This window comes from Paroedura picta, chromosome 15, assembly GCF_049243985.1.
Source record: "Paroedura picta isolate Pp20150507F chromosome 15, Ppicta_v3.0, whole genome shotgun sequence".
Classification (NCBI taxonomy): Eukaryota; Metazoa; Chordata; class Lepidosauria; order Squamata; family Gekkonidae; genus Paroedura; species Paroedura picta.
In genome coordinates this window covers 15,468,454-16,593,142 of record NC_135383.1, presented here as the reverse complement: position 1 = coordinate 16,593,142, position 1,124,689 = coordinate 15,468,454, and the positions used below count along the sequence as shown (strand labels likewise).

Genomic DNA, 1,124,689 nt, shown 5'->3' with positions numbered 1-1,124,689 from the left:
TTGGATGCTTTAGGATGCTTTGGGCTGATCCTGCGTTGAGCAGGGGGTTGGACTAGATGGCCTGTATGGCCCCTTCCAACTCTGTGATTCTATGAAAATCGGGTCCAGTTCCTTGCAAAGGAGAAAACATGTATAAAACAGGATGATGCATGTATAAAACAGGATGCCATGGGCCCGAGCCAGCCTGGAGAAGAGGTAGAGAGGGGACATGATTGCTTTCTTAAAGTATTTGAAAGGTCACTTAGAGGAGGCTCGGGACAGTTTTCTGTTGGCCGCAGAGGAGAGGACCCGTAGTAATGGGTATAAACTACATGTAGAACAATATTGGCTAGATATCAGCTGTGCTTCCCAACCATATCCTGCACACCTTAGTCCAACAAAAAAGAATCCTCCATTAATTTAGGCTGGCTTTGCACAAGTGAGGGCACCCATAATCCTGCCCGAGGTATCCGAAGCAGCCCTCCTCACTACACCTGAAAAGTGGCACCTCTCAGCAGGCCATGCGTGTTTCGTGCCTCTGATGCCATGATGCATTTCGTGCCTCTTGCGCGCCCACCCCCTCTCCTCAGGTTGCTCTTTGGGATCCTGCCGGTGCCGCTTCCGGAGGGGACCGTGCTGGAAAGCTTTGAGAACGAGGGCCTCTCCGCCTGGGAGCTGGATCGCCTCCTGTGGACCCGCACCGTTGAGAACGTGGCCACCGTGGCCACCACCCTGACTTCGTTGGCCCAGCTGCTGGAGAAGATCAGCAACATTGTCATCCAGGACGACGTGGCATCACAGGTGAGTGCACCTCCGTCAGGGCGCTGGGATCCTGCCCTGCTGCTTCCACCTACTTATTTGAATGCTTCACCTGCGGGAGGGAGGGCATGACGAAGTCTGTGTTCTAGATTCTTAATTGTATCGAAAACCTGGGGCAAGAACTTTGTTTTCCCACTTTCCACCCCATTTTTGTTTCAAAGGAAAGCTGGTTTCCCATTGGGCAGATCCTAAACACACACGCATGAAAGGATCCCAACCAGGGAAGTGCTTAAAGGGATTTTTGTTCTTGGGAGCTGGGATTTCTTTCTTCTTTCGATCGCCACTTTTCTTCGTATGTTTTCATCTCTGCCTAGGTTTGCGGGACAGCAAAATCTGAGTCCAATGGCACCTTTAAGACCAACAAAGATTTATTCAAGGGGTGAGCTTTTGTGTGCAGGCCCACTTCCTCAGAGCATTCGCACGAGAGCTCACACCTTGAATAAATTTTGTTGGGTTTAAAGGTGCCATTGGACTCAAATTATGGGCTGCTACTTCAGACCAACACAGCTACCCACTTGAACCTAGGTTTATGGGGGCAGAGTTGGTTTGCCTGTCTGGATTTAAAATACTCCGGCCTGGTGGTCTTGCAGCCTGAAACCCACCTGCCTACCTGCTGTAGTTGTTTGAGTATTGCTGACTCAAGAGGAGGGGTGGGGGGGGGCTAGCAGAACTGGGAAGGGGGGACTTAGGAGCCCCACTCCCAAGAATATATCTTCCGCAGCAACCCCTTTAGTGACAGAGGGAAGAGAAATCCTTTTGCCAAGAGTCTGGTGGAGATAATAGAGATTATAATTCACAAGGAATATGCCAAAATCCTGACCATAAGAAGCCATCTGAGGGACATGTAGGAGACCCGGATTCAAATGCTCCCGCAGCTGTAGGGCTTATCGTGTCCTTCATTAAGCTGTCCCCTCTTGAGTCCAGGTGACATCTCAGAGCACTGCAAGGAGAAAACAAGGGCAAGATCTCTGCCTCAAGATCTCTGATTGGTTGTCTTTCTGCCCCTCTCACCCGGCCGCACCTCTTTCCTCCTGCCCAGGTGTTCCACGCTGTGGAGTCGGCCCAGAAGGCGCTGCAGGACTTGGGCCTCGGCCGCCTGGAGTCGGCCTTCCAGGCCAGCAAGGAGGCCATCATGTCCTCCGAACGGGCCTTCTTCGACCCGTCGCTCCTGCACCTCCTGTATTTCCCCGACGACCAGAAGTTCGCCATCTACATCCCCCTCTTCCTCCCGATGGCCGTCCCCATCCTGCTGTCCCTGGCGAGGATCCTGCGGGAGGCCAGGCAGAAGAAGAAAGCGGAGAAAGAGGCCACCAAAATGGACTGAGCCCCCTCCTCAGTTCTTGCACATGCTGCAGCAGGAGAATGGTGGGGGTGTTGGGGGCAGAGGCTGGGAGAGAGGCAGCACTCTGTCCCGCAAAAGGGGGAGGCGTGGGGCGCCCGGCTGACTGGCATGGCTCAACCACAGAAGTTTTGGACAGTCTGTAAGAGAAACGTTCTGGAGCTCGGCCTGTGCTGGAGGAGGCGGGCCTTCTGGGGATTTGCTGGCGCTCCTGCTGCTGGAAGGGAGAATTATGGGGTGGGATGGCGGCTGGCTCCTTCCTTAATCCACCACGAGTCACAAGTGAAAGCTGCTTGTTGCATAGGTGTTTATAATAAGAAGAGCTCCCCTGGAGGGAGGGGTGTGTGTGTGTGAAGCATTTTATGCTGCCCCCCTCAACTTTTAAAGGAACTGTCTGGCACTAGGGAAAGACTCACGTTGGCCTAATCTCACCTGCTTGGGTGGAGGGTGGGACCTGGGAGGGAGGGAGGAAGTGGGCTGCCTCTCCTTTGTGAACTCACCTTGGGTCCACAATAAAAGTCTCATTCTCCGGAAGCTTGGTCAGTCCTGACTCCTTTCCAGCCTCGGTGTTGAGGTTGACCCCAGGGAGGGAACATGCGTATAGACGTCTTCTGAGTGGATGAGATTTTGGGGTACTTGTGGACTGTAAGCTAAATATGAGCAGACAGGGTGATGCGGCAGCAAAGAAAGCGAATGCAGTCCTGGGCTGTATCAACAGAGGCATCACGTTAAAATCATAGTTTAGCAGTGAAATGGGCTGCCTAAGGAGGTGGTGAGCTCCCCCTCCCTGGCAGTCTTCAAGCAATGGCTGGGTAGAAACTTAACACAAATGCTTTAGACTGATCCTGCATTGAGCAGGGGGTTAGACTAGATGGCCCCTTCCAACTGTGTGATTCTGTGATTCTATCCTATCCAAGGGTGTGTGGGATACCACCGCTGCAGGGATGCCAGTCCCCTGATGGGACCTCTGTGTGTGTGTGTGTGTGTGTGGAGTGGAATCCCTTAGAATAACAGCTCATCTCCAGACTCAAGGGATCAGTCCCCTCGGAGAAACAACATATTTTGGAAGGTGGACTCCATGGCATTTGATTCCACCGAGATCCCTCCCAGCCCCAAATCCCGCCCTCTCCTGGCCCCACCCCCAAAGTCCCCAGCTGTTTCCCCACCAGGAGTTGGCAACCGAACACCAACGTCGACCAAACTTTTTGCTCCAGGGTGGGTGAGCGGGCAGGTTCAGCCTCGCTGGCGTTTGCCGGAGCCGGGGCGAAGGTCCTAAACCCCGGGGAGGGGTGGGAGGGGGAAACCTCACGTCGAGCAGAGCGGCGGGGGTCGAGAGAAACGCTCCTCCCTTCCCAGCCGCGACGGCTCTCCTCCGGGCGGCGGCGGGGCGGTCCTGACGCGCGGTCCCGGCCGGCGAGGGTGGCGCGCAGCGGCGCTTGGCCTCGGCTGCCCGGTCGCCGCTCTCCGGGCCGCCCGCGCAGGAGGCGGGGATTGGCGCTCCCCCGGAGGCGGCTCGGCTCGCCTTGCCTTCCCTTCTCTCCGCCCGGCCGTCCCTTGGGCGGAGCCGCGCCGGGCCCGGCCGGGGATTCGCGGCTGGAAAGGCGCTTAGGGCGCGCGGCTGGGCTGGGCTGGGCTGGGCCGGGCCTGGCCGGGCGGGCATGAGCCAGGCCGCCGCAGCCTGTCGCTCCTCGGGCAGCCGCAACGAGGCCATGAAGGTGAAGAAGGGCGGAGGCGGCGGCGGCGGCGGTGGAAGCGGAGGGGCGGCCGGAGCCGGGGCCGCCGCGCCCGCCTGCACCGAGGAGGAGCTGCGCGGCCGCCGCGCCGGCATCAGCCCCGAGGACGTGCTGGGGCTGCAGAAGATCACGGCCGGTGAGCTGCCCCGAGCAGACGGGAGGGACAGCGCGGCCTCCACGGGCCGAGCGCGGCGGTGCTTCGGCCTTTCCCCGTTTTGCCTTGGCCGGGGTCCCTCGACGGCAGCGGGCGGTGGGATCTCCGGTTAGGGGCTCCGAGCTGCTGCTGGTGCTGCTGCTTCCCGGGAGGGCTCGTGCGGGGTCTGGCCTCCAGTCCCGGGAAGGGGCGCTTTGGGGTGGGCGAGGAGGACGGGGTGGAGGCGGCTTGCTTTTGGGGGACTCACGCTGCCCACGGGGACAGATTTCTCCCGGGCTGGCTGTGGCATCCAAAGCGAAGCCCGAATCCGGGGGCACCTGCGCATTGCCCGCCCCTGGAGATTGTGGGTCGATACATTCGGCCCTTAGGGATGCCAGCCTCCCGGTAGGACCAGAGCTGCGTTTCATCTCTGGGCTGCAGAGATCAGTTCCCCGGAAGAAAATGGATGCCTTGGAGGGTGGACTCTGGGTCGTGGTATCCTTCCCCGGGCCGCATCCCCCAGCTGTCCAGGAGTCTCCCGACCCCTTGGCTCCCCCTCCCATCTGTAGTCTTTTAGCTGCCACCGGACTCTGTTTCTCCAGATGTGTGGGACGATTGTCACACTGGGCTCTTTGCTTCTAGTGCCTCAAAGGCAGGGGTAGTCAAACTGTGGCCCTCCAGATGTCCATGGACTACAATTCCCATGAGCCCCTGCCAGCGAACGCTGGCAGGGGCTCATGGGAATTGTAGTCCATGGACATCTGGAGGGCCGCAGTTTGACTACCCTTGCTCAAAGGTGTGATGCCGATTGACATCTCCCTGGTTCCTGGTGTGCCACTTTTTGAGACTGGCTCAATTTCCTCTCCCTCGCTCTGTATGTCTCTCTGTGAGAATGCTACCAGGGTGACCTTTTGCGACAGGGTTGCATTTGTAGGCCCTTGTGTACTTGGCCTTGGAGATTCTCTTGCTTCTTGTCAGGCCGAGAGATGCGGGTTTCCTTTTTGAGATGCCCGCACTATGGGGTGGGAATGGTGACCCACAGGAAGAAAGGCTGCCTGTCCGGCTGCGGGAGGCCGGTGGCTGCAGGCCGAGAACAAAATGGCCGCCAGTGGCTCAAGTGAGTGAGCCAAGCCCAATGGCCACCTATGCAGCATGGAACTGGGAAGAACATTACGGGTGCAGGGCGTGCTGTAGCCTTCTCCACAAAGCTTTAAGTCTTGCCTGGAGGGCACAGGCAGTGTGGGACTTCATAGAGCTCGCTCAAGGGCTCAACAGGCCCTGTGGCTCATACCCTTTGCGCTGGCAGGTCCGTCAGAGGCCCTTGGGTGTCTTTTGACTCCTGGGGATAAAGACGCACGCACAATATTCCCGCCCATGCCCTAGGAGTGGAATTCGGGTGGTGCAGAACTTCTTGCGGGTACAGGCGAGAAATGCGGCCCGGGGTTATGAATGGGCGATCCCATTTTAGCCTTGCCAGTGTGGGTGGAATGACCGAGAAATTGGACCATTCGCCCGTCGGCGGGATAGGATGAAGAAGGCCAAGAGCTATTTTTTGTTTCCTACTTTTTACTCCCCGAAGGAGTCTCAAAGTAACTTACAATCACCTGCCCTTTCCTCCTCCCTATAACAAATACCCTGTGAGGTAGGTGGAGCTGAGAGAGCTCTGAGAGAACTGTGAGAGAGTTCGGAGAGCTGTGACTGACCCAAGGCCACCCAGCTGGCTGCATGCGGAGAAGTGGGGAATCAAACCTGGTTCTCCAGATTAGAAGCTGCTTAAACTTTACACCAAGCTGGCTCTCAAGAAGCTGGGGTTTTTTTTGTACCCTGCTTTTTACTACCCGAAGGAGTCTCAAAGCAGCTTATAATTACCTTCCCTTCCTCTCCCCGCAACAGACACCCTGTGAAGTGGGTGAGGCAGAGAGAGCTCTGAGAGAACTGTGATTAGCCCAAGGTCATACAATAGGCTGCATGTGAAGGAGTGTGGAATCAAACCTCGTTCTTCGGAGTCTACTGCTCTTAACCACGACACCAAGCTGGCTTTCAAGAAACTCTTTTTATGCCCTGCTTTTTACTCCCTCCCCCCACTGGATGCATGTGGATGAGCGGGGAATGAAGCTCAGTTCTCCAGATAAGAGGCTGCCACTCTTAACCACTACGCCACGCTTGCAGAGCTGGTGTCCAGCTGGAAAAGGGAACTGCTTCTTCTGCCCTCCGCAGCTGGTTCTCTGGAGAACTTTCTGAGCTGTTCCACCGATCCAGTCGCGGTTTCCTCTCTCGGCACCCCTCGCACTCAGGATCCAGCCAAAGGGGAACTCAGCCTTGAGAGGCCGTGCCCCCAGAACCTGAGAGGGTGGGATGGCTCAGAAGGAGAAGTAGCTCCTTCTGCTGATTGTGGTTATGTTGTGCCATCTGGATCGCGCTGCCTGTGCACATGGACGGCACTGTGGCATGAATAATTAAGTAATTTAATTAATTAATGCTTTATAGAGTAGCCAAGTAAAGAGAGGGAGGGGCAGTCCTAGCCGTCTCCGATTCGGATGGTTTACGTGAAGCTTCCACAGTGTTTATCATTAGCAAATGCCTCCCCTGTAAAAATTAACAGCGTCCCCCCCCCAACCCCCATTTGCCCACCTCTTCTTGACCAGCATTACATGAGTTGATCTGGTTTCTTAGAGGGGTTTGCTTATACCTGCCTTGAAAGATGGAGAGACCTGGAGTGTTTGGTTTTTTTTTTTTGGGGGGGGGGGAGGGTCCTGACTTCTGGGAGATGCTTCCAGGATTGAATTCCCCCCCCCCCAACCCCTCCTGGTTCCCTCCCCCCTTTTTGCCGATCCGTTTGCTGTTTATAGCTCTCCTACCGCTGCCGGCAAACACTAGCTAATGAACTTAGCCAAATCCCCGGGAGAATAGGGTATGAGCTGGTTAGACGGATGCGGAAGGTTGGTGACATTCTCCGGTTGTCCCCACACCGTCTCAATTTGGGGCAAGTTTCCGAGGAGACCTGCTGTTTTGATTGTGGAGGGTGAAAAGATTTGTACCGATAAGTGGTTGCTGGACAGAGGCAGCCAAGAGAAGGAGCTGTTTTGTTTTGTTTTTTTTGTACCCCACTGGCAGAGAGGAACTCCTGTATAGCTCTGACACAGATATTCGGAATAGGATTTCCTGTGTTGCATTTAAGTAAGCTGCGGTCTGCCTTGGCATAAGCACTGGGTTCCTTTGGGGTTTTCCTCCACCCAGGGTTCCCAGGTCCAGCCTCGCCATTGGCGGGGGTGGGAAGGGTACGGTTGCCACCTCCAGGTAGGGAAACTCCTGGAGGTTTGGGGAAGGAGCCTGGGGAGGGCTGGGACCTCAGCTGAGTGCAATAGAATCCCCATGTGGGCTCGGGCCAGTTCCCACGCTAAAACGCCTTCACTAAAAATAGCTGCCATAATAAAATGCAATTTAAAAAACCCATTTCCCCACCTCCTTTGCGTCCTCCACCAGCTACCCCAGGCTGGGGGTGACACCAAAACATAGCAAGTAGCGGGAGTCAAGAAGGAGGCTCATAAGAACTTAGGATGCCCTGGCCTCAACCATAGGCTTGCTGGAATAGCGCCGTTTTGCAGGCCCTGTGGAACTTTGAGAGCTTCGTCAGAGCCTGGATCGCCACTGAGAATTCACCCCATCAGGTTGGAGCCCAGGCAGAAAAGGCCCTGCACATGTCCTTGGGGCCGGGGATCACCAGCAGATTGGTGTTTGCAGAGCATAATGCCCTCCGCGGGATATATTGAGTGAGGCAGTCCTTCATATGCGCAGTGCCCAAATCGCATAGGATCTTAAAGGTCAGCACCAGAATCTTGACTCCATCAGCAGCTGTGGAGCTGGTGGAGGGCAGGTCCTATGTGAGCCCTTCACGGGGTGCCCGTAAGGACCCGTGCGGCTGCATTTTATACCAGCTACAATCTCGGCAACAGGGCCAAGGGTTGCCCCTTGTAGAGCGAGTTACAGTAATCTAGTCCAGCGGTGACTGTCGCAGTGGCTTATGTTTCTCAAGATCCAGTGTTTTAGCCAGGTATTCTAGATCAGTCTTAGCAAGCGTCCTACGGCCACGCTGATCCCCCACTGAAAATACTTGAACCTGTGATCAACTGGATTCTCTGTAGTAGCGGTCCCCAACCCCCGGTCCAATGACCAGTACCGGTATGTGGATCAGTCGGTATCCGGCCATGGCTCCTCCTGATCCTCCTCCAGTTGCTGCCTTGGAGGCTGCCCTGCCACTCTGTCGTTGGCTCACCTTTGGTGCTCTCCCTAGGCGTGGCACCAGGCAGCTGCTGCTGGCAGCGCCCCCCAGTGGAGTCAGGGGCGCCAGCAGAAAAGCATTGACTGGTCTCCGGTGATAAAAAGGTTGGGGACCACTGCTCTGTAGCATTGAACACTCCCTGAGACTGATCTAGAACAGGGGTAGTCAACCTGTGGTCCTCCAGATGTCTATGGACTACAATTTCCATGAGCCCCTGCCAGCGTTTGCTGGCAGGGGCTCATGGGAACTGCAGTCCATGGACATTTGGAGGACCACAGGTTGACTACCCCTGATCTAGAATACCCTGCTGAAACACTGGAACTTGAGAAATGTAACCAGAGGTATTAGGTGTGCTCCCCCCTCCCCAAGGAGGCACACGGGCAGAGCTCTCCTGTGGCTAACTTGGTCCAACCTGGACTGAAGAGCAAAGGAGCCTATTCCTTGAAGGCTTTGGGAGAAGGTGGTGGGAAGAGGAGGAGGAGGAAGAAGAAGAGTTGATACTTATATGCCACTTTTCTCTACCATAAGGCGTCTCAAGGTGGCTTACAATCGCCTTCTCTTCCTCTCCCCACAACAGACACCCTGTGAGGTGGGTGAGGCTGAGACAGCCCTGATATGCCTCCTCAGTCAGAACAGCTTTATCAGGGCTGTGGCGAGCCCAAGGTCTCCTAGCTGGCTGCGTGTGGGGGAGTGAGGAATCAAACCTGCTCACCAGATTATAAGCCACCACTCTTAACTACTACACCCAGAACTGTTTTTTACACCCTGCTTTTCACTACTCCTAAGCGGCTTACAATCGCCTTGCTTTTCTCTCCCCACCACAGACACCTTGTGAGGCAGGTAGGGCTGAGAGAGCTCTGACGGAGCTGTGCAAGAACAGCTCTCGGAGAACCGTGACTGGCCCAAGGTCACCCAGCTGGCTGCAAGTGGAGGAGTGGGGAATCAAACCCGGCTCCCCAGATTAGAGGCCGCCATTCCTAACCACTGACTACACCATGCTGGCTCTGCTCTCAGCCACCTGACCCTGTTTCTCAGTGGCTCTGCTTACAGAGAGGAATGGGAAGGCGATTGTAAGGTGCTTTGAGCCTCCTTCCGGTAGGGAAAAACGGCATATAAGAACCAGTTCTTCTTCTTCTTCTTCTTCTTCTTCTTCTTCTTCTTCTTCTTCTTCTTCTTCTTCTTCTTCTTCTTCTTCTTCTTCTTCTTCTTCTTCTTCTTCTTCTTTCTTCTTTCTTCTTTCTTCTTTCTTCTTTCTTCTTCTTCTTCTTCTTCTTCTTCTTCTTCTTCTTCTTCTTCTTCTTCTTCTTCTTCTTCTTCTTCTTCTTCTTCTTCAAGCCATCGGCCTAGGAGCAAAGCAGAATTCCCTGCAGTTGGACTTATGGACTTTGTGTTGCCAAGGTGTTCAGCACCACGACTAGCATGCACCATGGCTGCAGATTACCTCCGAAGGGGAGGATCTTTCTGGCTTTGGTGGTTTTGCTTGCTAGCGCTTGTCCCCCTCCTGTTTTAAGCTCAACTTTCGCAAGCAGCCATAGTTAGAAAAGGCTTATTGTTTTCAGCCGAGGCCGGATATTGCCCCCGCACTTCCCTGCTGCGGACGCCATACGCGGGCCTTCCTGAGCTTTGCAGACGCTCTGGACAGAAGTCTCTTCTAGGTGGGGCTTCCTTTTCCTTTGCCAAGGCAGGCTTTGCTGCTCTGAGTTGACTCAAACCAAGCTTCCGGTGGGCAGCCTGAGGCTGCCGTGTCTCTGGCCTGCTTTTAGCCCTCGCCTTCTGTTGGTCTCTGTCCTGAGTGCTAATCCACTAATTGCTTCATCTGATACCTGGCTTATGTGGGTGGAAGGAAGGTTTTTAAATAGCCCCAGGTCTTATCGGTCCCTTATCCAAAGCTGGTTAAGAAATAGACCTGGAGCAGGGAGCGACTTGGTGCAGAAAGGCTTCCCTCTCCTCCAACTTCTCTTTCTAGGTATTGACATGGTGTCTGAAAGTCGGCAAGCGGTGGCAAACCCTAACCCAGGATTCCCCCCCTCCCTCCAAGCTCAGGTTTGCAGACATGCCCTGCTTTCAAGACAATTCTTGGCTTACACCAATCTTCGTTCCTCCCGATTTTGGTGTCATGGGAGACTGGTTTAGCGAGCCAGGAGAAGGAACAAGGGCGCGCATCCCTGACGTGTCCAAACTGTGGATTGAAGGCTTGCTGATGGACGAGATGGCAGAACTGAGCCCGCCCATCTGTCCCAGGCCCATCTTATTATACCTGTGTAGATTATGATGGAGGAAGCAAATGCTTCCTTGGCATCTGAAATGCGTTCTTCGCATTTTAAAAGGCTGCCATATAGTGGATGGAGCAGAGTTGTTCTCTCTTGCCCCGGAGGGATGGACCAGAACCAATGGGATGAAATTAATTCAAAAGAAATTCCGTCTCAACATCCGGAAGAAGTTCTTCATAGAGCGGTTTCTGACTTGAACAGGCTTCCTCGGGAGGTGGTGGGTTCTCCACCTTTGGAAATGTTTAAACAGAGGCTGGGTAGCCATCTGATGGAGAGGCTGATTCTGTGAAGGCTCAGGGGGGTGGCAGATTACAGTGGATGAGCGATAGGGTTGTGGGTGTCCTGCATAGTGCAGGGAGTTGGACTAGATGACCCATGAGGTCCCTTCCAACTCTATCGTTCTATGATTCTATGATTTTATCTATCAACAGAGGTGAAACATCCAGTTTCCAAGATGTGATAGTCCCTCGGGACACCCCATTGGTCAGGCTGCACCTGGAGTCCTTTGTGCAGCTCTGGAGGCCTGACTTCAAAAAGAATATAGCCAAAATGGAGCAAGTGCAGAGGAGAGCACCAAAGGGAATCGAGGGCCTGGAGACCAAGCCCTACGAGGAAAGGCTGCGAGACTCAGGAATGTTCTGCCAGGAGAAAGAGGAAGCCGAGGGGAAACATGAAGGCTCTTGTGAAGTATTTGAGAAGCTGCCACTTAGAAGAGGGTAGGGAGACATTCCTCTGGGCAGCTGAGGACAGGACTGGCAATCACACGGGTTCAAATTACAGGCGGAAAGATACTATCTGGAATTTAGGAAAAAATTTTTACACAGTAGGTGTAGTTCAGTGGAACCGGCTGCTTAGGGTGGAGGTGAGCTGGCAGCTTTCAGGCAGTGGCTGTGTTGAACCTGCGTTGAGCAGGGCTTGCCTGGATCAGGGGTGGCCAAACCGTGGCTCTCCAGATGTTCAGGTCCACAGTTTGGCCACCTGTGCGCCAGGTGGCCTGTATGGCCCATTCCAGCTGTACGAGTCTATGATTCTAAGCTGCTCTGTTATCAGGTCACTTCACTGGTCCCGCCATCCTTCTGTGGGCTATTGGAGTTGTACCGCCTCCCTCCTAATTTGTGGGCAAAAGCCCCTCCTGAATGTTGCTGGGGGGCAGGGTCCCTCCTGGCCACTGGCAGGAGGTGGAGGGGGGGGAGCTAGGGTTGCCAAATCCAGTTTGGGAAACTTCTGGAGATTTGGGGATGGAGCCTGGGGAGGACAGGCATGGGGTACAGTGCCACCCTCTGGAACATTTTCTTCAGGGGAACCAATCTCTAGTCCAGAGAGGACCTGGAATCCCCGGGGATCCCCATGCCCCACCTGGAGGCTGGCATCCCTTGGGCTGAGTCTGGGTACGTTTAAGGATGCCAGTCACCTGGTGGGACCTGGGGATCCCCTGGAATTACAGGACAACTCCAGACTCAAGAGATCAGTTCCCCTGGAGAAAATGGATGTTCCAGAGGGGTGGACTCCATAGCCTTCTGCTCCATTGTGGTCCCTCCCTGCCCCAAATCCCACCCCCTCCCAGCTCTACCCCCAAAGTCTCCAGGGATTTCCCAACCCAAAGCTGGCGGCCCATGCGCTGGCCGGAGGGGAACACTGAATTGTTAGCAAGGCTGTTCTGTTCCCATTCCCCAAGGCCAGGCATATTGCTGTTAGAACATGGAGAGCCCATCTTTTGTTGGGTCCGGGGCCTGTCAGCTGTGCCATGCAATTCCGTACAGGAAGCCCCACCTTGCCGGCAGGAAACTACCGGGAGCCTTGAGCTTCTGCCACTGTTCCAGATGAAAGCCTTCGGAAGGCCCGGCTCTGGTTCCGTTCCGCGGAAGTTCCGTGGAAAAGGGAAAGAAGAGCTGAAGTGCCCCTTGCTGGAGACTCTGTGCCACCCGCTTTTCGCACACTCACCCTTTTGGATGCACCACTGCCATGGTTTCTATAGCAACCCTCCCTGCCCAGGAAAGGGAGAAGATAATTGCCATTGCGGCAGGTGGGAAGGGAGGGGTGAGCCCAGGAGAGCACTCTGGGTGGCCTCGAGAAGCACCAACCGTGTCAGTACCTGGAGCAGGTGAATGTCTGCTGCAGCGGTGCTTCTGGAGTGGAGAACAACTTTCTCTGCACCAAGAGAGAGCCAGCTTGGTGTCGTGGTTAGGAGTGCCAGCTTCTAATCTGGCGAGCTAGGTTTGATTCCTCGTCCCCCCACGTGCAGCCAGCTGGGTGACCTTGGGCTTGCCATAGAACTGATAAAACTGTTCTCACCGAGCAGTAATATCAGGGCTCTCTCAGCCTCACCCACCTCACAGGGTGTCTGTTGTGGGGAGAGGAAAGGGAAGGTGATTGTAAGCCGCTTTGAGACTCGTTCAGGTAGAGGAAAGCGGCATATAAGAGCCAACTCTTCTTCTTCAGTAATATCAGGGCTCTCTCAGCCTCCCCTCCCTCACAGGGGGTCTGTAGTGGGGAGAGGGAAGGGAAGGCAAATGTAAGCTGCTTTGAGACTCATTCTGGGAGAGAAAGGCGGCATATAAGAGCCAACTCTTCTTCAGTAATATCAGGGCTCTCAGCCTCACCTTCCTCTCAGGGTCTCTGTTGTGGGGAGAGGAAAGGGAAGGTGAATATAAACCGCTTTGAGACTCCTTTTGGGAGAGAAAAGCAGCATATAAGAACCAGCTCTTCACTGGGTTTCTGTTGTGGGGAGAGGAAAGGGAAGGCGATTGTAAGCTGCTTTGAGAAGCCTTCAGGTAGAGAAGAGTCACAAACTACTTATGGCAACCCTATAGGGTTTCTAAATAAATCAGCCTTTATTTTTATAATCCTCCCTTCCCGGTTGGCTCAGGGCTGGTCACGACATATTAAAACATACAATTCAAGTTGATGTAAAATCCCCTCTTAACATGTTAGGTTGGGGTCGGAGATTGGCTTTTCCTGTAAAAGGAGGATTCTTTGGCAGGGAGGCTGGCAATCGTCGCTGTTAAATTCCTGGCTTCAGCGCTAGGCCTGGTGGAACACATCTGTCTTGCAAGCCCTCCGGAACAGTTGAAGGTCTAAAGGGGGTTTGCCACTTCCTGTGATAGCGTCATAACCCTGCAACACAACCCTGGACTTCCTGGGAAATTAAAGTCCTTTTCTCTTTTGTTAAGGGACAAGAAAAGAAACGGCTGCTGCTGGATGCAAGGAGAGCCTAATGGGTGGGAAGTGTAATGGGTGGGAAGGCTGAGCTGTGTAATGCAAAATACAGTCTGGTCACTGCAGGACGGTCATGCCCTGGAGAAAGGTTGGAGGGATGGACCAGAACCAGTAGGATGGGATTAATGCAAAAGAAATTCTGTCTCAACATCCGGAAGAAGTTCCTGACAGTCAGAGCGGTTTCTCAGTGGAACAGGCTTCCTCGGGAGGTGGTGGGTTCTCCATCTTTGGAGATTTTTAAACAGAGGCTGGAGAGCCATCTGATGGAGAAGCTGATTCTGCGAAGGTTCAAGGGGGTGGCAGGTGACAGTGGATGAGCAATAGGGATGTGAGTGTCCTGCATAGTGCAGGGGGTTGAACTAGATGACCCAGGAGGGCCCTTCCCAGGAGCTGGAGGCATTCTTTGTCTGTTCTTCGGAGGCATTCTTTGGCCAGGCATGGAAGCTGGAGGCATTCTTTGGCTGTTCCTTGGAGGCATTCTATGGCCAGGCACGGAAGCTGGAGGCATTCTTTGTTCTTTGGAGGCATTCTTTGGCTGTTCCTTGGAGGCATTCTTTGGCCAGGCACATAAGCTGGAAGCATTCTTTGACTGTTCCTTGGAGGCATTCTCTGGCCAGGCCAGGAAGCTGGAGGCATTCTTTGTTCTTTGGAGGCATTCTTTGGCTGTTCCTTGGAGGCATTCTTTGGCCAGGCACATAAGCTGGAAGCATTCTTTGGCTGTTCTTTGGAGGCATTCTTTGGCCAGGCATAGCTCACATTTTCAGGTGACCTGGAGGAAGGCAGAGCCTCTGGAGAAGGGACATACTCTCCATGGTGGTCCTCATATGAAGCTGATGGCACACCCTGGATGTTGATGTTCATCCAACCTATGAAAGAGCCAAAGTGCAGGGCAGTTGTTAGACTGGAATGTAGGACCCAGGAGTCACCCGGCCTGGTGGCAATGAAGCGACAGCTGCCTAGGCTGAGCTCCTCAGGGGAAAGGGCTAGGTACCAAAGGCCCTTGAGCTGTGCCGCCCAGGCCCTGTGCTAGGACTCCAGTCCTGATCTCCGTGTGCCAGGGATCTGAGCTGCCGCCGTGGCAGATCAGTGTGGAGGCTTCTGGTTCTCAACCAGCCCACTCCGGGTAGCTGCCGACCCTTGTGGAGGGGTGGCCATGTGGAGAGCCAGATGGTGCTTCAGCAAACTCTCCCGGCCCCTTGCCAAGATCCACTTAATGAGCAGATGCTTCAGGTGGTCTTTCTCATCAGGCTTAAGACAAGCTAGCGATTCCCCCCTCCCTCCCAGGAGCAGAGCAAGAAGAGAGGTGTGTGTGTGTGTGTGGGGGGGGACTTCTACTATTTGTAGGATTTGCAAAGGAGCTTTACTGTTTGCATTCTACCCCTCTTGTACAGGGGTAGTCAAACTGTGGCCCTCCAGATGTCCATGGACTACAATTCCCATGAGCCCCTGCCAGCGTTTGCTGGCAGGGGCTCATGGGAATTGTAGTCCATGGACATCTGGAGGGCTGCAGTTTGACTACCCTTGCTCTTGCAGATGCCCAAGGCATTTGGGGTGGCGATTGGAAGAGGGATGCTGGCAGATCCCTCTGTGTATTTTTTTGGGGTGGGGTGGGGGGGAGAATCTAGAAAGGTGAGACTTCAGCTTGGCCATGGGTTTTGTGAGAACGTGAGGCCAAGCGCCGTGTCCCTTTACTCCCCCCCGCCCTTCCCAAGCATTATGGCCACTCTGGGTATTTTTAAACAGATCGTCCACATAGAAGTTGAATCCTGCAACCAGCATAGATGATGTAGTGGTTAAGAGAGCCAGTTTGGTGTTGTAGTTAAGAGAGGCAGCCTCTAATCTGGAGAACGTGGTTTGATTTCCTCCTCCTTCTCCACATACAACCAGCTGGGTGACCTTGGGCCAGTCACAGTTCTCTCAGAGCTCTCTCAGCCCCACCTACATCCTTGAATGTCTGTTGGTAAGAGAAGAAGAGAAGCCGCTTTGAGACTCCTTCAGGTAGTAAACAAAGGGGCTCAAACAAACAGAAGTATGTTTGCGTCATACCACTGCCAACAGGAGAAGAGAAAAAGGAGACGCCTGAAATTTGGGAAATCCATATTTCGAATCCTGTTTTTGTGACCACATAGTCTAGCAAGTTACATCTTAAGGAATGACTTTCATTTCTTCGTTCTCTCCCGGACCTCTTTGCTGGGTGCCTCTCTGCCACCGATCCACAAGGACTTGGCTAAATTTTACAGGTTTTTGAAGGACCTGGCTAGAGTGTAAACCAGGGGTAGTCAAATTGCGGCCCTCCAGATGTCCATGGACTACAATTCCCATGAGCCCCTGCCAGCAAGTGCCGGCAGGGGCTCATGGGAATTGTAGTCCATGGACATCTGGAGGGCCGCAGTTTGCCTACCCCTGGTGTAAACGTTATGGCTTTTTGATGCTCAAGGACGTCTCCAGTTGAGGCCTGCCTAACTCTGTGACTTTTTCCCCTGCAGATTATTTGTGTACTCTTGAGGAGAACGTGTACAAGATTGATTTCACACGCTTCAAAATCCGGGACATGGAGTCAGGCACGGTGCTGTTTGAAATCACGAAGCCCCCGGTTTCAGGTGAGTGACAGGAGCAGGTACATTTGCCCATGGCTCTTCCCTCACCCCCTTTCTCAGCAGCTCTCTTTCTGGGAAGGCTCTGACGGCCCTTTCCTGTGGGTCATGCAAAGAAGAAAGCCAGGTGAGGCCAACACCATATGGGTCAACCTTGGCTTGCCTTTGTGCAGGGTAGCTGCCACATTGGGTGGTGCATGAGCTTGGAACAGCTGCCCTGTTCCTTCCCCCAAATCCTGCCCTTTGGCCTGGTTCACACATGCAGGCGAATGAGGTGGGGGCGCAGGCTATTTCCTGGAGGAGTGGATTCCGACTTTGATGGTTCCTTTGCATTAAAAAAGGTAAAGGTATCCCCTGTGCAAGCACCGGGTCATGTCTGACCCTTGGGGTGACGCCCTCTAGCGTTTTCATGGCAGACTTGATACGGGGTGGTTTGCCAGTGCCTTCCCTAATCATTACCATTTACCCCCCAGCAAGCTGGGTACTCGTTTTACTGACCTTGGAAGGATGGAAGGCTGAGTCAACCTTGAGCCGGCTGCTGAGATCGAACTCCCAGCCTCATGGGCAGAGCTTTCAGACTGCATGTCTGATGCCTTACCACTCTGCGCCACAAGAGGCTCTTAGATTATTAGTTATTCCTCCTCAAAGGAACGTCAAGAATGAAAACTTTTTAGTCACTCATTCATATGCCCCATGTTTTTAGATACACAGTGTATATGTGGGAAAGTACTGATTCTGCGTTTTATTCCCATTATAATCTCAACCAGGGCTCATTCCGCACACATGCACTTTCAATGCCGTTTAGAAGTAGATTTTCCTGTTCCGCACAGAAAAATCCAGCTGCGAAAGCACATTGAAAGGACATGATCTGATATGTGCAGAATGGGCCCAGGGCTTCGTGAAACCCTGGGGTTTCTGGACAGCCCTGGAAGGTTTCCTAAATGGGTGGCAGTTAATTAATTTTTAATATATTTTTTTAAATCTTTTAAACGTTTATCAGGTGATATGCCCATATATGACCATGTTGACCTGTGCCTCCCCCTCCCAAAATGGCCAATGATGGGCCTGGAGGGGGTAGGAAGGGAAGGGGCACTGGTGGGCGTGTAAACAGCTCTGCCTCCCAACCGTATTCCGCACAATTACGCCACTTCTAGGGCTTCTGGAAGCCTAAAGAATGTTTCAGAATTTGCTCAGCGGTAAAAACGTTGAGAAAGGCTGCCATAACCCAAGCCCATTCCTTTTTCTCCCCTTTCTTCACCTCCTGAGATGCACATGCTCCCTCACAAGGTTGAACATGGCCACCCAGGAGCGCACCTTTTCTGCCTTAGTTGCGCACTCTTCATCTTTCCAGAGTCTGGAGTGCAAAGCAGGGAGGAACCCGAGACAAAAGAACGCAATGCATCACATTTGCATCACTCATTCAGAGACCTGATGGAATGTGGTTCGAGTAGCAGGCCAGGCGCCCAGGCAGCCAGGCCTGCAGTATTCAGCTGTACGGCTGCATGAATGATCCACCCTGCAGTAGCCGGGACTTGGCAGTTCTGATGCAGCCTCCACAACAGACTCGTTGCTGCATGGAACGGAGGACACATCCGCACGAAGAGGAATCTCCGTTTTGCTCGGTGCAGGCGCAGAGGTGTCCGCATGGGAGCTTTCTGTGCACTTTGTTCTGTCTGCTGCTATTTTCCATGCATTTGTTCAGGTCAGATAGTCCTGTCCCACTGGCAACCAGCAAATTATGTCCTTCGGCAGTTCAGTACTGCAAAAGACAGGCCTCTCCACTGTGAGTAATAGCAGCTTGGTGTTGTGGTTAAAAGCCAGGTTTGATTCCCCACTCTTCCTCCACACGCAGCCATCTGGGTGAACTTTGGCTAGTCACAGTCCTGTTACAGTCATTCTTATAGAGCAGTTTTCCTCAGAGCTCTCTCAGCCCCATCTACCTCAAAGGGTGTCTGTTGTGGGGAGAGGAAGGGAAGCTGCTTTGAGACACCTTCAAGCAGTGAAAAGCTGAGTCTATAAACCAGCTCTTCTTCTTCTAGCAGGACAGCCAACGGCCAGGGGCTTATTTTCGATAGCTGCAACTGAACCAAATCTTCAAAAAGAAGCTCATTATTCCAGCTGTGAAACCCTTTTTGAAGAAGATTTTGTTTAGCCGCAACTATAGAAAATAAGCCTCAGGCCGCTGGCTGCTCGGCTGTTACTCACAGCGGAGAGACTAGTCTTGCGACTTTGCCGTGCCGCTGGTTTCGCCCTGAAGGAAGACTTTGATTACATGCAGCAGACGCTGACATGAATATTTTGCTGCTTGCCGGCCGTACAGGACTATTCGCCTTGTTATACGGAATGAGATTGCTGGCCCATCAAGGTCATTACTGTCTGCTCAGACTGGTAGCGACCTTCTGCCCGCCGAGCAGCTATTCTCCTGCTGAGCCACGGCCTGTCCCGAAATTGCTAGGGTGACTTCCCACATTAAAAAAAAAAGCCAGCCAGAGGTGTGAGAAGGGTCCATTCCACACACATAGGATAATCCACTTTCAACGTGCTTTGACAGCTGGATTTTCCTGTGCGGAACAGGAAAATCTACTTCTAAACTGCATTTAAAGCACATTATCTATTGCATGCAGAGTAGGCCAAGGAAAATGGTGGTCGCAGAGGACTGCCGTAGGGAAAACGGTGCTGATGTGATCCTTAAAAATCGGCAGTTTCTAACCCGGAAGGCATGAGCATAGGTTTGGACCGTACTCTTCCACTCCACCCCTCAATGGCAAAATACTGGTTTGGAAACAGTGTGTTGAGGATGGGGAAAAGTCAACTTTAACATAATAGGAGTGTGATAAAGTCTGAGTCCAGTAACACCTTTAAGACCAACCAAGTTTTATTCTTGGCATAAGCCAGTGGTTCTCAGCCTTGGGGTTGGGTCCCCTTTGTGGGGACGAATGACCCTTTCAAAGGGGTCGTGGCAGGGCAAGCAGCTTGGCCGGTGGGGGGGGGGGGTCGCCATCCACACAACAGAGTTTTTGGTGTGGATCTTTCCTCCATTTCCAGCAGTGAGGCCGCTGCAAGGGACTTCTGGGATACCAGCAGATGCTGCATTCATGCTTGTGCCTGTTTTGTGTCCTTCCAGAACGGGAGCACGACGATAAGAAGGACATTGACCCGAACGCGGGGCGCTTTGTGCGCTACCAGTTCACGCCAGCTTTCCTCCGGCTGCGCCAAGTTGGAGCCACGTAAGTTTGTGACGGCTTTGGTGGGGAACGGAGAACCTCCGGTCCGTGGCCAGTTTGTGCAAAGCATCCAGGTGAAATGACCCTAAGAAGCTTGGCCTCTCCGGATGCAGGTCTTTGCAGCCAGCTTTAGGACTGTGCTCTTCTCTGCTGGGGTTTTGGGAATCCCAGAGGTCACCGGACTTACAGTGGAGGAAGCATGCCCACTTTATGGTTTTTGTTAACACTTGGGGAAGGAGGGATCGACTCACCTCCTGGTCCCAATTCACTCCCCCACCCCCCAGCTGCTGTTTCCTGCCCCACCACAAAGCATTTCAACATTTTTGGTCATCTCACAGGGCTCATTACTTTGTATAGTCTGCCTTTCTCACTGAGACTTGAGGTGGATTTCACAGTTCCTCCAACAGACTGGGACATCCAATTACGGAAATCCGAGAACAAACAAGAGCTCAAACAGAGCTGAAGCCAAGACTGAGCTTTTTAAGCATAACGTTGTGGTGTTGAAACGACCTAGAATAATAAAATCCGAGGGCTGGAAGGGGCCAGACATGCCATCTAGTCCAGCCCCCTGCTCGATGCAGGATCAGCCTAAAGCAGTGGTTTTCAGCCTGGGGGTCAGGACCCCTTTGGGGGTTGAACGACCCTTTCACAGGGGTCGTGGCAGGGTGAGCAGCTTGGCTGGGGGTGGGGGGGCGGCACCACTGTTGCTGCTCCTCCTGCAGGCATCCGCCAATTAATATACAATTTATACAATTTATATACAATCATGAACCATGGATCTTTACGCCATTGGTCAGTTCGGGTTTAATCTCTGTGAAAAAACCTTTGCATAATGTTATGGTTGGGGGTCCCCACCACATGAGGAGCTGTATTAAAGGGTCGCGGCATTAGGAAGGTTGAGAACCACTGGCCTAAAGCATCCAGGATAAGTCTCTGTCCAGCCACTGCTTGAAGACTGTCAATGAGGGGCAGCTCCCCACCTCCTTAGACAGCCCATCCCACTGCAGAACTACACTGATATCCAACCGGTACCGTTCTACAGACCTAGTCTGGAACATACTTATAGCACTAGGCATATTTGTATTTCTTTAACCTTTTTTGTTCTTGAATCAGTTTTGGCGGGGCGGGGTTAGGTTTTTTCCTCCTTCTCCTTGGGAATCGCAGCAATACCTAACTGGCTGTTTTGTGTGAGGCTTTTGGGCCCTGGGAGCATGTGGGTCTCCCGGGGAGCCAACCATTGCCCTCCTCTCTCCATCGCAGGGTGGAGTTCACAGTCGGCGACAAACCCATCAATAACTTCCGCATGATCGAGAGGCACTACTTTCGGGACCAGCTGCTGAAGAGCTTTGATTTCGAATTCGGCTTCTGCATCCCCAGCAGCAAAAACACATGCGAGCACATCTATGAATTCCCACAGCTCTCCGAGGACCTCAGTAAGTGGGTGGCAGCGAGTCAGCTATTTGGGGTATCCTTTGGAAGAAGACCCTTCCTTTCCTAAGGGAGGGACCAGTGTTCTGGGAGGAGTGTGTGTGTTTGTGTGTGTTTGGACTTCCGCTCCGGTCTGCTGTCAGCTTCCCGCCCCAAAAGTTGTAGGACCGTGGATGCTTTCATAAAACCTACTAGTTGTGCTATTCGAGAGAAGTGCCCATCTCCTGTCTTGAGCAGACTACAGGGGAATGCCCCCAGCCTTGAAGAAGTTTTGAATGACCTCCTATTAGGATCACCTTGGGTCCCGTATCTCACAGTAGCAATTGGACCAGCCTTTATCAACCTTTTGGCTGTGGAGGAGCCCCTGAAATATTCTTCAGGCTTCGAGGAGCCCCAGAACCGCGTCAGAAAAAGGCAGGTCTCCAGTCTCCGCCCCTTTCCCAGGCACGGTAACCACACAAGAATGCCGGAAACAGCTTGTGGCTGAGTCCCTTAAGGCAGGATAGAGGGGAAAGATGGGGGAGCTTCTTTGGGGGAGCACTTACAGAGCCCCAGAGCTCTGGGGAGGCCAGATAGAGTATCCCTGAACTAGACTATCCCTTGTTCTCCAGTCTGTCTCCAGGCCCAGTTCAGACGCTGTTGATCAGATACACGCACTAGTTAAGGCCCAGCTAAAACAGGTTCCCAGGCCTAAATAAAATAGCTTCTATTGTGAAAATATTGGGGAAATGGTCATATATTGATGGGCTTCCCCATCTTTTTTGAGCCTGCAGCGACCTTTGGAATTCTGACACACAGGGGAGAGCAGAGCCGTAAAATGCTTGCCACGACCCAGGCCTGAAACGATTGCCACGGCATAATGACTCAGGGAAGAGCCTCTTGTGCCCTGAGGCCAGCCACTGCCTCAGGGCGCAGCCAATCAAATCTCCAATACCCAATCAGAAACCTTGCCGGGCTGATCCCACCCACGGGTGGAGAACCTCTTGAGCTCAGGGCATGGTGCTGTAATGACCGCCTACAAAGTGAAGAGGAAAAAACATAAGCAAAGCTCATAGGCCACGCGTTGGGGGACCCCTGCCCAAGATCCAAGCCAAGAGGGTGAGATCTTGATTACACGTCCCTCCCTCTTCCTTTTCTTTCTTTCTTTCTTTCTTTGCAGTCCAGGAGATGATCCTGCACCCCTACGAAACGCAGTCGGACAGTTTCTACTTTGTAGACAGCAAACTGGTGATGCACAACAAGGCGGACTATTCGTACAGCGGCGGGCCCTGAGAAAGACGACCAGACTTTCCGAACCCCGGCGAGATGGCCTGCGGTTCCGCCCGTTCGCGGACGCAGGCAGCCAGGCGCAAGGACTCGGCCCCCGCCGGAGTTTCATGACTCAATTAGTGACGTCTTGACCCCGCCCCAAGCTTCCTGACCTTGCGGGGCGGGCCTCTTTGCCCTGCCGGGTACCCGTTAGTTGCTTAAGGCTCTCAGAATAGCTTTGGGTAGTCCCTTCTGCCTAGCAAGGCCAGCGTTTTGCACCGGACTGTGTCCTGGGCCGTGGTTTTGATTGCTCGGCGTCTTTTGTGTGCTCTCGCTCGCGGGGGCTCTTGGGATGCGCACCCCGGATCGGACGGCGCACGAGCAGAGGCTCTTGGTCGCATTCCTTGTCCACCACAGCTCCTGACTCGCCGTTCAGGAAATTGATGTGTTGTCATTTTGCAGCTTCTGCACTGGAGAGGGTGGGTTTGGTTTGTGAGTGTCGCCTGGCCTGGGGTGCGGGCCGGGCTGAGTTCCTTGCGGAACGGCTCTTTGCTCAGAGAGACCAAGGGGTGGCGTCAAGAGGGTTTCTCCTGGTGTCAGAAGTATTTTGTCGAGCGGGGTGGGGGGTGGGGAGGGCACTGGAGGTGGGGTGGGGGCCTTTTTCCTCTCCCTCGGTCAGATGCCAAGCTAAGAAGGTTCTTTGCCGCCGAGCTCTTTCGCTCTTTGCAGATCTCGCCCACCGTCAATTCTCAACCAACTCGGCCGGATGCTGGAGGGTCGCTGCCAAGGTGGGGACCCAGCTAGAGTTCCAGTTTGCGGGAGGCAGTCAAGGGGAGCAGGCGTATCTTGGGGTCCTGGGGAGCTCGGGAGAAATGACTTTGCCTCGGCTCTGTCCAGCGTCTGCTTCCGAACCGTTCTCCGTGTGGTTGGTTTCTCCCCTTTCAGTTGCCTTTTCGTGAATCCCCCAGAAGAAACCTTACTAAAACACATGAATTTAAGCACCCAGGGAGAGGAACTGCCGTCGGTGTCTCGCCTGGAGCCATCCTGGGAGGAGTCTGAGTTCCTCATAGACCCAGGGTAGCAACTTGGGCAGGGATGTCAGTGGGGCCGTGGCTTAGCGGAAGACCCTCTGCTTGGCATGCAGAAGTCCCCAGGTTCAATCCCCAGCATCTCCTCTTAAAAAGGACCCAGCGGCAGTTGATGTGAAAGACCTCTGGAGAGCGGCTGCCGGCCTGAGTAGACAATACCGCCCTTGATGGGTCCATAGCCTGGTTCAGCAGAAGGCAGCTTCACACGACAGCGAACCTGGCGGGAAGAGCCGATCTTTCCTTGGAGCGGAACCGTGTCCCGTCCTGTCCCCCGAGATGAGTATCTCCTCCTGTGTTCCCCTTCTCCAAATGGCTTGGCAGCCGCTGCCACTTGTAGGTAGTGCTCGAAATCCTTGGTGTCCCCATTGTCACATTCCGTGAGTCCCGTGGAACTATTGTGCGTCATTTCCCAACGAGCGGAAGTGTAGAGGTTTAGTCGCAAAAAACGGCATGTGTAGTGGCGCTGGGTGGTGCTCCAGTTTGCAGCCTGGGTCCCAGACGCCGGCCACCCCAGGATCTTGTGGCATGCTTTGGGCACAGTCTTCCAGAGGCCGGAGCCTTCCCAGGTGCCACGATGGGTCTCGATGCGGGCCTTAGGCATCGGGTTTCTTTGAAAACCAGCCGTTCTGCGTGGAAGGCAGGCACAAAGAGAGCCACTTTAACAAAGCCACCTCCTGCCGTGCAAGGGCAGAACTAGGTTGGTTGGTTGGTTGGGGGATCCGTTTCATGCCTGCAGCTGACCCCACACCGTTGTCCCTTTTCAATTGGTAAGACAGAGTTGTCACGGTTACTTTTCATAACGTTAAAGCCCCGCTCCCAAAAGCATAGCTAAATTCATTGCTGGGTGCTAATAGGTTAAGAGGTTAAGAGCCTCTTGTGGCGCAGAGTGGTAAGGCAGCCGTCTGAAAGCTCTGCCCATGAGGCTGGGAGTTCGATCCCAGCAGCCGGCTCAAGGTTGACTCAGCCTTCCATCCTTCCGAGGTCGGTAAAATGAGTACCCAGCTTGCTTGCTGGGGGGTAAAACGGTGATGACTGGGGAAGGCACTGGCAAACCACCCCGTATTGAGTCTGCCATGAAAACACTAGAGGGCGTCACCCCAAGGGTCAGGTATGACCCAGTGCTTGCACAGGGGATACCTTTACCTTTACCTTTACCTAATAGGTTATACGTCACCCATCGCCCGTTCCGCTCCAGCTTCTACAACTTGATTCCTGCAAGCATGTCCATGTTGGGCCTCAGGGACGGCCCCCTGTTTGGCCTCAGGGCTTTGTCGCTGCCTGACCTGCCGTGGGGCACAGAACTGAGAGGAAGCAGCAGAGGGCGGGTTAGGGAAGAAGCCGGAAGAAGGGGAAATAAGTTCCGCCGGAGCGATAGGCAACACGGCGGAAGCGGAAAGCCAACGGCAGTGAGGTAGGGCATCGTGAAGGAGAATTCCCCATTAGGTAGTGAGATGTGGTTGACCTTTGCAGAGGTCATTTTTGAGGAGACAGGCATGGTGAACTCAGCTTGGCTGATCTCCTCAGAGTCAGGGACAGGCTGCCGGCATTTTGCCACTGTGAGTCCGTGTGGGTGCCTCAGAGTTGCAGAGCATCCCAATTCTGTTCCCCAAGGAAGAGGGAAGGAGGTTCAGCAACCAGGGCATCACTGGTTCTCCACCTGCAGGGCAGCGTTGGGTTGCCGGTCCTCTGTTGCCGGGCAGCATTTCTGGATGCTGACTTTGGCGATGGGAGGAAGGGGCAGCTGCAGAGACGAAAGGGGGCACAGTGTGCCAACCCAGCACGCTGGCACCCGTCGGCCCTCCTGGCAGGATCCCCCAGTGGGCGACAGTTGGCCTGTTAACTTAGGTCCACGACAAGTGATTTGAATGGATTCGAATTCAGCGCTAGAAGAGTCCCTGTTGTCCTGCTTCATGTGGCGGGAGTAAGGATGCCAGGCTCCAGGTGGGACCTGGAGGTCCCCTGGAATGTCAGCTTATCTCCAGACTGTGGGAAACGGCTGCTTTGAAGGTTGGAGCTATAGAACTTCCAGGAGTTTGGCAACCTGGATCTGGCGACGACCTTCCCATCCCCTGCCCGTGTCCAGGGGGAACCTGGCCACCCTAGATGGGAGATATAAAGGGTCTCTGTGCTTTCTTGGGGATGATCCTCTTCTTCCACTGGCATAGAGATCTGAGCCTCCTAGAGCTTGCTGGTTCGGAACCTGGGTTTGGATCCTGCTGGAGGGTCCCTGGGGCTGAAGGGACCAGCTCTTGGGCTGGAGCAAACCAGGACCCGCACAGCCATAATGGTCCGGTTCCTTCCCCCGTCCCCCCGCCCCACTGTGTGGTTCTTGTCTGCAGTCTGAAGCGGCAGCGTGCCTCAGCTGGAGTTGAAAAGGGGCTTCGCTCGGAGGGGACGGTGGTGAAAATCAGCCGGGGGTCTGCAGAAGAAGAGCAGCCAAGGTTCGCCGTGACATTTTGCGCAAAGGAAAGACTCCCATGTTGGCCAGAAAGGGGGCGATAGGATGACTCGTCCCGGGTACTGGTCAACTTGTCTTTGGCAGGGAGGGTTTTCATCCGGGGGCCACTGGGCTCGAGGCACCCACCTTTGCAGCAGGTGACCCGGAAGGTATTCCGAGGAGAACCCAGAGGGCGACGCGGACTTTGCTGTTTGCATTTCCAGCCTGAAGAGCAGAATTCATTTCCATCCTCCATCGCTTGATGTTTCCGTTGAGTCCGACTTTGTGATTAAAGGCATTTGTCCAACACATTCTGTCTCACCCGAGTCTCCTTGTGCAGGGGAGTCCCTCTGGGCAGGGCTTGGGCACTGAGGCAGTGGGGACCCCTTTCCTGGCGGTACAGGCAGTACAGAAATATTATTATTATTAACATTAATTATTAATATTAACATTATTAACATAATAATAATAATAATAATAATAATAATAATAATAATTTTGTACTGCCTTTCCAAAATCTGCCCAGGACAGTGTAATTATTACATTAATAGACATTAAACAATATAAAAATTAGTGAATTGGCAGCATTTAGAAACAGCAGGAGCATCAATTGATAGTCCTGCTACCTGGAGATTGGTCACTACCTGTGGATCTTTTCCAAGCTGGATGTCTCTGGGGGTGCTTTGTCAGAGGGGGCGTAGATGCTTTAGGGTCATTTGCCCCAACTAAGGGCTGGGTGGAAGAGCTCCGTCTTGTAGGCCCTGTGGAGCTGTGCTAGCTCCGGCAGGGCCTGGATCTGCTCTGGGAGCTCATTCCGCCAAGTAGGGGCCAGGTCTGAGAAGGTCCTGGGCCTGGTTGAAGCCAGACGTGCTTCCTTGGGACTGACAGCTGCCCATGAACACAAAGGAGGTTTGGCATGATCCAAACAGTTTGTGGATGTATCCCGTGTCTTGCTTCCTTTGTTTCTGTCCACCTGCACAAAGACAAGAGGGGTCAAGCCCAGCAGCCCCTGCCCTCTGCTCTGCGAATGGGAGGCCCTTGGTGGTGTGTGTCACTCGGGGAGCACGGCAGGTCCTGGAGAGTGGCCCTAGTCCATGGAGCCACGCGTGGCCTGGCTGGATGAGTGGCAGAAGACTGACTCATGTGGCTGTGTGAAGCAGCTTTCTGCAGGGCTCTCTCAGCCTCATGGACCTCAGAGGATGTCTGTCATGGGGAGAGGAAGAGCAGGCAACTCTAAGCTTCCTTGAGACACAAGATGCCTACTGGGTGGCCTTGGGCCAATCACGGTTCTCGTTGAGCTCTCTCAGCCACACCTCCCTCACAGGGTGTCTGTTGTGGGGAGAGGAAGGGTGGGCGATTGTAAGCTCATGGGGCCTGCTGAGTGACGTTGGGCCTGTCCCAGTTCTCTCAGGGCTCTCTCGGCCTCACCTCCCTTACAGTCTGTTGTGGGGAGAGGAAGGGTGGGTGATTGTAAGCCGCTTTGGGACTCGTGAGGCCTGCTGAGTGACCTTGGGCCAGTTCCAGTTCTCTCAGGGCTCTCTCAGCCTCACCTCCCTCACAGGGTGTCTTGTTTTGGGGAGAGGAAGGGAAGGCGATTGTGAGCCACTTTAGACTCCTTCAGGTAGTGAAAAGGGGGTACAAACAGATCTTTTCCGTGATGGGAGGTGCTGCTGAGGATGAACCAGAGGCCTTCTGGAGGCCAACCACTGGCGGTGAACCAGACGGACCCCAGCTGTGTGTGGCGTGCATAATTCAAACCTGGGATCACGAGACCCTGGAGTGAGGCGGGGCCCATGATATTCAAAAACGTGTTTCAGCCGTGGGACACAAGTTTAAATTTGTCTGATGAGCTGGCTCCTCCTTCAGTCCCGTCAGCATACCTTTGAGACTGTATGTGTAACCTTCTTTGGAGAAATCATCCAAAGTCTAAATATGAGGCTCTCCATGAATGGGCAGCCTGGGCTGATGTGACTGAGGCCGCATATGGCGTAATGCACCCTTTCCCCTGAACCTCAGACAACACTGACAATATGCAGGGCCCTTCTGAGGGAAGCGCCAGGTCAGCTTTGGGCGTGGAGGAGACGTCTCTTGTGGGGCGAGAGGCGGGAGAGCCACCTTTGAAACAAAACCTGGGCCGTAGAGGGGAGCAGGGACAGGATGGATGACTGGAGAGGGGTCCCTTCTGAAAAAGAGTCCCAAGTGTTGACATCTTTGAAGCATTCCCACGCAGGTACCAGAGTGTGTCTCCTTGGGCCAAAGGCTTGTCAGGTGGAAAGTGAGCTGTTCCATGCTTCCATTCGCTGGCTTCATCCTTCCCCACACAGCACGAACAGCAGCATCACAGCTGTGGGCACCCTCTTGTTTTCTTTTTCAAGTGAACTGCGTTTCTTGATAGCTTGCATACTGAAACACATAGAATCATAGAGCTGAAAGAGACCTCCAGGGTCATCTAGTCCAACCCCCTCCGGAATGCAGGAAACTCACAACTACCTGCCCCATTCCCATGCCAAGTTGATGGCCCCCCAAAAGCAGAATCCCTGGCCAGCCGGGGGCAGAAATGCAGCAGCCTCTTCCACGCCCTGAGATAACACATAACCATTGGCAAGAAGTGTCTGTATGCCGTGCGAGATTCTAGACCGCCCCGGATATTGTCTCCAGGAGGAGAGCTCTGCATTAAAACGCAGGAGGGGAAAAACACACAAAGATGTGGTGGGTGGATGTATTTTGGGGGAGAGGATGACTGTTTCCTCTCCTCAGCAGACGACTTGTGCTTTCCTCGATTGGCTTGTTCTGAAAAGAAGAGCTCAAGGACAGAACTGGGGAGAGCGAGAGAAACAGAAATAGTTCAGTGTGAAGAGGAACGAACAAAAGAGACCAAGCTATTGTTTGCGGGAAGCGAGGCATGACTGAATCGAGGCAGAACACCAGCAACCAGGCTGTCCTTGCTTGGAGAGGGTTTCCGACTGCCGCTTCCCATACAAATCAGGGAAGGTGCTCGAAACGCCTCTTGCCTTGCAGGAGGGGAGGGAAATATCGAGATCGCTTTTCACGGACGACTATTTCTTTTCCACGAACAGGCTGAGCACAATGAGCCATCCCTGGGAAACCTCGACCGGAAATGAGTGGGTGATTTTTCTCTCCCTGGCATTCCACCTGAGTGGCCCTCTGAGAGTCAGCTTGGTGTCGTGGTTAAGAGTGGTAGCCTCTAACCCGGAGATCTGAGTCCGATTTCCCGCTCCTCCTCCACATGCAGAGGTGGGTGACCTTGGGCTAGAAGAAGAAGAAGAGACGGTTCTTATATGCTGCTTTTCTCTACCCAAAGGAGTCTCAAAGCGGCTTACAGTCACCTTCCCTTTCCTCTCCCCACAACAGACGCCCTGTGAGGTGGGTGAGGTTGAGAGAGCCCTGATATTACTGAAGGAGAAGAAGAGTTGGTTCTTATATGCTGCTTTTCTCTACCCAAAGGAGTCTCAGAGCGGCTTACAGTCACCTTCCCATTCCTCTCCTCACAACAGACGCCCTGTGAGGTGGGTGAGGCTGAGAAAGCCCTGATATTCCTGCTTGGTCAGAACAGCTTTATCAGTGCTGTGGCTAGCCCAAGGTCACCCAGCTGGTTGCATGTGGGGGAGTGGGGAATCAAACCCAGCTCACTGAATTAGAAGTCCGCACTCCTAACCACTACACCAAGCTGGCTAGTCACAGTCCTGTCCAAGCTGTTCTCACAGAGCAGTCCTGCCAGAGCTGTCCCAGCCCCACCTGCCTCACAGAGTGTCTGTTGCGGGAAGAGGAAGGGAAGGTGATTGTAAGTCGCTTTAAGGCTCCTTTACGGAGTGAAAAGCAAGGTATAAAGACCAACTCTCCTCCATCTCCTCCAGTGGTGCATAATATCCCCATTGGCCTGCCTGGGAGTCCAGATGCTGACCTTTGCTCTCTAGGGCAAACTCTTCCTGGGCAGCCTTGGTTTCCCAGAATAGCTTTATCTGTGTTTAGAAAGGCAAGTTCCATATGGAGGAGGTACTTATCTCTCTTGAGTAATAACTAAAAATAGCTGATGAAAGAACCTTGGATGACGGCACAGACGCTGCTCAATCTGAGCCTCTCCTTCCTGGGCCTCGAGCTGAGCACTTCAGGAAAGCCGTGACAGTTTCCCTCCGGTGAAACCCTGTGGGAGCCAGAAGAGAATGCGTGAAGCTACGGCATTGTTGGCCAGGGCATTCTCATTGGAAACAGGCTTTTCAGAAGAATATGGTGTTAGGACCAGCAAGGCATCATGGTACTTCTGCTGGGGCTGTTTCCTTTTGGTGCTGGGCCCTGTTTTCGTGAGTGATTTGCGCTGGAGGGTCTTGGGACCGCTGTGTCCTCTGACCTCAGTCTGCCACTGGATGCCCAAAGGGTCCTTATGTTCTTCCCCATCCTTCCGCCTGCTTCAGGCCTGCGGTGATGGTCCCTCAACAAGCCTTGTTTAAAGGCCTGGAGTGCCTGGCAGAAGCTGTGCATTCCTAGGCCAAGATGGGCAGCCGTGTTTGTATCTCTTGTCTGTAGCAATAGATAACAGCAGGAGTCCAGGAGCACCTTGAAGACGAACGACGTTTGTGGCCGGGTGGGAGATTTTGTGTCTCGCTAACAAAATGTTTCAGGTTTTGCTCTTCTGTGACTCACCCACAACATTTGCGGCAGGTTATGACCACGGGATCGAGCTGGCTCCCTTCCCTGGTGAGAGGAAAGCCATGAGTCTCTCCTGCGGCTTCTCCCTTCCAAACATCACAGTGAGAGGAACGTTAAAATAACACAAGCGAGGATCAATCCAAAGTCTTGGTAGAAAGGACTGTGTACCAACCCCTTTCTCTGCCGTCCATGACCATGTGTGAAATGAATGAATATAGCTGGACACTGGGGCTATGTACCTAAAAGGGGGACGAGCGGTTGGTCCACAGGGGAGGAAAATAGGGGCAATAGGGGAGGAAGTATAAAGCCCACAAGGATGATTGATTGGCAGCTGACACCTGTGCTTCCAAGTTTCACTGTGACTTGAGGATGCTCTTGGCGAAGAAAGGAATAGAATGTCCCAGGTTGAATCCCCGACATCTCCAGTTAAAAAGGACCAGCGGTAGGGGATGTGAAAGATCCCTGCCCGAGATCCTGGAGAGCCACTGCCAGTCTGAGTAGATGGTAGCTACCTTGATGGACCAGGCATCAGGAAATTTCAGGTGTGTACACCAGCCACCACCTGCCTAGGCAGCAAACTGGTCTCTTGTGGGAGCTGTTTGAGGCTTGCATTTTCTCAGCATGACCACTAGATGTCACTGTAGCTCCAAACAATGACAATAGTTTGCCCCTTTCTGGGTGAGTGGAGGGAGATCACAGCAGCTTCTTGGATTTTTCTCCTAGATCAGTGGTCCCCAACCTTTTCATCACCGGGGACCACTCAATGCTGGGGACCACTCACCAGGGACCACTCAACGCCTTTTACTGACGCCCGGGGGGGGGGGTAGTTTACTCCTCTACTCTCAACCACTGCCCTAATGCTCTCTGATCACTATGGTAATGTTTAAATATCCCTTCCAAATAAGATACAGACATGCCACAACACTGAAGTGTGTTGTAAAGGGCTGGGGGGGATGAAGTGAAGGGCCGGGGGGGGGGGGGAGAAGGCGTCCTTCGGGGCCCACCTCCAATTAGTCGAAGGACCACATGTGGTCCGCGGCCCACAGGTTAGGGATCGCTATCCTAGATGACACTTAAATGTCCTGTGACACAATAAATGTCCGTGAGGTCCCTTTCCCAGTGGTGGGCAGGACTGGTCGGGGGCTTGGTTTGAAATCGGGAATGTCTGAACTTGTCACATCTCTTGGGGATCCAGGCAGGGGTGGCCAGAACGTGGCTCTCCAGATGTCCAGGAACTACAATTCCCAGGGGCTCATGGGAATTGTAGTCCATGAACATCTGGAGAGCCACAGTTTGGTGACTCTTGGGGTGGTGGTGAAGGGCAGTGACCTCTAATCTGGAAAGCCTGGTGTGATTCCCCACTCCTCCTCCACACACAGCCAGCTTGGTAACCTTGGGTCAATCACAGTTCTCTCAGAGCTCTCTCTGGCCCACCTACCTCACAGGGTGTCTGTTGTGGGGAGAAGAAGGCTAGGCAACTCTAAGCCCCTTGGAGGCACATGAAGCCTGCTAGGTGATCTTGAGCCAGTCAGTTTTCTCTGAGCTCCCTCAGCCTCACCTACTTCACAGGTCTTGGGGAGAGGAAGGAAAGGCAATTGTCAGCCACTCTGAGACTACATTGCGTAGTGAAAAGCAGAGAATAAGAACCAGCTCTTTTCCTTCTCCTCCAACTCTTTTACTTCTCCTCCTTATTGTCAGCCTGTTTTGCTGTCACCCCCTTTTCACGGCTGCTGTTCCATCGGCTCACTTGGTTCTCTTAGGGCCTTGGTGACATTACACCCTGATGCAAAGATAATATTAACAATTGCAAAGGTTGAACCACATAAGGAAACCGAGAGACATCAAGTGGGGCTTGCATGGGGGAGAAGCCGGGCCCCTCAAAGGGGGCTTGCTGAGTCTCAGGGCTGGCCTATGAAATAGCATCACCCCCTCCCGCCCCTGCTTGAGATCACAGCTCCCTCTCCTTGTTCCTGAGTAGGGATCTGGGTCAGGCCTGAAGCCCTGCTTTGGCAGGGAAACTTCCTTGTGGGAGGGACCTTGGCTAATAACATTCTGCCTCACCCTACATACCGGCTGTTAAGGGGATACAATGGAGATGCAGAGAACGGCATTGTAAACTGCTTTTGTTTCCACTGGAGAGAATTGCAGGGTTTTTAACAGGGGTGGCTAAACAGTGGGTCTCCAGATGCCCATGGACTACAATTACCATGAGCCCCTGCCAGTTTGGCCACCCCTGCTATACAGCTATCTAAATAAGTAACTGTTTGTTCTGGCACACTGGAATGAGCACATGGGACTTCTTCCAGATGGTGTTAGGAAGGTTTTAATGCAGAGATCAAAAGAGCCTGCTGGATCAGACCAGTGGTCCATCGAGCCTCCATTTTCTCACAGTTTCTCTGACAGACCAACAACAGGGCAGAGAGGCCGAGGCCTTCATAAGAACGTAAGAAGAGCCCTTCTGGATCAGAGCAGTGATCCACCTAGTCCAGCATCCTGTCTCTCACAGGGGCCAACCAGTTTCTCTGGAGGGCCAAGAACAGAGCACAGAGGCCTTCTCCTGTCTCTGAGTTTCACTTGTGGGTATGGGTGATTTTATCCGTGAAATTCCCAGCTAGCTGCTAAACATTCCAGGTCAGAATAATCAGGGCCCAGTTTCACATGCATTCTCCATAGGTGGATGTGGAACATCTGGGCACGGGGTCACTGTGGGTAGGCAGGTTGTTCTGAATTTCCTGCATTCTGCAGGGGGTTGGACTAGATGACCCTGGTGGTCCCAATTCTATGATTCTATGTCAGCAGGAGCGCGCTGTGCAAATGTGGGAGGAGGAGCAGAGACCCTTCACCACTCTGACACCCTCAGCTGAGACATATAGAAAAGAGTAAGAGTCCAGAAAGCACCTTAAAGACGGACCAAATCTGTGGTAGGGGAAAAGCCTTAGTGAGTCACTGCTCACTTCTTCAGAGGGATGGGGACAGATGCGAATCAGCGTGGGCTTTGTTACTCAGCTCAATTTCTCTGCAGGCTGTTCCTGAGATTCATCTAACCTGGAAATCTTGGGGACAGAGGGTGGAAAAATAAAGCCACAGTAGATTCCCAGGAATTGGATCTGCACTGGGAGGAAGCAGAAAGGAGGCGTGCGTGTTGAGTGTAAAGACATGCACTTTCATGTGCATTTGTGCATTGCCTTTGGAGGGAAATAGCCCGGGTGAAGCCATTTCTGCAACTTGCGTAATGAACTCATTGTAGGGGAAAGCCGCTGGAAGCAAAGAGGTGCGAAGTCTTGCTTAGAACCCTTTAATGTGTGAAAGAAAACAGAATGGTTGCATTCCTACTACAGAAGCGTATCCTTGCTGTGTACGAAAAGGAAACTTTTCACCATTCACTGGGAGAATACACTCGCTGCTGGGTTTGAATGAACAGGCCTTAGGAGGAGTCCATGGGCTGTTACCACCCTGTGACATCCCATCCCTCGAGGGAGGAGAATTGTGGGCTCGGATCCTTCCCCGAAGTATAATGATTCACGTTTTACATTTCTGGGCTTCAAAGAGCATTTTAAAATATTTTAGCACTTTCTGCTCCCATCGATGTTTCAAGTAGGAGGGATTGATCTGCCCGTAAGGTGCTTTTTGGTATGTTCGGTCTGCCTCTTCTTCTGGCACCTTGATGGCTGTCTTCTACGTTTTCCTGAATTATTGGTGGAAATTAAAAGAGGAATTCTGCAGGTGGTGACATTTGGCGTTATTGAACAACTCTGGGTACGTGGAAAAACCGGGGGAACGATGCAAACAACTGGAATCTGCGTGACTAAATTTTTTCAGCTAGAATCCAGTACCACCTTAGGGAGTTACAAGATTTTTGGGATATAAGCTTTCAAGAGTCAAAGCTCTCTTCATCTGAGAAGTCATATCTGGTTGTGGCAAAATTTCACTCTGTGCTGTTTTTCCTCTGTGCCCTGGAGAGAAGGGAGGGGGCAGCTAATCACTTGCTCACCTCCTTTCAGATGCTAATTGGTCTAGCCAGGAAATAAGCACTTGGAAGGGGGTGGGGAGAGATTTCTTCTTCCCAAAATCCCCTAGGAGAAAGGAACCTCTTGTGAGAGGGGATGTCTGCTGCCAACCACAGGAAAGTGGTCTCTTTCAGCTGCTGACCATCAAAGTAGGAGCTTGCTCCTAGGAGAAGAGGTGAGCAGCCATCTTGGACCATGTGGCTGTCAGGTGAGTTGACACTGCACTGAGAACAGGGGAAATCCTTAAGCAGAGCTGCATTCAACAGTTAGCATTTTAACGGAGGAACAAAAGTATTGTGCTTCATCCAATTTCTTCTGACTCTTCTTGCTTAACTCTGTGCTGTGCTAAATATCTGCCTATGAACCTTATATAAACTTTTATAAATTTGAAGCTGGCCATAGCTCTCTCTCCACATCGAGCTCCATCTTGGAAACGCTACCACAGCGCAGGGGGATAGACCCAGGGTCAGGGGAGGGAGCTTGGCAAGCAGCTATTCCTCTGGAGGGGCATACCTTGCAGAAAATTGTTCCCAGGGCATTCCTTTACTAGGGCTGTAGGAGCCACAGAGGTGAGGCCTCAGGAGTGAAAGGGGCAGCTAGGAGTCCTCCCAGCTTGCAGTCCTGTACTACAGCCAGGTGGTGGCAGTGTGTTATCCAGAGAGGCCCTTTTGCTGACCTCCCAGAGTTGGCAACCAGCCAGAAAAGGGGGTGGGCAAAGCAGAACCAGGTTTACAAAGCAAAAGTGGGCCTGTTCAATCACACTGGCAAAGGAAGATTTGACTCTCAGATCCTTAGACCCCTTTCGGTCTCTAAGATGCAACTGGACTCCAGTCTAGCTGTTCTACCGCAAGCCAACACGGCTATCCCCTGAAATTAATTTTTCCAGGGAGTTGTGACTATATTTTTTTGAAATATCTTGCCCTCTTTGTGCTATTCACGGTTTTGCAGAGTGGTCCTGCACCATCCTGCATGTGAAACTAACTTTGGACAGTGCCTTGCGAAAATAAGGTGATTCCTAGTGACTTTCAGGAAAATGCCAGGAGCGACTTTGAAAGGGTGCCTTTGCTGTCACTCCCTGCAATTCCTCTGCCGAAGACCAGCACGATCGTGTGGTTTAATGGCTACATGACCAACATCGCCTCTCCTCTTAAGGGGCAGTGGCCAACCTTTGCGTGTGTGTGTGTGTTTTCCCAATGCTTCAAACGGTATTTGTATCTGGACGACGTTTGTTTTGTTCGGACGGTTCTTCAAGGATTTCGGGGGCAGCTGCTGACTCTGTGCTAGAACTGAATCCCTCCTGGCACAGAAGCCGCGATCTTGCGTCTCAGACCAGAGCCATGGCTTTGGAGCCAGGGTTATTCAGGTAGGGAGAGGGAGATCCCGTGTCCAATTCCATGAAAGCCGAATATAGAGTGGTCAGCTGCATATCAGGCATGCTGTGGTGGTGGAAGCTGCTGCTGCTGCTGTCCGTCGGGCCCTGAGAAGCAAAGCACGGAGTTGATGCCAGGGGCGAGGCAACGAGGACGAGGGGGTCTGCTGCCAGGCTGTCATCTTTCAGCTCCTCCCACAGGTTTCCTGCAGCCGTAATAACAAATAAGCCACGTGTTCAACAATGCGCTCAGCTTGTCTCTCTCTCCTCCACCCCTCCTGCCTCTTGATCCTGAACCAGCATGAGTTTCATTTGGGATCATGTCCTGCAGCTGTCCTAGAGGAGATCAGCCCTGACTGCTCTTTAGAAGGCCAGATCCTGAAGATGAAACTCAAATACTTTGGCCACCTCACGAGAAGGAAGGACTCCCTGGAGAAGAGCCTAATGCTGGGAGCGATCGAGGGCAAAAGAAGAAGGGGACGACAGAGAATGAGGTGTGAAAACCTGCAGTTTAAATCTGCTGTGCAACATCAAATTGACCACTAGGGGGAGCCAAATACATGCAGAACAGAAGAAGAAGCTGATTTATGGCAATCCCTTTGGGCAGAGGTGGCCAAGCTGTGACTCTCCAGAGGTCCATGGACTAATATCACCATGGGCCCCTGACAATGCTTGGCACAGGCTCATGGTAATTGTAGTCCCTGGACACCTGGAGAGGCACAGTTTGGCCACCTCTTCTGTTGGGTTTTCAAGGCAAGTAGGAAACAGAGGTGAGTGGCCATCACCTTTCTCTGCAGAGCCTTTTTGAGTGGTCTCTCATCCAAGTGCAAACTCAGCTTAGCTTCCTAGATCTGGTGACAGCAGCTTCTCACCAGGCTGCCGTCCCTCCGAGGACTCCAAAGAGTTGAAGTGACTTATGACCTCTAGGATAGGTGTGGCCACGCTGTGGGTCTCCAGATGCCCATGGACTACAATTACCAGTGCTGGCAGGGGCTCATGGGAATTGTAGTCCAAGGACTTCCGGAGAGCCCAAGTTTGGCCACCCCTGCTGGAGGGTTTTCAAGTGGGAAGCAGAGGTGGTTGGTCATTGCCTTCCTCCAAACAGCCTGGAGACGGGATTTGATAACCATCTTCAAGTATTTAAAAGGGTGCTCTGTAGAGGATGGATCAGAGTTGTTCTCTCTTTCCCCAGAGGGACAGACCAGAACTAGTGGGATTAAATTAATTCAAAAGAAATTCCATCTAAACATCCGGAAGAAGTTCCTGGCAGTTAGGGCGGTTTCTCAGTGGAACAGGCTTCCTCGGGAGGTGGTGGGTTCTCCATCTTTGGAAATGTTTAAACAGAGGCTGGAGAGCCATCTGACGGAGAGGCTGATTCTGTGAAGGTTCAAGGGGGTGGCAGGTGACAGTGGATGAGCGATAGGGATATGAGTGTCCTGCACAGTGCAAGGGGTTGGACTAGATGACCCAGGAGGTCCCTTCCAACCCTATGATTCTATGAAATCTTCCCAATAGACACAGAGCACCCGATAAACTGCCCAGGAATTTACCTTGGAAGTCGAAGTCGGTGAGAGAAGGGTTGAGGGCGTCCACGTCATTGCTGAGGTCGCCTCCTGGCATGAAGAGGTCGTGCACAGTCCGAGCGGCTGCGTGCTCTTTCACGGCACGTCCCAGAGCGGGGTGAGCAGGCAAGGGGGGCTCACGGGCTGGGCCGGAAAGCCCCCTGTTCTCCCCCTGGGCGTCAGCGGGTGGGAGGAGCGCTTGAGGGCTGTCCGGCAACTGCTGGACGAAGGTGGGAGAGAGTGAATCGAAGCCTGGCGCCGTCCGGTAGCAGGAAGTCTGTTGACCCTGGAGAACGTTAGTCAGAGGGCTCTTGACCGGAGCCGGTCCTTGTCTGGGAAGAGCGTGTCCGGGATGTGCTGCAGAAATTGGTGGCTCACACAGAGAGGGGTGCTGGAGCGGCATGTGCCCAGGCACTGGGGGAGTCGGGCTGCAACCCGTCAGGGAAGCTCTCAGCTTTTCCTTCTTGCCTCCAATCAATGTGTCGAGCTCGTCTGCAAGACCAAAGGGGAAGAAAAGGGAAAGTGGAACCTCTTCTGTTTGTGTCTTCTAGCTCTGAGGGCAGCGCCATGAAGAAACATGCAAAATAAAACTGGCTTTGCTCAAAAGTCCTGGCCAACAAGTTTGCCCAGACAAAATATCTTCAGGACACCCCCAACTTATGGCAAGCCCATTGGGCTTCCCAGGCAAGAGACGCTCATAGGTGGTTCACTTCTGCATGGCAAACCAGGACTTCTTTAGTGGTCTCCCATCCAAGTACTAACCAGGGCTGGCCCTGCTTAGCTTCCAAGATCTAATGAGGCTGGGCCAGCTGGGACCACCCAGGTCAGCACACTGAAACATATGATGTTCCATCAAGTTACATTAACTCAGAGGTTCACCTGGCTTGTATGGCCCCCCTCCAACTCTATGATTCTATGGATTCCTGAGGCTGATCCTGCACAGAGCAGGGGGTTGGACTAGATGGCCTGTATGGCTCCCTCTGACTCTATGATTCTGTGGATGATTTAGCCTGATCCTGCATTCAGCGGGGCGTTGGACTAGATGGCCTGTCTGGCCCCTCCCAACTCTATGATTGTATGGATGCTTGAGGCTGATCTTGCATTAAGCAGGGGGTTGGACTAGATGGCCCGTCTGGCCCCTTCCATCTCTATGATTCTATGTGCGGGGGTGCTCTTCCCTACCTGGCTTAGCCATGCTTTTCCTCACAGCCAAGGGGTCCTTCCTCTTCCATTTCTGAAGCTCCTCCTGCATCTTATCGACCTTGGCGGGATTCAGGGCCCACAGGCAGCCTTTCCGTGAGGAGCTGCCGGACTTGTTTTCGACTTTTTCAAAGCACTTGTTCAGGGACAAGTTGTGGCGGACCGAGTTCTTCCAGCCGTCAGGGGCAGTCTAGGAAAGCAAGCAGAAGACGGGGGTGAGCGGCAGGAGATCCTTCCCTTTATTCACAGGCAGCGCTCAAGAGGCTCTCTGCACCTGTGGAGCTACTGTTCTCCAGCATCTGAGACCGCCACAGAAGAAGAGCTGAGTTTTTTGTCCCCTGCTTCCACCATTCAAGGGAGTCTCAAAGCTGGTTATAAACACTTTACCCTTCCTCTCCCCAAAACACACACCCTGTGAAATCTGAGAGAACTCTAAGAGAGCTGCTCTGCCAGAACAGCTCTAAGAGGACTGTGACTGGCCCAGCTGGATGCATGCAGAAACTTGGGGAATCAAACCCGGTTAGAGGCCGCCACTCTTAAGCATGATGCTGTGCTGGCTTAACTTCCCAGACGTGCTGAGAGCAGCCTGTACCCATGCCACCTTCCCTCCCCAGGTGGCTTCCTCCCATGTCTGACCCATCTCGTTTACGTCTTCTTCTGACAGCGACCCACACACTTCTATCCACCGTATCCAAGGCCGGGGGAAATATTTTGCTCTGCCGGTTTCAGCTAGGGCTGATCCAAACCCAGCATCCTTCCAAGGTTGGATGGAGGCATTCAGTATCCCAGCTCGTAAACGGATGCCCCTCATCTCATGGTGTAAAAACCGGGCAGATAATCCCTGAACACACAGCAGAGGCTTTTCTGTGTTTCTTTTGGGGGCGGTGCATAGCCGTAGCGAGGTTTTGAACCCCGTTTTTATTGCCAGTGCTTCTAATTCCTTTGTTTCTGTCGGGATGCTTTTAGGCCACTAGTCTAAAAACAGGCCCCAATTTTACCACTAATATGTTTCTCAAATGTCATTGGGCTGATCCCAGAATAAAAGCTGAACTCATGGCAGAAAACAGAACTTTCATGGGGCTGCAAAATCTGTAATATCCTTAGAGGAAGTCAGGTTGCCAGATCCAGGTTGGGAAATACCTGAAGATTTTTTTTGGGGGGGGGATGGAGCCTGGGGAGGGTGAGGACTGGGAGCAGGAGGAACCTCAGCAGGTATAAAGCCATACAGTCCTCCTCCCAAAGCAACCAGTTTCTCCAGGGGAAATGCTCTCTGTCGCTTGCAAATCAGCAGCAATCCCAGGAGATCTCCAGCCGCCTCCTGGAAGCTGGCAACCCTAGGGCGCAGGCTGAATGCTTGAACAGAGAGGAAAGAAACCCACACTGCTGTATGTTGCCTCAATGGCCACAGGATGCGGCCCACAAAGGTCCCGACCCCCAGGTTTCGCCACGCTAATGAGCTGCCCCCTGTCTCCGTTGCCCTGATTTGGTTGGCCAGTCCGGAAGAGAACTCGCAGGATGAGTCAGCTTGGGTTCATAAATAGGGATACATCAGCCGTAGTTGGGGAACCTGGAATTCCAAGTCAGGAATTCGCCTGGACGAAAGGCTGGAATATAATTAGAACCAGGAATAAAATTATTATTCACCGGGCTGGGGAAGTGAGTCTCTGACAGGGTGTTGGGTAAACACATTCCTGGAGCACTTATGCACGAGTTCTACACCACCAAAATCATGTGCCAATGAGAGGGCAGACCGTCCCTAAGACTGGAAGTGGTTTAGAAGCAAAGAAGAGGAGCTGGTTTCTTGTACCCCACTTTTCACTACCCGAAGGAGTCTCAAGGCAACTTACAATCGCTTTCCTTTCCTCTCTCTACAACAGACACCCAGTGAGGGAGGTGAGGCTGAGAGAACCCTGATATTACAGAAGAAGAAGAGTTGGTACTTATATGCTGCTTTTCTTTACCCGAAGGAACCTCAAAGCGGCTCCCAATTGCCTTCCCTTTCCTCTCCCCATGATAGATACCCTGTGAGGTAGGTGATGCTGAGAGAGCGCTGAGAGAACTGAGACTGGCCCAAGGTCACCCAGCCGGCTGCATGTGAAGGAGGAGTGGGAAATCAAACCCAGCTCTCTAGCTTAGAGGCCGCCACTGTTAAAAGCCGCACTGACTCTTTATGATGTAGCAGTCTTGCACCTCAAGATGAATTTCTTAAAAAGATAGTCACGTGTGGTCTCTACCACTGTGTGGAGTTTATTTGACTAGGAGCCTATTCTGTGTCACATGACTCCTCATGCACTGCTTTGGTTCTTTCTAGGTGGTTCCAGACTAGGTGGTTTCAAGCCAGCCAGCTTGGTGTCGTGGCTAGGAGTGTGGACTTCTAATCTGGTGAGCTGGGTTTGATTCCCTGCTCCTCCTCCAAATGCAGCCAGCTGGGTGAACCTGGCCTCGCCACAGCACTGATAAAGCTGTTCTGACCAAGCAGTAATGTCAGGGCTCTCTCAGCCTCACCGACCTCACAGGTTGTCTCTTGTGGGGAGAAGAAAGGGAAGGTGACTGGAAACCGCTGGACAGTTACTTATCCTGGATGCTCTGGGCTGATCCTGCATTAAGCAGGGGGTTGGACTAGATGGCCTGTCTGGCCCCTTCCAACTCTATGGTTCTATGATTCTAAGCAGCAGCTGGACAGAGATTTCTCCTGGATGCTTGAGGCTGATCCAGCATTGAGCAGGGGGTTGGACTAGATGGCCTGTATGGCCCCTTCTAACTCTATGATTCTATGTTTCTAACCTCAAACCATTTCCCATCGATTCAACCACCTGGAAGTTGGGGAAGGCGGAGTCTCACTTTGTACACTCCAGAAAACTTCCCTGAGCAGAGGAGAGCAGCCGGACAACGCAAGAGCCCAAGGCTATTCCAGTTAAAAGCTCAGACTCCAAAGCAGAAGGTTAATTTGCCTGAACAATAAAAAGATAAAATGCTGGAGAGGAGAAAATTCTAAGCCAGTCAGGTCCTACTGGAGGGAAAGGCAAGGGATAAATGAAGTGCCTAAACAAATAATACATTCCATTACCTCTATAAAGCTGCACACATTAACCCCTCCCCATCCTTTTAATTCATATTTTCTGTGGTTAATTAGGTAAATCACAGGCACTCCTTCCCCCTCCGGGAAAGTTCACAAAGCAGTTAATGATGCAAGATTAGGATGGAAAATGGAAGGGGGAAAAAATATTCCATGCAGAGACACAGAATTTTCGAAATCCAAGCCTAGAGTTGCATAGCTGGTTGTGTGATTTTGGTGCCATCTGAGAAAGGGGTGCAGAGAGAGTTGTGTGTGCATGCCACAATCTCTGAATAATGTGAGGACCCCATAGAATTGTCAGGCTCAGCTGGAGCCAGTTTCTCCTTAACTCTTCCCCTACAATGAAGATTTTGGTTGTGGCTGAAGGGATTGCATTGCGGCTGGAAAAGCCCTTCTAGTAGGGAGGTATAGAGACGACATTCTCTTGTGGGGGTGGGTTGTATTTGGCTCATTTGTTCCTTGATTTGTTTGTGTCTTTTATGCCATTTCGATGTCATCTTTCTGCCATTTGTATCTGGGAATAATATGGAAAGTGGCATACATTGAATTGGAAAAATTAGAAAATAGTGCAAAAAGAAAGCCTCCAGGGTTTGAGGAAAGAGATTGTAAGGACGTAGGAAGAGCCCTGCGGGATCAAATCAGTGGTCCATTTAATCCAGCATCCTTTCTCACACAGTGACCACCTTGGAAAGCCAACCACAGGGCATAGAGGCTGAGCCCTTCATAAGAACATCAGAAGAACCCTGTGGGATCAGAACAAAGGTCCATCTAGTCCAGCATCCTGTTCCACACAGTGGCCATCAAGACCTTCTGGAGGGCCAACAGCAGGGCATGGAGGCTGAAGCCTTCATAAGAAGAGCCCTGCTAGATCAGACCAGTGGTCCATCTAGTCTAGCATCCTGTCTCACACAGTGGCCAACAAGACCTTCTGGAGGGCCAACAGCAGGGCATGGAAGCTGAAGCCTTCATAACATAAGAAGAGCACTGCTGGATCAGAACAAAGGTCCATCTAGTCTAGCATCCTGTCCCACACAGTGGCCAACCAGCTCCTCTGGAGGATCACCAACTGTTGCCTTCTAGTTCTGGGATTCAGAGGCTGACTGCCTCTGAACGTGGAGGTTCCCCTCAGTCACCATGGCTATTGGCCACTGATAGACCTACCAACAGTCACACAAGCAACAGAGGAAGCCGTTCCCCATGTGGAAACCACCTGATAAGCAGAAAGGGGATGAGCTAAAGCCCATAACTAACTTTTACTTCCCCATGAACCTTCCCTTTGAGCCCGGCAACCTTCTTGATCTTTAGAAAGTTATGGAATCTTGCACAACCCCATCCTTTTAAAGCTGAAGGGAGAGGTACTTCAAAGAGCCGTTCCAGTGGAGCTGTATAAATTTCTTTCCTTCTTTTTTTTCTTTCCACGGACGTGGGAGTCGGATTGTTGTGTTTCAACTAGAAAGGAATTGCATCACCCCAGGTTGCGAGGGCCAGGCACCCAGGGGTGAATTGGACAGTAGTTGTGTCATCGCCGTTTTCACAGCCGGTGTGGTGGTTGGACTGTATCATCCCAAATTAATTGCCACCCCACCCCTTGGCTCTCTGTTCTGGGAGCGACTGGGTATCTTTCCTGGATTCCTTCAGAAATTCGCAAGGCCTGGTTTCGCAAGGTGCTGTGTGAAGAGCATGCAAGGGAACGGCCTAAGGGCACTGCCCACCTTGAAGGGTCAACCAAAATGTATTGTTTGATGTCATTTGTTTTTTTTTTTAAATTGCTCTATTCTCGAAATGATGTGCCAGTTGGGGCTGCCAGCAATGGGTGGAGAAATATCTGGAGATTTGGGGGGAGTTTAGGGGTAGGAAGAACCTTGGCAGGATGGAATGCCGTGGAATCTGCCCTCCATTGTCTCTAGAGCAGTGGTTCTCAACCTTCCTAATGCCGCGACCCTTTAATACAGTTCCTCATGTTGGGGTGACCCCCAGCCAGAAAATTATGCAAGTGTTCTTTCTTTCACAGAAATTAAACCAAAACTGACCAATGGTATGAAGATCCATTGTTCAGGATTGTATATAAATTGTTTTTCCCCCGGGATTTCTCAGTTCAATTCTGCCTCTTGTCCCACCATGCCGATCTCGCTCTTTTCCGCTGCTCCAGACAGACGAAGGCTCTATCTCGATCTACCCCGCAAGGCTGTTGTATGGATGGCGCCCCCCTCTGGCCAAGCTGCTCACCCTGCTGCGACCCCTGTGAAAGGGTCGTTCGACCCCCAAAGGGGTCCCGACTCCCAGGTTGAGAACCACTGGCCTGGAGGAACCTTGAATAATTCCCAAACCTGTCAGTTTCCTTCCTTCAATGGAAATATTTAACAGATGGCAGAACTGGCTTGACAAAAAGAACTGAGGACGTTCCGGTGTGCACCTTCTTCAGTTCGGTTGAATAGCAAAGGAAGTCGTCGTGTCTTTTTGGTCGGCAACTAAGGGCTGCAATACCGATATAATTGGCATAACATGGTTATAAGGCTGTAAGGACGTGTGCCAGGTTTCATTTTCTAAAAAGTCTCCCATATCTTTCCTTTAGGGATGTGTGATGGTGTGGCCTGACCTTGCCAAGCTGGGTCAGCACTTGGAGGGGAGACCACCGAAGAAGACTTTGCAAAGGCCATGGCCAACCTCCTCAGCTTAATTCAGCCTTTCTCAACATTTTTATGGTTGAGAAACCCCTGAAACCTTGAGGCTTTGAGAAACCCCAGGAGGGACACAATCATGCACAATTTGGTTGGGAAGCAGAGCTGTGGACACGCCCACCCGGGGCCCCTCCCCTTCCCACCTCCTCCAGGCCCATCATTGGCCATTTGGGGAGGCTGCATGGGCCAATATGACCATTTATGGTCATATCGGCTGATTAGTGTTTAACAAATTAAAAAAATATATTAAAAATTAACTCCCACCCATTCAGGAAACCCTTCCAGGGCCATCAAGATACCCTGATTGAGAAAGTCTGGCTTAATCACTTGTCTTGGAAACCTTACAGCAGCAGTGGCGTGGTCATGCAGGATATGGTTGGGCAGCAGAGCTGTGGACACGCCCACCCGTGGCCCCTCCCCTTCCCACCCCCTCCAGGCCCATCATTGGCCATTTGGGGAAGTGAGCCATCATTGGCCCCAGAGCATCGCCCCGACATCCTTGACGTGCCTAGGTCACTTTCAGGTCATATTGAATATTGAATGTTCCTCCCTTGTTTGAGGGGGGCAATCCCCTTTCCTCCTGCCAGCCTTCTGATTGGTGGCAGAGAGGTGGGACCTGGCAGTGGGGACCCCTCTTCCCCACCAGGTGGTCTGGCATCCCTATATCATTCCTAAAACTTCAGCGTTAAGCAGGGTTTGGATAGGTCAGGGGGAAGCCCTGGCGGAGAGTGAATGCACAACGATGCTGTGGGAGAGTAAGAAAACTTCCTGCTTCCCGGTAGCTCCGCATCCAGGCGAGATAACTTGGGTGGAAGTGGTCAGAATTATCAGTCTGCCCTGAGGTTATGCAACAGAAAGGTGGGAGGATGCTTGAAGAAAGTAAACAAGCTGGCTGGGACAGACACATCAGAGCAGGGCTGACCTACCTGTAGGACAGCCCCATCCTGGGGACCGTGGGACCCACCCTGTGCAGGTCCTTGGCCTGCTTCCAATTGGGTGCAGGGCATTTGGGGTCAAGTGGTTTCCTAGAGGGACTCCCAATCACCTCCTCCAGACCATTCTCCAAGAACCCAAATGCCTGTGTGAACAGGCATAGCTTGGCCTGCTTCCCGAAACCCGACGTGCCCCGTCAACCGGGGACTGTGATTGAGGCCCGCTCAGCTCACCAGAATGTAACAAGACACCGGAGGAGGAAGCCGAAGCCGCTCACCTTGAAGTAAGGGAAATGCTCGGTCATGAAATTGTAGATCTCGCTGACAGGGAGGCTTCCGGTCTTGCTGTTCTTGAGTGCCATGAAGATGAGGATGCTGGGAAAGAGGAAATGGGGCCGTTAGCATGGGCCAGAGAGGAGGGAGGGGGATCCCAAACAGGGTTGACAACCTCCAGGTCAGGGGTAGTCAAACTACGGCCCTCCAGATGTCCATGAACTACAATTCCCAGAAGCCCCTGCCAGCATTCGCTGGCAGGGGCTTCTGGGAATTGTAGTCCATGGACATCTGGAGGGCCGCAGTTTGACTACCCCTGCTCCAGGTGGTCGTTTGAGATCTTCTGGGATTGAAACCAATCTCTGGGAGAAGAGATCAGTTCCCCTGGGGAAAACAGCTTCTTGGGATCCTCCTCCCCTCCCGAATCCTGACCTCCTTCCAATCTCCCAGGTATTTCCCAATCCTTAGTTGGGGGCACATCCCCCTAAGGAGACAGACAGCCATGTTAGTGTGGTGTAGCAAAACTAAACCCAAGTTCAGGGGCATCTTTTAAAGTGGCAGAAACCAGTCCATTAAATCAATCATTTTGGCATCAAATTCACCCGCTGGTTTTATGGACTATGGAAGTAGATTGACCGTTCTGTCCAGAATAATTTCTGTTGACGTATTGGCCAGCTTTGCGATTGGGACGAGAAAAGTCTGAAAAGTCAACTTATGGCCATTGCTCAATTAATGGTGGCAACATTATGGAAAAATCCAATTCCCCCCCCCCCCACCTTAGAACTGTGGCTGGAAAAGCTTTGGGTTCATTTTGTCATTATTAAGTTGACTGATAAGATGTTAAAGCTTGCTAAGCTAAATGATTGGAGTAAATTGACTTCTATTTGGCATCCAGTCTTTCAATACCTTTCTGAAGAAGAAATATTACCTAATAAAGCTATTTATAGAGATTGTTTATATTGTCAGTTTTCTGGATTTGTAGTTATTTTTTATGGCTGTATCGATGATGCATTTTCTTTGTCATTTTTTAATCAAAGAAGGGGGGGATTGCAGAAACAGGAGAAGGAGGAAAAGAGGGACAGTGGATTGGTGTGAATGCCATCAAGAACATTTTAAGCGTAATTGAACAGAATTGAAATGGAATTACTTGAGAGGTATTCCAACCAAGTCCCTCTTGGGATGCAACTAAACGAATGAGGCCGGATGAATACAACTGCTCAGGGGAAAGGACGCTGAACTTTAAGGCAATGTATTGATGGCAATACAAGGTTAAGGGTTGCCAACCTCCAGGTAGGGTCTGGAAATCTGGAGTGATGACTGTTCCGCAGATGGCCAAGATCAGTTCCCCTGGAGAAAGTGGCTGTTCATTCATTCATTCATTCATTCATTCATTCATTCATTCATTCATTCATTCATTCATTCATTCATTCATTCATTCATTCATTCATTCATTCATTCATTCATTCAATTGATATACCACCCTCCCCTTTTGGATAAGGGCGCCTTACACAGAACATACTAATAAATACAATAACTTTTTGAGGGTGAATTCTATGACATCACACCTCTGCTAAGCATTCTCCCCAAACCCCTAACCCAAAATCCCCAAGAATTTCCCCATCCAGAGCTGGCAATCCTAATTAAAATAAATACGAATTGCAAGCTAAATGTTCCACTGCTAGGACTGGGAAATACCTGGAGCTTGGGGGTGGGGTGGGGGGTTCGTGGAGGAGAAGAAATTCAATGCCTCAGAGTCCTCCTTCCCACGTGGCCCTCTCTGTCGCCTGGAGGTCAGTGTTAATAGCGAGAGATTTCCACCCAGCCCCTTGAGGTCACCAACCCTCTCCACTGCACTAGCTCTGCTGCGGCTTAGCTGCAAATCAAACTGTAGCGTCCAACCAGCAAGTCTCAGCACAGAAGCCGCTGTTCTTGGGACCTTCCTCCTGGGGAGAATCCCAGGGCCAAACAGAGAGCCCATTCCCCAGGTGGGACCAGAGGGATCCTCTGAAATTACAGCTCATCTCCAGACTAAACAGATCAGCTCCCCTGGAGAAAACAGACGCTTTGGAGGGGGCACTCCATAGGATTCTACACTATTGAGGTCCCTCCCTGCCCCAAATCCCGCTCCCTCCCGGCTCCACCCCAAAATCTCCAGGTGTTTCCCAACCCAGAGCTGGTAGCTCTAGGGTCAAACTACACGTGCCCCTGGAGGCTATATCAAACTCCCCTCGGGGGGGGGGGGAGTTTCCCTGCTCCCCCCACACGTCCCTTGCTTCTCGTTCCGCACCTGCGGCTGGCTGTTTGCTGTCACTTAAAAATGTGAGCAAAGATATCGTGAGAGTGATATATCTGCTACTGGGATGTGAATGTGATACATCTACGACTGATACATTTTTTTAAAATCTGATTAAAAATCCACCGGCGGGGAAGCAGGGCAACAATGCCAGGCCTGTCTATCCCTCCTCCGGGGGCTCAAAGACGCCCCTCCAGGAAGCTTTTGCAATCGGGGAAATCCCATCTTCTTGCCCTGCGTCCCCGATCCGTTTCTGGAGTGGCCGTGACAGACGGTCGTTGTAGGTACCGGTTCTTGTTAATGGAAGCTGGCAAATGTCGGGTTGCAGATTTGGAGTCTGGAGGTTCAGAGGGCCCAGAGGCAACCTCTCGGATTGGTGAGATAGATGGATAATTTGGTTTCTTTCTTTCATTTATTTTTGTTTTGCTTCCAGTGTGGAGCTCCAGGTGGAATGCATGGCAGGGTTGGGAGGTGGGCGTCTCCCATTCGGGTTCCTAGGTAGAGTTGCTAACTCTGGACTGGAAATTTTCTGGGAATTTTGGGGTGCAGCCTGGGGAGTTGGGGAACGAAAGGGACTAGAAGGGGTCAGGGCTTTCTACCTTAAATTATATGCTGTTGGTCTTAAAGGTGCCCCTGGACCCAAACATTGTTCTGCTGCTACAGACCAACCCGGCTACCCACCTGAATTGAATAATTCTAAGTGCAACTAATGGAGGAAACGCCATGTACCCTCTTCTTCCTAAATTGCTTTGGTTTTGCCCCATTAAAACAAAGAAGATCAGTAAAATCGGATCCGAATTTGGCAGAAACCTCTCTGCAAGCTCTGACCCAGGGGTAGTCAAACTGCGGCCCTCCAGATGTCCATGGACTACAATTCCCAGGAGCCCCCTGCCAGCATTCGCTGGCAGGGGGCTCCTGGGAATTGTAGTCCATGGACATCTGGAGGGCCGCAGTTTGACTACCCCTGCTCTGACCTAACAAGATCTGCCTGGGGCCTCCTGACACTCCCCCCCCCCTCTGCCGGGGTTGCAGGCTTCAGCCTGTGCAGAGCCCTCCATGCATACAAGGACGCTGGCTAAAAACACTTGTGTTTTCAGAGAGGCCAAAAGCTTCTCCAAGCCCAGACATTTTGGCCTGCTTCTTGACAGCCAAGAGCAGTGAGCATTCCCTGGCTTTTCTTTTCAGTGCAACTCAAGTTACTCCTGAGGAAGAGTGCTTGCACTCGAAAGCTCTCGCCTTGAATAAATCTTTGTTGATCTTAAACGCGCTACTAGACTGTGATTTTGTTGTGCTACTTCAGACCAACAGGGCGACCCAGCTGAATTTATCTCAAGTTACTCCTGTAGCAGTTGGGGTGGCTTCTGTAGGGATGCCAGGCTCCAGGTGAAACCTGGTGGTCCCCTGGAATTACAGCTCACCTGCAAACTACAGAGACCAATTCCTCTGCAGAAAATGGCTGTTTTGGAGGGTGGACTCTACAGGTCCCCAGGTTTCACCTCCAATAGGGATGCTGTCCCCAGGTAGAACCTGGGGATCCCCCAGTTTCACAGCTCACCTTCAGGTGACAGGGAGAAAATGGCTGTTTTGCAAGGTGGAGTCCATAGAATTCTACTCCACTGAGGTCTCTCCCTGCCCCAAATTCTGCCCACTCCCGGCTCTACCCCCAAAGGCTCCAGGTATTTTCCAACTCAGGTGTGGCAACCCTAACCCCTAAATTCCCTGGAGTTTTCCCACCTTGGATCTTGCAACCCCCTCCCCTGCAACTTTGCAAGCATGAATGCTGTATTATAGAGTTTGGTCGCACAGATACATTTGGGGGCCGACTCCAGTTTTTTGACTGTGAAGAGCTGTGGACTTTGCATCTGGAAATTTACTATTGCTGATGAAGAGAAACGGCGGCAACCGGTGGCTTGCCCAGAGACTTCCCAGAGTTACGACTGTGCTCCAGAGGACCAAGATCAGCACTCCTGAGCAAAATGGCAGCTACCAAGACCATGCTCTGTGTGTCATTGTTACTATTAATTAATTAATTATTCAATTTGTTACCCGCCGCGCTTGGAACCCCGGCTCGCAGCAGGTTACATGACCGTCCCAATGCAATAAAACAAGACCCCCCGTTAAAAACCCCATTAAACCCCCATAAAACTTTCCAGAAAAAAATACAAAACCATATGGCAGAAACGAAATATAAGCCTTCCCTAACGGAACAGCTACCAGCTGGGGTGGCTGGGAAGTGTGACAACCAGCCACGCCAATGATGGTGTCAGCATGGTGTCATATCTTCCCCGGGCTCGTGCAACTGACCCTGTCACTCACCCTATCAGAGACTGCCTTAATGAACTGATTGATTGATTGATTCCATTTATATACCGCCCTCCCCTTGGACTCAGGGCTGTTCACATGAAACACAGAAGAACATAACTGTAAGGCTTATGGACCAATGTGGACTGACTATTAAGGACCAGTCTTGGTTTGACTGTATATAAGTTTGTGGTTTTCGTAGGCTCAGTGTTCGGTGTTCCAGTTGGCGTTTGGAGTTAAAAAAGAGATGATTGTTTCCGAAAAGCTGCGTCTGCATCTACTGGACCTGCAGATTAAATAGCCACATCCCTTCCTCCTCCAAGCTCATCCCTCCCCAGATTTCACCCCCAAACTTCTTTTCCCAGCCCAGCTTGGTAACCCTATTTGATAGACAGGGCTGGGCCATTCCTTGGTCAATGTTTCAGGTTAGTTGATTCTCCCTGGTCTTGGGGTGGGGTCTTTGTTGCTCAAAATGACAGACCCTGCGGATTGGGCAGCCGAAATATTATCCAGTACCAAAAGCCCCAGCAAAGTCAGTAGAGGAGAAGGATGCGATCGCTTACCTGTAGGAGTAGATGGGCTTTGGAAACAGCGGCTGATGGTGCTCCTGGCTGCTTTGAGGGGCTATTCTTTGGTAGGGATAGTGAGAGGCAGAGATGTAGGTCACAGGATAAGAGCCTCCAGGGGGATACTGCTGAGAAGGGAAAGCAGCGCAAAGTAGTTTAGAAAGCCAGCATGGTGTCACGGTCAACGGAAGCCTCAGATCTGGAGAACCGGGTTTGATTCCCCACTCCTCTTCCACTTGCAGCCAGCTGGGTGACCTTGGGCCAGTCACAGTTCTCTCAGAGCTCTCTAAGCACCCCATACCTCACAGAGTGTCTGTTGCAGGGAAAGGAAGGGAAGGCGATTGTAAGTTGCTTTATGACTCCACCAGGTAGAGAAAAGTGGCATATAAGAACCAACACTTCTTTAGTAATATCAGGGCTCTCCCAGCCTGAACTATAACAGTATTGTTGAACTTTCCAAGTCTTCATTTCTGTAAAGCAAAACTGGAGGGGGAAGGTGAACTCCAGGATTAAAACAGTCCTGGGAAAGTCCTGTCCTCCTTGACTGTTGGAAGAGGACTCAGCAGTGACAGACTCAATATTCACACAACTCAGCTGGGTCATTAGCAGTCCCCAAGCAACTTGGCCAGATTTTTCCCAAGAAGAGGTTGCCAGTGGGTAGCTAGGAACAAAACCTGATAAAAGTAGGTGGGCGGGCAGGAGCAAAGGAAGCAGGGAAATCGGTGAGGATATGGGAGCGACCAGGGGAGAGAAAGAAGAAATAGTAAAGGAGGGGACATTAGGAGAAATAAGATGCCTCCCTAAATCCCTCCACGTGTCATCCAACAACCCTCTATTAACTTCCACCCTCTGCTCTTTTCTCTCAATTAAAAAAAAAAAACCTCTGCCTTTCTTTGTAGGGAAGATGCTTCAGCCCCTTAATAACCTTGCGTGCCCTTTCTGTTTCCCCCCACACACACAACAATGCAAACAATGCAAGAGTCCACTGGAAACATTTAGGCTCCTAAATTCTGACTGTAGGGCCACGTTTGGAGAGCAAACTCTCCTCCCTGGGGTGGAGAGACAGAGGACGCGAGTGTTGACTTCCCTGGACCTATTGCACATGTCTTTTCATAGGTAGGCGAGTGATGTCCTGATTGCTATGCCCGTGCAAGGAAGTGACCTCAGAGCCCCTGACGCTTGTGCCACTGGTGGACCAACTGGTGAGAGGTGCAGGGATTCCACCCCGAGAGACCTGGCTTTGATGACTTAACTGCATGCCCAGAGGCTGCCCTGAAGGACTTCTCCTGCCCTGCCCACCTGCGGTTGCCAGGTCAGGCAAAAAGGGATTGGTGCGGCAGAGCAATTTGGGCTTTATTGGTTTCAGTGTCTCCTTGGAAGTCGGGGCAGGAGCAGGTTGACGTGTCGTCACAAGTGTCATTTTAAAGCTATTCCTATTTTTTATTGGTTTCAGGGGAATGAAGGCTGGGGAGGGTCCGGTTGGGGAGCTGGGCGTTGCCAGCTTTACTATGGCAGGGCGGGCATAAAGAAGGCCATTGTGCTGTAGCAGGTGGGCAGGTGACTGGCTGTTTGGCTTGGCTGGGCAGGTCAGCAAGGAGATGGTTTCCTTTTGAGTCATTCTCCCCTCCTCCCAGCAATGTCCAAGGTGCATCTGTTTTTTTTATCAAGGGCAAAGGGGCGCCGACCTCCCCTTGTGAAGGCAGAGGGAATGGCATCAGATGACTTTGTGGATGCTTATCCTGCATTGATCCTGCATTGATCCTGCATTGATCCTGCATTGAGCAGGGGGTTGGACTAGATGGCCTGTCTGGCTCTTCCAACTCTATGGTTCTATGGATGCTTGAGGCTGATCCTGCATTGAGCAGGGGGTTGGACTAGATGGCCTGTTTGGCTCTTCCAACTCTATGGTTCTATGGATGCTTTGGGCTGATCCTGCGTTGAGCAGGAGGTTGGACTAGATGGCCTGTACGGCCCCTTCCCACTCTATGATTCTATGGATGCTTGAGACTGATCATGTTTTTATCAGCAGATTATAGACAAGATGGCCTGTATGGTCCCTTCCATCTCTATGATTCTATGATTCTAAGCAGCAGCTGGACAGAGACTTCTCCTGGATGCTTGAGGCTGATCCAGCAATTGCCTTCCCTTCCTCTCCCCACTAGAGACATCCTGTGAGGTAGGTAAGGCCAAGAGAGCTCGGAGAGAACTGTGACTGGCCCAAGGGCACACAGCTGGCTGCATGTGGACGAGGAGTGGGGAATCATACCCAGTTCTCCAGATTAAAAGTTACTGTCACTCTTAACCACTATACCAAGTTGGCTCTCAACATTCAAGGAAATCCTATTTCACATTGTCCACGGACTTTCATAGAACTTGTTCCCAAGTTGATCCTGGGGAAAACACAATCCCTAGACAGTTTTGCAGATTAATTTCCACCAGGGAAGATTGGCTGTGATAAGGAGACCCACCCTCACCACATTCAAAAACCTTCTCTCTGAGTGCGGGAATCTCTTGTAACCTTCCCCGTGGCCATGGATTAACCTATGTGTGAAAGCAGCTGGCCTAGACAGAGCTTGTTGCTTGACAAGAAAGGCCAAATGCAGGATGAATCAAGACGGGGGGCCAGGAATGACATTCCAGTTGGTGCCGGTGGTGCTTACCTGGGGGAAAGGGTGCGAGGGGCAATACATCTGTGGCACTTGAGGCTGGTAACAATACAGGCTTGGCTGTCCCTCCAGCGGAGAGGTCTTCAATTTGACTTCTGGATCCTGCCAGATAACAGAGGCAAAATGGTACAAGGTGAAGCTGACCAAGGGTGGCCAAATGGTGGTTCAACCAGGGTTACAGGAAACCCTGGGGTTTCTTGATGGCCCTGGAAGAGTTTCCCGAATGGATGGGAATAAATTAATTTTGAATACATATCGGGTGAAATGGCCATATATGGTCATGTCGACCCACCCACCCCTTCCAAAATGGCCAATGATGGGCCTGGAGGGGGCAGGAAGGGGAAGGGCCCCAGGTGGACGTGTCCACAGCGATGCTTCCCAACCATATTCTGCACGATTGTCCAACTTCTGGGTTTCCTCAAAGCCTGAAGACTGTTTCAGGGGTTTCTCAATGGTAAAAAAAGTCACAAGAGGCTAGGTACTCACCATTCCATGTGAATGGTACTCCTGCTCTGGATTATTATACTGTTGAGTGTTACACCAAGGAGGCTCTGTGGACAGGTTGGGGAGGGGCGTGATGTACACCTCGGCCTCTCCGGCCACCGTGGGCCCAGCCATCTCTTCAAAACCGTCCATGATGGCCAGTTTGAAGGGATGCTTGTCCGCAGGTGGGGCCGGTTGGGTCTCCTGGAAGCCTTCTTCCGCGAACTGCCTTTTGTACGGGTGGAACGGATTCCGGACGCTGTTCTTGAAGAACCTGCCGCAGGACCCCAGGGTGTTTTCCTCATAGCTGTAACGCCTGAATTTCTCAGTGGCCGAAGGGACCTTGAAGACATCCTTCTCGATGTGAGCGCCTCTCCTGTAGGCGTGGTCGGAAGGTGAGGAAGACGGGCTGGGGCTCTGGGAAGATTCCGAATTTGTCCTCTCTGTCCTGTTTTCTGCATCGTACGGCTGGCAGCAGAAGCCGGGGTTCTCCTGCAAACGAACGGCACGTGTTAAAAGGCAGGGAGTGTCCAGAAACTGGAACGTCCTTCTCTCCCTCTTGCTTCTCCGTGTTGCCACTCTTGGGCGGTTCCTGCGGCTTCTCCACTCCCACCAACCTACTGACCATTTTCTGTTTCTTCCCAGGAAACCTCTGCAAACTTTTCCTTTCACCCCTTTTTCTCCTCCCCCCCTCCAGGTTCAACTCTTCCCTTTCTTAGTCCATCTCTTCCCCCCTCCTCTACGGTGACACTACTGAGGCTTGGATCCCTTGGTAACATGGGTTTGGGGGCGTCTGGCAACCCCCAGAACGATCTCTGAGATCTCACCTTGTTGTCACGAGATCTTGGGGGCATTCTTTTCTTAAAGAACACATTACTTCCGTGCTCTTAGAGTTTGTAAATCCTTCAGTGTATTCCCCCTCCACCCTTTCGTGTTTCAGATTTTTCAACAAATCTATACCTTCCCCCAGGCATGGGGTTAGGGGTGGGGAATGCTCAATCTGCACGTGGCCCCATTGTGCAGATTTGTTTGATCCATGCTCTGGGGCCATTGTTCATAATTAGACAGAACAAGTGGGGACCCATGAGCAATCCATGGGGAAATTCCCTTGACGGTCCCTGCTTTGGCCTTCAGCTTCTGACATCCCCACTCCTGCTACCTTTCTCTATCCCCCCCCTCTTCGTACCTCCTTATCCCATTTCTTCCCTTCTAAACTTTCCTTTGTATCCCCACCCAGTCACCCCCCCCCAAAGCTGGTCCTCAACTCCCCCAGCCCTTCCACTGCCTCCCCTTTTTTGCTCCTGCTACCACTCCTTTTAAGAGCCTCTTGTGGCGCAGAGTGGTAAGGCAGCAGAAATGCTGTCTGAAGCTGTCTGCCCATGAGGCTGGGAGTTCGATCCCAGCAGCCGGCTCAAGGTTGACTCAGCCTTCCATTCTTCCGAGGTCGGTAAAATGAGTACCCAGCTTGCTGCTGGGGGGGTAAACAGTAATGACTGGGGAAGGCACTGGCAAACCACCCCGTACTGAGTCTACTATGAAAACGCTGGAGGGCGTCACCCCAAGGGTCAGACATGACCCGGTGCTTGCACAGGGGATACCTTTACCTTTACCTTACCACTTCTTTCTCATCACCAGGAGAGAATGAAGCCCACTGGCCAGAGGAGGCACGGTTGGTCATGGCCTCCCTCCCAGCCTAACCAACATTAGCACTCAGCTCAGACCTCCTTGGCCCTAGATTGGGAAAGGGACTCATGAATGGCAGTTTGGCTGCTGCTTCCCTCCCAGTTCAAACAGTGCCCACCTCCTCCAGCCACTGCCTATCCTCCTACCTGGTTGCCCAGTCCCCTCCCAATGTCTCTTGGGGACTGCTGATCCACCCCAAAGACAATGGGTGACCTTGTGATATGCTATCACGTAATCTCATTCCTTATTTATGGGATTCCCCGTCAGATTATTACACTCTTCAAATTTTTCGGCAAACCTGGGGGGAGGGGCTTTCTCGGGTTTGGGTTTGGAAAAAAAATGCCACTCCCCTGTACCTGGCCCTGTTGTGTTTATTTTTCTATCCACAGTTTTGGGCTGTGTTCAAAATGATGACTGACGAGATGTAGGAAACATTCTCTCTCTCACACCTTTCTGCTTTGGAACTCCACACACGGGGAGACCCAGGAAGCAGATATGGTAAAGATAAAGGGAGGTGCTGAGCAATGAAATTATTACCACTTCGTGGCGTGGCTGCCCTGGAGAGGGTTTGTAGCAAGCTCGTTGACAATTCTGTAACATCAAACAAGCTGCCGCAGCCAAGAAGAGAAAGTATCAGGGCGGGTCAGACAACACACCTCCTAAATGTTAATATCAACAGATTACGCCTCCAAGATAACCATCAAGTGCCAAAGGACAGTTACAAGCAGCTGCCCCTGCGTTTACACCGGACGCTTGGCTGGACACCAGTGCAAAGGGAAAGATGAACTAGAGGGCCTCTGGGTTCCCCCAGCAAGTCACCTGATTTTCTATAGCAGGGGTGGCCAAACCGTGGCCCTACAGATGTCCATGCACTACAATCAGCATGCTGGCAGGGGCTCATGGTCATTGTAGTCCACGGACATCTGGAGAGCCAGACTGGCTTGCCCTCGGTCACTTGCATGCCGGAGGGACGCACGGCTTCCACGGTTTTGCCTTGGACCTGCAGCCAATCCTTTCTGTCTAGATTGGAGTGACTGAGAAAGGAAGAGAAATGCAACTTACTTCCTTGGCTGGGGAGCTGGAATCCTCATCTGTCTGCATGAGATTGCCGGGTTGGTCGTTCCCCAGGGGGCCCGAAGATGGAAATTTGATATTGGCTTGATCTTGGAGCAGTGAAACCATCACCAGAGCCCGCCGGGAACCCTGTCGCGACAGAAGGCAAATATTTCAAGTCAAAATAACACACGTGTCGTTTGAAAAGGGGTCTCCAACAAAGCTGGAGAGAACCAGCCCGGATAGCCCAGACTAGCTCCATCCCCTCCGAACCTAGAAGCAACGCAGGGCTAGATGGCCCTTTGTGGTCTCTTCTAGTGCTGCATGATGCTGACTCTGAAACCTACATGCAAATAGCAAAAACCCTTCCAAGCAGGAAAAGCGCCCGGTTCGGGGAGGCCAGTCCAAACTTGGTTCTCTGAAACTGGACTGGCCCTCTGGCTTAACAATGAGCGTTTTCAGAGCAGATACCCAAATCCTGCCCTTAAAATCAGGCAGTGGCAGGTTATCTGCAATCACTGGGCTGACCTTTGCCAGGAATCAGACATCGGGATCTTTGCTTGGAAGTTACACAACTTACAAAATCGGGAGCTACTTCTGCACCAAGGCCTCATGGACACGCCTTTCCTTCTGGTTGCATCGACCAAGTGGGGCTTGGGCCAAAGGAACTCCGACTTGCTTTGTCAAGCTGCTTCCAACGTATATTTTTATTTATTTTATCTATAATCTAATTCATAGGCTGCCCTTCTTCAGGGGCTCAAAAGCGGCTTCCACGTATGCCAGACCCTAAAAATAAATGACCTCCAACGCCTCCTATCTCTCTCTGCCTTGATCCGGTCTTGCAAATCCGGGCTTGGCTGCCTTCTGCTGGATTCAGATTTTGTTTGCCTGCTGCGGCCAGGCGTGGGGTCGTGGTCAAAGATCTGGCAAGCCGGGATTGATTCCCTGCTCCTCCCTATGCAGCCAGCTGGGTGACCTTGGGCTCGTCGCAGCCCTGATCGAGCTGTTCTGATCGAGCAGCTCTGCCAGAGCTCTCTCAACCCCTCCTACCTCCCAGGGTGTCTGTTGTGGGGAGAGGAAGGGAAGGCGATCGGCAGCCACTTTGAGACTCCTTCGGGCAGTGAAAAGCTGGGTATAACTCCAACTCTTCTTCTTCGACTGCATTTTAAAAAGGGACCCCGATGAACTTCTGTGCCTACGCTGACATGAGCCTCTGAGCCGTGGCGCAACCTTGCAGCGACTTGTGGGGCTCCTGCGGGCAGCATTTCCCAGCAAGCTCTTCTCCCCGGAGCTGCCAAGGACGGAACCTCTTTCCCCCCAAGGAGCCGGGGATCGGGCCTCTTCTGTGTCCACCCTCGATCCGAGCGGAAGGCCGGGCAGACTTCCAGAAATTTGCACGGCTCAGATTGCTCAACCTGACAGATGCGGATTTGGCACCGCGGCTCCTTTCCAGCCATCTCCACACCTCATTGAGTCTGCCAGAGGGATGAGCTCACTTATCAGGCCGAACAATGATCCTTTGACAGGGGAAAGGGATATCGAAGGTGTGGCCAAAGCCCTTCCTCCCGAGCCCTGTTGGCTCTCTGGAAATGAGGCGGAACATTCCCAAATCCCCATCGCCTCGGCACAGCGTTGGGGGTAACGGTGCGTGTGGAGACGGACGCTCTTGGCACGCGCCCCGGACTGGAGTGGCCTGGGATTTTCTCTGCTGACACCCTCCGTCCTGCTCCGGCGCTGGGCTGCCCAAACTCCCCGCGCCCGGCCAGGTGCGGCTACCGTACACGCTTCCTGCACCCCCGAAGGCGGAGATCAGCTTTCACCGGAGGAAGGTGCAGTTGGATGCTCCCCAATCCGTAATTCATTCTCCACGCTACATGCCCCAAGGAGCTGCCTGATCCCCTGTTTGACACGGGCTTTTGTGATCTGCTCCTTTCTTCTCCACCCCTTGCCCCAGAGCGCTAAATCAGCTCTTCTTTCCCTGCTTTGATTCACTCTAATGGCTCTCGGGGGGGGGGGAAAGGGAGGTGGGAGGGAGAGGAAGAGTTTGAGAAGGAGAGAGTTGGAGCCGCGTGAGAGCCAGCCAGCCCCGCTCAGTGGTGTTGCCCCTGCGCCGCTTGGCAAAGGCTCCTTGCTCCTCGGTTCTCACCTGAGGTTAGAGCAGCGTCTTTGAAGACTGCTAGGGTGAGGCTCCTGACCTCAGCCGGCAGTTGGGTAGGGGTGGGATGGGGAGCAGCTGAGCTCTGTGGCTTTTGCTTGGGAGCCGGCTAGGTGTCTGGGTTAAGAGCAGCAGTCTGTAATCGAGATCAGGGGTAGTCAACCTGTGGTCCTCCAGTTGTCCATGGACTACGATTCCCATGAGCCCCTGCCAGCGTTTGCTGGCAGGGGCTCGGGGGAATTGTAGTCCATGAGCATCTGGAGGACCACAGGTTGACTACCCCTGATCTAGAGAATCAGCTTTGATTCCACAGGCAACCAACGGGGTGACCTTGGGCAAGTCCCAGTTCTCTCAGAGCTCTCTCCGCCTACCTGTCACCTGCCACCCCTTAAGCCTTCACAGAATTAGCCTCTCTGTCATATGGATATCCAGCCTCTGTTTGAAAATTTCCAAAGAGGGAGAACCCACCACCTCCTGAGGAAGCCTGTTCCACTGAGAAACCACTCTAACTGTCAGGAACTTCTTCCGGATGTTGAGACAGAATTTCTTTTGAATAAATTTCATTCCAATGGTTCTGGCCTGTCCCTCTGGTGCAAAGAGAACAGCTCTGTTCCATCTTCTATATGACTGCCTTTTAAAAACTTGCAACCTAAGGAGCTTGGTCTGTTTAGCCTGGAGAGGAGATGACCGAGAGGGGATCTGATAACCATCTTCAAGTAAAGCTTCTGGTCTCAACTAAGTTGGATTATCTTGCTTCTCCAGCAGTAATGCTAGGTCTTGTCTAGCTAAGATGACCAGATTTTAACATTGGTAAAGCGGGACACCATTGACCGGGGGGGGGGGGGGAGGGGGCTTGATTAAAAATTTGGTCTATATGGAGCAACAAAAATGTTCACAGAACGCATAGAATGCAAAAATAGTATCGTAATATATATATTTTAATTTCAACATAAGTGTCATTTGCCAGGTACCCCCAGATGTCCCTCCAAAAGTGGGACAATCTGGTCACCTTATGTATAGCCCCTCAGCCTGGGGTGGCCCAACTGTGGCTCTCCATGGACTACAATTCCCATGAGCCCCTGCCAGCATTACTCATGATAACTGTAGTCCATGGACATCTGGAGAGCCACAGTTGGGCTACCCCTGCCTAAGACTCTTAACCAAATCAGTGTGGGTCAGCTGAACCCCATCAAAGGTAGACAGCAGTGTCCTTCAAGATCCTAATCCTCTCAACCAGTATTACCTTCCTCTTGTCTCAGCCTGTTTGTTCTCAGCCAGGTAACCACATCAGTCAGTCTGTGGCTCACGGCTTCGACTGCATCACCCGGGGATTTGGATAGAGAGATACCGAGCTGGGCGTGACCAGCACCTTGATGGCATCCAACCCCAAAATGAAAAAAAATGAAAGGTTTCTCCTAAGGGCTTTCCAATTAGACCGAAGAGCATGGGAGATAGGCCTACGCCCTGTGGAACCCTACAGGACAAATCCCACAGTGCTGATAACCAATGTTCCAGTGGCAACCTTGAGGTGCCAGAGTGGTGTCGTGGTTAAAAGCAGCGGTCTCTAATCTTGGAAAACTGGGTTTTGAGTCCCCACTCCTTCACATGCAGCCCGCTGGGTGACCTGGGGCCAGTCACAGATCTCTTAGAGCTCTTCTCACGGAGCAGTTCTCTTGGGGCTCTCTCGGCCCCACCGGCCTCCCAAGGTGTCTGTCGTGGGGAGAGGAAGAGAAAGGTGCTTGTAAGCCATGTTGGGACCGCAGTGAAAAGTGGGACTCCTGATACCTGTCTCCAAGCTTCGTGACAAGGTGGCATGGTACGCTGTACCAAGGCCTGCGTAGAAATCCAGCCGGAGCACCACACGTCTAGATAGAGGTCCCCAACCAAAAATCACCCATCTCTGTCTCAAAGCCTGGACTGAAAAGATCAGAATTGTCCAAGATGACCTGGAGTCGGTCAACTGCTGCGTTCTCAGCCACATTGCCCAGAAACGGCAAATTAGAGACTGAGAGGTAAGCGGCCACAACGCGCTTTTACAGGAATGGATTTTTGAAGCAACAGGTGGATGCAGAGAATCTATGTAAGAGCAGCATCACATTTACACAGGCAGGGCATGATGGCAGAGTATCTGCTTGGCATGCAGAAGGTCCCCGGTTCAATCCCTGGCATCTCCAGTTAAAAAGAGCCAGCTTCTAGGTGATGGGAAAGACCCTCTGCCTGAGACCCTGGAGAGCTGCTGCCAGTCTAGTAGGCAGTACCAACTTTGATGGACCAAGGGTCTGATTCGGTGAAAAGCAGCTTCATGCATTCGTGTCCCCTGCCCACTTCAGCCAGGGGTTCATTCTTTGAAATGCTGCTCTGACAAATTGTACCCTTAAAGCCCATCATGGAAAGATACCTTAGGGACAGCCTCCATCGACACCCTCCTTTACAGGGGTTGTAATGGATAAAGTACAGAGCAGGGTCTTCAGCAAGTCGATGCCTGCCCTCGAGCAAACTCCCCCCTCCATGAGCTTTCTCCCTTCCTCATAAGAACCTAGGAAGAGTCCTGCCGGATCAGATCAGTCGTCAGAAGGACATCAGAGAAGCCACGTTGGATCCAGCCGGTGGCCCATCCAGCCTGAGTCGCACAGTAGCCAAGGCCCAGGTGCCATCAGGAGGTCCACCAGCAAGGCCAGGACTCCAGAAGCCCTCCCACTGTTGCCCCCTAAGCACCAAGGAGACAGAGCATCACTGCCTCAGACATAAGAGCATAAGAGAGGCCATGCTGGATCAGGCCCATCTTACCCAACACTGTGACCCAAACCCAGATGACATCAGGAGGTCCACCAGCAGGGTCACAACTCCAGAAGCCCTCCAGAAGCACCAAGAAGATGGAGCACCCCTGCTGCAGACAGAACGTTCCATCTAGACCTTGGGGCTGAGAGCCACAGAAGGACCTCTGCTCCCTGTGGTGATCCAGACCTTTCTGTGTTTGTAGCCACCACCGCTTCCATCTAGTCCAGCATCCAGGGCAGGAGGAACTAGGAGTGGGGGCTTTTGGGAGACCCATGTGGCATAGTGTCTGTACTGTCAAGATCACAATCCCAGGAGACCCGGATTGAAATCCAGGTCTTCATCCCAGAAGTTCCCTGGATGACTTTGGGCCCATCGCAGTCTCAGCCTGGCCTACCTCACAGGGCAGTTGTTGCACCAGAATAGAGGAGAGAAGGACAGCGTTCTAAGCCACCTTGAGTTCCAAAAGGGGGAGAAAAGCAGAGTATCAATAAATATTTGCCTAGGCAATGCCTCTTGGCTGCTTGGCTTACTGCTTGGGGAGGGTGTGTGAAGGTAGGGGATTCCTCCCCACCCCTTTGCGGGCAGGAGGGGCCGTGGGCCTGGGGTGTCCCGCTCCCCATGCCCTTCTGTGAGCTCATCCCGTGGCCGTGCCCTGCTGCTCCCTTTTACAAGAAAGGTGTGTCGGGTGACCCACCCTGATGCTTTCTGTTCCTGGCTGTGGCAGCTTGTTTTATGTCGGGTGCGGCTTGCTCCTCTCTGCTCCTCTCTGCCTCGGCTGCATCCACCTTGCCGCCCCACCTGTGGCCACTCCCACCCTCCCACTGGGTATCGCCCACAATAAGCTTTGTAATTACCTTCATTTGATCTGAGGGATGGATTTGGGGATTTTATGTGCATGGCACCCAGCTAAGTCTGGAGGAAACCCAGACGGGCTGATTCAGGACAACTCCCGCAGAACCGGCCTTGGGGGGAGGGCGAGGAGGGCCGAGCCTGCAGGTGCCGGGGCTCAGTCGCTGGTGGCCTCGTGTCGCTGGCTTTGCAGCCAAAGGAAAGGGGTGCAACCGAGCTTGTGCAGAGTGCCCTCCGACTCACCTCTGTGGAAGGGGAGACCAGCCTCAGTCTTTTCAAGAATCGGCGCTGCTCCCAAGTTGCTCAGTATGGAGGAGAATTGCAGATTCCTCCTGAGCCCATTCTGCACACGTTGGATAATGCACTTTCAATGCACTTTAGAAGCAGATTATCCTGTTCTGCACAGGAAAATCCAGCTGCAAAAGCACTTTGAAAGTGCATTATCCTATGTGTGCAGAATGGGCCCAGGTCTCCCTCTCCAAAGAGCAAGAGTGTACCAACCTCTGACTGGGGGATGGCCATTTCCCTCTAGTGGAATCGATCTCCAGATGAGAGTGATCAGTTCCCCTGGAGAAAATGGCTGCTTTGGGTGTGTGTGTGTGTGGAGGGGGGGTTGGGGCTCTATGGCTGAGGTCCCTCTCTGCTGCAGACATCACTTTCCCCATGTTCTCCCCCCACCCCCAAAAAAATCTCCAGGCATTTCTCTACCCAGAGCTGGCAATCCGGGATGGTGTAGAGGTTGAGAGCGTTGAATCCTAATCTGAAGAACCAGGCATGATTTCCCCACATGCAGCCAGCAGGGTGCCCTTGAGCCAGTCACAGTTCTCTTAGGGCTCTCGCAGGCTCACCTACCCCATAGGGTGCCTGAGGAAGGGAAAGGTGTTTGCAAGTCAACTTTGAGGCTCCTTCGGGCAGTGAAAAGTGGGGAAGGAAAAGCCAGCTCTTCTTCTTTTATCTCCATGCAGTTGGGAATTTTCAAAAGGGATCCTAAGAGTGAAGGCGGGAAAGTTATTGCAATGGTTCTATAACCTGAGAGACCCTGGTTCAAACCCCCTCACCTGCTACAAAGCCCCCCCCCCCAGATGACCTGAGGCCAGGCACTGTCCCTCAGCTACCCTGCAGGGTGGCTGTGAGGATAAAAGGAGGGTGGGGGAAGAACCAGATAGTAAGATAAGAAACCCTTTCCTAGCAAGTTCAGACTGAGTATTTGTTTTATAAATCAAATACCTTCAGGCAAGGAGGATAGCTAAGAAATAGAAGAGAAAGACACTTTCTTCCCCTTTCCTTATTCTTGAGAAAGTAGCTCACAAGGAGGAGACTATGACAATCCTCCTTGCCCAGGTCTTGTCCATTTCTGGGCAGTTAAGAACATCAGAAGAGCCCTGCTGGATCAGACCAGTGGCCCATCTAACCCGACATCCTGTCCCACACAGTGGCCCCAACCAGTTCCTCTGAAAGGCCAACAAGAGGGCATGGAGGATGAGGTTCTCATAAGAACACAAGAAGAGCCCTCCTGGATCAGACCAATAGTCCATCTAGTCCAGCATCCTGTCTCACACAGCATTCAACTAGTTCTTCTGGAGAGCCAACCAGACATAGAGGCTGAGGACTTCACAAGAACACAAGAAGAGCCCTGCTGGATCAGACCGATAGTCCTTTTGGTCCAACATCCTGTCTCCCACAGCATTCAACCGGTTCTTCTGCAGAGCCAACAAGAAGACCTAGAAGCTGAGGCCTTCATAAGAACACAAGAAGAGCCCTGCTGGATCCGACCAGTGGTCCATCTAGTCCAACATCCTGCCCCACACGGTGGCCAACCGGTTCCTCTGGAGGGCCAGCACAGAGGCTGAGGCCTTAACCTGAAGTTGCCTCCAGGCTCTGGGATTCAAAGGTTCAGTGCCTCTGAATGTGGAAATTTACTTTAGTCACCAGGGCTAGTAGTCACAGATAGTCATCTCCTCCATGAATCTAACAGTTGCTCTGTTCTGGCTGCTGCTGGTATTTGATACTACAGAGAAGTTTAAGGCCACCATTTTCCAAATCTGGGAGATGTTTGATATTGGACTACAGATGCCTGCCCCCAGGAGGGACCAGGGGATCCCCCAGAATTCCAGCTCATCTCGAGGCAACAGAGATCAGTTCCCCTGGAGAAAATGGCCGCTTAGAACTACGGCATTCTACCCCACTGAAACCCCTCCCCTCCCCAAAGCCCACCCTCTGCAGAATCCACCCTGGAGACAAGAGTCTCCAGGTTTTCCCAGCCTGGAGCTGGCAACCAGATATTAGACCACTCTCTGAAATTGGGAGAAGATGCCCGTCCAAAAATTAATGCTGAGAATGGTTTCTTTCTCCAGGGGGGATGCCTGGCCCAATAAGGTTGTGACCAGAGCACAGGCAGGCAGGAGGGGTCTACCTCAAGTTTTAGAATTGTTAGTGATGAGCTTTAAAGCAGGGGCCCTCTCTCTTTTTTCCGTTTGCGAGCCGAAAGGACGCAAAGCCGGCGTGGGCATTTCCTGCTTTACTTCAACATCATTTCACGCTCTTCCAACCTTGAAGGTATTTCTAAAGGCACAAGTTCAGCCCTTCTAACTGCTAATGCTGTTAATTGCATAGAGAATTCACATTTGGGACATTTATAACAAGATTCACACTCCTCCCCCTCCATGCCACTGACAGAGATACCTGTCATATCCAACAGGTGGGGAAAGAAATGACAGCATTAACATGTTTTTTTTGGGGGGGGGGAAGTTAGTTAATTAGTTAGTTTCTGGGAGAGAGCTGGTCATTTCAGTAGTTTTAATTTTCAATTTTTAATATGTAATGAATAATGTATTACGTATCTCGGTATGTTGAATGTGCTGAGAACCACCTCAAGCCCAACAGGAGAGAGGTGTTCTAGAAATCAAATAATAATCATTTTTACCCCAATGCCTTTCTTTTTCACACAGAGAATTGACACTTGAAACAGATTCCACACGAACCCTGAGTGTGGATTGGAGGGGCAGGACAGGTGAATGATGGGGCCTGGCCGTTTTTACAACTTTGGCTAGGGGCCTGATGCCAACCCTCCACGGCATTGGCGAGACCCTGGTACTGCTAGAGAATGCTCACAAGCAATGCTATTATTATTATTATTATTATTATTATTATTATTATTATTATTATTATTATTATATTTCTATAATCGTCCCTCTCAGCACAGACATTTCAGGGCAGTTTACAACAAAATATAATATACAGCAAAACCATTTAACATTAAAACCATCTTTAATCCACTCCTGTGGAGCGGATTAAATAAAAGGCTAAGGGCTGTTGGGGAGGAGTTAGGGCGGGCCCTGTCCGTGATAAAAACTCTGAGGAGCGAATCAGGAGCCGCAAAGCGGCTCCTGATTCGCTCCTCAGAGTGGCAATCCACGGCCAAGTGGCCAATTGGGAGGCGCGCGGCCAAGTTCTCCCCCAGCTAGCGCCTGCTGTATTTACACGACAGCGGGCTTGATTCCTAGTTATAATCTGTACACCGCCCGTGGCGCCGCGGGCGCCACGGACTAAATAAAACAGTAAGGGGTTCTGGGGCGGGATGTGTCCGGGATGAGGAAGGGTCCGGATTGGACCCTTCCTCATGACAGACAACCGGAGGGACCAAACGGCAGGCGCTTTGCGCCTGCCGATTGGTCCCTCCGATTCCCAGCCCCAGCAACTGCGAGCCGCGCTCAGCGCGGCTCGCAGTTGCTCCCGGCCTGACGTGGTGAGAGGCGCGAAGCGTCTCTCACCGCGTCAGGCCGGCCCCAAGGAAGCCCCCGCCGCAAACACAACACAAGACTCCAGCCGCCGAGAAGCTGCAGAAAAAAAAAAAAACACCCCCGGAGGAGCCTTTCGCCGCTAGCGCGACGAGAGGCAGCAGAAAAAAAAACCCCTGTAGGAGCTCCAAGCCGCCGCGCCGACGAGAGGCAGCAGAAAAAAATTAACCCTGTAGGAGCCTTTCACAGCTCCAAGCAGCAGGAAAAAAAACCCCTGTAGGAGCTCCAAGCCGGCACGCCCACGAGAGCTAGCAGAAAAAAAAAACCCTGCAGGAGCCTTTCACAGCTCCAAGCAGCAGAAAAAAAAACCCTGTAGGAGCCTTTCGCAGATCCAAGCAGCAGAAAACAAAACCCTGAAGGAGCCTTTCCCAGCTCCAAGCAGCAGGAAAAAAAAACCCTGTAGGAGCTCCAAGCCGGCACGCCCACGAGAGCTAGCAGAAAAAAAAAACCCTGCAGGAGCCTTTCACAGCTCCAAGCAGCAGAAAAAAAAACCCTGTAGGAGCCTTTCGCAGATCCAAGCAGCAGAAAACAAAACCCTGAAGGAGCCTTTCCCAGCTCCAAGCAGCAGGAAAAAAAACCCCTGTAGGAGCTCCAAGCCGGCACGCCCACGAGAGCTAGCAGAAAAAAAAAACCCTGCAGGAGCCTTTCACAGCTCCAAGCAGCAGAAAAAAAAACCCTGTAGGAGCCTTTCGCAGATCCAAGCAGCAGAAAACAAAACCCTGAAGGAGCCTTTCCCAGCTCCAAGCAGCAGGAAAAAAAACCCCTGTAGGAGCTCCAAGCCCACGAGAGCTAGCAGAAAAAAAAAACCCTGCAGGAGCCTTTCACAGCTCCAAGCAGCAGAAAAAAAAACCCTGTAGGAGCCTTTCACAGCTCCAAGCAGCAGAAAAAAAAACCCTGTAGGAGCCTTTCGCAGATCCAAGCAGCAGAAAAAAAAACCCTGTAGGAGCCTTTCGCAGATCCAAGCAGCAGAAAACAAAACCCTGAAGGAGCCTTTCCCAGCTCCAAGCAGCAGGAAAAAAAACCCCTGTAGGAGCTCCAAGCCGGCACGCCCACGAGAGCTAGCAGAAAAAAAAAAACCCTGCAGGAGCCTTTCACAGCTCCAAGCAGCAGAAAAAAAAACCCTGTAGGAGCCTTTCGCAGATCCAAGCAGCAGAAAACAAAACCCTGTAGGAGCCTTTCCCAGCTCCAAGCAGCAGAAAAAAAAAAACCTGTAGGAGCCTTTCACAGCTCCACGCAGCAGAAAAAAAAAGCACCTCCTGGTGTCCCCTGGGTCCTAGCGCCCATTGCATTCCTGGTTGCAATGGGCTTTCTTGCTAGTATATCAGATAAAATATATCAGCTGCCCGGTTGTCGATTAAACAACTCCTTTTTAGTCTGGGGTGGGAGAGAATTACGGAGGAGGGTCTGGTGGCTTTCATGGTGTTCTATTAGCTCACCAGCCTCAAATGAAGGCCTGGTGGAAGATCTTTTTTTTGTAGGCCCTTTGGAACTGAGGCAGTTCCTCTAAGGCCCAAGCTCTTCCGGGAGTTCATCCAACCAGATCGGGGCCAGAACTGAGAAGGCCCTGGCCCTGGTTGAGGCCAAGCACACGTCTCCCGGGCCAGGGATCACCAGCCTGTTCGTGTTGGCAGAGAGAATTGCTCTCTGGGGGATATGCTCAAGTTATTATTAGATTTCTATAACTGCTCCTCTCAGCAAAACCATCTCAGGGCAGTTTCCGACAAAATATAATATACAGTAGTATATAAAACCATTTAACAATAAAACCATTAAAATATATCAGATTATTGTAGCTGCCAGGTAGGGCCTTGCCTCTCATTGCCACACACCACACACACCTACACACACACACCTACACACACACACCTACACAACACACACATACGGGGTGACCATTGTTTTATTCTGGATACTTTGCCATTGATTGAAGGACCACATTCATGTACAGGGGTCCCTAACATTTCTTGAACCTGTGGGCCCCTTTGAAATTTTGGCACACAAAATGGCTACCACAGGAGGTGGAGCCAGTCACAATATGGCTACCGTCAGCCATGCCATGAAGAGATTGCTGTTGTGGTGGTGGCTGCCGCCACCAAGGTAATATTTTTAAAAATCAACTCTCCAGGGGCCGATAGCCTCAACTACTTCCTATAAACCCTCCACTGGCACCAGGAAAGGTATTGGTGGCCGCCATGACAGCTACGAGAACTACGCTACATTGTTCTCAGGCAGGGACGGCCATGAAGACATGGTGGCTGGAATCTCCCTAGACTAGAGGACCATGAAAGCTGTCATCCTGACCCCAGGTAGGGGGCAAATCCTGGTGGATTGGTAGGATCCTTTTGGAACTGTACACATGATGTGCTTTTACGTTTACCCTCAAACAGAGTATCCTTCATATCCCAGGCCCCCTCTAAATAGGACACAAACCCAAGCAGAATTAAGCTTCTGCTCCGCTAAGCCGGTCCTTATTGTTCAGATGAGGCGGCAGATTCCACCCATGGCCACCGGCAGAGACATCTGACAAGAAGTATTGCCAAACTGGGGGGACCTCTCCCGTGACAACTTGCTGATCAGCACCCTCAGCATTTCCACACAAGGGCAGAACGGGACCCAAAGGCCACTCGGTTCAACGCACACATCCCAGATCTCCGTTTGCAACAAGCAGAGATTGGGTGCCCTGCAGGGAGGACCCATCTCTTTGAAAAGCAGAACTCAGCTCCTACCTGTCATACCTGGAGAAGAAATGAAACTTCAGTTCCCAGTGCTCCCCATAAGAGAGAAGAACTGGGTTTTTTTTTACACCCCACTTTTCTCTACTCAAAGGAGTCCCAAAGTCCCTTCCTCCCCCCACAACAGACACCCTGTGAGGTAGGTGGGGCTGAGAGAGCTCCAAGAAAACTGTGACTAGCACAAGGTCACCCAGCTGGCTGCATGTGGAGGAGCAATGGGGAAATCAAACTCAGTTCTCCGGAGTAAAGGCCGCTGCTCTTAACCACTGCACCGTGCTGGCTTTCAAAACCAAGATATGATGTTTTCACAACGCTGTTCCTTCAGTCTGGGCCAGTGTTCTAGAATGCCATCGTCTTATTTCATGCCCAGCCCAGGCTAGCAGGTCACATCTGATATTGGAAGTAAAGCCATGCTAGTTTTGACTAGTATTTGGATGGGAGACCTCCAACACTACAAGAGATTTGGGGTGGGTGGGTGGAGCCTGAGACGGGCAGGGTTTGGGGACGGGACTTCACTGGGGTAAAATGTCAGCAATCCCGCTTTCCAGAGCGCCCGTTTTCTCCAGGTGGACCAATCTCCGTCACCTTGTGATCAGCTATAATAGCAAGGGAGCCCCAGCTATCCCCTGGAGGTTGGTAACCATGCTGGTCTCAATGTGGGCCGGCAGAAGGTTGAAACTCTGAGGCCCAGTGCTGAAGGAAAGCCAGTGGTTTGTCTAAAGCAGGGGAAGTCAACCTGTGGTCCTCCAGATGTCCATGGACTACAATTCCCATGAGCCCCTGCCAGCATTTGCTGGCAGGGGCTCATGGGAATTGTAGTCCATGGACATCTGGAGGACCACAGGTTGACTACCCCTGATCTAGATTACAGACACTAAGCAGGCTCACAAGGAAAAGCCACAGAGCTCAGCTGCTCCCCATCCCACCCCTACCCAACCGCCGGCTGAGGTCAGGAGCCTCACACTAGCAGTCTTCAGAGACGCTGCTTTAACCTCAAGCGAGAACCGGGGAGCAAGGTGCCTTTTCCAAGTGGCGCAGGGGCAACACCAAGCATTTGCTGGCAGGGGCTCATGGGAATTGTAGTCCATGGACATCTGGAGGACCACAGGTTGACTACCCCTGGTCTAAAGGATGCTGAAATTAGCATAATCGGCGGCAGGGGATCCTGTTTCCTTCAGGAGCACCTCCAGTTTGGAAGGTGTGAAGCAATCATGGCGACTTTAACCACGGGGCTGGAACGTGCTGTGAAGTCACAGCCCAATTGTGACAGCCCCACAGGGTATTCGAGGCAAGGGACCTTCAGAGGTGGTTTGCCATTGCCTGTGTCACAGCCCCGTCATTCCTTCGAGGCCTCCCATCCAAACACTAAGCAGGGCCAGCCCTGATTAGTTTCCAAAATCTGACCAGATCAGACTAGCCTGGGCCATCAAGGGCTCTTTAAACATCCGTAGAGCGTATTTCCTTGGCCAATGAATGATACCAATGGAACTTCCCCACCTCGTCCCAGGACATAGGGATGCCAGCCTCCAGGGGGGACCTGGGGATCCCCTGGAATTCCCGTTCCTCTCCAGATTACAGAGATCTCCTGGAGAAAATGGCTGCTTAGAAGGTAGAATGTTTGACATTATACTCCACTGAACTACCTGCCTACTGCAGCGACCCCAATTCCACCATAAGGGCAAGGATTTGGGGTCACTGCGGGTGGGCAGGTAACTATGTTCTGCAGGCGGTTGGACTAAAAGACCCTGGAGGTCCCTTCCAACTCTGTGATTCTTTAATCTATGAAATCCCAACCCTCCCTAAACCTTGGCCTCTGCAGGCTCCAACCCCAAAGTCTCCAGGTTTCTCCCAACCGGGAGCTGGCAACCCTACCAGGACCTCTGGAACCTTTCCCGGCAAATCCCTCCATTTCTGACGCTCTGATGTCTGCAGAGAGAAGAAGATCGCATAGCAGCGAGCAAGAAACGATGCACAGCTCTGTGAGGTTACCCTGGTTGCGTGGGACATCCGTGGAGAGGAGGGTCCTTCTGACGGCTGAAGACAGATGGGGAGTGGGGGGCAAAGGGTGGTCCAGAGCCAGCTCAGGACAGGGCTGTTGGAAATCGGCTGTGGGAACCGCAGCCTCCCGGCTTCGCTCTGGATTCTGCCTCTTCTGAGAACGAACAAGCCGCTGGGAAGGAGTCTCTGAGAGAGGCTCACCGGGGTGACTAAGCGCGAGCAACTTCCCTCCAGAGACTTGCTCCAGGCAGGGGTAGGGAACCTGGCGCGTTTCAAGTGGGAGCCTCTTCTTCTGGCTTTTTGATGAATAAAGAACTCCCCCACCCCAGCCCCAGCCCCCGCCCCCACCCCCACCCCCGTGCACCGCTCAATCCTTAATAATTAGCTCAGAGCAATCATCAAAACTGTAGTGTCGGCTCTTTTGGGGAGGAGGAGGGCCTGGCTGTGCTTCCCTCCGCTGGCCGGCAGCTCATGTCGGCTGCTTGTCTCTGCCAGGCTCACCCGTGTGGGCCCAACGGGGCAGCAGGGCGAGCGACAGGCGCATCAGCAAACCCCAACCTTTGCCCTTGCTTTGGAAAGAAGCCAGGCTCAGACCCCATGCTGAAAGAAAAGCTCTCTGCACATGCTCAACGGAATGTGTGCCTCATCTAGGAATCAGCTCTGGCTTGCATCATAGGTTAGGGACGCAGAACTGTGGCACAGAAGTCTTAGAATATGGGGGGGGGGGAGAAGTGTCTTCACCCCCCTCCCCACTCTGCACTCAGAATACATCATATAAATAAACTCATATTTCAATATATTTGCTCTACGCGATTTGCTCCACAAAATGCCAAGCAAAAGTGATTTGGGGTTTTCAAAAATCAACAACACATGACCCTAATATATCTTTTTAAATCTACTCTTACAAGTGGTAATATTTCAGGACCAGACTGCAAAATTTCAGGATGTTTGCTTCTGGTTTGAATTTATTATTAGTTTGTTTGGATTTTTATACTGCCCTTCCATACGGCTCCGGGCGGTTTACATAGAACGTTGTAAAAACAGTTACACACAACACTATAACAATCTGTCAGATAACAATTCACAACATAACACAGCATGTCAACCCAAACAGTATTTCAACAGAACAACAACACTGACATATCCCTGGGGAGGTCAGATTTGTTCAGTCATGGAAGGGGCATCTGGGGGGGGGGGACCAGCAGATGTTTTGAGTCAGTCGGCCTCAAGCAAATGCCTGGCTGCTACTTCACACCTCCAGGCCCATCCCTTGATGCCTGCCACACTGCAAACTAGCCCTTTGCTATTGAGTCCCCTTTCACTCCAGGCACCAAGAGGAAACAGCCACAAGAATCATAGAATCATGGGATAATGAGTTGGAAGGGACCTCCTGGGTCATCTAGTCCAACCCTCTGCACCATGCAGGGCGCTCACAAAGAGAAGCAAAGATGCATGTGGGGCAAGATGTACTGTTCCTACTTAAGGACTTTGGAAGGGTAATACAGGAATACCCTCCTGTAGGGCCATTGGCCCTGATTCATTCTGCCCTTTGGGATCCAGCCCTGTTATCACTAACCATTTATAGTCCCACCTTTCTCCCGGAGAAAACATGTGACCAAGCGAAATCTTAGAAATCCCTAAGGTGCTGCCAGACCCCAACCTGGATTCCTCCCTGAAACTCAAGGCAGATTACACAATGTTAAGAACCAACTGAGACAAACAGCAAGGGCCTCTAGGACTAGAGCTACAGACCTGGAAAGCCCTGCAAACCGAAAACTGTCAACTGCTCTGAACTGTGAAATTCCTGGAGATGTCAAAGCAGCCATGTTGTCAATTGGAACTGTTCTTTTAACTGGAAACCAGTTTGAATTCTGCATGGATTCTGGCAACCGTACGTGAAGCCCGACATCCCACAATGTCGAAAGTAACTCACAAATGCAGAATCAACGCAGTAAAAGCAAGGCGACCCTATAGTAAACATTGCAATTTGGTGAGTCCTGTTCCCTTGTAAAAACCCCCCGGGCTCATTCTGCACATGTTGGATAATACACTTAAAAGCAGATTTTCCAGTTTTGCACAGGAAAAATCAAGCTGCAAAAGTTCACCAAAAGGGCATTATACAACGGATGTGGAACGAGCCCCATTGGAAAGGGGGTTCGATTATAAGAATGTGCACCTGGACATTTCTGATTGGCGCCCTCAGCAGAGTGATCGAGGCACAATGGTGGAAGCCACACCAGAGAACGTATGTGAATGAGTAATTCCCAGTTTTACCCATCTGCCTGGTGGCATCTCCAAAGGCATTTTGCTCAGGTGAGCAAAGCTGTTGGGACAAAACTCAGCAAGAGAGGCAGTCCTGCAGGTAGGTGGGTTTGATGCTGGATGACCAGAACCGTGAATTGGGACCCAGTAACTGACCCAGTAGAATAGCTGTGGAATTTTCCTCCCAGCACCAGATCCTGAACATAGAATCAGAATCTCACAGAGCTGGAAGATATCCTGAAGGGTCATCAAGCCCCCCCAAAACCCTTCTCGTGGACTTAAAAATCCCACACTCCCATCTCTTCCTAAAAACTTCCAACAAAGGGGACTCCACCAACCTCTGAGGAACATATTCTATCTAGGAACAGCCCTCCCCCCTCATTAAATGCTTTCTAATATTCAAATATTCAAATGGAGCCTCCTTTCCCGTAATTTGACCCCCATTGCACACATGAAGCTTCCTGATACTGAAGCAGAACATCGGCCCATCAATGTAAGAATTGCCTACTCAAGCTAGTAGCTGCCCTCCAGCGTCTCGGGCTTGAAGGTCTTTCCCATCCCCGACTGCCTGGTCCTTTCAAACTGGAGATACCGGGGACTGAACCTGGGACCTTCTGTGTGGCAGGCAGAGGCTCTTCCACTGATCCACGACCCCTCTCCATGGCTCTCCAGGGTCCCAGGCAGAGGTCTTTCCCATCACTGCCTACCTGGCCCTTTGAAACTGGAGATGCCGGGGACTGAACCTGGGACCTTCTGCGTGCCAAGCAGAGGCTCTTCCACTGAGCCACAACCCCATCCTATACCACAGCACCCCAATCGTACTTTGCATACGGTGTTTCCCAGCTTCATTTCTGATGCCGGTGGGGAAGCGGCTGGGGAGTTTTCCGCCCCGTTTTTCTGAAAAGGCTGAGAGACTCACCAGTTGCCTCTACTGTAGCCCACGGGCTCTCGAGTTGTCTGGAAGGCAGGTAGTCCCCCGGGATGTCTCGCCAGCCCACCGAGGAAGACTAGGAAGCCGGCTCCTTCAGCCAGTGACTGGGAGAACAGGTTCCAGACTCCCTTTCTGGCTCGCTACCATTTGCCCCAGTTGCAGAGACCTGCCTTGGCAGGCCTGATGAACTGGCAGCCACCAAAGGGCAGCATATCCCTCTTGCTGCAGGAGCAAAGCAACGGAGGGGAAAGGCACCTCCAAGCGGGGCTCTGAGGCCCACTGGCCGAGGGGTGCAAGGCCAGCTGGCAACCCGTGGAGGCAGGGAAAAGAGGCAGGGCCACTAACAGCAGAGACGGAGGCCACAGACATGCCAGGAAGAACCTTCGGGGGTCAGCAAAAGAGATCAAGGAATCTCTGTTCCTGTGGGTTTTCCTGGCTGTGAGGCCGTGGTCTTGGTAGTGTGAGTCCCTGGCATTTCCCAATAACCGTGGCCGGCCTTCAGAGGTAGGACACACTCCATGTCAAAGTGCAGCACCTACCCATGTCCTACCTCTGAAGAGTCCAGCCACAGTTCCAGGCGAAAATCGAGGACTAAAACTTGCACACGACAGCCACACGGCCCAGGAAACCTGCAGTGGCCAGTTGGCTCTGGCCGTGAAAGCCTTCGGTGATCAGATCTCTGTCCCGCTCACTTGTTTCCAGGGAATGGGCAAGAATGAAGTGGAAATGGCTTCTGTTGCTCCAGGAGGTCAGGTCAGAACGGATGGGCTGAAATGCAATCAAGTGTTTTTGACGACACATTAGGAAAAACGTCCAGATGGAGCAGTGCCACGGTGGAACGGGCTTCCTCGGGGGGGGGTGGGTGGGTGGAGGTTTGGAGGTTTTTCAGCAGAGGCTGGATGGCCACCGGACAGCGATGCTGATTCTGGGAACCTTTGTAGACCATGAGCGGGAGGGCAGGGAGGGGCGAGCCAGTGCTCGGCTCTCGTGGCCCTTTCTGACATGCCCAGGGTAATGCCAACCACCACTTTGGTTCTCTCCTCCCCCACTAAATCTTCGTTTCTAGGAATTTTCCTCTGGGCCGCTTACAATTGCCTTCCCTTTCCTCTCCCCACAACAGACACCCTGTGAGGGAGGTGAGGCTGAGAGAGCCCTGATATTACTGAAGAAGGAGAAGAGTTGGTTCTTCTTTGCCGCTTTTCTCTATCCAAAGGAGTCTCAAAGCGGCCGAAAATCACCTTCCCTCTCTCCCCCCACAACAGGCACCGTGTGAGGAAGGTGGGGCTGAGAGAGCCCTGATATTACTGAAGAGGAAGAAGAGTTGGTTCTTATATGCCGCTTTTCTCTACCCAAAGGAGTCTCAAAGCGGCTTACAATTGCCTTCCCTTTCCTCTCCCCACAACAGACACCCTGTGAGGGAGGTGAGGCTGAGAGAGCCCGGATATTACTGAAGAGGAAGAAGAGTTGGTTCTTATATGCCGCTTTTCTCTACCCAAAGGAGTCTCAAAGCGGCTTACAATCACCTTCCCTTCCTCTCCCCACAACAGACATCCTGTGAGGGAGGTGAGGCTGAGAGAGCCTTGATATTACTGCTCAGTCAAAACAGCTTTATCACAGTGCCGTGGTGAGCCCAAGGTCACCCAGCTGGCTGCATGTGGGGGAGGAACGGGGAATCAAACCCGGCTTGCGAGATTAGAAGCCAGCACTCCTAACCACTACACTAAGCTGGCTCAAGGCCACAGAGGTGTCTGGATGCGGAAGTCCGCCTGCTAAGAACGGTGTGACCAAGTAAGCTCGCTACCAAGTGGCAAAAGCTCTGGGAAAGAGCAGATGTGTGCACGGAGGTTGGGGTAATGTGGGGAACCAGGTGTAAGGTAAAGAACCGCTGGCCGGCTAGGTAGCTCGGCTGCCACAAGCGATGCTGCTTTTGAAAAGTCCTCCTCCTCGAATAGCTGGGTCCGCCTGTCTGGAGCAGCAGATCAGAGCAAGAGTCCAGGAGCATCGGAAAGACTAGCAACATTTGTGGCAGGGAGGTGCTTTCGGGAGCCTTTTGCCGACGCGCTCAAAAGCCGGACTCATTTGGATCCTGTCTTTCTGATGGCGTCACATTCGTCCGACGCATCCATCAGAAATGCCATTGAGAGACTCGGTGCCATATTGAGCAGACAGAGGTCCGAGATGGAGAGGGGCATGGGACCTGGTGGTGGACCATTTTGGCTCCAAATCCACACCAGCTCCGCAAGCACCATTACAATGAAGGGAACCCACCCTCTTGGTGTAGTGGCTAGGAGTACGGGCTTCTAATCTGGCGAGCCGGGTTTGATTCCCCGCTCCCCCACATGCAGCCAGGTGGGTTATCTTTGGCTCACCATGGCACTGATAAAACTGTTCTGACCGAGCAGTAATATCAGGGCTCTCTCAGCCTCACCTCCCTCACAGGGTGTCTGTTGTGGGGAGAGGAAGGGAAGGCAATTGTAAGCCACTTTGAGACTCCTTTGGGTAGAGAAAAGCGCCATATAAGAACTAATTCTTCTTCTTGCCAGTTCCTTGACAGCTGAAAGTCCTGGGGGGAGGTTGCTGACCCTCCCCCTGGCTGAGCCCCCCCCCTTCTCCATTCTCACACACACACACCGTGGAAAGGGGATTTTTTAATTTTATTTTTTTCGCACCGATCTGAACTCAGGCCTGGGAAAGACTTGGCCCTTGCTGTACCCAGGGGAAGGTGTATCAAAGCAGAGGGCCGCCTCCTTTTCTGCCACTAATTTCACTTAACGCAATCTTTGAAATTAATCTCCCTGTTCTCCTAGTTAATTCTCTCTCTCTCTCTCTCTTTTTGGCAAGGCGGGAGAAGACTCAGCTCGCCTGTGAACCAGAATGACTTTGCCTGCATCTAAGCTCTGCTATTTGCGCTGGTTCTTCAGGTGAAAAGGGAATGGGAGAGGGGGTCTTTGACACGCTGATGAGCATCCTGACCCATCTCAGAGCAAACTGGCACAAGAACACCATCCTGGGTGGCTGCCCTGTCAGGGGTAGTCAAACTGCGGCCCTCCAGATGTCCATGGACTACAATTCCCATGAGCCCCTGCCAGGGGCTCATGGGAATTGTAGTCCATGGACATCTGGAGGGCCGCAGTTTGACTACCCCTGCTTGTGCTTGGCTCCAGCTGGGAAGGATGATCTCCCGCTCCAGGCCCCTTCTGGTGCGATCCAGGAAGGGGGGAAATCTGACTTCTGGAAGGAATCTTTAAACCACAATCTGCGGGGGGGAGGAGGGGAGGAATTTATTTATCATATTTATCATACTTATATGAATTGGAAGACCAATCCTACTTTTTAGTGAAATGAAGGGGTAGGTTTAGGACTGTGCGTCATTATATATTCAAGTGGGTAGCTGTGTTTGATTATGCAATGCACAGAACTGCGGAACTCACTGCTACAAGATGTGGCGCTGGCTCTCGGCATGAAAGGGGGAGTGGAGCAGTTCACAGAGGATATGATGTCCCTTGAGAGAGTAATGGATTCTCCTTGCTCAGAAGCCGCAGGGCTGTTGCTTTGGTGCCTTTCTCCCAGGGGCCTCTGCCTGGACACAAGACAAATTGCGTTCCCTGGGACATAAAAGCGGATGCAAAGACACCGTGTGTCCTGACAAGTCCGGAAGGGATACTGTGCAAACTTTGCAGCTTTACAGCTCTCTTGGCCCACCAGCATAGAACTATCAGTGATCCAGAGAGGAAATTGAGCCTGAATTCTCCCCAGAAGCTAAAATGACTAAATTGAGCCTATTGCAGAGGATGGAGCAGAGTTGTTCTCTCTTGCCCCGGAGGGACGGACCAGAACCAAAGGGATGAAATTAATTCAAAAGAAATTCCATCTAAACATCCGGAAGAAGTTCCTGACAGTTAGAGTGGTTTCTCAGTAGAACAGGCTTGCTCGGGAGGTGGTGGGTTCTCGATCTTTGGAGATTTTTAAACAGAGGCTGGATAGCCATCTGACAGAGAGGCTGATTCTGTGAAGATTCAAGGGGGTGGCAGGTGACAGTGGATGAGCGATAGGGTTGTGAGTGTCCTGCACAGTGCAGGGGGTTGGACTAGATGACCCAGGAGGTCCCTTCCAACTCTATGATTCTATGGTTCCAACACAGGAAGACAGGACTCACCGGGAAAGGCAATGCCAGGGAAAGTTGGAAAAAAGGGAGACCCAACATGAGAGGCCCTGACTCAATCATGGAAACCCAAGCATAGCAGTCAGCCATAGTGTGCTCATGAATTCATAACGCCACTGGAAATCGGAAGAAGAGCCATTTTTCTATACCCCGCTTTTCACGATCCAAAGGAGTCCTGAAGCAGCTTACAAACACCTTTCCCTTCCTCTCCCCACAACGGATACCCTAAGAGGTCAGTGGTGTCGAGGAAGCTCTAAAAGAACTGCTCTACAAGAACAGCTCTGAAAGTACTGTCACCGGCCCAAGGTCCCCCAGCTGGCTGCACATGGGGGAGCGGGAAATCCAACCCGTTCTCCACGTAAGAGTCCGCCGCTGTTAACCGCTACACCCCGCTGGGAGCAACCTGACGGCACATCATCGGCACCTGAAAACTGACAGCGCTGCTTAAGGATGCCGCTTCCTTGACAGCTTGTTTTGAGCAGCGCCAGATGGATTCCTCCCCATCCTCCCCTTTGATTAATGCCGGCAAGATCAAGAGATTGCATAAAACTAGCTTTATGCGGTCGTCGTTCGGCAAATGCGACGGCCTCGCTAAACGTTTGGCACGGCAAGGGGATTTGCGCCTCTTCCAAGGAGGACTGGAGTCCTGCTTTAGTTGACAAGGGAGGGGAGCGCGGGGGAAAGGGTGCCACAGCCCTCTTCTTGAACAGCCACACATCTCCTAAGCGCAGCCCTGCTCCTGGGTTCCCAGGAGCAGCCGATGCCGTATCTTCATGCCGATGCTCTGCAGAGAGCATTGCCTGCACCTGTCCGGGCCTGCCTCCTCCTTTCCAAATGGAGATGGGGTGTGGCCGGGCTCCCCCGGTTCTTGGAGCACCTGTCAGCTCGGCAAAGCCGGGGGTGGAAAGCACGGTTTATCGGACCAGCCCGGCCGTTTCCACCCCACAGCCCCCTGTGGCCCTAAAGTGGGAGAAAGGGGGCTGCCCCCTCCCTCTCCCTCTCCCTCTCCCTGCCCTATCAACAAGCAAGCGGGGCTTCAATTCTTGCCCTGCTGTGGACTAACAGGAGCTCCGGGGCTCTGGGGGTTGGGACCAAGCCCGCTGGGGGGCTAGCCGGCATGAGCCCTCTGGCAGGAGACAAGGGGGAAGGTGGCCACAGAGGGGATCCTAATTACCTCCAGCTCTCTCTGGCTTGGTCATTTGTCTGCAACACAGGAATCAAGAAAGCTGACCCACACCGAAAGGCTGTTGTGGGGATTACTGGTAGATCATTTCCAGTGGGGGGCTGTGTTGGTCTGAAGCAGCAGGCGAAGGTTTGGGTCCAGGGCCCTCCCGAGGACCACCCGAATTTTATTCTGGGTTTACAAGCTTTCGTGTGCAGGCACACTTCGCTGTATCCGATGAGGTGTGCACGCACACGAAAGCAGATGTGTGGAATTGAACCTTGTTGGCTGTCAGGGTGCCTCTGGGGAGTCAAACTTTGCCCTGCTGTGCCTGCATCAATTCCGAAGAAGCAACACGAGAAACTTATGCCCAGAAAGTAAACTTTGCTGCTCTTAAAGATGTCACTGGGTTCCAACTTTGCTCTGAGAAGTCACGTATACATGAAGCATGCTGAACGCCTGGGCGGCCATCCTGTTGCTATGTGCACAAGAGAGGCTGTATCTGCAGGCTGTCCCTCCATCAGCACCCTCAGAGGCGTGACCCCCACTGGTTAACCCTGGCCCTCCGGGGGAAGCTTCCTGGAGGGATCCCAGGGGGGGCAGTGGGCAGGGACCCCAAGTGGAGCCCAGGGAGAGGCAAATGACAGCCCAGGCAGAGGGCTGGAGAGGGGGAACCAGGTGCAATTCACTGCTTTGATAAGGTGATCCGATTGTCCCACTTTTGGAGGGCCATCTGGGGGCACCTGGCAAATTGTACTTATGTTGAAATTAAATACATATATATTACAATACTATTTTTGCGTTCTATGCGTTCTATGAAACTTTTTGTTACCCCATATAGACCGAATTTTTAATCAAGAACACCCCCGGTCAATGGAATCCCGCTTTACCGATGTTAAAATCTGGTCACCTTATGCTTTGGGCATCCCCATCGCTAGCCTGGTCCCACTTCTGCCCAGAGGCCGGGAAGCGGTAGGGGAGAGAAAACACCGAGCAGTAACAACTTTCCAAAGGGGAGGGGGGCACACTTTCGGGCACAGGAGGTCATTTACTGTTCTAGGATTAGCTGGCATTCCATAGGTCCCCTTCAGTCCAAGGTGGCCTGGCACGGCAAGATCTGGTCGGGTCAGGAAGCCGGGCAGGGTTGGTCCTTGGAAGGCGGACCCCCAGGAAGGCTCTGCAGAGGAAGGCCGTGGCCCACCTTTTCTGCTTCTCCCCGGACGGGAAAGGCCCACCTCAGCCCCCTTCCCAGCAGGGGCCACAAGACCCACGGGAAGCCGGGCTCCCGGCCGGACCCAAACTTTCCCGCGGCCTCTTTGGCCGCCTGCTGAAGCGCACGCGCGCCGCGCCGACTTGCCATTGCAAAAAGCCCCCCCTCTCCCCCGCCCGAGGCCGGGAGCTCCCCCGGGAGGGAGGGAGGGAGGGGCCGGCCCCCTCCCCGCCGCCCCCAGCTTACCGGCTTGTCCTTGCGCAGCTGGCTGGCGGGCAGACGGTCCGGGACGAGAGCGCGCCTCCGCAGCCCGGCGCAGCCTGCAGGGGAGCCGGCGGGGCCGGTTAAGAAGGGGAGCCCTGGCCAGCCCCCTTCCCCGCCCTCCCCGGCTGGGCTCGGCCAAGGGGGAAGCCGGAGCGCCGCCGCGGGGCCACCAGGCTGCCTCTCGCCGCCGCCGCCGCCGCCCCGCGCCCAGAGTGCCGGAGCCGAGCCCCGGAGGAGGGAGGGAGGCGAGGCGCTGCGCGGCGCATCAGGTGAGCGCGGGAGGCGCGCCCGGCATTAGGATCCCGGCTCCTCTGCGCCTCGGGCCAAGCGGCGCGCTCGGAGCGGGCGGAGCGGAGGGGATCGCGGCGGCGCCCCCCCTCCCCCGCGTTTGGGGAGGAGCGGCCGGGCGATGGGCGAAGCGTGTCGGGTTAGGATGCGGGGGCGCGGGGGCGCAGCGCTCGCGCGAGCGGTGATCCCCCGGCAGAGTTTTTTAGTTTCTTGACTTTTCTACATTCCAACATTTTAAAAGCCATATTAAAAACCCTGGCATGCTGATTGTATTGGGTACAGCAACCTGAGCCGGTTCCGGGAGGGCGGTTTAGAAATTCTATTATTGTTGTCATTATAATATTTTGTAACATTCGAAAAACGGATTTTCCCCAGCTCTGCATCCCTAACAAGGAAGAAGAAGAAGAAGAGTCTTTATGCTCCATTTTTCTCTACCCAAAAGAGTCTAAAGCGGCTCACCTTCCCTTCCTCTCCCCATAACGGGCACCCTGGGAAGTAGGTGGGGCTGAGAGAGCTCTGAGAGAACTGCTCTGCCAGAACAGCTCTAACAGAACTATGACAAACTCAGGGTCACCCAACTGGCTGCAGGTGGAGGCGTGGAGGAGCAAATTAGAGGCTACTGCTCTTAACCACTCCACTGAGCTGGCTCTCTTTTGCATGCTGTTCCTGATATGTTAGATAAACTTGGATAGGGAGGTTGACAAACTTAAAGAGTACAAAGAACTCCGCCACATTTCCCTGGAAAGCACAATGCTCACATTCCTGGGATAGTTGGGAAATAGCTTGGCAGGCTGTACTGTTCAGGCCTGATATTTGGCCCCATTTAAAAATTGGATCTGCACACCTGACTCTGCCTGATCCTGATCCAGACTACTGGTCCACCAAAGGGTGTGTGGTTTACTCAGACAGGCATCAACTCTGCAGCCTTGGAATGCCACCATTGAGGATAGGCTATCATGCCCCCAAGAGCAACATACCATGGTACTCTTCAAGTGCCACTGCTATGTAATTGGCACATTTCATAGCATCCTAGAGTTGGAAGGGACCTCCTGGGTCATCTAGTCCAACCCCCTGCACTATGCAGGACTCTCACAAGCCTATCGCTCACCCACTGAATCTGTCACCCCCTTGAGCCTTCACAGAATCAGCCTCTCCGTCAGATGGCTCTCCAGCCTCTGCTTAAAAATTTCCAAAGATGGAGAACCCACCACCTCCTGAGGAAGCCTGTTCCACTGAGAAACCGCTCTGACTGTCAGGAACTTCTTCCGGATGTTTAGATGGAATTTCTTTTGAATTAATTTCATCCCATTGGTTCTGGTCTGTCCCTCTGGGGCAAGAGAGAACAACTCTGCTCCATCCTCTATGGCGCCCTTTTAAATACTTGAAGATGGCTATCAGATCCCCTCTCAGCCGTCTCATTTGCAGCTGGCAAGGGACTTGTGCTCCACCTGAGATGCATTTGCGCAGGCTGCTTCTATATCCTAAGAGCTCCCTGCTCTCATAGTTGCTAAGAATTCAGAGGCATATGTCTGGAGCACAAAGCACAAAATGGAAAGGGGAGACAGAGACAGAGCCCAGTTTCACGGCAGTTTGAACAGGCATTCCCATTTGGAAGGCAAGGCAGAGAAAAACCTTTGTGTAGATGCAGCCAATTGAGCCTCATGTGGCGCCGAGTGGTAAGGCAGCAGACATGCAGTCTGAAAGCTCTGCCCATGAGGCTGGGAGTTCGATCCCAGCAGCCGGCTCAAGGTTGACTCAGCCTTCCATCCTTCCGAGGTTGGTAAAATGATACCCAGCTTGCTGGGGGGTAAATGGTAATGAGTGGGGAAGGCACCGGCAAACCATCCCGTATTGAGTCTGCCAAGAAAACACTAGAGGGCGTCACCCCAAGGGTCAGGCATGACTCGGTGCTTGCACAGGGGATACCTTTACCTTTACCTTTTAGATGAAGCCAAGCCCTGTGAAAAAGCTGCTCCTCTCCCCATCACACATGGCTCATCCGGCTGACTTTGGACCTGTCCGGCAATGCTTTTGAAATGGGAATATATTCTCTTGTCTTTCCGTTCTTTTTTGCAAAAGTCAAAACTTGTTGTGCGTCAGCCACCGGATTTCAGAGCATGATGCGCCTTGTACTTTCTGCCCAGGGCAGCCTTGCTGCTCCCCATGAGACCTCACTACACCTGCTGCTTCAGACCAACATGGCTACCCACTTGAATCTATCTTCATGGAAGGCACCCCGTTTAGCTGTGTGGAGTGGAACTCCATCAACCTTACAGGAATTCTTGGAGGAAGGGTGCCTGCACACGAGAGTTCACACCGTGAATAAAACTCGGTTGGTCTTATAGGTGCCCCTGGACTCTAAATTTGTTCTACGCTGACTGCGGTAATACAGGGAGGGGCATTAATGCAATAGAAGACGAACATCCCTACTACGATACAATAACATTTATTGTACATAGCCAAAGGCCATCACAGAGCACAATTAAAACAGTAGGGTACAAATGCAAATAAATCAATATCTCTCCAGTATTACATACATGACATCCCTAATAACATCTGGGACGATTTGGCTTCACGCCCATTAAAGTCAATGGCGCCATTGACTTTAATGGGGATTCTGGCTTTTCTCCCTTTCCCGGGGCCTGGGTGGGATGGGAATTTCAGTTACAGCCTCCAAACTTTCCGAGTAGCTCCAGGAGGCTCTCCCCTGACACCCCTCTGAATTTCACAACAATTGGACCATGGGGTCTACTTCCACAGATTCCAAAAGAGGGTGCCCCCATCTCTCCAATCTATCCATTATGCTCTCATTTTTCAGTCCGTGTCCCCCTTCAAATGTTCCAGATTTTAACCCACCGTGTACATCGCCCTGAGCCATACTTGGAGGGCGGTATAGACATTTAATAAATAACAATAATATTTTAAACTGTAATCATAGTGGGTGTTTTAACAGATAATCTATGGACCGCCCAGAACTTGTTTATCAGGAAAAGCAGTATATAAATCTAATAAATAGACAATACTTTGCAGTCATTTTCCTGCCGATCTTTAAGGGATGATAAATTGCCGAAGGCAATCTTGGGGTAGTGGTTAGAAGTGCAGACTTCTAATCTGAGAATCCGGGTATGTTTCCCCACTCCTCTGCATGCAGCCAGCTGGGTGATCTTATGTATTATATTATATTTATATACCCGAAGGCTCAGGGCGGTTTACAGGAAACAGGAAAAGGTACAGGTAACATATGGAACAACAGGTGATAACAGCAATAACATTATAACCACAATAACCTTAACATGATAACAACAATAACATTAGAGAAAGTTGGAACAGCTAAAGAGCCTCAGCTCAACTCTTACTGGGACCCAGTGGGTTATTAGTAGCAGTTGTAGTAGGATGGGGAGGGGGTCTTGGGGGCCAATTGGGCTCACCATAGCACTGATAAACCTGTTCTTTTTCCACGGCTGTTGTGGGTTTTACGGGCAGTATGGCCATGGTCTGCTCATTAGACACCCCACCCCCAAGAATTAAATAAAATGCCCAGCAACTGTTTGCCCTCACCATACTTTGGCCCAGAGAGATTCCCATCCTGCCATGTCCTCCCTCACAAGAGACCTGGAGAAACGTCAGGGGCTAAAACTTACCTGATCACGGCCACACAGCCTGGAAAACAACAGCCACATTAAAGGGTAACTTTACCCACTTGTTTTTTTTTAAAGCCAACTTTGCACTTTCCTCATATTTAGCAGCTCTGAAGTGTTCAAAGGGAAAGGTGTCTGCCACCTTCAAATAGGAAACGCGGCCTAGGATCATTCTCCTGGGATCCCCCGCGGGGAGACACACCTGGGCGTAACTTAACCGTCTACTGCTCAGCCTTGAAATAGCAGTCGGGGCTTGCTCTTTATCTCCCGTGTGATATCCTTAGGGAGAACACACCTTCAATTTCTACATACGCAACAGCCACTCGGTCCCTTAGGAAAGTGTCGGCTTGCTAGCAGAGCCGGCCTGGTGTCGGGCTGGGGAGGACGGACCCGGACAAGGTGCCAGGCCTCGGCCATGCATCCCTGTGGCCTCGTTCCAGGGCGGGAACATCTTGACCCTCGGAGGGTTCCTGTTAAGGGGCGTCCTTTAAACTGAGGCACCCGTGGAGAGAAAGTGAACGTGGAAGACTCTGGAGGAGGTTCCAAAACCAGCGGAAAGAAATAGAGATGCCAATCCCCAGGGAGGGACTGGGGATCTCCTGAAATTACAGCTCCTCTCCTTGGCCACGGAGATCAGTTCCCCTGGAGAAAACGGCTGCTTGGAGGGTGGAACTGACTCCATAGAATTATGCTCCACCGAGGTTCTTCCCTGCTCCAAATCTCTCCAACTCCCGAAGTCTTCAGGTGTTTCCCAACTCGGAGCTGGCAACCCTCGAAAGAATTGATGCGTGGGAAGAGGATCTGAAAAGCAGAGCTCATAATCTTTCTGGGCCAGGGGTGGACAAACTGTGGCTCTCCGGATAACCGTGGACTGCAATTACAGGGGTTCAGGGTAATTGTAGTCCATGGACATGTGGAGAGCCAACAGTTTAGCCACCCCTGGACTTGTGGCACATGCAACACAGGTGTGCGGCATTCCTGGGGGAAGAGGTGGGGAGCCACCCGGCCTGTCTACAGCGTAGAGTTAGGTCTGGGCCGCAGATGGATTCCCAAAGCAGCAGTATAGGGGCCTGGGGATCCCCTGGAATTGTAGCTCATTTCCAGACAATGGCAATCAATTCCCTTGGAGAAAATAGCTTCTTTGGAGGGTGGGCCCTGTTGCATTATACTGCACTGAGGTCCTTTCCCGGTCCAAATCCCGCTCACTCCTGGCTCCTCCCCCAAAGCTTCCAGGTATTTCTCAACCTGGAGCTCGCAAGCTAGATAAGTGTTGTCAAGTCCCACCTGATGTATGGCAACCCCCACTCCCCAGCAAGGGGCTTTCAAGGCAAGTGTGAAGCAAAGGTAACTGGCCATGGCCTTCCTCTGCAGAGCCTGCCTTGGTGGCGTCCCATCCAGGTACTGCCCTGTTTAGTTTCAGAGATTGGATACAATCCAACTAGGTCAATCCATCTTCCCTCTCCCAGATAGGACATAAGAGACCAATCCACAAGAAGTCTCCTTCCATGTGGAGGTTTGGCTCCAAATTTGGGGGGAGGGGGATGTTGAGCATCCATGTGACCCCCCCCCCCACATTCCAGAGACAGTGTTTCTGGGAATATCCCATGGATACGAAGGTAGGCATATTTGCAGTCCCATTTTACTTCCCCTTCCCCCACAACCACAGTTTCTCCCTGTAACTAGAAGACTTAAAAAAAAAATTAGCAGTTGCCATATTGATCTAAGATTATAAGGATCTGTCTGATCGATTCTGTTGAATTCCCAGCTTGTACTTCAAAGAAGCCTCTAGCCCTTTTCGTTGTGGAGGTATGCCTTTCCCCTTCTCTCTCTGCAACGAAAGGGACTAGAAACCTGCCTTTTAAAGATGAAAACTGGGGAATCAAAGGACCTGGCAGACAGAACACTATGCCAATATAGCACGACAGCAATTCCTCAACAGCTTATTTAAAACAGACCAGTGTGTTGTAGTGCAGTGGTCCCCAACCTTTTTATCACCAGGGACTGGTCAACGCTTGACAATTTTACTGAGGCCCAGAGGGGGGTAGTCTTTTGCCAAGGGACGTTGCCTCTGCCTGAGCCCCTGCTCCACTTGCTTTCCCACCGGTGCCCTTGACTTCCAACCACACTCTTGGGGACGCTGCCAGCAGCAGCTGTGCAGTGCCACGCAGAGGGGGAGCCCCAGCCATGGCGGCCGCTGGAGAGCACCAAAGGTGAGCTGGCAGCAGAATGGCAGGGTAGCCCGCGAGGCAACAGCCAGGGAGGAGGAGCTGCGGCCTGGTACCAACTGATCCATGGACCGGTACCAGTCCCCGGACCGGAGGTTGGGGACCACTGTTGTAGTGGGTACAAGTGGTGGCTTCTAATCTGGCCAGCTGGGTTCGATTCCCCGCTTGACCACATGCAGCTATCTGGAGGACCTTAGACTCCTCTCTTCTTGTGTTATTGGGATCGTCCACTTTCTTCTGGCAGCTTCAGACCAACACGGCTCCCCACTTGGATCTGACTTCTGGCTTAGACAGACACACCTGCCCGCTCCTATCCGACTCACCGGCCTAATCACCTGGTGCGGGACAAGGACGGTGTGTGATGTCATCACCTCCCCCCTCGTTTCCTGACAACTTTCACTAGTCGATAGGCATCATCAAAATGAATTCCCCAGATGTCTTGCCTGGGGAAGAGCAAGGGAAAGGGGGGTGGGGCAGGCTGGGGAGGGGGAAGTCCCGGAGCCAGAGCTAAGTCACCTCGGAGAGAGATCCACAGCATTGTTCTTCAGGTGATCCTTCTGCTTAAGAAACTAAAGTTGAATCAGCACAATTGCTAACTCCGGGCTGGGAAATAGCTGGGAATTTGGGGGCTGGAGCTGGGAGTGGGTGGGATTTGGGGCAAGAAGGGACCTCAGTGGAGTCTAATGCTATGGGTTAGTCTCTGCGATGGAATAGTTTGATCCGTGGGTCACGGAACACGGAGGCACCAGGATCTTACAGCTCTTTATTTGTAATCAGCTCATGGTATGAGCAATACTGAGGGCCAATCCGCACAGATTCTTTGTAGCAGGAGTGTGGCAAATTGTTATCGCTACTAAAATGCAGTTATGCACAACGTCGTAGACAATCTGCCACACTCCTGAAACTGAGCCGCAAAAAGCGCTTCGCTGTAGCGCTTCCAGGGAAATCCCAAAAAGTGGATTCACCCTCTGGAAAGCGCTACACTCTTGCAACCAATCTGCAACACTAGCGGAAAAGTTCTGTGCGTTACCATTGTTGCGGTTTCAGCAAAGTCCCTCCCCCTGGCTCTCTCCTCTGATCTTCCGGCGAAGAAACGCAACTGGATTCCACTACAAAGGCAGGTATGTATAACGACAAATTCCACTATTTAAAATGGCGTATTTTTGTTCCGAAACAATTTGCAACATTGATCCTGGTGCGGAATGGCCCTGAAATTGCACTAGAAAAACCCTCACCCACTGTATACAAACGTGGAACTATAGATCTACCCATGGTTGTGGGTGATTGAACTCACCGGATCCTTGGTGGATCCTGCCGCAAGCGGTCCGATTCGGCTGCAGCAGCCCAGTCAGTATCGTTGGGAGCGGTTCTCCCAGGCTGCAGGCAGACGTCTTTTGCAACACCAGCTGCTAGGTCCTTTCAGTGAGAGTTGTTGGGTGTCTGTCTGTAGACCTGCCAAGGACCGAACTTGAGGTCCGAGGCAGGATCATGGTAAATTATAATGTAATTTACCGATGTGCAGCTAGATCCTATCCACCGGATTCAGTCAGGGCCTTTACGTACGAGTTCAAAGTAGCAGGAGTGTGGCAAATTGTAATCGCTACTAATTTGCAGTTATGCACGACGTCGCACACAATCTGCCACACTCCTGCAAACGATCAGCTAAAAGCGTTTCTTTGTAGCACTTAAAGGGAAATCCCAAAAGGTGGATTCACCCTCCGAAAAGCGCTACACTCTTGCAAGCAATCTGCAACAGTTCCAAAAAAGACCTGTTCATTCCCATTGTTGCGGTTTCAGCAAAGTCCCTCCCCCTGGCTCTCTCCTCTGAACTTCCGGCGAAGCGATCGCCATTTTTTTTTTCTCGGAGCGAGCGGAGAGCAACGAACTGGCGAGCCTTCATTCACCCAGCGAGGCTTCTCCGGCTGCAGTCCCTACACAGAGCTGCTTTAAAGCTCGCCTCAAGTCACCAAGCACAACACAAGCCCCGTTTGCTAGTTCCCTTTATTTTCAGCAGAAAATCGTGCCCGTGCACAGGGAGGGGGGGATTTTTTTTTTCACTCGGGGTAGCGTGGCAACGATGAATCGCCAGCTCATACACCACCTGCCAGCTAGATGGGTCTCTCCGTTGCAACGAATCAAGGCAGATTCGTTGCAACGTGTTTTTTTTTTTAACCTGTTTTAAAGGCAAAGGGGCTTTTTTGGAGCATGGTAACAACCGCCCATTGGCTGCTCGTTTGATTGACGGCCAGGGGCGGGACAAAGCACGGCAAATATCGCTTCCTTCCTAGCGATTTTTGCCAAGACCGGAAACCTGTGGGAAACGATTGAAATGCAACTGGATATCACTACAAAGCCAGGTATGCATAACGACGAATTCCACTATTTAAAATTGCATTTATTCTTTCCGAAACCAATTTGCCACATTGATCCTGGTGCGGAATGGGCCTCAGTTTAGACCGAAAGTGACCAATCGCACAGACTGGTAGGAAGTTCCATTGTTTGCTTGTGTATATAAAGTTGGGGTTTTGTTGGTCCAGTTTCTGGCTCTGTTGAGGACTGCTTGTACCATGCTGGGATCTTAATGAAGAAGGAGGAGGAGGAGGATCCTATATGCCACTTGGAGTCTCAAAGTAGCTCCCATTCGCCTTCCCTTTCCTCTCCCCACAACAGACACCCTGTGAGGGAGGTGAGGCTGAGAGGGCCCTCATATTACTGCAGAAGAAGAGCTGGTTCTTATATGCCGCTTTTCTCTACCCAAAGGAGTCTCAAAGTGGCTTCCAGTCGCCTTCCCTTTCCTCTCCCCACAACAGACACCCTGTGAGGGAAGTGAGGCTGAGAGGGCCCTCATATTACTGCAGAAGAAGAGTTGGTTCTTATATGCCGCTTTTCTCTACCCAAAGGAGCCTCAAAGCGGCTTACAGTCGCCTTCCCTTTCCTCTCCCCCCAACAGACACCCTGTGAGGGAGGTGAGGCTGAGAGGGCCCTCATATTACTGCAGAAGAAGAGCTGGTTCTTATATGCCGCTTTTCTCTACCCAAAGGAATCAGAGCCCTGATATCACTGCTCGGTCAGAACAGCTTTATCAGTGCTGTGGCAAGCCCAAGGTCACCCAGCTGGTTGCATGTGGGGGAGGAGCGGGGAATCAAACCCAGTTTACCAGGTTAGAAGTCCACACTCCTAACCACTACACCAAGCTGTCTGTGTCCACCTCAGAACCCATGGATTTAGCCCTGGGGATTGAGCCTGGGACTTTCTGCATGCTAAGCAGAGACTCTTCTCAGCCGCAGACTTCCCCTTGGTCAAAAAGCCAAGGTGTTTGGAGTCGACCAAAGTTTGTGACTTTTCGCCTCCAGAGCCAACCACTTGTGACTTTTCCAGGCTGGGTGGTCGTGGTCTGGTGGTTTTAATCCCTGATGTTTCACCAGAAACTGTGGCTGGCATCTTCAAGGTAGGACATGGCAAGATCTTTGGCCCAGAGAGATTTGGAGGGTGGCATTTGGGGAGGGGACGGACTTCAGGGAGGGATAATGATACAGAGTCCACCTTCCAAAGTGGCTATTTCGTCTTGGTGGACTGATCTCTATCACCTAGAACAGGGGTAGTCAGCCTCGTGGACTACAATTCCCATGCGCCCCTGCCAGCAAGCACTGGCAGGGGCTCATGGGAATTGTAGTCTACGGACATCTGGAGGACCATAGGTTGACTACCCCTGACCTAGAGATCAGTTGTAATCTTAGAAGATCTCCAGCCACCAGCTGGAGGATGGCAACGATAAGCCCCTTCTAGGGATGCCAATCCCCAGGTGGGACCTGGGGATCCCCTGGTATTACAGCTCATCAGTTCCCTCCCCCCCCCAGAGAAAATGGTTGCTTTGGAGGGTGGATTTGATAGCATTATACTCTACTGCAGAACCTCCACGGAGAAACTCCAGATGTGCCCACAGCTGCAGTGTGAATTGGGCTTTATGTGTGCAAGAACGGAGAAGAACCTGCAACTCACCTTGGACTGCTAGGACAGGAATAGTCAACCTGTGGTCCTCCAGATGTCCATGGACTACAATTGTAGTCCATGGACATCTGGAGGACCACAGGTTGACTACCCCTGTGCTAGGATACCGGATAGGGGCACCAGACCCAGCCTGTGTACTCCATCCAGGGTGGCCAGCTCTGGGTTGTGAGATACCTGGAAACTTTGGGGGTGGAGCCAGGAGCAGGTGGCATCTAGGGCAAGGACGGACCTCAGTGGAGTATAACGCAATGGGATCCACCGTTCTCTCCTGGGGGATTCTCTGTCACCTGGAGAGGAGCTGTTGTTCGGAGGATCCCCAGATCCTGCCCTAATTCCGTCCTTTGCAAAGAGACCCGAGTGCGGAACACGAGGGGAGAACGTTCCCATCTCTGGGTCAGGCAGCCGGGCACATCTCCTTGGGAAGCGAAGGGCCGGGGTGGTGTCTTCTGCCCCCGGCCAACATCACTTTCAAAGGATCCTGGCAATTTGTTACTTTCTCAGTAAGCACTTTACAGCCTGTTTAATTATTGTGATTAGTGCCCTGTGGGTGGTGCCGGGCCTGCTCTTTTCTGCCTTTTGTCTTTCTTTTGGTGTGGCAAGTGGCATTCTCTCCACAACAAAGGATGCCTTCCCCCACCCCCCTGAGATGCCAGCGCATGGCTGCATGTCAGCTGATCCCACCGCTGGAACAAACAACAATGCTGCTTTGACGAGACTGTCTTGGGTGCTTACGGTCTGGGCAGAGTGCGGCCCTGTCTGCCGTCTTCTGCCACCAGGGACTTCGCCCAAAGAGAGGCCTGGGGCTTGGCTCTGACTTGGCCAGACGGGCAGTAGGAAGGAGGTGAGGTTGAGAGCTCTCTGAGAGAACTGATCTGGGAGAACAGCTCTAACAGGACTGTGACTGGCCCCAAGGTCACCCAGTTGGCTGTATGCAGAGAATGGGGATTCACACCCGGCTCTCCAGATTAGAAGCCGCCGTTCTTAACAGCTACGCCAAGTTGGCTTTCCTGGTGAACTATTTATTCATTCATTTATTTATTTTTGGACTTGTATACCGCCGCTCTCAAATAGACTCGCGGCGGTTTACAATAAAACAATAAAACAATGCAACCCCTAAAATTCCCTTAACGCATTAAAACATTAAAAGATGGCAGTACATTAAGGGTCCACTCCCACCCCCCTTGTCCAGCTTACAGTGAAGGAGCTCTTTCATTAGGAGCGAGCGTCCTGATCTCACTGACACTAGGGGATCCCCAGATGGTACTACTGGGAACTCAACCCGGCCTCCACCGTACGCCTGGCGGAAAAACTCCTTCTTACAGTCCCTGCGGAAAGCTGGCAATTCCGGCGGGGCCCTCAGGTCTTTCTATGAGTGACAGCTGAGTGGAACTCCATGTAGAGAGACAATTGACTGAGGACAAGCCCTGCTCTAGATAGCCCAAGCTAGCCTGAGTTTGTCAGATCTCAGAAACCCAGCCGGATTGGCCCTGCTCATTATTTGGGTGGGAGACCACCACGGAATACGAGGGAGAGGCAGGCAGCCGCAAGCCACCTCTGAACCTCTGAAAGCCCTACTTGCTTGCCATCAGTCAGCTGTGATTTGATGACAAATAAATAAATGGGGAGAAAAACAGGTGTGACGGGCTGCCTGTGGGTTACCCTTGAACATTCATCCGATCCAGCAAGACGGCTCTCATGGCCTTACGTTGCAGTCGTCGATTCCACGGCGAAAGGCGGGAACTCTGCACCTACTCGGGAACATTTTAGAAGAAGAGATTTTTATACCCCGCTTTGGACTACCGGAAGAAGTCTCAAAGTGGCTTACAAGTGCTTTCCTTGCCTAGTCTGAGGAAGAGTGCTCGCACTCGAAAGCTCACGCCTTGAATAAATCTTTCTTGGTCTTAAAGGTGCTACTGGACTCTGATTTTATTGTTCTCCCCACAACAGACATCCTGTGAGCTAGTTGGGGTTGAGAGAACCCCGAGAGAACTGTGACTAGCCCAAGGTCCCCTAGCCAGCTTCCTGTGGAGGAGGTGTGGGGACTCAGACCTGATTCTCCAGATGAGAAGCTGCCGCTCTTAACCGCTACGCCACGCTAGCATGCTTGGCGTTTTGTGGGGCTTCTCAGATGTATCTGGAGGCTGAGCTAGAGGGATTTGATCACAGGAAGCACAAAGTTCTTGGGCCTTTCCGAGGACTCCCGTCACTGCAGATGCTGAGGAGAAGCCATGGGTCAGGGGCAGATCATCTGCTTGGCGTGCAGAAGGCCCCAAGTTCCATCCCCAGCATCTCCAGTTAAAAGAACCAGGTGGGAGAACTGCTACCTGTGTAAATAGATAATACGGATCTTGCTGAACCAAGAGGCTGCTTTAACATTAGGCAGCATTTATATGCTTTACTGTTGTAAAGTACCACAAGCTGGCTGGATCGAGAGCGGCAGTCAATAAATATAGTAAATATAATAAATAAATAAATTGCAATTGACGTAGAACTTTTGCAGAACTGACAGATACCTCCCCCCTTTGATTTATTGGTAAAAAGATAAAAGTAGCCATTATTGCAGGGTGGGGTGGAGTGGGGGGGGCGGAAAGCACCCTCAAGTTGTCACTGACTTAGCTTCCCCCCTTGGGGGGGGAGGGTTGAGGCAAGAGATGGATGGAGAGTTGGCCCTGACTCTCTAATACAGGGGTAGATAACCTGTGGTTCTCCAGATGTCCATGGACTACAATTCCCATGAGCCCCTGCCAGCAGGGGCTCATGGGAATTGTAGTCCATGGACATCTGGAGGACCACAGGTTGACTACCCCTGCTCTAATACATTCAAAATCTTAACAGAGCTTTGGCAATTGCTCTCAGTACAAGCTCTTTGAAACGGGAAGATAGGTCGGAGCAAGGCGGCATTCCCAGAAGAGAAATACCTCTCTGTCGTGCTCGGCTTCCTGGGAGTGAGGCAGAGCTTTGGGAAGTGCCTCCCAAAATGTCCTGGGTGGGGTCTGAGTCACCCACCAATGCCCTCCTCCACGTTGGGCTCCCAGAAAAGGAAAGAAAGGGAGAGCCCAGGTGTGAGAACAGGAATTGGGGAGGGGGGGTTGATCTTCTCCCACCCAGACAAATGATTTATGAGTGCATATTTCCCGTGGCAGGAGTTATGCTGCCAAAGCGACAATGGTGGGATTTGCTCTGGGGGACGCACTGCCGTGCAAATCTCTGTTTGCATTTTCTGGCAAGTCTCATCAGGACGACCCTGGAGCAGAGGCAGGGGGAGCTGGGTGGAGAATTTGGATGCTATTTTTTCTCCCTGTGATGCTGGCCCCATCTGGGACCGCGTAACTGTTTCTGCCACCGCTTGCCGGATGGGGGCAAACCAGAGTCTCTCTCAGCGGGTTGATTCTTCTGACCTATGCTTGGCCAGAAATGTTCATGTGGGTAGCTGTGTTGGTCTGATTGTGCAGAAGAAGAAGAAGAGTTGGTTCTTACATGCCACTTTTACACAAAGGAGTCTCAAAGCGGCCTTCTCTTTCCTCTCCCCCCAACAGACACTCTGTGAGGAAGGTGAGGCTGAGAGATTCCTGATATTCCTGCTCTATCAGGGCTGTGACTGCCCAAGATCCCCCAGCTGGCTGCATGTGGAGGAGTGGGGAATCAAACCCAGCTCGCCAGGTTATAAATCGATGCTCCTAACTCCCACACTGAGCTGGCTACACCATTTGGACATGGTCAAATGTTGGTGGTATTCAACACACCAAAAGTGTGTGTATGTGGGGGGGGGGGAGTGATTTCTTATTGAGGGTCTCTTGACCCACAAGAAACTTATCCCATCATATTTGAGAGTGTGTTTTGCGGTTCCATGGAATCATAGATGATTGTGAATTAAAAAAAGATCCATTTGGGGTTGAAATATCTTCCTTTGTAAACTCTGCAACGCTTTTCCAATTCCTTTGAGAATTCTCCAAGCAATATGTTTCCTTTCTGAAACAAATGCACAACAGTTTTTGTATGTAAATCATTCTTTTTATTGTAAGCATATGTACTAATTTTGCCCACGGCACAGTATATTTCGGTTTGTGTTGAATGGAAGGAATCAGTTTATATTTATAGGAAAAGTGCGAGAGTAAATTAACAGACAGCATAATGAAAACAGTTAACAGATTCCAGAGATAAATAGGAATAAATTGCTCGTTTTCATTATTCATATCTGGAATCTGATAACCCTTTTTATTATGCTGTATGGTAATTTGCTCTTACAAGTGGGACGATCACTTCCATTCCGTGACATTGTCTCCGAGGAAGGGTGCCTGTACACAAAAGCTCATATATTTTGAATAAAACTTTGTTGGTCTTAAAGGTGCCCCTGGTTTCAAGATTCTTTGGCCAGAAAGGAAATTGGTATCTCCCCTTTTCAGAACACACAACTGAGCTTCACACAGCTCTGGACCTGTTGACCTGTTCGGATCTAGGCAAAATGCCAATCCAGCTGTCGTGTTCCCCCCAAGAACCCTGGGAAATTATAGTCTGGGGAGGATTCTGTTTGTGATTTCGAACCCCTCTCCTGAACTACAGTTCCCAGGATGCCCTCACCAATATTCAAAAGTTTTACCATCCAGGAATGGGGAAAGCGGTATGCCCATAGTCTGTGGACCCTGGATTTCTAGGAAGGTAGAAACATGGGAATAAGCCGAGGGATCTTGCTAGGCACCGCTGCAAGAACTGTCCACAGAAGAATTGGCACCCTTTCTTGCTCTGAAAAGTCCTGCAGGAAGGCAAGCCCTAGGCAGGAAACTCTCCTGCCAGATAGAAGAAGAAGAAGAAGAAGAAGAAGAAGAAGAAGAAGAAGAAGAAGAAGAAGAAGAAGAAGAAGAAGAAGAAGAAGAAGAAGAAGAAGAAGAAGAAGAAGAAGAAGAGGAGGTTGAGAGGGGACATGATAGCCCTCTTTAAGTATTTGAAAGGTTGTCATTTGGAGGAGGGCAGGATGCTGTTCCCATTGGCTGCAGAGGAGAGGACACGCAGTAATGGGTTTAAACTACAAGTACAACGATAGGCTAGATATCAGGAAAAAAAATTCACAGTCAGAGTAGTTCAGCAGTGGAATAGGCTGCCTAAGGAGGTGGTGAGCTCCCCCTCACTGGCAGTCTTCAAGCAAAGGTTGGATACACACTTTTCTTGGATGCTCTAGGATGCTTTGGGCTGATCCTGCGTTGAGCAGGGGGTTGGACTAGATGGCCCCTTCCAACTCTATGAGAGAGCCAGTTTGGTGTAGTGGTTAGGAGTGTGGACTTCTAATCTGGCATGCCGGGTTCGATTCTGCGCTCCCCCACATGCAACCAGCTGGGTGACCTTGGGCTCGCCACGGCACTGATAAAACTGTTCTGACTGAGCAGTGATATCAGCACTCTCTCAGCCTCGCCCACCCCACAGGGTGTCTGTTGTGGGGAGAGGAAAGGGAAGGCGACTGTAAGCCGCTTTGAGCCTCCTTCAGGTAGGGAAAAGCTGCATATAAGAACCAACTCTTCTTCTTCTTCTTCTTCTTCTTCTTCTATGATTCAATTTCTATGATTCGAAGAAGAATTAGAATTAGAATTAGAATTAGAGTTGGTTCTTATATGCTACTTTTCTCTCCCCGAAGGAGTCTCAAAGCAGCTTACAATTGCCTTCCCTTTCCTCTCTCCACAACAGACACCCTGGGAGGGAGGGGAGGCTTAGAGAGCCCTGATTTTACTGCAGAAGAAGAAGAGTTGGTTCTTATATGCCGCTTTTCTCTGCCAGAAGGAGTCTTACAGTCGCCTTCCCTTTCCTCTCCCCACAACAGACACCCTGTGAGGGAGGGGAGGCTGAGAGAGCCCTGATATCACTGCCCGGTCATAACAGCTTTATCGGTGTTCTGACGAGCCCAAGGTCACCCAGCTGGCTTCATGTGGGGGAGTGTGGAATCAAACCCAGCTTGCCAGATTAGAAGTCCACACTCTTAAGCACTACACCAAGCTGGCTCTCTTGGCAGCAACCGAGCTCAGCCAGGGCAAAATGCTTCTCTCCCTCTGCCCACGGTTTGTACCTGGTGCTTAGGAAAGACCAACCCTAACAGCGGCAATTAGAGCTGGTTCCATGGGGAGGGGCTGTCTCAGCTGGCCACCGGGCACCTGTCCTGTCATGCCAGCTCCTTCTTGCCTGTCTTGGCGCCTTCGCCCTGGCAAACTCCCCTTATAAACTGCATGAATCAGGCCATAAAACCCCTGTCCGGTTGGCACAGTAGGGATGAACTGATGCTTCCTGGGGCAGGTTTTGGTCCAGGGAAGGAGCGTGGAAAGGCTGCTGTTTCTCTGCCCTGGAAGGCCCTCAGTCCAGCGGTGTGTTTCTTCTGTGACCAAGAGCTGCCTTAACTGGATCATGCCCCCCTTCCTTCTTGCCTAGGAAGACCCTCCCTCTAGAGGCGTTTGTAGGAAGGAATTAGGCTCAGGGGCAGAGTTTCTGCTTGGCATGCAAAAGGCCCCAAGGTTCAATCCGCAGTATCTCCCACTCGGTGTAGTGGTTAAGGGTGGATGTGAAAGACATCTGCCTGAGACCTTGGTGACCTTGAGGAATCAAGTAGCGCTGGAGTATGCAACATCAGGAGTGTGCATGATTAAGTAAAATATAAAGAGTGTCCTGCAGGTGGCATCTGTGGAGAGGTGTATTTAGCGTAGTTAGAAGAGGAACTTCCTGATGATTTTCACATTATCTCCTCCTCTAGCGTCTTGATTGGCTCAACATGAGACTTCCTGGTCTTTGGGCATATTTCCTTTAAACTTGCCTCCAGAACAGAACAGTATTTGAACAGAAGAATGACAATATCACTCAGAATCAGGTCTGAGTCCCCAGAGAGCCAGTTTGGTGTAGTGGTTAGGAGTGCGGACTTCTAATCTGGCATGCAGGGTTCGATTCTGCGCTCCTCCACATGCAACCAGCTGGGTGAACTTGGGCTCACCACGGCACTGATAAAACTGTTCTGACCGGGCAGTGATATCAGGGTTCTCTCAGCCTCACCCACCCCACAGGGTGTCTGTTGTGGGGAGAAGAAAGGGAAGGCAACTGCAAGCCGCTTTGAGCCTCCTTCGAGTAGGGAAAAGTGGCATATAAGAACCAACTCTTCTTCTTCTTCTTCTTCTTCTTCTTCTTCTTCTTCTTCTTCTTCTTCTTCTTCTTCTATATTTATAACAGTAACTATAGTTATAACAGCAGCCACAGTTATAACAGTAATGCTCTCCATTCTGCACAAAATTGTTTCCCTTCACAAGAAAACTTTAAGCAGCCTGGTGCCCCACCCCTTTGCGTATTTAATCTCTGCCGACAAGTAGAAGGCAGCCTCGTAGGCATACACTGGCAGGGCTTCAAGACCCTGCAGCACATTTGCCAAGTTGTCAGTGGGAGCCCCGCTAGACTCCAGGCTGTTTCCCTTGTCCTACATTCTTCGCCCCCCAGGGATTGCTCCTGTAATTCAACATCCGTCTGTCTTCTAACGGGCTAGAGGTCTCCCAGACATGCCCGGGGTTCGACAGACACCTGCTTCCCCTCCTTTGGCACACACTTCTGTTGCCAAATCGGTACTTGTTCTACCAGCTGAGCTGTGCGATCGCGATCGCCCCTGCAGGGGAAGGAGAAGGGAACGGTGCCCAAAGGATTCGGAGGTGCTTGGCACAGCGACTCCCCTCTGAGGGGAATGTTATGCAAATCCGCCGGGGAGTGGGCGAGGAGCTCACAGCCTTGGAGCCTGAACTCTGCCCTGACATGCTCTGTTCTGGCAATCCTGACTTCCTTTTCTGGGCTCTGTGAATCTGGCCAGGGTCGAGACCAGCACGTCCGGGACAGCAGTGTGCTCACGCCACTTCTGGACCAGGGCAAACACTGCCCTTCACGAGGAACATGGCAAAGGGTTTCTTAGCCGCACATCTGGTAGTGCTGTGCCCTTGTTAAGATCTACGGCAGCGGTAATCAAACTGCGGCCCTCCAGATGTCCGTGGACTACAATTCCCATGAGCCCCTGCCAGCGAATGCTGGCAGGGGCTCATGGGAATCGTAGTCCACGGACATCTGGAGGGCCGCAGTTTGACTACCCCTGATCTATGGCATGGCCACAGGTGAATAACTGCGTGGAGTGCCGGAAGCCTCATCTTGGAGCAAGTTTGCGCTGGGTTTTTTTTGCCGTGCGCCCACTTTCCCCAGTTTAAATTTTATTATTTTTATTTATTTATTGTATTTATATACTGCGCTCCCTGAAGGCTCAGGGTGGGTTACATGAAGCAAGAAAATGATACAGGTAACTCCATTTATACTAACAACAAGGTGATAACATTATCAATACATTAACATAACAAACAATAACATTAAAGGACAGTGGAAACTGCAAAGAGCCTCAGCTCAACTCTTACTGATTTCTAGTGGGTTGGACAGATTGGAAGGAGATGCCGTAGGAGGGAGGCTTGGGGGACAATGGGAAGCGGTGGTTCGGATCGACCTCGCCCAAATGCCTGGCGGAGGAGCTCCTTTTTGCAGGCCCTGTGGAACTGCTTTAGTTCTGCCAGGGCCTTGATCTCCTCTGGGAGCTCATTCCACCAGGTGGGGACCAGAATGGAGAAAGCTCTGGCCCTGGTTGAGGTCAAGTGGGCTTCCTTGGGGCCAGGGACCACCAGGAGGTTGGAGGTGGTAGAGCGCAAGGCTCTTTGAGGGGTGTAGGCAGACAGGCGATCCCTCAGGTATACTGGCCCAGACCACGTATGGCCTTAAAGGTGATGAATAAAATAAAACAAAAAAAAAATCCAGAAGATCCGCACTAGCCACGGAGAGACAAAAATAGACGCCAAAAGCCAGTGATGCAAATGTGGAAGAATATTTTATTGTACAAGTAAAAAAAGAAAGAAAGAAATCCCCTACTTGTCCTGCAATAAACCGTCTTCAAAAGAGGTTTTCAACGTTTCGGATGGGTCTCGACGACAGCAAAAATGTGGCAGACCAAACGGAGGGATGCGCAAAGCCAAAGAGATGCACAAGGGGGGAGGGGGGTGCAAAGGGGACTCTGGCTCCAGCTTGCCAAATCCTACCTGGCCACCTGTGGGGGATAGGGGGGTGGGGTTGCCATCTCCAGGTCGAAAAAACCCTGGAGACTTGGGGTGGAGCCTAGGAAGGGCAGGGACCTCGGTGGGGTGGGATACCATAGAGTTGACCCTCCAAAGCATGGATTGTCTCCAGGAGAACAGGAACTTCCAAGTAGCCAAGTAGGCTAGAGATGAGCTGTAATTCCAGGTGATCCCCAGGTAGGGATGCCAGGGAGATCCCCTGGAATTATAACTCATCTCCAGACTACAGAGATCAGTTCTCCTAGAGAAAGCCGATGTTTTAGGGGTGGCCCAACTGTGGCTCTCCAGATGTCTATGGACTACAATTCCCATGAGCCCCTGCTGGCAGGGGCTCATGGGAATTGTTGTCCATGGACATCTGGAGAGCCACAATTGGGCCACCCTTGTGGCATTGTGCCTCACTTAGGTTCCTCTGTCCTCACCAAGTTCCTTCCCCAAATCTCCAAAAGTTTCCAAAACTGGAGATGACAACAACTGGAGATGACAAGTTTCCAAAACTGGCGATGACAACCCAGCAACTCTGTCCTTCCTGGAGGCCTGCCCTCTCAGATCGTCCAGCAATTCTCAGGAAGAGGCCTTTGCTGGGGTCTCCTGCCCATCTTAGGGTGAGATATCCTCTGGCCCCTTCTGAGGGGTAAGGACTTCACTGACTCTTGGCCCTCCCAAAAAGACCCACGTCCACCTTAGATTTTTCGTGCATCTCCTCCACGGTTTCCCTCGGCTCTGCCTTGCCCCATCAACATCCTAACTCAGAAAACAGGATTGGTCCATGACAAGGTTTCCTTCACAAAAATAAATGCTTGCTTCCTCTAGTGAAAAAAAGAAAGAAAGCATCCACAGGTACCACCATGGCAGGGGTCCAAGCCATTCTGGCTTGGATGGTTGCAGAATCCCCTGCTCCAATACCCAGTTCCTCTACAGCAGCATGTGCTCCAAAGACATGCCAGAGCCAGGCTCACAAAGGGGCCAGGAGTGTCACCCGGGCCAGGAGAGGACCTGGGCGAGAACACCAGCTGTTTGTGTGCTCCGCAGCCAGGCAAGGTTTGTCAGGCACCGGACAGTTCCCAGCTGGTCCTCGAGAGAGTGGAAGGCTGGGTACGCTAGCAGCCATGTCCCTCCCTGCTTGAGGGCACCCATTGGTGTATTCGTTGCCCTAGAAGTGAGTCTCAGAGGCGCCAGGGTCCCTCAAGGGTCCGGAGGTGCAGCTCTGGGTCAGGAATCCAGGCCTCAGCAGTGAGCGCTGTCGGTGCTGTTGGCCCAAGCTGGGAAGTTGCTGAGATCAAACAGGGGGTAGCCCCAGGTGTTGATGGCCAACGTGATGGCCAGCACGCCCAACAAGTTCAGCATGGAACCAGCCTTGACCTGAGGGCAGGGAGGAAGAACCGTCAGGAAGCCCCCCAAAAGCCTGTGCCTATCAATGACTCATCCACTCTGCTAACTTTAACAAACAACAACAACAACAGAAGAAGGTTGTCAGTGGGGTGGGATGGGGTGGAGGAATGTGAAACGGGAAGCCAGATGTGAATGTGTTTGTATCTGGGAAATCTGCCCCTCCCTGTCTACATGATGACCAATCCCTGCTCTGAGGACGTTCTTTCCTGGAGGATTGTGCCCAAGCAGGTTTGGGAAAACGTGGAGTAGAGGTGGGGCATACCTACAGGACGGATCAGTGCGGAAGGCCCCTCCCCATAAGCTGAGAGTTGAAGAAGGGCTGGTTTTTATGCACCGCTTTTCACTGGCCGAAGGAGTCTCAAATCGGCTGACAATCCCCTTCCCTTCCTCTCCCCACAACAGGCACCCTGTCAGGCAGGTGAAGCTGAGAGACCTCTGGCAGGACTGCTCGGTGAGAACAGCACTATCAGGCCTGTGACAAGCCCAAGGTCACCCAGCTGGCTGCATGTGTAGGCGCGGGGAATCAAACCCAGCTTGCCAGCTTAGAAGCTGCCGCTCCTAATGGCTACACCACGTTTTGGAGGAAGGCAGAGGCAAACCTCCCCATGGAAGCAACTCAGACATTCCTGCTGCTTGGATCCGGCAAAGTCGAGGGGGCACTCACCATGTCCATGACGCGGAGCTGTCCGTAGGAGAAGGCGACAGCATTGGGAGGGGTCGCCACTGGGAGCATGAATGCCAAGGAGGAGGCGAGCGTGCATGGCAGCATGACATACAAGGGGTTCAGGCAGATTGCCTGTGCCTGGGGAAAGAAGACAGAGACCTTTGGCAGGTGTCCACCAGACGCTCTCTCTCTCTCTCTCTGTGTCTCTCTGTCTCTTTGTCTCTGTGTCTCTTTGTGTCTCTGTGTCTCTTTCTCTGTCCCTCTCTCTCTCTGTCTCTCTCTGTCTCTCTCTGTCTTTTTGTCTCTCTGTCTCTCTCTCTCTCTCTGTCTCTTTGTGTCTCTCTCACTCTGTCTCTGTCTCTCTCTGTCTCTCTCTCTGTCTTTTTGTCTCTCTCTGTCTCTCTCTGTCACTTTCTGTCTCTCTGTCTCTGCCTCTCTCTTTCTCTGTGTGTGTCTCTCTCCGTCTCTCTGACTTCGCTGTCTTTGCCTTAGTGGGCTAGGACACGAATTTAACTCACAAGCAGGCAACGAGGAAAAATTATGTTTCCCAAAAGCAAATTGTTAAATTAATTTTTTAGCAAGACAGCTGGGGGGGGGGGTCTGGCTTCTCCCTACAAAAGGCTGGAAACAGCTAGAATCGGAGGCAGGAAGGCTGGGATGAGGAAACGTGAGGGCAAGCCGGGCCGTGGCCTGGGGATGACCTCACGAGACAGAAATACTTGGGGCAGGCCGGCAGCTCCATGCCCACGTGCCGACCAGCAAGGGGAAGCCGCTGGCTGGCATCTCCAAACTGGGAGGTGCTCAGAGGGTGGTGGCAACTCCCCATGGGGTGGGATGGGGAGGATCAGCAAAGGAGCTGCACTCTGGGCTCAAGGCTGGCCTCCCACCTACCATGGAAGCCAGGATGGGCAGGAAGAGGGTGGTGGTGGCCACGTTGCTGGTGCACTCGGTGAAGACGGCGATCAGGAGGCACAAGAGGAAACAGATGGCCGCTTGGGGGATGCTCTTCAGCGGGGTCAGCTTGCTCCCCAACCATCTGGAGAGACCAGAAGCCTGGGCGGAAAGGAGAGAGAAGACTCTGCTTGCAGCAGCAAAGGGAGGGGGACTCGCCATGGCTCAGGTCTGCAGCCTGGGCACACGAACACAGGAATCTGCCTGAGACCTCATCAGCCCCTCGGTCCAGCCAAGTCCCTTTTGTGTACTCAGGCTGGCAGTGGCTCTCCAGGGTCTTAGGCAGAGGTCTTTCCCATCACCAACTGACTTCCTGGTCCTTTCAACCTGGAGATGCCGGGGACTGAACCTGGGACCTTCTGTGTGCCAAGCAGAGGCTCTTCCACTGAGCCATGGCTCCATTGCTCTCCAGGGTCTCAGGCAGAGGTCTTTCCCATCACCAACTGCCTGGTGCTTTTAACTGGAGATGCGAGGGACTGAACCTGGGACCTTCTGCATGCCAAGCAGAGGCTCTTCCACTGAGCCATGGCTCCTCTCCATTGCTCTCCAGGGTCTCGGGCAGAGGTCTTTCCCATCACCAACTGCCTGGTGCTTTTAACTGGAGATGCGAGGGACTGAACTTGGGACCTAATGCATGCCAAGCAGAGGCTCTGCCCCTGGGCCACAGCCCCACTGCTGCAGTCTGGTGGGAAGCTCTTCTCCACAATGCACCCAAAATCAGCCAGAGGGTGGGGAAGGGCCCTGACTCACATCCAAGCACTGGCCTCCATGGCCTTCCCTTCCTTCCCTCCCCTTCTCCCCAGTTCTATGGGCTGAACAAGAGCCAACCTGCTCAGGTGTCTCCAGGCCCTGCAGGTGTTGCAGGGCTTGGCTGCCCCCTGCTGCTTGTCTGGGGTCACTGCTGAGGCATCTGGGCCAGGGATGGAACAGCCAGGCCCTCCCAACCACACATGCATCTTCCCTTTGTCCTTGAGGTTGGCTGGCATGGGAGAGGAAGGGGACAGCCCCGGTTCTCCTTGAGAGAAAGGGTTTTTCATGGCGCGAGGGGCCGAAGGGATTACCTCACTGCCTTTGGCCAAAGCAAAGCCGCCTCCCAAGAGGATGACGATGTTCCAGGGCATCTTCCGGTTGACCGTCTGCCAGTCCAGGAGGGCAGGGGGGACTCGGATCTCCTTTTGCCCATCTGGAATGAAAAAAGCTGCTTCTGAGCACCAGGAGAGGAGCTCTGCCACTCTGCAGGATCCCTGCCTCGGGTTGCGGGTCTCCGGGGGGTGGGCAGAGATCACCTGGGATTACAACTGATCTCCAGGTTGTTGGGATGTGCAGGTCTGCAGTGTGCATAACTGAGCAGAACATAAAGGGTGTCCTGCAGGGGGCATCAGGGGAGAGGTTTATTTAGCGTAAATAGGATAAGAATGACCGGATGATTTTCAAAATATCTCCCCCTGTGTTTTGATTCGCTCAGCAACTTCCTGTTGTCTGAGCACACTTCCTCCCTGCTTGCCTCCAGAACAGCACTTGAACCACAGAATAACTGCAGACAACAGTTATAGTTCGCTAGGGGTCTTCTCTCCTCTTTCCATACATAGTTGTTTCTCTCCTGAATAAAAAACTATTTTATTCTCTAAGCAGCCTGCTGGTGCTCAGCTCTCTCTGCATATTGAAACTCTGCCGACACAGGCCAACAGAGATCAGTGCCCCTAAGGAAAATGGCTGCTTTGTAAGGGAGACTCTATGGCATGATGCCAGAATGAAGACTCTGCCCTCCTCAGGTTCTACCCTCCAAATCTCCAGGTATTTCCCAGCCTGGAACTGATAACCCGAAATCCCAGTCTGGACTGGGAGGGTGATCCCCAGCAGGGTTGCCATGCTCCAGGTAGGACCTGGAGGTCTCCTAGTATCTCCAAACCACAGAGATCTGTTCCCCTAGAGAAAATTGCTGCATCGAAGGAGATAATTTATGGCAGGGGTGGTTCTCCAGTTGCCCATGGACTATACTTACCATGGTGGTTGTAGTCCATGGACATCTGGAGAACCCACATTTGGCCACCCCTGCTCTGTGGCATCATACCCCGCTGAGCTTGCTCACCCCAAGCTCCACCCCCAAATCCCCAGCAATTCCCAAATCCAGAGTGATGCACCCTAGGCACCAGCCTCCCCCTCCCACCTCCAGTCCTTGTTATGCAGCCTACTAACCTTCTCGTCGGGTTCTGTCTCGGGAGCAACAGCTGGGCACCTCGGAGGGAATTACAAACAGCAGGAGAGAGATGAAGATGACCACGGTAGCATCTGTGACGTAGCTACAGGGAGAAGAGGTAGAGAGGAGATGAGGCCAGTGTTGGGAGGGAAGGGCTTTGCACTGCTTCTTAGCCTCAGAAGGACTTCAGAGGCTCTCTGCTGCTATCCCTTTGATATGTAGACTTGGGGAACCTTCCTTCCTTTTCCTTCCTTCCTTCCATCCATCCATCCATCCATCCATCCATCCATCCATCCATCCATCCATCCATCCATCCATCCATCCATCCATCCATCCATCCATCCATCCATCCATTATTCTGGACATTGCATCTTCCTTCCTTCCTTCCTTCCTTCCTTCCTTCCTTCCTTCCTTCCTTCCTTCCTCCCTCCCTCCCTCCCTCCCTCCCTCCCTCCCTCCCTTTGACACCTTCTTGACACACTTTGCCAAAATTCTCCCTCTTGGCACTGTGAGAGCAGGACAGGGGTCCCTGCCTCTCCCTCCATCCTAGTTAAATTAGACCAGATTCGAATCCTATCTCTTTACTATTCTGACCAGAATGGAGTTCCTGCAATAAAAGAGCTCTTATTAGTTTGAAAAGACAAGAGGCTCTGTTGATTATTTTGATTATTACCAGGGCCTGCAAACACACCGCACGGCCTCTGCTGCATTCTAAGCCTTGAGCACTCGGCTAACGCAATGGAATGTGCCTAATATTCCAACATCTGGTTTGTCCAGCAGGCAGTGGGGTGGGCGGTTGAGCGTTGCCAGCTCCAGGAGGGGGAACTCTTAGAAATTCAGGGGGTGGAGCCTGGGGGGGACAGAGCCCTCAGTAGGACATAATGCCAGATTCCACCCTGCAAAGCGGTTATTTTCTCCAAGGGATTTCTGTTGTCTGGGGATCACTGCTTTCTAACAAGACTGCACCTGGATAGTTCACCTAGTTCTGAACAGAAAACCCTTCCTCCTACAATAATGGACAGGAAATAGCAGACCTCCCCCCCCCCAAAAAAAAAGCAAGGTGCCATTTAGCGATGCCAGCTTCCAGGTGGGACCTGGGTACCTCTGCAATTACAGCTCATCTCCAGAAAACAGAGATCAGTTCCCCTGGAGAAAGCAGATGCTTTGGGGGGTGGACCCCGTAGCAATATGCTCTACTGAAGTCCCTCCCTGTCCCTCAACCCTAGAGCCATTTACGGACTGAAGCTCACCCTTGAGCATGTGCCCCCCTCCCCTGGTGCCCCCCCCCAAGAACTAGGCGGAAATCTCCACTCCATTTCTGATGGGATGGTCCTTTGCAAGGGGGCCTGGGGAGTAGCTGGAGGCCAGTGGGGGCAGGCTGGTGGTCCTGGGAGCCGCAGCTTAACCTCTCACCTTTTCCCACCCACATCAAAAGCCAGATTCGCCCAGCCCGGCATGAAACCAGGTTCCCGGGTAAACCATAGCACCACCAGGAGGACGAAAAGGATGAGGACGATGATCTCGGAGAACTTCATTGGCCCCAGCGCCCGGTGCTCATTCCTGATCACGTCGTAAGCCACTCCCGACCTCCCTTGGTCCGACTCGCTAGAGCTGCAGCCAAAGTTCTTCCTGAAGCTGGGAAGGGAAGAGCAAAGGTACCATCAGAGGTGCCGCAGACGACGTGAGCGGTGCCAGGATCTGGTTCTGGAAACCCAGAATGCTTTGCAAAGGGCCTCCCAAAGCTGGCATAGGATGCTGGGCACAGAAGAAGAAGAAGAAGAAGAAGAAGAAGAAGAAGAAGAAGAAGAAGAAGAAGAAGAAGAAGAAGAAGAAGAAGAATTGGTTCTTATATGCTACTTTTCTCTACCCAAAGGAGTCTCAAAGCAGCTTATAATTGCCTTCCCTTCCTCTCCCTACAACAGACACCCTGTGAGGTGGGTGAGGCTGAGAGAGCCCTGATATTACTGCTTGATCAGAACAGTTTTATCAGTGTCGTGGCGAGCCCAAGGTCACCCAGCTGGCTGCATGTGGGGGAGAGCAGAATCGAACCCGGCTCGCCAGATTAGAATTCCGCACTCCTAATCACTACACCAAACAGACACAAAGGTCATCAGGCTAGGAAAGGACCAGAGAATCTCTTTCTTCCAAGGGGCTTCTTTCCCCAAATAAAGGCAAACACACAAACTGGGAGGTGATGCCCCCGAAAGAACCTCCCTCCCAGAGGAGGGTTGCCAATCTCCAGGCAGGATCTGGAGTTCTCACACTTTTACAGTTCATCTCCAGGCTACAGAGATCCCCGGAAGAAAAGCCTGCTTTGTAGGGAGGACTCCAAGGCATTGTACCAGGAGTGGGAAAATTGTGGCTCTCCAGAGGATCGTGGACTACAATTCTCATGAACCTTTGCCAGCATGGCCTATTGGCAGGGGCTCGTGAGAACTGTGGTTCATAAACATTTGTTCATAAACATATGGCGAGGCCTCTCCCCCTCCCCCACAAGCCCCACCCGCTCCGGCCTCCGCCCTCCGCATCTCCAGGTATTTCCCAACCCAGAGTTGGCCCAGACCAACGATGCAGGGACTCACTCAAAGCCCAGGAACATCAGGTACAGCCACAGCCAGGAGAGCACCAGGAGCAGCACCATGGTTGGGAAAGCAAAGCTAAACCAGGAGGCAAAGTTCACCACGTTGCCGTTCTCCTTAAACAGTCTAGAAAGAGAAAGAGATTCTCAACACCAGGATGGTCCTGGGAACAGTCTAGTTTTCACTCACCGCTTTGTGCTCCTGGCCTGGGCAAGCCCAGTCCTGTCTGATCTCGGAAGCTAAGCAGGGTCGACCCTGGCCAGAGTTTGGATGGGAGACCTCAGAGGATCTGGGGTTGGTGGTTCCTCCAAGGAACACGAGGGGCCATGGGGCAGAGGCAGGAAGGATCCAGACCTTCCTGTAGCCCCTTCAATACTCACTCATCCATCTGTCCCTTGAGCACCAGGTTGGGGGTGGTGCCTGTTAGGGTCGCGATCCCACCGATGCTGGCCGAGTAACACACCGCAAGGCTCATTCCTTTGGAAAAAGTCTGATGCTTCTGTTCCAGCTGTTGTCGGTTGACTACCTCCTTCTCTTTCTCCATGGTCACCACATCTTCATAAGCTGTGTGAGAGTGGGAAACCCAGGGAGAAGATTGGTTGGGCCATCATGGGATGAGGGCAGAGGGCAGGCAAGTTTGGGAGGTAGGACAGGAGGGCTCTAGGGTGGCCTTGGGGGCAAGCCCTTCTCCCTCAATCCAGTTCATCCTTACAGGGCGACTGAAGATAAAATGGGAATATTTCCAGGATGGTGAGCTTTAAGGAACTTACAGAAGGAGGGACTGCTTAAAGAGCTATATATGAAGTTATCTAAAACATCTGGGGGGTACAGAGAGAGCCAGCTTGGTGTTATGGTTAAAAGTGGAGAACTGGGTTTGATTTCCACAGTTCTTTCAGAGCTCTCTCAGCCTCACCGACATCCTAGGGTATCTGCTGTGGGGAGAGGAAGGGGAAAATGTTTGTAAGCCTCTTTGAGACTCTTTTGGGTAGTAAAAAGTGTGGTTCTCTATGGTAAAAAGTAGTTGAGAGAAATTGATCCAGCTGTTCGTTGAGTCGGGGACTCTTACAAAGTCAGAATAAGCCTCCCTGTCCCCTCAGCCCTCCAGCCCTTAGATCTTTCATCCTTACTGCCTTCCCTAAGGCAACCTATGAAAAAACCAGGAGCATGTGAGCCAAACATTAGCCTCATTTTGCTGGGATGCTGAGCACCAGACTTGGGATTCCCAGAATTCCCCAGGGTGCCCTGTCGGCCAATCAGCTGGCTTGAGCACACTCAGGAGGAGAGATGCCTTTTGGAGCAGGAGCCAAGGAGAGGGGTTTTGACAGCCACCTACCTGGTGGGCTGGTGGTTTCCTGCAACTCGAAGCCCCCATTGACAGCCCCGTTCTTGACGGCCACCTGCTCGACGGCGATCCTCTCCAGCTCCGTCTTGTGCAGCTGCTCCAGGATGGCGTGCACGATGGGCAGCATCATGGCCGTGGTGGCTGTGTTGCTGATCCACATGGAGAGGAAGGCGGTGACCCCCATGAAGCCCATCAGGAGCCTGATGTGAGGGGAGACCACAGCGGAGACCCGAGTGAGCAGGAAGAAGACTGGGGTCAAATCTGTGGGCTGTGCTTGTCAAGCACCACCTGCCACATCGTACCAGTAACCTAAGGAGTGCATTGCGCTAGCTGGGAGCATCACCCATGGAGGTCGAAGTCTCTATAGGCCAATGTCCCCCACAAAGTTGGGCCATGAGCCATGAGAAACATTATCCCTGACAATACCATGGCAAACCTTGCTACCAAACTGCGGCAGTACCGGTGGCGTTTTCTACCTCCTGATCAAAACCCAGTGGTGGCGCACGACACCACAGCATGCTGACTTAACAGTGGCGCTTCCTGAGCTCTTGCCTGTTAGTCTCTCCTCTGGTGAAAACCAGGTAGGAACAGGTAATTGCCGGCTGTCGCCTACAGCTTCCAGTAGAAACCGCTGCAATTACATTGTCAACTGCAGGGGTAGTTAACCTGTGGTCCTCCAGATGTTCATGGACTACAATTCCCATGAGCCTCATGGGAATTGTAGACCATGAACATCTGGAGGACCACAGGTTGACTACCCCTGAAATACAGGATATCAACATGACCAACTAGGCTATGTTGTCAATTCCGCTATCAGCTCTCTTTCTCTTTCAGCCCCCGTGAGTGGCAGGCCTTTCCTCCTTTTTTGATGGTCCCCCAACCTAAAAGACCTTCTCCCCGACCACAAGGGACCCACAGTCAGGAAGTAAACTCTGCAATAACCCTAGATGCCAACTTGCTCCCCATTTTTGTTCAGGTCGTGCTGTTGCTGGATCTAATAACATCAGCTAGAATAGACCATCTTCTGCTCTGGTATATGTCATCCTTGGATTTCTTGCCTCACTATAGGTGCTCAGTACGACCCACCCTTTGCAAACATTTGTTCTGCTTTTTATCTCACAGTGTACTTCTCATTCATTCATTCATTCATTCATTCATTCATTCATTCATTCATTCATTCATTCATTCATTCATTCATTCATTCATTCATTCATTCGATTTATATACCACCCTTTACTATGACGTCTCTGAATGGCTGCATTTCTCTTTGATTCATTTGGCTTCTCTGTGTAGCAACTCTACACAGTCCCACCTTTCTGTTCCTTGTAACACCTGGTATAAAAATTACCTGCAGAAGGGCACTTCGGGTCCCCATAGGGGAGAAAGGCAGGGTATAGGAGGGGAGACAAAAATATAATAAAACCTGCATTTTACTCCCCGAAGGAGTCTCTTCCCTCCCTCTCTCCTTGCCCCCGGTGGTGTACTCACAAGGCCGGCCTGACTCCCACCATCAGAAGGACCCGCAAGGCAATGCGCTTGTGCAGATTCCAGTGCTCAACAGCAATGGCCACTAACAGCCCCCCAATGAAGAGCATATTGGTGTCCTTCAGATACTCCATGCACACCTGCCAGGAAGGAAGGAGGGACAGGTCACACCCTTGGAAAGAGGCACCTCTGCCAAAGATGTGGGGGAGGGAACTCTGTGCCACTGAGGCCAACTTCCCCAAGCCCAGAACCAGGGTTGCCAACCTCCAGGTGGCACCTGGAGCTCTCCTGTTCCCTGGACAAGAGTGATCAATTCCTCTTGAGAGAACAGCCGGTTTGGTGGGTGGACTTTGAGACATTATTCCTTATGGAGATACTTCAGGTATCCAGGCTCCACTTCACAAATCTCCGGAATTTCCCCACCTGGGGCTGGCCTCTCTAGGACCTGGGGGAGAGGACGGTGGCTGGCTCTGCACCCCTTGGGCTCCCTCTGCTCCCGCTGGTCTCGCTTGCTGCCTCTTACCGTGGAGGACTCCATGATGCCCATGAGGGGGAAGAGGACGACCGGCAGGAGAGCGGTGACTGCCAGTGGCAGGGCTTCCGTGCACCAGAGGAGCGCCATCAGGATGATGGCGTAACTGCATAGCGCTTCCTGGAAAGGAGGCAGAAGGGTCAGGGCGAACGCACGGTTGAGGGCATCATCAACCGGGATTGTGTGTCATGGTCCGGGAAATTCTGAATGGGTTCGGGGAGGGCGAAGTTTGCTTCCAGGGACCTATTCTGCACACATAGGATAATGCACTTTCAATGCACTTTCGAAGTAGATTTTCCTGTTCCGCACAGGAAAATCCAGCTGCCAAAGCACATTGGAAGTGCATTATCCTCTGTGTGCAGAATGGGCCCAAGTTTGATTCAAGACTGCAACAAAACGGGAGTCATCAGAATGCAGATCTAAGGACTTAGCAAATTAGCAGGAAATTAGTAAGCATCATGAAGGGCATCCCACAGATACACCACATAATGTCTTGCTAGGATATCTTGCCACACATTTGTGGGATATCTTCATGATGCCGTTTACTGATTTACTGCTAATTTGCTCCGTCCTTAGATTGGCACTCTGATGACTCCTGCTTCATTGTCGGGGGAAGCACGCCTGCATAGGAAAACTCACACCTTGAATCAAACTTGGTTGGTCTTTAAGGTACCCCTGGATGCAAACTTTGCTCCACTGCTTCAGACCAACTGAGTCCAGGGAGAGATTGCGTTTCCCCCCACAGCTCTTTGGCCAAGCATTGGTCAGACTGCATATAATGACATCTCCTCAGTCCAGGGTTTTCCTCCCTCCTCCCCAATCATCAGTGTGAAATTCTCAATATCTACAGGTTCTAATAAAGATAGATTCAGGTGGGGAGCTGTGTTGGTCTGTAGCAGCAGAACAAAGTTGTGTCTCAGCATTGTTCAGTTAACTCTAATGCTTTTATTAGAACCTGAACAAAGTTCGCGTCCAGGGGCACCTTGATGACCAAGTTTTATTCAAGACTTATACCTTGGTTTTAAAGGTGTCCCTGTTCAGGTTCTAATAAAGGCATGAGAATTCCCTGAACAACACTTTTCAACACTGAAATCCATGGATTGAAACCCATGCTGCTTGTAGATGGAGAGAGCGGCTGTTCTTTCTAATCACGAAATGCACACCATGTGGAAGAATCAAGAAAATGTTTGTGGGATGCCATTAGAAATCACACAAGACATCTAAACTTTTGCTGGACTACTGAAGAGCCAAATTGCAACCCCTCATTTTCATCTTGGGATCTTTATCGAGCCATTCAACCGCAATTTATAGATTCCTTCTGCTTTATCCAACCAATTCTTCTTGTTTGAAAGTTCTTTCCGTTTCCATAATTTTGCATAGCCTGGTCTTGTAGCTTTTATGATGTTCGAAAGCAGCTAGCTTGCTGGAGGGAGGGGGGAATGGAGGGTTGGTGGCTGAAACAGCATCATTTAACAAAGCCAGAATTTGCAGGAGATCTGGGCCCATTCTGCACCCAACGGTTAATGCATCTTCAATGCACCTTAGAAGTGGATTTTCCTGTTCTGCACAGGAAAATCCAGCTGCAAAAGCACACTGAAAGTGCATTATCTTCCATGTGCAGAATTAGCCCTCGTTTCCTAGGTCAAGCCTTCTGAATAATACCGACAAAACCATCTTCTAGCAACACTGAGCATCCGGGCAAAAGCACCACGTCCTTGCAACATTGACCTTATCGGAATCATTGACAGATTGAATAACAAAAAGCAGCATTTCTCATCGAGCTATTTTGTTAAACCACTTAACTAATCCCCACTGAGGGAGACGCCCGTTGAGGTGGCAGCATCCAAGCGAAATGGACAATTGTCAGAAATGATTAACTTGGAGGGGTTAGGAGGTCCAAATGTCTGAGTTAATGACATACCCCATCAAAAACCACAGGATGGAAAAACCTGTAGTGGAACACTTCAACTTTCCAGGACATTCAATAAGGGACCTCAAAGTAGCTGTTTTATAGCAAAGGAGCTTCAAGAACAGACTAGAAAAGGAGTTGCCCAAATGCAAGTTATTACAATGTTTAAAACAATGACATTCCTTGGGCTCAACAAGGACATAGGTTTTTTTATCTCACTATGCCTGCTAACCTTATTCAACTCGTATATCCACATTCCCCACGATGTTCTCTTCTTTTTAATTTATTCTATTTGGGACAATGTGACTGTAATGTGATGTTAGTAATATGCCATGTAATTTTGAATTTAACTCTCTGGTCTCAGGACAAGATAATTGCCACAATGGCTGTTCACTTGTAGGAATGTTTTCACACTTGGTTGGAGACGGATGGGGCCAGCAAAAAATGGTCAAGTGACAGCCATTAATCACCAACGCAGACAGTTTTATTTCCCCAATGTTTTTGTGAACTACGACTGAATTCAAGGGGACTGGTTGGCCGCTTTAGCTAAGAATTATCATATGGCATCATATAGCTGAATCTGGATATTGTGACACAGTTTACTAATTTAATAGAATTAGTTTTTGCTTTATATTTCCACTATTATGATGGTTGTTCATTAGTATGAGGAAGAGTGCTTGCACTCGGAAGCTCACGCCTTGAATAAATCTTTGTTGGTCTTAAAGGTGCTATTGGACTCTGATTTTGTTGTGTTGCTTCAGACCAAGACAGCTACCCACTTGAATCTATCCCAGTTCTTTTTGCTGTTGTAAAGACATGTTTTTAAAATTTAAGTCATTTGCATCCCATCTTGGAAAGGGAACGAGATCTATCATTTGGTAATTTTTCTAAGGATTTTATCACCCCATAGTTGGACCGCTAAGAAATCCTCATCTGTATTGATTCATTTATTTATTAGATTTTTATACCACCTTCCCGGCATTGGGGATATGCATTGGGAATAATATATGTAAGCATTACTGCTAACCAACTTCCTCATATGGGGGCCACTGCATGAAGAAGTCACAAAAATATCCAAATCCAGATTCTTCTTCTATTTCAACGCCTAAAATTCTACCATCCTACAATGGAAATCATCCCTCTCGTGGCCGGAATCAAAGGAGAGCCATACATTTCATTTCCTGCTCCCCCCATCCCATAATATTATCGGATGATGCTGTCACAACGTCTTGTCATCATGAGGACGGGCTTTTCTTTTTGGCTTCTTCACCCACAACCACACTTTTGAGAGCAAAAGGGCATAACCTTTCGGTTGGCCAGGGGATAACAACGTATGGTCTGCATCCCACTGTACTCCTTTAGATGCCCATCTCAGCACAGCTTCAGATGTGGTTTACCGCCTCTGGTGTGATGTGGTCAGGTTCCCATTCAGTTCAGGTTTCCACCCCCCTCCCCCCAAAGCAAACACCAGTAGCAACTTCTACCAATCGATCGGTAACCTCAGATATCAAAAACAGGAGGTGACGGAAGAGGACGATTCGTTTCAGGAATGGGTTTGTTTAACTCGGAAAGAATGCCTGGGCGGGGGCAGGGGGGGTGGGACAGATCCTGTTGGCAGCAAACCAGACTCTCTGGATTCCTGATAAGAGAACTTTCCCCCTCTTTTCTTTCTGCAGGTGGAGCCTTCAGGTAGGAGTCAAAGGACTCTTGGCCAGGGGTCTTACAACAGCGTTGTAGACCCGTCAGAGGCCAAAGAGATTGGTTTGTCTGTTTCTGTCCTCTCCCTCCTTTTTGTAACCCAGCTTGGGTCATTTCAGAGAGAACGTGGCTTGCTCTGCCCCCGTGCCCAGAGCACTCACACAGCATCTCCAGGTTGATGGCTGAAACAGGTGTGATGCAGCTTTCCTTAGCCTCCTTGCCCAGCCTGGCCCAAGCCGGAGAGCTTGCAGGCTGCCGCCGGCTGCCAGGAGAGTCCCGCAGTGCCCCTTGTAGGCGTCCATCGAGGGAAAGGGCTACGGAGGTTGCCATGTTCTCTTTTCACTCCTGGCCATGCGCGTGCTTCTGGGATCCTGACCGGCACAGCCGCACAGTAAAGGATGCTCAGGTCTCCAGGAAGATCGATCCAGGTGTATTGCCACGTTGGCCCTGAATCAAGAGGACCCAGTTGGAGACCAGGGACACCTTTCAGACCAACAAAGTTTCGTTCTGGTATAAATTCTCATGGGCACGCACGCTTTTCCAGATACATGTTGGTCCAAAGCAACAGAACGAATTTTGAGTCTCGCAGCCTCTCTAAGATCAACAAAGCGTTGTTCAAGGTATGAGCTTTCGGGTGCACCTGAAGAAGCATGCCCAGAACGAAGTCCAGAATTAAACTTTGTTGGTCTTAAAGGGACCCCTGAACTCAACTATCCAGGAAGCCATTTCAAACGTTCCGAATTAGAGGGGTGCTCCTGCACCACTTGGAGAGCTCATCCCACAGCCGGGGTAAAAAGCCGTGCTTCCTCTCCCCGTCCTGAGTACTGGAGCTCACCTGCTGCGGCCAACCTGAGCGGACGCAGCAGCCCTGCAGATGTCGTCAGTCAAGTGCCGAATCCCAAAGCAAACAATGAACAGGCCCCCTGCTGTGCGGTTTCCACCCATGCCCAATTTGTGCTGGGCGCTAGAAGCCTCGAAACATTTTGTCCTGGCATCCTGCTTCTTCTTCGTAGACTGCTGCATTGCATTCCAAGGCTTCGGGACTGAAAGATGCTGCAGGCTACCTTTAGAAGCACAAGAATTGGAAGGGGGCAAGTGTGCCATCTAGTCCACCCCCTGCTCCATGCAGGGTCAGCCTAAAGGATCTTTGACAAAGCCCTGATCTGTGGCCACGTTGGTGACAAAACTGGGGGACGACAACTGTGTTATACAGGTGGGATTTCTGTGCAGTCTCCGTTACACCCGAACAACTTTCTATTTCAAACTGAAAACCTCTTCAACAGGGATCTAACCCCCCCCCCCCCCGGCACTTCAGTGTGCATGTGTGTTGTATGTTTCCAATTTAAAGTGCACCCAGACTTTTGTACTGCACACCCCTCAAGTTCCGCTGCTCCCCTTTTCTTCTTGAAGACTAAACCTCTGAGAACCTCTGGCTCCAAGACCCGAAAAGGTGTGGTTAAGAGTGGCAGCCTCTAATCTGGAGAAACGGGTTTGATTCCCAACTCCTCCGGATGCAGCTAGCTGGGTGACCTTGGGCCAGTCTCAGTTCTCTCAGAGCTCTCTCTCCCCCCCCCCATCTCATAGGGTGTCTGTTGTGGGGAGAGGAAGGGAAAGGCATTTGTGGGACTCCTTTGGATGGTGAAAATGGGGTATTAAAAAACCAGCTCTTCTTCTAAACCCAAGCAGGTCCAAACTGGCCACTGGGACTGGGATCCCAATCTTAGACAGCCTCTCTTGTTGGAAGGAGCATGATTTGGGGACCGGGGAGGGGCATTCAGCATCCTCTCCCTGCAGACAGCATTTGAAAAGGCGCCTTACCTTGCCAGGAAGAGCCAGAGGCAGGGGGAGAAACAGGAGGGGGATGAGCAAAGTGATCAGGTACTTCCGATAGGCCCAGATTGCTCTCCACATGGCGGAGAAGGCGCTGAAGCGCGAAGCTTGCAGGAGCCGGAGTTGGGCTCCGGAGGCTTTATAAAGGCTCCCGGGTGCCGAGCAAGGACCTTGGCACCTTGGCGGCAGCTGCCAGAACTGCGATCTATGCCAGAGAGTGAGGCGTGCAGGACAGGGAGGGGTCGGAGCCAGCAGGCCAGAGCTGGAGCTCCCCGGGGCTCTTTCCGCCCAGGGCAAAGATCTCCCAGCAACTGGAGGGTTAACTCTTTTGGGATCTTTCCAGCTCGTTGGGTCCTGCCCTCCGAATGCAGTGTCTTGTTCCCCAGGTTATGCTGGCCGGCCCACTTCTAGTGCCAAGCTTCCTGCGGGCGAGACACTGTCTGTAGAGGTTCCCTTCGAAAGATGTCCCATGTAGGGTTTGTCCTTTGTCCAGGGGTAGTCAAACTGCGGCCCTCCAGATGTCCATGGACTACAATTCCCAGGAGCCCCCTGCCAGCGAATGCTGGCAGGGGGCTCCTGGGAATTGTAGTCCATGGACATCTGGAGGGCCGCAGTTTGACTACCCCTGGTTCATAGGGACCCGCAAGGGCTTTGTGGCTCGGCCAGATGCAAAGCGAGAGCAAGAAGTTTCCTATTTAGTTATTTATCAGACGGCAGGTGTGCTAACGTGGCCAGGAGATCTGAGGATGGTCTGCCAGCCAGGCCATTCAGATGTGGTTTTGCCATGGCCAGCTTGGGGTAGTGCTTAGGAGTGCGGACTTCTAATCTAGTAAGTCATGTTCGATTCCCCGCTCCTCCACATGCAGCCAGCTGGGTTTTCTTGGGCTTGCCACAGCACTGATAGAGCTGTTCTGACCGAGCAGTAATATCAGGGCTCTCTCAGCCTCACCCACCTCACCCGGTGTCTGTGTGTTAGACATAAGAACTTCTTCAGTAATATCAGGGCTCTCTCAGCCTTCCCTCCCTCACAGGGTGTCTGTTGTGGGGAAAGGGAAGGGAAGGCGAATGTAAGCCTTTTTGAGGCTCCTTCGGGTAGAGAAAAGTGGCATATAAGAACCAACTATTCTTCTTCTGCAGTAGCGCAGTTGATCTCTGGATGATCCAGATCAGTGCCCCTGGAGAAAATGGCTGTTTGGGTGAGTGGACATGAAGACATTGTACCCTGCCAAAGTCCCTCCCCTCTTCAAACCCCGCCTTTCTGAGGCTCCGCCCTCCAAATCTCCAGGTGTCTCCTAACCCAGAGCTGGCAACTCTTCTGTGTGATGGGAAGAGGTTGCATGCACGGAGCTTGCCTCTGCAGCTGGAGCTGACTGGGCTCATGGCAAAGGTCTTCTGGGATGGGTCTACATTTGCTCTTTGGGGTGCAGGAACGGAGCTTTTCACCTTGTGCCAAGGAGGGCTTTGCTGGCTTAATTCTGGGTGTGAAAGGTGCAGGACGGGCTCCGGGTTCTAATCCGGTACCAGGCAGCGGCTGGAGATGGTCCAGCACCCCAGGCCGTAACACGAGAGAACTCAGGAACGTGTTCTCATTCGGAACACTTATTTGCTGATGATCGGGAGATTATGGGAAACGCACACTTTACACTAATCCATCAAGTCATAAAAATCTGTAATAATTAATCCGGAATGCAGGGGGATTGGATTGCATCGCTCTGCTTTCTTTGGCCGCGCTCAGCACGCAGGAGAGCCTGACGGGGAAGTCTTCAAAGAAATGTTATTTGCAGGGGGAAGGACCTCCACCGATCTGGAAAACAAAAGATGAGCAGGAAGTTGACTTGGGTTCAAGGCTGCGGTTCAACGCAGGGAGGTTGTTCCCTCCCCAGAGGACACACCTTGGGGCATGCAGAAACTTTTCCAGCAAATTTCCAGAGCAATAAACTGACTCTCGATAAGAGCCGCAGTTCCTTCTCAGGGCGTCCGGCCTCGGAAACGGCTTTTTGGAAATCTGGACCTCACTTATCCACTTGTTAAAATCTTTGTTTCCCGCTCTCCCCCCATCACACCCAGAAAAAGGCTCACACAAATCTTTCTTCTCAAGAACTGGCTTCTGCCAGCATCCATTGTCCTTCATTGCCTGCCTGTGGACGTCCCTCAAGTCAACTGTGGTTTTCTCACACAAAACCAAAACCTTTCTCCAAGAGCCACCAAACTGTGGCTCTCCGGATGTCCATGGATTACAATTAGCATGAGCCCCTGACCATTGATGCGCCCCCCTGGCTTCTTCGGACAGAGCCAAGGAAATGAATCTAGTTTTGACATATGCTTGGCTACTGTGGCGCCCCTTCGTAAATCCCAATTCCATCTCTGGCTTTCATGGCCTCACACTCCAAAGCCTCATAAAAGGAGATGAGCCCCGGGGAATTCTCCAGTCTTTTTTCCCCCAATAAGATTTTTTAAAAGAGAAAAGATCCCAAGAACTGAAGACCTAGCAAAAGGGGAGGGGAAGTATAAAAATATAAGAAATTTTAAAAGAACGATATCAGATTTAGTATTTTTTTTACCATCTGAGTGTCCAGATCTACCTGGTCACTGCTTGCTTATTTTTAAGTTCTTAAACATACTACCAACGATTACAAATTTATAATACATTTCTTTAACACTCCAGTCTTCTGTGTTTTCTGTGGCCCCAGAGGGTTGGACCAGAAACCAGCAGGATGAAATCAATTCAAAAGAATTTTCAGAAGTTCCTGACAGAGCGGTTCCTCAGTGGAACAGGCTTCCTCGGGAGGTGGCTTGTTCTCCTTCTTTGGAAGTTTTTAAGCGGAGGCTGGAGAGCCATCTGACAAAAATACTGATTCTGGGAATTTAGGCAGATGTTGAGTGGGTGGGCAGAGGGACTGTGTCTGAGCTTGGCTCATGTGGCCCTTCTTTGCACACCCAGGGAATTGATGATCACCACTTTGGGATTGAGAAGTGAATTTCTTCCAGGCCAGACTAGCCAGGGATTCTGGGTTTTTCTTGGGGGGGGGGGCTGCATCATCTGGGCATAGAATTGGGGTGACTGTGGGTGGGCAGGTAGTTGTAAATGTCCTGCATTCTGCAGGGGTTTGACTAGATGACCTTGGAGGGCCCTTCCAACTCTATGATTCTATGTCAGTCCTGAGCCTGGCAAAATACAAGAGAGAGGGTGCTGGCCCTCCAGGCCTTATTTCTGCCTTCAGTCTCCTGGCACCAGGGTAGCCGGATGTCCACCATTTCGGCCTTCATTCTCCCTGGCTCAGCAGCTTGAGGGCCCCACTGAGGAAGAATCTGTTCTTGGCTGTTAATCTCACCCGAGTGTGTCATTAAAGGATGACTCCTTGCCAAGGTCAGCAGTTCGATGCTCCTTTTTGAGGCGTTTATGGCGGTGTTGTCAGCCAACTGTCACAAGTGGAAGGAAAATACCGGCCATTTCTTCCATCCGGCAAAGTGAGAGGTACAGCAGTCCCTGACACTCTGGAATTAGGGGCTCTGCGAGGATTCGTGGTAGGGGGCATTGGGGGGCTCAGTGCCCTTTCCCACATTGTTTGGGGTAGGAAGGAGTGGGGAGGGGTGGCGTTCTCCCCTGAGACCTGGGAATGACATATGCACCCATCTTTCTCTGGGGCTGACAGAGACACTTGGGTCATGCCTTTGGAACCCCCCTTTCCCCCACTGGGAATCGATCCTGTTAAATCTGTGGGTTCAGAGGTGGATGCAGTAACCTGAAGGGGTCTGAGCTCTGTCTTGTGCCCCCAGCATGAATCAAGAAAGAGTGAACTGAACCAACCAATTCCCCCACCCCCATCCAAATTTATATGCACAATCAAACAGGGGATCTTCCCGCCAGTGTGCGCTATTGGACAGTTTGGGTTTAAACAGGCAGAGGGGATCTAGCTATGCACTGGGCAAGAAGAAGAAGAAGAAGAAGAAGAAGAAGAAGAAGAAGAAGAAGAAGAAGAAGAAGAAGAAGAAGAAGAAGAAGAAGAAGAAGAGTTGGTTCTTCTATGCTGCTTTTCTCTACCCGAAGGAGGCTCAAAGCGGCTTACAGTCGCCTTTCCTTTCCTCTCCCCACGACAAGTACCCTGTGGGGTGGGTGAGGCTGAGAGAGCCCTGATATCACTGCCCGGTCAGAACAGTTTTATCAGTGCCGTGTCGAGCCCAAGGTCACCCAGCTGGTTGCATGTGGGGGAGTGCAGAATCAAACCCGGCATGCCAGATTAGAAGTCCGCACTCCTAACCACTACACCAAACTGGTGTACTGCAATCTCCAATCCTGCAAGCTCCAATTACACTGCAAGCTCCAATCCTGCTCCACAGGTCTACAGATACAGCAGCTTCCTGTCACGTCCCAGGAGGGAATCCCTGGAGAGTCTCACACTGCACAAGGGGCTCTTCTTACAAACGCAGAAGGGCTCCTATCTTACAGGCTGAGTGCCGCAACCTCAAAGCAGGAGGGAGAGATTTCCTGGAATTACAAGGATGAAGAAGAGCTTGGGGTTTTTGCTCCCGGCTTTTTACTGCCCTCAGGAGTTGCAAAGCTGTGTACCATTGCCTTTCCTTCATCTCCCCGCAGCAGACACCCTGTGATGTAGGTGAGACCGAGAGAGCTCTGAGAGAACTGATGTACGTGGAGAGCCTCAAGAGAACTGTGACTGGACCAACGTCACTCAGCTGGCTGCATGTGGAGGAAGAATGTGGAATCAAACCCGGTTCTCCATAACAACAACAGAACCCCAATTCCACATAGGCTTTCCCTATCCTCCCCAAGTTCCCCCCCCCCCACGAAATCTCCAGGGATTTCCCAGTCTGGAGCTGGTAGTCCTATACCCATCCCCTGATGGTTGCCAGGGGGGTACCTGGCAGCTGTAAGACTCTCAGAGGTGTAACTCCTCAGAGGAAGGGGACAAAGGATAAACAATAATCCCCCATGGACCCCGCCCCAATCCCCGCCCCAAGCAAGAAAGGAACAGTAATCCCCGCCCCAAGCAAGAAAGGAACACCAGCAATGAGTGACACTGAATACAGGCTAGGCCTGGTAAACCTGCTGGGGGCATGCCTGTATGCAAAACCTCTCCCTGCTGAGCCATGACTCAATTTGGCCCTTTATTGTCTTTGGCAAATGGAGGCCAAAAAAAACACAAAACTTTTCCGCATGCCTGCCTACCCCTTGTGCACCCATGGCTGGTAGCTGGCCCAGCTTTCCAGCCTCTGGCTCATGGCCACTCTCATTGTGACGGACAGCACAGGACGGTCTATTGGCCCTGCAGGGTGAGGCTGTCTCCCAGGGCTTGTGGCATTTTTATCCCCTAATGAAAAGCAAGCAGGATGTCTCCCAGTGGGATTGAACATGAGAACTGGTGTGTGTGTGTGTGTGTGTGTGATGCTCAGTTCTCTCCCTGCCATTTTCTCTCACCGATAAGACCTTAAGACATCACCGGCCGAGCAGTGACCATGCCCCCTGTTGTGTTTGTGTACCTGCCAAGGACCAAGCTTGAAGTCTGAGGCAGGATTGTAACTCCGCACGCCATCAGCCAGTGCGTGGCTAGATCCTGACGGGCTGGATCCAGCCAGTTCGAACGGAAACTGACCAATAGCGCACACTAGCAGAAGAACCATTGTGTCGCATGGTATATACATTGTGGGGGTTGGTGAGGTTTCCAGTTCAGGGTTTGCCTCTTTGTATCTTGTCACAATAAAGAGCAGAAATGAGCTCCCGGCTTTCTGCTCTCTGGACCCATGGACTTAGCATCCCCAAGGGCCACACCTCCGCGACTTCGTGTGTGCCTTCCCGGCAAGTTCATAACATCCTGAAGAGCATAGACCGTTTGGTTAGTGTGGATCGACGGCTTTCCAGCAAGGAGAGGTCTTTTATGGAAGATGCTGGGGATTGAACTTAGGACCTTCCGGTGTGGCAGGCAGGGTTCAGAAGGAATTTGAGTCCCCTGGAAGCTTTGAGACCAACAGCATTTAATTCTGGGTACAATAACATTTCATTCTGGGTGTACGTTTTCACGTGTAGGCCTCAGTTCTGGAGGCCTCACTTCAAGAAGGACGTAGATAAAATTGAAAGGGTACAGAGGAGGGCGAGGAAAATGATCTGGGGCCAAGGGACCAGCCCAATGAGGATAGGTTGAGAGACTTGGGAATGTTCAGCCTGGAGAAAAGGAGGTTGAGAGGGAACATGATAGCCCTCTTTAAGTATTTGAAAGGTTGCCACTTGGAGGAGGGCAGGATGCTGTTTCTGTTGGCTGCAGAGGAGAGGACACGTAGTAATGGGCTTAAACTACAACGATATAGGCTAGATATCAGGAAAAAAAATTTCACAGTCAGAGTAGTTCAGCAGTGGAATAGGCTGCCTAAGGAGGTGGTGAGCTCCCCCTCACTGGCAGTCTTCAAGCAAAGGTTGGATACACACTTTTCTTGGATGCTTTAGGATGCTTTGGGCTGATCTTGCGTAGAGCAGGGGGTTGAACTAGATGGCCTGTGTGGCCCCTTCCAACTCTATGATTCTATGATTCTATATGTCTTCAGGAAGTCCTGGGGAAGAACCGCCCCACCTTCTGGAACTCTGCATCTGAGAAGTGCTAAAGCCACTACTAGCCCCTCTTCAACCAGATGCCCCCCAGACACTGCACAACAGTAAGCAAGCCCCCTCCGTCTCCATCCTTCCTGCAGGCAGCCAGTTTGTGCTTATGCAGACCTCTGGGCCAGGGGAAGCACTGCCCCCATCTCTCCAGGGCCTCCAAAGCAGCCGTGTTTATTATGCTGATATGAAGCAACATGCAGCCGAGGAGTCAGGTCGTTGCCCGGGGAGGAGCGACCCATCCCTTGTAGACGTGTCCCTGGGGACAGGCGCATCATGTTCCTTAGGGATCTTGGCACCAGGTCAGCGAAATCAAGGCCGGGAGCCGGCCTGTGAGGAGCGTCCTTTGAGCAAAACATGCACCCCCTCATTTGCCCAATGAACTCATCCTGGTGCTTTATGAGCCATAACTGTAAACTGCGAGCCAAGAGCATCGCCAATCCGTGTCATTGCTGTTATCGGAGTTTACGAAAAGAGAAAAACAGGATTTGTTGTAGGTTTTTTAAGCTGATCAGCTGATAAAAGAACCAGGGCTTGTAAGGACCCGTTCCCCAAGGAAAACTGAATCTTTGCTGGATTCCGGTGGGCAGCTGTATTAGTCTGAAGCAACTGAACACTCTTTGAGCCCAGTGGCAGCTTTAAGCCCAGGAAAGTTTGATTCTAGGTGTAAGCTTTTGGGTGCATGCAGAGTTCTGAAGGAATGTGCATGCATGTGAAAACTTGTACCCGGAATTAACTATTGTTGGTCATAAAGGTGCCCGGGACTCAAACTTTGTTCTGAATCGTTAACATTTCTCCTTTGTTCCCAGTCCACCTCAGGGGGAGTTCTGTGTAAACCAGCATCGATGTCCTCTAATCCTCTAAGGCAGTGGTTCTCAGCCTGGGGGTCGGGACCCCTTTGAGGGTCGAACAACCCTTTCACAGGGATCGTGGCAGGGCAAGCAGCTTGGCCGTGGTGGTGGTGGGGTGTCATCTACACAACAGCCTTGCAGGGTAGATCGAGAGCATTCGTCTGTCTGGAGCAGTGGAAAAGAGCGAGATCGGCATGGTGGGACAAGAGGCAGAACTGAACTGAGAAACCCCGGGAAAAAAACAATTTATATGCAATCATGAACAATGGATCTTCATGCCATTGGTCAGTTTCAGGTTAATTTCTGTGAAAGAACCCTTGCATCATTTTATGGTTGGGGGTCACCACAACATGACTTGTATTAGTGGATCGCAGCGTTAGGAAAGGTTGAAAACCACTACAATTCCCAGGAGCCTCTGCCAGCAGGGGCTCCTGGGAATTGTAGTCCATGGACAACTGAAGAGCCACAGTTTGCCTACCCCTTCTCAGGGCATTGGCTCCAGGAGTTTTCCTACCTGCATCTGGCAAACCTACCTGAGATCCTAGCAATCCTACTTGGGACAGAGGGTGGTGTTTGCTACCTGAGGAGCGCCCGGAGGGAGAGAGAAACGGCGGTGAGGTTTTCATATGGCAGGTTCCCACCGCAGCCCATGGGATTTTCGGGCTTGGTTCTTTTAAGTCGGCCTTTGGATCTTGCTGTATCAATAGAATGCTTTAATGATGCACGTTAACAGATTGTCCAAATTTCCAGCTTTTATTTAAACATGAAATACAGAAGGGGAAAGACAGAGGCTCCCTGAAAAACTCTTGAAACAGGTCGTTGTAGCCGTATCAGGATCTAGCAATTACTGATTTGAGTTGAAAGCCCCCTGATGGTGCAGGGAGAAATTGCAAGGCACACCTTCTATTTCACGCCAGAGTCACCTGGTTGTTGTGGGTTATCCAGGCTGCTGTAGCCTGGTAGGTTTAGTCCCTGGAGTATTGCCAGGCACGAGGCTTAAAGAAACACTAGAATAAAAAAAGACATGAGACACTAAAACCACCTTGCAACGGTTCATCAGATAAGACAAGCGAGACCTTGACTAATAGACTCTCTGATTTTCTCTACCCAGTCACAGGAAAAGTACTTCCTAATAGACTTACCATCTTACTAATTAACTCTATCCAGACACAGGAAAGGAGCTTCCTAATGGACTTGCCAATGGACTCTAGCCAGACACAGGAAAAGCACTTCCCAATGAACTTGCTAATGAACTCTGTCCAGACACAGGAAATGTGCTCCCTGATGGACTTGCTAATGAACTCTACCCAAACAGAGCGAAAGTGCTTGCTAGTTCTGGTCTACCCACTGGGAGACTCCCAGATAAGACAGGATTATGATGCGATACCCCCTCCCCCAGAAGTAAATAAAATGCCCAGCAACTGTTTACACACTCCATATTTTGGCAAGAAAGGTTCCCATCTTGCCATGTCCTACCTCTGAGGATGGCGGCCACATTTCCTGCAAAACATCAGGGACTAAGACTACCAGACCATGGCCACACAGCCCAGGAAACCCACAACAGTCAGTCTGATCCTTCCAAAGAGCTGTTTCACTGCTTGAAATGGCTCTGGGGGGTTGGGACAGACATAGAGCATGCCCTGTGGGGATGGTTGGGTTGGCAACCACTGGGATTAGAGCTGATCACCAGATAGATCAGTTCCTCTGGAGAAAACGGCTGCTTGGAAAGGTGGTCTGTAGCAGGGGTGGCCAAACTGTGGATCTCCAGTTGTCCACGGACTACAATTCCCATGAGCCCCTGCCAGTATTTTCTGGCAGGGGCTCATGGAAATTGTAGTCCATGGACATCTGGAGCACCAGAGTCTGGCCACCCCTGGACCAATGTTTCTCAACCAGGGGTTCGTATCACCCTTTCGTCTCCCTTCCCTGGTTTCAGTCTGAGTTAGGCGAAACTCCACACAGGCGTCCCTTCCCCAAAGCTACCCATTTCCCCCGGGGGCGGGGGAGCACACTTCTGTGGTCCGGAGCTCAGCCACAGCTCCAGGAGAGCGCCAGGCGGCACCGGGAGGTTGACAACCCTCCCGAGTGCCACTGCCTGCAGCAGGCTCCCGGGAGAGCCCCGCGTCAAGGGTCCTGCGGGGGAAGGAGGAGGCGAGCAACCAGGCAGGCAGGAAGGAGGGCGGACGGCTGCTCTCGCCTGGCCCGCCCCGCCAGCTGCAAGGACCGCCCTTCGCCGTGGCCTCGCGTCGTGTTTGGCCGCCGCCGCCGTCGCTCGGGGGCTCGCTGGCCATGGCCGCGCTGCCTTCGGGGGTCGCTCGGGCGGCTCCCGAGGAGGGGGTGCCGGCGCCGCCCTCCGCGCCCTCCTGCTGGCGCCCGCGGGCCGTGGAGCCCGTGCTGCTGCTGGCCACCCTGGCGCTGGGCGTGCAGAGCCCGCTTCTCACCCAGTACCTCTGGGCCCGCCTCGCCAACGGCACCGGCCCCGGCAGCGCGGGCGGAGGGAGCAATGGCTGCGCCAACGGGAGCGGCGCCGGGCACCCCGGTGGGCAGCAGGTGAGCCGGAGGCGTGCAGCGAGCCCCTCCGTGGAGGAGGGTTGCCAGCTTCCCGGTGGGGCCTGGGGATCCCCTGGCGCTCTTGCTGAGCTCCAGGCGACAGAGATCTGACCTCCTGGAGGGAGGGGTCTGCTCTGCAGGGGGGATTGGAGGGGATTTTCTTTACCTGAGCTGACTGCTTTGGGCTGATTCTGCGTTGAGCAGGGGGTTGGACTAGATGGCCTGTATGGGCCCGTTCCAACAATATGATTCTACCTCCAACCTCTCTAGATTCCACTCCCAAATTGCCAGGGATCTCGTGACCCCAGGTTGGCAACCCTGGCTTTGTGGCAGATGCGGGCACGATATGCTCCTTCTCTGGGAGCTGTTTTATGGAAGAGGAGTGGAGAATCAAACCCAGTTCTCCAGATTGGAGTCTGCCACTCTTAGCCATCACAATGCGCGGTTTTCCCCTGGATCAGACCCACTGGCGCGTGAAGCAGCTACCGGACTGACCATCTGGTTTCCCACCCCGCTCTGGAATAGATGGTCTGACCGCCGCCAGGAATCCCTCTTAACTGACCCAAGGGATGGATTCTGGGGTCCATTTTGGCCAACCTCTGTGGATGGCAGCCACATTTCCTGCAAAATATCAGGGACTAAGATGCTTTAGTTCAGGGGAAGTCAACCTGTGGTCCTCCAGATGCCCATGGACTACAATTCCCATGAGCCCCTGCCAGCGAATTCATGGGAATTGTAGTCCATGGGCATCTGGAGGACCACAGGTTGACTACCTCTGCTTTAGTTAACCAAAGAAACCCTGTTGTTTGAATAGAGATGCTCTCCCAGAGTTGCAATAGGAAGGACTATCAGGCTGTTAGGGTATTAAACTAGTCTTTATAACAGTAGTGACAATTCTATTATATACACTATTACAATTATTTATAGTGAAGCAAAACAAATCAGCCTCTTGTGGCGCAGAGTGGTAAGGCAGCAGACATGCAGTCTGAAGCTCTGCCCATGAGGCTGGGAGTTCAATCCCAGCAGCCGTCTCAAGGTTGACTCAGCCTTCCATCCTTCCAAGGTCGGTAAAATGAGTACCCAGCTTGCTGGGGGGTAAACGGTAATGACTGGGGAAGGCACTGGCAAACCACCCCATATTGAGTCTGCCATGTCAGACATGACCCAGTGCTTGCACAGGGGATACCTTTACCTTTACCTTAAGCAAAACAATGCTTGAAAATGTACAGGTTTTGTTGTGAGGTTTTTTTTTTAAGTGCTCCCCGATATTCCCCAATATTTCCATTTGGAAAATGGGAAAAGCCCTTAGACACTTGGCCCGTGAAAAGTCTTGCATTTGGCTCATTCTAAAAGAGAAAATATTTCATAGGAATCTTTCTTAGCACTCCCCCAGATTTCCCCATTTTATTACTGAAAACTGCAAACCAGCCCTGGGGAGGGGAAAATTTCCACCCAAAATCTTCTCCCCCCCCCCCCCCCAGGCTTTCGTATCGCTAGGCCTGACCTCCGTTTCTCTTTCTCCCCAGGGTGTGGAGTCCTCGGTCGCCCACTGGAATCTCTACATCAACCTGGCCGGCTTCTTTGTGGGCCTCTTCTCGGTGACCCTGTTTGGCCCCTGGAGCGACAGCGTGGGCCGCCGGCCCGTCCTCATCCTGCCGGCGCTAGGCATGGCGCTGCAGGCGGCCGCCTACCTCCTGGTCATGTACCTCGAGCTGCCGGTGGGCTACCTCCTGGTCGGCCGCATCCTGAGCGGTTTGTCCGGCGATTACAACCTGATTTTGGCAGGGTGTTTTGCCTACGTCGCCGATGTCAGTGACAAGCATTCCCGCACCTTCCGGGTGGCTGTTTTGGAGGCGTGTCTCGGCCTGGCAGGGATGGCAGCCAGCATCATCGGGGGCCAGTGGTACAAGGCTGAAGGGTACCTTGCGCCCTTTTGGCTGGTCTTTGTGGCGAGCTCCTGCACGGCTCTCTACGCGGCCTTCTGCCTCCGGGAGTCGGTGTTGCAGAGACGGTCGGGAAGGCTGTTCACCCTCCGCCATTACGCGGCCGTGTGCCGCCTGTACGTGGACCCTGGCCGGGGCAGGGCCTGGAAGAAGCTCGCCCTCTATTCTCTGGCGTTCTTCCTGGTGGTCACCGTGCATTTCGGAACTGGAGACATCTTGGTCCTGTACGAGCTGAGCTCCCCGCTCTGCTGGGGCTCCGACCTGATTGGGTATGGTTCAGCCACCCGCTACCTGTCTTACCTCACCAGCTTGGCCGGGCTGTGGCTGCTCCAGAAATTCGTGGCGGACACCTGGGTGGCAGAACTGGGACTGCTTTCCAACGTTTTGGGGCTGGGGGTGATTGCGCTGGCTGCTACCACCCCGCTGATGTTCACAGGTGAGTCCTGCTTTCAGACCTTCTGGAGAAGTTTGCTTCCACAGATGCAGGGGACTCCAGGAACGCACATTCCTCCTTTGTTGGTAATGTCCAATAATGACTTGCATGCCTAGTGTAAATAGCCCAGGCAAACCTGACCTTGTCAGATCTTAGAAGCTAAGCAGGACCGACCCTGGTTAATACTTGGAGGGGAGACCTCCAAGGATTTGGGTGGTGGCTCCTCCCAGGAACACCGGGGGTCACGATGGGGAGGCAGGAAGCAGCAAAGCACCTCTGAACAGCCCTTGCCTGGCTGCCAGATTATCCTTCAGATCTCTGAAGCTAAGCAGGGCTGATTTTGGCTGGTATTTGGAAGGGAGACCTCCAAGGACTGGGGTGGTGGAACACCAGGAGTCACAACACGGAGGCAGAAAGAGGAAAAGCACCTCCAAACATCCCTTGGCAATCCTCGGATCTCCTTGCTATGCTGCACACAAGCCACAGCTGATAAATAAATGCATAGTGCAACCCTTCAGAGGGCCGGTACTAATTCAGAACCTCAGAAAAACACCGTCCACTATTCCTTTTCCTACTTTGGCCCTTCCTGTTTCCCTGGAAGGCCTAGAGGTGAAATGGCTCCCCTGTTTTCGTCCTCCCCAGCTGCTGCTGTTCAGAGGTATGCTTCCTTAGCTCCTTATAGCCATCCTTGGTTTTTGGCAAAGGCCTTTCCCCCGTTGGTGAACGTGTCTGGCTGAATTCATTCTTGCTACCAGGATGCTAAAAAGACATCTGCGTGTGATATCTTTCCCAAGCGCAGCCAGGAGTCCCTCGTGGGGGAACAGCGGCTAGCAAAGTTCCACAGGCCCAATTTGTGGTTCCTCTTCTTCTAACCACGCCTGCTTCTGTTTGTGCCCAGGCTACGGCCTCCTCTTCCTGTCGAGGGCAGCGACGCCCGTGATCCGCTCCAAGCTGTCGAAACTGGTCGACGAGACAGAACAGGGTAAGGCGAGCGGCGGGTCTGCAGCCATAGCCCGGTGGCGAATGAGCTGGGCAGGCCGAGGTCCGTGGCCTGGAGTCTCTTTGCTTCGATTGTCTTTTCCCAAGCTAACTTCTCGCCCCTCTTGATGTGCTAGAAAGAGGGAGCTGCAAAGGGGACAGATGGGAAGGTCCGGAGGCCTGGCAGAGTTCCTCAGACCATGCAAAATAGCACCCGCTGCAGGATAAGTTTTGTAACAGCTCGTTTTGGCTTTTAGGGGACAGATTTTTCGGTGTTTAGAAGACAAGCTTTGTGGGACGGCTCAGGGCAAAGCCAGGGAGGGGGGAGTTGTTTTTGTCTCTTCCCCAGCCCCCATCTAGATAGGATTCTTGGGCCAGACACTCCCAGGAGAAGAGAGCCGGTTCAAAGTACATGATTCGCCTGCAACGGAATGAGGTCTGAGGAGGGTTGCTGCTTTCAGTTTTCCCCATGGTTGCCTGACCTCTGTGCAAACTCTCTCTCCTCCAGGGGCCCTCTTCGCCGCAGTGGCCTGCACTGAAGGGCTGTGCTCACTGGTGGCCACGGGCGTCTTCAACTCTCTCTTCCCAGCCAGCCTGCCTTTCATGAAGGGCTTCCCCTTCCTCTTTGGAGTCTGCCTCCTCCTGGTTCCAGCTGCCATTCTCGGGTAAACCTCGTCTTGCTCCTTCCCTGGGGCAGGTTCCTTTCTCGGGCTGAGTTTCCCAGGGTTGGAGGACTTGAGTGTGCTTTAGTGGTTACGGTGTTGGACTAGGACCCGAGAGTCCCCTGGAGGGTCTGATGTCCCCTCCCCAATCCAAGAGGACTACCAGAAAGTCCTGATTGGGACCCTCCCGGGTTGTCACCTGCAGAGGCCAGCAAGACGTATACGAAGGGGGGCCACAGAGTAAAAAATATGAGAAGGGGAGCCCAGTGGGTTTACACACTGGTAACCAAACTGCTGAAATATCCTTTATGTCACGTATGACATCATGATTGCTAGAAAGCTTGACCTTCGTCAAGGGCAAGGAAAAGAAATCATGTCAGCCGTTCCTTAGCTCCTGCTTGAATTAATGCGTTCTAAGGGGCAAAAACGAACGCACGTGCTTCTCTTGGTCACATGTTCTAGAAATCCGTCTCGCGTATCTAGAAGGTATGTCGAATATAGTTAATTCACTCTTAGCTTAGGCCTTTTTTAGCCTGGCTCATTGCACAAGCAGCCAACTTACTGCAGGGGGTGCTGCAACAGGGATGATCCTGCGTTGAGCAGGGGGTTGGACTAGATGGTCTGTATGGCCCCTTCCAACCCTATGATTCTATGATTCTAACTTCAGAGGAGTTCCTCAAAGGACCGCGGCCCCCAAAAGGTTGAGTTTGATTGCTCTTAACTCCTGCCCAACACAGCTCCCGTGCCCTGCAGAGTTTAACAATGTCTGTTTTCTTCCTCCCTCCCTGACCCAGGTGGATCGAAATGCAGGATTCAAAACCCGAGTACAGCCATTTTGAGGACATGCCTAGCCCAGTCCAGGAAGCGGCAGACTGATTGCCATTGTTCCTGAATCGGTGGCCCTGCTGACTCTGAAAGCACCAGTGTGATTTGGCCGCAGTTCTAATGTTGATTGAGCCACACCCGGTGGGCAGGAAGGCATTTTGTGGCCCCGTCTTGTGTGCAAAGTCTGCGACAGGCTCAAGAGGACCGCGGAGACGTCATGCTTTCAGGCTCTCTGCAGGGTGGGAGCGGTTTCTTCCATGGCTGGCTGGAACAAGGGGGGGCAGCTTCTCTCCAGTGGTGGTCTCTAGTCAAAGTCACAAGCTGAAGTGCGGGGGGGGGAGCCATGCGGAGGTGAAAGGAAGGAGTTTGGGCTGCCGTGCTTTGCTTGGCTTGGGCAACCTGTGCCACCCAGTCCAGCTGTTTCAAAAAGGCGTGGAGGAACCTGCCTCCCTCCCCTGACTGAATGAGAAGCTACAGCTGGCAACTAGCCCAGGAAAGGGCACCTCTGTTGTTGGATTCATTGTTGGACAGCCTGGAATTTCAAAGGGAAAACTTTGGGGTGAGAAAACCAATCAGAGACAATAAGGGGGCTTTCCCCCTGAAGAGTGAGTGGCACAGGCGATCGGGTGGGTAGGGCTGCAGACGGCAAAGCACCCCATCTGGATGCCACTTAAGTGTCCTGTGCCAGGGCAGGGGCCTGCTAGTTGCCTCTGCTTTGTGATTCTCCTTGCCACTCCAAAACAACTCTTCTGCTGCAGCCTGGACCTCTGGCACTAAGGGGGGAACAAACTATGGCTCTCCAGAAGTCCATGGACTACAATGTCCATGAGCCCCTGTCAGCAATTCATGGGTATTGTAGTCCATGGATATCTGGAGAGCCAGCCCTGCACTAAAGTGTGGTAAGGTGTTTTGCTAGGTTTGGGGCCTCTTATTTGGGTCTCTGCTGAACACTTCATCTTGAGTTATGCATGGTAGTTCACCTCGGAGGCCCAGCTTCCACCATGGGAGATTCGCACAGAGCTGTCTCCGTACCTGGACGCTTTCCATTATCTCAGGGAATCAGCTCTGTGTGGGGACTCACCACTCCCTTTTGTTGGCTCCTGATGGCAGATATCAGAGGTGCAAACACCAAACTATCTCAGAGCTTATGGCCAGCACTGGCTTCTTTCCAGTTTCTTGCTTTTTGCAGTTCTGCATTAGTTGGGTCTGTTTTTTCACCCCACATTCTCATTTTCCTCGCTTGTGTGTTCCCATCACTTCAAGGGTCCCCCCCTCCCCCCGTTCCTCATGTGTCTTTCCTTCTACTGGTGGCTGATTCAATATTAAATGCCTGGCAACCCTCCCTGCAGATTTAAACTGCAGGTTTTTCTGTTGGACATAATACAATGTAATATCAAATCCACCACTAGAGGGAGGCAAGCATATGTGGAGCATTAAAAAAAAAACAGGATCGTCCTGAAGCACCAGGAGCACACAGAGGAAACATGAGAATGTGGAAATGCCCCATGTGTTCTCTGCGCTCTTAAAAACAGGCTTCTGCATGATGATAAAGCAACTTTCGCAAGTCTGATAAATCATGCAAATTAAGTCAGCTTGCTACGTTGGCAGGAAGGCAAGGCCAAGCGCTGAAGCTCACTTTCCTAGCCCTGGCTAGAATTCTGACCTACCCTCTCCAGGTGTTCATGAACTACAATTACCATGAGCCCCTGCTAGCATCTGGAGAGCCACAGGTTGGCCACCCCCGTCCTAGATGCTCTTAAACCCATTTGTGCCATAATGAGAGCTAGGGGCTCACTTGAAGAAAACCTGAACAGCTGCAGCTCTCATGGTTTTGCCCTCGGGATCTATTTTTCGTCATTGCCAGCACAAGCCACCCCGACATTTCCCCTGGACAGTGCCGCCCATGTACTCATCCAGGCCAGCATCTGCAAAAAACATTTCTGGTGCGGCAGCTAAGAAATAAAGTCAGTGAATAAAACCAAAACGGGTTTATTGCCCAGGTCTGCCTGACCCTCTGTCGGAAACCCTCCGCTGGAAACGCTTGCATTATGACAACCGTAGGAAGGAAGGGTGACGATGCTAGAGCAGGCCGAAGGTCCACGCAGCGTCCGGCATTCAAAGGGACACAGAACACCCAGTGAACTGGTGGAATTCATGGACACGGGATGGAGCGAGACCTGCTAGTTTACAAGGCATTAGGAAAGGATACTTGAGTAAAATTTGGGCCAGCATGGTGTGGTGGTTAAAGAGCGGTGGGCTCCCCTAATCTGGAGAACTGGGTTCAATTCCCCGCTCCTCCACATGCAGCCAGCTGGATGACCTTGGGCTAGTCACAGCCCTCTTAGGACTGTTCTCGCAGAGCAGTTCTCTTGCAGATCTCTCAGCCCCACCTGCCCCACTGGGTGTCTGTCTAGATGACCCTGGAGGTCCCTTCCAACTCTGTGATTGTGTGATGGCTACCACGTGGGTGGGAATGATCAGAATTTCTCATCCGTATGACAGTCAGTTTCCATGATGAGGAAATGGCCAACCTGGATACTGATCATCAAGTGGACGGGAAATTCTGAACTTTCCCACACATGTGGTGGCCACCCAGGCTTTGGGAAGGCTTTGGAGGGGGTGGGTGGTTCAGATCAGCAGTGGAATAGCGCCCACCGCATCCTAAGCAGGCAGTAGGGCTCCTTTTGCACACTTGGATGATGCACTTTCAATGTACTTTAGAAGCGGATTTTCTTGTTTTGCATATCTGTTTAGATATGGAATGAGGCCAGTTCTGGCAGGGATGGCGCAGAGAGGGAGGGGGGTGAATGGAGTAGTCCAGCTGTCCTCTATTCAGAGAAGAGATCTGGATGAGGGGAGGGGCCATGGCTCTGCAGGAGAGCAACTGCATGGCATACAGAGGGTCCCAAGTTCAATTCCTGGCATCTGCAGTAGGGGATATGAAAAAGCCAGCTTTGGGCACGGAAGAAGAAAAGTTGGTTTTTATACCCAGCTTTTCACTACCTCAAAGTGGCTTACAATCGCCTTCCTCTACCCACAACAGGTACCCTGTGAGGTAGGTGAGGCTGAGAGAGCTCTGACAGAACTGTCACCACCCAGCATGTGGAGGAGGAGTAGGGAAATCAAACCCGGTGCTAGGCTATCACTCTTAACCACAGCGCCATGCTGGCAAGGAGTCCTGCAAAGGATACTCTAAGGAAGAGCCTTGGGGTCTGTCCTGAATCAATTGCATGCCGTTTTCATTAGAGAACCCCACGGCTTAGAAAGAGAAAAGTCCCCCTGCACTGTAATTTCGGAAACACCTATGGTGCTCCCCCCTGAAGTCTTTTTTTCGCTGAGCCAAAAAGTCTGAAATGCAAGAGCCTTTTTGTGACGGGAAGCTGCGGTAACTGAGAAGCAGGTAACTGTAGAAGACCCCATGACTGAGATTCCCAAGTAGGAAGAGGGGGCCACCGGACCACAGAAGTCCCACAGGATTAAGAGCCTTAGCTGAAAGGACACACACAACGGCAAGGGGACGAGGGTCAGCCAAGGACATTCCAGGCTGAAGGGACCCCCCCCCCACCCCGAATATTCACGCAGCTTCTGAACCAGCATGTGCCAAAGACAGAGCCTCCCGGGGTGAGCAGTCTGTGGCATGGGGGCTTGGCAAAGGCAGGGAAGGTGATGGTTAAGGCCACTCTTTGCAACCCGGGCAGGAGCGCCTGCCCTGGCCCCTTTCTTCGCCCAGCAGGAAACAGGTGGGGGCAGCTCCTGCGAGTTCTAGGTCTGCCCCATGGGGGGTCCGCATTCCAGGCTGTTCTCGGAACCGGCGGAAGAGTCTCGGGAGGAACGGCCCTGCAGGAAGCGGATGATTTTATCGATCGTGGCCTCTTGGTACTCGTGGGACCACCTGCGGGGCAAAGGAAGACATCCGGCTGAGGCAAGCAGGGGGGCATCTGGCCCGTGGGCCAAAAACCACAGGCCTCCTGAGCTGTAGGCTGTGCTGGCTGAATGGGGGGACCAGTGTCCACCTCCCTTTGTGTGGCATGGCTGTTTTTTGGGGGGGAGGGCGGTGGTGGAATGTGCCATGAAGTTGCAACCAGACTTAGGTTGGTCCTGGCAGGGGGAGCCAAACAGCGGCTCTCCAGATGTCCATGGACTACAATTCCCATGAGCCCCTGCCAGCATATGTTGGACATCTGAAGAGCCACTGTCTGGCCAGTCCTGCTGTGCAGTGTCCAAGGCAAGAGATGAGCAGAGGCGGTTTGCTGTTGCTGGCCTCTAAGGAGTGGTCTCCCATCCCATCCATGGGCAACCCTGCTTAGCTTCTGAGATTTCACGAGAGCAGTCTGGCCTGGGCCATCCAGGGGAGATAAGGCACGACTAAGGCAGTTCCAAAGTCTGGTTTAGCACTAGATCTGGAGAAGCCTCCTTCCTCCGCCTGGGCGAAATTGCAAACATTCTGCATGGGAATGCTAGCAGGATCCCCTGGCAAGGAAGAAGCAGGCAAAGCAGAGCCCTTCAGTGCTCCCCCTAAAACCCTTTCCAGATTAAAGGCTCCTTGAATTAGCATGCCCAGAACTGCCTACCAGGGCTGGTGCCAGCTCTTCCAGATCTTCCCAAGAGGCCTTAGCCAGAGACCTTTGGCATGTCAAGCGTGAGCCTGCCCCAGAACTAGATCTCAGGTGGTCAGTGGTTGAGCAGGCCTTGCAGAGCAAATGGGCACCACTACAGATGGTGCCCAGAGCTCTGTTTTGCTGCTCTCCCAGCCCTTTCCCTGGGGGAAACCACAGACCAATTCCCAGCCAGTCGGCATGCATCACCCTGAGCAAGGAACAGTCCCCCGGATCTACACTCTTTACCTTCATGGGTGCCACAGAGAAAATGGACCCATCTTGCAGTGGCAGGCATTGCTCTGTCGCACTTTGTGCCCTCTGACCCTAGACTATGGGGGGGGGATTTCCTCCATCCACTCACTTGATGCCGTTGAATTTCAGGACAGCCCGCATGTCCACAGGGAGCGTCCCGGGATCCGGCCAGTCAAAATGGTCCGTCACTGGGATGATGTTTTTCCCGCAGCTCAAGGCCGTGGCAATTTCCTGTTTTAAAAATCAGAAATGTTTTATTCCTTTTCTTTCTGGGAAGGTGCCCAGTTAGGGTCATCCACGTTAGATGCAGCTCAGGATTTCTCCTTTAGAAGAAATGGTCCCCAGGCAAGACTGGCCTGTGGTCACAAAGGGAGGGAAGTGAAGGGCCAGGACTGTAAGGAGCAAGGAAGGACTCGGTTCATCTAACCTGCAAGACTGAGCTTTCCTAAATCCCCATGATTTGTGCCAACCAGTCACGTGAAGCTAGTCAACGGAAGAATACCCCTTTTCACTACCCAAATAGTCCCAAAACAGCTTATAAACTCCTTTCGCCTCCTGTGCCCATGACAGACACCCTGTGAGGTAGGTGGGGCTGAAAGAACCCAGACAGAACTGTTATGTGAGAACCGTCCTAAGAGAACTGAGACTGGCACAAGGTTCTCAAGGTGGCTACATGGGGAGGAGGAGTGGGAAATGAGAAGAAAAAGGAGAATTGGCTTTTATACCCCGTTTTTCCCTGCCCAAAGGAGTCTCCATGCGGCTTACAATCGCCTTCCCTTCCTCTGCCCATGAATAACACCCTGGGAAGGAGGTGAGGCTGAGAGAGTCCTGAGAGAACTGCTCTGTGAGAACAGCACTATCACGACTGTGGCTGGCCCAAGGTCGCCCAGCTGGCTGCATGTGAAGGAGCTGGGAATCAAACCTGGCCAGCCAGATGAGAAGCCGCCGCTCCTAACAGCTACACCACGCTGGCTCTCCTGGTACATCTAGACTTTTCTGTCTCCTTTGTCCCCTCCCCCAAGTCTGAGGAGACAGTCACTGGGGTGGCCTGCTGGTTGAGACCCATCCCCCCCCCCTTTAAGTCCCAAGGAAAGCTGGATTCTGGGATCTGCTTTATCCTGGAGTCTGTTTTAGCCTGACTAAATGAATGCCTAATCTCAGGAAGACCCGACGGCGAGGCGGCCCCACTCCTTGACCCCTGAAACACCAACACAGCTCCCCTCCTGGGAATCACCCACAAGGCTTTTCAGGAAAATAAAAGAAGAAAGAATCCAAAGCGGAGATCACCACTTAGTCCTGCAACCGAGGCCAGTCTCTGAACATGCACCGAGTTATTTTAGGATGCCCACCGTTATGTTCTTGCATTGCTTGCGGGAAAGGGGCAGAGGCCTTTCGATCCATTGGCAGTGCCAACGCCTTTCCACAATTCAGTTGCTCGCTGGGGGAAGGGAGGGAGCCGCGCAATGCCGCAACACAATGCCATGGCGCGATGCTGCGGCGCATCCAGTCCCTTGCCCTTCTCCCCCCCCCCCCCGGGACAGGCACCCTTACCTTGTGCACCCAGTCTTTGCACTCGGCGTCTTCCATGCACTTATCCAGGGAATGGGAGGACAGGACCAGTACAAAGTTGCGGGCGCTCATGACGCTCTGGATCAGCTTGTCCTCAAATTTCCCCGCCTCCAGTTTCTCCACGTCCAGGAAGACGCTGAAGCCGTGCAGCTGCAGGTGGACCTTCAGGAGGCTGAGTAGAGAGTGTGGGGGAATCGGAAGGGAAGCATCACCTGGCCAACTCAGACCCAAAGCGCCATGTAGCCCTGAACAGCAAGCCAGCCTAAGTCCAGGTTTGGAAACTGCTGGGGATTTTGGGGTGGAAATTCAGGAGGGTGGGGTTTGGGGAGGAGTGGGATCTTGGGGAGGTATAATGCCATGGACTTGCAGGGGTGGCCAATTGGTGGTTGTCCCGATGACCATGGACTACAATTCCCATGAGCCCCTGCCAGCAGGGGCTCATGGGAATTGTAGTCCATGGTCATCGGGACAACCACGGTGTGGCCACCCCGTGGCTACAGTAAACTTAATTCCACCTTCCAGCTTAACCCAATGATTGTTGTGCACCCAGTCTCTCTGTCTCTGTCTCTGTCTCTCTCTCTCGGCATGTCACTTTCTAAAAGGGAGCCTTTCTGTTTTGCTGGAATGCCCCCGAACAACACGCACTGACACACCTCACACACTGCTCCCAGCGACCCTCTCACCTGGCTAGCTGGGACCCTGAGATTCTTCGGTAGCTGATGAACACATCCGTTCCCTCCAAGGTGGATTTTCCGTTGCTGTACGGCAAGGGGGAGTGGAGCATCTCTGGGGAGGAAAAGAGCAATCAAGGGGGGGGGGCGGCTTGATTTTGAGCCACAGGCCTTTCCAAATAGTGGAAAGAAACAGCAGGGTAGAGGTGGTGTTTTACACCCCGCTTACAAACACCATTCCTTTCCTCTCCCCACAACAGGCGCCCTGTGAGATAGGTGAGGCTGAGAGAGCTCTAAGCGAACTGCTTTGTGAGAACAACTCTAAAGAGAATTGCTTTGTGAGAAGAGCTCGAAGAGAACTGTGGATAGCCCAAGGTTACCTATCTGGCTGCATGTAGAGAAGGGGCGAGGAATCCAATCAGGTTCTTTAACTCTTTAACCACCACTCCACTCTGGCTCTCAAGGCAGAGCATGGTGGGGGTGGGGACAAGGCACTATCTAGCCTCTTGCCTTTGAGATCTTAATTTGCTTCCAGGATTGCTTCTCCTCCTTCCAGGAAGCCATCAAGAGTGGGAGGACCTTCTGCTTTAGGGCTGCATCAAGAGGAATGCCAGACCCCTTCTCCCTCTGTGGTTCTTTCGTTACTTGCGTCTGGCACAGGCCAGTTTGAAGATGCAGTGAGCAAACTCGCTGTCTTTTCCTTAATTTAATTTTCCTTGCAGGGATGCACAAACCCATCCTTTCTGTAAACAGCTTTCATCAGTTGTGATCACAGTACAGAAGAAACAATGAGTTTGTGTGTCCCTGCAAGTGAAACAAAATTAAGGGAAATTCAGCAAGCAAGGTTATTCATTGCCTCTTAAAACTGTCCTGTTTAAGACCCACAAAAATGTATTCAAGGCGTGAGCTTTCGTGTGCATGCACATTTCCTCAGACAGTGGAACAGGGGTCATAAGACTACAGATATAAGGAGAAAGTAAACGAGTAGCAAATCAGCAAACAGCATCACAACATCCTAAATATGCAGCTCTTTTAATTACTTTTTCACAACCGGGAAAGGGTCTGCCATTAATCACTAACCTTAACAGTTTTATTCCCCCACTGTTTTTGTGAATGACAACTGAACCCAAAGGACAGATTTGCTTTTCTAGCAAGGAATATGCTGCATATTTAGGATGTTGTGATGCTGTGCACTTATTGGCTAATCATTTACTTTCGTCTTATATCTGTATTATGATCCCTGTTCCATTGTCTGAGGAAGTGTGCCTGCTCATGCCGTGAATAAATCTTCGTTGGTCTTAAAGGTGCCCTTGGATTCAAATTTTGTTGTGCTCCTTCAGACCAACACAGCTATCCACTGGAATTTGTTTCAGACAGTTTTTCTCTACTGTGTTGGTAATTTTCCACTGTGCCTCCCATACTGTTGTTGTAGCCTTTGGTCGTCTCTGATTTTCCCGGTGGGAATGTTATGTTTTCGATCCTGGTTGAGCTTTGCGCTCAAACGGGAACTGAAGGGGGCTGGTGAGGTGAAGGGATAGGAGCACCCCGGCACCATCTTTCCTTAGTCTTGGCAAAGTTTTCTAGGATCTACTCACAACTTCCAATAAAGTGATCTTTGCACCAAGTCAAGGTCTCTCATTGTGGCAATTGGTAGAAACCTCACACTTGGGCAGGTCCTGGTGCCCAGGGCAGAGCCCCTGCCACCCCCCTTCCGGCCACTCACCACGTGCCGCATTCAGGATGCGCACCCGATGGAAACCGACGTCCATCTGGCAGTCTTCTTGCAGCTGCTGCTCAGTAACCCGGTGGAGGAAGTTTCGGTCGATGCCGCAGGTGACCAGATTGTAGGTGTACTGGCGGAATTTGGGGTCCACGCTGCCCAGCCAGTCGGACAGATTGCTCCGGTCGCAGGTGGAATAATTGGCATAAGTCTTCAGTTCCGTCAGTTCACGGAAAAACCTGGGGAGGCAGAAGGTGAGCTTCAGGTAGGGCGGCAATTTGACCAGGTAGTTCAGGGTTGGTGTTCAGATGCAACGTGGCTGGAGGAGAGGGAAGCAGCCTCCCTATCCCACAGGGTTAGCTCAGGGATTGGGTCTCCAATTCTGGGCTGGTAAATCCCTGTCAATTCCTGGGAGGGGGGGGACTTGGGGAGGGCAGAAAGAGAGAGCTCAGTGGGGTGTAACGCCATAGCATCCGCCCTCCGAAGAAGCCGACCTCTCTAGAGGGCTGATCTCTGTAGTCAGATGACTAGCTGGAATAACACAAGGTCTCCAGTCCGCCCCCGTAGGTTGGCAACACTCCCCAGAGGCAAGTCTATGCAGGACCAGGGACAGCGAGCAACGCAGCTCTCCTCTCACTGTAGCAATCCAAAGGCCAGATGGTCTTCAGTGCCAGGATTGGGACCTCCAGGCCTGCCGCTGTTTTTCTCCTCTCGTGGGACTGTTTCCCCAGGAAGGGTTAAAGAAGTGGAAGGTTCCATTTGGAATTTTGCAGTTTTTAAATAAGGGTGGGATAGCCACAACAAAACTGAAGAAGCGTGGGATAGCCACAGCAAGGTGGGATAGCCACAGCAAAACCTGATGAGAAACATTCCAGTTTTTGTTTTGTTCTGCTGAGTGACACATGTTGGTCCTTTACGGTGTTCTTTCCTCCTAGGGCCCTTCATTCCAACTGCGCACCCCCAGCCCCACCCCCACGGCATTTGGGTAATATCCAATGGAATGGGCAGGGCAGGGGGACTGGCCCGGCCTTACCGCTTGCGAGTGATGCTGGAGGTCATGCCAAGGTCTCCTTGCAAGTCCTCTTCGGTAAGCCTCAGCAGCAGGTCCCCGTCCACCTGGTGCTCCTGCAGATGGAAAAACACCCATTTAATTTCCGTCCTGCAGCCGAAATGCTTGAGGATTCGAGGGAATGAGAAGGGATTGGGAGGGGGCAGGCCAGAGAGCCTCATGAGGGAGAGTGCTTGGAGTGCTGGGCATGTTGTGGGACCCAGAATGCTGGAATCATTGGGCAGGATCCCTGGAGGATCCCTTGCCGCCCTCGCCCCCGCGAGCCTCACCAAGAAAAGCGGGCAGTACTTGACGAAGCCAATCTGCTGGAGCCACTTTTGCACCTCCAGGGGTTTCCAGTTGGGCACCGTGGGCAGGAGGCGCTGAGGGACCTCCTCACCCATGGCACAGAGCGCCTTCTTGGCCAAGGAGGAGGTGGTGCCATTGGGAGAGTAGCAGACGATCCTCTTCAGGCTCTGGATGGCCCCGATCTCTGTAAAAATCTGGGCAACAGAAGAGAAGAGCTGGTTTTTGTACCCCGCTTTTCATCGCCTGGTCAAGACAAAACATTCTATCTATATCTTGGGGCTATTAGCCATTAATGGCTTCATATATTTAGACAATCCCATAAGAACATAATTAAATTTGCTCATCCATCCAATCTGCCCATCCATCCATCTTTCTCTCTGTCTATCAATCTATCTACCCACAACACACCCATCCAGCCAGCCATCCAGCCATCAATCATCTATCTGTCTGTCTATCATCTGTCTGTCTGTCTGTCTGTCCATCCGTCCATCCATCCAATTTTTCTATCAGTGTATCAATCCATCCATTCATCATCGTCTGTCTGTCTGTCAATCCATCTATCCATCATCTATCTCTGTCCATCCATCTGTCCATCCATCCATCATATATTTCTCTCTGTCTATCAGTCTATCAACTCATCCATCCATCCATCCATCCATCCATCCATCATCGTCTGTCTGTCTGTCTGTCTGTCTGTCTCTCTCTCTCTCTCCATCCATCCATCCATCCATCCATCCATCCATCCATCCATCCATCCATCCATCGATCTACATGCACACACATATGTATACTATCCTTTACCATTAAACCCACCCAGTCCCTCCTATTTCAAGCCTTACCTTTGTCTTCTTCTGCCTGGCTTTGATGGCCGCCTCAACGCACAGGTAGAAGGCAGCGATGCATTGGGCTTCCAGGCGGGAGCTGTCCAGCAGGGGCACCAGGCGCTGCAGGTCGTCTGCCGTCCATCCTTGGCTGTTGTCGCTGCTGCCCAGCAGGATGCAGGCAAACTGCCCCGGGTCCAGGGTGGTGATGAAGGGCTCCACCAGCGCAAGAGTCCCCGAGCGCTCCACCTCCTTCTCGATCTCCTTGTTGGTGGCCAGAACAGTGATGGCCAGGCAGGCGTAGAAGCGGAGGAGCTGGTCCTCCTGGGTGAAGGCCAGGGGGAAGAGCCACTCCGCCGCCCTCTTCTCCACCATCAGCCGCTGGTTGGCCTGCCCGCCGTACATGGCGCAGTTGGCCAGGGCTGTGGCGCAATGGCGCAGCACCACCGGGTCGCTCCAGCGGCACCAGTAGAGGATGGCATCGAGGCCGCCGTCAGAGATCAGTTGGTGGCAGGTCTCCTCCGAGTGCTTGAACATGTGCTCCAGGATGCCGGAGGTGCTCCGGGCCAGCTGAGGGCTGTCCCGTTCTTTGGACAGGTTGAGGATCACCCCAAGGCCGATCCGGGCAATCCGGTCCCTGGCGACAAGGGGAGGGGTCAGGATTTGGCCTGCCCTGCCCAAGGGAGGACCTCCTGTCCCAAGCCACAGAGCTATTGAGCTCATGGAAGCCATGGCCCTGGGTAGGGTGGCCAGATCAGATCTGGGAAGTTCCTGGAGATCAGAGGCTGAAAAAGCTTTGGGGTGAGCAGAGACCTCTGCAGGTATAATGTGAAAGACCCACTTTCTAATGCAGGCTTCCTCAACTAGGGTTTTGTGAAACCCTGGAGGTTCTTGATGGCCCTGGAAGAGTTTCCCAAATGGGTGGGAGTCAATTCATTTTTTTTTCAAATACTTTTAAAATGTATTAACCATTTATTGAGCAATATGACCATATGTGGTCATGTCAACCCACCCACCCCTCCCAAAATCTCCAGGTATTTCCCAACCTGGAGTTGGCAACCCTACCAAGAGTTAATGGCAGCTTCAGAGGGCTGACCATACGGTAAGCCATAGATTTTAGGTGAAATTCCTCCCCGGATTTCCCCCCTCCAGAGCCTCCCCTTGCAAACTCCAGGAATTTCCCTGCCTGGAGTTGGCAACCTAAGAGGGAGAACTGTGTTCCACCAGAGGAAGACTTTCAGACAGGCTGCATTTTCTGGGAAGTTGATGAGACAGACTTTCCCGGAAATGTGGTGTTCCTCCCCGCCCCCCCCGCGTACCGCTGGTGTTGACCTTGCTGTAAATTTGGCAGCTGAGCCAGAGCAGGTATTGGGCAGATGCCCAGTTCCACTCATCCCGGAGTCTAAATCCCGAACAGGGCCCTGCTTGGTCTATTGCTGCAATCCCAAGAAAGGCGACAACAGTCCCTCGGGCCCTCCCTGTCCTGAGTCACCATTCCCAGACAGGATTATTATTGCAGATATTTCGTTAGAGACAATTGCGTCACCCCCGCCCTCTTGGCACCGATTCTGCAGATCTGACGGCTTCTTTGCTGCCAGAAGGCCTTCATAGAATCATAGGATCATAGAATCATAGAGTTGGAAGGGACCTCATGTAGTCCATGAGGTCCATGAGAAGGGACCTCATCTAGAATAATAGAATCATAGAATCATAGAGTTGGAAGGGACCTCATGTAGTCCATGAGGTCCATGAGAAGGGAACTCATCTAGTCCAACCCCCTGCGCTATGCAGGACACTCCCCACCCTATCACTCCTCCACTGTAACCTGCCGCCCCCTTGAGCCTTCGCAGAATCAGCCTCTCCATCAGATGGCTCTCCAGCCTCTGTTTGAAAATCTCCAAAGATGGAGAAAGGCTGCTCTCTTGCAACATGGTACTGCTGCATTTTAATCACAGATCACTCACTCAAGAGGGGTCCTTTGTATTAGGTTACATTACCCGTAGGTTTTGGGTCTGTGCAATAGTGTGTCATTAATAATTTTAATAAGAGCCTCTTGTGGTGCAGAGTGGTAAGGCAGCAGACATGCAGTCTGAAGGCTCTGCCCATGAGGCTGGGAGTTTGATCCCAGCAGCCGGCTCAAGGTTGACTCAGCCTTCCATCCTTCCGAGGTCGGTAAAATGAGTACCCAGCTTGCTGGGGGGTAAGCGGTAATGACTGGGGAAGGCACTGGCAAACCACCCCGTATTGAGTCTGCCAAGAAAACGCTAGAGGGCTTCACCCCAAGGGTCAGACATGACCCGGTGCTTGCACAGGGGATACCTTTACCTTTACCTTTTTAATAATTTTTTAAAAATCTTAAATGAACACACGAATGGCACTAAATATATTCTATTCTATGGAGTCTGATCCATTTCACGGGAGTTTCTTTTTTTGTGCAGCTTGACCCATGTAGGCATGTTCTTCCCCTCCCCAAAACCTGACCTCCACAGGCTGCACTCCCCCCCCCAAAAAAAAATCTTCAGGTACTCGCATTTACGCCACGCCCTCCATTCTTCCTGCCGCTCTGGTAGTGGGGGGTGGGAACAAGATTGTTTTTCCACCATGTTAGGATTTTTAAAGTCTTTTAATGGGTATTTTAATTGGGGTTAAGACTTGTTACCCGCCACGAGCCTTGCAGGGAATGGCAGGACATAAATATAATAATAATAATAATAATAATAATAATAATAATAATAATAATAATAATGATGATGATGATGATGATGATGATGATGATGATGATGATGATGATGATGATGATGATGATGATGATGATGATGGTGGTGATGGTGATGGTGATGATGATGATCTCCCAACCCAGACTTAGCAAGCCTAGTTTGATGTTCCCTCTAAACCTGGGGAGGGGGTGAGCTGCTCCTTAACCCAGGAAGCCCAGTTCATCAGCAATCTGGAGCCACAAGAGGACCTATGCTGCCAATTGCCCATTGAAAGATGACAGTGGTTCTGTTCTGCCCAGGATGTGAACAGCTCTGCCCAACAGGGAGGAAGAATTAAGGGGAACAGTGCCTTAGTGGCGTTCCTCCCCCCCCCCCCCGGCATGCTAGAGCACAGGGGAAGGAGTCCCCAAAGGGCTCACCCACACGATTCAGCCTGGTGCACCTGGGAACAGCCCTCCTTCCTGGCCGTGTCCCACCACAACAATCCCCACAGACTGCATGATTCCTGCACCTTCTGCCTTTGGAGCTGAAAATCGCACAAACCGGCCATTTCCAAGGGCAAGAGGAGGAACCAGCAGGCAACCGCAGGAGTTACGGTACAGGCCGCTCCCGGAACATTTCCCCCTCCGTCTGCGTCTGCAGCCCACCTTGTGTGGAAGGAGTGGTGTGTGGTTTTCTTCTTCTTCCTTTGCTAGGAGGCACACGTTCTCGTTCCAGGAAACGTGGCTCCAAAAACTCTCCAGGGTGAGGTATTCGCTCCGTTAACATGAGTGCAATGCACTTTCCCAACTAGCCTCTCCAGAAGGCTCTTCAAAGTATACCTGGCACAAGGCAGGGGGCAAACCAGCATCCCCAGGTGGCCTCAAGTAGGCCTTCCTCAGTGGCACACCCCACTGTGGCCACAGGCTGCCCTGTGGCTGCTCTCAGGGGCCAACCCCAGCTCTTTGGAGGCGTCAGATGCAAATCGCTTTGTGGTCCAAGGGAAAGAATGAACCGGCAAGGTCTGCTCACCCCCTCATGACTCTGAGTCCAGGGTGAGGACCCAGCCTTCATCTTCAGAGTACGCTGCATGGACAAGGAAAAGGCACGCAAATCCAAAAGGTGCAATTTAGCATTCAGAAAATGGAAGAGCCTAGAGAGGCAGCAGAGATGTACTTTAAAAAAAAGGGGGGGTGGCTGTTTCTTACAGCAGAAAAAACATATGATAATTTCATTGCAAGAGTTGGTTTTTATACCCCACTTTTCACTGCCCGAAGGAGTCTCAAAGCGGCTTTCAATTGCCTTCCCTTTCCTCTCCCCACAATAGACACCCTGTGGAGTAGGTGAGACTGAGAGAGCTCTGACAGAACTGCTCTATGAGAACAGCTCTAACAGGACTGTGACTAGCCCAAGGTCAACCAGCTGGTGCATGTGGATGAGCAGAGAATCAAATCCACCTTGTCAGATTAGAAGCTGCCACTCTTAACCACTACCCCACACTGGAAATTAAGTTTTGGGCCCATCTCTCTTTGCCTTGTGTAAACATTTTTGCAGTATGGGAGAAATCTGTCCTAATACCAAGTCTGTTTGGAAAGACATGCTGTCACTGTAAAACTAGGATGTAGAATGGTCTAGCACAGAAGAAGAAAAAGAGCTGCTTTTTATACCCCACTTCCCAAAGAGTCTCAAAGCAGCTTACAATCATCCTCCCTTTCTCTTCCCACAACAGACACCCTGTGAGGTAGGTGGGGCTGAGAGAACTCTGCGAGAACTGCTCTGCGAGAACAGCTCTAAGAGAACCAGGACTAGCCCAGGGTCACCCAGCTGGCTGTATGTGGAGGAGTAGGGGATCAAACCTGGCTCTCCAGATTAGAGGTTGCCACTCTTAACCACCACACCATGTTGGTTCTCATAGCCTGATCTCATCAGATCAATGAATCAGAGCAAGGCCAGTCCTTGGAGGGAAGACCACCAAGGAAGACTCTGCAGAGGAAGGCCATGGCCAGCCACCTCTGCTGAACTCCTTGCCTTGAAAACCCTGCAGGGTCACCACAACTCAGCTGTGCCCCAACAGCAAAATACACTTGCCAACGTACCACCATCCGGATGAAGCTCTACCATTGGCGATACATTAAAGATATGAGCGAGTTGCATAACTCAAGACTGTAAGAAACAGAAGACTGGAGAATCTCCCCCACCCCCTACCCCTGTTAGCTGGACGTAGGAAGACCACATGAAATACAGGTGGTTCTGAATGAATATGCCAACAGAAAAAAGAACCTGTTCCTGGCTACCAAAATATTGAATAAAATATCCAAATGTGACTTATCTCTTGGCAAAGCTCTCCCACACCTGCAAGCTGAAGGCCGGTGTTATATGAGTAGAATGGATGTTACAACTTTGAGTTGGATATATAGTAAAAAGACTTGATTGTCAGCAATAGAGAATAGGAAATATATTGGAATACTGGAAAGTTACAAGGAAAACGTTGACAATTATCGGAGGAAACAACCACGGATGAAAGTTCAACACTGAAAACGGCACAAATCTAGAGAGTCTGTTTTGGTTGCTTCATTAATTATTAAAATAGAAGACACATTTTGATATTTGATTCAATATTTTATTGATGTGTATTGTATGAATATGATACTGTATACGGATTTTGATAGCCTGGGCTAGGTTCTTTTTTTTCTGCTGGGACATAGGAAGATGGCAACTCCGAGGGTTCATAAATATCCGGAAATTTGAGGGTAGAGTCAGGGTGTGTGTGTCTGTAGGGCTTAGGGAGTGGTGGGCTAGAAGCCCACTTGCTTTTTCAAAGGGGCTCGGTGCTCTCAGGCTGCAAAATCTCCATGCCTAGCTGAGCACAGACAGCACATAGCATCAGAGGATGCAGCCAAGCCATTAGCTAATGCACCTTGTCCTCTCACAGGAACACACCAAACCACAACTGTGATTTCCATGCAGCCCGCTGAAAGCAGGTGGGGCAGGTAGGAGAGGGGGTGGGGTCATCCATCAAGAACAGCCGCCTTTCAGGTGGACGGAGTCCTTGCCAGGTCCCCCGGAGTCCTTCTTCCTGCGTAATTCTCAAGCCAGGAGTCCAAACAGTCCCACGTGACCCCATTCCCTTGACATAAAATTGTCAGCTCTGGATTCAAGCATACCTAGAGATTTGAGAATGGGGTCTGGGAGGGGAGGGGCATAATGCCTTACAGTCCCTCTCCCAAAGCAATTATTTTCTCCAGGAGAAGTGGACGAAACATTTTAAATAAATAAATTCTAAATGAGCTACTGGTGTAGTCCGGTTATAATTCCAGAATAAATTATAGAGGAGAGCGACACGGATGATCTGGGGCCAAGGGACCAAGCCCTATGAGGATAGGTTGAGGGACTTGGGAATGTTCAGCCTGGAGAAAAGCAGGTTGAGAGGGGACATGATAGCCCTCTTTAAGTATTTGAAAGGTTGTCACTTGGAGGAGGGCAGGATGCTGTTTCCGTTGGCTGCAGAGGAAAGGACACGCAGTAATGGGTTTAAACTACTACAACGATATAGGCTAGATATCAGGGAAAAAAATTTCACAGTCAGAATAGTTCAGGGCTGATCCTGCGTTGAGCAGGGGGTTGGACTAGATGGCCTGTGTGGCCCCTTCCAACTCTATGATTCTATGATTCTATTCTAAATATTATTGGAATTTCAAGCATTGTTTTTTGCCTCGCTATCCGTTTCTTCGCTCTCCAGCCAACCAGCAATACTAACAGGTTGATCTCCAGTTCCTTACCTGGAGGCTGGCAGCCCCATCTGGAAACCTTTATGAGAGATCATTTCGTGACCTTTTCAGGAGTACGCTGTTGCAAGAGACACTGACTGGGCCCCAACAAGGAAACAAAAGGCTCTTCACAGAAACGTAGCCGTTGGGGAAAAGAGAGGTCTTGCAGCTCTAGGATGCTCTGGGCTAGACTGCTCTCAGAAGGGAAGCAGGGTCACCCCTGGTTAGTATTTGGATGGGAGACCACCAGACAAAAGTTTAGCCTCTTGCCTGGATACCCCTACAGCCAGCATGGGTTTGATTTCCTATTACTCCTCCACATGCAGCCAGCTGGGTGACGTTGGGCTCATCACAGCCCTGATAGTGCTGTTCTCACAGAGCAGTTCTGTTAGAAACTTTCACAGCCTCACCTCCCTCCCAGGGTGTCTGTTGTGGAGGGAGGAAAGGAAGAGGATTGTAAGTTGCTTTGAGACTCCTTCGGTAAGGTGACCAGATTTTAACATTGGTAAAACGGGACATCATTGATGGGGGGGGGGGTCTTGATTAAAAATTCGGTCTATATGGAACAACAAAAATTTTCATAGAATGCATAGAATGCAAAAATAGTATTGTAATATATATATATATTTAATTTCAACATAAGTACAATTTGCCAGGTGCCCCCAGATGTCCCTCCAAAAGTGGGACAATTTGGTCACCTTATCCTTCGGGCAGTGAAAAGTGGGGTATAAAAACCTTCTTCTTCTTCTACTGGGTGACTGTAGGTTGGCTGCAGCTTAAAAACTCTGTACACTTAAGAGGATGGGGGGGAGGGTTGGGAAATACCCAGAGATTTGGGGATAGAGCCTGGGGAGGACAGGGCCCTCAGCTGGGCCCCATGCTACACCATCCACCTTCTAAAACAGCCATTTTTCCCAGGAGAACTGATTTCTCATGAGCTGTAATTCTGGGGGATCCCCAGGTCCCACCTGGAGGCTGGCATCCTTTTTACACACACACACACACACACACACCAGGGATGCACAACAGCTGACAGCAGCCCACACCCCCCACACCTTGGCCACAACGAAAGCCACTGCACCTGTGCCCTCTTCCTTTGTCTCTTCCCACCCCTCTCTGCCTTGGGTGTGTATGTGGAGGGGGGGAGTGGTTGCTGTCTCCCAAGCACAGGATGTCAACTCTCATTCTTGGTTCAGAAAGCATCCTGCACCCCCCACCCTCCATACAAAATTGTCACTCCCCAGACATGCAGTACAGACTAGCCAGAAAGTTTGGATGCCAGATTACCATGGTTGCCAGCTTTGAGTGGGGAAATTTCTGGAGATTTGTGGGGGGAGGGGGGAGTCCAGGGAGGGCAAGGTTTGGTAGGGGGGACTTCAGTGGGCTAATGGCCTTGAATCCACCCTCCAAGCAGCCATTTCCCCAGGGGAACTGATCTCTGTTGCCCAGGGATCAACTATATTTGGCAACCTTATGGAGTTGTTCGGAGCCAGGGTTCAGATCTTGGCTGCACTAGAGATTCATTTCAGGATTTGGGAGCAAGGATAGAATCAATTAGGTCAGAGCAAAGGAGAAGAGGGAACCCTGGTTGGTTTTGCACTGCAGCTTGGGTTAGAAACGGAATTCAGTCAGAGCAGAAAGATTGTGTATTCCCCGGGCTTTGTTTCAGGCTTCTTTCAGATTTCTGCTGTTTCTCATAATTCTGCAGTTCAAAACCCAATTGCGCTATTTACTGGACGTCCCCTCCTGTGGAATATATTTGACTCAGTGAGAAAGGAATGGGGTTAACTAAATAAAAATAAACCTCTGTTAAAGCAGGGTTTCTCAGCCAAGGTTTTGTGAAATCCAGGGGGTTCTTGATGGCCATGGAAGGTGTTCCGGAATGGGTGGCAGTTAGTTGATTTTTTACATTTGTTAAACATTTATCCAGTGATCTGGGAGGTGGGGGGGAGTCATGCTGATATCCCCTCCCCAAACGGCCAGTGATCAGACCGGAAGGGCTGGGAAGGGGAGGGCCCCGGGTGAGAATGTACACACAGCTCTGCTTCCCAACCACATTCTGCACAATTAGGCTGCTTCTGGAGTCTGTCAAAGCCTGAAGTGTGTTTCAGGGTTTTCTCAATGGTGAAAAAGTTGAGAAAGGCTGTACGAAAGAAACAGCGATCATAATTTGAGTGTCACATAACGGAGCAACTGAGGATAGTCAAGTTGCCTCTGTGGGCCAGGATCTGTGGCCCTGACCACATCCATGTGTCGGGCGTGCCACACCCACCCACCCCCAGCCTCCCCTGCAGCCTCTCCCTCAGCCCCTGTCCCCCGTCCCCCGTCCCCTTCGGAGCTCACCGGTTCTCAGCCACCAGGACCTGCTCCAGCAGTTTCCCGGCTTGGCACTTGGTCTCCAGATCCGCCGACTGCAGGAAGGTCAGCAGCAGATCCAGGCCTCCCTCCAGCCGAAGCCCATCGCACAGACTCTTGGCAACCTCCCTGCCCACCGTGGGCATCACCCACGCTTCTTCCACCAGCGCCAGGATCTCAGCCATGCCAGCCTGGAGGTCTTTGGGTCCGGCAGCCTGCTTGACGGCCGAAATGGCTTGATGCAATTCGGGCAGGATCCTGTGCAGAGCGGCTTGGATGTCAGTGCTCACCCCGGGGGAGACCTCCTGGTACGGCCCGGGACTTGGCGGCCACAGGCCCTCGTAGACGGGCACCGACGCCAGAGTCTCGGGGTTGGCCATCGCTAAGCGGCACAGTTTGTATGCGGAGACGAGGAGGGGGAGCACCATGGGGAGGTCAGGGAGGGGGGGGGCTGTTCTAGAACCACCTCCTCCTGGATCCGGTGCCCCGAAGGCTTACCTGGAGGCCCTGGGACTTCACAAAGAGGGCGGAGGGAGAGAGAGGAAGGGATGGAGAGGAGGACGAGTGTGGAAAAGGCACAGGGAGGAGAGCCGAGTTGGTGGGTGGATGGAAAGAGGGGCAGGGTGGAGGAGTGGTCTCGGGTACTGCCAGCTGCGACAGTCAGCCGGTGCCAGGTTGGTGCCTTTGCCTCCGGCTGCCAGCTTGGGATGCGGAGATCTCCCCACCAAGAGGATCAGCTTCCCCTTCATCCTTGCTCCTCCCCCCTCTCTCTCCGGCGATGATGTCAGCCATCCCAGGAACCGCCCCTGAAAGGAGGGTCTGTCGCCGTGGCAACAGCAGCATCCTTTCCTATCGCATCCCTGAAAAAGCTCCAAGCGTTACAGATAGCTTTGCTGGCCAAAGAGGGGGGAAAACACAATGCAACGCCTTTCAAACAGGGTGAAACCAGAAGATCACAAACAGGCAAGCGTTCAAGGACCCAGAATTCTTCACCGGACGGGAAGTTCCCTCCAAATGAAAAAAGGTGGGAGGGGAGAAAACTATTTCAGGAAGGTGGAGGGAATCTCAACCTGCACTTTCGCTTCTCCTCTTGAGCAGGGAGGGCTCATTTGCTCGTGTTATGACCCACTCTGTTCTGGAGGCTTAATATAAACCCACCAAAGGACCACAACCTATTTCAGAGCTTTGGCTCATGGGAAGCAAACAGGGAGTGCTGTATATGCTAAGGGACCTGACTTCCAGGAAGGGTTGGTTGCTCCAGGCTGGGAAATACACGGCAATTTTGTAGGTGGATCTGGGGAGGGAGCAGTTTCAGAAGGGACCTCAACAGGGTACAGGTTCATGGGGCCCACCCTCCAAAGCAAACTGATCTTGGTTGCCTGGAGATCAGCTGGAGGTCTCCCGGTGCCACCGGGAGGTTGGCAACCCAACTTACAGGGCAGCCAGATGAGGGATTGAGGCCCAGAATCTTCTGTTTTTCCAGAGAATGAAAGTTAACTTTGTACACGGAGACAGAGGTGCTTTTACCAGCTTTATCCCTGAAGTTGAGGGCTGGGGCTTTTCCTGCCCTCCGCAATGGCTATACAGCCCCCCAGAATCGTGTTCCGCCAGCCAAAGCCCTCCACAATGAGCTCAAAACCTATAATCCCTTCCCCCCCCCTCTCCCACACCCACACTGCAAATATTATTTCAGGAAAGTGGCCGGTGGGGCAGAGTCCAAGGACGTGTAGTTGCCAACCTCTCTCAGTATAATAATTGATCTCCAGTTGGTAGAGATCAGCTCCCCTGGAGAAAATGGCTCCTTTGGAGGGGAGATGCTACAGCATTGTACCCTGATGAGGTCTTTCCTTGCCCCCAAACCCTGCCCTGCCCAGGATCTATCCACAACATCTCCAGGAATGCCCCAAAATAGAGCTGGCAACCCCAGCTTGGAGCTGCTGTGACCCATCAGGGGCATCCAATGGTACTTCGATGTCCATTCTCAAGGGCCAGGCTGCATAAAATCCTCCAGTGGAAGAGCCATACTCGCAGGGGAAGTTCTTGACTTCTCGTGGGGAGCTGTGGCTCAGTAGAGCGTCGGCTTGGCATGCAGAAGGTCCCAGGTTCAATCCCCGGCGTCTCCAGTTAAAAGATCCCCAGAATAAAGATACTCAGAATTAAATTTTGTAAACCTCAAAGGTGTCACTGGACTCAAGGTGGAGAGCCACAGTCTGGCCACCTTTGCCGTAGAGGCTACCCTCCCTTGCAGGTATTTCCTCCAAATCTGAAGTCTGAAAATCTATTGTGATTCTGGGAGATCTCTAGCTACACCTGTGGGCTGGCAAACCTCAGAGGCGCATTCACCCTGCCCTTGGTTGTCCCCTCTCCCCACTCATGGGACTGCTGGGGATTTGGTTGTTGCCAGCTGTCCAAAACGTTCCTTCCGTCCTCCTCCAATGGCACGGGTAACTCTGGCCTTCCATGTTCAGGAGGCCAGGGAGGAAACGGACCTGCGAGGCAATCCAGGGCAGCAAGGAAGAAGGTCTGTATTAGGGATGCCCGTCCCCAGGTGGGACCTCAGGACCCCCTGGTTTTACAGCTCATCTTCAAGCAACAGAGATCAGTTCCCCTGGAGAAAATGGCTGCTTCAGAGGGTGGACTCTTTTGTGTCTGCAGCCCTACTGAGAACTGAATGTTAGGTCCGAGGCACGAATCTGACCGATGCATCGCAAGATCCCATCTGCTGGATCCAGTCAGTTTAAAGTCAAACTGACCAATAGCACGCATTGGCAGGAAGATCTATTGTGGGGCTTGGTTCAGCTTCCAGTGCAACTGGTACCATGCTGGGGTCTTAACCAAGAGCTCACATCCCTCCCGGCGTCCGTATCCACCTCTGAACCCATGGATTTAACAGGCTCCAGAGCATTATCCTGCTAAACCAAAAAAGGAACAAAACCCAACCTTAACAGGTAGGAACTCACAAGTTGAGCTGAACAATAAAAATAATGTAAAACTTGTTAAATATTTATTATGGTGCACAATTAAAAACAGAATTAAAACTTCTTAAAAACTATACCGAACTAACAGCACACGGAACCAAGGACCAAACGTGTTTCGACCTTTCCGGGTCTTCCTCAGTGGTCAAGATTATAATAATACACTCCCTATATAAATATACCTATATAGAACTCTCTATAATGTATAGCTGAATGGTTCAGTGGGATCTGTAATGTATACATTTTATCCTTTTTGGAGACCAATTCCTATGTTATGTCCCTAAAGTCACCACTCTTCGCTATCATTAAGTTCTGTACTCAGAGTGTAATCTCAGGTGCGTCATAGAGCTTTTTCTCAACTTGTGAGTTCCTCCATAGCATTATACAACATCCCTCCCCGCCCCGAATCCTGCCAACTCCTGCCTCCACCTCCAAAGTCTCCAGTTTTCTCCCAACCCAAAGCTGGCAACCCTATCCACACGAATCCAACCAGTTAAAGCTTCCATGGTGTGTTCTGTATTTAGTTTGCTCTCGTGCTTTCCGGAATGCTGAGCTCTAGGAAGAAACTTCTCTGTCTCAAAAACTGGAAACAATAAAGCTCAGAGAAGCCGCTGCTCGTTTTGGGACAGGCGCTGCCTGAATGGCTGTTTGATTACTTGGCTCATTTTGTCCCTTTGGGCCTACCAACGGCCCTGGGGCCTGCCAAGCAGGCCATCCCAGCTCCGTTTGTTCTCTGTCCCGAGAGCAAGGGGAGAGGAGGAGGAGGAGGCAGTAACCGAAAGGGGGATCAGGAGTTCATATTAATTAGTAACTGGGACGAATTGATCTGGAAGCACATCCAGGGAGCAAACTCCACCACGTGACGCTGGGAGGGTGGGAAGGTCGCGTGCCCCCCACCCCTTCTGTTGAGGGGCATAGGGATAGGGTCACAGGGTTACCAACCAGGCAGAGCACGGAGGTTTCCTGAATTTATAACCCGTCTTCATGTTACACAGATCAGTTCTCCCAGTGGAAGTAGCAGCCCAGGAAGGCTGACTCTACAACAGGAGTGGCCAAACTGCAGCTCTCCAGATGTCCATGGACTACAATTCCATGCTGGCAGGGACTCATGGGAATTGTAGTCCATGGACATCTGGAGAGCCGCAGTTTGGCCACCCCTGCTCTACAATATCATACCTGCCTTGCTCCTAGGCCATTTCCCCAGCTCTGTTAAGGGTTGCCATCTCCAGGTTGGGAAATTCCTGGAGTTTAAGGGGGAAAGGAGTCTGGGAAGAAAAGGGGACTTCAGTGGGGTATAATGCCATAATATCCACCTTCCAAAGGGGTCATTTTTTCCAAAAGAAATTTGCCTGGGAATCACTAATCCCAGAAGATTTCCAGCCGCCACCAGCAGGAGGTGCCATAAAAAAAATCTTTGGACCATATTCTGTTTTCAATTGTACAAGAGATTAAGTACAGAGAGCTCCAACATTCCGTATGTTTCAATTTGGTTTCATGTTATTTGCCTACAGATAGTATCCTTCTGAAGAACGGATTGTTAAACATCCTGAAAAGAGCACTCAGCTGACGAGCTATTCAAGTTATTTGGGTTGCTACTTCAAGAATCTTCGGTCTGAATGGAAGCATTTCCGTGTGATGTTACCAAATGATCCTGCCTCGCACGGGATCGTTCCTGAATCGCCACCAGGAGGTTGGGGGCCCTAGCGCTGCTGCAGGCTGCTAGTCAACATCTGGAAGTTCATTTTGGCTTCAGCTTCTGGCACTGAGAGCCTCGGCTCAGACAATAAGGCAGTGCCCCACGTTTGGCTGGTTAAGTCCCTTCTGCTCACGCCCTTAAAGGCAAAACACCAGAACTCATCTCACCTAAGGCCAAGTCAGAGACTGGGGTCCTTTGGGTTCATTTGGCTTTGAGTCGGACCTTTCCAAAGGTCTTGCTGCACGGAGGAGGCAGTCTGGCACACCGGATCTTTGCCTGGTCCCCACCAGCGGGGCAATAGGGGGCAGGGTTGGAAGGCAGCCAGGGGTCCTTGGGGCCAAACTCACCATGGAGTATCACAGGAGAGAGCCTGACTCAGCCCCAGCCCTCCCTGGGCCACCTAGGACAATCGCTTTTTCTCCAGTCCACCTACCTTGCAGGGCTGCTGGAAGGGGGGGGGAGAAAAGGGAGGAGGGGAGAACCCCGCATGCCAACCTGAAAGAGCGGACAGTGGCTGACCCAGAAAGCACACAAAAAGACTGGAGCCAGCCCCAGAGGGGGAGGAGCTGGGCATGCCCAGGCCAATACCCTCCTGACCTTGTTTGTTCCCGATCTGGCCGAGCTGCCAGCCTCCCAAAGAGAGCCAGTCAGACTGGGACGGAGCCTTGGCGAGCCATGCGGCTCCTGCTCGCGGCCCTGCTGCTGGGCTGGCTGTGCGGGGCCTTCGCCGCAGAGGGTGAGTGCCGTGCCCCCAAGGTGGTCCCCGCTGCTGGATCATTGACGAGGGAGCCCCGTGGGGAACCGGGAACAGCTCAATCTAGAGAGAGGAGGCAGGGGAGGCAGGCAGGCAGGGAGGTTGCCCTCTCTCTCTAGGTCACTTGATGCTAGACCTCCGCCAGCCCAATTAAATCGATTGGCTGGAGATGTGGGTCTGCAAAAAGGAATCGCTTCCGCATGCATAGTTCATGGAAGGCGTGCACCGCCGACACTGCGATGGGGGCTATTTGCTTCGCTGTTATTCTAAAGCAGGGGTAGTCAAACTGCGGCCCTCCAGATGTCCATGGACTACAATTCCCAGGAGCCCCTGCCAGCATTCGCTGGCAGGGACTCCTGGGAATTGTAGTCCATGGACATCTGGAGGGCCGCAGTTTGACTACCCCTGTTCTAAAGGGCTGCGGTGAGTTTGCAGGGGACAGGCCAGCCACCCAGATAGCAAAACAGAGCCTCCATGTTCAAAGGCAGTCAGTCAATGCAAGGAACGGTCTGCTTGCCTTCTGCATGGCCCGCAGGCCCGAGGCATCGGACTGGCCCCTCCTGGACATGGGACGTGGCATATGGGACACTCCAGCCAAGCCTGGAGGGATGGGAACCCCAGAGGAGCCCTGGGGGCGAAACGGCCGGCCTGCTGCTCAGCCCCACTCCCTCCTTCCCTGGGGCTGGTCGAGGTCTTTCTCTTGCAGAGTCCTGCGTGGGGCGCTGTGACCAGGGCTTTGACGATCAGAAGAAATGCCAGTGTGACGACCTCTGTTCCTACTACCAGAGCTGCTGTGACGATTACTTCACCACCTGCAAACCCAAAGGTATCTCCTCCTTTTCCTCCGGGCATGAAGGGGGACCCGGGCTCTTGGGCCACATTGCCCACAGGTGAGCTAGGCTGGCCTTGCCCAGGCTTTCCCAGTGCCTTCCGTTCATGCTGGCCAGTCCATGGGTCCGCCCCACAACAGGAGAGTGGAGAGAGTGGCCTTGCAGAGGGACTGGGGAGCCTCCCATGACAACAGGTGTGCTTGCAGGAGTGCCTGGGACAGGTGGGCTGCAGGAAGTGGCATCACAGCAGTGACAGTGAGGGAGCTTTCGCTGGTTGCAAATTTGGAGTGTCGGGGTGCTAAACAATGGGTGGGCTTGTGCCTGCAATTAGATTTCCTGACCACCAGGTGGGGACTGGAGTTCTCCTGAAATTCCAGCTGCTCTCTATTTCCCCTGGAGGAAACGGCTGCTTTTGTAAGGTTGCCATCTCTGTCTCAGGAATTCCCTGGAGATTTGTTGGGGGTGGAGCCTGGAGGAGGCGGGGTTTGGAGAGGGGAAGGACCTCATCAGGGGGCTGTGCCATAGAGTCCACCCTCCAAAGCAGCCCTTTTCTCCGGGGGAGTTAGGGTTGCTAGCTCTGGGTCGGGAAACACCTGGAGACTTTGGGGATGGAGCTGGGAGTGGGCAGGATTTGGGGTGGGGAGGAACCTCAGTGGAATATAATACCACAGAATTCACCCTCCAAAGCAGCCCTTTTCTCCAGGGGAACTGAGCTCTTAAGTCTGGCAATGAGCTATATGTAAGGTGACCAGATTGTTCCACTTTTGGAGGGACATCTGGGGGTACCTGGCAAATTGTACTTATGTTGAAATTTAAAAAATATGTATCACAAAACTATTTTTGCGTTCTATGCATTCTATGAAACTTTTTGTTGCTCCATATAGACCCAAATTTTAATCAAGAACCTCCCCCCCCCCCCCGTCAATGGTGTCCTGCTTTAAAGGTAAAGGTATCCCCTGTGCAAGCACCGAGTCATGTCTGACCCTTGGGGTGACGCCCTCCAGCGTTTTCATGGCAGATTCAATACGGGGTGGTTTGCCATTCCCTTCCCCAGTCATTACCGTTTACCCCCCAGCAAGCAAGCTGGGTACTCATTTTACTGCTTTAGCAGTGTTCAAATCTGGTCACCTTAAACTATAATAATCCATGCAGCAAATCGATAATCCATACTGCATGTACTGGGGTGTAGTCCAAACTGTTTCCTTTATAAAAGCACCTTCCTGAACCCTTAGGCCAGCCTTTCTCAACTTTTTTACGATTGAGAAATCCCTGAAACATTCTTCAGGCCTCGAGAAACCCCAAAAGTGGTGCAATCATGCAGAATGTGTTTGGGAAGCATTGCTGTATACATGCTCACCTGGGGCCCTCCCCTTCCCACCCCTCCAGGCCCATCACTGGCCATTTGGGGAGGGGATATCAGCATGACCCCCCATCATATCACCAGATCAATGTTTAATGCATTTTAATACATTAAAAATTAATTAACTCCCACCCATTCGGGAAATCCTTCCACGGGCATCAAGAAACCCCAGGGTTTCACATGAGCAACCCTGCTTTAACAGAAGTTTATTTTTGTTTACTTAACCCCATTGGCCATATGTGGCTATATCATCAATTGACATGCCGGGCAAAATTGTGTCCTTGATAGAGAGCCAGTTTGGTGTAGTGGTTAGGAGTGCAGACTTCTAATCTGGCATGTCAGGTTTGATTCTGCACTCCCCCACATGCAGCCAGCTGGGTGACCTTGGGCTCGCCACGGCACTGATAAAGCTATTCTGACCGAGCAGTGATATCAGGGCTCTCTCCGCCTTACCCACCTCAAAGGATGTGTGTTGTGGGGAGAGGAAAGGGAAAGCAAATGTAAGCCTTTTTGAGGCTCCTTCAGGTAGAGAAAAGTGGCATATAAGAACCAACTCTTCTTCTTCTTCAAGTTATGGGGTGCCATTAAGAAAAAGTGGAAACCTCAGTCTTGGAGGTGAATAAATGATTCTTCTCCCGTGCTCAGAGACATCCTGATGATTCACATCCAGTGTGCCGTACCTAAAGTTCAGTATCGGGAATAGTTTGGGAGCCCCCCCTCAGTGACCCCCCAGCTCACACTGAATGTGCAAGGTTGAGGCTGTCCCCAAATTGCTAACCTCTTCTCTCTGTGTGTCCCCCCCCCCATTGCAGTGACCCGTGGGGATGTCTTTTTCCATCCGGAAGATGAGTATCGGGATTACTTTGATGTTGATCTCACCAATACCACGGCTACTGTCCCCACCGACCCCTACTCGGAGCCAGTGAGCAGTGACCCACAAGAGTTCTGGCCGACTGACGATACCGTGACCACCGCTGGTCCGACCCTCTCACCTGAGCCAGACGTAGTCACCCAGGAGGCGGGAGAGGAGTTCTTGTGCAGCGGGAAACCTTTCAACGCTTTCATGACCGTGAAAAACGGCTCCATCTATGCTTTCCGTGGTACGGCGCAAGAGAGAGGGGAGTGGGAAAGAGCTCTTTTCCTCTAGAGCAGGGGTAGTCAACCTGTGGTCCTCCGGATGTTCATGGACTACAATTCCCATGAGCCCCTGCCAGCGTTTGCTGGCAGGGGCTCAAGGGAATTGTTGTCCATGAACATCTGGAGGACCACAGGTTGACTACCCCTGCTCTAGAGCAGCCTTTCTCAACTTTTCTTTACTGTTGAGAACCCCCTGAAACACCCTTCTGGCTTCGAGAAACCCCAGAAGGGGCACAATCGTGCAGAACGTGGTGGGGAAGTAGAGCTGAGGACACACCCACCCGGGGCTCCTCCCCTTCCCACCCCCTCCAGGCCCATCATTGGCCATTTGGAGAGGAGGCGGGCAGGTCAACATGACCATATATGGCCATATCAGGCTTTGAGAAACCTCAGAAGAGGCACAATCATGCAGAACGTGGTGGGGAAGTAGAGCTGAGGACACGCCCACCCGGGGCCCCTCCCCTTCCCACCCCCTCCAGGCCCATCATTGGCCATTTGGAGAGGAGGCAAGCAGGTTGACATGACCATGTATGGTCCTATCGCCCAATAGGTGTTTAACAATTTTTAAAAAATATATAGTTAATTAGCTCCCACCCATTCAGGAAACCCTTCCAGGGCCATCAAGAAACTGCAGGGTTTCACGAAACCTTGGTTGAAAAAGCCTGCTCTAAGCTCTCTCTTGGGGTAAAATTGCTTTTTGGTTTGCAACCCCCTGAGATTTTGGAGTACGGAACCCTCTGCCAGCTTGCAAAAGGGGTCTTGTGCCACTTGCAAGCCAAAGAAGCGCAGACCCTGGACAGAGATATGCCAGACTGTGCCACCCAGAGCATTCAGCCAGCCATGCATGTGGGCACGAGATGTGGCTGGCTGCCCCTTTCAAGTGGAGTCCTCAAGGGCTGCCCACTTCTGGGGAAGAAGCAAACACTCCAAGCCCCAGGGGGAACAGGGACACGCCTCCCAGCTGGTCCTGGGCCTCGGAAAGGACACAAGCATCACAATCTCCCTTCTCCCTTTCCAACCCAGGGAAATATTTCTATGAACTTGATGAGACGAGCGCAAAGACTGGGTACCCTAAACGTATCCAGGAAGTGTGGGACATCGAGGGACCGATAGATGCAGCCTTCACCCGAATCAACTGCCAGGGCAAGTCCTACATCTTCAAGGTGGGTTGTGATATCGAAACACAAACACACAAGCACACACATGTGGAGCTGTCTTGTACTGAATCAGATCCTTGGTCCATCAAGGTCAGTATTGCCTAGCCATACCGGCAGCAGGTCTCCAGGGTCAGGGAAGATGAAGATCTGGTTTTTACACCGTGCTTTTCACTCCCCAAAGGAGTCTCAAAACGGCTTACAGTCGCCTTCCCTTCCTCTCTCCACAACAGACACCCTGTAAGGTAGGTGGGGCTGAGAAAGCTCTAAAGGAATTGTAAGAACAGCTCCAACAGGACTGGGACTAGCCCAAGGTCCCCCCGCTGGTTGCATGCGGAAGAGCAGGGGATCAAACCCAGCTCTCCAGATGAGAAGCTGCCACTCCTAATGCCTACACCAACCACTATGCCAAGCTGGTGGATCTTTCACATACCTACTGCCAGGTTCTTTTAACGGGAGACGCCTGGGATTGAACCTGGGACCTTCTGCATGGATAGCCGAAGCTCTTCCACTGAGCCTCACAGCAGGACACAGAAACATTCCGAAGCCTTATATCCTGGCGGCTCACCTTGCCCTCCGTTGCTCATTACAGAGCAGGCAAGTTAAGAGGATCACAACGGCAGGCAAGGCAGGGCCTGTGGAGGGTGGGGGGGCAGAGCATGTATCCTGAAAGCTCGGCTGAACCAAGGCAACTGTGGTTTCGGGATACATTATCCATTGATGGTGACTAGGGTGGCTTGAGACCGTCCCCCTCTTTGGAACATTTCTCTCTCTTCCACAGGGGAGCCAGTACTGGCGTTTTGAGGATGGAGTCCTCGACCCCGATTTCCCCCGGAACATCTCCGACGGCTTCAAGGGGATCCCTGACCACGTTGACGCTGCTTTTGCACTGCCTGCTCAGAACTACCTGGCCAGCGAGAGGGTCTACTTCTTCAAAGGTGACCTGGCCCAATCTTCTGTTCCTCTTGAGAAAAAGGAGGCAGTGGACCCTATGACATTATACCCTTCTGTGAGCCCTCTCCTCTCCAAACCTTACCCTTCCCTCCCCAGGCTTCACCCCCCCCCCAATCTCTAGGTGTTTTCCAACTCAAAGTGGGGACCCTAGTTTTTCCTCTTGCCATGGGCAAAAGCCACAGGGGACAGGTTCTACAGCCAGTAGGGGAATTGGGTGAGATGGAGTGAAAAGCTAGATGGCCCCAGGGCCGGGAGATTTGAGTCCAAGCAAACAACAAAAGAGGGGAAATACACTCAGCCCCGAATATTCCAATTTTGCCTCTGACTGGTTGATGTGAGCCACATTCAGAGCCACTGGAAATTCCAAACCGGAGCAAAGTTGCACGAGTAGATACAGATCACCTTTAACGGCATAAAAAACTCTAATACATAGAGAGGAACAACAACTCAAAGAAAAGATACACAGTAACACCACTGTACAATTGACGATTATAACAAGAAGAGATTATTAAATCTTAATGTTGAATGGAGCACACTGGCCACTTTAGGGTGTGAGTACAGACATCGTGGGCCTTATACATTAAAAAATTATTTGTCTAACCATACACCCCAGGAGAGAATAACACCTGGTTGGGACATATACATAATGCTCTCTGAATGTGCATACTGTATATCAATTATATTTTTTACCACCCAGGAAGGCTGAAAAGGCCGAAACGCATCCGATTTCATCCGATTCACAGGACATACTCACCCCCTACGAATGCTTTTAAATTATAGTCAGACTCCATGTGCATGCCATATAATAAATGATAAATATTTATTAGATATTATTCATTGCAGTTTGGCCCTCTTGACAAAACTGGATTCGAATTCCCCTTATTATGTCCATGATGGTTCTCTCTCTCTTTGACTGACCTACCTGTCAGGGTTGTTGTGAGCATAACATGTCTTCAGCGCCACAGTCCTTGGGATGGAGTCACCTCCTGTCGCTGCTCTGGACCAAAGAAAGGTGAGCCCTCAGCTTGCCTTGCCTCACAGCAGACTCCCTCCCTCTCCCTCCCCCACCAGGGAAGCAGTACTGGAGCTATGACTTCGACAAACAGCCAAGCCGCAAGGACTGCGAGGAGACATCGCCGTCGGTGGTCTTCGACCACTTTGCCGTCTTGCAGGAGGACAGCTGGGAGGAGATCTTTATGGAGCTCTTCGGGGGCTCGCGGCGGAGTAAGTGGGGCCGTTTGAAGGGTGGAGGAGAGGCCTAAAGCAAACCCAGCCCTTTGGCCACTTCCTCGCCCAGTCGGGTTATGGAATCGCGCTCTATCAGCAATGTCCCCCTCCTTCTTGATGTGTCGACAAGCCAATCAGAGGAAACCCCATGTTCAGAGGCAGTGCACCCCTGAATTGCTGTTCCTGGTAAGCAGCAATAGTTTGGGCTCCTGCTTCTCCACTGTAGGCCTAGATGGCCACTGAGGATGTGGGACTCGCAGGGTCATCCAGGTGGGCCCCTGAGATGCCCTTCTGCTCAGTGGAGGCCACAATGGGTCTGTGGCCAAGCAAAGAGGCCAGATCTGCCTCCCAGGGCCTCTGGCCATCTCAGCCCCCTGGTTTCCTCTTTGTCTCCCTGGCCAGGCGGGGCCAGCAGGCAGCGCTATATTAGCCGTGACTGGCGAGGGGTGCCAAGCCAGCTGGATGCCGCCATGGTGGGCCGGATCTACGTGGCGCAGAGCCCCTCTAAGCGTCGCTCGAGGAAGAAGTCATCACGACGGCATCGCAAGAGGTACCGCGGCCGCAGCCGCTGGGGCCGCAAGATGTCAAGATCCTGGGGGTGGTCGGGGGACACGAGCTCCGAATCCCTCGACCTGGACTGGCTGCTGGGCCCCCCTGCCTCCTGCCAGCCCTTCCAGAGCGTCTATTTCTTCGTGGGAGGTGAGTCTGGGGGAGGGTCCTTAGCCTGTTAACCCTTGAGATCTGCCCTCACCACCAGTGGCCCTGGCTGGCTGGGACAGGAAGGGCTCTCAACAGAATAGGCACAGGAGTTCTCAGGGGGAGGGAGCTCAGTTTGTAGGACTTAACTTTGTGGATGAGGCACAGCTCCAGACTCACAGCGCTTTGAGGTTTAAAAGAGAGCAATCTTTACTGGGAAAGATTATTTGTGAACATATATCATATTCATCTGCTTCAGTCTCCTTACTGAAGTAGAGTGCATAAATTTAAAGAGTAATAAAAATATATTGCAAGCCTCTTGTGGCTAGGCTGCAGGCAGACTACATGCCACATATCAGCAGCTGGAGAGAGCGAAGCCTAATGGAGTCCATTCCTTGCTTCTGCAGAGCACACACTGAGCTGCTCTTCCTGAAGAAGCAGGAAGTAGCTGGAAGCCCAAAGGAATCCCCAGCCATGTGCTTGGGATTTTTCCACTGCAACTTCAGACTAACTATTAGGTGTCCATAATGAGCACATAGGTACAGTTTAGCAGCTTAAACAGCTTAACGACAGCCCTTCAAGGCTGACTTCACCAAATTTCTTACTGATTGCAATTCCAACAATAAGTATTATAGCTATTCCCATACTGTTCCTTGCCTGTGAGCAGTTGTATTCTGTAACGCAATATTTGTGTCCCTGAAGCTGGCCAGGAGCGGAGTCAGGGAAGAAGAGGCGAAAACGGGGCAGAGCAAAAAATGGGCAGGGAGGGATGGGTGCATTCTAGACCTCTGTTCTTGCCCTGTCTTCCCCCCCCCCCCCAAAGCACTTTCACAACGGTGTATGTATATGGGAGGGGGGCACATTTTAAGACAGCTCCAACATAACAGCAGAGTAACAAAGGGGGGGGATGGGACTGATTAGCTTTAGGGGTGCTCAGCATAGGGACGAAGGGCAGCTCCGGTGACATTTGCATACCTGCCTCTATCCCTCAGACAAGTACTACCGCTTCAACCTGCGCACACGGCGTGTGGACTTCGTGTACCCCAAATACCCGCGCAGCATCGCCACGTACTGGCTGGGTTGCCCCTCCAAGGAAAAGCAGGATTAGCTGCAGCTGCAGCTTTACTCAAGCTGACCCCAGCAGCCAAATAAAGCTTTGCCTTTGCAGTTTCTTTCTGTCATTGACTCCGGTGGGGTGGGGTGGGTGGGTGATTTGTCCTCTGGGCATGCTGTGGAAGCACCTACGGATAGTCCTGCCCCCTGAAATATTTAATGGCAGCCTTGAGCAGAAGCTGCCACCATGGACCCATAATGTTACGAGAACCCCTGGGAGTTTAGCTGCAGCAGGCTGGGATTAGGGGGTTGTGAAGAGGGTTGCCAGTCTCCAGGTGGGGCCTGGAGATCTGGAATCATATCTGGACTACAGAGAGAGAGAGAGAGAGAAAGAGACAGAGAGAGAGAGAGAGATCATTCCCCCTGGAGAAAATGGCTGCATAGAGAGTTATTATTACTTGTTATTACTATTTTACTGCATTTCTATCCTGCCCTCCCAAAACTGGCCCAGGGAGGGGTCCATCGCACAATTAACAAGTGATTAAAATAAAGTATTTATTTATTTTATTTATTTTTTATTAGACTTATACCCCGCCCCTCTCGACAGTCAGCTCGGAGTGGCTTACAAATAAAAGGCAAACAGCCTTTACAATAATAGATACAATTTTTTAAAAACCGCTAAAATCATCATCCACTCACCCACCAATTAAAAAAGTAGCATCATAAAACATCAAAACAGTTTCAAACACTTAGTGGCAACTGCAACCAGGAGCAATATTAGTTACTGTCGTACAATCCAGAGAGTGGGCACTGTTGATGGAGCTTCCCAGCCTAAGAATTGTCTGTGGGGGTCTTTTGTCGAGGAGGGACCGTAGATCTTATGAGGTCCATGGTCCCAGCCATGCACACAAAAGCTCACGCCTTGAATAAATCTTTGTGGGTCATCAAGATGCCATTGGACTCAAATTTTGGTGTGCTCCTTCAGACCAACACAGCTACCCACTTGAATCGACCCCTCTTAGTTTACAAGATCCAATGAGATTGGACTATATCATGCCTCCTTCCCTCCCTCCAGACAGTTTACTAACATGAAAGGTAATGTGACCCTCTGCTTTTTCTACTTTCTTCTCTTCTCCCCACCTCAACCTCTCCTTTGAGGTACAGGGGACACCATGAGGTCTACATTCAGGAATGTCTGGCGCCCCCTGCAGGCCCTCTTGGTATGTGGTACTATGGGCGGGCATGAAAACATGCTGACTGTTGAAAAACCTATTTCAGGCCCTGTTTTTCATTTCCCCTTAGAGTTGCCACCTGGAGATCTCCCAGAATTACAACAGATCTCCGGATGATAGAGACCAGTTCCCCTGGAGAAAATGGCTGTTTTAGAGGCACTGAGGTCCCTCCCATCACAAATTATGGCCCCCAGGCTCTCCCCCTAAATCTCCAGGGATTTCCAAACTTGGATTTGGCAGCCCTATTTCCAAAGCTGCTTCCAAGCTTCAGTCTTTATTTTAAAGAGACTTCAAATGTTTATGTCTGTGTGATTCCCCCTTATGCCAGGCGTTAAACACTATTTATTTATTATATTTCTATATCGCCCTTCCATATGGCTCGGGGCGGTTTACATACAACATCGGGGGGATACATGGAACAAACTTATAACCTAGTCAAATACATCAACAATAATCCAACAGTGGTTCTGAATAACACACTTTTAATGATCTTAAACAACAATATAACAAGAACAGTAAGGCCTCCAGAGAGGTCAGACTGATTCAGGCCGTGGAGGGGAAGTTATTTGTGTTTGATCAGTCTCAGGCAAATGCCTGGTGGAAGAGCTTCCTTTTGCAGGCCCTGCAGAATTGGGGGAGTTCAGGCAGGGCCCTGATCTCTTCAGGGAGCTCATTCCACCAGGTGGGGGCCAGGAAGAGAAAAAGCTCTGGCCCTGGTTGAGGACCGACATGCTGCAGTTCCTCCAGAATATAAACCAAAAACTCAGAAGACAGATTTCTCTTTGACACTTGGCTTCCTTTAAGTGGGACCCAAATGAGCTTCCCTTGCCCAGATATATGTCTAGCATACATGGCTCTCTCGGGAGTACTTATGGGAAGAACAGGCAGCACCCTTGAGTCCCTGCTGCACTGCCAACCACATCCCAGAATCCCCCAAAGGGACCTTGCGCCAGGTCTCTTCTTAGTGCGCAACCAAATGCTCGGTCCATGTTTAGCAACCTCCCCCCACCCCTGCATGTTTAGCTTCCAAAATGGGCCTCTCTCCAGTCATTTCTGGGTTATTACCTTCATGGTATTAGAATTTACTCAGTTATTAGGAATTGTATTGTTCTTTGCTGGTCATGTTATTCACTGCCCCGAGACAACAATAGTTGAGATGAGAGGTGTGGCATTGAAGGAAGGAAGGAAGGAAGGAAGGAAGGAAGGAAGGAAGGAAGGAAGGAAGGAAGGAAGGAAGCAAACAAGCAAGCAAGCAAGCAAGCAAGCAAGCAAGGCTCATACTGTTTGTGATTTAACAATGTACATCTGGCACATGTTGCGAACCGCCCTGAGCCTGTGTGCAGCGAGGGAGATATGTTAAAGCCAATGAAATAAAATAATCATAAAATAAAAATTCCAAGGACCACAGCCAGGTTAGTCCACCCTGCTTAGCAGACGCTTGCCATGGGGAGGCACTCTGCAACCTCTCCCACTTGGCAGAAGCACACCTGGCTGCTAATATGCTGAAAAGATTTGTGCAGGATGTGGCCAGATGGCTTCTACCTGCAAGAACAGGTAGCTTGGATTGGGACCCTACACTTCTTTGACCGGGTGTCCAGAGCCTCGCCGTGAAGAAGGCAGCCAAGCCGGTGCTGAGGTGTCCAATCAGCACCAAGGACAGCTCCCATAGGGGCTGAGATCATGCTGCACCATTGAGCCTTCTCGGGGCTAGGGCAAACATGAGTGTTGTGGCCCGCACCAGATTGGTTGGGAAAGGCCTTTCTCGCCCTCCCTCCACCCCCATACACTAAAGCAGGGGTAGTCAACCTGTGGTCCTCCAGATGTCCATGGACTACAATTCCCATGAGCCCCTGCCAGCGTAGCTGGCAGGGGGTCATGGGAATTGTAGTCCATGGACATCTGGAGAACCGCAGGTTGACTACCCCTGCACTAAAGGAACTCTCCGCCCGCAGATACATGAGGTGGGAGACCAAATGGGAGACCAGAGAAAGAGAAGCGGGCTTTGATAGGTGACGTTCGGTTGCCAAAACCAGGAGAGAGCGACCCGGCAGGGGCGAAAACCGTCGGTGCCAAGCCCAGTCCTGCCCGAGAGCGGAGGTAGGACCAGAGCGATGGGGGGAAGGAGGGAGGGTCGGAGGCGGTCCCAGAGGGGAAGGGATAAAAGCGGGACGGGCAGCGGGGAGGGGGCAGCCAGGATGGGCACAGCCGAGGCGCTGCGCTTCGACGGGGCGGCTGGCGAACTGGAGCATGGAGGGGGTGAGTGCGGAGGGCCTCCTCGGGAGGCGGGGGTCCGGGTGGGCCCAGCCAGGACCAAGCAGCTGCCCCTTCCCGCAGGGAGCCTCCCGGGCCCCACGACGGAGCGAGGCAGCTGGGCCGGCGGGCCCAGGAAGAGGAAGCGGACGACCTTCAGCCGGGGCCAGTTAAGCCAACTAGAGCGCGTCTTCGCCGCCCTGCCCTACCCGGACATCGGCACCCGGGAGCGCCTGGCCGAGCTCACGCAGCTGCCCGAAGCCAAGATCCAGGTGAGCGCCCGGGAGGGGGGATCGCCCCGACGCCGCCCCCGCCCCGCCCTCTCACCGGCCCCCTCTCTTCTCCCTCCCCGGCCCAGGTCTGGTTCCAGAACCGGCGCGCCCGGAGGATCAAGAACAGCCCCGCCGCGGAGCCGCTCGCCTGCCGTCGAGGCAGCCCGGCCAGCAGCAAGCAGCCCCGTCCGACTGTCTCCCCGCCACAGCACGGCAAGCAGCAGGCGCCGGCTTCCCCGCTCGCAGGAGGCACCGCCGGCTTCCTCGGCGGGGAAGACGCGCCCGGTCCGCCCCCTCGGTGGCCCGTCGAGGAGGAGGAAGGCGCGGCCGTCTGGACTGCGCTGTCCAGTTGCTGGGACGCCTTCCCCGCGCCGCCGACCTCCCTGGGCTCCATCTCCGACCTCATCTACAGCGCCGCCCTAGTGGCCAACCTGGGGGAGCTCTAGGGTGGTCGTTTGCCCCCTCGAGGAAGGCGCTATGCTGGGGAAGGCCAGGGAGTCCTCGGTGGCTGCTGGTCTTGCAGGAAAGCGGGGAGGCACAAACTCATGCAGGCCTGCCATCCAGGATTACAGGAGAACAGCACCCCCCCCCCACCACCACAATACACCTTGCCAAATTAATCTCCCGCCCCCTCTCTGGCAAATTCAATAAAAGAGCTATGATGCCCTGCCGGTTTAGCCTGGTCACTTTCATTTCAGATGTGTGTGTATGGGGGGGGGCAGCAGCGGCAATTCCCCCCCCCCCGCCTCTCCAATATCCTGAAATGCGGGAGGGCGCTCGCATTAGTAATGCCCCCTAATCTGCCCGAAAAAATACCTTAATCTCTTGGGGGATCCGCGGATGATTGAAAGACATCATATAATCCACTGCAGGCGGCAGGTCCAGGATCCGCCGCTGGATTTGCACGTAGCTACTATATTAATATTTCTGGGGGCGGGGGAATGGGGGCTTAGTCGACATCAGAACCTTAATCAACGCTTCGGATGTCCCGGGAACCTTGCTCCGGAGGAGACTTAACCCCTCCAGAAATGGGGCCAAAAGTAGGCAGCTGCAGACCTCCCCCTTGCCCCCCCTTCCCCATCTGTACACTTCTGCCCACCCCCAAAAGGACACCTGGGGAAAAAGTCCCAATGGGTAACCCAAGTGATGGGGTGGTGATACAATGGATTAATTTCTTTATAAGGAAAGGCTAAATGGGGAGGGGGAGGGGGATGGGGAAGCAAGCTGAGACAGGAACAAATCTTTTCTTCCTCTGTCCAGCTATTGTGTCAAGGGCCACAGAGGTTAGGGATAAAAGCAGATGTAGAAAAATCGAAACCATCTCTTATTAGAGCTCAAAAATGTTCAAAAACCAGGAAAAAATTACTTACTTGGCACACATGAAACAAGTAGACCAGCAATACCAATAAATTCAGACCTAACGCATTTCGATCATATGGATCTTCATCAGTGTTCAAATACACACAAGCGCTCTCTACTTTCTTGACGGCCTTGTGGAGAGAGGTGAGCCTGAGAGAGCTCTGACAGAACTGCTGACTAACTCAAGGTCGCCCAGTTGGCTACACATGAAGCAGGAGTGGAGAATCAAACCTGGCTCACCAAATTAGAAGCCGCTGCTCTTAACCACGGCACCACGCTGTCATGCCACGGCTGACTTATGGCAGCCCCCTTGAAGCAGGGGTGGCCAAACGGTGGTTGTCCAGACGTTGTGGACTACAATTACCAGCTGGCAGGGGCTCATGGTAATTGTAGTCCATGGAAATCTGGAGAGCCACCATTTGTCCACCTCTGCTTTAGGGTGTTCAAGTCAAGGTATTCTGGAACCCAAACCATTTAGGGCTTCAAAGGTCGAAAGGAACACTCTGGATTTCAAATGTCACCTTCCGGCACGTCTGTAAAGGGCTATCAAGTTGCAACCCATCAGATTTTCCAGACAAGAGATGTTCAGAGGTGCTGTGCCACTGTCGGCCTCTGCAGAGCAGCCCTGGACTTCCTGGGTGGGGTGGGGGGGCTTCCCCCCAAGTACTAACCAGAGCTGATCCCGTTTAGCTTCAGGGATCCGACTACCCCTGGCCATTCAGAGTCGCAGCAAAGTACTTGTGAGAAATACAAGCAGGAAAGAGCAAGGAAAAGGACTCTTCCCAACACCACGATGTAAGGATCTTTCAGTGACTTTGATGACAAGCAGACCCAGGAGGGAAGAAGCACATCTTCATGCTCACCCCGCTTGGGGAATTCAGCACTAACAGGATGATGTCACAGCACGAGGGCTGTGTGCAGCTTTTTAGAAGGATCAGATGTATCCCAGAGGAAAGGGCTAATCGACAGGCTAGCACGATGGTGCCTCCATGCTCTTTGGAAGAACACCGCTCACTCCCAACTGCTCATCTTGATAATGTTCCCTGGGGCACGGGACTAGTAAGGCAGCATCTGGCTGGAAAGGAGAGGGGGACGAGGCCATGGAGGAAAGAGCCCCCCCCCCTTCATTTTAGAGCCGCCACAGGCCTCTTACAAATCACAGTGACCCCATCGGGTTTTCCAAGACCTCAAATCATAGAGCAGCCTTTCCCAACTTCTTTACTGTTGAGAAACCCCTGAAACATTCTTCAGGTTTCGAGAAACCCCAGAAGTGTTTTGATCATGCAGAATAGAGTTGGGCAGCAGAGCTGTGGACATGCCAACCCAAGGCCCCTCCCCTTCCCACCCCCTCCAGGCCCATCCTTGGCTACTTGGGCGAGGGCATGTTGACATGGTCATATCACTCGATAAATGTTTAACAAATGTAAAATATGTATATTTAAAAAAATATATTATATATATTAACCCTGGGTTCCTGAAACCCTGGTTGAGAAAGGTGGGCATAGAGGCTGGAGGCCAACTGCTTATCTGGAGTTAAGTGGAAAACAAGGAAGAATCCCCAGAGGACATCCAGCCCCACCTTATCTAGGAACAGAGCAGTGAGGAACCAGAGGAAGAAGAGCTGTTGTCCTCCACTGTTTACTGCCCAAAGGAGTCTGAAAGCAGCTTGCAATTGCTTTCCCTTCCTCTCTTCTCAACAGATGCCCTGTGAGGTAGGTGGAGAGAGCTCTAAGGGAACTGTGATTGGCCCAAGGTCACCCAGCTGGCTGCATGAGGGGAGGAAGACTTGGGAATCCAACCTGCTTGTCACTGCTCTTAACCATAATACCATGCTGGTTCTAAGTGGGAGGAAAGGGAGGGAGCCCAATGCATGAGAAACACAGACGTCGCTCCAGCTCTTGAGGCAGACTTGAAACTCGGGAACTGCTTCCATTAGAGTTTATTGTCCATAGCAGAAATCCACTTATAAACGAGGTTCAGGTATCATTTCACAAAACCCAAACAACTAGAATTGAGGCAATGCATTTCACAGGTTCATCGCAACAGCAAAAGGACTAGTCCCTCTGGCCCCGACCGTCGAGGTGTCATGGAAACTAACAAAAGCAGTACAGAGATATGAGACAACCACAAATCTTCCAGTGCTGGTAGGTAACTGATTTCCTTGTCAGCAGGCGTAGAGAGGCTCCGCTCACACCCAACAGCTGCGAATGCCAGCGCTTGCATGCAGAAAAGGCAGGAGAGCAGCTGCAAGCTTGTGAGAGGGAGGCAGTAAAGAGGGGCCATGAGGGACCAAGAGCAAAAGTCTTGACTCTGTCCACAGCCAGCAGCTCCTGGTGGCCCCTTCTGTTTTGGGAGGAGTGGGAGAGTCTGATTTGCTGAAGAATCAGGGTTGGAAAGACTTCAGGAGTTTGCTCATGTTACAGCTCCCCCAGTTCCCCTTCCAGGGTCCTCACCATTATGTACAATTCGGCCAAACCCACCACGGAGGCCACAATCACAGCTGACAACACCCGCTAGAGGGAAAGAGGGAAGAGAAGTCAGTTGTGCTTTGGGCATTTCCACTGGGCGACTGGCAGCTGTGAAAGAAGCCCACGCCCCATTGTTCAGCCATCTAGGTTAGTTGCTCGTTTGTTAATAAAAACAGGACTCCATGGGTCCCTGACAGAATCTTGGAGCTCTAGGGGTATCCCCAGCCTCCCCTCCATCAGCACACTCACCGCTGCCATTTCTGTAAAGATGTACTGGCTGCCTAGATAAGTACAGGCAAACGTTGCTCCCACTGTCACAAGGAAGTTGAATACGGTGATGACCACAGTTTTGGAAGACCTAACTGGGGAAGGGAAACGCAAGATGGGAGCCAGCCAGCCCAGCTTCTCCCTTGTAAAACCTCAAAGAGTAACACCTTTCTCTTTCCAAAGTTGGAGACAATGATCAAGATATTTTGCCTTTTGCTGGCCCTGCAGCTATACTGGAACAGGTGAAATATCCCCCCCCACACCCTGTAGGGGAAACAGTCCATTTAAAACACATAAAAATGAAGGGTCTCTTTGCCTGTTCCAAAGCAATGCATTAGACACAAAACCACTGGGCTGTATTGAGATGGCCACACTTATAATTAGAGCTCTCTGTCTGAAGAGATCAGAAGTTTATTTCCAGGTGACAAGTGAAAGTCTTGTATTCCAGCCAAAGATCGCTCAGGTTTTTCTTGAAGATTTTTATTTAAGACCAATCAAATTATCCTTGAAATGAGTAAATACGAATCACCATAACACAACATGAACTTGAGTATGGAAGTGAAATCAAAGCAGAAATACATACATGTCATTTCTGATCCCTTACCCTATTTCAAAATTAAAAGATAGAGTTTCTGAGGGTTGCACCCAAAATGCCTTCAGAAAGATTAGCTAGTTTCACATAACCCACATCTCAGGAATCCTTTGAGTATGGCTGCCTTAAAAGGTAAAGGTATCCCCTGTGCAAGCACCGGGTCAGATCCAATTACATGGAATCCACAAGACCGTATTAAAAGCTTCCAATTTGATTCTTCTGATGGAATGTGAGCACTTCTTTGAGCCTATAAGTTTCCCATGGAAATACATGTATTGAAACTGAACCATCAGATCATTCAATGATTTTTTTTTCTGGGCATCTGTCCATCTATTCAAAGTTATCTCTTTTCCGAGGATGGAGTTGAGAAAGTAGAACTCGTATGCGTTTTGCCAATCTGCAAACTAAAACAAACAAACACATGTGCTCCATGCTATGTTGCAATGCTGCACAATCCTTGGGATTCTTTGGGTAAGGGGAGACGTCAGGAAGGTCTCTATGCCTATTAGAGCACCAACCATCCACTCAGCCTACGTAACCAACAGCTGCAGGGACCAAGGCACATCTAGCTGCTTTGGCATGATTGGTTACAGGTCAGCAGGGCAGGTAAGGACTCCAGTGCGCTTCATTTCCACGGGAAGTAGAGCCTATCTCAAAGATCAGGCAGCTGCTCTACTTCATCCAGACTTTTATGATTAACCTTTCTTATTTATGATGTTACCTTATAGCGAGACAGACTATTGATCGGCCCAGCTCTGCACTGTCTCGTCTGACTGGCAGCAGCTCTCCGAGAAGAGCTTTTTTGGACATCAGCTATCTGGGATCATTTAATTGGAAAGGTCCCACACATACCGAAGCTGGTCCTTGCACACACTGAGCTAGGCTCCCTCTCCTACATGCTATGCTTGGACCACCTGAGAACTCAGTGCCCATGACAGTAATGTACCTTGTCTTCCGAGGTCAGCCAGAGTGCCATATCGGTTCAATTCCTAGAAGGGAAAAAGAGGTAATGTGGTAGCTTTGTATAGTTCTGTCCTCTTATATTTCAGTTCTGGGATTAACAGATCTCCTGCCTTCTTTACTTACTGCAGCCACAGTACCGTTTGGTACTGTAAAGGCTCCTCAATGGTACTGCTGATGCACACACACACATGCGTGTGTGTGTGTTTGTGTGTGTTGAAAATGGCAGCTGGGGAGAGCCCTTCCACCCTGCACACTCCATTTCTGAGCAAAGAGGGGGTACTGGTTATTTAAACCTTTGCTGGCTGAGACTCCTCTCACTTAGTGAGTATAGCAGGTAGGTGGGGCCAGCTGACATCACTTCCTGGTACCTCAAAGCCTGAAATAACATCAGCGGTATCTTCACAGTCAAACGGTTGAAAAAGCTGACTTATTGTAATATATAAAACAGGGGGCAACTTTTACTCCTAACCCAGCTTACTAGCAGCAAAAGAACTGGGCTGCTGCTACATAGGTTTTAGCACACATGTTTTGCCCTACACAGAAGAAACAGGTTTCCCTCTCCAATTCACTACAAACTTGTTCCATTCTCAAGTGTTGTAATTCTGTTCCAGAACTCTGTTGTGATTGGCAACTGACAGCACGTTCTTTATAGACTCTGATACAATTGCTATGTTCTTGGTACCTTGTTTCTGGTAATTACTTTCCATCAGCCAAATAGGCACAGCATATCAACTAATGGCTCTAACAAAGTGCTGGAGTGTTAAGAAAGGCTACCTGTTCTTCTCTGCATATGAGCCATCCTCTGTGTCTCCCTCAATGGAAGAATCACACCATGTTAATATTTATTGCTGGCTTAAAGTACATCTGAGAAAATAATGAAGCCAGCTCAGTTCTACATCTTCCCTGCATTTTCTCCTAACCTGGCTGTTGACATTTTTTGTCATCCGCTTGTACTCTTCATTGGCTAGTTGAGCCTTGATTGTCTCCAGCCGGGCCACTAATTCTGGGTTCTGAAAAAGGCAGAAAGACAAAGTGAAAATGCTACACCATTTAAAAAAAACTTTCTTCAAAACCCTTTTAAGGGATATGTTTCGGTAAAAGTTAACAGATTCAAGAAGGGAAAACAACTCCCTTGAGCAACACCCCAAAGAACATTCAGTTTCAAGCCACTTTGCACACATAAAATAGCTGTTAATACAAACCCTGGGAGGTTTTTTCACTTCAGGAAGAAAGATCTCACTGCCTTCGAGAAGTTCATGAAGATACACCTGAGAACCTGGGAATAAATAAACAGGATTAAAATAAAAGCCTCTCAAGAATCAGAGTCTGTTGATTGCTGGAGATGGAATTTGTTAGCAGTCAAAGACGCAGTGAACATGGGGAGGAAGCAAAATGGAGACTGAACAGTGGGAACAGGAAAATGTGGATGGGGAGAACACGGACCTCAGTGGGGTACAATTCCATAGACTCTAGCCTCAAAAGCATCAACTTCCTCCAGGGAAACTGATCTCTCTGTTCTGGAGACAAGTTGTAATTCTGGACGAATCCCCAGGTCCCACCTGGAGGCTGGCATCCCTATTTGCCTATTCTGATTGACTGGGAGTCCCTTTGTTCAGAGATTCCTGCCCTCCCAGAATGCCCTTTAGAGGAAGATGAGCTGTAATTCCGTGGGATCCCCAGGTCCTACCTGGAGGCTGGCATCCCCACGTTCAATAGTCCTTTCCCCAGATCCGGGGTCTTGCTGCCAGTTGCCCCAAGGTCAATGGCCACCGGGGATGGCGGAACTCACCGGCATCTCGCAGAGCTTGATGAAGCCTCCGGACCAGAGCGAAGGGCAGACCGGGTTCGGCCGAGGCCGCCTCGAGTTCGGCCAGCAGCTCAGGGTCCAGCCGCCTCAGCTCAGGATCCGTCGAAGCCCGCCGCAGGCGCTCCCCGGCCCGCAAGGAGGCCGCCATCTTGGACCCCCAGTCACATGACCGTGTCTGGGCGAAGATAAAAGAGCATCCCCATAGAGATCGCTACGGGCTAGAGAGCCCCATTTCCGGGAGGCGGGTGAACGAGCAAGTCTTCCGTGCGAAGGCCAGAGGGGCCTAGCGGGAGGCCCTGGCCTGGGTTGGTGGAAGCCTGGGAGCAAGGTCACCGTTCGGAGGAGCCGAAAAGGACAGCGTCGCTTGGCCGCAGGAAGCGGCCTTTTCTCTGCCTGGAGCAGGACACTCCGACCCCTTTTCTATGAGGCTTAATTCTCCCCCAGGGCCCTTCACGACACTACACTTAGCTTCATTCATTCATTCATTGCCCCCTCCTTGCATCCAGGCAGCAGCAGCAACAACAGAGCCTCCATGCACTCGGCTGGCCCCACTTTCCTGGACTATGCTTCATGTTAAGCCTACTTTGCATGATTGGCATCTCATTCATTCGTTCAATTCTCTCAGAGAACTGTGACAGGCCCAAGGTCACCCAGCTGGAGAGGGGAATCAAACCCATTTCTCCAGATCAGAGGCCACTGCTCTTTTAACTATTACATCAAGCAAGCTGTCTGCGGCCGAGGGCTCACAGCAGTGCGTATTATACATTTCTGCAAGACTTCCTGTTTGGTTAAACTGGTTTACAGTAAAACTAGCAGGTTAAAACCAATTATGCCATGGGGACTCGCTGGGATAACTCTCAACCTCATCTACCTCACAGATATAAGCCGCTTTAGATCCGCACTAGGGAGATAGACAAGGTACAAATTAATAAAACAATTATTATTGAAGAGGGCTTCTCAGTGTAGGCAGTAGAGTTGCTGTACTAAACCAGGGATTCTGGTCTTAGTGGGCATCATCTTGCCATGAAATTGGGGTCACTGTGGGCAGATAGTTGAGTGTTCTGCATTGTGCAGGAATTAACCTGATGACCCTGGAGGTCCTTTCCAACTCCTTGATTCTAAATGATTCACAAATTACTTGGATCCTTGTTCCAGCAAGCTAAATCCAGCAGTTGACTATGGTATCTAACGGTTAGTCAACTGTTGGGTTTAAGCCTGCTGAAACCAGGATCCTACTACGTAAATTCTGCACCCCACTGTATTTTTGTGTAAGCCCCACTCCCTTTTTGTGTAAGCCGCCTCGAGTCCAGCTGAGAAAGACGGACTACAAACATGGGGAACAAATAAAACTGAACACAACCGAAAGCAAGCAAGGAAACAGCCCGCCGGAACAAGATAATCTGACACCAGCGCCTCCACTAGGGTCCTGCAAAACGCTCCAACCCCATTCTTGGGCGTGCTGACAAAAACCCGGCTTCGAAAGCACCCGTTAAACCACCCGGCTCCTGACTTCTCCCCCTTGCAGACAGCTTGGCCCGCGTCCCGGCCGCCGCCAAACCCTCGCCAAGGATGCAAACGACAGAACTGCGCATGTGCACGGCAATCGCCGCGCTGCCTCTATGCCCTCTCCCGCGCGCCTAGAGCGCCCGCGCAAAGGACGGCGGGAGCTGGGGTCGCCGCGCGAAGGATTGTGGGGGCCCCGGCCGCTGGGGCCTTGCCGTCTCCCGACTCGCTTCATCCCCTCGCAGCCGCGGCCGAGTCGATGTCGGCCTGCGCGGTGGCGGCTGCCGCGCGGGGCCGCTACTTGGCAGCGGCGGCGCTGAGCCGGGCCAGGGCCGCCTCGGCCTCCTCGCTGCCCTGGGGGGGACTCCGCACGGCGGTGGGGGCGGCAGGGCTGCGGGCGGGCTCTGCCCCAAGGCGCCTCCTGTCTTCCCGGTGAGCTGCTGTGCCCCGTTAGTATAGCCTGGGGACCGGCGGGCACTGCTGCTCCGAGCCCTCCCTCCCTCCCTTGGTGCGGTTGTGAGGTCTGCTGTCAGGCCCCGCATTTGGTCCCTGTGAAAGAGAGCCGCCCCTGCTCGTCAACTGCAGGCCAAGGACTGTGACTACAATGGGCTGGGGGGAGAGAGAGAGTTACGCCTGGGGGAAGAGAGAGGATTAGATAAACGTATCCTCCATGAATCCATCAATGGCTACTCGCTGTGGTGGCTCTGGGGAACCTCCACCTTCAGAAGCACTCAAGCTCTGGATCTCAGAGCCAGGAAGCAGCGTCATGGGGAGCGCTTGGCCTTTTTGTTATTGGCCCTCCAGAGGAAGCAGTTGGCCACTGTAAGGGACAGGATGCTGGACTAGATGGACTACTAGTCTGATCTAGCAAGGACCTCCTGCTGGCTTAAGTAGGGATCACTTTGAAGCCTGCCTGGGAGGCCTGTGTACAGGGAAGGAAGGACGTATCACTCCATATGGTTGGTCACCAGCACTTGGCATTTAGGGTGCCTTTGAGTTTGAAGGAGCTTTTTGGCCCTTGTGGCAAATAACTGTCAATAGACCTAGCCTTTCTGGTGAATTTGCCTGCTCCTTCTAAAAAAGCATCTACGCTAGTGGTCCCTGTGATGGCAAATAGCTTTGCATAGATCAGTGAATGAAGATTCGTTCTATATGGTCTCCTCTTTGGGGTGGGAATGGTACCTATTAGAGGGATAAGGCTGTCTGCCAGGCTCATGATTGGACAGTAGCCTGAAAGTTACGTTTAGATCTTGAACAGATGTGCAGACCCTTCTCTGCTGGACCACCTAGTGAGTCTCACATGCTTTTCTATGTGTCCTCCACCCAGGAACCGTCCTGAAGGCAAAGTACTGGAGACAGTGGGTGTATTCGAAGTGCCAAAACAAAATGGCAAATATGAAACTGGGCAGGTAAGAGCCCAGGCTCTAACATGAGATTAGGTGGGGGAATGTTGCTGGATGTGTGTCCTGCAAATGGTTGTGGTCTCTGGCTATGACTCCTAGCAGTACTCTGGGGATCCCCTTCTTTGATGCGAACTGTCCCTTCCCTACTTGGCATTGGGATGGAAAGTCCTCCCCAGCTGTGTGTTGCCAGGACCTAGGCTCTTATAAATCATAGTGGCAATTCAAAGTTTGCTTCTAAACAGTCAGGTGGAGAAGTTCTCACCTGTCTAAACTATGTTGTGCCACCAACATGCTGATGGTAATTCACCAAATTAGGTGAGGACTGGCATCCAAGTACACTTTTTGAGGTCTGCTTGCATGGAGTGCTTTGTAAACTTCACTGAAGCCGTCTTTTTCCTCCTTGCTAATGTTGGGTTTTCTTTTCATGCAGCAGAAATGTATGTATACCTGGCCCTGACCTTCCCTTTCTCACTCTTTCAGTTATTCCTCCACAGCGTATTTGGATACCGGGGAATAGTTCTGTTTCCCTGGCAAGCTAGGTTGTATGACCGAGACATTACTTCTTCTGTGCCTGAAAAGTAAGTGCTGGGGGAAGGATTGGATGCATCAATATACTTTATTGCTGAAAAGGGGAGGAGGAAGGCAGTTTATGCTCCCACAGCTGCTTAATTGGCAAGTGGTCAAAAATGTTTCTTCAGTGTACCATTTTGAACGAAATCTTGATAAATAACAAGTAGGATATATTAAATGCCTATTTAATGTTGGGGGAAAGCATGTTTACATTCTTTGTAGTTGACAAGTTTTTTAAATGTTCATGGTATACTTTGTTTTAGGGTGCATGAAAGTTATTGGGTTTTAAAAATATTTTGGGGGTGGCTTTGAAGCCGTGGTTGTTTTCCGCCTCCTGTTTTATATGTGAAGGCAAGATGCTATTTGGTTTCACAAAGCAAGTGCTCGCCTTGCACTTTGGACATGCTCAATGACAAAGCCTGTGGTCTGAGTGTCCATCAAGGTGATACAATGGTATGCTGTCAGCAGGACTTCTGACCTACATATTTATCGGGATGTAGAATTAATGTGGCTGGAGATCTCATCAGGATAGAAACTGAAGTGTCTTATAAAGTGTGTGCTTTCCCTAGCAAAGTGGGGCCATTGCTCTATGCCGCTCAGAGAATGAATGGCCACACTTGCCATACAGTTTGAAAAGGAAGTTGGCTGCTGTAAGGACATTCACAGGGAAGCCTGTAAGCTGTGGTCTCTTTGTGTTCAGGGGTGAAAATTCAGCTGGCCACGGATCCAAAGAAGTGAAGGGGAAGACACATACCTACTACCAAGTGCTCATAGATGCTCGTGACTGCCCCCATATAGTGAGTGCTTTTCTTCTACTGAGCTGACATTTTGTGATGGTTTGAATAGATGGTTGAGAGATTGCTTTACTGGTCGGAGTTTCTTCCTTCTCTGTCTCTGAGTTAATTTATATGCTTTCTGACTTCTTTTAGAGGGTCTGCCAGGTTTGGGCGGGTTTAATTTTTTTCATTTATTTGTGAACTGTCCTGTATACTCTTACAGGGTAGAAATACGCTGTTGCCCAATCTGCAAGACGTAATTGTGAGAGGTCTTTGGATATAATGACCTTTCAGAATTCTACCTCATCCTATGCCCTTGGACCACATTTCTCTTTGGTTAGGCTTTTCGTTGCCCCTGTTATGAGTGACGTATCCATTTTTAATGTCTAATTTGATGTAAAAGTAGTAGTTGCTAGTAGGTGCTGTGGGATAGAGATTGCAGTGGCACTGGTGTGATCATGGACAAAAAGTCTGCCAAGAGACCAAAATCCAAGCTTAGTTTGTCTCTTGGAAATACTGTTCTCATTTTTGTTCCTCAGTCCCAGAGATCTCAGACAGAAGCTGTGACTTTCTTAGCAAACCATGATGATAGCAGAGCCCTCTATGCAATACCAGGTGAGTAATTGGCTGTTCTGGGTAGGGAGGCCTCACCCTCAAGCTGTCTCCAGGAGCTCAGTCAAGGATCCAGTCCTGTACAGTTAAATAAAATCCTAACATTGAAGGCCTCTAAGACACAAGAGATAAATAATCCAGATAATATTTGAAGAGCAACATTGATAGCATGAGTATCATATCAGCCCCATGTTTGAAAGTCCTAGAACTGCTGTTTTATGTGATGCCCGTCTGTAGTACAGGCTTACAGGAAAGTTGGACTGAATCTGAAGAGAGAATGGAGGAGGATGCAAACCTCTGGAGAAGATTCTTGTTCAAGCATGCAAATGCATAATAGTTGCAAGATGAAAATTGGCATTTTTATGAGATTATGCTGTGGATCACGTCATCAAACAGAGGCTTATTTATTTAAAAGAAATGAATCCCTTTTTCTTCCAGGACTTGACTATGTAAGCCATGAAGACATCCTTCCATACACGTCTACGGATCAAGTGCCCATCCAGCATGAGCTGTTTGAACGGTTCCTCATGTATGATCAGACAAAAGGTGACTCCTCATTCTGGGGAAATCTGCTGAGGTCTCTGGCAAGAATGTTTAGAACCGGAGACTGAACTCGCTGTGTGTCCCAGGGGGGGTAGCTCCCCCCAGTGGCTTTTGGAAGCAGGGCGAACTAATCAGACTTCCTGTTTCTGCTTGCAGGGGCTTTAAAATGTCCTTGAGATCTTCTGAAAACTCTCCAGCTAACTTTGTGCCAAAAGTTGCCCTAAAGCAAGAGGACAAGAATGTCAGGGCTTCTTTTGGCATAAAGCTTACTTTAGCCATGGAGGGCAGAAGAAAGAAAATGCTGCCTAGCCAGACCCACCATGGATGAGACAGGATGCCTTCCTTCCTTCCTTCCTGAAGAGATGGAACACTCACTGCAGATCCCTTTAATGCAAGGAAGAAAATATCCTGGAAAAGGATATTAGGACGGCCCCCTCTCTCTTCCTTGACGGACCATTTGCTGTTAAGATGCTGCGCTCATGTGCAGCATACAGCTAGGCAGTGATAGAATCTGAGCCTCAAGACCAGCCCTCCAGATGCCCGCTCCTGGAGTCATTGTAGTGGCTCCTTGAGGCAGGTGTGGGCAGCGCTGTCTGTCATGTGCTCATTTTGCAAGTGACGTGAACAGAGCTGCTCTCTTGTGGGGCTCTCTGCTTATAACAATCCAGTGAGGGAGCTGGTTGGTTTTTTTGGGTGACCTTTTTCATCTCTCTTCCTAACCTTCCTCTTGGATATGGTGGGGGAAACAGGGGAGGTATCATTCTACTTGATGACACTGCTAGGAGAAGCTATTGAAAAAAAGCTGGTGAAGGAAAGATGAGAACCGAGGGAGGACCTCTTAGTCCCCTGCCCTACCTGGGGGAGGTGCCCTCTTCCACTGGAGGAGGACAGAATACTAAACTCTTGTATCGATAAAGAAAGTTGCTGTACAGCAGCTGAAGGGCTCTTGCACTGCTCAGAAGATGGCTGTCATGCCCATGGGGGGAGGTCTCCAGGTTGCCATTACATCTTCTTTACTGAAGTAGATTTCCTTGGGACACCCTTTGCAGTTCCACCCTTTGTGGCAAGGGATACACTGTGCGCTTGGCAGGAGAAAAACCACCCCTGGCTGGAACTCTCCGACGTGCACCGGGAAACCACTGAAAACATCCGTGTCACGGTCATCCCTTTCTACATGGGCATGCGAGTAAGTGCAAGACTTGTCACCAGTTGGTCCTCCTTCCGGGCTTCATGATAAACATTTTGCACATTTGAGAACAAGGACTCCCCATCTTATCAGCCACAAATTCCACACTCCAGCACAGCCAGGTGGTAAAGTTAGGTTGCAAAGGCACAGGGCAGGGGGCTCTCTCCAGACTTTGCAGCTGCTTAAAAGTGAAAGGTACTGGCCGGTTTCCAGTTTGGGCAGGCTGGCAAGGCTGGTGAAACAAAGGGCTCAAAGGGAGGTTTGTGACTCCTTGCACTACCAGAGAGCTTGCACTGGGTCTTCCCTTACGTGGCCAAAGGCAGCCAGAACTGTTTTGCTTGAAACAGCCTGAGATTCTCACATGACAGCATGTTGGAAGCTTGTTGTTGGCATCCAGGTGCTGGTGGCTCCTTTGAGCAGTTCTGGCCAGAAACTACTTTCCTACATGGCTCCCCACAGACATGGAATTTGTGAGACTCTCAGGAGTAGCATAGTCTGCCAGGGGTGGTCCTTGCCTCAGCAGTTGAGGAATTCTGGGCTGGGAATTAACCTATGACAAAAAATCCCTTTCTGTCTCTTTGCAGGAAGCCCAGAGTTCTCACGTCTACTGGGTGAGTCTCTTTTTCTAACAATCCTGCTCTGCTGACCTCAGACTAAGGGGAGCAGGGAAGGACGCTTCCCTTGGAGGACTCCCCAGCACCTCCCAGCCACTGCACTGGGAAGCCTTGGCTCTGGTTCCCAAGGTGACTCCCCTCCTTTCCCCTCTGTCTTTCAGTGGCGCTACTGTATCCGCCTGGAGAATCTGGACAACGAAGTGGTGCAGCTCCGTGAAAGGCACTGGCGGATATTCAGCTTGTCCGGCACACTGGAGACAGTTCGTGGTCGGGGTGTAGTGGGCCGAGTAAGTGTGTGAGAGAGAGCCTCCTCCCTTTGTAAGGGCTCAGCTGGTATATTACTGCGTCTCGTCATTGGCCAAGCCCTGACAGCCCTCATGGGCTTCCTTAGTTCTTTCAGGGGGGTTGGAATAGATTGGTTCATAGATGCTGTGGGGAGGCTGTTGAGAGGGAAGGGGGAGGATTGCAAGCGTTGCCTCTTGGCAGGGAGATCCCACGTGGTGTTCATCCATTCTAGCCAGCTGTGATTGTGCTTTTCCTCCGCAGGAGCCAGTCCTGTCCAAAGAGCAGCCGGCGTTCCAGTATAGCAGCCATGTCTCCTTGCAGGCATCCAGTGGCCACATGTGGTAAGGAGCTTGTGGATGAGAATATGCACACACCCTGAGAGCCCTAGGAACAGGGGGAAGCAGGTTTCCTGGGAGATCAGCCTCCGGGGGGGGGGTGATCAGGGCTGTCCTCTTTGGTGTCCTGGGTCCACAGATGGAGCAGATTTTCCTTCTTTCTCCTCTATATCATCAAGTTGCTAAGAATCACCGGCACCACCCATTAAGAGTCACTGTGGCCACATTTTCCACATTCCTTGTCAGAACATGGAAAGAGGATGAAATTCTTGGGTGGGGGGTGTCATCTCTGTTGCTACTGCTCCCCCTGGTTTCTTGAAAGCTTACGAATATCAGCTGCTGGTCTTTCACTCTGGTTTCTTTTTGGCTCCCCAGGGGCACTTTCCGCTTTGAACGGCCTGACGGGTCTCATTTCGATGTCCGAATCCCACCCTTCTCTCTGGAAAGCAACAAGGATGAGAAGACGCCTCCTTCTGGCCTCCACTGGTAGAGCAGTCCTCAGGAAACCAGGCACCCTAGGCATTCCCTCCCCCCTTTCAAAGGCTGGAATGGATTGTTTTTAAAAGCATTTTGATTCTCCCCTCCCCTTGTTTTTTTTTCCTCTGTGAGCTGCTGAGAGATTAATGGTGTGTGTGGGGTGGGGACAGCTGGGAGTTTTAAAATCTGACCCACTGGTGGGGGTACTTGGCACCATTCACCCTTTCTACAGTTTTTAGTGCCTGTAAGTGGGAGCTGGGGTACCTTAGACAAACAAGCTGCTGCCAGTGGAGCTTCTAAAGGTCTGCTGGCTATGAACCAATGGGAATGTGAAGTGCTTCCCTCCCCAAATAAAGATATCCCCTCCAGCTGTAGGCCAGTCTTCCTTCTTAGCCCCAAGACATTTCTGTCTTCTTCAGTAGCACCATGTCTAGCTTCCTCCCACTCTGACAGAGGTTGTCTTGCATCACAAGGTTGGAGGGGTGTGTGATAGAAGTGGGGAAATACCACCCCCATCCCACCCCACTCCCCCTGCTCCATCCCATCTGTCACCTAGATCTGTACTGGGCACTATTTTTTGCATTGCTTTTTCTTAGTGGGAACCAGAAGCCTCCCTTGGGTGGGTTGTCTCTCCTGGAACATCAACGGTTGGTTCATTTCCACAGTCACTGGAGCTGCCTTTCCTGACCTTCAGTGCTAGGCAACTTGCTTCAATTGCTTGGGTCAGCGTGTGGCATCTCCTGCCTCAGCGTTGTATCAGTTCATTCACTGAATTTTGTCTACTTAAGTGTAGCATGACTTGAAGTTTAATATATAAGGCAGGAGTAAAGAGCAAGGCAAACTGGATTAGTGGGGGGGGGGGGGGTGGCAGTCTGCTGTTGCACAGTGTCTTGCCGTTAAGGCAGACGCCTCTCCCCAGGTGCCGACTTTCCTACTGTTCCCCTCACCTGTGTGTAAGTTAGCTGGAGTGGGCAGAATGGTACCATCTAGGGCAGGGGTAGTCAAACTGCGGCCCTCCAGATGTCCATGGACTACAATTCCCAGGAGCCCCTGCCAGCGAATGCTGGCAGGGGCTTCTGGGAATTGTAGTCCATGGGCATCTGGAGGGCCGCAGTTTGACTACCCCTGATCTAGGGGAAGGGCAGTTGCTTTAAGATATGGAGGCAGAGGACGCTCCCAGCAGAAGCAGTTTGGCCGCCAAGTCAGCAGAGAGCCAGATGAGCTGGATTGGCAAGAAATGAGCCTCCTCAGCCACTCCTTTCCTTACCAGAGTACTTTTTATTTCAAACATATACCTCCAACAATGTAGCTAGGGGTTTGCTTTGGGGGATTCTGTTGCAGCACCTGCAAATGCCAAAGCGGCAAGGGTGTTGCCCAGTGTTGCAAGGTGGCTGTAGCAACACTGTTCTCCCTGCACGAGGTTTCCACTCTGCCACTGTGTCTACCAATGACCCTTACACAAACAAACACAAAGGAGGACCCACCTTTCAGCATTGGAAGGTTCAGAATTGGGGTTCAGAATTGGAAGACTAGCACAGTACACATCTGGGAAAGCTGCTCTTTAGGCTTGTTTGTGGTCGTTGAACAAGGCAGCCGTGGGAGAGGGGGTGGATTCATAGATGCTGAGGGGAAGGGCTCTTTGGGGGCAAGTCTGGGAGTATGTTGCTTTCTCAGGCGCTTCTTGCTGGCCATTTCCCCTGGAAGTGGTAAGCCCTCATACAGTGCATTGGAGCTCTTTGGCTTTTGCAGAGTCTGGCTACGTCATGTAAATAATTGTAAAAAAAGATCAATAAATGTGGTTGAAGTAACCTGAGTGCCTTGATATTACGGATGCCCCCCAACCACCAGTTTCCCCTGACATGGCCCTTGGCGTGGCTGCAGCTTTAGGGAAAAGGTCTGACCGAAGAAGAGGGATGGTTTGGCCATCGTGATGAGAAAATGGGTTGTGAGCATGTGTTGAAGGCTTCGTTCCATTTCTTTCTTTGTGGTGTGCCAATGCACAAGTGCTTTTCAGAGACCTTTCTGATACACTGAATCTAAAGCATGACAGAAGGAGCTGCTGGCCAGTGAGGGTGAAGAAGCTGTAGCTGTAGCTTTGGATGCCTGTACAGTGTGGCTCAGTGGTAGTGCATCTGTTTTGCATGCAGAAGTTCCCGGGTTCAATCCCAGGGTCCCCAGTTGAAAAGGACCAAGCAGTATGTAACGTGAAAGACCTTTACCTGAGCCCCTGGGGAGCCACTGCCAGTAAGCATGATGACTGTACTGAACCAAGGGTCTAATTCAGTAGGAGACAGCTTCATTTGTGCTCATCGTACATGAGGTGGGAGAACTTGAACTGGGTTACATGGGTTCGTCAGGTTTCATTTCATGAAGGGACTTCGTGGATAAGGTGGTGTTGGGAGAGGAATTCTACACAAATGGTATCACAGATCTGAGTGGGAATTCTCAGCTGAAGCAGCAACAGCAAGATTGAAAGCATGGAGTCACTTGAAGAGCGCAAAAGGAGTGAGGAAAGGGGTGCAGGGTTGCCAACTCTACGTTAGGGAGTTCCTGGAGGTATGAAGGTGCAGCCTAGGGAGGGGCACAGAAGGAGCGTCGGGAAAGGGGGTGTAGGGTTTCTAATCTGATTAGGGAGTTCCTAGAAATGGGGTCACAAAAGGAGCGTGGGGAAAGGGGGTGCAGGGTTGCCACCTCTGGGTTAGGGAGTTCCTGGAACTATGGGGTGCAAAAGGAGTGGGGAAAGGGGTGCAGGGTTACCAAATCTGGTTTTAGAGACTTCCTAGAGATATGGGGGTGCAGCCTGGTGAGAGGTGCAAAAGGAGAGTGAGGAAAGGGGTGCTATGTTGCAATAGGTTAGGGAGTTCTTGGAGCTATGGGGGTGCAGCCTGGAAGAGTATTATGGTACGAGAGTATTATGCACCCCTTCCCAAGCTGCACCCATCACGACAGTATTATGGTGCCATGAACAATCAAATTCAAGTGGCCCCTTTAAGAGCCACGAAGACTCGTTCAAAGCGTGAGGAAGGCTGACTGCGCACGCGTGGAGCAGGGGGAGCCCCGCCCGCCGCAACTTCCGGGTCGTGACCCGGAAGCGTAAGCAAGGCCAGCGAGCTGAGCATGGCTGTCCCCAAGGAGGGCGGCGGCGCCCACCGGGCCGGGGCCCTGAAGCAGCAGAATAAGCCCCACAAAGCGGGCCGGCACCGCCGCAACAGCGCCCGGAGGCAGGCCGGTGAGCGCGCCGCGGGAGGGGTCTCGCTTTGCCTCACTCGGGCGGAGGGGGGGGAATGGAGCCCCGCAGTGCAGAGGGTGTCGGTTGCCAGATCTGGGTTGGGAAACACCGGGAGACTTTGGGGGGGGGGGCTGGGCCGGGGAAGGACCTCAGTGGAGTCTGCCCCCACAGTAGTCAATTCCCCCAGGGGAGCTGAGCTCTTGAGTCTGGAGAGGAGCTGTAATTCTGGAGGACCACCCCCTGCCCGAGGACTGAAGCCGAGAAGAGAATCGCTACCAGCTGTCCAGTGAAGTCTGTTTCACTCCAAAAACAAACGGCTGCGTGCTTTCCTTTTTATAATGGTACAACGCAACTCTTAAACCGGACATGGAAATCACCAAAACGAGGTCCTAGCCTTGCCCCGTATTCATGGGAAACCCCTTTCTTAGAGGCAGTCCCCTGTACTGTAATAATCTCATCGGTGTTCAGTATTAACCCCATACAAACCCCGTTTTTATGGGAAGATACACAGACATTTGGTTTTGGCTTCAATCTTGTGGAATCGACGTTCCTACTTGGGGACTGGGAGACCTAGAGAGGGTGGCAGGAACTGACTACAGTTGGCACCTTCTGTGCCCCGTTTCGAGAAGTTCCCTCGAGGGGGGATGAAGGGGGCTTCAGTTTGATACAGCAATGAAGCTGCTCCCCCATGCACTTTCTCTTAAAGGAGTTTTCCCTTATAATATATGGTGATGTTTTGCAAAGGGCTTATATGCTGAAGAGGAGGGCCCCAATTGTGCAAGTATTTTCTGTGAAGTCTCTCAAGAGCCCTTTCGGATAGTAGGCAGCAAAGTTGTAGAGCTTTGAAATGGCGTTTCCAATCTGCAGATGCATTTTATGTATATTACATACATACAGCTCTACGTAGTCTGTATTGATGGCTGCTTTTTTCCCTTTCCTAGTTGGGGTGTCTGTCAAAACTCTCAGCTGTCAAAAGCGCCGCGACCTGGCCAAGCTGGATCGCAAGCACCGGGCATTGCAGCTCCGTCAGCAGTCCAAGGAGGCGGTAAGCTTAGCATTGGGCTCAGAAGACAAGAGGAGCTAAATATATTTGCTGCTTTGAGGAAGGACAAAGAGGACTCATTTTTTGTTTGTTCATTTTCCTCCTTGTGATTGCAGGTGCTGGCAGAAAAGCGAAACTTAGGTCACAAGGATGGGCCCCCACACCTGGTGGCTGTGGTCCCACTGCATGCTGATGTTGACAGCCAAAGTGTCTTGCGCCTGTTTCACAGCAGGGAGGATTCCATTGTGCATCAGGTTGAGAGAGGTCTCCCGGGCTTTGTCTTTCTGTGCCCCCGATCTAAGTTGCGATGGCAGTTTGTGGTAGCTGACAGAGGTGAGGACATCTTTGCAGACTGATTCAGCTGTTCAGAGACATATTTGGGGTGTGCTCAGTCATTAATGCAGTTTTAATTTTTCTAGGGAACCTTCTTGCTGTTCTGGACCTTGCTAAAGTCGCTGACACCCTACTTTTTTTGCTGGACCCACTTGAAGGCTGGGATACTATTGGCAATTACTGCCTTTCCTGCATATTTGCACAGGGGCTCCCCAGCTATGGTGAGTGAGGCCAAAAGACCTTATTGCCTGGTGAGCTTTGGCTACCATGGATTCCTTGTAGCATGTAATAGGCCAGGTCAGCCTTGGTGACCAGGAAACACACTTGCAGTGTAGACCTGTTGATGGGCAGTTAAGACAAATTGTGAAAGCTTCTCCAAAGACTTGTTAGTGGCCTTCATAGACCTTTCACTCTCTGTATGCCAATAGTGTTAAAGGAAGCTAATGTGTTCAGGTGTACCTTTGAACACCAGATAGTGAGGCTAGAGAGGATCATGTTCTGCACTTCCAATTTGCCTGCACTGGAATGAAAGCAAGAGACCTTGCTGTACTTGGTTTAATCTAGCAAGCCTGTTCTGTTTTTATTCCAGCTGTTTTATGGGGAATGATGGGAAGGGAAGGCATTGGAAGGGAAGGCAGGAACATTGTGGAGGTGTTAAGCTTTGGAGTGGCATTTCCTGCCATACTGTTTGTTTGGTCTGCTCTGCTGCACAGCCTTCACCTAGCCTGCTGCAAGCCATTCCTTGGCTTCAGCGCTGCTTTATCAAGGCCCAAACTTGTCTCCTCTTTGCTGTCTGTAGGCCTTGCTGTTCACGGTCTTGCCAACCAACCGCTGAAGAAGCAAATTGACTTGCAGAAAAAACTGAGGAAGATTACTGAGAAGAGATTCCCTGAGGCCAAGCTCTTCCCCCTCAACACAGAGCAAGAGTCTGTACTCCTGCTGTATCACCTCGCCACCCAGAAACAGCGGCACCTGACATTCCGGGACCGGCGAGCCCACCTACTGGCTGAGGCTGCGGAATTTGTTCCTGGGCCAGGCAGTGCTTTGGTGGGGACTCTGAAAGTGTCTGGCTATGTGAGAGGGCGGAGCTTGAATGTAAACAGTTTGGTGCACATTGTGGGCCACGGAGACTTTCAGATGAGCCAGGTGGATGCCACTCCAGAGCCATTTGGACAGAACCTGAGACCTGCAAAAGGGCAAGCTAGAAGAGGCCAACGTGTGCAGGTATGGGTGGGTTCTGTTGCCTTGCTGAGAAGCTATGACTGGGGGAGATGACTGAATGTTCAGAGGAGGACTGCCACCTCCAGTAATTTGAACCCCCCCCCCCCTCTGGCTCACAAGTGGCCGCACCGGTGTGTCTGTCTCTTGCTCCCTAGGACAACCCTTTTGGTGAAATGGCTAAGATGGAGGAAGATGTGCAGGTCTTAATGAGGGCTGACCCTAGCAAGCAGGAATCATTGCAGTCAGAGATTGTCCCTGATCCCATGGATGGAGAGCAGACTTGGCCCACTGCAGAAGAGCTGATTGAAGCAGCAGGTGACATCCTGGTGGCTGGGGAGGATGGCACTTCTCTGTTCTCTTCCTTTCTTTGGTTTGGCCAGCTCTGTCCTGTTTGGGGACATGATGCATATATGTGTGTGTGCATCTCACCCAACTCTCCCAAAATTCTCCCAATTCCCAACGTCAAGTGGGACACACAAGGCATTAGCCTTCTTCTGGATCTCGCATTTGTTTGCAGATGCCTTTTGAGGTTGCATCCTTTTGGGAATGCAGCATGTGATGCTGTAGGCTCAGGGCTAAGCGCCACTGTCAGGCTTGGCCCTGACAGTGAGCATTCGGTGTTTGGTATTGACTGGCCTTCTCCCATGCCCCGGCAGAATCTCTCAAGCAGACCAAGAAGATCTCCAAGAGGGTCCCCAAAGGGACTTCCGCCTACCAAGCCACCTGGATCGTAGATGAGAGCGAGGGGGAGAGTGGCAGCGACGACGAAGAGCATGACGAGGCAGATGGGATGGAGGAAGAGACATTTGCGGAAGAGGCCATCTCCCAGGTAACAGGACGAGGGGATGAAAACAACCACTGGTTTCAGGGCTGCCTGGCTGGAATGTGTACAGGATGTCAGACGGCTGTGGCTCCTTTCTTGGGGGGCTTCAGAGGTGAGGAGGACACAAAGCAAGGGAGAAGTGTGACCTCTGATGGACCAGTTGTGGAGGCATGGGTTGCTGTTATCAAGTATGCTGATCTAGCTCGGTTGCCAGCTCTCTTCTGCTAGCCTTAGAGGAGGCATTGCTCTGGGTGTTGCAGATGATGATTGATGGCACAAAACTGGGTGTGGGCACAGAGAGAAAGTAACAGGGTGGTGGGGACACCACAGAAGAGCCTTGCTGGAAAGTCCATTGCAGAACAGAAGTTCTTATATGCCACTTTTCTCTACCAGAAGGAGTCTCAGAGCGGCTTAAGATTGCATTCCCATTACTCTCCTCACAATAGACACCCTGTGAGGGAAGGGGGAGGCTTAGAGGCCCTGATATTCCTGCTTGGTCAGAACAGCTTTATCAGTGCTGTGATGAGCCCAAGGTCACCCAGCTGGCTGCGTGTGGAGGAGAAGCAGGGAATCAAACCCAGCTTGCCAGATTAGAAATCCATGCTCTTAACCACTACACCAAACTAGCTTTGCAGGAGACTGGACTTTGGTCCTGGCTGTCACCTTGGGTTGGTCCTATACTCTGCATGGGCTGTCCCTGTGCCCTCATTGCTGTTGTTTTTGTGTCCCAGGATGGGAGTGGCAGTGAGGAGGAGGAAGAGGAGGGGGAAGAAGAAACTGGTACAGAGGACGAAGAGTGTGAGTCCATGGTGCTCCCAGAGGAGGTTGAGAAGATGGAGGAAGAAGAGGCAGCGCTGGAGAAGTACCAGCGGGAGAGACAGGAGGAGATGTTTCCAGATGAAGTGGACACTCCCCAGGATGTGGCAGCCAGGATCCGGTAAGAACGCTGCTTCCCTCCAGAAAAGGGGAGTTGCAGGGGGGTGCAGACCTTGTGGCTGCTTGCAACTCGTATTGCAAGAGGTCACGCAGCCAGGATAGCCCTCAATGGGTAGACAGGGCCTGGTGTATGGGAGCACCTTCTCCATCCTCCTTTGAATGGTTTGTGGGGACTTGCTGCAAGCAGATGTCGAGTGCTGAAACTGTGGGCAGACCCAATCCTAGGATGCCCAACTCAGTGCAGGAGATGCAGTCAGTATCTCATGACCATTGTGCAGAGGGCTAGTATAGTTCTACTCCAGTGTAGGAGTTATACCAGTGTTGTCTTGAGATTCATTGGTGCAAGGCTTAGTTGACATCCAAGTTGTTCAGGGACTAAGCTTTAAGATTGTGCAGTAAGGCAGGAGATGAGCTTACTGCCCTCTGACCTCCAGCTTCCAGAAATACAGGGGACTGAAAAGCTTCCGGACATCCCCATGGGATCCCGATGAGAATTTGCCCCAGGATTACGCCCGGATTTTCCAGTTCCAGGATTTCTTCCAGACCAGGAAACATGTCTTCCGACAGCTGAAGCAAGAGGAGGAGGATGGAGCTGCGGTAGGCACTTCCTTTCTCAGTGCGGCTTTATTGCACACCTGTCCTGCCCCTTCCCCAGATCCACAGAGGGTAGTTGGTATTCTACCTTGACCACCGTGCCGAAAAGAGGGGAAAAGGATGTGGCTCTGTTTGAATGCAACTCCTAGCTTGAGCAACTGATAGTAAAGATATGGTTGACCACCTGTATGCAATGCCTGCTGAAACGTCAGAGAAGAGGTGGAATGAGATTTCTATGGGGTGGGGAATCCTGCCCAGTCCTGGCCCCTCCCACAATCAGGAAATTCTGAGCAGATTATACAAAATGGAGAAAGTAAACTGGCATAATATTTCCAGAATGCAGAATTTAGATTACAGACTTCCTCTACGGATTTTCAGCATGTTACCAAGCTCTTGTACTCTGAGACATTCGAAGAGAACTTGTTGAGGCGTGGTACCTTTCTGGGCCTCCATGTCACCTGTGCTTCTCACACCTTTTAGAGCAGGGATAGTCAAACTGCGGCCCTCCAGATGTCCATGGACTACAATTCCCAGAAGCCCCTGCCAGCATTCGCTGGCAGGGGCTCCTGGGAATTGTAGTCCATGGACATCTGGAGGGCCGCAGTTTGACTACCCCTGTTTTAGAGGGAGGGGAAGGGCTCCAAGTACATGGGCTGCTGCTTCACACATTGAACCCACTTCTACAGGAAATAAAAGAGGGTTTTTCTACTTCAGCTTCCGGGCAGAGACTTTCTGACTTCTCCCTCCTCCTTTGTTGGCAGCAAACCTCTGGAGCAGACCCTCCCTCCCCTGGATTCACTACTTCCTGCAGTTGTGCAGCTTTCCTTCCAGGGTGCCATCCTGTCTCCTTTGTCTGCCCTTTCCCCAGGTTGGCCGCTATGTGACACTTCACGTTTGCAACGTTCCGGTCTCCGTAATGGAGACTTTCCAACAGCAGCTGCCTCTGGTGCTCTACGTACTGCTGCCTTACGAGCAAAAGGTGAACTGGGGAGACAAGTGGTGTGCCTGTTTAGTTTGCGGGTGGGGAGGTAAACAGTGCCACCTTTCTGTGCGTAAGAGGGGGAAGCCAGTGATGAGTTTCCATCGCAATGTCTGAACCTGTCCGATGCATCCTGACGAGCTTTTGGTAACCTGAGGTTTCCCTGCAGAGGGACATGTTTGGGCCACTGGGCTGGCTGGCTTGCTGGTGGCCAGGGCTCAAGCTTCCTTCTGGTTTTCCCTCCCACTTGCAGATGTCTGTGCTGAATCTCCTGGTCCGACGTTTCGCAGGCTACACAGAGCCTGTTCAGGCTAAGGAGGAGGTGGTCGTTCATTGTGGATTCCGCCGCTTCCAGACCTCGCCCCTTTATTCCCAGCACAGCTCAGGTAGGGGAGTTTTGCTCGGTAACCCAACGCTCTGCAATCTATGATTCAATGTGGAAGGAGGGGAAATGTTTTGGTGATAAATGGGACCGGTCACTCACAGAGTGATGTAGTGGTTAAACAGTGGCAGACTAATCTGGAGAACTGGGTTTGATTCCCCACTCCATATGCAGCCGGCTGGGTAACCTTGGGCTAGTCACAGTTCTCTTGGGGTTGAGCAGTTCTCTTAGAGCTCTCAGCCCCACCTCACAAGGTATCTGTTGTGGGGAGTGGAAGAGAAAAGGTGTTTGTAAGCTGCTTTGGGACTCCTTTTTGTAATGAAACTCAGGATATAAAAAATCCCAGCTGTTCTTCATTGAATGCTGAAGGCCACAGGCTTGATCTTTGATAGCTCTAGTTATTGAACAGCAGGGCTAGGAGGGTCCTCTGTCTGAGAGCATAATGCTCGGTCTAACTCCAGGAATAAGTGGGTGGCCTGTGATAGCTGTGTCAAGACAGGAATTATGGACTTGGGAGCAAATGCAGTGAATTGGAAGAGCTGCTCAAAGTATGTGGCTGAAGGTGCCTGTGCAGGCGTTCTTATTGCCCTCCCCTGAAGCTGACTCAGAAAGGAGGCTTGTAGGGTCTAAACCACATCATTTTCCTCCCTTAGCATCCAAGCACAAGCTGGCACGGTTTCTACCAGCTGATGGCACCGCCATGGCTACTATTTACGGCCCCATCACTTTCCCACCGGCTTCTGTGCTGCTATTCAAGCCAAGGAGCGACGGTAAGCCAGGGACAGAGTGGAGGGTTCGTGAGGCTTACCTTTTTCCACAGGCAATCTTACCGTTCCTAACTTTAGCATGCTCCAAGCTGGAGGACTTGAACGCTTATATGGTGGAGGGACCAGAGTAGTGGACGAGCCTAGAGGCCATAAAGTTCATTGGTCCAGAGGAGGGCAACAAAGATGGTGAGGGGTTGGGAGACCAAGACGTATGAAGAAAGGTTGGGGGAGCTTGGTCTGTTTAGCCTGGAGAGGAGATGACTGAGAGGGGATCTGATAACCATCTTCAAGTATTTAAAAGGCTGCCATATCGAGGATGGAGCAGAGTTGTTCTCCCTTGCCCGGGAGGGACGGACCAGAACCAGTGGGATGAAATTAATTCAAAAGAAATTCTGTCTAAACATCAGGAAGAAGTTCCTGGCAGAGCGGTTTCTCAGTGGAACAGGCTTCCTCAGGAGGTGGTGGGTTCTCCATCTTTGGAAATTTTTAAACAGAGGCTGGAGAGCCATCTGACGGAGAGGCTGATTCTGTGAAGGCTCAAGGGAGTGACAGGTTATAGTGCATGAGCAATAGGGTTGTGAGTGTCCTGCATAGTGCAGGGGGTTGGACTAGATGACCCATGAGGCCCCTTCCTACTGTATTATTCTATGATTCTATGGTCAGTGTGGGGCCAGTCGTAATTAATTTGTGGGGCAGCTGAAGAAGTAAAAAGGGGATGGGCAGGGGAACTGGCACACCTCCCCCATCTTCTTTTGAGGGTGTAACATAACCACTGATTATGGCAGACTTAGGAGAGCCTTTTACTAGAGCCTCCCGTCTTGGTCTGTGTTCCCTCGGTTAAAGAATGAACAGATCTGTGGGGGGAGAGGGTCGAAAAAGCAGGGCCTTTTCAGTGGTGGTGTCTTGTGCAACAGTCTTGCCATACATGCTTGTCCAGCACATCATTGTTTGTTACCAAAGTTTGCAACTCCCTTTATTTGCGGCCTTGGCATCTTTTACAGCAGGATTTAGTGGCCAGGGCCTATAATAACGATAACCAAAATTAATTAGTGGTCAAAGCCAGGATTTCATTATTTAAAACTAACTTCAATTAATTTATAGTTTTCAGGCTTTTAAAATGTGTTTTGTTTTCAATGTTGTTATTAAACTACGTGTGTAAATTATGTTCTGGCCAAATGCTGTATTAAATAAATTTGTACATAATAAGAAGAATAATATTTAATTTGTATACTGCCCCTCCCTATATGGGCTTGGAGCAGTTTGCAACAATAAACATTCAATAAAATCAGTTTCAGGAATGAAATACAGTAAAATACTATACAGTTCAAAACCCTGCCTCCACCCCCTTTGCACCCCTCATCAGATGAATCACTGTGTCAGCAGCAGAACATCAAATTGTTTTGCTTGGCGCTCAGGACAACAAATCTTGCACTCTGGCAATAAATCTTGCTGCTCTGACTTGGCCTGGCTTCCAGGTGTATCTAACCAGTGGCTCTCTCTCCCCGCCAGTTTTTTTTTTTTCTGGCATAGCATCTTCACCTGATGGAGACTGTATTTTTCATTACCTTGGGCCAAAAACAGTCAATCACCTCTCTAATTTCTGTAAAATTGCTTTCAGAATTTGGACTGGGAAATGTTGAACTCGCATCATCCATTGGAAGTGGCTAGTTCTAACTCTCTTTTGGTTAAGAGCGGCTGCTTCTAATCTGGTGACCTAGGTTCAATTCCCTGCTGCTCCACATGCAGCCAACTGGTGACCTTGGGCTAGTCACAGTCCTGTTAGAAGCTGTTCTCACGGAGCAGTTTCTCTCAGAGCTTTCTCGGCCTCACCTACGTCACAGGGTATCTGTTATGGGGAGAGGAAGGGAAGCCGATTATAAGATGCTTTGAGATGCCTGCAGGCAGTGAAAAGTGGGGTATAAAAACCAACTCTTCCTCCAATGCTGTACCAACCTACTGAAAAAGTAGCCTTCACATGCAGTAAACAAAGGTAAAGCCTGTAAGAAGTCTTCACCCTGATCTAGCTAGTCTAATGACTTCTGCTCAATCTAGCACCATCTGTTTTTCTTCTTAGGATCACATGAACTCCTGGCCACAGGTTCTCTCCACAGTGTTGACCCCAGCAGAGTGATCCTGAAGCGGGTGGTGCTCAGCGGCCACCCTTTCAAGATTCACAGGAAGATGGCTGTTGTGCGCTACATGTTCTTCAACAGAGGTACAGGTCTGGAGGGAAAATTCCTCAGGGGTCCACAGTGTGAGCCCTTGCCAAGCGGAGCACAGCTATTGAGAAGACCCTTTAGTCTTTTTCAATCAGCAGGCAGGGCACAGCCTATATGCTGGTCTTGGTTGACCTCTAGCAGCTGTGGAAGCAAAACCTATCCTCCCTTCCTACCGCCACCAGTCTACCATCCCTTTGAGCGGTAGCCATGGAGCAAAAGGCCCGTTCTTTTAGCATACTGCTATAATGAAACGTCATGTAACCCTTCAATGGTTCAGAGGACAGGTTGGGTAGGTTGATGACGAAGGAACATTTCTTAGCATTATTATCTTTTCTAGAAGAAGCACCGGAGCTCTGTAGAACGCAGGGAAGGATGAAGTTAGTTTATGGAACTTAAGCAGGTTGGGTCGTGGGGGTTGTCTCCATGCATGCAGCTTGTGCAGCTGTAGCACATGAAGAGTTGCCTACTGCAATACTCCAGTGTGATAGGCACATGGCAATACCTAACAATGTGCACATTCTCCGCTTCCCTCTCTGCCTACAGAGGACATCTTGTGGTTTAAGCCGGTAGCACTCCGGACCAAGTGGGGTCGGCGGGGGCACATCAAAGAGCCTGTGGGTAAGTGGTCAGGGTCAATGGTGTGGATTTGACTTTGTAGCTCTGCCCCCTGGTTCCTGGGTAGGCGGTTTATAACCTCTCTGCTCTGTTTCCAGGTACCCATGGCCTGATGAAATGCCAGTTTGACGGCCAGCTGAAGTCGCAGGACACAGTGCTGATGACCCTGTACAAACGAGTCTTCCCTAAATGGATATATAATCCCCATGTTCCAGGACTGGGCAGGATTGGAGAGAGTGCCCTTTGTGAAAGGGAGGAAATGGACTAAAGCAGCCTGCCTTTATTTGCACCTTTATTATTGAGGGAAGCTTGGAAGAAGGGCTCTGGCAGCTCGGTGGGGGCCAGAGACTTATACCTTCTACCCTTGGAAGAGCTGGGAGGGGGGGGGGGGAGTCCCTGCTTTTTGTCTTCTCCCATGCTTCTGAGGGTCTGTGTCCCTCCTTCAGCTGCCTTACCACCAGTTCAATGAATAAAAAATCCTCATGTGCCTGGTTGGTGTAAAAATTTCTCTTTGATCTTCTCCCTGCACCTGCGGGAGAGGAGCCAAGGGCCATGCTGGAGCATTTGCTCTGGCACGGTGCTTTCTGCAGCTCTGTGGCAGGAGTTATTCCTTTGCTTTTTCAGTTAATAAACACAGATCTCAAAGCAGCATGGCATCCTTGCATGGACACATGCATGCACACACGCAAACCCGCTCTTGGCTCGACACCTATGCTGCTTGGTGGATGCTACAGTCCCAGAGATTGGCAGGAGGGAGCTCAGAGCCACCTGTTCACAGTTTCCCATTGAGACCTGATGCCTGCCTGGAACTTTTGCCTCCTCTAGACTGGCTCTGACCTTCCCGCAGCCACCTTACCCACCTGCTCAAGGAATAAAAAATCCTCAAGTGCCTACTTGGTTTAAGGGTCTCTCCTTGATCTCCCCCCCCCCTCCAGCTGCAATCGAGGGAGGGGAGCAAAGAGCTACACTGGGGCATTCGCCCTGGCATGGTGCTTCCGGAGTTCTTCCTTTGGGCTTTCAATGAATGAACACGCCTCCCGCAGCAGCATGCCATCCTTGCCTGCATGCATGCCTGCTCTTTGCTTGGCTCCTATGCCGCTTGGAGGATGCCACAGTCCCGGCTATTTGCAGGGTTTTTAAGGGGACTATATAATTTCACAGGATTTTATTCTGAAAGAAGCCTGTTACTCGCCACTGCCCACAAACCGACTCCTAAATGAAAAACCAGGGCTGCTCACCCGGACTTGGCGCTCTAGAGAAGGGCGGGGCTCGCCGTAGAGCTCCCAGGCTCCTTTGCGCGGGCCTGGCCCTTCCCGGCTGCCGTCCGTTTCCCTAGCGCCGGGAAGTAAAATGGCGGCCACGGAGCTGGAGCGGGTTCGTGTCTCGGCTGCGGAGTTGCGAAGGGGGATTCTGGCGGCGGAGACGGCGCTGGGGAGGGGCGGCCCAGGTGAGGCCCGGGAGGGCGCGTCTGGGTCCGCCGTGCCGCGGGAGCGGCCTGCTTCTGGGCTCGGAGCGCTCCCCTCTTCCGCTTCTCTCCCGACGCGGGACGGGGGTGTGGCGAGGCCAGGCCGGAGCGGAGGGAGGGAGGGAGGGAGGCCAGGCGGGCGGCCGCCTGCTGGATATCATCCTTCAGAGCCCGGTCGCGGCAGTCTGTCGTGAGGGGCTCCGAGCCTTTGGCCGCCGGTGCCGGACTTGGGAGCTTGGACGGTCCGCAACTCTCTCTCCTGCTTTGGCCTTTTCAGTGAGGGGGGCTGACGGTTCGGGGGCGCCCTGCGGCAAGCCCCCTCCGGAGCCCCGAAAGCCGCGCGTTTTCTCCGCTCCAGCCGCTGAGCGGACAGGGGCCGCGGAAACGAAGCGCGTCTTTCCGGGACTGCCGGGTTGTGCTCTTTGCCTCTGCTCTGATGAGAGTCGAAGCGGGAGAACTTGTCATGGTTTTCGTTGATATGCTCCTTCGAGTCTCCTTGCCGTGCAAGAAGCATCGCATCTACTCAATCGCACCCTCGTGGTCCTTCTGTAATGTCCTCCTGAGATGTGCGGTGGGAAACTTATTCTCATAGTGGCGCCCTGGTGTTCCAGCAGGAGACAGTATAAGAGAGGATGCTGGGCTGTGTTACACCATCTCATATTCTTAGATCAGTGGTTCTCAACCTTCCTGATGCCTTGACCCTTTAATGCAGTTCCCCAACCATAAAATTATGCAAGTGTCCTTTCACAGAAATTAAATCGAAACTGACCAATGGTGTGAAGATCCATTTCATGATTGTCCATAAATTGGGTTTTTCTCCCATTGTTTCTCAGTTCATTTCTGCCTCTTGTCCCACCATGCCAATCTCGCTCTTTTCCGCTGCTCCAGACAGAGAAACACTCTCTCAATCTAACCCACAAGGCTGTTGTGTGGATGGTGCCCCCCCCCTCCAAGCTGCTTGCCCTACCGCAGCCCCGTGAAAGGGTCCTTTGATCCCCAGGTTGAGAACTACTGTCTTAGAAGTTGAATGGGTGGGTGATTTCTAGTTGTATCTCTTCTCTCAAAAATGTAAACCTCACATAGAAGCACTATATGCATTGTATGTATAAAGTTCTTTGGAGATATATACCCCTTCACATCACATCACACATGTATATAAAACGCATAGTGCACACACACACTTGTGTTGGTGTAGTTTATTGTAAAGAGTTTTCATTGCATCCCCCCCCCCCCAAAAAAAAAAAAAGCCCCTGGGATGTTGGTAGCAAATTCCCATTTTGCTGTTGGGAATAACATGATAACAGGGATGTCTCAGAGACAATGCAGTGAATGTGGCTCTAATTCCTCTAATTGTAAATTCTTATCCACTGGCTAAGACAGAGCTAGAGATGTGTGTGAAGTCCATACATTTTAGTGTGCACTGCATTAGGTTGTAGGTGTTTTCAGTGATGTCAGCCCAATGGAAATAATTCTTTAAACTTAACTCTTGTTCTCTAACCATATCGTCATACCACAAATAGAATAAAACAAAGTTTGAATCCAGTGGCACCTTTAAGACCAGCAAAGTTTAATTCTGGGTATAAACACATTTTCAGGGAAGAGCAGCTTGGTCCACAGAAAGCCAGTGACTCCAGTTTGGAAGTGGGCCTTGCAGTTTTGTTCTTGCAGTTTCTGAGCTGTGTTCTTTCTCGGTTCTGCAGTATGTGGCCTCCTTGGTGAAGCATTCCCTGAAATGCTAAATACATCCTGAATCCCAAACAACATCTACATCCCAGCACCAGCAAATAACTATGACTTTCTGAACCACATCCCAGTGGTGCAGCTGAAAAACTCCTATGTTTCTCCCCGCACACACAGACAAATGCTCCTCAACCTGGTGTAGCAGCCTGGTGGCCCCTGTGGAAGTTTCAGCAATAAGTGCTTTCAAAATAATTAGGTGGATTTACAACTTGCTTCTTGGAAGTAGGTTACATACTAATACTTTATGCTTAAAATAATTTGCTTGTTACAACTTAACGTGTTTTAGAACTGAGTCTTGGTAACAGCACTTTTCTGTGACAGTTACGTTAATTAAAAACAAGTTTTGAGGCTGGCCTCTAGCTCCGTTGAAGCCCTGCCCAGAAGTTAACCAAAGTTTCCCTAACAAACCTAGTTCCAATAGTCACCTTGTCCATTCCAGAACTCTGCCATGCCAGGGCTCTGTTGCCAAGGACACGGCTTTCCCCAGTGTTCTGATGTCTGGGAGCTGAGAACAGTTGGAGGTATTTGGCAGTACTTGTATCCTGCAGGTTGGTAGTGGCACACAGAGCCTAACCAGCAGGAGGAATTGGCCACAGTTGGGATGTTCTCTCCTGCGGGAGGTCAGTTATGCCATGGTGATTCTGGACAGGTGTCGTGTAGTATTACAGTGGTATTTGGGATACCCCGGCTGTGGTGTGAAGCTTGTTTTGGTGCCCTTGGGCTGGTCCCGTGCTCTCAGTCTAACCTATTTCAGTAGATTGTGAGAATAAAATGGGTAAAGGAGAGCCGTATATGTCTTTATGATAAAATATTACATAAAATGTAGAAGGTGGAGAGAAACCAGGGAATATTTGGGGGGCTGTAGAAGTGGTTGCTCATTTCGCAGCCACTGTGTTGCCTCAGAGGGTCAGACCAGAACCAATGGATTAAAATTAATTCAAAAGAATTTTCAACTAAACATCCGGAAGAAGTTCCTGACAGTTAGAGTGGTTCCTCAGTGGAACAGGCTTCCTCAGGAGGTGGTGAGTTCTCCTTCTTTGGAAGTTTTTAAGCAGAGGCTAGATAGTCATCTGACAGAAATGCTGATTTTATTAACATAGGCAGATTGTGAGTGGGTGGGCAGGTAGTTGTGATTTCCTGCATTGTGCAGTAGGTTGGACTAGATGACCCTTAGGTCCCTTCCAACTCTATGATTCTGGGAAAGTTAGACATACATTTAAAATAACAGATGCCAATATTTGGTTTCTTGAGAGGAAGAAGTAGTCAGCATCACACTTTTGTCACCTGTTGTGCATAGGACTGCATAAAACAAACCTCAGAGTAATGATTAGCCACCAACTTTGAGGGAGTTCAAACAGAACACACTGCTGGTTGTTTCCCCACTGAAATGGAAAAGGTGTGAGCCTAACCTGTGAATTTATGGGGAATTACTCTTTGGCCATGCAAAAGGAGTTCAGAAGGCCCCCGGCTGGTGTTGTCCTGGATCTTGTCAGGTCCTGCTTTTTGCAGTCAGAGGCATCATCAGCTGTATGATGATGCAGAAATGGAGCAAAATTCAAGTAATAAGTTGTTCTTGTAATGATTTAGGTTGGTGTGGAAATATGTATTTATTTAGAAAAGGTATATGTCACCTCTTCAGGGATCTACTCAAGAGATGGCATACAGCTTGCAAATTTTCAAGCAACACAGAACTCTTCCTTGTGCAGAGGTCTGGAGTTGAAAATGTCTTGCTGTATTAGCCTAGAAAAGACATCTGGTCTATTTGCTGGTTGGTTTCTCTCTCTTGAAAGGACACAGTATCTTTGTCCCCCCATTAAGTCTTGTAGTAACATCCCCCCATTAAGGTAGAAAAGAGCTGAAGGAATTCAAAGTGCAAACAGCCTCCATTTCTTGACCTTTAGGATCAGTAGGGCAGCCATCATGAAGTAAACAGTGCATTCAGAGGTAAATGAGTGCTTGTAATGTCTTGCCAGTTTTCCATCTGTCCTGCCTCTGCATGGTCTTTTTCTTTGTCCACTGTATGACCGACCACTTGCATGTGCTTCTTGTTTTGTAGAGACTATGAAGGAACCACGACATCGCAAGGACAATAGGCGCCCAGACCTTGAAATCTACAAACCTGGCCTCTCCCGGCTGCGTAACAAGCACATCTTAGAAAAACAGGAGCCTTCTGGGCCTGAAGAAGCCAAGGACAGAGCAACTGAAGACACAGGCCTTTCTGCTGCTCCCAGCAAAGAGGAATCCCACGACTCTCAAGACCCAAAAGCAGGAAACAAGAAGGATTCAAATAGCCCTTCAGAACAGGGTATTGGGATGGGACCCCCTCAAGACCAGGTGAACCTCCCTGAGGACTGGTGTCCAAAGATTGTCAGGCGCGTCAAGAAACCAGACCAGCAGATCTACCAACCTGGGAAACGCCTGCAAAGCTTGTCCAAGGAGACCATCGGCCAGTCTGCTACCAAGGAGTCTTCCATTAAGGGAGAGGGGGATGAAGAGTCTGAAAGGGATAACAGAAAGGGCAGTAACAGCTGCAGAAATCAGGCAACCCAAGAAGGGAGGGAAGGGAGCCTAAGCAAAGAAGGAACCAAACCTGCCCCTGGGGAGAAAGGCAGGCGAGCTGAGCGAGCGGACAAAGCCCGGAAAGGTGGCTTGGATATGGCCCATGGCAAGCTAAGCACTCCTAAGCGTTATTCTCGATCTGACAAACGTCGGAACCGATACCGCACCTGCAGTACCAGTTCAGCTGGGAGCAACAACAGCACAGACGGAGTACGGGTGGAAACAGAGGCAGGGAAGAGGCGTCAGGACCTGATAAAGGAAAGGCCTAATCCCCGGAAGCAGCTCTCCACATCCTCCACAGACTCCTTTGATGATGACAGGGCTGTGGAGGCAGAGGCACATGGTTCCAGGAGGGACTCGGAGACAAAACGGGACTCGAAGCCCAGCTGGGCTTCCAGGACCACGGATGGGAAGGAGACCAAAGCAGCCCACCATGGTGGCAGGACCGTAAACAGGGAGTTCCTCTGTACGACAGACGGGGACCAGCAAAAGCGCAAGCTGTCAGGAGCCAGCTTGAGTGACTCCACAGAGACCGGAGAGGGGAGGGGCATGAGGAGGGAGCCCCCGGGGAGAGGCCGGGGCATCCTGGTCCTCCCAGCTAACACGGACCTTACCGCTAGCAGTGCTGGCTCTCCAGAGGCTCCCCACTCAGGGTCCAGACTGCTTTTTGGAGGTGGCAGCAAAGGGACCCGGGGCAGGGGCCGAGGGGGCACTGCCCGCCGACTCTGGGACCCTAATAACCCTGACCAAAAGCCAGCGCTGAAGACTCAGACCACCCAGTTGCACTTCCTAGACACGGATGACGAGGCGGCTCCTGCGCCTCGGAGCGACAGCCGCCAGGCCCAGGCATCCTACTACAGATTCCAGAACTCGGATAACCCCTACTACTATGGGCGGTCTGTGGGCCAGGCCTCCTCATACCCCTACCCAGGATACTCACTGCAGTATCCAGTGGGCCCCAGCAACGGGGTTTTCCCAGGTGCCTATTATCCTGCTGGCTACCCGAGCCCAGCCGAGCCTTATCTCTGTATCCCTCTCCTGGCCAATCCGCTGAGCCCTGAGATGGAGCAGCAGGTACGGAGCCTCCAGCAGCAGGAGCTCATGAAGGTCCTTCGCGAAGCCAGCAATTTGGAGCAGCAGCTGAGCAATCTCCTGTCTAGGGACCGGCTCAGTCCTGAAGGCCTGGAGAAGATGGGACAGCTCAGGTTTGAGGCTTTCTGTGTCTCGGGGCAAAAATCTGTGCAGGCGTTGGGAATGAGGCCATTGACTGAACATGGGGGAGGGTTGGGCACTGGAATCCTGGCAGTTGCTTTGGCTTGGTTGTGCTGTGTCAAAGCTAGCCAGCAAGGAGCGTCACAAAAAAATCCTGTCCAGCCTGCACAGTCTAAGGCAGGGGTAGTCAAACTGTGGCCCTCCAGATGTCTATGGACTACAATTCCCAGGAGCCCCCTGCCAGCATTCGCTGGCAGGGGGCTCCTGAGAATTGTAGTCCATGGACATCTGGAGGCCGCAGTTTGACTACCCCTTGTCTAAGGAAAGCTACGAGGACTCGTGGTTGGGTTACTTCAACATGGGAACCTGAGAAGTTGTTCAGGTGTTCATAGAGAGGAAGTAGCAGAGCCCTGACGGGGTTGAACAGACTACCATTTTACAGGCCCTTTGACACTTTAATAGTTCCGAAGGGACCCAGATCTCCACTGGTCACTCATTATACCAGGCTGGAGCCAGGCCCAAAAATGTCCCGGCTCTGGTTGAGCCCAGTAATACTTTGTTGGGGCCAGGGATCACCAACGGATTGGAATTAGCAGAGCACGGTGCTCTTCAGGGGATGTACATCCCTTAGATACACAGACCACGTAAGGCCTTGAAACCGAATGCCTTGAACTTGACCCAGAATTCAACTGGCAGCCCATGCAGCTGCTGGAGGGTAAGCAGCCACATTCTGCACATATAAGAGTATCCTATTATTCAGGGAGGCCACTGGAATCTTCCACTACTCTTTGCTGAGGAGTCCTCCTCTGCATTGCCTCTCTGGGAGAGCATGGTGGCCCTTGCTGAGTCCTGGACTCACGCCTTCAAGGAAGGCTGGGAGAGAAGGAGCAAGCAAAAGATGGCAGACAGTCTCTTTGTCACACAGACTAGCAAGGAAGTCCAGGACAGGAGGTGTTTTGCTGCAAGGAGACTACTGTAACTCATCTAGCTGCTTTCCCTGCAGCCAGAGGTTGTCCCCCAACCCCATCCCTCAGATTCCCAAGATTTCAAGACCTGCTCCCGGCAAAGTTTCTATGAACACGCTGTTCAGCATGGTGTTGGGGGAAGGAGTGCCCTCCTTGAGAAGGGGAGTCTTTAGTTTTTCTCTCAGTGAGAACTGATCGGGGTTGGTTCCAGACTAAACTGGCCGTTTTCACCTGTTCCTGCTTCACACTGCAGACCTCCCCATGCAGCATTTTGTGGAGGTGTGGGCAGGGGCTGCAGAGAAACAGGAGTGGCACGAAAATCTCCTCCTGATGGCAAGCTTAGTGTGGCGCTCATGTCTTGAGTTCACATGCATTAAGGCTGTCTTCCATGAGCCCACCTATAGACAGGCTGCAGCTGCGGGTTTGAATTTCTTCCCTCCCCAGAGCCGAGATGCTGCAGCTTTATGAGCGTTGCCTCCTGACCGACATTGAGTTTGCTGACACCCAGAACGTGGACCAACTGCTGTGGAAGAACGCCTTCTACCAGGTGATCGAAAAGTTCCGGCAGCTGCTCAAGGATCCCCTTGCGGAGAACAGCCAGGAGCTCCGCAGCAAACTGCTCCAGATCCTGGATGAGGTAATAAAAGGCCCAGAAGTTGCCTTGCTGGATAAGGCCAAGGGCAGGGTTCTTGGCCTGAATCTTAGCAAGGGTGAAGTGGCCTCTTGTAAAGTGGTTAGCCTTCTGATCTCCCCCACCCCATCAAAAGCGTCAAGCACCTTTGCCTCTGTGCTAGTAATCTGTGACACTAATCACCCACCAGGGGTGCTTGAACTAGGTGCAGAGTGTCTCCCTCTCCTCCTGACATCTTTCTCCCCGTCACAGGGCGCACTTTTCTTTGATGGCTTGCTGCAGAAACTGCAAGTATCATACCAGTTCAAGTTGGAGGACTACATGGATGGCATGGCAGTTCGCAGTAAGCCCCTGCGGAAGATGGTGAGTCCTGAGGCCACACCTGGCCAGAATAAGAGGTGCAAGGCTTGCTTCAGTTACAGCCGGGGGGGGGGGGAGTTGCCTAGGGGGCAGCCGAGTAGGACCCTCGCAGGGCTGCTCCTTAGGGCCATACTAGATGTGACGCAGGGACACTTGTGGCTGCCACATGGGCACTGCTGCCACTTTAAAGCAATTTAAAGAGTTTATAAGGGCCCAGTCTTGCTCTCCCTTGTACCCTCACTCACCCTCCTGATTTTGGCACTCAGAAAGACATGGGGGCTGTCCTTTGGGCCAAATTAGGATCAGATTCTCACCTCATTTTCAGATCACTTAAAAGTGACAGTGGCGGCCTTGTGGCAGACACCAGGAAGTTGTCATGAGCAGTTTTGCCCTTAGCCTTGCTTCCTCTGTGGACAGGGATGTCATTCCAGGTCATAGATTTTGCCAAGGGAGGGAAGGTATCAAGTGCAATAAGTCTTATTTAAACTGCGGCTTATTTCATGGTGGTGGTGGTGTGTCTGGAGATCGATTCACAGGACAAAGAGCCTGCAGGCTTACCAGTCAGAAAGGGAGAGCAAAGTCGGGCGGAGGGAGAGGAAAAGGTTCAGAGTTTGGTGCCCACAAGGGGCACACTCTCAAGTATTGCTAAACCAGTGAGAAAAGTTCTCCTGAGGCAGCTTTGTCCCTCCCATCTGAGAGACGGCTGATTGCCTGTAGAAATCAACACCTTTTCATATTATGTGAGAAGGTCAAGAACAGAGTGACAGCTACTTGGTGATTTTTTGTTTGTTTCCTCTAACTGGGCATCTGTAGTGCTGAACTCTGCCGCTTCTCAAGCAATAGACTTGATAGGTGGCATCATCCAGGTGTTTTCCAAATAAATGTGTGAATGTCGGGACCCTTTTGGAGTCTCCAGCTTTCTTTGATCCCTTTCCAGTGCATAGTTTCCATCAGAGGCCTGTCTGCTGTCGGCTTTGAGCTTTCCATCAGCAGTGGTTCGACTGCCAGCCACCTCCGGGCATTCATGACAGGCTTTCTTAGGAGGTGGTGGGTTCTCCATCTTTGAAGATTTTTAAACAGAGGCTGGATAGCCATCTGACAGAGAGGCTGATTCTGTGAAGGCTCAAGGGGGTGGCAGGTTACAGTAGATCAGCAATAGGGTTGTGAGTGTCCTGCATCGTGTTGGACTAGATGACCCATGAGGTCCCTTCCAACTCTATTATTCTATGATTCTGTGATTCTTGTCTGTTCCTCTGCCAGGTGAAATACGCTCTCATCAGCGCCCAGAGAAGCCTGATCTGCCAAGGGGACATCTGCAGGTACAGGGAGCAAGGCAGCGACACGGCCAACTACGGGAAAGCGCGCAGGTGAGAAGGAAAGGCTTTGCAAAATGCAGCTGGAGGTATCTGGTTGTGATTTTGGCCCCAGCTGTAAAGGATATAGATTATGGGTAACAGAACCATGTGCCATGCGGAATAAGAAGAGGGTGAAATGGAACTGGGTGTTGCTCGGCAAATCGCCCTCAGCAGTTGCGCTAAGGAGTTTGGCAGCCGTTAAAATGAATCAGTTGTACCTGGGGCGGTTCTGTGAATGGGTCTGCTGCTTTCATGAGCAACAGAAGAAATGCCCCTTCCCCCAAGCAGCATCCATTTGGCATTTCAGTAGTACAGTTGGCAATAGAGCAGGGGTGGCCCAGCTGTGGCTCTCCAGATGTCCATGGACTACAATTACCATGAGCCCCTGCCAGAAGAGTGCTAGTCCATGGACATCTGGAGAGCCACAGTTGGACCACCCCTGCAACAGAGGGAAGTCACAAGGGTGAGATGAGGGGTTATAGGGATGGCTGGGAACATTTGGAGTCACGCAGATCGCTAGCCTTCCTTCCAGCTGTGGCCAAGGAACAAGCGGAAGCCAAAGGCACCATCGGAAGGTACAAGATGCAGCTGCCTTTCTAAGCTTAAGCCGGCCCGGGTCTGGTCATTGCTTGGCCATGCAACCTTCTGCGTGTAACCTGAAGCTCTGTCACGGAAGAATGTTGGGATGTAAACATAATTGATTAATCTGATCGGTGATGGAAAAGGCAGGTTTTGAGATGGTAGTGCCATCTAGGCACTCAGGATAATAGTTGCAGGTGTAAAAGGGAAGTGATGCCCTTCTGTCTCCGCTGACAGAGGGTGGACCCGAAGAGCACCGGCCTGCTGGCTGGATTTAATTCCTGCAAGCCTCCGTTTCCTGTCACCAGTTTAGACAAAGGCTGGCTTGTCACTCCTGCAGTCTCTTTCTCCCCCAGCTGGTACCTGAAGGCACAGCACGTTGCCCCCAAGAACGGACGCCCCTACAATCAGTTGGCTCTCCTGGCTGTCTACACGGTAAGAGGCAGTCCTAACATGAACTCCTGAGCCTCATAGGCTTGAGACAGAAAAGCTGAGCTGTGATTGGTTAGACCTGCTGTCAGATGACCACTGGTGACAAGTAATATTGCCCCGGGAGGGTCTGAATGAGACATTTTAAGCATGTGCAATTGCAAAAAAAAAAAAAAAAGTCCAGATCAAAGCCCCATTTCCTGGTCACCCCCCCCCCCATTCCCTTCTGCTCTGCTAGTCCCAGAGGGGTGTGTGTGGTTGATTCTTTAGAGTGGTCAAGTGGAATGGAGCTGGCACCTTCTGTACGTCCCACAGAGAGCTTTAAGATATAGCAAGCAAAATTTGCTCAGGATCCCCTGGCTCCATGGAAATGAGATTGGCCTCAACCAGGGCCAGGCTGGAGTTTTAGTCGTGGCAGGTTGCCCCACTTCTTCCTGCACACACATGGGGGAGCATTTGGCCTGGTGCACCTCATCCGCCCCTGATCTGTGCTCCTGACAGGGGGGTGGGGCAGTGAAGTTCCCAGGGCATAAACAGTCTTTGATGTGATTTGATTGTGATTGTATTGATGGAATCCGTGCTCAGTCGCTTGAGATAGGGCAGAAAATAAATACAATAAATAATAATCATAGAAACATTCATAGAATAATAGAGTTGGAAGGGACCTTCTGGTCATCTATGCCAGGGGTAGTCAACCTGTGGTCCTCCAGATGTCCATGGACTACAATTCCCATGAATGGGAATTGTAGTCCATGGACATCTGGAGGACCACAGGTTGACTACCCATGATCTAGTCCACCCCCTGCATTATGCAGGACACTCCCAACCCTCTCGCTCATCCACTGTCACCTGCCACCCCCTTGAACCTTCACAGAATCAGCCTCTCCATCAGATGGCTATGCAGCCTCTGTTTAAAAGTATCCAAAGATGGAGAAGCCACCCGAAAATTAGCAATACTCTCTGGAAGGGGTCCAAAGTGCGACTTTGCCAGTTCTTATAACAATTGTCTGATTGTTTGTCCGCAGAGGAGGAAGCTGGATGCAGTGTATTACTATATGCGCAGCCTGGCCGCCAGCAACCCCATCCTCACTGCCAAGGAAAGCCTCATGAGCCTCTTTGAAGAGATCAAGCGGAAGGTGAGGGGGAAGGAGGCCCTTCCCTGGCCTCCTCGCAGAGCCCGTTAGCACCTTCCCCTTTTGTGATCCCTGCTCTGATGGGGCCTTTCCTCTCCTCTGCGTAGGCTGAGCAGGTGGAGCAGAAGCCGAGCCCCAGCCGGAGGGGGAAGGGGAAGAACGCGGCGTTCCGGCCCGTTGGCGACGATGCCACCAGGATGGAACTGTGGATCCACCCTTCCCACGCTCGCTCCTCCCAGGGCCACGAATCTGGACGAGACTCTGAGCAAGACAACGGCCTCGGAAGCCTGAGCCCCAGCGATGTGAGTGTCACGGGGACAGGATGTGGCTTTCTCTCGGGATGTTTTCTTAGCAGCGCCTCTGGGCAGCCCGAGACGGGTGCCTTCCAGGTTGGGCAGTGTTTCCTCCTGCCACTGTGTGGTGCTGTTCCTCTTGTTACGCGAGACAGGCTGCCAGGCTCCATGCCCAAGACAGGCGCAAACTGGAGCAGCGGCGTCGTGGTTGAATTTTGACGCTTGCTTTCTAGCCAGCCCCTTTTCCAACAGAAGGGGCGGCACAGAGACAAGGCCCCAGGTTCAGTCTGCCAGTAACAGGCTCTCTAGTAGCTTATATCTCCTAAGCCAATAAGACCAACAAAGATTTATTCAGGGCATGAGCTTTCGAGTGCAAGCACTCTTTGTCAGACTATGACGTCAGACCAACACGGCTACCCATTTGAATCTCTCCTAAGCCAAGCAGATTTGCCACTTTTGTTTGCCGCATGGTTAGAATGACCCTCATGGGCTGTGCCAATTGTGTTTCTGTCAGCTGCATTTGCCACCCTGCAGCAGGGACCTCCCGCTGCCTTGAGCTCCCAGTGAGGGATGGAGGGGCGATGCGGCTAATTAAGCAAGGCACCTGGGGAGAAGGGGGTGCATCTCCTGCCCAGGGCAGGGCTATCTTTAGGTCCTGGGCACATGCTGGGCAACTGGGACTGGAGCTCTGACAGCCACAAAAGCACATGGCAATAAAGGTGGAATGTTGGCAGAAGTCAGCATAGATCTTGGGCTGGCTGCTGTGGATCAGAGGGCTGCACTGACCCATGACTGACACTTGCCTTGCAGTGAGGGTCTCAGAGCAACAATGGCAGACCCTTGACACTGCAGGATGATGGAATTGAGGAGATGTGGCATAGCACAGGCCTGGTTTGGGGTGTGACATTTGGCCGATCTGTCTGATTCCACCCATGTTTGACCCATGGTGGCTTCCAAAAGGAAAGTAGTTGTTCAGAGGCCCAAGTCCTGTTAAGAGCTGCTGACCAGGAGTAGGAAGTCAGTGCTGGGTAGCAAGCCTCGGGCAGGGCTGTGTCCCAGTCCAGCTTGCCATGTCAGTATTAAGGGCCAATGGAGAATCTCGGAGCCCCAGCACTGTCACTGCATACTTTGCTCGCTTGCTCGGAGTGCCACACTCAGAGCGTATCGCAAAGATCTGCAGCTGGGCTTATTAAAGTGTACACCGGTGTGTTTCCCTCCCCTTTCTGTTTCACAAAGAGTTCACAGGCTGGGGTTCTCTCACTCGCATATTAACTGGCAACCTTTACACCGCTTCCCCCCGCCCCCCCATGCTACGCTGCTTGACCCCGGTCACCAAAACCACTTCAGGGCTTTATTTTGACTCGAACTGTCTCATTTCAAGCTCGTGAGGTTTGGTCTCTTTCCTCTAAACGAGGGAGAAGTTCTCTGGGGAGGAAGCCGCGGGTGCCAGGCTGCAGTTGGGCTGGTTAGACACGAAAACCACATGCCCAGCTCTGCCGGCTTTGGGACGTGACACACAGCACGAGGCTCAGGGTGGCTGCTGTTCCCACCCCGGCCAGCCGCTACTCCTGGCCCTGGTTCCCAGCGCTTGAGAGCAGAAGCTGGCTGGGGCGTCAGAGCTCGCGCGCCACCCCTCCGGCTTGAGCCTCTTGCTTTCCGACCCATCCGCGAGACTTTAGCAGGGCCTGTGTGCAGCCTTTCTCTCCCGCCTAGCCCACTTGACCTTTCGTCACCACCCACGGGTAGGGGAGGGCGAAGTTACCACCAAGAGTTTCCAGACACGCAAAAGGAAAGCTGTAATTTGAGATGGAAAGGAGAGGGGTGGGGGTGAGATTAGACAGACAGAGGGCTCCTTGCAAAGCCAAGGGGTGGGCTCTGTTCTAGCTGAGAGGGATAGATTGTCCAGACAAGCCCTGGTTTTCCCTGGGTGCCTTCTGTAGAGACTTAAGCTGAGGACTTGGTTTGGGCCAGTGTTTAAGCCAGGCTTTCTCATCCAGGGCTTTGTGAAACGCTGGGGTTTCTTGACAGCCTCGAAGGGTTTCCCAAATGGGCGAGGGTTAATTCATTTTTTAATATACTATTTGCCGGTGTATAAGACGACTGGGCGTATAAGATGACCCCCAACATTTCCACTCAAAATACAGTACTATGGGCCACTATGGGCAGCTATGTCTATCCCAACTGAAGTGCACCCGGCGTATAGGATGACCCCCCCCCACTTGGTGGCATGTTTTTCAGGGGGAAAAAGTAGTCTTATACGCCAGCAAATACTGTATATATTTTAATGTGTTAAACATTTCTTGGGCAATATCGACCATATGGTCATATCGACCTGTCCCCCCCCCCCCAATGGCCACTGAGTAGCCTGGAGGGGATGGAATGGAGAGGGGCTTTGGGTGGACGTGTCCACAGCTCTGCATCCCAACTATTATTTTATTTATGTATTTATTTTTTGATTTCTAAACCACCACTCTCGGTTGACTCGTGGCAATTTACGTTAAAATGATAAAAACACAGTTAAACCCCTTCATACAATTACCAAGATGGCAGTCGATAGGAATTCCAAAAAGAACTCCACCCACCCTTCTGTTCAGCACATAGGTCTAAAGCTCTTTACCTGGAAGTGAGGACTCTGACCTGACATAGCCAGTGGGGATCCACTGATGGTAACTCCAGGACCCCGTACTGGCCTCAACCTTGGGGGGCCTGGGAAAACTAGTAGATTCATATTCGCAGAGCGAAGAGCCCTGCGGGGGGCATAGACAGATAAGCAGTCCCGCAGGTAAGCAGGATACTGCATATTCTGCATGACCCACATCTGGGGTTTCTCAAAGCCTGAGAAATGTTTGATGGGTTTCTGAGTGCTAAAAATGTAGTGAAAGGCTGGTCTAGGCAGTGTTAACCAAGGAGGTGGCTGCTTCTCTTGTGTTCTCCGCATGAGCTAGTTGTGGGGAGGGCAAAGCGTTCTGCAGAACGAGGAAGCCTTTCCTGCTCACGGTCCTACCCTCTCCTTCTCTGACTTCAAACTTCCTGTCTTATGAGAAGGACTGAGGACTAGAAACTTCCAAAGGAGCAAAGGAGGAGAGAGAACGCTCAGATGTTCAGCACCTTGCGTTCTGTGCTCAGTCCGTGCATGCTCTGTGTCGTCCTGCAAATGGACGAATGCACGAGTCCCAGAACTGGAGGCCTCGGGGCTTTGCTTGGCTGCTGGCACAGATGTGTCTGCCAGTTTGGGGCCCGTCAGGTGCTCCCCTGCCCCATAAGACAATTGTCCCCTCTGCCCATGTACGACGCCTCGACAAAGCCCTCGTCTCTTCCCAGCCCCTTCCGATGGTACATCCTGCTGCGCAGATGCGCCGGGGAGAAAGTTTGCCTGGCTTGATAAAGAACAGATACAGAAATTCACTTCCAAACCTGAAGTCACAATTTTTAACTTGAAACAGCCTTTCTCTGCCCTCCCCCCCCCTCCTTCCCCAGCAGCTGTGTTGGAATCCTTCCCTTATTTGGTCCCCCTGTTCCCTTCTGGGAACCAATGTCCAGGTGCCTTGCACGGCTCCTGGGCTGTGGCCAGATGGGCTTGAGCCTGTACCCAGGGCTTTGCTCTGGTTCCAGCCACCTGCCTGCCAGAGGCCCTGACTGGGGAGGGGAGGGGTGTCTAGAAAGGCCTTGCAGGACTCCCTTGCCACCAGCCTGCAGCATTGGCTCTTTGGAGGAGACAGAAGAGGGAAGGAGGGCTTGCTAAGAACCAGCTTGTGCCCGGATCCGCCGCTCTTGGCCAGATGTTCGCTGCTACCAAAGCAAGGGTGGAAAGCAGGCATCCGGTGTTGCCTGTTGGTAGCAGGGCCGTGGCAGAGGGGGCCTCTGCACAGCTTTCTTTTTTCCCTGCGCCCCTTCTGGCCAACTTATTCCGGGCCACTCGCACCAAGGTTCAGCTCTGCTGAGTTTCAAGCTCAGCCATATCTAGAGCACCCCCCCCCCCTGCCATGGAGCTGGGCAGTCTCAGTTCGGCTTCCGCCTTCTGCCAGCTCCCCCCTCCCTCCAGAGGTCACGGTGAGGGCCTGCGTGAGAGGGCAACTGGAAAAGCCGTGCTGCAGAGGAGCCACGTCAGGGCAGCAGGAAGCGGGGGAGGGGGGGGGCTTTTCCTCCCTGCGGCTTGCGAGTAGGAGAGGTGCAGCTTGCCACCACGGCTTTGGGGAAGTGCTCCTCTTCCCCACGGCTGCCACAAAGAGCAGGTGATGCTGCTTCCTCTCCCCAGGCCAGGTCTCCGTTTCCCTCTTGCTTGTGAGAAGCGGGAGGTTCCCAGGGGCCTGGCGGGCAGGTGAGTCACACGAGGAGAGGAGTCATTTGGAAAGCAGCCACCAGCCTGGGCTTGACCCTCTCGCGCTGCCTCTGTCCCCAGTGCTGAGTTCACGGGGGTCACTGTAGTGTCAAGCCGGGTTGGTTGGTGTCGGGTTTATCACCGCTGGCCGGGGCACGCTGTCTCTGCCCTCCTTGGGCCCTTTGCCCTTCTGGGCTTCCAGGGAAAGAAAGACTGAGAAGTACTGAGTTCACAGCAGTGAATCATGGGGGAAGAGTGGCAGCACTGCCAGAAGTAAGCCAAAGGGGGCAGGCCTTGGGGCGTTCCTCAAAACAGCACTCAGAAGCCGTCAGCGCATTCCAGCCCAAAGCCAAATGCATCATCCCTCCTTTCTTCCGTTCTACCTTCACAATAAACCTGTGAGGTAGGTTATGCTGAGAGAGCACGACCGGTCCAAGGTCACCCAGTGAGCTTCCAAGGCACGAGCGGGGATTCGAACCCAGGTCTCCCTGATACTACCAAGACTTTTAAGCAACGACCCCATTCTGGTTGCCTACGCTCTTCACACGCTCTTGGAGGTTGGAGCCGCAGGTTCTTATCCAGCACTAAGGTGGGAATTTCCTCGTGTGGCTCGGGCCGGAATTAAGGCAAGGCCACCATGTAATTGTTTTGGAATTGGGAGACTAGCCCCCCACCCCCTTCCTGGCCTTCCCCTCCCCTTCCTTGGAGTAATACTGTCCACATTTCAGCCTTTTGTCTATAGAGAGGAAGGCAAGTCATCATTTTCATCCTTTGGCGCTCTGCTGCACCCCGCCCTTCCTCCAAGGCAGCGTTGGCTAGACCTTTGTATGTGGAATGCACCTGGCTCAAGGTCCCCCACCCAGTTTCGGCTCCCTGCAGAATCGATCCAGCGCTCCCTCCCTGGTGTTGGTTTTCAGACCTTTCTCCACACTGGCCGCTTCTATGCGCGGTTGTGACAATGACGTTTCCCAGCAAGAGAGAGGGAGTGCGCACCCTCTTCCCACACTGGGCTCAGACGTTCTGGCCGTCTCTTTAGCATGCAGAAAGGTCCCTGGTTCAATCCCATGTATTTCCAGCAGAAAGGGCCTGGTCATTGTTGATGGGAAAGAGTTTCACCCGAAAGCCCAGAGAGAAGCTGCCCATCCGAGTGACCTGGGTGGACGAAGGGCCTGAGGTGGTCTCAGGCAGCTTCACGAATGTTCACTCACTGGCTGTCCGGGAGGAAGAAGCTAGCGTCGGCCAGGTCCAGCACAGGACAGCACGTCCCAGGGATCTCGATGCCCAGGCCTTCTTGCACAAAAGATGTTCATACATAGTAATCCAAGGTGTTCCAGGCAGCGGAGATGGTTATGCATTCAGCGCATGCATGTTCCGTTTCGATGTTCGCAACAAGCCTGGGAGGCGCTTTAAACTTGAGTGTGTGCAGATAGCCCAGGGACACCCATTGAGTTCCCTGCAAAGAGGACTTTGAGACCTGGATTCTAACCACTGCTGTCCACTGCCCCTCAGGGAGAACCTGCCAGAGGCAGGAATGAGAGCAAAGCCAGCTTGAACAAATACTGGGGAAACGTTTTGATAGGGAAGGCTGCGCTTAGACTCAAGGGCTGTACGGCTGGCTTGGCTGTGGCCGCAGAATTGTCTTAGTCTGTTGGTTTCCTTTGTGTATGGGGCGGGGGGTTATGGGGCAGTGTCGGGTGGAGCCATTGGCACACTTGCTCTACGGGGCAGCACGTCCACTCGCTGTGCTCACAGTCCAGGCCGTCTCAGTTTCCTCTCCCCGCGTCAGCTCCGAAAAGATCTTCCTCTCACACCAGATTGGGCTGCAGCCGCTCTGTCTCCTTGCAAGGGAGGCTGTTTTGCAGGGTCTATGCCGAAGAGAGCCTGGCTGCAGCAGGGCAAGAGCGTCCCGTGTCTGGAAGAGGACGTTCCCTCCCTGCCTTGCCCCTGTCACCCCTCGCGCACTCCCCTTGCAGAGGTAACCGGCCGCCAGCAGAGGGTGCCGCGCCCTTGGCCTGGCTCTCCAGCCCAGCTGTTCAACACTCACCAGAGAGGGCCAGGGCACGGCCATTTGGTTCCCATCTGCCTGCCCACCCCCACATCCCCGGCCAGGTTATCCTGTCACCCGGGACCTCGAGCTCGTTCACAGGAAAGGGGAGAAAGAGAACGAGCTTGAATTGTTTTTCTCATCTTCTTTGCCATCTCTTCCCCCCTCCCCTCCCCGTGCAGCTGAACAAAAGGCTTGTCCTGAGTTTTCTACATGCCCATGGGAAGCTGTTTACCAGGATTGGGTAAGGCTGCAGGATGTTTGTTTTATTTTCCTACATTACGAGGCCGTTTGGAATTCAATATTGTTAGCAACTGGGCTTGTGTTTGGAGCCGAGGGCACAGGGCGTGAAGCCGTCCCCGGCAGCCTTCACTCGAGGGCAAGGAGGGGGTGGGCTGGTCAGTTTTTCGGGACACGGGGCGGGCAAGGCCAGAGGGCAGCAGTCGTGACATTAGAGGTCAGCCCTTGGCCCATGATCTCATGCCCCGCTGGGTCAGGCCAAAGTCCATCTAATCCTGTCTTATGCTTCTTGGAAGCTCATAGGGAAGGGCCTGGAGGTCAAAACCTCTCCCTGTTGTTTGTTCACGCAGTATTTAAAGTTAGACTGCGTCTGTACAGGGAGGTTCCACTTAGTTATCATGACTGTTCTTCATCGATAATTATTCTTACAAAGGCAGGCAGTGAATTATCTTTGTGAGTTGCACTTTCCATGTCAGGCAGTTTTGTGTTGGCAGTGTTTGCTTCTTGTGACTGCAGAGTTCCAGAGAACAGCCCCCTTCTGTTGGCATCTAGGAACAACTGGGCATCTGTTTAAAGACGGCCGCCCTTCTTGGCCAGTCACACTTAACTCACTCTGATCTTTCTTTCTTTCTTTCTTTCTTTCTTTCTTTCTTTCTTTCTTTCTTTCTTTCTTTCTTTCTTTCTTTCTTTCTTTCTTTCTTTCTTTCTTTCTTTCTTTCTTTCTTTCTGTCTCTCCCTCCCTCCCTCCCTCCCTCCCACTATTCTGGATATTGCATCTTTCTCCTTCCTTCTTTCCTTCATTCCTTCCCTCCCTCCCTCGCGGCTCGAGGGCAGTTTGCATAAAACATGGGGGAACATCATTATAGATACAGTTCAGTAGTGTTTCAATAACATTCCATTAACTAGTAGCAGCAAAATAAAATCAGAGTCCAGTAGCAGCAGCAAGGTTAACGTGCTAGCTATAATTCCATAGGTTGATCATGTCAGAATTCAGTTTAGGGGGAGGGGGGTTGATGCCCAATAGATGTTGATTCAGTCGACCTCAACCAAATGCCTGGCAGAAGAGCTCCATTTTGCAGGCCCTGTTATTGAACTGATCTGGACTTGGGTGTGTCCTTTTTAAAAACCAGTGAGAATGGCCAAAGGCCCACTCAGCACTCTGCCCAGTAATACATGCACATGCAGTGGCTCCCCACAGTGAACATGGAACTTGTTCCTCCATCTCTAATATAATAAAAGCACCTGACATTCCCTTCACAGTTTTCAGGGTTGCGCTCTCTCTCTCTCTCTCTCTCTCTCTCTCTCTCACACACACACACACACACACACACACACACACGAGTACAACCCTGTACAGAAGGTCCTGCTGCTTATCTTCCAAATGAGGGAGCGAAGCTGAGAAATACTGCTTTGCCTCAAGCTCACACAGCCCTCTCCCTAATGATTTGGCCAGCGTCTGCCGCAGCCTGCCATCCTCCCCATGCTGAGGCCTAGCACCTTGCTTTTCTTTTCTAAAGCAGTCACTGAGGGCAGCAGGGCTGGAATTTGGCCGTGCAGCACACAATCGCGTCCCCTGGATGGGAATCACAGTTGATACTCAGCCCAGTGTTTTGTGTGAAAAAGGGAAAGGGCCAGGTGGGGCTGCGGAAGGGCTGGGAACAGATTCTCCAGGGAGTCAGCTGTCCTTCATCACCTTCTGTAGGGCCTGCTCAGGGGAATTCCAAAGGATCTCTCTTTGGTTGTTCCCGTGGCAAAATCTTCACATAGAGACTACATTTAAATCTGGCCATTCTTGCACAAAATTTAGGGTGGTTGTGTTCTCCCCTGCATTGTTGCTGCACTATCACCACTCAACAGAATGGAGCAGATCACAGTGAAGTGGCAGACCCTGAGCAGATGGGATGGGCTGCTACAGGTCAGAAGTAATTTTTCAGCTCTTGTGAGCCATGGCACTGCCAGATCCACACGTTGTAAAACCGGCGAAGGTGTTGACGGGAAGCAGCGAGTGTGGTGCACAGTGTTTCAGATCTCCTTAGGAGCTCAATAGGGGCAATTTGTCAGCTTTTGACGTTCACGTCTCTCTTCTCTTGGCCCCTGCAGAATGGAGACGTTCCCCACAGTGGCCGCGGAGGTTCTGAGCGAGTTCCAGGCCCTGCTGGAGCACAGCCCCCCACCCATTGGAAGCACCCGCATGCTACAGCTCATGGCGATCAACATGTTTGCTGTGTACAACGCGCAGCCTAAAGGTACGGCAGTGCCGGGAGGGGAGGGGAGGGGAGGGGAGGGGAGGGGAGGGGAGGGGAGGGGAGGGGAGGGGAGGGGAGGGGAGGGGAGGGGAGGGGAGGGGCAGGACAGGGCTGCTGTGCTTCGGTGGGCACAAGAGCAGGCTGAGAGGGCAAGCACACTAGGGCCTCTGTACCTTCTGGTTGGTTCTGATCTCACTGAAAATGGTTCTCACACCCAGGAACTGGGCTGTTATCTTGCAAGGGACTCATGGTGGCCCCAAGGCCAGTGGTTTTTCAGTGCAAGCGGTGAGGAGAAGTGGTTTGCAATTGCCCGCCTCTGCTTAGCAACCCTGGCCTTACTTTTGTGGGCCTCCATCAGAGTACAAGCCGTGGTGGACTCTACTTAGCTTCCCAGCTCTGACAAGATAGGGCTAGGGAGGGCTATCGGGCTGCTCATACCCAAGGAGCCCTCTGAATGTTGTACAGTTGGTGGATCCCAGCAAGTCTCCGAAATCATGTTGGCCTCCAAATGCAAGGGTCAAAGTTGGAGGAGGTGGGTTAAGAAGAACCCCTCTCGCTGTCTCTTGGTTATCACTCAGTTGCCCTGGTGTTTTTCTTTTCCTGCATGGGAAGGAGCTGTGTGAATCCCAGGTGGTGTGGTTGGCCCCGCCTCCAACAAGGGTCAATCCAACTGGCAAGCCTTCTGCCACCCTCCACATTTAATTAGGAGATTAAACGCAGGGCCTGGTCCACCAGCCAGGGTTTTTTTCAAGCTTCGTAGAGGAAGCTTGTTGGACTTTCAAGCAGCTTTTGTTCATTTCAGTGTCATTTGTGCAGTGGAGCCATTTAGATTTGTGAGTCCCTCTGCCACCAGCAACCTGTGCACTCAGAGGTCTTGGGAGTTGAGGGATCTTGTGTCTTTCCCCACAATTTGAACCATGGTGCCTAGTGGTCCCTCCAGCATCCAGAAATTTGGCTGGGAAAGGGTGTGTACCAGACTGCCCCCACAAGTCTCATGGCCTCTCAAAACCAGGAGATACGTTCTTTGGACAGTTGCTTAGGGCAGGGGCGGGCAAACTGTGGATCTCCAGATGTTCATAGATTACAATTCCCATGAGTCCCTGTCTGTGCTGGCAGGGGCTCGTGGGAATAGTAGTTCATGGACATCTGAAGAGCCACAGTTTAGCCACTCCCAGAAGCCTTAGGGTCCCTCCCCACATGAGCTGAGGGAGGTGCTGAACCCATCTCTAGGTGGCCACATCAAACTGCTTGGTAGCCTTTCAAAGATCCACCTAGGAGGACAGGAGGTGGGTCTCTTTATCCTGACTGCAAACACGCTAAGAATGTTTATGGATATAAGTATGTGTTCCATAATTTGGGGCGGAGGGGGATCAAGTTCTGTTTTGCAAGTGACTTAATTGAAGCCGTGCCTCGTGGCAGGGCATCTTGGGGGCGGGGGGAGAGAAAACCCTTCCCCCACCCACCTGTGCCCAATTTACTCCAATCTGTATTCTCTTTCTCTCTCTTTTGCTCCCACCCTCTCTCTCTAATAATTTGTTTTATAATTCCTGGAATTAAACCCATCACAGACATACTGTTCCATTTTACTGTATGATTGGATTATACATCCTATAAATCACTGGAGGATATTCACGGGCCACCGGCAGGATGACTTCCCTGCTCCTTACCGATCTAGCCCCTCAACTATGGGCAACATTGTCAAACTGATGTGCCAGTCTTCCATGCCTTCCTGCCCAAGCTGCAAGGACCATTGCTGTGGAAGCAGCATTGGATTTTGGTGAACCTGCATGCATTATGGTAGCCTCCAACTTCTACGTATGTCTATCTTTGCTTCCTGGGGCTCACTTACAGGTCATTCCTTTGGGAGCCAAATGCAGTTACTTGGGAATGTGATTTTGTGCATGTTCAGGGTGTTCTCATCTGCACATGCTCCAGATCTGAGCTGTTTGGGCAGATTGTATCTCAGCAGCAGACCATGTACTCTGCATACCCAAAGTCCTGTTGAAAAGATGCTGGGTACTCTGTCTGACTCAGGCTGCTATATACCTGAGACAGAGGCAAGACACTGAGTTGGGGGTCAGCTCCATGCATGGCTATGCCTAAGCCAGCTCTGGTGTTGATAGTTTGGAAGATAGACACTCTTGATGGTGGCAATTGTGGAGGTGTAAGGGTGTACCACCCACCTCCCCTCATGGGGAAACGTTCCTCTTGAAACAGATCTCTGTAAGGCAGACCAAAAGCTGGGAGTCTCTCCCCCCACCCCCACTGCCCTTTGTGGGGCTTTCTGCTTTGCAGCAGGGACCTCAGCTTGTTACTCCCTTTTTCATCTCCCCAAACTTTGGTAAGCTGAGCTAGGAGGAAGAACAAGGCACATTTTGAACGCCAAGATAGGAGAACCCCTTAATACGTAAGGGGAAGGGGTGATCTTCCCATGCCCCTGCTCCTTTTTTCAGTGTGGCCCCTTGCAGCCTCTGATGAAGCCTCCCCTGCCAGAGGTGGTAAGGCCCCTTCCCTGTGGTTCCGGGTGCAGAGCTGAACATGCCAACTCCTCACCGCATTGCATTCGCAGCCTTTTCATACTGGGGCCCAAGAACCCGCAGACCTCTTCAGAAAGCGGGCTGAACAACGTTGCTCACCTACAAGGGCTCCGAGCAGGCCCAAGTTCTGTTGCCTGGTGGTAAAAATAACTCCAGGTTCTTCTGTGTGCCTTGGTTTGGTGGCCTTTTTAAAATTAGGTTCCTGTGAGTGTTAACTTAACCTCAGGCTCCCAGGAGCAGAAACCAGCCTTGTGGGGAAGTGGCCTGCAGCCCCATTTCTCAAGTTCCGTCGTGCTCGCAGCGGCCCTAGAAATGGGGGTCCAGTCTCTCTGGGTAAGTCTGGAACCGATCGAGCCCCACTGCCTGGTCATGGGAGGGAAATGGGGTTTTGCAGAGGCCGTCCCCTTCCTGCAGGATGCTGAGTTTGAGAGCAGCTAGGTTCTTGCAGAAGAACCGCCTTAAGAACGTTGAGCTGATTAAATATCTGTCCTTTGAGTCGTTAACTGTAAATCTCTGGATTTCCTTAGCGTCCCAGTAGCTGATCTGGAATGCCAGCAGTACCGTCATTGCCTGGTGCTCGCCAGATGGAACATACAGCACCTCTTGATGCTACCAGTTAGCGATTCCCAGTGCTGGTATGCACCTTTGAAGGCATTTCTTTGGAGCATGTCCAGGGCAGGAGTGTTTTTGGTAGTGGCTGTTTTCAAGGGAGGGAACTTCCCACGGAAGGGGAGAGCCCGAGCCATGTGATTAACTTTCTGAAACGTCTCATTTTGCGTGTATTGACTTTTTCTGACAGTTTTCTTGTTTTGATTGTTGGTGCTTTATTTTCCTCCCCCTAGATCATTGAATCCTGTTTTCATTATTATTATTATAATTATTATCATTTGATCGATTTATTTCAAGTGGTGATTGCCTTAAACTTGTTGCTCATAAGGATGGTTCCTGAAGGGCCATCTCCTCCCATATTCTCCATCCCACCAGTTAAGCTCCGCCTCTGAAGCCTCCTCTCTGGACCCCTGTCTTAGAGGGTGAGATATGTAGCAACTAGAGAGATGGTATTTTCTGTAGTGGCAACATGTCTCTGGAACCCCCTTCCCTTTGAGGCTTGCTGGTCATCTACTAAAAATGAGAAAGGTTGAATTAGAGAATTTTCTCTTAGCAGTTTTTTGATGAACAGCGTCTGTTTTTATGGATAGTTTTTATTTCATGCCATTATGTCCTATTGTGTGTTTTATAATACGAGGTTGTTTGAATTGTAAGCCTCCTTGAGCAGCTCTCTGAAGAGGCAGCATAGAAATATCCTAAATCAGGGGGTTAGCAACCATTGTGAAGCTATGGAATTCTGACCCAAGATGGTGGATTCAGCCATAACATGGCTGCCCCAGGAGGCAGAGTCAACCTTAAAATGGCTCCTGCAGAAGATGAACCCAGTCACCACACGTCAGAGAATGACATTTTGCATAACTCTCAAAGTAACTCTTCAACATTTCAGGCAGGAACTCTGTTTGAACGTATCGCTTAAAGGTATTTTCTTCAGCCACCTGGTGAAGATCTTTGTGCTAGGATGGCAGGTCCTGCCAAAGCAGTGGAGTTGTTTTTTTTTTAATTGCCCAGCCAGTCAGATCTCCAGTGGCCATCCAGAAACCCCTGGTGGGGAAAAGCTACATCTGGCCCTGCCCACTGTCCCAAAACCCTCCGTGGGTTCCAGGAAAAGTCTCAGCAGGTGTAACCTCGGGGATCCCTGACCTAAATAAATAAAGCAGAATGCAGATTTTAATCCGAGATGCAGGAAGAAGTATGACACCCTAAAACGGGATAAAATAACTCCGTGCATGGGAGCCCATGTGACGTAGCACTTCACCTGTCATGTTAGGAACAGGGTTCTAACCCTGGTTCATATCCCGACTCAGCCACAAAGCTCAGTGCCCCAATTAAATTTAACCTTGCCCCAATTAAATTTAACCTTGCCCCAATTAAATTTAACCTTGCCCCAATTAAATTTAACCTGGCTGATTTCACAGAGTTGTTGAAAGAAGGGAAAATCGTATATGACAGAGGTGGCCAAACTGTGGCTCTCCAGATGTCTATGGACTACAAGTCCCATGAGCGCCCACCAGCGTGGGGCTCATGGGAACTGTAGTCCATGGACATCTGGAGAGCCAGTTTGGCCCTCCCCGGTATATGATATTAATGTGATAGAAGAAAAGAGCCTCTGTTAGAATTTGTCCTCTCCTAAAGTACTAAGTTGATCACTTTTCTGATCAAACTTGACAGTCCAGCACACCAGTCCAGCTCTCAGGCCCGGATGGACACAACATGCCCGGCACGCTGCATTTTTGAGCTCTGGGAAAGACACGTCAAGCTCTAGCAAAGCTGCTCTGATAGCAACAAGGAACTCTGGTTATGAGTTGCAGCTAGAATTAAATGGTGTTCGTAGCTTCTTCATCCTACACATGATGCTCTGAGAGGTTTCACCTCCGCATGGGAATACCAAGACTTAATGTAGCGGAGAGTTTGCTTTGCCGCTGAACCGCTTCCCTGGGCACAGATACATGGGGCAGATTGGAAATGATTCGTTGAATGCATGCCTGTATCCCAGTTCCCTTTGCCAGCTGCACTTCCCCAACATACACACACACACACACACACACAGGGAGGGGTTGAAAAAACAGCACAACCAGGCTGAGAAAAGTGGACAGGAATGGACAATCTGCCGTTTTGCACACTGCCTCCATGGCCACTCGAAAGCTGCTACTCAGAATTCTGGGATAATATCTCTTGCTCATTGCCCATCCTTCACCTGGGCAAGGCCTTGGGGTCTAGGGTCTGTTGGGGGGGTGGGTGATGTCTGCCTTGCCTCATGACCACACTGCGTGAACCATCTTTACAGGAAACTGCTGGAGGTAGCTGGCGCAACATGCAAGTCGAGCAGGCCCACATAAAACTGATCCCAACAGCAAAAGAAGCTAAGCTGCCAAATTCTGCAGCATAAAAGTATGCTAAAAATGCAATAACCAACCAGGTGGCATGCTGTCCTGCAAACCATAAAAGGCACGAAAATGGCTGAATAAAAAGTGGGGTAAAGACTTGATGTTTTGACCTTGTGTCAACAGGCAAAAAGGGGAAGGTTTACCTGAATGAGGTGAACAGAAAGGAGCCGAAGTTCTGGCAAACCAAGTTGACAATTAGGCAAGCAAAAAGCAGAATATCAGGAGCCGATTGCTACAGACAATAATCATTGCTTTAAATATAGAATAATAGAATCATAAGAGTTGGAAGGGGTCATACAGGCCATCTCGTCCAACCCCCTATTCAATGAAGGATCAGCTAAAGCATCCAGGATAAGTACCTGTCCAGCCACTGCTTGAAGACCACCAGTGGGGGAGGGGGGGAGAGATCACCACCTCCTTAGGCAGTTGATTCCACTGCTGAACTACTCTGACTGTGAAAAATTTTTTTCCTGATATCTAGCCGATATCAGTCTCCACATAGTTTAAACTCGGTTCTAGCCTCTGCTGCCAACCTTTCCCTGTCCTCCTCTAAATGACAACCTTCAAATACTTAAAGACAGCAATCATGTCCCCTCCCAACCTCTTCTTCTCCAGGCTGAACATTCCCAAATCCATCAGCCTTTCTTCATAGGGCTTGGTCCCTTGGCCCTGGATCATCCTCGTTGCTCTCCTCTGAACCCTTTCCACTTTGTCCATGTCCTTTTTGAAGTGACGCCTCCAGAACTGCACATAGGACACCCAAGTGGGGTCTGACCAATGCAGGATACAGTGGTAGTATAACCTCTTGTGATTTGTTAACAAAAATCCATCTGGGGAAGCTGTTTGGGTCACTGGATAGCAAAGGAACAAAACGATTGCTAAAGGGGGATAGGGAGATGGCAGAGGAAATGAATGAATTATTTGGATCTGTTTTCATACTAGATCCACTGTTTTCAGGAATGTTTGCAGGTGCAGAACTTAGTCAAATTCAGGAGGTGAGAGATAAAGTTTTAAGGCTATTGGGCAAATTAAAAGCCAGTAATTCTTCTGGTCCAGATGGCATATGTCCAAGCCTTCTTAGGGAACTTGTAAAATGTTTGATCTACTAACCAGTATATGTAACATCACTAGAATCGGTGTCCATAATGAAGAGTAGCTAATTTTATACTGATGTTTTAAAAAGGAGTCCAGGGGAAAACAGGAAATTACAGGCTGGTTGGCTTAGCATCTGCCCCTGGTGAATTTAAGGATTGAATAATCGAGCATGTAGAACAACAAAGCTTGCTGGTGGGAAATCAGCATGGCTTTTGAAAAGGGAGATCTTGCCACTATATTTCGGGAGTTCTTTGAAAAAGGAAGCAAGTATGTAAATAACACTGGTCCAGTAGACAGTATAGACTTGGCCTGCAAAAGGCTTTTAACAAGGCAGTCACCAAGAATTAGAGTGGGCTTTTATACCCCGCTTTTCACTGCCCGAAGAAGTCTCAAAGCAGCTTACAATCGCATTCCCTTCCTCTCCACACAAGAGTCACCCTGTGAGGGCGGTAGGACTGGGAGAGCTTTGACAGGACTGCTCAGTCAGAACAGCACTATCAGGACTGCAAGGAGCCCAAGGTCACCCAAAGGCTGCTGTGTAAATCAGCTGTCAAGGCGAAAGAAATGTGGATTTGGGGCTATGACTCATCAAAGGAAGCAGAGAATGCAAATACATGAGCAATCCTTGCAATGGAGGGAAAGTGAGTGGGGGGGAGGGGTCCCAATACAATTTAAATTAGTTTGCAAGTGATCCAGACCTGGGGTTGAGCAGCGTAGCAACCAAACTGGCCAGTGACACAAAATTATTCAGGATTCACCTTCAAGTACTTGCTTCCCAGCAACACCACCTCAAGCCCTTACCCCATCATCCCTAAGGATGCGCCGTCCCCAGTCGGAGATGCCCCATCTCCTGTCGACTCCCCACCCACACCAGGAGCCAGCTTAAAACGGGATTTTAATTGTTTCATTCAATTTCTGTAAGCAGTTCACTAAAGAGGAAGGGCAGAAATGTTCAGGATAGACTATAGAGTTTCCTGGTGGCTCTTTCATGACCTTCTCCTTGGCAGCTACAAGGGCAGTTCTTTCCACGTGATGTCTGTCCGGTGCCAGTGTTGTGCATTCTTGGGGGGGGGGGGGGGAGGGGGCAGGAATTGGAAACCAGCCCTAAAACTGCCAGGGGCTTCTACCAGCCTTAAAACCTGCTTGACTTACTCCCTCAGCCTGGGTGCTGCATCTTGGCCACCTCGTTCAACCATGGAGGGGGTGGGCTGTATTTCTCGGGTAGCTGGAAGGGCATCTTCCAGCAAGCGAGAAGCACCTCCCATCGGACGACATTCTCCAGGCACGTCCCCGACCAGAACTTCAGGGGCTCAGGAAGGGTCCAGGGCCCCGTCCGGCCAAGGCCAGCAGGACCGCCTGCCTCTCGAAAGCGTGCAGAGCAGAAGCAGCCTGGCCAGGCCCATCTGCGTTTGCTGAGCGAGACGCAGTGCAGCTGCTGTTGCCGTGAGTCCCTGGCAAAGCAAGGAGCCGCTGTCTGTTGGGGTTTACTGCTGTCTACATTGAAACATGGCTGGGGGTGCGGGGGGGGGGGGTTAGTGGCATCATGCCAGCCCCAGTTAGCCTGGCCTCCCCCCAACCTTCTCCGGTCCACCCCCCCCCACCCCCCTTGCTTTAAAGTCACATTTCCAGGCCAGACATAGAATTAATCTCTGGGCACTTCAGATTGCTGGCAGCCCAAAGCAGGATGTGGGATTTTTTTCCCCCTCCCTCTCTCTCTCTCTCTGTGTCTTGGCTGACTTTTTTACCTCTCGAAGAATTTGGAAGGGCCGTGAGATCCCCCCCCCCCCCCGCCCTGGTGCCGTGCAGCTTTTCTGCACACTGATCGCCCTGCTGTGGCTTCACCCCTAATAGATTTCATATGTTGATGCTGTTGACATCAGTATCAAACTATTCTACATGTGATCTGGTGTATTTCCTGCAGGAAATCTGCAAGATATTTATTAAGGACTAATAAAATAAGCCTCTCCCGAGCTTTAGGTAGTTTTCAATTGTTCGCGTCTCCCTCGTTTCCTTTTATCAACCCGGGTTTTTATTTTTGTGTGCCCCCCCCTTTCCCCCCCACCTCTCTGCCTGTTGCAAAAGGTTCAGCCGATGTTAATGCGCTGTCAAATTCAGAATGTTGAGGGCGGGGGGATCCACGAACTTGTCGTTTTCAGGAGCGCAATAAAGCCAACCTGTTGTGCCTCTCTTTTTGAGCGCTCTACGTGTGGATCGTTCTCTGGGCCGATGCTTCAGAGCCACCTTGATCCGACTCCTGGCTCGCCTTGCCTTTCGCTCCCAGCTGGAGCCGATTAGCTTGCAAATTGAAGTAATCCTGGTCAAGAGCCGGGCTTGCGTCTCCAAACGGCGCCTGTGGATTTGCATCCGCCATGGGTGCTGTGGACCCGGGTGCCTCATTGAGGAAGGCCTCGGTTCCAGCAGCAGCTTTCAAGTAGGTCTCTGCTGCCCCGCCCAACTAAAGCCCTTCTATGGCCAAGCGAAGGGTCTTGGACAGGAGGCTTGGCATTGACCTTCTCTGAGAAGAGGCGAAACAGGATCTTTTTCTGTGCCGCTCTGTGCTCTTTATGTTAATCTCTCCCCCACCCCCAGTTTTTGAGAAACGATAACTATGCCAGTCGAAAGCTTGCAAAATGCAGCACTGCTTGGGCCCCAAAATATGGGATGTTGGGAGCTCTTACAGTTTGATGTCTAGATGTATAATTTGGCCCTGAAAGGCAGTGGGTCTGGGGGAACGTACCAGGGGGACAATGTGGCCTCTGAGGAAATAAAGGTTGCTAAAATACCCCTGCCGACGCCCTGTAGGAGGGGGGAAAGGACAGGCACAGAATGGATCCTTTCCCCTTTGCCTCCTGGGGCTTGAAGCAAGCGAGTTGGGGGGGGACGGGACATGATTGAGCTGGGAAACAACTCCGCGGGGAAGAGTCACGCCCTTTCCTCTGCACCATAGCCCGGGCACAGTCAGCCAGGCCTGAATTTCCCTCCCCTCCACCCTCATCCAGAGCTGTAGATCCAGCGTTGCGTGTCACTTGGCCTGCAGTGGCTGGGCTTCCTCCTGGCCGGTGGCCCCCTGCGATGGCTCGTCTGGCTTTGCAGCTCTCACAGAAGGGAAGCCCAGCTGGCTCACACCGCAGCTGCAGTACGAGGGGTGGGACGGGAGACGGGACAGCATGCCACCCGGCCCCCTTGGGACTCGATGCCCTCCCGGTGCCCGTCGCCACCCTCTGGTATGGAGCCGGGGCTCTCCGCGTTCCACAAAGCACTTTGGCAGGAGCTGCCGTTGGATCTTTAAAAGTTTTATTAGCACAGAGTGTCGGTGGGTAACTTGGCCCTCTGGCAGCAGCCTGCTTTGAGATTAATGACATAAAATCTCCTTGGACTCTGTTTTTATTATTTTTTTTTTCTCAAACCATCCGCCATCAAGGGTTTGTTTGCCGAGCTGGGTGGGGTGGGCTGCCTGCCACCACGCCTGGCCTGTGCCCGTCCTGGAGGGTGTCTGACGCTGGCACTGGAAGAAAGCAAGCCTGCTTTTCCAGGAACCCTGCTCTTTCTCAGCTTGATAAGCGTTTAAACGAAACGCCGCTCGATTGGAATTGGCAGGGCATCCTCATTCTTTTGTCTGTCTGTTTATTTTTCCCCTCATCCCTCCACATGTGCGCCGCAGCCTGTAGATGAGGCACCCTGAAGAACCGGAGGCCAGCGGCGGAAGGGGGCCCCGCAAACGCACGCACCCGCGCCCCGGCGGTAGCCGCTGGGGCTCGCCCCCCGAAACGGCCCTTTGGAAAGGAGAGGTCGCCGTTAGTCACGGTCCCCTGGCAGAACGTTCGTCCGCGTTTGAGAAGTACGGCCGCCCAAGCCCCACCCTCTCGCCAGGCACGCTCCTGCCGTTGGGCCTGTGAGCTCAGGGAAGGGGAAGGTCAGGGGGTGGTGCACATTTCCCAGCCGGGCTGAGCATGTGAAGCCGAGCATCTTCCAAATCTCAGCTTCCCTTTTCCTCCCCCGCTGCCAAAGCCAAATGCGGAAAGCGACGCGACCCTCGATTGCCGCATAGATGGGCTTAGAGCAGGGGTAGTCGACCTGTGGCCCTCCAGATGTCCGGGGACTACAATTCCCATGAGTCCCTGCCAGCGAACGCTGGCAGGGGCTCATGGGGAATGTAGTCCACGGACATCTGGAGGACCACAGGTTGACTGCCCCTGGCTTAGAGGACGTGCAGCCCTCTACTCAGAGCCTCGAAGCGAGCCGCCCGCCCGCCCAGCCGCTCCCTCCCTGGCAGAAGCAGAGCAGGCAAAGGGATGCGAATGTACTTAGCTGGCACCGTGCCCGTGACTTGACTAGTCAGTAGCGATCAAAGTTACGGTCTGGCTGGCTCTGAATGCAGCTTGCCAGGGTGGTGCTCTTCACCAGCAGTGTGGTTGGCTGTCTGGGCTGCCCAGGCCAGCAGGACCGAAAGCTCCAAACCGCCAGTAGTGGCTGCAAGCCCAGAGGCACCTCAACCAGGAATGGGAGGGGGGGGAATCCTTGACCTGCAGCCTCTCTCCTTTCCGGGGGCCACCTTCCTTCTCATCCTCAGCTTCTCAACTGGTTCTCTCTCTCTGTCTCTGTCTCTCTTTTTTTTCCCCTCTATCTTTTTTCCATCTCTCCGTCTCTCTCCGTAACAGTTTTTAATAATGTTTTAGTTAGTTCCAGCTTTTTCCCCCTCGATGGATCCCATTGGAAAATACATTTGAAAGGAAACAGTTATACACTTCCCTTCCTTTGAAACTCTGTTGGCACCTTTTCCAGCGCAGTAAACCATACAACATGGATTTTCAAGAGTTTCCAAACACAGACATGCTGGCGTTAAATTTATGAAAAAATATTTTATTCGGCCGTGTACTCGAGTGCGAGTCTCAGAGCTGCTGGTCAAAGTTGAAACCGAAGCCGGCTTGGAATTGCCTCCCTCGCGCTCCCCACTCCCCCCCCCCCGGCCGGCTTGTGAGGAAACGCACTTGCAGTGGCTGACCTGGTCGTGTCGCTGTGGTCAGCGAGGGATGCTTATGGGGGGAGCCTCAGCGGAAAGGCTTGGGCCAGAGGGGACCCCTAGAAGCGCAGCTGAAAGATTGCAATCCTGCAATTTGTGTAAATCGACATAATTCCTCGGTTTGCTCAGTTTGTTTTGTGGTTGTAAGGAGGCAGGAGAGGTCCAGGAAGGAGATCGGTGAGACACCCAAGCTCCACCCCCAGTGTCAGCCTACTGAGACATCGCCTAGTTGTGAGCTTTTTTGGGGAAAAAATTATTTGAGTGCTGTGGCTTTTACAGCAGGCTTTCTCAACCAGGTTTTTCCGAAACCCTGGGGTTTCTTGGCAGCCCTGGAAAGGTTTCCCAAATAGGTGGGGGTTCATTCATTTTTAATGTATATTTGTTAGTTTGTTAAACATTTATTGGGCGATATGATCGTATATGGTCATGTCAAACCACCGCCACCCCTATGGCCAGTGATGGGCCTGGAGGGGATGGGAAGGGGAGGGGCCCTGGGTCGGTGTATGCACAGCTATGCTTCTGCACCATCATGCCACTTCTGGAGTTTCTCGAAGGCTGAACAATGTCCAAGGAGTTTTTCTCAACTTTTTTACCCTGGGGTTAGAATGTCAGGCTGGGAGACCTGAGTTCAAATCCTCCCTCAACCATGGAACTTGTCAAGTGACCTCAGGCCAGTTGCCTTCTCCCAGCCATGACCTGCCGCTGGAGGGTGTTGTGAGAGGAGGGGAGAGCAGCGCATGCAGCTCCTTGAACAGAGGGTGGAATAAGCGTGCGCTCGAATAAATAGGCCTGGGGGAAGTCGTGGTCCGGGTGTGGTCCGTGGTTCTGTGCTCCCTCTAAGTTGCAGCCGTTAATCTGTGCTCCAGAAGCAGCGCAGGCTAACGCAAATGTGTAAAAAGGTGCGCATTCTCAATCCTGGATGAACTCCTCTGGTTCCACTACTGCAGTCGCTGGCAGGAGAGCGTATTTGTGTCACCTGGTTTCGTGCGTCTGTTATAAGCGTCGGATTATACCTCTGTAGGGAGATAAGTAAGAAGGAGGCTCATGGCTTCTTTCCAGTGCAAGAAGAGCGTTTGGACATAGTTGTCCCAAGGGGCGTCTCCTTTTTCCTTCAGACTCTCCCCAGGTGGACATGCTGCTGACGCCTTGGGAAGTGGTCCCTAGCAGGTGGGGCAGGAAGAAGAGCTGTTTTTTCATACCTCACTTCTTTACTACCCAAAGGAGCTTACTATCACGTTCCCTTCCTCTCCCCACCGTGGACGTCCTGTGAGGTAGGTGGGTTTGAGAGAGCTCTGAGAGAACTGGAGCTGGCCTAAGGTCACCCAGCTGACTGCATGTGGAGGAGGAGCCAGGGGATCAAACCCAGTTCTCCAGATTAGATGCCTCCATTCTGAACCCTTACACTATGCTGGCTCTCAGATTAGGGAAGGAGGCAGCCATGCTTTTTGTCTTCCCAGCATCACTGGAAATGCCTTGTGTGGAATTTCCTGCCCAGTCCCAATGTCTCCCCTCAAGAGCCCGCTCAATGTCATGGTTAAGAGTGGCAGTTTGATTCCCTGCTCCTCCACATGCAGCCTGCTGGGTGACGTTGGGCTAGGCACAGTCTTAATAGAGCTGCTCTCTCAGAGCAGTTCTGTCAGAACTCTCTCAGCCCCATTTACATCCCAGGATGGCTCTTGTGGGGAGAGGAAAGGAAGATGATTGTAAGCCGCCTTCAGGTATGAAAGGCAGGGTATAAAAACCAATTATTCTTCAGTTTCTCTCCATCTGGACCACACAGTGACTCATCTTCCAGAGGAAACCCTCGTCTGCCCTTCTCACCGCAGTGCTCCTAGTCAAAGCTGCAAAGACCTAGGGAAGTCAGCCTTGCTTCTGCTGGCCAGTGTTTGTGCAGCAGCAGCAGCTTGTGGATCCTGCTGAGTAACGGAGACTCAAGGGCCTGTATGTTCACTCGTACCTACAGGAATGATGCCCTAACCCCTCCTAGGTTTGCCAGAGCAGAGAGCACTAACAAGGCAATCGTGACCGGTTTCTCAGTGGAACAGGCTTCCCCGGGGGTGGTGGGTTCTCCATCTTTGGAAATGTTTAAACAGAGGCTGGATAGCCATCTGACGGAGAGGCTGATTCTGTGAAAGTTCAAGGGGGTGGCAGGTGACAGTGGATGAGCAGGGTTGTGAGTATCCTGCCTAGTGCAGGGGGTTGGACTAGATGACCCAGGAGGTCCCTTCCAACTCTATGATTCTATGATTCTGTGACCATACTGAAGGAGGTGGAGGACGGGATGCAGTGGGATTGGCCTAGCACTGGAGGAGCGAGAGAGACACCAGCGATCTCCTGGGGGGAAAGGAGATGGATTAGACCCATGTAGCGAAACCAGCAGCTCCAGGGTTTTGCAGCCTGTCCTAAGTCCCACACTTCAAGCACCTGTCCAGATCCTTCTTTTGCCATGTTAACAAGCCTGTGCAGTCACTTCAGCACATGCTGATTATAAGGTGTTGGGGGGCTACCTGCTGTGAGGCCTCTGGCTTCCAAGGTTTCGACACGCATTGCCCACCGTTTTTTTCACGTGTGTCAAAATCACGACTGCTAGGGGCAAAACCAGGAGTTATGTTTTTTTTTTTACGGGTTGGGTTGAAGGACCCAGCTCCCACCTCTGTTAGAACTAATGGGAATGTTCAGGCTGGAGAAAAGGAGGTTGAGAGGGGACATGATAGCCCTCTTTAAGTATTTGAAAGGTTGTCACTTGGAGGAGGGCAGGATGTTGTTTCCGTTGGCTGCAGAGGAAAGGACACACAGTAATGGGTTTAAACTACAACAATATAGGCTAGATATCAGGAAAAAAATTTCACAGTCAGAGTAGATCAGCAGTGGAATAGGCTGCCTATGGAGGTTGTGAGCTCCCCCTCACTGGCAGTCTTCAAGCAAAGGTTGGATACACACTTTTCTTGGATGCTTTAAGATGCTTTGGGCTGATCCTGCATTGAGCAGGAGGTTGGACTAGATGGCCTGTATGGCCCCTTCTAACTCTATGATTGTATTATTCTAATTTCCCAAGGGCTTCTGGGGACCTGAACCGTGGTATGGAGGAAGAGGTTTCTGCCATTCCCTCTGCTCTGTTGTTCTGATTCAAGAAGACCCATTTGGTTCTCAGAAAGCGGGATTCTTTCCTGCTGACTGTGTTCTGTGCTTTGTCTTTTCCCCTGCAAAAGTGCAGCAGAGCATAGCCGTGATCTTGGCTTGACAATGCTAGGAGAGCATGTTCCCCATCTCCCCTCTTTTCCTGCAAACTGTGAGGGGCTAACTGGAGACTCATGAGAGGGGACAGATGAGCATGAGGCTGCTTAATGTATTTAAGCCACAGTGATCCATGCGACAGTCGCCTCCAGGATTGACTTCTGTAATTTGCTCTACTTGGGTCAGCCCTTGTCCTTGACCCGGAAATTGCAGCTGGTGCAGAATGCAGCTGCTAGGGCCCACACTGGAACACCTTGGAGGGCCCATATCTGAATCAAGTTCAAGGATTTGGTATTAACCTTTAAGGCCATCCGTGGTCTGGGCCCCACATACCTGAGAGATTGCCTATCTCCTTTTACACCCCGCAGGGCCTTGTCCTCTGCAGGTGCAAATCTGTTGGTGGTCCCCGGCCCATGAGAAGTACACCTGGTCTCAGCCAGGACCTTCTTGGTTCCTGGCCTCGTCCTGGTGGAATGAGCTGCCAGAAGAGCTAAGGGCCCTGAAGGAGCAGTTTTGCAGGGCTTGCAAGACAGAGCTCTTCCACCAGGCATTTGGTTGAGGCTGCAGTGATTAAATCAGGGGCCCCTCCTCAACTCAGCCAGGACAGCAAGCATCTCCCTCCTTAAGTCCTCCGGGGTACCAGGAATGGCAAAATTGTTGGGGGGGGGGGTGATGAGATTTAGCATTCGCTGTTGGAGTGGGTTAAGATTTTAAGGTGGGGATTGCTTCTAGTTTTTACTGTGGATTGTTGTGGGGGTTTTACCATTGTAACCCGCTGCAAGCCAGCGCTGCTGGGAGCAGTGGGTAAGAAATCGAATAAATAAATTATGGTTTTTGATGCCCTCCGGTCTCCAGATTTGGGGGAGGGAGTCTAGGTTGCAGCTCACTTAGAATGAGGCCAGCAGCATGGGCCAAGTAGGATCCATCCCTCCTTCCTGCTTCAACCGGGCAGCTCTACTCAGCAGCTACCCAAGGTAGCCCACTCTGGCCTACCTGCAGACTGCTAATCGCTTCTTCGATGCGGGCGTTTCCTGCAGATCACTCCGTGGCGGGCGTTGTCTAGAGAAACCCTGCCCCCAAACAGAGCTCCAGGCAGCCCGCCGGCGGTCCTCAGTGAACTGTAGGACCGTCTTTCTGTCCCGCCACATGGGGAAACGGCTTCTCGACATGTTTGGGCTTCAGGGGCCTTTTCAGGAAATTTCTGAGAATAACACATTCTAAAAACGGCAGCCTTTTTCCACAGATACTTCCGGGAAGAGGCCGGGTTAATTTTAGCACCGGTGCCCTTTTCCCGTCCCAGCAGGAAACGCCCTGCAGGCTCGAGGTTCTTCCGCGGAGCAGAGCTGATCTGTCCCTTAGAGGGCAGCCTCCTGGGGAGAGGTGGGCCGGACAGGGTGGAGCCCTGGAGCTGCCCTTAGAATCAGCCCCCGTCTCCCAAGGCCAGCTTCGTTTGTGCTCCACCTTGGGGCGGCCTGTGGGGCTCTCCTGGGCAAGCGCTCGAGGAAGCACAACCTTGCGCGGATCAGCATCCTGCGCAAGTCTCCGGCAGGCCTGCCTGCAGCCTCGGCTGGGAATATGTCATTAATTTTTATACTTTCCCCTGTAAACCGTCGACCCTTTTTATGATGTCAGGAGGGATTCCTTAATTTTGCAGCTGCTTCCTGGTTACGTCAGAGGAGAGCCTCCTGTCCGAGAGCTGGGAGTTGTGCTCCCCGGGTGGGGTGGAGGGGGGTGGGAGAAACAAATGAAGTGTTGAGTATCTAATAGCTTCCATGGGGAGTGCTGCTCCGTTCATGCCCCCCTCCCACCTTCCAGCTTGTCTCACCTTGTCCTCCTTCCCCTTCCCCAAGCATAACCGCATGTGCTCTGAGAAGCGAGGAGGGAGATCTTGACAGCTGCCCCTCCTCCTGCAGGATCCACAGGCGCTGGCCCTGACCACGGGTTGGAGGGGAAGTGTCTGTCTGGGGACCGCAAGGACCAGAGCGCCCCCAGCCACCCCCTGTCAGTCTGCAGGAAGATGCGGGCGTTTGGCAAGGTGTGTTTGGCTGTGGGCTCTTTCTGGGCATGGTCTGCCCCCTGCCATCCATGGGGTCGAGTTGCCAGTCGGGAGGCTTCCCTTAGAATGTCCAAATTGGTGACTTAATGATTTCTCTCCCACTTGAGCGGAGGCCTGTCCAAAGAAGCATCCGGTCCGATCCAGCAGAGTCTCTAAAATCATTAGCAACACATTCTCCAAGTTCGGAAGGCAGAGAGGGCCTCCGTTAACGCTTGACTTTGGAGACTTTCGAAACTTTGTGAGCTCCACAAAGGAAGAGCTCCTGCTCCTTCTCGTAGGCCTGGCCTGTTTCCCCGGGCTGGGTGTTCTGCAGGCCACTGGTTTTGCTTTGCGGCTGAGATAAAGCTGTTAACTTTTCCCCTTCCCGATCTCAGTGGGATGAGGTGGGTTTGCTCCCCGGGAGACATCAGCGGTGAGATCCGGTGACCCCTGGCTCTGTTGGGCTGTTAAGAGACAGCTCCCCGTCCCCACCTGGAGAAGATTTACTTTAATATCTGCTGATGTTTCAGACCTGCTGTAGGGCAGGGTGTTGTTCACAGTTCTTTGACCCTTTGGTCCCAGCTCTCCTGCCTCTCACTGCTGCCCCCAACAAACTCCCTCCCCCCCCCTCCACTTATGCACGGGGGTGGGTGGCGAGTTTGGGTGCATGTCCTCTGAATCACTTGGTGCTGGGCCTGCAGGGAAAGCCTTCCCCCCCCCCCTCCAGCCGAGACTGTCTTGTCCTTCCTCCCACCCAGTTCTGGGGGGTTGCATTCCTCTCCGGTTTGCAGGCCGTCCTCCCGATGCGTCTCCTCGGTGCTCTGAGAGCATCGGTCTCCTCTCTTGCCCACTTCCTGCAGAAGCCCAGCCATCTGGGGCGGGGGGTTGCCGTGCCAGCACCGTCTGGCTGAGCGTGACTCACGAGACAAACACTCCCGAGTGTCTGAGCGGCGATAAGGGCAGCCACTGCTGAGTGCCTCCAGGTGGAGTCAGCTTGCCTCCTCCTGCCTCGTCGGCCTCGCTAGCCGGAGGAAAGGGGTGTCTTTCTCAGCGGCTGCCGGGTCACCGATGAGCCAGAGCTGGCTCCCGGCATTGTATCACTCGACCGGCCTGGCTGCCCTTCAAGCCCTTTCCTCACCAGCAGCAGATCTCTGTGGGCGGGGGGGGGGGAGGTGTCAAGCTGTGGCTGATTCATGGTGAACTCCCCATAGGAGGGTCTACAAGGTGGCTGGCCATTGCCTGCCTCTGCGTGGCGACCCTGGATTTCCTCCGTGGCCTCCCATCCAAGTCCTAAGCAGGGCCCAACCCTGCTTGGGCTTCCGAGATCGGGCTGGTCTGGGCCTCTGCCACGTCCTGCTCCCCAACTCTCAGCCTTCAGGTCAAGCCTTCTTTTTTGACCATCTTCTCAGAATATTTCGCGTACAGGCCGGGGTTCAAGATTGCGCACGGCCTTTGGAGATCCACTCGCTCGGGGAAACGTCCTGCAGGACTCCGGAGGAGGCCCACCAGCCTCGGCAGGACGGCGAAGCGGGAGGAAAGGAACCTCCGGGCGACTCTTCTCCGGCTTGGGTGCTGGCGGGGGGGGGGGGGAGTTGTGGCTGCGAGTGGGACTGGGGTGTCTTCGGATCAACCTGACAGCTCCGCTTTTTGGCTTGAAGAATGCCAGGCTGCACTCTGTAACCCAGTTGGCGGTCCAGGCAGACCTGGGAGCAGAAGCTCTGCCGTTGACATCTCTGCTTCTCCCGCCCCAGTGGACAGCCCGTGCGCCCACACACCTTGCCCTCTGCGTTTCGGAGGCAGCCTTTTCCCTTTGCTTCTCGCGACCTAGCCCCGCTGCCCTCTAGGAGGGTCCGGTGATGGTGTCCAGCACACCCTGGCGGGGAGGGTTGTGTTTATCACTTTTCCTGGAGATTATCTGTTTTAAGCACTCCTTGACAGTTACAATAACAACGGCAGCGCTCTCCGTTTCCCAGCAAAGGACACTCACGGCCGCTGAAAGATGTATCGCGCTAATTAGAAATGCATAACATCCGGCCACATGGCAGCCTTCTCCTGGCCGCTCCATTTCCTGAGCCCCGACACTTTTGACGACAGTTGGTTTATGTTTTCCATGAATATTATGTTCTCCTGGAAACCAAAATGTCTCCCGCTACGTAAGAGAAGCCAGGTAGATTTATGGAGGCCGGAACAGTGCCTGGCACGGGGACAGCAAGCAGGTCCAGATGAGGGACCGTCCAGAGGGCAGGGAGTACGGAGCTTTCCTCTGGGTTCTGCTGGGCTGTCCCTGACCCCACCTTCTGGCCCTCATCGCTGGGCTAAGCGAGGGATGATGGAAGCGGTTCTTGTCAGCTGACCCTCTGGCTCAGTTACACTTGGCCTTGACCTGGGGGAAGCCGGCTAGCCCTCTGCAGTGCACATTTCCGCCATCTCAATTCTTCAGATGGGATTTTGCTTATGGGAGAGTGTCCTGTGCATCTGTAGCAGTTAATCTTTAGCTTTTCTTTCCTTTTTTGCTTGCTAGGGGAGTCCCCTAGCATGTCGAACTCCTGCTTGTCTGCTTTCCAAAAGCCGTACATATTCTGAGCTGGGCTGCAGAGACATCAGGTTGACTTCTGCTGGCTTTAGAGAGCCAGTGTGGTGCAGTGGTTCAGTGGTTCTCCTCTGGCAAGCCGGGTTTGATTCCCCCCTCCTCCACTTGCAGCCAGCTGGGCGGCCTTGGGCTCCTCACAGTCCTTATAGTGCTACTCTGTCAGGTCTCTCAACTTCACCTGCTTCACAGGGTGTCTGTTGTGCGGAGAGGAAGAGAAGGTGAATGTAAGCTGAGTTGACAGTCCTTTGGGCAGAGTAAAGCGGGATCTAAAAACCAATTCTTCTTAGTGCTCTTAAAGAGAGTGGGTGGATGGGCAGCTTCTCTGGCCCAATAACCTTTGGTGCATCTCAGAACCTGATTCACACCCGGCAGGGCACTGTTGGCAACCTTTGGGCTTTCCCACCCTGCCCCGGTGTGTCTTTTTCTTCCTTTTCCTTCCTTCCTTCTTCCCTGTCCTCCTCACCCCTGCTTTTTGCCTGCTGACCATCCAAAATTATAGAGTCCTGGGGAACTCAAAAGCTCGCCTGCTGTTTTGCAAAATGTCGTTCGGCCTTAAAGGAGGGATCGCCTGACAGATGGTTTTAGAATGGCTGCATGGTACAGACAGTGGCCAAGAGTCGCCGTTCAGACCGATGGGTCTTTTGCAGATGCGGGAAATGCAAATATTGATTTTTAAAGTCAAAAAGGATTCATGCAATGCTTTTTTCTGTTTTGAAATGGTTATTGACCTTGTTGCCGCCAGCTCTGCAAGGCTGTAGTTGCGCAGCGAGGTCTGCAAAAAGATGGAATTGACGGGTTGCTCCAGACATTTTGGAAGTTTTGGGGTTTTTTTAAAGAATCTTGCCACTTTCAGGTATCTAGTCTTCATAGCTGCCAAGGTAAGCTTGAAAGCTGCCAAGCAATTTCCAGTAAAAGAAGCAAGCTGGGGGGGGGGGGGGGGGGTTGGCTTCAGCGGTCAAAATAGACATTTACAAAAAATCCATGTGCAGAAGGGGGGGTCCTCTTTTCACTTCTGCCTTCCAACCCCCCACCCCCCGGCGCTTCCATTTCCCCCTGTCTCCACTGCCACCTCTCCATCCTTCCCATGGTACTGTTGGCCAGCTCCATGCGCCAGTTTTTGGTGCTAGTTTGGCTTGCAATCCAACATGCTGCTGGAACGTGTGCTTTCTTTGCACCTATCAGTCTTCAGGTGTAGTCCTTAATGCGTGTGTGATGGTGGTGGGGGGTATTTTTATTTTGTTTTTAAAAACATATATTTTACAAACCTGGGAGTTCCTTGAGTTTCTCTCTCCCCCAAATGGTATTTGTAGCTGGCCATGCTGTCAGTTGTTTTTGTTTTTTTAATCTGACCTTGTGTCTTAGATAAATGGAGGAAGATTTGCTTCATAAAGATGGGGCAGGGGCAGTTCCTTTTCCTGGTGGCTCTCTGGTCAAGCATCCCTCACTCGCTAGCCAGACACACCCCCGGTCATGGCAGTAGGGCGGCATCCAAAGTTGCTTTGCAGCTAGCTGCACTCCTCGCCGTTTGCTGCATTTTGCTTCCACATTGTTCTTCTGTGGAGGTTGAGACCCTGCTGGTACTTATTTACCATATGGTGTATGTAGAGATCGGAGGATTGCCTGGCAGCCAAGCAAGGGACATTCAGAAGTGGTTTGCTATTTTCTGCTCACGCATCATGACTCCTAGTGTTCCTTGGAGGATCTCCCACCTGAATCCCTGGAGGTCTCCCATCCGAACAGTAGCCAATGTTGGCTCTGCGTAGCTTCCAAGATCTCATTAAATTGGTCCTGCCTGGCCTATCCAGGTCAGGGCTCAGCTGGTAGCGCCTTAGTTGGTGACCGCAGGCCGTTCTGTCCTGGGGCCACCCTTTGTTGGCTGGCATCCAGTGCTTTGGACCTCCCGTTTCTCTTTGGTTCCGGAAAGCAGTCCGCGTTCCTTGTTCTTTCAGCACATTCATCACGTCCGGGTGGATTCGGCGCTTCACCAACCGGAGCACCTAGCAGAGCCAGCCCTTCCCAACTGGAACTCCTGCTTGTTCCTCCCAACCAAACACACAGAGGGATGAGGCAGCCAGAGTTGCCCAGAGCCCTTCTTGGAGAGCCATCCTGTCTCCCTCTGGTGTAGTAGCAGCATCCTGCTGCTTGGGTGTGGCAAGAGAGAGAGCATTCTCTTCCACTGGGGGAAGGGGGGGGGCAGAAGCTGACTTCAGTCTTCCCTGTCTCAAGAACTCTCATCTGCCAAGTAGAATTGCCAGCTTCCAGGTGGAGATCTCCCAGAATTACAGCTAGTCTCCAGGTAAAAGAGATCAGCTCCCCTGGAGAAAACAGTTGCTTCGGAAGGCATAGCATTATACCCCACTGAGGTCTTTCCCCTCCCAAACCTTACCCTCGCCAGACTTTTGCAACCCAGAGCTGGCATCCCTGCCACCCAGGCAGCACTCAGCTGGATGAAGTAAGAACCCACGTGGTGTGGCAGCTAGTTCCCAGTTAGGATCGGAGCGACCCAGGTTCGAATCCCTGCTTCCCCATGGAAGGTCAATACATGACTTTGGGTCCCTCGCTGTCTCATCCTGGCTCGTAAGATGACGGTTCTGAGGTTGATCTGGAGGAGGGGAGAACAGCGTTATAAGCCCCTTGTTGTTTCCGTTCGGGAGGAAAAACGGTATAAATGTAAATAAATAAATTAACATTAAATGCAAACATTATTCCTTCATTCCTGCTCTTTCTTATGACACAAGATGTACCTTTTCTTAATAACTGGATCAGACTGAAGTCTGCCTCATCCAGCATTCTTTGCACAGCTGGCATGAGCTAGCCCACCAGAATACAGACACACACACACACGGATTGCTTTCTGTTCTGCCTGGCTGAGTCCTGGTGCTAAACACTCATCTGCTCCTTGCTTTCGCCCACAGAGTGCCTCGCCGAAGACTGCCGCTCAGTGATCCAGGAGCAGGCCACCGCTTTCGGACTCTCCATGTTTGCCATATTAGTCAACCGCTGCACCGTCTTGCTGCAAGAAGCCTCCCTCGGTAAGCAGGGCAGGGGTGGATTCACGCACACGCAGAGAGGCTGGGCTCGGCAGCTTTGCTCTGCTGCTGAGTCCCTGGATTGCTTAGCTGTGCTCGGGAACTTCAGGAGAACTCTGTGGCAGCTTTCTCCCTCAGCGGCCAGCCGGATGTCAAAGAAACAGGCTGTGAGGCCAAGACTCCGCCTTCCGTCTTTGCCTTGCAGCAGCTGGCATTCAGCGGTAGACTGCCTCTGAACACGGTGGCCACATTTAATCAACGTGCCTCATGGTCACTGTCGGAACTCCCTTCCTCCGTGAATTTGTCCACTTCCCTTGTGATGCCGTACACCCTACAGGCCATCACTACAGATTGTGGCAGTGAATCTTGGCACCTGAGCATCAGATTCCTGCAGGCTCACACACACGCACACACACACACTTCTGCTCTCCTGCCTGTTAACAGATAAACGAGCTTCTCTGATCTGGGTGCTTTTCATTCCCAGCTTTGTTTAAATGGAAGGCTGCCCGGGCTCTGCCGCTGTGTGTATTCTGGCCTCCTGCAGCCACACCCCACCCACCCAAGTGCAGGATTTGTTAGTCGATCCAGAGTTCAGCTTGAGTTTTCAAAAGCATTCACAGTACTCTCTAGTTGTTCCAGTCACAAAGATGCCCGGCGAAATCGCCGATGCCAGATTTGAAGGATGGAGGTAGCACAATTAGTATTTAACACTTGCTCGTCCCCATGAATTAGACACAGAAGAAGCAAAGGCGTGCAGATTTGTTTCGTTTATTTAGGCTAAGTTGGTCTGGTTACAGGATTTGTCTTCAGTGCTCATGTCGTGGCATCATGTGCTAGAAGGCAGGGGTAGTCAACCTGTGGTCCTCCAGATGTCCATGGACTACAATTCCCATGAGCCCCTGCCAGCAAACGCGTTTGCTGGCAGGGGCTCATGGGAATTGTAGTCCATGGACATCTGGAGGACCACAGGTTGACTACCCCTGCTAGTGTTTTGTAGACTTCTGGAAACTTGAAAACAGGTGTTGGTGTGTGCATTGAAACCGGAAGCATGCTTCACACTGAGTATTCGAGATTTTTTTTTTCCTGGATCCGCTCCTGGAAGAATGGGCAGTCCAGTTAACATTGCCCCCTGGTGCCCAACCCTCCCTCTTGTCCAGTCACTTGGAGCTCAGAAATGGGACAGAGTTTTCTGGAAAAGGGTAAAGGGCTTCTGGGCTTCCCCTGACCTGTCAAAGCTGTCGTGCTGCCTATTGGAGGCTGAGTGCAAGAGCCTGTGCTTTTCATGCAGAAAGTCCTAGGTTCAATCCCCAGCATCTCCAGTTAAAAAGGATCGGGTAACAGGTGATGAGGAAGGCCTCTACCCAGGACTCTGGAGAGCAGCTGCCAGCCAGAGTAGACAATACCGACCTTGACGGACCAAAGGCCTGGTTCGGGTTAAGGCAGGTTTGTGTGTGTTCATATATGAAGAGTTGTCGTACTCAACACATTGCCTTAACTTTTCAAGCCCTCCTCATCTTTCCTTACAGCACCCAGTTTGGGGAGGGGAGGGGAGGGGTGTCGTTCTTGGTCTTGTGCACTCAGGTTACGCTCTGCCTCAGATGGTTGAGATGAGGATCGGAGAGAGAGAAAGAGGGAGAGGGGGGAGGAGGTGGTGGAGAAGGTTCTGCAGATGGCTGTGAGGAGCTTTGGCTGAGACGTGACCCGTAACAAGGCCTCCCTTTTCTTTCTCTTGGCAGCAGGGCAGCAGGGCAGCTCTGCTGAAGGTGACATCAAAGTCTCCTCCTTGCCACAGGACGTCAAGGAGCTTCTTCCCAGCATCAAGGTCTGGTCGGATTGGATGCTCGGCTACTCAGACACCTGGAATCCCCCGCCCAGCGCTCTGGAGCTGCCTAGATCGTATGTCAGTCCTTCCAGGCCTTGTGCCTCACTCCCTTCCTCCCTCTCGCCTCACCTATCCTTTTGTCCTCTCCCAAAGGCAAGGGCAGTCTGGCTGCCCTGTTGTGTGTCTGCTTGTGTTAGGGGGATCTCTTTGAATCTCTTTTTTATATTTACTTACCTGAATCGCCTTACTCAGATCTCAAAAGCTGAGCAAGGTCAGCTCTGGTTAGGATTAGAATGAGAGAACACCAAGGAAGTCCTGAGCCACTAAGCAGAGGCAGGCAATGGCAAACCCACCTCTGAACATCTCTTGCCTTGAAAACCCTACTGCAAGCGTGGGCAAACTATGGCTCTCCAGATGCCCATGGACTCCAATTCCCATGAGCCCCTGCCAACTGGCAGGGGATCATGGGAAGTGTAGTCCATGGGCATCTGGAGCATCACAGTTTGCCCACCCATGCCCTACAGGGTCACCATAAGTCAGCTGCAGCTTGACATCACTTTCCATCACCTTTACTTACCTGTCCAGTTACTTACTGTCCGTTATGTAGTTCTCCCCCCCACCTCACCTCCTACAAGGAGCTCCTGAAGACTCGCGCTCTCCCTCTTTTATACCCACAACAGCCCTGCAAGGTTGGTTTCTTGTTTAGTTAAAATGTCTTTCTCCTGTGACGTCCGTCAGAACAGTGGTCCCCAACCTTTCTGAGGCAGGGGACCGGCAGGGCATCGGGCCGCACCCACGCGGACCGCGCCCACTCATCGGGCCACGCCCACTCATCAGGCCACGCCCGCGGGCTGTGCCCGCACAGCCACGCGGCCCGTGCCCGCACAGCCGCGCGGCCTGGCCCTGATTCCCTCTCCCCGCCCTCCCACGGTAAGAAGCTTCCCGGGCCGCAAGCTTGCGGCCTGGGAAGTTTTTTACTGCGGGGGGGGGGGGCGGGGAGAGGGAGCCGCGGCCCGGCGCCATGGCCTTCGGGCCACGGCCCGCAGGTTGGGGACCACTGCGTCAGAAAACAGGCAGGTTGTCTCACGGCACAGTCTGTAAAAGCACATTGTGAAAACGAGATAAGGTAAAACTCTGCAGGGGAGCCAGACAAATCTGGCTGCCGCTGTCTGGACAAATTGAAGTCGTCCAAAATGGCCCATGCAGAGAACGGATGGTGTGTGGATAACCGAACAAGTCTTGCTTGTCCAGGGTCAGCCACTGTGGGCTCCCCCCACCCCCCAGCTTGGTTGCAGGGGCTTTGTGCTGTGCAAGAGGCTTGGGCCTCCATTGGATGATAATCTGATAGCAACGCAATGCTGCACAAACATGTTCCAGAAGCGCAAGTGCACATCTCCACCAGGAACAGGTTGCCTCTATATTCCCTGACAGTCCACTCTGTTGTCTCCAGACTAAGCTTCCCTTTTTTGGCCCTTACCTGGCTCCCCGCCACATCCATTACAGCAGTGAACTCAGAGGGGAAAATGGCATTGGGTGCTGTCTTGACAATCCTGAACATTTATATAACGCTTGTGAAAGCCCTTTACACGTACTATCTTGTAATCATTACAACTGCCCTCCAAGGTAGGCCAGTTCAAATATCCCTGTATTGCAAATGCATTTGGGGGGGCAGCAGCTCACCTGAAACCACTGGTTGAGTTGGTGGCAGAGGTGAGGTTTGAGCGGGGCACCTGCCGAATCACAGCCCCATTCCCTTAGGCACGATGCTGCAGCATCGCTAACAAGTTGCATGCACATTGGTGGCACTTTGACCCAGATCTCTCGGCGATCTCTCCGTGCGGTTTTTCCTGTAAATATGGAACGGCACATGGGGACAAGATGGGGCCTCGCGGGAGTCCTCTGTACAGATGCGGCAAAGCGGAGCAGCTGTCCCTGGGACACTTTTCCTGATACAGAAGCAATTTGGACCATGGCGCCCCCGATACCTCGCTCAGCCGGCCTGTCCCGACAAATCCGATGGAGGCGGTTCTCAAAGCTGGTGAGCATCTGTAAGGTTGCCAGCAAAGCTCATTTGCCAGAGAGAGCAAGGCCACTCCATTGAAAATGGACTGATATTGGTCTCCTCTAAGAAAGGCTGAAAGCATCCCAGAGTTGTGAGCACTGGGCCCAAAAAAGAGACATCCACCTTCCTTAAGTTCTTTTGCGTGCCCAGGGGACACCTTGAGTTCCAAGACTGCTTCCTTCATTGAAGCGTTTACGACTTCCTGGAGCCGGCTGGGCAGTTTTTTCGGGCGTGCTGTAGAGGCCACACCCTTCCAAGCCACAGTCTGTCCTGAGGCTGCATGGAGAGGTGAAGAGGTGAGGAGAGTGTGCCTAGCCAAAGGTCACCCCATGAGCTTCATGGCGGAGCAGGGTTTTGAACCTCTGATTCCTCAGGCCGAGTCCAGTCAAACCCCACGTCAGCTCTTCTTTCTTCATTTGAAACCCTCATGTCCTGTGCTTTCTGTCCAGAAATCCTGATTCTAGAAGAAGAGGAACTGGGAGTTTTGCACCCTGCTTTACGCTACCCGAAGGAGTCCCAAAGTGGTGTACAAACCCCTTTCCCTTCCTCTCCCCACTGCAGGCATCTTGTGAGAGGGGGGGAGTGCTCTGAGAGAACTGTTCTGTGAGAACATCTCTACGAGAACTGTGATCACCTCAAGGTCACCCAGCTGGCTGCATGTGGGGAGTCGAACTCCAGATTAGAGCCCGCAGCCCTTAACCACTGTGCCATGCTGGCTCTCAGACACCCAGGCTTAAGGGTGCATTTGGCGTTCCCACTCAGGAAGTGTTGTGCCTCCTTAGTCCACTCCGCCCCACCCTCTCCCAAAGGCATGGCAGCCTGGATGCAGACACTGGGGACTCAAAGGGGTTAATAGCTCTCGCTGAATGCTGTTTACATCTGTGTGGTTATTTGCATCTTTTTGGAACCCCCCCCTACACTTCTCCCCCAAAGCAGCAGCTGAGCATGCTGGCCTTCTTCGTATCCAGAGCTTGCATTTTCTGGCCCCCACCCCCAGAGGCAGGGCCCAGGGGGACGGGGAAGACACATCAGGAATAACCCAGCTAAAAAACGGGCTCCCTCCTGCATGGAGCTGGCAGGATATCCGTCCATCCCCGGCCCTCTTCCCCATTTTATTGCCACCACTTCTTGCTGCTTTTTCATTTTGGCTGAGGAAATGGAAATCTCACACAGGAAGTGCCGGGCCCCATTTTGGGGAGAGGGAGCGTGTCTGTTTTGTGTTTGCTGGCTGCTCCGGGTGGGTGGGGACTGTTGCCTGCTCATGTGAACCGTTGCCCATCTTTGGGCAGGCGCTCCAACCTGGAGCACACTGACATGGCGGTCAGTTGGCCGACTCCCGGCGTCCTCTCTTAGCGCGGGAGGGGAGCGAGTCACATGAGGAAGTTGCCTCCGTCCCATTTTCCAGACTGGGAACTGAGACTGAGAGCAGGGAACACACCCAAGCCCTGGCAGAAGGTGGGACTCGCACCCAGGGCCTCTCTGATATGACAGGCCAGCTGGTTCCTCCTCCCCCCCCCCCGTCTTCCTGAAGCAGGCATTTCCCCAGTTTTCCTCTCTCCCCAAACTCTTTCCCTTCCACCCTCATCAGCTCTTGGGCAGGAGGCTTCTATGTGGGGAGGGGGGAGGTCTCCCAGGCTCCCCGGGACCCCAGCAGGCCTCCTGCCCACTCCCGGGTCTTGCATGCAGGTGTGATGAACTTAGGCCAAGTAGTGAGCATGGATAGAAGGAGGGGGGGAGTGAGAGCAGGGCCGGGTTTAAGCTCTGGGACTTGTGTTCTGAGCCTGGGCCCAGCACTGGAATGTGGGGTGCACCGCTGAAGTTGATGACTCCCCACACACTCACAAACACACACACACACACACTACTCGCTGGCTGAACTGCCAGGGCGCGACTTCTGGCACCTCTTGCTTTAGGAATTAACCCCTGCGTGCTTTTGACGCATCTTCCCCTTCCTTGACCATTTCAGGTTCAAGCACCTTCTGCTGTGTTCTGGTGGGGGTGGGGGTGGGGTGGAAGCGGGAAGGGGGGGGTCTGTATTCTAGTGCCGCAGTGCGGATTGGGAGCCTCCTGTCCGCACAAACACGCACGCACACACACACACACACACACACACACCCCTTACCCCAAGCCACTACTGCGTCCTGCCAGCTGTGTCGCTCCTCCTTGCTTCCTCTGGTCCCGGGCGGTCGTTTCCCAGGAGCCCTCGGTGCTGAGACCGTTTCAGCTCAGCCCCACACAGCTCTGGCAGTTGGCTTATTGCTTTCAGCTGGTACTTGAACCCGGGTCTCCGTCTTTGGAGCCCTTCCCAGGTTTAATCCCCAGAGCTTTCTCTGCAGCTGTATGACACTCCGCTGACCCTGAATGAGGATAGGAAAATAGAAGCCGTGCCAAGCCAGAGTCTCTTTTTCATTTGGAGTCTGGCGGCCTGCCCATGACCAGGGTTACATAATGGGAAACATAGCTGGGACTCTGGAGAGCCCTCCGCGCCTCACCAGGCTGCCCAGACCTTCGCGTTGTGATGCTATATATCTTCCTAATTGGCGCTGGAGTGCATTTATCACCCGCCTGGATTGGAGTCCTCCTGGTGGAAACGGGCCGCATTCCGCTCCGCTCTCCTGTTGGATGCCGGCGGGAGCGGAGGGGGGGGGGGAGAGAGAGGATGTGGCATTGCTGGAGCACCAGGCATGGGGAAGCAGGCATTTCCTCGGGCCTAGGAAGGAAGCCTGCGCTCAGGGCCAAGCAGAGTAGCCAAGCGTGAGGGGCCGTGACCTTTCCAAGGGACTTTGACGATATATGTGAATCATAGAATCATAGAGTTGGAAGGGGCCACACAGGCCATCTAGTCCAACCCCCTGCTCCACGCAGGATCAGCCCAAAGCATCCTAAAGCATCCAAGAAAAGTGTGTTTCCAACCTTTGCTTGAAGACTGCCAGTGTGGAGGGGGGGGGGGGACGGTCAGGATCAGAGCTGCGCATGTCGTCCATGACCACGAGACCGCTTCAGGTGCGAAAAGGAATATTTTGGGGATCCCTGGTTTTCAGCCGCAGGAAACTCACACTCCTCACTCCCACAGAATCATAGAGTTGGAAGGGACCTCTTGGGTCATCTAGTCCAACCCCCTGCACAATGCAGGGCACTCTCAACCCTATCGCTCATCCGCTGTAACCTGGCAACCCTTGAGCCTTCACAGAATCAGCCTTTCCGTCAGATGGCTCTCCAGCCTCTGTTTAAAAATCTCCAAAGATGGAGAACCCACCACCTCCCGAGGAAGCCTGTTCCACTGAGAAACCACCCTAACTGTCAGGAACTTCTTCCGGATGTTGAGACGGAATTTCTTTTGAATTAATTTCATCCCACTGGTTCTGGTCCATCCCTCCTGGGCAAGAGAGAACAATTCTGCTCCATCCTCTATATGGCACCCCTTTAAATACTTAAAGATGGTTATCAGATCATGTCTAGTAGACACTGATAGGCCTATCCTCCACGAATCTGTCTAATTCCCTTTTAGAGCTATCTGTTCCTGTGGCCCTCATTACACCTTCTGGCAGCAGACTACACGTTTTCATCACTCTCTTTGTAAAGAAGCACTTCCTTTTGTCCACCCTGAACCTTCTGCCCGTCAGCTTCATTGGATGCCCTTGAGTTCTAGCATTTTGGAGAGGGCTCCATGGTCAGCCTGCACACGCTGGCACATTCCCAGCTCCCTGAAAACCTGTATCCAGACAGGAGAATCAATCGTGCTGAGATGCCAAGGATTCAGGCTGCGGAAGGACTTTTCCAGGCCTTTGGGGGCCAGCTAGGGAGGGGAGGAATGTTTTCAGTCACGTTCCAATGAGAAGGCTTTTAAGTAGGCAGGGAAGGTCCGGGGGAGAGTTGGAGGCTGGCAAGTGTGAAGGACCTGGGGCAGAAGCAGCCAAGGGAAGAAGCCTTTGACTGTGCCTCCAGGCTGGGGGCTAATGGTTTTTCTGTGGAAAAAGAGAAGGAAGCCTTTGTGGACCTCTCTTGGTGGCAGGTTGGCCAGCTCAGTAGAGGTGAAATTCTTGAGTCAGAGGTGGACTCTTGGTCCCTCTCACCTGTTGGTCCTTCTCTCTCTTGGCAGAGAGACCCGGTCCCACTCCCTGAAACCCTTTATTTGAAAGGGCCCTTCTGCATGCCAAACAGGCCCTTTTTTTCTTCCTGGGCGTAGAACTACCTTCCAGAAGCAGCCTCTTCCAAAGCGCAGACTTTGCGGCTGTCTTACCCCAGTGCAGACGTTGGGCAATCTGAGCCACCCACTCAGCCCCTGTTCCCTGGAGTCGCCTTGCCATATTTGGGGGGGGGGAGCACCTGTCATGCCAGGAATCGATGCCCAAGCACGGCAGAGCCAGCCACTCCACCGAGGGACACTATACACATGCCTCCCCTGGAAGTTTCCAGAAATGGGAGGGGAAAGGGGGGCTTCAATACAGCCCATGAGGACAGCCTTGCTTTAGGGCAGGCAATTTTATTTGTGGGGGGGGGCACCGAAATGCCTTTCCCCTCTCATCCCCGAGAGCAGCAGAGAGGCCCAAGTGCTTTGCCATCTGGAGCGCAGCGCTGGGCTCCTTCCACCGCAGCCTTTTCCGGGTTTGTTCTGCAGCTGTGGGGCTGGTGTGTGAGTGTTTAAACAGGCTGGTATTGCACAGGAAACGGCCACCTCCGTGGGGCCCCCGCAGGCCTGGAACATGGGGTCATTGTGTTCGGCACTAATCGCCGCTCTGCGTGAGAAGGCCCCAGGCAGGCCAAGGTTCTGCCGCGATGGGAGCCCCACGAGCCAGCAGCCCCGTCCAGGTCCGCCTCTGGGCCCACCCACTTGCCCCCTAGGTGAGTTTCAGCAGAACCCCCCCCCCTCCCCACGCCCCAGGCTCCTTCCCCGCCAGGCCATGCTGGTGAGGAGGGTGCCAGTTCTCCAGCTCACCCCGGCCAATCTGGAAAGGCCTTGACCTCAGCAGTCCTTCCCCCAGCCTCACCGGCATCAGAGGGGACAGTTATGCAAAGGTGGGGCTTGGTCAGGCCAACGGGAAGAGCCCCGCTTCAGAGGCAGGAGGCATCTTGTTTCCCCGTGGCCATCAGCGACCCCTGCAATCAGCACCGTCGACAGTGCTCTGGCCAGTGATTCTCCAAGGAGGAGCCAGCCCACCATCGGCACGGGCAAGGCCGCCAACGGGCACTCCCCGCCACATCCCTCCCTGCACTTCATCTCTCCCCTCGGCCGGCCGCCTGCTAAGGAGCACCCGTGATTTGCGCTGCATCGTTCTTCGGCAAGCACGTGGCTGCTTCCCCACCCCCCCTCCTGCCCACAAGCAGCAAGAGGAAGATGACCTTTTGATTCACAAAGCGAAGCTGGGTCATGCGCTTGCAGTTGGCGCCCTGGGCGTAAAACACCTTGCTCTGGAAATGCCCTTTCTGCCAAGGGAGCTTCCGCTGCCCCTTCCCTCCGGTGGCACCGTGGGCACAGGAGAGCCTGTCCCGCCCGCAGCCTTGGCAAGCAGTTCTGCATGGGAAGGGCAGCGCTCCCGATTCGCACCCCCAGCTCCTCCCCGGGCAGCCCTGGCTCAGGGGGGCAAGGGGGGGGGGTTGAGCACGGAGCCTCTTCCGCCCAGCGTGGCCCCCTTGGGCAGCACGCCTGCGAGTTGCCCTGGCGCATCCGGCGCTTGTCTCTGCAGCCTGGCCCCAAGGATAAACTCCGGGCTATGGGGCAAGGGGATGGTTCCTCTTATTATTTGCCTCTGGAGCAGATCAAGGTCGCGGAAAGTTCAGTTCCTTTAACCCTCCCGGTTCTGTTTCTTTTCAAGCCGGTGGCACAGGCAGAGTGTTTCCCATTACATCACGGAGGGCCTTCGGACATCGTGGCCTTCCCTCCCCGCAAAAAAAGAAAGAAAGAAAGAAGGGGAAAAAAACCCAACAACGGTGGGCTGTTTGGTTTTTTTCCACCTTTAAACGTTTCTGACAGCCAGACCTGGCTCGGGCAAGCGGAGAGCTCTCGCCTTTGGCTCTGGGCGAGCTCACCGAGAGACCCCCGGTCCCTCCTTCCCTCCAGCGTGCCGGTCCACGCCAGGGCACAGGCCTGCGGACGGTGCTGCGCTGGGCTTTGATTAATGGCAGCTCATTCCGCTGAGCTCCCAGGACACTCTTGAAAACAAGATGTTTCATTTCAGCCCGATGGCCTCCCTCCGCCCCCATGTTGGATCCAGCAAATAAACGAGTGCAGATTGTCCACCTGGAGCCGTTTGCAGTGTGTGTGTGTGTGTGTGTGTGTGTGTAGGGGGGGTGAACGTGCAAGGGTTTGGGGGGCTTTGGGGAGGCCCCCCTTGCCAAGAGCCCTCCCTCGTTCACCCCGCGCTGGCCTTGAGAGCGTGTCCTGGGGAAGCTCACGCAGAGAGGGGGAGGTTGGCACAGGGAGGGTTCCATTTCCTGCTTCCAGTTCCCCTTTCTCTAGCCTGCGGAGAGGTCGCATCTCTTGCTTCGTCCACTTCTCTTGCCTTGTTTTCAAAGCACATTTTTTAAAAAGGGCCGGGACTTGGGAGGCAACGCTTCTCCCTTTCGGAAGGGACCAGTGTGTTATCGGTCTGCGTCCGCCGCCATCCCAGCCCCACCACACATATTTCTCTTCATTGAGCGTCGCCGGTTGCTGTCATGTGGGGTCTTTGCTTCACTTCTCCCGCAGTGCCACGTCGGGTGCTCCCCTGGCCGAGAATGGTTGCCAGGCAGACCTCCTTGGGTCCCCTCATTCCTCCCTTCCTTCCTCCGTCGTAGACAAAAGAACCCAGCAGCATCTGCAACAGCCAAACCAGAACAAAGTAACCATCCCTGGACCATCTGGGCATCATTTTGTCTTGTTGCCTAATTCCTTGCCGCCTTTAGTGAAGATAAACTCCAGGCCAGACTGACCAGGAATTCTGGGGAGGTGGGGGGGGGCATCCTCTAGACATTGAATTGGGGTCACTGTGGGCGGACAGGTAGTTGTGAATCTCTTCCAATCTGCAGAGGGTTGGACTAGATGACCCTGGAGGTCCCTTCCTACTCTATGATTCTATGAGTGTGGCTAGACCCTTCCTCCCACCACTGGGAATCTTTTCCAGCCACCTCTTTGGCTCCTGATGGTTTTGTTGGCCATTGCCTCCTGCATGTTGTCGTAGGTAGACTGAGAAAGTTACCACTTCTGCAGCTTGCCCACAACCTGCAAGGTGTTGCAGCACCACCCACATAGCTCTTTGCACACACACAGACATGATTTTAAGCTGAAGCCAGAAATCACAGAATCATAGAGTTGGAAGGGGCCAGACAGGCCATCTATAGTCCCACCCGCTGCTCAATGCAGGACCAACCTAAAGCATCCAGGATAAGTCTCTGTCCAGCTGCTGTTTGAAGACCACCAGTGAGGGTGAGCTCACCGCCTCCCTAGGCAGTCAATTCCACTGTTGAAATACTCTGACCACGAAAAACAAAATTTTTCCTGATATCTAGCTGATATCGTTCTACACATAGTTTAAACCCATTACTGCAGGACCAATGCTCTGCCAATAGGAACCTTCCCCTGCCCTCCTCTAAGTGACAAATACTCAGACAACAAAAGACAGCAGTCATGTCCCTTCTCAACTTCTTCTTCTCCAGGCTGAGCAGTGAGGTCTCCAGAACTGCACAGAGTCCTCCAGGCGGGGTCTGACCAATGCAGCGGGACGATGACATCTTACAATTTTAACATGATGGCTCTGTTGATCCAGCCCAAGGCTGCATTGGCCTTCTTTGCCGCTGCATCACACAGTCTGCTCATATCTAGCTTACAGTCCACAAGCACCCCAAGATCACGTTCACACACACTGCTCCCCAGAAATACATCTCCCATCTAGCAGGCATTTTTGCGACCCAGATGTAGAAGACCCAAACGAAGCCAGTTTTTGGTGCCATTGCATAACTGTTGGCGTATGCTTGCGTCTTCTAGACCAGTGGCCCCCAAACTTTTTATCACCGGGGACCGGTCAACGCTTGACAATTTTACTGAGGCCCGGGGGGGTCGTCTTTTGTCAAGGGACGTTGCTGCCACCGCCTGAGCCCCTGCTCCACTTGCTTTCCCACCGGCGCCCCTGACTTCCCGCCGCCCACTGGGGGGCACTGCCAGCAGCAGCTGCGCAGTGCCATGCCAAGGGGTGCCCTAGCTGTGGCGGCTACCAGAAAGCACTAAAGGTGAGCTGGCAGGGCAGCCCCCGAGGCAGCAGCCGGGGAGGAGGACGAGGAGGAGAAGCTGCAGCCCAGTACCGACTGATCTATGGACCGGTCCCGGTCTCCGGACCGGGGGTTGGGGACAGCTGTTCTAGACCCTGATGCCTGGCTTGGCCTGGTGGCAGGGAAGGTCTGAAAAGAGTACAAGGACCAGAGGGCATGCCACTCTGCCCTGCCTCTGTCCCCGCTAGCTGGCTTGAAAGGTCTCCCACTTCAGACCCACCACCACCAGATTAGTATGCCTCGGTCCAGGGCATTGCGTTTGCTCCCATCCTTCCCTTTCCTCTTTTGATTTCCTCTGTGTCCAACTGGAGGCTGGTTTGACTTTGGGTGGTGCTCCTGGTTGCTCCACCACAGGGGCTTCTGTCGTGCTGAATTCCCATTGTTCATATTTGGGAAAGTGTGTGTGCCTCTGTGTGTGTGTGTGTTATGTGCTGTCAAGTTGCTTCCGACTTATAGCAACGTTACGAATTTATGACCTCCAAAACGTTCTGTCGTTGACAGCCTCGCTCAGGTCTTGCTGCCTGAAATATGTAATGCTAACTACATGCACGTGCGTTATTTTTGGAGCAAAATACGAGGGAGAGGAAGCATTCCTTCTCTCCCCCCCCCCCCAGTTTCCCTGAACAGCCCCTGATCTGATACTCGGCCTTAGAATTTTCTTAGGGCTCGGTGGTGTTCCTCTGCTCCCCCCCCCCCACCCCCTCATTCGCTCTGGCATTTGCAGGATTCTGCGGCGAATTCAACACCTAAGCCCGTGGTTGAGCATTCTTCCTCCCCCAGCCCTCCAAGGTATACCGAGGGCGGATAAATGGGTAGCGAAGTCCGGTGTCAAAGCCCACTGCCTGAGCAAAGAAATGTTTGGGGGGAGAGGGTTGATGCTAACTTTAGCATGAGTTTGAGCAGAAGATGACAGGAAACTACAAGACTGAGATTCTTGTTCGGTTGGATCTGGTTTAAGCTCCAGGGCCCAAATGAGAAGGCTAATGTGAAGATATTCTAATGTAGGGGTAGTCAACCTGTGGTCCTCCGGATGTTCGTGGACTACAATTCCCATGAGCCCCTGCCGGCAGAGGCTCATGGGAATTGTAGTCCATGGACATCCGGAGGAGCACAGGTTGACCACCGCTGTTCTAATGGACGTTAATGATGAACCGTGTGGGAAAAAGTGGCACTTGACTCCCCAGCCAACAGGGGGAGCTCCTTGGCCGAGGGAATTTGGGTTAGCCAAGTCAGAGAGCAGGTTCTCAAATTCCCTCTTCTTCCTCCTCTCCCCCCCCCCCAGAGTCACGGTGGACGCGTGGGCAACACTGGCCAACTTCTGCAACATCCTGACCGCCGTGAACCAGTCGGAAGTGCCCCTCTACAAGGACCCGGACGAGGACCTGGCTCTGCTCAGCCTGGAGGAGGATCGCCTGCTCTCGGGTTTCGTCCCGCTGCTGGTCGCCCCTCAAGAGCCCTGCTACGTGGAGAAATCCTCGGACAAGGTTAAGGCCGGGGCAGAGTGCTCCTCCTCCTCCCTGTGGTGTCTCTCTTCCCCCTTCTCCCCCCCCCCCTCCCCAGCCTTTTCTTCTTGGGAAGCATTTTTTTGCAAACGGAACACGATTAAGTCATTGAGAAAGGGTGTTAAGGGAAAATATCGACCTTTTAGCCGCTGACATCCAGCTCTGTCATGAAAACCCCTCTTGACTTCCTTTGCTGCGTGTGTGTGTGTGTGTGTGTGAGAGAGAGAGAGAGAGAGAGAGTGTGCAAATGTGTGTGTGTGTGTGTGTTTGCTTGCTTGCTGGCATGCTGTATATACGGTCATTTCCTCCCTTGTTTAAAGAGTGCAGCTTGCATTGGCAGCGCTCCCCCTCTGCTCCAAATGGCTTGCATCACGCTCCGAGCAGCCTCCTCTTCTCCTCCTGCCTCCCCACCCCGGCTGGCCACAGGACCCCACGTGAGGAGGAAGCAGGCAGGACTGTCTGTCTTCCTCTAAAGGATGCTGTCAGGGAAGCAGCAGGCACCAGGACGTGGGACCCAGGAGGACACCTGGACAGTGTCCTTGCAACCCACCAGGGCCCCTAGAGTCCCCTCCCCTCCTTGCAGCTGAGTCCACCCTTTCTCCAGTGTCCACCCTTTCTCCAGTGTCCACCCTTTCTCCAGTGTCCTTGGAAGCTGCCAGAACTGCGGGGAAGTATTGGGTGGTTACTCAGGTGTCGGCTGGCTAGGGCAAGTGCCTGCTCTGCAGGCAGAAGGTCCCAGGCTTGACTCCCTGCTGTCGTTTGCATCTTCTGAAATAAAGCCAATCCGGCATTGAGAGGCTCCTTGTCTGCTGGACTGCCAGCAGCAGGCTCCCTCAACCGCCTCTGGTTTTATATGCGTCTCTGATCTGGCTGATCAGCACATTTTGCTTGGCTGGTTCACCTCTGTCCTGCACATGTGGCTTGGCTGACTGGCACAGATTGTTGACACTGTTTGGTCTCGCTGCTCCACATCTGCTGCCTCTCTGAGCCAGTCTACATCTGGCTGGCAAAGGAACGGTTCTGGGTGCCTGCTACCAGTTCTGGGGCACCAGCCCTTTCCCTTGGTTGCTGAGAGTCAGGGTGAGGATCTCCAGCAGGGAGACCAGGGAGTGGCATCTGGGCTAGCAAGAGGAAACCCGGCTTTCCTCCTGGTGACAACCAGCAGGTCTTGCCAGTAAGGCATGGGGGATAGAAATTCTTCTCGGTCTTTACAAACTTGAGCTGGGTCCTGAGGATGGGCATCTTGAAAGCCAAAACCCCTCTTGCCTGACACACATTCAGGAGGGGAAGTTCATTATATGCCTACAGATTCCCTGGGGCCACCCAGACACCTGTGATTCCCAGGCATAGCACCACCACGGAGAGTTCTGTTGGAACTCTTGTTGTGGACCATGCTGGGTGGTAGCGAAAACAGGGGTTTTTCTTAGATCCGGTGGGGAAAACGAGAAGTGTGCATTAGGGGTATGCATTCGGATCTACTTGAGCCAACAATATACCCCCCCAAAAAATATCTTATTGTAATTTTTCCGGCATATTTCGGTTTCCTGAATGTATCTGGGTTTTCTCTGGGAAACTGGGGGTGGGGGGAGGGGAATAAAAAATAATCCAGGATATATTTGGGAATTACCAGGAGATCAAAAAACAGCAGAGAGGCAGGAGCAGTTCTTCGTCAGACTTTTAAAGTTAAAAGGGGCCACAGATGATCTTCTGAGGATCAGCTGTGCCAGGTTGGTGGAGCAGACTGTTCTCGCTGGCTCGCCTTGGAGCTGGCTCCTTATATAGTCCTGTTTAAACCGTGCTGCAGGAGAAGCCAGGCCCAGAAGCTGCTGTGCCACCGGGAACAGTCTGGCAGCCTGCAGAAGAAGTTGGTTCTAGGATCTGCTGTGCCGCAGTACAAGAGAAGCCAAGCCAGCCCCATCGTCGAGCTAGCTTTTCTAAAAAAAACAAACAAAAAAAACTTTTTATCTCCCTTGAGTCTGTTGGACCTGAAAAAAAGCTGGAACTTACTAAAACTCTCAGATCCAAATACCTTGCCAGGGTTGGGATCCAGGATTTTTCAGAAATACTAAGGGGAGAGGGGCTTAGAAACCCTGCACAACCATTGTGTACACAGCTGAACTAGAACTTACTCAGAAATATCCTATAGGAGGGGAGGATGCCCCAGAACTCTCCTTTTCTCTGCATGGCATGTTTATTCCTGGGAGCACAAGTTCCTTTTGACAGGAGAGCCCATTCTTATCCCTCAGGGGTAGTCAAACTGCGGCCCTCCAGATGTCTGCCAGCAAATGCTGGCAGAGGCTCATGGGAATTGTAGTCCATGGACATCTGGAGGGCTGCAGTTTGACTACGCCTGCTTTAACTTCTCAGTCAATGCTGTGCAGGAGTTGAGCACCTGCTAATTGAGGGGGGGGACAGGGACACCCCATGGCTTTATGGGAGCTGTGTACATCTGTGGGAGAAAAGGGCCTCCTTGGTTCTCTACGACCGGAGAAATGTGTAGTGATTGGGATTCGCAAGGCAGGGTGTATGGAGGAATGATCCATACAGGATTCTAGTCCCCAGGACAAGGAAAGTGTTAATAGGTTTACATTTATATCGTGCCATATTATCAAGTTGCCAGCAATTCTTGGTGGTGGACAGAAATGCAAATTTTACAGACATTTTAAAATTTAGGGGAGGAAACAGAACGGGGTTTGGGGTTTTTTTTGGTGAGGTGGTGGAAATTCAGTGAGGGGGTTGAAATAGATGCCATGCCTCCATTCTCATCAGCCCTCATCTTATTTTACTACTTTTTACTACGTAAAATGCTTTATTTATAACAGATTGTGTAAAAACCATGCGATGTATGAGACTTAGACAAATTAATGCCTTAGTTTTCCATCAGCAAAACTGCAGATAATACCCAGTTCTAAGGAGGGTTCCCAACTTCTCTACCGTGTGCCGTCTTAGCGTGTGTATCTTTAGAAGTGGGAGGGGGGAGTTGAAAGCAGAAAACACAAATTTTGTACTCAAAAAAAGTAGGCAGCTGTGTCGGTCGGTAGCAAAATTTCAAAAACAAGTGTCACGTAGTACAGAACTCTTAGGTGCCATGTTTGCTACCAATGTTTGCCTTAGAGAATGTGGTGTTTTTTAAAGAAAGTTTTGTACAGTTGCAATAGGACCAGTAGCCGATTTGGATATCGGGTTAAATTTTATAACCCGGTATACATCCGAGCATCCATAACATTCATGGAGCAAGACTTTCCCTCTTCTTCCCACTGCGACCCATTATGCCCCCCTGAATTGCTCCTGGGTGTCCACAGAGCAAGGAGGGGTTGTAGCAAAGGGGGAATCGAAGCAATCAGGACTGGAAATGCCATCCCCTTGAGGGAACCGTGTGGCTGAATACGGAACTCTGAACTTGTGAAGAACAATGCACATTTTAGATCTAATGCTGTGCCTTGTTTTACATAGACTACACATCTGAAGCGATTAAAACCTCGTCTTAAGCAGCGTTTGACTCCTTCCAAAGGAAAAAATGTTTCTTATGAGTGTCCCCCCCCTCTCCCCAGTGCTCTCCAGATTCCAATTTTTCTGTTGGGAAAAAATGGATGGGGGGGGGGTCCTTGGAAGCTGCCAAGGAAACAAGTCTCCCCCCCCCACACACACACTCTTGAATTTATTTTCTGTTTATTTTTTTGACCAGACCTTCACATCACTAGGGTGGAATAACTGATTTATTCAGAACAAACTTTGAGTCCAGTAGCACTTTTAAGACCGACATACTCAAGGTCTCACCTTTCGTGTGCGCAAAAGCTACCCACCTGAATCTTATTTATTCAGGTTATGGAATTTAGCCTTTCTTGTTATAGAATTTGAGGTAGCACAGCATAGAACTCGAGGTTTTAGGTTGCTGCCGCTCTGAAATGTCTGGCGACCCCCTCCTCATTGTTCTTTGCTTGAGTGATGCTTTTATAGGGGCAATGGGGGCCAGTTCAATCTGATGTTACAGGAAGGATGAGCCTTTGGCATTGCTGGGCAGAATTCTGGCCCTCTCTTGAGTTTTGCAAGGCAGGCACAAGCCTCTTCCTAGATACCCCCCCCCCATGCTCCCCTTTTCTCCTTGCTCTAACTTCCTGGAGGTCATGGGCTGCCATATCTGGATCAAAGCCAGGGCCCTAGAGGGGCATCTGCTGGAGCTGGCTACAGGAAACTGAAGCGCAATCAAAATTACAACCCCTTTGTTGCTCAGGCCAAGGATAAGACAGTCCTGGCCCGCACCAATTTGGCTCACCAGCATAAAGCATTTGTATGGTGTCACCTGCCAATCACGGTGTCATAAAGAAACATTCCATGCACGCATTTCCCTGCTCAGCAAGAGGGGGGGGACCTCTGCCGAAATAAAGCCAGCGCAGCACGGAGATGTAAGACAGGAGCCCTGGAGGAAGCCTCCAAATGTCTCAGAATCAGAGGGGAAAGAGAAGAACGTGGGGTAGGGGTAGGAGTTGAATGGAGCAATAAATCTCAGGCATGGATTCCAACAGAAAGGCTCTCACCTGGAGCTCTCCAGTGCCGAGACGGCTGAAGTTTTTCTGGGGCGCTGCGGATTGCAGAAAGCAGCCCCGCTGTCGGCCCACTTAATTGATGTCCGCCAGAGCTGATGTACTGCCAGCTTGTGTTGGCTACACTCCAGCATTCTGTAATTTCTGGAGCCAGGTGTGAAGCGATTTCTGTTTCGTCTTGTTCCCAAGCACCTACAGAAGCCTCTTGCGTCCCACTGGGGGCTGTAGCCTCCAGGAAGGAAACAGCTGTGCAGGTAGATGGGGAGGGAGGGAGGACCACTGAGCCCTTCTCGCTGAAGGGCCTGTCATGCAGCACTCAGGCGCGATTGCACACGTGGGACCGTCTCCCACCAGGTGCCCTGAGCAAAGAGCTGGCCCGCGCGCTCTGGAAAGAGTCGCCTCGCGCTGCAGGGAGGAGCGAGACATCATGGGGACTGGGTCAAGAGAGAAGAGCCTTTTGCAGGAGAGAGTGCTGTTTGCCACCACCCGCATTCCTGCTTTTTGTGCCACGGATGAGTGGCAGCCAGTCACCATCTCTCAGGGACGGTGTTCCACGCTGAGCCAGAGGCGTCATTTTGTATACTGTAAGCCAGGGGTAGTCAAACTGCAGCCCTCCAGATGTCCATGGACTACAATTCCCAGAAGCCCCTGCCAGCATTCGCTGGCAGGGGCTCCTGGGAATTGTAGTCCATGGACATCTGGAGGGCTGCAGTTTGACTACCCCTGCTGTAAGCCCTTTTGCAGGAAGGCAGTCTGGGCATTTTTTAAACCGCAGTGCCGGCAATTCTTGGGCAGGTGGCTGCCTCCTCCTGGCTCCGCTCCCAAGCCTTTTTCACATAATTTGGTCAAGGGAGCCCCCTTTCTTGGCTCACGCTCATGATTGCTCCCTGTGATGCTTCCACCATAGCAGGCAGATGGGGCAATGCCCCGAAATACTAACATCTAAATTTTTCAGTCCATTCAGTCGGACATGAGGGCAATCTGGCTGCGATATCTGTCACCCCATTGTTTGGTAGGGCTGATCTGGCTGGCTGGGTGGATGTCTCCTAAAAAGTGGTGTGTGCTGGAAAACCAAGCACAGGAAGGCAGAGAAGCCTATGGATCTGCCTTGACCTGGAGGGCCCAGGTCAACCCAGCCTCATCAGCTCTCAGAAGCTTAAGCAGGTTGGCTCTACTTTGGACTTGGGTGGGAAACCACCAGGGGGTCCCAGGGTTGCCACGCAGAGGCAGGCCACTGCAAACCACCTCCACCTATTGCCTTGGAAAGCCCACGACGTTGCCATAAGTCAGCTGCGACTTCACAGCCCTTCCCACCGCTCTAGATGTCCGGGTTTTTAAGTTACTTCGGTGTCTTTGGCAGGCCCTCGCATGCAAAACAGAAATAATACAGAGAAATATAAGTGGTAGCGTTTAACCAGGTAGGCCCTTATAAAATTTAGACGCTCCGAAAAGGTGAAAGAGGCGACACAATATTTCGTATAGATTGTTTTTAATTCGGAAACGGAGGACGGCAAACCCCCGTCTCAATTCTCCCTCTCCTCTCTCTCTCTCTTTCTCTTTGCCTCCTCTAAGATGGTGCCTGCATCAAGTGAAATAGAAGAAATCGGGCCTTTTTCTTCCCAAAAAAACCCCCAACTATTGTTTTATTCATATGCAGATTTATACATGCTGAAATGATTAACAGTCTTTTAGAAGAAAATAGGATCCATTGACTAGAGTACGTTTCGAGCAGCTGTCGGGAGACAACCCTGACTCGGGTGCCTGAAGAAAGGGAGCAGAAGAGGCTCATTCTGGGGGGCTCCCAGAGAAATAGGCCCAAACGCCGCCCCCCCTCCGCCCACAGTGGCACCAGACTTGTGTCCAACCAATTTTCCGCTCTGCTCACCGGGTGGGGCTCCCTTAGTGCTTCCTCACAGTGGAGAAGGGGGCAGCCAGGTAAGGGCCAGTCGCTGGACACAGATCTGAGGATTTGGAGTGTGGGCCACTGCGTTTGCAGGATCCCCTTTCTTCCAGAGGGGGGAGTCTGCCTTGCTTTCCTTTTCTGAACTCTCCACAACCCCCCAGGTGTCCCGTCCCGGCACCATGTCAAAATTTATAAAATGGGATATACAGTGTATAAGTTATACAAGGGGGGGAAATCCACTATATAAAGACAACACAATAAGAATGGGCACAATATGGAGAAAAGCTTTATCCAACGCTCTTAATGCACAAACAGATCCTAGAAATACTGCAGAGCTATTAAGAAGCTGTAGGAACCCCACTGAGAATTCCAAATCTAAACAAGGAACCGGTAAATTCCGCGTTTCGCTCCTGAATGCTTCCTCGGTGGACCCCAACAAAAACTTTACTGCACCTGGGGGCTCTAGATAATGTTTTCCCCTAGGTTGTACATTCCTTACAGTTTTCTATATGTTTAATCTGCAGTTAAACTCATGAAGAAACTCATTGGGATGTGCATATTATCTCGGGGCCCCAGGGCACTTGTGCAGTAAAGCTCTTGTTGGGGTCCACCGAGGAAGCATTCAGGAGCGAAACGCAGGATTTACGGGTTCCTCGTTTGGATTTGGAATTCCCAGTGGCATTCCTACCACTTCTTAATGTCTTGACAGCACCACATCAGGTAACGACTTCCTTTCCTGATCTGAAAACCTCAGGAGTGGGGAGAGAGACCACAGCCTGCAAATACCTTGCCGGGGCAAAGGCTCTAGCAAAGGGGATCACCGCAGCTATTTCTTTTTAAAGAAATCCACTCTCCAGAGCCAGCCCCATCCCAGGAGCCTTGCATGGGGCCTTTGGTGCCCCTTTCGGGGGAGACCGGCAAAGAGAGAGAAGAGATCTGCCCGATTCTGGCCTTGCCCACCAGGGTTCGGTCCCAGAAGGCCCAGGGTTTAGGAGCGGCACAAGCCTGCTCTGGAGGCCGAAACAGGCAGAGGCCGAGCAAGCTCTCCCCACTTCCTCTGCAGATCAGTTGGCAAAGCGGACAGTTCCCCCCTTCCCCATCCCAGCGTCCCTTTTTCATCAGCCACAAAACGCCATCGTCACGAGACACGCAGAAAGAAAAGGGGGGGAACCGCCCCTCGCCCTGCAGTGCCCATCTTCCCCCCCCCCACTGCCACGTATTGCTCCTAGCTCCCCCCACCCACACTATTTCCTCTCCCCCCCCCCCATGCCTTGGATCGGAGCCCCCCGCAGCCTTTTCCTGAGCTGTGTCTAGGGAGGAGCTGGCGCTGGGCCAGGTGTCATCACTTGCGGCAGTGCCCTGCCATTGGAAGGGGGAGCGGGGAGAGATAAGATCAGCCGCTCGAGGTGATGGCACCGTTTCAAATAAACTAGGCATGACCCAGAGCTTCCACTTCAAATGGGGAACGAAATTGCTTCATCCGTTTGACAGCTCGCTGCATGAAAAAGAAATTTATCTTCCCTTAATTGCTTCAGATCCTGAGAGGGGCTGCGTACAGTCATTCCAAGGAGATAATTATATCAAATTAAAAAAAGATGTGGCCCTCCGCTGAGGATCCACGGAGGCTGGGGGACAGAAGTACCACTCTGAGCGGCCCCCAGAGCAGAGCTCTGCCGCAATCCTGCAGGGGAGTCCAGTGGGCAGGCCGTCCATGGGACAAGTTTTGCGATGCCTGCCCTACAACCAATGCCACATTTGTCCCATCCACCCATGCTTGGTGGGAAGCCCAGTGCCCCTATCAAGAGGAACCAAGCGGCCTTTCAGGACGTCACTGGTGTTTTTTGTGGGGCCACCATGCGCTAGTTGGTGATATAGTGGCAGAGGAAAGGTATTCAACATACTTAGCTGATGTAGCAAAGGTGGGGGTAGGTTTTAGAAACGGCAGCCTGCTACTCTGTTGTATCAGGTTATCCAGATGCAAGATAGTTATTGTTAGGTGCGAAGTCGTGTCTGAGCCGTCGCAACCCCATGGACAATGATCCTCCAGGCCTTCCTGTCCTCTACCATTCCCCGGAGTCCATTTAAGCTCGCATCGGCTGTTCAGTGACTCCATCCAGCCACCTCATTCTCTGTCGTCCCTTTCTTCTTTTGCCCTCGATCGCTCCCAGCATTAGGCTCTTCTCCAGGGAGTCCTCCCTTCTCATGAGGTGGCCAAAGTATTTGAGTTTCATCTTCAGGATCTGGCCTTCTAAGGAGCAGTCCGGGCTGATCTCCTCTAGGACTGACTGAAATTCACCTACCATCCCACAGTGGTAATCAGCAATTCCCTGGGTATGCAAGGAAGGGCCACAAGAGACAAACACTGGTACATCCCTTCTTGCCCACCCACTCACAATTCGCCTAAGTTCATAAGATCAGTATTTCTGTCAGATGACTATCTAGCTTCTGTTCAAAAACTTCCAAAGGAGAACTCACCACCTCCCAGGGAAGCCTGTTCCACTGAGGAACTGCTCTAACTGCCAGGAACTTTTTCCGGATGTTTAATCGAAAAGTATTTTGAATTAATTTCAACCCATTGGTCCTGGTCCAACCCTCTGGAGCAACGAAAAACAACTCTGCTCCATCTTTTATATCAGCTGTCCCCAACCCCCAGTCCGGGGACCAGGACCGGTCCGTAGATCAGTCGGTAACGGGCCACGACTCCTCCTCGTCCTCCTCCCCGGCTGCTGCCTCTGGGGCTGCCCTGCCCCTCTGCCACCAGCTCACCTTTGGTGCTCTCCAGCAGCCACCATGTCTGGGGCTCCCCCTCAATGTGGCACTGCGCAACTGCTGCTGGCAGCGCCCCCCAGTGGGCGGCAGGAAGTCAGGGGCGCCAGCGGGAAAGCAAGTGGAGCCGGGGCTCAGGCAGCAGTGGCAACGTCCCTCGGCAAAAGACTACCCCCCCCCCCGGGCCTCAGTAAAATTGTCAAGCGTTGACCGGTCCCCTGTGATAAAATGGGTGGGGACCACTGTTTTATATGACAGCCCTTCAAGTATTTGAAGATGGATATCATATCACCTCTTAGTCGCCTTCTCTCCAAGCTAAACAGACCAATCTACTTCAACCTTTCCTCGTACAACTTGGTCTCCAAACCCCTCACCATCTCCGTAACCCTCCTCTGGACACGCTCCAGTTTCATATCTTCAGTTGTGGTGGCCAAAACTGAAATAGTACTCCAGTGAGGTATTACCAGAGTGGAGTAAAGCGGTAACATCACCTCCCATGATCTGGACATTATACTTCTTTTAATACAGCCCCAAATCCCATGTGCCTTCTAAGCCACTGAGTCACACTGCTGACTCATATTCAGTGCATGGTCTACTAGGACCCCCAGATCCTTTTCACACATACTCCCACCAAGACAGGTCTCGCCAATCCTATAGTGATGCATATGATTTTTCCTACCTAAATGGAGAACTTGACATGTATCATTACTGATTATTATTATCATTATTATTATTAATTATTATTTTAGCCCAGTTTTCTAGCCTGTCGAGATCATCCTGTATTCTGATTCTGTCTGCTACCCTTCCCAATGTAGTGTCATCTGCAAATTTAATATGTAACCCCCTCTATTCCTTCATCCGATTCATTTATAAATATGTTGAACAACACAGGGCCCAGGACAGATCCTTTTAACTTTCCTTTTAACTTTGGCAATATCAAAAAAAAAAAAAAAGTGCGCAGCTACTGAAATTTGCATTAGAACACCGGCATTCCTGTGAGTTTATGGAAAGAACCTGCACTGCAACCGGCCCTTTGATGTCCTTGCCTCTGTTGGATTCACATCAAGGAGCCTCCCCAGAAAAAGTGATGCCTCTGGCTTGGTGGGAACAGATGCACCTGGATGTGGGGTAGATACCAGGGTCACCAGGAGGGGACTGTGTTAGAGATGATGTTCTCTGGATTAAGGGGGTGTGGAGGAGAGCCTGATGTGGTCTCAACCCAGAGAAGAAGAGTATGTCCTGACTTATAGAAGAAGAGTTGGTTCTTATATGCTGCTTTTCTCTACCCGAAGGAGTCTCAAAGCGGCTGACAATCGCCTTCCCTTTCCTCTCCCCACAACAGACACCCTGTGAGGGAGGTGAGGCTGAGAGAGCCCTGAGATTACAGAAATAGAAGAAGAGTTGGTTCTTATATGCCACTTTTCTCTACCCAAAGGAGTCTCAAAGCGGCTTCCAATCACCTTCCCTTTCCTCTCCCCACAACAGACACCCTGTGAGGTGGGTGAGGCTGAGAGAGCCCTGATATTCCTGCTCAGTTAGAACAGCTTTATCAGTGCTGTGACTAGCCCAACGTCACCCAGCTAGTTGCATGTGGGGGAGTGGGGAATCAAACCTGGCTCGCCAGATTAGAAGTCCACAGTCCTAACCACTACACCAACTGGCTCTCTTGTATCTCCATGAACGCTGGTCTCCTGCTCACGGGGTAAGCAAGAGGAGTGAGGGCTTTGAGCCAGCCGAGAGAAGCACTTATCCCAGGCCCTTGGTTCCCATCCTGCTGCTTTGGAGTTGGCGAGGCCCAGAAGTCGAGTTTCTTCCACAGCTCCTTTTACAAGACCTGCTTCTAATCTTAAACCTTGTTAAAATTGGTTCTGTTTCTTTGGCCAGAAAAGCAGAAGAGAGCTGTCAGAACACAATAGCCTGGCTTATGCGCTCTCCTTCCGTTCTGTTCAAAAGACAAGCTTAGAAGAAACCCTCCTCCCCGCCCACGTGTTAATGTCTCCATCGGGGCTCATTTTGTAATCCTGGGTTGCTGGTAAGAAACAAGACGTGGTTTGTTAGTTAAACGCCGTTTGGTCTTCTTCACGTGCTGCTTTGTCTGTTTTTCAACCCGGAAGACATTCCATACCCATTCCATGCACCAGGGCAGAGGGGATATGCGAACGTCTGAAGATACATTGTCATTCTCGTCACAGACAAACCCAAGTTTTGAATGCACTCTGGGACTTTGATTGACAGGTGCAGGAAATGGATACATGGCCTCAGCATCATTTTTGCATCCGTTTGGATTTCTGGAGAGGGAGGGATTCTGGCGACTTTGGTGACTGATTGGGGACAGATTTCTCCCCTTCCTTGCCCCCAGAAATTCCAAGTAAATTCATTCATTCATTCATTCATTCATTCATTCATTCATTCATTCATTCATTCATTCATTCATTTATTTATTTATTTATTTATTTATTTATTTATTATGCTTATATACCGCCCTCCCCGTAGGCTCGGGGCGGTTTACATAAGAACGGTCTATAAAACATGTGGATAACCTTATAATAATAACTATTTGAGGGGGGATGCGCCTGGCAAGACCCTTGGGAGGAAATGAGGGCGTGTCATCCTCAGATGGGTCATAGTATGGGATGGGGATCTCTTGGTGTGAGCCGGTGGAGAAAGACCGCTTCCCCCATTTTTTTTTCTCCTTTTTCTCCCCCCCCCCCCCCCCACACCAATAAACCCATCAGGGCCTGGGGCTAAAGCAGGAGGCAAAAGGAAATGTTTTTGTTTGCTAGAGAGTTCATTCCCTCCGTTTCATGCCAAGACTTGCCCGGACGTTTTTGCTGTGATGCTGCTTGATAATTAATTAGGTGTCAGGAAGGGGCCTGGAGGGCTGCCCCATTCTCCTTTTCACGCTGCTCCACGCAGAGGCTGTCTGCTGCTGTAAGATGCCAGGAGAGCTCAGGCCCCGTGTCTCTGTGCTGCTTGGCATGCCACGTCCTGCTCCCCTTGTCCAGGCTCTCTCTCCCTCTCTCAAGTTCAGCACCTTGCCCAGATCGTAGGCTTGAGTCAGATCTCCTTGCCTGTTGAATGGGGTCAGCAAGGGTAGAATCCCTTCCTGAACAGCAGCTGCTGCCTCCTGCTCCAGGGCAGGGGGTTTAATGGTTGGTTCCCTCCCGAGTTTCCTTTTCCCATTACGCATCTCTTGGTGGTGGCCTTTGTGGGCAAGGGACCTCGCCTCTGGGCAGCATTGGATCCCTGTGGTCCTCTGCGCTTCGGTTGCTGTGCCCCGCCTGCTTGCCAAGCCACAGGCTACAGAGGCTGCCGGCTGTAGCATCTATTTCTGTGCTGTTGCGCTGGAGGGAGGGGGTTGTCAGTGGGAGCAGATAATATTCAATTGCCTGTCATCATGGTTCGTTTCGGGGCGTCAGCTAAAATGCCTGGCCAGGTGGGGACAGAGCTGACCCGGGGAGCATCGTGTTTACTTGAGAGGGGCGCCCTTTGTGGTGTTCTCCTACCTCCCTTCAAGCAGGGTAATGAAACCTCCCCCATTTGTCACTAGCTGGCTGTGACCCATCCATCCTCATCGCGAAACCGCCCGATGGGCTTGGAAATTGCTGATGGGACCTCAGCTCGGGAAGGGCATTAGTCCCTGTTGTGCTGGGCCCCACGCGGCCAAACGTGGGGTCTCCCCATGCGGGGTGTCCCCACGTAGAAGGCGGCCGAACGTGGGGTGTCGCTTTTGAGCCTCCACCTCGATCTCCCCAAGGAAAGCATCTCCAGTTTCTCTCTCGCCCCGATCCGATCAGGAGCATCATGAGATGGATGTTACGTGCCCAGGCATGGGAATGGGGCTCCTTATCTCCTCTTGAGTAGGTGGCAAGCCAGGCTGAACTCTAAACCAGCAAATGCTGGCAGGGGCTCATGGGGATTGTAGTCCATGGACATCTGGAGGACCACAGGTTGACTATCCCTGCTCTAAAGGGCAGGTGTGTGCCTCCTGCCCACCTCCCCTTCTTCTTTGAAGGGCTTCTCCATTTTAATCCAAGGAAGAATGAGCATGCTCGTCCCTCGCACCACGGCCTGTTTTGTCGGGCATGGGGGAAGGGGGCCCCCGGAGTCAGGGTGGGAGATAGGGAAAGGCCCCCTTTGCCCATGGTACGCTCCTGCTCGCTGTGCCCAGTGCCTGCGAATGCTGGCAGGGGCTCGTGGGAATTGTAGTCCATGGGCATCTGGAGGGCCGCAGTTTGACTACCCCTGGCTTATTTCGTGGACAGAAAAAAAGACTTCCCCGGTTTTCAAGGCTGTGAAAAAGAGGCTACGGTTCAGCGGTCGATCGTCGGCCTGGCATGCAGAAGGCCCCAGGTTTGATCCCTCAGCGTCTCCTGTTAAAAGGACCAGGCAGTAAGTGATGTGAAAGACCTCCGCCCATGACCCTGGAGAGCCGCCGCCAGTCAATTTAGACAGTCGTGACCTTGCCGGACCGATGTCCTGAGGCAGCTTCATGTGTTCGTGTGAAGAGAGGCTGGAATGTGCGTAGTCAACAGCCAACGGCAGCTCAGAAGCCAAACAGGCTACCTGTGGGAAGGACGGAACAATGTGCCCAGAAGACGGGCCACGTTTCAGGGACAGCCTGAAGTTGTGTCAAGCCCCAGGGAGTAAGCCGGAAATGATTGGTATGCTGGAGCTGCCCTGAGTAGGCCATCTTCCTGGCAGGCGCGATGCGGGGCTTACCACTGGGAGCCAGTGCTGTCCGGGGAGCTCCAGGCATTGTGCAAACGGCTAGCGAGCATGCCAGGCCTCTGCCAGCGCGTCTATAGACAACGCTGTTGTGCAAAAGCCCCTCGGAGGACCGCTGCCATTCAGGAGGCAAGAGGGAGCCCAAGCTGTGCGCTGATGCCACAGTCGCCTTTACGTGCCCAGAGAAGGACCACCAAATGAGGCGGCAGCAGCACAGGGCGCACCAGAAAGCGTCGCGCCAAAGGTGCGGCTGGCTCAAGGACGAGATTGTTCATGAACGGGGTTGATTTCTTCCGGCTGCCGCCAACTTGCCGTCGTGAGGGCTGGGTGGGCCCCATCTGTGGCCCAGGACTGTGGAATGCTTTGTGGAGAACCAGATGGCATCTTGGCTGAGCCTTCCTGAAGGGGAGTGTCCATCGCTCCGTAGAGCACATGTTCTCCTGGCAGGTTTAACCACCAGTTTAAAGGACCGCAGGGAGCTGTGCCAGGCAGGACCTCCTGCCTGAGGCCCCGGAGAGCCGCTGCTGGTCAGACCGAGGAGGAGATGGACCAAGCGGGCGGTTTCAGATGTTTAGTCTGCTCCGCTCATTCCACATGTGGGCAGCCCAGAAGGTTATTTATTGTCTTTTGTTTGAAACCTTTTCAGTGCCACCTTCCCATTCAGCTTGGGTTCCCCAGGGCAGTGGTGGATCAAAACATGGAATAATTTTAAAGTTTGCACCATATAAATAAAAGTAACGTAAGCAAAGGTTTTGGTTCTTAGAGTTGGCGGAAGGTGTCACCAATAAACAGAGAAGAAAGCCGCTTTCCTTGTGCTACCGAGCTGGTGGGTTTCTTAGGCTGCGGGGCGCATGGGCAGCCTCTTCGATCTCTTTCCAGGCCTGAGCAGGTCTCTGTGGCTCCTTCCTCTTGATCTCTCCTTGCTTGGATGCACTGAGTTAGCCTTCCCAGATGCCTCGGAGAGGAGAAGAAGAGTTGGGGTTTTTCTTTCCCGCTTTTCACTACTCAAAGGCGTCTCAAAGCAACTTGCAAACATCTTTCCCATCCTCTCCCCATGACAGACACTCTGCGAGGTAGGTGGGGCTGGGAGAGGTCTAACAGAACTGCCCTGCGAGAACAGCCCTAAGAGAACTGTGACTAGCCCAGGGACACCCACTTGGCTGCATGTGGAGGAGGAATGGGGGAATCAAACCCGGTTCTCCAGATTAGACGCTGCTGCTCTTAACCACTATGCCCAGCTGACTTCGCTTTCTGCTTCTGCCGTTAGTTCCATATTATTAATTCAGCACTGGGTAAACTGCCACTCGAAGCTCTCTGTCCCTCGCAAGCATGGGGGGTCTACCAGCATCCAAAGCCTCTTCCTAGTGCAGGGTTTTGTGAAACCCTGGGGTTTCTTGATGGCTTTGGAAGGATTTCCCAAACGAGTGGGAATTAATTATTTTTTTTAATTTGTTAAACATTTATGGGTGATGTGACCATATATGGTCATGTCAGCCTGCCCTCCCCTTTCAAAATGACCAATGATGAGGCTGGAAGGAGTAGGAAGGGGAGGGACCTAGGTGAGCATGTACATAGCTATTCTGGACGATTGCACCACTTCTGGGGCTTCTCAAAGCCTGAAGCATGTTTCTAGGGCTTCTCCATGCTAAAAAAGTTAAAGACTGTCCTAGTGATTCTCAGAATGTCTGGGAACAAAATTCAAATTCCTAAAAGCCAGAATCTCCATACTGGAACTCAAGGTTAAGCACAGGGCCCACCCTCATGAGTTCCAGCACCAAACTGTTGAAGTCTGCTGCAAGTTCACAGTTGTTGGGAAAGGGTTGAATGATTTTCGCTCCCTTTCCAAAGAATCCTTGGAGTTGCAGTTTTATTGAGCGTGCTCCTGTCTCCTTCGCAGAACTACAATCCCGGATGTTCCCAAGGGGCAAGGATTCCTTTGTACACTGCTCTGAAAGCGGTTTCAGACGGTCCCTCGGGCTCTGGTAATGAAAATCAGGGCTTTGGTGGGGTAATTTTCATTTATTGCTAGCTCGGTGTAAAGAGCCAGCTTTGTGTAGTGGTTAGGAATGCGGACTTCTAATGTGGCAAGCTGGGTTTGAATCTGCGCCCCCCCACATGCAACCAGCTGGGTGACCTTGGGCTTGTCACAGCACTGATAAAACTGTTCTGACCAAGCAGTGATATCAGGGCTCTCTCAGCCTCACCCACCTCCCAGGGTGTCTGATGTGGGGAGAGGAAAGGGAAGGCGATTATAAACCTTTTTGAGACTCCTTTGGGCAGAGAAAAGCGGCATATAAGAACCAACTCTTATTATTATTTAATTTATATACTGCCTGCAAGCCGGCTCAGGGTGGTGTACGTCAATTTCTCAATAATAATATAAAGTTAAAACCATTAATTAAAATTTAAAATTAAATTAAAAACAGACTGAGCAAAAAAACAGTTTTCTTATACAGCCCTGAAGAACTCAATAGCAGTTGGTTGCTGTCCCCAGCAATGCTTACTCCTCATGCCAGGTGTTAAGCACCATTCAGGACTAAGCCCAGGGTCACCTCCCTTCTAACTTGTCCACAGCACCGTAATTTCTGGGGACTTAGAAACTGCCTCTCTTTGGGTGTGCACACACTCACACAAGGAGTGTATCTCGAGTGTGCTGCTGCCTGCTCTAGTGCTCATGCTTTTAAGGTCCTTACGTCGGTGACTGTATAATTGTAACTTACTGTAAGTTTTAGATATTTGATGTCTGACAGGTATATCTGCCAGGGTGGGCTACAAATGGTTAATTAAGTAAACGAATCCCTGCCTGTTAAATAAAATAGCAGGAGGGGACAGGGGTTTCTCCAGGAGGTTTTGTGGGCAAAGTGGTGGCTCTGAGCCGCAGTTAAAGATACCCCCGAATCTTAACAAGAAAGCAGTGCCGTGTCCAGCTGCCTCTGTCAGTCATTTTAGATAAGTAGAAAATAATTGATTTAGTTGTTAATGCTTTTAAGCCCTTTGATTTCAGAATTCTACCCTGCCTGCATGCCTGCCTGCCTGCCTCCTTCCTTCCTTCCTTCCTTCCTTCCTTCCTTCCTTCCTTCCTTCCTTCCTTCCTTCCTTCCTTCCTTCCTTCCTTCCTTCCTTCCTTCCTATTTACCTATCTATCTACCTGTCTTCCTTCCTTGGCTGTAACTTTGGCGCACTGACTTCACATTTACTGATTGTGCAGTTTTGTACATGGCCTTGAGTAGTGCTTAGAAAAGGTGGCATTAAAGTGTTATAATTGACAAAACAAAAACAAAAAAAAACCCTGTGTGAAAACTGTAAAGTGCTCCAAACCTTCCACATTATATTCTCTCTGTGAGCCTTGCACCAACCTGGAAACCATAGTTACCCCCAAATTGATGTCTAGATCAGGAATGCTTGTTTGGTGCTGGGCATCCCCCTCCACCCCAAGGATCCATCACGACCCCCCCAACTGTCCTGGATCCTCCCCATACACAGCACAATCTTTCTCCCTTTTGTTCCCTGCTGCTTGCCTCCCTACTCTGGAGAGGAGAGTCCTGTACCCTTCTTTTGCCTGCAGCAAAGTGAGGTCAGGTGGGCCATGCGCTTTGGAGGCCACAGAGCTCTTCTGTGGGATCCTTTTAGCACTGATCATTCGGGCTCTCTAAGCCAGACCTCTAGGCTTTTAGATCAAAGGTGTCTGGAAGTGGACTTCCAGATTTTTCCAGTTGCTAACATGGGCAAAGCCATTCATTTTCCCTGGCACAGTGGTGGCTTCACTGGGGGAGCGGGGACAGGCCAGGTGACTGGCACAAACGCAGACTAAGAAGAGTAGGAGCAGAGACGCAAAAGAGGAGCTGAGCGGCCCATAAAAACCAAGAGATGCTCTGCAGCATTGAGCCAAAGTGCCATCCAGTCCGGCATTCGGTTTTCAGCGGCTGGATGGACTACCGGTTTCCTCCCCCCTCCAAGTTCACAAGCAGGGCAGCAGCTTGTCTCCAACAACCTGGACTCAAGAAGAATACTATTTTCATGCTCTGTTTAAGCTCCATGGCTAAATGGAAATCGATGGTCCCTGAAGCATGCCCCATAGTTTTCCACAGTGCCTGCGGGGCCTTCCTAGGGAGTAGAACCACCTTGATGGCTCCATGGCAGATCTTCGTTGGACCAGCTTTGACTGAGGGAGGTCACAAGCGCTCGTCACGTCATTTCCTCCCGGAATCCTTCCTTGCCAATGTCCTGAAGAAGGATGTGTCTTTATTTCTCTTCTTTTTGTCTTTATTGTATTCCTTTGGAAACTTTACACCCCACCTTTTTGACCCTTCTGAGTACCCGTGGTAGCTTGCAGTTAACACAGTAATAAAAATAACAAGGTTGGGGGGAGGGATCAAGATTAAAAGCAGCAGGAAAGACAGTAACAGGCACTAAAAACTTTTGGGTAGCAAATTTCATACAGCCCGTTTAAAGACCTTTTTAACAGCAGCAAAAGCAGAAATAAAACAGCGTAACCGGGACCCTCAACTGAGGCAGCAGCCTCAGAAGCCTCCATGCATGCAACGCCTCCATGTGTTCAGACTAATTTCAAAGGCCAGTCCCCCGTAGAGGACAGCTCAGTAATCCAGTTGGGCTGTTACCAAGGCAGGTACAACGGTGGCCACGCTCCAGGGATGAAGCAACCTAGTCTTGTAAAAGACACTCTGGCCACCACTGCCATCTGCTCGTCTAGGGACAGCAACCAATCCAGCCGCACCATCAGGCAATGAGTGTGCTTTTGGGGAGCTGTGACTCCACCCAGGAGAAGCTTGTACGCCCATTCCCCAGGTCAACTGTACTCCCACTTCAATCTCATCTGGTTGCCCATCCACAGTCCAGGGGCTCATGGGAATTATAGCCCACAGTTTGGCCATCCCTGGTCTAGATGCTTATGAGCAAGGATACGACTTTTGGTGTCCCCTATGAGTGTGGCTATCTCTCAGTGTCATCTTCCATGGCCTGCCCAGAGGAGAGAACAGAGCTGCCTTTTGAAAACCTCCCAACCCTGTGATCCAGAAGGATGCTGTGATCGATCATCTCAGAGGGCAGCCCCGTTTCAGAGGGTAGCTGCGTTGGTCCGCAGCAAAACAGTCCAATTCAAGTTCAGTAGCAACCCCAAGACAAACAACATTTTCAGATTGTAAGCTTTCAACCATTGAAGCTCCCCTCATCCATGTTTGACGAAGAGAGCTTTGACTCTCGGAAGCTCATGCCCCAGAATTCTTGTCGGTCACTGTGGGTGATGGTATTGAAAGCTCCACAGACGTCCAGGAGAGCCAACAAGATCTTGTCGCCCTTTCCTTCCTATTCTGTTCTCAGCTTATGAAGGGAAAAGGATGAGGTTTGAAAGTGGGAGAGAGGATGAATGAGGAAACTGGTTTGAAATGCCAATTAAAAAAAAAACTTCCCTACCTGATGAAGGTTTCTGTGTAACAGTCAAGCTTATTCCTTTCAAAGGTGCCAATTTGTGTTATATATATCTCCCTTTCTGCTAGGGAGAGCATGTCTGTCTCACACGCACACACATGCACACGCACATAAATCCCATCAGCTGAGACTAGGCCGTGTCCATACTCACTTCCCTGAGAAGCTGGCAGTTCATAATTGATCTGTGCAATCCCACATGGGGAATGCGCATGAACAGGCCTGCCTTTGGAGAGGTTCTTGCCACTAAAAGTGTTTAGGGGGTCACTGAGTGCCATAGCCAGGAACTTGCTCCCACCCAGGAAACACATGCTCTCACACAGCAGAGTTTCCGCCCTGAGTTCCACTTTTGCTACTGAAGGAAAGGGTCATCTGTTTGGAGTTCCCAGTCATTCACATTGTTGAGGAATTGCTTTCACCAGCCTGCTGAGGTTGTCCTGGCTTCTGAGTGATTACGGCTCAGAAAACCCTTTTCAAAAAATGTGCCCGTTGTGGGGCGAAGATGACCCAAGCCAATGAACATGACCTATGTCGTTTTGTTTGGAAAAACAAATGGGGCACAACGTCCCCAAACATCCCCACATGTAAGGCCTGCCAATGCTTTACACCCCAAATTTGTGGGGATCGGCAGTCAAGACTTAAAAGAAGCATGGTGGGAGAAAGCCATACAGCATCGGAGCTGTTATCCAAGTCAACCCTAGAAAAATTATCCATTATCGTGTCCTCAGAATTGATGTGGTTGGATCCACCTCCCAGATTAACACCTCCAGCTTATCGCCCCTCTTCCGAGCCACCAGCCAAGAGGGCAAAGACTAAGGACAAGGACAAATGCAAGTCTGTGGCTCAGCAATGTTCTCCAATCCACACTCTTGAAACTACTCCAACTCTTCAGGAGAAGTCCAGGACTCCATCCCCGGATCCAAGGGCCTTTCCGGGTTCAATCTCAAATGGGGAAATAGAAGCCGATTGACCAGCAAGTAAGCAAGGCCAGATTGCCTTGCTCACTAAACATCCATACACACTCTACATGAGTGTAGAGTGTGAAGAAGAGCTATGACTTCTTCAGTTTCGTTTGATGGAGTACTGTTGGTGATGATCTGCCAAGCTGCTATTTGGTCATCAGCAGACATATTTATATGCCACTATGCTTTGGATCTTCAGGCAAGGCGAGAAGTTCAAGTTGAGAAGGCAGAACTTCATTCACTCATCAAATGTGGAGAGCATGGCGCACTTCCTGGTGAGTAGCTTGCTCGAATCCCCAAGTGAGACTGCACAGAAGATTGATGATGAAAACAAAGTTGCACTTACCTGTAACTATTGTTCATCGAATTTCTGTGCAGGCACACATTCCCTCCCTCCTTCCCCACTGCATGCTCTGGCTTCGGCAGCACTTGAGTTACTGAGGGTGGGGGCACTGCTACATGGGATCAGGTGGTCCCTGGATGGGAACACATTTCTGGTTCTGATACACAGCTCCCCCTGAAGGCTTTTAACTGTAAGGACCGCCCTGATAGCAGGCTTACTTATGCACAGTCCCCATGCGTGCTTGCAAGGAAGGTACTGGATGAACACTAGTTACCGGTAAGTGCAACTTTGAGTTAGGGGGTATGTGGCTTTTGCACTTGCCTCCCATACCCACCCTGTTTAAGGAACCCTTAGCCTCCCTCCCTGCAGCAGAGGCTGCCAACTTCTGCAGGTGTTTGGGTCAACCGAAAAGGCTCCAGTTGTCTTCCCTCCACTTGATTAGTTGCCCACTGGGAGCTTGGATTGGTGTCACCTTTACAGCTACCTCCGCCCAACCTTCCAGGTCATTTCTTGCTCTGAGAAAAGGGGCCAGCTGATATCTGTCCCACGCATGCTGTGAAGGGGAAAGGAGATGATCTGCCATCAAAAGAAGTGCTGGGGCTCAAGCCTCAAATCAAGACTGATGCCTTTGCTGGGGGGGGGGGAGACACCTTCCCTCCTCAACCACAGCTTTGAACCGACTGCAAACGCCTGGGGTGTGCAGGATGGCCCTTTGGTCCTTGGCGAAGGTGCAACTTGAAACCTGGTGTCACGAAAGTCGGCCTCCGAGTTCTCCCCCCTTGGCCAACCCACCCTCAGTGCTCTGACTTCGTTTTTTCCTCCTCTTTCTCCTCCTCCTCTCCCCCATCCTCACTTTGTAGGTTATTGCGGCCGACTGCAAGAGGGTCACGGTGCTGAAGTATTTCCTGGAAGCCCTTTGTGGCCAAGAAGAGCCATTGCTGGCATTCAAGGGTGGAAAGTATGTGTCAGTGGCCCCCGTCCCAGACGCCATGGGAAAGGAAATGGCAAGCCAAGAGGGAAAACAACTGCAAGATCAGGTACTGGGTGGGAAGGGCATGCACGGCAGGAGTGAGGCCCCCAGTGGGCCTGGGCTGGCCTGCTATTTATAACGGGGAGGCGGGGGGGCTCCACAATGTCTCTCGAGCATGCTGCGCTCATGTGCCCCTTCCTGCCAGTCCCACCCAAGAGCCTTTTCTCTCTGGCTCTCTCTGGCAACAGCGATGAGTTCCAGATGCGCCTTGCAAATACGATTCAGTGGGGGGAGCAGAGCTTTAATAATGTGCAGCTCCGGCGCAGCAGGAAGGGGGTGGAGAGGAAGAGCAGGGTGAGGGGGGAGTTAGGGTTCAGTCTCAGGATCGAGTTTATAGCAGTGGAGCGGGCGGGGGGGGGGACAGCACTGAACAGCAGCCTCCAACACACGTACAGGAAGAGGGATTGGTGCTGGCTCTTCTCCTCCTCCCCCCTCCCCGCCCTCCCTCCCACCCTCCCTCCCTCGCCGTTCACATCCTGATGTGATTAAGGAATTTCTCCTCTTGTTTTTTCTGCCCCAGCTTGTTCCTTTAGCCCGGGGTTCTCTGCGGACTGTGCCTGTATGTCTGTGGCATCCCTGCCTGCCACTCCACAGAGCTACTCTGGCCTTGGGTAGGGATGAGGCCAGTGAGGGGAGAGTGGAGGTCTTTCGACCCCAGGCTGCGGAGCCCACTGGGTTCTATGTAGGGGTCCTCCCTGGCCGAACGTTGTCACTTACAGCGGTGAAACTATCCGTGTCGAAAAAATAATGTGCTTTCAGGGCGCTTGTCCATCTGAGCCTGGGTGCTTGGGTTGGCGGCGTGCCCTGTGCGCACATTCTTGCCGCGTCCTTTCCCACATCGGCAGGAAATTCTTCTGGTAGCACCCTGGCCACTTGCGGAGGGATGGGATGAGCTGGGCCCACGCTCCCAGGGAATTCTGGGGATTGTAGTACAGTAAGGGGGAGTGGGAACCCCCAGCACTGAGCGGCCTTCCCAGTGTTAAGAGTTCCAAGGATTTCTCGTGGGAGGAGGTGACAAACACATGAATTTCCACCCCGCCTTGTGTTGCAATGGCCCCCTTTCTCCCCCTCCTTTCTCTCCCCATCGGCTCCTTCCGCCAGGACGAGGAAGTCAGGATCGAGGCCTTTGAAGACGACTCAGAGGCCGAAGGCAGCGGTGGCGAGCTGGACATCAGGGAGCTCCGGGCGAGGAAGCAAGCATTGTCCAGGAAGGTTGCCGAGCAGCAACGCCGCCAAGACAAGATCCAGGTGGGCTGGGGTGGCGGCCGGCAGGTGGCTGGGTGGGAACGGGAAGCCCCTCAGGGGATTGCGTGAGAAAGACCAAGATCTTCCCCTTCCTGGGTGCGGAGCTTCTCTTCCGGGAGGAGAGCAGGGGCAGGGGAGGGAGACACTTTGCGAAACCCTCCCAAGAGATGTCCACTTCCGGGGAAAGGCATAGAGTTCCACTGTGTCCCTGCAGGGAGCCAATCCTCGAGGAGGGAGGCGGGGCTTGATAACACTCCCCCACTAGCCTGCAGTCTTCATTGGAGCCATCAAAAGCCAGCTGCCGGACCGGCCAGAGGGTCTGGGGGCAGAGGGGCCAGCCGTCTCCAGCCGTCTCGGACTATTCAGTCCCACTGTCTCTCGGACAGACCTTTCCCAAATCCGCCCCCCCTCCTTTCACCACGTCCGAACGGGATGATTTCGAGCCCCAGCGGGACCCGTCGACTCCCCACCCCACCCCACCCACACGCATCTCCGCACCGGCCCTTTCTGAGTAAGCCCTGGCCACGGGGCGTTGGCCGGCCGGCTTTCTCTTGACCCCGCTCGCTGGCTGACTCCCTGAAGCCCAGCGAAGGGTTTCTCAGCAGCCGAGGGAAATTCCACCCCCCCCCCCACCCCTTCCCTCCATCCTCTGCAGTGCCCAGGGCCCTCCACTTCCATAACTCTTAATTTCCCAGCCTTGAACGCCAGCCAAACACATCTGTCTAGCCATATGCGTGAACTCTGGAGTCTGTGCCGAGGTGGTTGTAAAACAGGGCCGCTGAAGGCCCTACTGGGAGAGCGTGCACATGTGTGCCCGCTGGCTATTGGCTGCAGGCCCAGAACCACCGCTCTTTTGCTCTCCAGGCCCACCGTTGCCTGCTGCAGTGAGCCTTCTGCCTGCCAGGAGGAAAAAGGCCTGGATTCTAGCAGGCGAGAGGGGTGCGCGTGCACGTGCGTGCGTGTGTATGAGAGAGAGACAGACAGAAGTCGCTCGGTTCCAGCCACAGAACCCAGGAGCTGGGTCTGCTCAGGGCCTCGAGGGGGCGCAGGAAAGAAACCCCTGCGGATCCAGCCCGTGGGGTTCTGGAGCTGGAGAGTAGACAAGGCCAAGGGACAGCGTCTGTCTGAGACAGAGGAGGCCCCGGCTTTTCCCTCCTTGGTGCTCCCGGGAGATGCCCCCTTTGGCTCCTAGGAGAAAGAGCATGATGCCACCATTCAGAGGCTCCAGTCATTGTGGTCTCATGAGAAGGAATGCCAGCCCGGCTCACGCCTAGGAATCAGGGAGGTGGACTCCTAGGCTGAGGAGATGGCGGGCAGGCCTTGTCCCCGATTTTTAAAAAATTGCTTCTACTAGCAATCCTGAGGGAAAGGGGATGAGTGCCAGAAGCAGGGCTGGTCAGATCAGAGGCCGGTTTCTGAGTGGCGTGTGGCCCTGGGCTCGCTGCTCACAGGATATTGGTCTTCTCCTGAGGCGGGCCGGCAGCCCCCGAGGCAGCCATGTCAGGAAAACTAAGCGTGCCTGAGTCCAGACGGGAGCAGAGGCCTTCTGGGAACTCCCCCAGTCCTTGTGGCCTGTGAGGGGAGAGAGGTAGGACGCGATTGTCATGTGTAACAACATCATTGTTGGGGTCACTGTAAGCTCCAAGGGACTTGCTTTCTTTCTGCCACCTTGTCGTCTGGGGACAAGATCAGGGCCCCGTTTGGCCCGGCGAGCTGGGAACTAGCGATCTTGTCCTCAGAGCCGTGCCCCCGACCTTGCCTCTCAGATGTCTCTCAGGCCACCTAGCCCTTTGTGCAAGCAGAGGCCGCGTTTCCTGCGCCACTGAGAACATCCCACCTGAAACATAACAAGCTCTTCCTCTCCACGGCCCCTATTCTTTTCTGGGCGCTGCAGTAGCAGTGGCAGCGGCTCGGGTTCCCGTGGAGTTGGGATGGGGGGGAGCAGCCCATTCAGACAGGACTGCCGAAAATAGTTACGCTCCTGTCCTCCCCGGGCCCAGCTGCTCTCCTGCGGGAGGGGAGGGAGTCACTGGCTAAATATAGCCCCGGTCCGCTCGCCCTGCGCACTGGGAAACAATGAGCCAGCACGCGCACACCTGCCAGCAGCGGAAGGGCAACCCCCCAAAGAGCGGCTCCGTCGCGGCGGTGGCAGCGGGAGCAGACAAGCCTGCGACAGGGCAGCGGGCACGTCGGTCCTCGACGCGAGAGCCGGCCTCCCCCCGCCCCTCTGACATTCTAGGAAGCCGCTCCCATCCCGCAGAGCGGGCAGAGCCGTTGGCCTCGCCTGCCACCGGCTCTGGCAGAGCACGTCGTCCTCTCCAAGGGCGGCCCGGCCTGCTTCCTCGGAAGCCCCGCTCGTCGGTCCCCGTCCTGTTAAAAGGGGCGAGGAGAAAGGCAGGGGCAGGCTGCGCACGCTCAGAGGCCGCCCCTTTCCAAGACACGGGGGCATAATCAGCAAGAAGAGGATAGCAGATTCTGACATGGTACGCCAAGGCACTTCCTGGCATGGCTCCTTCTCCTTCCCCGTCCCCGCCGGATCCTGGTCTCAGTCTGATGCACGCACCCTCCTTCCTGGCACGAAGCCCCTTCTCCCCACCCCCACCCCCACGGTGCCTGGCTGGAAGCCGCCGTCCCTCCTGCTTTACCCCCTTAGCCAGCAGCTGCCAAACACAAATAAACCTCCCTCTGGCCTCTGAACCCTGCTGAGGCAAGTTCCCCTCCATCTCCTTGAACGGGGCGGGGAGGGGGGGGGACTTGGCACCGTCCCCACGGCCATTCTCATCCGGCCGTCCTCTCCCTGGCCATCCTAGGGGGCAGGATGGGACGTGACGGCCGGCACAGGCCTGGCTCGCGGCAGCCAGGAGCCTGGGAGTCTGGGGCAGGAGTGCAGGGAGGGCACCTCCTGGGCATCGGCTGCTCACGTGGGTGCGACGAAGTGCACACCGCGCCACGCCTGGGTTTTTGAATGGGACATGCCGGTCCATTGCTGTCTGCAGTCTCAGCTTTGTACATGTCGCTGTCGGGATCACAGGCGAGGGCTTCTTTCCCTCGCTTCTTGGCCTAAGAATGTCCTGGGGGGGGGGATGACGGGGGCAAACACTTCCAGTTTGCAAGCACCAAACTCATCTGAAGGATGCGTGGAATCTGGGAAGCTGCTGGAGGGTCAGCGCAAGAGAGTATCCAGCAGTCCCCCCAACGGGTGGCAGGCTGCAGAATGAACTCTGTAAAGCGAGCAGAATCAATAGGAGGAGGAGGAGGAGGAGGAGTGGTGGGAGGGGACAGAATTGGTCTGTGCGGGGACAGGAGGACCCAGGTCTGCGATGGCTGCCAAAGCTCGCTTGAGGCTCCATCCGAGGGCCACTTTCTCTTCTTCTTCTCTTGGCAGGCCGTACTGAAGGACCAGGCGCAAGTGCGGCAGATGGAGCTGGAGATCCGGCCCGTCTTCCTGGTGCCGGACACCAACGGTTTCATCGACCACCTGGACAGCCTCACCAAACTCTTGGACTGCCGGCAGTTCATCATCGTGGTCCCCCTGATTGGTGAGTGGGGCTGGCTGTCCCTCGGGGGCGGGGAAAGCCGTCCAATCAGGCTTCTTGGAGAGCAAGAAATGTCGGTTCCGGCCCGGTTCTCCGTATCCAGCAGCATCCAGGCCAAGGACCTCCGGGAGCATCCCCCATCACAGTTATTTGATAACCAGATAGACTGCCTCTGAATCTGGAGGGTCGTCTTTAAAAAAGAAAAAAGCCATAACGACTGATAGGCCTTGGGAAAGTTTTTCCTGCGTCTTAAGAGCCGGACCCAACCCGGTGTTGACCTGGGGGTCAATCTGTGACCATCGGCGCCACTTTGGGGGACGTTTAGCAGTGCAGCATTGGCAGGTAATCTTGTGTCTCCGCCCTGCATCTTGTTAAAGGGCCTGAACAGCCCCCTCCCATTTGTTTCGTCGCTTTAAAAGACACAGTGAGGTGACAACAAGAGCACCTGTTTTCAGCCCACTGTGGGCCCAACTGCAGCGGTTTTAAATGGCTGAATTCTCCTCGAAAGCGACCCCAGTGTCCACAGGTTGTCTCCATGATCATAACCGTTTCTAGTTCGGCCCTTCGGCTTATCGGAATACCAGTGGCCCTCAGAGCTGCAGAGCTGACAGAGAGTCCCAAGAATCCTCGTGTTTGGCTTCTCCCGAAGAGCTCAGCGTCGGGTTGCAGGAAGATGCTCTCCCCCTGCTCAGGATAGCCTTGTATAATAATAATAAACAGAAAGAAATTTCCAAGCTGGCGATGGCAAAAAGTTTTATTCAGAACGAGTTCCTAGGTATAAAACCTCGTTTTCGTATTTTACTTCCTCAGTAAACTTATTTCTGAATTGGGTTGTTTTTTTTTTCAGGGATACAAACAAAGTCTTCAACCCTCTGCCTAATTCTTATATTTTATATACCTTATATATTATATTTTAAGTCATATAATTTGGGTCTGTTAGCATCAAAGATCCATAAAGGTAACATAAATGAGATGTTTTACTGAGGAAGTAAAAAACGAAGTTTTATACTTAGGAACTCGTTCTGAATAAAACTTTTTGCCATCGCCAGCTTGGAAATTTCTTTCTGTTTATTAATCTTCGGCTGACGGGTCGTCTCTGCTTGTACCAGGATAGTCTTGTGGCTGCACCCCCCCCCACACACACACACACACACACACACCTCCAAAGACTCGTAAACGGACCGAGAGCAGTGGCAGGGCTAAACAGAACCTCCACGTTCCGAGGCAGTCTACCTGGGCCCAGCCAAGTAAGGGGCCGTCGCCTTCTCTCTCCGCTTTGCAAGATCCCCAAGGCCTGCCAGCCCCCGTCAGGAAACAGGACGCTGACTAAATGGATCTCCAGCCTGCTCGGGCAGAACTCCCCTCTCTCGTCTCGTCAGGAACTTTGGCCAAAGGCAGGGCCCTTCCCTGGCCGTGTCCTTTTGCTGGCTCTGGCTTTTCTCCTTATAAAGCTGCAGTCCGGCAATTCAGCAAAGCTGGTTCCTGTTATTGGTAAACACTCGGCCCTGGCAGATAGCAGGCGACGGCTGCTGCTGCTGCTGCTGCTGCTGCTGCCTCTGGGTGGTCTGTTTCGGGGGGGGGGTGTGCTGGGCACACAAGCATGCCGCTCCCTCGCCTGGGAGTGAATGCTGCTCTCGCTGAGCCTGGAGGAAAGGGTCAGCAGCCATTGCCCCCAGTGTGGGTGTTGTTGCCGGGGGCAGGAGGGGGACTAGTCATCTCTCAAACCGAGGCTCACCCTTGAGCCGAACGACAGCCCGATCTCCCCCGCTTTGGGGGTGGGCATCAAGGCCCTGCCTAGCAGCAAGGGAGCCCAGCGTGCGGAAGAGGATCCGGAAGGCCCACATCCAAGAAAGCTTTTTGGTTAGGAACATTTAAATTTAAAAAAAAAGAGGGAGAGAATTTAGGATGGCCAAGTGGCCGGAGCTTTCTTCTTGCTTTTGGGACTAGTCATCCCACCAGCCTTCTCAGCACTGTAGGGAACTTAGTGCCTTCAGGCCAAGCACAGCCGGTCTAGACCCTGCCCATCTGCCGCCCAGGAAGTCAGAAGGTCCTGCAGACGCCCCCCAGGCCCTCTGTCAAGCCGCCCTCAAGAAAGAGGTCCCGGCAGCTCGAGTAAACGAGCCGGGCGGAGCCTCCACCCTCCCTCCCAGTCCTGCTCCCCTTGGGCAAGCTACCGGGTGAGGATTCCTGCGCAGAGAACACCAGCTTTGGATCCTGGGCTGCCGCTGACTTCCCCCGTGGGAACAGTGTCAGGGCTGGGGGACGAACCAGCCCCTCCACAGCTTGGAGGCAGGGCTGCTAGTCCTGGGGCGGGGGGCAGGGGGTGGGGGGTTCAAGCCCACCCAATGCTCTCCCCGGGGCTGCTTTTGCTGGCTCTGCCCCCCGCCCCACCCCTACGCTCCCCTGACCCTGCTGTGTGGAAGCCAGCTCAAGCAGGAGTGCAAACATGCTTCCCCTTTGAAGGCTGTTTGGCTTGGAAGCAGCTGAGAAACGGAGTTCAGGATGGTGAGGCAGCCCCCCCCTCTCTCCCCCCCCCTGTTTGATGTTCCTGCATTGTACTTTCTCCCCACCACCAACCCCGGTAAGGCTCAAAGATTTGTTCTGGCTGCTGGGGGTGGGAGGCACACTGGAGCCGAAATGTCACAGGGATTCTGATGGCTGAACAGTAAGGGCTCCCAGTACAAAATCTAGAAGTTTTCTTTCTTTTTTTGGGGGGGGGGGGGGGGTGAGTTTCATAGCACTAAGGAAAGGCCTTTGCCCCAGCTCTCTCCCCACTCCCCCTACCTCCCTGGTCCCCGAGGAATGCATACTTCCCACTTGATCTCAGCGCTTGGCAAGGAAGCCGGAAAGACCCGGTCGGATTAACCATCTCGGAGATGAGGCTGGGGAAGGAGGGGATGAGGCCCTCGTGGACGCGTGGACGCAGACTCATTTGGGTGTTGACAGGCACACTCGCCGTGGTTGGGCGCTCCCAAACGGCCTGTTTGGGTGAGAACAAGCTCCCCAGAATCTCTGAAGCTTCTTGTGGGGCTGGGGAAAGCGTGAGTTTGCTGTCTGTAGCCAAAGCAGCCAGCCTTAACGGCGATAGCCCTCCTCTGACCGGGAGCGGCAGTCAAGCGGTGAGGGGCCAGAAGTAGCGGGATGCCTCCCAGAGCCCCAGGTCTCTTAGGTGATGCCTGGGAGTTGCCAGCCAAAAGCCCAAACCCAAATACATCTCTCTCTCTCTCTCTCTCTCTCTCTCTCTCTCTCTCTCTCTCTCTCTCTCTCTCTCTCTGTCCCCCGTCAGTAATCAACGAATTGGACGGGCTGGCCAAGGGCCCCGAATCAGAGAACCGGGCTGGGGGCTACGGCCGGCTGCTGCAGGAGCGGGCCCGCAAGGCCGTGGAGTTCCTGGAGACGCGCTTTGAGCAACGAGACAACTACATGCGAGCCCTCACCAGCCGGGGCAACGAGCTGGAATCCATCTCCTTCCGCAGCGAGGACATTTCAAGGCAGCAGGTGAGCAGAGCAGCGGAGTCCCCCGCCCCGCTTTCACTAGGGGAGCCCGGAATAGGTAAACCGCAAGGGGAGCGTCAGCAGGGAGGCCGAATCCGGCTGCTGAAAGCACAGGAAGTCCCTTTTTTGGGGGAATGAGTGACATGGCACCAAACAGGGCTCAGACCTTCAAGTTCCCTGGAAGTCTGAATCAGGCTGGGTGTTGGGGAGGGGGCAGGGGGAGGGGGCAGGTAGGAGCCAAAACTGTGGCCTGAGTCATTCCCCTTTCTTTTTGGTTAAAATACCCAACCTGGAGCAGGCTTCTGGAGAACTTGCAGCCTCACTTGTTGTTTTGTCTTATATTGGCTGTCGCGGAAGGGAGGTCAGGTCAGTGGTGGCGGCGGGATCCGCCTCTGAATGCGGATGCCGAAGATGACTGCAGGAGCCGGGTGTCTCCTCTGCTGTGTGGGCTGCCCAGGAGCAGCTGGCCAGTCACTGGGGAGAACACGATGCTGCCGTGGATGGGCCACTGGGACGTGACCCAGCGGGGCAGTTCTGCCTGGAATTCCTGGGAGGAGAGCGAGAAGGCCCATCCCAGCGGCAGCATCCCCACGTCCTGGCCTGCGTGGCGACTGGATCCCACTGGGCTTCTGCCTCCAGCTACAGTTGCAAGCTTTCTTGACCTCAGCTTTCCCAGACTGACCGAAAGGTCCATTCCAAGTCACTCAAGATGTGGGGGAATACAAATTTCAGAAGATGCTGAGCTGGTCTTTATGCCCTGCTTTTCACTGCCCGAAGGAGCCTCAGAGCGGCTTACGCTCGCCTTCCCTTTCCTCTCCCCACAACTGACACCCTGTGAAGTAGGTGGGGCTGAGAAAGCTCTGACAGAACTGCTCTGTGAGAACAGCTCTAACCGGACCGTGACTAGGCCAAAGTCACCCAGCTGGCTGCAGGTGGAGGAGCGGGGAATCAAACCCAGCTCTCCAGATTGGAGGCTGCCACTCTTTAACCACGACACCAAGAAATGAATCAATATATTCTAAACAGCGGGCCACTTATCGGATAGATAATCCATGTCAGTCCTGCTGTTGGTGAAATAGCTGCCTGCTGACGGCTGCAGCTCATTCACATTGGGGTGATCTCAGAAAGGCCCCAATTTGAGGGTCTGGCAATACGGTTGTTTATTTTCCGGTTTGGTCAATTAACCAGACTGAAGGTAGCCGATGAAGAGGCCAGTTCTGGGCCCTCCCACCTCCCAGCATCCTTCCCTCCAGATTAACGGTGGCTCTTTCTCCCTCGCCTTCCCCCAGGGTAATAACGATGACCTGATCCTCTCTTGTTGCCTCCACTACTGCAATGACAAGGCCAAGGACTTCATGCCAGCAAGCAAAGGTCTGTTGGGGGGCAGGGGGGGTTTGCAGGGGTCCTCGCCTGGCCACAGGGTTCGGGTACATCTGTGCCGTGGAGATGCAGAGCTGGCAGGGAGGGAGGGAGGGAGGCTTGAAGCAAATAATAGCGCCATCGGTGGCTACTAAGGGAACTGAGGTGAGCCTCCAGGTTTAGAGGCAGTCGACCCACATCAAGAAGAGTTCTCGGACTCTACATCTTCTTGTTGGCCCTCCAGAAGTACTGGCTGATGGACCACTGGTCTGATCCAGAAAGCCTGATGTTCCTATGAAGGTCTCAGCCTCTCTGCCCTGTTGTTGGCGCTCCAGAAGAACTGGTTGGCCACAGTGTAAGACGAGATGGACCACTGATCTAATCCAGCAGGGCTCTCCTGGTGTTCTTACAGGGAAGGGGAACCTCTGCCCATTCACCACCCACGTTCTCACCCTCCTCCCCAAAGCCAAGTGACTTTTATGGGGCAAGTTGGACTAGCTTCATCCCACCGGCATCCAGTGAGCGGGCCAGCCTTGGCGGGCAGCAGCAGAGCCGGCTTCTCCCCTGTCCCATCTCCTCCCACTGTCTGCTTCCTTCTGCCTCCGCCCCCCCTGCCTTCCAGGCCGCGCCAGAGCCATTTCCAAGGCGGGAGGGCAGCCACTGCCCAAGGCCCCCGTCCCGCGTTTCTCAGGCCGAATTCTCGGCAGCTTAACTTGTCAGCTTGACGGAGAAGGCGTTCCTGTGTGTTTACGCCTCGCCAGGGCAGGATCGGACGATCAGGGGATTATGGCGGATGGGGCCTGACACTCTGACAGCCTCTGTTTTGTAACAGTCGGCCTCGTTGCCTGGCCCGAGAAAGGGGATGGTTATTGTTAAGCCCCCTTCCGAAGGGATCCGGGCCACAGGCCACGCAGGCTCTCTGCGGCTCGCCAGAGGCGCTGGCCCGCTCCGTTAACCGCCCCTCCTCTTCCAGACGACCCAATCCGGCTGCTCCGGGAGGTGGTGCTGCTGACGGACGACCGGAACCTTCGTGTGAAGGCGCTGACCCGCAACGTGCCCGTGAAGGACATCCCCACTTTCCTGAGGTGGGCGCAGGAGGGCTGAACAAGACGAGGCCACACCCGGAAGTCACGCACCTCTTTGCCTCCAGGAAGGGCAGCCTTGAGGCAGGCGGCCCTGGGCCGAGTCCGCAGCAGCCGTACCAGAACAATAAATGCAGCCTCTCCAACCCCACCCGGAATGGCCGTGCTGTGGGTGCAAGAGGAGGAGGAGGAGAGAGAGAGAGATGGAGAGATGCACGCTGGGAAGGTTGAGGGCTAGAACATTTAGGATCGTTGGGCCTTTTGAAGGGGAGGGACATGCCCCAGGAGAGGCCAGGAGCATTGGGGGTGGGAGGGAGAAAGTCCCTTAGCTCCTCCCTCTGGGAGACCAGAGTGAGACCTCCAAGCGAGCGTGGGGGTCCTGAACTATTGCTGTGGGGCCCAGTCCCCCTCCCCTCCTGAACGGCGGCGCCCAGGCACCGTGTCTGCCCAGTTACCTTTTGGACACCTCCAGAGTTACCTGTGCCAAGCTAGCCCCTTTGCCTCCGCCACCTGTTTTGCAGTTGCCCCAAAGTTTCTGACCCCTCCCCTTCCTGCCGCTGCCCTTTAGGAGTCCTTTGGCTTTCGTCCCTCATCCATCCACCCCACCTAAACGAGTTCACTTAGGTCATTTTGAGGGGAACGAAAAGGCTTGAAGCTGGCAGGGAGGCAGGTGAAGGAGGTCGCAAGGTGGGAGATTGTGAATTCTCACAGACTTCAGAGCCTCTTTGGAGACCTGGGGGGAGAGGGGAAATGCTCTGCTGTGGGGGCTTGACATTATGGCTGACCGTGCCCCCTGTGGGAAGGAGCCTCCTCTCCCAGAGGGTGTCCAGAAGAGGGGCCAAGACAGCCCCATGGCTGCCCTATCTCAGGGCCTTGGGTCTGGGCGACCGAATCAGGGAGGGAAGGCCAGGCGTCAAGCCTTGGCCTGTGCTGGGAGAAGCCTTTGACAAGAGCCTTGGCTTTGGGTGAGAGTTTGGTGGAAGGGTGCCTCCCTCTTGCCAGCTGGCCCAAAGAGGGAACAGCCTCTGCCACCTGCAGAGTCTGCACTGAGCATCGTTGTCACCTGCACCCGAGGTGAGGAAGAAGGGCAGGATGTAGCAGTTCCTCGCGAGAGAGCCGCCTGCTAGTATTGCTTTTTTTGCCTGCCTGGGTTTGACGGAGGGTTTTTGCTGATTTGTGTTACGTTGTTTTCTTAATAAATTTTTAGTAGAGAATAAATACTGCTGCACCTTGCCTTCTTTCATGGATGGGGAAGAAGGGCAAAGATCCCAGAAGGGGGAGGGAGGCCTTTGGCTGGGTGGGACGGAGGGTGCCAGGCGTGGCTGTGGGCAACCCGCAACCCCCTTAAAAAAAAAACACACACACATCTGTTTCAGAACACTGTAAAACGAACGACAGAAGGTTTTGACTTTCACAGGGCTCTTGAGCAAACAGAAATCTGAAAAAGGATTCTGTGGAATCCCAAAGTTTGTGCCTTGCAATGTCAGCCTTGATCTCGTCCTACTTTTAAGAACTCGTCTCCAGACTACAGAGATCTGTCCCCCTGGCTGCTTTAGAGGGTGGACCCCATGACACCTTGCCAGTCCAAAGTCCCGTCCTTCCCCAAAACCCCACCCTCTCCAGGATCCAGCCCTCTAGATCCCCAGGGATTTCCCTATCTGAAGCTGGCCACCATAGAAGCCTGCCACGCTGTGTCCTTTTCTCTGAAAGGCCAAGGCAGGCAGAGCCTGATGTGTCTGCCTCTGTAGCAAATGGCAGCAGAAGTGCCAAGGCACAAATGCAGAAGAGCTGGGCTTGAGTCCAGTGGCACCTCCACAGACCAGCAAGGCTTTTGGAGGAGCTATCGAGAGTCAAAGCTCCCTTCCCTTCTGCAGAACACGTTTTGCCCCTTTTCCTTCTAAATACAAAACCCCCAGCGGTTCTCCCCAGTTCTGGGAGAAGGAGAGTCAGGGGGTTTTGAGTGTCTTGGCAAAAATGCCCTGCCTCAGCCGCAAGCCCTTCTTCACCCTCAGTTTCGTAATGCCGTTTTCCTGAGTAGCTCAGGGAAGCACATGCAATTTGATCCCAGCAACAGCCCTGCAAGGTAGGAAGGGTTAAACCTGATCCTCCCCGCAAGGCCAGTCCTTCCCACCGGCTCTCCCCAACATTAGGAGTTTCCCCTGGCATATGGGGTGCCTCCTTGGGCTCTCACCCATGTCTGTCTCCCTGGCCCTTGCCTCTCCCAGCCCCAGGCAAGAGAGGAGAGGCCTTTTGGTGGTAAAGAAAACTTTTATTGCTGGCATTTGGTTGGTCGATTGGTTGGTTCAGGTATAAAAGAGAGGGAAGGGCGTCCCTGTACAAAAAAAAAAAAAAAAAAAAGGCTACCTGAGGCCCAGCAGGGTTCACCCCTTCTGGGTGCTTCACTTTGGCTCGGGAGGAGGGCAGCTGGCTCAGGCAAAGGCACCAGCCCGTCGCAAGGGGGCTTTTTGCCTTGTGTGCAAAAAGTGACGGGAAGTTTCACATTTTGTCCGACTTTTGGTTGCAAACAGAAGGGAGGCCACAAAAAAGGGGGTGTCCCTGCATTCGCACCCACCCTCCCTCCCGGTAAGTGCAGGCGACCAGCAAGCGCCAGACACGGGGTAGTGGCCTGGATCCCCTCCCTCCCTGCTGGTCCCAAGAAATTGCACGTGGCAGAGAGTCCTTTGGTTCAAGCAGAGGCGCCCTCCTGCCCCTTGGGAAGCAGAGGCCGTTCCCTCTGAGAAAAGGGAGGGCCCAAATCCGCTTTGGCTTCAGAAGTCAGTTGGAGGTGCTGGTGCAGGCAGTGCTGTCATGTGGGCCAGGTGGGAAAAGCTCCCCACATGCACGTACACTCCCACGAGCATAAGTCACATTGCAAAGAAGATTGTCCCTTGGGCTGCTGTCACAGAAGCAGCCCAAGCCTGTAGTTTCCCTTCCCCCCCTGACCCCACCATCAGGAGCACACACCCCCTCAAAGGGGGCTACCCAGCCACGGCCCCTGACTGGCCTGGCAGAGAGAGGACCACCTTCCAAGCAGGCAGGGCCGCAGGGGTGTCACTTTCCTCAGTGGGGTTTTGGGGACACCCCAGGTGCAGCCGCTGTGGCTTGGCCAGAGTCCAGGAGCCAGCCCAGGTAAGGGGGCAAATGGTTGGCCAGGGGGGGGCTCTTCAGCAGAAGCCCCCTGGATTGTCCGCTTGCCATGGGGGGAGGGCCACACCTTCTCCCCTCCCCCCTCATGTCTGAGACCCCTTAGCTGAGCCAGACTGGAGGGGCTGCTTTGTCAAAGTGGGGGAGGGGGAGAAAAAATTGGCCCCTTCAGTCACTTGGAAAAAGTTTTTTCACTCCCCTTGGAGGAGCAGAGTGGTCCAACGGGTACTTGAAGAAATCATTCATGCGCCCCCCCCCCCCGCCTTCACACGCACACAAAAGCCCCTCCTGCCCCACCCTAAACTAGTGGATGCAGGGAAAAGGCAGCAGACCTCTCCTTGGCGCCGGTTTGGGACAGAAAGTCCCTGGATGCAGCCCCCCCCCAATTCTTTGAGCGGGCAGAATCAGCCCCCCATGGCGCCCCGCAGGTAGGGCTCCCGCCTCCTCGCTGCGTAAAAGTGCAGACGGTTTGCGCCTTGAGGTAGGGTCACTTGCGCGGTTCCCTGGCCAGGGGCGCAGGTCCAAAAGTGGCCACAAAGAGGGAGCCGGCGGGCGGGCGGGCGGGCGGGCGGGCGGGCGGGGAGGGGGGGAGGCGGCTGCCCAGGGCTCCCCCCGCGCGTCCCTTGCGCCCTTTGGCTGCCCGGCGGCTCCCCCCAGCCACTAACGCACCCGGACGGGCGGCGGGGTCAGGGGGGCGAGAAGCGGTCTATGGTCCGGGCGTGGTGGTCGTTGTGCAGGTGGGCGGCGGCGGCGGCTGCGGCGGCGGCGGCGGCGCCCTGGGCCAGCACCTCGGCCGCCTTGTCGGGGCTGAGTCCGAGGTAGAGGCTCTCCATGGCGACCTTGGGGTCGGCGGCCAGGAAGTGGGAGGTGTGGGAGAGCAGGTCCTTGTCCGGGTGCTGCTGCTGGGCCAGGCGCGCCATGGCCAGGACGCCCTCGGGGAAGTCCAGCTTGAGCTTGCCGTCGGGGCCCGTCGAGGCCGCCGCCGCCGCCGCCGCCGCCGCGTGCATCTTCATGTGGCTGAGCAGGTTGCGCTGCTGGGCGAACTTGCCGCCGCACACCTGGCACTCGTAGGGCTTCTCGCCGGAGTGGATGCGCATGTGCTCGGTCAGGCGGTACTGGCGGGTGAAGCGCATGCCGCAGGCGTCGCAGGCGAAGGGCTTCAGGCCCAGGTGGCTCCGCATGTGGCGCGTCATGGTGCCGCGCTGCGTGAACTTCTTGCCGCAGATGGAGCAGGGGTAGGGCCGCGTGAGCCAGTGCGTCTTCTCGTGCTGCCGCAGCGTGGCCGGGTCCTTGTAGGCCTTGTCGCAGGACGAGCAGCGGTAGGGGCGCAGCAGGTCGCAGCCGCCCGGGCCCCCCGACGGCAGCGGGGCGCTCAGGGGCTTGTCCAGGAACGGGGAGCCCTGCCCGGCTGCCGCCGCCGCCGCCGCCGCTTCAGCCGCCTCCTTGCGGTACAGCTCGTCCTCCTCGTTGTGCGCCTCGACGTGCGCGTTCAGCTGCTCCGACGACGGGAAGCCCTTGCCGCAGGGGATGCAGACGTACAGGTTGTCGCCGCCGAAGCTCTCCGGCTCGTAGCCCAGGTAGCGCTCCAGGCTGCCGGCCGCCGGGGAAGGGCCGCCGCTGCTGCAGCCGGTCTCCTCGCTGGTGCTCTTGTCGTTGTCCAGGTCCTCGGCCTCCCCGTCGGGCTCGGCGCTGTCCAGGCTGGCGTAGCGGCGCTGCGAGGGCGACTGCCCCTTGTGGTCCAGCTCCCCCTCGGCCCCGCCGCCCTTGTCCCGCCGTCCCCGGCAGTCGCCTTCTTCCTCATCCTCCTCCTCGTCGTCCACGTAGCCGCCCACCAAGGGCTCGTGCTTCATCCAGCGGTACAGGAACTCGGGCGCCGCCGCCGCCTCCCCACGCCCCGACGACTCCGGCCCGGGCCCCGGGCTGCCGCGGTACGAGTCCGGGTCTCCGAAGGCGGGGTGGCTGGGCAGCAGAGCGCCGCTGAGGGCCGGGCTGTCGGGCCCGGGGGGCAGTGAGCTCTCGCGGTTCTCCACGGCTGCTCTCAGGCGGCCCTCCGAGGGGGCGGGCGGCGGCAGCGGCAGGCCTGGCCCGTTGGGGCTCTTCTTGGACAGGTCGAGGCCGCAGAGCGGCGAGCAGAGGCGCTCGGGAGGGCACAGGCCGTGCGAGGCCGCCGCCGCAGCAGCGTAGAGCTCTCCACAGTGGGTGCTCAACGGGTTGCCCGCCTCGACGGGCCGCGGCAGGGGCGGCGGCGGCGGGGGCGGCGGCGGGGGCGCGTAGCAGCTCTGGATGACCGGCGTGGCGGCGCGGAGGCCGCGGGGCAGCTTGCCCAGGTGCGAGTAGCCGCCGCGGAACTGGCAGTACTTGCCGGCGCGCCTCAGCTTCTTCTTGCACAGGGCCACCAAGTCCGGGATCTGCAAGTAGCTGGCGGCGGCCAGGAGGGCGCCCAGGCTGGGCTCGGCGGCGCCCGGCTCCCCGTCGGCGTCGCCCAGGCGTCCGGTGTAGATGAAGTCGAGGACGGCGCGGAAGACGGCCGGGCTGACCATCTCCTGGTCGAGGTTGATGAGGTTGTCGTGGACCACCAGGGCCTTGAGGTAGGCGCTGCTGGCCGCCAGCACGTTCTTGTGCGCCCGGAAAAGCGCGTTCTGCACCACCAGGATCACGTCGCACAGGAAGCCCTTGGTCCGCTGCACGTTGAGCTGCAGCAGCAGCTGCCGCGAGTGGCCCGCCGACTCCGAGGCGTCCAGCATCGCTGCGCCGCCGTCGCCGCCGCCTGCAAGGAGGGCACGGAAGGAGAGGGACACAGAGAGAGAGAGAGAGAGAGAGACGCGCCGTCAGAGGCCCGGCTCCGGCTCCGGCAGGCTGGGCCAGGCCCGGCCGCCTCTCCGCGCGCTCTGGCCGCCTTCCCCCCGCCAGGCTGCCCTTATAGCGGGGCTTTCCCTCGCAGGCGGGCGAAGGGAAGGGAAGAAGGGGGAGGAGGAGGGGGTCCACCCCCCACCCCCCGTATCTCCGCCGATCCCATCCCATCCCACGCCCCCTCCCGGCGGCGAGGTGGGGGGCTGGGCTGAGCAGGCACACCTGGAAGGGGGCAGCGCCGGCCGAGCTCCCGCGAAGACCAGAGACCCCTTCGAAGGGCAGCCGCCTCGCCTCCGGATCACGTCGGGGCGGGGGGGGGAAGCACAGGGATCGCCGGCCCCCCCTCGTCCAGTCCCGGGAATTCCCGATCGGCCCCCACCGGGACGCCAAACGACAGGAAACCCCCCTTTCCCCGCCGCCGCTCAATTCTCTGCCCGCAGAGGGAGGGAATCTCCGACCAGCAGCGCCCTTCCCGCAGTGGACGCGCCGCTCCGCCTCCAGCAATTCCGTCCGAGAAGGCACCGATGGGGTTGGGGGTCCTTCCCGAGAGGCGGCGGCTAGGCCGGTTCCGCCGGGCCCCGCTCCTACGGAGCGCGCCTTGTCGCTTCCGCCCGCTGCCCTCCACTCAGGCTCGGGGACCGCTGGGCGCCCACCGCATCCCGGGGAGCCTTTCGCCCGGACAGGGGGGAGTTCAGCAGAACAGAAGGAGCCCGTGTGCTGGGGAGCAAGAGGGCGACGGACCCAAGGGAGCTTGTTGCCGAGGGCTCCGCGGAACAGCCGCCTGCAAGGCCTCGGGCGGAAAGGTCGGGGGAGCAGCCTTGAGAAAGCCGCCCCCGAAGCGAAGGGCTGTTTGGGGAGGGTGGGGGAGCGGGAAGGGGGTCCCCGCATTCCTCCCCCCCCCAAGAGCCAGAAGACGCCTCCCGGGAAACCCGAAAGAGTTCGCGCAAAGCGGCCAAGAGGGGACCCCCGGAGGACCCCCGGGCGGAGGACCCCCGGGCGGCCGAAGAGACCCCCGGACCCTCCGCGAAGCAGCCGGGCACAGACGAGCCCGCAGTTCCCGAGAAAGATTCGGTTTCCGTGCCAGCCGGAGTTTCCCGCCGGCTTGGCAAGCCAGGGCGGTCCGCGGAGCCCCGCTGCGCCCTGCCTGGGGACGGGGGAAGCTTTCCGTCGGGTCCCCCCAGGAAGCAGAGCAGCCGCGCCGGCGGGCTTACCTGGGAGCCCCGTCGAGTGGGCCAGGCAGGCCAGGTCCGTGTGGCCGCGCATGGCTCGCCCGGTGGCGTCGGCGGAGGCTGCGTCCCGACCGGCGCCTGGAGCCCGACGGCGGCGGTGCCTGGCCCCAGTGCCGGGAGCGCAGCGGCTGCGCGGCAAGGTAGAGGCCGGGCCGCGAACTCCCTCTGACCCCGGCCTGAACTCGGGCGTGCTGAAGGAGCCGCCGCCGCTTCCTCCGCCTCCCAGGCAGCCAGGCAGGCCGGCAGGCAAGCAGGCAGGCAGTGAGCAGCGGGCCGGGGGAGGGCGCGGAGGAGGAGGAGCCGCCCGGCTTGGCCTGGCCCGGCCCGGCCGACCGAGCTCCCGAAGGAACAGCCCCAGGGGGCGGGAAGGGGCGGCGGCCGAGGGGGCTGGCCGGACCCGGCGCCCGTCGGGGAAAGGCTGCGCTCCCAGCTGCCCGGGAGCTACCGGCTGGCGAAAGACGCCTCTCCGCTGCCCTCTAGACTAGAACTCGGCACGGGCGGGACGGCGCTGGCCCCGGCTGTGCGTGGCGCGGGCTGCGAGCTGGCAGGGGCCGGTGGCCACTTTCTGAGCCTCCAGTGCCCGCAGCACCTTCTCCCCAGCCTGTCTCTCGGCGCGCCCCCTCCAGCTTTCTCTTTAAGGATGGCGCCATCTGGTGGCGCAGCGCGATCCGGCCCGAGTCCAGCACCGCCGGCGCTGGGGCAGCATCCGAGGACCGAGGGGCCCCCTTTTCTCCCGTCGTCGGAGCAGCTGGAAAGCCCCCGACGGGAGGGCAGGATCCGGGGCGGTGGTGGCAACGGGGAGGGGGGCACCGAGCCGCAGGTAGGTGCTGGACGCGTGGCTCCGGCCCGGATTCGCTTCTGTCTCCACACACCCCGCCCCAGACTGGCAGCTCGCATTTTGGACGGAGCTGGGCGGCCAAAAGGACTCCTGGGCCTGTAGCGCGGTGGGGGGGGGGGGGAAGGAATCAGAAGCAACCCCCCCGGGGGGAGCTAAGGAGAACCTCTTGCTTCGTTGACGGGGCGACGGACAATCCTGCGCCCAAAAAAGGAAGCCCTTAAGAGCTACCCGAGAGATTTGGGAGGATCCGGATTTGCAAGAGGAGTTTTAAAACAGTCAAACGGGGGTCTGTCTGGCCGCAGGGTCGCCTTGCGTCCTCCCTTTCGGAGCTTCTCCCGCCTGCAGTTGCTGGCTCATTTCAAAGAGACCCCCATGGGCAGTCAGCCCCCCCCCCCAATTGTCCCATCTGGGCCACCCAGCCTTCCTCCGGCTCTGTTGCTCCACAAGCCTCCCTGTCTCCCCTTCCTCCGGCTCCTTCTCGGGGAGGGGTCTTTCCTTGAAACTCCGCTGGGTCTCCCGGACGCTCCGCGGATGCCGTCGGGCAGACCAAGCCACCCCCGGACCGGTTTCTGCCCGGAGGGGGAGCTTCTTGAGGGGGGGGGCGGAGTAGCCCTTCCCGGCTGGCGTCTCCCCCAGCCATTCCCACGAGGGGCTTCGGGCCCAGAAAGCTCTCGAGGTTTTTTTTTTTTAGGGGGGGGGAGTGGGTGGCCGCGGCGGGTTTTTTTCTACCTCCCCCTCCCCCGCACGCCCCCCACACGCGGGATTCGCATCTCGAGCCGGGCCACTTTCGCTTTCTCCTTCGCCCCCCCCCCCCGCGTCTTTGGAAGTCCGCCTCGGGCCGGGCAAATGGGACGGCTTGAGAAGCGCTCGGGGGACCCCTCAGCCCGGTGGGGCTTGGACGGTCTCGACGCCGGGCTCCGTTCGCCTCCCCCCCCCTTCCGGCACCCCCTCCCTCGAAGGCCGGGCGCGCGGTCGCTTAGGATGGCGGCCTGAAGCGCGCAAGGGAAGGCGGCCGCTACAGCGAAGGTGTCCCGAAGCAAGCCCTTGGCCTTAGGGAGGAAGGAGCTGCCCCCCCCCACTCCCCCTTTTGGCCCTCTGTCCCCATCTGGAACGGAAGGGTGTCTTGGTGCCTGCAAAAAGAGGCCCTTGCTTCTAATGTCCCTGTAGACCCAGCCGGAAGGGCCAGAATGCTTCTTCCCTTCACAACCCACCCCCTCGGCCAGCCAGATGTACCCTTAAACGGGTAGCTCTCTGGAGCCTCGGAACTGGTGGTGTCCTTTGGGCTTCTGCATCTGGAGCAGAGAAGACCAGCTGCCCCCGGGGCTCCTTTGCAGGGTGGGAATGGCCTAATGTGCACAGCAGCCCTGCAGAGCTTGGACTAGGATCAGAGCCACTTTGGTGATGGCTCCAGTGCAATTCTTCCCTTGTTATTTTGGGGGAAAGGAAATCTTTCTTTCTTTCTTTCTTTCTTTCTTTCTTTCTTTCTTTCTTTCTTTCTTTCTTTCTTTCTTTCTTTCTTTCTTTCTTTCCCTCTCCTGAAGGGCTCTCTACAGCAAGCTTTTAATTTCTTATTACTTGTTGGTCTGCCAGGTGTCCCTCGTACCAGAGACTGGCTTCGTAGACTGTCTAAATATGGCTCTAAAAAAAAAAAAACCTCTTGAGTTACAATATGTTGGAGGGGTAGGTGGGGTGCTGGCGTTGCCCATTCCTTTAATGAAGGACTGAGAGGCAACATTTTTATGGGCTTATGGGGTTCCAAGTGCCAATTATGCGCACATTCTATCAGGGCATGAAAGTGATTGCGTGCAGCATGCCTGTGCATAGTTATCCCTTCTTGTGACCTGCATGTTATTGATGGACTCACAAGGATCCGTGTTTGTAAAAGTATGCATTAATAATCAGGACGTTTCTCATCAGTCATGCAGAATTCTATGTTTTCAGCTGGGGCCAAGAGACTTTCTGGTGCTGCCTCTTACTTGGAACTGGGATGTGACTTAGCTCTTTTAATATAAAAGTTGCAGACCCCCCACTTTCTGTTTTCTAATGGTTGGGATCTTCTTTTTTAAGGTGTGAGATGGCTTAATCTCCCACAAGCAAAACAATACTTGAAATTAAGTACTTACAAATAGATGACACATGACTGGGTCACGTGGTGCCCTTCATCAAGACGGATCTCCAAAGACAGTCGGAGCCACGTATGACTCAGTGTTCACCTTCTGACTCTTCAGCATAAGATGACCCAAAAGGAGGGTTTCAGTTCTGGGTTAGATGTAAGGAAATAATGTGCCTTGGAAAGCACAGAAGCTTTATGCAATGTCCCCCAGTTTCCTTGCTAAGGGGGAAATGCTGTTCAAAAAATGACAAAGATGATCTGACTCCGTTGGTGACAAGAGAAAGAATTTTTTTACTTGCAAAAAAAAAAAAATAGAAGCACAGCTTACATGACATATTCATGTAGATACCTTTCACTTAATGTGAACAGATGAACTTCAAAAAGGTTACTCTTGCACAGCTCCAAGCCCAGGTAAGAGAGAGGAGATGAAAAACATAAACCAAGCAAGGGCCAAAGAGACTCAGTGTCTGGTGGTGACAACGGCCAAGTATACCTTAGAAAGAGAATTCTCTTAACCCTTCCCCTCCCAGATCGTGTTGCATGCAGAATTACAATACCTAACAGTGAAACCCTGGTTTTCTTTGGTGGTCTCCCATCCAACTAAAAAACAGGACCATCCTGCTTGACTTTTGGAATCTGACAAGAGCAGGCTTGCTTGGGTCATCCCAGCCTCCTGGAAAAGAGGTCTAGGAACAGGACAGATGGTCAGGGAAGGGGGTTGTTGCAGATTCCCAAAGGCATCTGGCTGGGGGTGCTAAACTAGATGCCATAACCACTTTGAAACACCCCCCACACACCATCTCCCCTGGTCAGTAAATCACTCACAGGAGGGCAATTTGGATCTCCGTCCCCCCATAGTTTTATTTTTTAGGAGATAGGAATGTCATAGAAAATATAGAAGAAATACAGAAAGGGGTTACACATAACGATTGTTTTAAATGCATGTGGCTTCATCTTTTAAATTAACTTTTAACTGTTGTTAGCCACCCCGAGACTGCTGCTAGAGAAGGGCTGCCTAGAAATATAATAATAATAATAATAATAACAACAACAATAACAACAACAACAACAATTCAAACATTACTATACACAGTGTATTAAAAAGACTTCTCTCCAACGTCCACCTCCTCATAATCTTCACAACCATCTCTGATTATTTTTACTTCTAAACATTATAAGCAATCTCTTTCCCCACTGTATGATTATTCTGCAGCATTACTAGATAACACAGATCTCATCAACCAGCAGTTCGAGGCAGGATCGGAAGCCTCCTCTGCAACTGGCCAATGTGTGGCTAGATCCCCGTCTGCGGGATCCAGTCGGTTTAAAGTAAAACTGACCAATAGCGCACACTAGTGGGAAGATCTTGTGTACATGGCTTATGTACATAAGTAGGGGTTGGTTGTGGGTTTCTTTGGTCCAGTTTTGGTTCTTGTTCCATCATGCTGGGCTCCCAGTAAAGAGCGGAAATGAATTCCCAGTGTCCAGCTCTCTAAACCCGCACAGATCTAACATTAACGATGACCATCAAAGCATCAAAATCAATTAAAAGTGTATCTCGCAATAAGAAAGAGATCAAGAATAAAAGGTATTATTGTTCAAATTCCAATCCTTTCTACAGCTATATTCAAATTTTATTCTCATCCTAAGTAAACAAAATACTGCATTTCCCATAGATGTGCTATTTTACACAACTTCACATTGTGAGCCACCCTCAGCCTGCTTGCATGGAGGCGCGGCCTAGAAGTCAACATATAAATACTTTGGAAGGGGAGGGCAGATTATGCAGATAAAATAAATAAATGAAATGTATCACCTGCTTTCATAATAAACTTTCCATTTCTTCTCAAGAGTCAGATGGTGAGAAATCTGCAACTGTTTCTGCCCACTGGGACCCGACCCAGGGTTCATTTTGCAGTAGGCAACCAGGAGGAAGGGTGTTTGTGAAGCTCTGAAGGCTGGTTTTACCAGAAGGGAAAGGGGACTTAAATTTTTCACCAGTGCTGTCCTACCAATGCCTCCCCATCATTGTATTGACAGATGGATCCCTGCAGTAAGACTTCCATACTTAAAGCTATGATCAAGAGCAGGGGTAGTCAACCTGTGGTCCTCCAGATACCATGGACTACAATTCCCATGAGCCCCTGCCAGCGTTTGCTGATCTAGAGCACAGCCATTTTTTTCTCCAGTTAACATCACAAAAACTGCCATGTTGGCCTGTAGAGTTTGCACCCTTTTTGTCATGCAAGCAGCAGCTACACAAGTGCAAAGTCTATGTATGCCTGTTTGGCAGTGCTCCCTAGAAGTTTTCCCAGTATGGGAGAGAGGGGGGAATATGGATGCGTGAACAGTGATCTGGTTGGGCTCGTGGTCTGTTCAAGTCTCATGATCAGGGAAGAAGAAGAAGAGCTGTTTTTGTATATCCCACTTTTCACTGCCAAGTCCCAAAGCCACTTACAAAAATCTTTCCCTTCCTCTCCCCACAACAGACACCCTAGGAGGTAGGTGGGGCTGGGAGAACTCTGACAGAACTGCTCTGCAAAAACAGCTCCAATTGGGCTGTGACTATCCTCAGGTCACCCAGCTGGCTGCATGTGGAGGAGGAGTGGGGAATCAAACCCCTTTCCATCAGCCGCTTCCGGGTTCCTTTTTGTGGCCTCAAACGGCGTCACACGATCCACAGTGATTCCTGCCTGTTCGGTCTTACCTGGCCAGATGGGCGACTTCCTCACCTCTAGCAGTATTGTCCCTTTGCCTATTAGCCAGCCCCCAATTGTACATCCAAGAGAGCAAACCAGTCAGCCAGTGACTACAAAGGAACACTTTTTAGAAGTGTTCTGTTTTGATACTTCTTTCAGCCCATGTTATCGATTTTATTGTACACATGCCTGTTTTTGCAGAGCTTTATGGGGGAGTTGGGTTTCCCCATATCAATAAAGGTAAAGGTCTCCCCCTGTGCAAGCACCGAGTTATGTCTGAGCCTTGGGGTGACGCCCTCTAGCGTTTTCATGGCAGACTCAATACTGGGTGGTTTGCCAGTGCCTTCCCCACTCATGACCGTTTACCCCTCAGCAAGCTGACCTGGGAAGGATGGAAGGCTGAGTCAACCTTGAGCTGGCTGCTGGGATCGAACTCCCAGCCTCATGGGCAGAGCTTTCAGACGGCTGCCTTACCACTCTGCGCCACAAGAGGCTCTTCCCCATATCAATAGCCCCTGCCATTGCTGATCATGAGACAGAATCTCTGGGACCCTGGTTGGTAATTGAGGAATCTCCTTGTTGAGTAATCAGCACACTGATTCATCATTTATTATTTTACTAATTTTATTACATTCATATACCGCCCACCCCTGTGGCTCAGGGCAATTTGCAATGCAAATTTGTGGTACGGCATCGAGGAAGCAGTATGATTATGGACATATAACCTTCCTAGTGGTAGAACTTGTAACAGTGGAATGTTTAACGCTCAAAACAGTGGAATAATATTTGTTAGCAGAGCATGATAAATTTGCAGCTCTATAAATGTGTGGCTGTTAACTGCACGGTAGTTCAAGGTGGTGAGAGGTGAGAGGGGTCTCTGGGGGTCTGGTTCACAGGAGCTGGTTCATCGGCCCATTTCTTTGCGACAAATTATTTCCTTCCCCACCCCACCCTGCCTCTTTTGTGTAGCGGGTAGCTAGGAACCATGTACAGCATGGCCTGCTGGATGCAGTAAACCTCCGGCTCAAACGGTAGAAGTCATGTGTTGACTGCAGGAAAGGGCAATGCCAAGAGGGTCTCATTTCGCGTATGCATCTGCAACTCTAATCCACACATTGCAAGCTGGCAGGGAGGAGAGGCAAGCAGGAGGAAAAAAACGGCAGCATTCGTTGAGCGGATGGGTCTTGGAAGCCAACGCGAACCAAATTTAAAGCAAATGACGATCCCTCCCACCCAAGTAGTTTTGGATCTTACCCCTACACACACACACACACACACAGAGGGGGGGCAAACATCACTCGACAGAAGGCTGCAGGCCTGCTCAAAGACGTGTGTAATTTCGCTCCGTGTGGAGCTTTGTTTTTTTAATTGTTAAAATAATTGTTTTAATTAATTAATTGATTGATTGATTACAGTTGTATGCCTCCCTCCCCTGAGGCTCAGGGCGGTTCACATGGAATGTAAAGGAACTATACATAGAACTCAAGTTTTTTATATAGAACAGAAATAACAGCAATGGTCATAATAATAATAGCAGCAACAAGAGAATAACAATTTAACATCACAACAATCAAACAGGGCCATGGGCCTCGTTCCACCAGGTGGGGCCAGGACAAAGAAGGCTTTAGCCCTGGTTGAAGTCAGGTGATCTTCCTTGGAACCAGGGATCACCAGCCGGTTGGAGGTGGCAGAGCTGACTTTGTCCCCTGCCTTCTGCACTGCATACCCCAAGTTTCAGCCTGTCTCGGCCTTCCCGCAGAAGGGGTGGAAACGACAGAGGCAAGGAAGAAGGAAACTGGCAGCCTCACCAGGGAGCGACCTTCTGCCTTTCATTTCCCCTTTCTCACCGCTCCTTTCACAATCGCTGCCCTTTCACAGCCGTGGGACTCTGTGCGTGCGTGTGAAGCGGCCTTGTGCTGAATCCGGCCCCTGGGCCATCGGTGTCGGTATTGTCTACTCGGGCGGGCAGCTGCTCTCTAGGCCGGCCTTCCTCAACTTTTTTTACCATTGAGAAATCCCAGAAACATTCTTCAGGCTTCGAGAAACCCCAGGAGTGCAGAATATGGCTGGGAAGCAGAGCTGTGGACACACCCACCTGGGGCCCCTCCCCTTCCCACCCCCTCCAGGCCCATCATTGGCCATTTTGGGCTGGGGGGAGTCAACATGAACGTATATGGCTGTATCACCTGATCAATGTTTAACAAATTTTAAAAACATAACAAGTTAAGTGCTCCCCATTCAGGAAACCCTTCCAGGGCTCTCAAGAAACCCCAGGATTTCACAAAATGCTGGTTGGGAAAGCCTGAGCCAGGTAGGGGTCTTTCACGTCCCCCACCACCTTATCCTTTGGCTAGATTGAACCTGCGGCCTTCTGCAGGCTGAGCAGATCCTCTGCCACTGTACCACAGCCCTTCCCTTATGCCCACACATGAAGCGGCCTTCTGTTGGATCAGCCAAAGCCAAATGGAGCCACAGTACATAGAATAGCCCAGCAGGAACTGGGCACGGCAAAATCACTCCGAATAAGATATAGCAAGGATAAAGCTTTTAACAGACAACATTGTTGTCAAATCGTTTCAGAATAGTACCCAAAAACGACTGAAGAGTGCAACAATCAAACCAAAGTTATACATAATTATGATTGAAAAAGCCACTGGTTAAAGCAGGCTTCCTCAACCAGGGGTTTGTGAAACTTGGATTTGTTAAACATTGATTGGGTGATATGACCCTGTATCAGGGGTAGTCAAACTGCGGCCCTCCAGATGTCCATGGACTACAATTCCCAGGAGCCCCCTGCCAGCAAATGCTGGCAGGGGGCTCCTGGGAATTGTAGTCCATGGACATCTGGAGGGCTGCAGTTTGACTACCCCTGCCCTATATGGTGATCTCCCCCTGCCTCCCCCCCAATGGCCAATGATGGACTGGGAAGGGGGCAGGGGGGCATGTCCACACTGAGATCCCCCTGGCCTACAACGACTTATTCCTTTCTGGAACCATTTTCTTCCTCTCTGGAACCTCATTAAAACTCATTTCCCCAGTCTGGTGACAGGTGCTTCTGGGTACTAAAGAAGGTGCAGGTAAAGGCCAGGGTTGGGGCCAGATGCCTTCCCCTCTGCTGGCAAAGGGAACCTAGTGCAGGAGGGCGTTGATACTCACATCCCCAGAGCGGCTTGGAGTGGGGGCTTTGTCCAGCAGGGGGGCGCCACGTTCCTCGTCTCCCTTCGCTCCCTGCGGCTGACAGGTTGGCAGTGGTGGACTGACAATCTCAGGGTGTGCGGCTACCGGAGACTGCTGCGGTTGGCTGCCCCCATTGAGCTGTCGCAGCCGTGTCACCCCCCACACCAAGCCACGATTGGTGGGTCATGGCCAGGTATTATGGTACATGAGGGCGTCTTCTTTTCCTCTCTGTGTTTGTCCTCTGCTTGGGGACTGTAGTGACTCCAGCTCCAGAAGAACAGGAGGGAGCTGTCATTCTATGGTCCAAGCAATTCAGGGTTCAGGCGTCCAGTGGCTTTGGAAAGATGCTGGGTAAAACTTAGGAAGGAGACCACCGAGAAAGGCCCTGAAGAGGGGGGCAAAGGTAAGGCACCCCTGCCTCTCCCTTGCCTGGAAAGCCCCAAGGTTGGGGGTCTCTGTAAGCCAGTGGCTACTCAATAGCACTTCGGTGTGTCCTGTTGGAGTCCCTGGGTCTCTCCCACCGAGCCCCGCAGTCTGGATCGTGGGGCTGTTGGCTCAAGACATGCAGGGGACCAGATGCCCTGAGCTTGAGGATGGGCTTGGCTTCAGGCAGGATCTCATGCAGTGGCTCAGGATCCACGCAAGGCTTCAATAAGGGACATCTCCAATGGGGGAGGGGGGAACGGCAGCCCTGGGGAGGCCCTTCCTCAAAGGCTGGTCTTGTAGCCGAAACAGCCCAGTTTAGCCGGAGCTTGTCAGAGTCTGAAAGCTAATCACGGGGGGTTGGGTCGGGGGGGTCAGTGTTTGGATAGGGTTGTTGCGCAGAGGAAGGCCATGGCAAAAAAACTCTTCCCATCTCTTGCCTTGGCCTGCCCCTCGAGCTGGAATTTCACAGGTCTCCACCAGAGGACGGCGCTTAACAATTACGATTAGCCTGACTTCATGCTAGGCACGGCATCTGTTCGGAAGGTGACCCTTGAAGAAAAGGAACCCGAATGAAAGATTTCTGGACTCCGAGCTCCCTGCACCACAATACTGCTGGAAGGGGCATTCCCCCCCCCCATTTTCCTGGCATGTCCTTCTGTTCTCTCTGCTGGGCCGTTCAGAACAGCTTTCAGGGAGGGTCTGGCAAAGGTTCTGCATGGCTGTGGGGGGGGGAGAACGGCTCCCCCAGGCCCCATCCAGGTAATTTATTGGCCTGCCATGTATTAAATCACACCTGCACACATCTCTTCCCCCCCCCCCCCCGCCTTCAGACAGCTGCCTCCCCTAGGGCTTGCGGAGAGACATGCTTAGTTGGACGCCCCGGAGAGGGGAGGAGGGTACCGAGTGCAAGAAGTTCCTGCCCTACTCCAGAGTCCCTCCTGCTTCCCCTACGCTGCAAAAGACAGATCTTTGCTAGATCAGGGAAGCAAGCCAAGAGAACATCCAGCCTGGCCTGGTGTCCTGGTTAAGAGCAGCGGCCTCTAATCTGGAGAACTGGACTTGATTCTCCCCCCCCCCATCTCTTCCTCCTCATGCAGACAGCTGGGGGACCTTGGGACAGCCTCAGTTGTAGGGAGCGGAGGGAAGGCGATTGGAAGCTGCTTGGAGACACATGCAGACTGCTAGGTAATCTCGGGCCAGTCCCAGTTCTTTCAGAGCTCTCTCAGCCTCACAGGGGGTCTGTGGTGGGGAGAGGAAGGGAAGGTGGTTGTCAGCTGCTTTGAGACACGTGAGGCCTGCTGAGTGATCTTGGGCTAGTCACAGTTCTTGCAGAGCTCTCTCAGCCTCACCTACCTCACTGAGTGTCTGTTGTGGGGAGATGAAAGGAAGCGATTGTAACACACACTGAGACTCCTTCAGGTAGGAAAAAAGTGGGGTTCAAAAAAACAGCTCTTCTTTGTCTCCTCCTCCTCTTTGTTTTTTACCAGTAGGCTGATTTGTGGAACTCAGTAATTGTTGTATAATTCTCAGTGAATTTTATTTAAACGTTCTTAGACCTGAGCAATGTAAAACAAACAATAGAAACAAACAGAATAAAACAGCAGGGAAATAAAAGTCGCACCGGTCAACGTATCATCAAACAGTATACAAGCTTTCAAGTTCCACAGAATTCTTCATCAAGCTTGATTCTGAGTCTTTCTAAAAGTTTGCTGAGGGAGAGAAAAAGAGATTTCAGGTTATGACATAGGAGACGCTCCCTCCCACCATAGGTTCTTCAAAAGGAATGTCAGGTGCATTGTACAGATTGCTGGATTCGATGCTTTGCATGCAAATTTCTTTCTTTCATTTATTTCTTTATTGCCCTTCCTTTCTCCCCAACAGGAACTCAAAGTGGCCTTTCTCTCCTCTGTTTTACCCTCACAACAACCCTATGAGGTGGGTCAGGTTGAGAGTACAGGACTGGCCCAAGTCCACCAGGGCACCAGTGGCTAATCCAGGAGTGGCCAAACTGTGACTCTCCAAAGTCCACGGACTACAATTCCCATGAGCCCCTGCTAGCAGGGGCTCATGGGAATTGTAGTCCACAGACCTCTGGCGAGCTATAGTTTGGCCACCTTTGGATTAGTCCAACACGCTCACTGCAACACAACCACTGGGACAGAGAAGCTACACAAAGGACCACTTTCCCTGGGTGAATCCAAAAGCTGGCCATTCATCGAAGACCTCCCCAGCATCACTGCGTACCTGTCTTGCTCACAGGAGGAAGCCCACGGATGGAGACAAATACTTGCTTCTCCGCCAGACAGCCCAACCCATCTTTTGGCCTGTGGCTGGCAGCGCAACGTCATTTGGGACCGCAAGGAAAGGGCACATTCTTCCCGGCGCCTTCGTCCCATCAGAGCCAGCTCTGCTTAACTCATTGCCTTCGTGGGGTGGTCTGCCCAGAGCCCCTTCCCCGTCGTTAATCAAAACACAGCAACACAGGCCAGATGTGGGAGCCGGTGTGGCTTTGACGCATGCTCACAACGTTGGCCAGGCCAGCCTTATTGGACAGGATGTGCCTCCCCCATTTCCGAGTTTCCTCCAAAGCCCCCCCCCTCCTTGCCCACACCTGGCTTCCATTAGCGGGGCCTGGCCTGCCCACACCAAACCACTCAGTGCACAGCAGCCTGGTTGGAGCCCTGGGGACTGGGGGTGGGGGGGGGAGGCAGCTTGCTGTTAATCGTCCTGCTTGTTCCCCCATGCCACACCAAGCGGGCGCAGGCAAGCAGGTGTTAACCAGTAAGTGCCCGATAAGTGCCCTGGACAGTGTGGGGGAGCTTAGCCAGGAGAGCTGGCAACTTCTGAAAACAAGCCCAGCAGGCTGTAAACCATGGGGCCCTGGGGAGGGGAGCGGGAAGGTGTACGGACCTTCCCCCTACACTGAAGATCCATGGCGCCCATCTGGCAAGTCACATTTTGGCATTATTTGTCCCTTTTTGTTTATATTTTGCCTTGAACATCTTCCCCACCTCCTCCATTCTCTCACAACACCCCTGCTAGGTAGGCTCGGCTGAGAGCTCACGACAGGCCCGAGGTCACCCAGGGGGTTTATGATAGAAAACAGGATTTGAACGTGGGCCTTGTAGGATTTTGTTGCACCTTTTCACCTTCTCTGTACTCTCACACACACCAGAGATAAGGACTGTTTGCGGGATTTGAGAGCAGCCCTTCTTTGTAGGAAAAAGGCTCACTGTCTCCTTTGGCCCCTCAAGAGAAGCCAACGGAGCTTCAAAAAAACCAGGCAAGAAATGGCACATCCCCTGATAGCAGCAGTAGCAGGAGTATTATTATTGTTGTTATTAATTATTAACTGATGATTATTAATTGTTAATTTTTAAAGTGGCTACGATACATTACAGACTTCGCATTTTTTTGTTTTAGGACATTTAAGGATGTAATTTTATTTTAATTTATTTGTTTAAATATCTCTACCGCCCTCCCAAGAGCCTCTTGTGGCGCAGGGTAGTAAGGCAGCAGACATGCAGTCTGAAAGCTCTGCCCATGAGGCTGGGAGTTTGATCCCAGCAGCCGGCTCAAGGTTGACTCAGCCTTCCATCCTTCCGAGGTCGGTAAAATGAGTACCCAGCTTGCTCGGTAATGACTGGGGAAGGCACTGGCAAACCACCCCGTATTGAGTCTGCCATGAAAACGCTGGAGGGCGTCATCCCAAGGGTCAGACATGACCCGGTGCTTGCACAGGGGATACCTTTACTGCCCTCCCTTGCAGCTCAGGGCAGTTCACTGAGAGCATAAGCTGTGTTATATGGTACAACATAGTGCAATAACTGTGTCAATTAGCAATTTGTATTCTTTGTTTCTTCTGGGGTTTGCGTGTATATCCCGGCTTTCTGCTAGGGACATCTGGTGGTTGTGTGGGTTTATTTAGATTTTTTGAGTCTAGATTAGTGGAAGGTTTTTGGGGGCGGGTGGGAGGGCAGTCCAGATGGTCTTCTATGACCTCTTAGGGCTGCCTCAGTTCAGATTACTTATTTGGGTGAGGGTCAGTGTGTTTGGGGGTTGTCTGGGTTTGATTGTGATTTTTTATCCTTTTATCTGTATCTGGAATGAAATGGTCTTTGACCGCAGTAACTATTTGATTTGATGACGGTGATTATTGGGTTTTTATAGCCTACTTTTCCCTCCTTGAAGGAGTCTCAAAATTGCTTACACTCGCCTCCCCTTCCTCACCCCACAACAGACACCCTGGGAGGGAGTTGGGGTTGAGAGAGCTCTGAGAGAACTGTGACTGGCCCAAGGTCACCCAGCTGGAGGAGCAGGGAATCCAACACTGTTCTCCAGATAAGAAGTCACTGCTCCAAGTAGGGCTGGTATCCCAGGAGAGGCTGGGCTGCCTGAGAGTAGCCTGCACACTGGAAAGGGGCAAGAGGAGAGAAACTGGAGCACATAGCAGAGGTCAGGCCTTTGGGAAGCTGGCGCTGCCTGCTGTGCTGTGCGCACTGGAACCAGGAGAGAGGGGGTGGCACCTGCCCACCCTTTGCCACTCCGAAATGGGCCCGGACTTGATTGCATTTTAAGCTTCCAGTGCTGGAGTTCACATGGCGAACATACATTAGTAGCACGAAAGAATAATCGTGTTCTAGTAAGTTTTATTTTTTTATTTGCAGGGGAGGAGTCAGAAAACAGCTCCAGGGAAGAAACGCACTCTTGATATGCGCAGAGGCGTTTTGATGTGCTCCTGAGCTTTCCACAGCCTTCGCGTGGCTCCCAGTTGCCACTGGACGGTTCTGGCAGGACTCCCGCGGTCAGCAACCCCCCGCCCCCCCCCGCAAGGCAGGGGCTTGCTTCTGGGGAGGGAGAGCGCCCCTCGAGCGGCGTTGGGGAAGGAGGCGGGCACCCGCCGAGCTGCGTCACCGGCCAGTTCTTGCCTGTCGCCACCAGGGGGCAGCACCAGACCCAGTCTGCTTCAGAAATCCGGGAGCCGAGCAGGGACAGAGGGGGAGGCCGAGAGGGATACGAAGGTGTGGGGCCAAGGCGCAGCAGTCCAGTGTCTGTGTTGTCCCTGGCCCTTAAACAAGCCTCGCATTGGGCCCTTCTGTACCCGTGGGATGTGCCTGGAGACTAGCGTTGCCAGTTCAGTAAATTAGGAAATTCCGGGAGATTTGAAGGGAAGGAGTGGGTCTGGGGAGGGCAGGGTTTGGGGAGGAGAGGAACTTCCGGGAGGCATAATGTCACGCAGCCCATCTTGCAACACAACAAATTTCTCCAGGGCTGCTGATCTTTGTCGCCTGGAGATCGGTTATAATTCCAGATCTCCAGGTACTGCCTGGAGGTTGGTAACCCAGCCGGCGCCTGTTTCCTTAGCTCTTCCGCTCCGCTCCACTAAAGTTGTTGGCACCGGATCCTGATAAGGCTTGGCTGCAGCGTGGCTCCAGATGCGGGGCGGATCAGCACTCAGTCCAACGTCCAGACTCGCCCTTGGGGGAGCCAAGTCATAAACGGGATTCAACTCCGGAGGGGGAGGAGACGGGGGGGGGCTCTGTCTGGCCAGGCTCCCTCCAGATGCAACAGAGAACCGCGGCTGATTTAGAGCCATAGAGTTGGAAGGGGCCTCAAGGGTCATCTAGTCCAACCCCCTGCAGACTGCAGGAAATTCACAACTACATGCCCATCCACAGTAACCCCAATTCCATGCCCAGATGACGCAACCTCCCCCCCCATCCCCACAAATCACCAGAAACCCTGGCCAGTCTGGCTTGGAAGAAATTCGCCTTCTGATCGTGGACGTGCAAGAAAGGGCCACAAGAGCCAAGCTCAGACACAGTCCCTCCTGCCTACATTCCCAGTCTCAGCATTTCCGCCCAATGGCTATCCAACCTCTGCTTAAAACCTTCCAAAGAAGGAGAACCCTCCACCTCCCGAGGGGGCTGCATCGCAGTCTCAGACAGTTCCCATCTCCCGCCTGGTCTTGGCGCATGCCGGTCGCGGGCTCTTCCCCAGCCAAGCGCAGGCAGAAATCACTCCCTCCGAAGGACTTTTCTCTTCTGCTTCAGACCGACATGGCTGCCCCCGGCCACCTACCTGCATGCACACGAGAGCCTCTACCCGGAATTCAACCTGGATGGTCTTCAAGGCGCCCCTGGCTGCACGTGAACACATGGCCCTCCCTTATGCTCAGGGGAGCAGCCAGGTACCTGCAGGCACACGAGGACTGATGCCCAGAATTAAACTTTGCGGGTCTTCAAGGCGGAGCCTGCAGCTTCAGAGTCAGACCAACCGGCCCCCCACCTTGGCTCCAGCGTGCTGATGCGCGTCCGCTTTGTTTCCGCGCTAGTATCCCAGCTGCGCGCCTGGGCTCCCCTTCCCATTGGCAGCGGCTGATTAAAGGGCGGGGACTCATCCGAGCCACGCCCCATCCCGAGAGAACCCGCCCCCGCCCCAAAGTTGCATCCCAGCAACGCAGAAGTCGAGGGAGGGAAAGGCCCTTAATGGGGTTCTTTTCCTCCTCGTCGTTTCTACGCATTAAGTCTCTATGGGGGGTTGTTCCCTTCTTGATTATTTATCGCGTGTGCCCTGTATGTTAGATAGGTTCAAGCGGGTTGGTCTGAAGCAGCAGAACAAATCTCCCATGTAATTCAGTCTCAACTGCATGCAAAGAAATCTGAATTGCTGTTTCCTCCCTATTTATCTCTGTTGCAGAGGAGCAGTCAGAAAACAGCACCTGGGCAGAAGTTGTTAATTTACTCTCATGTAGAGTGCTTGCCCTCGAAAGCTCACGCCTTGAATAAATCTTTGTTGGTCTTAAAGGTGCTACTGGACTCGGATTTTACTTTGCCTATAAGCATGAGCTGGTTTCTTCCATTCTGTGAGGTTGTGTGCACAGGGAAGCTCATCCCTTAAATAAATTTTGTTCTTAAAGGTGCCACTGGACTCAACATTTACCTAGGATTGTCTGGCAGCCAGGCAGGGGACATTCAGAGGTTGTTGGCCATTTCCTGGCTCTGCATCATGACCCCTGGGGGTCCTTGGAGGGACAACTGCCTGAATTCTTGGAGATCTCCCATCCAAATATTAGCCAGGGTCAGCCCTGCTTAGCTTCTGAGATATGATTAAAGGTAGAGCAAGCACCAGGTCATGTCTGACCCTTGGGGTGACGCCCTCTAGCGTTTTCATGGCAGACTCAATACGGGGTGGTTTGCCAGTGCCTTCCCCAGTCATGACCGTTTACCCCCCAGCAAGCAAGCTGGGTACTCATTTTACCAACCTCAGAAGGATGGAAGGCTGAGTCAACCTTGAGCCGGCTGCTGGGATTGAACTCCCAGCCTCATGGTCAGAGCTTCAGACAGCATGTCGGCTGCCTTAGCACTCTGCGCCACAAGAGGCTCTGAGATATGATTAGGACTTGCCTAATAAAGATACTTTGGAAAAAATCCAGGGCCTGTGGCACCCATGGGCAAGAGCCTACCTGTCCTGACATCGATTTCCACTCGCCTGTTTCATTAGGCCACTTGCCTAAGTGGCCGGAACGTCACTAGACAAAGGAAGCAAGAGCCCAGCATGAGAAGGTGTGAGTCCTCCTGCAAGCATTTGGTGCCGCCGGGGATCCAGGAATGATCAGGAATGCAATCTCTCGGGGGTGTGGCCAAGATGTCGTCCTGAGAGGATTGCACTGCAATCACTGAAGCCTGACAGGGGCCAATTGTGGAAGCAATTGGCAGAAAAGAGGAGGGGTACGCAAACCCCACCTCACCTTTCTACCCAGGAAGTCCTAGGGAACTCTTGGGGCCGTTTCCAATCCTTTAGGGCAGGGGTCATCAATCCCCAGTCCGTGGCCCGGTGGTGGGCTGCAAAGGCCGCGGTACCGGGCCGCCGGCAGCCACGCCTGCCTCCCCCCGCCGGCAGCAAGAAGGAAGGGAAGAGGCAGGCGCAGCCGGCGGCATGGCGGTGACACAAATGCGCATGCGCATTAGCGCCCCCTAGTGGCGAAAACGTGCATGCGCAGTTGCCGCACATGTGTGTTAGCGCCACCTGGTGGCAAAAACACGCATGTGCGGCAACTGCGCGTGCGCATTTTTGCAGCACCCGGGCCGTCGGCTCTTCATTCACTCCGGAGGCGGTCCCTGACCTGAGAAAGGTCGGGGACCACTACTTTAGGGAGTTTATCTCCCCGGATTACAGGCTGTCAGCGTTTCGGGTCAAGAGGACGACCGCCATATTTTATCTTGGACTAGTTGTAAATAACCTTCTAAGCCTGAAACAACCAGCTGATCCTGCATTCTTCCCAGATCATCTCTTACCAGACTGACAGGAGCCGGAGTCTGTGAGTTCTCTGCTTGCTTTCCCACCAGCCCTCTTCAAATGGGAGGCAAGCCAGATAAATACATTCGTTAAACAAACAAAGAAAGAGCTTAAAGAAAAGAGAGACTTTAAAGATTTGTTGGAGAGAGTTCAGTGGGGGACGCTGACTTGATACGGAGATCAACAAACTGATAATTCTGGATCGCCCGAACTCCCGCGAGACCTCACGAGACTTTCTGTTTATAATCTGTGACTGCTTAGAACTATGGTAAATTAACTAAGGTACAGCTTTTTAATTTGTTACGCAAAGGGAACTCAGAGATACTGAAAGCAGTCAACAAGGTGGAAAAGGAAATCCAAAAGACTAAGAAAGAGCTCTTAGACAGAACCGACGGTTTGAAAAAAACAGCTGATGAAAACACAACTCAGCCAACAATACATTCAATGTCTGGAAGTTAATCAACAGGATTGGGAGAGAGCTAGGAACGAAAAAATCAAAAGCACCTTGGAAGAATTTGGGAAAACAAATTTAAGGAAGGAAAGCACCGAAAGCCTGGAAGTCTATTTAGAGCAGGAAGCGATTTGGATCGACAAAATAAACAGAGTCTACTCAAAGGCGACTGCACTCTGGAAGCAATCAAGAGAGATCCCTGTGCGACCTGATATCCCCGTGCAACCTGACAAAAAGAAAGGAACAAACACTTCAAGACCTGCCAGCAGATACATAATGGAAAAGAACACAATTTCACCTCTTGCGACCACCTGAAGAATGTGATGAACAGTGGAGCATTTACTTGGTCTCTCCTAGGAAAGGCAGCAGTAACCTTTAGGTTAAGGCCGATATATGATGGAAACTGACTATATATTATTTGGGGAAATAATAGATTGTACCCTTATAAGTATTAATTACTTGGCTATTTTTTTTCCTTCTTTCTTTTTCTCTCTTCTTTAAAAAAATAACAGACTATACCTTTATGTGTATCAATAATTATTTGCTCAGCTGGTTTTTTCTCTTTCTTTTTGTAAGCACTTATATATAACAAAAATAAAAATATTATTAACAACAACAAAAAAAGGAATGCAATCTCTCCTCTTTGAACTGTGTTGGGCAGAACTGGGAGATTATGGACCAGGTGGCAAAAGGACAGGGGACTGATCAATTCCTGTCATGCTCAGCTGGTTCTGCCCGGGCTCTGTGGTTTCATTTTGGGAGAGGCGTAAAATGGGGAAATGGGAGAGAAACCGAAGTGCCAGGTGGCAAATTCAGAAGATGAGTTATCGCCGGGATGTTTCCAGCTCACAGGCCGTGGGTAGCAGGCCTTGCCTCCCTTACAGACAGCCCCTCAACCTTGAGCCATTTCTCACGACTGACCCCAACTGGGACACCAGTCTGAGATGCTAGCCTACAATGCAAACACTGCAACAGACCTGGATGCCAACTTTGCCTCCCATTCACTCAAGCAGTACTGTTATGGGAGCCAATAACAGAAGGTGTGCCATCTGGGGCTCATACCTCCAGTGCATCCCATGCCAGCTCTCTGTATTGGACAAACAGGCTGGTCCTTCCACCATGGAATAAAGGGAGACAGGTCTGATGACAAGAAACCCACAATATTCAGAAAAAGGAGAGGCCATTTTAATTGTCAGGATGTTCAACTGCTGATCTTAAATCCAGTGTTCCACACAAGGAAGGAAGGAAGCCCTTCCAAAGAACATAGAATAGAATCATAGAATCATAGAGTTGGAAGGGATCTCCTGGGTCATCTAGTCCAACCCCCTGCACTATGCAGGACACTCACAACCCTATCGCTCATCCACTGTAACCTGCCACCCCCTTGAGCCTTCACAGAATCAGCCTCTCTGTCAGATGGCTATCCAGCCTCTGTCTGAAAATTTCCAAAGATGGAGAACCCACCACTTCCCGAGGAAGTCCAACAAGAAAGTGCTGGATCAAGTCACATTAAGAGGCTGAATGCATTCTCTACTGGCCTAAACAGACAACTGGATTTCCTCACTCCACACTTGTCAGTTAATCACTGGTTCCTGACATAATTGGCTTGACCAAAGTCCCAGAACTCCCCAGGGGGACTTGTCCTGAAATTACCTTGCTCATCCCCCTTCCCCTTTGTTCCCAAACTCTGGGCCATTTGGCTCCCTATCCTGTGCTCAGTTGTTGCCTGGCTGCTTTTTCCTGCCTTAAGGTGTCAACTGTAAATTGTATCACTCTTTGATGATAAGAACCATAGTGCATGAAAGTGAATTTTGTAAGGGGGAGGTATTTTGCTTCTGCAATTGCTCTGAAATTTTGCATGCTTTTGTCTTCTGCAACATAGGAGTCCTATGAAGCCGTTTGTACTCCCCTGAATAAACTACTACATTTCTAGCCGGAACTTTGCCATCTTTTGGGAGAGTTGCCATGGAATGTGACACCAGGTACTAGTGGTTTGGTAAGGTAAAGGTAAAGGTATCCCCTGTGCAAGCACCGAGTCATGTCTGACCCTTGGGGTGACGCCCTCTAGCGTTTTCATGGCAGACTCAATACGGGGTGGTTTGCCAGTGCCTTCCCCAGTCATTACCGTTTACCCCCCAGCAAGCTGGGTACTCATTTTACCGACCTCGGAAGGATGGAAGGCTGAGTCAACCTTGAGCCGGCTGCTGGGATTGAACTCCCAGCCTTATGGGCAAAGCTTTCAGACGGCTGCTTTACCACTCTGCGCCACAAGAGGCTCTTAGTGGTTTGGTAAGTCCCACTTTATTGGAGATGTCTGTTGAATCTTGCCATCCTGATGCAGCCATCTGACATCATCACACCAGTGACATTGGGTAATTGTTTGCAGCTGCTTCTTTCCCCTGGAGGTGCCAACTGTAAACTGTACCACTCTTTGATGATAAGTACCATTCTTAATGAAAGTGAATGGTGTAGGGGGGGGATGTATTTGACTTCTGCAGTTGCTCTGCATTTTTGCATGCTTTTGTCTTTGGTAACATAGGAGTCCTGTGAAGCTGTTTGTACTCCCCTGAGCCGGAACTTTGCCATCTTTGGGGAGACTTGCCATGGAACATTACCCCAGTTACTAATGGTTCGGTAAGACCCACTTTTTGGAGACATTCTTTGAGTCTTGCCAGTTTGCTGAAACCATCACGGCAGTGACACTGGGTAATCCTTTCCAGATGCTTATTTTGCCTCATGTTTTAGACATACCCCTCCTTCCTTAGCCTCCTTTTGGCCAGTTTTGCCCCATCTTCTACACCCACGCTGGATGGGATTGCTCTGCATCTTCCACTAGATGACTTGGAATTAGATGAGATGGGTTTGGAGAATGGCTGAACAGCCGAAAAGAGGGATAGAATTGGCAGGGATGTCTACATTTGTTATTTTAATTAGGGATTAGCTGTAGTATTTGTAATTAATGGAAAATCTTCCTTAGGCATTCTGTGTGATTTGAATAAAAATGAAATGATCATCTAGATTGTGAGGGGAGGGGTGGCCAAACTGTGGCTCTCCAGATGTCCATGGACTACAATTCCTATGAGCCTCTGCCAGCAGGGGCTTATGGTAATTGCAGTCCATGGACATCTGGAGAGCCTGTTTGGCCACCCCTGCTGTAGAGGTTTAAGTAAGGGAAAAATATAAAAGTATAGAAAAAAAGATGCCTTCAAATGTATTGGGTCACAAGCTTGGATTATGACCATCACAGATAAAATTGAGAATCTTTTTAAAAACTTCTGTCTCCTTTCCCCCACCCCTACTTTTTTCTCTTGATTGTATTTTAAAGTTTCCAGTAAAAATATTACCGGGGGGGGATTGCACTGCATCTTCCTGTGTCCTCCTCCTCCCATAACTCAGCTGGCTCCCCATTGAATTCCAGATCAGGATTAAGGTTTCGGTTCTTACCTTCAAGGCCATACGTGGTCTGGGCCCAGTGTACCTGAGAGACCATCTCTCTGCCTATACCCCCAGAAGAGCAATACACTCCCTGACCACCAACCAGCTGGTGATCCCTGGCCCCAAAGAAGCATGTTGGTCCTCAACCAGGAACAGAGCTTTTTCTGTCCTGGCCCCACCTGGTAGACTGAGCGCCCTGAAGAGATCAGGGCCCTGCCCAAAAGGGAGATCCTCCACCAGGCATTTCCTTGAGTCCGACTGACCCAACCCAACATCTGCTGATCCCCCCTTCAGGCACCCCCTCCATGACCTGAACCAGCCTGACCTCCCTGGGGGCTTTGTCTAAGTTATTGATCTATTTGAAGCCACTGTTGTATTGTTGATGTTATTTATGACTGTGTTATTTGTTAAACTGTCCTGAGTGTTACCCCTGCAATATTTTATGTGAACTGCCCTGAGCCGTACAGGAGGGTGGTATAAAAATCTAATAATAAAGAAAATAAAGAAAAATAAAAATAAGCCTGGAATCTTTGACCTCTCATGTGGTTCTTTATGAGCACCCCTGATATTCCTTCCAGTCCCTTGCCCAGGAACACAAGCCTGAATGGCCTGTTGAATGGTGGCCAAACTGTGGTTCTCCATATGCCCATGGACTACAACTCCCACAAGCCCCTGCTGGCATGCTACCAGGGGCTCATGGGAAATGTAGTCCATGGACATCCAAAGAGCCACAGTTTGGCCACCCTAGGCTCCAGAAACCCCAGATTTGAATCCATGCTCTGCCATAGAAGCTTGTTGGGAGACCTTGGGCCAGTCACAGTCTCGCACCCTAAGGTGCCTGCCTCACAGGGTTGTTGGGAGGATAAAATGGAGGAGAGGTGCAAACCACTTCGAGCCCCCTATTAGGGAGCAAAGCAGGGCATAAATATCTAAGAAGGCCAACAGTATTTCCAATAGGTCTCTCTCTGCTCCAGCTCCACCTCTGCCAGCAACATTGCATTAGAAGTATGATTGCAAAATGAATGTGTCTTCTATCTGATGAAGTGACATCTGACTCCTATAAACTCATGCAAGGAGACATTTCTTTTTAAAAAGTTTTTAAATTGTTCTTGGGCTCCTCTTTTATTCCGCAGCAATAGCTACCCCTCTAGAATTGCTGACAGCCGTGCCTTGGCATTATGCCCCAACCAGCTCTGCCTGTTCCTCATTGTGGGTGTTCCGTGGAAGCTTCTTGGAGCATCTTCCTCCTCCCCTGCCATCTCGAATGGCTGAACAGGGAGAACAGCCTGTTCCCGGTCTCCAGCCTTCCAGTCATGGCTGAAGCTCCTGGCAGCTGCTTTCCACTCATTACCCTTCCTGGAAGACCCACGTGTGAGATCCAGCCAGAGCCCCTGCTGTTTCTCCCTTACAGAGTCAGACATCCATCCAGTCATTGGAGGGTTGTGCCAGCCTTTTCTGCTGCAGCATCACGCTTGAAGCTTCTGCCACTTGAGTTAATTCCCTGCAGATCACTGTGCTAATCAGATGCAGGAAAGCACAAATTAGAGTCTTAAGGCCCTGGAAAGGCTTAACAAGTTGATTGTGGCAGATGTTTTGGCAGGTTAGGAGCTCTCCACAGTGGGTTGGGTCTCAAATTAAGTGACTGCCTACTGATCCTCCAGATTGATCAACATCTGCTAAATCATGGGTGTTTTGCTCTTTTAACATTCTCTCTGGCCTCCAAAACTTCCCGGAAGATCCTCCTTCCAGAAATGCTCTCCTCTTATCCCATGGAGCTCTGTGTCCTGGGGTCACCATGAACCCCCTTTGCTGCACAGTCCGACTTTTCACTTCCAAGCTTCTAATGTATTTGTTTAAAGCCAACACAGAACAAGTCAAGCCTCTAATAAACCACCGAAGAGCAAATATCAGAAGAACAATAAAGCCCAGCTGTAGCATAAACCAAACAAATAAAGTACTCCATATCTGTTTTGAATACCTGAAGTTCACCATGGAAATGTTTGGGGAAAGATAATGAATGGGGAGAGATCGTTATATAAAAAGAAGACATACCCTGCAGGTTGTGACATTTCTTTCCTAAGTAGAATCCATGCTCAGCAACAAACCTGGCTACAGAGATCAAGATGGTTGTGCCCTTCTCAACAATGACACCTGAGGAAGATCCAGGAAACAAGAAAGAAGCTCCGGTAACAATATTGTGGGAAGGAAGAGAGAGCCCCCTGCCGAGAGGAAAAGGGACATTTGTGGGAAGGAAAGGCATCCGGGGAAATGAGGGGTGGGGAAAATGCTTACCTGGGCAGAAAAAGCAGGTAAATTGAGGACTAGGGGAAGGGGATGCATTGTTGTTTTCCTGGGTCTGCCTAAGCCAGGGCAAGGAAATTGCCAAAGTCTAACAGTTGCCAGTGGCTTGGAGGAAGAACAATGTCCCTGTCTCATTAAGAAAGGTTCCTGCCCTGCAAAGCTACCTGGAGCCTGTTTCCTGGCAAGAAGGCTCTGTTAAAGGGACAGGATATTATTCTTCAGGCCCCTTGGCAATCCAATCAAAGTCACAGTCTGACAGACGGACATCAGCCAGTTACATGAAAGGACTGTGAGCAGCCTGCTCAGCTTCTCTCCATGGTGCTGAAGGCCGTAGACCTGCTTACTCTGTTAGTGATCACCTCAGTGGTTGGCTAGGCCTGCTTCCCCCATTCTTCAGGCCCCGCCTCTGTCCCCCACTTAGGACTGTATAATGAGGTTTTGTCGTTCACCTTAAAAATGTAATTCATTTTAAAAAGCTGCACAGTTGATCCCAAAATGGGCAGGGTTGCAGTTTCAGAGTCACTGGCCAATCTGTGCTGTGCATAGTCTTTACCCAGTTTTACTTTGGCATCTGATAAAGGGAAAGAAATCTTCCAGATACCCAACAAGACTTCTCTGGGACAAGGAAGGAGCAGCTGGGCCTGCCAGTGGTCTCTGCCTTTAAGGTAGCCCTCTTGGCCTCTCTTGGCTCAAAGGTTTCCACCCACCGGTCCACAGGAGCTGGAAGCCCAAAGACACTTACTTGGGAGTAAGCCAAATGGATTTAAATAGGACCTTCCTTCTGAGTAAGCCTACTTATTTTGCTTGCTGAGTATGCAGTATTCCCCTGGCAGGGGTAGTCAACCTGTGGTCCTCCAGATGTTCATGGACTACAATTCCCATGAGCCCCTGCCAGCATTTGCTGGCAGGGGCTTATGGGAATTGTAGTCCATGAACATCTGGAGGACCACAGGTTGACTACCCCTGCCCTAAGGAATGCTGCAATCTTCTAATGGCAACATGTTGGTGGTCCCTGGCCTGAAAGTAACACGTGAGGTCCTATGAGGTCCCATAAAGCTATATTATTCTATGATTCTATGATTTTACGTCTGGCCTTGACCAAAGTCAGGGTCTTCTCAGCCTCGGCCCCAGCCTGGTGGGACACACAAATAAAATGAAATGGGCCTCCCTCCTTCCCCCTCCAAAACTCCCTTTTCTGGAACATCCCACCACTGAATAGAGGCCAATGATGTGGTAGCCGGCTGAGTGCCGGGAAGGCGGATTATTACGGGCTCTTTTTGCTTTATCTAATTTTATCAGACTTTTAGCATGTTGTCACCTGCTCTGAGCCTGCTTGCAGAGAGGGGTGGTCTATACATTTAATAAACAAATAAATAACACAAAAAGAGCAAGGGAAAGATCAAGAGGGGTTCGATCTGCAGGGCCTTGTTCCTGCATGTTTCTCTCCCTTATTTAGGAAAGGAGGTCTAGCCTGGCCTGGTCATATCTGGGAAGCACTGGGATGCGAGGCAATGCAGAAGCAAGAAAGGACAAACCAGCTCTATCTGCCTCTCAACTTGTCCGGCATAGCTTAGGCCACCTCGCCAGATCTCTGAAGCTAGACAGCTCCTGGTGAGTTCTGGGAGGCAGTCCAGGGTCCTTCCGCATGGGTAGTCCCTCTCACCACAAAGGCCCCCCAGGGGTCGCTGTAAGCTGGCTGCGGCTTGAGACTCCATTCTGCCCACCAGGGGCTGTTTCCACTTGACCCCAGGGTAGGGGGAGCTCCGGAATCCGGGGTGGGTGGTGGGAGGTGGCTGTACAGGTGCCATTGTTGGGAGAACAGTGCTTTTCCTGAGAAGTGGAAAGCGAGTGGCTGAGGAAAGGTTCCCTTCAACACATCAGGGGCATTCAAAACAAGGTGTCACTGGCAGAAATCACCCTGGTGCAGTATTTCTCAGCCAGCAGTTGCACCCCGAGCAGGGCTTGACCCACTGAGCAGCTGGGCCAGAACCTGGCGTGGATGTGCTTGTGTGTGAGCCTCTCCCTTGCCGTCTTGGCTCTCTCAGCCAGACAAAACGCCCTGGGGGAGAAAGGGCAAAGGGGAGCAAGGGAGGAAAGGAAGGGTCCCATGGGGGAACACGGGAGGGGGGCTTGCATACCTGGGGGGGGGGAGAAACAAACTCCAATGCGGCCCTCTGCACAGGCTCAGGGAGCCTTCTCCGCAGCATGGCTGCCGGCTGGACCGCCTTGCACCACCCAGAGAAAAGGCAGGGTTGAGAGGATAGAGGAATCGGATCCCAGGCGTTATTGAGCCGAAGCCGGCAGTTCGGGCCTTGCAGGGCGGCTCAGCCCTCGCGGCATCTGGACGGTGCCCAGGCGGGGGGAGCCAGGCGGGACTGACGCCGATGGAGCCCCTTCGGTCCCGCCCGCCCCGTCCATCCGATGGACGCCGGCCCTCCCCTCCCCTCCTCCTTGCTCCGCAGCAGTTCCGGTGCGTGAATCGGGCGGGCTGCAGCTTGCCGGTTCCGGTGGAGCCCGAGCAAAAAAACCGGCGGCGGCGGCGGCGTCTTCCCAAGCCCGGGACCCCCCTCGGCCGCCCCCCCTCTCCCCGGCGGCGCGGCATCTGTTGCCAAGGAGACGGCGGGGATGCTGCTTGCCTTTCCCGGGCCCGGGGCCAGGCCGGCACGGAAGGCGCCCGACACAAACAAGACCCCCACCCGGGGAGGAGAGGGAGGGGCGCTGGGAGACAGTGGATGGGAGGGACGGAGGGGTAGCACTGCCGGGGAGGGGGCCTTGGGTAAAACTCCTTTCCCCCCCCCCAAAAAAAAAAAGGAAGGAAGGGGAGGGGAGGGGCCTTTGCAAAGGAGTCCTGCTTTCTGTCTCAGGCAGGGGCCCCGGCCAGACTGGTGGGCGACCCCCCCTTCTCCCCCCAGTCCCTGCAGCCCCCCTCCCCAGTCGAGAAGTCGCCCACCAAGGAAGCCAGCGGCAGGCAAGCCAGTCCGGGGCGGCCAGAGGGCCACGGCCGGGCTGACCCGTCGGAAGTGAGCGGCGCTCCTCCCCGGACCCCCTCCCTGGAAGCGCCGTCTGCCCCCCTCCCGCCGTCGCCCCAGCGGCTGCCGCCCGCCAGAAGCGCCCGCTCAGCGCGGCAAGAGAGGGAGAGAGGAGGGCAGAGCCAGCGCGGAGATCCGGAGCAGAATCTCCCCTTCACCCCCCTTAATTCGGTTCTGGAGCTTGGCGGAAGCCCTGCGCCCAAGGGAGGGGAGGGGAGCGTCCTCAGGCACCCTCCTCGGCCTCCCGCCGCCCTCCAGCCCCTTGGCCTGGGAGCCCACCTCAGCGGATGGCGACGACGGACGTCACGCAGCCCCCTCCTCCTTGGCAGCGGAGCCGGCCGCAAGCCTCGGGCGGAAGCGGGCAGGCAGCGGGGGCCCCTTAGGCTGTCGAGCACCCCACGAGGGACCCCGGCTGGGCCCTTCCGAGGCTGCTGGGGAAGCCCCCAGGCCTGAGAGACCCCGCCGGCCGAGGAAGGGGGGAGGGGGGCTAGATCAACAGGGGGGGCCCGCGTGGACGACAGAAGGCGCGAGGCACATTTGCAAATTGACCCCCCCCCCTCCCGTCCCCGTCGCTCAGTATGGCATCCACGGATGCGAGGCTGGGTTATGACGCGTGGCGCCTCTAATCGTGTGAGCGGAAGGAGGGGAGAATGCACGACACGTGCAAGCGGCTGCTTTCCACGGAACTGGACCGGGGCCGTCAAGGTCAGCGTCGTCGACTCGGACTGGCAGCGGCGCTCCCGGGGTGTCAAGAGGAGGTGCCAGGGATCGGAGGTGGCACACCTTCCGCATGCCAAGGCGATGCTCTATCACTGAGCCAGCCCCCACCCACCCACGGGACTGTTCTCTCCGGATGTGGGCCTCTTTACAAAGGCCAGTCGGGGGCTTCAGGCGGTGGCTGAGGAGGGCTCCATTGCGTGGTTTTGGGCAGCCCCGTGTTGCTGGGCCCCGCTTGTTGAGCAGAGCATCTGGCCATGATCGATGAGTCGCACATGGGAATGAGCATGGTCTGTCTATCCCACCCCCCTGCAGTTAGTCAGTCCCTGCCCCACTGCGTTATGCTGTTTTCCCCCTCGGGATTTTTGCTGCTGGATTAATTCGCTCAAACGCTTCACGGTTTGTGATGGGCATAAGGAAGAAGGAGGGGAAGAGCTCGTTTGCTAGACCCGGAAGAGTCCCCAAGCGGCTTGCAAACACTTTTCCCTTCCTATCCCCACAACAGACACCCTGTGAGGTCGGTGAGGCTGAGAGAGCTCTGGGAGAACTGTGACGAGCCCAAAGTCCCCCAGCTGGATGCATGTGGGGGTGGAGTGGGGGATCAAACCCTAGATTAGAGGCCGCTGCTCTAGCCACCTTGGCTCTCAGTCAATATTGAGCGACTGTTCTATCCCATTTGCATTCCGCCTTCAGGCAAAGCAGACTATAAATGCAAATGAAGTGAGCAAAGCAGCAAAGCAGACTACAAATGAAAAAAAATAGCAAAGCAGACTATAAATGAAAATAAAGTGACCAAAGCAGACTACAATTTTTTTTTAAATGAGCAAAACAGACTATAAATGAAAATATAGGAGACAGTGTGAAGTCAGGGTGAAGTCATGGCAGTGAGCCAGCTGGTGTGGTCCTCGGGTGCGCTGCTCAGCCCCTGGCAGTGGTCAGCTTTTGGGCTCTTTGTCCGGGTCCATTGGGAAGTGGTCTGGGCTTGGACTGGCAGTGGGGCAACCCCGTGGGGTAGAGGCAAATCAGGCAGCATCCTGAATCATTTCGGCTTGAGGGCTGGTTCTGAAGGCTGGCTGGGAGGGGTGATCGAGGCAGAGGACACTGGGCAGGGGGTGAGGAGGCAGGAGGTGAGGAGGGGCTCTGTCCTTTTCGGAAGCTGCCTTGTCAGTACAGACTACAATACTGGCAATACCAAGTCAGTATTGTCTATTCAGACAGGCAGCAGCTCTTATTATTCTGGAATGGACCTCTCCCCCTCCAAAGGGGCCTGCTCTGGAAAATGTTACAATCGCCCCCCACCCTTCTCTGAGCACATGGAGGTGCCTTATACCAGATCCAATACTGTCTACTCGGGCGGGCAGCAGCTCCCCAGGCCGGTGACAGCGGGTGGAGGTCTGTCCCATCACCTGTTCCTGGTCCCTTGAACTGGGTGTCGAACCAGGGACCTTTGGCATGCCAAGCAGAGACTCGGCCATGGAGCAAACCGGTCATGGGGGCATGGCTCCCCTACAGTCCCAGTGGCCCTTCTGGCAAGCTCAAGCTCTTGCTCCGAAGCTGTTCAGATGGGCAACGCATTCCTCTGGTGACCTGAACTGTGCTCCCACTCCAGAGGAGAGGATCTCCTCTAGAGCTGCGCTGGCCCCATCTCTGGCCTCGGTCTTCCTCAGTGTCCGCCTCTGTGAAATGGGCGCGGGGAGGGGCAGAGGCGCCGGCTTCCAAAGCTGCAAGGGGAAGGCCTGCGACAGGCAGGAGGACGGGGGCCCAGCCACGTGGGCGGAAGGAGCCACACCCCAGCCCAGCCCAGTCTGGACAGAGGTAGTCCCGCCGCACTGTGCCCCTCCCCCAGCCCCAGGCTCCCCGTCAAAGCCTTCTCTCTCTCCCCCCCCTCCCCTGAATCCTGCATTTCACGGAGACATAATGGGAGTTGCCGCCCACAGCAGTGCGTCTGACAAGCACTCCGGCGCCCGACGGGAAAGGAGAGAGGGATGCAAACCACTTTGGGTCTCCATTGCAGGGAAAGGTGGCTTGTAAACAGGTGTGCTCTGGGCAGGGAACTGCCTGGAGATGCGGGAGGTGGAGCCTGGGAGGGCGGGACCTCAACAGGGGATCATGCCCCAGGGATCATGCCTCCCCCCCTTCCAGAGCAGCCATTTTTCACCCAGGAAACTGACCTTGGTCCTTCTGGAGGTCAATTGGAATAGGAAATCTCCAGGTGCCACCGGGGGATTGACAACCCTAGGTGTAGGTGAAACAAACTTCTTCGCGCTGCCAGAACAGGGGACGGAACTGGGGAGTCCGACCCCCCCGTCGGATCTCGGAAGCTAAGCAGGGGTGACGCTGGCTAGTATGCGGAGGGGAGAACTTCCCCCGGGCCTCTGCTTTGTGCTGAATCATACCATGGGTTCCTCAAGGTTGCTCTTCTGGGAACATGGCAGGGGTAGTCAAACTGCGGCCCTCCAGATGTCCATGGACTACAATTCCCATGAGCCCCTAGCAGGCGCTCATGGGAATTGTAGTCCATTGACATCTGTAGGGCCGCAGTCTGACTACCCCTGATGCAAGGCCAAGTAGTGGGGGGTGCCATTGAAGCTGGGACCTTCTGCAGGCCAAGCTGATTCTGTGCCACTGAGCCCCTGGTCCCTTCCCCCTTTTACCAGTCTGCCACGTCGATGTGAGTGGGACTTACTTGTGAGTAAACACGCGCAACAATAATCCTCGCTTCCACGCTATTCTAGCTTCCCTGGTAACTAGAGGAGCGCTTCCCCCCTCTAAAGTTGCCCTGGAGGAGTAAACAAGAGCACTTCAGCACTTCTCAAAACTCCTGTGAAAAATCGCTGTTGATCTATTTCCGAGTCACTTTCCCACTCGTGTCCCCTCGGTGCAGAGGCTGATGGCTTTAACCGTACCGGAAAAGGAACAAACCAGCAAAGAAAGACAAGGCGAGTTTTAAATTGCACAAGGCAGTACGGTTCAGTGGTTATCGCGCCAGAGCGGAAGACCTCTATAGAAATCCCTGGGAGGGCTTTAGGTGCTACGGGGTGAGGATGCGCGGCTTCGGTGGGGGGACGGTGGGGGGACGGGACGAAATATCCTATGTCCTTTGGAGAACTGGGGATATTGCCCTAAAAACCCAGCAGAAAGCTTTGATATTCACCCCCCTTCTCCCTATTCAGCTCGCCTGGGGGAAGTTTTTCCAGGTAAGGTCAGCAGCCAGGAAAAGCCTCACCCGCTGTTGTTGGACATGTTCCAGAGCCTAAGAAAAAAGCCATCCAGTAGGAGTTGACTTCTGGCCACCCGGGAGGGTTTAGGGGGCAAGGGGCGTCGAGAGGTGGCCTGGCTCTGGGGAGCGATCCTCGGGGCTTCCTCGCCCTGCTCCAGGGATCTGAGTAGAGGAGGAGGCAAAACTTGGCCAGGAAGACGAACATTTTGAACCTTGGGGGGAGGGAGGGGGGGAGAAGAGGGTCAAGCAAGCTAAGTCTTGAGAGCCAGCCAGGCCTCGTGGTTAACAGCGGTGGCCTTGAATCTGGCGAACTGGGTGTGATTCCCCCCTCGTCCAAAGGCAGTCAGTTGGATGACCTTGGCCTAGTCACAGTTCTCTTTAGGGCTCTTTCAGCCCCATTTACCATACAAGGGTGTCTACTGTGGGCAAAGGAAGGGAAGGGTGTTTATAAGCCGCTTTGGGAGTCTTCCAGGGAGTGAAAAGCAGGATATAAAACCTCTCATCCACCTCCTCCTCCTCTTCTTCTTCCTCTTCTTCTTCTTCCTGCCCGCCCAGCCCCAGAAAAGTAGGTGCGGGCCTCTCCGCCACTCTTTTGGACAGAGGGGCTCTTGCCGGAGGGGAGCTCTGCGTTTCCAGCCGGCCCCACCTCCCTAGGGGCAGGGGGGTTACCAGTGCGCTCCCCTCCAAGAACCTTGCAGCTGCCCTGGCTGCCGGCGCCTGAACCGGTCCCGCCTAGGCCTGAGCGCTTTCCCCTTGACGGGGGGGGGGGCTTCTTTGGATACCACCGAGATTTCTTTCCGCCACCATCCCGTTCCCAGGAACGGGGAACCGAGGGCGCCACCGGAAGGTTGGCTACTCGGAAGTAAGTCCAATGATGGTCAGTAAGGCTCCAAGGAAAGCGGACTGCAGCCCGAAGCAGGTTTCTCTCCCGAGGAGGACCAGCAGGGCCTTGGCAGGGCGCAGGTGGGCTGGCCAGGGAAGGAGTCAGGAGCTGGAAGAGGAGGCACGACAGAGTCCCCCAATCCCAAACCCTCAAGGAGGTGCTCCAAGAAAAGGCCCGCCCCTCTCCACATGTCGCCTACTCAGAGATAGACTGCTGCTGAACCTGGAGGCTTCCTTTGTGCTCGTCATCCCACCGTTTTTTGGCTGATGCCGGGGCAATTGTTACCCCCCAGGGGCAGGGGAGGAAGAACAGAGTGCGGTTCGGGTGGACAAGAAGCGACCCCGGGGGACCCAGAACCCCCTGCCAGGAGCGCCTCTCCCAATGGGTCTGCTGAAGCCGACGGCTGCCCCAAGCCCCTCCAAGGACCCCTCCCCCCGTGACTCCCCGCCTGCTTCAGCTACCGGGGCGCTGGGGAGTCTCACCCCCCCCTCCTGCCGCTCCTGCTCTCCATCTCCCCCCACCACCCGTGATATAAATAGCTGCCTCAGCCCGTTCCCTAAATTTCCCGCTGACGTCACGCCCACGTCATTGTGTAGGCTGATGCTTTTCTATGAATGAGCCGCGAGATCCCCGTTACTACGAGCCGGACTCTATAAAAACCCCGACGGCTGGAGACAGCTTTGCAGCCGGATCCCAGCCGGACCCGGCACGGGAAGGCGCTGCTGCTCCCGAGATCCAGCCGGCAGGACGCGCCGTCGAGGTGCAGGTAAGAGGCGAGTGGGCCAGCGCAGGCGGGAGCCCCTTCCCCGCCGCCAGCCGGCCGGAGCAGCTGGGTAAGGGCCGGGGGGGTCCGCGTCTCCTCCGGCCCAGTCCTGTCCCAGCAGCCCCGTCCTGCAGTCCGGGGGGGGGGGCGGAAGAGCACCTCCCGGCTCACGCATGACTCTCCCGGAGACTATTGGCTGCCGCGCCAAGCACGTGGCTCCTGTGGCCGGGCAGTTGCTGCCTCCCCCAGTGGAGGGGGGGGAGGAAGAGAGAGAGAAAATGCCAGGTCTTTAAGCGCAAGGGATCAGCCCCCCCCCCCTTCCCAACCGCGCTGGCCTGGCGACGGTCGCCTCCCCCGGAGAAGGCGGTAGAAGTTGAGACCTAAAGGGACAAAGAGGCTCTAGAGGCCCGGAGGCGGTGGAGGGGTTGGGGGAACCAGTCCGGACTCCGGGCGTCGCCCACTTGACCAGACCCCCCCAGTGGTGTCTAGCCCGCACGGATTGCTCTGGAGCAGATCTAAGCCGGCTGGTGTCCGCTGAAGGCAGGTTGGGCCCTCCAAAGCAGGGACCCTGAAGATCGCGAGGATCCCTGTGGTGCAGCCGGACCCGGCTAGAGAGACTTAAGGGAGGGGGCGGCTTGCGAGTGCCCGGAGAGGAGGGGGCTGGCAGAGCCCAGAGCCGCCTTCTTCGCCCTCCTTTGGAGGGTGCTGCGATCCTGGAGCCGAGTGGGGGGGGGCAGCCTCTCTGAACCCCTTCTTCTCCCCTCCCCTCTCCTCCTGCGGCTCTGCCCACTCGCTACCTGTTGCGGCGCGTCCACCTGTTCCCTCCTCCCGCCCCCGTTGCGTCCGAGGGGTGCAGTGCTGCTGCAGCTTCTGCCCCGCCCCGCCTCCACTCTACCTGCCAGGGTGCTTCACCTTGAGCCGGAACAATGGCTGGAGGCGCTGCCGCCGGAAGCAAAAGGGGAGGCGCCCCCTCCCTCCCCGAAATGTCAAGGTTGCTTCCCTTCTTCCGCCTAGGCGACCGGGCGGGGGGAAGGGGGGAGGGAAGCTGGCTTGTTGTTTCAAGGCTGCGAGCAACGCGGGGGGGAGGGGGGGAGGGAGGACGTGTGCGGAGGCTCCCGCCTCTCCAAATGAGAGAGAGAGCGAGAGCGAGAGGGAGAGACAGCCGCCGGAACCCGCTTGCTTCCCATTTGGTTCCACTCCAGCCCCCCCCCTCCCCCCCAAAGAAAACAGGCTGAAAGGAAGACGCTGCCTGGGAGTGGGGATGAAATACCCGGGTACCCTCTGAAAGGGTTGGCCGCTCCCCTTTGGCTCCCTGCGACTCCCCCAAGGCGCTTTATCCACGCACCCCATAGCACCCCAAGCCCTACAAGCTTCTTCCAGCCGCCTTTCCCCGAAGACGCCTCGGAGGAGGCTCCGGAGGTCTGGCTCTTCTATGAGATTCTCCCCGTATCCCCACTCCCCAACCGCTCAGAGAGAGTAACCCCCCCCCCCCGCACACACACACACACACACTTCTCTTGGAAAAATAAGGTGGGGTGCTTGGCCGCTAGAAAGCGGCAGAAGGGGGGCGGTCGCCGATTGCCCAGCAGCTCAACTGACGCCTCCTGCGAGGAATGAGGCATGATTCACGGAGGCACGGCCCATTACCCGTGACGGCTGCACGGAGCCTCTCTGTGCAGAGGCAATCTACCTCTGGCCGATGGCGCTTACGCTGCACAGTATGGAAGCATGAATTGGACCAGTCTGGGATGTCCTAGAGGGCTGCCCCCCACTGTGACTCGGGATTGGAGGGGTGGTAGAAAGCCCTAAAGCCGCGCGCTGCTCTCTTGCCCCCCACCCCTCCACTCCACCCCACACCCCCCCCCATCCCCGCCCCCGGCCGCCCCGTCGCCGGCTCCGAGGAGAAGACTCTGGTCAGCGCGTCGGGACCTTGGCTCTAGACTGCTTACTGCCAAGCACTGCGGGAGAAACAGTAACAGTCTACAGTCATGGCTACCGAAGCCTGGCCGCAACAGCCGTCCCGCCGGCCGGGAGCGAAGGCGAGGTCCGTGCAGGCGGCCGGCACTGCGGCGTGCGCCCGGGGAGCTTCCGAAACCGGCGGGGGAGGCGGGGCCGCGTCCACGATTGGCAGGTTCCCTTCCCGGACGCCTTCGCGGGGGAGGAGGGGCTGGGCTCCGAGGACGCCTCCGCTGAGGCCCTTCGGGGGAAGGAGGTTGCCCTTGGCTTCGGGGGAGACGGTGGCGACACGTCGGCCGGGGGTGGGACGGGGACTCGAGACCCCAAGGTGTGCAAGAGACCCCAAGGTGTGCAAGAGACTCGAGACCCCAAGGTGTGCAAGAGCCAAGGGCAGCGTCTTTGAAGGGGTCCCTCTCGCCAAATGGGCGCCGGATTAGGCCTCCTTCCCAGAGCCGGCCAGAGCACGGTCCTAAGAGAGGAACGCAACCCAGTTAGGCGGCCGCCGGGCGCTCTCCATGGTGCTGATCGTCCCGCTGGCTTGGCATTCGCCCTGCCCTTTGCTTTCGGTCGCTTCCTGTTGGGGCGGGGAAGCAGCAGCTGCCCTCCGGCTGATTGGGGGGGGGGGGGCAACATCTCACCAGCGGTGCCGGCTGGGCCCATTTGTACTGGGGAGCTGGAGCCCAAGGGTTTAAACAGGGGCACAGTCTATGGCTCCTTTCCCAGGTCCTGCCAGGCATGTGGCCATGCGACCCTAGGAAAGCCAAGGAGATCGATTTCAGTTTTATGCCACAATAAAATCAGAGCCCAGTAGCACCATTAAGACCAACAAAGATTTATTCAAGGCGTGAGCTTTCGAGAGCAAGCACTATGCCACTGTAACAGAGGGGTCCCAGGTTCATTCACCATTGAAATGGATGAGAAAGCAGATGATGGGAATGACTCTCTACCAGAGACCCTGGAGTGACGCTACCAGCCAAAGAGGGTGGTCCTTAGGGGTGCCAGCTCTGGGTTGGAAAACTCCTGGGGAAGGTGGGGTTTGGGGAGGCGAGGGACCTCCCATCAGGGATAATTACTGGAGTCCACCGTCCAAAGTAGTCATTTTCTTCAGGGGACTGGACCTCTGCTGACTGGAGATCAGCTGGAATTCCTGGAGGGTCTGCCTGGAGGTAGTACTGGCCTCCAAAGACCAAGGCCAAACCCTACATCTGCCGAGGAGGGGGGGGAGGATCTTGGTCTTCGTCTGTGGATGTGTGGTGGTTATGTTCTCTGGGAGCTCAGGTTCTTATTCAAAGAACAATGTCTGTCATTCAAGCTTTGGACCGAGCTTTCGTTCAAAACCCACCACGAGAAACTTAACAAGCCTCCAACCAGCACTGCTTGGTGCACTAGCCAAGGGCTCCCAAGCCAGTGAGGAGCCACAGTCCAGAAGTCACCCAGCATTGACTTCAAGTTGCGTAGGGTCACTTTGGAGTTTCCGAAAGAGCACGAACAAGGATGGATCGCTGTAGACATCCCCTCTCAGGTCAGACATGCACCTTCTCTTGGGATGGTTCAGAAACCCCTGAGGCATTCTGGTTCCCCCTGCAGCCCCGGGAAGCTTGATTGAGCAAGGGATCCGGAACAGGCCGGAACAAGTTCATTCCTAAACCAGCGAGGTCTTTTGCAGAAACAGGCAAGCCTCCAAGGTAGGTTTACATCCCCACACTTTTCCATTTAGCCCGAAGATAAGGATCCTCCCTGCGGTCCGATGAGGAGAGTGAGAAGGGTCCCAGCCATTGTCAGCTTTGGCACAGAAACCGGAGACACTTTTCTAGATTCAAGGTGGCCCCTGTACCTCCTGGAACTTGCCTGGGCACTGGTGTGTGATTGCAAGGTCTGGGCTACGGGGACTGGTCTTGGGTCTCATTTCTCACGCTGCAGGAGGATCGAGGGCACGAACGAGATGGTAATCTTTCTTTCAGGCTTGGTATTCCTTTTGAGCAGCCTACCGGACCCAGCGTGGCCAAACGCGGCCCTTCGGCTGACGCTTCACGGAGAGGTAAGAATAAGGGAGAAGCAAGCTCCCATGGCTTTGTAGGACTGGGCCTTCGGTGCTTTCTCCTGTATTTGCGAAGAGTACATTCCTTCCAGTTTGGATGGGAAGGAGGTCAGAGCTGGGATTTTAAATGGTGATCTCCACGTGGTGCCCATTTGTATTTGCTCAAGGATTTCCCGGCACCTCCTTCCCCAAAACCAAGGGCCAATCTTGGCTTTCTGCCATCTCACTAAAGCCGGGGGATTTTCCAAAAGGGCCACTTTGTTTGCATTTGTAAACAGCTGCCCCGTCACAGGCTTGGGGGGTTCCAAATCTTGATAATGATCCCCTCCCGCAGCAGCCATTGTGCCCCCCTTCAAAAAGGTTAATGTGGCATCATTATTATTAACTCCCCGAAGCCCGTCTTTCTCAATGAGACTCCAGATGGATGACAGAACAGTTCAATTGGGTGGAAAAGTCCTTCAATAAACCATGAGGCGGGACTGGGGTGAGCGCCCTGGAAAACAGTGCCACAAAAACCAAGCGCAGTAATACCAACTTGAGGCTTGACATGCCATAAAGAACGGGGTTTCCAAGGGTGGAAAATATTGCAGTGAAACAAGGATCTGATATGTGCAATCAATATTGTAATCCTCTGCTGTTCTACTCTGGAGCAGCTCCTTTATCATTCTAACCCCTTGTCCAGGGGAGCATGCTTTCCACATTCTCTGAAATGACCAATGTGTGGAGATTTCCCAGACTACCCACAAGATGGGAGCGCAACAGAGTTCCATCATAATACCAGAGTATTGTGGGAGCTTTTATGTATCATCATATAATAATTCCATGTCCGTTGCTCAGCCTCTCCAGGTGCTAGAGGGGGAAAGGCCTTGGCGAGCCACTGCCAGGGACCACCCTGGGCAACCCGGGCCGAGGGCCTGACTCCGAGGTATGTGCTCTCATCCGGTTCAGTCAGTGCCAACGTTCCAGCCTTGAGCCGCTCCGCAATTGTCAGGCATCAGAAAGCCATCCTGTTTTTCAGCCACAGCTCCAGTGACGCCTGCGAAGGATCCCCAGCCGAAACCGGAGACCTGTGTCAACGAGGGCATGGCACCGTGGCTTCAGAATGCTAGATGGGAAGAGCTGGCGGTAGAGGGAGGAACGGCAGCCTTCTCCGTCTCTGGCTTGTCTTGGCAAGCCAGGGTTGAGGGTTTTACCACCCAGCAAGGCTGAGGCTGAGTCCTCCAGCCCGGGGCTCAAAAGGAGAGGGGAAGGGGCCTGTGTCCAATTAATTAATTAATTATTATTATTATTTCAATTTATTTCCTGCCACTCCCAATGGCTTGTGGCGGGTTACAATGTCTTAAAACCCCATTAAAAGACTCAAAACCATCACAACATGGCGGCGCAGTAACAAAATCCCCTTCCTACCTCCCATTCCTAAAAGGGAGGGCCGGAGGAGAAGGAGGTCAACGATGTTCAAGAAGAAGCCCAGGGGAGAGCAGTTGACAGCAAGCTGGGCGGATCCGGATGGCGCCAGGAGGGTGATGGTGCCTGCTATAGGTTCCGACATTGCAATAACTAGGCTCGATTTTAGTGTGGCTTTTGGGAGAAGGAATGTGGTTTGGATTTTTTTTTTTTTATTAAGGAACAAGGGTTTCTCGTCTCAGAGTCTCTACGCGAGAGAACAGTGCCTGGGAGTTGTGGTGTGTGGGTGGGCGGGTGCTGCGTTCCCGACAGCTCCGCTCCGGCTTCTCTTTGCAGCAATGACCCAATCTTCAGGATCCCATTCACAACATTGCCAGCTCTTCCTGTGTCTCCAGGGCAACCGTGGCTTTAGATTGTTACTGTGTGGATGGGAGTGGTAACAGTCTACAGCCATGGTTGTCTGGAATGGATGCCTAAGCGTCGTCGGAACTGCCTGGGCCCACCGAACAGCCCCTCTCTGGGACTCTGCGTGGGACCGCCGCGAGTACCACCACCACCACCACCACCACCACCACCACCAAGAACGGCCTGGGATTGTGGGAGACCTGCTGTCCATCTCCCTAGGTGCTGAACGTCACTGAATACGTTCAGGGTTGCTGCAGTATACAGAAAGGGGGGGTACTTAGTCTGTCTAAGAGGCCGGATTTCCTTGGCTGGAGCATTTCTCGCTGGATACACAATATAGGTGGGGGGGAGGGATTCAAACGCCCCTCCCGCCCCGGTGCAAAGTTTGCAATGTATTTGTGTCTCAACAAGCTGAGCTGTCTATTAACAATGAAGCACTGCGTCAAAGCCCAGTCGAGATAATTCAGGCAGCAGAGATCCAACCTGGGAAGGGGCACAGGGGCAGGAGAAAGGAGGCCTCCTGTGCAAGTAGTAGCTCATCTCTTATGCGCTGTATCGGTCTCTCGCCCTCCTTTCCCACCATAGCCGCCCTCCGCAGTCTTTCTGCAAACAGCAAGCTGTCAGAGAGTTGGGGAGCGGGGCTGCTGTGCCGGCAGCAGCAGTGAAGCGTAGCCGTGGAGCGTGCCTGGCTAAGGAGGGGGCTGGCTAAATGAAGGGGCACGCTGCGCTCCCCCACTGTCCTGGCCCCAGCAGTTTGGTTCTTGGGCCTGTCTTTTCAAGGCAGCACCTGGGCTCTGAGTCCAGGCAGCTATGGAGCAGGGAGCAGATGCCGCCCCATGCAAGGATGGCTGTGGATCCTCCCCGGGACTGAATATTTAAGGCCTGCACGTAAACATGCTGCCCTCCCAAAAGTACGAAGACGGGAGTGGTTTTAATTTTGTGCTGTTTTGCAGAATAATGCCTTTTGAGAGCCAGCTTGGCGTAGTAGCGAAAAGCGGCAGCCTAAGCCAGAGAACCGGCTTCGAATCCCCATTCGTCCTCCAACTGGGTGACCTTGGGCCAGTCACAGTTCTCTCAGAGATCTCTCAGTCTCACCTACTTCACAGGATGTCTGTTGCGGGGAGAGGAAAGGGAGGCGATTGTAAGCCGCTTTGAGACTCCTTCGGGATGTAAAAAAGCGGGGCGCAAAAACCCAGCCTTTAAAAAGTAATATGCATAAATGATCCTGCTCCAAGAGGTTAGATAGAAAGCAGAGAGCCTCTTACCCCAACCACTGGAAATCTTCTTCAGGTACCTTGCAGTCACTAGAAACAGTGCTTCTACAGACTCTGGAGGCTCTCCTGCACAGTATATCATACACAAAGGCCTTTTCCAAAGTCTGGTTTTAGTGTTAGCTGCTCCAAAGTGGGGACAGAAGGGGCAGCTGTATCCTAAAACCATCACTCCGCAAGGGAAGACAAGACTGCATCCGGGTCATAAGCTGAGGTTTCAAGGTCAAGTTTCCAGAAATTATGCAGGGTTCTATTGGTAATAGGTTCTGAACCAGTAACTGGGGTTTCTTGCATCCTATAATCCCAGTGCCTGGACCAAAGCCTCATACCTGGGCCAAGCGTTTCCATGTCTAGTGCTTATCCTGCCTCTCTTAGCAATACAAACCAACAACGTTCCTTGAGGGTGTTCTATCTATAGAGAGGCAGTCTTCAGTCCAAGTCATAGAATCACAGAATCACAGAGTTGGAAGGGGCCAGACAGGCCACCTAGTCCAACCCCCTGCTCAACGCAGGATCAGCCCAAAGCATCCTAAAGCATCCAAGAAAAGTGTGTCTCCAACCTTTGCTTGAAGACTGCCAGTGAGGGCAGTCCAACAGTAGAGGTTTCCCTGCAGCCCAAAGCTTGTTTTTGGCATACTGCTGCCCCCTGTTTTTTAATCCTCATTTCTCCTGGGGGCCTCCGGCTTTGGAGCAATTCATACCAGAATCAGCTTTTGTATTGGGCACCTGGCGGAATACAAGCCCTAGCACAGCCTTTCTCAACTTTTTTTTACAGTTGAGAAACCCCCAAAACATTCTTCAGGCTTTGAGAAACCCAAGAAGTGTCTTGATCATACAGATTATGGTTGGGAAGCAGAGCTGTGGACACGCCCACCTGGGGCCCCTTCCCTCCCCCTCCCCCTCCAGGCCCATCACTGGCCATTCCGAGAGGGGAGGGCAGGTTTACATGACCATATATGGTCATATCACCCATGCATTTTAAACAAATATATATATAAAAAATTAATTAACTTCCACATCCCAGAGGCGTCAAGAAATCCGAGGGCTTCACAGAACCCTGGTTGAGAAAGCCTGCCCTAGAATCAGGGGAAGTATAATTTTGGGTGGTCCAAGCCTTTTGTGGGATGCCAAAGGGCGGAGCTGTCGATATCGGGGATGGTTATTATCACACGCAATGGCAGTGAGTTTCACAAATTAATGACTTCTTGTGCGAAGATATACAATTTGTTTTCAGCCTACTACTCATCGGCTTCAGGAGATGCTTCCTCATCCTATGATTTGGTGGGGAGAAAGGGAATAAATGGTCAGATCCCCGTTCTCCGATTTTATAAACCCCACCACATTTTAGTCTTTATCTTTCCTCGTCTGAAAAGGCTAAAATTCTTCAGGCTTTCTTAGGGGGAATATGCAAAACTCCTTGAACACTTTTGTGACTCTCTTCCGCTCCGCAATGTCCCTTTTGAGGCACATAAACCAGAGCCGTGGCATGCCAAATTCAGGATCCAAATTATACTGCTACTATACGGAAGCGCTACAATATTGGCCATTTTATTTTCAGTGCCTTTCCTAATAATTCCTCGTAGGGAGGGAGTTTCCTCCTCACCTCCAGCTGACATCCGGATTGAGCCGTCTACTGCAACTCCAAGATTTCTTTCCCGGTCAGTCACCATCAGAAGATGCTGATGCATATCTGAAGTTAGGATTCTTGTTAAAATTTATTTATTAGATTTTTATACCGCCCTTCCATACGGCTCAAATGCGTCTGCTTCGAGACATGCTTCATGAAAATTTGGCTGCTGCTTTGCAGCTCAGTTTGGAATGATTATGCTGGAGTTCAACTCTTGGTTTTCATGGGCCTTAATATTTGATTGTGTTCTGCCAAGCTGAACCTCAAAGTGATCACACCTTAGCGGAAGCAAGCTAAGTATCACCCCTGCCCCCCCCCCCCCCCGGTTTGGATCCCGGGACTCCCCGATGCTGGCTGACCAACTTTGTCAAAAGCTTTTTGGAAACATTTATCATAGGATCATAAAGTTGGAAAGGGCCAGACAGGCTAAGTATCTATCCAGCCACTGCTTAAAGTCTACGAGTGAGGGGGAGCTCACCACCTCCTTAGAGAGACCATTCCACTACTAGATAGGACATTTCCACATGATTGCAATTCTTAACTTCCCCCAAAGCAATCCAAACATTTGCTGAGGCAGACCTACCCTTTGCAAAAGCAATGCTGATTCTTCCTCTCCAGGGCTTGTTCCTCTACATCAGGGGTGGCCAAACTGTGCCTCTCCAGATGTCCATGGACTACAATTCCAGCATGCTGGCGGGGGCTCATGGGAATTGTAGTCCATGGACAACGGGAGAGCCACAGGTTGGCCTCCCCTGTTCGACATGCTTAAGCATTCTTTCCCAGAGAGAAACCATCACCAGTTTATCTGGAACAGGCATTAAGCTAACTGGCCTGCTATTTAGTGGCTGGACCAAGGACTTTCCTTCCTGCTGGCTGTGATAGCCTTGTGAGCTCCTCCCTCATCACTGAACCTGTCTGTTCCTCCTGAACAGTCATCTCCCTTCCTGGCTGTAAGCACTTCCTGCGTAGTTAGCTCTCTTTGCTGTCTGCAAAGCCTTAGGCATCTTTCCAGATGCTGGGCTATGGGGAGTGGGTGGGATCAAGTCAAAAAAAGAAAGCTTCTCCGGTCAGAAGGAACAACAGGAAGGGATGGGGGGGGGCATCTCATACTTGGCTCCCACTTTACTTTTGGGCTTTTGCTTCGGTCTTGACCAGCATTTCTTTACTGCCGAGACACCAGCTGGCCAGGAGATGTTCTACCTCCAGCCTTTGCGTCTTCCTCCGGACTTTTTGAGCAGGATCCAGCCAGTTTTTGCGTTCTTTGCTTGGTGGGCCCAGCAAACGCCTCTGGGGGAAGGTAAGTCTTGGGGGTGCACCACAACAGGGCTGGTGCACTTGGGCTTGACGTGCCAGCCTCTTGGAAGAGTGTGAGTTTGGGGGCAAATCCCAACTGGCACTCTTACTGTTCGGTGAGGTCTGGAGGGAGGGGCTCCCAGGGACCCTGCTTCCCCCAGAACCAGGCAAGGGCCTGGAATTGTGCTCAGGGCTAGGGAAGTTCTCAGTGGACTCAGCCAGCAGCTCCCACATGCTCTGCGAGTGTCTTTCGTAGGGGCTGGCCAATTACCCCAGAAGAGGAGGAGCAAAAGCCCAGGCGTTGCAAAGCTTGTGTTTTAAGCGGCAGAACGAATGGGGCCCTCCTCAAACAGGATAAGAGAAGGACAAGGTGGCCTGTCTGGCCAGAACCAACATCAGGGCTGTGGGAACCTAGCGTGAATGGCCATGCAAGTCTCTCCAATGGGAATGCAGCTGCCTGCTACTGCAGCACCAAGGGCCGAGTCCAGCAGCACTGGGCTCCTGTCCATGTAGGGTTGCCAGCCTCCAGGTGTAGCCTGGAGAGTTCCCAACTTGACGGCTGAACTCCAGAGGACAGAGATCAGCTCCCTTCCTTTCCAAACCCCACCCTCCTCAGACTCCTGTCCCTCAAGTCTCCAGGAATTTCTGAGCCTGGAGTTGGCCACCCGACATTCACCCCATTTGGGAGCAAGACTGGTTGCTTTTGCTAGCTGGTTGATGTGGGCAGGGCAGTGGGGCAGGGCAGAGAGAGGATGGTGATTAAAGCACCCAGAGGCACAAGTTGGGCCGCTCTCTCAGCAGATGTTCCAGGAAGAATTAGCAAGCGATTGCCTCTCCATCCCATAGCAGAAAACTGATGGGAGGTGCTCCTCACCATTCCCTCCGCCCACCATAAAGGAGTCTGCCCAAGTTTCTCTGGTTTGGGGGGAAACACAGCTCGCTTCTGCCAGGGGTGGCCGGTGTAGAGAGGCTGGCCTCTCCATCTAGATGGGAGGGGGAGCTGCAACACAAAGTCCCGCCTGGGACACTAGACAAGCATCTCTGAAGGACAGGACCAGCTTCATCTTCCCCAGCCATCCTGGGCTTGGCACTTGGTGGAGCCAGACACCCCTGCCTTCCACCCGGCCTCCTTGGCTTGCTGTGTTGCATTCTGGCCCTCCAAGCCACTGCAGAGTCTGAGACCACCGCTGCGGCTCCTGCAGACTCCTGTTTCTCAAGGTGCAGGTAGAGGCGCCGCCCTCTGGACACACCAGGGATTGGTGGAGGATCTGCCAGCGCTCCGGACGCTTGTCCCAGCCTGGCTTCTCTTGCAAGAGGAACATGGTCCGGACCGTGGAGGAACCCCTGATATATTTTTCGGGCTTTGAGGAACCTCCAAAGTGTTGCCTTGCCCCTTCAGAGAAGTGGGTGCGGATGTTTGATGCAGCAGCCACCCAATCAATTGATCGATTGTTCACTGTTTCCATTATGGAAAGAGAGACTAGGCCTGTAGATCAACAGGGGAAGGGGGATATAGTGGCATATCCAAACTTCTGGGGAAGGCCTTGTAAACCTGGAGAGCTCTCAGGTCACACCAGCGCTGCCTGGAACCTTGCCTGGTAATCCCTGGGCTAGAGTCTCAGGTAGTATGAAGACCACCAGACTTTGATCCCAGAAGTTCCCCCAGTTGCTGAGACCAGCGCCTCTGAGAAGGGCCAGAGATCTTCCTGAAGAGAGGAGGAGACAGCCACAGAGTACATAAAAGGCACAGAGCAATCAGCTACTACTTAGGAGTGGATACAGGGCCCTTATCCCTGAGCTGGGTGGCCCAGGCTAGCTCGATGGATCTGGACAGATCTGGGATGCCAAGCAGGTTGACATGTCTACTGGGAGACCACCAAGGATGTCCAGGGTCACTCTGCAGAGGCAGGTAGTGGCAAACCAACTGCAAACCTCCCTTACTTTGAAAACTCCACAAGGGGTTGCTATAAGGCAGCTATGACTATCTCCCTTCAGACTTGATTCCCTGGCCTGTTTCATGTCAGGGGCAGGAGGGGGGAGAGCAGGGCAGGTTGGGTGTGTTTTAAACATTGTTTTAAGCCAGCTGCTTGAAACAGCCCCAGATCAGCAGCCAGCAGCAGTAAATAAAACTGTCTGCATATCCCACGTAAAGGAGTGGGGTGTTCTCGTGAACTCGAACAAGTCAGCTTGGTGAACCCCAGCTGGCCACTGCTCTGCGATTTGCACATGCAGCTGTTTCTCTGGGAGGCAAAGACACTCCTGTCCCCCCCCCCCCGAAGGTGCAAGTCCTCCCCAGCTTTACTGTGCGCATCGTCCCCTCCCTGCCACGGAAGCTGCTATTCTCACAACTGACGGATTCATCTCGCTGAAGGTTGGGTTTGGCGCGCAAGGAAGGAGACAGATGGGCAACTGGCTGGCTGGACCACACAGACAATCCCCCCCCCCCGCAGTTCCATACACCTCGGCAGGATCCCAGCAGGATGCAAAGTAATGAGCTTGAGAAAGGGAGCAAAAAAAAGGCAAATCCTCAGCACATCCACCACCACCGCCTGCCAGGTCATTCTGCATTCTGACCTTCCTGAGCCAGTTTGGCGTAGAGCGGCAGCCTCTAAGCTGGAGCACCGGGTTTGATTCCCCACTCCTCCTCCGCATGAAGCCAGCTGGGTGACCTTGGGCCAGTCTCATTCTCTCAGAGCTCTCTCTCAGCCTCACCAGCCTCACAGGGTGTCTGATGGGGGATGAGGAAGGTGACCGCAAGCCACTTTGAGACGCCCTCGGGGTACAAAATACAGCTCTCCTACTTCTCTGGGATACTTTGGAGAATGGCCCAGCCCTGCTCAAGGTGACCTCTAGGCATCTTCTGGAGATGGCAACCGGGAGACGGGAGATTTCCCACCGCATGCAAACCTCGTAGCTGGGTCTCAACCCCCATCCATAGATTCTAGACGCCTTGTTCAAAGTTCTGTGTAGTCCAAACCTGTTCCAGCTACCTGTCTCCACCCACCTTGCCCTTGAAAAAGGCCACATCCCGGTAAGGTGATGTCCCTAACCAGTGATGGGGCCCAGCCTTGGTTTCTGCCTGCACTGTCTCCTGTCTCCTGCCATTTGACCACTCCCTGCCTCACGCATCACCTGTGCATGCCAGGAGCAGGGCTACGCCGACTGTACCTTGATCACTGCTCAAGGCACGACTGGCTGGTGAAAAAAACCACAGGGGAAGCAGCCCCTCAGGTCCGGACACAAACCCGCAGGGTCGGCTGCCGAAGGAATGAAAGGCCGAGCCCGGCTGAGCAGCCTCCTCCTCTCCAATTCCAGCCTCCCTGCAACCCCAGGCTGCGGTGCACACGTTTTGCAGTCTCCCGCCCACCCGCTCCCAGTGGCCTTTGTGAGTCAGGCAGTGAGTGTTTATCTCAGCCAGAGCCCTGCCCAGCGTGGGCTCCCATGCTGAAACAAAAAAAGCCGGAGTGACTCAGAGGCAAGGGGAAGGTTCGGAGGGCCAGCGTGGCCAGAGGGAATGGCGCTACCCCCTCCCCCACTAAGTTCTGCTGAAGGGAGGGCCCCGGCTGGCCCCTTCCCCAGTCCCACGCCCCTTCGCCACACACATCCAAGAGGGTCAAAAGTTGCACAATGTCCCCTCTCCCGGCACAGCAAAGCAAAGCACAGCACAGCACAGCACAGCTGCCTGCATCCTCCCAGGAGAGGAAATGAAGGGATGCGTAAGAAACTCAGCCCACGAGGAAGAGTTTGGCAGGCAGGCCCAGGGCCGGAAGCCAAGGCAACCTCTCCGAGCAGCTCTTGATGGATGGCCCAGTCCCACACTCCCAAGCTGCAGGTGCCTGCTCAGAGCCAAAGGGCAGAGAAAGGAGGCCAGGAGGAGAAGGGAGGGGGGAGCACAAGCCCCGATTCCAGGTGCAGAGGACAAAGGCAAGGCGGGGGAGTAGGAAGCAAAACCTGGGATTTGCCCCCAGAGGGCACCCTGCATGCTTTCCTCTTGGCCCAGGCAAAAGAGGATGCAAATCGGTTCTTACAAAGACTGGCACTAGCCAGCCAAGCTCTGGCTTGGATCTCTCTTGCATTACTGTCCTATAATGTCCTAACATTATTATCCTAACCTTTCTCCAAGCAGCTCAGGGTGACAGACATGGTTCTACCTTCACAATAACCTGTGGGGTAGGTTAGTCTGAAAGAGGATGGCTGGCCTGAGGCCTCCCAACCCTGCAAATATGAAATCCTCTGTAGCTGGAGATGCCAGGGCCCGCATGCTAAAGATCCCCTGCCATGCACAAAAGTACCGTAAGGATCCCCAGAAACCATTGCCATGCAGTTCAGGGTCACCCTTCTCTGCCGGGTTGGCTTTGGCCTTATGGGAGAAGCAGAATGCAGACATCATTGCTGGCCTCCAAGCCAACCTGGTCTCTCTCTCTTCCCTGCCCCTCTCCATAAAGCAGAGGTTGTTGTCAGGGTGATGCCTCCTCCCCTTTCAGCCTTGAAAGGTCCCACAGAGTAAACCTTCCGCTGGTGCTTCTGTGGCTCTGCCAACAAACTCCGTCATCACAGAGCAAAAAAAAACCAGGCAGCAACCAATGGGAGCTGCGGAGAGGAAAGGAAGCCTGGCAGACCGTCCTGGCTGACTCAGATTCTGCACAGACTCTTCGCCCATTTGAACACAGGAGTTGCCAGAGACAGCAATGCCTGACGCACCCCGCTTCCCCTTTGCCCCAGGCATGGTCAGCCTCAGTCAGCTCTGGCTCACCCGCTGCAGAGAAGCTGGATTTAATCCTCTCCAGGCCTGCTGCTTTGGCTGCCTTTGCTTGCAGGGGAGCCCAGGAGAGAGGGATGGGCAGTTTAACAGACTGGCAGCCTGCAGTAGCCCAGCTGCCCCGCCTCTTTGCCCTCCCACTCATCTAGGCAGCCAGCATCAAAGATGCTTATAGGGGATAAGATTGCCCTCTAGCGTTTGAAATTAAAAACTGTGCCCCCCAGAGCCCTATTTATTCCTTTCCCCATCCCTGGCTCCCTTGAAGGGGCTCAATTTATCTCCTCTGCAGTTTTCCCTAAATTGTGCCTCACAAATTCATCCCACAGAGCTGCTGGCACAAGGAGTAAATATGTGTATGTTTAAAAAGGCACAGTTTAGTAAGGACCCGGCAAGGACTCAGGGGTGTGTGTGTCACACCCTCTCCCCTGTATCATCTTTCCCATGTTATTTTCGCTTTTTCTCCTCCTGACTGCCCCCTAACCCTCTTGCACCTTTCTCTCTTGCATGCACAATCAGTCTCTGTACCCTTTTGTCTCTTGCTAACAGACTCTTCCTCTCATTTCTCCCGGCCCCCTCCCAGCCGCAGGTCTACAGTGCGTAGGAGATGTGGGGATGGAGGAGTGTCCTGGTTTTCTTCTCCTACCTGTTCACAGTATTGGTTCCAAGCCAATTGTCTGCTCAAGTTAACTACTTTCATTCGGGGAGTTCCCTTTGTTATAATTTGGGATTTTTCTGCAAACCTGGTTCTCCCCCCCAAGTTTGGGGGGAAATCTCATTTTTCTCAATCTGCACATTTAACTATCCTCAGGTGAGGCCATGTTGACTATTAGATATATTCTGCCTTTCAAGGGTCCTGGCTGAGGTAGTGTACAAGTTTTTAAATATACCATTAAACATCATCAATTTTCAACATCAAAAAAAACAACAAGCCATCAGAATCTAGATGTCGAAGCTTAGAAGAACAATTTTGATGTCATGGAAAATCTGGTAAAGAGTTGTCCTGTGATAAGTTATAAAGAAATGGTTTTAAAATTAGAGGGTAGACCACGGTTATTAGTTTTTGCAGCTCAGGCAGTTGGCAAACGCTACTGAGGAATTACAGTGGTTCAAGAGCAAAAACAATCTTTGAGCTTATAATTACCACTGAGCAGCTACCTACTGGTTTCATGGCCAAAATCTATTCCTTGTTACTAAATCGAGAAAGTACTTCTTCAAGTTGCATTAGAAAATGGAATAGGGACTTTACAGATCAATACTGAGTTCAAGGAATAAGGGTGAATTTAGAATTGTGCGGTACCTAAGGTAATTTCTCCAAGTTTAAAAGAACTTTCGTTCGAAACTTGGTTTCAATGGTATCTCACTCTACATCGCTACTACATATAAAAGACATGAGATCAGTATGGGCGGGGGTTGCTCTTCTATGGTGATTTTTTTTTACATGAAATGTTGGGTTTTAACACATTCCCCCTTGATCCAAAAGTTTTTCTTTTGGCCTGTGTAATATGGAACAGAGATCTTACAGATGGAGAATTGGTATTAAGCCTACTTATCCCTGCTAAATTGGCAACAACAACAAACAACAGAACCTCCCTCAAAGCGTGAATGGTTCCACTGCCTGTGGAATATCACTTTATTAAATAAATTAATATCTTTTCAGCAAGCCCAGAGAAATAATTCCCAATGTTCAGATAAGTTTATTGAGCACTTGGGTGTTTATAATGTTTTGGAGTACAAACCTAAGAAAGTGTTTCCTTGTATATTTTACGAGTTATTATAATGCCTCTTTGTTTCTTTACGTAGTTGGGAGTATGAAATATACGTTGTGTTATTTTGGAAAATCTAATAATAATAAAAAACACCGTTCTGCTTCGCGGTGCATTGCTTGCTAATAATCCAGTTTTATTTAACGCTACCCCTGTTCTCAATGCATTGTTTTAATTCTGTCATCTGTTTTGGGTCTGAACAATAAAAGTAGACTATAAATGATGTTAATAAACAAATCACCTACAAGGGGCCCATTAACGGATATATGGCTTTAAAAAGTGACACAGTCATGTCAAACAAATTCAAAATCCCAAATGGACAGGAAGCCACAATCCGCTGCAGAATGAGGCATACTTAGCCTTCTGCGCACAATTAACCGAAAGGATCAAACCAACCAATAAACAAACCTTCCGCTCCAGTTCGTTACTTCCTATACCGATCCAGGAATTGCAGGTAGGTTTTCTTCTGGGCTGCAGACACAGGGATGAAGTGGCCCCCTGGGTGGGTGAGAATTAAAGGTTCACTAAAGCAGGAAGCAAGTTTCTGGCTCATCTCAGCAGGGATGACGCGGTCCGAATCTCCGAGGACATGCAGGCTGGGCACCTGGATGGGTTCCTGATAGTAGTTCTGGTGATCAAGGGCCCTGCTCCTGAAGCCAGCAATCAGGATGGCAAAGTCAAACTGGAAGCGGGGATCTCCATGTTGCTTCAGGGCACAAATGATGCCAACCAGTGCTGCCCCCTGGCTAAAGCCTAGCAGCCCATCAATGGGGCTGTGCTCTGCGCATGCCTCAGCCACAGCCTCCAGAGACTCCTCCAATCCTTTGCAAGATGAGGCTTCCTCCAAGGCACTGAACGTCCCTTCCTGGGGGTTGGAGAACCACCAGCCATGAGCGTTGGCTTCTAACGGCTCTGACAGGCTGGCCTCCTCTGCAATGGAGAGAGGGAAAATCCAGTGGTTAGAGAATCCCTGCAAAGGGAAGTAGGGTATGACTGGTTCCTCCAAGCAGAGGAAGAAGAGTTGGCTCTTATATGCTGCTTTTTTTCTACCAGGAGTCCCAAAGTTGCTTACAATCATCTTCCCTTTCCTCTCCTCACAACAGACATCCTGTCAGGTAGATGAGGCTGAGAGCGCCCTGATATTACTGCTCGGTCAGAACAGCTTTATGAGTGCTGTGGCGAGCCCAAGGTTATCCAGCTGGCTGCATGTGGAGGAATGAGGAATCAAACCCGTCTCACCAGATTAAAAATTAGCACTCCTAACTACTACACTAAGCTGGCATTCATGCCTCCTTTCTTCATCTTCCATTCTGCTGCTTTTTCTCTGTATAAGTTACCTTGTCAACAGGGCTTCAAGGAAGCACCTGAAGTTTTAAGCCACGCCAGATCAAAAGCATAGCAGCTATAAAAAATATTCACATGGAAATTATATATTTAACTGAGTAAGCCATGTTACACACACGCTCCACTGCATTTCACCAAGGGAGCTCTAACACACCAACGCTTATTGTGAATTACATTTTGTGAGTTCTAAGGTGTTGCTGGGTTCTTGCTTTATTAAGGACATCAAGACATCAAGTCAACTTAAGGTGACCAGATTGTCCCACTTTTGGAGGGACGTCTGGGGGTACCTGGCAAATTGTACTTATGTTGAAATTAAAATATATATATATTATAATACTATTTTTCCATTCTATGCATTCTATGCAACTTTTTGTTGCTCCATATAGACCAATTTTTTAATCAAGACCCCCCCCCCCCCAGTCAATGGTGTCCCACTTTACCAATGTTAAAATCTGGTCACCTTAAGTCAACTCCTCCTCACATATCCAGAAGACTAAACAGGATGGTGGCTAGGACAATTCTTTGCACTTCTTGGGAGAACCACTGCAGTAAACTATCTTCTTGTTACCCGCCCTGAGCCAGCCGGGAAGGGCAGCCTATACAAATCAAGTTATCATTAGCATTATTTTAATAATAATAATCTACAATTTTCACAACACTCCTGCCAGATAGGCCAGCCCTCCCACGGGTCACGTGCACGGCTACCCCACTGGTCTAGTAGACATCCTCAGGCCCTCTGCACATGCGCAAAGGTACACTCAGCCCGCGTGACGACACTGCGAGCCCCTGCCCTCACCTGGCCGGCCGGCTATCACGTGAGGCGCATCCACCATCAGCAGCTCGGCGCACCCGCGCAAGGCTTTCCGCAGGGCCCCGCTGCGCGCCCGGAAGCTTCTGGCATCTTGGCGGTAACCATGGAGACAAAGCAAGCGCAACGAGCGTGGTTCCGAGCCCCCCTCCGCCATGCTACTACATCCGGGTATCTCCTTTCTCTTGGGCGGAAGAAGGTACAGCACATACCGGAACTTGTCTAGCTCACGAGCCTCTATGGCGAGGGAGGTGGCTGGGCGTTTCTCTCCGGCCTGAACAGCCCCGCCCCGGATATCTTAAGCCTCAGTAGCAGCCAGCTGTTGCCATGGAGACAGCCTCTCCCCGGCAGGCTGAGCATCCAGGCGCGTGGCGTGCAGGAGACCGGGGGAGGGGTATAGCTCAGCTGGTGCACTTTGCACATGCACAGGGGTCCTTGTCGCGGGTTGACTAAAAGGAGCGCGCTCTGCGAGCCAGCTGACAGCCTAAGACGGCTACGCTTGGTGCAGGGATGGCTCAAAATACGCGCCTGGAAGCTGGACAACCTGCCATTGGCCTGTGGGACTCAGCGCCGCGGGATTCGTTGATGGCAGTGCGTTTGGGACATTTGTCGGCGTAGTCAGATCCGTGCAGGAGGAGAGGCATTTAGGAAAAGTTGGCTAAATGGGTCAGCTGAATGTTATTTGCTGTATATGTGTGGGGGTCACCAGGGAGCCTTTGGCCTCTGAACCCCCTCCCATATCTGCCCCGCTGGGCATCTGCCTGGTTATTCCAGGAAACAGAAAGCCTTTGGCCTGGGCTTGCATGGATCTTCCAGTATTTATTTCCGTTTGGTACATGTGTAGTATATCCAGGAGATCCTAGGAATATCTGGCAGCCAGGAAAGAGATGTCCAGAGGGGGTTTTGCCATTGCCTGTCTCCATGTCATGACCGGAGTTGTCCCCCAGAGGCTTCCCATCCAAGCACTACCCAGGGCTGACCCTGCTGAGCTTCCGAGATCTGCCAAGATACGCCTTCCCTGGGCTACCCAGGGCAGGGCTTGACATTCTGGTGCAAGTGCATTGTCCTGGGTGGCAGTTTTGTTGTGCCCAGTCCTCACCCTAAAGGTGGCAACCTATCCTCCTCCAGCCCTGTGGCAAAATGGGCTTGGGCAGAATCCCCTCCATCCCACTCCTTGCCTTTCTCGAACTGTAGTGTAAAAAGAAGAGAAAGGATCGGCAATGGTGGGAGACACCAGATGTCCACGTGGAATAGCTCACTTGTGGCCTTTCATTGTGGTAGGTCAGTTCTCTGGAATGGCCTAACAGAGCTGGTGTTGAGGGCACCTTTGCTGCCTGTATACAAGATTGTGTGCAAGATTGAGGGGCTTTGGCAGAGGGAAAATGGATTTGCTACTTTTTTATCTATGGGTTTTGAAACTGAATTTTTAAAATGTTAATGGACTTGCTTTCTCCCCCCCCCCCATGCTATTAATGAGCTTGAGCCTAAGGAAGTAAGAAAAATATAAATGTTCAATCAACAAGTAGATGAATTTAACAAGCATTCAGAGCGGGGACAAGGTGGGCTGTACCACCATCCCCAGATCTTCCTACCTAAGCCCGGGATTATAGCACACCTGTAGGAAAAAGGTCCTATCCTTCCGTGCCCTTTTTAGTCTTAAAACCTCCGTGCCCTTTTTATTCTTAAACATGTATACCTTTGATAGGTTTTTAGATGATGTAGGTGATTCCTTGTTCTCCCTTCCAGCTATGGATATTGATGTTAAAGTGTCTGAGAGTCTACAATCTTGGGAGGTCTAAAATTTATTTTCGAGCGTAGCATCCCCCAGTTATTTTTTCAGTTCATCTCCACTCTTTGTTTCCATGGTAGGAGTCTTTGAGATTCCAGGGGGAATTGTACTTTGAAGCACTTTGTGCAAAACCCAGGTCTCAATGTATGTCACCTTAAAAGCTTTATGTAAGCATCATCAATATTTGTCACTGGATTGGAGAGCCAATAACCTGGATGGGTAAATTAGATAAGCTGGAACCTCTTGAGCTGCAAAAGAATGAACTAGTGATGCTTCAGTAGCATCGTATTGTGTTTTGAAGCCCTCACACGGCATAAAACCAGCGAAGGTACAACTGTCCTTTCTTCACACTCCCCAGCAAAAAACAGCCCTGCCTTTTTGCCTAGGTTTCCTTACAGGCACGCTTCAGGCACTCTTTTAGGCTCTGGTGCTCAGTGAGAAATTCTACAGGTGCAGTTTCCCCAGATATTTGCTATATAGACATCTAATAACTCATTCCCGAAAGCTGCTGTATCCCCTTATTTCCCTGCTCCCTTCTCTCCTTCCCATTCACCGGCCAACCTACCTTTACCTGCCCTCTGCCTACAGCTCTGCCTTTCTCAGGAAGTCAGGTGGATGGTGCCAACCAAGCTGGGGCCAGTTGCACAGTGGTGGATCTGCAGGAAGTTGCTTTCTCCTCTCACCATTTCCTCTTTCCTTCCTGGCCACTCCCATATTCTCCCTTTTTCCTGCTGCCTTCTCCCCTTCCCACCCACCAGCCATCCTGCCTTGCATCTGCCCTTGACCATCAGCTGTAATTATTCACTGGGGACCCACTCACATCTCCTCCGTTTTGTCCTCATAACAGCCCTGTGAGGTATGTTAGACTGAGAAATAAAATGCGCAGCTGGCCCGAGGTCACTAGGTAAATAAGAGTTTTCATGTGCAATGGGTAGAGCACTGTGCCGACAACTAAACTGGGCTAATCAGACGTTCTCTTGGAGATTTCAGAATGATTCAGACAAGCAGCATACAAGCAAATACTTTACTGTAATTTACACAAATTCTGTTCTTAATAAAAAGGTACTGAGGTGGGAAAGAAATACCGCAAATGCTATTTTAAACCCACACACACGTTTAAATTTCTTGCCACAACCAAAGTTAATTATGCTAGCTTCAGAATCTTTGATGGGGGGAGGGCATTCCCTGATAGAAACCTGTTTTCTCTCCTTCCTTCCCAGCCAGCTCTAGTTGTCCAAAAAAGCCTGGCTTTGCCTTCAGGGGAATATCTCTCCTGCTCCCTCAAAGTTCTCCCAGTTTCTGTCCTTTCCTCCACTGAACCTCTGACTCAGCTGGCACCAGGGGTGGCACAGAAGATTCACTTCGCTGTTTTGCCAGGGAGGAGACCCGGTTAGGTCACGGTTGGGGAGAGTGACTGCAAGATGCCAATGGACCTTCCTTGAGGCGGGGGGAGACGCAGGCCACAAGCCCCTGCCAGGTCCAGAGCTCGGAAGCTGCAGTGCACCAAGAAGCCAATCTCTCCCTCCCCGCTCTGTGACCTTCTGCCCCTGCCAAGAACCCTGAAAAACTGGCATGGAGCTTTTGGCTTCTGAGCGACAAGCAACGGGAACTTGGAAGGTTCAGCTGCTGATCTGCTGTACAACCTCCTGCCTGCTTTGCAAGGGCCTCCACCCACCACGTCTCCCTCCGTGGCACGTGACATCTCTGCTTGCAAGGGATGAGAACCGAGAACTTCCTCCCCACGTTGGCTGCCCAACTGTCCCAGAGGTGAGATGAGTTCAGGTTGTCTCGGGCAGACACCCAGCATGATGAAGGGGGGGGGGGGGGGCTCAAGGCACAAAAGCCAGCCGCTGCTGTCCCCCAGTTTGCCAGGGGACACCTGTAAGCCTCCTGTCTCTTGCCTCCCAAAGTTCACAGCCTGTTGCTCCTCAGCCCCTTCCCTGCTCGACTGCTGTGGGCTTCGGCATGCTAAGCCGTGCTTCGGGGGCACTTCAGGGCTGCTGTGGTGGGGCGTCTTCCTTCTCTTGGCAACCTCCACTTGTTCTCGCAGGCAGCGTGGGCTCTGCCGACCTCACCTGCAATCGGAAGACACCGTGGTGGGAAAAACTCAGCACCTGCTGGCTGCCGCCTCCCCACCCTGCAGCCACCCCCTTGGATTTAGGAGGCCTACCCTGCTGGTCCCCCAACCCCCCCACCAGACAGAAACCACTCTGGAAGCCTCATCTTCTGCAGGGACAGAAGATGGACTGAGGCAGAAGAGCTCTCCTTGCTCACCCACAGTGGCTCCTGCCTTTATTGATAAGGATGGAACAAGCCGATGCCAGACAGCTGTCCAAGCTGTTAGCCGTTTAAATGGCCAAAGTGCTGCCCCTGTTGTTATCTATTGCACGTGTGACATCACCAGGAGACCCGAAGGTGGTCTGGCTGCTAAGGAAGAGATACACTGATGAGGTTTGCCACTGCCTGCTCCCATGTCAGCCTGTTCCTTGCAGGCTGCCCTTCCAAGTCAGGGCTGACCCTGCTTGGCTTCTGAGCTCAAACAGAACTGGGCTTGCCTTGGCTATCCAGGTTGGGTTTTGCTGCCCCCCAGTGGGAAGCAAGAGAGATCTGCTCCATTCTGCCCACTTGGGCGCCCAAACTCTGAGCACATTTGCTTCTGCTCATCTCTCTCTGCAGAAAAACCTCAGAAGACTTCTCTGGGCATCAACAAATGCCGGTTGCCCACCCCTCTTATTACTCAGCTCAGGTCCTGAGCTGTCAGGACCAAGGCAAATTTACTAGACTAGGACTGGTTACTCTCAGAAACCATTTGTTTGCTACAAAGGGAGGAGATGGTGCCTTGCATACATTTCTTGAGCAAAGACACCAGTGGGCTCTTACGCTTATCCAATAAGTGCACGAGGCCCTTTAGGGGATTGTAAGTCACTTTGAGACTCCTTTGGGCAGTGAAAAGTGGGGAATAAAAACCAACTCTTCTTTTTCTTTATGCCCTGGCTTGTTTGTATGGCTTGCTATATTACTCGGAAGCCGCCTTAATGGCCCAGATGACCCCATGTTTGTCCGGAAACTAAGCAAGATTGGCCCTGCTTAGTACCTGGATGATGATGATGAAGATAAAGAAGAAGAAGAGTTGGTTCTTATATGCCGCTTTTCTCTGCCAGAAGGAGTCTCAAAGCAGCTTGCAATCGCCTTCCTTTTCCTCTCCTCACAACAGACACCCTGTGAGGTGGGTGAGGCTGAGAGAGCCCTGATATCACTGCTCGGTCAGAACAGCTTTATCAGTACTGTGGCGAGCCCAAGGTGCAGCTGGCTGCATGTGGGGGAGCGGGGAATCGAGCCTGGCTTGCCAGATTAGAAGTCTGCACTCCTAACCACTACACCAAACTGAGAGACCCCCAAGGAAATCCGGGATGGCTAGGCAGAGGAAAGCAGTAACAGAGCTCCTCAGCTCCTTCCTCTCTTGTCCTGAAACAAGTCTGTTGTGACTCGACAGTGCCGAATTACAATATATCACATTTTTTATGACTTTACGGTACTGTGCTTACTTTTATGAGGCACTTGGAGCTCGTCTCTGGAAAGGCAGCCTGTATATTTAAACAGATCAAAGGAAGAACATCCCTAGTTTTTAAAGGGGGAGGGATGCCCAACCATTTTCCAGGAAATACTGATATGCCTTCTTGAGTATTCAAAGTGAAAAGAGCCTCCAATTTCAGTGCAGAGGGAGAGAGGGGGGGGAAAAAGGCTATGCAAAAGATATCAAAGTCTTGAGAAATACTGAACTCGAGCTTCAGCTGATTAATTGGTGGAAGCAAATTTTAATAGACGGGAACGAGATTAAATGGCAAACTCATAATTTCTCCGCCAAATGTAATACGGGATGGGGGAAAAAGCAAGTTTTATTAGATTGCAGGCTCTCCTGTGCTTCCTTTGGCAGTCTCAGATCGGCACCAAGGTGGTGGGTATAGTGATAAGCAAGTTTATTTAATTGGCTTTAAACTTGGATGATTAATGAATTAATCAGGAGACAGCCCCTTGATGCAAGGCGCTGGGTGGTCTATGGGTGTGCTGGTGTTTTAAATGCAACGAGAACAGTTTTACTGGGCAAAGGAGATGCTCCTATAATTATCATTAAAGCATGAAATACATGTGTGATTAAAACAGTAAGAGTCACCCAGAGTTCCCAAGGGGAGCTCAAAAGGAAAACAGCTAGGACAGGCAAGGGTTGCCTTACATCAGGACTCCGGGCTCTTCTCTCCATCATTCTTTCTCCCCGACCCCAAAATGACATCTACAAGCAACAAACAGTGCTGTCCTGAGCAGGGTGACACCTTCCGGAACTACTAAAAGTCAATTCCACTGGAAAGGTGCATTACTCAAACTGCAAAGGAGAGGAAGAACTGGGTTTTTATACCTCGCTTTTCACTGCACAAAGAAGTCTCAAAACAGTTTGCAATTGTCTTCCCTTCCTCTCCCCGCAGCAGGTAGGTGGGGCTGAGAGAGCTCTGACAGGACTGCCCTGTGAGAACAGCAGTATCAGGGCTGTGACTAGCCCAAAGTCACCCAGCTGGCTCTGTGTGGAGGAGCAGGGAATCAGGCCCAGATGACAGCCCGCCACTCTTCACCATGCTGGCTCTCGGGACCCAATCAGATACAAGGATACTTTCCAGGTGGTGAAATACAATATCGGTCAGTACCAGAACCCTGAACCTGATCCAGAACTCTGCTGGTCACCAGTGCAGGTGCTGGAGAGGGCAGGTCAAATATGAAGTCCATATAACAGGGGTAGTCAAACTGCGGCCCTCCAGATGTCCATGGACTACAATTCCCATGAGTCCCTGCCAGTGAATGCTGGCAGGGGCTCCTGGGAATTGTAGTCCATGGACATCTGGAGGGCCGCAGTTTGACTACCCCTGCCATATAAGAACCCAGTGAGGACCCATGTGTTCTTCTCCAGGTTGGGGCCGAGGGTAAGCCCGTATAGAGTGAGTTACAGTAATTCCGCACAGAGGTGACCGTTGTGTGGATCACTGTGGCTAGCAGATAGCGCGCTAGTAGCTTCGCCAGGTGCCAGGTAAAATATCTGGCAAGCTACATTTGTGACCTACACCACCACTGATAGGGATCAGCTATGCAGCTATCAGCTGGATCAGCTATGCAGAAGGACGCATACAGATGTTGAATAATACCACGGAGAGTATCACGCCCTGTGGCACACCGCAAAGGAGGGGACAGCAGGCCGAGCGCTCTTCCCCAACGGCTACCCTCTGTCCCTACCCTTGGAGGCAGGAGATCAGCCGCTGCAAGGCCAAACCCTGTGTCCCCACATTGGCAAGGCAGCAAGCCAAACGCTTGTGGTCAACATCAAATGCTGCCGTGAGATCTAGTAACACAAGCAGGTCCAGCTGCCTCCGGAGGTCAATTGTGAGGGTGACCAATGATGTGCACTATGGTTATTTCCAATTATCATGCCATTTTGGTTAGAAACTGAGAGACTAATTTATTTTCCACTAGAAGGTTCACTGGATCTGTAGTGCACTTACTGCAGCGGGAGAGCACGTTCCTCCTTCCTGGAAACTCTCAAAAGGACAAAAGCTCTGGATCTTAAAAGCCTCCGTAATAGCTACATATATTGAAATACGAAGCCATGTTAGACCTTGCAGTCAAGGAACGAGCCGCCTTTATCAAGAAATGAATGGGAGATAGCATGACATTTGGTCTGGGTTTATGGATTTCTTTTTCCTCGAGCCTGCTTGGCTCTTGACCTCTTTTGAGGTCCATCCGTTTGCTTGAACTTTGTTTTTTAGCTCTTGCCCATGTGCCCTGGCAGGAGGATATTGGGTAGCCCTTTGCCTGAAGGGGTCACCTCTCTTCCGCCAGGCTTCTGGTTGAGGCCACGGCTGTCTGAAAATTTTTATGGATCTCCCCTCCTTCTCCTTGGCTCTCCCTTCCCTCTTATTTTAGACCATCCCTAGTCCGGTTAGTCCAGCTGAGGGTATTTAACAGAGTGTGGGAAGGGCACTGTTTTGAACTGTGTTTTTATTATTGTAAACTGCCCTGAGCCTGCTTGTGGGGAGGGGTGGTATAGAAATTAAATCTGTTCCACTTAATATTTCTGGTAAGGCCTTGGAGGAGGAGCGTGTCTCATGGCTTAAGTGCCACTCAGCGCTTAACACCCACTCAGGGCGGCTGTCCCGCCCCTGAGTGCCTCCTCCTCCAATTGGCTTGCCTGTCTGTCCAGCAGCCAGCCAATCGCCCTCTGTCCTCCACCCCTGACCACCTCCTCCCACTTCCCTCCGTAGCACGGAGGCTGCAGATCCCTGCTGTGTAAGAGCTGCCCTTGCTGGTTAGTTCTTTACCCTGGGGGCAAAGTGAGCAGGGCAGGGATGAGCCCTGCTGCACAGGTTGGGGAGGGGGGCTACCAGTCCAGGCAGCAATCTGCAATTAGGATCTGGAGGGGACCAAGCTAGACCCAGTCCTCTCTGACCTACACCTGCGAAGATGCTTGTGACTCTCACCTCTTTGACGGTCCTCTTCTGTTGAGAACGGTGGGAGCTGTGGTTTGCTGTCCAGGGTCCTAAGGACTGGCTGGCATAGAAATCCATGGGGTAGGTCTCCTGCCAAGCAACTTGCTGCAGAGCCACAGCGGCCTGGGGAGGGAAGACGGGGTCAGCAAATTCTTCAGCAGCAGCCCCTTCCCATGGAATGCTACCCAGCCTGTCAGAGTAGACCAGACCCCAGATCCAGTACATGGAAGCACCGCTCTGCAAATCTTCATACACCCACCAGCCTGGGCTCAAATTCTTGCTTGAGCTTGTCATCATTCCCCCCCCTCCCAAAAAAAATTGTCATGGACCAGGTGAAAAGCAGACCCGGATGTTCTAAGGGTACCGCTGCAGGATGATTACTGGAAACTGACCCAATTAGCTCACCTCGTAGGGCGTGAGCAGAGGTTTGTTGAAGGCCTCTCCCCAGTCGATGGAGAGTCGGGGGCATGCCACCTGTACCCACCTGCAAAAAGAGCAGCAGGTGAATTGTAGGCACATCACATTCTGGAGCCCAGGAGTGGCTGCTGTCATGTCAACGGTAAAGAAATCAGGGCCAGGGCTGGGACTGAGTGGTGGGGACCACAGAATCATGCAGTTGGAAGGGGCCAAACAGGCCATCTAGTTCAACCCCCTGCTCAATGCAGGATCAGTCTAAAGCAGCATTTCTCAACTTTTTTACCATTGAGAAACCCCTGAAAGGTTACTCTGGTTTTGAGAAACCCCAGAAGTGCATGATCGTTCAGAATATGGTTGGGAAGCACAGCTGTGTACATGCCCACCAAGGGCCCCTCCTATTCTCACCCCCTCCAGGCCCATATATGGTCATGCCACCCACTACATGTTCAGTCCATTTTAAAAAATATATTAAAAAATAATTAACTCCCACCCATTCAGGAAACCCTTCCAGGACTATCAAGAAACCTCAGGGTTCAGGAAACCCTGGTTGAGAAAGCCTGGTCTAAAGCCTCCATAAAATTATAGAGTTGGAAGGTACCATAGAGGCTATCTAGTCCTACCCCCTGCTCAATGCAGGATCAGCCTGAAGTATCCAGGATAAGTATCTGTCCAGTCACTGCTTGAAGACCACTGGTATGGGGGAGCTCATCACCTCCTTAGGCAGCCAATTCCATTGCTAAACTACTCTGACTGTGAAATTTGTTTTCCTGATAATCTAGCTGGTACCGTTTAAACCCATTACTGGGATTCCTCTCCTCTGATGCCAAAAGGAATCATTCCCTGTCCTCCTCTAAGTCAGAGATAGTCAACCTGTGGTCATCCAGATGTTTGTGGACTCCAATTCTCATGAGCCCCTGCCAGCATTTGCTGGCAGGGGCTCATGGGAATTGTAGTCCATGAACATCTGGAGGACCACAGGTTGACTACCCCTGAAGTAAATTATAGTGTTGGGGAGGGTTTAGGATGGCCAAATCTGGCCCAGAAAATTCCTAGAAATTTGGGGTCAAGTGAAGTGATTTCATCACCTGGACTCTACCGATATAAGTCAGCCCCCCAACATGGCTATTTTTCTCCAGGGGAACAGGTATATGTGGCCTGGAGAGGAACTATCCCTCCAGGAGAACTCCAGGCCCCACTCAAGGGTGGCAAAATTCGGAAAGGAGCTTCCCAACCACGGGAAGCCGTCCAGAACTTACGCCTCGACGTCAGGAAAGAGCTGCAGTTTGCCGGGGAAGATCTCTGAGAGCAGAAGCCGAATGAAGCAGCGCTTCAAGGCCCGGAGGCTGGCCTCCAAGTGCTGTGGAGAAGAAGGGGAAGGGGATTAGGCCGGAGGGGCCGGGAATACTCAGCCGCCCACAACTCAATAGCATCGGGCAGCAATTAACCCTGCATTCAATGCGTGGCTTGGGAAAACCTCCTGCCTCAGAAAGGCTACGAAGAAGCAGGGAAACCCCAGAGAGGAGGCAGAGAGTGGAGGAAGGATATGCCCTACTTTGCAGGGAGGGGAGCAGATTATTCAGGCCTTAACCCTTTCACTGCCGCCAGGTTTGCACAAAGGACCCTCTGCCCTCCTGATGCAAAACCTCTGCCTGGGGTGGGAGATCTCAACGGTTGTCAGCTGTTTGGGGCTCCACTGGAGAGAAAAGGCGAGGGCTGAGAGGTGTTCACCTGGAGAATGGCAGGGGACCCCTGGCGCCCCAAGGTCCCCAGGATAAGCCCCCACTTGGAGGCCTGCGATGCTCGGCGGATGGCTTCCTTGCGCGAGCCCTGCATGCGCTCATGGTCATAGTGCTCTTGCGAGAAGACCTTGCTGTATGGATCGTACCTGCAAAGAGGAAGGCAGAGGCATTCGGCCGGCTGTCAGGCAGCCCATCTCCTCCCCAAAGAGAAACCTCAAGCCCAGGGTTGGCCAAACTGTGACTCTCCATGGACTACAATTCCTGGCAAGGGCTCATGGGAAGTGTAGTCCATGGACCTCTGGAGGGCCACAGTATGGCCACCGCTGTTCTAGTCTCTCTCTTGCTCCAACCCTGCATCATTGTCCCTCCAGCACACAAGCAGCCTCCCCACCGAGCTACAATATGAGCTAGCGTCAAAACTAGCCCACACAATTCAGAGTAGCCAGAGTCAGGACAAGGGAGTTGTGGGTCTCTCACAGCCAAGGAAACAGGCCCCTGGTTCAAATCTGGCCGCTGCCAGAGACTCACTAGGAGATCGCTCCTAAGCAGGTTTACTCAGAATCCTACTCAAGTCAATTCAATAATGGCTACTCCCAGGAAAGTGTTTTTAGGATTCCCCAGTAGGTGGCCTTGGGCAAGACACTCACGCTCAGCCTTCCCACCTGCAATATGGGTGTAAATAATGCCAGCCTGCCTTACAGGGCTATCGTGAGGATTACAAGCGGCCTCTCATCTGGAAAGCCAGAGGACCAGAACAATGCTCCAGGTTCTCCTCGCATCCAGGCTGGTCTACTGTACTCTGTTCCATGTGGGGCTGCCCTAGAAGACAGCCCAGAAACTTCAGCTGGCTCAGAAGGGAGCCGCCAGGTTGCTGACTGGCAGAAAGAACACACCTCACCTGCTTTTAAAGAACTACTGGGTCTGAAAGGCTTTCTTTAATGGGATTCAAAGTGCCAGTTTTGCCTTCTAAGGCCCTAAACTTGGAGGACCGAGGAAGGGAAATGACTACCTGCTCTCACGAAAACCTGCCTGTCAGCTGAATCCTTCAGCACCCCTATGGCTCTGCTGGCTCCCATGGGTGGCAAACAGCAGCGGTGTCTCCCTCGGAATTCCCACCCGACCACAGTTCACCTGGCACCAAGCTTGTTAAGTTTCAAAGCACCAGGGGAACATTGGCTTGTTTTGCTGAGTTGCTAAATTCTCCCCCATTTGCCCTGCCTGGCACATCACCTTCTGTTCCTACTTTCATTAGGTTTTAACACTCTGGCTCCCTTTCAGATATTTACTGCTCGGTTTGGAGATGCAGACAAGGCAGTAGGTTTTGTCATATGCTGCCAGTTTACTTTTATTCTTTTCTCTTTTTTTTTTTAGTGCGGATCCTTCCTATTTTTATCAAGATGCATTTTAATAACTCGGCAAGAGCTTCCCCGGGGCGTTTTTGAACTAAGTTGGCAACTTCGATACTTCAAAAATAGATCCAACTCAATGCATAAATAAATAGATGAGCCGAGCGTCCCAAAACGTCGTCTGGTTCGGAATATCGTCGTCAGGATGCCTTGCGGGGCTAGCCAGTTTTTTTTGCTGGCTTCGCTAGTCCTGAACTGTCTCAAGGGCCAATTCTGGTTTTCGATGGGAAAGCCCCACGGAAGTCCAAGACGAAGCCCTCCCATTCTTATTGCCTTTTGAGAGCCAGTTTGGTGTAACGGTTGGGAACGGTGGCTTCGAATCTGGCGAGCCAGGTAGGATTCCCCGCTCTTCCTCCACATGCAGCCAGCTGGGGGATCCTGTGGAAGGCTGCGGGAGGGGTTAAACTGGGAAATCCGAGGCCTGCATGGAGCGCCTGTGTATGTGTGCGGAGGGTCCCATCTTTCCTATGCAAAAGCTGCAGCCCAAGGAGCTCCCTGCTGGTAGGGAGCGGAAAGGGGACCAGCCCACAGCCCTTCCGCCCCCCCCCCCCCAGGAGGCTGCAACATGCTTCCCCCCAGTGCTGGTCGGCTCCCTAATTTCCAGGGATAGGGGTGATTTGTTGGCCGCCTCGACAAAGGGAATTTTAATCAAGCTGCACCCGGGCTGGGCCGCCTCCCCAGCCCATAAAGCTGCTGTCCTCGCCAGTTGGAGACAAATGACCTACTCAGAAATTCCGATTCCGAGGAGTGGGCCCGGCCTCGCCCTGTGCACCGGATATTTCATCGGCTTTCAGGAGCCTCATCACGGTGTTTTATGGCCTGTGCCTGCAGCAGCTGGGGACTTTAATGGGAGCGCCACATAACGCTTATGCAGGTGCTTGTCAAAATGTTTAGGTTTCGGGGGAGGCGGTGGCAGCTACTCCACCTGACGCCAGCGGCAGCTCTCCGTCTCCCTCTGTGCCTCTTCCAGAGAGGGAAGAAAGCTGGGATCAGGACGTCCCAAACTCCTGCCTGTGGCATGAATGTCTGAGTTAGACAGCGGAGGCACACTTACGCCTGGAGAAACGTGCCACGTGCAGAAGAGGCAGTTGCCCACGCTAAAGTACGATAAAATCAGAGTCCAGTGGCACCTTTAAGACCAACAAAGATTTATTCAATGTGTGAGCTTTCGAGTGCAAGCACCCTTCCTCAGACCCAGACTTGCACTCGAAAGCTCATGCCCTGAATAAATCTTCGTTGGTCTTAAACTTGCTCCTGGACTCTGATTTTATTGTGCAACTTCAGACCAACATGGCTACCCATTTCAATCCTGATGTAGTTATTATGATTGGTATTATTATTATTATTATTATTATTATTATTATTATTATTCAGTTTCTTGACTGCCTCTTTCATATGGAGCTCGAGGTGATTTATGACATTCGGTTTACAACACAGGGTGTGTGCCGTGTAGCCAAGAGATCTGAGGATTGTCACAACATGCAGAGATGCAACAGGCAGCCTCCTCTGACAGCAGGCTGTTGTGCTATGGCTGCATGGGGAGCAACCGATGGATCTAACCAGGCCAAAAGCAATGATGCAGAATGATTCGCCCTCAGCCCAGGGTAACTTGTTGTGCAAAGCTGGCACATGAACCATGCAGAGACACTGCAGGAAGCCTCTTCTGATCAGACACTCACATAATGACTGCCCCACACCACTCTACCCCAGCATGAAAGGTCTAGAGCAGGGGTAGTCAACCTGCGGTCCTCCAGATGTCCATGGACTACAATTCCCATGAGCCCCTGCCAGCAAAAAGGTTGACTACCCCTGGTCTAGAGACCTTTTGGTCACTCTCTTTTTTAACAATACAGTTCCCATTCTAGCTGGCAGATCAATGGGGCAAGCGTGACCCCAGTTGGGTGCCAGGGGTGGGGGGGGCGATATCTGGGGCTGGAAGGAAGCAGTCTGCTATTGCTTTGAGCGGAAGACAGCAAAAAGAGGAAAGGACCCCTGAAGAGCCCAGCAGAAAGCCTCGCCTTTAGCCTTCCTCCTTCTACCCGAGGAAAAGACGAAGAGGGGAAAAAGCCTCATTCTTTGCCAGTTAAAGGTGACCAGGATGTCCCAGACGCTTGTCCCTTAGAGGCACTGGTTGAACAGACAGCAGGCCTGACCATTTGTTTTAGTTTTGCTTTTTTTTCAGATTTGCAAAACACGTACGCGTTTTGCTTTCTCAGCTGCGTACTCGATGTCCCATCCTTGAGAAGGAGAGATACTCTGAACAGATGGACGGATGCCCAGAAAAATCTCTGAACAAGTTGATCTAACAGTTCACAGTCTTGATACGTTTATTTCCACAGCGGATTTTTCCTAGGCTCAGAGAAACACTCACCTTATACCGTCAGCAGTAAGGAGCACTGGAAGGTTCTGGGAGGGTCATGTTAATTCCATTTCATTGGGGGCCCAATATGAACTACACCCAAAACACTCCTGGATCTTTCAGATTTGGGTTGTACAAGACTATCTAATCCTTGAGTGCCAGCATGGTGTAGTGAAGAAGAGTTGGTTATTATATGCCACTTTTCTTTACCAAAGCGGCTTACAATTGCCTTCCTTTTCCTCTCCCCACAACAGACACCCTGTGAGGGAGGTGAGGCTGAGAGAGCCCTGATATTACTGAAGAGGAAAAAGATCTGGTTCTTATATGCCACTTTTCCCTACCCGAAGGAGGCTCAAAGCGGCTTACAATCGCCTTCCCTTTCCTCTCCCCACAACAGACACCCTGTGAGGGAGGTGAGGCTGAGACAGCCCTGATATTACTGAAGAAGAAGAGCTGGTTCTTATATGCCGCTTTTCTCTATTCAAAGAAGTCTCAAAGTGGCTTACAGTTGCCTTCCCTTTCCTCCTTGTGCAGTCAGTCGGGTGACCTGGGTCCAGTCACAGTTCTCTCAGAGCTCTCTCAGCTTCACCCAACTCACAGGGGGTCTGCTGTGGAGTGAGGAAGGATAGAGGCTTGTAAGCCACTGAGATGCCCTTAGGTAATAAAAGGCAGGGTACAAAAAAACCAGCTCTTTTCTCTCTCCTTCTGAAAGAGCTTTGGTGAGAACCTCAGAAACTGTTGTTTTATCTTTTAATTAGACTGAATAAGGAATGGTATGTATGTATTTCCGTTACAGAATTCACTTATGTATGCTGGTCTATTTTGTGTCAAAGCGATGACTCCACATTTACTTGTTTCCAGAATGATTAGACTGAGTTTAAATAAAAATCTTAAAAGAAACACGAGTGATCTTTGGGCTGGGATACGTTTTTACTTGGCGCCTGGCGATAAACCTCTGACCTCTTCAGCCAAAGAGCTCCAATCTACAGAGATCGGGTATCAAAGAGAGCAGCCACCTCTCTCTCTCTCGTCCTGCTATTTAGCGGCTAACATGTTTTGTTTTGGGAACAGGCAAGGTGATACCTTCGTTTTCCCTGTGTCTGGTTTAAAATAAATGCTTCCCTTATCCCTTACAGGGGATCACAGTTAACCTGTGAAATGGATGGCCTGCAGACGCAACGTGTATAAAAGGGAAACACACTGACCACACAGTCATAATTAACTTGTGGTCAATTATGCCATGGGACATGGCTTGGACGGCTTCAGAGGGCATCAGACGATTTAGGGAGGAGGGAAGGTCCCCCGACGGCCGTCAGCCGCGACCTCGAAAAGGAATCTTCCTAATTAGAAAGTGAGAAGCAATGGGGAGGGGAGCATCTTCATGCCCATCTTTTGGGTGTTGCTTCTGCCTAGGAAAGACCTGATACCCGCTCAGTCTTGCACATCAGACGGATACTCTGGGAGGTTCACCTGCGGAGCCAGACTATCAGCCACTCCCACAGGAAGACGAATGGCCAGTCTACATTTTGGGCACCTCCTCCGTGGTTAACGCAGGGAACGGCAGATCGGAGGCGGCCGCCGGCAGGGGAGAGCTGCGGTGCCAGCGGGAGAGGCACAGGCCCTGGAAGCATGAGAAAGGAGTGGTCTCCCTTGGGGCTCCTTAAAACACTAAGGCAGGGGTAGTCAAACTGCGGCCCTCCAGATGTCCATGGACTACAATTCCCAGGAGCCCCCTGCCAGCATTTGCTGGCAGGGGGCTCCTGGGAATTGTAGTCCATGGACATCTGGAGGACCGCAGTTTGACTACCCCTGCACTAAGGAATGTCTCATGGCAGACGCCGGCTGGATCAGATGCCAGCTGGGGGGGGGGGGAAATAAGCTTTAGACCCACTTCCCCCCAGCCTCTCCCCCACATACCTATAGGCAGGAATTCCCGGGTTGGCGATCATGACGGACTCCAGGTGGAAGCGGCCATCCCCGAGATACCTGCAACAGAAGCCGGGAGGGGCTGGTGAGGCAACGGAACCAACCATGGGGAGGGCAGGCAGAAAGCGGGGTGCTAATCTGGAACCCCACCCTCACCTCTGCGACGGAGGCTTCTGCCCTTCTCTCCGGGGCCAAGGACGTCCGGAGGCCAGAGCCAATTTTCCAACAGGACCGTCCGAGGCGGCGTTTCAGCGCCATAAGAGCCCGATTACTTTCCATCCGTTCAAAGGCGGGCAGCCCGCTGGGACTAGTTTGCCAGCTCTTTTGTAGCTGAACAGCAAGTCTCCGTTCCAGGCCAAACTCTTCATTAACTGCAATACCCTGGTGGAGTTTTCCTCCGGCCGGTCGGCCTCCGTTCGGTTCGCACGGCCGCTGAGTGATTTGTGTGGCCTGGGGCAGCGGTGGGAGAGAGAAGACCCTGACACCCCCACCCCTCCCAGCCGAAAGCAGCTGAAAGGGGACTGGCTGGCTCTCTGGGAGAAGGGGACAAAGAATACCCCATGGAGACATACCAGAGCCTGTTACTACTGAAGACGTGCTGACCCTAGGGCAAAGCGGGGCTCTTTGCCTGGCTGGAGTTACCCAGAGACATGCCAGGCTGGGAAATCTTTTAAAATTGCTGTTGTTATTATTTTGGCTGCAGCAAAAACAAAAACTCAAAGGCAATTCACGTCACGGCAACCTGAGCGCGGAACAGAGAGCTGCTGCATGGAATTTGTAAGTCTACCTCCTAGGGTTGGCTCGGAGGCATGGAACAATACAAAAAAGCTGCTCCTTCGGTCCTCTCCAGGACCCTTTTGCCCCCCGCCCTAAAGTCTCCAGGCCAGCCCTGGAGCCCTGATCTCATACCTCCGACTGTGTAGGGTCACCAGGTTGGCACTCATCCTTCAAGCTAATGCTAAACGGCACACATTCGCCACCCCCCCTCTGCTCCTGGCGCCAGCCTGTATGAGGCTCAGCTCCATCCGGAAGGCTGAGTTACGACCCTTCAATTCAGTCCAAACAGAATTTCTGAAAGGCACTCCATAAACCATTTCCCCCATTATTCCACTGTAGGTAAAAGGTGACACAGCAAGCAGCATTTCTTAATACAGAGAAGAAACTGCAGATTAGATCTGGGTCTCCAACAGGGAACTAAAGCCAATTTCCAATAACGGTATGATCAACTAGACCAGTGGTGCTCAACCTTCCAAATGCCGCGACCCTTTAATACCGTTCCTCATGTGGTAGGGACCCCCAGCCAGAAAATTATGCAGGGGTTCTTTCACGGAAATTAAACCGAAACTGACCAATGGCTTGAAGATCCATTGTTCAGGATTGTATATAAATTGTTTCTTTCCGCGGGGAGGTGGCACTGGAGTGGGATGCGCTGTGTGGTGAGTGAGCGCACCTGGAGAGGCTGAGCTGCAGGAGCTGCAGGAGCCTGAGGCCGCTGAGGTGCGCCACCACCTGGAGCACCTGGCGGGAGACAGTGCCACACTAGAGGTGCTGCCGGCCGAGCATGAGCACCTGAAGGAGGAGCGGTGCCCTGCCCCTGGCCAAGCTGCTCGCCCTGCCACGACCCCTGTGAAAGGGTCATTCGACCCCCAGGTTGAGAACCACTGAACTAGAAGAAGACTTGGTTTTTATACCCTGCTTTTCTCTACCAGAAGGCATCTCAAAACGACTTGCAATCGCCCTCCCTTCTTTTCCCTGCAACAGGTACTCTGTGAGGTAGGTGGGACTGAGAGAGCCCTGATGTTAATGCTCTGCGAGAACAGCACTATCAAGGCTGTGATGAGCCCAAGGTCACCCAGTTAGCTGCATGTGGAGGAGCGGGGAATCAAACCCAGCTTGCCAGATTAGTAGTGGCCGCTCTTAACCACCATGCAACACTGGCTAGATAGAAGGGTGCAATCATTTCCTTTATCACCACTGTCAGATGGGGCAGAGCAGAAACACTGCCTTGGGGAAGGAAGGAAGGAAGGAAGGAAGGAAGGAAGGAAGGAAGGAAGGAAGGAAGGAAGGAAGGAAGGAAGGAAGGAAGGAAGGAAGGAAGGAAGGAAGGAAGGAAGGAAGGAAGGAAGGAAGATGCAATGTCCAAAATAGTGGGAGGGAGGGTGGGCGGGCGTTGGAGCAGCAGAGCTTTAGGGACTCCTGAATTGTGCTGACCAGCTGGATCGTTTCAATCTGGAGACTGGGCTGCCCTTTTTTCAGCAGCTTGGCAGGAGAAGATTATGGACCACTGAGGGGTATTCAGCGTGAGGCTATGCAAGACTTGTGCTGAACATGATTCAACAGCACACAAAGACTCTCCTGCAGGGGGCGCTGAGGGGGATACATAGCTAAACAGATTCAGATTAGGAACTTCCTGGTATTGTCAAATCCAATCTTCCAGTGTCCTGAGTGGCTCCATTGGAGACTTCCTGCTCCTCTGAGCATGCCTCCTCCCTGATTGCCTCTAGAAGAACCCCAGTTGGACTGATGGGACTCTTTTTCTCCACTTCCCAAAGTTGTTTCTCTACTCAAGAGAACCGTTTTATTCTTCAGGCAGCTGGTGCTACACAATCCTTTGCATATTTATATACCAACCTTCAGTACCGTCAGCCATGCCTTCAGAGGATCCCTGGAGGGGGAGGGAATTCTCTACTGGCGCTTAGAGCATCTTGGCAGCTAGGTTCCCCCCAGGGGGGGGGTTGCAGGACCAGTTCCTCCTAGCCTTCAGCCTTCCTGGAACCTGGGGTCCTTGGGATTTACAGATCATCTCTGCTTTGGATGAGGACAGGAGGCAGCTGAATGGTCCTTGGCTTATGGGGCGCTGCAGGGTTTCTCCTTGCCTGCAGCGCTGTTTAAACAGCCACACAAACTCACCGAGAGGGTCTCTGGCGTTTCGGGGGGGCTAATCGCCTTGCTTTCGTCTCCTCACACCAAGGACCTTGTGAGGTAGGTGGGACTGAGAGCTCTGAGAGAACTGCAACCGGCCCAGCAGGCTTCACGTGGAGGAGCAGGGAATCAAAAGCAGTTCTCCGGATTACAGTCCACTGTGCATAGCCACTACACGGCACTGACTCTCCGGGCTAGGCACAGAAGGTGCCTCATTCTTGGTTCCTTTAAAACAGGCGTAGTCAACCTGTGGTCCTCCAGACGTTCATGGACTACAATTCCCATGAGCCCCTGCCAGCAAACGCTGGCAGGGGCTCATGGGAATTGTAGTCCATGAACATCTGGAGGACCACAGGTTGACTACCCCTGCTTTAAAACAGTGCAGCTGCATTCCCGGACTGCCCAGTTTTTAAATGTCCCTTTTTGTGTTTCAAACGAGCCGATTGTTTTGCGGCATATTAATGTTACGGCTGTCAGTTGCTCTGAGGCTCCACTGGGGGTATTTTTTAAATAAATAAGACACGCACTTGCTAGATCCAGGCTCTTTCTCCGCGGTGCTCGGCTCTCTGCCGTCCCTGCTGTACATTCCGTGCTTGCAATTAACATTTCTAGCAAGGAGCAGGGACTCCGGGCTGGCCTCGTTCTGCAGAGTGGGCCCACCAAGGGCTGCCGTTTGAACCTTGAATCCTTTCCATCCGTCTTTAGATTGTGAGGCACGATCATTTGTATGGTCCATTTGAGAGCGTATTGCTACAAAGTGCCATTTTATGGGCGCCATTTTTCAACACTCTGTCCTCTGTACCAACGTTTCCAGAGGCAGTTGGGTTTTTTTAAGTTAAAACTAGCGCAACAGTTTTTTCTTAAGAAGGTTGGTTCTTATATGCTGCTTTTCTCTACCTGAAGGAGTCTCAAAGTGGCTTACATTCACCTTCCCTTTTCTCTCCCCACAACAGACCCCCTGTGAGGGAGGTGAGGCTGAGAGAGCTCTGAGATTACTGAAGAAGAGTTGGTTCTTATATGCCACTTTTCTCTTCCTGAAGGAGTCTCAAAGCGGCTTACAATCACCTTCCTTTGCCTCTCCCCACAACAGACACCCTTGTGAGGGAGGCGAGGCTGAGAGAGCCCTGATATTCCGGAAGAAGAAGAAGAGTTGGTTCTTATATCCCGCTTTTCTCTTCCTGAAGGAGTCTCAAAACAGCTTACACTCGCCTTCCCTTTCCTCTCCCCACAACAGACACCCTGTGAGGGAGGTGAGGCTGAGAGAGCTCTGATATTCCTGGAGAAGAAGAGTTGATTCTTATATCCCGCTTTTCTCTTCCTGAAGGAGTCTCAAAACGACTTACACTCGCCTTCCCTTTCCTCTCCCCACCACAGAAACCCTCTGAGGGAGGGGAGACTGAGAGAGCCCTGATATTCCTGCTCGGTCAGAACAGCTTTATCAGTGCTGTGGCGAGCCCAAGGTCACCCAGCTGGCTGCATGAGGGGGATTTGGGAATCAAACCCGGCTTTTGCCAGGCTGGCACTCTGTAACATATACTCTGAAACAAAAGAGCAACAAATAAGGAATTCCCCTCCCCCCCCATGCGTCTTCTTGCTCTGATGTGCCTCCTGACTGGAGATAACTCGTACAGAGTCACAACGGGTAACCTCCCCTGAGGGCAGAGAAATCTGCGACATTTCCCCGAAGACTGCCACACGATATGGTGTTGTGGTTCAAAGCAGCAGACTCTTAGTCTGGAGAACCAGGTTGGATTCCCTGCTCCTCCCCATGCAGCCAGCTGGGCAACCTTGGGACAGTCAGAGTTCTTCTAGAGCGGTTCTCTTAGAGCTTCTTACTCTGGATAAGAGAGCAACATCACACACAGGCGACCCCCCCTCGGGGCAGCCAACTCATGGCCAAACAGGTTCAAGGCTATATAGGGGAGGGGCATCAGAAGGAAAAAGGGATTTTCCACATTTTAATTTGCACATTCCTGCCCCCCAAGACAGAAAAGGAAGCCAGTGAATCCTATGGCGTATACCACACACTGGGGAAGGAAAAGACCACCCCCTCCTGAAATATCAGACATTTATCGCTCTCCCCTTTGTCGGGGGCCAGCTGGATGGGGCTCCTTTTCCCCTCCCGCAGTTTGCCCTCCCCCTTCCTTTGCTCCCCCCCCCCCCAAGATCCGCTATTTATTTTTCCACGGCTTCCTCGGCATGATGTTCACAGTGCATTAAGCATTTCCATTACCTCCCATAATTAGGTGTGCGGAAGCTGGAGGCTCGTCTAATTCGCTGTCCTTAAAGAAAATTAATGGGGTTGCTGCATCGGGGCCCAGTCCTTCCCAGTCATTCGTCTTCCTGGCTGGCACCTCCCTGCCCTCCCTCCCCAACCCCCGCCGTTGCAGACGCCTCCCCTGCTGGGTTTGGGGCACGGCTTCGACAGGGCAGAGGGGTCCAGAGGGGCCTGCTCTTTTCAAGAGGTCTCGGGTCAGGGAGCCCTTTTCCAACAGGGGAGGAGGTTAGGGGGTATTGGAAAGGGGGGCACGCTTCCTCCCGGCCATGGGGAGACCTCATTGTTGCTGCCCTACAGGCAGAGGGGCTGAGGGGGAAGCTGGCATTCTCCTGCTGTGGCGGCAGGAGGAGGGGGCAAGAGGCACAGAAATAGGCTGTCTTTCCGAGACATCCAGCTGTCGTTCCCAATATTATTATCGGGGAACTTGCCGTTCTGCACCGTCCCGTTTTTGACAGTCCAAACCTGCAATCTCTGCTCCTGACCTGCTTGCCACTGAGACTGTTCCTCATTCCAACTCTAGCATCGTGCTTCCCCCCCCCCCATGAAAAGCGAGCTTCTCTAGACAGGTCTTCCGAACGATCCCCGGTGATCCCGGAGCACCGTCCCGGTTTCCCTTCCTCAACGATGAACAAGAGGCATGTTCTGCACTGATGCCGAGGCTCAAGGTGGGAATGAGAGAGGAACATCTTGCTGGCAACTCCGCCCGGGCTGAGTTGGTCTGACTCTCCTGCAGGTACTATAATGGCTTGAGCATGGCCAGAGGCATGACCCTTCTGCCTGCTTGCCTTCCGGCTCACACTCAGGAGCGTGCAGTCTCGAGCACCCCAATTGTTTGGTTTGAGAGCCAGTTTGGTGCAGTGGTTAGGAGTGCGGACTTCTAATCTGGCATGCCAGGTTCGATTCTGCACTCCCCCACATGCAGCCAGATGGGTGAACTTGGGCTCGCCACGGCACTGATAAAACTGTTCTGACCGAGCAGTGATATCAGGGCTCTCTCAGCCTCACCCACCTCACAGGGTGTCTGTTGTGGGGAGAGGAAAGGGAAGGCGACTGTAAGCCGCTTTGAGCCTCCTTCGGGTAGGGAAAAGCGGCATATAAGAACCAACTCTTCTTCTTCTTCAGTAATATCAGGGCTCTCTCAGCCTCACCCACCCCACAGGGTGTCTGTTGTGGGGAGAGGAAAGGGAAGGCAACTGTAAGCCGCTTTGAGCCTCCTCCGGGTAGGGAAAAGCGGCATATAAGAACCAACTCTTCTTCTTCTTCCAATATTGCATTAGATCACCTTTCGTTTTCCTGTTGCTGCCAGCCACTTTGGATGTCTTTGTGGGGAAAGCGGGGTATAAATATTAAGAGAAATAAAACTTTGCTAGCACGTGCCTTTGGCTCAAATGAAACCGGAAAGACCAGGGAAAAACGGAAGGCCCCCTCCCGACCACTGTGACGTGACCCTTACTCACACGATGGCCTCGGTGCCCTCTGCCAGACGAGGGGATGTACACCCCAATATCTCCCCGGGTGAGAGAGGCTTGCACTGCGGAGTGCAGATGGTATAATCTGCTGAAAGTTCCCGAGTGGCTGCCTGTAAAGAGAGAGGGGAAAAGAGACAAAACATGAAGAAGAGTGGACAACAGCTCATGAGAACGGCCCATTCTTTCAGGGTACTACCACAGGGAGACACAGGCAAAGCCCTCCTGGGCCGGATTCCAAAAGGAGAACCTAATCCAGTTCCATTTCTCCAAATTCCAGCCAGCCAAGAGGCCTTGGGAAATAGCCAAGTCCAATATCGGAGATACACTGCCTTGGAGCAGAGAGGTTCCATTGAGGTAAGCAAAATGATGAGAAGTAGGTAAGATCTTTTTTGCACAATGAGGAATGGTCCAGGATCCCGACAGGAAGGCCAAAAGGAGCAGGGGATGATTCCCAGGGAGCTTGCCCCCAATCCAGGATCAGAGTTGGAAACATTCTGATTTCCAAGGATAATTTTTCACCAGCCAAAACTCTCTTCATTAGATCTGAGCTCAGATTCCTGAAACCTTACGCCCTGGAAACTTTGCTAGTCTTCAAGGAAGGGCTGGACTCGAATCACGGCCCTCCAGCGGGCCCCCCCGGGATCTTGGCGCCACGACAGGAGGGATGCGCCTGCCTCACGGCTGGCCGCCAACCCTGATGAGGCATCCGTTAAAAACAGGTGGCTGCTTAACGCTTCGACGCTGCCATGTTTGGACAGCCCCTGCTGGAGGCGCCCATCCATCTCTGCCTACTTGCAGGGAACCTGCCTAGCTCTCGGGCCCTGCCAGGGCCTCCCCACCGGCCACCTGGTCAGCAATTTCCAACGTCGAGTGCTTGGCTATCTGTGGTGGCAACACACGAGCGATTCCCTGCAAGAGGAGAGATGCCAAAATACGCGTCCCGTTATCTGGGGTGTGCAGATTCAAAGGTGACCTGCAGCTGGACGGGCTCAGGGCATGCAGGAAGCTGCTGGATTCTGGATCGGACCCATAATTCAGAAAGTCTCGGGCAGTCTTCAAGCAAAGGTTGGATACACACTTTTCTTGGATGCTTTAGGATGCTTGGGGCTGATCCTGCGTTGAGCAGGGGGTTGGACTAGATGGCCTGTCTGGCCCCTTCCAACTCTATGATTCTATGATTCATAATCCACCAAGGTCTGGACTGTCCCCTCGAACTGGCAACAGCTCTCCGAGGTTTTTCACATCTCCTACCGTGTTGTCCTTTCAGCTGGAGATGCCGGGGATTGAACCCGAGACTTTCTGAATGCCAAGCAGATGCCCTGCCATGCGGAAGGGGCTCTTGCTCAGTGGTAGGGCAACTGCTTGGCATGCAGGAGGCCCCAGATTCAATCCAGGCATTTTGAAGGGGAAATGTGCCGGTGGTGGGGTGGGGGTACCGTCCAGCCAGCCTGAATCCTCCCCCCCTCCCAGGTAACCAGGCTTACAGGAAAAGAGAACCAACCGACCCAGGACAGGAAACGCTGCCCTAGTTGTCTCCTCCGGTGGGCCGCTCCTTCCAAAGCATCACTTTCCCACGCCTCTGCTCACCTGAAGGGCAGACACAAACTGAACCGTGCTGACCAGCGCCAGCGTGGACCTCGCCGGGAAGTTGAACCGCAGCGTCTCCACGAAGTGGGCCGTGTCGATCTTGATGTCGACGAAGACGTACAGCATTTTCACGCCCGACGTGGGGTCGATGGGAACTGTGGGAGGAGAGAAGGACAGAGGCTGTCTGTCGCTGCTGCCGGGACCCCACTGGGGAAGGGGAAGAGCCCCCCGGGTGAAGGAGAGAAGCAGAACTGCCCCTTGCTCTCCCACCAGTTCGCCTCCTTCCCAAGAGCTCACGACCGGCCCAACAGTGCACTGCGTAGGGGAGGGCGCTCGGAATCCTGACCCGCTTGGCTTTCCTTACCCCCCTCCCCAGCCCACTGTCCCACACAAAGGTCAGGCCCACGTCGGCGGTCAACACGGCCTCTCTGCAAACGGGCAGATGAGAATGTCAACACTGGCCAAAAGTGATTCTGGTTCCATCCTGCTTGCATGAATAGTTTCTGTTTACGGGAGGAACAAGGTAACCATGCATTTGAGCAGGAGGCGACCAGAGCTGTCAGGGCAGACACATGGGGGGGGAAGGGGGGGAGAAACGCACTAAATGCTTCGGTTGCCAATCCCTGGATGGGAAATTCCTGGAAATTTGGGGGTGGAGTGCAGGGAGGGCAAGATCTGGAGGAGGAGGAGAAGGAGAGTTGGATCTTAGATGCCACTTTTCTCTACCCGGAGGAGTCTCAAAGTGGTTTACATTCGCCTTCCCTTTCCTCTCCCTACAACAGACACCCTGTGAGGTGGGTGAGGCAGAGAGAGCTCTGATATTACTGCTCAGAACAGCTCTATCAGTGCTCTGGCAAGCCCAAGGTCACCCAGCTGGCTGATGTCTGTGGTCTGGAGGTCAGTTGTAATTCGGGGAGATCTCCGGGCCCAGCCTGGAAGCTGGCAACCTTGCCGAACTGTTATGTCCTCTCCTGGGGGCCACCCAGAAACTGCCATGCGGTGCAGCGCAAGTCCAGAAGGCACAAAAAGGAAGGCTCAGTCGAGTCCAAGGCACCCGCCTCCCAACGAGGCCTCCCCTGGCTCCGCCTCCTGTCAATCAGCCTTGCAGGGAGAAAAATTCCGTATCCTTAATTGGCGCATCTAGAGGAGGCTGCTTGCTGCGTCTCTGCATGATATTGCTCCAGCCTCCGCCTGCCGCCAATCAAGACGGAATCATGCTCAGCACCCTTGCTCCCGCACCACATCAACAGCGGCCCGTTTTCCATTCCGGTTCATAAACCTTTGCGCCTCAGCTAAGGAAGCGCAGGATTCTGAGGCCCAGATGCTTCGGTGATCCTTAGGGAGATCCGTGCTCCTGGCTGGCAGGACCGAGGCCAGACCATCCTCTGAAGCAGAGCCCAGGAGGACGGAGACTGGGGGTCCTCAAAAACGTTTGCACTGCGGAAGGATAGCAAGCTGTGCATGAAGGTGCTGAAACCTCCCTACAATCTCCCGCCTTTCTGGTTGCCCACCGCGCAGGCATCTTTGCCCTGCCTGCCCACTGGAATCCAAAAATCCCTTTCGTTTAAAGGCATCCACAATTATAACGAGGGGGGGTCAAACCGTATGGTTTGCACACGTCGATTCCGAGCCCACCCTTCCAAAATTAAATGAAGTCGCTCTGGCGTGCTTAAATGGGCTGACTCTGCTCCCCGACCGGAGAGCTGGATTTGAGCCCTTGGCACAACGCCCCTGCAGGGTGGGCACTTTGGGGCTGCCACCTGGGGGGGAGGAAGGGCACCATGCCGCTCTCCACCTCCTCCCCACCCTGCCCTGCCCCTTGCTGACAATGAAGTGGATTGCCGGCCAGCTCTTTGCCTGCTGTGCCTCAGCCAGATCTTCCAAGCAGAGCTCTGTGATCCCAGGAAAAAAATGGGGGGGGGGGTGGAGAATAACACAGGCTGCCCTCCCAACCAAGGATTGCATGGCCAGGTGATTCCCTGGCAAAGATCAAGCAAGGAGGGGCTTCTCGTGTATCCTTGCTCTAAGACCCCAGCAGCATCCTGTAGGTTCCCTCACCTGTCCAACCCTCTTTTCTCCCCCACCCTTGCAACCCCCCCGTCCCCATGATGCTCCAAGAAGGCAGTGTGGCAGAAGGCACGGGTCCTGCCCCCCCCTGCAGATCCACCTTAAAAAGCCGACACAGCGGCCTTTTCTTCCTCTCCTCCCCACCCCTTCCTTGTTATTTTGAGCCCATTCCATCCTGGGTGGACTTCAAAGTTAGCAGCATCTGGGACAGCAGTGCAGTTTCCATGGCAACAGAATCCAGAGTACCCGTTCCGCCTAGGGAGCCGGCAACCGTTGCCTGCCTGCCTTCCCTCCCTCCCTCCCTGCTCTACGAGGTCTCCTCCTCATGCTCAGCCAGCCGCACAAACTGCGCAAGCCCCCTGCCCCACCCCTCTGAGCCCCCTTCGCAGAGCTCTGGAAGCCTCTCCATCCTGGGAGGGGGAGGGAGAGGAGGCCCAGGTGGGCAGTGCAGGTGAACCAGAAAGCCCAGCATCCACAGGGCCCCGTACAGGACCAACTGTGAAGCAAAGGCCAATGGGATTCAAACAGGGAAGGCAGAAGCTTATCCGAGATTGCACTCCCATTTGTATTGCTCAAGGATCCCTACCTGCTGCCTTCTGCTAGACACTCAAGTAGGCCTCAGCCTGAGAGCTGCCGATCCTTTACGAGGGACCCGGGGCCTTTGGGGTTGAGCTTACGGGTCTTATTTATTAAAACATGTACACCCCGCTTTTGCTTCCGCTTCAAGGCGGCTCACAGTCTTATCCCCGTCTGGCCAGTCGTACCGTGCTGGTGAGCCAAGCAGGCAAGCGATGTCTCCCTTTTGTCAAAAGCTGCCGTGAAAAATATACATCTATGGCGGGGGGGGGGGGGGGAGGCACACCTGGTTTGGATGCAGCCCAAGCAAAGAGCCTTGAACAAAACAGCGCTTTGGATTGGTTAGCCAAGAGCCGACCGCTGGGCGGGGGGAGGCAAAGACGACTGACGCGAGGATGAATGAGGAAAAAGCCACCGGCACGCACAGGATCCTGAGCTTTGCGCCAGATTCTCCTGGGACGGTTTGGTGGGTACACAAAGTACACCCAAGCGCTGCCAAAAACCATTTGCAAAACCCCGGTGGCTTTTAAAGGGTCTTCGAGCAGGATTCCTGCTCCTCTGGAAGCAAAGGCGGGACTGCAGCTGGATTCCACCATTTCTAAAACATCACGAGCCGTCGGTTTCTGCGTTAACATGTGTTAAGGTTCGCCAGGCAACCTTGCCGCGTTTCCGTCCTTCGATCACTTTGACCTGCCACTTCAGACTCCCCGTAGATTTGCGGGGGGGGGGGGAAGGGGGGGCGCTGTAATTCACGTATTGATTTTTCCGAGCGGAGGATCCAAATTTGTTTGCCGAAGCTCCGGGTGACAAGGGTCCCTTGCGGGGGACTTAAAAGATAACTTCTGCCCTGACGTGCCAACTTTTCCGGGTTTTTCCCCAACTTTAGCAGGCGCAGAACCACACGGGGATTGTGCCAGCTCAAAAATACAAATCAAGCCAGCGTTAACTCTAGTTCCACAGTTCCCATACCACGTGGGCATCTCTGGTGGCTCCAGGGCCCATAGCCCACTAGGGCAGGGGTGGTCAACCTGTGGCCCTCCAGATGTTCATGGACTACAATTCCCATGAGCCCCTGCCAGCAAACGCTGGCAGGGGCTCATGGGAATCGAAGTCAATGAACATCTGGAGGACCACAAGTTGACTACCCCTGCACTAGGGCATAAGCAGCCAGGTCAACCACTTACGGGAGCGCATCAAGCTGCCTTCAGGTGTGGGGGCACTGATACAAGGCACTTCCTTGCTAACACAGAAGGGAGAGTATGCCCTGAGAAATCAATTCAGGCTGCCTGCAACCCTCCAGAGTGCTCTGCCAGAACAGTGGCATTCCTGGGTCCATGCCAGAGCATGTGTTTGGCATGCAGAAGGCCCTGAGCTCACACAAAGCTGAGTCGTCAGACCACTGGTCCCATCAAGGTAAGTAAATTGTCTACTGAACCAGCAGGAGAGCTCAGATGGAGCTCGTCCAGATCACCTAGTACCTGATCCCTTTTGACTGGAGATGTGGGGATTGAGCCCAGGATCTTCTGCATGTCAAGCAGAGGCTCTACCACTAAGCCATGGTCCCTATCCCGGCAGCTCAGGTTACAAAGATCAGGTAAGTAGGGGATGTGAAAGAGTTGTGCCTGGGACTCCAACTGAGTAGACAACCAAGAAGGGCTCATAAAATACAGGAAGTATACAGGTTGAGATACTATTGTGGGTGTTCTCAAATGAGAACTGCTAGAGTCCCCACTGGAACTCCTTGGAGGGCTGGATAGGGATCCAGCCAGTGCTGAGACAGCTGAATTGGCTGCCAGCTGAAGCCCAGATCAAGTTCAAGGTTTTGGTGTTAACCTTTAAGGCCATCCAAAGTCTGGGGCCTACATACTTGTGGGCCTGCCTATCTCCTTATGCCCCTCACTGGGTCCTTTGCCTGGTGGGTGCGAATCTGTTAGTGGTCCCTGACCCAAGGGAGGTATGTCTGGCCTTGACCTGGGCCAGGGCCTTTTCGATACTGGCCCCGACCTGAGAGAATGGCCTCCCGGGAGAGCTGAGGGCCTGACGGAACTTTCCCAGTTGCTCAGGGCCTGTAAAATGGAGCTCTTCCGCCAGGTCTTTGTATGGGGCCAAGGCAAGTAAGATCTGGGCCCTTCGTTGAGCTGAGCAAGCGGGAACATCAGGCTGCCTGGGCAGCCCCCGCAGGGAGTCTTAGACCATTGTTGGGGGTGGAGATGGAGTTTTAACGGGACCATGTCATTTGATGGGATTTTATTGTGAAAGACGACGGTTACCCGTCACGAGCCATTATGTGGGAGTGGCGGGATACAAACGGAATCATCCATCAACCAATCAATAACGCTCGCGCTTGTTTACAGTAGGAGACACAAACTTTAGAAGTCGTCGCACAATGCGGTATTTAAGAATGGCCCGATGGAGCACAAGGCAGCGTCATGTGTGCCCATCGGGGGTCTTGGCACCAGCTGTTTGTTGCTGCCCCGTTCAGCATCGTGACTAGTAGCCAGACTCAACTGAGTCCCAGTGTGGGGCTCCCCATGTACCGCAGCAGGCAGCCTTAAGGCGCAGCCCTCCCCTGCCAAGTCCAGAGCTACGTGGGAGGGGGGCAAAGAAAGAGGCGCCATCGGAATCCGGGGCAAAGGCCAGCCTGGGCTACGTACTCAGGCAGCTGTGGCCGTAGTGCACCAGGAAATCGGCTCCCAACGCCCGGGCAGTGAAGTCGTTTACGCAACAGGCCCCATAGGTCACATCGCCCATCACAACAGCGTCCGCTCCGGTGAACCTGCAAGGGAAAGAGGAGTGGGGGGGGTCAGCAAGTCCCGGGGCCAACTGGCCTTCCCCGGCCTTCCCCCCTTCCCCCCCCCCCCGGCTCTCCACTAGCCAGCCAAGACAGCACAGGGGCTACGGAGATGGCCATGGGGCTGCATTCGAGAGGCCTACTTCAAGCCCTTTCCCCGCAAGCCCATAGGAAGGCTGGAGTGCCGGCCTAATTTCCCGAGTTGTAAAAAAGGATCAAGGCGTTTGCCTGTGAACACCCCAGAACTGTTTGGCAGGGGGAATTGGAAAGAGCTATCAGGAAAGGCTCCTCCCAGGGAAGAGGAAAAGCTGCCCAAGGCCTGGCCACATCATTAAACCAGGAGCTAATCCGTCTCTTCAGCTGGGGAAATGTGCCTGGCTGTCCAGGGGATTAGGCACTCCTGCGAATCTCCTGCTCACAGCGGGGAGAGGACCCTGCTTCGTCTGGAGCTAGGAGGGGGCCGCCCCCAGCACTGGCAGGAGTCCCACTGGAAATCCACTCCCAGTTCTTCCAGGGGGGCGAAAGACTGCAGGCAGCTAGGAGATACGTCTGCTGAAGACCCTCCACTCCCTGGGCCTGGTCAGTGGGTGCCTTCTGTAGCTCAGGGCTCTTGCTGGCAGCAGATAGAGCTAGGGATGCACAAGGGACAATCTAGGGAGGAGGACTTGGAAGGCTGAGGGTCTTGGGAACGTTCAGCCTGGAGAAGAGGAGGTTGAAAGGGGACAGGAGGGCTCTCTTGAAGTATCTGATAGGGGATGCAAAAGACGTGGACACAGGCAAAATGGAGGGGGTGCAGAGGAGAGCAGAGAGGAAGATCTGGGGTCTGTGGACCAAGCCCTATGAGGGAAGGCTGAGGGGCTTGGGAATGTTCAGTCTGGAGAAGAGGAGGTTGAGAGAGCACAGGAGCATCCGAAAGTTTGTCAGAGGAAGGCAGGGAGCAGTTCCTGTTGGCGGCAGAGGAGAGGACCTACAGTAATGGCTTTAAACTGTGTGTAGAACAGTACCAGCTAGATATCAGGAAATTTCGCAAAGTAGTTCAGCAGTGAAATCGGCTGCCTAAGGAGGTGGTGAGCTCCCCCTCCCTGGCAGTCCTCAAGCAGCGGCTGGACAGATGCTTATCCTGGATGCTCAAGGCTAATCCTACACTGAGCAGGGGGTTGGACCGGGTGGCCTGTCTGGCCCCTTCCCACTCTACGAATCTACTTTCCAGCACACGATCGTTCCATAGAAAACGTTCAATTCCTAAAGAGTCCTTGTTTTACGAAATGAACAGCCACGAAGGAACGCCAATAAGAGGCAAGCTCGGGTGCTTCAAAGTTGCTGGAATTCACATTTCTCAGGCAATTATCCCGAGAAGTAGAGAAAGTACTTGTATGTTTTATCGATTTGCAAATTAGGGGAGGGGGAGCAGAGAGGAAGAAAACACAAATGCGCATCATCCTCCAAACTGAACCAAATCGAGTTCTGAGGCCGGGTGGATCGGCCGTGCTGACCCAGCCCAAACCAAATCTAACGTTCTTATTTGCAGGTTTCCCCTCCTGGGGTGGAAGAGATGTTGTAATCCCCGGACTGATACGGAACTAACAAACCATGCAAGGGATGAGGTGTCCCGGCAAATTCTGCATAAGGGAGGGCAGTTCTGCCGGAGCAGATGAAAGACGCCCACATCTATGGCATATCATGCATGGCTCTTTGGGTGGCCCGCAATGAGCACATCAACCGTTTTTGGAGCTACTGGGCTTTTTGCCTCCTTTTGCTTCGTAAACAATTTTCAGGGTGGTGGTTTTTTTTTTTTTAATTCTTTCTTAAATTTAAACACTGCAAGAGAAGAGGCATTTTATATTGTCCTTGATTTTCTGCAGGCATTATTCCGACAGAATCCTTTCCCAAACAATGCTTTGAATTTCTTTGAATACAACAGGTTAGCTACACCGATCCCCCCCGCTATGTGGTTGGAGTATTGGTCCCTATTGGGATATTAACACGGGGTAGGTACGCTGTTGCTTACTAAACGCATTGAAATCAACGTGCAAAATCAGATCACGTTCTGTTTAGGGCCCCGGACAATTTTCTGGCCCAGCGCAGAATATTCCAGAAAACGCCCGTCACTGGGGACAAGTAGAGATTGCCAACCTCCAGGTGGGGTCTGGAGTTCTCCCAGAATTTTGACAGATTTCCAGATGACAAGAGTTCTGTTCCCTGGGAGGAAATGGCAGCTTTGGAGCATGGGTGGCATCATGTTCCTACTGCGCTCCCTCCCCAGGCACCTCCCCCAAGTCTTCAGAAATATCCCATGCTGGAGATGGCAAGGGCCAGCCAGTTCCTCCAGAGGACCAACAACAGGGCATTGAGACCAAGGCATTCATAAGAACACAAGTGCCCTGCTGGATAAGACCAGTGGTCCATCTAGTCCAGCATCCTGTCTCACACAGTGGCCAGCCATCTCCTCTGGAGGGCCAATAACAGGGCAGAGGGGCCGAGGCTGCATCCTGCTGTGTTCTAGGCCCAAAGAGGGCTCTGACAGAATTGCCCACAGCAGCTCCTAGCAGGGCCGGTTCCAGATTCCGGGAGGCCCTGAGAAGAGGGTTTCCTTGTCCCCCCCTTCCCAGACCCTCACCCCAGTGTCTCATCTCTCCTTGCCCTGCTCACAAGCCCTCCAACTGCCCATGCTCTCAGCCACCTGCGTGGCCCGCAGCCCCTTTCCTGACGGCACCAGGCACAGCATGCAGCTGGAGGCCCGGCTGGGGCAGCACTTGCTCACCAGCAGTCAGGGAGGCTGCCTGCTGGGGAGTTGGCAGCGGTGGGCCCTGGTGGACACCCTGGCAGCTGCCCCACCTGTTGAGGCTGGCTCAGGCTCCTAGCCACCAACGACAAGCTCCTGCTGAAGTATACACACACACCGGGACACAGCTCAGCACTCCCAGGATTCCGGGCTGCCCTTTCTAAACTTGCCAAGTACTCTGTGACCTTTGCATTCTCCTGCACAACTGCGATGCCCGTTTTGGCAGGCAAGGAGTGCGGTGCTTGAGCCAAAGAGCTCGCCCCGGGATGCGAAGGGAAGCCGCGGTGAACAGACCTGGCTGGACCGCTCCATTCGAGGCCAGGCTGCACCTTAAGAGACCAACAAGATGTTGACTTATACCCCGCCCACTGCCCTCCTCCCAAAAAAACTTGTTGGGTCTCCAAATCAATCAATAAAAATACTTAATTTTTCTAGCCCGCCTTTCCAATACATCTCAGGGCGGGTAAGCAGCATCCGAAAACAACAATTAAGTTAAAAACACCACCAGTCTCAATTCCCCCCCAATCAAGATGGGGTTTGAACATCAAGGAGCGGTGCAACCAGTGTGTCTTAGGGGTTATTTTGGGCCCTGACCATAAGCTTGGTAGAACAGCTCCGCCTTACAGGTACGGTGCTGCAGGGCCCTGAACACTATTCGGGAGCACCTCCCACCAGGCTGGGCCCAGGGATGCTGAGCAGACGTCATTCTGCAGATCTTAATGCTCTTGGAGATGGGGATATAAGGGAAAAGGTGTTCCCAGACTGGAATCCGGCCATTCTAACCTGTTCCCCAGAAGAAGGATTCAAGAAGCCATGATCTACACCAGAAGTAGTCGAACTGCGGACCTCCAGATGCCCATGGACTACAATTCCCATGAGCCCCTGCCAGCAAATGCTGGCAGGGGCTCATGGGAATTGTAGTCCATGGATATCTGGAGGGCCGCAGTTCGACTACCCCTGATCTACACTGTCCATTGTTGCCAAATCCAGCCACCACCACTCCCAGCTATGCGCTCTGGATTCATACACATGGCGCTATTTACATCGATGCCCCCAATTCAGCAATGTGGTCCACGGGAAAGCCAAGCCCCTCCCTGCCCCACAAAACAATCAGGAGCTGCTCCCAAGAACGTCCTGCTCACCTCCGCGGCTTGACTCTTTCCGACACTGTTTACGTGGGAACGCTGGCCGGGGCCTTCTGCCTCTGACCTACCACTGACTGACAATGCATGGAGAGCCGGGGATTCCTCATCATTGGCATCCCAAACACTCGGTTTCTTACCTTGTGGGGAGAAGCCCAAGCACAAAAGGAAGCCTGAACCCCGGATGCATCATGCTTCACCCCCCCCCCCAAGAGTTGCTTGGCTCAATACTCTCCCCATGTAGGTGTCTTGTTTAAAAAAAGACATTTGGAGAGGCCTGGAAAATTGTCTGTGGCAATGTGGCCACAGAGGACACCCAGATGTTTTTTTTTAAGAAATAACTGCTGGGCAGGAATCAAGCCTAGAGTCCGATGCTGGCAACGCCATTACCCCACAGGTGCCACCAGCTCCTTCCTCCTAGTGCAAAGGCCAGGTGCCACCTCTGAACAAAGGCCCAGAGCTTCCACATTGCAAGAAGACCTGCCTGGTGGTCTGACTTTTCCTGCTCTGCACAGCCAAACCCCTCCCCATGTGTTATTGGCTAGCAGGGTCTGAATTTGCTGAGACTGAGAGAAAAAAGGATCCGGGGGTCCTAGTGAACAGCCCAGTGAAAGGGTCAGCCCAGTGTGCAGCAGACCTTAAGCCAAACTCAACATTGGGGATTATAAGGAAAGGGATGAAGAATAAAACAGCCAATATTATAACGCCCCTGTATAGATCTATGCTGCAGCCTGATTTGGAATGTTAAGAGCAGTTCCGGTGACCATATCGCAAAAAGGACACGGCAGAGCTGGGAAAAGAACAGAGGAGGGCAACCAAGATGAGGAAGGGGGTTAGACCTCCTTCTTTAGGAGGAAAAGCTGAAGAATCTGGGACTTTTCAGTTGAGAAAACAGATAACTAGTGGGGAGGAGGGGGACACACATGATAGAGGTTGACACAGTTATGCCTGGGCTGGAGACAGTTGACAAACATAGCTTTTTTTCCCCAATTGCAAAACTTGAGGGCATCCAATGAAGTTGACGGGCAGTAGGTTCAGGCTGGGCAAAAGGAAACACCACTTTACGCAGGGAGCTATTAAAAGGAGGCTATCACGCTAACAAAGGCTCGTGATGATTAAAAGGAGGCATATGCTGCCAGAGGATGCGGTGATTGATACACAGCTTGAAAAGGGGATTAAGATAGATTCATGGAGCATAAGTCTATCATCGGCTACTAGCCATGGTGGCTGAGAGGAACCTCCACATTCAGGGGCGTTAACCAGGAGGCAACATCAGCAGAAGACCTCAGCCTCTCTGCCCTGTTGTGGACCCTCCAGAGGAACTGGTTGGCCACCGTGTGAGGTACTAGATGGACTTACTGGACCGATCCAGCAGGACTCTGCTTGTGTTACATCGTCCCCATCAGAGCTGGGAACAGGCATCTCACATTCATGGTGTTGGTGATAACATGCAAAGCCCTTCACATCTGCAGGGCTGCCTCTCCCGCCTGGCTCTGCCATGAGAGTTTCACAGATTGGAGCAAGGCCTTCTGCAGGAGACCCCGCCTACAAAGGGGCAAGCACCCACAACCACCCGTAGGCCTGCACTCCCTTTTACAGCCCCCACCTTACGGAGCAGCCACGCTCCCACCCCCTCGGCCTCCTGCAAACTACGGGGGACAGAATGGTCCAGGAGAGCATTTCGATAAAGGAAACAGGGCTATTATTATACTGGACCGCTCCTGGAAGAGGCTTTCATGAAGGGGCCGTGCAGGTTACCCGTTGCCGTACGCATCGCCCTGTTCCCACTGCATTGTCTCCGGCTTATGTAAGACCATTTTCTGCATTGTTTAACATATCATGTCTAATACTTTTGGCTTTGTTTCAAATTTCTGTATACCTACTCTGACAGCATTGCTGATTAGGAGTCTCAGCCCCCACCCCTCCCTGGTTGCATTGACTAACAGCAGGTAAGCCATCTTGCGCCTCGGTGAAAAAGGTGTACTATAAATTAATTAAAGAAGAAGGATCACAGGACAGGCAAGTGGCTCGTCAGCCTTCTCCCACGGAAGGTCAAGCGATGAACAAGTCATCCACTCGTCTTAGAGAAGGCGGGGGGCACGATGCTGCTAAAAGCCCCCTCCCCACATCTAGCTAGGTGCAGGAGGGCACCCAAAAAAGACCAGGGGACAAAGATCATTTGCACACAGGCAAAGAAGGCTGCTTTCTCTTTCTCCTGCATACCTGGCTGTTCCTGGGAGGTGTGCCTTGCACTCTGAAGTTCAGTAAGGAAACATGCCATGTGCAGAGGCGTGCGCGAGGCTGTCAGGCGTCATCCTGTGCCGAAATAAAGAATGTACAGCCAGGGCTGGCATGGACCCAAGTAGGGAAGACCACTGTAGCCTGCCCCCAAAGTGCCACCAAACACCCAAAGCCGAAGTCGGTTCGAGGTTCTTAATTCCACATTTGTGAATTCAACCACATTCCTAATTTAAAAGGTCTGCGCCACCCCAAAATATACATCTCCAGACCCTGGGGCCTCTGCCCGGCAAGGTGACACACAGACATGAATGCACATGAAGCTGCCTTCAACTGAGTCAGACACTTGGTCCATCAAGTTAGGTATTGCCTACTTGGACAGGCAGCTGCTCTCCAGGCATAGGTCTTTCACATCACCTACTGCCATGGCCTTTAACTGGAGATGCTGGGGATCAAACCTGGGACCTTCTGTTTGGCAAGCAGGAGCTCTTCCACTCAGCCACGGCTCCTTCCTTGACATAGGACCAAGTCCAAAGTCTGATTTTGCACCAACTGCTACAAAGTGGGAGTGCACTCAGGAGAAGATTAAGAAACTGGGGGCAGTTGTATCACAAAATAAGATAGAATCATAGAATCATAGAGTTGGAAGGGGCCATACAGGCCATCTAGTCCAACCCCCTGCTCAATGCAGGATCAGCCCAAAGCATCCTAAAGCATCCAAGAAAAGTGTGTATCCAACCTTTGCTTGAAGACTGCCAGTGAGGGGGAGCTCACCACCTCCTTAGGCAGCCTATTCCACTGCTGAACTACTCTGACTGTGAAATTTTTTTCCTGATATCTAGCCTATATTGTTGTAGTTTAAACCCATTACTGCGTGTCCTCTCCTCTGCAGCCAATGGAAACAGCATCCTGCCCTCGTCCAAGTGACAACCTTTCAAATACTTAAAGAGGGCTATCATGTCCCCTCTCAACCTCCTTTTCTCCAGGCTGAACATTCCCAAGTCCCTCAACCTATCTTTATAAGGCTTGGTCCCTTGGCCCCAGATCATCCTCGTCACTCTCCTCTGTACCCTTTCAATTTTATCTACGTCCTTCTTGAAGTGAGGCCTCCAGAACTGCACACAGTACTCCAGGTGTGGTCTGACCAGTGCCGTATACAATGGGACTATGACATCTTGTGATTTTGATGTGGACCATGATGATCTGGACCATGCCAGATCTTTTTTGTCATTAAAAAAAAGCAAAAGGCTTCTTTTAAAAAGTGAGAGGTCTGAACAGAAGGGAAACAGAGTCTGGCAAAAGTACTGTAAGCTCACAATTCGGCGTTCAGAAAGAGAACTCGAGGATCAGCTTACTAAAAGAAACCAATAAGCATTGCTTTAAATCTCGCCAGAGCAGCAAGCCAGCCAGGGAAATCACTAGACCTTTGGATGATCGAGGCATAAAAGGATTGCTAAAGGAAGATAGGGAGACATCAGAGAAGCAGAAGGAATTCTTTGCATCTATGTTCACTGTGGAAAGTGTGGGGCATGAAGTCATGCCAGTGTGATTTAGCAGTTAACAGCATCGTACTAGCACCCAAGAGACCCAGGTTCAAATGCTGTGGAAGTTTACTGGGTGACCTCGAGCCAGTCACACTCTCTCTGCCTCATCTACCTCACAGGGTTGTCGTGCAGAAAGGTGAATGGAGTAAGCCGCTTTGGGGCTTAATTTGGGAGAAAAGCGGGATAAAGATTAATAAAAATTAAAAATATATATATTTTCCGAAAAGGCGGTCTGAAGAACCACACCAAATTGAGGAGGCAAAAGATGCAACTGCAGACCTAAGAGGAAACTCCAAGCCCACGAGCCTCCAACGGCACAGAAATCCAATCAATCAATAATATACACCTAAGAAATGAATGATAGCACGTCCTGTGGCAGAAGGGAACCTTTTCTGCTTCTCCTTCCAGGTGGGTCGGAGACCCTGCAGAATGACAGGCAGGTCTTCTGCAGCAGGAAGGGGGGAAATCAATGGACAATACCAATGTAGCCTGGCTCCAACCCACCAGTTTTCTTGTTTTAAAGGGGCTAGTCCTGAAGGTTTATTGGCAACTGCTGGCAAATTTCCTGCTGCCAGGGGAAGACTGACCTGAATTCCCACAGGGAAGGGAAGAGAAGGAGGAGTCGGGTGCCCTGCACTTCCTCATGAGCGGCAGAGAGGATTATGCAGAATAAGCAATTGCAGCTGATTGAGCTTGCTTTGCATAATTCACAGCCCCTCCCCCTCCGGCCTCCCAGTCAGCTTCTGGAGGCAGAGAATTTGGGCAACCTCACTTCAACGTTTCAGCCGTGCTAAAAACACCATTCTCAGTACACTGGGCTCTGGCGCTCTCCCATTCACAACTTTCTTCCCCAGAGCTGGCGGCGCGAAGAGCAAGACTGCAAGGAAAGGCCACCCTCCCCACCAAGCTTGTTAGATGACTAATGCTCTCTGCACAGCGCCTGAGGTTCAGCATAAGGAGAAAGGAGGCCAAAGCACCCCCCACCCCATACACACACACCCATCCAACCCAGGTTCCCTGCTGCCTTCCGGCAACAGGCCAGCATCGTGAAGATGGTGGCTACGCAAAACCTCCAGGGTCAGAAGCAGTCTACCCTTGCTGCTCAGGACCTTCTAAGAAGCACCAGGTTGACTATTGTTGGAACACTGGACCGACCAGCGGGGTCCAATCTGACAAGTCAACAGAAGTGCTTCCAAGAAGCCTTTCCCCCCCTCTGTTTCCTCCACTCCCCCCCTACCCCACCTCACCTCCCACAGTCAGCACAGAAGACTGCCTAAGGAGGCTCTAGACCTCATTAACTTGGCAGGAGGGGGGGGGAGAAACAGGGTTGCGCGTAATTAAAACAAGGGCCCTTGCAATTTTTCTGCAAATGGATTGGGGGGGGGGAGGGAGATGCTCTTTCTTCAGTATTTCTGCACTTGGCCTATTTGAAGGTACACACCTGATTAGATAGGATGCCTGCCAGACACCCAGACACACACACACACCCTGTCCTAGCAGAGAGAGCTGAGCACCCACCCGCTTCCTTGGAGGAGGCTCTCTGGGCTACTCCTCCCACCAGAGCTGCATAGGATCCCTTCTTGCTAATAACCTTCCACAATCTCCATTCAGTTCCGCCTCTTCCCAAATTGTGGCCCGCGTCCAATCACAGCATTTCTCCCTCTACAATGTTAGAGGCTACAATGAAAAAGCACAACAAAGATCGCCTAAGAAAGTCCCAGATCCGAGGACCCAAAGTCCAGCAAAAGAAATCAGGCACCGAGGGAGAAATACAGCAGTCAGATAAAGGATTGTGCCCCTATTCAGGGGTTAGCGGGGATATTGTAATACTGCATGCAAGTTACACAGGGAAGGGGAGGGAAAGGGTTAAGAGAATTCTGTTAGCCCCACCCTCTCATCCCTGAAATGTTGATCCCTCCCATTCTCTGTTTCATCCTATATGGGGCCTCTTTTCTCTCGCTTACCTGGCCTTGGAGCCGAAGCAAGTTAATCTGTTCACGAGAAGTCAAATGTACCTACCAGAACACAGCATGTAAGATGGGCTTCTAATTATGTACGCAAAATTTCTTGCTCTTGTTACCACTGGAGTCGGGTCATCATTGTAATTTGTTAGAACACCATTTCCCCCTTAACCGGGAAATGTGGAGAATCGAGGATACTGCCTAAAGCTTCTGTGCTTCCGAGACATATGATAATTTTTCTAAAAAATTAACCCAATAAGAGTCTTGCATTCCCTTCTGGAAAAGGGAGCAGGGCTTGGAGGGAAACCTGGCCTGTTCAAGGGATGGCAAACTCAATCCTTTCCACAAGGTGGGGAGGCAGAATTCAGGTGTGCCCATAGGAGGGGCTCCCCAACGTTCCGCTCCCCCATCTGGGCATGCTCTGCCGCCGGGAGTGCGCTGAGCATCCGTCCTCCCTTTGATCTTCACCACTGCCCTGTCCTGGCTTGTTTGGGGACCTTTAAAGTTTCTGCCAGAATGGCGCATTTCACACTTGGCAGGCTAGAGACGTGCCCGCCCTGCCAAGAACGGCCAGGCTGTGTACTCTGCCTCTTAACCATTGGCTGCCCATCCTGCAAAGGAGAGAACGGCAAAGTCCGGTTGGCTGCATTCAGCGACCCCACGCGTGGACGCAAGCTGTGCAGCAGCAGAGGGGAGAACCCTCCCCCCAGAGGGAGGTGGTGACAGCAGCAAAACGACCCAGGATCCAAGCAAGGGGCACCGAGCACCAACCTGGGCCTTGTGGCCCGCTCTGGCATTCATGAAGCAGGCACTGGCTGCTCCCAATCCACCCCACCCCCGGCCATGACCCCCGCCTCCCTTAAGGTCTAAATATTGCATGCCAAGCCATCTAAATGCAGGAGCAGCAGGGGGGGGAGGTGGGGTGTGGTTTAACGGGAAGCCCACAATCCGTGGCGTTCACCATTCCAACTGTGGGAGGTGAGAGAGCCGCTGCCGCCCGGCCTGGCTGTTGATCGGCAGCAGAGCACGGTCCCTTTAGCAAAGGCCCAACCAACACCCCCTTACTCATCCCACCAGCTTAGAGGTTTATAAAAGGGTGCCTGAGCCAGAGAGAGGAGACCTCTGCCTCCCATTCTGTTAGAACTTCACACAATGTAGTCGAAAGCAGGAGATTCAGGGCGGAACCCACGCACCATTAATCCTTCAGAAATCACTGACACAGGATCTAACAAGGGTCACAGTATACTGCATTACCTATAAATGCTTAGGATGCTCTGGGCTGATCCTGCGTAGAGCAGGGGGTTGGACTAGATGGCCTGTATGGCCCCTTCCAACTCTATGATTCTATGATTCTAAACAGCAGCTGGACAGAGATTTCTACTGGATGCTTGAGGCTGATCCAGCATTGAGCAGGGGGTTGGACTAGATGGCCTGTATGGCCCCTTCCAACTCTATGAAGAAGAGCCTCTGCTTTGTCTGCAGAAAGTTCATACCCTCCAGTTAACAGGAGCGGGTGATGTGAAATATACGGAGGAAGACACAATGGAGAGGGTGCAGAGTAAAACAGGATGACCTCGGGCCTGGGGGCCAAGCCCTTTGAAGAAAGGATGAGGGATTTGGAAATGTTCAGCCAGGAGAAGAGGAGTTTGAGAGGGGACAGGAGGGCTCTCTTGAAGGATCTGAAAGGTTGTCAATTAGAAGAGGTCAGGGAAAGGTTCCGTGGGAAGCAGAGGATAGGACCCGCAGTAACAGCTTTAAAGGTACCGGCTAGATATCAAGAAAAACATTTTCCTGTCAAGAGTAATTCAGCAATGGGATAGGCTGCCTAAGGAGGCGGTGAGCTCCGCCTCAATGGTGGTCTTTAAGCAGCAGCTGGACAGAGATTCATCCTGGATTCTTGAGACTGCATTGAGCAGGGGGTGGGACTCGATGGCCTGTCTGGGCCCTTCCAACTCGATGGTTCTACCTGACCGCTAGAGAGCCCCTGCTAGACTGAGCAGACAATACAGACCCTGATGGACCAATAGACTGGCAGTTTCCTGTGTGTACATTCAGAGGAAGTGCACGATGAATGCCAGTTGGGTGAAAGGGGGAAGACTTTGGCCTCTCTGCTCTCCTGGACGGCCTTTCAGGCACCAGGGCTGGCCCCTGCGGGCAATCAGGTAGGACCCAGCAGGGCTTCTACTGAGAGCAAACATGGGCTCCAAGGGGGGAAATGCCCCTGCACTCTGCAAGGCTTGGAAAGAAAGAGTGAAACGTTTGAGGCTTTCCTTTTTGAAAAGCAGACAAATTGAAGAACCCGTGTAACGTTTGTTTTTCGCTTTCAGCAGCAAATTGGGTTAGAGCGCAGAACGTGTACACACCGCGTCAAAACTGTCCTGCCGCTTGGCGTCTGACAAAGGCAGTTTTGAGTCTGGAAAGCTGATCCCCTGGAAATCATGCTGGTTTAAGCTGCCGTTAAGCTCGGATCCTGCTCCGACGCTTCCGTTGTCTCTGCAAACCAAGCTTCCGTTTGTGCGGAGAAGCACTTTCAAAAATGAATGCGGGGTGAAACGTTCCAGTATTTATTTACTGCCAACAAAGCACGGCAAAGCAAGGAGGTGTACTCCAGAGGTGCTGCCCCCCAAAACGCCCACTCTCTTTCAAGGCCCCAGGCGCTCCAAGGTATGAGCAGCTGGCAGGGGCAAACAGACTGCCAGCGGGCAAAGAGAACGCTGCCCACTCAACAGCAAGGGACAGAGGACGCTGCCATTCCTCAGAGGCAGCCTTCCTTCCACTGGCTGGCTGACCAGCAGCAGCGGAGGCAGCAGGGTGCAGTGGCTAAGAGTGGTGGCCTCCAATCTGGAGAACCTGGTTTGATTCCCCGATCCTCCTCCACCTGCAGCCAGCTGGGTGACCTTGGACCAGTCACGGTTCTCTCTGAGCTCGCTCAACCCCACCAACTTGACCGGGTGTCTGTTGTGGGAAGAGGAAGGGAAGGCGATTGCATCTGGGTAGGAAAGAGCCAGGCACAAACCCCCCAGCTCTTCTTTTCGAACCCTTCCCAGACTCACTCCTTAGGGAGATGCAGGGGCCTTTGTGCTTGCAAAGCCACAACTCTGTGCCCAGGCCCCCCTCGGTTAGCTGGGCAAAAGACAGCAGAAAAGAGGGAGAGAAGAATTATTCACTATTCTGTTTACAGAAGCAGCCAGCAAGGGGGCCCAGTGCTAAAAGGCAGGTTGCCCACAAACAGGGAGGCAATGATCATATCTGTGTATATTTAGAATGTCCCGGACAGCAGCCATGTCAGTCTGCAGTAAAAGATTGATAGGTCCCATTCCAGAAGCATCTTACAGACCCAGAGGTTTCAGGGTCTAAGAAGGCAGGGGTGGCCAAACTGCGGCTCTCCAGTTGTCCACGGACTACAATCCCCATGAGCCCCTGCCAGCGCATGCTGGAGAGCCACCCCTGGTGTAAGCTTTTGGCAGTCCAAGCTCCCTTTGTCACACAGGAACATAAATAGAGATCTTTGTGTCTGCCTTAACTCTCGAAAGCTCGCCCCTGAATCCCTTGTGGCTCTCAAAGGTGGTCCTGGATACCGAACTAGTTATACATATAAAAGGGATCAGGGGGCCCAAGCTGGTGATAATACTGCTCCTTTTCGAGAATACAAGCAATACGGGGCTTGGGCGGTAAATCTCACACTCATCTGCAAGTCAGAAGTCCCAGGGGGCTCTGGTGAGGAGTCAAGGGCATGACAGTTATGGGTCACACATTGGCCATGCCAGCCCCCTCCTCCCTTCCGCCTTGGCAGCCCGGGAGGGTGGAGGAGCACGGAGGCTCAGAACCAGCCAAGCTTCCGCAGGAGGAAGTCATGCTTCAGGTTTCATTCAGATAAAAGGATCGCCATAATCAGCTGCCTTTGAAGTCGGAGACTTAAAAGAGGCCCCATGCTGGGAAGGAGGCAGTTGCTCTTAAAGGGGCAAGGACAGCCAGAAATGCTGCAAGGGGGAGGGGGGGCGTTGCCAAGCTATCTGCTCTGCTGGGCACAAAGCGGGCAGCGCCAGTGGGCTCCCTTTCCCCAGCCATGGCATAAGGCCACCTCCCCTGCCAGTCGCACAGGCCAGAGGCAGAGTAGGGTCAACTGCTCCTGGACCACGCTTGGCCAGCTGGGAAAAAAAATAAACACCATGTAGTGGTCGGGGTTGGTCCGGAGAGCTGCTTTAGGATGCCTTGGTCTGATCCTGTGTTGAGCAGGGGGTTGGACTAGATGGCCTGCATGGCCCCTTCCAACTCTATGGTTCTATGATTCTATACCCTACCCATGCCATTCCCACCCTCCGCAAGTCCCGTGTTGGAGTGCTTGACCTCTGCTCCCAGGCATTTCCCCCTCGGTTCTAATCACACAGAATACAATATGCATTGCGATGACAATATGAACGTAATCAGAGCTTTCTTTACAACACCTCACCCACCTTATTTATTATTCATTCATTTATTTGTATTTATTTATTTGTATTTATATACCGCCTCCCCCTGAGGCAACTCAGATCAAGGGACTTCTGCTTAACCAGGTTTGAGGAAGGAAGCTCTGACTCTCAAAAGCTTAGAGAGGTCTTTTTCTCAACGTTTTTACCATTGAGAAACCCTTGAGAGATTCTTCAGGCTACGAGAAATCCCAGAAGGGGCAGGATCATGCAGAATATGGTTGGGAAGCAGAGCTGTGGACACGCCCACCCGGGGCCCCTCCCCTTCCCACCCCCTCCAGCCCCATCATTGGCCATTTTGAGAGGTGAGGGGGGTCAACATGACCACATATGGTCATATCACCCGATAAATGTTTAACAGATTTTTAAAATACGCTAAACATTAATTAACTCCCACCCAATCGGGAAACCCTTCCAGGGTTATCGAGAAACCTCAGGGTTTCGTGGCTGAGAAAGCCCGGCTTACAGCCTGAAACTCACTGGTCCCGAAAGCTCTCCTGGAGTAAAATCTCACTGGTTACTACAGACTGACAGGGCTACCCTCTGAAATGACAAGCCTGTTGTTCCATTTTGGCCTGATGCAGAAATGGTGGCCTGCTACTGTCATCGCTCCCACTGGCTTTAGTAGGCAGTGTGAGAAAAAAACAGACTCTTTCCCCCCCTACCCCCACTCAGCCTACTAATACCCCCCATCAAAACATGAGATCAACAAAGTTTCACCCTGGGCGCAAGCAAGCTTGTTGTTGTTAGGTGCAAAGTCGTGTCCGACCCATCGCGACCCCATGGGCAATGATCCTCCAGGCCTTCCTGTCCTCTACCATTCCCCGGAGTCCATTTAAGTTTGCACCGACTGCTTCAGTGACTCCATCCAGCCACCTCGTTCTCTGTCGTCCCCTTCTTCTTTGGCCCTCGATCGCTCCCAGCATTAGGCTCCTCTCCAGGGAGTCCTTCCTTCTCATGAGGTGGCCAAAGTATATAAGCAAGCTTATATCCAGAATAAAACTTGGTTGGGCTTAAATGTGCCCCTGGACTCCCAACTTGGTTCTGCTGCTTCAGGCCAACGGGGCCCACCCACCTGACTCTCCCCTCCCAATCGGTCCTCCCTCCCCTGCCTCCCACAAGAAGATCTTCCCACAAAGAGAAGGCTGACCCCTGCAGTCACTTGACGGGGGAAGGGCTGCCCTTTTCAGCAGCAGAACAGTCCCACGCCCTGAGATCTGCGAAAAGATGAGCGGCACCCGAACGTGTGACTCCCAGCCTCTCCCTCTCTCCCACGCATCCATCGGCTGCTCCACTCCGCTCTGACCCAAGTCAGCGAGCAGCCCTGAGGAAAAGCAAGCTTCCCTCCCCACCCCTTACCTCTCAATGATGTCAGCGAGGGTACAAGCAAACATGAGGAGACCTTCAGGCATTTGCAGGGCCACTGAGGAGAGAGAGAGAGAGAGAGAGAGAGCGCGCATGAGGAGAGCATGGCTTGGTTCATGCACAAGCCTTAGGCCAGGTTCCAGTCCAAAGATCTCAGCCAGCATATTCTCCCACAGAACTAGGTTTTGGAAGCTGCGATCCTGAGGCCTCCTCTTTTACTTTACATTCCTCAAACAAAAAAAACCCCTATTTCCCATGATACACCTCGCCCTGGCATTTGTGAATTCAAAAGAATTTTCGGCTAAACATCCAGAAGAAGTTCCTGACAGTTTGAGCGGTACCTCGGTGGCGCAGGCTTTCTCGGGAGCTGGTGGGTTCTCCTTCTTTGGAAGATCTAAGCAGAGGCTAGATAGCCGTCGGACAGAAATGCTGATTCTGTGGACTTTGGCAGACTGTGGGTGGGCTGTATCCATGCTTGAGTCTTGTGGCCCTGTCTTGCATGCCCGGGGAAATGCCGATCACCACTTTGGGGTCAGGAGGCGAATTTCCTCCGGCCCAGACTGGCCATGGAATTGGGGCCACGTTGAGTGGGCAGGTAGTTGTGAATTCCCTGCATTCTGCAGGGCGTTGGACTAGATGACCTTGGAGGTAGTTCCAACTCTATGATTCTATGAATGCATCCTGGGCACAGATAGAGGGCATGCACATGCATTTGCATTCTCAGCCTATCTCAGTGTAACAGGGACTGACCAAGCCAGGTTTTGAGAGCTGCCTGAACTCCCAGCCTTTCTGTTGGGCCTTAAACCCAAACATCCAGGCCTGAGTCGGGACAGCGGGGGGTGTCTGTAATGCTGGTGGGCAGGGATGCTTCTTCCCCAGGCAAAAACACTACAAGAACAAGGACAGTGGAGGGTTAACCCCTCGGATCCTGTGCTTGTTCTCGAAGAGACGCATTTCAATATCAGGCCATCTGTCCAAAACGTTCCAAGCTGCTGACAGAAAAATTAAAGCCACACACACACACACAGACCAGACTCAGCAGCAAAGCAACATCCAAACCCAGTTTGAACATGAGGTCCGGCAACTCTGACTTTCTCTCTCAAACCTCCTAACTTTCGGGGCAAGCTTATGGCAGCTGAGCAGTTAATCAGGCAGAAGGGAGCCTTTGACCTGCCGGACTTGACAGAGCAGAGCTCTTCTTCATCGTAGAGCACTCCTGTTGGTGGCCCCCACCTTCAGCCCAGATCACCTGACGTGCTTCATCTTCAGACCCAGCCAAGGAGGCAGCTCTGGTCAGCGGGAACTGGCCCCTCCCCTAAAGCCAGACAGCTCAGCCCTCCTCCCTCCGAACATTCCTAGAAATTGAAGGGGGGGGCTATGGAGGGTGGAGTCTGGGAAGGGGAGGGACCCCAGTGGGGTAGAATGCCTGGAGATCAGTTGTAATTTTGGGAGATCTCCACACTCCACCTGGAGGTGGGCAACAGGGTCCCCCGTAAACTGCGGGCATGAACAGCTGCTCATGGCCACTCATTAACCCAGATAGCCCTGTACAGTAGTCATCTGGAGCCCATTTAAAGATTGCATCAGTTGTGTTCTGCTCAGGATGTGAGCTGCTCTGCTCAGCAGGTGAGGTGGGGAATTAGAGGGAACTTTGGCTGGCAACCCCAGGGGTACCCTCCGCTCCATCACCCACGCCAAGCAGGCAGAGGTGCTCTGGCTGACGGGCACACCAGCCTCTCCTGCCATCCTGCCAGGGAGGCATGTCATTGGGCAGACCTGCCGCTGGCAGAGATGATGGCTTTACAGCTGGTTCATTTTGGCACCCATCTGCAAGGGCTGTAACAGTCAGTCCCAGCACCACACAACAACTACCCTCCCCCCACACACTGCTCACACTCACATCACACACCTGTGGAGCTGGGATTTCCTCCACCAACAAGGGAGCCAAAGAGACCAGCCAGAATACAGACAGCAGCTGAGCACTAAGGGGAATCTAAGTGAGGGCACACATATCCCTGGTGGCCCTGAGCCAGCCGAAGAAGGGCTGGAAGGTGGAGAGTCCATCTGCACCGATAGCCTCTACTGCTCTGCTGCTAAGGTGCTCACCCCGCTTGGCCTGGGCCTGCCGGATCCGCCACACCGTCTTGTAGATCTCAAAGTTGTAGTTCGAAGGCAGGGCTTTGACGGCTGCCTGGAGGCCTGGGTCGGATAGAATCTCCTGGGGGATCTGGTGAGCCACTTGACGCCGGGCCTTGCGAGCTGCAAGAGAAGGAAGTTAAGGTGAATGTTGCAGGTCGAGCCCAAGTCCTCCCCAGCAGGTCCTCCCCAGCCAACTGCTGGCTGAGACTGCCCAGCGGCAAGGGGCCTGTGTGATGGACAGGGTCAAAGGTGTTTTCCAGTTTATGACCCAAAAGGAACTACAAAGCCCCAGGCTGGCAAAGTATCATTGGTGGTTTTCAAGCAGAGGCTGGACAGAGACTTTTCCTGGATGCTTTAGGCCAGGGGTAGTCAAACTGCGGCCCTCCAGATGTCCATGGACTACAATTCCCATGAGAATTGCATCCAATTATGGGAATTGTAGTCCATGGACATCTGGAGGGCCGCAGTTTGACTACCCCTGCTTTAGGCTGATCCTGCATTGAGCCAGGCATTGAACAAGATGGCCTGTCTGGCCCCTTTCAATTCTATGATGCTATGGATGCTTTAGGCTGATCCTGCATTGAGCAGGGGGTTGGACTAAATGGCCTGTCTAGCCTCTTCCAACTCTATGATTCTATACGCAGAGGAGACGTGGTGGCTGGCTGGACCTCTGGTCTCCTGAGCCCCAAAGAACATAAGAAGAGCCCTGCTGGATCAGACCACTGGTCCATCTACTGCACCATCCTGCCCACACAACGACAATGAGGGTTTTGCGCCCTGCTTTTCTCTTCCCAACGGACTCTCAAAGCAATTTACCAATTGCCTACTCTTTCTCTCCTCTCAATAGGCAGGCAGGGCTGAGACAGCTCTGCGGGAACTGTGACTAGCCAAAGGTCACCCCCTCAGCAGGCCTCGGGTGTCTCAGAGCAGCTTGCCTTCCCTTCCTTTCACCACAACTGACACCCTGTGAAGTAGGAGGGGCTGAGAGAGCTTTGAGAGAATTGTGACTAAACCAAGGTCACTCAGCTGGCTGCATGTGGAGGAGCGGGGGAATCAAACCCAGTTCTCCAGATTAGAGGCTGCCGCTCTTAACCACTACCTGAAGCTGACACTAAGAGCAAGAAAGAGCTCAGAGTAAGAGACCCCAACCAAAGAAAAGCCCCAATCCTCACTCTTCTGCCGACACTTGGAGAAGGGGGGTGCAGGAGGTTTCATGGGGTTTCCCAGATCCCCCACCTCAATAGAGTAGGCCCGTGTCTCCCCTGCTGCCAAACACCCCTCCCCTGCCAGAATTCTCATGCCAGCAGAAGGGTACAAACTGGGGAGAGCTGAGTCACCTTTGGGACTGGGTGTTCGGTATCCGCCCACTGGGAGGAGATCAAAAGGGTTAGGAGGGCACCAACACCTTAGTCAACCAAAAGGGCAGCCTGCTATTCTAGTCTCCCCCCCTCCCCTCTTTTTAGCACAAACACGGTTCTGTGAATCAGCTAAGCGGCAGCGTTGCCAGAGGACACAACTTGGCAAAGCGTTACATTGGGGAGGGGGGGAGCTGATAATTTGGGATGGTGGGGGCCATTTCTGCTTTGCTATGACTATGCCCCGATGGTGAACAGGTGCTGCTGCCGTAGGAAGAGGCCAAGAAGCAGGCAAGACTGACTCACGCGCTGCCTTGCCCACTCGTGGAGGAGAGCGGGCGAGCTCCGGGCCCGCCCAGCAAGCTGTCAGGACCGACCGACGCAACCAGAACAGGCATCACATGCAGAAGAGGCAAAAAGAGCCGCTCCCGGCAAAGCTGCAGCGGATGGACGACGGGCTGAGAATACGCCAGCCCTGCCACAGAAGCTCCCAGAGGCCTTGGGCCAACAGCCCAGCGGTTCACTCTCCCCTTGTGGCTTCAGTTTCCCAACTTGGAAATGGGAATAAGAGAATGTAAGAAGAGCCCATCTAGTCCAGCATTCTGTCCATGCAATGGCCCAACAGTTATGCTGGAGGGCCAAACAAACAGGATGTAGAGGCCAAATCCTTCCATGAGCCCCAAAATCTCAGGCAAGGAATTTTAAGGTCCTGGCAGGTTAGGCTTAAGAGCAGGCAAGCAGTGAAAAAACACAGGACACGCAATCTTTGGCCTGGTGTCACTATTCCCAGCCATTAACGTTTCAAATCCCTTTTTCTTTTCTGCTTTGCTACCTGGCACTGGTATTTAGAGATTTACAGCCTCTGAATGCGGAAGTTCCCTTTAGCCACTCACCGGGTGTTTTGAGTGAAGGATACAACAAAGAGAAGAAAAGCCCAGTGCCAATTCATGGGAAGCAAGAAAGATCTTTTGGGCCAGAGGCCCCAAGATGCCCCTCACAAAATGACCAAACTATTTGAAGTGAAAACAGCTGGCTCAAGGTTGACTCAGCCTTCCATCCTTCCAAGGTTGGTAAAATGAGTGCCCAGCTTGCTGGGGGGTAAACGGTCATGACTGGGGAAGGCACTGGCAAACCACCCCGTATTGAGTCTGCCATGAAAACGCTGGAGGGCATCACCCCAAGGGTCAGACATGACCCAGTGCTTGCACAGGGGATACCTTTACCTTTATACTTATTACTATTGGGGTTTTTTTCTGGCTCTTCCTTCCAGGAGGACATACATGTTTCTCCCATTTTCCATTCCATCCCAACAAACCCGAACAGATTAGGCCAAGACAAAGAGAACAAGCCCAAGCAGCTCTATTCAGAACTAAACCCCATTTAATAGGAGTCACATCCAGGAAAACATTCTAAGTATTACAATCACTGTTACCTTAAACCACCTACTAAGTTTTAGGATTGTGAGGATTTGAACTCAGACCTTCTCAGATTGTCGGTCAGCTGACATAGGTCCAATGGCACCTTAAAACCAACTGAAGTTAGCTTGTTATTTCTGTCAGGCCCTTGTATCTGGCAAGCATCTTTATTACGTGGTGTAACCCATGACCCAGCCTCTGCTTATACTAACCCATGACCCAGCCTCTGAAGTCTTATAACTTCAGTTTCGTTGTCTGACAAAGTGTGTACACCCAAAAGCCTCTGCCTTGAATGAACAAACTGTATCGATTCACAGATATATGGTCAAGGTAGCAGGGCCCACAGACTACAGCCCTTGTTCACTGCCACTGATTTGACTAACAAAATTTTCCAAAGGAACCTTTAAGACCAACAAAAATGTATTCAAGGCATGAGCTTTTGGGTGCAGGCAGGCACACTTCCTCAGGCTTGAACAGGGATCATAAGAATACAGACATATAGAGAATGTAAATTAGTAGCAAATTCGTATTCTGCTTGTGGAAAGTTAAAATTAAACCAGGTGGCCAAGCATGGAAATGCCATCTCTCATGCTTCGGAATCCACAGGATAAGGGGCCTCTGCCTCTTTCTAGAAATTGAGTTGAGGGAAGCCTTGATTGGGATGACCCGTAGCAGGAAAGAGTCAGAAAAAGGGATCATTGGGCAAGTAACTTCTGCAAGGATCTTTCCAGGGTTGGGCTTTGATATGGTGCCCGTGGCTCAAACCCGGTTCAACCAGGCAAGAGATGAGCGAATGGGCCACACCACGTTGCACTTAAAGCTGGTACAGTCCAGCTTTAAAGGAACCTTCACATCAAACCACCTCTGCAAATTGTAAACAGGCAAAGCAGGATGACCCCCATTTTCCCTGTGGTACATGGGGCTTTGTTGGACAGAGGAGAGCATCCTAAAAAGCGACCTTTCCAACCCATTCTGAATGGTCGCGGTCACTTCTGCCCCGCTGCTCCATACGCGCGTGGCCTCGGATACCTCGCTCATCCTCGGTCCTCAGCAAATCTCTACTGGGGAAAGCAGCGATCAGAAAGGGGCCTGCTTCGCAGGGCGGGTGCTGCGCATCTGTGTCACTTCCAGGCCTTTGGAGAAGCCCTGCCCAGCCAGCTCCTTTCTCTCTCCCCCCCCCCCTCCCTGACCCGATCCCGCCCCGCTCCATAGCGGCTCCTCACTCACCTGGGGCCGGGAGAGCAGAGCAGCTGCCCGCTTCCGCACCGGCGGAGTCCTCCATGGCTGCAGCACCCACGTGGAGGCGAGAAAGGCAGCGCCTGCCGAGCGCCGAGCGCGAGAGCCAGGCAGGAGCAGGAGCCGGCCGAGCGCATCGAGAAGAAGATTTCTGCCCTTTCCCGGCCTGCAGGACCGAGCCCCGGCCGGGCTTCCCCGGGCATCTGTCTCGAGACCTCGGGGCTCAACCCCGGGCGAAGACGCCTGCGCCAGTGGGCCTTTCCCTGCCTCTCGTCCAAGAGGCTGAGCTCCGGCCCCTCTCCGGAGAGGTTAAGCCCCCGGCGCTGCCCTGCATGGTTGCACTGGCGGCCTCGGGGCTGGGGGTACTCCTCGTGTGCCGGAGGAGAGGGGCTGGCGGCGGCGGCTGCACCTGTTGCTTCTCGCCAGGGCCAGAACGAAGCCTCCGCGCCTGCCAGCACAAGGCCGAGACCCGCCGAAGCCTTTGGCTTCTGCAGATCCCTTTGCACGGCTCGGGTTTATACGGAGTGGAGGGGCTGGAGCGAGGGGCCAGGTGGCCACTGCGCCGGTCTCCTCCAAGAGCGCCTCCCACGGGGCCAGCGGCTGCTCTAGCCAACCTGGGTCGTCCCAATGGGTTCGTGTAGGGTTGCCAGCCTCCAGGCGGGACCGGGGATCTCCCGGAATCACAACTCCTCTCCAGACTACAGAGATTAGGGCCCCATCCTAGAGAAAAGGGATGCTTCGGAGGATGGTGGACCCCCCGAGGTGCTCAGCCTCCCCAGACTCTGTTCCCAAATCGCCGGGAGTTTCCCAGCCTAGATCTGGCCACCCTAGTTTCATTCCAAGCTCTCCCCCCCCCCCCGCCCGGGAGAACTACCTTTTTCTCAGGATAGGAGGCAGGAGCGCGTCTGCTCTTGAAGGCACAAAGCAGTCCGGGAAGCCGGTCGGCCAGGGACACCCCGGGCCAGGCTTCCTGAATCAGCGGCCCTTTCTCCCCGTGCTGCACAAGGAGCCGGAGCCAGCGTGGTCTCCTAGTTAGAGCGTCGGAGTAGGATCTGGAAGATGCAGGTTCGAACCCCGGCTGGTGCCATGGAACCTTGCTGGGTGTCCGTGGGCCAGTCACAGACTTTGGACCCAGCCTACCTCGCAGGGTTGTTGTGAGGCATAAATGGAGGGTTGTTGTGAGGCAGCCGCTTTGGGTCCACATAGCGGGGCAGAAAGGAAATGAATGCAAACAAATCAATTGTCGCCCTCGACAAATGGGTCTGTCTCACCCCCTGGAGTGCTGGGGGGAGGCAAGCTTTCGGAAGAAGACGGCTTGGCCCCCATAGTTAGACTCTCGAGGGTCGCGCCTCGGCTTCTCTCCCAGCCAGGCCATGATTATCCCGAGCACAGGGGGAAGGGGGGCTTTGATGCTTTTCCGAGGGGGGGGGGCTGGCCGAGCGCCAGATCCCCTCCTCCCTCCGGAGCTGTGCCCCCTCGGCAGGTGGCCTCGCCTCCCCTGACATTTTCGGACCTCCGCCCCAGCTTGAGCGACAGCTGCTCCGCCCCCTCGGCCCCGGCTTCTTACTCAGCGCTTGAGTAATGTCCGCCTCCCTAGGGCTGGTCAGCCCCGGTCACGCGTGGGCTCCGCCAGCCCGCCCCCTCCCCCTCTGAGAAGGGCTGGGGGAGTGCCAAGAAGCCCCCTCCCTTCCCACCCAGCCCCCAGGCAATCTGCTCCTCGCCACAGGCTCCCCACGCCAGGTAGGCCTCCAGCAGAAGGCCTTCGACGGTGGAAGAAGCCTCGATCCCGCCGTACCGTAGCCCCCTCCCCCCCCCCCCCGGCCTGGGCAGGCTGTGAGATCCGGCGTCAAAGCTGCCTTCGTTCCCCGTCCTCAAGGAACCACAGGCCGGCCATGCACCGGGCGAGGGGGTCTTCTCCTTAGCCCGGCCTCGGTTCTCCTGTTGCGTGCAATGCGGCTACAGCTGAACATGCGGGTTTGAACCCCGCATTTCTCCAGGGATCGGTGCCCGGCTTCGTTGGGGGAAAGGAAGGGCCCCTCGGGGCGCTCGCTCGCTGGTCCCTCGGAGCAGGTCTACACGCCTTCCCCGAGCAGGTGAGCGGGGATGCTGGGCCGGTCCCTCAAGGTCGGTGTCGTCTGCTCAGACCGGCAGCAACGCTCCTCAGGCCCAGCTCGGTTGCCCCGTCTTTTTAACGGGAGAAGCCGGGGATCGAACTCGCCACCTTCCGCGTGCCAAGCAGATGACGCCCTGCCGGTACACCCCCTCCCAGGAACCCGAATGGGAGAGGGGGCCCCGATCCACTAGTGCAGGGGTGGGCAAACTGTGGCCCTCCAGATGTCCATGGACTACAATTCCCATGAGCCCCTGCCATAAAATGCTGGCAGGGACTCGTGGGAATTGTAGTCCATGGACATCTGGAGGGCCACAGTTTGCCCACCCCTGCTCTAGAGCACCCTCTGGCGGATCCCTGGCCCGAGATCCGTCCTGCACAGTCCGCAGGTCAGGCAGAGGGAGCGAGAGGTCAGGAGACCACTTTCTGGGTGCCCACCTGGGAGATGGCAAGAAAGGCGCCCCCTCTGCAGCGATTTTGGGGACGAGAGGAGAGGGGCGGCAGCCGGTGGGCCAGAAAGGCAGCCCTGGCCAGTGGCCAGCTTGCCCCCCCTAGTCCCCCAAGTGACCCAGCTGCTGGGGCACGGAGTCAGTGGTGAAAGGAGGAGGGAGACGGGGAGGGGCTCTCGGCCCCCCAGTTGGGAGGGGAGGGCATGGGTCCCTGCCCCGAGGGGCTGGCAGAAGAGCTGGGGAAGGTCGGGAGGTGTGGCGCCAGCGCTCGCCCCCTCCCCTGTCCCTGGGTTTAGCCTTGGACGCCCGCGAAGTCCCCCCTGCCCTGCCGCTCGACAGGCCCCGACGGCTGCGGTAAGCGGGCGAGTCGCTCGGCCCCTATTCAGCGCCACTGCCTTCCCCGCCCTCCCGAGGGCCGGTTTCCGTTCACGGCCCAGGGGCTGGGCGGGAGAACTTCCCCGAAGGCGCGATCCCTGGCTGGTCCCTTCCCAACCGGGCCGGGATGCGCTGTCAGACCGCTGTCAGCCATGCCCCTGAGCAGGCCGGGTATGTCCGGCTGTGCCACAAGGAGAAGCGAGTTGGGGGGACAGTCCAAGGCTTGCGGCTCCAGCCGCGGAGGAGCCGGCCTTGGCCCGACGGTGAGGACGCGACGGCTTCCCTTCCGACGGGAGGGTGTGCGGAGCGCTTTGGGGGACAGCTGGCATGGAAGGGGTGGGCGGGGGAGAGCCAGGGGCTGTTCCGGGGAGCAGGTGGCAAAAGACCCCAAACTAGCCAGGCGCGGGAGGCGTCATGCCTGAACTAAACTTGCCCCCGCCGGTTGCATCAGGCTGCGGCAGATCCCGAGCTCCGAAGCCGGCTGGTTGGAGCACCTGGTTTGGATACTGGGGACCGAACCGGGACAGGTGAAGATGGAACCTCCCTGGCCCAAGGCAGTCAATCTGTCTTCTGTATACGAGGCTAGAGAGGAACGACAGACGCAGGAAACTTTCCGGGACGGTCTCAAAGGAGTCCTGCCAGGGACCGTCCCCTGAGCTCCGGAACGGCTCGTCTCCAGAGCCCTTCCCGAAGGCCTGCTTGGAGCCCAGGGCATCGGGAGAGCCGCGGCGAGTTTCAGGCTCCGCTCCGGGCAGTTCGTGGCTTGAACGCGAGTCTAGGCTTCTGCGATGCGCGTCTGTAAGGCTGGACTGCCTCACAGGGGTGTCGTAAAGACGCCAAGGCGCTGTCCCAAGACCCAGGTACTGAACCAGGTCCCGCTCATCGGCAGCAGGGCCCGCTTTTCACCTCCCTCCCTGGGTGGCTCGAAAGTCCCTCTCCGGAGGCGTCGGGTGACCGATCCCCCGCCAGCCGCCGTTCCCTCCCGCGATCTTGAGCGGACCACACCGGGCCTCCGCCGAGAGACACGGGACGGGACGCCTCCTCCCGCGGCGGGTCTCCCCCCTCCCTCAAGCAGGAGAAAGTAGGTCGGTGGGGACCCCTCGCATGTCCCACGGGCCCAGCCGGGGCAGAGGGCGGAGGAGCCTCCCGGGGGCGGCGGGAGGGCGTGGTGGGTCTCCCCCGGCCCCGATGGAGCGGGCGGGCGGCCCATCCACTCCGGTTGGTTTCCATGGCAACAAGAGGGAGAGGGGCTCGTTGTCGCGTTGCTATAGCGACCGCAGATGTCTGTCAAGGCCCGCCGCGTGCCATGCCCGCCCCTCCCTGGGACTGACCCGGCTTGGAAGGTGGGGACCCGGGAACCTCCCCCCTTCTCCCCCACCCACCCACCCACCCACCCGGCTGCCCCTCGAGGGCCCGTGCCCCGCGCTCCAGCGACGGGGCGCACAGACCAGCCGGCATTTGCGGGAAAGCGGCCTCCCCGCCACGCCCGGCCGCCCCCCCGAACCGGCTCTTTGTCCGGCCGAAGCAGCAAGTTGCCGTCCGAGCGGGAAGTCCCTTCCCTGGCTCGTCGGGCCGCACTGGGGGTCCCCTCCGGAGGCTGGCCCGTCCCCGCAGTGCGCCCCGAGGGGAGGGCACCCGGCCCGAGCCCTCTCCCTTCCCCTCCCCGCTTCCCTCCCTCCACCCCGCCCGCTCCGCCCGTGGGGAGCCGTCGGGAGTGGCCGCGCTCGCCGCTCCAAGTCGCTCTAGAAACACTTTCATAAATTTTCGATGCGAAGCGGGGCGGGGAGGGGGGTGGGGGGCGGAGGGAAGCGCGCCGACAGGAGAGAGAGAGAGAGAGAGGCAGGGAGGGGACGGGAGGGAGGGGAGGGGAGGGGAGGGAGGAGAGAGGGGGGGGACCTGGCTCAGCCCAGCCCTGCCCAGCCCAGCCCTGCCCATCCGTCGCTGCTGCTGCCGCCGCCGCCGCCGCTGCTGCAGGGAGAGGCGAGCGGCGGAGCCAGAAGGAGGTGCGCGCCGGGGCTGAGCGAGACGCCCTTCGGAGGCGCAGCCGGAGGGCGGCCGGGAGGCGGCGGCCGCGAAGGAGGAGGAGGAGGAGGAGGAAGAGGCCGCGGCCGCCGAGCCCGGAGGGGGCGGCCCCGCCAGCTAAAAGTGGCCGGCCAGGCGCGGACGGCGGAGGACGAGCCCAGGAAGGCAGCCAAGGGAGCCGCAGCCGCTGCCCGGCCGCGCGATGCGGCTGCCCGGCGCTCCGGCGAGCCCCTCTCGGATTAGCAGGCGCCGCGGCCGCCGCTGTCTGCTGTGAGCGCCGCTCCCGGGCGGGGGGAGGGAGGGGGAGGGGGAGCCAGCCGGCCCCCTCCTCCGCAGCTCCAACATGCTCGGCAAAGGTGAGTCCGCAGCGCGGGCACCGGGCGCCAAACTTCGGCTCGATGGCCGGCCGGGGGAAGAGGAGGAGGAGGAGGAGGGGGGGGGGGGAGGCGGCCACGCTCGGGGCGGGCGGCAGGACGGGGCGGGAGGGAGCGCGGCCGAGCAAACTTTCCCGCCGCCGTCCGGGGGGATGGGGGGTGGGTCATGGGCTGGGGGCTCCGGGTCCCCTGGCGGCAGGACGCGCGGTGTTCCCCAGGGGCCGTCGTGGGACGCGGGCGCCGCCGGAGGAGGGCAGGGGGCGCCAGAGCAGGGTCCGGCCGCCCCGTCCAGCTCCGTTCAGCCGCGGATCCCCCCGCAGCGGCAGGCAGGAGCCGAGGGCCGCCAGGGGGTGATGCAATTCCCGGGGGCCCGGGGCGCCGCGGCAACTCCTCCGAGGGGCCCGAGCGAAACCGCCGCGCCTCCCGGGAAGGGAGCCCCGAGAGACCCGACGGGGGCCCGCCAAGGAGGCTGAGGGACTGCGCGCTGGAGCGCAGCCGGGACCGCGGAGGCCGGACTGGGGCTGCCGCCTGCGTCCCCGCTTGGCTTGGGGGGGCGCTATAGGGAGAGAGCCTCGGGGGTGGGTGCTGGGGGGAGGCACCTGGAGCGCCAGGAGCACAAAGCGAAGCCGGACCCGCCCGCCCTCTCTGTTCACCGCCGCCGTCCGGCTCTTTTGGGTCAGTTCGCGGATCTCTCCATCTTCTCCCGCCGAGTAGCAGAGCAAGAAGTACCGAGGGCTGCGCACGGACCGGGAGGGGAGGGGAGGGGAGGGTCGCTGGGGCTCGCCCGGGTCCCACCCTCTGTATGACTAATTGCACCCCCCCAGGGGAAGTGGGAGGGGGAACCTCCCCCCTACAAAGGGCCTTCCTAACTTGGCAACCCCGCCCTGGGCTTTGAACCCAAGCCTCAAAGGGGAGCACCCCTGCGGCTGGAAGGCAAAGGACGCCTTCCTTTGGATCTGCTCCCTGTGGGCTGGTTTTCCTTGCTGGAGAGCGCCAGGATACGTCGGGCACGGGGGCATCTCCCAGGGTCCTGGCAGTCTTGAGGCCTGGGACACTGGTTTTCCTTTGTTGGGGGCGGTGGGGGGGGGACACATGACACACTGAATTTCTGTGCCGCGCATTTCAGGCCAGTGCCGTCTATGCTCAAAGAAGTGACAGAGGAGGTTTCCGGAGGGTGTGTCAATCAAAGGGAAGGCCCCGCCGAGAAAGGCCAAGGGGTGGCGAGTCGATGTAATCTATCTGCTAGCATCACTGCTGCGGCATCTGAAAGAGGCTGCCCAGCCCCCCTCCCACAGAAGGGACCCCCCCACACACAACTCTAATGCCTCAGGTGCTTGAGTTGCCCTGCTTGGGAGATGCTAATAAGACAGGAGCTTGGTTCGAAAGACAGGTCAGTGCCCAAGCCCCTTGGCCACAGAGAGGCACAGCAGGAAGACCTCTGAGCACCAACAAAGTGCCTTACCCTTTCCCCTGACTAATCCCAAGGAGAGGAAGCCTGCAGATGGGGGGGGGCGACCTCCCGGTGGGCTCGGGCCCCAGCGCCTCCCCCCACTTCAAGAGGGACCTGTCGGGGCAAACCCTTTGCCAGCCCTGCGGCTGGCCATTCGGGGCGCCTCTGGGCAAACCAGCGGCTGGGAACGAAACCGACCCACACGAGGAGATGAGATGAGATGCAAATCCAGAGGCCTGCAAAGTTTCGAGGTCTCGTTAAGGCGGGCCAAGGAAGCTTTGTTAAGTGGCACCTTGATTAATTATTGAGAATCTTGTAGCTGTCTTCCCTTCGAATTTATCTGTACATCAACCACAAAAAAAGAAAAAGAAAAAGAAAGAAATAGCCGCCCAAACACACTCCCTCCAAAGTTAATGCCAGGCCTGAATAATTCAGCAGGCTGAGCGAGCCTCCGGCTGCCCTCCTGTCTCTCTCCGCCTTCCCCTGGCCTGTATGCAAGGCCCAGCCTCTTCCCTGGCAGGGATGCAGGCACAGAGACTGGGGGGGGGGGAGATTGCCAGTTGCCACCTCCTGCTTTGAGAGCAACTCCTCCCTGCCTCCCCAGGACCCAGCAGAGGCTCTGAAGATGCCAGAGGTTGCCTGGTCTTGGAAACAGAGCATGCCCGGTCCTGGTGAGGGGATGGGGAGCAAGGGGGTGGTGGAAAAGACCAGTATTCTGCTGGAAGCTAGCAGGATCTGACACTCAGTCACTGTTGCTTCCTTGGGGTAAGGAAAGCAGCCCAGCCCTGTCCCATCTTGGAAGCCAAGCCTGATTAGTGCTTGGATGGCTGGGGGTCCTCCACAGCTGCAGGCGGTGGCAGACGTCTCTTGCCTTCAAAATCAGGCAGGGGCGGCCAAATGGTGGCTCTCTCCAGATGTCCACGGACTATGATGACCAGGAGCCCCTGCCAACTGGCCCTGCTGGCAGGGGCTCATGATAATTGTAGCCCACGGCCATTTGGAGAGCCACCCCTGTGGGGTTGCCGTCATTTGGCTGTGACTTGAGGGCACTTCCCAGCAGCAGGAGAGGGAAGCAGGACTTGTTATGGCACGTGTATTATGTAGCCAGGAGATCCGAAGAGTGTCTGGCAGCCAGGCTAGAGACTTTGGGAGGCGGTTTGCCATTGCCTGCCTCCGGGTCATGACCCTCGTGTTCCTTGGAAATCGCCCGTCCAGGTGCTCGCCAGGGCCGACCCTGCTTAGCTTCCAGGATCTGATGGGATCGGGCTTGCCAGGCGGGGAGGGAAGCAGGAGCCTACAGGGAAAGGGGTTTTTGGCCCAGCTCAAGCCGCATCAAGAAATCTAGCATCTCAGGTCGCTACAGATGGGTCATGGAGGTCAATTCCGGAAGTAGATCTCCACGTCTCAACTGGCTGCCCGCCTACTCTCCTCCTCCAGGGCACCAGCGGATCCCACAGCTGGCAGGACATTATTAGATTTCTGGAGGCTCCTGTGACTCGTTCACAAAGTCCTTTCACTACTCCTGATGAGGCCTCCTTTAGCGCTCCTGATTCTCCCCCCTCCCTCCAATTCGTGCTGATTTCAGACTGTGAAGATTCACAGAGCCTGGCATTCATGATCTGATCCGCTAAGGCAAAACACTCCTTCCAAACTGTGACCTCCTTCTCCCAGTTACAGCGTTCCATGGAACTGTTTTTAGAATTATTAAGCAGACGAGGGTCCCAGATCCCAGGGGCTGGTTGCACACCTCCTCCCCATGACACAAGCAAGTTAATAACAATAATAATATTTCTATCCCGCCCTTCCATATTGTCCAGGGCGGGTCACAGCATTTAAAACAACATACAATGATTAAAAAGGAAAACATGTGCAGTGTGGCTAATGCCTCCCCCAGCTAAAATTCCCAGATCGTCTTTTTTGGGACAAGATTTGAATCCAATGACCAAAAAGGGTGCTGTTGGACTCAGATTTTTGTGTACTACTTCCAAACAACAAAGCTATCCACTTGAAAAGAGTTTGTTCTTATTTTTGGCAAGGAGCCGATGATCCTCCATCTCTCTTCCAGCCTTGCCTGCTGGATGTTATTTTAGGCCTCCGCCATGAGCCTGGTGGAACGGCTCCTTCTTACAGGCCCTGCAGAAATGATTTATATCCTGCAGGACCCTGATCCAGGTGGAGGTCAGGGCCAATTTCATCTCCTTCGTAGGACCCTGAGCAGATGTTGATCCGAAGATCTTAGTGCTCTTGGGCAGGGGTAGTCAACCTGTGGTCCTCCAGACGTTCATGGACTACAATTCCCATGAGCCCCTGCCAGCAAACGCTGGCAGGGTCTCATGGGAATTGTAGTCCATGAACATCTGGAGGACCACAGGTTGACTACCCCTGCTCTTGGGCGGTTATAAGGGGAAAGGCAGTCCCGTAGATCCACTGGCCCCATACCATTTACAGCTTTAAAGATTAGCACCAGGCCTGATTCGGTCCCCAGTCCGGAGCCAATGAACTCAACGGCCCATTGCTTCCAGCAAAAGAAGTAGCGCAACGGGGTGAAAAGCCCTCCAGAACTCCTGGGAGGCTTCACTTCCTTGGCTGGATCCAGCTGGTGAAGTCGTTTAGCCTGGGGCCAGCACGCCAAGGGTGTGATTCGAAACACAGGGACCTTTTCCCTTAGAAATTAGTTGTCGGAACTGGCAAGAAGCACAGAGATGCCTCCGGATGGCAAGAGCCCTGCTGAGTTAAACCGAGGCCTTCCTAGTCTCTGCCTTGGGCCACAATGAAACGGGGAAGAGAAGTTCTTTTCAGGCTTCAGGCCCCCCGCAAAGGTGTTACAGTCCTCATAGGCAAATGGTGTTCAGGTAGAACGGCTCTAGGAGTAGCTGTGTGTCGGAGAAGAGGGACTTGCATAGGATATGCTCTTCAGAGGAAGGGAGAGGGTTTAGGGGGTCGCATGCCCCAGTGCAGAAATGCCATGAGGAAATGGTAGCAGGAAGAGAGAAGTGCCCTTGTCAGAGATGGACCCTTCAGGGCCCACAACAGGAAGAAGCAAAGAAAGAGGGCGAAGAGGTTTCAGTCATGGATGTGTAGAGCAAGAATGGGTTTTCAAGACCAATCCAAGGGGCTGGTGTAAAATACTTGCAGATGCTGGAGCACGGGATCTTGGAGTCCTGGATTCGAATTCCTTTCCATCCATGGGCTTGCTTTGTGGCCTTGGGCAAATGTCCTCTACTCCCTTGATATCCCAGATCAGCTTATCTCAACTTTTTTACTGCTGAGAAACCCCTGAAACACTCTTCAGGCTTCACAAAAACCCAGAAGAGGCTCAATCGTACAGAATATGGTTGGGAAGCAGAGCTGGGGACACGCCCATCTGAGGCCCCTCCCTTCCCCACCCTCTCCAGACCTATCATTGGTCATTTTGGGAGGGGAGGGGTCAGCATGTCCATATGCGGTCATATCACCCGATAAACGTTTAACAAATTTAAAAACAATGTAACAAAATAATTAACTCTCACCCATTAACTCTCAGCCACTTCCAGGGCCTTTCACCCCAGCATTTCACAAAACCCTGGTTGAGAAAGCCTGGTCTAGAATCTACAAAACCAAAGTCCCAGTTATCTGGGCTGGCATAGGGGCCGAGAACCCATAAAGATGCCTTAAGTGTTTTGGAATTTGGCAATCTGTATATTGTCCTGGGGGAAAGTGAAGCCTTGGATTGAGAATAGTCTTAAATACAAAAACAGAAAACCAAGTAGAAGCCAGGTGAGTTGAAAAGAGCTCAGAGACAGTAAAGGCTGGTTTCACACCTCTCTGTAAGCCATGTGGGTAGTAAGGGCTGCCAGCTTCCAGCTAGGGCCTGGAGATCTCCCAGAATTACTCCAGATGACAGAGATCAGTTTTCCCAGAGAAAACTATCACTTTGGAGATGTACTGCATAGCATCTGATCGCTCCCTTTCCCAAACCCCAGCCTTCCCAGAATCCACCCCCAAATTTCCAGGAATCAGCCAACCCACTCCTGGCAAGTCTAAATCCAGTATGAATGACTTCCATGGAAAAATATTGCAACACAAGGGATATTGCAACAAATAAACATTCATTTGTGGTTAGGTCAGTGACAGCACTTTGGCATGCGCAGGGCCCACTCTGATAGCTTCCCATGTGCTCTTGTGCCAGATGGCTGTTCCATCCCGTTCTCTCTTTCTGAGTAAGTTTTGAGCTTTCTTGGTGGGGGGAGGAGATGATTTCCTATTTAGTTTCTTTCCTTTCTTTAGAAACAGCCTTTCTTGCCGACACTCAAGACAGAGTACAGAATCAAGATGATGGACTCATACAGCGTCAGGCACCCCATGAATAATGGAATAGCATTAGGATTCTTGCTTTGGTACCTAGCCAAATGTCTTCTTCGTAATTTGTGGTGCTGCTAGAAATGAGATGGGGGAGCATTTCTTTCTTTCTTTCTTTCTTTCTTTCTTTCTTTCTTTCTTTCTTTCTTTCTTTCTTTCTTTCTTTCTTTCTTCCTTCCTTCCTTCCTTCCTTCCTTCCTTCCTTCCTTCCTTCCTTCCTTCCTTCCTTCCTTCCTTCTCTCTCTCTTTCTCTCTCTCTTTCTCTCTCTCTCTCTCTCTCTCTCTCTCTCTCTCTCTCTTTCTTTCTTTCTTTCTTTCTTTCTTCTCTTATACCCTGCCTTTCTCCACATTGTGGACCCAAAACTGCTTTGGGTCTCTTTTTGAGAGCCAGTTTGGTGTAGTGGTTAGGAGTGCGGACTTGTAATCTGGCAAGCTGGGTTCGATTCCACTGGGTGACCATGGGTTCGCCACAGCACTGATAAAGCTGTTCTGATCGAGCAGTAATATCAGCCTCACCTCCCTCACAGGGTGTCTGTTGCAGGGAGAGGAAAAGGAAGGAGATCGTAAGCCGCTTTGAGACACCTTCTGGCAGAGAGAAGTGGCATATAAGAACCAACTCTTCTCCCTCAGTAATCTCAGGGCTCTCTCAGCCTCACCTCCCTCACAGGGTGTCTGTTGTGGGGAGAGGAAAGGGGAGGTGACTATAAGCCACTTTGAGACTTCTTTGGGTAGAGAAAAGCGGCATATAAGAACCAACTCTTCTTCTTCTTCTTCCATCATTTTCCTCTCCTCTGTTTTATCCTCATAAGCACCTGTGAGATCTGAGAGTGAGATTGGTCCAAGGTCAACCAGCAAGACTCCTAGGGATTCGAACCTGGGTCTCCCAGACCCTAGGCCACTCTAGCCACTGCACCACACCATGTTAGAAACCAGAGAGCGGCCACAGGATGTTTTACATGCACAAACAGCCTGTACAACAGAACCATGGAAAACTTCCCCCGTTGAAAACTAATCATCTGAAATCTTCCCAACCACACAAGGCGACAGTCAGCTAGTTAATCCAGGTTATGAAGTTCACAAACGGAATGGTAAATTCTGGGTTGAAGAGAGACCTGCAAGTACGTAATCCTGTTTGCTTGACATGTTCATCCAGAGGAGCTCCCCAGGGCTGAGGGGCCCCTTGAAGGCCTTGCATTCCAGCTCCAGGGGGCACAGCCTTCAGCCCTCCGCTGCCTGCCGATGGAATCCAGGAAGGAAAGGCCATCCGTGAGCAGGCGGGCCGGATGTCCGCAGGAGAGGAGGTTGGCTCAAGGTCACAGGAGAAAGCAGGTGGGGAATCCCGGTGGGTGGGTGGGTGGGTGCAGGGAGTCCAGTGGGTCCAGGCTGAGGCAGCCACTGGCGTTACAAACGCCTCTTCTGCTCTGTTGACAACCTCTCTTGCCAGCTGGGCAGCAAAAATGGAATTAAGTTATTTTCACTTAGTTACTCGGCTAATGCGTGGAAAGAAGCCAAGGACGGGAGCCAGCAGGAGGGGGGGTACAGAGGGGGCGCGGGAGAGCCAGCGTTTGCGTGGGCTTCTGACGGCTCCCCCACCCAGGAAAGCGCTATGGAGTGGCCGTGGGGGCAGGCAGGATACGGCCCCCGTCTTCTGGGCTGGTATGCAGGGACTTTCCTGGGGGAACTGGGAGAGGCTGGTGAGACCGGCCAGAAGCAGGAAAGAGATTCTCAAATGAATGCTGATGGGACTGAACACTTTCAAGTGAGCAGTGTCTAGAAGGGTTGCCAACCCCCTGGTGGGGCATGGAGATCTTCCAGTATTACGACTGGTCTCCAGAATACAGAGGAAATGGCTACTTTAGGTGGCAGACCCTATGGCCTTAGACCCTACTGGGGTACCTCCTGTCCCCAAACCCCCCCTCCCCAGGCTCCCCCCCCCAGGAATTTTCCAACCCAGAATTGGTGATTTTAGTTCCTATACTGGGGAATCTTTCACACACACACACTGCCTGGTGCTGGTTGTGTGATCGCATAGCGATGAACAAGGATGTCCACGCACACCCACGGGTTCTTGCTTGTCCAACCACCTCATGCTGCCTTGCCTGGAAATAATTCCCCCATCCTTATTTTTGCCACAACAACCTTGTGAGGCAGGTTAGGCTGAGAGAGAGAGAGAGAGACAGACAGACAGACAGACAGAGAGTGGCTCAAGGTTACTCAACGAGCTTCTGTGGCAAAGTGGAATTTCAGACTGGAGCTTCCCAAATCCTCGGCTGCCCCTTTTGGTGATCTTCTGTATCACCCGCAACCTGATCACCTGTCTGATGATGCCAAGGCATGGATCTGGGGCTGCCTGTGTGCCAAACTGAGCCTTCTCCCTAAGGTTGGGTTTGCTTTGTAGACTCAGCTGAGGTTCCATCTGGGAGCAGTTAGGTGGTCTCTAAACACCTCTCTTCCTGAGAGAAATAACCTTTCAAAGGGCTGCTGTGAGAATCACCTGGGAGAGGAGAGAGCACAAGGTGAGCGACCTGAGCTTTTTGAATGATGGGTCTTAGCCCCAAGGTCTAGATCAAGGGGCCCCAAACTGTGGCTCTCCAGATGTCCATGGACTACATTTCCCATGAGCCCCTGCCATCATGATGGCAGGGGCTCATGGGAATTGTAGTCCATGGACACCTGGAGAGCCACAGTTTGGCCACCCCTGTGGAATGTTCTTTCTGGGCCAGTGATGCTCGATTTTTTTTTTTTTTTTTGTAATTGTCCTTATCGGCTGTGTTTGACTTTAATCTGAATTGTTGACAAAGGTTTTCTTTGGCCTGGCAAGTGACTCAGTTTCACCTCCAGCATTTAGGAGGTCCCTGTGTTGGTCTGAAGTGGCAGAGCCAAGTGTGAGTCCAGCGGCACCTTGAAAAAGAAGAGCTGGGTTTTTATACCTTACATTTCACTACCTGAAGGAGTCCCAAAGCAGCTGTCAAACCTTCCCCCTTCCTCTCCCCACCACTGACCCCTCGTGAGGTTGGTGGAGCCGAGAGAGCACTAAGAGAAGAGCTCCAAGAGAACTGGGACGAGTCCAGCTGCCCCAGGCTCCTCCCCCAGCTCACCAGGGAATGACCCACGCCAGAGCTGGCAGCCCAGCCTTTGCCCCTGTGGAGGCCTCTGAGGCCAAGAAGGGGGTCCAGGAGCCACCCAGCTCCTTTTTCTGGCTGCCCACTATGCGGCCAGAAAGAGGTCTGATTACTCCAGCCGGATTGCCATGGAGGGCCACACAAGCCGCCTTGAGACTCCTTCAGGCAGAGAAAAGCAGCATATAAGAACCAACTCTTCTTCTTCTTCTTCTTCTTCTTCTTCTTCTTCTTCTTCTTCTTCTTCTTCTTCTTCTTCTTCTTCTTTGGGTGATATGACCATCAATGGTCAGGTCGACCCCTTTCCCCCCTCCCAAAATGGCCAGTGATTGAGTGTGTGTACAGTTAGGCTTCCCAACCATATGATCTGTGATCACACCAATTCTGGTGTTTTTCAAAGTTTCAATAACGTTTCAGGGGCTTCTCAACGGTAAAAAAGTTGAGAAAGACTAGCCTCAAGAGGAGCTCCTTCCTGACCCCAAAGGCAGAAACCCAGGAGAGAGCTGAAAGCCTCCTAGAGGCCAGGAAGCACACTCAACTCCTCCCCACTTGGCAATATGCCCTTGGTCAGGGCAGCCAGGCTGGGCATGAGCTAGTGTGGGCAATGCCAGGACAGCATGACAGACATTAAGTGGCCTGGGCCAGAGGCTGGCTTTGTTGTATCCAAATGGCCACCTTCTTCAAAACAAAAGACTCCCTCCCGTGGTGGGAATCCTTCTCCTGCAGCCCTCGGCACCATCTTTGGAAGGACCAATTCCACCCCACCCCCCTGCATGTCCCTGTCCTGAGCTGTCCAAGTGGTGATGTGTAGGGAGGCTGCCTTGGAGGACGGCCAGGAGCCTGGACAGTGAGTGCTGTAAAAAAGAAGGATGCTTCTGGGTATGCGCAAAGAGCACGCCCATCACTGGGGATAAATTGCAACCTAGGGTTTGGGGGGCCAGACTGGCAGGCCAACTCAAGGGCCCTGCCACTTCTTCCTTTGGAAACGACTGCAGGCTGGGCCAAGGCAGGTGCTTCCCCATTGCGGGCTTCCTCTGACCCCAAGCGACACTTGCGGGGGTGCTAGAGGAAGCCACTTGCCCCCAGGGAACCGGGGCTGCCGTGAGAGCCTCCTTCCCCTCGCCCCCCAGGAAGGTCCGGATTTCCTTGTGTTTGGCCTGCGGGGGAGACAGACTCCCCCGCCCCACCTCTGGCTTTGCTTTTGCAGAAGGGAGGGCAGGGCACACATGGCAGAGATAAAGGGAGCCTCTCATTGGTGCCCGCCTCTGAGGCATGGCGATGGCACTTCCCCTCCCCAAACCTACCCGGGCTCCCCTGTGCTCGCCTGCCTGCTCATGTTGCTGAGCAGACTTTGATGGCTGTTAATGAGACTCTCTTCTGCACGGGGCTTTGCTCTGGGGTGGGTTTGATGCTGATCCGGTGTGCTGCCAGGAGCAAAACCAAGGGGGCAGAAGAGGGAACCCCCCCCCCTTGCCCCAGTCCCCTGCAAGAAGGCCTAAAACAGGAAGGATGTGTATTTGGGGGGGGGGGGGGAGGAACGTACAGAATTAGCCTTGAGACCACAGATGCAGTCCCAGAGAGGCATCCCTGTGCCCTGCGGGTTGTGACCAAAGAGGCAATTGTCTATTGTGATCTGCACACGCATGAAGGGGGTTACGTCTGCACAAGACAAGGGAGCTTGCTAGCCTGGGCGGTGTGGTGGTGAAAGAGCAGCAGACTCTAATCTGGAGGGCTGGGTTCGATTCCCCGCTCCTCCTCCACCTGCAGCCAGCTGGGTGACTGTGGACCAGTCCCAGTTCTCTCTGAGCTGTTGTGCAGAGCAGTTCTCTCAGGGCTCTCTCAGCCCCACCTACTTCACCAGAGGTCTGTTGTGGGGAGACAAAGAGAAAGGGCTTGTAAGTTGCTTTGGGACTCCTTCGGGGTGTGTGTGTGAAAAGTTGGGTATACAAAATCAGCTCTTCTTCTTTTGGGGGGCTGATTGTGTTCAGTCTTCTTCACTCCCCCCCCCCCCCGAGCCAGGAGCAGGGACCAATTTTTTTTACATAGCATCAGCTCTTGAAATCTCCGTGAACCCACTGACCTCTGCCCCCTACCTTTGGGGTCATAATCTGTGGGTCACAGGCTGCATTCCATCTCCTGCAATGGGCAGGAGGGATTCCCCTCTCTCCCCATGGGCTAGTCAGGTTGCCAGCCTCCAAGGGGCGACTGGAGAACTGATCACCTAAAGAACATGGCCCGTGGAAGGTAGACTCTACGGCATTAGACCCCACCGAAGACCCTCCCCTCCTCAAACCCCACCCTCCTCAGCCCCCACCCCCATGAAATCTCCAGGTATTTCCAGGTAGGGTTCTAGATGGCTCACCAGCTGCTCCTCCTCACCTCCTTAGACTAGGAGTTCCACGTCAGCTAGAAATGAAGGTCAGATGCCCCACCTCTGTCCTTTCCGTAGCCTCTTGGCCTGTGGACTGGATGGGCAGTGTCACACAGGGTCTGAATGGCATGCTAAGGCAGGCTCATGGAACGAGTTTAGGCAGCCCAAGAGAGCAGGGGGGTGCTGGCATCTGCTCCGGGGGTAGGTGGGAGGTGAGCTGGACTATCAGAAGCAGGGGGCATAATGTGGGCAAACTGGGGAGGGGTGGCAATGGGGGGGGCTCAGCCTTGACTGTCCATGGCAGGGGTAGTCGAACTGTGGTCCTCCAGATGTCCATGGACTACAATTCCCATGAGCCCCTGCCAGGGGCTCATGGGAATTGTAGTCCATGGACATCTGGAGGGCCGCAGTTTGACTACCCCTGGTCCATGATGTGTGGCAGATTGTACACACAAACACACACACAAAAGAAAGTGGCAGGAAGGGCAGGGAAGAGACCGGGGAAAGGAGGAGCTGCCCGGGAGCTGGGCCGCAGAGCCACGAGCAGTGGGAGCCGCCTGCCAGGGCCGGAGTGGCCTCTCTTTTGTTTTGCAAGGGCTGCCGAGTAATAAATATGTATTCTTTTCTCCCTTTCCCAACCTCTGCAGCCTGTCAGCTCCCCACGTCTCTCCTCTGATCACGCTGCCTCTTCCTTGAGCGAAAGGGGGAAAAATCCTTTAAGCAAAAAAGGATTAAAGCTGGAAAGTAGGTCTCTGCCTGAGACTTTCGCCTGCTCCCTCCTGCAAAGAGCCACCCTCTGAAGTGGGGAAAGGGGAGGGGGCATGTCAAGACCAGGCAGCGGGGGTGGGGGGCGCTGGAGATTATAGGGGAAAGGAGCAGTCCCTCTTTTTACGGGGCACTTAGTGGGGGGAGGGGAGGCAGGTGGAAGAACAAAGAGTAGGCGGCGGGGGGGGGGGGGGATCCTTCCTCTGAACCAGCTTGGGGAGGGGGAGGGGAGGGACACAGGCCTCATCCCCCCACCCAAAGCTGCAGCCCAGAGCTGGTGCCTTGGAAAGTTCCTCTGAGCATCTCAGAGTGCCCAGGCTGGAAAAGAATCAGAGATTCCAGGAGGGATTCGGAGAGGGGAGAGATATGTTGCCATAGAGTCTAACTGCGGAAGCTGCTGTCTTATTCGGGGGAACTGAGTTGTGTACTTTGGGAGATCTCCAGGCCCCACCGGGAGGTTGGCAACCCTACCTCTTTGGGGACTTGTCCTCAGCCCTTTTCATGCTATCAACCACTGCCTGGTTAGGGAAGTCCATTTTTTAAAATCCTTTTTGAAAGTGCCATTTCCTGGGTCGATACAAGAAGTCCTTCCACACACCCTGGCTCCTGTTCACCCGTCACTGGCTAGGCAAAGGCGTTGGGGGTGGCAAACATGGGAGGGACTTCTACCTTTTGGGTTCTGCTCCCAAGGGCTTCTTCTCCGCTGCCGTGACCTGCTTTGTGGAAGGTGCCTCCTCATGGGGGTCTTTCAGTCCCCCTCCCTGCAGTTCTCCCACCCTCAGGACACAAGCAGCCCTTTTCTCCAGGGGAAGGAATCTCTTTAGTCTGGAGAGGAGCTGTAATTCCAGGGGATCCCCAGGTCCCATGTGGGGACTGGCATCCCTATGTGGCGTGGTCAGTTCTGTAGCAAGTCGGCCTGCTGCTAGGAACTTCCAGGGGGAGCCCAAGGGCTGTTAGAAAGGGCGTGAGTGTGTTGGGGATTGGAAGCCATGGGAAACAAGGGAAGAGGAAGTGCTGGGCATTGTCCACAAATGAAAAACTGGCCTCTTGTGGCGCAGAGTGGTAAGCGGCAGAAATGCTGTCTGAAGCTGTCTGTCCATGAAGCTGGGAGTTCGATCCCAGCAGCCGGCTCAGCCTTCCATCCTTCCGAGGTCGGTAAAATGAGTACCCAGCTTGCTGGGGGGTAAATGGTAATGACTGGGGAAGGCACTGGCAAACCACACCGTATTGAGTCTGCCATGAAAACGCTGGAGGGCGTCACCCCAAGGGTCAGACATGACCCGGTGCTTGCACAGGGGATACCTTTACCTTTTTATACAACTAGGCATGCTGAAGACATAAGGAAGCCAAACTTTTCATAGCAGGAAGAAACCTTTCCTGTTGATTTCTCATCTTGTTACAGGCAAGTGCTTCCCCCCTGTGCAGTTCCTGGGCATTTCCTGAAGCCCTGGAGCAAACTTGGGGTGGGGGGGGGAACCATGGGCTGCGGTGGGAGGGGGAAATCCCTAGAAATCTCAGTCCCCTTGTCAGGTGTAACATCCTTAAGCCTCTAGGACAGGGGTAGTCAAACTGCGGCCCTCCAGATGTCCATGGACTACAATTCCCAGGAACCCCTGCCAGCGAATTCCCGGGAATTGAAGTCCATGGACATCTGGAGGGCCGCAGTTTGACTACCCCTGCTCTAGGACATCCAGGCCTCTGGGATTCACACAGCAAACATTAGAAAAAAGAAAGTCTGAATTGCTTGGGGATTTTCAACAAGGTGGTTGAACCCTGGGGGAAAAAAAACAATTTATATCCAATCATGAACAATGGATCTTCATGCCACTGGTCAGTTTTGGTTTAATTTCTGTGCAAAACACTTGCATAATTTTACGTTTGGGGGTCCTCGCAACATGAGGAACTGTATTAAAGGGTCGCGGCATTAGGGAGGTTGAGAGCCACTGCTGTAAGAGGTTGGAGAATGGTCCCTAAAAAGAAAGACTGAATCGCTTGGGGGTTTTCAGTAAGGTGGTTGAAGCCCTGGCTTGGATGGTCCAGGATTCGATCTCAGAAGCGAAGCCAGGTTGGCCTCAGTTGGCTTTTAGATGGAAGTCCCGGGTTACAATGCAGAGGCCAGAGCAAAACACCTCTGATCGTCGCTTGTTTTGAGAGCCCTACAGGAAGGATCTCCAGCCAGGGACCTCGCTGATGTCACTCGACGTCACTCGACGTCACTGGAGCCCACTTCCTCTGTTGTTCTGCAGACCCCGTCTCTTTCTCCACAATGGCAAAACAGTAAATGATCTCTGGATAAACTGGCTCCTGCATCTTGCTTCTGCATCTGCTTCTCTCAAGGGGCACGCCACTGCTTCTGAGGTCCCTCAAAGCCTGAACAATATTTCTGGGCTTCCTCCGCGGTCAAAAAGTCAGAAAAGGCTGCCCTACAGAATTGCCAGAAGTCAGCCGTGACTTCAGTGTCCCCCCCTGGGTGGTTGGGAGGATATGACAGAGAGTGATACGTTTAAACATATCAGAGGAAGGTTTTGCTTCCTGTATCGGGGCCCAGCGTTCACCCAATGAAGCCAGTCGCCGATAGATTCAGGATAGATTCAGGAAAGACAAATTCAGGAGTGAAACTAAACTATTCACCCCTCACGGAACAAATCGCCAAAGGGCGTCAATCCAGCCATTAGCTAGGGCAGAGGTATGGATGGAGATGGGCTTGACTGTTGGCTCTGAGCCACAGCAGGATCTTTGGTCCCCCTGCAACCACTGGTGGACTTTCAGAAGAATCTGGGAAGCGAGCCGCTGGATGAGATGGGCCATCGGTCCGATGCACAGGCTCCTCGGCTGCAAATTCTCCTTACGGCCACAGATCTGGCGCTGCCCGGCTGCCGCTCTTCCTGTCTTCTTTACAGCGAGGGATTTTGGCAGGAGAACAGCCTCTCTCCTCTGCCTGACCACGTTGCCCAGGGGGGGCCTGGCTGCTTCTTTACCTGCCACTGGGCGGACCCTCCCAGGCAGAGGCGAGTTCTTTGACGCTGCGCTGCCGTGGGGAGGCCCTGTGCAGTGTGCAGACGCCAGGGCGCACGCCGGCTGCAGCCTGCCGACCTGAAAGGAGAACAGAGCGCTGGCTGGCTGATCTCCACTGGGGCTGGAGGGAAAGGGCAAGCTCGCTGTCTCCTTGGGGACAGCAGAGGTGGTTCCGCTTGGGTATCAAATGGAGTGTGCGTGCAGGCGTGTGTGCGTGTCAGAGAGGGGGGGATGGCTATTTTTGGCCACGGCTCCTTTTCCCAGTCGAGCTCCCCCGTCAGTCGCATACACGGAGCCTTCCACGCCACCCCTAGCCTTCTGGCACCAACCTTCTGGCACACAGCCTCTGACGCAAACCTGGCACTCTTTTGTTCTGGATTAACTCGCCCGGAACAGCTGCCACACTCCCCCGGACTGGGCTTCACACCCCCAGGCCTTTAATCTGGACTAGGCTCAGGATAGATTCAAGTGGGTAGCCGGTCTGAAGCAGCGCAACAAAACGAAATCAGAGTCCAGTGGCACCTTTAAGACCAACAAAGATTTATTCAAGGCGTGAGCTTTCGAGTGCAAGCACTCTTCGTAAGACTTTGTCAGTCTTGCACTCGAAAGCTCACGCCTTGAATAAATCTTTGTTGGTCTTAAAGGTGCCACTGGACTCTGATGTTGTTTTGTTAGGCTCAGGATAGTTATTGATGAGAGGTTGAGGCCTAAAGTCTGATTTCTTTGCCAGGATTTGGTCCTGGGACACTGGACATGGTGTTCCTGACCATGCGCAGAGCACCAGCGCTCTCAGCCTGGCTCAGGGAAGACAGAGAAGGCTTCCAGGAATGCAGCTCTGGGCCTGCATAGTGTTCCCATTCTGCTAATGCACTTCCAATGCATCTCAGAAGTAGTTTTCCCTGTTCCGTACAGGAAAAACCCAGCTGCAAAAGCACCCTGAAAATGCATTATCCGATGCGTGCAGAAAAAAACAGGCAGGAAAAAAAAGAGTCCTTCATTCGGAGGGTTTAGTGCTCTGATTGTGAGGATAATTGTGAGCTCCTATCTCTTTGTGACAGACAGGAGGTAATTATGGGATGCTGAATCTGTGCCATTTGGGCAATTTGACCTTTTCCTGCTGAGGGTGTCTGATTTCCCACCCACCCCTCCTGAAATCAAATATTACAGAAGCATAACACAAGAAGGAGGGAGACGAAGCCTTCAAGCCCAGAATAAACACCAGCACCTGGAGAAAAGCAGCCTAGGGGCTGGAGGGTGGGAGGGGCTGGAGGGAAAGGGCTCAGGGGAGCCCTTGTCACCCCCCCCCCAAAGCAGATGCTCTGTCCAGGGCAGGGGTCACCCATGCCTTTCTCTGCTGCTCAGGCAGGCCAAAGGGGGCCACCACCCCTTCTGGCCAGCCGCTGTTCCGCTCTGATCAATAGAGCAGAGAAGCAGCAAAACAAAACAAGGTGAATATTTCATAGCATCCAGGGAACGTGCTCCCCCCCTCCTTGGCTCCTCCGCCAGACACTCAGAATATTTTCATTGCAACAAGGAGAAGGGTGGCACTGGCCCTCCTTGGAGGGGTCAGCCCCAACTTAGGCTGGGGGTCCCCAGCACCCACAAGCAGGAGCATCCAGGCCTACAGATGCCTCCTTTACTGCCTGCTTCTTGTGCCTTTCAAATGCCACCCCCTCCCACCTTCCAGGCTTCTCTCTTCTCCACAGGGGGTAGGCTTCCCAATTCTGGCATTTGGGAAATTCCTGGAGATTTGGTGTGTGTGTGTGTGGGGGGGTTGGACAGGGTCTGGGGACAGGAGAGACCGCAGCAGGGTATGGTGCCGTACTTGCCGAAGTAGCTGCTTTCTCCGGGGGAACTGATCTCTGTGGCTTGTGGATCAGTGTGGCGTCTCATACAGAGAACCAGGTTTGATTCCCTGCTCCTCCTCCAAATGCGGCCAGCTGGGTGACCTTGGAACAGTCACAGTTCTTGCAGAGCTCTCTCCGCCTCACCTACAACAGACACCCCATGAGGTAGGTGGCACTGAGAGAATGGGGACTGGCCCAAGGTCACCCAGCTGGCTGCCTGTGGAGGAGGAGGCAGGAATCAAACCCAGTTCTCCAGATTAGGGGCTGCTGCTCCTTACCAAGCTGGGGTCATGGGACGCTGGGGGAAGGAGAAGACCCCTCTATCATAGATTTGGGGGAAAACTCTGACCAGGCTGGATCTTCCACACTCCAGGGCCCTTCCCTGTTTGGCTGTCCATAGCAAGGGCATGAGGGGTTCTGCCATCATTTCAGCCTCTCTCCTTGCTTGCTCTTGGCTCCTCAGCCAGGCCATGCATTTGCTTTGGCTTCACTGACTGGGTCCCTGGCGGTAGGAGAAAGCCCCATCGGGTCACTGCTGACTCCGGGCGACGGTAGGATTTTCAAGGCAAGAGCCGTCCAGAGGTGGTCTGCCATTGCTTGGCGCTGTGCCGCATCCCTGGGCTTCCTTGGGGGTCTCCCATCCAAATACTCACCTGGACAGACCCTGCTCAGCTTCCAAGATCTGAAGAGAGCGAGTAGCCTGGCCCATTCAAGCCATGGGACATTTAGTCTTCCATCACACCAGGGGTGCTGCCGATTCCTGTGATGCAAAGATTTTGGTCTTAAGAACGTAAGAGAAGACCTGTTGGATCCGGCCAGTGGCCCATCCAGTCCGACATTCCAGTCCGACGCCATCAGGAGGTCCACCAGCAAGGCCAGGACTCCAGCAGCCCCCCCCCCATCCACTGTTGCCCTCCAAGCACCAAAAATACGGAGCATCTCTGCCTCAGACAGAGCGTTCCATCTGTCCCTTGTGGCTATCGGCCACTGATGGAGCTCTGCTCCAGATGTTTCTCCAGCCCCCCTCCTGAAGCTGTCAGGTTGTAGTCAGCACCACTTCCTGCATCAGTGAACTCCACAGGTTCATTATGCTTTGGGCCAGGGGTAGTCAAACTGCGGCCCTCCAGATGTCCATGGACTACAATTCCCAGGAGCCCCCTGCCAGCATTCGCTGGCAGGGGGCTCCTGGGAATTGTAGTCCATGGACATCTGGAGGGCCGCAGTTTGACTACCCCTGCTTTGGGCAAAGCAGCGGAGGAGATTGCAAAGGTGGACAGGCCAGGAGAAGCAGGAAGGGGTGCTGCAGCCTTTTCTGAGTCTTGCTGACGGGGCTGGATGGGTCCATCCGAGGCATGTTCTGGTGTGTTGGCAGAAGAGCTCTTCACCTGGTTGCCTGGGCAGAAATTCAGGCCCCTCTCTTGGGACAGCGCCAGGGAAGGGGCACTCCTGACAGTGCAGGTCGCCGAAGGATGCGCGCCGCAGCTGCAGGCTTGCGGCGGAAGTTTTTCCGCAGCTGCATTGGGAGAGGGGGGAAAGAAAAACTGTTGACATGTTTTTTTGAAACAATTTCAGATCTGATATCTTCGCCAGATTGAGTTTGTAACCAGCTTTATTGTTTAAGCCTGCTGGGATTTCATCAAAGGCGTCTGCTGTTTACCCAGAGACATTTCATTGGAGAAAACAGTAAACAGACCTGCATTTTCGATCTGATTTCACGTTTTCCTTTTCCTCTGGAATTTAAGTGCTTGTGAAATGGGGGGCCCCGATAAGGCTGTGCCTGCCGGAGAGGTGGGGAGGGGTGGGGGAGCTTCCGCCTCTATTAATGGACACTTTGGAAGGAGGGCCTTTAGGGGAGGCAGGGCAAGCGGGGGCCTGTCGGTGGAAGAACAAAACAGACCTGCCCAAAGTGGGAAGGAGAAGAAAGCCCCCCCCCACCCTCTTTCCCTGTGATTTAGGCTGCAGGAGGATTCCGACAGACTTCCAGGGGGGGTGGTCTCAGGCTGCTTCCAGACCCACAATCCCCATTGCCGGGAAGAGGGATGAGTTGGACATCTTTGGCCTGATGGGGTGTGGAGGAGTGCGGTCCACTCCTGAATTGCACCAGGCCTGTGCCGTGCCTGCCGCCTCTCCCCCGGCCATGATGACATCTTTGCGCTCAATTAGATCTCACGCCGGTGCATGCACAGGCAGAAATTTTGCCGGGGTGGCCAGACTGTGAAAATATTTAGGAAGAGCTCTGGTCTGTCTAAAATTGTTTCGCAGGCTTCCTTTTGGCTATCCTTGCAGCATCTTCAGTAGGCATGATGGGTCCTGATTGGGTTGCCAGCCTCCAGGGGGTGCCTGGGTATCCCCAAGGAGCAGAGAGCGGTTCCCTTGCAGGAAACGGCTGCTTTGGAGGGGGGACTCTGGCAGGATTCCCCACTGAGGTCCTGTCCTTTCCCCAGCCCTAAACCTCCAGGAATTTCCCAGCCTGGAGCTGGCAACCCTCAGTCCCAGTCTGCCCCACTGTCCAAGGAAGGGGACCTAGTAGTTGTCCAAAGGTTTCCCAGCAAGGTAAGGTTTCCCTTCGGGACTTTTTGATCTACAGCCCAGGCTTCTGCAGTATCCTGCGTCATTGCAGGTGGAACCAAACCTTTATTATTAGCATTATTTATTGCTAGCATTATTAGCCATTGGAGGTGCTGCTGGGCCTAAGCTCAGGGCTGTCTTATGCTTGGTGGGCGTCAGAAAACCAAGCAGTGGAGAGCCCTTGTGAAGGCCTATGGCGACACCACCAGAACTGCTGTTCCCGTTTGCTTCTTTGAGAGAACTTCCTGTAGAGCACAGCATCCGAAGAGGCCTGCGGGATCATCAGATCCATGGTCCATCTGGTCCCGCATCATGTCTCACGCAGTGACCATGGCCAGTTATTTTGGAGGGCCAGCAAAGAGGATGGCCTCCCCTGGCACTGGAGACGATTTCATGCCGGGCTACAGGCTGGAGTTTTAGTCGTGGCCGGTTGCCCCACCTCTTCCTGGGGCAGTGAAGTTCCCAGTGCGTAAACAGTCTGCCCCTGCTGCTCACCATTCCTCTACCACCCCCCAAAAAAACCCGGACTTCTGTTCCAGCGTCTTGGGATAAGTCTTGGGATAAGTGGCGCATGCCTCTGCACAGCTCCCCCCTCCTCCAGCGGCATCTCGTTGGCATCCGTGCCCACGGGGACTGGCAGGGCTCGCTCGACGGCTGATCTCAGCTTCCTGCCTCCTCGGCGACCGGAGAAGTTTGCCTTGTACATCTATCACACCTGCACTGTGACAATGTAATTTTTATCTCTGGTTGTTTATTTCTCAGATGGAACTACTTGTAAATTCCAAGAAGAATATACCTCCCGTGCATGTGACAGAACCAGCACAAGGCGATTAATCTGCCCTTTGAGGAGCAGCAGGCGGGAGGGGGCCAAGTGTCTTGAGCACGTGGGGGTTGGCGGTGGGGAGGGGGGAAGAAGCCAGGCGTGCAGCGGAACGAGGGGGGGGGGTGTCCTCCGTGCAGCGGCTGGGCTGAAAGGAGGCATCAGTAGGCAGCAGGCCAGGTGGGGCAAGGGGCCTCTCCGGAGGCCCTCTCGGCCCTACGGCTACTGAAGCGTAGCCGTTTCCCTGGTTTTTCATTCGACGCTGAGCTGCAGTCCCAGCTTGAATAAGGCATGAAAGATACCCCTAGGCGCCCCTGAACAACCTCTGATGCCCCTGGGACGCCCCTTCGTGCTGTGTCTGCCTCATCGCTGTATCTTTATGCGTGCCGCCGGAATTCCAAGGATATGCTTTTTGCAATTCAAGGTCAAACAAGAGATCCTGAATGCCGGTGGCCCAGCTGTAATTCTGGGCCACTGGAACAGCCTCCAGTTTTTGTGCTGGTGGCAAGCGCTTATTGGATCCCCGTTCCCCTCTAGGTGGGCATACTGCCGTAGGAGGGGGTTATTTTTACCACCAGGTGGGCATATTTTATTGTATTTTTTAATAGGGCTTTTATCGGGGCGGGGAGGGGGGTTTGTATTGGAACCTGTTTTTGTAACCTGCCATGAGCCGGTTCGCCGGGAGTGGCCGCCAAAAAATCCAATTAATAAATAATAAATAATCTGTTCCACTTAATATTTCTGGCAAGGGCTTGGAGGAGGAGCTGGTCTCATGGCTTAAGTGCCACTCAGCGCTTAACACCCACTCAGGGCGGCTGTCCCGCCCCTGAGTGCCTCCTCCTCCAACCGACTTGCCTGTCTGTCCAGCGGCCAGCCAATCGCCTTCTGTCCCCCACCCCTAACCACTGGTTCCTCCTTCCACTTCCCTCCAAGACTCAGAGGTTGCAGACGGTGAATTCCCTTCCAGGCCTCCAGCCTGCCGCCTTTCCAGGTCCTGGAGGGAGGGAGGGGCTATCCACAGAGTTCTTCTACACACACACCCCAGTCTAGCACCCGTTGTATTCCTGAATGCTTGGTCCCTAGTAATAATAATATTGTTTTAAAATGTTGCTAGCTGCTGCAAGGAAAGAAGGGAGGGAGGGAGGCCTCATCCTGGCTCGGAGGTTGAAGAGGGCTTGATTGTGCCCAGGATCAAGGCATGTCATGTAAGGATCCGGCCTCTATTAGGACATAAAGGGACGATCCTCAGGCAACACCCAAGGCCAAGGAAAAGTATGATCTGGCACAGTGTAGAAATTTGTTCAGTCTAAGCAATTTACAAAAGGGTTACGGAGAACCAGTGTGGCTTAGTGCTTAGAGCAGAGATTCCCAATAAGGGGTCTGTGGGCTCTGGGGGTCCGCAGGAGTTCTGAAGGGGATCTACTCTGAAATGACATGGTATGTTAGGGGGGGGGTCCAGTATCTTCTCACCTCTTCTTTCCAGTCTACATGAGGCAGAACCACCACAGAACCACCACAGTAGAAGTAAAGGCACGGGGAGGGAGCAAAAGGAAGGGGGCGTGGCCAGCTGGGGGCGTGGCCAGCTGACATAACATCCAGGACTCCTTGAGGTCTGAAAAATTATTTCAGGGGCTCCTCAGTGGTCAAAAGGTTGAGAAGGGCTGGGTTAGTGGGTAGTAACCCAGCCTTCAGCGCTAGAAGGCTCAAGTTTGAATCCGCCAATCTGCCATGGAAGCACGTTGAATGACCTTGGGCCAGTTCCTTCTCAGTTACAGAAGGATAAAAAAGAGGGGTGGACAATGAACTTGTAAACTGCTTTGAGTCCCAGTTGGGGGAGAGAAGCAGGGTATAAATATCTAAAGCAGAGGCTTTGCCAACTCCTTTCCTGGCAGCCACCAAGAGCTTTTAGGAAGTGAACAGGACCAGGTGCCCCTCTCCCACCCCCCCAAACAGGGCTTCTAATTAGCTGTGCAGATTAAAAGGTATCCTGCTAAACAGAGATTCTGCCTGAAATGTTGAAGCATTACCATTGGACTTGTGCATCATCTTGATCCCTGACATTCTGTGGTCGGTTCTGTCTGCTGCAGCTGCCATTGTAGCCCTTCTGCCCATCATCTTTTGTACACATTCCAAAGGTGCCTGCAGGCTCAAAAGCAGGCGTTGTCAAATTGCGGCTCTCCAGATGTCCATGGACTACCATTCCCATGAGCCCCTGCCAGCTGGCAGGGGCTCATGGGAATTGTAGTCCATGGACATCTGGAGGGCCGCAGTTTGACTACCCCTGCTCAAAAGAGTTGGGGAGCTCTGGCCCGAATCCATAAAACATTTCTACCCTTCCTGAGGTTCTGAGGTTCTAAGCAAGTTACTAACATGTCCAAAATAGCATCTGAACAGCCAGGTCTGTCCGTCCCTCCCTCCCCGCCCCCCCCAGTTCACAAGCAGCACCTTCTCTTGCGCTGTTCTCCGAGCAGATTTGGTTTACATAATTTATTTGCATCTGTGCTCCATTTGCTGCTGGGCAGGGAGCAAAGCGGATGGGCCATTCCCTTGCCCTCCTTACAGATCGACCAGTGGTAAGAGAATGTCATTCTTCCCAGGTTGCAGGATGGGGGCCTGACCTAGGCCTCAGAGCCCATGGGATCCTGCACATTCCCAACTCGTGACCCTGGTCCGTGGCTCTGCTGCTGAGATGTCTCCAGGCCAATCCCCCCCCCCCACATACACACACACACACCACCACCCTTTGCCAGCATCTCTCTGCAGATAGAGGGGCTAGGCAGTGGCTGCTTTTCCGCACAGAGGCAAACTCAGGTGCAGGGAGGGGAGGGGGACTGGATTCTCTGCCTGACTCCGGTGTCCCCTCGGAAAACCAGGCCTCGGCTGCAACTATGCTCTGGCCTACTTTAGAAAAGCACGGCAGATACGGGGAAAAAAGGAGGTCGAGAGAATTTGCTACCCAGCTTGCAGAAGGCTGGAATTGATGGGTCACCCACCAGGCAAGACTTAGTGAATTTGCTGCCCTGAGATTGGAGGCAGGGGAGGGTGGCTACTGGCACAGACGGCCTTCACAGGGGAGGTGGCACATTCATGAGAGGGGGAAGCCCACTAGGGCTGTTAGCTTCCTGCCCACCTAGCCCCAAATGTGGGAGCCAAGCAGGATACCACCCCATACTGTGTTGTAGACCCCCTGCTTTGGTTTCTTCTGATCAAACAAGAACTGCCTCTCTTAACTTGGATGTTGCCCCCCCCACACACACACACACACACAGTGCAGCATCCAGTTGTATGCTGGCAGCGGGAGGAAACTGGGCAGGGAGGAGGCTACACCAGGGAAGGGAAGAGACTTCAGAACAGGGGTAGTCAAACTGCGGCCCTCCAGATGTCCATGGACTACAATTCCCAGGAGCCCCTGCCAGCGAATGCTGGCAGGGGCTCCTGGGAATTGTAGTCCATGGACATCTGGAGGGCCGCAGTTTGACTACCCCTGCTTCAGAACATTGTTGAAATTGGTTCAGGGACCTGCCACACAGCCCAATGGAACCTCCATGCACAGAGGCAGTGAAAAGCAGGGCATAAAAACCAACCCTTCTTCTTCTACTCCTTCCCATGGTGCTGTGAGCCAGAATCAGGGATGAAGACTACACATTCCAGGCTGGAGAAAAGCTTTTCTGCCCTGAGCATCGCCTATCCTTTGGCACCTCACCTGCTGGAGGGCCAAGGGCGGCCACAGCAGCAAGTTACCTCTGGATCCTCAGACTTCTTGGCCTGCCAGGAGGACAGCAGCTGGCCTTATCTGATAGCTGCTGGGGCCTGGGCTTGGAGCAGTGGCTTTGTGCATAGGAGGCCGAGCTCCTTCACCCGGCCCAGGGCCCCTTGGCATCTGCTTTGCAGGCCGAACCCTCGGAGGAACACAAACTCCCCTGGGGGACCAAGCAGCACGGAAGGTTCCCGTGGCAACCGTTGCCAAGGGCCTTCAAAGTGCTGTAGAGCCAGCATTTATCCCTGTCCCAAGTCCGCACACCTGCAGCTCCTTCCTCCAACAGGCTAGGTCAGAAGCCCAACCGTGTCAGAGCTGGGAAGTTAAGCAGCGCCAAACCACCTCTCCTGCCTTGAAACCCCGCTAGGACAGGGGTAGTCAACCTGTGGTCCTCCAGATGTCCAAGGACTACAATTCCCATGAGCCCCTGCCAGCGTTTGCTGGCAGGGGCTCATGGGAATTGTAGTCCATGGACATCTGGAGGACCACAGGTTGACTACCTCTGCTCTAGGAGGCTGCCCTAAGTCAGCTGTGACTTAGGGACACTTCCCACCCGCTCCCTGTCCCAGATCTTCCCGGATTTCTAAGCATTCAAATCCAGGTCAGGATCAGGCTGGTCGCTAGCAAACCTCCCCCCTCCGCCAAGCATTTCTTCCTGGCTGGAGTCCACCCTGCCTGGTCTCTCCCCTTCCAGTTCTCCTGGCCGCTCTCCGATTCCCCCCTGCAGGGAGTTCCGCGGGTTAACGCCGCGCTCTGCAGGAAGCTCTCGGGCCGACGAGGCTGCGAGCAGAGTTTGGGGCGGGCGTGGAAGGAAGGCAGACGCCCCTCGCTCTCACCTCTTTCTTCTTTCGGCACAAACAGCTCCGGTTGCTTTTGTGTTGGCTGCTAATTCATGGGGCGAGAAAAGGGAGCGGCAGTGGCGCAGCGCGCCGTCGGGGGACCGGGCGGGGTCGGGCCTGGGCCCGCAGTGCCGCCCTCCCTGCCTCCCTCTCTCTCCCTCCGCGCTGCTCGGCCGGGGACGGGGAAATTGCCTGGCGGAGGCCGGGCGCGGCGGGGAGGAGAAGCCTCTTGGGCCGCCTAATTGAGCCGCCGCCGCTCGGCTTTTTCCCGGCCGGAGAGGTGGGCTGGCGAGATTGCCGTCGCCTCTTAATGGCTTGCTGGATCCCGGGCGGGGGGCGGCGGCTGGAGGGAGAAACGGCGCCCCCAAATTGGCTGGCGATTGAACAGACCGTCGCGTGGAGGTGGGAGGCAGGGGGGCCCAGCGATTGGGGGGGAGGGGAGGGGAGGGGGCGCGCAAGGAGTTCCCTGGCTGAACAGATAAGGGAAGAAGAAAGGCGTAGAGGTCCCCTGCACACGGAACACAGGGAGCTGCCTTATGACCAACCATCCAGGGCTTAATCTGCACACGTGGCTGGATGCACATTCCATGGGCTTTTGCATCGGGATTTTCAGAAAATCTACTTCCAACGTGCATGAAAGGGAGCTGAAGGGGACCTCTAGTCTGGACTGTCTGCTCAGATGGGCAGCGGCTCTCCAGGGGCTTAGATAGAAAACATTTTCATCGCCTGCAACCTGCTCCTTCTAGCTCAGGGGTGGCCGCACTGTGGCTCTCCAGAGGTCCATGGAGTACTATCCCCATGAGCCCCTGCCAGCACCATGGTCCTCTGGAGAGCCACAGTGGGGCCACCCCTGTATCTAGCTAGAGGTTGCAAGATTCGAACCCTGGGCCTGTGACATGCAAATGTGGAGCTTCTTCCACTGAACTGAGGCCCCTTCTCTGTCCTTGGAGGGGTTGGATCAGTCCTGTTGTTGACCCTTCCGCCTTCTGACGGCCGGGGAATGATTTTCGTAGGCACGGCTTCGTCAGATCCTTTAGTCTAGGCGGGAGCCCCCTGCAGTGGGAAGGCTCAGCAGAAGTCCCTGGGGCTTCCACAAGGATCGACACTAACATAGGTGGGGGGTGGGGCAGCCACCGACCCCCAGAAGCTGCCAACCTCCAGGTGTGGCCTGGTGATTTCTCTGGATTGCAAGGGATGGTCTCCAGTCTGCATCGATCAGCTCTCTTGGAGAAATTGGCTGCCTCGGGAGTGGAGGAAATTACCCCCACTAAGGCCCTGCCGTTTCACAGACATAAAAGTGGCCAAGAATCCTGAGTGCCTGAGCCAGGAAGCCGAGGGAGTGATCCCTCCGCTGCAGCTGCTGCAGCTTCTCTTTGCAATCAATGCATCGTTGGTGGGCATGGTGCCCGGCCTGTCCGTCCCGAGGGCAGTTGCAGCGCAGACGGTGGGCTGCCAAATCTCTCCACCAGCAGCGCTTTCCCTGCGCAGGCTTGAGGCCTACTTGACCCCGGTAGAACTTATCTTCTTGCTAGGCTAGATTTCCAATGGCAGGGAGCAGGTGGAATCAGCCCTACAGGTTTAAGAATTCCCATGGGAACGAGGACAGGGGGGCTGGGGACAGCAGTTGGCTGCCTGGCTTCACACCAGGGACCAGTTTTGGTGTGGGCTGGTTACCCCCCTTGAGCCCCTTGATAACTTCAGGTGGGGAAATTCCTGGGGGTTTTGGAATTAAGCCTGAGAGCTGGGGAGGGGAGAGACCGCAGTGGGGAATAGATCTCTCTGAAGGGTTGCCAGCTCTGAGATGGGAAATACTTGGAGAATTGGGGCTGGTGGGGGCGAAACCTGGGAAGGGCAGAGTAGGGGGAGGGGAGCAAGATCTAATACCATAGAATTCACCCTTCAGCACACCGATTTTTTTTTAGGGGAACTAATCTGAGTTGTCCATAAAGCAATTGCAAAAGCAGATTCCAGGTGCGACCCGGAGGTTAGCAAGCACGTGTGTCGCCAACCTCCAGCAGCCACCTGGAGACCAGCTGTCATTCCAGGAGATCTCCAGGTCCCACCAGGCAGCTTTGGCACTCCTCTTTCCCCCTCCCCAGCGGAGGGAGAGGCCCACTCTCCAGGGCTGCCGGCCACGGCCTCTCCCTCTGCGCCCGACTCCATTAAGAGTGAAGGCAGTCTGTCTGGACGGAGGCAAAGGGTCTGGTGGAGCCGGCTCCCCCACAGAACTGCCTGGCAAGGCTCAGTGATTGGATTATGGGCCCGTAATGGGCCTCCCCGCCTGGCTGCGCAGAGGCGCTGCTGTGGGTTGGGACCACGCTGAGTGGAGCTGTCGGGGCCTGAACGTGCTCCTGTAATTGAATCCGTAGCAGGTCGGCTGAGATCTCCAGCCGCCTGTGGGTCTTGTGCTTAGCGGGTAGAGTTGTGAGCAGTCCAGTCGCTGCAGCAAAACAAAGGGGCTTGGGTGGGTGTGGGCGTGAGTGTGGGTGTGGAATTTAGGAAGCTCCTTGTGGATAGGACTGCCAACCTCCCAGTGGGCAAAGGCCAAAAAGAGAGGAGTGTACAATAGAAAGTCCACATCAAAAAAAGCAAACCAGAATATCTGGAATCTACGCTAGTGTCATAGTTAGAGCCTCTTTTGGCGCAGGGTGGTAAGGCAGCCGACATTCTGCCTGAAAGCTCTGACCATGAGGCTGGGAATTCGATCCCAGCAGCCGGCTCAAGGTTGACTCAGCCTTCCATCCTTCCAAGGTTGGTAAAATGAGTACCCAGCTTGCTGGGGGGTAAACGGTAATGACTGGGGAAGGCACTGGCAAACCACCCCGTATTGAGTCTGCCAAGAAAATGCTAGAGGGCGTCACCCCAAGGGTCAGACATGACCCGGTGCTTGCACAGGGGATACCTCTACCTTATCATCATAGAATTATAGTGACTTTGATCGTGTACGTCAGATTCCAGATATTCTGGTTTCCTTTTCTGATGTGAACCTCCAGGTGTGAACCTCCAGGTGTGGCCTGGAGTCCTGGAATTACAGATGATCCCCTGGATGCGCTGCAAGAGTGTGAGATTATATCCGACTGAGGACCCCCCCCCCCCCCGTTCCTAAACCCCACCTTCCCCAAGCTCAGCTCCCCAAATCTCCAAGGATCTCGCAACCTGGAGGTGGCAACCCAATGGGCAAAGGAATCAGTGACGTAGCCATGCTAACAAAACTGTTTGCCCCACATCTGGGTCCTCAAGGGGTCCCAGCCAGGGCCTAATTAGTCCTGCCAAGGAATCTAGGCTCCCCGCTGGGATGCGGTTTCTGCGAAAAACTGGGTATGTCTGTTTGATGAAATATTGCCAGGAAAGATATCAGGAGCTTCCCAGGAACTGGCCTGGCCCCCTGATAAATCCCCCCATCTCTGACTGCAGCTGGCTTCTCACAAGAGGGGGGAGCAGTCGGTCGGATGCAGCGCACTGCCAGACAGACCCCAGGATGAAGCACAACGCTGGGTTCCTTCCATGACTGATTTCACTTTGGCCTTTATATCCTGCTTTTCTCCCTGCTGGACACTTGACCGGCTCTGGGAAGGGTGTGGGCAGATGCCGTAGGGCCCCCGGGCACCCTGTTGGGGACTGCTGCCATAGATGGTGGTTTCTTATGGGAAGGGAGGACGACTGTGGTGGAGCAGGGCTTGGCATGTAGAAGGTTCTGTGGGAAAGGTCTCCTCTGGGATCCCTGGAAAGCCACTGCGAGGCAAAGGAGCTCAACGGACCACCATTGGTGGTCCAGAGGAGGTCCTTCAGATGTTTTCGGCCTTTCTCGGGTTTTTTTACTATTGAGAAACCCCTGAAACATTCTTCAGGTTTCAAGAAGAAGAAGAGTTGGTTCTTACATGCCGCTTTTCTCTACCCGAAGGAGTCTCAAAGCGGCTTACAGTCGCCTTCCCTTTCCTCTCCCCACAACAGACACCCTGTGAGGGAGGTGAGGCTGAGAGAGCCCTGATATCACTACTTGGTCAGAACAGTTTTATTAGTGCCGTGGTAAGCCCAAGGTCACCCTGTGGGGGAGTGCTGAATCGAACCTGGTATGCCAGATTAGAAGTCCACACTCCTGACCACTACACCAAGCTGGCTCTCAAGAACCCCCAGATGTGATGTGGTTGTGCAGAACAGGGTTGGGAAGCGGAGCTGAAGCCTGCACTATGTCAAGAGTGCTCAGTGCTCAGTGCCCTGCATAGATCTTGTCTGACTCTCCCCTCAGCTTCTCAAACACAGAAGGGAGCTCTGGGAGGTCCTCAGTACAGAACCAAGTTTCCGGATCAGGCTGCTTGCCTTTAGGGCTTCACCGAAGACCCTCTCAGAGGCCACCTTGGAGACCTCTACTGGGACATCTTGTTCCTCTCTCGGGAGGTTTGAAGGGGTGGCAAAAACAGGCTGTAGATGCAGTGCCAGGATCAAATCGCGGACGATTGCTCCAAAGTGGCTGTGCCGTTTTCTCCCTGGACGTGGATTGCCACGTCTCTGCGGCTCTTCTCCCCCCCTCCCCCCATGAATCATCTCTCCACGATGGCCGTCCCTGTCGTGGCTGTTGCTGGCTTTGATCTCGCGGACTTTCCATCCAGCATATTAAAAGTTGCAATTAGTAAAGTGTTCACGGCTGAGGCTGCTCAGTGGGAAGAGAGAGGCTCCAAATGAAAGCTGAAAGGTGGCTTCATGACACATTGGCAGCGTCTAGGCTTGCTGAGAGGAGCAACTTGCTGGCCGGGGTGGGGGAGGGACAGAGGGCAGAAGGACCCCAGTCTGTGGCCTTCATAGGAAAAGGGGGGGCAGGGAGACCTTGGAGGGCCCCTTGGCCCCATCCAAGAACAGTTCTGTTGAATGCCGGAGGAACTGGGCCAGAGAGTCTGGCTGGCCACTGTGTAAGATGGGATGCTGGACTGGACGGGCTATGGATCTGATCTGGCAGAGCTCTTCTTCTGGGAGTTCCTGGGCCAGGTGGGTCACTAGCTGGGTGACCTTGGGCCAGTTGTGGTTCTCTCAGATCTCTCTCGGCCTCACCTACCTCGCAGGGTGCCTGTTGTGGCGAGAGGAAGGGAAGGCTATTGTAAGTATTTGAAAGGTCACTTGGAGGAGGGCACGGAGTGGTTCCTGTTGTTGGCAGCAGAAGAGAAGACCCATAGAATGCTACTGGCTAGATATTGGGGGTGGGAATTTCAACTAGAAGACTTCTGCAGTGGAATGGGCTGCCTAATGAGGTGGTGAGCTCAAACCTCACTGGCTTTCTTCAAGTAGCAGATGGACAGATATTGATCATGGATGTTTTAGGCTGATCCTGCACTGAGCAGGGGGTTGGACTTGATGGCCTGTATGGCCCCTTCTCACTTGAGGATTCTGTGACTCTAGTTCTGCAGTGGAATGGGCTGCCTAAGGAGGTGGGGAGCTCCCCCTCACTGGCCGTCTTCAAGCAGTGGCTAGGCAAGGGGCTCATCCTGGATGCTTTAGGCTGATGCTTGAGTCTAGGACAAAATTGGAGTCCAGGGGCTCTTTTAAGACCAGCCAAGTTTGATTCAAGGTGTGAGCTTTCATGTGCATGGGCCCCTTCCTCAGCAACAATGAAATGGAAATCAGACTCCATATAGAAGGAGAGAGCAAATTAGTAAACAGCATCCTGGAAATATCCAATAAAGATGGAGTATTATGGAGCTTTTTAGCAGATTCAAGAGCCTTACTAGAACCACAAGCTAGGTTAATAAGGATATCAGACCATTGGGTTCAACTCGTTTGAGAAACACAAGAGGGGGCAAAACTTGGGCAAAACTTGGACAGTCTTGAAGTTGCCCCTTATTCCGCACACATAGGATAATGCACTTTCAATGCACTTTAGAAGTAGATTTTCCTGTTCCACACAGGAAAATCCAGCTGCCAAAGCATGTTGAAAGTGCATTATCCTCTGTGTGCGGAATGGGCTTTAAACTTCCTTCTGCTACTTCAGACCAACACAGCTACCAACCCCAAACTGTGGAGTCCAGGGCCTGTTTCAACCCACCCTGGCATTGATGGTGCCTGGGCTGATTAAAAGGTCTTGATAAGAGGACCCTCCCTGGGTGCTAAGCCAGTTTGGCTCTGCTCTCCCCCCCCCCTCCTTCCTCGCCATGCAAGTCAGGCTGCCTGAAGCCCCCCTTCAGCCAGCATCAGGTGGGATGAAAGGATTGGCTGTTGAGGAATTTCAAAGGCTTCTGCACCTCTAGAGAGCAGCACAGCTGCCTGGATTGGGCCATGCAGCCCCTTGGCTTTTAATTAGCCAAACCTCTCCTTTTGCCCTCTGCCAGAATTCCCTTTCCCTTGTTTTCCTTTCAGCACTTTTCAGTTCCCTTTAAACTGGTGGAAACGGCGTCTTGTGTGCAGCAGGAGTTGGAAAGTTATTGGGTGGGTGGGTGGGTGGGGAGGGATGGTGGGCCCTGAGGTACTTTCTGGAGGTCATTCGTTGTCCTTCTGCCAAGCCCTCCAGAAAGGGCAGCATCCAGCTGCCTTCTAGTGGCATCTCTCTCGTTTCCGCGATCCAACGTCTTTGCCGAGGTGCTTTCTGCACCCAGGTACTTCAACGAGACAGCCAAAGAAGCTACAATAGGAAGGAGCTATTCGGCAGCCTTGGGACTTGGGGAGCCTTAGTTACTATGGTGCCCACGCTGGGATGTGGAGTCATGCCTGCTTGTTTTCAACCACTGCAGAGATCCATCAGCAGCTGCCCAAAGCACTCTTTGGGAGTGGGAGATGGGGTGCAGGTGATGAATGAATGAATGAATGAATGAATGAATGAATGAATGAATGAATGAATGAATGAATGAATGAATGAATGAATGAATGAATGAATGAATGAATGAATGAATGAGGCACGGATCGTGGGTTTGCAGGCAATTGATATCCCCCCTCCCCTCTGCATCAGCATTCCCAGGGAGCATCTTGGCATCTGTGGGCTGGTGGGAAGCCATGGCTATTCTGCACAATGCGTTTTTGGTATTGGGTGCCCCCAACAGGATCTGCAGCAGGGAGATGGTAGGGAGGCTGCGGAGGGCAGCTCAGGAGTGAGAAAAGTAGCCTAGTCACCTGACCTCTTCTGGGAATCTGGGGCTCTGGTGTAAGCGGGAGGCGCCATCTCAGAGGAAAGCAGAGGTGACGCTGCTCTTTGAACCTTGCCCAACACAGCTGGCAAGGCCAGCACTGGACACCTACACAGCCCTTCCTTGTGCCATCAAGTCACAGAGGACTTCTGGTGACCCCACTGGGTTTTCCAGGCAAGAAGTGGACAGAGGCGGTTTGCCATTGCCTGCCTCGGCGTACCAACCCTCGTCTTCCTCAGTGGTCTCCCATCCAAATCAGGGCCCACCCTGCTTCTGAGATCTAATGCAGGGGTAGTCAAACTGCGGCCCTCCAGATGTCCATGGACTACAATTCCCAGGAGCCCCCTGCCAGCATTCGCTGGCAGGGGGCTCCTGGGAATTGTAGTCCATGGACATCTGGAGGGCCGCAGTTTGACTATCCCTGATCAGGCCAGCCTGGAGACTGTAAAGCTCAGGGTAGAAACCAAGGCTTGAGGAGTGAGCGAGGCCCTTCCAATTGTGATCCTGGACAGGTGTCAGAAGCATGCGTGCTGATGGAACTAGCTACAGAAGAAGTGTTTCTTTTTGCACCCCGTTTTTCTCTCCCCAAAGGACTCCCAAAGAGGCTTTCATTCACCTTCCCTTCCTCTTCCCACAACAGATACCCTGTGAGGTAGGTGGGGCTGAGAGAGCTCTGTGGGAACTGCTCAAACTGGACTGCGACTAGCCTAAAGTTACCCAGCGGTGGAGGGGTGGGGTATCAAACTCAGCTCTCCAGATTAGAGGCTGCTGCCCTTAACCACTACACCAAACTGGACCGAGAAACATAATAACAATAAGGACAGCGACTTTATTTTTAAAGCAGAAGGAGCAGCCTGGCTACCTGAATGAGGGGACAGAGAGGCCTGATTGGAAACCAGGTGGCAAGGCCACATGGGCGGGGTCAGGGTGGGTGGAAGCCTGGGCCAGAGCATGGCAGAACAAGGGAAATGAGTATTGGTCTAGGGGAGATCCTGAGCATTTCTCCCCAATCCTATGAAGTCCTCATGCTGGTTGACAAGCTGTCGTTTCTGGCAGGACTTCAGGTGCCGTCCCTTGGTGACTGCGCTTCAGAGGGACGAGATTCCGAACTGATTAACATGCAGCAGCCAAAATGGTTTTTCCCCTGCCGAAGAGAGAAGGCTACCAGCTACCCTTTTCTAGGTCATCAGGCGCGATGTTCCCTGACGTGAGACAACCTTGAACACGTCTGAATATTAGATACGGCCTTCTCCCAGTTCAGGCTGCCGGTCCGTCCAGCTCACTGCTAGGCCGGGAAAGGGGCTTTCAAATAGCCCCGTTAGTTGAATCCCTTGAAGAGCTCCGCTCTGCACACAAAGCAGAAAAATCTCCCCCTCCCTCTGAGCTCTGCAAGCTCCCCAGAAACGCAGGACTCTTCTCTGGGGGGGGAGGGAAGCAAAGCTGTTCGGCGGCTGACCCAAGCTCAGAAAGGACTACAAAGCCATCCTTTGGAGTTGGTCCCAGCTTGGGCGCGACCGCCCCTCCAAGGGACCCTGTCCGGAGTTTGGCTTCAAACGGGACTAATGGGAAGAAATGACCACAATTAACCCCATCCCCACCCGCACCAGTGGCCACACACCTGCCGCAGAGGGCAGCTGCCTGCCTTTCCCTCCTTCATTTGTCTGGCTCCGACGCAAGGCCCCATGGGGAGGTTCCAGGCCCGGCTGCAATGAAAGATAAAGCTGGAATTTTGGTCGGCGCTATTGATTTTCCTTATTATTACAGTGCAAAATTTATGGCTGGCTTTAAAACAGCAATAAGGGGCGAGCTGAAGGAGGGGGGCTTCCAGATGACCTTGAAAACGTTCCCTTCAACAACACCCCCCCAGTAACATCTGGCAGCAGGCTGAGACCCAGTGGCAGGGTGTGTGTGTGTGTGTGGGGGGGGGATGCGGGACTGCTCCTGGCCCCTCCACATCGCTGCCAGAACCAAAGAGAAACTTGTAGGCTTGTTGAAGGAGAGCAAGGCAGGGTCCAGCCGGGGCTGCTGGTCTCTTTGTGATCTACAGTGGCTTCTGCTGTTGGCACAGGGTTGCCCACAGAGCCCGACCCAAGGAGGGGGCATTAAGGCTGCTGCTGCTGGGGAAGGAAGCCCCATTGCAGTCTCTGATACCCCAGGAAGCCGTCCCCTTTGAGCGCCATTGTCGGCCTTATAAATGGGCATGAGACAGAGGGAGGTAGTAGTGACGTGTTTGGGAGTCCCAGGTTCAAGTTCCTCCATCTGGCATGAGGCTGGGAGGACCGTGAGCCCATCATACCTCTTCTTGGTCTCTCCTACCGCTCAGGGTGGTTGTGAGCATCAAACGGCAGAGAGGACCACCTGGAACTACTCTGAAGGAATGAGGGGTAGCCATGCACATGTTAGAGTGGCCTTGCTCAGCGTTTTTTTACCATTGAGAAACCCATGAAACATTCTTCAAGCTTTGAGAAACCCCAGAAGTGACATGATGGTGCAGAATGTGGTTGGGAAGCATGGGTGTGTATGCATCCACCCAGGGCCCCTCCACTTCCAGGGACCAGCACTGGCCATTTTGGGAGGGGGTAATGGGTCGACAGAACCATGTATGGTTGTATATAGCTTGGTGAAGTGGTGAGGAGTGTGGACTTCTAATCTGGCAAGCTGGGTTGGATTCCCCGCTCCCTCACATGCAGCCAGCAGAGTGACCTTGGGCTCGCCACAGCACTGAAAGAGCTGATCTGACTGAGCAGTAATCTCAGGGCTCTCTCAGCCTCACCCACCTCACAGGGTGTCTGTTGTGGGGAGAGGAAAGGGAAGGCGACTGTAAGCCACTTTGAGACTCCTTCGAGTAGAGAAAAGCGGCATGTAAGAACCAACTCTTCTTCTTCTTAATATCATCCAAACAAATGTCAATAATTAAATAATAATAATTAACTTCCACCATTCAAGAAAACCTTCTAGGGCTTTCAACCCCCCCCCCCCAGGGTTTCACAAAACTCTGCTTGAGAAAGCCTGAGTTAAAGAAAATATTGGCCTACCCTTCAGAACTGTTGTGTGGGAGGCCTGAAATCGTGAACAAGACGCTGTTTAGCAGCAGTTTGAGTTCAGCGGCACTTTTAAGACCAATGAAGTTTTCATGAAGTTGTTTGTAACAGTCACGATCCGTGTTTATGGGTGAAAGGGATCTCACAGAGTCCCCATTTCCGCTGTTGCTCTGGGAGGGGCAAGAAGGGATGTAGAGGCCCCCTCCTGGACCACAGCCACTCAACTCCTCCTCTGCCTCCCCCATCCCTTCACCAAGCATTACTCAAGTGTGTCCCGGATTACCTCCCTGGCCTCGAGGAGAACTAGGCTGCAAGCAAGCAAGGGAGCATTCAGCGTTTTGCCCTTAGACTCAAAGGCTATCACTTTGTGGCTCTAAACCCCAGGAAGCCTCTCTGTCCCCCCAGCCAGCCCCATACAAATGCAAAGAAGTGAGCTGGAATTTGTATCTGTGCATCAAAGCAGTAAAGACAAACAGCAGGAATCCCTTGTAGGAGTGACCTTTCTGAGGCGCAGTGGGGGAAATCTGTGGCCAGCTGAGGACATCAGGGCACCGCTGCTCCAAGGCCAATTTAATCTTGCTTGCGCGGACGCAGCTTGCACAGAAACCACCGTGAAGGAAGCAGCAGCAGCCACGGAGCGAGCAGCAGCTGGCTAGTGTCACATTTCTGGTTTTCCTTGAGCCCATTTGATTGCTTCCTGTTCCTGGCACAGGGGCTGCTTGGAAGCTTCGGTGCTGCTATGCTGCCTGGCCTGCTGCCCTCACTAAGCCTCGAAGGAGGGCTTTTCGTCTGTGATCTGGAAGACATGACTGATTATTCCATGCAGGAAAGAAAGAGTTTCCTAATTTAACAATGAAGTCATATCAGTCCAGTGGGGCTCTCTCCTAATTTAGTGATTGCGTGGCCTCCTTTCACAGCTGAAATTTCACAGCCGCGCTGCAATCCTTCCCACCTTAGAGCATTCCTATTCCCCCCCCCCAATGTTTTCACGGACAATCTGGGGAAGGCCTGGGGTTTAGTGTGCATTCCCGTTCTACACGCATGCTTTGGTGTGGTGGGAAATGCCGTCAAGTCACAGCTGACTTACAATAATGTTTTCAAGGCAAGAGATGTTTGGAGGAAGTTTGCCACAGCCTGCCTCTGTGTCATGCCCCTGGTGTTCCTTACAGGTCTCCCATCCAAGCACGCGATAGGGCCAGCCCTGCTTAGCTGCCCAGATCTGATGAGATGAACTATCCCAGGTAGTGCTAGTTTAGGGGACGCTTTATGTGTGTGTTTTCTTAATTTCTCCTTACTTTACCATCATCCCCAACAGGATTCCAGTATGGCTTAAGCCCCTCTCCTCCATTTTATCTTTACAACATCCCTGTGAGGTAGGCTAGGCCAAGAGAGCATGAAAGCTAGCTTTCATGGCATGACAAGGGATTCAAACCTGGGTCTCCCCCACTGGATGTTCACTTGCAGGTTTACTTCACTTATATTCTGCCTTTCTCCCCACTGAGTGTCCAAAGTGGCTTACAAGGGTCTCCTTTCCTCCATTTTACTCTCCCAACAACTTCACAGTGTAGAGGAGGCTGAGAAAGATAGGCCCCAGGCACCTGGGCGTAGCCACGGTTTGGCACGGTGTGTGGGACCAGAGGGGCCATTGGCCTGATCCAACATGGCTTCTCTTATGTCTGGGCTGGTGAAGTTCTGTATTCTTGGTGCTTGGAGGGCAACAGTGGGAGAGCTTCTGGAGTTCTGGCCACTGTGTGACAGACTGGACTGGACTGGATGGGCCATTGATCAGATCCAACATGGTTTCTCTTATGTCATTTGTAGGGAGGGCCTCTCTGATCATAGAGGCTCTAACCACTAGACCCTTGATAGCTCTACCTTCAAAGAAGAGCTGGTTTGTATTCTCCACTTTTCACCACCCAAAGGAGCCCCATAGCAGCTTACAGACACCTTTCCCCTCCTCTCCCCACAGCAGACTCCCTGGGAGGTCAGTGGGGCTAAGAGAGCTCTAAGCGAACTCTGCAAGAACAGCTCTAAGACAACTATGACTGGCCCAAGGTCACCCAGCTGGCTGCATGCAGCGGTGTGGGGGAATCAAACCCAGTTCTTCAGATTAGAGTTGGCTGCTCTTCAGCAGTACCCCATGCCGGGGAACAGGGCTGGTGATTTCCCTGCAAATTCTCCCTAGCAACCTTCTCATCTCAGGGCTATTGCCTTTCCCCCCAGGAAGGTCTGCTTCTCCTCTCCGCACATGCCAATAGCACCAACGAGAGGCTGGTGGATCCCCCCCCCCACTAGCCCCCAACATTTGAGGGGTCACCACTGGCTCTGACGCCCAAGCTACCCAGTCCCCTGGCACCAAGGTGCAAGTCTGGCTCTGCAGGACCCCCGGGGCGTGGGCAGGCAGTGGGTGGGCGGGTGGGTGAGGCTGGGCGGGTGGTGGGTGGGCTGGCAACAGCTGTCCGTCTCTGCCAGAGGCCCCTTCCCGGCAGCTGCGTCCTGCCTCCAGTTATTTCTGGGCCGCTGGGACAGAGGCTGCGTTCCGGGCCAGCGGCACCAGCTGCTCGGCGCTCCCGGCCCAGGGCCCCGCGGGAGACGGGCCAGCCCTGCAGTAAACAAGGCGGCCGGGCCCCGAGGGCCGAGGCCGCCCGCCCGGGAGCGCCGCGCTCGCCTCCAGCCCGGCGCTTTGACGACGGAGGGAGGAGCCCAGCCAGCCAGCCAGGCAAGCGGCCGGTCTTAGCGGGCGGGAGGGCGAGCGCCGCCGCCAGGCAGGCAGGCAGGCAGGCAGACAGAGGAGGCCAGCGCCAGACGGAGCCCCGCCGTCGAGCAAAGCCCGACTCAACTGCTTGGAGCGGCTACAAGGCGCCCAGACCTCCCTCGCCTGCCCACTCCCGCCCAAGGAGAGCCCGAGCGTCCAGTATATTTTGAGTCCCAGGTTCGAATCCCCCTCGCTCGATGTCTGCAGAGCAGTTGCGATTCCGGGGGATCTCCAGTCCCCACCAGGAGGCTGGCACCCCTGCTTCCCAGCAGTCCTTTCCTTTCTGGTAGCGTCTTTCTCACGCTGAGAAGCTGGCTTTCTTCCTTCAAGGCGGCAGGAGGCAGAGGCGTGTGCCTAGGCGGGTGAGGGCGATAGAGCTTGGCCGAAATCCCAGCAGGCACTCCAAGGCTCTGCAGACCTCGCGCGCCGTGGCCCTCGCCCGGGCATTCATCGTTCAGCGATCCGTAACTGGCAAAGGCGGGGTGAGGGGCGTGAGGAGGGGGTCGTGGCCTTCATCGCGGTCTCCGGGGGTGTCCCGCAGCCCTGCTCAAGCCCCAGCGGCCGGCTGCGGCAAGAGGGAGTTGCGGAGATGGGCATGGTGGCCGGGCTGGGGTGGGGGGTGGGGCTCCTCGACCTGGCTGGGGAGGCGAGGAGGAGCCAGGAGCGCCGAGGGGACGGGGAGGGACAAAGGGGCGGGGGGGGGGGGAACAGGCCTGTGGTGGCAGGTTCGAATCCTGACATATCCAGGGAAGGGGGCCTCGGGGGCCTTCCTCTGCCGAAAACCTCCAATTAACGCGTTGGAGCCGATGACTGGGGAAGCCCCCAGGAGCAGCTCCTGAGCGAGAAGGACCAGGGGTCCAGCTGAGCCGCAGAGCTCTGTGCCAGGACGCAGAAGGCCCCGTCCGGTTCCAAGGGGGAGCCGAGGGGGTGTTGAAGGAAGGCCTCTCCGCCGGAGACCTTGGAAAGCCGGCAGGGATTGAGGTCCCCCCCTCCGCCCCGCCCCCCGGACCTCCCGCAGGGCTAGGATCTGGGAGAGTCAGCTTGGACTGGCCAGGTGAAAATTCGGCCGGTCACAGAGTCTTGGCCTGGTCTACCTCACGGGGTTGTCGTGTGCCTAACACGAAGGAGGGGCCAAGCCACCCGAAGTCTCCACCGGGGGGGGGGGAGGGGGACGGGATGCCTGTTTCTTCTGGGCCCGGCGCGGGCACTGACCCTTTCTCTCTGCTCCGCTCTCAGGGGCTTGCCTGGGGCTCCTGCTGCTGCTGCTGCTGCTGGGGCTGGAGCTGCGCCGGGGCGGAGGCTGCCCGGTGGACTGCGTGTGCTACCCGTCGCCCATGACCGTCAGCTGCCAGTCGCACCACCTGCCGGCCATCCCGGAGGGCATCCCCGAGGACAGCGAGCGGGTCTTCCTGCAGAACAACCAGATCTCGGTGCTGCTGCGCGGCCACTTCAGCGCGGCGCTGGTGACGCTGTGGCTCTACTCCAACAACCTCACCTTCGTCGACCCGGCCGCCTTCCGGGGCTTCGTCCACCTGGAGGAGCTCGACCTGGGCGACAACCGCCAGCTGCGCGCCCTGGCGCCGGACACCTTCCAGGGGCTGACGCGCCTGCACGCGCTGCACCTGTACAAGTGCGGCCTGGCCTCCCTGCCCGGCGGGCTCTTCCGGGGCCTGTACAACCTGCAGTACCTCTACCTGCAGGACAACCAGCTGGGCTTCCTGCAGGAGGATCTCTTCGCCGACCTGGTCAACCTGAGCCACCTCTTCCTGCACGGCAATCAGCTGTGGAGCCTGCAGCAGAACACCTTCCGCGGCCTGGCCAACCTGGACCGCCTGTTGCTCCACCAGAACCGCCTGCAGAGCGTCCACCGGCGGGCCTTCCACGACCTGCGCCGCCTCACCACGCTCTTCCTCTTCAACAACAGCCTGGCCGAGCTGGCCGGCGAGGCGCTGGCCCCGCTGGGCGCCCTGGAGTACCTGCGCCTCAACGGCAACCCGTGGGACTGCGGCTGCCGCCTGCGCTCGCTCTGGGAGTGGCTGCGGCGCTTCCGCGGCTCCAGCTCCAGCGTGCCGTGCGAGTGGCCCGCCCGCAGCCGCGGCCTGGACCTCAAGGAGCTGCGCGCCGACGCCTTCTCCGGCTGCGCGCCCGCCGACTCCCTGGCGCAGAGCAAGGGCGCCCGCCTCCTGCCGCCGGCCGACCACGCCGCGCCCCCGCTGCTGCACGCCTCCGCCGAGCGGGGCAAGGGATCCCGCAAGGCCGCCAAGAACTGCCCCAAAGGCCGCAACCGGACCGCCAAGCCGGCCTCGCTGGGGCCCCGCAAGGCGGCCGACGGAGAGATGCAGGACCAGGAGACGCACAAGCTGGACTTCGAGCTCATGCCCGCCGCGCCCCCCAAGCAGAAGGGCAAGTGCCCGCGGACATCCCTCCTGCCCCCCAGCGGCGTCCAGCAGGCGGCGGGCGGCGGGTTGGGGAACGCCGGCGCCCGCGCTTCCGCGGCAGGCCTGCTGCTCTGGCTCGGGCTCTTGGCCTGCGTGGCCGTCGTCCGCTGAGCGTCTGCGCCCCCGGCTAGCGATCCCCGAGCCCCCGCGCCTCTTTCGCCCTCTGCCCGGGAGCCGGCCTGGCGCGGCCAGCGGGATCGGGACCCCGGAACTGCAGCGCACACAGATCCCTCCCACCCACCCACCCGCCCACCCGCCCACCCCTGGGTCAGGGATCGCAAGCCGGGGCGCGCTCGCAAGCAAGGGACGGCGAGGCCAGCCCGTGGACTGCTGCCAGCCGGGCCGGGGAAGGGGGGCGGGCCAGCGGGCATGGGGGCTGGCGCAGGGTACAGTACTGGGCGCAAGGACGCGGGGGCAAGCTTCTCGGCGCCTCCGGGCTTCGGAACTGGCTGGAGCTCTCTGGGAAGCCCCCGAACCTCTCAGGACTCCCCTTTTGCAGGACTGCTCAACCGAAGGCGCTCCAGGCCAAGGCGACGGGCTGGAATCGGGACCCTTTCCCCCCCAAAGTGGGGCTTCTCCGAGGCGCGCCTTGTTTGTAACGTCTGTGTTCACATAGCAAATAAAAGCAATGCACAGATTCTCTCTCTCTCCCCCCCCCCCAACACCGCCCCTGCTTGCCCTGCGGTCCAGAACCCAGCAGCAGACCGAAATCCTTTGGGGGCGGCCCCGGCTGGAAGCCAGCCCTGCCCGGACTCCCTCTGGCCAGAGGCCCTCTGCAGAACTCAGGCCAGAAAAAAAAAATGTGGGGAAGGGGGATTGGGGTTGTGCCTGTGAAGACCAAGGGGGTTGCCAGCTCTGGGTTGGGAAATACCTGGAGATTTTGGGGGTGGAGCCTGGGGAGGGTACAGGTTGGAGGGGGAGGGGCTGCAACAAGGTCTAATGCCCCCCAAGGCACCCATTTTTTTTCAGGGGAACTGCTCTTGGTTGCCTAGAGAGCAATTGTAAATCAGGTGTCTCCAGGTGTTCCCTGGGGGTTAGCAACCACGTAAGTCTGGAGATCAGCGAACACCCCGGGTGTTCTCCAGGCCTCACCAGGAAGCTTCAGCATTCCTCTTGCACTCCAGGCGGGGTCTGGGGAGGGGACGGTTATAAGCCACTGAGGCCACCCTCCAAAAGCAGCTATTTTATCCGGGAGAGCCGATCTTTCAGGGGCAGTCAACCTGTGGTCCTCCAGATGTCCACGGACTACAATTCCCATGAGCCCCTGCCAGCAAACGCTGGCAAGGGCTCATGGGAATTGTAGTCCATGGACATCTGGAGGACCACAGGTTGACTACCCCTGTGGAAATCTCCAGATGCCACCTGGAGGTTGGCAAGCCTAGCAGAGATACAAAACCAAAACGGGAACCCAAACCCAACCCAACTAGGCAAGTTAGGAAAGCCAAGGTTGAGCTACAAGGATAACTTTTAAACGCAAATATTTATCACAATAAAGTGCACAAGCTCAACATTAAAAACACAGACGAATCGCGGTATATAATTTCATAGCTACACATGGAACTGAGATCACACGCGTTTCGACCCTAACCCTCGATGGTCATTTTATAATGCACCAATCCATAAAAGTTTGGGGCTTACTGAGTGGTAAAGAAAATCTATACTTTTTTTTAAGGACCCGTGAGAATGCACTGCTGTGCAGAATTTCTTTACCACCCAGCAAGTCCCAAAATTTTTATTAACGTGTGCGCTTTAGTGCAATGATTATTTGCATTTTTAAATGCTCTCGAAAGGACCTCTCCCCCGGCTGGCGGGTCCCGGCCAGGAGATCCGAAGTTGGGAGCCAGGTCTTCCCAAGCAGGGCCCGAGACCATCTCGGCTTGCAGCTCTCTTCTCGCTGGGCTTTGCTTTCTCTCCCCCGCCCGCGCCTCATTGCGAGAGGCCCCCGTTACCGGGACCCCCCTCCCGCAGCCGGGGAGCGCGCCTCCGACCCCCGTCTGACCCCCAATTCCCCTGCCGCAGGAGCCCCGGGAGCCTCCCTGATATGGACCCCTCTTCCCTGGCCAGAATGCAAGGGTGGGGGGGTGGGGAGGCGGCGGCGTTGGGCGAGCTCCAAAAGCGAAGGGTCAGGAGAACAGGGTCTCCCTCCCCTCCCCTGGATCCCGGGAAAAGGCGACCACGTACCGCTTGTGCTAACTTAGGCTGCGGCGCAAAGGCTGCGAATGCAAGAAAGCGACCCGGGGGGGGGAGGCACCGGCGGGAGTCCCTGGGGAGGGAGGCTGGCCGGCTGGCTGGCTGGCAGCGGGACAGCGCCCTCTCCTGAGTCCCATGGGAACGACAGGATCCGTCTCCGGCCAGACCGGACCGCGGGGGGAGGATAGGGACAGTGGCGCCCCCCTGCGCCCGCCGCGGGCGCTGCTGCCGGCCCGGCCGACTCTCCGCTTCCCGGGGCAGGCGCGTGATCGCGCTCTCTCTCGCGCGCGCGCCGGGGACGAGGCGCCGCCGTGACCTACTTTCCTCCGTTGCTGGGCGGAGCCGAGTTCCGCCAGCGACGCCCAAAGCGGCGGCCTGCCCGGGCCCGGCTCCGCTTCCCGCGACAAGGCGGGGAGAAGTTGCGGCAGGAGCCAGAGGGCTGCCCGGACTGCCCTGTCCCTGCAGAGCCCCGTGCCGCCTCTCTCCCAGGGCTTGAGGGTCCCGTGAAGCCACTGCAGGCCGGGAACTTGCTGGTGACAAGCGAACTCTTTCAGACGCTAAAGCATGCCCGGCAGGAGATGCCAGCCTCCCCGTGGGACCTGGAGATGCCCTGGAATCACAGCAGTTCCCCTGGAGGGTGGTGGACCCTGACATTGCTTCCCACTGAAGTCCTGCCCTCCCTTGGCGCCAAATCTGAAGTTCCCCAACTGGTATTGGACACGCCAAGCCGCCATCCTCACCCCTGGCCAAGGGGGACCCTGTATAGGTAGCACACATGCTGGGGTGGGGTGGGGGGCACTTTGAAAGTCCTCGGAAAAGGATCCAAACCAAGACCTGCCTTCCCTGTCACTCCTGCCTGGCAAAAGATCAGGCGAGCAGAAGCCAGAACTGGCCTCTTATTGATCGTCCTTCACGAACTCCATTCCCTTACCTAACTTCCTGTGCAGCCCCCCTGCCTCCGATTATAAAACAGCAGAAGACCTGCTTTCTATCCCCCACTTTCCGCTGGCTCAAGTGGCTGGCAGATGCCTTCCCTTCCTCTCGCCCCCCCAACGGCTCCCTGGCGAGGCAGGCGGGGCTGAGAGAGTTCTGAGAGAACCGTGACTGGCCCAAGGTCAGCCAGCAGGCTTCGCACGGAGGAGGAGGAGGAGGCGGAGAGGGGAAACAAACCTGGTTCTCCAGATTAGAGTCCGCTGCTCTTCACCGCCACATCACGCTGGCGCTCAAAATAGAAACACAATTCAATCCGGCAGCCAGGCGCTCTGATGCACAGTGCGGCAGGGTGAGAGTTGCAAAAGTGAAAGACAAAAGGCGAACGGAAAAACCACTGTCCCTTCCCTGCCGGAGCAGCAACCGGCCGGGAGAAGGCTTCAGCGCTGGCTGAAGGTTATGGCTGACTGGCTGACCTGTCGGGCGTGGTGTGGCAGGGCAGGTGTGGCGCTGGGGCAGGGACGGTTCACCCCACCGCCAAGGGTTAGCACCCCACACACACAATGGGGATTGGGAGGGAGAGGCTGTCCATGTGCTCACATCTCTCCCCCTAAAAGGCGAGAGGAATGGCAGCCGGAAGGACCCAGAGCCCTGCCTCTGGCTCTCCACAGGCAACCCCAATGTGCTCCCTTCTCACTGAGTGATGCTCCAGCAGCCACAAAGCTCCTCTGAGTACACTGGACCAGACAGCCAGGGGCTGGCTGCCATTGGTGGAAAAAGAAGCCGAATGGCACCCAAAAAACTCACAAGACTTATTCCAGTGTGAGCTCTCCTGAGTCACGGTTCATTCGTTCAGAGAGAGAGGCCAAGAGAAAACCATTCCGGGACCCTTCATGGGGGAAGGAGGGGAGCAGGGGAGGAAGGCTTTGATTTGAGTTCCACCATGAGTTTCTCACATGTAGATTCTCCTGCAAAGGGGAAGAGAGAGGGGTTGATGGAGAAGGATGAGGTGTGAGTACGCTCATCAATCAACGCTCTTGGCAGCTGCATGTGCTGGATGATGAGGGAGGCCAGAGGTTGGAACAGATAAGCAAGTAATTCAAGTGAAAATTATATTGGTAGAGATTGATAAACTGAGGGGCCAATTTGGCAGGAGCGGTCCATGGGCGGGGGCAGCAACAACAGCTGCCCCCTTGCTGCCTAAATGGTTGGATACTGTGCAATAGGATAATTTGTGACAAGGCCCATGTAGAGCAGCACAGAGGGAGGCCCACTCTGGCAGGTCTTGCTTTTTTGACTATTCATTTACTAGCTTCAAAGCCCGTTCCCAAGAACGGGCCTTGAAAGGATCCCCTCCCCTGGCCAGGCAGTTTAAGGTGGCTTTTTGGACCGCAGCTTGCAGCCAGATCAAGTGGGGTGGGCGGGGCTGGCCAGCTCGTTAGCAGGCAGTCAGCAGGCCAAGAGGCCCTCCTTAGCAGGCCTTCCACCACGACCCTTTGCCCAGGGCCCTCTCCCCTTCCCTGCTGCTGGCTCCAGGAATTGAGGTGCGTCTGAGAGCAAAAAGGCTAGCATCCAGGGACGGAGGGCAGGAGCTACAGGGGCAGGGCCCTATTCCAACTTGGACAGCCAGACACATTCCACCCCCCTCCCAGGCTGTTTCACAAATATATAGAGGAACCATGGATAAGGATATGCCTTTCTCCGCGATAGGGTCAACAAAGCAGCTTACATGCCACACCACCTACATTTGACCCCAACTCTCACATCCAGGGGCTGATGCCGTGTCCTGCAGTGACTGGCTGGCTTCCGTCAGCAGATGGCAGGTGGGACTCACCCTGGGAGGAACAGACACAGCCCCCCGCCCCCTCTATAAACCTGTGGGACTGCAGGCTCCTTCCAGGCCTTTATCGTGCAGCCAAGAGCAAAGCTGCCACCCGAACCTTGTGGGATGGCTCATTGGGGAGGATCGGCCTTGGTTAGCATTTGGATGGGAGGGCCTCCAAGGAACGCTAGGGGTCTTGATGCGGAGGCGGGCAATGGCAAACTGCCTCCAAACGTCTCTTGCCTGCTGCCAGATAATCTTACCAACATGGGATTCCCTGGCTTCGCTACACACGCAGTAGCCAAAATAGGGGACACTGAGATGCCAGTATGGATGCCAGGGTGGAGGGATTCCAATCTGTTCTGAGCCCTGGCCTGTCCATCTTTATTCCACCAACTGGGTCAGGCAGGAGTGGGGCACCTGGCTCTTTTCCCTAGCTGCCTTGGGGCTAAATGGTCAGGGAAAGAATAGGGCTAGGAGGACCAACAAGAGGAGAAGGGACAGTGTGTAATGCTTCCAAAGCCACCTAACGCCACATACCACCCCTTGACCTATTTCAGGTCAAGAAAACACTGCAGAGAGGAGGTAAGGTTGCCAGATTGGGTTCATGATCTGGAATTCCACACTACCTAGCTGTGCATAACCCTGACTAGGGTCAAGACTGCTGTGCAAGAGATCTCCTCTTAGAGTTGCCAGCTTCCAAGTGAGGCACTAAACCCACACCAAGCCATGAGCTAGCGCCTGTTGTATTCCAGAACACAACTTTATTACTACCGGTTAGGAATAATCCTTGAACAACAGAGCTTTCCACTGACTTTAGTTTAGTCCAGCTGCTTTTACCATTCATTTGACAGGGACAGTCCATGTCAGCCCTTTATCAACCGTCTGCTCAGTCCCTTCCTCTCTGACCCGACACCAGCCTTTCTCAACTTTTTTGGTGTAGTGGTATAGTGGTTAGGAGCACAGTTTGGCAAACTGGGTTTGATTCCCTGCTCCTCCACATGCAGCCAGCTGGGTGATCTTGGCCTTGCCACGTCCCTGATACAGCTGTTCTGACTGAGCAGTAATATCAGGGCTCCCTCAGCCTCACCCACCTCACAGGGTGTCTGTTGTGGGGAGAGGAAAAGGAAGGCGATTGTAAGCCGCTTTGACACTCCTCCTGGAAGAGAATAGCAGCATACTTTTCTTTTTCAGGTTTCGAGAAACCCTGGAAGTGGCACGTTCATGCAGAATTTGGTTGAGAAGCATACCCATACACCCAGGGCCCCTTCCTTTCCCACCCTCTCTAGGCCCATCACTGGTCATTTGGGGGGGGGGCAGGTCAACATGATCTGGTCATATCACGATAAATGCTGAACAAATTTTAAAACTATATTAAAAAGTTAATTACCTCCCACCCATTGGGGAAACCCTTCCAGGGCCGTCAAGAAGCCCCAGGGGTTTAGGAAACCCTCATTGAGAAAGCCTGCCTTACACCCTTGTGGCTAACAAGGACAGAACTGGCCAGTGGGAGCCAGCAACCTGCTTTGCTCCAACCTGCATGGAGGCATTAACACCAGCCACTGATAACATCACCAGAGAGTCACTTCAGAAAGTCTCCCCATCGCTGGTGTCTGAAGGGCCGCTGGGAACATCTCCTACTCCATTGAGCCAGCAGGCACTTTAGGGATTTTGAGAAAGGGTCATAAAATGGGCCAGGACTGGTCAGGCCTGCAGACTCAGTGGCGCTAGGAGGCTGGCGAAGCCTCTGGAGAACCAAAGTGAGTAAAAGGAGGGGTATGCATGATGAATAGAGCTGCCAGCTCTGGGTCTGGAAATACCCAGAGATTTTGGGAGGGGAGCCTGAGGAGGGCATGGCTTCAGGAGGAGAGGGAATTTCAATGGGGCATCATGCCATAGAAGACACTTTCTCCAGGTAAAACAATTTTTTCCCACCTGGAGATTAGTTGTAACACTGGGAGATTCCCAGCTCCCAGCTGGAGGTTGACAACTTTAGGAGCAAAATTTACCCGTGGATTAGCTTTTTCCTTAGGGGTGATGCTTCCAAACAAAGGGAGGAGAGTCTGCGCCCTGGGAAGGCACAGGGAGAGGTTACCAAGTCCAGAGATATAAGAAAATCCATGGTGATGACTCCAAAGCAGCCCTCTTGGGGTTGGCACCTTAGCAGTCCCCCAGCTGGGCAGGAGTGACCTGAATCTCTCAGGTTTTTCCCTGCTCCATTCAAGATTCCATGAGGCAAACGGGAGATGCGGGGCTAGCACACCCACTCCTGCAAGGAGCCTAGAGAAGTGGAGGAACCTGGACATGTTTGTGAGAGAAGCTGCTTCTCTGTGCAAGGAGCTGGTGGTCTCTTCTTCATTCTCCATCCACCCGACCACTGAAAAGGGTCTACAGCCACACCTCTGCAGGCAAAGCATCCTCCTGCAAATAGCAGAGAAGGCGCACAAGGCATGGAAATGGTGATGAAAGAAACCACAGGAGGGCTTCAACAAATGGGAGAGCTTAGTTATTGTGGCAACTGGTGGGGAGGGGGGCGGAAGGCCTGATCAGCAGTCTCCCCCAAAGTCTGGGAGAGGTTTTACATCCAAGCACAGCCTTAATTAGTCCGGCCACTCATAAATATAAATATAACCGATCTCTCAACCCTTAGCAGGCCAGCCGCGTAGCACCGTTGTGCCCTTAGTCCACTAATGAGGAAATGTGTCTACTGAAACCCACGTACCATTAAAACACGCCAACCAATATTTCTACAAACACAGGGTCTTTAATGAAACCACAGCCTAGTGGCAATTTTATTCTAGTTCTCCTTCCGGTAAATCTGCATTTATAAGCTCGGGAATAGTATGCAAGGTCAGAAATGCTGAAAGGGGAAATTTGGGGTCACCAAGAAGGTTCCTGTCTGTACGCTTGGTAAAAGGGTCAGGAGGCAGGGTCACCCCGTTCTTTTCAAGTCTTCAAGACTGTCATGTATAGCAGCAGGACAAACTTGGAGTCCGGCGGCACCTTTAAGAGCCAACAAAGTTTTATTGGTTGACTCAAGACTTCATTGGACTTAAAGGTGCCCCTGGACACAAACCTTGTTCTGCTGCTTCAGCCCAGCACAGCTGCCCACCTGAGCCTATAGCAGCAGCTACCAAACTTTTACTTGGTGAGCCAACTGGTTGTTTAGGGCCCCTCGGCCAATCTTTCTCGACTTTTTTACTGTTGAAAACCCGCTGAAGCACAAGTGAGAAAATGAGAGATTGAGGTCCACTTGGGGAACTGTGATTAGTTTCTGCTGGACTGCCTAGCCCAGCCTTTCTCAGCTGTTTAACTGTTGAGAAACCCTTGAAACATTCTTCAGGCTTTGAGAAACCCCAGAAGTGGTGTGATCGTGCAGAATATGATTGGGAAGCAGAGCTGTGGACACGCCTACCTGGGGCCCCTCCCCTTCCTACCCACTCCAGGCCCATCATTGGCCATGGGGGGGGGGGGTCGACATGACCACATATGTTCAATTCACCATATAAATGTTTACCAAATTTAAAAAAAAATATTTTAAAACTCCCATCAATTTGGGAAACCCTTCCATAGCTGTCACAAATCCCTGGTTGAGAAAGCCTGCCCTAGGCAAACAGTGACCTTGGCACCCTTCTAGTTCAAATCATCAGCTTTCTACAGTGGCTAACCATAGGTTTCAAGAAACCAGCAAACCTTGCACAAGGGTGCAACTGCCCCTACTATGAACCTCAAGCAAGTGGCATTCTGACACCCATACACAGCATTTGCGTAGGGAAGCTACGTTACAGCCTCTGGACACTCCCCTCCCTCCAAGAAACTCACTGCAGTAACACATTTTACTTGAACATGTGCATGCAGTGAAGAGAAAATACCAACCAATGTATGACGTGGAAGATACTGTTACCAGTGTCAGACCTTGGTTTTCAAAAGACAAATGAAAAGGGCAGGGGCAGCCATTGGGGAGGGCTGGCCCGTGACCCAATTACAGTGGCTTTCTGGATCCAGACTGGGAAACACTGATCTATACCATCTCCCCAACATTCATTCAATGCCTGATTGGATCTGCCAGCTGTAGCACAGAAGGGGCCCTCCTACTCCTTCCTTAAACTTTCTGGAAGCCAAGAAGTACAGGGTACTCTGAAACTTTATCACATGGGGGCAGGGGGGGGGTCCACTGTAGACTGACCATATGCAGGGAAATCTTCAGAAGCATTCTCAGTCTACCCTGAAGTGAACTGTAGTAGTCAAGAAACCCAAACAGCTTGGGCTAGGAGTTTTAGTTCCTGAAGAACCCAGGACAGACTCAGGCAAACATGCCATTCACTTCCAAAAAGCACCCCACCTCTTAAACCTCAAATCTCAAATATTTTATCCTGGTCTTGAATGCAGAGAGATCCAAAATCCAGGTCGCCCCCTTCTGAGTTGTGTGAAGGAGGGCTTCCTGGCTGATTCCAGGACCTGAGAATCTCAGGGAAACTATGCTGTGATCAGCGCTGCCTGAGATACGAGTCTGGCCTTGGCCACCAGCACCCCTCTTCCTATAATCATGTCCAAAGCGAGCTGGATGTGTAGGACCTCACAGAGCTTGCTAGATTGTTCCTCTGTATCAATTAGGCCAGAGAACCCCTCACAAAATTAAGAATAGGAGCTTGTCATTCATGTGGAAGAATTACCGAGGATCACATGAAGCTGAGGAATCAAGACCGGCTGCCTCTCATAACGAGGACACCACACCTATCTACAAATCAGAGATCAGTTCCCCTGGAGAAGACAGCTACTTTGGCACGTGCAGCACCATACCTTGAGATCCCTCCTATTCCTGCCCACCCCCAATCGCTTATCTTTCCCTTCCCCACAACAGAGACCCTGTGAGGTAGGCAGGGCTGAGAGCCCTGAGAGAACTGTGACTGGCTCAAGATCACCCATCCGACTGCGTGTGGAGGAGTGAGGAATCAAACCTGGGTCTCCAGATTAGAGGCCACTGGTCTTAACCACTCCACCAAGCTAGGTCCAGGGCAGATATGGCCAAAAGGTGGCTCTCCAGATGTCCATGGACTGCAATTCCCATGAGCTGGCAGGGACTCCTGGGAATTGTAGTCCACGGACATCTGGAGAGCCACAGCTTGGCCAACCCCGCTCTAGGGCTTTCTGCATGCTAAACAGATCCTGAGCCAGTGTGCCCTCCCCAAACATGATGCACTTGAACGGGCCTATAAGTGCTAAACCTTGACCCAGATGCTCCAGGGTATCCCAATCTTGTCAAATCCTGGAGGTTAAGCAGAGACACCCCTGATTAGTACTAGGATGAAAAAACACCAAGGAAGTCCAGAGCTGCCATGCAGAGCCAGACAATGGCACAAACTCCCTTGCTAGTCCCTTGCCATGAGAGATGCCAAAGCCACAAATCAGATACAACTCGGTAGCAGATTCCAACCACCATCGTAAATGGCAAATGGTGTTACTCTTCCCTTGCCATTTGTCCCCAAGTTCCCACGGCCTGATACGTCCACCCGTGACGCGGCTCAAAAATCACTGATCTTTCACACCACGCCGGGGCGGGCTGGAAGAACCTTCACTCCCCACCCCCTCCCAGACAGTGGCAGACGAGATGCTTCAGTGCTTCCCAGCCACACCGGAGCATTAAGTACTCAGCGCAAAAGGGGGAGGGGACTCTTGAGCGAAGCTGTACGAAAGCTGTTTATAGAGTCCTCAGATGATCATGAGATGTTTAAAATATGCGCATGGTAATTCAAAACTAATTATCCCAAGCACATTTGGAACATTTATGCCCTTCCTGCTGGAACCTGCCTATTGGATGCACCCTTCTGTTTGCTCTGAAGTGGTTCTATAAACTGCCTCAACACATTTAACTTCCAGGCTGGATCTGTCAGGCCGGCTCGCAGGAAGGAACGCAGACTCCGTCCCCCCCCCCCACTTTCCCAGGATTCAGTGGAAGTCTTCATAAAGCAGCCTCCACGGAAGCACAGCGGAGCTTCTGCCATCTCTCTTGAGGTATAATTGGCAGTTTCCATGGCAGAAACCAGGCAGCTATGACCAAAAGCATTACACAAAATGTGTGTGTGTGTATGTGGGGGGGGGGGGATGGTTAAAATCAATCATGTAACTATGAAAAGAACCTCCGCTGAATACTTCATGACCAGCATGAATGCAGGGGACTTTCGGGCTTAGCCTCCAACGGTCCTGTAGTGTTGGCCAGACATTGGACTAGAAAAGTAGTAACATTCTGCCAGAGTGTTTTGTGTGGATGCAAACATTGCGATCACTGCATCTTGGCATCACGGGGTGGGTTGGGGGTGCTAAGACATCTGTGATCTTGCCAACTGGCCGGAGATCTTACCCCTTCCCTGAAATTTAGTGCCAAAAGTGTGAAGTGGCATTGGTCTAGATGAGAGTCCTGGCTTCAAAGGTGCCCTGAACCGTGAAGAAAGGCAGGATAATAAATGTTTTAAGAAGCAAACAGAATTAATATTATTCAGCAGGTTTTCGTGAGGACTGTGGACGTAAGGCCATTTAGGTGGTCCTCGTGCAGGTATAAATGCAGCAAATAAAGAAACAATGCCATGTCCACCAGCCTGAGCACCTTTGGAGGGAGCAGGATACAAATTCGAATTCTCAAGTTCCTGGGTTGTTGTTTCTGTCGATTGATTAAGGAGAAAGCGAGTCTCAGTTGCAACACCAGCACTAAAAGAAAGAACAGACTTTATTTTTTAAAACCATTTCAGCTCGTGAGAGATGGGACTGGATCACAAGCACTTACTGAACTCAAACCCTGCCTTCTTCTGTAAAGACAATACGTGCTGACATGTATCCCCATGCTTCCGAGACTTGGAACTCTCCAAATGAAACGGCTCCCCCCTCTCCCTGTGGGTCTTCAAAACTGGCGTGTTACCATTCCCCAATTAAAAAACTGAACTTCCCCAACGAGTCTGGATGGATTAATCTCGGCGACAAGGCTCCAGAATTTAACAAGTAGCAGAGCCCGAGATCTCATCATCTTTATGAGTCAATAAGAAGCCGAATTAGCACGGAAGTTATAAATACACTCCAAGAAAGTGACAATCACCCGCTCAGCTCTCCGGCGCTGACGTTTTGAAGATGGGGGCCGCCAGGGCTTGCGAGCATTTCAAGCTTTGCCAACCTGGAGTCTCTTCTCGGTCAGAAATTCAGCAAGAAACGGATTTGTCATCTTCCCGACGCTGAAGCAGTCGTGGGAGAGCCATAGGGCAGGGCAGAAATGGTCGGGGTCCAGACCAGAAGCTCCTGAGGACACGTCAAAGGAACTGGGAGTAAGGACAGCACTGGCACCTGCACATTCTGCTCAGAGAGCCAGTTTGGGCCAGTGATTAAGAGTGGCGGCTTCGAATCCGGGTTTGATTCCCCACTCTTCCACATGCAGCCAGCTAGGTGACCTTGGGCTTGTCACAATTCTTTCAGAGCTCTCTAGGCTAGTCACAATTCTTTCAGAGCTCTCTGGGCTAGTCACAATTCTTTCAGAGCTCTCTCAGCCCCCATATTTCACTGGGTGTCTGTTGAGGGGAAGAGGAAGCATAGGCAATTGTAAGCTGCTTTGAGATTCCCTCGAGTAGTAAAGCGGGGTACAAAAAACCAGCTCTTCTTCCAGCTCTCTTCATCTGCACTTGGGCATGAGAAAAGACAAAATGAAGCATCAAACTCTCCCCCATCAGGAATACCAAAGAGCAGCTGCCTGTATGTAGAACCTGCTAGTACCAAACTCTGAAGATTGCAGGCGAGGCAGCGAATGCCCCTGATGTACGCCATGGTGATCCAGCCCTGTCTCTGAGCTAATGCTGCTCTAACAGCAAGAGGCCTCCTACGCTGCAAGATCCCCCACTGTGGACTTACAAACTGAACTTAAGCAGGTAAGCAAGCAAAAAAAGGGATGAGAGGGGGGAAAAGCCAACTCTGCTCAATCCATTTCACCGGCTCCGCTACCTAAATTCCATCTGGACTGGGGTACAGCCTGATCTTCCTCCTCTCTTTTCACTCACTCTCTTCTCCCCACAGAGAGAGAGAGAGATGGAGAAGCTAATGGCTTCTACTGGAGGCATGAGAATGGGGGCACTCACCTGTCTACAAAACTGATGGAAGAGCTGCTTGCCAATCTTCACCGAGCATCGTCTTAATGCAACTGAAGCCTGGCCAAGAGGCCTCTGTGGTAAAGGCCAGCGTACAACGCTCCACAGTAATGCTTTAGGAGAGCAGCCTTTACCAGGTGCTTCTGAGAGCAGGACTCCTTCATAAGAGTTATTCTAATGTGGATTTACACTCAGGCAGAGGAGGGAGGGGGAGGAACTAAGAGCATCGCTCTAACAGCAGAGATCCTAGCCAACAAGCAGGCGGCCACTCAAGCAAAAGAGAGGCTTTCATATGGCTGCGAGGACAGGCCCTGGCATCTCCCAAAAATGAGGTGGCTGAGGTAGCTGCACATGGCAAGCCACACTTTCCTGTTTAATTAGCAAACTGCGCGGCGGATGGGGCGCCGTGCTTCCAAAGAGAGGAGGGGAAACAGCCCTGTAACATTTTCAGCGTGAGCACATTTGCTGATCTGACAAAAGGGCAAGGGAGGATGGCTGCATTTGTTCCTTTTGAGAGGATTAAGGGGGAAATCAGGGAGGAAAAGGACACCAAAAACGAGTGTGTGTGGGGGGAGAATTCTTCTCGCAACAGCCAAAGTTTCATGGTGTATAAACTCCCCCCCCCCAATTTTTTTTAAAGGATCCGGAGGAAAGTTATGAAGATGATGAGCCCCGAAGTCAAACCAGGGAAAGATTTAGGAAGGAAGGTGACAAGAGTGACAGTTGCCAAATATGTCAGGGGCTGACAGATTACGCACGCGTGGGCAGGAGCAGCCACCGGGAGGATTTCAAGCAGATTTCAGCTAAAGGAGCTTCACCCCAGCCGCTTTAGGGAGGAAGCGAGCTCTCCGGGAATTACGGCAGGCTGGGGAATGGAGGCTGGGGCACTCTTCTGGTATATACTGCATCCTTTCTTGAACTGTACGTTCACAGTCCACTGTGCCAGCCATACACCTTCCGTCTTCCCTCAGTGTCTGATAGAAACATCCTAATTGAGATATCCGGTAGGAAGTCTTTCGTTAAGGAGATAACGGCTGCGTGTTCCCGGCGGAAGCTCCAGGAATCCCACCGACCCGGAATTCTGGCGGAAGCGATCGCGGAGAGAAGACACATAGGCGGCCTCCGCTGCATTTTACAAGTGTTAGACAAGAATCTTATCCAGAGAAAGCTGTCATCTTTAATGACAGCGCAGGCTCCAATTACCCGAAAGCCAATACCCTGGGGAGAACAGGGTTTTATTCCACCACCGCCACCGCCCCTCCTCCAACTGCTCGAGATTGGGGAGAAAAAGCTTCATCATGCCAGCTTCTCAATCAGCTGTAAATAGCTTCACCTCGTCTTGATGCTCAGCCATTTCAGCACATTTAAGCCATGCCCCAAGCTCCTCGCGTTAGGGAGCCCTTCCAGGAGGACGGCTCTGAAGAGGAATCAAAGCTGGCAGAAGAAGACAACACAAAACAGTCTCCCGCAGTCTGAGCTGCCCACTGGAGCCGTCTACAACCAGCAACCGTTCCATAGCTTTTGGAGGAGAGCTTTTTGGGTTTATCTCGCCTCTTTAAAATACGCGTATGCTGCCTCTCTGCCAAAGCGCTAGAGGCGGTCCACAGAATAAAAAAAAAAATCATGTTGCGCTGCAATGGCAATACCCAATCCGCCGGTTTCTAAAAACGTACCCGGTTCCAAAAATCAGCAATAAACTACAGGGGATCGACTAAAACAGCCATACTGAACAAAATCCACAGCGGCCAATTAAAACTACTTCAAATACAACTCACAGAAGCCACTTAAAGCCAAATTAAAACCGAGAGCAGTGAGAACAAAAAGGAGTGTACTTTTTTTTTTAAATAAAAAAAGTACCAAACAGCAATCAATTAATTAAAAGCCAGTTCAAACAAAGCTGCTTTGGTCTGGGCAGTAGGAAGGGGGAAAAGGAGGAGAGCCATGCCAAATCCAGCTGGTTGGGGATGCTGAGGAAGGCCCACCCCCACAGGGCCCTTTATTTCTTTTCTGAAGACCGACAGAGCACTGCCACACCACAGCGGCCAACTGGGTTGTTGATCCAGTCACAGGTCTCTCAGAGCTCTCTCAGTCCCACCTCCCTCCTAGGGTGCCTGCTGTGGGGAGAGAAAAGGAAGGCAGTTGTAAGCTGCTATTAGAGCCCTTTGGATAGTGAAAAGTGGGGTGTAAAAACCAACTCATCATCATCTTCATAACCACAAGGGAACAAGGGGTCCATACTTCATACAAGGGGGCCTACAAGAGCCCCCCCCCCTCCAATCCTCTAGCCTCACAACAACTCTGAGATAGGTTAGATTGAGAGTAACTGGTTCCAGGTTACGCGGTGAGCTCTACAGCAGTGGGGACCATGAAACTCGGGCCATGCCCATGTTTTTGTATGCTGTCTCATACAAGGCCAATAAATACATGGCCAATATCACAAAGCAAGGATGCGCCTATGTCATCCCAAGCAACTGACCCAATGTCCCCTTCAGATGTCAAACCATAAGTCTATGCTACAGACAAGTGTGCAGATAAGACACAGAATGATAGCCATAAAATACACACACACACACACAGGTAAAAATGTTACTGTGCTAAGACATTAACTGGAACGGCTAAATGTTGGGGATTTAAAACGCATCCCAGGAAAACGTGAGTCTGTAAGCAGGTGGGAAGAACACCAGTTTTTCTGGCGTAGAAAAGAACCCTTTCCTAAAAAGGAACTTGTTTCCCCTTTCCTATAATAAGGCTACCAAAAGAGGCACTCAGCCAGAATGGCACCAGTCAATATAGCTTCAGTATCTGCACTGCCAAATTTTGCTTTCAGGGAGTATATTAATTACATAGTCAATATCTGTCTGTTTCATTAGTGTATTAAATACCTGGATCAATAATACCTCTACAGTTCAAAAAACAAGTTTCAACTGGGGCAGGAAGAGGAGAAAGGCACCGTATTTTGGACTTATAAATCCAAAATGTTAGCAAAACCCACTAGATCGTCTGGGGCCTTATGGCAAACGCACAGCACTGGGAAAACGACAAATCAAAATTATCACTATCTGCTTTTCAGTCTCTTGCACAATGACACAGGAGGGAATTTATAGAACATATGAAACAGTAAGTGAAGCAATTTGGTTCTCTTCTTTTCTACCCCCCCCCCCTCAGTTCAAGAACTACACAAGGAGGATGCAATTCCCTCACCCACACACTTCTCTCAAACAGTTAACTGTTAGAATGCAGAATGGCCTTTTACTACTGCTCTATTTCCGAGAGAAAGCTAATGACTTCGTGCCAGAGCCTAATTAGGAGACAGCGCCAGGAAGGTGCGATTGGCCAGAACCCACTTCTGCTATGTTTATTTGCTCACAAAGGCCCCACAGGCGATGTCCACATCACAGAATCCCTTCCTTTCTCTCCTTCAATAACAGGCCAAAGGTCCCTCTGCGTGGCAAAGCTCCTGGTTCTTCCCAATTCCAGGGAAGAAGTAAATGGGATGAGGCAGAAGCAAGAGACTGGTTAAGTGGAGCGGAAGGAAAGATGATCACTCCTAACCTATAATTTCGTCAACCGTGAAAGCACGCAGGAAACCAAAGTTTCAGTTCTCATAAGCAAGGTCAAGGCATGACCCTGAAACAAAATTTAGAAGCACAAGAGCCACCAGAGTCAACAAAGGCTCTCTGTTCAATCAGGGGTGAGAAAGGTCAGCAAATTAGGGAGTGGGGGGGGGGGGAGAGACACGGGAAGCCCACATGTAACATGCAGGGCGTGCCCCCATATGCATGAGAAAAAGCACCCGATTGGCAACACCTTTCGTTACCAAAGGTAAGCTGCAACACAGCATGGCTGCTGGGAGCTGTATATTCAATGCTTTGCTGCAACCAGAGAATGCATAATTAATGCGATCAGAAGCATGCAGAGCTAGCCTGCTCTACCAACTGGAATGCCCAGCAACACAATTACTGCTCTCAGTTCCAGTGCACTGTATGCATACAATCTCAAGACCCAGTTAGTTTCATGCTGATGTGTACACATTAATACCTCCCCACCCGCCACCTTCACCAGCAAAACAAGCACGTGTCAATACTGACACTAGCTGAGAACGCAGCTAAATTCAGAGCTCATAATAAGGTAATGTCTCTTCCAAGAGACAATGTATTATGAAAACTAATTAATTGCTTTCCAGTAATGAGAAAAGTGTTGCTATTTGCAAGAACTGGAACCCACAAAACACAAGAACTAAACATTGTTTATTGAAAAATAAAGGGGGGGGGACACACCACCATCTGAATGACCACTTTCTCGTTTGTTCACATCAGTTGCAAACAGATCCGAAAAGAATATTGTTGGTGTACAAACACAAAGAAATGTATATGGGCAGGTAGCAGACCCCGTGCGGTCAGCAGCCACAAAAATGCAATCTTAATTGAAGCGAAAAACTAAAGCAGTGCTTTGTAGTTGCCTAGATTTCCCAGAGGGATGAAGAGTCAACGCTTATCAGCCTTTCTCAGAAGAGACAATTTTGATTAATATCAGGCCCATCTGACTCAGTCTATTAAACCCTGAAGGTAGGATATTCTTCAGATAGAAGAGATACGTCTTTGATTAATAATTCTACCATATTGTCATTCCAAGCATTAACAACTGCCTGGTACCTGTGGCAGGAAGAAAGTCTTTGAATGCAAAGGAAAGAAGGAAGGGCCTGGATCGTGATAGAAGAAGCACCTGCACTCTAGCACAGGGGAAGGGTGTACCTGGGGTCCTATTTCACACTCTCTAAAATGGAACCCATCACCCAAAATTTTGGGAGAGGGAAACTGGACACTTTGCTAATCGTGCCCAAGCCCTGCCTAATGAAAGGGAGCCTCTGTGCCAGGCACAACCGAAGGTCCCAGGGGCAGAACGTTGCTTTCTTTGCCACTGAGTCAGCGCAGCACCTTGTCCGTCATCCAGCAGCCACTCAGCCATGCTTCCAAAACACAGGAGACAACCCAGTAGGTAGGGAGAGCTGCAAAACACGGCAAAGCCTGTGCCAAAGGGGGCTGGCACAAGGTGGGGAGAAGCCAACTGAAACCTGTGTTTCAAGATCTCCTGCAGATGGGATCCAGCTCTGCCGGGCTGCTCACGCAAGCTGCGCGGCGTTCTTCCGGATGTTCATGATCAGCCTCTTGCTGTATTCCTTGTGGTTGACGGGTTTAACGTCCATCGCGGAAGCCTTCAGGCGTGATTCGTCCTTGGGAGGAGAAAAGAAGCAGGTGAGGGTAGAGGCCATGGGAGGGGGGGATTCCGCATTATTGGCAATTGCCTGATATGGCAAGCCTCTCTTTCTCAGCCCCCAGGCCCATGCAGAGATAATCATACCACCTTCTACATCAGAGAATACCAATCTCTAGTAAAGCATTGTTTGGAGGGGAAAACAATGCTAACAATAAATAGTTCTCTGCCTTGGGCTCCGGAGTGTGACAATCTTAGATACTCAGCAGTGGATTGTGATGTTCATAAGATCAAGTGGCATGCTTTGGTGCAAGGGGAAAAGAGAGAGATTTTTTTATGCGCTGAAGTTGTAATCTCTTTACTATGCGACTTGGGAATAAGGAAAGCCACAGAGGCAAGGTAGCCTCTGTGACATGAGTTGACAGAATTATTCAACGGGAGTGCAGAATTGCTAGGGGATTTTACTCCATTTGATTACCAATCTCTGGATGAAGGTGTTTTGTAGATTCTACAAGTAGAGAGTACTTTCCCCCCCAATGTCTCATCTGTATGGCTGTTGACAAATTCAGCTCTCACAAGCGGCAGATCCTCCCCCTTAGTATTGAGTTCAACAGGTAAAGCAGTAGATCTCAGCCAGACACGTCTCCCAAGGCAGGGGGACTCAACCTGTGGTCCTCCAGATGTCCATGGGCTGCAATTCCCATGAGCCCCTGCCAGCGTTTGCTGGCAGGGGCTCATGGGAATTATAGTCCATGAACATCTGGAGGACCACAGGTTGACTACCCCTGTCCTAAAGGTCACTGTGGTCAGGGTCCAAGCCATACAATCTGCAAGGTGTTTCCCCCTAGTAATTCCATTTCACTAGCTTTATGCCCTTGGCCTGTAAGACTTGTCCAAACATTTCCTTATCTGCAACACACATTCCCTCCGACAACCCATAATGGCCTGATTGTTGGCTCTCTGCAAGGACAGGCCTAAGGAGGAATCAAATTTCCAGCAGAGTAAATCAACTGAACAAATCGTAGTGGCTGGGACTGAGGTCGGAACCCAGGCATGGACCCGCTTGCATGCTCAACAGTCCTTCTTTGACAGGGAATGCCATAATTCCAATGTTTTCAGACTGAAGAATGCAAAAGACAGGGTCTAGAGTTTGTGACGCCAATGTTTTGGTCTTAACATCAGATTTCGCATCATGCACTATAACCAGATCTGCTATTGTCTGTGTGATAGTATACCTTTGGAAAGGAGTTGTATTATGGGGAGATGGTGAGATTTTTTTTTTTTTAAAGATAAATTCTCCAGGAGTTAGGCTCTGGAGTATGAAGGTACGCATCTGTGAGCCTGTCTCTGCCACCAACAAGGGATCTGCAATTTCAATTATCTCCAAAAACGAAGTGGTCAACTGTACACAAAATAAGGGAACCACCGTTCACAGGAGCGATGGTCCAGCTACTATCTTTCAAAATGACAGTCTCAGCTGAACACCTCCCACACCTCCCTTGCTCCGACTTCATAATCCTTTTCCTCTTGAGAGGGGAGAGGATTTGCACGTTGCAGGAATGTGGCTGTCTTCATTCTCCCTCTGGAATGGAAATAATGATTCCACATACATTAGAACTTGGGTCCTCAGAATGGGTAACAGAACAGTTGGTTAGGAAGATCAGGTTTCTTTGTGGTACAGATAGAGCAGGATTTTCTTGCTGTCCTGCGAGGACTTTTATCTACACCTAGACTAGATTTAATCTTGGTCTTGAATGCAAGAGGCTCAGAGTGGCTGTAGCTGGTATCACTCAAGGTCAAATCAAATAGCCAGTACTTTTAAGATATCAATAAGCGTTTGTAGATTTCAATCTGGAAGCCTTGGTCTAAGGGGGGGGGAGGCTTATTCCTGAGACAGGGACAGCATCTGAGCCAGCTTTGTCCCAACAGGCAACTTTGCTTTGGGTGTAAATGGCTTCAACGTGTCCTTTATCCAGACAAATGAATGCAGAGTGCACAATAATCAGATTATACCATTTTCACCTCACCTTGTGAGCATGATTTGTGCACTATGAAAGGAAAGAAGCAAAACAGAATCCACACACAGCTAAAGACCAAAAAGAATCCAGATGTGTCTTCTCTCTGCAGCAGCAAAGAAAACTGAAGGGTGAGATGAGGCTCTCTCCCACACTCGCTCCAAAGGCAGGGGAAAGTGTCGGAGGGGAGAAGCGCCTTGCGCTCGGAGAATAAGCTTTAGGGTCATGGCTTTTATGCACAACTCCCTTGTGGGACAGCAGGGGGATGATCAGGGACAGCAGCCATTCCGCAGAGCTGTACACAGATCTTGCCCCCAAAGAGTGTTATGCCGATAGGTTTGCCTTTCCAAATCTGTTGTTTACACCAACTGCTGGCATGCTGGTTTGGAAAGAGCCTGGATTTGATTCTGTGTAAGTGCAATGACTCCTGTTTCTTTGCTATTCTGTTCTAGAACAGCATGTGGGTAAACATTTTGCTCGCACGCTGGCAATATAGGCAGGCTGTGCTGCAGAGTGAGAGGCAAATGCCCCACCTACCAGCATCAAGCGGAGCTTGTCATTTCATCTTAATATATGTGCATGGGGAGTGGGGGAAGAGGCTATGGACAGCCCAACGAGACATCAGCAATCAGTGCTCTCTTGACAGCTTTAATGTTCCATGAATGACTCCACCCCTTCCAGATGCTACCGGCCTCAATGGGAAAGGGCAGGAGGAAAGATGGGCAACTTAATATTACTGCGTTAAAAAAAAAAGGAATGAGAGGTTTGCCCATATATTTTTTTAAGACAGCATGAAGGGGAGGAGCTAGATCCTACACCAGCCTTCCTCAGCTTTTTTTTTTACCGTTGAGAAACCCCCCCCAAATATTCTTCAGGCTTCAAGAAATCCCAGAAGAGTGCCATTGTGCAGAATAGTGTTGGGGAAGCTCCTCCCCTTCCCACCACCTCCAGGCCCTTCATTGGCCATGGGGGAGGCAGGTTGCCATGACCATATATGGTCATACCTCTGATAAATGTTTAACTTTTTTTTTTAAGTATTAAAAATTAATTGATTCCCACCCATTCGGGAACCCCTTCCCCTTTCATGAAACCCTGTTCTACACCTTCCTATGCCTAACTCATTATGCATTCCCCCCCCCCCATAGCTGAGCTCCAATCCCAGAATGTAACCAAGAGAAAAACGTTACAAGCACCAGAAACCAGTCAGTAAGGTATGGTGGGTGGGGTGCATAGTTTAACCCACGTGCTCTATTCTTGCATAAAACGTGTTTCCCATTAAAAACAATGGGATCTAATAATTCAAAAAGCACAACACTGAACAAAAATTATTTTAAACCAGATCTCCAACTGAACCCTTTAAAAAGTCACTCCAGACATAGAGCCAAAGAACTACTATCTACGTCGGACTTACGTTGAAAGTCTCCAGCTTAACTCGGATACGGAATTCGTAGGTAGTGAAGTTGGCTTTCTGAATTATCTCGTCAAAAGCCTGCTCGTTCTGTTAAAAAGAAAACAAAACACAGTAAGCAGATATCAGTAGGTAACAATGAGCTTCGTGGATACTTTCCAAGTCCATCAACTCTTGGCAGCCTGGAGCGGGAGGGACAGAAAAGGCATGAAAACAATGCTAATAGCACAGACCTATGACGTGTCAAGTCTTCCCTGAATCCAATACCCCTCGGTTCAGAGCTTTTGATGGGAGGGAAAAAGAACAGAAGCCTCTTTTGGGTCATGAATCCAAATTGAGAATAACCGGAGGGGGCAAGAGGGACTTTTCCCAACTTTAGTCAACCTGGATGCTTCCTTATGACCACTCAAGCATGCCAACATGGAGAGATGTTTTGTTGTCAGGATCTTATTAGCTGCCCTCAGCCTTTTGGTTTACTGCACCAGTAATGTCCTGACACTCTAGTTGTTCCAAAGAGGACAGGTGCTAAATGCCCTTTTGGATTCTGTAACATAAACTGGGGCGGTGGTGGTGGTGGTTTTCAGTGCTGACCGTTTAAATACCAAGTATCAGGGCTCCAGAATAAACCTGGTTCAAGACTCTTCCCAGTATAAATTTCTTCTAAGGCTAAAAACCAACCTGATTTCTACTAGCTGTCGCATATTTATGCCACTCCAGTGGTATGTCAAAGAAACTCATGGTTCACCCCTTCCCTAATTCAGTCTCACTACCATCCTATTAAGCCAGGGAGGAGTGGCCAGAATTAATCCAATAAACTTCAAGGTTGAGTGGCTTCTGAACACAGATCTCCTAAATCTGACTCCAAATGGCCATTCTCAGCTGACGCCTGGTCTTATGTTTCATCTCCGTTCCACCCTGAATCCAAAGGGAAGTCTTGTTCACCCTGTAAACTGTGCTCATTTGCATTTCAGGTTAATGACCACGCACTGCCACACATATCAACCCATTTGGTTCAGACCAATGTGGGTTCTTTGGGGCAGGAAGGACCAGCATTTCTGAACCCGAGTTTAGGTACAAATCCAGCACCTAATGAATTTTTTAAAAAATGAGGCTTCTCACTCACATTAATAGTGCACTGACTGCATCGCTAATATTGCGGGGGTGGGGAAGGGGAAGAGAGGGGTCTCAAACTTTTGTTTTCACGTGTTTCTAACCTGAACAAATTGTTTTGAGGCTCCGAGAGTGTTCATGACAACTTGGAACTACATAATGTATTGACAATACACGTTACAAACGTACAGCTAACACGTTCCTGGACATCTGTCACTAACTCCTGTTCTTTGTTCTCGGAGAAGGAAGTTAAAAGAAAGGCTCAATTCATGCCAGGACTCGGCGCTCCGGAATTGCATTTCAATGCAAGGGCCAAGTTGGAAATCCTGAGAAAGCAGTGGCTCGCCGTGCACGCAAAGTGCTTTTCCTTCACCCCAAGGAATGGCTGCCTATCCTCATATATATACAGAATTAAGGAGCTATGCGCTGCAGATTAATCAGCAGGGCTCCCAAGGCAAGCTTGTTTTGATAACCCCCTTTTCAAACATCAAGCACGAGGAATAAGGACTTGCGTCTTTGTCTTACTTGTGGGAAGTTTAATAAGAAGGTTCTGCGTGAACCTTCCGTTGCGTGGAGAGCAGTACAAAACCAGAGAGCTCTGGAAGACAGCACGATCATGATCTTTCCTATCGTGTGGAAGTGCGAACCCTGCCCTTAACGTATCGAGGGATGAAGAAAAAATGGCCTGCACCCAGCCATGTGCCAACGGAACAAAAAGGGGGGAAATGCCAGGTGACAGATGATTGATATTTCATTCTACGAAGTCCCTGCACGTTTCGCTGTGCAGGCTTCGTCAAAGCATCCGTTTAGTGCTGGCTTTTTTAAACTATATGTGTAATATATTTCTTGTTTTCTAATCAAGCATAAGGAGACATCACTGCTTCAAAAATACAAAGTGTGTCATCAGCATGACCACCCCTCTTTCTCATAGTAAACTGTCTCTCCCCCCCCCCCTTGCAAATGATGAAAGCAGAAAAACCTGGCTACCCACAGACAAGGCAGAAGTACTCAAAAGTGGGGGGGGGGAGGAAATTGGTCACCACAGGGACTGAGTATGCTTCTGGACGTGTGGAACAAAGAAGGCATTGGAATGTTAGTTAAAGAACAACCAGGCAGCCAGCTCAAGCCTTATAAAGCTCAGAGAAACCTGAAGGGGGAGATTCTGGGACAAGAAGGGATTTTCATATTGCTGTTGTGCCACTGTTAAAACTACACTATCACCACCCAAAACCCTCCAGCTTCATTCAAAGACAAGTAAAAGCTCTGGCAATGGTGTGTGTGTTACAGAGCTAGCAGACTGGAAGAGGACCTGGTTTTTGTACCCCCCTTTTCACCACCTGAAGGAGTCTCAAAGCGACTTACAATCGCTGACCCTTCCTCTCCTCACAACATTCACCCTCGGAGGGGGTGGGGCTGAGAGAGCTCCGAGAAAACTGTGACTGACCCAAGGTCGCCCAGCTGGCTGCATATGGAGAAGTGAGGAAATCAGACCTTCAGATTAGAAGCTGCTACTCTCAACACTACACCAAAGCTGGAGACGGTTGGGCTGAAAACAGCAGTGGACGACTCAGAATTGTGGTAAATGTTGCGGAAGAATAGAACATTGGAGTATTTTATTATTAGTGGATCCCAGAGGTCGGCCTGTGCTACAGATCTGCAGGGATCCAGTGGGAGGGGGATCAGCAATTCATAGGTTGCGTCTCAAAGAAAAACAAGCCCTCCAAGTTGCTTAACCAACTTAACTAAGAAAGCTCGTGCTCCGTCCAGGTAGCAATTGAAGCCCTTCCTGGAACGGAAGGCTTGTTCCTCTTCAGCAGCTGATGTCCACATTCACAGTGGTTGCCATCAAGATTCTAACAGGCTTTTCTTCCGCAGTGTACGAACACAGGAGGGATTCGTCCAATGAATGCGACTCTAGCCCATTTGTGCTGTGCATTGACTGTTGTGGACCACTGGCCCTGGGCTAACAGGCTGAGGCATCGAGCCCCCCTACCCATCAGGCTGGTGTATGTTAATTCAATTGGAGTCAAGTCTCTCAGTGGACTGCCTGTATGAAGTACTGTAATTTCTTAGGCCTTGGAGAAGCTATTAAGTTGTTGGAGAGCATGCACACGAGCTCTAATTTGTACCCACTGAGAATTGTTTGATGCACCCAAAGATCCATTATGGACTTTCCTCAGGCTGGACAGAATCTTTTGAGGCTTCCTCTGATTAGTGGAGGTCTGGCATCATGCCGGATAGAATTTATGTCCTGTTCTCTGGCTGGTGGGGAAGAAGAAGCTAGGCTGGATGGGGGAAGAGGGGGTCTGGAATGGAACTTTGACCTAGGCCTAGTCTGCACACATAGGATGAAGCACTTTCAATGTGCTTTGGCAGCTGGATTTTCCTGTGCAGATCAGGAAAATCTACTTCTAAAGTGCATTGAAAGTGCATTATCTATTGTGTGCAGACTAGATCCTGTTTTCAGGAGGTTTAAAAGACTTGCTGTCTTTGTATTCCCTGGCTTTGAATTGGGACAAGGCATGGAAGAGGTTTGAAAGTTCTGTCGCTTTTTAAAGTGGTGGGCATGGCTTTATTCTGGACCTAGGGCCTTGTGCCCAGCGCTGACTCCCCAAATAATTTACCTCTTCTGAAGGGAGCAGTAGAGATATGACTCTTGGAGCTTTGATCTATGCTCCAGGGTTTTACCCAGAGATCTCCTCTCATCGCTCTCGATCTTTAGGAGTCAGCTAAAGGTTTTATTCAGGACATCATTCAATTAGTTTAGCTTCTGTGCCCGTCAGCAGTTTTAAATTGCCATTTAATACATGGCCTTTTAGAGGTTTTGTGTATTTTTCTGTTCTAGTTACACTGTGATCCGCATCGAGTTTCATAAGGTAGACAGGTGGCCATTAAATGTTTTAATAAATAAATAAATAAATAATCATGGGATTGCTAGCCACAGCAAATGATAGATTATGGCACAGCCTGGCAGAGTCAGCAGGCAGGTCCTGAAGAGCCACGGTACAACCACTCTAGTTGTTGTTGTTGTTGTTAGGTGCGAAGTCGTGTCCGACCCATCGCGACCCCATGGACAATGATCCTCCAGGCCTTCCTGTCCTCTATCATTCCCTGGAGTCCATTTAAGTTTGCCCCAACTGCTTTAGTGACTCCATCCAGCCACCTCATTCTCTTCTTCTTTTGCCCTCGATCGCTCCCAGCATTAGGCTCTTCTCCAGGGAGTCCTTCCTTCTCATGAGGTGGCCAAAATATTTGAGTTTCATCTTCAGGATCTGGCCTTCTAAAGAGCAGTCAGGGCTGATCTCCCCTAGGACTGACCGGTTTGTTCACCTTGCAGTCCAAGGGACTCATGAGAGTCCTCTCCAGCACTAGAGTTCAAAAGCCTCAATTCTTTGACGCTCGGCCTTCCTTATGGTCCAACTTTCACAGCCATACATTGCAACTGGGAAGACCACTCTAGAGGAGAGGACATTTCCAACGGCCTAGGAGGGCAGCCTCATGGATCCTGCAAGGTTCTTCTTTTTATCCCGGGGTCTTTTAGACCGCTGTCACGATTGCCAGGAACCAACGCCAAAACTAGCATTCACTAGTGGCATCCTAAGGGAACCCATAGTACGGCTGCAGCGAGAGTCGTGTTTTAAAAGAAACTGAGCCAGATCCTGTTATCGTCCGAGGGTTATGGGAATGGAATTAGCTGAGAGTAGCATGTTTACATTTAGGAAAGATTTAGGAGACTTTTCTCAGGTTTGGATGCGATTGCTTGGCAAGATTGCCAGATAACTGGAGAATGGTGAACATGCTTGCTAGATGAAAATCTTCTAAGCCAAAGGACCTAGAGAAGGCACATGATGCCTAGGCCTCCTCCGTTGACCATTCCTCTAGTCAAGTTTCACAGGGTTGGATGCCCTGTACAATGACACGAGAAATTTGCTCTTTCAGATTCTGAAGACTACACCATGACCAAGGGAAAGATATTACTTCTGGTAGGCTGAGCAAAGTATTGATTTCAAGGACAAGAGCTGGTATTCCTTTCCCCCTTATAAATATCTGAGGATCTCCAATCAGAATCTGAGAGATTTCTGGTTCTTTGGTCCTCTTGCTGGCCCTTTTTCCTGATTTGAAGAAGAGTTGGTTCTTATACGCCGCTTTTCTCTACCAGAAAGATTCTCAAAGAGCCTTCCCTTTCCTCTCCCCACAACAGACACCCTGTGAGGTGGGTGAGGCTGAGAGAGCCCTGATATTACTGCTCGGTCAGAACAGCTCTATCAGTGCTGTGGTGAGCCCAAGGTCACCCATCTGGCTGCATGTGGAGGAATGGGAAATCAAACCCAGCCTGCCAGATTAGAAGTCCGCGCTCCTAACCACTACACCAACCTTGCTTTGACTGGGCTGGGAAAAAATTCAACCTGTGCTTCCTCACAACAAAGATAAGTTGCTATTGTACAACACTCATGTAAGGATGGTGACTGATACAGTTTGCAGTCCTATCACTTGAAAGTAGAAGGCATAGCTGCTTTTTCTGTTCCTAGGATCTTGTGCTCAATGGAAGGGAAGCTTTTTAAAAAGGTCAGAACATGATGAAAGTAAAGAAAAGAGAACCTGAGACAATTATACATACCGGTGTTAACAAGGGAAGTATTTGAAAAATAACCTGAATTATTACAAGGGAAAGAAGAAAATCTGAAGTATGTGCTTATTATCATCAAGTAGAAATAAAAAAGCATAAACAAGTGCAACTATGCGATAGAGTTTGTTGGGAGAGGCACTGGAGCACACAATATGCCTTGACATGTTGACGTACTCGGAGCCCCTTAGAATGTTTAACGTGGCATTATTTTTGACACAGGCAATTTGATCCCTGTGTGTCGATACTGCTCAGCCAAACAGTTTTGAGATAAGTGGGTGATTATTACAACATAAGCTGTCACAATCAAAAGGTCATTATCTACATCTTCTACAAATTTTTTCTTCCCTGGTGAAAACCCTCATTCACAGAGTTTACTACAGAGGCTTTACCAATGTGACAGCGCAATGTTATTGGTATCGGTGGGAGTTAATGTCAAAATTCCACCTAGGTATGAAGTATAGAGGAAACCACATATTGGAACAGAATAAAGTCTACATCCTGAGCAGAGCTATTGCTATCCTACAGGGGTAGTCAAACTGCGGCCCTCCAGATGTCCATGGACTACAATTCCCATGAGCCCCTGCCAGCGATTTAACTACCCCTGCCCCAGAGCATCCTAATGAGGACTGAACATACTTCAGGAAGCTCTGAATGCTGACACAGTTGATAATAAAACAATAGCCTCGAAAGGGCACAGAGTGGTCTGAAGAGGGGGATTTCTCCATGGTTCATCCACCCCCCTCCCACAGGCTTCCCAGTTCAGCCCATTCTCGTCAAGCAGCGGGAGAGGAAGGCCTGACAAGCCTCCTCAGAATGCCGCAGCCACGGTCAGCGTATCAACACCAAGGTGGCGAAGAGGAAACAAGCGCCCTCAAGCTCTCACCTGCCCGCTGAACAAATAAACAACATGAGCCGACTGACCTTTTCCTTCAGCTCACCGAGGTAAGCAGCGTTCTGCCCAAGAATGGCCTCCGCTGACTCCTGGAAACATGTTACCCACTGATTGTCTTGAAAATCTGCCATGTTGATCTGGGTTGGGAGAGAGACAGAGAAGAGAAAACGCCATCGTTCCTTAGCCTTGTTTAAGTGGACACAAATGCAGCAAAGTCAAGCCTCCTCCCCATGACATACCTGTCTGGCCCCTCCCTTCAGAAGAAGAGTTGGTTCTTATATGCCGCTTTTCTCTACCCAAAGGAGTCCCCAAGCGGCTTACAATCCCCTTCCCTTTCCTCTCCCCTGTGAGGTGGGTGAGGCTGAGAGAGCCCTGATATCACTGCTCCGTCAGAGCTGCTCTATCAGTGCTGTGGCGAGCCCAAGGTCACCCGGCTGGCTGCATGTGGAGGAGCGGCTCACCAGATTAGAAGCCCGCACTCCTAACCACTACACCAAGATGGCTCTCAGTTCACTGTGCCCACACCCTAGGTCTTCTGATTGGGATCACCAGCCTGACAACATCCCATTTGACACACACCGGTCCCGGTGCTTCAAAAAAAAAAAAACAAGTAAGGCAGCTGGCCTGGGATACCAGCAGCCACTGCAAACAGCTGGCAACAGCCCCCAGGACAGCAGGCCAAAAGGAGAACAGGTGACACCTCCCTCACTGGTTACTATTTGCCAACAGAAAACAAAGGAGGAGAGGGAGTGAGCACAACTCCCCTGTTCCTGATATAATTGTCAATCAAACAAGCCAAAAAAACCCTGAAACTAAAAAAGGACCTACAGCTGGCAGGATAGATATGCAGCAGAGAGGGTATCCTTGGCTGTGTGTGTGTGTGCCAGGAATGAAAAGCAGCTGGCCAAAAAGAGCACAGGGCAACTTTTAAAATGCGCATGTTCAGCATCACCTTCTCTGGCCTATTTGTGAAGCAAGCACTTAGAAATGCTTTCTGTTCCTTTGGACTGGACCCCAGGAGGTTCTAAAGCTCTGCGGTTGTCCCAAGTCTCCGCTCAACGATGTCTTCCCCTTCTCTTGCCTCCCTGAGTCACCGAATACAAACCAGGTAACAACCACTACCACCCAAAATCCAAATAATCTGTACATCTAGCGCTCTGTAGCTCTGCTGCCTCCTCCAGCCACCAACTGAGAACGAAGAGAGAAAAAGTATTGTTTTTTTTTTGGGGGGGGGTATACAGCCTACACCTGGTAAATAAACTGGGGAGACACACCTTCCATGCAAAAAGTATACCAAGCTTTAAAGTAAGGAACTGAATATGCAAAACAATGTAAGAACCTAAAAAGAGCCCCTCCTGGGCCAGGACAGTGGTTCCCCAAGTCCAGCATTCTGTTCCACAGAGGCCAGCCAGTTCCTCTGGACAGCCAACAACAGGCTACAGAGATCAAGGCCTTCATAACAACATAAGAAGAGCCCTGCTGGATCAGACCAATGGCCCATCTAGTCTAGCATCCTGCCTCACACAGAGGCCAACCAGTTCCTCTGGATGGCCAACAACAGGGCACCAACCACACAAATGAACTCCCAGTAGCAACCAGTGGGTGCCACTTAGATGGTGGCAAGGTTTTGCTCAGAGCCTTCTTGCTGCAATTCTTGCTCAAATTCTGCTCAAATTAAAAAAAAAAGCTTGGTCTGATTCACATCGGAGTCCGGCATTGTAGGTTAAACAGCCTAAACGTCTCAGTCCCTCCGATCATGCCGTTTGAGGCAAAGAGGTAGAGTGGGTAGAGAAGGAATTCAATTTCCACTGCTAGTATCTAGCGAAAGCTCTTGCTAAGCACAGAACAACACACAGGAGAAGAACTTGAACAGCCCATAATTCCTAAGCAGTTCTGCTCCCCACACTCTCCCAATTCCACACAATAAATTATTTCCCCAGGGGGACTGTTTCCATACTCTCAAATGTTCTAATAAGGTGAGGCCATTTATTTGGAGAGCCTTTTTGTTTAGCTGCTCTATTAGCTGAAGTGAAGCCCCCAGTGGCAGCAAAACCCTCCCCGAAGCAGGCTCCCTGCATGAGAGCTTCTAAAGGCAAGACACAAGGCCCTAATTTGGAGGCGCTTTTATGAGAGAGAAGCCTGAAAAAGCTGCTGTGTTCCAAGGGTGCAAGCAGGCATCACAATGGCAGCCTTCAGACACACCGCGCTGAAGCAGGTTCCATTAATGCATGAGACACAGAACATTACCCACAATAGAGCAAACTAAATATAGGGAGCAGCTGAATAAGGGCAATTACCACTCTCTAGAAATGTCATTCCACATTAAGCTTATCTTCGAAGGTGTGAGCCCATCCAGGCTTCTCGCACGGGCTGCAATGCTCACAACCAAAGTCACGGGGGCTTGCCGGATGTGTCGGAGGCGACTGGTTCAACACTGAACTACTTAGCAGGCCACAGGGCAGAGGCCTCTGTTTGGTGCAACCGACCAGGAACTCTTGGGCCAGAGCGTTGGTTCATTCTGGTTCCCTCGCAAGAGGCATGGAAAAACACTTTGCCAAGCTCAGCTCAAAAGTATTGTCACCTGTGGGAATTTTAATGTGCCAGAGCTGGGCTTGCATGGCAGGGGTGGGATGCTGGATGGAGGCTTGACATCATGGCAGTATCACGCCAGAAAATGGCGAAATGGCTGTTTAAAAAACACAAGATGGCTAAAAAGCTGACAAGTCAGAAAAAATACATGCATTCTGAAACCGTATCAAATGGGAAGTGGAAATACAGAATGTAAGTCCACCTAGAGAGAGGGAGGGGGGAAAACAAAGGGGGGGGGGTCCAGGATTTGGCTGTTTCTGCACAAAACACTCAGAGGACATGGTGAAAAATTAGGCACCTGGCACAGGGGGTTAGAGAGTCATGGTTACTGCACTGTCAAGGACTGATATGATCAGGGTGTGAGTAGAGGTGTCTTGACCAAGTATAGAGGTGCACTCTTTAACCCCCTGTGCCCCCCACCCCACCCCACTGAACTAGCTTCAAAACAAAGGCAACCAACAAAAAATTCCGCCACGCTCCTCTTGGACTTACTGAAAGGATCATGCGATATTTGAAGTTGGGGAATTCCTTATCACATTTTTCGCAGCGATACAGTCCATTCTGTTCATCAATCACTTTCTTATTGCAGTCTTGGGATGGGCAGGCCTGGTACATGCAGTTCTCCTTGCGCAAATACACCACTGTGGCCACACAACTAAAATAGTCAGCCTGGAGGGAAAGGCAGGAAGCATAAAGAAACGCACAAGATGGGATTGGTTTGCTTTCCAAATCTGCAGAGTCTGAGGCATCGTCACAGCTTGATCCCTGAAGACCAAGTTGGAGGCCCCAGAATCTCACTTGTGTGCCTGATCTTACTGCCACCCTAACTCTCAGACTGCATTATTACATCCCCATCTATTCTCCCTTGGTATCCGCCCGCACTGGCAGTATTAAAAGCAAAAGGTCTTCACAACGTGCAAATGTATCCATGCTATTTAAGGGCCAAGATAAAGACAGGCATTAATTAAATACTCTCACACATGCCTTGGGTATTTAATTGGTTGATTAGCGGATTAACCATTGAGAGAATAATGAGTTGAGGTTCAGACGGGTGCCAGCCTCAACAATTCCCCAGTAACAACTGAGGTCTCACTTTATTGATACCCAAACATAATAAGACATTAGCACGATTGCGGATCGCTCGTATTAATAGCAGTTAATTCTTTTTATTTTTTTAAGACTGTCACCTGGGCATTAATATTTCTGCTCTGCTGGAATTGAGCACGGTTTCCAAAAATTGCACAAGTTAAGGTGTTTCTATTGTGTTATTTTTAGTTGGTTATTTATTGCAAGTTTTTGGTAAGTCCCTCTCCGCTTCAGAACTAAGACCCGCGGGGAGCTGCCTATCTCGGCAAGAGACAGCCCACGCCTGCCGTTCCAAGGCCCCTGCTTTACCTTATCTCCTTGCCCGAGGTTCTCCGATTTAGCCTCGTACAGAGTTTTCCAGTTGGTGCTTCCGCCTCCAGCAGGCCCACCCTGTGCGTTAGAGATGGAGGCGCATTCTTGAAGCTGGCCCTCAGCGTCAAACCTGGAAGCCAAAAAGGAGATTACTCCCAGTTCCAGGAAGCAGCGCAAACAGGATTTTATTTTTGGTCTCGTACACTCAACACAAGGTTTAAAAAAAAAAATCAATAGCTGCACAGGAAACAATTACTGTAACTTGTGTATATTATTCACTTAAATCGCCATTTCAAGATAAGCTAATACGCTGCTTTTAATTAGTGCAATATTTTATAACGGGGAGAAAAGGGGACAAGCTACGGTTTCCTTCCACACCAGTTAGTGGCCGCGGTTAAACAGTGTGCATTTCAGAAGATGACATGCACGCTTAACAGGCGTAAGGCCACTGGAATGAGAGTTAAATTATATGCTGCCATTATTCTTAGCATAAGCTCGGGAAGAAATGCAGACTAAGCTTTGGAGGTCTCCTGTCTGAAGTCAGTAGCAGCTATAGCCCCTGCCGACAAGATAAGTGGATGCCACTACCTTGGCACCATAACAGCACTGCAATTTAATTTGTTTTAGTAAACCACTGGCTTTGATTCACCGGAGCCCATCAAGGAATGCTAACAAGCGGCTCGTGTTGGGAAGGGAAGAGCCGCGCGGTGACAGCTTATCTGGTACTGCTAAGCATTCGCAGAGAGAAGCAATTCCATTGAAACAGCAACACAATCGGTGTGCGGAGGGGGAACAGGAGCACTTGCTCCTGAAGCTCTTTTTTTTCCCTCCACGCACACAATACACGTGCAGGTACGACTACGCTGCGAACTGCTGCAAGCTGCACTTGTAAATACTGCTGGGCTTGCCTGCAAAAGGAGGAGCCCAAGACACCGGCCACGGTGCAAAGATCTGCACACAGCCTGAAGACAGGCAGGGAGGAATGATTTCCCAGCTAACACGCAACGGTACAGGGCAGAACGGTGCATGCCAGGAGCTTTTCTGAGCCAGAAGGCTAGGAAGTGTGTGGACATCACTGAACATTGCCCAGAGAAAAGACTGCGCAATTTGCATTTGGCATTTGCCTTTTCTGTGGACCTCACAGCAGCTCCTGTCTCCTAAGGCCCTCCCTTTTGACAAGCCTCCCTGGGATGTACTGCGTGCTACGGTTCACCTGGCTAATGCAAGAGGAGGGAGGGCTATGGAGTATGCTTTACGTGTTGGAAGTCTCAAGTTCATTCCAAGACCACCCCTCCCAGGCTGAAGGATGCAGGGAAGACAGCATCAGGTTCTCAGTCCAAGGCCCTGGAGAGTCATTGCCAGTCAGAGCAGACAGTACTAAGCAGATGAACCAGTTTTCATATTCAGGGTTAAGGCAGCTTCATAGGAGTCCTTGTTCCCCTCCCCTTCTCTCACAGAACTGATATTGGTGTGTGGCTTTCTAGCAGCTGCTGCCAGGGAGGGGGGGAAACCACTGGAGGGACAGAGCCCTACCCACCCATGAAAACAGAGAAGCCAACATTTTGAAAAGGGATAGCTGACAACAATATACCTATGCTTGAGGGGTAACACCTCTAACTTCTTTATTGTACCCTCAGCCAATGGGAGGGCTGTAATTATAGCCTGGGAATTCTTCATTACATCGTTCACTGAATATATTATATGGTTTCGTGTCACCGTTTTTGTAAGCCCACTTTGCCGCACATGTTAAACAGTTCTCACATCCGATAATTTCGCAATCCTGTTTTTAATTGCACTACTTGCTGTATGCATTATATGGCTTCTGTGCCATTGTTTTTATGGTGTGATCCTCAGTAACAAAGGCAGTAAAAGTAACAAAGGCAGAAAATATATGATGCAAATAAGTAAATCTTCAGCATTTCTGTGAGGGAAGTTAGGCTGAGTCAGTGAAAAGACCAAGGTCACTCAGGGCCAAGAGGGGCCTAAATTCACATTACTGACGCTTTGTTGTTGTTGTTGTTATGTGCGAAGTCGTGTCCGACCCATCGCGACCCCATGGACAATGATCCTCCAGGCCTTCCTGTCCTCTACCATTCCCCGGAGTCCATTCAAGTTTGCCCCGCCTGGGTCACTTCGGGCTATTGAGGTACCCAGCCACAATAATAATAAGCTGACAGAGAATAGGTGTTGCATTTTTTTTCTGATAGCAATGGCACAGAAAACCATAGAATGTTGCGGAAATTCTGAAATGCGCCTAAATTAACCATTTTAGCCCCCCTCCTCCAAGTTTGAGGCCAAGGACAAATGGCTAGCCTGCTTCCCCATTCGTAGCACTGCCAGTGTTTCTCTCCGAGCTTCCCTCATTTCTCACCCTTTTCTCTCTCTTTGTCTACACTCTTGTCATCCAGCATATGCGAATTTCCTTTTAAATCCTTCCTGAAGCCTAAATGGATCATGAGTATCAGCCCACGCTGACGCTTGACACCCGAAGACAGAGACACCTCCCCCTTCAATAGGTTTTCATACTGCCCATCAAATTAAACAGAAGACTCTGGGTTGGAAGGGGGGGGGGTGAATGAGCCGAGACAGGCTGCCTCTTCTGTCTCTGGCACAGCCTTGAGTGTGCCAAGAGCACTTAAGAGGAACAATGCACCAAATGCAACCGAGTGCATTAAAGTACATCCGTTACTAATGGACTGTTGTCCTCAGCAACATGTAAGGCAGAGAAAGTGTGCGCGCGCCCTATTTCTGCAACTGGGGATTGAGTCCCAAGATCAAGAAACTCTCACACAATGCTCGAAGATGGAATCTATGTCTTATCTAAGAGGGAAGTCAAAAGTTTCCAAAGAACAAAGGTTTCCCTTCTGGGATGAACGGCAGGATACTTGCTAAGCCAGCAGCAAGGTCTCTTTCCCTGTCATGAACCTGCACCCTGGCAGCATCAGCAAGCAACATGAGGATTGCAGGGCTGTGTTGCCAACAGCAAAATATCCATTTTTGGCATCCTGTCAAATGCCAAGCAACACGGGAGAGAACCTAGGATGACAAAAGGAGAGTCCTTCCCTTCAAGCTGGGTGTTAACAGACTCCAGTAGGAAATGCAAAAGGAAAAGGACATTCAAGAGGAACCTTCCAACCAGGCTGGTCCAAGATATCAGAGGCGGAAAATCCTAACCACCCGTTCTGCACAACAAATTGACTTGGGGCATCACCCACTGGGAAATTTTGCTGGGCCAAACCCACTGAAACAAACACAAGCGTGGCAGGAGCGCTACTGCCATGGAGGGCCTGTCCCATGGGTCAAATTAGTCTCTCATAGTGCCGTGCTTAACGGCACCCAAAAGTTGCCGTCTTGGTTACTAAGAGCTTTATGTTCCGGCACTATACGAATGCCAAGTCCTTTCGGGCTAATTACAGGAATTCAGCTGCATCAGGCTGCAAGCAAGGCCTTCTTTGCACCCAACTCTGCAGGCAAACAGATCCCCCTGCCTCCAACAAATCAGTTAAGCAACAGTCACTGATATAGTAAAAACAAGGATACCATCCACGCAGTTTGAAGGATTCTGGACTGTCAGGGTTCACGATGACAGTGCTTGACGAAAGGACAGACAGACTCCGGCCACCAAAATCTGAGACTCTGGCTCCTCTGATGGCCACCACAGGTTGCCGCGAGCCATCAAATTTTTCAGCCTGCAAAGACAGAGATGTCGGTGATGCTCTTTCCCACTGTGGTATGATGGCAGTGGCCTTGCATGTGGAGCCAGGCTTAATCAAAGCACTCCGCTGTGTATTTATTACACTTTATTTATACTCCAACTCACCTGCTAGAAGTGGCTCGCAAGATGAAACCAACTTCAACGAGCTCTAAAATTCTTTAAATTAATCGCCATTACAAATCAGTAAACAAAACACAAAAATCTCTAAGAACTCAGAAGCAAAAAGCATTCGGGGTTTTTTGGGTGCAAAACAAGAGAAACTCACGCGAGAAGCAGACTGTATAACCCAATATAAAGATCAGCCTTCTAGTTACAAGCATGGGCAAAAAGAAACGCTTTGCCCTGGAGGATAAAAATGGCTGCCAGGTGAGTCTCAATGGCTGCCAGGTGAGTCTCTATGCATGAGGGGTCCACAGCTGAAAAAGCTCCATTTCTGGTTGCCACCTGCCCCACCTCTGCAGGCAAAGCGGAGAGAGAGAGAGAGAGAGAGAGAAGGGCTTACAAGGAAAATGTTAACTGGCAGGTTGGACTGTTCCTTTAGGAGTGCAAATGGCCCCTTCCCCAGGCAAGCCGACTCCTCAATCTTCCAATCAATGTTGTCATTGATCAACAGCAACTGAGTGCTGCCTGGAACGAGCTTCAGTTTATTGCCCTCTTCTATTCCATGGCTGTTTGCAGGCATCTGCCTCCCAAGCCCACACAGCTCAGCTGTTAAGGAGAAACAGAACTGGGCCTCCTCTGCAAACTGGTGGCACCTCCAAACCGTTGAGATGGGTCTTCCACAGTGTAGTTGTGAAACACCATGGGAGTCAAGACCATGAGACCACACAAGCATTAATGCCACACGGCCAAGCAGCGCTCCCCCAACGCCACCTTCTGGAATTGGCCGGACAAGAAACGGTGGAACGATCAAAGCATGGGGCCCAAACGTCCAAGAAACCCCTCATCAACTCTCCCAACAAAGGTAGTCAAGGCGAACATTTTTCCCAGTCCCAAACCTGCTCCTGAAACAAAAACTAAAAGGGTCTACAAGGTGGGAGGCTGGGCTGGATGGCCTCTTGTGGCCTTTTCCAACTGAGTGATTCAGAATCTCTCTTCTCCAAAACTGTCTGAGGCTGCTCAGTCACTGCCTGCTTGAGCATCCTGTCCAAGAATGGAAGGTTGGCCACCACACAATAGTTATATAAGGTCACTGGGGTCCAGAGAAGCCTTCTTCAGAAGGGATATGCAACACCCTTTGTATAGCAGATGGAACTGTATTTTGCATGGGAAGATCAGCAGTATCTGTAGACCAGGGGTAGTCAAACTGCGGCCCTCCAGATGTCCATAGACTACAATTCCCAGGAGCCCCTGCCAGCGAATGCTGGCAGGGGCTTCTGGGAATTGTAGTCCATGGACATCTGGAGGGCCGCAGTTTGACTACCCCTGCTCTAGACGGAATAACACTTCACTTTTGGGCCAAAACTACACAATATATTTTTTTAACAATTTGAGACCAGGTTCCCAGGACCCTAAGGGCTTCCCTCACAATCATGGGGAATGCTGATTAAAAAGCCTGCGGAGGCTGGATAAGGTTTGGGAGTGTGGTGTAAGGGGAGACCCCTGGCTCCTAGCTCCCCCTCCCCACATTTTTCAGTTCAGGAAAACAGCACGGGCAGGGTGGAGGCAGGAGGCCCTCCTCCCTTGCACTGTGGGGTCCCTGCCAACTCTTAGCCCCCACCGCAGCTTTTGAAACGACATTCAAAGCATCTGTGGGGAAAGTGAGTCATGTCTGGGAAATCTGGACTTGGCTCCTTAAAAAACATATTGCGCAGTTTGGCCCTGAATGGTGAGGAAACTGGCGTTTGCTCCCTGCTTGCAGAGCTTCCCATTTAGCAAATCTGGTGCTACAAAGCAAAGGTAGGAGGGACAGCCCCAGAAAGCTGTATCATTAACCTGGATAAACAATCTGGCCATGAAGCAATTAACCCAAGGAAAAGGGACCCCCATTTAAAAAAGAAGGGTGCAGACACGAACTTGCAAATAAAGGACTTCCCTAGCTTGAAACTATGGACAGCTGACAAAAATCTGTTCCCTTTATCAAGGCAGAATAAGGAGGTCCACCCTACTCCCAAGGAGCCACCTTGCTTCTTGTTCCAAAGATGGAACGTACTGCAGTATAGTCAGGCGACAGACACACATCTCGCAAAATGGCCAATACAGCTTTCAGGAACAATGCAAAGAACTTACTTCAGCTCCCCATAGTGTGACTGTGACCATTTTTCCAGTCATGTCCACCAAGTGTATATCCCTCTTGGACACCTCTCGATTGGAAGCCTTCACTACAATTTTCCTGTCGTCCTCAAAGCTCTTGCAAATCCCAATTACATCTGAAAGGCAAGTAGGGAATCCGTGAGAAAGTCCTAAGGAGGTGGTGAGCTCCCCCTCACTGGCAGTCTTCAAGCAAAGGTTGGATACACACTTTTCTCGGATGCTTTAGGATGCTTTGGGCTGATCCTGCGTTGAGCAGGGGGTTGGACTAGATGGCCTGTGTGGCCCCTTCCAACTCTATGATTCTATGATTCTAAATATCTTAATTGTCATTGTGCCCTAAACAAAAATGTGCCAAAATCACTCTAGTTCTTAAACTAGACAACGTTCTCCAAAAGCACACAGTTAAATAGTGGAACTTGCTTTCACAGGATGTGGTGACAGCAACCAACCTGGAAGGCTTTAAACGGGGAGTGGAGATATTCATGGAAGATGGAGCTGTCAATAGCTACTGGCCATAATGGATATCCACACTCACCAGTACCAGAGGCACCATCAGTTGCTGGGGAGCAGGGGCAGGAGGATCCTGTTGCAGTCAATCTGCTTGTGGGAAATCCTAGAGCTAGAAGGTTAGCTACTGTGTGAACAGAATGCTGGACCTGCTAGGTCATGGATAGCTTTGTTCTCCAAGAATTTTTCCGCTCCACTTTTAAAGCCTTCCAAGTTGGCGGCCTTCACTACATGTGATCCTGCACGAAGAAGAGTTGGTTCTTATCTGCTGCTTTTCTCTACCCGAAGGAGTCTCAAAGCGGCTTACATTCGCCTTCCCTTTCCTCTCCCCACAACAGGCACCCTGTGAGGGAGGTGAGGCTGTGAGAGCCCTGAGATTACTGAAGAAGAAGAAAAGCTGGTTCTTATATGCCGCTTTTTTCTTCCCAAAGGAGTCTCAAAGTGACCTACATTCACCTTCCCTTTCTTCCCCCCACAACAGACACCCTGGGAGGTAGGTGAGGCTGAGAGAGCCCTGAGATTACTGCTCAGTCTGAACAGTGCTGTGGCAAGCCCAAGGTCACCCAGCTGGTTGCATGTGGGGGAGCGCGGAATCAAACCCGGCTCGCCAGATTAGAAATCCGCACTCCTAACCACTACACCAAACATGGTACTTTGTATGTTCTTAGGAGAAATGTCTAAGTTATTCCCTCCGGTTCAAGTATGCACCATTGGGTCATGACTGCAGATGATCCCTCTTAAATCGTGGAGGAAGGAAAATCTGCTCCGCTGGCACAATGCAGACATGATTCCGCACAGGTCTTCAACACGCTCTGTATCTAACACAGCTCGCTTACATTAATTATCATGCGTCCAGGCAGGCCACTCATTTCTCAGATTACAGAGCACACAGCATGAGCTTACATCATTTCAGCCTCACATTATGCACATTTAGAACACACAAATGAGACCTGACGGTGACTCTAGGAAAGGGCCCTCTGTACAAATAGTTAAAGTTGATAAATCTAGAAATAGCGCCTGGCTTACATTTGTGTTCGCAGGACATTTACACGTGTGCCACACTCCGACTCCTAACAGGGACGTTCCAACTCCACTCCTTCAACTGGGGATCCAAGGATAATGCATCCCTTACAAGCTACAGTGAAGGGAGTAGGCAGGGCTGTTTGTGTGGCAGAAAAAGAATCAAATTCCCATCTGCAGAGATCCATGGAAAAATGGTAATATGGTTCAGGACTGGCTGCACTTACAGTGGCTCACACAGCTTAGGGATGTAATGCTGCCTTTGTACCTTTCATGTTCTCATTTGTATGTTATGTGGAAGGGGACTGTGGCGTCATAGTGGTATGTTGGGCTGCCCAGCATAGTTAACGAATTGAGCTAGGATCTGCAGAACCCAGGATTAAATCTCCCCTCTGCCAAGGAAGTTTGCTGAGTGACCTGGGGCCAGTCACTCCTCCTCACAGGGTGTTAGGAAGGGATGGGAGAAGGCTGTAAGCTGTTCTCGGTTCCCATCAGGGAGAAAAGTGGAAAACAGAGCCCAAATAAATAAATAAGTATTATGGTTAACTGGCTCTTTCCCTGTAAGGGCAACATGAGAACAGCTTCTGAATGCCACTTGGTGACTGGGAGATATTAACACTGTTGCCACAGACTTTAACTAACAATGCTTCTTCACTATTTCTATCTAAGGAGTGTGCCAAATACTAAGGCTCCGCTGTCATTAGGCAGACATCTGCTTGGTGTTAAGCACAGCAGGACCATAGCATGGGTCTGTAAGTTTTGATTTTGAGAATTCCTCTATCATAAATCAGACACTATAAACTGGTGCCTTCACAGGTTCCGGCTTCATTTACAGATGCTCCCAGATGTTCCCCGCACAGCAGCCACACACAGCGCAATATAACCATGTTGACAGTGCAGTGCAGCAGCCCCAGTAAAGTGCTGATTCAGACCTCTGCGGCCTATTAGTAGCTACAAATCAAAATCAAAGAGGCCCACTTATTCCAAACAGGGGATTCCGCCATTCTTTGCTAGTGCAAACATAAATCCTGGCATATGTTGACGGCCACGTCGGCCAGTTTCTTGGCAACTAAAAGCAGCATTCAGCCACTGCCACTGGAGCTGTCCAAAATGTGACAAAGCACGCAGCAACTGCTCCCCTCCTCGCCACAGCTTTGTCTGAAGCCCAGTCCAGACGGACTCACCCACTATGGAATCTTTGCTGACGTTCTCGAGGTCACCGATAGAAACAAAATCAAACTTGACTGAGGGGAGGTGCTGGGCATCCTCGCACGGAATGACCGACGTCTCGTTGGTGAATGTGATTTCATAATCGTTCTTCACCGTTGTGTACTGTTTGTTAGCGGTCTTCAAGGTGCCTTTTGAGAAGTAATAGACCTACAGCAGGCAGAAAGGGGTCAAGCATGAAGCACATCTGCAGTCCCATTCCACGTGGCACAGGGTAGAAGAAGATGAGTTGGTCCTTATATGCCGCTTTTCTCTACCCGAAGGAGTCTCAAAGTGGCTTACAGTCGCCTTCCCTTTCCTCTCCCCACAACAGACACCCTGTGAGGTAGGTGAGGCTGAGAGAGCCCTGATATCACTGCTCAGGCAGGTAGGCACTGGGTCCCTTCCTCAATCTCTACCCCTCCTTCCATCGGGGATGCCCCAAAGATTAGCAATGCTGCCAACAGTCAGCAGCGACATGGTGAGGTCAGTGTCACGTTCACAAGCACAGAGAAAGCTGCATGTTCAAAGAACTCCACACCCTCTTTTGTGGGCTGGAAGGATCCAAAAAAAAAAAAAAGCTATGCATAGAGAGGACAAGAAATAAGTGGTTTCAAATCAGTTAGCCACACATATTCTAAGACACCATTGTAGAAGGAAGGATACAACCCATGCTCCGCTACCAGGGACAACTATTATAGTAAAAGAGTTTATTCTTATATGCCGCTTTTCTCTACCCGAAGGAGTCTCAAAGCGGCTTACAGTCCCCTTTCCTCTCCCCACAACAGACACCCTGTGAGGGAGGTGAGGCTGAGAGAGCTCTATTACTGAAGAAGCGTTTGTTCTTATATGCTGCTTTTCTCTACCTGAAGGAGTCTCAAAGTGGCTTACATTCACCTTCCCTTTCCTCTCCCCACAACAGACACCCTGTGAGGGAGGTGAGGCTGAGAGAGCCCTGATATTACTGCTCGGTCGGAACAGCTTTATCAGTGCTGTGAGTAGCCCAAGGTCACCCAGCTGGCTGCATGTGGGGAGTGTGGAATAGTCACCTTTCTTCCAAGTACCCTTCGTATGACTAGGTCCTAATTCGGATGACACAAGACCTTTAAAAGGGCAATGTCACAAAGGACTCTCATACTCCGCCACATTACAATGCCCATCTTGCTGCTATGAGAGACAACCGTACCGTACCTTGTTCAACTCAATGATGGGGAAAAACTTGTCCACTTGGTCTGTGAAGGCAGTCGCTCTGATCTCGCCCTGAAGGAAAGAGGCAGAAGAGCAATCAGGATTCCGAAGGGATTTCCAGATGAACAATTTCATCCCCTTGCCTACTGTGAATTACATGAGGCTCATCTGAGATCTCTCCACTACATACTCTCCTGGCACTTCTCTTGAATGCACTCACAGCATGGTGTGGTCCGCAATACAGAGGCTGATCTAGTGAGTGGGATAGCTAATCGCTGGAAATTTTGAAGCCCCGGGAGGGGAGGGGACGGACCAGAAATTCGGGGAAAACCCCAAACACTTCCAATGCTTCCTTATCAAACCTAAACTATTTTGACTCATTTGAAAACAGGAAACGAACTCATTATAACTCAGCGAATGAAATGTGGAGAATTTAAAAGTATAAACATGTTTATTTACTATAAGAAAAGTCGCAACTCAGTACTTGAGAAAGGGCTGGGAAATGCTTCTCCCTGGGCTACCACAGGACAGATGTTGGCAGTGCCGCTCCTTCCTCACAGCCACATGGGTCACCCTTTAGGGAGCTCTCCAACGATACTTTAGTCCAGGGGGGTGGTCCTCCAGATGTCCATGGACTACAATTCCCATGAGCCCTCTGCCAGCAAATGCTGGCAGGGGGCTCATGGGAATTGCAGTCCATGGACATCTGGAGGACCACAGGTTGACTACCCCTGCTTTAGTTGGTTCGTTGATCAGGGGAGGCCAATGTTAAGATTGATGACGTTGGAAATGAGTGACTTGTTTGAAGGGGACTGTTTTTCTTTGCGATGCTTAAATACAACTGACAGTGACAGAAAGCCCTTAGAAGGGAAGGGTATCTTGAGTGGCACCTTCTGTTTGTTTAATTCTAAGTTCCTTTGCAATTCCGTCATTACTTCAGTCATCGATGCCAACGTTTCGGTAATAACGTAAGTACGTTGAAAATCACATCAATCTGCTCAAAACAGATGACGCGAACTACAGAGCAATTGGCTGAAGACCCAATAAATACCCCTGCTCGACTTCCTCACAGATGGCATGAAATCTCACCCACTTGAAAGCTGCCTAACAAGCCCCATAAGCAACCCCAGGGAAGGCACGATGATGCAGTAAGTACTTTTTGCACCCTCCCTGTGGGAAGGAAACCCCACTTAGGGCAGGCAGCCTGAATCATGTCCACCTACAGGCTCACTGATACCTACCTCCAGCTCTACAAATTAGCAGGTGACATCACCCGTGTGGTGGTGGCACCCTTAATGTTGTGACAGGCCTCCCAAAAAGTGATAATTAAAAGGAGGGCTAGAGCGCCACCAGATAAGATGTTTATGCAATAGGAGTATTCCAAATCTCATAAAAACTGTCAGTCAAAAACCCAACGGCAAGCTGAGGCGAAGCTAAATGAACAGCTGCTAAAGATGGCATCAGGCGTTTAAAACCACACTGTGCGGTCCTGAAAATAATTCCACAGCATGGGCAATAAGCACAGGCCACCAAGCAGTTAATGGCCTGCATCCTATCACTTCGCTCAGCAAAGTCCAAAGCCTTCTTCCAGCAGCCGAGCAGCTCTTCCTCTGTAAGATACAGGCCAAAGATGGTAAAACTGATCCAGATGCTTGTGCAGCAATGTTTCACGTTCAGTTTAGGTTTGACCAACTCAGGTTTCATCTTTACTTTCCAATGGAAAGGAGACTCTTAATAATTTACTTTTCTCTCTCTCTTTTTGCCATCAAGTCCCAACCAACTTAGAAGAAGAGTTGGTTCTTATATGCTGTTTTTCTCTCCCCGAAGGAATCTCCAAGCGGCTTCCGATTGCCTTCCCTTCTCTCTCCCCACAATAGATACCCTGTGAGGAGGTGAGGCTGAGAGAGCCCTGATATTATTGAAGAAGAGTTGGTTCTTATATGCTGCTTTTCTCTACCAGAAGGAGTCTCAAAGTGGCTTACAGTCACCTTCCCTTTCCTCTCCCCACAACAGACACCCTGTGAGGTGGGTGAGGCTGAGAAATCCCTGATATTACTGCTCGGTCAGAACAGCTCTATCAGGGCTGTAGCGAGCCCAAAGTCACCCAGCAGGCTGCATGTGGGGGAGGAACAAGGAATCAAATCCGGCTCACCAAGAAGTCCGCACTCCTGGCCATTACACCAAGCCGGCTCTCACTTATGCAGACCCTGTAGAGTTTTCAAGGTGTGACACCTTCAAAGGTAGTTAAGACATTGCCTGCCTCCGCGTAATGGCCCTGATAGTCTACATCAAAAGACTTATTAGGACTAACACTACTTAGTTCTCTAGATATGACCAGATCAGGCTACCCAGGTCAGGGCAATAATTTACATACATAAAGAGAAACTGTGAAGAGACTGGGGTGGGGGTGAGAAGAGGGTGTATAGCATGGCTTCCTTCCCATTCGCCACAGGGATGACATAGCTTGTGACAACTCTAGGCCATTCTGCGCCCGTTTGGGGCATGTGCTCGAGTTAACCAGCACAGGTTTGTTTCCACTGTTAACCGCAGGATCTGTAAAATATTATTTCATACCACAGCCAGTGTCTCTTTTCTGAATGGGGTGCAAAGCACACAGATGAAACACTGCCAAACCAATGGTAGCTAGAAAGGCAGGCTTTGAGTTGGCCTGCAAAGAGCAGGCCCAGCTATAGTGGCAGAGAAAGGACATTTCCCAGTATGAGCCTCTTCAACATGGGGCAGGGGGGGGGGAGGAGCTGTTGATTTGAACACAGAACACTGAGCAGAAGGTGCTGCTGCAGACTTCGCATCTCACTGGTCTCTACACGCTGATCCGCTCATTAATGGATCAGGGGCTTATTATCTGCTCCCACCTTTTCCTAGGGTGCAGCGCAATCCTCCGCGCACTCACTGAAGCACTTACACTTTCGTCAACCAGCTCTATGGAGAACAGCCTCCCTTCCCCACGCGAGTTGCTCCACGTCCGGATTTGGCTTTTCTGGGTCACTCGTGCGCAAATAGTCCACCTGGAACAAGAATTCAAGCCCTATTAACCTAATTGAGCTAAGCCTCACCACCATCTCCTGTGTGCTTTAAGCGCAGAATCTGAAAACGACCTGCAATTAATAGAACCGAAGCAAGCAAGCATCTCGGCAAACTGTGGGTTGGTCCAGCCCAGCCCTTAATTCGCAGCTCTGATCCTGGGGCCATCGACCGTACTACACGCCTGCTACTCGCACGGCAGACCAGCTGCTGAGAAACTAAGCACTGTGTAGGCACCAGCCTACTTCCATCAGATGCCTAGATAGAAGTAGCATATGTAGGGTGTACGCAGATATAACCTATCTACGTACACCCTAAGAGCCTCTTGTGGCGCAGAGTGGTAAGGCAGCCGTCTGAAAGCTTTGCCCATGAGGCTGGGAGTTCAATCCCAGCAGCCGGCTCAAGGTTGACTCAGCCTTCCATCCTTCCGAGGTCGGTAAACTGAGTACCCAGCTTGCTGGGGGGTAAACAGTAATGACTGGGGAAGGCACTGGCAAACCACCCCGTATTGAGTCTGCCATGAAAACACTGGAGGGCGTCACCCCAAGGGTCAGACATGACTCGGTGCTTGCACAGGGGATACCTTTACCTTTTACCTTTACATAACCCTCTCCATCAAAGCACACGACAGCCCTTTTCTATTGCTGCAGGAATAAGCTACCTCTTCTACTTCCTTCTCAACAATCCCACCTACTACTGCAACCAGCATCTTCTGAAATGCAACACAGACAGCAAATGTGTGTAATGCCCAAACATCCTGCTAAGAAAGCAGCTGAAGATGAGGGGGGCCCAGTTCTGTGGTAGCTCTAATTATTTAAATGGGCAAGGTCCCAACCTCAGTTTCTTCCACTGCCAGCAAAAAAGGTTTTACTTAACACAGGGGTAGTCAACCTGTGGTCCTCCAGATGTTCATGGGCTACAATTCCCATGAGCCCCTGCCAGCGTTTGCTGGCAGGGGCTCATGGGAATTGTAGTCCATGAACATCTGGAGGACCGCAGGTTGATTACCCTTGACTTAACAGACCTATCTTTTAAAGGGGGGGCTAGGCACGCTCATAGAGAATAAGTAGAACCATGGCTGTTAAATTCTGGCAGCTGAAGAACCTCCAGATTTCCAGGCAATGTGCTACAAAGACCAGTGGATGGAAGCACAAACAAGATGGACAAACGGGAGGTCTTTAATCCTTACAGTCTTCCCTGAGGCATTTGGTTGGCTACTGTGGAAAACAAGATGCTGGACTGGATGGACTTTTAGTCTCATCCAACAAAGCTCTTCTGATGTTTTAATGACGAGCTGTTTTGCTGGGAGGCAAAGCAAAGCTGGAGAGGCAATTCAAGTCTGTGTCAAATTGCCCCATCTTTGACACAGCTGGAGCAGCCTCCCCTAAAGTAAAAAGTGGAGCCCTTTTTTAAAAAAAAAATAAACCCACTGACTTCAAGAGAGCACACCTGCCGGTGCAGGATTAAGCAAGGAAAAAAAAGCAGCAAAACACAGAAGCATGGAACAGCCCCCAGATGCTAAGCAACAGCCCTTTAGCAATGCTTTAAAGCCATAGCAGGCTGACTTACTTGGACTGATATGGATTCAAACTGGCAATGGGCACCACTTTCACCTGAGAGCCACCAGGAGTGCTCAGGAAGCTGGAGCTGCCTGCTTTCCCAAACGTCGGTGGAGGGCTGGTGTGTTTCGCCGGAGTTCCTAGGGAAAGACATCTCAGGTTCAGCTACATACAGAAACCAAAGCAGGCTGGCTGAGGTGCCAATCAGCTGCTCTTCCTGTCCAACATTTGAGCCAACTGCTCAAACTGCACTTTTTTGCTCTTTAGTCTTTGTTTTGGAAGGAAAGAGAGAATCATCCTGTTCTGCCCAAACAGACCAATCATAGCAACATGCAAGGAGCAAGACATGGCTATTCTCAGGCTGGGCAGCTAATTGGCTGCTGTGTGAACAGAATGGCTCATCTTATAGCCTTATGCATTCGGGAACCCTTGGCACTGCCCAAGCTGGAGAAGGAGGCGTAGACAGTTTGAAAATTACAACTGCAATGCTGAAGGGAGATCCTTCCCAGACCCGAAAAGAGCCTGAGTAATCCCTGCAATTGAGCCTCTTGTGACATGCAGTCTGAAGGCTCTGCCCGTGAGGCTGGGAGTTCAATCCCAGCAGCCGGCTCAAGGTTGACTCAGCCTTCCATCCTTCCGAGGTCGGTAAAATGAGCACCCAGCTTGCTGGGGGGGGGGTAAACGGTAATGACTGGGGAAGGCACTGGCAAACCACCCCGTATTGAGTCTGCCATGAAAACACTGGAGGGCGTCACCCCAAGGATCAGACATGACCCGGTGCTTGCTCAGGGGATACCTTTACCTTTACCTAATCCCTACAAGGCCTATCAATTACCATAACTGGATATTCAACAGTAAAATGCAACAAAAACAAATCAGTAGGATAGAGAACTAATTCCAGGAGTCCATGTCTGCCTCCTCCATAGGTTGCCTACTGCCCAGAAGAATGGACTTCTACCATCTAGAACAAATTAGCAGTGGCACAAGTGCCCACCTGCTTCTCCAAGTTTAGGCATTCCTGGAAAGAAAAATCTCCTTTTCTCAACTGAAGGCGGGAGGACATTCTAGAACCAACAGGATATGGAAAGGAGCCTGTATGGTGTGATGGTAAGAATGACACAGCCTGATTTTCTCAACGAGTACATGGAAGCTCATAAGGCATCTGCCACATTACCCGAGAAGGTCACCAGTACCTACTCACCCAACAGAATGTCCCTGAATCTCTAGAGATGATTTTCTGAACATTTCCAATGTCCCAGAAACCTTACTAGGATCCCAGGAAATATTCCAGACCCAACAGGGCTTCTGCATTCCTGATGTCAGAGGTACTGCCTAAATCAAATCAGAACTCTTTCCTAATGTTAAGCTTATGCCAGTCATGGTTTTGGACATGCACGGGGGTGAGCAAGAGAAGCCAGAACCAGTCTAGAGGTGACCGTCGCATGGATCACTGTGGCTAGGTGTTCTGGTTCTGGTGCCAAGTAGGGCACTAGTAGCTCGGCTTGGCAAAGATGGCAGATGGCCTGCTGCACTACTCTCGTAACCTGCTCCTCCATGGAGAGGGAGGCGTCAAGGATCACACACAGGTTTCTGGCGGAGTGGGCTATTGCTAGACGCACTCTGTCCAGATTGGGTATGTGAGCTTCCTCAATTGGTCCTTTTCTTACCCAGCCACAGGACCTCCATCTTTGAAGGGTTGAACTTCAGACAACTCTGCTTGAGCCATTTCATCACTGCTTCCAAGCATAGAATCATAGAGTTGGAAGGGGCCATACAGGCCATCTAGTCCAACCCCCTGCTCAACGCAGGATCAGCCCTAAGCATCCTAAAGCATCCAAGAAAAGTGTGTATCCAACCTTTGCTTGAAGACTGCCAGTGAGGGGGAGCTCACCACCTCCTTAGGCAGCCTATTCCACTGCTGAACTACTCTGGCTAAGGTTTCTAGGGGCTAATTGGGGCGGTCATCCATCAGGAGGAAGAGCTGGACGACAGGTTAGATGACAAAGAGAGCCAGTGTGGTATAGTGGCTAAGAGTGTTGGACCATGATCTGGGGATTCAAATCCCCATTTGTGCCACAGAAGCTTACTCGTTGAACTTTGTGCCAATTACACTCTCAGCCTAACCCAGCTCACAGGGCTGTAAGGAGAAAATGGAGGTGAATGACGTAAACCACTTAGGATTCCCACTGGGGAGAAAGGCGGGGTATAATTGAGTCAAATAACTCACACACTCTGTAACCATCCTTGGCAAAATATTAACTACCAGAGACCGTCTTCAAAGGAATGTTAGTCATCAGCGCAGAGAGGGGACTCACGAGAGCTCCAAATATAAAAGCTCACATCAGTTAGGAAAACAACACTATGAAAGTAAGTTGCAAGAGTGCCTTTATAACCCAAAATGTATCTGAGTATGGAAACCTGCCTCTTCAAGGTACGGAGGAAGCCCCTGTGAATGGCTCTTTTTGGGAATTCTAAAACCAGCCAAGCATCTTTGCCTCTTGGGGTATTGCTTCTTCTCTATCACATTCCTCTGGGAAGGTCTTTCAGGTGACACCATATGTTTTACTGAAGGAGGAAGGGCAGAAGGGATGTCAAGTATTCCACCTGAATACCCGCACAAATTCGGCTAGTGCTGTTCAGCCCCCGTGCTGCAGATTGTTATCTTTCCATCTTAAAAGGAATGATCAGGCCACGTAAGAAGAGATTTTTTTCCTTTCTGGAAGCAGCCAACAGGGTCCCGCTGACATAAAACATCAACTCCAGAAGCCAGGGGCACCCGGGCCAAGGTGGTGTGATTACAATCGGGTCTGCCTTCTGGCATCTGATGCTCTGACCAGCCACAGGTTCCGATGGATGCCAGGAAACGCATATCAAAAGACCCTGACGCCACTGTTGCTCATCTACGCCTTCTGCTTCTGTGCACGGAAAGCAAATCATGAGTCTCACCGTCTGTCTGATCGCTGCTGTGACCAACAGGTTCATGATGGAGCGTCTGGTGATTGTTTGGAACACGAAGACTGAGACATCACTCTGTTTCCTGAACTCCCATCCCTGCTCACTTAGACTAATAGGACGTCTCTGAGAGACCTGCAGGTGCTCCGCTAGATGATTCCCTGTCAACATGATGATGTGACCAAATTCCCCAGTTCCTGCCTGTAGGTTTCTGTAAACGGCTGTTGATCTCTTGGGTTGACCCAGTCAGCTTTTTTCATTCAACTGCACCTAATTCCTCTCCTTATTCCACCCTCCCACACACACAGACGTTATGATCCCAAGCATCTGATGGAAATGAGCCTCTTGTGGTGCAGAATGGTAAGGCAGCAGACATGCAGTCTGAAAGCTCTACCCATGAGGCTGGGAGTTCGATCCCAGCAGCCGGCTCAAGGTTGACTCAGCCTTCCATCCTTCCGAGGTTGGTAAAATGAGTATCCAGCTTGCTGGGGGGTAAACGATAATGACTGGGGAAGGGAATGGCAAACCACCCTGTATTGAGTCTGCCAAGAAAACGCTAGAGGGTGTCACCCCAAGGGTCAGACAAGACTCGGTGCTTGCACAGGGCATACCTTTACCTTTACCTTTATCTGATGGAAAAGCTGGCTAGATTCAGCCCACAGTCTATACATGAGATTCTAAAGATTAGAGCTAAAGATCTGCTTTAGGATTGCTTTAGGATGCTTAGGGCTGATCCTGCATTGAGTAGGGGGTTGGACTAGATGGCCTGTATGGCCCCTTCCAACTCTATGATTCTATCTGGAGAGACACTTTTATGGCCCAGAGTCCCAGCCAGGTTTTCTTGATTCCTGCCTGTTCCAGAACCATTTGATCTCTCACACAGTTGCTCACCCCCCCCCCCCCCACTCCATACACACACTGATATCTGTTGCAATTATTGACTTTACCGATGTGGTCCAAACATACCAGTTGCAATACAGTACCCTTTTCTAGCCACTGGCTGAGGGCTCTCTTGATTTTATTTGAGGAGAGCAGCTTCGTTTAAACTACACAGTGGTTTCCTTAGAAAGGACTGGAAGAAAATTTTAGGGTGGCCTTGTATGGGACCAGTGTTAGTTTGCAATCTCCTACCATTAATATAACTACTAATTGCACTAGTCAAGGTGTTCTCTCGCTATGATGTTCAACAAAATTCATGTTTCATTTTACTAAAGTAGTGTACCTACCCCCTGACACTTCAATGCTGAAATGCGATGCTCAAACCTATTTTATCAACTCCATCCCCTTCTTCCCTCTCTCTTCTGACGGGAACAGGCAGTATTTATGTGTGTCTGTCCAGGAACAAGTAGTAGCTCTGCAAGCCCAGCAGCCAGCCTGCATGTAAAGCACTCTTCTCAGTTCACCGCAAAGCTGTCATCTTGGAAATACTGAAGTGTAGTCTGAATGGTCCAGAAAAGAGTCGATAAGCCCTGTTTTGATTGGGGGCCACTTAGATCTTTAAACTACTTCAGGATGGGAGAGGGAGACAAATAGATTGGGAAAGGAGGAAGATTGCTAGGGCTCAATTCTCAAATTTTGGTCTCAAAGGCAGGATGAATTGTTTTTAAAAGCCCAGACTGGGAGCTTGTTATCAAGAAGGGAAGCTTTTGTCTACAAACTTTCCTCTCCACATATATCTGTATGTTCCACACACACAATCCTGTCTGGATTCAGAGGTCAAGTCAAGACTTTCTGCGGCTGTCCTTTCTCCTCCTACAAGTATGAACTGGATAGCTGCTATGCCTTAAGCTGCCAGAAGGTGCCACTGCAGTCCAATTTTCCCCTCACACCTAATGGCCATTTCATTCTTGGGAGGTTTATCTGAAGGTGACAACCTGGCTTCTCCGGAGACTAAATGACCCGACAGCCGCTCCAAGGAAAAATTACTGCTGCCATCCACCCCACTGAAGCGACAGCCCTTGGTATGCTGTGTCTGTCTAGGACTTGTGGAAGAAGAGGTGCTCAAGACCACCATCAGATGATAAGCCCAAACTCGGCACAAGAGCCGTTTCACTCCCCACCAGACCTGTGGAGAAGGTGCCTCGGCCATCCTGACTGCCTCCCATCCAGCTTTGTTGGGGAGAGCGTGCTGCTGCATTTCCCAGGACACAGGAAATGGCTAAGTGGGAGCAAGCCAGATCACTCGCTCTGCTGGACACTTGAGCAGCTGCTGTGCAATCCTCACCAGTTCTGGGGAAAAGGTCAACGGGAGGAGGGACCCCTGTGCAAGAACCCAGGAGGTGTCAGCCTCCCCATTCTACGTAGGGCACCTATGCCCTCCATCAGACATAAAGGATAGGAAGGGCGGATGGAAGAAACAGAATTCAAGAAAGAAAGAAGGGAGGCTCCTTGCCTCTAGGCCACAATCAAACCATCTGGGATCAGGAAATCTGAGCCCCACCCTGCCAGTGTGGGAAGAAACCCCGCAAAGAGGGGAGGGTCCCTGCTCACAAGCTGACTCTGCCTCCTCCTCCAGCTGAAAGGGCAATTTGAAGGCTTCAAATTGTCCTATCTCCACTGGAGATGAATGCCTTAACGACATCCAGCACAAAGAGATTAGGCTGTCTACCCGTTGCCAATGTAAGACATTTCCGAATTTAGACAAGCATTATGCGCACACTATGAGTGTTTTGGGCGAACTAGAAAAACGACCAGATTATTAATGAAGCTCCACTATAACCTGACAGCGTCTGGGACATTATTTTGCAGCTTCAATTTTCATATCAGCTTTTTGCCCCTATTTATTTTCAAGCTGTATATCACTGTACTTCCCCTGGAAACAAAAGGCTTTTTAATTATAAGTACCTACTGCAAATAAGCTAACAGGCTAAGGCTGAAATTAGAAGTGTCCAAAATGATCCAGTTCCTTCAAGATGAGGCAAGCAGGGCAGCAAGGGAGGCACCTGGGAGCAAACAGGTAATGTCACATCCATCCATCCTAAATAGTTCTTGCGTTCTTTGACAAACTTTTTTGTTGCTGCCCGTCACACTTGCTTGCTTCCTGTTTAAAGCCCAGGGGCACAACCTTCCAGAAGATTCTCTTGTGTCTCACACACCTTCCATCCATCTCAATGGGGCATTTGTTGCATTCCCCTACAGCAGGGGTAGCAAATGCTGGCAGGAGCTCATGGGAATGTCCATGGACATCTGGAGGACCACAGGTTGTCTGCCCCTGCACCACAGGACTGTTTCTTGATCTTATTGTATTTTGTCACAGATGCCACTACTAGGCCGTTCCTTCCTCCAGCACCAGCTTTGGCATCACTAGTGACAAGCAGAACTACAGTGGCACCTCGCAACAAGAGTGCTCGGCTCCATCAGCAAGCATCCACTGATTCAACATGGCGGGCCAAACCACATCGGTTTAGGATGAACCAGTGACTGGGAGAGCAACAGGAAAGGACAAAAAAAGCTTTATCCTATGAGAGGACTCTTGGACTACGACTGGTCCCCAATTCCAAATGGGAACATTGTCACCAAATGTTTTTAAACACTCCGTGAGATACAGACAAGGGAAGACTCATGGGACTTTAGCATCTTCATATCTGCCACTGTTCTTCTGTTTGCTACCAACCCTCCTGGCTGCAAGAGTCCTTACCTGCTGCAGGGATCCTGTTCTGCTGCAATGGCTTGCTTGGTGCTTCGTTGGCTGCAAAAGCTGAGGTCTGCTGCTGCTGCTGCCCTCCTTGCCCATGTCCTGCCAATCAAAGAGAGCCTGCTTTAAGTGCCATGAGTCACAAATTCAGATCTTACCCTGAGACCTTGGCAGGGGTTTTCTTGCACTTCCAGTCAAAGTCAAAGATACATGAGACGCTGCCAACTTCAACAGAACTCAATGTGAGGGAGGATTTGGCCACTGAAAAAGTCTCTGGCTTTCTGGCATCTTTTGTCTACCCACCACAAATGCAGCAGAATAACCTTGAAAGCACGAGGTGGAGCTTCTCGCTTTTTTCATATCTTGATTTCATAGTTTAAGAATCCAGGCTTGAGAAATCCCCGGTTCCAGGGTGCCATGGTGCCTAATATTTCATTGGGAGTGCCTAATATTTCCAGAAGTCCTTTATTGTAAGTGGCTCATGGTGATTCTCAGTAGCAGTACAAAGCTTATTTAGGTAAAGGAATAGAGGTTGTCTTTTTGTTGGGTTACCCCATATATTAATACACTATAGCACCTTTGCTATAGTTTTAACAGTAGCAAAAAGAATCTGTGAAGAGTTCAGGCTAGGGTTGCCGCCTCTGGGCTGGGAAATACCTGGATATTTTTGAGGTACAGCCTGGGGAGGGCAGAGTTTGGAGAGGGGAGGGATCCCACAGGGTCCCCCCTCCAAAGCAGCCATTTTCTCCAGGGGAACTGATCTTGGCCATCTGGAGATCAAACAAATTGCCAATAGATCCTCCCCAGGTGTGGGCCACAATGCTGCTATCATAAGGTGGAGGAGGAGGGAGCTTTTTAGATATTTTTTTTGCCGTCACTTTGTTTATGATATTATTGTATATTATGTGGGTTTGTTGTACACCGCCACGAGCCAGCTGGGTCCAGGAGTGGCAGTTAACAAATATAAATATAACAGAGGGAGATCTTCCGTATTACGTTTTGTGGCAGCATTAATGGGGGAAAATGATGATTAAGATATAAAACTTTGAAGGCTGAAAAACAAGTCTGGCTCCTAATTTTTTGGGGTGGCTTATAAAGCTGAAGAAAATTTGTGGTGGCTGGAATCACAGATAGTTGTTATTCTAAGAAAAAGGGAAAGTGCAAAGCACACACTGAGCTCAAGACAGAAGGCATCAGGAATCCAACACAAGAACCTGGAGAAGCAAAGCCTCTCAGGTTAAATGTTAGCCTCCTAAGGTAAAAGTTCACAATCCTGGCTCTCAATTGCTGTTGCCCTCTGTACATACATTTTGCAACAGTGACATTTCCTCTGGACTGTGCCCAGTGTAAACAGAGTCACAACTGTTAAGTCACCTGACACAGTAAATTTCCTAGCTGTTCTGAGACACTAAACAAAAGTTCATTTGCTATTTGTTCCTCCTGACCCTGTGTTACGACAGGGCAAACAATGTCTTTCCCACCACCTCTCTGTCCTGATATTTGTCATTAATTACAAAAAAGCTATTTCTTAATAGGTTTGCTTAAGAATATAAGAGCCCTACTGGATCAGACCAGTAGTACCTCTCATCCAGCATCCTGTCTCCCACAGTGGCCAACCAGTTACTCCGGAGCCCCCGAGAACAAACGCCTTGTTCTGATGTTGCCTTCCAGCACTGCTATAAAGGTTTACTACCTCTGAATGTGGAAGTTCCCTTTAGTCACCCTAGCTAGTAGCCATGGATGGACAATTAATTTGAAGAGCTGGTGTTTTTATAGCCCTCTTTTCACTACCCAAAGGAGTCCCAAAGTGGCTTACAAACACCTTTCCCTTCCTCTCCCCAAAGCAGACACCCTGCGAAGTAAGTGAGGCTGAGAGAGCTCTAATGGAGCTGTTCTCACAGAGCTGTTCTAAGAAATGTGACTAGCCCAAAGCCACCCAGCTAGCTGCTTGAGGAGTGGGGAATCAAATCTGCTTATCCAAATTAGAGTCTGCCATTCTCAACCACTACGCCACGCTGGTTCTCTAAGGGATTCTGGCACTGGAGCTTGTATTTGTATACAGAACGTTAGGAAGTCATAGATGTTAGGATGTTAGGTTATTTTTTCTACATATCATTTTATGTTCTCCTTGATTGTATGCTTCATACTACTGCAAGTTAGAAGGTTTAGCTTAATAAAACATTAATAACTCATTACTAGGGTGCTGTTGAGAAGAGGATGCATTATTCAAGGCCCACTTAAATTCTGAATCAGAAACTTCGTTGATCAAAGGGTAGATCCCACAAAAGGGGCTAATTACCATTAGGACCTGTGAATTAAGTATTAATTGCCCTACATAGCGTCAAAGAGACTACTTTGGTTTCAAAGTGACTTTTCTAGAGTAATTTCCTAGTGAGAAAGACAGACTGTAAGTAAATAAACAACTTAAAAAAAATCAATAAGGCTTTTTGCCATCCGAAAAGGAAATAGGCATTGAGGAAAGGAAGAACAATGGAGTGAAACAGGCAGGGCACAGACTGAGGGGGAAGCATCTCCAGTCACAACAGGAAATCATACAAGAATTTGTACAGCCCTGTCTACAGAGCACTTGGGAGGGTTAACCAGCATAAGGATAACCCTCTCTGTTAATAATATGTACTCTAAATCAGGGGTAGTCAACCTGTGGTCCTCCAGATGTCCATGGACTACAATTCCCATGAGGCTCACAGGTTGACTACGCCTGCTCTAAATGACATTTACATTACGTCAACATTGCAAATATACCAAGAGTCAGATGACTCCAGCTGCTGAAAAGACACACTATTTCTGAAGACGCCCTTGTATCATTTCCGCAAATGCACTGACCATAAGAAGGTGATGACTTAAGATTTCAAGAGAGACTGCGGCATGAAAGCAAATGTGTTGGACCAGAAGGTGTCTAACATTTCATGGGAAAGTGATTTCACTGCAGCTGTGGAGTCAACTTTCTTCTCTCCCAAATGCACAGTCCCGGGGGAGAAGATGGCATCCCTCCTGACTTAAAACACACAACAACCTCATAGGTCTCAATCACACCGTTCAAATTCCTTTGGGATAGGTTATTAGAACTTTTAAAGCCCCCAAACTGCCTGGAACCTTGGTGCCCACGGGAGCGCCTCCTCCCCTTTGTCCCCCAAAGGAAATGGAGATCTAGTGAGCAGACTTTGGTCAAGGTCCCCATTCTCTATTCAGCCCTGATGGAATGCTCTCCCTGGTGAGATCAGAGCCCTGTGGGACTTAAGACGTTCTGAAGGGCCTGCAAGACAGAGCTGTTCCACCAAGTTGAGGCTGGAAGCAATACTGGAAATCTGGCTTCCCATGCCAGACTGCTCAGAACATAAACAATCATCCCTCTTATCACCCCTCTCATCGGAAGAGAGAATGTTTTTTTTTAATTAACTGCAAACTGCTGGTAATTTTAATGTTTAAATTGGATCACAGTTTATTCTTTATGTTGTTGCCTGCTCTGAGCCTTTGAGGAAGGGCAGGTTATAAGTTACATTTTATTATTATTATTTATTATTATTTATTATTATTATTTATTATTATTATATAAGGTAAAGGTATCCCCTGTGCAAGCACTAAGTCATGTCTGACCCTTGGGGTGATGCCCTCCAGTGATTTCTTGGCAGACTCAATACCAGGTGGTTTGCCAGTGTCTTCCCCAGTCATTACCGTTTACCCCCCAGCAAGCTGGGTACTCATTTTACCAACCTCGGAAGGATGGAAGGCTGAGTCACCCTTGAGCCGGCTGCTGGGATTGAACTCCCAGCCTCATGGGCAGAGCTTCAGACAGCATGTCTGCTGCATTAACACTCTGCACCACAAGAGGCTCTTATTTTTATTATATAGTGTGATTTATATAGCTAATAACCACGTCCACCCAAAAAAAAAATAAAACCCTCTGCAGCAGAAATCCACAGAACAGGACCACTTGAAGCTAGATCATAAACTAATACAAATCCAGAGGAAGGCTTAGGTTTGCAGAAAAATGTGAAATGTAAAAAAAAAAAAAAAAAAAGAGTGGGCTACAAAAATAGTAACAGAAACATCTGTGCAACACAGGGGGGGAAATGAAGAACTTCAGATGGCAGGGAAATGCAAAATGGCACTTGACAAGTACCGCAGCAAACAGAAAGCAGCTCCCTGGAGGGAGCAGGGATGGTGAGAAGCCAGGAGAGATAAGACACAGCAGGGACTGTGAGAGAGGGAGACCAGGGCCAGGGAGGGGAAGGAACAACTGGAGGAGGGAAGAATGGCCAGGCACTTCAATCAAAAATATTTGTCTAGGGGGACAAAAAAAATCAAAGCAATCAAGCGCTTGAGTATAACATTTAAGTTACAAGTGCAAAGCTTTATGTGGAAACCATCTACACCGAAACAGAACGGTGCTTATAAAAACTGAAGACATCGGAGCAGGCAATTCCTGCTGGAGATTTAAGGGCTTTGGAGAAAAAAATGGGAAATTGGCGAACGTAACAAAACACTGGAAACATTGAAAAGCAGCTCCTACAAAAGATTTTCTTTTTGACAAAGAAAACGCTTGTTTGACAAAGTGTTTTATTATACATTCCAAACATACTGCATTAAAAAAGTCTGAGGACTTCCTCAATTTTTCCAGAGGGGAAAAACACTGGAAATTTGGGGAAGCACTGAAAACAAACTCTTGTACCGTAAACATGCAATATTTTCAAGGTTTTTAAAAATTATACTAGCGCCAATCAATATGCTATAAAGCAGGGGTAGTCAACCTGCGGTCCATCAGATGTTCATGGACTACGATTCCCATGAGCCCCTGCCAGCAAAGCTGGCAGGGGGTCATGGGAATTGTAGTCCATGCACATCTGGAGGACCACAGGTTGACTACCCCTGCTATAAAGCATTTAATTATAATACATTATTAAAGTTCAGGGTTTAAAAAATATTATGCGGTTTAATACCCAATTATGTTGGCAGTCCTACTAGTGTCACTCTGAGAGTTTCTCTCCAAATAATATACTTGTTTTCTACAGAATTTACTTTCTTTCTTCAATTTTTATACTTCCTACCTTTACAATGGTCAAAAAATTAAAGTTTCAGGTTTCAGCATTCCACAACTGTTTCCTGAGTACTGAATATACTTTGCAATTTGTCTTGCAGAAAACACACATACGCCCGATGGAACAATTTTATATGCTGTCAAAGACATTTAGGTAGGACAGGAAAGCAAATATCCCATATATTTCAGTTTCCCCTCCAGTTTCCATTTCCCCTCAGATATGGTTTCAAAGCTTCCAGAAATTTCCTCAATTACTTCCCGTGCACTGTTTAAAAACCCACAGAATAAAGGCTCTAAAAACTGCTGGCGCACTCATTCGCGCACACCTGAAGAACCACACGGGATATGCAGTGGCCATGAGTGCACACGCATCCCATCAACAGAACTTAACTCTCTTCCTTGGAACTTACTGTAGCACCTCAATTTCAGTCGCTGTTGATACAACCTCACTTGCATTACACATTACCTCTGAATCAAATTGGCCATGACCGCATGTCCCCCATCATGTGAAAGGAGACACACACACACACACACACACACACACACACACAAGAATTTTAACTTTGCTTTTTGAGCCAATCAGCTGAGTTTATACCTGGACCCCCTGTGGCTTCATCCCTCCATCCCACTAGCTACAAATAAACTCAACACGCCATACTATTGCACACAGCTCGGATACAGTCACCTGAAAGGCATTGATTACTCCCAACTTTGGCTCATGCTGTATTATCAACAATTAAAAATAATTAATCAAGCAGATTTAGCCTTCCACTGCTCCAAAGCAAAAATGCCCAGTGGAGAAAACTGAGCATGAAGATCTGAGAAGTGATCCCACAGCGCAGAGGATGCTGAAAAAGCAGAAAAATCCTTATTCTGCATAAAAAACAGGGAGACTCATTACTCAAAAGCCAGTGTAGCAGCTAAGTCTCTGGAAGAAGCGTCATGAGCCACCTGAGGCAAGCTTCTTACCTTCAGCATATTGCACTGGATTGCCGATTTTACCGCCCACTGCATCAGCAGTTTTCACAACATCTAAATCCATCAAGATAATCACTTTCCTGCAAAGACCCGAAAAGAAAGAAAGAAAAATCTGGATTATTGACACCTACTCGCTTCTTAAAGCCCATGAACTGAAAATGCAAACAATATGCAGGCTCTTGGGTTCTATTCAGTCAATCACCTTTGGGAAGACAGATGGGAACAAAAGCTCCATAAACTGTCAAGAGTATAAGCTGTTCAAATACAAACAAGGATAAGTAGACAAGACTGAGCCAATATGGCACTTCAGTGATGCCTGCAGACTGGCACAGTATGTGCGAGTTTCAGATGAAACAGCACTGTCAAGCCTGCTATTCTTCCAACATTGTATAAAGAACATGCTGTTTTCTTCTCAGGATGTAGCTTGCATCTTTTTTCTTTCTTTTAAACCTTTTTCAATTTTTATTTAACAAAACAATAGCAGCAGTTGAAAAAGAAACCTGTAATTACTGCGAATATCCGCTCCTCTCCCACCCGGGGCACCAAGTCTCGTTAGAGGATCTGCCCCATTCCACCTGCTCTTCACAGGCTGGCACCATGTGATTTCAGTCGAAAGGAAGCGGCATCAACATGGAAAGAGGATGCTCTAGGATCCATCCAAAACTCCATGCTTTAACCATATAGGCTTTGGGCGATTTGTAGAATTGTATAAAGTCACTTCTAGTTTTACACCGGAAGTGACATCATGCACAAGTGCTCCTGTCCCCACCCACTTCCTTCTAGTGGGAGGACACCTGCAGCTGTCAACCCTAGCCCTGTCTATTTAGTTGTTTGTTCACTTCACTACTAAACTAGCATATTTGTTATAAATATGGTTGGACTTTTGATACCTTGGTTGGACTTGACAGCACCCCTGGACTCTTCCTGAGACACCGAGAGGGGGCTGCTGGAAATTGGGGGAGGAGGTTGGAGTCTTTTTACATCACCATGTTTTGTTTGGTATCCGGGGGGGGGGGGGGTTGAGAACAGTTTTAATTTTTAAGCCTAAGTTTATGTGGGGTTTTATGTAACCTGCCATGAGTTGGTCTCGCTGACAGCGGCAGAAAATAAATACAACAAACACGTTATAACAGAACAAATTTAGAGTCCAGTAGCACCTCTGACCAACAAAGTTTCGTTCACGGTATGAGCTTTCGTGTGCATGCACACTTCCTTAGATATAGCATATTGTCTTATATTGGTTGCGTTTCCCCCAATTTAGGGGCTTTTCTGCCAAGGAAGCATTTCTAAGCCAACAGGCCCCGTGAAACAATCTGTTCTTTGTCTCCCCTACGGAGCCTCTATTTCTTGTGATGGTCTGTTAATAACTTTAAGATCCCAAATAAGCTCACAGGGAGGACCCTTTCAAAGCCTGTTCTTATGAATGGGCTTTGAATAAGATGACCAGATTGTCCCACTTTTGGAGGGACATCTGGGGGTACCTGGCAAATTGTACTTATGTTGAAATTAAAAAAATATTACAATACTATTTTTGCATTCTATGCAACTTTTTGTTGCTCCGTATAGACCAAAATTTTAATCAAGAACCCTCCTGGTCAATTGTGTCCCGCTTTACCAACGTTAAAATCTGGTCACCTTAGCTTTGAAGCTAGTTGTGAAATAACTCCCATCCTGTCAGCGTTTTTCAGCATATTTTTAATTGTGTTAGCTATCTGGTAACCTGTAGCTGCAATAAATCATCATTCTCTCCCGTAATTTCCTTCATCTGTAACTATAACCCTGGCAATGTCACACCCCTTGCTAGTTGTTGGGAGTCCCTGTAGCTTATGTCGGCATAGATTTTGTGGATTCATCTGCTTGAACATATTTTCTGATTTTTTTGAAAATTGGTATCTGTCTATACACCCTTTCTCTTCATTATCTTGTCAGTCTGGTTATGCACAGTGGTAATATGTGAAATTAGGGTATGGCAAAGGGTGAATGGGATAAAATTCACCAGTATAATTTCTCGGAAGAACGCTTTAGCAAAAGAATCAAGGAGGCACAGCAAAGGGAGTCACCAATTTAGGATTGTAGGGTTGCATTCAGCGTGATTTCTTACAATCATGGCTTTGAAATATTTAGCTACACTTCGTTCTGTGTTTGAGATGTAGGCTGATCAGTTCTTGAAAATTAAAGAGTTACTTTAAACTTTATTTGGAATTTCATGCTAAAACATTACACAGGAAAACAGCAGAGGCAGGCAAGGGGACAGCAGTGCCTGACTTATTTTACTACGCTACATCACAGCGCTCTCAAATAACATGTGAAAACTACTAGCTTCTTTTGGGCCCAGACAGATCAGCATTAAGTGTTTCCACTTTATTAGAAGCTACCCTATGGCAAACAAAATGGCAGTGATGCTTGATGATATAGCTACTGGAACGTCTTTGAGAATATGGGACAAGTGGAAGAAATACAGGTATCACTGTTACCTTGGCTTCTACAATGCCAGTTACTTCAAAGCAAACCGTTACCAAGTCAGTACTCACTGTGACTAGGGGGTGATCTTAAAAGATCTTTGAATCTAGAATATGCTTTGCTTCAAGAGAAAACACAGAAAAAAATGAGAATGCTAATCTGGGATAGACAAAAATAGATGCATTTTTTAAAAAATTGTTCCTGACCTGGAAATTACAGCTGGTGCAGAATGCAGCTGCTACGGTCCTCACGGGAACGTCTTAGAGGAACCATATCCAGCCAGTGCTGAGGCAGATGCATTGGTTGCTAGTTACATTCCGGATCAAGTTCAAGGTTTTGGTGTTAACCTTCAAGGTCGTCCACGATCTGGGCCCCACATATTTCAGGGACCACTATGGCCTTATGCCCCCTGCAGGGTCTTGCATTCCGTGGGTGCTAATCTGCTGGTGGTCCCCAGCCCGTGAGAGGTCCGCCTGGTCTTGACAAGGGCCAGGGTGTTTTGGTCCTGGCCCTGACCTGGTGGAATGAGCTTCCAGAAGAACTGAGGATGGAGCAGAATTGTTCTCTCTTGCCCCAGAGGGACAGACCAGAACGAATGGGATGAAATTAATTCAAAAGAAATTCCATCTAAACATCCAGAAGAAGTTCCTGACAGTTAGAGCAGTTTCTCAGTGGAACAGGCTTCCTCGGGAGGTGGTGGGTTCTCCATCTTTGGAAAGTTTTAAACAGAGGCTGGAGAGCCATCTGACGGAGAGGCTGATTCTGTGAAGGCTCAAGGGGGTGGCAGGTGACAGTGGATGAGCGATAGGGTTGTGAGTGTCCTGCATAGTGTAGGGGGTTGGACTAGATGGCCCATGAGGTCCCTTCCAACTCTATTATTCTATGAGGGCCCTGATGGAGCTTTCACAATCCCACTAGGCATTTGGTTGAGGCCGGTGCAGTTGAGCTCAGAGGCCCCTCCCTGGCTTAGTCATGACAGCAGGCTCTCCATGAACATCTTCCCTGAGGCACTAATGCGAGGTTGTTGGGCGTGGGAGGGTGTTTGAGGATTAGTATTTCGCCATCCGGGAGGATACGGTTTAAAGGGATATTGTTTTATCATTTTACTGTGGGGTTTTACCATTGTAATTCACCATGAGCCAGCTGGCTGGGAGCGAGTAATAAATAAAATTTTATTGATAAATAGAAATAAACAAACATAGGATCTCTGCCTAGTATTTCTGCAGGTCACAGAAGAAGCTTGTGCCATCTCAGCAGACTGCCTGATTCAACTTTAAGGTAGATTCTTAAAATAACTGGAAGGGGAAAGCCTAGGGTTGTAAAAACCTAGGAGAGAAGGTACCTTGCCTCCAGGCCACTCCAGACCTCTCCACACAAGGGGAGACAGACAATATTTCCAGCCCCAGGTTGGAAAAAATCACAGGTTTAACTTTATCCCACAGGACAACTTCTAAAAAGTATTGTGAACACATCAAGGAGCAAACAATTACCTTCCATCCTTCAAGACGTTAACGATAAACCGGTTAATCTGGCAGATAGCATGTGCAGCCAAGCGTCCCTGGTCAACTAGAGAGTTCTGCTGCGTCGCCAGCATGAAAGCTGCACAACAAAACAGAAGGTGGGGGGGAGAGAACCACTCAGAACTGACATTGTAAGGTCAAAGTGGCCGCACATGATAGAGCATTTTCAGAAAAAGGTCATGTATGATCAAGCAGGGATCTAAACACTAACTTCTCCAGTTAATTAAAGCTCAAATCACCAAACCACTGCAAAGGTCATGGATTTGCTGGAATGCAAACCAATACTTCACCTTCAAAAAGACAGATTTGAAACTACAGTAGTGCTGTTGCAACATTAACCACCTAATATGTCTGTTTGTTGCCAAAGGAATCTCAAAATATCATTAATCACATACAGGTGTACTAATGTGAATTCCCGTGGAAATTAAAGAGTACCATTTAATGGGGAAACGGCTTTACAGCTGTTAACATACCTATTCCAAGTCCAAATGAATAGAGCCAGAATTTTAACTCAGCCTCCACAATCCAAGGGTTTGACCCACTGGACTGGACTAGCTTCTCATAGTCTAGCAGGGGTAGTCCACCTGTGGTCCTCCAGATGTCCACGGACTACAATTCCCATGAGCCCCTGCCAGCAAATGCTGGCAGGGGCTCGTGGGAATTGTAGTCCATGGACATCTGGAGGACCACAGGTTGACTACCCCTGGTCTACTGTGCAAGGGGAACTCTTCAGGAGGACATCCCTGAGTGTCCTTTCTCAGTTTCACAGCAGGGCTCAGATGCTATAGCTCTATAAATTGATGTCACTGGTCCCTCTCTCCTCCCTCAAAACTATATTGAGCCATTATCATGTAATCTCAGTGGGTCAAGAGTACCACAGAGGCAGAAAGCCTCTGGATTTAAATTTAGGGATATATCATCAGACTGCATTAAAGGAAAATAAATGAGTCATGTATCTTATTTATTCTTATACTTGTATAAGTCAACATGAGTCAGACACTCATGAGGGAACCCAACAAAAAATACCCTTCCCCTGAGGTGGCTCACGCAGTTGCGGCAGAATTGCAGAAAGAAATTGGGTAATAGCTAATAAGATGAATACTTCTTATGACATGCTGGGATGATAGAGACTCAGCATAAGAATGGAGAAGAAACAAGAAATACACGAACTGAGTGATGCTATGGAGGCTTCCAATGCCAGATTGCTGCATATAGCTATTTGAAAAGGCAAAGAATTGTCAACACAGCAGAGCTTTGTGGGATATTTCAGGGATATATGACTTCAGTAAAAACCTGTCCCTGCGAAAAGATATGTCTACAGGATTAAAATCTCTGAACACAAGAAAATAGGATGCAGCCTCTTGGATCAAGGTATATCATCTTTCAAGAATCTAACAGACCAGTATAGTGGGGATTAGCTTGATGGAACACTTTGTTTTCCTTTAGTTTGGGGGGGGGTGATGTTATCCAGGACAGTACTGAAATTAGGCCCCAAGATTATGCTGCTTCCTCAAACATCAGCTGTGAAACTATACTCTGGAGGACAAAACTGGCCTTCATTTTAAGCATAAGTAGTAGCTATGGAAAAAGCATATCACTTTTCATCTATCAAGTAGGCTTGCAGCTGAAAGCTGATTATTATTGCATGTATTTTAGAGGTTCCAGAAGCTAGGGATAACAAAAAGGAAGCAGAGTTGTGGACCAATATAAGTGTTCAGGCAATCCCATGTAAAAGACAGCTGCAATCACCAAGGCAGGGAGGGTGGGAGCAAGCCCTTCTGTTCTAATAATGGGTGCAGCTAGCAAATAATTATCTATGCTGCTAAAAAACACACCAGGTCACAGTTTCTACCTGGGATTCCAAAAGTAATGCTCTCAGGGAGAACATAAACTGCAGCATTTCCTCCTACTAACACAGACATGAGCTGCCTACATCTGCACCGTGCCCCAATTTATTCACCCTCGTTAAATTTGTTACTGTCTGCTGATGCTAGCTGAGAGGAAAAGGAGAACTGGAGGTGGGGCGTCATCGACATACAGATGACCCCACTGTTGATGCCTCTTGATGACATCGCCTGGCTTTGTCATACAGATGTTAAATATCATGGGACTAGCCTGGAGCTCTGAGGAACTCTACAGCACACGCTCATTCCATTTGAGGCTGCCAAGGAGACTGCAGGTGGCTTATTTAGAAGTGTGAAGAACAGAATCTCCTTGTCTGTGCAACAGCCTGTCTGTCTAGCAGAAGCTGTTGTTTGTAAACCAAATCCAGGAAGCATTGATATTCCATGTTCCGGAAAAAAATTAATTTGTAACATAATAAATATATACTAAATAAGTATCAAGAACTTTAGTTCCCCGGTATTACCATTTAGAATCTCTCAGGAAGGAACAGAATCACTGCAGAGGCCCAAGCCTACAAGACACCCCAGAATACCTGGTCAATGATATGAAACAAATCTATCACTGAGCTACATCACATTCCTCTCTTGGGCAAAATCTGCTTTTGGCAGGATGCTTGTAATATGATTCTACACAATAATGCTTACAAGAAAGCATGTTCACTCCATCACTCATGAGCATTCGGTAACGTGGCAAGCCATTTCCAGTCGAAATAGCGCGTATAGTCTGGGGAAAAAACAGAAGTTCTGAGCTGTAATTCCGAAGAACACTGTAGGAATCCGTGCAATAAGGGGAGCTTGATGATCATCATCACAGAAGAAAAAGTAGCAATATACATTTGGGCACAAATGCCTGGTCATATACATATATTTTGTAAATATTGTGGGTTTTTTTTTAAAGACAAATATAAAAGGGATACAGAGGGATAGCAAATCACATTATCCCAAAATTAATGTATATTTCAGGCTATATAAGACAAAGTTTCTCTCATAATCAAGTTCAGATTGCATGAGGGATTACTCATGCCTTGCCTATTGGCTGTTTGGGGGCATAGGCCCCCAACAGGAAGCAGCCATGCACCAGAGGACCAATGGCGGGGCTGCCCTACCCTTGGCCTCCTCTTTCTCCTCCAAGCTGAAAGATCTGGCTCAGTCCACTGGCACACTTCCAAATGTAAGCTAGCCAGAAAGCAGGGTAGCTGGGAGGGAGGGAGAGGCTGAGCCTGCTGGCCAGCCCTGGAACACCAATTGTGGCCTACGAACTCTCCCAAGTCAGGGGGATTGCAGGAGAAGAAAGGCTGCCCATAGGGTCCAGGGTGACCTTGGGGCACTCCTCCGCTTCCCTCCTGAGCTGCAGGAGCCATGGGAAGTCCAAGAAAGACCTCCCTTTCTCCCTCCCCCACTGTCTTTATCACATCCTTCATTTTTTCTCTGTCTTCCTTCAACCCCTTTCCTTCCTTCTCCCTGAATTCATCCCATTTCCTTTCTTCCTCCCCTTCCTTCCTTTCATTCTTCTCTCCCTCCTTCCTTTCATTCTTCCATATGAAGAACATTTTATACCATTTCTCTCTTAGTATCTGGCTAGCTGTAAACGTAATTTCTTCTCCCCATAACCATTCCTATTGTTGCATAGGCACTCTCTAAAATTCTGCATCCATTTAATCACACACTTTTTCACTTGTTCTATTTCAAACTGAAGCAGTAACTTAAATATGCATCATAATAAATTATCTTTGTTTTATAATCAACTTTTCGAACTCAGTCTTCTCTCTTAGAGCTCTACATTCCACATTATTTTCTTTAATCTTGAAACGGATAATAACCACTGAATATTAATTCCTTCATCTCTGACATCTTGCCGTATGCATGACTTTTAAAAATCTCCACTGCTTGCTGACAAAATTCCGGACAGATCACCTGTCATGGTTGTAGGCTTATTCCTTAAGTCTTGCCCCTCGTCTACTACTAAGCAATGAGTAGCACAAAAAGAGCAACAGGTAATACTCACAATAAGTTGCAAGACAGGTGTTCCAACATCTTCTCCTTGCATAATGGACTGTAAAGCGGTGGGGGGAGAAACAAAGTTGATCTCTGAACAAAGAATGTCACACTGCAGCATAAAAACTTTGAGATTAAAAAATGCAAATTCAATTTCCATTTTAAAAACAAAGTCTTGTGAACCCCACCCCCTCCTCAAAAGTCCTAGTAACAGGCAGGGCTTGCAGCATCCCTGGAAGATCTCAAGGGAGAGGCCACCATCACCTTTTCAGGGAACTCATTCCATAGAGCCAAAGCCATGATGGAAAAGACCCTGGCTTCGGCTGACCCCTGACAGGCCATCCTAAGCAGTGAGACAGTCAACAGGTGGTTACCAGACTACGATAGTTGACACGCAGGGACATATGGAAAGCAGCAGTTCTTCAAATACAGGGTTCCAGGTCAAGGGAAATTTATAACCAGGGGTTCCCCAGGCCCCACTAAGAGGCTGGCATCTGTATATCCAGGCAAGAGAGATTAATTCCCCTGAACAACGTGGCCGTTTTAGAGCGATAAGCAGGGTTAGGAAATACCTGGAGACTTTGGTGGTGGAGCCAGGAGTGGGCAGGATTTGGGGTGTGGGGGGACCGCAGTGGAAAAACCTATATAAATAATGGCCTAAAGTATAATAAACAATTTCTGCAAGAGTTGTTGATAGTCACATAAGCCTGAGGGATAGGATGCCAATGAAACTTTTTGCATGTTTTGGAAAACGCTTCTTGGTGTATATGAAAAGCCATGTTTTTGTATGAATTGAGAAAAGTCATATTGACAGACGAGATTGACTTGATGATTTGTTGTCAGCACTTCAAGCAGTAAATTGAAGCAAAAGACTCTGGACAACAACTCTTGCAGAAGAACAAATTTAGAGTCCAGTGGCACCTTTAAGACCAACAAAGTTTTAGCCAAAGTATGAGCTTTTGTGTGCACCCACACTTCCTCAGATACAAAGTCACAGAATGAAAATAATAATCTCAGACCAATAGATGGAGTGAGAGGGCAAATTAACATACAGCATAATGAAACTGCCCAAATTCCAGAGATACATATTAGGATTTGTTTGCAGTCACCCGAAATTGAATTGCATAGGAAACATTGGGCCGCAATAAGAAATGCAAATAAATTGTTTATTACACATTAAGTCACTACTGGCATAGGCATTCCTTTGGACGTTTAAATGCTTATTTGTATTTAAATACCTCCGTGCAAGCCCTTTTATTCTTATCATTTATTATACTATATATATATATACTAGGGAGCCCACCCATCAGCCATTCTCTCCGGGGGACTGATCTATCACCTGTTGCAGCAAAACCAGGGTTCACCAGTCCCCACCGGGAGGTTGGCACCCCTACAGGACGCAGCGTTAAAGACGCAGCGACGGGGAGAGGGGGGGGCAGAGGCCTAACTTTTCCCAAGGCGAAGAAGCCTCCCGAAGGAGGCGGGCGGGCCACGGGGGACTGAGAGGGGCCAGAGCCGCTGCCCTCCTCCGCGCCCACCCTCCGCTTTCCTCTCTCGCTCACCGCAATCGCCCCTTCGCTGAGGCGGACCGCCATGCTGCCGACGCCTCCTCCGGCCTTTCCCGCGCGCCAAAGAGCCTCCAGGCCACGCCCCCCGCGCCACTTCGCCGTATGCATGCGCGCCTCGCCCGGGAACGGGTGGGGGGAGGGAAACCCACGCGCAGAGCGGCGGCCTGGGCGCATGCGCAGTCCTGACGGACGAGGCCGGCGCAGCGACGTTCCCTGGCCCAGCGAGGAGAGGAGGTGCGCAGGGGGAGGGGCGGCGGCGGCGGCGAAGCGCTCTGCGTATGCTCAGAAACGCTCGCTGCCGGTCGTAATATTTAACGGCCGTTTGTGCGCGGGAGTTTTGCGTCCCGCCCTTTCTGGTGGGCGGCTTTTGGCCCGACTTCCGTTGCCCGCACAGAGGAGCAGGAGTGGCCGAATTGAGGCTGGCCAGTTGTCCATGGACGTGTGCCTGGCAGGGGCTCATGGCAATTGTAGTCCGTGCACGTCTAGACAGCCACCGTTTGGCCGCCCCTGCCATAGAGGGAGGGGGAATGTGTCTGTGTGTGTCCCTCCACCTTTTTAAAGTGTTGCAGCCAGGCTTGCCAACCTCCAGGTGGGGCCTGGAGATATCCAGGAATTAGGATTTCCAGATTATGGAGATCAGTTCCCCTGGACCCTGCTGAGACATCACCCCACCCTCCCTGGGCTGCACCCTCAGATCTCTTGGAATAATCAACCCTGATTGCAGCACGTTACCTGAAAGCTGCTTTCTGCAGTGATGGAGAAGCTCTCAATTTGTGTGAATTTTTAAGAACTCAATAAGGGTCAGTTCCTTGAAATAACAAAAGTGTGAGCTTTCGTGCTCATCCATAAGTCTGAGGACGTGTGCATGCACACAAAAGCTCACAGCTTGAATGAAATCTTTGTTGATCTCAAAGGTGCCATTGACCTCAAATTTTATGATGCTGCTTATGGCTGCCCACTTGAATTATCCTTGAAATAAGAATCAGTTCCTTGAGATGTGGTGCAGGTAGCAAGTTTTACCTCCCTGCTTTTGGCCCCTGTATGCTTGAGATTCTTTAATCTGTGGCCAGAATACAGTGATAGGGTTATGGAATATGATCTATACTAGGGGTGGCCAAACTTGCTCTCCAGTTGTCTATGGACTACAGTTACCTTGAGCCCCTGCCAGCATTATGCCACCCTGATCTAAAAAAACAACAACAGTGCATGTTGAGGGGGAAAGGGGGTGTAGGGGACTGCAGATTCTAATACTTAACTGGGAAACATCCTGATTGCGTGAATTAACACACATTTATCTCAAACCATAGAGCCTTTCAAGTGGGTAGCCGTGTTGGTCTGAAGTAGCACATCAAAAATTGAGTCCAGTAGCACCTTTAAGACCAACAAAGATTTATTCAAGGCGTGAGCTTTCAAGTGCATGCATAGAGGCACCAGACAGGCATGGAATATGTGCAACTGAAAAGGTAAAGGTATCCCCTGTGCAAGCACCGAGTCATGTCTGACCCTTGGGGTGACGCCCTCTAGCGTTTTCATGGCAGACTCAATACGGGGTGGTTTGCCAGTGCCTTCCCCAGTCATTACCTACGCAGCCTTTATAACTTAAGAACTTAAGAAGAGTCCTGCTGGTACATCCAGTCCCACATCATGTCTCACACAGTGGCCAACCAGTTCCTCTGGACAGCCAACAATAGGACACCGAGGCCAAGGCCTTCCAGCTAATTAAGGTCCTGTTGTTCACACAGGCCACAAAATCCTAATTTGGTTTCAACAGGCTGCCCTTGACATAAGTGTCGAAATCTCCCAGAACAACAATTCTGGAGCACTCTTGTCAGAGAATACCTGCTGGCAAACTAAACATAAACCCAATTCAAATGGGTAGCCGTGTTGGTCTGAAGTAGCACAATAAAATCAGAGTCCACTAGCACCTTTAAGACCAACAAAGATTTATTCAGGGCGTGACTCTGATTTTATTTTACTGGACTCTGATTCTATTAAGCAAAAACCGGTACAAGATATACATGCTAATTTCCTCCCTCTTAGGCTGAAGAGCATTTCTATTCTAAAAATATTCCAAACATAAGTTTTTAAAACGATCAATTTGGCCTCTTCCTCCCCCCCCCACCCCGTCTTACGTACATAACACTTTCCTGAATGACTGACAACTCTAGACTCAAATGAACTCTTGCAGGTGGATGACTCCTCCCTTTCTGACTGGCTTATAATGGACCTGCCTGTGGAAAAATGGAAGTCTTACGTTAAGCAGAAATGGACTTCCCTGGAGCCGGCCCTGAAGAAGAGGTTGCGCTCTGCCCTGTCACTCCAGGATCACTTTCTTCTGGTCTCGTCTTTGTTCCAGTAAGTCATACCACAAATGCAGCTGTTCTAGCTGCGTCTTGTCCAGAAGCTTCTCTGCCAAGTCTATTGGTCTCCAGCCTCAGCGCACCCTTGCTGTTTCTCCCCCACAGGCCTGAGGATGAAGAGTATTTGCACTGCCTGGCCAGGAACTACTGTGTGAAGAAAGACCCTAGAATGGCGCTGCTCTATAAGGCAGAAGGAAATGAGAGATTTCGGAAGAAGCAGTACCAAATGGCAGGGATGCTCTATTCCAAGGTAAAGGCCTTGTGTAGCCCAAACCTCAGATTGAGGCAGCGATGCCAGCCTTGAGGTGGGACCAGGGGATTAGCTCATCTCCAAGCTACAGCCATCAGTTCTCCCGGAGAAAATGGATGGTGTAGAGGAGCCTTAACTTTTTATCATTGCGAAACCCCTGGAACGTTCTTCCGGCTTTGAGAAACCCCAGAAGTGATGTAATCATGCAGAAGCATAGCTGTGTACATGCCCTCCTGGGACCCCTTCCTTTCCCTTCCCATCCCCTCCAGACCCATCATTGGCCATTTTGGGATGGAGGGGGAGTTGACAACACCAAATTATAAGAATTCTAGGGGGCAAGCCCATTGCATTCAGGAATACAACAGGCGCTAGATTGGGGGGGGGGGTTGAACTCTGTGGACGGCCTCCCCCCAGGACCTAGAAAGACTGCAGATAGCTGTTAGGGAACTCACCAGCAGGGCAGCTCTCACATGGCAGGAATCTGCAGCCTCTGAGCCTCGGAGGGAAGTGGAAGGAGGAGGGGGTGGTCCCGGGTGTGGGATGGAAGGCGATTGGCTGGCCGCTGGACAGACAAGCAAGCCGGTTGGAGGCAGAGGCACTCAGGCAGGAAAGCCGCCCTGAGTGGGTGTTAAAGGCCGAGTGGCACTTAAGACATGCTCCTCCTCCAAGCCCTTACTAGAAATATATTATGTGGAACAGATATAAAAAATTAACTCCTACCCATTCAGGAAACCCAGGGTTGTCAGTCTTTTTTGCTACTTTTTTTTTGGCTGCTTTAGAGGGTAGACTCTATGGACAGCTGAGGTCCCTGTTCTCCCTGGGCTTCATCCCCAAATCTCCAAGAGTTTCCCATCCTAGATCCCATCCCATCCCCTCCCACCCTACCTGGCATCCCACACCAGTAGCCAGAGCGGCCTGGCAAACCTAGACAGAGCCCTCGCTTGAAGCCAAACTGTCGTTGAGTTGCTGCTCTTGTACCTGTGCACTTCTGAGCATTCACATGGCATTTACAGTTTCTTATTTAGGTCCTAGCTCAAGGTTCCTGCACGTAGTTCATTCACAGGCTCATCCATCACATACCGCTTTGGGCTGCTGGCTCACAGAAATTGCATGTGATGTGCTGTCAAGTCGCTTCCGACTTCTGGTGAATTAATGATCTAGGAACCTTAACGGTTGAGCAGCTGCAGAATGCACTGAATATTCAAACACAAATATTTATTTCAATTCCTGTGCACATATGCAATTTAAAAACATCAACCTCCGTCACACACTCTTGCACGAATCCAAAGCATATTGACACGTGGATGAGTGACAAAAAAAATACTCCCCCCCCCCCAAATCAACCCCTCTTGCTCTCTTCTTCAGTGGTCTGTTATTTAAATACACTCATGGGATGTAATAATGGGGACTATAAGGTGGTTAAAATATGAATGAAGAGGCTCCCACACTTATAAAATGTGTCCAAGTATATCTCTTTGGCGCCTCCAATTAAAGTGTTCTTGAAAGTGGCACCCTTATTGAAGCCCTCTCACAGCCTGTTTTCTCGTGTGTCTCATAGAATGTAGTCAATTTATAATCTCCGGTATTTGCTATCAGGAACAGCCGCATTTAGGGTGTGCAGGCAGAACCCACCTGGTGTGGAGGGCAAGGGAGAGAGCCCTGCGATGCTGAAGGAAAGAGACCGGAAGAGACATTGATCTCTCCCCTAGTTGGCTTTCTTACGTTTCAGTTCCCAGGAAATCCTTGCAGCCTTTCCACAGAATATCCAGGCTTCTGGGGAGGTAGTCGAGAGCCAGCATGGTGGAGTGTTAAGAGTGGCAGCCTCTGATCTGAAGAGCCGGGCTTGATTCCCCCCTCCTCCACGTGCAGCCAGCTGGGTGAACTTGGGCCAGTCACGGTTTTCTCAGAGCTCTCTCAGCCTCACCTGCCTCACAGACTTTCCAATACTAAAAAAGCGGGCAACGAAAAAAACAGCTCCTCTTCTTGCAAACTGAAAATCACAGGTTCCTTTTTCGAGTCAGTTCATCGCATCTTGTATCTGTCTTTTCCGACTGCTTTTAACTTTTCCTGATGTTATTGTCTTTATCTTTGCACCCTTTGCAACATTCCTCCCACTTTCAGACTGAGATATAAGCACCAAGCACCTTTCCTACTTGTATCCAATGAAGAGAGCTTTGAATTTCAAATGCTTATCCCCCCCCCCCAAAAAAAAAAAATAATCCCATTGGTTTCTAAGTTGCTCCTGGACTCGAATCAAGCTTGATTTCCTCAGTCTAGCCATTTTGGCTTCGAGGGAGAAATTTGCTTTACAGATTTAAAGCAGTTTAACTCTGGTTTACTTTTCACAGCTTTCCACAAAAGCATCCAAGGAACTGTAATTTGGCGTTTGAGTGGCGCCCCTTCAGAGAAGTACCCTTGCCAGAATTTCTTCCTAGGGAGCCATGTCAGTTAAATAATCTTGAAACTCGTTTCAATTGTTTGATTTAATCACGCCTTTGCTTCTGTGACTTCTTAGGGGGTGGTACTGGCTGCAAGAGTCTTCTGCATACTCTCTGGTTTTGCATGGATTGTCTGAGTCCCTGTATCTGCACGGATTGTGCTTTCGCCAAGATTGTCTCATTACCGTGCTTCAAACTGAGCAGCTACAAATCTAGATAAGACGAGAGAGCCTCTTTTCCTTCACACAGCTGTGCACTGAAGCTGGCTGGTTTTCAGCATTCTTTGTGGCCTTGAATATTCTACTCACATCGTGAACAATCCAGGCTGCTTGTCCATCAAGATGAAATTCAGCCCAGAAACCCTCCCTGGAAAGGGTAATTCAGACAGCTTTAGGGGGATTCCCAGGTTTGAAACGGCTGCTACGATAGTTTTACAAAATCTGGTTCTGGCACATGTGATTCCTTTTCTTTTATTCAAGGAATATATAAGACAGGGGACCCCCCATTGTGCTCACACCTTTTCTGGCAGCTGTCAAGTGTTTTTTAAGGAAGTGGGTGGGGCCAGATGCAGCGTTTGCCCAGCAAGATTGCTGATCGACTACTAGAAATGCGATTGGCTGTGCAGATTTTTTAAGATGTAGCGTTGGCGGCAGCTGCCACCACAGCATAAGGCTCAATAACAGGAATTTCCCTACCAGGGGGTCTGTGGATCCCTGGGGGTCCATGGGAGCTCTGAAGGGGGTCCGCAACATTTCCCCTCCTGCGTTATTGGACTTGGCTACAAGCTAGGGAACTGGCTGTTTCCATCGCTTCCCCCTCCTGAGTATGAGTGAGCTCTCTCGTAGTTTATGTGCCTGGGAGGGGATGGAGCCTGCATGCCTAATCCTGCCTTAAACCACGCCCTATCTCTCCCCCCCCCAGTCCTCCTGCACTTGTGGGGTGTGGGCAGGGAGGCTTGGCCAGCTGACATGACCTCTGGGGCTTCTCAAAGCCTGAAACATTATGTCAGGGGCTCCTCCATAGTCAAAAAGTAGAAAGAGATTTATCAGTACTGTGCTACTGAACTTAAGTCCTGGCAATCATTTGGTGGCTGGCTCCGCCTCCTGCAGCTGTGTGCAGATTTGGCTGTGTCCAAATCCCAAATGTGCCTTCAGACACAAAAAGGTTGGAGGCTTCCAATGTAAGGTGCCTCTTTTTAGTTTTGAAGCTCACTCTCCCTTCTCCCCTCTTGTCAACTCAGTGAACTGTCAGTCCCATGCCCTGGGGAGGGGTGTTCAGAGGAGGGCCCCAGCAGATGTTCCTTGTCCCAGCCTCAACCTGGTGGAAGAGCTCCGTCTTGCAGGCTCTGCAGTACTGTGATAGCTCGGACAGGGCCCTTAGCTCTTCTTCCAGTTCATTCCACCAGGTAGGGGCCAGGACCAAAAAGGCCCTGACCCTGATCGAGGCCAGGTGTACTTCTCATGGGCTGGGGATCACCAACTTATTCAGACTCTTGCCTGGGGGAATGAGCCACCAGCTGACATCCAGGACCTGACAGGACTAGGGAAGTGCCACAGAGCCTGCAAAACAGTGCTATTCCACCAAGCCTACAGCTGAGGCCAGGACAAAAAATGAGAAACAACTATGGGGCTGCCTCCACCTCCCCAAAACTCCATACCATCTGACCATTCCCTGTAGGAACAACTAAGCATAGGAAAATCAGTGGAAATATATCAATACGGAAGAGTGATGTATTAGTTTTGAACTGTAATGTTTTAACGATGTTTTATTGCTGCTTTATTGATTGATTTCTCGTAAGCTGCCCTGAGCCTGATCGCAGGGAGGGGGAGCCTATAAATATAAGAAAAAGACGAAAAAGAAGAATACCAGCTAAAGAGTGTGCAGCCCAGCCGAGCTTTGAGCCAAGAGCCTCACAGCTGTGCTAACGCTCCTCTTTCTGATCCTGGCAGGCGCTGTCCCACGCAGAGGTCAGCACTCCAGAAAGGGCAGTGTGTTACGCCAACCGTTCAGCGGCCCTTTTTCGCCTGGACCAGTTTGAGGTGAGCTGGAAGCCACTCGCCCGGGAAAGAAGAATGCGCTTGCTCTTCTTGCAGAACCTGATAGTCTTTGACACCACTGTCTGTTCCCTGCTCCTAAAGACCACAGCAAGGCAAAACGCCGCCCCTGGCCTATCTTGCACAGCAGATGCTCTCCTGCAGAAAGGAAGGTGCCCTCAGGGGACAACCTGGCGGGAGATACTCAGCATTTGCAGGCGTTGCCTCTGCAGTTTTGCAAAGCACCTGTCGGGCAGACCTGTGGCACCCGCCCATATCGCAGGTGGAAGGGAAAGGCTGCTGGAACAATGGCTTTCTTTGGGTGTATACTGCCGCGGGACATAGCGAATCACAGCTGTCGTGTACTGTGCTGTGACAGCTCTTCACAATGAAACTGGAGGAGAGGCGCTGCGGTCACTTGCTGAGTGACTTTGTAACTATACTAAGGTTGGGTTGGGGGGAGTCTAGCAGTGCTAGTGGTGACTTCCTGAACCCCAGTGGTGTTTCCAGGTCCTCCGTCTCTTCTTTGACTGGGCAGTCTATTACTGGCCTGAGTGCAGCCCAGGAGGGGTCTTGATAGCCATTTAGCACAAAGTGTGGGTATTAAATCGTGTTCGTGGTATTTAACCCTGAGAGGGGTGCTAGTAAATGAGGGGGAAGGGAGAGTGTGTCCTTAGCCTATAGACCAGGGGTAGTCAAACTGCGGCCCTCCAGATGTCCATGGACCACAATTCCCAGAAGCCCCTGCCAGCGAATGCTGGCAGGGGCTTCCGGGAGTTGTAGTCCTTGGACATCTGGAGGGCCGCAGTTTGACTACCCCTGCTATAGATGGTCACGTGATTGACTGGAGAGGGTGGTCTATAAATTAAATAACAATAATAAGGATTATTATTATAGTTAGGCCATGATACATCCCAACAGTCAGACACAACAAGACCCTTACCCAGCAGTGTGGTGTAGTGGTTAGGAGGGGCGGCTTCTAATCTGGCGAGCCGGGTTTGATTCCCCGCTCCTCCCCCGCATGCAGCCACCTGGGTGACTTTGGGCTCACCACAGCTCTGATGAAGCTGTTTTGACTGAGCAGTCCTGTTAGAGCTCTCTCAGCCCCACCTCCCTCACACGGTGCCTGTTGTGGGGGGAGAGAGGGAAGGTGATTTTCGGCCGCTTTGAGACTCCTTCAGGTAGAGAAAAGTGGCAAAGAAGAACCAATTCTTCTCCTTCAGTAATATCAGGGCTCTCTCAGCCTCACTTCCCTCACAGGGTGTCTGTTGTGGGGAGAGGAAGGGAAGGTGATTTTCGGCTGCTTTGAGACTCCTTTGGATAGAGAAAAGCGGCAAAGAAGAACCAACTCTTCTTCTTCTTCAGTGATATCAAGGCTCTCTCAGCCTCACCCACCTCACAGGGTGCCTGTTGTGGGGAGAGGAAGGGAAGGCAATTGTCGGGCACTTTGAGACTCCTGGTACAGAACAGCGGGGCATAAAAACCAACTCTTCTTCTTCTTCTTCTTCATTTGCAGGTGTGCCTGGAAGACATTGCGAGGGCTCTGGCAGAGGGCTACCCACAGAGGTGGCACCCTAAGATCTTGCTGCGGAAAGCAGAATGCCTCCTCTCCCTAGGGAGGGCCGAGGAAGCGGCTGAAGTGCTCTGCGGGCTGGAGAGCGAAATGCCTGCGGATCAGAGTCCGGCAGCTGACAGCCACCAGGGGCTGCTAAGTCAACTCAGGCAGCTGAAAGCGAAAGCCTGCCAGGGCAACCCCTTTCTCCAGCCACCCACCACGCCCAGCGGAGCCCAGGGGGCCCTTGAGCCCTGGGAGGAAAACAGCAGGATTTCATGCGCCTCTGCAGCGGTGAGTTTGAGAGTCTCCCCAGGCAAAGGGCGCCACTTGGTTGCTGCCAGGGATGTTCTGCCCGGGGAAATCTTGGTGAGGGAGGAGGCGTTTGCCAGCGTGCTGCGCCCGGGGGAAAGCCTCTTGCTGCAAGACAGCGCTGAGACGACAATGGACGAACCGCTCCTTCACAACGAAGATCTCCACTGCCACCGTTGCTTCAGGCGGCTGCTGGCCTCCGTTCCTTGCCGGGGCTGCAGTTATGCCAAGTACTGCGGCCAGATGTGTGCACAGCTGGCGTGGGGGAATTACCACGGGAGGGAATGTTCCCTCGGGGCGCTGCTTCTCGCCCTGGGGGTTTTCTGCCACGTGGCCTTTCGAGCCGCTCTGGTGGCCGGGTTTGCAGAGATCCGTGCTTTAGCTGGGCAGTCGCACGGAGAGAACGCAGAGGAGGCTGCTGCTACCAAAGCCTCAGCTTCCGAGGAGCAGGACCCGGCCTCCGTGCCCGGTTGCGGCGCTGACGGGAAGTACCGCAGCTCCTACCGAGCCGTCTCCAGCCTTCTGTCCCACATGGAGAAGCAAAGTCCAGAATTCTTGTTCCTCTGCGGTCTGAGCGTAGCGGCCTTGTGCAAGAGACTTGGAGAGCCTGGCCCGGAGGCTCCAGGTTGGGGAAAGAGTCCATCGGAGAGTCAGGAAGGAGCAACCCCTGCTGAGGCATCACCTGAGCTGAAGACCTTGGGGGAGGCCATGCTGAAGCATATGTTGCAGCTACGGTGCAATGCGCAGGCTATTACCATGCTACGCGAGTCAGGTCAGTGCTCGGTTCTCTTGAGGAGGTGGGTGCAGGCTGCGATACAGAAGGAGGGGCTGACGATGGCTCTGAAGCACTCGTAACAGCCTGCAGGCCCCGCTGGCTCTCTCATGGCCCTGAAACCAGTGTTGCTTCCCCGTCCCTTCCCAGGATCTGGAGAGGAACCAGTTACTAAGAGGCAGCAGGTGCGCTTGGCTGTGGCCCTTTTCCCCGTGGCCAGCCTACTGAACCATTCCTGCGACCCAAACACCGCTGTGACTTTTAGCAGCACCACTGCTGAAATCCGGGCTTTGCAGCCAATTGCCAAAGGAAAAGAGATTCTCCACTGCTATGGTAAGTAACTGTCATCTTCCTGCCTTGCCTTGCCTTGCCGTGCCGTGCCGTGCCGTGCCGTGCCGTGCCGTGCCGTGCCTTGCCTTGCCTTGCCTTGCCTTGCCTTGCCTTGCCTTGCCTTGCCTCCCTCCCTCCCTCCCTCCCTCCCTCCCTCCCTCCCTCCCTCCTTTCCTTCCTTCCTTCCTTCCTTCCTTCCTTCCTTCCTTCCTTCCTTCCTTCCTTCCTTCCTTCCTTCCTTCCTTCCTTCCTTCCTTCCTTCCTTCCTTCCTTCCTTCCTTCCTTTGCTCAGGGTGGCTAACAGCAATATAAATTACATAATAAATAAAATATAATTTAGTAATTTAAATACATTAAAACATTGTAAACCAAAATCAACACTAAATTGCCCGATTTTCTTAATCTTATGGAAGAAAGCGGGGGGGGGGTCACAAGAGCCCTAGCTGAAGTCTACTTTGGTGGGTGTGAGAGCTGTTGAGCAGAGTCAAAGTATAGGTGGGGGGGGGGGCACAGACCTTTGGCTTCTGCTTCCCTTGTCTTTCATTCTCAGCTCACTCCTTTACTGCAAATGGGGTGCAAGGCCTATATTGTCGATAGGCCACATTAGTTATTGTACCGAGCCCTGAAGATGCTGGGAAGAGGATTGAAAAATTTGCTTTCATATGTCTTTGTAAAGGTATCCCCTGTGCAAGCACCGAGTCATGTCTGACCCTTGGGGTGACGCCCTCTAGCGTTTTCATGGCAGACTCAATACGGGGTGGTTTGCCAGTGCCTTCCCCAGTCATTACCGTTTACCCCCCAGCAAGCTGGGTACTCATTTTACCGACCTCGGAAGGATGGAAGGCTGAGTCGACCTTGAGCCGGCTGCTGGGATTGAACTCCCAGCCTCATGGAGAGAGCTTCAGACTGCATGTCTGCTGCCTTACCACCCTGCGCCACAAGAGGCTCATCTGTCTTTGTATAACCCAGTCCTTATGATATGGGCAGCCAGCAGTGAGGGTCCATCTAGTCCAGCATCGTGTCCCACACAGTGGCCGGTCAGTTCCTGGTGTTGCCTCCTGTCTCTGAGATTGAGAGGATTAGTGTGGCAGAATGTGGAGGCTCAGTCACCAGGGCTAGTCACCATCGCTAGACTTGTCCCCATGAATCTGTCTAATCCCCTTTTAATAAGAACATAAGTAACTTAGGTTTAAAATAGGTTCAGGTGGGTAGCTGTGATGCTCTGAAGCAGCAGAACCAAGTTCCCTTGAATAAACTGTGTTGGTTTGAAAGGTGCTGCTAGACTCAAGGTTTGTTCTTACATTTAACGCTTAGTTGTCCGTTCAATTGCGCTGCTGTTTTTTTAGGAAGTGGACGCCCCTCCTACATGGTGGTGGGCAACTGAGAAAGCTTTGGAATTGTGTCTCTTCTGCAGCAAAGAGAGGAGGATGCTGGGAGGACCACTGGGTTGCTTGCTCCTTGTGGCTCTGATGTGTGGCCCTTTGTGTTGTTATCACTGTTCTCTTGTGGCAGGACCTCACAGGTGCCGAATGGGGGCTGCTGAAAGACGCAGAGAGCTCCTGGCGCAGTATTTCTTCGAGTGTCAGTGCCAGGCCTGTCTGAGCGAGCTGGGGTCCAGTTCTGGGACGGGAGCATCCCAGTACAGCATCTTCCGTTGCCCTACCTGCCAGGCACCGCTGCAGGTAAAAGTCAATTTATATCATCCTGGAACCTTGGTGAGGAATTGCAGCTGAGTCCCTTTCCAAGAGAAGGGACTGTGGAAATCTTTTGCCCATCATTCACATCCTAGACTGGCCCCATGCTTGGTACTGCATAGGCATTGCATGCTGCATTTATTTATTTGTATCCCACTTTTCTGCCCAGTTGGGACGCAAAGCAGCTGAGCCCTACCTCCGCTTTCTCACAACAACCCTGTGAGGCAGGCCAGGCGGAGAATTTGCAACAAGCCCACAGTAGCCCTGTGAACTTCTGTGGCAGAAGTGGGGATTCAAACCCAGGTCTCCCAGGATCCTAGTCATGACACTCTGCCCATGACACCACACCAATGCTCATAGGGCAAGGTCTGAGTGTCTCTGGTGGAAGGGAAAGTTCCTGTGGAGTAAAAAAAGGGTCAACACATGCTGGTCTGTTAAGGAAAACAAAACCCTAATGCGCCAACACTTACCTTTGGCTAGCTCCAATTAAAATGACTCAGGAGAGTGGAGCAGCATTCTGAGTTCTCCTGGATTTTTTTTCTTTTCTACAAAGAGAGCTTGTCTTTTTGGGTGTGGGATAGGCTGGAGATGACTTTTCCACTTTGTGGAGCTGTCCATCAGGCTGTAAGCCCCCTTCTTCCAGCATTGCATGTTTAGGAACGGAGCTGCCTGGGCTTGGGAAGGCATGATGGAACGGGGAGCAGGCAGTACAAGAGGCTCCAGCGAGACAGTTTCTGAAGGAAACCAACAATGGACCCAGCTGATAGGGACCATTTTCAGTGTGCTTTTCTGAAGGCAGCTGTTTGTTCTGGAATGCGTATGTTGATGCAGAGAGAGACATGAAACCTGCCCTGTCCCAGCCCACAGTCTGGGTGTTCAGCTGGAGAGAGTGGTTAGAAATGTGCTCTTTGGCTGGTTTGCAAACTTTGCCCTTTTTGAGAGGAGAATGGTGGAGCACATCTTAAACTACTATATGATTTGCTACAAGGGACTGCCTTCGAAGAAGTCTAGGTCATCCCACTGGTCCAGCCAAGTTGTTAACTGGGGCTAACTACGTGGATTGTATTATGCCAGTTTGTCACCCTTTTTGGCCACCAGTTTGTTCCTGCACACAGTTTTGGTGGTTTTGACTATCGAAACCCTGAACATTTCAGCCCCGGGATAGTTGAGGGATCATTTACACCGGTATGAACCTCCAACGCCTGACATTTTGTCAGTATTAATGAGCAACAGAGCCTTCTCTGCAGTGGCGCCAAGAATCCCCCTCGAAGAAATTCATATCACTGATTCTCACGGTTCCCCCAGAACTCTCTAAGCCCCACCTACCTCACAAGGTGTCTGTTGTCGGGAGACAACACAATGTTACTTCTCCTTTGAATAAAGCCCCATTGGCAGGTTTCACTGGTTAAGATATGTCCGCCTACGTAGCTGCATTCTTCTTCATTTTAATTATCTAGGCCGAATTGTCATTTTAATTATCCAGGCTGAATTTTCGGCCCCTGTTTATTATTTTTCTTTTCGTTTACAGTAGTTGGTTTACATCGTCCTTGGCGATGGTTTATCAGCCACCTTGCAGACTGTTTCAGTCAAAAGGTGGAATATAAATATTTCTGCAACAAATGCAGGGTGGGCAGGGAAGCCAGCCTGTTAACAAGCTACATGGGCGCAGGTGTGTGGCCCTGATTGTCACGTGGTCTTCCCCAGGGGGAGAGCATGCTCCGGTGTTCTCGTGAAGCCTGCAAAGTACTGGTCCCGGAAGATCACTTGCAGCATCAGTTGTGGGAACTCCAGCTTCTAACCAAGACGGCCCTGGAGATGCTTGAAAACAGCCAGCCAGGTAAGAGTCACAGGGGATGCCTCTCCCTGTTGACCTGCTTTTGGATGAGTAACGAGAATCTTCACAAAGCCCGCTGGGTGACAGTGTTGGCCTTCCCAAGCTGCATACAGATCCACCTTCACTGTGTGATGAAGGGCTCTCCAGAATAACCTGATGGAGTGCGAAGTCTCGAGACCCTTGACAGGACAGCTGTGATCTGGGAGGCCCTGGGATTTTTCCCTTGCCATGAAGATCTAGCCCTGTCTCAGCCATCACCTTGTCAGTGATATGCAGGGATTAATGTCCTGAGCTGGATAGTCCAATCAAGCCCAATTCCATCAGATGTTGAATGCTAAGCAGGGCTGATCCTGGCTAGTATTTGGAGGGGAGACCTCCAGGGATTTAGGTGGCAGTTCCTCCAGTGAACACCAGGGGTCATGATGCAGAGGCAGGCAAGGGCAAACAACCTCTGAAGGTCCCTTGCCTTCAGATCTGAGAAGCGAAGCAAGGCTGACCCTGGTTAGTATTTGGAGGGGGGACCTCCAAGTATTTGGGTGGTGGTTCCTCCAAGGAACATTAGGCGGAGGCAGGCAGTGGCAAATCACCTCTGAACGCCCCTTGCCTGGCTGCCAAACAAGCCTTCAGATCTGAGAAGCTAAGCAGGGCTGACCTTGGCTAATATTTGGAGGGGAGACGTCCAAGGAGTTGGCTGGTGGTTCCTCCAAGGAACATTAGGTGGAGGCATGCAGTGGCAAAACTGCCTCTAAACGACAATCCTTGGATCCCCTGGCCACACAACACATCCCATACAATAAATTAAAAATGTAGGGATTAGTCATGATCTGCCTTATAGGGATGATGTAAGAATTGCTGAGATAATCATTGCTCGAGGAAGGGTGGGCTGTGTTATGAAACCGGACAGTTTTTCTGACATGTCACCCGGCACACGCTACATATCCCTCCACTTTGCTCCTCCTTCAGTGAACTCAGATGCCTGCTACCTTGCCATGTGTTGTGGCCCACTAAGCTGCATCATATTTAGCCTGGTTGGATCTGATCTCTAAACGCAGCATTCACCCACCAGTCTGCTGTGCAAGGATGGAGAACAGAGACTCTTGGTCAGGGGTAGTCAAACTGCGGCCCTCCAGATGTCCATGGACTACAATTCCCAGGAGCCCCTGCCAGCATTCGTGAATGCTGGCAGGGGCTCCTGGGAATTGTAGTCCATGGACATCTGGAGGGCCGCAGTTTGACTACCCCTGCTCTTGGTGATGGAGAGGAAGGTGCAAAAGTGGAACCCAGCTTCGCTGGTCTGTGTTGCGGCGGAATGGGGACCAGTGTTGGGGACGGACCTTCACTTTGTGTTTGTTGCATTGGCAGATCAGTCAGTGAAGCTGCTGCTGAGATGCAGGTCTGAAGCGCAAAGACTCCTCTGTCCAGAGCACCTGATGGCGGGCGAGATGGAGGATCACTTGGCACGAGCATACGTCACCCTGGGTAAATGCTGGGCTAGATATTCCACCTTCCAAGCCCCTAGGGCTGTTTAACTATATCGCAGGTTATTAAAGAAGCACAACCATGCTGGATCAGACCAGTCTGTTTCCGGGGTGACCTTGAGTTTATGCTGTTAGAAAAGCCAGCAGGGTGTAGTGGTTCATTCCCTCCTTCTCCTTCACTCTTAATATTGCACAATCGAAACTCCGTATTTGCATGTCACTAACTTGGTATAAGTGTTATTCTTTCTTCATTTTGGTTTTAAAAACAATGCCCTCTTTCCCCCCTGTTTTTTTTTACCCCCTGGCACATTGACCAGCCATTAATTTCTCTTTGCCAGGAAAGTGGCAGGAGGCAGCGGGGCATCTGCGTAGCAGCATAGAGGTCGTAGAAGCCCATTACGGGCCCTCCAGCATCGAAGTGGGTCAGGAGCTCTTCAAGCTGGCTCAAGTCCTCTTTAATGGGTAAGCACAAGCACGCAAGTCCCGGTACGTCATGGAGAGGGGCCGTGGCTCAGTGGAAGAGCCTCTGCTTTGCATGCAGAAGATCCCAGGTTCAATCCCCAGCATCTCCCATTAAAAGGATCTGGTGACAGGTGACGTGAAAGGCTTCTGCTTGAGAAGCCGGAGAACCCCTGTCAGTCTGAATAGACAGTAGTGACAGGATTCGGAAAGGGCTATGGGTAAGTGGAATGACATCTGAATGTGGAAGGTCCCAGGTTCCCTCCCCCACCAGCATTTCGTTAAAAGTATCAAGTCACAGGTGATGTAAAATACCTTCTGCTTTATAGCCTGGGCAGCCACTGTCAGTCTGAGTAGGCAAAATTGAACTCAATGGAGACAGCCAGCTTGGTGAAGTAGTTAGGAGCGTGGACTTCTAATCTGGTGAGCCGGGTTTGATTCCCCGCTCCCCCACGTGCAGCCAGCTGGGTGATCTTGGGCTCGCCACGGCACTGATAAAGCTATTCTGACCGAGCAGTGATATCAGTGCTCTCTCAGCCTCACCTCCCTCACAGCGTGTCGGTTGTGGGGAGAAGAAAGGGAAGGCGATTGTAAACCGCTTTGAGACTCCTTCAGGTAGTGAAAAGCGGCATGTAAGAACCAACTCTTCTGAAACAAGCGTCTGATTCATGATGAGGCAGCTTCGTATGGCCATACTTTCCAAGCTGTCCATGCACTATGCATGTGCAAGATTTGGGCTGTTCTCAAGGACGGCCTGGTGAAAGCAGCTACCACTGTCGGGCTGAGAAAGGCACAAAGATGTCCCCTCTCCACCCCACAAGCAGGTTTCCTGGGCTCTTTTTGAAACTCTACTTGTTGCTTTCCCTCCCCCCCAGTTAAAAGCCCTTCTTGAGATCCTGTAGGAGGGGAGCGTTGCCCTGCCTGTCCCCCGGAGAATTCACTGCTACCTCCTTCTCCGAGCAGGTGTGCTGTGCCAGAAGCCCTAAGTGCTATTCAGAAGGCTGAAAGGATCTTGGCTGTGCATTTGGGTCCTCAGAACGCCCAGGTCCAAGAGCTGCAAGAGATGAAAGCCTGCCTCCAAGAATCGCTGGGTGCCCCTGTGGCAGCTGAAAGGGCACGATCATCATAGGGAAACCCACGCCCCATGCGGTAAGGCTTCAGCCCAGGGAACAGACGAAGAGTGCCCCCTTGAGAGCCAGCATGGTGTAGTGGTTAGAATTGGTGGACTCTAATCTCGTGGACCAGGTTTGATTCCCCACTCCTCCTCATGCAGCCAGCCGGGTGACCTTGGGCCAATTCCAGTTCTCCAAGAGCTGTTTTTGCAGAGCAGTTCTGTTAGAGCTGTCTCAGCCTCACCCGCCTGACAGAGTGTCTGTTGTGGGGATAGGAAGGGACTCTTTTGGATAGGAAAAGCAGGATGTAACCCCCCCCCCAGCTCTTCTTCTTTCTTGGGGCGGCTAGGTGGTTGTACATGGCCTCAAAAAAAAAAGAAAAAAAGAATCCCATCAGAAAGAGGCACCAGTCGGTCGTTGTGATGTTGCCTGCGTGGCTAAACACCACTGCCCCTTCATTTGTACTCAGAAAAACCACAATGTTTCTTCAGGAACAACGAAGCCTGCAGCAATCAGGTATTTGCGCAAGTGCGGGGGTGACAACCAGAAGACGGGGGAGAGTCTGTCATGCTCACAGAACGGATGGTAATCTGAGCATCGAATGTGGAGGGCCTGGAAGGGGGACCCTTCTTGCAGCTGCCTTGCCTCTCGGGGTCAGAGACCGAGATCCCCCTGTCAAAATGCTGGAAGATATCTTTTAGACCAGGGGTAGTCAACCTGTGGTCCTCCAGATGTCCATGGACTACAATTCCCATGAGCCCCTGCCAGCAAACGCTGGCAGGGGCTCATGGGAATTGTAGTCCATGGACATCTGGAGGACCACAGGTTGACTACCCCTGTTTTAGACTGATCAAATACTTGGTGTGAGTGGTAGACTGCAGGAGCGGGTTTTCATTTTGGGGTTTGCCTCCATTTCTGGCAGCAAATTACTTGAGGATCCAAAGGTTCACTTCATCACACGTACCATGCAACTTACAAGGGACTGCTACTGAAAGGACTGCTACCTGCATGCGCACACATAGGTCCGGACCCATTGGTCTCTGGTGCGCCGTTGAGATTTGGCAGAGAATGTTGCATTTATTGCCCTGGAAGTCTCCCTGGACGCTTACAATTACAGATGATGCAAAAGACACAACCAAATAAAGAGAATCATTGCCCATGCGCACACATATGCATCCTGTTGTCTTCTTTTTGGGACAAATTTCCTATCAGCAGCTACAAGGTATTGGGAAAAAGGAAAAGATGGTACTGACCCAAGAAGCTATTTGATCTTAGGGCGCGTCTAAAGCAAAAGCCGATTTATTGCAGCGCATCATGCGCAGCGCTTGTGGGGCGTGGAATGTGTATTGAGAGCCACCTGCCCACCGCCCGGGTGGGCTGCTCTGGTGGAGGGAGGGGCCCTAAGTGCTTCTGGGGTCAAGGATTTTCCCAATGAAGAGGAGCGCGCCTGTCTCATCATCCTGGACCACCAGCAAGAACGGCCTGTCCAAGTGGTAGTCTATGTGGAAGCTCGGGCAGGGGGTCTGTGCCTGCGATGGAGGCGCGGATCCGACCCCTTCTTCGTTCACTTCCAGGATGGCTTTGTGCTGCACGTGGGAGAGCTTGAGGGCCTTAGCGGTGATCTTGCTGAGGTCGGGGGTCTCAAAGAGCGCCTGGAGCCCTGTAAGGAAGGAGCACGTTAAAACAGGGCAGGAGATTGAGCAGGGGTGGCCAAACTGTGGCTCTCCAGATGTCCATGGACTACAATTACCATGATCCACTGCCGACATGTTGCTGGCATGGGCTCATGGTGATTGTAGTCCATAGGCATCTGGAGAACGACAGTTTGGCCACCCAAGATAGAGCCAGGCTACATCTTGTGCTCCCAGCAGAAGAGCAGCAAATGGGGGGGGGGGGTTGGAAAGGTTCCTGGGTGGGCAGCCTTTGGCCAGAGGAAAACTCTGCCATTTTGTGGACTTAGGGTGATGCTAAGAGAGTCCTTGTCCTTTGCATCCTTTGCATCTTTCCCCCTTCCTTCCAATGAAATAGCAAGTTCAGGGTAAGCAGGTAGAAATAGGTACACAAAACCCCCTTACAGGAGAGGTTTGGACAGGATAGTGTATGTTTCTAGCATTCTAACTTTCCTCATAGAGACCAAGCTCTGTGAGGAAAGGCTGAGGGATCTGGGAGTGTTCAGCCTGGAGAAGAGGAGGCTGAGAGGGGACAGGATGGCTCTCGGAGTGTCTGGAAGGCTGCCACTTGGAGGAGGGCACAGGGAGCAGTTCCTGTTAGCAGCAGAGAAAAGGACCTGCTGTAATGGGTTTAAACTGTGTTGAACGGTACAGGCTAAGTATCAGGAAACTTTTTTTTAGCATAATTCAGCAGAGGAATGGGCTGCCTAAGGAGGTGGGGAGCTCCCCCTCACTGGTGGTCTACAAGCAGCAGCTGGACAGATACCGATCATGGACGCTTTAGGCTGATCCTGCACTGAGCAGGGGGCTGGACGAGATGGCTGTATGGCCCCTTCTCACTCTAGGAGTCTATGAGTCTAGTTCAGCAGTGAAATGGGCTGCCTAAGGAGGTGGGGAGCTCCCCCTCACTGGCCGTCTTCAAGCAGCAGCTGCACAGATCCTGATCATAGGCTGATCCATCTGGCCCCTCCAACTCTATGGTTCTGTGAATCCATGAAGTCTCACTCACCACAAGCCGTACTCACTACAAATGGAGGCCCCTGTTATGAGGCAACAGCATCCTGATAAGCGGGACCCAGGTACAAGCACCAAGGGATGGCCATCCCCAAGCCTTGGAGACCCCCAGGGAGTCTAGTCACTGGGACCGTTCCATCAATCCAGCTGCCACTGGCTGGCCCTGCTCTGGAGCAGCCGATTGGCAGCACAGCAGATCTGGACCGACCGAGCATGGTGGCAGCGCCAGCACTAACTCCACCCGCCAGAGACCTTCCCCAAGTACGTACGCATTTCCTGGAAAGTGCCAGCCAGGGCCACCTCAGAAGCCAGCTTGAGCCGTGGCATCCGCAAATCCACACAGACGGTCTTCAGCTGCTTGTTGATGTCATGGACAAACTCAGAGGTGAGGCTCTCCTCGATCAGCGTCATATTCTGGGTCACGCTTTGGGGCAGAAAGAACAGGGCACTGACACTCCCCTCCAGGGGCAACTGGGCAATCTGGGGTGGGAGTCAGAAAGCACAAGGTCAGCAGGCACAGACAGTCCAAAGGGGTCGACCCTCCAGTGACCTCCAGCATCCCACCCCAGTGGCCAACAGCCCGAAGACTCTCCAGCAGAGTGGGCTCCTTCCTTTGTTTGGACAAGATCCACATTCATGACTCATCTAACTTGTAATGTGGGTTGCCAACCTCCTGGTGGGAAATGCCAGGAAAAAAGGAAGTTGCGTAATCATGATTCTGAAACTCTAGAAAATAATGCTTCCTGACATGCAAAATAGTCATTTATAAAGACAACCGTAATAACTAAACAATACTGGACAGTTTTTTGTTTGTTTTATACAATCCTTATAACAAATACATCATTCTAATCATAGATTCAGATGAGTAGTCGTGTTGGTCTGAAGTAGCACAATAAAAGAGTCCAGTAACACCTTTAAGACCAACAAAGATTTATTCAAGGTGTAAGCTTTCCAGTGCAAGCACTCTTCCTCACTCGAAAGCTCACGCCTTGACTAAATCTCTGTTGGTCTTAAAGGTGCTACTGGAATCTGATATTATCATTCTAATCATGTTATCTTTCATTTTTCATTATAGAATTAGTTCACTTTTTGGAGAATTCTTCTAAGTCAATTTGTTCTTCATTCCCTTGAGGAACTTGCTAATATTATGACTTCTGTTAGATAGATAAGAATAGTATTTATCAACATTACAATTTTAAAATCATAAATTGCAAATTCTTGAGACCTTGTATTATTGCATCGTTCCCCCTCAATTATTTAGGTCCCCTGTAAAAGCCACCTTGCAAAACGGGGGGCTACCAGGATCCTCATTTGAGCTTCAGTTGGAACTAACCTGCTGAACTGTTGCCTGAATTTTTTTTGGTAACACACTTGTTGAATTGTTGTATCATTGTACACAAATTCACAGTATTGTTTGGCTGTTACGATTGTCCTTGTGATACTTTATAAATGACATTTGCACTTTGGGAAGCATTATCGACTACCGTTTCAGAATCACGATTACCCCGTGCCCTTTTTTGCTGGTCTTTTCCATTTACTGTGTACCCCAGTTTTTGTTTGTTGTAATCTCCAGGTGGGGCCTGGAGATCCTGGCATTACAACTCCTCTCTAGACAACTGAGATGAGGTCCCCTGGAGAAAATGGCTGCTTCGGAGGGTGGACTCTATGGCAGGGGCAGTCAACCTGTGGTCCTCCAGATGCTCATGGACTACAATTCCCATGAGCCCCTGTCAGCATTTGGCCCAAGCCTCTGGCCCAAGCATTTGATGGCAGGGGCTCATGGGAATTGTAATCCATAAACATCTGAAGGGCCACAGGTTGACTACCCCTGCTCTATGGCATTGCATCCTGCTGAAATACTTCCGCTCTCCAAGCCCTGCTCTCCCCAAGTTCTACCGTCCCAAATCTTGGGGGATTTCCCAACCAGAGCTGGCAGCCCTGCTTGTAATGGTAGATGGCTTGGCAAATGCTTGGGCCAGAGGGAAGTCCCTCCGTCAAATCTGCAGAAAGAAGCATGCTTACCAAAATAGAGGAGTGTCTGGTGTGGTTGGTGATTAGATGCAAGGCAGATGGAGCTCCTTGGAAAAGGGGGGAGAGTGGGGCAGTGACTGCTGGGTGGTGGCTTGGTTCCTAGAAAGGTGGGGGTAGTTTAAATGCTCTCTTACTACATTTTTTCCAAGTGGCCCTGCCTCTTCGGGCTCCGCAGAGCGGCTGCCAGTGCCCATGGAAACCCTGAAATGTCTATTCTTACTGAACCCTGTCTTCTCTGCTCATAACATCCAATTTAGCAATCTCGCTCTTGGCCTTTAATTATACCGCTCTCTTGGAACCTGTGAATTAAACTGGCGCTCCTTGGAAATAAAAAAGGCCACGTAAAGCCCAAATACTCTTTCTGCAACTAGTCTGATTGTTGCTCTCATTCCACGCTAGAGAAGACGTTGCTTTCTTTCCAGGAGCTTTTCTGACGTGGACAGTGGAGTGTTGGGGGAAGCCACGAAAAGTGGTTCTTTCCATGCCTCTGCCCTTTATACCCAGCATCAGGTGGCAGGAATGAAGAACAGAATAAGAGCCCAGCATCTGGTCTCACACAGTGGCCAACCAGTTCCTTTGGAAGACCAACCACAGGGCACAGAGGCGGAGTCCCCAGTGCTGCTTCCCGGCACTGAGATTCAGTGGTTGACTGCCTCTGGATGTGGAGGTTCCCTTTAGTCACCATGGCTAGTAGCCTTTCATAGACCTATTCTCCGTGAATCTGTCTAATCCTGTTTTAGGGTGAATTCTGCTACCGGTTTCAGCTGTTATGGCGATGGCATTGGGGGAGGAGAGTGTGCAGGGGGACACACCTTTGGTGGCACAGTCTAAGTGCTTAAGCCAGCCTTTCTCAACCTTTTTGACCCTTGAGAAACCCCTGAAACATTCTTCAGGCTTCGAGAAGTCCCAGAAGTGGCACAATCATTCCGAATATGGCTGGGAAGCAGAGCTGTGGACATGCCCACGTGGGATCCCTCCCCTTCTCACCCCCTCCAAGCCCATCACTGGCCATTTTGGGAGGAGGGTCACCATGACCATATGTGATCATATCACCCAATAAATGTCCAATTTTAATATATATATATATAAATAAACCTCAGGGTTTCACGAAAGCCAGGTTGAGAAAGCCGGGCTTAGGCAGCGGCCTCAGTACATGGGCACTTTTTACAGAACACGTAGCCAGCGTTGGCCTTGATTCGTGGGCTCACGTTCAAATCCTGGCCAAGGTTCTATGCATGATATTGGTGGGCGAGAGCCTCGTGGGGGTCTTGTCCATGGAAATGCCTTGAAAGGGTGCAAGAAAGTCATGTCAAGGAGGAGGAAGAGACAAGGACTGCAAAAGAGTTCGAAACGATCCTGCAAATACAGACCAGGATGAGTTTTGTGCCGCTTCTCTCTGATTTGCTGATGCTCCGGGTGGGTAGCGACGGACAGACCCCTCCGGCCTTCCTATGGGGCAGTCAGGGGGCAAGTGGGGCAGGGAGGGGCTCCTCGTCCCACACTGACCTTGCAGTTCAGCTCGGAGTCAAAGCCATATTTTACGAGGGTGTTTGAGCCGGCCATCATGGGGACGCTCACGGTCCTGTCTTCATCCAAGTGGAAGACCTGCGGCCTGGTCAGCCTGGAGTCAAATCTGGTCACCCATTTTCCTGTGTGTGTGGGGGGGGGGGAAGAGACTTTTTTGTTAAGAGTTTTCCCGGTTTCCTCCTCCCTTGTGAGAAAAAGTTAGAATCAGTGAAGCTGCGAAGAAATTGAAGCCAAGCCGGGGTCGTCTTCACCTTCACCCCTTGGAGCCTAACAAAAAGAGCATTAGACGCCTTCTAGCCCCTTGCTTAAAAGCAATATGGGAGCCGACAGAGAATCCCACACTGGCAGAATGAATCGGGGGGGGGGGGGATTGATTCCCGTTAAAATGTGGTCTGCCAGTCCAAAAACTTCAGGTGCTCACTCAATCTTTTCACTTGCGCCATCGTCCCAAGTATAGGATTATCGTAGAAAATGCTTGACCCACTCTAATTTCCCCGTAACAGGGGACGCCATCTTTTGTGAACTTGTGGGCACCTCTGGAATTCTGTCACAAAATGGCTGCCACACAAGGTTGCCAGCCTCTAGATCAGGGGTAGTCAACCTGTGGTCCTCCAGATGTCCATGGACTACAGTTCCCATGAGCCCCTGCCAGCAAACGCTGGCAGGGGCTCATGGGAATTGTAGTCCATGGACATCTGGAGGACCACAGGTTGACTACCCCTGCTCTAGATGACACCTGGAGATCTCCTTGCTATTGATCTCCAGGTAACCCGAATCAGTTCCCTCTGGAAAAACAGCTCTTTTGGAGGGTGGACTCTATGAAATTATAGCCGGCTGAGGCCCCACCCTTCCCTTGGTCCTGCCCTCCCCAGGCTCCACCCCCAAAATCTTCAGGTATTTCCCAACCCAGAGCTGGCAACAGGAGGCGTAGCCAGTAACAAAATGGCCACTGCTGATGCTACTCTGCAGTCCCATAATGAAGATCCCCAGGCTGTGTAGGCCCCTGCTGCCAAAACAGTGTTTTAAAAATCTGCACCCCCCAATTAGAAGCCTTGCTGGGCAAAGCCTCACCTGGCCAGGCCTACTTTCTGAAAATTCTTGGCAGACTGTGAGTGGAGATCCCTGCCCTATAACTTGGGGACCTATAAAGTGCCCTTGTTTGAGCCTAGTATCTAGACCAGTAAATTCCCAAAAGTCAGACATAACAGGAAGATAGTGTAAAAAGCTGAAATTTCAGCAAAAATGCATGGCTCCTGTGTTCCCTGGCATGATTGTTTACACTTCCATGCTGATATCAGTCCTTCCTCTGCCAGAAATGAGTCAGAGAGGAGCTGGCAGCTTCAGAAAATCCTGTTTTAAACATAAGGGCCCACTTCAAAAGAGCCATCTCCTTATCTTGTGTACAGGGAGATGACCTTTGGAAAGGGAAACAAAAGACATGGAGGCTTGGGAACAAATACCAAGGGAACGGTTGAGTTGCAAAATGGCAACCATCTCCCTTGAACTACAGACATGTTAAAGAAAGGTAGTTCAAGGGGATCGACTGATACCACCTGAAGCCAAGCAAATTCGACCGGCGTTCACCTACCCATGCAGGTTTGTGCAGTATGAGCTGTGGGGTGTCTCATGTCTGGCAGTCCTGTCCTAAGGTTCAGATAGACTGGCATAGGGCTCGCCAATGCACAGTGTTAGAGACCAGGACACTGGGGGTTTGTTTCTGCTCTTTACTGGGAGCCCAGCATGACGGAACAAGAACCAAAACTGAAGCAAAGAAACCCACAACCAACCCCAACTTATCTACAGAAGCCACACAATGGATCTTCCCCCCAGTGTGTGCTATTGGTCAGTTTCACTTTAAACCGACTGGATCCGGGATCTAGCCACACACTGGTTAGTTACAGTGCAGGCTTACGACACAGAATGCACCATCAGGTACAAAAGATCCCAAAATAGCCCTTTTGAGTGACCAGAAGAACAATCAAGTCTCATTTAAGTTGGAATACCTGGAAACTCCAGCCCAGTGAAGAGACAAGCATTCCTAGCCCTAGAAACGTTGACCAACAGCGTGTGGGATCATTTCATAAGTAATCAAATGACGCAGCTTGAGCCAAAGAAATGAAACCTATGCATGCAACTCTCTTGAGAAGTAAGGTATGCTTGCTGCGTACTTGGAACAGGAGTTAATATTTTATTTGTTCATTCATTAATTATTAATTTTCCAATATATCTGTCAGCACTCTGGTCCATAGAAGATGCTCACTTCCCCACTCCTTTCCCTTGGAGTTGTACCCCGATAAAACTATTCGATATTATGCTTGTCTTCTGTCTTCATCCACCCCCAAATTTTAGCATGAAGAAAAGAGGTGGGTTTTTGATACCCTGTTTTCCCCACCTGAAGGAGCCCCAAAGTGTTTTACAAACACCTTTCTCTCCCCACACCGGACACCCACACACTGTGAGGTAACTGGGGTTGAGAGAGCTCTAAGAGAACTGATAGGCAAGAAGAGCTCTAAAAGAACTGGGATTAGCTGCATGTGGAGGAATGGGGATTGGGGAATCAAACCTGGCTCTCTTAATCACTATACCACACTGGCTCTCTTAATATGCATGATATAGTCCATGCAAATGTCCCCATGGATGTACCATATTAACTGCTGTTTCTAGGAACAAGTACAAAACAAACACTTAAAACAGAAATCTGTTCCCAAGGCCATCACTGCTGGATCGGCTCCTTTTCCTGGTTCTCTCCCTCCATCCCACAGCAGCTTTCCCTTACCTTTGAAGTACGCTGCCCCGAGGAGAAGGATGCTGATTCCAGTGGGGATTTCCCGTAGGAACCTGGTGACTTTTCCATTGGTCTGCTGCTGCACCCAGTTGTTAGCCTCTTGCAGGTCCACGCGGGTGTTCCCGGTCAGTACTCTGGGCCGGAATCCGTAAGATTTCTCTAGCTCACCGACAAACCCAATTTTCATTCTCAGTTCTGCCAAAAGACCAGAAAGCTCATGTATTTATAGGCCACTGTGCACACAGGAAGCTGCTTTATACTGCATCAGACCATCAGTCCATGAAGGTCAGTATTGTCTACTCAGACTGGCAGGGGTCCTCCAGGGTCTAGGGCAGAGGTCTTTCACATCCCCTTCTCCTGGATCATTTTAACTGAAGATGCTGGGGATTGAACCTGGCATCTTCCATGTGCAAAGCGGAGGCATTTCCACTGAGCAGTCCCTCTCTGATCCATGTCTAGGGAAAAAGCTCTAAAATGGTGAAGGGTGGACTCTATAGCATGGTGCCCCACTGAGGTCCCTCCCCTTCCCAGGCCCCTCCTCCAATCTCCACCCTTAAATTGCCATTAATTTCCCAACCTTATATGTGGAGCAGGCAATCAACACCCCTATCTTAACCTGAGCTAAGTTGGCCCTGTCTCTTTAAAACAGGGGGCTTTTGGTGAGAGCAAAGGAAACACAAACTGCAACCATAATTAGCTTGTATCTGAAGGTCTTGCTTTCTGGGGCTGGGCCTGTGCCCCTTGGCTACGACACCAATAGCCTGGGCTCCAGTGCCCAGTTGGCGACCTGCGCTACCTGGCTATACCCCATGTGATCTTTCAAGAAGAAGAAGAAGAGATGGTGTTTATATGTCACTTTTCCCTACCCAAAGGAGTCTCAAAGCGGCTTACAATTGCCTTCCCTCTCCTCTCCCCACAACAGACACCCTGTGAGGGAGGGGAGGCTGAGAGAGCCCTGATATCACTGCTTGGCCAGAGCAACTTTATCAGTGCTGAGGGGAGCCCAAGGTCACCCAGCTGGTTGCATGTGGAGGAGCGCAGAATCAAACCCGGCATGCCAGATTAAAAGTCTGCACTCCTAGCCGCTACACCAAGCTGACTCTCACATCTTCTCCTAGGGGGACCTCCCGAGGATCCCTTTGCATAATTTAGTTCTTAAGCCTGAAATCGCTAGCAGGAGTGGCCAAACTCCGGGGGCTCATGGGGATTGCAGCCCATGGACCTCTGGAGAGCCACTGTTTGGTCACCCCTGCGCCAGTGCATGAACCATAGCTCCTTATGCCCCCCTGGCACCCCACCCTCCAAGAGGCCCTGGCTCCCGTGGGACGCAGCACCCAGCTTTACTTCTCTCCATGAGGAGGCGAGAAGCACTCTTCAGGCCTTTGGTGGAGACTGCCAGGCTGGCCAGGAGACCCTTGTAGGTGCTGTGGACCTCCGCTTTATCGAGCAGGTCGTAGAAGAGAGCGCGATCAATGATGGCGTCCGTCCGTTCTCCCGCGCCTGCCGACGGCAAAGAAAGGCCAGTGAGATCTTCCTCTCCCGTCTCACGCGACATCGGGGTGAGATGGAATCAGAAGCGAAGGCAAGCTCACCCAGCGACAGGGCCGAGAGGGCCGTGGCGATGCTGAAGGGTGACAGGAGGACATTGGCCGTGGGCACCTGGCTGGATCTCTGACGGTACAGGTTGTAGCCGAAGTTGGAGACGGAGGCTGCCAGCTTGTTCACGGGCACCTTGTAGAAGGAGTCTTCCTCTTCCTCTGCTCCCGCGGCATTATCGGCATCTGGGTTGGGAGGTTCCTTGGGGGCACAGAATCGCTTCTTTAGTATGGACTGGGGGATGGGAGCGAAGGCAGACTTTGCTGGATCTCGCAAGCAGGAAGAGTTGGTTCTCATATGCCGCTTTTCTCTACCCGAAGGAGTCTCAAAGCGGCTTACGATCGCCTTCCCTTTCCTCTCCCCACACCAGACACCCTGTGAGGTGGGTGAGGCTGAGAGAGCCCTGACATTATTGCTGCTCGGTCAGAACAGCTTTATCAGTGCTATGGTGAGCCCAAGGTCACCCAGCTGACTGCATGTGGGGGAGTAGGGAATCAATTCCAGCTCGCCAGATAAGAAGTCGGCACTCCTAATCACAATACCAAGTTAGCTCTTTAAATTCTGCAGCCTGTGGGATGGAGGCTGGGTGTCAAGGTGATTCCGAAAACCATCCCGCCTGCCCTGTAAGCTGCACTTACCTGCTCAGCCCCCAAGACCTGGCTTCTGCAGGAGGCGGTGAGGAGTCCCAGACACAGAAGAACTGTCAGCCCCTGCATGGTGATGCCTGAAGGAGAAATAAAACTTCATTGGTCTTAAAGGGGCCACTGCACCCAAAGTTTGTTCAGAACAACAGAAAGGAAAAGAAGATTGAGGGCAAAGGATTGAGACTCTGAGGATGTACAGATGCCACTCTGCTCTCCTGGACCAGCAGAAACAACAGAGCAACCAGTCTTCTTGTAAAAAACCAGAGCACTGAACAACAAATCGGCTTGCCTCTAACTGGGGAAAGTAGGTTTTTCAAAAAGGGGTCCACTCCTGTTTTCCTGAATTGGAAGCTATTTGAAATAACTTGGTGCCCAGTCACAAAGGTTTTAGAATCTGGGTTTTGGAGCTACAGTACTTGGACTTAGGACAGGTTTACTAGGCCCACCTCTGCAGGGGGAGGATGGGTTCTGTGATTCACAGTGCTAACTGGCTTTTCAAATTCAAAATCGAGAGCTTTGATACCTTTGCCGACGACACAAAATTGGGAGGAATAGCTTGGAGGACCACAATCAAATCCAGAACGGTATGGAATGTTGGAACATTTGGCTGAAAATAACAATGAAACTCTGTCCAGACAAATGCAAATCTCTGTTTCGCGTAAAAAATATACGTGGGAAATTTGACTCCGCAGTCGAGCACGTGAAAAAGGGCCTCAGGCGTGTGACCAAGCACAAGCTGGACAGCGTGATGCAGCAGCAAAAAAGGCTAATACGATTTTATGCTGCTTTGTTAATAGAAGCCAAGTAGCCCAGATCCTGGAGGATCATTGGCCATGAGGTCGCAAGGGGTCAGACATGACTTCGCACCTAACAACAACAACAACAGCCCAGTTCTGAGGAATAATGGCTGCTCTCAATGCTGTGCTAGTCAGACCTCATCTGGAGTATACTCGGCCCCATCTTGGTTGTCTGCCTTTACGACAGAGGAAGACAAACTGAACCGTGTTCAGAAGAGGGTACATAAGATGATTATGTGTTTGGAAAACAAGTCCTGTGAGGACAGGTTAAAATAACAGAGTATAAGCATAGCCTGAGGAAGAGGAGACATGTTTACATTCTTTGTGAACCAGAAGGCCTGTTCCCAAGAAGAAGATCAATTATTTTCTATTACAGGCACGGACATTTTGGTTGAATGTTACATTTCCCAACAGTGTTTCAGTGATGGAACCAGTTCCCAGGGCAGGTGGGTGGTGGGGATGGCACCTATTCCTTGATGTAGGTGTTCACTCTTGTCTTGACTGTCAGGAATTTTTGTATTTCATACTTTGACTAGGGAGCTGGACCACATGGTCTCTAAGACTTGTCCCAACTTTGGTTGCATCTCAGCCTCCATGGCAAGGGTCCATGGACTGAACCAAGGACTATAACATTCCAAAGAAGAAGAAGAGTGTTTTTTTTTTATACCCCACTTTTCATTACCTAAAGAAGTCCCAAAGTGGCTTACCCTTCCACCCTGGGAGATAAGTGGAGCTGAGAGAGCTCTAAGAGGTCTGCTCTGCTAGAACAGCTCTGAGAGAACTGTGACTGGCCCAAAGTCACCCAGCTGGTTGCGTGGGGAGGGGGAGTGGTGAACCCAACCCAGTTCTCCAGATTAGAGTCTGCCACTCTTAAGCATGCTGCTTCTCAAAGCAGTCACCAACAGAGGCAAGAATAAGATAGCACCAAGCACAACCAAAAAGGTTTTCTGCTGTGCTGAGTACCTTCCAAAATCTGAACCAACAAGAGACCGGCCATCATGGCTTGTCTTGTGCGGCTAGTTTCTTGCTCCCCCTTCGGAGCCTGGATGGCTTATGCTTGCGATGCACAACTAGCTCCTACAGCAGGAGTTCCCGCCCCTCCCATATTGCTTTAAGCCCATGGATGCCTTTGGAATTCAGGAAAAGGGCAGTGGGCACAAAGGAGCTGCCACAGGAGGCTGAACCAAGCGCAAACTGGCTGTTGCAATAAGCAGAACCGGTCCCCAAAATGTCAGGGAATGAGCTTAAATGCAACTCTGATAGTAACTCTTCAACATCCCGAAACAGTTCTGCAGGGCCTGCTAAAGGGAGCTCCTCCGCCAGGCATTTGGTTGAGGTCGACCTAAATCATCGCTTCCAATTGGCCCCCAAGCCCCCCGCCTCCTACTACGACTGCTATTAATCTGCCTAACCCACTGGGTCCCATTAAGAGTTCAGCTGAGGCTCTTTTGCAGTTCCATCATTCTCTAATGTTATTGTTATCACGTTAAGGTTACTGTTATAATGTTATTGCTCTTATCTCCTGTTGTTACCATATATTATCTGTATCTTTTTCCTGTTTCCCATAATCCGCCCTGAGCCTTTAGGGAGGGCGGTGTATAAATATAATCAATCAATCAATCCCAAGCAGAGGTTTTGCTTCACAGGATATCTGTTAATTTGCACAGCCAATCACAAGCCCTGCTGAGGAAAAGTTCCCCCTAGCCCCACCCACTTTTGAAACGCACTCAAAAAGCATCGGAAAGGCGCCCCATGTTCTACAGCAGGGGTAGTCAAACTGCGACCCTCCAGATGTCCATGAACTACAATTCCCAGAAGCCCCTGCCAGCATTCGCTGGCAGGGGCTTCTGGGAATTGTAGTCCATGGACATCTGGAGGGCCGCAGTTTGACTACCCCTGTTCTACAGCAATAACATTTGGGAGCCATGCCATGAACATCTCTCCCCTTCCCCAATCCTGACTACCTCTTCTCCTAAAACACAATCCTAACCATTGTAAGCCAATTGTCTTGAAAGGGCTTTCGAAGAGGGCAGTCGCCGTGTTTCGGAGAGCAAATGAACTTGGATGAGACCTCTGCGATCTCGGGGTTAACTTTTGCCTGCATTTTGCAAAGGAACTTTGGACCCTTTTATCCAGTCCAAAGGGCAGACTGTCACCCCAGCAGCCAAGTCAGCCATACCAACCAGAGCCGGTGCCAGCGGGGCTGTGGGGAAAACAGCAATTGTGTTCTTCCAAGCCTACAATTGAAAGAAAGGCAGTCCCAGCAGCTGGGGCAGCCAAATGAGGAGGTTTGTCCATGAATTTCAGATGCGGCACGCTCCTAAAATTAATGCAGCCAGCCAGGCGCCCGAAAGCTCAAGAAAAGCAGAGCGTTAATGATCTTTCCTGCCACCAAGTTTAATTTTCCTCTTATAATTGCAGGAGGGGAAGAAACAAAAAATAACAATTTAGCCACTTGAGAAGAAATGGGGACAAAGGAGGAAGAAGTTGGCTGCTGGAAGAGAGTCTCTTTTACCATCTGCGCTGGAAGAGCCATCTAGAAAGCATCGCCTGCAAAATTAATGCAAAGATAGGAAGGGAGGTGTCTATTAAGCTTAGCCCAATTGCAAAAAGTTCTGGTTCCAACCAGGCTCTCTTCTGGAGAAGGGGGCCGCAGAAGGGGGGTTGGATGTCCTGGTTTGGCCAGGGTTGCTGGGTTTGGAGTTCCGACGGTCTGCCAAGAAGCGAGGCGGAAGCCTTGCAAAGTTTCTAGACATCTGGATTGGATTAGCACAAGCCTAAAGCATGCAGCCCAGGAGAAAACCACCGAAAAGGCCAATCTTTTAGCTAGAATTTGGATGAGTCCTGAACTAGGGGTTTTCTGAGCTCTCGAAACTCTGTGAAGATAACATCAAGAGAACATCACAGACAAGGGACCTGGATGCTGAAGGGACCCAATTCTTTACCAGAAAGAAAATGAGCCACTGGCTGGGGTGGGGGTGAGGGGTGGGTAGCCTTTCCCAGACTGCAGATTCCCATTAGGAAGGTGGACTGTGGTGGAGTTCTGCCACCCTGAAACTCCCACCCTGTGCATAATGCAAAATGGAAACGCTGCCTTTCCCAGGGGGCTGCAGCAACTGACAAAATGCATCTAGCCCCCTCTGGACTCCTATTCCCTCTCAAGGGGCTAGATTATTTTTGCTGTTTCAGAGATGAAGAAGAGTTGGTTTTTATACCCCGATATTCACTGCCTGAAAGAATCTCAAAACAGTTTACAATTGCCTTCCCTTCCTCTCCCCACAACAGACACCCTGTGAGGTAGGGGAGGCTGAGAGAGCCCTGATATTACTGCTCTGTAAGAACTGTATCAGGGCTGTGATTAGCCCAAAGTCACCCGGTTGGCTGGATGTGGAGGAGGAGCGGGGAATCAAACCTGGATCGCCTGAATAGAAGCCGCTGCACCATACTGGCTACATAGGAATCCAAAGTTGGCAGCAGGAAGAAAAATGAGCACTCTGCCTCAGCTTTAAGGTCTTTCCATCCTCCACTGCCCCTGGGAATGCTCCTGCATACCTGCCTTTTTGTGTGTGCTCACAGGAGTCCTGAACCAGCACCTTGGGTCGAACACCACATATCCCGCAATACACTCCTGTAAGCTGATGCTCATTTTGTGAGATATGTGCAAACCATTCAGAAAGCGCACTAAGAACTGCAAGGTGCAGAACGATGGGCAGGAGATGGGGGGATATTACCAAGGGAGGCCATTGTTTGTGAGTTTTGTCGGCATTTTTCAGAATAAGAGAGCCAGTTTTGTGTAGTGGTTAAGATTTTGGACTTTTAATCTGGCATGCCAGGTTCGATTCTGCACTCCCCCACATGCAGCCAGCTGGTGACCTTGGGCTCACCATGGCACTGATAAAACTGTTCTGACCAAGCATGAATCTCAGGGCTCTCTCAGCCTCACCCACCTCACAGGGTGTCTGTTGTGGGGAGAGGAAAGGGAAGGCGAATGTAAACCACTTTGAGCCTCCTTCGGTTAGGGAAAAGCAGCATATAAGAACCAACTCTTCCTCTTCTTCTAACTGCATCTGCCTGGATAGATTCAGGTTGGTAGCCATGTTGATCTGAAGCAGCAGACTAAACCGATCAGAAGACATGTGCGTGCACACAAAAGCTTCTGCCTTGAATAAAACTTTGTGGGTCTTCAAGGTGCCCCAAGGTGGACCCAAACTTTGTTCTGCTGCTTCAGGCCAACACAGATATCCACCTGAATCTCTCTGAAGAGGTGTGCAGGCAAACGAAAGCTTATAGCCTGAATCAGAGTGCTTGCACTCGAAAGCTCACACCTTGAATAAATCTTAGTCAGTCTTAAAGGTCCCGCTGAGCCTGAATCAAACTTCACTGGTCTGAAAGGTGCCCCTGGACTCAATGCATCCGACGAAGCCGTGTCTGACTCATGAGAGTTTCTGATTTCCCAGCCTTTAAGGTACCACCAGACCCCTGTTTTATTTTGCTGCTCTGGACTAACGTGGCGCCCCGTCTGGCATTATGATTCCTGCTGTACCACTCCAGCAACCCTCCAAGCATGCCTCGCTATAGCTCTCTTTACCCTGCAGCCACCAAACATGCCAGAACGCATCCAGGTTGCTCCGCAGAGCTCTCTCCCTTACCTGTCGGCCTCCGCAGTTCTGCTTGCCCAGCTGGTGTGAGAGGAGAGAGCAGGGAAGAAATGCTAGGCTGCTGTTCTGGGGCCACATCTGCCTGTGCTGCTGCTGCCGCTGCTTGCCAGCCCACAGGCCTCCTCAGCTGGCTTCAGATTACAGCTTCCCAAAGTTCTCTTAAAGCAGCCCCCTCTTGTTTTTTGGCACTCCACTCTCCTAGCTTGTGCAGAGCTGTCTGTGAATGAGAAAAGAGTGAGCCCTGGGTGGAAAGAGGGGCTTGGTCAAATGGAGGGGCTCCTTCTGGAATAGATTCAAGTGGGTCGCCATGTCGGTCTGAAGCAGCAGAACAAAATTCAAGCCTAATGGCAACTTTAAGATCCACCAAGTTTTATTCAAGGTGTGAGCTTTCGTGTGTGTGCACGTGTGCTTTCTCAGACAATGAAATAGGAATCATCCGAGTACAGACCAACGGAGAGGATAAATTAGCAGTAAATTAGTAATTTACTAATTTAGTAGTAGTAATTTACTAATAGTAGTAGTAATTTACTAATTTAGTACTAATAGTAGTAGTAATAATTTACTAATTTACCAAAGAATTACATCTGACCTCAAACAGGGCCAGAGCTTTCTCTTTCGTGGCCCCCACCTGGTGGGATGAGCTCCCTGAAGAGAACAGGGCCCTGACGGAACTTCCACAGTTCCGCAGAGCCTGCAAAAGGGAGCTCTTCCGCCAGGCATTTGGTCGAGGTCAACTGAACCAACACCATCTACTGGGCCCTGTAGAGCCCCCCCCCCTCCCATAAACTGAATTATGAACTGACCATTTTATGAGATCATAGTTAACTGGTTAATGTTGCCATAATTAATATTAGTACAGTTGTTTGGAAACGTTCTTGGAATTGTGAGTTACTGAAACCAGTTGCCATTGTGTTCTACTCAAAGTTATTGAATTACACGGTACTTATTTCTATGTTCTATGTAAACCGCCCAGGAAGGGCAGCATACTGAATGAATGAATGAATGAATGAATGAATGAATGAATGAATGAATGAATGATGGTAGAAGCTGGGTTGGTCTCCAGGACAATGGCAGACTTCCTCCTGATACCACGGATGGTGTATGACTTGAACCTACCTTATACCGAATCAGACTCTTGGTCCATCAAAGTCCGTATCGGTAGGCAGAGTGTAAGTCTGACAACTGTTTTGCAGTCACTCCAAAGTTACTGAAGAGCTACCAAGCTCAATACACCTGGTTATCACCTATAAGGTATACAAAGTACCTCATGTTCTAGGACCCACATATCCACAGGATCACATCTCTGAGTAGCACTGCGTCAGAGCCACCCATAGATTCAAGAGGGCAGCCATGTTGGTCTGGAGTAGCAGAACAAGGTTTGAATCCAATGGCACCTTTAAGGCCCACCAAGTTTGATTCAAGGTGAAAGGTGTGCATGCATGCTTTCTCAGACATAACAAAATATGTGAGGAATCAAAGGGCAAAGTGAGATGCTCAGCCAATCCCAAATTGTGACAGATTTACTGGGGACTGGTGGGGCACAGTGGCTCTCTTGATTGATCCCCAATTCGGACAGATGTATTTCCTTCACTGTGGTTTTGCCCTGCATTGATCCCAAACAAATGATAACTTTATAGGGTCCCTGAATCTGTTAAATATCTTCATCATGCTGTTTACTTACTTGCTAATTTCCCCTCCACCTATATGGATTCGGAATGCCCATTTTGTTTTATCCGAGGGAGAGTGCATCCCCTTGGAAGCTTACACCAGCCTTTCTCAACCTTTTGACCATAGAGGATCCCCTGAAATATTTCTCAGGCTTTGAGGAACCCCAGAAGTTATGTCAGCTGGCTTCGCCTGCCTGTTACGCCCCCCGGAAGTGATGCCATCCATACACTTCTACCAGGTGTGACCAGATTTAGGAAGGGCCAATAGGATAAAACGAAACTGGATGCTTAGATCTGCTCTGTGTAGGACTTGTAGAGCAACAGGGAAAATGGGCTCCAGGAAACCCTGGTTGGGAAAATTTGGGGAAATCAATTCATAGAATCATAGTTTTGGAAGGGGCCAGACAGGCCATGGAGCCCAACCCACTGTTCAGTGAAGGATCAGTCTCAAGCATCCAGGATAACGATCTGTCCAGCTGCAGCTTGAAGACCACCAGTGAGCTGGAGCTCACCACCTCCGTAGGCAGCCGATTCCACTGCTGAACTACTCCGTGAAATTTTCCCTCCTGATATCTAGCCAATATTGTAGTTTCCAGCCATTACTGTGGGTTCTAATCTCTGCTGCCAACAGGAACCTTTCCCAGCCTGTCTGCTAAGATTTACAGTAAACAAGCATCCCCATAATCTCATTCACACCCACTGCTATCCAGCACTGTATCTCCCAAGCAGGATGCATGCACCCACATGGAGAACTCTGCCCTTCTTATCGAATTGCACCTTGTTCTTCTTTGCCCCCTTTTCCAGCACGTTCAGATCTTGTTGAACTCTACCTCGGTCTTCTGGGATGGTCGCTACTCCTGTCAATTTGGTGTCATCTGAAAACCTAATGGGGCGTCCCTCCATTCTCTCATCCAGATCATTATTAAAAACATTAGAAAAAATATCTCATCCCACTGTGTTGCTCTCCAGTCTCACACTCCTCATGTATTGCGCTTATGTTTCGACTGCCCTGTTCTCTAATGCTGTGGGATGTAGTCTTCTGATCACATTGGTTGGAGGTGCAATTTGACTTGAGTTTGCAGCATCTGTAACACCAAAGAGCACATCCCAGAAAACCACTGCTGGGTCAATGCAGCCGGAGTTCCTTTCCTGCTACTTGAGCTGCCTTTGTCAAACAGCTGCTGGAGGATTCCTGCCATCGCGGGCTGCATTCAGAGCTCCCTTGGAACTACAGAGCTACAAAGGGAGGGCATAAAAAGATAAAGGTATCCCCTGTGCAAGCACCGGGTCATGTCTGACCCTTGGGGTGACGCCCTCTAGCGTTTTCATGGCAGACTCAATACGGGGTGGTTTGCCAGTGCCTTCCCCAGTCATTACCGTTTACCCCCCAGCAAGCTGGGTACTCATTTTACCGACCTCGGAAGGATGGAAGGCTGAGTCAACCTTGAGCCCGCTGCTGGGATTGAACTCCCAGCCTCATGGGCAGAGCTTCAGACTCCATGCCCAGATGACGCCCCCTCCAGAATAACCCCACCAGAATCCCTGGTCAGTCTGGCCTGGAGGAAATTTGCCTCCAATTTGGCTATCGGCATTCCCCTGAGCATTCAAGCGCAGGCCACGAGAGCCAAGCATGTGCACAATTCCTTCTGCCCACCCACTTACAATCTCCTTAAATTCCAATATTCTGTTTCCCCAAAACCTCCCAGGCAGGGCAAAAAGCCTCCCCTTGTGTTTTATCAGCCACAAATGGGGTTCTGTGCGTAATTAAGGGGGTCTGCACCACCACCTTGGCCGATGGCTTACAGGGAAGCTTGAATAGGGTGAAGAAGATTCTATGGTAGGGCCTCGAAACAGTCTACCCATAACAGGATAACAGTGTGAACATTGGAGTAGATTGGTACAGAAAGGGCATGGCTTACTTCTTTTCGTTTGTGTATTTGTAATCTGTTTTTCAGCCAGATTGTTACATAAAGCGGCTTACAATTCAGATCCATCACACAATCCAAGGGTGAATGGGGATGCGAGAGGAGGAAGAGGAGGTGAAGACCACCTGTTGCTCATTCTTCTGATGCTGGTTCACACGAACGCATTTTGACCCACTCCTGCCTCTTCCTTAGGAAGTTTTTCCATGACAGGCCTGTGCTGAGACACACATTTCTGGGATTTCCCCCACCGCTGCCACCACACACAAATACTACGAAAAAACTTCTGCCAAGTAATGCAGGATCTGTTGGGACATGGCAGAACCCTGGGGAGTTTCCATCTTTCTGCTGTAGGGGTGAATGGCCCAAGGTTGTCCCTCCCCTCTCAGCCCCACCCACCAGCTGTTAGTAGCTTCTAATTGCTGTCCATGAAGATGAAGAGTTGGTTTCATGCCCCACTTTTCACTACTCAAAGGACTCTCAAAGGGACTTACAATCGCCTTCCTTTCCTCTCTCCCACATCTGATAGAACTGCTCTGTGTGAACAGCTCTAACAGGACTGTGACTAGCCCAAGGTCAAAACAAAAAGGAGAAAACATTGTGACCCAGATAAAAGTCAGGAACCCAAAAAGGTCAACACCAGGGAAATGAACTTAGGCCTATACAGGGTGAAACACAATTTTAAAAATATATAATACCAGTATTTATTAATCAAGTTCAAAACCCAAGGCCAGTGGAGGCCTTGTTTGTATGTATGTATGTATGTATGTATGTATGTATGTATGTATGTATGTATGTATGTATGTATGTATGTATGTATTGATTTTATGATGCCATGATTTTATTAATGCCATGCTAAAAGCCTTGGTTTTTTAACTTGATTAATAAATACTGGTATTATATTTTTAAAATTGTGTTTCACCCTGGATAGGCTTGTTCATGTCCCCGGTGCTGAATCCTCGACTAGCCCAAGGTCACCCAGCTGGCTGCATGTGGAAGAGCGGGGGATCAAATCCAGCTCTCCACTGCTCTTAACCACTGCACCAAGCCTAGCTCTGGAGGAGAGGCACAGCAGAACAAGGGTTAAGTCTCTCCACCAGGCCTACCTGCCCAGCACCTTTTTGCAAGGCTGGGCGCACCAGAGCAAAAGAGACCCTGAATGAAATCATGACTGGAATTTAGACTCCAGGGATGACCCTGGAGCAAAAGGCTGAGGACAAAGGCAAAAACTGAAAATTTACAAATCTCGGACAGCGTTGGGGAAATCCAGGAGAGGTAACCATTTATAGGAAAAGTTCCCAGGCAGCTCCCATAGACCGACTGGTGGGAGGGGGGGAGAAGAGGTGTTTGGAAAGACCAAAGCCACTCCTGCTCACCCCCCACGATGTGGATTCTCCCTTATTTAGGAATTGTGTTGTGGGCCAGATGCTGCTTGTCAAGCCCCTCCTCCTCCTTCCTCTGCTTGGGAGCCCCGGGGCTGGGGTTCTGGATGCTGCCGAAGAACAGGGGGATGCCCGTCGTGTCCTCCCAGATGAAAAAGACGAAAGGACGGTTGAGGATGAAAGTGGAGAGCGAGCGAGACATCACCACGCTGGTTGCTGCCGAGGCCTCCACCCCAGCCTCTTCCAGGTCCAGGGCAGAGCGGTGCTGAATGCTGGAGACGAAGAGCCGTCCCTCTGCGATGCGCCGGAAGTCTGGGGAAGAGAACAGCTCCCCGAGGCCTGGAGAGGAACAGAAAACCAAATGAGGCAGCAGTGGTTGTAGGAGAAGGCAACCCAGGCCAGCTCAGGCCTGGCCCAGCCTCGGGGAGCAGAAGTGTCCCTACAGTAAAGCATGGGTGCATGGCTTCTGCAGCTTCCAGGATTCAAGTTTTCATAGCATCCAGGCTTTGGACAGGAGGGAGATGACACAGCAATTGAAGTTAAGTTGCTGGTAGCCCATAAATCAGCAGTGGAATAGGCTGCCTAAGGAGGTGGTGAGCTCCCCCTCACTGGCAGTCTTCAAGCAAAGGTTGGATACACACTTTTCTTGGATGCTTCAGGATGTTTTGGGCTGAGCCTGCGTTGAGCAGGGGGTTGGACTAGATGGCCTGTCTGGCCCCTTCCAACTCTATGATTCTATGAGAGGAAGAAACAGGGAAGATTGCCCGTCCTCCAGGACGACTTCCTGGAAGAGCTTCACTGCCACCTTCTGCAGAAGGTTTGGAAGCTTCGTGATGCCTGCATACATTCCCCAAACCAGGAAGGGCGTTACGTTTTGTACCGGATCACAACTTTCTTACATCCTGAATGGCCAAAGCTAGCCTGATCTCATTGGATCCTGGGAGCTAAGCAGAGTTGGCCTTGGGGGGCATTTGGCTGGGAGACCACTGAGGAAGGCAGGTGGCTACAGAGATGCAGGCAATGGCTAAACCAACCCTGAGCATCTTGGGGGTGACGTGACAGCTCTTCCCCCCCACCACTCAGCTGTCGGAATATGCCTAAAACAGAGGGAGTGCTGGTTACACTCTACATTCAGAGTCGTGCAGCTGAGGCCCTCCCTGCTCCATAAAACAGGATAACGATCTGAAGAAGATGGACTGGACTCCTGAAGTCTCTTCCAGACAGATTTATATAATAGATTGTTCTGAAGCAGGAGGAGGGAATGTGTGTGTAGAAAATGTGAGTGAGGAAAAAGAGTTGGTTTTAAATCCCACTTTTCACTGCCCGAAGGAGTCTCAAAGCGGCTTACAATCGCCTTCCCTTTCCTCTCCCCACGACAGACACCCTGTGAGGCAGGTGGGGCTGAGAGAGCCCTGATATCACTGCTCAGTCAGAACAGCTTTCTCAGTGCTGTGGTGAGCCCAAGGTCCCCAACTGGCTACATGTGGGGGAGCAGGGAATCAAACCCGGCTTGCTCTTAACCACGACACCATGCTGGCAGAGGAGGGGGGGAGAGAGAGGGGGAGACTAAGGGAAGAGAACAGGATCTTCCAGCTGCTATGTTTCATGGGGGTGCATGTGTGTCTGTTGGCTCCTTTTTCATTGTGCATAAAACCATGCACAGGACGGGTTCTGTCAATGCTAATTGCAGAGCGGTATCTGATGAGGTAGCAGACTTTTGCTCTCCGAGAGAAGAGAAAGCTTGTCTCTGCATTCCTCAGCAGCTGTACATTGGATGCAGGGGATGCACAAGGAAAAGACGGCACCCTTGCCCCCATGCCAACCCAGCGTGTTCCCTTCCGGACCTCTTGCCAAGCCTCCTGATGCTGCAGCAAGCGAAAGCAGAAAACCAGGAAACTGCTTGTGGCAGGGGAACAGGCCAGCCCCGCCCCTCCTGCGGCCGTCTGCTCACCTAATTGGCTGAGGGCTTGGTTCAGCTCCAGATGGGACTCCAGGTGCACTTTGGGCATCTGCACCATGGTCGGCCTCTCCGTGGGGAAATGGCTGAGGAGGCTGGCCGGCCGGAGTTCAGACAGCAGTTGGGAGATGTTCCTTTCCGTCTGGTTTGGCACAATCGCCACGAGGCTCATGTTGCCCTTAAAAGGGAACCTGGCAACCTGGAAGGAGAAAGCCGGTCAAAAGGAGAGAAGGACAGCTTGGCACAGCATGCATTAAACAAGGAAGAACACAGAAGCAGGAGGCTTGGGGCAGAGAACACAAGAATGGCCCTCAGAGATCACTTTTTAAAAGCACCCAATTGGGGTGGAGGAAATTGGAAGGGAATGTGAGCTGCAAATCTGGACACAGAGGGGCAGGGGAAAGACAGCCCCCCATTCAGCAAAAGGGAGTCCACAGACCTGGCAAGGCCAGGCTCACCTGAGCGTCCAAGGAATGCAGAGAATACCAGCTGAGGGGGTATTTTGGAGCCTTCATCATCTCCACGGAGACCACGAACTCATCGTCCAGGTGAAACATTCCGGGCCCAGTCAGCTTGGGATCAAATTTGTTCCTCCAAAACCCTTCTCCCCAAAAGACAGAAATAAGCCATCAACGGGAGAAAGGCAAACTTGGCTTTGTTTTGGAGTCCTGCCTTTTTAGCCAGATTATGAGGCTAAATTATGAGGCTAAATTTCCAAGGAAGTTGCTTGGGGGATCCCATCGCCAGCCTCCTGGGCTAGAGAGAGCATTCTTGGGTGTTTGGTCTCCTGCAGTGCAGGAAATTCCTTTCTCATCAAGGCTGGCCATGCAGAACGCTTGAGCAAAAGGAAATGCTATGAAAAAACATACCCCTCTCCTATCATTGTTAACTTAAAACACAGACTAGTATTTTCGATACAAAACTTTAATTGTATCCAACCTAGTGAGCGATACACCAATACTGCAACCTTAAGATCATCAGTCCATAGAACACTCAATAAACAGCAAAACAGCACATATTTTAAGAAAGGGTTTTTACAGGAAAGCTAATGGACTTGGATTAGTACAGGAATCTACAGACAGCATTTTGATGATAGCAGACACTACCTGTTGAATTGTGGACGAAGGAGGGGCTGAGGACTCTTTCTTTAAGTGTGTTAAGTACCTAAATTCTTTTGGCTGTTTTGTTTTTGCAGTTTACTTGCTGAGTGCTCCATGGAGTGATCCCCGAGGATGGATTCAATTAAATAAAATTTGGACGTTTGTTGTAGCTTTATAAGAAACAAATAGTAGGATATTCCAGAATAGTTTGAATTATTCTTATTGCTGCTGTTATGGTTATTTCTTAGATTTCTATCCTGCCCTGTCTCAAGTGACTCTCTAGTATTAAACATACCGGTGTGTGTTTTAACTTAAGAATAATAGGAGCGTTGTTATGTTTTGCTCCCCTCCAGTTTTTCCTTCTGTTCGTATATTCTGTACCACTGTGGTCCCTTCAAGACTGACAGTTTATGCAGAACCCTTGGAGATTTTGTTCAAGCAACTTGTTACTCTATATGGCAGCCAGGCTGCATATTAATTCCTGGGCTCAGAAAGGGACGGTGGCAGAAGAAGGGAGTGCCCAGACTGGATGTCCCCAACTTGAGCACTTCATCAGGTAAGGTGGGGTGGGGAAGGGTGGGGCAGCAGCACAGCTCACCTTGGAAATGCACAGCATTGAGCAGGATCATTGCGACGTCGACGGGCAGCTCAGACAGGACCTCGGGGATATGTCCCCTGGTGGCTTCTTTCACCCAGCTGTTGATAGCTGCAAGGTCTTCCTCCCCTTTGCCAGACAGCGTGGCTGGCTTTGCTTTGTAGAACTTTTCTGAGTCCTCCAGGAATTCCTTTTTGACCTCAAATCCTGGAGTGAGAATCAGGGAGGGCAGGGGGAATGAAGGTCTCCCATAAGATTGAGGGGGGGGGCTACCAAAAGAGGCTTAGAGGCGAATTGATGCTTCACCAGCATCACGGTTCCTCTCTTGTGCAGGCTCATTTCCTGACCTCCCCCACGCTCAACCACTGCCTGGCTGCCCTGCGCGCACCCCTCACCTTTCTGCAGGTAAAGACGGGAAGCAACACTGAGCATTTCCTGGTTCAGCTGCTGCTGAACCCGGCGCAGAGTCTGGTGGAGGCAGGGTACTGAGGTCAGGTGTAGCGCGTCCAGCAGGGCCTTCTCGGTCCGATTGGCAGCTCCTGGAAAAGCCAATGGGTGTGGTTAATGCTCAGGGTGGCCTGGGCCCATGGATGGATCAGGGTCAGCTCCTCTACCAGTGTGATGAAATGCAGCCCTGCCTCTTGTCTGGGCTGCCAAATGTCCTCATCCAAACCGTGGCTCTCCCTATGTCCATGGACTACAAGTACTGTGAGCCCCTACTAGCATGCCGGCAGGGGCTCATGGTACTTGTAGTCCATGGACATCCAAAAAGCCAAAGTGTGACTACCCCTGCCCCAGTCATAAAGCACCTAGTAGCAGCAGAGGTGCTGTTAACAGCAGGCAGAGTACTGTAGGAACTCCAGGGTGCGGTCAGACGTGAAGAGCCAAGCATAAAGGAGAGAATGCTCTTTTTGACTGCTCCATCTCTGTTTCAGAACTCATCCAGAGCAGCAATTGCCAGGAAAGGTCAGCCCTTCCAAAGCTCCTGGCTTCCCCAAACCCGCACCCGGAGAGGAAAAGCACAACATATTGGCTCAGCCTTGCCTTGTTAACAGTTACACTGCAATGCTATGGAGTGCCAATAAAGGTAAGTGAATGACTGAATGAGTTTACAGTCCGCCTCTGCATCAGCATTCAGAGACACAGCAGAAACCCCGGTCCTTCAGAAGAGGCTGACTGTTGCGATCTGCACGAGTCGCTGCTCTGGCCAGGCTTCCTTCCCAGCCGGGAGACCTGCTCGGATCAGCGACTCCCACAGAGACATGAGGGGTTCTGACACATACTCCTCCCCCTTGCAACGTAGACCCTGCTGGAGTTGAACAGGTAACTACAGGTGGGCAAATACTGACCGAGAGCCAATTGAGCAAGCGCCAGGGTGATACTGAGCGGGGAGAGGAAGAGGTTGGCCTGGCCCTTCTCCTGCTCCACTTCTTGCACGAGGTCCGCCGTGAACTTGAGCATGGCCTCAGCGATCGCGTGCATCTTCTCCAGGGGCTGACCCTCCTCGCAGCCTCTTCCTGCTTCCTCCTCCAGCCCCACAGAGGTGTTTTGGTGTTCTTGCATATCAGGCGCGCCATCTTCAAGGGCAGGGGGCCCAGAGGGTAGTGATGTGCCACTGGGGGGCATAAAGCTTGGCACAGCAGGGCATTCCAGGTCTGGCTCAGCCTCTGGCCCGAGAGAAACAGCAAGATCAGGCTGGGAGACGTCACCGGTAAGTTCCTGAAAACGCATAAACACATGAAACTGCCTTACACTGAATCAGACCACGGATCTATCAGGTTCGGTATTGCCTATTCAGACTGGCAGAGGCTCTCCATGGTCTCGGGCCAAGGTCTTTCCCATCACCCCCTACGTTTAAGTGGAGATGCCAGGGATTGAACCTGGGACCTCCTGAATGCCAAGCAGATGCTCTGCCAATGAGCCAGGGCCCCTCCCTACAAAGAAATGGGTAGCTGGAGGAACTGAAAGGGGAGAGTGCCAGAAAGAACCCCCTGCCTTCCTCCCACTCAACGTCTTGGAGGACCTGCAACACGGCTGATCACAAATATGGAAACAGAAGAAAAGTCCTGGAGCAGATCAGCAGTGGCAAGCTATGTGCCTCTCAGGAGCCTATTAAGAGACGTCCTCCCCTGAACTCTGGCCAGTCCACAAACAGGGCATGGGGCCAATGCCCTCTCACTTCTGCAGATGGACTTTGTAGATAGCCTGCTTCTGCAAATGGAGGCCCCAGTGGGCTGTCTTGGTTAAGAAGTGTCACTAGACTACCCTGCATTAATATGGAAACCATTTCAGTCAGTGGCCGACAACTGCCCTGAAATAAGCATTTGCTCTTGATCTCGCCAGATCTTGGATTCTAAGTTGGATGGGGGACCACCAAGGAAGGCTTTTTTGCAAAGGGAAGCAATGGCAAATGACTTCTGCTTCTCACTAACCTTGAAAACCGCTGCCAGGGACACCCTATGTGGGCTGTGACTTGATGGCATGCATCACGGGTGACCAAACTGTGTCTCTCTTGATGCCCACGGACTACAATAATCATGAGCCCCTGCGAGCATGCTGGCAGGGGCTCATGGTTATTGTAGTCCGTGGGCACCCAGAGAGAGACCGTTTGGCCGTCATCAATTTGGCCACCGCATTAATTAAAACGCGCAAACACAAAACAGTTAAAACAAGGATGGCCAAACTGATTCTCCAGATGTTCACAGACTACAATAACCATGATGCCATGCTGGCAGGCGCTCATGGTAATTGTAGTCCATGGACATCTGGAGAGACACAGTTTGGTCATCCTTGTTTTAACAGGGTCTTGGGTGTGTGTTTTTAATTAATGTGGCAACGTGGCAACTGTGTTAAAAAAATCTTATGTAATTGGCTATTATGCTGTTAACTGCTCCGAGCCGGCGAGCCGGGAAGGACAGAGTATAAATCCAATAACCAACGAACTAAAATATATGAATGCACGTAGCCACTTTCTCTTCACTTTGCATAGCGTCGGTGAGGACCTTCCTCTATCAGCACCCCCTTCCCTGCCTAAAATCTGACCCTCCAAACTTGTTAGCTTTTCTTTACAGATGCTCCAGTTGCTTGATTGAGTAGATTGCCCTTTTATGCGTCTTGTCTTCCTCATGGGCTGCCTATTGGGGTGCAGCAGAGCAGCCAAAGCATGATTGCTTCGTGAACTCATGCAGAAACTGTAGCAGTGGGAGGCCTGGCAGACCCACAGCAGGCTGGCACACACGCAGCAGCCCACCCACAGCCTTTCCATGTGTCTTCAGCAGCCCAAACATTGCCGCATGGCCGTCAACTGGAATTAAGCCCAGAGAATCTCAGCGGCTACCACCCCGGGTAATGCTGTTGTAGTCCAGTTCCCCTACACCAGGGGTAGTCAAACTGCGGCCCTCCAGATGTCCATGGACTACAATTCCCAGGAGCCCCTGCCAGCATTTGCTGGCAGGGGCTCCTGGGAATTGTAGTCCATGGACATCTGGAGGGCTGCAGTTTGACTACCCCTGCCCTACACGCTCACTTACGTCTACCTTATCTATATGTACTGATGTATGTGCATTGCCCCCTCTGTTTCCGGGGAAAGGATTTATCATCTTTCCCCCAGGTTGCCCAACTCACCCAACACTGGGACCAATGAAATGGGGTTGCTTATGAAGGAACCGTATGGGTATCTTGGGTACCCTGTTTTATATTTTTATTCCACTTTTATTCTATTTGTACAGGTTTATCTTCAGTTTCATCTTCATGAAACTGAAATACTTTGGCCACCTCATGAGAAGGAAGGACTCCCTGGAGAAGAGCCTAATGCTGGGAGCGATCGAGGGCAAAAGAAGAAGGGGACGACAGAGAATGAGGTGGCTGGATGGAGTCACTGAAGCAGTCGGTGCAAACTTAAATGGACTTTGAGGAATGGTAGAGGACAGGAAGGCCTAGAGGATCATAGTCCATGGGGTCGCAATGGGTCGGACACGACTTTGCACCTAACAACAACAACAGGTTTATTGTAGATCCTTACCTTGTCAGCTTTGTGATGGGCAGGATATAAATTAAATACTAAAATATATATTTTTTGTTATACTCCTCCCGGCCTGAAGCTGCCTTTTTGAACAACTTTAACCCAGCCAGCAAAAGCGTCCTCTCCCTTTACCTGCCCATTTTCCTCTGCGACAGCTTCTTCCAGAGCAGCGGTCACCGGATCCAAGGCACAGGAGAAAAGGACCTGGAAGGAGACGTATCAAAGCAAGTGGCACCAGAATGGAGCTGAGACACAGCATAGACTTTTTGCTCCATGCCCACCTTTGCTGGCTCACTCCATCCCCATGAAGGCATAACTTGAAGCCCATGAATGAGATCTGTCAAACTGTGTATCGGAGGGAAAAAGGAAACAGTTGTGCAATGCAGAATCTCACACAATACACTTCGTAGGAGCAAAGTTGGAGCCCAGGGGCACCTTTAAGACCAACACAGTTTAATTCTGGGTATAAGCTTTTAATGAAACTCAAATACTTTCGCCACCTCATGAAAAGGACTCCCTGGAGGAAGTCCCTCATGAAGGAAGGCCTCCCTCATGAGAAGGAAGGACTCCCAGCCTAATGCTGGGAGCGATTGAGGGCAAAAGAAGAAGGGGACGACAGAGAATGAGGTGGTTGGATGGAGTCACTGAAGCAGTCGGTGCAAACTTAAATGGACTCCGGGGAATGGTAGAGGACAGGAAGGCCTGGAGGATCATTGGCCATGGGGTCGCGATGGGTTGGACACGACTTTGCAACTAACAACATAAGCTTTTGTGTTCATGCACACTTCTTCAGCTGTACTTCAGGTATACTTTCAAGGTCATACCTTGAATAAAACTTTAAAGGTACCCCTGGACCCAAACTTTACCCTGCGGCTTCGGACCACTGCAGCGTCCCACCTGAATCTGGGTGGAGAAGTGGGCAAGCCCACGAAGGTTGATACCTCGAATAAAACTTTGTCGGTCATAAAGATACCACCGGAGCCAAGCTTTGTATTGCTGCTTTGGACCAAAACACAGCTATTCACCTGAGTCCGCTACACTGGTAAAGAAAGAGGTCAAATGTCCAAACTGTGCAGGAGGAAATGCTGATTCAACATTATCTTCTCTCTTTCTCTCTTTCCCCCAGATGAACCCCTCCTGTAAGGTGACTCACTATTGATAGAAGTGCTGGTAAACAGAGATATTCGTTACCAATACACAACTTGAGTTCTGTGCCTAGACCAGGTTCTCAACCTTCCTAATGCCGCGACCCTTTAATACGGATCCTCATGTGGTGGTGACCCCCAACCATAAAATGATGCAAGGGTTCTTGCACAGAAATTACACCGAAACTGACCAATGGCATGAAGATCCATTGTTCATGATTGTATAGAATCTTTTCCCCCGGGGTTTCTCAGTTCAGCTTTGCCTCTTTTCCCATCATGCCCATCTCGCTCTTTTCCGCTGCTCCAGGCAGACAAACGTTCTATCTGTATCTACCCCGCAAGGCTGTTATTTATATGATAAGGTGACCAGATTTTAACATTGGTTAAAGCGGGACACCATTGACGGGGTGGGGTGGGGGTGGGGGTTCTAGATTAAAAATTTTGTCTATATGGAGCAACAAGGTTTCCTAGAACGGATAGAACGCAAAAATACTATTGTAATATATATATTTTTAATTTCAACATAAGTACAATTTGCCAAGTACCCCCAGATGTCCCTCCAAAAGTGGGACAATCTGGTCACCTTATTATATGCTCCCCGCCAAGTTCATTGCCCTGCCGCAACCCCTGTGAAAGGGTTGTTCGACCCCCGAAGCCGTCCGGACCCCCAGGGGCTGGATCTCTTTCTCCGGCCACGTGGCGAGCCTGACCCTGCCCGCGTGCTGCGATGCGGGCTCTGCCATCTCCCTGAGCGCCTCCTGGCCGTCCGTCCGTCCGGCTAAGCCACTGCGCGCCTTCAGGAAGGCACGCAACCCTGACCGCTAATCGCTTTGGCTGCCCAGTCTCCTGGACGCTCAAGCGGCCCGCGGCGTCCACGCAAGAGAGGACCTCCAGGGGGAGAAAAGCCTTCGAAACTGGAGGGGAATTCCCGAGTCTGCAGGAAAGACCCGGGGAAAGTTGAGGCGCCTTTTCTGCGCATGCTCACAGGGTGGGGCGAACCGTCCCGCCGCTCTCGGCGCAGCTCCCGCTTTGCCCGACGGCGCCCTCCCCGCCCAGGACTTACCGGCAGCGCAGCCGCGCAGAGAAGCAGCCGCGTCCAAGGCAGGGCCGCCATCCTCCCTGCAAAGCAAGCGGGCAGGCGGCTGAGGACGGAGAAGGAAATCCCTGCAGACGCCCCGGCCCCTTTCTCCAGCGGCAGGCACCCGGCGAAGGGGTCAAGGCTGGGTGGGGGTCCCTGGAGGAAGCCTCTGCCTCCCCTCCCCATTAAGGGTCAAGCCCCTCTCCCCCATGCCAAGAGAGACTCCCACTGCGGGGAGCCAGCCCCCGGTCTCCCCCCCTCCCTCCCCCCTTACCTCGGTCCGCCTCCCTCGCTTCGAGCCTCCGCCGTCTCCCCAGGGGCACGAGTGGACCGACGGCGAGTTGGGGCCAGCGGTAGCAACGCCCCTCTGGGAGGAATCTCCCCCCCCCGCCTTGTGCTCACAAATATTTGCTTTCTGCATCCCGTTAAACATTTGCTCGAAACCAACTTGGCGTCGTGAGGAAAGAAGCCTGCCAGGAAGGCGTTGGCGGGGGTGCCCCGCTTGTAGACCCTCCCTGGCAACTGGGTGACCACTGGGGGAAACAAGGTGCGCCCTGGAAGGGCGGCTGGTCTGAGCTGGCAGCTCAGAGGTAGGGTTGCCACCCTCCAGGGGCTGCCTGAAGATCTTCTGGGATTGCACCGGATCTACAAGGAAGGGATCAGGCCTGCTTTGAAGGGGGAGTCTCCAGGGCGTTCTACCCCAGGGGCCTTGCTCCTCAGCAATCCCCTTCCTTCTCAAGCTCCATCCCCGAATCTCCAGATTGTCCTCAACCCAGAGTCGGCCACCCTAGATCAGGGGTAGTCAAACCTGTGGCCCTCCAGATGTTCATGGACTACAATTCCCCAGGGCTCATGGGAATGGTAGTCCATGAACATCTGGAGGACCACAGGTTGACTACCCCTGTCCTAGATGATAGTGCAGAGAAAGAGCAGATCAGAACCATCGAGCTTTCAAACAGCTTCTTCAAACTTTTTTTTGGGGGGGGGAGGCGGGAAAGAACCCTCCCCTTTCCCCCCAGCCAGGCATTTCCAGCGTCCACTTTCTCTGCCAGGTATGCTCCGTTCCACAAAGCAAGCCTTGCCCACCTGCACCCTCTCGCTGTCTCCCATTTCACAACCCACCCCCAGTTGGTCAGCGCCTCGTCCCTAAAAAGCATCTGGAAGGACCTCTCATCTGAGCCTCTCTGCACCCCCAAATCAACTGCTGGCTACTCCAAACCGTTTCCAAAGACCCCAGCACTGTATGGATACGAAGCATCCTCCCTGGCACGGCACCCTCCTGCAAGGTGGCCATGTAGAGCCCGTGAAACACGGTGGAGGCCTCAGGGCAAATCACTGCAGGGCCCTCTGGCTCTGCCATAGCCCAATGCTACTGGGGAGGAGACCGGAGCAAGCAGAGGCCTGCTCTTGATGCAGGCAGTTCTCAGTGGCAGAAGGTACCGTCAAGTTGCAGCCAAGTTATGGTGACCGCTGGTGAGGTTTCAAGGCAGGAGATATGCTATTGGTTTCCTACCCAAATACTAGCCAGGGACAACACTGCTCAGGTGCTAATATCTGATGGGGCTGGTCTAGCCTGGGCCATCCTGGGTAGGGCAGGCTGCCTCTAGGCCAGGAGTGGTCAAGCTGTCCATGGACTACAATTCCCATGCACCCCCCTGCCAGCAGCATAGTCCATGGACACCTTGAGAGCCATAGTTTAGATCAGTTTTTCTCCGCTTTTTGGCTGTTGAGAAACCCCAGCCAGATCCTTCAGGCTTTGAGAAACCCCCAAAGTCGTGCAATGGTGCAGAATACGGTTGGGAAACAGAGCCGTGGACACACCCACCTGCCCCCCCTCCCGCCCCCTCCAGGCCCATCATCGGCCAATTATTATTATTATTATTATTATTATTATTATTATTATTATTATTAGATTTATAGCCCGCCACTCCCTTGCAGCAGTCAACATTACCATGTATAATCATATCTCCTGATAATTCTTCAACTAATTTAAATATTTATCTCCTGATATTTTGTTAAAATTAACTCCCACCCAATTGGGAAACCCTTCTAGGGCCCATCAAGAAACCCCAGGGTTTCACGAAACCCTGGCTGTGCAAGCCTGTTGCAGACCTCCAAACAAGGAGCCAACTTCCTCTTCATGATGATCTTCCCTCTAGTTCTGCAGCAATCCAGCTGTGCTGGGCCACAGCCCTGAAACCATAAAGGCAGTGAAGGACGATAATTCTCTCTACCTCCCCAGGGGTCCCGTACATTCTCTTGCACACCCAAGCACGCTGCCATAAGGGTGCCCACACGGCCATCCTCGGCTCCAAAGTGTTTATTAGAATATTTACACGACCTATTGCAATAAACCGGCCACCCAGGGGCTGTCCCCCACCCCCCCAAGAGCGAAGAATGAAACAAGCATTTATACTGCTGCTGCTGCTGCTGCCACCACCCCAGCCTCCCAGGGGACTCCCCGTGTTCAGAGTGGCAAAAGAGAGTTGGACCGCAGTGGTGTCAGTGGGCAGGTGGAAAGTCCTGCCCAATGAGGAATGACGGCTCGGCTGGTGGGTAGAGTGGGCGCTGAGGACCTCTCAGAAGTCCTGCCAGCCAGTGACTGAGAGCTGGTCCTTCTAGGCAGAGGGATTTCTATGGCTCCACCCTAGACTCACTTAAGTGTTCGCCATGGGAAAGTCTCCTGGGCCAGGGAGGCGGTGGGGGGGGGGGAGGGAGAGCCCTGTGCTATTTATAGGATCACAAGAGCCTCTCCTTGCCTTCCCTTCCGGCTACCCCACGATCACCTTTTGGATAGAAAGCCTACCCCCCCTCCATCCTTGGCAAGGGGCGTACCGCTTCCGCTTTGGCTTTTCCAGCCGGCCGCGCTTCAGGGGAGAGGGAAGATGAGGGAGCTGAAGGAAAGCCAAGGAAACATTCGCTTCTCCCCAAGCAGATCGGGGGAAGTGGAAATGCTACATTGGGAGGGGGGAGCAGTTGCAGGCCCCTCCTCAGTGGGTTTTCCCCGGGAAACAGTCCTTGATCCCAAAGGAAGTTAGGCACGTGAGGTGATAGGGAAGAATCCGCCCTCTGGCTGCCCAGCAGCCCCCTGCTAGGAATGGGTCCCATTGTCTGGAGGGGAACAGAAAGAACAGTTCTACAAGATCCCCTGCTCCTCCCCCCCCCACCACCACATTGGGAGGGGTACGCTGTTGGCCATTGGCTCCGCTAGAGTCCCTAAAAGGAAATCCATCCCAGAGGCCCGGCGGAAAGGGCTATGCCAGGAGACGGACCGTCCCATTGTCCGAGCCCAGCAGGAGGTGGCACTTGGTGGGAAGGACGGCCAGGCTGGTCAAGGTGCCCCGGAAGTTCTCGGAGCTCAGCTTGGTGACGCTTGGGGGCGATGACTCCTGGAGCGAGTAGACGCCGATCTTGTTGGCCACGGTGCCGGCCACCACCTCGTTGCCGTAGAGGTCAAAAGCATGGATCGGCTCGGAGACGGACTTGTAGATCTGCAGCGGTTTCTGCTCCAGCTCCTTCCAGACGGCCAGCGAGTGGTCGGAGGAAGAGCTGATGAGCGTGTTGCCCTCGGTGGCCTGCAGGGGTGGGGAGAAGAAGGGGAAGCTACCGTGGGCCACTGCAGGCCTTGCTGAGCCTGTGGGTGCTGCTGGAAGGATGGGACCACCACAAAAGGGATGCCAACTGCAAAACGCAGGGGGGGGGGGGAAGCGGCTGCTTCCAAATGGACAGGGTTTACCTTAAATACCTGCTGGCATATTCTGCTCCACTCAGGTTTGTGGGGGGGAGCAACTGAGTACTAGGGAAAGGCCATGGCTCCGTGGAAGAGCCTCTGAGTTGCTTGCAGGAGGGCCCACATAGTATCATAATAATAATAATTGTTGTTATTTCTAACTCACCCTTCCCCAAAGCCTAGGGCAGGTAACAATATATACAAAAACAACGTTAAAACAATAACAATCACAATTGATAATTTAAAAAGGTTCTACTTCCCAGTTTGGTTCAAAACCGCTCTCTGCTTGCCCAGTGGGAACGGTACAGATGTCAAATATGGTGGGCTGGGATTTTTGATTGGGAGGCCAGAATTCCAGCGCCATTTCTGGCCTCAATGGCTCTGTTTACAGGCCCTGTGGAACTGACCAGAGTCCCGCAGGGCCCTGATCTCTCCGGGAAGAACCTTCTACCAGACTGGGGCCAGGGCTGAAAAATCCCTGCTGTGGCCAGTCTGATATCCTTGGCCTTTCCAGTTGAGATGACCAGGTGATGGGAAAGACCTCTGCCTGGGACCCTGGAAAGCCATGGAGAGGGGCTGTGGCTCAGTGGAAGAGCCTCGGCTTGGCACGCAGAAGGTCCCAGGTTCAGTCCCCGGCATCTCCAATTAAAAGGACCAGGCAGTCGGTGAAAGCCACTGTCAGTCTGAGTAGGCAATACTGACTATGCTAGACCAGGGGTCTGATTGAGAATAAGGCAACTTCATGTGTTCATGCTGGATACTGGTGTGTGTGTGTGGGTGGGGGGGGGGGGCAAACCAACTGGGATCACTGGGTGAGGATGGGTTCTTCCACCCCAGAGGCTGCCCGCACTAGCCAGAGGGAGCCAGGCTGCCGGAAGATACACTCTGCCCCAAATCCCAGTTCTGTGGGAGCTAGTTGTGGTTACTCAGCAGTCAGAAGAGGCAATTCTGCACCAACCCCTGGAAGGCCCAACATGCAGAGTTAATAGGCGCAGTTCTTCTGTCCCAGCCTTGGCCGGCCCCCCAATGGAATGGGGATCAAAGTCCAAATAAGCGATGGGATTTCGGTTGCTCCGGCTGCACAGGAGGGGGCCTCCTAACCCAGCAGTTGGAAGGGACTGAGAAGCCATAGCTTGAATCTCACACCACAGTGGCTGCCGGTTCCCCCTGGTTTGCCACCGAGTCACAGGGGTGGGAAGGGAGCGTCTCCTCCCCAGCTCCCATGGAAGCCGAGTGCTAGTTAGTTGGGACGCAGGGCCTTGCCCGGAGCCCCCAGTCAAGGGAGGAGAGGTAAGAAGCTTATGTTTGATTGGGGCTAGGTGAAGGACGCAGTGCCTCGTGGCTTCCGGGGGCAGACAAACAGGAGGATTATTCATTAGATTAGAAGGGGGCCCTGAGCTGAAGGGCAGGGGGGCTGTCCAGCAGGGCCCCTCCCCTCCAGGCCGTTCTCCCTCCCTTCTCACCCTGGCACGAGGGCCCTCCTCCTCCCCTCCTCCTCCTCCATCTAGTCATCCACATGCTTGATTTACGCAAGAAAGCACTACAGGTTATAAAGAAGAGCTGTTTTTTTCTACCCCGTTTTTTAACAACCCAAAGGAGGCCCAAAGCAGCTTACAATAGCTTTCCCTTCCCCTCCTCGCAACAGACACCCTGTGAGGTGGACGCGGCTGAGAGAGCCCTGGGAGAACTGCTCTGCAAAGGCAGCTCTCAGAAAAATGTGACTAACTGGCTGCAGGTGGAGAAGTGGGGAAGCAGAGCCCAGTTCTCCAGATTAGAAGAGCTATTTTTTCATACCCTACTTTTCTCTACCTGAAGAAGTCCCAAGGTGGCTTACAACTGCCTTCCCTTCCTCTCCCCACAACAGATGTCCCGTGAGGTCGGTGGGGCTGAGAGAGCTCTGAGAGAACTGCTCTGGGAGACTTCTAACAGGACTGTGACTCACCCTAGGTCACCCAGCGGGCTGCATATGGAGGAGGAGTGGGGAATCACACCCAGTTCTCCAGATTAGAGTCCCCAACTCTTTAACCACTGCCCCACTGCATCCTCCCAGACCCTTGTGATGGGCAGGCCAGGCTTTTCGACTTAACCGGAAACATTGCTCTTGTTTCTCTCATTTTTTCCCGATACCACAAGGGCTGGGGATTTCTGCATGGAAGAAGCTGGCGTGTGCCCTGGCTTCTCTGAGCGGCTCCAGATGCAAGGCACAAGCCCCCAAAAGACTTGGCTGGGGCACTGGGGTCTACCAGGCCTACATGGGGCTCTTGTCCTGGTCTTTGGGCTCTTACAGCAGGCTCTGCTTCCTCATCCCAATGCAGAGCCTTCACCCGGATTCCCGGCTAGGCAGGAAACGCACAATGGTCAAAGTGTCCCTGGAAGGTGCTCCTTGCTCAAGATGTCCTAAAGGGATCAAACTGGCCTCAACCAGGAGCAGGGCTTTCTCCACCAGGGCCTCATGAGAGGGCCTGCAAGACAGAGCTGTTCTGCCGGGCCAGTGGTCGGGGCTAAGAAATGAGCCAAACTCTTGCCCCCCTAACCAAAAGTGTCCAATGCACCAATGATTGATGGATGCATTTTACGTGCCCCGCTGTCTCTAATGAAAAAGAGACGGCCTGTTGGAAATTGTAGAATTTGACTTTAATGCTAAGAATTTTAGGATTTTGTATGCTTTTGTTGTTTTATGTGATATTTATAAAATGTCATGGGCCGCCCTTAGCCCGCTGGGGAAGGGATGCGTGCAAACGGAAGAATAAATAAAATTTAAAAAATTAAAAAGGCGTGGGGAGCATAGACTCCTGCCGCCAGCTTTTACCTTAATTTGCAAGATGTCTCCCTCGTGCGCTGGCCACCCCCGGAGGATGAGGCCCGTCCTGGTGTCCAACAAGACCATAAAGCCCGAAGAGAACCCGGCCACGATGCTCCGCCCGCTGGGGCTGACAGCCAGGCAACGGATGAGGCCGGCGTTCGCCCCCGTGGCCAGCCGAAATTCATGCTGCAGAGGGTGGAGAAAGTGGGAGAGGGTTTGCAGTCACTGCAAAGGGAGACCTCGAGCCCCGGGGGCAGGTCACGCCTAGGCAGGCAGGGAGCGACAGGCCAGTACCTGCAGTCCTGGTTTCCGGTGGTCGATGAAACGCAAGACCGAATCGGCGCTGGCCATGCTGATGCTGCTGTAGGGGGGCGGCATGGCGCTCACAGCCGTGATGGGCACTTTGCTGTCCGGGGCCTCAAAGGCGTGAATGAGCTTGCCTGCAAGAAAGAGGAAGAGTTGGTTCTTATATGCAAATGCTGGCAAGGGCTCATGGGAATTGCAGTCCATGGACCTCTGGAGGGCCGCAGTTTGACTACCCCTGCTGCAGGGTTTTCATGGCAAATGGAGGCGGTTTGCCATTGCCCACCTTTGCACAGCAACCCGGAGCCTCCTTGGTGGTGGCCCCCCATCCCAGGCCGACCCTGCTTAGCTCCACAACACCTGACGGCTCAAATCCGGCTCTTTTGCTGCAGACCAACAGAGCTAGCTGCCTATCCTATCTAGTGGCTCGTTCATTCACAGGGATCCCACGTTCCTCGGGGAAAGGGGGCAGCTCCCTCCTTGGAGCTAAGCTGAACACCTCCCCCCCATCGCCCGTCCACAAACCTACCAGTGAAGGGGTCCCAGACGTGGATGGCGCCATCGCAACTAACAGCATACTGCGGCGCTTCCAGCATGCCGACGTAGAAGACGGACTTCCTGTGCTGGGCGTAGATCAGGCGGGGGGCGATCTCGTGGGTGCCGTCACCCCGGTTGTAGAGGGGCCACAAGCAGACAGTTTTGTCTTTGCTGCCGCTTAGGAAGAAGTCCTCGCCGCTCAGTGGCGCCATGCACTTGATGGCCCCCAGGTGGCCGGCGAAGTTCTGCAGCTTGATCTGGTGGAAGTGGAAGCGGGCGTCATGCTGGCTGACGCCGATCTCGTACTGCCAGTAGGCCAGCCAGTTGCCGCACAGCTGATGGGCGCTGTGGGGCAGCTCCTGCCGCAGGGCACTCTCTTCCCTGCCCCCCGCGGAGAGGCAGAAGCTGCTGGGGCGGCCGGAGGCCTCCTGCTGGGCTTCTGCGGGGATCTGGATGCGGTTGCCCACCAGCACGCTCCCAAAGGTGCCCGAGTGGGTGTCTTCGCAGGGGCTGGCAAAGGGGTCCGCGCCCAGGGCGCTGCGCTCCGAAGAAGTCATGCCCGGCACGGGCTCCTTGCTGGACGGGAGGCTCTCCAAGTACCGGCTGGCCAGGTGGCTGACCACCTCGTGATTCGGGACGACGGCGTGAATGACATCTCCTGGCCAGTGAGAGAAAACAGGGGAGATGAATTTAAGTCTATACAGGATAGACCACCAGTTTAAAATTACCTGTAATATATTTCTGGTGAGGGCTTGGAGGAGGAGCATGTCTGATTGCTTAAGTGCCACTCAGCGTTTAACACCCACTCAGGGCAGCTGTCCCGCCCCTGGGTGCCTCCAACCGGCTTGCCTGCCTGTCCAGCAGACCGCCAATCACCTTTCCAGGTCCTGGGGAGGAGGGGAGGGCCATTTGCAGAGTTCTTCCACCCACCCACCCCAACCTAGCGCCCGCTTTGTTCCTGAATGCAACGGGCGTGGCCTCTAGTAGCGCTAATATTTATTGACCAAGTTAAAAACCCAAGTCTTTTAGCACAGCCTCAATCAAACCAGTGCATACCAATGCCTCCACTGACCAAATGCATTTTGGTGCTACCACCTTTATCAGGCATCACATAAAACCAGCATAACGTAAAATACAAGCAATACAAGAATTGTTATGGCCAGTTGGCTCCTTTACATAAAAAGGTATACCGTGGACACGATGGACCTACAGTCAATCCTGCGGACCAGAAGGCCAGATAAAACTGTTTGAAGCCTCTAATATTTCAGAACCAGGCCCTGGTCCGTGTAAGCCCTTTCAGTGTCCAGTAAGTGTCTTGTAATCAGGAGCCAACCTGAGTGTGTTGGTTTTCTCGTGGCCTTCTCAGCAAAATCCCAGAGGCACCCTGAGAAAGACAACCCCAGGGGCTTAATTCTTAGCCCGGGCAAGCTTATGGTGCATGCCAACATAGCTAGGCCCTGAGCCTTCGGGGAGGGCGGTATATAAATATAATAAATAAATAGACAGACAGACAAATAAATAAGTGAAGACAGCTGAGGGGCCTTGGCCTATTTCTCGGGGCCTTCTCAACCACCTAGAAGAAGTATCCAGAGAAAGCTCCCTCCCTTTCCAGTGGCGTAGTCCCACCCATGGCAACCCTGACCACCTGAGCATGGGGTTCTCACTATGCTAATGTAGCTGGGCCCAGAGAGTGAAGACAGTTGAGGGGAGCCCAGCCTGTTCCTCAGGGCCTTCTCAGCAAGCTCACAGAAGCAGCCAGAGAAAACCTCCACCGCCAAAGCCCGCAGGTGGTACAGTCCTACCCAGAGCCACATTCAGTGTCACACAATAGCTTGGAGGTGGTCTGTGTGTCAGGGGCGGGGGAACAAGACAGCAAGCAAGTAAAGAAGCAGAAGTCCGCCCCTTACCTAGCAAGCAAGAGAAGGGCACAAAGGTGGAATATGCCATCTCAGGGTTGAAGACCTTCTGCAGCTCCTCCAGAGCAGATGGGTCATGGGGAAGTAGCTCTGCCTGGCCCACAGCCAGCTCCGTGGGTAGACCCTGGGCAAGAAACAAGCCAGTCAACCTACAAATATCTGAAGGTTGCAGGAATTCTCCAGGAAAGAGGGTTCCACTTTCCTTTGGCCTCTGACATGGAGAGGAATGCTCAGAAGAAGTAATTTTCCTCATGTTTTGTCCAGCAATACCTGTTGAAATTCTTCTTTTGTACACCTCTAGGAAGCACATGAGTTTTCCACATGATCGTTGCAACCCACAGTGAACTCAAGAACATAAGAAGGGCCCTGCTGGGTCAGACCAGGGGTCCATCTAGTCCAGCATCCTATCTCACACAGTGGCCAACGAGTTCCGCTGGAGGGCCAACAACACGACAGAGAGGCCACGGCCTTCATAAGAACATCAGAAGAGCCCTGCTGGATTAGCCCAATGGTCCAACTAGTCCAGCATCCTCTCTCACACAATGGCCAACCAGTTCCTCTGGAGGGCCAACTACAGGGCCTTGATGGTCTGAGAGCCTCGATGGACAGCCCCCTCCCCCGCTCAACTTACCTGCTCTGCCAGCGGCAATGAGAACGCCTCGAAGAACATCTGGAGGGTGCTACTCAGGTGTTGCTGCACCATTTCGGAGCCGATCCGCAAAGCAACGAGCGCCACGAGGCTGATGCCCTTGATGCACAAGATAAGTCGGGCCTGCGCCCCACTAGGAAAACTGAAGCAAGGAAACTAAGTCAACGCGGGCCTGCCCAGTGGGCATCCCGCATCCCCTTTCTCTCTCTTTGCCCAACGTCCACTCAGATACGCGGGCCAAAACATTTCCAAACTTCACAGTTCTTATGGTGCATTTGCCAGTGCTTTCATTCCCTCCTCCCCAAAGTAAATATTTTATTTCTCATAGAATTAATCACCATTGACCATTCCCAATACCATCAGAAGCAGGCTTGAAGAAGAAGAAGAAGAAGAAGAAGAAGAAGAAGAAGAAGAAGAAAGAAGAAAGAAGAAAGAAGAAAGAAGAAGAAGATTTGGTTCTTTTATGCTGCTTTTCTCTACCCGAAGGAGGCTCAAAGTGGCTTACAGTCCCCTTCCTATTCCTCTCTCCACAACACCCTGTGAGGTGGGTAAGGCTGAGAGAGCCCTGATATCACTGCTCCGTCAGAACAGTTTTATCAGTGCCATGACGAGCCCAAGGTCACCCAGCTGGCTGCATGTGCCAGATCAGAAATCTGCACTCCTAACCACTACACCAAACTGGCTCTCCTTGGTAAGTTTCAACATCATAATGAATGCTTTTCACACAGTTATCTCTAGGAATGGCGTAACTCAGTACAGGATGCTGTGGTGTCAAGGGTGGGAGGAGGGAATGAAGCCACAGGGAGTCCAAACGAGAAATCGAGTTCTGACTTCAGCGCAAAAATCTGGAATTCTGCCTTCTTGCGCACGGTGGACAAGAGGTTATCACTCCTGGTTTGATACTGAGCCCATGTGCAATGCAAGTGAGGCTGTATCAGCCATGACAGAGAAACTGAAGCGCCTCACAGAATTCTGTGGGAGAGAGTTAAATTCTGTTAAAAGATAAGGAGGACACCCACGCCCAGGCCGTATCACTCACAGCTCTTTGGGTGTGCTAAAGTGAGGGAGACCGCTGTTTCCCCATGCATGTGTTTCATTTAAACAATGCACGGGAAGTACATGTTTTGTTGCCTTGAGTCTTTGCAAGCATCGTTCTACTCCAGGTCCGATTTTTCTCACAGAAAGCTTTGTGTTCGTTTGAACCTTTTTGGTCCTGTCCCCAACATTCCTCTCCCCACAACAGACACCTTGTGAAGTAGGTGAGGCTGAGCGAGCTCAGAGAGAACTGGGACTGGCCCAAGGTCACCCCGGAGGCCTCACGCGTCTCAAAGCGTGGTTTAGTGGTGAAGAGCGGCGGCTTCTAATCTGGCAAGGCATGTTTGATTCCCCACTCCTTCTCCACCTGCAGTCAGCTGGGTGACCTACGGCTGGTCACAGTCCTGTTAGAGCTGTTCTCTCAGAGTAGTGCTCTCAGAGTTCTCTCAGCCCCACCGACCTCACAGGGTGCCTGTTGTGGGGAGAGGAAGGGAAGGTGATAGTCAGCCGCTTCGAGGCAGCTTTTGGTAGTGAAACATCGGGTACAAAAAACCCAGCTCTCCATCTTCAAGTGACGGTGACTGTGCAAGAACAGCCCTGAGATCCAAGGGCCATCTGAATATCACAAGTCCCAGGATACGGCAAGGGAAGCCAAGATGATAGACAGAAAGGAGGAGGGGGCTCCATTTGACTGCCCCTCCCATCCCTAAGACTCACCTGATGGTTGGCGAGGTGAGGAAGCCAAGGACAGGCAGCAGGATTTCCTGGCTGATTTTGGGCAGGATGTCCATCAGGGTGGTGTCTGAGAGGTAGATGACGATCTTCTGGGTCAGCGTCACGGCAGCCAGGAGGCCGGCTTCTTTGCGGCTGTTTAGCCGGCCGGCACCTGCCCCGGTGCTAGGGGTCACCTGGAGCGGAGAGAGACACCCCAAATTTGTTCCTTCGCCGACCACAAAATGAAATAAAAGCCAGGCCCTGCACCGGCCATTACGCAAGAGAGTCCCGGTCAGAATGACCTGAGAGCACAGCCAATAGGGAAGCAGACACAGGCAGCAAGAGAGACTCGCAGTGCATTGTGGGTGGCCAGCCGAAGGCCCATCAGAGCTCCAGGACAAAACAAGAAAGACAATGACTTTTCTTTTTGTACGCTGCTTTTAACTACCCTAAGGGGTCTAAAAATGGTTTACAATTGCCTTCTCTTCCTCTCCCCGCAACAGACACCTTGTGAGGTAGGTGAGGCTGAGCGAGCTCAGAGACAACTGGGACTGGCCCAAGGTCGCCCAGAAGGCCTCACGCGTCTCAAAGCTTGGTGTAGTGGTGAAGAGTGGCGGCTTCTAATCTGGTAAGGCATGTTTGATTCCCCACTCCTCCTCCACATGCAACCAGCTGGGAGATCTAGGGCTGGTCACAGTCCTGTTAGAGCTGTTCTCCCAGAGTAGTTCTCTCAGAGTTCTCTCAGCCCCACCGACCTCACAGGGTGTCTATTGTGAGGAGAGGAAGGGAAGGCGATGGTCAGCCACTTCGAGGCACCTTTTGGTAGTGAAACGTGGGGTACAAAACACCCAGCTCTTCCATCTTTAAGCAACAGTGACTGTGCAAGAACTGCCCCAAGATCCAAGGGCCATCTGAATATCACAGGCCCCGGGATAAAGCAAGGGAAGTCAAGATGATAGACAGAAAGGAGGAGGGGGATCAGTGTCTCTTAACTCACTGTTGGTTTCAGATACTGACCAGGTAGCTGAGGTAGGGGAGGTACAGGTAGGTTAGGACAGGCTCTCCGTACAGGTGTGCGATATGCATCAGACAAGCCAGCACCGGCTTCGACACAACGTCCCCCAGCACTGGACGCTTCTGGTAGATGCTACCAGCACTCAAAGGGCTGTTCTCTTCTGTGCCTGCCACAAACTGCTGCCTGTGAGGACCTGCCAGGGAGAAAGAGGACATAAGAGAAGCCCCACAGTTAAACCTAGGAGCCATCAGGAGGTCTACCAGTGGGGCCTGTAGTCTAGACCAGGGGTAGTCAACCTGTGGTCCTCCAGATGTCTATGGACTACAATTCCCATGAGCCCCTGTCAGCAAATGCTGGCAGTGGCTCATGGTAATTGTAGTCCATGGACATCTGGAGGACCACAGGTTGACTACCCCTGGCCTAGAAGCCCTCCCACTGTTGCTCCCTCCCCCTTGAGCACCAAGAAGACAGAGCATCACTGCCTCAGACATAAGAGTGTAAGAGAGGCCATGCTGGATCAGGCCCATCTAACCCAACACTGTGTCACACAGTGAGCCAAACCCAGATGACATCAGGAGGTCCACCAGCAGGGTCACAACTCCAGAAGCCCTCCAGAAGCACCAAGAAGATGGAGCACCCCTGCTGCAGACAGAGCGTTCCATCTAGACCTTGGGGCTGAGAGCCACAGAAGGACGTCGGCTCCCTGCGTTTACCCAACCCCCTCTTCCAACTGATAGCAGAGCTGAGCTGGGAAGGGCAAAAGCAGCACTGGCAGCCTCCTGGCACGGCCACCTTACCAGCGTAGCAAGAAATCAGCAGCCGGAGAAGGTTCCTGGCGATGTAGCGGCAGGTCGTGGTAGGGCCCAACTTGGCGGAGAGCCACTTCACTGTCTTGCTAGCCGTGTCTGGGAGGCAAGGAAGAGGAAAGGAGGTCAGCCACCAGCACCCCAAACACACCCTTGGCCTGACGCTCCCTCCGAACCGTCACCCCGATTCGCACTCGTGCCTCATCTTGACAGATCCTTCATAAGGAAAAGGATCTCGTCAGTGTGGAGGAGAAGGAGGGAGGGCCACGGTTGCCGTGGCCAGGAGCGGAGACTTGTTTCTTGTAACAGAATGCTTCATCTGCTGCCTCTGGCTACAACGAACCAGCCAGGGCTGCAGCACCCTGGGCCGGGGATGCCAACTTCCAGATGGGGGCTGGAGGTCTCCCAGAATTATCCCTGATCTCCCACCTACAGAGACTGGCTCCCCAGGAGAAAATGGCTACTTTGGAGGCCGGATTCTATGGCCTGACATTCCATGGGGGTCCTTCCTTTCTCTCCACCCTCCCCAGGACCGCCGAACCCTCCAGGGATTTCCCCACTCAGAGCTGAATTTTGAATTTGGGGGAGGGATAAGGATTCCAGTTTAGACCCTCTTGGGCAAAGGGCATGATTTTTAGCACCGCAGGAGGCCTTCTCAAAAGGGCAAAGGCAGCTCACCCAGCAAGATCGTCTGCTCCTTGTCTCCATCGTGGTCCGGCATCTCGTGCTCGGAACTGTCTTCCTCCTCCTCCTCTTCCTCCTCTGCTAGGCTGGCTTCCCCGGACACAGGCAGCTCCTCAGGGACCCCGGGCGCGTCCTCCTGGTCTTCCTCCCTGTCCCGCTGGGCCGGCTCTTCCTCTTCTTCACTGTGCTTCGGATCTTGGCCGCTGTCCTGAGACTCCAGGCTGGTCTTCTCCTTCAGGGACTCCCCGTCGGCGGCCGGCCGGTCCTCCCCCAAGGACACCTCGCTGGCGCTGCTCTTATCGCTCAGGTGCCCCAGGCTGAGGGACTCCGGCTCCTGCAGGCCCTCGGCCACGTACAGCCCATTCTGGAAGTCTTCGCTCTCGGGCAGGTAGCCCTGGTCATGCAAGCTGACCCCGGACATGTAGTCCAGCAGCTCCAGAGCCCCCGAGCCCCGGTCTGGGTCGGTCTTGATCTCCTCCCCGAAGGAGCCGGGCCCGGGGCTGCCCTCCCCGCTCTCGTCGTCCTCCGCCGCCCCCAGCAGCAGGGCCCTGTTCTCCTCGGGGGCAGAGCCCTCCACCCCCACCAGGATCTGCAGGATGTGGGGCAGCAGGTGGGAGAGAAAGAGCTGCAGGCCCAGGCGCGTCATCAGCTGGGCCACGAAGCAGTCGGTGTACAGGTAGAAGCGCCCGGGCAGGCCGTGGGGGCTCTCGTAGGCGGCGATCAGGAGCTTCAGCAGGTACTTGTGGGAGTTCTTGGGGCCCAGGGCCTTGGCAATGGGCTCGAAAAGGTACCAGGCGGCGTGGACGGCCGTCTTCTCTTCTGACAGCAGGGCCAGGACGAAGGGCAGCAGGATCTCCAGGCCCTCCGGGGTGTTGTCCCGCAGCACCCCCTCCAGCTGCTGCCACAGCTGGAAAACCAGCTCCCGCCCTTGCCCCGCGTCTTCCGCCTTCCGCGAGAGGTACGTGAAGATGAACTTGTGCAGGGCCGGGAAATAGGGCGGGAAGGGCAGGGCGGCCCCAAAGGGGCTCAGCAGCTGGGACGGGCAGGGGGGCGGGAGGCCTTGCCAGAGCGGCTCGTAGGGGAACAGCGGGCTCTTTCCCCGCCCCGCCGGCTCCCCCGAAAGCCGCCCATCGGGGACGCTCAGCCGCAGGAGCGTTTCCAGCAGATGCTGGAGCGGAGCTGGGATCTCCTTCGGGTGGAGCCGGCAAAGCCTCCGGGCCATTCGAAAACGTCCCTGCAAGGCGGCACCAGGCTTCAGAGCCCGCAGCTTGGACGCAAAGATGATCTCGGTCACCAGCACGCCGAGCGCCTGCATGTCCCTTTGGAACAGAGCGGGGAGCCCCGGCAGCGGTGAGGGCAGGGGCGGCTCCGGCTTGGGCAGCTTGCTGTGCAACCCTTTCAGGATGAAGGTGTCCAGCCGCTCCAGCTCCTCCAAGGCCTGCAGGGCAATGCAGCCCTCCGGGAGCACAATCCTTGCCTCGGTTCCTTCCGCAGGCGAGGGGGCCTTGGCCCTGCGGCCAAGGTGCTTGCCGTCTGCGGGGGGCCCAGGAGTCTGTGCCGGAAGCACGCCGGGAGCAAGCGGCTCCACCCCTCTGCCCGCCACTGGGATAGCCTCCAGGGCTTCAGCGCCTTGCTCTACCTCTGCCTCACCCACCCCATCAGCCAACTGGTCCTTCAGGTCCTCCAGAACTCTGGTCTCCTCCACCGGGGGGATGAGAGGCTTCACGGCCAAGGGGGCTTCGGCGGGCAGGAGCAGAGGCCCTGCCAAACGCCTGGGGTGGGGCTGGTTGAAGAGCTGCACCACCCCGTAGCTGGTCAGGTGGGTGTGGTTGTCCACCAGGTGGAGGCAGACGTTCTTCTCCCGGATGGCCTCCTTGCCCAGCAGCTTGTAGCCGAACGTCAGGTCGATCCAGTGGTGGAGGTCCTGGGAGACCTCCCAGCTCTCCAGCAAGGCCCGGTGGGCCGCCACAAACCCCTCGCAGGAGCCGCACCAAGCTGGCACTTCCAGGTCCAGCATGTCCGGGTGGATGGACTTGAAGATGGTGGGGTCCGAGTAGAATTCGGGGATGCACTCGTCCGGGGTCCAGGCCTGCATGCGCTCCATGTTCGCCGGGTACTCATTGGGCTCCCACTGAGACCTCACGTGGGAGCACAGCACAGCTTTGGGGGTCCGCCGGGCCGTGTAGACGTAGTAGGTGATATCCGAAAGGACGTCTGATATATGGTGGGGGACATGCGGCTGTTCTCCCCCCAGGCCCCCTCCAGCCACAAAGGCCTGCTTGGTCATCTCATAGGTGAAGTCGAGCTGCTTGTCGCCCTTGTTGAGGCGGAACTTGGATTTCCGCAGGTCCCGGAACTTGCCGTTTTTGGTAGTGAAATCCACCACCCACGGGAGCACCGAGTGGTAGTTGGGGTCCCCCACCCGCCGCCCCGCCAAGCGGTTCAGATGCATGAGATAGTCGAAGTTGCTGAGCCGGCCGTTCACCCAGTCCAGCACGAGACCCTCAAGTCCCTCCAGGGGGGCGGCCGGTTTCTCTGCAGGGCAGCGTTCCGCCGCCAAAGGGCCCCTCCCGGCGCTGCCTCCGGCGGCTTCCTTCCCTCCCTCCCCCGGCGCTTCCTCGTAATCCTGCAGGCGAACCCGGAGCTGGGCGCACAGCTTTTCGTCCACGGCCACCTCGCGCAAGGAGAAGGCCCCGCACGCCAGCCCGGCCGCGTGGCACGCTTGCATGGCCTGCAGAATCTGGAAGAGGATGAAAAGGAGTTTGGCGTGGCTGTTGGACAGCTTGGCCGGGCTAAACGTCACAATGTCGTGCAAGGAGTACTGGACGTACGGGAAGAGCACGTAGAGCATCTCCGAGGACTCCAAAATCGCTTCGGCAGGGAGGACGCTGGGGCACGGCTGTCGGCTCCTGCCGGGCGGGCCCCACTCTTTGGCAGGAGAGGGGCAGGACGCCCCCCTTCCCACCTGCACGACAGGGCAAGCGTAGAGTTTCTGGAGGGCAGCACGAAGCACCTCCAAGACCGGGGCGTTGGGGGGGTCGTGGGCGTGGCGGTAGGGCTGCACGTACAAGCGATGGGCGTGGGCCCACAAGTTCCGGTAGTTCTGCGACGCCACGTTCTGCATGAACCTGTGCAGGGTCTCCGGGCGCCCCTTGGCATCGCCGTGCGCGCCGTGCGTGGTGGCCAGCGGATGGTGCAGCCGGTCCTTCCGCAGGCCGTGGACCTCCACCCTGATCCAGCCCGGGGGCAACTTCTGCACGGAACGCTGGAAGCAGGTGCGCACTTCCGCCTCGCCGAGACCCTCGGGACGTGGGCACAGGCTGGGCAACAGCCCCCGGTCCTTCAGGCTCGCCAGCCACTTCGCTGGCACCAACGCGATGACGTGAGCGCCCTCCGAGGCCGGAGCCAGCTGGCCGCGGTCGATGGCCAGGTCCTTCTCCACCTGCTCCAGGAGGTTCTCCATTGTGGTGGGGTGGGGGCGCTTCAAATCATTTCCTGCAGAAGAGACAGAAAGTCAAGGAGACAGTCAGAGAGGCACCCCCTTCCCTGCTTTCCCATGCTAGACAGGTGGCTGCCCCCTCTTATAAAATCCCCTTCTCCGAAATGGCACTTCACAGATTTCCTTTTTGGCATCCAGCTCAAAGGTGATATCAGCCAAGTTTGGGGGTTTTTCAGGGCATGGGTGGTAAGGAGGGCCAGCAGCTGTCTGTACTTGGACGGCAGACTGGCATTGAAGATCGGGGTTGCTACGCAAAGGAAGATGGCAAACTGCTCTGAATGCTTCTTGCTTGAAGAATCCCATGGCTGTGACTCAATGGCATGCTCTCCTCTTCCTCCTTCAGACATTACGCATTCTTTCAGGCCTTTCCTGGGGGCGTTAGAATATTCACTCCAGCTTCCTGATTTCTTAGCTTCTCTGCTACTTTCATGATAGGGCAGTGATTTTCATTTTAAAAGAGGCATTTTTCAAAAGCAGTATATGGTGTTAAGCTTTTGTTTGCCATTCTGCAGACTTTTCAGGTGAAGGAGCAAGACTGGGATTTTTGAACTGGCCCAAGAAAGTGGCTCGGAATCCGTCCCTACCCCCTACAGCCCACCTCCCCATTCCACTGTGCTCTACAGCCAGGGCTGTGGGGGCATCCTAACTCTGTACCTGGGATGGAAACTGAAATCAGAGTACTGTGACTTTTTTTGCAAAAATACAAGTTTCTGGGCTCGTGAGCAGGAAGAGGGCTCCTGCAGCCTTGGTGAGAACTGAAACAGAATTATGGGGAAGAACAAGCGTTCCTGCCAAAACATGACCCTTTCCTGCAGCTCCAACACAGCTTCCTCTATTTTGTCTTCACAACCACCCTGCAAGGTAGGTTAGACTGACAGAAACCCAAGTCACGCAGGGAGCTGCATGGCTGAGCCACGGTTCAAACCTAGGGCCCACAACCCCTGCCCAAACTTCACGCCACACACACTCAGAGGTCCCCTCCAGAGTCTTGCTCCATGGCTTGCAAAAGAATCCCCTTACCCGGAGCTAAAGTTGCCAAGCTCCAGGTGGCACCTGGAGATCCCCCACTATTGCAGTCAATCAGATAAGCAAGCTCGGTTCTCTAGAAAAATGGCTGCTTTTGGAAGGACGACTCTAAGCCAAGGCACCCCGTCGAGACCCCTGCCCTCCCCAGGCTCCATATCCGCCAGAATTCCCCAAACCAGAGCTGGCAGCCCTACCCGGAGCAGAGAGCAAAGGGACGGGCACTCTGCGTATGCCCCGGTGCACACACTTCTTTAGGAGAAAGCCGAGCAAGTTCTGGGGAGGCTAACCTGGGACGGGAGAGGAGGGGGGCGTAGGGCTGGCAGGGGCGTTTGGGGAGGGGGCGCCTTGAACAAGCGGAGTCCCCGGAGTCCCAGGGTGGCAGCGCCACGGGGGGAAAGCTGCGCCCGGCGGCCCCCCGAGCCCCAGACCGCTCCCCCCCGGCCCACCCCAAGGGCTCACCGGTTGGCCGGCGGGAGCCCCTCTGCACGTGCTCAGAGGGCGAGGGCTTCCAGCCCGGGCGGCGGCGGCTCGGGCCCGGCCATGTTGCATCAGCTGATGCCGCCGGTCACGTGGCGCCGCTTCCCGGGCCAGACACAAGCGCCACGTGGCTGGGAGGGTCTCCGCCCCGGGAGGACGCCTCTGCGGCGGGGGCGCCCGGGTGGGAGATCCGGGCAGCGCGGAAACATCTCTGGCACAGGAAGGATGCCAGCCTCCAGGCGGGACCTGGGGATCCCCCGGGATGCCGGCTCAGCTCCAGGCCACGGAGATCAGTTCCCCGGGAGGACACGGAAGCTTTGGAGGGGGGACCCTGTGCAAGAACGGAGGATGTTGGGGAGGCGAAGCAGAGCTCCGTAGCTCGTGCAAATGCACCCTAGTCTGGGGTCTCTGCCCTCCGCAGGCTGCTCCCCAAATTGCTAGGAGCTTCTCAGCCTGGGATGCCGCTGGCATCGTCTGCAAGGTTCCCAACCCGGGCACGAAATCAGGGCCGGGCTTCCCCCCTCCCGCCGGGAGTCGGACATCCTGTCTCTCCTCGGATGTCTCCGTTCTGGCCAGTGCCCAGGAGCAGGGGTAGTCAACCTGTGGTCCTCCAGATGTCCGTGGACTACAGTTCCCATGAGCCCCTGCGAGCAGTTGCTTGGGTTGACTACCCTTGCCCAGGAGGACCAAGACGGCTGGAAAAGGGGCGTCTTATAATGTAAAAACAGTTTCTCTGAGCACGTGCAGAGCTCATTTCCGTCTCACCTGCCAGTCGCCCGAACGCTTTCATTGTAAAAGACACGGGAAGGGGGGGGGGGTTGGAGATTGCTGCTGGAACCAAAACTCTTGGCCTAGGACAATTCTCTCCCATTGTCTGTATTTAAACCGTGGATATTCAGGGGAGCGTCTTTATACTGCCAGCGCTCGCCTCCATTTCTCTGGGGCCAGCTCCTTGGGGAACATTTGGCATAGTGGGGTCCTCAGGAGGTCAATGATACCATCTTGTTCAAAGTTCCGGACCAGGGGCATGCACCATTAAGACCAACATCGTTTTATTCAAAGTGTGAGCTTCCATGTGCATGCACACTTCCTCAGCCAATGAAATTGTGTGGAAGGATGTGTGCATGCACACTTCTTGCTCACACCTTAAATAAAGCTTTGTGGGTCTTCCAGGTGCCACTGGTCTCCTTGTTCTGCTGCTTCTGGCCAACATGACTGCACACGTGAATCCCTCAACCGTTACATATAAGGAGAGCAGGGATTCCATTTGCTTCCTCTGCTGGGCCCAGCGGAGGAAGCCTGACTCACGGCACTGTTGGATGGAGATGAGCACAGATTGGAGGGCCGGGATGTCTTGAAACGGGGGGCCGAGCAGGGCATTTCCTGGGGCTTCAAGATGGAAGGAGCCCCCTTCATCTGAGTCACTTGACTCCCTGGCCTTGGTAGCTGGGCATAGGGGTGCCAGCTCCAGGTTTTGCCTGCAGAGGGCAGGGCTTAGAAGAAGAACAAGGGTTGTTTTTTTACCTTATTCATTTATTTTATTTATTATATTTATATACCGCCCTCCCTGAGGACTCAGGACGGTTTATAGAAAACAGGAAAAGATACAATTAACATATGGTAACAGTAACAGTAATAACATTATAACAATAATAAGATCATAACAATAACATTATAAAATAGAAATTGCGAGAGCCTCAGCTCAACTTGCTTCTCACTGCTCAAAGGAGTGTCAGAGCGGCTGACCATCGCCTTCCTTTCCCCTCAACAGACACCCTGTGAGGTAGGTGAGGCTGAGAGAGCTCTGAGAGAACCATGACTGGCCCAAGGTCACCCAGCAGGCTTCAAGAGGCTCAAAGTGGCTGACAATCACCTTCCCTTTCCTCTCCCCACAACAGACCCCCTGTGAGGTAGGTGAGGCTGAGAGAGCTCTGATGGCACTGCTGTGAAAAGAGCCCTATCAGGACTGTGACAAGCCCAAGGTTCCCCAGCTGGCTGCATGTGGAGGAATGTGGAATCAAATCCGGCTCTCCATATTAAAGGCCTCTGCTCTTAACCACAAACACCACGCTGGCTCTTACGGAGGGGAAGGACTTCCAAGTGGCGGTTTTCTCTGGAGAAACTGATCTCTCTTTCCCAGAAATGAGCTGTCATTCCAAGGGATCCCCAGGCCCCAGCTGGAAGCTAACACAATATAGACCACAAATCATTGTGCTAGCAAGCTCTGTGCACAACCCATACACGTTCAACACATTTCCCTTCACAAAATTATATTAGAACATTTGTAAAGGATTTTTACTCACAAAGCACTTCTTATAAAAAAAGGTCTTAAATGTCACACTGTAATCTACATGAAGATCTGGCACACTTTGATTTGCTTCTTCGGTGGACTCACGGAGCTGTTACAATAAATTTTTCAGCCTCCTGTTTTTTTTGGCCCAACCTGGAGGTTGGCATCCCTAGGTGGGCGAGCCAGACTCCGTCTTGAAAGGGGGTATTCCCCCGCAGTCTCAAGCCCCTGGGTGTAGCAAGCAGCTCTGACCAGCAGATGGCGCATGCGGCCGGATCGGAAAGGACAGGGGCTTTCCAGCTGGCTCAGAAAGACGCAGGCAGGTTTCTGTGTAGTTCAAAAGCCTTCTGAGCCGCTTTCCCTGCAGTGGTGCACCAGGCAGTGCACAAACTTCAAGAGCGAAGTCAGCAAAAAGAAATTCTTCTGAAAAACGTCCCTTGCTGACGGTGCTCCCATTCGGTGGAACGCTTCCCTTGTTTTGCTGATCTTGGCAACCGGGCCTGGGACAGCTGGGGCTCCACTTTGGGGGAAGCAAGGCCAGCAAGAGATGAAAAGGGCTCCCTGAATAGGCCAGAAGGAGCAACAGGCTGGAAGGGCCCTGCTATGGGTGGAGCTAGGCTGCCTCTGCCATAGGTGCCTAAGTCCTTGGGCAAGTCACCCTTGGCCTCTGTGGACCGGGAATTTTTCATGAGGGTTTGGGAAGGCGAATTTGGATTTCCAATTGGGAAATACCTAGGGGTTTTGAGGCTGGAGCCTGAGGAATGGGAGGGGCGGGACTTCGAAGGGCTAGAACGTCCATCTTTCCGAGTAGCCCTTTCCGTCATGTGAACTGGGCTGCATTGCCTAGAGAGCAGCAATATTGTTATTTTCCGCTCTGTCTTGTAAGACTCAGGGCAGGTTGCAATGGGATATAAACATATACAACTATATACAAGCCTTTCTCGGCTCTTTTAACACTGAGGAACCCCTGAAATGTTCTTCAAGCTTCGAGAAGCCCCAGAAGTGGTGCAATCCTGCAGAATTTGGTTGGGAAGTAGAGCAGTGGACACGCCCACCTGGGGCCCCTCCCCTTCCCACCCACTCCAGGCCCATCATTGGCCGTTTGGGGAGGGATGGGTGGGTAGTCATGGCCATATATGGCCATATTACATGATAACTAACAAATATTAAAATATATATTAAAATTAATCAACTCCCAGCCATTCAGGGAACCCTTCGAGGGCAGTCAAGAAACCCCAGGGTTTCACAAAACCCTGGTCAAGGAAGGCTGCTATATACAATAGAAATTTAAAATAACTACATTAAAACACAAGTATTAAGACAGCAATTAAAACAGGAATCGACTAGTTGTCCACTCCTGTATCATGGGAAAAGACAGGGGAATTAAAGAGAGATTTGAGGTCAGTGGAGTCTGAATGGGGAGGCCAGTGGTCATTGGTTTATTAAGGCTCAACTGCTACCCGGAGGCCAAACAGCCCAGTGGTCAAATAATTTCAGAATAGTAACCAAAAATGACCGAAGAATACAACAATCAAAGTTGAAAAAGCCACTGGTTAGAGCAGGTTTCCTCAACCAGGGGTTCATGAAACACTGGGGTTTCTTGATGGATTTCCCAAATCGGTTGGAGTTCATTGGTTTTAATATATTTTAAAGATAAAAATGATTGGTATGACCATATATGACCTGCCTCCCACCCAATGGCCAATGAAGGGTCTGGAAGAGGGTCAGGGGGGGCAAATGGGCATGTCCACAGCTCTGGTTCCCAACCATATTCTGCACAATTGTGACACTTCTGGGGTTTCTTGAAACCTGAAGAATTTTTCCGGGGTTTCTCAACAGTAAAAATAGTTGAGAAAAGCTGGGTTAGAGCTTGTCTTTCGGCGAAATGCCTTCTCCAAAGAATCGCTGACCGAAACCAAAACAGGTCGGCTGCAAAGGCCCAAGGCTGGCTGCCCCGAGACAGAACAAGGTGGCCAGACTTAGGCTGCTAATGCACAACTGCTTTCTTGCACCTTCCCCCTAAGGGGGAATCCTGTTCAGATTGTGCCTGACAAACAGATCTGGGGAAAAACACAGCTGCGCGTGGCCTCAAGATGGGGAATTTTCCATGTGCGTGTTGGGGGCGGGGGGGCGGGTTGCAGTCTCCTTAAGTGGGGACAGGTGGAGCTGGGCCAGTGCCCAGGGTTTGCCAAGGGCAGCAATGTGAGTTACGTAAGGCCCGGCCCGGTGCCCTGGGCAGGTGCCTATAGATAGCATGGCTGCCGTTATTTCTGTCCCCGGGGCTAGAATGACAGGAGCTGCCTTCACGGGCAAAGGCTGCTGAGGTCAGAGCCACGTCAGCCCCACCGCCACCCCCACCCCCCTGCCCTGCTGTCAGCTGGCATTTGAAAAGCCAAGCTGATGAGACAGCTGCTCTTAAAGGATCCCACCACGGAGAGCGGAGGAAGGGCTGGCTGGCGATCGGGAAGGCTGGCCGATGCCCTTTTTAGGCAACGCCAAGGTTCCCTGGGACCGAGCGGGACACTCTGACAAGACGTCAGGCCAACCTTGGCGTCTCTTTCCAGGTCCTTGGTCTTGATCTCTCTCTCCTTCTCTCTCTTGTATACAGAGAAGAAGTTCCCTTGCTCCCCAGAGAAGAGAGTGCCTCTGAGCATGCGCAGAACCTGTAGGAATACCCCCTTGCCCCTTGTGACGCATCAGGGATTTCAGGGCAAACCACCTCCAGGCTGCATTTTCAAATGACGGGCTGCCTTCTTTGGAAGCTTGCCAACCTCCAGGTGGGGTCTGGAGGTATGGAATTACAAGAGATCGGGGGAAAGAGGGCTGTTTGGGAGGGCCGACTCTGTGGCATCAAACCTCCTGGAGAGCCCTTCCCTCTGCAAACCTCTCCCTTCCTAGGCCCCACCCTCAAATTTCCAGGAATTTCCCAGCCGGGCTCACAAATACCATGTCTTCCTGCTTACACAGAAGCCCTGTGAGCGGCACCTGCGTTTCCAGTGGCAACCCTCCCCAAATGCCACCTGGGCTGGCATCTCGCCTCCCCACCCCCTCCTGCTGCTGCCCTTTGGCCAGGATTCAACCCCATTCATAGGCAGAGCTGTTCGTTTGCTTTCCTGGACCCTGTTGCTCCATCAGTGGAGCAGGAGATCTCCGGCCTTGGGGCCAAGCAGGGAAGGGGGGTTGGTGAGTCAGGAAGGGCCGGGCTGAGCCGTGTTGCTGGGAAGGTCTGGCTCGTCCGTGCCCCAGTGGCTGCGGCCCTGCTGTGCCAGGAAATGAGATGCAGCCTTTCGGGTGACTCACCCAGGAATGTCTGAAAGCGAAGCCCTTCCAGGCCTCGCAGGCCTATCTGTGGTTGCATCAGGCTTCCTTTTGAATGCCATCTCACCAGGGCTCAGCGACGGAGGACATGTGTAAACAGGATTTGGCCCAAGAAAAGCCTTCCCACCCCCCCACCCGGGAGGAGGACTCGCTCTCCTTTTCCGGGCAAGCTCATTGTGCCTTTCCTGAGCCAGCGGAATTAGCACCAAACACGGGAGGGGGGTGGGGGGGGATGCAAACAACATTTCCGACATGGGGGGAAAGGCTCCTGATCTTGGCTTTGAGCCCCCCCTCCCCACGTGCTCTTCCTGCTGCAGAGTTCGGACGCCTGGCACGCTCCCTCTGGCGGGGGGGAAGGGGTGGGCGGTTGACATTCCTCCTGCATGGGTCACCTGCCGCTTGGGTTGGTTGCAAGCCCAGCTTTTGGGGGGGGGGGCAGGTTGAGAGCTTGTGAGATGAAGTGGCAGGGGAGTGGGGAGAAGGGTGGGAGGCAAGATGGCCAGCTCTGGGTTGGGACAGTTTGGCAGACTGGGAGGGTGGAGCCTGGGGAAAAGGGGATTTGAGAAGAACTCCTTGTTTGTACCCCACTTTCTTCTCCCCAAGAGGGTCTCAAAGTCGCTTACAGGGGCCTACCCTCACGCAAGTGTGGTAGGTGGGACTGAGAGACCTCATGAAGCACTGGGACTGGCTCAAGGTGTCTCAGCAGGCCTCATATGTCTCAGAGGGGCTCACAATCACCTTCCCTTCTTCTCCTTATAACAGACACCCTGTGAGGTTAGGTGAGCTTGAGAGAGCTCTGAAAGAACTGGCCCAAGGGCGCCCAGCAGGCCTCATGCATCTCAGAGGGGCTCACAGTTGCCTTCCCTTCCTCTCCTGTGAGCTAGGTGAGCTCTGAAAGAACTGGGACTGGCCCAGGGGCACCTAGCTGGCTGCATATGGAGGAGTGATGATCAAATCCATTTCTCCAGATTAGAGGCCACCATTCTTAACCACCGCACCAAGCTGGATCTGGTAGGCTCTGGGGAAAGGACAGAACTTAGCAGAGTGTAATGCTATAGATTCCACCCTCACAAGCACCCGATTTGCCCCAGGGAAACTCATCTTTGTCATCTTGAGGTCAGTTGTAATTCTGGGAGATCTCCAGGTCCCACCTGGAGGCTGGCAAACGTAGGGAGCAGCAAGTCCAGAAAACTCTGCCCATTGGCTGGGGGGAGTCCCGCTGCAAAGCAAAGAGGAATTCAGTGCCACCTTGGAGGCAAACAGGGATGGACTGCAGCCAAAGCTGTACTTCATTGGATGCCTTCAAGGCACCAATAGAAGACCCTCCTGCACCAGATCTGGCCCCAGAGTTAGGGGTGCCAGCTCCAGGTTGGGAAATGCCAGAGGCATTTAAAATGAGGGGGGGGGCTGATCCATGGAAGCACCTTGAAATCATGAGCTTCATCTTGCAATGTCCAACTTCTGATTTCATTCAACCGTTCCTAAACCCAAGGGCCAGGTCTCCTATGTATGATGTAGTAGTTAAGAGTGTCCCAACAGGATCAGGGAAACCCAGATTTGAATCCCCACTCAGTCAAGGAAGCTTGCTGGGGGACTAGTCACCTAGCCTAACCGTCCTTGCAGGGTTGTTGTGAGGATGACCCACCAAATTGAGTCATTCTCAGAGGCCTGCTTCAATTGCTCCTGCCTTCTGAGGCACGACAGGCGAATGACGTGAGAAATGGCCTTCTTTGTGATGGCACCAGAACTGTTATACTCGCCTTCCAGGGAGATTCATCTATCTCTACGGCTGACTTTCATTAGCCTCCCTCCACTAACATGTTTTTGCACTCCTAGTGCTGTATGTTGATGTATTTAAATTAATTTGAAAAATATTTTGTTTGTTTTTATATTCACTGCTTTGTGGATCCCAATTGGATGGGCATGTGATATAAAAATGCTTTAAATAAAAAATATAAATGAACAGGAGAGGGGGCTGTAACCTGCTTTACATTCCAATAGGCGATAAAGATGGAGTATAAATGAACACAGTAAATACATAGGAACTAAATAAATGAACTAAATTATATCCATTTCTAAAGTTATAATGAAAAGAAAAATACAGAACATGGAGCTATTGTGCTGTTAATCTTGCTCTGTTGTTTTATGCATTGTATTCTGATACTTATGGACCATGTTTCTGCAATAAATCTCTATTTCTGGAATCTCCCTGTTGCGTTCTTCATTTGGCCTGGACACACCAAGCAAACAACCCCACTTGGGTAACACTAGTGTGAGAAATCTATATACAGTCTGAAGTAGAGGCCATTTCCAGTAGGGGGTCCTAATCCTAAATAATAGTAACACAAAAGTTTTGCTGAACTAATCAACAGCTGTCCGAGCTGGTTTTGGGCAACGCAGGGACATTTCTTGATGAGTTCTGTTTTCTGCCTCTTCACGCTGGAATTTCCCTTTGAAGCTGTCTGGAGGGAGGCCGGTGACTGCGACTTCCCTGAGCCTCAAACTTTCTCCCTCCAGTACTTCAATCGATCAGCCGGGCTGCACGGGTAAAGCAGCCCCCTCCCTTGCAGCGCGGCTCCTTTAAGAGCCAGCCCCGGCGCTCCCCCGGGGAAAAAATTACGCGCTCGCCTCCATCCGCCCCCCACCCCAGCGACTGCGGCTCCTCCGCTGGTGGCAGTCACGTGACCGAGATGTGGAAACAGCTGATTGGTCCCCCGAGTGCCCTGTTGCTGCTTTGCATCCTTAGCTCTTAGTGGGGCGAAGGGCAACCCGGCAGCGGTATGCTGTGCGGGGAGGGGGGCTCTTCTCTGCAAGGCGGCCTCTGTCGGCCTAACAAGCCGGAGTTCTGGAGCCAGACTGGTAGGCGGAGGCGACATCTACGGAGCAGAAAAGGCACTCTGCATATGCTCAGAGCACCTCCATCCGTCAAACGTCGCAGTTTCCCCGTCGGGGAGCAAAGGGGCTCCAAAGCAGAGCCCGCATCCTCTGCACACGCTCAGAGAGTAGCGTCGAGCGGCGCCGCTGCTGCTTGCTTTCAGGAGGAGTCGCCGCCGCTGAAGCGCCGAGGGCGCGCCTGGCCCTTTAAAGAATTTGCACAGTCATCGCCCGCCCGGCAAGGATTGCCAAGTCACTGGGTTCAGCTGAGTTCCCCTGGCCGCGCCCCCTCGGCTCTCTCTGATTGGCGCTCTGTTGAAGGCCCAGTCACTTCTGATTGGCTGCAGCAGTTTGCAACAAAGTTCTCGGAATCTTGGTTGCGTCACTTGTTCTTCAACCTGCAGTGCGCGGGAGGAGGGGGGGCGGCAGGGAGAGAGCGACGGCCGACCCGCTCCTGCGCAGCATTTTTATGCGACCCGCTTTTCCACCAGTTTGCGAGAAAATAAATCTCTAACAGCGACGCGGAAACTGGGAATCATCTTCGCGACGCCCCTCCCCGGTTGCCATCACTAGCCCTTAGTGTCCCTCCCTTGAAAATGCCAACTCACAGTCCGCGGGGCATGATGGGAGGGGGGAAGCAGAAGGCCCCCCCTGGACTACATTTCCCAGCGCGCCTCGCGAACGCAGCTGCTTTTTCTTAAGCCACGCCCCTTCTGTCAATGGCCTCTCGAGGTTTATCTCAATGGGGAGGAGGGCGGTTACAAAGCCAGCCCTCGCGGGCGCCTGGTTGGTCGGGCTGGCTTGCCAATCGGAAGGAGGCGCGCCTGGGCAGCGGCAGAGGCAGCCAGGTGATCAGAGACGGCGAGAGCCGGTGAGTGCCGGAGGAGACGGAGCACCAGGCGGGGAAGACGAGCCGGGCGGCGGCGGCGGACAACCGAGCGCGGCCCTCCCCCCTCGCGGAGCCCCAGCCCTCCCGGCCGCGTGGCAGACCCGGGCCAAGGAGCAGGCGGCGGCGCTGGTTATGCAACCGGGGGCCGCGGAAGGGGCGCCGAGGGGGCGGAAACTTGGCCGCCGCCCGGCTTCGCTCGCTTCGCCGGAGGCAGAGCAGACGGCCGGGCCGACCGCAGGCTCCCTTCGCCCCTGTGCCGAGCGGGGCGGCCTCGCTGCCGGCCCCGGGTCCTCCCTCCCTCGCTCTCTCTGTGCCAGCCTGCCAAGCAGCCAGCCCGGCTGGACGGGGCGAACGAAAAGTTTCTGGGCCGCCCTTCCGGAGCCCGCGGCTCAAGGACGGAGCCTCCCTGCGGCCGGAGCCAAGGCACAGCCGGGCCTCTGGGAGCTGCTGATTCATGCCTCGGATCCCCGGGCTGGAAGGCGGGCGGGGGCGGAGCCCGCCCTTGGATCCGACTTCAGACGCCGCGGGGCCGGCAGACGGCTGGAATGCGGAGCAGCTGTCCCAGGCGCGCCTGGAATGTGCGGCATTTGGCCCGGCCGGAGCGGACTGCGCCGCCGCCGGCCACCTTCGCCTGCCCGGGCCGCCTGCCGACCCCCCACCGTCGGCGGAGGGTAAGTGGCGGCCCTTCTCCCGGCTCCGTGGGCCGCTGGGCCCGGCGATGTCGCAGCAGCTCGGGCCGGGGGGCGAGAAGCCCGAGGGCGGCTGCGGTCGCCTGGGGCCGGGGCCAGGGCTCGGCGGGGGCGGGCGGCCGGGCGTTTGGGCTCCGTTCCCCTCCCCTCCGGCGGGAGTCGTCGGCCTGTTCCTCCGGGCTACCCGGCCGCAGTTCTTCAGTGGCATGCTTTATGTCCCTCCGAGCCGCTAAAGCTGCCAGTTGAAGAACTGTGGCCCGTGGCCGCTCTCTTCGGCGCCGACTGGACGGGGCGGACTAGGCCGGCCGGGCAGACAGGTGAGTCGGACGGCTCGGAGTGGGTGGCTGGGTGGCTGGGAAGGACCAGACCTCCTCTGGGGTAGAGGGTGCCTGCTGGTGCCTGTGTATGTGTGTCTGCCTGCTGCGCAAGCCAGGGGCTCCTAACTTCGGGGAGGTTTCCAAAAGGCACCCCTGTGCTCTGCCTGTAACCTTCAGTGTCTTGAGTGCCTGTCCCCAAACAGCCCTGGGCTGGACCCCCCTCCCCTCCTTCCCTGAAAGAGCTGGGGCTGTTCAAGAGCCTTGCAAAACACAAGCAGTGGGACATTCCTGGTGCCCCTTGTTGGTGCCCCCTTTACCTGGGGAAGGGTTAGGCTTCTACCCTTCTGCCAGGGTGGGAAAGGATTGCGGGGCTTTGGGCACAAAGCAACAAGTGAGCCAGCTCCGAGTCAGCTCTACTCCCAGGCAGGCCAGAGGGCTCTTGACTATACCCTGCTCAAGCAGAGCTGACCTGTCCAGTGGGCCATTTGGCTCGACCAGAGCTGCCTGGGCCATGGGGTGGGCCAGCTGGAGATTTCTCTTGCAGAGCTTCTTGCTGGACCTTCTGGTGTCCTGGCATCTCGCCCCTTGGGATCTCCTGGGTTGAGAAACATGATCTTTTTCTTGCCTGGAGCTCAGGGCCGCTGCTTAGACTGGCTGAGAGCTCTGGAGCCTTCCTCTTCAGGCCCCGCCGCCAGCAGTCCGGGGTGGAGTTGGGCCTTATGTGGGAGGAGGGGGGCTCCTGCCTGGCTGTTGTGCAAGGGGCCTTGCTGGGGCCGATGCCTGGCATCGAGTCAGGGCCTTGCATGGATAAAACTCTAAATGTGCTTAGCCACTGAGCTCCGGAGTGGCTGTCTCTGTTTTCCTTCCCTTCCAGAGGTCTCGGCCTGGGGGGTGGGGGCTTGAAAGCCTGGCTGCTGCAAAGGGCGTGCTGCCTGAGAGGGAAGGTTATGCGTGTGTCAGGGGGCTTGCTTAGCTTCTCTTTTGGGGGGCCTCCTCTGGAGGACACAGGCAGTCCCTCCCCTGGCCTGCAGGCGTTTCACAGAGGATGCCAGGAGCGCTGTGCCCTGGGGCAAAGGCCTCTTCCCTCGCTGGGCATCCGCCCCGGATCCTGCGTGCTTGGCCGCCATTATACAACCCAAGGACTTCAGAGATCGGCTCCAGAATGCGTTTGGGACTGAATGAGCGGCAGCCAGAAGCTCGCTCGCCCACGGCCGCTGGACAAAGGTTTCGTTCTTGCCCATTCCCACGAGTGAGACATGGTTGGACCGCATTCATGGACACCGGGGCCTTGCATGGAGGTGATACAGGCCTGCCGGCTTGCTGGCATTTCACGGCCCTTGGACCCCTCCCCCCCCCCCTTCAATAGCTATATCAATGCGTGGGTCAACTCGGAAGTCCGTCTTTTGTGCCTCTGACGAAGGAGCGCCACGCCCTTCCTATACTGTCACAATAAAACACTTATCTTGAAGACTGTCACTGGGACTTGAAATGGCCAGCTGCCTAGGCCTTCTTCCTTCCTCCTGCCAGCTGTGGATTCTCTGGGTGGCGTGTGGGCCGCAGGAGCTTCTCAAGTGGGACCAGTGGTGGAAGGGTGGGAAGGTCTTCAGCTGGTCGCATCTCTGCTCCCCCCCCCCCAATGCAAGGCAGCTGCCTCCAGGGTGGTTTCAGCCCTCCCTGATTTGTGCTTGACTCCCAGTGCTTCTGCAGCTATCATGTGCCTATGAGGAAGTACAGAGGGTGGAGGGAGCGGTACCCGGCGGGCTGCCTGTCCAGTTAGTCAGGAGGGCCTTGCACTGCCCTGTCCGGGGGAGGGACTGCCTTCGTCTCTGTCTTGCCCCCACCCATCTCATCCAACTAAGTTAACCCCCTTCCTGTGTAGAGCACAAGGTACGTATCTATGGCCTGGGCTGGAGCGCCCTCTGCTGACAAAAGTGGGGGATTGCTGTTTTCTGGCTGTCTCAGCCAAATAGGGGGAATTAAAATTTCCGGGCCGAAATGTATTTCTTTCAAACACTGACGTGCTGCCATTCCACCGAAAAAGAGACCCTAAGACGGTGAGGTTACTTCCAGAAGTGGAAATTTGCATTCAGTTAGTTTTTAGAATGGAAGGCCCCGAGTAAGTTGGTGCTTCCTGGCAGATGAGGGAGATTTTCATGGGAGGAACAAGGCTCTCGTATCTAGCCTGGTCAGAGGCTGTGTCATGCAGCCCTTCACATAATTTGACAAGATCTTATTTCTTCATTTAGTGTCGTTCCCCCCCCCCCCCGGCCTTGGAACATCCCAGATTCCAGCCTTTCATCCTAGGAAATGAACCCCTCTCCTCTTATTCAGTTTGGTTACACATTTCCACTTGTTCCAGCCCTGCAATGTCCTTTTAGAGCAGAGGTGGCCAAACTGTAGCTCTCCAGATGTGCATGGACTACAATTACCATGAGCCCCTGCCACCACCTCCGGAGAGCCACAATTTGGCCACCCCTGTTTTAGAGATTGAGAAAGGCAACCAGAGCTTGCCTATAAGGCCATAGATCTGCATCAGCTTTGGACATCCTTAAAACTAAATGTACTGATGTACTTGAAAGGAGTGTAGAGACACCCCCTGGGTCAGCAGTGGCTACTAGTCATGGTGGTTGAAGAAAACTTCCATATTTAGATGCAGTAAATCTCTGAATACCAGTGCCAGGAAGTAACATCAGGGGAAGGCCTCAACTTCTTGAGTTTTCCTTCCATGGCTACACTTTGAAGACCATGAAGCTCTCCTCTTGAATCAGAACATTATTATGTTACTGGTAAACTGGCAGCGGTTTTCCAAGAGTCTTTGGACGGAAGTCTTTCACGTCAGCCAGTCCTTGATCCTTTTGACTGGAAATGCCAGGGATTGAACATGGGACCTGCTGCAGGCCGAACAGAGGCTGTTCCACTGAACCACGGCCTCACTGAGTTCAGGAAAATGGGATGATCAGATTGGACGGATTGCTGGAGTGTTCCAGCAGGGCTCCTCGGAAAATCTTTTTTGGAGTCCTGGCCCTTCAGTGGAGCTGGGGTCTGGGCTGTGGGAATGCCTTCTCTGATTCCTGCTTCCACACAAAAAAAAATGAGCCCAATCCCAGCTGAATATAATAATTTATTGCAGCTTAGCGGCAGCTTCGTCTCCACCTGAGGAGCTGGTACATTGGTTGATATTTGACACATCCATTCTCCTAAAAAAGAGATGTCCAGTTAGTCTCCAGCATAGGCAGCCGCATGGGGTTAGTGCTCTGCCGATGCTCCTAAAAAACAAATAGGGGGGGGGTGGGGGAGAAGTGTACATGCAGCCCAAATCGCTTACTCTGCTTCCTGCTTGGTGATCCGCCTTCCTGTGTAGAGGACTTCGGCCACCATGGCCACCACGGGGTCAAAATTCAGGCTGGCCACTGCAGTCACAAAATTGTCCCTGTGCAAGGAGAAGGTTCCCGTGAGAGACCCGCAGCCTGGGGGATCCGGTCTTCCCTTGACAAGTGGTGGCGGCTACAAGCACAGACGGCTTCAAGAGGGGATCGGAGAAGCACATGGAACAGTGGTCTGTCAGAGGCTATTAGCCACAAGGTATTAGACAAAATCGAGCCTCTTGTGGTGCAGAGTGGTAAGGCAGCCATCTGAAAGCTCTGCCCATGAGGCTGGGAGTTCAATCCCAGCAGCTGGCTCAAGGTTGACTCAGCCTTGGTCGGTAAAATGAGTGCCCAGCTTGCTGGGGGGTAAACGGTCATGACTGGGGAAGGCACTGGCAAACCGCCCCGTATTGAGTCTGCCAAGAAAACTCTAGAGGGTGTCACCCCAAGGGTCAGACATGACTAGGTGGCTTGCACCGGGGATACCTTTACCTTATAGACAAAACACACTGACTGGGGCAGGGGTGCTCTGTGTTCTTGGTGCTTCTGGGGGGGGGGCACAGTGGGAGGGCTGCTGGAGTTCTGGCCCTGTTGGGGGACCTCCTGATTGGCACCTGGGTTTTGCTCACAGTGTGACACAGAGGGTGGGACTGGGTGGGCCCATTGGCCTGATCCAATGTGGCTTCTATTACAGTCTTGGTCTCCTGCTCAGTTTCTTCTCTCTCCTGCTGTCCAGAGAGGGGCTCGGCCAGCAGCCATTGGGCCCTCCCTACCCATCCACCCCCTTGCAGTGAAACGCTGCACTCACCGAATGTAGAAGACGACAAACTTCTCTTCGTCCAGTTTGCCCTTCACCACTATGTCTGTGTAGCCTTTCCCATAGCCTAAGTGACAAAAGAAGGACATGAGGTCTCCTGATCCAAGATTCTGTAACCCGCCTGGCCAAGGAGACTGATGGAGCATGACAGGTTGGCCAAGGTGAAAATAGGATGCAGAGGTATCAGGCAGGAGCAGCAGGTTGGTGGCCCACCTAGGAGGGGAGCTGTCTTCTGTGACCTGCTGCAGTAAGCAGGTCCCTGTCCAGCCACACCAGGGTCCCTCTGGGAACATAGCTCTGCTCTGGATCCCAAACCCTGCTCTCCCTAGGGATGCCAGCCTCTGGGGGGGGGGATCCCCTGGAATTAAAGATCATCTCCAGATTACAGGGATCAGTTCCTCCAGAGAAAAGGAATACTTTGGAGCAGGGGAAGCCAAACTGTTTCTTTCTGGATGGACTATAATTACCATGAGCCCCTGCCAGCACCATGTTGGCAAGAGTGCATGGTAACTGTAGTCCACGGACATCCAGAAAGCCAGTTTGGCCACCCATGCTCTGGAGGATGGACCCTATGGCACAGCTGTCCATTGAGGTCCATGTCCACCCCAGGCTTCATCCCCCCAAGCCGCCAAGAGATTCCCAACAGGAGCTGCCAACCTTATCCACTCGTCCAGGGGGGACCAGGCTAACCTGCCTCTGCCGTCTTCGTTACCTGCGTATCGGATGACCTTCCCGCCTAACTTGGTCCAGAAGAATGGAACCGTGTGCAGCTTCTCTTCCCGTTGCAGGATGTTGAGGGCAGCCACCCGCCCTGGCAGGGGAAGGAAGAGAGGTCATGTGTGGGGGGGGAGTGGCTTTATCTGGGCTGTGGGTCCCACAGGCTGGCCTGGGCAGGACCCTGAAGCCCCTTGCAACCTGGGCTTTGTTGAGATTTCAGAAAGCCGCAGGCAGTGCTACCGGTTAGCTCCAGTGTCAGCATGTTCAGTTTTGCAGCAATAAGGTCTAGCGACTTGCCTACTGCAGACCTCCCCTCGCCCCAGCCAAGCCTGGAAGGGGAGGGGTTTGCTACCATGTGCTTGGGCAATCTGCCAGTGGTGGATGTGGGTGCTCTTCCAGCTGAACAGGGCCACAGGGAAGGCGGCCGCGTCCCCAGCAGCAAAGACACCTGGGACATTGGTCTTCATGAACTGGAGGGGAAGAAGAAGAAGTGGAAGGGCTGTTTTTTATACCCCGCTTTTCACTACCGGAAGGTGTCTCAAAGTGACCTACACACACATCGCCCTACCTCTGCCCATAACACGGATGAGACTGAGAGAGGTCTAACAGAACTGCTCTGTTTGAACAGCTCTTAAGAGAATTGTGATTAGCCCAAGGTCACCCAGCTGGCTGCATGTGGAGAGAGAGTGGGGAATCAAACCCGGTTCACTGGATTAGAGTCCTTTCGTTCTTAAGCACTACCCCACACTGGCTCTCAAGAGGTGGTCTTTATACCCCGCTTTTCTTGGAGGAGTCTCAAAGCAGCTTATAAACACCTTTTCCTTCCTCTCCCTACAACAACAAAATCTGAGTCCAATGGCACCTTTAAGACCCACAAAGATTTATGCAAGGCATGAGATTTTGTGTGCAGGCACACTTCCTCAGAGCATGCACACGAAAGCTCACACCTTGAATAAATCTTTGTGTGTCTTAAAGGTGCCATTGGACTCAGGTTTTGTGCTGCTGCTTCAGACCAACACGGCTACCCGCTTGAATCGCCCTACAACAGACACCCTGTGAGGTAGGTGGGGCTGAGAGAGTGCTGAGAGAACAGCTCTAAGAGTACCGTGACTAGCCCAAGGTTGACTGCATGCGGAGGAGTGGGGAATGAAACCCAGTTCTCCAGATTAGAGGCTGCAGCTCTTAAGCATGACACCCCCGCTGGGAAAGAAGGGACTGAGCTTGGGGGTCCCGGCCAAATCCCCCCATGGGCCTCAACCTACCAGGTCCACAAGAACATGGTTGTTCTGGTCCAGGTCGATGGAGCTGCCCTGAAGGAAGCGGGTGTTGGGAGCAACTCCTGCGGGGAAGGAGAAGAAGGGGGTTGAGGAGCCAGGCCTGGTAGGGAGGCAGAGAAGGGGGTGTTCCCCTTGATGCCAAGCCTTGTGGCACAAGCTGCGGAAGCCAGCCGCTCCTGAAGAAGGGCCATGGGGAGGACGGAGAGGAAGGTTGAGAGTCAAGCCTGGTAAAGTGAATAGGCTGCTTGGGCAAGGCGGCAAATGGGAGCAGACATGGCTCGCTTGTGGAGAGAACTGACATGTTCAGCCCCCCCGGCCAAGGCCATGCCCTGCTCACCTGCCTGGCGTAGCGTCCTCAATAGCCTTCCTCCCCACCCTTCTTTCTGGGGTGGCGGAGGGGCACAGTTGGGAGAGCTGCGAGCAGTGGGAAGAGGTGGAGCAATAGGCAGCTCCTCTGGGGGAGGCAGTGACTGTCCGGTACTGGCCAATAGGTCCTGCCCCTCCTCCCTGGAGACTGCCAGCTCTAGGGGCTGGCTTCCCTGTAGCTGCTGTATGTGTGTGTGGCACCCCCTGGTGGTCAGAGCACAGAATGCTAGTGGGAATGATTTCTAGCACACGAGTGCCATTCCAAGAAGAGCGCAAAAGCTTATAGCCGGGATTAAACTTGGCTAAATAATAATGCACGTCAGCGATCGTTTGCCAGGGGATTTTCCCATTTCACACAGTGAAATCACTAGTTCCCAAGTACCCCGAACGGGCGTTATTTAGTATTTATTTATATGTATTATATTTAGAAGGATGACTAGGCTGGTTGAGGGCCTGGAATCCGTGCCTTGGGAGGAGAGGTTGAGAGGGTCAGGTGTGTGCAGCTTGGAGAAGAGGAGGGGAAGGAGTGATAGGATATCTGGCTTTAGCTACGTACAAGGTAGACATGATGAGGAGGGGCCCAACTCGTTCACTGCAGCTTTAGAGGCAAGCCATGGGTTCAAATCATGGGGAAGGAGGTTCCACTTCAATATTAGGATGCATTTTCTGTTTGTAGATGGAATATGAAATCTGGGAGGTTGGTGGAGTCTCCTTCGTTGGTCCTTTTTAAGAGGGGAATGTGTGATTTTTAAGTCCCTGAGAAGGTGGGAGGGATGGACTGGATGATCCTTTGGGGTCTCTTCCAGCTCTGTGTGATTCTCAGTGGGTGTGAAAGCACCCTTTGTTGTGGTCACTTCAGATCAACATGGCTGCCCACCTGGACGAATGCGTGTCGGTGAAGTTTGGGCCCCTCTAGCTAAATAGCCCTTGATCATAGGGAAAAAATGACTCACTGCTGACTCTTCCCCCCTCCCATTCAGGAAATTCATATCCAAGCCCCTGCTCCTCTTTTAGGATGGGGTTAAAGTGGAAGCCTGGAGTGGAGGTGGGGGGCTGCGGCACCTGGATTTGCCTTTGTTCCCTATGCACAAGCTGCCCTCTTTCTGCCTCTCAAAATCTTCCACCATGTCTTAGAAGAAGAAGAGGAACTGTTTTCTTATACCCTGCTTTTCACTGCCCGAAGGAGTCTCAAAGTGGCTGACAATCGCCTTCCCTTCCTTCCCCCTACCACACATGCCCTGTGAGGCTGTGTGAACACCACTATCAGGGCTGTGACTGTCCCAAGGTCCTCCAGCTGGCTGCATGGTGAGGAGGAATGGGGGATCGGACCTGGCTCACCGGATTAGAAGCCGCTGCTCTTAACCGTTTCTTACCTATTCCTATCACCACCACGTCGGCTGGGATCTGGCGCCCGCTGTCTAGAAGGACGTGGGTGACCTGCAGGGAGGAAGCGAGAGAGCTTATGTTATTGGGGGGCTCCTGCCGCCCCTCTCATGGTCCCACAAGGACTGCCAACCCCTGTGGCTCTACCCCTTTGTGACGTGCCCCTGCTCCTTGTCCGTTGCCAAGACAAGTGACAAGCTGGGCAGGCTGGGGCGATGCTCAGCCTGAGAGACTCACAGACCTCCCCGTGTTCACCCAAGAACTCAGCCACCTCCGTCTTCATTGAGAACAGGACTCCTTGCTGATGGAGCATCTGGGCAATGGAGGAAAGAGGGCGTTACTCAGTACGTCCTTTACCCAGAATTCTGGGTAGGGTTGCCTTAGCCTAAAATGTATACGAGGTGTACAAGGCTGGGGGAAAAGCTGATTTATTTATTGATTTTTCGATTTATTTATTGATTTTTCAATTGCCACTTTAGAATCATAGAATCAAAGAGTTGGAGGGGACCTCATGAGTCATCTAGTCCAACCCCCTGCACTGTGCAGGACACTCACAACCTTCTCGCTCATCCACTGTTACCTACCATCCCTTGAGCTGTCACAGAATCAGCCTCGGGAGGGAAATTTTTTCCACGCCAGACTGTCCAGGAATTCTGGTGTTGTGTTTTTGGGGGGATCATCTGGGCATGGAATTGGCGTCACTGTGGTTGTGAGTTTCCTGCATTCTGCAGGGGGTTGGACTAGATGACCCTGGAGGTACCTTCAGACTATGATTCGGAACTCATGTCGTCTAGGGCCACCTCTTGATGCGGCCAGGTTTGGGGGCTCAGAAAGTCCTCGGGTAAGTCGGTGCTTCCTGGCAGAGGAGGAGGGGGCATGCAAGGTCCTGGAGCCCGTTGGGGATGGTCCATGGGAGGAACAGGGGCTTTCCGAGTCTAGCCTGTTGTGAGGCTGTCGAATGTGTCCCTCCACCCCCAACATGGCAGAGCCGCTGCAAGGCACTGACCGAGAGGCTGCATCCTGACCAGTGGGGGACCACCCCTGTCCTCAGAACTCCAGGACTATGTCTGAGGAATAAATCTTTGTTGGTCTTAAAGGTGCTACTGGACTCTGATTTTATTGTGCTACTTCAGACCAACACGGCTACCCATTTAAATCTGTTCTTGGGGGAACGCCATGGAGGGGGCGGTCTCTGGTGGGACAAATGCCTAACAAAGGGAATGAATGAATGAATGAATGAATGAATGAATGAATGAATGAATGAATGAATGAATGAATAAATGAATGAATGATATCCAAGGGTTCATTGCTAGGGACTGTGAACTGCGCTCATCTACCCTCTCCTCCCCCCACCGGGCTCCCCACCTGCATTGCAAAGTTTCCAACCTCCGGCCCCAGGGCGTCTTGGTATGGAAATTCGGTCTTCTCTATCACATGGATGCTGCGTGCTGTGCTCGACAGGGTGGCAGCCAGCTCCATGCCTGCGCATGGAAGACAAGAGATGCGGCGATGCCTCACCTCTCCCGAGGATCAGGGCCAATCTGGCCAAGAGGGTAGGCAAGGAGGAAGAGGCCCTGTGCTGTCTGCTGGCCATGCAGGGCTCCAGCCAAGTCTCTGCTGGGGGAGAAACTCGTGTGGTCCCCCATGGGCCCTTTCCTACCCCCGTGCATGCCCGCCAGAAGGTTCCTCTTCCTACCGATGAACGATGCTCCAATGATCACCACCCGCCTGCTGGATGCCAGCTGCAGGATCCTGTTGGCATCTTCCGGGGTCTGGAGATAACACACGTGCCGGAGTTTGGTGCCGGGGACTTCGAGACGCTTGGGACTGGCAAAAGAGGGCGTGGTTGAGGAGGGGGAAAGCCCAGGGTGCTACACATTTGCTCATTTCCGCAGCTTAGGTTGCCAGACTCAGGGAAGTAGCTGGAGTTCTCTTGGGCAGGTTATAGTGGATGAGTGAGAGGGTTGTGAGTGTCCTGCATAGTGCAGGGGGTTGGACTAGATGACCCAGGAGGTCCCTTCCAACTCTAGGATTCTAGGATTACAACTTCTTTCCAGGCAACAAAGATCACTTCTCCTGGAGAACCTGGTTACTTTCAAAAGTAGACTCTACAGCAGGGGTAACCAAGCTGTGGTTCTCCAGATGTCCATGGACTACAATTACCATGAGCCCCCACCTGCATGCTGGCAGGGGCTCATGGCAATTGTAGTCTATGGACATCTGAAGAGCCACCGTTTGGCCACCTTGCTCTATGGCCTCATCCCCCATGGAAGTCCCTCCTCTTCCCAATCCTTGCTCCTATTATTTATTTATTTACATTTATTTTATTTGTAGACAGCTCCTCTCTAGCAACCGTCTTGGGGCGGCTGACAGCATGTAAAAATCCCTACTTCCACGGTTTAAAAAAAACAAACATATTAAATGTTTTCATCCCACTAATTTCTCAGTTGCAATTGGGGTCCGAGTGCCCGGTTTGCAGGGATGGAGGGAGGTCGAGAGGAGAGGAGGGTTGCCCATTTCAACTCTAATATGTGCTTGCGTTGGCCTGAACTGTACGCCTGGCGGAAGAGGGCCACCTCACAGGGCCAGCGGAACTTTGGCAGTTCCGACAAGCCCCAGATCTCCGCTGGCAGCTTATTCCACCAGGCGGGAGCCAGGGCCCAAAAGGCCCTCACTGGCTGAGGCCATGTACACTTCCTTGGGGCCAGGGACCACCAGCTGGTTGGAATTGGCCAATTGTAGTGCTCTTCGGGGGACATATTCGGAGAGGTGGTCCCTCAGGTATGCAGGGCCCAGACCATGCAAGGCCTTGAAGGTTAAGACCAACAGGCTCCAGGTATTTCCCAAACCAGAGCTGGCCATCTCACCTCAACTTTTATCCAAAGAACCAGGCTCTTTACCAGCACAGGGGAGATGAGGAAGGGAGTGGGGGCCAGGGCTGAGGAAGGGAGGCACAGCTGAGCGGGGATCCTTGTGATGCAGCCTGTCTTTCAGCAGGGACGGAGAGGCCGCCTTGGCTCAAAGAAGGGATCCCTCCCCATGTTTGGGAGGTGGGAGAAGGCTCACTTACTCGCTGCCAGTGGCAATGAGCAGGCAGTCGTAGGCCTGGGAAGACCCATCGTGGAAATGTGCCGTCTTCTTGGAGGTGTCCAGAGAAACTACCTGCAGCCATGGAAGAGGGAGAAAGAGAGAGAGCATGGCAATGCCTCCCCAGTCCCTTGCTCCTAGGAGGGATGCCAGCCTCCAGGTGGGACCTGGGGAATCCTCTGGAATTGTAGCTCATCTCCGGACAGAAGAGATCAGTTCCCCTGGAGAAAATGGCTGCTTGGGAGGGTGGACTCTGTAGTGTTATACTCCACTGAGGTCACTCCCCGCCCCACCCCCAAAGTCTCCAGGTATTTCCCAACCTAGCTCCTAGCCTGCTTTTTGACCAAAGTTCGGAAGGATTTGGAGAGAGTGTTGGATCGGGTCCATGGTCCATCAAACTTGATCCACACAATGGCCAACCCCCCCCCCCCCCTGAAAGGATCAATAGTTAAGCAGCACGCCCTTGCCTTGTTATTATATCCTGCAATGGACTTTCCGAGGAACACTGCCCCAGAACATGGAGGTTCCATCTAGCGATCGTGGCTAATAACCCATTCCTCCATAAGCCCATCCAATACTTTCCTTCTAAATGCCGCCTAAGCTCGTTCCTGACTTTTCTTGACTTCTGTGCCACCTCTCCGGGGAGCCTGCCTAGCAGCTTCTCAAATAAAACATAATGAAAACATCATAAAAGGTGATGAAAACCCAGCACTAAAAACACACACAGCAGAGCACAAAACAACATAAATCACGGAGCACCTTAAAATGGGTCTTCAAACATTACTCACGTTAGAGACAGGCTATGAAACGACGTTTAATAGGAATAAAAACACCAGGCTTTTAAATAAATGCCAGGTACATGGACATTTTGGCCAGGCATCTAGCAGAAAATTGTATAGGTACTGGGTGTTTGGAAACACCGGCAGCTCTGCAGAGAGCGCATTACCAGGATTGAACCTGGATGTAATCCGAGCATGTATCACCATGGCCTGGTCACGCTTTTCAAAGAATGGTTACAGCCGATGTATTTGGCCTCCTAATATAGGCCAGGATCCAGTGGCACCTTCATGCTATGAACCTGTTCCTTTTGGTGGGAGGGGGGAATAGAGAGCCAGTTTGGTGTAGTGGTTAGGAGTGCGGACTTCTAATCCGGCATGCCGGGTTCGATTCTGCGCTCCCCCACATGCAACCAGCTGGATGACCTTGGGCTCCCCACAGCACTGATAAAACTGTTTTGACTGGGCAGTGATATCAGCGCTCTCTCAGCCTCACCCACCCCACAGGGTGCCTGTTGTGGGGAGAGGAAGGGAAGGCGACTGTAAGCCACTTTGAGCCTCCTTCGGGTAGGGAAAAGTGGCATATAAGAACCAACTCTTCTTCTTCTATCATCTCTAGGCTGAGAAACAGCTGGAGATTTGGGGGATGTAAGGAAGGCGGGAAGGGAGAGACCACAATGGGGCATAATGCCTACAGAGCTCACCGTCCGCAGTGGACATTTTCTCCAGGTGAACTGATCTCTGTTGCCCGGAAATCAACTGTAAACCCAGGAAGACTCCAGCCACCGCCTGGAGGTTGGCAACCCTACCTTATTGCCTCCAAAGCGATCAAGGTCTCCCACCACCCACCGATCTTCACCGGAGTCCCCTTTGCTGCAAAGCGCAACGTTCACCTCTCTCTCCCTCCAGACCTCTATGTCGTGAGCATCCAAGAAGCTCTGGGACCGCAGGTAAAGGCTCTCCGCCTTGGCTTCCATTTTCTGAAAGTGGCAAAGAAGCCCATTTTACGCCTGGAAAAAACCATAGTTCAGAACAAGCCGGCCAAGTCTCGGGAAAGGAGACCTTTTGAGCCAGCGGCAAGCGCCACCGGCAGACAAGACGATCCAGCCTGCGCAGGAGCGCGCACTGCAGGGGAGCACGAACCAACCACAGTCCATCCTGCGCACATAGAGCTCCTGCGTTCCCCCTCCCCAGCCAAGAACCACCCTGCTGGACCTTGCTGAGCTCCGTCTTGTCATAGGGCAGATTATTCTCCCTTGTCGTCATGAGGATCCTGCCCGTGAAGCCCTCCTGGCGAAGCGTCTCGGCACACGTCAGGGCTGCTGGCCCTAGAAGGGAAATGGGCAGCTGGGGATCTCCGCAGTGGTTCTGGTGGGCAGAAGCTGGAGCAGCCGCTTTGGGCCAAGGAAGGGAAGCCTTGATGGCAGGACCTCACCTGCTCCCAGGAGCAGCACCACCTGCCTGATCTGCGGGTTTCGCTGGCTCATGGGTTTCACCTTGCCCATGCTTGCGAGGTCCTGTGGGATGGAAAGCAAGCCATGTACAAAGCCATCTCAGGGCAGGTTAGCCAAGTACACCAGAAGAGCCCTGCTGGATCAGACCAGGGGTCCATCTAGGTCCAGCATCATGTCCCACATAGAGGCCAACCAGTTTCTCTGGAGGGCCAATGGTAGGGCAGAGAGGCTGGGGCCTTCATAAGAACATCAGAAAAGCCCTGCTGGATCAGACCAGGGGCCTATCTCATGCAGCATCCTACCACACACACAGGCCAACTAGATCCTCTGGAGGGCCAACAACAGAACATAGAGGCTGAAGCCTTCATAAGAACGTAAGAAGAGCCCTGCTGGATCAGACCAAGGGCCCATCTCGTCCAGCGTCCTGTCTCCCACAGTGAACAACCAACAAAATCAGTCCAGCAGCACCTTTAAGACCAACCAAATTTAATTCTGGGTACAAGCTCTGATGTGGATGCACACTTTTTTGGACTCACTGAAGCCATAAAAGGCAGGTAGTGGGTGGGGCCGGAAAGGTCTAACTAGAATGAAGATGCATAAGTCACTGAGCAGTAGATACAGCTAAGATTGGATGAGCTTTTAGTAAAACCTGTGAATAGCAGTAAGTTAGTCTACCGCAACCAGTTACTGTAGAGGGGACCAGAACAGCCCCCTCCCCCCCGCCATAAGAAAGCACGTCTTGAACAGATTAGATCAAGATTTATTCAGTCAGTTTGACCCGTCCGGGTAATACAGAAGCCGAAAGCTCTAAAAAATTATAGCCAAAGATAATAATTAAAATAGCATGGCTAAAATACAGACATGTTCCTACCCAAAGGTGTTAGAATATTAAAGCCACATTAAAACAGGTAGATATCAGGAACAGGTATATTGTTTGCCATAAAAAGAACAGCTGCTATTGAATGGATAATGATGCTCGAATATATATAAAAGGAGGTCCGTACCTTTATGCTGGCAGTGATAAGCACCTTCCCATCTTCCACAGTCACCTGCAAACACCAATGTGGGGATGGGGGGAGAATTTCACAACATAAAGCATCCTGCCGTCAGAGGAATAGAGAGGGAACTTTGCACAGACTAAGATACCTGCGAGGTACCTTGGCAGGTTGCCTGATGCAGGAGGAAAGTCCCAGGATGCTGACCTGGGCCTAGTCTGCACACACAGGATAATACACTTTCAATGTGCTTTGGCAGCTGAATTTTCCTGTGCAGAACAGGAAAATCTACTTCAAAAGTGCATTGAAAGTGCATTATCTATTGTGTGCAGACTAGGTCCTGGACAGGGAAGACCTCCCCACACACACCATGTGCCTGAAGATGGACAAGACTAAAGGTAAGCAGAGGCCTTGAGCTGATTGGATAATTTTATCAAACTTCGTGCGCCGTGATTAATTAGCTCATGACCTCATTTGGGTGTGTTATTCGGACCGTAGAAAAATCTGTACCCAGTGTGGCTCTGGGTGGCTGCTGGATTTTAGGAGTTAGTCTCCCATTTCAGTGCTGCAGTTATTAAAGCAGCATCTTGAAAGAGCCCTGTAGCCTGGTGTGGATAATCAGACCTTTCCTTACAATGGGTAAAAAATGAACCTGAACTTCCTGGAGTGTGTGTAATCCCTCCCACCCACTTTTCTGCGGTTCCTGCTTGCCCTGTTTCCCAAGAACAAGAAGCCAAACTGTTTTTTTCCAATACCCAGACTTAAGCTACTCTCAATCTACCCCTCTAGGGCATTAAATCTGAGAGTTGCCAATTCTACTGCTACAGCAGGTGCTCCTTTGCGAACATGTGGCACGGTATATGGAATTCTTCCCTGATGACACGAAACCTCTTGCAAAACCGTGAATTAAGCTAGGGAAATAGTAGATGAATGCATTGTAGCTGAACAGAGGCCCTGGGGATGGTTCTAAATTAGCGCTCTTTGTTCAGGGCTAAGGTTGAAGACCTGCTTTATGAAGGAAAGGAGTTTTTTCAGGGGCCCGGCAGCTGCTGCATTGGACAAACCAGCTAAGTGCAGAATCCTTAGGTGTCAAAGTTCTAGACTTGTAGACAGGAAAACTTCTATGTTGGAAATTTTCTTTATTCTCAAGCAAAAGCATCCAGCAAGCAAATAGGCAGAACTAAAGATACACATCTATAAAACACAGGAACATTCCCTTCCCTCCCTCCCATGGGAAGGTGATGACTCAGGTTTCAAAGGAGACCAAACATTCTTCTAATCAGGGTACCAGACGCAGGAGGGCAAACTAAGTCAAAGGGAGTGCAGTATCTCAGCACAGCATTGTTGTGGGAAGTGGAGGCCATAAAGCACAAACTAGGGAAGGGAACCAGCCCTGGGAAACATCACAGCAATCAATGAGAAACACGTGGCAGAATGCCGAGGAATCTGACATCCTGCTCCCCCCCCCCTCCAATCAGCTCCCTTGTATAAGGAGAGGGATTTCCCTAGGCATACTTCATAACCAGTATCAGAGTCTGGGCTCACCTCGAAAACAGGAAGGCAATTCAAGGTGGGGTACTCTTCGATGTCACCCGTCTGGGTGCTGAAGCAGGCCCCGTGCCAGGGACAGCGCAACCGGCCATGTTTCAAAAAACCTGCAATTCAGAAGGAGGTGACAGCTAGGTGGGAAGGGGGTCAAAGACGGTCAAAAGCAGCTCTGCTAAGGTCAGTACTGGAGGGGATCCGCTGTAACCCCTGCTGGAAGTCCTGATTGTCCCCATATGATATTTGGGAAATGTGTGCCCACAGCAGCCTGTGGCCTCCCCAGAAGTCAGCCCCATGGTGGGCCTCAAACCCGGATGGATCTGTCAGATGGGAGGTCAACCCTTCCCTTACAAGAGAATCTCCCAGATCATCACCACCTGCCGTTCCTGGTCTGTAGTTTTGACTGTGTCAATCGAAAGAGGTCAGGCCTACTGGATTTCCCCCTATTGGCCAGCTTGCCTTTGCAGAGGGGCGCTCCGGCATGAGGACACTTGCTCCCCACCGCGCGGATCTGCAGGTGCTCCCTCACCAGCAGCACTGGGTAACCGGCGACCTCCACCTCTCGCATCCTGCAACAGAAAGACAAAAGGCGTTGCTGCCCCGACTAAGCCTCTGCTTTCCACAGTAGACGTGGGTGCCTGTCAGAAGTGCCTTTCTGCCCTGTGTCATATAGTCAGTATGTCGTATAGTCAGTATGGATTGTAGCTTGTAGTTTGGAGGCTTGCTCTCTTTTTCTCCATGTGAACTGTGGCATCCCTTCCTGCTTGTATTACTTCGCTGTTTCAGTGCCCTTTCCTGCTTGTGTTCCCCCATCCATCTAACAAATGGTCCTAGGGCAGGCTTGATAAGGACCTGTTGATTTCACACAGCTCCATTTGTTATGTCTCCGATGTTCTTTCGCCTGAACCGCCTGGATTCTGGAGGGATGGGTGTGGGATCTGGGAGGTAAACCAGAGTATCATTGCTACAAGCCAGTCTTGGCAATTTAGAAGAAGAGTTGGTTCTTATAAGCCGTTTTTCTCTACCTGAATGAGTCTCAAAGCGGCTTACAGTCGCCTTCCCTTTCCTCTCCCCACAACAGATGCCCTGTGAGGTGGGTGAAGCTGAGAGAGCCCTAATATTCCTGCTCGGTCAGAGCAGCTTTATCAGTGCCATGGCGAGCCCAAGGTCACCCAGCTGGCTGCATGTGGGGGAGTGCAGAATCGAACCCGGTGTGCCAGATTAGAAGTCCGCACTCCTAACCACTACACCAAATGTATTGATTTGGGTTGCAGCTCTCTCTCAGAGGGCATCTCAAGGTGTTGCTGCCCTTCCAGGAGACCCTGGAGAAAATGACTGCTTTGGAAGGTGGATTCTATAGTTTTATACCTTATTGAATTCCTTCCCCTCTCCAAACCCTACCCTCCTCCTCATTCTCTATTTCCCAAATGTCCAAGCGGTTCCCACCCTGGAGCTGGCAACCTTACATATGAGCTTCTTTGACTGGTAGGACATTTAGGAAGGTTCTCTTCCTGTGATCTTAATTCCCAGGCAGGAACATATTGGAGAAGAAGACAGTCCTCCAGATACCCTGGTCTCAAGCTGTGTAAGGGGCTGTCCTCCCCTTCCACATGACCGTGGGGAGGAGAAGATTTGGGGCAGTGGACTGAGTTGCCCTCCAGCCAGATATATATTCAACCTTGGCAGGATTTTGTCCTGCTAGGCAACTGGAAGGATGAGGTCTCATTGTTATCGCTGAGAAGTAATTAAAGCAGAGATGTTATCCTTCAGAGGGGAGAATTCTGCATCTGCTTAGAGGCGCTTCACATGCTATCTGTCAGAGAAGAAAGGCTCTTGACAGGCTTGGATTCCTTCCAGCATTTCAGCGCTGAAAATGTCATTTCTCTTCTCCTGTCAGAGATTCCTGGTGATGAAGTATTCCTCTTGATGCATTCCTGAAGGCTCTGCCCTGTTGGTTGAGTGGTATTGTGGTTAAGAGCGGCAGCCTCTGATCCGGAGAATTAGATTTGATCCCCCACTCCTCCTTCACATAGAGTCAAGTGGGTGACCTTGGGCCAGTCCCAGTTCTCTTAGAACTCTCTCAGCCCCACCTATCGCACAGGGTGTCTGTTGTGGGGAGAGGAAGGGATGGTCAGCCCCTTTGAGACTTCTTTGGGTAGTGAAAAGCGGGGTACAAAGACAGCTCTTCTTCTTCTTCCACCAGCACCCTCTATCGCCCTCCCCCTCCAGGATGTACTATTGAGAGCATTATTAGGACTGGGATGGGATGAGTTTTTGCTGCAGCATCTTCTTCCCCAGGGGGGTTTGATTGTATTTTGTATTTGTATTTGTTCTGTTTTTATGTCTGTTTTAAGGGGGTTTATTGGGGTATTATCCAGATGCTGTAAAATAATGCTGAAAAATAATATTATATTTATATTTATATTTATATTTTTATCCAGATGCTTTAAAATAAGATTATTATTTCAATAAATTGAAATAACAACAACAACAATATTGGTTAACTCTGCAAGGGCCAATTCTTCACACATTTTGGAGCAAAATAAATGAATATATTCCTGACTAAATGCTATCGCAGGGCTCCTGTGGTGGAGTTGCCAACCTCCAGGTGTTGGCTGGAGAGCTCCTGGGATGATAACTGATCTCCAGGGGACCGAGATCGGTTACCCTGGAGAAAACGGGGGTGGTGGTGGGGAAGAAAACAGGAAGGTAGACTTTATGGCAGGGGTAGTCAAACTGCGGCCCTCCAGATGTCCTTGGACTACAATTCCCAGAAGCCCCTGCCAGCGAATGCTGCTTTATGGCCCCCTGCTTTATGGCATGATGCCCCACTGAAGTCCCTCCCCTCCTCAAACCCTGCCCTCCTTCGGCTCCACCCCCAACATCTCCATGTCTTTCGCCCAGCCTCAAACTGTGGCCCAGCGGTCCCTGTGGGATTCTGACTCATCTGATTGGTGCAGCTGGCTATGCAATGGCTTTGGCAACTTATCTTCAGCCCCGCAGTGGAAATCTTTTTGTTGTGGTGGCAGGAGCCGCTGAAGCGACGTGTTTAAAAAATCTGCACTGCCAATCCCATTTCCAGGGGCCAATCAGAAGGCTCGCTGGCAAAAGCCCAACCTGGCCCTGCCCGTTTTCTAAAAACGCTTGTTGGGCTCTGGGAACTCCTTCACTATCACATGAATTAATGACGCGGCCATCAGTTTTGGTTTTCTTCAAGCAACAGGCACACACAAAGAAGGCAGCAGCAAAATAAATTAGTTTGTGTATTCGTAGAATCATAGAATAAGAGAGTTGGAAGGGGTATCATGGGTCATCTAGTCCAACCCCCTGCTCTCTGCAGGGCACTCACAACCCTATCGCTCATCCACTGTAACCTACCACCCTCTTGAACCTTCACAGAATCAGCCTCTCCGTCAGATGGCTCTCCAGCCTCTGATTAAAAATTTCCAAAGATGGAGAACCCACCACCTCCCAAGGAAGCCTGTCATAAATATACATTGCAATAACACCATAATATATCAATCGACAATTATAAGTCCAGTTTATTGCCCCATCCTTGGGAGCCAAAACTTGTGAACAGCATGGAGGATCAGTAGGGACCAGAAAACACCCCCTGAAATCACGCAGTTAAGAGGTGAGACACAAGCTGCTGGGAGCCAAGTGCCATGGAGAGCTTCCGTCCCTATATTTGGTTAATGCTGCTGAAGAAAATCGCGAAACAGGCTTTCTTATGCCGGAATCTTGTTTCGCATGCATGATAGAGAATTTTTCCTTTGGTTTCCAAGGATTTGGACACTAAACAGGACTTAGAATTTTTCAGTTTTGGTTACCCAGACGAGTAGTAGCTTTTACAGGGTCTCACGCCAAGGACTTTCACATGACCTACCAGAGATCCCGAGGATTGAACCCGGGGCCTTCCGCATGCCGAAATGCACTCTCCCCTGAGCTGCACAGCTCACCCGCTGCTGTGTGTGCCAATGGCAGAGGGTTCTAGTATCCAAGGGCACACATTAACAGGACGCGTCCGTTGCACATGTACACACTTGGAAATATAACTTCTGAACCGAACTCCGAAGGACGGCAGCTTTGGTGGCTTGTGCCAACGTGGCCAGAGCAGCACGGTGCAAAATGTGAACTTGCTCTCTCTGCCTATCCTTCAAGCCACGGTGCTTTCTGATCTTTCTCAGTCGCCCGAGTGCCTGTCTGCAGAACGTAGCAGGGACTCCTCCAGAGGGGTCCCATGACACTCACACACAGACAAGTCAGAAGAGAGTCCTCCTCCAATCCAGGCCCCCCCAATACTTACTCTCCATCATACAAGTCGTCCTCCAGGCAAACTTGCTGGGTAATGACGTCGTCTCCTTTCTCCATGCTTCCAGGGGGAAAAAGGAAGACGTCAGGCAGAGGTTTTAGGAATGGTTTTCTGGCAAGATTTTCCTCCACGGTTGGCTCTAGATGCCAAGTCTGGAAAGGAGGGATAGCAAAAAAGCAACATCTAGTGGCTCCCTTTGCCCCCTGCCACTTCTGAGCCAGAGGCGAGGGGGGGGACACACAATGAGTTTGCATCAGAAGGGAGGGATGACTTGGACGTGCCCTGCTCCCTTTCTGCTTGATTCCCTTCCCTGACTTGAAAGCCAGGGACCGGGGCAGGTGGAGGCAGGGAAGTGACGTTTCTCCATCACACCTCCTCGACCCAGCCAACCTCATAGGGTTGTTGTGTGTCTGTAATGGGGGAGAAGCCCATTTGCACCGCAGGGACCAAAGGGGAAAGAAGCACCACCAGCAGTTGCGAAGGCAAAGGTCTGTCGAGAAAGGAAAGCATGCGAAGCGTAGCGGCAAAGAGCAATGACTCACTTAAAAGAAGCTTCTCCTTCCCTGGAACTTGGCTCTGCTCAGAGCAGCAGAGACTGTGAAGGGAGGCAGCTGGGAACCAGTTTCTCCCTCCACCTGGCTGGGCTCCAGCCACACCTCCTAACCTGCGCAGCATCCAACCCGCACAGGTGGCTCATATCTTGGCAACCGGGCCTATGCTCCTCCCCTAGGATCAGGGATGGGGGAATGAGCCTGCTTGGCTCTTCTGACTGCGCATGGGTGCAGGATCCGCAACTTACTAATCTTTGCCCAGGGATGGGGTGTGGTGGTGTGAGATGGAGCAATTTTGCCACTTGCAATTTAGGCAGAAGAGCAAGAACGCCACCCTGCTGCTATCTGGAGACAGAGTGGGGGAGATCAAAGCGGAGATGAACTCCTTCCATCCAAAGTGGGAACACTACGTTTCCCCAGCCTTCGGGTGGAACACACGGTGCCCTTTGGACAGACGCAACTTGGAAGGCCCTGATACCCTGTGCAGACTGCAGCATGGCTGCAGGGCGGCTGACAGATCGACCTGTTCCTTCCTCCAGCACGGCTTGAGTGCTATGTGGATGCCATGCTAGGGAGCAGTGGATCTTGAGCTAGTCGCAGTCCTGATAGTGCTGTTCTGACCGAGCAGCCCTGTCAGAGCTCTCTCAGCCTCACCTGTCTCACAGGGTGCCTGTTGTGGGGAAAGGAAGGGAAGATGGTTGTCAGCCGCTTTGAGACTCTTTTGGGCATAGAAAAGCAAGGTACAAAGAAACAGTTCTTCTTCTGCATCACTGTCTAAGACAGAAGAACATAAGAGAATCCATGTTGGCTCATGACAGTGGCCCATCCAGGCCAATACTCTGTCGCACAGTGGCCAAAACCTAGGTGCCTTCAGGAAGTCCACCGGCAGGGCCAGAACTCCAGAAGCTGTCCCACTGTGGGCACCCCCGGCACCAAGAAGACAGAGTATACTTACCCCAGACACAGAGTGTTCCATCTATGCTTGTGGCTAAGAGAGCCAGCTTGGTGTAGTGGTTAGGAGTGCGGACTTCTAATCTGGCGAGCCGGATTTGATTCCTCGTTCCCCCACATGCAGCCTTGGCCTTGCTATGGCTCTGACCAAAGCAATGGATTACAGTCTGTATTGATGAATTATTTATATGGGTCAATCGACTGAATAAACATACTGACTGATCATCGTCTGACCGAGCAGGAATATCAGGGCTCTCTCAGCCTCAGCTCCCTCACAGGGTGTCTGTTGTGGGGAGAGGAAAGGGAAGGTGATTGTCAGCCGCTTTGAGACTCCTTCAGGTAGAGAAAAGCGGCATATAAGATCCAGCTCTTCTTCTTCCTCAGTAATATCAGGGTTCTCTCAGCCTCACCCACCTCACAGGGTGCCTGTTGTGGGGAGAGAAAAGGGAAGGCGACTGTAAGCTGCTTTGAGACTCCTTCGGGTAGAGAAAAGTGGTAGATAAAAACCAACTCCTCCTCGTCCTCCTCCTCCTCCTGTTTTTCTTCAAGCCACTCAAAGATCTCTGCTCCATGTGTTTATCCAGTCCCCTCTTGGAGCATTCTATGCTTGTATCCATCTCCACTTCCTGCAACAGTGAATACTACATGTTCATCACTCTTTAGTGCAGGATGGGCACAACTTACAGCTGCAAGCCAGCAGCCCCAACCTCCCCCCCCCCCACCAACAACAAAGAGGGAGAACCTCCTCCTTCTCTCAGGGGCAGACTGGTTGGCATGGTCCTTTCCCAGGGCCCTTTCCCCCTCCCAGTCAACCTCTGGTGCAGAACTTCCAGTGATTGTGTTTAAGTGTGAATGTTCAGACACACAAGGGGTCTGATTTGGATCAAGCCTTCTGTGTGCAAAGAAGAACAAGCTACGCTATTCCTGGCCATCATCCTCCATTCCTGCTGACAGTGGAGACATCTTAGGTGTAGCTAATTAAAATAATAATAGGAGTAGTAATTAAAATATTCTGCACGCTTTGTCTGGGGATCTTGCACCCTTTAGGCTTCACAGCAAAATGGCCACCAACGCCCATGTCATGAAAAGAAATGCGCAATTGTATTGCCAGTACCTGAACAATTTATACTGTTGTATCCTGCATTGGTCAGGCCCCCCCTGGAGTCTTCTGTGCACTTCTGGAGGCTTTACTTCAAAAAGGACATGGACAAAATGGAGAGGGTGCAGAGGAGAGCAACGAGAAGGATCTGGGCCTGGGGAGTGGGGATCAAGCCCTAAGAGGAAAGGCTGAGGAGTTTGGGAATATTATGCCTGGAGAAGAGGAGGCTGAGAGTGGACAGGATGGCTCTCTTGAAGTATTTGAAAGGTTATCACTTGGAGGAGGGTAGGGAACTGTCCCTGTTTGCAGCAGAGGAAAGGACCCGCGGTAATGGTTTAAACATGTCGAACGGTACCTACTAGATATGAGGAAAAGATTTTCATAGTCAGAATAGCTCAGCAGTGGAATCAGCTGGCCAGGGAAGTTCTGAGCTCCCCTTCACTTGCAATCTTTAAGCAACAGCTGGACAGAGACTTATCCTGGATGCTTTTGGCTGATCCTGCATTGAGCAGGGGGTGGGACTCGATGGCTATCTGGCCCCTTCCAACTCTATGGCTCTAACTCAGTGGTTCTCAACCTTCCTAATGCCGCGACCCTTGAATACAGTTCCTAATGTGGTGGGGACCCCCAACCATAAAATTATGCAAGGGTTCTTTCACAGAAATTAAACCGCAACTGACCAATGGCGTGAAGATCCATTGTTCATGATTGTATATAAATTGGTTTTTTCCTGGGTTTTCTGCCTCTTGTCCCATCATGCGTGGGTGCCTGCAGGGGGAGCAGCAGCAGTGTCGGTGCCCCCCCACCCCCAGGCCAAGCTGCTCGCCCTGTTCCCGTATCACAACCCAGGTATCCCTTGCAGATCTCCCATCTGAATACTTGCTTGGCTTTTCTCTTCCTAAATCAACAACAACTACTATTACTACCACCTTGTCCTCCTCAATATTAACAAAGCAGAAGGAAGCAGAAAAAACAAGCTTCCTTTTCCATGGCTGCTTGGCGAGCAGGTGAATCACTCCCTGCATCTCTTGACAGGTGGGAAGGAGCTGACTCAAGCCCTCCAACAAAGGGATTTATTTTCTTCACCCTCAGTTCCCTTCCCACCCCTTCTGAAGGTTGGGAAATGCAGACACCCTGGTTCCAAGGCATCTTTGGTGCAGGAGGGGTCTTTCACGCCAGGGGGTTGTCATTTGACTTCAACCCATCCAGGTTGCCCAGACTTGAGGAACTTGTTTGATACCAGAATGCCATTTGTCAGCAGACTCCACATGAAATGCCTCCCCCCCCCCAGAGTTGTGCATTTGCTACAAGGGATGTGACATGATTGATAGGGAGCCAAGCACAGGCCTTCTGCAGAACAAGGTAACCTCACGCCCGCCTCCTTTTGTAACTCCTCACTGATGATGCTTTGGATAAGCTACTAGCCCACAATGGGTCCACTGAGGCTTCCTCCACCCCCTGCTCTCTCACCCAAAAGAAAATAAGCCTGGAGCTTTTTGGAGGGGGGGAGGGGGAGGAGAGAGATCCTGAAATGCTGGCATGACTGCTTTCCCTGCAGAGGCAATGGTGACTGCATATATGCCGGAAAGAAACCGGAGCCCTAAACCCAGTTTGCATCTTGGTGGTAGAGGTGGGAATTGAAGTCTTGTTGCAGGTGGCTTGTGACAACCTGTTGTGGGGTCTTCCAGGCCAGAGAATAAGGGGGGGGGGGGTCTGCCTCTGTCCAGCACCTTCTGTTTTCTTGGTGGTCTCCCAATCCAAGGACCAACCAGGGCCAACCCTGCTTAGCAGCCAAAATCTGATCAGACCAGGAAGGCGTGAGCCATCCAGGTCAGGGCATTTAGCAGCTGACCGATCCCCCCAACGTCTAGCCTGCAGAAAAAGACATCCCAATCCCAAACAGCAACAATAAACCCATCGATCCGAGCATCTTAAAAGCAGTAGAGATTAGCTCTTCAGCCCAGCTGTTTGCGCCACTTCTAGGTGTCCACATTTTATGCTTGACCCATCCACACACAGTGCAGTATCTTTGTTGGCATACTAAGAAGAAAACTGAATAGTAAATAAAAAGGTATCCCCTGTGCAAGCACCGAGTCATGTCTGACCCTTGGGGTGACGCCCTCTAGCGTTTTCATGGCAGACTCAATACAGGGTGGTTTTCCAGTGCCTTCCCCAGTCATTACCGTTTACCCCCCAGTAAGCTGGGTACTCATTTTACCGACCGCGGAAGGATGGAAGGCTGAGTCAACCTTGAGCCGGCTGCTGGGACTGAACTCCCAGCCTCATGGGCAGAGCTTCAGGCTGCATGTTTGCTGCCTTACCACTCTGCGCCACAAGAGGCTCATGAATAGTAAATAATACTTACCAATTATTGCCAAATACCACAGATAAACAAGTATACTGAATTAAACTTCTTCCAATTAAGATACATAAGAGTCACGTATAATCAAGGTCTCAGGCAATATATCTGAATCTTTCTCCGGTAAACAGCAGCTAAAAATGTTGCAACATGCTCTGTTATTTTGGGGATCTTATCAGCTAACACTGTGTCACATCTACAGTTAGATTCTTTTGGGCTTGCAAAATGAACCAGATTAGGTGTGAACACTGTTTGAAGAATAGTGGGCAGAGTAGTAGTATATGCGTAATTGTTTCTGGTTCGCCAAGTTGGCAGGCACCTAGCCTTTATTCCGTGGGTATGCTTCCGCATCTCACGTTAACCAAAGCGGATGGAATAACATTCACCCTGGCCATCATGAATCCATGACGATGGACTGGATCGAATGGATTTGAGAAATATTAGGTCACATAATTCTGAAAAAAAGAGAGGCCAAAGAAACGGGGAGAGCAAACTGGCTAACTGCAACCTCCAGCTTCAGGGGCAGCCTACCTCTGATTGCCAGTTGCTGGGGGCAACAACAGGATGGGCGGAGCCTGTTCCGCTCTTCCATACTGGTGATGGGGAAGGAACGTCTGTAAGCATTACTAACAATGCTACGTTGTTGCTGTCTCGTTAACTGCTCTGTTTACGTTCTTCTCTAGGCAGGGCTGTTAAAACTCAAGGGCCGCAGGGGTGGCGGTATATAAACACAAAAATAAATAAACAAATAAACAAATAAACAAATAAACAAATAAACAAACACATAAATAAATAAATAAATAAATAAATAAATAAGAATATTCTTTGGGGGTTCCAGGGTTGTTGTTTTTTTGGAAGGTCTCTAGCAACGTCCCATGCAATACACCTCTCTAAACACATTGCTTGCTGCTCTATATGCCTTTCCTCATTCAGATACATACTCATCTACCTGCTCTCTCTCTCAGATAATGAAAGAAAAAGTGGAAAGAAATGGGCCATTCCCCCAGAGACCTCCATGGCTTCTAAGGGAATATGTCCCTCTCTTATGGTCTGAGATGCTTCTTGATGGCTGTGCTCCACCTGCAGAGGTGAGACAGATTATGTCCAGAAACAGGGTCTTTCCAGTCGTGGCACTCCATCTGAAGAGTGCCCTTCCCCTTTTGCTCACCTAGCACCTCCCCTACTCTTTTTCGGCACGAGGACTAAGCCAACACTTTTTCTTTTCATCTTTGTGGCTTTTTTTGCTGGGAGAGTTGCAAAATGAGGATGATCCTGCTGACTTCTGTCTTCATTATATTTTTCCCCTCCTCCTCTCCCTGCAGGTATTTAGTCTGGGCAGGGCCAGAGGTGTGAACCGAACACAAGAGGAGATAAATGGGAGCAAGCTATGAAATATCAAAAAGATGCCCAGGATAAGAAGTCCTGTTAGGTAGGTCACAAGTATCCCAAAGCTGCCAAGTTTCGGATCCAAAAGCCAGGCAACCTTAAGAGGGTTCCGACAGGTAATCGCACCCTGCTTTAGAATCCAGTGGCATGTTTCAGACCAACCAAGTTTCATTCAAAGTAGGAGCTTTTGTGTGCACGCAGCTCCCCGGCAGCTCCCCTTAAAAGGACCAGGATGGTTTTTACATGACCCGGTGCTTGGTCCTTTTATGGGGAGATGCCGGGGACTGAACCTGAGACCTTCTGCACACCAGACAGATGTGACACGGCGACCCACCTGAATCTATCTTAAATTTCATACAGTCTGTGAAAAGGTGTTTCCAGTCTGTCGGAAAGTGCAGGTTTTCTTGGTGCTCCGTAATAAATGACTTTCTATCTAACTGTTCATGCTGGGCTGTATCCTCATTTGGCAGGGGACCTGAGAACAGCTGCTAAGAGGGCCCCGGCCAGCCAAAAGGTTGAGCCTGGCGGCTTCTACCCTCTGCCTAAATCAACCTTCCTCAACTGTTTTACCCTTGAGAAACCCCTGAAACGTTCCTCAGGCTTGGAGAAACCCCAGAAGTGGCACCATCCTGCAGAATAAGATTGGGAAGCAGAGCTGTGGACATGCCCACCAGCCCCACCCCCTGCAGGCCCATCAGTGGGAGGGGGCGGGCCAACATTGGACATCATCCAATAAATGTTTAATCAATCAAAAATATATTAAAAATTAACTAACTCCCACCCAATCGGGAAAGCATTTCAGAGCTGCCAATAAGTGCCGGGCCTTCAGCAACCTGGCCTCAATGGAGCCCCAGCCGCACAGGAAATCCACTGGCCAATACGCCCGGGCGAGGGCAGCGACTGCTTCCCGGCTCCTCTCGGGCAGCGCCGCCCGGCGGCCTGCTGGGAGGGCGCGAAGGGAAGGGACCACCTGCCGGGCGCTGAGAAGCGCGCAGCAGGCAGATGCCCGTCCAGCTGGCGCGCTTGGCCGCCTGTCCGCGTCGCGGCCGGGCGGCAGCAGCAGCGACGTGCCGCGCACGTTAGAGGGCGCTCTGTGAGGCCCGCGGCGCTCGTCCAACCAGCCGCCGGAGGGGCGTCGAGGCGCTGCGCGTCCCCGGCTGGTGCCGACGGCCGGGCCAAACGGGGTCGCCATGGAGAGCACAAGGCGAGCGGGCGGCCGGGCGTCTGCCTGCCCGGCTGGGCGAGGCGGGCGCTGGCTCCGGGCGGCCGTCGATGGAGCTGCTGGTGCTGGGGGGCTCGGCGGCCGCCTTCCGGCTGCTCAACGCCGGCCTGGATCGCCTGCTGCCGCCGGGGGCGCAGGGCAGCCGCTGGGATTGGCGCAACACCTGGACGTCCCTGGTCCACAGCCTGCTCAGCGGCGCTGGGGCGCTGCTCGGGTGAGTCGAGCCGAGGGAGCGGAGCGGAGCGGAGCGGAGCGGGGGGGGAGGCGGTCGCCTGGCGCGCCGTCTCACCTGCCCTCTTCGCCCCGCGCAGGTTCTACCTCCACCCGCAGATGGCGCAGGATCCCATCGGGACGCACTTGCCCGCGGCGCATCGCCTTCTGGGGGTGTCCGTCGGTGAGTGGGGTGTGTGTGTCTCCCGCCCGAGGGAGGGCTGCGGAGCTCGGTTTGGAGGGGGGAAGGACTGGTGCTTGGAATCCCTTTTTTTTTTTTTGGACGGGTGACCCCCATTATTAGCCTTGGACGGCTCGAGGGCTGCCCCCTGGGGTGCGGGACAGGGGTGGGACTTAGCCTCCTGCCGTCCCCAGGAGAGGGTGCATCTCCAGGGGGGAAAAGGGACCCGAAGAGAAGCTGTAGGCAGTCACCTGCCCCCCAAAGCAGGGGTGGGAGTGGGGGGTGGAGAATCCGTCTGGGAAAAGAACATTTTTGCCGGTGCTGAGTGGAGTTGCAGCAAGGGCCCTGATCCAAAGCCCCATGGCGCTTGATCCACTTCCATGTGGGCCAAACTCACTGGGAACCATCTTCTGCCCTGATCTGTCCCGGCCTGTGCAAAGCGCCACGGGCTGCTGGCTGCTTCTAGGGCAGCCAGTCCGCAAAGGTGGCTGGCGCTCTTTGAACACAGCACCAGGACCAGCAGCCAAGTTTTTGGGGTTTACTTTTAAGCTCCGTTTGGAGATTGGTTAGCCCGCAGGCAAGTTAATACAGATGCCAACCTCTCCAACTGGAAATACAACCTCTCCGACTCACTCGTGTTTGCGTGGATGGAAAGGGTGGTGGGGGGAACCATTTGAGAGATAGTTCTTATACCCCGCTTTTCACTACTCAGAGGAATCTCGAAGTGGCTTACGATCACCTTCCCACAACAGGTACCCTGGGAGGCAGGTGGGTTTGAGAGAGCTCTGAGAGAACTGGGACTGGCCCATGGTCCTCCAGCTGGCTGCATGTAGAGGAGGAGGAGCAGGGGATCAAGCCCAGTTCTCCAGATTAGAGACCGCCACTCTAAACCAGTTCACCATGCTAGGAGCGCTGTGCCCGCTGTGGTGGGTTTGCTTTCTGCTGAGATGGGGGTAAGGCCTTATTTGAGCTGCAAGAGCTGCAACTTGAAGCCGTCCTGAAGGTGACAACCTCTGAGCTGTAACAAAGGTGTTTTGGCTTTTGGATCAAAAGGGCTTTCAGGCTAGACTAAGCCTTGGCAGCACCCTCTTTAGCAATCAAGCACTGGGCCTGCTCTGGCACCAGTGCTTTTTAATTAGAGAGGAGGAAAGGCGCCCTTTGAAAAGGCGCCCTTTCTAGCTGTCTGTGGTTTGGCCAGGGGCAGAGCCTGCTGCTTCCTTGTAGGCCATCCTGGCAGGAAGACACCCCCCCCCCCCCCACACACACACACCATTGTGGACCCTCTAACTTTCTGTTCAGTTTTTCTGCCGCAAACAACAATAAAAGGTAAAACCAAAAACCCAACCTGAAAAACAGGGGAGCGCCAAAAAGGCTGGGGGACAAAAATATATTAAAGTATATCATATAAACAATTTATCGAACAGAGCTCAAGGTAATTTGTCTCTTCCAGAAGGAGTCTCAAAGCGGCTTACAATCGCCTTCCCTTTCCTCTCCCCACATCAGACATCCTGTGAGGGAGGTGAGGCTGAGAGAGCTCTGATGCTACTGCTTGGTCAGAACAACACTATCAGTGCTGTGATGAGTCCAAGGTCACCCAGCTGGCTGCACATGGGGGAGCCCGAAATCAAACCCGGCTCGCCAGATTGGAAGCCGCCGCTTCTGAGTACTACACCACACTGGCATGGAGCATGACAGCTATTGCTAGCTGTTGTACACCAGGCACATTTTTCAACAGGCATCTATCTGTAATGTCTCCTGGACGGCAGTAAATTGAACTGTGTGTCTCTCTCTGTGCAGGATCAAGAGCTGGAGAGCAAGGAAGGTCGTGCCAGCTTCCAGGCTGCTGGTTGCCCAAGGGCCTAAAAAAATGGGACTCGTTGATAATTCAACCCTTCCAAGGGGTGGGTGGGAGAATTCTGAAACCTAGGAATTGGAAGCATTTCTGCAGGATTTCTCCTTTTGTTAAGAAGGACAGGTGGGAAAGATCTTTGCTGAACAGGCCTGTTTTCTTTCTCAGGATATTTCGTGCAGGACTTCATCGATATGTTGTTTAACCAGAAGTTTTGCGAGTGCTGGGAGCTACTGTTTCATCACTCAGTGGTGAGCTTCTTCTTTTTTTGGGGGGGGGGGTAGTGAGGATTCTTGCATGGGAGATAAGTTAGAAAACAGAGGGATTGCTCCAGGGCTGGTAGTGGAGGAGGAGGAGAGGAACTGGCCGAACGCATTCCTTTCCTATTGTGTGCCCCCGGGTTCAAATCAAGTGTTTTCTCCTTTCCCTTTCTTCTGTAGGACCGAGTACATTGGCAGGATGCTGTAAAACACACACACACACACACACACACATATATGCCAGGGAGCTGGGCAAACGCTGGCAGGGGCTCATGGGAATTGTGGTCCATGGACATCTGGAGGACCACAGGTTGACTACCCTTGCTCTAAGTAGTTCCCATCACGTTCACAGTCTGTTGCTGCCAGCAGTCCATCTTCAGGGATTGTAGCCTCAGGGCCTGACTAACCTCCTGCCCTCTCTTTCAGGTGATTGTCTGCCTTGGCTTTGCTTTCGTGATCCACCATTATATCGGTTTTGCTATGGTGGCCCTGTTGGTGGAGATCAACTCTGTCTTTCTGCACCTGCGGTCCATCCTGCAGATGGCTGGCTTGTCGCACACCCCTTACTACCGCGTCACCAGCCTGGTCAACCTGAGCACTTACGTGGTGTTCCGCCTCAGCACCCTCGCCTGGATGACCCGCTGGCTTGTTCTCAATTGGGAGAACATCCCTCTGGCCACCTATATGGTGGGCGTTGTGGGCATGGCCATCATGATCCCGATGAACATCGTACTCTTCTGCCGTCTGCTGCGCAGCGACTGCCTTAAGTCCGGGCAGTGTGACAAGGACTGGCTGTAGGCCAGGGAAGGGGAGTGACAGACAGACAGGCCGAAAGGCTGAAGGCATAAGAAGGGTCTTCAGAAACCTGCCTTCCAGGTTGCAACTGGAAGCTGTTAGCCATTCCGGATGGATTATGAAAAAGCAGGAGCTGCCTCAAGGCAGGGAAAAGGTGCAAAGATGACTCCAAAGCCCCTTTGTGGGATGTATGTTTGTGTTCTGGATGTGGCGCTCTGTAACTGTACAGTAAGGAGCCTGAAGATGGAGGGCACGCCAAGGCAGAAAGGGGGTGATGTAGTGTCCCCACAATGAAGGTGCGTATTGAAGTGACTTCTCCCTGCACAACTGTGTTTTGACCTTTGCTTTTGACAGTCACATTCCTTGCTCGGGGCAGGGTGGACTTCCTTGTGCAAAGGGAGTGCTTCCTTAGCACATTTGTTCACCACTGGCCTTTGCATTTGGGCTGGTACCACAGATCATGGAAAGCCCTGAACAAAGGAAAGGGAGCCAGGACTTCATGGCCCTTTTTTATCCCTCTTGCTTGTTCTCCAGTGGTCTCTCCTGGCTGTGTATTATAGCCCATTCTGTAGAGCCTGAAATTGGGACAGTCCTGTCTCTGGGGAATGGAGGGACTTAAAGTGGTCTGACCATTTGTTGCTGTGCCATGCCATTCCTCTCAACCTCTTCAAAACTAACATTCTGTGGGGTGCGTTTGTCCCTGGACCTGAATACAAGTCTTTTGCCCAGAGTTGGAGCTTGGAATCGTCTTTGAGGGGCTTGAACAAATGTAGTGAGACCTTGGAAGCCCCTTCTAGTCCCATGGGGAATGGGAAGGGACCAGTTCACACTTGGCCTTCTGGAGTCTCCCTCGCATATATACACAGGCAGACAAACTTAAACCACCACCATTTTGGAAAGGTCCCTTGAAGACAGTAGCCCCCTGCTAAGGTGCTATAGCTGATGGCCCTTCTTTGGTGGTTGTGGAGATCGAGGATTCCAAATGAATTCCATGCCAGTTGGCAATTCCTTGCTTACCCACTGGTCCCTTTATTATACTAGACTAGTTACTGGAGACTCATGTCCTTAGCTGGGGAAGGCAACATGGCTCTGCAGCTCAGGGTGTTCCAGTGCTGTGCAGATTTTATGGAAAATGCACTTTCATGATGCCTTGGTTTTGTAACAAGCTTTCTGATTGTGCTTGCACAAAGTCATGATAATAAAGGAAATACATGTTGATGCTTGACAGTCCCTGGATGCTTCACAGGCTAGGAAAAAAATCTCCAGCTTGGTGGGAAAGGGGTCACAATGACCTAAGTATGTAAAGAAGGGTTGCTTATCACTCAAGGAGCCAGCATAGCCACATGGAATTCTAGAACAGATACCTAAAAGTGTGAAGCTGGCATTAAACCCAGAAGAGATGAGATCTCTCCTTCCCATGTTTCCCTATATATCAGTTAAGGACCTTGAGAGAAATGATCCTCCAGACTCTTTTTAGCTTGGAAGGCATAGCTTGTGGATATGAGGGTAGAAAGCAGATGAAAAACATTTTAAAATATATGCACTTAAAAAAATTAAATGTTTGTTTTGCTTTTCTTCTCAATGAAGACCCAATGCAGTTTATCACATTGTTTTGCTCTCCTCCACTTTATCATTACAACAATAACTCTGTGAAACTGTGATGGAACCATGGCCAGCTGGTAAGGTTCCATGGCTGTTCAGGGATTTGAATATGGTTGTCCCAGGTCCTAAGCTAGCTACACTGGCTCTCTAGAAACATAACTGGATAGGGGGGGGGGACGACAACCTAGTGAGATCAAAGGACACTGTGGATTTATTTCTTAATCCAAGACATGATTTTCTACTTAAAAAATAAATGAATTGTTGAAAACAAACTACATGATGATTCAAGTGCATTCTAAGAAAACCAAAGCAAAAGTGGCTTATGCAGGCAGGTAGCCTCTTCATGCTTATGCAATCTGCCCTATTCTTCAAAAATCTTTTTCCTTAGATGGTGGCTGTGTGACTTTCCCTCCTGCACTTTGGGAAATTTCACTTTCCAGCATGGGAAAGGTGTGCTTGATTCCCAAGTTTATGGCATTGCTTGCATAGGGCCATGAAGTGCTAATTATAGACTGCATGACTTAAAAATGCAGGTGGAGGTTCACCGTTTTAAAGGCTCTCACATCAAAATTCCCTGCAAAGTCCCTGTGTAAGAAATTCATTTTACAGTCAGTTTCAATAGATTAAGTCAGGATCTAGACACTGAGCTCTTCGTAGAATTATAACTATTTGTAGGAAACGAAAGCTCACCTCAAGCAGCGGCTTTCCTGACCAGCAGTATCTCCGCTTTATCCGGATTCAGTTTCAGCTTATTCTTCATCTTATCTAGGTCATGCAGCTGCTCCTTCCTTCCTGTACGTGTCTTGCACGAACATGAGGGTCGCCAGCCTCCTGGTGGTAGCTGGAGATTGCTATTACAATTCACCCAAAGAAAGCAGCCACTTTGGAAGGTGGGCAGTATGGCATTAGACCCATTTCAAGTGCTTCCCCTCCCCAAACCCCGCCCTCCTCAGGCTCCACCCCTAAATCTCCAGATATTTCTCAACCTGGAGATGGCAACATTAATGTCAAATCGGAAGGCTTGTTGAGTCTTAAGGCCGCCATAGGGAGGAAAGAGTCGTCGTTGGAGACCACTGTCTAGGAAAAGAGGGGAAAGAACACGCTGCGGATGTAGAAAAGAGCAGGAGCCCAGGAGCAACATACGAGCTTTGTGGGTCGCTGCTCGCGTCTTCAGATACTTTGCAGATGCTCAGAGGCACTCTTTATTTGGGAACCACATCGCTTATTTCGGGCACTGCAAACGCATTCCGGGACTGAGCTCTGAGCCCCCCTCCAGGAGAATAGGAGAGAGTTTAAAGGGCATGGACCTGGCCTTTGTCGCCGGAAACATTTTTTAAAGCTCTCTGCCAAATGCATCCCTCAGTTTCGACGGCTGCGTAGACGAAGGACAAGAACACGAAATGCAATTTTAAAAAACAGTAACATCGCTTTCCTTCTTTTTAACCCGGAAGTAATAGAATGTCTTCCTGCGTCCCTTGGACACTGGGGGCGGGGCAAGGAGCAACCCCGCCCATAGTGCTGGCGACTAGCCAATGAGAATTCCTCATCTCCGCATCCTTGGCAGAGGATTGGCCAGCGACTAGCTCTCTTATACGTCAATTCCGGGTGCCCGCGCTTGCGCAGTGGCTGCGACGTGCGTCTGGCGAGTTGCCGTGGTGCCGCCATTGGCGTTTTCCTGCGCGGAATGACCGCAGCTTGAGGGCGAGGCGAAGCGGGCGGCTGAGAAACAGGTAGGGCCGGGGGGATGAAGGAAGGCCTCCCGCAGAGACTGAAGGCCCGGAGCTCGGCTCTTTGTGGGGCTTTTACTCGCCCTTCCGCCGCCTGGGCCCGCGCCGCCGCAGGCTGAGTTTTGGGGGCGGGCAGGCGGGGAGTCGCGTTTCCTTTCCATAGCGGGGAAGCCAGTTCCCTCCCGCGCTGCTATTTTGCCAGTTGTTGGGGAAGTCGAGCGTGAGCTTCTCTAAGGTAGACTAAGTAAAGGGGGGGGGCATCTGCGCTTGTTTATTTACACCAGGGAATCCCAGCCTGGGCTCCCCGGCCTTTCCCTGATATCCTGATTTAATGGCTTCGGCCCGGTTCCGGGGCTCCTCGGAGCCTGAACAATATTTCAGAGGCTCCTCCGCCATCAAAAGGTTGAAAAGGGCTGGCTTGCATTATTTATAGCTTGTTTTTCTGTCTGAGACTGAGGGCAGGTTGGGTCCCCCCCCCCCCCCAAATCAATGTAATCAATAGGATGGGATGTCAAGATGGTGCAACAGGGTCTGCCTTGTAGAAATGTGGAAACCAACCAGACAATGCAACAGATAAATATCATTTATTGTATTAGCTGTTGGCCATCACAATACTGTCAAGTCTACAAAGTATACAAAACATAAGGACAATGCAACAGAAGTATTAATATGACACCTTAAACAAGTGCATAAGTTACTTAGCATGAACTTCCTTATAGCAACAGGGCTGCAGTCTGTAATCTTTTACCCCAAGCTTATTTTTGAAACCTACTGTTACAATTCAGCCCTATTTCCTGTGCAAACAATCATCATGAATAATTAAGTTCCAGATAGCTTGCAGAAAGCCAGGACCTCATCAGGCAGATTGTTGCACAAGTTGGGGGGAACAATGAAGTATGCATGTCTCTGAGCAGTTGTTCATTTGCCAGGTGTCACCTGCAGAAGGCCCTGCGAAGTTACTGTTTTTTAAAGCTGTCACGGTGGAGTGCAGAGGGAGAAGCAGATCCACAGATATGAGTGACCAAGCCCATGAAACATTTTGCATGTCATAACTAATACCTTAAACTGAGCCTGGAATCTGGTGGTCAATTGGAATGGGATAATATGTAGAATGAGTTGATATGCATGCTCTGCCTCGTTCCTGTTAATAATGAAGCTGTGTCGTTCTGTACCAACTGGATTTTCTGATATTATTTTGAGGGAATACCCATGTAGAATCCACTACACTAGTCTAGTGTTTGATAGTACCATAGCGTGGATTGAGGTTGCCAGATTGTCTGCATTAAAGAGGGGCCATCTTCTGGACTAGTTAGAAAACGGCACCTTTTTGCATCTACGTTAATTGCTTCTTTGATAGTAATGCTGGATGCAGCGTAACTTCGTCAGTTTAACTAAGTCAGCAAGGATCCATTGAAAATAGAAAGTACATTTTATTTATTTTGGAATGTGTGTGCTGCCCTAACTTAGAAAATTGATGGAAGATTATGGTGCTATAAAATAAATATAAATTAAAAAATAAATATATATTTCATAAATGCAAAGTGCACTTTAAATCAAGCATTGAAACATCAGATTAATATTAGTTATTAAAAATGCCCCTAGTGCTTTCTGTCATATGGGGCATGGGGAGGTTCATGTAGAAGAGTTCCCAGTGATATTTCAGCCCAGTGGACGGAGAAGCTAGTGATATAGTGTCCTCCAAGCTCTCCTCCATACCACCCCTTATTACCTCTGTCTTTTCAGAATTTAATTTCAGCTTAGTTATTTAACCCCAGCAATCTCTACCACATCACCAGAAGAAATTTAGTAAGGATATGTACATAGAGCTAAATATCGTCTGCATAATGATGACAGCCAACCCCAACACTACAAATGCAAAGTGCACTTTAAATCAAGCATTGAAACATCAGATTAATATTAGTTATTAAAAATGCCCCTAGTGCTTTCTGTCATATGGGGCATGGGGAGGTTCATGTAGAAGAGTTCCCAGTGATATTTCAGCCCAGTGGACGGAGAAGCTAGTGATATAGTGTCCTCCAAGCTCTCCTCCATACCACCCCTTATTACCTCTGTCTTTTCAGAATTTAATTTCAGCTTAGTTATTTAACCCCAGCAATCTCTACCACATCACCAGAAGAAATTTAGTAAGGATATGTACATAGAGCTAAATATCGTCTGCATAATGATGACAGCCAACCCCAACACTACAAATGGTTTGCTCTAAGGTCCGTTACATAGATATTGAAGAGCTTGGGGTACAGGAATGTGCCCAAAAGATAGGTCCCACATTGCTGTTAATTGGTTAGTGGTTTGTAATTTAGCTTTAGGATTGGGCTCCCATGTGATAATTTTACATGGACAGTGGAGACATCCAGTAGTGCAAACATTCTAGAAAATTATTTTTCAAATGTAGTTATTCTGTTAAACAAGTGTTACTTTTGGTTTGCCTCAATTTCATACTCCACTTTGTCCTTCCAGGAGATTGAAGGACTGTGGACATTGCCATAACCATACTGTGGTCTGTCTTAAGTCACTTGTATGTCTGTGGGTTCTTACTCTGGTGTCTGGTTTTTTTCTTCTTTCCAGCCCTGTTCCCTTGCTATGGCGGGTGTGTTCCCATTCCGGGGGCCCTGCCCCCCGATGCCTGCTCCTTTGACCCCACTCCCTGACTACATGTCTGAGGAAAAACTTCAAGAGAAAGGTATGACTTTGGGATGGGGTACTGAACTATTGTTTACGTGCTAGATATGCTAGCCTAAGACTAACTGGGATGAGCGGGTTGGTTATGCTCCCATGAGCTATGACTCTTTGGGTGATAAGAACATCCTGGATCAGGCCAATGACCCATCCAGTCCAAAAAAACCCAGGTGCCATCAGGAGATCCAGAAGCTTTCCTACTTTAGAGATATAGTGTTCCATCTGTACCTTGTGGCTAAAAGCCACTACTAAACCTTTGCTGCATACATTGCTCTATATGTTTATCCAATCCCCTCTTGAAACTGTTTATGTTTGTAGCCGTCACCTCTTCCTGTGGCAGTGAATTCCACATGTTAATTACGACTGAAGAGGACCATTAATGGTAAACAAGGTTCCAGAGTGATTCTCTTAGGAAAGATCTTGGAGACCCATTGCCAGCCAGACTTGACAGTGCAGAATTAGGTGGACTTGTGGCTATTAGCAACTTGATATATATCGCCATTGCATGTGACATCTTCTCTCTTGTCAGCCCGCAAGTGGCAGCAGCTGCAGGCCAAGCGCTATGCTGAGAAGAGGAAGTTTGGCTTTGTGGATGCCCAGAAGGAAGACATGCCTCCTGAGCATGTGAGGAAGATTATCCGTGACCATGGTGACATGACCAACAGAAAATTCCGGCATGACAAGCGAGTTTATTTGGGGTGAGTGGAGGGAAATGTAGCATTACGTTGCTTTTTCTGGGATGTATCTGGCATTGCTTACGGTGGGGCAGAAAATTAGCTGGGCTGAGAGAGTTTTGGCTGAAACTTGGCACTTGGAAACTTCTGCGTGTGGAACACAAAGTAAGATGCAGAATTGTTAGATGTTCAGTGTGTTGTGGGGAGAAACCCCAATCCTCCGAGGACTTGCACAAGCCGCATCTGGTAAGAAACACACAATATGTTTATTTTTTATTAAAGGACCCGGGTGATAAGACGGTGAGATGTGAAAACACTTGAAACATGAAGGAAAAAAATAAGGGATCACAGAATGAAATACAAACCAGAAACACAATAAATGCACTATGATTTTTAAAAAATGAAGAATTATTTACCACACCAAAGATTGAGCAAGAAACAGGCGTCTCCAAGAATTACAAAATGTGGCCAAATAAACAGACAAAATGTTAATAGTGCTTACAGTAGTAGGATGAAATGTTTGCAGTAGTAGGAATGGGAATCTGCTTGTGATCCTGTTTTGAAAATCTTTGTCCAGTATGTTATCCAATCTACATTTTATGTTCTTAAAGCACTAAAATAAGTTTAGACTGAATCAACTTATTGCATGTTTCAGGTTTTCTGCTTTCTTCTGTGCTATCCCTTTCTGCACTGATCAGCATTTCTGGGGGGGAGTGTTGTATCTCTTGTAAGATGCAATGAGGTATTGACTCTGGAGTTGACGAGAGCCACTGTGGTTAAGAGCAGCAAACTCTAATCTGGAGACACATGAAGCCTACTGGGTGACCTTGGCCCAGTCACAGTTCTCTCAGAACTCTCAGCCCCTCCTGCCTCACAAGGCACCCATTGTAGGGAGAGGAAGGGAAGGTGATTGTAAGCCACTTCAGGACTCCTTAGGATAGAGAAAAGCAGAATATAAAAACCAACTGTTCTGTAAATGAGTCCTGAAAGTACAGCTTGTAGTGGTGTGTGTCCAATGCAAAACTCTAATTAGTTAGATGTTAGCACCCTCTGTTAACATATCATCTTCCTTTCATCCCACCAGTGCTCTGAAATACATGCCTCATGCAGTCCTGAAGCTTCTAGAGAACATGCCGATGCCCTGGGAGCAGATCCGGGATGTGCCCGTCCTGTACCACATCACCGGTGCCATCTCCTTTGTGAATGAGATACCATGGGTGATTGAGCCAGTGTACATTGCCCAGTGGGGGTAAGTGAGCTTCCCCTGCTTTTCTGGGGCCTGAACTCCACCCACAAAATGGGGACTTGTGCTTTATGCTTGGCATTTCATTCCAGGTCCATGTGGATCATGATGAGGCGAGAAAAGAGGGACCGCCGCCACTTCAAACGCATGCGCTTTCCGCCCTTCGACGATGAAGAGCCACCTCTCGACTATGCTGACAACATTCTGGATGTGGAGCCCCTCGAGGCCATCCAGCTGGAACTGGACCCTGAGGAGGATGCCCCGGTCCTGGATTGGTTTTATGACCACCAGCCTCTGAAGGACAACCGCAAGTGGGTATTCTGTGAGGAGCTGCTGGTGGGAGAAGAGTCCACAGGCCTCTATACTTGGAAAAAACAGCCTAAGCAAGGCCTGTGTGTAATTAAAAGAAAAATGAGGGGTGAATCTTTGTCCCCACTTCTGCAGGTACGTCAATGGCTCCACATACCAACGCTGGCAGTTCACCCTCCCTATGATGTCCACACTCTATCGCCTGGCCAACCAGCTCCTCACGGACCTGGTGGATGACAACTACTTTTACCTCTTTGACCTGAAGGCCTTCTTCACTTCCAAGGCACTCAATATGGCCATTCCAGGAGGGCCCAAGTTTGAGCCTCTGGTCCGAGACATTAACCTACAGTAAGTGTTGTGGCAGCCTAAATAGCCTTGGCTATAGACTGGGCTTGGCAGAGCTTGGATGCTGAGCAGGGGTCAGTCAGTACTTCGATGGAAGATCCCCTAGGAAGACTATGGTTGTAAAATGACCTCTGCTTCTTGCTTGCCTTGAAAGCCCCTTTGGGGAATTGCATGGGGTTACCATGAGTTGATTGTAACTTGACAGCACTGAATTGCTATGAGATGGTCTATGAGTGAGCTCAGTGAGGCCTGGCCTGGTATTCTGGGAGCCAGAGTATGAGGCCTTTTCTAAGGGAGTCTGATTTGCATCCCACCCTGGATTGTTGCTAAGTAAGTACAAGAGGCAGAGGAGTAAGATTTTTGCTGGAGGGATCATTTGGGCATGAAATTGGGGTCAATGTGGGTGGGCAGTTAGTTGTGAGTTCCTGCATTGTCCAGGGGGTTGGAGTAAGTGACCCTGGATGTACCTCTGTATCTAAGGCCACAGGGGCAGTCCTTGAGTATTCTTGGCATGTTTGTATTGCCATGCAGTTCCATCCAGTTTTCATTCCTCCCTTATGTGCTTGGCCACCAGCCCCTGGCTGAGGATCACCTTTCTGTACTGAGATGCACCCACCTTTCTGTATGATGAATTTTCCCTGAAGGTTAGAGCCCATAAATCAGAAAGAGGAAGCAGGAGTTGAGAGGCCAAGGTTTGAAAGCTACCTGAGTGAACTGTAGCCACTTTCTCTGTTAGGTGGATGATTAAAAATAAAGTCAGCTTGGAGGACAGGCAGGCAAGAATACGTGATACGTGAGCTGCCTTACCTGGAACTTCCCCTTCTGATCTGTCTGCCCAATCCTTTTTTCCTCCTCCCTGTTTCAAAAAGGGACGAAGACTGGAACGAGTTTAATGACATCAACAAAATCATCATCCGCCAGCCAATTAGGACAGAGTACAAGATCGCCTTCCCCTACCTTTACAACAACCTCCCCCACCACGTGCACCTTACCTGGTAAGATCTCAGGGGGATTGGCTGGGCTGGGGTAAAGCGTATGAGACAACCTGCCTAATGCCATGTACTTTACAGGTACCACACCCCGAATGTGGTCTTCATCAAGACTGAGGATCCCGACCTGCCAGCTTTCTACTTTGACCCACTCATCAACCCCATTTCACACAGACACTCTGTTAAGGTGGGATAATTTGTGAAAGGTCTGACGAATGAGGGGCGGTGGGATGGAATTGCTCTTCCATTGATTAACTTGATTAGCTGTGCTGGCTGCAACATGTTATGTGCAGGTGCCATTTTTTTTTTAAGTGGAGAAAGACGCCCCTGAATTATAAGTCGCTTCTCTTCAGTAGCTGCACACTATGGAACATACTGCTGCTTGTGGCCTTCAGTTGCGTGTTTGACTGTGTGGTTTAAACCAAGGAGCCTGCAGTAAAAATGCTCAGGCTCCCTGGGTTGGGAGTGGAGTATCACTGTGATTGTCCCATTGCAGAGCCAAGAACCCCTCCCCGATGATGATGAAGAATTTGAGCTGCCAGAATTCCTGGAGCCTTTTCTGAAGGATACACCGCTCTACACAGACAACACGGCCAACGGCATTGCGCTCTTGTGGGCACCTCGGCCCTTCAACCTGCGCTCTGGCCGAACCCGGCGGGCTCTCGACATCCCTCTCGTCAAGAACTGGTAAGGATGCTTTAGTGGGGTGGGCAGGAGATCTTGCATAGCAGGGCAGTGATGGTTTGTCAGCACTGAGCTGGGCACATGTGTGGCTGAGTCTTCTTGGTCTGTTGTGAGAAGAGAAGAGAATTGAACCCCCTTGGTTCTCCTTCCAGGTCACAGGCTTCTTCCTTTAGAAAACTGTTCCTCTGCTGCCTTCTTTTTCCTCTGCTGCCAGAAGTGGTCAGCTAGACCTGAGACTGGTAGAGAAAAGGGAGAGAAAGGAGGCGGTTTGAGGCAGGAGTAGATGTCCAGGTTTCGACCACTTCCTCAGATGCGGTAACCACGCCCCAGGGCAATGGAAGCGGCTAATTCCCTCTGGTTGGGAATCCTTGCTCTATTTATTTCTAAACTCCCATGTGGATTTTAGCTGTCTCTCTGCAAACTCTGAATCTTTTTCATATTCTCAAAATGCTGGGTAAGGGACATTGTTGGTACTTCCACTGAATGTCTTGTAAACACCTAAAAGCTTCCCACAGTTCCCATTGGCCTGTGGTGTTGTAGAAGCTTTAAACTTCATATCTTTGTCCTCAGGTACCGTGAGCATTGCCCTGCTGGGCAGCCTGTCAAAGTCCGGGTCTCCTACCAGAAGCTGCTGAAGTACTACGTCCTGAACGCGCTCAAGCATCGGCCCCCCAAGGCTCAGAAGAAGCGGTGAGTGGCCACTCAGGCCTTCCCTTGGCCTGGTCCCCAGGCAGAAAGCCAGCTTCAGGGTTGACCCCTCTGCCTTCTCGTTCTCAGGTATCTCTTCCGCTCCTTCAAGGCCACCAAGTTCTTCCAGTCCACCAAGCTGGACTGGGTGGAGGTGGGCCTCCAGGTCTGCCGCCAGGGCTACAACATGCTCAACTTGTTGATCCACCGCAAAAATCTCAACTATCTCCACTTGGACTACAACTTCAACCTCAAGCCTGTCAAGACCCTCACCACCAAGGTAACTGCTACTTCCCCTACTCCCAGAGTAGCCGCAAGGCTAGTGTCTCTCAGCAGCTCAGTTCATGGTAGGCTCTGTGAGCCAGTGTGGGGTGGTAGTAAAGAGCGGCAGCCACTAATCTAGAAAATGGATTCAGTTCTCCACTCCTGTACGTGAAGTCTTCTGGGTGACCTTGGGCCAGTCACAGTTCTCTCAGAGCTCTCTCATACTCACCTACTACACAAGGGTGTTTGTTGTGGCGATAGGAAGGGAAGGCTATTGTAAGCTGCTTTGAGACCCATTTGGGTAGTAAAAATTGGGGGACAAATAACCCCACAGTTCTTTATGAAGAAGAAGAGTTGGTTCTTATATGCCGCTTTTCCCTACCCGAAGGAGGCTCAAAGCGGCTTACAGTCGCCCTCCCATTCCCATTTATGAACGTCTCTATCAAATAGATCTTGAAGAGCCATTGCTAGATATACATTTGGGTGGACACTGGAGCTCTCTTCCTTTGTGAAGCTGGAAGAGCTGCCCAGGTGCAAGAGTTTCTGCATGCTTGGGAGGGGAGGGGGAGCCGCAGCTTCCCTCGCAGGGCAATCCCAGGCAGGCTGTGTGGTGGCTGGGGCAGTATTCACCTCGCCCTTCCCTCATTCCCTCTTCCTGCCTCTCTCTTTGCAGGAGAGGAAGAAGTCTCGGTTTGGCAACGCTTTTCACCTTTGCCGAGAGGTGCTGCGCCTGACCAAGCTGGTGGTAGACAGCCACGTCCAGTATCGATTAGGAAACGTGGATGCTTTCCAGGTAGGGTGACAGCTGTACTCGTAGGAGCCGGGCTGGCTGAAACAGTGGTGATTCTGGTGCTGGAAAGAACAATAAATTTTATTTATAACCTGCCTGAAAGTTCAGGGCAGGTTAAAAAAAAAAAAAAATTATATATATATATGTGTGTGTGTGTGTGTGTGTGTGTGTGTATATGTATATATATATATATATATATGTGTGTGTGTGTGTGTGTATATGTGTATATGTGTATATGTGTATATGTGTATATGTGTATATGTGTATATGTGTATATGTGTAATAATAAAACAGTAACATTACGCAGTATAATCATTTATCATCATAAAACATTAGTCATAAATCAATTGATACTCCAGTTTAAAAGAAAATCGTTCTAAATCTGCCTCCTTCTAATGAGAGGGGTGATGTAAACATAGATTAACAGTCTGGTGATCGTTTGACTGATGCTTTGGGCGAGGAGGCCAGAAATTAGGTATCGTTTCTGGCCTCAACTGAGGGCCTGGTGGAACAGCTTGGTTTTACAGGCCCTGCGGAACTGTCCTAGGTCCTGCAGGGCTCTGATCTCATTGGACAGAGTGTTCAACCAGACTGGGGTCGGTGTCAAAAAGGGACACTGCTTTTACTCCAATACGTTCCTCTTCTTTTTTGTCTTCTCCCTCACCCCCCCCCCCCCCCAATAGCTGGCAGATGGCCTGCAGTATATCTTTGCCCACGTCGGGCAGCTGACAGGGATGTATCGCTACAAGTACAAGCTGATGAGGCAGATCCGGATGTGCAAGGACCTGAAGCACCTCATTTACTACCGTTTCAACACGGTGAGGCCAATAGGAGGGCTGGAAATGGGAGGGAGGCCTCATAATTCTCAGCTCTACCCTGCTTTTCAACACGCTTCCCCTCTCTCTTCTAGGGGCCAGTGGGGAAGGGCCCTGGTTGCGGCTTCTGGGCTCCAGGATGGCGTGTGTGGCTGTTCTTTATGCGAGGCATCACCCCACTGCTGGAACGCTGGCTGGGCAACCTTCTGGCCAGGCAGTTTGAAGGTGAGCCACCATCTTGGTTTGTCAAGCCTAGCAATCACAAAGATAGCGAGAACCAAAAGAAATTCCTGGAAAGCTAAATTACAAACCACAAATTATTTTACTTTCTGCAATACATGTGCTAACTGTTGAACAAACAGTTGAAATTTTGGGCAGCCTTTGGAAGAGAACTAATGACTGGCAAATAGGCATCTTCCGTTTCAGCTATTTGATTGACTGTGTTATTCTAAAGTTCTTGCCTTGGTTGTTTTATTGGCTGCTGTACATACATTTTAAAAATAAGTGTGTGTTATAATTGGACTTCTGAAGACGGTCCTGCATGGGCCACAACACATTAGGTTTACAGTTGCTATATATATATATAGTGCAATTAACATGGTTCTTGGAGTAGCCTATGGGCTGTGCCTGTATGTTTTTAATTTTTGTAAGAAGTTTTAAGTTGTGCACAATAAAGTTCATGTAGTTTTCTAATTAACTGGTGATATTATGCAGACATTCAACCTTTTAAGGTCCTGACTGACTTCAGTTGGGTTTTTGTGGGTGCCCAGAAACAAGGTCTCCTTATTCCAGTGTGCAATAGTGGTTAAGAATAGCGGCCTCTAATCTAATCAGTATGTCTGTTGTGGAGAGAGGAAGGGAAAGGTGCTTGTAAGCTGTTTTAACACCCCGTTGAGGTATTAAAGAACATGTTACAAAACCTCACCTCTTCTTTGTCTTTAGCAGCGCTCTATATATATCTCAGTCTACCAGATGCTTGGGTGACTTAGAAGGGGGGTGGGGGGTGGTATTTCAAAGGCCAGAAGGAGGATCAGGATGAAATGTGCTTTGACTTGGTCCAGTGAAGTAGTTCTTCACGTCCCTTTCAATCAGTGTCCTCCAGCAAAGCGCATTGTCTTGACTGGCCAACCCTTGAGGGTGCCAGGTTGCTACCCAGAACTCTCATATGTATTGATGGGGTTTTTCTGGGCCTTTCGTTTTCAGGGAGACATCTGAGGAGTCCTCGTGGTTCACTTCAGTGCTATTTTTCCCAGGCTATGGTCAGCTCTAGTGACCTGGCATCGTTGCTTCTCAGGGCGTGACTCTTCCCTTCCGCAATAATGCCTCCTGGTCCATCCTCTCCCCCCTGCCCCTTCCAGGTCGTCACTCCAAGGGTGTAGCCAAGACCGTCACGAAGCAGCGCGTGGAATCACACTTTGACTTGGAGCTGCGTGCGGCTGTGATGCACGATATCCTGGACATGATGCCCGAGGGGATCAAGCAGAACAAGGCTCGGACCATCCTGCAACATCTGAGTGAAGCCTGGCGCTGCTGGAAAGCCAACATCCCTTGGAAGGCAAGTGCCGGGCTGACTCCTCCCTGGAGCCTTTTTCAACCCTTTTGACCTTGGAGGAGCCCCTGAAATATTTTTCAGGCTTTAAGGAGGTCCAAAACTGGGTCAGAAGAGATATCAGCTGGCCACGCCTCCTGCCATGCCTGAGGATGCCTGGGTGGGGGAGAGAAAGGGGGTGGTTTGAGGCAGGAGTAGGCATTCTTGCTCTGCCCCCTTTCGCAAGAACACCACCCCCTGGCTCAATGGAAATGGCCAGTTCCCTATTTTAATGGCAGTGCTGGGAATAGCTTGTGGCCAAGACCATTAAGACAGGATATGGGGAAAGGCCTGGGGAGCTCTCACAGAGCCCCAGGGGGCCCTACCTGGACATCCCTGCCTTGCTGCCATCCGTGCGCCTCAAGCTGTCACTTCCTCTAATCCTCCTGTCTCTTTGCTCTCTGCCAGGTGCCCGGGCTACCAACTCCCATCGAGAACATGATCTTGCGGTACGTGAAAGCCAAAGCTGACTGGTGGACAAACACAGCCCACTACAACCGGGAACGCATCCGCCGGGGTGCCACCGTGGACAAGACGGTCTGCAAGAAGAACCTGGGCCGCTTGACCAGGCTGTACCTGAAAGCAGAGCAGGAACGGCAGCACAACTACCTAAAGGTGAGGCTGGGGGAGTTCTCTGCTTGGGGTGCGGCCATGCGGGGGCCAACAGCAGCAGCGCCCTGAATGCCGAATCTGGTCTGCAGGATGGCCCATACATCACAGCAGAGGAGGCCGTGGCTGTCTACACCACCACTGTGCACTGGCTGGAGAGTCGGCGGTTTTCGCCCATTCCTTTCCCTCCGTTGTCCTACAAGCATGACACCAAGCTACTGATTTTGGCCTTGGAGCGGCTGAAGGAAGCTTACAGGTAACTTGAAATCTGAGACCCGGCAAGCAAGGGTTGATGGCAGAGTTTTCTCTCCCAGGAGCAATGACTGGAGCTTTCCCTGCTGGGTTCTGGGAGGGCTCCTTGTCTGAGGGACCGGAGGACCAAGGGGCACAAATACAACTCTCCCAACTTCTATCCTCCCCAGCGTAAAGTCCCGTCTGAATCAGTCGCAGCGAGAGGAACTGGGCCTCATTGAGCAGGCGTACGACAACCCTCACGAGGCCTTGTCCCGCATCAAGCGACACCTGCTGACGCAGCGGGCCTTTAAGGAGGTGAGCCTCTGCGGGAGAGGAGGTCAGGGTTGACTTCAGGCACTGCCTTTCATGGTCCGCCCCAGCCGTCCCAACCGTTCTTTGAATGATTTGTTGTTCTATTATGTTTTAGTCATTATGAGCCGTCTTTAGCAGGCTTTTCGGAAATATGTCCCAGTTTGCTTGCCTGGCCTGTTGGATTGTTCGTCTCTAGAACAAAGTGGGTTAATAGAACTTGGGAACCTGGTTTTAATTAAATTTTTACTAAGTTTTACTTAGATGTTGTTTGTATTTTGTATTTTTTTTTTGTATTCTATTGTTGTAGTTTAGAAATCCCCAAATAAATAAATCTATGCCATGTTTATTTATTTATGTATCTTAAATAAGTACTCTTTGCTGGCCCCTGAACGGTCCTCTTCTCTGATCTCCTTGGCCAGGTGGGCATTGAGTTCATGGACCTCTACAGCCACCTGGTCCCAGTGTATGATGTAGAACCTCTGGAGAAGATCACGGATGCCTACCTGGACCAGTATCTGTGGTATGAGGCCGACAAGAGGCGGCTCTTTCCTCCCTGGATCAAGCCAGCCGACACAGAGCCTCCCCCATTGCTTGTGTACAAGTGGTGCCAAGGTGAGACACGTTTAGAAGGTGCTGCTCGACACCTTATGGGAACCTTGGGAACTTCTTGCTTTTCCATGAACAGAGCCAGCTGCTTTGAGCGAGGGAAGCCCTCTTCTTCCTTGGGAAAGAAGTTCTGCGAGGCTCTGGCCACCCAGCAGTCAACGGGCGGCTTATTCCAGGAGGTTGTGGGTCATTTGACTGTGTCACGTGCTGGCAAGGGGGCCGATTGAGATGGACGCTTTCTTATCCCCCCCGTTTTCTTCCTCAGGCATCAACAACCTGCAGGACGTTTGGGAGACCAGCGAAGGGGAGTGCAACGTAATGCTGGAGTCTCGCTTTGAGAAGATGTACGAGAAAATCGACTTGACGCTGCTCAACAGGCTGCTGCGCCTCATCGTCGACCACAACATTGCCGACTACATGACGGCCAAGAACAACGTTATCATCAACTACAAGGTACCCCTTGTAGTTTACATGGCAGGCCGTAGGTTCATGCTCCATCTGCCTGTGGGAGGCTGATGCACCCTGTGGCAGCTACTGAACTATTTCTCCCCCTTCTCCAGGACATGAACCACACCAACTCCTACGGGATCATCCGGGGCCTGCAGTTTGCCTCCTTCATCGTCCAGTACTATGGGCTGGTGATGGACCTGCTTGTGCTCGGCCTCCACCGGGCCAGCGAGATGGCCGGTCCTCCGCAGATGCCCAATGACTTCCTCAGCTTCCAGGATATTGCCACCGAAGTGGCCCACCCCATCCGCCTCTTCTGCAGATACATCGACCGCATCCACATATTCTTCAGGTGCTTCCATGGTGGTGGTGGTGGGGATACTGCGGAGTTTCTGGGAAGTTCAGTAAAGGGGGGAGGAGGGATGCCGTGGCTCAATGTTAGAGCGTTACCTGGCATGCAGAAAGGCCCCATGTTCAGTGCCCAACGTCCTCAGACCCAGGCAGTAGGTGGTGTGGAAGTCCTCTGTTTGAGATCTTGGAGAGCTGCTGACAATTGAGTAGGCCCTGCTGACCTTGATGGGCCAATGGTCTGATTTGGCATAAGGCAGCTTCATAGGTACATCCGCAGTTCTGTCATCCAGTATGTTCAGCACTGGACAGCAGCATTTGGGAAGACTCTCCGTTGAGCAGGCTCGGATAAATAGTCCCTTTTGTCCAGCACTGTGTTTTGCACAGTGTCCAACTGGATGCCCCTGGAAGATAGCCAAGGCGGTCCAAGCCAGAATCATCCTCTTTCCTTGCCCCCTGCTCCCGTATTCAGTGGGTCGCTGTCTCCACTTACTTGTCATGGCTCAGGTTCTTCGCCATGAACTCATGCAGTGCGTTAAGGCTAGTGAGCCCTCACTGTGTACTAGGGAACGGAGTGGCACCAGTTAATTATTCTTTGAATGAAGACTTGACTTTTGTCCTTCCCATACTGACCATCAACTGCATTGATGGGAAGTGCGGCTGGGGTGGGGTGGGGGAGCCTTTTTGGGAAGAATGATAGCTTAGACTTGCAAGGCAGCCTAGTGCGGATGGCTTCCGGTGACCAAAGACGGTTTCCGCACTTGCCTCCAGCACTTGTTGCTGCTGCTGTGAGCCAGCTTGCAGGCCATGGAAGCGAAGCCCTCCTCAGGAGTGGAGAGCATAGAGGCTTCTGAGAGCTACTTAAGCTCCTGCAGCCAGAGGCTGAGGATGGAAGGGCACAGGCTGGCTCTTCTGTCAGTCAAGGGAGTGAACTGCAGGATCATTCATGACACTTTCACTAATTCAAAAGGCCTCAGATTTGGGTGTGTGTGTGTTTATCTGCCTCACCCATGTCATTGCCCTCTTTTATTTTTTTTACAATGAGTGAGACATCCTACGTCACAGTCTCTGGCACCCCATCCTTCTTACACCCCTCCCCCCAAAGGTGAAAGCATTTCGAGTGGTTTTTATTCTCTCCAAGAGAGATTTCATGACATTTGACGGTTTGTTTTCCATCACTGAGCTTTTTCTGATCCAAAGTCTGATCAGAGCGCTGCAGGACCTTGGACAGTTCCGCAGGGCTTGTATGACAAAGGGTTTCCGTTGGCCTTGTGGTTGAGGCCCTAAAAATTACAACTAAAATTCCACTGACCTCCCATCTTGACTGAGAGGCTGATTCTGTGACGGCTCAAGGGGGTGGCAGGTTACAGTGGGTGAGCGATAGGGTTGTGAGTGTCCTGCATAGTGCAGGGGGTTGGACTTAGATGCCCCAGGAGGTCCCTTCCAACTCTAGGATTTATGATTCCAAGCCCCAACCCTTTTCTGTCTAGCTTCACCCCCCAAAATCTATTTCCAGTCCCCTTCCCCAGTCTTGAGCTGTCCTGTTGTCTGTCCTTCAGATTCACAGCAGATGAGGCCAGGGACCTGATCCAGCGCTACCTCACGGAGCACCCTGACCCCAACAACGAGAACATTGTGGGCTACAACAACAAGAAGTGCTGGCCCAGGGACGCTCGCATGCGCCTCATGAAACACGATGTCAACCTGTGAGTCACGTCCGGGAGGACGGAGTGGGGTAGGCTGCTTCTCTCTGCCCACCAACCCTGTGTGGCGGGCTCCTGAGCCAGGCTTAACTGCCTCTTCTCTCCCCTACCCCATGCAGGGGCCGTGCTGTCTTTTGGGACATCAAGAACCGGTTGCCTCGCTCGGTCACCACGGTGCAGTGGGAGAACAGCTTCGTGTCGGTGTACAGCAAGGACAACCCCAATCTGCTGTTCAACATGTGTGGCTTCGAGTGCCGCATCCTCCCCAAGTGTCGTACCAGTTATGAAGAGTTCACCCACAAGGACGGGGTGTGGAACCTGCAGAACGAGGTGAGGAAGAGAGGCTGGGGAAGAGCTGCTGCTGGCATACAATCATAGAATCATAGAGTTGGAAGGGGCCATACAGGCCATAGAATCATAGAATCATAGAGTTGGAAGGGGCCATACAGGCCATAGAATCATAGAATCATAGAGTTGGAAGGGGCCATACAGGCCATCTAGTCCCACCCCCTGCTCAACGCAGGATCAGCCCAGAGCATCCTAAAGCATCCAAAAAAAGTGTGCATCCAACCTTTGCTTGAAGACTACCAGTGAGGGGGGGCTCACCACCTCCTTAGGCAGCCCATTCCACTGCTGAACTACTCTGACTGTGAAATTATTTCCCCTGATATCTAGCCTATATCGTTGTACTTGAAGTTTAAACCCATTACTGCGTGTCCTCTCCTCTGCAGCCAACGGAAACAGCATCCTGCCTTCCTCCAAGTGCCAACCTTTCAAATACTTAAAGAGGGCTATCATGTCCCCTCTCAGCCTCCTTTTCTCCAGGCTGAACATTCCCAAGTCCCTCAACCTATCTTCATAGGGCTTGGTCCCTTGGCCCCAGATCATCTTTGTCGCTCTCCCCTTTTAATTTTATCTACGTCCTGGGAGGGGAGGAAGAGCAGGCTGGCACTGGAGTTTCTGTGGAGTTAACGGGGCCTCCCATCTCTGCAGGTGACCAAAGAGCGGACAGCTCAGTGCTTCTTGAGAGTGGATGATGAATCCATGCAGCGGTTCCACAACAGAGTCAGGCAGATCCTCATGGCCTCGGGATCCACAACCTTCACCAAGGTAAACAAGGGTCTGCGGCCCTTGGACCGCTTGCCGTTTTGCCCCGACCGAGAGGCTGAGACCTCGTTCCTCCAATCCTCCTTGCAGATCGTGAACAAGTGGAACACTGCGCTGATCGGCCTGATGACCTACTTCCGAGAGGCCGTGGTGAACACGCAGGAACTGCTGGACCTGCTGGTGAAGTGCGAGAACAAAATCCAGACTCGGATCAAGATCGGACTGAACTCCAAAATGCCCAGTCGCTTCCCGCCGGTGGTCTTCTACACGCCTAAAGAGCTGGGAGGCCTGGGCATGCTGTCCATGGGCCACGTCCTCATTCCCCAGTCTGACCTCAGGTAAGTTCGGCTCCGTTGCGGAGCTCACCTGGTTTCCTCGCACTCACCTGGTTTCCTCCTCCCCGGTTGCTGCCCTCCACCATGCGGCTTTTCCCTTATCCTTCCCTGCCACAGGTGGTCCAAACAGACAGATGTCGGCATCACGCATTTCCGGTCGGGGATGAGCCACGAAGAGGACCAGCTGATCCCCAACTTGTACCGCTACATCCAGCCCTGGGAGAGCGAGTTCATTGACTCACAGCGGGTGTGGGCAGAATATGCGCTGAAGAGACAGGAGGCCATCGCTCAGAACAGGTGTGTCTGGGGCAGGCCTGGGGTCTATCCCCTCCCCATCCTGCAGATTTCTTGCAGAGGCATGGCTCTTTCCTTGAAAAGTAGCTTTTGTTGTGAGTCAGCATGGTGTAGCACAGGGGTAGTCAAACTGCGGTCCTCCAGATGTCCATGGACTACAATTCCCGCTGGCAGGGGCTCCTGGGAATTGTAGTCCATGGACATCTGGAGGGCTGCAGTTTGACTACCCCTGGTGTAGTAGTTAAGAGCAGTGGACTCTAATCTGGAGTACCAGGTTTGATTGCTTACTGCTTCTCCATCTGCACCCAGCTGGGTGACATTGGGTCGGTTCTCTTAGGGCTGTTCTCGCAGAGCAGTTTTCTTGGCTCTCTCTTACCTCTACCTACCTCGCAGGGTGTCTGCTGGGGGGAAAGATGTTTATAAGGACTCCTTTGAGTAGTGAAAAGCAGGGTATAAAAAAACAGCTGTTCTCCTTCAGTCCACTGAAGGACTAAGAATCACCCACTGATCTTGCCAGCTCCTTTCCTTTATAGGATGGCTAAAGAAAGATCTTGGCGGGGATTCTAAGTAGGTAGCTAACCCTGTGTCTGTCGGACTTCATTTGTAGGCGCCTGACTCTGGAGGATTTGGAAGACTCCTGGGACAGGGGCATCCCTCGCATCAACACCCTCTTCCAGAAAGACCGGCACACCCTTGCCTATGACAAGGGCTGGAGGGTCAGGACAGACTTCAAACAGTACCAGGTACGAGTTGGAGAAACGAAGGAGTGCATGATCTGGAGGAACCTTTTCCTCTTACCTAAGTAGGCTGTGGCTTGCCTTTGGAGTTCCAGCTTGGTGCTGTGGTTGTGGCTCTCTCATTTGGAGAACTGGGCATGGTTCCCCACTCCCTTCACATGCAGCCAGCTGGGTTACCTTGAGTCTGTTACAGTTCTCTCAGAAACTCTCTCACTCACCTACCTCTGTAGTGGGGAGAGGAAGGGTAGGCGATTGTAAGCTGCTTTGAGATTCCTTCAAGTAGTAAAAAGTGGGATGGAAAAACCTAGCTGTTCTTCTCTTTCCCCCTGTCTTTCCGCACACTTCAAAGCCTTTGATTGACACACTTCCCTTGACCCCTCCCTCTTCCCGAGGCAATTGTTCCCCTCCCCCTAACGTTGCCTGCTCCGGGTTTCCGTCACCCAGGTCCTGAAGCAGAACCCTTTCTGGTGGACTCACCAGCGCCACGACGGGAAGCTGTGGAACCTGAACAACTACCGCACAGACATGATTCAAGCCCTCGGCGGTGTGGAGGGCATCCTGGAACACACGCTCTTCAAAGGGACCTATTTCCCGACCTGGGAAGGCCTGTTCTGGTGAGGAGGTTGTGGCACAGTGGGCTGGGGTTGCCTCTCTTGAGGGCACTGCCAGATCTGATTGTCTTTCTCATGGTCTTGCAGGGAAAAGGCCAGCGGGTTTGAGGAATCCATGAAGTGGAAGAAGCTGACCAACGCCCAGCGCTCTGGTCTGAACCAGATCCCTAACAGAAGGTTCACCCTCTGGTGGTCTCCCACCATCAACAGGGCCAACGTGAGTAGTCTCCCTCCACCCTCCTGGTGTTGGCCAGCACAAAATTCCATCCCTACATACCTCCATCCCAGAGGAAGCGTGTGGGAGAATGACATTATTCCAAGATCCCAGGCAGCCTTTTCCTTTTGTCACAAAGCACGCGTCAGCCACTGTGTGTCTAGCTGGGCCAATTCAATCTCCTTCCTTCCGCAGGTGTACGTGGGCTTCCAGGTGCAGCTTGACTTGACAGGCATCTTCATGCACGGCAAGATTCCCACCCTGAAGATCTCTCTCATTCAGATCTTCCGAGCCCACTTGTGGCAGAAGATCCACGAGAGCATTGTCATGGATCTGTGCCAGGTGAGGAGAAGGGGAGGCGGAGCTTAAGCGGGCTGGAGCATTGTGAGGCAACAAACAGACGCAAAGCAGGCCATCTCCCCTGGCTTCCCCTCTGGCAGCTGGCAAGCCCCCTTCCTGCAATTGCCATTGGCCTGCTTGTGTCATTGATCTTCTTAAACTGAAATGGTTCTGTCTGCTGGTAGGTCTTTGATCAGGAACTGGATGCCCTGGAGATTGAGACAGTGCAAAAGGAAACCATCCACCCCAGGAAGTCCTACAAGATGAACTCCTCCTGCGCCGACATACTCCTCTTTGCCTCGTACAAGTGGAACGTGTCCAGACCATCTCTGCTGGCGGATTCCAAGTGAGTGCTTCCTGTTCCTTGGCTCCTCCAGTGCCTCCGGAGCCCCAGGCCTGCCAAGAACCAGAAGGCTGGCTTCCTGCTGACAGCTGCTTGCTTTTCCTTCCTCCCCAGGGACGTGATGGACAGCACCACCACGCAGAAGTACTGGATCGATATCCAACTGCGCTGGGGCGACTATGACTCTCACGACATTGAGCGTTACGCCCGGGCCAAGTTCCTAGACTATACCACAGACAACATGAGCATCTACCCTTCCCCCACTGGCGTCCTCATTGCCATCGATCTGGCCTACAACCTGCACAGGTAGGGATGGCTCCTGGTTGCAGAGCAGGGGACTCTTCTGACATGGTTAAGGGAGGGGGAGTGCTTTTGTGGCCTGTAGTATCCTGCTTGGTTCCTGGTGACTGCCAGAAGCAGGTATAAATTGTGTGAACTAAGTCAATACAGTTGTCGTTGCATCACCCCTTTGTAAGATACTGCTGTTTTATAAAAGAAAAAGGTTTTTGCTACTCAAGTCAGCCTACAGTTGCCTTCCTCCTCATAACAGACACTCTATGAGGTAAGGGAGGCTGAGAGAGCTCTAAGAGGACTGTAACTCTGCCTAGGTCATTCAGCTGTCTGCACGTGGAGAAGTGCTGAATAAAATCCAGTTCTCCGGATTACAGGCTTCCACTCCTAATCGCTGTACCAAGCTGGTTCTTGAGTAATAGGCAATGCTGATAATCCAGCAGTCTCTGGGGTGTGCAAGCAGCCAGATGGGGAAGGGGCTGGCTGACGGTTCAGTGGCTGATGAGTCTCTGTTCCACCTTCTTTTCCTAGTGCCTATGGGAACTGGTTTCCTGGGAGCAAGCCCCTGATCCAGCAGGCCATGGCCAAGATCATGAAGGCCAACCCTGCTCTCTACGTGCTGCGGGAGCGGATCCGCAAAGGCCTCCAGCTTTACTCTTCGGAGCCCACAGAGCCCTACCTGTCCTCTCAGAACTACGGGGAGCTGTTCTCCAACCAAATCATTTGGTTTGTGGACGACACCAACGTGTACAGAGTCACCATTCACAAGGTGAGAGGCGAGGCACCCAGCGGGGCAAGCTGGACCCCATCAGATCTCAGACGCTAAGCCAGGCCAATGCTGGCTAGTATTCGGAGGGGAGACCTCCAAGGATGTGGATGGTAGTTCCTCCAAGGAACACTAGGAGTCACAATGTGGAGGCAGGCGATGGATAATGACCTCCAAACGCCCTTTGCCTGGCTGCACTGCACTCAAGCAACATGATAAATGATCCACATGCTAAGGCTTGAGAGGATAGAGAAACCTAATAGAAATTTTTTTCTTCCAGACATTCGAAGGGAACTTGACAACGAAGCCTATCAACGGAGCCATCTTCATCTTCAATCCCCGCACGGGGCAACTCTTCCTGAAGATCATCCATACTTCTGTGTGGGCCGGGCAGAAACGATTGGGCCAGGTGAGGATGGGAGTTAGGGTCTGACTTGGATTTGGAAGCGGGAGGAGTCCAGCTGCTGACCTCGGTCCTGAAAGGTGTGGCCCACAAGTTGGTTGAGTCCTTATGCTGTACTCTCGCTCAGAACCTCTTTCTTCCTCCAGCTGGCCAAGTGGAAGACAGCTGAAGAGGTGGCGGCCTTGATCCGATCCCTACCCGTGGAGGAGCAGCCGAAACAAATTATCGTAACCCGGAAGGGCATGCTGGACCCTCTGGAGGTAGGGTTTTCACCAAGAGGGTGGCCAGAAAAAGCAGAGGAGCTGAATTGATTTTGGATTGTCGGAGGTATCTGCGACATTGATCTGTAGGCCTTCCTCTGACCTGTTGCTGCTTATTTCCAGGTGCACTTGCTGGATTTCCCCAACATTGTGATCAAAGGCTCCGAGCTGCAGCTGCCCTTCCAAGCCTGCCTGAAAGTGGAGAAGTTTGGGGACCTGATCCTGAAGGCTACAGAGCCTCAGATGGTTCTCTTCAACCTCTACGATGACTGGCTGAAGACCATTTCCTCTTACACGGTAAGCATGTCGGCGTAGAGCAGGCAGGCCTTAGTGCAGTGTGTGGACTAGACCAGCTTCTTATTCCACTCTGAGCACAAGTCACAGGTGACCTGTGAACTCCAGATGTGTCCCCAGGTGAGAAGCCCCAGACAACCTGTATCTGGGCTCCTTTTCCTGTAAAAAAGGATATCATGCTTAGGCAATCGGTCAAGTCCCTGTCAACTCTCAAGAAGTAGACGTTGTTACAGGAAATCTCTTTATTGAAGAAGATAGTGAACAGGGAGTAAAGTGGTTCCTTGCTAAAACTAAAGAACCAAATTAGCAAGGGGACTATAAAGCTTTCTCTGAATCCTCTCACACTAATTTGAAATTGGAGGAGCTGGACGAGATAACAGGCACAAACTGTTTCTCATGCAGAAACATGCACAACAGCTTAGACGCTACAAAGACTTTCCTTACAGATCCATCAGCCTTGCAAGGACAAAATAATAAAAAGCTCCCAGGAGATATAGGAGAGAGAGAGAGAGACCTTGGGCCTCTAAGCTGTGGAGAAAAAGCACACTGCACAGCTAAAGCAGGGCATAAACTGGTCAAGGAAACATTTCATGGCTAAAACAGGTGAACAGGTAACCAGTGAATATGTGAACAGGATATTAACTCAATCTCTGTTTGATTTGTCCTCGTACTCTAGGCATTTTCCCGTCTGATTCTCATTCTTCGTGCGCTGCACGTGAACAATGACCGGGCAAAGGTAATCTTGAAGCCAGACAAGACCACCATCACAGAGCCTCACCACATCTGGCCCACCTTGACGGATGAAGAGTGGATCAAGGTGGAGGTGCAGCTGAAGGATCTGATCCTGGCAGACTACGGCAAGAAAAACAAGTAGGCGGCCCTTGTGGGGGAGTCTCTCGATTCACTGGGGGGGGTGAAGTCCCAGTACGGGGCAACTCCTGTTCCCAATCAGAGCACAGAGCCCTCCAGAACACTTGAATGTCTTCCTCCACTTCTTGCTCTGGGCTGTGGAAGCTCAACCAAGTGCCCTTTCCCTCTCTCCTTTCCCGCCAGCGTCAACGTGGCTTCTCTGACACAGTCTGAGATCCGGGACATCATCCTGGGCATGGAGATTTCGGCTCCTTCGCAGCAGCGGCAGCAGATCGCCGAGATCGAGAAGCAGACCAAGGAGCAGTCGCAGCTGACGGCCACCCAGACGCGGACCGTGAACAAGCACGGCGACGAGATCATCACCTCCACCACCAGCAACTACGAGACACAAACTTTCTCCTCCAAGACGGAGTGGCGCGTCAGGTGGGCAGCAAAGCGCCAGCGGTGGGCTTGTAGGGGGCGGCTTTTCTGAGGGGAGGAACTTTGTCTGGAAATGCTCAAGACCCGTTTCCTCCCCCCTTCCATACAACAGGGCCATTTCCGCAGCCAACCTCCACTTACGGACAAACCACATCTACGTCTCGTCGGACGATATCAAGGAGACCGGCTACACCTACATCCTCCCCAAGAACGTGCTGAAAAAATTCATCTGCATTTCAGACCTACGCGCACAAGTGGGTCTCCCCTGCTAGTATTGCTGTGGGATGGGGGCCTGGGGGAGTGGTTCCTCAGATTAGGTGATGTTTGGGCTGTTGCTAGTGCCGGTTCCAGTTTTTGGGGGCCTCTGGGCAGATGGGTTTCAGGGCCTGCTCTTTCCACCGTCAGGTACTCCTCCCATCCTTCCCACTTGCCCACCTGCTTGCATGGGCCTTCCTGACTTTTCTCACAAGCCCTACCACTGCCCGTGGTTACAGCTGCCTTATGCCTTCCCCAGTGGCATGGGGCACGGGGGATGGCATGCTAGCAAGTGAAGTGGGCACAGGTTGGCATACTCATTGGGCCCTGGCAGCTGCCCCACCTGAGGGCATGCCAAGGCTGCCCCTGCCCACAGTGCTCCCTCTTCATGCTTATTATTGAAAAATCATGGGTCTCTGCCCCGTCCCATCTCCCCTTGTTGCTTCTGCAGCCAGCTGGCCACGTGAACTCTCCTGCACCGTATTGCCCAGCATGGTAATTTCTGACTGCTGCTTTCTTCTGCATAGCTTTCAAATAAAAAAAAAATATTGCCACAATAAGGCCTCAGTCCCAGACCTTCCTTTCCTACCTCCCCGTTCCCTTGAGGTTCCGCTTGCTGGCTGCTGATGGAAGGGTGCCTGTTTTTCAGATCGCGGGGTACCTGTATGGCGTGAGCCCCCCGGATAACCCCCAGGTGAAAGAGATCCGGTGCATCGTGATGGTGCCCCAGTGGGGAACGCATCAGACGGTTCATCTCCCAGGCCAGCTGCCTCAGCATGAGTATCTCAAGGTGAGTCTGGCTGAGACCTCTGATAACGGGAGATGCAGTAGTTGCAGCTGACATGGCAGGGGAGAGGGGGGGTTGTTTCCCATAATGGGTCTTTCATTTCCTGTTTCCAAAAGAGGGTGTGGCAACCTTGGTACAGGGCTGTGCTGTCCTCCTTGGACAGTTCACTGTCCCATCACGAGCAGGAGGAGGAATAGTGCCTGCGGATTCACAAACTCGGTTTCTGCTCTGTCTGTAACAGAAGGGGCTCTGGTTCCCACCCCTTCACCTCCATCCTGGCAAGCTTTCCCTTCCTCTTATAGTTTGTAGGTCTGATGTTATAACGTGTCCCATCCAGGTCCCCCGTGATTGTTCTGCTTCTAATGAAACATCCCCACTGGGCCTTTCCCATCAGGCAGCATCTCTAACCAGGGTGGGAACAGGGCAGCGAACCTTTAAGGCCCCAGAGAGGAAGGAATAAGGTTTCCCTTCCATAAGGAATTGCCCAATTAGCTTAGCACTCGCCTGAGCATCTGTCTGTGCTTGTAATAAGATAAGGCCCAGAAAGGTTACCATTGCCTTTCCCAGGAGCATGCATGGGAAGAGCAGAGCCTGGGCTAGGGAACCAATTCAGTCTGGCGGTGTTAGCAATATCGTGTTCCCACACCTCTGGGTTTGCATTCTCCCACGTGTCTGAACTTCCTGGCTCCTCTTTGTCTCAACAGGCCGCTAAATGCACCACAAGACATCATAACTTTGTCCTTTCTCTGTTCTCCCAATACAATTTGTTTCTATTGCACTTATGAGAGAGCCTCTGCCAGCCCTGGATTGCTTGGGGTGGGGGGAGGACTGGGCTCTGGGAATGTCAGCCCTCAGTTGAGCCAGGTTGGTTGTTCGGTTGGATGAGGACAACGTGTGTGTGGTTGTGTGTGTTTGTGAGAGGCAGCAGTAGGCCTGTCAATAGCCTGCCAGAGATCTGCAAGTTATACAAGAGAGCATAATCCATTGCGTAAAGACAACACAATAAGAATGGGTACAGTATGGAGAAAAGCTTGTATCCAGTCCAAAGCAAAAGCAAATCATGGCAGTACTGCAAAGATATTAAGAAGCTGTAGGAACGGCACTGGAAATTTCAAATCGAAATGAGGAACCCGTAAAACCCTGCGTTTCACTTGTGAATGCTTCCTCAGTGGACCTCAACAAAAGCTTTTAACTGCACGGGTGCCTAGAGGCCTCTAGATATGCACATCCTAATGGGTTTCTTAATAATAAGCAGTTTGTAGACAAAATCTGCAAGTGACAAGCATTAAGTGGCAGTTGTGAGCATGGGAGCTATTAGGTCAAGGCAAGCAGTGGCCAAATGGCTTCAGGGAGGCTGGGCAAGCCGGGCTATCCCATCTCTGTTTTTTTTTCTCACCGTTTTCCTGAGCCACAGTGATGGAACTGCTTCCAGGAATAGGCTAATCCTGTCCTCTTTCCCCCCCTCCCGTTCCAAATTTAGGAAATGGAGCCTCTGGGGTGGATTCACACACAGCCGAATGAGTCTCCTCAGCTCTCACCGCAAGACGTCACAACTCACGCCAAAGTCATGGCTGAGAATCCCTCGTGGGATGGAGAAAAAACCATCATCATCACCTGCAGGTCAGTACAGAGAGTAAAAAAATCCTGGATTTGGGGTGTCATTTTACGTTTGATGTAACCGCCCTGAGCTCCCTCGGAAGGGTGATATAAAAATGCAATAATAGATTGGTGTGGTGGTTTAGAGCGGCAGCTTCTAATCTGGAGAGCCGGGCTTGATTCTCCACTTTTCCACCTGCAGCCAGCTGGGTGACCTTGGACCAGTCACAGCCTTGATGAAGCTGTTCTCACAGAGCAGTAATATCAGGGCTCTCTCAGCCTCCCCTCCCTCACAGGGTGTCCGTTGTGGGGAGAGGAAGGGAAGATGACTGTAAGCTGCTTTTAAGACTCCTTCAGATAGCGAAACCTCCTTCTTCTCCAGTAATATCAGGGCTCTCTCAGCCTCCCCTCCCTCACAGGGTGTCCGTTGTGGGGAGAGGAAGGGAAGATGACTGTAAGCTGCTTTGAGAAAAGCAGGGCATAAAAACCAACTCATCATATCCTTCTAAAATATAAATGTAGTTTCCTAGTTCTGTTACTCAGAGGGGCTCGATCTTTAGGGAGAGGGTCTGCTTTTGTGTTCATGATTTCCCCCTCCCCTGCAGTTTCACCCCCGGCTCCTGCACCTTGACCGCCTACAAGCTGACCCCCAGTGGCTACGAGTGGGGCAGGCAGAACACAGACAAAGGAAACAACCCCAAGGGCTACCTGCCCTCCCATTACGAGAGAGTCCAGATGCTCCTGTCCGATCGCTTCCTGGGCTTCTTCATGGTGCCAGCCCAGGGCTCCTGGAACTACAATTTCATGGGTGAGTTTAGAAGGCTTGCTCTATGGGGTAAGCCCTTCCTCTCAGCGCACATCTGCCTGCAACCCACCACATTTCTTAGAATCATAGAATCATAGAGTTGGAAGGGGCCAGACAGGCCATCTAGTCCAACCCCCTGCTCAACGCAGGATCAGCCCAAAGCACCCAAGAAAAGTGTGTATCCAACCTTTGCTTCAAGACTTTGCTTGAAGGGATTTCTTCAATCCCTTTCCACAGTGAAAATGCTGGGAAAGAACCAGGCCTTACGTCTCCCTGGTCCAAGTTCCTGGGTTTTGAGCCCCTTGGAGGGGGGAACCTCTGTGCTCCATCCTGTGGGGATTGAATTTCCCGCCACCAAGGAAAGTGTTTCTCTGTGTTGCCGTTTCCTCTTTCTTTCCTGCCAATCTGGCCTCCGCTTTCTTAACCCTTTCAAGTCTCACTAGCAACCTCCGGCAAGTAAGGGGAGAATTCTTTGAGGGTTGTGATCCTGACCGGCTTCCCTCTTCCCCCAGGTGTGCGTCACGATCCGAACATGAAATACGAGCTGCAGCTGGCCAACCCGAAGGAGTTCTACCATGAGGTCCATCGCCCTTCTCACTTCCTCAACTTTGCCCTTCTCCAGGAGGGCGAGGTGTACTCTGCCGACCGAGAAGACCTCTACGCTTAAGACCCTGGCTTGGCTGGCTGCCACGCTGGCAGAAAGAGAGGACGGTTGACATTCAGCCGCCTGGCGCCTGCCGGAAGAAGTTCATAAACACCCCGTGCCCCCACAGCCCGCCCTCCTTGTTAAGACTTTAGGAATTTGGCAAACGTTTGAGTGTGTTGAATATATATGTGCGATCTATGTGTAGTTTCCCCTAATGTTTAATAAACTTTTTATAAATGGGAGTGCTGTGTGAGTCCCCTCTATCAATACTGGTTGTAGAAGGAAATCCAGTCTGGGAAGAGGACTGGACACTAGTTTGGTGTACTGGTTAGGAGTGCGGATTTCTAACCTGGCATGCCAGGTGCGATTCTGCGCTCCCCCACATGCAGCCAGCTGGGTGACCTTGGGCTTGCCACGACACTGATAAAACTGTTCTGACCGAGCAGTGATATCAGGGCTCTCTCAGCCTCACCCACCTCACAGGGTGTCTGTTTTGGGGAGAGGAAAGGGAAGGCGACTGTAAGCCACTTTGAGCCTCCTTTGGGCAGGGAAAAGCGGCATATAAGAACCAACTCTTCTTCTTCTATTTATTATTATGATTGCACAAAGATGCTCCCCCTGACAGTTCCTTTTTTGTAGCATCTCCGAATCTCTGCGCTCCCTCAGGACTCGGTTGTGGAAAGATGTTTGATTAAACCTGTGTATTTATTGACCTGCCAAAACTCCCATCCTGTTTGTCCATTAGTAATATGAAACGAGGACAACAAACGAGTACAAGATCAGCAAACAGAAAATAGCCCTGGCCACGTGCCTATGCCCTTGCGTGACTTCTCCGAGAAGAATGTTCTGTAACCTTTCTGGACGCGGAGAGAGATCATCAGAGGGCTGCTTTTGAAAGATGGTCTGCAAACCTCAAACAGGCACGATGAGGGTGTAGGGGGCCGGTCTTAATTGACAGGGGATCAATCAACAAAATTCACGGAGCAGAACTGTGATGAAATGATGGTGTCGACTGTACTGTTTTTGATTTCAGGCTACCTGGAACATGTGGAGGCTTACAGATTCAGGTGGTCATGTCTCTCTTCAGTGTCTACTGTTATCCATGTTCCTTCTGAGTGTCTGTGCACCTGTCCTGAGCATCCAGGCAGCAGAGACTTAGAGCAGAGCACCAGTAACGTAATGTTTGCCTTTCTCAGCAGAGCCAAGGAAGTGAAGTCATTGTTCCGGCCACACTGTCCCCACCCTGTTTCTCCTTGAAATAACAGCCATACCCTAGGACAGGGGTAGTCAAACTGCGGCCCTCCAGATGTCCATGGACTACAATTCCCAGGAGCCCCTGCCAGCATTCGCTGGCAGGGGCTCCTGTGAATTGTAGTCCATGGACATCTGGAGGGCCGCAGTTTGATTACCCCTGCCCTAGGATGTTGTGGATCATACAGGTGTGCAGGACTGCACTGTGGTATGCCATTGGCTTTTGGCTTGCGGCAGTGTTATTGGTGTAGTCGAGCACTGGCCAAATGGGGCCTTAGGAGACCACTTCAGCTCGCTGCTCCGTTATCACAGTCCTGGTCTGTCCATTTCTATCCCTGCACCCCTTGGTGCTGGTATATCTCCAGGTGGGTGAGTTGGCATCCAGTGTTTTGGTACCAGACCTTAGAACTATTAAAAACGCAAAGTAGAGTTAAGTTACTGGCTGTCTCAGCATCATTAACTGGTCATCTTTGGAAGAAAACAGCATAAAATTCTCCTGTTTATTAAAATAGTTCTCTCCAAATATTACAAACAATCCATATCAATTTACAACACCCAGTAATCGGACTTGTGCTGGCCAACAAGCTAGCCGAAAAAGGAGGTAGGGTTAGATACTCCCCCACCCCAGGCAGCAGGAGACTAAGAACTGCACCTCAAAAGACCTTAACTAGGGGTAACACCATCTTGCCTGTACCAAATGATGGGAGAGTACGCAGAGGCTGCTGGAGAAGACTGTCCTTAAAGAAACAGCAGCTTATTGCACTCAGAATGAGCACCGGGGGGGCAAGACCTAGAAAGAGGTGTGCAAAAGAAGCCAGCATTTCGAAGCCGGAGAAATCTGCCCCAGGCTTCTGCCAAGAAGTGAGCCCCAACAGCTGGTTTTTAAGAGGTGTTTTTAAAGGGTAGCTCTACTTGGGGTGCATTACGTTACAACCAAATGTGGACCCGCCTTGCCAGTTCAGTGCAGCCCAGGAGAAAAAACATACCAAACACAATGAAAGCAGAAACTTGTTATCCATGTGCCTTTCCATCCAAAGAGCAAGAGGCTACTGCTTTGCTAAGCCTGTCCATGTAATCCTCGCCCTGATCGAAGCCGTCATTCCTCCAAAGCATCCACCGGATACCAGTTCGGCCCATCGCTCTGCAGCGTCCAGGGCTTGGCTGAATGCTGAAATACTTACTGCTGAAAGCAGAACCAACTTTGAGTCTGGTGGCACCTTTAAGACCAACAGAGTTTTATTCGAGGGGTAAGCTGGCCTTTATCAACCTTTTGACCGTGGAAGGATCCGCGTGGCTGGAAATCCTGCTATAAGCTTTCGTGTACGTGCGTATTTCTTCGGATCCATCCTGCATCTGAGGAAGTGTGCATGCGCACAAAAGGTCACACCTAGAATTAAAACTGATTTGGTCCTAAGGGTACCACTCGAACTTTGTTCTGCCACTCCAGACCAGCAGCCAAGTCTGTCTAGCACTGAAAGCGGTCTTCAAGCAAGAAGGAGGCCGATAGTTATGACTTGCTCAAAACAGACGTTTTGCAAGCGGAGGAGAGATAAAACCGAGCGCTTTTTCAGGGCTGGGTGACAAACTGTGCAAGTGACCCATGAAAGGGGACTGTGAAAAACTTGTGAACAGGCAGATCCCTCCAACATGTTGGCTTCGGCCGGCGACGTTAAGGCGACCTTTCAGAAGTAGCTTGCAGCGTAGAACTCATTCAGCTTCCATTCAGATTCCATGAGTGATCCATATCTTACGTGTCTCAATAGAAAAACAACAACACAACACCTCTTGGGAAGGATGACATGGCTCCTGGCAGGCCACCCCGGCTGTGAGAGCCACAGGCTCAACTGCATGAGATTTGATGGGGACGATGTGGCCCTCTGGGTCTCCCAAATGGCTTCTCCCCCCAGCCATTTGTGGGGTTTCCTCCGCAGGGCTGGGGCAGCTGCCAGGATGGTGGATGTAATTGTGGTGTCCCAACCCATTTGGAGCTGCTTTTTCACATCCTCAGCCCAGACACGGCAGTTCTGTGGGCCCAACCATCTTTGTCCAGGGCAGGGGGGAGCTTCTGTTCAGGCCACCTTCTGCTCTTCCTCCTCTTCCTCCTCTACTCGCTCTGGGTCACCCTCCTGAGGGTCAACGATCTCCCAGGCTGCAGGGCCGGCTTCAGCGGAGCTGTCTTTGGTGCTGGTTGTGCTGCTGCGATACCACAGGCCAAAACTGCCGAGAGGAGGGAAAGAGGCAGATAGAAAAGTTGTGGTAGATACTGTTCGTTGCTAGATCCAATGGCAGCTACTGAGTAGTGGTTAGGGTAGTGGTTAGGAACAGTGGAGAACTGGGTTTGATTCCCCGTTCCTCCACATGCAGCCAGCTGGCTGTCCTAGTCACAGTTGGGTAGTGATAAGTTGGATATAAGCTATCTTGGGGTAATGGTTAAGAGCAGTGGCTTCTAATCTGGAGAGTGGGGTTTGATTCCCCGTTCCTCCGTATGCAGCCAGCTGGGTGACCTTGGGCTCATCACAGCCCTGATAGTTCTGTTCTGATTGTAATCTCAGAGCTCTCTCAGCTTCCCCTACATCACAGGGTGCCTGTTGTGGGGAGAGAAAAGGAAAGTGATGGTGATCCATGTTGAGACTCCTTTGGGTAATAAAAAGTGGGGTACAAAAAAAAAGAGTTGTTTTTCATGTTGCTGTTGTTATGTGCGAAGTCGTGTCCGACCCATCGCAACCCCATGGACAATGATCCTCCAGGCCTTCCTGTCCTCTACCATTCCCCGGAGTCCATTTAAGTTTGTTTTTCATACCCAACTTTTAATTGCCTGGAGTCTCAAAGCGGCTGACAATCACCTTCCCTTCCTCTCCCCACAACAGACTCCCTGTGAGGTTGGTGGGGCTGAGAGAGTTCTGTGAGAACAGCACCATCAGGGCTGGAATCAGCCCAAGGATCCCAGCTGGCTGCATGTGGAAGAGCGGGGAATCAAACCCGGCTCACCAGATTAGAAGCTGCCTGTCCTGTCTTAGCCAGGACACCACGCTGACTCCTTTCCTTCTGGCCTCTCTTGCCAGCTCCTAGGCCTATCCTCTCTTTCATCTTTTGTTTTGGGGGCGGGGAGAAGTTGCCAAATTTCTTGCAGCAGCCCTTAAGGAGCTATGCAATTGTTGTTAATTGGGGTTCATGGTAATTCTCAAGCAGGTTGATCCTCTTTCAGTGAAGAACTACCGGCACGGGGCACACCCCTCTGGCTCAGAAGCCAATTCAAAACTATATTTTGAAGTCCAACGCTGCAATTAAGGAGTTCTAACATCCGCGACGGTTTACTGTGTGTGTCTAAAAGCCAATGCGTTAATTCCCGAAAGAAGAAAAGAAAGAAAAGCCCTGCGGGTAAAAGTCTACTTGGCAGAACAAGTCCTGTTTCACTCAAGCTATACCGGGTACCTGTTGAGCAGCAGCTGTCTGGAATTTTACCTCTGAAGGCCTAGGGCTTGCCGGATACTGCACTCTTCAGAATGCAGCAACAACGTGAATGAAGTATTACTTATTTATTTATTTATTAATACCATCCGGCGCGTGTGCAGGGAAGCCAGGAGATCCAAGAACTGCCTGGGAGCCAGGAGGTGGTTGGCCGTTGCCTGCCTCCATGTCATGACCCCTGGTGTTCACTCAGATCCTTGAAGGTCTCCCATCCAAACCCCAGGCCAGCTGCAACCCTGTCCGACTCTGAGCAAGAGACGGAGCTGAGTCTTGCCAGAATCAGCCCTTGAGCTTCAACCACTGCCTCAGAAGGACCAGAACTACCTAGAGCAGGGGTAGTCAACCTGTGGTCCTCCAGATGTCCATGGACTACAATTCCCATGAGCCCCTGCCAGCAAACGCTGGCAGGGGCTCATGGGAAATGTAGTCCATGGACATCCGGAGGACCACAGGTTGACTACCCTTGACCCCTAGAGAACCCAGCCCACAACCAGGCAGGGGCACCTGCAGCCTCTAGCACCCACCCAGCAGCAGCTGGCTCCCCACCGTCATCTCCTAAACCTAAGGAGCAACATCATCGGAAACACCCTTTGCCTTGCAGGAAAGGCACAGGAGTGTGAAGCAGGCTGCCAGGGAAGGACTGGTCTCCGAGGTGCTTTGCAGAATCCACTCAGAAGACTGAGGCAGCCAGATTAGCTGTGCTGGGGCTAAAGAGAGGAGGGAGGTGAAAACCTAATGTACTGGCAGTCCCAGACCGTGCTCTTGAAGCTCATGGGCCCTGTTTTCCTGACTGACCTTCGGCTCGCCACTCTTCTGGCCCTTATTGGACTTGGCTTGCGAGTGTTTGTTTTCCAGCTACTGACCTCGCTTTGTGGACTCCCTGCAGGGCCGTTCTGGCCGCTGGCCCGTCTCCCGTTGCCAGGCCTGGAGGATTGACAGCTCGCCAGAGTCGGCCTTGCCGAGTTCCTGAGATCTGAAGGATTGCCTGGCAGTCGGGCAAGAGATGTTCGGAGGTGGTTCGATATTGTCATGACCCCGGTGTCCCTTGGAGGAACTCCCACCCAAATCCTTGGGGTTTCCCATCCAAACACTAACCAGGGCTGGTCCTGCTTAGCTTCTGAGATCTGGTAAGCTCAAGCTAGCCTTGGCTATCCAGGTCAGGATCAGACTAACCCCAACCGAAACATGGCCAGTCGGATTTCAAGCTGAACAATAAAAAAGGTGGGTGGGGGTGGGAAAGATCCACCGTGGGCCAGGCAGACTTGAACGGTGGTGCTGGATGGAGCTGCTGCCAGGTGGCCCTTTAGGGCAGGAGTAGTCAACCTGTGGTCCTCCAGATGTCCATGCAGGGGCTCATGGGAATTGTAGTCCATGGACATCTGGAGGACCACAGGTTGACTACCCCTGCTTCAGGGTTCCGGGAGGGGAGACAGCAGCATCCAGGCTGGAAACTAATAAAATATTACTCAGAGAACCTGAAAGCTTGCAGGTGGCTTTGTGTTACTATGGTGAGACCTTGCCAAAGCTGTGACTTTTCTTTTTAGTTTTTCCTTCACCTCAAAACAGCTACTGGTTTCATTGTTGATGCAGTGTATTAGGTTGTTTTTAGGGCTCCCTTTCCTGAGAATGTCGACATGAAAGGAGAGGCTATCAATTGGCCACAGAGACAAATCCACCCCCCCCCCCAGTTCTTTAGAGCTCTAATCTGGAGAACCATGTTTGATTCCCCACTTTCACAGGCAGCCAGCTTGGGTGACCTTGGGGCAGTCACAGTTCTTTTAGAGCTGTTCTTGCAGAGCAATTTTCTTAGAGCTCTCTCAGCCCCACCTACCTCACAGGGTACCTGTTGTGAGGAGAGGAAGGGAAAGAGATCGTAAACCGCTTTGAAACTCCTTAGGGGAGTGAAAAGCAGGGTATAAAAAACATCTCTCTCTCTCTCTCTTTCTTTCTCCCACTTCCCCCTGCTTTCCCCTATCACTCTCTGGTCAAGACTTACAAGCTCTTGATCCTGGACGGGGCCACGGGGCCATCCACTGTGTCCGAGTCTGGTGTGGCCAGCCACACCCCTTCTTCCTCCTCTTCCTCACTGCAATATAAGTGGCCAGAAAGGAAGACTGTCAAAGAGAGGTAGGGGAGGAGGAGCAAAACCCCCACCCACCCCCCCATAGCTCATGCCACCCCGATGACTGGCACACACTGGTGGCAGTCCCAGTCAAGGCTACCTGGAGGGTGTCACTGGGGAAGTGCGTGTTGTGGGTGGCTGTGAATTTCCTTATTGTGCAGGGTGCTGGTCTAGATGACCTTCGGGGTTCCCTTCTGGCTCTGTTTCTAAGCCAGCTCCCACGGGACCTTTGCAGCAGTCAAGGAAAGGCTGCACAGACTCACCTGCTCCCCTCCGCTGTCCCCAACATCTTGGCACGCACCTTCTTGTGCTGCTTCTGGAAGGCCGATTTCATGGCCGCCAGGAGGATACTGGGGATCCGCTCGTGGTTAAGCAGCTCCCTGGGGGAGGGGGGGGAGGGAGAGCACATTCTCAAGGCAAGTTGGGAGAGAAGGATTATCGCTTGTTCTTTTCTCTCTGCCCCTCCCCTGTTCCAGAACACTGACAGCCCAATACGGCTTTGCAAACATGCATCAGTAGCTGGAAACAAGGAGAAAGAAGTCTGGGGCAGACCAGGGAATTCCCTGCCATAGGATCCAGTGACAGCTATTGGCTCAGGCAGCCTTATCCCCCATTCAGAGTCTAGCTCATTCCCAGAATCCAGGGACAAGATAGGAGATGGCCCATCACCTTCAGGAGATGCTCTAGAGAGCTCCGAAAATATCTGGATGGCCACTGGGGGGAAGAGGATGCTGGGCTGTTTAGCCTGACCTAGAAGGGAACTTTATATTCTAAGGTGGAGACACCAGACCAAGGAGAGAAGGCAAATATCCCTGGGGAAAGGAGTTGTACGTAGCAGAGGGAAGGTGGCAGGGCCCAAGTCACCCCTGCCCAATAGGAGAGTCCTCCCGACCTTGCCAAACACCTGGGAAATCCCACCTGGAAGCTTAATGCCAGGTGTGAGAGCCACCTAGCAGCCAGAGAGGAGAACAATTCCCGCCAGCCCCCTCTTGGTTTTTAATCCCTTTGGCCCAGCGGTCCCCATACAAGTTGATGTACTCAAGGAAGAGGTTCCCAGAATTCACAGCTTCTGTTTCTGACTGCCTAACCATCCACGCCTCTCTCCAAGGCAACGAGACACCTGCTGCAAAAGACTTTTGACCCAGCAGCAAATAAGGAACGTAAAAAGAAACTGACACCCCCACCTTGAACCGGTGGGTCAGGTTGCACCCTGGCAGTAGCTGGATGGGGAATTCTCCTGTTTGGCAAAGGCAGGATCAAAGGTCGTCCTCTAAATCAGAGCACACTTCCTCAATCTGTTCTGCCCAGGCAGAAGCTTTTGTTTACCCAAAGGTCAGAGACAGTGCTTGACCCTTGCAGAAGCACTGTTCTCACATGGGCACAGTTATTTATTCAGGTGGGTGGGCAGGGCGGTCTGATGCAACAGAATATTTAAGTCCCCTGTACCTTTAAGTCCAGCCGAGTCTGATTCTGGGTATGAGCTCTATCATGCATACATGCTACTTCAGATAGAAAGCGAGCTTGGTGTAGAGTTTAGGAGGGCAGACTTCTAATCTGGCGAGCCAGGTTTGATTCCCCGCTTCCCCCCACATGCAGCCAGCTGGTGACCTTGGGCTCGCCACGGCACTGATAAAGCTGTTCTGACTGAGCAGCAATATCAGGGCTCTCTCAGCCTCACCCATCTCACAGGGTGTCTGTTGTGGGGAGGGGAAAGCGAAAGCTAATGTAAGCCGCTTTGAGACTCCTTTGGGGAGAGAAAAGCAGCATATAAGAACCAGCTCTTCTTCTTCACTAATATCAGGGCTCTCTCAGCCTCACCCACCTCGCAGGGTGTCTGTTGTGAGGTGAGGAAGGGAAGGGGATTGTAAGCCACTTTGAGACTCCTTTGGGTAGAGAAAAGCGGCATATAAGAACCAACTTCTTCTAGATTCAGGTGGGTGTCCATGTTGGTTGGGAGCAGCAGGGCTAAGTTTGAGTACAGGGCCACCTCAAGGACCAACCGAGTTTGATTCTGGGTATATATTTTATTTGTGTATTATTTATGAATTAGAATTCTATCCTGCTGCTCCTGGACCATCTGGTCATGACCATTAAAATCAATACAATCCCAATAAAAAACAATGCAAATCAAACATCTTTCTCCATTACTTAAGCTCCACTACTTAAAACAGCATCGGGTGCTTATACTAATGAATACCTCTCAACTCCTCAGCATCATCGTCTGATTTTGATAATAGGGGGGGGGGTGCTATTATTAGAGAGGAGGGGCCCTCAGCTTTTGAGGGCACACACGTCATTGTATCTGAGGAAGTGTGCCTGCACACGAAAGGTAATACCGGGAATTACACTTTGCTGTTCTCAAAGATGCTCCTGGTCTCACATGTGTGTGATTCTCATTCTAACAGAACTAGTAGAGCCATTAATGCAAGCAATTGGGAAGAACAACAGCCCTCCCCTGCCATGCTCCTCTGAAATCCACCTGCAAGTCACAACCGGGTAGAGCAGGGGTAGCCAACCTGTGGTCCTCCAGATGTTCATGGACTACAATTCCCATGAGCCCCTGCCAGCAAATGCTGGCAGGGGCTCATGGGAATTGTAATCCATGAACATCTGGAGGACCACAGGTTGGCTACCCCTGAGGTAGAGGGATCCCAGCTAGACCCCTCCCCACATACCCACTGTTCACTACTGCCCTTCTCTGTCCGGACTGACCGCTGGTAGCAGGCCAGCTCCTCCCGCACCAAGAACAGGCTGGTCTTCAGCTCGTTGCGCTCTTGAACGATCTGCTGAAGCTCCTCCTTGGAGAAGCACCGCTCTCCTTTGTGCCTGCAGGGGGGCTCCTCGCTCCTGGGTGGGGGAGCTGGTGCTGCTGCACCCTGGCCCTGGGAAAGGGGGGAAGAGAAGAGATCCAAGGTGGCTCCAGCTGCTAGGCCAGCCTCGCCCGAAGACTCTGCAGGCATCCAGGCCGGAACTACATAAGGCTCCAGGCAAGAAAGTAAGTAATATTTTATGTATATCTCGCCCTTGCCCAAGGACTTAGGGCGTGTAACAGTAAAACAATAAAAGCAACACAATAACAACCATAAAAGCCATTGCTATTAAAACCCTAAAATTTAATTAGTCTTTCAGTTTCAAATGATTCCCGAAGCCGCCTCCTTCTCTCTAGTGAGAGGGGTAATATAAAGATAAATTGACTGATGTTTTGGGCAGGGAGGCCAGAATCTCAGTATTATTTCAGGCCTCAACCGCAGGCCTGGCGGAACAACTCCATTGTGCAGGCCCTGCAGAAGTGACAAGAACAGCCAAGCTCTGAATTGCACAGATGCAAGCATTTATTTTTGCAAAAGGAGGGAGAGTGCCCCAAAACTTCCCGTCTGAACCAGAAAAGCCCACTTCCTTGTGAGACGCTGCCAGTTGTTTGCAGCGACTTGATGCCCAACGCAAGGCATTCAGTGTGCCAAGGGCTAAAGCCCCCGAAGACAGTCACCGAACACCTGGAATCACCATCACAGGTGCTGAGATGCCCCGCCCCTCAGGGATAATCAGAAGGGAGGAAGGGATGGCCATCTTACCGTGCCCTCCCGAACCTTGTTCAGCCTGTGGGCTTCCCGGCCGGTCCCGAGGAGAGAGTTCTCCAGGCCCGCTTTCTCCTCCAGGGCCTTCTTCAGCTGTGCCCGAACGACGGCCAGCTTGTGACGCAGCTCCTCGTTGACGGCCATGAAGCGGCCGAGCTGTTCCTGCAACTAAGAAGCCGGGGCCCAAAGCCCCTCAGCACCACGTGGCTGGCACTGGGCCACAGCCGTTCCTCCAGCCGGCCACCCCCACGCAGCCTTACCGCCTCCACGTCCCGGCTCTTGCTGAGGATCTCGTGGGTCTGGGCGCGGATCTCGTCCCGCTGCTTGTCCACCACTTCCTTGAGTCGTAGCATCACCTCCCTCTCTTGGCACGTGGTCCGGTCTGCAACCAAATCGGGGGAGAGCTTTGCTCAAGCAGCTCCAGGCAGGGCATCCCGGCCGCTCCAGCATCACCAGCCACCATAATGAGCTCCAATCGTTCTGCTTTGCTAATTCCCCCCTAGGCACTGTAAGGCTAACGACTTTCATCTATGCAAGGAGGGTGACGGAAGGCATTTTCAAGGTGCAACTGAGATGAGCAGAGGTGATTTGCCATTGCCTGCCTCTAATCTAGAGTGCCAGGTTGGATCCCCCATTCTTCCTCTGCCTGAAGCCAACTGGGTGACGTTGGGGAAGTCACAGTTCTCTCAGAGCTCTCTCAGCCCCACCTACCTCGTAGGGCAGGGGTAGTCAAACTGCGGCCCTCCAGATGTCCATGGACTACAATTCCCAAGAGCCCCAGCCAGCAAACGCTGGCTGGGGCTCATGGGAATTATAGTCCATGGACATCTGGAGGGCCGCAGTTTGACTACCCCTGTCGTAGTGTGTCTATGGTGGGGAGAGGAAGGGAAAATGATTGGAAGCCTCTTTGAGATACAGGAAGCCTGCTGGGTGACCTTGGGCCAGTTCTCTCAGAGCTCTCCCTGCCTTACCTACCTCACCAGGTGCCTGTAGTGGGGAGAAGAAGGGAAAGCGATTGAGAGCTGGTTTGAGACACATGAGGCCTGCTGGTTCTCCCGGAGCTCTCTCAGCCTCAGCGTCACAGAATGTCCGTGACGGGGAGAGGAAGGACAGGCGATTGCAAGCTGCTTTGAGACTCCTTCAAGTAGCCAACAGCAGGGTACAAAAAACCAGTTCTTCTTCCCCTCCAAGTACCAACCAGGGCTGATCCTGCGTCGCTTCCGAAATCTGACCACATCAGGCCCCTGTGAGCCATCCTGGTCAGGTCAGACAAGTCGACGTGTTAATTAAATTTCGGGTGGCGACATCAGGACCTTTTGCCCGAGGGAAGAGCTGCCCTAGAAGACCTGCTGCCTGCTGCACACGCCCAGTCAAGAAAGTCATGTGACTGGTGCTGCGTGTGTGCCTGTGTGTCGAATGACAAGACCTACTAGTCACTGAGCCTAGCCCATTTCCTGCTCTAAAAGATCAGGGAGAAACAGAGGCTCCAGCAGCCTCCCAGCAAAAGGCTGGCAGGCCCTGCAGCCAGGGATAAGGACTACTGCTCGTCCTTTTGGGGCCCGTCCAACAAAAACCCAGGGCATGCCGAAGGAGCAGCAGCTCCGAAGGGACTCTGAAGACTGCATGCAAGAGACACAGGCTGAGGCACTCCACAGTGGTCAACGGGCATCTTTATTTATTTAATTTATATGGCGCCCTTCTCCAAAGGCTCAGAGTAGGTTATGTGGCAGGCAACCAGGCACATTTTAGGGAAGAAATCAGTCCGGCCTCTCTCACCTGCCTGGGACTGTCCATCAGCCAGCTGGGCCAAGAGCTTCTGGTTCTCTTCTTCCACCTGGGCCAGGCGTACCTGCATCAGGCGCTCTCTCTGCTGGGCTTCCAAGAGGGCCTGGGTCTGCTCCCTGTCCTGCAGGAAGAGGGGAAACGAGGTCAGAGTGGGCCTTGCAGAGGCATCCAGCTGGGCAGGGCAGAGGAGAAAAGCACAGGCAGGTGAGGGGCCAGTGGCTCCGCTGGACAGCACCTGCTTGCACTGCATTTCTGCATTGTGAAGGGGGTTGGACTAGATGACCATGGAGGACCCTTACAGTTCTATGATTCTAAGATTCCAAATTCAATCCCTCAGCCATCTCTGCCTTAAGATCCTGTTGAGTTACTGCTAGTCTGAGTAGAAGAAGACCTGGTTTTCATACCCCACTTTTTTTTTACTACTTGAAGAAGACCCCAAATGGCTTGCAAACTCCCTTCCTCTCCCCACCACAGACACCCTGTGAAGTAGGTAGGTGGGGTGGAGAGAGCCCTAAGAGAACTGCTCTGAAAACAGCCCCAAGAGAACTGAGTAGCCCAAGGGCAATACTGACTTTGATGGGCCCACAGTCTGAATCAGGGGGTTATTTTCTGATAAGACACAAAGGAACCAGAGTCCAGGAGCACCTTGAAGACCAGCAGAATTTTTGGGAGCAGCTTTTGGGATTCATTTCTTTTCCCTGACAAGATAAGTTAGGAACAAAAGCCAAGGGGACACCCCCCCCCCCCAACACACACACACACACACACACACACACACACACACACACACACGGACTTCGAATTTGGTATGGAAAGGCCTCTTTCCCAAGAGATGCCAAGCATCTTGAGCAGCGATTCTCTTGAGCAGCGATTCCCGAAAGCTCCTCCCGTGCCAGCAATTCGGTTCGTCTTGGCGTTCCGGGACTCTCGCTCTTTTCTGCTGCTCCAAACAGCCCAACCCTCCCGGGCGCCCCCTCCAAGGGCCGGCCGGGGAGAGGCCGCCAGAAACGGCGCCCCGACCCTTCTCTGGAGCGCCAGAGGCCGGAGCAGCTGCGGATCCAGAGCGGGCGGCCGTCGGTCGGGGCCTCTGCCGCGGGAGGCTGCATGTGACCGGCGCGCGGGAGCGGGGCGGCGGCAGGGGGGCTTTCCGGAGCGCGCGTAAAAACTTTCTTCGCCGTGACGCTGCCGAGGGCCGCCCGCCAAGGGACTCCCGCTACGTGCGGGACGGAGCGGAGCAGAGCGGTGCCCTCGAAGGACCCGCCGCCGCCCTTGGGCTGCCCACGGAGAAGGACTCCCTCGGCGCGAAAGGCGACCCGCGCCCGCCGCCCAGGCCCGCCCCGTCCGCCCCACACGTACGCGCCCGCCTGGCTGAGCGACCTCCTCGGCGGCCGGGGGCTGCAGCTTGCGGGGCCCGGCGCCGGCGGCCAGAGCCTCCAGCAGCTCGAGCAGGCACACCAGCTGCGTCACCAGGCCGGCCACGGCGCCCGGCCCGCAGAGGTCCGACAGCCGCTGCAGCTCCGAGCCCAGCGCGCCGGCCAGCCGGTACACCTGCTCCAGGGCCAGCTGGCTCGGAGCGCTCGGCTTCGTCCCCGGCTCTTCCATGGCCCGGCCGCGGCTGCCCGGGCCCTGCGTCAGTCAAGCCCAGCGCGGGCGACTCCGCCCCGGCTGGCTCGCAGTCAGAGGGCCGCGCAGGAGGAGGAGAAGAGGCCGGAGCTTCGGGGCGCGGGAAAGCGGGGCAAAGGGCGACTTTCACTTTTGTTCTTTCCGTTCTGGACTTTCCCTCGCTCGCCCCGCAACGTGACGTGTTGCTACCGCTGTTGCCAACTCTAGCCTGGAACAATCCCTGGAGATTTGGGGGCGCGACCGATGGAGGGGGGATTGGGGGAGGGATTTCACTCAGAAGAGGAAGAGTTGGGTTTTCTTCCCCGCTTAGTATCACCTTCCTCTCCCCACAACAGACACCCAGTGAGGTAGGTGGGGCTGAGAGCTCTGACAGAACTGCTCTGCAAGAACAGCTCTAAGAGGACTGTGTCCATGGTTACCAAGCTGGCTGCAGGTGGAGGAGAGGGGAATCAAACCCGGTTCTCCAGATTAGAGGCTGCTGCTCTTAACTACTACAGGACAATAGTATAGATTTTGCCCACTAAACTGCCACTTTCTCCAGGGAAAGTGCTATCTTTTGCCCAGTATTCAGCTGAAATTCCAGGCTTTCTCCAGGCCCCACCTGGAGTCTGGCAACCCTTATTCCTGCTCTTTTGTTACAATAATGGAATGAACGTTCCATATCTGCACTTTCTGCCATAGGCTGTTTGCATTGCCACCTCTGGGTTGAGATGTCCCTTACAATTTAGATGCGGAAGCCTTGGGAGGGGAGAATATAATGTCATACATAGAGCATGGGAGGCCAAACTGGTTCTCCGGATGTTCATGGACTACAGTTCCCATGAGCACCTGCCAATTGACCATGTTGGTAGGAGCTCATGGTAATTGCAGTGCATGAAAATCCGGAGAGCCACAGTTTCGGCACCTCTGCCTGTAGAGTCCTTCCCCCACAGTGGCCTGTTTCTCCTGATTTCTAGTTTTGGAGATCGACTGTAATTCTGGGAGATCTCCAGGCCACGCCTGGAGGTTATATGAGAGAAAATCCATCAGAGGCCGTAAATCCTCTAAAGTAAAAATGTCTCTTACTGCTTTTTTATTTTTCCTAGAAGGACCGCTCTGAGCCTTTGGGGAGGGCGGTATATAAATATGAATAAATAAAAATAAAAATAAAAGATATACAGAAAAAATCAACACATTGCAGCAACAGTCAAACTGGCTTGCGGTAATAACCGTTTTCAAAATATCGTCAGCAGGACTGATGGCTAAAATTAACATTTAAACGAATTAATATCTAATGTAAGATAAACAGATTTGCCAAGCACTTCTATCGTCACAAATTACAATCTACAGCCTTTCCAGTGCTGCCCGGGTTCAAGGCCGCTAGGCAGAAATGGCTGAGGTCCGTGGGAGGGCTTCCTGCTTCAGCCCTGACCGGCAGCCTGCCTTTGAATGAAGCATCCGTTGGAGCAGGAAAAAGGTGCTTCCTGTTACATTCATTGAGGTGGAGCGTTTGAAAAGGAAGAGGGCAGGGGAAAGCTGCCCAGAATGCTCGGCCGCCCCACGGGGCACATCCTGGCTCCTTGAAGGGTCTTTGCGACTTCAGCCCGTTCTCAACGGTTGAAGTTGCAGGAAGGACGTGAAGCATTTGACAGAATCGTGAAGGAAGTGCCTCTGAGCATGTACAAAGTGCTTTCCTTGTGTCTGCACAACCAGCGCTGATAGCGACGGGACGGTCCAGTGTGGCTGGCGGGAACGGGATAGGATTGCAGAGACGGCCCCGTGGAGTTTCAGGAAGCCGGCCTGAGCTTCCTGATTGTGTCCCCAAGAGACCATCCTCAGAAGCCACCCTTTTGCCTCCGAGCCACGACCCGTTTGTCTCCGCTGGTGCCTGGCCTAAGAATAGCTGGGGGCCCCAGAGTGCACATCCTGCCTTCCCCAGGTTCCCGTTGACTTCCTCAGGAAAAATCCAGGAGGAAATGGGAGGGAGAGGCCTAGCTTGGGAGGGAAACTGCCGTAGCGAGCAGGGAGTCCTATTTGGGGGCCCTCAAAGATGATGGAGCGGCTGCCCTTCTTGCTTCTCTTCTTGCAGGCCCAGGGAACGAGGGCTGGGGTTGACACCGCTGAGCTGGACCCCGACGGGAAGCATGTCTGCAGGTCAGCCAGGTAGGCCCTGTGGGGGCAGGTCCCTTCCTGGGGCTCCACTGGGCCAGAGAGAGAAGGATGAGCACACAGGTGTGCTGCCTGATCCCTGCAGCGTTGGGGTGGCCAGGTTGGGAAATTTGGAGATTTGGCAGTGAAGCCTGGGGGGGGGGGGAGGAACATCAGCAGGAAGTAATGACGGACAGCCCACCCTCCAGAGCTGCCATATTCTTCATCACCGCTGTCGTCTGGAGCTCAGTTGTCCTTTGGGTTGCCAAACTCATGTTGGCGGCTGGAGATCATTACTGGGGGTTAAGAAAAATGGCTACTTTCAAACCCATTTCTGGCTCTCCAGGTACCTCCTGCCCTAGGCACAGCCTAGGTGAATTGCCTACTTTTGAGGACAAACAGGGGGACTGGTCTGGGGTTGTGTGTGATGTTGTACGGTCTGTTTGGGAATGGGGCCCCTGAACTTCAGTCTCTGTGCTTCTTTTTGGACTGCATTCCCTACTGGTCTCACTGAAGCCTGTGCCAATTCTGTCCTCTGCTCCGTAAAGTTCTAACAAGTGTATAAAAGCTTTTCCTGCTAGCGTTCTTTTACTATTATTATTATTATCATTAACATCATCATCGTTATTGTTATGACTGTATCAAGGAGCTTTGACCTGACTCTTTGTCTCTTACCCGAGTTCTCCTTTGAGAGCCAACCTGGTGTAGTGGTTAAGAGCAGTGGAGAACTGGGTTTGATTCTTCCACCCGCAGCCAGCTGGGTGACTTGGGCCGGTCAGTTCTTAGAGCTGTTCTTGCGGGGCAGTTCTCTCAGAGTTCTCTTGGCCCCCCAACTACTTCACAGGGTGTCTGTTGTGGGGAGGGGAAGAGAAAGGGGTTTGTAATTGCCTGGAGGCTGGCATCCCTCATAAGCATGGTCATCAAACACACGGCGCTGGCAAAGCGACATTTTTGCATTGTCCCGCAAGCAGCAATCGTAGGCTGCGAATAAAGAGGGCCTATATCTCCCACCCTCTCTCTTCTCCTTGCCAGCCACACCCAAGTCCTCACCTGCTGCCCTGGCTGGAAGCAAGAAGGCCGAGAGTGCACTGTGGGTGAGTGGGGGGGCTTTGGCCCCTGTCTGTCCTTCTTTCTCCGCTATGCTCTTCCTCCCACCCTGTTTTCCTCTGCCTCACAAGTAGCTGAAGCCGGCTGGCTAACCTTTGCTTTGCTCTGTGGGGGGTGGGGGTGGGGGTGGGAAGAGGGAGGCTCTAATAGGGTTGCTAGCAGAATTGGGAAATGCTTAGAGACTTGGAGGGGGGGCAGGGGAGGGACCCCATGAAGCCCACCCTCCCAAACGGTCGTTTTTCTCACGTAATGCTGGGAGATCCCCAGGCCCCACCTGGAGGTTGCAACCAGAGAAATGGGGTTGCTGTTTTTGAGGGATCGACAGCTCCTTGTCTGTTTTGTCCCACTCGGAGGTTGGCGGTCCTAGATTCTAGCTGGCTTCTGGCCTGGCAGATGAGGAGCTGGTTCACCGGGCCTGTCGGGGCTGGGCTCTTCATGCCAGCATGACCAGAGCTGTGATGCCGCCATCTTGCGCCTTCTTTTGCCCTCCCCAGCCGTTTGTGAAGGAGCCGCTGCCTGCCAAGAAGAGGAAGTGTGCGTCCGACCTGGCTTTTGCCGCTGCAAGCCGGGCTTCTTCGGGGCCAACTGTAACACACGTGAGTTTCCATTGAGGGAGGATGCCAACAAAGCAGGAAGTGGGTTATTTCCAGACCAAAAGCCCCTGCAGCTGTGAACTCTGCCACCTTCCCCCACACATGTTTTGCCAGGGTCTACAGCTTTGGGGTACCCATGTGGCTGAAGGCTGTGGCAGCCGAGGGTGTGTTGGGACGAGCGATACAGTATGCCTGGCCTCAGGAGGTGCTGCATTGCTGTAAGCGTGTGTGATCTCCTTAAATGGGATGCCTCTTTGTCCTAGCCGGGGAGCTGCCTTCCTTTCTTGGTCCTCTGACTCTCCCATGGCCTTCCATGGAGGCTTGTCTCGCCTGTAGAGACAATTCTCTTGCACTCCCACACACCATTTGTGACAGGGAAAGGACTCTATCAGTTAGTGTGCTTTCTCTTATTTTAAGTGCAACCATGTTGGGGGCCTCTGGAGTAGAACTTGGGAAACCCTTGGTTGCAGTCCCCATTTGACATGGAAGATTACTGGTGACCTTGAGCCAGCCGACCTTTCAGCCTCACCTGCCTCTGCTGCTTCTATTCCATTCCATTCCATTCCACTCCATTCCATGCACTGCACTGCACTGCACTGCACTGCATGATGTATCATATCTGATGCTTTTTACATTGCTTCTAATGTTTGTAATCCTGGTCTTATTGCATTGTTTGTTAGAAATCGTATGCTATCATTCTGCTTGATCGCATGGTTCTAATCCAAAATGTAATGCAAAATGTGCTCCCACGAGAAAAGTGGATTATAAATAAAGATTTAAAAAATCCACACCATTTATTTTAAATTTCAAATTTATTTTAAAATTGTAGTGATGGCTGCAGGAATAAACAGATTCATGGAGGAGAAGTCTATCCCTGGTTATTAGGCATGGTGACTGAAGGGAACTGGCAGATTCAGAGGCATGAAACCTCTGGATCCCAGAACCAGGAGGCAACATCAGGGGAATTGTTGCTGGCCATTTAGAGAAACTGGTTGGCCATTGTGTGAGAAAGGAAGCTGGACTAGATGGGCCACTGGTCTGATCCAGCAAGGCTCTTCTTATGTTCTTATGCCCTGTGGTTGGCCCTCCAGAGGAACTGGTTGGCCACTACATGAGACAGAATGCTGGACTAGATGGGCCACTGGTCAGATCCAGCAGAGCTCTTCCTACATTCTTGAGAAGAAGAGCTGGGTATAAATACCCCTCTGGGCAGATTGATACCTGCCAACTTTCTTCAGTCGTTCTTAAGAGACTCCTTCCATTCTGGCTTCCTGTTCAGAAGCGGCCGTTCGGTGAAGGACAGCAGGTTGTAGTCCCTTCTCACTCTCTCCCTCCTCTTGCAGGCTGCCCCGACGAATTCTGGGGGCCCGACTGCAAAGAGCACTGCCTGTGCCATCCCTACGGCAAGTGCGATCCAGCCAGCGGAGAATGCACCTGCCACCCTGGCCGCTGGGGGGCGCTCTGCCAGTTTGCCTGTCAGTGCGGCCCCCACGGCCAGTGCAACCCCCGCACTGGGACCTGCCACTGCAAGCAAGGCTGGTGGGCGCCAGACTGCAAGAGGCAGTGCCAGTGTAACCTGGCTGGCTCTCGCTGTGACCCCACGACCGGTCGCTGCCTCTGCGACCCCGGATGGTGGGGCAGGAAGTGCTCCTCGACCTGCCACTGCAACCGCTCGCCCTGTGCCCAGGAGTCCGGCCGATGTGAGTGCAGGGCGGGGACGTGGGGGCCGTCTTGCCAGCAACAGTGCCAGTGCTGGCACGGGACCTGCAGCCCCCAAGACGGACAGTGCGCCTGTGATGCCGGCTACCAGGGCCAGACGTGCTCGGACCCCTGTCCCGCCGGGACCTTCGGGCTGCAGTGCAGATACAGGTGAGTGGCCCTGTTTCGACCCCCAGGGGCAGAACTGGCCTCTCTGCAACGATGCACGGCAAAAATAGTTGCAAAAATAGACACAGTTGTCTGAATGGGACTTGCTTGTACAGTGGGGGATTCTTAGATTTGGGGAGGGGGTCACGGCTCTTTGCATGCCGAAGGTCCTTAGCTCAGTCACTGGCATCTCCAATGAAGAGGACAAGGTAGGAGGTGACCCCCCCCCCTCCCTGACACCCTGGAAAGCTGCAACCAGTCTGAGTAGATGAGGGATTTCCAAGCAGGGCTCCCTGGCGTCCTGGGGCTCCGTGAGAGCTCCGTGAGAGTTCCCCAGGGGCTCCCCAGCCTTTCCCCTCTAGCCTGCCTTAATGAACATGCATGGAGAACTGGGCTTGATCCCCCACTCCTCCACATGCAGCCAGTGGGATGACCTTGAGCCGGTCACAGTTCTCTCAGAGCAGCTTTCACAAAGCAGTTCTCTTAGAGCTCTCTTAGACCCCCCCCCCCTACTTCCCAGGATGTCTGCTATGGGAAGGGCAGGCAATTGTTAGCCACTTTGAGACACAGGAGACCTGATTGGGGCCTTGGGTCCGTCACTTTTCTCTCTCAGCCTACCTCCCAGGGCACGTCTTGTGGGGAGAGGGAGGGAAAGGAGTTTGTATGCTGCTTTGGGTAGTGAAAAGTGGGGCATAACCATCTAGCTCCTCTTCTTCCCCTCTTCTGCCCGCACAGCTGTGGCCACTGCAAGCAGAGACAGCCCTGCTCGCCCGTTGACGGATTCTGCCCGGCCTGCGAGGCTGGCTGGAACGGGACCCGCTGCAATCAGCTCTGCCCGCCGGGGCGCTACGGGGAAAACTGTGCCCAGCTCTGCCCCCACTGCTACCAAGGGGAAGCTTGCCACCCCCAAACGGGGGAATGCCGGCACTGTGAACCAGGTTCCCGAGGTGCCAGGTATGGCGCCCGTTCGCCCCTCGAAATGTGGGCCTAGGCAGCTGGGAACCGCTGAGAAAGAGGCAGAGAGGCCAGGGTGGGGGCAATGGGATCGGGGGTGGGTGGGGCAGGCTCAGCTGGCTTGACGTGACCCTCCAACCCGCTCCCCCAAGGGCTCCCTCCACCCCAGAACCTAGCAGGACGGAAGCAACATCATCCAGTCTCTTGGAGGAAAGTGACTCTCTCCTGCCCCCCACCCCCTCTCCCCACAGGTGTGACCTCCCCTGCCCCCCTGGCTTGTTCGGAAAGGGCTGCCTCTTAGTCTGCCCGAGCTGCTTCAACGGGACCTGTGATCCGGCCACCGGCGTGTGCGTCTGCCAGGCTGGGTACTGGGGCCCTAGGTAAAAGGGGGTGTATGGCGTGGGGCGAGGCAGGGCTGCTTGGCTGCAGCTGGGAAATTGCCCCGTCCTTCTGCCTTCTTGCAGCTGCAACCAGACCTGCCGGGAAGGGTTTCACGGGCCGAACTGCTCTTCTGTCTGTCGTTGCCCCAGGGGTCCGTGCCACCCATCTTCTGGGGCCTGCCAGTGGGGTAAGTGGCCTTTGGTGGAACCTGGGGCTGACCCTGGTTTGGATTGACACTGTGGAGGTGGCTGGTGCCTGCTGGGATCTGGATCAGCCCCACAGCCAAGGGTTGACATCCCCTGCCCTGCCCGACTTCTGTTCTTCCTCCAGGAGGCAAGCGGGAAGACCTCCTTCTCGCCAGCATCCTGGCCCCGCTTCTGCTGCTACTCCTCCTGCTCTGCATTTGCTGCTGCTGCTGCTGCTGCCAATCAGCTCCAGTGTCCACCAGTGACAGGTACCTGCCTTGAGCAACCAACTGCGCCAGGGGCTGGAGTAACAGAACCATTGAGTTGGAAGGGGCTAGACAGGCCATCTAGTCCAACCCCCTGCTCAATGCAGGATCAGCTTCAAGCATACGTGAAAAGTTCTTCTCCAGCCACTGCTTAAAGATAGCCAGTGAGGGGGAGATCACCATCTCTTTAGGTGGCCGATTCTATTGTTGAACGACTCAGACTGTGAAAATCTTTCCCCTGACATCTAGCTGGTACCATTCCACAAATAATTTAAACCCATTTCTTTGGGTTGTATCTTCTGCTGTCAACAAATAGCAACTTTTCGGATACTTCAAGAGAGCCATCATATCCCCCCTCAGCCTCCCCTTCTCCAGGCTGAACATTCCAAAGCCCCTCAGCCTTTCCTCACAGGGTTTGGTTCCCCAGGCCCCAGATCCTCCTCACCACTCTCCTCTGCACCCTCTCCACTTTGTCCACCTCCTTTTTGAAGTGAGGCCTCCAGAACTGCACACAAGACTCCACGTGCAGCCAGCTGATTTATCTTGGGCCAGTCACAGTTCTCTTAGAGCTGTTCTCAAAGGGCAGTTCTCTCAGGGCTCTCTTAGCCCCACCTACTTCACAAGGTGTGAGGAGAGGAAGGGAAATATGTTTGTAAGCTGCTTTGGAATTCCTTCAGGTAGTGAAAAATGGAGTATAGAAAATTAGCTCTTCTTCAAAAAGAGAGCAGACAGGACAGAAAGTTCCTCCATGCGCAAAATACCCCGCATGTGGAAAAATAGCATGCCAAAAAGCAGGCTAGATTTCTACATGAAGGGATTTTTAAACAGAGGAGTGGTCAATCATATCCATGCCGACATATAGGTGGGAGGGGGGAGGGTGTGTGTGAGATTGAGCCTGTATTACCTGTTTTAGCTCCCTGTAGTAGGAATGCATTGGAGAGGCAGGACAAATTATGTTACCACCTGTATTCCTTGTGTACTGTTGGTGTGAAATCCATGTCTGTTGTTTTCCTCTCCTAGGATGGCAGCTGCGGATGGGGACCCAGTCTCCCGGGTGAAGCACCACATGCAGGGGGCGCTGGCTAACCTTCACTCCACCTTCCCCTGCTTCTCTTTGGGGGGTTACAAGCTTCCACGCGTGACAGGTGAGAAGAGAGTCTGGAATCCAGTGTCTCTCATGGCCGGCCCAGTTCAGCCCAGGCCCTGTCTCTGGGTGAATAGAACTCAGCAACTCATTGTAAACATATGTGAAAAATCTCAAATGCATATTTAGAGACTCTTAAAAACTATGTGGGGAAGTCATGGTGTCCCAGGCCGCATCAGGGGTGACCAAACTGGCTCTCCAGATATCCTTGGACTACAATTCCCATGAGCCCCTGCCATTGCCCCTGCCGTAGAATGTGGCTGGACTGATAACTTCTGAAGCCTGGCCCTGCAGGCAGCTTGGATTTGCAAGAGCTGAGATGAGCCAGATAATCTGAGAGAGGTGGACCAGCAGGTGGCGCTCTAGGCAAGGGCAGCATTAGACACTCTGCTCTGTCATCCAGCTGGATTGGGTCTCAGCCAAGTGGGTCAAGTGAGCCTACGTGAACCTGCTTTACACTGAATCAGGTCCCATCGAGGTCAGTATTGTCTATGCAGACTGGCAGTGGCTCTTTGAGGTTTCCGGCCGAGGTCTCCCCCATCACCTACTGCAGGGGTAGTCAAACTGCGGCCCTCCAGATGTCCATGGACTACAATTCCCAGGAGCTCCTGCCAGCATTCGCTGGCAGGGGCTCCTGGGAATTGTAGTCCATGGACATCTGGAGGGCCACAGTTTGACTACCCCTGACCTACTGCCTGCTCCTTTCTAATTGGCGACGCTGAAGATTGAAGCCGGGACCTTCCCTATTCCAGGCAAATGCTCTGCCACTGAGCTGTGGTGCCTCTCTTTATATTTTTAGTCGCCTTCCTAACTTGCAGGACTCAGGGTGGCTTACAATGCAAATAAAACAATAAGGATTAAAATAACACATCAAAGACATTGAGGAAGCTCCCCACTTCTATCCCCAGCATCTCCAGTGAAAAAGGACCAGGTTATAAGTAATGGGAAAGACCCTGGAGAGCCGCTGCTAGTCTGTAGACAATACCGACCCGATTCAGTATAATCAAACAACAGGAGCATGCAAACAAGATAACAGCAAAAAAAGAGTCGGTTTGTGTGTACATATATATACACAATTGTACAACAAATTGCAAATCAAGAAAAGAACTGTAAGTCCGGTTTATTACCCAATCCTTGGAGAATCAAAGGAAAGAATTCTCAATAATACAAGCTGAACAGGATTCTGGTACAACAAAGCCTGTTTCATAGTGTTCTTCAGCAGCATTAGCAAAATATCAGGACAGAAACTCTCTATGGAACCTGGCTCACAGTGGCTTGGTTTGCACATCTTATGGAGGATCAGTAGGCACAAGAAGAATACCTCCTGCAGTCACTTAGTTAAGAAGTGAGACCCAAGCCACTATGAGCCAGGTGCCATGGAGAGCTTCCGTACAGATATTTTGCTAGCGCTGCTGAAGAACGCCATAAAACAGGCTTTGTTGTACCGGAATCCTGCTCAGGGTGCATGGAGAATGTTTCCTTTGGCTTTTCAAAGGTTGGTTAATAAATGGGATTCATATCTCCTGACTTCCAATTTAATATATTATTGTATACATATAAGTACACACAAACTTTTTTCCCCAGGGTTTCTCAGTTCAGTTCTGCCTCTTGTCCCACCATGCTGATCTCGCTCTTTTCCGCTGCACCAGACAGATGAACGCTCTATCTTGATCGGCCCTACAAGGCTGTTGTGTAGATGGCACCCTTCCCCCCGCCCCGGCCAAGCTGCTTGCCCTGCTGCGACCCCTGTGAAAGGGTTGTTTGACCCCCAAAGGGGTCCAGACCCCCAGGTTGATAACCACTGCCCTTGGAAGTCCTTTAATTTTATTCTCACAACAATCAGGGCTGAGTGGAGATTTGACCCCTGATCCTATTTGTGAGCCTTTGAGTGCTGCCGGCACACCATAAGCAAATCAGTCTATATGCGCTTACGTAATTTACCTTACTCTGGCTGTTTTCGAGCAGGAGTAAAGTGAACTTTACCCCCCCCCCAAACAAAGGTGGAATCCAGCAGGATCTTTAAGACTGGCAAAGCTTTATTCAAGATACACACATTTTCAGATAGGATGAAACAGAATTCCCTCAACCTTAGATATAGGTCAGGCTTTCTCAAGCAGGGTTTTGTGAAACCCTGGAGTTTCTTGATGGCCCCGGAAGGGTTTCCAGAATGGGTGGGAGTTAATTAATTTTTTTATGTAGTTTTAAAATGTGTTAAACATTTATTGGGTGGTATGGCCATATAGGGCCATGTCAGCCCTCCCTGCCCCTCTCCCAAAATGGCCAGTGATGGGCCTGGAGGGGATGGGAAGGGGAGGGACCCCAGGTGGACATGTCCACAGGTACGCTGCCCAACCATATTCTGCATGATCACACCACTTTGGGGGTTTCTCGAAACTTGAGGAATGCTTCAGCGGTTTCTGAACAATAAAAAAGTTGGAAAAGGCTAATAGAGGTAGAGAGAGGATGGGGAAAGAGAGGTTAATTGCCAGGAAGGTTTAGGTCAGGGGTAGTCAAACTGTGGCCCTCCAGGTGTCCATGGACTACAATTCCCAGGAGCCCCCTGCCAGCGAATGCTGGCAGGGGGCTCCTGGGGATTGTAGTCCATGGACATCTGGAGGGCCGCAGTTTGACTACCCCTGGTTTAGGTAGAGTTCAGATGCATAATTCACTGAACAATGTTAGCTGAGATGTGATTGGAGGCGGTTATCAGCTTCTTACGAATGGCCCTCTATCAGCGTGCAAACACAAGAGCTAAGAGACAGAAGCTCGAGACCACAGTCAGCAAATTCACCTCTGGGTGCAAACAGGAAGTGAGAGACATTTGAAGCAGCTTTCCTTAAATGCTGCCCCCATCCCCGCCCTTTCCCCTGCTGCTCAGGAAACTGGAGTTTGCTCCTCCCCAGCTGACTCTTGTGGCTGGGTCACAGCACAAACAAGGCTGACCTTTACTGGAGGTCCCACAAGCTGATGGGGCACATTCTGCAGGCAAGACTTGGTGGGCGGGATGCAAGAGGCAGTGAGCAGGAGAAGCTGTCTTGGGTTGGGGGTTTGCGGGGAAAGGGCCTGCTGATCTCACTTTCCTTTTTCTTCTTTGCATGTCCCTCTCCCTCCCACCTGGGCAGTCTTCCACCATGATGCAGAGGTCCCCTTCACCCCCAGCTTTCTGGAGTCGCCGTCCGCTGCTTGGCCCATGGACAGCTCCTTCTCGGACATAGACGATGAGGAGGCTCCGGCCTGCCACCTCCCTACCGATGAAGGTAGGCTTGGGTGTTGGTCGTTTCCTTCTGCTAGAGCAGCCAGCTCTGGGTTGGGAAGCACCTGGCGATTTGGGGGATGGAACTTAGGAATGGGAGGGACTTCAGCAGAGATAACACCACAGAACCCATCCTCAAAAGCAGTCATTTGCTCCAGAGGAACTGATCTATGTAGTTTGAAGAGTACCAGAAGAGGTCCAAGTGCCACCTAAATATTGACAACCCTACCCTCTGACGAGGATTTCATGTTTTTAGCAGGTTCCTTGCGTCGTGCAGAAAGGTGCTGAGGCCTTGCTTCAGCTTTTTGCCTTCTGCTGGCATGGTGTGGTGGTTAAGAGTGGCAGCCTCTACTCTGGAGAACTGGGTTTGATTCCCTTCTCTTCCTCCACATGCAGCCTGCTGGGTGACCTTGGGCCAACCAGTTCTTTCAGAGCTCCCTCAGCTTTACCTCTCTCACACAATGTCTGTTGTGGGGAGAGGAAGAGTAGGCAATTGTGATCCCCTTTGAGACACAAGGCCTGCTGGCTGACCTTGGCCAGTCCCAGTTCTCCCAGAGCTCTCTCAGCCCCATCTCCCTCACAGGGTGTCTGTTGTGGGGAGAGGAAGGGTGGGCGATTGTGATCCCCTTTGAGACACATGAGGCCTGCTGGCTGACCTTGTCCAGTCCCAGTTCTCCCAGAGCTCTCTCAGCCCCATCCCCCTCACAGGGTGTCTGTTGTGGGGAGAGGACGGGAAGGCCATCGTAAGCCACTTTGAGACTCCTTCAGGTAGTAAAAAGCGGGATACAAAAAGACAGCTCTTCTTCTCTTTGGGGTCACAGACAGAGGCGTGCCTCAGTTTCATGCCACCTTGTTGCACCTGACCTTTCTGAACCCCAGGGGAGAAGTGCCAGGCAGCTTCCTGACCACCCCGCCCTTTTCTTTCAGCTCCAGACCCTGAGCTACAGCCGGGCCTCCTTCCCGAAGGGCCGGCCTCCCACCTGGAGCCTTTTGCCATCCCTCGCACGTCCAGCCTGGCCAAGGCCAAGAGACCCTCCGTGTCCTTTGCGGAAGGCACCTGCTTTGGCCCTCCAAGTCCCAGAGCCCCCGCGGAAAGCGTCCCCCTCACGCAGAAGCCGAAGACAGCCCGGCCTTTCTCCCAGGTCGCCTTGCTCCACCAGCCGGCCCCGGGCTGTGAAAAGGCCCATTCTCCAGAGTGCTGTTATGAGAACGTGGAGGCCGGCTCGTGGGCGGAGGAGGAGGGCCACAGGCTCTCTCCCCGGAGCACCCCAGGCGGCCCCAGGAAACGCATCTCCGGCTCCCGCCACGTGGCCCAGCGAGTGGAAGCTCTGGAGGCAGCTTTGTCCGCACGGGGCAAAGAGATGAGTATCTCCACCATTTACGTGACGGTGGGCAAAGGGGACGGGAGGAGCAGAGGGCCAGAGCAGCAGCCGGGCAGCCTGCCGAGGGAGAGGCCTGAGGCCGGGCAGAACCCCGAGAGCCCCCAGGCGCTCCCCAAGAGGACATCGGACTCAGACCAAAGCCCTAGGGGGCAGCTGTCGCAAGGCAAGCCTGACCTAGGACCCAGGTTGACTGAGGGGGAGGCCCAGGGCTTTCTGGGAAGCCCGGCAGATCCTACCTGCAAGGAGGCTGGGCAGAAGATGCACCCGAGCCAAATCTACAGCCAGCCAGAGGTGGAGACTGGAGGGGATGCTTCCCCAGCGGAATCCCAGGAGCCCAAGTATGAGAACGTCTCTGGGTTGATCCATCTTCCTGTGGGGACCTAAAGCTTTCATACTAACTTCAGGACAGCCACGGAGAAGCAGAGGTGGCTTGTGGAACAGTTCTGGATGGTGGACAGTCTGATAGCCAGATTGCCCTGGAGGAACCCAAAATTCTCCCTGACCCTCTGGAACATTCTCCTTTCCTCCCTCAGGAGCAGCGGAGTGGGAAGAACACTCCCGTGCTGACGAATGCTTAGGCCATCTGCAGTGACTCTGATGTGGACTCAATGAATCATAGACTTGGAAGGGACCTCCAGGGTCATCTAGTCCAACCCCCTGCAGAATGCAGGAAACTCACAACTACTGTTCTCGGGCTTGAGTCCAGAGACGGGATTGCAGCCTTAGGTCCTGCCCAGCTCCCAGTGTGGTCTGGTGGCTAAAGACCAGCGGCTTCTAACCTGGAGGATCCGGGTTTGATTCCCCACTCTTCCACATGCAGCCAGCTGGGTGACCTTGGGCCAGTCCCAGTTCTCTCAGAGCTCTCTCAGCCCCACTGACTTCACCGGATGTCTGTTGTGGAGAGAGGAAGGCAAAGATGTCTGTAAGCTGCTTTGGAAATCCTTTGGATGGTGGAAAGCGGAATATTAAAAAGAAAAACAGCTCTTCTATTAAAGATGTCATGCCACTTCTGGGAATTGGCAGGGAATGGGGGGTTTTATTGCTCAGTCCAAGTTGGGAAACTGGAGGCTTGGAGATGGAGTTTCGGGAGGCCAGGATCTTTGGTAGGGTACAGGGTACAGGTGTTCCTTTGGTGATTCAAAGGCTCTTTCTCCTTCATGTTTTGGGGTTGGGGAGTCCTAGCCCAGTGCTTCACAACTGACATTGTGCCAAGGTCCTCTGTTCTTCGGAGACGTGCCAGATGAGAGCTCCCCCCCCCCTTGCATCTCCTCTCCTTACCGTCTCCCAGCAACAGGGAGGTCTAGTTGCTGGAGACCCTTAGCCCCTTCCAGTGGCAACAAGACAATCTGCAGACCCTCGCGGGGAGATTTTATTCCTTCGGGAACACCCAGAACAGCTCCGAGGCTGGGGTTCTCCCATCTGTGGCCTCCTCCCAATATGGACTTGCTGAAGTTTGCTGTACTTCCTTCCAGGTTCAAATAAACAAAACAGGGAATGCCCTTCATCCGCCCGGTCCTGTCCCTCGGACCGTCTTGTCTCTTTTGGGTGGGTGGCTGTGTGGGTCCGAAGCGGCAGGACAGAGTTCAGTCAAGGGGTCCCATGGCAAGGGCCAATGGGTGGCTGTGGATTTTCCGGTCTGTGTAGCCGTGCTCTGGTAATTGTCGCCCCGAAACCAAGGTTTGTGCCCAGGGGCCCCTTCCAGACCAGCAAAGCTGTATTCAAGCTATTAGTTCCCGTGTGTATGCATGCACGCTTTTTCTGGAGATGTGTCTTTGCCTACCGAAACTTATGCCTTGAATAAAACTTTTTTGGCTGCTCACCTGCCTTCATTGAGGGAGACCAGCCTGTCTTCTTTCTGGCACTGAAACATTGTTCTGGGAGCTGCATGGAGGGCTCAGATAGCATCGGTTACTGCAAAGTGCATGGGAGATGATCCAGGCAAGGAAGACCCTCTGCTCCGGGACAACGGAAGTGATCATATGGACCAGGGTCTGTCCCAGGGTTTTTTTTTGGGGGGGGGAGGGGGGCTAGGTAGAGAGTGCTCAGGGGTCCTGTCCCTATGGCTCCTCCAGTTGCACCTTTTCCTGTGCACCTGCTCACTCACCTTTATGGCACTCCACCACTGTCCAACCTGTGTTCCCAGACAGATGCCGCACTGGCATTCCCTTTCCCTGTGGTGCTGGGTTCTCTGTGCAGCCAAGAGAATGTGGCAGCCAGCCCCAGCCTCGCTATGCGGCCTTAGCGTCTCCAAGGATGTACAGCGCATGTTTCACGCCAGCCTGTCTGCCAATGGAGGAAAAGGGTCCAAGGTTGTGGGTCTGATGAGCCAGGCAGGTCTCCTTTGCTTTTGAGTCAAGATGCAGGCCTTCTGCCAGCCCTGCGGGGTTCTTCAGCCCCAGGGTGGCTGTGAACACCCTTCCTTCGCCAGCCGCCAGGCATCCCTGCCTTTCCAGAGGAGCCTCGGTCCTGGTCTGCTTGCTGCAAGCCTTTGTCCTGTAGGTGGCACCGGTGCCCAAGCGCTGGAGTGCCCGTTGACTGGCACCGGCTGCAGCTTGACTAAGCCGGTCTTGTTCTGTTGTTTCCAAGGGAGTGGCTTGTGTGTCCCTGGGCTTTCTCTGTTCTTACAAAAGGCCGTGGGCTGGAACTCCTTAGCTGGCCTCTGAGCCCTCTTTCCTCTTGCTGGCCCGGGCAGCAATCCGGCAGAGCGAGTGCCTTGGAGGAGGCCTCCCCATTGCCGAAACCTGAGAAAGCAAGCAAGCAAAGGTGAGGGAATCCCTCGAGTTTAGGTTGCCAACCTCCAGCTGAGGGCTGGAGATCCGGAACTGCAAGTGCTCTCCAGATGAGAGAACCGTCCCTCTGGAGAAAATGGCTACTTCGGCAGCTGGACTCTACGGCGTTATACCCTGCTGAGGCTTCTCCCGTTACTCTCCCCAGGCTTCACCCCAAAACGTCCAGGAATTTCCCAATGTGGAGCTGGTCAACCCAGGTGGGGCTCTGCATGCGAGCTTTTCGGGCACACAGAGATCTTCAGGCATTGGTGGAACATGCCAGGTGCAGTTGGCTTGTAGGGCAACCCTGTAGGTTTTTCTGTACTGTCACAGGTGGTTTCCTATGGGGTGCCTCTTGCATGCTATGGGGTGCCTCTGGATTTCCTTGGTTGTCTCCCATGCAATAGTGACCGGGACCAGCCCCGCTTATCTTTTGAGATGTGACGGAATCGGTTGAGCCTGGACCATTCTGGTTAGGGCTTTCATCATCTTGCAAAAGCATCAGATCCAACAAATGAGCCTTTCAAGGTCCCAGAAGCCTCTGCTGCCTAGGTGGCCACAGCGCAACACAATGGAAAAGTGCATTTAACACTTTGAAAGCCGGGCAATTATCTTGCGGCCAGATCCTGAGCTTTGCGGTGCCAGGCGAAAGGGATCCCAATTGTGGGCTGGGGCTGGAGCAACCGCGTTAGGAAAACACCCTTAGCAAAAGGGGCAGAGCAAAAACTTGGGAAGGCCAATGCGACTGGGCAAACTAGGCACCAAAGAAAGATAGGTAGGTGGGTGGGTGGGTGGGGGAGCAGTTGGCAGCACCTCAAAACACCCCCCTCCCCCCCCCGCGCACGGAAAGGACTTGATGGGAGGTTGGAGAATTCCCCCGCCAGCTGGCCTCGCCGTAGGTGCCGCTGGAGGGAACAGCGTGAAGCCCCACAACGACGGGAACTGCCAAGCGGACGCCCCGCGGCGCAGCCTCCCAGGAAGGCCCTCTCCACCTTCCGCGCGCTTTCCCGCAGCCGTCCCCGCGGAGGGCGCAGGGGCTCTCTGTGCATGCTCAGAGGCCGCTCCCCGGGGCCGATGCCCGGCCGGCCGCTTCGTGGGCCGGGGGGCGGCGCGCGGGCCCGGACAGCACCTCCATCCCCGGCCAGGCCGGCAGATGCCGGGCGCGCTCTGATTGGCCGCGGCGGGGCTGGAAACAGACCGGGGACCAATCAGCCGCCCCGCCTCTTGGCTCCTCCGGCCGAATAAAGGAGGCGCAGCGGCCGGCGGCCGGGAGAAGGAGGCACGGCGGGCTGCGGCGGAGCTGCTGGGGCCGGGAGAGCCAGGTGAAGGCGCCGGCCGGTGCGCGCCCGCGGGCGCTGCGGCTGCGGGGAGGCGCCTGCCGTGGGGGTTGGGGGCGCCGCCGGCCTCGGCCCCTTCTTTGCTTTGCAGCCGCGCTTCCCCGAGCACGGCCGGCCGGAGGGGGCTGCTGCCCGGGGGCGTCCGATCGGGCCTTCCCGGGCGGGGGGCTTTGGCTGCGCTTGCTCCGCTTGCAGCCGCGCCGCGATCGAGGGCCCGGGCGGCCGCTTGCTCCAGGAAGGCGGCTCGGGGAGGGGAGGGGGTCCCTGCAGGCTGAGCCTGTCAACAGCTAGGGCGTCCGGGCGGAGCCGGCGGGATGGAGGGAAGGAGGCAAAGGGGGTCGCGGCTGGCCTCTGCTGGCCCGAGCGTCGCCGGATCGGGCCCAGGGGGTCTGCCGAATTCCACCCCCCTCCCCACAATTCTTTCGGAAAGCTGCCCAGTGAACTCTTTTTCCTGTGAGGTAGGCTGCCTTGGGATGGGGAGGCTCTGCTTAAGCGATCCGGCCTCAAAACTTCGTGTCAGATCAGTTCTCCACTAATCTTTTGGTGCCAGAGCTAGTGGCCATTGACCACATCTGGGGAAGTGAATTCTGCAAGTTAATTTAGTGCTGCTTCAAGAAGTCGCTTTTTTTTTTTTTTTTTTCTGGCCTGAAGGGCTGTCCCAGTTCTAGTGTGAGAAAGCAGACAAGCTGCCCGCTTCCTCTATATGCCGCTCGTAAGTGTCTTGTCATGCGACTTCTTTTTGTGTTTAAACCGAAAAGCCACTAATTTTGTAACCTTTCCTTGTAGGGAGGGGCTGCCAACTTCTCCCTGGTCTCCCTTGTCTTCTGCTCTAGGATGGCCTTTTTGAGGTGGGGGCACAAGCTGCCCATGCCCCCTGCTCTCTTTTCATCCCCCTTTCTAAGAAACCCTTGCCTGGCGTTTGGTTCTTTCACCGCTCCCCCTTGATTCCTTGGGGCTGGCTGCCAGAAGTCTGGATTCTCTTTTCTGGGGAGCCACCACCAAGCCAGGCCCCGTCACCATCACCCTCTTGAATGACCGTGGCTTCTTCTTGCATAAGCATGATTGTCGTGGCCTCTCAGTGGCACCCAATTCCCTTCCTTAGGGAGGATGCTTTCTGCATCTTCCTGTTTCTTGATTTGTCAACAAGCTGTGTTCTTGTGTGCTGAAGAGTCTTTCTTCGAGGGGCTTTACTTAAGCTCCCTTTTGAAAACCTGGGTTTATATTATCTCTGCTCGTTTGGCTGTGATGGGCTGCAGGCAAATCCGCAGGGATTGAGGCAGGATTTCCTCTGCTGAAGCCGGGCTAACTTTTCCTTTGTGGGCCTTCTTCCTCTCTCTGTTTTCCAGAGATGCTTTCTACCGTCCCCTTGGGACTGTGCGGACAGCTCTCTCCATCTACCCCCGGCTTGGTTTTTTGTGTTTTAAAGTAGCCGTCACAGTTGTTATTGCCCGGTTTTCTGGGAAGGCATCTAATTTCAGTGTATCAGATTTTCGTGGAAAGTTTAGCAGCCTCCTGTTTGAGTTCTTCGCGTGCCGTTTGCCCCCTGTTGACCCTTTCGGTGTCTTGTTTACTAGCTGGTCTAAAATGTTCCCCGTTATCTGGCAAAGGTCCTCAGAGATGAGACGGGTAAACATGAGCGACACGGGTTGTTGTGGCCAGGAAAGATGAACCCTGCACATTGCTGGCTACAGTTTGTTTGGGACCTTGTTTCTCCAGGTCTGCGCTTGCATGGTTCACCCCAAAGCTGAGTGCAGATTATGGCTTCCGTTTTATTCCTCCGTTGCCCAAGGGCTTGGGGTGAGGGATGAGGAGAAGCTGGCTTGAAATCGGAGCCATTCCCATTGCCCTGTCGTGAGTGCGAGTTCTCTTGCAGGCCCTGTGACTTGGTTTTCTGGCAGGGAAGCTGATTGGAGGTGGGCAATGGGCAACCTCCACTGTTCCTTGCCTTGAAAACCTGACAGCAGAGGTGGCCAACGTGCGGCTCTCCAGAGGTCCATGGACTACAATGACCATGAGCCCCAGGGGCTCATGGTCATTGTAGTCCATGGACCTCTGGAGAGCCACACTTTGGCCACCCCTGCCCTACAGAATTGCCTTCCTGGTTGTGACTTAACATTTTCCATTTCCAGACATGGAAAGGAGTGAGGGGTGGGAACCAGAGGGGCAGCCCTTCCTCTCCGAGCAGTGTTTGTGTTCTGCAATTGTCGTTGTGGTGGTAGAAAGCAGACCCACAACTGCACCCCTCTGGTTCCCTCTTAGTACTGTTCTGGGAAGGACGATTGACAATCAGGGAGCCAGTGTGACAAGATGCCCTGAACTTAAGTGGTGTGGCTTTTTCAGTTTGCTTTTTAAAAAAGTGGTCTTCAGCAGGGGTAGTCAACCTGTGGTCCTCCAGATGTCCATGGACTTCAATTCCCATGAGCCCCTGCCAGCACACTGGCAAGGGCTCATGGGATTTGTAGTCCATGGACATCTGGAGGACCACAGGTTGACTACCCCTGGTTCAGGATGGGGGTAGTTTTAATGTCTAAAATCGCATTCTGTGTGCACGTATCTAGACTCTGCTCATTAGAGGTGGGACAGATCTGGCCATTGAAAGCTGGAATCTCTCTCTCTCTGCCTTTGCACACACTGGAGAGGAAAGATACCTTGCTTGACACTCTTGGCATAACTCTTGCAGTTAAAACTCTGGCATCGTGTGGGGTGGGTGTGGCTGGGCTGCACCAAGGAGAAGCAGCTGATTAAGGGAGATCTTTTCTCTTTTCTCTGAAGACGTCTAGGTGAAGCAGGCCTCCCTGAACAACCACACCATCATCATGGCCCCCACGCTCGCCACCGCCCACCGGCGCCGCTGGTGGATGGCCTGCACCGCCGTGGTAGAGAACCTCTTCTTCTCCGCTGTCCTCCTGGGCTGGGGGTCGCTCCTCATCATGCTCCAATCAGAGGGCTTCTACTCCTACCTGTGTCATTCACCAGGTAAGGCTCATTGCCCAAGGGTGGGATTTGGGTTCTTTTAATCTTTGGATTCTGTTTACCTCCCCCACCAAGTGACTCTGTGCATACTGGGGTATGGCAAAAAGCAGCACAAGGAGTGTCCATCCTTGGGTAGGGTACTTGAGCTCCAGGTGGGGCAGCTGAGAATTCAAAGCAGAAGCAACTAACAGAAAGATTATGCTGCAGTCCAAAAAATGCAATGTCCTTGATCCACGGAGGACTATAGTGAATCACAGAGGAGGTTTCACTGAAGACTCTGTTCCCTGGATAGCATTTGAAAGAAAAAGAAGAGGGTTCCCCAGATAACATTTGAAAGAGAAAGAAGTGGGTTTTCCCATTGAAGATTCGTCACCCCCAGATAACACTCTCCCTTGTAATGTCTGTATTCTGACACACATAAGAATTAAAGTAAGAGAGGGTAGCAAGGACGCAGGGGCAATTCTGCTGTTTTACTTGACTGCTCTATTTTTATGGTGTTTTCACTTTTTACGTTGCTTTATATCATGATTATGATGGACACTGCTCCTAGGACTGCTGGGCCGAGAAGGGCAGTCCTGCAAGTCTAAATAAATAAGTAGGCAGTGGGGTACCCGGTCCCCTGGCCACTGTCAGGGATGGGGGTTGAGTTCCAGATCCAGGTTGGGAAACTCCTGGACATTTGCAGATGGAGCCTGGGGAGGGCAGAGACCTCAGTGGGGCACGCTGTCTTAGATTTCCCCCTCCAATTATCCATCTTCCCCAGGGGAACTGTAGTCTGGAGATAAGCTGAAATTCCAGGGGATCCCCAGGTAGGACTGGCATCTCTAGTCTCCCCTCCACAGCTGTGGGAAATCTTGGCTTGGATGACTTGCTCCCCATAATTTTGGAGGAGTCATGATTGCTCTCTTTTCCTCCCCCCTCCGCTTCCATGCAAGGTGCCGGTAACTACACATTGTGGGGATGGTGATGGGGGGGGGGACTATCAGCCCCCAGAGGGAGGGAGGGGGGTAAGCTTCTTGCCTCCCTAGGAGTGGGAGGGGGAAACAGGGGGATCCAATTAATCACTGGCTTTTCCTTGGGCCGGCTGCCTTATAAATAAAGGGCACCCCTGCAACAGAGAGGAGCATTGGCTTCGGACACCTTTGGGTTCAAACCTCTGTTTCAGACCAGCCCAGCAACCCACCTGAACCTATCTTCATAAGAAAGGGTGAATTATTTACGCCTCCCAAGAAGGGCCTTGCAAATAGGCTTTCTAGAAGACTTGCTTGCTCAGAGACAGAAATGACTGTGGCTTCATCCAGGCTGGCCACTGGAATAAAAGCAGCTAACGACCCTCTGCAGAGGCCAGAAGAGCCTCGGTCCCTTTTGCTTCCTAATGGAAATCCAGGCGTGGCTTGTTTTGAAGAGGAGCCAAACTAATATTTCTGAGTACACCCTGTACAAATCCGACCTTTTGGTCTCTCCTTGTCTTTGTGTCTGGTCCTTGTGACCCCTTGCTGGTGTTTGCTCCTTGTCTTCTGTGGTTTCTTTTGAACCGGGACTGTAGGCTAGTTGATGCACAAATTATGTTGTGTAAATTGAATGGGGGGGGGGGGAGATATCAGTACTGGAAAGCCCAAAATGCTGCTAAAGTATCAATGGGTTGTTTCTGCGATAGGCTTGAAATGAGGCTTTCTCAAGGCCGAACGGAGAATGTGAAATTCTGCACGATCCGCTGGGGTTCTTATCCTGAATGAATGTTGTTCTCTTGTGATAATGCCTCATGAAATCAGGGGCTCCTTTACAGCCTGGGAAGGGGCTTTGTTCTGAGAGAATAGAGTGGATAAGGTGTGACTCCTGAGGGCGGGGAGGCTGTGATATTTGGTCTGATAATCCCAAAATTCTCTCCTGATAAGAGGTAGCCGATGTGAAAGAAGTGATAACTTTGATGTAGACTGGAGCTGATTTGGCAGATCTTCTCCACGCACCTCTCCCCACCCCCCCTCCCCCCGGCTCTTGGTCACTTCCTCTGGCCTTACAGGCCTGAACCTTGGACACCGGGTAAAATTTTCACCTGATCTGTGGGGATTCTCTGGCTTGAGCTAAGAGGAAACTTTCCATCTTGACCTGGATTTAGTAAAAAGCTGCCCTGGCAAGGGACTGTCCTGTGCTGGAGAGAAGATGCCAAGAGAACTGGTGGATGAGAGCAAAGTCTCTTTAGTGTACCACGTGGTGCCCTTGGGGTGGGGCAGGGAAGTGTTCCCTTCGCCCAAGGAGGTTCCATTAATATCCATTCACACTTTGGAAGAATGCCTAAGAATCCGACCGCCGTAGCTAAACAGGCTGAACCAGGCCCTCCAGGGGCGCTTCCAATCCTATCAGGAGCCCTGCCCTGCCCTTTAGCACCAGCCCACTGCAGCTGAATATGGAGGTTCCATTTGGGACTTGCAGTTACTGAGCTGTGGGTGAACCTTTCCCTGTAGTAATGTGTCTAATGCATTTCTGAGTCCAGTGGCTATCACCTCTTGTGGCAAGGAGTTCCAGTAGAAGACCTGTGTATAAGATCTGTGAAACCAGTATAAGATTTGTGAATATAAGTATAGGATCTGTGAAACAATCCCTTTTCTCTTCTGAGCCTGGTCAATGAGGCTACAAAAATACGACGTCAAGTGAGCCACTGAGTAATTCTAACCGTGGGACTCAGCAGCAGTAGCCGGATTGTGGTTTCCCTCGCTGCTGTGGCTTCCGCCCGTGGCTCTTTCCCTTTTTCAGCAGAAGCCACACCAGCCCCAGGGCTGAGGGATCATGGGGCAGCCTAGTTCGGCACAAAGGGGCCTCGGGAGGAGGCTGGGGGAGCTACTCCCCTGGGGGAGGGCAGGCCAGGAGGGAATCATTACCTGTTGCTATCAGAGATCCATTCAGCGCCCCCCCACCCCCCGCCACCATCTTCTGATCAGCAAAAACCTCATCTCCTTGTGACACCCTGAGCCCGAGGCAGGACAGAGGTGGACCTTGCCCCCCTCCTGCTCGTAAAAGAGCCCCAGAAGTTGGCGCCAGCTTGTTTTTCTTCCCCTGTGCCCTGCTCCGGTTCTTCGGAGCCCCTTGGCAGGGAAGAGGCCACCCTCGCCAAAGGTGGCCGTTCTCTTGCCAGGAGACCCCTGAGCTGGGAGCTGGCTCTCCCCTCCCCTGTCCCAGCCTGGCATCTGCCGATGCACCTTTGCGCCAGTCTCCATCGAGAGGTTGTCCCCGGCCCTGGCAATAGCCTGTTGATTCAGCATCTTCTGCCTCCCGCCGGGCTGACTCAGCTCTTCTTATCTGCGCCTGTGCCTCTTAGCTCAGGGCTGCTGACGGGCTTTTCCTTCCAGGGTGGCGTAAGCAGCTGGAGACCGGGTGGGGGAGGCGAGGAGGCGCCGCCTTGCCAATCCTGTCAACGCCGCTGGTGCCTCTTGGTGGGGAGAAGCCTCTCTTGCTGTGGCTTTGGTGGGAGAGGACGCCGTGGTGGGAACGGCTGGAGATCAGCTTGCCGGAGCTCGTGGGTGCTGAGTCCTGCCTCCTATGCTCGGAGCAACATGGGCTGGCGCCTCTGAGGATGCCTTCTCATGGGCTGCCCCCGATGTCGTGGTTAAGAGGGGCTGCAGCTGCCCCCGGTGGGGTGGGTAAGAGGCCCAGCTTGGTGTAGTGGTTAAGAGCGGTGGACTCAAATCTGGAGAACCAGGTTTGATTCCCCACTCCTCCACATGGAGCTGGCTGGGTGACCTTGGTCCATTTACCGTTCTCTTAGGGCTCTTCTTGCAGAGCAGTTCTCATAGAGCTCTCTCAGCTCCCACCTACCTCGCAGGGCATCTGTTAAAGGGAGAAGAAAGGTTTTCGTGAGCTGCTTTGGGACTCCTTTGGATAGTGAAAAATTTTGGACTAAAAAGTTCTTCTCTTCTTGAGAAGGGGCTCTATCTTTAAACAGTGTTGCCAAAAACTGAACAGTGGGCCTTCTGCAGGCGAATCATGTGCTTGAGTGCTAAGCAGATCAGGGATGGCAGAAGTGCTATGCGTATGTTATGGGCCATAGCTTCCTTGAAGCAGAATGTGTCGGTTTTAACCGATCCAGCTGCAGCGGTTATGGAAATGAGGACCAGATTGTATCTTTTTTGCAACCTCATTCAAAATGAACCCTTCAGCAAAGTAAGTGTGCTGCAGCCCTTCAACATGTGTTTCCAGAGTCCATTTTTGATGCACTTTAGTGATACACACACATTGAATAATGGACTTTCAATACACTTTCAATGCACTTTAGTGTTTCACAGGCATTGAGTAATGCACTTTCAGCTCACCTTCAGTGTACTTCAGTGATTCACAAGCCCTGAATAATGCACTTTCTATCCACTTTCAGTGTGTTTCAGAGCTCATTTGTAAGTGGGCTTTATTTTTCGCACAGTAAAATCCAGTTGCAAAGTACATTGAAAATGACTTGAAAGTACATTGCTTAGTGTGGCTGGAAGCTCTCTACTAGTAGCTGGAGAAGAGGCCAGGTCCTTCTGTTTACTAACTGAACAGAGAACAGGGTACATTGGCAAGTGCATATTTTTTGCAGAGATGGGAATTGGGATTGCCCAAGGATTTCCCATGGGATCTGGTGCTACTCAATTTGTTCTGATGTAGGCAAGGAGAATTAAAGTGCAAGCAGGCTCAGAGGAAAGCAACAGGATCTTTGAATGGACAACAGTGGTTCAAATGAATTGGGTAGGAGTTTTGCTCCGCACATGAAAAGTTTTTCTTTATACCCCACATTGCACTTCCGAAGGAGTGGCTTACAATTGCGTTCCATTCGTTTCCCCACAACAGACACCCTGCAAGGTAGATGAGGCTGAGAGAGCTCTGAAAGAACTGCTCTGTGAGAACAGCTCTATCAGGACTGCGACTAGCCCAAGATCAAACCCGGCTCTCCAGATTAGAAGCCGCTGCTCTGAACCGCTATACCAAGCTGGCTCCCTGTAATGGGAGTTAGTGATTCGCCAGGAAAGAAACAGCAGGGTTCTGGTCAATCAGTCGAATAAATTATTATGGAAGGATTGAAAATAACTATTCAAAAGCCTTTGGATTTGGGGTGTGACCATGCAGGAGGGAGACTGCGTTCCGCTTTAGTTGTGCCAATTCAAGGCAGGGAGAGAGGTGCTGGAACAGCTCCAGGACAAAGCACCCAAAATGATCAAGCGGCATTTTGGTTTAGGGGGCAAAAGGCAAGGGGGTGGCATGATCACACAACATTATTCAAGAACTAGAGCAGGAAATTTCAGACAGAAAAGCTAGTGTTTTTGACTCTGCGTGTAATCAGCTTGCAGAATTTCTGTCCCAACATGCCGTGCGGGCCGTTGGCTGGGCCAAAAGAGGCTCATGGTGGACTGAGCCAGTGGCAACCACAGGCCAGGATTGCAGCCTTCCAGTTTGGAGGCCTTATGCTGGGGGCTGCCATTTCTGCAAGAGGGGGATGGGGACTGTTGCCTTTGCCCTTGCTTGTGAGTTTCCTGCAGGCATCTTGATGGCAGCTGTTGGGGAAACAGAATGCTGAACTGGAATGACCTTTTTGGTCTGCTCTGGCAGGGCTGGTCCTCTGTCCTTTCTCTGTGGACAGAGAGAACAGAGCAGAGGAAACAAGCGGTTGCCTTGTGTGCCAGAGTGAACCTGATCTCCTGGAGCTCTGTTAACCTCCCTGCACTGCCCCTCTAGGAATCCAGCATTCCCTTTTCCACAGGGGTCTTTCTTTGCTGGACCTGCCTAAGGGGAATTAGGAGGTCCCTACAGCTAGCCTTCTACTGATCTCCTTCCTGTAGTTTTGCGTGTTGAACTGTCACATGTTCACCCGGTTTGAGGAGCTGTGCAAGTTGTCTCCTTCTTCTCTGGGTCATTTAGGCCAGGGGTAGTCGACCTGTGATCCTCCAGATGTCCATGGACTACAATTTCCATGAGCCCCTGCCAGCGTTTGCCAAACTCAGAGCTGGCAACCTTGTCTGGAGGTGGAACTGAGCAACAGCGATTGGTCTCAAGTGAGGGGGAGGTTGGGAAATTCCTGGAGATTTTTTTTTGGGGGGGGGGAGGTTGGAGCCTGGGGACAGCAAGGTTTGGAGTGGGGAGGGGCCTCAGTGCAAAATAATAATAATAATAATAATAATAATAATAATAATAATAATAATAATAATAATAGTTGTTGTTGTTGTTGTTGTTGTTGTTACATTTCTAAACTGCCCTCTCAAGACTGGCTGTGGGTGATGTACATACATAGTTGTGAATACCATTAAAACAATAAAAAGTTAAACAGTAATGGTACATTAACAATTAAAAGCAATGAATAATTTGAAGTATCAACAGAACAGCAATATAGGGAGAGGAATGGGAAGTCGACTGTAAGCCGCTTTGAGCCTCCTTCGGCTAGAGAAAAGTGGCATATAAGAACCAACTCTTCTTCTTCTTATCAGCGGAAAGGTTTATCACTGCTGAGAAGTTTATCCCAGGCCGGATACTACTGGAAGGGTGTGTGTGTTTTGTTGTGTGTGTGTTTTTTGTTGGGGCGGCCCATAGACGTTGCCGGATCATCGGCCAACCAAAAGCTCCAAGTCCGCCCTCCAGAACAGCCATGTTATCCTGGGGGGCTGGTCACTTCAGTCTGTAGATGAGCTGCAATCCCAGGAGATCTCCAGGTCTAATATGTAGGTTGGCAACCTGGATCTCAGATGATGGCCAAGTGGGGGTTTAATCCCCAGCCTTAGTCAGATGCTGAAACCACAATGGCAGGCGCAACAAAGTCGAGATGTGTCTGACTACCACTGAAGTCCTCCCAGGTGTGGCTGCGGCCTCCTTCTGAGGCCCACAGAGGCCTGCCATGGCGGCCAGGAAAGGTGAAGGCCTGCACCTGGTTTTCAAGGGCAGGGAGGGGCGCCTTCTGGGCCTGTTTGCACCGTAAACACTGGGATGTTTATGGTGCTGTACCAGCCGCTCTGTTTCCAAAGCCGTCCCAGCTTTTGAGATCAAGCCGTTTCGTAGCTGGAGTTTCGGGGCACTGAACATCATACCCTCTCGGAACACCCCTGACCCAGGTGCTGACGTTGTGTGTTCATTTACCGCTGTTTTGTCAAACCGCTTCCCCTCCATCTGTTTCCCGCAGCCTTTTCCCTTCAGGAGCCCCATTCGAAAACACACACTTTACCTGTTGCCTCTCTCCGTTGATATGCAAGAGAACTCGTGCGGGCAGAGTTAATATTTGCGCATAGCAACCTGCGGAAGAGATTTCTCTAGGAAGGTGACGGGCGTGAATCTGTACCCGAGTCGGATTCCGGCAACAGAATCCTGCCCGGAGCTTGAACTTGAACCAAGGCTGGTAACGGTTGCTGCTTTGGCTCTTGTGTTCTGTTCCCCAGGCACGATGCCTCGGGGCATTCACGGCTGGGTGTTAGGGTTCAAAGGCTGCCAATGCCTTGAGGAGAGTTCATCGAATGGGAATGTCAAGAATCCATGACCTTGCTGGGGAGAGAGAGCCAGCGCGCCCCTCTTTGCCATTGTTCCAGACCTAGGGGCGAAGGGGGCTTCTACATCCTGAGAGCTAAAGGGAGATTCAGGTGTGCGGCGTGTTTGAGTCCGATGTCACCTTTAAGGTCAACTGAGTTCTATTCCTGGTGTGAGCTTTCGTGTGCATTCACACTTCCTCGGCCAAGGAAATAGGGGTCATCAGAGTGCAGCTGGAAGGGCAGAGGAAATTAGCAGGAAATTAGAAAACAGCATCATGAAGATGTCCCACAAATGGGCAGCATAATAGCGTGCTAGAATAACAGAGTTCTGAGTTCTTTGGGTTCACTTGCCTTTCACAAAAAGCATAAGGTCTCAAAGTGAGGAGTTTTCACCGGTTTCTTGTCCTTGTTTTATTTATATCTTGCTAGCCGACCCTGTCCTTGCAGCTGAGTCTTGATGTTCCTTTCCAAGGAATGGGTCCAGGGCAGGGCAACCTGGCTGGACTTGCCTTGGAGAGCCATCTCTTGATTCAGAGCCAGGTGAACCATAACCTAGATTCTTCTGCAGCCTGTGAAGTTCTTTTCCCACCCAGCCAGGGTTTGGGTGCAGGCTTAAAGTTTTCACTCCAAGCCTGATTTGGGCGACTTACTTAGGATCATTTCAGAGGGCATTCGTGTTATTCTGCAGTAGTCCAGTCATACCTTAGAACAGGAGTAGTCAACCTGTGGTCCTCCAGATGTTCATGGACTACAATTCCCATGAGCCCCTGCCAGCAGGTTGACTACCCCTGCCTTAGAGACCAGCTGTTTTCAGGGTGTCAGCTTTCGAGAGTGAAAACTCCTTGTGTCAGATGCATCTTTGACTCTCAAGTAGGGCTGGGCATGAACTGGAGAAGTTCCATGTAGTTCATGGTATGCCCAAACCCAAGTGACCCAGAAGCTTCGGAATGAAGCGGCCAAGGCTTAGAAGAGGAGGGAAGCAAAATTGAGCACCCATGTGGCTGCTAGCCAGTTAAAACCTCCGTTTTGTTTCCTGCGGTTTGGAAAAGGAGGGGAGCGAAATTGAGGGTTCAAATAGCCCAAATCCAGCTGGACAAAAGGCCCAGGAAACGTTTAGGAGACACCCCCTCTGAATCTGGGTTTGGGGGAACAGGACAACAAATATTTGTAACAGGCTTAAGTTCGTGAACCGGTTTATGCTCCTCCCTCCTTTTACACCTGAACTTTTTAAAGCTGTTCCCCTGAACATCTTAGTAGCCTTTAAAGTACCTTACTCAAATCTTATTTTTTCAGTTAGGACGGGGAGCTGAATGTGCCAATCAAGGAAACTAAAATTGGATTCCTTGACTCCTTTGACAGCTAGATCAAGTGGCAAATTGAAGCTGGGATTTGGTTTCCCTTTAGTGGGCTCATAGGACTTTTATCGTCCTCGTTGTCAGATGCCTCTGTGTTGTTCGAGGAGCAACCACTGAATTCAGGCTTATGCCTCCACTGGGGTTAAATTATCTCTGCAAAACTTGGGAGGCTCCTGGTGGGTCTCTCTCATTCTGGGCCCTGTTCTCCTTTTGTATTCATTTGAGCTTTGCCCAGAAATGCCCTGGGTTGGTTGTATGCTTCTTTGTGTTTTGGGCTCATCATCTGCCGCCTCTTCTCTCCGTGCCCAGTTGGAGTGGGGGAGGGTTTTGTTGGCCTTTGCCAACTGAGGTCCTCCTGTGGGTATCTGATGGACTCTAACCCAGGGCAAATTCTGCCACGATAGGCTTCTTTCGGGAGCCCCGAGATTTCTTTTTGACTTGGGCCGCAAGAGATTTGATGTTGTTGCCACCTCTCTGGAATAAGGAAATAGCAAAATTACATTTTGCAGAAAGCCTTGTGGGCCAACTGGCATGGGCCTGATGAGATGAGACCACTGGGAAGTCTTGGTAACTTTTCCTTGGGTCCTGCTTTTCCGAAGAAGAAACCTGGTGGATCTCTTCGAGACAATGATTTGTGGTTGCATTTGTGCTTTTCTAATGCTAGAAGGCTCAACTTCCAGACAGTCTTATTGGCTGGGAGGGGGGCAGGAGCATCAGGAAGGGAGATTTGTACTGTAGTGCTGCACAAATAGATAGGAGGACTGTGATTTGGGTTTTCTCTCCTTCCTGTAATGCAGGGGTGGTCAACCTGTGGTCCTCCAGATGCCCATGGACTAAAATTCCCCTGCCAGCAAACAGAGCCCCTTCCTCTGTTAAATGAACAAATTCTTCCTGGGACTAATCTGCCTTTCCTCTTTTTTCCCCTTCCTCCAGAGAACGTGAGCATCCCAGCCAACGCCAGCCTCTCTGCCGGCAACCTGACGAGGGAAGCCGGCAACCTGACGAGGGAACACGAGAAGCACGAGGAGATGGTGCGTGTGAACGGCTGGCTCACCTGCAAGGAGCAGGATGAGATGCTGAACCTGGCCTTCACTGTGGGCTCCTTTCTGCTGAGCGCTATCACCTTGCCTCTGGGCATCGTCATGGATAAATACGGCCCCCGCAAGCTGCGGCTGCTGGGCAGGTGGGTCCTGGGAGTTGTGCTTTTGCTGGGCAAGGGGTGGACATGAGTGCACGACACTGGGATGGCTGCAGCCACGCAGCGGGTGGTACAGAAGCAGGCAGGCCATCTCTGATAAGAACAAGGTTGAGAGTTCGGGCATTAGTCCCTGCCTAATCTACCCCCCCGCCTGTTATATGGCCTGCCTGCACAGTTTCTCCCTAGCTTGCAGGTGCTGTGGGGGCAAAGTGTACGGACTGGAGTGCCAGAGGAGGGGCGGGGGCAGGAGTTTCCTGCTCGTGAAGGTTGAAAGACAAAACGGAAAACTGCTTGGATTGCTCGCCGGCCAAGATAAAAAGCAGCTTAGCTTGTTCTTTCGCCGTGACTGTGAGGGGGTCGAGCTTTAGTTCTGAGTCCGGAAAAACTTAGATTCCCTCAAAACAAGTTGCTGCTAACAGCCCGGGAGCAAGGGATGAGATTGGGCTAGACTGGGCCATCCAAAACAGGGCAAGTTTTCCACCCCAAATTCTGCCTGCATCACCTTATCTTGGGTGCTGAGACCCCCAAAGCTGTGGAGTTCTGGATACGACTGGAGTTGAACTACCGATGTCCTTTTGGGGGGACGCATCTCATGAGCCTGTCTGAGCATCCGGCATTGGGTTGAGCCAGACAATTGGTGTTCCCTCGAAATTTCCTCCCCTACGGGGAAGAGCAGCTTACATCCTGGGGAGAATATACCCTTTGCAGTCTTCAAAAGGGCAGTATGAGACCCTACGGAGCTCCCGATTGCTACTGAGCAGGGCTTCCTGGGTTCAGATGCACATCATAGAGCAGGGGTAGTCAAACTGCAGCCCTCCAGATGTCCATGGACTACAATTCCCATGAGCCCCTGCCAGCACCTGCTGGCAGGGGCTCATGGGAATTTTAGTCCATGGACATCTGGAGGGCTGCAGTTTGATTACCCCTGTCATAGAGGGAGGAGTGCAACCATTCCAAAGGGGTGGGGTAGAATGGAGAGCCCATCAAACAAACCAAAGCATGCAGAGAAGATATGTGTCTCTTTGCGGTTGGATCACGGTATGGGAGAGAAGCAGCCTTGGCTCGACTGGAATTTTTACCTTGGCTCGGGCAGGTGTTTTGAGGGCGAGAACGTCACACCTGCAGGCACCTGCAGAATTTGGCACCAATTTCTGCATCTTGTGGATTTAACCTTAAAGGCAGAACGGGCCTGCTTCTACGTAGCCATGGCAAGAAACCCAGGGAGGGGCCGACCCTTTCTGCCTTCTTAACTGCGTCACCCGTTGATGCTGAAATGGATGGGGGATATTTTGGAGATGTGCTCAACAGCACAGGTTTCTGTCCATGGTGGATGTGCTTTGTAGTGCTGTCCTGCAAAGGAGGGGGACTGCTATGCAGCTGTGCTTAACATCTGGAATGTAATGGCTGGCCCTTTCTGCATTTCAGCGCCTCTTTCGCCGTATCCTGCGTGATGATTGCTTATGGGGCCAGCAACCCTAATTGTAAGTATTTGGCTGCAAACTGGGTCAAGGAAAGAGTTGGAGGCTGGGAGAGCTAGTGGCTGTGGGGCAGCGTGTGGGCCCTTGGCTGATGGGTCAAGGCCTCATTCCACCTATGGAATGCTTGTTCTGGGCCAACAGAAGCGAAACTTTGCAAAACCGCAAGGGCCATCTAAACGATCAACGAGGACCATGGTTTGGGGAGGTGGTGACCATTCTTGGCATTGCGCTGTCACATAGGGTTGCCAGGTTGACTTGGGTCGCTGGTGGGGGGATGGGGGGGTCCCTTCCTGGAGCTCCTTGACATGCTGATGTTACCTGGAAGTGATGTCAACACGTTGCAGATGTCTGTGGGCGACGCTCTGGCTTCTGGGCAGAACTCTATGGTAGAATTGGCTTCAAACCACAGAGTTTTGTCCCCAACCCAGGGTCACCCCCCTCCCCCTTGACAACCCCAGCGTGATGACATCAGCAACATTCTTCTGGCTTTGGTGAGTTGCTCATGGGTCAGGAGCCAAGAGTTGGCCTGGCTTCATAGAGAGCTGTTCCCATGGCAACACCCTCAACAGACAGAGCACAGCAGGCCCCAAGACCTTTGGCTCCTCTCTGGTCTGCGTTCCTTCCACAGTATTATGGTCTCCAGTTTCAATGTACCCTGAAGAGACCTGGCTCCCAGGAGACCCAGGTGATGCCGATTTGGCCTGCAGGGACTTCCTGGCTCCTCACGGTTTTTCTCCTTCCTCCACAGCTCTGTCCGTTTTGATCTTCTTCGCGCTGGCGCTGAATGGCTTTGGGGGGATGTGCATGACCTTTACATCGCTCACGGTGAGTGCTCTCACTTGTGTCTCCCAGCTGACCCGTTGTCAGCCCTTCCCTGAGGGATCCTGGGAATTGTAGTTGGGTGGCCCTTAGCCCGACGAATCCTGGGAACTGTAGTTTGGTGACAATGCTGAGGCGGTTGCTTCCCCCAGGTGGGCTGGTAATGCTGAGGACAAAGCCAACTTCCCCATTTGCTTTCCAAGGAGAAATGTGGGGAGAGCCACAAATGGAGGCTGAAGGGTTAACTCTCTCCCTTCTAGGACCTGAGGCTAATTGAGGCCTGTAGGGATTTTGCAATGTTCCTTTGATGCATAGAACAAAACATCTGTCTGAGAAAAGTGTGATGGTATTTGCACAGGGCTTAGTTTTATGCTCTGGTCCTTCCAGATAGGATAAGTTAGCTGTTTTTTGTGGAGCACAGGGGCGTCTTATTGGATTGTGTCTGTTGTCCTACAATGCATACAGCCGTGTATTTACGAGAGCCAGCTTGGTGTGGTGGTTCAGGGTGGGGCCCTGAATCTCGAGAACCAGGCTTGATTCTCCACTTCTCCTCTGCATGCAGCAAGCTGGGTGCCCTCGGGCCAGTCATAGTTTTCTCAGAGCTCTCCCAGCCTCACCTACCTCATAGGATATATGTTGTGGGGAGAGGAAGGGAATTGTAAGGCGCCCTGACACTCCTCAGGTAGTAGAAGTCCAAATATGCAGTGAGATGATTCTTTCCTAGCATATTTGGACTTATGATGCTGTTTACTAATTTGCTACTAATTTACTTTCTCCTTATATTAGTCCCCTTATGATTTTTGTTCCATTGTCTGAGGAAAAGTGCATGTACAGGAAAGCACACACCTTGAATAAATCCTTCTGGGTCTTAAAGGTGCCACTGCACTCAAATTTCATTGTGCTGCTTCACACCAACATGGCTACCCACTCGAATCTGGTTTGGTGTACTCAGCTGGAGAAGGATCAGACTGGGTGTATCCCAGTTGCCTGCTTTTGGACTTGGGGAGTATGCAGAATTGCTGCCTGCTGAGCCTGGCGTCCTCTCTGACTGGCAGCCGCTCTCCAGGGTCTCAGGGGAGAGGTCTTTCTCACCACACGTCACCTGACTCGTTTTAAAGCCAGGAATCAAACCTGGGACCTTCATGCCCCCTCCTCTTAAAGGGACTGTTGCTGTTCTGTTGGCAGAGTGCTTAAGGCAGGGGTAGTCAAACTGTGGCCCTCCAGATGTCCATGGACTACAATTCCCATGAGCCCCTGCCAGCTGTGCCAAAGAGAGGAAGGAGTTTTTAATGACCTCCTGGCCAGAAAAGAAAGGGCTGCATGTGAAACAGAAAATCTGTGGTTCCAGGGTCACTGGGAGAGGATCAGCTCGGGATGCAGAAGGTCTCAGGTTTAACGATCTTCAGTTAAAAGATTTCAGGTCATAGAAGGAGAGCTGTTTTTTTTAAATCCCATTTTTTACTACCCAAAGGAGTCTCAAAGTGACCTACAAACTCTTTTCCCTTCCTCTGCCCGCAACAAACACACTGTGAGGTGTGGAAGACCTGCTCTGTGAGAACAGCTCTAAGAGAACTCTGCCTGGCCTGAGGTCACCCAGCTGGCTGCGTGTGAAGGAGGAGTGGGGAATCAAACCCGGCTCTCCAGTTTAGAGTCTGCTGCTCTTAACCACTATGCCATGCTGGCTCTCATAGGGGAAGTGAACATCCTCTATTGGAAGCGTTAGAGAGCGTCTGCTGGTCAGAGGAAACAATGCTGACCTTGATGGAGTGAAGGTCAGACTCAGCAGAGGGCAGCTGCATGTGGCCTGGAAGGTATTATGTCCTGGGGCCCTAATGCTGATCCTAAGGCCTGACGATCCAGCAGAGTCCCTTGAGCCCAGGCAAAGAATCTGGCGGCATGGGCCCTCTGGCTCACGTAGCTAAAATGTGCATCCATGATACCTCCCACTCGAGAATTCGGTCTCAGTGGTGTGCTTTCTGTGCCCTGGTTCCAGGAGCTAGGGGTGGGTTCAAGACCTGAAGTGAGGAGGTATCCCAGCAGCGTCTCTCCCTCCTTCTGCCCTGTGCCACCAGTGGCTCTGAGGTTGTTTGAGGACAGGGCTGCTGCATTCCTTCCCAGGCTCTGCAGCCAGAGAGGAGTGGCGTGGAGCAACGCCAGAGCACCGGTGCTGCAGGTGTTCTGCCTGCAAGCCTCTGGAGCACATGGGAGAGGAGGATGTGCTCTAAAGCAGCAGAGAAACTGGGCAAAGCCTGTGGCTATGTTCTCTCCTCTTCTCCCTGCCCCGGGCGGTCCTCTGGTGCCGGCATTTTCCTTTCTAACCGCCAGCCCTGAGTCAGCCCGTAAAAACCCCATTTCTGAAATCCTGGAAGGAACGTGATGATATCACCTCTTGCACCACCTCTAGCGCTGGAGAAGCCGCCGGAATCCGCCTCTGTCGGTGGTTCTTATCTGACTTTTCCCGGTGCTCAGCAGAAGAATTTGTGTGTGCAGGGCACGTTTTGGGTGGTGACTCATTTTCGTCGGGTTTTTGAACTTGCTGTTGCTTACTCGGAGATTAAACGGGGTTGCATCCAGAGTCTATTCATGCAGCGGTCTTCCTGTCTCCTTCTTATCTTCTGAAGCCATGGGCTTGTCCCCAGTGAAATTGGTCTCTGCAACCCTGGGGGGGCTAGATGGGGCAATGATGCTTTGTATTCTGGGTGCCTGGGGGGCAACATGGGGGGTGTTTCTGAAATACTGGTCCTACTGGTGGACCTCCCAAAGGCCCCTGGGTTTTGGCCACTGTGTGATGCTGGATGGGCCACTGGCCTGATCCAGCATGGCTTCTCGTTCTTCTGACTCTGCCTCAACGTAGGTTGCTTCCACGCAGAACCTTTACTCTGCATCCCCCCCGCCCAACACACACACATACTGCAGTGCCCAGTACATGATGGGCTCATGAAGTCATCTGTTGACTAGGCTTTCCCCTCCTTTGCTGCCTACCTTTTCAATACAATCTTTCCTGAAAGGTAATCTTCAAAGTGGGGCTTGGGATCTGTGTGGGTGTATTTCTGCTCCAGCAGCACATTTTCCTTGGCTTGCCAGCTCTGGGTCGGGAAACACCTGGAGACTTTGCAGGTTGAGCAGGAGTTAGCGGGATTTGGAGCAGGGGGGGACCTCAGTGGAGTCTGATGCTATGGGCCCCCCCCTCCAAAGCAACTGATCTCTGTTGTCTGGAGATGAGCTATATTTTCAGGGGGTCCCCAGGTAGGGAGTGGCATCCCCACCCTTCCTCCTTATACCTACGAAAATTTTATTTTTATTGTTATGGTAAAGGTATCCCCTGTGGAAGCAAAGAGTCATGTCTGACCCTTGGGGTGACGCCCTCCAGCGTTTTCATGGCAGACCCAATACGGGGTGGTTTGCCAGTGCCTCCCCCAGTCATGACCGTTTACCCCCCAGCAAGCTGGGTACTCATTTCACCGACCTCGGAAGGATGGAAGGCTGAGTCAACCTTGAGCCAGCTGCTGGGATCGAACTCCCAGCCTCATGGTCAGAGCTTCAGACAGCATGTTGGCTGCCTTACCACCCTGCCCGACAAGAGGCTCATTTTTGTTATGGTAGGAAGGGAAAAGTGGTCAGAAGGAGACACATCCCGGCCTCCAGAAGCAGCAACCACTCTTGAAACTGTGAGGAAGAAGCTGGGGGTTTTGCACCCTGCTTTTTACTACCTGAAGGAGTCCCAAAGCGTCTTACGATCACCTTCCTCTCCGCGCAACGGACAGGCTGGGGAGCATGTGAGGCTGAGAGAGCTCTGAATGAATTGGGCCTGGACCAAGGTCACTCAGTCTGCTTGCAGGCTTGAATCGCAGCATGCTGGTGAACGGGGCATCCGAATCATCGCCCGCCTCCATGCGCTCGCCTCCCCCTTGCTCCCAAAGAAACAGGATCCTTTCCCCCTCCTGCAGCCCCTTCTAACCAGCCGCTCTCTCAATCCTTTGTTCCTCCTCAGCTGCCCAACATGTTTGGCGACCTTCGTTCCACCTTCATTGCTCTCATGATCGGCTCTTACGCTTCTTCGGCTGTCACTTTCCCCGGAATCAAGGTAGGTGGGAGGGTGCAGGTCGCTCTGTGCTGTGGGCGTGGCTTGGGAGAACAGGGACGGGGCCTTGGCAAAGATGGATGGTTTTCGGGAAGGAGGTCAGAGCAACCTTGCCGCTCACGGTTGCTAAAGAAGCCAAGGGGGGGGGTCATTGCAGGATAGATGGGATCGGAGGGGTGTCTAGTCAGTCTGGCTTTACCATGGTAATCAAAAGTGTCCTACAACTAGGGTTGCCAGCTCTGGGTGGAGAAAATCCTGGAGACTTTGGGGGCGGAGCCTGCAGAAGGTGGGGTTTGGGGAGGGACGGGGCTTCAGTGAAGTTTAATGCCATACAGCAGGGGTAGTCAAACTGCGGCCCTCCAGATGTCCAGGGACCGCAATTCCCAGAAGCCCCTGCCAGCGAATGCTGGCAGGGGCTTCTGGGAATTGTAGTCCATGGACATTTGGAGGGCCGCAGTTTGACTACCCCTGCCATACAGTCTACCTTCTAAGTGGGCATTTCCTCTAGGGCAGGGATAGTCAATCTGTGGTCTTCCAGATGTCCATGGACTACAATCCCCATGAGCCCCTGGACATCTGGAGGACCACAGGTTGACGACCCCTGCTCTAGGGGAACTGATCTCTGCTGCCTGAAGGTGTGCTTTCATTCCTGAGGGCTCACCTGGCGGCTGGCATCCCTACCTAAAACACCCTACAAATCAAGTCTCTCTTTGCTTAGGAGCAGGTGCTTAGCTTAGAAAACGAACGGTGGCCAGGGTTTGGTGCGCCCCCACCCCCCACCTTGGCCCTAGAAGCAAGTTCCTGTCTTAATGGCTCGACTGTGAGGACAAAGGCCATTAATGCCGGGTGGAAAGTTAGAATCCGCTCCCAGCTCGGAACACGCAGGCCTATTAAGCCGAGAAATTAGATGTAGCGACATACATTAAGAGCCCAAGATGACAATCAAGGAAAGAAAGAGCACCAGTTGGGTTCTGCTTGGCCTTAATGGGTAGGCAGCTGTTCATCAGTTCCAGGCTGTATCTTTTCCAGGCTATAACCTGAGTGGTCTACTGGGAAACCTTTTCATTTGAAGGAGGACAGCCAGCAACAGGCCCTGCCTTTCAGTGGTCCCGTCTGCTTTCTGAAAATCTTGGTTGGTGCCACGGGAAATACTGGCAAGTGCCCATGGGCACCGTGTTGGGGAACCATGCTGTAGCCCAGTGTCCAGGATGTAAAGCCTTCTCTCTCTCTCTCTCTCCGTTGACTGAGGGAGAGTGGGTTGCCTTCTGGGCCTGTGGCAAGGTCTCCTAGCCACCAAGTTGCAGCTTGAGCCGTTGGAGGAAATTCTGGCCAGGGAGGATGGTATGCCCACCTCTGCCACTGTGTTATCCCTGCTGTAAACAGAAATTACAGCTTATTGTACGGGACAGAAGGAGTGTGTGTGTGTGTTTATGCACCAACCGCTGATTCCTCCGCCCTGCCCTGGATCCTTCAGGGCCCTAAAAGAGTTACAAGGGAGAAGTTTGCTCACAGCACGCCTCTCTGACCCTTCCCTGATCAGTGCCAGGTTGAAAAGGATGATGCAAACCCCAGCGGCTCGACGTCAGCTAGAGCGGCCGTCCAAGAACAGGTGGAGGGGGCAGCCCTGCATGGTTTGTGTAAGAGTTGCCACACCCTGCTTGGGAAAGTAAGAGTCCTTGGAAGGGCCCCAAAGGAATGTATCTCGATTAGCATTCCTGTGCCAAGAGCAGCCTGCCAGATGTGCATGGGCACCCAGCACCTGGCATCTCCTCCATCCCTAGCATCCTGTGCATTTCTCTGGAGTACTCGTTTTAAAAGGGACAGTTGACAATTGTAGGAAAGAATTGCTTCTGGCAGATGCCGGGCAGGGAGCCAGTGTGGGGTAGTGGCGGAGCGTGTTAGGACTACTGGCTGGGAGACCCAGGTTCGAATCCCCGCTTGTGCCGGGGAAGCTCCTTGTCGAGCCAGTCACAAATCTCAGCCTAACCTACCTCGCAGGGTTGTTGTGAGGGTAAGATGGAGGAGAAGGGAATGTTGTCAACTGCTTTGAGTCTCCACTGGAGGCAGGATATAAATGGGTGATAGAAAAAAATAGGCAGAGCCTTTTTCTCTGGCTGGAAAATCTGATCTGGTTGCAGGCGAGCAGGCCCGAGACCTGTGCAGGAGAGAGCCCAAGAGGCATCTTTTGAATGGCACTTTTGAATGCCCTTTTCTGGGCACCCCTGGAGACCTGGCTGGTGATGGGCAGCCTCCCTTCTTGCCTTCCAGGTGATCTACGACTTTGGAGTCTCCTTCATCCTCATCCTGCTGGTCTGGGCCTGCTGTGCGGGGCTCGTCTTCTTCAACTGCTTCTTCAACTGGCCGCTGGAGCCTTTCCCAGGCCCAGAAGATATGGACTACACGTGAGTCGCCTGGGTATCTCGACTGGGACCCTCTCTGAGGGTGGCTGGCTCAGGGGAACCCGGGGGGAGCTCATCATGCACCTTGCATCCAAACGGAAGCATTGGAGGTACCAATTAGGTGCAATTCTCCTTGGCACGTCTTCTTCTGCACACGTCCTCCTGCTATGGAGACGATTGTCGGCCGCTTTGAGACTCCTTCTGGTAGTAAAAAGCAGGGTACAAAATACCCAGCTCTTCTGCTATGCTGCTTTCCACTGAGTTGCCGAAGCTGCCTTTCCCTCCGATGTGAAGCCAGAGGCAACCTGAACTGGGCTGCATGGACAGGCATTCACCCGCCTCTTGTCGCCCTCCTTGATCCCGCCACTCAGGGTGAAGATCAAGTTCAGCTGGCTGGGGTTTGACCACAAGATCACCGGGAAGCAGTTCTACAAGCAAGTGACGACCGTGGGCCGCCGGCTCAGCGTGGGGGGCTCGATGAAGAACCACAAAGAGATGGCGGCCCTGCAGGACGGCAACAAGCTCTGCCTCTCGACGGTGGACCTGGAAGTGAAGTGCCAGCCGGACATGGCAGGTGTGGCTCAGGGTGGGCTTGCCGGGAGTCACTGGGGGTTGGGAAATTCCTGGAGATTTGGGAAGAGGGGTGGGCTGGAACCTGGGGAGGGACTCCAGCAGGTTAAAATGCCGTAGAAACTGATTTCCAAAGCAGCCGTTTTCTGATCGTTGTTGCCTGGTGATCTAAAATTCCAGGGGGTGGTGTGTCTCCAGCTACCACCTGGAAGTTGCGAATTCTAGCTGCACCCCTTCTGCCACCTGCTGCTTCACTTGTGTGTGGGGATGAAGGAGGGAAGGGGAGGCCTTCATTGGCCAGCTAATGAGCATCTGGTTGGCCACTACAAGAGGTGACCAGAAAAGCTTGAGGGATCTGTGGGTCTTGGTTCTTCGTGGCATAGCTGGTCGGGAGAGGCAGGAAGGCCCAACTCAGGTATCCCATATGCTGTGTACTCAAGGGCTTGAGGTGAGCCAGGCTGGGCTCTGAGGAGAACATCAGCCCTGGATGAGGACTGCTGAAACCCTCCATGGGAAGCCCCAGTGATGCTCCATCTGCCCTATGTAGGGGTACCCCAGAGGATAATGCCAGTGCATTTGGCTACTAGCTGCCTCCCACAGCAGGGATCCCCAGCCTTTTTGTGGCTGCAGGCACCTTTGGAATTTTGAAAGGAGAGAGTGAGCAACAACCCCAAAATGGCTTCTGTGGGAGGCGGAGCCTCGCCCAAAATGGCTGCCTAGAAAGGAGGAGCCTCATGCCTTCTGAAAAGGAAATCTTGAAGGGGAGCTGGGACCTCGTCCTCACTGCAAAAAGCCCAGTTGCGTACCGGTCCTCCTCATCCTTTGCTAGAGGGAACTGTCATTTGAACACGGGAAGTCAAGAACAAACCCTGCCTCGCAGTGCCCCCGTCCACTTTTGAAAAGCTCGGTGGGCACCAAGGGCACCTGTTGGGGTCCCCCGTCCAAGAGAGATACTGACTGCTGCTCTTTCTCCCCCCACCTCCCCACTGCCCTGGCAGCCACCCCCTCTTTCATGCAGAGCGTCTTCAGCCCCATCCTGCTTCTCAGCCTGATCACCATGTGCATGACGCAGCTGCGGCTCATCTTCTACATGGGGGCCATGAACAACATCCTGCAGTTCATGGTGGATGGTGATTTGGTGACAGGTAGGCCCTGTGCGTTGGCTTCGGTGGCTGAGAACCGTGGGAAACCAAGAGAATAAGCTGTCCGGCCACAAAACGCCAGGCTGGAGGAATGGACGGTTTTGGCTGCCTCTTTGTGAGCCTACTGATGCTCTTCCCAAACTGGGCTAAACTTGGGCCTATTCTGCACGTATTAGTTAATGCACTTTCAATGCACTTTAGAAGTAGATTTTCCTGTTCCGCACAGGAAAATCCAGCTGCCAAAGCACACTGAAAGTGCATTATCCTATGTGTGCAGAATGGGCCCTGGATGATGTGCATTTAGCTTCTCCCCTCCTCCCCCCATCCCTGAGTGGGTTGCTATTTCTTCAGTATGATTTATTAGATCATTAAAAAGGGCTGTTTTAATTTGAGCGCTTCATCGGACAGTTGAGTAATTGGCTGTCTTGGGCACTCTGTCGGGGTGCGGGAAGCCGTACACCAAATGCGCTCCGGAGGGAAAGATTCAGTGCTTTGCGCCGTGCAGGTGACATTGACATTGGGCTACCTGTACGGGGGCCGTGAACAGCAAAACAAATGTCCCTCATGAGGACCATGCAAACACAGAGTTGATCGCTCCCCCCCCAGCACGGCTTCCGGGCTGGGTTAACACTAGTACGGTGATTTTGGAGCTGGGCTTAGCTCTCCTTGAGCTAAGCTTGCCTTGGGGGAACTAGTAGGATGCAAGGGGGGGTAGTGGCTGGCCCTCGAGCATCCCGGTTTCTGGAGGCGAAGCGGAGAAAGAGCAGGCCCCTCCGATGCCCGGTGGCGCTTTCTGCCGCTGTGACTCCCAGCCTGTATTTATAGCCGCTGGAAAGCTGCCAACCAGGAAAGGCAGAAACGATTACATGAGTCGGTTGTTTTGCAAAAGGCAACCGAGGCGAAACCCATTTGTCTCTTGCGTCGTCAGATCCAGTCTGGGCTTGTTAAATCTGGAATCTGTGTGGCAAATCAGGGAAGAGACAGTCATGAAAACAACAGGGAGGCGCTGGCGGAGGAGGAGGAGGGGGGGGCTGGGGGTGAGTCAGGCTCTGAGCTGCTTAGCCAGGGATTCCTTGAGCTAGGGAGCCAGGGGTTGTCAAACTGCGGCCCTCCTGATGTCCATGGACTACAATTTCCATGATTCCCAAATGCTGGCAGGGGCTCATGGGAATTGTAGTCCATGGACATCTGGAGGGCCGCCGTTTGACTACCCCTGAGCTAGTCTGACCGACTCGGAAGGCAAAGGAGAGAGAGAGAGGGTGGTCCCTCTGTCCTGCCTGGGCCCTCCCCTGCCCATCCCTTGCTCCCTTTGGATTTCTAGCACTCTCTGGGTGCTGCCAGCGTCCGATGTTTGCTTTCTTTGGGGTTCCCACCTGGGGTCCAAGCCACCCATGTATTTATTTAATTAATTCCATTGTGCCCTGCCTTTCTCCTTGAATGGTGACCCGGATCACTTTGCATCTCCTCCCTGTTGTCACAACAACCCTGCAAGGTAGGCCCGAGGATACATCCAGCAAGCTTCCGTGGCAGAGTGGGGATTTGAACTCGGCTCTCCCAAATATTACTCCCAACACTTTTACCCACTACGTCACACTGGCTCTGTATCCGGGTGTCAGGCCACCCTGGCCGGCACCTGCTCCTTTGCTTCTGCGACCCAAAACCTTCTGGTCACGCTGGGTCCTGAGAAGGTGGGCACTCTTTTTGGATCCGACGCCAGCTGAGAGCCAGGACAGGCAGGCTGAAAATCTGTCATCAGATTGCTTAAATGAAAAGTAATAAGATAGCAACTGTTGTTGATTGCTAATCCTTAATCCGTCATACCTCTTTCCCGCCCCCTCCAAAATCTGAATATTGGCTCTGTGTGTGATTTGCATTGGGGAAAAACAGGGTTTGTGACCTTGGACTGTATGCGCCACAAAGGTTGCTGTTCCCCAAGGAGAAGAGGGTCTCTTTGTGTTCTCCTGGGGGGTTGCGGTGGTGATGACGGTGACCTTGTTGCCCCCTTCCAGTCAATCTCTACACCTCCATCTTCGGGGTCCTGCAACTGCTTTGTCTGGTGACTGCTCCTGTGATAGGCTACATCATGGACTGGAAGCTGAAAGAGTGCACGGACGGCTCAGAAGAGGCAGAGGAAAAGGATGCTAGTCCGTACGTAGCTCACCTGGGCATGGCCTAATTGGGTTAAGTGTTTAAAAAAAGAAATGATTTGCCTTGGAAGCACAGAAGCTTTGCGCAGGGTCCCCAGTTCCCCCTGTATCCCGGTTAATGGGAAAGTGCCGTTTAAACAAATGGCAAAGGTGATCTGACTCCAGTGGGTGACGAGAGAAAGAAATTTTATTTAGAAAAAACAGAAGCACATATTTAACTTATTGTGAACAGGCCAACTTTGAAAAGATTAGCTTGCTATAGCCCAGATAAGAGAGAGAAGAAGAGGTCTTTGTAGGCGATAAAACAGAAGGCATGCAATGGCTAAAGAGCCCATGGACTACAATTACCATGAGCCCATGCTGCCAGCAAGGCAGGGACTCATGGTGATTGTAGTCCATGGACATCTGGAGAACCACAGTTTGGCCATTAAGGTGTAGCTGACTTAAGGCAACCACGTAGGGTTTCCAAGAGAAGAGACAACTTGAGGCAGGTAGATCTGCCTGCATCTGCCTAGCAACCCTGGGCTTCCTGAGTGGTCTCCCATCCAAGGGCTGACCAGGACTGACCCTGCTTAGCTTCCAAAGCTGATGAGTTCAGCCTCACCTAAGCCATCCAGGCCAAGGTGTCTAGCTAAAGCAGGGTTTCCTGAAACCCTGAGGTTTCTTGATGGTCCTGGAAGAGTGTCCAGAATGAGTGGGAATTAATTAATTTTTAATCTGTTTTTAAAATTTGTTAAACGTCTATCGTGATACGACCATATATGGTCATGTCAACCTCCCCCTCACCCTAATGGCCAACGGTGGGCCTGGAGGGGGCGGGAAGGGGCGGGGCCCAGGTGGGCATGTTCACAGCTCTGCTCCCCAATTGTATTCTGCACAATCACGCCACTTCTGGGGTTTCTCAAAGCCTGAACAATGTTTCAAGGGTTTCTCAAGGGTAAAAAGGTTGAGAAAGACTGAGATAGAGGAATCTGAAAGCAACCAGTAACCTCTTTCAGCTCTAGAATTGGAGGAACAGGAGGAAGAAGGTAGAGCTGTCCAGTAATCGGCTCCCTTTCCCCCCTACTTCCCCCGCATCACCCCAGAGCAGGAGCTGAGCCCTGCAGAAGAGACGGGCTTGCAGGGTAAAAGTCCCAAGAGCAGATTGTTGCAAGGTCTAGTCTAAGGAGCAGTGGGAGAAGGAGGCAGAATCAGGTCACTGTGTCAAGGTTTCCTGTGGTGTTATGGGCGTGCTCTTGCCCTGTTGACCTAGAAACAAGGAGAGCTTGTGGTTGGGGAGAGATTTCGTGTGGCTTCTGCGGCTGGGGCGAGATGATTCTGGGAATGACTTGCAGCCGGTTGTGATATCCTGAGCTGGGACAGCCAGCGTGGTGTGGTGGTTAAGAGCAGCAACCTCTAAATTGGAGGGGGTTGGTTTCCCCACTCCTTCTCCACATGCAGCCAGCTGGGTGACCTGGGGCCAGTCCTGGTTCTCTCAGAGCTCTCTCAGCCCCACCTGCCTCCCAGGGTGTCTGTTGTGGGGAGAGGAAGGGAAAGATGTTTGTAAGCTGCTTTGAAATTCCTTCTGGTAGTGATAAGTGGTGTACAAAAACCAGTTTTCTGAGCGCCAGCGTGGTGTAGTGGTTAAGAGGGGCAGCCTTTAATCTGGAGAACTGGGTTTGATTTCCCCCTCTTCTTCCATATGCAGCTGGCTGGGTGACCTTGGGCCAGTCACAGTTCTCTGAGAGCTCTCTCAGCTTCACCTGCTTCACGGGGTGTCAGTTGTGGGGAGAGGAAGGGAAGGTGACTGGAAGCTGCTTTAAGACTTCTGAAGATAGTAAAAAAAAAAAAAAAACAGCTCTTCTTCTGAGCATGAGGATCCTTGCAGGGTGATGATCCAGGGAGGGCTCATTTTGGCCTGCCTGACCCTTGAGCAATCACAGCCGTTCACTAGAGAAGAAGAAGAGTTCAGTTTTACACCCTGCTTTTCTCTACCAGAAGGAGGCTCAAAGCGGCTTGCAGTCACCTTCCCTTTCCTCTCCCCACAACAGACACCCTGTGAGGTGGGTGAGGCTGAGAGAGCCCTGATATCACTGCTTGGCCAGAACAGCTTTATCAGTGCTGTGGCGAGCCCAAGGTCACCCAGCTGGTTGCATGTGGGGGAACGGGGAATCAAACCCGGCTCCCCAGATTAGAGACCACGGCTCTTAACCATCACACCAAGCTGGCTGGCTGGGGGGTGCAGACAGGGGCCTAGGCTCAGGGGGGATCCTTCCTTTCTTGCAAGGTGGACTGCTGCATCCGGATGTGCTCTTCCAACTCCAAAAGGCCCATGTGGTGACCGCGGTCTTGCTTCTCCCTGCAGGGGTGAGAAGAAGAAGAAGCCTCGTGACCGGCAGATCCAGAAGGTGGTCAACGCCACAAGGGCCTTTGCGTTCACCAACGTGCTGCTGGTGGCATTTGGGATCACCTGCCTGATCCCCAACCTACCTTTACAAGTGAGTAGCACTGGGGGAGCAGCCGTGGGCCGAGGCGACACAGGTGAACGGCGTAAGCCAGAGCTGGATTTGAGAAGTGGGGGAGGCTGCAGCCAGGGGGACTTCCTGGACCCTGTTGTGGCAGAGTAGTGCTTGCCCCTTGCTCAGTGACTCCCTCCCTGGAAGAGCTAGTTCTCATGGCCTTACCGTTCAGCTGACAGCACACTGCTAGTTGACAGCTGGGTATGAAGCCCGCCCCACCCGCCTACCCGCCAGCCTTACGAGGGTGCTGTTTCACAAAGACAAGGCCTGTACTTCAGACCTGGCTTCTCCCAGGGCTCAGTGGCCTGTCCTCTGAGTTGCTCCCATCGCTGGGAGGAACCACCTGACAGCCAGTGCCGGGGGTGAACGGGGAGGTTGCCCGGGAGCATTGCCATCCTCCTTGCGCCTGAAGATCCCTCACTATTACTATTGACCTTCAGAGGACCCTTTGGAGGGTAAGACGGGTGGCCAGACTGTGGCTTTCCAGATGTCCATGGACTACAATTCCCATGAGCCCCTGGAGCTCATGGGAATTGTAGTTCACGGACACCTGGAGATCCACAGTCCGGCCACCCCTGCTTTATGGCATGATAACCTTCTGAGGTCCCTCCCTTCCCAAAACTCCACCCTTCTCAGGCTCCACCCCCAAAGTCTCTGGGTATTTCCCAATCCAGAGCTGGCAACCCTCTCCCTAGGGTCCCTGCCACTGCTGGGAGCTCCTGAGGTTCCCCTTTTCTAGCAAAGCTTGTTTCTTTTTCCTTCTCATGCTCTTGAGTTCAGTGAGCCTGTGGCCCTGGCCCTGGCCCTGGGAAGAGCCACTAGCCTGGCTGGTCTTGGGGGAAACGGGGAGGTTCCGGAACCATGCAACACTGCTTTGAACTCCTTGGAGGGCAGGGGGGGGGGGAGGCAGCAGCAAGGGGCCACCCGATTGGCTGGACGGATGGCACATGCCTGTCTCAACACCACCACCTTCTCTTCCAGATCCTGTCCTTCATCCTGCACACGATCGTCAGAGGATTCATCCACTCGGCTATGGGCGGCCTCTACGCAGCTGTGTAAGCCTTGTGGGGGCGCTGTGGGCTGCTCCCTGTTCCTGAGCATGGGGGTGGGTGGGTGGCTCAGCGCCAGCTGCACCCTGGCTCCCGGTTGGGGATGCAAATGTTTCCCCGATTCTGGGTCATGCTATTTGTCGTCTTCCCCCACCTGGAATGAAGCTCGGCCGTGGGGCTGCCTCGCTTTTCCCAGGCGTGGCTGGCGAGGAGGGCGGTTGACGTGACCCATGGGCTCGTATCTCCTTGGCATCTCCTCCGGCAGCAGCCGTTGCATCCTGCAGCCGAGCAAAACAATTTCCAAAGAACGGGCTCTGCCCTTGCTCTGAATGGGTCAGCAAGTCCTTTCTCCCTCTCTCCTCCCAGAGTCCTTTACGGCCGGGAGCATCGTTCCTGGCCCCACAACATCTTTTGGTGCCCTCGCCGGCCCGTTTTGCTCCCCCTCCCCGGAATGTCACGACATCTCTTCGACATTGCGTGTGCACAAGAAAGAGAGAAAGGCCGATTGGCATGCGCTCGTGAAGTAGCGGCACCTCTGCCCTGTTGTGGCACGCCGGGCGGGAGCCGTGCTTCTCCTCTCCCTGCAAGAGCGCCTATCAATCGGATCAATGGAGGCTTTGATCCGGATCCAGCGTTTGTTTGTCAGAGTCCAATTAATCATTGCACAACGGCCAGGGAACAAACCCACTCTGAGCTGGTTTCCCAGGCGGTTGTTTTCCGTTGCCAATCTCTTAGCATTCAGCACTTTGCAATCAATGACGTGCGCGGGTGAACATGTTTGTCCTTTGGGAGCGAAGCTCTCCTTTGGCTGGGGCTTTCTTCGCGAAGCATGCTTCAGGAGGCAGCCCCAGGCATTGGGAGGATGCCGCTCCTACCGCCTTGCGCTGAAATCAGTGCGCATCAAGGGAGAAGTGGGCACAAGTGCACAGCCCCACCTCCACGCACCGATGCTGGCTCTGTTCTGTCCATGTGACTGGGAATTCTGCATTTTCAAACATTCCAGAGCATGTTTGTGGGCAGAAGAAGAAGAGTTGGTTCTTATATGCCGCTTTTCTCTACCCGAAGGAGGCTCAAAGCGGCTTACAGTCGCCTTCCCTTTCCTCTCCCCACAACAGACACCCTCTGGGGTGGCAAGCCACTGATGGGGTGTAGGTCCGGGATGGGGACAGAACAGACATACCTGTCTGCCCCCCTCCATCTTCCTTGATCTCACTGTTTAGAATTGCAGCCCCGCTCTGATCCAAAGCCCCAACTGATAGGTAACTAAATCCTGGCTTCCTCTGCACGGATATTTCGCTCTACTTCGGCTTCTTCGCAGTGGCGGTGTTTTCCGAAGCGTTCACACGACATTCGTACAGCCTCTGAGTTTCCCTCTGTTGTGCAGTGATCTCTTTCAGATGTGGTTTGGTGTTCTCTTTTGGGAAAGATCACAATCTTTGGGTGATGTTTGGATAAGCAGGTCCCACCCAAGGCAGTGCTCTTCTCTTTGCGTCATCCCTTCGTCATCCCTGGTGTCCACTATCCCTGCCCACGCCGGAGGGGCTGTTTTTGAGCACAAGATTATTATGACACTCTACCTGTTTTGATACTGTGTAATTATAGTGTGTTGCCAAAGCCTATTGATTGCCAGCTTTTTAAATATCTCTCTATCATCTATCTTCTACTGTCTTCTGTCTTCTACTATCTTCTATGTTCTATCTATCATCCGTGACCCTTTTCTTGCAAAGTTAAAAGGGGAAATGTACTTCTTCCTTGTGACTGGAACAAAACGGGCTGGAAAATGGTTTGAGAAACTAGTAGATCATGGCAACACATCTTTATAATGTTACAGTGATCTAGCAATTTTTTTAAAAAGCCCTCTATTTTGTGTATGTAGGGGTGGAGTGATGGAACAGTGCTTACGGGGAGGGGGGGCCTGTTCCAAGGAAAGTCTGGCAAAAACTGCTTTATGAGTGCTTCATCACTGCAATGAATGCCTCTTTATTCACCGTAGCAATGACAGTCCGGAGGAATTCCAGAGAATTGTCTTTGTGCAGAAGCAGGCCAGGAGAGGGGTGTAAACAAGCCAGCCCTGGGCCTTCGCTGGTGACACCCCTGTCCGTTTCTTTGTCTGCCTTGTTGTTTTACCTCAAGGGTTACAATGGGGAGGCTTGGAATGTTTTGCGTGGGACTCCTCCCTCCTGTTTTGACAATTCCGTCAGGCTTGGATGTTGCTGTCCAGCATTGCCAAGTGTGAGATGTGAACATCCCTGTAGAAAGGGGTCATGTCTTTAGAATCACACACACACACACAGTTCTCCAGTCAGGGCCTGTGTCAGAATTAGGGATGGGCGGATCGCTTTGGAGAAGCCGAAAAGTACCTGAATCAGTGCTGATCCGGGCACTTTTAAGACCCATCCGAGCGGAACCTCCTTGCAATTTAAACGGGCCGAATCGACGGAGGCCGAATCGTGATTCGCTCAGTTTAAATGCCTCCTCCCTCTGCTTTCTCAGGCAGCGCCTGAGAAGGGGGTGGTGGTATTGAAGAGCCTGCCAAACAGCTGATCATGACAGCTGTGCCAAGCCCTTTAATTGACTCCCCAGGCCTCGCAGGCAAAGTTGCCGTTCGGACCGAATCTGCAACAGTGCCAATCATTTTTGTGTGCCCGTGCCTAGTCAGAATACCGTGATGAGGAGCAGCTGCTGGGGTCCAAATTTTACAGCAGGGCCCACTGCCCACCCAAATGCTCTACTTCCAGCCAGCACCATCAAGAAAGGTGCATGTTTGTGGCCAACGAAGCTGGAAGAGTGGGTGGCAGAAAAGCTTGCCTGCAAGTGAGCTGGCAGGGAAGGATGTGTGGACAGGCAGCTGGGGAAGGGTGCATTGATGAGGAAGGGGACAAGGAGTGTGATTGGGGGGACGGGCCCCCCAAGCACTCTATCTGCCAGTGCCCCTGGATCCAGCACTGCTTCTAGTCCTTGTGATGGTTAAGACAATCCTGGCAGAGCTGGGAATTAATCTTGGTTGAAGGCTTAAACCAGGCTTTCTCAACCAGGGTTTCATGACGCCCCTGGAAGGGTTTCCCGAATGGGTGGTACTTAATTCATTTTAAATATATTTTTAAAAATCGTCCAACATTTATCTGGTGATAGGACCATATGTGGTCATGTTGACCCACCCAACCCTCCCAAAATGGCCAATGATGGGCCTGGAGGGGGTGGGAAGGGGAGGGGCCCCAGGGAGGCGTGTCCACAGCTCTGCTTCCCAACCTTACTCTGCACGATCACACCACGACTGGGGTTTTTCAAAGCCTGAACCCTCTTTGGACGGACCCACCAGGGTTCTCCTTGGGTTATGAAGTGGACCAAACAAAGAGCTTCCCTGAAAGAGAGAGCTGGATTCCCATTAAGGTTGCCAGAATGGGCTGGGAAATACCTGGAGATCTTGTGCGTGGCACCGATGAACTGTAGAGTCTGTGGATGGGAGGGTCAACCGTGGGGCATAAAGCCATAGGGTCCACCTTTCAAAATGGCCTTTTTCTCCTGGAGAACTGCTGGGGATCAGTTGTAGTCTTCCGTCACTGCTTGGCGGTTAACACGCCTAATCCTGCTTCAGGCTAGGAGACGGAGGGAGCTGCTGCAGAGAGTGCCTGGTGCGTGTACAGCTTGGCTAACGCATCTCCTCCTTCGTTTGGACCAGGTATCCCTCGACGCAGTTCGGCAGCCTAACGGGTCTACAGTCTCTGGTGAGCGCCCTCTTTGCTCTTCTCCAGCAGCCCCTGTTCCTGGTGATGATGGGACCCCTGGAAGGAGACCCGCTCTGGGTAAGCAGCCCGCTCACGATGAGGGCAACTTCCGGGTCAGGAAGGAGAAGATTGCCAGCCTGAGTTAAGGACAGGAATGGCCTCTGGAACTCATTGGCATGGGATGATGCTCTGTACCCTGAGATTCACAATGGGGGCCAGGCAGAGAGAACAGTAGCAAACATCTTTCCTCCAAACTTGTCTTGGAAGGCAGTAAGTTTGAGTGGAGCAACAGGGAGGGGGGGGGGGTTAGCCCTTTCCAAGTGGTTCAGTTTTAACTAGGTTTCCTCCTCCATGGAGAAAGGTGGGGAGGGGGTTGGGCTGAGAAGCTGTGAAATCTAGAAGGGGGGAAGTGTTAAGAATACTAGGGGGAAAAGTCGAGTAGTTCTCCCCCCTCTCTTTGCTAAGCTTGTTCTCAAGCCTCTCTGGGTTATTGGAGGTCAAGGGAAACCAGACAGAGAATGCCGCACATGAATTAAAGGTAAAGGTATCCCCTGTGCAAGCACCGGTTCATGTCTGACCCTTGGGGTGAAACCCTCTAGCGTTTTCATGGCAGACTCAATACGGGGTGGTTTGCCAATGCCTTCCCCAGTCCTTACCGTTTACCCCCCAGCAAGCTGGGTACTCATTTTACCAAGCTTGGAAGGATGGAAGGCTGAGTCAACCTTGAGCCGGCTGCTGGGATCGAACTCCCAGCCTCATGGGCAGACAGCTTCAGACAGCATTTCTGCTGCCTTACCACCCTGCACCACAAGAGGCTCTAGAAGGGGGGAAGTGTTAAGAATACCAAGGGGGAAAAGTCGAGTAGTTCTCCCCCTTCCTTTGCTAAGCTTGTTCTCAAGCCTCTCTGGGTTATTGGAGGTCAAGGGAAACCAGACGGAGAATGCCGTGCATGAATTACGTCACTGCATTTTCTAAATATGCCGCTTCTCCAGAGACTGACTCAAGACTGTGCTGCCAGGGAGCAATTGACTTCTGGTGACCTCCCCCTCCAGCCCAAGGGGCTTTCAAGGCAAACACAAAGCTGAGGAGGTGGCCTGCCTCTGCCTTGGAGGTCTCCCATCCAAGCACAGACCCTGCTTAGCTTTCGAGATCTGAATGTATATGAAACAGGCACAAACGCTCCCCCTATCAGAACAAGCTGGAAGCAGCCCATAAAACCTCTACTAAGGATGGAACTCTTCAAGAGATGTAGTTGGGCTTGGTGCTTCAAGGACAACAGGGTAGGTGAGTCTCAAGGGGGAGGGAGCTCCATTGGCATGGCCCCACCACTGAAAAGCACTGCCACTGGGGGCTGCCAGTTTCTCCTCTAAAGGTGGGGAGGCCCAGAGAGCAGGGCTCTTTGCTGGTGGTCTGGAATCACTGCAAAAAAGCCTCATGCATTTACCCCAGTTGATTGGTTCATTCATTCATTCATTCATTCATTCATTCATTCATTCATTCATTCATTCATTCATTCATTCATTCATTCATTCATTCATTCATTCATTCAAATTTTAACCTGCCACTCCCACATAGTGGCTTGTGGCAGATAACAGCATACAGTCCCCACAACAGAACTCATTAAAATGATAAAATCAATTAAAACCCACCTATAGCGGCGATAAATAACTCACCCCCTGCTCCGCAGGCTAGGATCTAGGGGCAACCTTTTGATGGTGAAGGGACACCGGAAATATTGTTCAGGCTTCAAGGTACTGCGGAAGTGATGTCAGCTGGCCACGCCCCCTGCCACAGCCCCATCAGCAAATCAAAATGAAAGTATGCAAATGAATATAAAAACCAGCTCCCCCCCCAGTCGCTTCACCCAACCCCACTTTGCCTGCAATGTCCTGTATGCAAGTGGAACAAAAATGAAATGAACAGGGGCCTCCCCACACCCAAGACAGCCCCAGGCCAAGTTAACCCAGCCCCAGGAGAAGAAGGAGCGCTTCTTCCCCACTTTTCACTGCCTGAAGGAGTCTCAAGGTGGCTTACAATCGCCTTCCCTTCCTCTCCCCCACAACAGCCACCCTGTGAGGGAGGTGGGGCTGAGAGAGCTCTGACAGAAACTGCTCTGTCAGGACTGTGACTAGCCCAAGGTCACCCAGCTGGCTGCCTATGGAGGAGCGGGGAATCAAACTTGGCTTGCCAGATTAGAAGCCGTTGCTCTTAACCACTTTGTACTTTGTGTGCCGGGGAAATTCACCCGGACAGAGAAGAGCCTGTGAGGAAGGGGGGGGGGAAGGTCTCCTGTCTCTGTTCCCCCCACCCCCACCCTCATTCCACTTCTCTCCTTCTTCCAGGTCAACGTGGGCCTGCTGGGCCTCAGCATGCTTGGCTTCTGCTTGCCTCTCTACCTGATCTGCTACAAGCGGCGGCTGGAACGGGAAAAGCGGCAGCAGCTGGACGATGCCAAACTCTTCCTGAAAAGCAACCAGGAGGCCTTTGTGTAGGGAGGCTGCCTGCCGATCTCCCTCCCTCTAGCCCTCGCCGCCTGTCTCGTCTCCAACACTCCACCGCCTGTCCACCTCTCCTCTGAACCGCATGGCTCACGCTGTCTTTTAGAAAAGCCACCAAGGTGGGGCAGAGCAGGGCAGGGCAGGAGGGGAAGATGCCCCCAGCTTTCTTTTCCTGGCATCGAGTGGACGCTCTCGGGGCAGGAGTGGCAGTTGTCACCTGTTGGCTTTTTGCCCTCTCCAAATGCCCTCTCCCTTCTCGCCAGGGTGAGTGACTGCAGGAGGGCCTTCTGTCGCCTATGCTCTTCCTCCCCCCCTCCTGCCACCTCCATGCTCCAGAGCCTGAGCAGGAGGCAGATTTTGTGTGTGTCCCCCCCTCCAGCTGGCCCTTCTGGAGCCTGGGAAGGGTGTTCCTCTGACGATCTGCATGACCCTTTTTTCAGCTCAGCGTTGAAGCCAATCCAGGATGGAGGGCGAGGAGTCTCCAATCCTCCCCAGGCAGGGTGGTGAATGTCTTGAGCTTCCCCCCCCCCCGCCCTATGCCAAAAGCCAAGCCCACCCCCTCGCCTCACCACTTCTCCCTGGCCCCCTGTCTGCTGCCCAAAGGAGACTCATCCCCGTGCCTCTGACAGGTGTCCCCTTTCCTTGCTCGGGCCGGAGAGAGAGTGACAATGTGTGGATGGCCGGGGAAGGGAGCCACGTACCCCCTCCCCCCCATTTTCCAGGTGCCGATCCCTGTAGCATTGAGAAAACATCACCTGCTGTGCATGTTCAACCAGATGGATTTTAAACTGGACAAAAAGAAAGAGGGAACCGAGAAGGAGACCCGCGTTTGGAAACGCCGTCTGGACTCGTCCGTGTCGAAGCAGCGGTGGCTGCACGCAAGGTCACCCTGCTGGGCTGAGCTCTGCCAATGCACCTGTGGCTGGGTGTGGAACTGGCGCTAACTGGAGACTCGCTGGGAGGGGGGGGCAACGCTGCAGCGGCTGCTTCCTGGGCACGTGGACACGTTTCTCTGCACCGAGCGGCTGGTGACCAGCTCTGCAAAGCAATAATTAAGGCTGCTGGGGAAGGGCCGTGGTCCCTCCTGCGGCAGGAGCACAGAGGGGCGGTCTGACCAGTTTCCTTCTCTTGTGGGGGAGCTTTCTGCCTGATGCAGGGCTCCTACCATGGAGAGCACTGTAGAGAAGGGAGGGCAAGTAGGGGGCAGCGGGTCTCGGCAGCTCCCCCTGGGTGCAGTGTGGATTTCCCCACCCCAAGGCCGGAACAGGTGCTGCACAAACTCAAAGGCTAAAGTATGTGTGTGGGGGGGGGCAAGCTTGGGAGGGGGGCTGAGTCCCATCCCTTCTCTGGCCAAAAAGGAGGTGATGCAGTGGCCTGCTGGGCCAGCAGTGCCCTCTAGTGTTTCAGGTGGGGAGGGCAGCCTCTGATGGCTCACTCGCTGGTACCTTGGCTTTCAGGATCGACCGCCGTCCGGTAGCCACATCTTGCTTGTCTGTTCTCTTGTCACCTCTAATGTAGCGCCTGCCCACATTTGGGCTTTTCTTTTTTTAAAAAAAAAAAGGTGTTGTGTCCTCAGTGTGTGCTTGGTTGTTCTGTTGCAAACACGAAGGGGGCAAAGGGGAAAGGGTAGCTGTGCTCCCCCACACCCCACCCTGGGTCTTTAAGAAATGACACGTTCCCAAGGCAAAATGACCGGGCTGGTTTCCTTGGGCGGCTGGAGCTTCTTTGTAAGAGCACTCTTGGGCCCACCTTCCCTTGCTCATATTTTACTTGCAATTTGTGGAAGCTGCTACTGAATAAGCCCTGTCCCCTCCAGAACTCTGCAAGGGACATGGGAGCGAGCTGGAAACCAGTCTGTGCCTTTTAGGAGCCATCAGGTTGCTTCAAACTCCCAATTGCCCACTGCATTAATAACCTCCAAAACGTCCTATCCATACGAACCTTTTCCAAGTCCTGCAGACTGAAGGCCCTGGCTGCCTTTGTTGAGGCAATCTGTCTCATGCTGATAGATCCAGGTGGGCAACCATGTCAGTATGAAATTTGAGTCCAGCTGCACCTTTAAGACCAACACAGTTCGATTCTGGTTATAATTTTTCATGCACACACACGCTTCTGATTATTATTGTTATATTCCTTCGGTTTTTATCCTACCCCCCCTGGCAGTGCCAGCCTGTGGCGGCTTACAACAATTTAAAAGCACGACATTAAAGCCTTAAAATCATTAACCCATGCTATAAAACAGATCCCAGCAGTACCCCTCCCCACCACAGATGCCCTCCTCTTACTGGGCAGAAAGGAAGCACAGACAGACTGCCGCTAGAATGAGAGGAAGGACCTCTTGGCCAAAAACACTGCTGCACTGAGTGAAGTAATCCAGAAGGCAGGGGAATGCCCTGCCCCGATGACAGACAAAAGCTCTGGAAAATGTTTTCTGGAATAAGAAGCATCCTTTGATGAAGGACACTGGCCCAAATGCATTATGGGTGTCCCAGAGGCCAAGATTAGTGGACGAGTCTTGGGGCTGACTGCGAGCAATGATGGGTGAGTGGATTTAAGGAGCTGTGGAGCAAAGTGAAAGAGAGGTATAGCTCTAATACCCAGAGAGGTATAGCTCTAATACCCACCATGGCTGCAGAACAGGCATCCAGGGTGTGGCATGGATGGTGTGACTCGGCGATGTACATCCATTCCAGGCAAAGGTCAATGTTGTTGTGCAATACATGTACACATCCAATGAGGTGGCTGGGAAATTGCACCAATATTGGGCTCCACCTTCACATTAACAGGACAAAGACACACACCCTCCCAAATTTAAATGTTACAGGCCAATTTCAGTTGGGCGGGAGAGGCCAGGCGGGCACTCAAATGGCAGCAGGGCTAATCCCTGCTTCCACATGACAATGACTTTGGCTTGGCTCCCTCCTGGGCCTGGTGCGTTGCCCCACATTTAAGGGAATGCGGATATCTTCCGCGTTCCCTTAGCCATGTTAAGGGAATGCAGAAATCTTCTGTGTTCCCTTAGCCACCAAGGGACCAATGGGGCCTAGCCATCTAAAGTGTACCGGCAGGGCCAAAGTGTGGCCCAGCCAGTTCTGTGGTGCTGAATGGGGCATATATACTTTTTATGTGCAGGAAGGTGGGATTGTGATTCCTGCGAATAACCCCCATCTTGGGATCCCACCTTCCTGAGTGGTGGAACCTTTCCACCCCAGCTGCATCCACCGAGATGCACAAATCTGGGACGGACTGGGTCCACCGCCATAATGTGTCCCACGTGGGGGGGTGCCAGCATGGTGCTGGGGCGGAATCGCCCACAGCTTTATTCAATAGTAACTCTGAACCTCAACCACAAAGACTAAGGTGTCCTCTCACAGTGATGTGAGACCTCTGAAGAGCAGGGCCATGACTAGGGGGAAAGTTAACATACAGCAAAAGAGCTGAGCAAAGTTCTGAGGTAATTTGCCACCAAGGTGAGTGTTTAAGATTAGGACTGGGAGACCCAGGTTCGCATCCCCATCCCAGCCATGGCATTTTCTAGGAGATGTTGGGTCAGTCCCGTACGCTCAGCCTGGCCTACCTCACAGAACTGTTGTGGGAATAAAATGGTGGGAGGAGTCACCCATGCCATGCTGAGCAGCTTAGAGCAGCCTTTCTCATCCTTTTTATCATGGAGAAACCCCTGAAACGTTCTTCGGGCTTTGAGGAACCCCAGGAGGGATGTCAGCAGACCACATCTCCCAGTGACATCCCCAGGAGCCATTATTGACCATTTTGGGAAGGGGGTGGGTAGGTTGACATACCAAATAAGGTTATATTGCCTAATTTAAAAAAATATTTATATTAAAAAATATTTAAAATTTGACCAAAGTACAATAGCCTTGGTTTCGTGAGTTCGGCTTCTAGGGAGAGTTCAGGCTTAATTTGATCAAGAAATACTTTCTTTTTTTTGGGGGGGGGAAGCGACTTTGGTATCTGTAAAACTCTCCTCCAACACTACGGTTGAAATGAATCAATTTGAAATCACCCTTTCTTCACTTTTACATCATACCTTAGTCTGAATAATCGTGGTTTTCAGCGATACATGCTTACATCTTCTCTAGTTCTAGGTTAAATTTCTTCAAGTGCATTCATACCAGGGCAGACTTGACTTCTCTGTGGCCCCAGAATCAAGAGGTCTTAGAATCATAGAATCACAGAATCATAGAGTTGGAAGGGGCCATGCAGGCCATCTAGTCCAACCCCCTGCTCTACGCAGGATCAGCCCTAAGCATCCTAAAGCATCCAAGAAAAGTGTGTATCCAACCTTTGCTTGAAGACTGCCAGTGAGGGGGAGCTCACCACCTCTTTAGGCAGCCTATTCCACTGCTGAACTACTCTTGACTGTGAAAAAAGTTTTCCTGATATCTAGCCTATATCGTAGTTTAAACCCATTACTGCGTGTCCTCTCCTCTGCAGCCAGGTGGCATAGGCCAGCTTCAGCTCCCCCGATCATCTTCTACAGTAGCTCGTTTTCTGTATAGCCCCTCCTTTTCACCAATTGCCCATCTTGCTCAGAATTCTTAAAAATATTTTTTTTCCTGTTCATTTTCAGACCAGGGCTATACCAGGCGTCACCTCCAGGTGGTGTGACAGTCACAGGAAACCTGGGACTTGGATGGTTAACAAAGCTAACATTTAGGTGTTCACAAGCCGGATTCCTCAGGCATGCCCTGTTGCAGGTGCCGGAAGGGAGACATGACTCAAGTAGCCTTTATTACAGGGGTAGTCAAACTGCGGCCCTCCAGATGTCCATGGACTACAATTCCCAGAAGCCCCTGCCAGCGTTTGCTGGCAGGGGCTTCTGGGAATTGTGGTCCATGGACATCTGGTGGGCCACAGTTTGATTACCCCTGCTTTATTAGGAAGAAGAGCTGGTTTATCACTACCCAAAGGAGTCCCAAAGGGGCTTACAAATGCCTTTCCCTTCCTTTCCGCACAACATAAACCCTGTGAGGTTAGTGGGGCTGAGAGAGCTCTAAGAGAACTGCTCTGTGAGAACAGCTCTAAGAGAACTATGACTAAGGTCATCCAGCTGGCTGCATGTGGAGGAGCAATGGGGAAATCAAGCCCAGTTCTCCAGATTAGAGGCCTCCGCTCTTAACCATTACACCAAACTGGCTCTCCTCTAACTTGTCCCCTGGACATCCTGAAGTTGAGGATCCATTGGTTGTTGCTCCAGTTGGCCAGGACGAAATTATCCTTTGGCTGGCTGCCATGGGAGCCTTCCTAGAGGAACTCAAGGTCTGGTTTTGTAGGGCACAGCCAGTGAGTTGACGTTCACACTGAACTGTTCTCCTAATCTTCAGCATCTTCTCTTGGAATGTGGCCGTGTCCGCTCTCCTTTTCAAGAGGGTGGAATAAACACGTCCAACGAGAATGTAGATCTGAGCAATCAGGGCGAGAAGGAGTTTCTCCATGGTAAAGTTGAACCAAGGGCAGCCACGCAACCGAAGCAGACAAAGAGAAATCGTGGGAAGATATGCTTCCAGGAAGATTTATGTGGGCATGTCATGTGGGCGTTCAGATTTGCAAAACGGAACATCAGTATTAAAATAGTAAAATAAACTCTAGTTCCACATCCGTAGGAATCAATGAATATGTGGATATGCATAACAATTAATAAGTTTTATAATTTTTTTAAATTAATCCCGGGAAACAAAAAGGGGGAAGGTGTGCTTCTGGGAAGCTTTACACACGTGTTCTGTGTGTCATGTGGGTATTAAGATTTGCAAAAAGGTTGTCTAAAAAATACCTGTTACACCTCCTTGTGCATCAATGAATGTGCGGATACGCATATCAATAAATAAGTTGTAATTTTTTTTAAAATATATATATATATATATATATCCGGCAAATGGCCAAGTCCACAAGGTATGCCGGGAGGGGATTGGTTGTTCAGGAATCCCCTGTGACAGCAAAAGAGATGCCTAGCAAGGCAGGAGCCACAAGGAAGGCTGCTGTAACAGCGGCAACAGGGTTGGGATACTTTATGCCCCCAGTGCAATTACTCCCAACAAGCAGTCTTTTAGCATAGTCTTGCCTTTATTAGCATGCAGCCAAGAGCAGTCTATACTTCAGTCCTGCCAGGGAAATAGGGTGTAGGATGGGATGGGGAGGCCCCAGGTGCAGCCTAAGCTTGTTCAAGGAGCCAGCTTTCAAAAAAAAGTTTCTATGTAGCCTCCGGGATGGGACAGATCTGAAAACAGTTAAACACTCAACTCCCCCAGACTACAGAACAACTAGGGAGAGAATATAGAACCGACCCAAACAGAGGAGCAGTGGCTTAGTAGTCAAGGAGCTGCTGGGCATGCAAAAGGATCTGGGTTCTGGCCTTGGCCTCTGCAGACGAAAGGCTCGGGTAGGAGGATGTCAAAGGCCACTGCTTGAGACACGGTGGAGAGCTGCTTGCAGTCTGAGTGGCTGATACTGACCTTGATGGACCAAGGATCTGATTCATTGTAATTGCCGCTTCGTGGGCAGTGAGATGTGCAAGAGCACCACCCACTGGTGGGGATAGTTATATGACCATTAACAAGGCCCTATAACAGGGGTAGTCAAACTGCGGCCCTCCAGATGTCCATGGACTACAATTCCCAGGAGCCCCCTGCCAGCATTCGCTGGCAGGGGGCTCCTGGGAATTGTAGTCCATGAACATCTGGAGGGCCGCAGTTTGACTACCCCTGCCCTATAATTACAACTTCCGGTTTGAGTTCTATATTCATAATCCAAGCCCACGTTATTGATCACTGGGGCTTGGGGTTCAGGGTACCTGGTTGTCTTTTGATTGCCGTGCCGTATCAGATGCAGTAGAATTCCCCAGCAATTCTTCTCTGGATGCTGCTCAGAAGGCATAAGGACGTGTATTGACATATCCACCGTCTCCCTCTGCTGTACCTTCTTGAGCGTGTTGTTTATCCTTTCCCACCAAGCACATTTTGCTTGCAACAAGTCTCACAGATGACTCACCAGGAGCCTGTACATTGCCAGCTCTACATCCTCAGAAACCTGAGAGAAAAGCCCCTTCACAATCCAGAAGAGCTCTGTGGGATATCACTCAGCAGACGCACTGTTGAAGACAGGACTTCGGTAGTTAAATAGAAGGAAGCTGATGGGCGGTATGTACAGAAGGAAACACCTGTACTATCAATACAGATTGGTAGCGTGCCTCTCATGAGAATCTCTGAGGCCAGCGTTGAAGGCCCTTCAGGGTTGGCACTTCTATTTAGGCTTATCAGGTTCTCACTGGTAGTGGGAGACATTCCACTGTCCCTCTTCCTTGCCCAGTGGGAGGAAATAGATGAAAAATGTGCCAATGTCATGAAGATATTTGTCAAAAAACGGAAGTGATGTCATGGTACAGGGCCCTTCTAGGATTTGCAAAACTCTGTGATAAAACCATAGAGGGTTTTTTGGGCAACTTCTGGATGGGCCCCTGCCCATCATGATGTCACTTCCTTTTTTGACAGACGTGATGTTAATACATTGGTATGCAACCAGGGCATCAGCCTCCACTCCCCCCAAAGGCACCTATCAATTGCTGGCTGTGGCCTGCCATTGCTATTTCTATTGCCCATCTGGGCACGTCCTAACTGTGATGATACATTAGATAATTGCAGTAAGAACTATAATAAGGGATAGTTCAGCTGAGAAGGGGTGGGAAGTAATAACTAGGTTCCTGGGGGTGAGGCTTTAACTAGGGATTTGGTGCTTACTGGTAAAGAATAGGAACGTACCAGTTATAAGGCCTTCTTTCTGGAGCTTTCCTAACATGGTCAATAAACCAAGTCTCCTTTGTGGATTCCAAAAAGTGTTTTTCTCCAATTTAATCAGTACTCACTGCTGTCCTTCTAGGCCTGTTCCTGGAAGCCGTTCTCTTTTCAGATCTTTAGTTTCACTTTTCCTGCCTGTAGTATTTCACTACATCTTGTGTGTTCTACTGCTGTGGTTTCATGTTGGGTTGTGGGTTGAAATGTAGGCCTCTATAGCAGAGATGTCAAACACGTTTGTTACAGGCCTGACATGAATATTGCTTTGTCAGGCCAGCCCATGCATGCCTTAAAATATAAAGCCAGATCCTGGAGGTCTAAACTTTATAAATGAACCATGCAAACCCAATTAATTATATTCTTTTTTCACTCAAATACAAACAAAAGCCATTGATTCCCAGGAGTGAAAGTAATTGATTTACTGAGGGCTCTGTGAATGTATTTAATTATACACTAGGCTAGTTTTCCCCAAAGGGATACCATAAAAGGGTTTCTTTCACAAGAATGGTTACACATGTACAATAACCAAAGGACCCAACACTTTTTGGACCCTGAGGGCCTTCTTCAGATGTCAAAATTGTATCAATACACTTACAAAACAATAACTGTATCAACATAAAATATCATTTTAAGGCCAGATAGGTTGTATATGAATCACAAAAAGTGAAGCCCCAAATGATGGTTAGAAATCACGAACTAGGGAGTCCACATGCATCCAGTATTGTAACTAAGGACCACCATTCTGGTTAATTTACCAGTGTGTGTTCATGTTCAAACCAGAGACCAAGGTTTGTGGTTCTCTTGGACGCATAAGTTCATCTTGTTGCTGTATCATATGAGTTGGGTTTTTAAAGGTACCTTTGAGTGTCATTTATAATTCTAAAATGTTAACCCTCAAATTCTGACCACTATTTAATAAATACACTATTTAATAAATAGTTGTATTATGCTTTATTTTTTTCGTTGCTCAACCTTTGGGTTCCTGGCTTGATTTTCAGGTTCGATTTTTTTCCACATTTCATTTTTCTCAAGGGTTAATAAGTATACAGTATATGTGTTTTGATTTCTAACATATTGTTTTGGAGCGTTAATGCATCCTGTTTTTGTTTTGTTTTTTTGCAGTACTGTGATTTGTTTAATACTGTTGTAGCCCATTCCCTGGTGTTCTGGAGGCATCTTGGCTGGGAGTTAATGAATTAAAGATATTTCAGTGTTTTGATTTCCAAAATATTGCTCTGAAGTGCTTATAACACATCCCACTTTTTACTGATGCTATAATGTGTTCAATGCCCATTCCGGCTTGTTCTGTGGTGTCTCAGAGGCATTTTGGCTTGGAAAGGTAATAAAAGTGTGGGAGTTCCACCTTTTCATTTCTAAAATACTGCTCTTAAGTATCTGTAATTCATCCTACTTTTTGTTTGGTTGTTTTTTTGGCGGGACTATTGTTTGTTTAATGCCCATTCTGGGCTGATCCAGAAGAATGTTGACCTGGAAAGGGTTAATAAAAGTGCAAGGTGCCCACGATTACTTTTCTAAAAGATAGGTCTGGTATGTCTGTAATGCATCCCATTGTTTTTTCGGTACTTGTGATTGTGTAATGACCGTTTCAGCTTCTACCCAGTCCGTAGAAAAATAGCTGCTATGGAAGATGGATTCTATGATAAGGTGACCAGATAAGGTAACATCGGTAAAGCGGGACACCATTGACCGGGGTGGTTCTTGATTAAAAATTTGGTCTATATGGAGCAACAAAAAGTTGCATAGAACGCAAAAATAGTATTGTAATATATTCTTTAATTTCAACATAAGTACAATTTGTCCTTCCTAAAGTAGGACAATCTGGTCCCCTTATTCTATGACATGATCCCCTGCTGAAGTCGCTTCCCTCCTCAATATCCACCACTCCCCAAATATCCAGGAATTTCCCCACCTAGAGTTGGCAACCCTGCTGGCACCGCACTAAAGCCCGGGTTAATCCAAGCCGCCCAGCAGCGTGCCCACCCACAGAAACCGGAGCAGCCCCTTTCTCCTGACTCCAGACCAGCCCCCGGAGAGCCCACGGCCGCCTGCCTCCCGGCGAACAACGGAGCCACCCAAGGTCGCTTCCGGACGTCATGCAGAACCGGCCACGGGTGACTAAACTGCAGCTCTCCAGCTGTCCATGGACTACAATTACCATGATCCCCTGCCAGTTTGCCATGCTGACACGGGCTCATGGGAATTGTAGTTCATAGCCATCTGGCGCAAAAGACCGAGGGCGGGCCACAGAACCATCAACAGCAGCTCCGCCCCGCCCCCATCCCGCAACGCATGCGCAGAACCTCCGCCGCCCCATCCACCCGCCTCCCTGCCTCCCCTACCGTCGCGAGGCTCTTTCGAACCGCCCCCCTCTCCTCGACGCAGGCGCAGTCCGAGCGGCGCAGTCCGGCGGCGAAGGGCGGGCCGTTTCCCCCACCTGGTGACGCCATGGCGTCGGCGCGGCGCGCTGACATAGGCGTTGCCGGGGAACGCTGCGTCTTCCCTCCCTCCCTCCCTCCTCCCCCTGCAGCCCGCCCGCTCTTCCTCCGCCTGGTTCAGACCGAGCCGGGGCCGGGAGGGAGCCTGACCGGGCCGGCGAAGCAGCCGCCATGGTGCTCGTCAAGGAATAGTGAGTGAGGGGGCCGAGGGGGCGCGCGGTCCTCGCCGGACGCCTGCCTGCCTGCCTGCCCGCCTGAGGGGGCGGCTGCGGGGAAGGGGCTCCGCGGGGTGCGGGGGAGGCGGGCGGGCGGGCTCCCTTCCCCCCTCTCCGCAGGACGGCTGCGGCTCCTTGAGGGGACAGGCTCCGAGGCGGCTGCCGCCCGCCCTGAAGGTCACGCCGCTCTGGTTTGCCTGCTCGGCTCTCTCCTTCCACGGGGAGCGTCCTCAGGTCCTTCCTGCCGGTGGAGCCCCGGCTCTGCCCCCCCCGCCCGCCTGCCCCGCTCTCCGCTGCCGCCGGCGCCGCTCTCCGTTCCTCGTGGAAGTTGCCCTTGAGGTCGGCAGTTAGCGGTGCCAGCCTCCCGGTGGCACCTGGGGATCCCCCGGAATGACAGCTCCTCTGCAGACTAGCTTAGAGCCCCCTGGGGGAAGTGGCTGCTAGGGGTGCCAGCCTCCAGGGGGGACCTGGGGATCCCCCGGAATGACAGCTCCTCTGCGGACTAGCTTAGAGCCCCCTGGGGGAAGTGGCTGCTAGGGATGCCAGCCTCCAGGGGGGACCTGGGGATCCCCCGGAATGACAGCTCCTCTGCGGACTAGCTTAGTGCCCCCTGGAGGAAGTGGCTGCTAGGGGTGCCAGCCTCCAGGGGGGACCTGGGGATCCCCCGGAATGACAGCTCCTTTGCAGATTGGCTTAGAGCCCCCTGGGGGAAGTGGCTGCTAGGGGTGCCAGCCTCCAGGGAGGACCTGAGGATCCCCCGGAATGACAGCTCCTCTGCAGACTAGCTTAGTGCCCCCTGGAGGAAATGGCTGCTTGTGAAGGTGGACTAGGGATGCCAGCCTCCCAGTGGGATGTGGGGATCCTCTGGAATGACAGCTTCTCTGCAGACTAGGTCAGAGCCCCTCTGGAGCAAATGAATGACATCTTGCCTCCAAACTAAAGAGATCAATACTCCTGAAGGAAATGGGTGCTTGGCAGGGTGAACTAGAGATGCCAGCCTCCAGGTGGGATCTGGGGATCCTCTGGAATGACAGCTCATCTCCAGGAGACAAAGATCAATACCCCCCGGAGAAAATGGTTGCTTTGGTGGGCTCTGAGGCATTGTACCTCTTGGAGACTCTTGCCCTCCACAGGCTCTACCCCTAAACCTCCAGAAGCTTCCCAGTCTGGATATAACATTGCTGCCCCCATCCCCCACCGGTGGTCCGGGTGAGCTAGCAAACTATAGTCAGTTCCTCTTTTGAAACGCTGTCTCTGCAAAGTCCTGAAGGTGGCCTGGGCTAAGCGTTGCCTGCTGCCCTGCCAGGAAGGAGGAAGGAGAAACCAGGCAGGAGTCCTCGTGGGGTGTGGTGGGGGGGGGGCACCTTGAAGATGAGCACTGCTTCTTTGCAAGGGGGAGGGAAGCTGTCATGAGACCGGAACTCGCCTTTTTGAGATGCACTGGGAAAGGCAACTCTCTCTGTCTTGGGTTTGCAGAAAAGCCATACATAACCGAGAAGGGAGAGAGGAAAGCAGGTGATGGGGGGGGTGTCATCTGGCCAGCCCTCAGTGGCTCCTCGGGAATCCCCAGCCATGGGCCGGCTTGATGTCCACCTTGTTCCTTGATGCTCTCCAAGGGCAAATGTCAGCAGGGTAGTTCCTCCCCCTTTCTCCTGAAAACTTCTCTGGAACTCTGAGCAACTTTTTAAGACCGCAGAAGCCAGCTTCTTTGTATGAAGTGGTTTATAAACTTGCTAATGTGTGTGTTCCAAAATAGATACATGTGCTGGTTTGTGTATCAGATGAGTTCAGTTCCTTATTAGGAGCCCTTGTTGATCTTGCACGTATCATTTTGCTTCAGATGTTCTTTTGCTGGGCTCTGTCGCCCGTATCATTTTGCTTCAGATGTTCTTTTGCTGGGCTCTGTCGCCCTGTTGCTCTGACTCTTGACAGACATGATTTGGGCTAGCTATAGGGCTGGAAAAGTTTGATGCATCTTCAGTCATTGCACAGGGCAGGGAGCTGGGCATTTTGTAAGACTCTGCTGCTTTGGAAGCAATTCAGACTTGAATCACTGCCCGTGTTGTCCTTTTTTGGAGTACTGAAGAATTTCAATGCCAGATGTATCTCCTCTCTTTGATCCTCATAGGGTCTCTTCCTGCATGTTTGTGCAGAGCCAGTTTTGGAATGGGATTCACCCATGTATTGTGCCTAGCTCTTATGTAATCCATGTTAGCCAGGGGGCTTAAGGCCAGGCTGGTCCCTGCCTTGCTGCTGTGTCTGGTGATGAGTGTTCATGGGCTCAGTTTTGTATAAGGGGACATCTTCAGACAAGATACTAGCATCTTCCAGGTGTTCTGTGAAACAAAGAAGGCATTAAACTGCCCTGTGGGTGCCTTTTCTCATTCCCTTTTCTTGCTGGAGTCTGCCTTTGTGTACTTTATTGGGTTTGAAGATATCATATACATTGCTAAACACCCTGTAATATCTATAATGCCCTGTTATATATTATATTGTTTGCCCTTTGGTTTCTCCTCCTGTGATGCCATTGGTATAAAATACTAAGGTCAACTTTATTTTTTATATAAGTGTATGTGTAAGCAGCCACTGTGTCATCTGAACATCAGCGTGGTCCTGAGGTCTAGAAGCACTCTCTTTCCAAGATGTACTTTGGTGAGGTATTTTGCCTTGCTTCAGGAAGGTTTGGGGGACTATTAAGTTTACGGGAGACATTATAACCACTACTGTTTCCCTGAATCTTGGCCAAGCCCTTCTGTACCAACTTTGCCATTTTATGAATTGATTTGAGATGCTTGCCATTGGTGTTCTTTTATGGTCAGTTAAACGGGTATCCTTGATGTGTCCAGCCTTGAATTACTTTACTTGACTCTACTAGAAAGCCAGCAGCAAAATTTAGAGCCCAGACTTGTTTACCAGCCTTCAGAGTTTTGGAGTTTTATGACCATGTTTTCTAGAAGTTACTACGCATGTAAAATTTCTGGGAAGCTTTAAGCTTCAATTCTTTCCCAGAAAAAAAATGGATTTTGACTCATTTTACTGCTCTAACAACATGTGCATAATTTATAATTTAGAATACATAGTTGTATTTGACATATTTATGGACTTTATACAATAATGCCTTGGTTTTTACATTAGAGAGAGTTGCAGACTGCCATACCCTATACTGTTTTGCCAAGTGAACCTTGAGGGTAGAAAACACACTCTGTAGCAGAACATGAGACAGTCCCATTAGGTACAGTTACTGGAACATATGGCTCTCAAGCTAAACAGTTTTTTATTTTAGAACACTCTCTTTCTTTTGGGGGAAAATGTACAGATCACAGAAGAAGTGGCTGTCTTTTTTCAAGATAACCATTCAGACTAGATCTTGGATGTTGGGAAAAGTCTGTTAATCAGATACATATAAAATTGCTATGTCTTAATTACTGATTTACTGTGAAAGGACTGTTGACCGTATAATAAAGCATGTAACACTGAACTTTGTTATCTGCACATAGCATTGTTGCCACTGTGATTCATATTTAAATAAATATGCCCTTGAAAATGCATTATATACCACTATGTAAATCACCTTGCATAACAGTTTTTTTTACTGTACATTAATTACAAAGAAAAAACTACATGTTTGTTTTAGTGCTCCATCAAATGCAGCCCTTTCCCACCCAGGCCCTCACATCTCTAGTGAGCGCTGTCACAATAACGAATCCTAAATTCTTAAGTTTCTTATAACTTCACTAATGTTAGGGCAATTGTGTTGCAGTGAGGTGATCCTGAACTTACAATCGTATTGTTACTTCTCTCCAATGTCATTCTTTCTTTAAGAAAACCCACTTAATTCCATAACTTGAGTCAGTGTAGAAGCTTCTTAGCTAAGAAAGGAATTCCTCCAGCATCACTTAAAAGGTACAAAGTTAATGTATAAGCAAACAGTGGCATGCGTTTTCATGTCATGCCACAAAACATTCTAACGGGGAATGATGCAAGTTTTGCGTTTCTAGTGAGGATTGCTGAGAGACACTGATTGGCGTAGACACTGATTGGTGAGAGCCAGTTTGGTGTAGTGGTTAGGAGTGCGGATTTCTAATCTGGCATGCCAGGTTCGATTCTGCACTCTCCCACATGCAGCCAGCTGGGTGACCTTGGGCTCACCATGGCACTGATAAAGCTGTTCTGACCAAGCAGGAATATCAGGGCTCTCTCAGCCTCACCCACCTCATAGGGTGTCTGTTGTGGGGAGAGGAAGGGTAGGCGATCGTAAGCCCATTAAGACTCCTTGGGAAATGCTAAGTGGGGTATAAAAAAGGAGCTGTTGTTCTTCCTCCGGAGGCCCACAGCAGGGCCGGGGCCCCTCACTGCCACCCCCAGGTGAGATGTCTAAGGTGACATGTTACAGGCGGCACCTGGAGCGTCAGCCACATGGGCTGGGGTGAGGCCACTTGGGATCCCCCCCCTACTTTCCAAGCTCTGATGAACTCTGGTGTCCTGCCATTTGGTGTGAGAGCCAGTTTGGTGTAGTGGTTAGGAGTGCGGACTTCTAATCTGGCGAGCCGGGTTCGATTCTGCGCTCCCCCACATGCAGCCAGCTGGGTGACCTTGGGCTCGCCAGGGCACTGATAAAACTGTTCTGACCGAGCAATGATATCGGGGCTCTCTCAGCCTCATCTACCCCACAGGGTGTCTGTTGTGGGGAGAGGAAAGGGAAGGCGACTGTAAGCCGCTTTGAGCCTCCTTCGGGTAAAGAAAAGCGGCATATAAGAACCAACTCTTCTTCTGATTGGAATGTCTGGATGTCATGATAAGCTGTGCATCTGGGATCTATCAAGCCTTGCTTTATGTGAGCAAGCCAAGTGTGTATTAGTAAATGGTTCGCACATGCAGACTCCATTCTTGTTTGTTTTGTTTTTTCTCTTTGTATATTGTTAGGCTTCTTGGGTCCCCATCGTGAAGTAAAGCGAAATATAAGTATACTACATAAATCAGTCCCTGGAGTGAGTGACCATGGGGATTGTGGCAGCAAGTGTGGTGTAGTGGTTAAGAGCAGCAGTTTCTAATCTGGCGAGCCAGTTTGATTCCCTGTTCCTTCACATGCAGCCAACTGGGTGACTTGGGCTTCTCACAGCCCTGATAGTGCTGTTCTGATAGAGCAGTAATAGCAGGGCTCTCTCAGCCTCTCCTATCTCACAGGGTGACTGTTGTGAAAAGTAGGGTATAAAACTTTCTTCTTGGCATCTTGACAATTCAAAGCTTGACAAATGCCAGGGACCAGGTTTTCACAGTCTTTAGAAATTTCATTGTGTCATAAAGGTTTTCAGCGATAATTTTATTGTAGTGTCTTTCATCAGTCTTGTTTCACATCAGAATATGGTTTGTTGTTCGACATGAAAATTCATTCGCCTGGGGTTCTTGTCATTGCTTGTTTATATGTAAACTTAACACGATTCAGTAGTGGAAGATGAATTCATTTCCTAAACGGTTCCTTTCTCTGTTAAATTTAATGGAATGTTTAAAAGCAGTAATTAAATTGTAAAACAAAACAGGAAAAAGCTAGGGTTACAGGTTAGCTCTTTGTTATGTCGATGACATCAGGGGTACCCCATATTTATGTTTATATATTTACAATAATTTAGCCACAGTATTAATAAAATTAAGGGACACTGAAGAGTTTTAGGATTAGATAGCAACACTTGGAAAATAGAGTATCATAGAACATGAAACTCTGAATGAGACTGGTCCTTGAGTTTCTGACTTGCCTAATAAGACTAGAGCAAACCTGTCAAGGTGTGACATAGTTAAAGTTGAACCACTTGGACTCTGGTCCTCAGAGGGGACATTGAGTTTCTGCTTTTGTCTAAATTTCCTTGCCCACCAGGCCTTAGTGAACCTCCTCTTGTCTTCTGTTCTCTTGCAGTCGCGTCGTTTTGCCTGTCTCAGTGGAGGAGGTAAGTTTGTTCCTGCTTCTTTCTTTTGTAGGATTTGTAAAAATTATAGTCATGTTTAAACTTCTAGCCATTGAATACTGATGTTCATCTTCTCAAAGATAACTAAGGGAGTGACAAAACTTAACGTACTGTGCTATGTCAGAGGCTAACTGGCCTGTTCGTAGCCTGTGGCTTGCATAGTAGAGCGTCTTTTTTGTCAAATCTGGAAGTGGCACTGGGGATCTGTTGCAAGGTCGTTAAGGGGTTCTTGAAGACATTAAATGAATTGTTGGGGCTCACATTTGAAGGTTGAAATACCCTTAGAAGGGCTCTTTCCTGGGCAGATGGTGTATTTTGCTCCATCTTCCCCATTTGGTCATCCAGTGAAATGACTAGTCTCCACAGGCGATATTCCTGCATGTGTACAGAAAGCTAACGCCTAAGACCAAACCATCCAAATTGTGTGTAATTGTCCCCTGGCTACTTCTTCAAAAACAAAATAGCGGTCTGAGATACTGAGTGTAGTAATTACCTTCTCCTTCAGCTGTTTTAATTTCCAAAATCACTCGTGCGCACCAAGCTACCTTACTTTTCCTTGAAGAAAGGCAACTGTGTCCATGATAGTTTTAAGCATAAAGTGAATTGCTTGGACCCTTAAATTCCAAGTTTTATTATTCACATAAGCTGTGTTAAGGGTTTGTGACTGGATGTGGTTGATGTATTTAATGATTAACAGCCCTGTAAATTAAGCCAGTGTTACAGCCTTCATATTGTAAGTGGGGGAAGGGGTGGGACTGAGAAAGAGTAGCTTGCCTACTGAGTTTGAGGCAGGAGTGAGATTTCAACAGGGGACCTCCTTGATCAATGTTTCTCAACCTTTCTAATGCTGCGACCCTTTAATACAGTTTCTTGTGTTGTGGTGACCCCCAACCATAAAATTATGCAAGGGTTCCTTCACAGAAATTAAACCGAAACTGACCAATGGAGTGAAGATACATTGTTCATGATGATGGTATATAATTTGGGTTTTTTTCTGGGGTTTCTCAGCTCAGTTTTGCCTCTTGTCCCATCATGCCGATCTTGCTCTTTTCTGCTGCTCCAGACAGACAAACTCTCTCTCTCGATCTACCCCACAAGTCTGTTGTGTGGATGTCACCCCCCCCCCCCCCGGCCAAGCTGCTTGCCCTGCTGCAAACCCTGTAAAAGGGTTATTCGACCACCAAAGGGGTCACGACCCCCAGGTTGAGAACCACTGTCATAGATCATAGACCAGTCCTTTAACCAGCATGCTGCACCTCACTCTGATGCGCTCTAATCCTTCATGGTTATGCTGTATGCCGTGATTATGGGTGATGCTATTTGCTGTGCTTTTATTGTAAGCGTCGTCAAGAACCAATTATGTATAGAGATATATTTATATCAAACTCAAATGCTTGCTTTTTCCTACCCCAACAGATGGCAGCTCCTGGGATGGAAAATCGCTTGACCCTTTTTTTTTCTTTTTTTTTTTTTGCAATACTGAAAAGCCACTGTATATACTGGGTTTCTTCCTGAGCAGTGAGCATGTGCATGCACACAACATTTTGGTTGCGAGGCAAGGTTGTGCCATGAAGCCAAAACGTTGAAAGGGGGCAAATACATAACGTGCACTGTCGGTTTTGTCAGGAGGCAAAAGAACGAGGCCGGCTGCTGTGTTGGCTGAGTAATCTATTAAAATATGGGGTGGCGTGAGCAAGAAGCCAGGCGCCTGTCAGAGGGCATGGGACAATCGGAAGAACAGCATTCTTGGCAGATGCCTTTGCCAGCCAGCCAGCTTCTGCTGCTGCTGCTACTTCTTATTTTCATCCTTCTGCAGAAACTTCTAACAGCATCAAAAACAAAGGTGCCTTAGCTGAGCTAAAGCTCGTTGATACTTAGGAGCTGCCATTTTAGTGATGGCCCACCCCCTGGGGTGTTACCCTTGTGTTGCCTGTGGGGATCTGACATGTCATGAATCGTGGAGAAGTAATGGCAGTGACAAGATGCATCTCAAGTGGATGCATGGATTAATCCAAAGGCGTTAAAAAAATGGAGTGCTGCGTGAACTGAGGGGAGTACTGTAGGCAAGGAAGCCCTTCCGTTTGCTTGGTGTAGTGGTTAGGAGTGCAGACTTCTAATCTGGAGAGTCGGGTTCGATTCCGCTCTCCCCCACATGCAACCATCTGGGTGACCTTGGGCTCGCCACAACACTGAGGAAACTTCTGACCGAGCAGTAATATCAGGGCTTTTCCAGCCCCACCTCTCTCACAGGGTGTCTGTTTTGGAGAGAGGAAAGGGAAGGTGAATGTAAGCCGCTTTGAGACTCCTTTGGGTAGAGAAAAGGGGCATATAAGAACCAACTCTTCCTCTTCTTCAGTAATACCAGGGCTCTCTCAGCCTCACCTCCCTCACAGGGTGTCTGTTGTGGGGAGAGGAAAGGGAAGGCAAATGTAAGCTGCTTTGAGACTCCTTTGGGGAGAGGGGCATATAAGAACCAACTCTTCCTCTTCTTCAGTAATATCAGGGCTCTCTCAGCCTCAGCCACCTCACAGGATGTCTGTTGAGAGGAGAGGAAAGGGAAGGCGACTGTAAGTTGCTTTGAGACTCCTTTGGGTAGAGAAAAGTGGCATTTAAGAACCAACTCTTCTTCACCTTATCCTTGAACCACATGAGGCTTACGCTGATATCTTGACTCTGGAATCTGGAGTATAGCTGAGTTCTAAGAAACTGCAGCCACTGCTTGGAGTTGGTGTGTGTTGATTGAGAACTTATTGCATTCCATGGCTTTAAGCAAATGACTACTGCTGAAAAACATTAAGATAAGGATATAGATGTAGCATGGAGAGAGATGAGCTCTGGGATGACAAAGGAACGAAAGGAAGATGGGGGAGACGACAGAGAAACTGAACGAGCTCTTTGTGTCTGTTTTCACTGTGTGGAAAATGTGGGGCGTGAACCCACTCTGGAGATGCTAGTTTAGGGAAGAGTTTCGGAAGAATGGAATCAGATTGAGCTGATGAGGGACAGAATTCTGGGGCTGCTGGGCAAATTGAAAACTGCAAAGTGGCATATTCAGAAATTTAATCATGGAAGCGCTAATCTACTAACCAGTATATGTAAGTTGTCTCTGTACCACAGGAGGGGAAAGTAGCAATTATCACACTGATTTTTTGAGGAGGTCCAGAAGGGGCCCAGGAAATTACAAGCCAGTCTTTGAGCAGCTTAATAAGCATATGGTTGAGTGATACGGTCGGTTTTCAATATATATTAGGAGCACTGGTGTTTAATGTGTTCATAAGTGTTCTGGAGCTGGGGATGAGCAGTGCAGGGACTGAGTTCGTGGATGGTAATTGTTCAGGACGGTGAAACCCGAGGCAGGTTATGAAGAGATCCAGGAGGATCTCTCTACATTGACTGAGTGGCCATTAACATGACAAATGGAATTCAGTGTAGTGTAATGTAACATGAGGCACATTGGAATAAAAAAATTCTGACTTTAAGCGCAGGCTGATGAGGTCTGGCTAGGACTAAGGGGGAAGGAAGAGATCTTGGATTTGTAGTGGATAGCTTGATAACAATGGCTTAAAAGGGGATTTAGACAGGGTTGTGGAAGGCTTTGTCCGTCAGGGGCTACCAGTAGCAATGGCAACTTGATCTCTATGCCCCTCTGTGCAGGGCAGCTGGTTGGCCACTGGTTGAATCCAGCAGGGTGCCGCTTATTGTACTGACTCTTGCTACGGCAAAGGCCTGTTGTGAGGATAAATTGGGAAAGGGAGAACCGTGTATGTCAGTCACCCTGAGCTCTGTGTAGGATGAAAAAGATCCCTAGATAGATAATGCACATCAGCTGTCCATGGCGCTTAAGAAACGTGTACCCTTCTGACATTCCTGCAGAATGAGAGTGTCTGGACAAAGTCTGAGTTGGCCTGCCTCCTGGTATCCCTGCTCTTCTCTGATTCTGTCCTGTGAGACATAGAGCAAAGAACAGGACGTTTGTACACACCCGCATCAGTCATTTGTGATGCATCTTCGGGAGAGAAGGGAGGCTGCTGCCTCCTCCTGCTGCCAGAGCGTCCTAGTATCGATTAGTCTTCTGGTTAAGGCACTCGGGCAAGTCCTAGAATTTGCCTGTGGCTTTGTTCAGGGCGGAATGGAGCAAGAGGGCTGTATTTCTGGCTCCTCAGAGGAGGCTGATGACCACCGGTCAGCCTGCCGCGTCAAGCTCTCCTTGAGGTTTTCAATCTGCTGCTTGAGCGCAAGGAAAACTTGTGCCCCTGGTCTTGTTTAAATAGCCGAATGAAGCTGCCAACCTTGAAAGGGCAGATGTAGATGTGTGGGAGACACCGCCATTGCTTCCGGGAGGTCATCCTGCCCCTGAGCAGGCAATCTCTCCTTTCAGCCTTCCTGAACCAAGCAAGGACAACCAGGGTGTGTGTGTGTGTGTGTGTGATCTGAGCACTAGGACTGGATTTAGGTCTCTAGCCCCATTCCTTTCCATGGTTCATACGGAGAGATCTGTTTAGCATTATGTTTTTTCCCCTGTCGCTGCACTTGGATTTAGTCGCACTGGAAACGTTGTCCACGTTCTATGTTTTCATTTGCGAGAGCGAAGATAAGGTGTTTGGACGGCTGGGGTGGGATGGTAGTCATAGGCTTACTACCAAGAGGGGGATTTAAGGCTTAGCTTTGGAGCCCTCCCTCCCTCCAGTACTTTGGTCACAGTCAGCTTCAACGGCATTTGACGTTGGGCACGGGCCCATGTGTTCCCTGATGTTGTTTGTGCTCACTGTGTGCTGTCCCTGCCCCCGTCTTCCTTTGAGAGGGAGGTTTTTGCATTTTCTTGCAGAGTTCCGTGTCGCGAGCTGTTCCTCACCAGCTTGGCTGCATTGGCTCCTGAGCTGCTCTGTTGGTGATGCTGGACTGGATGTCTGTATGCCAGATTTCTTCGATAGGAAAGGAGAATGCTTTCTACCAAGAGGCTGTATCCTTCATTCCAGACCTGGAACTGAAGAATTAAAGCAGAGAGGTGGTTGCCGGTGTTCATGAGTCCTGTACTTTTCATGCCATGCCAGAAGGTGCTACAAACAGAACACAGATGTGGTCAAAACACTGCTCTGTCTGAAGAGCAGGGAACACTGTCACAGGTGAATTGCACTGAGCTGCATTCTTTGCAGGAAGAAAACACACCCTTCTTTCTATAATCAGGGTGTCTCCTTGTGCATTTCTCCCCTACAGAACTGTTTCTGTTTAGAAGAAGAAGAAGAGTTGGTTCTTAAGTGCCGCTTTTCTCTACCTGAAGGAGTCTCAAAGCGGCTTACATTCGCCTTCCCTTTCCTCTCCCCACAACAGACACCCTGTGAGGGAGGTGAGGCTGAGAGAGCCCTGATATTACTGAAGAAGAAAAGTTGGTTCTTATATGCTGGTTTTCTCTACCCAAAGTAGCTTTCAGTCACCTTCCCTTTCCTGTCCCCACAATAGACACCCTGTGAGGGAGGTGAGGCTGAGACAGCCCTGATATTACAGAAGAAGAAGAAGAGTTGGTTCTTATATGCTGCTTTTCTCTACCTGAAGGAGGCTTAAAGCGGCTTACAGTCGCCTTCCCTTTCCTCCTCCTTTTATTTAACATACCAGGTTATTGGGTCCTGCTTCCTTGTACGAGTAGGATTAGGGGAACTGAAATAACAGAGAAGATTAAACGGTGAAGATGGCCGTGTGGCCGCCTGATTCTCCCGTGCCCTAACTTGCATCGGAGAGCGCGAATGAACAGAAAGACGTCGTTGGCAGTACAGTATTCTGTATTCCCAGGAGACTCATCTGGGAGATCTCCCTGAGAGTGGACAAAGCAATTAAATCTGTGCCAGCACATTCTCATTCTACCGCTTGGTTAAGGTAGTCATTCTTCCACGGAAGGCTTTACATAATTCTAGTGCCGGGGAGCGAGTATCCGTTCTGATGAGCGCAGGATAAATGGCCTAGTTCTGGTTGGAGGAGGAGGAGGAGGAGGAGGAGGAGGAGGAGGGAGGACAGCATGCCCCTGAAATCTGTGAGCCTTTGGTTCTGCCTTTGACAGAGCGGGTAATGAAAAGGACCAGGGCCTTTCTTTAAACGTGCGCCAGAAATGTCTGCGTAATCCGCTGAGCGTGTGTAGCAGATCAGGTGGCGTTTGGGCTCTGCCTCATTCTGGGTGTTCCCTTCCCCCCCCCCCCCAGAAAGAAGCTTGTGTTAGCTGGATGCACCTTCAGCACCCTGGGGCACATGGTTTGGGTTGCTTTCATACCTGCCGCTCTTGCTTTGCTCCTGAGCTGTGCAAAAGGTAAAAGCAGGACCTGCTGAGGACAAGTGGTGTTGCTCTATTTCCTGGATTGGTGAGAGAGGCCCTCCCGCTGCTGCTGTCTCTGACCGCCTCTTTCTCTCTGAGCTCCGAGGCTCGCTACATTACAGCGGTCTTCCAGAAAACAACAGCTCCTCGTTTGCTAAAAACGGCAAAGCCCGAAAAACACTTGGCAGTCAGTCGCAAAGTGGCACGGCACTTATTCGTAGACTAGCTGCCGCCACCAAACCAACGTAGGTAGAATTTGGGCATGCTCTGAGTTGAGGTCGGTGTGTATGGTTTGGAACGGGAGCTGAAATATGGAAACAGATATCTTCCCCTACTAAAGTTTTTACCGGGGGTCCCGAGTAGAGCAGAGGCCGCCCCAATGGGAAATTTCTGCTTAGGATTTCTACCAACCTTGCTTTTGGGATGCCCTTCCTCCAAAGGTGCTCAGGTCAGAATGCATGGTTCTCGCCTCTCCCGTTTTTTCAGCTGCCTGCTAGGCTAATGCAGCATGACTCATCCAATCCCTAGTCCAGTGCTGTAACCACGAGGCCGCACTGGTTCTGGTTGGTTGCTTTCCTCCTGCTCACCTAACCTTTCTACGTAGAGGGCTGGACTCTGTTGTCCTTCAGGGCTGGGCTGACCAATATGACATAATCCAGACTGGACTGTCATCTTCCCCAGCTCCGGAATGTGTTTGAATCCTGGCCCTGTTTGCAACTTGGTAGTAGTCCAGTTGCCAAAAGGACAAGGGAGCTTCTGTTCACTTTCCCACAGGTAGAGGAATACCTCTAGTCGGGAGGCTAGACAGTTTTAGGCAGAGAAGATCTTAAGGGATGGGTCAAGATAAAAGACCTTTTTCAGTTGCTGAACCTTTGCACAGTTTATAATATATTGGCTTTACAGTCCAGATTCTTCTTTCACCGTAGAGATGCAAAAGGGCTTTTGTGCTGCAGCACCATTAAGCCCAGTGCTTTCCTTTACCTGTCTGCCTCCTCCTACCTTGCACATTCTGCATTAACATTGTGCTTTGACTCCTCTTTCAGTATCAAGTGGGGCAGCTGTACTCTGTGGCCGAAGCCAGCAAAAATGAAACGGGTGGAGGAGAAGGGGTTGAAGTCCTGGTGAACGAACCCTATGAGCGTGACGGAGAACATGGCCAGTATACACACAAGATTTACCACTTGCAGAGGTATGTAGTAGAGAGGAGTTGACGGCAAAGATGTACTAGGATTTAGGAGAACCCTTGGCCAAGCGTGTGCCCAGTGTAGCCTTGCTTGCTGTTTTAGGGCAGGAGATGTTGCCTTATTTGGTCTCTTGTCTGCTTGGCTTACGGGTCTTACAAGGGGAAGAGGGGTAGGTGGCTCCAGTGTGACACGGGATTGCCTTATTGACAGAGGGCTGGGAGGGACCTTCTTGGCACTTTGTCCAACCTGCTTCCAGAGGGACAAAACTTAAGCCAAAGTTCTGGGCTGCCTCGCCACCAGCAATGGAGACTTCATGCCTGGGGAAAGTTCTTGGGTCTCTTGCCACCAGTGTTGAAGACTTCATGCCTGCGAGGCCACCTGGGTCCCATTGTTCCTTTGAGCACTATCAAGTGAAGATTCCTGCACACCGCAGCCTACAAAAGTGCCCACCTGCATTACTCTAGGAAAGTTCTTCCTAACATTCAGCTGGAAACGTTCCTCTTAGCTATACCTCTATCTTGCGCTCCTCCTCTCTGCAGCAGAGAGCAACTGATCCCCATTCTGCTTAGCTGTCTCCGGGTGGCGCAGGGCAGCCTTCTCATCAGCATGTCCTGCGGACTGGCTTATTCAAACAACTGTGGTAGGCTTGTGACTGCTGCTCCTGGAGAAGACTACACACCTGATCTGGGCATGGAGCCAGCCTAGGATTAGCTGCTTGAGAAGCTAGGTTCCCCAAGTCTTCTGGAGCCCTGTGGCACTTCTGGTTCAGCCTTTCAGGCTTGGGTTGGGGCTGAGTTGCAAGCAGCATCCCATCTCGTGTACTGCAACTGTCAGCTTGGTGCGGCCTTTTTAGGGCGCTGGTTAATCCCTTATGCTAAGTGTGTGGGAAGGACAGAACGTTTTCCATGGAGAACCCTTGACAGCTGGTGCCCTTGCTCTATAGCAGCTGGCTTCAGAAAAATAAGTGGTCCCAAGGCACTAGAGCCTGCCATTCCTCTGTGTGTGTGTGTGTGTGTGTTGTGTACGTGATCCAGTGGCATCCAGTTGAAACCAGCAACTTTCTTGTTTCTTGTCCCTGCAGTAAAGTGCCCCCTTTTGTGAAAATGGTGGCCCCAGAGGGAGCCCTGAATATCCATGAGAAAGCGTGGAATGCATATCCTTATTGCCGAACGGGTGAGTACTGGCAGAAGGGGTGCAAGAAGGGTTTCTGGAAGTTCTGCGGACTCCAAATCCAAATGCAGAGCAATCCTGGACTTTGGGAGTTGGTATCCAGTATCATTCCATGACCTGTCTGTGAATTCGGCCCCTCATAAGAGTCTATTGCAGGGGCCTCTTGTGGCACAGAGTGGTAAGGCAGCCGTCTGAAAGCTCTGCCCATGAGGCTGGGAGTTCGATCCCAGCAGCCGGCTCAAGGTTGACTCAGCCTTCCGTCCTTCCGAGGTCGGTAAAATGAGTACCCAGCTTGCTGGGGGGTAAACGGTAATGACTGGGGAAGGCACTGGCAAACCACCCCGTATTGAGTCTGCCATGAAAACGCTGGAGGGTGTCACCCCAAGGGTCAGACATGACTCTGTGCTTGCATAGGGGATACCTTTACCTTTACCTTTTAAAGAGTCTTTTGCAATGTAAACTTCATGCATCCTGTTCTTCTCTTCTTTGTTTGGGTGTTGAACGAGAGTCATTTCTCCTTTTTGTTCTTGGTGCCCGGAGTCATTGGGTGTTCTCATGCAAAGTCATAACATGGCTTGATCATAGAAATGCTCACCACGTTTCTCAAAGGCTCATATCAGTTTACCCTTTCAAGGAGGAGTCCTATGAAGCTGAGACATTCCTTGCTGGGTTAGCAGAGCTGGCACGGGCGTGGCTTGAATCTCAGTCGGCATTGTGCAGTTTTGGCACGCCGCCTGTTCAAATGCTCACGCACCAAGGGAGTCTTGAGATAAAAGTTCCACCTGTTGAACTGTGGATGCAAGAACAGAGTACGGCCTCATTGACTTCCCTGCAGCGGGAGCCCTGATAGGGTTGGAGCGCCAGGCCCTGTCTGCTTGCTGGCACTGGCCAGAACATTTCTCTCCGTAGCACTTGGGAATTGCATAGCTACAAGGCACTAAACTGTTTGCCCCAGCTGTCTTGGCGAGAAGCACCTCTTTATGTCAAGACTTACCGCATTAACACTTTGCTTTGGGAAGGGGACTTCTGCCAAGGATGTGGCCAGGGCACTGCTGGTGTTTCCCAGATGCAGTGCCTGCCCAGGCATAGCCTTTTTCCTTGCTGCAGAGGCAGGCTTGGCTTTCAAGTCTGGGAGCATAGAATGAAGCGACTGATCGTGGCCTGCCCTCAGGGTAGTCTCCAGCATCTTTTGAACACCAGGCATTGACTCCCTTGGCATCTGTGGCTGCTGTGTAGAATTGTTGCTGGAGGCCAGGCAGGCATGGAGCAGCACAGCTCCCTTTTCATAGCAGCTATACTGTGCTGGGATCTCCCGTACTGAGTGGGGCTCTTGCTCTGGAACAATATGAATTTCATTTTAAAATCCTTCTTTTGTTTGCTTGCTCCGGACTGCAAATATATCAAACTGGTCTCAACCGAGGCCAGGGCCTTTTCGGCTTTGGTCCCAGCCTGCTGGAATGCTTTCCCCTGTGGGACCTTGGACAGTTCCGCAAGGCCTATAGGTGGAGCCGAAAACAGTGTTGACATCCTGGCCTCCCTGTTCAAAACACCAGGCAAATTTGCACCAGAATTTGAAACCTAGATTCGTGTCAAACCTCCTGCAATAAGGAGGCAGAGGATTGGAATTTGTTTGAGGAATCGAGTGTGGGTTTTAATGTTATAATGATTTTATAATCTCATTGTTTAAAATAAGTTGTTACCTGCCCTGAGGCCCCAGGGAATGTCAGGCTATAAATATTTTTATTATCCTTAACAGAAAGGAGGTGCTGGGAGGCATGCCTCTTTGTGCCCATCCTGGCCTGCTGGCAGTTTGCGATTGGCTGCCAATTTGCTCTGAATGCTAAGCCTCCCTTTCTTGCCTATTAGAAATTCTGGGGCTGTTTGTGGAAGGGGGTGAGCAGTATGAGAGATCTTTTCCTTCATACCCTAGTCAGGGTTGCCAGCTCCTGATTGTAGAGTCCTGGGAGAGGAGCTCAGCTAGGATATACTGCCATGGGGGTCTGCCCTCTGAAGCTGCCAATCACTTCATGGGAATTAATCTCTGTGGTCTGAAGCAGCGGTAGTCAACCTGTGATCCTCCAGATGTCCATGAACTACAATTCCCATGAGCCCCTGCCAGCTTTTGCTGGCAGGGGCTCATGGGAATTGTAGTCCATGGACATCTGGAGGACCACAGGTTGACTACCCCTGGTCTGAAGATCACTTTTAATTCTGGGAGAACTCCAGGCCCCACCAGAACCCTGCCTACGGTTAGGTATACATTAACCTTCCCACTGTTTCTGTGTAGAAATCCACAGGGAGAATTAAATTACCGCCCCTCCCACAGACCACTCCCTTTAAAAGGTGAGGTTAACCTCCCGGAATAGCTTTGATGCCTCATTTTGGAAGCTCTGGCCTCGGTCATTCTAGTTTTGACTTCTTGTTTTTAAGAATGGAAATAATGGAGTCGGCTGGTGTGAGCTGCGGCCGTTATCCAATCTTCCAAAGCTTTGCTCATGAATAATTGAGGCTGGCTATTGGCAGGGTCTGGTTACTGGCAGCAGACTATGGAGCAAGGGCACTAGATCTGGTTACCACATTCTGGGATGAGGAGGGCCTCAGTGGCCTATGAGCCGGCCCCTTTCCTTGGCAGAGAGGGCGAAGCATTGGCGAACGGCAGTCAGCTGATCACACTTGTTCCATCTTCTCATCTGGGTGGTTTGTGTCGATGGAGCACATGGCAGGTTTGCCTGATGTGCCGCGGCTGCCCATCTCAAGGCTGCTGTTGGCGAAATGGACGGCCTGTAGTAGAAAGTCCAAGATGCTTGTGTGTAAGAACTGTGTTTACAGTTGTGCATTCATTTAGCTAGACCCACAGCGTGGCTGAAGGGCCATCGCAAGATTCCAACATTAGCCTTCCCTTTCCCAAGAGGCCTGTCCACGAGCCACAGGCAGGACTAGAGAAGGTCTTTGACATTTCAGGCAAGGTTGCTATCCAGGATAGAATTTGATCTTCTTTCCCAGAGGAAATTGTGCCGACAGGGCGTATGTTCCATGCAGAAGACGCCTTTCCAGGGTCTGTTAGGACCAAATAATCTTGCGCCTGGACAGAATACGCTGAGCTCTCTCTAGAAGCTAAAATAATTGAGGCTCTTGTATTTGGGATGCATCCTGAGAAGGCAACTCACTGGAAAAGTCAATAATGCTAATAAAAGTTGAAGGAAGATGCAACATGAGGAAGACGCAAAATGAGATGGGTTGACTCAGTCAAGCAAGCCATGGCCCTCGGTTTGTAAGACCTGAGCAAGGCTGTTAACGATGGGATGTTCTTAATTCATAGGGTTGCTATTAAGTTGGCAATGACTTAACATACACACACCATCCAGGCTCTAAGAAGTGGTGGATGTTTTGGGAAAGAATCCAGAATTTGGTCAGGTAGGAGGTGGGTTTTGAGCAGCAGGAGTCCTTTTGTTCTTGGGTTGGGTTAACCAGAGCAAAACACTTATCCTGATTGTGCAGCTATATTTAGCCACAGAAAAGACTTCAGATGGGCACCTGAAGAGTCGGTACCTGGTTTACGCTGCTTTCTTTGGGTGAGGGGATACTGCTGCACCTCTGAATTCCTTCTCTCTCTCATCAAAGCTGTGTTTTTCTTTCCATGTGTCGCCCTTTGGAGCAGTTATTACAGTAAGTATGGCTTTTAGTGATTTCCTTGAAAGTGCCTGCATGTGTGTTTATTTAGAGTGTTTGCCTTTGGCTAGAGGCTGCTGGGGACACGCCTTTCTCAGCTGGATTTGGCCTAAGCTGCTGCTGTGGTTTCATTGCTGGATGACTTCAGGTACTTTTTAACCAATTCCAAGCATCCATGTCTCACTTCTAAAAAGGGCAATGAGATTTAGACTTCTATGGCGATTTCATGCTCTCTTTGCATGACGATATAACGGGTGGCCAAGCTGAAGCTCTCCAGATGGCCATGGACTACAGGTGGCAGGGGCTCATGGTAGCTGTAGTCCATGGGCATCTAGAAAGCCACAGTTTGGCTATTTGTGTTATAGAAGAAAGTAAAACCTCCTCCAGTAACTTCTGATTCCCTTCTCCCTGCACGAGAGATTTTCTGGCCACTCCGGAGCTTGCCCTAGTTGCCATTAAAGCCTTTTTTCCTCCCTGCCCCACATCCAGTGAATGCTTAAGAGGAAGGCAGGCACATAAATATTTTAAAGACATTTCCTCCTATTGCACATGGTAGCTTCCAGTGCACGTGCCAGCAATGCATTTCTGTATGAAACAGCATACGTGCCTCTCTGTATGTACAGTGTCTTCAGGAAACACTGCAGCCACGGCTGGGATGCCAGTAGCCATATCACAAAGGAGTGATTCAGGGTAGGGGCCCTCCAAATAACCTTGTAATTCTCCTGAGATCCCAGAGGCCGCCACCTGTCACTAAGCCAGAGGGACCAGTAATGTAACTTGACAAAAGGTAACCATGTGTTTCACCCTAATCCCTTTCTCTGTCTACCTATGCCTGTCTAAAGACGGCAGGGGGGAGAAGGACTGTAGCTCCCTTAGGGAGTTATAATGACCAACTTCAGTTATAATGACCACCTTGTGCACCATTTAAATGTCTACGTCTTGGTGTCCCTGTGCCTTCCCTAGCATTAGGACACAGTTTACAGAAATGCTCTTGAGCCCACGGGATCCCATTGTCACTAGAATGTGGGCACATTTCGGATGCATGGGAGAGTGTTATATCATGCCCTTAACACACATGGCACTTGGGAGCGTTTCAGAAGCAAAAATGGACCGGTCCCTTGCCCCGGGGAGCTTGCCATCCTGCCAGTGGGAAAGAAGGGAAGACGCAAGGGAGGCAATTGTCGTCTTAGCTATTGTCAGGCTATGCTGCCAACCAGTTTGTATTCTGATATGCATTTCTTAGCTCCCCAGCAAGGTAACTGGATCTTCTCTTTTTTGCAGAACGAGTACATGAAAGATGACTTTTTAATCAAAATTGAAACCTGGCACAAAGCAGACCTCGGGACACAGGAGAATGTAAGTGTCGCTGGCAAAGACAGCTGCTGTTGGATCTTAGTCTGCCTCGGAGGCTGAGCTGTGTATGGCTGCAGTAAGACTCCTTTGCCAGAGTTTCCTCCCCCCCCCTTCTGAAATAGCTTCTGCAGCAAAATATAATAATAAAATACGTTTTTAAGAGGTGCTATGGTAGCCATCTTGAAGTACTTGAAGGGCTATCACAAAGATAGGCTTGCTTTCTGTTGCCCCAGAGGGTTGGACCAGAACCAGTGGGATGGAATTAATTCAACAGGATTTTCGGTTAAACATGTGGAAGAAGGTTCTGACAGAGCGGTTCCTCAGTGGAACAGTTTTCCTTGGGAGGTGGTGGGTTCTCCTACTTTGGATGTTTTTAAGCGGAGGCTAGACAGCCGTCTGACAGAAATACTGATTCTGGGAACTGAGGCAGATGGTGAGTGGGTGGGCAGAAGGGACTGTATCCATGCGTGGGTCTTGTGGCCCTTTCTTGCATGCCTGGGGAGATGCTGATCGCAATTTTGGGTTTGGGGAGCAAATTTCCTCCAGGCCAGACTGGCCAGGGATTCTGTTTTTTTTGGGGGGGGGGGCATCTTCTGGGCATGGAATTAGGGTCATTGTGGGCAGGCAGGTAGTAGTGAATTTCCTGCATTCTGCAAGGGGTTGGACTAGATGACCCTCTTGGTCCCTTCTGACTATGATTCTATGTGTAGCTCTCTTAATCCCTGGGTTGACTATGCTGGCAGCTGCCCTGAGAGAAATGCTGCTGGAATTCTGACTTTGCACACAGTGCAAAACAGACTTAGTCCATTGTTGGGCAAGATGCCCGAGCACCAATGTAATTCTTCCTCGGGTGCAGGAGCTTGGCAGAGTGACTGGTTTTCAGAGCAGGGTAGGTGTTGGAGCCCCCTGCACGGCCTGTGACATACTCAAACTTGTTTCTTATAAGCATCAGGTTAACCATTGAGAGTCAGGGCAGGACAACCATTGGAGCTTTATGCGATGTGGTCTTCATCAGGTCTTTGCAGGCCTATTGAACCTCTGCTGTATCTCCTGTGCCCACTCTGGGAAGAAAAACATATTTGGCTGTGGGGAAAGAACCGTGAGGAGTCGCATCCTTTCCTATCCTTTGGTGGTTATTATTGTTAGTAGTTTAATTTCTCTACTACCCTCCCAGCGAAAAGGCTCAGGGCGGTTCCCTTTCAGCAGCTAAGGCTGATCTCAGTGCAGGGAAAACTTACCCCTGTCAACTTGCATCTTGTCACAACTGCCTTCCTTTGCATGCAGCATTAGCATACCACTTGGGCTACAGACAGCGTGCTAACATTGCACACAAAGAAGCTGAGAGCTCAGTACAGACAAGACCATACTTGCCATCCTACTTGTGCTAAATTGGTCTGAGGTTGGGGTGGGTATCCAGACCAAAAGCCAGATCTGATCCCTCATGCTGCCTGCAGGTACATAAACTGGAACCCAACGAATGGAAGAACGTGGAAGCCATCTATATAGACATTGCAGACCGGAGTCAAGTGCTAACGAAGGTACGGCAGCCGATAGTGAGAGCTTCGCTGTGGCTGGGTGCTGGTGAAGAAAAGGCTCTCTGGGGTGGTTGGCTGACTGGGCATCAGGAAGAAGAAGATGGGGGCATCCTGCAAGCAGGGCACCAGCTGTGTCCTTGGGGACTGCCTTGGAGTAGGAAAGCCCTTAGCACGAGTTAACTAAATTGGGAAACCTCTGGCTGTGAGAACTGGGGTGAGATGTGGCTTTGAGTTTTCTTCTCTGGCAGACGTGTTGCTGGAATGCCCACCTGCACAGAATGGCCACGTGCTTCTCAGAACCCCTCTTGATTTTCTGCGCGTGGGTTTTAAATCTTCGTTTTGAAGGCCTATAGGAGATCTAAAAGTTCCTTTTTTTTACTTTGGGACTGGATTTTCTTTCAGACAGTGCCTTGTCCGCAGGAGCTGCACGAGCTGGTGGCTCAAGTAAGCCAGCCAGACCACAAGCTGCAGAATATTATTAGATTTCTAAACCACCTCTCTCCCCTAGGGCTCAAGGGAGTTTCCAACATATTAAAATACATACATATATATACTTTTATTAATAACATTTACATTCTTAAATTGTAGTGGTGATAATGGTCAGTGAGGAGAATTGTTTCCTAATACACTGGGAGCTGTAGGGTCTTCGTCCCCCAGCCGTTGCAGGATTTAGCAATGTAACTGAAGAATGAAAAACAGGTTTTGCCTGTGGGTGCTTTTGTCTTGGTGGCTTTGGGTTTAAATGCGAGGCAGTGATGAGATTTGTAGTTGCTTTCCAACCATCTTAAGGATTAAAAATCCCAGAATAGAGGTTGACTGTGGCTGTCCTGGAAGCTCAACAGAAATGAGTTGGCCCACTGTAACCTCCTTCCTGTTTCCGTCTGCCCCAGGATTACAAGCCAGAAGAAGACCCTGCAAAATTTAAATCGGTCAAGACAGGTCGTGGCCCTTTGGGGCCCAACTGGAAGGTAGGGCCTCTGCTGTTTTTGACTGTTGAGGAGAGAGGACATTGGTGTATGTAAGCTTTTGTGCTCACTGTGCAGAATCCAGCCCTAGCTGAGGAAAGTCATACTCTTGGGAGAATTATGGCACAGTTAAGGGAGCTGTTGGATCGTTGAGGCTTGTCTGAAATTTGATACCAAGAATGTACATGGTACAATCTGGCTATATTTCCAAAAAGGTGGCAATGGCTAAGTTAAAGCTATTTTAAGAATTTCCTTGGAAGCGTAGGTGTTCTGACTTATGTTGCAGGGTTAGTATGCAGCTGCGGAATATTTGATTTTATAAATTTATGTGCCACGTTTCCACTCCCAAGAATGCCCAAGTGGTTTCTGAAAAAAATATACATGCGCAAGTGCCCACAAAAGAACCTCTTTGTCAGGCACCCCAAACTCTCAAACCACAAAGGCCCCCTTTCATCAGCTCACCTCAGCTTCATACAGGTGGAGGTGTTCTTTCATGTCATCTCCTTGGTAACTCTTAGTCTGGGAGGACCAATTCCCCCCCCACTCCATATGTCTGTGTTTTAGGAAGAGGGAGTACAGCGAATATTCAGAAGAGATTGTACACCTATTCCCAAAGTTGAATTTTCCCCATATTTACAGCACTTCAGTCTTGTCTGAATGAATTTTCAGTCTGCCCACATCCATCCCTTCGCCAGCTATCATTTTGGGGGTGGTTTACTGCATCCTTTGACCCTGATGGAAATAAGACAGTTGGGTGTATTCTGTGTACTGCATTGGAATAGTCATATTAAGTTAGCTGCTGCAAAACCTAAAAAGAATTTTTGGCACCTAAAAAATGAACATGTTTGTTGTAGTAGAAGTGTTCTCAGCGTACTGTTGATTTGGGTCTCCAAGCGGCCTCTCCCAGCGGCATGATGTCAGGGCTAAATGGCCAAGGGGGGGTCAAGATAGAGTCAAGCGGGTTATGAGAATTGCACCAAAAGTTCCAAGCAAAATACAAAAGTTGGCGTGTTACAAAGCCCTAGTGCAGTTAAAGAGCTCCTTCCCAAGAGGCCTTGTGTAAGTAAGCGAATTTCTTAAAAACGAACCTTCAGGTCAAACGAAGAAGCAAGGTGCTGACCAACCTGTTGCATGGAAACTGTAGGAAGGCACCTGCTTAACTTCTGTACCATGTTGGCCAGGGGTGGACAAACTATGGCCCTCCAGATGTCCATGGACTACAATTCCCGTGGCTCATGGGGCTCATGGGAATTGTAGTCCATGGACATCTGGAGGGCCACAGTTTATCCACCCCTGATTTAGGCAGAAAAAGAAATGTATTCTGCAGCCTCCACTGTATTTGCTTACAGCTTAGCTCAGGCTTTCCTAACCACAATACTGCAAACACCCCTCGATTTTACCAGGGCGTGTGGGGTTTCAAAATGGCAGCTGCAGAGAGCCCTCCCACCCTGTGCCTGCTGTTTCTACGTGAAGTGGAAAGAAAAAGGTTTTATATTAAAAAAACTACTCTTATTTAGGCAGGTTGACACCCCCTCCTCCCAAAGTGGCTGATGATGGGCCTGGAGGGGGTAGGAAGGGGAGGGGCCCTGGCTATTTAAACCAATGCCAGCCAAGGCTCATCTCACTTGGCAGGGAGTTGTGACCAGCTGACATCACTTTTTTCTACCTCAAAGCCTGATATACTTTTCAGTGGAGCCTCCACAGTCGAAAGGTTGGAAAAAGCTGACTTAGGCTGTTTGTTCCCAATCTGCTTCCATGGGGGGGGGGGTTATGCTGTGCAAGATGGGTAGTGTACACTGGGTTGACTGGCTGAATGGAGGCTCCCTGTTCTGAAGGATTGTGTCTGTTTGCAGAAAGAGATCCTCAAGTCAGACTGTCCGTACATGTGTGCTTACAAGCTAGTAACAGTCAAATTCAAGTGGTGGGGGCTGCAGAACAAAGTTGAGAACTTTATACAGAAGGTGAGTGGCTCCATTTTTTATTTGATTTATTTTTTATTTTATTTTTATTTGGCCAGAATATACAAGTAAGTTACATTATATCAAGCAATACAAAGTATATATTTTTAAAAAATCAGATACAACATATAAAATCAAAGTGTATCAAATTCGATATAACACTATTAAATACGAGACATCTGTATAGAGCCATTATCAGCAAATTAAACGAAGAAAATGGGGAGCCAGAAGGTGAGTGATGGGTAAAGGAGGGATGAGGTGGTCCATCCCTTTGTTTGGCCCTTTATTTTTCCAGGAGGAGGCTGATCTGTGCAGGGTGAAGAAAACATTAGTGTTTGTGGCCCTTCCAAAGGTCTCCAAGAAATGATTCAGCAACAGGAGCGGCAACTGGCTGCTGAAGAGTGGATGAATTAGAGTGTCATTACCCTCTTTGTGGCAAGAGCAGGCGTAGTAAAACTGTGGAGCCAGCTAATCCTGAGCATAACAGCTCCCGTCTAAATCAGGATAGCCCATGCTCTATTTTAAGCCAGCAAAACTTAGAAGTGCAGCATTCTGACCCTGGAGCCCTTTACGGTCAATGTTCCAGGGCCAAGAGAAATGCACTGATTGCGCGCTCTCACGTGTCCCAGGCCGTGGGTTCAATCGCTAGCCTTGGAAGTCAGCCTCTAGCTGATGCAAGGCCAAGCACCATGGCAGAGTGGAGCCTCAGTACTCTGAAAAGCACCACCAAGACTTGAGACACTTTTGGTAGTGTGTCAGGCAATGGCCCGCTTTGTGGGGATGCTTCTGCCTGCTTGGTGTAGTGCCCAAGAGCAGTGGCCTCTAATCTGGGGAACCAGGTTTGATTCCCCACTCCTCCACATGCAGCCAGCTGGGTGATCTTGGGCCAGTCCCAGATCTCTTTGAGCTGTTTTTGCAGAGCAGTTCTCTCAGAGCTCTCTCTGCCCCACCTGCCTTGCAGGGTGTCTGTTGTGGCAGGAGGAAGGAAAGGTGATTGTAAGCCGCTTTTGAGATTCCTCGTAGTAAAAAGCAAGGTACAACCCCCCCCCCCCCCCCCAAAAAAAAAAAAAAACCCTAGCTCTTCTCTTCTTGTTCCCGTCTTCTCGGCTGGGATTACAAGGTCTCAGAGTGGTCAGCCAAGGCCAATGAAGAAAGCAGCCAGAAACTTTGTGCTCTTATTGAGGGAAAAGGGACTGTGTTCTCCCAGCTGTAGCTAACTGACTCCCGCATATCATGACTCCTCCTGACCCCATCATGGTGTGTTGTGCCTCTGATGTGTCAACCTGGTGTGTTGTAACAGTGAAAAGGGCAAATTTTATATCACGGATTATTGGGAAAGGGATTGAGCCTAAAATGACCGATATTATAATGTCCCTGTATAGATTAATGGTGTGGCTTCATTTGGAATACTGTGTACTGCTCTCGTCCACTGTGTCTCAAAAAGGACATTGCAGAACTGGGAAAAGTACAGAGGCGGGTGAATGAAATTATTAGGGGCCTGAAGCACCTCCCCAGTCAGGAAAGTCTGAAGATGTAGTACTGGCCACAGGAATAAACAGAGTGAAAGGGGGATTAGATAGATTCATGGAGGAGGGGTCTATCGGTGACTAAAATGAACCTCCACATTCAGAGGTACTAAACCTCTGAATCCTAGAGCCAGGAGGTAACGTGAGGGGAAAGTGTCAGCCTATATGCCTTCAAGGGGAACTGACTGGCCATCGTGTGAGACAAGATGTTGGGTTAGATGGACCACTCTTCTTATATTCATGCCAAGTCTCAAAACCCCCTTTGTTTCTTTCGCAGCAAGAAAGGCGGCTTTTTACAAATTTCCACCGGCAGCTATTCTGCTGGCTCGATAAATGGGTCGACCTGACGATGGAAGATATTCGCAGGATGGAGGATGACACCAAGAGGCAGCTAGACGAGGTGAGTCACATGTGGGCAGACTGAGGAAGTGACTGCTGAGGCTTTTGCCACCCCCACCCCCCTGCACAGGGCTCAGTGGGATGGCAGACTTCCTTTGGGCTCTCTTGAGAGCTAAAGATTCTTCATTCCTCACGCCTCCTCCCCGTTGCACACGGCCTTGCATGCACATGGAGCAAGACTCTGCTGAGATTGCTTGCAGCCAGAGATCTGTTCCTGTCTCCTTCGCTGGGTACAGGAAGGTTCTGTCATTCCTCAGCCCTGTTTCAAAGAGCACCAAAGATCACTTTTTCCCCCCCCGCCACAGATGAGAGAGAAGGATCCCCTGAAAGGAACATCGGCTGCTACAGATGACTAGCGTGGATTCCTCTTTGTGCTCAGTAAGTACCCAGTGTGTTTTCAGGGCTTGCCTTCCAAACTGAGAAAGGAGGGAGTTTAGACAAACACAGGGAATGAAATAAGATGCAGACTTGTGGAAATACCACCTGGGTGGTATTTCCATAATTAAGTCAGCCAGTTTTGACTATTTATTTATTTTTATATTTATATACCGCTGCTCTCAAATGTCTCGCGGCGGTTTACAAGTCAGTAAAAACACAATAAAAAGCCCCTGAAATACCTCTTAATACATAACCAAGTTGGTGAACAATAAAATACCAATTCCCTATAAATGGTAAAGAGAGATCTTACAGTAATTGCTCTGCTTAGGTACCTCTGGGTACCAGCCTAGGTACCAGAGGCTGAGGACAGGTGTCTTGCCCGTTAGCAGAGGATGGAAGGAGGCTGGGCCTTTGGTCTCCCTGTGGTTCTGTGATGTGTAGTACTGATATGGCTCTGTTCTCATCTCAGAAAGCAAAACCACCGTTCCTTTAACTTTAAAATAAGTATTGCAGGGGTTGGACTTTTAAACACACACCCTCCCAAAACACAACCAAAGAACTGTACCATCCGTGGTCTTCCCGATTCCTGTGGACTTAGCAGTTTAAAATGCCTCAAGGGCTGCCTCCTTCTGGCCTTTCCCACTGACCAGTTGGCAGCCTCCTCCCAAGCCCTCCTCCCTGCCCTTGTCCCCAGCAGTGGGGCAGGTGGCGACTAGGGACTGGGTGTTTTCAGTAGGGGCACATCTCCTGTGGAATGCTACTCCCCTTGAACGTTACTGGTTGCCTACCCTTACAGGCATGAGTCCAAAACATTTCTTTCTAATCCAGGCTTTTCACTAGGCGACAGATCTTTTTAAACCGTTTATACAATCTGCTTCTAGCGTGAGAACTTACAAGGATTATTCAGGCTGCCCAGAGTTTTAGGGCTCCTGCGTTCTGTGCGCTTTTATCCTTAACGTATTTTGTCGACTGACTTTCCCCCCCTCCTTTTTAGCGGTACCATATCGATATATTAAAAACAGCCTGTTGTTCACTGCCTGCAATATTGCCCTTTTACCGACACGAGCCCAGGACTTAAACTTTTTTGTCTTTCTCCTCCAGTTGCAAACGTCAGCAGGAAGGCCCAAGAATTCTATCTTCTTGACCGCGATGGACCATCTCTGGATCAAGTTGTCCTCTATCCAGTTGGCAGGCAACTTCCAAACTCCCCTAGCTAACTCTAGTTGCCCCTTTAATATTGTGAGCAAATAGACAAGTCGTTCGGTCCTGAGCACTCCAGCACTGGCTCCTGGGAAGGAGGCTGCGCCGTGGGGGCAGCTGCACCTGTGACTTCACCTTCTTCTGCAGTGTTCAGACCAGTTTCTATGTGGCCCTCTCTTGATTTCTACGTGACATTTTTAGCTGAAAATAGTTTTGTGATGTGATTTAGATCCCTATGTGTACATATCATTTCCTTTTAAGCATTTGGGATAAACTCTGCTGCCTTTTTTGTTTTTGTTTTGTTTGTTTCTCTCCAGCTCCTCATCTTCCTTCAGTCATTTTTATGGAGGGGAACTCAGTATTAGAATTGCAATGACTCCTATTCCATAGGATTCCACAATGATGTGCCAGGGGCTCTTGTTGTCCAGGTACAAGGTGTTGCTGCTACCACAAGAGCTCTTGAAACACGGGAGTGGCGGGGGGGTGGGGCTGCTCTCTTACCGCTTGCCTCTTATTCCACTGCACATCTGGTCATTGCAGTTTTGGAGCCTGCTTTGGAGTTGTGAGTTTGAACAGCAGAGTGACCCCTTAAAATAGTTGTGAGAACTTTTGCTTTCTTGTCCTCCGTTAACAGTTGATAAGGGAAATGGACTTTCATTGGATCACCCCCCAAATTGTGCAAGCCAAATTCAAGTTCTTTTTTTTTTTTTTTTAGGTTCTGCTCAGGTACCCGTGTGCTGCTCCATAAGCACTTGACTGCTGGGCGGGGAGGCGTTGTGGGATTGATTTGCCTTTGCAGAGTATTAAAAAAAAAAAAGAATTTAAAAATCACAGGTCCTACTTGCAAGATGGCCAAGCTCTTTGGTGCTGGAAGCACCGACCACCTGAAGACCAGACTTTCCACCCCCTTCTTGTATCTGTTTTAGACAATCAGGTGAGCAGAACGGAACTGTGAAGGGACTCTGCTGGCTTGATTCTGGAAGTGGGCAGTAGAAACAAACCGGCAGGGTCCCTGTGGTTTCCTGTGAGGCAGCCACTCTGCAAGCAGGCCTCCTCTCTTCAAAGCAAGCTGTATCTCAGAGAGTGTAGTCTCTCGCCCCAGCTCCCCCACCCCCATGGCTGGCTGTTATTGGTTCCATCTGCTAGGGATTATAAGAAGCCCAGAGTTGTGCTTGGGAAATCAGTGGGAGAGAAGGACTTGGTGTGAATATAGGTTAAAGCTCTGCAGCCCTGTTTTTGAAGAGGGGAAAGGGGGGGGGGGCTGTTTTGGAGGAGGCAGTTTTTATCCCTGTTGTTCATTCTTTTGCCTTACTGATGACCAAGTGCAATAAGCAGACTTTTCAGCAGATGCTTTCTCAGTGACCATGCAGGGCTTTGTTTTTTTGCGTGCGTATGTGTGAATGTTGATTTTTAGGAGTCTGTTTTGGCCCAGGAACAAGCAAAGGTGCTCGCTCCTTAATTATTTTCCTCTAGAGCAAGTGAGCCGTCAGGCTGCTCTTCTTGTAATGTGTTGTACAATACGGGGGGGAAAAAACTGGGGATTAAAACAAAGTATATATTATATATATTTATTGACTAATGAATTGTACGAAGGATTCTGACGCTTGAGACTGTTTTCGCAGCTGTTCCTACAAAACAAGGGAGGCTTGCTTTCTGGTGTCACTGTCTCCATAGAAACAGGACGTGACATTTTAAAGTAGTAGGATGGGGGAAAGAGAAATCCAGAAAGATTCTGAGTATGAAAGAACAAGCTCTTATTTTTAAAAAAGGAAAAAAAAATAGCAAGCTTCCCTGCATTAGCAGTAAGAGCAGCAAGGCTGCAAAGACCTTCTGTTCTGCTCGTTCCTTCCCCTCCCCCAGCTGCATCTGAGCCCCCCACCCCCCCAGCTCCTGCTGCTGCATAAGCGCTGTACAATGTTTTGCTTCGGCTTCACCATCCGGGACCCTGCACCCCAGAGTGGCTGGGAAGGAGACCGGGTCCCGTGCCCCCTCCCCCCGCTCCTGGGGCCAGGGAGCGGAGGCTCCCGGGGAGGGCGGGAGGCTTGGTTCTGAAATGCATCTCCTTTGTCGCCTTGATTCGCTGATCTCCTTGTTTTTTCCATGTGAGTTTGTGCCTTTCTGTCTCCTGACCTTCCAGTACTGGCCTATTGGAAGCCACTCCAATAAAATCATAGAGCAAAAACGAAACGCAGCCTGCCGTCCGCCTCTCTTTGGGGTGGGAGGGGTGGGGGGGGTCGACGCGCGTCGTGCTCTGAGCAGCCCGAGGCGCTCCCCGGAAAACCCGCGGTCAGAGGCTGGGACGCCGTCGCCTATCTGCGCATGCGCCCTCCTCGCCTCGTCCGCTTCCTCGGGTGGGCGGAGTCGGCGCCTCAGCCAATCCCCAGGCGCGCCTTCTCGGCTTCTCTCTGGTTGGCCGGTCGGGTCACGTGCGCCGAATGCTTGACAGGCCGGGGAGACTCTCAACGGCGGCAGCTCGTTTTTCGCAGCTCGGCCTCCGGCCCGGCGATGGAGCCGGAAGGGGGAGCCGCGGCGGCTGGGCGGAGACGCCTGAGGTGAGGCGAGACGACGGCGGTGGCGGCGTCTCCCGCATGCGCGCTCCGGGCTGAAGGGCGGGAGGGGGTGGTCTCCTGTGGCCGGGCCCGTCGACTGCAGCGGGTCAAGAGCGCCTCTGAGGGCGTGCAGAGGGCCGGCTGGGAGGGAGCGCCCCCGTGCGAAGGGTGGCGCGAGGGAGGCGGAGGGACGCTCACCGGCCCTTGTTCAGGAGGTCAGCGGCCTGGGCGACCTCGGATCCTCGCTTGGCGGGCTGGGTAGGGCGGGCGGAGAGAGAAGGGCCCTCCCGAGGCCACTAAGCCGGCTCTACGGCACACGGAGGCGAGCTTCTCCGCTTTGGCCGCACAGGCGCCTACCTCGCAAGGTGGTTGTGAGGCGCAAGGGGAAGAAAGCGGATTCAGGAGGGTCGCCTTGTTGGTCTGAAGCAAGACAGGTTCAGAGCCCAGGGGCGCCTTTACGACCCACGAAGTTTGATTCTGAGCGTGAGCTACAATGAGGTGTGCGGGCACACGAAAGCTCATCCCTTGAAGAAAGCTTTGCGGGTGGTAAAGCCGCCCCTGGACCCGAAATTTGTTCTGGGGCAAAGAGTAGACTTTCCAGCTGTGATCCCCCCATCCCAAGACAGGCTCGATAGATGCAGATGCCCACCTGGGAGAAGACAGGAAGCAGCCAAGGTCTTAGCAACCTTGCTTTTGGTGGCCCCAGGTTGAAGAAACCGCCCAAAGCAGGGACCACTTTTCCAGGAGGAGAACAGCAATTGTTTGGTGTGGTGGGGAGGGAGGTTCCTGTTGTGCGACCCCCGACTCTCTCCCTGGGGGCTTCAGAAACAGAGAGGGAGGCGTACATGGCTGCTTAGGCATCACTCCCTATAGCTCTTTAGTTAGGATCTTGCTAAATCCCGCCAGATTGACCCTGCCTTAAGCAGACATGCCTTTAGGAGAGAGGGATCTTGCCTGGCATATCTGCTTCCGGGCTGCTCCGTTCAGTGGTGCTGAGCCTGAAGAATGACCTCTGGAAATCCAGGATGGGGAACACATCTGGAATTCCAAGTTGTGTCTTATGGTTTCTTGGTGTTTTCTCTCAACAATAAAAAACGGAGGCCTGCTAAATATCAGTCATTGGAACAAGTGCTGCAGCACAGCCCCAAAACTAATCAGAAGCAGATTATCCAGCACACATGCCCTTCTGTTCATGAGTGGACGTTTGTCAAATTTAGGTGCTTAGAGCTAGCAGAAGGGCGCTTGGCTGCCCTGCTCTGGGAACGCTGCTCAAAACTAGAGATTAAATGTCTGCGGCGTGCTAGTAGAAACATGTGACTGGACTCAACAGTAGCATTTCTTAAATCTTGGGGCTTTAATGGCATTAAGCCTTGGAGAATGCCACACTTATCCATGTGATGTAAGTTGAAGACTTGTAAGGAGCAACAAAGGGTGCATTTTCCTGGCTGGGCACAGATTTAGTTCTTCATTTGTGCTACTTAATGTTACACAAGGGAAATTCATAAGAGATGCCTGTCTGAATGTAACTGAGAAGCCTTTCCGGACCTGGATTCTTCTGAGTTGGGGGAATGTGGCATCTTTGAGGTCCATCCGTCCTGCTGCTTGTCATGGAGGGCTAACCCCATTTCTACCACTGCCCAGGTGGCAGCATGAGTAATACTGCCAACAGGTACCTTCGCCTGCAGCAGCAAGCTATACGCTTCTCATGGCTTGTGTGGAGGATGTCAGTTCAGATGATGAGGTACAAGAGGAAATGTTGGGCATGGTAGATAAAGCGTTCCAGAGTTGTGAGGGAAAAAACAGGAAAAGCCTCAAGACATTAGGCTGCATCCCTTCACTAGCTGCAGTATAGTTTTAGGCCCAGATGAATATAGTTTTAGGCTGCTGACATCTCTATACACCAAGGGAAGAGGAGGGCCATCTATATCAGTGGGGTGGTTGCGCATCTGTTTGCGTTTTAGCATCACTGTCTCTTCTTGTGGTGTTGTTTTTGTCGGAAGGCTGCACTTGGTAACCTGGAATGTGGGCACAGCTTCTCCCCCTCCTGATGTTACCTCTTTACTTCAACTCAATTTGCAAGGACTGGCAGTGGACATGTACATTGTTGGGTAAGTATTGGTTCCACTTAATATTCCTGGTAAGGGCTTGGAGGAGGAGCTGGTCTCATGGCTTAAGTGCCACTCAGCAATTAACACCCACTCAGGGCGGCTGTCCTACCCCTGAGTGCCTCCTCCTCCAGCCTGCTTGCCTGTCTGTCCAGCGGCCAGCCAATCACCTTCTGTCCCCCACCCCTGACCACCCCCTCCCACTTCCCCCCAAGGCTCTGAGGCTGCAGATCCCTGCTGCATGAGAGCTGCCCCCTGCTGGTGAATTCTCTTCCCAGAAGCCTCCAGCCCGCAGCCTTTCCAGGTCCTGCGGGGAGAGAGAGGCCATCTGAAGAGTTCTTCCATGCCCCCCCCCCCATCTAGCACCCGTTGTATTCCTGAATGCAACGGGCTTTACCCCTAGTAAAGGCTTCTATTACCAGTTTTCTAAGCCCATTTGTGGGGTGCCCAGAGGGAGCTCATATGGTAACAACACTTGTGAAAGGACGACTAGAGACTGCTGTTTACTGTGCGAATGAACACCTGCCAAAGTGCCCCCTTCTGCGTCTTCCAGGCTTCTGTGTGCAAGCCATACTGCTTCAGGGGTAGTGGGGTCATGGATAAGGGGGCTGAAAAAGAAAAGAGTTGCCATTCATAATGGTGCTGGGCCCAGAAAAGTTCTGGGGTTCTTTGGTATCTTAAGAGTACAGCAAGTTCAGTGTGAGTCATGTTAGATTCTAGGGTTGCTGAATTCTGCCATCTTGTGGTGATGTCATGTATCATCCCTTCGTTATGCAGAGCTTGGTGCAGGTATCAATTCTGGGGGTCTGTTTTAGTTGGTAAACAGGCAGGGGGGAAAAAAAACACATGTATGGCATGTGCTGACGTGTTTAGGATTGCCTAGTCATGTTGGGTGGCGTTTCTGCTTATGAGATGCAAAGAATATGTACGTAACTGGTGGCTTCAGTTTACAGGAAGTAAACTCCAAGATTGTGAATTTCCTATCTGACTTGGCTTTCGATGATCCCTGGAGTATTTTCTTCGAGACAATTCTCTCTCCTTTGAGCTATATCAAGGTAACTTCCCTATCACCCATTGATATTATTATCATTATCATCTTATACTAAGACGATTCTCTTTTCTCTGGCCAAGACTGGGGCAGGGGGCACCATGGGGCCTGGTTGCCCGTTGGCCAACCGCTGCGCCTGCCTTGATGGGCTTTCTGAGATTAGGAAAGTAGATGAAATCAGCAAGAGCATCATTTTCTAGAACTGCAGTTATTTCCTGCACAGAGATGCGGAGCCCCACCAATGTGCCCACTGTGATATAGAGCAGCTAGGGGTCAGCTGAATGCTCCTCAGCATCAAGGGAGCCTCCTCCTCTTACAGCTCTGGACATATAGCCAACAGAGGATGGCTTATGCATACTTCCTACCTCAATAGATGTCTCAAGATTTTCCTCTCCATCTAATTTATTTTTTAAAATTCTGTTTCTTAGTTTATTCTAGAGTGCTTTAAAGACAGATAAGCAACCCTAACTCTGGTGTGAGTTGCTGCCAGCATGCAGCCTACCAGACTTTGGAGTTAGACGACTTTGACTCCACATATGGCCACCGCTCTGGCCCATCACACCTGTCCCCTCACATTAGGACTTTTATCAATCAACACTGAAAAGGTTTAGGTAAATACGTTTAAGTGCCTCCTAGTGGGAGTGGCCATGGCTCAGTGGCAGAGCATCTGCTTGGCAGGCAGAAGGTTCCAGCCTCCCCAGAATCTCTAGCCAAGCAGTAAGCACTATAACCTAGCAGTAGGTGATATGAAAGACCTTGAAGAGCTGCTGCCAGTCCAGGCAGAGAGTACTGACCCTGATGGACCTTTGGTCTGATTCAGTAGCAGGCAGCCGCATGAGTTCATGTGGCATGAAGCAGATGAATCGTCAATTAGAACCAGTCCCCAAAGCAGCCAACTGGGCCCAAGTGCAGCCAGCTAATCCCATGCAATGCAATTATAGAAGGCAACTTTTCCTTTTGGCTGCAGGGTCTAACACAGTTTCAGACCACGTTTCAGTATGTGGTGCAGCTAATTCTTTCCACTTCTGAAAAATTATTCATTTAGCAATTATGGGGGCTTATAAGATCCAGAGCCTTTAACCTTTGAGGGGTTCCAAGAAGGAGTATATTGGAATGGAACAAGCGGATTAAGATGAAGTGAATCTTCCAATGAAAAATGAATTTGTCTATTAATTTCTAACCCAAATGGTACGATGGTGAGAAATACTCATAATGTATGTGCCAAATTTGCTTTTAACTGCTTATGTCTTCATAACTGGTTTGTCTGATAACCCCCATTTAAAAGTCTACTGGAGATCCAATATTTATAAAGGATTTTCCCCCCTTTAGCTCCATTGCAGGGGTGGGCGTGGGATCGTCTCCCTTTGGCCCAGTGGGAGATGGAACTTCAATTCCCTTTCAAGGCAGCTTGACTTGTGTACAGAATTTAGGGATTCTCTTAAATAATTTTTATCCTGTCTTTAGGCCTGAGAGGCCTGCAGAATTTCAGGGCCTGCATTTTGCCTGGAGCTTTTGTCCTGTCCCAGAACGGCTTCTCTGTTGCTTTATTTTATTTTATTTTTTCAGGTCTCTTCCATCCGAATGCAGGGCCTCCTCCTCCTGATCTTTGCAAAGCATGCCCACGTCCCCTTCATACGGAACATTCAAAGCCAGTTCACTCGGACAGGCATGTACGGATACTGGGTGAGCTGTCTTGAATACTGTGGATGTTTTGAATTGAACCACAAAAGGGGCAATATGAAACACAGTTTCTTCCACCTGATTAAGACCACAAGGGTGGAGGTGTTGAAATCTGCCCTAAAAGTGCCCACATGGCATAGTTTGAAAATGTGTACTATGAAACACCTTTCTTAATGTAACATTTGAGATCAGCTAAGTACTGGAAGAAGAATTTGTTTTTTCTTAATTGGAGGATACCAGAGAGAGAATTAGGATTTCTAGACCGTATCAATGTCTTGAAGACATTTTTCAGAAAGCCAAACATGAATTTTGCTTGAGTTCCAAGACTTGACAGCCTCTAAAGAAGGCAAGGAGTATAACTGGACTATTGATTCCCTCCTCTGTAGTATCAAAAGCAAGGAGATACCAGTTTAGTCAATGTAGCGATATTTGTTGTACACCGTCCCGAGACGGCTAGTCTGAAAGGGGCGGTATAAAAATCCAAATCTAAGCAAATGCCCAGTTGCACCCTTGAAACACTGTCAGACTGCTGTTGAAACGGATGGTGGCGTTTTATAAAATTACAATCGGACATTGCAGTTAAACCGGGTCTCTAATGTCTTCCAGGGAAACAAGGGGGCGGTCTCCATTCGTATGTCTCTCTACGGGCACATGGTCTGCTTTGTGAACTGCCACTTGCCAGCTCACATGGAGAACGCGGAGCAACGGCTGGACGACTTTGAACACATTCTGGAAATGCAGCAGTTTGAAGGCGAAAAGGTCCCAGGCGTCCTGGATCATGAGTGAGTGGCAGCCACGTCTTGCCAAGGCTCTCTCTAGCACTTTTAATTCTAGGGAAAGGATTTGTCATTGTCCTGCAAGCTTAGGATGGTGCCTTTGAACCAACTGCTTTGAACCTCAAAGGTTGTGAGAGTTTTTTCAGGGCTGCACTGCAGTTTATTGTCTAGAGGGAGGCGAGGAGAACAAAGTGAACTCCTTGGGTTTTCACTGGGGAGAAAGGCATAGATGAAGATAACATTGTAAAATGGAGATGTAACACTTCTGAACATATGAAGGGAAAGGAAGAGTTAATTTTTCCAGATGTGTTCCCAGGGGGGTGGGGACTGAGATATATGTAATAATTGCTTATACTTTTTAACAGCAAGAATCATCTCGCCGTGTTGGTCTGAAGTAGCACCACAGAAATTGAGTCCAATAACACCTTTAAGACCAAAAAAGATTTATTCAAGGCGTGAGATTTCGTGTGCAGGCCCACTTCCTCAGACAAAATGGAACAAGGATCATGGGAGTGCAGATATATAGAAAAGGATAAACTAGCGGCAAATTAGTAAACTGTCATAGTATCTGTATTATGTCATATGATAATTCACTTGCCGGGATGCTTCTTTTAATTATTTTTAGCCTCTTTTAATTATTTCTTTTCACAACTGGGAAAGTGTCTGCCATTAATTACTAACATGAATAGTTTTATTTCTCCAGTGTTTTTGTGAACTACAACTGAACTCCAAGGGACTGATTAGCTGTTTTAGCAATATAGCATAATATGGCATAATTTGGATATTGAGACACAGAGGATGGGAGGGAAGGAAGGAGGTAAGGAAAGGAGAAAGATGGAGATAGAGCTGAGAGGCGAGAACAAAAAATGTATGTATGTGAGTGTGAGAGAAGAAAAAGAGGGATTGGCAGAGATGCAAAAGTCTTAGAGAAGGGTTGATGAAGGTGGGTTGAGTGGACAGAGGGTGGAGAAGAAAGCAGGGAAAAGGGACCCTGTGGCTGCAAGAGGGAGGAAATAGTCCCTGCTTGTCGTTATATCATGTTGTAGATTATTTTCCATGAATATCACTGTAGTCTACATTCTGAAAAAGTAAAATTTTTGTTTAAAAAGCCTATTGCTCATGTTTTAAAAAAATGCATGGCGTTTTTAGTGGTCTCCAAAATTTCTAATCTTCCTGTGATTAGAAAAAAGTGAAAAAAGTCCTGGGGGGAGGAGGAATAGAAGAGAAAAATCTTATGAATTGCATCCCCCCTCCCCTTTCATTCAAGAGTGGTTGGCATTATTCTATATTTAATACATTCATTCATTTAACCCCCTTCACATCACTATTTTTGATTTACAAGGGATTGAGTGTAAGCTGATGAATATAGGTCTTCAGTTCTGCTCTGAAGCACCTTGTTTGGGTTGGGACAGAGGGGTCTGTGCCTCTGTCCCTGTAAGTTGTATCCCCCCCCAAGTGTTCAGCCTGATTGTTTAGTTAAATGTGCCATCATTGATTCTCAGTGCTGCTTCCTGTGATGATATTGGGCATTGAATAAAACAGTGCAACTCAAAGCAATTCTGCTGATCAGGGACTTGCGTATTAAAGAGATCTGCAGCTTTGGGGTCTAAATCCCACTCCGCCATGACATCATCGTTCGTCCCTGTGCCATGCCAGCCATCCGATTTTCCCTGTTCCTTTCAATCTCTTCCCATCTCTGCAGCATTCTTTTCTGGTTTGGTGATCTAAACTTCCGGATCGAAGACTACGGGTTGCATTTCATCCGAGAGTCAATAAACAACAACAGATTCAGTCTCCTGTGGGAAAAAGATCAGGTACCGCCTCTTACATTCTCCCGGTTCTTGTACAGATGTCAAGCATGTCTCATCCTGTCCTTCCCACTGTCTTGCCTCTCCTGGTTTCTCTTGCTGGGAGATTTTCTGTTGTTTGTTATAAATTTGGCCCGATCTTACATACCTGTACATGAATTTATGGCAGCTTTTTCATACATTTACAGTGCTGTTTGGGATGTCACCTAAATATCGGTCCATATCTATTTGGGATTGTTGGCTGGAAAAGTGCTTGGACTTGTCCAGCCTGTTCCTCTTACGTCTCTTCTCCCCTCCCACCATGACAATGGAAAGAGGCCAGCGGCCTGTCATTTGCTTCAGCCAGGCCATTGGTGTTCCTAAGCAGCTTCTTCTTGTTCATTCAGCTAAACATGGCCAAAAAGAAAGAAACCTTTCTTCAGGAATTCCGAGAGGGGCCTTTACAGTTCAAACCAACCTACAAATTTGACCTCTACTCCAATGAGTACGACACCAGGTAAATGCTGCGGGGCATCACCCATTGTGTAACCTGGCTCACGGATTTCCGAGGTTGAAGCAGTAGGCCACGAGGCCCAAGAAGAAAGGGGCCTGTGGGGAAAAGAGGGGGCAGGGCTGGCCTCCTCAAGACAAACAGGCTTCTCAGCAGCTCCAAGAGAGTCCCAAGTGGAGGAGGAAGGATGGACAGTTTGTGCTAATATCGGTTTGTATTTCCAGGGCACAGAAGATGCTGCTTTGGTTTAAGTAAGGAGCTCTCCCTGTGATTCTCTCCCAAGTCTGGAATTGTAACCTGTTAGATTATCCCTGGCTTCCAAGCTGTTGCTATCGCTCTTTTCTCTGCGGCTAGAAACCCAACCTCATTGTGGCAATTTGTTCTAACAGCAAAAGAGCCACTCACTTTTTGTGTGCTGCAGGGAATGTAGTCTCCCCACCCCCCTCCCCCATACATCATGCAACTGATGTCTTGGAACCCCCGTGCTTTATTCAGGGTTGGTCTCCATTCTCCTCCTGTGGCACTCTTGCATTTCCACTTGGTCTCCTGAGTGGGCAGGAGGAGACAGGAGGGCTGCCGGGCACCGCTGGAGAGCATTGTCTGCCTCTCTGCTGGATGCTGTTGAGTCAGTCGGGCTTTGCTTGCCTTGGTCCAGGCAGCATTCAAGGCTGGGTTGTTTGATTTGTGGCAAAGAACGTAAATCCTGTCAAGCCCTTCAGGTGGGAAGGGAGTGAGGATGTTGACTCCTCAGGAGATAAGAATCCAGTGGGCGGTTCTCCTTGCATGCCTTTCTGACAGCTTTCTGGATGTGAGCCAGGCTGGTGTCTTGGGGCCAATTGTTTGCCTCTCTCTCTCCCAATTTCCCTGTAGGAAACCATTCTCTTGATGTTCCTGCTGATGGGTGCCGTGTCCAAAACTGGGGAGGGGGGGGGGAAATATCCAAGATGCACCATCCTAATTGTGGTCAGCCCTCCCCCAAGCACTTGGCAGTGACGTGGCCTTTTGAGTACCGCTAACACTCCCTTAGCAACTTCCCAAGTTGCCGGCCGTGGGTGGAAAAGCGGCTGTTTTCCCCTCTAGATGCTCTGATGATTAATGTTGATTCACAGTTGATGAAAATCCCCTCCTCTGTTCCTCCCTTAGAGATCTGCTGTGTCCGTGTAACGCAATTGTGGCTTCCTATAATTGCTTTGTCACTGCAGTGCCTTTGGTCCTCTGTCGCTTTTGCTGAGCCCGGTAGAAGATATGTGCAAGAAACGGGTCTGTTCTTCCTGCCTCCCTTTTGCTCCCTGTCCTTTTTTTTCCGTAGTGGGAAGAAACGGAAGCCCGCTTGGACGGATCGGATTCTGTGGAGGGTGAAGAGCCTCTTGCCCTATGCTTCAGAAGCAGGGGAGGTGCCAGAAAAGCAGGCCATTTCTGTGTCTCTGCACAGCTACGCCAGCCACATGAGCTACAGCATCAGCGATCACAAGCCTGTGACGGGGACCTTTGGGCTGGAGGTAGGCGGGGCGGGGCGGGGCTTGTTCCCCTTGGGCTGTGAATGTTGGCTTACCTTTTGTTAGGCCAGAGGGGGGCTGAACAGGCTATGCAGGCCTGGTGTCTGGTCTGTAAAGCCATCTTTACAGAAGGCTTATTCAACTGGGTCTGCTCTTCACAACGTATGGGCTCCATCCTGCCTTGTGTTACAACCTCTTGCCAGCATAGGCGCTTGCAAGCCATCATGGAACTGGAGAACTCTTTCTCAGTCCCTTCTTAGCATTGAGGGTCACTTGGTTTCCTTTTCCTTCTTGCCAGCTGCAGCCCCCCCCCCCTCCCCCCTGGGAATTGTTACTCAGCGGCCAAGAGTTCTGGGCCTGGGGATAGTACCGGGCAGTGCAGGCACCGTCAGCACCTGTTTTTTTCCTTGTCCTCTTTAGCTGAAGCCGTTGGTATCCATCCCGTTGGTCACCCTACATCCCGTGGGTGACTGGAGCCCGGATCAGGATGCCGTCGTCAGCTATTCGGCTCTTCCCGAATTTCAACACAGTGCCTGGGACTGGATCGGCCTGTACAAGGTAACCTTGTGCTGAGGAGAGGCACTGTAGGATTAATGAGTTTAGGTCTAATGGAATCAGCAGCTGTGGAGAAGTTAGTTCAGGAGTCCCCAACCTCTTTTTGAGCCCACGGGCCTCTTCAGAACTCTGGCACAGGGGGACGGGCACAACTACAAAATGGGCTCTGCAGGAGATGAGCCACGCACACACACTGAGGAAATCCAAGTGGAGGGAAGATCCAGGGTAACTTATAAAATGTACTGGGAAAGGGGGGTGAGCGGATAAAACCAGGGCTTTGGCGTCAGCTTCTGCACAGCCCATCTGACCACTCATGGCCTGTCAGAAGCCATGCTGGGCAAGCGCCCTGTCTGATCCCGCCCCTTTTCTAAAAACACTTGGCAGGCGCCAGGAAAAGAGTCAGTGGGCATCACGTTGGGGACCCCAGAGTTAGTCTCTGATGAAGCCACTAAGCACTTTGCAGATTAGCAGAGGTGCTGCTGGTCGTATGAGCATCTGCTCCCTGGGCCCTCCGTATGCAGCCTGGTGGGCAGTGCTGAAGACTGTCTCCTTCCCAAGCACACCCAGTTCAGATTTGAGGTCCTGTGCTGAGGAATGACTGGACAAGAGAGGGCCATGATGGCTTTCATAAGGCAAAAGCCTGCCGTGTTCTGTGTTAGGGTTTGACTTTGGGTTTATTTGGGGGTTTTTTTGGGGGGGGGCACAAACACAAAGCCCCATGGACTGCCTCATTGTGAGCCAAGAGCTGGAAAGCCAAGGAGCAGGGGGAGACCTGTGGCAGTAACAAATTGAGGCACGCAGAGAGAATTAGTCCATGTCAGTCTTAGACAGAATTCTAGTTTTCAAAGAGACTCACCAGTATAGCGAGGAGAGGTTTGGCTTTTGATCTAGTAGTCCCGGATTCCCGTTCTGCCATAGAGGACAGAGATTAGGGTTAAGGAGATCTCTGTCTCAGGAGGCTCACGGCGATCTTGTACAGGCATCTTGCCGTACTTGTTTGCTTGTTTACTTACTTCCCTACTTACAAAGATAAAAAAACCCACAACATTTAAACTATTAAAACCCAAGTGTAGTCTGGCAGCAAATAAAAAGAAATAGAACCTCATTAACTCCTTCTCCTGCTCCCCAGCGCCTCAGGGCAGAACTCCCAGGGTGTCAACCATTCCAATACCAGTTGTTCTTAGGTATGTTCTCAGAGTGGGAATGAGGTTGCGAGAAGCTCATGGCAACTTTTTGAAAAATCTCTCTTGCAGGTGACCTTCAGGCATGCGAATGACTACGTGGTCTATGCCTGGGTGCAAGACAATGAGATTTCCTCCAGGGAGGATGCTAAACAGGTGAGGGGCAAACAGCCAGGAGGGGTCAGTGTTGGCTTCTTCTTCTCTGATGTGATTGCCAAGCAGCTCCTGCCTTTTCTCCTTAGGTTTATCTCAGCACCGAAGGGCTCCCCAGAGAAGGAGGACAGTTTCTCCTGGGGTATTACAGCCACGCAATGCAATCCATAGTTGGCCTTAGCCAGCACTTCCAGGTAAGACTTCGTAGCTCTTTCAGTTGGCAGGAACTTTGCTGTGTGCTTGAACACTCCAGGGTTGAACGCACAAGTCAGAGCTTATTCCAGAGCTGTGTCTTCAGTTCTTCAGCAAACCTGGCCTTCCTTGGATCGATGGTCTCTCGCCCAGGGCCATCCCTGCTTAGCTTCCAGGATTTGACAAGAACAGTTAGCCTGGATTATCTTTCCTAATAAAGGTAAAGGTATCCCCTGTGCAAGCACTGGATCATGTCTGACCCTTGGGGTGATGCCGTCTAGCGCTTTCATGGCAGACTCAATACAGGGTGGTTTGCCATTCCCTTCCCCAGGCATTACCGTTTACCCCCCAGCAAGCTCATTTTACCGACCTCGGAAGGATAGAAGGCTGAGTCAACCTTGAGCCGGCTGCTGGGATCGAACTCCCAGCCTCATGGTCAGAGCTTCTGACAGCATGTCGGCTGCCTTATCACCCTGCGCCACAAAAGGCTCATATCTTTCCTAATAGGAACAATTAAATTGGATTCTAGAGCCAAGACAGCACCTCATGATCCCAAGCTGTGATCTTGCCCCTGTTTTTTAATTTTTTGGGCTACACAAAATGACTTCCAAGAGCCCATTTGCTTATCATTGGAGGGGTTTTTGTAGTGCTTGAAAAAATCCCCTCGGTTTTATTGATTTGTTTACTGATGCTGATCTGCTGAAGAGTTCACAACGAAACAGACAACCGCAAATGGGCCAAACAAAGTTTCAAAGCGCCGTGAATCAGCCAAAAGCCTGCTGAGAAAGGAAGCTTTACAACTGTTCTGTTTACATCCTTATGAGGGTGTAGATTTCCTGGCCATCTCAGGCAAAGGCAGAACTAAGGAGCTACCTCCACAAAGGGACTTTGGTAAAGGTTACAGATGATGAAAGGAGTTTGTATAGAAGGGGGGAAACTTGGAAGGTCAAGTCCTGCATTCCGCAAATAGACCTGGAAGTGCCAAGGAAGAAGGTGCTACACAGACTGAGAATGACCTCCCTCCTAGCCCCGGACCAGAGATGTGTAGCTGAGTTTTGCTGAAGCTGCTTCTGTCTGGCACACAACTCTTGGGAAGGAGAATATTATTCAGCATTTAAACAACTCTTTCAGAACTCAAAATGCTTCACATAATTTACTTTGGAATCCTTGAACACCAGACGCTGATCCCTGACAAGCAGACCAGTGCATTACTCTGTTTTGTTTGGGAAATCCTTGTCCCACCTTCCTTCTGTAAATGAATCTCCCTCCCTCCCTATCTGCTTTTTGATCCTAGCCATCCTCTGAACCTCTTGGGTCAGCAAATCTGGTCTTTTTTTCTCTGGGTTTTATTTTTCTCTAATGGGGTAGGTTCTGCTGAGAGATTGAGTGGCCAGCTGATGATTACTAGGAGGTTTTGTAGCGGAGTCCTGCACTTCAAGCTTTGGGCCACACTGGCTCTCTTGAAGTTAGAATACGTAACTAGGAGAACTAAAAAAAACCCTCAAGTCATACAAGGAGCAATGAAAAAGCAAACAATGGAATGAGTAGCAACATACAAGCCCAGCAGTGCAGGTGACTTAAAACAAGCAGGGAATAAATGCCAGATGGAATCAGGCTGGTTGAACACCTGTCCCAAAGCATGGGGGCCTTCTTGTAGTCAGGAGTGCTCGGGCAGACGGAAATGTTGCCTCGCTCCAAGCCGGACGGAAACAATGCCTTGTCCAAAACCAGAGACAGATGGAAGCAGTGCCTTGTCCAAAGCCAGAGGGGTGTTTGTGGTAAGAGGTGAATTTGAACAAAGATCTTAGTTCACATCTCAGCCTCTCCTGCTACTGCCCAGCTCACGTTTCTGAGAGAGGGCTTTTACATGCAGGCCCCTTCTAAGTTTATCTCTGAAGCCTGGATGGTCAGCTTGAGGAGTTATCTGAGCCTCCGGGGAGGGCGGTATAGAAGTATGATAAATAAATAAATAAATAAATCTATTCCACCTGCTTGCTGCAGCTCTAGTGAGTTGTTGGCGTTTGGAATCGGCCCTGTATGCTGCCTCCCCTGGCTTTACTCATTGGCCGTTCTTCTCAGCAGTTGAAGGGCAGCTAGCACCATGGGATGGAATGTGCCTTGTCAGCATTTAAAAAAAACGTACTTGCAAAATTTACTCGCGCTTCCTTTCGGCCCTCATCAGGGGCCATCCAAGCGGCAAACGTTGCCAGCGTCCTCTACCAAGCTGTCTCTTCCTTTCAGATTCAGCCAAGCAGAACGGTGGCAGAGAAGGACCTGGCATGGGACGGAGAAGCTCTGCAATATGGAGCGGCCGAATGAGTCCTGAAATGAGCACGTGCACCCGAGACACGGGGCCGAGGGGCTCCTGGACTCTTCGTGGAGGACGTGGCCGGATATGCGGAGGGGCCTCCTCACACGTTAGGGCAGTCGGGAGCATTGTTTCTTAGGTAACTTCAGTCACTGTCGGGGGCAGGTCCTCATGCCCTGCACGGATATTAGAAAATCAACAATGGGGAGATCTTGAGTGCCCAATGGCTTACTGGCCTCTCTCCCCCTTCCAACAGCTAGCCAGGGCAGAAGAGCCTGCTGCTTCACCCTTTTCCCAGAGGGCATTGCTAGGACTAAGACAATTCCTTGAGATACGGTTAGCCCAGTAGCGCTTCAAAGCATAGCTCGTAATATTCGAGGGCGGTGCTTAGAATTTAATGGAAAACTGAAGTCCACTTTTTAGCTGGAGAGAAAACGTAGCCAGGACATATTGGGTGGAAGGAGCAAGTGATCATGAGACAGCTGACTGGAGGGAGGGAGGGAGGGAGGGAGGGAGGGAGGAAGGAAGGAAGGAAGGAGGCATGTCTGTGGCTTGTGCGGCAGTTTTCTTGTGGCTTCTGCTGTCTTCCCTCTGCCTCGCACGCCCACAGCTTTAGTTCGCTCTCAGATTTAACGCTTCAAATGACAAAAGCAGGTGCACGCTCAACAAACAGACGTTTGCTTTGCTTTTGAGGTTCCTCTCTGGATTCTCCTCGAGCTCCATCCTTGCAGGATGAGCTCTAGGTTGGGGATCTGCCCCCTGCCTGTTCCCAGGAGCTGTGCAAGAACCAGAAAGCTGTAGGTCTCAAACTCGAGAGCTGGTGCTCTGAATCGATCCCCTAGCCTGGTCCAGTACCTACATCTTTGCAGATTTTTGCTCCCGGGAGAATTTGCCACGCAACAGCTAGGGGAGTGCTGTCAGTTCTTTCACCACAACTTTGTGTGCATTCTGGTTCCAGGTAGCGTGGGTGGCACTGAAGGTCTCTGTTGGTGGTGTTGGCGATCTAGCTGACACCATCACACTGCATTGCCTCTAAAACAGAGGAGGTGATCCATCCCTTATATGCACCAGTTGCCTGGACCAAGTTGTACTGGACCAAGTTTTCACAAGCAACCGAAGCTGGAAGGCAATGGCACATGTCTGGTTTATTACTCTTCCTGCCAACCCCTGTGCAGACTTTGTGGAGACTCCCTGTATTGCCTGTGAGAATTTGTCACCAACGGGTCTCTTGTACTGAAGTCACCCTAGAAGGGCGAGAGGGTGGGTAATTTCAGTGCATCTAGTGCAGTGGCACTTGGCTGCGGTCAAAGCATTTGTGTAGTGAGAAGGGGACCCAAAGGAAGGACGTTTGGGAGAAGAACCGAGGTCGTTGCTTGAACACAGCCTTGCACTAAGCTCTAGAGCAGGGGTAGTCAAACTGCGGCCCTCCAGATATCCATAATTCCCAGGAGCCCTTGCCAGCATTCGCTGGCGAATGCTGGCAAGGGCTCCTGGGAATTGTAGTCCATGGACATCTGGAGGGCTGCAGTTTTGATTACCCCTGCTCTAGAGGCAAGAGGCATTTGCTCTCCCCCTGCCCTCCTGAGAATGCCCATGCTCGCAGTTGTTTTGGCTTCGATCGTCTTGTCGCGTCATGATAGGACTCTTTGCAGCCTCTAAAGCAGGGCGGGGCCTTTCCTCACCTTTCCTTATTTCGTTCTCCTCCCAGCTGGTGCTTCTGGGAGGGCAGAATCATCTCCCTGCAGTTGTAAACTTGGAGGGGTTTTAAACAGGGCCAGCGTCTAACATGGCTGATAAGCGGCCCGTTATCAGCCGAGCTCCAGTCACTGTGAAAGGATTTTAAAGTAGCGTGTACCCAATCCGAATGTAAATAGCTTCTTTTGAACGTCACCTGTTCACAGGGAAGGGAGTCTGGCTGGCTGGCACCAACCAAGCATCTTTGCTTTTTTTGTATCATGACCCTGAGCTTTGGCGTTGCGGCCAAGACAACAAGTTCTTCGAAAGCAAACCGTGCATTATATTGGAAATAATATATTGATAAAGGATTTATGCAGGTCACTTTCTGACACTCCCCGGCATTTCTTTGGGGGAAGTTTTTAGGTTCTGCAATAAACGACCCCGAGCAATCGCTAAGGGCTGTATGTTTCCGGAAAGTTTTTAACCGCCTCTTGTGACCTTATCTGTTGTCGCTGCTTAGCGGCGTTGTATTCCTGCTTTCCAAGTGCTTAGACTTAGCTTTGCTGAATCTCTTCGCCCAGCATGATTTTTACCTTAAGCCCCGTAGTTGTGTCTTGATATTTTGAAACGTGGCTCTTGAGCAGAGATGGGGAAAAGGATTCACCCGAGAGTTGTTGGGCAGGAATTCTACAACCACGTGGTGTCAACGCATCGTACTAACAGTGCAAGCACTGATGTAAAATTTCCAGAAATGTTGAAGCCACGGCAAACTAACTTGGGGTGGGGTGGGGTGGGGGATAGAAATTTCAGAAAAAATTGAAATGTATGCAGTACTTTTCCTATCAAAGTTAAACTTATTTAATTATCTTAGAAACACAAAATGCATTGTTTCTCACTTAGCATATACAATTGGCACATTTATGGAAGCTAATTGCAAATATATACGGTATCTGAGAGCTTGTGCTGCCTTACTGTCCCATTTTTTTGCCACCTGAGAGGTAGGATAAAAGTAAAAATTGAAGGCAGAAGAATTCTGTAGTGATCAAAAGAATGTATTTGGACACAAAACATTGATTCAGTCATAGTACACAGCACTGTAACATATATGGATATTAAGAAAATTTGTAGCACTGAGAACACTGGACTTTTTAATAATATATCATCATTAAAGAAATCATAGCATATTGCTGCCGAAATTATTCACATTTAAACCACAGATATGCTCTTTAAGATTCAATTGTGCGAGTGTATATAATAATTGTGTAAGACTGTAGCTTATTTTATATTAAATCATGCTACGTATCTTGAATGAAACCTTGCTTTAAAAATATCTCAAGGGAAAAATATTCATAGCAATGTTCCCCCAGTTTCCCCCCTGAACGCCCCATTTTTTTTCATTGAACAGATTTTAAAACCCTCAGACTTTTCAATGCTATACATTTTGACTGATAAATCCCTTGTCTTACGATGCCTTTTCCAAAAACGAAAATAATTCACAGGAGTTTCTTTTCAGTGCTCCCAAATTTTAGCCTGTTTAACCCTTGGGGGGGGGGAACTTCTTGAAAAAAACATTTCCCCCTTTTTTTGTGCTTCTAGTCCCTGAAATCGCTGCTATTCTTGTTCTGTTTCTTCAAGCAGCTCTGAGTATTTTCCCCTAGGCCCTTTCCCATCCCTGTTCAGCTGGCTTCAGAAGTGCAAAGTCTCTTCCATTCAAAGGTGGGATTGAGTAGAACTTGGAGTTGTAGCCCTGCAGAATCAGCTACTCTTGGAGGTCCGACCAGCCTTTTTCAACCTCTTGACTATGGAGGAGCCCCCAAAATAAATTTTCAAGCTTCGCGGACCCCCGGAAGTGATGTCAGCTGACCACTCCTCCATGCCACACACTCCAGAAGTGACAAGTCACCAGAAGTCACCGCACTATTTGCACTTGTTGCCCTCATTTTCTCCCTCCCCCCACCTTTACTGCTACTATGGCAGCTCCACCTCATGTTGGCTTGAAAGAATGGCAGGAGCTCCCCCTCTTTCATTTTGACACCCACGGCCTACCCACCAAGCTCTGGCAGCTTGTGGCTACGTCTATTAAGGTAGGAGGGGAAAGGCCACAGATCTCCTCTGGAGCTCTCACAGACCCCCAGGGGTCCATGAACCCCTGGTTGGGAATCCCTGATGTAGGCCATGTGCAGATAGTAAAAATAGGAAATTAAAAGCACATTTAAGGAAGCTACCTCCACTGCCAGTACAGCTATGACTTCTGGCTTACATTACAAGAAAGATGGGCTCAATAATTCTCTAAGAACAATTAAAACATTATTTTTAAAAATGGACAGGAATGTCTTACTGTTCAGAGTGTTTCCTGAAAACACGGAAGGGCCTGACCCCGAAAGCTTCCTAATGAAAAGAGCAGTGCTGCTTGGGAATTCAGTGTTTGTGCATCACCCAACCCCCCCTTCCAAAAAAAAAAAAAAGTTCTAGCTGCAGCTAGGAAAACTCAGTTGTTTGAAATAAGAGTTCTTCCAGGATGCCTTTTCTAATATGTAGCAAATGAGAGCAGTTACAGAAATTGGGAACTACTGTTCTGGTGGGGTTTCCTTGTCATGTTCCTGCACAATCGCAACAGGAAGAATACTTTTAACATGTGTATGAGGGCAGCGATCTGTTAAATCATCTAAAAATACGACCCCCTTCCCCTGGATGATCTTTCTCAGACACAAAGATGGCAAGAAGAGAATTGCCAACAATGTCACATGAAACGACAGGGTGGGGTGGGGGAAACATCTGGAAATCAAGAAAAGTGAGAAAGCAGCAGGCTCTTGCAGATCAAAATTATGACACATACCTTCCTCCAAAAAATGTCAGGGATATCATTTCACAGTCACAATCAACTCAGCTACGCTGGCAGAAAACATGGAGATCATAAAATCTGTCTCTCCTAGGCTGAAGACCTGCAGCTTTGCTTGTGGTTTGATTTTAGTTGCCTGGGCCTGTTTGGTGGGAGGAGGGGAGAAATTATCAAAGGGAGACCTCAGAGGAAGCAGTTGTGCCATTTGTTTACCCCAAGACCATCATAAGTGGAGAAAAATTGAATAGAACAAACAAGAATGACTGCAGATAGTTAATTCTCAATAATGTAGGCTTTTAAGCTTGACAATATCAGGGGCCTTAATCAAGCTATTGAAAGGAAGCGAGAGTATTTAATTCCCTCACTGGGAAGGAAGAAAAGGCTAGGGATGCTGCCAGAGACACATGAAAGCAAAAGGCAACCTAATTTGGTAAAGAGATAATAGGAAGCAATTTGAGGAATGAGTATGGAAACTTGAAAAGCTGCATCAAGTTAAGTGCTCCAAATAGACATATAAACAATTGGAAAGAGAAAAAGAGATGAGAAATGAGAGACACAGATGAAAATCAATGGACTGTGCTTCATCTGAAATGGGTAATCGACAAAGTAAGACCAAAAGCCACTCATCTATTTGGGTTAGGCTGTTTTATAGCCTAAAAGCAAGAGCTCTCTGAAGAATAGAATAAATCTTTTCCCAAGTATGCCAGTATTTCTGAATCTTTCAAATTACGGTGTTCCAAGAAGGGGGGAAGTCATCATACTTTCCTCTGTATCCTCCTCCCCAGTTATATCCTATTTTGCTTCTCTTGTCAACTCCCATATTTTCACCTTTCCTTGCTCCACTTACATCTGCCCCCCCCATTTTCAGCTATATTATTTCATTTCCACCTTGCCTTTCTCTACAGTGAATACAGAAGCCTCAGTTTCTTCCATTTTATTCTTGTAACAATGGTGTGAAGTAGGTTCTGCTGAGGATGTATGTCTTAGCCCAAGATCACCCCGAGGAAATTTCTGTGGCAGAAGGGGTCTTGAATCCGGGTCTCTCAGGTCCTAGTCTGAAACAAACCACTATTCTGTGCTGGTTTTCTTGGGCTAACTGCTATTGACGAGTGAACAGCCAGGCCTCACTCCAATGAGATCTCCTACAAAGGCCAAAATACCCCTAGAACGTTCCCTGACCCTTTCACTGGGAGAAACCAAGGCTTGAATGCTGGTAAAATTGTGGTTGCCTAGTAACCCCCGTAATGGCAGCTGAGTTCCTTAAAGGTTCAGATGTTATTTCTTTTTTTGGGGGGGGGTTTAATCTCCCGTGTATTTTCAGCATCAGGTTTTTTGTAGCCCTGTAGTTTTTCAGTTCTGTAGAAAAATCTGTTGTCTGTTCATGGCATTTTAAGGATCTATACATTTGTCTATGCTGAGAATGATATATTAATTGGTGATGATATAATATACCCCTCTGATGAATCTTGCAGAGATAAACTAGGGCAAAAACAACACAACCATTTTTGCAAGACTCATGTCTAATGAACTCAGGGACTGGATACTTTTACAAAAATCCAACAGTACTCATCAAAACTTTTTTTAAGTCCTAGAAGGACTGACAGCGTAGTTGAAGTCTATAGGCAGCTCAGCATCTAAAGAGCTGATGCCCTTAACTGATTAATGGAGTTCTAGATCAGAATAGAATCCCTGGCAGTGAGGCAAGAGGCACTGATTGTAGTCCTTCTCGAAGTTCTTCATGGCATTTTATTTCCCTGCTGAACCAAGGTGAAAATAGTCCTCCTTGCTGGCAGGCATCAGTTCTTTCCTCCAGGAATATATAAATGTGGCTCAATCGAGCTTTATAAGTTTATAAGGAAAACCTCTAACAACATCAAGTGTCCCTTAAATGTTGCCCTATTGCAAAATCAAATCCATTCCGCTCACATTGTGCTCACTTGAGACTCAGGTTTCTTTGGCCACCTGGAGGAGCCCTTTCTTTCCGAGACATTGAGAAGTATCAGCTTTGTACCGAGAGGTTTCCTGGCGATCGGATCAAAGCACTTCATAGCAGCCTGAAGGCACATATAAAAGTTAATAACTTGATCAACAGACTTCTTGCTTCACTGGAAAACTTAATAGGGGGACCTGTTCTTTCCCTGCCTCTCTGCCCTGTCTCTGGAATACCTTGCTGAAGCAATTAGATATCCTAATACGTCTCTCAAAAGCAATAGCGTAACAATGGCTTTACACTCTACGGTACCTCCAAAGAACCCTCCCTTTTCTCAGATGCAAGAGGAACTGGACAAATACGCTAGAGTCTTCGGTGTCAGAATAAATTACGACAAATCCAGAATTACACCCGGCAACATCTCTTGTCCAACCAGAGGATATCTGAAAAAACACTGCACAAATGGATGAAATCTCCATGGAAGTGCATCAGAACTGATAACACCTGCTTAAAAGCAATCGCATGAAGCTGATGGAGACCACAGAAAGGACCACAAATACTTTCTGGCTGCGAAGAATGACCACTTATAGGATTCTGCTCCCAAAGCTGCTATAACTGAAGGCAAAATATATTTGATAAAGTTTTATGGGAAAGTATAAAGGGTAGATTTAAATCTAGAATTTGGTAGTGATCTAGGGGTCAGGGTTCCCATGTCTCAGATTACAGTGACATGCTTTTATGCTGTGTGGAGAACCACAAAGAACCAAAATGGTTTCAACTGGAAAGCGAATAATTGGGGGGGGGGGGAAACAATATGAGAAACAGCAGGCCCCACATAAATAAACCATATGTGCCCTAACCATCACAAAGAAATTAGTAGACATTTGGCCCCAATCTTTCACTGGCGTCCCTAGTCAATGTTCACTCCACTTTTTGTCTGTTTTTTTTTTAATGTGGCGCTTTTAAAACAGGTATAATGACAAAGTTATGCAAAATCAACCCCCTAAAACTAAATATTAACAAGGGAAGATTGAAGCAGATGATTGTGAGTACAGCCACGATCCTTACAGGGATCCATAGTCATTTTTGAAAAGCCAAAACATTTTGCCGCCTCTCCTGCAGGCTTATGTTTTAACACTTGAACGAGAATAACACACATCTCTAAGGGAACTTTAGAACAAAGGGACAAAGCTTCAAGCAAGGTATGAAAAGAAACCAGAAGAGGGAATTCAGAAAAATCCGAGATTATTATGGGGGTGGGAGGAACAAGGTTAAAGTGAGCAGTCAACGTTAATATTATAAAGTACTCCTCACACGTACTACTAAGGAGCCCCAAACTGCCTAACTCCACCCACGAAAAAACTTCCTGCAATGTGAACCACAGAGAGAGGAGCAGCGAGAAGAATGGAGAACATTATCCATTTCTGCAGAGCAGGAATGTTATCTCTGGGGATTTAAGAGCACTTGAGATATCCCAGGGATCTAAGCCAACCACCAGCGCATAGGTTTGGAATTCCAGGAGGCTTGCCTAGTGAGGAAGCCAAGCAGAAATTTAAATAGAACAAAAGTCCAAGGGCACCCTAAAGAGTAACAACATGAATTTCAATACGAGCTTTCATTAGTCATGGCTCACATCCTCAGATAAGCTGTGATTTGCAGAACCTCACACCGAAACAAATTCCAAAAGGGGATCCCTGTTGGTCGGGAGCTGCAGAATGTAGAACGACGTCTGAGTCACCTTTAAGACCGACAAAGATATAAGCTTTCGTGTGCAAGCACACTTCCTCAGATATATTCAAGTGTGTAGCTGTATTGGTCTGAAGCAGTGAAACAAAGCTGGAGTCCAGGGGCACCTGTAAAACCAACAAAGTTTTATTCGAGATATAAGCTTTTGTCTTCAAGCACTCAAATACTTTGGCCACCTCATGAGAAGGGAGGACTCCCTGGAGAAGAGCCTAATGCTGGGAGCAATCGAGGGCAAAAGAAGAAGGGGACGACAGAGAATGAGGTGGCTGGATGGAGTTACTGAAGCAGTCAGTGAAAGTTTAAATGGACTCCGGGGAATGGTAGAGGACAGGAAGACCTGGAGGACATTGTCCATGGGGTCGCGATGGGTCGGACACGACTTCGCACCTAACAACAACAACGTTCAAGCACACCTTTTCAGGTCAAATGGAGCAAAATTCCCTCCGCCAAACATATAGGTCGAGCAGGCTTTCTCAATCAGGGTTTCATGAAACCCTGGGGTTATTTGACAGCCCGGGAGGGGTTTCCCAAATGGGTGGGAATTCATTGATTTTTTAAAATATATTTTTAAAATTTGTTGCACATTCATTGGGTGGTAAGACCATGTATATGATCATGTCGACCCGCCCTCCACATCATGACTCCGGTATGCCTTGGTGCTCGCTCTTCCAAGTGCTAGCCAGGACCAACCCTACTTATTTATTTACTTATACTTGGATTCCTAGGCCGCCCCTCCCTGCTCATGGGCTTGGGGACAGCTCGCGACACATGATCACTGTAAACCGTATTTTAAAACATGATGAAACAATTTAAAATCTAATACTGTCACTGTTTCCGCAGCCCCGATTTTCTTCTTGGTCATTCTGACTGATACTATGATGGACCCCACAAGCGTGTAGGAGATGGAAAAGGAATAAAAATGCATGAGGAAGGGAGGTGGAAGGGGGACTCTCACTTGTCCTTGCCTCAAAAGTAGGCCTGGTGGAAGACTGCTGTTTTACAGGCCTGAAATCTGACAGGCTTTCCCGTTAGGACGTTACAGAAGTTGCCCCCAATGGCCACAGAGCTGCCCATGCTTAATATCCTAATTTCTTTTGGGGCCTTTTGTGCCAGCATATCTGTTCTGCATCCCAGCCAGCTGGCCCTTCTATTTCATAATAAAAAATGTAATTATGCCAAGTAGCCTGCTCCAACCTATTCTCCTTGCCAACGATGTCCTCATTTGCACACCCTCTGATTCCCTTGGCAAACAATGTTGAGACAAGGGCTTCAAAAGGCCTTGCTGAGATTCCCAGGACGGGTGGGAGACGGTCGCAGGGAAAAATGGAAGACACTATTGCTGACAAAATGGAGGGTGTATGGTCATGTGACACTCTCAAAATAGGTGACAGGTCCCCCCTGGACACTGGTGGGCGATGAAGGGTAAGGATGCCCGGTCCAGGATGGGAAACTTTGGGCGATTTGGGGATGCAGCCTGGAGATGACTGGCATCCATTCCCCCCAGGACAACTGATCTCTGTCATATGGAGGTAAGCTCTAATTCTGAGGGATCCCCTGGGCCCATTCCGCACACGTTGGATAATGCACTTTCAACGCACTTTAGATTATCCTGTTCTGCACTGGAAAATCCAGCTGCAGAAGCACATTGAAAGTGCACTATCCTATGTGTGCAGAATGGTCCCAGGTCCCACCTGGAAGCCGGCATCCCAATCTCAGTGTTCTTTTAGAAAAATAGCACCCATTTGATTATACATGCAAATCAAGCCGGATATTAAACTCAGCACACCCTTCATCATCCCTGCCTACTGAAACGGTTTTATTATCAGCCTTGTCAGTTTCCTGACAAGAAAGATTCATACTACCTGGTGCGGTTAATGTTGTTAACTCTAATTTCTTGTTTGCTAAGAGTTTTTTTAAAAAATGCAAAAACTGATGCCAATTTGCAGTTGTTCTCCCCCCCCCCCTTTGCCATGTGCTAAGATGGCAGAGTCTGTGGCTGCAGGGCAGTAATGCTGGCGGAGGGGGCTTTGGGAGGGAGATGAGAAGACTCTGGAAAGGGGGTGGATGTGCGATTAATAATGATTAAGTCCTATCAAGCAACAACGAACCTTTGGGGTTTTCAAGGCAACAGATAGGCAGAGGTGGCTTGCCATGGCTTTCCTCTACATTGCGAACCTAGCCCATCTCTTCCCATCCCAAAACTAACGAAGGCCAGCCCTGCTTCCCTGCTGAGATCTGATGGGTTTATGCTAGCATGGACTATTCCAGGGATAGTCAACCTGTGGTCCTCCAGATGTTCATGGACTACAATTCCCATGAGCCCCTGCCAGCAAACGCTGGCAGGGACACATGGGAATTGTAGTGCATGGACATCTGGAAGACCACAGGTTGACTACCCCTGGGCTATTCAGTCTGTGATAGGGTAAGACACAGAAAAACAGTCAGGAGAGGGAGTTCCGCATGGGTGTGGCTGAACTCAAGTGATGCTTCTCTGTTGATCTTGCATTTAACCCTTTTGCTGCAATTTAGTACTCCCCCTCCCCACACACACGCACTCACACTAAGGCAGGCTAGAACACAATTTGGCTCTTCCGTGCTTGAGCCACCCGCTTGCTGGGGAATGGATCGTGCGCCTCTGCATTTGCGTTGTACGGCTGCTTGTAAACAGGAAGTGTTTCCAAGATATTTTCTATTTTTCCTTGGCCCTAAAAATATGCTCCGATAAGAGCTATTGTTTCGGTCACTACCGTTTCCTGCTGGAGTTGGTGGGAGGGTTGGTCAAATAGGTGGAATTGTTTTCCTTGAGAAGGCCCATCCTGACAGTTCCAGAACATTGTCTCCTGCCCTTTTCCTGACCTAGTTTTTCCTGGATCATGGGCAACATTCCTCTCACAAGGGCAGAATGCAAAGGTCATAGAAGGCTTGTGGGACTCAGCACTTAAACGTAACGTTTTCTTCGGTGCAAATTCCAACAGAGATAATTGCAGGAAGTTGTGTTGGGGGTGAGATTGCCAGCTGTGTGATCTACCAGCAAACAGTTAATTTGGAGGTCCCCAACCTTTTTCCAGCCTGTGGTGTAGGCTGGGGGGTGCACAGCCATTAACTGGCTGCCACAGGAGGTGGAGCCAGCCGTGGTTTACCTTCAGTCATATAGTTATGAAGATCGTTGTGTGTTGCTGTGGTAGCTCCAGCACATCTTTTAAAAACCTGAACAGCCAATCACATCTCCAATGGCTGGTCAGAAACCCAGCTAGACAAAAACTCCATCTTCTTCCTAAAAACCCGTGGCGTGTGCCAAGAAAAGTCTCAGTGGCACCATGCTGAGGACTCCTGAGTCAATTCCTTCGTTGTGGCCTGATCAGATTCAAGTGGGGGTAGCTGTGTTGGTCTGAAGCAGCACAACAAAACAAAATCAGAGTCCAGTGGCACCTTTGTTGGTCTTAAAGGCGCCACTGGACTCTGATTTTGTTTTGTTGTGGCCTCATCAGTGGCTGTACACTCAGTAGGGTGGAAGATACATTGTACCCTCCACTGGGACCCTTGACGAGTTATTAATCGTTTAATGGTCTATCTGTATCAATCATTTGACATCCATCAAGGCTTTCCGTTCCGCACGGAAACGCCACCGACATCTCCACAGAGCAAATCTCAACGAAGATCTCCTTTTGGGGTTCTGGAGTAACCGAAAGCCGTGATTCATTTCTTGAAGGAAGGCCAATCTCAATTCTACTTTTTTTCCCATGAGGGTTGGGAATATGTGACCTATTCCCTGTGATGGAAACACAGCTGAGCCAAGATGGTTTAAAAATAAACAGTTTCTTATGTCCATCACTGTTGTGGGAGATCCCGGGGAATGGAAACTCTGGATGAGGACTGTGAATCATCCAAGTTGGAAAGAGATTTTTTAAAGTTGATAACACTCTCGTTGCGCATGACGCTTTGTAAAGGATGCGAAGATCAGTCTGGGCCCCAAGGAACTTAGCCATCTAAAATCTGACATGGGAGACAGCAAAGAAAAGGAAGGCAAGGCTGCGATCGACAGAAATAATTGTCTTTCTCTGTTGTTGTGGTGGGGCTCTGGGAGGCCATGTTGCCATGAAATCAATCTCTGCCTGTACTTCTTAGTGCCAGTGAAACGCCGTTAATAGTTCCAGCATAGAAAACAAATTATCTACTATATTTTAATCAAGTGAGACGGGAAGACCATTCTTTTTCATCTGCTTCGGCACCGGGGTGAACAAACCTTCCCAATAGCTTGTATAAAAAATCCAGCTATCTCTTTCGGTGTTGGATTAAGGCTTTGTTTGAGAAATTACTGCAACTGATTGTGGCTCTTTAAAGCAGTCGTTCTAGAACTGCTCCCAGCCCAATTTATCCCGCATACAGGCTTAGTAGCCAATGCTAACAATGCTCTTCACCCACTCAGAGCACATTAATTTGATTTGGGAAACAGGGATTTCCCTTCCCCCACCTGCCCAGCTTCTCAATATTTTATACGTCAATCCACATTGCTAAGTTTTTGTTTTGTTTTGTTCAGAGGAAGGTATTTTGACAGCTGTAGCATGTCCACTCTATTCAGAGACCCGTTACCCTGAATGGCATAAAAATTCAAATAAATACAGATAACCACAACACAGATGGACATAGGTGATATACACTGAAACCTGATGCGCAGGCTAGCATTTTCGCAAATACAAAAGACTGAGTTTTAACACAGAAATTAGTCCATTTGCAGTTTTGGCCAACAGAGTAAGATTCTTGTTTAAGTAGCAATTCAAGAATTTGCCATCCATTCCTGCAGTTCAGCCAATTTGGTTATATTGTCTTGAATTGGGATGTGTTGGCTGCGAAGAGCTGGGCAGACCAAGGGACACCACAACCACAGAGGCAAAGTCGCTCAAATTTAGGGATATGGGTCACTTTTGAAGGGAAGACATTTAGTCTTGCTGGGAGTAGTGCTTTCCTTGCTTGAAGGGAGTCCAAGGAATAAAAATAAGAAGGCAGAGTTCTGTAGGAAACAGGAATGTCCCAGAAACTAGGGGAGCAAGGGCCATAGGGAGCTAATTTGATTATACCAGCCTGAAATAAATGGATCACTTAAGCTTCTGAGGGCAACTGTACATGGCAGGGGTCCCCCAATGTTCTGCCCTTGGGCGCCATCCAAAGTAGCCATTTTCTCTGGGGGAACTGACCTCTTTTGTCTGGAGATGAGCTGTATTTCCAGGAGACTAGCATCCCTAACTTCTGCTCTGTGGTTTATTCCCCACCCCCTTATCTTTCACCTACCAACCCACATTTTATAAGCCTAGCCATGAACTACAAGGGTAGAGTCTGGTCTGTGATTTTAGAACAAGGGGGAATTATGGAGTAACTGGGAATTTTCTTTGGAGATGAGGAACCAGTGCCAGTCAGGACTGGGTTACTGTACACTGAGGTCGTAAAAGGGATCAATTGAAAGAGGCCCTATGGCATCACCCCCACCCAAAAAAAGTATATAAGTATTAATGATTTTTTAGAAAATTGATGGCCCCTCCTAATCTGAGGCAGTTTAGTCTCTAGTGGAGAACAGCCAAGTCCAAAACTTGGTGCCCACAAGTGACAATGTACTGCTGGGCGCTTTCTGCCAAAAAGCTCTAGCAGTGTGCATGGCTCTGCTTTTATCTTCACAACAATCCTGTATGATAGGACAGGCTGAGTATATGACTAGGTCAAGATCATCCAGTGAGTTTCATAGCAGAGCAGGAATTTGAACCTGGCCCTCTGATGCTCTAACCTCAAGACCATACAGGCTCTCTGCCTTGGCTCTGTGTGAACCTTATGCCCTCCTAGGTGACTTCTGGGGTGGGCTGCAGTGTCCTGTTGTAGGACTCACTAGCTTGCTTTCTCAGTTTCAGGTTTTCCCATATATAAAATTAATGCATGGGTTCTATAATAGTTCCTCTGTGCAGCTTCCTGGCGTGTAGTCAAGGCACTTCCTTGAGTGATCTGGCCTGCTGTGGCTGAACTGGGAGTAGTCTTAGGCTGCAGTCCTAAAAACACTTCCCTGGGAGTAAGTTCCAATGCAAAAAGAAAAAAATGGTGCTTGCTTCTGAGTAGAAGGCATAGGATTACCTTTGTCTCCATGCTCTCCACATGTAAAATGTTCATCTGTTTTGCGGACTGTTTTCTAAACCCCAAATTACTTAATACGCCTGCGTGTGCGACTAATTTGCCCTCTGTAGCAGGTCTCTGTGGCCTGAGTGACCTGTTTGGCATGCACTTTTCATTCTCGGTCTGTGTTTGTGACACAGGTGCAGGCTGGATTGTTCGTGTGAGCCATTGTCTCCATAGTTTGTGTAGACAGTGTTGCTTGATGGCAGGGTACAAGAGTTTTAATTATAAGCTGTGCCGGAAGCCAAAAATCAGAGTATTTTGAAAATGAAATTATAAATTGCTTCTCTGATGGAACAACATTTCTCTTTGTGTGTGCATTCCCAGCAGCTATATCTACCAGTTCTCCCCTTCCACTGCAGACCCGATTTTGGCCCTCCTCCGGGGGAAACAATGGAGGAGGGGCTCAGTGGATGTCCCATGAAATCTGTGAATGGCTGGAAACACTCCTGTATCAACAGCTTTCCTGTCTGCTCCACCAGCTGATCTGTCATTCTGTGACTGGCTCCTATTGATAGATCCCTGCAGGATTAGCTGTCAACTGGTGACCTGATTGGCTTTTCAAGCTTCCTAATATTTTCCTTCTGTTGCAACCGGAAATTGGCACCCTACGGGGGACAGCAACAAGGCAAATTTTGGTCCATGTGGTATGGCAGCTTAGCTCTTGGGATTTCTTAGATCTCTCTCTTGGGCTGCAGCTTGAGTCTTCCTTCTGTAAACAGGCGACTTCTATCATCTCAGGAGCACTGGATGTGAAAGCTTGTGGTTCTGTTAGGGTTGATTACACTTCAGCTTTGCAAATGATGCACCCCTTGCTTGGTTCTGTGTCTGAGTGTCTTGCCAGGAGCTGTGGTGCAGTGGAAGAGCATCTTCTTTGTGTGCAGAAGGTTCCAGGTTCAAATCCCTAGCATTTCCAGTTAAAAATCCAGGTTCATGTGAAAGATCTCTGCTTGAGATCCCTGGAGTCTCCACCAGTTTGAGTATGCTGAACTTGAGGGACCAATGGTCTGATTCAGTATAAGGCAGCTTTGTGTTTTCATCGCTGCCATCTGGCTAAACAACATAACATTTAGGACATAACGGACCACCCCCCTTCTTCCCAGTTATGCAAGCATCTCCTGAGCAAAGGCATTCTCATTGCTACATAGAATCCCAGACTCAAAGGGTTGCACTGCTGACTGTTTCAGTGGCCCATTATCAAAAGGATTGCGCATTAGGCACAGCAGAAGAGAAAGAAACAAGCATCAGGGGAGGCTGTATTCCCCACAGAGTCTGGCTGTCCAAGTGGACAGCGTTATGAAACGTACACAGGCGGAAAGGACAAGCTTGGGAGAGACAAATGCTTTTAAAACCCTCTCCTTTCCACAGAGAGCAAATAGGGTCCCCACCTGGTCCTGGTCCTCACCTGGCGGAATGAGCTCCCAGAAGGCGTCTGGGCCCTGCCAGAGCGACCCCAGGGCCGGCAAAATGGAGCTCTTCCCCCAAGCCTTTGGTTGAGGTCCAGCTGAAGCAATATATACTGGGCTCTCTGAACCCCCTCCCCTCACACAGTTGTGTCCTTGGAACAAACCGAAAGGCAACCCTGGACTGACCAACCTATGTGATTCAGTTAGCTAGTAATGTTACTGATAATGTTCCAACTAAGAAAAAAATGTTGCCAACTATTACTGTTACTATTGTTGTCCGGTTATTATTACTGAACCATGTTGTACCTGTATTATGATTTCTACGTTTTCTGTAAACTGCCCTGAACCGCGAGAGGAGGGTGGGGTGTGTGCGCAATCAATCAATAATTTTTTGAGCCTGACACGGCATGCTGGGTGCAGCAGCAAAATGGCTGCCGCAGGAGGTGGAGCCAGCCTCAAAGAGCATTACGCTCAACTGGCACCAACAAACTGGTGATCCCTGGCCCCAGGGAAGCTTGTCTGTCAATGACTGGAGCCAGGGCAATTCTCGGTCTTGGCCACCACCTGGTGGAACGAGCTCCCAAATGACATCAGGGCCCTGCCGGAGCTAAAACAATTCTGCATGGCTTGCAAAAAGGAGCTCTTCCACCAGGCTTTTGGCCAAGACAAGTAAACACACCACCAACCGTTAACCAGAAACCCCCATCAACGGCACCAACAGCAAACGTAACCACAGTGCAGACAAACTGTGATTTGATTGTTAAATCACACTGTTTCGTTACAAGTTCTCACTGTTAAATATGTTTATATTTGAATAAATATGTTTATTGTACTGAATTGTTTTATGAGAGTTACAATATAAACTGCCCTGAGCCAAAAGGGAGGGCGGTCTATAAATAAATAAATACATGGGATAAATAAATAAAATGATTACTACAGCTCAACTTCAGTAACACAGTATAGATTCTGAGAAGGACGAATCGTGATTTCTGCTCTTGTAATTCCATCCTACACAGACCGTGTTCACTGCGGCTGGCCATGCTCTCTGCTCACTCTAATGGCAGAAGGTAAAGGGCATTGAAACATTAAATCCAAGCCACTGTCCACATTAATTGGCTAGGATTAGATTAAAGAAAATTAGATGTTCCATTCAGAGCTTTAACTTTTCCCCTCTCCTCCATAGCAAAAGCCTACACTGAAGTATAGAGTGTGTGTGTGTGTCAGGTTTCCTGCTATTCTTTCTGTAAGCCCAGGTTCTCCTGCATAACAAGTGAAAGTTGTGACTAACTTAAGTACCGGCTGTCCTCACATTATGCCCTAGAGATGTGCTTGGAGGAAAACAGCTTGAAAAGCCATAAATGTGGAAGGCAGAGGTGTGGATGCAAACTGTCGTCACTTGGCCAGGCCTGGCTAGATAAGAGCATGTGCACACAGACTTGGCACCCGAGTCCAGTAGCAGGGATCTCAGTGCCAGATCAATGTTCAGACTTGTGCAGAAGCTGGACTAGTGCAACCCCTGGGAACTACTGCACTGAATCTAGGAGGGGCTGTTTGCTGGGGAGCTGGGTGAGATTTCCTGGGCTCTTACAGTACTTGAAAATTAACATGTGAAACATTACTTTGCATGTGTGTGTGTGTGTGCTGGGTGGTGCTGGCTAACTTTAGCATGACTGGTATTATTATGGGAATCAGTGTTTTTACAGGGCTACCTTTCCCCCCCTGAAGGTTGTACCTTAGTGTCTCCAATGTCCAGTTTATTCCTTTCTGCAATGGAAGGGGGCTGGAACTCAGTTGGTAGAGCATCTGCTTAGCTAGCAGAAGGTCCCAGGTTCAATCCTCCACACCTGCACGTAAAAACATCAGATCACAGATTTATGCAAAAAGGCCTCCGAGAGTCTGAACGGGCAATACTGGTCTTAATTGATGGTCAGATTCAGTATCGGGCCCCATCACTTCTCAGCCTTTTGGTTAAGATCAACTGTAGGATCGGGCCCCCTAATGTGTACAAGTTGGGCCGGGCTCAACATAAACTCACAGCAAGCAAGAGATTATCCATTGCAAATGTCTGTTCATTGTTATATCCACATAAATAACTGTACTGGCTTGTCGGTCAGAGGGTGTTGGGATAAAAGACTGTGCTTACATTGCACCGTTCCATGCAGAAACGTTATCCCAGCGAGGCCCAAGTCCTTGCAAGAGCTGACCAGAGGAACAACTGCAAGCCAACTCGAGGTGTGTTTGTGTGTGTGTGGCTGGTTCTCGAGGGCACCTCTATGGGCTCTGCAGTTCACCTCAGCTTGGTTGACAGTAAGGTGGCCAGATCCCATGAGTGGGGGGGGGGGGAGGAGAGCATCTGCTTGGCAAAGAAAAGGTCCCAGGCTCAATCTTTTGCGCCTCCAGGTAAAAGCAAAATGCCTCTGAGACCTTGGAGAGCTGCTGTCGGAGTGGGCAATACTGACCTTGATACAGAACAAGCATGCCCATCGAGTACATTTCAGGGGAACTCTGAACTGACCAGCCAATGGGGTCACAGTTACGATGTTAATGCGTTTACCGTTGTTATCACTTGGAAGTTATACTGAATTTTATTATACTTGTACTTATTGTCCTTCCATATTCTATATAAACCACACTGAACTGCAAGGGAAGGGCGGTATATACATAAAATAGTTAGATGGATGGATGGATGGTAGAGCTGCCAGACCCAAGTTGAGAAAATTTTGGGGATATTAGGGGGGGGGGTGGAGCCTGGGGAGGGCAGGGACCGCAGTGGGGCGCAATGCAACACCCAGAGCCACGCCCCCATGCTCTCGGGGGGGGGCACTGATCTCCGTCGCCGGGAGATGAGCCGCCTTTCCAGGAGATCCCCAGGCCCCACCGGGAGGCTGGCAGCCAGAGCCTTGCCCCTCCATCTCGCTCAGGCGGGGCCTGCTACCTCGCAAGGCTGTGGGGAGGGGAGGAGAGGAAGCAGCCGGGCGCGTGGCATCTGCGGAGGGGACGGGCCGGTCCTCCGTGCCTGGGCGGGACCGAGAAGCCAGCGGGGGGGGGGGGGGCTCCATCCCGGGCGGGCCGAGCGAGACGGGGCGCTGCCTGCCTCGAGGAGCTCCGCCGTGACCCGGCCGGCGAGAGCGCGCATGCGCACTGGGCCCCGCCCCGCCTGGCCCGGCCCTGCCCTGCCCTGCCCGCCAGGGGAGTCGCGAGTCGTGGCTGAGTCTGAGGGCGACTCTCGCCGACGGGACCGGCACCGGCACCGGGACGGAGCGGCGTCGCCTGGCGTCGCGTGGCTGGGGCGGACCGACGGGACGCGGACGGCGGCACCCCACCCTACCCCACCCCGTGGAAGGTAAGGGGGCGGAAAGGGAGGGGGGGGTCGCTCGACCCGCCTCAGCTCCCTCAGAGGGTGAGGGTGAGGGTGAGGGTGGGGGAGGGGGCGAGGGCAGCCACGCCGCGGGGAGGGGACTGCGCACGCGCGGGAGGGGTGGGGTGGGGGGGGTTGGTGGGAGAAGAGAAGAGCGCTCGGGCTGCGCTGCCCCCCCGGACTGGGGCTCGGAGGGGAAGAGCGCGCGCGGGCCTCTGCCCATGGGCAGAGGGCGGTCGGGGCGCACACACCTGTGGCGTGGCCCAAGTGCCTGCAGCGGGTGCGTCCTGGTCGGGGCGGCCGGGAGAAGAGGCAGGACCAGGTGGGGACTGAAAGTGGAAATGGCCCTGGGGGGAACCAAGCGGAGCAGCGCCTTCCAGGCAACCCAGCCCTGCCCTGCCCTGCGCGCCATGGGCGTGAGCTCGCCCTTTGCTTCCTCTTCACACCGTTGGCAGGGCGGGCAGGAGGCAAGTGGGCGGCTGGCTGGCACCGATTGCCAAGGAAGGGCAGGGGCAGGGCTGGGAAACCCCCCTGCCAGTTCTGTGGCCGGTGCAATACCGGCGATGGTTTCCCTTGCAGAGCATGCCCCAGGAGAGGTTATCATCCAGCCTGAGAAACTGACAGTGGTGGCTTTACCTGCTCCTGTATTGAAAAAGCTGGCCCCTTGCCACTGTTTCACCTCCCCACCACCACCATGCCCGTCGCACTCGTGCAACACGGACAGCCGTCCCCTTCACCGTAGCAAGGAGAATGTGCCTGCCATCTGCTTACTGTGCCAGCTGGTATTGCCAACCAGGCTGCAAAGGCACATTCCATTCGTGGCTGTATAGGAATGCCCGAAGGTAGAGGTAGGGTGCCATTAGTGCCCAGGTGTCTTCCACGGGCTCGTGAGACCCAGCCATAAAGAAAGGACTGCTGATCCCAGGAACTGGTTGTCTTCGTCCTTCTCCTGGACTTTCCTTAAGCTTTGCACTGAGTCATGTTTCCTTCTGGGTAAGCTGGTTTTGAGATCCACCACTTAGGTACGCTGCAGGTATCGCCTTGAAATTGTGCTGACAGTTTGAGTTATTCCTCTTTTTACATCTGCGCATTTGCTGTTGCATGAAAAAAAGGTATTGGGTGATTGTGTTTTTCCCCTCATAATTAAGTGAATACAGTACATTTTAAACTTTGCAGCACAAGCGAACTATCAAGGCAATGCTCTGAAACCTGTGAATAGTGTAAGTTAAGCCTGCCATTCACTTTCTGGCCTCATGAGCAATGCTGACATTGTGCAGTCAGATTTTTGTACTCACATTTGAGACTCCCCCAGCATGCCGGTGGACTTCTGCCATGTGACCCTAAGTAGCCTTTTTGGTAAATGAAAAAGCTGCAGTTACTTTAGACTTTTAGACCAACCCAGTGCTTACTTTTCCTGTACTTTTTCCAGTTGTTCAGTGTCCTTTTTGAGATGCCGCAACCAGAATTGCACACAGTAATTCAAATGTGAACATACCTTGACTTGACTCTACTGGCAGTTTTATTCTTATCCCTCCCTTTCCCGAGGATCCCTAGCATCAAATTGACCCTTTGAAAATCACCGCTGCACACAAGTTGACATCTTGTGTCCACCACAACTGAATGGCCTTTTTTTCTTGGCCACTCAGTACATACATTGAAGGTCGGCCTCTTTTAAGGTGGGAGTAGAGAAAGATTTGGGGCTTATTATTTAATTCTGGTTTCAATAACTAGACATGCTTTAAAACTAGTATTGTGAACCAGAAGAAACGAATGTGAATGTTTCAGTTAATAAATAGGAATTTATTTGGCTGGGAATCAGTTTGCATTTACTGGCACTGAATGTCACCCGTCATTTTGATGCCCAATTTGGAGAGGTGCCCTTCTTGAGCTGATGCCCTTCTGGAGCTCTTCAAAGTGTCCTGGTGTTTTTGGCATCTGGAACAATTGGGTGTTATCTGCAGCCTTTTTGATCTCATTGTTTACCCTTGATTTCAGGTCAAGGATGAATGAATTAAATAGGTCTGGTGAACAAAAGTGGGGGTGGTGGGGAGGTCTAGCTGTCACTTCCTTCTACTTTTTATTATGCTCACTAGCAAAAAAAGCCTGTTGTAATTAAAAATATAACAGGTTCTAGCCTTCCCTCCCCCCATCCTGCCCTGGGTAGGCCCAATGAGTCCTGGAGAGGCATCAGCAGGCCTTTATGGGGCGGTGGGAGTGCTGTTGGGGACTCCTTCCCCCCCTGCCCCGCACAGGTCTGCTGAGGTCTGGAGAGATTGCGGCAAGCCCTTTTGGGGTGGGGGAAGTGCTAGGATGGGTGCGACCTTCCCTGCCCCTCATGTGCCAGCGAGGCCAGTGCTTGCCCCCCCCCCCCCCCCCGTTCCCTTGCAGGGCCCGGTTGCTGGCTGGACGACCGTTCCCTCCCCCTTCTTCCCAGCTTGGGCTCGCTGGCTGTCTTACCTCTCACAGTCAGTCCAGTAGAGCAGGCTGGCAGTGGAGGGGGATGTGGCCAGGGGCAGGGCAGCCTACCTGATTGGCGGTTCGTTGGACGGATGACCAATCAGATATGCGATGAGTTCCAACTCCTCCCACCGTTTTATTTATGGTACAGACAGATGGTAATTTCATGCTCACCCTCTACCTGTACTTATGGTAACTTCCACTTCTATGAATCTGAAGAAGTGTGCATACACATGAAAGCTTATACCTTGAATAAAACTTTGTTGCTCTTAAAGGTGCCGTTGGACTTGAACTTTGCTATTATTTATTAAATATTAATATATTTATTATAGACCACCCTCCCGAGTCTTGATGGCTCAGGGCCTTGAACATCATTGTCAAACCGTACAAAATTTCTTCTACTGTGAATGCTATCCATTTGTTCTTTCTTTTCCATCCTCTTTTTAAATTCATTATACATTTTTGAAAGGACTTGTTCTTTCAGCCTGTGATGCTTAAGTGTACTCAGAAGCCTTTAGTGAGGCAGCTTAGCAATGTTTTGGGAAGTCCATGTATACAAGGGCTACTGGATAGTTTCAGGAGGGTAGGTCTGCAGCCGAGTTATATTCAGTAGAAACCAACAAGATTTTTGTGGTATGTTTTGGGGTACATCCGCTTTCAGGATGAAGGGAGTTTTGACCTCCACAATCTTGTTGGGCTCTAAAGTATTATTGGAGTCGAATCTGGCTCTTCAAAATGTCTCCTGGCTCACCTTGTGCATGGCACTGCTGACACTTGAAAAGAATGTTAAGTGGTAGGTGAAGCTAGCCTCTTCAAAAAGCCATACTGAGTCCTCTGCTGTCTTCAATAACGCTTTCTATGATTTTACCCTGGGCTAGTCAAAACTGAACAATTCTGGATTTAAAAGGTGTGTTTTCTCCAGTTTTTTTAAAACACCCTGGAGGACTTTAAAAAAATTATCCTATGAAAAAGCCCCTATGAAATATACTCTGAGAATAATTGAAATGATCTTAAGCATGGTTTTACTTGCTTAGAAGGTGTGTAGAACGCTTCCAAATTTACAGCCCAGACCTAGTGATCTGCTAATGTTTCAGTTGTCAGTTAAACCCCAGAACTTCTTTCGATACCTCTGACTCAGTTCTTCCTAGCTCTTTCCTGAACAATTTGGTTCAGGAAAAGCTATCTGGCAGCCCTCTTCCCGAGTGGAACCGGATGCAAAGAATTTGTTCAGCACTTGCCAGCTCATGTTCCAATAGCTCTCCTTTGCTGGTCTTCAGTGTTTAAAGAAGTTCTTGATATTCCGCCATCCACCCCCAACTTCTGGCAAGATGCACCATATAAGCCACTGTGTGCTATGAAGGAAGGGCAAGTTAATAATGTGATCTGTAGATCAGTCCAAAACTCTTTAGATTCAAGGGAGATCTTTGCACCCTCCTCAGAAAGGGAAGCATAAATAAAGACACAGTAGAATTCTCCCAAATCACAAGGCCTGTGGCAGAGCAAAGGTACACACAGGGAGAGCAAACATTAGGATCCAGAAATTGCTTTCAAAGCTGGGGATGTAATCCAGTCTCCGCATTTCAGAACATGGGAAGCTGAACAGAATACATAAGAATGGGAAGAGGAGTGTACAAACATGGAACAAAGAAGACGAAAAGCCCAAAGTTGCTTTCAGGTTGAACAGGATGGGGGGAAATCCAAAAGCAAACCCCCTCCCCACCCCACACCCCATAGGAAAGCAAGAGAGCAAATCTGAAAGACTTCTCTTCAAATCCTCTGCTTCCCTGGAAGTTTGTTGGGTGACCTTGGCTCAGTCACACACTCTCAGCCTGATCTACTTCACAGGGTCCTCGGGAGGATAAAAGAGAGAAGAAAGGAAGACAAGCAATAATCACAGCAGGTGTTCATGTACCAGTAGCACTGACTGGAGTGGGGGGAGTGGCAGCCCACCCAGACTGGGGTTGTACTTCTGGTCTCCCCCAGTGGGACATATGATCCGGGCAAGGGATTATGCAGATAGCATGGTACCAGAGTACCACCACATCCCTCCCCCCCCCCAGCATTGCACATACTGCTAGCAACTGTTGTGAGAGGAAGGATTGTTAAGCAAATGCACCATAGGTATGCACGGAAGACAAGGAGATATAGGTGCTGTGGTTGAGGTAGACAGAGACTTTCCCTCTGTCTTGTTCTGTGCACCCCAGCCCGATCAGGTGTCCTCTGAAGAAGTACCCTTGGATCTAGACCAGCCTTTTTTGACCTTTTGGCCATGATGGAGCCCCTGAAATTTTTGTTCAGACTTCAAGGACCCCCAGAGGTGCTGTCAGTTGGCCACGCCCCTGCCACACCTCCGTAAGTGACATCACTACCCACAACCTTGGCTTTCCTTTTGCTCCCTCCCCCCGTCTTTACTACTACTATAGGGGCTTTGCCTCATCTAGGCCGGAAAGAAGAGTGGAAGCTGAGAAGACAGCCTGCCCCCCCCCCATACCACTCCACTTTAGAACTCCCACGGACCCTCGAGAGCAGGAATAATCAAAGTGTGGTCCTCCAGATGTCCATGGACTACAATTCCCATGAGCCCCTGCCAGCAAACACTGGCAGGGGCTCATGGGAATTGTAGTCCATGAACATCTGGAGGACCACAGGTTGACTACCCCTGCTCTAGAGAGCTCATGTGGACCCCTGGTTGAGAATCCCTGATCTAGAGTCTTGGGCAGGGGCCTGGAACAGAGGGCTTTTGCGCTGCTGATCCAACAAAGCTGTCTTCCTAGGCTTCAACCTAAATAGGCAAAGAGGTAATTGACCTCCCAGCTGCCCTGTCAGCAGGTGCTGGAATTTCTAAGGCTGTGCTGGATCCTGGCCAGGATCCTGTGAGGAAGTACCCTTAGCAGAGCATTGTTCTAGCTCAGTGGTTGGGTTGTGTGCAGCCAGACAGCCTCCTTTGTGTCACCTCAGCCTGGTCTGCTGCTGCCGTTTCTCCTGCAAACTGGGGGAAGATCCTGGGGGCCTGCAAACCTGGGTTTGAGGATTGCATGGCAGAGGCTTGGCAGCTGCCACAGGAGCCAGTGGCAGGGTAAGTGCCAGTAGAGAGGGAGCCTCTGCAGTGCTGGGCTCTCTGGCCTTTCTTAGTCACCAACCTTGACTCCTTGGATTATTTCCCTGAGGGTTTTGGGGCCACTGAGCTGCTTGGAGGGCATCACAACACAATACTCTCCCGTGCTTAGCTCTTTTGTGTACACCGTCCTTTTAGCCCCTTTTGTGGCTATGTCCTGAGATGTAGTGCCTGAAAAGATTCTGAGGACAGCAACATTTAAGCAGATGCAATGCTGGCTCCCTCTCTTAACTGTCTGTGCTTGGATGGATTTCTCATGACCAGAGTACAAATCTCCGTGCTCTTTTAAGTGTTCACGACATGGGCCAGTGAGATAGAGCCCCATGCTGCGTGCCCTTAAATGCCTGTATGTCCTGCTGGGGGTTTGCAGGGACCTGTGATTAGCCGCTGAGGAGGAGGGTGATTGGCTGTGGGCTAAGCCAGCATCCTAAACTGTGCTGGGGCTTGGCAGCTGGCAGGAAGAGGCGGAAAGGCAATTTATTTCCCCTAGAATGGGTCTCTGTGAACTATGTTCTCATTGGCATCATGTTATGCCAGCCTCAGGGGTTTATCTGTGGAGGGAGGAAAAAAACATAAAAGTTCAAAATAGGAAATACATTCCCCCCTCCATTAAATACCCATATTATTATTGCTGAAACAGTCCCACAGTAGAACTAGCAGCATATTTGGGTGAGTTACAGATACGGAAAGTGTGAAGCACGTCGACAGTGTATTTGTCAGTATTTTTTGGACAAAGTTGTTTGTATTTATACAGAGAAGACATCTCTGAATATATGTAATGTATTGTGTAGATATAGACAGGAATAATCAATGTTCTTCAGGGGATAGACTGAAATCCAAGTTCAATTCCTCACTCTGCCATGGAAGCTTGCCAGATGACTATGGGCCAGTCACATGCATAAGTCTCGGCCTCTTTCATAGGGATGTTGAAAGGATAAAATGGAGGGTAGGCAGAATGAAGACAGCTGCTTTGGAACCCCAGGGGGAGAAAAGTGGGTTTTAAATCACTATACAGCTTGTCTTATGTAATTTCTTTTCATGCTCCACATCTATGCTCCACTGTCTTAAAAAGCATTTAACTCATTTCTAAATGGACTCAGCATATTTGAGGGACCACTTAGCTAACTATATCCCCCAGGTGATCGCCCATTCCAACAAACTGGTGATACCTGGCCCTAGAGAAGTACATCTGGCCTCAACAAGGCCCAGGGCCTTTTCAGTCCTGGCCCTGACCTGGTGGAATGAGCTTCTGGAAGAGCTGCGGTCCCCCCAAGAGCTGGCTCAGTTACAGAGGGTGGGTAGGATAGAGCTCTTCCGCCAGGCATTTGGTTGGAGCCAATGAACATTATGATGACTTGAATTAAAACATCGATGGTCTCCCTCTATATGGCTCCACTCCCCCGAACCCCAAAATTAAAGGCAGTGATGCCTGATGGCAAATCAGCTAGTATGTTCATTTTTAGTATTTTAAGGATTTTAAAGTTTTAACTATTTATTTTAAAATGATGCAAGCCGCCCCAAGCTAGCTTGCTGGGAGGGGATGATGTAAAAATCCCAAATAAAATAAATAAAAAATAATATAAATAAAATTTAAAAATAAATAAAATATTACATTGAAGCTTTTTCCATACTCCTAAAATTTTCCATCAGAAATATTGAAAAAAGTCCTGCTTTTTAAAAATGTCCTTGACATCTCTTTATATATTTTTATGTTCTATCAATGTCAGTGTGATACCTTTACCATGAATAAAGAGGAGGTGGTTTCACAAGCTTCCATGATGTTCCCAATAGATCCCATGTGGACTTGGAAGCTTGCAGCAGATCAGTTTAAGGGTGGATCTGGAGACCTTCATTTCCATAACCAAAAACTGCAATGAAATGCATGTTTGTGAAATAGCCTGATCTATGGTCACAGGAGAGCGTCAGAAAAGTAACCAGTTCAGCAGCCTTATAAAACTGTGAATAAGTCAGAAGATTTGACTCCCAGAAGGAGGAGGACACACGGCGAGACTAGAAAGACCAGTGTTCTTTCCAAGAGTTTGAAGAATTCGTGTAACACCTGGAGTGGCCTTCCTTTGCTAGCAGCTACTGGGGCTGATAATTTATTTATTTATTATTTAAATTTATGTTGGCCATTTTTTCTCCTAAGCTGTTCTTCACACAGGGAAAACGGTTTCGGCCATTCAGTCAGAATGATGCTTTCATGCGCCTCCCCAGTCTTTGTTCCCCTGCCAGTTTCATTCAATAAAACACTCGTTACAATAAGATAAAGTGCTTAGTCACAGCATTGGCCACATTCTTCGGCTTATGTGGCTTAAGCTTTGACTGTTTGTTGCGAGTAGCGCATATGGATACAAAAAGAGCCCTGCTGGGGTGGACCAGTGGTCCATCTGGTCCCAACATCCTGTTTCACATAGTGGCTAATCAGTTGTCCCAACAAAGAAAGCACAGAAGCCAAGGCCACCACAGATGCTCCAGCCTTTTCTCACAGAAACCAACCTGTGAGGGGAAAAATGTGTATTTTCCCCAGGTCTGCAACACCATTTTTGAGATACAGTGACCAGAGCTATACACTGTATTCCAGATCTGTTTTCTAGTCATCCCCAGCATGGGGTTTTGCTGTCTTTCACACTAAGTGGGCATTTTTATTGAGTTGTCTTCTATAACCCCAAGATCTCTTTCAGTGTTGGTCTCAGCTAGTTCAGAACCCACCAAAATGTATTTAAGGTTAGGGATTTTTGTTCCTTTACTCTTACCAACACTGAACACCATTTGTTGCTCCCTCATCCAATTTAGATTGATCCTCCTGTAGCTCTTCACAATTGACTTTGGTTTCCACCATCCTGAGTAAGCTTCTAAAAAGAAAAGTCATCATGTCCATTGACAGATAAATTATTTCCATGGGACCTTGTACAAAGGGAGTCTCCTTTGTTCCATGATCTCCCCCCTGCCCCTGATGCATTTTATGGAGGATGGTATTTCTTTATATCTCGCTTTTCTCCCCATTTGGGACTCAAAGCAGCTTAGAATATTGTTCTTCCCTCCTCCATTTTGTCACAACAACCCTGTGGGGGTAAACTCAATTCAGAGTTTGCAATAGGCCCAAAGGAGGGAGGGCAGCTTCCAGGTGGAACCTGTGGAATCACTGAGAATTACAGTTTATAGCCAGACTCCAGGGATGTTTCCCCTAAAGTGGCTGCTTTGGAGGGTGGATTCTTTGACACTGTATCTCTCTGAGGTACCTGCCTCCCCCAGACTCCATCCCAGATCTTCAGGAATTTCCTAGCCTGGATTGGGCAATCTTCTCTCCCCACCCCCTCCAATTCCCCATCTGTGGCAAGGTGAGAGACCTCCCAACTATAGCCCAAGGCGACTCAACAAGACCTTTGCTAGGAGCTGAGTTTCAAATCCAGATCTTTCAGGAGCCTAGTCTGCTTCTCTATCCAGGGCACCATGCTGGCTCTTTCCTTCTTGGGAGGGGAAGCCACTCCCTCTCTGGTGCCAATTTCTGTTTTTGCTTGGCCTGCCTGGAAGACTGAATTGCTGAGTTGCTTTACTGCCTTTTAAATGCTAGGTTGTGTGCTTATGCCACCTGCCAGGCCTTGCAAGATTTTCCTTGGCTCTAGCAGCCAGCCGAAAAGTGTAGGCGGCAGTCTCATTTTTTCATCCTTCAGGGTTTTAGATTACAATGATTTAAGTTTTCTTGTTATGGCTACCACAAAACCTAACTGCAGTTTCTCAATTTTATTAATAATATATATATATAACAAAAGTGCAGTAGTATATAGATAAGTACAGGGGTAAGCCTGATTGCCATCATCACAACAAAAAATTATCTTCTCTTCAGTTTATTATCATTTTATTATTATTTCTTTAAACAACTGAATTTAATTGAATATCAGATCCAGTGTAGGAAGCAACCAGCTAATAAATGAATTCACCCATTACCTCTGAATGGCGTAAAGCTATGTTTGCTGGTGGACAAACAATGACAGGAATTTCGCTTACATTTATTGTTATGCCATACAACCGAAGATTGTGATGCAAAATGATAAATAGGTCCAGTCAGATTTTTCACTCAATTTCAAGCTAATGAGCTTCCAGCTGAGAGTGGAGATTCAAACCTGAATCTCTTGGATTGAAGTGCAGCTGTTCTAACCACTACACAGTATTGGTTTAGATCAGTGGTTCTCAACCTTCCTAATGCCTTGACCCTTTAATACCGTTCCTCATGTTGTGGTGACCCCCAACCATAAAATGATGCAAGTGTTCTTTCTTTCACAGAAATTAAACCGAAACTGACCAATGGCGTGAAGATCCATTGTTCATGATTGTATATAAATTGTTTTTTCACCGGGGTTTCTCAGTTCAGTTATGCCTCTTGTCCCACCATGCTGATCTCGCTCTTTTCCATTGCTCCAGACAAACGAATGCTCTATCTCGATCTACCCTGCAAGGCTGTTGCGTGGATGGCATCCCCCAGCCAAGCTGCTTGCCCTGCTGTGACTCCTGTGAAAGGGTCATTCGACCCCCCAGGTTGAGTACCACTGGTTTAGATTAGACTTTCGATCTCTTCTTCTGGAGCTTTTCTCCACTGTTCAGCTTCTCTTGTAGGCCTTTCTGATAGGTCTTCCCATCTGGAAGGCTCTGCTATAACCTCAGTCTTTTGGGTTTTGCCCCTTCATTTGGTCTGCTTGAACAGGCGTCACAAGTGTGAAGGACAAGCTAGCAAGGTTAACACCATTTTTTGGTAAGAGCAAAAAAGCTTTTTATAAGACTGAAACAGCAAGATATTTGTTATCGTATAGTCATAGATTGTTAGAACAAACAAACGGCGAGTTCTTTCTGGCCAATATGCACTACAAGAAGATACCCGGAACAAAATGTAATAAAAGTAGAACAAAAAGTCCCCAACCAAGTTCCCCAGCAAAGCAAGAGGCCTAATAACAAGGCGTTATTTTGCACATGCAAAAAGTCCCTTTCTGCAGAATCGCTGACCAAAAAGTGATTACCATATGTCTGCTTTAACCATCTGCATGATACAGATAGGCTTGTTTGATAAAGATGGGTAACAAGCATATCAGTTAGCATCCTCAGATCCATTTCAGTTTGCCACTTGGTTTCACCTTTCTCTTGCTGGTGTAGCCTCCGCGGCTTCCAGTGCTTCTGTTGTGCTTGACCTCCCACTTTCATCAAGATAGACCATGTCGCTTATCTTGACTACACCTGTCTGGACATCTAGGATTCCATACTGTTCGCCTTCCAGTGCATATCCAATGAATAATCCTTCTTTGACTCTGAAGACTTTTATCTAAAACAGGGATGGCCGAACTGTGTCTCTCCAGCTGTCCATGAACTACAGTTCCCATGAGCCCCTGCCAGCAGTTTGGCTACCCCTGGTGTAGTACTTCTGCCTTTGGTACACTGTTCAGTAGGGAGGTAGCTGTTGTAACACCCTGACCCGGATAGTCCAGGCTAGGCCAAAATCTACAGATCTCAGAAGCTAAGCTGGGTTGGCTGTGGTTGGTACTTAGATGGAAGGCCACCAAGGAAGGCCAGGGTTGTTATGAAGAGGCAAACCACCTTTGTTGGTCTCATGGTTTGACAATTGTACAGGGTGGGTATTTGATGTCGAAAACAGCTGTCAAAATGAATTCTCTCAAGTATTTGTGGATTGCACCATGTCGTGGAGCACACATTTAACATCTGTAAGGGAGCTATTTTTTCCCTTTGCTAAATCGTTTTTTTCTCTTAGGTGCAGGGCACTGTAGTCTCTTGCTCAATTACAGAACTTACACTTTAATTTCCCATGTGTTAGTATCTGATCGCTAGCGTTTTTTCTTGAGAATCTGTTGCCAGCCATGGCGACATATGCTTACCGATTTTCTAGCGCTTAACCTTTCTCTCTGAGTAGGTATGCTACCATCTCCCTTTGTGATCATCAATAAAGCTTATTATGTATTTATTTCCACTTGGAGTTGCCATTTCCGTGTAGAATCATAAGGTGGGGAGGGACCTCCAGTGTCATCTATTCCAACCCCCTGGAGAATGTACAATGCATAGTAGAAGGCACTTGGTTTCTCACATGCTTTGCCTATTGAAGTAGTCTGAGCTTGTCAGAGCTGGGAGACTAAGCAGGGTGGGCCGCGGTTAGTATGCAGATGGAAGACCACCAAGGAAGATGGGGGTTGCTGTGCAGAGGATGGCAACTGCAAACCATCCCTGCTTATTTCTTCTCTGGAATGCAAGTTCTTCTTGCCTGTCGAAGGAAGGTCAAGCCCCCGTAGCCTTCATGCAGCATATACATTTTTCTGCATTAACACGCCCAGTCATTAGCATGCCTTCAGCTCAGTTCCTTTTCTCAAGCTGAGAAATCGTCTCTGGATGCCGACAGCCAAGACGTCTGTGGCACCAATGAACACATCTCCCGTGCACACACTACGTGACAACATTTGCTCTCTTGTTTTTAGAACACAACCTTTGATATGCAAGTAATCGCACAAAGTTCCTCTTGCAATCATATTGCTTCCATTACGGATTATATGTTTATCATTCTTCATGACTGAACTCTCCCACTGAGGTTAAGATTTATTGCAGGCTGGGATATGTAAAGAACTTTAACAAGCATTTCTCTCATGCCACCTGCTGGCCTTTAACAGTACAGATTCCTGGACACGACTCCTTGTGTTTCCATAATTTTGCCATCAGCAAAAAAAGTTCCTACTTTTGCTCATCATCAGATTCCTCAAAGAAGCTTATATAGTTGACCATGTGGGTTATCATGTCCCCCAAGTCTATGTATCACCGATTTTTTAAGGCTGGTTCTTGCGTCAATTTTAAACATATGTTTTTCTTATTTCTTTCCTTCTTAAGTGGCAGGGAATTCCCTTTTTCTGTCTCTTTGTCTGGACTCTTGAGCATCGTCAACAGTCAGAATGGGCTAGCTCCTCTTAATTGTTGGCTTTTCTGCTTCTGGTTGCATCGGAATACTTTTTAAGGGTTAAATCTGCTTTTGCTTCCGTAGCATTGATTATTGATCCGTAAGTGTCAAGGAGGCGAACACAAATATGATTTGTAGTCATTTATCTCCTTCCCATCTGTCCTTCATTACACTGTTTAAGCATTTATCTGTGCAGTTTCTCAGATGCCCCAGCCTGTTTTGCCACAAGCTGTATAGCTTTTATACTGCAAACAGATTTGGCTTTTAAGGTTGGTTTTCTTATGCACAACTTTTACCTGATCCTGCATTCCAAAGACTACTTTCTTGTTCAGAGGCATTAGTCAATTCTCTTCCTTCAGTTGCATATGCCATTGCTACCTTTCCATTGTCCTTTTTTGGGGGTCTTTTGTGGCTTGAATTTTGGCACCTTCTCTTAGCCTGTTGCTTCTCATGAATCATGTCAACATTGTTTTCGTCCATATTCTCCACTCCTGATAAGTATCTCCATTTATTCTCCACTCCGGGTGGGTTTGGGATCTGCAACTCGAGCAATTGCCATCTTTCCTTTGTTATGGCACCCAGCGTTGAGAACATCTTCTTCCAGGGCCTCTAACCTCTTGACCCAAAACTGAGTAAGGAAGTAGAGTGGTTTATTTAGGAACTGCCGTTAGTTGAGAGAGAGACCAGTAATATCCGAAGTACAGGATGAGTGGGAAGAAGTCTCAAGAAAGAAATGGGACAGCAGCCTGAGAATACCATTCTAGGAACATGGGAGGAAGTTACGGTCACCAAAAGGAAGGAAGTGAAGACCTGTCTGGTTAGCATTCCCTGTGTCGCCCCCTGCAGGAACTTGTACGTCAGACATTGTATACTCCATTGGCATTTACTCTTGGGAAATTTGGGGAGAATGGAAACGTAAGAAATGTATGTGGCACTTAGGATTTAAATAATATTGTTTGGTATATGTGTATCTGTGTTTGTGTGTGGGAATCCACACTCTTGTTGATTTCACTGGGATTGTTTGTCATTATTGTTTGAATGAAACTGAAGCTCAAATGCCTGCATCTGAAGGTATCTAAATATTGTGGTATGGGCTGCCCAAGGAGGCCAGGAATGCGCCCACTCGCCTGGCTTTCTACAATATTGTTATTATATTTCTATACCACCACTCCCCATATGGACCTGGGGCAGTTCACAGCAATAAAAACACACACACAGTAAATAATATATAAACAATAATAGTACAATAATAAAAATACAATAAAATATAGTATTAAAATGGTTAAAGAGTCCCACCCCTAAGGATCCAACTGGACTGCTTCTCCAGAGGCGGGCTAAAAATCGAATACATTTTAAAATATATAATAAATAAATAGATGGCACAATGTAAGGAGCGAGTCCCCAAGTCTTCCACTTCTGGCACGTGGAGAGGGAAAAGGGCAGCCTTCCTTGCTAGACTAAGTGTACATTAAGTCATCTTAGTGTAGTGATTAGGAATGCAGACTTCTAATCTGGCAAGCTGGGTTTGATTCCCTGCTCCTCCACATGCAGCCAGCTGGGTGACCTTGGGCTGGTCTCGGTGCTGATAAAGCTGTTCTGACTGAGCAGGAATATCAGGGCTCTCTCAGCCTCACCTCCCTCGCAGGGTGTCTGTTGTGGGGAGAGGAAAGGGAAGGTGAATGTAAGCCGCTTTGGGACTCCTTTGGGTAGAGAAAAGCGGCATATAAGAACCAACTCTTCTTCTTCTTTCATGTTCAGGCAGAGCCCCTGCTTGTGCCTGGTACTGGGTGGGAAAAGAATGTGGAATGTGCCCAGGGGACTGCTGTGGCAAGAGCCCTTAGCTGAACAATACTGCTGGTCTCTGAGAGAATCTGTTCTCTGAGAAGGCCCCTTTGGGTGCAGCTTGGCCTGCTTCCGTGGGCGGGATTGCGTGTGCTGTGGATTCCAGAAGGACAGCCAAGCAAGCGTGCTGGAGCCACCTTAAAGACTCAACTCCCAGAAACAAAAGTTCACAACTGGAAGCGGCTACTAATGCCTGTCGTCAAAACATTCCTGGCACCTGAGGATCCTGATCGCTCTCATGCCCGCAAACTGCCTGGAAATACCCTGTTGCCTGTGAATTCTTTCAGCCCTTATTATTATTATTATTATTATTATTATTATTATTATTATTATTATTATTATTATTATTATTATTATTATTATTTCCCGCCTCTCCCTGTAGGCTCGAGGCGGGTAACAATAATCTCAACCCCATTAAAACCCATTAAACCCCCTATTAGAACTATAAGACACTAACATGACGGTTAAACACCACATTCCCCATACTACATGGCTCTTGTGTGATTGCATGTGGGGGGAGAGGAGGACATGCATCTGAAGCAACTGGCTACCGTGCCTTTGTGGCACATGGATGAAGCGATAGTAAAAGCATGGTGCATGGGATGGGTGTGGCTGTCCTTCTGGCACCTATAATATGACTTCGGCTCTCACTTGCTTTCGCAGGCCACCTTTCACCTTGCTTTTCCTATAAGCGATTGTATTCTTTGCATGGGCTGGCCAGGTACAGACTCTGCAAAGCCTCCCATTGCAAAAGGCTCCTCTCTGATATTTTTTCTCCCTCTGTGTTTTCTTGTCAAATTACCAGCGCTGTTGACGCCCCTTCCTTTCCTTCCATTCTTACTTGTTGCTGATGAAGGGAACTTTGATTCTGGGAAACCCGAAACTCTTGTTGGTCTCTTAAGTCACCTGCTGGACTTCTTGAACCTTGAGCCCTGTCACTCTCCCCTCACTTCGTAAAGTGTAAGAGGGGACTTGCAAGCCTGTCATCTTGCTGGCATTGCTTCCCTCTCTTCAGTGTGGAAAAAAAGTGACTGAAAGATTCGCTCTCTCTTTGTCTCTCCTTCTCTCTCGCCCTCGCCTTCACAAGCTTTCTGTGCATGAGGCCACATTCCGTTCATTCCACAGGCTTGACTTCAGAAGGAACTAGCTAAAATAAGCTGGAGGCACAGCTGCCAAGTTCTGCCTGCAGCCCAGGCTTGATCTGTTCCAGATTTTGCCCCAAAACATCTCCTGCTTTGCCACAGTGGCAGAAAGGAACCTCCACTTTCAGAGGCAGTAAACCTTTCAGCTGACACCTTTCAGCTCTACAACTGGGACTTGATAATCAACTATCTGGAACAATAGTGAAAAGAGCTCATAGCGACAGAGTGGGATTTTGGTTTATCAAAGCACACTTTAGAAACTGTGGTTTGGAAGCTGTTCGGGGAGCTTGCAAACAGAATTAAACATTTCCGGTGAGGAGAAATGCAAGTTCTTCTTTAATATGCAAGCGATGGCCCGATGACCCAGGTTCTTTCAAGAAATTCCTCTGCTTACGATAGTCTTCAAGGTATATGCCTTCAGGGAACTCTTCTGTCTACTGCACAGGGGTGTAATTTCAGAAATGATTCTATCCTGCGGGGAAATCTAGCTAATGAGAGTCCTGCTTCTGGCAGGGATGGCTGTTTCGCTTCAGAAATTTCACACCCAGTTCATTGCCTCCAGTGAAGGCAGCTGCAGCCAGGATAGTTTTTCTCCATCTCATCTCTTCTTAGTTACTTGTCTCCAAGAGAGTATAATGGCCAACATATTCTGCCTGATTATGATGATTTAGGAAGAAAACTGCATGGGGGAAGGAATTGCTGCAAGGAGATGGAGCCATGATTGCAGAGTTATTGATCACATCATTCATTCATTCATTCATTCATTCATTCATTCATTCATTCATTCATTCATTCATTCATTCATTCATTCATTCATTCCTTTTTTCTTTTTTTTTTGATAATCCCGCTTCTTCACCCCCATTGGGATTCAATGCATTTTTGCATCGATCCCGCTGCCTCCTTTTTCTTACAACCACCACCCTGTGAAGTAGGCCAGGCTGAGAGTTTGTGATGGACAGGGACCTTCCGTGATAAAAGTGGGTATATTATTTTATTGTCATACCACATAAAAACCTTACCGTCCTTCCAGTGGTGTGCCAAGCCTCTGATTGGCCCTCACCGGGGGACAGCTATGCGTCCCAACTGTATTTCGCTTGATTGAAGCCTGAATAATTTTCAGGGGCTTCTCAACAGTAAAAAAAAGTTGAGAAAGCCTGGAATGGAGGATAAGACCAAACCTTTTGGGAACTGCGCAAGGCAACAACAACAAAAGAGACCTGTTTACTTAATTTTTTCCCCAAAAGCACTTATAGAAATCAGAGAGGCAAAGGTAATGTAATGTCGAATGCGTCACCCAAGCTTAAGAGTTCTTTGTTTTGCTTGCTGGTTTCTAGACATGTAGTGTACTGTTCCTTTGGCAGCACCACTCTTTGGGTCTGCCAAGGCCATCTGAAGGAGCAGATGGAGTCAAGTCAGGTTAATTAATTCTTGGTTAATTTCGGCAAGATAAGGTGTTTTGTGGCACAGTGTGAAGCCACTCCTGCTGCAGTGGGCCACCTGCAGAAATGGCTGCTGTCTCAGGTGTTCTCCTCGCAGCCTCTGGGCACAAGGCCGTGGTACAAGCTGGTCTTCTCTTTGCCGGGAAAAGGCCTGTATCAGAAAGTGAACAAACAAGCTATTAACCATCTCGTGGGACCGGGCTGCAGTTACCCAATAGGCAGGCAACATGTTCAGAGGCTGGGCTGAGAATGGGGGCTTTGTGCCAACCTGTGAGGGAGACACAAGGGACTGCTTATCTGCTCTCTCTGTTCATTGTCTGCGTCCCAAGATGGTTGTGTTTTTTTAAAATAAAATAATTAGCATGCTGCAATGAATGGCTGTGAGCCACATCACCCTGAAATACCAGTTTTGCACGGCTTTGCGTGACTGAGCACAAGCCAGAAACTGGGGTGAGATGGGCCGGAGAGATGCTGCTTGGTCATGTTGTTCTGTTGTAAATAAAATATCCCCCCCCCGGTCATCCATCCCATCCCTCAAAGCTAGATAGCCCCAGGTGTCTACCCAGAGATGGTGTAGTTTGGTGTTTGGTGTAGTGGTTAGGAGTACCAGTTTGGTGTAGTTAGGAGTGCCAGTTTGGTGTAGTGGTTAGTTTGGTGTAGTGGTTAGGAGTGTGGACTTCTAATCTGGCATGCCAAGTTCGATTCTGCACTCCCCCACATGCAACCAGCTGGGTGATCTTGGGCTCTGATAAAGCTGTTCTGAGCAAGCAGTGATATCAGGGCTTTCTCAGCCTCACCCACCTCACAGGGTGTCTGTTGTGGGGAGATGAATGGGAAGGCGACTGTAAGCCACTTTGAGCCTTTTTCGGGTAGGGAAAAGCGGCATATAAGAACCAACTCTTCTTCTTCCTCTTTCTCTTCTTCTTAAGGCCTGGGGAAAATTCAAGGGCCAAAAATGACCCCCAAGTTTTTTTTCCTCTCTGAGGCCCTTTCTTCAGTTTTTCCAGTGAGAACAAATGGGAAGTTTGGAGGATCTTAAAAAAAAAACCATTACACATTTTCTTTTTCTTTTGGACTTAGTGAATTTCTTTTAAAGACAAGATGTAATTTAAAAATGTAGTACGTTCTCAACCAGAATTTCATGAAACCTTGGGGTTTCTTGACAACATGGCTTCAATTAAGTTCTTATAGCGATGGTGCCCCAAACCTATCTCCTCTAAGCTACTGTCATAAGATCTGAGCAGGTGTGTTTCAAAGGCTGCATCCTGTTTAACCATGTATGGTTTGGGCTGGGCCTAGACACATCCTCCCCTCTCCCGGAGCATAATGAAGGAATGGTGGTTGTAACGGTAATTTGTAAAAATCCTGATGTAAAAATCCAAATTCTCAGTTTAACTGGACTTCCTGCCATTTGGGGGGAAATCTAAGCCTAATTTAAGCATCCCTAATTGTGGGGAGGGAGTGAAGCCACACGTCCATGTTTAAACCTCTTGGGTAACCTCAGTCTAAACCCCACCCCCCTGCTTTGTGCCTCATTACACCACAGGCAAGAATGGAGGGGAGAGGACGGACAGGGCTTGTGTTAAGAATGGGTATGTTGAATGGCTGGATGCAATTCTGAGCTGCTTCTCCGCTTTATTCTCTCTCCCCCCCCCCCAACCTGCAAGGAGTTTAATGCAGATCTGCCCTTATACAGTCATTTCCTATTCCTGGAAGCTTTTCCCTGGGATTGTGTTGGGGGAGTGGTCAGAGGAAATCCTGTTTCCTCCACTGAGAAATGCAGGCGCTCACTCAACAGCTAATGCCTCTGGGCACTTCTGCTGACTTGTGGGTGAAGGATCGGGGTGGAGGGACACGTTTGCCAGGGAGGTGGAAAGGAATTCCGACAGCACATCTGTCTTTTAACAGACCTCTTTAAACACAACCCCGAGAGCAAGTCATTTTGCGACTAGCAAATTGATTCTGATGCTCTGCCCATCCATCAGTCAGAAAACAGAAGTTTTGCACAAACAGGTCCTGCATAGGGGCCGGTGGCGATGTCTTTCCCTTTTGCAAAATGCTGAACGTTGTGGCCAAGAGAAGGCGGTGTGGCTGGACCCCCATCTTGTCACATACAAGGTTGGCCCTATGCATTTCCCAGCTTCTCATAGCAGTTCTGATGACTGGTTAAGGTTGCCAACCTCCAGGCGGGGGCTGGAGACCCCCCCCCCCGAATTACAGCTGATCTCCAGACTACAGAGATCGCTTCTTGGTTTGTTCTGTGGTTCTATTATTTATTTAAAACATCTGTTCTGCTTCCCCTGGAGAAAATGGATACTTTGGAAGGGAGACTGCATGGCGTTATACCTTACCAAGGTCCCTTATCTTCTCAAACTCCACCCTCCACAGAGCCCATCCTCAAATCTCCAGGTATTTGCAAACCTGGAGATGGCAACCCTAACTGGAGATCATCGGCTGAGTTCGCTTTTGCGGAGGAGTCACTGAAAGGTGTACCTCTGCTCCATGCAAGCAGGTAATTTCCAGATGGCCTGGGTGTTTGTGTACCTCTGCCTTGCTGGTAATTGTGGGAGGATCCTCCTTTGCCTGTGAGTGCCCTTTGGTTTTCTAACTTGGTGGATGGGGTCAGTTTTGTGTGTGTGTGTGTGTTTTCCCTTCTGAGTCTAAGCGTTGGGAGAATATGTTTCCACCAAGGAATTATTCCAGCAACCACAGGCTCAGGACACTTTGCTTTTCCTGTGAAAACATTTTTTCTCCTTAAAAGGAAAATGATGGCCTGGCTGCTGGGAGGGACTGTTAGAAGGAAGAATGTGTCCCGGCTGAGCTGACTCAGACGCTGCAGAAAAAGAAGAAGGAAAAAAAAACCCTCGCATAGCTTCTTCGTGCCAGATTTCGGAAGCTGCAGGACTACCCCAAGCGAGAGCTCTGAGATGAGGCTGATGTGGGGGGACTGTGTCGTTCTTCGGATGGAGGAATAAACTGGGGGGGGGGGTTCAGCACGGAATCTGAGCAAAGAAATGATCTTTAAAACAGAGAGACTTCTGGACATGTTGCCCGAAACCCAAGCGCCACCTCTTCCTTCTCTGGTGATCGGGTGATGCAGCACTAGATGTCAAAAATAAGAACTCGAGAACTGCCCTGTTGGATGAAGGAAAATGGAAAATAATGGTCTGGCTGGGTCTGACCAGTGGCCCATCTAGTCCAGCACTGTGTCTCACTGGTTCCTCTGGAGGGCCAACAACAGGGCAGAGAGGCCTTCCCCTGGCTTTGGGATTCAGAGGTTGACTTTCTCTGAATGTGGAGGTTCCCATCAGTCACCAAGAAACTTATCCTCCATTAATCTATCCAATCCCCTTTAAAAGTTGTTTATTCTGATAGCCGCCACTACATTTCCTAGCAGCAAATGCAACGCTTTACTCATTCTCAGTGTAAAGAAGCGTTTCCTTTTGTCCGCCCTGAATCTACTGCCTATCGGCTTTATTGAATGCCCTCAAGTTCTAGTATTTTGAGATTTGTGGTTGCTGATGAACTTTCTGCGGTCATAGCACTCTTGTAGGCTCCCTTGGTGTATTTGTATTCCATTGTTGCTTGTTTTTGTTTGTGGATTTTTCCTGCCTTCCTGGGCCCCACCTCAATGTACTGGCGAGTCCCCCAGTTTTCATTTTTCTTAAGTGCACGGAGCAAGAGATTTTGTCTATATACAGAACTGTTTGCATTCATTCCAGGAGCGATGGGGACCTTTTTCCTAGCTGTTGTACTTCCAGGCAGTAGCATTAAACAGCCTCTGTGATTTTTCCACTTGCAAGGCATGGCAGCAAAACTGATCTTGCAGGTAGTTGACTACCCCCTTGGCGTCTTCTGAGAGCTTCAGCATAAAATGTGATGACTTTCAGGGCAATAACTGTGATTTAGGATGCAGCAATAAAACCGAAGGGTGCAGAAAACGAAGAAACTTTGACTTGAGGTGGATTGAGTCAATAAAGGCCTCAGTTTGCACGACCAGAACAAGGCTGTTAATGATAGGACATTTTGGAGGTCTCAGGAAGTGGGAAAGGTCTTTGACAGGGACGTAACATGCACTAAAATACCTATTCTGGATTTCATGGGGCAGTGGTGGGAGGTGAGCCGGTTGGTCAGATTTTATTGCTGGAACCATGGACTGTGTCCTCCCCAAAAGAAGGAAAAATTTATATAATTCAGATGACTGAAAAACTCACCAGTAGCCAAGGATATCAGTTTGGTCCCAGCAAAAGCAGATATTTCCTGGGAAGATGAGTATTCTGTAGCTTGGTATGGTTTTGACCAGCTTGACAGGCCGTGGCTTCGGCTGGAGAAATCTCTGTGAGTTCAGGGAGTTTCAGCCATTTCCTTTCCCAGTGTGAGAATCTCTATGCTGGCTGGGGAATTGCTGCTTATCAGCAGTCCTGCTGCTTTTGTTTGAGGCTTGGAAAACCTGAATGAGATCTCTGCCAGCTCTTGCTGGGTCCCTGCAACAGAAGGCATGCACAAGAGAGGTAGGTAATGAGAAACTGCTGGAAGAGAAACTGCTTTGGGTTTGTGGTTATCTCTGCCAATTGTTTCTGCTCCCTCCCTTGCTCACCTTGCAGGAAAGACCCTTTCGCCACCTTGCAGGAAAGGTGTGGCCGAAGGCCTGCTCCCCAGAGTGTGATTGGGTATTTCAGGATCAGCCTTGTCCCTTTGAGAGCATGGCGCATGGTACTGATTTTGCCTTGGAGGAACACTCTTGCCTTTCCTTCTTAGCTCTGCAATCCCTCGCCCCTGTAGTAGTTGCCCCATCATGAGGCTACTTAGCTTTCCTGTTTTATACTCCAGAGCTGGCATGTCATTGGCCAGTGGGATGAAGGCAGCACACCTGTGTAGGCTTGGTGTTGAGGCAGCCAGGTTCAGATCCCTTTATAATAATAACTGAGGAATCTATAAGGATTCCAAATTAGGTGTTTTCTACAGAGAATTGCAGCTAATCAGAAGCTTCCTGAGGCATACCTGTGCATCAAAGGCCAGTAATGTAGCTTACATCACTTTAAGAAGCGCTTGATGGACATATGATTGAGCTGGAAAATGCTTTCAAGTTGCAGCCTACCTACGGCAACCTTGCAAACTTTTGAAGGCAAGAGACGTTTCCTGACAATTAGAGCGGTTTCTCAGTGGAACAGGCTTCCTCGGGAGGTGGTGGGTTCTGCATCTTTGGAAATTTTTAAACAGAGGCTGGATAGCCATCTGATGGAGAGGCTGATTCTGTGAAGGCTCAAGGGCGTGGCAGGTGACAGTAGATGAGCGATTGGGATGTGAGTGTCCTGCACAATGCCAGGGGTTGGACTAGATGACCCATGAGGTACCTTCCACCTCTGTTATTCTACGATTCTATGATTCTAGTGAGGCCTGCCTCTGCATAGCCATCCTGCACTCCCTTGAAGTACTAGCCAGGGCCAACCCTGCTTAGCTTCTGAGATCTGATGAGATTGTGCAGGTCAGGGTGGATGGAAAATAATGTTACCGTTGAAACAGCTGAGGCCTCAGGATTTCTGTTAGAATAAAACAGATCTTTGGAGCCACTCCTGGGAAAAATGGGAAACAAATGCCTGATGGTATAGGGCAAGTGTGATGTAGTGGTTAATCACCACACCAACTTGACAGCACTTTCCACACACATTCCATTAGAAGATTTGTATGCCGCTTCCCTGGGAGAACCCCTGGAGGCTGCTCACAACAGTGTATTTTAAAACAAACGGCTTCAAATAACAAGCAACAATAAAAACAAACCCACCTCGCCATACAAAAGTGAAATCCAGAAGAAGAGGAGCAGTTTTTTTTAATACTCTGCTTTTCACTACCCAAAGGAGTCCCGAAATGGCTTACAAACACCTTTACCAACAACAGACCTTCTGTGAGGTAGGTGGGGCTGAGAGAGCGCTAAGAGAACTGCTCTGTTCTAAGAGAGAACTGTGACTACCCCAAGGTAACCCAGCTGGCTGCCTGCAGAGGAGTGGGGAGTCAAACCCATTAGAGCAGCCGCTGTTCATTCATTCATGGGCTCGCCGTAAGTCGGAAGTGGCTCGAAGGCACAAAATACATTAATACTGCCGTTCACAATCTGTCCCTGTTGAATTAAAACTATCTGGAGGTTTTGCTAAGCCAGAGCAGTTAGTGGTCTTTCCCCCCCCCCCCACCCCCTGGTCAGTGGTGTGGCTCTTCACTGCCTCTCATTGTATTGGGGTGGAGAGGATGCCTGGCTATCCGAGGAGAGAGGCTTGGCTGGTCTCCGGCCTGGGCTCTTCCATGCGTGATGCCTGGGGGCCGCCTCCCTTCTGTGGTTTTTATGAGCTTTGGGCCGTGCCCAGCCATTCCAGCCGCCCGGATTCCTTTGCTCTCCGTCGGTGGCTGCAGGGGGGAGAGAGGCATCCACGGCAGCAGGCAGGCTGTGGGCAGAGCGCAGCGGCTGCTTCCCCGTCCCTTGTGATCCTGGTGTGTCGCCCGCTGCCTCTCCCCCTCTCGGCTGTCAAACGCCGTCCCACAGCTGGGATGGAGGGAGTCATTCCCAAGGACCCAGAACGTGCCACGAGAGGATACGGGGGCAACTTAACAGTGGCAAGAAACTAGTTTCCTGCTCTCGGGAGAGGTCTCCAGCCACTCTGCAAGGCCTGGCGAGGGGCGCAATGAAGTTCAGGGCTGCGGTAAGGGATGTTCCGTCGCCTTCCCAAGAGCTCGGCGGGGGTGGAGGGGTAAGAAAGGAACTCCGAGGCTCTCTGAAGCAAAACATCTGCAGCCTAGGCTGGAAAAATGGAAAGTTGGGGGGGGGAAGGGAACTGGAGGCTGAGCGGCAGAGGAGGGGCAGGGCTGTAGCTCAGTGCTGCGTGTCTCGCTGGGCATTTCGCTCAGAGGGAGCAGCGAATCTGCCGGGGACAGGAATTTCCTTTGGGAGGCCCCGTTCCCTTCTTTGGGGGCAGATTCGGGTTTCCAGGCTGGAGCAGCCCTTCAGAGAGCCCTGTAGCTGCTGGTGCCATCCTCCCTCCCCACCTCCCTCCCTGCAGGGCTCTGCAGTTAAGAGTGCTGTGAAGTGGGCCTGGCCTAAGCTGGGGATCTGTCTTGTGAGCAATGGCGGATTGATCATGGCGTCATGGAGCCAAGGCTAGAAGAGAGCAGCGAGGGGGCTGGGAATCGAGCGGAAGGTGTTGGCAGCTGGCACAGGGAGAGCAGCGTGTAGCTTGGTAGCCCCCCCAGAATGGCACAGTGGCATGCCAACTGGTTGCTGGGAACTGGTGCAGGACCACAGCTGAAAGGGGGCTCCCTTGTACCTCTTGGGATTCCAAAACTTAGCACAGATGGCTGCAGTGGCCCCAGCTGTACGATGACTGCAGTGGCCCCAGCAGTGGCCCCAGCGAAGCCCAGATGCAGGCCGAGCTCTAAAGCCCACTGTGAGTAGTGGGATGATGCACTCTCAGTAGCAGTCCCACAGGAAAACCCAGTTGCAAATGACTGCTGAACTGAGTGGTATGTTATTCAACATGTGCGAAAGCCGCCTTTTCAGCGCCCTTTTTTGGCGCTGTGGTTTTCCTGGCTTTGGGTCTTTTACATATGAAATAGCCTTATATTGAATCAGGCCCTTGGTCCATCAACATCAGTATTGTATACTCAGGATGGCAGCAGCTCTCCAGAGTCCCAGACAGAGGTTTTGTACATCACCTGTTCCTTTTAACTTGAGATACTGGGGATTGAACCTGCAGCTTTCCGCATGCCAAGCAGAGGCTCTTACACTGAGCCACAGCTCCTTCCTTCCTTCCTTCCTTCCTTCCTTCCTTCCTTCCTTCCTTCCTTCCTTCCTTCCTTCCTTCCTTCCTTCCTTCCTTCCTTCCTTCCTTCCTTCCTTCCCTCCCTCCCTCCCTCCCTCCCTCCCTCCCTCCTTCCCTCCCTCTGCTTACTTGACCTGGTCCATGCTGGGGGTGTGGGTCTCCCATTTGTTCTCTGTTTTGACCTGGGAACACCCAAGAGTTTGATTGTCTCTCCTTTTCGTGGTCAAGTTCGAGGCACCCACTGTTAAAGACTGCCGTCTGCGCCTCTGTCCTGTATTCAATTTGACATGGTACTTGACTGGAAAAGCTAGAGTGCCTGCTACTGGGAGATGATTTCACTGTGCCAGTTGGGAGAGGGATCTCCTTGTAGAAATAGCAGCAGGGGGGAAGCCAATTCAGAGCATCCCAAGAGTGCCCTCCATTGAGGCTTTTGAAGGCATAAACACACCAGGAATTTAGAGTTGCATTCAACAGAAGTGATAAAATAAGGTACGGAATGTAATTTCTGAGCTGCCATCTCTCACTGCCACAAACTTCACATTAGAAGGGGCACCTGAAGTAGGTTTGAACAAGCTAGGAAGCATTCTCAAGGGTACTTTCATGAATTCCGGAAGCCCAGTTTGAGCTCTCATGTTTTTGATGTTAAAAAGCTTTGCACCCATCATCCTGCATCATTCTGCCTTGTGTCCCTGGAAAGCAGTGAGCCAGCCACTCTGAAATGTTGGGCCTCAACCAGCTTAGATTCACGTTGGCAGCAACAAGCAAGGCAAAGGGGGACGGGAACCAATTAGCCCCTCACCCCTCACCTCTGTCCTAGATTGGCTTACCAGCTGATCTAACTGGCATCCGTTGCAGCCAGAAGTCCAAGCAAGGAAGTTCATCAAAGGTAAAAAATTGCAGTGAGAATGGGTGGGGGTGGGGGGGTGACAAAATAGAGGTAAGTTGTGTAAATGGGTGCAGACATTGCAACTAAAAAAAAACTGGATGAGATCTCGCATTAATATATTTGTCTAAAATATTGTTTATGAAGCGTTTCTGCTGAAATTAGGATCCCCAAAGTGGCAAACAATCAAAAACATGAACGCCAGCCTTTAAAATACAGATGTACGTAACATAATAAAAAGCAGCATATAGAATACATAAACAAGGAGGCAGTATCATTGAGGTAATGCTAAAGGAAACAGAAATCTTTTCACTCACTGGCAGAAGGGGGGCAGAAATCCCATAGTTCCACAACCAAGAAGACCTTTCCCCAGTTGCCACCCATCCAGCCTCAGATGTCAGGGACACCCAAAACAGGTCCCTTGAAAAAGGCCCTAGAGGTTAGGCAGGTTCATATGGGAATAGGTGGTCCTGAAAGTATGCTGACCCTAAGCCTTTTTGGGTATTGAAGCACTTATGAATGGTTACTTATGCTTGTATTTACAGTGTGAGAGTTGTATGGTTGATCAGATTTAGTATGAACTGGGTGGAGTCATTGTAAAGACTGTGGTTTATAGGAACATACCAGTTCTACCATACCAGTTACATACCAGTTGGGGAAGGCACTGGCAAACCAGCCCGTATTGAGTCTGCCATGAAAATGCTAGAGGGCGTCACCCCAAGGGTCAGACATGACTTGGTGCTCACACAGGGGATACCTTTACCTTTACCAGTTCTACAGTCAGTGGTTCATTAAAGCGCTTTACCTGATAAGCAGGATACAAGTGTTTATACAAAGTTCTCCTGATTTTTTTTTTTTACCACTGGCAACTTCTTGCCAAGATATATTTGGTGGCCAGTTGTACAGTGACTTAGTGTGCTGATGTCTTTAACTAGTTAAGGAGATTTGATAGCGTACTATTAGGGTTGTGCATTTGGCTAATTTGAGCTGAAAAAATACCTGAAAATATTGGTATTTAGGGGGTATTATTTCAGCTGGCTATAGATTTTGATGTTTTTCGGCTATTTATGGACTGTTTTGGTTTTTTGGCTATTTTTGGGTCTGTTGGAGGGGTGAAGTTGAAGGGTGTTTAAAGAGTTTGCAATCCCTTTAAATTCCTTTGGAGTTCACTCACACTGGAATTGTTCATTGTTATAGTATTAATTTGTTTCCTGTGTGTAACACTGCCGTATGATAAATAAATTATACACAAATACAAGGGAAGGCTGAAGTTGAAGGGTGTTTAAAGAGCTTGCAGTCCCTTTAAACTCCTTTGGAGTTCACTCACACTGGAATTGCCCAATGTTATATTATTACTATGTTTGCTGTGTGTAACTCTGCCACATGATAAATAGATTATACACCAATACAAGGGTAATCCTAAGCACTCAGGATGAGCTGCTTCAGAATTTTGCATCTTTTCTGAGCCTGTCGGAACCTGAAAGCTAAGCCATGACTAGTACTTGGGTGGGCGACCACCAAGGAAGAGGAGGGTTGCTACGCAGAGGCAGGCAATGGCAATCCATCCCTGCTCAACTCTTGCCTTGAAAACCCCACGAGGGATTGTCATTAAATCAGTTGCGACTTGAGGGCACTTAATTATTTTTTGTCAATTAAATATAAAGTATTTATTAGAAAGTTGATGTCCTGCCTTATGCCCTGCCTTGAGTTCAAACTCGCACAAAGATAGAGCCGTAAGGGTTGGATCCAGCAGCTCTCTTTTGTTGTGTTTGGAGGCTTCCTTGGAAGGAGCCGGGCTCCCATCGGGTTCATTCCAACGAAACACAACATGCTCCAAAAGCCATCTGCATTGTTTGTGATTATTTGTTGATGCTTCTCAGTGATCCCACTCCCTGTGGGCTGCCCAGCCTTAACCTTGGCCGAAGCCAGATGTGCTAAAAGGGGGCATGGTCTAGCAGCTGGTGCTGCCTTTGTGGAATGCGAGCCAGTGCGTATGAGAGTTATGCTTTCTTCTCCCTAGGAGACAGTCTTGTGGATGCTGCTCAATATGCACACAGGAGGTCTTAGATGGGTTGCTAGACTTCCAACAGCCAATCATGCCCTTTAGTGGTTTGTTCAACAACCCCGTTGTGTTATATGAAAAGTCTGTTCTAAAGCAGCCTATAGTTCTCTTCTTAGTTGTAGTCTGTGTGCTTGTGTGTTGGGAGTGGCCAATCCTCCCCCCTTTCTCCTTCGGTAGATAGGATAAGCTTACTTGAACAGCAGGCTCATGAAGGAAAATGATCCAGAGAGTCTCTTAGAATCAAAGAACAAATGAGGGACGGGGAAGGGTTTTTTCCCCCTACTTACACATCTCCTGGCTTTCTGCAAAGTATACAACGCTGCACTTTTTAAGAGAGCTTTCCTGCACTGGTAATAAGGTTGCATGGTAGAAGAAGAGTTGGTTTTCATACCCAGCCTTTCACTACCTGAAGGAGTCTGAAAACAGGTGACAATCGCCTTCTCTTCCTCTCCCCACAACAGACACCCTGTAGGGTAAGTGAGGCTAAGAGCTTTGAGAGAAACTGCTTTGTGAGAACAGATCTATCAGGACTGTGACTAGCCCAAGGTCCCTCATCTGGCTGCATGTGGAGGAGCAGGGAATCAAACCCAGCTCTCCAGATTAGAAGCGACCGCTCTTATCCACTGCACCAAGCTGGCTCTCACCAAGCTGGTACAAAATGGTTTAACAAACTTGCTTGGATAAATGCTTAGGGACTATGGCCGTTCTGTCCATCGGTCTGTCCGTCCATCCACCCACCGCCCCCCACAACAGGTCATCTTGTGGCGGTTCACAGAACAAGCCTTAAAATCACACTATAAAATCTGCATAAACCCCTGTACAGCAACGTATATGTATACAATAAAAATAACAATAACGGTGTCTTAATTAAAATCTATAACCCAACTGCCTCCAGTCCCGCTGTTCTACTTATAGCTTATCGTAGACAGGATCCTATTTTTGTAATTTCTGGGCCGCTGAATACATCATGTGGATACCTGTGCTGTGCCTCAGTTCTTTCTGGCGGTTCCAGACTTTTAAAATCCTACTCCATTGGTTACCGAATGCCCGTCGTTTTGCGATTGAGCTCACTCCGTGAGCCCCTGTGAGAAAGGCAGCCTAGAAATAACGCAATTAATAAATAAGAATAAATAAATAATACACATAAGCAAGCAAATGGAGAAACTTAGCAGTGAAAAATATACTGAAATGAAACATAAATACCTAGAACAGGGGTAGTCAAACTGCGGCCCTCCAGATGTCCATGGACTACAATTCCCAGGAGCCCCTGCCAGCTGGCAGGGGGTTCCTGGGAATTGTAGTCCACGGATATCTGGAGGGCCGCAGTTTGACTACCCCTGACCTAGAACTTAGGAGCCCCTTTGGAGATGCATCACCTTTCCCACAGCTGGCTTCTGGAAGGAAACGTGGCTGAAGAGGGGCCGAGACATGCTGCTGGCGAGCCCAGATTTTAGCTGCTCCCCCAAAAAGGAGGCCCAGTCTGAAAGTGGTCTCAAGTCAGGATTGCACTAGAAGCTGCTGTAAAACTTCACCCCCCTCCCTTAAGCAGCAGGCTGACGTGTGGGTGTCGGGGAAATGCGGAATCCTGTGCGAGGACTTTGCTTGGAAAGAGTGTGGGGTGGTATAGTCAGATGGATCCCTTCCGAGATTTTGTTGTGATTAAAAAAGCAGCAGCCTCCAGTTTGGAGAACTGGGTTTTATTCCCCACTCCTTCACATGCAGTCAGCTGGAGGACCTTGGACTAGTCACAGTGCACTTGGAGCTGTTCTTGCAGAGCAGTTCTCTCAGGGCTCTCTCAGCCCCACTTACTTCCCAGGGCATCTGCTGGAAGAGAATGCAAGCTGCTTTGGGACTCCTTTGGGTAGGGAAAAGCAGAGTATAAAAAACTAGCTTGTCGTCTTCTTCAGTTTGGCTGCTGCCTTCTGCGGAGCCCCAGGCATTTTGCTCTGGCTGCGGTCCAGCTGCCTCAAGAGTCCCTCCTGACTGGTTCTCAGCCTTGGGATGTCCCGGAGGCAAAGTCATGGGTTGCTGTTGCTGTTAGTAAGCCTGCGTCCATCCCTGTTGGTGGTCTGATTGGGACTGCTGGGGGAATGTGTGTAGCCCATACTGGGTCCTTTGTGCATCGGAGCCCACCCTTCCCCTCTAGCTAGAAGGGGAAGCTCCTCTCTTTCACGACAGCTGATTTCCAGTTCAGAAGTGACTCCTAGACTGAAAGCACCCTTCTTCTCCTGCAGCCTGAATTCAGATTAAGCTCCTAGACTGAAAGCACCCTTCTTCTCCTGCAGCCTGAATTCAGATTAAGCTCCTAGACTGAAAGCACCCTTCTTCTCCTGCAGCCTGAATTCAGATTAAGCACCTAGACTGATAGCACCCTTCTTCTCCTGCAGCCTGAATTCAGATTAAGCACCTAGACTGAAAGCACCCTTCTTCTCCTGCAGCCTGAATTCAGATTAAGCACCTAGACTGAAAGCACCCTTCTTCTCCTGCAGCCTGAATTCAGATTAAGCTCCTAGACTGAAAGCACCCTTCTTCTCCTGCAGCCTGAATTCAGATTAAGCTCCTAGACTGAAAGCACCCTTCTTCTCCTGCAGCCTGAATTCAGATTAAGCTCCTAGACTGAAAGCACCCTTCTTCTCCTGCAGCCTGAATTCAGATTAAGCTCATCCTATTTGCATTGTGACCTGACGATAATCCTGCCACCTCAGGGCTGTGTGGGGCATCAACCTCTGTCGACTGTGAATGACCTCTGAAACTACCTCCAGAAAGGCCTGTCATCGGCAGCCGTGCCCAGGTCTTCCCAGGTCTTCCAAACGGCTTCCTTGATTGAGTCATTCCATCTCCCGTTGGGCCTTCCTCTTTCCCTGCTGCCTTCAACTTTTCCTAACACTATTGCCTTTTCCAGTGTGTCTTGTCTTCTCACAATGCGACCCAAGTATGAGAGCTCATTGGTCGGGGAAGTCAAACTTGCGCTCCACTGTCTGTGGAGGGAAAGTAGCCAAAAAGGAGATGAAAAACATCCCTGGGAGAGGCAGGTGCAGCTCTGCAAGCTCTTTCCCTTCTCATGGGAATGGCGAAGGGGAGGAGATGTTCTCAGTGGTAAGGTTTTCTCCAAGGGGCTCCAGGCACTTCTAGTGAGGCAGGTGTATTTCTCACACCTCAGTGCGGCCAGCGGAGAGTTGGCGACACTACCTCACGCAGTTTTCTCATAATGCAAAACATGAAAGTGGAAGGCCTGTGGACGCAGATTCAGCAGAAGAGGTCCCTGATCCCCGTTGGGTACCATCTGCCCCAACATGCAGAAAAGGAGGTGAGCGGAGGAAGAAGCAGCAGCCACACCTGGACCGGGTGGCAGTTAGCAAAGAGCCAGAAACAAACACCTGGCTTCCCTCCACGCGGAGACGGACGGCTGCCCCCAGTAATGTGGATGGAGAGGCATCCCTACAGAACTTGCAGGAGATCCCCTGTTGCCAGGTCCTTCCATGCTGCCCAAGCTGTGCTGGAGTATTACACTGCCATGGGAATTATGGGCACCACTCTGCCTTCCACTGTCTGATTACTAGTTGACCAGGACAGGGCAGGCCGGTGCAATCAGGGAGCACAGAGAGAGTGGCAAATGGCAGGAGAATTTCATGTTCTTCATGGTGCTCCCCGGTGCAGGTTGTTGATAGCAGCAATTCATGGATGTGTGTGGCGTGTGAGAGCCAATGCAGCCTGCCTCCAGTATTGGTGCCAGGAAGAAGGCAAATTGCCCCAAATGGGGGGCCCTTGGAAAAGCTGGATTTCGCTTTGTTGTTGCAGCAGTTACTCAAGCTGCCCTTGGCTAGGCGGCATTGACTTAATGGATTTCTCCTCCTGTGATTTTTCTTTGTCTTCTCGGTCTCGATGGCTTCTTTTGCCCAAACCTTACAATTTTTTTTTGCGTGTTTGCTTGCAGGCTGTTGGCAGTGGTGGAGTGCAGCTAGCCATGGAGAACGCTCTGACAGCCCGGGACCGGGTGGGAGTGCAGGACTTTGTCCTGCTCGAAAACTTCACCAGCGAAGCGGCTTTTATTGAAAACCTGCGGAAACGATTCAAGGAAAACCTGATCTATGTGAGTACAGAGCCGGGGGGAGGGGGGGGGCTAGTAATTCTCCACCCTCAGCCAGCAGTGGGATTTCCTCTGGGGCCAATCCTGACTCCCAGCATTTGATTTCTCATGATACCATTTCTCTGGTTGTTGGGAGCACCTCTCCCCCCTCCCTCCAGAGCCAGAGGGTTATGAATGCCAGCGTCTGGCAAATCCTCATCCACAGATGATGCATCCCCCTCTTTATTTGGTTTCTTCCAGCCAGTGCCCTTGTGTAGCCCTCCCTTCTGTGCCATATAGAAAGCAGGGGCCAGCAATGCCCTGTTAGGATTCCAGGTGAAAGGCCTGCAGGAGGTCAGGTTCGGCAGCATCCCTTTTTGGGGAAAGGGTTCAAGGATATCCCAATCCTTTAAAAATGCCAGCTGGTTTCTCATAGGTTCCCCCCCCCCCCCACTTCAGGCACCTTATGAGCTGAAAACAGCTTTTTAAAAACATGGACATCTCTATGACTGTGCCCTATAGGGCTTCAAAGCAGAGAGCCAAAATTAAGAATATTCTGATGCTTAGAACCCTTAAAGTTGACCAAATGCACATGGCTCTCTATGGATGGGCAGGCTTCCTCAGGAAATGGTGGGCTCTCCTTCTTTGGAGGTTTTTGAGCAGAGGCTAGATGGCCATCTGACAGCAATGCTGGTGCTGTGACTCACTATGAATTTAGTCAGATTGTGAGAGGGAGGGTGGGAAGGGATGAGCTTCTGCTGTGACCCTTATCTGCCCAGGGTAATGCCGATTACCACTTTGGGGACAGGAAGGAACTTTCCTCCATGCCCAATTGGGGAGTGAATGTTCTACAGCAGGGGTAGTCAAACTGCGGCCCTCCAGATGTCCATGGACGACAATTCCCATGAGCCCCTGCCAGCGACTGCTGGCAGGGGCTCATGGGAATTGTAGTCCATGGACATCTGGAGGGCCGCAGTTTGACTACCCCTGTTCTACAGTGTGCAGAGGACTGGACCAGATGACCCTTGAGATACCCTCCAGCTGTATATTTTTACTGTGACTCTTCTCCCTCCTCAGACCTACATTGGCTCTGTCTTGGTTTCGGTGAATCCATACAAGGATCTGGAAATCTACAGCAAGCAGCACATGGATCGCTACCGGGGCGTCAGCTTCTATGAAGTCTCCCCTCATCTGTGAGTAGCTCTGTGTACGTGTGGGTAGGTGCGTGTGTGTGTGTGTGTGAGAGAGAGAGAGAGAGAGAGAGAAGAAGAAGAGTTGGTTCTTATATGCCGCTTTTCTCTACCCGAAGGAGTCTCAAAGCGGCTTCCATTCGCCTTCCCTTTCCTCTCCCCAAAACAGACACCCTGTGAGGGAGGTGGTGCTGAGAGAGCCCTGATATCACTGCTCGGTCAGAACAGCTCTACCAGGGCTGTGGCGAGCCCAAGGTAGCCCAGCTGGCTGCATGTGGGGGAACGGGAAATCAAGCCTGGCTCGCCAGATTAAAAGTCAGCACTCCTAACCACTATAGCAAGCTGGCCCTTGGTGAGAGAGAGAGAGTAGGCATCAGGAGACTGATCCTGTATAGTTTCCAAGATCTGATGAGATCAGTTTAGCCTGGCTCTTCCAGTCAGACCAGACCTTGATAAGCCAACCATCTGACTCATTATAAAGCAGCGTCATGAGCCATATCACCCTTCCCAGCCTTCATGGCACAGCCAGTTGCCTCCCCATGGTGGCACCATTTGCTCAGTGCAGCATAGGTCTGAAAACGCCAAAATCCAGGCTTGGGTGCCTCCGTGTAGAGGGTGGGGGAAAGGCAGCGCACCCTGGCCACGAGCTGAGCGTTCTCTCTCCTACCCCTCCTATGAGTCACGATCCCTGGAAGATCCCTTTTGAACTGTGATGTTGTACCTAGTCCAGAGTGAAGAAACTCCCTCAAAAGGCAAAACTGGGAACCTGCTCATCTCTGGGAGGTCTGGGAAGGCTGCATGTTTAGATGAGCATCTGAAGCTGCATTATACTGAGCCAGATGGATGGCTTATCTTCTCTAACTGGTGCCCTTATCTGGAAGGCCCAGGGTAGAGTGAACTCATCAGATCTTGGAAGCTATCCAGGGTCAGGACTGGTTAGTCCTCGGATTAGTACAGCCTCCTCGTGGCAACCAGCCAATGGCAAATGACCTGTCTGGCAAACTCTTGGAACCACCACGAATAAGCTGTGACCTGGCAGCACTTCCCACCCCGATCCTGGCTGATAGCCCCTCTTCAGAGTTTTACATGTGATCTAGTTTCTTATCCGTTCTTTAACTGGAGATGCTTGAACCTGGCTCCTTCTAAGAGCCAGCTTGGGGTAATGGTTCAGAGTGGCGGCAGAACCAGGTTTGACGCCTCACTCCTCCTCCCTATGCAGCCAGCTTGGGCTAGTCACAGTTCTCTCAGAGCTCTCTCAGACTTGCCTACCTCACAGGGTGTCTGTTGTGGGGAGAGGAAAGGTAGGTGATTGTAAGCTGCTTTGAGACTCCTTGAGGTAGTAAAAAGTGGGGTACAAAATAATCAGCGCTTCTCTTCTTCTGCAGGCAAAGCAGGTGTTTTGCCTTGGATTTTCAGATGCAGCCATGACTCTGAAACAGGCAGGCTTTGGTAAACATGGCGGAAGGGAAGAACCTGTAAGGAGCATTCTGTGAAAGAGGGATTGAGCTTTGCCCTAGGCAGAGAAGCGTTTCTGCTGGGTTATTTTGGACTTAGATGTCTTGGTTCTGTGTTTGCACAAAACAAATGGCAGGGAAGTTGCGAGTGTGGGAGGGAGCGAGAAAGGGAGGGGATTTTCCCTCTTCCCCCAGCCTAATATTTCCCATGTTGCTAAGAGACCAGACCCGAAGATTTGTTTGCATAGCTGGGTCAACCTTTCCCAGCTCCCATTTAAAAAGACTACATTGTTGAGCCTTGATCATAAAATTATTTTTTTTTTTTACTGTAGCCGATGAGTTGTGGGTTTTGTTTCGCGTTGAAATAAACATGTACAAGGGGTCAAATATCGGGTCTTCTAAAGCCGTGCCATTACCAAATTTTATTCTCCATCCCGGTCCCCCTTTCTCAAAGAAAAGATGACCAGCTTAAGAGTGGACGTACAAAGTTTCGGCCCTGTATTTAGCTTTTTGTTTTTCTACTTTGAGAATGCGATGGGGAGATCCAGCCCCTGTATATCTGGCATTCAAGACTCTGTCAAACGTCCCCCAGGGAGGGATTTTGCACCTCTGAAATCTAGAGCTGTGGGGATGACTCATTTTTAAATGCATGATCGGGTCACTGAACCATGATCTCCTAAGGATGAGCCAGTTTGGTGTAGTGGTTAGGAGTGCGGTCTTCTAATCTGGCATGCCGGGTTCGATTCTGCACTCCCCCACATGCAACCAGCTGGGTGACCTTGGGCTCGCCACGGCACTGATAAAACTGTTCTGACCGAGCAGTGATATCAGGGCTCTCTCAGCCTCACCCACCTCACAGGGTGTCTGTTGTGGGGAGAGGAATGGGAAGGCGAATGTAAGCCGCTTTGAGCCTCCTTCGGGTAGGGAAAAGCGGCATATAAGAACCAACTCTTCTTCTTCTTCAAAACGGCAAACCTCTTGGCTCAGCCTTATGTTTGATCTTGAAGCAGGCCTGATTCTGATTGGGGGCGGGGGCTATCTGGTGGTGCTGCTGTGTGACTCCTGTTGCCCTTGCTCCTTAGCTACGCCATTGCTGACAACGCTTACCGAGCTCTGCGCACGGAGAGGAAGGACCAGTGCATCCTGATATCTGGGGAGAGTGGAGCCGGCAAGACTGAGGCCACCAAGAAGATCCTGCAGTACTATGCTGTGACCTGCCCAGCCAGTGACCAGGTGGAAACTGTGAAAGACAGGCTCCTGCAGTGCAATCCGGTCCTTGAGGTAACCTACTGTTTGTGCTTCTTAAGCAAAAAAAGCTTATATACAATGCACTGGGCTGTGGAAGGGCATTGTCCAGACCAGGAGAGATCAGGCCATGCCTCCATATGTCTCTTGATGAGAGCAGGGGCAGATGGAGTGTGATTTGGTCCACATTCTGTGAAGGACAAAGAGACGACTCTGCATTCAGTTTGGTAATCTATACCAAGGATCTCCGATGTGGTGCCCACAAAGTATTTTTCGAAAAATGGGTGGGGGCAGATGAGGTTTTGTGTTGTTCACTGGGGAGCTGATTGGCTGATCAGATTTTTAAAAATCTTGCTTAGGAGACCCGTGCCCCCAAAGCAAAGGGATCTTCATTGAATGACCAAAGGTCAATTGTGTGGGTAGGCAGGACATTTTTAAGACTGTGTTCATTCAAAAAGCACCCTGTTAAGCAGGGATTCAGCTCGTAATGTCAGAGAGTCACTAATAGTTATGCATAAGCTCAATCCCTGGCATGTTATGGCCCTCACTGTCTCCTGGGGGTGGCTGTTTGGTGCTGATGCCTACTGCCCTTTGTCCAATTTCCAAATGAGCCTGCTGGCTCAAAATGTTTGGGACCTCTGAGCTACACTCTACTGAAATGGAGTGCTTGGAGTGTCTGTGGTTACCAGCCAATCTGACCCCAGCAAATAGTCCACGCATGGGGACCGATTAAGCAGTGATTGTCAAAAACAAAGCTACTCAGGTGACAAACTTTGGCCTGCATCTAATGACGAACAGATCTGGTGGCCTTCACGCAGCGGCTGGACAAACACTTGGTGCTCGAGGCCAGCCTTTCTCAAATTTCTTACTGTTAAGAAACTACTGAGGTATCCTTCTGGCTTTGAGAAATCCCAGAAGTCATGCGATTTTGCAGAATATGGCTGGGAAGCAGAGCTGTGAACACGCCCACCCGCGGCCCCTCCCCTTCCCACCACCTCCAGGCCCATCACTGGCTGTTTTTGGAGGGGGTGAGTGGGTCGACATGACCATATATGGTTGTATCACCCGATAAATGTTTAATTCTAAAAATATATTCAAACTTAATTCACGCCCACCCATTTGGGAAACCCTTCCAGGGCCATCAAGAAGTCCCAGGGTTTTATGAAACTCTGGTTGAGAAAGCCTGCATCATATGACCCCTTCCAAATCTATGGTTCTATGGTCATGGCCCATCCCCAGCCCAGTTACGCTCCTGCCTGCCCCACCCCGCATCTCTCCTGATCATCTCTTGGGAAGTGGGGGAGCCTGGTGGCATCTGTAGCTGCTAACGGCCCTCTGCAATCAGCAGTCACTGGCCAGCTGTGTCTTGGGAGGGAGCCAGTTTGGGAGTGGCCGGGCAAGCTGCCTTCCTCCGTAAGCAGAGGCTGACGGCTTTCTCATCTTTCTCTTTCTCATCTTTCTCTTTCTCATCAGGCGTTTGGAAATGCCAAAACCCTGCGCAATGACAATTCCAGCCGCTTTGGGAAATACATGGACGTCCAGTTCGACTACAAGGTGTGTGCTTGGAAACTGCTTCCATTTGGGGGAATTCTCTGTTAGGAGTTTGGGGCTGTGAAGAAGTAAAATGCTATTCTAGTGCAGCTGAGAGAGAGAGAGAGAGAGAGAGAGAGAGAGAGAGAGAGAGAGAGAGAGAACTGGCTTTGGGTAATTGGGTAACTGCTCTTTTCTGTTATTCATGTGGACAAATTGTTAAGAGTTGCAGTCTTCATTGGTAAGGCACTCTGTCACAGAGTTTAAGCCAGGCTGCAGGGACGTTCCCTGGTGAGTCCAAAGCGAATCTGGCCATTCCAAACCACATCGTCTCCCTTTCTCCATCACCTGGCAAACGCTGTGGCCAATCAGGTCTTTGCTGTGACCCCTTTTCTGCCCTGCTTATCCTTGCACTCATTTCTGCCTCTTCTCATCCACAATGTTGGCTTCTTTGTTTGGCTTAGGGAGCTCCTATCGGGGGCCACATCCTGAACTACCTTCTGGAGAAGTCCCGGGTTGTGCACCAGAATCACGGAGAGAGGAATTTCCATATATTCTACCAACTGCTGGAGGGAGGCGAGGAAGAGCTGCTCAGGCGGCTGGGGCTTGAGAAGAACCCCCATCAGTATCATTTCCTAGTGAAGGTATGGGAGCTTGACTGGCAGAGGCACCCTGGCATAAAAAAAAAAAAAGCAAGCAGAAACCTTTGAAGAAAATATTTGGGAAGGAAGATTTAGAAACTCCTTAGAAACCAAGAAGCTCCAAACCAAATAAATATCCTTGAATGAATTTGCAGAAAATATTCCATTGTTGTGTCATCTGAAACACTCCATAAGACAAGAGATCAAATGTTTTTGGTGTAATTGTTAACAATCTTATACATAACATGTGATTCATACTTCTGACAATATACGGAAGGTTCCAAAGACTCCCATTGGTGGAATCTCCCCTCTCCCAGGGCCAATTGCTGCTCTTGCTCGAGATTCCGCACCCCCACCTCCCTTCAGGCCTACTCTGAAGGGAGCCTTTAACAGCCCCTGAGTGGAGGGAGGTATTTCCAAGAGCAATGCAGGGGATTCTGTGGGCATGGGTGTGCATCCCTTTTGAGAGGTGGGGAAAGCTTTCCCATTCTGTCTAAGGCCACAGAAAAGCTCCTCCTCACTTAAAATACTGCTGAGGCCAGCCTCGCTGCTGAAGGGAAGAGGCAGTCAAGCCATGCATGTCTCTTCTTCACAACTCTCTGAATGCTTGAGGCCTACCGCACAAGGTTGTTGTGGAGATGAAAATGGATGCTGTTGCGTCCTCAAGTGTTTTATCTCCACAATCACCTGTATGGGGGGCCTTACATGTTTCTTCGACACAACACCCCGTCCATCCTCCAAAGCAGCCATTTCCACTTGGGGAGCTGATCTTTATACTTTGGAGATGAGCTGGAATTCCAGGAGCTCTCCAGGCCCCACCTGGAGGTTGGCTACCCCTGGGTTGGAAAAATTCCCTGAAGTCTGGAGGTGGGGCTTCAAAATGGTACAATGCTCCAGAGTCCTGGCATTAATACTTAGTGGGTACCTACTGAATGTTATAGCACTTACTGTATTTTTGCTGTATGGATAAGATCCCTTTATGTGGCTTGTACACTCAGGGGGGTAGTTGTGTCGGCCTGGAACAGAAGAACAAAGTTTGAGTCCAGGGGCTTCTTTAAGGCCAACAAAGTTTCGTTCTGGGCACAAGCTTCAGTGTGCCAAAGCTCATACCCAGAATAAAACTTTGCTGTTCTTACAGGTGCCCCTGGACTCATAGCCTCTGCATATTTGGCCCTTGAGGGTTGAACAGTGAGCACTGATGAGGACAGCAATACCCAGCAGGGTCTGATCTCTTGTTCTACGACAGACAAGAGAGATAATTCACCTGTCACAATTACTTTGGAACTTTCCCCACATTTAGGTTATTTATTTGCTTGGAATCTTACTGGTTTCTAAACATAGATTCAAATGGGTAGCCGTGTTGGTCTGAAGTGGCACAATAAAATCAGAGTCCAGTGGCACCTTTAAGACCAACAAAGATTTATTCAAGGCGTGAGCTTTCGAGTGCAAGTCTGGGTCTGAGGAAGAGTACTTGCTCTTGAAAGCTCATGCCTTGAATAAATCTTAAAGGTGCTACTGGACTCTGATTTTAGTGGTTTCTGAACAGTAGGTCTGTTCTTGATTCCTATTTTGTGTTTGTTTTGTTTTTTGGTTTCGGGGTCGGCTGTAGGTTTAATTCTGCCTTCTCTTGACACGCCTTTTAATGGCACTCTGGCATGGTGTGGCAGTCTTGTGGTGTGCTGGGCAACTCTTGGGCATAAAACGCCCTCAGTGTCTGCAGGTTCTTAGTGTGGGGCGTTGCTGTTTTGGCCAGAGGTGTGTATTGCCCTGAACATGAAGGATGGCATGGCGTGTCATGCCCATTAAGACTCATCCACCTTTGTGCTCCTGTTGTTCTGAGTGCATCGGCTGGGAAGACAGGTCTCTTCCTTTAGGCAAGAGAGTGTCTTGGCAGAACGGCTGCTGGAATGCTGCTTCTCATCCGTGGGGTCCCCTCACCTTTTTTCCCACTTTCATTTCCAGGGCCAGTGTGCAAAAGTCAGCTCCATCAACGATAAGAACGACTGGAGAGTGGTGCGCAAGGCCCTGTCGGTCATTAACTTCAATGAGAGCGAGGTGGAGGTGAGCGGTACCCCTGTCTTCCCTCCGAGGGACTCTTCCCTGGGAGGAGGGAGGGGGACTTGCATCCCCACCCTCTCCCTTCGTGTGGAGGGGGAGGGGGAGCTGGTTCTTAGTCTCCGCCTTGCTGCTCTTCTCCTGCAGAATCTGCTGAGCATCATCGCCAGCGTGCTGCATTTGGGAAACGTGCAGTTTTCAGCCGACGAACAGAGCAACGCTCAAGTGACCACGGAAAACCAGATCAAATACCTGGCCAGGGTGAGTATGGGGGAGATTGTGGGGCGAGCAGTTGGGATCCTCAGATCCCTTGATGATTCCTTCTTATTTGTTTAATTCAGTTCTTTATTATTGTATTTGATGATTGACACTCTCAGCCCGGCCGGCTCATGGCGGTTTACATAAAACGTTAAAACCCAATAAAACCCCAGTATAAAACTGATATTGGTGGTGGCCGATCATCAATCTATGACATCCCCCGTGCCATCTCCTCAACCCTCCCATGGCAGCCCCCGTTGCCCTGGAGGATATTCACAGGTGACGTCTGGCCTAGGGGGCTGCAGGGCTGTGGGGGGAGGGGCCAGATCTTACTGCCCCAGCCCCAACCAAATGCCTGGTGGAAGAGCTCCATCTTGCAGGCCCTGCAGAACCCAGATAGCTCTGTCAGGGCCCTCAGCTCTTCTGGGAGCTCATTCCACCAGGTCAGGGCCAGGACCAAAAGGGTCCTGGACCTGATCGAGGGCAGGCGTACCGCCAGACACAACTCACAAGAACTCCTCCTCTGCCACAAATCTTGTGAGTCTTAATGCTCCTGGACTCCAGCTCTTTTCTGCTGCTCCAGACAGACTGACGCGGCTGCTTTATGGTGCAGCTGTTTTATGGTGCAGCTGATGGTAACTGGGTTTTTTTTCCTGCTTGTAGCTCTTGGGCGTTGAAGCCGCTCTGCTCCGGGAAGCTCTGACCCACAAGAAGATCATTGCAAAGGGGGAAGAGGTGAGAGAACTATCGGGCTGCACAGCTTCTTCTGCGGGAGAACGTCTGCTTGGCGTGCAGAAGGTCCCCAGTGCAATCTCCAACACTTGCAGTTGAAAGGGCATAAAAGGCCTCTGCCTGTAACCCTGGAGGCCCTTTGCCAATCTGAGTAGACAAGATCTTTCTTGGTGGTACAATTCAGCATAAGACACCTTCCTGTATTCAACTGTTCCTTTAAGGGAAGGACTGTGGCTCAGTGGCAGAATATCTTCTTGGCACGCAGAAGGTCCCCGGTTCAATCCCCTGCATCTCCAGCTTAAAATCAACCAGGTAGTAGGTGCTGTGAAAGACATCTGCCTGAGACCATGGGGAGTCACTGCCAATCTGATGGACCAACAGTCTGATTCATTTTAAGGCAGCTGCATGTTTGTTTCTGGTGCTGGACAATGACCAAAGCAAGTTTCCCTGGATAGATTGCATTTCTGTGTCCTTTGGTATTTTAAACTTATTATTATGATTTATTTTCTTATTTATATACCGCCACTCATCCAATGGTCTTGCGGCGGTTCACACAATTTAAAACAATAAAACCCCATTAAAACACCCCTTACAACAATACAAGATGGAAAGACTCTATCCAGTCTCCCCCCCCCCCCCCCCGTTTAACTGGAGGGTCAAGTTTTCTTCCATTGGGAGTGAGGAGCCAGATCTAATAGGCATCAAAGAAGGGGGGGGGGGGTCCTCTGATGGCAACACTGGGATTCCACCCTGCCCTCAACTGTATGCCTGGCGGAAAAGCTATCATTATTAATTATTATAATAGTGATAAGAATAGTATTTATTACCAGCCTTTTCTCTTTGTACTCAGTGCGGGTACATCCTAATTAAAACATACAGAATAATAAAATAAATGAATGCATACAATAAATAACTAAAAGTGGGCACAGCTATGGCTGCTGGCAGTGATGGGCTTGTTATCCGCTTCTCTGCAGCTGATCAGCCCCCTCAACCTGGAGCAGGCAGCGTATGCCCGAGACGCTCTTGCCAAGGCGGTGTACGGGCGCACGTTCTCCTGGCTCGTGAACAAGATTAACAAATCACTTGCGTACAAGGTGAGCTCGCCAGAATGGGCAGCGGGACCGTGCGACTTCCTGGTGGCCTGCTCCCCAGGTGGTGAGTCCCAGAGTAGACCAAAGACTCTGGAACATTACCGAAGGGTGGCTTTCAGAGGGGTGGAGAGCGGTCCCTGCCTCTCTGGTCATCTCTGATCCCTTTTGGCAGGAGATGGAGAATCCAGGCTGGAGAAGAAGCTCCACTGTCCTTGGGCTGCTGGACATCTATGGCTTTGAAGTATTCCAACACAACAGGTGAGTTTCCCAGCACCCTCGAGTGCTGCTCTGCCCTCTTCCTTGCGTGCTGAGAGGGAAGAGAGTCATGCATTGGTTTTAGACCCTTTGCAGAAGAGCACCAGGCATAAGAGGAGGTTGGAGAGCTTTTGGGGGATTAGGGACTGCCAGAAGTCACCTTTCGTGTGCCTGCATGAATGGCAACACAGTAAGCACCACAGGCTTACTGGAGAGCATGGCCAAGGAGCTGCACATGGAAAGATGAATGTGACTTCCTTGATGCTGCAGCTGAGGGGCCCCCTGGGGAGGATTCTGAGAAGAGCTAAACTACACACACTCTTTCTCTTTCTCTGAGGGAAGGTTGCCATTACCTTAGTGGAATGACTGTCTTGCTTTTTTGCAGCTTTGAGCAGTTCTGCATCAACTATTGCAATGAGAAGCTGCAGCAGCTCTTCATCGAGCTCACGTTGAAGTCTGAGCAAGAGGAGTACGAGGCCGAGGGCATTGCGGTAAGAACCGGTCCCTCAACAGCATGAGGCATGCTTACATTTCCTGCTCTGGTGGCAGCAGAGGCTGGCTTGCCATTTGAGGCGCATCCTGGCTGTGTCCCTTTCTCCACAGTCATGGAGATGTCCAGCGCTGTTCTTTGTCTCTCTGGTGAGAGGGAGTGCTGAGGGCGTTCTCCTGCCAGCCGTTTAGCAGTCTGTTCCCTGCTGGGAATTGGCTGTGCTGTGCAGATTTTAGTTACACGTTTCATCTTCGTGCGGAGCTGTTCCGCCAGGCCTATGGTTGAGGCCAGAAGAATAACATCTGGACCTCCGTGCCAGAAATCCACCCAGTTAGACAACCCCTCCAGTCTCTGTGCAACTCTTATAGGGGCACATTTTTAAAGGAGTCGGTTTTTATTATTTTATTGTAAAAATATTTTATTGTGACTTGGTTGTCAACTGCCCTGAGCCCGCCAAGAGAGGGCAGTGTAGAAATAAAACCATTCATTCATTCATTCATTCATTCATTCATTCATTCATTCATTCATTCATTCATTCATTCATTCATTCATTCATTCATTCATTCATTCATTCCATCATGTTTGGAATGTTCATTGCTTTCATCTATTCATATTGTATTTTGGGGTGGGGCTGTTCCTTTAGAAAGGAACGCTGCTACAAAAGTCAGCCTATGTTGAGGCTGAGGCTGAAGAAGGGCCTGGATTCACAGGTTTCTCCCCTGGCCTACCTCTCTGTGGGGCAGATGCTGCGAATCTGTTGGGTAGCTCCCCTCCGCTTTGGAACTCGTCACTCATTTGAGTCCTGGGTCGTATCCGGGGTCTCTCTCAGCCTCCGTTTTGTTTGCCCCCCTTTGTGAATTGTAGTGGGAGCCGGTCCAGTATTTTAACAACAAAATCATCTGTGATTTGGTGGAAGAGAAATTCAAAGGCATCATTTCCATTCTGGTAAGTCACTGAGAGTGTTTGGAAGAATGGGGAAGGGAAGAGTTGGGTGATGGCGAGGTGCTCCCCTGGCGAGATCCAGGAATTTGTTGCTGTGGCTTTGGAAGTGAAACTTATGTGATGTCAAAACCATGTCTGTTTTTGCCATTTTGGCCAGTTTTGTTCTCTGTCTGTGTCATTGCTCAGTTTAGAGGTTCAGGTGTGAATTATCTCAGTAGAACGTGAATTATAGTGCCCGATTATCATGCCAGTATTGTCTCTAGCTGCCGCTGGAATGCAATTGGGTCTCTTGGACAAACGGAACCAGGCAATCCGGGACTCTTCATGGCCAAAACTGCTGTAGGGGGGGATTAAAACGGAGCAGACGTCACCTCACGTCAATCTTAGCAAAGAATTGTAGGCCTACTAGCATGGTTATCTTTTGCAATAAAGAAAATTTTCTTTGAACGGTGTTTTCCTATTGAAGGCAATCGGCTAAAACTTCAGAGATTCCCAAGACTTACTTGGGTTGACTTCTGCTCCTTTTTAACCTCTTTTAATGCAAATAACGGATGCATGTCGAGAGGCCAGGCAGGGAGCTTGCAATGGTATCAATAGGATTCTCAACCCTCTTCCAGGGGGGCCAGCAATATGAAGGGTTGCTGGCGTAGCTTCCAGGGAAAGCTGTCGTGTTGCAGCCGGTGGCCAGCAAAGCTTTGCAAACAGAGGCTGGTCTTTACACTTTCCCCTTGTCTCTCGATGTGTCTATACGGCAGCCTCAAACCCTTCCATACCAGGCATCCCCACAGCGGCCTTTAGCAGGATGTTTTTCTTGCCCTAAAGAACAAGGAGCCTTTTCCTACACTTGTGCCCTCCCCTTCCTGCAGCATCTTCTTCCAGAGCAGGTGTTGAGCCCAGTAGCACCTTAAAGACCAATGAGATTTCCCAGGACATAAGCATCTGAGAGTTAAAAGACTCTTCATTGGATACAAGAGCTTTGACTCTCAAACGCTTCTAACCCAGAAAACCTTGATGGTCGACTGGACGAATCTCACTCTTGACTGGCAGAACAAAACAGCTGCCCACCTGAAGCCTTCTGCTCTTAGAGGAGACAGTAAGGGTTCGGTCCACCAGTCAAGGCTACAGGCAGTGAATTGACTCTCATTTGGCACAAGCATTTGGCACGAGCATGCAAAAGACGGCTTCCCAGGGCACTGCTGGACTTCCATGTTCCCATTTCCCCTCTGCAGGACGAGGAGTGTCTGAGGCCAGGAGAAGCTACAGACATGACCTTCTTGGAGAAGCTGGAGGAGACGATAAAGAATCACCCTCACTTCCTCACGTGAGTGTCCCGGGGTGGTCCTGGGAGGCAAGCGTAGTCCGGATGAAGTAGGTCAAGGGCTTGCGAGCCTGATTTTTCCACCAGGCGTTTTAAAGCGACCTGCCTCCTTTAAAGGGTCAGTGCAGCTGACACCCCCAAAGCATAAGGAGATCTCCACTGCAATCCTTTCCTTGTAGTACAAGGAGTGCCAGGTTGATTTTTGCATGGCCCAGCATCTGCCAATCCTCCTTGAAACAGTCATGGATGGCCTTTTGTCTGCTGGCCTGCCCTTCCCACCATGCTGCCCTGTGGTTTCCCTTGGCCCCCAATTCTGTTGAGCAGTATCTCTCTGAAGGACTCATACAGGCTGGCTGGTTCTGGACTCTTGCTTCCTTTTAGTACTCGCCTGTGAAGACCAGCCCAGTTCTCCCTCCCTGTCACCAGGCCTGAGTTTGCTTTTTCTCCTTAGGCACAAGCTGGCAGATGCAAAGACACGGAAGTCTTTGGGCCGGGAAGAATTCCGTCTCCTGCATTATGCTGGGGAGGTTACCTACAGCGTCTCAGGTAAATGTCTTCTGTGTATTTATGCCACTCTGTTTCGGTCCTAGCCAGTTGTGTTTCCCTGCACCTGAATCCTGACCCACCCCCAGCTGTTTTTTTCCCCGTGCGCCTATGTCATCCTTTCTCAACTTTATTGTTGAGAACCCCCTGAAACATTCTTCAAGCTTCAAGAAACCCCAGAAGTGGCACAATCGTGCAGAATGTGGTTGGGAAGTATAGCTGGGTACATGCTCACCTGGGGCTCCGCCCCTTCCCACCCACTCCCAGCCCCTCATTGGCCATTTTGGAGGGTTTCGGCATAACCATATATGGTCATATCATCTGATATGGGCCTTCAAGAAACCCTGGTTGAGAAAGCCTTACGTATGCCCTGAGCCGTCAAAAGCTTCCTTTTTCTCTTTGCTCAAGTTCTTGATTTCCCGTTTTCCTTCCAAGGTTTTCTGGATAAGAACAATGACCTTCTTTTCAGGAACCTGAAGGAGGTGAGTGAGTGCCAGCCAGGAGACAGCAGAACAACGTTAAGGGGTTGGCTGTATCTGTCCGTTCACGGGTGGGCAGAGACACAAGAAGGATGATTACCCATTCTCCAAAGACCAGGCAGCCCCTGCAGATTTGGTGGGATTACCTGTGGGTCCCTTTGCCCCCCTTCCAGGTCATGTGCAACTCGGAGAATCCCATCATCAATCAGTGCTTTGAGAGGACGGAACTGACGGACAAGAAGAGGCCAGAGACGGTAAGAGTTGGAGCCCCTTGGGGAGCAGAAGGCTCTCTGGCCTTGGAGGGCTAGTTCACCGACCTGGCTTAGGTCCCCTCAAGCAGGCTGGGTTTTCTCACTTGTTTTCGCTTGACTCCTCCTTTCTTGCAGGCGGTGACTCAGTTTAAGAACAGCCTCTCAAAGCTGATGGAGATTCTGATGTCTAAGGAGCCGTCTTACATTCGCTGCATTAAGCCCAATGATGCCAAACAGGCCGGTATGTCTGAGTGGCAGACTTCCTTTGAGGCTGCTCCTCTCTCAGGTGTTCCTTTGATTTTACCAAACCCCCCCCCCCACCTCCCCATGCTGGGAAAGGTCCAAGGGGGATTCTGAGCCTGTCTCTGCCTGACCAAGCTGCCCCATTCAACTAACTTTGTTCCAGCCAAGATCTGAATCCGGGTTCACTTAATCTGTAAAGTGCTTCCTGAGGTCGTGGCAGAAGCTAAGGTTCCCGGAGGCACAGCCAGTTTCTGGATTTCAAGAGGAGGTGGATTGCTGGCTTGACAGCCATGACGGCATGCTTCCTCTGCTCTGGGGCTGGTCAGCCCAAGGGTCCGTTTATCGGCACCTAGAGCCCTTCCTCACCCAGAGAGATCTACAGACTTCTGAGCTGTTTGGTGGCACAAGGGGACTAATTCCTGTGGCCATTCTCCCTTGAGAGCCGTCTTGGTGTAGTGGTTAGGAGTGGCGGCCACTAATCTGACGAGCCAGGTTTGAATCCCCACTCCTCCATGTGCAGCCATCTGGGTGACTTGGGCTAGTCACAGTCCTGTTAGAGCTGTTCTTGCAGAGCAGTTCTCTCAGAGCTCTCTCAGCCCCACCTCCCTCACAGGGAGCCTGTTGTGGGGGGAGAGGACAGGTAGGCGATCGTAAGCCACTTGGAGACTCCTTCGGGTAGCAAAAAGCGGGGTGCAAAAAAAAAAGCTCTTTGTCTTTGATTGTGATTGTTTCTAGGCCGTTTTGATGAAGTCTTGATCCGGCATCAAGTCAAATATCTGGGCTTGATGGAGAACCTGAGGGTGCGAAGAGCTGGCTTTGCTTATCGGAGGAAATACGAAATCTTCCTCCAAAGGTAGGGGACGAGGGCAGCGGCCATCTCGGTGGCACGGATGCGTTTCTCACCAGCACTACACACAGGTGTTCCCAGGGCTGGCATCAGTTGCTGGATCTCAGGGCAGCTGGCTGGGCCCGCTGCCAGTGACCTCACCCCTCCCTTGCTGCCCGTATGCCCTTTCCGCACCCACTGACTTGCAAGCCCTCTGCCACCCGAGTTCCCAGCCGTATGCACTGCCCAGCCGTGTCAGGGAACGGGCATGTGAGAGCCTCTGTGACTGCAGGGGATGGGGGAAGACTGCCTAGGCATATGGTCAGTGGCAAGAGGGGGTGCTGATAGGCTGGAGCACTCTCTGTCCAGGCTCCCCCACCATTTGGAACTGGACCTGCTTTCTCTTTTCATTCACACACACATGCAAAATACCTTTATTGGCATGAAGCAGATTAGCAAAATGAACAGAGATAGTCAGGATACATCCATCAGTTTAAGTTTAAAACTCTCTTTTCCTTGTGTGGCTGTTCTCTGCTTTCCAGGTACAAATCGCTGTGTCCCGAAACATGGCCCACCTGGGACGGAAGGCCCCATGACGGCGTGTCCGTGCTCTTGAAGCATCTGGGTTATAAACCGGAGGAGTTTAAGATGGGCAGGTTGGTGTCTCTAGCCGGAGCCTGGCTGCATCTCTCTCCCGGGAGCAGGGCAGAGTCTTAACGGTGTCTTAACGAGGGCAATTTATTCCCAGGACAAAAATCTTCATCCGGTTCCCCAAGACGCTGTTTGCTACAGAAGACGCCCTGGAAATCCGGAAGCAGAGCCTGGGTGCGTGAGAAGTTTTTACCAGATGCCTTTAAGATTGTACAGCCGTGTTAAGCTTTTGATCCTACTCACTCTTTGATCTCTTCTTCAGCCACAAAGATCCAGGCAAACTGGAGAGGCTTCCACCAACGGAAGAAATTCCAGCAGATGAAGAATTCAGGTAAAAAGGCGGGGACTCAATGTAGTTTTCTCTGTCCTCATTGGTTGATGCCGTCATCACCGTCAGTGAGTGAAGCAGTATACAGACATCTACCCCTGGGGTCCCCAACATGGTGCCCGTGGGCACCCATTGGGACTTTTGGACACTTTCTTGGTGCCCACCGTGCTTTCAGAAAGGGGACTGGTGTTTGTTGCCTGGAGACCAGCTTTAATTCTAGATCTCCAGCCATCCCCTGGGAGTTGGCATCCCTGTGCCCAGTGTCAGAATCACAAAGGTGCCCACACGTGACTTTCTGACCTAGAGTTACCAAAAGGAAATCACTTAATTAAAAGGCGCTGAAAACCAACAGCGGCAGCACCAGATACCAGGAGTGTCCAAAGTCCAAGCTGTGAGAATTGTGTTTATTCCCCGGGGGGGGGGGGGGTGCATTCAGAATGGGTGGAGCTGCCCAGAAGAACCCCTGCTCAGACTCAGAAAACCTTTATTGGCATACAATTTTTTAAAATGCTGATGTGGGCTCTGCAGGGGTCATTTTGAATGCAGCATTTCCCCCCCCCCCTTCATTATTTCCAGCCATCTCCATTCAGTCCTGGTGGCGTGGGACCCTGGGACGCCGCAAGGCTGCCAGAAAGAAATGGGCCGTCGGGATCGTTCGACGGTGGGTAAAAAATAATAAAAAAATAAAATGCATTGGCTTTACGTTTGGGGAAGGGGATCAGAGCAAGAACCCCCTCCTGCCCGTACTTCTTGGCAAGATTGTGGGGAGATGGGAGGTGCCAGTCAGATCAGGAGCTGGGTTTTTCCCTCCTAACCGAGCCAGCACGGTGTTGCGGTTAAGAACGGTGGCCTCTAATCTGGAGACTCGGGTTTGCTTTCCCTGCTGTTCCTCTACTTGCAGCCAGCTAGGCAACCTTGGGCTAGTCACAGTTCTCTTAGAGCAGGTCTCACAGTTCTCCGAGAGCTCCCTCCGCCCCACTTACCTCACAGGGTGCCTGTTGTGGAGAGAGGAAGGGAAAGGACTTTGTAAGCCACTTTGGGACTCCTTTGGGTTGTGGAAAGCAAGGAACAAAAATAGCTCTTCTTCTGCCTGTTTTCCCCCGCGTCAGATTCATCAAGGGCTTCATTTACCGGAACTACCCTCGCTGCTCTGAGAACGAATACTTCCTCGACTACATCCGCTACTCCTTCCTGATGACCCTGAAGCGCAAGCTACCCAGGAACGTCCTTGACAAGTCTTGGCCAACCCCCCCACCGTCGTTGCAAGAGGTAGATTCCTCAGGCATCCGCGGGTTTGGCCCACAAAAACGCTTTTCATCCTTTTCTTCCCTCTTCCTACAATCCACTGGCTTCTCTTTGCTCCGGTCCAAGATCCTCAAGTAAGGAAGAGGCAGTGTAGTCCAGGGACAGGTTTTGAACACAGGACTGGTCCCCCCACCCCCCAAAAAAGAATCAATGGCAAGTTACTGCTGCAGCATAGAAGCTGCCATTGGGAACTGCTTCCTGGAACTGCCGGCTGGATTGAAGTCCGGGCTCTCCGGCAGGGAGCTTGTTGGCTGGTATGGAACGGTTTGTGCCCCCCCTGGCAGAAAATATCTGCTTTAGACTTTTTCTTTCAAAAGTTTGTTTAGGTTTTTTTCCTGCCCCGCTTCGTTTCATTGTAATGCCCTTCATAATGCTGATGCCTCTGGACATCAGGCAGGAGGGAGGGAGCTGGGAATTTTCAGCATTAGGCACGGGGTTGGACTAGATGACCCTCAGGGAACTCTTTCAGCTCCATAATCCGAACATGTGCTGTTCATAGGATGGGAAGAGGGACACACACACACAATTTTCACAAGTGCTGAATAATACACTTCCAGTGCACTCTCTGAAGGTTGGATTTTACCGTGTGAAACGGCAAACTCCACTCAGAAAAGATTGCTGAAGTGCCTTGAAAGTGTGTTCATGAAAGCACCCATGATTAAATGTGGGGGTGGGGGAAGGGATTTGAGTCTTGTCTTAGCAGGGTTGCCTGTGGAGAGAGGAGGGGGGCAGCCCTGGCCGAGGGCCTCCCCTTCCCGCTTGCGGCTCCTGCCTGCTTCGCCCACAAAGTCCCGCCCTCCTGCCTTTCTCCCTCCAGGCGTCTCAGCTGTTGAGAGAGCTCTGCATGCAGAACATGGTCTGGACTTACTGCAAGAGGATCAGCCCAGAATGGAAGCTGCAGGTAAGAAGCCAAGAGCAAGAGGCTTCCCTGACAAACACCCCTTTCCACCCGGCGTCAGGGTCTTCCGGCCACCTTGCTCCTACCCTGGAAACTGGGGCTTGGGACCCCCACATGGGGTAGTTCACGTCTCCTAATGAGGTTTTATGCACAGTTGCCATTGGATGCCGTTGCTTGGTTTCATACTGCTGGTGTGCTGCGTGGGCGACTGATGGCGCATCTCCCTGTGAAACCATTTCTCCTTTGGACACGGACATCAAGTCAAAGCTGCCCTTCCGGTTGGCTGGTGGAGCCGCCATATCCCGGCTGCACTGACCCCGGCTCTCTCCTCTCCTCTCCCCCTGCAGCTAGAGCAGAAAGTGGTGGCCAGCGAGATTTTCAAGGACAAAAAGGACAACTATCCTCAGAGCGTCCCCAGGCTCTTCCTTAACACCCGCCTTGGTAAGTGCTGCTGAGGCTGGCCACAGTTTGGACTGTTTGATGAGCCTCTCTTAACCACCGACATCTCCTCGTTTCTCTTGGTAGGGAGCGAAGATATAAACGCCAAAGTCCTCCAGGTGATGGGGAACGAGCCGCTGAAGGTGAGCCTTCGGAGCCGGCCGGAGGAATTTCTCCAGCGGTTCGGCCGCTGAGGCGGTCAAGGGTGGGGGTCCTGCAGGCTTGGTCCAAGGGAGCGATTGCCCTGGTCTTTCTCAGGGAAAGGGCCCAAAGGAAGAAAGCCAGAAAGGCTTCCATGACCTGGCAACCTGAGCCCCATTAGAATCCCCACAGCCCAATGGGGGGGTTAAGGGTTAGCCTCTGTTCCATGACACCAAAAAGACACGTTTTGGAAACCCACTTTGTTCGTTTCAGTATGCAGTCCCTGTGGTCAAATACGACCGGAAAGGCTACAAGGCCAGAGCTCGTCAGTTGCTGCTCACCCAGAATGCAGTGGTGCTTGTCGAAGAGTCCAAAATCAAGCAGCGGATTGACTACGCCAACCTGACGGGTGAGCAAAGCTGGGCAGAGCATTGGCCGGCCTGGAGTCTGGGGAAGCCTCCTTAGCTGTGCTCTTGTGCTGTTTTCTCTGCTGTCCTTGCAGGCACGGCTGGGCTGGCTGTTTGGGACTCCCTGCCCCCCTCCCACCCCCACCGATCATTAATATTTTTTGTTTCTGAGATGTTAAGAGTCACCTCCTTCTGATTTGCTGGCCATTTTCTGGTTCAATAACAATGTAGCGGTCCATGCTGTTTTGTGGATGGTTCTTATGCACCCTTTGGGAACTGTGTGGGCAGAAACTGAGACAGCTGGGAGAATGCCTCTGAGCCACCCAGCGCGGTGTAGAGGTTAGGAGCTGTAGCTTTGGTGTAGTGGTTAGGAGTGCGGACTTCTAATCTGGCATGCCAGGTTCGATTCTGCGCTCCCCCACATGCAACCAGCTGGGTGACCTTGGGCTCACCACGGCACTGATAAAACTGTTCTGACCGGGCAGTGATATCAGGGCTCTCTCAGCCTCACCCACCCCACAGGGTGTCTGTTGTGGGGAGAGGAATGGGAAGGCGTCTGTAAGCCGCTTTGAGCCTCCTTCGGGTAGGGAAAAGCGGCATATAAGAACCAACTCTTCTTCTTCTTCCAATCTGGTGAGCCGGGTTTGATTCCCTGCTCCTCCACATGCAGCCAGCTGGGTGACCTTAGGCTCGCCACAGCACTGATAGAGCTGTTCTGACCTAGTAGTCCTGACAGAAGCTCTCTCAGCCTCACCTACCTCACAGGGTGTCTGTTGTGTGGAGAACAAAGGAAGGAGATTGTAAGCTGCTTTTGGAGAATGAAAAGCAGAATATAAACACCAACTCATCTTCCTTGGTTTTGCAGGCATCTCACTCAGCAGTCTAAGCGACAACCTCTTTGTTCTTCATGTGCTCCAGCAGGATAACAAACAGAAGGTAAGAGCTTCTGTCTGCAGGCAACAGCTATGACACAGCACGTTTCACTCTGATGTGGCAACTTGTGATGCGCAAACAAAAGTTAGGGGCCACATGAAACTCTGAGTGAGAACCAAGTATCACATGTAACGAAGCCAGTGAATATACAAAGAAATTAACATGTTATTGTAAACCCCCCCCCCCGAGGCTTATTGTGACCATTAAACATTGCAGAACCTCAAACAATTTAATCACTTTGGAAGAAAACATCTAGTCACATTGGGAAAGAAGGTATCTGAGGATATCTCTATCCATTTCTAGGCTGTCCTGTGGAATGTTTTGGGCTGGACGCAGGCAGATTAAATGGTTAGAATTTTTACACAGGATACTTGGTTCTCACTCGGTGACAGCTTGTGATGTGCAACTAATCTTGTCTACCAGCGGGGTAGGGTGGTTGATTTGGGGATGGGGAACTGGAACTGGCAGGGCCTCCTTCATGTCCTCCTTGGCAGTCCCAGAACTTCCCGCCCTCCCGACAAACCATCTTTGAAGAAGAACCCATCGGGAAAGACCTGTTGGGTTTGCTTTTCAGGGAGATGTTGTACTGCAGAGCGATTTTGTGATCGAGACGCTGACCAAGATTGCCATCTGTGCCAACAAAGTGAATAATGTGAACATCAACCAGGGCAGGTGAGTTGCCCGTGGCCAGGGAGGAACTAGTGGGAACTCTTGAAGTTAAGGCGAGGAATTTCTTGGCTGCCTCTGCTTACTGCGATGACTCTCTTTTGGAAGCGAGAAAACCTGTTGCCCAAGGCGTGTGAATTTTTCTGGCTGCGATTGTGCGTTTGGCTCCATATCCTAATTAAGAGCCCAGAGAGGCTAGTTTAGGTTGAACTTACCAGAGCCGGATCAGGTGGGCCATGCTTGGTACTAGGATGGAAGACCTCCCAGGAAGTGTGTGGAGGAAGGCAATGGCAAACCATGTCAGCTCTCTTGTTGGGAACACCTCATGGATGGGTTACCCATGAGTTGTTGTCACTTGGCAGTGCATTCATCGCCTTGTTGAATCCTGATGAACACAGTGGGTCCAAGACTGTGTCGTTAACCGAAAGTCCCAAGTCCTGGGGCATAGCGCGCTCATTGCCAGATCTGTCATGTGGCAACAGCAGCAGTGAGCTAATTCACAGGGCCATGGTGAGGATGTAGAGGAAGCGCTTGGGAATTGCGGGGACGGGAAAGCACTGCTCGGTGTGTTCATCTTATCGTGCTCATCTCATCTTGCCAGTGCTGTGTTGGTTGCGCAAGGACTGTCGGTTGTGCCCATTTACGTAGTCGCTGCCCACGCTGTGGCATCTTCAGAGCCTTGTGAAACGTAGCTGAGGCATAGCCTTAGTTGTGGGTTGCTGTGACCTCCTCTTCCTTCTCCGCAGCATAAAATTCACAGTTGGGCAAGGCAAAGAAGGCATCATCGATTTCACGTCGGGATCCGAACTCCTCATTGCCAAAGCCAAGAACGGCCATCTTGCTGTGGTGAGTGCAGTGGCTCAGGGCCTGTGAGTGTTCTGGAAGGACCTCCCCACCTCATCTAGGGGTTTGCTGCAGATGACTCATCTCTTAGCCAGCACGTTCAGCTCCCAGTCTGGTGCCAACAAGAAGAGCGACCCTGCTCTTCTGGGTCCAAAACTTACTCTTGGCCTCAAACTTCCATTGCCTCGGGCCTTTTCTGCTGTTTCTGGAGCAGCAAGCTGCTTCTTCTCCCAAACCTGCTATGCGCAGCCATCAAGGGGAGTCCTACCCTACCTACATCCCTTTTTCCCCACTGCTGGCTTTGCTGCGGAAGACATGGTCTTCCCGGGTTACGATCTTGGTTTTCTAACAGACATGGAGCACAGCTCCCTGTTGGCTAGGCTAAGGGGCAGCCCCTTTCTGGAGGCCTGGGCTTTGGACTAACCGCTGAAGGGCCCTAAAACCTGCCGTCTCTTTTGTGACCCGCATCTCCTCCTCAGGTGGCTCCTCGCTTGAATTCCCGATGACGAAAGCTGCCCGTGCGCAAGGACTTCCCTCCGACTCCTTCCCGTTCTCGTTGGCTGGACCTTTCCCCTGCCGCTCTTCCCAGAGGAGGCTCAGGGCCGCTTTACTGAAACCCTTTCTCGCTACCAAAGACCTGCACATCCAAAGAAGCAACCTTTTAATTGTATCCTTGGTTTACATCCTCCCGGGCAAAAGCCATCCTTCTTCCTTGTAGCGCGTGTGGCCTGCGCGGCCCCATCGACTCCCGATGCCCAGCAGCGAGCAAGAGAGAGAGAGAGGGGCAACCTGCAGCGTTGTATCGGCCAACTGAGCGAAATGCCAAACTTTATACTACACAATATTGTATGAAGAATTTTTTTTTTTCCTTTTAAGATTTTTTGACGATGCTTTGTATGAAAGTACTAAAAGCCATAATGTATAAAGGGGTACATTTTGTAAATACGACCACTTAGCTCGTGGCATGGGATGTTTGCACTACGGACGTCGATATTTCGGATCGGAAAGGCCTGGGGTGCTCTCGCGTCTTTCTTGCCTTCTCTAGGGTCATGGGGCTCGGCCAGCTGCAATGCCTCCCATCTCTCTTTGCTTTTCCCTACCTAGGGAGCCATTTGCTTGAATGGCTTAGCTGTACCTGCGCTGTGGCATCCCCCCCATGATGCCCACCAATACTTCCCCTGACTCCCACTGAGCTATTCAGTAAGCAGGTGGGACTGCAAGGCAAGGGGGTGCTGTTAGTGGCTGCTCTCCACTGCTGGAATAGCAGCAGCAGCCACTGGAGGACTGGGTCAACCCACAAGCACTTGTGGAGGGCCTTTCAATAATTCGTGGTTCCAGTCCCCACTTCACACTCCTTTTTGTGCCCCCTTCCTCCTCCCCCTCAGACTTTCTTTCCCTTCCGTGTTTAGAACATGGAGAGGTATTGCATCCTGACTACTCCCATTGCAGCCATTCGAGAGTAACACTCAATGCCCTTGATTCCAAAGGCCCTCAGCCCAAGAGTTGTGAAAAGAACTGGGCTAGTTCTGTAGAACAAGCTGACCTTCCTTTAAACCCCCATTCTCCGTTTACTTGAGGAATGCCTTTTCAGAGCAAGCAGGTAGCGTTTAGCTGTGGCTGGAGGAGCCCCCTTTCCCTGAGTCACAGGTGCTTCAAAGAGAATGTAATTTTATTTTAAAGCAACGTAATTGCTGCTACAACACTAATCTCCATTTGGGACAACAGAAGTCATTCACACCCATTCTTTTATTTACTAGCACTTTTATGTCAAAACGTTCTTTTGGCACACCTGACTGATACACGCGATGTCGTTTTGATTCAGAGGTTTTGCCTTTTTAATCATCTTATCCGCGCTTTTTTTCATTCTAACGTTTTTATTCGACAAAATTTTAGCCAGAGGGTAATGAAGTTCTGCTGCCACATGCCATTAAGACAAGGGTTGTGATTTTTTGTTCAGCCCCCCCAAAATGTTCATCTATCCTTCGTGGACAGGAGGAACAACTTAAGATACAAAAACCTGCAAACAAGCTTTCTTCCATGGTCCCACCTGTAAGAGATTTCCTCCAGGCAGGCTGAGTTGCATTACCGGCTAGATAGCTTGCGCATGATGTATCGTTTTTTGTTTCTTGCAGAAGCTCCTAACTGGCGCCAGTGGTCTTCAAAGGCCCAGTGGGATTTCTCTGTTTGGGGATAAATGCTGTTTATGGTGTCATGTATATAAGATACAATGCTCCATGCACTGTGCTAGGTAAATCAAGATTATACTTGCCAAATAAATTTTTACTAAAATGTTGTCGGTTTTACAGCAACTGATTTAAAGTATAACTGGCACGTTCAGGTCATCTCTAAAGGAAACCATGCATTTCACATTTGCGAGGGGCGCAAGGGAAGCTAGGAAACTCCCAAGATCCTGCACTTGCTTAACCCTGTTACGTTTGCTCTTTGCATCTATTAAGCCAAAAGAAAGGGGGGGGGAGGTTAAGACAACCCTTTATAATTTTTTTTTTTTGCTTGTAAGAATTTAGAAACAAATACTGAGACAGCCAGAGATGGGATGAGGACAAATCAGTCGCTCATTTTGCAGAAGAACCCATTTGGCCCCTCTCAAAGAATACAGGTAGTGCTGTGTTACGCTTGGCATCCCCTCCTTAAATCAGAGGAGTATCAAATCGGATTAAGCAATCAAAAGGAAAAAAAAGGTTTCTGCATATGATAAGGGAGTGAAACTCACATGTTATTTCAAAGACTGCTGACAACGGACAAGATTCTTAGCTAAGTCCCAGTAAAACCCACCCATCTGAACGGGAGCAGCCTTCCCACTTGACTACGTGTAAAGCATGGCTGAGGCAGCTACTACAGAGCACACGTTACTTCCTTGTAGCTACTCTCACATGGTAGTTCATGTCTTTCTGGGGCCGCTTTCCAGAGCAACAAAAAATGGAATGGGGAATGGAGGTTGGCGATACAGCCTTTCCCTGGTTCCTCTTGTGGGTTACGTGCCATCAAGTCTCAGCTGACTTACACTGTCCCTGTAGGGTTTTTCATGGCAAAAGACATTCAGAAGTGGTTTGCCACTGTCTGCCTCTGTGTGGCTCCCTGGTGGCCTCTGATCCGAATACTAACCAGGGCTGACCCTGCTTGGCCTCTGAGCTCTGATGAGATCTGGCAAAGCCGGGCCATTCCAGCTTTCATTAGCACAATAATTTAGAAGTAACCATTCTTTCTGAGCCTGAATCCACCCCCAACCCTCAAACACACACGATCTGAGTTTGCTGCAATCAATGCCAATCATCCATTCCATCCCTTCAGGCCCATGACATTAAAAAAGAAAAGAAAAAAAGATCAGAAATTGATTTGGGGCTACTTAAAGCAGCCGAACAGGAGAATTCTCAAGACCTTATTACTTGTCCTTCTCCCGCTCTCCCAACGCAACACTTTGATGGTTTAGGCGGAAGGCAGTCAGATACGACTGCTTTATTTTCTTTTTGCTAAGGACTGGTTGCCATTTGGACCAGAGTGCATTGCTTGTGCATCCACCCCTTGCTGCAGACTGTCACCCCCGGAAAAGAGAGAAAGATTGCACGCAGGTTTCCATGTCCTATAAAACGCCGTCTGCTGGGCAAGGCACCTGTTTCTAAGCCCAAGTAATAAAAATGCCCCAACTGTTGACGTTTCCATTTTTAATTCTTTTTATTTTTTCCAACTGCACTAAGATATACTTATTTTGCTTCACCTGTGACACCACAAATATTTGAAATTATTTCTTGGAAAAAAACGAAGTTTAAAATTTCATAAATATAACCAAAACAGTACAATTCTGCATGTGGTTTAGACAATGCATGTCATGTTGATGGAGCAGAAGTTTCAGGGGTTCCCCCCACCCCAAGAAAGAAAAGAAAGAAAAAAAACCAACCACTATGGAAAACGTTTTTACTCTCTAACCACTTCTTGTTGAGCCTGCGCCGTGTCAACCAAGTAAGGAAGCAGCAGTGATTTCCTGTGCCTACAAGGAAGCAACCCTGGCCCCAAAGCTCAGTGCATGAAATAGCAAGTTTTTTGGGGTGGGGGTGGGGGGAGCAGATACCCACACACTAACAGCCACCTGAAATGCAAGAGTGTCACATAAAAGAGCTAAGAGGGGTCTGAGAAATGAGTACAATTCCAGCTAAAGACAAGGAGAGGGACAGTGCAGTGAAGTTAAAGCAAGCGGCCTTAAACAAGCTTAGCAAACCTGGCTAGATTGTGAGGCGTTGACCGTGAAGGGGCGAAGGGGCTATCAATGCTCAAGCCAGTTTGACTCATTGGCTTTGGACCGCAGCTGTTGCTTCTGGGGGGAGGGGGGCAAGAATTACCCTGTGCAGGGGGAAGGAAGGAAACCAGGGCACCCATTTCATGCTGGCACTTCTTGTCCTGCCACTCCCTCCCATCCAACTCGGCACTTTGTACCTGGACCCGAGGGCCGCTCAGGCTGCTTGGCTGCCGCATCTCTCTCACTGGGCTGCTCGTGTACCGTTAGGAATTGAAGCTGTGCCCAGACAAGGGGCTAGTCGCGCTCCGTCTTTCTGCCGAGCATCACCATTCTCTCCTCCTGGCAGTGAGTCAAAAGGAGCGGCAACTTTGTTCTTGACTACTTCATGAGGGACGAGAAACAAGCTAAGGCGGGCTGAAGGCAGACCCCTCCCCCTCCGGGAACCCACCTGTCCCCGCGAGCGACAAGCAACTAGCTCTGGAGCCCAAGGCCCCATTGTGAAACTGCAAAGACCCAGCAGTCCCATGAGAGTCAAGAAAGGTTAGCCGGGCAAAGATTGGGCAGGGCACCTTCTTTGCCCAATGCAGTCGGAGAACACAAGAGACAGCGACTGGATCGCCCAGTGCCGACCCAGATAACTGCAGCGACTCCAAGAGGGAAAGGACGTTTGAAGCGTCTCTCTCAACGGAAAGGGTCACCAAGCGTTTGTGAGCCTTAGGTGTGCAGGCCAGTCGCCCAGATCCCAGGAAGAAAAGAAGCCCTGCTAGACATGGACTCCCTGCGCTAGAAGAGGTTGCCGTGGCCTCTGGTGCAGGAGCTCTTCCGCCCAGCCACAGCTGCTCCCCTGACTTGACCCCGATGGGCACTAAGGGCAGAGGGGAAAGGGGACTGCCAGCCCTACCTGGCGACGGCTGGCAGCGGAGGCCTTTATGTGGTTCAGAAGAGAATCGGAGGTGCAGAATCTTTACACAGCTTTTTATTTAGCCAACACTCTCGCTGCTCAGTTCGAGGGAAAAGCCCCAGAGGAAACCAAAAGGTAAGCGGATAGTTCAGACAAGGCGGACGGTGCGCGGAATTACCAGGAAAGAAGACTGAAGCGACACAAGAAACACTTGGGGGGTGGAGGGGGTGTCATGTAGGGTTTTTTTCTCCGCAATCCCTGCACTGTTTTGCCAGCACGTGGCTAAAACGGACCTAATATCGCTTACAGGCGAGGACTTTTAAAAGAAAAGAGTGGGTCGAAATCAGAGAGGGTGGTTTTTGAGGGTGTGGCCTAGCTCAACCTGAACGCGTGGCTCCAACAAGATGTCTCTGGGGCACGCCTCTCTGGAGCAACCTCTCCTTGGGCCGTGACGCTTAAGCAGGCGAGCGGCCCGAGAATGGGTTCAAGCGCCCGAGTTTGTGCGTGACGTAGCAGCTACTCATTTAGGCCGGCACATTCTCGTCTGGGACGTTCTAATTAAGTTCCTGGCAACGGCTCTCGGAAATCTCCTCCTCCCCACCCCCACCCCCCCCGCTTGTTCTACCTTGCTTCTCTAAAAACGGCTACCCGGGAAAAGTAGCGGTAGCATTTGGCATCGTTTTTAATTTAGGGTTGTTTTATTTAAGTTTAATGTTAATTCCATGCTGTGTTTCAGTAAGAACAATACAGATCCTGTATCTGTGGCTCCAGTCAGATATCCAGTAGTACAAATTAGCTTCAAGTTACACATACTGAACAAAAGAGGTTGAGCTAGCGAAGGGGGAAGGGGAGGGGAGAGAAAAATATTGAACACACATGCAGGCTGTTTTTGTTTTTTTTTTGTGTTTTAAACGCCACCTTCAATGCAAACCTGCTTGGGGGGAAAATGAGAAGGCAAGAATGAGCAGCCCACGGATTGCCCAACTGTTACCAGCCCTGTCTGCTGAGGCTGAGAATTCAGCACGGCTCTTTTGCTGCTCGCTGTGGATCGGGCCTTGTTTTCGTTTACAGCAAAACCAATACAAAGAACTGTTTCAATGCAACCTGTAACTTCCCAAGCTAAATGCCCAATTAATTTTTAAACACTGGTATAAAATTGTTTAAACGATTATAAAAAAAAAGAGGGGGGGGGAAATTGCCACCGCGTGCACCCTCTGCACAGTGCCATCAGCCTCCTCTAGGATTTCTAAGGGCTTCCAGATGTCACCTTCGACCCCCTGACAGAAGACCACAGAGTGACGCGAGGAGGAAAATAAAAGAAAAAAAAAAAAAGGAAGAAGAGGAAGCCTCTACACAGCCAGTCTGGTTAGTGTCTTAAAAGAAACTGAACGCTGGCACCAGTCAAGTCCACAGACATTCACTCTTGCCTTGAAAGAAATTTTCAATTGTGTAAAAAAAAAAAAAAATTAAACCAACAGGGCAGGAACCTAAACTCTGGGTGCCATCGCAAACAATCGATTGGATGGCTCCCAGTGACAGTGAGGGGCTGGGGAGGGCAGGGGGAGGGGGAGAGGGGAGGGGACAGAGATGGGGGGGGGTCTCTTATTGGCCTTTATGTCTCACTGGTTCTCATCTTCCACATCCTGCAGCGCTTCTTTACTCTGTTCTTCACCTGGAAAGGGGGACAAAGAAAAAAAACGTCAGTCCAAGGCTTGGATGAGAAGATAGACGGAGAAAGAATGTGTCAGCAGCCATGCCTGTCTGAAATAAAACACGCCCTAAGCCCCCAAATGGACCACGCTCCACAGAATTTCTTTTATTGTGACCAGCCCGGTAAGCTTTCCAGTAGCTCCTAGTAAAAGTTATGGTGGTGGGTTTAGGTGGAGGGGCGTGGGAGCTTTGCTTTCCTGCTGGTTCTTGGCACCTTCCAGAGAACTCAGCCTACCACAGATGTGGACAGGATATTGGGCACAGTAGTAAAGGATATGTGGACAAGGAAATGATCCCGTGGAAGTGCAAAGAATAATTGAGATGAGAATGCGCGGAACAAAGCCCTGGCCTTTATATCTGGGGAAAGCCTGCAAGCCGCTGAGTCACCATCATCAAAAGACACCACTTACACACTTTCAAAATCGACCCTCCAGCAGGGAGAGAGGAAAAACAAGAGTTCGGGCGACTTGTGTCTTGGAAGCAAAACGACAACGTTAGTCAAGCCGGCAAGCCTGCGACTTTGCAAGCAAGCCCCACACGTGGGAGGACAGCCCTGGGCCCAAGGACTTCTACAGTCATTGCCATCTTCACGAGCTTCCTAGTAAGCTGAAGTCGCCTGACTAGCCTGGAGCATGCAATGGAAACAACAAACCAAAACAACCCAGTTTATTCTCCTGCGCTCTCTCATGGACAAAGTCATGCCTGGCCAAACACGCACACGCGCACACACGCTCTTGCCATACACACAACACAGCTCCTCAATACCAGGGAACACGCATCAAATGTGGCTCAAGACAAGCCCAAGTCATGCACAAGTACTGCATTCAGCACTGCAAGGAACTTGTCACTGCTCATCAGGACCATTACTGGTGCCTGTAAAAGGGGAGCCCGGGAGAAATTGATACACGAGAGTTTAATGCTTACAGTTAGAGGAGGAGCAGGAAAATCCAAGCATGCTCTAATTTCCCATCGCTGGAATACTAGCTGAATGAACCGCCAAGCGTTTCAGGAGGCCTATCCAGCCCACAGCAGCCAGAATAACCCAGGCTAGGCCAAACTCATCAGAGCTTTGGAATGAACCATGGTCGGCCATGGTTAGTACTTGAACGGGAGATCTCCAAGGAAGACCAAGGTTGCCACGCAGAGGCAGGCAATGGCTAACGACCTCTTCTCATCTCTTGCCTTGAAATCTCCATAAGGGGTTGGTTTTAATCAGCCGCAACTTGACAGCATAATCCAAGGGGGGGGGGGGACTGCCATCAAATTGCAGCCAACTTATGGTGACCTCGTATGGCAGGGGTGGCCAAACTGACTTCCTGGATGTCCACGGACTGCAATTCCCATGAGCCCCTGCCAGCACATGCTGGACATCCGGAGAGCCACAATTTGGCCACCCCGGCACATTGTTTTCAAGGCAAGAGGCATTCAGAGGTAGTTTCAGGGTTCTGACCCTAGACTTCCGTGGTGGTCTTCCATCCAAATACTGACCAGGGCCAGCCTTTCTTAGCTTTATAGGGCTGATGAGGTTGGCCTCCCTGGGCTATCGGCCTTTAATGACAACGAGGCTGCAGGGGGAAGACGAGAGTGCGCTCCACCCCAGACTGGACCCAAGACACAAGCAGGATTAGTGACCCGAGACAAAAACTTGAGATATTCACAGAGGCATCATGAGGACTTACAAAGTAGGATTTAGAAAAGGAACAGGTGAAATCCTTTAGGAATCTACACAACAGAAAAGGGGGAAAACCAGGAATTACAGAGAAGATACAAACTTAACAGATGAAGAACACTAGTACAGTATTTTGAACAGCGTGAAATGGAAGGGGGGTGGCGGCGAGGGAATCCAGTTCTGCTTCTTGCAGGCATCAGATGGCAAACAGATCAGGAAAAAAAATAATCTTAAGAAGTATGCATATCTGGGACCACCTCAGTCATTTCACACTGTTCTCCCGCCATTACTAGAAATCCCATCAAAAGAAACTCTTCTTCCCGTAACCTGAAGAGGAAACCACCCCCCACAAAACCTCCAAGGGAACATGTAATTATGTACCAGTCCGCTGTCTTCCCTAAGCAGGAGTGATTAATGACGATAACTCCTGACTACTACTTCCCTGCTTCCTGACTACTTCCCTGCTTCCTGACTACTACATCCCTGCTTTCCACCTTGTGGAAAGCATGGCCAGGCTTCCAACTCTCCATGTCTCGGCTACATTTTTAGTATGGAACTAATGATGCACCAGACAGCCCACTGGTGGGATATGACAAGCTGCCCGTGCATCACTTTGTCTCTATACAGGACAGCTTGCATTAGGTTCAAGAAAGATCTCAACACAAGGACTGGCAGGCTATGGCTGAGAAGGCAAAGGCAGGCAAGACTGATTATCTCTACGGAGACACGGTTCTCTGTTAGGTTTGCAGTGGTGAACATTCCAAAAGAGGGCACAATTAACGCTCACCTCTTTCTGCAATCTAGCCAGAAACGTTTAACATCAGACTCAGCAGAAGCGTCAACTAGGTACTCACCATCTCCCTGCATGTCTGAAGTCCATAGTGTCAGATTATCACGTAACAACTGCATGATAAGTGTAGAATCCTTATAGCTTTCTTCACTCAGTGTATCCAGTTCTGCGATAGCATCATCGAAAGCGGCTTTTGCCAACCTGCAATGGACACAACGGGCATCATGACTGCGGCAGAAAGCTCTGGAACACCAGAATCTGGACAGAGGGAGCGAGAGCTACACCCTGAGGGTCTAGGCCTTGAAAAGCTCCGTCTCAGATCCCAGAGCGGACTGCCACCTGTACGCTGACGTCATTCAGCTCTAGATTTCTCGGTCTGGAGTGCCTAATGCTAGTACAAATGCTCCAAGCCAAGTTAAATGGCGGAAACGTTAAACATGGTATTTTTTAAAAGGAGGGCGGACTTAAGATGGCGTCTTAACAAGTTCACTTTAGTGAGCTCCGGATCCAGGCAGGGGCCAATTCGCAGCTGTGATTGGCAGTGGGGGGTGAGCTGCGCAATCCCCACCTGTTCTCTACCCAGAGAAGCTTCTAGGAGTATCTGGGGCCAGCTCTGATCCTTAGGGGGCTTAGCTTCCTGGATCTTTTGCTGCCTATGCTATGGGCCAAGATGACACCAATGCCATTTCTCTTAGACTTTTTAGATTCTTTTTTAAGAGAAGGAACAGGAATGTGTGTAGAACAGAATTAAGAGGATACTTCTGTGCAAATACTGGGAAGGCAGTATTCTTTTGTCTTCTGCTACACTGTTTACTGAGCATAGTATACAGTTTTAATCTCACTCTTTAAAGGGAACTTGGCTCGTTCCTATCGAACTGGGATGCCCGAATGGAGTTACCCAATTTTATTGCATTGCTTTTTTTATAATTCTATAATTTGCCTTGAGTTTCAACAAACAAGATAATAGAATAAGGATGAAAATAACCCACCTCCCAATTTGTTAAGGCTTCTCCAGTAGGACGTACCAATGAGCTGGGAGTCAGACAATTGTTGCATGCATGAATGGAAGAGGGAGCATGCAAGCCTCAGAGTTTTAGGCTCGGCCACACCAACAGATGCGCATTTGTTCTGCAGTTTCCTGACCGGATTGTCGTTTTATTATTTTGAGGCGCTGTAAGGAGCCCCAAACTATGGAAAGGTGGGGAAGATATTGCTAATAAATGGCAGCAAGATAAATAGTGGCCAGACGGAATGTAAATGCTCACACAACCTAACTCCATTACTGGTGGTAGAGATGATTAAGAGAGGGACAGAAAACGAAAAAGTTTCAAAATGCCTTTGTACAGATCAATAGTTGACCACAACTGGACAAGGAGTACAGTTCTGGTCAATGCATGATTCACTTGTGGCTTTCACCGATACCATACGTAGTGATTGACATTATCTCAGAGGTCCTTATAAGGATTAGACAAGGTCGTGGGGTAGAGGTCTTTCCATGGTTATCATCCATAACAAGTAAATGCCTGGAGGCACTCTATCATTAAGCCCGCCACCCCAGGGGGGACAAGATAGGAAAGAAGAGTTGGTTCTTATATGCCACTTTTCTCTACCCGAAGGAGTCTCAAAGTGGTTTACATTCCCCTTCCCTTTCCTCTCCCCACAACAGACACCCTGTGAGGTGGGTAAGGCTGAGAGAGCCCTGATATTACTGCTCGGTCAGAACAGCTTTATCATTGCTGTGGCAAGCCCAAGGTCACCCAGTTGGCTGCATGTGGGGGAGTGCAGAATCAAACCCGGCTCGCCAGATTAGAAGCCACTGCTCTTTATCACTACACCAAGCTGGCTCTCTTGAGTTTTACCTATGTACCGTTGGCATTCTTGGCATCTGGTTGGCCACTAAGCAGAACAGGATGCTGGACTATTTGTTTCCAAGTTCAATTCAGGGCACTGGTTATACTCTTGAAAGCCCTTCACGACCTAGGACACATGAATCTCAAGGATGCCTCTTCCCACGTGTCCCTCTGAACCAACTGTTTAAGATGGCCCACTTGGGCATCTACTAGTCTGTTCCTTTGATGAGAGGGGTACCACCCTTGTATGTTTTCAGGAGACACTGTAAGGAACTTTTACTTGCAAGGGCTTTTAATGCAGGCATCCCCTTGGGGAAGGGGGAGAAAGTGTTTTTTTACTGCATTGTGCTGGGTTTTAATCTTGGAACTGTGATTCATTTGGAGGCACAAGGGGAAGGCAAGGTAGAAATTTAAAGCAGCTGAAGCTGAAGTTCTTCACTTATGGATAAGAGCACAGATGTATGTAGATTTAAGCTTCAGAGGATTAATGCTGAGTGCTTGTCTAGAGAGAAACAACACTAGAATGATAACACTAGAATGTTTTCTAAGCCTTCTGAGTATTCATGAGAAATGAGAAAAGACACTCAGGTAGCTGGTGAAGTACTGGGAAAACATCCACCCACACGCACTCTCCCACCTTCAGAGAACTCACCTGCAGGCACGGTCAGGAGAATTAAGAATTTCATAGTAGAAAACAGAGAAGTTGAGGGCGAGACCTAGGCGGATGGGATGTGTTGGAGGAAGTTCTGTCATTGCAATATCACTAGCAGCTTTGTAAGCCACCAGGCTGTTCTCAGCAGCTTCCTTTCTGTCATTTCCTGTGGCAAACTCGGCGAGATACCTGTGGTAGTCCCCTTTCCTGCGGAGGGGAAGGGAGTAGAAAAAAGGAGTGAAACACTGCAACTGCTCCTGACGCAAACACAGCACCCCAACAGAGACCAGGTTCTACCTTAACAAACACACAACTGCCTCCTATCAGATAGGAGGGACTTTGGTTCATAAGACCAGATGCTGGCTCTGAGAACGACCAGAAAACCTACTGAATGACCAGGTAAAATGTCTTTTTTCATTGCTGGCTTCCTCAAGCACAAGGCACAGAAGGTGACAGAGCTCAAGAAACAATGGTCAGCAACTGAACCATGCTCAAGGAAGATGGACTCCATTTCACACCAGTGAGAGAACCTCCCAGACTTTCCTGGGCCCCTTTCACTTTTCCGAGCTTTGCTACATATGACAACAGTTCACAGAGAGTTTTTAAGTAAGAGGATTTTTTCTTTTTTAAAAGCATCACTTAACAGTCAGTTTTTAGCCTAAGAAATGTTTAAATGAATTTTCTCTTCTCCGCTAGGCAACATCACTCTCTACTATGTGTTTTCCTTAGGCATGACCAAGGGGACACTTTAGAACAGGGGTAGTCAACCTGTGGTCCTCCAGATGTCCATGGACTACAATTCCCATGAGCCTCTGCCAGCAAACGCTGGCAGGGGCTCATGGGAATTGTAGTCCATGGACATCTGGAGGACCACAGGTTGACTACCCCTGCCTTAGAATCTCTGCATCTCAAGAACCTGTTCTACTGCTTTGGTATCAAGATAGCTATGAAATGTTTTTCATGTTTCTCTGGTATCCTGGAGTGCAGAAAGGCCACAAAGCTATCCAGAAAATTGTGACAGGTTTGAAGGGGATGTTGTCACTTCTATGGGAAGCAGTCCAGGGCCAGGAGAATGCTGCCTGATTCTATGAGAACTTAAAGGACCTTGTCTTTCTCTCAAGTCTCTAGCCTTGGAAATGAAGGAGTAAAAAAAAAAAAAACATTTTACTTTTATCACTCTCGGCTTTGGTTCTTGGTTCATCCAGTGCAGCATCCGTAAAAACCCTCCGTGGAAAGGGAATGGATGTTCACCTTGGAAACATTATCCATGTTAGCTTTTTTAGCCAAAGGTTTCTCCATTTGAGAGCCGCAGATTGTGCTGCAGACTGCATGTTTTTAAAGCTGAAATCTTTGAAGAACAGATTACATCAATCTGGAGGAGTCAGGATAAAAGTCCTGAAGCAGCTGCTCCGCTCACTAAATCATCACTCAAGAGAAAAAGCAATGCAGGCTCTGCCACTTAAGGCATCAGCATCACCAATCTTAACCACAGCACCGTGTATTCATTTACAGCGTTCCAACACGCTTTCCCCCCCTGGAATCAGTTCCAAACAGGGCTACAACAACAAAACCAATAAAAACGTAACAGATCTAGCTATAACCAAAAAGAATCAGGTGCTTCCTTTTACCTCCTCATTCCATTAGGTTACAGAGTAGGGCTCCTGCTACGGGAGTGGCTACTGAGAACCATGTGGGGAAGGGGGAAACGGGTCTACATATGGTCATATCGCCTGATAAATGTTTAACAATTTTTTAAAATATATAAGAAATTAATTAGCTCCCATCCATTCAAGAAACCCTGGTTGAGAAAGCCTGATCTAAAGGAAGGGGTGATTCACTTCCACTTTCACCTGTCATCTGAGATGACATCCTTCATTATTGTCTCTTTAATTCAGGCAGAGGAGCCAGGTGAAACAAGGCTCCATCCAAGTTACCTGGTGGAGGCCTCTAGACAGGACAAAGAGAGGGAGAGACAGAAACATGGTGTCAAAGCTCTTCTGTGGCTGGGTTGGTCCCAGGGCAGCCGTGTTGTTTATTTAATTAACAGGGGACGGATGTCTTCCCTCCTGCATGGGGCTGGAATGGGCAAGGGCTACTTACTCCCAACTATGCGACACCCAGCATGCTCATGATTGGAGACTCTGCTGCTTCAGAACCACATTTAGACCCTGATTTAGTGGTGTGTCCAGCTGGGTTGGGGGAGAGAGATCCCCCATGCAATGCGATTTTAGGACATGAAACCAGCAGGGAAGCATCAAACAGGCAGTGGAACCTTTTCAGACAATTGTCTCTCAAAGTGACCTACACTGACCAGAGACAACACACACAAGGTAACTGGAGTAGATGGGAAGGAACGACACCCCTTTGACTGGCCTTGACCAGAGTCAGGGCCTTTTAGATCCTGGTTCCTGTCTGGTGGAAGGAGCTGACAGTGGAAATCTGGGCCCTGATGGAGCAGTCGAAGTTCCACAGGGCTCTCCCACCAGGCCTATGGGGCCAGGCCGATTATAAGTACCAAAGGCCCCTCTCCTCCGTATATTCTTCTCCTTCCCCTATATAGGGAGTATTTTTTACCACCACAATGACAACTGAATCCACCAACTATATTGCAATGCCTATGGAGCAAATTGTACTTGGGTAGGCTTTTAAATGTTTTATCGTTTTAAATGTATATTATCGCTGGAAACCATCCTGAGCCCGTCACTGGGGAAGGGTGGTCTATAAATTAAAGTACAGCCAAGGGACATGGTTAATATTTATTTCTTGAGTGTCATGTGTACAGTAGGATGGGGGGGTCGTCAACTCCCGGTCCGCGAAGGCCTCGGTAGCCTTCAAAAGGCTGGGGACCGCTGCAGTAGGAGATCCTCGGATTGTCTGGCAGGCAGGCAAGAGATGCTCAGGGATGGTTTGCCGTTGCCTGCCTCCCCATCATGACCCAAGTGTTTCTTGGAGGTCTCCCACCCAAACACTAGCCAGGGTCAATCCTGCTTAGTTTCTAAGGTCTGAAACTAATGAATGGGGCTTAAGCCCAGCTTCACAAGTAAGCGGTGAGCATTAGGGGTGGGGCCTTGCTGCTGTGGCACCTTGACAGCCCAACTCTCTGCACAGCCAAGATGCCAGGCACCCCCCCGCCCCAATTTATTTTCTAAGGCCATTTGTTATTGGTGTTTAAAAACTCCTTGAAATTACAGGTTTAGCTGATGGGGCTATTGGTTTTCTAATGTGATGATTCTGACTGCCTCGATTGTTCTTAACTGGAAGTGGTACAGAGAACAATGCTGAGATGATGGAACTTATGTATTTAAAAATGCATTTTAAAAATGGGACCGTCTGTGGCCCTGCAACAGACTTAACACTGGAGAGTTTTCGGAAAGCAACTTACTGCAAACGCAAAGCAATACTGCAAGTCATACTGCCTGAGAGTGCTGCGTCCAGGTGGTTCCTGGAATACAACCATCGGCAGCCAGGAGGATAAATCAGAGCCAGCGTCCCACCCAGGCTGTTCAGAGTACTTTTTTTATTCCTCCACTATTAAGGCCTAAGAGTTTTCTCAGTTTAAACGCAACAAACTCTGTGCAAGATACAATAAACGATATTACAGCAAGTACCTTTCTTTGAGGCAAGTGGCAAGTAACTAACTGATCAAATAAAATATCCCTAGTAGAAGAAAGTAACAATAAGGATCATCACGATGACTGCAGAAAGTACAATTCAAACAAAGCATTCTATTGCCAGTCTTAGGATTGAGGCCAAAAGTAACAGCAGAATTTGGTGGCCTCTCTGTCTGATTCCTCCAGGCTGAAACTTTCTCTATGAGGCCCGCTCACACCAGGTAGAAACAGCATTATGGGCAATGCTTGTATTTTTTAACATTTAATATTTAAATTGGTATTTTTAAGGTTTTAAAAATGAGGTGCAGAATATAGTTTGAATGGTTTAGAGCAGGGGTAGTCAAACTGTGGCCCTCCAGATGTCCATGGACTACAATTCCCAGGAGCCCCCTGCCAGCGAATGCTGGCAGGGGGCTTCTGGGAACTGTAGTCCATGGACATCTGGAGGGCCACAGTTTGACTACCCCTGGTTTAGAGCTTACATATTGGGATTTTATGTGTAACCACCCTGAGTTTTCAAAGACAGGGCGAAACATAAATCTCAAAATAAATAATATATTTACATGATTTGTGGAGAAGACATATTCACTCAGGTGTGAAATAAAGCACTGTATACTGTGCTGAAGAGATCTACACACAAAGGGACATCAGTATCAACATTAAAACGACTATGAAATTATATACCTTTCTTCCAAAGGAAAATGCACATGATTTAAGTCTTCACCTTTCCTTTTGCTATTGAAGTTATGTGCTATACACCCAAATGGACTTAAAAGGATGCTCAACCCATGATATCTAAGATTCACTTGTTTTTCAAAATTAAAACTCAACTTATTTTGGCCATAGTACATCTTGAATTGCACATAGGTCCCAGTCCTGGCTTGACTTGGAAGCAGGCATAGTTTCACACTGCTTCTGGCTTACCCATCTATCTTACCTATCTCACGAGATACAGAATAACATACAAATAATAAAAAAAGACTGAAAAAGCACAAAGAAGGGGAAGAATTCTAGGTGATGGAGAACATCTTCCTGAGCATTTTTATTTCACAAATACTTTTCTTGCCATTGGTCTGAATTTGAGTTGTTTTCTGAGCCAGAGCGCAAGCAGAGACGCCTTGAAAGATTGCCTAATTTATCATGGCATCAGATTTTATGAGCCAGAGTCCATTGTGTCAGATGCATGAAACGTTACACTCAGTGACTGGTCTCAGAGGGAGTTCTGGCTCTCTCATAAGCTTGCCCCACAATAAATTGTTCCAAGTCTTTTAAGGGGGTGGGACGGGACACAAGACATACTTTGGCTGAAGACTAACACTGCTTCCCACCCCAGTCCCGCAAACCAGCTTATGCAGTGGACAGCCTACTCATTATACCGATAAGTATCAAAGTCAGATCCGTTTCCCAGTAATCAACCTACATTTTATAATAGAAAACCTTGGATTCGCCAGTGTTGGCTGCTGGAATGAGGTGTTTGTCCAGTACATCCAGAATGTCACAACAGATTAGTTTCAATTCAGTCTCAACCTTGGGGAGGAGGGGGAGAAATGACAAATTCAAGAGTGCTGTTAGTGAACAGACATTAGCTTTTAACAGAGAAAAAAATGACATCACATTGCATCAACAAATCATTCAGTGAAGTGGGAAACTAGTCACCTTCCAAAGTCAGCTCATTTTCTGCAAGCACAAAGTAACCTTTCAGGGGCATCTTTGACCATTTGGACAAGAGCTGCTTCCTCACCCTCGCTCTGAATAAGCATGTATTTCTCATGACTGCCCTCTACCCGCACCTCGTGGCCTTGCAGCTTTCAGCTCCGTGACCAGCCAATTTTACTTGGCCTATCCCTTCTGACCCATACTGCAAAATGAGAAGCTGGACTACACAACTCACTGGTTCACTCTGGAGGCCTGGTCAAGAAATTTGGTGGCTCAGTTCTACCCTTCTTGCTTCTTGTTACTAACAGCAGTGGGTAGATCATTGACTGGGCTGCTCCTTTCCAAGGGTGATTGCTCCCCGCTCCCAAAACTTCTGGTAGTTAGAAATGTGAAAGGTTGGGCGGGGGGGGGGGGGCTAGAAAAATTGAGGGGACGGTTTTTCACTCAAGCAGGAATTTTTGGAGAGCACTGAAAGAAAGCCCTACACAATCTAGTCTCTTTTGGAATGAGTGAATCTCTTCAAACAAGTTTTTCCTTGCTTCAGAGGTATAGTGTGAAACTTTTCATGTAAGACAATTCTAGCACTGGGCAATCCCGCATGCAATGTAGACAAGCAATATTAATGAAAACGTTGTCCAATGTTTTCAAATGCAACAATACCCAAATGTTCTGATAGGCTCATTGTGACTTGACCCAAAGTTATGGACATTTTGTTTAGTATTAAATCCACTAATTCCAACTTTCATTTCCCCCCCCCCCATGCCTTTCAGATGGCAAAAAAATTTAAGATGTCCAAAGGTGGCACAAAGTACATCAGTCTGCAGTTTTTGAGGTGGAACATGTCTTCTGGCATGTCCCCTGAAACGAAAATGGCTACGGAGGTGACATCCATAGTCCTGCCCCAGTGAGTGTGCCAGAAGAGCTAGGGAGGCAGCCCGCGTAGGAGGCCCTACCGTGCCACCCATCTTCTGAGGCTGGCCCCAACCTCAGGAGAACAGGGACAGCCTCGGAAGAAGGGCAGTGGTGGCAGTGCAGTGGCACCAGCCCATATCAGCTGCCTCAGCCATTATGTGGAATGTTTCCACATAAAGGCCCAGAAGCTGCTTGTCTGAAAAAAATTATTCTTTTGTACTGGGTATACTCACACCTTTACTTATATAAAACTACAGCAGTTACACTTTCGTATTTCATAAATATGCTGAATACTAGCTTAGGTTTCAGCGAGAAGTAATAACAGCATACATTTTACACGTCTCCAAATTTCAGTTTTCTCAAAGGATACCCTTCCTCTGACTTCAACATTTCTGGAAACTGTATTTCTCCTAATAGTAGAATGTTGCACACATTCTAGCACGACCCTTCTGAGTCCAAGCTGAGCTATTACTTCATAATTCAGCAACAGAGATGGGAGCAAGGCAGCTTATTAACACTTTATGCCCGGGTACAATCTTTATTATGTGCCTCGCACAATTTAATATACAAGGCTGTCTACTTTTGCCAGTTTTCTTTGGCAACTCTTTAACAGTAGCAAGGCCACTGGAGGGGACGGGGAGGATAGGCCTTCCCATTACGTGTGGATCTATAGCTCTAATTGATATTTATGTTGGTTTTTTACTGGTATAAGTGGCTGAGAAGCCAACCATTGGATGAAAAATTGGTAAGCATCTGCATTACCTTTTTTTATTATATGCAACAGAATAAATTGTTAAGCCCAAGCAACAGACCCTAAATGCTTTTCATTCAGAAACCAGTTCCTCCTCAAAAATCCAGTCTTCTGTATGTTACAGGTGCTTCAATTGACTGTGCAATACAATGACTGCATGAAACTGCCCTATACTGAATCAGACTGTTGGTCCATCAACGTCAGTATTGCCTGCTCAGGCCGGCAGCAGCTCTCCAAGGTCTCAGGCAGAGGTCTTTCACATCATTTAATGCCAGGTTTTTTTAAACTGGAGATACCAGGGATTGAATCTGGGACCTTCTCTATGCCAAGCGGACTATCTACCACTGACCCACACCCCCTCCAATGATCCCTTCTACCCCAGATTCCCAGGAAACTCACCCCAAACGTCTTAACATGATTTTATGTCAAATGGTGATACTTTCATAGTTGAGGAGACACCCCAATTATTTTTTAAATTGAATAGCTTTTAAAAGTTTGTCCAAGAATTGCTTGAACTCCCACAGTTCTGCAGGGCCTGCAAAAGGGAGCTCCTCCACCAGGCATTTGCCTGAGACTGACCACAGGTCCCCCCCCCCCACCTCTGACATACCCTCCATGGCCTGAAGCAGCCTGACCTCTCTAGGGAGTTTAGCTTGTATGTTGCTATTGCTGGGACCACTGAAGTTGTTGTTTAGAACCTCTGTTGGGTTGTTATTGTTGTATATTGACTATGTTGTATGTTGACTCGTTCCATGTATCCCCTATGAAGTTGTATGTAAACCGCCCTGAGCCATATGGAAGGGCAGTATAGAAATCAAATCAAATCAAAAAAAATAAGATGCAAAGGCTTCAGTGCAGACTAACCTAAGGTTGTAGTCCTCAAGTGCACAGACATCATGGACTTTTCCTCATGGACTGACTGAATACAATGGGTTCTCATTCAGCAAAGAGCCTTACATGTATGCTTACGAAGAGCAAGTTTAGCATAGAAAACAAACGCTGCTGAAAAGCCTTTGGACATTTTGCAACATTCTAGCTGAAGTTTTGTGCACAGAATATAAGGAAAGGCTTGACAAACGCTTTCCTATGAGCTGCAATTACCTAAGGGAAAGCGCGCTCAGTTGTGGACGGCACAATTAAAATGTCAACTTGACAGTGAAAAAGGATAATTAGGAAATGGATGGGAAAGAAAATTGCAGAGTCATGCCTTTATTTAGGTTTATACTACTGTCCGTTTCAGAGAGGATAATGTCAAGTTGAAGGAGGGAAATGGGGGCAAACCCAAATGGTCAGTGATTGAAGCAACTTTCCTCCAACAGCAGTGTGTTGAAATAGCTAAAGGAGGCCCAGGGATAGGACTTTCCCTTGCCTCAATGACTGTTTCCCCCCCAGTTTTTCCAATGTATTGTACAAACATTTTTATGTAACAGCCTACCCAAAAGGCAACAGTAATCCCTGTGTATACTATATATTTTTATTGTAGAGCTTATTTTCTTTAAAAAATTATGTTTTCATTTGCAAGCTACCTTGAGAAGGTTTCTCTGGGTAGGCAGGTTTAACACCCCCTCCCAACTTTTCCGAATTTCCTAATATTTTCAGAAACAATATTTTGGAAGCATTTCCCAGCCATTTTCAGTGGAACTACAAAGGACTAGATTCAACCAATTTTTCCAACAGGTCAAAAAGGGAGGACTACATGAAAAGTACATTTAGGAGCATGGGACTTTCATGGACAATCGTCACACGGAACATGCTCTGAGCCATATTGCAGGTAGAAACAAAGAAAATATTGCTCACTTGGAATTAAATCATACATGTAACTCATACTTCAAAGAATTTCCGATTAATGGACCCTTTTTACTCTTACAAAAACAAATGCTTGTGAATTTGATCTTCACTGTACTATGGGTTCAATAGTTCTACATCATGATGCAATTTGGATTCCTGGTAAAGCATCTAACACCTTCTGTTCCTAAAAGTCCAATGGCCAGCTCAAACAGAAAGCGCATCAGCTATGTAAACAGCAGAGAGGTTTCACCACCAGGGTTGGTCTCCTCATGTGGTCAATTGAAGTTTAGGTAGGCACAATCTTAAACAACCTGGTTGCTTTATTGCAGAGATAAAGAAGAAGCGTGCATTTGAAAGATGATCAGGGATACAGCTACCCCCCAAACCCTGGTCAATACCTTCAACTTCTAACACCTCATTCCTGCCTTTAGGTTTCCTCCTAACTGAACATGTAAATAAAAAAACATGTGAAAAATTCACAGTCCTTGTCCCACTGACCAGCTTGAATAGGAAACGGTCCACCTAATTTGTCCAAACTGGAGAGCTTAGGAGAGCCCTGGAAAAAAATTAGGAAACTTTTCTTCTTTGGGGAATTAAGTACTTTTAAAGACATTATTTTACACACTTAAAACGTGTACGATTACATTTTACATAATACAATCTATAGCAGTGGTTAGTAATAATTCCTATTAGAGATATGAAGGCCAAGGCAGAGGAAGTGATTCAGGAAGAGATCTTCCTAATAATAGCCTTCCCACAATGTTTCCAATGGGGGAAAAATATAGAGACATGGGAAAACAATGAAAAATGGGGTTTAAATGCTCTTCAATATAAGGTTTGATTCATTTCAAATAAGTAGCATGAAAATGTTTATGTAAATCTACATATTAGTAATTCCAATGCACACTGTAGATGTATATATTTTAGATACATTTTGTTTAAATGTAAATATGTTGAGTTCACTCATATATTTCAACTCGATAAATACTAGCAGTCCTATCTATTTTATTTATTATTTATTTAGATATTTATTTATTTATATGCTGCCCTCCCCTTGTGACTGTATGGATTATTTTTCTAATTTCACCTTTCATTTTTGACCTATTCCTCAAATTAAAGTACATGTGCTAGGATAGTATAGGATGCAATAGTCTGCAGCTCTCTGTTGGGTACTAGGCGTCCCTGCAGCTTTCCTAGGAGCAAACCAGGGCAATTATACTGTATGTTAGTATGACAAAGTGAGTATGACGAACTGTCATTTTATGTGTTTTATGTTAACCCAAAGTTAAGTTTAGATTTAATTAAGTATGCATCTCAATTTTACCCCAAATTTCCACTCCGGCTTTTACCTATTGGCTTCACAACCTACCCAAGTTCACATCTAATACATTGACTGGAACCTGATTCACAAACCACCCACCCTTTGGGAAGCAGCCCAGATCAATACAGTATCCAACCAGGCCTTAGCTGAAGGAAGACAGCAGGAATAATAATGTACAATTCATATAGAGTAAAAGCTTCCCTGGCAAATGACTGAGCATTGTGGATGCCTTCGGACAAGGGAGGGAGTGATGAGAAGCATGGGTAAAAGTCCCCAGCTAATCTGACAAATAGGAAGTTTATTTTAATCCAAAGAACACCTATCAAACCTAAACCGCATTGGTAAAGGCCATCCCAATAGACATTGTGTGGTTGCTGAATTACATTCTACAATCGAAAATCAAACATTAATTCTCAAAGGAGTTTTATACCCTGGTAGGCATGCTAGAGAGCCTCTTGTGGCGCAGAGGGGTAAGGCAGCAGACATGCAGTCTGAAAGCTCTGCCCATGAGGCTGGGAGTTCAATCCCAGCAGCCGGTTCAAGGTTGACTCAGCCTTCCATCCTTCTGAGGTTGGTAAAATGAGTACCCAGCTTGCTGGGGGGTAAACGGTAATGACTGGGGAAGGGAATGGCAAACCACCCCATATTGAGTCTGCCATGAAAACGCTAGAGGACGTCACCCCAAGGGTCAGACATGACCCGGTGCTTGCACCGGGAATACCTTTACCTTTAGGCATGCTAGAAGCCTTCCACATAATAGCTCTTTCGAGGGGAAGGGCAAGCAATCACCTACAACTTGCCCTTAACCAGAATGGGTAACCCCGGTCGGTCTTCTGTAGAACTCACCATTTGCCGATACTCCCGGATCATCTTTAATTTGTCTTCTCCACCCTTGTTTTCCTCTTTCTGTTCAATGCTGCTGATTATTCTCCAAGAAGCTCTTCTAGCTCCAATCACATTTTTGTATGCAACAGACAGCAGATTTCGTTCTTCAACTGTCAACTCCACATCCATTCCAGCCACTTTTTTCATTGATTCAACCATTTCTATAGGAAAAATACATGAGTGAATACTGGTGTTCAACCCCAGAGGTTCAAGTCAGTCTCGCTGAGACAAACCCTGTTAAACCAAGTCTGGAAGTTCTTACTCGCCATGCAAACTGTGCTCAGGTGGCACCTATCCGACTGCCCTGAGCCACACCTAATGGGCGTTTTCACAGGGAACTGAAAGGGCCACAAAGTTCTGCCTAAAGCATTTTTATATGTTGTATTTCAAGGAATCACAATTCACATTTCTGGGAGGCACAACCAGAAGAGCATAGGTCTTCTTTTTGCAAACAACGCTACAGCACTCCGGAAAGCAGAACAGCAACACATGCATGCTGGACCGTTACACACTGCGGGGACTGTGCTTCCGTGTCAGCTAGCCGAATCAGCTCTGTATCAAATATTTGTGTCAACTTTCAACATATACACACCAGCACCACAGAGGAATGCTGACAATGGGGAGGGTAATCTATGCCACTTAACAAATCAACAGGGGGCACAACAAGAACACCAATATGTACCCCCAATGTCAAACAAGGGAGCTCAGAGAAACTTCACACTCTCTTGTGCCATCAGCCCTTTCTTAGCCAGTGCCTGTCCACCCTGGAGCAACAACTACTCATTTATCACTGGACGCCAATAGTATGGGGGTGTTGTTTGCGATATATGCATCCCGGGCTACAATCAGAACTATAGTCGAGGACAACAAAAATATCTAGATCGAGTTCTTATATCTGTTAAGTTTGCATTTGCCAAGTATAATTCCTGCTGCTTCCAAAATCCAGGCTTCTTAATTTGGAGGGGAAGAGAAGACGACAGGAGGGTAAGAACAAGGATCTCTAGATCAGGGATAGTCAACCTGTGGTCCTCCAGATGTCCATGGACTACAATTGCCATGAACCCCTGCCAGCGTTTGCTGGCTCATGGCAATTGTAGTCCATGAACATCTGGAGGACCACAGGTTGACTACCTCTGATCTAGTTTAAAGCTTCTCATGTGGTAAGTGAAGCCAGCCCTGTCTGGGCTCCCTCCAGTTTCTGCTTCTTTACCACGTGCTGTCCATAGACTGCTTTGTATGACAAGAGCCAATGTTCTGTTACTGATTAAAGCTGGAGGGGTTAATTTCATCGATGAACATAAAGTACAGATTTATCCCTAAAGGGCATAAACCGATTGTTAACGCTGCCATCAGCATACAGCTGACCAGTCACATAATAAACTAACCACCCTCCAAGTATAAAGTCATCACAGATTTGCCAGTCTACCAGGAAGCATCCTAGGATGAGGTAATTCCTTTTTTTTCTTATCAGATGAAGAGCTGAAAGAGGTGCACCAGAGTACAAAAGTTCCACACACCAGAACTGTGCTGGTAGGCAACAGCTGCTGCAAATCATCTGGTCGATATTCTGGCATTAACCAACTCAATACATCCTGAGATTCTGACATACTGAGAAGCAGATTTCTCCACCCCTATTTAAAATGATAAATTTTAATTTCCAAGTCAAGAAAGTCAACTGCTCTGTGAGAACCCCCAGATATTTCTTTATATATTACTCTTTTTAATAACAGTTATGGAAATATCTTATTTAGGATATATGGAAAGATTTAGGATATACAGCTTCTGGTTTCTACTTTGCCAATTTCCATTAGGAGGTGTATATACATACACGTTCTGTGACACAAAAGGGAAACATGATGGACCTGCTAAGGCTTGTCATTTTGAGCAATTCCTCAGAGAACCAGGAACGGGCCATACCAAGCACACTCTGGAGCAATATTCCAGAAGACAAAACGTGAGAGGATTTCAGCAAGCCCAACTATTCTTGCCTCCAAGGTGAGACTGCACACTCCAAACAAGACTTTGAAGACAATGTGGTAAAGGTGAACACATTTCAACAGCTAAAAGGCATCACTAAAACCAAGGACTGTGGCTTCACTGGCCCAGGAGTAAGCTGACAAGGCTTCCTTGCTAAAAAGCTTCATGCCAACATTGCAAAGAAGGAAGCCAGGACAAAAGGCCTGCAACTCCACCAATAGGCATTCTATTCCTAACTATCCCAACCAGGGCACAGAGGCCCCTTTAAATAAGTGCAGCCTGCCCTATATCCAATCACAAACAGTCCAGAAGGAATACCAGGAATCCATGTTTAAAAATAAGCCAGTGTTTTCTCTCCAGGGGTCACACGATGCTGTCTTGTACTGAAAGCAGACCATTGGTCTTTCAGTACTGTCGACTCAGACTGGCAAGGCTTCTTCAGGGCCTCTGACAGAGGTGTTTCACATCACCTGATCCTTTTAATCAAAAATGCTGGGGACCGAACCCAGGACCTTCTACGAGCCAAGCAGATGGTCTACCCCAGCCCCTCTCCAAAGATGCCACAGAATCATAGAGTTGGAAGAGGCCCTACAAGCCATCTAGCCCAACCCTCTGCTGAAGCATCCCTGACAAGTGGCCATCCATCCTCTGCTTAAAGAATGCCAATATGGGGGAAGTCGCCACCTCCCTATGCAACCAATTCCACTGCTTAACCACTCTTATTGGGGGGGGGGAGAAATCCACCCTCCCTTTTTGTCTTTTTTGCCTCGGACACATCCACTCCCCTTGCTCGAGTCCATTACTACAATCCTAGTGGCACTATACTATCAGCCGAGAGAGAGAGAGCGAGAGCCGCCCAGGCAACACGTGCTACAAATATGGGGACACAGCCCAGGCCAGGGAGCTCCTCCATCCCTTCCTGCTCACCAAGGTGGGGATGTCGGGCCTGGACTCCTCCCAGAGACCGCTGGGTCGCTTTGCGGTTCCACCGGGCGCCAGGCATTAAAGCCCCATGGGCCAACCCTGCGGGAAGCCAAGGGGGCTGAGGGCGACCCACCCGCCTGGCCTCGCCTTTTCTCAGAAGGGCGCGTCCCATAAATCCCCATTTAAACTTTCCCAGAGGCCAGGCAGAGGCACAGGCGCGGGGCGGCCACCCTCGTCCCCCAGGAAGGGCACGGCCCGCGCCAGAAAAGGAAGCCGGGTGCCGGGCGGGGCGGCTGTGCGGGGAAAGGGGTGGGGGGAGGGCGGACGGGCGGCGCCCAAGCCCTCAGGCGCCCTCCCCGCCGCCCGGGCAGAGCGAGGGGGCGCCTCCCCGAGGCCTGCTCTTCTTCAGGCGGGGGCTGCTGCGGGCCTCCTCCCTGGGCGCCACACCCCTCCCCGACGGCGGCGGCCTCGCCCCGCGCAGCCCGCCCGGCTTCCCTTCCTCCCGGGCCGGGCCTCTTCCCCCCGCTGCGGCCCGCGCCCGCTCTCCGACCCCCGCTGGGCCCCGCCGCCGCCATTTTGTGTGCGCCCCCCGCCCCCGGCCGGCCGGCCGCCGCCGCCATTTTGTCGGCGCTCCCCTCCTTCAGCTTCTCTCTCTTTCCCCCCCCCCCCGCCTTCGCTCGGCCTCCTCGGTCCCCCTCGCACCATCGTAGCGCTCAGCTTGCTCGGCTAGCTTGGCCTGATAGACGAGGTCCTCCCGATCGTCCATGTCCGGCGAGTGAGGGCGGCGGGGGCTGCGCGGGGCGGATGGAGACCGATGGGTCCGGCGGGGGGGCTCAGCCACGATCAGCGCGCTGCTCTCCGGGCAAAGATGGCGGTAGCGCCTCGTCCCGCTACATCCGGGCAGGTTAGGCGGCGCGCGCATGCGCCTGCCACGCCCCCGTAGCAACCGCGGCTCCCCTGGCAACCGGCAGTGCGGAGGAAAGCGCGCTCGGGTGACCCGTACGAGGGCGTGAGTTCGAATCCCCCCACCCCACCCTGCAGCTGGGGAAAGAAAGGCGGGGGGGGGGGGTCTCTTGCGCTGCCTGCCAGCCAAGGGAGGAGGAGGAGGAGGCGGCGGCGGGCGGAGGCTTAGCTGCATTGCACGTCAGAGGAAGGAGCTCGTGCCGTGCCTGCAGGGAGGGTGCTCGAAATGCAAGGAGGAGGACACGCGCGAGAAGCATGCTCCCGCAGTCCCAGGACACACCTTTCCCTGCTCTGCCCAACGGCCTGCTTTGTAGTATTGATTGCATTTTGATGATGATGATTTCCAGGCCTGGAGAAAGGTGCTTGTTCCCTGTGTGGGGATGAGCCCCTGGAACTTTGGGTTAGAATGGGAGTCAATCATCACATACGATAAATAGCACTCCATTGAATTTAAATTAAACTCCCGCCTCCACCCTCCAGACAGTTGGGAACCCTATGAGAGAACAACATATCTCAGGGATGCCAGCCTCCAGGTGTTGGCTGAAGATCTCTTGGGATTACAGCTGATCTACCGATGACAGAAATCAGCTCACCTGGAGGAAATGGCCATTTTGGAAGTTGGACTCTATATAGCATTAAGCCCCATTAGGTCCTTGCCCACAATAGTCACCAGTTTCCCACTGGCTGGCTGCCCTAGAGTTCACCCCTCCCTGTTCCATTTCATCCTCACAACGAGCATGAAGAATAGCCATGCTGGGTCAGATCCATCTAGTCCTGTCAGTCTTCTGTTCGCAGCACTGGCCAGTCAGATGCCACGGAAAAGCCCCCAAGTAGGCCATAATATAACAGTACTGCATTGTTGACTTCTCCCCAGTGTCAGACAAGCAGGGGATGTTAGACCCCTCTAAGTCAGAGGCCATTACCAGATCCCATGGCAGTACATTCACATGATATGGCACAGAACTCCCTTTAATGTCTTGAATCTCTTGCCAGCTTCAAATGACGCCCCAATTCTAGTGTTATGGGGAGAGGAAGAAAGACTCCTCTTGGTCCACACCCTCCATATCAGGGGGTCCCTTTTGAGGCCACAAGCACGTTTGAAATTCTGACAAGGTGTGATAGCATTAACCACAAAATGGATGACTCAGGAGGTGGAATCAGTGACAATGACAGGAGGTGGAGCCAACCACCTGTGGGAGGTTGGAGGGATCTAGCCATCTTGGCGTGTTGGGATTAAGTCTGGTTTTAGGGGGTTAGGATTTTAATGAGGTTTATGTCTTATGCCTTGAGTCTTTGGAGTAAGGTGGGCTATAAATCTAATAAATAATAGCAATGATAACATAGGGAGTGACGTTATGCATAACTTCTAACAGTCACATTTCAGAAACTATATTTAACTAGATGCCTTTTAAAATGAACATAATGTTTAGAGACATTTTCTTGTCCTTTTGATATTTTCTTCCTCCCTTTGAAGTTTTTTTAAAATGTTGAACAGGAACTTTTAGGATTATGATAATATGTTCCCCACTCACACTTCTTGAAATTCTTTGAGTAGCATCTCCAAAGGTGGTTATTTGCTTTCTGTATCCTTCCTGTATACCCTCTCATCTTTCTCTCCAATGGGGACCAGGACAGCTTAATACCAGTCACCTCTCCTCCAATCTATCTGAACTAGCCAAATCAGATCAGCCAGTTTATTACTTTATAATGGTGAAAATCTTATATCCCAATTAGCTTACATGTGATCTTGTGTAATATAGTGGCAAAGAAAGTACCCTGTGATGTGTGACGTTCTCCATTCAGACTTTGTCTACAATGAAATTTGGGTAGCCTTAGGCAAGTCACTTGCTCAGCCTCAGTTCTCATTGTGCAGGATGATACCGACAGGTCCCTTTTGGAATTGATGCTTGGTTTAGAACAGCCCTTCTCAACTTTTTTATTGTTGAGAACCCCCTGAAACATTCCTTAGGCTTTGAGAAACCCCAAAAGTGATGCGATTGTGTAGAATGAGGTGGCTGGATGGAGTCCCTGAAACAGTTGGTGCGAGCTTAAATGGACTCTGGGGAATGGTAGAGGACAGGAAGGCCTGGAGGATCATTGTTCATGGTGTTGCGATGGGTCGAACATGACTTTGCAACTAACAACAACAACATGAACACATTAAGTTCCCTTAATGCAGGGGTAGCCCAACTGTGGCTCTTCAGATGTCTGTAGACTACAATTACCATGGACATATGGAGAGCCACAGTTTGACTACCTCTGCCTTATAGTATGTCAGACCATTCACGTATGAGTCGGTATTGCCTGATCTGAATGGAAGTGGCTTTAGGTGTCTCTTGTTATCTCCTACTACCTGATCCTTTAAATCAGGGGTAGTGAACCTGTGGTCTCCAGATGTTCATGGACTACAATTCCCACGAGCCCCTGCCAGAATGTTGGCAGGGGCTCATGGGAATTGTAGTCCATGGACATCTGGAGGACCACAGGTTGACTACCCCTGCTTTAAATGGATGACACTATGCTCTACCATGGAGCAAAAGACCCTTCCTTAAAACCAGTGGTTTCTTCTTGGGCAAAACAGCTCACAATCCTCCTTGCATAAGGACACCACAGTGTTGCACCTGGAAGAACGTACAACTGATTTTCTTCTCTCTGATATTTCCAAATCCCTCTTTCACAGGCTTTTTTCCTTCCAATGGCTCTTCTGCAGCTTCCACTTTCTGTTCCCTTCACCAGCCACAACTGAATCGATTCACTCCCCGCATAATTCACCAACAGACCTTATCCGTTTTCTGAACTCCTGAGTAGGTAGAATCTGGCCTTTTGTCCCCTTTAAACCAATCACGGTGTCTCAGGCTCTCATTGGATTGGTTCTAGGCCAAAGGCCAATGAAAGCGGTTAAACCATCCACTAGCCAATCGAAAACGAGGCATATTTAATCTCGTGCCATATCAATAACTTCTTGGAAATCTTATTTCCCTTGGTAATGGGAGGTCAATATCAGCATCAGTACTGCTTGGCTGCTTGCAGAGGCAGACGCTCTGTGGCTTTACTTTGTAGCTTTTGTCTTAAACGTTGCTGTTTTGTATAAAATTGTCATTTACAGTTACATACTTGATGTTCATACAGGATTTGAGCTGTCTTGCCAGTTTGGTTCCAGCCAGTGTGTTTTAAGAGGACCTTCTCCCCAGGAGACGTATACTAATCCAGTCTTTCTCAACTTTACCACTGAGAAACCCCTGAAATGTTCTCCAGGCTCTGAGAACCCCCAGAAGTAGTCCAATGGAGCAGAAGATGGCTGGGAGGCATAGCTGTGTCCATGTCCATCCGGGGCCCCTCTCCTTCCCACCCCTTCCAGGCCCATCATTGGCCATTTTGGGAGAGGGATTCGGTTGACTTGACAATATATGGTCCTATCACCTGATGCTTGTTTAACAAATGTTTAAAAAATATATCAAAAATTAGCTCCCACCCATTCAGGAAACCTTTCCAGGGCTGTCAAGAAACCTCAGGATTTCACAAAATCCTGGGCTAATCTGTTACATATTAAACAGAATAAACAGGCAGTCTCCAATACTTACGTGACCAGCATAATGCTGGAGCTAGACATGAATGCAGAACTGCTGCCCAGAGGAGCAACTGACTGTGCAGTTTCCCTTAGTCTCCCTGTAATATGTACTTAGGCAAAAGTGGACCTTTAATTTGGAAAAAAAAAACTTTCTTGTGAGAGAAAACTTTAGCAGTGTAATTAAAGCTTTCCTGAAGTCAGAAGAAAACTCTTCTTTAAGCAGATAAAGTTGTGTTTGAGGACCCTTTCCTACCCCCCCCACCCCACCTTGGCCTTTAGTATCTTTACAGGTGACTACCAGTTTCTGCTAGTCTTTCTAGTACACCGTAGGAGAATTGATGTCCTAGAGCAGGGGTAGTCAACCTGTGGTCCTCTAGATGTCCATGGACTACAATTCCCATGAGCCTCTGCCAGCAAATGCTGGCAGGGGCTCATGGGAATTGTAGTCCATGGACATCTGGAGGACCACAGGTTGACCACTCCTGGCCTAGAGCATCCATCCCCTACAGCCACTCTAGGATTCCTATTTCTCCCAGACTCCATGCTACACTACAAAGTCCGCTGTCCAAAAGTGGTATCCCATCCACGGCACTGATCTCTGTAGTCTGGATCTCAGACATCATTCCAGATAACTCCAGTCCCCACCTTGACTGTGGGGACAGTGTTCTGTCCACAATCTGAGTATCGTTGAAACTGGAAACAAGAGGGGATGGGAGACCAGGGCAGGAAAGATGCCTTCCTAAGATCATGGGGATACCAATGACAGTGAACTAGATGAACCATGGATGCAAAATCCATATAGCACCTTTTAAGACAAACCCAAATTGTACAACACACTGTACAAGCAACACAGGGTGAAGTTGCATTGGTTCATCTCAATAAGACATGCCATCAATTGGGTGTTTGGATCGAGCTATGAACCAACCTAGCTAATTCCTTTCCCCAAAAAGAGAGAAGATAGTCCTTCTACGGGAATCAGTGATCCAGGCTATTGTAGCAGCCACAGGAGCATATGTGGGTTTAAGAAAAGCATACGGGATGCATGCACAAGTGAAACAAAAATCTATTTTCAGACCATGTCCAATGCCAGAGCCCAGAGGGAATAAAACAGCCTGAAGCCAATCGTAAGAGCAATGTGGAAAAAATGTTTATTGCTAAAAATGAGAGATTTGAAACTCTTTACTTAGTAGAGATTTTTTAGTCCTCAGATCAGTGGTTCTCAACCCTTTAGTACAGATCCTCATGTGGTGGTGACCTGCAAACAATAAAATTATGCAGGGGTTCTTTCACAGAAATTAAATCGAAACTGACCAATGGCGTGAAGATCCATCGTTCATGATTGTATAGAAATGTGTTATGAATTGTATATAAATTGGTGGGCGTGTGCAGGATGAGCAGCAACAGTGGCAGGGCCCCTGTCCCAAGCTGCTTGCTCTGCCGTGACCCCTGTGAAAGGGTCATTCAGCCCGGAAAGGCGTCCCAGCTGAGAACCACTGCCTTGGGTTGTAAGATTAGTTGCTGTCTTAAAGTTAACTAAGTATTAACTTGATTTAAAGTCAATAACGATCTGTAAAATTTGAGCCCAATGGCACCTTTAAGACCCACAAAGATTTTTGTGTGCATGCACACTTCCTCCGACAACGGAACAGGGATCATAAGAGTACAGATACAAGGAGAAAGTAAAGTAGTCGCAAACGAAAGCTCACGCCTTGCAAGAATCTTTGTGGGTCTTAAGGGTGCCATTGGACTCAAATTTTGTTGTGCCGCTTCAGACCAACATGGCTGTCCACTTGAAAATAATGAACTGTCATTGCGAAGAGTGCGAAGAGTGAGCACAGGGCATCTTTAGAATTATTCAGCTTCATGTGCCGTTTTTTGACTTGTTCCCTGTTTAAGGCAATGAGTCAGAAAGTCTGTTTATGTAATTTTTGTTTGACGCATAACGAACATGTGGACTACATGCTTCAGAAATGAGTGAGAAGGTAGGTTGGAGTATGTAAACATTTACCACTTGTGTTACTGCTGGCTTCCTTGCTCTTTCCCCACAAACTTTTAACATGCTATTAAAAATGCTTAAAAATACAAGCAGTATTAAGAATATCTTAACCAAACTTTAAAAAGCTTCAGCATGAAGAGGGTACGCTTGATGAAAGGCATAATTCCTCCAGGCTGCTGACATAACACACACACCAAGCAAAATGAGGTGACCAAGGATTCTGTTTCAAGTTTGGTTAGAAACCCTTACAATTTGTGTTGCTATAGGAAAAGTAAGCCCACCATTGACCTTTACGAGGAAGGAATTTATACTGTGGTGAGCAGAAGAGATTGCCAGTTGTGTGCAGAAGACTTGACTTCATTCAGTCAGATTTGTAGGTTTGATTCCCGTTCATCTAAGGAACACAGATTTACTTAATTTCCACTTCTAAACTGCTGCTACATCCTGGGACAGAAGGATCTGCCTCTCATGCTACAGCTGCTCTGATATTCTTTCCTACCAAGGGGATAGCTGGAGGTTTGGGTGCCCATTGGGCAGGGAAGGCAAGGCACAAAATATCTACGCCTCCTCCACAGAAATGAACAATGGTATTTTAAATTTAAAACACAGCACACTGTGTTTCATGATAAGAGCCTCACGTTTCTATTAATGATTCAGGATCTTGGACACATTACTTAAGTAGTCTTAAGGATTCCATCCTTCTTTACACAGAGTGATTAAAATGTGGAGGAGCATCTGCTTGCTGAAGGTCCAATCCACAGCATATTCGGTTAAGGACTTGGCAGTAGGTGATGGGAAAGACCTCTGCCTGGGACCCTGGACAGCAGTTGCAAGCAGACAAGGCCAATGTTCTGATTCAGTATAAGGCAGCTTCATATATTCAACCCACTCTTTTCATACTAAAACCTGAACATAAAGCTCAACTGTGGTATGAATGCTGCAAATATTTTTAACAGCACCTCACATTAAAAGTTTGGGGTGAACGGTCATCTGTGGATAGGAAGACTGTATTATAAAGCAATCAAATGGGGAGATTTCTGCTGCCTATTAGTTGCATGTCAGCAAAAAGGGGAAAAAATAAGTCAGAGATACCAGTAAACTCCGAGACTAGCAGATCTTCATTACAACTTCTTTGTAAGTAATGGATTCATCCCGCCCATGGCAAATCCCCAAGAAGTACCCAAAAGAAACTGGAAACAGGATGAAGACAGCTTAAAAGGCAGGCTCAGCCCTTGGAGCAGGCCTTAGTTGTAGCCAAACCAGCTGTGCATTTTGCCTAAACCCATTATGACACTGTCAGAATTCAGTTTGCTAAATAATCCTACCTGGAAGTCCCTACATTTAAATGAAAGTTAATGAATAACATCCTTAGCAGGTTGCAGCTCTTAATTAACCTGCTGTCGACTACCTTGTGGGCCTTTGTGTGACAATCGTGTTCCCACCAACAGGAAACAGCTTTTGCAGCATTAACCTATGAAAGAATGATGGAATGATGACCATGATCCAAACAGCATTTTAATATATTTTTTTAATGATTTGGAGGAAAACCCCTTTTTACAAACATCACACATGTAGCTACAAACCGTTGTGGTCACAAGTGTCTCGTTTGGCAAGTTTCGGCAAAGACACCGTGGAAAGATAGTTGCCTCTAGATCTGTTAGAAATGAATTGTTAATAAGCAGCTTGGAAAGTATTAATACAAAAAAGATGAATGTTCGAAGAGTGAATAATGGAAGCTTATAAAGTGCTCCTGTCTTTTTTTTTTGTTAACCACGAACGCTTCAGAATCAGTCCGGAAGCATTTAAGTATTTCCATTCGTTTATTAAAAATAAAACCTTCCATTTTAATGCTTAACAGATGGAAACAGAATCATTCCAGCCAGCAATTTTAGAAGGAAAGAAGTATTTCAGTTTACAGCGGTGACATCTGTCACGCTATACTAGATGAGCAAAGAGTACTGTACATGATTTTTCGGGGGCTCTCTGTTCTGCAGTGGTTAAAATTACCTTTGGAGTGTAGTGCTGAGCTCTGTAGTGGACTCACCGCCACATTTTAATGCGTAAAGTGCAACAATTGTCGCTCTATGCACTGAAAGGGAGGCTTTACATCCCACCTAGAACAGCTCTCGCAAATTAATCGACTTCTAGCTATGAGAGTAAAAGGTAAAGGTATCCCCTGTGCAAGCACCGAGTCATGTCTGACCCTTGGGGTGACGCCCTCTAGCGTTTTCTTGGCACACTCAATACGGGGTGGTTTGCCAGTGCCTTCCCCAGTCATTACCCTTTACCCCCCAGCAAGCTGGGTACTCAGCTATGAGAGTAGTGGGGACCAATTTCTATAGACATTTTAATTCTGGAGAACTGGAGTTGCCTGTAACGCATTTAATATGGTAGTAGTAATGCTGTAGCTATCCCTGTATTATGTTAAAAAAAGATTACCTGCACTGTGCAGTTTATTTATGCCATAAGCAGTTATAACAGACATTACAATAGGAGTCTAATCCAAAGAAGGGAAGCTCCAAGGTTAGCAACTTAGAAGTGTCCTACTAACCGTTGCGGTTTTCTGCCTACAGAAGAAGCTATGGGATCAGGGAAAGCCAGAAACAAAAAAATCCACCATAGCTTTCTCCATCCTACTGCAAGTGGGAAGGCCATGCCTCTTTGAAGCCGCAGAATCTGGGTATCCTGAAGATTATACAAGTCTTGCTTAAGGAATGGCGGTGTTCGGTCCCGGGGAGATTGTATGTGCATCAGGATACTTGCTGAAGCGCCGGATAGACAGGAGAACTGTCTACGTTGCAGCTGCAGTAAACACTGTGTGTTTATTCCCATCTGTAAGCAGAGCAGTCGAGCCGTACTCAGCTGAAATCTTCCTCTGGATTCTGTTGGTCGAGCAGCCGGACGTGGGTGAACGGGAAGTGACCTCGTCGGCCGCTGCACTCTCCTTCCCACTGGCCGCTCATGTTAATCTTTGTGACTTTTACTAGCTCGCCAACCTGTGGACCAAGAAGAAACACATCAGCACTGCAGGGGACGCCATCGTTCCCTGAACGGCTGCTCAAGACACGGCCACATTCCACGCAAGCGACAAAACTGGGGCAGTGGCTTGGCATGGCAAACCAGCCTTCCTGAGGGGGCAAGAACAGTGACTTGCCTCACTGGTAACTGGCTCTTTCAGGTCTGTTTTGCAGTGCAGTTCAAAAAGGCCCATATGCTGAGCCTGCCTCCTCAACACAAGGAAGAGCTGGAGTTTCATCCCGCTGCCTGCATTAAATTGGTGACCTCTTGGCAGCGAATACGATCCACAGCATCCAATGGATAGTGGGCCGAGTTACCTGGGCCAGGAGGGGAGGACAGTGGCTTGCAATGCCCTGCTCTGGGCCTCTTCCTTTAACTCTAGATGAAGTTTCTGCAAACCCACACTGCTACTTTAAGGACTCAGGAGCTCCTGCAAGCAATTCTCATGCCTCCTCCCCCCTCAGTGGCCTACATTCTATTAATTTGTGGCTCTACGCTCACATGTTAGCACTATAATAACCCATCTAGAGGACAGAACCCACAAGTTATTCTCTTCCCCAGAAATGTTATGGAAGCCCCCCACACACACACATTCAAGGCTAAAGCAATTTTTACATCTTGCTTTAAAACGTCTGAAATATAAACCCGTTAAAAAAAATTGTTCTGTTCTAAGGCTCCAAGGAACCAATCTGTTTACTATGGCCCCAGGATGATGATATGCAAGCGTCACAATCTGCACTCTGTACAAGCTGCCATGTGTAAGAGGTTTTGCTCCTTGGCTGCAGACCAAGTGCACCTTTGGCAGCATGCTTGGGGCATGTGATAATATCAGCTGCAGCAATACTACCTGGATACTCAGTCAGGGGCTCACAGAGAGAGCGGGACTGCTCGCAAGCCTTATCAAAGCAGCACACCCAAAGTTGGCTATTGGATCAGCTGCCCCCATCCCCTTATGGGAGTTCTTTGGCTTTTCCAGGATGCATTCAAAGCTGGATTGTTTCCCTTAACACCACACATCCAGCAGGGCGCAGGGAGGAGATGAAGTTCTCTTGAAAACAGAAAGTATCAATTGCATGTGAGTGGAAGATTGCTCTCCACTTCTTGGGACTGAAGACAAAACAGAACACAGCTAAGCAGCCAACCTCCCCCCACCCTTATGATACAAACAAGAGATACATCAAACAGTAAAGACGATACAAGAAGAGACGTGGGAGAGAAGCTCTGCTGTGCACTGTGCTCATAGGAAGGAGTTATGTGCCCCAGCCCCATTCTTCCTTCTTCAACACATTTTTAAAACATTACACATTTCCATTAACAGCAAGAGGCTCCCTAACCTCTTGCGAAGGCCATGTATTAAAAAGACAAATCTCTTGAACAAATCTCTTCTCACTACATTTTTGCCCATTATGTACCTCCAAAGCCAAGGCTGTCTTGTCGTAGGCATTAGGGACCCGCTTCTGGATAACCCGGGCAAAAATTGGGCCATTCTGGAGGTTGGGGAGCGGAGTGTTGATGCTGGGCTGGGCATAGGGACCTGGCTCCGGCCCACCCAACGGCTGTGGGTGGAAAGTATCCTGGTTACCTCCAATTGGAGCAGATACTGCTGTAGAAGCTGGTCTATACTTCTCAACGTACGGAACAGGTATCATCCCCCGCTTCCCATCACTGTCTTCTGCGTTCCACCATTGCTCTTCAGGCTTCTCCCAGATTCTCAGTATGTCTCCTTTTTTAAATGGAAGGTCTTCGTCGTCATTGCCATTAAAGTCAAAAAGAGCACGGACGTACTCGACTTCTTCCTGCCTCAATACCACATCGCTGTTATGCTTAGATTTTGACACAGGTTCTATTAAGGTTGTAGTGTCCAAGTAGTGTATTTTGTAGAACTCCAATAAAGCTGGCAGCGAGTCAAACTCTTGATCCCCTATCCGGAATTTAGAAGTATTCAACCCTAAGGAGGAAGGGGAGAAACAACAAATTACTCATAAAACATACTAAAAATATGGCAAGATACTTTAAAAAAATGCAATTATAATCCATCTATATGCCTTCAATTATCAGGGTAACTTCTCATGTTCAAACCATAAGTTCAAAGCAGTGTAAATATTTACTATATGACTGTACTGCTTTTTCCTCATTGCTCAAAATGGCTTGCAGTAACCCCCACAAAATCTTTCCTGTTCTTCTACCCCCACTCATTCTCCAATATTAATTCCCACTGCTGAATTAATGTTGTAGCCCCTCCTCACGTAACTAGAGATGTCAAATGCCCTGAGATCCAAGAAGGGCAGGGCCTCTGATAGCAATTACAATCAGAAGAGTATTGTAATGGGAACGCCATTAAATAAATGACAAAATTAAACAGCCTAGTCCTACAGAATGTCTAATTGCACAGAAATGACTTGGCCTGGTTTGTTACAAACAAGGACAACTGCGGTCACAAGATTCGCTGGGCACAGGGAATTCCTGATTCCCACAGGGACATGATTTAGCTCTTTCCTCTTGCCAATGTTATTCCCTGGGATCTGAAGTGAACATCATCGGGACCTCCTTCTCCACCCGCTAGTAGTGTGTGTGTGTGTGTGTGGGGGGGGGGAGTTGGGTTTTACTGATTTTCCACCATGTTGGTAACATTTTATGTCTTTTAATGGGGTTTTAATGGGGATTCTAAGACACTGTAACCCGCCACGAGCCGTAAGGGAGTGGCGGGAAACAAATCGAATAATAATAATAATGCTGGACCTCTCTTCTCCTTTACTGACCCTAAGGGGCTCAGTTGGGAAAACCAGCCCCTTCCTAGCTGGTGGATAAAAAACAACGGCTTTAAATATTAAAACCCACATTTTGTGACTGCCAGTGCAATAGATGCAAATTCGACCCGATGTGGATACTTTCTCTAAGAATTTAGCCCCAAAGGTGCATCAGATACTGCTCACAGGTTGCCTGCTCTCTCCAACACCTGAACTATAGCCATCCATCCAAATTTTGCAATGACTTCGAAAGCTACTTTCAATTTAAAGCGTTTAGGAGAAAACTTCAGCCCTTTTTTGCAGAACAGAGAACATGCAATGTTCCAAGAGCAGACTAAGAAAGTGCAAGATAATGGAATGCAGGGGGAACATGTTTCTACTCATCACTAATGTCTGCGCATGACTTTTCGGTTCCAGGCAAATTGTTTTGAGGGGGAGTGACAGTAGCAGTGAAAATTACAAACACCTCTGATAATTTTTTTCTCCCTCTCTGGAGGAAGGCAATGAAACCGATGGGCCGTAAATTCTGGATTTACAAAAGAAAAAAAAATATTTTCAAGCAATTCATAATTAACTTGTGGAACTCACTATGACAGGATGCAATAATGGCTAAAACGTCACGCGGCTGCAAATGCACTTCTGAAATAACGGCAGCCGGGAGGGGGACGCAGCCCAATGGGAACGCTTTGGCCTAGTTTACTGGTTTCCTGGAAGCCTCTGCCTTGCACCGAAAGAATCAGGCCACTGAGCTAGATGGGACCGTCAGCTCGATTCAGGAGGTATCTGATGATGTTCTCGCCTGAGATGGCACAGCGCTAGCAGAAAGGAGTTAAACGTGCAGGAATGAACACACCGCCCAACTTACTGAGCACGACTCGACGGAATACATGACAGGCACTCAACGACTACATCTTGGGAGAAAAGTGGCAAAGCCCACAATGGAGAGCTATGGGGGAAAGATTGCCAAGCGCCCTAAATAACCCCCGAATATCCCGATTCCTCCCCTTGGGCACTAAGCAGGAGGGCGCAGCCGCAGGCACCAAGGGGGCGGGGTAGCAGGAGGCGTCCTTGCCCACCCTGCGGGACGGTGCCCAGCTCTGGCCGGACCAGCGTCCAGCAGCCAAGGAGGCTGTTCAAGAACAAGAAGCGCCGGCTGGCCTCGCTTCTGTCGTGCAGAAAGCGGAGGGCGCTGGACGCGGCACCTCCCAGCCCCCGGGCGAGGCGGGGATCCGAAGGCCGCTTCTGCAGGGCCTGGCAGGGGGGAGGCCGGACGGGCGGCCGCCTTGTTCCCCCCTCCCTTGCGCCGGGCGGCGGACTCACCGGGGCCGCCGCCGCTGTTGACGATGTAGTGGGAGACGCGCGAGCTCTCGGAGACGGAGAGGACGAAGTCGCCGGGGATGGTGCCCGAGTCGCGCACCAGGAAGGTGCCGTGGCGCTGCCCCAGCAGGAGCGCCACCGCCTCGGCGCGGCTCAGGCGCCCCCAGTACCAGCCGGCCTGGTCCTCGGCGTCGAACTGCCCGGCCATGGGTGGACCGAGCGAGGCAGGCCGCCGGCCCGGCACCGCTTCCTCCCTCGCCCTCCAGCCGAGCAAGATGGCGGCCGCCGCGCCTCGCCGCCCGGAAGTGACGCCGGCGGGCGCGGAAGTGGGCCGCGGCGGCTCTTCCGGCGGCTGGGGGCGGGACGTCCGGGACGCCGTTGGGCTCGCGCCTTGGCCGACTGCTGGGCGGGGGGGGGGGGGGAAGGCAGCGAGTCGGGCATGCGCGGTTTGAGGGTTGGGGCGGGGCTGAGAGGCTTGGGGCGTGGCCCTGCCTTTCACATCGGCCCTGCGAGGTAGGGCACGAAGATTCCCGAGTGAGGGTGGTACTGAAGAAAAGCTGGTTACATTTCTAAGCACACCGTCCTGGGTATTAACCCTGTTCAATAAAATGGACTGAGGATGGGGGGACCACATTAGGGATCCCTGGACTAGTAGGAGCCTAAGTAGAATTGTTTAAGATGTGGATAAACTATTATCCAGTGTGGATAAACTATTAGGTGTACTGGAAAGACTTAGCACATTCTGTAGCTTATAGAACGTTTCCATCATATTTATGTATGTATGTATGTATGTATGTATGTAAAGGTAAAGGTATCCCCTGTGCAAGCACCGAGTCATGTCTGACCCTTGGGGTGACGCCCTCTAGCGTTTTCTTGGCAGACTCAATACGGGGTGGTTTGCCAGTGCCTTCCCCAGTCATGGTCGTTTACCCCCCAGCAAGCTGGGTACTCATTTTACCGACCTCGGAAGGATGGAAGGCTGAGTCAACCTTGAGCCGGCTGCTGGGATTGAACTCCCAGCCTCATGGGCAAAGCTATCAGACGGCTGCCTTACCACTCTGCGCCATAAGAGGCTCTTGGTTGTATGTATGTATGTATGTATGTATGTATGTATAAATGGACATTCTCCAATCAACAGTTTCTCTATAATTAATGCCAGAAATTCCCCAAAGTTGATATTCTCAAAGGAAAAGGTAGATCATTTTGCTTTATGTATGCTCTAAGAGACAGTCTATTGGGGAAGGGTCTTAGATTGAAGGCGAAGTTAATTTAGTAGGAGATGTGAATCGATTTTTCATTGAGCTCATGTAGTAGGAGGATTATGGAGCTTCCAAAAGGTTTTTATTTTGTTGCTCAGAATCTGACCAATGTATCCTTACTACATCTGTCAATTCAATTAATATCCAAGGGTAACCAGCTTGTTCAGCCAGCGTAGTTCCACTTATAACTACAATAGCATGTTGGGTTTTTTTGTATATGCAGGTACAATAATCTCCAAGCATGGCTTTTTTTTTTGGTGCTGAATAGGTCAGGTTCCCAGCTTTGGGTGGGGAAATTCCTGGAGAATTGGAGAGTGGAGGGTAGGGCTTTGGGGAGGGAAGGAACTCCTGTAGTGTACAATGCTGTAGAGTCCACACTTCAAAGCAGCCATTTTCTCCAGGGGAACTTATTTCTGTTGCCTGGAGTTCAATAGTGGGAACTCAGCACACACCTAGAGGTTGGCAACCCCAGGAACAGGGCCTCACCCTTTTCATCAGCAGAAAAGCTAGTTGGAACCACCCATTTTTATCTCTTCTTAATTCTCTGGAACTGAAATAATGCACAACTCTGGGGATTTATGCAGATCATAAAAGGGGCAGGGTTGGAACCATTTACTGATGTGGAATATTATGAAACTGCTCATCTTTATCATGATAAAATCAGAGTCCAGTAGCACCTTTAATACCAACAAAGATTTAGTCTGACAAAGGGTGCTTGCACTTGAAAGCTCACGCCTTGAATAAATCTTTGTTGGTCTTAAAGGTGCTACTAGACTCTGATTTTATTGTGCTACTTCAGACCAACATGGCTACTCATTTGAATCCATCTTTATCATGCTTACCCTGGCCCACACATACCGTATTTTCTTTTGCTGATGCAGAAAAAAAATGATTGGTGATTCTTTAGGGAGGTCCTATTTTTTGTAGCTAGGACTTGGTTTCAAAAATAGGTATGTGATATTTCAGAGCACACTCCCATGTGTTCAAGAAAATAAGGCAGAGCAGAAATGCTTTAACTCAGCCATTCTCAATAGGTGGCCATATGGTCCCTGGGTGGAGAGGGGGGTGGCAGATTTGAAGGGGGCTGCAGACAGAAAATACATAAATGTAGACATTTGCTGCCCTCTGGTGGGTGCTGTTTGTTTCAGCTGCTGCCTGGTATGCTATTCATTGTATGATATGTAGTGGAGCTCATGTAGTAGGAGTATTATGGAGCTTCCAAAGGGTTTTTATTTTGATTGCTCAGAATTTGACCAATTTATACTTACTACATCTGTCAATTCAATTAATATCCAAGGGTCGGTAAAATGAGGTTAGTAAAATGAGTACCCAGCTTGCTGGGGGGTAAAACGGTAATGACTGGGGAAGGGCATGGCAAACCACCCCGTATTGAGTCTGCCATGAAAACGCTAGAGGGCACCAACCCAAAAGTCAGACATGACCCAGTGCTTGCACAAGGGATACCTTTACCTTATGATGTATGCAATATAGCCAGGCGATCCTAAGATTGCCTGTTGTTAAAATTGATGTTAGAATTGTGGACAATGATCAAGGGTGGTATATAAATGCAAATAAACAAACAAACAAACACATACATGCACACACACACACACACAAATTAAGACATTCAGGTATGCCATTGCCTACCCTGTATCCCAACCCTCCTTTTCCTTGGAGGTTGTCCTTCCACGTGCTAGCCAGTACCGACCCTGCTTAGCTTTTAAGATCTAATGGCATAGGGGTTGCCCGGGCTATTCCGGCTGGACCAATGCATGGCAACTAGCGAGGAGAAGATGTTGGGGCGCTTGCTTTAAGGGCCTGAAATCTCTAGTTAAAAGCTGATGACTAAGACCCTGAGTCTTGTGGAGAGCTACTCCCACCGAGAGACGACGAAGCAGAATTTGATGGGGGAAAAGGTATGTGCCTTTTCTGTGCTAGTGACTGTTGTAGCCTCCCTTAGGGATTTTGTACAGAGCAAGTTTTCTCATTTTCGTATTGTAAAATACTCTGAAACGTTCTTGGTGGTATTGGATACTTTTAAAATTGGATTTGTAACCAAAGGTGGTGATTGTGGAAGGAGCATTTAAGCCATTTTGAAAAATGTAACATTTGTTCAATTTTACCGAGTACAGAGCCGTCTTTTCTGTTTTATGCAGGCAAGAACAGCGCTCAGATATTTAGGGATATGATAGAAACTCCCCAACCCCCCAATATCAACAGTCTTACCTTTCGAAAATGTACCAAATGTACAAAGCGATCTGGAAAACGTTTTATTTGTAAATTTATCGATCTATATAGTCTTCCTGGCCTTGGCACTGGTGTGGTCCTTTACTTCTCCGTGCAGACAGTTTAAAGACAGAAATAACTTCCCTAGCCCTTCTCCAATCTTTCTGGCATCGCCAAAAAATAATGGGAAGCCTGATTTAAAAAATATATATATATCCATGTAGCCTTTATGATTTTCACCATCCAGGAAAGGAATACTTTATTTACTGCCATCTGGTGGTTGCGGAGATGGTTGCACAGTGAAAATAACCCACCTCTCCCAATGACAATAATAACCTCTGCAGGAACCAATGGGGACAGTATCCAGGTGGTCCAGGTGGTCAGTGGTTGGTGATGCATTCTGTAACAGACCTGCAACCCATGGCTCCAGGGCCAACCATGACTCCATATATAACCAAGCGTGTCTCTTTTAAATGAGAAAACACTACGAAAAGCAGGGTGTCAAGGGAAAGGCAAGCAAACATGACAGGGCTTTTCTGAGAGGCATTCCGGAAAGGGCAAAGATCCAGGTGAATACTGGTCCGTAATCCAAGTGGGGGCCATGAATTGGTTTATGCCGGGCAAGAGGGAAGAGAGGGTTCCTGATGGACACATGACGAGACCGAACTCGGGCAAGTACGTATGCTAAAATTTATTGTAGTAGATGAGGAGGAGGAAAGAAAATTACATCGACAGCCCCCACTGACACTCACTGCAAGTTAGCAAATTCAGGACAAGATGTGAAACAAATTGAAGGGAAAAAGGGCAGAGGTGGGGAAGGAAGGGAGGGGAAAAGGCGCTCAGCAAAGCTTCATGAGTCAAACAAGACCTGGATATAAAAGGGGGAAAGAAACACATACTCTCTCAGGCGCGGCAGTTTCGGGAAACGTCCACTACAAAAGCTCATCTGACTGACATTTCCTCTCTTGCATACAGGGTAGCCATGCTCACCACAAAGCATCCTTGCAGCAGGCCCACTCAACGACTCACTTCCCCTGGGTGCCAATGTTTAAAAGGGTGCTCACTTTATAGGAAAGTGACCCACTCTCTGTGCTCGGGAAAGAGGAGGGGAGAAGTCATAATTCGTAGGCTGGAGAAGACAGACCTCTGGAACACTCTCCCATTGTAAAGATGCGGAAACCAGTGTGCAAAATGTATTAAGAACATTGTCATGGGCCCACCAATGAGCAAGTGGAAAGGTACCGCTTGCAGAAGGTGCTCTGCCACACCTAGCGTGCTGCCAGTGTCCAGAACTGATCTGCATGACTTGTGCAAACAGGTAAAGAGCTGAGGGACAACATGAGTTTTCCCCCACAGTTATGGGGGCCCAAAGCCCTTAATATATGTGAAAATCTTCCGAGGATCACAGCTGTTGATTTGTGAACACGGAGTATGGTTTTGCCTGTCAGCGTTCAAAAAGACAAAAAAGGCCCTAAATTCTGATGATCACATAGAATACTCCAAAATATTTTATCCTTTTTAGGTTCTTAATGTACTGTGAGTCTAGACATGAGTAAATTTCCCCACATCTCCTTAACTGGAGAATTCCTAGTGGGATGCACAATTGTCCATGGTGTTTTGTTCTCACATGTTATCTTCCACCCTAACTTGTGCATGAATTCATGTGCATGAATAAAACTTTGAAAAGTTGTCAGTTTAATGTAACAGAGTATCATTTAGGGTTGCCAGCTCTGGGTTGAGAACTACCTGGAGATTTAGGGGGTAGAGACTGGGGAGGGGGATGACAGATGAGAAAACCAACTCCAAAATGTAGGAATTTCAGCAGGATAAAATGTCAGATAATCCACCCTCCAAAGTAGCCATTTTCTCCAGGGGAGATCAATTGTAATAGTGGGCAATTCCAGCTGCCACCTGGATTTTGGCAACCCTAGTATCACTGCATCAAATTCTTTTGGGTGTGTGTGTGTGAGGTTCATGTATGTCTCACCTTCTTCCCCAACAAGGACCCAAAGCAGCTTACATCATTCTCGCCACTGCTTTATCCTCACAACAACCCTGTGAGGTAGGTTAGGCTGAGAGTGCATGATTGGCCCAAGGTCACCCAGTGAGCCTTCACAGCTCAGTTGAGCCTGAGTCTCCCGGATCCTACTCTGGCAGTCTAGACACCATGCTAGGCTAGCTCTTTCTGGTCAGCCCTGTATAATCATCTCATTACCCTTCTACAGTATGGATCTTTTTGATTTCCCAACTGCCCTGGGCTAAAGGATCAGTAATAATAATCACTGGGTCTTGTCAAGCTGCAACCGACTTGTAGCAGTCCCAGGACTATGGGGCTGTCGAAGCCAGAGAATCATAGAATCATACAGTTGGAAGGGACCTCATGGGTCATCTAGTCCAACCCCCCTGCTGCTGGCTCTCTTTCATTGTCTTCCTCTGCGCAGCCACCTTCCTTGTTGGTCTCCCAAACAAATCTGCACTGTGGTCAGCCCAGCTTAGCTTGCAATCTCTGATGAACGCACACTATGCAAGGCTATTTGGGCAGCTCCCAGTAGAGGGTCAAGCCAATCACAGGGATACCACGAACAAATGGGCTACCCCTGTTCCCTTCCTTTCCTGCTCTGGAAATTTCCTCTGTTGTGTTTTGCATCCCAGGCCTCTTTGTAATATTAACTCCCAAGTTGGAGCACGCACAGTATGTCAGCTCCTTGACATCCCATCAGCTTTCCTACCGTGCAAAACTTAGTGATGAAACAGGGCAGGAAAAGAAAAGATGCCTTTTGTATGGTGTTTCGCTCATGTGCATTTGCTGTGTACGGGACAAAATCCACCGTACAAAAAGAATCTGGAGATAACAGTCCATACTGGCAATTCCTGAAGATCTGGGGTCTTCCCTAACACCTGTGACTTGAAATCCTTTGCTGGGAGATGCCGGAGAGCAAACTTGTCAAGAGCATGGTGTCACTCACATTGTGCATTCTTTTCCCAATCCCCACATCAATAATAAAGAAGACAGGAGAGACAACCCGATCAAAATGATCTCAGCTTGCACCTAGACAATGCCATGTACTCCATCTGGAAAGAAAACGAGAACAGTGGAGCATTCTGAATGAATCCTGGGTCGAAAACGAAAGCAGGTAACTCCCATGAGCCCCTGGGGAAAGGTTCCCCTTGCAAACAAACAAAATCAAGTGTGTGAGGGGAAAGTACCCTCATTTCTGCCCCCTTTTGCATTACGTCTTCTGTGGTGAGAAGGAAACGGGTATTTTCCCTCATCCTACGGGTTTTACAGAAGAAGACAGGGTGAAAGGTGGGGTGAAATGGGCCACAGCAAGAGGCAATACATTTCTGACATGTAAGACGGGCGTTTGTTTTTTTCCCCCCTAAAGCACATCAAACAAATTAAAATTTTCTTTTAAAAAGGTCATTCTAGTCATTACACTTTAGGAACCCCACGAATCCCAAGTAATCCTGTTGCTTCATTGCCGAGGGCAAGTGAGTCTCCATGAAAATATTCCTTGTCGAAAATAGTGCACTCTCTCATGAAGACCGTCTGAAGGATGAATGGAAATGCACACAGAAGCCGTGTTGTCATCCTGCACACTTGTTGGCATGGCGTGGGGGGTGGGGGTTTGTACTTTGAATGTGAAAATCCAACAACTGTGCAAGGAGAAAAGCATTCCCCCTCCGTCCCGGATCTTCCTGAAATGTACTTTAAAGAAGTTTCGGGTTTCCTGTAGGATTTTCGAAGCTGCACAATGAGTTTGGAAGAAGACTGAAACGGGGAGTTTTGAAAGGCTCCTTCAACCACCTTGGAGATCGTGTTTATATCACACGGTTGTCTAACTTGCCCGATAAGGCAGGCTTTGAGAAAGCCAAGGTTTATTCTCTGAGCCTCTCACACCCTCTGCCGGCCCTTCCGCTGAAGGCTTGCAAGCTTCCCTTAGCATCACACATCAAAAGAAATACAAAACACCTGAAAGAAAAAGCCAAGGAACTGGAAGCCGGCTGAGACCAGCGAGAGAGATAAGAAAGGTTCAATAAATAAAGGGTTTTAAAAAAAATTAATTTGTCTTCTCTTCCCTTAAAATCCTTCCCTGATAATGTGAAGAGGGCAGAGGGCTTGCTTAGAAAAGCCCCTCGTGAGAGTTCGGTCCCGTCAGTTTGTCGGCAAAGAAGGAGCTTCCTACTTGATGAAGTTTTTAATTGTCCATCTTTGTCCTGTGCAGCTGCGGAGGATCAGATCCATACCCGACAAGCCTTTGTTCTCAACTTCCAAGCAGCGTCCTGTCCCTTTATTGATAATTGCACCGTTCTAAAATTAAAACAAACAGAGAGACTGTCAAAAGCCACCGTGGGGGATTCCATCTGCCACGAGGACCTGCCTGGAGGCGTTGAGCAGAGCGATCAACAGACGCCCAGTGGGAAATAAAGTTGCACATTTATTTTAATGTACAGCCTCTGGTATCGTCGGTCATTAACGGGAATGCAAAAAATCCTTCCCCTGGTCCACCTGCCCAGAATTCTGAGAGGTCATCTGGTTTCAAGCAAGATGCTGCATATCTGAATCACTCCAAGCCAGCCTTTTCCAACCTTTTGACTGTGGAGGAGCCCCTGAAATATTCTTCAGGCTTTAGGGCAGGGGTAGTCAAACTGCGGCCCTCCAGATGTCCATGGACTACAAATCCCATGAGCCACTGCCAGCAAACGCCCACTGCCAGTTTGACTACCCCTGCTATAGGGAGTCCAGGAACCAGGCTGGAAGCAATGTCAGCTGGCCACACCTCCCTGCCATGCCCAAGGAGGACTTGGGGGGGGGAGAGAAAGGAGGCAGTTGGGGAGTAGGCATCCAGTCTCCTCCCCCTTTCCCAGGTGCAGTAACCATGTGAGAACAACACCCCCAGGTCAATGGAAGCAGCCAGTTCCCTGCTTTCACGGCAATGCTGAGAATAGTTTGTGGCCAAGTCTATTAAGGCTGGATAGGGAGAAAAGGCTGAGGAGTCCCCGGGGAGCCCTGGCTGGGAATCCCTATGATAGATTACATGTCTCAGAATACCTCTTTATGCTGCATTCCACAAGTTTAAAATTAATGCCAGAATTCCTTATGTGACTTTGATATGCTGGATAAGCTAAGTACTTGTCTACTTACCCATGATTCATTGTAGACCCATTGCTAGGTAAACAGGCACTTTGGAAATTCTACCCCCCACATACAAAACACACTCTCTCTCTCTCTCTCTCTCTCTCTCTCATCTTTCCAGGGTTCTCTAAGCCCCTAGAGGTGTAACCACTGATTACCCCCTCCCTTCCTTTTGACTGGCACTCAGCTCCTCTCAATATTCTATGCCAGGGGTAGTCAACCTGTGGTCCTCCAGATGTTCATGGACTACAATTCCCATGAGCCCCTGCCAGCGTTTGCTGGCAGGGGCTCATGGGAATTGTAGTCCATGAACATCTGGAGGACCACCGGTTGACTACCCCTGTTCTATGTCCCCTCACTCCGCATATGCCAGATAATGCACATTCCATGTGTTTTCGCAGCTGGATTGTCCTGTGCGAAACGAGAACATCCGCTTCTGAAGTGCATTGAAAGCGCATTATCCGCGTGCGGAATGAGTCTCGTTGGCTCCTCCCTCCGACGTGCCGTCACCTACTTGTTTGATTCATCACCCCCCTTCCGGTTTGTAAATGGAAAATGTCGTGACTGCATCCAAACCTGTATGTAATTCCAGCGCTTATGGAGACTGCTCTTGACTTTCTCGCAGTCGAGGAGCTGAGGGGAATGGCTTTTCACGTTGTCCACCAGGCATCGGGTATCGGGCAGGAGAATCGTGGTCCCAAGAGCACCCAAGTGAAGAAATCCTTCTTTGGTGTAGCGGGCAAGCTGGAGGAAGACGGCAGAAAGAGACAGGTTATGGATGGTTAGCCTGTACAGGATTCATTTACTGGTTATTCCGAGCTGTGATGAGTGGGTGTGGTTCAAGGGCCATCATAGTGGGATGAACATGTGTTCCTGCACATGGATGAAACACCATGCAAAGAAGAACTCTAGGTTCAGTGACATGTAGGAGTGCATCAAGACTGGATGATAGGATAGCCAGGTCTCTTCTGGCCAGCAGCAGAGGATGAGAGGTAGGATTGCCAGCTCCAGATACGGAAACACCTGGAGATTTGATGGCAGAGTCTGGGGTAGACAGGGACCTCAGCTGGGCATGATGCCATAGAAGAAGAAGAAGAGTTGATTCTTATATGCTGCTTTTCTCTACCTGAAGGAATCTCAAAGTGGCTTCCAATCACCTTCCCTTTCTTCTCCCCACAACAGACACCCTGTGAGGTGGGTGAGGCTGAGAGAGCCCTGATATCACTGCTCGGTCAGAACAGCTTTATCAGTACTGTGACTAGCCCAAGGTCACCCAGCTGGCTGCATGTGGGGGAGTGTGGAATCAAACCCGGCTTGCCAGATTAGAAGTCCGCACTCCTAACCACTACACCAAGCTGGCTCACCAGTTATTGCGAACACAGGGACAATCTCTGTGCACAGTATACACTTGACTTTAAAAAATACATGTGTTGCATCATCCTCGTGTTACATTCAATGCCTGTATAACTGAACACCTGTCACAGGCCAGAGGCTATCCCCAGGGAGCTGGCATTGGAGGCTCCTCCACTAGAACTTCCCTGTCATTGTCCCCTTGCAATTGTGGGGCACCTGTCCAGCAGCGGCCTCTAATCTGGAGAGCCAGCTTTGCTTCCCCACACCTCGTCCACATGCATCCAGCTGGATGACCTTGGGCCACTCACAGTTCTCTCAGAGCTCTCTCAGCCCCAAGCACCTAACAGGGTTTCTAGTGTGGGGAGAGGAAGGGAAGGCAATTCTAAGTGGCTCTGAGACTCCTTTGGGTAGTAAAAAGTGGGGATACTTACTGGACACTGAAAGTGCTTGCCTTGACCAGGGCCTGTTTTTGAAATATTAGTGGCCTCAAATAGTTTTATCTGGCCTTTTGGTCCACAGAACTGACTATAGGCCCATCATGTCCTGAATATATCTTTTTATGTAAACAAGGCAACTAGCTATAATATGTGTTTTTTATGTATTGCGGTTTCATTCTATTGTAACTTGCCGCGAGTCATTTCTGAGACTGGCAGGTAAAAAATCAAATGAATGAATGAATGAATAAAAATTATTGTAGTTATCGTATATTTCACGTATGCTGGTTTTGTTTGATGCCTGGTTATTGATGAACTAACGCTGAAATGTGTCTGGTCAGTGGAGGTATTGGTATATATGCATGGATTGATTTTATTGGGGCTACGCTAAAAGCCTCGGGTTTTTAATACATATTTAATAAATACAGGTAAAAAAGGGTAAAGATATCCCCTGTGCAAGCACCAGGTCATGTTTGACCCTCAGAGTGACGCCCTCCAGCGTTTTCATGGCAGACTCAATACGGGATGGTTTGCCAGTGCCTTCCCCAGTCATGACCGTTTACCCCCCAGCAAGCTGGGTACTCATTTTACCGACCTCGGAAGGATGGAAGGCTGAGTCGACCTTGAGCCAGCTGCTGGGATCGAACTCCCAGCCTCATGGACATAGATACTATATTTTAAAAATGGTGTTCCACCCTGTATATGCTTCAGTGCGCTTCCCTGGTGTTGACTTTTTTAGGTTCTTGACTTTTGTTTTGGTCCTGATGTTTTCTCCTTTTTGTTTTGGCCAGACCCAAGGGCACCATCTGACGGTGGCTGTGCCGGATGCTGGTGATGTGGCTCCGTACTGAAGAGGAGCTGGCACTGGGGGCTCAGGCCGGGTGGGCCTGGGCCTGGGATGTCAACGCCCACGTAAGCTGCACTCCTTTGCCTCCCTGCCCAGCTCCCCTCCCGCTGTTCCTCTTTCCCCGCTCCAGGTGTCAAATATGCCAGGTGCGCCACTGGTGACGGGAGCTTGATTCTGCTGTGTTTCTGTGCCGATAGATAACGATGAGGCGTTTTAAGAAAAGAGTCACGATGCAAATGATTAGAGGGGAAAGAAGCCAATCCCCTGATGTCTGACGAAGGGAAGAAATGAAAATTGGAAGGAGCAGGAAGAACAGAATGACACTGAGCTGGTTTGACAGGCAGCTGAAGGAAATGAGCTTCGGTGTGAAATTTTAAATTCAGGACGGCAGACAGGAGAAGAAAACGCCATTTTGTTAAAGAACAAACAAAAAAACCAAACCCAAAATCAACCATCTTCTTGCCCACAGATTAAAAAAAAACTATCAGTAGTACTTTCTTATCCTGCCTTTCTGAGTTAAGCGGTCAGCCTCCCAGTTTGTCCTCACAACAATCCTGTGAGGTAGGAAAGGCCAGGATATAGAGACTGACTGGCCCAAAGGTGCCCTGTGAGTTTCACAGGGGAGCACGGATTTGGGATCAGGTCCCTTGCTCCCCCCCAAACATTCTAGCCCCTGCATCGCGCTGGCCTTGAAGCAAAAGTTTTGGCTTTGCCTATCAGTCTCTCTCAGCTTAAATTACCTTTCTGGCGTTCTGTGATGACAAGATGGAGGAGCCCCGCTGTTTATTACCTGAAGGAGCCTCAAAGTGGCTTACAATCGCATACCCTTCCTCTCCCAACAGACACCTGTGAGGCAGGTGGGGCTGAGGAAGCTCTGAGAGAACTGAGACTGCCCAAGATCACCCAGTAGGCTGCATGTGTCTCAAAGTGGCCGACAATCACCTTCTCCCTCCCCACAACAGACACCCTGTGAGGCAGGTGAGGCTGAGAGAACTCTGAGAGAACCGTGACTGGCCCAAGGTCACTTTGCAGGTCTCATGTTGAGGAGGAGTGGGGAATAAGACCTGGTTCTCTGGGTTAGAGAATGCCATTCTTAACCACTCCACCAAGCTGGCTCTCTGAAAATATAATCCCCCTTCGTCCTACATTCGGTGGGTTGGTCCAGTAAGGTCTCCTCAGGATCGGGTTGCCAACTCTAGGTGGCAGCTGGAGATCTCCTGCTATTACAATTTATCTCCAGGTGACCAAGGTCAGTTCTCCGGGAGAAAATGGCCACTTTGGGGAGTAGAGCCAGCTTTGGAAATGGTGGATCATAAATTGAATGACAACAATGACAACAGCGACAACAACGACAACAATGACAACAACGATAATGACAATGACAACAATAACAACAACGACAACAACATACAAATTCTCACCTGAGGGCCCCAACCGTGGCATGGATACAAGATCGCTGTGTGGTTCTCCTGCGGTCCTTGGTCCAGGCAAACGTCCTTCACTTTGTTGTTGCGCAGCTGTAAGACACCCCCAAAAAGCAAAATGAATCCCTGTCTGGTTCTTCCGCCCCTACTTGGATTGCTCAGATCGGGCTCTTCAGGTCTTGGAACCTAAGCCCGATTGGCCCTGGTGAGTGCTGGGATGGACCATCGCTGAGGAGGTCCAGAATCGCTGCACAGATGCAGGAAATGTCCAGCTGCCTCTGAACGCCTCTGACCTTGAAAATCCCGCAGGGTCACCATGAGTTGGCTGAGCCTCGACAGCATGTTCCTCCACCACCGTGTCTTTTAAGGGAAATCCATGCAACCAAATAGCTTCCAACGCTTGCCGCTAAAGCTTAGTAGGAATGCAATTGGTATCTCAACTTCGGCATTCCCTGCCATGTACGTGTCCATCCATCTACTGTATTTCATATATGTCCCTGAACAATTTTATTTAATGGCTCTGTTTTCAATCAAACACCTCTGGGGGGGAAGAGAAGTTATGGGAGTTGGAAGACTGCTGAGTCCTTTGAAATGGTAATCTTGGGGGGGCTCCCTCGTACGAGGAACACAGGACCGTTTTGACAAAACAGCGAAACACACATTCATAAATGATTTCAGAATGAAGCTGTCAAAAGGGGGACACTGATGGAAATTATTTAATCGGGCTTTGTAGAATTTCATGCCTCAGGTCATTTCCTGGGTTATTGAACCAGCGGGTGATAAATATACCATTACAGGTATCACATTCCACAATAGAGGGCTTGCACCTGAAATACATTATTTTCTGGATAATAATAATAGTTTATTAATTTCTCAGGAGCTGTTATTTGCCCCATTAAGGGAGGCATATAGGGAACATACAGCCAAACGGTGTGATAATTCCTGATGGGTAACCACGTCAGAGCCTCTTGTGGCGCAGAGTGGTAAGGCAGCAGAAATGTTGTCTGAAAGCTCTGCCCATGAGCCTGGGAGTTCAATCCCAGCAGCCGGCTCAAGGTTGACTCAGCCTTCCATCCTTCCGAGGTCGGTAAAATGAGTACCCAGCTTACTGGGGGGTAAACGGTAATGACTGGGGAAGGCACTGGCAAACCACCCGGTATTGAGTCTGCCATGAAAACGCTGGAGGGCGTCACCCCAAGGGTCAGACATGACCCGGTGCTTGCACAGGGGATACCTTTACCTTAACCATGTTAGCCTGTAAGACTGTGCTGACTGGCAGGCATCTTTTAAGGGGGAAAAGGAGATGGTAACTCCATCTGAAACATACATTTTCAGGCCAGAAAAATGGCTCAAGAAGAGCAGAAGTACCTCCTCCCATTGTCCCCCATGGTTGTTGGCTCCACCATGCTTCATGCCTTGCAGAAGAGCTGTTATTTTTGGACCCACTCTTTATTACCTGAAGGAGTCTCAAAGCGGCTTACAATCCCCTGCCCTTTCCCTCCCCACAACAGATACCCTGTGCGGCAGGTGGGGCTGAGGGAGCTCTGAGATTGGCCCAAAGTTGCCCAGGTGGCTGCATGTGGAGGAGGAGTGGGGGAATCAAACCTGGTTCTCCAGATTAGAGGCTGCCACTCTAAACCACTATCCCAAACTGGCTCTCAGAAGGCAGTCGGGCAAGCTCTGAAGTTCTTTCCACCTGAAAGCTCCTGAGATGCCAGATGGCTGCTTTGTGGCCCTGCCAGGATTGCACTAGATTTGTTCTTGAGCAGCCTCCAAATTATTCCCTACTGACCGTATCAGAAAATGACTGAAAGAGAGTAAGATACAAAGAAAGACCAAGGACACTTTATCCCATCAAAACACTCCTCTAAAATCATCTGGGCATAAACCAGGCCATGAATGGCATCTCAGTGCTAATTAACAATCCCGCAGCTACCATCCTGGCATGACAGGACCTGGGACCGTATCCTCATCAACAAACCTGTGCATCAAGCACATAAAGGACGAGGATGGGAGGATCTTTGCAGGCGGCTAATCCCAGTTCACACCTGTGTGGGTTTAGTGCTGTCACGTCACTTCCAATTTATTGTGACCCTATGAATTCAGGTCTTCCAAAACATCCTGTCATTAACAGCCCCATGTCTTGCAAACTGAGGGTCGTGACTTCCTTGATTGAGTCAGTCTATTTCACATTAGGTCTTGTGCTTTCCCTGTGGCCTTCATCTTTCCCTCATGTTACTGTCTTTTCCGGTGATTTTTGTGACCAAGGCCTTGGTCATTTTAGCTTCCAGGGAGAATTGACGGTTTTGATTGGGAACAGACTTATTGGGTTTTTTTTGACAGTCCACGATATCCGTAAAACTCTTGTCCGACCCCTCTACCATCCTCTCAAAGGCAATTGCTTTATGGTTTAAGTTTCTTTACCATTTCAATTAATCTTCACAGCACACATGCCCCGCATAGTTTATTCTCCTTTCCCCTCCAAAATGATCATAACAATATATGGGAACTGATTGGCTGTTTTAGCAATGAATTATCATATGACACCATATGGCTGAATTTTGATGTTGTGACACAGTTTATTAATTTAACAGAATAAGCTTTTGCTTTATATTTCCACTGTTATGATGGTAGTTCATTAGTCTTTACTGGTCTATAAAGATATGTATGTATGCATACATTAGTCTGAGGAAGAGTACATGCACTCGAAAGCTCACGCCTTGAATAAATCTTTGTTGGTCTTAAAGGTGCTACTGGACTCTGATTTCATTGTGCTACTTCAGACCAACAAGGCTACCCGCTTGAATCTGTAACTATATATACAGAGACACAAACACACACACACACACACACACACACACACACACAGATAGATATAGATATAGATATAGATATAGATATAGATATAGATATAGATATAGATATAGATATAGATATAGATATAGATATAGATATAGATATAGATGATCTGCTAAAATTCCCATAAAGACAAGAGATGGAACCGTAACCCGCATCCGCCATGTGCCTCCATGCTCATTATGCTCAAGATGGTGCCTTGTGGCCAGCCAGGATTGTGTTTCTATCCAGCATTTCCCCACAGAGCTCATTAGAAGCAGATAAAAAAAAAATCCTTTGGGCAAAACGGAATACGTAATTTAAGCCCACCTTTGTCGACAATGTTCGTTAAACTCAACACAGGGCTTGTTTGCTCTTAATTACCTCCCCGTAAGCAACGGTGTTGTTGTATCGCCTCATTTCCGGATAGACGTGATCCAGGTACCACTGGAAGTTCTTGCATTTCAAACTTTTCCTCAGTGCTTTTCTCTCGGAAACATCCCCGATATCAATCCCTGGGTTCTGAAAGAGAGTCATTTCCCATGACATTTTGCCAGTTTGGTAGTGACATCCCTGAAACGGGTGGCTCTAGGAACCATCAAGAACTCTATGGTCAAATTCCTTGTAAGCAGACGAGGCTTATTTTAATTCTTTCTCCCCAGGTTCTGCCCACCAATTATGTGAGCGTCAGTGGGCAACAGGCACAATTGGGAAGTCTCTCGCCATAAGCTGGCAGATGGGAACCCTAACAATGACTGTGTGGAGTCTCCGTGTTGAGAAGAAGCATACTTCTAAATATCCGTTCCTGGGAGGGAAGCAACAACCTTGGACTCTTGCCTTTGCTTCTAGGCCTTCTGGGAGTGGATATCTGGCTGGCCATTGTGGTAAATAGGATGCTGGATTGGGTGGACCACTGATCTGAACCAGCAATGGGGTTCTTACACAACGAGTAGGTTCTTACACGTTCATCTTCTTGTCTAGTGATCCCCAACCTGTGGGCGGCGGACCACATGTGGTCCGTAGACTAATTGGAGGTGGGCCGCGAAGGACACCTTCTCCCCCGCCCGGCCCTTTACTTCATCCCCCCCCCCCGGCCCTTTACAACACACTTTGGGTGTCATTGTCTCCCATCACTTCCAGATGGGACTATCTCGTTGCAGAGAAACAAGCTCAGGGTTCCCATTGATTTGTCATTGTCATGAGCTAAAATTTCCATGAAAATAAAATGTTCCTTATGTTCATTGTTGTGGCATGTCTGTATCTTATTTTGAAGGGATGTTTAAACATTACCATAGCGATCAGAGAGCGTTAGGGCAGTGGTTGAGAGTAGAGGAGAAAACTACCTCCCCCCCCCACCGGGCCTCAGTAAAATTGTCAAGCGTTGAGTGGTCCCCGGTGATAAAAAGGTTGGGGACCACTGTTCTTGTCCACCCGTTTCATTCTCTCTCACCGCCTCTAGGCATACCTCCTTCATGGGTAGCCTTTTTATTTAATGGTGGTCCCCTTGGGGAATGCCAGTTTAGTTCAAGGTGCAACCAGCTTGAGGATCATGACTCATCAGCAGAAGCCCAACGCACTAAAACATGTTGAAAAGGAAAGTCAAATGGTGCCCAAACTTTGCCTTTGCCCTCTTCTCACTGGAGGCTTTGCACTGGGCTGCAGGCTGGAGTTTGAGTTGGGGCAGGTTGCCCCACCTTTTCCTACTCCTGCAAGGGGAGTATTTGACCCAGCACACCTTGTCCACCCTGTATCTGTGTCCCCGCATGGGAGCCGGGGCAGCAAAGTTCCCAGTGCAGAAACTGTCTCAGAGTTTCATCCTTTCAATTCCAGAATGAGAGGACTAGAACTACAGGGCCGGACTAGAACTGCAAAGCACAAGGAAAGAAAGCTCTTAAGGCATACCTCCAGAGGCAAGTTCCACGCAATGTACACGTGCGATTTGTAATCGTCCATCCACACCTCAGCCACCCGCAGTGCGTTTCTCTTTGTGTAGAAGCCGATGTTGTTGTTGTAAGGCTTCTTCTTGCGTTCAATGTGCGCGACTCGAGAGCAGGGGAGGACTTCCATGCTGCCACCACAGAGCCACACCTGGAGAAAGACAGCCGAGAGTGGGAAAACTGAGAACGGAAACTACCGATTTGGGTCTGAATGATCAGAGCGCCGTGTAACGACAGCGGACCTTACAGAGGGAAGAGCGATCCAAATCGGAGCGAGAGAAACTTCAGTGGAGGAACGGGTTAGTTTGATTCATTAAAAGCAATTCGATCAGCTCAAAAGATAATCCGATGAATCAGGAAGGACATTTTGAGAAACAGCACAATTGTCGTTTCGGCTCAGTGCGGTAGCGAGAGGAGGGAGGATAGAAGAAGGGGAAGCAGAGCTTGAAGAAACTGGGCTGAATAGTTTTTGTCTCTTTCTTTCCTCCGCAGGTATTTATAGCTCGGGAACCGTCAAGGCCCATGGAGCACAGCTTGGAGTTTAGGCCAGTTAGATTGACCTGGTGGACATCTCAGGATGCCTTGCTTAATTTGGGCCAGGGCTGGTTCTATGTTTTTTAGGGGGCCTGGGCAGCAAGTGCCCAGGGACTCACTCCTAACTTCCTTTCCAATCCTACATGGGCATGCACCACCTGCCATCCATGCTCAGCTATCTGCCAGGATGACAAGCTCAGCTATCTGCACCCCCCCACCACTGCCACCCAGAGCACCACCATTGTACACCACCCGCATGCCACATGGACACACACAGATAGACATAGTAGAAATATCTAGTCACCACGGAGATACATCAACTTAGTGCTTTATTGCCCCCACATTTGAAAAAGGACGGAACGCTCCTTGGCTTTTAAATAGTAGAATTTTTAATATGCTGATTTGAATAAGTTTTGATTTTCACACTCAACCGGAGCCTGGCTTCCCTAAGGAGAAGTAATGTCCACTTCTCCTTTGAATGGATGCCCCAGAACAGCCACAAGGCTCCGTGGTTTCAAAACACCCGCTGTCCCCACACTATGATCACCTGTTGTGACCCAGGATATCTATGGAATGTCAGTGACTCAAATGGAGCCCTAGACACTTCCTTCTCAGATCTGAAGAGGGAAGCTGAATTAAAACACAGCAAGATTCACAAAGTTACAAGAACAAGACACCCCCCTACTTGGTCCTCCAAAGCTGCTCATTCTATCAGTTAGGGAGGGAGGGAGGGTAGGTGCTGAGTTTGAAGAAAGGATGTAGACTGGAGGCTACAGTAACCTCCACCTATCACACCCTTGTTGTTGTTGTTGTCTTATAAGCTGTGTTTTGCTTAGGAATGTGGTCCAATTTGTTGGAAATCCACACCAAGAGGACTCCCTTCCTCCCTGACACATACGACGCTTACTGGTCCCCATGAACTAGAAAATAAGGGCAAAAACAAGAGCATAGCTCTAAGAATGTGCCCAGCCTACATAATTATTACTGAACACCCTGCTTCACATCAGCTTATTGTGCCATCCGTGCTTTCTAAATGCAATCAAAGTTGCATTTTTTAAAAGCCCGCTTCTAAACTTTTGAGTTCTCAAAATATTTCAAGTGTGCAGTTCGAGTTTTCACTTTGCCATGCCAATTATGCCAGATGTCTCCTCCAGCGAGCAAGAGATCTCACGGTCCGTGTTCACTGACGCCTTTATGCATTATGCAAAAACAGCTTTCTCCTAATCGTCCATTAAAAGAGGAGAAAACGAGGAGGAGGGTTTTCAAGCGGATGCTCGCAGAATACCTGAAAGGCCACCAAATACCTGGGGTAAGACAGCCACTGTTAAAGCACACGCGTCCGTAGCTAATAGACCCAAGGGGACCCTCTTTCCCCTCTCCCTTCTGTACAGTTGCTGGTATGGACTACAAGCCAACAAGATGTGACGGGGGAATCCATGCGTTTGCCTCAATCATCATACATATAAAAGAGGAACACTCTACAATTCTCCTAGCTGGCTGGTTTGATTAGAACATCCCCATTTCAATTTGGCTTATCCCCTGGGCTCATCAGACTCATGATTTTTGATTTTCACACTATTTCCCGTCTTTCCGTGCCCAGCACATTGAGTTAAATCCCGTGTCCTGTGGGCTGGAGCTACGATCAGGACGTGTCAGAGTGAACAAATATTTCCCCCCTGCCCACCTGTGAGCACCTTCTGATAAGTTTTATTTGTGTTTTTTTTATTTGGATATTGCTCCCCTGCTTCTCTCCCCAACAGAGCTCAAAAGTGACTTAACAGCTGTCCACCATGATTCCACTCTTGCAATAACAGCCCTATGGGGTAGACTGAAAGGAAATGACTGATCCATGGTCACCCAACGAGCCTTCGTGGTAGAGTGGGAATTCAAGCCTGCGGCTTTCAGATTCTAGTCTAGCATTCAAATGATTATGCCACAGAAAAGAAGAAGAAGAGGCAGCCACGTACCTTTCCTCTACCTACATCAGACACCCCGTGAGGGAGGTGGGGCTGAGAAAGCTTGGAGAGAGCTGTGATTGGACCAAGGTCACTCAGCTGGCTGCATGTGAAGGAGGAGGCGGGAATCAAATCTGGTTCTCCAGTTTAGAGGGCACTGCTCTTAACCATGACTCTCAAAAGAAAAGCAACCATGAGCATTGGGGGACCTACACTGGCAAATTCCCCACATGTGATTTGGGTGGTTGCAGTGAGGAGGGAGAAGTGGGTGGGACCATCCATGCTGCCAGTTCCACATGTACTGGTATAGAAGAGAGAGCCTCAGTCATTTTAGCTTCTACGGAGAGATCAAGCATAAAATTGTAAGCTCAAAATTCCTAGTAAAGATAGGCTCCTAAGTCCTTGTGGTCTACATGAGTACGTGGGAATGTATGAATCAGCCTGGAGTCTTTGGTCTATCTTGGCCATACTGTCTACTCTGGTTAACAGCTGATCTCCAAGGCATTTGGGCAGATAAAGGTCTTGTTAGAAAGTCATTCTCACCAACAGAGGGAGCTGTAACGAAGAATATATCTAGACAGGAAGATGCTCAAAATCCAACTTCTGGTCAGAGGTCAGCGCCCTAAGGGAGGAGTCATCTTTGGGTTGCCAACCTCCAGGTGGCAGGTGGATATCTTCTGGAGTTGCAACTGGCTGCTTTGGAAGGGGGACTCAATGGCGTTATATGCTGCTGATGTCCCCCCCCCATCCCAAGCCCCACCCCCTTAAGTCTGTAGTATTTCCCAACGGAGAGCTGGCTTCCCTAGCCATGTTCATTGCCATTTAGTTCAAGAGGTGCTTAAAAGAAGGATCCATGAACACATGGCGGCCATTTTCAAACTGCTTTTGTATTCTGTTTGAGTAACTGGTTGCGAATGTTCCCCCCTGCCCCGGTCATTTCAGACAGACCCATTTTAGTAAGTGGCTGCTAGTGGAATTTATTCACCTGTTCATACAAACCTGCTTGTGTCGGATCAGTAAAGCATGGTTGAGCCACTTTTGAGGAAAACTGTTGTCTTCCACTGACTACCCCTTTGTTGTGTTTCTGAATAGTTGTGGTGTGCTGTCTAACATGCCCGTGATGCTTCCTACAATGCCACACCCCCACCATTTTTCACTGTACGCATGAGCTTCCACTGAAAACGGAGTCAAGGCATCTCCATGGTGCTGCTATAGCGCTGAAGCACTATATTGGTTGAGCTCTACAGCGCTCAACATAGAACACTTAAAAAACAAAACCCACTAAGGAAGATCGCACAGTGAAAAAGTGCAGAGGGGAAAACCAGTGCTCTATGAAATGACCACAGTGTTTTGGAGGTGAATCATTAACAGAAGAAAATTCGCCGTATGAAACTCCCATCCCTGTTTTGCTTGACTCGAAATCAGGTCAATAAAGAAAAACATCCAGTTCAGAACAATAATATTGCAAAAATCTCCAGGGTCAGAAGGGCAAGTACTTCAGAAGAAGTTCAGAAAGCACAGATTTCAAGAGGCATCAACCACTCAGAGAACAGATCCTCCAGCCAAGCCTGCGAACCTCATTCCAGTTCCTGGGGGCACGGACATGAAAGGGGATGTTTTCAATAACTGGATGTTTTTCAAGACGCAGTGGGGGAATAATGAATTTGCCACAGGATTAGATGGCAAGGGCTTGCAACTTTATCGACCGCGATGGGAAGGAATTTGTTATTTCCTCCAGCAGCATCTAGATATATTGGGAGCAAGCAGGCAATATCCCTCCAAATTATTCGATGCGCTGCAGAAGCATTTCCAGCCCTACCAGAAATGTTATGCTTTCTTTAATAAATGTGAACAAGCACCTGCTGAAGCAAAAGACCAGTATATTGCCCAGCTGTGAATCTGCAAAAAGGCAGATTCAGGTGTATATCGCACTTTGAAAGAAGAACTGATCATAAACAGTTTTGTCACGGGCACAAAAGACAAAGAAATGCAATCGAAAATGCCCAGAAAGCTTGTAAGAAGCAGTAGATCTATGGAAAGCTGATGAACAAATTTCCACACAAAGTTCTGATGTTGAAAACACACAATATATACACAGAAGCAAATACAATACACAACATAATCAATCATTTAGGAATAGTAAAGAGCCCAGCAGATCCCAGCATGAAAGTTGTGGGTATTATAGAGTATTGCATGACGGGTAAATGCCCAGCTTTTTAGATTAGATCAGGGGTAGCCAAAATACGGCTCTCCTGATGTCAATGGACTACAATTACCATGAGCTCCTGACAGCACTGGCAGCGGCCTAAGGCAGTTGTAATCCATGAGCATCTGGATAGCCACATTTTGGCCCATCCCTCCTCTAGATATAGAAATTGTGGAAGGAATAATAAGTATGTCAGGGGTTGAAATAATTCCAAATAGATCCAATCTACATCTACATAACTCATAAAACAAATGAGCAATGATGACCAACCCAATAATTCAGACAATGGTATCTTCTACACGCAGGACATTAAAAAAGTCCATGCTCTCTGACACAGAGATGGTTTTGTAATGCTTCTGTTGGCACCTTGTGAAGAAACCGTTGAAATGTGAAATGTGTTATTGGGGGAAAGCTTTGCAGATATTATGGGCTGCCAAAAAGAACATAAGTGGGTTGTAGACCAAATCAAGCCTGATCGCTCCATAGAAGCTTAAATGAACAAGGCTATTGTACTTTGGCCACATTGTGAAAAGACAAGAATCCATGGAGAAGACAATAATGCAAAGAAATGTTGAAGGCAGAATGAAAAGCGGAAGAGCCAACATGAGATGGATGGACTCAATGTAGGAATTCACGGCCCTTAGTTTGGAAGACCTGGGCAAGGCTGTTAACAATGGGATGTTTGGGAGGACATTAATTCATAGAGTCGCCATACGTTGGGAGTGGTTTGATGGCACTTCACGCACACACACACAGAGAAAGAGAAAGAGAAAGAGAAAGAGAGAGAGAGAGAGAGAGAGAGAGAGAGAGAGAGAGAAACTGAGGTCCTGGCTCAAGCTAGAGACAGAATGCCAAAGAGTGTGCATCCATAAATGCAATGGGCGACAGAGTCTTTCTTAAGATTATAAAATCAAAGTCCAGTAGCACCTTTAAGACCAACAAAGATTTATTCAAGGTGTGAGCTTTTGAGAGCTTGCACTCAAAAACTCACGCCTTGAATAAATATTTGTTGGTCTTAAAGGTGCTACTAGATTCTAATCTTTTCTTAACATTATGTAGGACTGGGCAGCAAAATTATCACCAACTAAAAACTGAAACTGTTTGATGGTGTTATCCTCACACCAGTAGGTCAGTGTTTACTAGAAGCAGAACACCAAGAGAGAGGCCTACCAACTGGACTTCTGGGCTTGAAGTGTTAACAGAAGCCCTTCCTACTGGCACGTACCGGCAAATATAACAGAAGGAGAAGAAGAGTTGGTTCTTATATGCCGCTTTTCCCTACCTGAAGGAGGCTCAAAGCGGCTTACAGTCGCCTTCCCATTCCTCTCCCCACAACAGACACCCTGTGGGGTAGGTGAGGCTGAGAGAGCCCTGATATCACTGCTTGGTCAGAACAGTTTTATCAGTGCCGTGGCGAGCCCAAGGTCACCCAGCTGGCTGCATGTGGGGGAGCACAGAATCGAATTAGAAGTCCGCACTCCTAACCACTACACCAAACTTGCAACAAGCAATACACCACAACCCATCCACGTACTTCATACCAATACTGCTGAAAATCTTGTCCAAGAACAGGGAGGACTTTGCATGTCGAAGGAACAATCTGCCTCCCCCCACCTATAGGGACATCTTTGAAGGACTCGGATGCCTCCAGGTATGTTGCCTCCCCAAGTGCAGGAAATCGTTCAACCAACGCAACATTGGCCATGTAGCATTAAAAGACAAAATCGTGAAAGCAATCAGGCAAAGGGGGGAAAACGGAATCGTAGCCAAAGTGACAGAATCAACTGAGTGGATAAGCAACACGGCAGTAACGCAGAAACCTGTGAAACTTCCTAACTGCATACATCCAAGCGACTTAAAATAGACAGTGCTGTGAGCTCACTACCAAATGCCCACCGCGGAAGAAATCTTACCTGACCCTGCCAAGGCAAAAATAGTCTCAGTGCTAAATGCAAAAGATGGATATTGACAGGTTTTACTAGTTTTACTAGTTTTACAAATTACGTACTATCTTTTGGACTCCAGAAGACTGCTCCAGGTGGCGTCTGAAGGATATTGGTCCTGCCAAGAGGATGTGTTGGCACCCTCAAAGGAATACATGCAACTGCAGAAGACGTTTTAGCGTTAGGGTTGTGGTGATGCTACAGAGGATGCTATTGCGGATCACGGTCATCACCACAGTGATTTCCTGAAAATCAGATTGCCAGGTTTACAGGTGGGCGTGTTGGAGTAGGCAATGTCTGGTGTACAAAGTTAAGAGAAGAAGAAGAAGAGTTGGTTCTTATATGCCGCTTTTCCCTACCCGAAGGAGGCTCAAAGTGGCTTACAGTCGCCTTCCCATTCCTCTCCCCACAACAGACACCCTGTGGGGTGGGTGAGGCTGAGAGAGCCCTGATATTACAGCTTTATCAGTGCCGTGGTGAGCCCAAGGTCACCCAGCTGGCTGCATGTGGGGGAGTGCAGAATCGAACCCGGCATGCCAGATTAGAAGTCCGCACTCCTAACTACTACACCAAACTGGCTCTCAGAAGACCCTGAAGGGAGCAGCAAGAAGATGGTTAGATAGGTCAGAGAGTTCAGGACCTTTCTAGCTTTTAAGTGTGCCTTTTGTCTGCCCCTAGTCTGATACTCTCAGGGCAATTTCCTCTTTCTTCACGGAAGCTTCTCCATCTTTCTCTCCTTGGGCTAGAGCATGTAGGTAGCACCTCTCCTATCTCTCCTCTGCACTATCAGAAATGTCCTTCCATAAATAAACTTTTCCCTCCTTTAACCTAAAGACAGCGTGTGCATATCAAGGACTTACCTGCTCTGCTAATAGGGGTACCCCCTTTTCCAGACTCTCTTTGCTCCCCCTAACTCCCCTCAAATTTTCCTTGATCTGGAAGAACACTGCATCTGAACACGACATGCTGTCATCACCTGGAAGTGACATCAGCACATCAGCGTCCTGTGCGGGAGAGGAACACTGGTTTTGGGACAAAAGTAGATGGTTTAAAGCAAATTTCACCATAGAGTTTTGCTCAGAAGCTAGAGTATCCCCCCAACAAACCCGTTGTAACATCAGAACATGATAGTACTTCTCCCCGTCCCCTCCTGGCAGCCTCAAAGCACCTGGGAACTTTAGCTTAAAAGGACCAGAAAAGTCAATCTGAAGCTCAGTGAAGGGTGGATGAGGCTAACAAATTGACAGCAGTGTCATACATGGGTCATACATGTCATACATGAGAGCTATACAGCAGATGCCCACACCGACGATACCAAATCCTCGCCATAATTCCAAATAATTCGCAAACCATTTGCAAATGAAATTTCTCCTTCACCTAGAAGGAGTATGTGAGCTTGAATGATAGTCATTCTGACCAAGGAGTTACAACAAACACTATATCTAACCAGTGAGGAACTGGAAATGTAGTTGCAGGCCAGAGGTCAGCGAACTATGGAGGAGTTAGCTTGTTGCCATTTTGTTCCACAGTCGCTTGTAATAACAGCCAGAGTTAATGAAGATATGCCTCTGTCGTCTTGGAATGAGTCATTAAAACACCACCACTACACGCAGGGGTGGTCAAACTGTGGCTCTCCAGATGTCCATGGACCACAATTCCCATGAACCCCTGATACTGGCAGAGGCTCCTGGGAATTGTAGTCCATAGAGATCTGCTTGACCACCCCTGCTTAGCGCCATCTGCATGCATGTCCCAACTCACAGGGGTGATCCTATGACTCCACTGAGTTTCTGCATTATGAAACCTAATGATCATAAGTCCACTTAAAGCCGTAAGTTGCTGCCTGGTCCCAACACACAGAGTGGAGTGAAAGAGCACCTACCTGGCAAAAATTCAATTCAATTAGTGTTTCCCCCTTTTCCCTTTCTGCACATCTGCATGCACATGGTCCTTCTACTTCTGCTCACAATTAACTCGGCACAAAGGGAAGGAAACCAAAACCCGGGACCCCGAAAGCCAATCTAATTTTCTATAGACCCCCACGTCCGCACGCTGCTTCCAGACAAAGGGCAGCATCAATCTATTAGTCAGCCCATCTGCTTCGTGGAACAGAAAGCGAATGTGGTATTTAAAGTAGAGGGAAATCATCGGAGAGTCAGGGGACGCGGGAGGCGTGATCACAGTAAAAGGAGATTATGGAAGAACACGATTTCCTAGGCAACTGGAAGTCAAGCGGTTTCCTCTGTATAGTCCTGACTCTTAAATCTTCTTTAGGCATGTGAGATATACTGGTTAGGATGATGTTAGGATCTCGGAGATCCAGAGGTAAACCCCTACCAAGGCCCAGACTCACTAGATGGAGGCCACCATCCATTCAAAGGGATTAATTAAATGTTAGAAGGTCCAAACATGATTGGGTCTGAGGCACAGGGTGGACTGAGGCACTCAGGCCCCTTCCGGCAGGGGTAGTCAACCTGTGGTCCTCCAGATGTTCATGGACTACAATTCCCATGAGCCCCTGCCAGCAAACGCTCAGAGGCAGAACAAGAGCTCCCCAGCCCACTGCATTGTGGTTCCTCACAGCATTTTTAAATCCCTTAAAAATGGCAGCAGTGGACCTGTGGAAGTCCTCACATCTAGTCTGGCCTTGAGATGTAAAGCAAAAATAATAATAATAAAAAGATGTGCGGTTTCGGCTCTCTCTGAGACCAGCCTCTCTCTTCTCTTGAAAGGATTGTCTTGTCAGGAGTTCAGCCCATCCAGTCTTGGAGGAGCAGCATCCACAGAATCAATGGACAGACCAGAATGAATGGGATGAAATTAATTCAAAAGAAATTCCATCTAAACATCCGGAAGAAGTTCCTGACAGTTAGAGTGGTTTCTCAGTGGAACAGGCTTCCTCGGGAGGTGGCGGGTTCTCCCTCTTTGGAAATGTTTAAACAGAGGCTGGATAGCCATCTGACAGAGAGGCTGATTCTGTGAAGGCTTAAGGGGGTGGCAGGTTACAGTGGATGAGTGTAGGGGTTGAGAGTGTCCTGGATAGTGCAGGGAGTTGGACTAGATGACCCAGGAGGTCCCTTCCAACTCTATGATTCTATGATTCTATGGAAGTGATTTCTATTTGGGAAGAGGGGCACAGTTAACACCCTCAGTGAATGTAGATGTTTGGTGTCCTCAGGAAGGACACCAATCTCTTGTTGAATCAACTGGGATCATCCTATAAAGGTGGGCTTCTCAGCTTTGGGTTGAAGATACCTGGAAGGTTTGGGATGGAGCCTGAAGAGGACAGGATATGGGGACAGGTGAGATTTCAAGGAGGTACAATGCTATAGAGCCTCTTGTGGCGCAGAGTGATAAGGCAGCCGTCTGAAAGCTTTGCCCATGAGGCTGGGGGTTCAATCCCAGCAGCCGGCTCAAGGTTGACTCAGCCTTCCATCCTTCCGAGGTCGGTAAAATGAGTACCCAGCTTGCTGGGGGGTAAACGGTAATGACTGGGGAAGGCACTGGCAAACCACCCCGTATTGAGTCTGCCATGAAAACGCTGGAGGGCGTCACCCCAAGGGTCAGACATGACTCGGTGCTTGCACAGGGGATACCTTTACCTTTACCTTACAATGCTATAGAGTTCACCATCCAAGTGGCCATTTTTTCCAGGTGGCCCGATCTCTGTTGCCTGGAGATCAATTGTAATAGCAGGAGATTTCCAGATACCACCTGGAGGTTGACAACCCTGTATAAAGGTGTACATGCAAAACTGCTAAACACCCAAGCCACAAAAGGTTTGAGAGTGAATCCAGGTGTTGTTCTTGGCCTCGCACAATCTTAAGAAAAAAGAAAAACGACCGGCCAAGATTCAAGGCAAGGACAGGGAAGACGATCTGGCTTGGATCATTCCAGTAGAAAAAGAAATACTTTTGGTTTATAGACATCTCTTCACGTGGAATACTTCCCTCCATCCCCATGCTCCATCCATCACATAAAGAATATTTAGAGGCAGAGAGAGGCAGAGACAGAGACAGAGAGATAGAGACAGAGACAGAGAGATAGAGACAGAGACAGAGAGAGACAGAGAGACAAAGAGACCAAAGCAACCACCACCAGATTTGCTGTAAGTTTTTGCAAGGGCACAAATTCTCGAAAATTGCCTTCGAGCTTTTTAATGACACCGTTTTGTTCTTCCTGGGCAAGGCGCCTAGAACGGTGGTGCGTGTCGATGGTTTTCCCTGACAGAGCAGGAAGCTGATGACAACACCCCCAAAGTGCCGCTGATGTACGTTGTGAAGGAAACTTGCCAGTGACTGATATTATGCACAGCTTGGACCACAGCAGTGGTTGAACTAGGCTATCTGGGCAACAGGAAAACATAGATTTGCTTATCTTACTTGGGCCTTATTCTCAGCTGATGTGAACCTGCAAGCAACACTTTAGTGACAGAAAAAAGCAGGCTAGAAACGCATGGGAAATGTGGCTCCCCCCTCCTCCTCTGAATTTGTGGTTGAGGCTTTAATTACTTTCAGCCCAGTTTGTAGCCTGTATCGGTACAACGTGGAATGCCGGCATAGCTCTCGCACAAACAACATTCCCTGACTCAAATTGGGCTTGACATATATGCGGGGAGCAGAAATGCAGCTAGGGAAATATTTTCATAAGTTATTCAGGGAACATGTGGAGGTGGAAGAAACCAGAAACCTTTCTGCCTCCCCCCCCCCCAATTATCTACAAGGGGTCTAGGGAGGAGCGCAGATGCTAAAGACGAGGGCTCCCCCCATTCTGTTCCTTTTATTATTCTGTCATCTTTTTCTCTGCCCTGCATTCCATTCTTTCTGTGTTCTGATTTCATCAGGAAAATCTATTTAAATAAGAATGCTGATACGAATCATTTATCAAGAGATCGCTCGGGATTATCAACACAAGCCGGTCTATAACACTGAGAAAGAGACACGGGGTTGCTAGAGTCCTTGGAATTTACCATCAGCTTAGATAAGATTTATTAAAATATGACTCCAAGCCAGCTATAAAACCGACATGATTTGGAATTTACCATTCTAAGTTGTCAAAAAAAAAAAGTGCAGATATATTAATGAACGCATTTGATCATGAATTTATTCCTGTCCTAAAAAAGGTCAAGACATTTATGGTGCATTGCAAATTATTATAACTTATGCAATATATGAGAAGGACTTATGATCTTCCAAAAAGAAGTACACAACAAGGCTAAGATTGCTGGTCTAGCACCTGAAATTCCTTCCTTCCTTCCTTCCTTCCTTCCTTCCTTCCTTCCTTCCTTCCTTCCTTCCTTCCTTCCTTCCTTCCTTCCTTCCTTCCTTCCTTCCTTCCTTCCTTCCTTCCTTCTTATTTGATTTATATACCACCTCTCTCAAAGACTCACAGCAGTTTACAATAACATAATAAAACACAGAACCCTTAAAATCTCCAACACATTAAAAGATGGCTATTAGTTCGAGTTAACTCCCCATCTCCTCCCCTCCTGTCCAGCTAGCAGTCTGGAGATCTTTCTTTAGGAGTGAGGGTCCTGATCTCCATGGCTCTAGGGGATCACCTGATGATAGTTCCAAGATACCATAACAGAACTATTTTAGTTCCAGCATTTATTAAATAATTAACTGTTAAAGTGTAGCACATGTTCATTTCCTTCAGACTATTTGTCTCTTCACCCTCCTGTTAAAGGTAAAGGTAAAGGTATCCCATGTGCAAGCACCGGGTCATGTCTGTCTAGCGTTTTCATGGCAGACTCAATACGGGGTGGTTTGCCAGTGCCTTCCCCAGTCATTATTGTTTACCCCCCAGCAAGCTGGGTGCTCATTTTACTGACCTCAGAAGGATGGAAGGCTGAGTCAACCTTGAGCCGGCTGCTGGGATCAAACTCCCAGCCTCATGGGCAGAGCTTTCAGACTGCATGACTGCTGCCTTACCACTCTGCACCACAAGAGGCTCCTCCCTCCTGTTACCAATGCACATGCATGATGGCACCGAGATTCTTTTTTCTGCAGAGTTTTACGGATGCCAATATGTGATCCTATGCACTGGTAACTGCACATGTGATCAGGTTAAGATAGTTTTCTTGCCTTGTTTACCAAGGTGCAGGTGTGTGCTTGTAATGTGTTGAAGGGGATGTGGGGAGGGGGATGTGAATGACTTTTGCTCAGTTCTCTGCACAAAAACAGACAGAATTCCCTATCTAGAATGGAGTTCCTTATAATAAGGGACTCACATTCATTTGCAAAGAGAACGAGGCTCTGCAAGTAACTTTGTTTCTTAGCAGAAATGCCCTGATCTGGATAGCCTGCACAAGCTCAATCCCATCGGACCTTGGAAGCTAAGCAGGGAAGCTAAACTGACCCCTGCTAGTGTTTGGATGGGAGACCTCAAAGTCTTTGGGTGGTAGTTCCTTCAATGAACACTAGGGGTCATGATCAAGAGGAAGGCAAGGGCAAACCATCTCCAAAGGTCCCTCGCCTAGCTGCCAGACAATCCTTCGGATCTCAGACACTATGCAGTGCTGGTCCTGGCTAGTATTTGCATGGGAGACCTTTAAGGATTTGGGTGGTAGCTCCTCCAGTGAATACTAGGGGTCATGACAGGGGAAAAGGCAATGGCAAACCCACCTCTGAACGTCCCTTGCCCTGCTCCCGGGAAATCCTCAGATCTCCTGGCTGTGTTACACTCGCTATACAATCCATAATAATCCACAGATATATAATAAATATTAGCGGAACACCCAAGCAGATCAGTTTTGCTGCACTATGTACCTTAATCACTCTAGCCACCTAATATTCCTTTAGAGCAGGGGTAGTCAAACTGCGGCCCTCCAGATGTCCATGGACTACAATTCCCAGGAGCCCCCTGCCAGCGAATGCTGGCAGGGGGCTCCTGGGAATTGTAGTCCATGGACATCTGGAGGGCCGCAGTTTGACTACCCCTGCTTTAGAGCAAAGACCAACTAGAAATTTTGGGGCTGGATCCAGCCAGTCTATTCGTTTAGTCTCATCCCAATTCCTCCTCACTACAGCCCATGTGGCTTTTGCCTGTGCAGGTGCCGTGATTCCCAGAATGGCCTTTTATGATGATCCAAGAGGACCCTTCCCTTTCTGCTTTTACCAGCAAGGGGGAAAAAAAAACCCTGGTTGGATTTAACCCCGTGCAAGCTATTGGAGCCTGCTTGATTGTAATCCAGATGGGAGCAAACCCAGGCTGTGCCTTTGAATGTGAGGACGTCACGGAGTGCTGGACTTACAAGCAACCAGACAAATGTTATACTTGGGAGACCGATGACACCTGCCCGGCCAGAGCGGCAGCAGAGCAGATCTGAAGCAAGCAGGGCCGCTTTTTTCCTTTGAAATCCTTACATGACATCAGCTTTCAGAATTTTATTAGTATTACTAGACTGGCTTCAGCTGTCAGCTAGAAAGGTCACTTCCTTCGTGGATCTTAACGAGCCCGCAGAAGGAGATGGAGGACGGATCAGTAGAAAAGCAACCTCTGTCCGGAAGCATCCTTGTTCCATAAAGGTTTGCCATAGGAAAGCTTTTGGCTCAGACCTCTAATCATTCCGGCATGTTAATTCCTGCCATGAAGTGGCCATGGGTAGGCACAGGTTGCGGCTTCAAAGAGCCATCCTACCTGTCAAAACGTAATCCATCTGGCCAATGGTTCGATACGAGAAACAGGGTTGACTGATTCAAGATCTGTTCAGCTGTGTCTGGCTTTTCACCCAAGGACGACTCAAATCAAGGTTAAAATACATTTACATATGGCCAAAACGTCGATGAAAGAGGCCCCAAAAGAAACGGAATAATTTAGCACGGTCTGGAAATCTGGCAGATGACTTAATTTAATAAACAGAACACTTGTTGCTAGGAGGAAAAGCGATTTCCCGCATTTTCTTCCTCAAAACTGTAAGCCGCCACGAGCCAGCTTGGCCCGGGAGTGGTGGTCGATAAACAAACAAACAAACTCGGTCATACGGGACCTGTGCGGCTCTATTAATCCCGTAGGAAGGGAGAAGTCGATATAGGCAGAAAATACCGCTAAGATGTTCTAACTGTGTTTAATTGATTTTATTTGCTGCTTTTGTACATTTTTAGAATTTTGTGTGTTTCACTGTTATTGTAATCTTTTTGAGAAGGTTGGAATAAAAGCCAATAAATAAATAAATAAATGAGTATCGATACAGAGACATCGATATATTTACATTTCAATCAGGATTTTTTTTTTCAAACATTCTCACTGCACCATGAAGCTCACAGGGTGACTGTCAGACAGGCTCCTATGCTGCCTGTGTTCCCTCCGGATGGGACCTGGAATTCTTCTGCGATCACCACAGATCTCCATCCTACAGAAATCCACTCCCTTTGAAGAAATGGCAGCTTTGGAAGGCAGAATCTGTAGCATGGGTGGCCAGACTGTGGCTCTACAGATGTCAATGGACTACATTTCCCATGAGCCCCTGTTGGCGCTGTTGCCTCAGCCATCTTGTAGTGCCTGATAAGCACTCATCCTTGCAGATATCTTGCAATAGACACATTTGTGTCTAACGCTGCTGGCGTGGAGGCACTTCTTAGTGATTGGAACTTGAAGAAGAAATCTGAATGTCTTGGCATCGACAGGTGAGGGAAAGAGATCCACACAAAGGCCTGGAATAAATCAAGCCTGGAATGTTTCCTGGCCAAAGGACCATCCCCTCTGGTACAGCTGAGCCAACCTGCTTGAACGTTTCCTGTGTCACTGCTATGATCCACCCTGGGTGAAGCTAGATCCCAGGACGTGAGGCTGGTTGGTTCCCTGCTGCTGTTGCTTCCTGGCTTTGGTGCCTCGCTGGCAAGTCACTTGCGCCTGGGCAGGGGCATCGTCTGTCCATCCACATTTGCTCAATCGAGACAGATGGTCTTGGGAAGGAAGAAGTGCCAAACAAATCACACAACATTCCAAAAAAGACGGATGATGATAGCAGCTTCTTGATGGGACCAGCTCCCCTCCATATGCCCCAGTGCACCACAGGCTCCCCAGCTGTCAGATGGGCATCCATCATGGGCAGGATGTCTGTACTTGCTTGAAAAGATTTGCCCAAAAGCGAGTGTTCCTTGGTTGACCAAAAAGGGAGGTTTCTCCTCTAAGATGGTGACTCATGTTGACTCTGATGGGTTAGCTGAGAGCTACACGCCTCTGTTAGTGTGACAGCGTTCACCAAAGTACACGAGAATGTGCCCAAGCCCAAAGGGACTGTCTTGATGGCTGCAATCATTTAGAAGAAGAAGAAGAGTTGGTTCTTATATGCCGCTTTCCCCTACCCGAAGGAGGCTCAAAGCGGCTTACAGTCGTCTTCCCTTTCCTCTCCCCACAACAGACACCCTGTGAGGTTGGCGAGGCTGAGAGAGCCCTGATATCACTGCTCGGTCAGAACAGTTTTATCAGTGCCGTGGCGAGCCCAAGGTCACCCAGCTGGATGCATGTGGTGGAGCGCAGAATCGAACCTGGCATGCCAGATTAGAAGTCCGCACTCCTAACCACTACACCAAACTGACTCTCAGCCCAACAGACATCCACAGACTTCACAGGATGAGCCTCTTTTACGGGCTGGAAAATCTGTTTAGGGGAAGGCACTGTTTTCTGTGGTCAGAATCTATCACATCTATCACACCCACCAAGGTGGGTGATGAATTTTAATTAACATTGAAGTATTATGGTCTCCTTTACTCATTGCTCAGTGGCTAATAATATCTAGGCATGATGGAATTGTTGAATTTGTCCCTGAACTGGAACTAACTTGGGATCCCTTTCTTCTGACATTGATTTCCTCCCTTACCAGAAGCTGGAGTTTGGCCAAAGTTGTTGTACTGACTTGTGGCTCTGAGGTTTATGGCTTTGTTTTTTCACTGTTGGTTTTGTAGCTTTGTTTGTATTATTTATGCATGTTACACTAGATTCTTTCAATTCACAGTTTACGCAATATTTATGTCTTTTACGCAGTTCACGTAGAATGTTGAAACCTGATTTGCTGACCCACAAGGCAATGCTGAAAAAGACAAAGTTTGCATGAAATAGAAAACGACACAAAAATTAAATGTCATAGTTCCATTTCCACAAGGAAGAAGCAACATCAAAACACACACACACACACACACACACACCTCTTCTTTCCAGACACCATCAGGAGAGATGACCCCTCCTCTTTCTCAACTGTATTGTTTATTATGATTCCTTACCACACTTTTCAGTGGAAATGCTAGGGAACAAGGCATGCCAGCTCTGATTTGGAACTTCGACTCTTATAAAAATATGGTCCCTCCTTTTCTTAAACCGCACCATGAAAACTGATTTGACAACCTTCCAAGGCAATTCTGAAACAGAACTACTCTTACGTTTCGAGATGCTCTTTCTGACATTTGGTTTACACCAAAAATGCCTTCTGGTTTCACTCCGTTCCTCATTGCTTGATACTGAACACAACAGAGCTCCTATTGTCTTTAAACCCAGGCTTCCCATCAGAAATAAGCGCCAGGCAGCCAAACGGGATCGTAATCCATTTAAAGAGCGATAGCCAGAAGATGCAATTGCTTAACAAGAAATCCTTCCTCTGAGATTTGCGCCTAGTTGAGCAGGCAATCAATCCACAGATATATATTTTGTAAAAAAAAAAGTAACTCGGGAGTGATGCAGGTAATTTGCCTGGATTAAGAAAGAACAAGAAAATGGAGACGGCTTGTGTGTGTTCATGAACGGCAGCTGTTTTGCTCTTCCACACTGTTGCAGAAGGACTCGCAAGAAAGGAAGCACTAGATTTAAGTCCACTTGCTTCTAAGTGGAAACTGAGTGAAAGGCAGTCTGTATCCCTTTTTGTCTGGCTATGAAATCAGCACCATGAGACAGACTTTCTCAACCAGGGCCCATTCCACACACATTAGTTAATGCACTTTCAATGCATTTTAGAAGTAGATTTTCCTGTTCTGCACAGGAAAATCCAGCTGCAAAAGTACACTGAAAGTGCATTATCCTACACAACGCAGATTCGTTGCAACGTGTGTGTGTTTTTTAAACCTGTCTTAAAGGGAAAGGGGCTTTTTGGGAGCATGATAACGGCCGCCCATTGGCTGTTCGTTTGAGTGACAGCCAGGGGTGGGACAAAGCACATAAAAAATCACTTCCTTTCTAGTGATTTTTGGCGAGACCGGAACCCTGTGGGAAATGATTGCAACGCTACTGAATTCAACTACAAAGGCAGGTATGCATAATGCCAAATTCCACTATTTTAAATTCCGGAATTGCTTAGTGTAAACAATTGGCCACATTGATTCTTGTGCGGAATGGGCCCAAGTGTTAAAGCCTGTGGTCCATCAATTGAAGGGATTGAGAGTCACCATTTGCCCTTGTTTTTCCCTTTCCTCCCTCCAGTTGTACTTCCAGCAAATTTAGAAAAGCACCAGAGTAAAATACAGCATTGGCTGATCCATCCTTCACTCAGAAGACAAGGCACAAGAACAATGGATGATATTATAGGAGGAAATGACAATTACTGTGTAAGATGCACAGCGGCACATTGGAAGAATATTTCTAAGAGCATGCCTAGAGTATCACAATATGCTCTTCTCAGCACTAAGCAAATATTATCCTTACAGAAAAGTGATAGATTGCAAGCAACACTGGGGAAAACCATATGGGGATAACTGTCTCTTGTCTTATTAAACATACCCAAACACCATCACTCAGTTTTACATCTGATTCGCCTTTCTTTGCATTTCCTCCCATTTTTGTGTGTGTGTGCATGCTTCCCAAATCCCTGGGCCACACCAATGCAGAATGAACTAGCAGAACAAAATTTGAGTCCAATGGTGCCTGAAAGATCAACTTAGTCAAGGTGTATGCTTTCGTGTGCTCAGCACACTTTGTTGGACAATGTGCGCTTGAAAGCTTACACCTTGAATAAAACTTAGTCGGTCTTAAAAGTGCCACTGGACTCAGACTTGGTTCTGCTGTTTCAGACCAACATGGTTACCCACTTGAATCTAACACAATGAACTAGAGTATCTTCTGGCACTAACCTTTAAAGCCCTAAATGGTCTAGGACCCCTGTACTTACGGGACCACCACTTCCACAATACACCCAAACAGCACTAAAATCTAACGGACAACAACTGCTAAGGATCCCCAGCCAAAATGAAATTAAACTGGCCTTAACCCGAGCCAGGGTTTTCTCAATCCAGGCTTCAACCTGATAAAATGCTTTCCTGGAGGAGATCAGGGCCCCCCAGGACCTTAAACAGTTCCGGAGGGATGAAAGACCAAGCTGTTCCTCCAGGCCTATGGCTGAGGCCAGGAAATCAACACCAAGAAATCTGGCTTCCCTACCTACAATACAGAAAACCCACCATTCAAAAACTACCAACCGCCCAACAAAATTGAGCTCCCTCCATAAGGTTAAGGCGGCGGTTTCAATTATAAATGTGAATATAATTTAATCAACGCTCGTTAATTTAAAATGTTAAAACTGTTAATCAATGCAAAGTTAACCGCATGGATCCTGTTGTTACCCACCCTGAACCAACCAGGAAGGGCAGGCTAAAAAGTTATTTATTATTATTACTAGTCTATTCTCATCATTTTTGGCCAGCTCAAGCCAAAAGGGTTCTGGGCCTAGAGATGAGCATCAGTGGCTCGTTTTCTGCCAAGAGGAGACAAATGTCATGGTCTAACATTTGTGAGCTCAAAGGTACATGAACTGTTTTGTCAGTACTGTATAAGCCACAAAAAGGTCAATGAACTGTCAAAACATGTTCTGTCTTCCAGGCATCACCTTAGCCTCTGCCTGTTTTCTCCCAGTTTCCTGCATGTAAAACCTCAGGACAAGAGGCCAGAAACGAGAGACCATGCTATTTCCACTCCTACCCTCACCCTGATATTAATCAGACTGCATCCTGGTGTCCCCAATTCCACTATGTCCTGCCCCATCCCAGCCAGGACCCCCCAATCCTTGAGGGGGTGTGCCGAGATCCAAGCCTAAGGAAGCTTGGCATCTCTTGCTTGTCTGATGTTGGTTTTAACCACCATCTTTCTTGTTTCAATTCCAAGTGAAGACCAATTTTCCAGGAATGGAACCTCCATTTGGCTCCTGGGCAAAGAGCTTGGCATCCTTTATTGCAGGAGTAGTCAACCTGTGGTCCTCCAGATGTCCATGGACTACAATTCCCATAAGCCCCTGTTGGCAGGGGCTCATGGGAATTGTAGTCCATGGACATCTGGAGGACCACAGGTTGACTACCCCTGCTCTAGGAGCTCCTATGGGTCAACTGGTTTTCAATCTTGCACCAATTTTCACAAGAAATCATTCTGAGGGCTGGCAACAGTAGTCTGCAGAGGAAAACAAGAATTCTCTGTTTTAAAGAGTCATCTTCATGGCAAGGAGGTTTGCCAGCCTTCAGAGATGACAAGTCATCTCTAGTCAACAGAGATATGTTCACCTGGGGAAAATGGCCGCTTTGGAAGGTGGACTCTATGACATTATATCCGACAGAAGTCCCTTCCTTCCCCACCCTCCCTCACCACTTCAGGTTCCCCTGCCAAAACTTCCAGATATTTTCCAACTTGGAGCCTAGAATCATCGAATCACAGAATCATAAAATCATAGAATCATAGAGTTGGAAGGGGCCAGGCAGGCCATCTAGTCCAACCCCCTGCTCAATGCAGGATCAGCCCAGATGATGCATCCAAGATAAAGCATCCAAGAAAAGTGTGTATCCAACCTTTGCTTGAAGACTGCCAGTGAGGGGGAGCTCACCACCTCCTTAGCTTGATTGTTCCATTATCTTTGGAAGGAAAAGGTTGGGGGGAGGGGGTGGAACTGCCAAGAAAATGGTGACGCAAAGAATTTTTGAGTGTTCCGCAGCAGTTCCAGGTCACGTATGGGGTGTGGTGCAGGGTTGATCCATCACTAGTCCAAACCCATCGTAAGAAGCCCGGTGCACCTTGGCTCAAATCAAACCCTGTTCGCCAAACAACATCGCTGCAGATTAAAATCCAACTCTTGGCGGAAAGTCAGCTAAATGCCTGAGTGGCGCACTAGACTTTGTAAACAGCTCCCAAACAAGGTTTTCATTCAAAATGTATTGCCCGCTGCACCGGAAGAAATGTCTTCCATAACTCCTTGGTGAAAATCACTGGAAGCAAATGCGTGAGAGAGCCATCTATCCCACCTTCCGCTTTTAGTGCAGAAAATGGAGCAATGACAGAAAGTCATTTTGTATCTGTGGCAAGGAGAGCAGAAGATATATATATGCTATTGGGCTTGCAATTTCCCCTCTTCAGCAGACACCGGCATAAACTCTTATGAAAACGCAAGACATATCATATTGATAAATGGCTTACCATGCCTAAGGATCAAAGCCTCCTCACTCTTTACTGAGTCAGCAGTGATAAGAATTGTAATTCTACCTATTTGCTAGGGACGGACCCTGCTTTCCTTATCTTTCTTTTGGGAGCTGACTTGTTATATTGTTCCAAGCATGTGATATGCTCTCTTTCTTCAAAGTACAGCGCAGGGAGAAGGTTCCCAACACTGCCTCAGAAAATGCTACAAGATTTGGGGAGGGGAGTACCTAGGGGGTGATGTCTCTTCCTGGTTGCACTCTAGGCTACCTCCCTTAATCTCTCTGGTCTTTACCACAGAGACCAAGATAAATTTTTACTACCTCCTCTAAGCTCTCTGGTCTGCCACAGAGACCAGGATAAATTCTTACTGCTTTTGTTAATCTCTCTGGTCTTTACCACAGAGTTCCGGGTAAATTCTTAGAGCATTACTATGTGGTGGACCTTTTTTCCTCTGTATCTCTATTCCTCAGGAGTGGGAAACTGGAACTAGGGGCGGGTAATCCTCCGCTGTGAGTGGGTAAGTGGGAGGCTTACGTGGGAAGAAGATAGATCTCATTTCGGTGGCGCATGAGCTACAGTGTAATGAACACTGTAATGAGCTACAGTGTAATGAACACTGAGCATTATGCACAGCCTGACAAATACTAAGAACACTGTGACTTTGAAAGTTCGAGTTCTGGGGCTTTTCACTCACCTCGTAAGGAGAACAAAGCCTAGAATACCAGGATATCCAAACTGTCCCCTGATTGAAGTCCTTTTCATTTCCCTTGAAGGTTCTCCGGCTTGTTTTAGCTGAGCAGCATCTCCCAAAGAGTATTGTATTTTCACTTGAGGTGAAATTGAGTAGCCAGCTCTACCTATTTACCTTCACTCGGATCCTCTTCTGAAATATATGCCGAAAGCAAAGCAGTTTAAGATCCTTTCCATTCTGAAGCCTGGGGGATTAATTTATCTGCAGAAACAGCCGGCTTGTTAATTGTGGATTTACATTATGGGCTTAGGCCTCTTTGTGTAAATGTGGGTTATATTCTCCAGCTTTGATGCTTGCTTAAAATTCAGAAATAGCGAATAAATAAAAGGAAGTTCTGCAGCGCCCTGTTTTGGAGCTGGATACTGGGGTGGATGTGACCCCTGTCCTGCCACCATTGAGAAAACATTGAAGCCTTCCTTTAGCCAAAGGAATCTTCCTCTGATACCTTTTCCGCACTTCAGCGTTGCCTCTCTATCATGGCTGCCAGACAACTCTTCAGATCTCAGAAGCTAAGTAGGGCTGACCCTGGCTAGTATTAGATGGGAGATCTCCAAGGATTTTGGTGGTAGTTCCTCTAAGAAACATGAGGGGTCATGACATGGAGGCAGGAAATGGCAAAACCACCTCCCTGGCTTGACTGCCAGACAGATCTCGGAAGCTAAACAGGGCCAACCCTTGCTAGAATTTTGATGAGATACCTCCATGGATTTGGATAGAGGTCCTCCAAGGAACATGAGAGGTCATGACATGGAGGCAGAAAATGGCAAACCACCTCTGAACGTCCCTTGCTTGACTGCCAGGCAGATCTCGGAAGCTAAACAGGGCCGACCCTGGCTAGCATTTGGATAAGATACCTCCGTGGATTTAGATAGAGTTCCACCAAGGAACATGAGAGGTCATATCATGGAGGCAGGAAATAGCAAACCACCTCCGAATGCCCCTTGCCAGACAATCCTTCAGGTCCCCTGGCTATGCTACCCATATGCCATATGATAAATAAATAAATCCCTCCCCAAACACTGCCCTCCCCAGCATAAGCCCTCAAATATCAATGAATTTCCCAACTCAAAGTTGGCAACCCATTGGAGAAGAGGGGAGGGATATCAGTGTCACGCTGATATGGAGAGGACCTAAACAGGAATACATTTTAATACCTCAACCATATTCCAGAACAAAATTTTAATGGGAATACAGCAAATTAAACATATTGTTCCATGGAATCATTATACTAGCAGAGCTGCTATTACAAGTATAATAGGAACGGCCTATGCAGATACTTGAGCTATTTATATTTGTCGTGTTCTTCGCATAAGAGAAGCAAGCATTGTTCTTCAGGCAGTAATTAGTCATGGATTAATTCTCCCTTGGGGAAAAAAATTATAATTCCGTGTCAACTTGCTTATTACGCTTACACCTATTGTTTCGAGCCTCCTACGACAGCGATATCGCCAGTTCTAAATGTAATGAAAATGTGTTTGTTTAACGGTAGGGGCAATATCCACAATTTTTAATCTTCTTTAAATCAATAGCCAGCATTGACTTTGTTTTGCTGCGAGAATGTTTTGCTCCAGCAATGCTCATTAGTCTCCTCTTTACCCTCCTGGCACTTACTAGCGGTAGGAACCCAGATAGAGCTGTGCCTTTCCGAGCTTGCTGACTTTGTTGAGAATTGTGTAGAACTTAGGAGACTACAGCTGCAATTCCAAGAACTCCTTCCTGGGAGTGATCCCTATTAAATAAAATGGAGCTTGCTTCCAAATGGACCTACTTGAAATGATTTTTATTTATTTGTCGGTTTGTTTATTTACTGCCTTTACTGTTGGAATAGGCGAGATCTGCGGTGTGCATAATGGAGCAGAATGTGAAGGGTGTCCTGCAGGGGGCATCGGAGGAGTTGTGCATTTAGCATAATTAGAATAGGAACTTCCTGATGTTTTTCGGTTAATCTCCTCCACTGTCCTGATTTGAAGATTTCCCGCTAATCTCACACTTCCTCCCTGCTTGCTTCCACAACAGACAGAATGAACAACAGAACATTTAGATTACTAAGACTCTCTCTCCTCTTTCTATACAAAGTGGTTTCTCTTCGAAATAAAACCATTTTATTCTTTTAAGCAGCCTGGTACTCCGCACTCTCGCATATTTAAAAGTCAAAAAGTATTGCTACTAGGGTTTCAGTTCATACGTGCATGGGTTTATCCCAAGCACAACGTTTATTTCAAACAAAAAGATTTTCTCAAAAGACACAGGATAAGCATGGGGGCTTATTAGGAAGATGTTTTAAGAAAGCTTGAAAACTGCATTAGTGAGAAAAAGGCCAGGAAAGTTGGCTGAAGAGGCAATTTTCATTGTAGAAATGGACAAAATTCATTAAAAATGCAAATCCCAACAATATCCCTAGTGCAGAAAGAGTCTGGGAGTGAATGACTGCTTCGAGGTCACCCAGTGAGTTTTCCTGGCTCAGTCACACTCTAACTGGTATGCCATGCTGGCTTTCATACAGCTCTTCCTACATCTCTATCGTCCTACAAACTCCTTTGTTGGGTCCTCCAACAAAGGCAGACTCCATGATGTCTGCCATACCAGTTTCCCTGTATCTACAACTTCCTTGTATCTACAGTTTTATTCATTTGTTGTTAACCACCACGGTCCGCTTGTGGGAGTGGCAAGCTAAAATATCAAATGAATGGATGGATGGATGGATGGATGGATGGATGGATGGAAGGAAGAAGGAAGGAAGGAAGGAATAAATAAACTCTCATATGGCATAATATGGCTTAATTTGAACATTATGACACAATTTACTAATTTGTCACAATTTACTTTTGCTTTATATCTGTACCCTTAGGATCCTTGTTCCATTAAGTCTGAGGAAGAGAGCATGCACTTGAAAGCTCATGCCTTGAGCCTCAGGGGAGGGCAGTATATAACTATAATGAATAAAAATAAATAATAAATCTTTGTTGGTCTTAAAGGTGCTACTGGACTCAAATTTTGTTGAGCTACTTCAGACCAACACGGCTACCCACTTGAATCTCTCTCTCCTTCTCAGTTTGTCTTCCCTCTCAGACACTTTTCTTCTTACCAGATCCCACTACCATGACAAAAAAAACCCTACCTGAAATTCTAACTAAGACATCTCTATTATTTCTGTACCAACATAGGAGGAACCATCTGAGACCCAATCTGAGACCCAACCTAGAAGTTCCACAGCCCATCTCTCCTCTTTTTTTTTCTTTTTAAAACCAAACTTACCTTAAGTGGGCTTCAAGTCTAAAGCGAAGAAGGGCACACAGCGACAGACAACTTTTAAATTCACGGGCGTCAAATATACCTTAATTCCAAGCTCTATGTTTTCCCCACCGTAGACATCCATCCCTGGATCCAGAAGGCCTATTTCTCCAAAGAACTTCCGGTTCACAACAAACGAACAGCCAATCATTGCTGGAGTTCTAAAAAGAAAAAAAAATGCAACAGGAATACTTCAAATAAAACGTTAAACCTTGGTCGGGAAAGCCTAAACCAGGGTAGTCAAACTGCAGCCCTCCAGATGTCCATGGACTACAATTCCCAGGAGCCCCTGCCAGCGAATGCTCCTGGGAATTGTAGTTCATGGACATCTGGAGGGCCGCAGTTTGACTATCCCTGGCCTAAACTATACAGACAGATTGAATAATCCCCCTACATATCTAAATTTTCAATCCACTCAGTTGCAGCTGGGGAAATTTCGAAGAGCTCATTTCAGGAGATGCTCAGGAGACACCACAAGAAGAGGAACGGTTGGAAATGTATATGATAGCAGTAGAAAGAACCTACCCTAGGCTATAATTAACAATTTAACAATTTAACAATAAATAAAAATAGAAATGTCTTCTCTCTTCTTCTAATCGTCATAAAACAACCAAAACAGCCTCCAGATCTGAACCCTTTTCAAAGTGGCATTTTCAATCAGTGGTTGTTTTTCCAACTTAGTATGTGCTGAGGATCTAGTCCTTCACCAAGTATGTGATCTATTATTCTTCACTCGAATTTAAACAATATATATATATTGGCCTTTGGCTCAAAGGCATGGGGAAGCTTAGTCAAAAGGCTGGCATCTCTAACGTGCGAATATGTATTTATGTATTTACACATACAGCATTTAAACTATACAGGAAATGTGTACATAATATAAATTGATCTACAACACACAGCAAAGTGGAGACCCAGAATGGCTGTCAAAAATAAATTGGGGAAAATTCACTCCTTCCAATATGAAAACACAGTTCGGGGAACTTTGGTCAAACTTCCACACATGACCCTCTGAAGACGATACATGCTGTTCCATTGACACAAGGGTTGGTAATGTGATTCTTACAATCACTGCATTGTGTAAATGGGTCAGCGTCTCATGGTGGCACGGTTCTCGTTCTAGTGAATACTAGTCGAACTTGGTCAGTTCACACAATGAAACAATTATATGAATTGTGGCTCCGGTTATGCAATTACAGGCGACCGCAGTGTAACATATACAGAGAGATATAAGAGAGTTCTCTTGTGCGGTTTGAAAGAAAACTTTTCCCGACAGCAAAATACAAATGGAGATTATGGTTAGAGATGGTGTCGAAGGAGTGAATGCTGAAGACAGAACAATTTAGTTGCAAGCGATTCTGCATCACATAATTAAGAAATCAAGGGCAATTAAGCATCACCAGAAACAATTAAGTAAATTAGCTGAGTAATTAAATAACATATAGACTCTGTGTTTGGTAGACTGCTATGAGCGAGAGACAGTTTGAGGAATTTTTATTTCTGCCTGTGGAAGAGATATATTGGAGATTGGTTTGTGGACTGAGACAATTAACCACATTCCACCCCTCCCCCCAAAAAAAAATTTCAAGAAACAATAGTATCTTCCTTTTGTTAAGGAAATTAAGCCCCTCCTACAGTCTCTGAAACTGACATAGCCAAGAGTGCAGAATTCTTTGCATCACGCAAAGGGACTCAAGACTCAGAAAAGGAATGGACGAGTATCTGATGCCACCACAGAAGGAGGCCATTGAGATGCCTCCAGGATCCCCTTTTGATGTGCAATAGAAGCCCTCATGTGTGTGTGTGTGTGTGTGTGTGTGTGTGAGTTAACCCTCTCAGCTGGGTTCCTGAACTTGGTCTTGGTTCCTGAACCCTCCCCATCACTAAAGCCCACTACAGCATCTGAGGTGTCACCTCAATTGATTCCTCATGCCAGTTTGGTGTAGTGGTTAGGAGTGCAGACGTCTAATCTGGCATGCCGGGTTAGATTCTGCACTCCCCCACATGTAGCCACATGTAGCCAGGTTGACTACCCCTACCTTAGAGAAGAAGAAGATTTTCAAGATATAAACCCCTTTGAAGAGTCAAAGCTTTTTTTCCCAGGCAGGAGTAGGAATGGAGATTTTTATCCCAGTCCAAAGGTAGGGGGGACGTTGTAAAGAACACTAGTAAAGCACATTATCTAACAGTTCAAATATGTAAAGGGGCGGAGCATCAGGCTGCTTAAAAGAATAAAATAATTTGTGAAGACAAACAAACTTTGTCGAGAAAGAGGACAGAAGAGAGTCCTAACTGTCTTAACCATTCTGTTGTCTTCAGGCTGTTGAGTTTTTTTTTTTCTGGAGCCAATCAGGGAGGAAGTGTGCTCAAAGGAGCAGGAAGTCTCCAATTGAGCTAATCAGGACACAGAGGAGATTGTTTGAAAAATACCAGGAAGTTACTGATCTAACTATACCTCCTGTAGGACATTTTTCAGGAGAGAAACAAAAAGTGGCATAGTTGTGAGGGGCTGACAATGCATTGTGATGCCTTCTGAAGACCAGGTAGACGTCCGTAGACAACTTTGCCTGGACAGGCCCTTGTTTAGTGTGACTAGAAGAGACCTTCCCTCTCCACACCTATCTGTAATGCTTATTTAACACAGAAGATTAAATATATGCTACCAAAACATTTGATTAATACTACCAAGGGAACAACTAGTGTTTTGCCTTACGGAGATGGATGGGCATTTCAAAGTCCAGTTCCTGAGCACCATGCAATGTTTCCCGGTTTGCTATTTAAATAATTCCTTCTTGTTGTAGCACGATAACTACCAGCAGCGGAAACAATTAATTTTGGAAGATAACCTTGGAGTTCCCAGATTCTTAACGGCTCCATTATTCCTGATGACTTGCAGGCACTCAGTTGTCGTGGTTCGGTCCTTGGTGGCTTGGGAACGGGACCGAACCCCGCCATCAGAGGCGCCCGCGATCACGGAGGTAGGGCATGGTGATCATAGGCAAGCCGGCAGCTGGGCGCCCCACCCGATCGTTGAGGTGGCAATGGCCGCTAAAGAACCTCAATGTCCCCCTCCACCTTTTGACAAGGGCCCGGAGATGGCCCTTTGTTCCAGGAAAATGGGCCATCAGGAACCCCGGAAAACCTCGCATATGTGCATGAGTCATGATTGTATCAGCATGTTCCCTCCGCAAGTACTGGGTGGGGCAATACAGCCTAAGGAGGTGGGTTTTGTATAAAAGGGAGCTTCCACCTGGAGTTCGGTGGAAGCTCTTACTCCATACCAGCGGACTCCACGTTGCTGAAATAAAGCTTGTTCCTGTTGTATCGTTCACCAGGCCTGGCGTGACGTTTTCTTCAAAGGGGCACCCTGTTTTTTCAGTTAGCAAGCGGGTTCCCGACATCGTAAGAGCTTCCCACCGAACTCCAGGGTCGGCATCGCATCCGAGCGCTTATCGGGACGGATCCAGAGATGGCGTTTTCAAGCAACGGGGCGGTCTCGACCCCCACGAACCCCGGGAACATGAGTTTAATGTCCCCGGGAGATTTCCTCCGAAAATCGGGGGGCCAGGAGCAGCTGTCCGGGACCCCGAGACCCTCGGCAGCGGCGGCCAAGGGAAGGCGCCGGGCCATGGGGTTCCCAAGCACGGCGGGGAGCGCGCCGAGGTCTGGGGGGTTGGCCCCAACCTGGGACACCCAGCTGAGGCAGGCGCTTCGCCCGGTAAGACCTGAGGAATCCCTAGAGGACCTGCGGCGGGCCATGGCGGACTTGGCCAGGCGCTTGCAGGCAGCTGAAGCCCGTGAGCAAGCTCGGGCCGGGCCCGGAGGGACTGGTAATACAACGGCGGAGGGGATCGCGTCGAGGGAGGACGTCTCCAGCGACGAGGACGAGCCCGGCACTGGTGAGCGGGCCCCGGACCCCGACCCGGAGCAGTTTTCAGTCCCGAGTAGGCGAGACGGCCAGCGGAGAGGCGAGACAGCAGAGGATCTCGGGGGAGCGGGTGAGCCGACGGGGCGGCGAGAGCCGGACCAACGCAGGAGCGACGTGCAAGGCAGGGAGCGGCACGGCGTCGTTGGGCAAGTTGGTAGCCGGTGGAGCGGAGCAGGACGAGACGGCGGACGCCGAGAATCCCGGATCCGGAGGGGGTCGGACTACTCTCCAAAACGTTCCCCCCCAGAGCTTAAGGCGCGTTTCGACGGGACGCCGGACGACCTCCCGCAGTTCCTCCTCCACGCGCTGACGCATGCCCGGAGGTATGGAGACCGGTATGAGGACTCCGAGGACTTGGTCTGGGGGGTGGCCTCGTGTCTCCAGGGCAAGGCGGGTCAGTGGTACCTAGGGTTGGCCGAGCGCGGCGACCCGGCAACTCGGGACCTGCAGGACTTCGTGGTCGCGCTCCGCCGACGATTCCAGGACCCCCAGGCTGAGGACAAGGCAAAGAGTCGGATCAAGGGACTTCGACAGGGTACTAGGGGGGTTATGGACTATATAGACATTTTCCGGAGGGAAGCAGGCAAGGTGTTCTCCTGGAACGAGGAGACCCAAATCGAGTACTTCCGGGAGGGCCTTAACCCGAAGCTCAGGGAATGGGCCGTGATCAAGGGGACGGAAGAAGATCTGTCTACACTGGAGGGGTGGTGTTTTGTGGTCGCCAAGCTGGAAGCCAGCCTGGGTTGGGCCGCCGCACCCCCCCGGGAGGCCAAAGGCGGGTCAGCCGAGGCGCCGAGACCGGGCCCCGACAACTCTCGCCCCAAACGACCCCCGAACCCCGAGCGGGAAAGGAGACGCCGGGAAGGTCTGTGCCTGAAATGCGGGGGGTCAGGACATTTCGCAGCAGCGTGCCAACGGCAAGGGGGGGAGGACCGCGGGCTCTCCCAGGGGGGAGGTGCGACACGCCCCCAGCAGGCACGCCGGGCGGAGGACCTCCGCAACGAACCGGGAAGCGCCCAGGCGACGGGAAACGGCCAGGACCTGCTGTAGACGGCGCCGGGCAGCAGGTCCCGCGGTGCGAGGGAAAACCCCTACAGCATGAGGCGCGACCTCCGAACGTGGTAATTTTAGAGCTCCGGAACCCGGAGAACGGACTAAGTTGGGTGGGGGAGGCTCTTTTGGACTCTGGATGCGACCACAGCATGGTCCACCCCCAGATAGCCCGGGCTTTGGGGCTACCGAAGCGCATTCGGAAGGTTCCCCTGGTTTTCGTCCAGATGGACGGCAGCCCGATTCAGGGGGGACCTTTCGGGGAGGAGGTGGGTCCTATCGCCATCCACATAGGGGACCACCAAGAGCTGCGGTGGCTGATCCAGGTCCCCGTAGCGGGATATCGGGCGGTGTTGGGCCTGGATTGGCTGAAGGAACACAACCCCGTGGTGGACTGGCGGGCGGGGACCCTGAAGTTCGACTTGACGGTGGGTGCACGGCATCGGGTCCCCCACGAGAATTCCAGCCACAAGAGGACGGCGGCGCGTCCCAGGGGAGCGGCGGCGGCGCAGCAGGAGAAACCAGAGCCCGAGGTCCCGCCAGAGTACCGAGACCTCGCAGCCGTTTTCAGCGAGCAGGAAGCGGACGAGCTACCCCCACACCGCCGCACGGACTGCGCTATCAACATCCCAGAGGGGGCGGTACTACCCAAAGGGCGCATCTACAAGATGAGTGAGGGTGAGCTCAAGGACCTCCGGGAGTTTTTGGGTAAAAATCTGGCCCGAGGTTTCATCCGGCCCGCTTCCAGTCCCATGGGAGCTCCAGTCTTGTTCGTCCGGAAAAAGGATGGGTCCCGACGGCTGTGCCAGGACTACCGGGGCCTCAACGCCATCGCAGCGGGGAACGCTTACCCCCTCCCGCTGATCCCGGATTTGCTGGCCCGGCTGGGCAAAGGGACTCTGTTCACTAAGCTGGACCTAAGGGAGGCGTACTACCGGGTACGCATCCGGGAGGGGGATGAGTGGAAAACAGCGTTTAACTGTCAATTGGGACAATTCGAATTTAAAGTGATGCCGTTCGGTTTAAGCGGGGCACCTGGGGTTTTCATGAGTCTAATTAATGAGGTGTTGCAGGACCTTCTGTTTCAGGGGGTGGTGGTTTATTTGGATGACGTCCTGATCTACAGCCAAGATCCCCAAGAGCACGTGACCCTGGTGAGGGAGGTGTTAAAGCGCCTGCTGGCAAACCACCTATACGTGAAGCTGGCTAAGTGCGAATTCCACCGTCCCTCCCTGGACTATTTGGGCTACCGCATCTCAGCCCAGGGCATAGCTATGGACCCCGAGAAGGTGCAGGCGGTGCTGGCCTGGGAAAGGCCCCGCACCCGGAAACAGCTACAAAGCTTCCTGGGGTTTGCTAACTTTTTTAGAGGCTTCATCCCCAGATACTCCTCCGTAGTGGCTCCCCTCACGGACTTGCTAGGTACCAAGGGGAGAGGTCCTCGCGCCACGCGGCCCAGCGCAGCGCTCGGCTGGAATGAGAAATCGGAGGCAGCGTTCCTGGCCCTCAAGCAAGCTTTCGCGTCTGAGCCCACGCTACTGCACGTCGACCCAACCCAGCCGATGGTGGTACAAGTCGACGCCAGCGACGCAGCAGCCGGGGCGGTTCTCCTGCAGCGAGACAAGGCGGGACAGCTGAGGCCGGCGGCCTACCTCTCACGAAAATTCGCCGAAACGGAGCGGAACTGGTCTACCTGGGAGAAGGAGGCGTTTGCGATTAAGTTCGCCCTCACCGAATGGCGGCATTGGCTGGAGGAAACAGAGGAGCCGTTCGAGGTCTGGACAGATCACAAGAATCTGGAGGCGCTCCGGCAACCGCGATCCCTGAACGCCAAGCAGATGAGGTGGGCGGAGTTCTTTTCGCGGTACAATTTCAAGCTTGGTCACATCCCCGGCAAAGAGAATTTCCTCGCGGACGCCCTCTCCCGTCTGCCGCATTATGGGGAGGGGTACGCTCCCTGCACCAGGTCCGTGTTTGGTGAGGAGCAGCTGGGACGGGGGGTCGTCACTAGGCGTCGGGCCAGGGAGGAATGGGAGCCCGACCCGGCGACCGCCCCGCTCCGAGACCGCCTAGTGGCAGCCTACGGGACAGACGAGGAGCTGGCTGAGCTCCGGGACTCTTTGATTTTGGACTCCGGTCTCTGGCGGAGGGGGGAGGCTGTCTACGTCCCGGAAGGGCTACGACGGGAAGCCCTCAGCCTCTGCCACGATGCTAAGACCGCCGGGCACTTCGGTTTCGTAAAATCCTGGAAGTTGGCCCGGCGGCGGTTTTGGTGGCCCAGTCTGCGGCGGGACACAAAAGCTTACGTCAGTGGTTGTCCTGTCTGCCTGACCTGCAAGCCGGGGGTTGGCAAGCCGAAAGGTCTGCTGCACCCGCTCGAGGTCCCGACCCGGCCGTGGTCAGTGATCTCCATGGACTTTATAACAGACTTGCCTCCCAGCAAGGGGAAAACGGTGATCTGGGTGGTGGTAGATCTATTTTCCAAACAGGCCCATTTCATTCCTTGCGCCAGTGTCCCCAGTGCTTCACAGTTGGCTCGGATGTTCCTGGATCACGTGTTCCGACTGCACGGGCTGCCGGACAAGGTGATTTCCGATCGGGGCTCACAATTCGTGTCCCGGTTTTGGCAAGCTTTCCTGCGCCTGTTAGACATCGAGCAAGGGCTGAGCTCCGCTTACCACCCCCAGACGGACGGGCAGACCGAGCGGGTTAATCAAGTACTGGAGCAGTACTTGCGGTGTTTCGGTTCCTATCATCAAGACACCTGGGTGCCCCTGCTCCCCCTGGCCGAGTTCGCGTACAACAACGCAGACCACAGCAGCACGGAGATGTCGCCTTTTGCCGTCGTCTACGGGACAGACCTGAGACACTTCCCGGAGCTTGGAGAGGTCCCCGCCCGGGAATCGGCCGACCTTCGCGAGTGGGGGAAGCGTGCCGGGAGCTGCTGGAAGTCGCTGCAGGAGCAGCTCCACAAAGTCAAGGCAGCGCAGAAAGAGGACGCCGACCGGAAGAGACGACCAGCTGAGGAGATCCGACTGGGGGATCGAGTTTACCTTTCCACCCGGAACCTACGGTTGAATTTGCCCAGCAAGAAGCTAGGCCCTCGGTTTTTGGGGCCTTTCGAGGTCTTGGCCCCGATCAACGAAGTTTCGGTCAAGCTCAAGCTCCCCAAGAACCTCCGGCACATCCATCCCGTCTTTCACGTGAGCCTTCTAAAAAAAACTCCGGACGGTGACGTTTGGCACCCCGTGTTTTCCCCGCCAGCGCCCGAGGTCCTGCCGGGGGGGGAGCACCACGAGGTGGCGGATATCCTGGACTCTAGACTCCACAGGGGGAAGTTGCAGTACCTCGTGGAATGGAAGGACTTCGCTTTGGGGGACCGGGAATGGGTCTGGGCAGCGGACGTCCTTGCGCCCCGACTCACTGAACGTTTCCACAAGCGGTATCCTGGCCGTCCCGGGGGGTTGGAGAATGGACCTTTGGGGGGGCAGAATGTCGTGGTTCGGTCCTTGGTGGCTTGGGAACGGGACCGAACCCCGCCATCAGAGGCGCCCGCGATCACGGAGGTAGGGCATGGTGATCATAGGCAAGCCGGCAGCTGGGCGCCCCACCCGATCGTTGAGGTGGCAATGGCCGCTAAAGAACCTCAATGTCCCCCTCCACCTTTTGACAAGGGCCCGGAGATGGCCCTTTGTTCCAGGAAAATGGGCCATCAGGAACCCCGGAAAACCTCGCATATGTGCATGAGTCATGATTGTATCAGCATGTTCCCTCCGCAAGTACTGGGTGGGGCAATACAGCCTAAGGAGGTGGGTTTTGTATAAAAGGGAGCTTCCACCTGGAGTTCGGTGGAAGCTCTTACTCCATACCAGCGGACTCCACGTTGCTGAAATAAAGCTTGTTCCTGTTGTATCGTTCACCAGGCCTGGCGTGACGTTTTCTTCAAAGGGGCACCCTGTTTTTTCAGTTAGCAAGCGGGTCAAAAGGAACAACCACCACTTTTCAGAATATAAAAGCCTTTGTGTGCATGTTGGCCGTGTTCAGGTACGCACGTGCGTGTGGAGGGAAAACAGGAAACAGCGAGGGACTGAACTTCCTGGTTTGGGATGGCCGGTGCTAGATTCAAAAGAAAGATAGTGTGAGGGGCTGTGACTCATAGCTCAGTGCCTGCTCCAGATCAGAAAACCCCTTGAGGTTTTGGGGGTGGAGTCTGGGGAGGGTGGCATTTGGGGCGGGCAGGGAACTCAGAGGCATATAATGCCATAAATTCCGCCCTCCTAAACAGGCTTTTTCTCAAGGAGAATTGATCTCTGTAGTCTGAAGATGAGCTGTCATTCCAGGGGAATTACAGTTGGCAAACTAGATGCACAAAGCCCCAGGTTCAATTCTTGGCATCTCCAGGTCATTTCAAATGTAGTTGCATCAGAATGAATGCTGCTCCAACTTCCAGGGGGGAAAACTGGCAATATAAATCAATAGATTTATCAATGTAGTGCATGTAGCACCTGCAGATTGTATCCTACCGAGGCCCCTCTCCAAATGCTGACCTTTCCAGGTTCCACGTCTTAATTATCCCAACCCAGAGTTAGCAATTCTAGGATAACTGGTTGTTTTGAGGAAGCCCTGATGAAATGCATGGAATGCAGTAGCTATACACAGCAATTGCCCACAATGACTGGTGTTCAGGGGCATACTGCCTTCCAGCAAGGAGGCCCACTATTAAACAAATCTTTTTTGCATTTTTTGCCTTCTCATACAGGGACCTTTAAGAGCCTCTTGTGGCGCAGAGTGGTAAGGCAGCCGTCTGAAAGCTTTGCCCATGAGGTTGGGAGTTCGATCCCAGCAGCCGGCTCAAGGTTGACTTAGCCTTCCATCCTTCCGAGGTCAGTAAAATGAGTACCCAGCTTGCTGGGGGGTAAACGGTGATGACTGGGGAAGGCACTGGCAAACCACCCTGTATTGAGTCTGCCATGAAAACGCTGGAGGGCGTCACTCCAAGGGTCAGACATGACCCGGTGCTTGCACAGGGGATACCTTTACCTTTACCTTACAGGGACCTTTGGCATGCAAAGCCCAAGCTGTACCTCTTGAGCCGTGGCCCACCTCCAAGTTTAAAGGAACAGCCTCTTTATGTTTAATTTAACACCGATGACATTTGCAGAGCAGGAAAAGCCGTTTAGATTTCAATATTCTTTGGTGGTTTAACACTGTCCGCATTTGCAAATATGCCTCACGTGCGGAAATCTTCATTTCCATGCTCCAATAACCTTGCCTGATTGCCTGCTTCAAATGTGCTCCACCACACACAAACTCTCACTAGAGACAGGTATCCAAGAAACATTTTTTTAAAAAAAAGACAGGAGATGTCACATAAATGCTGCTAGAACAAACATAATTCTTACCAATTCTGCATAGCAAACTTTGGCAATATATATGCATGCACACACACATATGGCGATATATATATTTTAAAGAAATGCAGGTTTGGGAAGTTCAGTCTTTCTATTGGTGGTCCCTAACTTTGAACTGATCTCTCTCTCTCCCTCCCTCCCTCTCTCTCTCATATATCTCTTTGGGAGTCTATCGCATGATCTTTTACTGGAAGTAGTTAAAAAAAACCTTTTTTTTTTTAAAGTTCCCTCAGTGTCATGAAAACTGTAGACATGGGTGTGTGTGTGTCAAAATGTCATGAATGCATAGTTTTAAGGATCATGGTAAAAGTACCTGTGGAAAAGCATGTTCCAACACACTATTGGGGATTCTAGGGGTATAAACAGAGCCTCTTGCGGTGCAGAGGGGTAAGGCAGCAGACATGCTGTCTGAAGCTCTGCCCATGAGGCTGGGAGTTCGATCCCAGCAGCCGGCTCAAGGTTGACTCAGCCTTCCGACTCTACTGGTTTGCCGTGAGTCAGCTGTGACTTGACAAGAGTTTCACTACCAAACAGAATTTGAGCAGTTTAGAGCAGGGATGGGCAAACTGTGGCCCTCCAGAGGTCCATGCATTCGCTGGCAGGGGCTCATGGGAATTGTTGTCCATGAACATCTGGAGGGCCACAGTTTGCCCACCCCTGGTTTAGAGAATGTGCAGGTATAAACTGTTCACCATTTACCTGTTCAGAAGCATTAGCCTGTAGGCAGACTGTGGCTACATTTTAGAGCATCTGAGATTTTAAAACCAAATAAACACTTAAAGCCACCTGCCCTGCCTGCACTTATAATATCTCTGCCACTCCATATTTATGTGTAACAAGGAACCTGGGACTATTCTCACTTCTAAATTACCTGTTCCCTGAGTCTCCACACTCAATTGCTTGAGAAGGCCGGGAACATATCCCTCCTTTCATCTTCTATACATTTGCCAGTGCCTGCGTTATTATTTCTCATGTCCATTAAACTACTTTCTCATAGCTATTAAACTACCCTGTCTGCAATTCCAGAAGAGATACATAACCCGACTGTACTTTCATTCCCTTTAGGACAATCAGAAATAAATCATGGCTTGAATCTTAGTAAAAGCTGGGATTTTATGAAAGGAACAGCATAGCAATAAGATTTACTGCACTTTCCTCTTTCCGTGTAATATGTTTGGAGGAATTTTTTTGGGGGGGAGGGGGAGATTCTGTCAAGTTACAGAAAAAAGGCAACTTGCCAGCATGTTTAAACTATGTGTCAAGTGTCATTTTTAAAATGCAGGAATGTATTAAAGGTAAAGGTATCCCCTGTGCAAGCACTGGGTCATGTCTGACCCTTGGGGTGACACCCTCCAGCGTTTTCTTGGCAGACTCAATCCAGTATGGTTTACCATTCCCTTCCCCAGTCATTACCGTTTTACCCCACAGCAAGCTGGGTACTCATTTTACCAACCTCAGAAGGATGGAAGGCTGAGTCAACCTTGAGCCGGCTGCTGGGATCGAACTCCCAGCCTCATGGGCAGAGCTTCAGACTGCATGTCTGCTGCCTTACCACTCTGCGCCACAAGAGGCATTAAGAAGTAGAGAACTGAACCCATGCATGAAAAACAGAACTATTTTGAAAGTGATGGAATACAAAACATTTGCAATCTCATCCTAGGATTCCTCACTACTTAAATGTGGGGAAGGTCTAACAATATATTTTCCATCCCTACTACTATCTAACAAAAAGGGAACCTTGTCTTTAGAAAGCTTATACCCTAAAATTTGTTTTGGTCTCTAAGGTGCTTCTGGACACGAAGCTAGCTCTTATAAGATCTCCTAAGATTACATATAATTTAGACCTAATAAAACCAGGAAGAGAAAACCTGTTTACAGTGCTCTGAGCTCCTTGAAGGAAGAGTAAGGTACAAATGTACTAGAAAAATGAAGTACAGGGGTGGATTTTAATTTCTCATCTCCACTCTGTTCCACTGAAAATCTGTGCTTTGACTTGTCTTTTGTGTAAAGCAAAACTATGATTCACTTTAAATTAGTTTTCTTTTGCTTTTACTTTGTAAAATCTATGCATCTTTCCCCACCATTATTTGTATATCGATAATGCATATTTGTATATTGATAAGCATGCAATATTGTACCTCATACAAAACCAATGATGCCCCAAAGCAAGCATTAAGAAGTAGAGAATTGAACCCATGCATGAAAAACAGAAATATTTTGAAAGTGGATGGAAGACAAAACATTTGCGATCCCATCCTAGGATTCCTCACTTCTTAAATGTGGGGAAGGCCTAACAATGTATTTTCCAGATGACAAAATACAGCTTGCTCTGTTATTATTATAAAATACAATGGTTGTGAAGAGCACTAGGGATATGGGAGGGGAGGGAGGTGGATTGCATCTTTTATTTCCTCTCTGAAAAAGAAAGGGACAAATAGCAACAATGTGCAACCCTCCCCATCTGTTGTGCTCTGCTATTTGCATGTCTGCTGAATGGCCTCTTTGTTTCCTGCCCCAATACAGCTGTGGCAGAAGGACCAAAACTTCGTGACACATAGAAGTTTAGCAGCACCAGATTTCATTGATGTGCAGGATTTACGCAGGCAGCCTTGGCGAGGTGCCAGCAGGCTAGAGGCGAACAAGTCAGGAAGAAAAAGCTGAAAATGGGAATAACTTCTGTGTGTGCACACTCATGCGCACACACCGCACATCTTTGAACTCACGTTTAAAAGGGAGCTGGGCAACGCGCAGAAGAGAGCCTGTCATCTTCAGAAGGTAACCGATCTGAGATGAATTACAGCACCTTCCGAGAACCAAATGAAGGATTTGGGGCTGCCAGTAATGAAAATGTGAGGATGCCATTCCGTTCATTTTCTTCCCTCCGGTCCCTTTCCAAGGTCCCCCTTCCTGTCTAGGCTGCATCCCAGAATACAGAGAGAGAGAATGAGAATTGGAAATAGGATTCCATGGGAATTTCTGCTGTGAAAGTTCCAGATAGTGAAGCTGGAGGAGGCTGCTCTGTGAGAGATCCAGCAGTTTTAAATCAGACACAGGAATGAGGTTGGCTACTGAATGGAGCGATCAACAGTTGCCTGAAATCTTGGAAAGAAGGTTAAGCCTGGCACCGCTCCTAGCATTCGTTTTTGCTGCAAGTTGGCCCGGCTTCCCTCTCTATGGACAGGGCAGGATTAGACCCACCATATGGGAATAGGCATCCTGCAAATCGTCACTGGGGCAGGACGGCCAACCTCCAGGTGAGACCTGGGGATCACCTTCCATTACAACTCAGCCCCAGACAACCAAGATCGATTTCCCGGGAGGAAATGACTACTTTGGAGGAGGGGTTCCACAGCATTATACTCTGCTGAGGTTTTTGTTGCTTTTTGTCAAAGTGTGTTGGCGTCTTTGTAACCACAGGCTGTTTTGCACAGTGGTCCAAACTCTCTTTCCAGAAGCGAATCACGGATGATGCAAATAAGCAGTGGAAACGCATTATTCCAAATGAATGAGATGATGTGCAAACAGAATAGCTGTGGGGCCTCCTTCCCGTACAGTTGTTTCCTTTTTATTTTACATATCATCAGCCCCAAACAGGGTTTATGATTATGCATTTGAAAAGCAAGTGTGCATACAGCGGTAACTGAAAACCAGAAATCTCTAGTGCCCCTAGTGGTGTCACTTCTCCTTTGTGTTAATTAAAAACACAGGACTTTGTTTTGAGACTAATCTGAAACCAATTGAAACCAAATCCCAACACGTGCAGAACAGACCCCCATCCCCAAGCACAAGCAAGGAACTGAGAATGTGGAAAATCCTACGGTTAGTTAACTAAACGATGGTTAGTTTATTAAACCAGAATTTAATTTGGTGTCATTGAAATCCTGATCTGCCTCAACAATTACTGGTTTGCATTGATCTTGCCCCCTCTACAGTCACCCAGAGCTGGTAACCTGGTCCACATTGGGGTCAGGGTGGTACCAAGGGGGCAGGCCAGATGCCCACATTTCTGTATCATTATAGGTAAGACTAACTGTGGTTAACCAATTTCCAACCACGGTTTCAGATTTTGGTTTGCCATATCTTAAAAAACCATAGTTAGAGAGATGGTCAGTATTCAGATAAGCCCCACTAGCCAGTTAGTTTAATCAACCCTTGGTTTCGTGTCCTGTCTAAATGAGCCATGCCTATAAACTAAGCACGCTGTGCGTCTAAAGGTAAAGGTAAAGGTATCCCCTGTGCAAGCACCGGGTCATGTCTGACCCTTGGGGTGACGCCCTCCAGCGTTTTCATGGCAGACTCAATACGGGGTGGTTTGCCAGTGCCTTCCCCAGTCATCACCGTTTTACCCCCCAGCAAGCTGGGTACTCATTTTACCGACCTCGGAAGGATGGAAGGCTGAGTCAACCTTGAGCCGGCTGCTGGGATTGAACTCCCAACCTCATGGGCAAAGCTTTCAGACGGCTGCCTTACCACTCTGCGCCACAAGAGGCTCTACGCTGTGCGTCTACATGACTGCAATTTAAGATGCATGGCATGTATAAATAAAGAGAAATCTAAAAAAGTAAAAGCAGAGAACCAAAACTGTCAAGGAGAACAGATATGAACACAAAGATAAATGAAATACGGAACACTGATTCATCTCTACCACACACTACAGTAGATACAAGGTCTGTGTGGGCGCATAGTTTTTCAAGTTGGGTACTGATCCGTGATCAAAGTACACATATGCAATTATTTCTCTTGTTTTTGTTATGGAAAATCAAAGGGGCTCTAGAGGTTGTTATCATGGTGGAAAAGAGGAGGGGGCTAATTAACCTCTTTCCTTCCAGAGGATTGTCTATGCAAAGGCACCCCTTGTAATTCTATGTCCATGGAAATGAATTTTTTTTAAATCCTTTTTTCTTCAGCTATGAGGGGAAACACGGGTCACTAAGGAGATGAAAAGTTTGAAGAACTGATTGGGGAAACCCCCGTTCTTCTGTTCAGAATTCATAAGATCTTGGAAAGGACTGAATTTGTGGAGGGGAGGGAACTCTGATACATTGCACTACCCGTTCTACCAGAGGAACTGAACTCTTGTCGCTGTCTGGAAATCAATTCTAGTTCCAGGGGAACCCTAGATTCACAGAACCTGTGCCAATTGTACACCTGAGTTACCTTTCACAGATGGCACAAAGAAGCTATCACTCTACCCCAAGCCAGATAGTTCTAAAGAAATGCTCCTAAATCAAATGAGAAGGGCTATAGCCAATACACGTTGTACTACTGTGCCAGCCAAACAGGCAATTGGGCAATGCATCTCCACTCTCCTACACCAATATATCCCCAAATATACTCTGCTGGGACAGCAGCAACACATCCCAGGAGGTACCAAAACAGAACACAACTAGAGTTGCCCGGTTCCTTTTGGCCACTGGTGGGTAGTGTTGCCATATCTGGGTTAGGAAATACCTGGAAACTTTGGGGGTGGAGCCAGAGTGGGTAGGATTTGGGGTGGGGAGAGACCTTGTGGCCCCAGATTTCTGGTCACTTTGGTCCAGTGGCACCTTTAAGACCAACAAAGTTTAATTCTGGGAATAAGCTTTCGTGTGCAGGTATACCTCTGCCTTCACCCTGAGAGTATGAGGAAAACACTCAAGAGTCCCAATGAGGGTATCAAAAGGGCTGGACTTTGGGCTTAAAACAGATGAATTTTTGTTCTTAATTGAGATAGCATTTGGAGTCAGGTCTCCTTAAATACGCAGCAGATGCAAAATGTGGAAGGGAAAGCCAATACCTTGGAAGGCCAACATGAAATTGAAACTGACCTTGGAAAGTTGGGCGAATCCAATGAACCGAGTGCAAAGATCTGCACTGATGCAAAAATAATCAAATGGGTAGGATTTGGGATACCCAAACTGGAAGGAGTACATGGGGAAATGATCTCCAGATTGTGCTCGACCACAAGCTAAGAAAGCCCAGCTTTGTCCTTACAGCTTTCTCATCTCTGCCAACAAAAAAGGTACTCGCATGTGGAAAACAAATCCTAGAGAATTGCCGTTCAATCAGGTAATATTACGCCCAGTCTGAGTCTCAGATATTTTCCACAGTGTTTGGGAAGCCAAATGTGTATTACAGATAACTCAAATAAGCAAGAATATGCTGCAAAACTGTGCAAATTAGGAATGCTTTTAAAATTCTCCCATGCATTTATCTCCCTTTGCTTGATTTTGTTTCCAAAGTGAAACCACTGAGGTTGAAATTCCCTACTGTCCTGTTATTGTGTTTTTAAAAAAATTCCAGATCAAGTTCATAGCGGTATACTGACAGATCTGTTGTTTCAATTGCAGACCAACAAGCTAACCATTCTGCCACACGGGTTATACTGAGCTCAGGGTGAATCCACCTAGATTTACTGTCAACTAGGGTTGATAGATCTCCCCAGGGGATGAGGATGATCATTGCCAGATCCAGTTTGGGCAACTCCTGGAGATTTGGGGATGGAGCCTGAGGAGGACAGGGGGTGCAATGCCATAGAGTCTACCCTTCAAGGCATCCATTTTATTCAGAATGACATTCTGTGGTCTAGAGATGAGCTGTAATTTCAGGGGGTTCCCAGGTCCCATTGGAAGGCTGGTATCTCTATTACTAGCTCTGTAAGTAGACACAGCTCATCCAAAATTGAAAGCTAGCAAAAGACACCAGTATCAGATTCAACGTCTTAGTCTGAGATGCTGCAGATTTTTCGAGATATTCGCTTCGGCACTAAGGCTCCGTCTGCCACACATTTTTAGGGCTGCTAATAAACTCTGCCAATCAGTAAAGGGCCAATGTCGGCACTCGAATCTTGTTCTTACATCACCGCTGAGACAAAATGGCTTTGTTTTGCCAAAGGTCTTCCATTTTTATGCTTCATCAAAAGCCTAGCATTTCAGCTCTCACACGTCTCTCATTTTAATGCAGGGAGACATTTTTCCAAGTGGTTTTATTCCACAGCGGTGCATAAGCCTTTATCAAATATACCCAGATTTTCAAGGTCTCGTTTCAAATTACTTGAAGGCCCAAATTGGTCAAGACACTGTGGCTGAAGGACCATCCCTAAATGGATTCCGTTTCCTGGTTTGCGTCCAGGAAAATGCTCTTAAACTGACAAACATTCATTCATTTATTTATATGGTCACAGACCAGGATATAAAAATTAGACATAATAAAATAAAAGTGACAACCACAATTTCCCCAGCCTGTTCTTAAGATTCAAGCAAACAGTACTGCAGAACGCTAGCTGGGACCAGTGAATGGATGTGGTTTAATATGATCACCCTTGTCTTTGATTCATTCAGGACCAGCCCTCATACTGAGCACAGCGACTGAGTTATAAGTTCAGTTCCAAACCAGGGCCCATTCTGCACCCATAGAATAATGCACTTTCATTGTGCTTTGGCAGCTGGATTTTCCTGTGCAGAACAGGAAAATCTACTTCTAAAGTGCATTGAAAGTGCATTATCTATGGTGTGCAGAATAGGCTCAGGTTTACCGTATTACTGAAACAGGCATAACAACTTCTGCAATACTCATTAAGATCGAGGATGCAACGGATTGATGTTTATCTTATAATTAACTCAATGAGGCTCGCAGACAAGGATGGATGGATAACAAAGCATAACCTGTTCATTAAGCAAAGTTAACGGGAAGTAAAACAAATAGATGCATCAGAAGAGCAGATTCAACATAATGCACTACTAACCGGAACACAGCTATAGGCTTACAGAGAGTCATTCAAATACATAACAAGAGCAGAGCAATGCCAATTACGACCCCCCTCCTTCATTAGGGTTGCCAACCTCCAGGTGGTAGCTGAACATCTCCTGGGATTACAATGGATCTCCAGGTAGTACAGATTCATACACCTGGAGAAAATGGCCACTCTACTACACTTGATCTTAGCCAAAAGGCCGAGAAGCGATTAAATGGCCACTCTAGAAGGTAGACTCTATGGTGATATATCCCATTGAAGTCCCTCCCTTCCCCTACTCAGGCACCCCCCCCCCAAAAAAAAAAAGAAAAGAAAAAAAGAAATCTCCATGTATCTCCCAATCCAGACTTGACAACTCTGTCCTACTTCCTGTTTCCTGTCCTGTCCCAACAAGTAATGCTTTCAGCTTAAAAAACAAAAAAACTAAATATTGCTGTAAACCAAGGAATCTCCCTCCCAATGCCATGGTTATCCTCTGAAAAGCAGCAGAAGAGAAAAGGAAAAAGAGGGTGCCAGTTCTCCTAGGGCTGCCAGCTTTGGTTAAAGCAAGATGGTGGAGCATTCAAACAAGCTAAGGCATGGAAGCCTAACGGGCCACTATATAAAGCAGGCTTTCTCAGTCAAGGATTTGTGAAACCCTGGGATTTCTTGATGACCCTGGAAGGGTTTCCCAATTTTTTGATGAGCCTGGATGGGTTTCTCAATTTGGAGGACGTGGGAAGGGCAGGGGCCCTTCTGTACACAGTGTACACAGCTATGCATCTCAACCTTATTCTGCACGATTCTGCCACTTCTGGGGTTTCTCGATGCTTAAAGAATGTTTCAGGGGCTTCTCAACGGTAAAAAGGTCGAGAATGGCTGATCTAAAACATAATCCCCCAATTGTTTCTGCACACATGAGGTAATACGAGACAATGCTTTCATTAAATTAACTATGGTTCATATGGTTATCTGAATGCCAGCAGCGGCAATAACTATGGCAAGACAGAGTCTATAAAATCAGAATGAGCACTGCAACCATGCTTTGAAGATAGTTTTTCAAGGTGTGTTGTAGTTTATTGGAAATTATAATCAAATTACACGGGGACAAGTGGGGCCTGCGAAACATATGGTGGAGGGGGGGATCAGGTAGATCTTTCAGATATGTTACAAGGGCCAAGCTGGCAAATGTTAATTTCTGCTCTTCCAAAGCGATAATTACTCCGTACGTTTTGCTGAGGGGGGTGCAATTCCGTTTCGCCAAGCCACGCTATTATAGTCCCTGTGGTTCAAAGTCCTCCAGCTCTCCACAAATCTAAATATGTGGCAGACCTTAATGTGCTTGCATTCTCTGTGGTAGCCCACAATTACATATCTCCAGTTCCACTGGCAATAAAACATTCCGAACAATCCAAAATCTGTTCTAAAGCTCTAAGGATATCCACACATGAAATGAGCTAGAAATACATGACATCTGTTTTGGGATTATGGCCATTATAATAACAATATCTTCTCATTCCATTTTTAGAGGGTAAATTGAGTGGTTAGACCAGTGGTGGGCTGGCAGGGACTGGGAACCAGTTGGGAAGCATACTGGCCGTGGAAGCCCTTACTGGCATGAGCCTGGCAAACAAGGGTTGCCAGCCACTTCCATGATGCTGGCAGGAGAAAGGGTGCTCTCTGGGAGTTCCCAGATGTGCTGACACCACCCTCTGCTGCGAGACCTCCGCACTTATTTGGGGATTATTAGGAAAGAGACTGAAAACAAATCAGCCAGTATCATAAGGCCCCTGTATCAATCTCTGGTGCGGACTCATTTGGTATGTTGTATACAGTTCTGGCCACCATACCTCAAAAGAGAAATTAGAGTAGTGGTTCTCAAACTAGAGGTTGGGACCTCTTTGGGGGTCGAACAACCCTTTCAAAGGGGTCGCAGTAAAGTGAGCAGATTGGCCGGGGGGGGGGCACTGCCATTGTGCTGCTCCCCCCTGAAGGCGCCCACCAATTTATATACAATTTATATACAATCGTGACATTATTGTGACATTATTTCAAGGTATGTTGCTAGAAATGCCACCATGAAATTGTAGGATGCTATTCTTGGGGGGGTGGAGCCTCAGAAGGGCAGGATTGCTTTAGGATGCTTAGGGCTGATCCTGCGTTGAGCAGGGGGTTGGACTAGATGGCCTGTATGGCCCCTTCCAACTCTATGATTCTATGATTCCATGATTCTATGTTTCTATGATTTGGGCAGGGGAGGGTGCCATAGAGTCCCCTTCCTGGAGCAGCTGTTTCCTCCAGGTGAACTGATTTCTGTTGCCTATTAGTTGTAATAATGGTGGCCCATATCCATTTCAGGTGCAGAAGATGGCATGTGTTTGGGGAAGGTCTAACCCAAGCTTTCTCAATGAGGGTTTTGTGAAACCCTGGGGTTTCTTGACAGCCCTGGAAGGGTTTCCGGAAAGGATGGGAGTGAATTATTTTTTTACTATATTTAAAAAAAATCAAAACATTTATTGGGTGATATGACCATATATGGTCATGTCAACCCACCCATCTCTCCCCAAATAGTCAATGATGGGCCTGGAGGGATTAGGAATGGGTGGGGCCCCGAGTGGGCATGCACCCAGTTATGCTTCCCAACCATGCTCTGCATGAATCTGCCACTTCTAGGGTTTCTTGAAACCCGAAGAATGTTTGGAGGAGTATCTCAAATGGTAAAAAAAAAAATTGAGAAAAGCTGGTCTAACCCCTTCTCCCTCTGAGCTGCAGTCCTAATCAGGGCTCCACGCACCTGGGAAGAATCAAACTCCCCAAACACATCTGTGACCCGACTCTGAAATGTGCCTGGGGAAACATAAGCCATAATTAGGCCCTGGGGGTCTCATCTAAGCGGAGAGGCCAGAGACATGAAACTCTGCTCTCAGAACAGAAGCAGCATCAATTAGGCATGTGCAATGCTCCTTGGACGGACTGGGATTTTTAAAAACCGTTTCGATTCCACTATTCTCCCTGATGAAGACTCAAAGTGGCTAATTTGACCCAGTTCCAGGGAGCAGTCAGGCATGCTGACTTCTTAGCACCTGTTTACTGGATGGTGCAAAGACCTGATCTATCTAGCTGGATGTAGGGCACGCCTGGCTCTGTAGCTCTTTGTACCAAGCCCCAAGGGATCTCATTCGGAAGCGACAAAAAGATACTTTCTGAGAGAGAGAGAGAGAGAGAGAGAGAGAGAGAGAGAGAGAGAGAGAGAGAGGGAGCACCGAAAACTATTCCTCATTCATTATACATGGAGAACAGGCTGTGCTTCTCCGCATTCATTACGCCATCGCAATCATCACTGTTCCACAAAGAGAGGATCACACGTCAGCCCAGGAAATGCAACATTTATTTTCTAAAGCAATCCGGGAGTGGGTGCCAGAAAGCAGAGTTTTAATTAGGCAGCTCTGGCACCAGGCAAAGGGGGTGGCGGTGGAGGTGGCGGCGTTCTCTTCCAAGAAAGAGAGGGACGCGCAGGAGAGCCAGTAAGGCCTTCTGTCCTAATGTGCATTGCGCCACGACTACATCAGGCGCATTCAACGATGCATTTCGGACACAGGATCCATTGCCCCCCTGACTTTCAGCTGCCCTTATGCAGCTTGCCCCCTACTCCAGCTTGAAAGGGTAAAATGAGGCAAAATCAGCTGTCTCTCCAGTACTGGTTGAGCAGGGTTCCTAGTGCTTTGGCACTTTTAATGCTCTTTCTCACTAGGATGAAATACATTTTGAACATTAACCCTCCAAGGCGAGGTGGGAAATGCAAGGCTTTTAAGGCAAGAGATGTTCGGGGTGGATCTTGCCATTGCCTGACTCCACGTCATGCGCCTGGTATTCACTGCAGGTCTCCCATCCAAATGCTAGCCTGTGCCGACCCTGCTTCGCTTGGGAGTTCTGATAAGATTGGACTAGCCTGGGCTATCAAGAGTGGCATGTTGGGATACGCAAGATCTGCAGTGTGCACAATTGAACAGGATATAAAAGGTGTTCTGCAGCGAGCATTGGAGGAATGAATAGATTTAGCATAGATAGGGTAGAAACTCCCTGATGGTTTTCAAACGACCTCCCCCAGTGTCCTGATTGGCTTAACAGGAGACTTCCTGTGACCTGAGCACACTTCCTCCCTGCTTGCCTCCAGCACAGCAGTCGAACAGAAGAATGACTGCAGCTAGCTAGACAGTCAGGTCTCTCTGTCTCCCTTTCCATACATAGTTATTTCTTTTCTGAATAAAAACTGTTTTATCCTTTCAGCAGCCTGGTGCTCTGCCCTCTCTGCATTTGCAAACTCTGCCAGCACAAGGGAGAGATACACATTAAACACATTCTATGTATTCTCCTATTATAAAAGAGACAATTGTCCCGTGACGTTTTCCCAAGACAGACGCATGCCTAAACTTTAGAGAAACCAAATTTGCCAAGAACACTAGCAAGGCCATCTTGAACAAGCATTATCAGTCCAGCTTTACAATTCTCCTGAAATGAATCTTGCCGTGTCACTCTGATGCAGTTATGTCACTTCTGGATTTGTGCCGGTTGCGGTGTTGGCACTGAGCAGCAGTGGGAGGGGAAGGGTCCTGTCCAGCCAAGATTTACACCCTTCTAAGCTCATCGACGTGTACCGCCCAGGCTAGCTGAGCTCGGAAGATCGCTGAAGGTAAGCAGGGTTATTACTTGGATGGAGGCCTGCCAAGGAAGTCCAAGGTTGCTTTGCTGAGGCAGGCAATGGAAAATCATCTCTGAGTGTCTCCTATCTTGAAAAACCCTACAGGGTCGTCGTAAGTCAGCCCATTGAGCAGTGCCCTCTCTAAGCTGTATGCGCGTGAGCAGCTGTTCATTAACCCAGGAAGCTCCTCTCAGCAGCAGTCTGGAGCTACACAGGGTCTCGCCCTGCCCATTGCCCCTTTGAAGATTACAGCAGTTATTTTTCTGCTGAGGATGTGAACTGCTCCGCTCAGCGAAGGAAAAAAAATTAGAGGGAACATTGCGTGGAGGGTACAATGGCAGAAATGCATTATTATGGAACACACGGAAATATTCCCAAGGTCAGTGGCTGTGAAGTCTGGGAGGAATAGATGGGTTTTAAAAACTCAGGCTGGCTGGATTGCTCAGGATACGGGGTAATGATCAGACCGTGTGTCTGTGTGATTCAGAAAATGGTCAAATGAAGCAAAATTAACTGTTTCTAATTTTTAGGTTGCATGTGAATTGAATCAACATAACCCTACAACCTTTTTATTAAGGTTCTTTTTCTCCATTTGTATAGAAGGCTAACGTGTTTTCTTAGAACAAAAACCATTGGCAAGCTAGTTTACACCCCTTGGCTAAAACGATATTTTTTTACTTTTAAATTTATTGTGCGCATTATGTATGTATTTATTTATATTTATATACCGCTGCTCTCGAATGTCTCGAATGTCTTGCGGCAGTTTACAAAATAAAATACAATGAAATCCCCTAAAATACCCCATTAATACAATAACACAATAATAAGCCACTGGAATGATGCCTTATCTTTAGACTAGGGATCAGTTCCGCACACGTTGGATAATGCACTTTCAATGCACTTCAGAAGTAGATTATCCTGTTTTGAACAGGAAAACCCAACTGCAAAAGCACTTTGAAAGTGCATTATCCAACGTGTGCAGAATAGGACCTGGAGAAAATGGCTGAGGGTAGACTCCATAGCATTATGCAACACTGAAGTCCCTCCTGCCCCAAATCCCAACCCAGTGCTGGCAACCCTAAGTCCCCAAGTCACAGCAAGTGGGTCTCCTCTTACAGTAAGGTTTTATCTCATGACCAACAACAACGCTACCCAGCAGTAAAGGTTTTGCTTTGGCTGGACTAAATCAAGGGCCCTTAAGCAGGTCAGATGAACAATTGGTTGTTGTACCCAGCTTTCCCAATTTGTTATGCAAGCCACAACAACAACCACAATCAGTCCCCACCCTTTCCATCTCCTTATAATGCTTGGGATCTACAGAGATTTCAGGCAGAAATTTAAGATTATTCCACCGTCACTTCAACACAGCCAAACTGATAATGTTGGCTTATTTTCAGATAAAACTGCCACAAGTTATTTATCCAAGAACAGAATTATGTATGCAGTGCCGGGGGAAGCAAAGGCTCAGCAAAGCAGTAAATCTTCCTGAGAGAGACCGGGAGAATCACGCCTGCGCAGACGCAAACACAGCGAGCAAAAGTGGATTAATGGGATCGCAAGAACAGGGAGGCTTATTCCAAGACATATTTACTGTGCTCACTTGGTGGAACTGGACAGCAAGTCAAATTCGTTTTGGGCACCACATTCGTTTGCTGCGGGAAGCAGGGCAAGAAGGCCAGTCTTTGACTGATAAGACTCGAGTTCAAATCACTGCTTGGCTATGACGGAAAACTTCAGCGGCTTCCTTTCCTTTCCTTTCCTTTCCTTTCCTTTCCTTTCCTTTCCTTTCCTTTCCTTTCCTTTCCTTTCCTTTCCTTTCCTTTCCTTTCCTTTCCTTTCCTTTCTCCTTTCCTTTCCTTTCCTTTCCTGAGCTGCCTCTTGAAGCCAAGGATAGCATAAGCTGCCATATACTGGTTCAGAACTTTAGTCTATCAAAGATAGCACAGCCTACTCTGACTACCAGGGCTTCAGAGAAGAGAGAGCTGCTTTTTTTGTATGCTGCTTTCTACTACCCGAAGAAGACTCAAAGCGGCTTACAATCCCCTGCCCTTCCTCTTTCCTCCCTGTGAGGTAGGTGAGGCTGAGAGAGCTCTGAGAGAACTGTGACTGGCCAAAGGTCACCCAGCTGGCTGCCTGTGGAAGAGCGGGGAATCAAACCCAGTTCCTCAGATTAGAAGCCACCGCTCTTAACCACTACCCCAACCTGGCAGGAAAAATCTCAGCTGCTCCTTACTTCTCTCTTCCCCTCCTCAGTTTCATTCTTGTGCCTGGCTGCCGGCTGGTTCTGCAGTCAGAGCTGCCCCTGTACTGCGTTGCCATGGGTTCCTCCATCCACCTGTGCTTTACGGCCTTAAGGTGAAGAAGGTTTGCCAAGGTCTCTCTAAAGGGCACCATTTGGCCTGCGGGACACGTACGCCTGGCAGTGATGCGTTGGCTTGCCCGAAACTCGTGCCTGCCGAGGGCACGTGAGCAAATAAATCATGGGTAAATGGAGACGGAAACGGCTGAGAAGCTAACGCTGCACGAGTCTGCAAAAAGGCTTTTCATCATACAGCAGCACCGCGTTTTGGAGTAGAAATAGAAGACAACGACGTCTTTGGTAGCGAACCAGGTATTTATAACTTGCAGTGATGCTAATAGGGGTTAGAGAGGAACACTCTGCAATGGTATAAAACCATGCTATTTAAATATTCCTCCCCCCCCACAAACACAGCCCCCCCCCAACACTGTTTGGTAGGCATAATTCAAGTTTCTGTTTGGTAGGCATAATTTGGTAGGCATAATTCAAGTTTCTGGCTGCAAACCCTGTGCCTTGGAAGGAAGGACTTTTACAGTGAACTTTCTTTCTTTCTTACAATAAAATCGGAGTCCAGTAGCACCTTTAATATATATATTCCTACTGTTATGATGGTCAGTTCTTAGGGCCATTTCTCACCTCTATAAAGTAGTGGAATTAAAGGGAAAGGGGCATTTCGGAGGAACGAGGACAATGAGAGCGCCTTGTTTGTGATTCCGGCAAGACTGGAAACATGGGGGAAACTGAAAAAGCGCTATGGGGACATGAATTTTGCGCGACAATTGGCAATGTGTGAAATTATAAATTTCCGCTATAAATTCTAGCAGTTCGGGATGCCGTAGACATCCAGCAACATTGGCCAATGTGTGGAATGGCCCCTAGTTTCATTGAGTATCCCTTGGAGATACACACTGGTTGCATCTAGATCCTCTCCCACAACAAGCCAAGGGAGAACAGAAATGCTTCCAAAATTGTTCTCATTCAAATTTCTGCCTAAATGCTAGTGCTCTGAAATTTGGCAGTGTTTGAGGGACACCTGATGCCTAAGAAATCTATGGGTCCGTTTTGATTTCCCAGTCTTGTATGGAGTGCTGTGCATGTGCGATTTGTTCAGATGATTTGCATCTCTCCTCATTTCCTTTTTGTTACTAATACACATGGACATATTGATAGAATACTGCAGAAGAAGAGATGGGTTGTATATCCTGCTTTTCACTACCCGATGGAGTCTCAAAGTGGCTTACAATCCCCTCCCCTTCCTCTCCCCACAACAGATGCCAGAGGTGGATTGCTACTGACTGGTCCCAAATCATGACCCTGGTATTTGTCAGGGATGCTCTAGGTCAGGGGTAGTCAACCTGTGGTCCTCCAGATGTCCATGGACTACAATTCCCATGAGCCCCTGCCAGCAAATGCTGGCAGGGGCTCATGGGAATTGTAGTCCATGGACATCTGAAGGACCACCAGTTGACTACCCCTGCTTTAGGTCATCCTGCATGGTGTAGCAGGTGGGACTGGATTTCAACCTTTTAATCCTATGACTAATAGAAGAAGAATGGGGGAGAGTTAAATAAGATGAAATTTGACTTTTATGGTTGACAAGTTATTAAGTTTTACTGCTGATGCATTTTTAACCTTTCTTTATGTATTCCTTCCCTTTTTATAAACTGCTCTTGTATAGTAGTGCATCTTAAATTTTGGTCTGAATGACCGTAAAATAAAGATAGATTGAATAAGATGCAAAAAGAATGTTACTCACGTGCCCCTTGTACTCATCACGAGCCGTGTGTGTGTTTGGCTGGGAAACAGTCAGATCTTCCCAAGATTAGCTGGAACAAGAATTTAGCAGCTCACACAGAGCCAACCATCTGCCTTCCTAGCCCGGTCTCTCATTTTTCCAAGGCTTGCATCATACTGATTGGAATTTTGCTCCCTCCAACGCTCCCCCTTTGCACATAAATCTGGAATCCTCTTTTCTCGGGCTAATTCCTGAGCTTCCCCCACCCCTCCAGTTTCAAGCTGGAGCACATGCTAAGACTGCAGCAGAAGTGCCAGATCAGAGCCTCTAGCCGATAAGATCTGGGACGATTGACCATGTGGCTGGCTGCTGGGTTGAGAGCTTCGGGGCCTCGTGCAGTAGCTGTCAGGAATGTGAAATGGGAACATGCAGACTCCCAGCATGACAGAGTTGTGAACTCCCCCTAGGCCACCGGTGGAGCTGGAGGGGGGAGGGTTGTCAGATCCAGTTTGGGATATTCATGGAGACTTGAGGGGTGGAGTCTAGGGAGGACAGGGACCATGGTGGGCACAGTGCCACAGCATCCACCGCCCATTCATTTTCTCCATAAGAACTGATATCTGTTGTCTGGAGAAGAGCTGTACTTCTGGGGGATTCTCAAGTCCCAGGTGGGACTTGAGGATCCTCCAGAATCACACCTCATCTCCAGATTGCACAAGATCAATTTCCATAAAGAAAACGAGTGCTTTGGAGAGTAGAATCTATGGCAGCCTTTCTCAAGTTTTTTTTTACTGCTGAGAAACCCTTGAAACATTCTTCAGGCTTCGAGAAACCCCAGAAGTGGTGCAATCATACAGAATAAGGTTGGAAAATACAGCTATGTAGTTGCTGACCTGCTCCACCTCCCACCCTGTCGAGGCCCATCATTGGTCATTTGGGAAGTGGGACAGGTTGACATGACCATATATGGTCCTATCACCTGATAAATGTCTTAACAATTTAAAAAATATATATAAAACATGAATTAAGTCCCGCCCTCCCATATGGCCCAGGGCAGTTTACATGGGAACCTTGTGGGATACATAGAATGTTATACATTAATAACAGTAAATATAAGTTTAACAGGTTACCGGAATTAAACTCATTGAACACTTTCAATAGAACAACTTGAACAAAGCCCATAGGGAGGTCAGAAACGTTCAGATTACAGAGGGTATGATTTGAGGAGGTTGAAATGGAGAGTTAAGAGGGCCAGATGTCTCGAGAATACCTGGAGGAGGTGATTTAAAACCACCAGTAGTGGGAACTGCGATAGCATAGTCCGAGGTTGTTTACAAGTCACGGGTTCCATTTTGCCCTATGTTACAGAACACCGTTCTGGAAACCAAAGGCCTGCAAGCAGACATGTCCCGGTTGTGTAGCTGATTAGACATTCCTGGTCTTACGTTCCGCTTTAAGTGATGCTGGCTATCATGATGCTGACGCAAGGGAATTGGGCTGCTGGACTGCCAGAGAGCTTGTTTTGATGCTTGCAGTGTGTGTGGCGTCATCTTTTTTTTCCCTTCATTTTTAAATCGTTGCCACCCACTCCGAGGGTCCGCATCTGGGAGGAGAAGCCCTGACAGGAAATGCTTGAAATCAGCCCGTCTGTCTCAGAGGACAGCCAGCGTGCAGCTAATGAAACAAATCAAGGCACGTTTAAAAGGTGAAGGAATTCCCAGCGAGAGAAGATGATCTTTAGGTGAAGGGGGGAAAAATCCAGGAAGCAGATGAAGGAGGAAATGTTGTATTCAAATGCTTTCAAAAGGCAAAGGGGCAGCCTGAATGGGTGCCCAGCAAGATGAAAGAAAAGTTGTGGTTTTTCCTTTGATCTCAACAACTAAAAATCTCTCTCTGCACCAATCGCATTCATGCTGTCGGGATGCCAGCCTCCAGTTAAGGTTTTCAGGTCTCTGCTGGCCACTGGTGGGACATGAAGGATAGGGGTGCCAGACCTCGGTTAGGAAATTCATGGAGATTTGGGGTTGGATCTCCAATTAAAAAGATCAGGCAGTAGGTGAGGTGAAAGACCTCCACACTTTGCCCTAGAAAGACACCGTCAGTCTGAGTAGACAGTATTGACCGTGATGGACCAAGGGCCTGCAAAATGGAGCTCTTCCGCCAGGTCTATGGTTGAGGCCGGGGTCTGAGTGGAAGATCTGATTGGTGGCCCCCGGTTCTGAGCAGCAGTATGCTAGGGTTACCTATGGTGAGGGGTATGGCTCCCCTCTTGCCACTTCCCTATTGGATGATGTTTATGAGGGGGGTGTAGTGGATTTTTACCACCATGTTTATTAGAATCATAGAATCATAGAGTTGGAAGGGGCCACACAGGCCATCTAGTCCAACCCCCTGCTCAACGCAGGATCAGCCCAAAGCATCCTAAAGCATATTGATCTATATATTGTAATTTTTATGTCCCTTTTTAATTTTAATGGGGATTTATTGGGGGTTTTAATTGTGGACTATTGTAACCTGCCACTCTCTGGAGTGGCGGGAAATAAAAATCGAAATAATAACAACAACAAGGGTATGATTCCGTATAAGACAGTTTCAAGTGGGGAGGAAATTCCATAATGGAGATTACGTGATTGACTCTCTCTGTGTGTATCCCTCCCACTCTACCCTGATGTTTTGTTACTCCTCCTTTACTACCCCCTCCCCCCTTCAGCATTTGCCTGAATCGCTGTTAATATTCTCTTCTGGCAGTGATTTTGTAATTGATGTTGTTATTAATAAAAGTTTGCAGAGGGAAAATAATTGGTTTTATTGATTGTGTGATCATCGATTTTACCACTGGCCGTAAATGTAAATTACGGTATTTTCTGTTTTGTTTGAATGGGTTGTTGTCGTACTGCTTAAGGTAATATTGTCAGGCGCTGCCTTAAGTGCAGAAGGATGAAGCACACGGGAAAGAAATGTTCTGTGGGAAAGAAAGGTTTCGTATCAACAAGGAGTTGGAATTGCTTAGTAGATTTCCTCAAGTGGATGGATGCACCCTAAACCAGTGGTCCCCAACGTTTTTATCACCGGGGACCGGTCAATGCTTGGGGAGGGGTAGTCTTTTGCCAAGGGACTGAGCCCCTGCTCCACTTGTTTTCCCACTGGTGCCCCTGACTTCCCACTGCCCACTGGGGGGCGCTTCCAGCAGCAGCTGCACAGTGCCACACCGAGGGGCATCCCCAGCCATGGCGGCCGCTGGAGAGCACCAAAGGTGAGCCAGTAGCAGAGTGGTAGGGTAGCCCCCAAGGCAGCAGCCGGGGATGAGGACGAGGAAGAGCTGCGGCCCGGTACTGACTGATCGACGGACCGGTCCCGGTCTCCAGACCGGGGGTTGGGGACCACTGCCCTAGTCTGTGTGGAATTTTAAAAAACGATCCTTTCATAAAAAAACGAGCAGTTCTCTCTCACCACACCTATTTCACAGGGTGTCTGTTGTGGGGAGAGGAAGGGAAAAGTGCTCGTACGCTGCTTTGAGACTCCTTCAGGTAGTGAAAAGCGGGGTATAAAAACCAGTTCTTCTTCTTGTGTCTTCATCCTGGGCTTCGTGGCCAAGGGATGCTTGCCATCGTACATGGAATATAATCTAGACAGAATATAATCTCTGCACCACCGGAACTGAGGCCAGCTGGTAGACATGATTGGCTGTGGCACCTCTTTTTATATACTCTCTCTTTGTCGCATTCCAGCAGGAAAAACAGGTTACGGCGGAGCCATCCAAGGGATGGAGGCATGTATATACGGCTTGAAACAAAACAGCACTAGAGGGAATATAAGGCCCTCACTAGATCAGATCAAGAGGTCCGTCCAGTCCAGCATCCTGCTTTACAGAATGGCCTGCTTAGGTATCCCCCGAAGGGATACCTAAGATCACATAGATCTCTACCCTGGGCTGACATTGATATTCAGAGTTTCCTATTTGCCACAGTGGCGAATGGCCAGTGATGGAGCTCTCTCCCATAAATTCATCTGTCCCACTTTTAAAGCTGGCTAAACTAGCAGCCCTCATCCGCTACACCCCGGGGTCATGAATTTCAGATGGCAACTCACGGCAGCTCCCAGCACTGGCAGGGGGATGCATCAATCTTTGTGAAAGCGTCGGGCTGCCCTGAGAGAGCTCCGCCATGAAGAATGGGAAAGAGACGGATTTGGATGCCAGAGATGTCTGTCACGAAGGACACAAGAGGTATCCTCCGAAGCGCCCCACGCTGATCGCTCTTGTGCCTCTTCATTCGATTTGGCATTTATTATTCATGCTGCCGGATCGAGGGAGGCACATTAATACGGAATTATTCTGATGACTCACTCCTCTGCTGAAAAATTCAGCGCTTTTCCAAGAAAAACACATTGCCAGGCAAGCATCAGCACTGAAAAGCACCAGAGATAAAGCTGGCATGCAATGCTCCCCCCCCTTCCCGCTCTACCATCTTGCGTCTTTTGGGGGCATTAGCTGGCCCAGTTTCCCGAGCTGCACTTTTAAAGAGTTCTCATTCCAAAGATATTGGGTTGAAATGTACAGATGGTATTTGGGGCAATGGCTAAGGCTAACCTTCCCAGTTGCTGGGGTCTGGCAGGGAATGCTCTGTTCCTTTACCCCAATCTCCCACCCTTGAGAAATTGAGGGGTGGGAGGGAAAAGGGCCTCCATAGGGATGCTCTAGGAATTTCTCCTGGTCTCTAGGGCCCTTATTGTACAGAATATGGGAAATTCCTACAGAGCCACCCATAAGTGACATCACATCCTCTCTAGACTCCACCTTCCCAGGCACCACCCTCTCAAATCTCCTGGCATTTGCCTAGACAATTGGATCTGCAAAACATTTTCCAGGGGCAAAAAGCAGCCACAAGCAATAGGGTGATGGAAAGAGAACATAATAGGCTGCCTAAGGAGGTGGTGAGCTCCCCCTCACTGGCAGTCTTCAAGCAAAGGTTGGATACACACTTCTCTTGGATGCTTTAGGATGCTTTGGGCTGATCCTGCGTTGAGCAGGGGGTTGGACTAGATGGCTTGTGTGGCCCCTTCCAACTCTATGATTCTATGATTCTATGAGTGAGAGGAACTGGGAAATTCTTGGAGATTTGGGGTGGTGCCTGGGAACAGTGGATTCTGGCAAGGAAGCTGAACAACGATCTCTACCATACACCATACCCACCTTCCAAAGCTGCTCTTTCTTTCTGGGGAACAGATCTCTGAATTCTGGAGAGCAACTGTAATTCCGGGAGAACTGCAGGTCCTACAGCACCTGGAGGTTAGTGACCTTTGAGGAAGGTAAACTGCAGCACATTGATGCATAGGGTTGCCATGGCCACCGAGAGGGGATGGGGGACACAGTTGCTAGATCCAAGTTGAGAAACTCCAGGAGGTTTGGGGATTGGAGCCATCTTGCTACAGTGTTTAAGACTAGAGCCTCTAATCTGGAGTACTGGGTTGGATCCCCCACTCCTCCACATGCAGCCAGTTGGATGATTACAATTCTGTCAGGGTGCTCTGAACTTTACCTCCCTTACAGCAGGGGTAGGCAACCTGTGGTCCTCCAGATGTCCATGGACTACAATTCCTATGAGCCCCTGCCAGCGTTTTCTGGCAGGGGATCATGGGAATTGTAGTCCATGAACATCTGGAGGATGACAAGTTGACTATTCCTGCCTTACATGGTTTCTGCTGTGGGGAGAGGAAGGGAAAGTGATTGTAAGCTGCTTTGAGACCCTCTTCAGATAGTAAAGTAGGGTACAAAAAAGCGCTTTTCTTCTTCTGGGGAGGACATGAGTGGGGTATAATGCCATAAATCATACCTTCCTAAGCAGCCTTTTTATCCAGGGGAACTGATCTCTGTAGCCCAGAGATGAGCTGTAATTCCAGGGGATCCCCAGATCCCACCTGGAGGCTGACATGCACATTGACGAACCATTGCCCTAGTGTTGGTGGCTATCTATGATTTGGTGGAATGCTCTTTTTTTTAAAAAAGTGCAGGTCTAAATCAACTTCAGGCCTGCTCAGTAATGTGTGGGGTGGGGAGGGGGGCTGAGCGGGATGCATCATTGCAGGCTACAGGTAGATAGTATCCCATTTAAATTGCTCTCCCTCACTGAATATAGCACAGCAGCATTCCAGCTCATTTTTCATGTGCCGCACAAATTTCCCTTCCACTGCCAGGGCATTATTTCTGTACCTACTTGCAGCTTGGAGTCCACTTATCTATCCATCACTCCTCAGTCTGGTCCTGAAATGTACTACTTAGGGCCAAACCAGAAAGGACAGTAATCTGAGTTTACCTTGGGGATGCACCACTATTTTATAGAGCAATTTCCCACAAAGGGACTCCTTTAAATTGTGCCATGGGGAACGAAATCAGGTCAGGACCACCATAGTGTGGGGGAAGAGTGCTGTTCTGCCAATCTGAAATGGTGCTGGGCGGGGGCATATAGGCAAATAACACCCCTCGGCCTTACTTCAGGTCCTCCCCATGAGCTACAGTGATCTTGACCAGAATCAGGCTCTGCAGTACAGTGAAAAGAACCTCATTAGTGGGAACTGTAGAACGGTGATGGGTTTTCAAAGGAAATTTAGGGACACTTGTCTTGTCCAGGGTTGCCAGCTCTGGATTGGGGAATACCTGGAGACTTTGGGGTTAGGTGATTTGGAGCAGAAGAAAGATCAAGAAAATATAATCCTATGGAGTCCGCCTTCCAAAGGAGCCATTTTCTCCAGGGGAACTGATTTCTCTCACCTGGACTGGCATCCCTCTTGCCTAGTTTGTCCCTCCCGATCTGAAGCAAGGAAGTCTGTTCTCATGATTGTAACATAAAGTTATGCCCTAACTCATGGAAGATCTTCATCGTGTATGCTCTTAATTGTACACCCACGCTCCTGCGCTGCAAAGGATCTGACAGAAAGCAATTAGCGTACATGAGACTGAAGGCAACCCATGCCTGTTCTAACCGAAGCTTTTAAAAGATTGATGTGCGATTCCAGAATGAAAAAGCAGAGCTATTTCTCATTACTCAGATTCTGTTGGACAGCATCCATGCGGTACGGGAGAATGCTTGTCTGCTACAACATGGTTTTCGCATAACCACGTGTAAGGCCTCCTGAATTACTAAGCAATAATTGACTGGAGTGATTTGAAATTATCCTCTCTGCTTGTTCCCTGCTGTGGTGCATTTCTTTGCTGTTTCTTTATTCCAGTCTGGACGCTTAGGCCTAATTAATTAATATTGCTATGTATAAGATCCTGGCCTCCGTTCTATTAGGTATGTATCTGTTTATCTCGGTGTATTGAATCTGCAAAGATAAATAGTGTAGAAACATTTCAGAGCTTTTTAGGGGACAGAAGGCCTCAAAGAAAAAACAATTCTGCAATACTCTGTTTTCCATTTAATCAGAACTTTCTGGTGAGACTTGGAGATACCCTACAGCTCATCTCCAGATGTGCAAAGTCTACTGGTCCCCTGCTTTTTGGATGTCTCTCCCCTCCAGTTCACCCAGACCCAGAAGAACATTGTGAAGAACATTCCCATATACTCCAAATCCCAGTCCCAGCCCCACCCCCATAGTCTTCAGATATTTCCCAATCTAGAGCTGGCAACTTTATCTCTAGTTCACATAGAGCAAATCTGTCACCATCCCTTTCTTTCAACAAACTACCTTTTCTTGACCTGCTTTCAGAGATCACAACTGGCTAAACAGCAAGAGGACTGGATCAGTTTCTCCTCACTTCAGAGCTTTAGGGATAATGCAAGCCCAGAAGATTGGGGAAGTCCACCACCTTCAATTTCTTCTCACTGTTTGGGATACTTTCACATACAACTGTTGAGCAAAACAGTTCTCCCGGGTGTCTATTGTGTAAGAAGAAACCAATAAAAAGTTGGAAGGAATCGCTCCCCCCCGATTGTTCGCGCAATTTCCCAAATGCTGCGGAAAATTCGCTATCAGAAAAAACACTACTTTGATTTGATTCCTGGCAACTTGGCTGAGACAGAGGGTCTCCATGACCTCATCGAAAGCAACTCTCTTTACAGGCAGCTTGGAGAAGGAACATGTTTCCCATATACCAACCCTGTCACTGGAGTTGTTCTTAAGACAGCCACCGTGATAGGTTTGGCCTAAAAGACAACCCTACTCTATAATGTCATCATGTCCCTTTCAAAGCAAGAGGGTCAGATTCTAGTTTCTGAGGGGCCAAACTCACTCATTCAGAGGGCCAGAGATAGCGTGAGTGTAATTGGGTCAGGCTACGCATACCATAAATTATCAAAATGTAAAGACAGCAGCACTCAATGTCTTGATACTAATTAAATCAGAATCAGCATGAGTGAATTACTATTAATACAGGCTGAACACACCTCAAACTGCCTCATACTGAATCAGGCCCTTGGTCCCTCAAGGTCTGTACTGTCTATTCAACTTGGCAGTGGTTTTGCATGAGGCAGGGGTCTTCCACATCCCTACCACTTGGTCCTTTTAGCTAGAGATGATGGGGATTACATAGGGTTGCCAGCTCTGGATTGGGGAATTCCTGGAGATTTGGGATGGAGCCTGGGGAGGGGAGAGTCTAGGCTAAGACCACGCTTTCAGCATTACTGCACCTGCATGTTTTCATAGAGTCCTTATCCTTGCATGATTTAGTTAACTGATCCAACTGGCTATGACCCTGGTGGAAAACTGATTGGAGATGCAAACGCAGCCACCAAGACTGCAACTTCACCATCAAAGCTCAGATGAGCTGCAGTCACTTAGTATCTTCTCAAACCGGACAAGAGCAAGATGTTCCAAAGCTCAAATCACAAATGATCACAACAACTTAAAATTAGCTCACCTGACAGAGATTTATGCTGCAAAGTTCATGGCACATCCATTGCACAATCACTTTCTGACTATCTTAACACAGCCTAAATAAACTAAATAAAGCCGTAAGGGCTTAGTGGGAGGAGTTAGGGCGGGCTGTGTCCGGGATGAGGAAGGGTGCTAATTGGCCCCTTCCTCCGGACAGACCATCGGCCGGGCCAATCCCCGCCCTGCCGACAAGGGAGCAACTTGCTGGCGGCCTGACGCGGCGAGAGGCACTTTGTGCCTTTGTGCCTCTCGCCGCGTCAGGCCGCCGGCCAAGGGAGCCCCCGCCAGCCGCGCTGCGCACGACTGTCAGGGGCTCCCTTACGTAGCGCCCACTGTATTTTTATTACAGCGGGCTTGATTACTAGTTTATACATATTGTCGGTTTGGTACTGAACTTTTGTCTAGGGTATCTGGCTGATAGAACGTTCTCTCTTCTTTTTTGAGGGGTAGGGGAAGGGGATATGATTCCCAACATTGGCATTATGTACTAAATATTTAGGCTGTGGATGCTGGAAGCTACACAGCTGAACAATTCCTGCAGAGTACAGCTTGTGGTATTTCGGGGTTTTTTTGAAGTCCGCGTTCCTTAGGAGGTTGTCAAGTTCTTTGTCAAAGTAAAGGTCTCTGAAATTCTTGAGACACATTTCAGCCTCAGGATATGACAGATGAAGACAGTTTTAAGAGTCTACTGTGATGAGTTCAAAACTCATTATCTGTAAAACAAAGAACACCTATCTCCACCCAAAAATGATTGGGGGCGAGCAAATGTGGCCACGGAAAAGGTACTCGTCTGAAATACTCGGCTAGGACTAGCTATCAGTGTTGCCAGTGTTCATAACTAACTGTTTACAAATATTCCCCCCCCACCCGTTCATAATTTTTGATTGTGTTATGAACTGAGCTGCTTTTACCCCCCAAAGCCAACATCATGAGGTGGGAGGGAACTCCTGGAAATAACAGATGAAATGTACTTTCTGAAATCTCAGCAACAAAGCCTTTAATTTACCCAGCCGAACAGGGCAAGTTTGCCTTTCTCTCTGAGCCAGTGATTTCTGACCTTGGTGTCCACCAAGGGGTCACCCGGTCCCTACGTTCTTCTTGACAAAGCATCTCTTCTCCGAAGCAAAGAACCAGACCTGGAGTTCCTCTGCCCCAGTCGAGCTAGGCCCTTTCTGCATGCACAGCTTATTTTAGATTACCCTTGAACTGGAGTCAGTATGCTTTTAATTCGAATCCTGTGCCTGCGCTGTAGTGCCTTGGCTTCTTCGGCTTGTCACATGGGACAGTGTTGGAGCTTAATTAGGCTGATTCCACAGTTCATTTTTTAGTCTTGGCACTTTGTTTGAACGATGTGAAACCTCAGTCAAGGTGTTGCTTGATCTCCTTCGACACCTCCTTTCAGGGAACTTATGCACTCTGCACCTTTTTAAAATCTGATTTTTTATCTTTGAAATTGTGGAGTGCATCGTGCTAATGAGGAAAGGCAGTTAGTCCTGCAGAATTTAGATTTGGGGTTTGTTTTTTTTTTGACAGTGGGTTTGGTCTCTCCTTATTGGTCAGCTAGAACCACTGCTCTAAAGCACGGGTAGTCAACCTGTGGTCCTCCAGATGTTCATGGACTACAATTCCCATGAGTCCCTGCCAGCATTTGCTGGCAGGGGCTCATGGGAATTGTAGTCCATGAACATCTGGAGAACCACAGGTTGCCTACTCATGCTCTAAAGCATTTGTAGGGCCTTTTACGCACTGGTGTTTTCCTTTGTTTTCACCATGCATTCTCATGGGGTTTTCTGTTTTGTCCTGCATTTCATCCTGTTTCCACTCCTCACGTGCCTCAAGCCTTCTTTCTTTGTTCTGCATAGATTTTCTTCCCTTCTGCGTTCTGTTTGCTTTCTGTTTGCTGTTTCCCTGCATTTAGCGAGAGTGCGTTTCTGACAGATATTCCCCTTGCTTTGTTCCCAAGGCAAAGATAATTCAAAAGCATAATGATTCCCCTGGATTCCCCCACCCCACTCCTCAGAGGACATTTCTTCGCTGCCCACATTGTGTGGCATGGCTGGTCTCTCCCGATTGGTCAGTTTTGCACTGAGCATGTTTTTTGAAACTGTATGAAGAGATTCTTCAAATTGCATTTACTGTCCAGTAGACTTCTTAGCAGATGGTTCTACCCCCCTTCATTGGTGAAGATTAGAAGCTTCAGTATTGCTTACTTTCCCCATTTCATGTTTTTAAACAGATGGGATAAGTCCAGCGATGCATGGATGCCTTGCAAAACTCAGATCCCGGGTAAAAAAGAATTGTCAGAGTGTGTGCATATGAGTGTGCATGTGTGTGCTGCTTAAAGAGAGGTGTGCCCTCAGTGGACAATGCTTATTGCAAGAGGTGTGATTAACAGAGCAGGAGGTGAGGTGGGGTCTTCCATTAGCAAGTGTCTTGGCAGCAGAACGGAGGGGCATTTTAGAAGAACATCGTCACTGTGGAGCAAAGGAGACTTGGCTGGGGGAAGGGGGGGTCTCTTCGAGTGTAAGCTGCCCAAGCCCTGTTATGACTCCTCGGGAGCAAAGCCCTCCACAAGAGGCACTCCCAGGAAGCAAAACCCTCTTGCATTTAAGACAAAGCTCAATTTGTGCCAAGTTTTGGTCTCCATTTTCCAGTGCAAACTTTATGGGTGGCTGAAGATGCATGATCTGAGCACGCAACACTTATCTCCCATTCCCCACAGAACACAGGCAAGACCAGACAGCATAGCCAGCAGTTGTGAGTGCACCTTCATTTTGGAAAATTAATTTTTTTAAAAAAGCTGCAAGAAGGAGCCAGAAACAACTCTGTGAGCCCCAAGCCTCAGTTTGCAAGGCTGTTAACGATAGGACATTTTGGAGGTCATTAATTCATAGGGTCACCATAAGTCAGAAGTGACTTCACGCACACAAACACACACTCTCAGATTGTTGTCCTGCATTCCAGTCACTACACCATGGTGAATCTCATTCTAGGGCAACAATAACCAGAGCTAGGTTAAGATATGGCGAGTGCATTGGATGTAATGGCAATGCAGGATGCTCTAGTGTTGGGGCAAAAACTCTATGGTAAAAACGGCTTCTATCATAGAGCTTTTGCACATAGAGCAGTGTGTCCCACAGCACCATTGCTTTAATTACATTACATCAGAAGTAACATCACCACATTGCCAGCAACAGCGGCTTAGGCCTCTCCTCTCTAGCAGTAATCCCCCCCCCCCGTTTCTGTGGGCATCTGGTAACCCTAACTTGGTTTATGCATAAACAAGCTCTGTAAACAAACATGTAAAGCTATTTCCTTCTGTCAAATAAAGGTGGGTAAACAATTCCCCCATCACTTCCACTGAGATTCACCTTCTTCACGACATCCCCCCTAAAAAGATGAATGGCTTTTAAAAAATAGGGGAAGGATGATTGCTTTGCATACCATAAATGTTTAATGTGCATCATTTTGTAGTTAAAGGGAAAGGAAAGATGCGTTCAACCATGGCCCCCTTTTTGGGGGAAGAAAAAACGCCCTGCCATAAATCATACAGTTTGGAGCACACATCTATGAGACAAAATAATCAAAAAGGCATTTTATGTCAGGAGACACATTATATATAAAATGGAGCATGTGTCTATGAATTTCTCTCACTCATCAACTCCTTCTACCACATACAGCCAGCGTCATTAGGTTTACCCAGCTAATAGCTCTCCAAAGCGCCGGGTTCGGGCTTGGAATCATTTTTCCCAAGGCTATTTTCAAATCAATAAGCTTTATTCTCTAAATTGCTAGGCCCCATACAAATAAAAAATAAAGAACCCCTGGCTTGCAGATTTACAATAGTGACATAATAATAAAAAAACATTAGAAAGGAAAGGGAGGGATGCAAAAAAGAAGGAAAAGTAGGTAGAAATGGATAAGGTTTCAGAAGAAGAGTTGGCTTTTATACCTCGCTTTTCTCTACCCAGAGGAGTCTCAAAGCAGCTTACAATTGCCTCATAGGCACCTTGTGAGGCAGGTGGGGCAGTGAGAATTCTGGGAGAACTGTGACTAGCCAGTCTTGAATATAAAAGATAGGGGAAGAAAGTAGGACAAAAGGGCAGTGCAATGGGAAGGAGCTAGAAGGGATGCTGATGGGGCAGAGAGAGCATAATCTTAGGTTCAAGTAGAGGCAGGGAATTGGCAGGGTTAGGCAACTGGTGTTGATGCAGAAGGGTCTAACTGCCCCTTCACTGCCAGGGACCACTGACCATAGAATCATAGAATCATAGAGTTGGAAGGGGCCATACAGGCCATCTAGTCCAACCCCCTGCTCTACGCAGGATCAGCCCAAAGCATCCTAAAGCATCCAAGAAAAGGGTGTATCCAACCTTTGCTTGAAGACTGCCAGTGAGGGGGAGCTCACCACCTCCTTAGGCAGCCTATTCCACTGCTGAACTACTCTGACTGTGACATTTTTTTCCTGATATCTAGCCTATATCGTTGTACTTGAAGTTTAAACCCATTACTGCGTGTCCTCTCCTCTGCAGCCAACAGAAACAGCATCCTGCCCTCCTCCAAGTAACAACCTTTAAAATACTTAAAGAGGGCTATCATGTCCCCTCTCAACCTCCTTTTCTCCAGGCTGAACATTCCCAAGTCCCTCAACCTATCTTCATAGGGCTTGGTCCCTTGGCCCCAGATCATCTTCGTCGCTCTCCTCTGTACCCTTTTAATTTTATCTACGTCCTTCTTGAATGCATGGAGGCCTGGAGAAGCACATGCTTTCCTGTTTTCCCAGTTGAAAATCACAGATTATTGCAGATCTGGGGTAATAAGCCAAGAACTATTAGCCCTGCTGTGACTTGTACTTCTGTTTCTCCTAGCCTCATAGTGTTGGAATATGCAGGATCTATAGTATGCATGATTTGACAGCATATGAAGAAAATCCTACAGGGGGCATTGGAGGAGCTGTGTATTTGCACAGGATGTGATATTATCCTGCTGGAGACTTCTGGGTGGTGCTCTGGTATTTGGGCACAAACTCTATGGTTGAAGTCACTTTTACCATAGAGCTTTTGTCCATATACCAGGACATTGCTGTGACATCACAGTATGATGACATCACTTCTTAAATATATGATAATATCTGGGGCTTTCTCTTTCTCCGGGTAAATCTCCCTTCAGCTTCTGCTGGTTGCCAGGGAACTGACAACCCTATCAGTAATACAGATGGCAAAAAAGAGATGATAATATATTTAATATCTTAGGTCATGATAATATGCACAAAGCCTCCTGTGGTATTCCTTTTCAACACAATCATTTCTCCAAGTTAATAAAACCATGAATGTAATCCAAAATCTCTCACTTAGACTTTGCATAAGCACAACCAATTATGGGGGATACTTTTGCTGCTTAGCTGTGTCATGAATTCTTTCACATGTTCTTAGTATTATAGTTGGAAGGTACCTCCAGGGTCATCTAGTCCAACTCCCCGCAGAACGCAGGAAATTCACCTGCCCACCCACAGTGACCCAATTCCATGCCCAAGTAATGCCCCCTCCACTAGAATCCCTGGCCAGTCTGGCCTGGAAGAAATTCCAAAGGTTACCCAGCTGGCTGCATGTAAAGGAGCGGGGAATCAAACCTGGCTCACCAGATTAAAAGTCAGTGCTCCTAACCACTACACCAATGGTGTAAACCATCCTGAGGCTGCTTGTAGGGAGGGCAGGATCACTAAATCTAATCCTAAATAAAATAAACAAACACACACATCCCAGAGAACTTGCTTTGTGTACAAGAATGCCCTTGTACACCTAAGAGCGCCACATCCTACCTGATTGGTAAAGAGGGATCTCCAGCATCCCACCAATCCTTTGGAGGGCTGATGTACATGCACCACAGCTCCCAACTGTATCCATGAGCCGAGTTTTCATATCGCTGAACCTCAAAGGTGTCCTGCTTGATGTTGTCGATTGAAGGAAGGATAACCCTTTTTCGATTCCCCTGGATTCGTGAGAGAACTGGCTCGGCCCTAGAGGGGAGATGGTAAAAGTGAATTTGGAAAGAGACTAATATGGTAAATCCCAATGAAGAAATGGCAGATGTCTCCACTTGACTCCAGCAATGAAATGGGGTAGACTTGAGCGGGGGTAGTCAACCTGTGGTCCTCCAGATGTTCATGGACTACAATTCCCATGAGCCCCTGCCAGCGTTTGCTGGCGGGGGCTCATGGGGATTGTAGTCCATGAACATCTGGAGGACCACAGGTTGACTACCCCTGGACTTGAGGACCACGTGAAGATACTAATCTGGTCCAACAAGGTAAGCGTTGTTTTAATTTTATTTATTTATTAAATTTTTATACCCTCGCCACTCAGGGCGGTTCCCAGCATAGTTCAGTGCGCATGCCCCGGTATAAAATGAGATCCAATACACTCCCAAAATTAAACTCAGTAAATTGCATCAACATTATTGAACATTAAAACCATTAACCATTTAACGTATAACCATTATATAACAGATTGGCTAGACTCAAGATTTCCTTTTGATGTATCCAGTGGGCATATCTGAGCAGGTTCTGGGGGGAGCGGGTTCTGGGGGCCCCAGTAGATGTTATCAGCTCACTGGCCCCAACCAAAACCTGGTGGGAGAGCTCCATTTTACAGGCCCTGTAGAACTGTGCTAGCTCCGTCCAGGTCCAGATCTCCTCTGGGAGCTCATTCCACCAAGTGGGAGCGAGGACAGAGAATTTTCTGGTCCTGGTTGAGGCCAGATGTGTTTCCTTACCTACTCACTGATGATGGCTTTCCAGGGCTTTAGGAAGAGGTCTTTCATATCATCTCCTGTCTAAGGATACAGGTCCCCAGGTGGGGTAATCAAAGGAAACCATGTGGCTCATCAATCATATATATATAGTTGACTTCAACTGCACTAAATGTATTTCAGTCTTTCATTTGATCTGGAAGAAATGGTCTATCTTCACATCACAAAGCAGAGTAAAATGAAATGTATTTCCACTTTAACATCACAGAATAGAGTAGGTAGGTGAATTAGCACTCCGGCTATGGGCCCGTTTCGCAAGTCTTCCTCAGCTTATTCTTACTTTATACGTGACCACATAAAGTCAAATTGAACACATGGTCTCCTAGGCAGCAAAAAGGCATCCTGGTTGAGCCCTAGTTGAGAATTCCTGACCTAGATTATCCATTGGACGAGTCTAATCTAACACTGTCTCTAATTAGGGATGCCAGTCCCCAGGTAGGATCTGGGGATTCCCTGAACTACTAGCTCATCTCCAGGAGACAGTGATCAGTTCCCCTGGAGAAAATGGCTGCTGCTGAGGGTAGACTCCGTAGCATTATTTATTTATTTATCATTTGGATTGATTCCCCACCGCTATCGGAAAACACATCTTGCGGCAGGTTACAACAGTAAAAACATAAAAAATTCCCATATGATAAAAATATTATAATTCACTGAGATCCCTCCTCATCCCAAATCCCACTCACTCCTGGGTTCACCCCCAAAGTCTCCAGGTATTTCCAGAGCTGGCAACGCTACTCCCATCTGACCCTTTTCATTAGAGATGCCAGGGACCAAACAGGGACCGTCTTCATGAGAAGTCACAGCTCTTTCCCAGAAGATAGTTTCAGAGGTTAGCTGTGTTGAACTGCAGTACAAGAGCTAGATCTGAGTCTAAAGATCACCAATTTTTTTGTGGTATGAACATTTGAATGTCAAAGATCCCCTTGTAATCTCTGAAGTTGAGTGGAGTTTCTAGTCTCAAAAACTCATACCGTGAAAACCTTGCTGGTCTCTAAGGAGCTCCTGAACTGAAATCCAGCAGCCTTTCTCCATTAAGCAAGTGAGCAGATGGGAACAAACTCTAGAGCTGGGGTGGCCAAACTGCGGCTCACCAGATGTCCATGGAGTACAATTACCATTGTGATTGTAGGATTATTCATTTCTGGAAGATTATTAATTTCTGATTTATTTGGCATAAGTAAGCCCCAGTTATGTGTTATCATCAGAGAAATCATATGAAGAAGAAAGAAAAACATGATTTGGAGCATCCAAAGCACTTCACAGCCCTGGTTTTGTAAGTGATATAGGTTCGCATGATTATTCCCATGTTACAGATGTGGGCCAGTGCTGAGCCTGAGATAAAGGGGGTTGTCTAAGGCCACAAAGCGAGTTCAAGACAAAGTGCATTTTCACGCAGGCTAAATAATGCAGTTTCAATCCACTTTAGCAACTGTTTGGATTTTGCCATTTCACACAGTGCAAAGTACATTCAAGTGCTCTGCTGGATGACTGGACTCCATATTCCCCAAAAGAGCCAATTTATGCAATGTGTGAAGCTGGATGCAATTATGAGAAAAAAAACAACACAACCCTGGCTTTTCATCCTAAAATGTCTAGAGTTATTCTGAGATTACCCATATATAACTTTATTCGTCTCTGCATGGGCACAGGGGATTGTTCTGCTGCAGTTATCCAAGATTTATTCCCAGTTTTTGGAAACAAAGTGTGTGAAGCCATTTAAAGATAAACCAAATATTTGCAGTCAGAAAGATCAATTCAAACATTCATTCTGCTCCTGTACACGACTTAGGGAACATAAGCAAAGATGCTTCTGAAATGCTGATAATTCAAACTCTCCCCAGATTTTGGAATTCCAAGTGACCTCCTTTTCCTCAAGTGAAACTGCTACATTAAGAAACCTCAGTTGTTCTTCTTTGTGTTTCTAATGGTTGTGGTTTGGTTTCATGCACATTTTTACACAATCCTTCCAGTTTGTTTCTCCCCTCTACGGTATCACTGCACAAAAGCAAAACTTAATGTAGGAGCATACAGTTATATCATACATGTTTGGTGTTTAACCAATGCATAGGATCACATGTGCAAATAAAAAAAACACTACACAAAAAAAGGAATTGAGGCAATTGTGCAATCAAATTGGGGTTTTTGTTTTGTTTTAATATTATAAAGTGTGTATGTTAGGCAGGGGGATGCAATCAGAATGAAGAAACTGAGATCTGTACCTAACTGCACATATTCCCATACTAGATTTAATTTTACAAGGTCTCCTGGTTAGAAACTGAATTAAGGAGGGGTAGAATGAAGCATGGAGAGAAATTACAGAACAGTAAAGGAATGTGATGGGGAAATCTGCTCATCCCTATGGACAATTTTGACCATCTTAATAGGGATTCTTGAATACCCACTGGTTCAGCTCATGTCCTGCTCACCAGTTGTGAACAGGGAGCCAGTTGTTCAACGATAAGTTTGACAGTTTATTAGCCATTTTATGGCATTCTGCAGGTTGCTTTGCTACATTCCTTGCTAACCTTGCACTACTGTAGAACTGGCTTTTCACTCATCGTTGTTCTCACACAGCCCAATCAAGTTCTTCTATGGCCCCCATCCTTGCTGTGTAACAAATGAAATATATTGATCATAAATACATGCAATGTTTGATTAATATCCTGTCCTTTGGTGCTAATCTATGACAGGGATTCCCAACCCTGGGACTGTGAGAGCTCTCCAGGGGCTCCCAGTCTTTCCCCTACATTCTTCCTTAATGGACTTGGCCACAAGCCTTTCCCAGCATTGCCATGAAAGCAGGGAACTGCCACTTCCATTGACCTGGGGGTGGCATTCCTCCGTGGGTACCACATCTGGGAAAGTGGGAGGAGCCTGGCTGCCTGCTCCTGCCTCAAACTGCCTCCTTTCTCTCCCCCCTCCTCAGTCCTCCTCAGGTGTAACAGGGAGGCATGGCCTGGTTCTGGGGCTCCTCATGCCTGAAAACTATTTCAGGGACTCCTGCAGGGTCAAAAGGTTGAAAGAGACTGATCTATGTCATCCCCCCATTGATGCTAATGACTGCCAATCAATTTTATTCAGCAATGCCTTTGCAGATGGCACAATTCTGCCAGAATCCCAACGCAAGCCTGTTCAACAAGCTTCCTGGTTGTTTGGCATGAACCGGACAGACCAGGCGATCAATGCACACCTGATCAATATCTTTGAACATGCTGTGTTCATCTGTCAGATATATTTGTGGCAAAATTCACAGCATTTTGCTATTGAACAGTGCTAATTAGCATGATGCTGATGTGCGGAGCAAGGGCCTCCAGCAAGCATTGAAGTGCCTAAAAATACATGCACCATTTTGATCGAGGAGCAGAGCATGCAGCTTAACTTGAAGCCATCTGCTGAGGTTTGTGTTTTGTACTGCATCTCTTCAGCAGCAGGATCTTCTAAATTGGCTGAAGTTGAATCGGCAAGCGCCTTAGAGATTTATTACATTTCTATCTTGCTCGTCCAGGCATGGATCTGACCCAGCCCTGCTATATCACACGCTTTCAGACCATGTGCTTGGATGGCATGATACACGAAGAAAGGCAGTTGGTTAAATTAAAGCAGCTATTGCTGTAGGCCAAGTAGCTGAGATTAAAATTGTGCGGAAACATTCCAGGCTTTTAAACTGAATTGGTGCAGTGGTTCAGAGTGGCGGCTTCTAATGTGACGAGCCGGGTTTGATTCTCCACTGCTCCACATGCAGCCAGCTGGGTGACCTTGGGCTAGTCACAGTCCTGATAGAACTGTTCTTACCGAGCAGTGTTGTCAGGACTCTCTCAGCCCCACCTACCTCACAGGGTGCCTGTTTTGGGGAGAGGAAAGGGAAGGGGATTGTAAGCCACTTTGAGACTCCTTCGGGTAGTGAAAAGCAAGGTATAAAAACCAACTCTTCTTCTTCTGTTCTGCATTCGCCTCCCTTCCTTGCTGTGGTCCATTGTCTCCTTTCAGAAAGTAACAAAGCCTTCCTTTTTGACCGCCCCCCCCTGCATTATTGCAGTCTTTGCTAATCATTTAATTTTTTAAAAAAAACAGACAATGTGTGTGTGTGTTTGCATGTGGCAAATCAATCATCTAGTTGGAATGAGATGGCTTTGCACTGGGTATTCACTGTAGGGGTACTTTGATTACAATGACTGTTTAAGGAGTTAATGGTGGATGTCATCCAGCTCAGAGCAGCAACTGGGGTGGTCCTTAAAAATTCTATATTTGGGGCTTTTCTCCAATGACGTTTGGCTGGAAGCTCTTCTGATGTATTACAAAGATTCAACTGGAAGGGGAAAATACTGTTGACTGAGAAGGTAGGAGAATCAAAGAAAAACAAGGGCCCATTCCGCACAAGGTTCAATGTGGCAAATCGGTTTCGGAAAGAAAAAGCGGAATTTCAGGAGTGTGGCAGATTGTGTATGACGTCGTGCACAACTGCATATTAGTAGCGATTACAATTTGCTACACTCCTGCAACATTGAACTTGTGCGGAATGGACCAAGATGCCTGCTGCTGGGGAAGATGGACAACAGCTGAAAAAACACACACACAATAACAAAAAAATCAAAACAAAACACAGAAATGTTTTTTTGGGGGGGGGGCGGAGGGGATTGTAATGCTAAGATTTGGGTTTACGGCTCCAGAGATTATGGCATCAGTCTGAAACGGTGATTTTCACATATATGTTTTGGCTTGGGAATTTTGGGATGCACACCTACATTGAAAACACTTCAAGGCACAAAAATAAAATAAAAAAATTAAAATGCAGCAGTAAACAGTGAACACCTTCTCCATAGCATCAGAAAAAGCTTTATTTCAAGCAGTTCTCAGTAAATTATAGTCTTTCCATTGTGTGAATAAATCCTCATCCTGAAAAGCAAAGGAATTGGCTGATAACAGCATTTAGGTAGGCATACAGGTGCGGGCCTTTGAAAGCCTGCTTTGGGAACGCATCCCCTGGCTGGAGCATTCAAAAGAAATCTCTGCAACTGCATGCACACACACACACACACCCTCCCCAAACCCATTTTTATAGGCACGCATCTATTTTACTCTGGGGTGCTTTTGCGCCTTCCTTCTCATCAAGAGACACAATGAAAAGTGCATTAGCCTCTCACATCATGTTTCCTAAGCAGCGAGACGGCCTTTTCAAGGGGGAAAAAAAAGAGTTCTCTTGCAACAGCAGTGCTTCTCTTTCATCACAGAGTTAAAAAAAGAATAGCATTCTTCCCAAGCCTGACAGGACACCGGCAAGTCGTCCTCGTAAAAGAGTTTTTCATTCCTTCTTAACGGAGAGGGAATTGAGCTAGAACTATCGGCAGATTTCCAGTGCTGCTTTCAGTTCTCCTTAGAGAAATCCATTCTTATCTCTAGTTATCATCGTTTTGCCACGAGGCTCACCTGGGAGGCCTAAGATCACTCATTCCTCTGAGCCTTACCTGTCCTGAACTCCCTTAGAAGAAGGGAAGAATACCGATTGGACAGACTGACAGACTGAGCCTATCTCAGGTTAGCCTAATTTACAGGCTTTAGAGGAAAGGCAGGATAAAAAAGTACTCATAGGACAAATAAGGGATCATATCACCTCAACGATATTGTGTTCCATAACCAAATCTGTCCAAACCTCCCTCCCTCCCTCCCTCCCATCCATCCATCAAAATAAAACAACAAATACATAAATGTTCATTCCCAATAAGACTTTGTGCATAAAATCTCCATCACAAAAAGTGCATAGGACAGTGTAGGGCCAATAATTCTTTCGGAGCCTAAATCGCTTCACGTGGCTTTGATAATGATAGAGAAGAAGAAGAAGAAGAGTTGGTTCTTATATGCCGCTTTTCTCTACCCGAAGGAGGCTCAAAGTGGCTTACAGTCGCCTTCCCTTTCCTCTCCCCACAACAGGACACCCTGTGAGGTGGGAGAGGCTGAGAGAGCCCTGAGATTCCTCTCGGTCAGAACAGTTTTATCAGTGCTGTGGCGAGCCCAAGGTCACCCAGCTGGCTGCATGTGGGGGAGTGCAGAATCGAACCCGGCTCGCCAGATTAGAAGTCCGCACTCCTAACCACTACACCAAACTGGAAGAGGGGAGAATGATACCATAATCCACTTTGGGTCCCCAAAATATATCTAATATATATGTCTGAGGTGGAGGCATTACTGGAGACAATTCCTGTGGCCGTCTAAAAGCCGAGAGAGACAAAAATCTAGTTCCACCCTCTGAGCGGGGTAAGATTGTTTTTTTTTTTCTCTCTCTCTCTTGCAATCAACACCAGAAATAAGTCCTTGCCAGGTGTGAGTAACTGAAGAATTCAATGGGATTTTAAAAAATTCTCTTGGGGGAGACGATAACAGTTCAGGTATTTTCTCAGTGTTTTTGAAAGAAGGATTTTTTGGGGGGTAGACGTTTAGGGTGCAAACCACACCGGGCTCAAAAGACGAAGGCGTATAAAACTAGCAAAGGGCAAGAAATGGGCGGAATCCTTCAGTTCAGACTGTATCGGCTGCATCTCAAGCCAAATGAGATATGTTTGGAGGTGAACTTGTGTATGAGTGAAATACAAGGAAGTGCTTTCTGGATTACTCTGATGTAGACAGCTCAGGCTAGCCTGAATGCATCCAGTCTCGGAAGCTTAAGTGGGATCAATCTTACTTAATATTTGAATGGGAAACCTCCAAGTAGTTGGGTGGGAGACCAGGGTCATGATTAGGAGACAAACCACATCTGTTTCCTTGAAAACCTTGTGGCATTGCCATGTCAGCTCTGACATGATGGCAAACACGAACATACACTTTTGGATTTCCTTATTCTGATCATAATAAACCTTACTTTTGATATCAAGGACATACTGTTTGGCTCTGTCTCCCTCCCACACCTTAGACAACAGTGTCAGGTACTCCCTGGCATCTGGTGGGGGCTGGAGGACTTACCAGAACCAAAGAGAGGCCTCTGCTAGTATTGATGGCAATGCCTCTTCTGGCTAGGGAGACCAGGCTTGTTGGACCAGGCTGCAGGGGTTGGGGATAAATTTACCAGGAGCATGGAGGGAAAGAGCCAGGAATAAAGAGGACGAGCCTATATCACCCAGAGGTGATGTTTACACATCAGAGGTGACACTCTGGTTTTGGGGCAAAAACTCTATGATTCTAAGTCATTTTTATCACAGAGTTTTGGGCAGAGACTAGAGTATCCCTATGTTGTTGACGACATGAAGGTGTCACTCCCATTGTGTGCCACAAGTGGCGCCACTACATCACCTGTGGCACAGGCCCAGTCCTCCCTTTGCTGCCTGTAAGTCCCCCAGCCACCAGCTGATAGGCATCAGGGGAGAGAGCCACAGAAAGGGCAGAAGTCTTGCTGCATCAATGTGGATTTGAATGACTGCCTGGTCATCTTTTGAGCTCATTTGCACGGGGCCCTGCGCTCACTCTGGCCCTGACGGCACCACCTTTAGAGCAGCCCTCAGCAGCTGCTACTGTTTTAGTTGGAATAAAACTTATCTCATCCTCTCCAGAGGCCTGCTTGCAGTGGCTAACGAGAAAAAAAGGGTGGTGGTGGTGGGGGGAGAACCCTAATAAATAATGCATGCTTACAGTAACACGCCACAAAAACAACAATGCACTACAACTAAAAGTAAGTCCCAACAATAAAGCCATTCCGATCTACACTCATAAAAACCAGCAGTCAATAAAAGCAGCAGCATAAAACAGTCTCGGGAACATAAAAACACCCTATAAAGAGCGTTATTCAACCCGTCAGGGGTTACAGCTTAAAGATGGAATAAAATGTCAGTAAAAAGCCTGGGTGAATGGAAATGGTTTTGCTTGGCACCTAAATGCTAATAGGGGAGCATATTGGTTGGTCATCATAGGATAGGACTGTTTATTTGCTGCCTGGCAACAATAAAAGTATTTCTTATCAGGTCATATTATTTGCCGCTGCAGCAAAGAACGTTCGAGCCAGGTTTGTGGAGAGATAATATACCCCCCCCCCCCAATGCTGTTTTATTTTGAAGCGATACCTTTGACTAATGCAACTTACGTTTTTGTCCATGATTTCTGCATTTTTATTAGGGAGTTGTTTGTCTTTGAAGTTCTTGCTTTCACCAGCAAATTAAATCTGTTTTTCGATGGTCTTTGGCTATAGCGATAACACTGGTTGATTGAAAGCTAATGGAGCAGGCGGCAGGAAGTTGTTAAGGGCAACCAAAAAAATCCCCAGACTCCTGAGCATTGCCTTATAGGAGAGTTCTGACACTTTGATTGTGTTGGTTACCATTTTGTGCCATCTTTTATGGGACTACGATATCCCTTTAGGTAGATAATAAAATCAGAGTCCGGTAGCACCTTTAAGACCAACAAAGATTTATTCAAGGCGTGAGCTTTCAAGTGCAAGCACTCTTCGTCCACATGATAACTCCCATGTGGCTGTGTTTGGATGCTGTGACACAGTTTAATGATGTAACAGGATTAACCTTTGCTTATATATTCCTACTGTTATGATGGTCAGTTCTTAGTCTGACGAAGAGTGCTTGCACTCGAAAGCTCACGCCTTGAATAAATCTCTGTTGGTCTTAAAGGTGCTACTGGACTCTGATTTTATTGTGCTACTTCAGACCCAACACGGCTACTCATTTGAATCTATCCTTTAGAAAGATGTGGTGGTTGTGAAGTTTCTTCAGATTGCTCGAAAGCGCAAATCCTTGACTTGGTGCAAAAGACTGAGTTTATTGAAAGCAAGCTAGTTACTCTGACAATACCTTGCCAGAACTAAGGCATGGCAGAATAGACACAGCATAAAACTCCCAAACCAACTCCCCCTCCTGTGAGAACCCATGAAACGCAGGAAATCTTCAGAAGATCAGATAGCTTGGCACCCAAGATCGAGATGCCACATTCTAGAGGAAAGGGGGGATGGATGGGGCGGAGGAGGTGAGAAAATGAAAGGAAACAGTTCAAGCAGTAAAACTGGCCTTGGGCTCTACAGCTACACTTCTAATAAATGCTAACAACCATGGCAGAAACACAGTGACAATGGCCAGGGGTGAAACAGTCCTTCCAGATGTCACATCCATGAGTACTTGGAGCCCAGCTTCTGCATACTTTGGGCACAGGAGAACTGGAAGCTCATAGAGCTACCAATGACACTTTCAGTTTCGGAATGTTGAGAGAAAAATCATGCTGTGACATCACTTCCTTTTCCGAAAAGGTGAAATACTCTGCCAATTGAGATCAGAGTGCTACGGAATCTCAGCCAATTCCACGGGGTTTGTAAAACAGAGCTATTCTCCCCGAGTCACCAAGTGGCTACCACCATTTCAAATTATTGCATTGTAAGACGATACCAACCCCCTGAATTTCTCGTAACTAATGAATAACTAACTAATGAATTTAAAATGGAATCTCAATACTCTACCTACCAGCCTGCTGTGAACTCCACGTGGGCGTCAAAGAAGCCGGTGATCTGACCAGAGGCAACTTTCCAGCCTTCGATGCGGGCGCGGATCAAGCCTTCCCTTTTTTGGTTCCTCACTACCTTCACGAGGCCAGGGTATCGCTTGTTGACGTACTCCTCAAGGGGTGCCTTCAGTTCCTCTGCAAGAAGAAACCCAAACTGCTCAGCAGATGTTACTTTATGGGTTACTTGACTTTTACCGCTCCCTTAGCCCAGGAGTCCCCAACTTTTTTGAGCCTGTGGGGCCTTTTGGACTTATGACGCAATGTGACGAGCACAAAGACAAAATGGCTGCCTCCAAATAACTTCAGTGGGAGGTAGAATCAGTGACAAAATGGCTGCCTCAGCTAACTTTCAGTCACACAGTTGCTGCTGAATACCTTTATAAAACATCTGCAAAGCCAATCAATAGCCAAACAGAAGCCTTGCCAGGTAAAAGCCCTACTTGCTTTCTAAAACTTGCTGGGTGCCAGAAAAGGCATTGACGGATGCCATGGTGCCACATTGGAGACCTCTGATTTAGGCCATCGAGTACTATGAGCAAATCACTTATCATTAAAGGTAAAGGTAAAGGTATCCCCTGTGCGAGCACCGAGTCATGTCTGACCCTTGGGGTGACGCCCTCCAACGTTTTCATGGCAGACTCAATACGGGGTGGTTTGCCAGTGCCTTCCCCAGTCATTACCGTTTACCCCCCAGCAAGCTGGGTACTCATTTTACCAACCTCGGAAGAATGGAAGGCTGAGTCAACCTTGAGCCGGCTGCTGGGATTGAACTCCCAGCCTCATGGGCAGAGCTTTCAGACGGCTGCCTTACCACTCTGCGCCACAAGAGGCTCTCACTTATCATTAGAAGTCTACAAAGGGTTAACTTTGTGACTTCCATTTCAAATGAGGAACTCTCCCCTTTGTATAACCCTCCCTCCAATGAAGATGCAGCTATTATATTTACTGTTATATTTTCTCAGATTGCTGCATATGCATGCTTTGCCCAATTTGTGTCATTTCTCCTCTTCTAGACATGTGCATTGATGTGCATATGACCATGTAAATTTGACCATATCAAGATATAATTTGTATGGTTATACACTGATGATAGAAGGACATGTTTGTATCAGTAAAACACTGCACAGAATCAAATTCAGTATGACGTACAAGGTCACTATTTTAACCAGACTTTAAAACTAATGCTCATGCAATACATATAAGTAACTGAGCAGGGGGAAAAAATGCAACTTAACTGGTAGTTATGGCAAACATCATGCCTCAATTCTCTAATGGGTGAACTGGGCCATGCATGGGTTTTCCATGTTGGTACAGCTTCTTTTTACAGGAATAGAAGCTTTACTTGCATGGAAAAATCCATGTGTTGCCCAATTCACATTATGCGATCTTGCTATTAGGTGCATTGAAAGGACCTTTGTGCTCCTAATGTGTCTAATTGGTGGCTCCCACAGCACATGAAGGGAACACACAAATGTGTCCATATTACCAGCTATTTTCTTCCTCTTACTCATACTGCACACGTTGGATAATGCACTTGCAATGTCCTTTTGCAGCTGGATTTTCCTTTGCAGAACAGGAAAATCTACTTCTAAAACACACTGAAAATGCATTATCCAACGTGTGCAGAATCTCAAGCCACAAACCTTCTGTTTCTGAACAGCGGTAGAGAAAACCACGATGACTCTCTAAACCAGGGATGGCCAAACTGTGGCTCTCCAGATGTCCATGGACTACAATTACCATGAGTCCCTGCCAGCTCTCCAGATGTCCATGGACTACAATTACCATGAGTCCCTGCCAGCTCCCCCCCATCTTCTTCTAACCTGAGTGCGAAACTGTCATTTTTTTTTGCTGCTTCTGAACCAAATCAAAAGGTTAACAAAACTGCCATTACCTTCAACCCCAAAGCTGCCAACGATGTGCATGCAAAGGCACTCAGAACACTGCTGGGTCTAGATAGCGAATGAATTCAGCAACCCCAGCATGGATCATTTGGCTGGAGATAAACCGGATGCGGCAACCAGAACTAGTTGTATTGGGCAAGTGTGCAATCTGCAAGGATCCCAACACCTCATGAGGAAAAAACAGGGAGCGGTCCTCCTTATGGCAACTGACTAGCTATGCATATCACTACCATGGTATAATGCAGGGGTAGTCAACGTGTGGTCCTCCAGATGACCATGGACTACAATTCCCATGAGCCCCTGCCAGCGAATGCTGGCAGGGGCTCATGGGAATTGTAGTCCATGGTCATCTGGAGGACCACACATTGACTACCCCTGCTCTAATGCACTTCATTGCAGCTAGAAATTCCAAGCTGCCGGAAACACGCATTTTCATTCAATAATTAGAAAGGATGATGCTAATTTGAAAGACACACTAAATCAAAAGAGGGTTTTGTTCAAGGTACTTAACATTCTTTTCATTCCCTAGGCGTTCCTTTATACTTTAATCACCGTTTCTCGTGTTTTTCCCCCCCTTCCTCAACAGCCGTTGTTTCCATTAGAAACAAAGACGATGGGGGGGGGGAATATGTTCTTTCGGTTGACATTCAGCATCTGGGGGATTGGATTCCAAGTCCGTTATTATGCTTAAAAAAAGGGGGGGGGGAAGAAAGAAAGACCAACGTCCTTAAATTTCTAGAAGAAAACGAGGGAGAATCCTCTCCACGATTGCCAAAGTAGAGAGAGACCTCCTGGCAAGCAGCCATTTGCTTTACATCCACTAGCTCTATCAGGCGAATTTTTGAAACACAACTCCCCTATGGCAGCGATCTAATCTCGTCACTGTGGGCTGCTTGCGACAAAGAAGGGAAGGTTTCATCACCCAGGAGAGCAGTTAATGTTCCCCTTGATGTGGCTGCTGGCTATCAGTTCCTTTCTTAAGTTGATGGTCTAGAGTAGTTCCTCAAGGGGAGTGAATTGTTAGGAGGTCCCCTGATAGTACCCATTGGAGCTTGGAGAAGATGTCCTCTTTAGCTGGGGGGGGGGGGAGGAGAGGCAGTGTCTGTGTGTCTCAGAGAAAACAGAGAGATGCAATAGCGATGGACTATTTGTGGAGTGGAGGATCTGGGGGCAAGGGATCTCTCACTCACTCTCTTTTTTTGGGAAACTGAGGTTGCCTGCTCCATTGGTCCATTATGTATTTCTAAGTCAAGCAAATGTTACAAAAAAGCCATGAGTCTTCAACATACTCTCTTACCTAAAGAGACGCAAGCCAGGGAACCCTGGCCCCGGAACGTCTTGCTGCTCAGTGAAAAAGAGGAGCATGCAACTATATAAGATAATTCATTCTGCTCCAGTTGTGTTGGTTAGAGCACCCTTTCTCAACTTTTTTAACATTGAGAAACCCCTAAAACATCCTTCAGGTTACAAGAAACTCCAGAAGTGGCGTGATCATGGTTGGGAAGCATAGTTATGCACACACCCACTCAGAGTCCCTCCCCATTCTACCCCTCCAGGCCCATCACTGATCATTTTGGGAGGGTGAGTCAGGTCAATGTAACCATATATGGTCCTCTCACCCAATAAATGTTTAAAGGTAAAGGTAAAGGTATCCCCTGTCCGAGTTATGTCTGACCCTTGGGGTGACGCCCTCTAGCGTTTTCATGGCAGACTCAATACAGGGTGGTTTGCCAGTGCCTTCCCCAGTCATTACCGTTTACCCCCCAGCAAGCTGGGTACTCATTTTACCGACCTCGGAAGGATGGAAGGCTGAGTCGACCTTGAGCCGGCTGCTGGGATTGAACTCCCAGCCTCATGGGCACAGCTTTCAGACAGCTGCCTTATCACTCTGCGCCACAAGAGGCTCAATAAATGTTTAATAAATTTATATATGAAAAAATAATTAATTCCCACCCATTTGGGAGGTGAGACAAGAGAAGGGATCTCAGAAATGGCTATGCTCAAACCCCTTCTAATCTCCGTCCCTTCCCTTGGTTCACTACAGAGGAGGCTAAGGTTAAAAATCTGCCTCTGACACTGATATTGTGCCACACCAGGTTGATCACCAACAAAGCCTCTACTCTGCAAACTAATTTTGCAGAGCATGGAGCAGACCTGGCATGTGTGATGGAAACCTGGGTCAGGGAGCATGGAACAGTCATCCGTAAAGAACTGGCCCAGCCAGGTTCTCCATCCTCCATCAGTCATGGACTGCGGGGGGGGGGTAGCAATCCTAATCTGTGAGCATTTATTCTTCAAAGCACTCCCCACATCATCAATTCCAGGAACTGAATGTGTTGGCCTCAGGTGGGGCACAGCCAAGAGCATGGCCATCTGGTTGGTATACCATGTGCCCAACACACCACCAGATGCCTTGCCAGCCCTGTTGGACGCAGCAGCAGCATCCTGGTTGTTACATTTCCCCAGAAATCCTGGGGACTTTAACATCCATGCTGCCCTCTGGAAATGGGCTGCATATGGTACCAGCCATGGCGGCACTAGAGTTCTCACAGTTTGTCACCAGCCCTACCACACCCTGGACCTCATTTTTGGCATGAGGTGGATGTGGATCTGGTTGCAGCAAATGCCCTGTCATGATCAGACTACTAAGCTCTGAATGCTCGGATACGGCTGCCATCTCACCCTCAATTGGACACTGAGAAGATTCTAGCTTGCCTGCAGAGACTTATGGAACCAAATGGATTCCTTAATGCTCTGTGGGACCCAATGCCTCCTGCTACTCCTCTAAATGGACCGGTCAGAGACTGCAATGACAGAATGCTGTCCCCCATTGATGAGATTGTTCCCTGATGTCCTCTCTACCCCCATCTCAAGTGGGCTCCCTGTTATACAGAGCAGGTCTATGTGAAAAAATGGGACTTGAGATGGCTAGAACAAGTTTGGAGGAAGACTCATGGCGAAGGATCAAGAACATCTTATAGAATGCACACGAGAGCCTATGAGGGTGGAGAAGTCAGTAAAACACAATTTTTACTCAACTTCCATCGTATCTGCATGCTCATGCCGAGCACAATTGTTTAGGATAGTTTGGTCATTTACTATACTGGAAGGAGGGCACCCAAACAATAGTCAATCAGAAATCAGTTGTGAAGCACTTGCAATCTACTTCATGGAGAATATCTTGGCACTCTGCCATGACAGTCCCTTCTACCTTGGATACAGAAAGCAAACTAGAGGCCCCTTGGCCACCTCTGGGAGGAACACTGAGGTGACCTCAGACGACTCACTCTGACTGTAGCAGACAGGATGCTACCTTCAGCATGGCTGACAACATGCCCATTAGACCCTTGCCCATCATGGCTCCTTAAAACATCTGAAATGATAGGAGCCCCCCTCCGGGAGAGTATCAACCTCTTCACGCCATGGTGCAGGCCTCCTATGCGCTGCCTCGGGTTTTGGTGATTGCCAAGGTGGCCGAGCCAAGGAGCACATCCCTAGATCAGAGTGGCCATACTCTCATACGGATGTGGTTTCACATGCCATCTTGCTCCCCACTGAAGGCTATTCAGTAATGTTCTACAACCTATGTTTAAACAATGGGCTTAATTTTTTTTTAATTTATTAGATCTTCCTGGAAACTTGAATGGGGTAATATACAAGGAATAAATATCCTTATGAAATGAACGGTGAAATAACAGGGAGTCTACTCTTTTAGATATCCACTCTCCTTCGTGGTGGTGAAAGCGTGGTCATGACAACACAAAGTGAAGGATGGATGGAAAGGAAGTATTATTTTTTTATACTACAAAAGAAGTTCACAGCTGAGAGAAACCCAAGCCCAGCTGTGGTAAGCATCTGATGATCTTACAGCTTTGATAGCCTTTTGCCTTGAGAGACATGAGAAGGAGAGGGGACCTTAGGTTACTTTTCATCTTCACTGTTCAGAGGATATTAGAACTTTCCTTCAAAGATCCAAGACCGAGATTGGTTGAGGTTTCCTGGTTGCCATGGATGTCAAGAATGCATGATAAGAATTCTGGAGAAAATAACTCCCGGTAGCTTTTGAGTGGAGGATCAGAACACACAGAGAATGGGGTGTGTAGATAGCATGACAAAGACTTCAGCTGTGTCCAGTAGAACGATTTTTGTCCTGAATATAATTAAATAAGGGTTTATTACTGAACAGTTCTCCTTCTAGAGATAAAATTTTAGGGATCCTAGCCTACAGGTGGGATCTGGGGTTCTCCCAGAATGACCACTCCTCTCCAGACTACAGAGATCAGTTTCCCTGGAGGAAATGGATGCTTTGGGGCGCTAAAAAATAAACACCCTGCACACTATTGCAGGAAGCAAATTTCACCCAACTGAGCCCTGTTACTGGGACCAAGACAGACTGATCTTGTTGGGCGTGGGGTAAAGAGGGAAGGACTCCCCAAACCTGAGCACTTCTACTGAAGTAAACCACCCCCATATTTCTTCCTTCTCCATTAGCCATGAATGAGCATGGCACACGCACAACAAGGAAAGTTAATCTATCTCACTGAATTTGTCCAATACCCTGCATTTGACTACCCAGAGGAGTCCCAAAGAGCCTTACAAACACCTTCTCCCTTCCTCTCCCTACAACAAACATCCTGCGAGGTAGCTGGGTCTGAAAGAACTCTAAGAGAACAGCTGTATAAGTACAGCTCTAAGAGAACTGTGACTGGCCCAAGGTCACCCAGCTGGCTGCATGTGGTAGAGTGGGGAAGCCAACCCAGTTCCCCAGATTAGAGCCCATCACTCTTTAACCACTGCATCACACTGGCTCTCAAAGCCAGCTCAAATAAAGCTCAAATGGAGCCGGAAGCCCGTGACCTACAGGCGTCTTTGAAAAACTGCTACTCCCTCCTGCCTTTGTCTGACAACGATCAACAAGCACTGTGGCTGTTGACATGAACAATGAAAAGACAATAATGAGCATCTTCAATCACAGCTAATACGGTTACATGGAGGGGAAAGTACATAGTGCCTGGAGCCTTAATGAGCTGGTGTCTGAAGTACCTTTTCTAACGAATCCTCGAGGGCTTCCCTGTCTGCCACAGAAGGCGCTTTGCCAAAGGGGGGGGGGGAAGAAAGATTCTTGTAATATTCATGGTGAAAGCATTACTTTCTCCAGCAAGATGGGAGTGACTTAGGCAAGAGATTCAAGTCTACGCCAAGGATTGCAAGTGACACTTGGAGATTGTTTGCTGTAGGCAATCTAACAAAACCCGGGATGCTAATGGATTTTGAATGGGGAGGTCATACTGCAATCCCGTCCCAGTTTGGGAAAGCTATTCAAATCAGGGGATCTGACTCCAAGGTAACTTTGCGTTCTAGGTTATCTGGAGAAGAAAGGCGCTAGGCACCCTGAGTTAATGGGAAGGATTAATCTCCCATCTCCTTCCGCACTTGTTCCAATTGCACTTTTACCAACAGCTGACCTACATAGAACAATTGTTCCGCTTCTCTTTTCCTCGTAGAGCTTTCGTAGTAAATAAACCCAGCTAGACTGGCCCTCAGTCTCACCTGCTGGCCTTGCCTGCTTGGTTCCGTGGGTCCTTTTTTGGGGACTCTCTCTGACGGCCTTCTGTTTTCTTTGCAAGATTTTTGGATCAGAGCTGGCAAGAAATTATGCTTGCTCCACGTTCCCCCCAAAGCACAGTTGTTTCAAGTCTTGTATGCTCTGGGTTGGGAGATATCTGGAGATTTGGTTTCATGTATAGTTTCAGTTATATGTAAACCGCTCTGAGCCTTCGGGGAGGGCGGTATAAAAATATGAATAAATAAAATAAATAAAATAAATTTTGGGGGTGGATCCAGGAGCATGGCAGGCTTTGGGTCTGGGAAGGATCTCAGTGGAATATAATGCTATGGAGTCCACCTTCCGAATCAGCCATTTACTCCTGGGGAACTGTTTTCTTTAGTCTGACCCGTAATTCTGAGAGATCCCCAGGTCCCACCTGGGGATTGGCATCTCTACTTGTACGTACACTGGTTAACAGTCTAGTTAACCCAAATGAGTGATGACAGAATTTCCACAAATAAAGCATTCAAAATCCCACCTTACTGCTGTTACCCTGGCCATTTCCTCTAGAACCAAGAGCCCCAGACAATTAAATCGCTATGGCTTGCAATTTAAAATTGAGCACTACTTCTGTAGGAATATGCAAGATCTATAGTGTGCATGATTCAGAAACATCTGACAAATGTCCTGCAGGGGGCACTGGAGGAAGCGTATATTCAGCATAGTTAGATTAATTTTTCAAATAATCTCCTCCTGTATCTCTTTGGAGACCTCCTGCTCTTTTAAGCATGCTTCCTCCTTGCTTGCCTCCAGAACTGAAGAATGGTCCCAAGTTGTCAGCAACATTGTTTTTTAGGGCCACTGACATCCTGGGAATGCCTTGTAAACAACTTGGAGGTAGTCCCAGATGGCAATGAAGGCTACACTTGCAAATAACGGGCTTCCTCTGCAAATATCCCCTGGGGACAATAGTCATTCTAATTACAAGTCTGGCTCCATTGCTCTGAAAACCCACATTCTGTCTGCAGTTGATAAGAAGACACCTTCCAAGTGAATGGTCTGCTTTTACGCCTATGCAGTTGGCATTCAGTTCCTCAGATCATGCAGTGCAGGGGAGGCAGCCACTGTGGGCACGTACTCGGAACTGAATTAGCGTAACCTTTTGCTCAGTCTTAGTGAGAGGCAGAAATGGCTTTGAAGTTCTTTCCACGGCAACCTAGTTTATAGAACAGCGGTCCATTTACAGGTAAAGGTAAGCAAACTTATCGTGCTGGAAGCGCCATACGACAGAACCTTTCTTGGGAACCACCTGCTGAGAATCTGAAAAGAAAACGCTGCTCTTGAGACCCAGTTGGAAAGGGCATGATCTCGGGAGCTAAGCAGGTCTTGGGTTGGTCTGTGCTTGGAAGGAAGGCTGCCAGGGAGCCCCACTCATGCTTCCTTGTTTATTCAGCTCACCTGTCTCAACCTTCCTTGACAATTGGAGCCCAAGATGATAGTGTGGGTTAGGTGGAATGAATAGGACTGCTCCAGGTCATTCAGCAAGCTTCCATGGCAGGGTGGGGAGTCTAGCCTGCGTCTCCCAGATCAGTGGTTCCCAACCTGCGGCCCGCGGCCCGGTGCCGGGCTGCGGCTCCCTCTCCCCGCCCCCCCCCCCAGTAAAAAACTTCCCAGGCCGCAAGCTTGCGGCCCAGGAAGCTTCTTACTGCGGGAGGAGGGGAGAGGGAATCAGGGCCGCTCATGCGCAATGCACGGCCGCAGGCGCGCATGCGCAGCATGCGCGGGCGGGCAGTTGCCCTGCCGGTCCCCAGCCTCAAAAAGGTTGGGGACCACTGTCCCAGATCATAGCCCAGGATTTCTCAACCAGGGTTTTGTGAAACCCTGGAATTTCATGACGGCCTTGGAAGGGTTTCCTGAATTGGTGGGAGTTAATTAATTTATTATATAGTTTCTACATTTGTTACACATTTATTATGTGATTGACCATATATGACCATAGATGTGGACTCCTCTCCTCCAATGGCCAATGATGGGCCTGGAGCGGGTGGGAAGGACAGAGGCCCTGGCTGGGCATGTCCAGCTCTGCTTCCCCAACCACGATTGTGCTACTTCTGGGGGGTTTATCAAAGCCTGAAGAATGTTTCAGGGGTTTCTCAATGGTAAAAAAGTTGAGAAAGGCTTCCAGACTCTCTGACCACTACATCCCACCAGCTCTCTTCATGGTGAGGTTTATGATGGAAGAAAGAGGAAGAGCTGCAAAACCACATACAACGGTGGCAGCTGTTTCTTAGTGGGTACCCCCTGCAGACCATAAAGCAATGCCTCCTTGGTTCTTCTTCTGAATCACCTCCTCCTTTAGTGAAGCAGAGAAGAATCAAAATCAGTTCCTTACTTTGGGAAAGAGACGCTTTGTCGAAGCAGCAAACAGGCGCCAGAAATTCCATCAACGGTGCCAGGTTGGGAAATCACGACACCATCTGAAGATTTTCACATTACCTTTCTAAACTGGATGTGATTCATTGCTGGCCCAGTTTAGAGTAAAGCGATACAGGGATGCCGGTTTCATGCAGCAAACTTCCTTCCATTAATGAGCCGTCTCTGAAGCACTAGCGGTTGTTTCAAACTGTGTCGCTTCCTCCTCCCTTGCCCCTTTTTCGCCACACAATTTTTTTCTCGGAGATTTTGTAAAACGTCCTCAGTTGAGTGCTATAGCGCTAAACCAGGATAGCACTTCTGGGCTACAGAAGCGCTTGAGATGCCTTCTCCATTAATTATTTATTTATCTGATTTCTAGACTGCTGCTCCCAGCGAACTGGCTCGCTGCGGTTTACAACATAGATAAAAACATAATCACATAAAAATCTTATAACAATAAAATCCCCAAATAGTACCCCAATAAAATGAAATACATATGAACAATAAAAACAGCAGCGCAAGAACATGATGGTGGCATAGCTAAAACAGCTCCCAGCCTCCAATGCCATTGATTCAGTGGGCTGGAGAGGTTAGGGATGTAGAACACAGCAGGGCCGTTCCATGGAGTCAAGGCATCTCAGTGGTGCCATGGCTTATTGCTATAGCACTCAAACTAGAAAAAAAGAGCCTCTCGTGGTGCAGAGTGGTAAGGCAGCAGGCATGCAGTCTGAAAGCTCTGCCCATGAGGCTGGGAGTTCGATCCCAGCAGCCGGCTCAAGGTTGACTCAGCCTTCCATCCTTCCGAGGTTGGTACAATGAGTACCCAGCTTGCTGGGGGGTAAACGGTAATGACTGGGGAAGGCACTGGCAAACCACCCCGTATTGAGTCTGCCATGAAAACGCTGGAGAGCGTCACCCCAAGGGTCAAACATGACCCGGTGTTTGCACAGGGGATACCGTTACCTTTTTACTCAAATTGGAAATCTCCCAAAAAGTCCATGGAAGATTGCACAGCGAAAAAGGGCAGGGGAGAGAAGCAACATTGTAGGAAACTATGTGCAACTCAAATACTTTGGCCACCTCATGAGAAGGAAGGATTCCCTGGAGAAGAGCCTAATGCTGGGAGCGATTGAGGGCAAAAAGAAGAAGGGGACAACAGAGAATGAGGTGGCTGGATGGAGTCACTGAAGCAGTCGGTGCAAACTTAAACTCTGGGGAATGGTAAAGGACAGGAAGGCCTGGAGGATCATTGTCCATGGGGTCACGATGGGTCAGACATGATTTCACAACTAGCAACAACAATGGATAATTTAAACAGCACACCGCAGTGATTCAGAAACACAATGAAGGGGTTCAAAATGGAAGAGAGCTGTTTCCCTTAAAAGCGGCTCAGCCATGCTTTGGTAACCCAATGCAAGCGGGTTTTGTATCAACAGGCAAATAAATTCCGCTAGCAGCCAGTTACTAAAATGGGTGTGTCTGAAATGGCAGAAAAAAATTCATTAGCAATGAGTTTCTAAATTGGAATACAAAAGCCTCTCATTTCTAGTGGCTGACTGAGACAGAGAAGGGTAAGAAGGAACATCAGCCGCACAGCATTCCCCCAAGTGACTGAGTAAATACTGCCGCACTGTCCGGCATCCATTCTTTCCTGTGCCAAATGTTGACCTCACTGACCTTCATCACTGTTGTCATCAACAAGGACGATCTCCTTCAGGAGGTGAGCGGGCGTATGATTCACCGCACTGTGCACCGAACGCAGGATCACCGACAGGGCCTCGTTCACAAAGATAAAAATGATGGAAATCTGCGGAAGATCCTTGGGGTATTTCAGCTCTTTACACCTGTTGGGGGAAAACACACACACAGAGAAACCAAGGTTAACCTTTAAAAACCACAACGGAAAGGAGAGAAATTTTAACCCAGACGTTTAGCCAATACGGAAATATCTCTAGGCTTAAGGGGGATGCGCCGTAACGCTTCTAAAACATAACGTAGTACCAGAATTTATTAATAATACAATTTAGATTAAAAATGCCCAAAGGCTTTATGCGTAGCCTCAGATAGAATCCGATCTTATGAACATACTAACGTCTCGACGCCGCTGCTCAAGTGCATTTGGGCGTTGCTGCCTTTAGGATCTAGTATACATATAAACGGCAATGACTGGGGAAGGCACTGGCAAACCACCCCGTATTGAGTCTGCTATGAAAACGCTAGAGGGCGTCACCCCAAGGGTCAGACATGACTCGGTGCTTGCACAGGGGATACCTTTACCTTTACCTTTATACATATAAGTACAGCATGCAAGAAATGTACAATGGATTTTTGTAAAATAATAGCTCCTGTACATAGATATTTGGCTCCCTACTTGGTTGGAGAACACTGATGTAGCTGCTGAAAGTGAAAGCTGGGACATGATTAATGCTTGCCTTGACCACGGCCTGTTTTTGAGAATTTAGAGGCCTCCATTTATTTTATCTGGCCCATTGGTCCACACATCACACTAGCAGTGGGGAGGCTTCTGGAGTTCTGGTCCTGCTGGTGGACCTCCTGATGGCACTCGGGTTTTTGCCACTGTGTGACACAGAGGGTACTTTCACACTCACTAAATAATGCAACTTCAATCTACTTTAAATGCACTTTGCACTTGGATTTTGCTGTGTGAATCAATCAATCAATCAATCAATCAATCAATCAATCAATCAATCAATCAATCAATCAATCTATCTATCTATCTATCTATCTATCTATCTATCTATCTATCTATCTATCTATCTATCTATCTATCCATCCATCCATCCATCCATCCATCCATCCATCCATCCATCCATCCATCCATCCATCCATCCATCCATCCATCCATCGCCCTCCCTGAAGGCTCAGGGTGGTTCACATAAAGCAGAAATTGGCAATATCCACTTGTAAAAGGTCAGCAAAGTGAATTGAAACTGCATTATTTAGCATGTGTGAAAGAGGCCAGGGTGTTGGCCTGGATGGGCCACTGGCTGATCCAACATGGCTTCTCACGTTCATAGTAGAAGAGGGATCCCACCACAGTGGAAATCCTGGAGGCCCATCTTAGGACATTCAGTTTAATTTGCACTCACAAGGCTCCCGTTTGTGGATTATTGGAATTTGTCATAGAATCATAGAGTTGGAAGGGGCCACACAGGCCATCTAGTCCAACCCCCTGCTCAACGCAGGATCAGCCCAAAGCATCCTAAAGCACCCAAGAAAAGTGTGCATCCAACCTTTGCTTGAAGACTGCCAGTGTCTGCCAAAACTGCATGACGACAGAAAGAAATGTCCTCTTGTAATCTGTCCTTGCTCTTTTTTTCAGTGTACATCATAAATTATTTTTAAAGAAACGGGATTTTGTTGGGTGTCATCTCTTGCTGGGCTCTCAGTACGAACCGACCCTCCAGTTCTTCTTCCCCGACACTCTGCTCAGTCACATAACTTGTGGCTGTTAATATCTGAGCAGGCAAAAATGTTCCTGTGGTTGCTGAGACAAATGGCTTGGATAACTCGCCCTCTTTTAAATACTGTTAAATTGATAAAAAGGCACCTGCGTGTCAGACTTTGCTGCAAGCCGGAGCATGGGCAGCTCCACTTTAGTAAGTTCATAAATTTCCTTAATGCTTCCCTCTTGCATCTTGCAGTGATCTCCAGGATTAAAATATAGGAATGGCACAGGGTGAGAGTACTTTGCACGCAACGGAGCTAGAATTCTTAACTGCTTGCCCGCTTAACATAAAGATGTTTTACTGCCCTTGCGCCCAAGCAGATGAAAGCAGTGCAAAGTCCCTTAGCCCAGCAGTTAGAGCAATGAAAATATTCAGAGCAGCTGCTCAGAGATATATCTTCAGGAGAGCAGGGCAGGTAGGGTTGCCAGGTTTACTGGTCCAGAGGGGTCCCCCACTTTCCGGCTGCACCTTGCCCCCCTGAACTTCTCCCCAAACTCACCCCAACCTGGAAGAATGTCACTTTTTAACATGACATGCTGACATCACCCAGAAGAAGATATGTTTTTTTTATATCCTGCTTTTCACTACCTGTAGGAGTCTTGTGGCTTACAATTTCCTTCCCTTCTTCTCCCTACAACAGACAACCTGTGAGGTAGGTGGGGACGACAGAGCTCTAACAGCTTTGTAAGAACAGCGCTAAAAGGACTGTGACTGGCCCAAGGAAGTTACATCAGCACATCACGGTCATGGGGGGGGTCACCCTCTAGTTTTGGGGTAAAACTCTACAGTCTAAAGTAAAATTCTGCCATAGAGTTTTGCCCTAAAGCCAGAACATCACCCTGATAATGCCGGTATCAATTCCAGGTGATGTCAGCACGTCCAAAAGCTCATACCATGGTCTCCATTGCAACTGTCTTCATTCTAATGGGGTTGAGGCGGGAAGTGACATTGTACAACATTTGCAACATTACTTCCAGTTGTACTCAGACATGATGGCATGACATTTTAGGGATTCCCCAGATTGTTCTGGTTTTTACTCCAGATTTTCATTGGATCCAAATCATCAGAATTAGGCTCATAGTTGGAACTTGTATGGTTAGGGGAAATGGTCCCAGTCTAGCAAAGCTATGAGGAAGAAATTAGAGGGTACGTTGACTTAACACAGTAGAGCTTCTATGTGTCTTGATCTGGATGGCCTCATCTTGTCCGATCTTGGAAGCTAAGGAGGATCATCCATGCCTAGTAGTTGGATGGGAGACCTCCAAGGAATGCCAAGGGCATGACGTGGAAGCAGGCAATCGCAAGCCAGCTCTGAAGCCTCTTGCCTAGAAAACACCATGGGGACTTGATGACACTTTCCCCCACCTAAACTTCTACATACCACATGGTAATTAATCCCCACTCTGCCACGAAAGCTTGCTTTGTGATTCTGGGCCACTCACACACTATCAGCCTAATCTACCTGGCAGTGCTGATAAAATGGAGAAGAAGAGAACACTGTAAACAGCTTTGAGTCTTGAGTGGGGAGAAAGGTGGGGTATAAATGGAGCCAAACAAGTACACAAACAATGTGCTAAGCATAAACATCAGGCTAGCTATTATTGCTTCTTACTTCCGCTTTGCATGTGCAGGAGTTACAACAAGGAGATCATGTAATTAGGATTATAATGCAAACCTAAACAGAGCTAGACCCTTTTAAAAAGGGAAATAAGGGGAGTGAGTGAAACTGATAATATTATGATACTGGGTGACATCAACTACCCTTGCGTTGAATGGGTAAGCTTAATGTGCTCAAGATATCCTATAGAATGAGATTCCTGGATATCACAAATGACGGCGCGCTGGAACAGCTGGTCAAACAGCCAGCCAGAGGGGTTGTGATCCTGGACTTGGTTTGGAATGGAGCTCAAGACTAGGTGAGAGACGTAGATGTTGTCTCACCCTTTGGGAGCAGTGACATGCAGCTGAGCACTGTTGTTAATGGAAAGTTACCCATCAAATCCAAAACAGTAACGTTTTATTTCAAAAAAGGAGAACTTGACAAAAATGAAGGACACGGTTCGAAGGATGCTCAAATGGAAGCCTGAGAGAGTCAACTCCTTAGAAAAGGGGTAGAAGAAGAAGAAGAAGAAGAGTTGGTTCTTATATGCCGCTTTTCCCTACCCGAAGGAGGCTCAAAGCAGCTTACAGTCGCCTTCCCTTTCCTCTCCCCACAACAGACACCCTGTGAGGTGGGTGAGGCTGAGAGAGCCCTGATATCACTGCTCGGTCAGAACAGCTTTATCAATGCTGTGAGGAGCCCAAGGTCACCCAGCTGGTTGCATATGGGGGAGCGCAGAATCGAACCCAGCTTGCCAGATTAGAAGTCCGCACTCCTAACCACTAAACCAAACTGGCTCCTCCAGATGTTCACGGAGGAGCGTTTGCTGACAGGGGCTCATGGGAACTGTAGTCCATGAACATCTGGAGGACCACAGGTTGACTACCCCTGCCCTAGAAGACGCTATGTAAAACCACACTAGCAGAAGCCCAGATAGAATGCCCTTCCTAGGCTGGGAGAGGTACCGCCAAGTAATGACAAGTAGCAGTAGGGACCAATGGGAGCCTCCATATTCAGAGCAAACAAATCTTTGCTAAGAGGCAAAAATCAACTGAAAGCCTCAGCCTCTGCACCTTCTTGTTGCTTTTCACAGGAGCTGGTTGGCCACTCTGTGAGACAGAATGCTGGACTATGTGGACCACTGGTCTGATCCCGCAGAGCACTACTTATGTTTTTATCCCTTCAAACTCTATCTAGGATTGCAGAGTTAGAGAAAGCCCCATATCTCCAGTATATCACACCTTCAGCTATCCGAGGGAAAAACAGCCTATTTGCTTATAATCACATTACGAGTCCTTTGCTGATTTAATTAGCGTGCTTACAAAAGACATTGCAGGATCTAAGGCAGTAAGGGCAAGATTAAGACACGAGTTGGAAAAAACCATGCAAGTAATCAGTGCCTTAATTCCTAAATGGGAAATTCCTGTATCTCATCTGCCAGGAAGTCCCTTTTGCCTACATAGAACTTACCCTCTAATACCAGGAGAGAGCATAAGAAAAGCTAGTACTAATCTTTGATGAGCCTATCCTCCCCAAAATAATTCCATCTCCTTTAAAGTCATCTCTGCTCATGGACGTCGCTATGTCCCTTGGCTGTGAATTCTGTAATTTAATTACTAATTGAGTGCTGAAGAGTTCCCTTTAGAACATAGACAGACATGTGAAGCTATTGTGCTGTAAGGGGAAAAAACACTCTGCACATGTGCAGAGTAAGGTTTCCAGCTTTGTGTTGGGAAATACCTGGCAATTTTTGGGGTGGAGACTGGGGGGTGGGATTTGGGGAGGGGAAGGACCTCAATCGGGGTATGATGTCACAGTGTCCATCCTCCAAAGGAGCTATTTTTTTCCTGATGGGTAGTCATGTTAGTCTGTCTGCAGCAGTAGAAAAGAGTGAAAATCCAGTAGCACCTTAAAGAATAACAAAATTTGTTGCAGGGCATGAACTTTTGTGGGTCACTAATCAGTTCTTCAGATGCCAGATGAAGAAGGCATCTGAAGAAATGAGCAGTGACTCACGAAAACTCAGAACCTGCCACAAATGTCTCCAAGGAGACTTTTCTTGGTCGTCTGGAGTCCAATTGTAAAGACAGGAGATCTTCAGGTTCTATCTGGAGGTTGGCAACCCAAGCAGGGTGTTTGTAGCCTTGCCATTCAGAGAACTGATTATTCTTAACACGTTTTTAGATTCTTTCAAAGCTCTTTTTCCCCCCTGAGCTTAAAGGGTTGAGTTTAAGACTGCCTGGATGTTATGTCCCTTTGCCCTTCTGCAGCAAAATTCTGCTTTTTGCTGCTGTTTCTGGGTTAAATGCAACTCTAAGCAGGGTGAGGCAGCACTGTGCCAAACAGAATCAAAAGCCCAGCAATAACATCAAGCTTTTATCCGCTGTCTCTTCTCCCGAATTTGCAAAGATCACTCGCTTGTCTGCCTTTGATTCTCCGTAGAAAACAGCCTTCTTAAAAAAAAAAAGATTCCATTCATTCTGAGAGCGTGAGTTATTGCCTCGATTAAAGCGACTGAGTTGAAGAACGCTTGATTAATTTCCTCCACACAAACAAGAAGATCAACCAGAGAATTAATTGAGCCGTGCACGATTACGGAAAACATCTGACAAGACGGGGGCGGGGAGAGAAAAGAGAAACTTCAAAATTATATCCGCGCTTCTTCCCACTCCCCCTTCCTTCTCTAAACCGAGTGTGATTCTTTGATTTAGATGCATATTTTGTTTTGTGGTTTATTTATTCCTTTACATCTGCCATGTTTCAAAGAGAATTATCAATAGGGAAATCAGTTATATCTAATTTATGAGGTACTAAGTCAATCGCCTTCACTCTGAACAAATATGTTTACAGATTTAATGGTAGAACTTTTGAGAGGGTTGGCAGTAGAAGAATCAGCAGCTAGGCAGAATAAATGGGCTGCTAGCTCCAGGTTGGGGAAAACCTGGAGTTTTGGGGGTGGAGCCTGAAGAAGGCCAGTTCAGGGAAGGGAGGACATTCAATACGGTATGATATCATTGAACCCAACTTCCAAAGTGGCCATTTTTCCCCCAGGTGAACTCATCTCTCTTGCCTGTACTTGCAAGAAATCTCCACCCACCCCCTGGAGGTGGACCACCATACCCTAGTAAAAGGTTGGTCAAACTGTGGCTCTCCAGATGTCCATGGATGACAGTTACCATGCCGGGGTGGTGAGTCAGGCACTCCTCCTTCTGCTGTTTTACCTCTGATACTGTCTCTTTTGTTCAAGAGGCTCACTGATCTCCTGTGTCTCTGATCTTCCCAAGTTCTCTTTGCTAGTTCCTGACTGTTCCCCATTGTTTTGCCCTGTTACATCAACCAGCTGGTCTGCCTCCTTCAGCTCCTCTTCAGCACTCTCTCTCTCTCTCTCTCTCTCTCTCTCTCTCTCTCTGAGACCCTGCTCATGAAACTCCCTGTGGAACTAAGATTCTCCTGTGTCTACTTCAGCTAGCTCCCTGGCTCAAAATGCACCCACCGAGAATGGCAAGAAAGGCAATTCCATTTTACCAACAGGGCTTTGAAAGCTCTCCCAAAGTAGCAATTCTCTTTTCACACTTATTGTTCTGCCTGGACACTGTGCTATGTTCTCAATTTATCTCAGCAAAATTGACTGGCAAGCAGAATTCTCCCCCCCCCCCCCCAAAAAAAAAAAAGTTCACATAGCATGCAGAATTCCCTTCAGCAAACCATAAGGATGGTCAGTCGCTTTGGCAGCTTCAAGGGGGAATTATTAGACAAATTAAGGAAGATTAGGTGGGTCAACAGGTACTACATTATATGATCTGATTGAGGATGATGATAAATAAAGTAAATTGGTTTTAATGTATTTTATGGGGTTTTATACTGTTGTAACCCGCCACGAGCCGCAAGGGAGTGGCGGGTAATAAATTCAATAATAATAATAATAATAATAATAATAATAATAATAATAATAATAATAAAAATAAAATTAGTTAAAAATATTTTGTCAGGCTTTGAGGAGCCCTGGAACCAGAAATGTGGCTGATTCCGTTAAGGCGGGGTGTAGGGGAAAGACCAGGGAGTCCCAGGGCTCCAGATAACCCTGGCTGGGAATCCCTGGGTTAGACCGTCAGATTAGTGCCTAGAAGTTCCACGTTCAAATCCTTATTTCACCATGGAAGTTTGCTGGATGATCTTGGGTTAGTCACATACTCTTTCAGCAAATCCTACCTTAGAGGCTTATTGTAATGGTAAAATAGCAGCTATGTAACAAAAGTTTCAAGGGGAAACCAGAAAAGGAAAATACCTTTTAAGACAGAAGTAGTGAAAGAGAACAAAATAAATCCAAGCATTTGTATACAGTTTAAGCCTTTTTCGAAAATTAATGCTAGAATTTGGACCTTGAGCCGTTTGCCTCTTTGTTGCACGGACATCACCCCACTTTATGTTACCTTTGGCCAGTGAAACACTGTAAAAACCCCCAACACAATCTTGATAAGATCGTATATAGGATGGCATCAGGATTACCTTCGAACGATGTCAGACCATTGTGCCCAGAAAGCAGTAAAATGCACCACAACAGATTATCACTGCCCATGCTTCACTGCTACTGTCGCTGAAGGAGATGAACCTCATTACCACTTTGCTCTCTCTTTAAAAATAGCGTGGCACGTCTGCACTTGACTGAGATTGTGTCTTGACCGCCCAGAAGAGTCTTGGCCTCTATTTGGGATGTTAACTGTGCTTTGAAAAGAAGAGAGAAACCATTTTGGGGGGCTTAGACCTGGTGTCCCCAGGTTGGTGCCTGTGGCTGCAACAGTGCCCATTGGCATCACTCCCAGTACCTGCCAAGTGTTTTAGAAAGTGGGCAAGGCCAGGTGGAGCTTTTGCCCAGCATTGCTTTGGACTGGCTGCTGAAACTTTGATTGGTTGTGGAGATTTTTTAAAACTTTTTAAAGCTTTGTCAGGCGCTGTCACCACAGCACATTCACCGTGTGACTGAAAGGAAGCAAATGGCAGCCATTTTGTGGCAAATGTTCTGAGGCAGCCATTTTGTGCAGCCATTTTGTGGCTGCACCCTTCACAGTGTGTCAGAACTACAAAGGTGCCTGCATGCTCAAAAAGGCTGTGGACCATGGCTTAGACACTCCTGATGATGCTTGCTTAGTTATGAAATCTAAAGAAATTGTGACCTCCAGGATGAGGCGGGTGCAACATGAAACACAACAGGGAGAGCACGTGAAGCCCGCACGCCTGATTCTTTGCAGTCTGCATTAAGATTCTGGAATAAGACTTATGCTCCTCAACCTTCATAAGCTTCTTGGAATACTAAAGTTCAAAATCTTTGTTCCGCTATGATTCCTATGCTATACCATTTTTTACGTTCAAGGATTAAAAGACAGCAGATCCATTTGTTAAAAGAGAGCACAGCCCACCATACCTATAAGCTCCTAATTTACACAGTTGCCATGTTGTCTAAACAAGGAAAACACACATGTTTTGTATATGTATATGGCTTCATGGCTTGCACATTGGCCGCTGAATTTTCTAGGGTTCCGGTTTGTATGTACTAAAACTGCACACACATGCAAAATACACATCTTGCTCCTGTTCGGGTCACGTGACAACCACATATATCAGGAGTACTGTGGGTAGTGCAAATTCCTGATACACACAGTCTCCCGGCTGCCGGTATGCATGGAGGCATCTCAAATATTGACATTTAATTTATACAAAGACCTCTGCTGAACTTGCAGGAGTGGTGTTATTCTCCTGATGGAAGGCAAAGATATTTATAGATTTCCTGAGTAACCCCAGGATGACTGAAATGCTGAGAGACCATAAAGCAGGCTATGGGACGCAACTGTAGTATACTGCATATGTCAACAACATACACTGTACATTGTATGCAACATATACTGTATACAGAACCCCTACGACATGTTTACATGTTATAAATGGATCTACGAGGCCAGCAGCAATGAGTGGAAAATCAAAACCACTGTTAAAAAAATCTAAATAATTGCACAATGATATTGGGAATAATCACTCAAGCAAACAGAACAGGATTAGCAAGATAACTATCCCAAAGCCAGCAAATGCTGGAAAGTGGACAAGCTGAGCACAAACATGCCAACTGAGATGATGGATTCCATGCTGGGCATGTCTGTTGTTAGTCGTGGGCATATCTGTTGTTAGTAACCTACTGCGTCTTTCCTGTCTCCACTCTTCTACATCAATCAAAACCAGATAGCAAGGCACCAGAATAGCTATTAGACAAGAAAACGTCTGCTGGATCCTGGTTGTCAGTAGGAATACTCTTATTTATTGCATGGATAAATGTCCTATACAGCTTTCTAGGTTTTTACCCCTGCAGGATATGAGCACACCTTTCCCTTGTGTATGCTATTTTAAAGTTACATGTACCTGCTTACACAGCCAATAGCTGTGTCAGCCCTACACACCCAATTTAGTTCCGTGCATGCTGCATATTTGAGTCCCTGCTAGATCAGACCAATTGTTCCTCTAGTCTAGCATCTTGATTCCCATAGTGGCTAACCTTATACCTTAGAACAGGGGTAGTCAACCTGTGGTCCTCCAGATGTCCATGGACTACAATTCCCATGAACATCTGGAGGACCAGAGGTTGACTACCCCTGCCTTAGAAGGACCAGGAGCAGATCCTTGAGGCCAAAGCCCATTCCTGCTCCTAGCACCTGATATTCAGAGATAAGCTATCACTGAATATGGAGGTTTCATTCATTATCAGAGATAATGGTTACTTTTGAACCTGTCTTCTGTGAATATAGTTTAGGCTGAGAAGTAGGGTCTGGCCCAGCTTCATGGCAGGATAGAGATGCCAGTCCCCAAGTGGGACCTCGGGATCCCCCGGAATTAAAGGTCATCATCAGACTAAAGAGGTCACTACCCCTGGAGAAAACGGCTGCTTTGGAGGGTGGACACCATAGCATTGAGGGGGGACACCCACCCCAAATCCTGCCTACCCCTGGCTCCACCCCCAAGGCCTCCAGGTATTTCCCAACCCAGAGCTGGTAACCCTATGGCAAAGAGGTTTGGGATACAGTTCTCCCCAGCTCCTGCTGGTCCTCTTTTCCATCCTGAGCAATCATCACGATATTCTGTAGCAATGAGATCTACAAGTGATTCATGGATGTTGTGTAGATACAATCGCTTCTGTATATCGTTCTGACAACAACATCAGAGGAGGTTCAGCTGAAATTGAAGCACAGGGTTCCTCTCGAGAGCCTGATCATCTTTGCTGCTCCTCTTTGCCCAAGAAAGAGGTCACACTATTTTATACAGGAAAAAAAAGAGTATTCATTTTATTTTATTTTTAAAAATGCCTTTTCTTTTAAGCAAACGGCAGCTCAGAAATCAGCACACAGCAAAAAAAACGGGCGCACTCCCTGGAATCTGTGAGCTTTCTAAATTGCCTAGCAATTTGCATTAGTCTGTGTGTGTTTGCAGAGCCATGTTCAAATTAATACACACTCTGGAATGCTTTGCAGCCAGAGGGTTTTTTAAACCGTTTTCCTTGCTAATGCAGCAATTTGAAACCCATTAAAGCTAAACTCCTTAGACTTGCATCTATTTTAATCAGAGACCAAGAAGATATTTGAGTTAACCATTTTAGGCTGGGTTTTATTTATTAAAAAGGAAAAAAAAACATCCAGGAAATTAGCAAGGCATCTTGCAATCTAAAGAACAGCATACAAAACATTTTCCTCCTGGTCCATCTCAGTAATTTTATATATAAATTGTCTGCAATACAGTTATGATCTCAACCTTTCTAAGGCCGCGACCCTTTAATACAGTTCCTCATGTTGTGGTGACCCCCAACCATAAAACTGGTTGAGAACCACTGATCTAGCAAATGTAGCAAGGGCTATTGGCCCCACAGTTCCATGGGCCCCACAGTAGTGAATGGTTAGGGGGCCTTCATACTGTGATTGTTAAGGGGGCCACTACTGTGGCTTGTGAACCGCAAGAATGAAAAAAGGGCAATACCCATACTCAGTAACTGAGCATGTGCATTACTCACTGAGCATGTGGGCAGACCACAAGCTGCATAAGTGTGAAGGTCCCCTTAGAAACTGGACATTGCACTTGCATGTACCACTTAGGTTTGGAAAATGTTTTCAGCAAAGTGAAGCTGTCATTTGTTGCCAAAATTCCAACTATCCCTAGAAGCCCCCCCCCCCCCCCCAATTATGCTCTGCTAAGGCTCCACAAATCCTTAAACTGGGCCTGGGGAAATATGTTTCTGATGATCTCCTGGCCCCCATCTGATTGGGACGAAATCATCGGGGATCTCTCATTTGAGGGATCCTTCCTGCCCCCTTTTCAGATACATCTTTAGAACCGGGCCATTTCCTAAGCACCTACAGAGAAGCAGGATTTCCATTGACTGTCAAGTGACTGTGCGCTAATATCGGGGCCAGTAATTCTAGACCTGAAATTTATTTGTCAGTTGCAACTTTATTCCTGTCCCTCCCTCTCTCTTCCTCTCTCCGCGATGAACTATAGATTTGACAGGGAGTTCTCGTGACAGCTACCCAAGGCCTTGCTAGCAAGCGAAGAAAGGTTATAATGAGTGTTACCTTGCAACACTTACAAGGAGTTAATAGCTAAGGTCATGGTTTCATAGCAGGGTTTTTCCTTCTCTGGGACTGTGACAAATGAAATTTTGATTCAAAGCTTGCATCATTTGTCGTTGCGCAGAAAATCGTGAAGTGCATATGAAAGAGTTGCGCAGTGACCAAAGTGGCACCACCATTCACTCAGTGGCTACAGACAAATCCATGCATTGCAGCACACAGGTAGTGGCTATGGGGAACTCTGGCGAATGGTGACACTTCAGGAATCTGCCCATGTCTCCATGGTCTTTGTCATATTAGGGGAATTCCTAGAACATCACCCAGAAGTGACATTGCAAACCAGCCAGGCTCTACCCTTCCCTTCCCATCCCCACCCTCAAAATCTTCTCACATTTTCCAAGGCAGCGCTGGCAACCCCCAGGTTGAGAACCACTGATCTAGTACATGCTGTATGATATCAAGGCACTTACTTGGTTGGCCGGTAGTCTGGTATGGAACGGTCTAGTGATATCTTCTCACTGAGGTAGGAATTGTAGCCGTATTTCTCATGGGGCCCCTTGGCTTTTTCTTCCTCCTCCGGGGAGAGGGTCGCAGGTAGTCCACCTTTGCCACGGCCACCGTAGCCTTCAATGAGGCCCAAAGATTTTGACAGACCTTGAGGGGAAAAGGAGAAAGAGAGAGAGAATGGTAAAGGACTGCTGTTTGGAAGCATGGCACCACATCTCTCCTTCGAAGAGGTGTTAGACACCTATCACTATTTCAAGCAGATCTGTTTTGGACAATTAACACAGTGCAGATACCACCACTGGTAAAGGGAACTGTGTAGGCCCCCTTCTTAAAACTGCTTAGTCTTTAACATAGATGAGTTCTGAAAATGACCTGAAAGACAAAGTGCTCTTCCACATTCTTATTTTTGTCATGTGTGTCTGCACATGTTTTGCTCCCTCTACTGGTGGATACATAACAACATCACTGTGTGTCCTGTATAAAACCCCGAGTTTAAATTTGCAGGGAGCTAAGCTGGACATACAGTGATGCAATATCAGATTGACCACTAGAAGGAGCAAAACACATGTGGAAAAGGGGGAAATTCTCAAAGCAATAGGGACTCACTGAGGAACTGCTATGTCAGGAACATCTAGTCATTTAGCCAGAAATTCTTTTAAATTAATTTCAAGCCATTGGTTCTGGTCTGACCTTCTGGAGCAACAAAAAATGTTTTAATGATAGAACATTGACAACAAGTGCAGCAAAACAATCCAATCTGTTTATTTCAGTGACCAGCATCATCATATCTTGAGTTCCAAAAGACAACGGCTATTTATGTAAAGGAGCATTTTCCTTTGTCTGTTGCACATTTCTACAGCACAGTTGTGCATCTTCCTAGTTTGTATGCATACGCTTTTGGATGTACCTCTTTTTCATTTCCCCCAAATGAGTCATTATAGCCACCCCTGCTTCCAGCTGGATCCCAAATCTGCACAACAAAAAAAAAATGATATATCTAGATATAATTTTGCCTATTTTTGGAAAACGCAAATGTTACGTACATAAGTAAAATGTCATGTCTTACATAATCATCTGGCATGATCTTATTCCAAAACAAAAGGTTACTGACTGGAGATAACTATTTCTTGAAAATATATTTTCTTTCCTCATCGATGTTTATGCATCATTATCTGTAAACATAAATAAACCAGGCCTTACTTCCATTTTTGGTGGTGAGAAAAACGTGTTCCCTTATCTGTTAACAAGATTCCAGCTGTTACAAAAAGAGATTTTTTGTGTTCATGTTCTGTTTTTACCTCCTTTGTATCTATCCCAACAAATGCATTTTGAAGAAGAGAAGAAGAAGAAGAGTTGGTTCTTATATGCCGCTTTTCCCTACCCGAAGGAGGCTCAAAGTGGCTTACAGTCACCTTCCCATTCCTCTACCCACAACAGACACCCTGTGGGGTGGGTGAGGCTGAGAGAGCCTTGATATCACTGCTCGGTCAGAACAGCGTTATCAGTGCCGTGGCGAGCCCAAGGTCACCCAGCTGGTTGCATGTGGGGCAGCGCAGAATTGAACCTGGCATGCCAGATTAGAAGTCCGCACTCCTAACCACTACACCAAACTGGCTCTCTCTTTTGGGGGTCACACCTTCCCTTCCTCTACCCACAACAGACAGCTTGTGAAAAAGGTGGGCCAGAAACAACTCTGATAATACTGCACTGCGAAGACTTGTGTAACAGGACTGTGACTAGTCCAAAATCACTCAGTGGGCTGCATATGGAGGAGGGGGGAATCAAACCTGGCTCTCCATATTAGAGGACCCCAAGGTGGAGGAGGGATGTGTGTATGTGAATCAGTGAATGGCATCTTAGTACAAAGCAGAGAATTACCTACAATGAACCAATCTAAATGCCCATTTAAGCTTCCATTACGAAACAAAGATTTCAGGTCGTTTTGACTTTGCTGGAGTTTGCAGAGGCACACACAAAAAAAAGAAAAGATAAAAAGAAAAAGCCACATCGGTGAAGGTGGGATGAAGAAGCAAAGCAATATTTTATGACATGCTTGACTATGTATTATAGAGAGATGTACCTCTTGATTTTTTTTTTTTTTTTACATTTATATAAAGGGAAGATTCACACCTCCCTCATTGTCAGGCACCACTGAACACTTTGATAGATGGTGTTTTATTTTTAGCCATGATATTTATTTCCCCATCTTTTCAGCCAAGAGATCCTGGCCCCGGCGGCATGCTTTCCATTCCTTATTTCAATGGAAGGTATGCAAGAAGCACCAAGGCTCCCCGGGACAAGGCCTGGGTCTCAAAATGTTTAATTTCTCTTTCTAGGCCTTGGTTTCAGGCAGGCAGCCGTGTTCCTCTGAAGCAGTTTGAGTCCAGGAGCATATTAAAGGTTTTATCCAAGGGATAAGCTTTCGTATGCACTTGGCTGCAAAAATATCAGAAGGGTGCGCTAGTGGGCTAATATCATCCAACTGTAGTTGGGAAGAGTACAAAGAGCTCTGTCACATCTCCTTGAAAAGCACAATGCTCACATTCCTGTGGCAGTGGAAAATAGTTTGGCGGGCTGTACCACAATTTGAGAGCCTCTTGTGGCGCAAAGCGGTAAGGCAGCAGACATGCAGTCTGAAAGCTCTGCCCATGAGGCTGGGAGTTCGATCCCAGCAGCCGGCTCAAGGCTGACTCAGCCTTCCATCCTTCCGAGGTCGGTAAAATGAGTGCCCAGCTTGCTGGGGGGTAAACGGTAATGACTGGGGAAGGCACTGGCAAATCATGGCATGAGTCTGCCATGAAAACGCTAGAGGGCGTCACCCCAAGGGTCAGACATGACTCGGTGCTTGCACAGGGGATACCTTTACCTTTACCTTTTACCACAATTACATTCAGGACCTGGGGTTTTACCCCATTTAAACAACAGGCCTGCACCACTGCCAAGGCCCTGTTTGGATTCTATTAGCTGCCTTCTATACATGACACAGCAAGTCAAATCCTGCAGGACTCTCATTGTTGTTTATCAGATTACAGATATTGGGTGGAATTGATTCCGTCCATGTTTCATCCGTTCACTCCCTAGGCAGGGGTGGCCAAACTGTGGCTCTCCAGATGTCCACGGACTACAATTACCATGAGCCCCTGCCAGCAGGGGCTCATGGTAACTGTAGTCCGTGGACATCTGGAGAGCCACAGTTTGGCCGACCTGCAAAAATGTGTAATTGCAAAATCTGGGCAGATCTTATTGCCAGGTGTTGGGACTTTAGTCTGGACAGGTTTACCTAGAATCATAGAATCATAGAATCATAGAGTTGGAAGGGGCCATACAGGCCATACAGGCCACCTCAGCCATGACTTTGTGGATGGGCAGATCTCTGTTTTCAATTGTCTGTGAAGAAGAGCATCTTGCCTTCGGCGATGCGGGGGAGCAATGTGGTACAATGTAGACAGCCGCTAGGTTGGAGTGGGTTGACTCCATCCGTGGATGGTTCTCTTGTTGCATTGAGTTGGACATCGAGTTTGTGGACATGGGAGCTATTGAGCCACACTGAAACACTGTATATTCTGCAACGTAGCCCAGCCCCAAAGCTCAGTATCCAAGTGTTGTAGCAGGTGCTTCCCGAATTTTAGCAAACAGGAACGACCTGTCAGGATAGCTTGGAAACGGAGAAGATGAGGATGCTGACGGAAAAGCTGCATGTAGAGCCACAAAATCAAATATCCTTTAATTCAGGTTGTCTGTAGGATCACACAAATCAAGTTTAAGTAAGATGCCAGCACACAGACTGTAATCACATCTTCAAAATGTCCTTTTCCTCAGGTGTGTAACTAGTAATATAAATTGAAACTATTCGTGGGTATAGATTCATATATCAACTGAGTTTATAAAAGTAAACTAATCCATAGACATATTTTTATCATTCTTATAAATTTGTCTGCTTAGAACAGGGGTAGTCAAACTGCGGCCCTCCAGATGTCCATGGACTACAATTCCCATTTGCTGGTAGGGGCTCCTGGGAATTCTAGTCCATGGACATCTGGAGGGCTGCAGTTTGACTACTCCTGGATTAGAACCTCTAGATTCTTCTACACTATACCAACTCTATACCAAATTATACAAAACACTAGCTTCAAAGCCCATTCCTAAGAATGGGCCTTGAAAGGCTCCCCTCCTCTGGCCCCCGACCAGGCAGCTTAAGGTGGCTTTGGGCCGCTCGGACTCCAGAGCAGCTCGCAGCCGGATCAAGTGGGGTGGGCGGGGCTGGCCAGCTTGTTAGCAGGGCCAGGACAGAGCTCTTTAGCAGGCAGTCAGCAGGCTGGGAGACCCCCATTAGCAGGCCCAGCCTAGCAGACCAAGAGACCCTCGTTAGCAGGCTCTCCACCAGGATCCTTTGCCCAGGGCCCTCTCCCCTTACCTGCTGCTGGCTCCAGGCACTGAGGTGTGTCTGAGAACAAAGAGGCTAGAGTCCAGGCACAGAGGGCGGGAGCTGCAGGGACAGGGCCAATCAGGGTGTGGCGGCTGCACCCTGATTGGCCCTATTCCAACTTGGACAGCTGGACACATCCCACCCCCCAGGCTGTTTCACAAATACATAGAGGAACCATGGATAAGGATTAGCAAAAGTATATAAGTACAAGGGCATAATACGGAGCCATAGAATGAAGACTCTTATAATCAGCCTTCAAAAACTTAGTAGAGACTTATAGCAAAAAGTTCTCAAGGGGACACAGTATTCTAAGTTGTAACACAATTTTTGGAGGATGCTGTTTCGTGTAATGGAAATGCTGGGGATGCAACTGGGGACCTTCTGTATATACAGTGGTCCTGCCGCTGCTACCCTAAATCCTTCTAAGTGAGGTTGCTGGCAGATTAATCTGGGACCTTCTGCTGGCAAGCCAGGTGCTCTGCCTTTGAGCCGCAGCCTGGGGCAACGTGTAGCTCGATGAGAACAAAGCAAGAGTAATGGGAGTCAGTAGACTGTAAATGGAAAAGCAAAGAGGAAATCTGTAAAGAAGCAATGAAGAAAAGCAATCAGAACCGAGATGCTTGAAATTGAGAAAAGACATTCCTGCTCGGAAGATTAAAGTGGACAAGGGAAATGATCAGAAAGGGAGAGCGAAGCTGTACACACACCAGACACAGGACAATGAGCGAAGATAATGAGATCAAGGATTAGCAGCAGCAGCGAGATCAAAGAGTGAGCGGAGAAGAATCGAGAGGAGAAACCAAACATTCTGCTGAAGGGTCAACATGAATGCTTAATTCACTCCAGGAGGACAGAAGAAAGGGAAAAATAAAATGTAACATGTAAGCTGAGATTCAAAGTTGATTAGCAGCAGTGCACACAATGGGGAAAAAACAATCTGGTGCTATGTCCCCTGGTGTTTTAAAAGAGAATCAGGCAATGGAAAGACATCCCTTGAAGTACGTAGGGAAAGAAGGACCCCCATGTTCAAAGCAGTGGCCAAACCTCAGTGGAAGAGCATATGCTTTGCATGCAGAAAATCCCAGTTTCAATCCTCAACGTTTGAGGTAGCTTGGCTGAGAAAGCCCATTACAATCTGCCACCAAACAACAGAACGCCATATCAGGTGCATGGACCGATAGTCACAAGGCAAGGGCCAGTGAGCCCTTAATTTTTCAGGCAGAAGCTCAAATCCCTGCCAAATTCCATTTAAAACATCAGTCTGCTGCAGAGGCTGTAGAGAGGCGTGGGTCTTGCTGGTCCCTTCTGTGGACTCACAGGACTCTTCTTGGTGAGTGCAGGTTCTAGACAGGACCCTGTGACACAGTAAGCTGCCAGCTCTCTGTGCAGCCATGGAATCAACCTGGGACTCTTGAGAAGCCATTTCAGAGTGCTTGTTAGAACCAAGAGAAGAAAAGCCTTAATCACAATATGGCCAACTTATTTTGTGAATGACACAGTCCTCATTGCCTGGGATGAAAAGTCTGTGTTGAGGAAGGAGGGAAAAAATGAGTTCTGAAATACTGGCTTGTATGACAGACAGCCCAAATAACCTATCTCCTCCACTGAACACTACAGCTTTGCTTGGTAACAAGGAGACGAAAATGATCTTGAGCGCCCTGCATTTGGGGTTGTGAGTGCTACATCCAGTATTAGGAAGCAGACAGTCAACCTCCCAGTGGATGAATACTTTGGATATGATATGAGTTTGTGCGTGCCGTTTTGGAATGCAATTATGATTCCTTTTGTGTGCGTTATGCCGTCCTCATCTGCTATAGCCTCTGGCTAAACTCTGTACATTTATAGCTGATCTTTAAAAAAGAATCTCAAAGTGACAGTGACATTGAATAAGCACTAAAACAAGGAACTTACGCTGAAACAAAGAAGGAATTAAACACACAGGGGGAATTTCTAGGCAGCTGACGACTGAATTTCTGCGTTTAGATTTTAATTGTATTTAATCTAGTGATTTCTGTATTTTGTCTGTCTATTTTATCTTTTATTGTGATGTAATTCTCCCTGAGTCTCAGGAGGTAGGGTGGAAATAAATTATAAATACATTTTTAAAAGCACACCAATCAAAAAAAACAAATGGCCATGCTCATGGCCATGCATGGGGAAGCAGAATATAAAGGTACAATCCATCAGTCATGGAAACCGATATCTTTATTGATTCAGCTGTCACCCTCCTTTTTTGCCCAACGGGGAGTTTATTTCTCCACTCTCTCTTTTCATGACAATCTCCCTCTGTGGTAAAGTTGCCAGTTTAGGACTGGGAAAATACCTGGAGATTTCGGGAGTGAAGCCTGAAGAAGGGAAGGGTAGACCGATTATGCACGGGGAAGAATGCCTGGGCTGGTGGTGACAGGGCTGTGGGGATAATCTCCAATTATGCCTGATGTTACCGCCGTCCTGGGCACCACCCAGCCCTGACCCAACTCAAGCCCTCGGAGGGCCCGCGGTAAAGGCAGTCCGTGTACGCCGGGGGATTCCCTCCCTTGTGCGTACACAAGAAGCGGCGGGGCATTCCACCCTGGGGTAAGGACCCGGCAGCAGTCTGGCATGACTGCTGCCATGCATAATGGGTCATAGAGAGGCAAGGGACCTCTGCTGTCTGGAGATCAATTGCAAAAGTGGGAGATCTCCAGGGATCACCAGGAGAGGGGTTGACCGTACTGCTGTGAGGAAGGCTAGGCAAGGAGTGTGACTGGCTCAAGGCCACCCAGCAAGCTTTATGGTAGAGGAGGGATTTGAACCCAGGTCCTAGTTCAACAATTCAACCATCATACCGTAAAAAGAGCCCTGATGGATTGGTCCAAAGGCCCAGCTCTTCTGGCATCTTGTTTTATACAGTAGCCTGGTAGAGGATTCTGGAACATCTGCAAGCGAGAAAGGAAGACAACATCTTCCCTCTGCTGCTGTCTTCAGCACCAGAAACAGACTGCCTCGGAACATGGAGGTTCCATTTAGCCATTGTGACTACGCCCTCCATACATTTGCCAAGTCCCCTTTTCCCAAGGTCTAAACAAGCAACATTTTGTAGCGGCAGATTGTGAAACATAAGTCCAAAATATGTGCAGAAAGGTATCATTTTCTTTGGTCTGTTTTGAATCCATTTCATCGGATATGTGCTAGTGTTGCGGGAGGCAGAGAAGCCACCGCCTGTATCCTTTCCAAACCTCCTGCAGATGTCCCTTTCACCATGTTCTTCCTAAACTAAAAAGCTACAAACACTTTATGACACTTTTGGCAGGGCTCTGACGCGTCCTAAAGAGCCATATGACTAAGGCTAAATGCAGAGCGGATGGAATGGTACAAAGTTGAAAAAGTTCAATTTAGATTGCGAAGAATATAAGAACTGCAATCCTACGAACCCTTTCCTGGGAGTAAGCCCAGTGGACTAAAAGGGGACTTCCAAGTAGCTCTGCTTACGATTGCTCTCTCAGCAATTTTGCAATCCTAATAGGTCTATTTAAAAGTTGCCTTTCATTCCAATACCAACACTTTTATTGACATATCAAAATAGAGCAAATACAATTAGTACAACCGTTATATGCAGTTTATGGAGATCAACATCCGGAAATTAGATCCGGGATTAATTAGAAACATTTCAACAACACCCAAGAACTATATATTCTTTCAACAGATTTTATTGTTTAATAGGTTTTAATGTTATTGTTATTTATGTGGTTCTGTTAGCGATTCTATTGAGGACCGAGCTTGAGATCTGAGGTAGGATGGGTATGGGCACTGTAACTGACCAATGTGCTGTTAGATTCCTGTCTTGGGATCTAGTTAGTTTAAACCAAAACTGACCAATAGTGTGCATTGATGGGAAGATCCATTGGTCTCTGTGTATATATGTTGGGGCTCTTGTACCACCATGCTGAGAATCTAATAAAGAACTGATTGAACTTGCTGTGGTCCTGTCTTCCTTCAAACCCACGGATTTAACAGTTATATTAATCAAGAAACGTTGTTTTTTTATTATGAACTAATTGCTGTTTTATTAATGTGTAAACTACCACAAGCTGGCTATGCCAGGAGGGGCGGTAAATAAATCACATAAACAAACACAGGTGGAAAAATGTTAGATTTACAGTTTAAACTCACAACCTTATGGCAAACTGTAAAAATATGGCTACCTTCTAAATCAAGGCAGGATTCTGACTATTTATTACAGACAATATCTTAATCTGGTCAGAAAATCTAGCTTTCCCGGTTAAGATTGGAGATGAAAATTTTACCTGAATATCCTCATTAAATGGGCAATGAAATGAAACATGTAAAACAGATTCTATACAGTTTTGCCCATGGGGCAGATTCTGCTTAAATGAGGAATGTTACGATATCTCCCAGTTAGCAGTGCTGAAGGCACATTGTTTAACCTCACTATGTAAAAGCTGTTCTGGGTTGTGGATTAGTTAGATGATAAAAATACGGGGCTAGGGGGACTGAACCAGGCAGGATGCCTATACTAAACGGAGAGCACGATTTACCTGCTGCCCAGATAAATTCTTGGAATTCAATATCTAAAATTCTACATTTACTTCCAGAAAAGTGTTTTTTGAGTTGTTGCTCATGTGGAATTCTCTATTTCAGATGACTCACATGTGCATGCATGCAGTCAACATGCATAGAAGGAGTGTAGGCAGACTAGAGGGCACCCCCTCCCCACCCCCTAAACACAATGGCTGGCTTGCAAAGACAGTATCTATGCACAATGTTCGGGCCATAAGATCCCAGTGACTGAGAATATTCAGAAAGCAATCCTGATCATGGGAACCTAGATTCTTCCATGGTTTGCGACAATCTAAATGTCCGCAGAGATATTATTTGCCCTGTTGTGCCATAAACACGGACCTGGTAAGATTCTCCCTCATCACCTGGGAAATTCCTGTTGTGCTGGGGGTAGTATCTGTGCAGGGGGAGTTTGGGGAAGGCTTTTACCTAGAATCTATTGTAATACTTAGACTGAGCAACTATTCTGAGCATCCGGCCACATTTGGAATTCTGACCTGACATGGCAAGCACAGCCACAAAATGGCTGCCGCAGGAGGCGGAGCCAGCAAAATGATTGCCGCAGCATAACTTCAGTTACAAAGTGCAGATCCTTGCGCTGTGGGGGCGGCTGCTGCTCAAGCCACATTTTAAATGATCTGCACAGCCGATCAGAGGTCTTGCTGAGTAAACGCTAACATGGCCCCACCTACTTCCTGAAAACATTTGGCAGGCACCTGAAATGGTGTTGGCAGCCCCTGCCATCAGTGCTGGAGACTCTTGCGGTAAATGGAAGCTGTGGCTGGCCCCGCAGACAGCACAGAGGAGCGGCCCTTGTCCTTTGTGTACAGTGAAATGTAGTACCATTAAAGCCCTTGCTGCATTAATCAGTGAAAGTAGGCATGTCCCTTTGACTTCCGAGATACAAAGGGAGGAGCAGGAGATCAAGGTAATTGGAGAGAAATGTGTGAAGGACATTCTGGAGGAGAGAAGTATCGGGCAAGAGAGCTATTTGAGACAATGTTCCAAGCATAATGTTATGTTCTCTTTTCCCACTTATGCCTCTGAGAGTTTGATTCTTCGTGTTCTATTTTCCCTGCCCAGTCACCATTTTGGTTGTTTTGCTCTATGGCTACTGTATTCTTACTTGGCCCTCTCCGATCCGTGTATTTCCTCCCGTTCTATTTCCCCCACCCCCCAAAGCTGAATCAGTGCAATAAATTGTACACAGATGAGAGCTGTTTCGCTCCTATTAAGGAGAAAGATGTGCAGCGTGTCTTCCTCCGTCATTGGCACGTTGCTCCTTCCTCCCTGCAAAAGGCACCCAGAGCTGTTGTCACAAGAAGGAACGCTCTCTCAGGTGTGAGGCGACAAGGGGGATTTGCAAACGTCCCTTCCGCACAGGCCTCTCACAGCCTCCTGGCCCTCCTCCCTGCCGCCTGCCAACTCTGCTTGTCAGAAGAGATTCACCAAGGACATCAAAATGTCACTTTGTTTTAAAGAATGCACAACCAAGGATCCGCAAAGCAGACAGATACAGAGAGAACAAAACAAAACAAAACAAAAGGGCTTCAAGTTGTTTAGAAAAGTTGCCTCAGTCAAACAGGGCTTGAAAAAGAAAACATGTCCAGTAAGACAAAGAAACCTTTTAGGCTTAGATGTATATCTAACGGTTTAAAAAATGACCCTCCACAAGTCTGTGGCCTAGAGATACTGCTAACAACGAAAAGCTTGATAAGGATGCAGCTAGACCAGATCTAATCTCTTGTGTTTTGAGGCGATTAGATCCTTTCTTTCTCTTTCTCTTTTAATGCGAATGGCAGATGCTGGCTTCACCAGTACAGACTGAGGCAGCAGGAGGACAGAGCTGTGTGGTATTGAAGCCTTGCGGCAGGCAGAACCTTGTGGCATTATCTAGGGCAGGGGTGGTCAAACGGCGGCCCTCCAGATGTCCATGGACTACAATTCCCATGAGCCCCTGCCAGCGTTCGCTGGCAGGGGCTCATGGGAATTGTAGTCCATGGACATCTGGAGGGCCGCCGTTTGACCACCCCTGATGTGGGGGCTCTTGTTCCTGGGTTCACAGCTTGCAACCCTGAGGGAGCCTGTTCAGTAGCTATAGGACCAGCCCAGCAGTTGGAACTGTACTGTATATTTCGTGGTTTCTCTGAAGTATATTCTTATGTTCTTTGTAGGCCACTTTGAGTCCCCCGCAAAGAAAAAAAGTTGGGCAGAAATGAATAGTTTCAGTCTAGTAAATGCCAGGACATTTTAAAAAACCTACTTGGTATGTAAAAGGGCATTTCCAAGGAAATTGCCACAGGAAGGGCATTCTGCTATCGAGGTGCTACCACAAAAAAGGCTAACTGTATGATGGCTGTTCATCATAAAGCAGAGGGATACACCATACAGAGTTTAAGTTACGTTTTTTTTTTTTTGCATTGGGCAAATAGCAGCTCGTCCCTCAACCTAACCCTGGCCAGCTAGCTTGGGTGGGGGCAGAGGGTAGAGGCAACTTCTGTTGGAGTAGTGCTAGACCTGGAAATCTGGAGGGGGCAAAGCCTGAGGATGCAGAGTTGCCAGGTTCCTCCTGGCACCAAGTAAGGGATGAGAACATTTACTAGGAACAGCGGGGTTGCCCATATAATGTACAGCAACATGTCTACATCACATTGAGGACATTGGTAGGTGACACTCTGGTATTTGGGCAGAGGCTCTATGGTAGATTTGGCTTCTACCATAGAGTTTCTACCCAAATACCAGAATATTGGCCTTAACGTCCCAAATATGATGGTGTTACTTCTGAGTCATGTTGGCAGTGATGTAGACATGCTGGAAGGTTCTCCCTCTTTTCTGAGGTAGGTTCCCTCCATCCCTTGCCAGTAGCCGGATGGACCTGACAACTCTACTTTCTCAGGCTCTGCTCCCACCGAGGAGGCCAGCTGACTGGTGGCAGGGAAGTGGGGCCTGGTAACAGGAGTCTCCTGCCTCCATAGGGGATCTGGCAACCCTATGAGGAAGGCAGAGTTTAGAGAGGAGCAGAACTTCAATGGGGCATAAAGCCACAGAGTCCACCTTCCAAGGTGGCCATTTTCACTTGGTGAACACCTCTCTTTTGCCTGGCCATGGGCTGCAACTTTGCCCCAGTTCAGAGATCCTGTTTGATGGTACTGCAAGGCTCGCAAAGGCAACACTTGAAAAATCAATTTGCCCTGCTGCTTGTAATGCCAGATTTGTTTCCCCGAGTCAATTTCCCCCACACACTCACATTACTGATAAGTTTGCAATTTATACTGAACAGCATCTCAAGTTGTGGTGCCGCTCTGCGTCTGGAGCACTCACCACCACACTTGGCAGATGTTTTAGAACACTTGAAACAAAGCAAGCATTTGTTCGAGTGCTTGAAGATTAGGCCGCTCGGAATTTAGAATCAAAATGCAATTCAAGCAGAGGTGAGTTTGCCCGTCAATCATCTTTATACCCAGAGCAGCAGGCTCTGTGCTCATAGGTCTGCCTGCCTACTGAGAAATTAACACGAGTTGGTTGGCTTGGAAGGCAGAGAATGGCTGTTTTCACATGGGGCGGGCACCGCCTCCACAACCCCAATAAGGGACACCCTGCCTCTGGCATGTCTGTGGGCATTCGGCCACTGATGCAAATGAGGGCTCCAGCCAGCCAAGGAACTAACCAATCAAAGGAACCTGATTTCTCTGCTGGAGCCAATTGGATTGCTCTGCTTAGGGCCAATCAGATTGCTCCTCTAGGGCCAATGGTTAGGAGTGTGGACTTCTAATCTGGCATGCCGGTTCAATTCTGCGCTCCCCACATGCAACCAGCTGGGTGACCTTGGGCTCGCCACGGCACTGAGAAAACTGTTCTGACCGGGCAGTAATATCAGGGCTCTCTCAGCCTCACCAACCTCACAGGGTGTCTGTCAACACCCAGATAAATTGTGGGGAGAGGAAAGGGAAGGACACTGTAAGCCGCTTTGAGCCTCCTTCAGGTAGGGAAAAGTGGCATATAAGAACCAACTCTTCTTCTTCTTCTTCTTCTTCTTCTTCTTCTTCTTCTTCTTCTTCTTCGGACCAATCAGATCGCTCAGATCGCTCCTCTAGGACCAATCAGATTGCTCTCCTTAGGGCCAATCAGAGGCAGGAGCTGGCTGCCTGAAAGGTATAAAAGTGCAGGAGTTTGCCTGTTTTTCTCTGTTCAGTAGTTGTAGTCTGTCGCTGGAGCTGCTAAATAAAAAGCTGTTCTGAAGATTTGGAGTCTGTGATCACTGAACCCGCAGACTTAATAGCCCCTGTTTCCAAAATTCCAACATGGCATGAACCCTCCATGTACAAATAATGACGTTTTTCCAGACATTCCAGTTCTTTCTCGTACAAGCGGAGGGATTTCAATTAATCTGGGGGTGTCAAAAGGTGTGCCATTCACTTTTCACAGCCATGAGCAAAAAAGAAAAGAAAAGAAAAGGGCCATCGATGGTTTGCAAAAAAAGCCGCTGGGAAAATAAACTCTCTGTTCTCCAGTCACATTATTAAAAGGTGCACGATGCGTGCTTTGTAAGGACGTGTTTACATTTTATAGCCAGCACTCTGACAGCCCAAATCCATTGCCAAGTAAATGAAGTGACATGTTCGGTGGGATGAATGTCAACACCCAGATAAATTTGTTTTTGAATCAGCTAAGGTGAGCGGAGAGCACTCGCTGGAAGGGCAAGAGAGAGCGACGGGCTAATGCCATGCAACCTGCTCATAAAACACTGCTGGGAAGAACAGCGCTGTGTTGGTTCAGGGAGGTAAAGGAATTGTCTTATCCTGCCAGATCATCTGTGATGTACTAGACCAGCAAACATGGTTTTCGGATAAGATCTAATGTAGGAAGGATGCTTCCAAAATTCTCCCCAGGGTTTTCAGCTCCGAATAACACATTCTGGTTTCCAAAGAGAAAGCGACGCACAGCAAATCCTCAACAGCTCCACCTTGTTTTAATTTCCCAGTTTTGTACGGTGTGCTCAATGCAAGCAGCTTGCCGTAGTTCCAGTGACTTCTATTATCATTGTATGTCAGCAAGGCCGAGGGAAAGAGACAAATGAGGTGAAGGACTTAGACACTGCAGCAAACCATGTAGGCTTTGATTTTGAGACACGTTTTTAGGAATCCTCTGCAACAAAGGAAACAGCCGTCTGAATTGCCCGTGCTAGCTTGCTTTCCTTTTCAGAGCGCCTATAAATCAAATGATCTTGAGCAATGACTAAAAGAAAAAGAAATTTGGCAATCAAGTAGGTCATGTTCGGGTTATTGTCTAGTGGAAAGGGATTATTGTCCCCCTTGAAATTTCTTAAATGAAGAATGTGTAGCAGGCAGTGAGAGCCAACAGTTCCTAGAAGCGGTAAAAAAAACAACAAGAACATTCCAATTTTTTGTGAGACAGATTGTGAATTTTGCTCTGACCACAAAGGCAGAGGCAATCTGAATATGGGATACAACTAAACCTATCCTATAATATTTTGGAGGGGATGGAATTAAGGTGAGCTGGAGCAAAAGCCCTAACGAGGCAGAGGGTCACAAGAGTCTGAGGAAGTAAAATACCAAAACATTGATCTGAGCAGACTCTGAGACAGCGAATCTCTGTACGGTTGTAATCCGGCTCTGTGAAGCAATGCTGGACAAAAGAAAAGGCTTTTACCTTACCTAGCAAGAAGATATCTTCAGTTTTAAATTATAGCTGCCTTAATCTAGCTTCTGCTGTCTTCATTAGAGACATGCATGAACTGAGGCAGAAAACTGTTTTCCCAAGAAAAGAAGAAGAGTTGGTTTTTATACCTCACTTTTTCACTGCCCAAAGGAGTCTCAAAGCGGCTTTCAATTGCCTAGTCTTCCTCTCCCTATAATAGATACCCTATGAGGTAAGTGGGGCTGAGAGAACTCTAATAGAGAGAACTCTACAAGAACAGCCCTAAGAGTAGGGTGACTAGCTCAAGGTCACCCAAATGGCTGCATGTGGAGGAGTGGGGAATCAAACTCTTAATCTCCAGATTAGAGGCCGCTGCTCTACCACCACACCCAGTTTGTGCCACTGAACTGAGGTTCAGAGGAGGCACCTCCCCTGAACATTTCCCAGAACTCTGTTTGGTTCGGGGGTTCTGCTGGCAGCTATTTCAGCCAGACAGCTGTTAGCTTTAAAGTGTGTGTGGGGGGGGGGGTAGTGAAATGGAGGATATAAAGGACTGTCCTTTAAACTGAACATCTGGTCAGGTGTGCCCATCTGCTGTCAGCCTGAAATGGCTGGCAGCCATTTTAGGCAGCTCATTTTGCTTAGAAGTCACGGGAGCAAAATTGTTTTGCTTAGAAGCAGGGGGAATAAAATCGGTTGCTGAAATGGCTTGCAGCCATTTTATCCCGATAGCAGGGTGGACGCTCCGGTCTGCTTTTAGCCTGAAACTGCTGGCAGCCATTTAAGCAGTTCCTTTGACTTTTCCTCCTTTGAGAGGGGCAGAGGCAAATTGGACCAGCCTGAATTGGTTCATTTGGGGGATTTCGGCTCGGTTCGGTTAGGGATTTCAGTTTGTGAAACTGGAATTCTCTGGTTGATGTCCATTTCCTTTCTTCATCCATCAAGAATCCCAGGACTCACTGAGAGGTCAGTAGCACATTATATCTAGGCATAAAGTTTAAGAAAGAACAGCAGGCTTTTCAGCTGCCCAGACTAGCACGAACTCATCAGAATTTGTAAGCTTAGCAAGGTCAACCATGGTTAGCACTTGGGTGGGAGATCTCCAAGAAAGACGTGGGTTACTAGGCAGAGCTAATGGCAAACCACCTCTGCTCATTTCTTGCCTGGAAAACTCCATGAAGGGTACCCATGAATTAGTTGCAACTTGATGGCACTACTGCTGTCAGCTAAAGGAAAAATGGATGCAGTACACAGAGAGGTCCCTGAACGGAATACCATCTGGAGAAGGTATCCATCCCTAGTTGTACAGCAAGGACCCACAGTTCTAACCAGTTGTATCCTTAGCTGCTGCACTAAGAAGATTCTTGAGAGGAGTCTGGTGTCTTCTATCATGCTTAAGATTTGTTTGGAGTCGGGGCCTGAATAGGTATGGGCATGGAACTCGCATTGCATGGGTCCAAAGTCCAACATCCCTCACAACAGCCTGCACAAAATTGGTACAGTAGGTCAGGTGACATGGAAAGAAAGAATTCTTGTCTGGTTGAAACAGTTTGAGCTTCTGTGGGCATGATGCACATCTGATGCTGAGGCTCCAAGGACAATTAGAGTAGATTTTGGTTGAATATTGAGAGGAACTTTTTACTATCCAAAGAAGTCATGGCCTTCTAGAGAGCCAGCTTGGTGTAGTGGTTAGGAGTGTAATCTGGCGACCCAGGTTTGATTCCCTGCTCCCCCACATGTAAACCATCTGAGTGACCTTGGGCTTGCCGCAGCACTAATAAAGTTGCTCTGACCCAGCCTCACCTCCCTCACAGGGTGTCTGTTGTGAGGAGAGGAAAGGGAAGGAGATTGGAAGCCACTTTGGGACTCCTTCAGGGAGAGAAATGCAGCATATAAGAACCAACTCTTCTTCTTCTTCATTGGATATTACCAATGATAAGAAGTTTAATGACAGTCAAAACTTTTGGAATATGCAAAATTTGCAGTGAACAAGATTGAGCAGAATACAAAGTGTGTCCTGCTGGGGGCATTGAAGGAGATGTGTTTTTAGCATAGTTAGGACAGGAACTTCCTGATGATTTTCATATTATCTCCTCCAGTGTCCTGATTGGTTCAGTGGGAGACTTCCTACTCTTTTGAGTAGACTCCTTCCCTACTTGCCTCCAGACAATAGCTTGTTGGACTTTAGATAACAGTTGTTATCTAGACAATTCTCTCTCTCCTTTCTACACAAAATCGTTTTTCTTCTGAATAAAAATGATTTCATTCTTTAAGCAGCCTGGGGCTCCGTTCTTTCACATATTTAAACTCTGCCAACAGTGTGCATGATTCAAAGGGATATGGGAAATATCCTCAGGGTGGGGGAGAGCATCAGGGGAGATATGTAAGCTTATTTAGATAGCAACTTCCTAGTATCTTCAAATAATCTCTTCCTGTCTCCTGATTGGCTCGATTTGAGACTTCCGCTCCTTGGAGCACACTTCCTCCTGCATTCCCTTCATAATAATTAGTCAGGTAGACTGTTGGGACCATTTCTCGTCTTCCCTTTACAAAGTTGTTTTCTTAATAAAGCTAATTTATTCTTTAAGGAGTCGGTGCTTAAATCCTCCTTTGCATATTTCAGCTCTGCCAACAAAAACAGCAGTGGGGAAAGGGGTTCTGGTTCAGCTCACATTCTGTTTGCCTGCTGTGAACAGAGAGCTAATTTTTTCGACGGGTTGTACATCTTGCTGTTTGTGGCTGTCCTGCAGATAGTGTTAAATATTCCTTCCTTGGCTTTTCCGGGACGCACTTTCTCACACAGCCCAGCTGTGCTCTACTTCTTCACCTCCTTCCCATGCTGCAATTGTTTAAATAGGCATTTAAATCAGTCACAAATCATACAAATCTCCCACAAATCAAATGCTCAGTTTTGTTTTAAATTCTATTGGCATTCCTTGAAGCGGCCCTTTGCAACGCTCATGTCTGCTGAGCTTCTTGGATTGCAGTTGTCAAAAAACAAAACCAACCAACAAAAACCAGCAATGCAAACCTGATTGGCAGGCATTCAAGCTGGCTGATGACAGGCAATGCGCTCTGATGGACACAACTGAACATGGGAAGCTTCGCTGTCAAATACATCCCCAGTGGAATTTGCAGCATCTCATCGGTGCCTCTCACTAGAAGACTTTGACAGCCAGCTTGGTGTAGTGGTCAAGAGCGACGACCTCTTATCTGGAGAACCGGTTTTGATTCCCCACTCCTCTTCCACAAGCAGCTGTCTGGGTGACCTTGGGTCGGTCACAGTTCTCTCAGGGCTGTCTCAGCCTCACCTATCTCACAGGATGTCTGTTGTGGGGAGAGGAAAGGAAGCCAATTGTAAGCTGCTTTGGGTAGTAAAAAGCAGGGTACAAAGACCCCAGCTATTCTTTTAAAAAATTATACTTCAGATCGCTGATCCTTGTAGCATTGCTTGGATCATCTGACTAATCAGGAAAAAAACAGGGAGACATGTGATATAATAGTGTTTGCAGACAGTGAAAAAATAGCATCTCCCCTGCCCTTGTACCCACACATTACCACATCCAAAAACCAACTGAAATAAGCATAAAGGTGTTGAAGCAGAACATTAGAAGAACATTTTTTCCCCTGAGGAACCTTCACCAAGGTTGTTGATTCAATGTTATTTGTTAGTTTCTAAAATGCTAAATTTGCAGTCAAGAAATTAATTATGGTTGATAATCTTTTGAAGGTTATTATCTAACACCGCTTGCCATTTATAATAGATTGGCTTGGAGGAAAACGCCGGAGAGAGAATAATCATGTTCGTTTTTCTTTGAAATGGGCTGCCACCTTATGCTTTCAGTCATTAGTGATTGCCATCTCAATTTGCTATTAAAGTTGTTGATTTATGGCACTGCTGTTAGTGAAAAATACTGTGAATTGTATTGAAGAGTCAAAATTATAGCTAGACGAACTTGGGTCATTTTTGCTTGGAAAACATAGGTTTCCCCCCAACACACACACACACACACACACACACTGCCAGACCATTCTGGTGGAGGTGAGGGTCCTTTAACACCAGGCTCTGCCCCTCCCACTGCTGATCAATTGGGCTATGGGGGGAGTAATCAGTAGAAAGAGGGGCCAACATCATACCAGAAGTGATGACATCATGCCAGTGATTTCTGGGTGACACTCTGGGCAGAAACTCTGTGATAGAAGCCAGTTTGATCATAGAGTTTTTGCCCAAAATACTAGAACATCACCCAGAAATTGCTAATTTGATGATGTCACTTACTGTGTGACACCAGCAATGTGGCCTAGCCCCCCCCCCCCCAATCCCTCACTGGTTGCCAGGAGTGACCTGGCAATACTAACACACATACCCTCATAGCTTTGGAGACACACATAGGCTCTTCTGCCAGCCATTTCTGCCACTCACGTTGTGGCATGGAATCAGATTAGTCTGTTTGAGCCACATGGGGCTGTCGGTAGGGGAGTTGGTGGGGATTTTATCTCTAATTACTGTGGTTTTGTTTGTTTATTTATTTAGTATTAGATTTGTTTACCCACTGCTATCAGCGAACAGTCTCGCGGCAGGTTACAGAATAAAACCCCGCATAAAAGAGTCATTTTGACCCTATTAAAATATAAACCCTGGCAAACCCTTTCCACCCCCACAACAACCCTCTCACAGTGTATCATGGAGGGAGTCTATGGATGCTGATAGCTCGCCACAGGTGATCGTGGTTTTATTCTTCATTGTAAATCGTAGCACGTTGGCTGGCCCAAGAGCGGCGGTCAACAAGTCCAAAAATAAATAAATAAATAAATAAATAAATAAATAAATAAATAAATAAATAAATAAAGAAAGAAAGAAAGAAAGAAAGAAAGAAAGAAAGAAAGAAAGAAAGAAAGAAACGAACAGATGTCTGTCTTTCTCAGGCTCCATCCTTAAATTTCCAGGAGTTTCCTAACCTGAATCTGGCAAATCTACCCTCCATCTTCCATCAATGGCAGGAGTAAGGGGGACCTGGTGCTCAGTTTGGATCATGCCTGTGGCACACATGGAGAATGGCTTAAGCTCCCCTTCTCCATTTTCCAAGCCTGCTCCAATCCTGAGGGATTGCTATTTGGCCTATTGAGAAAACGCCACACCTATACCCGTGGGTTTCCCCAGCAGGGATAACAGTGCCCCCTGAAGGCCATTTCAGATCCGGAAAAGAAGGCCTTTCTCCACACATGTCATATTGGGCAGTCTGCATAGGGGAACTCAAGGGACCCTGCGCTGCTCATGTTAATGTTACCGAAGGACAGAGTGAAGACTCCAGACACGAGCTGTGTCCCCTGAAGTATATGTATTATTCATAAATGCCTTTTGCCTTGACTTATCTAGTACTTAGATTCCCCCCCCCCTAAATGGCAGGTCATTTTTTTTTATGACTAGTCGTCAATTTTGCTCCAAACTCATCCAGTCGTCCAATCACAGTGTAATTCTTTGTCCTCTCTTTGTTTTAAGCAAGGTCCTCCATTGACCTCTAATTTCCATCTTGATTGGAGGGCTAATGTAATTTCCTTTTAAAAAGCCACTTACATCTCAGTTTCCTTTGTAGTACTTTGATAATATGGCCAGCTGAATCTTTTACACTGCCATAACCAGTTTTTTTTTTTTTTTGAAAAATTACTTGGAAAACGATTTGGAACCTTGATTGTAACTTTCATGCTTTATTCTCTCTGTGAAAGTGGCTTGAATTATAAATTGGTCTAGCTGGAGTCATACTTTCTATATAAATGAATGCGAAGAGAAAGACTTGTTCTCTATCACTGACAGTTTTTAACCACTCACGCAAAAGCCACGGGTCTACCGTAACCTGAAAGAAAGGTCTCACCACAAGAAAACTTTCATTTCCAGTTTGGATGAGCTTATTTCTCCCATTATTTTTTTTAATGATGATTCTGGAATAGTAAATTGCTCCAAAATCATTCAGTAATTCCGGAACTGGAGCATGTGCCATTTACCTCTTTCAGTTTGGCTTCTTTAGTTCCTTTGCATCTTTCCCCCTTTTCAGATGCACGCTGAAATCTTCCGCGTTCCTTGGGATGCCGTGGGTGCCAGTGGGGGCTGGGTCGGGCCAGCCCTGTGCGTAAGCGGAAGAGCCGGACCTTTTGGCCCGGCCCTTTCCTCAACCTACGATGTCCCTGGAGGGACACTGCAGGCCCCTATCAGCTCCGCGGAGCCATGAAGCTGACCAGGGGGTCCCCCCACCTCCACCTTGGTGAGATAATGGCATTCCTCCCACTCCCCCCACTACCCCGCTCCCCCCCTCAATGCTGCAGCATGTTGGGCTTTCCAGCCCCGGTGTTTTGCGCACACGCCCGTGTGCTACACCAGGACAGCCCATACTCTCGGGGATTCCTTCCCCCGTGAGGAAGCAATGCCTGGCAGCATCCCGGTGTGGCTGCTGCTGGGCATAATGGGTCTTTGAGACACTGTGTGGCGGAGATTGCCAAAGCAACATTTTTACAAATCTACACATCCCATCAAATCTCCAGGAACCAATCAGTCCCAGCCCTTGGCGGCTGCCTGGAAAGGAACTGAAGGGTGTCATGATGGGCAGGGGGTAGTCAACCTGTGGTCCTCCAGATGTTCATGGACTACAATTGCCATGAGCCCCTGCCAGCAGTTGCTAGCAGGGGCTCATGGGAATTTTAGTCCATGGACATCTGGAGGACCACAGGTTGACTACCCCTGATGATGGGGACCCCTGCTTTAAGGTGAACTGTAAGCCAACATATCAATTAAAGGACAAATGCATGGAGATAACTGGTGACACTGACCAGCCAGTGCTTATCTGCGAAGAACTGTGGAAAGATGGCCGCTAGCCATTTTTTTTGTAAGTCACTTTGGGAGAAAAGCAGGATAAGAAGTACACTAAAACAATTCAGTAGCCATAATGGCAGATGTCGGTGCTGAGATTACCATCCTGTCATTCTATTTGGCTCCAAAGAGAGAAACTTTGCGGTGTGTGCTTTCTGAGAGTGACTCCTTGCCATTTCTAACTAATTATTTCTTCTTGAGCTGTTGCTTCTAATGTCTAAAGGTCAAGAAAGCCTATTTTACAGGGTTTTGCTCAATGCCATTTCATCTTTCGTTCTGTTTTCGTAGGCCATCCTCTGACCAAACTTGCTGACATCTCTCTCCCCTTTTCCCCTGGAGACTGAAGCAATAGAGAGCATTGTTTGCTGTAAAAATTGAATTTGGGCTGGGTTCATGAGTTAAACCAATATCCCCGTTGAATATGAGAATAAATCTGTGTGATAGCCTTTAAACTCCACTGAATCCCAGGCAGAGTAAGTGGGAAGGTTTGTATTGAGACAATGTTGCTACATTGGTTAAGATCAGCTTGTTTTTCGAGTAACTGTTAAACACGTTTCCTTTCTTATATTCCCAGCAAACAAACACAAAGGACATTCCGTGTACAACGGGAAGGCTCTTCTCTTTTCTTCTCAATTGGTAAAATTCAATCTCATACGTTCTTACTGAGGTACACTGTGTTCATAACGCGCTTCTTTTTGTTACAGTAACTTACTGAGAAACTGTCTCAAACACACAAGTACATAGAGGCTGAGATGCTGACAGAGTTTCAGTTAACTGGCTCTAACTGACAATAACTGCCAAAACATGACGGTTAGAATGCTCCCAGCATGCACTGCTCCTCCCTCCAATACGTAGAGTGCCTGTGTGCAAGGGTGCAAAAATCCATGTTGTTAAATTGCCAGCCAGTGTCTGGTGCTCTCCAGCATGCATCAAAACCAACCAGGATAGTATCGACATTCTGTTCATTTCCAATCGGGTTTGGTTTGCAAATTACAGGACGAGGGATGACTTGCGACTACTTTTATATTGGAAAAACATTAGTGCGAAATGAAATCTGTGCAGTGAGATCTATAGTGCAGTGAGATCTATGTTAACGGAACATCTCTGCTAATACTAGGGATACCAGCTGATCATAGGAGTCATAGTTGATTAACTGTATGAATTTCAGTTGATTAATCAAATTTGCATATATCTGCCTTGTTTGTTTTCCTATTTCTGGGGGAAAATACTGTTTTGTAGGTGATGCTAAATGCTGCTTTCCATAGTTTGACTGAAAAACCACGAAACCATGACTTTAAAAATTCTCCATTTATTTGGGGGAAATAAATAAATAGAAAACATTTTTTGAGGTAAATTAAAACTATATGCCATATTTCCTTATTGAATTTAAACATATTGTACTGCATCAGCAAAAATCATCCATCACTTAGCTATAGAACTTTCTATTATTTGGCATATTTATGAAAAGAAAAATTGCAAATACAACCAATATTAGAAAGTGTATTGCTGTACCCTGTGTGACCTTGGCACGCATATCTTACTTTTTGGCTGGTGAGAAGAGAACGTGAAATAAAAACTGAAAATAGAACATACTTTTTTTGTAGCAAAATGAAGAACAGTAGGTTTTTTCTCTATCTTAAGGAGCCTCAACGTAGACCTCATGAGGAGTCTCAAAGTGGCTTTCAATTGCTATGATTTTGTCTCCCCACAAAGGCACCTTATGAGATAGGTGGGGCTGAGAGAGTTCTGAGAGAACTGTGATCATGGTGCCGATTAATACCTTTCCTGGAGACCTGAATGACTATTCATTTTTTTTTAAAGAACCATTGTTTTGGCATAAGGATCTTTAACTGTGGCAGGTATTTTGTGACTGGTTCTGTCTCCTGCAGCAGCCATTTTGTGGCAGCCATTTTGTGGTTGTGCCTGCCATGCAGTGTCAGAATATCAAAGGCACTCACAGGCTCAAAAAGTTGGGGGACCTTGTTTTAAACAGAAAACTTTTGCGTGCTTTAACCTTTCCAAGTAAGGAAGATGCTCCAACCTTGGTCTTTTCAGAATCTTTCCTCGTTCTTTGATGCCCTTTTTGAGATGGGGTTACCTGAACGGTATGCAATATGCATAACCTGTAGACGCCTCCAGGAGCTCACGGCATGGCATCAACCTCTACAATGGCATCAACCTCTACAACCTCTCAGATGCTTCACTTGAAAACAAATCCCACGGATCTTAACAGGGCTTACTCCCAGGAATACACATCCAGGACTTTAGCCTAAAGCAGGCGGCTTGCGATTCAAGCTGATCCCCTCCCCCCAAATTTATTTGATGTTTGAAACAGCATGGTAAGTTATTGTTTTGTGATTTGGCCATAATTGATCAGAAAGAGCTCTCTATTACTGCCAAGGCAAGCCGGGAGGCTAAACACACAATCGAAAGTAATCCGTTCACTTTTGTTTACCTTGACTTTGCCCTGGAGCTTTTCTGATCCCCAGGTTCAAAGAGAATTGCTTATGAGCAGAAGAAAGCCAAAGAGGAAGAGGGGGAAGCAGGAGAATTACCAATAAACCCCACACTACTGCTTCCCCTCTTTTATGTTGCTAGAGGACAGCTTTGAAAGAAATGTCTGTTCCCAGAGCTTTTGGAATATTGCCAGGGGCCCAGGCTAGTAGCTATTTCTGCTTGTAATTACTTAAGATATTTACATCCCACACCCCACCATCCTCGAGGTGCCTAGCAACAAGGCTAATGCAACAAAACAGACGTGGATCCAATGGTACCCATCCCAAATCCTTAATAAAAAAATCCTCACAGCAACTGAATAGAAGTAGGCAGCATTTCCTTTAAAAGTGAAATTAGCAACAGGATCTTAAAGCCAATGTTTAAAGCTTTTAATTTATTTGAATGATTGATCTCATATGTTATATAGGTAGACAGTAAATAACATTAATAAATATTGGTATGCGTACAGAGTACTGGTCTAACAAGTGATATTTACGGATTATTACTTCAATGAACTGTTGTCTGAAGTATTCCTTAAATCGGTTTTGCTCAGCTTTTTTTTTTTTTTACTGTTGAGAAACCCCTGAAACATCCTGCACGCTTCAAGAAAACCCAGAAATGGAGCAATTGTGCGGAATATGGTTGGGAAGCACAGCTGTGGACTCACTCACCCTCTCCTTTTCACCCCCTCCAGGCCCATTATTGGCCATTTTGGGATGATAAAGAACAGCTTTATCAGTGCTGTGGCGAGCCCAAGGTCACCCAGCTGGCTGCATGTGGGGGAATGGGGAATCGAACCCGTTTTGCCAGATTAGAAGTCTGCACTCCTAACCACTACACCAAGCTGGCTCTCAGCTTGACAGCATGATTAGTCTTCCTTGGTGGTCTCAAGTCCAGTTACTAACCATAACCAACGTTGCTTCGGACAAGCTTGGGGTTGTTTGCACTATTCAGGTGATTTGATACTTTCCATCTACCTGCTTAATATTTTCACCCTCTATGTATTTTTACACCCAGATTCTGCTGAAGACAGCGAATATTCTTGATATGATGGCAGCTACAGTTTGGGTGCAAAAGTGTCAGTAGCACACCAGTAAAAGATAGCATAGAGAGCTGGCCCATGTTTATACAGCTGAGATTGTGTAAGGCAGTGTCTTTAAATCAGGCACAATCTACTCCCCCCCCCCCCATGACAGTTCTCTTCTTTTAGCTTGTGTTTGCACACGGACACTGATGTTGAGCATGTGCATTATTGTTTTGTTTTGTTTTGTTTTTTCTGGAGAAGAACAGCACTTTCTCTTTCACACACGCACATCTAAGAGAGTTTTTCGCACCAGAAAGTGAAATTTCCAATACAGCTTGATCTCTGGTCCCTTTCATTGTAGAAATTAAGTATTGCCACTGTCTGAAAAGCAGAACTTTTTATTTTCTTTATTGACAATCCCCTCAAGGTGCTATGCCCCCATGAGTCTACTCTGAGGAAATGAGGCAGCATAGAAAGCTGTCTAACTATATCAGAGCGCCAGACCGAGGGCTACAAGGCAGTTTAAGTGCTTCATAATATTTATCTTTTCCTGAGTGAAGGGAACTATAACAATTCAGGACTTGTGGAGTACAAAAGATCAAATTTCTTTCTCCACTGAAGGAGATTAACGTCATAAAAGATCTAAACCATCATGTGTTATTATAGAGGCATATTTTCTAAGCTGGAGAGGTTAGGAAGCTGTCAGCGTTTTGCCATTAAAAGCTGCTTTTTTTTTTTTTAAGGAAAAGTTGAACAGATAAATTTGCTCTGGGCAGAAATCTGATGGAAATCTTCCCTGCCTGGGAGCAAGTCTGCTAGAAAACTCAGAGCATTTTGTGGCAGGGGGAAAAAAATAACCCCATCAATAAAATAATCAAGAAGAATAAAAATGGTGATGACAAGAACCACCACATCTAGAAGCTTTAAAAAAGCAAAAAAGAGTTGAAGAATTTTTTAAATTGAGAGAAAAGTACACAGTTTTGCTACAGGTCATTTCCTCATTTTAGCCCCTTTAAACCTCTGAGCCTCATTAAAACCAGGTGGGACCAGGAGATGGGGTTGTCAGGATGGTGGGTTAGAGTTGCTAGATCCAAGTTGGGAAACTCCTGGAGATCTGCCGATGGAGCTGTGGGGAGGACAGGGACCTCAGTGCCAGATAGCCCACCCTTCAAAGCATTCATTTACTGATCTCTTTAATCTGGAGATGAGCTGTAATTATGGGGGATCCCCAGATCCTATTTGTAGGCTGGCATCCCTACTGGGAGATCTCAAATTACAACTGATCTTCAAACTACAGAGTTGAGTTCCTGTGATGGAAACGGCAGATTTGGAGGGCGAACCCTGTAAAATGACATCCCTGCTGAGCATCACCCTTTCCCCAAATCCTACCCTCTTTAGGCTCTGCCTCCAAATCTCCAGGAATTTACCAACTTGGAATTGTAAATCAAAAATAGACAGGGAGGAGTGGGGCTTTGGGACAGGGAGGGAATTAAGTGGCCCACAATGCCATAGAGTTCACTTTCGAAAATGGGCCAGAAACCTATATTCCACCTACTGTAGAGACCCGGCTTGGTGGAGCGGTTAGGAACACGGATTTCTAATCTGGCGAGCCAGGTTTGATTCTCCGCTTCTCCCCCACATGCAGCCATCTGGGTGACCTTGGGCTCACCTCAGCACTGATAAAGCTATTCTGACCGAACAGGAATATCAGGGCACTCTCAGCCTCACGCACCTCACAGGGTGTCTGTTGTGGGGAGAGGAAAGGTAACGCAAATGTAGACCACTTTGAGACTCCTTTGGGTAGAGAAAAGCAGCATATAAGAACAAACTCTTCTTCTTTGTCGTCTTTATTTCTGCTCATCGATCCATCGATTTGCCTCCTGGTCCATTTCACAGACAGCATGATATTATAATTGTGTTCTAACTCGGTTGGGAATCCTATGGGCCGAGCCATTGTGTGTGGTCCCCCCCCCCCCTCAACTTATTTTTTATTGCATAAACATCCAACCTGATAAAGAGTTTTGGTTGTTTCCATTTTGTAGTCCAATGGTTTTCTCTTGATGTCAAACTCTTTAGCAGACCCAGGGTGATTAATGATTATCTTCTAAGCCAGCCACTTTCAACGCTGGATTTCTGGTGCTCCGTCAGCAAAACAGCATTCCAAGATGACAAAGCCTCAAAATTCTATTCTTTGCTTTTCAGAAAAACATCTAGACAGTTTGTTCCACCCATCTGAAATCTGGCACAGAGAAACTATTGCAGGAGCGGGGGGGGGGGGGCGGCGTCCTCTTGCCCAGTGTCTGAATAATCTCTTGCAACATGGCTGCTTTTTAGCATTTTTTTTAAATGATCCATTTGTAGACTAGCCATTGTTGTTGACCTTTTTAGCTCAAGGGGAAAAAACACCCAAAAAACATACTAAACATTTTCCATGCCTGCACTGTGTCAAATCCAGATTTATTTGCTACGCCTGGTTTGGTGAAAAGTGGCCGTACATGTTGAGAGCTACATGACAGGCTATCAGAATACAATTGGATAAAATCTGATATTAACACAAATAAATACTAAAAGCCATGGGTAAACAAGAAAACACAGTTAAAACACAGCTGGCTAAAATGCTCCGCTAAGACAAAAATAATGTAAAAGCAGCATGGAATAAAGGAAAGTGGCACAACTCATCTAAAAGAATGCCGGAACCGACGTTTGAAATGCCCCAAAGAAACCTGTAAAAGACATCAGTCCAGACATCAACTGATTTCAAAAGCCATTTAGGAAATTATGGTTGCCAGCTCTGGGTTGGGGAATACCTGGAGATTTTGCAGGGGGGAGCATGGGGAGGGTGGGAATTTTTTTGGGGGGGTCTCAGCATGGTATAATACCACAGAGTCCATCTGCAAAAGCAACCATTTTTTCCAGGGAAACGGATGCAAAGCTATTTCTCTCCTGATTAAATATTCCTTAGTAAGAATTCCAACAGTAATGTACAAACTACTGTATGAACTATTTGTTTATGAGCCAATACATGGTGGAGTGCTTATTGTTTATATATTTTGTAATTCAGCCACTGAAGAAGACTTCACCCTGGAAAAGGAGCTATTTAGAACCGGAACTCAGCAGGGTACAAGATTATAGAGTCCTCCCTCCAAAGCAGCCATATCCTCTTGGGTAGCAATCCCCAACCTGTGGGCCGCAGACCACATGTGGTCCTTCAACTAATTGGAGGTGGGCCTTGAAGGACTCCTTCTCCCCCCCTGTTGGCTTTCTGAATTTGAAATAATAAAAAAACCAGGACGATTTATTACATTCTTTTCATCAGCTTGTTCTTTCTTCGGTTCGAATTCTTTGTCTGACAGATCTTTTGTATTTTGGGGATGGAGCCTGAGGAGGGCCCTCAGAAGGGCAGAACGCCATAGATTCCACCCTCTGAAACAGCCATTTTCTCCGGGGGAACTGCTCTCTATTGTCTGGGAGAGCTTCAGGCCCCACCAGGAGGGCTGATAACCCTATTTGAAGTTCACATCCACATGAACATGGAGCTGCCTTACAGTCAGACCACTGTTCTATCAAGGTCTGATTAGCAGTAGCTCTGCAGACTCTTGGGCAGGTGTATATTTCACATCACTGACTACCTGATCCCTTGAAATGAGGATTGCTGGTAGGGTTCCAAAACCATGAATTAGTTCATTCCTGGAGATTTTGGGGATAGAACATAGGGAGGAGAAAAATCTCAGCAGGGTACAAGATTATAGAGTCCTCCCTCCAAAGCAGCCATATCCTCTAGGGTAGCGAACCCCAACCTGTGGGCTGCAGGCCACATGTGGTCCTTCAACTAATTGGAGGTGGGCCCCAAAGGACGCCTTCTCCCCCCCCCCCCCGGCCCTTTACTTCATCCCCCCCGGCCCTTTACTTCACCCCCCCCCCGGCCCTTTACAACACACTTCGGGTGTCATTGTCTCCCATCACTCCCAGATGGGACTATCCCGTTGCAGAGAAACAAGCTCAGGGTTCAGATTGATTTGTCATTGTCATGAGTTAAAATTTCCATGAAAATAAAATGTTCCTTATGTTCATTGTTGTGGCGTGTCTGTATCTTATTTTGAAGGGATGTTTAAACATTACCATAGCAATCAGAGAGTGTTAGGGCAGTGGTTGAGAGTAGAGGAGTAAACTACCCCCCCCCCCACCGGGCCTCAGTAAAAGGCGTTGAGTGGTCCCCGGTGTTGAGTGGTCCCCGGTGATAAAAAGGTTGGGGACCATTGCTCTAGGGGAACTGATCTCCACTGTCTCATGATCAGTTGTACTTCTGGGAGAGCTCCCCTCTCTGGTGTAACTCAGGATGCCGAAGAGTGAACCTAGGGTTGGGAAAAATCTGAAGTCCTTGAGTAGGAGCCTTCAATGGAGTATGATGCCATACACGATCTACCTTCGTGTATGGCCATTTTCTCCAAGGGAACTGATCTCTGTTGCCTGGAGATGAGCTGTCATGCTGGGGGATCCCCAGGTCCCACCTGGAGGCTGGAATGCCTAAGTGAACCTGAGACCCTCTGCATGCTAAGCATATGCTATACCCTTGATCCATGTCCCTTCCTCTTTATTTATTTGAGGTATTTTCTATAGTCCCTCTAGAGCTCAAAGTGGTTCCTAACAATACTGCAATACACCATAAAATCTAACACAAGTACCAGGGAGCTTCCAGTTTACAAAAATAAACAGGAAGCTGTCTGGAATGGCCACGATTCGTCAAATCCTCCTACAAGGAGGGCAGGGCTGGTACAGCCCTCCTTGCACTAAGAAGCTTTTTCCATAGAAGTGGTACTGCTACAGTAAACCCTTTTCTTGGGATGTGGCTGATTGAACTTCTGTTATTATACACAAAGTAGCAGTGCTGGAAAGAGCTGAACTGTCATGTGGGCTTATATAAGGAGAGGCTGACCCTCAGATATGTGGGTCCCAAGCCATGATGGGCTTTAAAGGTTAAAACCAGCCATTTCAATTGATCTCACCAATCAATTGCATGCCTGTAGCCCAAGAAGCTATCTCATCCAGGTCTCCATGGAAGTATAATTCTCAAACCGGGATCAGCTACTGACCAGTTATAAATCCCTGTGCTCAGCTAGAAGCAAAATAGCTCCTCACCCAAAATGGGATTGGCTGTGCTTAGCTAGACGTATTCATCACAAGCAACATATGCAGTCTCGTTTGTTCCACATGGTTATTAATGTTGCTATAAACTGAACAAGGATTGAACGCGGATTGATCTTGTTGTGTAGGCTAGCATTGATAGATTTTGTAATGGCCTATTAGAAATGATTTGTATGTTCGTTATATGAATGTTTTTATGTGGCTGGGATACTTCAGTTTGGGCTCCTTATAATAAAAGGGAAGAATTCTTGGCTAGACTCAAGGTGGACATCCTTCGGTACCTGCCAAGGTTGCTCGGTTTTGGAAGGGCCTGAGCCCACTCAGCAGAGGGGGAATACAGCCTGCCCCCCTTTGAAGGGTGGCTAGGTCTCCCAGGTGCCTGTCAAGGTGACACGATGATGCTATTTCTGGGGTGACCTTAGAAGTGATGTCAGCTCATTCACGCAAAGCTCTAAAGACTAGGACTTCATTCCTCAAGTGAATGAGATGATGTCATTTCTGAGGTTGTACCAAAGTGATTTTATGATCTCATTCGGTTTGCCAGCTCTGGGTTGGGAAATACCTGGAGACTTTGGGGGTGGAGCCTGGAGTGGGTGGGATGTGGGGTGGAAAGGGACTTCAGTGGAGTATAATGCTATGGAGTCCCCCCTCCAAAGCAACCATTTTCTCCAGGGGAACTGATCTCTAGTGCTATAGATGAGCTACAATTCCAGAGGCTTCCTAAGTCCCACTGTGATGCTGGTTTCGCATGTCTCCCACGCCCTACAATTCCTATTGATTGCACTTATACCACCATCTTTGGCTCCCTGCAAGGACTGGGCTTCACCATATTACCCTCCTTTGGCATCCATGCCACTGTAACATTCAGAAATCCATTCCATGATGTTATATTTTCATAGTACCAGAATCTGGAGCTGTTCTAGTGAGGTTTTGCTAATGACCCTCACTATAGAGATTGATTAATTATAATGTCACTCACTATTTATAATATTATGCATATCGTGGATAATTATATCTCCCTTTTCCATAATGCTGGAAGGTGGACAGCATCCAATGAAACTGATGGACAATAGGTTCAGGAAGGGCCAACGAAAGTTCTTCACTCAATGAAGATGGTTACCTGACAAAGGTATCTGAGAAGGGGAGCTTTGACTCTCCAAAGCTTCTGTCCTGGAAATCTTGTTGGTCTTGATGGTGCCACTAGACACCATCTTCCTCCTCTACTGCAGGAAAAACATGGTGACCCACCTGAAACTAACTTCACCCAATGAGTGGTTAAATTGTGGCATTCCTTGCAGGCTACCCATGGCTTTAAAAAGGATTTTTCATTTGTTTCTTTCGTTTGTTCATTTGTTAGTTTGTTATTGTGCTTCTCTGGTCTCTGAAAGAAAACCAATGTCAGATTCTTTCCTGTTGGCAGTTTACAGTTAAATAAAATTTATAGCACTATCTGTGATCATGAATGAATATGTCATCTGAATGAATCTCTCTCTCCACCTCTGCAGACAGACAGATCCAACTGTCAATTGAACAAAAAGGCTTGCAGGACAATTCGGGACATTCATTTTCAGAGAACCCCCCTGAGGATCTTGGCTGGGATATTTATGGACATAAAAATACACAAAAAGTTTACAGTTTGCTTCCAGCACTGAAGTTTCTCACCCCTGTAAAATGGAAGCAGATACAGCCAGCTTTTCCAAGGAGATAATTATTTACATGTTGATCGATTGCAGAAATGACATCAGGTAGCTTCAAGTGGGTAGAAGAAGAAGAAGAGTTGGTTCTTATATGCCGCTTTTCCCTACCTGAAGGAGGCTCAAAGCGGCTTACAATCGCCTTCCCTTTCCTCTCCCCACAACAGACACCCTGTGAGGTGGGTGAGGCTGAGAGAGCCCTGATATCACTGCTCAGTCAGAACAGCTTTATCAGTGCTGTGGCGAGCCCAAGGTCACCCAGCTGGGTGCATGTGGGGGAGCACAGAATCGAACCTGGCATGCCAGATTAGAAGTCCGCACTCCTAACCACTACACCAAACTGGCTCTGGCTGGGTAGCCATGTTGGCCTGAAGTAATAGTCCTAAATGGAGCCTCCATGTCCCAATGCAGTGTTTCTTTGAATAGCATTTGTAGGAGCCGCCTATATTCTCTGAGACAGGAGCCGCCTATTTCTGTCTCAGAGCAGCAGGTTCTCTTTATTAAATTGCTAAGCTGCCGAAGAGGAGATGATCCTCTTCTTTTGGACACCACAAAGGGAGGCGTTCATCGGCGGGTGGAAACGGCTGTGATCAGTTCCAAGCACAAGCGTTTCCAATTAAAAACAAACCAACAAGCCATGCTAAGTGGTCGATGGTCCTATTATGCACAGATTACCTATCCTACGCTTCCATGGATGTCTGCAGAAAATGATAAGACGCAACGTTAAAGGGTCATTTGTAGTCATTACTATTTATTGTGAAGATACCCTCCTAATTAACTACCATGTAGCCTGCATAACAATTTTGCATATCAGAGCAGAGCTAAGGGCCAAAAGAGATGAGATGCTGGAAGATCTAAGGTTAACACTTTCTCACATTTGTTGTATGGTGGCCGTAAATGTGGGGGGGGGGGGAGGAGGAAGAGGTACCATGTGATGGGGACAGAGGGCTAACCCCTTCCACAAGTCCTAGAGGCTTTCTCCTCAATTGAGAGCCCTGCAGAAACAGTGTTTGCCTTTTAAAAGTCCCATTGATCGGGAGAAGAAAAATGTGACCAGAATATGTTAAACACGTTTTTTTAAAAAAATCACAGAGAGAGCTGACCAGACCAGCCATTTGCCTTATGGGAATAAACATCTCAGTTGCAACTCTGTGGGGTCACTGCGGATGTATAATGAGCTGTCAGTTCATAACCAACTTAAGGCAACCCCATTGGAGTAAGGAAAAACCCGTAATGGGTCAAAGGTTTAACAAAGAAAGAATCTTACTGTTTGATTCTGTATCTGCTCAAACCTGTGCTATTTCTCTATTATCATTTTTGAGTCCCTGGTATTCTGGATGCAACACTGTGGCCTGTAGAGCTGCCAGGCCTCCCACTAGGGCAAGAGGTCTCCCACCAATTGCTGCCCTTGCCCACCACCACTCCAAACAAGAGTGGGAGAACACCCACCCACCCACATCTTGGTGTCCTTTGTGCTGGTACAATCATAGAGTATCTGGCAATTCCTAGAGCTACCCATTGTCATTCTGGATTGTACCTGGAAATGTTGACGTTGGCAAGTCCCTACCCCAAACTTCCCATTACAGGAGGTTTTTTTGACGACAGTCCCTGTAATTATAGAGTGGGGGGGATGCTAGTTGTGGCTTACCAGATCTGAAAAGGTCTTTCAAGACAAGCTTTATGAGTCTATCACAGTACATTTGCTGCAGGTCTCCCCACCCGCTCTCTGGTTTGCGATTCTCTGCCAACAATTTTATTGATCAGATGTTTTTCTGATTTCGTTTGGGTGCTTGCCAGTTGTGAAAACAATCGCACAGAAAGGTGGGTTCTACGCATTCTAAACTGCCAAACAGAAAGTCAGCATGAGCGGAGATGTGTTTCTACTGGTGCTGAGTAACTATGCACTCGGTTATACTGCAGAAACAAACTTGGGCATATAACATGGCTTTCCCATCAACGAACGCCTCCTCCCTTAGCTTAGCCCTGCTTTCATCTGATCAAAGGCCCGTCTAGTATTCTATCTCACACGGCTGCCAATCAGTTGGGTCAGCAAAAAGCATAGAAGCCAAAACATTCCAACGTTGCCTCCGAAAGCCATTATTCAGGGGTTGCCTTTCAGTATGGAGTGGGCCTGCCAGGGACTTACTGGAAAGGGGGCAGGCCTAGGCTGCTGTCATTGGGCACACAGTGACATCAATTCTGCTGTACATTGGAAGCGATGTCATTGTGTCATGTGTGGGTGCAGCTCTTGTTTCCCGAGGCCGGGGTTCTATTTCCCCCCTCTAATACGTAAATTAGCTTCCTTCTACCATTTCCCAAAGCTGCACGGTTCATTCTGATTGTTTTCAGAGACGGAAAAGGAGAATTGGAGGCAGGCGGAATGGGAGTTTTTGCGGTTCTAATTTGGGCACAGAAAAGGAAGGAGGAGTATGTTCCATTTAAAACAAAATGATAGAGGGAAATGGATAATTCACTAAAAACCTATCACAGTACCACTTAACAATGCTCTGCTTCTTTTTTCATCCGCAACAGTTTGATTAGCAGTAATTAGCAGAGCTGGGAAGGGGGGGGGCAGACACTGGATTAAAAGCAGCAAAAATATATTTTTTTCTTCCTGGAAAAATAGAAACACGATTTGGCTTCATCTTGCCGTCAGAATAAGCATCCCCTGCATTTCTAAAGCATGCATGTACACACAGACACACACACACACACACACACACACACACACAGAGCTTTGGCATTTATAGCTCAGCCTTATGAGAGCTTAGAATCTATGCACGGTTGACCACGGTTGGAAGATCACCAAGGAAGACCATGGTTGCAACCCTGAGGCCCATTATGCACGGAGTGGAAAGTCCGCATTCGCGGTGGAATGGCGGCGGCTAAAATCACCAATTATGCACACTGCAGGCGGCAACCGGGTGCAGAGTCAATGTATGCTGCCGAAAAAGCCACGTTAGCAAGATGCGGAAGAAAGTGGACCTTCCCGGGACCAGGGTGCAACCAGAAGCGGATCCAGAGTATTCTCGTGCATAATCGGATACTCTGGGTTTTGCCACAGTGGCGTTCCGTCCCGTGCGTAATTGTTTTGCTTCGCTTCTTCCTCCGCCTCGTTCTCCATGCCGCCGTTTCAGCAGCCGTGCATAATAGGCCTGAGGGAAGCAAAACACGCTGCTCATCTTGTACCTTGAAAATCCCACGGTCCCAAGGTCACTATGTCTTAGTTTCAACTTGATGGTACACGACTGACTGACCCGGCATTTATGCTGTTGTGAAAGGATGAGGACGCTGCAGCCGTGACGAGAGGGACAGAATCACCAAAGGCTGCCACGCAGAGGCAGGCAGTGGCAAGCCACCTCTCTTTCCACAAAGACCCTGTGGGGTCTCCCTGAGTCGGCTGCAATTGGGTGGCACTTTCCACCACCGTCCCTGAAGTACTACACCACCAACCTTGCTACAGGTCAAAATAATGGGCAACACTTTTACTCCCTCATGGTGCAGCTTGGAGTAGTGGTTAGACTGCTGATCGAGGATCTGGGATGGAGATCCAATCTTCCACAGACATAAGAAAAGCCAGGTTGAATCAAGCCAATGGCCCAGCCAGTCCAACACTCTGTGTCACACAGTAGACAAAATCCAGGTGTTATCAAGAGGTCCACCAGAACTCCAGAAGCCCTCCCACTGTGGCCTCCCACAAGCACCAAGATGACAGAGATCACCACCCCAGACAGTGTGTTCCACATATACCTTCAGGCTTGTAGCCACTGCTGGACTTCAGCTCCATGTGTTTATTCAATCTCCCCTTATAGCCTCCACCACTTTCTGTTACAGTGAATTTCTATGTCTTAATTACTCTTTGGGTGAAGAAGGACTTACTTTTGTCTGTTGCTTATTAATTTCATTGAGTGTCCACAAATTCTTGTACTGTGAGACAGGGAGAAGAATATTCTTTCTCTACCTTCTCTATCCCATGTATAATTGTTTCCCCAAGCTAAAGAGCCCTTAGCTCCTTAACCATACTTCATAGGTAAAGTGTTCCATTCCCTTAACCATTTCAGTTGCCCTTTTCTGTACCTTTTGGAAGCTGGCTGGGTGACCTTGGGCCAGTCACACACCCTCAGCTTACCCCACCATATAGGGTTGCTATTTTGATAAGAAAGAGGTAGCCCACATGACCTGGAAATGGTGTCATCACATATAGGTCACTGAGGTGACTCTTGGTATTGGGGCAAGACCTCTATGGTAGAAGCCAAAGTTCCTATAGAGTTTTCCCAAATACCATTGCCCTGAAACACTGGAAGCGATAATGTCACTTCCAGGTCATGTGGTTAATGATGTAGACACATTGCTGCATATTGGTTGAGCCTCCCTGCTGCTTTTGGTCATTTCCCCCATCCCTCTCTGGTTGCCAGTGCTTGTTATGAACCCCGATTCATGCCCCTTCCCCGACTGCATTCTCCCGAGACTCCTCCAGGCTTGGTGTTATAAAGCCATAAACCTTGGGCTGATTCCTGTCTGCTTTTGCATACCAAAGCTGCCCTTGCTGGGGTGTCCTTATCTATTCCGCCTGAGTGACCTTCCTTGTCTCGCTAGACTCTCAACAGACTGTTAGTTTAGATCAAATGCTGGGCCATCTGGCTCACCTGGGAACTTTTGTTACTTTCTACCTTCCGCCACTTCAGGTACTCATCCCCCCTCCCATGCTAGGTCCCCCCTATAAGTACACCCCAATGTTCAATGTGTCTTTGCCAAGACGGTTGCTCAATGAGTCTTGGCCTGTGTTTGCTGTTGTAATAGTTCTGCTCAATAAAGTCTTCCTTTTGGATCTCTGCTCGGCTTGGGCCTCGGAAACTCCTTTATCACAGACTTTACTCGCTAACTCTACCTGATTCCTGACAGTGCTGCCATATTCATCACGTTTCACCCATAGATTACTAGGCACAGCCAAGCTATTCCCTGCTCACAAAGAACTTGGAGCTCCACCCCTTTCCAATGAGGCTCCACCCCCAGACTCCATCCTTTCACTTACATCACCGCATCTCAGAGACCTGGCTTATATCCAAACACCTGTTAAAAGTATCATGGATTTTGTTCTTTCCTGCAATCGCAGAGCCCCAGAGAACACGCGGGTAGGAAGTTTTAATTCTTGTTCAGTGATTACCATTATCAGACATACTTGAATGATTCATTTTACAAGCCTCGGGATTTCGTGGCCTAAAGGAATCATAACGGAGTAGTAAAATATTAAGTGAATATATTAAAAACAACAGTTTCCACAATATGCCTCCGCCAACTTGAAAAGAAATGAGGGGAATAATAGAGACTCCCTGAATGGCATACCTGATTCTCAGAAGGAGCAAAGAGAATTAGAATGAGCACGGGGAATCAGTCAGAATGCAGTAATGTTTGTATTCTGCAAGTAGACACGAGGCTGAAGCAAAACACAAGATTTGCCATCAACTGGGAGGGAGGGGTTGCTTTAAACTCAAATACAAGCTACAATTGTCCAATACAAAAACAAATATTGGGGTTTGTATAACATGGGGGGGGGGAGGTTATCTTACAATCAAGGTCATCTTCCTTTCAAGTAAAGAGCATCATCATCATCATTTCAATTTATTATCCACCACTCCTAAGTAGCTCATGGTGGGTTACAATACTCTAAATAAAATCCCAATAAAACCCCAGACATAAAACATAACATAGATTCAACTAATCACAGTACAAAAAGGCGATATGGTGGGAAAATTCAAAGCACTATCAATCAATCAATCAATCGATTTTTATTTATGATCATAGACCAACCAGTAGAAAACATAAAATTACAGATATAAAACCAATTATGAATGGATAAAGTTCAAAGCACTATCATTCCCCCAATCAAAATGTCATGGATGGGGGTGGGAAGATGGGCGCAGATGGAACCCGCAGTTGTCATTCATATCGCTGTATCCTGGAAGAGGGCCATACAGATCATCCTTGCCACACCGGCCTCAACCATAGACCTGGTGGAAGAGCTCTGTTTTGCAGGCCCTGCGGAACACTGGAAGCTCCTGCAGGGCCCGAAGCTCCTCCGGGAGCTGATTCCACCAGATTGAGCGATCAGAACCTATTCAGTGTCCTTGGCCCTAAAGAAGTAAAATTCGTCTCAGCCATGGCCAGGACTTTTCTGGCTCTGGCCCCAGCCTTGTGGAATGCTCTTCCTGATTTGATCAGGGCCCTGTGGGACCTTAAACATGTCCAGAGGGGCTGAAAGACAGAACTGTTCCGCCAGGCCTATGGCTGAGGCTAGGAAACAAGACCAACAGATTCTGGCCTCCCTCCCTGAAAACTTTTATTTGAACATTCTATCTGGGAACCCATCCATCAAAAATGGAATATCTCCAGCACAGAGACACTCTTGGGATATGAACTTTAAGTTGTAGATGAGTAGATTTTAAACTTTTTAAAGTCTAAATTAGCTAAATATAATTGTTTTAACCTGTATACTTTAATTTGGATTCTTTTAAGACTTGTTACCTGCCGTGGACTGCATAGGTAAGGGCGGGTTATTATAAGAATAAAATCATTGTCTTGTTTCTTGCTTTGTTTGCGCTTTGTAATGTGGGGTCTTATGGGGTATAAGGGGTTTTACTATTTTATTGTAATGATCTTTTTATTACTATGTAAGTCATTGCGAGCCGGCAACTAATAAATCAGATTATAATAATAATGATGATATAATAATCATCTTAAATACAGTATATTTGGATCAGGACAGAGTAGAACATATCCTTTAAATCTCATATGTATTGGCTTGGCTCCAGCTTAGGGTTGACAACTCTGGGTTAGGAAGTACCTAGATACTTTGGCCACCTCATGAGAAGGAAGGACTCCCTGGAGAAGAGCCTAATGCTGGGAGCGATCGAGGGCAAAAGAAGAAGGGGACGACAGAGAATGAGGTGGCTGGATGGAGTCACTGAAGCAGTCGGTGCAAACTTAAATGGACTCTGGGGAATGGTAGAGGACAGGAAGGCCTGGAGGATCATTGTCCATGGGCTCGCGATGGGTCTGACACGACTTCGCACCTAACAACAACAAGATTTTGGTACTTTTCTGTACCTGAAGGGTTTGGGGAGGGAAGGGGCGTGGGGTAAAACAGTAATTTTCTCTAGGGGAACTGATTGTGATCGCCTAGAGATCTGTTGTAATAGCAGAATTATCCAGGTGCCACCTGGAGGCTGGCAGCCCTACTCACGCTGCCTCTCACATCTATACATTTGTAAGCAGCAAAAAATATTTTCCAGTCTGTAATGCCTCATCCCATAATGCTGAGCAGTTATTAACACTCCCCCAAAGCCACGAATCCTCCCCATCTCTTCAGTCCTCTCATCGGCAACAATAGAGGAAACGCACACAAGCACACTGCTGCTGGTGCTTCAACAGAAATGAACTGCATTGTTCTCCACTGGCCTGAAAGCCACGACAAATTAGAACTCCAGTATGGGTTAAAATTAAAATCTGCTGCATGCCGAAACATACAGTAATAAGAAATACCCTGCCTTATAAGAACTTTCACTTTTAGGTCTGAAAGGAAAAAGCAGGCCATGAAATAAAGTAACAGATATGCTGCAGCGCCAGGATTGGAAATAAATATGGCAAACCACCAAAACAAGCATTGCGTATGCTCTGTTAAATTCAGCAGAAACACGGCATTAACCTTTTGAGAAACTGCAAACAAATGTGCTATGAAAATCGTTTGTCGTCCCTGCACTACCAGGTTTAACACCCAGCAATTAATCTAAAGCGATAAAATGAACATAGGCTAACCGACAAAGGAAATGGGAGGCAAAATAAAACGACAACAACAAAATCCCTGAAAAAAGGAAAGAGGAGACAAAAATCAAAAAGCAGTTCTGAAAGAGGCTCCTTGAGGGAAAAGCAGCACCATCTCTATACAGGATATCCCGGAACTAGAAAAGGTGCAAGGAATAATAAATGTATAAGGCAACCAAAATGATCAAGGGGTTTTAGCATCTCCCCTAAAATGAATGGCTTTTACAGATTAGAAATAAAGAACAACTGAGGGCCTTTCTGCACGGGAGAAATGTAGCCATACAGCCTCTGAATGTAGGCGGCGTATTCTGACCCCCACATGACATCGCCTACATCTAGAGATTGGCCAGCAGCAGGCTCGTGATTTCACCTTTTCTAACGCGTGATTTGGGGAATCCAGAAAAGTGGATTCACCACCCTAAAACACGTGAGTCACCAGCGAAGAATCAGCAGGCAACCAGCTGAAGGAAGGTATGGAGGGTGAAACACGCAACAGTCTGCTCAGCTTTGTCCCACCCTCGCTGCCATACTCCCCCCTCCATTTCCTGCCTAGCCAGGGAGGCAGATTCCCCCCTGTCAGTTCAAACAGCATTAACTCTAGTGGTTTTTAACTTAGTGCCTCCTTCCCTTCCTCCTTGGTGCTCAGACTCCCATCCCTTCTTCTCCTCTCTCCCCCCCCCACCTCACTTGATCACTAACATGCTATTCAGCCATTCCATTCCATGCCACAATCGCCCAGGACTCCTCCCTCTCCCTCTCCCTCTCCCTCTCCCTCTCCCTCTCCCTCTCCCTCTCCCTCTCCCTCTCCCCCTCTCCCTCTCCCTCTCCCTCTCCCTCTCCCTCTCCCTCCCACCTCTTAAGTGGGGTACTGCCTCCATGCTGCCTGCACAGCCTCTGCACCACCTGCACACCACCCATGCAGCCTCCACGCCACCTGGGCAGCTGGGCATCATGGAGACTGCGCAGGTGATGTGCAGGGGGTGTGGAGAATAAAGCCAACAAATGCCTGGGCATCCCTAACCAAGAACAGATATACAGCTAAGCAGGATGCTCAAGGGCACTAATGTGCATAGATAAAGCTAATTGATTAACTCTGTCTGAACTCCCACAATTCTGCAGGGCCTGCAAAAGGGAGCTCCTCCACCAAGCATTTGCCTGAGACCGACCATAGGTCCCTCTCAGACATCCCCTCCATGGCCTGAACCAGTCTGACCTCTCTAAGGGCCTTAGCTAAGTTCCTGTTCCTGTTCCTGTTATATTGTTGTTTAAGATCACTGAAATTGTGTTATTTAGATTATTGTTGTTGTTGTATTTGTTTATGTTATATGTTAATTTGTTCCATGTATCCCCCCATGTTGTTGTGTGTAAACCACCCTGAGCCCTATGGAAGAGCAGTATAGAAATCAAATCAATCAATCAATCAATCAATCAATCAATCAATCAAACAAACAAACAAACAAACAAACAAACAAACAAACAAACAAACAAACGATAACCTGTTTGTTTTCAGTTGTAAATACATCACCTGCACAACAATATGGGGTTCTTAATTCAAGAGAAAACAGGAATTGCCAGTAAGGCAAGTATGACTTTTAAACATATTATTTATGAAGATCCGAACTTTCCCACCTGCTAGTTTACAAGCAAGAAATAAGACATGGCAGTGTTAGCTTGTGGGAGATATTTAACAGCACTATTATTCCCTCTGTAGGCATAAGCTTCTATTCTCTTCCACGAATGTTGCACAAGGTCATTAGGGACAAGCTGTATTCCTTTGGTTTCATGGACCTTTGATTTCCATCAAGGGAACTTCAAGGAAAGGGCCAGGCTGTGCGAGTTGTCAGAGCTGATCTTTAAAGTTAAATAAATAAGAGTTCCTTTCAAAATTATTCTTCCTGCCTCTAACTAGGCCATTCTGTTTGCTATGGAAATCAGCTTCCCTTCAAAGGAGGCTTGGGTTTACTTATTGCTTCTTCTTAAAAAAAAAAAGAAGTGCAATGCACCCTTAAGAGAAAAGGCTACATTTTGAAAGATGTGCATTAATTTCTCCTAAGAAGTTCTAAAGATGAGGAATTATGGTAAGCAGAAATGCAAAACGTCCCCCCCCTCAATGTTTTTGGATCACAATTTGCAATTTCAAAGGGTAGCTAAAAGGAGGAGGTGCTAGTTTGAAACCATATGATGTTTCTTTCCACAAGAAACGGAGACGCGGATGCTGTGTTGGTAAAGGATCGATTAATAAAATCAGAAACATGGAAGGATCGTTTTCAGTTGTGAAAGATTACCTTCAGAGCATCCTTCCTATCCCCCTCCCCAAACCAGCTGGACTTCCTTTCCCTTCCTTTTAAAGCCCCTCTATGCCCTTGCTAGCCCCATCTCATGGCTGCCTTCATTTCTACAGACTAGGAAAACAGCTAGGAGTCTGCCCTGGACCACCGCATGGATCATAAACCTGGTGGTAGTGTTACACCTTACGCTTCTTAGGTTTCAACAAGTAAAAGACATGAAAAAAGGGACTGTAGACAGGACAGTGGAGAACATAATACACTGGTTAAAAAGCATGTCTGCATATGACAAAGAACGAAAACGGTACAAGTTTGGCGCAGATGGTTGTGGCTGGAGGGTTGCAAAATGCTGATCACATAAGGAGGTGGAGGACTATATAGCTATAATTTACTGCTGGGAAGAAGAAAAAATTAAGCTTTGGGATGTTGTTTTGTGGTTGCTGTAACTCTGAATCTTGTAATTTATAATTTTCAAAGTTGCTAACGATGAATTGTGTAAACTGGAGTTAGTTACTTGAAAGATTTGTACATATTTTTGAAAAATAAGCTGTATATATGGCGCTTTGCAGAATGGAGATAATTTAATAAAAAATATTTTACCTAAAATATATATATATACTTTACCTTCGTTTCTCCAGCCTCACCACTCAAAGGCCATCTAGTCCTTGTTATAGCTAGGCCCTTTCTCCCTTGTTGTACTCGATGCCAAGCACTCTCATCCAGAGATGTCACCTCACCTGCTTCCTTCAGATCTCTCCATATCAAAGCCTTTGGCTGGATCCTCCTTCCCGACTGAAACAAAGACCTAGGCCCATTCCACACACGTAGGATAATGCACTTTCAATGTGCTTTGGCAGCTGGATTTTCCTGTGCGGAACAGGAAAATCTACTTTGAAAGTGCATTATCTATTGTGTGCAGACCAGGGCCCATTCTGCACACATAGGATAATGCACTTTCAGTGTGCTTTGGCAGCTGGATTTTCCTGTGCGGAACAGGAAAATGTACTTCTAAAGTGCACTGAAAGTGCATTATCTCTTGTGTGCAGACTGGGACCTAATCAAAACCATACTGCACAACTGCTGATGCAAAGTGCTGTCAAGTCTCAGCCAACTTATAACAACCCTGCCGGGTATTCAAGGCAAGAGATGCTCAGAGCTGGTTTCCCACTGCCTGTCTCTGCTTCGAGACCCATCTAAGGCCTAACCAGAGCCGAGCCTGCTTCTGAGATCCGACTATATCGGGCTAGCCCAGGCCATCCAGGTTGGGGCGCAGCACAATGAGATGGTTGACGTCTCATGCGATAGAATACGTTGCACCACTTCTGATAGATTTTTTAAAAACTGTGATTCAGTACGATAAGCTTAGCTCTAACTTAAAATGGTGATCTATCCAGAGCATTTTTTTAAAGTAGAAAGGCACAAGTAACGTTGAAAAACACATACGTTCCGTAGGAAATGTTAATTCGAGGAAGGAAAGTGAGGCCAAAATAAAGAATTGTGACTTGCACCAGAGAGAAACACAATCAAAATGGGGAGGTTTTTTTTTTAAAGCGAAACTGCAAAGATGAGAAATGCATACCTTGCTTTTCCAGGTGGGTGCCTTGGAGACAAGAGGCATCTGCACCCTAATTAGACATTTGACTTCTCAAGACTTTGAGAGGGAGCTGAAAAATGACAACTCCAGCATATCATAATCACACACACAGATATATATTTAGCATACCTAAAGGTGAAAATACAGGGACAGGGATAATTATTAGGAACAGGTGCCAAAACCTAAAGATGGTCCCTGGTAAACGGGGACAATTAGACAGTACGTGGGTGACAATTTTGGTTGCCACTGTTTCCGGAAATTTGCTGCTTAGCTGCGGTGCAAAAACAAAGCAACAAAAATGAGATGCGTCATTCCACAGAAGAGGTGGGGATGTCCATGACTGACAGGGCTTCCACCCATGAGAAACACCTTTCAGTTTAAAGACTTGAAAGCAGAGCATGGGAATGAGGGCCCAGGTAGACAACACTAACGCAACCCCACCTGGCCCCTTGGTTTTTCATTCGCTTCTGTGAACTCCATCCGTCTTTGTTTGACCTGCCTCCTAATGGGCCAGCCTTGCTCCTGGTGATAGAACAAGCAGCACAGAATGCCATGTGGGGCCTCATGATGGGTGTTACTTGCTGTAAACCTGTTAGTACAATGACAGATGCTATGGGAGATGTTGTGGCTTTGGGATACCAAAGGCAAATGTGGAAGTAGTGGCAGAGAAGGTGCTTGAACCTCTGGCTTCCTGACCAGGGCCCATTCGGCACACGTTGGATAATGCACTTTCAATGCACTTTAGAAGTAGATTATCCTGTTCTGTACAGGAAAATCGAGCTGCAAAAGCACATTGAAAGTGCATTATCCAACTGATGCAGAATGGGTGCTTGAGGCGTTTGTAAGCCCCTAGGCTACATCCAGCTGGAGAGGGCTTTAGTATTCAGCCACTCCAGTGTGCATACCTTGCACCAAGCTATCACCTGAATATCCCTGTGAGTTTGAATTGCCAGCCCATCTCTGCACAGCATCAGGAACACTGGGAGAGGGGTACCAATTGGCAAAATGATGCCTCACGATGCCAAGCCACAATTTCACTGTCAGCGCTGAACTTGGAAGTGAATTCCCCCAATTCTATGGTAAAACACACAGGAAACAGAACAGAGCATCACTTATGGTGGGCTGACTCAGTAAAAGAAATCATGGCCCTTAAGTTGCAAGACCAGCTTGGTGTAGTGGTTAGTGAGAGCCAGCTTGGTGTAGTGGTTAGGAGGGCAGACTTCTAATCTGGCGAGCCAGGTTGGATTCTCTGCTCCCCCACATGCAGCCAGCTGGGTGACCTTGGGCTCACCATGGCACTGATAAAACTGCTCTGACCAAGCAGGAATATCAGGGCTCTCTCAGCCTCACCTCCCCACACGGTGTCTGTTGTGGGGAGAGGAAAGGGAAGGCAACTGTAAGCTGCTTTGAGACTCCTTTGGGTAGAGAAAAGTGGCATATGAGAACCAACTCTTCTCCTCCTCCTCCTCCTCCTCCTTCAGCAATACCAGGGGCTCACTCAGCCTCACCTCCTTCACAGGATGTCTGTTGTGGGGAGAGGAATGGGAAGGCGATTGCAAGCCTCCTTCAGATAGAGAAAAGCGGCATATAAGAACCAACTGTTCTTCTCCTTCTACCTGAGCAAGGCTGTTAAGGGCAAGATGATTTGGAGGGCATTGATTCATAAGTTGGAAATGATAGCTCTTATCCATGCACATCTTTATTGTAAGCAGGAGACTCTATTTGCTCTTTTAAATGTGATTCTATAAGTCACAACAGCTTCAAGACCCACAATCTTGTGAGCTTTCAAGAGTCAAAGCTCACTTGGTCAGATCCTAGCTGAAAGGGAAATGTCTGAGCCATTATTTTCCAGTCATAAGGTGGGATGGGTGTTGCCGAGAAAGGCATCAGGATGCAAAGGAGCAAAGCGCATTGTAATGAGCTTGATTAGAACAGGGGGTGGAAATGCGTGAGTGAAGAACATTAGCATCTGTAGTGAGATAAAATTTCATTCAGCCCTGGTGGGTCCATTGTTCTGAACCCGTGAATTGACTTTGCTGCAGTAATCTCAGTTTGTAACCTTCCCCTGAAGCTTCTCTGAGACCGTTTATGCACTGGAGGTTTCATGCCGGGCTGCAGGCTGGAGTTTTAGTCGTGGCAGGTTGCCCCACCTCTTCCTGCACCCACACGGGGGGGGGGGGCATTTGGCCCAATGTGCCTCATCTGCCCCTGATTTGTTCTCCTGCACAGGAGCTGGGACAGTGAAGTTCCCAGTGCATAAATGGTCTGAGGAGTGCCACTCCTCAACCAGCAGCTGAATGGCCTTAGCACCAGTGTCAAGGAGGATCAAGAAGGCAAATTCTTCTTTTGCTAGGCCAAAGCCTCCACCCCCTGGGGCTATTGGGGAGGCAGGGACTGACACACTGATAGCATCGGTGTCAATTCCATGAAAAAAAAAACAGAATTGATGCCATGATGTCAGTGGCATTCTACGATCTGCAAAAATACCACATTTATCGGCAAATCCTACATTGCACCCCAATGTTATGCCTGTTGAAATGAAACACTTGTACATGGAGTTGGTCCAGCCGACTCTCTCAATCCCCTCGAGAGCCCGGTTTTTATTGAAACATAAAAATTACCATTGTGTATGTGCATAGTTATACAAGGCTGATTTTTGTGCAGGTGTATGCTGATACATTGTTAACGATACATTGTTAGCTACAAGCCGTATTGTCGAATGTTTAAAGGTCAGAAATCATGAGATAATCACACAGTGTGCTCTCACTATAACCACATCGCACTCTGTGCTGTGCACAGGGCCAGGAGAGTGGGCTTTTCACTGTAGCCACGTCAGCACAAACATGAACAAACCCTACAATACCACTTCTCATTTTTGCTGAAGAGACATCAGTGTGCCAGTGGTATGGGATGGCGTACCCCCATTCCTCACCCCCACTTCTTTCTCACTGGCATTTCAGGTACTAGCAGCCAAAATTTGTTGGAAGGTCTCTTGCCACAATGGGATGCCTGACAATCCTATATCCTGCTAGAAGTGACATCAAGGCATTACACGATGCTTCTGTCAGCACTGTTCTTCTGTTCTTCTGTTCTTGCCTCTGTATGGAGCAAGGGGGTTGCCCACCATGGTGACCATCCTGACACCCCTAATCTGTGCAAGTCATGCAGCTGTGTTATTTCCCATTACCTTGGTTAAAGAAAAAGGAAAATCCTGACTCAGGATTGCACTCTCTCTCTCTCTCTCTCTCTCTCTCTCTCTCTCTCTCTCTCTCTCTCTCTCTCTCTCTGTTCTGTATTTGCTTCAGTGAACATCATTAGTCTGAAAACAGCTGACCATGGTAGTTTGTGTTGAGAGCTTCAGTTCTGAAAATGCTTGTGCCAAAATGCAGCTTGGCAAAAGAAGAGAGGAAGAGAACTGGCTTCAATGAACAGGGGAGGCTTAAGTCTTTATCGTATCGTTTGCAGGAATCTTTAGCATTTTATCTATGGACAATTTCAGCCCCCTTCCTTATCTGTCATGGCCATGGGAGATCCAGCATGCAACATAAGCTTTCCTCAACTGAGCTTTGGGTCCACCTTATTTTCAAGGATTTTCCATCTTGGACCAGGGAAGAGGATGGCAATAAAAATATAGTTAGTCTGATATCAGTCTGACCACTGGGCCACATAATACTATCCCCTCAATTTGGCTGTCATACTCCTTGGACTTAGCAGTAGGTTCTTTTTTACATTCCAGTCATATGTTGTACCACTGAGGGCTGGACCGGAACCAATGGGATGAAATTAATTCAAAAGAAATTCCGTCTAAACATCTAGAAGAGGTTCCTGACAGTTAGAGCGGTTTCTCAGTGGAATAGGTTTCCTCGGGAGGTGGTGGTTCTCCATCTTTGGAAATTTTTAAACAGAGGCTAGATAGCCATCTGATGGAGAGGCTGATTCGGTGAAGGCTTAAGGGGGTGGCAGGTTACAGTGGATGAGCAATAGGTTTGTGAGTGTCCTGCATAGTGTAGGGCAGGGGTAGTCAAACTGCGGCCCTCCAGATGTCCATGGACTACAATTCCCAGGAGCCCCCTGCAAGCGAATGGGAATTGTAGTCCATGGACATCTGGAGGGCCGCAGTTTGACTACCCCTGGTGTAGGGGGTTGGACTAGATGGCCCATGAGGTCCCTTCCAACTCTATGATTCTATGATCTACCTAAGTTTCATTCTCATTCTCTAGACTTTCAAATGGACACTCCTGTATGGAGGTGTGGGCTTCTCTTGTCTCAAGTGTGCATGCTTTTAAATGGAGGCACATGCGCATTAGGTCCCAAATCTCTGATTTCACATGCCACAGCTGTTGCAGTATATTTTGAATTGCTGACAAGCGGTCTTTGCACTAATGTCTATCTAGCTGCAACAACAAACAACCTGGTTTTGTTTTCCAAAGTAGGGCACAGCATGATTGAATAATTAATAAAATACACAGCAGGCAAACTAGAACGTTTTGCAAGGTGTCATTGGGAAAGCGGAGAGCCTGCCCAGTGATTTTTAGCACGAGATATATACTTGAGATATAGATGGATATAAAGTCACATTCACAGCATGTGTGTTTAACATTCCTACAAGGTGTTCCAAATGAGAGACTGACATCCCAGAGTGCTCCCAGGCTGTTAAATCAGCAACACAAAAAGCGATCTAAATTTAGTCCAGGGAAGAAGCATCAACTTGAAGGTTGCTTAAATTAAGAGTCTGGTCCCCTTTGGCTTTGCTCTGCCCTTTGTCAACCCCAACTGTCAGCCCTAATGGATGTGAAGTTCTAAAATGTGGTCCCCTTAACATATTCCAAGTACAACATTGAATAAACTACTGCACATCCATATATATCAATACTGGGTGGTTTGCCAGTGCCTTCCCCAGTCATTACCGTTTACCCCCCAGCAAGCTGGTTACTCGTTTTACCGACCTCGGAAGGATGGAAGGCTGAGTCGACCTTGAGCCAGCTGCTGGGATTGAACTCCCAGCCTCATGGGCAGACAGCTGCCTTACCACTCTGCACCACAAGAGGCTCCCTATGGAAGGTGTATCTGTGGCTTTTTTTCTTTTAATGCAAGGGGGCATGGCTCCTGGGACTTGTCTTGGAACTGGTTAACGCAGTGCCTCTATACTTGATTTGTATTTGATCCCTCACTGGGACCTACCCCTCTTAATTTATCATTTTTGGAACTGGTTAAGGCAAACTGTGCTATTTTAGCATTTTGCTATCCCCCACCCCCCTCCTGGAGCCCAATTCTGAGCTTTGGAAACCTTCCAAACCTCCCCTTTTGGCCCCAAAGTTTCCCAACCTATTCTTCGGACATGTAGGAGAAGAAGAAGAAGAGTTGGTTCTCATATGCCGCTTTTCCCTACCCGAAGGAGGCTCAAAGCGGCTTCCAGTCGCCTTCCCTTTCCTCTCCCCACAACAGACACCCTGTGGGGTGGGTGAGGCTGAGAGAGCCCTGATATCACTGCCCGTTCAGAACAGTTTTATCAGTGCCATGGCGAGCCCAAGGTCACCCAGCTGGCTGCATGTGGGGGAGTGCAGAATCTAACCAAGCATGCCAGATTAGAAGTCCGCACTCCTAACCACTACACCAAACTGGCTCTCTGGCTGTATCTGGCTGTGGGTGTACAGTGACTTAAAAGGAGGTCTTCTCTCTCTCTGCCCCCTTGGTGCCTTTTCAGCTTCTCCAGCCACATCACCATGTTCTAAATCGTGGCACCAAAATCACAACATTCTGCCTCCATAGAGATTTGTCCACCCCCTGAAGATTTTTGTGTCTAGCTTGGCATTCCCCGACTGACCCTGCTGACTGTTCACCTGGCAATGGCATCGTTTCTTTTTCTACGTGCATCTTTCCGCTTGTTTTAATGTTCTCATTCTTTGCGGAAAGGCAGTTTAGGAATAAAACCGGCTTGGAGCCCCTCCACACTTCAAAAAATAGAAACATCTGCCAGGAAGTCATTTTCCACATTGCTCCCCTCCAGAATGGGATATTCTCTCACCACTGTTATCGTTCCTGTATCCTCCATAGACTATCAAGTGATTTTTTTTAAAGGACTTGTGCATTGCAAATGCATCATTTGTGACTGAGAGTTGGGAAGGGATGCTCAGCACCTCTTGGCTGACAGAACAGCTCCTTTGGGAAGAAAGACTGGTCCTTCATTCAGCCAAAACCCTGATCCCTGTCTAGAGAATTCTCCAAAAGCACTGTGGTTCTTTGATCAAAATGAAGTACGGACAAATCAAGAGGTTACTGTCATGGCCTTGGCAGGAAGTCATGCTGGGGGAGATGAGAAAGAGCAGTTTACAGGGAGGAGAGACCACAATCCTTTAAAGCAGGGGTAGTCAACCTGTGGTCCTCCAGATGTCCATGGACTACAATTCCCATGAGCCCCTGCCAGCGTTTCCAGTTACTTCGGCTTCGGGTTCCATCTGTGCCCTCTTCGCCCCTCCCTTTATGAGATTGCTAGTGGGAGGAATAGATTGATTGTTGCAATTGGGTTTTTTTCCCCACCGTATCTTTTCTTGATTTGTGATTGGATTTCTGTGTTTTATGTCTGGGGCTTTAAGGGAAATTTTATTGGGGATTTAATTCAGACTGTTGTAACCCACCACGAGCCATAATAATAATAATAATAATAATAATAATAATAATAATAATAATAATAATAATAATAATAATAATAATAATAATAATAAGTATTATTATAATACCTACAATACAAATCCTAATGCATTATGTATTGGATGCCCCTGCCTGTTGATTAAAATGATTTACTTTGTGTAATCCACCTTGAGCCCCAGAATAGGGCAGACAATACAAAGAGCTGGGTTTTTATACTCCACTTTTTACTACCTGAAGGAATCCCAAAGCAGCTTATAAACACCTTTCCCTTCCTCCCCACAAGAGAAGTAGGTGGGGCCGAGAGAGCTCTAAGAGAACTGGTCTGTGAGAACAGCTGCAAGAGAACTGATATGTGGGAACAGCTCTAAGAGAACTGTGACTAGCCCAAAGTCATCCAGTTGGCTGCATGTGGAAGAGTGGGGAATCAAACCTGGTTATCCAGATTCAAGTCTGTTGTTCTCTAACCACTTTACCATGCTGGCTCTCATGACTATGATACATAAATGATGCCAATAAATACATGAAAAACCTCTTCTCCCCCTCCCCCTCACTATGATCCTTAAAGCCCAAGAATTAAATAAAAATCCCCAGAACAGTAGAAAATTGACACAATCATGCTCAACAATTATACATTCCTTTATGGCTCCTTGGCTAGGGTTACCAACTCTGAGATGGGGAATTCCTGGATATTGCTCTAAGTGGAGTATAATGCTGTAGACTCCCCACTCCAAAGCAGCGTTTTTCTCTAGCTGGACCGGTCTCTGTTGCATGGAGATCAGCTGCAATTCCAGGAAATGAACAGGCCCCTCTTGGAGGTTGGTAACCCTGCCTTGGCATGTCTGGGTGGGAGCTGAAGCGGACTCATTCTTTGTGCCTTCAGCCTCAACCCGGCAGACAGAAAAGGTTACAGAACAGCATGAATCTTCTCACATGCAGGGCATCTCTTAGGAAGCCGAGTCACCCAAAATGAGTGACTAAAGTTAAATCAAAGAGAGTAAATTAGCAGGTCTTGAAGTACCACTTAAATGCACTCCTTAAAAAAAAAACTCTTCCCTTAACACTTCTATCTTGAGAGCACTTCAAAGAAGTCATTTTTGAAGAAATTAGGGAGCAATTTGGCAAAAGTGAAAGAACTCCCAACGATTTAAAAACCAAATGCAGAAAAAGACCAAGAGAAAACCAGGAGAGATTCCAAAAAGTTGTTTCCTTTGTGGAAAACTAACCTCTTTATCTCTCCCTTCTGTGAAGGCATGGGGAGATCTGTGGCTGTGACAGTTGAAGCATTACAAAAAAGGACCAAAAACGTCTTTGTGATTTTTACTCCCAAACGGTCCAGCTTTCCATAGATATTCAGCAAAACCACAGCCATTCAGGACACATCTTGTTCCAAAGATGCGACACCAACTGCCTTGCCAAGATAAGAACCTGGGTCCCAGGCCATTGCCAAGGCAGTACTCCCCCAAACCCAGATAAACACACTCTGAAAAAGAACAAGTCAGTAAATGCGGTGGAGAGGTGAAATTATGGAAAGATCAGCACCTCCGCAGGACTGGACCGATAGGCCGATTGTAGTCCCAAGATCTCGTTCCCCCACAGTGAACAACCAAATGGTGATATTCATAGAATCATCGAATCATAGAGTTGGAAGGGCCATACAGGCCATCTAGTCCAACCCCCTGCTCAACGCAGGATCAGCCCTAAGCATCCTGAAGCATCCAAGAAAAGTGTGTCTCCAACCTTTGCTTGAAGACTGCCAATCATAGAATCCTAGAGTTGGAAGGGGCCATACCGACCATCTAGTCCAACCCCTTGCTCAATGCAGGATCAGCCCAAAGCATCCTAAAGCATCCAAGAAAAGTGTGTATCCAACCTTTGCTTGAAGACTGCCAGTGAGGGGGAGCTCACCACCTCCTTAGGCAGCGTATTCCACTGCTGAACTACTCTGACTGTGAACATTTTTTCCTGATATCAAGCCTATATCGTTGTACTTGAAGTTTAAACCCATTACTGCTACAACCCATTGTAGCCATCTTACAAAGTTCAGATCTCTCTCTTTGAGAAAATGGCTGCTGCGAAAGCTCTGGTAGCGGGTTCTAATCTGGAGAACTGGGTTCCATTCCCCACTCCTCCATACGAAACCTGCTGGGTGACCTCGGCCGATAACAGTTCTCTCAGAACTCTCAGAGATTGTAAGCCAATTTGAGACCTCTTAGCATAGAGAAAAGTGGGGTATTGAAAAACCCTCTTTTTCTTCTATGGCATCACACATCCTCATAGTTATTGCTCCTCTCTAAACCCCACCCTCCTTATTTTCCAGCCCTGAATCTTCAGGATTCAGGAAAAAAACGGCCACTTTGGAAGGTATACTACGTACAGCATTAGACCCCACTGAAGTCCTTCCTCTCCCCAAACCCCACACACCACAGGCTCCACCCCCAAAATCTCCAGGTATTTCCCTACTCAAATGCAGCAACCCTACCTTTATGAAATGACAGGCCCAGGTGTGTTGCTGTGTCGGTCTGAAACAGCAGAACAAAATTTGTGTCCAGAGGCATCTTTAAGATGAACCAAGTTTAATTCTGACATAAGCTTTCATGTGCATGCACACTTCTTCAGATGCACATGGACACTTACATCCAGATTAAACTTCATTCGTAATAAAAGTGCCACGAGACACAAACTTTGTTTAATGGCAAATGGTTTGCTAGTGTCAGCGTCTTGAATGCAAAGGTCTCTTGGTATGAGTGAAAGGGTAAATGGCTGATCTTCCCTCCCACCTGAATGTCCTTGTCTCCTCCAGGAAGAAGGTCAAGAGACTTTCCTCTGGGCTTTTTAGGAGCGTAAATGGAAATCGGTAACAAGCAGAAATGCTGTTCCACTTGCCCAGCAGGATCTTTGTAGCTGAGCCATTATTCGGGTGCTAATTTATTCTTGCTTTAGGATATACTAACTGATCACTAAGGTATTTCTTTCTGGCCTGTGCTTGGGGAAGTAACAGTTGGCGAAGGCCTTTTATTTTGCAAAATGGCTTTCTTATATTAGGCTTCAATCTGCCACCAGATGCTCCTGTGTTGAAAATAAGTTAATGCTGGTCTTTGAAAGAGAAAAGGCAAAGAAAAATCCCCTTCAAGTTGTTAAAGATGTTGTTTTGTTTCCTAACAGAGGGTGTACTGGGGTATGTTTAACGTTGGACAAGGCAGCCAAATTCTCCTTTCAAAAACGCGCCTCTTAGGATTGACTTTCATTTAAAAACATGTTTACAGTCTCTCTCAACAAGGCGGTCCCCCAAGGTACCATACAAACTACATTCAAAATCATCTGAAAATACAAACCGTTACTGAATGCACAGTAGGATAAAAGTTAGCAGAAGACATAGAATTGCCAGCTCTGGATTGGGTAATACCTGGAGATTTGGGGGGAAGGAGACTGAAGAGATTGGGATTTGGAGAGGAGAGTAACTTCAATGGATATAATGCCATAGAGTTCACCTTCTAAAAGCCATTTTCTCTAGGGGAACAGATTTCTGTTGCTGGCAGATCAGTTGTAAATCCCAGGATATCTCCAGTCGGCATCTGAAAGTTGGAAACTCTAAGTAGACAGCAATAATCTCACCAACCTTGGAGTCCACAAGTGCTCCAAGATCTCATTCACACACACTGCTACCCAGTAATGTATCTCCCATCTGGTCTGCGTGCTTCTAATTTTTGTGACCCAGATGTAGAACTCTGTACTTATCCTTATTGAATTGCATCTTGTTCTCATTTGCCCACTTTCCCAGTATGTTCAGATCTATTTGGGCTACATACACATCAGATACATCAAGCAAAAGACAGATCCCCCCCATTTGTTGGTTATCCGTTCCTGGCCTCATTCATTCATTCATTCATTCATTCATTCATTCATTCATTCATTCATTCATTCATTCATTCATTCATTCATTCATTCATTCATTCATATTTATATACTGCCCGCCTTGAAGGGCGGTTTACATCAAACAGGAACGATATAAATAACTCAGTTTATAATAATACAGTAATAACAGTCTTCCCCAAATCAGGCTACTGCCTTCCCATTACAGGAATAGGATTCCTGTGTGCTATAGCAGTTTGTCCTTTAGGCTACAACCATGGAGACCCAAGCTAAGATCCTTCTTCAATGAGCGCTGAAGTCACAAAGATGACCTTGGGCCAATGGCACTCTGTCAGCACCATCCGCCTCACAGGGTCCTTGTGACATTAAAACGAACGTGGGAAGAATCACATCTATCACCCCAAGCTCCTTGGATGAAGGGTGAGATCAAAATGTGACAGATAAAAAGGGACCGTATTTTTCTTTCTTCTGTAGTTAATCTAAGACTTCAACTTTTTAAAATGCCGTCTTCCAGGTAATCAGGACAGATATCTCCTAGGGCTTAAAAGACAGCAGTGAAGATCCCTGTCAGATCTCCCTTTGGACTTCACAGACCTAGAGCTACAGCAGAAAACCTAAAAAAAAAAAAAGCATCATGTATTGGAAGGGCATCTTATTCTGATTCCCAACTGCACCCTGGCATCTTTCCTTTTGTTGTTAGCACCAGTCAGTGTTCTTATTGCGTTGTATATTATTTTGTAACATTCCAGCGGAACAAGAGAGAGGAAAAGCCGTAGCTGTCAGTTGGTATTAATGCAGGAAATAATTGCCCCCATTTTTAACATAACCTCCTGTGTAGGGAGAAGGAGTTGTTTGTTCAACTTCATTAGCACATTAAATAATGGCCAGAACATGGCCTGATAAACATCAGATTTATTGTCACATCTGAGGCACGGAGAGGGTAAAATATGGGATGGCTTCTTAAAGAAAAGCAGACAGTGGGGCTTTGCTTCTGTTGGCAGAACTATTTGAGGTGGAAAAGGGGGGGGATAGAAAGCCATTGCGGTGTAATGGGTAGACCTAGGTCCAAAACCCCAACATAAAAACACAAGGAGCAACCTTGGCCCAGTCACTCTTGTTCAGCTGTAACTCATAGGATCACTGTGAGGATACAATGAGGAAGCAAGAATCATACATTTTGTTCTGGGGTTCGTGGAGGACAAACGCCATAGATAGAAGAGTTGGTTTTTATACATCACTTTTCACAATCTGAAGGAGTCTCAAAGCAATTTACAATTGCCTTCTCTTCCTCTCCCCACAGCAGACACCCGGTGGGGTGGGTCAGGCTGACAGAAGTGTTCTGTGAGAACAGCTCTAACAGGACTGTGACTTGCCTGAGGTCCCCCAGCTGGCTACATGGGGAGGAGGAGGGAATCAGACCCAGCTCTCCAGATTACAATCTGTCATCCTTAACCACTACACCAAGCTGGCCGCTATACTAAATTTTGTTGTTGTTAGGTGTGAAGTCGTGTCCGACCCATCGTGACCCCATGGACAATGTTTCTCCAGCTATACTAAATAGTTATCCACAACTGTCCAATCACAAAACAAATTCACTGTATTATTCATAGCCAGGTCCAAGTCATGTGGAAGCCCCATGAAGGTGCCTTATGCTGAATCAGACCATTGGTACATCAAGGTCAGTACTGTATACTCAGAATCCTAGTGGCTCTCCGAAGTCTCAGGCAAAAGAATTTTGCACCGCCAGTTTCCTGATCCTTCTACCTGAGATGCCAAGGATTAAATCTGGGACTTTCCACATACCAAACAGATGTTCTACCACTGAGTCAGGCTCCCCTCTGGAATGGAACCATTACAAGTCTTCTACTGCATCAGACCTTGAGTCTGTCAGACTGAGAGTGGCTCTCGAGGGTCTCAGGCAGAGGTCCTTCACAGGAATTGAACCTGGGATTTTCTGCATGCCAAGCAGATGCTCTACCACTGAGCCTTGTACACACAACATTATAGAACTTCCAGAATTGTTTAGTATCCTCTGTAGCCCTCTCACCGATCAAGTACTACTAATGTCCTTGTTCCAAGGAGAACTGTATTTAACTCGGAAGGCTCTTCTCCGGGGATTCATTCACCCTTCAGTTCGCATCCATTTTAGAAAGCCAAGAGGATGCTTGTTCTCTGGATTGAACCATAGGGGGAAACACACACACTCAGAAACACATATTGTCACATGACAGGTTAAGACAGATCAGCAGCTGTGGAGTACAAATCGGCAAGCGGAACAGAACTTGGCACCCACAAATATGCCAAAAAGGCTCGCAGAGAGCCACATTCACAATTACCCAAATAGCCACAGGACTATGGTATGACCCATGCGCTGGCATGCACCCGTACAATAATAAGATATCACTATTTTATCTGCATATCCCCTTGGTTGCATCCATGAGATCTCCCAGGTTCGTCATTTCTATCAGGCTCTGTAACTTACCTGGCTTCCAGTCCATCCACCAGCAGCTGTTTCAAAGTGGGAAGCACAAGCCCCACTGGGCAATGGCCTTGCCCACTTTCCTGATATACGAGGCAGGGCCCCATGGGGAATGAGGCTCAGAAGAGTGGGAAGTGGCATGACAGAGAGCCACGAGTGGGCCCCGAGCCATTAAGTATCACAAGAGGTTTAGGGAAGGCAAATGGCATCATTCTGAATTGGTGCCTCCTCTCACATAAAAAACTGAAGATCCCAAGCTACCATGCAAATAAGTGCAACATCAAAGTGTGTTTATTTATATTATTTATAGCCTTCCTTTCTCACTTCGGCTCAAGGCAGATAAATATCAACGTGACACGGTGAATTATGCAAAGATTCCATAATGGGATCCTAGTTTCAACGAACTATGCACAGTAGTATAGATCACAGGCCCTAACATTTCTTTGGAGTAATTTTGTGGATAATTTCGTACACTGCAAGTCTATTGTACATGTGATGCAATTCAGAGCATTTTGTAAAAACTAATTTTCCCCCCATGGATATAGCTTGCAAGCCGCCATCAAAGTAGGATGGGTCAGAGGAGCCGTCATCCGTCACTTCCCGAAACAAATGAGTCTGCAGTGCTCTTTCCTGCAAAAGAAACTGACTCTGGGAAGGCTGTCCTGAACTTCCCACTGAGGATGACTAGATTCAATCTATTTTTGTCCCAGAACATAAGAACATAAGAAGAGACCTGTTGAATCAGACCAAAGGTCCATCTAGTCCAGCATCCTGTCTACACAATGGCCAACCAGTTCCCCTGAAGGGCCTACAACAGGTCATAGAAGCCAAGACCTTCATAAAAACCTAAGAAGAGCTCTGCTGGATTAGACTAGTGGTCCATCTAGTCCAGAAGCCTGTCCACACAATGGCCAATCAGTTCCCCTGAAGGGCCTACAACAGGTCATAGAAGCCAAGACCTTCATAAAAACCTAAGAAGAGCTCTGCTGGATCAGACTAGTGGTCCATCTAGTCCAGAAGCCTGTCCACACAATGGCCAATCAGTTCCCCTGAAGGGCCTACAACAGGTCATAGAAGCCAAGACCTTCATAAAAACCTAAGAAGAGCTCTGCTGGATTAGACTAGTGGTCCATCTAGTCCAGAAGCCTGTCTACACAATGGCCAACCAGTTCCCCTGAAGGGTCTACAACAGGTCATAGAAGCCAAGACCTTCATAAAAACCTAAGAAGAGCTCTGCTGGATCAGACTAGTGGTCCATCTAGTCCAGCAGCCTGTCCCACATAGTGGCCAACCAGTTTCTTTGGAGGGCCTACAACAGGGCAGAAAGGCTGAGGCCTCTTCCCCTGTTGTTTCTTCCTGGTTCTGGGATTCAGAGGCTTAGTGCCTCAGAATGTAGAGGCCCCCCTCAGTCACCATGGCTAATAGACACTGTTAGACCAATCCTTCATGATTCTATCTCCTTGTGAGAACATACAAATAGCCAGAAGCTCCTTCCATGCTAAAATCCATTCATCTTTAATTTTGGTTTAGCATTGCGGAAACTTCCCAACAGCTTTTGGCTCATCCACTGTGTATCACCAATGTCCATGTGTTCAGCAATACCTAGAACATGCTTTCTCAGCCAGGGTTTTGTGGAACCCTGTGGTTTCTTGATGGCCCTGGAAGGGTTCCATGAATAGGTGGGAGTTAATTAATATCTATATTTTAAATTTGTTACACATTTATTGGGTGATATGAACATATACCAGAGGCGTAGAGGGGGTGGGAAGGGGAAGGGCCCTGGGTGGGTGTGTCCGCAGCTCTGCTTCCCAACCATATGCTGCTAATTGTGCTACTTCTGGGGTTTCTTAAAGCCTGAAGAATGTTTCAGGGGTTACTCAACGGTAAAAAAGTTGAGAAAAGATGACTTAGGGTGTCAGATGAGGATCTGGGAGATGCAGGTTCACTCTACCATGGAAGCTGGCTGTGTGACCATGAGCCAATCATACAATCTCCACCTGGCCTACCTCCCAGGGTTGCTGTGACCATTTTTAAAAATGGAAGAAGAAACCAATGTAAGCCACTTTTGGTCCCCAGTGCAGATATATGTGGGATATAAGTAAATAAAATCGATCTTGGAATTATTGTACATTAGGATTTTAGTGGAAGAGGAAATGGTGTGTTTTACCAATATGTACACAAGTTCCTAAGAGCCTCTTGTGGCGCAGAGTGGTAAGGCAGCCAGCTTTGCCCATGAGGCTGGGAGTTCAATCCCAGCAGCCGGCTCAAGGTTGACTCAGCCTTCCATCCTTCCGAGGTCAGTAAAATGAGTACCCAGCTTGCTGGGGGGTAAACGGTAATGACTGGGGAAGGCACTGGCAAACCACCCCGTATTGAGTCTGCCATGAAAACGCTAGAGGGCGTCACCCCAAGAGTCAGACATGACTCAGTGCTTGCACGGGGGATACCTTTACCTTTACCTTTACACAAGTTCCTGCACACTATCAGACATTTATACATAAAGAATCTTGATTTAATCATACTTTCCACTTTCCACACAGAGGAGTATCAGGCATTGAAAGGAAAAAGGCTAACAGAGTTGCTAGAGCATTTAATAAGTTCCTTAATACAGAAAAGCCTGGGCAGGTATTTTACATCCAGTTGGGAGCCAAGAAGGAAAATCAAAACTAAAACCAGATCTTACTGGCAGCTATTGCAGCTATTTTAAAGTACAAATTGTGTTATTGGAAATCTGAGTAGTCCTATCCGATTCCTGTTTGTCTAGACAGCCATTTAAGCAAACGGATCATGTTCTAACCTGAGTGAAGCAAGGATGACCTGAAAGAGCATTTAGAAAGCCATGAATGGCTGCTGGGTTGTTTTCCACAAACGAAACGAGCCGGAGTGTTGGTTACAAAACATTATTGCTAATAAAATATTAACCTTCCAGCATGCGGCTGTTGTCAGTAGAAAATAAAACTCATTTACTTCGGGGAAGCTGCCCATGAAAATGTTGCAAGAGAAAAGATTAAGGATGGGGAAGTGGATACATCATAACACTTTATAGCAGGGGTAGTCAAACTGCGGCCCTCCAGATGTCCATGGACCACAATTCCCAGAAGCCCCTGCCAGCATTTGCTGGCAGGGGCTTCTGGGAATTGTGGTCCATGGACATCTGGAGGGCCGCAGTTTGACTACCCCTGCTTTATAGCAGTTTGACTACCCCTGCTTTATAGCATATGGATTGGCTTCAAGGCGGTAGCCGTGTGGGTTTGCAACAGAAAAGCAAGATTCAAGTACAATAGCGCCTTAAAGGACAACTAGAGTTCCAAGATATAAAATGTTGAGAGTCAGTATGGACTGGTGGACACCTTGCAATAACTCTGCAACCCTTTCCCCTTGTGGTTGCATGAAGATCTGTTCATTTTAATAAAATGGACGCCAAAACTGAAGGCCACGTAAGAATCTAGCAAAAATCTGCGATCCACTCTATGACCAATTTTGCACGGCGGCTGCTATGCCGAGCAGCAGCTGCACCATTGCGGCGGGGAAAGATGCCCCGCCATTCCCCATGTATGCACGGGGGTGGGGTTCCCGGCGTATATTGACGCCATGGTGTAGCACGCACACACGTGATGCGCGCTAGGGCCTGCAAGCCAGGGATGCTGCCTGGCATGCTACGGCAGGGGCAGAGGGACGCCCCTGCTGGCTTCGCAGTTCCACAGAGCTCGCGAGGGACACCTAGGGACACCGTAGGTTGGGGCCAGGTGGAACAAAAGGCCCAGTGCTGTCAACTATGCACAGCGCTGGCCCACCCCAGCCCCTGCTGGCGCTCACAATATCCCGGGGACCACGGAAGTTCCCACGTTCCAATAATGCAGGGCTTCTGTGGCCCTGGGCCAGGCCGAGCCAGGCCATTCCCGCACTGGTGGCAGGGGCATGCACAATCGGGGATTTTCCCCAATGCCCTGCCGCTGCCAGCGTGGGCATTCTGGCCCATGCATAATGGGTCTATCAGCTGCTTTTCCAGCATCTAAAGTACAGAAAAGCTGACTTAATTTCTTCCTTACCAATGACTTTAATGAAGTTAGCAATTGTTCTTATATCTGTAGTAATAGAACAACTAGATATGAAGCCAGTCTGGCCAGATTAGATATATTTACTAATTATACCCTTCAGATGGTTTGCTAGTCCAAATGACAAGATTTTGTAATCTAGGCTTGTGGGACGATAGCTCACTGAGATCAGATCTCTTGAGGGTTTAGAGCTCATGACAATTCCACCCTTTGGCCATGTTTCTGGGACAAGCCTGGATTGAAAAAATATCATTGAAGGTTTGCAGCAGAGCTATCTGTATTATTTGCAAAAAAAAGTTCTTACAAAACTCTGGGGTAAGAACCTCAGACCAGGCAGTTTACCCAGTTTAAAGTTCCAGATCGCCATTTCTTCTTCTTGCAAAATTATCCTTTTATCAATTCCTTTTTAGAATTAAGGGACCGAGGGGGAAACAATTCTCTGTGTCTACTTCCTTATCATCATGCAGCATTCTATTTAAAAAATCATCAGAAAAGGTGGGGGATAAATATTTTAACAAGGAAATAAATATTTTAAGAAACAACTCTTTATCTGGTCCCCTCAGTAATCTTTTCTTATAAAGTACAGAATCCCAGGCTCTTTAGCTTTTCTTTAGATGAAAAGGCCTCCAACCACTCCACGGACTTGACTGCTCTCTGTGGTCTGCATTGGATCAAGAATCCAGTGGAAAATCATTGTAGGGATTTAAAGAAGGGGCATCATGCAGCAAGAACCATAGCAGAGGTGCATGACTTTGGGTCACTCATCTCTATTTAGCGCTCCATCACTGGAATGTTACAAGTTGCCATCTTCAAGGTGGGAGATGATCAGAATGTGGACATTGTCAGCAGAAAATAGATCAACAACTTGGCTTGGCAACAGGGAGCCAAACGAAGAAGACCCAATGATGCTTTAGGATGCTCTGGGCTGATCCTGCGTTGAGCAGGGGGTTGGACTAGATGGCCTGTATGGCCCCTTCCAACTCTATGATTCTATGATTCTATGAACAATAAAACCAAGGCTTTGTTGTGAAACAAATACCTGATTGCTTCTGGTAGGGCACTTTGACAGTTCTTCAGGTTAGTTATTTGTTTTAAGGGGACTGGGCAAGACTCCAGTATACAGCATTACATTATTAAACATCTCAGCTCTGGCCTGGTTTCAGCACTGTTGATTGCAGGATCTCGGTGGACAGCTCCCTGCTCTCAAGCGCTGAAGCAAAGCAGCTCCTTTGGTCAGCTTGAAGCCGCCCCATCGAAGAAAATTCCCAGGGAAGGCATAAATTGTACAGTTGCCAACTGAAGCCTGCCCCTGCTTGATACTGAAGAAAGCAGACTCTCTTGGGTTAAAACGATGGGCACTGTTCCTTTGGGCACCCCAAACCGCCCTGAGTCATATGGAAGAGCGGTATAGAAATCTAATCGATAAAAATAAAAATAAATACAAATTTCTCTCTTCTGCTTGGCGTATAAGTAATCACTCGGTGTGTGCTCATCCATAATATGCCCCACTTTATCACAACAAATCCTTTAAAGGCTTACAAGATTGTAGGACTACAAGACCCATGACACATTGCAAGAGACAGTGAAATACTCCATAACTGGGAGAATGTAACAGGAATGAGATGAGATTGTAAAGGAAGAGAGAAACAGGTAATATAGAAGGCGGAGCATAAAAACAAGCCCAAATCGTAAATATGTTCAGAAGGGAAAAAAGGTTCAGGACTGAACTCTTCATGGGGTTTATGCATCTCTAGTTCTTACAAGAACGAATGCCTGATTAATATTTCTTTAATCAAGCTAGGTTTATTTGTTTATTTGCTAGTTTTCTAAGCTACCCCTCTCCAAAATGGTCTCAGGGCAGCTGATAATATATATGTAGCTAAAAATCTTGAATACAATAATAAAATATATAAAACCCTAAAAATGTACCTGTTAAAAATTTCTTTCATTAAACCCTAAACTGTAGACACTCGCTCTGTCAGTACATATTCCCAATGAGCCAGCAGATGGAATTCATACCACCAATGAGACATACAGAAGAAGAGATGGTTCTTATATGCTGCCTTTCTCTATCCAAAGCACTCTCAAAGATGCTTACAATCTCCTCTCCCTTCCTCTACCCACAACAGACACCCTGTGAGGTGAGTGAGGCTGAGAAACCCTGATTTTACTGAAGAAGAAGAGTTGGGTCTTACATGCCACTTTTCCCTACCTGAAGGAGTCCCAAAGCAGCTTCCAATCACCTTCCCTTTCCTCTCCCCACAACAGACACCCTGTGAGGGAGGGGAGGATGACAGAGCTCAGTCTGTCTGATATTACTGCTCAGTCAGAACAGCTTTATCAGTGCTGTGGTGAGCCCAAGGTGAGCTCACAAAGCCAGCTTGTTGCATGTGGCAGAGGAGCGGGGAATCAAACCCGACTCGACAGATTAGAAGTCCACACTCCTCACCACTACACCAAGCTGGCTTTCTACAGTAGGTGAAATATCAGTTTCTGGCCCAGTTTAGATGGGAGTAAGCAGCCCAGGCAGAATTCCAGGCTGGGGGCTTGGCAGGGGACCGATCCAGATTGCAAGGGTACAGCCCTCAGCCTCAACAAGATGCCTGGTGGACGAGCACCATTTTGCAGGCTCTTGGAACTTTGGGAGTTCTGTTAGGGCCTGGATCTCTGCAGGCAGCTCATTCTAGCAGACTGGAGTCAGGGATGAAAAGGCCCTGGCTCTCGTTGGGACCAAGACTACCAGCAGATTGGGACTGGCTGAGTGGAGTGCTCTTTAGGAATAGGCTGCCTAAGGAGGTGGTGAGCTCCCCCTCACTGGCAGTCTTCAAGCAAAGGTTGGATACACACTTTTCTTGGATGCTTTAGGATGCTTTGGGCTGAGCCTGCGTTGAGCAGGGGGTTGGACTAGATGGCCTGTATGGCCCCTTCCAATTCTATGATTCTACGATTCTACGATTCTACGATTCTACGATTCTACGATTCTACGATTCTACGATTCTACGATTCTATGATTCTATGATTCTATTCTCTTTGGGGCTGTATACGGAGAGGCAGTCCTTCTGTGAGTCCATCAGAGCTACCGTTTTGCTTGCAATGCTGTCAGAAGATTTTATAGTTTGAAAATTGGTAATTAACAATTTTTCGTAAAGAATTAAATGCACACACGTGCACCACCACCCCCCATATCAGGATGAAGAAAGTATGCAGGGGAGACAGCAGCAGATGGAAGAAAGTAACCTTTCCGCAACCCCTGCGTCAAAGCTCCATCTCTGGTGCAAATGCCTTTGTGCTTGCAGCAATGATGAATGCACAGTGGAGAATGTCTGCCATGCAGATGCAATCCTGCTCGCTCTACCTTGGGGATGTGTCTGTGCAAATAGGCCAGTTCTGGCGAGTCCAACACTTGGTCTGCTTGAAAACCCCACCGAGAGAGAATCCTTATGGAGAAATTGCACGGTAACCTTATTGACAGATGCTGAGCGAAGAGCTGATTAATATTCATCACATCTTAGAAGATTAGGTAAGCCATTGGCTAGAAACTTGAGAGCAAAACTAAGCCTGGGTCTATTTAGACTTGCAGATTTGTCATAATTTCCATTCTTGCAGAGGGAGAAAGCACCATTCATCATGGCCCTTTGTGTCAACATGTCAAAACAAACTGGGTGAATGGGCCCCTTGCATCCTAGCAGAATGCTAAACTACAATCAGCTAACTTACTGTTAGTTGATAATATTGATCACTGGGGGTTAAGGGAAGCAGCCTTTCCAGATGGTGCTGCATGCCCCCTCCCCCAAATAGGTACTGCTAGATCTATGCCTGCTCAGGTGTGATGTGTGGAATGTTTTTGTCCAATGCTGATTGGCATGCCAGTAGCAACCTTCTCTTGGCAAGCATGATCTGTCTACGGAGGGCCATGCCCTGATTGTATCCAGGGCCTAGTCTGCACACCATAGATAATGCACTTTCAATGCACTTTAGAAGTAGATTTTCCTATTCCGCACAGGAAAATCCAGCTGCCAAAGCACATTGAAAGTGCATTATCCTATGTGTGCAGAATGGGCCCTGGTTAGACTACTACATGGTAGTAGACTGTTCAGAAGCTTCCATCAGTGCAAAAACAGCAGCAAAATGATGGGAAGCTAATGGGAATACTTTACAACACTGCTGTAAAAGCTGTGCAGACTGCCTAAGTCACTTATGGTTACAAGCACAAAAGCACTGGGAACTCTCTCTAGTCATAAGTGTTCCCTAATGGGGTGCCAACGGATGCCATTGCACTGAACGATGTGTTTTCTGTGGCCTCCCCTGCCATCTTCCCCAAAGCAAAGAGCCAATTCTATCTTCCTCATTGGAGCAGAAGATCTCAGAAGGCCTCACCTTATGTTTCCAGAGAATACCAATTTAGAAACAGTTGCCTTTGTTGTAACCTAAAGTTTAGCTTGGATTCTCCTAGTGTTTTTATGACTGGTCCAAGTAACCATTTCATGGTTGGTCATGCTCCCATGACAGCTGCTTTGTGGTGACACCTACTCTCTGTTCTCAAATGTGCAGGAAAAGCCAAAGGCTCAATAAAGCTGGGAACCCCAACAATAAAGTCTGGGAGTAGTCTACAATTCTTGATAATCTTACCATCAAGGAAGTTCATTTGCAGAGGTCTGACCTTTATCTTCCTCTTGAAAAGGGCCTTTTCAACCATGGGATCATTGGAAGCCTCTGGAAGTCTAGCTTTTCCCTGAATACTGCAGTGGGATTATTCTAGGGGCTGGGTTTCTTCTCACCTATGCTTGCTGCCAAATTTTATTCCATCCAATCCGCCATTTTTTTGCTTGTTGACATTCACATCTGAGCTCAATATTGTTGTTAATCAAAGCTATATTTAGTTAGACAAAAGTTAGGAAGCTTGCATACAAAAGCTTATACCTTGAATAAAACTTGGTTGGTCTTCAAGGTGCCCTGGACTCAAACTTTGTTCTGCTGCTTCAGACCAACACAACCCCCCCCATCTTGCCCCCCCCGAGCTCTCTTTCCTCAAGGAAGCCAGAACTCCAACACAAAGATGGATCATAACAGCTTTGCACTCAGAGATGCAGGGAATAGTAAAGATGAAACAGGCAGAGGTCTTTCTAGTCATCTATGATGTGATCCTTTTAATGGGAGATGCTGGTGATTGAACCTGGCACCTTTTGCCAAGCAGTAGTTCTACCACTGAGCCACAGTCCCTCCCCAATACAAGATAATGAATACCAAGTGGCCCATATAGCTCTGTACTGAACACTCTGACTAGCAATGGATGCCTTCCCCCAACATTTACTACCAAAATTATTGAATGTTTGTAGGTACAACATGTGTTCTCACCACCAAGCCATGGTTCCTACTTTTACCTGTTCTCATTGAAACCTCCCGCAATGGGGGCAATATGACCCTGTACAATCTACCAGTCTTGTGGCAGCGTGATATTCCCTTTGATTTGGCAGCAATGCTTTCTTAATTCCCAAACTGGGTGTCTTTCACTGGGGATAGCGAAACCTGAATTTGGGAGTTTCTGCATGTGAAACCCTCCCTTAAATATTAACAGATGATGCAAGCAAATCAAGTAAGATGCATTTGCAGAAATGTAGCCGGTTGCTCATGCATAAGTCCCAGTAGTCAATCTGTCCTGGGGTACCAGACATGGGCAATTACTCCTGACTTCACATCTATCAGCAAAATCCATACTTTTTTGGTTCCTTGACTCCGATGAACTTAAGAGTGTAATTCCGCTTAGGATGGCTGTAGATGTGGCAGTCTCCACTTTCCACATTTGCGGTTTTCTTTACGAAAAAAGGCTTTGACATGGATGGCCCAGGCTAGCCCCCTCTCACATCTCAGAAGCTAAGCAGGGTCAGCCCTGATTAGTACTCAGACTGGAGACCACCAAGAAAGCGGGATCTCCTGCTATGCCCAGGCAGGAAGTGGCAAACCACCTCTGTCCCTTTTATGCTGTGAAACCCCTTCGTTTGTGGGCATACATTGGCTGCAATTCAATGGCTCTTTCCACCACCACCATCAAAAAAAAAGAGAGACATTATGTCAGTTCAAACAATAAAGAAAATCCAATTTCTGTTGCATTCTACTGTACGCGTAAAGCGCCTTTCAAAAGAAAGATGTCCCATCTTCTTCAAGTGAAGGAAAGCCAGACTCAAATGACAGGCCTTCCTTACTGCGATCATGGCTGTAACAAGAGGTGTCAAAAATACACACACAAGCTCGTCCTGCACCATTCTTTTGAACCTCCTCCTCCGCAATGCCGATTCTCAGCTCCCCGAATGTCATCTCTCCCCCTACCCCTCCGTGTGATCATGCAGTCATTTAACGCTCGAGGGAAGAATAGAGGAAACTCAAGACGGGCGTGATGGGGGAAGTCAACGGTGGTGGTTTTACAAGCCATGAGCCCAACTGCCTGGAAGTCCCTCAAGAAACAAAGCCATTAGACAAAAATTGCAGCCAGTCATCCTGAGCGGGTCTCAACTTGCAAATCTACAGGGAGCCCTTGGGGGGGGGGAGGGGGGTAGCTTTCTTTGAGTAAGTATTTAATTAGGTCTCTCACCTAGATTCCTTACAGCAGCTCCAGCCACATTCCTTCATCCCACGCAGCATCTTTAGAACTCCCACTCAACATCTCAAAATTGATGGGTTTTAATGGTTTTAATTATGGGTTTTTATTGCAATTTTTATCTTGTAAACCGCCATGAGCCTAAGGGAACGGCGGTATGAAAGACTTGTCTGAGGTCAAGTAGCACAACTATCTAACACCATGAAACTCCAGCTTTATTTACACAAATGACGGGGAATTTGATTATTTTGCATTTGCAGTATCTGTACCTCATGGATTCTGGACAGCTTGCAGAAAACGCTGGTCCCGTTACCACCTCCATCAAACACATGGGATATCAGAATCTCAAGTGGTCAACCAGGTAAGACACCAAAATACTCTAAAGCAAGACATGAGAAATGCAAAGAAAGCTTATGCCAACCATCTCCCACACTCTGGCTCAAGCACCAGCAACCAGGTCTGTTTTAGAAACCCAGCAGATTCAAATGAGGGCCTTAGGCCCCTGAAGTAGTGACGTTCTGATAGGCATTTAACAAGGCTTCTCCATGGAGTATGATTCATGCAGCAAGCAGCTGGTGAAGCATGCAGCAACTCCTGAGGCTGAATAGGCATGTCCTCCAGGCTTTCTATGCACCCACGCATCTTGCGTTACTAGGCCTCAGGTGGAGAAAGTGGCATGCGTGCTTCACTCAGAGTTGGTCTTGAACAGACACACATTCCAGTGATGATATTGCTAGCTTGGTTCCCAAGGCTGAAATGGCAGAAGACAGAACCCATATGCTTCCATCAAAGTGAAGACGAATGTACTGTGGATTTGCATCCAGCTCATGGTGACCCTATCCCACAGGGAGTCCCATGCAAGAGACAAGGAGTGGTTGTTTGCCATTGCTTCTTCCTGCATAGCAACCCCAGTGAATTCCTATTCAAATACTAACCATTGCTGACCCTGCTTAGCTTCTAAACTCTGACAAATTACCTTAGGCTGCTGCACCAAACTGAAACTAGCAGAAATGTCTTCCCTACTCCCCTCCCCAGCTGTTCAAGGGTCTCCTGACCCCACCAAATTATTATGCCTAGAGCTCTCACCAGGAGCACCTGCATGAAGTCACCTTCTCGCTTCCTTCAAATCCCTCCTCAAAAGCCACCTTTCCCAAGAAACCCTTGGCATCATCCCTAAATCTCAATCTCCTCTTGAAAAGCCTATGTAGCCAGTATAAACCCATAGTCTTTCCTTGCTTTATCCCTGCCTCCACATCTTCTCCATCCTTCATTGGCTCTCCTTTGCCCAGTTTTGGAAAGTAAGGATGGATACATGAACACATGTATACTGAATCAGACCATTGGTCCATCAAAGTCTACCGACTACTCATATTGACGGGAGCTCTCCAGGGCCCATTCTGCACACATAGGATAATGCACTTTCAATGTGTGCTGGCAGCTAGATTTTCCTGTGTGGAACAGGAAAATCTACTTCTAAAGTGGATTGAAAGTGCATTATCCTATGTGTGCGGAAAAGGCAACAGTCTCAGGCAGAGATTTTTTACATCACCAACTGCCAGGTCTCTTCCTGCCTCAAGGGATCATGGTGTGAGAAACACTGCTGGGACATGGGGCAAGGCTATTGGGTAGTGCGCGAGGTCCTTTCTCATCAGGAAGAGTACTCTGCCTACCAATGGAAATATAGCAAAACCTTCTTCTCGCCGTTAAGGGCCTCTTGTGGTGCAGAGTGGTAAGGCAGCAGACATGCAGTCTGAAAGCTCTGCCCATGAGGCTGGGAGTTCAATCCCAGCAGGCGGTTCAAGGTTGACTCAGCCTTCCATTCTTCCGAGGTCGGTAAAATGAGTATCCAGCTTGCTGGGGGGTAAACGGTAATGACTGGGGAAGGCACTGGCAAACCACCCCGTATTGAGTCTGCCATGAAAACGCTAGAGGGCATCACCCCAAGGGTCAGACATGACTCAATGCTTGCACAGGGGATACCTTAACCATGTTAGCCTGAAAGACTGTGCTTGGCAGGCATCTTTTAAGGGGGAAAAGGAGATAGCAACTCCATCTGAAACATACATCTTCAGGCCAGAAAAATGGCTCAAGAAGAGCAGAAGTACCTCCTCCCATTGTCCCCCATGGTTGTTGGCTCCACCATGCTTCTCCATGCCTTGCTAGTGGGTCAGACATGACCTGGTGCTTGCACAGGGGATACCTTTACCTTTACCTTCTTCTCGCCGTAGCAATAGCAAGACAAGTTCTGCATGGCCAGTTAACTTGCAATATTAAATGACGTGAACAAATAGCCTTCAGGCTTTGTTCACTTGTGCCTTGCAGCGCAGGAGACAATATGGCCTTGGGCAAGAGAGATGCCTGCCCATCTTAGCCGCAGTGACCAGCCACCCAGAATTTGTACCACAGGGAGATATAGGTTACAGCATTTAGCATGTTAAATGGTGCTCCATAAACGGCCGGGAAAGAATTATCATTGTATCAAGGCTGGGAAAGAAAGAAACCCATTGAATGCAATTACTCCTGAGAAAGTCAGTTTTACCCTAGTGTCATTTCCATGCTTGCGCCAAATTCAACAAATGGCAGAATACCACCATAACCTCATATACCCTTGGTTGCTTTCAGTGAAAAACCATTTCATCGTCAATGCTGTACCCAAAAAATAAAGGGTGGGTGGGAGAAATGGTATCTCTGATATCTCTGATCTTTGATAGGCCACAAAAGGCAAGAAGGGACAATTCCATAAGTAGAGTTTTCCCCGCCAAAGAAAACCATTGGGTGAAGAGGATCTTGGCTATGGTGGAAGTGGAGTGGCCAAGCTGTGTCTCTCCAGATGTTCACCGACTACAATTACCTGCCAGTGTGACCAGTTGGCAGGGGCTCATGGGAACTGCAGTCCATGGACATCTGGAGAGTTTGGTCACCCCTGAATAACAATAATTTCTCAGCCCTCCAAACTTGCATTTGCTTGAAGAGTGCCATCTCACTTCCGATAGGAATCGAATGGCACCTTAAAGATTTTGTTTCAGCCTAAAATGCCACGGACTGGTCCACAATTTCAGTCTAGGGAAACTTAGACCAGAAATAACATCTTTCTAACCTTCAAGGGTGCCATGAAATGCCCGTTTGTTTCTTGTGGTGAAAGACTGACATGGGCAAAAATATTTGGAATGCTATTTTAGATTCCTACAGGACGTCCGTATGTCTTCACTCAACAAGATACCTTACCGCTCTGTCTACACAGAGCCCAAAGCCCACACGAAAGTTGGTGAAGTGATTATATGCAACACCCAATAAGATTTTCTCCCACATCATGTCCCAACTTCAAAGCCCTCTACAGGAGATATTAAGAGTTATGATCAAGGAGCAAACTTGGTGGGGAGGGGGGTGAAGGCAGATTAAGACAGCAAAGAGGGTCTGTCCAGATTTTTGGTTGTATAGCTCCCCCTCACAATGAAGGACCATCATAAAGGCGGAGGTGGGGGGGGAGTTCAACTAGAACCCACCCGAGAAAGCCGACCTACCATTGAGCTGCCGGTAGACGATGTCTTCTAGAAGCGAGAGCCGCTTCAAGACAGCCTCCTGGATAGGGTTAACGGCATGGACGGTCAAATTGGCCACATCAGCCCGGGGATGGATTTCATGGAAGCCGTCTCCGCTCTTCACGGTGATGGGCCTGCACTTGGCCAGGAAGAGGACGAAGCCGGCCACGGCGATCAAGTTTAAGATCAGCAGGACTTTCACTCTCCTCAAAGAAGCCATCAAAGACCATCCCAAGTGGGAAGAGACGCAGCGCTTGGGTGACGGCGAGGTCTGAGCGGCGTGAGGACCCGCTGGCCAGCTCCTGGGCTCGAGGGAAAGGAGACGGCTGGAGGGGAGGACACATCCCCCAACCGGTCTGTCCTTGGCCGGTCTCCCTCCCCCTCTCTCTCCTGGGCCTCAGCTGGGCTTCTCGACCGCTGTGGGTGACGGGGGGAAGCGGCTGCTCCGGGCAGGTGACTCTTTGGAAAGGCGAGCAGGACCTGCAGGGCTCCAGCTACGAGAACAGGTGCCTCGGATCCCGGCAAGAAAATGAGTCATTGCTCCTTGCAAAGACCATCGAGGGGGGAGGAAGGGGAGCCGGCAACTCAGTCAAGTCTCAACTGGTAGCGGAACCGTCGCGCTCCCGAGTGCTGCTCCCCCCACCCACCCCCCTGTCCCTCCAGTGTCTGGGAGAAGCGAGCCGCTCGGACTTGCCTGCAAACTCCGGACTTCAGGGGTGGGCGACGGTCAGATCAGTCCTGAGCGTTGGGATGCGCGGGTGCCCGGCGAGTCTGGAAAGGGAATCTTCCGCGTGAATATTTGGAGAGGGACAGGCGAGAAGAGGAGAAGAGGGGGGGGGGGGGCGGTTTTTTCCTCCCTCCCCCCTCCCTTTTCAGGAAAGCCTGAGATCGCCCGGCTGCGAGGAGGGGAGAGGGTCGTGACGGGAAAGAGCTAAAACACCCACCCCCTCCTTGTTTCTTGAGACGGCTCTTCGATTCCTCCGGGCAAGTAGTCAAGAAGGGCGGGGGGGGGGGGGAGGCAGGAAAGGGAACGAAGAATCGGAGGCACAAAGTCCAAGATCCCCCTTCGAAGAAGGAAATGGAGAGAGAGAGAGAGAGAGAGAGAGAGAGAGAGAGAGAGAGAGAGAGAGAGAGAGAGGCGAAGGGCCAAAGCCCCCTCCTTACAAAAGATGCGCCGGGTCGGGCTGGCAGCTGCAGAGCGGACTAGAGTGGAAATTGACCAGCTTCGCTCGATGAAACTGACATTGCGGTAAAAAAAGGAAGAAGAAGAAGGCGAAAGCAGGTGCGACCCCCGCCTTCTTTCCCCACCCTCTTCCCAGCCTCGGCGAGCCGGCAGCCAGCCTGGATGGGCGCTCCGTTCTCCCAACACGTCTCTCCCCCCGGCCGGGGCTTCGGTGCAGCGGCGTCTCTCCCCGGTGCGCAAGAGGCGTCTAGATGGTGGCGAGGCTGGAGAAGCAGAAGCAGAAGCGGGGTTGGGTGAGGTGGGGGGGAGAGACCCGGGAAATCAGGTCATCGTGGCCTCCGCCTGGCTCTTCCGAGGGACCTTTCGGGGCCCGAGCTGGGCGGAGAGGCCTCGGATGCCGCTCCCCGCGCGGGAGCTCCTGCGCGCCGTTCCCCGGCCCTGACTTCCCATAGCCGCCGCGGCTGCCGCTGCTTCTGCCGCTGCTCCCGCGGCCGCGATTGGAGCCATCCGCTGGAGCGAGCCTGGAAAATCCCCCCTTTGCATGGCTTCAAGGAGGCGTTGCAAGGAAAACCTGGGCTGGAGAGGACCAGAGGGGGATTGGGGGGCAGGCGGCGCCGCCGGGGTGAGGGGCGTGAAAGAAGGGCTCCGGACGCAAAGATGGATGCTCGGAAAGGGTAACTAGCCGGGCCAGGGGGCGGGAGGGGGCCGGAAGGCGACGGATTTCTTGACGCCGGCCCTATCTCGAGGACTCAGGGCGGCTCAGGAGCCCGAAAGAACCGGCGATCGCAGCCCCCACGCGGGCGGTCTGGCCGATTCCCAGCTAATATTTATTAGGCAGGCAGGAAAAGATGCGCGCCTTAGCGATGCTCACTTTAAAGGAAAGGTTGACATCATTTCACAGCAAAGGGAGGGGGGCGTCTGACAGAAAGGTGCTACAGCCTCCCCCCCCGATCACACGGCGTTTCTTTCAAGGACTCTCACGATTTCTCCTGGCAAGTGGTCCCGAAGGGGGAGAGAGAACACCAGGCCCTCAAGATCTCCCTCTTCAAGAAGAGAGGGGAAGCCAGAGAGGGGCAGATAGCAAAAGCCCCTTCCCCAAATTGCCTGGCACATAATGCAAAGTGCCAAGAACAAATCAAAGGTATAGACTCCTCCTGTCTGCAGAGTGGAAACCTATTTGTCAAAGGGTTGGTGGGGTTTCCTTTTTCTGAGCCTCCCCTATAGGAAGCTCTGCTCCCTACAAATGAATGGAATCAAACAGGAAAGATGGGGGGGGGGGTTCCTGTTCCACTCTTATGAAACATGTGAGGGGTTCCTAAAATTCTGTCACCTTTCTTCTTTGCCCAAAGCACTGCTGACTTCTGGAACTCCCTGCCACTAGATGCGATTACATCTCCTGGTTCTAAAAGGTATCCCCTGTGCAAGCACCAAGGCATGTCCAACGCCCTCTAGCGTTTTCATGGCAGACTCAATACGGGGTGGTTTGCCAGTGCCTTCCCCAGTCATTACCGTTTACCCCCCAGCAAGCTGGGTACTCGTTTTACCAACCTCACAAGGATGGAAGGCTGAGTCAACCTTGAGCCGGCTGCTGGGATTGAACTCCCAGCCTCATGGGCAGAGCTTTTAGACCACTGCCTTACCACTCTGCGCCACAAGAGGCTCTAAGAAAAGAAGAGTGGTGGTTGCCATTTTCTGCCTCTGCTTAGTGACCCTGGGCTTCCTTGCTGGCCTCCCATCCAAATACCACACAGGGCCGACTCTGCTTAGCTTGTGTGATAGATTATTTAGATTATTTCCCGCCACTCCTGGCAACCGTCTTGTGGCAGGTAACACGGTAAAACCCCACATACAATAAAACCCTATTAAAACCCATGAAAATTAACATTCCCCCAGCATAACACAGCATGGTGCTAAAAAATAAAAAACCCTCCCACAACAGCACGGCTGCCAGTAGGGGCCTCAAAGTGACTACATCAGCTGGACACAAAAATGATGTTCCAAAGTAAGGTGGGGTATCTTCCTTAGGGGGCCCATCCAATCTTCTCCCTGCACCGGTCTCCCGCAGCACCCACAGCTCTTCCGGGAGCTCATTCCACCAGGTAGGGGCCAGGACTGAAAAGGCCCTGGCCCTGGTCGAGGCCAGGTGAGCTTCTCTGGAATGTCCAGCAAGTTGGTACCTGCAGAGTGCAATGCCCTGTGGGGGGCATAGGTTGGACTAGCCTGTCCCATCCAGGTCAGGACTCGATTCTTTTATCATGTCATTTGATCACTCCAGAATAAAACAGACCATTTTCTTTCATAACAAATGGAATTGTTAAGTTTGGGGTAGGATGGGCCCAGGACCTGTGGGGGCCACAGAAATGCTCCTGAGGTTTTCTTCATGCCACATGAGGTTGTCTGAGATAGGAGCTGACAGTGGAGAACTCATTCATTTGTCCCAAGCCCAGATACAGAATCTGGGCCCAGGCCACCAGACTCCCGGAGTTTTAGCTCCTGGAGGAGATTAGGGCCCTGACGGAGCTAAAACAGTTCTGCAGGGCCTACAAAAGGGAGCTCTTCCACCAGGCATTTGGTTGAGACCAGATAACCAGCAACATCTACAGGGCCCCTTGGTCCCTACCAGAAATCCATCCATGCGTTCTGCTCTGGACCTCGTTGCATTGTTTTACCCTGTTACCTCTGTTACAGTTTAATGTTCTCCATTATTATTGTTATTGTGAAAAACTGAGTTCCATATACTGTTTTCTACGTTTTATGCAAACCACCCTGAGCCTCAGGGGAGGTTGTATATATAAATACAATAAATAAAAAGAAAATAAATACAAATGAAGAACATACAAGATTGGCTTTCTATTGGCTCCAGGAAGCAAGTTTCCTCCAAGTGTTTTGACAGCTCTGATGCACACTTAAATAAACAACAACAACAAACAAACCAAGCCTGCATGGCAGGCAGAAATCTAGCAGGTATTCACCCTGCTGGGTGTTGGCAAATCAGCTAAAGCAGCAGGAATGGCCACAATCTGGCAACACCCCCTGCTTTTTCTTTGAGATGATTCCAGGTGGGTCTCGTGGCACTTAGGGGGCACGTGTGCATGGAGGAGGGACCCACTGTCTTCCTTCAAGGAGGTTGTGAAGGTATGTTAAGCCACAAGTTACACAATCATTCATTAAGGTCCCTGTCTCGTCCCTTAAACAGAGGTCCAGTGTGTGAAAACAAGCAGTCCATAACACCAACTGGCAAAGAATATCCCAACTGGCAAAGAATATCTTTAAAATGAAACAAGACTTTTTTCCACCCTCCCAGACCAGCTGGCAACTCTGCGCTATGCCTTATGCTGAGTCAGACCCAGGTCGATATGGTCTGCTCTGACTGGCAGCTGCTCTGCGGGGGTCTCTTTTGCTGGTACTGGAAAGTGCAGTCCGGTTGCAGCTGATTCTTGGCAACCACTGGGTTTTGAACAGACATGGTTATCTTGCCCATCACTTTTAACTTGATGCCCCAGGGGTTGAACTCTGGGCCTTCTGGGCAGATACTTTCCAACTCCCTCTCCTGCGGCCATGTAGGACTAAAATGTCATGCATGGGTTTTGTTGGGGAGTTTGTGTATAAAATGTCATGTGAGAACTGGCCTTAGAATATCGCTTGCTTTCAGGATGCAGGTGCACACACCCTCTGAAAGGCTTTTAATAAATAGAATGGGATCTCAGATGGAAGAATCAGGGCTGGCCAACAAGGCGATACTCCACAATTTCATTTTTCTCATCACGAAGGACTATAGGCTGCAGAAAGATGCACCTGCGGTTCTTTCAGGAGAGAGCCACTTGTAAAGAGGCGGAAGCTTTTTTTAAAAAATGGGTTCCCTGCAGAGGTGCAGGGAAGAAGATGAAGAAGAAAAATTGGTTCTTATCTGCCACTTTTCTCTACCTGAAGGAGTCTCAAAGCGGCTTACAATCACCTTCCCTTTTCTCTCCCCACAACAGACACCCTGTGAGGGAGGTGAGGCTGAGAGAGCCCTGATATTACTGAAGAAGAAGAGTTGGTTCTTATATGCCGCTTTTCTCTATCCAAAGGCGTCTCAAAGCAGCTTACAGTCGCCTTCCCTTTCCTCTCCCCACAACAGACACCCTGTGGGGTGGGTGAGGCAGAGAGAGTCCTGATATTACTGCAGAAGAAGAAGAGTTGGTTCTTATATGCCACTTTTCTCTACCTGAAGGAGTCTCAAAGCGGCTTACAATCACCTTCCCTTTCCTCTCCCCACAACAGACACCCTGTGAGGTGGGAGAGGCTGAGAGAGCCCTGATATTACTGCTCGGTCAGAACAGCCTTATCAGCACTGTGGCAAGCCCAAGGTCACCCAGCTGGTTGCATGTGGGGGAGCGGGGAATCAAACATACTTAGAATCATAGAATCATAGAGTTGGAAGGGGCCATACAGGCCATCTAGTCCAACCCCCTGCTCAACGCAGGATTAGCCCAAAGCATCCTAAAGCATCCAAGAAAAGTGTGTATCCAACCTTTGCTTGAAGACTGCCAGTGAGGGGGAGCTCACCACCTCCTTAGGCAGCCTATTCCACTGCTGAACTACTCTGACTCTGAAAATTATTTTCCTGAAATCAAGCTTATATCGTTGTACTTGTAGTTTAAACCCATCACTGCGCGTCCTTTCCTCTGCAGCCAACGGAAACAGCATTCTGCCCTCCTCTGCTTCCCCATGCTGAGGTAAAATTTTTTCTCCAAAATAAAATGGCGTTCTCTCACAGATTGCACTGCCCTTGTAGCATGGTTTCACTGTTATATACATATATTTAAAAATTGAAGCGCATCGTCCCGCCCTGTCACTGACAGAACTTTTGGCTTTAATTCAAACTTGGAACTTTTTGGAAAGGCCCTCTTTTCTTTCACCTTTGCCAGGGTGGCCCTGAGGCACTGTTAACAACAAACAAATGGAGGATTTTATTGTACAGAGAGAAATAGGGTAGTCAGAATGAGGAATTCAGGCTTTTGTTATACAAATTTCTCTGATTAAAGTTTCTCCTCGGAGCGGAAGGCCACCTAAGGCACCGGCAGGTCCTGTCAGACTGCTCTCTGGACCGGAATCTGAATTAGAATGAATTCTCATCAGCACACAGCTCCTGTATCGATTCCCTCTCAGCTGTGGCTGGCCAATGAGAGCACTCAGAGCAGAGGAGCCAGCTTGGCGGAGTGGTTAAGAACAGTGGATTCCAATCCGGAGAACTGGGTTTGATTTCCTGCTCCTCCACACGCAGCCAGTTGGGTCACTGTGGCCAGTCACAGTCTTGTCAGAGGTGTTCTTACAGAGCAGTTCTGTCAGAGCTCTCTCAGCCCACCCTACCTCACAGGGCACCTGATGTGGGGATAGGAAGGTGATTGTAAGCCGCTTTGGTTAATGAAGCTGTGTTAGAAGACTGAAATCTCTACCCAAAGTGGAGAGCATGGCAGAGGGAGGGTCATATGAATATCAGAAGAGCCCTGCTGGATCAGACTGGTGGTCCATTTAGTCCAGCATCCTGTCTCACACAGTGGCCAGCACTAAATACAAAATAGAAAAACTGTGTATGGAATAGGCGGTAAAACAAAGTGTAATGAATTAAAATTTTTAAAAACCCATACAAAGTACCCTATTAAAGAAGCTTTTCGTTTCAGAGTACTGACATTGAGAATGCTGTATAAGAGGTCTACAGCAATGTATGTATTGGATGAAATGGAATGAAACAACTTCAGAACTGGTGTACTTGTCATACATATGCTGAGAATTTAAAATTATCTATCTACAAAACAGATGTGAATGAATGAGATTATGGAGAAGAGGGATGGACCAGAACCAATGGGATGAAATTAATGCAAAAGAAATTCTGTCTAAACATCTGGAAGAAGTTCCTGACAGAGCGATTTCTCAGTGGAACAGGCTTCCTTGGGAGGTGGTGGGTTCTCCATCTTTGGACATTTTTAAACAGAGGCTGGAGAGCCATCTGACGGAGAGGCTGATTCTGTGAAGGCTCAAGGGGGTGGCAGGTTACAGTGGATGAGCGATAGGGTTGTGGGTGTCCTGCATAGTGCAGGGGGTTGGACTAGAAGACCCAGGAGGTCCCTTCCAACTCTATGATTCTATGAAAGGTATGCTGAAGGTGCTGAAAAACCCTGGACTTTTTAGCGTTTATATATGGACAACGGAAATGTATCTGAAAGGCCTGTGTGTCATCTTAAAAAAAACAACAATCTTGATTCCAGTGTAAATATTCATTAGCTACAGCTTGTGTCATCAGATACAAAAACTTATGGGAAGGGTCTGTAGTTCAGCAGTGGTTCTTCTTTGCATGGAGAAGGTCCCAAGTTCAATCCGTGGCATCTTCTCTAGCTAAAAGGATCAGGTAGTGAGTGATGTGAAGGATTTTAGCCTGAAACCCTGGAGAGCTCTAGCCAGTTTGTGCAGACACTACACCTTAATGCAGGGGTAGTCAACCTGTGGTCCTCCAGATGTCCATGGACTTCCATTCCCATGAGCCCCTGCCAGAATTTGCTGGCAGGGGCTCGTGGGAATTGTAGTCCATGAACATCTGGAGGACCACAGGTTGACTACCCTTGCCTTAATGGACCAATGACCTAGTTCAGTATAAGGCAGTTTCATGTGTTGATACATTTTATTACTTTTAAAGGTTTGACTGGACTCATTTTGATGCTACAGATTAATGCATCTGGAATACTCAACGAAGGGATGAGTCGTTCCTTCAGAGGAGGGGCTGGTCTCCATGCCAACTGACTGGACTACCACCAATGATAGATGGTTTTGAGGTAAGGGGGGGTGTGGTGATGGAATTTCTTTTTCTGAGAGGCTATAGCCCATATCCATTGGCAGGGAATGCACTGCCTGTGTCCCCCGAAAGCATGGGGCCCGTAGCATGTGCACCATGTGCTCCGTGGACAAACCTACCCTGAGTCTAGGACTGATGCTTCAAAGATGACAGCAAAAGACAAGCTGCTGGGCTGAGAAGACGGAAGTCTGTTTTAGATCCGAACGGTTGAAACTGCAAATCGACAAAAGACTTCCGTTTCCGGAACTGTCAGACCCGGCTCTTCTTTCCCACGCAGTAAAATGCACTGAGAGGATTATAATTACCTCCAGATTTATTTGCCTGAAAAGAATGGCCACGTGGCTCACAAAACAGTGGGGAAAACGTTCTGCATAGTTTCAACTGTCTAGAATTTCCGGTGTGTGTATGTGTGTGTGTGCGTGTGTGTGTGTGTGGGGGGTTCAATCCACTCAAATTTCCATATGCAACATGAAATTTTACCACCGACCGATCCAGCGTTTCTGTGTGCAATACAGACCTGTCACCACTGTTGACTCTAAGGTTGTTCAAAGTTGGTCTCAAACATCTGGTAGTGATTTTTTTTTAATGACTGTGAGTCGCCTTATGTGAGAGCCAGCATGGAGCCAGCATTGCCTTATGTGTGAGCCAGAATGGTGTCATGGCTAGAAGCGTGGACTTCTAATCTGGTGAGCCGGGGTTGATTCCCCACTCCTCTTCCACATGCAGCCAGCTGGGTGACCTTGGGCTTCCCACAGCACTAATAAAGCTGTTCTGACCAAGCAGTGATATCAGGGCTCTCTCAGCCTCACCCACCTCACGGGGTGTCTGTTGTGGGGAGAGGAAAGGGAAGGCGACTGTAAGCCGCTTGGAGACTCCTTCGGGTAGAGAAAAGTGGCATATAAGAACCAACTCTTCTTAAACAAAAGTGCAAGATTTTTTAAAATGGTGACCAAGACTTTAAAAAAGGCCATGTCATATAGAGGCTAAGGTGTTGGATTACAACCGCAGTCCTGAAACCTTGAGCTAGGCACATCATTATTTTCGGTGAGAAAACATACTCCTCAGTATCTTTGACAGGTCGGGTCACTACCTCCAGATTGGGAACTATCTGGAGATGTATCTTAGGGGACGGAACCTGTGGAGTTTGTAGAAGGGAGGGATTTTAGTGGTGTATAATGCCGTAGAGCAGGGTTAGTCAACCTGTGGTCCTCTAGATGTTCATGGACTACAATTCCCACGAGCCCCTGCCAGCAAAAGATTCTGCAGGTTCATCCTTTATCTGAGGATGTGGACAGAATCCTTGGATGTTTCAGGCTGACCACCTACTTGTATCAGCTTTGCACTTTTTGGTTGCTTAGATCTGCTTGAGGGGGTGGTATGCACTGCCAGACTGGGTCTGAGAGGTACTTAATGCTTCCCTTGAGAGGCAGGACTTGTGGTGAAGATCCGCAGTATCCAGAAAAGTTAACAGAGTGCTAAACACAGGTTGACTGCTTTTGTGAGAACTAGACCGATCTGAAGCTTCCGTGATTCGAAGGATTGTTATTAACAGAAAGATAATCCACATCACAGCTTTCTCCCTCTCTCTGTGCTGCTACACAACCAGTGACTAGGCAAGTGTCTTCAGCCAGATTTCTGCAGAGAAAACACTAGGGGGCTTTACGCACCGGGATCTTTGTAGCAAATTGGTCACTGAATGAAAAATCGCCATTTAAAATAGTGGAATTCGTCGTTATGCATACCTGCCTTTGTAGTGGAATCCAGTTGCGTTTTGTAGCGTTTCCCACAGGCTTCCGGTCTCGGCAGAAATCGCTAGAAAGGAAGCGCTATTGCCAAGCTCATCCCGCCCCTGGCCGTCAAACAGCCAATGGGCAGCCATTAGCATGCTCCCAAACAGCCCCTTTCCCTTTAAGAAAGGTTTAAAAAAAAAAAAAAAAGACCCATTGCAACGAATCTGTGTAGATTCGTTGCATCCAGCTGCCTAATGTGTTTGAGCTGTCGTTTGATCGTTTGATCGTTGCCACGCTTCCTCCGAGTGAAAAAAAAAAAATCCCCCCCCCTCTCACGGGCCCGATTTTCGGCTGAATGAATGTGTAAAAATTAAAGGGAAAATACATCAGCAAACGGGCTTTTCTGTGGTTTGTGCTTAGTGACTAAAGGGGAGGGACTGAAGCCAGGGAAGCCTCTAAACAGAAAGAGGCTCGCTGGTGCGTTTATCCCCGCTCGCTTGGAGAAAAAAAAATGGCGATCGCTTCGCCGGAAGATCAGAGAAGAGAGCCAGGGGGGAGGGACTTTGTAGAAACCGCAACAATGTTAACGCACAGGTCTTTTTTGCTAGTGTTGCAGATTGGTTGCAGGAGTGTATCGCTTTCCGGAGGGTGAATCCACTTTTGGGGATTTCCCTGAAAGCGCTACAAGGAAGCACTTTTTGCAGATTGGTTTCAGGTGTGTGGCAGATTGTCGACGACGTTGTGCAAAACAGCAAATCAGTAGCGTTTTCAATTGGCAACCATTGTGCTATTTTGAAGGCGTGCAAAAAGCCCCTAGGTTGTGCTTCAAAAGCTAGTCCGTGGATGCTTCTAAGAGTCTGTCTGCCTTTCGAACAGGAATGTAAGTACATGTCCCTCTAGGGTCAGAGATAATGAGGTAGAGGAGATCCTCACACTGCAACTGTTCAAGACCTCGCTTGCTCTGCATCCCGTATCTGTTGCTTCTTGTTAAATGCAGGGACTTCTTTTGCAAACAGGGTGGCAAGCACTCTTCCTTGAAAGCTCACTCCCTGAAGGAATCTTTGTTGGTCTTAAAGGTGCTACTGAACTCTGATTTTATTGGGCTACTTCAGACCAATACGGCTACCCATTTGAATCTGTCAGGATGGCTTCTGAAATTCTTCATCCAAAACCTGCCATGGATTGCAGAATGCCAAATAAATAAAGCCACTCCATTAAAAATCCACTATTGTTCACTCTCCCCTCTATTCCTACAATTGCACATTTTGACACACCGGCACAATTTGACACAGCGTCTTTGTATTTTCCCCTCCTAGGATGCTCCTTACCACTGTGCAGGTCAAACACTGAAAACGGGCAATTAGAGGGATGGTTTATCATGATGCTTTTGTGTGTGGTGTATTTCACCGGTCCACAGGATCATCTCTATGCACATTACACCAAAAAAAAATCTTGAATCTCTCATCATGTATAGGGGGAGGGGGGAGGTTTGCAATGCTTTATCAATGCACACTGGGACCACGAGGGGGGAGAGAAGATAAAACTGAATTGAAGGATGAGAACTTTGAAGCCCAGATGCATGCCAGGTTGTGCATGGAGGCCTGCATGATCTGAATCAGTCACAGTGAGTCCGCTTCGCATCCCCTGGAAACAGGAGATGATTCTGAGTGAACTGGTGCTACTTATTTTAAATCAATGCAACTGTATTTTCCCATTATTTGTATTGCATTGTGTGCATTTTAATCTGGTGAGCTGCTCTGAGCCATCAGGGAAAGGCAGCATATAAATGCAATTTCTACTACTACTACTACTACTACTACTACTACTACTACTACTACTACTACTACTACTACTACTACTACTAGTAGTAGTAGTAGTAGTAGTAGTAGTAGTAGTAGTAGTAGTAGTAGTAGTTTAGCTTATTAGATTTTTTAGACCACCCTACCAGTATGCTGGCTCAAGGCATTGTACAACAAAATATAAAATACAAATCACAATAGATAAAAAATTACACTTAAAATTAATTGAAATATATAGTCACAGATTCAAACAGCATCAATACATTTGTAACATGTCTATTGTGGGTGTTGAATTCTCAAAAAATGATTTGGGGTGGATCGATGCATAGATAGATGGGCAAATGGGTGGGTGAGGCCATAAATAGGTAGGTAGATAGAGGTGGGCTCAAGGTGATATATTTCATATTTCTTTTCACCAATGTGTTCCATCCTTCTGTTCTTTTGTTTGACCTCCCTTGCTGGGCGGCAGGAACATAACACCCGAGTGCACAGCAGCAATTCCAGTTGACAACAAGCATCCAGAACTTGTTCAAAGCCCTGTGGTATGCTGCGAACTAGAATGGTCCTTATGCTGGCTGGAGCTTGTTCCTTTCTCTATTTGAAATGTTTCTCTACAGTCTCTGTATGTATCCAAGGTGGCCTGCAGTAAGAGCCACCAAGCATCAAAAATGGAACAGCAGGCAAAAATAAATAAGATGCGGGAAGGGAAAAAATCACTCAATTGCTTGGAGCTAAAATACAAATATCACAACAATAATAAAGGTCCCCAAATAAACAGAAAAAGATCACACCTGCAAACAAACCATATCACAAAAACCAGGGGCAAAAAGGCCCTGGCTCTGGTTGAGACCAAGTGCAACTCTCTGGGGTCAGGGATCGCCAGCCGGTTGGAATTGGCTGAACGGGGAGCCCTTCGGTGGTGGCCCTGCAGTTCCATCTTTAACCACTCCTTTGGAGCGGATTATATAAAAGGGTAAGGGCTACTGGGGAGGAGTTAGGGCGGGCCCTGTCCGGGATAAAAACTCGGAGCTACCAATCAGGAGCTGCGAAGCCCTGGGGCGGCTTTTTCCATCGAGCAGGGGGAGGAGAAAGCCTCACCAAGGCACAGGCAGGGCGATCGCCGGCTTGCACAGCCTGTCAAGCTGTGGTAGGGAACACAAGGCCCAGGTTTGTAGATCTCCCACTAGAGCAGGATGCTGCCCTCCTAGTATGTGGAGAGAATTTATATATATAAATTATTCCCACCCATTCAGGAAACCCTTCTAGGGCTGTCAGGAAACCCCAGGGTTTCATGAAACGGTGGTTGAGAAAGCCTGCCCTATAGACTTTCTCAACCACATGCAGGAAGCAAAAATTTTAAAAAGGGGTGCAGTTACAGATTTACCTCCTTAGTGAGAATTAACTTCTTGCAACATGGCACACTTAGGAATTGCAAACACGCTGGCCAGTTCTATAAAGGCAAGTCTTATGACATGTATCAAAAGGTAAACATACACACACATCCTTCCATTAAGACCTCAGCTGTGAGCAATAACAACCCTGCAACTACCCACACAGATTATCCTATCAAAGGAAAGAACAACAGGTGTGCGCCATATCTCTTTTGAACAGTGCCAACATCTTTCCCCCTCTTTCTTGACCTAGTTACAACGCTTTGAAGGCTTGCTGTTTTTTCCCCCTTTGAACGTATGGTACAGGTTTCATTAATTTTTAATACGTCTCATCCATTAAACCCCCGCAACTGAAATTTAGTTGCAGCGTTCCTCGAGATCGAAAGTTAACGGGTGGGGAGTGAATATGCTGGTTTTGGACAACTGGTTGTCAAAATGTGATTCATTCATGGGGGTGGGGAGGCTAAAAGTTCCCCCCCTTCAGTTAACATTTATATTCCTTCAGAACAAAAGCTGTGGTAACCAGTGGAAGCAATAAAGCTAAAGAGAGCCAGAATGGTGTAGTGATTTAAAAGGGGATACTCGAATCTGGAGAACCATGATTGATTCCCTACTCCTCCTCCACATGCAGCTAGCTTGGGTCAGTCACAGTTCTCTCAGAGCTCTCTCAACCTCACCTACGTCACAGGATGTCTGTTGTGGGGAGAGGAAGGGTGGGCGATTGTAAGCTGCTCTGAGACCCTTTTGGGTAATGAAAAGTTGGGTATAGGAATTCTTCCCTCTGAATTTATTCCTGGATTTGGTAGTTCAAGTTATCTGGAACGGATTTTAGAGACTCTTAATTAAACTGAACCTAAGGAAGTGCGGAACCCTGGGAAGTCCTGGAACAATAAAGGAACTGGGAAATCTACTCGTGCCCACAAAAAAACCCCATATAACTACAAATGCAACACTCTACTTTAAATTATCGTATTACAAATCTTGAAAGACGTATAAAAAGCTGCCATCTGCCAAGGCAGCAATGTCACCTTCTTCCCTATCGCACACATATTGCTGAACAGATGCAAATCTGAAACGGAGTCTTTTCCTATTTTGGGCTGCAACATAAGAAAGCTTTCAGTAGATAAGAAGGCCGATTGAGGCTTTGGCTTTCCTTTGACATGGGCGTCCAAATTAAAGCAATTTCCAAAGGGCCTCTGAAATATAGCTCCTGCAGATCTGCAGAGAGTTGCTTTAATTCCGAAGCACGCAGAAACCGAATCTGGTCGATACCCTTTTTGTTCTAGTGATAACAGCCATGGGAGAGAGGATCCAAGCTTTTAGTAAAAAATAAATAAATAAAAAATTCTATGCCTACTTGCAGATGTTCTGGCCCTCTCCCAACTTTACATTTCCTTTGTTAAACATGGCAAAGTCTACAAGGTTCTCACAGACAAATGAAAATGGTGCAAATGCGTTAGTTCTCTCAGAGCTCTCTCAGCCCTGCTTACCTCACAGGGTGTCTGTTGCGGGGAGAGGAAGGGAAGGTGATTTAAAGCTACTTTGAGGTGTCATCATCAGATGCAGAGGAGACTATTGAGTCGCTGTATGAAAAGGGGGAGTTCAAGGAGAGGCACATGCTAGGACAGCTGTAGGATTTCAGGACACAGCAAAAACATTCTGATTTTCCGTCCCTTTTAAACAATGGGTTTAAAATCTGTGCTGCTGCTTTCCACTTCCTTTAAAAAAAAATTTCTCATTATCACCACTCTGTTATCAGAGTTATTTTAATTGCAGCCACGTGTCTTGAGAGATGCCATTTGAAATCAATGAACCTAGAATTCCATTTGACTATATAATGTCCCTTTGGTTTTGTAATTGTAGCGGAATTAATTGTTAGATTAATTTTGATTGGTGTCTTGATACGCAAAATTCCTCTCTTGGGTTCTCCATGGAATCTGGTTTTGTGATGACTTTTGACCGTAAACCAACAAACTGATTTTTTTGGGGTTGGGGGTGGAAAGAAATGATGAATACCTTTGGCCAAAAGGCGATTCACTCCTTTGGTAGACAGAGAAAACAACATACTTGTTTCAAAACAAACAGAATTAAGAGGAATTCTGCAGGGGATTGGGATATCCTTGCTAGGGCTTTATAGCTGTGGATCATTTACATTTTAAAGGCCCAACCAGCATTATCTGCGGGATTAGCTGGAGCAGGAATTGCTGTGATTGAAAATAAGAAAAAAAAAGCAAGGTGTTAAACATTTAAATATTAAGGACTCCATCTAAATAAACTGAGCTTCATCTCATTGAAATGTAATTTGGGCTCAATCATGTATGTTTGCCAACTCCAGATTTGGGAATACCTGGAGATCTGAGGGTGGGGCCAAAAAGTTTGTGAAGTCTAAAAATTGCTATCATAAAAATCTGTTAAATACACTCTTCATTGCACAGGGCTAAAGGTCCATTAAAAGCAACACATTCAAATCTCAGCAGAAAATATTCAAGAATGCCACAATACAAAATAGGACACAGGTAACAAAACGACCTAATGCATTTTGATCCATATGGATCATCTTCAGAGGTCAATCACAAATCCATACCTCCACAAGCAAAAAAAAAATCTTTTTACAGCTAGGAAGTTTGAATAATAGGAAGATAAACAGAGTTGGTTTTTACTTTTCACTACATGAAGGGGTTTCAAAGAGTCTGAAGCGCTTATCGAGACTGAGCTAAGGGAGGATTACTTCAAGGGGCTTGTGAAAATGCCTTCACAGCATAAAAGCCGAGACAAAATGAAGGCAGGTCCCACCTGGGTGAACACCACACACCCACAAGCACCATATCATGGAGTCCTGATGCACTTGCATGCACAGTTGCTGCGGAAATCGTCCTGTAGCAAGACATTGAATATGGTGTCATTTGATTCTATGCCTTTTGCACCATGGGTACACCCAAGCTTTAAATACCTGTAAAGTACCTCTTGCTTTGGTGTCAAGGCAGGCTGTGATGCCTTGCTCCAGGGAGTGTTGGCATAGGTTGTACCCTCCTGTGCCCAATCTACAGCCACTCAGTTGGGCTCCAAGATGGCCTCCATCAATGCTGCCTTTGGGGTATGCCTGACCAGCAGGGCCACACAACAGTAAGGTATTTGGAAAAACAAAATGGCTTAAGCCCCCTCTGGGAGAAGCAGAACTGTTAGGTACATGGGCACCAACACTAGCTCAAGTTACATGCAAATGAAGGATTGCAAAGCAGCCAATTACTGGCAGTTTAGGGCCAATCAGGTAACTTGGTAGGCTGCCTGAATTGTATATAAGTTCGATGAGTTCTGTTGTTTGCTGTTCAGTATTTCAAGTGGAGAATCGATTCCTCTGAACTCTGATGTTGGAGAAGGCTTCTGCAGAGTCTACGGACAAGGAAATACGACAGAGCATAAAGCCTGATATATCGCTGACAGGCAAAATCATGAAACTCCGGCTCACTTACTTTGGCCATATCATGCGATCCAGCTCAATGGAGAAAGCAATTATGCTAGGATTGGTCGGTGGTAAAAGGAAACCAGGCCGACAAAGAATGTGGTGGTTAGAGACGATCCAAATTATACAACTAAAAGAAGTGGTGGAAGATCGAAAATCATGTTGACCATTGAGCCATAGGATTGCCAAGAACTGGACTCGACTGAATGGCTAACATCATCAACATTTCTTGTTGGAGTTGGTGTTTCATAAAGAGCCAACAGTTTTCGAAGAAACTGTGTCTATGCCTGCTGAACCCACAGACTTAACAAGAACGTTGGGCAACAGGTGTCCTGTTTTACTGCGTTTTTCAGCAGTTTGCTTTATGGCAGGTCTGTATCCCCATAAGCCTGCAAGATATCCACTACTTTCAGGCACTAGTTAACAGCTGTTTGAAGGACACAAGAGGAGCAACGTGGTGACAAGCTGTAATCAAATGTCAAGTGTTTTAAATTCTGTCCTGTATCTTCTATCGTTTTTGGAAATAAATTTTTGCCCAGATGCCAATGAGTCTAAGATGGTTTCGGCTCTTCCTGCAAGGCAGCATAAAGAAACCCCAAGTTTCCAGATCCTATGGTGCAATTTCAGTGCAGTTTTGCTGAAAGGACTGTCTGGAGATTTTCCCTTTCCATGGCATATAGAGAGCAGAGTCTTGCTTAGTCATTTCCGGAACTAATAATTCTGATGTGCCGTCTGATTCAGGTGCACCTGGGAGACATAGAACAGCAAGAGCGAAGAGATCTTTGATGGCTTCTTCCCATAAGATGTGTTCAGGAGAAAATGAGGCTGAACCAAAATGGCATGAACAGACATGGTTGATGCAAGAAAATGAGCTTTAAGGGAATAAAGGGCTTTCTAAAGGACTCTCCATGTGTGGGTTTTTCTTCCTATCAGTGACACGATCCAACCAGTCAGGAATCCCAGGCCCTATGTGATGAAACCTTGGCATTTTGGATTGGAGATGACTTTTGGCTTTTTGATAGCACCATCTAGTCAAATGAGAGAAGCCCATGAAGTTTCTCAGGCCCGTTTTGTGAACACAGGTCCTTTGAGGATGAAAACCATTTTCAGAAGGCCATGGATTTAGTGAGCACCCATGCCTGACCACAAGCAGTAATGGTTCTAGCCATTACGATGGACCATGAGCCAGTTCATGAAGCAGAAATCCTGGGCCTTCTCACTGAAATGGCCCAGCAGAAACCAGAGGCTGGGGGATCAAGATGAGCAAAATGGCAGCCCAGGTTCTGCCCAAAACATGGTGATCGCACCGGAAGGAATGCTGTAATAGCCAGAGACGATATTAAGAAGGGTCCTCCTTTAAAGACAGCTAATGAAACCTTTCTTGGCAGCTTGAGAGATAAGGTGACGTTTCTGGGGGAAATCCAAGTGGCTGATGGCCCACTTGGGTCTCAGGCTTATGGCTAGCAAATGAGTATTCCATTTCTTTTATTTGTACTTCTTCACCTGACTTTGGGGGTGTGGGGGGCCTCAACTGAATGCCTCTCCCATCACAAATGGGTAACAAAGGATTGCAGAAGACTCTGTTTGCTGCTTGAATTGACAATCTCTTTCTGAACTAGCTTCAGTACTTCTAGCTTTTCATTGAACGGTATGTAATTTGGATCTGTGGAAAGCGTCTACTGACAGAAGGGGTTTCCAGCCACGGAACTGACTTTCCTCAGTTAGAGATGTCAGTCCCCAGGTGGGATCCCTCTGGATTTATAGCTCATCTCCAGGTGGCAGAGATCAGTTCTTTTGGAGAAAATGGCTGCTTTATAGGGTGGACTCTCCATAATCCAAAGATAATTAAATATTAAATGTATAAGCTAGTAACCGGAGATAGCTAAAATTGGCGACAGATTACAAAGTTAAGATGAGAACCGACACCCTCGTTTTTGAGAAAGGAAAATAAAATGTTAACAATGAGACTTACATAAATTGGACCTAATTTTTCTGGCAGCAATAGCGAAGAGCGTATCTCTATTGGAAACAGGAGGGTCATTAACTGACAACAGAAAAAAAGAAATCAGAGTCTTCTATTTTGCAGCACCCTGGGCAAGGGGCAATAATTCCCTAATAAGCTTATTTCTCGGATTGTCATAGAGGGGGTGGCCCAAGATGTCATGCTTAAGGTCCTCGGTTACCTCAGTCCCATATTACTTTGATTATTTATTATTTCAATTTCTTACCCACCACTCCCAAATGGCTTGTGGAGGGTTACAACAGTCTGCATAAAACCCCCAATAAAACTCCCCTTAAAACCTCAGGCATAAAACAGAAATAAAAAAATATAAGATAAGATACGGTGGAATTATATATATATATATATATAACAATACAATCCCATTTCTCCCAATACAATTGTATACAGCAGTGGTTCTCAATCTTCCTAATGCCGCAACCCTTTAATATAGTTCCTCATGTGGTGGTGACCCCCAACCATAAGATTATGCCAGTGTTCTTTCACAGAAATTAAACCAAAACTGACAAATGGCGTGAAGATCCATTTTTCATGATTGTATATAAATTGGTTTTTTCCCGGAGTTTCTCAGTTCAGTTCTGCCTCTTGTCCCACCATGCCGATCTTGCTCTTTTCCACTGCTCCAGACAGACAAACGCTCTATCTCGATCTACCCCACAAGGTTGTTGTGTGGATGGCACCCCCCCTCCCACTGCCCAAGCTGCTTGCCCTTCCACGACCCCTGTGAAAGGGTCGTTCGGCCCCCAAAGGGATCCTGACCCCCAGGTTGAGAACCACTGGTATAGAGGGATGAGGGAAGAGGGGGCAGATGGAACCTGTGGTCGCTGTACACATAGCTGTATCCTGATAGACATTCAGATACTGGCCCCTGTTAGTCAGCATAGCTTGGAACCTTAGATAGGCAGGTGCCATCCTTAGCTCAAAGGGAGAAGATGTATGATGTATATATATATAACATAATAAAATGCAAAGAAGAGGGAGTGTTTATTGAGGATGCAGTTATCTGCCACAGCTTCTTCCTGCAAGCACCACACTTGGAGTCATTTAACACCATGAGATGGAAAGATCCCCCCCCTCCCCATAAGTGTTTCTCTGGCAGTCTAAAGGACAACACACTTAAGAACGCTTGTAAAAGTCCTCATAAATTTGATTGCACCCCGGGACTGCGGAAAACCTGCTGCAGCGGTGGATAAACAACTAAAATTGGTTCCATCACCTCCGACAGCTAATATATTCTTCCAGGGGGAGGGGTAGAGGAAAGGGAAGCTATTACTGCTTAAATCAAACACAGCACCGAATGTGATTAGAGGGGGTGGGGAAAGGTCTCACATTTTTGAAATGTATTTGCAAACTGTGCACATTAAGTGGGCGGAAAGTTGTTGGAAAGAGTCTGTCGCTTTTGGGGAGTGTTATTCTAGCCCATGCAGCACAGTCTCCAGTCCAACACACACACATGTACTCAAAAGATGTTGAAGAACTCACAAGATTTGAATAACAAGGAAAACTTTCCCATGCTAAATGCTATCCAATTGTGGCAGCCTGGGAACCCTGTAATTTGGGCATACCGTACCATATTCAGCTTGTATTTTGTTGTTGTTGAGGCAAGCCTTTAAGAATGTTAGAAGAGCATAAGAACAGGGGTGGCCGAACTGTGGCTCTCCAGATGTCCATGGACTACAATCGCCATACACCCCTGTACAGCCCCACCCTTTTAATTGCATGGACTTCAGTAGGTGCTGAAAGGTGTAACTCTGCTTCAGACTGCACTGTTCCTGTATTAGTGGAATGCAGCTCTGAGGCCAGGGCAGGGGTTCCCAGCCCCTCAATGGTACTGCGCCATGAGGTTTTTCAAAATGGCAGCCCTCCCACCCTGTGCCTGCCATTTATGGCACTGGGCCAGAAACATAAAGTTTTCAATTCATTTTTTCTACTTTTATTTGGGCAGGTTGACCTGCTGCCTCCCAAAGTGGCCAACGATGGGCCTGAAGGGAGTGGGAAGGGGAGCGGCCATTTAAACCGTTGCTGGCCAAGGCTCCTCTCACTTCCGGGGGCGTGGCAGGGAGGCGTGGCCAGCTGACATCACTTCCTGGTACCTTGAAACCTGAAAAATATTTCAGCAGTACCTCCATGGTCAAAAGGTTGAAAAAAGCTGGCCTAGGGACATGAAATGAAACTGACCCAAGCTTCCTTGGTTGTTCTCTTCCCCCCCCCCTCCTTCCACACACCCCTGCTTGGTGGAGTGGGGTGGGATGGTGCGGTGGTCGTGGTCCCAGAATCTCAGAAAGGTGGGATCCATGTAGTCAGCACTTGTGCACTGCCAGAAGGCCCTTCCGAAAAGAAATGTTTCTGTCTAGGGTTTCCTGACCTCCTGAAGTCTCAGCGAACGAGAGGCCAAGAGAGTTTAGGAAAGGAAGAGTTAATAAAACTACTTTATCTCAATCGGTTTAGACTGCATGAGGCTGATAACGGCAGAAAAACCCTGCTCTGCCTCACGTGTTTTACGCTGCTCCATTTCTCCCTGTTAACATATTTTACAGTTATTCTTTCAGAACTTTCTATATGCATAGAGGAAGCACATTTGTTTTCTTTTCTCTTCTTAATTTCCTTACGTAAGGCATGAAGAAATACAGATTTTTTTTCTTTTCCAGATCCTGCTGTGAAAATGCATTGTCTTATAAGAATGGGCTAAATCATGCATATAAACTGTGCATCGGTCATGGAGTGGAATGAATCCCCCGTTTAAAAATAGCAATTCAGTTGAGCAAATGGAAAAATGGGGGTGGCTAAACGTGACCTTCAGCTGGGGCACATTTTGGCTCAAGTCCCGTCCTGCCCCAGTCACCGCATGTGCTTTCCAAGCATTGATTTATTGACTCATAACCCACTCCTCTCCCAAACCAACTTATGTCATTCTCTTCTCCTGTGCTTTATCTTTACAACAGCCCTGTAAGGTAGACTAGGCTGAGAATATAGGACACAGTGGCTCGAGGTCAGTCACCAAGCATCCATAGCATAAATGGGGATTTGAACCTGGTTCTCCCAGTTCCCAGTTCCTCTCTGGCTTTGATTCAGTGCAGCATATCTGTGCCAGAGGTCAGCCCGCAGAGCTCAACTTTCTCACCTTCCACATTCCATCATAATCTGAAATACCCTTTGAAATGGTATTCCCAGAGGCTTCCTCTCCCCCTGGTGTGGCATTCTGGAGGCATTTCAGGCTACAGCTGGAGCATGGCGGTAAGAAAGTCAGAAATAGTAGGGGCCTCCCAGTGTGCTTCCATGCAAGAGCTAGAATTTGAACCCGGATCACCAAGATCCTAGTTTGGTGCTCTAGCAGCTATATGCCTTTCCTTTAATAAAGTGCATTGCAGATTTCCTGGGACTGGAATAACCCTTGCTAACATCAAATTGCTCGACAGGACTGGATTTGTACTCTTGTACAACTGCATAACTAAGAGCCTCTTGTGGCGCAGAGTGGTAAGGCAGCCGTCTGAAAGCTTTGCCCATGAGGCTGGGAGTTCAATCCCAGCAGCCGGCTCAAGGTTGACTCAGCCTTCCATCCTTCCGAGGTCGGTAAAATGAGTACCCAGCTTGCTGCTGGGGGGTAAACAGTAATGACTGGGGAAGGCACTGGCAAACCACCCCGTATTGAGTCTGCCATGAAAACGCTAGAGGGCGTCACCCCAAGGGTCAGACATGACTCAGTGCTTGCACAGGGGATACCTTTACCTTTACCTTTACAACTGCATACAAAAGTTTAAACGTTCTAAAAAGTAAAGTGAAAACATTAAGAGGAACCAGTCCAGTTGGCTGGTTACACACACCGTGGTCATAAGAAGAGCCCTGCTGGATCAGACCAATGGTCCATCTAGCTCAGCATCCTGTTTCAGACAGTGGCCAATCAGATACCCCTAGAGGGTCGACAAACTGGGCATGCTGACCTTGAGAGCCAGCATAGTGCAGTGGTTGAGAGTGGCACCTACTAATCTGGAGAACCGGGTTTGATTCTGCACTCTTCCATGTGCAGCCAATGACTTGAAACAGATCTGGAATTCAGCTGGGAGGCCGGAATTCAACAAGGCTGGCCGGATGTGGGCGCTCCAAGGTGTTCTCGTGAGGACAGGTCACTGCAAATCAGCTCTGATAGACAACATGGCATATTTGTTGGAGGGAAAATGCCCAGTGAGAAAGATGATTATGATCGGTGAGGAATGTACTCTCATAATCAAAGTCCCTCAGATGGCTTCTAATGAACTAAATCAATTCTTGTTAATTCATTATTTCTGTTACATCATGGAGAAGGCCCAAACATGATAATTTGTGACCTAATCATCTGTCTCAGTCACTTGCAAGGTGGTCCAGCTTGGCTAGTCCAGGGGGCTTGATTCTAGATTTGATTTTAGGATCCTAAGGGCCAAGGCCTCTCACCCATTGTTACCTCCTAGCAGTGGAATCAGGAGATGGATGCCTCCAAATATCAACGTTCCCTCTCATCACCAGGGCTAGAAGCCATTGATGCCCCCCCCCATGCACCTGTCTATCTCTCTTTAAAACTTGAGTCCAGGGGCACCTTTAAGACCAAGAAAGTTTTATTAAAGAAGAAGAAGAGTTGGTTTTTATACCCCGCATTTCACTCCCTAAAGGAGTACCAAAGCAGCTTACAATCACCTTCCCTTCCTCTTCCCACAATGTGAGGTAGGTGGGGCTGAGAGAGCTCTGACAGAACCGCTCTGTGAGAACAGCTCTAACAGAACTGGGACTGGCCCAAGGTCCCCCAGCTGGCTGCATGTGGAGGAAGAGTGGGGAATCAAACCCGGTTCTATAGATCAGAACCCGCCGCTCTTAACCACAACACCAAACTGGCTCTGAAGGTTAAAGTTTCATGTATTTGTTGGTTTTCAGGCTGCTACTGGACTTGAGTCTCGTCCTGCTGCTTCAGACCAACACGGTGACCCACCTGAATCCCTCTTTAAAGCTCGAGATCATCTCTACATCCCCTGGCAGCGAACTCTCAATTATCTGTTGACTGCCAGATTTCCAAAAGCAGCAGCAGGAATTGAGAATATTGACAGCACTGGCCTCCCCCCAACAACACACTGAGAACATGCAAGGAGGCAACATCAATCAATCAGCTGCTAGCAGTGCCCTCCTGCCAACATGGACTGGCAGTGGTTTGACAGTCAGTCAGCCATGGGCAGTGAAAATAACAACCCAAAGCAAAAATCCTGGAAAGTTCACAGCAGTCAGATGCATTCAGCTGGCTACTTATTCCTCTACTCGTTTGCCAAAAACAAATGTTCCATTCATCCTGTGAATGGGGGCAAGCCCATTGTAGCTCAGTACATTAGGCAAGTGGATTTGGACTGTTCCTAGGGACCAGGCCCAAATTTGTAGCCAACAATTCTTTAGGCTATTGTTTAGGAGGATGGGCAGGCAGAGGAAGAGGTGTTTTTTTCAAAATAAGAGGGGCAAGACCAACCCAAACCTCTCCTGGGTAGCCACACAGGCTCCTTTTCACTCACAGATGCTTCAGAAACTTTCCAGGAGTCACTTTGATGAATTTTTATCTTAAATTCTATATTTAACATCCTGGCTATAGTCTTCATCTTAGGCAGCTTTCCCATTTCTTGGAAATTACACTAATCGCAAAAAAAACAAACAAACAAACCCTCTAGAGCAGGGATCCTCAACCTGTGGTCCTTCAGATGTTCATGGACTACAATTCCCATGAGCCCCTGCCAGTCTTGGAAACCAGTTACTTACTGTTGTCGGTCCCCAGATGGGACCTGGAGATAGCCTGGAATGACAACTGATCTCCAGGCTAAACAGATCAGTCTCCCTGAAAAAAATGCCTGCTTTAAAGGATGGACTCTGTGTGGTCCTGCAAACGCTCATCCTCGTTGCTGATATGGAGCCAGTGCTGTGCTGCCAGTCTGGCACTGTACCTTCTGTCTTGCAGCTCCCTCCTTATCTCCTTCCTAAACTAGTCCCAAGGCTCTTCTTCTTCTTCTTCTTCTTCTTCTTCTTCTTCTTCTTCTTCTTCTTCTTCTTCTTCTTCTTCTTCTTCTTCTCCTTCTCCTCCTCCTCCTCCTCCTCCTCCTCCTCCTCCTCCTCCTCCTTCTCCTTCTCCCTCCTCCTCCTCCTCTTCCTTTTCCTTTTCCGTCTCCTCCTTCTCCTTCTCCTCCTCCTCCTCCTCCTCCTCCTCCTCCTCCTCCTCCTCCTCCTCCTCCTTCTCCTTCTCCCTCCTCCTCCTCCTCTTCCTTTTCCTTTTCCGTCTCCTCCTTCTCCTTCTCCTTCTCCTTCTCCTTCTCCCTCCTCCTCCTCCTCCTCCTCCTCCTCTTCCTTTTCCTTTTCCGTCTCTTCCTTCTCCTTCTCCCTCCTTCTCCATCTCCTTCTTCTTTCCTTGCTGGCACTTCTGCCCTCTGCTATCCACACCAATAAATCTCACCAAGCACAAGCCCATCCCCACGAAGGCCCACAGGACTACAGTCCCAGCCACTCTGGACAGCATGTTTTCTTAAGGTTGCTTGTTCCAGCACATGGAAGCCAACCATTCAGATTTCGTCCCCCCTCCTCTGTCTCCTAAGGCCTGGAAGTGAGGTTGGTCGTCCCCCGCCATCCTTCCTTTCCCCTGACCGAACCTAACGAGATAGCTAGATGCAGGAACAGATGCAGAAGAAGACATTAACAGGCCAGCCTAGTCAAAAATAGCTTGCAATCATGCGAGTGGGGTGTGGGGGCAGCCAGCCACTGCCTTACGCCTTTGGCATTCCTTCTGTTCAGCTGCACACGAGGAAGGCAGTGCTGATTCATTCGGTCGCAGCCCACTGCTGCTACGGTACATTTTTTTCCCAAGCAAAGCAGCCACTGGAATAAGGCCGCTTCTGGGAGATTTGTGGCTGACCCACACGTGTCTGGTAAACGAAATGCCGGAAGAACGGCCAATTTCGAGAGACCGAATAGAGGCTTATTGTTTGTGTTTGTTCCTCAGCGGGAATTGCCCGCCCCCGCTGTACAGCCATGCTGCGCAAAAAACAAGGCCTTCAGAGCTTGCCCCAGAGGATAATTATTAGCTGATGGAATGCCGGCTGGTGAGGGGGAACTTTGCAAGTCCTCTGGCCAAAATTTTTGTTCTAAGAGAGATTGGGGGGGGGGGCAGGGGGAATATTCAAGGCTTCTATTTCTCTTTGGTGTCATGTGCATCAAGGACAATCCAGCTATTCAGGAGAAAAAGATCAGATATAGCCACCCTAATCAATGCCAAATTAATATATATCCCAACACTCTTCTGGCTGATAACTAAACAGGTTCACAGAAAATAACAGAATGTAGTGAGTGCAACACAAGTACAAAACATGGCTCACAAAACACGCAGCCTTTAGTAAAAAGCGCACACAGCTTCCCAAGTGAGATGGTCAGTGCACATAGGTGCGAGCCCACAAGTTTATCTGTGCTCTAATCATATCTGAGCTGGAGTACTGCAATGAGTGCTCTTTGGGTCTGCCCTAGAAGACTGTTTGGAAGCTTTAAAGCTAGGCCAGACTGCAACACTGAATACATATTTCTTTGTGTGCGTGCATCTTTTAAAATGGCTCTCTAATAGGAATATAGGAAGTTTTGGGAAGACGCTGCTTGTCTCTGAGCATCTGCAGAGTGACATTCTGATATTCCGCAGAACATTCTTTCCTGCCCCTTCCTCTCTTCAAATTTATCTTGGATCAAAATGGGGTTGATTAAAAACAGCCTTCAGGTTCCTAACTGGAGGAAAAATAAATGGATCACTCGATTCCAGCGAGCAAATGGCTAAAGAGGAAATAAGAGAATTTTACTTAACAATGTTGCCTCTGAAATGAAGCAGTCCTCACAGAAACACTGGCCTCCTTCTTGATCCACAAGGCCAGGTCCAGGCATATGTTCTGACTCCAAACTGAATCCATGCATGCCTTTCCAGTGGTGGCAGAAGGACAGTACATTAAGCCTTGCAACCAGGACAGCTTCCATCTTATACAAATTGTGCTTGTGTACCTTGACCAAAAGAGCCTCTTGTGGCGCAGAGTGGTAAGGCAGCCATCTGAAAGCTTTGCCCATGAGGCTGGGAGTTCAATCCCGGCAGCCGGCTCAAGGTTGACTCAGCCTTCCATCCTTCCGAGGTCGGTAAAATGAGTACCCAGCTTGCTGGGGGGTAAACGGTAATGACTGGGGAAGGCACTGGCAAACCACCCCGTATTGAGTCTGCCATGAAAACGCTAGAGGGCGTCACCCCAAGGGTCAGACATGACCCGGTGCTTGCACAGGGGATACCTTTACCTTTACCTTTACCTTGACCAAGCTTTTTCGGACTGCTGCCCCCTTGACTTCCAGGCCCCCTTGACTTCCAAACCCCACCCCTGCAGACACACGTATGAGTACGCATCTCTTTCCTGGTGTTAGCTCTATTGCAAATTCAAAACACACTATAGGGTCTACATACACCTGGAGAGACAACCAGGTCGCTGTGGCAATGGCTCTTCAGCTAATAGGAATCCAGGCCATTCTCTGGCCATCTACTTTCCGCCTGAATTGGTCCCTTGAAAAAGGCCAGCAACGGAACAGCATCACTTTCTCTGTCTTTTCGCCCCAGTATCATCATGACATTGTTTATATTTTGCAGATTTTCAGTATGCAGTCCTATCATCTTATGACTCAGTCTTTTGCTTTTGTATGCTTGGCGCATAAGCCTGGCAATCAGGCACATGCCCCCAGAAATCTCAGGCTGCTGCGGGCTTTCATGTACATGACATGTCGTACAGGGCGGGGAGCTGAGCATCAGATCTCCATGCCAAACAATCTCCGCTACAGGCAAAGCTGGGTGGGAAGCGCATCTCTCAAGCTGTGCATTTGTGATTTTCCACAAGGGTGGGGAAGGGAGGGAAGACAATTATGGGCTGAATTGTTTCTGCATGGGCAAGTACTGGAGAAAAAGAGAAAGGATCGGATAAACTGTGTCCTATAATGTCGTCATCTTCTTCTTCTGCATCATCTTTGGAGAAGAACGAAAAAAGATGGTTGTGTTTTTTTTATCCAGTCTGGTAGGCAGGGTTTTGCCATGCATTACTGGATCAAAAGAGAAACCCTAAAAGTCAGAAGTACGTTTCAGCTGGTCCGATCATTTGGCCACCATGACTGGTAGCCACTGATGAACTTCTGCTCCATGAATTCCTCTTCTTGTTCTCTAGCCGACTTATTGCAATCCCTTATGGTTTTCAAGGAAAAAGACATTCCTAGATGGTTTACTGTTGTCTGTCTGTCAATTGTGTTGGAAAACAGCTCTCCGTGCGATGTCTCCTGACTTGTGGGGGTGCAAACAGGAACTCTCTTGCCATAGAGTTAGTGAGATAGATAGGACACTGACGACTCTCACCTTTGATCTCACTGACCAGTCCGTAGAGGTTAATTTCCTGTTTCCACAGTCCCCATCCTCTTTCTCCTCCATCTCTCTAGCAAACAACATGATGGCAGAGAGATGCCTCAAGCATCTCTCTCCATCTAGCTCTTTAGAATAGAATAGGAACCTAATCTTTACCTCTAAGTATGTAGTATTAAGTTCTTATTATTAAATAGTTGTTATATTCGTTAAGTACCACGTTTGTGAACGTATCTTACTTTGTTGTTTTCACTCCACATGCACTCTGCCAGCCGCTGCATTACACACCCTCCCTAAGGCACTCTGCTAACTTTAAGGATATTAAGACTTTACCAATCCTTAATACCCAACAAATTGCACCCCTGGTATTCCTTGATTGTCTCCGGCCACCTCCGGCCGCCTCCTCCCACTCCGTCTACCTAGTGTTCCTTGGCTGTCATCCAAATGGGGCTCTCAATTGTGCCCTTGGTATTCCAGGGCCCATTCTGCACACATAGGATAATGCACTTTCAACGTGCTTTTGCAGCTGGGTTTTCCTGTGCAGACAAGGAAAATCTACTTCTAAAGTGCATTGAAAGTGCATTATCTGTTGTGTGCAGAATAGGCCCAGGTTTGACTCTGCTTAACGTCTGAGGTCTGGGGAGTCTGGGCCAGGCTGGGCTTCTGGAACGGGCCACAAATCCTTCTAGCCTTCTTCTGAAGCCAACAAGTAGCTATCACCGTACACCCCAACAGTGAGTTCCACGAGTCAGCCATGCATTGTGGGAAGATGTGTTTTCTTTTATGAGAATGCAGCAGGCCAAGAAAGGAGGGATGCCTTCGCCTTTCACGGCAATAGCAAAACAAAAGGCAACGGGAGCTGATGGAAGAGAAGAGATACAAGGAAAGAAGAAAGGGTTCTTCCTTGATAAGGGTAATTGTGTCTTTCTTCCCTCTTTTTTGTTTTTTTAACACAAGATGGGACACATTTGCATGTCATAAAAGCAAATTACTTTCCTAGGGCTTTCAATGAACACCAGTTGAATTTATTATGCCACAGAATACATACTGGGGGAGCGGAGGGAGGGGAACCTTTTCCAACCCATCTATTTTACTGGAGAAGGAAGATTAAACCATTAAACATGTCAGCCCTGAGATTATTGATTTCAATGTTTACTTCAGGGGAGAACAGTGGGAAGCCCAGGCAACCCAATTACCTCAAGTAGTTAAGCTCGTTAAGACATCTGAAAGGAACAATTGCGGGATGGTTGCCTGGAGACCGCAGGAGAAAAGGTGCAAATGGGACTGCTGGGGGGGGGGGTCCTAGTGGTGGTGAAGAATGACATGGAAGTGAAATCTTCCAAATAGGGTTGAAAACAAGAGGGGATAAGCCAGCCAGCCAGCATGGTGGTGGTGATGTTAGGAACAGCGGCCTCTAATCCAGAGACCTGGGTTTGAGTCTTCCACAGCAAGCTTGCTGGGAGACCTTGAGCCAGTCCCCGTTCTCTCAGAGCTCTCTCAGCCTCAACGACTTCACAAGGTTGTAGGGAGAGGAAGGGAAGGTGATTGTAAGCTGCTTTGAGACAGTAGAGAAAAGTGGGGTACAAAATCCAATTCCTTCTTCTTGGCAAGCCCCCAGTAAATCTATGACCTTGCAATTTCTGCTCTCTGACAAAGACCCAGAGGTAACCATTTTAGTTGCCAGAGTTTTAACTAAGATGCTTTTATAATATGCTGCCTACCTTGTATTTTATCTTTCATAGTTTATTTAATCATTTTAAGATCTGTTTGGTTATGTAACCCCATGGCGTATTTTATTATTTTGTTGAAATTTTAAACCCTATTTTTATATGTCTTATACATATTTTATGCCAATAAAAGGTTACTGACTGGCAAGCCCCAGGGAAGTGTGTCAGTGGGCACCTTGTTATGTCAGTGGGCGCCCACCTATTCACAATCATGCTAGGAAAAGTGGAAGGTGGCAGGAAAAGAGGAAGACTGACATGGCCCATTCTGCACACATAGGATAATGCACTTTCAATGTGCTTTGGCAGCTGGATTTTCCTGTGCAGAACAGAAAAATCTACTTCTAAAGTGCATTTAAAGTGCGTTATCTATTGTGTGCAGAATGGGCCCATGAGATGAAGGGACTTGAGCAAGGAAGATGTGACCCTCAATTTGCAAGACCTGAGCAAGCCTGTTTAATAATAATAGGACATTTTGGAGGTCACTAATTTATAGGGGCAGCAAAGAACAGAAAGGACTTCACAGCTCTTGACATACATACAAACTTACCCAGCAAACTTCCAAGGCAGAGAGGGAAACTGAAGATGAGCCTTTAAGATCCTATTTGAACACTCTGGTCACTGCACCACACTGACCGTTTACGCACTGGAGGTTTCATGCTGGGCTGCAGGCTGGAGTTTTAGTCGTGGCAGGTCGGCCCACCTCTTCCTGCACCCACACAGGAGAGCATTTGGCCCGGTGCGCCTCATCCACCCCTGATTCGTGCTCCTGCATGGGAACTGGGAAAGTGAACTTCCCAGTGCGTAAACAGTCACTGGCTCTTCACAAGCAATAGGTCAGGATCACAGAATTCAAAAATAATACAAACCACAAATTGCCTGGGACAGAACGCAGGAAAGGGGAATTGTCAAAGGTAGGAGGCAGTGCTGTAAAAACAAACACAACACCTACAAACACAAGATCACAAACCTATTCTTTCTGAACTGTTCCATTCACTACAGCGCTCCTCCCTTTATAAAAACATCTGCCATTACAATTCCATTTTACACTTCCGGCAGAATGACGAGAAAGTAGGAACCTTCCTGACCTCCTTAGGCAATCCATTCTTTAGTGTAACATCCAGTAATATGATGTAAGCTACAGGTCAAGGAAATTTGATCAGTCACAGGTCTCGGAGATGTGTTTATTCGGTTAACAGGCAGCCTTTCCTCCCTGGCAATCAGGTAGAAATCATATTTATTTCCCTCCTAATGAATCCCTGGGGAGGGAAAGCAGCAGGATATAGCTCAATCCGGTCCAATCTCGGAAGTTAAGTACTTGGATGGGAGACCACCAAGGAAGACTCTGCAGAAGGAGGCCATGGCCAACCACCTTTGCTTTTCGCCTGCCTTGACAGTCCAGTTTGCCAGGGGTACCAGAAGCCAGTTGCAGCTTGATGGAATTTGCAAACATACTGGATCACTGTGGTAAGGTGGCTTGAAAGGTTGCGGCCAGTTTGGTGTAGTGGCTAGGAGTGCGGACTTCTAATCTGGCATGCCAAGCTGCTTGCCCTGCCGCAACCCCTGTGAAAGGGTCATTCCACCCCAAAAGGGGTCCCGACCCCCAGGTTGAGAACCACTGTTATAGATTTATTTACCTTGTGTCTTCACCCACCCCAAGTTATATATACACTTCACAGGGTACTTATAAAGTGGGGCCACAAAGCAGCTCCCATTGTAATACATACAAAGTGTATGTGTGCATTGGTGCTGATTTGGGATGCACAAAAGCTATCAAGAATCGGGAATAAAGGGAAAATAATCAGCCTGGGAAAGCAGAAGGTTCTGGGAAAGCAAAGAACGACAGCTTCCATTTGCCTGTGGAAGACATAAAACCAAACTGGGGTTTTGAGGGTTGAAAGCACAGGGTTAACATAGTCAAATCCATCACGGCTTCAAGCTCCTGCCCCAATTCGTAGACTGTGTGGTGTTCGAGCTCTGCAGTTTTATTTGCTATTATCTGAAAAGCATAACAGGTCAGCCCTGAATCCCAGAAGACACGACCTCATAGCAAAACCTGCATTTCTGCAGCGGGCATGGAGGAATTCCATATGAATTAACACGCTCAGTGCAAACCCACGTTTTTGTCAACCGAATCAAATTAAGAGTGTTCTATCCTTGTAGCTTCCAAGCGTCTGGCAAAAATTTCCCAAGTATTTTAAAAAAGAAATTTAATTGTGTAAAAGTTATTAGGAGCTTTGCCTAAGAAAGGGTTTAAGTGTTTGTGTGGAAACCCATGAATGTTAAGTGGAGGGCGAAGAGAGGCAGGGAAGGTTCGCTTATTGACTGTAAAAACATGGTTGAATGAAGCATGACTCATTGCAATGCTCCACGACCCAATTAATTTCAGGTTCATTGTCACCTCTGTGTAATTTCTGGGATATAAGATTTGGGTGTGTGTGTGTGTCATTTTAATTATTATTCTATCCATGGAGGTCTAGCAGGAGCACTTGCAGTCATGAAATCAGAGCAGGAGAGTGGTATGATTTTGATCTAAGACCTTGGGGGTCCTGGTTCAAATCCCCATTCTTCTACAAAGCTTACTAGATCAGGGGTAGTCAACCTGTGGTCCTCCAGATGTCCATGGACTACAATTCCCATGAGCAAACGCTGGCAGGGGCTCAAGGGAATTGTAGTCCATGAACATCTGGAGGACCACAGGTTGACTACCACTGTACTGTGAAGGAACAAACCAAAAAGTCTTATCTGTACCTTCTAGTTGGTTCTTGAGAAGACATACAAATCCTACAGTCTTTTCATGTCTTCCTGGCACTGTTGCCCCTTTCCCTCACTCCCCAGGGGACCAAAACCAAGCTGAGCAACAACCTACTGCCCCCAACGTATCCCTTGTAAGGTGGAATGAACTGTCCTACACTCTGTACCTGCCTTCATTCATTACTTATATAGAACATATTGCCATTTAGAGGCCCTCAACCACTTACCACACCTGCCTGATTCACTCTAAAAGCTAGCACCAGGATGATCTACCACAATTCTGCACATTCACACTATCATGCTCCAGAGTGGGTGAATTTCTCCACTGCCCTTTCCAATTGCTATGCTTCAGACAGCAGCAATGAATAGGTGTGGAGCCTTTACAATGGTCAGACTTAAAGCATTCAAAACGTATACAAGTTTAATGAATTGATAAAAAGAATACAGTTGTCTCCAGCAGACAGATCAATGCTACAAAGAAAAGGTGAAAACACATAGTCTTCTATCCCAACCCTAAGTACTTCCTAAAGCATGTTTAGTTTAGAACAGGTAGCTTTACTTGAAGTTAAAGTAATTTCATCATTACCTTAATTCTAATGTTTGAGGGCCATTCCGCACGACTTCAATGTTGCAAAAGGCTTCCAAATTGTAAACGCTACTAATTTGCAGTTATGCACGATGTCTCACACAATCTGCCACACTCCTGAAACCGATCTGCAAAAAGCGATTCGTTGTAGGGCTTAAAGGGGAATCCAGGAAAGTGGATTCACCTTCTGAAAAGCGCTACACTCTTGCAAACACTACTGGATTCCACTACAAAGGCAGGTATGCATAGTGCAGATTTGCACTTTTAAAAATAGCGTTTCCGCTTTCAGGAACCAATTGGCAACCTTTCAGGAACCAATTGGCCATCTTCCCTTGCCATGGGGCCTCAATAGAGTCCCTAGGAAAACTGTTGATCCAACATGGCTAGTATTCATCCAAGTAGCTAAAAGCTTTGACTATGAAACCTTCTTTCTTGTGCCCTGACTTTAAAATACCTTTTTTCCCTGCTCCCTCCCTTACTGTCCTTTCCCATCCCAGAAGAAGAGTTTTCCATCTACAACTTTTGTTCACCCAGTTTTATGGTTCTATCAAGCTATAAGTTAGCAAGCCATTGTCCTGCTTTAGCTTAGCCCAGTAGCGTAACAAAGAACTTGAGGGCTTTGTGCACCTTTCTTCAACACCCTCCTGTTCTGTCGGCTGCTGGTCTGCAGCTGGGCTCCTGAACATGGGCAGAGAGCAGAGAGAGAACTATCGGGGTGAATTTTTGGATGGAGGGCATTTCTCCACACTTTATTCTCGGGATGATTTAATACTATGAAAAGTCTACTTAGTTATCACCAGCCACCTCTTCAGGGGAGGAACCGTGAGTCAGCAGAGGAACATCTGCTTGACGTTCAGAAGGTCCAAGGTTTCATCCCCAGCATCTTCAGTTAAAAGAATCAGGTGATTGTGAAAGAGCTCCACCTGAAACCTGGAGAGATGGTGCTAGTCAGAGGGAACAATCTTGACCATGATAGAACAACAGCATGATTCAATAGAAGGCAGCTCTATAGAAAGGGGAGTGGCCATGGCTCAACAGGAGAGCATCTACCTCAAATCCAGAAGGCCCCAGGTCCAACCCTCAGCATTTCTAATAAACAAGATGAGTTGGGCAGTCAGGTTAATGTCCTCAGCCCCAGATCCTGGAGAGTTGCAGTCAGTGAAAGTAGACAACCCTGGCTTTGCTAGACCAAGGGTACCATGCAAGGTAGGTTCTGGGTTCAAATCATCTTGGAAAAGATCTTTTTAAGCCAACATTCTTTCAAAGTCATGCAAAATGACTCCTGGCCTGATTCACACATACGAGCGACTGTGCAGGTGACCAAATGCTGCTGTGAGTGACTTTTATGGACATTCCCTTAACTCCCAGTTTGCAGCATGAAATCATCACTGGGCAGGAGTGGGGTTGTGATGGCATGTTGGAGAAGAGCTGTAATTACCTGGAGAGCCCCATCACACAAACCAGTTTGCCTTGTGGAGCAACCCCCGGCGGGTTGCATAACAGGCAGCCATCTGGACAGAACCGTCTGTACCCAGCTCTCACAGAACTCCCACTGTCTGTGTGTAATGAATAGTCATCTGGGCTGTGTAGGTGGGCTTGTGAAGGGCTGGGGGTGGGAACAAATGTCTTTGTCTTTGCCCCCCTCCCTGGGAGGAGGGAGGTTGGAAGAAATGGCCCTCCAAGATATGCTACAGTTTTTTTGTTGTTGTGTTAACCGAGCATCTTGAAAAACCCTTTAACCAGACAGTCCTAAGCACAGTAGGGCATTTTTCTGTTTGTTTTTGATGATGGGCTAGTCTGATCTTGTCAGATCTTGAAAGCTAAGCAGAGTCAGCCTGCTTGGATCGGAGAACACCAAGGAAGTCCAGGGGTGCGCTGCAGATGGAGCTGGCAGGCAGTGGAAAACCATCTCCCTTTGTCTCTTGAACTGAAGAAAAAGAAGAGTTGGCTTTTATATCCCACTTTCCACTGCCCAAAGGCATCTTAAAGCATCTTAGAGTCACCTTCCTCTCTCTGTGATGGACACCCTGTGATGTAGATGAGCCTGAGAGGGCTCTGGGCTAACAGGGACTGGTCCAAGGTCACTCGTCAGGCAGCATGTGGAGCAAGGAATCAAACCCGGTTCTAAATATTAGGGAATACCGCATACATAGCCGAAGGATATTGTTGGCACATGTCATTTGGTATTATTCCTTACACAGATGCTGCTATTTCCCTTCTCTTGGAGAGTTGGTTGATCTTCCTGCTAGTGCCTGATATATGGAGAGCTGGTTGGTCTTCCTGCTAGTGTCTCTTAACTATGCACAAAGGCGGGCAAACAAATGTGTCTGCCGTAAGAAGAGTGGAGCTGCAGGGCTCCAAAGACTTCAAAACAATGGCTGTCTCTTGGAAAGGTCCTGGCCTTGGCCTATTATGCACGGCTGCTGAAACAGCGGCATGGAGAACACGGAGGAGGAAGAAGCAAAGCAAACCGCTTATGCACAGGACGGAACGCAACGGCGGCAAAACCCAGAGTATCCGATTATGCACGCGGCTACTCCGGAGCCGCTTTTGGTTACGCCCTGGTCCTGGGAAGCTCCACTTTCTTCCGCATTTCGCTAACATGGCTTTTTCGGTGGCATACATTGACTCTGCACCCGGTTGCCGCCTGCAACGTGCATAATTGGTGATTTTAGCCGCCGCCATTCCACCCCGAATGCGGACCTTCCACTCCGTGCATAATGGGCCCTTCAGAAGCAAAAAGTGGCTCCTCACAGAACTTAATGGTGGCTGCATAAAATGCCACCATGGCACAGACAACATGTGGTGACCCCCAGGGGATTTCCAAGGCAAGAGATGAGCAGGGGCGGCTTGCCATGCCCTGCCTCTACATTGCAACCCTGGAGTCCTTTGGGGGTCTCCCATTCAAGCAAGGCTGACCCTACATAACTTCCAAGAGCTGACCAAATTGGGCTTGCCTGGGTGACTCATAAGACAGCATGAAAACAAATTGGGTTCTTTTGAAAAAGATAATCAAATCTTTAAGTGAAGGTCTATGGGAGGAGTGAGTGAGATGTGAGCATAACCAGCATGTAAAGGGAACGGCAAGCAAAGACCTTTATGGGGCTTAAGTGTTTCTTAGCGATGTTTTACAGCCAGGTAAGGGAACGACTGCCAGGAATCTAAGTGCAAACAATGCACAGGTTTATAGCAGTGTACTAAGACGATCGTGCAGAATACTCCTCTGTATATCCCTTCTTATAAGACTTCATATGTGCTACTTTTTAAATAAAGGGCTAGCAATAACCAGTGTTTTCAGCTGCAGAAATTTTATGAATTACTAAGCTACATGTCAGTTATCCCTAAAGTGAAACTCTATATTTTAGTTATGCAGATGGGCTCTCTTATACTGATTTAGTATAGAGATCTCTTGCACTACATTTTGATGTTATTTCCCTCTGCTGTTATAAAAGGCTGCTGGCGCCTTGGATTGTGCGCTAGAGAGAGCCAAGGCAAGCTGGGGAGAAAGCTCTTGCTCACTCTCTTGGCAAATGATTGCAGGCTGGCTGGTGTGGGTTTTGTAGCTTTTTATAGCGTCTCCACATAGCCTGAGTGGCCCTGAACACTCTTCAGAGCTGAAAGGAGCACACTCATGACAAATAAATACATACAATTTCAGACCAACTGTAGATACTTCAGATACTGTTCTCATCTCGTTTGCTTATTCCCACAACATGCTTGGGAAGAGGGCTGGATAATTCCCCTCTCGTTTGCTCTGCGGTATCAGGGTCCCCCTGTGCATGGCTTTAATGCAGGGACATCAATGTTCATAGAAGGGGAAGCAGGCAGAAGTGTGCTTACCCCACTCTATCATGACTGGGTTCTGTGGGGAAAGTAGCATTCGAAATCGCAGGGATGTACTCTACATGTAGACACTTTGTATGGCCACTGATCCCATGGTCATGTTGGAATAGGCAAGGTCTGCAGTGTGCATAACAGAGCAGATTATAAAGAGTGTCCTGCAGGGGGCATCAGAGGCGATGTGTATTAAGCATAGTAGGAATAGGGACTTCATGAGGATTTTCAAAGAATCTCCTCCTCCAGTGCCCTGATTGGCTCTCCAGGATACTTCCTACTTTTTAAGCACACTTCCTCCCTGCTTGCCTCCGGAAGTTTAAGAGTGCTTGCCCTCGAAAGCTCATGCCCTGAATAAATCTTGGTTGGTCTTAAAGTTGCTACCGGACTCTGATTTTATTGTGCTCCTTCAGACCAACACGGCCACCCATTTGAATGCCTCCAGCACAGTTGCTGACATGAAGAATGACCACAGACAACAGCTAGAACAGTTAGCTAGGCCCCGCCTCTCTTTTTATACATAGTTGTTTCTCTTCATTTTATTCTAAGCAGCTTGGTGCTTCACCCCCTCTGCATATTCAAACTCTGTCAACAGGTCATGAAATGTCAATCACGTAGAGCCAATGCACTTTTATCCCGCTCCAGTTTTTTCTAGAGAAGCTGATCTCTACCGTCTGGGGTTCGGTAATGCCTGGAGATTTTGGTGGTGGGCCCTCAGGAGGATGGGGCCCAGGGAAGGGAGGGACTCAGAGTCCACCTTCCAAAGTGGCCATTCCCTCCAAATGCACTGATCTCTGTCCCTTGGAGATCAGTTTAGGTCCGTTTGTGGCCCAGAAAACTGCAGTTCATTTCAGTTCCTGGTTCATCTCCGAACCACAAACCGAATCGGGGGGTAAAGGCATTCGATCTCAGTTCCAAATAGGCTTTTACTTCTTAAGTACATTCCACTCTGGATAGCAGCTTCGGGAATGGTAAACTCCATCAAACTCATCTTCTCGCCTGCCTTCACCCAAGCACCACCTTATGCAGCGTAATTGCACTTCAAATGCAAGTGTTAATTAATACGTGCAAGGGTAGCGGCTGATTGTATTATTGCTCCATTTCAAAAAGGTGGCTAATGAGCAATTATCAAACTGGAGGGATCTTTGCGGGCGTAAAGGAAAATGTTCCACATCTCGAGAAACCTTGAAGGGGGACGGGTTGCAACCTTGTGCTCCGACGATGTCTCACAGCCTGGGAGGCATGCCAAATGGTCTTCAAGTTTCGTTAAGCCCCCTTCCCAAAAGATGGACAGGGGGATAAAATGCGGAGAGTAACTAAAGCAAATCAGGAAGCCCTGCAGGTTCGTATTTTTCCAGGAGAGAAAAGGACCTACAGTACTGCAGCAAAACAAAGAAGGAAGCAGGAAAGTATCAGGGCCACTCCCCCTCCCTTCAAGACACCAGTCATTCCCTAGCAGCATCAGGAGCATTTCTGGGCTTAAAAACAGGGGCTGGATCCTACCCCTTTCCTCAGTGTGATGCCTTCCAGAGTTGACAGCTCAGGGTTCGGAAATACTGGGAGATCCTGGGGGGTGGAGGAGGGCAGGGAGCCTTGCAAAACTTCTCTTTGTTTATATTTTTAATCAACGCTTTCACTTCTTTGTCTTGAGCAGCTGGTTTGCGTAGATTCGTTCGCAACTTGTACACCTTTCGTACTGTTTTATATGTTGCTGATATTGATCAGTACATCACCTCTGCGGAACGCTGGCTCGTGGATGGGCCGGCATCCTTGAACAACGTGTACACTTCCTGGGAAAAGTTTCATATGAGCAAACGGAACATGGGGTTTTAAAAAAAGAAAAGAAAAGAGGAAGGCCAAGTTGGATTTACACAAGGGAAAAGCACACAAAAAGGGAGGTTTGCAGGGTAAAGCTAAGGACAAGAAATTTGGCAGATCTACTGCAGAGAAAGTGCTGCAAGGGGAAACCGTGCCAGGAATAAGGTTAAGCCAATTGCCTGCTTGCATCCTTCAGAAGGCCCTTATCTGGATGTCCCAGGCTAGCCAGATCTTGTTAGATCTCAGAAGCTAAGCTGAATAGGCTTGGTTTAGTGTTTGAATGGGAGACCACCAAGAAAACCCAGGGTACCCCCGCAGAGGGAGACAATGGCATACCACCTCTGAATTTCTATGGCCTTAAAAAACCTATGGGGTTGCTGCAACTTGATAATAATTTCCACCACTACCACACACACACACACCCCTCAGAAGATGTATGGCCTAAAACAATCTACTTCTACCTTTTCAAACTACACATCACCCAGTCTGACAAAGAATTCTGGTGAGCTTGAAAGCTTGCACATTTTTGTGGGTCAATTTCATTGGTGCCTTGACCCGAATCGCCAAGGCTACCCAGATCTCATCAGATCCTGAAAGCTAAGCAGGGTCAGCCCTGGCTCGTAATTCGATGGGAGATCTCTAAGGAATACCAGGGGTGTGACATGGAGTCAGCCAATGGGAAACCACCTCTGGACATCTCTTGCCCTCAAAGCCCCACCAGGGGTCGCTGTCAGCCAGCTGTGACTTTCCATCACCACCAACGGAAGATACGAAATAGAGTTTGGTCTTCTTTTTGGATCTCTTCTCCAGACAGCCTACTAGGGTTGTCAAACCCAGGTTGGGAAAATCCTGGAGGTTTGGGGATGCCTGGGCACTGGAACCATTTCCTAGGTTTCTATGCTCCATATATTTTTTTAATTTACTTCACATATCCCTTGCTTTTCTCCCCAAGGGGGATTCAAAGGGACCTCAGAGGGGTACAGTGCTATAGAGCAGGGCTAGTCAACCTGTGGCCCTCTAGATGTTCATGCACTACATTTCCCATGAGCCCCTGCCAGCAAACGCCAGCAGGGGCTCATGGGAATTGTAGTCCATGAACATCTGGAGGACCACAGGTTGACTACCCCTGCTATAGAGCATTTCCTCCCAATCAGTCATTTCCTCCAGGGGAACTGATCTCTGTAGTCGGGAGATGTGCCGTAATTCAGGGGGATCCCCAGGTCACACCTGGAGACTGGCATCCCTAATTTGCATGTGATAAAACTGACAACCCCACCCCCCCAAAAAAAATCAGAACTCCAAAGAAAAGCTGTTCGCCTAACTTGTGACAACCCCTTTCCTTACGGCTTTTACTTTTATTGCCCAACTGGGTAGATCCCACAGAGCTCCTCTCCTGAACCTGATGTTGCCTGCTGTACAAACCCACAGCTGGCGAAAAATGAGCAGCAAATAAAAAATTAGCTCTATGGAGATTTCTCTTCCGAGGGCCTTGATTGTTGCCAAAATAGATCACCAATGAGCCCAGTTCAAGTGGCAGAAATTACCGTTGCCTGGGTTTTCTTAAAAGACAAATGACATGCTAATTTATTTGCAAGCACAATGTAATTAGCAGCTCAGTAACATTTTCAGCTGGAATAGTCCAAGGTAAAAAAATAATAATGTGTGTCCTACATATTTATAAGTAACGTAGCATTATTTATTTACATGATTTCTATTCTGCTTTTCTCCCAAGATTGGGACCACCAAGGCAGCCTGAGAGAATCCACCCTGCACCAAAAAGTGCAGGTAGGTCATTTTAGACAGTTCTAATCCAGGATTCCCCCCCCCCATCCCTGACCTGGAGGCCCCAATTTCATCAGATCTTGGAAGCTAAGCTAGGCTGGCCTTGGTTAGTATTTGGAGGCAGACCTCTCCTATGAGATCACTATGTGTCTGCTGCTTCTTCATGACACTTGGAGCCACTATCACTCCCCTCCCCCACACTAGGGACAGCTGAGGACTTTTTCATTGGAAGTGCCTAATAGCCTCTTGTGGTGCAGAGTGGTAAGGCAGCAGACGTGCAGTCTGGAAGCTCTGCCCATGAGGTTGTGAGTTTGATCCCAGCAGCCGGCTCAAGGTCGACTCAGCCTTCCATCCTTCCGAGGTCGGTAAAATGAGTACCCAGCTTGCTGGGGGGTAAACGGTAATGACTGGGGAAGGCACTGGCAAACCACCCCGTATTGAGTCTGCCACGAAAACGCTGGAGGGCGTCACCCCAAGGGTCAGACATGACTCGGTGCTTGCACAGGGGATACCTTTACCTTTACCTTTAATAGCTATAACCTGGTGGTTTGGAACTGGGGGTAGTAATCCTTAAAGCAGCGTCAGACTATAATCTGGCAGGCCAAGATTCAGATAGCCACTCGGGAAGCTCAAGGGGAGACCTTGGGCCAGTCACTCTCCCTCCTGGCCTAACCACACCCCCTGCCTGCCAATTCTTGTTTGATAGAAGTGTTGACTGCAAAAAAAAGCAGGTCTGGCCATTCGTGTTCGTTTTCAGATCTGTGAATCATGTACACATGTTATGCTCTCAGCACCATCCTTGGAAAGAAGATAACTTTGAATAGATGGATGGATGGATGCCCAGAAAAATCTCTGAACAAGTTGATCTAATCGTTCACAGTTTTGATACATATATTTCTATGGGAAATTTCTTTTAAGCTCGGAGAAGTTCTCACCTCCTACCATCAGAACCAAAAAACCTGGATGGTCTGGGTAGAGTCACATATGCTGTATGTCACTGGGCCTAGATAAGACAGCCACCCCCACCCCCAGCATCCCTGAATTTCACCCCGTGTGATACTATCTTTGTCTTGAGACCAAGCCCTATGAAGATAGGTTGAGGGACTTGGGAATGTTCAGCCTGGAGAAAAGGAGGTTGAGAGGGGACATGATAGCCCTCTTTAAGTATTTGAAAGGTTGTCACTTGGAGGAGGGCAGGATGCTGTTTCTGCTGGCTGCAGAGGAGAGGACACGCAGTAATGGGTTTAAACTTCAAGTACAACGATATAGGCTAGATATCAGGAAAAAGTTTTTCACAGTCAGAGTAGTTCAGCAGTGGAATAGGCTGCCTAAGGAGGTGGTGAGCACCCCCTCACTGGCAGTCTTCAAGCAAAGGTTGGATACACACTTTTCTTGGATGCTTTAGGATGCTTAGGGCTGATCCTGCGTAGAGCAGGGGGTTGGACTAGATGGCCTGTGTGGCCCCTTCCAACTCTATGATTCTATGATTCTATGATCTAATCTTCCTGAAGGCAGATTCAGACCAACAAAGTTCAATTCTAGGTGTAGCCTCTAATACGCACACACACTTCTTCAACAAGATTCAGGCGCTGGTTTGAAGCAGCAGAACAAAGTGTAAAACCAAAAAAAGTCTATTTCTGTGTACAAGCTTCCTTGTGCACATACACACTTCTGCAAAGTGATGCAAACAGCTCCTGATGTGGTAATTGCTCTCCTGGGGAAAGAGACAACATCTCCTGAGTTTCTGTATATTTACTGCAGCAAGGCATGGGTGTGTGTGTGTGTGTGTGTGTGTGTGTGGTTAATCAAAATAACATAAAATTGCCCAAGGTAAGGTTTAACCCCCACCCACCTGCCCCACAGTCCTGATCTGAGGAACCACCTACTAGGTTAAGAATGCCAGCCTCCAGGTAGAACTTGGGGATCCCCTGGAATTAGACCTCATCTATGATCCTATGATCCTATGATTCTATGATTCTATGATCTCCAGACTACAGAGATAAATTCCCCTGGAGAAAACAGCTGATTGGACTCTATGGCATTGCACCCCACCAAGGCCCCTGTCCTCCCCAGTCTCCATCCCCCAGATCTCCAGGAGTTTCCCAACCTGGTTCTGGCAACCCTAATCCTCCCCACCCCCCATCCCCTGTGGGTGTTCAAGAGGCCCTGGCAACCCCATGTTAGACCATGGTTGCTGTTTAAAACTCTCCAGAAGCAAGAGGTCTATTCTAAGATCACCTCTCATTCCAACTCCATCGTGCCTACGAAGTGGCTGCCGGTGGCCCTCTGTGTCGCATCTCAAGCTCATTGCTTATGTGGTATCTCTCCATCCGAACTGGAAATGGGGGAATCAACCTGAGAAAGGAATACCCAGCAGTTGTTGCAAGCACCGTAATAGCTGCTGCCTACTTGCCTTCATCTCCCTCCGACTGGTAATAAACTTCCAACTCGCCCACTCCCCTGAGAAGGCAAACAACTTCTGACAGACGCACACAGAGATAGTCTCTGCCCGCATGTGTACGTTTGTTCTATTTACCTAGCTAACGTAGGTGTTTAGAATGCATTTATCGCCATGGTAGCCTGACTTATGGGGTGGGAGGTACGCTGCAAATGGGAGAATGTTTACAGCAGAGGCACGCCATGCCAGGAACACCACGTGACTAGTTCGTGTGTGATTCTTGCAGATGTATGGGAAGGAGCATGCCAGGAGACATAATGCCTACGCACAACTTCTCAGTAGTCGGACTGAGCTTCTCAACTGCTTCATGGTCTTCTATTGTTTTCTTTGGTTATAGTCCCCTTCCTAAGAACAGCGTGGTGTAGTGGTTAACAGCGACAGACACTAATCTGGAGAGTCGGGTTTGATTCCCCAGTCCTCCTTCATGTGAAGCCTGCTGGGTGACCTTGACCTGTCACAGATCTCCTCCTCCTCTGTTCTTCCTCCTCCATTCCTCCCCCTCTCCTTCCTGCTATCCCCCCCCCTTCATCTTTGTCATTCCTCCTGGCTGCTTCAGAAAGGGGAAAGACCAGAGAGTTCTTCTTCCCCTCCTATATGTCAAGCTGGGGAGGGGGTTGGTATTTTCTTCTGGGCCTCAGTGGAGACAGGAAAGAGCAGCAGCGATCGTTGGGTCAGGAGAAGACTGGAGAATGTTTTGGTGGTAAAGCACGAGAGGTTTAAGGGTAGCGAACATTAATCATCTGCTCAGAATTGCTGTCAAGACAAGGTGAAGGTCTTCTTTTCTGCAACTGCTACTGTCTAAGACAAACAAAAGTCCCACAAGTCATTACAGCCACAAACGGTTCTGGTCACCGCACCGTAAAAAGGATACTGCAGACCGGAAAAATACAGAGGGAAGACTAAAAAGTATGGGGCTTTGAAGTTTAGAAAACAGAGGACTGAGAAGGGGTATGATAGAGGCTTACCACATTATGCATGGGTGGAGAAAGAACATTCCCTCCCTCTTCCGAAACTGAAGTCAATCGACAATAATTAACAGGGTAAACAACACTTCCTGTTTCATCTCAGTTTGGATAAAAAGGAACATGGGGCTCTCCCCCCATGGTGTGATTCAAATCCAAAGGTACTGTGGAACTAGGCATCCAGCAGGAAATTTGCCCAACAGCATCAGACTAGCAATCCTTAGGGCAGACTGAGAGAAGACTGTGGCATCTCAGCTTGGAGGATAGGAATATAGAAGGTATCTGGTCCTACCCGTTAAACTAAGATGGGTGACAACTAAGACAGGGCCGTCCCTACAGCTGCCCCTCACCTCTGGAATGTCTTCTCTGTAGCTTTTGGCCTGGCCAGTGAACTTGATGTCATTTCAGGTCCAGGTTCAGACCTTGTTATCTTGCCATTTATTGTTCAGTAGATTAAGAGTTTATTTATAGTTTCTTGTCTTCATGATGATTATGTTGTCATTTTGGTCACTTTGCTGTAATCACACATGTGCACACACATACACACAACTGCCTCTGCTGTCACCACCACCACCACCACCACCACCACCATCTCCATGAGCTATAAAATCACAACCAACATATAGAAACCCCAGGAAAATGGGTTTTTTCAAGGCAAGGGGTGGTTTGCCATCACTTTCCTATGCATAGTTTTCCTTGGTGGCCTCTCATCTAAATATTGACCGTGACTAATGCAGCTTCCAAGCTCTGTCAAGATCTGGCTAGGCTGGGCTATCAGGCTGCTACACAGACATGCTTACATACCCTTCCTTGCTGCTGCTAATATTTTAATATGGGTATTAATCTTATTCTGCTGCTCTCCCTCTGTTTTGTTGTCCTCGTCATGAATTTAATTGTTGTCTAATTATAAGAAATATCAGACATCGTAAATGAAGGTAATGGTTCACATCAAAGCATTCTGAATAAATAGGAACAGTGGCTTGCCATATTGTAGTGCTTTGCTTTCAACTTCAAAGTGCTTCCTGAATTCACATCTCGTTCGTCAAATATCAACACGCCCAACAGCACAGATTTCCTCTGAGCAAATGTCGAGATGTCAGGCAGCCTATGTGAGATTCTTGAATGAAAAAGAGGTTTTGTGGACTGAGCAGACAGATTTGACCAACACCTGCATTACAGAAAGAAGTTCGTGTGGCCAGCACAAACTTTTCACCATACACCAATTCCAGATCCCCTCTGAGACTATTGCTCTTTGTTCCTAAATTTTCTCCCCCCAAAGGGAATCCAAAAGGGAACGCTTGAAAGGGTAAATCACCGCTTTTTTATTTAATACTGGCCAGAAGCAAGACGACCTTGTAGTCTCAAGGTAAACTACCCATTAACACCTGCTGGGGAAAACAGGAGGACAAAGGAAGGACTCATGCAGCTGTTTCTCAATGCTCAGAGGCTGCAAGCTTTCCCCAAATCAACACAAAACAATAAAAAAGGGGAGAAAAGAAGTAACAATTACCTGCGGCTCATGGTTTACAAAGAAATCTTACAAATGCAGCCCAAGTTTCTGTCCTTTCAGGCATGTACTGCCTTTGATACATTTTCCCCTCACAGACAAGATAAAGAACAGGTCTCAGTGGGGGCATACTGCTCATTTCTTTAATTGACACAGTGAGATGCAGAGAAAAGCAGAATGTTTTTTTCCAGCAGGGTTTTTTTTTTTTTTAAATGAGAGATAGGTGCAATTGTGTAGGGGTCTCTGACTGTAATTCACGCACGGCAAGAGACACACCCCTGCATTTTTGCTCTGGTGTAATATCATAATACACTTACTACTACTACTACTACCACTTCTACATTTCCTTCATGTGTGAGTATATGACCCCCCTCAACACTGACAGCTTTACATGGCTCACCAGGAAGGGGCTCCCCATGTTCTCTAGAACATTTCCCCTCATCCTGCAGACAAACCATGGAGGAAAAATGGTGGTGACTGCGGGCAGCATTTTTGGCTCGACTGTACCCTCGATCAAGGTTCCCAATGAGTTTAGACTTCACGCTTGACTTTGCAAACATTATCTGTTTCTTTTCCCAACAGCTTGCACAACACAACTTTGGCAAGACTCCCAATTGTGAACTGTACAAATATTCTTTGGGGACAGTACATTTTTTTTGGTCTGGTTAGAGGATTCAGGAGCACACAGCAGTTCAGCTCACGCTCTGCTCTTGGGCTATGATGCTGATTTTGCTAGGTGCCATGGGAATCCCATTTCTCAACACTCCTGACATCACTGGGATGACTTTGGAAAACACCTTTAATCTTTAATGCCTGCCAGTTACCTAGGGCTACAAATTTCCTGGTGGTAGCTGGAGATCACCTACTATTACAGCTGATTTCCAGGTGTCATCTGGATCAAATGGCTACTTTGGGAGGTAGAATCTATGGGATTACATCCCCCTGGGATTACATCCCTCCCCTCACTTCCCCTCCCCAAACACCACCCTCCTCAGGCTCCAGCCCCCAGCAGCTCCAGGTACATCCAGGACAGACAAAAGGAAATAATTCTTTACACGAGAAAATAAAATATGGAATTTGCTGCCAGAGGATGTAATGATGATCACAGGCAGATGTGACTTTGAATTAGACAAACTCATGGTTTTTCAGTAGCAAAAGTGACTAAAGAAAGCCTCTGTGCCCTGTTGTTGGCCTCAAGAAGAACTGGCTGGCCACTGAGACAGGATATTGGACTAGACGGACCACTGGTCTGATCCAGCAGGGCTCTTTTTGTGTTCTTATGAGGGGAAGGCCTCAGCCATTCTGCCCTGTCATTGGCCTTTCACAGGAACGGGTTGTCTACTGAGTGAGACAGGATGCTGGACTAAATGGACCACTAGCCTGATCTAGAATGGCACCTTAGATGTTTTCATTAACTTGAGGCTACATGTATTCAGCTCTCTTCATGTTTTCAAATGCCTATTGGTCTGGACTGGAACTCCCACACCCCCACTGTGAAAAAGGTATTTCGTCTCTGTCCAGTTATTAAATCCTAAAATGGAATTCTCTTTCTCTCTCTCTCCCTCCCTCCGTCCCTCCTTTATTCATTTCAGTGGACACTGAAAACCTGGACTTGGTGCCAAATGCTTTGTAAATTGGTCTGCCTGATGCAATCTTTGTACAGAATCAAGGGCTCCCATGGAGAAACTAGCAAAATGGCTGCTGCACAGCGGCATAGGCAGGTGCCGTCTTGGCAGATATCCAGATCGTGAAGTATAGCTTATCAAACAACACTGTGGGAGAGAATGAAAAGCCAACCAACTGCTTCCCTGCTGACTGAAGGACAATTCTCATGTGCTTTGCAAAAGAAAACAGGTGCACCATTGCAAGATTTACCCAATCCTGAACTGCTAAAAACATGGGACAGCACAGCACCAGAGATGTGGAAACATGAGTTCAGATATCAACATAGCCATAAGGCTCACTGTGTGAGCTTGGGCCAGTTGTCCAACCTGACCCAAGAACACTGTAGATCTTAGGCTTCCTTCAACTATACATGGTTCCCTTCCTTCATTTGAAAACTTCACCAGAGCCCTGAGGGTAGGCATAGATTGGTCCAAGCTCACTCAATAAGCTTCATCAGGGGTAGTCAAACTGCGGCCCTCCAGATGTCCATGGACTACAATTCCCAGGAGCCCCTGCCAGCATTTGCTGGCAGGGGCTCCTGGGAATTGTAGTCCATGGACATCTGGAGGGCCGCAGTTTGACTATCCCTGAGCTTCATGATAGCACAAGAGGCAGACTTCAGAGGGATGTTGTGAGTCTCTGTGACGGATTGTCATGGGTTAATGCCTGACAAAATATGAGAACATTTAAGTGACAGTTGTTAAATCGAATTGAGAGAGTCAGTTAAGGAATGCCAGTTGGGAACTGACAGTTAAGCACTGGCTGTTGGTATATACATTGGTATATGCCAATTTGATTCAGGCTGAATTGACCCAACACCCCCCCCCCCTGAAAAAAAATGAATATATTATCCCCTAGAGATAATTCAGACTGGGGAGTTAGAGAACGGTATTAAACGTGCAATAAATTACCCAAAACTTTTGTTCGGGCTGCATAATTTCTGGCTGAATGTGGGAGGGTCACCTCCTCCGTACACAAATTCATCATAAACAGGGAGGGGAATTCTAGTTTCCCGTGAATTATATCCTAATGCAGTGGTTCCACTTTCAAAACGTGATGCTCTCAGGAGAAATTCAAGAGTGGGAAGGATTTTCAAAGCATCCTTCATGTAGTCTAGCTTCCTTAACTTACACCACAACCTGGATAACTCGCTTATTAACAAAGGGAAAAGATGTTGCAAACTGTGTTTCAAAATTCTCCACCCGGAGATGAAGAGGTAGTGATGGTGGTGGGGAATTCAACTTTCTCATCTTAACAGAGCTGGCATTCATCTTGAAAGAGAAATACTGGGTTGCGGGTCGGTAACCTGACACCATTAGCAAACTCACAGTCTAAGATGCCAGAAAATATGTTTGACACCTCTGGGAAGTGTCAAGAAGATTCAGATGTGTTTCTCGCCTCTAGATCTACACAGGCAGTTCCTCTCCAGCTCTCCCTTGCAGCAAAGAGACTGGAGAGATCAGACGGCTTTTAGTCTTCTGGCAAGTCAACATTTGTAGAACAACAACTTTCCCCCTTTGTGCCTAGCCTGGAAAAAATATGCCTTGGCTACCAGAAGAATACCCATGGTCTCTAAATACTTGCCATGGACAAAATCTCCAATAATGATTTTAGTGCTGGCTTCTTTTAACATACTAGTGTAGCTGCTACAGTGTGATTTGTGACTCTACCACAAACCAAATGACAAACCGATAGGCTGGTATGCAAACTGAACCGGTTTGTATTGGTTGAACCCCCTGGTTTCTGTTCCCCATGGCTTTCCCCCAGCCATGTAGGCAGAGAGGCCCAATTAGCAGCATCTGCAAGATGGAGTAAATCTGTTACTATACTTATTAACCCTTCTGATACTGCCTGAGCTGTTTCACAGGTTGTGTTGCAAGGATAAAAGGGCAGAGGGGAGAACAATATCATGAGCTGCTTTGGGTCCATTTCCAGAGGGGGGAATAAGGTATAAATATCTAAATAGTAGCCGTGTAGTAGTCGTGTCATATTTATTGCGTATAGTCAACAGCCGTTAAGAAACGAGAATTAATCAATGAAAGCATAAAAGTGAAACAGAATATTTCCCTGCATAATATATAAAAGCAGTGGAATAAAACAGAATGTAAGATCAATATATCAGATTGGTGGGCCTCATTAAGAGCACTTTGGTTCAGCTCTTCCTGGCAGCCAGAGCAAAAAGTGCCATCTGATGTGAGACATAGGAGGCAGTCTCTGATAAGAGAGAGCTCAATTTGTCAGAATCAGAAAGACTATAGGTAAAGGTAAAGGTATCCCCTTCCCGAGTGGCTATCTGAATCTTGGCCTGCCAGATTATAGTCTGACACTGCTTTATCCCCTGTGCAAGCACCAGGTCATGTCTGACCCTTGGGGTGACGTCCTCCAGCGTTTTCTTGGCAGACTCAATACGGGGTGGTTTGCCAGTGCCTTCCCCAGTCATTACTGTTTACCCTCCAGCAAGCTGGTACTTATTTTACCGACCTCGGAAGGATGGAAAGCTGAGCAACCTTGAGCCGGCTGCTAGGATTGAACTTCCAGCCTCATGGGCAGAGCTTCAAACAGCATGTCACTGCCTTACCACTCTGCGCCACAAGAGGCTCTTAGAAAGACTATATCAACTGGGTATTACTGTTGTGTATGTGGACGATCTGATGCAGGGAGCATGGTGCATGAGACGGGGACCCTGGGCTCTTGAATGGGATTTGCCGAGTCTATGTTCCTAATCGTTCATTGGACAAGGAATGATCCAGGGCCTCTGCTAAGGACCAATCATGTGTCTTGGCGGAATATAAGATCCCCGGTTTTGCTTGTACTTATTCAGTGTTCTGGTGCTTCGTCAAGACTTGGTTATTTGGAGCGGAAGCGTTTGTGTCTTTGCTGAACCCACGGATTCAGTCATTATCTGGACAAGGGATCTGTTCCTACAAGGAACTGGCCAGAACTTAGTAGGGGTAAATATCTAAACAAAGGAGAGGTCAAAAGCACAGTATCGACCGCATCAACATCAACACACCCTAGCAAGCACAGAGAAGCTTGAGGCATCTTGGAGGCGGATCAAAAAGAAGCAGAATAAAGATTTCATATCCTTTCAGTCGTCCACACATTCCTATTCCTAAGAAGTCTGCAGCAATCGGGGAAGGAGACGCAAGGCATTTGTATCCTCAGTCAAACAGCAGCTGAATGTTTAAAAGAGGCTAATTTCAAACCACATAGTGCAATTGTTTAGGAGTGGTTTGAAAAAGCGATGTGAGAAGAAGACCTGTTTTTTAATACCCCATTTTTCACTAGCCAAAGTTGTCCCAAAGCACTTTTCCCTTCCTGGCCACACCATAGACACCCCTGAGACAGTTCCCCAGGAGAAAATGGCCTTTTTGGAGGGCAGGCTCTACCCTGGTGAGGTCCCACTCCTCTCTCCCCAAATTCCACCCTCAAACCTGTAGGAATTTCCCTCAATTCTGGGTTGGCAGTCCAGGATTCTAACAATTAAACAGTGAGGTCATTTATAAAACCCAACCCAGGGAGGGAACCAGTATCTTCGGAGTCAAGGGCTTCATAGATGTTTTCATTCTTCTGGCTCCACCTAGTGGCCATCTAGCTTCACTACGGATAAAAATATAAATCAGTTTAAATGAATAGTTCCCCTCCTTAACCATTTTTTTCTTGCTAAACTCACTTTGGCTGCCAAACGGACAAAAGAAGAAGACTGACTTTGGTGCAGGATTTTTTCTCCTGTCTGTTTGTTAACTCTTGTATTTGTGTGCTCACAATTCACAGCTCTTGATTGCCTTCATCCAATCTCAGGTATTATTTATTTACTTATTTAGATTTTAATGCCACCCTTCCAAATCTCTTATGTAAAAATAACTCTAGTCAAACTTCCATGGCAATTAAACCTATAGGTAATGGTTGAGGATATTCTGTTTCACTGTAGCTGAAGAAGATCCTATTAATATACAGCAAGTTCTACTAAGAAAAGAGACAGCATGGATTTATCAACTGAAGACATGTGCACCAAATAGGGTCAGTAACCATCTGGATTTTTCTAGTTATAGATCAATCCTGCACCTATATTCCTTTGCATTTGGTGTGATTACAAAATGTATGTAAATATGTACCTTTAAGAAAGCTGCCTCCTGTGCGGATACAGCTGTAACCATTTTAGGGACTAACAGTTAAAATTTCCCTTATGCCACTTGCACCTGAGATCAAAAATTTTCCTGCAAGACAGAAGACTACATGTTGTTGGAGAAGTAGTTCA

General features: G+C 50.3%; 34 protein-coding genes, 3 long non-coding RNA genes and 1 other non-coding gene across 64 annotated transcripts in view; 20 read left to right on the top strand and 18 right to left on the bottom strand.

The window, feature by feature from the left end:
- The window catches only part of PIGS (phosphatidylinositol glycan anchor biosynthesis class S), a 13,122-nt gene extending 10,515 nt beyond the window's left edge, over positions 1–2,607 (top strand). Inside the window, exons 11-12 of the mRNA XM_077312817.1 lie at positions 570–780; positions 1,838–2,607. Of these exons, the coding sequence (XP_077168932.1) occupies positions 570–780; positions 1,838–2,122 (496 nt within the window). The 3' untranslated portion in view covers positions 2,123–2,607. The remainder of the gene's footprint in view (positions 1–569; positions 781–1,837) is intronic.
- The window catches only part of LOC143824959 (uncharacterized), a 4,231-nt gene extending 1,000 nt beyond the window's left edge, over positions 1–3,231 (bottom strand). Inside the window, exons 1-2 of the long non-coding RNA XR_013226922.1 lie at positions 2,638–3,231; positions 1,619–1,738 (exon numbers count right to left, since the gene is read on the bottom strand). This is a non-coding gene — a long non-coding RNA (uncharacterized LOC143824959). The remainder of the gene's footprint in view (positions 1–1,618; positions 1,739–2,637) is intronic.
- Positions 3,232–3,524: 293 nt separating this feature from the next.
- On the top strand, positions 3,525–26,096 carry UNC119 (unc-119 lipid binding chaperone). Its single transcript, XM_077312818.1, has 5 exons — positions 3,525–4,006; positions 16,255–16,368; positions 19,487–19,589; positions 20,847–21,019; positions 22,174–26,096. Exons 1-5 carry the CDS (start codon positions 3,796–3,798, stop codon positions 22,284–22,286), a joined length of 714 nt encoding a protein of 237 aa, XP_077168933.1. The 5' UTR covers positions 3,525–3,795; the 3' UTR covers positions 22,287–26,096.
- A 7,653-nt stretch (positions 26,097–33,749) lies between these two features.
- Positions 33,750–81,114, bottom strand: FOXN1 (forkhead box N1). Of its 2 annotated transcripts, none has more exons than XM_077312171.1 (9): positions 80,877–81,114; positions 56,604–56,744; positions 53,862–54,350; positions 53,370–53,477; positions 50,707–50,837; positions 45,555–45,651; positions 38,573–38,780; positions 37,379–37,882; positions 33,750–36,034 (listed from the first exon to the last, which is right to left on the bottom strand). In XM_077312171.1, the coding sequence occupies exons 2-9, from the start codon at positions 56,721–56,723 to the stop codon at positions 35,784–35,786; spliced, it is 1,908 nt and encodes a 635-aa protein (XP_077168286.1). In that variant the 5' UTR covers positions 56,724–56,744; positions 80,877–81,114; the 3' UTR covers positions 33,750–35,783. The 2 variants fall into 2 exon arrangements, with proteins under 2 accessions (XP_077168286.1, XP_077168287.1); XM_077312172.1 differs by having other exon boundaries at positions 50,707–50,834; positions 80,877–81,103.
- An 18,780-nt stretch (positions 81,115–99,894) lies between these two features.
- On the bottom strand, positions 99,895–116,922 carry SLC13A2 (solute carrier family 13 member 2). The gene is made up of 12 exons (XM_077312111.1): positions 116,725–116,922; positions 111,291–111,419; positions 110,771–110,907; positions 109,274–109,482; positions 108,321–108,504; positions 107,944–108,066; positions 106,775–106,996; positions 105,361–105,464; positions 104,226–104,347; positions 103,105–103,266; positions 102,214–102,351; positions 99,895–101,519 (listed from the first exon to the last, which is right to left on the bottom strand). The coding sequence occupies exons 1-12, from the start codon at positions 116,815–116,817 to the stop codon at positions 101,385–101,387; spliced, it is 1,758 nt and encodes a 585-aa protein (XP_077168226.1). The 5' UTR covers positions 116,818–116,922; the 3' UTR covers positions 99,895–101,384.
- A 9,404-nt stretch (positions 116,923–126,326) lies between these two features.
- Positions 126,327–133,566, top strand: SLC46A1 (solute carrier family 46 member 1). Its single transcript, XM_077311370.1, has 5 exons — positions 126,327–126,741; positions 128,268–129,120; positions 130,016–130,099; positions 130,604–130,760; positions 131,552–133,566. The coding sequence occupies exons 1-5, from the start codon at positions 126,481–126,483 to the stop codon at positions 131,631–131,633; spliced, it is 1,437 nt and encodes a 478-aa protein (XP_077167485.1). The 5' UTR covers positions 126,327–126,480; the 3' UTR covers positions 131,634–133,566.
- On the bottom strand, positions 133,556–152,207 carry SARM1 (sterile alpha and TIR motif containing 1). The gene is made up of 9 exons (XM_077311369.1): positions 151,377–152,207; positions 142,589–143,207; positions 141,731–141,943; positions 141,426–141,517; positions 140,396–140,631; positions 138,685–138,787; positions 137,984–138,173; positions 136,542–136,663; positions 133,556–135,474 (listed from the first exon to the last, which is right to left on the bottom strand). The coding sequence occupies exons 1-9, from the start codon at positions 151,814–151,816 to the stop codon at positions 135,345–135,347; spliced, it is 2,145 nt and encodes a 714-aa protein (XP_077167484.1). The 5' UTR covers positions 151,817–152,207; the 3' UTR covers positions 133,556–135,344.
- Positions 152,208–156,627: 4,420 nt separating this feature from the next.
- VTN (vitronectin) lies at positions 156,628–165,338 on the top strand. Its single transcript, XM_077311855.1, has 8 exons — positions 156,628–156,795; positions 157,520–157,639; positions 159,816–160,103; positions 161,164–161,303; positions 162,076–162,232; positions 163,320–163,472; positions 163,878–164,174; positions 165,164–165,338. The coding sequence occupies exons 1-8, from the start codon at positions 156,735–156,737 to the stop codon at positions 165,277–165,279; spliced, it is 1,332 nt and encodes a 443-aa protein (XP_077167970.1). The 5' UTR covers positions 156,628–156,734; the 3' UTR covers positions 165,280–165,338.
- Positions 165,339–168,651: 3,313 nt separating this feature from the next.
- Positions 168,652–169,653, top strand: SEBOX (SEBOX homeobox). The gene is made up of 3 exons (XM_077311862.1): positions 168,652–168,712; positions 168,791–168,978; positions 169,065–169,653. Exons 1-3 carry the CDS (start codon positions 168,652–168,654, stop codon positions 169,422–169,424), a joined length of 609 nt encoding a protein of 202 aa, XP_077167977.1. The 3' UTR covers positions 169,425–169,653.
- Positions 169,654–172,258: 2,605 nt separating this feature from the next.
- VMA12 (vacuolar ATPase assembly factor VMA12) lies at positions 172,259–176,626 on the bottom strand. The gene is made up of 6 exons (XM_077311108.1): positions 176,417–176,626; positions 175,830–175,903; positions 175,548–175,637; positions 174,611–174,653; positions 173,055–173,167; positions 172,259–172,850 (listed from the first exon to the last, which is right to left on the bottom strand). The coding sequence occupies exons 1-6, from the start codon at positions 176,580–176,582 to the stop codon at positions 172,755–172,757; spliced, it is 582 nt and encodes a 193-aa protein (XP_077167223.1). The 5' UTR covers positions 176,583–176,626; the 3' UTR covers positions 172,259–172,754.
- Positions 176,627–178,098: 1,472 nt separating this feature from the next.
- POLDIP2 (DNA polymerase delta interacting protein 2) lies at positions 178,099–186,546 on the top strand. The gene is made up of 11 exons (XM_077311107.1): positions 178,099–178,369; positions 179,265–179,346; positions 179,821–179,918; positions 180,611–180,707; positions 181,226–181,301; positions 181,737–181,844; positions 182,891–183,027; positions 183,612–183,638; positions 183,803–183,928; positions 184,188–184,267; positions 184,637–186,546. Exons 1-11 carry the CDS (start codon positions 178,197–178,199, stop codon positions 184,749–184,751), a joined length of 1,119 nt encoding a protein of 372 aa, XP_077167222.1. The 5' UTR covers positions 178,099–178,196; the 3' UTR covers positions 184,752–186,546.
- Positions 186,547–187,799: 1,253 nt separating this feature from the next.
- On the top strand, positions 187,800–198,338 carry TSR1 (TSR1 ribosome maturation factor). The gene is made up of 15 exons (XM_077312578.1): positions 187,800–187,967; positions 188,909–189,012; positions 189,126–189,342; positions 189,429–189,563; positions 190,142–190,566; positions 190,719–190,878; positions 191,220–191,392; positions 192,118–192,323; positions 192,757–192,919; positions 193,785–193,895; positions 194,149–194,281; positions 194,931–195,047; positions 197,119–197,259; positions 197,807–197,881; positions 197,977–198,338. Exons 1-15 carry the CDS (start codon positions 187,856–187,858, stop codon positions 198,144–198,146), a joined length of 2,442 nt encoding a protein of 813 aa, XP_077168693.1. The 5' UTR covers positions 187,800–187,855; the 3' UTR covers positions 198,147–198,338.
- Positions 193,975–194,064, top strand: LOC143824963 (small nucleolar RNA SNORD91 family). Its single transcript, XR_013226926.1, has one exon. It is a non-coding gene; the product is annotated as a small nucleolar RNA SNORD91 family (small nucleolar RNA).
- Positions 198,339–199,171: 833 nt separating the features above from the next.
- On the top strand, positions 199,172–289,257 carry SMG6 (SMG6 nonsense mediated mRNA decay factor). 4 transcript variants are annotated; one of them, XM_077312575.1, is made up of 19 exons: positions 199,172–199,325; positions 203,140–204,847; positions 206,264–206,456; positions 206,703–206,813; positions 208,071–208,177; positions 209,101–209,179; positions 210,199–210,309; positions 210,414–210,608; positions 217,144–217,205; positions 219,302–219,447; positions 241,867–241,983; positions 243,720–243,876; positions 255,388–255,589; positions 277,153–277,329; positions 278,424–278,570; positions 281,953–282,106; positions 285,390–285,601; positions 286,888–286,969; positions 287,931–289,257. In XM_077312575.1, the coding sequence occupies exons 1-19, from the start codon at positions 199,229–199,231 to the stop codon at positions 288,059–288,061; spliced, it is 4,188 nt and encodes a 1,395-aa protein (XP_077168690.1). In that variant the 5' UTR covers positions 199,172–199,228; the 3' UTR covers positions 288,062–289,257. The 4 variants fall into 4 exon arrangements, with proteins under 4 accessions (XP_077168690.1, XP_077168689.1, XP_077168692.1 ...); XM_077312574.1 differs by having other exon boundaries at positions 243,717–243,876; XM_077312577.1 differs by having other exon boundaries at positions 199,233–199,252; positions 243,717–243,876.
- Positions 289,258–290,287: 1,030 nt separating this feature from the next.
- On the bottom strand, positions 290,288–295,598 carry HIC1 (HIC ZBTB transcriptional repressor 1). Of its 2 annotated transcripts, none has more exons than XM_077311718.1 (2): positions 295,245–295,598; positions 290,288–293,950 (listed from the first exon to the last, which is right to left on the bottom strand). In XM_077311718.1, exons 1-2 carry the CDS (start codon positions 295,294–295,296, stop codon positions 291,870–291,872), a joined length of 2,133 nt encoding a protein of 710 aa, XP_077167833.1. In that variant the 5' UTR covers positions 295,297–295,598; the 3' UTR covers positions 290,288–291,869. The 2 variants fall into 2 exon arrangements, with proteins under 2 accessions (XP_077167833.1, XP_077167834.1); XM_077311719.1 differs by lacking the exon at positions 295,245–295,598 and adding an exon at positions 294,256–295,235.
- On the top strand, positions 295,295–299,997 carry LOC143824825 (uncharacterized). The gene is made up of 3 exons (XM_077312558.1): positions 295,295–295,359; positions 295,557–296,082; positions 298,168–299,997. Exons 1-3 carry the CDS (start codon positions 295,295–295,297, stop codon positions 298,171–298,173), a joined length of 597 nt encoding a protein of 198 aa, XP_077168673.1. The 3' UTR covers positions 298,174–299,997.
- Positions 299,998–306,027: 6,030 nt separating this feature from the next.
- OVCA2 (OVCA2 serine hydrolase domain containing) lies at positions 306,028–346,484 on the bottom strand. 4 transcript variants are annotated; one of them, XR_013226909.1, is made up of 5 exons: positions 346,269–346,484; positions 344,537–345,058; positions 318,752–318,850; positions 310,597–313,472; positions 306,028–306,224 (listed from the first exon to the last, which is right to left on the bottom strand). XR_013226909.1 is itself a non-coding variant. In XM_077312752.1 (3 exons), the coding sequence occupies exons 1-2, from the start codon at positions 346,435–346,437 to the stop codon at positions 344,553–344,555; spliced, it is 675 nt and encodes a 224-aa protein (XP_077168867.1). In that variant the 5' UTR covers positions 346,438–346,483; the 3' UTR covers positions 306,028–306,224; positions 344,537–344,552. The 4 variants fall into 4 exon arrangements, 2 of the variants coding, with proteins under 2 accessions (XP_077168867.1, XP_077168866.1); XR_013226910.1 differs by lacking the exon at positions 310,597–313,472; XM_077312752.1 differs by lacking the exons at positions 310,597–313,472; positions 318,752–318,850 and having other exon boundaries at positions 346,269–346,483.
- A 2,595-nt stretch (positions 346,485–349,079) lies between these two features.
- DPH1 (diphthamide biosynthesis 1) lies at positions 349,080–401,923 on the bottom strand. 2 transcript variants are annotated; one of them, XM_077311635.1, is made up of 12 exons: positions 401,202–401,923; positions 398,648–398,963; positions 393,735–393,887; positions 391,623–391,686; positions 370,697–370,851; positions 369,098–369,219; positions 362,432–362,500; positions 356,739–356,895; positions 356,267–356,367; positions 354,999–355,077; positions 354,585–354,716; positions 349,080–350,144 (listed from the first exon to the last, which is right to left on the bottom strand). In XM_077311635.1, the coding sequence occupies exons 1-12, from the start codon at positions 401,420–401,422 to the stop codon at positions 350,061–350,063; spliced, it is 1,653 nt and encodes a 550-aa protein (XP_077167750.1). In that variant the 5' UTR covers positions 401,423–401,923; the 3' UTR covers positions 349,080–350,060. The 2 variants fall into 2 exon arrangements, with proteins under 2 accessions (XP_077167750.1, XP_077167751.1); XM_077311636.1 differs by lacking the exons at positions 398,648–398,963; positions 401,202–401,923 and adding exons at positions 375,994–376,115; positions 397,765–398,591.
- Positions 401,924–402,614: 691 nt separating this feature from the next.
- Positions 402,615–443,967, top strand: RTN4RL1 (reticulon 4 receptor like 1). Its single transcript, XM_077312040.1, has 2 exons — positions 402,615–403,085; positions 442,128–443,967. Exons 1-2 carry the CDS (start codon positions 403,073–403,075, stop codon positions 443,438–443,440), a joined length of 1,326 nt encoding a protein of 441 aa, XP_077168155.1. The 5' UTR covers positions 402,615–403,072; the 3' UTR covers positions 443,441–443,967.
- A 16,653-nt stretch (positions 443,968–460,620) lies between these two features.
- RPA1 (replication protein A1) lies at positions 460,621–512,345 on the bottom strand. Its single transcript, XM_077311923.1, has 17 exons — positions 512,190–512,345; positions 510,638–510,685; positions 509,278–509,356; positions 506,699–506,807; positions 502,740–502,828; positions 496,718–496,816; positions 490,139–490,268; positions 488,451–488,553; positions 485,531–485,599; positions 484,318–484,510; positions 481,583–481,722; positions 479,179–479,327; positions 475,636–475,768; positions 474,733–474,909; positions 471,681–471,788; positions 465,026–465,112; positions 460,621–461,618 (listed from the first exon to the last, which is right to left on the bottom strand). Exons 1-17 carry the CDS (start codon positions 512,301–512,303, stop codon positions 461,508–461,510), a joined length of 1,938 nt encoding a protein of 645 aa, XP_077168038.1. The 5' UTR covers positions 512,304–512,345; the 3' UTR covers positions 460,621–461,507.
- Positions 512,311–528,856, top strand: SMYD4 (SET and MYND domain containing 4). Of its 2 annotated transcripts, XM_077311922.1 has the most exons (12): positions 512,372–512,429; positions 513,503–513,658; positions 514,384–514,550; positions 514,661–514,805; positions 519,193–519,282; positions 520,793–521,912; positions 522,063–522,245; positions 523,755–523,924; positions 525,641–525,773; positions 527,133–527,249; positions 527,587–527,710; positions 528,671–528,856. In XM_077311922.1, the coding sequence occupies exons 3-12, from the start codon at positions 514,417–514,419 to the stop codon at positions 528,834–528,836; spliced, it is 2,382 nt and encodes a 793-aa protein (XP_077168037.1). In that variant the 5' UTR covers positions 512,372–512,429; positions 513,503–513,658; positions 514,384–514,416; the 3' UTR covers positions 528,837–528,856. The 2 variants fall into 2 exon arrangements, with proteins under 2 accessions (XP_077168036.1, XP_077168037.1); XM_077311921.1 differs by lacking the exon at positions 513,503–513,658 and having other exon boundaries at positions 512,311–512,429.
- Positions 528,857–529,856: 1,000 nt separating this feature from the next.
- On the bottom strand, positions 529,857–545,736 carry SERPINF1 (serpin family F member 1). The gene is made up of 8 exons (XM_077311927.1): positions 545,533–545,736; positions 540,081–540,166; positions 539,439–539,643; positions 539,191–539,346; positions 537,838–538,041; positions 535,041–535,183; positions 531,773–531,983; positions 529,857–530,479 (listed from the first exon to the last, which is right to left on the bottom strand). The coding sequence occupies exons 2-8, from the start codon at positions 540,156–540,158 to the stop codon at positions 530,220–530,222; spliced, it is 1,257 nt and encodes a 418-aa protein (XP_077168042.1). The 5' UTR covers positions 540,159–540,166; positions 545,533–545,736; the 3' UTR covers positions 529,857–530,219.
- Positions 545,737–549,123: 3,387 nt separating this feature from the next.
- SERPINF2 (serpin family F member 2) lies at positions 549,124–560,844 on the bottom strand. Of its 2 annotated transcripts, XM_077311924.1 has the most exons (10): positions 560,683–560,844; positions 560,394–560,449; positions 558,467–558,530; positions 558,318–558,389; positions 555,514–555,883; positions 554,560–554,703; positions 554,168–554,371; positions 552,928–553,070; positions 552,464–552,668; positions 549,124–550,851 (listed from the first exon to the last, which is right to left on the bottom strand). In XM_077311924.1, exons 1-10 carry the CDS (start codon positions 560,839–560,841, stop codon positions 550,529–550,531), a joined length of 1,740 nt encoding a protein of 579 aa, XP_077168039.1. In that variant the 5' UTR covers positions 560,842–560,844; the 3' UTR covers positions 549,124–550,528. The 2 variants fall into 2 exon arrangements, with proteins under 2 accessions (XP_077168039.1, XP_077168040.1); XM_077311925.1 differs by lacking the exon at positions 558,467–558,530 and having other exon boundaries at positions 560,683–560,790.
- Positions 560,845–562,712: 1,868 nt separating this feature from the next.
- Positions 562,713–579,717, bottom strand: WDR81 (WD repeat domain 81). Its single transcript, XM_077311512.1, has 11 exons — positions 579,585–579,717; positions 574,595–578,095; positions 573,908–574,015; positions 573,113–573,303; positions 572,099–572,289; positions 570,329–570,488; positions 569,689–569,821; positions 567,774–568,439; positions 567,236–567,381; positions 566,948–567,127; positions 562,713–563,983 (listed from the first exon to the last, which is right to left on the bottom strand). Exons 2-11 carry the CDS (start codon positions 578,061–578,063, stop codon positions 563,663–563,665), a joined length of 5,565 nt encoding a protein of 1,854 aa, XP_077167627.1. The 5' UTR covers positions 578,064–578,095; positions 579,585–579,717; the 3' UTR covers positions 562,713–563,662.
- Positions 579,718–593,080: 13,363 nt separating this feature from the next.
- Positions 593,081–623,453, bottom strand: LOC143824908 (apoptosis-inducing factor 3-like). Of its 4 annotated transcripts, none has more exons than XM_077312742.1 (19): positions 623,229–623,453; positions 610,068–610,225; positions 606,221–606,330; positions 605,762–605,871; positions 604,226–604,270; positions 603,203–603,284; positions 602,983–603,095; positions 602,661–602,747; positions 600,975–601,066; positions 599,601–599,731; positions 599,270–599,385; positions 598,146–598,217; positions 597,895–597,958; positions 596,141–596,217; positions 595,231–595,348; positions 594,874–594,972; positions 594,153–594,228; positions 593,305–593,409; positions 593,081–593,176 (listed from the first exon to the last, which is right to left on the bottom strand). In XM_077312742.1, the coding sequence occupies exons 2-19, from the start codon at positions 610,130–610,132 to the stop codon at positions 593,101–593,103; spliced, it is 1,638 nt and encodes a 545-aa protein (XP_077168857.1). In that variant the 5' UTR covers positions 610,133–610,225; positions 623,229–623,453; the 3' UTR covers positions 593,081–593,100. The 4 variants fall into 4 exon arrangements, with proteins under 4 accessions (XP_077168857.1, XP_077168859.1, XP_077168856.1 ...); XM_077312744.1 differs by having other exon boundaries at positions 610,068–610,133; XM_077312741.1 differs by lacking the exon at positions 623,229–623,453 and adding an exon at positions 610,616–610,770.
- Positions 617,390–622,156, top strand: TLCD2 (TLC domain containing 2). The gene is made up of 4 exons (XM_077312745.1): positions 617,390–617,855; positions 617,953–618,035; positions 620,050–620,132; positions 620,568–622,156. The coding sequence occupies exons 1-4, from the start codon at positions 617,692–617,694 to the stop codon at positions 620,937–620,939; spliced, it is 702 nt and encodes a 233-aa protein (XP_077168860.1). The 5' UTR covers positions 617,390–617,691; the 3' UTR covers positions 620,940–622,156.
- A 658-nt stretch (positions 623,454–624,111) lies between the features above and the next one.
- Positions 624,112–651,224, top strand: PRPF8 (pre-mRNA processing factor 8). Its single transcript, XM_077312740.1, has 43 exons — positions 624,112–624,268; positions 626,852–626,966; positions 627,492–627,660; positions 628,721–628,885; positions 628,972–629,190; positions 629,324–629,536; positions 630,403–630,528; positions 630,604–630,709; positions 631,019–631,209; positions 631,777–631,896; positions 631,984–632,173; positions 632,831–632,950; positions 633,631–633,765; positions 633,858–633,987; positions 635,121–635,317; positions 635,759–635,965; positions 636,052–636,215; positions 636,382–636,508; positions 636,925–637,117; positions 637,377–637,564; positions 637,672–637,910; positions 639,466–639,612; positions 639,729–639,939; positions 640,603–640,719; positions 640,807–641,054; positions 641,169–641,348; positions 641,953–642,088; positions 642,527–642,696; positions 642,781–642,910; positions 643,103–643,249; positions 643,432–643,592; positions 643,704–643,895; positions 644,412–644,649; positions 644,927–645,055; positions 645,196–645,309; positions 645,433–645,606; positions 646,280–646,473; positions 646,657–646,896; positions 647,006–647,147; positions 647,798–647,938; positions 649,416–649,555; positions 650,137–650,339; positions 650,849–651,224. Exons 2-43 carry the CDS (start codon positions 626,867–626,869, stop codon positions 651,001–651,003), a joined length of 7,008 nt encoding a protein of 2,335 aa, XP_077168855.1. The 5' UTR covers positions 624,112–624,268; positions 626,852–626,866; the 3' UTR covers positions 651,004–651,224.
- Positions 651,225–652,702: 1,478 nt separating this feature from the next.
- On the bottom strand, positions 652,703–664,902 carry RILP (Rab interacting lysosomal protein). Of its 4 annotated transcripts, none has more exons than XM_077311167.1 (9): positions 664,561–664,902; positions 663,175–663,304; positions 661,659–661,780; positions 661,396–661,566; positions 660,536–660,705; positions 658,087–658,203; positions 657,698–657,787; positions 656,565–656,686; positions 652,703–654,450 (listed from the first exon to the last, which is right to left on the bottom strand). In XM_077311167.1, exons 1-9 carry the CDS (start codon positions 664,783–664,785, stop codon positions 654,338–654,340), a joined length of 1,260 nt encoding a protein of 419 aa, XP_077167282.1. In that variant the 5' UTR covers positions 664,786–664,902; the 3' UTR covers positions 652,703–654,337. The 4 variants fall into 4 exon arrangements, with proteins under 4 accessions (XP_077167282.1, XP_077167281.1, XP_077167283.1 ...); XM_077311166.1 differs by having other exon boundaries at positions 664,540–664,899; XM_077311168.1 differs by lacking the exon at positions 656,565–656,686 and having other exon boundaries at positions 664,540–664,894.
- SCARF1 (scavenger receptor class F member 1) lies at positions 664,840–679,897 on the top strand. 2 transcript variants are annotated; one of them, XM_077311165.1, is made up of 11 exons: positions 664,840–666,948; positions 667,966–668,027; positions 668,535–668,636; positions 669,977–670,502; positions 671,235–671,453; positions 671,705–671,800; positions 671,918–672,021; positions 672,165–672,288; positions 673,306–673,430; positions 676,552–676,686; positions 677,610–679,897. In XM_077311165.1, the coding sequence occupies exons 1-11, from the start codon at positions 666,836–666,838 to the stop codon at positions 678,446–678,448; spliced, it is 2,445 nt and encodes an 814-aa protein (XP_077167280.1). In that variant the 5' UTR covers positions 664,840–666,835; the 3' UTR covers positions 678,449–679,897. The 2 variants fall into 2 exon arrangements, with proteins under 2 accessions (XP_077167280.1, XP_077167279.1); XM_077311164.1 differs by having other exon boundaries at positions 671,705–671,833.
- A 2,097-nt stretch (positions 679,898–681,994) lies between these two features.
- On the top strand, positions 681,995–719,145 carry SLC43A2 (solute carrier family 43 member 2). 2 transcript variants are annotated; one of them, XM_077312496.1, is made up of 15 exons: positions 682,133–682,154; positions 682,821–682,881; positions 684,942–685,145; positions 694,900–695,149; positions 696,590–696,645; positions 697,391–697,467; positions 701,453–701,545; positions 703,811–703,944; positions 704,313–704,515; positions 705,510–705,656; positions 707,663–707,801; positions 710,145–710,277; positions 711,280–711,353; positions 715,027–715,150; positions 717,415–719,145. In XM_077312496.1, exons 3-15 carry the CDS (start codon positions 684,986–684,988, stop codon positions 717,562–717,564), a joined length of 1,740 nt encoding a protein of 579 aa, XP_077168611.1. In that variant the 5' UTR covers positions 682,133–682,154; positions 682,821–682,881; positions 684,942–684,985; the 3' UTR covers positions 717,565–719,145. The 2 variants fall into 2 exon arrangements, with proteins under 2 accessions (XP_077168610.1, XP_077168611.1); XM_077312495.1 differs by lacking the exon at positions 682,821–682,881 and having other exon boundaries at positions 681,995–682,154.
- An 8,709-nt stretch (positions 719,146–727,854) lies between these two features.
- On the top strand, positions 727,855–757,825 carry PITPNA (phosphatidylinositol transfer protein alpha). Its single transcript, XM_077312503.1, has 12 exons — positions 727,855–728,022; positions 733,955–733,985; positions 741,345–741,490; positions 742,567–742,658; positions 746,314–746,321; positions 747,606–747,680; positions 749,132–749,215; positions 750,103–750,180; positions 752,031–752,138; positions 753,939–754,061; positions 754,366–754,438; positions 755,540–757,825. Exons 1-11 carry the CDS (start codon positions 728,003–728,005, stop codon positions 754,414–754,416), a joined length of 816 nt encoding a protein of 271 aa, XP_077168618.1. The 5' UTR covers positions 727,855–728,002; the 3' UTR covers positions 754,417–754,438; positions 755,540–757,825.
- A 49-nt stretch (positions 757,826–757,874) lies between these two features.
- Positions 757,875–774,970, top strand: INPP5K (inositol polyphosphate-5-phosphatase K). Of its 3 annotated transcripts, none has more exons than XM_077312497.1 (13): positions 757,875–758,190; positions 760,188–760,295; positions 761,239–761,347; positions 762,907–763,023; positions 763,627–763,802; positions 765,499–765,610; positions 765,991–766,100; positions 766,319–766,345; positions 767,404–767,593; positions 768,011–768,148; positions 769,399–769,482; positions 769,569–769,673; positions 771,913–774,970. In XM_077312497.1, exons 1-13 carry the CDS (start codon positions 757,958–757,960, stop codon positions 771,988–771,990), a joined length of 1,587 nt encoding a protein of 528 aa, XP_077168612.1. In that variant the 5' UTR covers positions 757,875–757,957; the 3' UTR covers positions 771,991–774,970. The 3 variants fall into 3 exon arrangements, with proteins under 3 accessions (XP_077168612.1, XP_077168613.1, XP_077168615.1); XM_077312500.1 differs by lacking the exon at positions 757,875–758,190 and adding an exon at positions 758,216–758,402; XM_077312498.1 differs by lacking the exon at positions 766,319–766,345 and having other exon boundaries at positions 757,877–758,190.
- Positions 774,971–775,195: 225 nt separating this feature from the next.
- Positions 775,196–791,474, bottom strand: LOC143824798 (uncharacterized). Of its 2 annotated transcripts, none has more exons than XR_013226880.1 (3): positions 791,337–791,474; positions 789,460–789,571; positions 775,196–780,278 (listed from the first exon to the last, which is right to left on the bottom strand). It is a non-coding gene; the product is annotated as an uncharacterized LOC143824798 (long non-coding RNA). The 2 variants fall into 2 exon arrangements; XR_013226881.1 differs by lacking the exon at positions 791,337–791,474 and adding an exon at positions 789,871–790,422.
- MYO1C (myosin IC) lies at positions 790,875–847,282 on the top strand. Of its 3 annotated transcripts, none has more exons than XM_077312493.1 (32): positions 790,875–791,070; positions 822,705–822,860; positions 823,914–824,029; positions 826,563–826,761; positions 828,199–828,279; positions 828,720–828,899; positions 830,859–830,957; positions 831,099–831,212; positions 831,873–831,944; positions 832,916–833,035; positions 833,205–833,290; positions 833,673–833,778; positions 834,642–834,722; positions 835,949–836,040; positions 836,489–836,583; positions 837,016–837,062; positions 837,233–837,313; positions 837,446–837,551; positions 838,289–838,406; positions 838,922–839,035; positions 839,128–839,204; positions 839,293–839,361; positions 839,935–840,019; positions 840,468–840,627; positions 841,481–841,564; positions 841,909–842,002; positions 842,087–842,142; positions 842,414–842,549; positions 843,413–843,483; positions 844,055–844,152; positions 844,893–844,992; positions 845,469–847,282. In XM_077312493.1, exons 2-32 carry the CDS (start codon positions 822,735–822,737, stop codon positions 845,493–845,495), a joined length of 3,090 nt encoding a protein of 1,029 aa, XP_077168608.1. In that variant the 5' UTR covers positions 790,875–791,070; positions 822,705–822,734; the 3' UTR covers positions 845,496–847,282. The 3 variants fall into 3 exon arrangements, with proteins under 3 accessions (XP_077168608.1, XP_077168607.1, XP_077168609.1); XM_077312492.1 differs by lacking the exon at positions 790,875–791,070 and adding an exon at positions 814,431–814,709; XM_077312494.1 differs by lacking the exon at positions 790,875–791,070 and adding an exon at positions 816,691–816,711.
- Positions 847,283–850,815: 3,533 nt separating this feature from the next.
- On the bottom strand, positions 850,816–871,574 carry YWHAE (tyrosine 3-monooxygenase/tryptophan 5-monooxygenase activation protein epsilon). Of its 2 annotated transcripts, XM_077312502.1 has the most exons (7): positions 871,338–871,574; positions 867,696–867,895; positions 861,842–861,948; positions 856,811–857,017; positions 854,373–854,509; positions 853,529–853,571; positions 850,816–851,811 (listed from the first exon to the last, which is right to left on the bottom strand). In XM_077312502.1, the coding sequence occupies exons 1-6, from the start codon at positions 871,555–871,557 to the stop codon at positions 853,564–853,566; spliced, it is 879 nt and encodes a 292-aa protein (XP_077168617.1). In that variant the 5' UTR covers positions 871,558–871,574; the 3' UTR covers positions 850,816–851,811; positions 853,529–853,563. The 2 variants fall into 2 exon arrangements, with proteins under 2 accessions (XP_077168617.1, XP_077168616.1); XM_077312501.1 differs by lacking the exon at positions 853,529–853,571.
- A 7,098-nt stretch (positions 871,575–878,672) lies between these two features.
- On the bottom strand, positions 878,673–884,564 carry CRK (CRK proto-oncogene, adaptor protein). 2 transcript variants are annotated; one of them, XM_077311575.1, is made up of 3 exons: positions 884,248–884,564; positions 881,763–882,128; positions 878,673–880,158 (listed from the first exon to the last, which is right to left on the bottom strand). In XM_077311575.1, the coding sequence occupies exons 1-3, from the start codon at positions 884,450–884,452 to the stop codon at positions 880,127–880,129; spliced, it is 603 nt and encodes a 200-aa protein (XP_077167690.1). In that variant the 5' UTR covers positions 884,453–884,564; the 3' UTR covers positions 878,673–880,126. The 2 variants fall into 2 exon arrangements, with proteins under 2 accessions (XP_077167690.1, XP_077167689.1); XM_077311574.1 differs by having other exon boundaries at positions 881,593–882,128; positions 884,248–884,560.
- A 3,832-nt stretch (positions 884,565–888,396) lies between these two features.
- On the bottom strand, positions 888,397–1,075,529 carry GALNT17 (polypeptide N-acetylgalactosaminyltransferase 17). The gene is made up of 11 exons (XM_077311239.1): positions 1,073,512–1,075,529; positions 1,002,754–1,002,937; positions 990,294–990,460; positions 978,710–978,884; positions 968,278–968,475; positions 926,799–926,916; positions 901,662–901,847; positions 900,144–900,281; positions 896,922–897,017; positions 893,443–893,610; positions 888,397–892,041 (listed from the first exon to the last, which is right to left on the bottom strand). Exons 1-11 carry the CDS (start codon positions 1,073,747–1,073,749, stop codon positions 891,913–891,915), a joined length of 1,797 nt encoding a protein of 598 aa, XP_077167354.1. The 5' UTR covers positions 1,073,750–1,075,529; the 3' UTR covers positions 888,397–891,912.
- A 49,049-nt stretch (positions 1,075,530–1,124,578) lies between these two features.
- The window catches only part of LOC143824864 (uncharacterized), a 9,975-nt gene continuing 9,864 nt past the window's right edge, over positions 1,124,579–1,124,689 (top strand). Inside the window, exon 1 of the long non-coding RNA XR_013226898.1 lies at positions 1,124,579–1,124,689. This exon is cut by the window's right edge and continues 16 nt beyond it. This is a non-coding gene — a long non-coding RNA (uncharacterized LOC143824864).

Coding starts and splice junctions, on each gene's coding strand:
- UNC119 (XM_077312818.1), top strand. CDS start 3,796: ATGAGCCAGGCCGCCGCAGCCTGTCGCTCCTCGGGCAGCCGCAACGAG. Junction 4,007..16,254: donor GCTGCAGAAGATCACGGCCG/GTGAGCTGCCCC, acceptor TTTCCCCTGCAG/ATTATTTGTGTACTCTTGAG. Junction 16,369..19,486: donor CACGAAGCCCCCGGTTTCAG/GTGAGTGACAGG, acceptor GTGTCCTTCCAG/AACGGGAGCACGACGATAAG.
- FOXN1 (XM_077312171.1), bottom strand. CDS start 56,723: ATGGTTTCACTGCTCCAAGATCAAGCCAATATCAAATTTCCATCTTCG. Junction 54,351..56,603: donor CCAGCTCCCCAGCCAAGGAA/GTAAGTTGCATT, acceptor GTTCGTTTGCAG/GAGAACCCCGGCTTCTGCTG. Junction 36,035..37,378: donor CACCGACTTCGACTTCCAAG/GTAAATTCCTGG, acceptor TTACGGCTGCAG/GAAACCTGTGGGAGGAGCTG.
- SLC13A2 (XM_077312111.1), bottom strand. CDS start 116,817: ATGTGGAGAGCAATCTGGGCCTATCGGAAGTACCTGATCACTTTGCTC. Junction 110,908..111,290: donor GCATCATGGAGTCCTCCACG/GTAAGAGGCAGC, acceptor CCTTCCTGGCAG/GTGTGCATGGAGTATCTGAA. Junction 102,352..103,104: donor TGCCCATCCTGGCTTCCATG/GTAGGTGGGAGG, acceptor TTCTTTCCCCAG/GCACAGGCAATCTGCCTGAA.
- SLC46A1 (XM_077311370.1), top strand. CDS start 126,481: ATGGCCGCGCTGCCTTCGGGGGTCGCTCGGGCGGCTCCCGAGGAGGGG. Junction 130,100..130,603: donor GGTCGACGAGACAGAACAGG/GTAAGGCGAGCG, acceptor TCTCTCCTCCAG/GGGCCCTCTTCGCCGCAGTG. Junction 130,761..131,551: donor GTTCCAGCTGCCATTCTCGG/GTAAACCTCGTC, acceptor TCCCTGACCCAG/GTGGATCGAAATGCAGGATT.
- SARM1 (XM_077311369.1), bottom strand. CDS start 151,816: ATGGTGCTCCCCCTCCTCGTCTCCGCATACAAACTGTGCCGCTTAGCG. Junction 138,788..140,395: donor CATCCTGAATGCGGCACGTG/GTGAGTGGCCGG, acceptor TTTCCTCCCCAG/AGATGCTCCACTCCCCCTTG. Junction 135,475..136,541: donor CTGAAATTCAACGGCATCAA/GTGAGTGGATGG, acceptor TTTGCCCCGCAG/GTGGTCCCACGAGTACCAAG.
- VTN (XM_077311855.1), top strand. CDS start 156,735: ATGCGGCTCCTGCTCGCGGCCCTGCTGCTGGGCTGGCTGTGCGGGGCC. Junction 157,640..159,815: donor CACCACCTGCAAACCCAAAG/GTATCTCCTCCT, acceptor CCCCCATTGCAG/TGACCCGTGGGGATGTCTTT. Junction 163,473..163,877: donor CTTCGGGGGCTCGCGGCGGA/GTAAGTGGGGCC, acceptor CTCCCTGGCCAG/GCGGGGCCAGCAGGCAGCGC.
- SEBOX (XM_077311862.1), top strand. CDS start 168,652: ATGGGCACAGCCGAGGCGCTGCGCTTCGACGGGGCGGCTGGCGAACTG. Junction 168,713..168,790: donor CGAACTGGAGCATGGAGGGG/GTGAGTGCGGAG, acceptor CCCTTCCCGCAG/GGAGCCTCCCGGGCCCCACG. Junction 168,979..169,064: donor TGCCCGAAGCCAAGATCCAG/GTGAGCGCCCGG, acceptor TCCCCGGCCCAG/GTCTGGTTCCAGAACCGGCG.
- VMA12 (XM_077311108.1), bottom strand. CDS start 176,582: ATGGCGGCCTCCTTGCGGGCCGGGGAGCGCCTGCGGCGGGCTTCGACG. Junction 175,638..175,829: donor AAGTGAAAAAACCTCCCAGG/GTTTGTATTAAC, acceptor TGCCTTTTTCAG/AACCCAGAATTAGTGGCCCG. Junction 174,654..175,547: donor CAAAAAATGTCAACAGCCAG/GTTAGGAGAAAA, acceptor TTTCCCTTCTAG/GAATTGAACCGATATGGCAC.
- POLDIP2 (XM_077311107.1), top strand. CDS start 178,197: ATGTCGGCCTGCGCGGTGGCGGCTGCCGCGCGGGGCCGCTACTTGGCA. Junction 181,302..181,736: donor AGCCCTCTATGCAATACCAG/GTGAGTAATTGG, acceptor TTTTTCTTCCAG/GACTTGACTATGTAAGCCAT. Junction 183,929..184,187: donor GTCGGGGTGTAGTGGGCCGA/GTAAGTGTGTGA, acceptor TTTCCTCCGCAG/GAGCCAGTCCTGTCCAAAGA.
- TSR1 (XM_077312578.1), top strand. CDS start 187,856: ATGGCTGTCCCCAAGGAGGGCGGCGGCGCCCACCGGGCCGGGGCCCTG. Junction 189,343..189,428: donor GTTTGTGGTAGCTGACAGAG/GTGAGGACATCT, acceptor TAATTTTTCTAG/GGAACCTTCTTGCTGTTCTG. Junction 190,879..191,219: donor AGAGCTGATTGAAGCAGCAG/GTGACATCCTGG, acceptor ATGCCCCGGCAG/AATCTCTCAAGCAGACCAAG.
- SMG6 (XM_077312574.1), top strand. CDS start 199,229: ATGGCGGCCACGGAGCTGGAGCGGGTTCGTGTCTCGGCTGCGGAGTTG. Junction 199,326..203,139: donor GCTGGGGAGGGGCGGCCCAG/GTGAGGCCCGGG, acceptor CTTGTTTTGTAG/AGACTATGAAGGAACCACGA. Junction 209,180..210,198: donor CTCTCCTGGCTGTCTACACG/GTAAGAGGCAGT, acceptor GTTTGTCCGCAG/AGGAGGAAGCTGGATGCAGT.
- LOC143824825 (XM_077312558.1), top strand. CDS start 295,295: ATGGCTCGCCCGGTGGCGTCGGCGGAGGCTGCGTCCCGACCGGCGCCT. Junction 295,360..295,556: donor CCTGGAGCCCGACGGCGGCG/GTGCCTGGCCCC, acceptor GGCGCGGAGGAG/GAGGAGCCGCCCGGCTTGGC.
- HIC1 (XM_077311718.1), bottom strand. CDS start 295,296: ATGCGCGGCCACACGGACCTGGCCTGCCTGGCCCACTCGACGGGGCTC. Junction 293,951..295,244: donor CCACTCGACGGGGCTCCCAG/GTAAGCCCGCCG, acceptor CCCTCCTTGCAG/GCGGCGGCGACGGCGGCGCA.
- OVCA2 (XM_077312752.1), bottom strand. CDS start 346,437: ATGGCGGAGGGGGGCTCGGAACCACGCTCGTTGCGCTTGCTTTGTCTC. Junction 345,059..346,268: donor CGTGATAGCCGGCCGGCCAG/GTGAGGGCAGGG, acceptor TCTCCATTGCAG/AGGAGGCCAGCCTGTCAGAG.
- DPH1 (XM_077311635.1), bottom strand. CDS start 401,422: ATGCCCTGGGCTCCAAGCAGGCCTTCGGGAAGGGCTCTGGAGACGAGC. Junction 355,078..356,266: donor CTCTTTCCTGACGTCGAGGC/GTAAGTTCTGGA, acceptor CTCTTTTTGCAG/GTGGGTACAGGTGGCATGCC. Junction 354,717..354,998: donor CTCTGCTCACGCCCTACGAG/GTGAGCTAATTG, acceptor TTCCCTCCCCAG/GCCGCTGTGGCTCTGCAGCA.
- RPA1 (XM_077311923.1), bottom strand. CDS start 512,303: ATGCATACGGCGAAGTGGCGCGGGGGGCGTGGCCTGGAGGCTCTTTGG. Junction 488,554..490,138: donor TTGAATCCATATCAGTCCAA/GTAAGTCAGCCT, acceptor TTCTTGTTCCAG/GTGGACTATTTGCGCACGAG. Junction 475,769..479,178: donor TCCTTCAAACTGCGTGGATG/GTATCCTTGTTT, acceptor TTTGGCTTCCAG/GTTTGACGCTGAGGGCCAGC.
- SMYD4 (XM_077311921.1), top strand. CDS start 514,417: ATGGACCTGCCTGTGGAAAAATGGAAGTCTTACGTTAAGCAGAAATGG. Junction 519,283..520,792: donor TTCGCCTGGACCAGTTTGAG/GTGAGCTGGAAG, acceptor CTTCATTTGCAG/GTGTGCCTGGAAGACATTGC. Junction 527,711..528,670: donor GCTCAAGTCCTCTTTAATGG/GTAAGCACAAGC, acceptor TTCTCCGAGCAG/GTGTGCTGTGCCAGAAGCCC.
- SERPINF1 (XM_077311927.1), bottom strand. CDS start 540,158: ATGCAGGGGCTGACAGTTCTTCTGTGTCTGGGACTCCTCACCGCCTCC. Junction 538,042..539,190: donor TCGCCTCCTCATGGAGAGAA/GTAAAGCTGGGT, acceptor GTCTTTTGGCAG/AACTGAGAATGAAAATTGGG. Junction 535,184..537,837: donor CGGGGCAGCGTACTTCAAAG/GTAAGGGAAAGC, acceptor CCACACACACAG/GAAAATGGGTGACCAGATTT.
- SERPINF2 (XM_077311924.1), bottom strand. CDS start 560,841: ATGTTTAACGGGATGCAGAAAGCAAATATTTGTGAGCACAAGGCGGGG. Junction 558,531..560,393: donor TCTGCGCGGCTGCGCTGCCG/GTAAGTCCTGGG, acceptor TCCGATACACAG/TTTGACAGATCTCATTCATG. Junction 558,390..558,466: donor GATGGAGTGAGCCAGCAAAG/GTGGGCATGGAG, acceptor GTCTCCTTCCAG/GTCCTTTTCTCCTGTGCCTT.
- WDR81 (XM_077311512.1), bottom strand. CDS start 578,063: ATGGAGAACCTCCTGGAGCAGGTGGAGAAGGACCTGGCCATCGACCGC. Junction 572,290..573,112: donor TCCCCTACCTCAGCTACCTG/GTCAGTATCTGA, acceptor TCTCCGCTCCAG/GTGACCCCTAGCACCGGGGC. Junction 570,489..572,098: donor CTCACCTCGCCAACCATCAG/GTGAGTCTTAGG, acceptor TCCTTGCTTCAG/TTTTCCTAGTGGGGCGCAGG.
- LOC143824908 (XM_077312742.1), bottom strand. CDS start 610,132: ATGGAGAAAGGAGACGACGTCATTACCCAGCAAGTTTGCCTGGAGGAC. Junction 605,872..606,220: donor CGGAGCGCCCCTCTGCAAAG/GCAAGCTGGCCA, acceptor TCTGAATTGCAG/GTTTTTTGAAACATGGCCGG. Junction 594,973..595,230: donor GCAGATTGCCCAAGCACATG/GTAGCAAACCCC, acceptor TTCCCCTGCCAG/GGCGGGTGGCTGCCCTCAAC.
- TLCD2 (XM_077312745.1), top strand. CDS start 617,692: ATGGAGCTGCTGGTGCTGGGGGGCTCGGCGGCCGCCTTCCGGCTGCTC. Junction 618,036..620,049: donor CCTTCTGGGGGTGTCCGTCG/GTGAGTGGGGTG, acceptor TTTCTTTCTCAG/GATATTTCGTGCAGGACTTC. Junction 620,133..620,567: donor TACTGTTTCATCACTCAGTG/GTGAGCTTCTTC, acceptor CCTCTCTTTCAG/GTGATTGTCTGCCTTGGCTT.
- PRPF8 (XM_077312740.1), top strand. CDS start 626,867: ATGGCGGGTGTGTTCCCATTCCGGGGGCCCTGCCCCCCGATGCCTGCT. Junction 631,210..631,776: donor ATCCCTCTCGTCAAGAACTG/GTAAGGATGCTT, acceptor CTTTGTCCTCAG/GTACCGTGAGCATTGCCCTG. Junction 644,650..644,926: donor ACAGAGTCACCATTCACAAG/GTGAGAGGCGAG, acceptor TTTTTCTTCCAG/ACATTCGAAGGGAACTTGAC.
- RILP (XM_077311166.1), bottom strand. CDS start 664,785: ATGGAAGAGCCGGGGACGAAGCCGAGCGCTCCGAGCCAGCTGGCCCTG. Junction 663,305..664,539: donor TCGCTCAGCCAGGCGGGCGC/GTACGTGTGGGG, acceptor CTCTTCCTGCAG/GACAGGGAGCAGACCCAGGC. Junction 654,451..656,564: donor CAGGGAGTCCACAAAGCGAG/GTCAGTAGCTGG, acceptor TCCTCTCGGCAG/TTTTGGCCTGTGGTATCGCA.
- SCARF1 (XM_077311164.1), top strand. CDS start 666,836: ATGATGGAGCGGCTGCCCTTCTTGCTTCTCTTCTTGCAGGCCCAGGGA. Junction 670,503..671,234: donor GGGCTGCAGTGCAGATACAG/GTGAGTGGCCCT, acceptor CTGCCCGCACAG/CTGTGGCCACTGCAAGCAGA. Junction 673,431..676,551: donor CAAGCTTCCACGCGTGACAG/GTGAGAAGAGAG, acceptor CCACCTGGGCAG/TCTTCCACCATGATGCAGAG.
- SLC43A2 (XM_077312495.1), top strand. CDS start 684,986: ATGGCCCCCACGCTCGCCACCGCCCACCGGCGCCGCTGGTGGATGGCC. Junction 697,468..701,452: donor TGACCTTTACATCGCTCACG/GTGAGTGCTCTC, acceptor GTTCCTCCTCAG/CTGCCCAACATGTTTGGCGA. Junction 711,354..715,026: donor GGCGGCCTCTACGCAGCTGT/GTAAGCCTTGTG, acceptor CGTTTGGACCAG/GTATCCCTCGACGCAGTTCG.
- PITPNA (XM_077312503.1), top strand. CDS start 728,003: ATGGTGCTCGTCAAGGAATA. Junction 728,023..733,954: donor ATGGTGCTCGTCAAGGAATA/GTGAGTGAGGGG, acceptor GTTCTCTTGCAG/TCGCGTCGTTTTGCCTGTCT. Junction 754,062..754,365: donor CCAAGAGGCAGCTAGACGAG/GTGAGTCACATG, acceptor CCCCCGCCACAG/ATGAGAGAGAAGGATCCCCT.
- INPP5K (XM_077312497.1), top strand. CDS start 757,958: ATGCGCCCTCCTCGCCTCGTCCGCTTCCTCGGGTGGGCGGAGTCGGCG. Junction 763,024..763,626: donor CAGGCATGTACGGATACTGG/GTGAGCTGTCTT, acceptor AATGTCTTCCAG/GGAAACAAGGGGGCGGTCTC. Junction 767,594..768,010: donor CGGGGACCTTTGGGCTGGAG/GTAGGCGGGGCG, acceptor TGTCCTCTTTAG/CTGAAGCCGTTGGTATCCAT.
- MYO1C (XM_077312492.1), top strand. Junction 836,041..836,488: donor AATCACCCTCACTTCCTCAC/GTGAGTGTCCCG, acceptor TTTTCTCCTTAG/GCACAAGCTGGCAGATGCAA. Junction 840,628..841,480: donor CCCCACCGTCGTTGCAAGAG/GTAGATTCCTCA, acceptor TTCTCCCTCCAG/GCGTCTCAGCTGTTGAGAGA.
- YWHAE (XM_077312501.1), bottom strand. CDS start 871,557: ATGCGCGCGCCGCCTAACCTGCCCGGATGTAGCGGGACGAGGCGCTAC. Junction 867,896..871,337: donor GCAAGCTGAGCGCTACGATG/GTGCGAGGGGGA, acceptor TTTTTCCTATAG/AAATGGTTGAATCAATGAAA. Junction 857,018..861,841: donor AAGGTTTTCTATTATAAAAT/GTAGGTTGATTA, acceptor TCCCCTCCGCAG/GAAAGGGGACTACCACAGGT.
- CRK (XM_077311574.1), bottom strand. CDS start 884,452: ATGGCCGGGCAGTTCGACGCCGAGGACCAGGCCGGCTGGTACTGGGGG. Junction 882,129..884,247: donor CAACAGCGGCGGCGGCCCCG/GTGAGTCCGCCG, acceptor CTTCCTCCTTAG/GGTTGAATACTTCTAAATTC. Junction 880,159..881,592: donor AGACAGCCTTGGCTTTGGAG/GTACATAATGGG, acceptor CTTGGTCCACAG/GTTGGCGAGCTAGTAAAAGT.
- GALNT17 (XM_077311239.1), bottom strand. CDS start 1,073,749: ATGGCTTCTTTGAGGAGAGTGAAAGTCCTGCTGATCTTAAACTTGATC. Junction 1,002,938..1,073,511: donor CGTCTACCGGCAGCTCAATG/GTAGGTCGGCTT, acceptor TTTCCCCTCAAG/GTCTGTCAAAATCTTTGGGC. Junction 968,476..978,709: donor GTGGAGTTCACAGCAGGCTG/GTAGGTAGAGTA, acceptor TCTCCCCTCTAG/GGCCGAGCCAGTTCTCTCAC.